Source organism: Chrysoperla carnea, chromosome 4 (assembly GCF_905475395.1).
Source record: "Chrysoperla carnea chromosome 4, inChrCarn1.1, whole genome shotgun sequence".
Lineage (NCBI taxonomy): Eukaryota > Metazoa > Arthropoda > Insecta > Neuroptera > Chrysopidae > Chrysoperla > Chrysoperla carnea.
The window spans coordinates 70724843-71878275 of NC_058340.1; the positions used below are offsets into that span (position 1 = coordinate 70724843).

Consider the following 1153433-nt stretch of genomic DNA (forward strand, 5'->3'; position numbering starts at 1 on the left):
ATACATCATCTTTCTTTCTCAAAGTTTTTGATAAGAGTTTTTCGGCGTATTTCTAAATATAGTTTGAATCTTATTCGAACTTTTTCTTAAAATCCCCATATTTGATTGTTATGGAGTGTAGAGGTAAAGGAGCGCAATCTCTTATGGCTGTTGGACTCAAAAAGTGACCCCAAACCCAAATTAACATTAAATAAAGGAGCTAGAGTGACGCTCATGTGGGAACTGTGTGTATATGTGTGCTCATTTACCTGTACACTCCACAGTCCTAATAAATACATTATCTATTCGCTATTTTTATGGATTTCGAAACATCGATACATTTTATCAAAAATTTTCACTTTTTGTCAGCAATCTAAACGTACCTATAAAGATTTATGAATACATATTTTTAATTAATTAAATAAATATATATTTATAAAATCTGGATAGGTAGATTTTATATAATGAACTAAATCTTATCTTATATAATGAATAAATAATATTATTTTATGTATAATTAATTATATAATATATTATAACATTATGTACGTCATTTTTCATATTCATCATATGTTAAAGGTAAACTTATTATTTTATTCAAAATTGTACCTATATACCTACTACATATTATATCGTTGCAATTCAATGTAATTTTATACTTTATAGCAGCAAATACAAATATAATAACAAAAAATATGTATGTAAATATGTTAAGAGTCGTACAAGACAGCCTCATAAATGATCTGAAAATGCGCGAAAAGTAGCTCTAAAAATCCTAACGCCAATGTTGTTTTAATCGAACTAGTATTTTCCATATAATACAAAAGCTAATAAAAAGCTTTTTCTACTAGTTCAGGGAAACAAATTGAAAAGCAATTCTCTGAGTAAGTAACAGCCTTGCTAATCGAGCCTTTCTAGTAGCGAATCTAAAATTTTTTTAAATCAATGACATTTAACAATCTGTCATTGATAAATTTCAATTTTTCTTATAAATAAATAGTATTTATTAAGATATATTTCAAACTGTAGTCTCGTCATCTGTGAATTAAACCAGTTATCAGAAGTCTTAGTCGGTAATGAAGGTAAAAAGAAATGTTTATGAATGGATAGAAACATATGGATGTGTGGATAAAAATAAATTTATATATGTGTAAATACTTTATTGAGTGTTTTTTAAAAAAGCGAAACAGTTTTGACTGTCAAATTTATACCCTTAGGCTATGTAAGAGTAACAAGGACACAACTACAATTTCCACATTCATTAGCGGGAAACCAATGATGAATGAAAAACAACGCGGTTTATTAGATTCATTGGTCAAAGTAGTTCAATTAGATTAGTAAGATTAGTTTATAGACATGCCATTTTAAAGGTTCTTACTTTTTGTATTCAAATCCATAAAAATATTTTATAAAATAATATAAATATACAGTTGGTTGGAATCAGGAATTGATGTGCATCCATGTGAAGCTTTAAAACATCATTTCATAAGTGTTTTTATGTTGTTTTTTTTATAAGCTGGCTTGTTGAGCTTGTTGTTTAAAGGTAATATATATAATATTATAAACCTATTCATGATGTCAAGTGAATATGATATGATATAATACGGTAGGTAGGTATGTATATTGAAATATTTATATATTTTTCATTCATATGTAAAAATCTTCAAGTGCTAAAAACACTTGTCATATACTTTTATCATATGTGAGTGCAATACCACATCAGTTGAATACATCATCGTATTGTATGAAAAAAAAAAAAGGACAAAACACTTTGGATACCTAATTCAAAAAATTATTCATGATTTTAAGACTTCTCTAGACAGCTTTGAGACAATAATCATAATTATATTGTAGATAATTGTAGACAAAAAATTTTAAAATTAATTAACTAATTGGGGGCCCCAGGCAACTGCCTATTCTGCCTACTTGTTAATCCGGCCCTGCTTGTAACTTATATTCTCCTAATAGAAATGTTAAAAAATTTCATAATTTTTGGTTAAATTAGTTTTTTTATTTGCACATAAGAATAATTATTTACATAATTCGCTATGTAAACGGAACGAAACGAAGAAATAGTTAAAAAATAGGAAAAACAAATAAAATGAATATATTTATTATGTTAATAATAAATTAAATTTCAAATATTATAAAGGAATAAATCAATATATATTGTTTATAATGTTCATTGATTGCATTTGCTTATTAATTTTATACCCAAAATTATTACAATAAATGCTATTTTTTTTTTTTTTTTTTTTTTTTTTATTTAAAAACTGGCTTCAGCAATTGCCATACAGCCATTAACAAAGTACAATTAAAATACAATTCAAAACTTAAAAGAAAAATTGAAACAATATGTAATATTCTACTAAGTCATAAAAGAAAATGAAACAATATATAATATTCTACTAAGTCCTAAAAAAAAAAAAAAATTTTAATTCGAAAAAAAAATTCAAGAATAAAAAAAAAAATCAAACAAATAATAATATATATTCTTAATTAGGACTTTGGAATTTGAAAACAAAAAGGGAAATTCTTATTAATTGAGGAAATAATTATAGAGTAATAACAAGAAATTATAAGTAATTATAGAGACGGGGACACAAAGGAGATTAGAAGGATGTTCGTCGTCGGGGCCCATCGAGACTTTTAACAAAGGTGGTTGACAATAATAACATAGGTTGGGGGCCACGGAAAGGTTTACAATAGAGAAAGTATGTAGGGTTTTTACATAAGATACACAAAGAACACTTTATTTATGTTTAAATTGGGAGTTGGGTCTTATTAAGGAAGCTGCAAATTGTAGAGAGGATATCATAATTATTTAAGGATAGGAGATGGGGTATAAAGTAAGGACCAAAAACACCCATACGGGCTAAGGAGCTTAGGAGCATTGGTCTATGTTGATTAAAGAGTGGGCAGGCGAAGATGACGTGATTTATGTCGCAGTATGGGTAGCCACATCTACAATTTGTGTCGGGGACAACGTTTATTTTATGTAGATGAGCGGGTAAACTGTTGTGCCCCGTTCTGAGGCGGCCAATCATTGTAATATTTTTCCTGCCCACATCCCATTCATGGAACCATGTTTGAAGTGCTGGAGCAGGCTGTAGTGCATATAGTTTACGACCTTTTGTTGAATTCCTCCATATTTGGTTCCAATCATTCAACATAGACTTTCTGCAGACGGCCCAAAGATCTTGTGCTGGTGGTGGTGAGTTATCTTCTGCACCATTTTGAACTGCGTCCCTAGCCAACATATCAACAAACTCGTTTCCACGTATACCAATGTGTGATGGACACCACACAAAGGCAACGGAGAAACGATTTTGAATTAGTTTTAGTACGGTGTTTTTTATCAATACTATAAGAAATGGAGTTTTGGAAGAGATGGAATTTTGTTTGAGAAGGGAAAGGGAGCTTAGTGAGTCAGATACAATAGCTGCTTTTCTGAGACCCTCAGACTCCACGTATGAGAGTGCTTCCAAAATAGCTACACATTCTGCTGAAAAGATGGAAAAAAGTTTTGATATGCTTAAAGAGGCAGAATGTGCGCTAGAGGAACAATGATACGCAACTCCCACACGCGAGTCTGCGTCCAACTTGGAGGCGTCTGTAAAGATGAAGGTATAATTAGGAAGAATGGAGTCCAGGTAATTATTAAATGTGGAATTGACAAAAAAAGAACCATAAACGGCATCGTTCTTGTCAAGGCCACAATCAACAAACACCGGGATTTTTGAATAACGGGATACAAACTCAAAGGAAAAAAAGGGTGGTAATAAGGATTGGTAAATGGGAATTATACCAAAGACACGATAAGCCACCACAAGGAGAGGAAGTTCTTTATTTCTCCAATAGGGGGAGTTTGTACAGTGGTTGTTTAATCGGATAAGTTTCGGAATTAAGGGGTGGGATAAGGAAGAATATTGGTTGAGGAAGAACTTTTTAGCTAAATACAGACGACGGACAGTTAATGGAGCATCCGCTGCCTCAATCAGTAAGGAGTTAGTGGGACAGGAGCGCATTTGTCCAAGAGCAATGCGTAAAGTTTGGAATTGGACTCTATCTAACCTTAAAGATCGTTGGTTAGAAAGTGGAGACAAAAGGAAGGAACCATAATCGATAAAACTTCGAATAATTTGTCTATATATCATAAGCAAAGTACTCTGATCGGCCCCCCACCAAACTTTGGTGAGAGCACGTATGATGTTGATTCGTGGGGTACATTTACTTATAATATAGTCGACATGCGAATTCCAATTCAATTTTTTATCAAAAATGACTCCTAGGAATTTTACGTTCGTTTGACAGGAAATGGATGTATTGAGAAAGGGAATGGATTCGACATTGCATCTGTGCCTAGTGAAAACCATGGCTGAACTTTTTGTAACGGATATTTCCAAATTGATAGAAATTAAATGGTTTTGTAATGTGGACAAAGCGTTTGAAACATTATCGACAGCTGTTTGTAAGGATTTGGAGGACGAATATAGGACAAAATCATCTGCGTATTGCAGGAGCTGGATAGGAGGCTGATTTACGATTTGTAGACCAGTGGTGTAGATATTGAAAAGGAGGGGACTTAAAACTGCACCCTGCGGCAAGCCTAAGAATGCAGTTCTAGGGCCAGATAAATGATTTTGGTATTTTACAGTGAGATAACGAGCTTTCAGAAAGTTATAAATGAACGATATTAGTCTAGGAGGAGCAGACAAAGACGTGAGGATGTTGATTAAGGTGTTAATATCAACATTGTCAAATGCTCCTTTCACGTCTATAAAGCAACAAACCAGGTATCCATTTTCGGAGAGAGCAATCTGAACATCGGTCATGAGTATAGACAGGTTATCAAGGGTAGAGGATTTCTTGCGAAAGCCTCGCGAGTACGGTGGGATAATATTGTTGTGTTCACACCACCATTCCAACCTGTTTTTTATCAGGTGTTCCATAACTTTAGATACGCACGAGGCTAACGCAATTGGACGATAGGATTGATGTGAATTAGGATCCTTATTAGGTTTAAGTATTGGAACGATCGTCGTATGTTTCCATTCGTTCGGAACAAATGAATGTATAAAGAGTTGATTTAATGCTGACAAAAAAGATCTTTTAGCGTTGTCAGATAAGTTTTTCAACATGCTATAGGAAATATTATCTGGACCAGGGGACGAATCCGCCAGACCAGACAAAACTCCCTCCAATTCATAAGTTTCGAACGGACACTCCAGTGGATGATCGTTCTGGACAAACGGGATTTGTATAGGTATTGAAGCAAAATCCGGAGTCAGGTTTTCTAAGAAAGATAACGGCCAGTTTTGGTTTACAGGAGTCTGAGGATAGGGGTTAATAGACCTGCTATACAACTTGACTTTATTCCAAATCTCTTTGATAGGCGTATTCCTGGATAGACTTTCACAGAAAATCTTCCAGGAATTTCGCTTTTTCTCCTTAAATAGGCGCCTGGTTAGTGCTTGAAGCCTTCTAAAGGTACAGAATCTTTCAGGGGTAAAATTATTCCTGAGAGATTTCAAGGCCTCTTTTCTTGTTTTTATTTGTATACTGCACTCGTTATCCCACCAGGGTGTAGGAGAAATTGACTTTTTTGGAGGTTTGGAATATGGAATGGCCCGATCACCAGCAGAGGTGATAGTTTGTTGAAAGACGGAATACCATTCCAAGGGATTGTCTACGGATATGAAGGTTGGAAGGGAATCGTCTACACTACGAGAGTACAAATCCCAATTTGCTCTCTCGCACTGTCTACGAGGTGAATGTTTGGGTTGGGATAGGCTGTGACGATGATTTAGGGTTATTAAAATAGGAAAATGATCGCTACCATAACTATCATTGAGAATATTCCAATGGGAAATTAAACTGAGTTGGGGGGAACAAAAGGTGATGTCAACAGCAGATGATCTATGTTGAGGTGAAGGAATAATTGTTGGTGATCCGTCATTCATGCAAACCAAATTTTTGGAATCCATGAATTCCGTCAGTATATCACCTCCTCTATCGGATGCATGGCAACCCCATAAAGGATGATGGTAATTTAAATCACCAGCAATTAGTATGGGTTCAGGTACATTACGAAACATAAGGCTAAGTTGATCTAAGGGTACAATGTTTTGAGAGGAGTTATTGTAGATGGAAACTATCGATATGCCAGCAACTTTAACCGCGATTACCTGGAAAAAGCGGTCATTCGACTCAACAGGAATGATTTGAGCAGAAAGACCCCTTCTTACAAGAATCGCAGTTCCACCATAACCGTCATATCTATCATTTCGGAAAATTTGATAACCACGAATTTTTGTTGTTGAATTTTCTTTTAACCAAGTTTCACTTAGAAGTACAATGTCAATAGGATAAGAGAATAAAATAAGGGAAAGGTTAACTTTATTTTGATTTAGACTGCGGATGTTCCACTGAAGCAGGTTCAGCTGTGAAGCCAACTGATCCATGATTTAATAAATTAATTGAAGTTTGTAAGATATTTTTTTTGATAGCTGGGTCGAGATTAACAGAATTTAAAACGGAAATGAGAATAGTATAGAATGGGTCAGTTGGAGAGGGTCCAGTAGATGAAGAAGGAAAATTATAATTAATAGGGGTATTGGATCTACCATTTGGGTTTAACAAAATATTATCAATTTGAGCCGCAATAGAATTTGAAGGAGAAGAGGAATCTTTACGTTTTTTGGGATTCGAGGGAGCAGAGGTTGGGGATGTTATTTTAGCGTATGTTCTTCTGATAATAGGTTTTGTTGTGGGTAGTGGAGAAGTAGAATAGGATAGTGCGGGAAATTGTTGGGGAGTTGAGCTAACGTTTATTGTTGGATTCGGAAGGGTATCATTACTCAGGATTTTGGGGACTTCACCACAAGCTTCAAAATAAGAAACCCCATTAGAGGCCATAATTTTCTTTATTGCGATTTGCCGTTTGTATTCAGGGCAGTTTTTATATGTGGCTGAATGAGCCCCATTACAATTTATGCATGATTTTAGTAGGGAATCATCTTTATCACATTCGGAGGATTTGTGGGAATCGGAACAGATGGCACAGCGGGGAGAGCTTTTGCAGTTTTTGGTAATGTGACCAAATCTACAACAATTGTAGCATTGGGTCACTGGGAAGATGTATGTTTCAACGGGGCGGGAACAGTAAAACATTGTTACGTAATCGGGAATAAAGGTACCTTCGAATGTAATAAGTACAGTGGTGGTAGGTTTATAGGACGGGGCGCCCTCGGGAGATGTTGTTTTTCGAGATATACGATGTACTTTCAAGATTTTTACTTGCTTGTTATTTTGCATATTTTCTAAAATAGTTTGTTCATCAATGTTTATATCAATATCTCTAACAACACCTACCCGAGTTACGCAATGGGTGGGAACATACGCATGGAGTTTTTCGGTTTTTAGGATAGGATTATCGAGAAATTCATTTGCTGATGTACATGTTTTAAACGCAAATCCTATTGCGACCCAAATTCTCTATCTTGGCTATATTCGGTATTTTATTTGTGTATAAAATACGACCAACGGCTAAAGGATGTAAGCGTCCTATATTTTGATCCTTGGATTCAACAAATACCTTAAAAGGCCCGAGTGCATTTTTTTGGTATTTAAAAATGGGTTTTTCTTTGGTAGGTATTGTGGAATTATCAGGTAGGACTAATGGCATATCATTCTTTGGTATATTAGGAGTAGGGTTTTCCAGACCCATCCGAGAAGGGTCTGGTGGAGATTCATTTCCAGCCACCTCCTAATAGTTTATAATAGTAAAAAAAATATTGAAAAATTATATTTTTAAAAGTATTTATATACAAAAAAATTTAAAAAAAAAAAAAACAAAACAAAACAAAACAAAAATTAACTAACTACTAAGTAAACAGCTATTGTATGTACTCACCAGGTAAAAAAAAGGTAACAATTTAAACACAAACAAAACTGTCGTAAACAATTAATAAGTGAAATATTGTTGTTTTTGATTTGAAAAAAATAAAATTCTTGATATTGTTGTAGAGGTAGACGAAAAACAAATGCGTCTATACTCTATCAGAGTCTTAACAAGAATCTAAATGCTACTTAATAATACAAAAAGCAATTATTTAAATATAAATACATTTGCTTTTAAAATTTTTAACAATAAATCGAGGTAAAATGTTAGTTTAATTAATTAGCAGCAGAGGGCACACCTTTGAAATTATTGTTAGTTCAACATGTTTTTCATAGGTGGCACCACCGGCGAAATTAATGTTAGTGTATCAAGTTTACCATAGATGGTACCACCATCGAAATTATCGTTAGATCAACATGTTTTTCATAGATGGCACTACCGACGAAATTAATAGTTAGTTCAACAAGTTTACCATAGATGGCAACACGATCGAAATTATTGTTAGTTTAACAGGATTTTCATAGATGGCATTTAGATTTATTTTGTTTTTATAATTCTTTAAATTTTTTTACTGAAATAATTTTTAAAATTCATACTTTACTTTATTATGTTTTTCTTACTTCAAATTAGCGAATTGATTTTTCCTATTATCATTTTTAAATAAATACTTGATTTATCAACTAATATCGGTAAAACTGTTTCAATTTATTAATTAGTCAAACTGACAGTTGTAGAGTTTGACATATTATACAAAAACATAACTAATTGATTAAATAATTAATCATTTAAATAAAAATAAATCAATATATTATGTTTATAATGTTTATTGATTGCATTTGTTTATTAATTTTATACCCAAAACTATTTAAATAAATGCTAATCAAGTACACAGAAGTTGCCTGGGTCCCCCTTAAAACGGAGGCCCTAGGCAACTGCCTATTCTGTCTACTTGTTAATCCGACCCTGGTGAAATATGTACAAATATATATAATAAAATATCGTTTTTATCAATTTTTCTGATTTAATTATTATAATTCATTATTATACCTACCTTTACATCGATTTCAGGAATATCAAACAGAATCTACATTTTTAACAAATTATTACTACAATTATTCATTTATAGGTAAGTTTATTAAAAAGGACAATAAAATAAAAATAAATACTAAGTTTAAGAAAACAAGTTTATTAAAAAAAGGTGAATAAAAGGTATATATATATTACATTATCGATGTGAATGATATGTCAGAGGTGGAGTAGTGGCTAGTCCAGTCACCTCTGATTACAAAGTACCTCGGTTCGCATCTAATATGGTCCCGTTATAATTTTAATTAAATAAGTTACATCGAGATAACGTTTTTTTTTAAATAATTGTTATGAAAATCAAAAGCGACAAATAAGTAAGAGAGCAAGGTATATTTTATGTTAATATAATTCCCTCCCCCTGACAGAAGAGTGATTTATGACATAAGTAGGAAGAATGATTTATGGCATAAGTAGGAAGAGTGATTTATGACATAATTAATTTTTATTTTTGTGTAATAACATGTTCTCCTGTTACAAAATCTTATAAAATTTCATTTAACAAGAATGTTAGCATGCACAACAAAAGCGCAAGCAAAATAAGTATTTTTTTGATATTTTGTAATAGGAGAATATGTTATAAAAAAAATTGGGATAAAATATATATAACATGTTCTTCTGTTACAAAATTTCAAATTTTAGTCTCATCTAGCGATTTTTTAATTTAAAAATACAAATTTTAATATTTTGTAATAGGAGAATATGATTGAAATAAACTATATGACATGTTCTCCTATTAAAAAGTTTCAAATTTTAGCATAACCAAGCCATTTGTACAAATTTTTTAATATTTTGTAACAGGAGAATATGATTTTAAAGAGTGTGATATATATATGATAATTTAAATTCCCACCTCCTTACAGAATAGTGATTTATGACATATTATGCATAAATGACATTTTTATAATAAGAGGCCGGGATTATATACATATTATAATTTAAAATATAAAAAGATTAAAAATTTTTAACATCAGGAAAAAATCATTTAATTTATAAGTTAAAATGATAACCACACCTGGACACGAACTCGCGTACCTTGGTTTCATAGGCAAGTGCTATACCCACACAGCTAACCAACTTATATCTGATGATATAATTAATTTACTACTTACCTTTACTAAAGTAAACTAGTTAATAGTTTAATCGTTTACTAAAGTAAACTAATTAATTAGTTAATAATTTTGTTCTGAAAGGAAAAATGGGATAGAAAAATATCAAACTAAATTTAAAATATGTAACGATTTTTATTTATTTATATTAATTTTTATAGATAATTTAAACTTTTAAAAGGAGTGGAAAATTTTTAACATAAAAAAATTATTTTATTTTCAAAGTAAAAATGTTAACCACACCAGGGTACGAACCAGCGAATGTTGGTTTCATAGGCAAGTGCTGTACCCACACAGCCACCCTGCTTGTTGTTAACATTATAATTAATTTAATACTTACCTTTACTAAATAATTAATTAATTGATAATTTTGTTCTGAAAAAAAGGATAGAAAAAATAAAACAAAATTTAATATATAACGATTTTTATTTATTTAAAAAAAAAAAAAAATGTTTTAAATTTTCTTGAAAAACCAAATTGTACATTTTCATAAAACAAATTAACAGATATTCTTCTTTTCTTATTAAAGTTTTCATACAAAATAAGTAAAATTCGATCACTTTTATATAATAATAATAGTAAAGGGTGTCCCAAGAGTAACGCTTGATTCGAACTTCGTCCGTTAATTTTGGAACACTCCTTTGTAAAACACAATATATACTTTCTTATAAATATTACTAACTAAACCATAGAGATATGAAGATAGCGAAGGCTAGGTTGTAAGTGGATGCGATATGCGAAGTGAGAGAGAAGACTGTCAGTAAGTTTCCCTGTGTTCTTGTCTATAAATATATACGTACATATGATTATGACAAGGACACACGGAAACTCACTGACAGTCTTCTCTCTCGTTCATCATATCGCATCCACTTACTGGCTAACAAATCCCTCTAAATTCAGCTAATTAAAATTATAAATTAAACAAAAAATAGTTAATTTGATGATTTTTACAAACGTAATTAATGGAAGAATCATCAATGGATACTTGTAGACTTAAAATAACAAAAATATATTAAAAATTGTATTTGGGGGGCCAACTTAAAACTATATTTTTAATTAATTATTTTTAATTAAACAAATCATCATTAAACAGTTTCGGTAGTGGTTAATTAAAGAATAGTCATTACCGAATACCGACTGACATTTTTAAAAAGGTTTGTTTCCAATTTTCCATAATGTTCCACAAGTCACAAGTGCACTTGTTGAAAATGAACTAGTTGGCTTTATATTTGTGGGTAGACACTTTTTAAAAAAAGCTATTGAGACATTCAGGCTTCCGTATATTTTCGTATTTTGAGGTTAAATTCTTAAATATTTTGACATGTATTACAAAAACATGCCATATTTTCCCTAGCACGTGTAATTTTTTTGAATTCAGTAATCCCTGAAATAAAATTTTCAAAATGAATAAAAAGAAGACCCTCTTCGATAATGAACCAGATGAAGATAAGCCAAATATACAATTAAATTCAGATTATGCAAAAAATTATGAAACTTGGAGACGAAAAGAAGAACTAAATAAAAGTAAGATTAGAATTCTCTAAAATTATTGAAAATATTTTTTTTTATACTGTGAATTTCATTTTTTTTAAACAGCTAAAGCTCGTTATGGAGATGTAATTAACGATGAAGAATCTTCAGACTCCTCATCAGACGACGAAGTGAATGATTTGGAAGTTGGCGTTTTAGATACAAACTTTTTACAAACATTATCATGCTTAAAAAGTAACGATCCACGTATTTATGATCAAAATGTTAAGTTTTTTAACGATGATGATATCGCCAAGCCGAGTACGTCGAAAATATCAAAAAAAGAAAAGCCAATGACTTTACGTGATTATGAACGAAAATTAATATTAGAAAAAGGTGGACAGGTTGAAGATACTGATGATGAAAATTTTGAAGAAGATCCTAGAGCAAATTCACCAACTTACGTTGAACAACAGAAACAACTGAAAGAAAGTTTTAAAAAAGCATTACAGGTAAGGACATATAAAAAGTTTCTCATAAACATTGTGAAATTCAATGCCAAGATACTAGGCCTGGGATGCATTCCAATTTAACCCTCTGAACCTTCGAAATCTTGGCAAATACATAAGACAAATGTCACTTGATATGTTGTAAGTCATTTTCCTACAAAATTGATACAACTTTGACCATTCGAAACTGAAAAACCCCTTAAAATTACGTTTTTTAGTTCTATCATGCTAGAAAGCTAGGAATTTTCAAGAATTGATTCGAAATAAGGTCAAATTAACAGAGTAGTTATTATACAATGTTTTTCTAACTATCAAATAACCCTCGAAAGCTCCAAGATTAATACTTCTTGGATTTACAGGAGGCGGACAGTGATCAAGAAGAAAATTGGGGAGGAATATTTAAGAAAAAAGAAAAATCCAAAGAGCAAATACAAAAAGAAGATAATGATTACGTTCAATGGTTAAAAGGGCAAAAAGAATCCTTACCAGATGATAAAATTGAAACAGAGCTAAAACCACTCAAAGATTATTGGCATAATCCAAAATTGGATTCGGGTGAAAAATTCTTACGTGATTATATATTGAATAAGAAATTTTTGGAGAATGATGATGAAAATTATATACCATCGTATGAAGAAATCGTTCATGATTCCGACGATGGTCTATCCGAAGATGGTGAAGCGATTCGTGAACAAGAAGAGTTCGAAACGAAATATAATTATCGATTCGAAGAACCTGATCAAGAATTTATTAAACGTTACCCTAGAACAATGGAAAATTCCATGCGAAAAAAAGATGATCGTCGTAAACAAAAACGTGCTGAAGTTCGTGAACGAAAAGAACGTGAAAAATTACAGAAGAAAGAAGAATTGCAGCGTATGAAAGCGATGAAACGTAAAGAAATCGAAGAGAAAATAGAAAAGTTGAAAGAAATCACTGGAAATACTGAAGTAGGATTTAACGATCAAGACGTAGACGGAGATTTTGATCCAGAGGAGCATGATCGTCGAATGCAACAATTATTTAACGATGAATTTTATGGTGGCGAAGAAGGAGAACAAAAACCTGAATTCCCCGATTTAGATGAAGAGCTAGAAATTGAAAATTGGGATAAATGGAAAGGTGATGATAATATCCCCGATTCTGGACCACATTGTGAAGACGAGGACTTCAATATGGACTGTGATTATGATCCAACGACGGCACATCAAAATGAAATGTTAGAAAATAGTAAAAAACGTAAACGAAAACGTCGATCCAAATTTGCTGAAATCGTTTCCGAAAAAAAACCAATTTTTGATCCAAATAATAAAACTTATGAGGAATACTTGGATGAATATTATAAATTAGATTACGAGGATATAATTGGTGATATTCCATGTCGATTTAAATATCGTAAAGTTGTCCCAAACGATTTTGGATTAACAGTTGAAGAAATTCTGGCAGCGAAAGATAAAGAATTAAATCGATGGTGTTCGTTAAAAAAAGCTGTACAAATTCGACCAGAACATGTTGAAAAATATGACGTTTTGGCATATCAACAAAAGGGGAAAAATGAAATGTTAAAAAAGAAAATTTTCCATAGTTTATACAACCCTGTCGAAGAGGAAAATTTTGAAAATCCCAAAATTAAAAATAAAACAGTACGACGTAATTTTGATAAACAAAATGGAGAATCGGAAGAAGGCAATAATAATGTTTTAGAAAATTCGAAAAAAGAAACAATTAATGAGAGTAATGATACTGCTGAAAAAAATAAAGAAAATACAACGGAAAGTCCTGTAAATAAAAAGAAAAAAATCAAGAAAAAACAGAAATATTCAGAAAATAATATTCTAGAAATAAATAATGATCAATCGATCGAAAATTCTGTAAATATTTCGGAAAAAACGAACGTGTCTGAAGTTTCCCCAAAGAAAAAAGCAAAGAAACGTAAAAATTCAGAAAATGTAAATAATAGTGTTTCAGAAAACAATGAAATTGTAACAAATTCTGTAAATAATTTGAAAAAAGGTAAAAAACGTAAAAATACAGAAACATCGATAAATGGTGATATAAATAAAAAGTCAAAGAAGAAACGGAAATTACAACAACAAGCGGAAGAAAGTGATCCAAATTCAAAGAAAAAGAGGAAAAATAAATTGAATAAGAAAAATAAACAATTAAACATAGGAATATCCGATGAACGGCTTAAGGCGTTTGGAATCAATCCCAAGAAATTTAAAAATAAGTTAAAATACGGTGGCGATAAAAAAACAAATCAAAATGTATGAAAAAATTTTTATTGTTAAAATATTTAATAAAATTATTTTATTTTCATTCAACCATCTATCGACTTATTATTTAGTTTCCCTACTCTAAAAATAATAATACAGAAGAGGGTTACCGCAAATGGATCCCTAGCATCTAGACCAGAGGTTCTCAAACTTCGTCTACCACCCACTTTAGGAATCAATTATTTTTCAACGAATTTTTCTATAAATAATTTTTACCAGATATTTATTATATTACAAATTAGCCTTACCACCCCCCTGTAAATCTCGATATCGCCTACTTTGAGAAACACTAACTTAGACCAAGGGTTGTTCTGTACCCTCCTTGAGAACAAACTGTCACCCGAAGGCGAGACTTCTTTGGGGAAGACATGCTATTTTAAGCAGAAGAAGCTATAGGATTCTGTACAGGCCAGACGCCATGCAGAAAGACCACAGATTCTCCGTCGAGGCATCTCCCAAGGTTAATGGATCCTGCAAATGTAGGGTAAACAAAAACGGAAAATCAACAAAACTGACAGGGACTAAAAATTGATAAGAGCATTCTAAGTTATCTTTGTAAAAATACAAATTCCATTTCGGCTTTTTCGTCTTTAAAATTGTAATTCATAGACCGGTATTTAGCTCAAAAAATAGGACAGAACTTCGATCTTGATTCTAAGCAATTATGTGACGTCAAGATACAGATCTCTACAGGTTCATACTTCTTTTTTTTTTTCACTACTAATCTTTCAGGGAATAGTCGAACTGAAATATCAAGAGAATATGGGTTCTTAAAAACGGTGTTTTAAATAAATTAACATATTTATTCTTGAAAAGTATTTACAACTGTTTATACAATAATTTTATAAAAATCATTACGAAAATTGACGAATACGAAAGTGTGCAAAAAATTAATAAAGCTTCCCTTTGCTTGGAGGTCCCCACAAATGGGATCTTCTAATACCATTGACTTTTAAAAGCATTTCTGACATCTTTTAAAACTATCAAATTATATTAATCACATGCTTTAACATTTCAAAGGTAGTTGGTATGCCAGGAGAGACGTACCCGACCCTAAGATTGCTTTTAAAAAAAGTGCAAAGGACCTTCAAGATTTCACCTTTAAGGACGTTCCAAAAAAACCACGTTTTCTTAAAATGTAATAATTTTATAAACACAGAAGCTAAATTAGGGACCTCGCACAATTAAAAATTTTCTAAACCCTGTAAAAGAGATGTCCTATACTACGAAAAACGTTGTATGAGAAAAGTTAGCATTTCCAACTAATTCGAAATATTAATTTTTTTATTACAAGTCAATAGGAAATTTTTGTTTAGGAAGCAGGCCGTGCGCGGAGAGAGTTGATTTGGGGGATCAAAATCCCTTTCCATTGATAACCTCTCCACATGATTTTGAATTAACAATATTTTCCCGTAAATGCAGTAATTTATGCTCAACTTTTTGAACCATACTTTTCAAGATAATTTCCGTGAAATTTGGATCAACGAAATTAAGCGAAAACTCATACCTGGACAGAATATCAAAAAATCCCTCGAACCACTGGATATTTGCAATGAAGATGCGTTTCCAAATTGCTACAAAATGCTTCACGTTCTCGTAGTTTTATCTGTGACAACAGACGAGCGACGAATGAACGCTTCTCTTCAACTTTGCTTCGTCTCAAAACATACCTTAGATCGACAAAATCTGAAGAATGGCTAAACGGTTTAGCTTCGCTCAATAAACATTGCGCGCACTTTTTTGAAAAGTTATTTTCAGTACCTCGTAGAATTAACTTATGATTTTATGACCTACCATAATGGAAAAAAGTTTAACCCCCTCCCCTTTAATAATTCTTGAGCACGAGCCTGTTAGGAAGTGAAACTTGAAAATTTCATTATTCATGATGTCAAGTTTATTGAAATGAGAGTGAAAAATATTACAATGATTAAGCTAGGGAACAAATTTTTTAAATAATAAAATAAGTAAATTATATAAATTTATAGAAGTCTTCCACGACACTCTTCACTGCCACAATGACAATACATCACTTTACCTGGTACACTACCAACATCATAATTGTAATTCCATGTTAATTCCACGCCAGCTCTCACGTGTGACATTGCAAAGAAGGCGACCCATGGAAAACGTAAATCATGTGTATCCACAAATACATTTTGTACGAATACGTTTGGACTGCATGAATGCTATAAATTTTCATCAAAATTATATTTAATTCACTCATTTCAACTTTCAAATTAAAATTTTTCAGATTAGTTATTTCTCGCAATTTTCTTATAAAGTATGGTACTAGAATGGCATGCATTTAGTACAGGTTGAGAATTTTCATATTAAAACAAGTGAAAACAAACAATTGACTGTGTTAATTGTTGAAATACCATGTATAGACAGTGTTGATTACGCATACGTTTATTTTTTTACGTCATGTAAGTAAAGAAAGATATCCACTCCTAATTTGCGCCATCAAGGGTAAACAGTTACGTTAACGGAAAAATGTTTCAAACAAAATTGTTTATTTTTTTATAAGGAACAAAACACCAAAGTGGGAGCCCATTCATTCAAAAATAACATCGAAAATGACACAAATACTTACATTTAAAAATCTACCAATATTTCCAGCACATTTTGCATCCATAATATAGCATGATTCATCTGGACCAAACATTTTTCGCACAGATTTATATTTGGGAACATATTCATCTGCATCGTTATCAATAGATGCCGTTGGAATAAAACTTGATTTTTCTCGCGTAGCTATAAAGAAAAGAAGATGAAATTTAAGTTTATCCGAAAATTTGTTTAACTGATATTTAAGCGCTCCCTTTTGTATAGCAAGAAAGAAGTCTTGACACATGGCTAAGGCTTGGCAAATTTCTAAAAAGATTATTCGCAAAAATTCTAAAATACTTACTATCTTCATCATCGCTAATCGTAATACTTTCATCTTCACCAGAATTATTTGCACTATCTTTTTTCTTATTATCATCTTCATTTTGTCCGGATTTTGTGCTACCACTTTCTGACATTTTATCATCCGCTTTCTTATTCGATTTATCCGAATCAGTACTTTGATTGGTATTTTCTGAATCCATTAATCCATCCATCAATAGTGTACTTCGACGTTTCGAACGACGTGTTCTATGGCAAAAAAAAAATTCAGTCATCATACATTTCTTTTTCATCGGTCGGTTTTTTAATATAATTTTAGAAATTTTACCCAATGACTCCTTCTGATGCTAATTTTCCACCTTTTATGTGTGGTAAATAGTCACGATCATCAGGATTTGCTAATGGATTATACTCTTCGTCGTCGTCCTGCAAATTAAGTTAATAATCATTGATTTATCCTAAAACATAAACATCTAATCTTTTACAATGATTTTCGTGAACATTTATTATTTAGTGTCCCGTCAAGAGTCCCATCACCCTTCTCAACTGTGCACTAAGTTCTAGGAACAGACGAATATCCTAGATGTGGTTATACAGAGTTTGGTCTGTCGCATGCCCTACACAAAGTCCCAGTAATCAAGATGGTCTTGTCGTAGCCATTTCATGGTTCGGTAAATTACGTAGCATCTTGCTATGAGAATGACAGACTCTGTCCACTTCAGTGAACTCGTTACCCAAATCAGTCTGAGTGTGTTATTCAGAGCCAGGCGATTCAATTTTTCGAAGCATTCATAAACTATCCTCGATTGAAATCTTCACGCCCCAATTGCCCTAAGCGCGGCTTGAATATTTGAGTGTGTCTACCCGACAATGTGTTACAGATCTGTGCACCGCGCAGCATTGCGAAGATTTCTGCTTTAAAAACCGTTACATATTGACCAAGATAAATCGATTCCTTTATTCTAGGTCCATCAGGTCAGGTCTGAAGATATGGTTCGGGAGGGGGTGAAAAGTTAGGTACATCTCAATTTGGTTCAAATAAATTTAATTTTTGTATTTTTCCTAAAGAAGTAAGATAATAAAAATTAACATACATCTTTTCTATCTTCGTCATGCATATCAATATCATCTTCAACGACATCCGATTCATAGCCTTCTTTTAATCGTTCAACCACTTCAATATAATCAAGTTCAGCTAAATATTCATCACCAAAATTGATTCCACCCTAAAAGACCAACAAAATAAAATACAAGAGATCCAAAATAAAAGATATCTAACTAGAACATACCTCATTAGCAGTTTGTTCGGTAAGTAGCTGCCCAGCATAAATACATATAAATGATCCACGTGGTACATCGTGTAAGCATCGAATACCCCAACCACGATTCGGCGTTTTAAATATTTGCAGTTTTAATTGTAGGGGATGTTGAACAACACGATTTAAGCATGTATTTACATTACATTTACACCTAAAAAAGAAGAGAAAAAACATTTTTTTATTATTATTTTTACTAAAACCTCGTCATTTGAGTCCGAGAACTAGATCAAATTTGTCCCAAAATGGTGCTTGTTGATTAGATTATTTGATTCTAGAACCCATAAAACCTTGAACATACCTTGAATTACATTCATAAATTCCTGTAACAACTGGATCCAATAATCGTTTATATACATAACCAGTTGACATATCCGGTGAGGCATTTTTACCAACTTTGGTACCTTGTATAGTCAATTGCCAACATGCACATTTGGTTTTATCTTGACAATCATCGGTACAATCACAACCACATAAAAATTCTTCATTCAAATTTAAATTGACTCCTTTGGTGGGTTCGCGTACATTTGAGTAACGCATATATTCAGGGAATGTATCGTCAATATCATTTACAACTGATATTGGTGTGTATTCAATACCGTTTGAGAGATCCTGTACGAAAAAAAAATGAAATTAGTTAGCAGTTAGCATATCTAGTTACAAATACAGAATGTTTTAAGAAAAATCTTTTACAAGGGAATAGATATAGACCTCGAATTTCGAGCCATATTTTGTTACAGAATATTTCAAAATAAAATAATAGTCACAGCGCAAACGATTCGAAAAAGGGTGTCAATTTTTAAAAATTATGGATAAATTTCGATAACTTACCTTTTTCTCAACGATAGACTTTTCAATTTGATATAAGGTGAGTACATGTATGCCACAATTAAAATCAAACATATCCACAGACATTTCACTTTGTGTAATTCGTAAATAACGATGTAATTCTTGCATGTTACGCACAATACGTGAGCATGGCGTTATATAACGTACTTCACGTTTGTTTTTACCAAATCGAACAGTTTCCCTAAACAAAAAATACAAATTATAGCTTTCTTGTTTCTACAAGGAGCACCATCTAGTTATATCTGATAACCGCAGTTAATGGCATTAAATACCGGTTTTTGGACTTTGATACATACCTAAACCAACCAGCTAAAATCGGTTTAGCTAATATACTATAATCTCTTAGCTCAGCTAGTGTACGTTGTGATTTTGCTCGACAACTTGGTCCACATTGATGATGTTTATACAAACCAGGTAATTTACCAGTTCTTGTTGTATAATACTAAAAAAAAGTATTAAAAATAAAAAAGTTCATTAGTAACGCTTCGTAGCTGTTTTAAAAAAACACCTTTAAACAATGTCACTTACAATTACACGACTATTACCCGGTACTTTAGCAGTGGGTAAGAATGGTACAATAGGTAGAGAATTAGTACCACCAGTATGTGTGGTACTTTTTGTGGCAACATTTGCAGGTAAACTTGTACTTTTACGTGCAACTGCTCGAGCTATATTATTACTATTACTGATAGTATTCATTGATACGTCTGTTGTGTCTTCATCTTCGATTGTCCTAGTATATTCCACATACGGTTCGTTAGGCTAAAAAAAACAAACAAATAAATTAATCCGCGGTTCATAGATCTTGGGCCAGGATAAATTTTAGCAACTCTGTTTAATAAAGATAGAAATTGGAGGTACAATTGAATGTTATCTTTAGTCCTTTTGAACACAACCAGGGCTCACTTTAATGGCAAAGATGTGAACTTTAATATTCGCTTCAATTTAATCTAAGACTCGAAGTTTGTCCTGAAGCAGCACATGTGTCACGTTCCTTTTACGTAAAATGTTATGATCATTTAGTTTTGATAATCCAAAATCTGTCTAGGTGGTAGAAATGATTTAAAAATTGGTAGATTAAAGCAAATCCTGAATAAAAGTTCCACCCCGGTGCTCTTTTGTCGGTTTCCGTCGGTCTGTCCCAAAACTAGAACTTCCCTAGGGTTGATCTTAGACCGATCCAGTAAAAAATTGCATCTTACCCTTTTGAACATGGACGAAGGAATTTTCCGTTGTGGAGTTGTAAAGCCTTTATTCTGTCGCGCTAAAATCGCTTGATTATTATTGTAGAATAATGGAGCTGAAATATAATAAGTTTTAATTAACAACTTTACTTCTTAGATAACTTCTAAGACAATTAACTTACCTAATCGACGTGATCCCCTATAAATCCATTCTTTGCGATTATCACCTTCGAAACTCATTTTAACCAAAGAGCCATCTACTTCAATTACTCTAGCTGACCACCATTTTCCTTAAGAAAAACATCTGAAGTTAGTAATTTGTTCTTTATTATCCCTTGATCTATAGCAGTGGTTCCCGAAACTTTTTTGTATCGTAGACCATTTGCCAGTTTTTCATTATTTAAGATGGGTACCGCAAATGGGCCCCCAGCACCTATACCAAGGGATCCTTTGTGCTCTCCTTGAGAACAACCTGTCTGAGATGCTTTTTTCAGCAGATGATAGAAGAAGCTACGGTGGTAAGTTTCGGGCCAGAACATTCTAAACCTGTCGCTCTGCAGGTTTCTGCAGATACAAAAACAAGTATGGAGGTTTTATCGTCCTCCATGCTGGCTTCACAAGTGGGATCATCAGAGATCCCCATGTTATAAAGATGATTCTTCCGGATAAAGATTTTTTTTTTAGAAATTATGAATCTACCCTCCACTGTTTTTCCGTTTATCTTACGTTTGTTCTAAACCATTTACGTCATCACTATTTTTTACCTTTTATCTTCATTCACACAACACCTGCCCCTTTTAAGGGCGCTTTTACCCAAAAAATTTTAGGCTGGGTTCACGCGACCGTCAATTACGCCGTTCCTGTATGCTTGTAGAATGATTTATTATCATTTTCCCTACTATGCCTCGCCCATTCTTATTTTCCCTACCTTAGACCCCTTCTTATTCTATTCTCATAGACCCCTATTTTTATTTTAGATGTCATAGCCCTTTTCGTCATCGAATCGACCCACCACTTTGGGAATGAATGGTATATAGGAAAGTATAAAATAAAAATTAATTAATTTGAACTTACCATTTCGTTCCGTTTTAAGTACTTGTCCTTGAACTAATCGAACCATTGGACGATCTGGATACTCCTTTAAATATTGTTGAATATAATTACGTGTTTCCAATGAAATATCTTCCCAAACATTTGGACTAACATCCACAATTGGAAAACAATTCTCATGACGTACATATTGAGCGTAACCATCATCGAAAAATATTAAATAACGAAAACGATTTGTATTTGATAATGGTTCGGCCACAATACCTGCATAATAATTGCTTTGTGCTTTTGGATTTTCATTTTCACTAAACAGTGCAATGACTCGACTACCAATTGGTAAACGAACATCTGCGTATGTGGAATATGCCAATTGTTTGCCTGTTATTAATTTTATCATATTTTTTGTTGTACGTCGATGTATGTTCTCGAAACTGACACGGTAGGTTACTTTATTACTTGGTTTGTCATTAATCTAAAAAAATAAAATAAAATAAAATTGTTTTTTTTACAAGACACAAAATAGTCTAAAATCCTATGGTCTAAGTGTGTCCCACCCCAGGACAGCCACTCTAACTTAACCTAACGTAAGACATAAAAACAAAATAGATGTCGGCCTCCAGGCACGACTTTGAAAAAAAATCTCCACACAAAGTTTCAGCCGTTCTGAAATGATTATCAAAAACTATGACCGGAAATAGATCAGGATTTCTTTGATAGATGAATTTAAGGCTTCGAATCCAAACAGACCCGAACATGTGTAGATGGAAAAATCAAGATTTTGTCTGGTTAAGGGGGTGGACAAAGCAGGGATACAAAAGAATTTTTTACTTACAATCATTAATCCACTGTTACTTACAATCATTCCAGCTGGGAATATTTCTAAAAGACGACATAATTGCCATGCTCCAAATGCTGCTGATTTCATTGCATAATATTGACCATTAATTTCTGGCGCTTCTTTAGTAAGTGTGCCAAATTTGGGAATAAATGTTGTTTTTGGTGGTGGAGCTTTTGGTGGTACCATAACATCCGATGGTGGAGTCGCTGTACTAAATTCGGTTTCATCGTAGGTAGACGGTTTTTGAATCTTTCTGCTACTCCGTCGTTCAGCAACTTGAAAAGTAAATAAACATATAATGTTGACACGCAAAAGAATATGTACAGAATGGTGCAAAAGCTCATCACACATTTAAAATTGCGATAACTTCCTACAATCAATTTAAATATTTTTATTTGAGATTTAAATCGTCAGGCACAAATTTGCCAGACAAGTTATTACTAATTTAAATGTACTCCAATCAAACTAACGATTTAGAAAAAAAAATTGTGTCCGAAAGATTTTTTGAGATATGTTAGGGATACCTTCGAGACAATACCATAGAGCTGCAAATTCGCAGGCAAACGGATGATCGACGTAGAGAGAGAACAGATAAGTATGCATTTATAGCTGTAGAGAGAAAGATAAATTAAGCGCGTATATCTGTCTTCGTCTCTCTAATACGCCTACAATTTCTATCTCTTTCTACTTCCCTCCCAAAATACCTTCCGAACAAGATTTTGTTTTCTATCATTTATTAAGAAATAATAATTTGATTTGAGTAATGTGTATGTGACTTTTAGAACACGTTGTACATAGTCGAGTATAGTCGTTTGCTAGATTGTCCCGTGAAAGACTTAATAAAGGAAGAAAAAAACTAACATTTACCTTTGCTCCTAAGTTGTACAACTCCATCAACATCAATATCAATGCCTTGAATTTCCTGGCAAGCTGGTTTATTTTCATAAATATAATTTCGTGCATTATCAATTTTAGCTTGCAAATCGTTGAAAATTTTATTTAAATCGTCCGTACCATCTGGAATTTACAACAATATATATAAATTAAATCTATTTAACTATTTTAACATTTCGTTAATTAAATACTCCGAGAGATTCAATATTTCCTAAGAGATAGAATATCACTTTAAATGATAGGAAGCTGACGATTTTCGAAAAAATATGTTAAGTTTTTTTTATGACGAGTTTCTAATTTAAAGTGTTATTCTATCTCTTACCAATTAGAAACTAAATAGGGTATTCCACTATTTTTGAAAAAGTACTTCAAAATGTTGATTTCGCTAATAAAAAGCCACCAAAAATTTATTTCGGAAAAATACACACGCTTTCTTGACAAAACATTAATTAAATTTTAAGGACGTTCATGCGTGTACCTGTTTTGCTATGTGCGTTCATAGGGAAACAGTATGTAAATTTTAAAGAATTTTAAATTAATAGAAAATAGAAAATTTTTTTGAAATTCTATTAAAAGTTTAAATAATTATTAACTGGTAAAAGTTTCAAGTATGGTTATCGATATAATTTTTGAAAAATATCGATTTATATTTTTCATTTAGTCCCATGTTAAAACTTACTTTTAGTCATTTTTTAAACTTTAAAAAAATTTTAATTAATTCGATAACAGGTTATTTTTCCTGTCTTAAATCATAGAAAATCATTTAAATTATCGCATTATCATATTGTTTTTTATTTCTCTACTAATATTGTTGACGCATGAACGATCTTAAACCTTTTTTAAACTGTCAAAAACGCGGGCATCCAATTTGATGACGTAATATGGGTATCACTATACGAAATAACACAAATAATTTTGACAGATATATTCATAGACATCTGATTATAATATAAATATAAATACTTATCTATGTATATATTATACCCAACTGTCTACACTGAACTAACTGATGGTCTATGACTCATACCGCTATGACATCACAGCAGGGCTTACCCGCGTTTTAGGTCACGTGATATACAGTTTAAAAATTACGATTTTGAATTTTAATATTTTAAAAGAAAACTGTGCTTTTATAACTCGAAATCAGAATATTTAAGTATATTTTTACATAAATTTTAACTTTTTTAAAATTTTATGATTTATTTTTGACTAATGATAATACCCTATTGACTCTTAAAGAAACCCGAAGAACTAAATGAACAATGAAATTTTTTTCTTTATACAATTAACTCTCCAGGTCTTAGCAAACATTGGAATAGTACAAAGTTTGCCCTTTAAATGAGCCCTGGTAGAGCTCAAAAGGGATCCAATCCCAGTCAAAAAAAGTGTCGCGTTTATATTTTTTCAGAGTGCATTACAAATATTTTGATAAAAATAAATAGTGAGTATATTATTTACCTGAAATTGTCTCAAATTCTTGTGTTAAAATTCCAACATTATTTTGTATTTGATCCTTAATTTTAAATTTCTCAAAGATTTCTTCAACTGTTTGGCTTATTTCTAATTTTAATACTTTCAGATCTTTACTAGACAAATCTAATAAACTTTCCGGATCGTATTCATCCTCTGAACTCGAATCGTTAATTTCTACACAATCACTTTGTATCGGTAATTTATGGTTAAAAATTGGTTCATTATTTACAGCTAAATCAGTCATTGCCTAGAAAAAATTTGTTAGTTCATTCATTTTATTCGCATTCTGTAATCTCAGGAGAGTGGGGGAGTCTTTAATGAAAACAAGATATTTACGAATCGAAAGGAATATAGAAATACCAAATTGAATAAAACGAACCGAATGAAAGTTGTTATGATTGATTTTCATAACTTTGGAATTCTTCAGGGAACCTTGAAGGTCAAGATTAAATTTCGAAGTTACTATAAGTTTTGAAATTTAAAAAATTTGTATTAGTCTCAATGTCTGTTTCCAAACTGCGAGTTTACTCTTTTACAAATTCCATCAAGGTCGATTAAGCAGTTTTTTTTACAGTCGAGGAAATAAAGAAATGAACTGTCGTTTTTTGCATGGGATGCGATTTTTTGCAGTCGATTTGTGGCGGCGTCTACAGTAATTGTGAACAAAATATCGATGGAAATGAGTCTAACATGGTCCTCATGGATATGAAATCAAGTTATTGAATATCACTACGATAATATCCCCCGAAGTAGTTGGTACACAGGGCGGGCCGTACACAATTCGTCTCTTGGAATTTTACGAGTACATATAACATATTTGGTCCCCCTTTCGTCAGCCTAAAGTACCAGATATCTCGGGAACCATTTTCGTAGTAATATTCGTATTCAACGGTCCCAAAACTCTCGAATAACGAGTTTCGACGAAATATGTTACATATTCTCGTAAAACTCCAAAAGACGAAGTGTATACTTGGAGGTTTTTCGGGGCCGCTGAACAAGAGGATTATCAGGGCGGACGAAAAGGGGACGCCTAGGAACGAAATATTATGTTATTTTCTCGTAAAAAGAAAGAAAGCGTATACAGCCCGCTCTGAGCACTAGGTACCTCGGGAGTCATTTTCGTAGTAACATTCAAGTTCAGCGTCCCCCGTTTTTTGTGCTTTATTTCTTCGTCTATTACACAACACAAACAGGACCAACGCATTTTATAATCCATACCATAGACGTCGCCAGGGGAGAGGCACTTGCTCCTTCCCCATTAACGTCAATTTTTCTAGAAAATAGTAGAAAAATTGACCCCGATGTCTTGGTGTGTCTCAATAAATTCATTCTAGCATCGATCTATACTGGTTAATAAAAAATCCGCCATACCAAAGACATATTCCGTATGTTTAATCAGTAACAAGTTAGCAATCTAATTTTACTAATAAACATTGATGCAACTTACTTGGAAATTATTTAAAGCTTGATCACGACAATCTTTACAAATCACCTGTGTTCGTTTAGTATTTAATTTAACTTTGTAAAAACTGAGACAATATCCAGACGCTTTCAATAAATTCTCATTATGGCCTAAACAATCTGGATTAATACAAGACGTTTTTTTCCTTGGTATTGTGGGTATTATTGTGAGTGCACTATCACTATCACTGTCATCCAAATCAATTACATTCGTATTTTTCTTATTTTCAACTTTTTTTTCTCCATTTTCTTCCTTTTTCTCCGAATTTTCTTCTTTACTATCAGTAGATTTTTCGTTTTTATCTGTAGACTCTGTAAGTTTTTCTTCATTTAATGATTTTAAATCAATATCGTTCGTACTTTTCTTATTTGCCGATTCTGCTGCAGTTTCTTCATCGTCCAATGTTAAATCGATATCCATCGGCTCAGCACTTTTGTTCTCTATAGATGTATCCATTTTATCACTGGTATTTTCATTACTATTCGGTTTTTCTATTTTAACGTTACCGGCTTCGGTTTCTTGTACTGTGGATGATTGATTTGTTTCGCTATTAATTTGCATATCTACATTATTTCCATCTAAATCATTAGATTCTACCGGTGCTTTTTCACTTTCACCAGATGGATTTGGAGTTTCCATACTTTTATTTTAATTAAAAATTTTTTAAGGACATTTCAAATTGGGTTATTTACTTCGAAATTTCCCTTCGATCATGAACTTTTCGAATCACTTATCAATTATAAACTACATTTAGTTAACAGATAGTTAAAAATAATTCGAATAATCATTTAAAATTCGAAATTATTTTATGTAATTTTATTTTAATATTAATATTTGATCCATAACCAAACATTTGTTTTATATTCTAAACAAAAGCCAACAACATTTGGTTTAGGTCACGTGACATACATCCGCCATTGTTTTTTTTTAAAACTGTTTTTACGATTTTTGCGATCTTTATTCAAATATTTCTTAAAAAATGTTCCTTTTTTCTAATTGAAATATTAAAAATTTTCTATTTCTAAAGATTCTCAATAGAAATTTTGTCACATTTCAAATAAAATAAAATTACGTTTTAAAGTTTAAGTCTGGAGTAACTTTTTGAGAGGGGATAAATTTTTCACAATAGAACCTTGGATTACTTTTATATTCTTTTGGATTACTTAAAAACACTTTAGAGTTTCAGATCAAAATTTTTCAGATAACTTAATCAAGGTTTAGAATTTTAAACCTTTAAATAATTATCCCCTAAAAAAAATTTCTAGAAAAGACGCCCTTGTGACGTCACAATCATAATTACTATATAATACCCCACTCACATATTATTGAAAAGCGACCCAGTTTCTGAACTGGTAAGTCTCGATTTGCGTGAAAAACGTACTGAAGTCGATTTTCTTCGAAATTTTGATAATAGTTTGAATCGTTTTAGAAAAAAACGAGCACCTTTAAAATATTTAAATTAAAATAATTTAAAATTTTCGCGCGTTTAAATAGGATTGAAAGGTTAAGCGACAAGCCATGACATTTTCTTTCGGGGACAATTAGGTGAAGGAAATTGGTCTGGTTTTATATTTGAAAATTGGGTCTTAATTTTGAATTTTTTTAAACTATTAACAAAATTATATATTTCAATAATCAAAAATGACGTCATTTTACTGGCATTAATAAAAAAAAAAACTGGATTACGAAACATTTTCAATTACTTTTTTGATTATGATCCCAAGATTAAGTTTTGCATTCCACTTATTTTAATTTTGTATTTAAAATAAAGTAAATTTTAATTTATAAGAGATTAATTTTTTTATCCTAAAAACCGGAAAAGCCTCGAAAACCGGAAACTCCAGTCCAAAACCAAAGAATTGAGAGTCCTAACCTAGAAACTAAAAATCATTTACCTGTTTAGGTTGTAAAATCTTGAATATTCGTTTGCTTCAGAATGTCCCAAATATACTTTAATACTCAGCGAGTTGATTCCCAGCAATAATTTCTTAGCTTTGAAATTTTGAGTATAACAATTCTCTTCAAAAATAACATAAAGTCTTGATTTCATTTATTCAATCCAAAGGCTGATGGATAACTAGAAAATTTTCGAATGTCTAGGGAACAAGTTAAATAAAATAATAAGAGAAACAAAATTAATAGAAACATTTTATTGATATAATTTTCAATTTTTTCTCTTTTTATTTTCAAATTGTAAATAACAACACTTATTTATGTCTTATGACTAGTTAGCGACGAGAATTAGTCAAAATACAAAAAAAAAAAAAAAATAGCTTTCCACGATTGTAAATAAAAGCTAATTAATGTTTATGTTTCCAAAATGGTTAGGTTATGTAACATTTCATCGGTTGGAAATAAAAGCTAAATAAAATTACTATTTTTCCAAAACGGTTATAGGTTATGTAACATTTCATCAACTGGAAATAAAAGCTAAATTAAATTATTATATTTCCAAAACGGTTATAGGTTATGTAACATTTCATCAACTGGAAATAAAAGCTAAATTAAATTATTATATTTCCAAAACGGTTAGGTTATGTAACATTCATCGGTTGGAAATAAAAGCTAAATAAAATTACTATATTTCCAAAACGGTTAGGTTATATAACATTTCATCGGTTGGAAAAAAAGCTAAATAAAATTATTATATTTCCAAAACGGTTATAGGTTATGTAACATTTCATCCAAAATGGTTATTTTGGCGAGTCACTTTTAAAAAGTGACATAAAAATCGAACCATATTTATGTCAAGTTTACTTTTATTACCGATCGTGGAAGAAATAAGTTAAAACACACCGGAAAGAAATGAATTATTTCCCTTTGATGTATTTGTGTAGACCTATATATTTCAATAAAATAAAAATTATGGCATTTTGTGTAATTTATTTGTTCGGTAATTTAAAAAAATGATGTCCGAAATTCGTGTGACCAAGAGTTATTTAGCAATTTCCCGGCCATGCATCTTTTGGGACATCACAAACATTTGTATTTTTTCTATATAATAAAATTAATCATTTTTACCCCCTATATACAGAGTATAACATCGTTTATAAAGCCTGGTTTAAAACTTTATTGTTTGTTCTAAACCGGATCTATTACAGAGGTATTATTTTGTTAAAAATTACAAGTTTCTCATTATTTACATGTTTAAAAAAAATCAATCAAACCTAAAATATATTAGATATGTGGTTCTTTCACTATTATCAATTAAAAAAAAAAAGCCTAAAAATTTGATTTCAAAATTCACGTCACGTACCATTAAATATAAAAGCGTAGGTATTTAGAAATAGAAATGTCCAGAAAAATTTTATTATCAATTTTCGCTAGATTGGTCAGAAGCGGATTATCCATCAAGCAAAGTAGGCACGCATGCATGGAAGTTTTCAAACAAATATATAATTCATTGTGTAAAAGTATGTAAAATATTACAGGTCGTTGATATTTACATTTGTAAAGTTATTCAAATGTATGACATTCTAAGTCATATGATTTCTACAAAAAAGGAAAATTTTAATTAAAATAAACAGCAAGCCTTAGAACTCTCAATAGTCAAAGAACACGAAAAGGGTACAAAAAGATACGAAAGAGCAGATACGGGGGCGCTAATTTTTTAAATTCCCAACACGCGCAAAGTTTCTTAATCCGCCTCTGATTGACTATATAAGATAAATGTTAGGATGCGAATTGAATTCGCCGAATTCTTTAAATGAAAAAAACAATGATATATATTTATTTTGCTAAATCATAGTGCAAGAACCTGCATATATTCAAATAGTAACTGCGTTTTACCGAAAAAAAAGTGTTCAGCCATTGTTAATGCTAATACTTTAACCAAATAGACTTCTCGTGATCTCATTCTAAGTAAATTCCATTGGATAAATTATTTCATTCAACAATCGAATTCTTCTATTAAAATTATTTTTAATTCAAACATAGTTTGAAATGAAATACTTCAGGAATATTCATAGACAATTTTTACTAGATCACCTTGTAATTAATTCTATATATATCAAAAATTCTAATTTTTTACTCTTTTTTTATTCTGTGTAAAAAATTTTAAATAATTATTTTGTATTTTCAAGCATAATAATAAAGCTATAATGATTAAGTTTAGTTAATTTTATTTATTTTTGTTTCAAGTTCGGTCATCAATCACAAATGTTTATAATAAATCTTGTTCGCTTTGCTAGCAACGACTTTACAAACTATAATTTTCTTTTATCCATTGAAAAATTGTGATTTTATTATTATTCTGATAAACAATTCACTTCCGAATTATCTAGTCATTCTTAACTTAGAAGGATCATCGAACCATAGATAAAATAGTATATATATATAACATCGAACTATATTCAACTTAAGTATTTGTGGACCGAAAAGATTTTTTCTAACTTCATTGCCAACTATTTCTATGGTATCCGATATCAAACCATTGTTTTTATGTCAAACACAGTGTTAGCATTTATAGTATGTTTTCAGGGTCGTAAAATTATCGTTTATCACTCAAGATTATCGAGCACTAAATAAAACCAAATTTATTAATCTTTTTTTCTCCATTAATAACTGTGAATACAGTTAAAAACCAATGCATACAAGAGAGGGCAGTATAATATAAATGAAAATTTGAGCGATAATATTTGAAAAAAAGGATTGCTGAGAAAATTATGTTGAGTTTATTGAATTATCGTGGAATGATGACCTATCGTGAGGGTCGTATGACACTCAAACGTACGACACTTATTATGTGTTTTGTACGATACAAATGTGGTGAATGCTAACACTGGTTTCGTCAACTTTTTTAGACACCTTCCTCAGTAACTTACAATATTGATCCTCTAAAAAACCTTTTCAGTTTCTCTAATGCAATGAAGTTCTAGATTTCTTACTAATTATTCAATACCTAAAATTTTGAAATAAACAACAAATTATTTTTAAAAAATAGGCGAACATAGATTAATTTTTGTAAAAATAGTTTTTATATTATCACTTCATTTTTTTAAGTAGAAAATCTTATTTGCGCTATGATTCTTTTTACTGCTAGTGCAAATTAGCCATTTTAAAGCCTTTCATTTGTTATATACAAAATGTTATTTTAAACTATCAGTTAAAAACGATGCATAAGTAGTTTAATTTAGAAGCCACTATTGACTCTAGCTTAACTAATTTGAATATTTTTTGACGTTTATAAAAAAAAACATATTTTTTATGCATCATCATTTTCGACCTTCGACCTGGCATTTACTGGTTGTCCTATCGTTTGTGAGTGCTTCAAGCTATGAGATTTTAACAGTAAGATATCCGAGTCACAAGTTAAAAAAAATGTAAACCATATTTGTTAAACTCGGTTGATTTTCTCATTGAATGAAAAGACATATGTAAGTACAAATAATTTATGTTACAATATCTTTGGAAAAATCACTACGAAAGCTTAAAACGGTACTTATAGTTTTTGAAGATTTCCAAATTGATTCACTACAACGAAATTTAAACGACATTGCCACCCAATTTATAATAAAAACAAATATTTTAATGTTATTATGCGAGCTAACATATATAGTTTTTTTTTCTATCGCCTAGATAGAGTTTTCCTTAGCATTAAAGTCCCATAACAAGTGCGTAATATATGATTGGATAACATGCGTCATTCAGCTGACATTTCCGTCACTCACAGGTTTCTTTATACCAAACGATTAGCAAATATTCGAGTTAAAATGATAATCTATTTTTATTGTAAAATTTAAATTTAAAATAGAGAAATCGAAAATAGCAGAAACACAAATTCGATAAGTAGTTCTTGATGCAAGTTTAGATGTTTATCGTTTTATTATTTCCAATCTACCGTAGTTTGGATGGCTTTTATTTTGGTATAAAGCAACTTCCAATAATTTTGTGCGCAAACGTAATCACCCTCCTGAGGTTCTTGATTTTTTCTCAACAATGTGCAAAAATCGTTTCAACGTTTGAAAGAAACAATCGGTCGGTTTCATCAATATAAATGAAACAACAAATTGGGATAATTTCTATGTGTAATGTCAGCAAATAAGTAATATCGTGGAATCCGTTGTGTATTCTAATAAAATTATCGCACATTTAAAATCTCCATTCTGCATAACGTTAACGTTCGTAATTTTCAACGCAAACAAAATGGGATGATTACTTTTGCGCCATCTTACATCAAAATAACTCGTGCTTCAAGTCAAAATATAAACAAATTTAACAAAAACAAGAAAAATTTTATGTTTAAAAAAAAAATTGTACATAAGTTTTGGGTTTTCTTCTAAGTCTAATAAAATATAAAACACTTTAAAAAATATATGTATATATATATATGTATAGATAATAGATATGTACAAGATGTTTTAGGATCCATTAGATCATTCAGAAATAAATTGCACGTTTTTAATTAAAAATCAGGATCAACAATCCTAAAACATCCTGTAATATGTACACATTTAAAAAATATATTAAAAAATAAATAAAAAAAAGATGGGGGAGAGATGTGTTGGTTTTAAGTAAATTATAATTCTAAAACAATATCAGTGTTACCATTCATTGCTTTGGTTTTTTGAAATGCTTCATAAGCGGCGATTTCCTTTTTCTCTTTTTTCTGGTTACGTGATTCGAATTCTAGTCTATGTAAGATGATTCGTTCGACAATTTTCTCTGTGGTCATTGTATTCCCAGAATGGATTATTTTAAATTTATCTAAATCTTGTGGTACTGAATAGGGGGATGAACCATCTTCGGCAGGAGGTATTGGTGTTGCACCATGACATACAATGTGTACGTTGAAATGGTCTAGTAGATTTTTTGTGATTTTGTATGGGGCACCAATTACTACTTCTGATACATACTGTAAATAAAAATGGAATGTCGAAATAACTTGAACAGTCGCTTTTGGGTCCGTATTAAAATATTGAGCATAAGACTTACCTTACACGCTAAGACACTAAGAACTCGTTCATGGAGATTCATAATTGGATAATTACTTTCCTTGTAACGATTCACAACTGGATCCGTATGTAAACCAACAATTAAATAATCACCTTCCGCTCGTGCCTTTTCAAGAAAATCTAAATGTCCTACATGAAACAAATCAAATGCACCATCTACATAAACAATACGATCATTTGGACGTGGGGATTTTCCATCAGAGAATTGTACAATTTTCCTGGATGTTGGTAAAAATTGTGAACTTCCTGTCCACGGTGATTTTTCGTCCACTTTCGATGCAACAGATGATCCATGCTTTTCTACATCGTATTCTTTATCGCCATGTCGAAAATGTGATCGTGTTAATAGTAACATTCGACCAACTAAGTCTGTCGTTGATACACCTTGGGTTCGTTTCACTTCTCTGTAAAATATTAGTGTCTGTTTAGTAAGTCTGTCTGTACGAGTATATTACGGGAATTAGTTAATATTCATTTTTTATGCGGTTGCCACTAATATATTTGGGTTCCTAGAATAATCATTGAATCACAACATGGTGGTTATTGAATTATACTTAAGTAAAAAGCACCCAGTGCCAGATTAACCATGTAAAGAAAGAGTCCCTAGACAATGTAAAAATCAAACAGCGCTGTGTTTTAAGTCTTCGTAAATCACCTTGGCGCCCTCTATTGCAAAACCGTTCACATACAAATTTGTCTTTTCCCCTTTTTTAACTCTTCAAAAATCAATTTATGGCGTCCTTCCCGTACAAATTTCCACCTAATAGTTTAGGCAAGATACGCAAATCAATACATGTAAAAAATCGATAAATTTCCGTATAATTCAATGTATTATTTTTTTACAAACTGACAATGAGGGATCACTTACAAAATGACGGTCAAAAACTGTTTAATAAGTATTTTTTTTAAAAAGCGTACTCAGGACGTAAAGTGAGGTTGAGTTCGTAAATGATATAAAAATTTTAACGCAAACATCACTGTTTACCCGTGAGGGTAATGTCAGTTCTGTACCTTTCTTTACTTACATGACGTAAAAAAAACCAATTGCGTAATCAACACTGTCTATACATGTTATTTCTACAATTAACTCAGTCAATTGTTTGTTTTCACTTGTATAATTTATTTTTTAACACCATAAAATATTTGCTGCCATGTTATTACGTCATATGGTTGTGTAAACTAAAGTTTACAATTTACGCTCGATATAATTAATAAAAAGTTTAAATTATAGACAATTACCATATAAAATATGAGCGCATTTGTTTACATAACCAACTGACGTCATGGCCAGAGAGTAATATGACGTCCAGCGTTTTCGTCCAATTACGCGCGAAATTTAAAAATGTAAAATTTAAATGTATTTTTATGGCCCTTATCGATTGAATAAAAATTTAGCGTTATTTTTTTAGTGGCACTATAGAATTTAATTAAGACACTTTTCAAAAATGGGTAATATCCCATTAACCTCACCTTTAAAATTAAAAACATTGGATTTCCTTTACGGAATGCGTAAGGAACTCAATTTAAATCTTAAAGTAACGTCTGTTGGGCCGTAACTACTATTAAAATTTCTCAGGGTTTTCGATTTTTTTTTTCCGAAAATTTCGGTGGTTGAATTAATTCTAGAATATTTTGTCGGATGGACAAACAAAATAGAAAATTAAAAAGAAACAAAATACAATTCTCTACAAAATAGCAGTATGAAATAACTTTTTAAAACAGGCGTAGCCATTCTAATAAACGTTTGAACCACTAGAATTTATTTTTAACCGACTTCAAACAAAAAAGGAGGAGGTTATCAATTCGACTGTATTTTTTTTTATGTTTGTTACCTCGGAACTTTCGACTGTGTGAACCGATTTTGATGATTCTTTATTTATTTGAAAGCTAGTGCATCCCGTGTGGTCCCATTTCATTTTGATTGAGTTCTGATTACGACATCCATGAGAAAATCATAAAAGTCTTAAATTTGCATTAAGTATGCACGACAAGAGGACGAATAACTCAATATCACGCCAACCGATTTCGATGATTCTTTTTTTAGTGATAAATTAGTTAGTGCACTTTAAGTTCACTAAAAATCACAACATAAAAAAAACTTTTAACAAAAAGAAAACCGATTTCAAAAGAAAAACTTTCCCAAAACAAATTAAAATGCACTAAAAAGTAAAAAAATAACGATAATATAATGTAGTTAAAATTATTGTTATTTTTGGAGTCGGTGTCTGCCAAGCTAATGTTGCAAACTGTTCTGTCAGAGTTGTTTCCTTGGCTGACACCGACTCCAAAAATAACAATAATTTTAACTACATTATATTATCGTTATTTTTTTACTTTTTAGTGCATTTTAATTTTGTTTTGGAAAAGTTTTTCTTTTGAAATCGGTTTTCTTATTGTTAAAAGTTTTGGTTTTTATTTTGTAAAAATTTTATTAAAATGTTTTTAAATCACTTTCATTCAAAAATATTAACCGAACTATCATAATCTGGGTAACCTTTCATTGATATTTGATAACTGTTCACTTACTTATATCGACCAGCGGCTTTTACAAGATGATAAGTATCAACACCATCTGCGGTAACGGTAATATCATCTCCATGCACACAAAATTGACAGTTATATTTATCTAATGTTTCTAACGTTGTAACGTACGGTGCACCTTCTACAACCTCATCCACCCATTTAATACCTCGTACCATTTTATAGCGTTCCTCTTCCGTAAAAACCGGCGGTCCTTTATGTTTTGCAATTTCCTCATCTGTATGCACACCAACAATTAATCGATCACCGAGTGCTTTTGCTTGACGTAATGAATTTGCATGACCGAAATGCACCATGTCATAACTAAAACATATATTTTGCACAATAAAATAAAAAATTCACACAATTCGATGGAAATTTTTATATTTTTACCATCCATCACACCAAACATTCACTATTTCATTTTTGCCGTTTTGCATTGTTTGAAGTTTTGGCGATTTTACTTTTTGGGGGTAAGAAAAAAGTAGAAAATTGAAAATTGGGTGTAGAAAAAATGTAAATAACGTATACAATTTTTATTTCAGTAAAATAATTTTTTTTTTAATTGTAAATAATTTATTTAGAAATATAATATTAATTACTATCCACTGTAATAAATATTTTCATTTGACAGTAGACAAAATTATCACACCACTTGTACGTTTCCTTGGTAAATCGATTCCCCCCTACTTCATAATATTATAACATGACTAGCTTGACAGTCAAATGATGAAATAACTGTTGTAGTCTAGACGCTAGTCTACAAAATATATGCTTTAAATTATTATTAGTATTATTTAAAAAGAATACAAAACAAAGACTTAAGATTTTTTGTTTACTTTACAAAGACTTTAATTAATTAATGGATGTCATAATTTAATAATGTTATAGCAATATAGAAGTAATGGACAAAAAGAGTGAGAAAGACAAAAAACGTATGTGATCACTTTTTGCTTTCCAATCTATCTTTCAATCGAAAAAGTGTGTGAGAGAGAGAGAAAAAGAAAATCCGATGACAAAATTAGTCTTTCTTTTTTAAGTCTTTGGAGAAGTAATATTGTACTTTTTTAAATGGGAAGTTACTCAATATTTCCTCGTGTGACCAAATAGATTTAATCTATAGCAACTAGGAAGTCGTAAACTTTCCGCTAAGCACAAGATATGTATCGTGGTAAACTTTATTAAACGTTGTTGTGTAGAGTCGAATTTAGGACCGGGCCAGCGGGACCCTGGCTAGTAGTAATGCAGAAGTGGCAGTTCGTTTTTATTTATCGATGATAGTAACTAAATCCAGTGGGGAAAGATCATTTTCAAAACTAAAGATTATAAAGAACAAACAGATTGCGAACGTCGATAACTCAAGAACGCACTATATACAAAAAAACTTTAGGGGCCTTCAACAAATTTTGGCCCCAGGGCCTCTGAATTCTAAATACGACCCTAAGTTTGTTTATTTTGAAATGAATTTTAGAATTCGTCTGTTTTACAAGCTTTTATTTAACTTGGAATGTATGTATTGACACACAGTATGCATGTAACCATGTTTGTTCGAGTGAATTCTTGCAACTCAATTTTGAAGCAGAACCGATTGAGCTGAAATTTTATATACACGTTTAGTTTGGATGACAATGCTTAGTTAGCTGTGTAACGTCATTCTAAGCCCAACATGCCGGTGCACCTAAAATGGCGGACAAGTTATTTTTAATGCACTCGTACAATATGGGTATCAAATGAAAGGGCTTACTAAGAATAACTTGAAAAATAAAGTGACGTTAATTTCCCATTTATTAATTTTCCATCGCTTCCACCATATTTGATATACGTATATTTTTTAGTTTTTAATGAAAAATACTTTTTAAGAGACAAGCTTTTATTGTACTAAAAAGTAAAAAATAACTTTTACTATTAGTCAATCATCCTTGATATTTTAAATTGCGCGCCTCCAGTTTTTATAAATAGTCAAAGCTATGAGTGACTTATAGGAAAAATTATTTTTTACTTTTACTTTTTAGTACAATGAAAGCTTCCTTAAAAAGTATTTGTTATTAAAATTTTTTTTTAATATTATCAAAATTGACCCAATGTACGATCAAACGTTGGAAGTTACTTCTTAATCAGATTATTATTTTAATCTAATTGATTTTATTTTTAAGGTTAAACTTAATAAGTATTATTAATCGACATTGAACTAATTTAGAAATTACTTCTTTCTATAACAAATAAACCACTTTTTAGTTCCCCGAAAATATAGATTTATGCATTGTATCGTAGGTCAACGGAGAAAGTTGGTGTGTGTTATATAAATCCTTGTTTATGGCTCCCAGAACACAATTTATGTGGTTTTAAAGATGATATTATTGACATAACTATTTATCTTCTTTCGCCCGGACTAACTGTACAATTTTGAAAAACCTGCAGGAGATCTCCTGGGATTTTCGAGGTTTTTATAATTATCCTTGGAATATATTATTTAAATAAAATGAACAAAATAACATTTGTAGATTTTCTTGTGATATTTTCAAAGCACTATCGTAAATCACCAAAAATCATCAAGATTTTAATATTGTGATTCAGAATGATGGAAAAATTGAGTCATGGGTTTTTCCCAGTTGTTAGAAACACATATCTGTGAAAAGAGTTTTTTTTTTTTTTTTTAAATAATTAATTTCATTTTAAAAGATAACTTTTGTTGAAAACAATTTACTAGATTAAAATTTATGATCAAAATACAGTGCAACCTTAATATAACGAACCTCAATATAACGAATTCCTCGATTTAACGAATTTTTCGCAATCCCCTTGAATTGTCCATAAGAGTCAATATAAAATATACCTCTACATTACGAATATTTTTTGCGAACAGCCTCTATATAACGAATTTTCAACTACATAAAAAATTTAAATACCTCTATATAACGAAATTCGTCAATTCAAAACCTTTATATAACGTATAAAGTCCCACCAATATATGACAGTTAGTATACTCCATAGTATGTAATTCATGTCGCGAGAGGTTCCGACACTTTTTTCCTCTTTATAACGAATTTTAGACCAACTTAACCTCAATATAACAAACCTCAGTTTAACGAATTACTTGATATAACGAATATTTACTGGTTCCCTTCAGATTCGTTATATCGAGGTTGCACTGTAGTATTTTCCAGTGAAAGTTTTTTTTTTTGTTTGTATTTTAGGAATTGGCTAATTTATTAATAATCTCTTATCAATTTATTACAAATTAGATGACTAAAGAATGTGCTTTGGGTTATCTCTAATCAAAAACTACATGGTTTCAAAATTTTATCTTCGTTGCACGATTTTATTAGTAATTTTAATAAAAGGGTTTTCAATTTTACCGGATGCCATGCAAACAATCTATATTTTATCGAAGATCACTCTTAAATTTAAATAAAATAAATTAAAATTAGTGGAATTTTTAGTTTCAAATATTTATTTACGTTAGCTGTTTCAACTAAAACAATTTTAGGATCTGATTGGAATCAAAGATGTTTATAACAATCACTGTTTACATTTTAGTTGTTTATTTATAAGTAGGTGTCTATCATTGATGTTTATACTAAAATATAGATCGCTAAAGCAAGAATAGTGGGTAAAATAATATCATGTCATTTTTTTCACCAAACAGTTCAAAAATATTTTTTTTTTAGGAAATGACAATATTTTTAATAGGCTTTTGTCCACTAACAACCAATCGGTTGGATAAAAGTTTCTTATGATTAATCATTATATGTAAATAACAAAACACAAAATTATTTTTCATAAAAAATAAGGATTATTATTATTTTTATAAAATAATTTTAGTACAATTATGCATTCAGTCACGTGACAGCAAACACCAATCAGAAAGAATTACATCACGCCATGACAAACGCAATGTAAATAACATTACATTTTAATAGAAAGAAGCAGATTATTTGATAACAACTGCTTAAAACTTGCTATTGTGTGCCAAATCATGATGTCATACAAGACGCCATGATACTCTACACTGTTTTCGAAGTAAATTTGAATTGGTTTTTGAAATCGCAAAAATACATAATGTAAATAGTATATTTTTTTTAAATAATACTTTTTCGGTGTAAATCGAATACTAATGCAATGTACAAATCAATTTTTAAAATTTGGAACAAAAGTCTATTCTCTGTTTTATTTTTTTTATTTATTTACAGCCAATTTTCTATTCAATCTTATATAAATTTTTTTTATTTATACGTACGTTTATTGACCATAACTAGAAATATTATCTCGAAATGTTTATCTTGAAAACTGATAAGGTAGTTTGCAATGTGTATTGCAATTTAATTTTCTTATCATTGATGCATTTACTAATGCAATTTGATTTAATTGCCATTGGTTTTCTTTTATATCAGTAGATATAAAGTATAATCTTGAAAAAATTCAGTTTTGTTCAGTTTCAACGGAAATAACTATTTTAAGCATTCTCGAATCTATTTTGCTTAGAATTGCGTTCACTCTATTCTCAGTGTTAGACCGCAATTTTCTCAGCCTTAGGATATGAACGAACGTGACTTAGTTTCGGTACAATATCTAGTAATGTACTTCTATGTAACGATATCGAAAATAATCGTTTTCATACGGAGAATAATAATACGAGCTAAATTATTTCATTTACCTGCTGTTTTATTATTAAGTTAAATAATGACATAAATGGTAATAAATAATTTAAGAATTAATTACCTTCTTAAACAATTGATTATTTTAATAATTGTTTCTTCTTAATTTGCGTACATATTATGTACATATCAAGCAGAAAAAAATGATTCGACTATGCGATCAATATAGATCAAAGCTTTTTTACTCTGTGTACTTACTATAACTGACAAGAAACATAGTTTTTTTTTTTGAAAATTTACCATATGTATTTTTTAAAGACTTTTAGTCTTATGAAACCGAAATTATTTCATTTCTGCACTCTGATATATTTTGTATGATGGTACGGAATCCTACGTGTGTGAGTCCCAAATCGCGTTTGGCCGGTTTTATTTACTTTTATTTTTTGTTAATCAACTATAGAAGGTTGAATAGTGTAATAAATTATGAAGAGAGGTAATGAAACGTGGCTTAAAACTATAATTTTACAAGTTTTCCATGGATAATGTATATTCCATACGGAGAATAATAATACGAACCAAATTATGTTTTATTATTAAAGTTAAATAATGACATAAATGGTAATAAATAATTTAAGAATTAATTACCTTCTTAAACAATTGATTATTTTAATAATTATTTCTTCTTAATTTGCGTACATTATGTACATTCCAATCAGAAAAAAATGATTCGACTATGATATAATAGATCAATGTTTTTTTACTCGGTGTACTATAACAACAAACATAGTGCAAATTTTTGAAAATTTAGCATATATCTTTTCACTTTGTTGGTTAGTTAAAGACTATTGGTCTTATGAAACCGAAAATATTTTATTTCTGCGCTCTGATATATTTCTATATTGTCATTAAATAAGACCTAAAATGATCTCTGAACTTTAAAAAAGTCATAGAAGCATGCAAGTTGATACAAGAATCTGACATGAATGTAATACATATTGCCTATACTGTATGTGTACATGAATATGGTTTGATATAGTCACTGAATCATTAAATTTACAAAGAAATTAAAAACACATCTCGATATCTTTAGTAGTAGTAAAATGATGTACGCATAAACATGAAACTTCTCTCGTTTATTGTAAGTTATCGTGTTATAGATAAACAAAAGAAACATGGGTGTACTTAAAAATTTCGGGGTCCATAGGCACTAGAAAAATTGTCCTTTCTAACAATTTGCCGCTATAGACAGGGGTTTACTCGTCCTACCAATATTTCTAAACGTTACATATTTTAGACTTAACTATTAATAATTTTTTTTATATAAATATTAGATAAATACAGGATATTTAAATAGGAAAAGCCGCAGGCTATTTTTTTAGCATAAACTAATCTCATTCAGTTTCAATCTTTTTGAGGGTTAAAGAAATTAAAATTAATGAATATTTACAAAAATATTTTTAAATAAAATGAAGGTTAAATTTAAATATTTATCAAACAAAATTTTCTATTGTTTGATCACGTATGAATAAAATTTAAGATAAATTTAATTTTCACATTCATATGAATTAAATAAATATTAATAGAGGCATGCTAAACTAGTAAGCAACCCTAGTAGCTCAGTTGGTTAAGGCGTAACCGATTACGTACGCGATATGCCTTGGGGCAATAGTGAATTGTGGGGGACCTTTAATTGGTGGGGGGCTTGAAGCCATGGCCTCGCCGACACGTTCTTAAATTCGGCTCTGGTATAAGGAATCTGTACACTGCCAGTTTTGAACTTTTTACATATAGCAATGATAAAATAAGGTTTCAGAATTTCGATTTATTTAAAGAAACATTTCTAACATACTTCTTGTGAGCAGAATAATTAGAATTATCTTTCTAAATATTATAAACCACATGAAGTTCAGAAAACCGTGGTAACATTGACATTATAGCATACATTGATCTATATTTGTCTATAAAATTATTTATATATCTCCTTTTTCACCACCTTAGGGTGGGTGTAGGAGGGTGTCAAATACTTTAGAATATATTCTCATACCTACGGAGGAGTTCAAACACAAACATCGTGACACGAGATTTTTATATATTAAATTATCATTAACATACGTCAATTCATTGAAACAAAAAAATTAATAAAAAATAGGAATTTTCCGTGATAGAATTTAAGCGCCAATAAAAAATTGCACACAAATGTCTGAGCTGTGAATAAATGAAGATCACCTTGTACTAATACGATTTGAATACTCATTACAATTTTATTGATGAATAAAAAAATTTAATAACATAGCGTTTAATATTTTCATCAATTCATATTTTTATACCATGTATATATATGAAATATATCAAAGTATATTTAGTTTAGTTCCAAGTTTGTAACGCTTAGAAATATTGATGGTACAAACCAAAAACCAAAACCTTATTATAGTCCATTTCCGTTTGACCGTCTATTCGCTAGCACCATAACTCAAAAACGAAATGAGATATTGGTCTGAAATTTGTATAGCGTATCCAGGATGTAAAAATGAGTTTGTGTTCTTAAATGAGCAATATTGATCGAGAATACTTTTCGATAGATAAGCAATCATAAGCATTTTTATAAATCAATAAAATTTCATAAAAAATATGTCTCATCTATTTATTAGATTGGTGAAGATTGACCTTATGCCATCTCTTAGACTATACCATCTCTTAGACTATACTTACCATCTCTTAGACTATACTTAAAAATGTTTGAAATAACATAAATTATCAAAATTAATTGTTAAAATACAGGATTATTTAAAAAAAAAAAATTAAAAAAAGAATACTGTTTTAAAAAATATTCCTTTACAAAAAATAGGTTAATGTTTCTATTAATAATAATTATTATATCATATTTATAATAATTATATTTAAATGAAAAAAAATTCTGAACAATATATTATCAATCATAATGTTATAAATGAGAGGAGTGTTTTCTGTTTCTTTGATAAAACATTTGACCTTTGATTATATTTTGTCTAAAACGACATACATAATAACATTTTATTTACCATTTATATATGAACCATTTCGACATTTTAATTTGAACGCGTCATGTAAATTACTCCAAACGCTCTCCATAGAATCGTATGTAACTCAAGTTTAATTCTGATCACTCCAAGTTTGCTAAACGGATCAAAATATATGGTCATGGCTTAAAGAAGGCAGAAAACTAAAATTCGTAATGTACGCCCCAAAAAAACATAAAAAACAATTACCACCAGTGCCGGATTAATAAAGACAGTTTTATTATTGTTTTAGTCACCGAGTATTTTTTTAACCATTATCCCTATTATCGGCGCCTATACACTTACAAAACACATGATATAAGAATCATTTGATGATTTTGGAATTATGATGATTTAGTAATTTAGCTCTTTCTTCTGACTTCCTAAGTAAGGTTTTTTTTTGTTTTTTTTAATTTGCAAGACTTGCTAAAGATATTTTTTTCCGGTTTGTTTAAGAACTCTTATTTCTGACTTCACAAATACAATCCTTCTTTATTAAGCCCTCTTATTTTTATACCATGTATAGGGATATGAAAAATATCATAGTATATTAAGTTTAGTGCCTGTCTGTTTGTCCGTGATAACTCAAAAACGAAAAGAGATATCAAGCTGGAATAGCGTGCTTAGGACATAAACTGTCCTAAACTGTGAGGTCGAGTTCGTTAATGAGCAACATAGGTCAATTTAGTCTTGCCTTAGTATTTTTATATTACATATTAGAATAAATTGACTAGTTTACGATATTTATAGCATTTGCTTACATTTATGCCATACAAATTGCCCTATTCGCTCCGTGCGTGAGTTTCGTTTCCATGGTAACGATACACTAATTATAGAATTGTATGGATGCATATATAATTGTACGGATTGCATTTAAGACTTACATTGAAAATTTAATATTATTGTCTCACAAATTTAAATAAATAATAATTATGATAATTTACATTTGAAAAATAATATTTGTGCAATTTGATTTCTTATTTTCACAATTTTTAATGCATTAAGTTAAATTAATTCGTGTTTTACAATAATTTTAATTTGACATTTCTATAGCATTAACATGTATCGCTGGCATCGATATTATTGTCCCTACCATGAACACGCACACAACGAATTGGTTACATGACAGCCGAACCACTTTTATTATAAGTGCGATTAGTGAGAGATAATATCTTCGCTCATAGGCAGACACAGTACAGATTTCCTTACTCTTCATTAATTAAAGCTCATATACAAAGTACATAGTTATAGAAATGTATAATGATTTTTTATTTTGGTTTCGCGAGCCTTTTCAGTGACCACAATGGTGACCGAAAGAAAGAGCTCTAGACAAAAATTTATGTGAATTTAAATCACATACTTTTATTATTTATCAATATATAATTTAGCACTTTTTGAAGCTATATGTAAATACATTCAACATACCTCTTGCGAGAGCTACACAAAGTTTAGGATAATTTAAAAGAGAATGAAACATCATTATATTACGTATATCTGCCCGTAGATGATCTAAGGCCTGTAGTAACTAGTATATACCACAGTGCAGGTTAATACTTCTCGTGATACAATACAATACTTCTCACGACAGTATGAACTTGCCTGCTGAGAGCACAGCTTATCATACTATGTATTTTAGCTATATTATGCATCAGTATATATATTATGGTCATTATTTTTTACATTCATTATTTTTACGCTCTCTGTTCATGACGTATAAGTACGTGATCTGTCAATTGGTGACAGTTCAATGTATAATTTACACTTTAAAAAAAGAATTTACACTCGTTATTATTAAGTTTTCTAATAAAAAGCCGTAGAATAGTATAATTTAATGAAATACCATATAAAATGTAAGTAATTAATATCATACAGTATGTCAACAAATTTGACAAGCCCGTACCTTGATGTCACGTCCGTATAAAAATTTGAATTTCCGTTTTACAATTTTTTAAATTAAAAAGATATTAATTACTAAAATAATGGTTTAGTTGAAATGTCCAGTCATTAAAGTTACGGAAGAAAAATATTTGAACCAAAATTTAAATTTCATAAATATTCCATATTGGTCAAAATTGGGAACTTAGACAATATTATCTGGTGTTTTAAACTGCCAAAATTTCTGAAACTCAAGATTTAATAGTAAGCCCTGTTCTTAGCCTGTGAAAAAAAAATTCTGACGAAAAGTGTGTTTTACCATAGCTTTAGCATAGAACTGCAAATATCATGCTGGAAATATCTCAATAAAACATCAGATATATTGTTATAAAAAATTATTATATATAAAATCGAAATAATTTTTTTTTAAATACTGTTTATTTGTTTTTATAAACTTTATATTATATTTTAAAGTCGCAGAAACGATGAATTGAAGTTCGAAAATTTTGAACAGTAAGTCGGATTTGAATGCGGTTTTCGGCATTCAATTCGTTAGAGCGTCATGATATTTTGTGACCTAAACTGATTTATAAGAAATTAAAAGTATTTAATTTGCATAAATAATATGCATTTTATAATTACTGGACACGAACATTGCGTCAGAATTGGTCTCCGATATACCTGATGTCTAGGGTGAACGGTATTATCGTCGTCTCCTGGAGTTTTCGGCAAACTCGTTATATCATCGATTCAAACTCGTTACCCGCGGGTTTTTGAGATCGCTAAGCACGAATATCGTGACCGAATTGATCTCTGAGGTACTTGGTACCCAGGGTATCAGGTACTCGTACCCGTACCAATACCTTGGTGCCCGATTGTATAACGAAATACCCAAAACGACGGGGATGCCGTTTATCCTGGGCACCAGATACTTCGGAGACCAATCTGATGCGATATTGGTGTTCAGTAACTCCAAAAACCCCGAGTAACAAGTTTTAGATCATTTTCAATACTGGCACTCTAACGAATCAAAAACCGTATTCAAATCTGACTTAGTTTTCAAATTTTTCGAATTTTGATCGTTTTTAGTGTTTCGTTTATGCGACTATTACAATTATTATAATAAATAATTTAATTTTCTACAATAAATACTACAATTTGCGGTACATAAAGTTTGTTATCATTTAATAATATTCTAAATTGTTAAACATTTCAAACACCATAACCACACTCTTTGTTTGGAATCTTGTTGAGTTAATTAAAGAATATTTTTTGTTATCAGCGATTGCTTCATCCGATTTTTGGTTGAGTTGATTTATATTGAGTAATTTTAATTTATGAGGCAGAAATTCGGTTGCTTTACTAGCAACATTTTTAAGGCAACGCTCCCAAGTACTACACGTACTTCATTCCTACCGAAGATCAATAAGGAAAGAAATATCTTCGTCGATACATATTAGGGAGAACATGTGTTATTGAGATTTATTTAAAATTTGAATATTGCTCAGATTAGACAACATGGCCGTCATTTGGCTAGCGTGTCATTGGCTATTCAAGTAATGTTCGTATCGAACCACCTAAATCCTTGTTTTATTATAAAATAAAATTTACTGTTTTTCGGTGAAATATCAAAAAGATTTATCCATAAATAGCGTATCTTTTATTCTGCTGTAATATTTCTTCTTCTAACAAAAAAAAAAAAAAAAAATATTCCAGGAGTTACCCAAACACCCCTATATTAAATTACCCTTTTTACTTTGTCGAAAAACTTATTTCCCGCTTAAAAAAAAGACGCTTATTTAATGGACAAACATTTTGGTAAAAAAGAGTTTAAAATCGAAACTAAATCTTTGTTGAATTTTACTTGCAATTTTAAACACTTGATTCTTTTACGATTGACCTAAAATTATTCACTGTTTTTTTATTATGTCACTGAGTCATTGCTCGGCCCGTGTATCCAATACTATCGTGTCTCGTATGTTCTCGTACAAGTTGATCGATTGATTTTGTTGGTGTATTTGAAAGTAAGGCAACATGTAATCTCGATGCTAGCCAACACATAATAGCAGCTGATAAAAATAGTAAGCAACCTAAAACACCGGATATTGCTAGAAATGTACTACATGAGTTTTCTGTGACTGGTGTTCGATGATATAAATCTGAAAAAGAAAAAAAACTGTAGAATAGATCTATAACCAATCTTTCTTTGCCTACTCTTGTCACGGGTAAAGGAGTAGTATGATAGTCGAATAAAATAATAACCATGTCTGTTTGTCTGTCTGCGTGTTACGCAATCACGCCTAAACTACTGAACCGATTTAAATGAAATTTAGGAAAAATGATTCCTGCGACCAGGTCTGCATCCATCTCCTTCAATTGAAACTTTCATAACATAAATATTATTTTATGGGAAAGTTGTGAAAATGAAAACTTACCACCCGGCATAAGAACAGTATACTCTAAATTTTCTTTAATTTTTGTAAATTGAGTATCATTTATGTTATGCGAATCTTGCTGTAACAATGTTTTTACGGATTTATCTTGAACTTTTGGCAACTCTCTTCTTTTACGTCCATGACCAGACGGTTCAAATAAATCTAAACAAAAATCAGGTTGACAATCGGTAGCATCCATACATGCTTTAATTTGTGAATGAATCCAAAGTGTGGAACGTTCTTTCATTGTACTTAACAAGAATGCTTCAAAATCAAGAAATACTTCATTATGTCTGTCACGATAGCGAGCTGGTTGATGTGGGATTATCGATGCAAAATCTCGATTCCGACATCTGTAAAAGGGAAACAAAAATTTTTTTGTAAACATATTTTTCTATTACTCATGAAATTCAATGAAATTTCATGTGATTTACTGAAGTTTGGGATTCAGCAATCTATTAATGGAAGAGCCAGGCCAAATTAAACAGGGATCAGATTACTACTAAAATGAATTTACTAAAGCTGAACATTGTTATACAGATTGTATATTGCATATAAATAACAGTTATAATTTTCAGTCAGTTAGGTGTTAGAACAGGGCTGGTCAGTCAGCCCTTATTTATGAACAATAAATACATCAGATTCATTTATGATTTCCGTGATATTTAAATGAATTTATTAAAGCTGAAAATTGTTATACAGCTTGTTTTTGAATAAATTCTAAAAAACTGCGGAAAATTTTGTTTAAATATCATAGATGGCATGGCTACAAACAAAACTTTAATAAATGTCAATGAATTTGATGAAAGTATATGTTTGATTAAAATTTTACCCTTCTTTCACCAGGGCAACACTTCCTGGCATATGTGGATCGTCTGGATCAGGACTCACAGTAACTTCCATTAACTTCACATATTTCCAAGCTGATTCTGGATTTATACGAGCCCTTAATTGTAGTTTTGTACCAATTGGAACTGCTTGATCCACTGGTAGCTCGCCAGCCATTGCGTTCGTTGAATTTGAAAGTCTTGCGGCGGGTGCTTCTTTGTATAAGGCCACTTCATATTCTAATCGACCTGGTGTTTCTTCTACAACCCCCGATACTCTGGCACCATGTGGGCTAGGCATGTTTTACAAAAATTATTTGATAATTGAATTGTTATTTGCTCATTAAACCATAAAGAGGGTCTTGCCAAGATAAATTTGAGTGTGGAGGAATCACATTTACAATTGGGAAATAATGATAAGTGAAGATTCTTTAACGAGGAATGTAAAAAGCTCCAAAACAAATCCTTATTTATAAGAGAATTCAATTCTTAAGGGTAGTTTGGCCATTATAATCAAGTTCATAAAAACATGCTCTTACGTGTACTATTTATGACATGTTATGTACAAAATACTTGGACGTAGTGTGTATACATATACTCAATACAAATATACAACTGCATATTTAAGTTATATTTTTGTGTATCTCTTCAACAAATCGGTTTAAAAAAATGATTTTCATTTCAAATTTTCAAAATTCTTTGTTTTATTATAGTGGTTTGGCTGTCACGTGGCTAGTCAGCTAGTTAACTAGGCAATTTGTATGACGTAAATGTAAGAAAAAGCTCTAAAATATCGCAAACTAGGCAATTTATATGACGTAAATGTATTAAAATGATCTAAAAATATCATTAAAACGTCAAAAACCAAAATTTTGTTATGTTTTCCTTTTTCATGATAATTTCATCAAATTCTTAAGAAAAGTGAATTTACGGCTAAACTACCTTAAGAATTCAAAAAATTATATTAATTAAACCTAGATGTATTTGTATCTGAAAATTTAAAATCGAAATCTTTAAAAAAAATACATACAAACTACCAGCGAATCCTGCAGCTTTATTTTCAATTACCGTTGGTTCAGGCGGCTTACACATAATAATCAGTTCTTGATCAGATTGCATTACAACGCCAGGAAATTGTGGAAACCATACTCGAACATGAACGAAACCCTATTTAAAAGTTTGGGTTTAATTTATTTTGACCAAAAATTTTAGTAAAATTAAAAATCTTAAGAAAATTTAGTAAAATATTCATTTGTAAAATAGTCTTTTCATAGTACAAGCCGTAAATTAGAAAATTAGTGGGGTAATTATCAATTTTCCGACAATAAAAAGTGTATTTCACTTTCATTTAATAATTTTCACACTTTGTATTTACTTTAAAGCAAAACAAGTTGCCTATAAAATAAAAGTTTATCTGAGTAAAAATTTACATTAATGTTCCCATGTGTGACGATCCATTATTTTATACTAATAACTCAAAAAGTGTTGACTTTTTCGAAATATACTTAAATGACACTTTTTGCTTATATTTTATGACTGTATCGATTCCCGTTGACATTTTCAACATATTTTTCCACCTCCTAGAAGGGATGGTTACCACCCCTTAATCAAATTCACCACTCGGCACCACATAATTATTATTATTTGGAGTTTTATCTACTTACTGTCAAATTTTCAGATCAGTCGGAACTATAGGCAAGAATGACTGAAGTTTTAAGCATGTTTCGGGAATTGTTTTTGACGAACAATGTAAAGTCTCGGTCCCTAAACAAGTCGCCGCTCGGATCCCTAATTGCGGACGGTGATGTGTCCTCCCTAATATTACTAACGGATGTCTTCTCGCTCTTTTAAACAATTAAGCCATGCTTAAAAGGTCCCCACAGAAATCTTGATATGGGAACCCCTACGCCACTACTTACTAAAATTGTGTTTTTTATGAAAATAAAAATGTGTCTTACGTTTCGTTTTAAAACACCACATCGTGAAAAATCTGTTATCCGTAAGTTATACGTCAATCCAGTACTATCTTGTGGATCTGGTCGTATTTGACATTGTAAATCCGTTTCAGGATCAACACTTCGATCGTCTGCAAACAATGGATTACCACGAAATCCTTCAGGTTTCTTTAAACGTGCTATTATTGAATCTCGACCGGTTGGTGCTGTTATTGTATTTGTATTGATCGGATTTGTTGCGAATGTACACTGTATATCTGTAACATCGTAGTCTTGTCCATGTGTTACCTAGAAACAAAAAAAATTTAACAGAATATTAGCCTAATAATGAAAACGTTATTTAAACATAGCTAAAATAGAGACCCCGAAACAGGTCCGTTACTAGGGCGTGGCAAAGGAGGCATCCGCTACCGGCGCATAAGAAATAGAATCGCAAAACAAAATGTATGTTTTTTACGTAAAACAAAAACTTAGTAAAGAATCATGTCTAAGACGCTCATTAATTTACATAAAATCATAAAGTTTAAAAAAAATCCATTTTTTTTTAAAGAAGGCAAATTTGATCCGATCTTAGTGCAATTTTTTTTGAAACGCACTTATTTTGGATCTTTCTTTTCAGCTGTGATGTCAATTTTTCGCTAGCTATCACTTATGTATTTAATTCCGGGACCGGGACTCCACATTCTTGAAACATAATAGAGATATGTTAATTTTGAAAAGTATGACCCAAATTTAGTAGGATTACATACTTGATTGATCAAAATTGGATAAAATTTGGATGTGATAGAGGAAAATTAAATTTTTTGGATTCTGATGACGTCATTAAGTTAAAAATTCGATTTTTTTTATAACACAGGCAAATTTGATCCGATCTTATTGGAATATTTTTTGTAACCCACTTATTTTGGGACATTCTTTTCAGCTGTGATGTCAATTTTTCGCTAGCTGTCACTTATGTGCTTAATTCCGGGACCAGGATTCCACATTCTTGAAACATATTAGAGCTAAGTTAATTTTGATCACAAATTTGAAAAGTATGGCCCAAACTTAGTAGGATTACATACTTGGTTTATCAAAATTGCCAATATGGTACTTTTTGATACCTATTAATGAAAGGTGTACATATTAATTAAATTTTTAGAAAATTAATTACAATTTTTTTTAAATTTAATAAAATTATTAAATCTGTATGTTTATACTTCATCAATATTGTTAATTAAATAATTTTAAAAAATCAACCTCTTATATTGAATGGAATAATTTTCAATTATTTTTATTGTAGGGTAAAATGTAGTACCCAGAGTGCAATGTATAGTGTCGTTTTATGTGTTAAGATATAATAACGCTAACTTAATCAATTTTATTGTTGAACATAAATAAAAACCAGTGAAAATTAACAATTGACTGAGTTAATAGTAGAAATACCATGTATAGACATTACGCAAACGTTTGTTTTTTTATGTAAGTAAACAAAAACTAAAAACAGAGGCAGGCAATATATATTGTCATATTTTTTATTTAAAGAAACAGCGAGAGGTTCCGTGGGCCACCCAGTAGAAACTATGTTCCTTTCGTTATAACACAATGAAGGAATGGTAATAAAATTGTATTTAATAATTTTTTTCAAGTTTTCATTTATCAAATAATGAAAATAGACATATTCTTTTATTATAAACATAAAAAGAAATTAATTTAGTTTTATTTATATAAAACGCCATCTATGAATAATAATCGGAAGTTACCAAAGATCAGAATCAATTCATTGTAAATTGATTCTTTAATTATTATTACATAGGTCTCGTTTTTTTTGTTACACAATATTTTGATTTTATTTTTAGTCTAGACTCTCAGGCCCGTAAACAAATCAGAAACGTACGAAAAGAAACATAGTTCCAAAAATGATTAAAAAAATACATTTTAATTCCAGGTACTACACCTTCTCCTATTATTATTTGATGTTTTACTAAAAACATATTGCAATTCGTTTATGATAAATATTATTATTATTTTATAAATATATATATAAATATAAATACAATAAATAAAAGATTAAAATCGGTTAATGCATACCCTCAAGATTTTAATTTGTTTTAAACTCGGTCAATATAATAGCAATTTATTTCTTTTTAATACGTTTTTACAATAAAAATTCCTAAAGTTTTTATGTTTCATAAATGTGATAAGTTTTTTGTGCTAAAAAAGCCTAATAAAATATCTGATGATTAATGAAAGTGGAACATGACCACATTCAGGGGCGGAGGAGTATAGCCTGACTCTGAAATGAGCTTTTTTTTATACGCTTCAATGAAATTTGAATTGAGAATTCAATATTTGTACTTAAACAAGTAAAAACAAACAATTGACTGAATTAATTGTTGAAATACCATGCATAGACAGTGTTGATTACTCTATCACATTACACATACATACATACATGTCACACATACATAACTGATATTCCCATATTATAAATACTATAAAATTTACGCAAAATTTGCGTTCTCACGGGTAAACAGTGATGTTAAGGAAAAATGTTAAAACAAAAGTTGTTTATTTTTTGATAAGGAACATTTTTTATATTTAAACTTTTGTTCTATCTCTAACGGTTTACAATACCCAATTGACCTATGTTGCTCATTTACGAATTCGACCTCACTTTTTACGTCCTGAGTACGCTGTGAAAATTTCAGCTTGATATCTTTTTTCGTTTTTGAGTTTGATAAGTGCCCAGATAGTTTTCGTTGATAAGTGCCCACAGACGGACGGACAGACAACCGACGAAAATGGACTAATTAGGTGATTTTATGAACACATATACCAAAATTTTGTTCGTAGCATATTTTTTTAAATTTGTTTCCTCACTACCATGCTCATACATCCTTAATTAATCGGGAACAACGGATTTTTTTTCCAATAATTTATTAAGGTTTTAACTTTAATTTAAATAGTTTTTTTATGGTCCCCACTACCATGCTCATACATCTTTAATTAGTCGGGCACATTTTTTTTGTTTCCAATAATTTATTAAGGTTTTAACTTTAATTTAAATAGTTTTTTTTTTTATGGAAAAATGTATGAAAACATATCATCCATCTACCGGTTTTCCGATAAGACCAATGTTAAATATGCCTAAAATTTTGAACTTTTTTCGATTTTGCCGTGGGTGAAAAAGTATTTGCGGCCTTGATAATTGTCTACTCCAACAATCTTCACGTACTCCTAGTCTATAACACTAACTAATCACCGCTTAATATACAAAAGTGGTAATGATAGGCTAACCTACATGTTAAATTGTTGTATTAAACTAACTGTTTATTTTAATTTACAAAAATAATGTTTTTGTATAAATAAAACAATTGTAATAATAATAAGTTTTTATTAACAAAAATAAAAAAGAAATGTATAAATACCACACCAAAATATATAATATAACTTTTTATTTGCGTTTAAATGATTAAAAAAAAAGTGTGAACGGTTATCCATTAATATTTTTATTACTTTATTCATAAATGATTGCCGCTGCCAAACACTGTGTTATATAAACAAGAGTTTCAATTATCTTCTTCAAATAATTATAGTTTATGCCTTTTAGATAGTTAAACTTTTTTTATTAAAATATGGTTTGTTTTAATGAGAAAATTTAATTTTTATTTTATGGTTTTATATTTTGCTAGGGAGTTTTATGCAAATTATAATACTTATATGTCATGTACATTGCCTATCTAAACAAAGCATGAAAAAGGTCGCTTCATGTAAAATCGAATTTTTGTCATTCTAAAACGATTGAATTTAACTAATATTCAACGACAATTGTCCAAATTGGCGCTATCAATTGTCAATCTACTGGATTCGATCCCACCACACATTTCATTTACGATTCGTGTTAGTCCTCGAACTAGAACATTAGTGATAAGGTAAGATAGCTCGTTTTGTAGTTAACCAATGAAAAAATTACTTGATTGGTTAATAAAAGTTGCACATCATGTTCTGACATGAAATTGGACCTAGTTCTTCGGGTTGCTTTAATAGTCAATTTAAATTTTAAAAGGAAGAGATAGCATAACACTTTAAATTAGAAAGCTGATTCTCATAAAAGAAGTAATATTTTTTATTTAAAACAATACTTCGAAAATCGTTAGCTTTCGGAGAAAATGCGACTTACAAATATGCATTTAAAGGGAAGAACGAATGCTAGCTTCAGACAAAAGTTATCAAATGACAATAAAAATTCATTCACTTGTGTTAATAACTAAGACCAGGTAAGTTCTCAATTGACCTTGGAACTAGAATATAAGGCCAAAGTCATGGATACAATCGACATGTCCGCTATTGCCCTTTACAACTTTTGGCTAAAGCATTTTTCTGTAGCTACAATATGTTTTCTTTCGACTTCAAAACGAGCTATTTGCCATAATAAATTAAAATAGTCCAACCTGAATTTTCTAAAAAATATTTTTATAATTTTTTTGGTTAAAATTCAAAATCAAATCATTGAGGATCCGATTTTTCCAATTAAATTTTCTCTCTATGAAATATATTCAATTTCTTTTGGGCGTATGTAGGTCCCTAAGACAATGAGGGGCAATAAATGGTTAATCCGACATTTGTATAGCCAATCGTTTATTTATTAATTATTATTTAAATAAACAGATACACAGCGTGAGATTAATAAAATTGAAATTTAAAAAAAAAGTTCTTTTTGAAAAATCCGTAAAAAATTTACAATAATTATTTTATTTTTTTATTGTTTTAACAGTAATAAAAACCTTTTTTGAATTTTTTTTTATAATTAACAAACTAATAATTAAAAATGACAATGAACTTGCACGGAAATGACATACATTTTTTGTATTTTTTGTTATTTTTCTATTATTTAAAAATAAAATAAAAAATTATGTAATTTGTAATAATAAGATTGTAATTTGTAATTTATTTTTTCGTACATAATCTTATGAGTAATTAATTCTTAAAATGTTAATGACTTTTAATGTAGAAAATTGATTTAAAAAAATTTAACAGTATATTATGCATATTTTTAGATAGGCAAGTTCATCACTTGCAAGTTATATATTTTGCCTATAAGTTTTTAACACAGTATTTTCATTGTTAATAAATTTGACAATTTTTCTAAAAATACGTACATGCTACGCCTTAGGTTCTACGGATATAAATAAGGCACATAAGATAAAAACTGTTGGTCGCAGGTATAAGATTACCCATTTCAGATTATACAATCTTTCATTGAGAGTCTACGATACTCTCAAACATTGGCAAAAATATTACTTTAAGAGAACTACTATATCGAACAATATCTACTTTATGGGTTAAATTCGATTTCCGCGATTTCCGCGTCGCAACAAAATTAATTTAATTAATAGTTGTGATGGTCTGGTGTAGTGCATGGTATATGCATGAAGGAAGTGCACTCAGCCTCTGAAATTGAAGAGCTGAAAGATGAAATTATTAGCGGAAAGGTGGTAAAACACATATATGGTATCACAATGGGCTCTATAGGCTAAGTGTGTCCTTCGTGGACAGCCAATATAACCTAACCTAACCTAACCATGCTCTAAAGCTATGTCTATCAGGTCATGGGACACTCTGTATTTTATTCTTTAAAATAATTTCTAAAACGTAATAGCTACTTTAGTGACAACCTATTTAACATAAAATAAATTTTGATTACCTCAATTATGGTGACTAACAGCATCCAACTAATAATTATATAAATTTTTTGCATTTTAAAAACTTTTAAAAAAAAATTAATAAATAGTTCACTGTCAGTCTTTTAAACAAAAAGATTTTATTTAATATGCACTAATTCCACATACACTATTTATTAGTTTACAAAAAACAAATTCACACTTTCATTAACAGATAAATAATAACTTGAAAATTCTCAAATTGACACTCATTTATAAAACGTTTTAGTGATTTCTTTTTAAAAAATTTATCGCTTTTTAATTTCACTGTCAATTAGAATTTATAATTCCACTGAGTGTTACAATCTAATGAAATTAAAAATAATTTTACACTTTTAAACTATATAATCAATCTTTTAAAACTATTTTGTTCTGGATTGTAAAAAGTTAATATACAATTATTACTACGAAAGAAAACTTGTCTTATTAAATCAGATGAAATTTCATATGATTTACTGAAGTTTTGGGTGCAGTAATGCCCACTTTCAGCTTTTTGCCTGCAGAATAATAAATAATATCAATTTTTTCGAATATTGGGAACAATGAAAATATATCGATCCTTTGGAAATTTAATGCTTAACAACTTTTATTGAAAGTATTTATTCCCTAAAATAGTTAAACTTTTATTCAAAGTATTTTTTCCCTAAAACAGTTTTTAAAAAACCACGCAAAACACGAAAAATTGATTAGATTTTTCAGAAAATATGAAAAAAGAAAACAAAGTTGATATGTATATACAAATCGATCGGAAATTTTACGCTCGATAACTTTTGAATGAAAACTGCGGAAAAACGTTGCTTTTTCAGAAATCACCTTTTTTTTCGGTGCATATAAATATTTTTATTCTACAAGAAATAAGCTAAAATTGACAGAGCATTACTGCATCGAACTTCCGCAACTTTCATCTAATTTGACGGAACTAAACAATCAATATTGTTTTAACAGATTTTTTAATCAAATTATTGTGTATTTGCAGATCAAATTAAGTTTGCTACCTATCCAAATTTAATCGGGAGACCCGAAAATCGTGCAGTTTCCCCCGACTTCCGATACCGAAGTAAATTCTCCAGGGTTTAGCAAATAAAGAGATCTTTTATTTGTTTCATATTAGGTAAATTCTACAGTTCTGAACAGGTTTTATTTTAAAATTCGAAGGATATTAACAAAAATTTTTTAATTGATATCTCGACTTGACTTTGATCTTGACTTTCTAGTTTATCTTCCAGAGATAATGATGCATTTCGTAACCAATATAAAAAAAAAAATTGGAGATAGTTGCAGGAAACAGAATAGCCTGGTCTTCAGGAACACCGAGAAATATTTTATACGTATTCGTGATCAGCGATCTCGAAAACATGCATTTTATAACAATTTATTTAATATCTTGGAGATGATATGCATAACCAGGTTGTTCTGGATACCAGGTTCTTAATCAGTGATTCCAAAACCCCCGAATAACAAAAGTTGGCCGATTTCGTTATAATTATTTACTAAGTAATAAATGTTTGCATTTAAGAAAATGCATTCTGGCGATGCCAACAAAATTTTCATAGATTGTATAGAATCAAAATAGGTCACAAATTTTATAAATGACTTCCTGAATCGAATGCAAGAAATCTTAATCTGTCTTGCTCGAAAAAAATCGATCTCAAAGCGTTTATAGTGTTCATCCCGCCTAGACAGAAAAACCGAGATTCATTAGTTTAAAGCCGGTGACGTTATTAAAAATTGATCGATCTCTTACTTCTAAGTAAAACTTTTTCAATAGTGCCGTTGTTCAATGTTGGGTTACGCTAAGGACTACATTTACGAAAATTTGTAAATAATTCGCAAAAGTAAAAGATTATATCTAATCCAATGTCTTAAATTTGGAAGTCTTGGAGTTTGAAAAATACATACTTCCAAAAGAAATCACAATAAAACAAAATCTACAAACTTTTTTCTTTAAATTCAAAAATACACCCACAAACTTTTGATAAACAAAAAAAAACGTATGCAAATTTATTTAGCAACAATTTAACCTTGATCTTGCTGCAAATTTACAAAATAAAAACTACCGGTATTTTGAATAATAATAACTGAAGTAGTAATTTTACGATAAACTTTGTTGATAGCAGCAGCACACACTGGTTTGTTTATTAAAACTTGATGGTAGGGTTTTGAATGAACCCAACTCCCAACAATATATATTTACGATGGCTAAGTATATGATGAGAGGAGAAATGGTGTTTTTGTTGATACCATGCGATGAATGCATCCAAACATAAGTTTGATATGCACCGTCGCACTAGAATACTTCGCTTGTTACACAAAAAAAAAGTACCATTAATTTTCTAAAAATTCTAGAAAATTTACTGTTACTTATTATAACTATAAAGAAATGTTATAGACTGGTATAATACCGGTTTGATCTGTTGGAAAAATATTTGCATTTGCGAAAACTAATTAGAAGGGGGGTTTGAATTTACGAGGTGATATATAAAGATGGCACACGACAGATGAATAAAACTTCTATTTTTTAAAAAAGGTGTATTTTCATGACGCTGAGTTTGTCAGTTTAGAATATGTTGTCATCTGGATTAAGCCCCGAAAAACCGCTCTATCATAATCCCTCGACCAAGAGAAAAGTTTTTACGAAAGGTGTCTTTTTTCGAAAAAATGCGATATTTCGTACAATTTTCAAAATTTTTTTCTAAAAAAAACTGAAGATTTGTGAACCGCTTACTCATAACTTCATTAAATATCAAATTTAAAATCGAAAAAGAAAAAAATTTATAAGCAAATGTAAAAAACGACTATTTTCGCTCAATTTATCAAGTTTTCTCGGCACCTACGCATCCAATTCGGACTTACCAGACGTCAATCGATAGATTTTTTTTCAGATCTAGAATTTTCCATTTAATTTGTTTTGCTTTTTACGATGTGGCGCTGCTAAGTTTTTTTCCAGATAGCAGCACAGCCTAAATTGACCACATGACCTAATTTGACGCTCAAACTCAGCGTCAATAATTAGCAAGAAAAATGCACCATTACGATTCGAATGTAAAGTAACACTGTTTCATACTCAACTATAAATATTTATCGATGTAGTTTTCAATAATTACCATTAATGCCATATGTGGTTTTTGCAGATTTATTGAACATAATAAGTAATAATTCTTTAACGATTGTTATTGAACGTATATATTGATTATCTATAATGTGTTTTCAATTATATTGGTATAAAATCGTTTATCAATCAAAAGTGAAGAGGAAATATTTACTTCTTAAATTATCTGCACATATGGTTTCTCTTTGCTTCCGTAAATCAGGCAAAGTTTTTGTCGAAGTTTCATGAAACGAATCAAGCTATCTCAATCAGTGGCGGATTTACCAGCAGGCTGAGTAGGCTGGAGCCTAGGGCGGCAAATTTTAAGGGGCGGCAAATTTAGTTCATAAAATTTTTATTTCGATTGACAAAATTTAGAAAAAATTATAATACACACACAAAATACGAATTTCAAAAATTATAGAGGAATTAAAATATTCAACAAAAACCGAAATATAGTCCTATATACAGTGCTAAATAATAAATATCTCAAAATCTCTGCATAAACAATTGCTAAACGCTTTTGATTATAATGTAATGATCATGAATTTTTAGAATATCGCAATAGCGATTCCATATTATAGTCGAAATTTAGTTATTTTTACATATTTTCTTCACTGATAATTACTATAATTTTTTCTCCGTGTACCTAATAATTATGAGATCTCCTTACACAATTCAATCTTGATACAATATCGATGGTCTAATCATGATTGCTGCAGCAAGTTTGCAAATTGTCAAATTCTATTCCAGAAAGTTATTTCTTTATGCGTAAAAAATATACTGACTAATTTTTATTAAATAAAAAACTAGTTCGATATCTTATAGAGATTCAGAATAAGTATAGTCTTTTTGTTTAAATCAATCGAATAACTGATATTTGAACGATTGCAACATGACAATAAAAAAATTCCCTCTACTAAATATGAAGTTAGACAATTTGCGGATTAGAAAAGATTTGTGTAAGCTTTATTCCTATTACATGAGTATTGTATAGTTTTAACACATACCTTAACTTACTTTAAAATTGGTACATGTTTGAGATATTTTTTGCATAAAATATTGTTTTTTGATAATGGAGCACAAATCATAAAGTTGCAATTTTATTGATAGATAATTGATATGATTGTGAACTAAGATATCAAAATTTAGAGGCGGCAAAAATTGAATAGCCTACGGGCGGCAAATCTCTAAATCCGCCACTGATCTCAATCAACATAGTATCTCACGTTAGTTCATTTTTAGCTAACAGGTTGTTTAAATTTTAGAAAAATTGGAAATTTGTCAGTACATGCCTCAAGCAAGTAACATTACGTAACATTATTTTATTTACAAGTCAGTGAAGTCGGCCTGTTTTTCGCAGTTTACCACAACAGCTTATTCTGCTATTATAACTTGCTCCACTCTATATATCGAATACAAACGAATATCTTGGTCCAAAAAGCTCCTACAGGAATTTTTTATAGCTCATTTTCAAGAAAAATAAACAAGCTTTTGAGTGGGCTCAACAAATTTGACATAAAATAATTTTTAAAATTTTGGCATGCTTCTAAACTCTATATAAAATTTAGAGATAACATTTCTCACCATTTCAACCCTCCATGCAAAGCGGAAAAGGATGATACAAATTTTTGATAAATTCCAAAACTAGAAAATACAAGTTTTCAAACGAGCTATTGCGGTATCAAATTCGATGATTTTTTGCAGACATACAGCTGTTTGAAATTTTGGTAAAATTTCGGATGAGGCATTGATGTCGTGTCTCCGTTAAGGATGTATGAGCATGACAACAATGTTTGATTTAAAGGCTCAAAATTTGTTTGTAGGTAGTCTTTTACTCAAAGAATATGTGGTTAAAATTTCAGCTTAGGTATCCGTGCAAATTTTTAAGAAAAAAGTCATTAAAAATCGATATAAAATACATTGGCTCTTATGGAGGAATCTCAAAAAACGACATATTTTGAAAGTTTTTGATAATTTTCATTTGGAATGAATGAAAACAAATTTAAAAAAAAACTTTTTAATAGAAAGTAAACATATTAGTAATGACATAGAAAAGAAAAAAACTAAGTGTCACCGTCCATATAAGGGATGTAAGAGCAGGGTAGATTGAGGGTTGAAATTATTTTTATCTTATTTTCAACTTTGATGATGAATTTTGTTATAACTTCATGAATGTAGACGAAAAATAAGAATAAAATTTTTCGATATGTGTCTTGGTTTTCGAAATATCGAAAGCTAAATAATTATACAAAATTTTCAATTTTCAATATTTTGAAAATTAAGCCAGATATCGAAAAATTTTATTCTTACTTTTCGTCTTATATCGTCAAGTAATAATATAAATTTATCATCAAAATTGAAAATATCTATTTTTAAATTTGTGCCCCCACTACCATGCTTATACATCCTTAATTATACAACTTTAGGATCCATGGATTAGTTGGGAGATTAGTTTTACAAAACTATACATAATAAAATATAATACTAGTTTTTATCACTTTTTGCACTATTGACCCAAAATCATGTGATTAACCCATAAATGTACATGCATTACATTTTAAAAATATAAAACCATCAATTAAATTTTTTTTATTATGATTACACGAAATTATTTTTATTTTTTCTTTATTATTTAATATTTATTATTAATATTATTATTTATTTATACATATATGAAAAATATATATAAATTATTTTTAGTTAGTGAAACGTATCAGTTATTTAATTTCTGCGTAACATTTTGTTCAGTTAACTTTATTAATTTAATTTAGCCAGAGAGTCATTCAAATTTTATACGATAATTATAATAATTTGAGTACAATATCCAAAAATATTTAATAACAATTATTACACTTCCTGGGTGGTCTTTGAATAATATAATAGACCAAATAGGTCATTTTATTCCGATTAAAAGACCTTTTTATTTCTTCAAATAAAAAATTGAATTTAAGTTACTTTTTTTTTGAAACTGACTTAAAAATAAAGTGAAAAAACCCCTGACAAATTTTGCGGGTTCGGAACCCTAAGAACTCTCTCCATTAAATATCTTATTTCCTTAAAACCTTTTCCAAAATGAACCGATTTTGAAAATGATCGTCTATTTTTTAGTTTTTTCGGGTAGGGAACCCTAATTTTGCCCTTGAAACCTAGCTAAGAACACTCTTCATTAAATTACCTAAATGGATTCATCTGTTTAGGCGCTACGATGCCATAGACAGACAGACACACACACGCACATATTGGTCAAGCTTATTAACACCTCTTTTTTAGTTCGGGGGTTAAAAAATAGAAACGTTCGATGGTTTTTGTATTGGCAGGGAGCATATTTTGGTGAACCAATTTTTATTTTTGAAGCAAGTTTATTTTTTGTTAAAAAGTTCTAAATAAATAAATAATTATAATTATTTTATTTTTAATGTATAATTCATATTGTTTATTTTTTTTTATAAATAATAGGCCGTTATTTTTATTTGTTATTAAAAAAAAAAATTAATAATTTTAATAATACGTGTTTAATTTTTAATAATATTATTAATAAATAATCTTTAATTATTGTAAAAAATTGGTTTAAAAAATCTATGTCAAATTTTTAATAATTTTATTAAAAAACTGACCAAAAATTTATTTTTATTTTACATTTACATTTAATGTAGCGGACGTGATTTTAGAAGTTTTTATTTTACATGTTGCAAAGGAATGTATACTTAAAGACAAAATAAACCCAAAACTGAAAAAAACGCAAAGCTAAAAACTTGGATTTAATATTGCAAACAACATATTAAAAAAACAAAAAATACCCAACTTGATGCAAGGCTCACCCCATTTTCATGTATAATTTGAACGAATCATAAACCATTCTAAGTGTTACTACTATAACATTACATGTGATTCACATATAAGGTTATAATATTATTAATAAATAATAATAATGTGGGTGGGATTCGGCTTCACCTGGATTTAAAATTTGTTTTAAAGTCATGTGTATGCCTGGCCGGCATTTGTAAGAGCGCCGACCTGGCCTGAATATGCCGAGTAGCTAGTGATGGCATAACAAGGCATCTTCCAAGGACAACGCCGAACCCAGGCGGTTAATTGGGTACCAGGGGTCACTTGCGTCCAAGCCCCGTACACAGGGCGTTTCCCTTGCCTGTGTATGTGCACGTGAATTGAGGACGGACTCGTGGGGGCAAAGTGTTAGAGCTTCAAGTAAATCGCAAGCAAGAGAGGGTAGCGCAGGCCTGCTGAGACCTTCAGTTGAGAAAGCACTCCTGTCTACCTTGTATCGGCAGGTGAGCAGCGTCTGGCTTCGGTCTCTGCTCGGACGAGGACCTGCAGAGTCTCAAGTGTCTTTAGGTAGGATACGCCCCTCACCAAGAGGTTCCTGAGGCTTACACAGAAAGGAAAAACTGGTAGTCTTGGGCAAGTAATGTCCTCGGTGCGCTGATTGAACGTATCTCAATCCCGTCCCCATGGGAGGGTTGAGTCCAACGGCAGGTACCTAACGTAAAGAATCTCCTCTTCAGACATATAAGGTTATAGTTATAGCACTCAGAATGGTATAACACGTACATTTTTTGTGAGATAAAGTGTAGGTATTAAGCTGCCACTCACATTATTCTTAGTCAAAATTTAAAAGATTCAATACTTACACTCTTGGCTTACTTTCGATCAGTTTTCATATTATGGTCATTGAACATTTAAAAATTCTTATTATGCAATATGAAATCAAATGATTCAAGTGTAAGCGATCACGATATCCATATTCATTGAAATGGCAAAATGTTTAGCATTTTTTAAAAATAAATTACCAAAGCATTTTTATATTTTAAATGAAATTTTAAAAAAATAAAAGTCTTTTTATATTTTCATTTCAGTAGAAAAAGACACAATACTTAGAGTTTAAAAAAAACTTTAAAAAACATGTTTTTCAATTACTCTACATTTAAAAGCAACGGACACCAAACACCCACGGTTTTTTTATATTTTACATAACATTATTTTTCACTGTTATATATTGCAAGAGTTTATTTTTTTAATTTAAGAGTATAATTTGAAATTAATTTTATTTTCCAGTACTTCCACCGCGTCTCTTAAACAATAAACCATTCTAGTCATAAGTTTGAAATGTCATTTAGCGGTATTAATTAATCAAAAAATTAATTAATACAGTTCAAACAATTCACATGATGAATAGAAATATATTTAATAATTAAATTGATAAAAAAAGAATCTGAATTATTGTTTTATTGTTATTCTTTATTTATTAATAAATAATTAATTAAATGAACTATTTTATTAATATTAATAATTTCAAAATAATATAAATCAATTATTATTGTTGTATTCTTCAGTTGTTAAAAGAATGCAGACGTTGATCCGCATAACACACAACAGAAAACCGTAAGGTATAAATATCTTAAAATTTCGGAATCCAGAGAAATGAATCTTTATAAAAACTGCACGACTGCATTGTTTAAAGCTTACTTAAAGAAGTTAAAAACAAAAATTTATGGGATCTGGTCCAGCGGGTGGGAGACACCATTTCTCGAGGGTGGAAAAATTTATGCTGAAAAAGACAATGGGGAGCGATATAAGAATGAATTTTAAGCAAAAAGTGTCATAAAAACATCGAAAAGTCAGTACTTTCCGAGTTATTGGCAGATGAAATTCGGACTATTTAACGTCAAATTATAGATAAATTTGACGTTTTTTGAAAAAAGTATATCGAACACTTTTTAAAGTACTATTAGTTAGAGAGATGTACATATGATTTACTGATGGTCATGGTAACCGTCTGCTGAGCCTTAAAAATGATAGTAGGTAATGTTCCAAGTCGCCCTGTAAGGTTTCTCGAATTTCTATGTGTCATATTCCCCCCCCATCGAATAATTCGTGTTTTTCAAAGTGCTACCAAAAAAATCCCTGACCACTTGCTTTTCTGCCAGACATATTTTCCTGATCCTTTTGACATCCTCAACATAACCAAACAAGTTTTACACCATCAGAACCATCAGTTCAAATTTTTTTACCGTGTAACGACATTTTCGGTTTTTTAGGCATAATTCGGGAATGGGACGATTTGTTGAGCTCAAACTTTGCAGGATGACTGTTCAGAATCACATCTAATGAATTATCAAACAAGCAGACAGCTTCCAGAACCATCGCTTAGTGACAGTTTTTCAAATCTTTCCCTGGGGGGAATATGACACATAGAAATTCGAGGAACCTTACAGGACGACTTGGAACATTACCTACTATCATATTTAAGGCTCAGCAGACGGTTACCATGACCATCAGTAAATCATATGTACATCTCTCTAACTATATAAAAAACCATGAAAATGAAAAAAAATTCAAGTCATTTGCATAAAAATTGACGGAGTTAAGATGAAAACAAAGTTTATCGAAAGTTTCTTTTTATGTTTTATTCAGCGCAAAAACTGATGAATTTACAACACGATCTAAAATTCATGCTTGCCGCTATCCAATTAACTTTATTTAGGTACTGGCAACAGGCTCAAGAAGTCCTAGCAGTTTTGGATAAATATTTTTTTAAATATTGTAATTTAAAAGGTCCGATAAACGTTATTTTCATCATAATCCGAACAAAACTAATAATACCGCACCTCCTAGTTTTTAATGAATACGGATTTGTGAGACTTTACTGCACAATAATACTTATCTCAATGTTTTTTTTTGTAGAAAATTAAAACAGTTAAAATAAAACAATTTACGGAAAACGTTAACAATGTTACTATAATAGAATAGAATAGAATAGTATTTTAAAGTTTTCTCATATAGTCAAAGAATAAAAGTTTCGTAGGTAGGTAGATATATGGTATTTATCTGGTGAAGAGCGCGTGTCGATATAACGGCTCTCAACTCAACTCGATGACGACTACTCAACCTTGAATATAATACACTTCCTGATACCTCTTTTCTAATTCGCTTGTGCGCTATTTACCATAACAAACAATATAAAATAATATACCTACTTAGTAGGTAAGTTAAGTTCAATTTTAAATCTTTTTAAATAAATAAATAATTTTTTAATAAATTTTAATGAAATAATACTGCATAAATATTACATACATTTCGAGATAATATCTTTATACTATTAACTTTTTGTAATTTGGAATTGGAGCAATATTTAAATTTTAAAATACGTTAGTAGTCCGTACCGTAAACAAGATTAAAGCCTTATCTTTTAACTATATATTTTGAGACATTTACCAAATTAATTTTGCCTAGAAATAAAGTATTTACTATGGAACTGGCACACAGATTGAGAACAACCTCTCATGATTAAGAAGGATAATAAATGAGAGAGCATGGTTATTAATGCGCATGTCTTAATATACAATATAATATCCTGGCGATATATGTCGATTGAAAATGACGCACTGAGAAAGGCCAACTTTCAAAAGGTTATATAATACGACTTTGTATCAAAACAAGTTAATATTTAAACTTAACAAATTTGAAAAGTATGGCTCGAATTTAGTAGGATTATATACATGGTTTATCAAAATTGGATAAAATTTGGATGTGATAGAGCAAAATTAAATTTTTTGGATTCTGATGACGTCATAAAGTTAAAAAAATCGATTTTTTTGATAACAAAGGCAAATTTGATCCGATCTTATTGGAATTGTTTTGAAACCCACTAATTTTGGGTCATTCTTTTCCGCTGTGATGTCAATTTTTCACTAGCTATCATTCATGTGCTTAATTCCGGAACCATGACTCCTCATTCTTGAAACCGATTAGTGCTAGGTTAATTTTGATCACAAATTTGAAAAGAATGGCTCAAATTTAGTAGGATTACATACTTGATTTATGAAAATTGGATAAAATTTGGATGTGATAGCGCAAAATAAAATTTTTTGGATTCTGATGACGTCATAAAGTTAAAAAAATCGATTTTTTTGATAACAAAGGCAAATTTGATCCGATCTTAATGGAATTTTTTTTGAAACCCACTAATTTCGGGTCATTCTTTTCATCTGTGATGTCAATTTTTCGCTAGCTATCACTCATGTGCTTAATTCCGAGACCATGACTCTACATTCTTGAAACCTGTTAGAGCTAGCTGTTAATTTTGTTCACAAATTTGAAAAGAATGGCCCAAATTTAGTAGGATATAATATAGGAACGCTATATATGTCAGATTGAACGAAAAATTCCTGAGATATCTCAAAAATTACCTATTCAATCGTATACAGAATTTTTCAAAAAAATTTCATAGGAATTATAAAGTTGTCACTTTGTCAGTAATGACCTATGGTAATATAATAAAATTCCCAAAAATAACCCTCTAAGTGCCATAATAATTCTTTCTTAAAAAAAATTACATTCTAATAAGCAATTACAACTTGTTGGTGTATTTAATTTCCATTCAATCAAGTTACGTTTTATTATAAATTAGTTTTTTTTTAAAACGTACTGCATCGTTTTTTACGATCAAATCTTGCATATTATTAATCGACTAAAACATGTAATTTTGTATACAATTTTACGAAATTAAGTATAATTGAAACTCGTATTAAATTAATAACACATGTATTTACCTGAAATTAAATACAAATTAACCGTATCGCGTGTCTTATGCGACACGGTTCATACTAAATTGCATATGTTATCAGGCCCGTGCGTACGGGGGGGGGGTGAATTGGGGTCTAATCCACTGACCAGTTAGCTATTCAAACATGAGACTGTTGGCCATGGATAAATACGTCAAAACACACTCAACGCTCAAATGTACAAACTGATTTAGTTGAAAATTATTTCCGAATCACAATCTAGGTACATATACCGTACATCGATTTCTTTCTGAAACATTATCAGGGGTCGATTTTAGAATCATCCCAATATTTTATCAAATTTTGCTTATCATTTTCCCAACAAAATGAAAAATTTTGATGAAGATTTTTACGTTCAACTTTTTGAAGCATACTCTTCAATTTTGTACGATGATTTTTGTGACATCTGGGTCGACGAAGTTAAACTTTGACGAAAGCATTGCCGAAAGAGACGTTAAAAATTCACTTGAAGCACTTGATATTTGATGAACATGATGAACCCCCTCTCTCCTTGGATGATTCCAGGGCACGGTCTTGTATGTTATCACTTTACATTATCTCATTATTCTTTAATATCTTTAAAAATAAACAAGTGAATTTTAAAATTATTAAATTACATAAGTTTGGTGTTGTAAATATCGAATTAACATAATAAGCCATCTGTTTACCAATTGTTGAACTACAGAATTTTATTGCAGTTAAATCGAAAATGAATCTTTCATTCGAAACGATAGAATTTCTTTCCCTATTACATATTCTCATTATTTTTTAATATTTTTAAAAATAAATAAGTGAATTTTAAAATTAGAAAATCACCAAAGTTTGGTGTTGTAATTATTGAATTAACACAATATAAGCCACCTATTTACGAATTGTTGAACTAGAGAATTTTATTGTAGTCTGAAATCGAAAAAGAATCTTTCCTTCGAAACGATAAAATTTTCTTTTCCTATGAAAATATCATGAACTGAAAGCTAGAAGTGAATTTGATGGAAAAATTATTTTCGTAATTTTAAAGGTGTCAGAAGACGAACGGAAAACCCTGCTTTACCGAATATCGGACAAAATTATTTTATTAAGTTTTAAGAAAACAATTGACTAAACTGTAAGTCTCGATACGCAGTAAACCTACCTAAAAGTTTAAATCGAAAATATAAAATTGTGTCTAATCCATATTTATACAGGGTGGACACCATTTTAATCTATTATGGCTAAAAAATAACTTAATCAAAAGTTCTAGAGTTTGATGGGAGACATCATGTTCTGGCATAAAAATGGACCTAGTTCTCCGGGCTGCTTTAATAGTCAATTTAGATCCTAAACAGTAAGAGCTTTTCATAAACAAAACTAAAATTTTTTATTTAAAACGCTTTTTCGAATATCGCTAATTTTCGAAGGAAATGCGGCTTAAAAAATATGTCATTATTGCTTTTAAGCGAAAGAAAACTAGTTATTGAAATATACTTTAGTCAAATTTTTCAGGGGTAATAGAGGGTATTCGCCTATATACATAACTTTGACTTGAAATTATATTTTCAAGGCCATTTGACCTCGATCTTTAACCCCATAAAACTCTGCAACTTTTGTTATTAAAGTTATTTTTTGATTGGTTAACTAAACGGCTAAAACGAGCTATTTGCCATAATAGATTAAAATGATCCACTCTGTATGTTAAATTGGTGAGTAATTTTGTGCGATAGAAGGATCTAGAATCAAAGGATGTAGATTTTAGTAAGAAAAAAGCATTTTAATAATAAATAAACAGACCAGAAAGATATATTTTTTTTTTTACAAATGAAAATTAATAATGTATTTAACTTATATATATTTATACATAAATACATAAATTAATTTATATACTCATTACGTTCTATTATCTCTTTTAATTGTAATAAAACCAACACCACTTGCTCCTTGACATTGGCCACTAAATAACACTATAAAAAATCCTCTAGGTTCCATATGTGTCCATATGTTCGCTATCCATTCATCCAATAAACTGTAAAGGTAATCAAAACAAATTATTAAGGTTATTATAAAGAAAATACTACGTAATGACATTTCAATGACAGTCAATAGGGAATATTCATGAAATTTAAATTTGATTCAAATAATTTTCTTCCGTAACTTCAATGACTGGACATTTCAGCTAAATCATTATTTTAGTAATTAATATCTTTTTAATTACTTAAAATTAATTAATAAAAGTACAAATTCAGCGAGGGTATTTAAAAATTTCTAAAACGGAAATTCAAATTTTTATACGGACGTGACATCAAAATACGGGCTTGTCAAATTTGTTGACATACTGTATGATATTAATTACTTACATTTTATATGGTATTTCATTAAATTATTCTATTCTACGGCTTTTTATTACAAAACTTAATAATAACGAGTGTAAATTCTGTGTTGTAAATTTTTTAAAGTGTAAATTATACATTGAACTGTCACCAATTGACAGATCACGTACTTATACGTAATCAACAGAGAGCGCCAAAAAATTGCGTTTAAATATCTCAAAATTATAATTATAATGTATCATCAAAGACATCCTTTCCGATAATACCGAAAACATCAAGAAAGTGCTCAACTTCATTCAAGACTCAGGGCTCACAAATCAAATATAACCAATATGTATTAATGCAATTACTCTATTTTATTAAGTTTACTGTATAAATAACATTATCTGTTGAAAATACAGTATAATAAATATATTTAAAAAAAAAAAAAAAATGTATTTTAAATATTTTTTTACACTTAATTAACGCATTTTTAAGCAGTATTTATATTTTTTACTTTGTTATAACGGTGTAAACTATGAATTAAAAATATAAAAAAAATACATGAATATTCCCTATTTTATAGTCCTGTAAATCTACAGACAATTAATTTCTGAGAATTGACCTTGACAGATGGACAAAAAATAGACAGGCGAATAACGGAGTAATCCTAAAAGAGTACATTTTTAAAGTACTTACCTAAATGTATTTGAAGCATTCTCATGATTAAGTTGTTCATCATTTAAATTAATATGACCCAAAGCAAAACTATAATCTTTTGCACTTTCACACAATCTTTGTACACATAATTGATTTGTTTGAACCGTTTCACATTTAATCTTCTTATCTTTGGACTCATAATCATATGTTACATTTGACTTATCCACAAACGATGTATACTCATCAATCACTTGATCACATCCAACAATAAATGCATTCTTTTCATTTGATACCTAATCAAATAAAATTCTATCAAAAACTAAATTATTTCCAACAAAAAAAAATGGCACAAACGAGAATTTTGATATTAATTCAATCAAATTAAACATTAAACAAACGCTGCATAAAATCAGGTATTTTTATTTTTTTGAAACGTTATTTGTAACGTAAAGGCACTGTTAAATCCAAGTTTTCCACCTCGGGAGACGACCGGGTCATTCTCAAACAAATAAAATAAAAATATTTTGACCTATTTCAGACCCAGAAGGGCTGATTTTTCATCAAAGATTGTGGATTATGGAAAGTAGGTTAAAATTGCAACGATTTGTACAGAACCGATAGTTTCGGAAATACAGCTTATTAAAATTTGGCCAGTTTTTCAAATTATACGATTACTCATTTACAGATGACATGCCAGACGAAGATGAAGTAAACGAAGATTATAATTGTCGATGCCCATCTGGATATTCTTAGGAATCCTCCTGGCATCTTAAAAAAAAATCAGAAGCGCGCTAATCAGGAGGGGTCAAGACAGAGGGGGTATTAAGTCTTAGAATCTTATTTTCTATCTGATGCAACAAAGGCGTAAGTTACCCCTGGGACATCCTGTATTTCTTTTTTAATATAATTTAGTCTTATTTCATCATTTTCAGACCATTCAAGTATCTGAAGATCTAGTATTTCTTTAGAAACGCTCTCTTGGGTCACTTGAGACTTCAAGAGTGACATCTGGGAGGAAGGGAAAGGATTCCAAGGAAGTACTAAGGTCTTCAAAGATTTTAAAGGTTGTGCCCATTTTCGAGATTATTTTTAAATAATAAATGTGCCGCCATTTAGATGTTTTATACTAAAATGTATTGTGTGCACGAGTGACAAGTAAAAACATCCCCGTTAACAAAAATGACGAAATAATTCATAAAAAGAAATATTGCCCGGCTAATAAATTTTCAGTTATTCTGAAATGACTGCCACATACTCCGGTTGCTCCTTGGCTTGCTACTTATTCTTGTACTTACCGTTAAATGTTTAAATAAATTCGTAGCATATGCATGTTGTGTTTTCATTTCATTATTTAATTCATATTTTTCAGTATTATGTCGTCCGCCTAAGACCGCATCACCGTATTCAACAGTTTTCGTTAATTTTAACTGTGCTAGTTTTAATGACGCTTTACTATCTTCAACAGAACAATGTCCATTACGACTGGCTTGAATACGTTCCGATAGATATTCACGTGCTAGTGTTGCTAATTTTGTTTTACGTGTACGATCACCGGACATATTAAATATAACACTTGTATCAATTATGTATGGATGCATCATTTTTAATGTATGTAAATCAAAGTTTAATGATTGACCAACAAGTATGGCATCGGCTGGTAATAGTTCACGTAAATCTTGTTGAACGTCTGATAGTTTTGTTGTGATACCATCTAACATTTCTTTTGTTATTCCTGTAATTAAAATTATTATTTTTTATTAAGTGAGTCATGGAAGTTAACTATGGTTATAGCAGTCTTTCCGCAATCGGAGAAATAGGGAATATTCATGTATTTTTTTATATTTTTAATTCATTGTTTACACCGTTATAACAAAGTAAAATATATAAATACTACTTAAAAATGCTGTATTTAAATGTAAAAAAATATTTAAAATACATTATAATTTTGAGATATTTAAACGCATTTTTTTGGCGCTCTTTGTTGATGACGTATAAGTACGTGATCTGTCAATTGGTGGCAGTTCAATGTATAATTTACACTTTAAAAAAATTAATTTACAACACAGAATTTACACTCGTTATTATTAAGTTTTCTAATAAAAGCCGTAGAATAATATAATTTAATGAAATACCATATAAAATGTAAGTAATTAATATCATACAGTATATCAACAAATTTGACAAGCCCGTACTATGATGTCACGTCCGTATAAAAATTTGAATTTCCGTTTTAGAAATTTTTAAATGCACTCACTGAATTTGTACTTTTATTAATTAATTTTTTAGTAATTAAAAAGATATTAATTACTAAAATAATGATTTAGTTGAAATGTCCAGTCATTAAAGTAACGGAAGAAAAATATTTGAACCAAATTTAAATTTCATGAATATTCCCTATTGCTAGGGCAAGCTCAGCCTCCTCTGAAAAATCGAGAACCTGCTTTAACCGATAACCAGAGCCTAAGAGTTTCGAAATAATATTTTTAGAAAACGATTTTCAATTTTTATTGTCGAAGAAAATTATTTATAAACTTTAGTGGATACAGCCCTACTACCTTAACTTTTCCTAAGCCTGCCCTGATTACAAAGCCTAGTTACGGCCATGTTGCCCCCTGTAAAAAGTAACAAAGTTGTTTCAATTAGCAATAACATGAACAACACCTGGAGGGTGGATTTTAAAATGAAAAACAAACGAACTATGTGTCTTTCTCCCTGGACCTGCAATTTTACTTGGGCTAGTTTTCTCCTCAACGTAAACTTGACATCAGAGACAAAATTGTTGCAAATTATGTTAAGTCAACTAATCAAACTTCGTTGCAACTTACGCTTGGGCTTACTCAGGACTTAGGACCCTATTTTTTAGAGTTTTAATCCATGAAGCCGAAGATAAAGTTTAAGGGAGGGGGGGGGTCCCCTGTGTGATTTTTCAAATGTAATAAAATTGAATACCTGAAAATCGTGTTAAATAATCAACAATTTTATTATCAGGTTTAACCAGCTTTTCATAAATCGTATGCAATTTTTCATTAACAATTGAAATACGTGTTAACTCTAAATTTCCACTTGTTGTACGACACATTTCACAATCCAAGCCAAACATTGGTGAAAATGGTGTAACAGGTTTATAAGCATCTTTCGTTAGAACATAATCCGAATATTTTTCTGATAATTCACCCTTTAACGGAATTGGATAATTCTCTTCAACTAGCTGTGCCGCTGATAATAATAATGTAGTACGGGGAAATTTATCCGATTCTGGTAAATTACCAATATATTCGATTTTTGGACCCCTATGATCAATTGGAAATACGGCACGTAACATTTTAAATACTTCTCCGGTCATTTGTATTGCAGCTTGTACACTACCTGTTTCAAAATTAAATAACGGTTAATAATGTTGTTGAAAAGAGAAATTAAGGTAGTGTGAAGAAGGGTAAAGAAAGTGGCCTCCTGAAAAACGTTAACGTTGGTTTGATATAATTGTTGGTATTACTAACCGTATTTCTTGATAAGTTTACTCCGTTGTGTATTAGTTAGAGGAACGGATACAAGTTCTTGTATCATGTTACCACCATAACAAGTTGGTGTTAATACTTCAACTTGATTATCTTTAAATTTCGTATTTAATATGTTGAAATTTGATTGATACGATGTATAGTGATATATCGATAGATTCTCAACAACTAAAACTATAGTATGACTAATACGATTATATTTATCCAATTGACACCATCGTGATGGAGTGTATGATGCGAAATGTCCGGATTGTGAATATAATAATAAATGTTGAATATCACTTAAAAATAATGGTATACGTTCATTTCCATTCAATGATAGGTGTGCTTTATCGCCAACGGCTTTTAACATGAATTTTGGTTGTTTTATTTTAATTTTACGTTCTTGTACCTAAAAAGGAATAATCAAAAACAAATTGTTAAATGACTAAGGATATCGAAATTATTCAGAGTAGGCCACAAGGTCATTTCCTATTTTTCAGTTTCATTTCCCCGTCAGCACTCGCATTATGAGCACTTTGCTCACTCTCGATTTACAAGTTACAAAATTAAAAAGAAACTCCGATAAATATTTCGTATACGGAACCCTAAACTCACACTTGAAACGTATCTAACAACACTGTCCATTCAATTACCTTTTTCCTTGGAGGCTTCTCCAAACTGAACAGATTTTGAAGATCATCGCCTATTTTTTTAGTTTTTCCGGGTACGAAACCCTAAACTCGCACTTAAAACATAGCTAAGAACACTCCTCCTTAAAATACCTTTCACGAAACAAAAAAAAAAAACAAATCGGTTCATCCGTTTAGGCGCTACGACTCCACATACGAAAAGTACTCGTTAAAAAGTTTTGTGGCCCTGAGAGCTTTTGATCAGAACAATTCGAATAACATTTTGGAGTAGGTTAGAAAAAGTTTCAGTTTCACATAAAGTCATTTTACTATCTTACTATCTAATCTTGCTGGGTCTTTTGGCACAGTTGTTTATTTGATTGCAACAACCTCCGAGTACTTAAATCTCTCTTGCGGACTCTCTCTAGATACATACAGTGAATATACAGGGTGTTCTGTTATTGATAGCAGAAAATTGTACCACTAAATTAAGCTTGTCAAGACAAATGGAAAAGCTATATACCAAATTTCCATTTGAGGCCTGATGCGGAAGATATGACTATGGGAAAATAGAAAGATTTATGAATTCACAGACCTATCAAATCCATTGAATTAGTAGCCGTCAATTTAGAATAGAGGGGACTATCATGAAACAATATTTGATTGTAAATTAATTGCTTTGGGTAGTGAATACTAAAAAAAAATTATTTTGTTGTTATTATTTATAAAGAAAAAAAAAATGATTCACCAATACAATTAGATGTGGGAGGTATCAAATTATATATTATAATAGGTCCGGGATAGGGGGAATAAATTGTGTAATACAGAACACAAAATCTTAAACATTGTCTAACTTTACAACGTCAACACACAACATACATACTTTGGTTTGTCTCGAAGTATATGTATCTAAGCATAAATTTAGCAAAACGGAATGGTCCGTTTTACTAAATTAATGCTTACGGTATGTGATATCGCACGATAGGTTGCGTAAAGCACTTAATTTACAAAGAAAAACAGTGTAGGTTTTAATGGGTTAGTTTTTATAATAACAAAAGTAGCCAAATAGAGTGTTTTTGTAATAATTTTGCATTTAGAGACGCTTTCCACTATGATAAAACACATCCTCTATTTAAGTAGTGTTTTGTTGGTTTCATTCAAAATTTTATTGAACTTGTGATTCGATAAAGATATATTAATTTATTTTGTTAATTATCTCACAAAGTAGGCTTCAAATCCAAAAGTCGAAAATAACTTTTTCCTTCGTCGTTATGAGCTTATTCTGCAGGATGACGATCTGCAGTCAATAACAGAACGCCTTGTATACTACTTAAAAGATACAAAAATTAAAAATATTTACCTCTTTTTTTAACATTTGATATTCTTTTTTTATAGAAATAGAATTTTTCTTACTATTCTCTAAATTTTCTGAATTTAATTGTTTTTCTTCATGTATTTTTAAACGTTTTGTAACTGGTTCTGTACAGTTATTATCATTTTCTTCAGCTACTTCTACCTCTTGTTGTAATTTTCTATCTTGTTCATTTAATTTTGCTATTTCTAAAAATGCTGTCACCTTTTTCTTTTTCTTTTCAAGTCTAGCCATTTGTTTCATATTTAATGGTTTAATGGTTGATGATTTTAATTCACTTGAATATGACATTGTCCCCAACATCCATACACTAAGTAAATATACAAATTAAAAAAATTATCCCAAAACCTCTTACAAAATAGCTCCTAGCTTAAATTCGAAAAATCGTAAAGCTATGAAACTCATATCAAATACCTAAGAGCAGGGAAAATAGTACTCTCTAATGATCATAACAGTTTCCATAAGACAAGGGGGACACCAAGTTATTAATGAAGACGGAAGACTAAAAAACATGGCCCTGTCTGATTTTCACATTGCATGGGAGCCCCGTAAAATTACAGTAAAGCAATTAATATATAAAATTGTATACCTAAATTTAAAATTGAGAATACATGAAGCGATATAATTAACTACCCGTAGGACATAATTCAGTGATATTTTTCTTAACATAATTTTACGAAAAAAATAAATTAAAATTAATGGCAAAAAATGATGTTTTGGGGTTACTAAAGAAAACAAAATGTAACAGATTTAACAAAATTTAGTTGCTATAATTACCTCACTTTTTTAACGAACAATCATTACATTTTTTTATAAATTAAAACGTAAATATTATTTATATTTTTTAATGGAAAATATTCAAAATGTTTATTTCGATGACAATTAGCACATGTATTTTACTTTAAAAAAAATTCATAGACATCAAATATATATAGACTGTCAAACAACACTTTGTAAACGCTCACAGACCTATATAATAAATTACACGTTCGATACAATTATTATTCTTTTTTTCGAAAAATGTGATAAAATGTACCTATATATTGTTTTTTAAATAGAAATAATAAATTTTTCGAAGCGGTTTCCATAGTATTAATGTAATTAAGCAAGAAAAACATTGCTATTTTTTATTTTATTACATTGATGAAAATCGTAAATATCCCTGCGTCACAAAATTTACACAGGTTTTACCATTCTAAGTGATATAGCTACATGTACTATTATAGTAATATCAATTAGAATGGTAAAAACCGTGCAAATTTTGTGACGATGAGTATACATACAAAAACTTGAACAATAAAAACTTAGATATTCTCAATTATATAGTCATTTTGTTTCCTGCCAAGTGTCCAAATATACTATGAAAACATAGCAGCAAATGCGATAATCAAAACGAAGAAAAGCTATTATCTTCTACCTTCTAATATAAATATACATATTTAGCTGTTCGTTAGTACGGCTAAAGCTCAAAAACGGCTTGGCCGATTTGAATAATTTGAGTACAACGAGCTTCAGAGCCGAAATGCCAAGCCACACCGAAGCCCGTTCATTTGCCCAAGTTTGGCCAAAAAAACAACTTTGGCTTGTTTTTTTGGAGGTTTGAATAGTGCTTAGAGAATCATACGTCTATTTAAATTTAGATGTTGGTACCAGAATTGCATTCATGTAGGTGTTTGTGCGGTGGTCGTAATAAAATCAATATCAATATTAGGCCTCATTACTTCTAGCATTTATAGTTATAGGTTATTATCTGCTTTACCAGACTCGATAGAATATTACAAGACAGAATCTGCCCCGCCGGGCCGATCCGATTTCTGTTTGAATAAGATATTAACAACAAATTGATAACCATTTTTATAAATCTTTTATTATTTAAATAAAATAAAATATGTATAATACAAATAAAATTAAAATAATATTAAATTCTTATACGGCACATTAAAAATTAGTTCACCATCTGCTACTCTCACTAGAGGGACTGTTTCGTTTCGTATTGATGCATTAATAGACAGAAGAAGATGAGAAGAATCCCGGCGAAGAAGATGTGGGCATTCTACGCGGCATCTCTTATCCTGAAGTGTGTCGCCTTCGGGTGACAGATTGTTCTCAAAGAAGGCACAGAGGCCCCCTTGGTGTGAGTGCTAGCGACCCATTTGCGGTACACTTCTTATGTTTTATCATTGTTATAAAGTCTTTCCCTTATTTGTACTCTTTTTAAATTGAATTCGTATGTACTTTCATGTGAACATTTAAAGCAACTTTTTGTATAAAACTTTTATCACACATGTGACATTTAAATGGTTTTTCACCAGTATGACGTCTTACATGATGTAACAAAATTTTCTTATCAAAAAAGGCTTGAGAACAGAACGTACAAACAAAATTACGTTCATTCAAATGAATACGTGATGTATGAACTTTTAATTGAAATACCGTACGATATGTTTTCTCGCATTTATCACAAGCGTAAGGACGTTCCTTCGTATGCGTTAATAAATGCTTATTTAAATGATAAGTCGATCGTAGCTTAAGTCCACATTGATTACACAAATGTTTATAAACCGGACCCGAACCTGTATGATAAGCTTGCACATGACCCGTGAGTGTTTCTCGTGATACAAATATTTTATCACAATATTGGCAATTCAGTTTATCACGTTCGCCATGTGTTGTCATATGGTAACGTAGATTACGTCGACGTAATGATTTACCACAAACTTCACAATTCACAAGTTGATCTCGGAACGGGGTTTTGATTTTTGGATGCATTTTTCGCATATGTTTTTCTAAAATTCGTTTCGTTTTGAATGTTTCTTCACATTTATCACATTTTGGATTCTTTCTTATTTTCTCAATTTTGTGTATAAATCGCATGTGTCTGTATAAAGAGTCTTTACTTGGTAATTTTGCCGAACACATTTTACACGTTATCTCGGGGATGTCATCGTTTTCATGAGTTAATTTATGTTGTGTTAATTTCTTTCGTGTTGAAAATGTTAAATTACAAATACGACACTTGTTATGGGATTTTTCATGAGCACGTAAATGTAATGGATGATAACAGATAAGAGAACATTTTTCACATTTAACACCTTCTGCATTGTGCATTTTTTTCATATGTACACCAAGTGCATCGACTTTTTTAAACGACTTTGAACAAGTTTCACATTTATAATCATTTGTCTGCGGTGCTTCTTCTAATTCAGATTTTTCACTTTCACTATCATAATTAGAATCATTTTCATCATTTTCACAGCCATCACTTTCCTCTTCGAATTTATATTGAATGGTTTTCTTCCTTGTTTTTATTCTATTCAATTCTGGTTTATCTTCATTTTTAATTTCCACCAATTCTTCGTCATGAAAATTGTTCTGTTTTGATTTTTTTGAATCATCCTTATTTTGATTTGATACATTTTCACTATCACTTTCTTCTTTTACAAAAGTTGGATAATTTAGATCATCTAATCCTTCATTTTTCACGAAATTGTTTGTATTTTGTTCAATAATTTGTCGGAATGTATTGTCAGAATTTTCACATAACTGTTTAAAATTGATAGTATTTTGTAATTGAAGAAAACATTCGTTGCATATTTGATTTGGTAGATCATCATTTTCCCAAATCTAGTACCAAAAGAATTATAAAATATTTTTCAGAAATATTATAAAAATATTGAATTACCTGTACAGAAGCACATGCTGTTATCATATCAATTATTTTAAACGAGTTGATTGACAAAAATGTTTTATTAAATTTCATACAAATACGACAAACTTTCTCAAAATCCGACAATAAAACACATTTTATATCCATTTTTCAAAACATTTCACTTTTCAAGTGTAAAACAGACTTTAGTTTCTGGTCTGTTGACCTTAAGATAATGTATTTTCGTAATATTTGAAAATTTTTTATAATTCCTTTCGAAATAAAAACCAGTAGATGTTCTCCTTAAGACTACAGGTAATTTTATTTTTCAGGGGCGTTTACAGATTTTCTAATTTGAAAATATTAGGGTTAATATTTTTACGTTTCGATACCTATTTACATCATCAGGGTCGTAACGAGGGTACATAGCTTTTCAAATTTGTGATCAAAATTAACCTAGGTCTAATAGGTTTCAAGAATGTGGAATGTTGACTTCACAGATGAAAAGAATGACCCAAAATTAGTGGGTTTCAAAAAAAATTCCAATAAGATCCGATCAAATTTGCCTGAGTTATCAAAAAAATCGATTTTTTAACTTTATGACGTCATCAGAATCCAAAAATTTTAATTTTGCTCTATCATATCCAAATTTTATCCAATTTTGATAAACCAAGTATGTAATCCTACTAAATTTGGGTCATACTTTTCAAATTTGTGATCAAAATTAACCTAGCTATAATAGGTTTCAAGACTTTAGAGTTTTATTAATCAAAGTATAGCAACAACAATATTTATAATAAAAAATATATTTCAGCTTTACAAACTACAAAATCGTTAGTTTTTTTAAATGTAATGGGTTGATTATTTATGATGCTATCAGCGCCTATTAAAAAAAATTAAATGTTTAATTAATTAATAACAAATATAATTATTTATAAATAATGTAATCAAATAATACATAGTCCAGTTAACCTATCTATAGACCTTTTCATTTCAATTACGATTCATTAATGTTTGTCTATGCTTGAGTGACATTTGTCTATCCTTGAGTAGCATTTCGTTTATCGACTAACTTCATGGTGTTAAAAATTTTAACTAACTTCACCATGTACTTTTCGTGTCACCCTATGCGCTAGCATCATAAAAAGTCACTCTCATCATTTTTTCATAACGTGCCTAAAAAATTACTTAAAAAATTTGAGAACAAATTCAAACCAAATATACAAAAAAGGGTATTAACATTTCTATTTTCTTTGGAAGTATTCTGTAGTTCTCAAAAGTCGCTCCTTTGAAAAACGTTAGGTATATTAAAATATTAAACGAAAAAATATTCTGTGGTCTCAATATTCTCCTTTCCTAAACAAGTATTTTGTAGTTTATCATGTCACTATTGGCTCCAACGGCAGGTAGTAATTTTTGGATTAGAGGGAGGGTGGTAAGAAATTTACGATCCAAAAATGTCATTAATTCAATAGTACTTTGGCATATACACATTCTTAGTTAATTTAATCTATGGTAGCTCCATGTCTAAGGGAAGGCAGCTACTCTGATTTGTCCCATCCTCGGTATGCCCAAGATATGAATATCTTATAAGAACTTTCAACTTTCAACGAGTGCAAGAGAGAGCTGTGAGAGTGTCCGCAGGTAAGAGAGAAATCGCCGCCGAGCTACCGTATCATAGAATAGCTCAACAGCGTTCTTTCTCTTACCTGCGGACACTCTCACTTATGGCTAGCATAGACACTCGTGCACTCTATCTAATGATATCTCTATGACTTCATCAGAGGCGCCAACGATTAAATTCGACCAAGACTGGTGAATTTTTTTTTAAATTTTATAACAAATTCGTATGAGTTTTCATATGCACATCTAAAGCAGCTTTTTGTATAAAACATTTTTCACACATTTGACATTTAAATGGCTTTTCACCAGTATGTCGTCTTACATGTTTTAATAGGATAACCTTATCAAAGAATGCTTGGGAACAGAATGTACAAACAAAATTACGTTCATTCAAATGAACACGTGATATGTGCGTTTTTAATTCATAACCGTGGCGATAAGTTTTATCGCATCGATCACAAGCATGTGGCCGTTCCTTGGTGTGGGTTAATAAATGTTTTTTTAGTTGATTAGAACGCAACCTAAGTCCACAATGATCACATAAACATTTCTTGTGAGAAACTTGCTCATGATCCTGAAGTGCTTCTGGTGTTGTAAATTCTTTTGCACAATATCGACAAGTTAGGTTATTAAGTTCTCTGTGTGTTAACATATGCGAGCGTAGATGATGTCGTCGTATAGATTTACCACAAACCTCACAATTTACGTTCAGTTTAACTTTTAGATTCTCGGCGTGTTCACTGTGTGTACCCAAATGCAGTCTTAGATTACGTCGACGTACTGATTTACCACAAATCTCACAATTAGCGTCCTGTTTATCGTACTTAATTCTTGCCTTGTCTTTTGAGAGCATCCTTTTTGGATGGATTTTACGCATATGTTTTTGTAAATCACGCTTTGTTTGAAATGTTTCTTTACAAGTATCACATTTAATAGATTTTTCATTTATTTTATGTTGTGTTAATTTATGTTCTACTAATTTTTTTCGGGTTGAAAATGAAGAATAGCAAATGGCACATCTATTATGTGACTTTACATGGGCACGTAAATGTAACGAATGATAACAAACTACTGAGCATCGTCCACATTTAACACCTTTTGCTTTATGCGTTCTTTTCATATGCCAACCAAGAGCATCGACTTTTTTAAATGTCTTAGAACATGTTTCACATTCGTATTCACTTATCTTCGGTAGTTGTAGTTTTAAATCGGATAACTTTTCATTCTCACTGTCATAACTAGAATAATTTTCATCATTTGTATTTTCAAATCCATCACTTTCTTCTTCGAACTTATGTAGGATGGTTTTCTTCTTTGTACTTTTTCTATTCGATTCTGATTTATCTTCTTTTTTAATTTCCACCGTTTCTTCAAGGTTGTTTTGTGTTTTGTTGGAATCATCCTTGTCTTGATTTGCAATAGTTTCAACATCTGTCTCTTCTTTAATGTAAATTGGATAATTTAGAGTAGAAAATTCTTCATTTTTCACATTTTCCAAGTCATTTTGGTTGTTCCAAAAATTACTTTTATCCTGTTCAATAATTTGACGAAAAGTATTATCTGAATTTTCACATAATTGTTTAAAACTAATGGTGTTTTGTAGTTGAAGAAAACATTCGTTGCATATTTGATTTGGTAGTCCATCATTTTCCCAAATCTAGGTATCCAAAAAAATTATATTTGAATGATTTGAAAAAATTATAAAATATTTGATTTACCTGTACAGAAGCGAATGCTGTTATCATATCAATTATTTTAAACGAGTTAATTTGTAAAAATGTTTTGACGAATTTCATACAAATACGACAAACTTTCTCAAAATCAGACACTAAAACACATTTTATGTCCATTTTGGTACATTTTTGTCGAATAGCTAAGAACTTTTAAAACATTACGCTCTCTTGACTTTAAGATATTTATTTTCAAAATTTCAGCTTTATAATCTCGAGAAGTTTTACTCTTTCGAAAGTGTTTCAGAAATGTTGGCATCGAATAGGTAGTCTAATTTTTATTATATTAAGGAATTTCATAAATTGGGAAAGGTTAATTTTAATTGAAACAAGGAAAAATTGACCGCAATATGCAGTAAAATTTCGATTGTCACATGAGAATGAATTATCTGATTCTTTTAATCAAAATACAGGAACAATAATATTCTTAATAAAAATATATTTTAGTCTTTAAAACTACAAAATCCTTATTTTTTGTAAATATGATCAGTAAATTAAGACTAGGTGTACATTGCTTTTTTCCCTTGATTATTGCCTGCTCATAATATAATTTGTTTGGTATCGAAATAACTTAAGAAAATATTTCCCTATTATTTGCATCTAGAAACTTTTCGTCTACAATCTGATGAAGTATTCCGCAGTTTCTCAATACTCAAGAGGTTTGGATGACTCGGTCGAAACAAGCAGTAACTTCTTTTAATCTCTTTTTTTGAATTTTCACGGAGTACACGGCGTTTTGTCGGCGTCTTCGTGGAATATTGCCGACCTTTTCTCGGAGTATTCACATTATGATCAGTTCATATTCCGTCAGAACACTGGCAATACTGCTCAGAAACATCGAGAAAAAGATCGTAGAAATCTCGTGTCACAACTGCATATAAAACTTCGTGTTTCCTATCGCAAGAACACCACTTAAGCCGGAATCATTGTTCCCGAATAACTATTATCCGACGGCTTTTATACCCAAATAACTTTAAAACAAAATACGCACATTATTTGCCGCTCACAGTAGCTGCAGTGTTTGACCTCTTTGAGTTGAGCTAATTAGCTCAACATAATACATAGCTCAACACAATACAACATAATTGTATTTAGTGTCGATGAGGCTTCGATTGAGCCTCAATAAATAATGTATATAACTATCTATTTCCCTAATATAAAAAACTAATATTGATATAAGATTAATTCAATGCACAATAATTTTCATGGGTTAAATAAGCCCGAACCACAACGGATATGTACTGTTTTGTCGCCATAATGACGCCGGGTTAAACATCAACGATACCCTCAGTGTCAGACGAGTTTTGTCAGAGTTTCGGTTGTGGATCTTAAACCGCTAGGGTTATTAAATGGTCAAATATTTTATTTTCTCCAGATTTTTCATCCCTTTAGGAATAAATTTCTAAAGTATCTTCATAGAACTATTTATTATCTCAGTTTTGAAATGTTCAACTTCCATTATCAGCGCCTGTAGTGTCTCGTAAGATCTCTCTAGCAATGAACACCTACACTTGCCGTACTTCGAAAGAAGCTGCAATAAAAGCTAAAGATTAAAATCATCCGAGACCCCCCGAGTTAACCCTTTCTTTAAGAGTTTTTTTTTTCAAGCTTCGGCATTGGTGCTTAAACCGTTAGGATTATTAAACGGTGAAGTATTTTTGTGTCTCTCGATTTTCCTTCTATAAAGGCAAGTAATTTCTCACGCCTCTTCATCGAATTATTTAATATCTTTCTTTTGAAAAGTTCCAGCACCGGCACTGTCTTGTAAGATCTCTCTAGCAATAGATACCTACTTTTGCCGTACTTCCAAAGAAGCTACAATAAGAACTACCAATTAAAATCAGCCACGAATAGTTAACCCTTTCTTAAAGTTTTTTCTCCCCTGAAGGTAAGTAATTTCTCATGACTCTTCATTGAACTATTTAAGATCTTTGTTTTGAAAAGTTCAACTTCCATTATCAGCGCCGGCACTGTCTTGTAAGGTCTCTCCAGCAGTAAACACCCAATCTTGGCGTACTTCAAAAGAGCCAACAATTAAATTCATTCATGGCTAGTTAATCCTTTCTTAAAGTAAAACAATTTGACTTCCGATCCCAATTTTTTAATTTTTCTTGCTTTGTATACATTTTATAACAAATTCGTATGAGTTTTCATGTGAACATCTAAAGCAACTTTTTGTATAAATCTTTTTTCACACATTTGGCATTTAAATGGTTTCTCTCCAGTGTGTCGCATCACATGTTTTAGCAAGATTTTCTTATCAAAGAATGCTTGTGAACAGAACGTACAAACAAAATTACGTTCATTCAAATGAACACGTGATACGTGCTCTTTCAATTGAAAGTTCGTACGATAAGTTTTATCGCATTTATCACAAGCATAAGGACGTTCCTTGGTATGCGTTAATAAATGTTTCTTTAGTTGATTGGAACGCAACCTAAGTCCACAATGATCACACAAACATTTCTTGTGAGAAACTTGCACGTGTTCCGTAAGTAGTTCCGGTGACATGAATGATTTTTCACAATATCGACAAGTAACATTATCATATTCTCGATGTGATAACATATGCAGACGTAAATTACGTCGACGTACTGTTTTACCACAAACCTCACAATTTGCGAGCTCTTCTTTGTACTTGCTCTTTTCTTTTGGTGTCTTCTTTTTTGGATGCATTTTACGAACATGTTTTTCTAAAATCCGCTTATTTTGAAATATTTCTTGGCACGTTTCACATTGTGGTGTTTTCTTAAAGAGTTTTTCTTGATTATGAACAAATCGCATGTGTTTGTACAAACTATTCCGATTTGCTAGTTTTGATGAACACAGCTCACAAGTTACTTCGGGTATGTCATCGTCTGCATGTGTTAATCTGTGTTGAATTAATTTTTTTCGTGTTGAAAATCTTAAATGACAAATACGACACTTGTTATGAGACTTTTCATGAGCACGTAAATGTAACAGATGATAGCAAACCATTGAACATCGTCCACATTTCAGACCCGCTGCTTTATGTGTTTTTCTATTATGCCAACCAAGAGCATCGACTTTTTTAAATGTTTTAGAACATGTTTCACATTTGTATTCATTTATTTCTGGTAATTGCTGTCTTAGATCGGATAACTTTTCATTTTCACTATCATAACTAGAATCATTATCACCATTAACATTTTCATAACTATCACTTTCCTCTTCGGATTTATAATGTATAACTTTCTTCTTTCTAGTTTTTATTCTATTCGATTCTGATTTATCTTCTTTTTTAATTTCCACGGTTTCTTCAATACTGTTCTCTGTTGATTTTTTGGTATCTTCATTTGTAATATTTTCATCATCATCCTCTTGTTTAATGTAAATTGGATAATTTAGACCATCATTTTCTTCATTTTTTACTTGATTCAAATTATTTTCTTTAATCCATAAATTACTACCATTCTGGGCAATAATTTGACGAAATGCGTTGTCTGAATTTTCACATAACTGCTTAAAATTAATGGTATTTTGTAGTTGAAGAAAACATCCGTTACATATTTGATTTGGTAGATCATCATTTTCCCAAATCTATAGATAAAAAGGAACAATAAAAATTATTCGAGATAATTTGAATTATTTTTAAGGAAATTCTAGAATTACCTGTACAGAAGCACATGCTATTATCATATCAATTATTTTAAACGAATTAATTGACAAAAATGTTTTATCAAATTTCATGCAAATACGACAAACTTTCTCAAAATCAGAAACTAAAACACATTTTATATCCATTTTCAAAACATATAAATTTGTAAAAAAAGCTGAGAATGTTATAATATTTATTATTAATACTTTTACTTTTGCTCTCTTGACTACAAGTAAAGGTATTTTCGAACTTAAAGTAAACAAGCGTTTGTTTCTTCGTAATTTTCTGATTTGAACGTGTTTAAACTTAGGTCGATTTTTCATTGATAGCTATAAAGTTGAGGGTGCTATTTTTGATTGTGAACAATCAAGCGCAAAATGGGAAATTTTTAAAAGCTTATCTTAACAAAGTTGAAAGTCCTAAGGTTAATAATGACAAATTTAAGGTGTAGATAAGAGACGAATTTTTGAAAAATAAATTAATGAGACATTATCGATATCGTTTCTTTTTAAGTAGGTAGCCCTACTAACGAAAATTACACAAGGCTGTTGCTATGGCTATATGGCTTTTTATTAGCAAAATCAACATTTTGAAGTACTTTTTCAAAAATAGTGGAATACCCTATTAGCCGTTAAATGTCGTTTATATTTTAGATTTTTGTATACTTAAATAACATAATATTAAAATTACAAACATATTAAAGTACTTTTAAAATTTAGGATTATTACCTGTACATTTAGGCTGCGCAGTACTAAACGCAACCATTTCCGCCAGTCAGATGGCCCAAGCTCTAACTGAAAGAGCAAGAAGAACAACATATCATAAAATCAGCCATAATAAAATTCTCTCTCGAAAACGTTGCGAGCGTCATAAAATCATAAAATCTTTGACACGTCTATGGTGTCATAGGCTCAATTATTATAACAAGAATATTCGTAAAAATGTATATATATATTTTTTTATAAATTACATAATTCTCAATTTTTTGTAAATATAATGAATGAGTTTGGGGAATTTTTTACGCCTTTTTCTAGAACAGTGACTGCTAAAATAATCACAGCCTAGAATAACCTATTCAAGGCGTTAAAATAAGTCTAGAAATAGATTAAAATCAAATATAAAAAAAGGCTATTCTTAATATTTGATTTGAATCTAAAAATTTTTCTTGTGCAATCTGGTCCCAACCGCCAGTATTAATTTATAATGCATCCCTGAGCTAATATTCTGTAATTTATAATGTCTCTTCATGAAATCTCTTCGTTCTACAATTCAGTCTTGTAAGACACCTCACAAATAATATAGAACAACAAAGATTCAGAAAGTTTCCTTTAAGGTACATTCTTTATTCTTCAATAAGACTCAATGATTTTGTGTCGTCAGAAAAATTTGGTGACTTCTCATTGAATTCCGCCACAGTGGGGAGGAGGAAGAAGCGATGTCTCATTTTCTCTGTAATTGTCCAGCTTATGCCATGAGAACCAGCCTTATGTTCGCTTTCAAAACCAACCCGTTGATCTAAGTGTGTCCCATTCCCAGGAAACCACTCTATCCTAATCTATTGGGTTTCGCAAGAATCCAGGATCCCAGTTCTTCCATCCCTAAACATTTTATATAAAATTCGCATGCGTTTTCATGTGAACTTTTAAAGTACTTTGTTGTATAAACGCTTTTTCACACATCGAACACTTAAATGGTTTTTCACCAGTGTGACGTCTTACATGAGCTGCTAAGATTTTCTTATCGAAAAAAGCTTGCGAACAGAATGTACAAACAAAATTACGCTCGTTCAAATGAACACGCGATACATGTTCTTTTAATTGCCAATTTGTTCGATAGGTTTTATCGCATTTATCACAAGCAAAAGGACGTTCCTCGGTGTGCGTTATTAAATGCTTTTTCAGTTGATTAGAACGAAACCTTTTTCCACAATGATCACACAAATATTTCTTGTGAGAAACTTGCTCATGTTCCGTAAGTGCTTCTGGTGTTGTAAATACTTTTGCACAATATCGACAAGTTAGATTATTAAGTTCTCTGTGTGTTAACATATGCGTTCGTAGATGGTGTCGTCGTATGGATTTACCACAAACCTCGCAATTAACGTTTAGTTTAACTTTTAAATTCTCTGCGTGTTCAGTGTGTGTTAGCAAATGCAAGCTTAGATTACGTCGACGTACTGATTTACCACAAATCTCACAATTAGCGTCCTGTTTGTTGTACTTCGTTCTTGCTTTTTCCTTTGAGAGCATCCTTTTTGGATGGATTTTACGCATATGTTTTTGTAAATCTTGCTGTGTCTGAAATTTTTCATCACAAGTATCACATTGCATAGATTTTTCATGGATTGTTTTATGTTGTGTTAATTTTTTTCGCGTGGAAAACGATGAATAGCAAATGCGACATCTATTATGCGTCTTTTCATGAGCACGTAAATGTAAAGAATGGTAACAAACTACCGAACAACGTCCACATTTAATACCTTCTACATTATGTGTCCTTTTCATATGAAAACCAAGAGCACCTACTTTTTTAAATGATCTGGGACATTTTTCACACTTAATGTAGTCATTTACCAGTGACTGCTGTTCTCTTAAAGTCGATAGCTTTTCATTCTCACTGTCATAATTAGAATCATTTTCGTCATTTATATTTTCATATTCATCACTTTCCTCTTCGAGTTTCTGTGAAATTGCTTTCTTTCTTGTACTTTTTCTGTTCAATTCTGATTTATCTTCTTTTTTAATTTCCACCATTTCTTCATTGTTGTTTTGTGATTTCTTGGAATCATCCTTATCTTGATTGGCAACATTTTCAACATCACTCTCTTCTTTGACGTACACTGGATAACTAATACTGCATAATTCTTCATTTTTCAAGTTTTCCAAATCATTTTGGTTATTCCATAAATTATTTTTGTTTTGTTCGATGATTTGGCGAAATGCGTGATCTGAATTTTCACATAGCTGTTTAAAATTAATGGTATTTTGTAACTGAAGAAAACATTCGTTACATATTTGATTTGGTAATCCATCATTTTCCCAAATCTAAATACCAAAAGAATTATTATTGGATTTTTTTTAAAAGTAAATACAAAATATTTGATTTACCTGTACAGAAGCACATGTCGTTATCATATCAATTATTTTAAACGAATTAATTTGTAAAAATGTTTTGACGAATTTCATACAAATACGACAAACTTTTTCAAAATCAGACATTAAAACACATTTTATGTCCATTTTGAAACATTTCTATCGAATAACTGAGAATTTCTTAAACAACCCTCTTGACCTTAAGATATTTATTTTCATAATTGGTGAACAAATTTCAGAAATGTTAGCAGTCTAATTTTTAGACTCGATATTTATTATTATCAGGAATCTCATAAAAATTGCAGAGATTGAATTTAATCGAATCAAGAATTTTTTAGGCTATAACTTAGCCATTGATTAGCCATTAACAGAAAACGCTCTGTTTTTCTTGGCTTGCTTTTTTCTACAACAACGTATTTTTTGTTCTCTGATAGCAATTTTGTCAAATTTAACATTGAGCCTCCGTAGATTAATTGGATTAGCTTTATTAGGCGTGTCTGAGGCTTTTACTAGCGAAGTGTCTATTGAAACCAGTGTTGTCAACTTAGTAGTTTTACCACTAAAACTAGTGGTTTTTTTCTACCATTTTTCTACCTTTAGTGGGAAAATAATTTAAATAATTTAATATTTTAATATCATTTCTAGCAATATAATTGCTCTCTAGTTGCTTTTTAGTGGTTTTCTATCGCCTGTTTAGTGGGCCTTAGAGTTGAAAGTTGGCAACACTGATTGAAACCATCCGCGTACCAAACCCACCCTTCTAGTAATTGGTTATATGGGCCTGTTAGCCAAGGATATCCGGATTTAAATCTACGAACGTTCATTCGCTGATCCACAGGTTGGCCATACCTTTAATTGGGCCAAGTAGGCACAGGTCTGCGGGTAGGCACAGAGCTGTACGCGTCTCTAATTACATTGATCCGTAGATTGTGTCAGAAGCAGCACCGTTTTGTTTGCGATATTAATCGAAAATTTAGCCTGAGCTTAATAATCAAAAGTGTGACATTGCTATTCATAATAAAATGTATATATTTTCAATTTATAAGCTACATAGTCCAGGATTTTTGCAAGTATGTACAATAAGTGAGTTAAAGACAATCTGGAAGGACTGGAAGTATTTGAAAATGAGTCTAGGCATAGATTCAAGTCAAATATTAAAGTTTTCTTAATATTATAATTAAATCTAAAGACGCTCTTCTGGAAATTGTTGTGCTCCAAACCCTCGCAATTTATTTATTACAAATGTATGGAGTGTAGAGATAAGGAGAACTATCTTAAATGGGAGTTAAAGTAAAAAAAGTGTCCATCTAAAAACAGCAAATAACAGTTACAAAATTGACCAGAATGGCGCTTGTGTAGCAGGAGGTGTTTGAAATTCTCTATCCTTCTCGAACAACTTGTTTAGATCTTTATCTTACTATTATTACTTTGAGCACTTCTTTTAAAACTTACCACTTTTGCTACAGCAGCGACACCCTTATTTACTGCTTTTCGATGGACACTTTTTATATACAGAGATGGTTCTCCTTATCTCTACCCTCCATATACAAATGTAATGCTGAATGAATAATTATTGCCTAATTTCTTGGATCTCTGTGTTGAATTTACGATGATCTTCGTTCTCAGTTTCTCAATCCTTCCATCTCGAATAAATTTTATATATAATTTGCATGCATCTTCATGTGAACATTTAAAGCACTACTTTGTATAAACGCCTTTTCGCATATTTGACATTTGTATGGTTTTTCACCAGTATGTCGTCTTACATGATTCAATAAGATTTTCTTATCAAAGAATGCTTGCGAACAGAACGTACAAACAAAATTACGTTCATTCAAATGAACACGTGATATGTGCGATTTTAATTCATAACCATTACGATAAGTTTTATCGCATTTATCACAAGCATGAGGACGTTCTTTGGTGTGCGTTAATAAATGTTTTTTAAGTTGATTGGAACGCAACCTAAGTCCACAATGATCGCATACACATTTCTTGTGTGAAACTTCCATATGATCCTTCAGTTCTTCTGGTTTTGTAAATACTTTTGCACAATACCGACAATTTAGATTATCACGTTCTCTGTGCGTTAACATATGCGAGCGTAGATTTCGTCGACGAACAGTTCTTCCACAAACCTCACAACTTACATCCTGTAGTCTAGCCTTATCCACTCTTTTCGCTTTTGGAGGCTTCACTTTTGGATGCATTTTACGAACGTGTTTTTGTAAAATTTTCTTCGTTTGAAATGTTTCCTCACACTTTTCACATTTCAAACGTTTTTCTTGAGTCATTTTATGTTGTATTAATTTATGTTCTACTAATTTTTTTCGTGTTGAAAACGATGTATTACAAATACGACACTTGTTATGTTTTTTTTCATGGGCACGTAAATGTAACGAATGGTAACAAACTACTGAACATCGTCCACATTTAACACCTTTTGCATTATGCGTTCTTTTCATATGCCAACCAAGTGCATCGACTTTTTTAAATGTCTTAGAACATGTTTCACATTCGTATTCACTTATCTGAGGTAGTTGTTCTTTTAAATCCGATAACTTTTCATTTTCACTGTCATAATTAGAATCATTATCGTCGTCATTTAAATTTTCATAACCATCACTTTCTTCTTCGTATTTATATTGAATGTTTTTTTTCCTAGTTCTTTTTCGACTAAGTTCTGATTTGTCCTCCTTTTTAATCTCCACCATTTCTCCAATGTTGTTCTGCGTTAAGTTTATGTTATCATCATCTTTATTTTGAACAGTTTCATCATCATTCTCTTCTTTAATATAAACTGGGTAATTAACACTATCTAATTCTTCATTTTTCACGTTGCCCAAATTATTTTGATTGTTCCATAAACTGCTTTTACTCTGTTCAATAATTTGACGAAATGCGTTGTCTGAGTTTTCACACAATTGTTTAAAATTAATGGTATTTTGTAATTGAAGAAAACATTCGTTGCATACTTGATTTGGTAAACCATCATTTTCCCAAATCTATGTATGGAAATATTTAATATTTTCGTATTATTTTGCTAAGATAATTTAAAAAAATATGGATTTACCTGTATAGAAGCACATGCTATTATCATATCAATTATTTTAAATGAATTGATTGGCAAAAATGTGTGACCAAATTTCATACAAATGCGACAAACTCTCTCAAAATCAGACACTAAAACACACTGCATTTCCATTTTCGAACATATCGTGTTTCAAACAACTAATAAATTAAGAATAATCTTCTCTTTTGGCCTATATTTTCGTAATATTATGGGCAAAAATTTATAATTATCTTATCAAGCCTTGTTCACACTAAACGATTTCTCAGGCAAATACTTGTTTTGTTTAGATGCTCAGTCAAGCACTCACTCGAATAAATATGAGTACATAAGTAAAACTTACCCAAGTGAGGGCACAAAATATTAACCGACCCGTCTAACAAACCAAAAATGGAGGTTTTTTATGGCGATTGTCGATTTACACCTTCTTTTATGCGTATGATATATACACTAAAGTGGACTACCTGTTAATGATCCCTATTTCGTTAATGATCCCTTAAAAATCCCTTTTATTTATTGTATTTTCAAAGAATTTAAAGCATTGTTTACATCAAGGAAGTATTCGGCTGACTTGTCTGGTCTAATATTATGACTTCTAACATTGTTAGAATTGTTGGATTAAGTTTGGAAGATGAACTCTGTATAAAGAAATATAGAAATAAAGAGAAAATGAGAGTGCTCATTCGTTTCTTCGGAGAAACGCTTCTTCTTATCGTAACTATTCCAAACTATTCGATTGAGTGAGTTGCTACACCTATTCACTTTTATTTGTGTAAATATTCGGTTTAGAAATCGTCAAATTGCATAATAACTCTATTTAGTGTTTCGTAACACCACTAAGTTAGCATAAGCTGTGTAATGGCTACTTTTACCAATCAAAGCTTAAAGATGTGACCTCATGATTACGCTACAGCTGTTATGTCCTGCGTCAAATTGTAAAAATGAGAAACAAACAATTTTATTAACATTGCAAGTTGATATCTCGAAATAAACATATATAGGTACTAAAATAATTCCCTAACCTCATTCTTAATAAAATACATGATAATGAAAAATCAACTATATCCTCAATGGCTGGTAAATATGATTATCAATTGGGTAAACCAAAACGTAAGCGTAAACCAGTACTGCCAAAATCAATCGTAAGAATGTGATACTGCTAAGCTTTTTTCCAGATGGCACTGCAGCCTAAACTGATCACGTGATCTAATTTGACGGTCAAACTCAGTGTCAAGCGTCAGCATGAAAATACACGTCTAAGAAGACATCTTATATATTTAAACGAGCAATTATTGTATATATATCAGCAATCTCGGAAACAGCTCCAACGATTTTCATCAAAATTAGTATGCAGGGGGTTTATGGGACAATAAAATCTATCAAGCTAGGTTTCATTTAAAAAAAAATATCGTTTTATCCGTGTTTTCAGGAAAAACTGAAACGTTGACTGCAATATATAACTCTTCCTGACATCTATTGGCGACGAAATAAAGTACACTCACTGTCAGAAAAAGTGCCACAGTTAAAACATTCTAAGCGTACGCATCATATGTTATGTTATAATAGTAACACTTAGAATGTTTTAAAACGAGCATTTTTTGTGACATTGAGTATACATTACCGGGATATTCAAATTGGTATTTGTTTGGAGACATTTTAAATGGTTCTTCTTTTTAACTCAAAAAATACCGAGTAAAGCTAGGTCATCCAGGTACTTATGATAAAGCCAAGTCTATAAAATCAGGAAACATTTTCGTAATAAAATATATTTTTTAATTTTATAAACTACATTGGTAATATTTAGTTACTAAAAGTACACGCTTGCAATCTGTTCTAAAATCAGTTTTCATTTTTATATAAATGCAGCACATCCCTGAGTAACTATTCCATAGATGTAGATGAATCTTGCAATTATATTCGTTCTCCAAGTCCAATTTACTTCTTGCAAGACAACTTGCAAGTAGCAGCAAGCAATTATACCAATTAGCGTTTTGTTAGTTCTTGTATATGTTTTAAGTACTTTAATGTTGGATTCCAGACTCAATTTACTTATTCCCCCCTCTTGGTACATTTTAAATGGAATTCGTATGCGTTTTCATGTGAACATCTAAAGCAACTTTTTGTATAAATCTTTTTTCACACATTTGACATTTAAATGGTTTTTCACCAGTATGTCGTCTTACATGATTCAATAAACATTTCTTATCAAAAAATGCCTGTGAACAGAACGTACAAACAAATTTCCGTTCATTCAAATGAATACGTGATATATGCTGTTTCAATTGGCATTTTTGACTGTAAGTCTTATCGCATCGATCACAAGCATGAGGACGCTCTTTTGTGTGCGTTAATAAATGTGTTTTTAATTGATTAGGACGTAGCCTAAGACCACAATGATCGCATACACATTTCTTGTGGGCAACTTCCATGTGCTCCTTAAGTGCTTCAGGTGATAAAAATGCTTTTTCACAATACCGACAATTAAGATTATTACGTTCTCTGTGTGATAACATATGTTTGGATAAGTTACGTCGACGTACGATTTTACCACAAAGCTCACAACTTACATCTTGTTTCTCGTACTGGGATCTCTTTCTTGGTTGTTTCATTTTCGGATGCATTTTACGCATGTGCTTTTTCAAATCACGCTGTTTACGAAATTTTTCCTCACATGAATCACATTTTAACGTATTTTTATGCGTTAATATGTGTGTGTTTAATTTTCTTCGTGTTAAAAACGATAAATTACAAATACTACACTGGTTATGTGATTTTTCATGGGCATTTAAATGTAACGAATGGTAAAAAATTAGAGAACAACTTCCACATTGCAAACCTTCTGCGTTATGAATATTTTTCATGTGCCAACCAAGTGCATCGACTTTTTTAAATGATTTAGTACATGTTTCACAATTGTATTTGTAATTATTCACATGTGATTGTTCTCCTGAATTGGGCTTTTCACTTTCACTTTCACTATCATAATCGGCATCATTTTCGTCTTTTACATCATCAAATCCATTACTTTCTTCATCAAATTGATATTGAATAATTTTCTTCCTAGTCCTTGTTTTATTCAATTCTGACTTACTTTCGTTTTTAATCTCCGACTTTTCTTCAATATTGTCTGGTTTGGACTTTTTTGTATCATCCTTGCTCAGATTTATAACGTTTTCATCATCATTTTCTTCTTTGACGTAAACAGGAAAATTAAGACTTTCCGCATCTTCTTTTTTTACGTTGTCCAATTCATTTTGATTATTCCATATTTTGTTCTTACTCTGTTCAATAATTTGACGAAATGCAACATCTGAATTTTCACATAGCTGTTTAAAATTAATGGTATTTTGTAATTGAAGAAAGCATCCATCACATATTTGATTTGGTAGATCATCATTTTCCCAAATCTATAAAACAGGAATGAATAAATGGGAAATATAAGGATGAATTCTTGTTGACTTCGAGTTGAGACAAAGTTATTGAAATAAATACCACGATACTCGAAATAAAATTGTATATTAAGAAATTCTATTTAAAAAATACAATTAAAAAACATACAACGGACTTACATGTCGCTAAATATCGATATTTCGATTGCAACGCAATCATCGATAGTACCAAAATTTTGTGTTATATGAATAAATATCGACATTTAGCGACATGTAAGTCCGTTGTATGTTTTTTAATTTTATTTTTTAAATAGAATTTCTTAATATATACAATTTTATTTCGAGTATCATGGTATTTATTTCAATAAAAATGGGAAATAATTTTCATCATAAATTTAACACGCTGAATTACCTGTACAGAAGCACATGCTATTATCATATCAATTATTTGAAACGAGTTTATTGACAAGAAAGTTTTGTCAAATTTCATACAAATACGACAAACTTTCTCAAAATCAGAAACTAAAACATATTTCACATCCATTTTTAATCATTCCAAGTTTCTAAGAAAACTTTTATAATAACTGCTCTTTCAGTTGTATTTTTACTGGGCTAGATTTTCATAACACAGGCAAAATTGAGAATCAATAAAACTTGAAATAAGAAATTTTCACACTTAAGATTTGCTCTATAATCTTTGACGAAAAGCTTTATATAAGAAGCTTGAAAACTATTAGGCTGACGCCAGACCAAAGAATCCCCTCCCTTTCCCTGATATTTAATATAAAATTTAAAAAACCATTTTTATACCATGTATATGAAATATACATAGTACATTAAGTTTAGCCCCAAGTTTGTAACCATGAAGGTTACAAAGATTTGTAACACTTAAAAATATTGATGCTACGAAAAAAATTTTGGTTTAGGTGTTCATAGAATCACCTAATTAGTCCATTTCCATATGTCTGTCTGTCGTCTGTCATCACAATTACTCAAAAACAAAAAGAGATATCAAGCTGAAAATTTTATAGTATGCTTAAGACGTAAAAAGTGAGGTAAATGAGCAACATAGGACAATTAGGTCTTGGGTCCGTAAGATCCATCTTGTAAATTGTTAGAGATAGAACAAATGTTTAAATGTTCCTTATAAAAAAATAAACAACTTTTGTTAGAAACATTTTCTTGTAAACATCACTGTTTACCCACGAGGACGCTAATTAAGTGAAAATTTTGTAGGATGTATTAATATTGGAATATCAGTTATGTGTGTGTGGCTATTTAAGAGTGAAAATCTTTCTTTATTTACGTGACGTCAGAAAACAAACGATTGCGTCATCAAAACTGTCTTTACATGGTATTTCAACAATTAACTCAGTCAATTGTTTGTTTTCACTTGTTTTAAGTAGATTACGAATTCGTTGTCGGAGCTGGTAAAAAATTAATAGTTTTCCCCTATGATTGCGTTCATTCACTGATCCCCGGGTTGATCATGCCTTTAATAGGGTCGAGTTTGACACGAGTCTGAATATTTTATGATTAATCCAGCGTTCATTCACTAATTCTCAGAAAATCTGAGAAAGGCTCAAAAAACTTTTAGTATTTTTTTTTTTTTTTTCTGTATCTCTATGTTTATTTTATTGTAGAACTTGATGGAGTAAATAAATTTACGAAAATTTATTCAAAAAATTATAAATAAATATAATAAATATTATCTACTAAAATCGTTAACATTTTTTTATTATAAAAATAAAGATATGAATAAAAATTAAACTTAATATTAAAATTGAATTTTATAAATAAATGCAATCAATCTCTCGGTACAAGTATTCCGAACGTGTTCATAAAACATACAAATGTCTTCTGAGTCGACCATGTCTTACTGTCTTACATTATCTCGCATATGATAAAGAACCATATTGGATTTTAAAGTTTCTTGGAAGGAAAGAGGGGGGGGAGAGGGGGAGGGGTAGGTGGGAGGAGGGGAGGGGGGAGATACCCACATTCCTTCCAGGGATAGGCCTTACTACTGCAACATTCACATCTTCAATGTTGTTGCTCATACACTCAGTAGTTTTTACAGATGTTAATTTTCTTCCTTGTTCATTGGCACTTCCAGACCTCTCAGGCTCAACTTTTCTCATGTTTCAAATTCTCGTTTCCTTAGCATGTCCCTTAATTGTCGAGATGTGAACATTGAGTGCGTGGTATCTGAATTTAAATATCGTAGGAACGGAGGAGATGAATTAAGGGTATGTTTGAGTTTTTAAGCTTACGCAGAATATTGATGTCCTGTAGATGAGTTCCTAATTTCGCTCTCGTGAATATCCATTGGTAACCAAGAACTTCTTTGACAGAACTACTAACCGATTTATCCACTATCTTTCAAGAAAATAGCAGGGATCTTGTTAGAGAACTAAATAGGGATCATAATCTTGTTCAAGCAATAGTGAGGTGTTTCTCGAATAATGGTACGAATAGGAACGGAGAAGAGGAAGTAAAGATGTGTTTAAGTTTTCAAGCTTCCGCAGAATATTGATGCCCTGAAGAGTAATTTCCCATTTCTCTCTTTTGATGCCTACTACTAATCCTCACGAGGACCATATACCATTTCAAGATGGAAGTATCCATTGGTAAATCAAGAACTTCTTTGACAGCACTTCTAAACGATTTGCCCACATCTTTCAGGAAACTTGAAGGGATCTTGTTAAGTGGTGCACATTACGGCGGGTAGATCAGTGTTAGCCTGAGATACTAATTCACCACATTTAACTTTTGATCTGACTCTGATCTGATAGCGGACTTTTCTTTTATATCCGTGTTTATTTTACATGGTATTTATATGCGTTTTCATATGAACAGTTAGAGCAACCTTTTGTATAAACCTTTTTTCACACATTTGACATTTAAACGGTTTTTCGCCAGTATGCCGTCTCACATGATTCAATAAGATTTTCTTATCAAAAAATCCTTGTGAACAGAACGTACAAATAAAATTACGTTCCTTCAAATGAGTACGTGATATATGCTGTTTTAATTGATATTTTTCAGCATAACTTTTATCGCATCGATCACAGGCAAAAGGACGTTCTTTTGTATGCGTTAATAAATGTCTTTTTAATTTATTAGAACGTAATCTAAGTCCACAATGATCGCATACACATTTCTTGTGGTCAACTTCCATATGATCCTTAAGTGCTTCAGGTGATAAAAACACTTTTTCACAATACCGACAGTTAAGATTATCACGTTCTCTGTGTGATAGCATATGCGTGGATAAATTACGTCGACGTACTACCTTGCCACAAACATCGCAACTTACATTTTCTTCTTCGCGCTTCACTTTCGGGGGGCTCACATTTGGATGCATTTGACGAACGTGTTTTCTTAAATTTACTTTTGTTCGGAATGTTTCCTCGCACGTTTCACATTTTAATGATTTTTTATGCGTTAATTTATGTTGTGTTAATTTTTTTCGCGTCGAAAACGATGAATTACAAACACTACATAAATTGTTATGTGACTTTTCATGGGCACGTAAATGTAACGAATGATAACAAACAACTGAACATTTTTCACATTTAACACCTTCTGCTTTATGCACTTCTTTCATATGTCTACCAAGTTCACCCACTTTTTTAAATGTCTTAGAACATGTTTCACATTCATATTCACTTATCTGCGGTAGTTGTCCTTTTAAATCGGATAACTTTTCGTTTTCACTGTCATAATTAGAATCGTTTTCATCATTTATATTTTCACAACCATCACTTTCTTCTTCAAATTTATATGGAATGCTTTTTTTCCTTTTATTTTTTCGACTCAATTCTGATTTATCTTTATTTTGAATTTCCACCGTTTCTTCAAGGTTGTTTTGTTTTGATTTTTTGGCATCATCCTTGTTTTGAGTTGCAACAGTTTCAACATCATTTTCTTCTTTGACGTAAACTGGATAATTAAAAGCATCTACATCTTCTTTTTTTACGTTGTCCAATTCATTTTGATTATTCCATATTTTGTTCTTACTCTGTTCAATAATTTGACGAAATGCAACGTCTGAATTTTCACATAGCTGTTTAAAATTGATGGTATTTTGTAATTGAAGGAAACATCCGTCACATATTTGATTTGGTAGATCATCATTTTCCCAAATCTATAAAAGGGAATGAATAAATGGGAAATAATTTTCAAGATAATATTTAACACGCTGAATTACCTGTACAGAAGCACATGCTATTATCATATCAATTATTTGAAACGAATTTATTGATAAGAAAGTTTTGTCAAATTTCATACAAATACGACAAACTTTCTCAAAATCAGACAACAAAACATATTTTATATCCATTTTTAATTTATTTCAATAACAAAAATTGAGAACTCTAAGTTTGGCCTCTTTACCTATTTGCTCAGTGCATGAGTCTTATTTCAGGCAGTTACCACAGAAACGATACACTACTTTATGTAAGATATAGTACCTGGTTGACCGAGCTTTACTCGATATTTTTATATTATTTACGCTTAAAAATATTGATGCTATGAACAAAATTTTGGTAAAATCACCTAATTAGTCCATTTTCGGTTGTCCGTCCGTCCGCCTGTGAACACGATAACTCGAGAATGAAAGGAGATATCAAGCTGAAATTTTCATAGCGTGCTCAGAATGTAAGAAGTGAGGACGAGTTCGTAAATGAGCAGCATAAGTAAGTGTCTAAAAACTGATGTGTATTGATTTCTTTGATTGATTTGGATGTTATTCTGAACAAGTTGTTTATCAGAGATGTTAGTTCTTAATAAAACCGCTACATAGAGTATCTCTTAGCTGGAAAACCCAATAGTTTTATAATCAAAAACAGAAACAATAATATTCGTAATAAAATATATATTTCAATTTTATAAACTACATAATTTTTAATTTTTTTAAAATATAAGTTAATTTAACGATGGTTTTTTGCACTTTTCCCTCGTACAGATTTAACAGAATCTAGATAGTCCTCTACAAATTGATTTCCTCCACAATCGAATTAAGTTTTGTTTAAATGCAATACATCCCTGAGTATAAGTATTCCGTAGCTGATGATGAGATTGGAAATTAATTTCTTCTTCTAGTTCAGCTTATGTCAGGCGCGGATCTAAGGGGGGGTCACATGGGTCATGGGGGGTCATGACCGCCCCCCCCCCCCAAAACAGCCCGCATTTCAAAAAAATCTTTGTTTATTTGGTTTTTTGTTATTTTATTGAAAAACAAAAATGACAAAAATCCTACGAACCACCCCCCCTCCCCCCCCCCCCCGAAAAAATTTCTAGATCCGCGCCTGGCTTATGTCTTCCAAGTCTACTATATCGATCGTGAGCGAGTTCAACCTCCCAACTCGCACTTGGTCAGTTTTCGGGTGACTGTGACCACACTCTTTTTTGATAGCTGGATCCACGCCTGTGCCTTTAACCCTTCCAATAAGAGGTGGCACATCATTTTGGATTATGTTGTTAATTTTCTTTTGCCCACTTTTATATATTTTAAAAAGCGTTCGTATGTGTCTTCATATGAACATTTAAAGCAACTTTTTGTATAAACGCTTTTTCGCACATTTGACATTTGTATGGTTTTTCACCAGTATGCCGCCTTACATGATTCAATAAGATTTTCTTATCAAAAAAAGCTTGCGAACAGAACGTACAAACAAAATTACGTTCATTCAAATGAATACGTGATACATGCTCTTTTAATTGAAAGATTGTACGATAAGTTTTATCGCATTTATCACAAGCGTAAGGTCGTGCTTTGGTATGCGTTAATAAATGCTTATCTAAATGGTAATTTGAACGAAACTTATGTCCACACTGATTACATAAGCATTTATAAACTGGTCCCGAATTCTTATGATATGTTTTCACATGATTGGTGAGAGTTTCTTGTGATATGAATATTTTTGCACAATATTCACAAGCAATTTTATCACGTTCCCCGTGTGTTAACATATGTTTGCGTAAGTTACGCCGTCGTAATGATTTTCCACACACCTCACAATTTGTAACCTGTTGTTTATACTTGATTCGAACTTTTGGATGCATTTTACGAACATGTTTTTCTAAATCACGTTTTGTTTGTAGTATTTCTTGGCATGTAGCACACTCGAAAGTTTTTTTAGTTTTTTCGATTTTATGTAAAAATCGCATATGTTTGTATAAACTGTTTTTACTCGTTAATTTTGCTGGGCACAATTCACAAATTATTTCAGGTGAGTTATCTTTTTCATGAGTTAATTTATGTAACGATAATCGTTTTCGTGTTGAAAACGTTAAATTACAAATGCTACACTTGTTATGCAACCTTTCATGAGCACGTAAATGTAACGAATGGTAACAAATTATTGAACACTTTCCACATTTAACACCTTCCGCATCATGTTTTTTTTTCATATGTAAACCAAGTGCATCTACTTTTTTAAACGACTTCGAACAAGTTTCACAGTTGTATTCCTCCAAATCTGGTTTTGTATCCTCATCTTCATAACTAGAATCATTACTGTCTTCATATAAACTATAATTTTCACGACTTTCATCATCACTTTCTTCGCTGAAATTAAATTGAATGGATTTCTTTCTTGTATGAACTTTATTTAATTCGGATTCAATTTCGTTTTTAACTTCTATAATTTCTCCGATATTTTTCGTTGCATTTGTAGAATTTTCACCATCACTCTCTTCTTTGATATATGTTGGGTAATTTGGACTATCTAATTGTTCACGTTTTACGTTATCCAAATCATTTTGGCTATTCCATAAATTATTTTTATTCTGTTCAATAATTTGACGAAAAGCATTGTCTGAATTTTCACATAAATGTTTAAAATTAATGGTATTTTGTAATTGAAGAAAGCATTCATTACATATTTGATTTGGTAGATCATCATTTTCCCAAATCTATATTATGCATGGAAAGTATTACTAGATTATTTGTTTAATAATAATAAAATATTGAATTACCTGTACAGAAGCACATGCTATTATCATATCAATTATTTTAAACGAATTAATTGATAAAAATGTTTTATCAAATTTCATACAAACACGACAAACTTTTTCAAAATCAGATATTAAAACACATTTTAAATCCATTTTCGAACATTTCTCGTTTCAAATTTCTAGTAAACGTCAAGCACCACTAAAATAACCTACTTTCTGAGCTTTGGGTCTTTGGTTCAAACCTTTAAACTTTGATTTTATGGCTAAACTCTTACTAGGAGACTGGCTGATGAATCATATTATCAGCAGAAAAATATAGCAACCGAAAAGTTATATTTTACTTACTTTACATAAAAACTTCTTAACTTTTAATTAAAAGATGGATATTTAGAAGCCCAAATGTATAATTAATCCGAGCTGTTTAGCATAGTTTAGTGGTGCAACCCTCTTATTTTTAAGAGGCGTAGATAAAGTTTTGTGCGATATACGTGTGATAGCGGATTATTAACGTACTTCTGCGATTGTCCAGCTTGTGCTACGATATTGTGCTATATATCGTAAATAACTATTATTCACTCCTATTTATTATACAATATTAACTTCCATGCAAAAGGAACACTACTGATATCTTATTTGAGACAGCCATTTGTTTACATGGAGTTCGATCTCCTTCTCCACTCACCATGAGTGAACCAATTTTCTTGCCCATGGAGGTTTCTATAATACTTCCGTGGTATTGTCTTGCTGTTTTTCCACCCACACAAAAAAAAAACGCGCATTTGTTATTTTAGAGAAGCCTTTAACAAAAAAAAAACATTTTCACATTCAACATCATTTTTTGGATTTTGACAAATCCAATTAAATTTTATTATTTTTAAAATTATTTTTATTCTTGAAATGACTGACCGCCAATGTTCACTTAAGTTGGAGTTAGGATAAATTTTTAACAATATAGTAAAAAAGCAAAAACCATTTTTTAAAATTGATGTTAATTTTATTTTGATTTGTTGAGTTTACAATTTGTTTACATGAATCTTATAAATATGTTTACCTAGTAGTAGTAGATTTGTGTGTATTTGAGGCACATTACGCTTCTTCATCCATCTTCAGTCCTCAGTCAAATGAATTTATCATTCCTCAATTTTCTGTTTTGATAAAATATATAAAATTCATTTATTTCTGTGCACAATATTTAAATAAAAACGACATTACATTTTTTTCTTGTAAACATAAAGTGGCTTTTTCACATTTTTAGTTAAGATACAAAATTCGCTAACCAGAAAACTAAAAGAAACAGAAACTGCATGCTTGACGTTTAGTTAGAAATGTGATCATATTTATGTATTTCACAATAGGGATTTTTATCGATTTCGAGAGGATTGAAAAGCCTGAACTGGAAAACAAAATAGTTAATCACAAAAATTTCATTTCCTATACGGATTTTACATCCAACCATGAGGTTTGTGAAAGAGTCTAAATTAAAAAAACCTGTTTTATTCATGTAAAAAAACTTTTATACTAAATTGAGAGCATAAATTGTTAAAAAACAAACGGTCATGCAATAAATAAGAAAAAAATAAATTAAAAAATACAACTAGTTTAAAACACATTTGGTTACGTTTTTTTTTAGTTTAATAATTTTATAATTAGGTTTTACTTTAATTAAAATATATACGAGGTAAGTTTTTTTTTTGTTTTTTGCTATTTAAACAGACACTGACCTCAAGTTCATTTTGTTTGAGACCTAACTGTTTTTTTTTTGTTCTTTAGTTTCTATATTCACCTTAAGGAGACCTTGAATTGAAATTACTAAGAATCATCGAATGAGCTTCTAGATTCCTAATAGATAAAATAAACTAATCGCTTAAAACGATTATTTAATATGACATCCATAATTTTACGATCCCTTTAATGTCTTTTCGAAGAATCAACTAAAGTGGAAAGCTATAAATAGTAAATCGTAATTTTAAATTTAACAATCCAATTGATTTAAACAAACCAAGTGTTTGTGAAGTATTCCAAGAACTTGAAAATTTAGAGAGTAACGGTAGAGAGAGGGGGTGGAGTCTTGCTCGACTTAGAGCAGGTGTAGGTGGAGCGTACTCGACGTAGCTGTCTCTTCACTATCCAGTCCGGTTTTCTGAATCAGATTGCATTAAGTAGTTTATCTTTTCCTTAGGAGATTATTTATGACAGAATCTTCTATTCTCATGTTAACATCGTTTGTTAAAAAATGATTCACTGGATCTTAATATTGGAACAAATGAGTGTTTAGAATATGGATTGAATCCTTAAGAATTTGTAGGCTTATTTCGGTGAGAGTTTTGCTATATAAACCAAATTCATCAAGGGCATTTCATGTGAATGTAGGAGTCACTCCACGAACACCAAAGAGCAGATTAACAAGTTTTAATTTTTGAAGGTCAATCTGATATCTTCTAACCAAGTCTACGACACAGAATTAATAGATTTCTCTCTTCCTGAATTCCCACTAATTGAAAATTGTTCCCTGATCATTATCTTAAAGGTCTTCTTAAAGTTACAACATAAAATTTCATATGAAACAAATAAATCTTAAATAATTTAAATATTTTTTAATATAAAATCATACATAATCCAATTAATAAGAGTCTAGAATCAGTATTTGCACAAAAAATTGAATCTAAGTTTAATGTTTACTGGTCAGCTTCTCCAATAAATTAAATAATCCAAATTGGCCTGTGTGATCAAGCGTAGTTTTAGTGAGTTAATTCAATTTTGACCCCCCCAATAGAATGTCAAAGATGTAACGGTCTGTCTCAAGTTTGAAATGATTACAGAAAGGGTAGATCCGGCTTTAATCGACAGATGTTCCGCAACGCTAAAAGTGTCGGTTCTATCTCATCTGGAAACTAATTTCAGAATGGCTGAAAAGCTGCCCCCATGAAGAATTAAATAAATAAATAAAATCACCAAAAACATATCGTCCGTAACGTAGAGAGGGAGGATTTAGTCAGTCCTCAATCAGAAAACTTATGGTTTATGGTTGTTTCTGATTACGAACTGACTTAAACTACGCTTGGAGCCGTAGACCTAAAATTCTTAATTTTAATAAAGATTTTTTTATCTTGGATAAAAATTTTTTGGGCGTATAACTCTTACTAATTGGTGTAACAGATTTTCTCTACAGAGTATATAAAAATTTTAATAATTAATATAATTGGCAGTACACATTTTTTTATATTAAAATTGTAAATTAAGCAAAAAAAAAAAAGAGTTTCATCTTACTTAATAATTAATGACTTAAATTTTAACTAACAAAAAAATCAAATTTGTTTTTTATTTAAGCGTTTCAATATGTGGAAGATTAATATAAAAAATTTTACTAATCCATTTAAAATTAAAATTGTTAAATTATAATATTAAATTTAATAATTATTATTAAAAATTTATTTATTTATTTACAAACATAATGGCCATTTAAAAATTATCTAAATATGATTAAACTAGGCGTGTGCTTAGAAATCTTAGTTGAATGTTTTTAAATTGCACGACAAAAAGGTTTGAAGAGGAAATTCAATTTCCTCCAAACTTCATAGTTTTCCAACAACTAGCCGGCTGCATAAGAAATTTCTGTATCGAAAGTCAACGAGAAGTGGTGAGGTAATTAAGTTTGCTATACCATCAGATAAGATTTCTGAACGCACCCCAATTGAAAATATCAATAATAGTAATTTATACGGGATAAACCTCTTACGTAATTTTTTTTCCACTGGATTATACAATAGGGTGAACATTTCAAATAACATGAAACAATTTTTTTATACAGAGTGGTTTTTTCCCACCCTGTATACATAATTAACATAAAATAAAAGTATTTATATACAAATAAAATTGCTTAATAAATTTATGTAAAAATTAAACCATCCGTTAATTAACAGAGCGTTTAATTGGCCACGACATAATTATACACATTGTTTGTAACAACAAATGCAACGTTTGCTAAAAGAGGGCAAATTTAAAAAAAGAGAACCTATAAACAATTTTTGAAAGAAACCTTTAACAATATTAAACTATATAGTTTTCGAATCAGTTTCCATTACACTATCCCAAACAATGGATACAACATTAATTCTTCAAATATAATATTGGATTCTAAATACGAAAGTGCTCACTTTAAAGTTTTTTTCGGTACTGAAAAATATATTTGAGTCGTTGAACTTATGGCGATTTAAAAGATCATAATCCATTCATCTTAGTCACAAAAAGAGGACAATCTCGGAATCTAACTGAGTAAACTCAATTTTTGTTCAAAACAGCATGACTTGATTAATGCTGAAGCAAAATATCACACCGTTTGCCATAGCAATTTTTTAAAGCCATTTCCATTTCCAATAAGAAAGGTTTTCCAAGCCGAAAACGTCATACAAACAATGAAAGAAAATTAAAGGTATACAGAAGATCACAGAGTAAACTAGGATTCACGATTGACCCTGCACTAAGGTACGTATAGCTGAGCGTATCATCTTCCGCGGCCTTGAAATGTACGAAATGAAATTTGCGACCTTTGACTTTGAATGTCCAAGGACGCTGACACTTGATCATATGTGACTTTTGAGACTACATTTGTACTATCAAAATAAAGGATTGAACATTCAACTGATTCCGAGGTGAAACCCTAAGATGATTGAACTATTACGATCTTCTTGCTTTTGGAAAAAGGGGATTTATAGAGAGCATTCTTTTGCCACAAATTGTAAACGCTTTTCTTTTGAAAAATGACTGATCGCTTAACAATTTGTGGTTTTTTTTGTCGTCGAATAATGAGCATTTTCGTACTTTGACCTTATCTAAATAATAAAATACGCACAGTAATAAAATTTTTCGTACGGAAATATTATTGCAATTATTTTTCAAAGAAATAATTTTGGTGCCTCAAAACATTTTCATATACATACAATTTCATACACGCACACACATACACACACAAATTTTCTCACGAAAAATACCTTGAATTTCCTACAATTTACAATTTTTTAAGGTTGTTGAATTTTTCTAGAGAAAAAATTTGATAACAAAATTATTTTTTACTACGTTGGTATTATTTACTTACTGTGATTGAGCTGATTTCAAAAAAAAAGAAAGAAAGATGAAAGCGCAAACTAAAATAGAAATACGCAAAAATTTTCAATATTCGAACAAATTTATCCAGACCCGTGCGCACGGCGAATGGGGTTTGAAAGTCAACCGTCCACCGACTAGTCTTAGCTGTTCAAGCTGTTTCAACATTTGTTGACATTTATTGATTTTTGATCTTGAGACTGTTTACCATGAAATCTGTGATGAATACGACATGGAATTGCGGAAGCCAAAGCTCGCGTCAAAACAGACTCAACTCTCGAATGTACAGACTGACTCAGTTGGATATCTTCTGCCACAATTGTAGGATTGATTTTCGAATCATCGCAATATTTTAGTCGAAGCATTCCATACTTACAATGAAGATGCTTTTCCAAATGTCTACTAGATGCTTTGAACGCTCCTTCCTTTTCAACTTTGCGTTGTCTCAAAACATACCTTAAATTGACAATATCTGAAGATCGACTAAGCCTCGCAGAAGAAAAAATAGTGACTGAATATCACATTTTGATCGAATAAAATGTTCTCTTACTCGAAGAAAGAGCATCTTGTTTTTATTGACTTTATTACCTAACATGATGAAGAAAAGTTTGAACCCCCCTTGAATGATTCCTGCGTACGAGCCTGTAGTGTTCGGTTACCAGTTTAGATTGAATTGGTAGCATTCTGCTATCATTTTAAATTGCGATTTCCAAATTAGAATTGATCAGGAATTCGAACTAGTTTTTCAATTCGTTTACTAGAATACTAGAATATTTTTATCATAAAAACATGTTTCTTGCCTTTGTTAGAGTTAATTTTAAATTCATCAAGTTTCTATATGTCACCCTGTATATCGAAGATGTTCCAACATTTCTTTATACAAAGTGTCACATAATAAATATATAATACCTTGAGTTGATAATAATGGAGTAATAACACAAAATTATAACTACTCTAACTCAATCAATTATGAAACACTTTGTATACAAAGCGTGGAACATCCTGTATGAACAATTTATTTCTAAATTTAGTCAAAAGATTGACTGATAAATAATAATAACGATAAAGAAAAATTGCACATTTGAACTAAATCAACTTTCAAAGAAAAAAAAAAGCATGAACACAAAAGCAACAAAGTCAAAAACTTTCAACAAAACTCGCCGGAAATAATCCTGTACGTCCTGTACGCTGTTGTGTACCTTTATACCAGCCATCGTCACGTTTTTTATGTACATAAATGATATCGTTTAAACGTAATTCTAATTCGTATTCACTGTTTGGTGGATATGGGACAATACATCGAAAACGTTCACGTATCTGTTGTGTAGAAGATGACGTCGATAATTTTGTTGAGCCTCCATTACCTGGACCGCCTGGAGATGATGTTGACTTTGAGCCAGCATCTAAAGAATTTGATTTACGATGATGATGGTTTTGATGATTTGATGTGGATGTTGACATTATAAGACTATCACCTCCATGTCTAAATGAAAATATATGAAAATTTTGAGAATTTGCTCATCGAATCACATCACATCTTCATTTCAAGGTTTATAATAGTTATTATCTTATAGTTCTGGAGCCATCATATCAAAAATCACTTTATGGATCGGAGTCATTGAAATAAAAAATTTTTTAGTAGTTTTGACGGTTGCAAACTTCCTACCATTCTTTTCATATTGTTAATGACTTTGTTTTAGCTAATACGGCAGACAATTGCAGCTATAATTTTTTTACATTCATTTTTTTTAATGAAAACAACTTTTTCTCTAAATTTTCTACGGCTTTTGAACTTATCCACCCAAAAATATAAAATGGCTAAATAAATAAAAAATTTTATATGCCGGCTCCAGAATTAATAGTACCCAAAATATTCCAAAGACCTTCTCGAATATTATTGAAAATACATGTCATTTCGCGGAAATATTTACCCAAAACAAACAAGCCCGTCTTTTATTCCTTTCGAGAAGTTTTCTTCTTTAAAAGTAAATTAAAGTGTCATTTATATAAAAAAAAAAAAAAAAAAACCAAAAAAACATGTGCTTAGTGCCTTTTTACACAAACAAAATATGATAAAACAAATCGAAATGAAATCGTTTGGTGAATATTATTGATATTATTTACACATGCAAATTTATTATGTTGGTAAATTAAAGCTGCAAAAAATGTGCACTTTAAAAAGCTCAAAATTGCAAAACATGCAGATCAAAATATAAACTGATTATGTACGAATATGAGGGCATAGGTAAAAAGATCTTGAATGTTCGATGATACTTTCAGATTCACCAGAACACATAGGTCTAGAAATATTTATTTTTCAGTTGTTATCATGAAGTTGCCATCATCGTGAACGTTAGAACCACGCACGTTTACTTATGAATGTCTTGTTCGTAGTTTTGAGTCAGTGACTGCAATAGACCGTAAATTCTACCGGAGATTCAAAATAAAACGAAATGATCCTGTTTTCATCCGATACACGCGTTGGGCTAATAATAGGGTGGAATTTTTAATTTCAAAATCTCGATACATGCGTGATAATCCGGAGTCTCGATTTTATTATAAACCGGGATGGTCATGGCAAACAGTCAACCTTAATCCTTCTCTCTGGTGCCCCTGTTTAAAGCTGTTCGAGGCAGAAAATCTTCCTTTATCACATCGCAACTTCGACGGTTTTTCAATTATAAATATTCGGTAGGCTGAGAGGTGCCCAGATTTGTAACACGAAAAGTTACAGTGAGGCAAATATCAGCATTTTCTCAGATAGTCAGCCCGGACTTCGGCCCCTTGAGGCATCAAAATTCTGAGGATAGTCTTTGAATGTTTCGAGGAACTGAACTACCAGACAAAGAATAACTAAAATGATCTGCATACCGGGCCACTCTGGCGTTCGTTAAAGGGAAAGAAGTAGTTGAGATGAGACGGGAGAGGTCTCTCACTCCTTTCACCTGATCTTGTCATTCCCATAGCAAGATGCTCTGTAATTTACCGAACCAAGGAATAGATACGACATCTTGATTACTAGGACTTCCAACAGGGCTGATCTCACTTGTAGAGTCTGTATGGAGGACTTCCATACATTTTATTTGCACCTGCAGAAACCTGTAGGGTGTCATGTTTGGTTCCAAAACCTTGAATTCATAAATCCTGAGAGCAATTCCGGGGAAGAAGCAGTGGGCTTTCGGGTGACAAGTTGTTTTCAAAGGGGGCATCGAGGACCCCTTGATCTAGGTGCTAGAGACTCATTTGCGGTATCCCTCTTTTTTATTATTAATATTATTATTAGGAGTTAATAATCTTTAGCTAAATAATGAAAAAAATTCGGCTTATTTAAAATTGTGTTTCGGATGTGAACTGAGTCATTTCGATTAATATTTAATCTCTGACAGAATACACGTTTGTACGAAAATGTTACAAATTAAGAGATAAAACATATAACACAAAAAAAAATGTTTTACTAAAAATGAATCAATTTTTTCAAAATATGATGAGCACCAAACACACACCTGGTGGAAGACGATGATGATATTAATTGCTGCTGTTGATTAATAATAATATGACCACGATCTTTATGTTTGATACGTTGTGAGCCACCAGTGGTGCCACCTGTAATTAAAAAACGATGATGCCCACTGTGATTCGATTGTTGTACACTCGTTGAAACATTTGTTGAATTCATTTCAGATGAAGATGATGATGCTGTAGCACCTCCAGTGGATGATGGAGGTAATGCTTGTAGTAATTGACTTGGACATGATCCAGACCTAAATTATTTCAGAAGATCCAAACAAAAACAAAATACATACAACATACTGTGATTATATTCATAAGTTAAGCTTCACAATTGTGATCAATGTTTAAGAAAAAAGCGAAGGTGTTTTTTATACAAGAAGTTAATTTCAAGATGATCTTTACAAAAAAATAAACGATTTCGTTGGTTCTTGGTCATCTAAAAGTCATCGAGAGCTCATTACTGATAAGTTATAAAAAAACAAATATCACTTCTTTGCGCGACGCAAAGAAGTGCAATTCATTTGCGGCTCTCTAGAAGCGAAACGTGTGGGTCGATTTTGATTATTCTTACGCCAACCGATTTGCCTTAATCTTGCGAGTGTCAATAAAGTAAAAAAACCCGAAGTGTAAAATAAAAACTGACGAGACCAAGGCTAGTAGTTTACATAGCAACTTTAACAGTCTGGACCCATTATTGGGAAGATTTAAACCGATCTAGATTTTAATGGATTCCGAATGTTAAAGTTAATGTTTTTATTTAAGGGTGTTCTATACATATTTTTTATCAATGTATTAAATTTTAGATTGTTTTTCCTACCAATCTGTTGAACCAAATATTATTTCAATTTGAAATTTGGATATGTTGTACTACTTTCAAATCTACCTGTTATGTCTAGCTTGATTTTTCAAAATTTTCATTAATTTCCCCAATTTTCATTTTCAAAACGAATATATAATTAAATTCGAAAAAATTCGAGATAGCCTTAACATAGCAAATAGCATTTGCAAAGTATACATTTGCAAAAATTTCAAAATTTTCCTTTACTTTTCATTATTGGTAGGAAAAATACTTTCAATTTTATATATTTTTACAATTCTCCTTCCTATCTACAATATAAGCAATAAAACGTTGTGTATGTATGTGTATTCAATTTCTCCTCGTTTAGTTAGGTCTGTTTAAACTTGTATGCCTGTCTATATAGAATATGGTTTGTTTTATCTTTTCCTAGTGCCACTGAGTTTTAAGTGATATTTTCATTTTTTAGTGACAAAAATTTTCAGTATGTTAAAGAGTTAAAGAAGAAGCTTTGTGTAAATTTATTTTAAAGTGTTTTATTTTGACGTGGATTTTTATATAGAAGGTGTGTACATTATACTGCTATTCTAATAACCTAATTATTTTAACCATAATTTAATAATATTTTTTTTTATAAATAGACGTTTAGTTTCGATCACAGAAAACTTTTAGGTATGTTTTTAAATCAATTTTTTAAAACAAATTTTATATAATATAATTTATTAGCTCGACTGAAAATCTAACTTTCCCTGATATTGAAGCGTCTACTAGCCGTTTAGTTCAGTCCAATTCAAGGTAATTATCTTAAATTTTTTCAGTTTCTAAAATTATAGAGTAAGACGGACAACTTGGGCATCTCATAAACCTCTTGCTTGTAATGTTTTTCCAAATAACATCAATGCAAAATTTTGGGAAAACTCGAGAATTTGGAAAATGTTATACCCATAATGATTTTTTTTTAAAATCTTATTGTGTTTATTGGTCGAATACGTATTTTTTAACTTACATGTGAAAGTGGGAAAATGGCTATATTTCGAGAACGGTTAGTTTTAGGGCAAAAAGGACGAAAATTTTCAGCATCTCCTGAACCTTTTGTTTAGAAATTGATAAGCTAATTTGTTTTATCGGTTAGTTTTTTATTAAATTATGAATCCACATTTATATTTCAAAAATTATGAGGGTCGCTTCACGACACACAGCATGAGCTCATTTACAAATTTTACATTGGTAAGAAAAATTAAACTTATATGAAATAAATGCTGATATGAACTTTTAAATTATAATTGGGATCTAAAATAAGGTAAGCTTATAAAATCAAGAATTGTATATAAATTATTTTACTAAAGTCCATTTAAAACCATTTCAGGTTGATGCGGATCTCTTTTAATATTAAATACAAGGGCAATTAAATATTACCTAACAAGCAGTCTGCGACTTTGTTATTTATAATGGAAAGAAATTGTATTCGAAAAAATCGTTTGATGGTTTTTCCTACCAATCTCTTGAACCAAATATTATTTCAATTTGAAATTTGGATATGTTGTACTACTTTCAAATCTACCCCTTTTGTCTATCTTGATTTTTCAAAATTTTCATTAATTTCCCCAATTTTCATTTTCAAAAGGAATATATAATTAAATTCGAAAAAATTCATATTTAATTAAATGGAATAAAATAGCATTCCTATCCAATTGGTGAATGAAAATTTCAAAATTTTTCTTTACTTTTCATTATAAGAGGGAAAAACGCTTTCAATAAAAGAATAATAAGAGAATACACACAAGGTTTTTCCTACCAATCTCTTGAACCAAATATTATTTCAATTTGAAATTTGGATATGTAGTAGTACTTTCAAATCTACCCCTTTTGTCTATCTTGATTTTTCAAAATTTTCATTAATTTCCCCAATTTTCATTTTCAAAACGAATATATAATTAAAAACGAAAAAATTCATATTTAATTAAATGGAATAAAATAGCATTCCTATCCAATTGGTGAATGAAAATTTCAAAATTTTTCTTTACTTTTCATTATAAGAGGGAAAAACGCTTTCAATAAAAGAATAATAAGAGAATACACACAAGGTTTTTCCCACCAATCTCTTGAACCAAATATTATTTCAATTTGAAATTTGGATATGTTGTACTACTTTCAAATCTACCCCTTTTGTCTATCTTGATTTTTCAAAATTTTCATTAATTTCCCCAATTTTCATTTTCAAAACGAATATATAATTAAAAACGAAAAAATTCATATTTAATTAAATGGAATAAAATAGCATTCCTATCCAATTGGTGAATGAAAATTTCAAAATTTTTCTTTACTTTTCATTATAAGAGGGAAAAACGCTTTCAATAAAAGAATAATAAGAGAATACACACAAGGTTTTTCCCACCAATCTCTTGAACCAAATATTATTTCAATTTGAAATTTGGATATGTTGTACTACTTTCAAATCTACCCCTTTTGTCTATCTTGATTTTTCAAAATTTTCATTAATTTCCCCAATTTTCATTTTCAAAACGAATATATAATTAAAAACGAAAAAATTCATATTTAATTAAATGGAATAAAATAGCATTCCTATCCAATTGTTGAATGAAAATTTCAAAATTTTTCTTTACTTTTCATTATAAGAGGGAAAAACGCTTTCAATAAAAGAATAATAAGAGAATACACACAAGGTTTTTCCCACCAATCTCTTGAACCAAATATTATTTCAATTTGAAATTTGGATATGTTGTACTACTTTCAAATCTACCCCTTTTGTCTATCTTGATTTTTCAAAATTTTCATTAATTTCCCCAATTTTCATTTTCAAAACGAATATATAATTAAAAACGAAAAAATTCATATTTAATTAAATGGAATAAAATAGCATTCCTATCCAATTGGTGAATGAAAATTTCAAAATTTTTCTTTACTTTTCATTATAAGAGGGAAAAACGCTTTCAATAAAAGAATAATAAGAGAATACACACAATGTTGTATGCATATACAAAATGCAATGAATATTTGTTGTGTGTTATAAAATAATGTAGTATGATATTTGTACCTCCATCTACACAACACAGGTATGATAAGAAGGAGTGTTTACAGAAAAATAATAACTATTTGACGTCGCTCCTTTTCATCGCATAATAAAGATATATTACTGTATCTTATCTATTGGGAATTGAATAAAGTTGGGCCTGTTAATATTTGACCCCATTATTAGGAAAGCAGATCGTGTAGCTTTCGACGAATCAACCAATGAAGCAGAGAGGTATGGTATTAAACTGGAAACTAAATAATTATAAGAAAGCATTTGAGTGGAAGGATTTTAATTGTTTTTTATAGATACCTGTCGTTAGTGTCCAAATTTAATGAGGGGAAGAGGACAAGCTTAACGAAACGAGGTGGATATGAAATGCGTAGCGTTGACGCTGCTCTATCACATACAAGTGGACCTAGTTGCCATTTAGGCCCATCTTCACCTAAATGCACGATCATTGGTAAAACATTTAGTAAAGTATTTATCAAAACGGCCAATAAAGCTATGAAAAGAACCTGATAAAAACTACGGGCCTTATAACTCCCAACCAAATATTTGTGAAGAGGCCATGTTAGAGGAAGCAAAAACATTTCTTTTACGATTAAAAAACAACGTACCATCAAAAAAAAAGTCGAGGAAGAAACAAGGGGTCAACATGACAATGCAAAATGGCGAAAACTTCACAAAAATATGTTGATTAATCGTAAAGAAACAACTTCCTCACATAATTTAGTTGAAAATTTACTAAATGGGGGAGTAAGTATTTTCAAAATCAATGGAATATGGTCGTATCAATGAAACGGTGGCATTAAATCTGTATGAAATACAGAATAATGTAGAAGTTGAAAAATGCGGCCTGTTTATTGATTTTGAAAATCCTTGTCTTGGGTTAGTCCCGCTGGTTTGGTTGGGACCGAAGTCATTGTAGACATTAAATGCTTCGTTTCGTTAATAAGATATTTTGGCCACAAATAAACAAAAATGTTACACTGTAGAGGGAAATAAAAACCGGTAAGCTTTTTACCCCTACTATTATCAAATACAAGGGCAATTGATATTACAAAAAGTGAAATATGCGATTTGGTAATTTATAATGGAAAAGAAATTGCAGTCAAAAAAATCGTTAGGGATAATGATCTTTGGAAGATTGTAATGCTTCCAAAATTGCAAGCATTTTATTTAAATTGCATTATTCCAGAAATTATTGATGCCCGCATTCCCAGAGACATGAAAATTCGAACCTGTAATTTGTTTTCCAAAATAATCTAGATAATAAGATAAGATAGTAAAATGAAATGTACAAGTACCATACATATCATATTTCTTTCAATAGTTAAAAAATACAAAACATAATGTTTCAAAAATAAATAAAAATTTATTTCTATATATATGTGTGTGTGTATTATTTTTTTTGTGTGATTTTGTTATGAGTGAGATATGTAATATATGTTTATAAGTAAATGAGAGAGACAGTATATATATGTAGTGTTCGTGTATTCAAAAGTGAAATGACAAAGGGAATATGTATTTGATTAACAGAAGATAGAAGATTGTATCGGTAATGAATATATACATATTATTGGCTACTTGATGTTATTATAAAGTATTTCTCCTCAAAAATAAAAAAATACTTTTCAGAAGAAAGGGTAATAAATTTAACTAAAATATTTAAAATACCGTGGCGGGCTCTGGGCGGACAAAGTTTACTTTGTTTTGTATAGATTCGGCTTAACGCAGTCGGGTTTTTTGATTTGTTAAATTTTCTACCATTGAATTTTTTAATAATAAACAAATGAAAAAAAAAAAAAAAAAAAAACTATTGACTGAATTAATTGTTGAAATACCGTTAAAAGAAAATGGTGAATATGATTGCTTGTATTACTTTCAGGGTATAAAAATGATAAAAAACTATTAGTCCCTCCTAATCGCAAGGCCTAATATTCTTAAAATTTAGTGACCTGAATCGAACTCTTTTTGAAAAAACCATCTTTAATACATTTTTTTCTCAATTCTAAGCACATGCAAAAGTTAAAAGCTGAACACAAAAGCAATTTGTTTCGATGGCCAAGAAATTTAATATATATTTCCCATTTTTCACTTACCGAACATGGACTGGATGTGCAGTACTAGATGTTTGACTTGTAATTTGACTATGTACCAATATCGATGGGTTTTGACTATCCTCGAATACCGGGTTATCCATACTGTAAGTAGTTGGAGGTGGTGATTTTGAACGTTTCATACTTGTTAAACGACGCATTAAACTCACTGTTCCCTTTTCTTTACGTTCTTTTGACTGCAAAAGAAGAATTCAATATTAATTCTCCAGTATCACTTATGTGTTCTTCGAAATCTGTTAGTTATACCCCGGAGTTGTTTGGAATATTTATCTCGCAGAGAAAATTATCACCGGGTGATTATTAAGTTGTGCCTGTTTTATTAAAAATCATCCTATCCCGAAAAAATGAAAGCCCGATTACCAAAATAATCTGAAGTACCAACAGGTGGAATACGGAAACCCCAACTCGGCCATTTGGCGTACTTTACAGCTTATCTTTTGACGACCGGACTTTCAATCATTTTTGAGTAATTCTAATGATGCTTACTCGCCACAACTGATATATCTTTTGATCCGATGTTTTTGTTAAGGAAGTCGATGACAGTATTTCGATTAGTAAAGAGTCATCGTCAGCTAAGAATTCGTTAAGAATGATTAGAAAAAAAAAAACTTACTTTTTCTATGGATTTTGGAGATGGACTACAACTAGTAGTAGTGTTTGGCGAGCTCATAACCGCACTTTGGCTACGTCCAAGTGGTGAATTCATTGAACTATTATCTGCAGATACACTATGATGCCATGAACACGATACCGTTGAAGTTGGTGCTGTTGCAGGACTAACTGAACGTGGTGGGAGCTCAGGAGGTCGATTATTTGGAGTAGACGGACTTGAACGTATCGCTAACGAATTATTTATCGATTTATTCCGTGTATAAGATATAGAAGATGCTGCAGTCACTCGAGGTTCTAAAGGAGGTGGAACTGTTCCACCACCTCGCACTGCAGACGCTGAAGTTGTTACTCTTGCAGGTATACCACGAGCAGGTGCAACATAATTCCCAGGAAATACGCCACACTTCTGGGTACGATTTGATGTACCTTTAAACCAACCATCCTGACACCGTTCGGTCACCATATAAATCCCACCTTTTCGAAGTTCCAATTCATCTGGTTTTTGTGGTGTATACGAATACAGAGCAATATATGCAGCTGGGAGTAAATTCGTTGAAGGTGGTGTCATTCCATTCTGTTGTGTAGTAACGATGCCATCTTCAGTCGATTCTGAATGATCTGTACTAAGAATTTCCGCAGAATGTCGATGATTTGAGTGATGATGTGAACCAGAATTTATGGCACTAAAACTATGACGTTTTTCACGATGTGATTGGGTTGGTCGGGCCGATGAAGGTGGAGATTGAACACTTGGTGTTGTTGAAGTGGTTGTGGTAGATCTAGGAGGGGGAGATGTAGGTGATGAAGGTGCGGTACTTGAACTCGATGATGTATTACTGGAACTAGTGTTTGGCGTTGTTGAAGGACTTGTTGATGAAATTGTTGAACTTGAATCTGAACCTTGCCGAATTGCTGTAGCGGCTCCTGTGCCACCTCCACTAGGAGCTTGTTGGTGGTGATTATTTAAATCTGTAGATATTAACGGTGTACTATCTTCACTTGTGGGAGTCGGGGGTGCTACTCGTGATGGTCCTGGTTGTGAGCTGTTTAAAAATATAACATGGAATAAGAATATGCTCCCGGATAAGAAGAAGTCAAAGAATCGAGGAAATAAAACCGAAAAAATAATTAGACCCAGAAATCGACTCCTCGTCAGAGATTTTCGTGAGAACCGGTAGAAAATGTTTGTCTGAATTTACTCAACAAAATCTGTGTCAAAATTGTGCTTTTTCGATTTACGCCAGTAAAGTGGGGCAGAAGTACCCCACTTCATGTTAAATAAAGAGAATATGGTGTCCGGAAGTAGGGTACTTCTGTCACACTTATCAGGCGTAAATCGAAAAAGTTCAAGTTAGCATGAATATAATTTTGTTGAGTACCCTAAGAACATATTTCCCACCGGGTATCATAAAAATCGACTGGAGAGGAGTCGATTCCTGGGTCAAATGCCTCATTTCCTGGACTATTCATGAAAATTTAAATTTCATAGAGAAATTTTTATGAAAAATACTTACTTAGTTGACAATTTCATTAAAGATCGTGCCAAACCATTTAATTCAACAAATGCCAATGGAAATATGCCAACACGATCGTTTAAACGACCTTCTGCCCAATTTTCATCAACACGTCTGATCACATTGATAACAGCTCCTTTACTAAAGGCTAAACATCCTTCCTCATCTTCACCGCTCATACGAAAATCATACAATGCTTTACATTGAGGTATATGGCACGGTAATGGTATTATGACTTGGACAAATGCGGATGGAAATAAACCATGTTTACCATTACATTCACCCAAATACCAATGCATGTCCATACGTTTGCGAAGCAAAATTATATCACCTTTTTTAAAACTCAAATCACTGTAACAAAAAATATATGAAGTAAATATGGGTACTTAAGGTGTTTGAATCCGTACAATATTGTAAAAATGTTTAGGACTATATGCACGGTAAGAGATTTCACGACATGCTTGTTGCTCATACAATATAGTGTACGAAGTGTTGTTTAAAATTATGTTAATATTGTCACCTCTCTTCAGCCATCGATACTCTTACTATAGTCGTTTTTGTTCAGCAATAAAATAGGGAATATTCATGTATTTTTTTTTATATTTTTAATTCATTGTTTACACCGTTATAACAAAGTAAATAGTATAAATACTGCTTAAAAATGTTGTGTATTTAAGTGTAAAAAAATAATTAAAATACATTATAATTTTGAGATATTTAAACGCAGTTTTTTGGCGCTCTCTATTGATGACGTATAAGTACGTGATCTGTCAATTTTTGGCAGTTCAATGTATAATTTACACTTTAAAAAAATGAATTTACAACACAGAATTAACACTCGTTATTATTAAGTTTTCTAATAAAAAGCCGCAGAATAGTATAATTTAATGAAATACCATATAAAATGTAAGTAATTAATATCATACAGTATGTCAACAAATTTGACAAGCCCGTACTTTGATGTCACGTCTGTATAAAAATTTGAATTTCCGTTTTAGAAATTTTTAAATGCCCTCACTGAATTTGTACTTTTATTAATTAATTTTAAGTAATTAAAAAAATATTAATTACTAAAATAATGATTTAGTTGAAATTTCCAGTCATTAAAGTTACGGAAAAAAAATATTTGAACCAAATTTAAATTTCATGAATATTCCCTATTGATTAATTTTGCGTTATTATATCTCAATAAGGGAACGGTCAATAAGTTTTATTTAACTCAGAACAAATACATCAATGTTCAGTTAGTTTTTTGAAAATATCTGACTTGTTGCTCTCCATGTTAATTTTCCGAAATTGAATTATGTTTCTCTCGAGTTAGAAATGGATTGACTTTTTAAAAAAAAGTCAATTCTAAGTTTTAAAAAAATTTAGAATTTACAACAACTTTTTAATGTAGCTGTGGCTGTAATGTCTATTCATCAAAAATTTCGAATTTCAGAAACTCGCCAAGCATATTTTTCGAAAACTACACAAAAGGTGCGTATTTATAAAAATTGCAAAAAATTGAGAAATTTTTTTTACCTCCAATTTTGATAAAACTCAGTATATAAAGTAATTTTGACCCAAAAAGTACAAAAATCGGGTGCATTTGATGACTGGTCGACTAGTTTTTGAGATACGGACTAAAATCGAACCAAACATTGCGATATCTCAGAAACTCTGATACTTTATACCCTCAGTAATAGAAGCGAAGAAAAGAAGCACTTTAATCTGACGTAATCTTACGGTCAATAATCAAAAGTTCATTAAACTTAATACAATGTGGTGCACTAAAATAGAGACTTATTAATTGTGTCTCTTTAAATATTCCTAAAATTTTACATGGGAAAAGAAAACCTTTCAATTGTGTTAAACACATCTTATGTTTCCTAGGTTCTAATACTTATCAGATAGTTTTGAAACGATTAAAACAAGTGGTAAAGGTTAAAAAGGAGTTAAAAAACAGAAGAACATACTCAGATTCCGTAGAAACATAATCATACAAAGCTCGTCCATACGGTTGATGAGGCAACACTTGTTGTTGAGGCACTATTGTTCCCTTATTCTGTTGAATAAAATTTCTATTATCAGCTTGCGATTGAATATGTTGTGAAATATTTTGTTGCGTTTGTTGTATCCGAACATTTGAACTGGATACAATTGTACGCTGATGATGCTGTTGTTGTTGTTGTGTACTCTGTGTATCTTTTTTTGGTGCTGCATTTCGCATACCTTCTAAGATACGCATTAACAAAACATTCGGTGGTAAATCGTCGATTTTGATGTCGACCAAAACACGACATTCTGGACAACGTAATTCTTTGTGTGTGGTGACGATTTCTTCTAAACATCGTTTACAGAATGTATGCTGGCACGGTAACACTTTACTCGATGTATCAAGTCGTTCTAAACATACCGAACATTCTAATAAATCGTTTAACATGCACTCATCCATTTCCCCTTGTCCGTCCAATAAAAACTTTAAAATTCACTTCAAGTCAATACACTGTTTTTATTTAATCACAAAGAGGTTTTAATTATCATTTCCGGAAAAGTTTTTTTTTTCTAATTACTTTATCACTTCCATACTTCTTTCATAATTTTTTACTTTTGAGAGGGGTGCGGCAAAATGAATATTCTTAAACATATATTTTCCATAAATTATTCATTATACTTCATTTAAAATATACTGTCTTATGTGTACTTAATTATTCTACTTAAAAACTGTACTTTATCTAAATATTATATTTAATTATTAAAAACATTATTAATAAAAATATACACCATTCTTTTTTAATGAAAGTAATAATATTACAGCTACGAAATGCTACGTACTTTTATTAAATAAGGATATGTATACATACTTGTATCGCACTTTAAGAAGCCATATTATATTTCGCTGATTACATCATAATTTTGGTTTTGTTTGCATAATTTTGGTGTGGTTTTGTTCCATTCGCCATTAAAAGCAAAAGTTTGAATGCACTTTCTACATTAAGCAGTAGATATTTAACATAAAGCAGCATTAGTGTGCTGTTTTTAATTATCCCACCTCTGAAAAATGTCAAAATCAGCTTTAAACAGTTAAAAAGTTCCAATGACTTCGTCTAGATATTTAGAGTATCTGAACTAAGCGCTCGGTAGTAGTCAGTACTGAATATAGAATGGTATCAAGCTGCAAGCTCTCAGTTCAGCTGGACGCAACCAACATCTTTCAGTTTCTCTGAGAAATCGAATAATACTTATATTAATAAAATAACTAACTTTTACCTCATCCACTCATAAGTTTAAGTCTTATAATCTACTTTATACATTGATATTATTTAAGAAACAACTCCCTCCCCTTTTGATCCACAAGGGTGGCTTGAATACAACAATAAAATTTTGCAACCAGTGCTTATATTAGTTACATGCGATTGTCCACGGTTACTTAAGTTAGAATTTTTATGCTAGTTCCTACCTGGTTGTAAAGAAAAACTTGTTCACAACTAGTTTCTAATTTGAGCCTTACTAGCAAATACTAAAAAAACACATTAATTTCAATCGAATCTGAGTTTTTGAATCGGAAATATGCAAAAAGTCTGATAAGCCAGTTCATCTTTGCTCAGGTTTTTGCTATTTGAAATATTTTTCAGCGCTTGCTGGGCATCGGTTTTTAAAACAATTGAAATAAAAAATTAAAAAACAATAATTCGATGGTATAACTAGACATGGTAGAACTTGTCTTATTCTACCAAGATTAATTCAATAATCAATTTTATCTTGGATTGAAAGATTACGCAATTCTTATATTCGTAGACTGATCATCATTTGACACAAAGAATACAGAACAAACTTCGTGCATGGAACGCATGGAACAAACCTGACATTAATGACACAAATTTCAATTTCAAAATATCAAAATACATAATTGTAGAATAGTTTTTTTTTTTCTAGAAATTATAGAAATTAATATTTTAAAAGTACATAATCATGGTAAAAATTGCATTGCAAATTAAAGCAACTTTAGAAAATATTGTATCGGTGCGAACTCATACAGATTATAATTACTTTTTAAAAATTAAATGTACAAATTGTAGTGAAGAATCCGATAAATGGCATGATGTTAACGAAAAAGAAACATTTCCATCGAAAACAGCCAAGTCAGATGTGAATTTTTTAGTGAAATGTAAACTTTGTTCGCGTGAAAATAGTTTAGATATAATTCCAAAATCAACCGGTAGGTATACAAATTTTCAGCGGAAATATATTCCTAATTTTTACAACAAACAGAGTAATTTTTATACATCAGTATATCATAACTTCTCTTATTTTTATTAGAAAACTTTTCTTAGGAAGAATTAATGGCTGTTAATATGCCTAAAAATCTGTCGTTCAATCATATATTTCATTCGAAAATCGGCATGTCGCACTTCGCCCGTCGCACTAATCTGAATTGAGAGTTAATTATTTTAAAATTTCGTTGATAAAAGCTTATTTTCTGTTGAATATAATATTAATATTCAGCTTTACGGCATTTTTAAATGAAATCTAAGTAAATTTCCCAAGCTTCTAAGGTATTTTTAAACTTAAAATATATTTTGTATCTACAGGTGAATATACCAGTGACGACCAAGGAAAATTTAAAACAATTGTTGTATTTGATTGTCGTGGTATTGAACCAACAGCATTTTCACCGCGTGACGGATGGATTGCAGTTGCCGAAGAAAGTGGAAAAGTATTTGAAGATGTTGATTTAACAGAAAAAGAATGGGTTGATTATGATGACAAAACAAATCAATCAGTTGGGATTTATGAATTAGAATCACAATTTGTTAAACAAAAATAAAAATCTTAAATATAAAACACGATTTTTTACTATTTTTTTTTCTTTTACAACCCTTATTTAAGTAATGAAAAATAATAAAAAATTAATTTGATATTTAGATTAAATTTTTGAGATATTAATTAATAAGTCACAATTTCTTTGGCTGACTAAATAATTAAACTTAAGGTTTATCAGGCGAGCGAAGCGAGCCTCTACTAGGTTAAAATGTAACTTTTTGGTGGTAAACTTTACAAAAAAAAAATACAAAAGATTTAAACATGAAATGAAGTGTTGTAGTTCCATATTTATGTCTAGATGTGTTATCAATCATTATTTTTAGAAAAAATTATATAAATAATAAAAAACAACAGTATTTTTTATTAAATGTATGTATATACCTATATATACGCAGAGACAGTGGCACCATCTGTGAGCTACATCTAATACTAATATATAATTGGCTACATTTAATATTAATTTTAATTGAGTGGCCATCTGTAAATTCTTTCAAGTATTAAAAAACTTCATAAAAATACAAAAAACGTGATACTAAAACATAAACAATTAATTCTTGCAGTTATACAGTAGAATAACTTAAAAATTTAAGTGATATTAATACAAATAATGAAAAAATTTTAATTATAGTTGTTATAATTTTAGTTATTTATTAATTGTAATTTTAGTAATAAAATGCCACGAAGTCGTACGTTGATGGGTCGTAAAGAGCGTGATTGTAATCGATCATTAATGCGTGATTATCGGAAACGACGAAAACAAGATCAAGAAGAATTATATCTTTATCAAGATGATATTAATTTTAAAATGTATGCGGAAAATTTTGAGATTGCTCAAAAGAATTTGAATTTTGAAGTATGTAATGTATGTCATCGTCGTTGGTTTGATTTACAAATTAATCAAGATGGGTTTTGTTGTATTTGTCATAAATTTAAAACCAAAAATGAATTGAATATTTTTTCACAGCGGATAATAACATGGACCATGGTTTACAACCTGATGTTTTAAAGAAATTAACGTTTAATGAGGAACAATTAAACAAAAAATATTTTATATGATATCATTCGCGAGCCATTACAAAGTTATACTTTTAGCTAGTTTTAAATAATCCCTCCAAAAAAAACTGCTACGATATGCATAAATGAAATCAAGCTACGACATACGTATGATGAACTACAGTCTACGAAAAATTAAATTTGAATAAAACAATAATGAAAGAAATTTGAAGATATTTTTCTTTAATTTAAATTTCCAAAGATTGGACAAAAATAATTGAAATATTTGAATAAATAAAAAAGAATTATAAAAATAATAATTTGATGAATAATATTTTTGTATCTGTGTATCACTGTATATGTAATGCGCATGTCAAATAAAAAGCGACGCGCTAGTTATGTGTATTAAATTGATATTTGTATACTTATCTCAGTCTTGAATTGGCAAAAATGGGAGAAACACCTGAGTTAAAGTCGTACGATTATAAAATTGGTGATTTGGTCTGGTGTGTAAATTTTTAATCAAAATATTTGTGCAGTTTTTAATGTATATTAAGTGTTTGTGTTATTTTAATTAATATTTTTAATTTTTTTAGGGCAAAATTAAAAACTTTTTGTCCGTGGCCAGCCAAGGTAAGTGTATATTAAGACCGCCATACATTTATAAACCAAACCGTTGCTTCCCTCCTATAGTTTGTGATGATGCGCTTTAATATCAAGCGCGAAATATAATTTTTTTTAATACAAAAATTTTGAAATTTGTTAATTTTTTTGTAGGTTGTTGTAGCTCCGACGAATATACCAAAGCCGAAGAAAGGAGCCCATCAATGTGTACTATTTTTCGGGGCAAATAATTAGTAAGCATTTTTTTTTTACAAAATATTTTTAATTTTGTCTAAATTTGTTTAAAATATTATTCTGGAATGATTTTTTGGTTATAAGTTTGGACCCCGGTTAAAATTGAATATTGTTTTAAATGTAATTTGTAATAAAAATTTGAAAATAATTTAGGTTATGAAATTTGGATATGAATTGCATTTGTATGGTCGATGTTTAATAAATTTTGGTTCCACGTAATATGTGCCAAATTTTAAAATGCATTTACTTAAAATATTCAATTTTACAACGATGATTTCCAAAATTATTCATTTATAGCGTCACTATGGTACTGAAACTAATCAGTAATTGAACAGAAACCTACAGAGTGTCACAGAATAACGGTGCATAGTTATAAGTAATGATAGATTATTATTTTAGTTGTAAATAATGTTTTCAAAGTTTGGTTTTATCATTTGGACCTACTTTGAAATAGTTCCTAGTCAGATCCAACAATTTTCTTGATACGAGCTATAATAAATCGAATATTTGGTATATTCTAAATGTGAAAGTTCTGAATCTTTACCTCAATAAGTTCAAGAGTTATTTTTATCACAGTTATCAAGGAATGTTTTTTATCATACTGAGATTTCGAAAGGTGTTCAGATCCAACAGGAGAAAGCATGAACGAATCTTTGCTGTTGGGTTAAATTTAAGCACTAGTAGTTTTATTTTAAAATTTTCTAAACCTAAAACCTTAAAAGTTCGTTTTCTCCGCTTAGGCTTTGATACAGAATACAGAATTTTGACCAAACATAAATAATTTGCCTATTTGGTATAATATTTATAACTTAAAAATGTTGAAATAATTGCTCCTAGCACGTCCAAAATATGGGTTTGTCCTGTTTTTTTTTTTTTTTTTTTTTTTTTTTTTTTTTTTTTTTTTTTTTTTTTTTTTTTTTTTTTTTTTTAAATAAATAAAACAGCCTTTTTGGAGATATCGAGCTTCGATTGCCGGTTCGATAACACGTTAATCAAGTATACAATAAGACTAGTACAAATTTCTCATTTAAACTTTTTAAGTAACCCAGGGCCCCATTTTTCGATCACGGCTAGACAGTCAGTCAAGTGTAGATCAACCAAAACCAATTACGAGGCGATAGGCATTTTATATTTTTGGAGTTTTCCATAAAAAGGGCTCTCTGAGCACATCCAAAATTTTTGTTTGTCATATTTTTCAATAAAAAAAAAACACACCCGTTTTTGGGATATTGCGCTTTGATTGCTAGAAAGAGGATAAAATTGAAATGTTTTTCTGTTGATTTGATAACAGGTTTGGCAGGTATGCAATAAGACTAGCAAAAATTTCCCACTTTAACTCTTTTCAACAGCCCATGCCCCCGGCTCTTGATTACGGCTAGAAAGCCAGTCAGGCATAGAAGAAACAAAACCAATTACGAGGCTGTTATGAATTTTACATAAAAAACGTGCTCCTAGACTTAAAGTAGTAAAAGATTTCAACTAGCAAATATTTTATTTTCAGTCTTTATGGTTTTTAAGAAAACCGGTTTTCACATATATTCTCTGATGCACTTTAAGATGAGAGTAGTCGTTGGCATAAGATTATCAACGTCTATTCTGGGACTCTCTGTACAAGCGAATAAGCAATCAAACAAAAATAATAAACTAATAAAAGTTTTAAAAAAATTATCTGCTTTTTTCAGTGCTTACATTGAGCTTCATAATTTAAAACCGTATAAGGAGTATAAAGATACGCTTGTTGGTGCTAGTAAGACAGCGTCATTCAAGGATGCTGTAGCGCAAATTGAAAAATATATCGAAAATAGAGAGGTAAGTTATTTTTATGAGGTTCCGGAACTTTAGGATCTGCCTGGAAGTATTGTACTTAATAAAATTTAATATTGTTTGTTATTTCTGCAGAAATATGGTGAAGATTTCGATGCTATAGAAAATGATCAAGATGCAGAATTTAATAAGTTACGTGATGCACAGGAGCCAATTACTCCGAAAGAGAAAACAAAAAAAGCGAAAAAGGTTTGTTAATTTGTTCTTAATATAATAAGTATTGTTTCCTCGACGAATCCGAAATTCTAATTTATCATTCGCGCTGTAAGAATACAAAAATTTGAGATGGTTGATTTACAGCAAATGCTAAGAAAATACTTACCAGGACGTATATACTTTAAATTTTATTTCAGGCAAAGATTCTATCGAAGAGACAACAGCGATAAACTATCGTAATTCAACCAGGAATTATCAGTACTTTTAACTTTTCTATCATGAATAATTGCAGACATTTTTCGCTTCTTATCGTTAAATTCGTTACGCCCCTAATTTTGGGGGGCCGTGTTCGCAGACTTTAAACCAATATCTTTGGTGGGGACTCACGATACTCATTTTTAATACCTTCGATTTAGGAAAAATTCTCGCTATTTCTTACAAAACCAGGCCCGTATTTCAATGCGGTGGTTAGCCATACAGAAATCTCGCAAAATAAAGATAACAGGGATAACAATTCAGATAGCAAAAATTCTTAATGAATCACTCATAGAATAATTATAGATTACTCTTTGAGATTCGAGTTCCTGTGAAGAGCAAGACTTGAAAATGTTTTACTTTTGCTAATTGGTAGCGATAATTTGGTAAAATAATATTTAGAATAATCTATAGAATATAATATTTATGTTTATTTTATAGGAAAGTCCAACGAAAAAACGTGCATCTGAATCAGGAGTAGGACTTGGACGGCCACCAAAAAAGAGTAAATTATCGGCGAGTTTTTCAACGAATGACGATGGGCTAGCAGGCTCACCAGTCGGGCAAAATCACGTGAGTCGGAAAGGATATCAAGTAGTATTAGATCGGCCCAGTATTTTAATGCGCCCGGTAAGTACAATTATTATTATGATTACGTATTTTTTTTAAGCAAAATGCCTTCCCAAAGCTTTTTTTTTATGATGTATACCAGCGGGCCCCAAATTTATTTTGTCTCGTAGATCAGTTGCCAATTTTACGTTAAATAAGGCACCCTACCACGTAATATCACACGTAAGACAGCGTGGATAAAAAATTGTTTAGCCGGCTTTTTTTTATATTTTTTTCCCCAGTAATCGTGAATGTTTAAAAGTCGCCCTTATTCTTATTTTCGCTTCCGTAGATACCTTTTTATTCTCATGGATCCTCTGTTGTTTGCTACCATAGATGTCTTTCGTCTTGGAATGGACTCCCAGGGGTTCATATTGTCCACTTTAGGAATAAGATTTCGTAGCAGTTTAATTGCAAAGGACAAAACGTAATATTTAAAAAAAAACTTTCCTCTGTTACGCTTCATTGCATGTTTTTAAATCTCTGATTTGATATCCTTTTTCAAAGGCATATGCTTGATCCAGCTATGGAGGATCGTTTATTTTAAGACCTTAGGCTAAGGCAGCACCGAAGTTTGTTTCCATAGAGCACATAGCGAGTTCATTTCCCTCTAATGTAGGCTCTTAGATATGATTTTTTTTGGCGATTAACTAAATGGGGCTTTTTACCCTCAGTGACTCTGCTAGCAAGGCTTCTTCTCTGGAGCCACGGGCATACATTTTCATTACAAATTGAAGCTCGAGAAAGATATGAATAAATTCATTTGCGAGGCTGCAGAAAAAAATTTTCTTTCACTCTAACAACAAGTCAAAAGCTTCAAAGCTTTTTCTTTCAATATCTATTTTATATTATTTGCCAATATTTTTAAAATGCAAGCCATAATTTATGCAGGCTAAGCTTCGTTACCCTGTCATTTAGGCTCTTAGATACTCGAAAGCGTCTTGTTTTTTGGTGACAGGTTGTTCTCAAGGAGGCAGAGAGCCCCCTTTGGTCTAGGTGCTAGGGAGCCACTTGCGGAACCAATCCTATATTTTATTTTAAGTGGAGCATTTTACAACTAGAGATCCTGCTAGCAAGCCTTCTTCTATGGAGTCACCAAGTTAAATAATTCAAATTCTTGAAGCATTTAAATAATTTTTTTTAGACTCGAGAAAAATTTTGTTTTTGACCTAGCAACAAAGTAAAAGTTTCAAAGCTTTTTCTTTCAATATTTATTTTACCTTATTTTGCCTTTGTTAAAAAAAAAGGTTAGCCATAATTTAAGCCTAAAATACAAGAATCAAGATCACATAAAGGAATTTGGTATGTTCTGTATGTTATACTTTTCATTATAGCCCCAACCTTTTAATGATTTCCTAAATGATAACGGTAATTTTATAAAAAAAGAATTGTTTTATAAACATATTACTTTCAAACTTGACAATTAATAGTTCAAAAAAATCACTTCATAGCAAAAGTTTGAAATTATTTCTCGTTTTAGTAGGGTAACATATTTGGAAAAATTTGTTCAGTATTTTCAAGTGCAGTACTTTAAAAATTGTTTCGTAAAAATAATTTTATCTTCAATTAACCAGGTTTGACTGTATCTGAATGTTTAGGTATTCGAGAAATTCTAGGTACAAATCGAATCAAATTAAAGTCAGGCATTATTATTTTTTTTAAAGAAACTTAATTTTATATTACAGGAAACGCCGCCAATTGATGCGCAAGTTTCGAAAAATATTTCTGATAAGAACGTGGAGCCATCGAAATTAACGTTTGGTTTTCTTGGCACGGGTAATATTGGTGCACAACTTGTTAAAAATCTTCTGGCATCTGGACATAAAATGGTCGCATGGAATCGTACACCCGATAAGGTAATTACTTTACGTATTTCTAAAAAATATTATTTTTTAATGATATTTAAATTTTAGTGCCCAGTTCATATTGCTTTAACTTTTATTAATTTACAAGGTACTCACTTTTTAAAAATTTTTTTCGATTGTTCCTGCTTAATACTTTTTTTGTATTCTTGATTGGATTCTTTAAGTGTGGTCTTATATAAAAAACTAATCGATATTCCTGATTTAAAATGATTTTATGAATCAAATTAAATCTACGACATAAAATTCAGCGGATAGAAAGAAGGCTTGAATAAATTTATTCTTGTTTGATTTTTGAAGCAGCGTGTTCGTTGGTACGAGAGGAATCGCCTCAAACGCCCCTTTCACCTGAATCTGCTATTACCATAGCAAGATGCTTCGTAATTTAGCATATTAAGGAATGGCTACACAAGCCCAGCTTAATTATGGGGTCTTTGTGTTGGGCATGCGACAGATCAAACTGTATATAATCACAGGGAGGCCATTCGACTGTGCGTGCCTGAAACTCACTAGGGCACAGTTGAGAAGGGTGATGAGACTCTTAACAGGACATCTGATGATTCCACTTGTATGGTGGACGATGAAACCTCCATACATTTTATTTGTATCTGCATAAACTTACGGGAGTTAAGTTTAGAATGTTTGAACCCAAAACCTTGGATCCAACAATCCTGGGAAAATCCCGGTGGAGAAAAACTGTGGGCTTTCTGCGTGGCGTCTGGCCTCGGCAGAATCCTATAATTTCGGAGACGTCCGTTTTTCGGGTGACAAATTGTTCTCAAGGAGGGCGCAGAGGACCCCTTGGCCCAGGTCCTCGGGTCCCATTTGCGGGATCTCTCTTATGCATTATTATTGTTATTATTTGTTGGAAAATTTCCGTTCTTGAAAGATGTGTTACTAGAAATAATACTCAAATATTTATCCATGATCATCCACATAAGATCGGTCCAACTTAATTCTTTAATAGTTGTTTGTTAAAGTTATAAACAGAAGTTGTACAATTTAAAAAGACGAAATGTTTATCATGTCAATTTAGATCATGTCATTTATATGAAAATTGCCACTACATTTGAATTTCTATTCACTACATTTGAAGCGACTTCATCGCGTATAGTTTTTATTTTGTTCCGGATCATAGAGGTTATACCATAGAGCTGCAAAGTCGCTACCTAAACGATTGATCACAATAGAAAGGGGCAGATAAAGTAAGCAAATATACCTCTAGAGAGATAGCTAAAGTAATAACGAATAACTGTCTTCGTTTTCCTTATATCTTACAATTTCTGTCTCTTTCTACCTCTCACTGTGATCAAGAATTCATTGCTTTTCCTATGTCTATACTGCTCTTTGGTATTATTTTGTGCCCCGGATATTTGAACTTTCTAAAAGTTGTTCATGAAAATTCTAAACTTCTATTAGAGTCATATCGAAATCTGATAAGCTGATAAACGCATGCTTCCCCGAATATAATCGATGTTTTGAAGTTTCACTATGCGGATAATATTGGATTCCTGCCTCACAAATTGCACAAATACACGGAAGAAAGAGACGCTATGAAAATTTCAGAATAATTTTACTATAGCAAGGAAAAAATTATTCCAATTCGATGTACACCCTATATTTATATTGGGTCTTAAAGAGTGTCCCCTCAAAAATGGGTTTAATTAGGAATTTATCAGGAAAATTATATAATTTATCGAGTTAAAAAACTACAAGGCTTTGCTAGAATATAGGAAAATTTTTTTTGAACTTTCCTTGACCTTTTTTAATATGATAGAATTATCGTTGATACAGCACTTCATTTCTTCTTTTAAAGTGTGTATCGTCGCGGGCTTTAACAATTCGAGCTGGAAAATAAAACGCATTTTTCATTTACATAACAACTGACTTTATTGTTTTCTTTTTGTACAATAATGTAATTTTCATACAATAATATTAGTACAATTTAAAGGAAATAGGGTGGAGAAGAGGGTATGATGTGAATGTGATTCCTTCAAATATTATTTTCCTTATTATACCTCATCCTTGGCTACTAAATTTTAATTCCAAAAATGATACTCCCAACAAAAAAAGTGGTGGAATATATCTCGAAACATTTTTTTCATCCGTTAATATTTTATGCGCAGGATTGAAATACCGAAAAAATTCATTTATGAATTTTAAAAGCGTGCACGGTGTGCATAAGTATTTATAAAAGAAATCGAGTACGTGTTACCGAAAGCTTGTTTTTTTTCTCTTTAAAATGCACTTCTAGCACATACTTAATTTCTAGTATAAATATCCCGGGCTTTTAAAATTACATTAAATGAATAAATAAATTTTTCTCCCCTCGGGGTGGAAAGCGTCAAACTTCGTCTTGCTGCGCTAAACGAAATTGCCACTTTTCGTCTCCGCCGAGTAGCAAAAATAGTATACATACCACAGAAGCAAGTAAAGAATGTCTCAGATCTCTAGTTTGTCTCCCTGGGCTTCGCCTATGGCGACAATGAACTTGGGATCTGACATTCTTTACTTTTGCTCCCTAGATATGTGATATACTATTCTCAGCGTTTCAGGTCTGCGCATGAAATATTAATGAAAAAGTTTAGACATTGACTCAAAAATAATTTTTGTGGCACAAAATTTTAATCTTCCAATCGTATTAATAAACATTTAATGAAAAATGGCCTTCATTCCCTTTTGATTAGAAGAATATAGAGGATGATATAATTTAATGGAATTAGTGGGATTTGTTTTAAAAATATTTCCAACCTCAGATAAAACTTCAAGCCGTACAGTTAAACCTCAAGTTTGACTGTTCTTAAGATAATTCTTAACATATAAAGAGTAAGCGTACGCATCTTCCTTTTCCTCGCAAATATTCTGTATTGATATAGAGATTGAGGCTTTTTCTAGTTAAAAATAAAGCTGGTATCAGACAGACTATATATAAACTGTTAAGTTCAACTGCGGGCAGGGTCTTTCTGAATCATTTCCAAGACCAATTTTTCAGGTCGCATATCATAGAAACTTCATTTTTTAATAGAAAACAAAGATTTTTAATTAAAAGTTGTTTTATAGATTCATCTATGTCTGTATATATTATAAAATGTGAAAGTAAGGATGTTTGTTTATTACGCTTTCACGCCAAAACTAACAAATAGACTTGAATGAAACTTTACAATAATATAGCTCATACACCAGGCTGACACGTGAGCTATAATTTATAAAGATATATAAAAAAAATTCACTGCGCTAATTGACATTTCACTACGTCATCTATGAGCTTCATTTTGAACCATTAATTAAAGATTTAATAAAGATTTTGATCCATTAAAGGTATAACATTTAGAAGAAAAAAAAAATTCTGTACGTACATTTTACCTGTGTAAAACAATCCCTACCCCTATTTTGAGTATGTGAAGCGAGAGCAAGAGAGGTGAGGCTATATAACCCGATGGCCTTTACTTTAAAGCCCAGCGAAGCGGGTGGGCATCATGCTAGTAAATTATAAGGCTGTGTATGAAATAGAATTTCGAGTAAAACTCCAAGTCCAAGAATATGTGACTAAATTTTCATAATACAGCTGTCAATTTCCTTGCTCGAAAAGTGTCCTTATTTTCCGCTCAATTACGGTAGTCTCGTAATTTTTTTTAAATTATTGTTTCACATTTTAAATGAAGTTAAAATCACTATCGAGCTTGCAATTTAAACGAAAATTATGTTTTTTTATTTGGTCGAGTAACTCTCCACGACACAAATGGCGTAAAATTCAAATCTTGCGTTAATTTTGGGACACTGTTTTTATAAAAATGAAGTATTTTGTTTTAGTGCAATTTTTGTGACCGTACGGATTAAATAACAATAAATTTCTTTTAATTATTTTTAATTTTAATTTTAAAAAAAATAAACAATTGACGTCATCTTTGATCACATTAAATAAGAATGAAAAACAAAAAACAATTTAATATAATATTTATTTGCACATGCGCACTTAACACAGTCACACACACATTAAACATATTTTCTAAGAAAAAATAATTTACATCGATTAACAATTTTTTTGTTTGTTTAATAAGATTTGCCTAAAAATTTATATTCTAAAGCCTGCTTTATATTTACACTTCTAAAGTGAATAAAAATAAAGCATAGTTTACAATAGTTTCGATGATGATCGAGATCTAATTCTAGGATATCTATTTCTAGAATATTTATAATGTGTTCGGGAAAAATAATGTTAAAAATGTCGTAGCTTATTGGAAGCTATTAAAATAATTAATAATTGACGCCGTAAAAAATCCTCGAACAATGATTTTGAATGTCTTGGATCAATAAAAGGGGTAGAGCTAAGAGGGCTTCTCTCAAATAAGATAGGACAAAAATTTCAAATTTAAGCGTGTGATTAGGGTTAATATAAAAAAATGGACTTTTTAGTTTTGTATTTACTAACAATTAGCGATATTTCGCCCGTGGTTTTGGATAGAATAGCCTAAACAACACTTTATATTAGATTTTCTATTTTTTTATAGTTCGATATCACTTGTTAAATTTTTTTGCACTATTTTTCTCGAACACACAATGTGTTTTAGATTTATGAAACAGAAAATTCAAACACAAATAATTTTGGAAAAATATATGCACTTAAAAAAAATGAAAATTTGTTTAGATAATGCCTTGTTTTTCTATACCTTGTAACTATGTTGCTTATATTTAAATAATTCGATTGTCCCATTTTTTTTTTTCACAAAAATATATTTTCCAATTTTTTTCACACCATTCATTTAAGGGGAGAATTAGGAAAATTGTACAATTTTCTCTCATTTTGTTAAGGCACCACCAAACTCTCAAAATATAGCAGGAAAAATAGTTCTTTTATTTTTATCAAGAATAATTTTTTATTACAAAAAATAGAATCATTTTTTTCCACAGAGAAAAATGATTTGAATGTGAATCTACAGTTTGACTACTTCCTAGAAAATTTTTACATAGACTAGATAGATCAAATTTATTTGAAAATGTAGTCAGGAATATATATAGGCGTGTAGTAGTAATGCAGGCTTTTTTTTTTAATTGAAAATTTTCAACCCACACATCTCCATTTTCTTTTACTAATATTACGACCTTTTTTGAGAATACTTTCAAAATGGAATGTTCATGATTAAAAAAAACACGAGATAAATAAGGGCGAATTAATTTAATGGGCGGAAAATTGATTTAAAAAAAAATTGCTTTTTCAATTACAGTTTAGGGTGGATACAAACGTTTTTTTCCTCAGTTAATTCGATCCAAATGTAAGCTATTATTCGAGATTCTGGAAGAGCAAAATGTAAGTGCTTTTATTATCCCCGAATCGTTTTATTAAACGCCATTTTTAATTGTCATAAAAGCCAAATAAAAATATAAGTCAATAAAAAACTCAGATATTTGAAAAATTTCAAATGTTATCAACAAAAAATGTGACGCCAGATTCCATTCTTATAAATTGTAGTATTTCCTGTTAGAAAAGGCAGTCTTAAAAAATTGAAGTATTTTGGAAGAACAGAATATCGCATTTTCAAATTTGAAATAAGGTATTTTACAAAACAGTTTTGGAAATCCCGTATAATCGTACTCCATCTCCGCGTCACCTCCGCTTATCCGCTATGAACATTTCAACAACTTCCATGGTGGAATATTAAACAAACTGAGAATATTTAAGTTCGCAAAAATTACCGAGTCTAAGCAATTTTTCCGCTAGAAAAGAAACGTCTGTAACTACTTTAAAAATATGTAAAAGGCGCGAAATCATGATCATTCCTTAAAAAAAAAATTTTATGAGTGTCAAGCATTCAAATTTTTCTAAAGGTCAAAAAAAAATTCAACCGCCAGACACTTTGAAAAAATATCTAAGGCTGTTATGTGTCCTTTTTTTTAGATAAAAAAAAAGTTATATTGAGCGGTATTTATTGTAACACAAAAATTACATTTTTCTTTTTTTTTAATTTGATCTCATTATTTAATACAGTTCGATACGATTGGTTTACGAAACACTTAAGGAAAATGAAAAATGAAAAAAATAAATTATTAATTCTTTTTCTGACCAATCGATATATATATTTTTTTTTAAATAAGAGACTATCACAGCTTGCTGCAAAATTTATAACAAATTAGGCAATGATGCAATTGTTTTTAGAGAGAGACATGATAGATTTAAAAGAGAATGGAAACAAAATCTCTATCTCTCTTTTTGAATTGATTACGTGCAGAACATTTCTCAAGAAACCCGACTTAAAACTTCCGATTTTAAGCTACTTAATTGAATATTTAGCTCAATCACGAATATTCCAAAATGTTACACGCATTTAAAGTATCTTTCTTTAAACATCACGATTTCAAATGGTTCTGAACGCAAACAATTTTCGAATTTGATTTAAGAGGGAGACAACATTGGCACTACAAGGCAGTTTCACTATAAATATTATTGTTATTACTTGTCGATGAATCACCAACACTGTTTCGATGAGTATCCCCACCACTGGTAATATCCTCACAAACACTCACACATTTCTTTTCACTTTGTTTGACGGCAGTCGGTAAATTATCACTTAAATTATTTACAAGTTCCTCATCAATTGTTTGAGGTCGAACAACAACCACAGCACTTTCCTCATCACTGTCATCACTGTCCACATTAATTGAATTGCGTATACTTGCTGTACTGGGCTTGCTACTATTATTTGAAGTACTACAGCTTGGCTCGGATAAACTATAAATCGGTTCTGATAGCGAGAATCGTCTTCGATCTTCATTTTCAATTGCGTACGAAGTTGTTGGAACATTTTCGATCATATTTATGTAAATACCTTCAAAACCATCAATTATGTGACTCTCTGTACCGGGTGAACCAATAATTGAACGCTCTGTCGGTGTATAATACAACGATAATCGACTTTGCATTTCATCTGGAATAATTGGTTCAGGAATTTCAGCTAATTGTTCAATTTTCGATTTGATGTAGGTATCAATTCCAATTACGTCCTCTGGATCGAAAACAATGGAATCAGTTCGACCACATTGTCCAGTACGACAATTTTCGAAGTATAGTGTTGGTAAATTTTCTAAGACTTTGTTCAACGTTTGTTGTTGGTATTTGTAGGATTTTTGGATACGTAACACTTGATGGGCACTAAATTTTCGTATTTTATTGCGTTGGAAGACGTAATTTTCACGTACCCAATTTAATTGACAGGTTGAATATTCCCGAACACGTTTGACCTAAAACAAAAAGAAAAAATTATTACAATTTTGAAAACGGACTTTCATGTGTTTTGCACACGTTTTGAAGTCGACGTGTACCAACTTGACGCTGTTGTGGATTCCACGTAAGATGCGACAAACAAAACATCAGTTTTTCTTACCTGATCACAATATTGACCGCGTATTGTAGTCAAATGCTGTGTTCCAATATCTCGAATATCTTTCAAATTCTTGGTTTGACCCTGGTAACTTGTTTGAATCCATTCCACTTGCTGAGTACAATTTTCTTTGATTCGATTAACCTTGAAAGAAAAAAACAAATTAGCAAAGCTTCTTGAAATCATAAATTTAAGTCGAAACCTACTTGTTGAGCATAATTCTCTCGCAACCGTTCCAATTGTTGCGATTTATATGATTCGATGTTATCCAACATTGCATAAATCTGTTTGGCTCGAGGTGAGATTTTATCTCGTTTACAAAAACTGCAACAATTATTTAGGATACCAGACCTAAAGGAAAGAACACAAATAAATTCAAGTTCAATTATTTTAAATAATAAAAAAAACTTACTTGCGTAAAACAAAACGTAAAAATTGTACAAGTAACGTTAACGTTAGAAAACCGGCAGCACAAAATAATCCAAAAATAATACTATTAATTTGGACGTTATACATTTCAGTCGGATTAATTTGGATAATAACCACTGCGGAAGAATTACCAGTTGGTGTATTCGCAAAACATGTATACGCTCCTACATCCGTTTTCGTTAAATTATTTATGATTAACGAACCATTTTCAAACACTTGAATTCGTCCATTTTTATATGCATTCATATAAAAATCATGTCCTATGGGATGTTTATAAAATATATCCGGGATACTTGGTTCTGGATTCGAATGGAATATTAATTTTGTTGGTGTTATCCATGTAATTGACGGTAATGGATTTGACGTATATTTACAATCCAAAATCACTTTTGTATTTACAATATATTTTTGGAGCGGAGTTTTTGATAATAAAATCGGGTCAGTACAATTAAGATGTTCTAACGTTGGAATCATTTCATTTGGATAAGCGTGTGGTCCACAACTTAAATCTGACGTAACAATATCATTTTGATGCGCTATCATCCACGTTTTAAACCAAACCATACGACAATCACAGGCCCAATAATTTTTACTTATATCCAAATATTTTAATTTCGTAAGGGTACTCATTGACTTTGGGAGAACACTTAGTTGATTTTCGCTGATGTCCAATGTTTGGAGATTTGGTAAATCATCAAATACGTAATGTTCGATGTCGTGTAGATAATGATTTTTACGCAAATATAATTCTTCTAGAGAGGACATGCCATTAAAATCCCAATTATTTACGCGTTCAATATGACTATTTTCAATAGTTAATTTGCGTAAATTTAAATTTTTATTGAGTAAATTTGGTATCATTTTTGTGAAATTATTCCCACTTAAATTTAATTCATTTAAATTAATTAAATTATGAAATGTTTGCTTATATAAGTGAACGAAATGGTTGTATGCTAAATTTAATTTTTTTAAATGTTTTAACGCATCAAAAACCCCTTTTGTTAAAACATGTAAACGATTTTGCGCTAAATTTAATTCAGATAATTCTTTTAAGTCTGTAAGTGCATTTGTTGATAATTTTTCAATACGATTATCATTTAAAAATAATTTCTTTAAAATTTTATTCTGCTTAAAAAAATGATCTAAGAATGTTACAATTAAATTATTTGATAAATCTAATATTTCTAAACTACGCATTGGCGCAAATATTTGAAATGGTATAACATGTAGCTGATTATGTGATAAATATAATTCTTCAAGAAGTTTTGTACCATTGAAAATCGGTCGAGGAAGATCTTTGATCATATTTAAACTTAAATTTAATGATTTTAACGAATTTATGTACAAAAAATGTTCGACATTTTGTAATTTATTGTCAGCTAAATTTAATTTTTCTAACTGGTTGAAATTTTCGAATGCATTCGAATCAATTTCCATAATATTACTTGAAATCCATTGGACTTCTAATATAGTTGTTGTATCGATATCGAACAATTGGAAAAGTGTTAAATTTGTAACTCGATTAAGTAACGGTGTTACATTTTCTAGTTTAACGTGAGTTACATGTGGTAATTGTCTTCGTTCCACTGTATCTTTTGCCAAATTTATGTTTTTACATATGATTTGGTGACGTGTTGGACATTCACACGGTTTTGGACAATTTGTAACGTAATCTGCATGACGGGTCCGATGATGTGCTCCAGAACCCGTTGTTACCCATACTTCACTATTTACACTATTTATTATTATTAAAATTAAGAGCCAGGACCACAGCAATGACATAATGTTATTACAGTTGATGACGTGACCATTATAAAATTTTATTTCAGTGGTCATTTTCTCTCATGTCATTGTATTTTCATGCTAATGGGAAAAAACAAAAAATTTGGAATTGTTATTTTCTTTGTAAAAGAAAACGATTAATTGTTTAAATAATGGGGAGGTCATTCACTTTGTTTTTTGTTTAACCCTTAACTGGCATCGTGTAGTCTTGTTTTAAGCGTTCCGCTCGTGTGATCGCTTTTTGCCACGAATTTTACGCTTTAATAGAAATGAAAGTTTGAGTCAAAATCTTCCAATTTATTTATGCATAGTTTAATACAAATTATTAAATAGGAATTCCTGATATATCGACTCAATAACTATTGTTTTTAATCTAGTAGAAATTTTCATTAATTTAATTTTAAGCTCCCAATATCCAAATCCTTATTTGTAGCCATAAGTAGAAAGGAATGTCTTTAAAAGGGGATTTTCCCTTTTTCCCCTTACTTCGGCTTATACAGCCCCAATTCCTGTATTTTGAATAGAAATTTCGAATGTATTTAAAACCCCTTAATTTTCTTTTTCGATTCAATTAACTAATACAAAAAAAAAAATAAATATATATAGTGTCCCCGGATAGAGGTAACTATACTTGTAAATTTCCTTATTTTGCATTTTAAGAAAAAAAGTCATTCTTTATAAGAAGTTTTGCTTATTCTGAAAAGTATGTAGGAATATTTAAAACTTCTTAATAATGTACAGGGTAGCCATAAATTTGAAATCACTATTTTTATTTTTGGTAAAATACCCTTCTTTTTTATAAGTTGGCGAAATGTTACTAAGAAAAGTTACTCGCAATTAAAAATTATGACTCTATACAAAATATCAAGAAGATCTGTTGTGTACATTAATTATAACATCATTTTTTATTTGAACAAAATCTTTAATTATTAAAAAAAAACGTAAGAAAGAAAATAATAATAAAACAATTAACATGTACTATCCGAGAGTGTATTTTTTTTGTAGACTAGTTTAGAAAATTAAAAAGAAAATTTATTTTCTCGGATAAACATTCAATAAAAATACAATTGTCAAAGTTGGAAAGATCTTGATATTTTGTATAGAGTCATAATTGTTAATTGCGAGTAACTTTTCTTAGTAATATTTCGCCAATTTATAAAAATGAAGGGTAGTTTACCAAAAATAAAAATAGTGATTCCAAATTTTTGGCTACTCTGTTAAGAACTACTATTAAGAAGTTTTAAATATTCCTACATACTTTTCATAATAAGCAAAACTTCTTATAAAGAATGACTTTTTTTCTTAAAATGCAAAATAAGGAAATTTACAAGTATAGTTATCTCTATCCGGGGACACACTGTATATATAATTCCCAATTATTGTCTGAAATAGAAATTTTCTTGAAAAATTCAACTTTCTCCATTTTACTTATCCTGCACACCTGTCTTTGCTGCACTAAATATTTTCCCACTCCTCTAAATTGTAAACATATTCACCTATCGCAAGTAATTAAGATCTTTCAAGAAATCTTATCACAAAATTAGTGTTGTGATGAGCAAATGATTTTTTCCTCAATAACGGTCCTGATATTTGACCTCACGATGCCAGTTTTATGTTACGATTAATTAAACAATGGCAAAGGGTTAAAAAAAATTGAAAAACAGCGGATATTTTAAATTATTGATTATATACAAATTTTTAAAATAAACTTGAAATGGTACAAAAAAGGCTTTACATCACAAAGAGAAGTAAAAGTTGAATTTTTAATACATACCATATATATTTCACGTTTTTAGATTTTTTTTTGTATAAATCGATAACTTTTTTAATATTTTGGATAAATTTTTTTTGGTTTTCAATCCGCCATTTTATTAAAAGTGTATACGAATCTGCTTTTTGAAAAGCTTTTTATAACAAATATGACGGACCCACTTTCAATAACACAACATAAGTGTGATTGATATAATATTATAAAAATTTATTCCTTTGCAAAACGTAGCGTTTATAATTTTATGTATGAAAATCTTACTTTAATTTTTTAATTGCACAATATTTTTTAAAATTATAAATTATATCATTTTCTGTTACACAAAAATCACTCATTTTTTGTTGTTTGTTTGTTGATGAGAAAGTGGTGAGGAATAATTTGTTTTTTGTGTTCAAAAACTATGTTTAGTGGTCGTTTTCTTTCACTCTACTACCTTATTGATATGATCAAGTTCTATTCGCTGGCTGCTAGTCTAAAACGGTTGAATTGGTGTTTGTGTATTTGTGTGTTTGTGTATGACTGTTTTAACTTGTGTAAAATGCGCATGGCTGCGCGTATACTTGAAACATCCACATACACAGCACTACATTCAACTCTACATTTTTTGTGTTAATTTTTAACGTATTCTATACTTGGGTGTCTGTAAAGCTAGCCCGCTCCTTTGGATAAAGTTAATTTCAAAAAGAATTTGAAAAAAAAAAAAACAACTTTCAACGTATAGTTTGATGAGTTTTCCCTACTTGGCGGCAATTTTTTATTTGTGATTATTTCAAAGACAAGTGTTTTTCAAACTTTATTTTGATATTTTTGATAATTTTTATGTATTTCCTTTTCTCTTGCAATTGCTCTTTCAGTAGAACAACGGCGAAAGACGATTCGCTCGAGTGTTTTCTTAGTATTCTGGCAAACTAATTTTTGATTAAAATATTGAAATATACTTCAATTAGGAACTAGACGCATTTCGAATTTTTTAAATACCTCTATTAGTTCTAAAGTTATTGCAAAATAAAGGCCATCATGTGCCCATATCCCCACTTTATCGCTCATATCGGAGGAGACTTTAACAAGTAAGATGTTATCATTATTTAACGTCTTTGAAGGTGAATTGATTATTGATAACTGGGAGTTGCAACATCGCCTGTTGGTGATAAGAATTCGTACTAATTAAAACAGGAAGTGGGCCCGTTTTCAGTAGTTCAAATTTAGACTACCAGATGACAATGCCTGTACTTACTACTTTTGTAGGAAAATAAAAATATCATAGATAACTAAATAAAACCATTCAACGCAAGTTTTATTCTAGTTCAAATTCAGATCAATTTCAATACATGGGATTCTCTATCTATATGCTATTAAATGAGAAAGCCCCGCCAAATGGCGAGAATATTTCGTATTAATTGAAACAAGAACTGGACTCGTTTTTAGTAGTTCCAATTTAGACTACCAGGTTACTTACCAAATGTAAGATATTGTCATAGCTTTTGAGCTATAATCTAAAATAATTTCGATTAATTTATAATTAAAATCAGGGAATCTCTACAAATTTAAAAAGAGTCAACTTTACACAGTCTTTTAATAAGTTTTTAATACAAAATGGCCGCTTTACATTAAAATAGATTAATTTATTATATACTTTCAAATTTAAATAAATTTTTATTGCAATAAAAAAAAAAAATTAGTAATAATTATTTTATTAAACGGTCTCTTTATTTCATCTTCAATAAAGAACGATTTTTTTATTTTTTTTAAATCAAGAAGATTGAATACAAGTTACCCAAAACGACATGTCATATACATACATTTTGTAGTTATGCGATCTGTATGTTATGTATTATAAAACTTGCAACATTGGATCATTCCAACATGATTTAGTAGGGGTGTATGGTATATAATATGGTTTAGTTTGTTTGTTCGGATATTATTTCTTGTTCATTGATGTATTATGTTTCCATATTCATGTATACGTGTGCGATAATACTTTTTGTATACCTGTAGATAGAACAGGGTACCAAGGTAGTACCACTGTGTTTATAACTTTATACAGCTGACTGCAAGATTTTTATTTACCTGTTTTTATAATAAAACATAACAAATGCAGTTTTTACCTTTCTGAGTAATTCTGTTATTTCTTATTTCTTATTAATTTTGATTTTTTTTGTATCCGTTGCTTTTGTATTGGGAATTTTTGAAAGTAAGTAGGCAAAAAAAGGTTGCTTTAGTGTCAAGGGAAAATTTATAGAGTAGGATGTCTTCCGTAGGTGGATGAAAGGTTGGTTAATTTTTAAACTGATTCAAAACAATAAGAATGGTTTTTCGAGTCGTTGTTTCTAAGTTTTTATACTCTGTGATATGAAGTTTGTAACGCATAGAAATATTGATGCTGTTAACAACTTTAGTGTAGGTGCTCATAAAATTACCTAATTAGCACCTTCCTGTTTGTCCGTCTGTCTGTCTGACTGTCTATGAACACAATAACTCTAAAACGAAAAAAAAAAAATATCAAGCTGAAATTTCTATAGATGAGTAATATGTCGATGGGTCCGTCGGACCCATTTACGTATCCATCTTATAAACCGTTAAGGATAGAACAAAATCATCTAATTAATTCATTTCCGGTTGTCCGTCCGTCTGCCTGTAAACACGCTAACTCAAAAATGAAAAGAAATTTTCAGCTGAAATTTTTATAAGGGGCTCAAGACGTAAAAAGTTAAATAACCAACACAGGTCAAGGTTTTGGGTCCGTATGACCCATCTTATGAACCGTTAGAGATAGAACAAAAGTTTAGATGTAAAAATGTTTCTACTCTTTTGATCTCAAAGCTAGAAGGTTTTTTAGACCTGCCAGGCTCTTTTCATGTGTGCTAAAATATTTTTATTTAAGCATACCAACTTTAGAAAACTTATCTGAAAAGTTGTAAAATCCTAATATATTAGACGCGTCGAAACACTTATTGCATTCCTGGCCTCAGCCGTAGACAGATTAGATGTTTTTAATTTTAAAACCATAACCAGAGACAAGACATATTATAATTAGCAAAGCAGTGAGTGCATCGAATCTAAACTAATTCAATTCAAATAGTTATTTTTGTATTCAACCTTGATCTATTGATTTGAATTTTTTATTTTATGTTGCATTACGAGAATCAATTTTAAGTTGATAATAAATTACATCAGGTCATATTTTATAATAGATTTCATTTCAATCTTGTCTTTCATAATGGTTTCATTATACATACCATAATATATACCCCAGTTTATTTTATACTAGCAGTTACTCGCCCGTTTCGTTGCAAAATCGAAATCGTTGCTAATATCTTTATAAATTATAGTCTATCTGTTATTCTGATGTATGAGCTATATTATTGTAAAGTTTCATTAAAATCCACCCAGTAGTTTTTGCGTGAAAGAGTAAGAAACATCCAGACATCCATACTCATAAACTTTCACGATTATATAGAGAAGATAATGATTCTGGATAAAGTGTTGAACATTTGATTTATGCAGAATTAGCTTTGGGAAGGTTTGAATCATGGCAAAATACATTTTAGGAAGATCAACGTTTGGGGTTAAATCTTGCAAATAAATTTTAAAGCAATTATCCTCAACCGATTGAGCTTAAATTTTGCATACACGTTTAGTTTCGGTGACAATGAAAGATGGCGAACTAGTTATTTTTATGTACTTCTACGATGTGAGTATTAAATGAAACATTTTCTTGTGAGGAATGCGAATTACATGGTTTTTCCATCGCTTTCACCATATTTGATATAAATACGCTATTTTTAAATTAAATCAAAATAAAAAACTTTTTCAAGGACAAGCTTTTATTGTACTAAAAGTAGAAAATAATTATTTCTATGAAACACTCATGCATGATTATTTGTAAAAAGCTTGATGCGTTACGAATTATCCTTAATATTTTAAATTGAGCGTCCCTAGCTTTTATAAATAGTCATGTACGACTATTGATGACTCATGAAATTATTTTCTACTTTTTAGTTCAATAAAAACTTGTTCTTTAAAAAGTATTCTCCATTAATTTTTTTTCAGCTATAATTATTTCTATGAAACACTCATGCATGATTATTTGTAAAAAGCTTGATGCGTTACGAATTATCCTTAATATTTTAAATTGAGCGTCCCTAGCTTTTATAAATAGTCATGTACGACTATTGATGACTCATGAAATTATTTTCTACTTTTTAGTTCAATATAAACTTGTTCTTTAAAAAGTATTCTCCATTAATTTTTTTTCAGCTATACCATTATGGATATCTTAGAAATTTTACTAAACATTTCTAGCTAAGGAACCATACTAACCCGGAATCATTTATAAAAATATATTTATATAATATAAAAAAAAAAACGTGTGCGTATGTTTTACAAAATATTTATCAACAAAATTTTTGTCTGGTTACTCAACACGTGACTAAAGAAATTAACTAACTTTATATCTTTGTTTATGAGTGGTTAAAGCTATTTATCCTTGTGTATAAAATTACTTGTAAACAAATATAACTGCTTTCCTTTTGCACTTAACATACCATTTGAAGTGATATCATTTTGATATGAATTGAGATTTAGCTGTAGTTTGACATGTTATCGTCATTGGTACTCACTTATTCTTCAATCAAAGATAAATAGAGAAAATGTTTTGATTTATTTTTGGTATTATTGATGTATTTGCTTTGAAGAAGTATCGAAAAGAATTTCTTCGCTCGTCCTTTGATCTTGGACGCCAAGTTCAGACTGTAGGTACTTGATAATGTTTTCATGTAACTCATAAATCGTATCTATTAACTGAGTCATCTCATGATGTCTTATTTTTGAAGCACAGTCGTATATATCTTAACGAGCAATTCTTGTGTATGTATGTATAAATTTCATCTCGGAAACGGTTCTAACGGTTTTGATGAAAATTTATATACAGGTAGTATTTAAGTAAGTCCATATGCAAAGCAAAGTACCATGTAGAAAACACCATAAATCAAATAATATATCTAATTTACTGTCATTGTAAACATGATCATATATAAATAGAATTAGTGGCTTCTCGAAAAGGAAAACCTGTTCAAATTAAGGTAATTATGTTTTTCGGCAAAGCAATGATAAGTCGATCTCCCAAATACACTCAGTGTCACAAAAATCGCACGGTTTTGCATAGAGATGTATACTAAAATTTGCGTTTTTTTGTGACACAGAGATATTCTTTAAAATAAAAGGAAAGTACATGTTAATATTCGCGATATTAATTTTGAAACATACATTTTTTATAATTGTATTTATTAATATATCTACAAAAAAAACTTATCTACTATTATCTGTATCTATGTTTATTGATTTATTATATTTTATATGAACATAATTGAACTATAGACTGAACTTTAGAGAAGCCATTTTAAAATTTTAAACAATATAATCAAAGTATAGATACATTCAGTCGGTTACTATACAAATTTTATCATTATTATTCAAATTAGATAGTAATTATTTAAGTTTTGTAATTCTAAGAATTATTTTTGGGAATTTTTTTGTTGTATACATTTGAAAAGTATTTAAACAATTTGCAATTGTTAAAGTTTTTAATTTTCTGATGAAGTTATTGCTGTTAGTTCAAAAATTAAAATTAAACAACATTAAAAATCGTAAAACTATTTCCTCCCTCCTTAGTACGCGATTTATAGGTACCTCCATCACTTTTCATAAATCTATTTATGCAGTCGGGTTTTTAGAGTTGAACGATCTAGTCTTTGAATATGGAAGTCATTGGAAATATACATTTTATAGACAAATATAGATCAACGTATGTTACAATGTTATCGCAATATTTGGATCGATTTTAGTCCGTATCTCAAAAACTATTCGACCAGTCATCAAATGCAGCCGATTTTTGTACTTTTTGGGTCAAAATACCTTATATACTGAATTTTATCGAAATTGGAATTAAAACAAATTTCTCGATTTTTCGATCGAAAAAACCGTAAAAAAATTTTTGTTTTGGAATTTGATGAAACTTGTGTCTCATTTAATTAACAATTTTATTTTATTTTTATGAACAAGGGTGATTGATTTTTGATAAAGGATACAATAAATTAAAATAATAGACTATGGTTAGCGTTCAGTTTTCAGCTCAATATAAAAATAATAATTCAATAAATTTTTGAATAAATTATTATCAAGTTATATGTAAACACATGACAAATACATTGAAGGCCATTACCAATGTTCGTCCAATCCTCAATACAATAACAAACCAATTACAAATAACGGACTCCATTGGTCACTGGAAAGTCTTTCAATTGACAGATGTCAGATAGTCCAAACCTAGGTATGTTTATAAACAAAATACGTCATCTTATTTTTATGACATTTTTTTTTTATACAAAAAAACTAAATTTTTTATAATATTTGGAAATTTATTGAGAAATTTATTGGACAGGGAATTTTTTGTGCTAACATTTTATTGTTCTTGCTTTATTAAGGATGTATGAGCATGGTAGTGGGGGCACAAATTTAAAAATAGATATTTTCAATTTTGATGATAAATTTATATTATTACTTGACGATATAAGACGAAAAGTAAGAATAAAATTTTTCGATATTTGGCTTAATTTTCAAAATATCGAAAATTGAAAATTTTGTTTAATTATTTAGCTTTCGATATTTCGAAAACCAAGACACATATCGAAAAATTTTATTCTTATTTTTCGTCTACATTCATGAAGTTATAACAAAATTCATCATCAAAGTTGAAAATAAGATAAAAATAATTTCAACCCTTAATCTACCTTGCTCTTACATTCCTTATATGGACGGAGACACTTAGTTTTTTTCTTTTCTAATTCATTGCTAATATGTTTACTTTCTATTAAAAAGTTTTTTTTAAAATTTGTTTTCATTCATTCCAAATGAAAATTATCAAAAACTTCCAAAATATGTCGTTTTTTGAGATTCCTCCATAAGAGCCAATGTATTTTATATCGATTTTTAATGACTTTTTTCTTAAAAATTTGCACGGTTATCTAAGCTGAAATTTTAACCACATATTCTTTGAGTAAAAAACTACCTACAAACAAATTTTGAGCCCTTAAATCAAACATTGTTGTCCAGTGGCGGATTTACCAGCAGGCTGAGTAGGCTGGAGCCTAGGGCGGCAAATTTTAAGAGGCGGCAAATTTAGTTCATAAATTTTTTATTTCGATTGATAAAATTTAGAAAAAATTATAATACACACACAAAATACGAATTTCAAAAATTATAGAGGAATTAAAATATTCAACAAAAACCGAAATATAGTCCTATATACAGTGCTAAATAATAAATATCTCAAAATCTCTGCATAAACAATTGCTAAACGCTTTTGATTATAATGTAATGATCATGAATTTTTAGAATATCGCAATAGCGATTCCATATTATAGTCGAAATTTAGTTATTTTTACATATTTTCTTCACTGATAATTACTATAATTTTTTCTCCGTGTACCTAATAATTATGAGATCTCCTTACACAATTCAATCCAGAGCTCTCTTGTGCATAGAGTCAGAGCTAATAAACAAGATTTCGTACGACGATATAATAAATGATTTTGCGAATTCAAAGTGTCGCAAAATAGTATTGTAATGCTTTTATAATTTGACTTGAATTATAATACTAACAAATAATTAAGAAAGGATATATTTATTGTGTTGTTTTGTAACTGTAAGTGTAATAATAAATATTTATCAACGTTCGCCAAATATAGATTTTTTGTGTAAGCTTTATTCCTATTACATAAGTATTGTATAGTTTTAACACATACCTTAACTTACTTTAAAATTGGTACATGTTTGAGATATTTTTTGCATAAAATATTGTTTTTTGATAATTCTTTGCTGTAAAAATAATCAAGGATCTAACACGGTACCATAGTTCTCGATGAAACTAACCATACGGGAAAAGTTGATGTAATGAGGATAATGGAGCACAAATCATAAAGTTGCAATTTTATTGATAGATAATTGATATGATTGTGAACTAAGATATCAAAATTTAGAGGCGGCAAAAATTGAATAGCCTACGGGCGGCAAATCTCTAAATCCGCCACTGTTGTTGTCATGCTCATACATCCTTAAGTACTTGGAAAGTGGGAAATAAGCTTTCAAGATAGCTCTAAAACAAAGAGTAAAAAACGTGTCGATACAATCTGACTATTCGAGTTTCAATATTGACCACTCTATTCGCCTTTCTATTATGAATTAGAAAGTATACAAAATTTAAAAAAGGTGTTTTTCCACAAATTTTAAGTTTTTCGACAAATGTAACTTACCTTAAAATTGCATGGAAAAAACCCAGCGCTATTCTAACGATTAGTGGTTTGGAAAAAACGATATTTTGTGGTTTCATATAAATCACAAGTGAGTTACCGTAGATCGTGGTTTGCCGTAGAAACCAAATTTGTTAATTGCACAAGGTTCCACGTAGGAGAATTATATCAATTTTACTGTTCTAATTTTTTTTTAACACAAATTTAAATATATAAGTTAGTATAAAAAAAAATTTAGTTTGCTCTTTCAACTTTGAATAAAACAGGATGTTGATAATTAACATGTACACGTCAATTAATAGAAACGTTTTTAGGATACAGTATCAAAATTTATATGTACCTTATTTTTAATCGAAGAATTTTATCACCAGTGTGACAAATAAACGATAAATACATTATGCTGCATTTAAGATGAAGACACCATCATATTTTAATTATTTATAGAAATATCGATTTGAAATTTTGCAGTCATGCAGAGTATTGGCTGGGCGGCAAGCATGCTGAACGCTTAGGCCTGGCAGTGTATCACGACTACTGCAGGAGCTGTCACAGTGATGACGAGAAGGAGACAATGCCTCATCTTCTCTGTCACTGCCCAGCTTTGGTCATCTCTTTGACGACCTCTTCGACCTAAAGTCAGTCGACGTCAAAGCCTTCCTGCTGTTCTTAAACAGCTCCAAATGGTTCATGGAGTAGTGGCCAGGGATGGGCCAACCCTTTTACGATATCACAACGGACCCTATGGTCTAAGTGTGTCCCACCCCAGGACAGCCACTCCGACCTAACCTTGCTAGACTTGTTTCCATTGTTTAATCCACTTCAATACTTAGCCTTAAAGCCTTAAATTACTTCAAGGTTTTAAGGCCGAATACGTCCATGTAGAATCGAGAATAAAAAAGAGAATTGTTTTAAGGAAGCGGGCAGGTAACGGCTAGTTGTTTAAAAAGTATCTGTTTTTTTTAATTATTGAGAATATTTGTACAACCAATTCTTTGTCTCTGTTTTCTTTGTGTGCTTGATGGAGTACAAAGAGATGAGAATATGCCTAAAAATAAATACGTGTTTCTCATTAAAAAAATATTAATTCAAAAAAAAAAAAAAAAAAAAAAAAAACACTACAAAGAAGTACTTTCACTTGTGGTGGTCTTAAAAAAATATTTAAAATTAGAACAAGGATATTTTTACTATCTGTGTAAAATCTATATTTTAAAAAATTATTTCCCCTTAACCTTTAAATAATTAGAACACTTTTTATTTCAAATATTTTAATTAGTTCTTCGTCTTCACTTATGTTTTAACACAAATATATCCATTTTACTATTTTTTACTTCAATATCTAGAATATAAATATAACAAGTGAAAACAAACAATTGACTAAGTTAATTGTTAAAATACCATGTACTGTGTTGATTACTCTGTCACATTACACATACATACATGTCACACATATATAACTGATATTCCCATATAATACATACTATACAATTTACACATAATTTGCGCTCTCACGGGTAAACAGTGATGTTTACGAAAAAATGTTTCAAACAAAAGTTGTTTATTTTTTTATTAGGAACATTTTATCTCTAACGGTTTACAAGATAGGTCCGTCGGACCCAAGACCCAATTGACCTATGTTGCTCATTTACGAACTTGACCTCACTTTTTACGTCCTAAGCACGCTATAAAAATATCAACTTGATATCTCTTTTCGTTTTTGCGTAACCGTGATGACAGACGGATACTCAGACGACAGACAGACAGACAACCGGAAATGGAGTAATTAGGTGATTTTATAAACACCTATACCAAAATTTAGTTCATAGCATCAATATTTTTAAGCGTTACAAATTTGGGATTAAACTTAGTATACCTTAGTATATTTCATAAACATGGTATAATAAATCCGATGTCATTATAGACCAACAGAACGTCATGGTAGACCAATACCTAGCTCGAAAAATGAGCCGGAACTCTAATCTGAAACGCCACTCAAAATGAATTACAAATTCACAAAGAGCCGACAATTTGATTTACGTAAACATCTCTTTATACCAAATTTGATCTGTATATGGATGTAACGTGATCATCGTAACATTTTTTTTTTTAATTGAACGTGACATGACGAAAGGTTTTAATTATTTTATTTTTAAAACTAATATCTTCCGCAATGATATTTAATTTGTTTTTATTTGCTAGACGTTAAGAAATAATTGGAGCTTAAAAATTTATTTATAAAATTTGACGAACTACAAATATATTATTTACGGAAAATAAGATTAGCATTGAATTTATCTTCATTGGAAAATTTTTTTTATAATCGAAATATTGAATTAAATTTGTATAAAAAAAAGCATTTATGTAAATAGAAATAATTTTTGCAACTACGTGACTTGTCTACAAATTTCAAGTAGGTATCTAAATTTATCATTATGAACTGTATAATTATCTTTTATTTAACTTTTAATAAAATTATGAAAAAAAAAATTAATCCAGTCAAAATGACCTAAAATACATGCCTAAAATATTAGCATGCCTGCTGAAACACTTAGTACAATGAACACGGTGATCAGTTTCATCTACGTTTTCACTTAATTCTTCCAAAAATAGTCAAGCTGTTTTCTAAAATAAACGTTTTTAGAAAACAAAACTTTTTCTTTTTTAACCCCCGAACTAAAAAAGGGGTGTTATAAGTTTGATCGCTATGTGTGCCTGTCTGTCTTTGAAATCGTAGCGCCTAAATGGTTGAACCGATTTTGATTTTTTTGGTTTCGTTGAAAGATAATTTAATGAAGAGCGGTCTTAGCTATTCAAGTTCAAATTTAGGATTCCGTACCCGAAAGGACTAAAAATTGGCGATGATTTCCCTAATCGGCTCAGTTTGGAAAAGGCAATTTAATGCAAAGTATTCTTAGATATGTTTCAAAATTTGTCGGGGATTTTTAAATTTTGTAAATATCATATACTTATTGAATATTTTTAAATCCTCTCACTTGCAGTATGTTTCCTTTATTACAATAAAAGCCAAGAAGTTTTTAACGAGATTTTATGTGCAAATAGATATTCGTAAAGTTTTCCTAACTTATATTTATAGATAATAGGATTCTTTATTTGTACATTCCACTACGAAATCAGTTTGTAGGGGTGTGGAGGGAGCTTGCTTGTTGTTATGAAACAACAAGAATTAAATATTCAGAATTACAAAAACAATAAACAGAGAATGTTGTCATACATAAATAATTATGTCATCACTTATCATATACATATTATTATTTATTTTGAATTAAAAAGTAAATATTTTTGTACCTGAGTTAAGCTATAGGAAATGATTATTACATTATTTTATTCCTTACTACTCCATTATTAATGAGAGAGATCTGCTTGTTTACTTATTTATAAGATAACTAAAGATTTTAATTAATTTTATGAGAGTTGTTATTTGTGGTCTACTTAGATACTAACTTTTTGTTGTTTGTCAACATATTAAAAGTTTTATTAATAATTTTCATTTAAACTTTTTCTATCTCATCGAAGAAAATAAATTAGATAAGATAGTTTTTCTTTATACTTTTCATTATTACATTTATTAGGAAAGTATAAATATAATTATAAAATGTTTTACAAATAATATTTCTCTCTTGGATCATAGAATGGACGTGTTTATTCAATTTAAAGTAGTAGTTCACAAGCTTTTTTTACTCATAAACTCCTTGTCCGTTTATTCTGTTAAACTCAATATTGTAGCAACCGCTGTGACCCGATGTTCTTCTTGAATCATCTTTTAAGACAGTTTAATCATGAAATGGTTTTCCTGAGGATTTCAATAAAATGAAATGTAATAAAAATTATTCTTCGCAAAAAACAACTTATAAATTTGCAGTTATGTGCTTATATTGAGTATATGTATTCGCTCCGAGCGTGAATTTCGTTTCCATGACAACGATACACTACTTTAATTATAGAATTAATGGATGCATATATAATTGTGTGGATTGCATTGAAAACTTACATTTAAAATTTAATATTCTTGTTTCACAAATTTAAATAAATAATTACGATAATTAACATTTGAAAAATAATATTTGTACAATTTGATTTCTTATTTTCACAATTTTTAATGCATTAAGTTTAATTAATTAGTGTTTTTCAATCATTTTAATTTGACAGTTTCTATATCATTAACATGTAAATAATTGCAAATTAGTCATAACAGCCCACTTTATCTCCAAAATTTTTCACTTAAAGCGCTGGCATCGATTTTATTATCCCTACCATGACTACGCACACAACGAATAGATACAATGTCATAGTATTGTACACTGTTATCATAAATAGTGTACGAATATAACAGCATGTTTTTATAAACTTGACTGTAACGATTTTACTATCATTAGTACGCAATCGTATGTTTTTTTATGTCATGTAGGTAAAGAAAGATAGTCACTCTTAGACAACCACAGTCTTGTATATATGACACGATTGTAGTGTCACACTCACATAAATGATAATTCCATATAATACATACTATAAAATGTTCTAACCTAATTTGCACCTTCACGGATAAACAGTGATGTTTACGAAAAAATGTTTCAAACAAAAATTATTTATTTTTTTATAAGGAACATTTTTTACATGTTGTATTGTTCTATCTCTAACGATTTAAAAGATGGGTCTGACTGAACCAAGACCCGGTTAACCTGTGTTGCTCATTTACGAACTCAACCTCACTTTTTACGTCCTGAGCACGCTATAAAAATTTTAGCTTGATATCTCTATTCGTTTTAGAGTTATCGTGTTGACCGAAAGACACCTTATAACACCTTTTTTTTCGGAGGTTAAAAATTGATTCGAAAAATCACTGACATGTCACTGTTTTAAGGATGTATGAGCATGGTAGTGGGGGCACAAATTTTGATGATAAATTTATATTATTACTTGACGATATAAGACGAAAAGTAAGAATAAAATTTTTCGATATCTGGCTTAATTTTCAAAATATCGAAAATTGAAAATTTTGTTTAATTATTTAGCTTTCGATATTTCGAAAACCAAGACACATATCGAAAAATGTTATTCTTATTCACAAAATTCATCATCAAAGTTGAAAATAAGATAAAAATAATTTCAACCCTTAATCTACCCTGCTCTTACATCCCTTATATGGACGGTGACACTTAGTTTTTTTCTTTTCTAATTCATTGCTAATATGTTTACTTTCTATTAAAAAGTTTTTTTTAAATTTGTTTTCATTCATTCCAAATGAAAATTATCAAAAACTTCTAAAATATGTCGTTTTTTGAGATTCCTCCATAAGAGCCAATGTATTTTATATCGATTTTTAATGACTTTTTTCTTAAAAATTTGCACGGATACCTAAGCTGAAATTTTAACCACATATTCTTTGAGTAAAAGACTACCTACAAACAAATTTTGAGCCTTTAAATCAAACATTGTTGCCATGCTCATACATCCTTAAGTTTTCATTTCCGTTGGTTTTTTTCAATAACTGGCTGTTTTATACCATAAAATTGGTCGCAAATTTTAAGTGTGTTGGTATAACTTTGTCTTGTCGATCTTCATTCACTTCTGGCTGATTTCCTATTTTAATTTTCCCTGGCATAGATATACATGGTGGGCCATTTCTATAATAATAGAGGACATTCGCCTGTGTCCTTGATCGTTAAATGGTCTTGAAAATGTACCTGGACTTAAACGTTATTAACAAAGACGAACGACCTTTGTTGATAACTTCTGTTTTAAACATTTTTCTAAAGCTAGCGTATTTTCTTTCAATTAAATGCGACAATGACGTATTCTTAAGTCACATGGTCTCCGAAAGCTAACGATTTTCGAAAAAATGTTTTAAATAAAAAATGTTTTTTTTTATGAGGATCAACTTTCTAATTTAAAAAGTAATTCTATCTCCTTAACTTTTGGGATCTAAATTGACTATTAAAGCAACCCGGAGAACTAGGTCCAATCTGATGCCAGAACATGATGCCCCCATCAAACTCTGCAACTTTTGATATTAAGTTTTTGATTGGTCAACTACAAAATGAGATATTAGCCATAATAGATTAAAATGTTCCACCCTTTATATCCTACAAAATTCCGTAAAAAGTTTTCCAAATTGAGAAAATAATGAATACTTAATGTAATTTATTTTAATCCGGGTTCATTTTCCAACTGATTAAACTCGACCCTGAAATATTGTGTGTTGATTGATCGTGAAAAAAAGAATGAATAACGTACAAGCCTGCCTGGCTCCAATTATTTTGACTAGATGAAAAACTACTGCTAATAATAAATTTATTTCGGAAAGTTTTCTTTTATAAACATCAATTACATAAAGAGGCCACGTGAATATTGAATAAAATCGCAATATTTATAATATTAAAATATCAACAGTCTGTCTGTCCAGTCTTTAATTATCATTAATTATAAATTAATATAAAAATTTCAATTGATTAAGTATTATTATTTTATTTATTTTATTGGAACAATTCCCAAATATCTTGGTAATGAATAATTTTAAGAATTATTATGTTATGTAAAATATTTTAAAATTTGAAGAAAGTACAGTTAAACCTGATTAAGTGGGGTTTGAAAAGTTACAAAAATCGTATTCATTTAATGATTGAAGGCATAATTTCTGAGATATCGTCAAAAATCTCATACAAAACGCGATTTTTCGGATCGATTTCAGGAAATTTTTAGAAATTTTCTATGCACCGTATATATAGTATATGAGCTTGTTTTGTTTGTACTATAGTTGTTTCTATTACAATCACAATATTGTATAATTGTCTTGTTCGCCCAATTCTTTCCGTATTCCCTCTACTAAAAAGTTTCGTCCAAAAAAAGTATTCGTTCATTAAAAGTATTTGATGAAAAATTTTTAATTTGTCTGAGTTATTTTATATCAGTTTTCCATAAAGATGGTGATATTTCTACTAAGTGAACAAAAAATTCTTCTATCATGCGTTTAAAATATGTCAATTTTAATCGCAATTATCTCATAAACGTTGTAATCATCGCCTTCAAATTTTTGATTTTTTAATCGCGTAGCAACTACCTTAAAAAAATAAATTTTGTGTATGTTATTGTTCTAATGACTTGAAGTAAGTTTAAAACTTGCTTTAACCTGTATGATTTTCTAAAAAATTAGAAAAAAGTATAATAAATTATACTGGGGAAAAAATCGGGAAATAAACTGCATTATTAAGATAAGTTTGACATTCGAAAGGCTGTAAGCTTTGATGCATAAGCTATAGACCGCCTTTGGCGTCAACAATGCCAAGACGAATGGACAGAAAGTAAAAAATTTTTGGTCCTAAGACTTCCGTATGGAGTCCCAAGCAAATTTACGAGGTAAAAAGAAAGATAAAGTGTATAAATAGAAGGAAATAGACAAATTTTTTATCGAAGGGCTTTCGTTAGGTAAGGTTTCATCCCAGATAGTGTCAACCGTGGTGTAGGGACGGAAAAAATTACCCCATTTTGATATTAATAGATAAAATGTAGTGTTCGGAAGAGGGATGCCATTTCATTGTTTATTAGATTGCTAATTTAACTTCCCAAGTTTTCGTGAAAACACGTTATTGGTTTATCTACCTCTGCAGTATAAAATAGAACAATAAAGTTACCTCTCTGCCTCCGTTCCTCTCTCTTCTATATTACATATTTAGCGATGGCAATGACATTTGATCTTTTCAATTTATAAACGCACAAAATATTGATTATGTAAGACACAATTTTTGTAGTGTTGTGTTATCAATTTCCTGTGTTTTTATTATCAATTGACAAAAAAAAAAATGCTGACAATAAAAACTGCCAGTAAAATAAAGTTTATAAGTAATTTAATATGGAAAATTTTTAATTATATTTATCGGAAAATCTTTTAAGTTTGTTTGTACATAATAAAAATTGTTTATCATGTTTATGTAATCTTTTTATTCTTTGTTAAGGGTTGTATAAAACTTATTCCAATTAAAATTATAGTTAATCATTCAAACTTTTTCTAGAAATGTATAGGGTTTTCTGAAATTTTATTAGAAAATCTTTCTAAAAGTTAAAGAAAACAATCCTTTGAACAAATTACTGCAGGGGTTAGGTCAGATAATTTGGAAATTCTGGAAAAGTTAGTTAATAGTTAAGGAATTGTGGTCCTGGCCCGGGAAAATGATGAAAGATTCTCCAGAGTTTGATTCTGAAGACCTGATTATTCATCGATATCTTGGAATTTTCTATATATTCTGCTTCACGTTTAACTACAAATTTTCCGGTTTTAGGCAGGGTTGTGGGATAATTTCGTTTATAAAGTGATGAATCCAATAAAAAGGCAATAGCAGGGCCGGATTAACAAGTAGGCAGAATAGGCAGTTGCCTGGGGCCCCCTATTTTAGGGGGCCCCCAAAAAATGAAAAAGCCTTCTAAAATTTTCTTACAAACATAAAATTCTAGAGAGTGAAAGGAAATATAATCAGAACTGAAAATAAATTTTACTCAAATAAATAAAACTCAATTGGCCGCATTCAAAAGGCGACGACCGACGAACTAGACAAAGTTCCTAAAAAGGACATTTCCGACTACTTTGACAAAACTTATAGTCATTTGTATAAGATTCTAATGGAAGATCAATTAGCCGATGTATTTCCTAACACAGAAATAGCTCTTCGGATTTTTTTAACATTAATGATCACAAATTGTTCTGCCGAACGATCCTTCTCGCAATTAAAAAAAAAATCAAAGCTGCTGAAAGAGCTACAACGCGACAAGAGCGATTCGAGATGTTAGGTATACTTTGCATTGAGTCAGATTAAGTTTGTATTTTTTAATCGAAAAAAGAAGGGAACGGACGTGAAAAAAGGGCCCCCAAGTTGATGGTTGCCTAGGGCCCCGTTGAGGATTAATCCGGCCCTGGGCAATAGGTTTGAATTTTTATTTAAAACTTTCATAATTCGAAAAAATATTGATTCAAAATATTAAATTATTTATTATTCAGTTAAAAATATTCTACACAGTACAAAAAATGGTGATTTTGCAAATGGATATATTTTCATGGTTTAATCTCTATCGAATGTTTCTAGACTTGACTGTGGTTATACAGTAAAACATCATCTATTCGAAGTATTGTGGGGCGGAGGTACTTCAAATAAGGAAAAATCGGGTAACTTTTGTGTTTTATGCAAAATTCGAAATAACAATTTCAAAATAATACCCGCGTACAGCATATGCATAGCGACTTCGCCCGTTTTATCCAAGTTTTTCTGTATTGTGCGAGCGAACAGCTCAATTAATGGGGACTCGAGACTCGATTGATCGAAGATCGGATAATGGATAATAGAAGTTTTACTGTAGATATTAATTTATGGTACAATCTATTGAGTGAATATTTATGGCTTTTTTGCAAACTTCAAAATAAAATATACGCGAAATTTAAAATTTTTAATGATACAAAAATGAAAATTTGAAAAAAAGAAATTGACTCAAAACTTTTTGAAGTAGTAGATTAAATAAAAGAAGATTGCGCGTTCGGAAGATTCAAACAAACAAATATGGCAAATGCTGATCTGGTGATTTTTATAAATACAACCCAAAAATTGGGTTATGTTAAATGATTCAGTTGACACCCGGTGTATTGAAAATGTGTAATGTAGATGAGAGAGTGTGCAAATAAAAATAATATACTTCGCTTTCAGTGATCAGAAACAAAAAAAAGTTGTGTGATAGGAAGAATAAAAAAAATCAATCTGGCAAACCCTGATTCGATAGCCCAAAGTGATCTCTATAGCCTAAACCCAAAAATTGGGATATGTTAAGTGATTTTGTTGACACCTGGTATATTGAAAAAAAATGAGTTTACCAACTGTGTGCAGATAAAAATAAAATGTAACAAACTTATACAATGCTGCCAGTTTCATAATTTATTTTTTTTTTCAATTATTTCTAACAAGTAACCAGTATTATTATGGCACCGATTCATGTGATAGATATATAAATAAAACCATACACGATTTAATTTTTTTATTTATAATCAAAAGTTGAGTTTTTTTTTAAGACTATTTATACTTTTTTTTTTTTGTATAAATAATCGACTTACAACCGTCATAGAATATTTTATTTTTATATTAGGGAAGTTAAAATGTTAATTATTCGAAATTGTAAAATTAAATTATTGCTTTGTAATTAGCATGTAATCTTGACCCCCCGACTTTTGTATACATAATTATTCGACGAATTGTAAAAAAAAGTTAACAAAATTATAATTCTGAATTTACACAGAGTATAATATGTGCCTGAGTCATTCCTTATGTGACTGACACTGCATGCAAAAGGAAGTCGCGTATTTATTTCAATTTTAACTTCAAGTAAAAACATATAATCCGTCTATCGTTTTACCATAAAACCAATGTTTATATGCCTACTTTTGAAGTCATTTATCTATTTAAATAATCGGACAACCACCCCTAAAATTTTCAGAATTAATTTACACTTAGTCCAACTTCATATAAAAAAAATCAAGCTTTTTATTTAAAATTGCCTTGCTCGTACATCCTTAATAAGAATAAAAAAACCACTAATAAAGTTGGAATTTTAACGTTTTTACAGACTTAATAAATTTTAATGAAAACTTAACATTTACGATGTAAAAATATTATTTAGGTACTTAAGATAATGAAAGCTCAAAGTACTAAAGTGTTAGCACCATACTAAAATATTTTTACCATCGAAACGAGTAATCTTTTTTGCCATTTATGGTACATTTTTTCATGGAACCACCTTAAAGACAAAAAATTTTACATTTTTAAAAACATACAGCTTCCGTATGAAATTCACTATGAATAATATCTTGTTTCTATTTAAAATACACAATGAATGAAGATTATAAAATATTTATCTTGTGAGGGAATCAAGGAAATCACATCCTAGTGGTACATACTAGTGAACGGAGTAAATACGGACGGCATGTCATATCTAAAGAAAATAAACACTATCAGGCTAGTATTTGTAGCAACGTGCTTATATTGTGTACTATAAATGCTAAAATGCTATCTATGGTGTGCATAGAATGAACCCACACAGTATAATACCAAGTTCATTCCAACGAACAACCAGATTCCACTGTGCAACGTTCTCTATCGAACATAATGTATGTAGCTATAAACTTCTTGTTATCCAGCTTTTATGGTATAACAGAATGGAATCTGGTAGCAGGATGGATAGAACTGTACAACCATATGTTTGTTCAATCAATAATATGGTCGGTTCACTCCCATTTTCCATACTACGGATTCCTTTGCTCATGTCACTCAACGTACCACATACGAGGAGAACCGTTTTGTTACTGTTAAATTCATCTTAACCCCCCGTAATGTTTAGTCCATGCAGTGGCTACAAAAAAACCGAGTACCAGCAACCAATTTTCAATAAAACTTTATAAATACTTTTTTTGATTTACAAAGTTTTCAAAAATCACAAAAAATTCCTAGGTTATCGGGCTTTTTATTATTATTTTATCGTTCAAAGTTGGCTGAAAAAATCTGCCGTAGACGCTTTGCTCAAAAATGATGAATCATATAAGTTATCCTTTTCAATTGGATATTTCTATATCAAAAAATCTAGAGAGTGTGATAAAAAACTATCTAAAATATTTAGACAATCTCACTATAGTTTGAGTATTGATGATTGAAGAGAGATATCTATATTATCAAATTTATAAGCAGCACTTGCACACAGTATATTATATATGTTTGTAGTTGCGTGGTATTGTAATGCTAAATATAGCACATTATTTGACTACATGAGATTTTTTTGGTATCGAAATACCTGTAAAAAAAATTTTTTTTTTTGTCAATTTACGAGAACTCGGCGAAAAATCGCTCATATCACGATCATTGGAGCTACAAGAATTATTTTCTTATCGTTTTAATATGATTGGTGGCAGAAGTCAAGTCAGTAAATCCTTTTTTTGATATCATGTCATGGACTATTATGTATCGTCAATCGAGGGAATAATAATATGCGACAAAAACATTGCTGCCACCAACGTGGAACTTTAACTGTATAATATAACAAAAACAGGTTGTTGTTGATTCTATTTTCTATTTGTCTCCTACTCTCCTTTCCCCCACTCTCCAAACATCGAATAGAATTTTCTAGATCAATATTCTATGCTTTGAAAATATTGTTATTATATAACTTTTTTTTTGTTCCATTGTTGGAAATTTGTTTTGCATTGATATTCGTTTAATCGATGGTGGGAGTAACTGTGGGAAAAGTTGTTGTTGCCAATAATGTGTTTTTATCTTTCAACCCCCATCCCCTCGCCGTGATTTTTATATTTATTGTACGTTTGAACTTGAACAATGTTGGATTGTAGTCTGTTTTTCAAGTCAAGTGTTCCATCCATGTGAGCTTAGTGAGGTCAGTAAAAATAGGGTAACCTAGAAAATTTAGGTAGGAAGGTTATATACTATACAATTATTCTTTGAGATAAGTTTTTATTCTTGGTGAAAGTACATTTATCTTGTTCGAAACATCTCGAATTTTAATTGATACACTTGCAGCTACTTTGTAATTCAGTCAAATTAAACAATGGACCTCGCAACAAATCAGGCATTTTTGGTTTTTTGTAATGTTGTTTGCAATGTAAGGGCAATGTTAAATTCAAGTTTTCGGCCTCACCAAACGACCGAATCATGCCGAAAAATTAGAAAAACCTCGAAATTTTGTACCTTATGTCAGTAATTGCCGATTTTGATTCGGAAGGACTGGTTTTTCATCAAAAACTGTAGTTATTTTTAAAGAAGGTTAAATTTGCAACAATAATCAATCCGGTTTTTATAAGACCGATAGTTTCGGAGATACAGATTTACAAATTTTGTCTATTTTGTTAAGTTGCAAAAATGGACACTAAAATTTTGTCCTAATTTGCGCCATCACGGGTAAACAGTGATGTTTACGAAAAAATATTTCAAACAAAAGTTGTTTATTTTTTATAAAGAACAGTTTTTGCATTTAAACTTTTGTTCTATCTCTAACGGTTTACAAGATGAAATTTTGCCAAAAATCGTGTAGCTTTGAAAAGTAAACAAACTTTCAAAAGCTGTATCTCCGAAACTATCGGTCTTATTAAAACCGGTTTAATCTCAAATTCTTGCAAAAACTTTCTCTTACGAAATACAGTGTCTCAATAAACATTATCAAATTAAATTTTTCTTATTTAATGAAGTTTTTTACCAAATATTTTACCCAAATCTTGCATACAAACTTGTTGCGTAGTCACTGGCGCAACTTTCAATATTTAGCATCATATTTCCGTATTCCCCGGTATTAAAATCAATCAATAATTGAATAAATGAAGTATTATAATCAATTAATTAATAATAGAATCTGAATACATATATAATAATAATATATAACATTGAATCTAAATGAAGTTAAACGTAATAATACTCACTATATTATGACCTTATACACATCAAAAGGGTAATGCTATTTTCTCCTCTGGGTGAAGGAAGTTTTTCTTTACACATCCTTGACATTACATGCAAGAACATAAACATTCACTTCACTCTATTACATGGCATAATAGAGTCTTATAGCACAACCCATGGGAGTGCAAGTGGGTGGTACTGTAAGTGAGGGGATGAGATAAGGTGTCGTAAATACAAGGCGAGTACATGCTTTGGCAATATCTGCCAACGGTGGTGTAGGTCGATTTTGTATAAAGTTTTGTACATTTAAGTTCGGAAGTGTTTGTTTCTTTGTTTTTCTTTTCCATTAAAATGCACCGGCGGAACTATTGTTTTTTTTACCCGACTACGGTGAAGGCTATGGTTTTGACAAGTATGTATATGTATGTGTAAGGAAATAGTCATAACTTCTAAAGGACTTATCATAATTCGAAAAATGAGGTTTAATTGAGAGCCCCTTTATTTTCCGCTGTGGACAGGCTATGGGACACCATATTAAAATGAATATGACATCCTCTAGAGGACATTAAGTCATGAACTAAAAGATAATAATTGAAGTTCAAAAACTAAAACGCGACTTCTATAAAATCACGTTCCAAAAAATAAACAATACAGTTTGGCAACCATCTCGTTAGTCATTTAAAATATATGAAGTAATTAGAGTTTTTATGGACGTTCTTATGTATATGACAAAGAGGGAATGTACTGTTTGTGATGCCAGAGTAATCATATAATTTGATCTGTAGTTCTATATGTGTATTGTGTATACATGAACACAGCCGGTCAGTCTTATCACTTGTACATCACTTGAAGTTGTACACATACGATACAGCGCGCATCTCTCTTTGTTTTATACATAAGAACGTCTATAAAAACTGTTCTTACTTCCTATATTTTAATTGGCTACTTCATATATTTTAATAAGATTAATATATATGTCATGAGAGTCGGGGGATCTCTAAGGTTAATAATTGTTCCGCAGAACAATTTCAGATGAGAACATTTTCGTGTGTCCTACTTTTCAAAACGTGATTTATTAGTAGTCGGGTTTTAGTTTTTGAACTTTATTTTTATTGTTTTTTTTTGTACGTAGATAGCAAGAGAAAAGAAAAGAATATAGGATAGTTTTAATTCAGGAAATGATCTTATTCCTTAAGGAAATTTTTATTGGAAAACATCTTTTGTTCTTACTCAATATATAATTAAAGCTTTTGTGGACTTGACCATTAAAATTTTTGTTCACATTTCCGTCTCAGAAATAGTAACCAAATTTAGGAGTCACTAGAACACAGATTAACTGCAGTGGAATTAAGACCAGGAGAATAATACGCCGTTCAACTACTTTTTGCTAGAATGTGCGAACAAAACTCAAATATTTATGTTTTTTAATCAAAATAAATGATCATACTAAAAAGGATTAGTTTAAAAACTGTGTTGATTTTGAGGAGTGGGCGGTGTGCAGTAAGGATTATAACGTGGTGCATTCAGTCAAGGTCACATCTAAAAATATCATATATACATACTGTTTTGTATCTGTTCCGTATTGTGAATGGTCGCCATAACGACAACATACAACTGGAACGAGAATGAGCGTTCAGCGTCGAGCTGTAATAACGTTTTACTACTGCTACTGCACAACAGTCTCGCTCTAATATTATGTTGCTAGAGCGAGCACCAGCAATGCTAATTTTAAAGTGAACACTTGAAATCCTTACCTGTATTTTAAAGATATTCCCATACAATTTTCCGTCAATGGAAAAATATCGTTACGTAATGGCTGCACAAAATAGAAATTAAAGGGAAAAAGGACACATTCATTTTCAATTGTTATCAGCCATCTTCAAAAAAAAATTATGAAAATAATTTTTTGCTTAAACGAGATTTGATTTTTGTATTTTTTGGTATTTAAGTTACCCTAGAAAATGATTTTCAAATTAAACGAGCCAAAAGAGGGTTTTCTTAAGGTGGTATTATTTGAGAAAATCACAAAAAAATTTTGTTTTTCCGAAAACGATAAAATTTCTTGTTTAAGGTAATTTTCATGCAAAATTATTAAAATTAGGTTCATTCAACGATTGAGATAGTCATTTTCGACATATCGCTTGTACGGAAAGCTTTTATTCAGTAACATATCTAGAGAAAGTTTTCTAAAAGTTTTCGGATCCGATTTAACAAAACAATCCATACACACGTAAATTTGGTAGATTTTGCGATTGATAAGTTTTTGAAGTATCGATAGATTAAGCTCAGAAACCTTTCGTCGTCGTTTTTGTGGTCAAAATTACACGAGAAAATAATTTTTGATCAAAATCGGAGACAAACTTTCAAGATACTACTAAAAGCTGCAAATCCTTTACTAATTTTTTCATGAAACTAATAATTTTAAGGGTTTTATCTCCCAAAAAATGAAATTATTACCAAAAACGGCTCAGAAAATTCCATTTTCCTTAACATGAATGAGAAATTTTACCGGGTTACAAATTTTTACAGACGTAACGAACTTTCTAAATAATTAATAAATCTTCCTTTTTTAATTTACAAGAAATAATTATTCTTTTTTATGTTTGATTATGTAATTATTTTAATAGATTATTTCAATAATACTAAAAATACAGAGTGTTTCAGAATTTTTGTTCCTACTAAAATGAAACTTGCTTAAACATCTCTGCGTACTTATCATTTCATAATATCAACTTCTATATCTTTCTAATATTCGAGAAATCCCTATTTCATTTGAAGTTTAATGGATTGATTCTTGAATATTCTACATTGTTGAGAAAAAGCTCAAAATCTTCTAATTAAAATTAAAAGCAAAAAGAAAAATATGTTGAAATTGCGTCGTAGTTGATTTTTTAGGGTTTTATTTTCCACTTTGATAAATAATTAATTATAGGATCTTAGTATTTTCAAGAAATAAACTGGAACACCCTGTTTTAAGGTATATAAAATCTATGATTATTAAAATTAATTAAAAATATTCATTAACTAGAATAATGTGATTATAGTGTTCTTTGAAAAAAATATTTAAAATAATTATTTGGTTTTACAATATTTATTATTATTAATATTAAATTGGTTAATTATGTTTAACAATAAAAATGAATACACATTGAGTGGGATTGGCTTGCCAAATGTTTATTTTTTGTCCGTGTGGAAGCCGATACTGTTGTTAGCTTATTCTTTTTTATTTGTAACAAAAAGAATTTTTTATTAACCTTGTTTTAATTTCTGCTAATGAAGTTTGAACACAAATAATTTAATTAAATTTTATAAATAAAAATAATTAGTCTTTGTAAGGTCTAGAGCCAGGCATAGTATTTAACCTCTTGAAAACTTTTGTCCCATGTAGATCTTTTTTTAAATTATTAATTTTATTTAAGTTTCAAAGTTTGATTAAGGAATTAATTGTACAAACGAAAAAGAAATATACACAAGGTATATTTAGTTTACTAACAAAGTATACTAAGTTTAGTCCCAAGTTTGTAATGCTGGAAAATATTGATGCTACTCACAAAATTTTGGTACAGATGTTCATAAAATCACCTATTTGGTTGTCTGTCCGTCTGTCTATCAACACGATATCTCAAAAACGAAAAGAGATATCAAGTTGAAATCAAGTTTATAACGTGTTAAGAACGTAAAAGGAAAGGTTGAGTTCGTAAATGAGCAACATAGGTCAATTGGGTCTTGCATCCGTAGGACCCATCTTGTAAACCGTTAGAGATAGAACAAAAGTTTAAAAATGAACAACTTTTGTTTAAAACATTTTTTCGTAAACATCATCACTGTTTACGCACGAGGATGCAAATTTTTTAGTATGGATTATACGGGAATATCAGTTACATGTGTGTGGCTATCTAAGAGTGGATATCTTTCTTTATTTACATGACGTAAAAAAATCAAACGATTGGGTCATCAACACTGTCTATACATGGTATTTTAACAATTAACTCAGTCAATTGTTTGTTTTCACTTGTCTAGATATTATAATTGACTTTCTTCTAGGACCAGACAGAGGCTGTATACAAATTATTTCAGCAATATAATTATCTGTGTTAGTTAATTATACCTTTTATATTTTAGTCATCAATTTTTGTTGTAAATGTTAAAATATAAAAGTTTCGTGGATGGATAACATCTTCATAGATATCATGACTGCATTATCATTCAAGCCACACAAGTCGTGTACATGGAGCTTTAAAGCTCACGTAGAATGTTCTAACTGTGTACTATTCAGTGTACAATCACGACCTACAGCTACAATCGAATGGAGGAGTATAGTGGAATGATACAGTTGTAACAATGTTACAAGGTCATTTGTTGTTGTATTGTATGATGTGCTTTACACGAAAATATTATCGATTTTCTTCGAAATTTGTAATAAAATGTTTGTAATGTTGGCGTATAACACAGACAATCTGACTGCACTGCATTATTTTAATAATATTACGTAATATTGTTTTTAATATCATAAAATATGTAAATGTATTCTTCGTCTTTAGTCCCCGAAGGGGATTTTCTAATGTTAGCACAGCTGTTTTTCCTTTGTTTTTCTTACAAGATATTTGGTTACACAAATACCGAATTTTATTGTTACTAACATTTCGTCACTAACGAAATCGTTAAGTAAATAAAAACTGTTAAATAAAATTAAATTAAAAATACAAACTCACACAAACATGTTTTTGTGAATTTTGAAACACTACTCGTGGTGGAAAGACCAGCTAGAACACCGAAAGGTTAGAATGAGACAGTTTAACTCGATCCTGGAAGATACTTTCAAGTTTAAGGATCATAGTTGTTCCCTTCAATGTAGTTATAACCGATTTTAATTTTTTGCCAGTTTCTATTAGTGTGAATCAAACTTTATAAAGTATAAACTTTATACAGAGTGTTCTATTATTGATTACAGAACGCCACACTCTCGTAATAAGCTAAACAAGACGAACGAAAAAGCTCTTTACCAAATTTCGATCTGAGGCCTAATTTGCGAAATATGGCTATGGTACAAATCAAAAACAAAATGGGAGATATCAAAAAGTTGAACCATTCATAATGTCAATTCACAATGTCAATGGGAGAGACAATAAAAAACTATAAAATTTAATTGGACTATAAAAATCCAATACATTAGCAATTTGGAATTTCTTATTACGAGAGTGAGGCGTTCTGCAGTCAATAACAGAACACCCTGTATCAAAATCTTTTTTTTTTTGTGTGATTAATTATAATTTAATTAATTACTTATTTTCAAAAATTCATCAAAACAACAGAAAACATTGAAATGATGTAAAATTAAAAAAGTAAATATTGTTTATTTTACTTTATAATTAAGTTATTTATTTAAATTAGTTTGAAATAGGCGTTTTTTCACTGTTTATGAGTGTAGGGGACTCAAGGGACGTGTATAAGTTGTGGTAAGAAATTATACATAAATCTCACCCACGTATGTGTCTAGAATATTTCGACAACATTGCTGTGTTTTTACTAATGGATAAGGTATGTCAAGGGAAATCGAAAACACTGACGAGAAGAAAATTTATTTTAATATTCTTAGAATTATGAATGAATTTAATCTCACTTTAACCTACGCTATTAATTTTGATTCGAATAGTTCAAGCCTTAAATTTAATAAAAAAACAAGTGCAAACAAATAATTGAGTTAGTTGTTGAAATACCCTGTATAGAAAGTTTTGAATGTCTGTGATAATTTCTCCTTTTTCCCGGTTTAGTTTCACCTGCCCCGTTATCTGTCTGTAATCAAATCTTGAAAGTCAAATTTGATCTACTTCCCGGTTTCCGATTGAGCATGCACATTTAGTTTGGATGACATTGCATGGCAAGGTTGTGGCGTCCTGATTTTCCCGTCGCTTCCACCAAATTTGATATACATATATATATATATATATATATACATTTTTTTAGTCTTAAATTTTTATAAAAAATACTTTTTAAGGAATAAGCTTTTATTGTACTAAAGAGTAGAAAATAATTTTATATATGATTCACTCATACCCGACTATTCGTAAAAGCTTGAGGCGCTTAATATCAAGAATGAATCGAAAAATAATTAGGTATGTGGAATAGATGAGGCGTTCCGATTCGTTTTTGATATTTTAAATTGAGCGCCTCAAGCTTTTACAAATTAAAAAGTATTTTTTTATAAAATTTTTTTTGGATACTTTGATAATGATTGAACGGTTTCCCCTACGAATGTCCTCCAAAGGAATCATGTTATTTATATACATCATAATTAAATTTTTGTTTTAAAAGACATTACACACGTGTGTGATTTTGTGTGTACTTGTGTGCTGTTGTTACTACTAAATAAGTGCTATTTTGTGTAATTATAGAACATAACAACTGAACACTGAGTGAGCACTTAGTTAGAGAACTAACTATAACAGCCACTTACAACTTTGTAAAGCATTACTTGAATATCAAGGTGATGTGTTTTTTTTATCAAAGGTTATAATTCCACCTCAGTGCTGTTTTAAAAATAGCTCTATGTCTCTTACTTGACTCACATTCTGTACTCTGTATCAAAACAGACTGCAAATGTTTTTTTTCTGATTCGCTATCGCAATATTAAATACGGAAACGAGCCAAATTGTTTATTTTTTTTTAGATGTGAATCGCCTTTTTCAATGCCTGTCTGCGTGCTGAAATGTGTTCAATAAAAGTTTAGTGTTTATTAAGGTAGTTCTTTCTCAGCACTGCAGTCAAAAATTTAATGATTGAATGCAGAGCTTCTAAGTTATCGCAATATTTGGATCGTTTTTAGTCCGTTTTCTCAAAAACTATTAGGCCAGTCATCAAATGCACCCGATTTTTGTACTTTTTGGGTTAAAATTACCTTATATACTGAGTTTTATCGAAATCTTTTTTAACGAGTACCCCTTTGTAAAAATCGAGAAAAACGCAAAAAAAATTTTTGTTTTGGAATTTGATGAAACTCGGTGGCTAGGGTAATTTTGATCCAAAAAGTTTAAAAATCCGGTTAATTTAATGATTGGATGCATAGTTTCTGAAAAATCGCAATATTTGGATCGATTTTAGCCCGTATCTCAAAAACTATTCTACCAGTCATCAAATGCACCCGATTTTTGAACTTTTTGGGTCAAAATTATCTTATATACTGAGTTTTATCGAAATTGGAGATTAAAAAAATTTCTCGATTTTTGGCAATTTTTAAGTCAGTATAAAGAGACTTGTTGAGTGAATCACCTTAAATTACAATGAAAATAATTTTAAAAAATAACGGAATAATAATCCTACACCAACTTCCGATTACAGTGAAACTCTATAGTGTGGGTGTTCCTCTTTTTTTGATGTTATTTTATTATATTCACAATTTTTATTATTGAGTAACCAATGGACATGCGCAAAGCTACATTTATTGAATATAAAAAATTAATATATTCTAGCAAATAAAAAATATTGATCACGTTTTTATTGTTGAATTTTATTTTCAAAATAGTTTTTAATTATCTTTTTGATAACGCTGTTGCATAAAAAAATCAATTAACTGATTAAAAAATGTGCTGTAAAACTCTCATATGACATCCGTGTTCAATATAAACGAAAACTTTTCACGAAATCATTGAAAATTTTAAACACCCTGTATTTATAGTAGTAAATTTTCCCTATTTTTCTATGAGTTAGTATTCGCTCCGAGCGTGAATTTCGTTTCCATGACAACGATACACTACTTTAATTATAGAATTAATGGATGCATATATAATTGTGTGGATTGCATTGAAAACTTACATTTAAAATTTAATATTCTTGTTTCACAAATTTAAATAAATAATTACGATAATTAACATTTGAAAAATAATATTTGTACAATTTGATTTCTTATTTTCACAATTTTTAATGCATTAAGTTTAATTAATTAGTGTTTTTCAATCATTTTAATTTGACAGTTTCTATATCATTAACATGTAAATAATTGCAAATTAGTCATAACAGCCCACTTTATCTCCAAAATTTTTCACTTAAAGCGCTGGCATCGATTTTATTATCCCTACCATGACTACGCACACAACGAATAGCAGTATCGAGACGGGAAACATTTCAGTAAAATTAGCATGATATAAAAAAAATTGATAATAAATTAAATTAACAATAATTAAAAATCATTTTTTAAAACTCAGTTGACTAAAATTTAATTGTCAAATTCAATGACCATCTGTTCATAAACATAACCTCTTAATTTCTCATTTTTTTTACAATTTAAATAAAATAGTAGTTAACTTGTGACCCTTGATACTGTTATACTATTTTAATAAATCAACTCAAAGTTCCCGATATTAAGTTAAATAGCTTGAAATGCAAATAAATAATAACTGTATTATTATATTATCGCATACTTTTAAACAAGAATCCAAGATATTACAGTATTTTATTGATTTGAACTCTAAAATACTAAACTTCAATTATTTAAGTTTATAGAGAACTGTAGAAGGGTTGTATTGTATCTGACTGAACATTGAAATATTAATTTAAGAGAATGTAAAAGGATTTGACTGACTCTCTTTGAGGGGGTCTTGTTGTCTAACATTCAAGTTGTAGAAACATTATTAATAGTATACCAAAATATTATATTACATTAATTTAACCATGTAAGACATTGAACCATGTATGTATGTGTTAACATGGTTTTACTCATTAATAATGCTCTCAACAAACATGCAATTTATTATATATCGGCTAAGGAGTCAACACATAGCTTCTTAGCAATTAATTTCTAGAGATATTTGTTTTGCGAATCTCCGGACATAGACAAACTCAGAAGACATCTATCTCACATGGGGTTGGAAGAAATCAACCCTTCATGAGTTTGGTGTTCTCTTAGGACCGTGACGGAAAGAAATGCCAGATTGAAGTGAACGGGAGTACTGAATCCGTCAGTACTACCGTTACATTATCACTTAAATTATTACACAAATGAATGAATGACGTTATTTTTGACAAATTTCAACGAGTTATAACGTAAAGAGTCGGATATTCGTGAACTACCAAAATTACACGAATAGGACCATAAATTTTCGAAGGAAATATTCTTTTTCTTACGCCTTTACTCAGGTGATAAGAGAAATTCTCTCCATTACTGAAGGGCTAGAAAAACAAATTAAAATAAATTTTAAAGTGAAAAATTCACAATATATGATGATAGAATAAGTTTCAACCACATATGTCATTTAAAGTTATTTTCGTTTTAAATCTGGCGTGAGCAAAATGCTCATAACGGAAGTGCTGATGAGTTAATACTTCTATGTTTACTAAGCTCTTACAAAACCCTTAGCTTGGGGGTTTAATTTTCTTCAAAATTTCCTGTCCTAGCTTGAACTATTTCTTCACCTTTTGACTCTTTGAAGTAAGAATATAACAAATTTTCCAGAAACAATCACAAAGCTTTTTTGTACCTAACATCAATCTTAGCAACAAAAAAAATAAGCGATATTGTGAAAGCTCGTAAATTTTTTTTTCTGATTAAATATTTCAAGATAAAGTATATACATGAAATATAATGAAAGCATTATAAAGGCATTAAATAATAAAAAATATCTATCTATTTAAATATAATCAAATAAACAATTTTATGATTAATAGCATTCTCAATATGGCTGACTTTATTACAAGTATCTCAATTATTTATTTATTTTATTTATGTAAATCCATATGTGTTGCTTTAAAAAAAAATTCATATTGTTTCTATAACAGATAATAATAATTAATAAATATTATCTGGTATAAAATACTTGTTTATATTTTAATAATGAAAATATTTTAGGAAAAAAAATTGATTTAATTCAGCCATTTTTTCTTATAAATGTTTATTGTTCACAATGCTTGTTAACAACATTGAATTTATAATAAAATGCCATCTGTTAGCACAAAATGTGAACTAAAATAGTAACGAAAGTTTTAAATAGGGGGACATATTCGATCAATGAACTTCTGTTTTACTTTCATAGTACGGTTTCCTGTTTTACTTTCATAGTACGGTTTCTTAATTACAAAAGACGAAAATTTTCTATTTATGTAATAATAATAATAATGGGGTTTAACCTCCGTTTCTCTGACATATTTGCCTATAACAGAGGTCACCCACATCATTATGTTAACCTTTATTTATTTTAATTACAAACATATTTACAATTACATATTGATGTGGGTGGAGTCGGTTACTTCGTTCTTATCCAAGCGACGACAATGTGATCAATTCTACCGCCCTCATTAATCATAACCTAAGCCTAAATGGACAAACAGTCAAAGACACACGCCTTAGACCGCTCGGCCATTTAGGCGCCATGGACGCTGAAGTGTTCCCGATTGCGGTTTTGAATCACCAGCTGCAGTTTTCTATTTATGTAAAAACAGTCCAAATGATTCTGTAATTTATTTTTTACGATTTAGAATAAAAGCCCTGGAAGTCTTAAAACAATACGCCCATTTAAATAATTATTTCGGTTTAAGGAATATTAAAATATGATCAATTTGGCCAATCTAGTAACTAAATCAGAAATTTGAGAGACTTTTGTCCTCTCTGAAGATTTTTATAATCTAGGATATTTCTTTCGAGAAAATTCATGAATATCCGTTTCGGACGATGTTTAAAAAACAAGATAATTGAATAATATTAGCAAAAATGGTTTCTTTTTCGATCCTCGAAGAACCGAATGTCCGATGCCACAGACATAGGTTTATATATCTGGATCTACCACATAAAAAATTTAAAGCAATATGAACCTATTTCAATTTTGTTCTACAAACAAATGCATAAGATTCTAAATTATTTTTTAAATTTCAGCTTAAACCGTTGGAAGAACTAGGAGTTAAAACGCTTCAAACACCTCAGGATGTAGTACAACATGCTGACGTCACATTTAGTTGTGTTTCAGATCCTACTGCAGCTAAAAATGTAAGTTTTCTCTTAAAAATAAAAACAATGCATTCAAAATTAAGAAGAAAAATGTTATCAGATGCTATTTCAAATTTCAGATTGTATTTGGTAATTGTGGTGTTTTAAAAGCAAGTTTAGCAAATAAGGGTTACGTGGAGATGACTGGAATTGATAATGAAACTAGTCAAGATATTGCTGATGCGATAACAGCTGGTGGAGGTCGTTATTTAGAAGCTCAACTTTTAGGTAATCGAGATCAAGCAAAAAATGGCACATTGATTATATTGACTGCTGGTGATACATCCCTCTTTCAAGATTGTCAGAGCTGTTTTCGAATTATTGGCAGACATTCCTATCATTTAAGTAAGTATTCAATGTACGATTTTGGTTTCTGAACGCATTCTAAGAATAAGAAAGGTAAAAAAAGATTTGCTATGACGTAGGTGAATATGTGGAACATTTCCTGAGAGCTCGTCACTCCACAAGTTGTGGCGAGAAAAGTATTCAATATTTCTCACCGAAATTACGTTTCATGTCAAAAGATTTTGCGTACGTTAGTTGCCAAATTCGCGATATTTAATTATATATAAAAGCGTACGCTCTTTTTTATCGGTCGCTGATAAGAAAAAACATCCACGTTTGGTTATCTAATCACTACTACTAAAATTGTCACTAGTAGGAAATTTTTACTCCCAGTAATAATTAATCATAATATATGGCCTGTAAACTCCAACCCCGCGTCCACGTTCGTGCAGACTGGCATTACAATTTATTTTCTATGACGCGGAGTCAAAGCCAGCAACTGTCTCGGAGATCAAGTAGGAGGGGCTTGCGAACACAGCAAATATCTTATTAACATGAACTTTTTTTTATTTGTTACAGGAGAAGTTGGTAATGCTTGTAAAATGAGCTTAATATTTAATTTAATGAGTGGTGTTGCAATTGCTGGTTTAGCCGAAGGCTTAGCATTAGCGGATCGTTGCGGATTGGAATTAGGTGATGTGGGAACAATTTTAAAAGCGACCCGACTGGCATCACCGGAAATTGTCGAGAATTGTAATCACATCATCAACGATCCATACACAAAGAATTTCCCATTAAAACATATGCAAAAATATTTGAAATTAGCGCTAAATATGGCCGATCCAATGGAACAATCACTGCCTTTAACTGCATCCAGCAATGAAGTTTATAAACATACAAGACGTTTAGGATATGCGGAGTTTGATGTCTCGTCAGTATATTTCAGAGAACGTTATTAGTTTTTAAATATTTTATATATTATATATAAAGGATGTTTTTTTTGTTTAAAAATGTTACGAAATTTTATTATTCTAAGGCAGAATTTTGTTTTATTTGTAATTTTGACGACAAGAATTAAAAAAAAATTATTTGTAACATTTTTAATTGGACATCTTATAGAGTTTCACGTACGAATGTCGTAGTAATCAAATTATGAAGAAAAAAAAAACAATTTGATTAATGTCTTCTCTTAATTTTAGTACAGTGTGTTTAAAAAGTTGTGATCAAGAATTTTTTTTGCTAAAAAATATCGGAAATTGTTAGATAAAATACACAAAACTACCTTTTCACTCAATAACGGTTGGGCCATCGTTTTGTTGGGATGTAAATATTGAATAACTTTGACTGCGTTTTGGCCCAAATAGTCACTTTTTGGACATGCAATGGCGATTCATGGATCTCATGTGGATTCTCCGGTCCACAAATGCAACAATTTTGCTTATTAACGCCGCCAGAGAGAAATGGGCCACGCGGGTCATCAAAATTTGCTTTCAAAAATCAACCTCACACACCTTTGAATTCTGGGTAATGCTTTCTCTGACCGCTTCACTTTTTTGGCTTGTTTCGGTGTTAGCGATTGATGGTTTAAATTGTACTGAATTGGCAATTCAAAAACATGTCTAGTCAACTCCATCGCTTGACCAATGATAAAGTAAAGTATTATATGTTTATATATCGACGTAAAAGATGACGCACCCTGTATATTTATACCATCGTTTTTTTCCAGTCTACGAAACATTTTTTGTAGACGGTTTGTAGTGAATTCTTCAGATCTTTCATTGAATTTTCAGCGGTCTATGCTTTATCGTTGAGCAAAATTTTTTAATTACAAATTTCCGATACAAAAAATTTGAGTATTTTGGAACTTCTTGTATATAAAAAAGTGGGCATTAAATTTTCGATCACTTTGTTTTTTTTTCCACTCCAATTAATAGTACAAATTACTACGGCATTAAATTTTTCATTGGTTTACAAATAGAAAAAACCTTAGAAATATATTTTTAAGTCCTCCGATAATTCGAATTATTTTCTACTTATTGTGGGCTGCAATTTTTTATGTATGTAAATTATGTATTGGTATTTTTAACAACAAAAAAAAGAGAACAGTATTTAAATTCAACTGCCCTAGGTGAAAAGGGAAGAGAAAAGAGAGGGTGAACAGCTTAAAAAAATAAAGCGCTTGCCAGAACTGACTCTTTATGTTTTGGCATCAGCCCTTATATTTGATTAAAAAAGTTAAATGAAGTCATTTTCAGTTCGAAAACGATCAAAAGAATCTATTAATTCGAATCTTGAATTTTTTTAATTCTCTTAACCTCCTCGACTCTGGAATTCAAGAATTTTTTATTTTATAGTTTGTTTTTTCGTGATTCAAATCGAGATAAAAAAGTCGGAATTTTTACAATTCTTGAGTAATTTATTACCCAATCAGCCTAGTTCGGTAATTTAAAAATTATTTAACTGAAATTGTTAAGAAATTCGGATGGAAAACATAAATCATGTACTATTTCTTTTACAAAAATTTATCTTAAACTGGTGATGAAAATTTGAACGTTATGATTTGAATCTTTTTTAATTTAAGCGATAATTCGAGATTTTATTTTAGTTAAGTTGAAAAATTTGCTCGAGTTTGGCCACATTTTGTCATAATATTTCCCATAATATTCGCATTCAAGTTTAGTTTTAATAACCTCGATTTCACTAAGAATCGTTTCTTTAGTTGGAAGATGAATCTTCTTCACTTAGAATTTCAGAACCTTTCACATAATAGCCCAAATCTTCTTTACAAAATATTAAGATAAAAAAACTTCTAGAAAGAATTCAAATCGTAACGTCAATTTTGCGACGACGCGCACTGATCTAATTAAATTTCAATTAGCGATACCGGATCTTAAATTTTTATTTTTTTTTACACCGGATCTTAAATTTTTATTTTTTTTTATTTTGTGGACGAAATCTTTGAATTCGAATTATTGATGGATCTCGTAAGTTTGAAATTTGAATCGACGATTAATTTTTGTACTAATTTTAATTGAATTAATTATGTTTGCAATTTAATTATGGTCGAAGAGACGGTATAAGGTCGATCTTCACCTATCTGATAACCAGATGAAACATATTTTTTATGAAATTTTTATTTAATTACAAAAATAATGGTATAGGCTTGCCTGAAAAAACCGATCATTGAAAAAATTGATTAAAATTTATTTAATTAAAAATATCCATGAACACTTTTTGATAGAAAAACTATGATAGGAGTGTTTAAAAATCAATAAAATTTCATAAAAAATATATTTCATCTGATTATCGAATGGGTGAAGATCGACCTTAAACCGTCTCTTAGACTAAATTTAGTTAGTGAATAAACGTTCAAAAAGTGATTTCTTTTTGTTTATAATATAAATAAATTTTTTTTAGTTTTACCCCCTTTTTTTAATTTTTATTAACACTTGTGGAAAATCATTTATCCAAATTATTTTATCAACAAAATATTTTTGAACGTTGTAATTATATTATAGACTAGACCGTGGAACAGAAAGGGTGCTTTGTTAAATGATTAATACATTCTTGAAACTTCGTGAGTGGCATACTTTTGGCAAATCTACCAAACTTCTCTCTACAATTTTTTTTCGAAAGTGCTATGTTTTCTAATGAGCATGATAACGGCTTATTTAAGCTATTGGTCTGAAAAAGCACGGCATGGAATTTATCGGGCACTATGATCACTTAGCATTAATAGCTCATTTGAAAACGCTACACTTTCGAAAAAAGTCGTAGAGAGAAGTTTGGTAGACTCGCCGAAAGGAAAACACTCACGAAGTTTTAAGTATGTATTAACCATTTAACAAAGCACCCTCTCTGTCTCATTGTCTATTAATTTTATTAAATTTATGACACCTGTTTAATTTAATTTTTAAGTAGAACGATTGGTGGCTTAACAATAATATATCATGATGATCAAGATTTAAAAGCAATTTACGACACATACTTTATTGTTAGGCCATTGTTGATACTGTAGTTTTTATTATTAATTTTTAAAATGGCTTGCAGACGGTGTATTGAAGTATATAACATCGATTTAAATAACAATGGCACAGAAAATGAATTGACTTCAAATAAATAATAAAAAGTTCTTGTTTGTTGCGTGATTTTATTTTTTTTAAAGGCACAATACGCAAAGTTAAGTCAAGGTGACAGCAATTTTTTTCCCATACTAGATGAGATCAAGGTTTCAATAATAATACATAAGAGGAATACCGCAAATAAGTTTCTACCACCTAGATTAAGTGGCTTTCTCTCAACCTATTATCCGAAGTATTGATGGATCTTAGGTTTTGAATTCATATGTTCTCAGAATGACGCCCTGCAGGTTTCTGCAGGTGCAAATAACATGTATGAAGTTTTCATCTTTCTCCATACAGGTCTTAAAAGCGGGGGTCATCAGGGATCCCTAGTTATGAAGGTGGACTTTTTACAGGGATCCTGTAAAAGGTCTCTCCATTTTTTTCAACTGTGTACTATAATGAACTGCTAATTTTAATTAAATTGAAGATAGAAATTCGTAAAGTTTTTCTTTACAACAATAAAATATGAATTAGTGTCAAAAACATTTTCACCCCAAAGGATTGAAGCCCTGCCGTTATATATCCCACTTTACACTGTAATTTAGGTCTCTCTATTGATAAGATTGAAAATAAAGTAAAAAAGTTTCAAATTGAGTTAATAATAAATAGTATATGTTGGTCGTTATAGATGACTAATTCTAATTATGGTTGGTCGTTATAACCGATATGTCATTTTATTCGATGTTGTTATATATGTTCGAGGACCTTGTATATTCGTCGCTGTAACCGTTTTGGACTTTGAATCATTTTTGGTTGTATTTTCTCTTCAGATTAGTCGTTTTTCGTACCACAATCATTATACTCTTGTGTTTAGAGATAACTTTGTCTCGTGTGAAAATACATTGATTCATATGAAAGAATAGTATATTAAATTTACTTACTTCTTAAAAGTTCTGGATAGATAATGTCACTTATAAAATATAGTAACTGGAAGACCGAGCTTTGCTCGGTATTTTTTTAGTTAAAAAAATACAAATTTTATCACTAATATAAGAACCGTTTAAAATGTCTCCACACAAATATCAATTTGAATGTACCGGTCGTTATTTACGATATACGTATATGTTACACCAGAAGAATTGCTCGTTTAAATATATAAGATTATAAAAATAATTACTTATCACATTTTATTTATCTATCATCTGTTATTAAAAACACAGTGTATTTACGGAGATAGCCGAAGTATAACGAAGCCACCCGAATTGCGGATTTTTTGTTCATCGACTTTACTGAAGTGATAAAAACCCTTTTAAAATAAGTCATAAAATAAGCTCTATGTGCTACTGTTCTGAAAGGAGTTAATCAAACCAGTTTGTTTTATTTTTGTGACAAAAAAAATTATTAAATTGCGGAAATTTTTATTTGATTCTGTCTGTAAGCCTTTTTGAATCACTAATTTACAAAATAATAACACACGTATTAAAATCAATTTTGTTTACACGAGTGTATTTTAGAACCAAAAAAAAAAGAAGTATATCAAATATATTTATATTGAAAATCAGTGGCAAACAAACTATTTTATTTTCATTTAAAAAAAATAAAACTCCACCACCAATTAATTCAATTCCTTGATTTTAATTCGGCTTAACTACACTCCTGTAACACAAAATTCATTAAATTGTGTGATTTAAAGTAAATTTAGATAAAAAATCGATAAAAAATCAAAGTAATTTTGAATAAAACTTTTATTTTTTTGTAAAATCACACATTAAAATTTTGGTTACAGGAGTTGTTACACTACTTACGGTCCAACAAAAGCGGTACGTTCGAGCGCGAAACATTCCAATAATCGTGGTAGTAATATTTTAATGTTTGATCATCACAATCAATCAAATCTAGAAGAGGAATCTGAAGTACCCGTTGAAAATTATTCGATTGAAATGAAAGAAGAGCCACTACAAAATTCTGATGCTGTAACGGAGAAATTACAAGACACACAAAATAATGTTGAAGATACGTCTACTACTCTTAACGATACAAATAACGCCATCGTTAATGATTTAAAAGACGTGGCGGTACCACAACAAGAGGGGGAAGAAATTAGTGGGGATTTTAGTAATAAGAAAAGTGAAGTAAATAATAGTGTTGAGGAGAATAGTCAAGAAATAATTGATGCGAAAAATTAAGCTAAGTCATTACACGATATTTCCAATATGCAAAGTTGTTGCATACTTTTCCTCTTTTGAATTGTATAAGGTGTTCCAATAAGAACGCCAGTTTTGAATTTTAAATAAAATATATTTGTGGCATGAGTTCGAAACATTTATTAAATAATGAAGTGCAATTTTCAAGGATTGTTGCAGTGAAGGACAGTGATACAGCATTGAATTTTGTTTTTTAAGGCTTCGTTGTGGGTTTGTTCACATAAAATTGAACATACACATAAAGTGTCTCTGACTTTATGGCAAGTTGCATCGTCCTATTGGAACAACATGCTCTTGAAATTTTGGCACAAAAAAGTTAGATAACGAAGCCATCAAGATGAAAATGGGCCTCGTCACTAAAGTTGATTTTCGTTGAAAAATCAACTTTCCATTGTTGTTCCAAAATCCAATAAACAAACGCTCTTCGTTGCCCACGACCTTCCGGCTTCATCTCATTTGTTGCTTCTAGCGCTCAATTTTACTTGTCTAGCTGTCTATTAAAGAACGGCCATTTTATTTTAAATGTCAAATTATGACACTACAAATGATACGCAATTCAAAACGTTCTTATTGGAACATCTTTTATAAAACAAAACTAACAAAAAAATACAAAGTTTTCCCGATTTCTTAATTTTTTCTGAATGATATTTGAAAATGATTTGGGGGAATTTTTATCGTCGTTAGCTCAATTAACAAGAAATGGAGACTCAAGACGGATGTTGTTTTCTGATTGATTTACGAGAGCAAAGACTGAGAAAAGTGATAGTTCTCTCCATATGTTTGTCTAAAAAGTAAACCTCTGTCTTGATTCATCTTTCCTTTTTTTTCATAAGTGAAACCAAATGACGTTTTATTAAAACATTACACAAAATTAATCTGAGTGCAAAGTCGTTAGCTCAAAATATTATTATTGACTGATACTGGTCTTAAAGTTGTTGCCAGAATCAAGCATATGATAAAAGCAAAAGTTGGTTTTCAGACTGTTTGCGAGAAGTTAAAAAGAATCGATATTTTTTTCGACAGTGAATAAACACTGCCAAAAATACTGCTGCCAGAAAAGTATTGAAAATTTTTATACAATCATTTAAAATAAACCTCACAGAATTACGCAAGCGTATTTTTTAAGCGATCCATGGTCACAATTTTACTGAAGTAATGTTTCCAAAACATGTCTAATAAACTCAATCGCTTGACAAATTTCAAAGTGATTCCAACATAAAAGATGACGCACCCTGTATTGAAAACTTTCTAATATAGTCCAAAAAAACTTTCTAAGACAGACCAAAATTTGGTGAACACGGTAGCTAAACGAATTATACTGCTTGTTGCAATTTTAATCTTAAATTTGACCACAATTGCATGACCACTTTTGTACACATAGTATTTTTTCTTGACCGCTTGTTCGTCGGAAACGAAAACATAATGAAGAAAGCTTTGATTATTTTTCAAATTACAAACTTTCACTACTTTTTTGACAGAAGATGAGAGTTTAAGCTGTTTATTTACCATCGAAATGAATTCTAAAAATATCTAAATGGTTATTTTCGATTGTGAATTTTATATACATATAATTTTCCCTTCAAAATTATTTTTGAATCTTTCCCCCTCGATTTTAAAACAATTTTACTGCCAGAAATCTGCATTTTTATGGTGCGTAAATTGGTGTATATAAATATATTAATTATGATTGTATCTTGGTGATATCTTATTTTTTTCGTAAGAACAAAATGATTTAAAAAAATCTTTTCTAGATAATTTCCAATATATTTTGTATCCATAGAAAACTTCCGTTTCAAGAATTGTAAAGATTTTGTAATGAATAAAACATAAAAATCATAACACTGCCTTTTTTGGATGAGGGCAAACAAATTTTGAGGATAAAAATGAACTGCCGTTACTTGGTCACATACTCTGTGATAGGGTATTACCGTGCCAAATTTTGTTTCCCTTTCACATTTTGTTTAACAATAATGGGGTCACAGCTACAATAATCCCCAATAAGTTTTTTTTTTATTTTTTACAAAGTTAAATCCATTTTTGGAATATTATTTAGCCTATTAACAATCAAAATGATGTCGATTACTTTTAATTAAATCTTTCAAGAATAGTATCTTTTGCACCCTAAAGACAATCTCATTTTGAATCAATTTTCTTGCTTCCATTTTCCTCAGGTAAGAAACGATACACCTACGTCATACACTTACCAGTGTCTGCCCAAGCCTTGAACTATGGCAATTATGTTTAATTTCAAATTAGCCTTATTTTGCAAGCATCAAAAGTCGAAGTCTTTTCATTTTTCGAAAGTCTATGAATTTTAACAAGTCGACATATCGCATTATAAATTTTTTTTTAATAATTCGTCTGTAAAAACCAAAGACTTGAGAAAATGGCTTTTAAAAATTACCATTGTTAATTCATAATTCAAAAATTCATACAAAATCTGAACAATGAAAATTATAAAAAATTCCATACAATCACAGGCGCGGCGAGGGACTTCTCTCCAATATCCATAAAGAGACGGTGCCCATGAATTATATATATTTGAATGAGTAAAGAAAAATTATTAAGTGCAATTTTTTTGTAAGTTGTACTAAATTTGTTATGAATATTTTTTGTAGATTTAATTTCGATTACATACAGTGTGTATTCGTTTATGGGGTTGAAAAGAACGTAACGCCTTTTTTCGAATCAGACCTTGAATTTGAGGAACTTGTTCCTGCATATGAAATGGTGAAAGAAGGATAGCTAAAAAGTTGGAGAAATCAAATAGAACTTTTGAAATATTTTTGAACCTTTCAAAAGAGGCGCTTGATATTTGTATCTCCCGACGTCATATACGAATACATCCTGTATAATAAAATATATTTATATTAATTATATCTTAATGATCAATTAAAAACTTTTATGTGCAAATTTATATTAATTTTACAATATTTCTTTACATATTAGTTTTGCAATAAACAAAAAATGACATCATATTACAAAACAAAAACGGCATTTTAAGGTTTAAGTGAACTGATTTTATCATCTTTGTCTTTTCCTTTCTTTTTTTTTTTTTGGATAATATGGATATTTTTTTAAAAGTGTAACGTTATAATTTTCTTTTTGTTCAAAGGGTTTAATTTTCTTATTCAATTTTTGACTTCCTTTACTATCCAAAATATCATTGTCTTGTAGGAAAGTTAACATCAATCATAAAAATTATCGAAAGTTGATGAAATCAGACTTAATGTAAGTAGATAAACGTTTTTCTCCTTTTTTTTTAAAGTTTGTTTTTCAAAGTGATTAGTGCCTAAATAATTACATATATCATTTTTCTTTTGTCAAAGTTCGTGTAATTAATTTTATAAATTAAAAATATTTAGTGAATAAAGGTACCAAATATTCATAAATTTCAAATTTTGTTTCAAATTCCTTTCTAAAAAAATTGTAGTAAGAAAGTTCCTTTACAATTTTTAAATCCAATTCTTTTGTTAATTATCTGCCTAGAATAAAAGATGTAAGGGAAATGAAAGCTTTCCGATAGGTCAGAAATTCAAACTTTAATCTATTTTACGATTTTTCCTATGGAAGAGTACTTATCATACCAAATTTTCGTGTAGAGGAAGGCGGGACATAATAGAACACGGGACACAATGAAACAACCGTGATATTTGTACCTTATTACAAGAAAATTTCAAAACAATTTTCACAAAATTTTTAAGTCTGGTTAACTTAAAAAGTTTCCAAACTATCTCAGCTCATCATGTAACTTGACATATACGTGAAACTCGAGAAATAAGTTTAATCGAAGAAAATGCTTCATCCGAAAAATGTTAGTTTCAAAGGCACACGTCTTATATGGGTATTAAATTCGAACGAAGTTTTCGGGCTCCATTGTGCTCCGTGTTCCACTGTGTCCCACCTCCCTATAAGAAGATGAATAATATTTTAGACAAAGTTTACTGGGCATAGTAAACTAAATCGAAAATTTTCTAGAGAATTTATTGATTTTTTTGTCTTTTTATATTAGAGTCATAAAAAAAATCATTTTATTATTTGACATACTTTTGCACGTAATAAGAACGTAGGTCTGTTTTACCTTTTCACGCTAAACTGGGTGTTTAAAATTAACCATTATGTAAATATTCAATCAAATCACTTAGAATTATGATTCTTTTTGAGTTATTTGGTATTAATTTCACCTCGGAAATCGTTTTTCGAAGAATTTTTTTAGTCAATGATCACAAATTCAGGGCCAAAAAGCAACTGAGAATGGTTGCCACCCTATTAAAACCACCAGTAGAAGCGAGAGAGATAAAAACATCTTTTTATTTCGAAATTTAACCTCCGTTATCGTCTTTCGTCATCTTGGAAATGGTTTCCGGGTTGCTGATCTTGAATCCGACATTAAGAATTAACTGAGGATGGTTGCAACCCCATTAAAACCACCACTAGAAATGACTGAAATAAAAATTTTGAAAATTTTAAATTTCACCTTGGAAATCGTTTTTCGGGGTAAAAAACTATGTTCTAAGATGACAAATGACATCAAATGTCAATTATTCAAGAAGTTTTGTAAAAGAGAGGCTAGCACCCCTCTACCCCTAACAGCGTTGTTACTATTCATTTAAAAAAACGAAATAGGGAATGTGTTATGTATCGAATTCTTATGTATCGACAGTCACAGTCGAATATAAAACAGACTTGATTAATAATAACCCCTTATAGTTTCGAGTTAATAGCTAAAACATCTTTCAACATAATATCGTGCTAAATGGATACGCTTATACCAAGGATTAAGTGTTTTGTCATGTTCTACGTTGTAATTCTAGTTAATTCGAACTATATTATATCGACATACGAAGGACATCTCCCGCCGTGTACATCATATTTTACAATAATTCTTTTTTTTTTATAAAATCTATTTTTAACTATTAATATCCGCTGTTTAAGGAAAGAGAAATGCTCATATATTGGAGGAGATTTTGCAAAGTATTATGTCAATGTCGGAAATTTCCTATGGAAAACGTCCTTTATTCGGTTTAAGTTCTCTATGATAAAATTAGGACTCTATGTGTTTTTAAAAGCTAGGAACTAAAGTCAGAAAAGTGCAAAACTAATACAAAAAATTAATAAAAAGATAAAATAGCTTTTTTGCTGGAAAAAAATAGATAATATCATAGATGCGTATACTAGAATTAGATTTCTAGTGTCTACTGTCATGTGGTTTCTAACTATCAAATTTCATTTAAATCAGAGCATGTAGTGAATTCTAATATTTTACAACATCGAATTATTTGCTTCGAACATTGAAAACCACAAAAGAGAATATCACAAAAAACTATTTATTTCGGAATTTGGTAAAGCTTGGTATTATGGGTAATTTTGTCCCAAAAATATAAAAATTGTGTTGGCTTAAAGGTTGGGTGAGTAGTTTTGTAAAAGAAAAAGTGGAGAAATAGAAGGAAAGTAGAACGAAGTAGACAATTTTTTGGCCAAAGAGTTCCCGATGGGCAGAAAAACTAACAAAAAAAGCAGTATCAGCTGCTGCAGGTGCAAAAAAGAGCTAAGCCCGCCTCTACTTAAGGGAGCCTCCACAGTTGTAAATGTGACACTGGAATTTTCCTTGTTTTAGTTACTACCCGGGCCAATTGACGCTGATATGTAATATAGCTAGGGCTTACAAGCTAATTACTTAAAATAGTTTTTTTAACATTTCGTAGAGGAAAATTTTCCCGATTCCCTCCTCTCTGGATCCACACTTGTTAAATACGATGAAGGATCGATAATCTGGAATCAGTATAGACATCTATGAAGAACTCACAAACCACTGTTTGGTTGGTAACTATTATTTATGTCGTCCATAAACAGTGGTTTGTTGATAATTAAATAATGATAGTATTCATAGCAAAATGTAATCAGATAAAAAGTACTTTTGTATCCTATGTCTGTTTGTCTCTGTACCTGTGATTTGTCTGTCTTTGTCTGATCGCATGGTGATGCTGAACATACAACAATGACGGATAAAATAGATTGTGTCTCATACATATAGTTACGTATGGATGTAGTGAGACTTTAACTCTGTTCCAGTCACTATAATAAATTCCATAACTGTATAAAAGGTACATTTACATAGGCGTCAATTCAATGTTCATTTTTGGGTTCTTTTAACATAACGTGCTACGTATTCTTCGTGTTTTTTTTTTTTTAATTTTTTTCTGTATCATCTCTTCTTGTTCCAAAAGCTATTAGCTAAGTTTTTGTGATAGCTCCGAAACTAACAGTTTATTGCCAATTTGTTTGCTGGTAGATTATAATTTAGATTTTAAAGCTTATGTTAAGGATGAGGCGATAGATAAAAGCGAAAACCCGATCCTATATTTTATGACTTTGGGTAAGAAATGATTCCGATAGCGAATGTTTTTTGATACCTTATACTTCATAAAGAAGTTCCCGAACCTATTATTATAAGCAGCTTGTTCATCGATAGCTGATATTTTTTGAAGCTCTTATATTGTCAATATCTCGATTTCTATAGGATGCTTTTGTAGAGGTTTGCTACTTTAAATTAAAATAAAACAAGGCAAGATATTAATAACACCAATAAAACTGGTTTTATTGGAAATATAATTTTATGTCATTAATGTTTGAATAAGATTTCGGTCATGTGGGCGCCCCGACTGGGGCATAGATAGTGCAATCTTGATGTCAAATTTTCCAAGTGTTCAACCATCTCTGATTTATCGCCGTATACAAGTGACTTTACTTATTCAATTTTCAATTCTATTCCAGAGATGGTTAATTAATGGCACGCGTGCTATTGATGACACGCCACCAATCACAAAGTTCACTATTAGGTATTATTATAAGAATGAATGCGTTCTCGTTTGTTATTGTAGTTATATCGTGGACTAAAATTGGTATTTTAAAACAAATCACACTTCCGTCAGTCAAAAAGGGAACCTTTTTTTGAGGACTGTATCTGCGCCCGTAAAAGTTAAAATGTTAATTTTTGATTTGGCGCACATGTTGTATTATATACATCAACATTAAGGGAATACAGAACATAATCTATAAACATGCTAGGCAGGTTTACTCTAAATAAATCATTAATAATAAATAAAGAGTTTGGGATGGTGTATTATTCGGCTAGACAATAACAAAATTTTTTCATATTTCTTATTAAATAAAATTTTTTTTCATCTTTTTTTTGAAAATTAATCTAAACGAAACTGATACTTTTTGCGAAACCTAAACTTACATCTTGATAAGTTGTAGTTAACATTTTCCAACTGTCCTTAATTAATAATTTGTCGTTCATTTAAAATTAAATTTTTATTAATAATTTTCATCGATTTTGAATTAAATTATTTATTGATTTGAATAAATTCAAGTGAAAGCTATGATTAATAATAAATATACTTATTTTTATTATTATTAATTTTTTATTTATTTCATAATTGTATGCAAAAAGAAAATTGACTTCTATTCTACAAAGTCTACAAAGAGATTTTAATTTATTGGTATTACATAATCATGTTAAATATTATATAATGCATGTGACGATGCATCTTCATGGAAAACATGGCCTGATTTTCCTATCTCTACAAAAATGCATTGGTGCTTTTTTCCTTAAAATCAATAGTGTAACAGTTTTTGCAAAAAAACAAACTCACCCATTCCAACCAGATTGTGGCCTTCTCCCAAGGGGTAGTAAGCCGTCTTTTCAAATTTTAAACTTATCTTTGACCATCCTAACCGTAACAAAAAGTCGGGCTTCGCCCCAAAAATACGATTTTCTATAAAGCATTTCGGCTAGGATTACTGTAATATTACTCCTTTTGACTGTTTCCTTTGGGAACATAAGAGTATAGTCTAAGATCCGTATTAAGATCGTCCTTCACCGAACTCCTTACCAGACAAAAATGATGTTTTAGAGAACAAGATAATTTTTTAAATATGTTTAAATTAGGCAACCCCTTTGGAAATTGTCATTATTATTTTTAATTAAATTTATAAAAAATTAATTTTTTTTTTAATTTCACTGGCGTGTCTACTAAATAAAATTAACTCCGATGGAAAGTATATAATGTATACAATATGCTACACCTCAGTTGCAGACCTTTTTTTTGTCCCTATTACCTGGTTGTCGTGTTTAAACAGGTAAATTGATATTAGTAATTGCGCTTTATTGTTTACCAATTGAGACCAGTCTTAAAATGTAAGCAATTTAATTAGAAATAACGTAGTATAAAGTTGCTTGAGAAAATTCAGTCATAAATGCGGGTTGCAAGGGTTTAAAGTTAAAAAATTCGAGGCGAGCAAAATTGTTAGACAGAGAGGCATTGAGTGTATAATTCTCTGTTATAGAAAAGGATACACTACTACAGCTGCGCGCACAGGCGTCGTAAACTGTGAGAGAGTGCGCATGTTCCATACTCCATGGTAAAGACAAGAATAAATTAAAGTACTATAGTGTAGTGTTTTGAATGCGTATTTTGTTAGTAAAAACGTATTGTGTGCTGTAAAAAAGTACAAAAATGACAAAGAAAAAGTGTTTTTTATGCAAAAAATTTCAGATCCTCAACAAACTAGACCTACAGATTTTTTGAAAAGTCTGAAAAATTATCGTTTCAAAGAGGCTTTGATAGAGTTTTTGAGTAACTATTGGGAGAATGACTACTTAAAAAATTTAATTAATGACAAAAAAATATTTTTGATAGTTTTGATAGATAAAACTCAACAAAATCGCGTGATAAAAAATAAAGAAAATGATTACGAATGTTTTCACGAAGAAGCGGATACAAGAATGGTTTTTCATGCTTACAAAGCAACAGCAGGATCAAGAATTTTAATTAAATCGGCAGACACAGATGTTTTGATAATTTTACTCGGTAACATGCATAAAATTAAAGATTCTCAAATTTGGCTTGCAAGCTCATTGATGAAAAAAAAAAGTGGCAATGATCTTAATTGCATAAATTGCACAGAATTGGCATCAAAATTGGGATCCGATCTGTGTCTAGGTTTACCTGCTTTCCATGCATACACTGGTTCTGATTACACCGCTGCTTTCTATAATAAAGGAAAGATAAGACCTTTCAAGTTATTTTCAAAAAACCAAAAGTATCAACAGTATTTCGCTTCATTGACTGATGATACTGACATTTTTATTGATGAAAAAATGAATGTAGTCCAAGAATTCACCGTAGCAATGTATGGTATTAAAAACTGTAACAAAGTAAACGACGCTCGATATGAAATATTCGTAAAAAATTTTTCTGCGAAAGAAGATAATGAAAATTTTCTAAAAAAAGTTAGAAGTTTTGACTCAAACACGATACCACCATGCTGGGAATCACTAAAACAAAAAATTTTACGCACTATTTATGTAAATTCAATGTGGCTACATGCAACTGAATCTAATTGCGTAAAATTAAACCCTGAAAATTGTGGTTGCTACCTTGATGGTTATTTAAAACCAAAAGGATTTGATGGAGACCAAACACCTTTAAAAATAGAGGATATTTTACAAATGACAGAAAAAGACAATGAAGAAGTTTCCTCTGACTTAGAAAACGGTACAACTTCCGGCGATTCTGATCCGGAATAATAATCATTTAATTTTATATTTTGTGTGATTACTTCTTGTAATGTATTGATTACTCAATAAAAAATTTTCTATTTTCCTACTAAACATGTGTTAATATTTTTTTTTTTAAATATTGTTTTTTGATTTGTTTTGAGAATACTCAATAAAAAAATTTCCTATTTTCCTATTAAACATGTATTAATAATTTTTTTAAGAATATTGTTCTTTGATTTGTTTCAAAAACGTGCTTCTCTACTAGTTTCATATATGCCAAGCTTTTCAAAAATCATTTTATCCACTCCAAAACACTACACTATAGTACTTTAATTTATCCTTGTCTTTACCATGGAGTATGGAACATGCGCACTCTCTCACAGTTTACGACGCCTGTGCGCGCAGCTATAGTAGTGTATCCTTTTCTATAACAGAGAATTATACACTCAATGCCTCTCTGTCTAACAATTTTGCTCGCCCCGAATTTTTTAACTTTAAACCCTTGCAACCCCCATTTATGACTGAATTTTCTCAAGCAACTTCATATTACGTTATTTCTAATTAAATTGCTTACATTTTAAGACTGGTCTCAATTGGTAAACAATAAAGCGCAATTACTAATATCAATTTACCTGTTTAAACACGACAACCAGGTAATAGGGACAAAAAAAAGGTCTGCAACTGAGGTGTAGCATATTGTATACATTATATACTTTCCATCGGAGTTAATTTTATTTAGTAGACACGCCAGTGAAATTAAAAAAAAAATTAATTTTTTATAAATTTAATTAAAAATAATAATGACAATTTCCAAAGGGGTTGCCTAATTTAAACATATTTAAAAAATTATCTTGTTCTCTAAAACATCATTTTTGTCTGGTAAGGAGTTCGGTGAAGGACGATCTTAATACGGATCCTCTACTAGTACACATAGCTCCTAAACTATTAAGTTTTGGTCAAAAGTATATAAGGCTTTCGACTTAAAATTGTCCAGAGAATAGGCTATTAAGCTATGACCATCGAGTCACGGGCATCCTGTATAGATTATTTTGAAATAACAAGTTTTTTGTTATCAAAACGTCATAGATTATAACTTAGTTTAAGTAACAAAATATATCTTTTGAATTGAACTGATAAATAAAAATAATAATTCCATGTAAGTAAAGTTCTGATTTTAACACCAAAGTACTTCCTTGTACGCTTATAAACTATCGTAAAAAAGTATATTTCTATTGAAATCTGAAAATCGAAAATTTCCGAAATTACTAGCGATTAAAGCCATTCTATTAATTTAAGTCAGTACTTAAATCAATTTATCCATAATTATTTTTAGTATTTTGAATTTCGATACACCATGTACAACGCTTGCGCAATAAATTAATAGATACATTGTATCACATAATTTAGTTGCTATGTGGAATTTTAACATACATATCTAACAGACATGCGCAGATCATATTTTAGCAAACAACATAACTAACGCGTCGGTTTGGCTTTGGTGAATTTTATACGAAATAAAATGTAAAATTGTGTTTAAAATGTGCTTTAACTGTTGAAAAACAATCTTAACTTGTTTTTTTAAGTTTTGTTCGTAAGTTATTAAATGAAATACTTTAAAAATAAATTCAACTTTTAAAAAATTGAACACATCTAACAGACATGCGCAGATCATATTTAGGCAAACAACGTAACGAACGCGTCGGTTTGGCTTTGGTGAAGTTAATCTTTTAAAATTACAATTATTTTATTCGAAATAAAATGTAAAATTGTGTTTAAAATGTGCTTTAACTGTTAAAAAACATTATTAACTTATTTTTTTTAAGTTTTGTTCGTAAGTTATGCTTTTTAAGTATGATTTAATATTCAAGTAGAATCGTTAGAAATTCAAAAAAAATGATTATCTACAACGCATGCGTAACGCTTGTTTGTCAAAACATGATTTAAAATAGACTAAACTTTCTTTTATTTTATCGAATGTGAACGGTATTTTTCGTAAAAAAATTATTTAGAATAATTTGATTTAAATTTTTACATGAGTGTGTTTTATGAATATTTTAATTTGATAATAAATATCAATCTAGTATAAGTTTTATTAATTAAAAACGCGGGTTAATTTTGGAATACAAAATGTTAGGGCTTTTTATGTGTGGTTTTATTATGATAATTAAGTGTTCGGTAAACCTCCCCTTCGGAACTACAAGTGTCATAAACTTTATACATCAAATCGTTAAAATTTTAAAAAATAAAAGTTGTTTGCATTTCATATACTTTAATAAACTTTGAAAATCAAAATAATGTATTTTGCAAAATGTGAAAAATAAACTATGATGTGATTTAATTTGTGGATTCTTTACGATGAGGTAGGTAAACATTTTATATTTTATTTAATATTTCGTATTTCGTTTTCGATGTTCAACAAAACTGATACAGTATTTTGGGTTATAGCGAAAGATTCTTGATATTTTTGATTTACACTAAATAATAAAAAATACTAAGAAATGAAAAATTTTTGTTGTGTCTGCTATCTTATACAATATTTCTTAGCCTGTTTTTTGCTGGGTACCTTAAATCTTCTTCCTTATCCCTTTATTAAGTAACGAAATGACGTAATGTCGAAAAATAGACTCACGGTCTAAAAATGTACCGCTTAGGAAAGAATGGGCTAGAGAAATAATATCAATACTTAATTTTGTGCATTATGTAATTTGTATATCATAACTGTAATAAAATTGTCTATAAATAACAAGAATCACTTATTTATAATTTCATTTGCTCGGGATTTCGAACGGGGCAAGCTGGTTGGAAAACATATGGTAAAAAGGAAGCAAAAAATACAAATTCAGTACATTTAACGCCTTGTGCATTAAAAGTGCCGTATACACATCGAATTTAATCAAATTCCGAAACAAAAAGTTATTTCTGAATTTTTGAAAGGGGCACTAATAGGGAAAGATCGCATGTAAGTTAATAACAAAATTGTTTTCACTTTTTATACCATGTATATATAAAATATACATAGTATATTAAGTTTAGTTCCAAGTTCGTAGTGCTTAAATGTATTGATGCTACGAAAAAAATTTTGGTATAGGTGTTCAAAAAATCACCTAATTAGTCCATTTCCGGTTGTCTATCTGTCGTCTGTCTGTCCGTCTGTCATCATGATTACTCAAAAACGAAAAGCGATATCAAGTTGAAATTTTTATAGCGTACTGAGGACGTAAAAAGTGAGGTCAAGTTCGTAAATGATCAACATAGGGCAATTGGGTCTTGGATCTTGTAAACCGTTAGAGATAGAACAAAAGTTTAAATGTAAAATATATTCCTTATAAAAAAATTAACAACTTTTGTTTGAAACATTTTTTCGTAAACATTACTGTTTGCCCGTGAGAGCGCAAATTATGCGCAAATTGTATAGTATGTATGTTATGGCCATATCAGTTATACCTATATGTGTGACATGTATGTATGTGTAATGTGCCAGAGTAATCAACACTGTCTATACATGGTATTTCAACAAGTAACTCAGTCAATTGTTTGTTTTCACTTGTTTTTTTATAGCTTTTAGCCTAAAAAATACAAAAATTGATTATTAATTTTTATTCAAAAACCCAGTTCTATACGAAGAGCGATTTCCCGAATCGATTTCGACCAATTTTTCAGATAATATTATTCTAATAATGACTAGAAAACTGCAGTTATTCCTGCTATTATTTCTTAATTTGTTTAATTAAAAAAAAAAAAAAAAAACGATATATTAACGTGACCGTACCTAATATAATGCGATTAAATCAATCAACATTCGTGTCTCTAACGAATACGTTTCTAAACTATCTTTGATAACAATGTATCGACGTGAATCCGTTTAAATTATTGCAATTTTAAGCCATTTGAGTCATCTAAGGGTTAATTTAGAAAAATAAAAGATTACATAAAACTTAATAATATAAAAAAAAAAATATTAAAAATCAGTAATAAAAAAAATAAAAAAATTATTATTATTATTATTGAATATTAAATATCTACCATTCTTTTGAAGCAAGTTAAGTCAACAAGTGAAATTAGGTGATTTCTTCAAGTAGGTTAAATTACTTATAATACAATATATCAAATAAAACATGTACCTACTAATATTATACGTATCATGATACCATTATTAATTTAACAATCTTTACAAATCTTACTAACATACAAGAAAAAATTACTTGTATAACAGAGCTCCATCACTTAAGTCTTATTTGTCCCTCATTATATCTTATATATTCTTTTTCTAGCCTGTTTTTTTCTGTCTATGCGATATATTCCTTACCACTTTGTCAAATTTCATGATTTACTTACTATTTTCAAGTTTATCGTGCTGGCTACTGACATAAAAAACAGTAAATTATGTAATTTGTATATCATATACGTAATAAAATTGCCTATAAATAAAAATAAATTACTATTGATATTATATGATTTCACTAGCCTGTTTTTAGCCACAAGTACCGCACTTCGGAACTGCGTAAGGCTTGGGCTAGCATTTCTTAGTAAAATATTATTATTTTTTTGAATTGGGGTTTATGCATTTTCTAGTTTTTGAAAATATGCTATGTCTACATAAAATAATGGAGAGGGGGTTAGAATGCCGAGATCTTCAACACATATACCGACTTTCAAACTCTTTGACTCGATTTGGAAAGACTGTATAGAAGTTCGAAGCCATAAACTTCGCGAAAAAACGTCATATTTCGGTATAAAAAGGGAAGAAGGAGACTAGAAAGTTGACACCCCCAAGTGACACATTCTTGAAACTAACTTAATCTATATATCGATTTTTAACCTCCTAGCTCAAATTGGGGAGCCCCCCCCCCTAAAATGTTGAAATCAGCTCCTGCTTCTATATCATTGCCTATAAATAATTGATCTGGTTAGTAAACAACTTTACATACCAAATTTTAGCTTCCTGTATATGCAAAGGTTGTTTTTTTTTAGAGGTTCATATTTTCGAAATTCTTTTATTTGATAACCAATCTGACAGCAAAGAATCAGTGTTGCCAGATTGGGGAATTTCTCTTAAATTTAGTGAATTTTATTTAGTTATCTTCAGGTTGTTTTTGCTTCAAGGTAGCCACGCTTGCGTTCCATACATGTAATTGTTATACCATGTATATATGAAATATACATAGTATATTAAGTTTAGTCCCAAGTTTGTAACGCTTAAAAATAATGATGCTAGGAAAAAAATTTTGTTATAGGTGTTCACTAAATCACCTAATTAGTCCATTTCCGGCTGTCCGTCCGTCTGTGGACACGATAACTCAAAAACGAAAAAAGATATCGAGCTGAAATTTTTACAGCGTACTCAGGACGTAAAAAGTGAGGTCAAGTTCGTAAATGAGCATCATAGGTCAATTGGGTCTTGGGTCCGTAGGACCCATCTTGTAAACCGTTAGAGATAGAACAAAAGTTTAAATGTAAAAAATGTTCCTTATCAAAAATTAAACAACTTTTGTTTGAAACATTTTTTCGTAAACGTCACTGTTTACCCGTGAGGGCGCCAATTAGGCGGAAATTTTATAATATGTACTATACTTGATTATCAGTTATGTATGTGTCACATGTTTGCATGTGTAATGTGATAAAGAAATCAACACTGACTATGCATGGTATTTCAACAATTAACTCAGTCAATTGTTTGTTTTCACTTGTTCTTTTACAAAATTGCTTAAATACACTTACTTCTCGGGAGTGATTTCTTGAACCGTTTCCGTTGTTATCTGTTTAAAGTGGTCTTTATTTCTAAACGACCATTGACATTCCTATCGAATTGACTTTTTCAATTTGTGGCATCCTGTGTGACACCATTCGATTTCAAAAAAGAATAGCTGAATGTTAATATTTTCGAAAGCAAAGATTTTTATAAAAAAAATTTTTTTCGTAAACCGTAATAATAAAAAAGTTTTCCATACGAAGCCTACTTAAGTGGACACTCTGTATATGCAATCAGACATCTCCAAAACCTTTTAAATTATGTTCTAGGTTTCGCGAAATGGATTTATAACACAGCTTTACCTCTCCAAATTCACCTTCGATTTAGTGGCATAAGTCTATTTTTTCGGGAAAATATGACAAACCAAATATTAAAATTATGATTTTAGTAAAAATATAAACAGAAACAAATATATATCATTAAAATAGAATATAATCATTATCTCTTTGTCATCAAAATACGCAAATTATTTATATAATATTGATAATAAACTTAATAAAAAAAGAGCATCTTATATGTATATTATATAAAATATGTATTGTTATCATTGTTTATTATCATATATTTATACATAATGATATCTTTGTTTGATAAGTGAGAAGTGAATGTATGTATGTCTTTATCTATATTGTTGTTTCATCCAAGGACAGGTAAGAAACAACAACAGTGGTAATATTTCTGTTCTAAAATACGGTATTCAACACATGCTGTTTTAAGTGAATATGTCAAAATATAATAAAATTAATTTTTTTTTTTATAATAAAACCATATTTCTTGTAAAAAAAGTTTCAATAAAATACATTTCGAATTTGTTTATATGTTACAATCAACCAGAAAAAAGTATGCATTCGGGAAAGTTGTGCGAAAATTAATTTGTGGATTGTTGTTTTGAAAAAAAGTTTAATAAGTGATTTATAAAGGTCGTTATACAATTTTTTTTTTTAATAGGAAAGTTGTGTTTGTTTCAAGTAACTTTCATATTACACTCTTATTATGTTTTAAACAACTGAACATAAGTTGAAAAAATTTATTTTTCATAAAATATGGTGAATTAACACCAACATTTGCGTTAATTTTTAAAACTCGCGCGTCTTTGAAACGTTTGACATTTCATAGACGTCATAATGTTATGGTAAAAAAGGCGGGTGTAACTACTAAATGGATAAAGTTTATATTACGCGCGCTAAACAAAATTACGGCGGGTGTTTTTGAAAAAAGCGACTGTGCAATTTGTTAACAAAAGTGCAATATCAACAAATTTAATTTAGTGCAAATATTTTATTTTTTTTTGGAATTTAATTTAATTTTTTGTTTGTTTAATTTCAAAGTGTTTTTTGTACGGTGATGGCCCAGTGTTATATAAATATACGGTTCAATTATTGCTGTGTACAGGGTGTTTATTGTGATATTGGTCCTGGATAACATACAGTGTCTACAATTTAAGTTTTCTTTTTTTTTTGGATGCAGTGATTTGTTTAATTTTCTTCTGAGTGATTTTTTTTGTTAAAGGTTATGTGAAGTTTGAATGTTATTGTTGACGGATGCACTTGTTTTAAAAGTGTTTTGTTGTAAATTGTTAACGCATTGAATACACACATACACTTTGTAACGCATGTGTGTTATAAATTGTTGCGTCAGTAGGTCACAATGATCGGCGGATATTATGAGAGGAATCCGTTATTAAAAGGAACGTCATCTATTTTATCAAGGTAAGACAAAGAAGCGTATATTATAACACCTATAATAATATAACGTGTTATATATTCAATTCTTTTTTCATACACTTTAAAAAAAAAGTATTTTGATTTGACGATAAAAAAAATCGATATGTTTTTTGAAAATAACTCAATGAAACTTATCATCCGTTACTTTTTCATTCTTATCTGTAAAATTTTAAGTTAAACTAAGTGTTTTAATGACCCAAGCACGTAATTTACAACCTACACGAGCTGTTCACACGATTTTTTTCATTTTGAAATGATTAAGTAAAGAAGTTAGTTCTTTTTGGAATAATTAATAAGGGATTTTTCAATTTAAACATTCGAGTATCGAAAATGTGGAATATTTGATTTTTAATCAGTTTGGCAATCTAATAATCTGTCGAAAAAACAGACGTTAGTTTTCATTTAGTGATTTAACGCCTGTTGACGACTAGCAATAGTCTTTTAACATCGTAAAAAATATGCCACTGAAGCTACCAGCGCGCTGGTAGATCTTCTGGTTTTCTTGGTATGTACTTGCTTCTCGAAGTGTACAGAAGAGGCCTAGGTGATTGGACAGACACACTTGACCTTTAAAATAGGTCTGGAGTCTCTTGATCTTTAATAAACCGGTGAAATTCGACTTTTCTGCCTTTCAAGTAAATGGGAATTTTTTTCTTCTGACTTTCTTGGTATGTACTTGTTCCTCGAAGTGTACAGAAGAGATTCAGGTGATTGGACGGACGGACTCGACCTATAAAAAAGAATCTTTTATCTATTTTTTCAAGCATCGTTTTGACGTGCTTGGCAGTGATCGACGCAGTTTTCCGAGCTCAAAAATGTAATAGAAATTTAATAATCCACGTTTTAAAAAATTTTTAAACTTCGATATATAATGAAATCACGATTTTCAAAAATCGGATTAAAAACAAAAATTTCCCAATTTTCTTTACACTTTATAGAAAGATTTCTAACTTATGAAACCTCGAGAGAAAAATTCCTATCAACTTGACAGGCAGGAAAGTTGACTTGTCCCGATTTATTCAATGATAAATCGCTCCAGACCTTTTTTAAGATCGAGTCTTCCGCCTGTACATTCAATTAGGCCTCTTTTGTACATTTCGAAGAAAGAGTTCTGCATTGATCTACGAAATCGCAAACTTTGCAGCTGATTATCTCGCGATCTAAACGACCGAAAATTCTGCAACTTCTAGGATGAACGGGATCTTACAGCTTACATTATTCTGAGTCTGTGAAAAAGGTCAAATCTGAGCCTGTGAAAAAAGTGCTTTCATGCTGGCCGGAGATTTATAAAGCATCTCAATGCAATAAATAGCGTTTTATAGTTGGAAGCACTTTATGAAGGGAAAATATGGCCTTAGGGATAGAGCTCTGCTGCTCATGAGATTTTATTTTTAGTGGTTCTACTTAGAATAAAACCGTACTTGGTTGGTGATATGAAAGTAGACAATTTTTTAAATTTTATCAAAATAATTGTTTTATATTTACAATTTATTTTTGTACCATGTATATATGAAATATACATAGTATATTAAGTTTAGTCCCAAGTTTGTAACGCTTAAAAATAATGATGCTAGGAAAAAAATTTTGTCACGGGTGTTCATAAAATCACCTAATTAGTCCAATTCCGGTTGTCCGTCCGTCTGTGGACACGATAACTCAAAAACGAAAAAAGATATCGAGCTGAAATTTTTACAGCGTACTCAAGACGTAAAAAGTGAGGTCAAGTTCGTAAATGAGCATCATAGGTCAATTGGGTCTTGGGTCCGTAGGACCCATCTTGTAAACCGTTAGAGATAGAACAAAAGTTTAAATGTATCCTTATCAAAAATTAAACAACTTTTGTTTGAAACATTTTTTTGTAAACATCACTGTTTACCCGTGAGGGCGGCAATTAGGCGGAAATTTTATAATATGTACTATTGTACTATACTTGATTATCAGTTATGTATGTGTCACATGTTTGTATATGTTATGTAATAAAGAAATCAACACTGACTATGCATGGTATTTCAACAATTAACTCAGTCAATTGTTTGTTTTCACTTGTTTTTACAAGTTTTACTTATATTTATTAAAGTTACTTAAAATAACTTACTTATGGCATGGCGGTGTTACTTATACTTACAGTTAAAAGTTATACTTTCACTTTATTTTCTAAGGTTATAACATTGTATTCTACTATAACTTGTACAACAGAGCTAGATAGCTAGCAAGCTGTTTGTTTGTGTGTTGTAGTTTTTTAGTTATTTTTATTTTGGTTACCATGAATATTTTAGAATTTAGCACATCAATAATACATAAATTAATTCAAATATTATTAAATTTTCTATGGGTAATGAATGGGTATATCCTATTCACTAAAATTATTGTATTGTTTCAAAAAAATTAATTCTGAATATGAGTGTAAGAAACATTCTCACGAATATTTAAACCAATTATTATTTTTGTTGCGAGATCTTGTGTAAGATGATTTCAGTTTTAAAGACATGCAGCCGCTATCGTCTCATAATATATGTCTTTCACGATGGATCTCAGATTAGTCAAAATTTTTTAAAACGGCGATAAAAATGAAATGATCCTCGATAGAAGTCCTATCCCGTCAGCAATCGCCTCAATCGTTCGATAATCTTTAAATGAAGGATTTGCCGCACATTCTCCGCATGCGTCAAATATTTCACCATAAATCATAACCTAATGATTTTATATAAAATTCATACATTAGTTTATATAAATGTACTAGATTGATACACGCCCGCTTCACTGGGCGGGTTAAAAGTAAAAACCACCGCTTTAAAGCCTCCATCCTTTCTTGATATACACAGTTTTTGTTAAATGTAAAATAATCATAATTCATTGAGTATATCAGAATAGTTGGCCATGATTTGTTTGATATTAACTATTTTAAATTTTTACAGAATTCTTTAATTTATAGTTCAAAATGATGATCATAGATCTGCTTCATCTATAATCATTATTTTGAACCATAAATTACAGATTTCTGTAAAAGTTTAAAAAATGGTAAATGTCAAATTAAATTTAATTTTTTTAATTTATTTTTTAATATATTTTTATAAATTATAGATCATGTGTTATTCTGATATATCAGTTATATTGCTGTACAGTTTCATTAAAAACCATTCGCTAGTTTTAGCGTGAAAGCGTAACAAACAAACAAACAAACATGCTTACTTTTATATTTATAATATATAGGGATAGGAATTTGTATTTTATTAATCTATTCGCACCGTGCGTGAGTTTTTTTGGAGGCGTTTCCATGGTAACGATACACTACTTTAATTATAGAATTGTATGGATGCATATATAATTGTATGGATTGCTATTTATGACATACATTGAAAATTTAATATAATTGTCTCACAAATTTAAATAAATAATTATGATAATTTACATTTGAAAAAAAAATATTTGTGCAATTTGATTTCTTATTTTCACAATTTTTAATGCATTAAGTTTCATTAATTCGTGTTTTTAAATAATTTTAATTTGACATTTTCTATAACATCAACATGTAAAGAACTGCAAATTAGTCATAACAGCCTCCTATCGCCAAAATTTTTCACTGAAAGCGACGGCATCGATTTTATTGTCCCTACCATGACTACGCACACAACGAATATATTGCTTATGTATGCAATCTATTTAACACATTCAGTCTAGACAAAAATGGTGGTCAGATTAAATTTTTAAATTGTTATATTTCGAAGTAAATTCGTATGAAAGTTATAGTACGAGTAAAGTATAAATGTTTTTATGGGAGATTCTATTAATTGATGTGAGTTTTGTCCCAATCCCGACACTTTTTTTTGGAGCTAGGGGCTTACTGATTAACTATGTTAGTTTTATCTATTCTTTTCTATTATCAAATATTAATATCAAACATAAAATTAAATACTTTTAACATAAAAATACTCATATTAATATTATTATTATTATTATTATTATTGATATTATTATACAACATAAAAATATGTATATAAAAAAAAAAACGTAATAGTATCAACATAAATACCCCCTGCAATCAGAGAGCAGCATTGAGCAAGTATATAATAGGTTCATTATTGTAGGTCGAAGGTAAATTCATTGAATATAAAAAAATTGTTGGAAGGATAAAAATAAAAGTACATTTTCCTTCTTAAAATATCTTTAACAAGTGACAACAAACAATTGACTGAGTTAATTGTTGAAATACCATGTATAGACAGTGTTGATTACACTGTCACATTACACGTACATACATGTACTGTGTTACACACATACATAACTGATATTCCCATATAATACATCACTACATAGTATAAAACAAAGTCGCTTTCTCTGTCCCTATGTCCCTATGTCCCTTTGTATGCTTAAATCCTTGAAACTACGCAACGGATTTTGATGCGATTTTTTTAATAGATAGAGTGATTCAAGAGGAAGGTTTATATGTATAATAACATCCATTAAATAGTGAAGAAGTACTGCTATTTTTGAGGTTAATAGTTAAAAATGTAAAAAGTAAATAAGTAAAAATGTAGTGTATGAATTTAGATATTCCAAAGATAGCAGGAAATCTTCATGGTATAGGGAAAGGGGGATTGTTTTACTCCAAATTTAACGCGTGCGGGCCACGGGCAGTAATGAATAAATCAAAACTACTGGATCGATTTTAATCACATAGTCTATATATTTTATACCCGTGCGAAGCCAGAGCGGGCCGCTATGTTTTTATATACAACGTTCACAGTTTTTCTGTAGTGTATTTAGTATCAGCATTGCACCCGTGCGAAGCGGGAGCGGGTCGCTAGTACTATATAATTTGCGCCTAATTTTCGCCCTCACGGATAAACAGTGATGTTTACAAAAAAAATGTTTCAAACAAAAGTTGTTTATTATTTTTTAAGGAACTTTTTTTTCATTTAAAGTTTTGTTCTATCTCTAACGGTTTACAAGATGGGTCATGCAGACCCAAGCCCCAATTGACCTATGTTGCTCATTTATGTCCTGAGCACGCTGTAAAAATTTCAGCTTGATATCATTTTCCGTTTTAGAGTTATCGTGTTGACAGACAGACGGACAGACAACCGGAAATAGACTTATTAGGTAATTCTATAAACACCTAGACCATAATTTTTTTAATAGAATTAATATTTTTAAGCGTTACAAACTTGGGACTAAACTTAGTATACCTTGCATATTACATATATGCATGGTATAAAAACGGCTAAATCGGATTGATTTCAGTAGATTACCAATTACCACGTGGAAACTTTCAATATATTCCAGTTAATGATAAAAATAGGTAATTTTACTTACGACCATCTGCATCCGCGTGTACAAGTTTATATGTCTGTACTGTATATGAGCCTTCGTTATCAGTTTTTTAATGTTCTGTTTATTTATGATTTTTAAACAACCTATTTTTATTATAAACTTTTATCAGTTCGGTTTTTTTATATTTTTTATTATTATTTGATTTCTTATTTTTTCTTTTTTTTAATTCTCTTTTTTGTAAATTATTTTTATGATCTTAAAAATTACTTTTCATTTAGTAAAAATGTAAATAATTATGCGATTGCACACTTTAATTAAGCATTGCCAAAATTTAAAAGTTGTAGAAACCCGCTGAAAAATCGATGGTAGCCTTTACTATGCAAATTTTTATACCATGTATGTATGAAATATGCATAGTATATTAAGTTTAGTCCCAAGTTTGTAACGCTTAAAAATATTGATGAAACGAAAAAAATTTTGATTAAGGTGTTCATAGAATCACCTAATTATCCATCCGTATGTCTGTCTGTCTGTCGTCTGTCCGTCTGTCATCACGATTACTCAAAAACGAAAAGAGATATCCAGCTGAAATTTTTATAGTGTGCTTAAGACGTAAAAAGTGAGGCCGAGTTCGTAAATGAGCATCATAGGTCAATTGGGTCTTGGGCCCGTCATCTTGTAAACCGTTAGAGATAGAACAAATGTTTAAATGTAAAAAATGTTCCTTATAAAAAATAAACAACTTTTGTTTGAAACATTTTCTTGTAAACATCACTGTTTACCCACGAGGGCGCTAATTACGTGTAAATTTTGTGGTATGTATTAATATGGGAATATTAGTTATGTGTGTGTGGCTATTTAAGAGTGGAAATCTTTCTTTATTTACGTGACGTCAAAAAACAAACGATTGCGTCATCAAAACTGTCTACACATGGTATTTCAACAATTAACTCGGTCAATTGTTTGTTTTCACTTGTTTTTTAATAAATCTTATCACGATTGGGCGAGTAGTTTTTGAAGTAGCATCAAAAATTCTGCACGAAAAGCTTTTAATTCGTAACGATTCTAAAGAATACTATTGAAAATACTCATTTTATCATCGAATGGGAACTCGACCCTTAATTACAGCTGTTAAAATGACATAAATTTGACTTGTTTTTGGTCTCAATTAAAATTTAAATAATTGCAAAAACTTGTTTATAAATATAAAAAAAAACATTTTTTTAAGCAAATTATTGGAAATAAATTATTTATTTTATTATTACCTAAAAATGTTCGGAATTTGTAAAAAAAAAAAAAAATTAAATAATTAAAATATTTTTGTATAAACATAAAAAAAATTCATGCGAAACTAATTTTGATGTAACTATAACTACTTTCTTTTAAAAAAAAAAAATAACGAAGAATTCTTTTATAAATTGATGAAACCTGTTGAAAACTCGTTTGTATACTTGAACCACTTTGGTTAAGCATAAAAAAGTTTGATTATGTGTCTCAACTACTTTATGTTTATTAAATATTTGGTATCTAAATAATTTTTTTTTACGATTAATTTCAGACTTTTAGACCTAAAGTATTTAACAGATAATTGCCAAAGCCGTTTTTTTAATCTCTTCTCATGAAAAACTTCTACTTCTAAAGTAATTTTTTTGTTCAAAGTATTTTCGGTTAGATGTTTTTGGAGGATAAACTTGTAAGACATCGTACTTTCAATGAAGTATAATTTGAAGTTAGTCTCAATGTATTAATAAATTTTTTGTATAACTTTCCCCATTTAATATAAATAAATATCTATATTCTGACTCATCTAACAACCGGAATCTAGACTACAGCGTTCTCTATCGCATAAATGTATAGCAGGTATATGGTATCTCTATCAGATTTCAGATATAATTGTGTATGTTCAAAGGATTCTGGTTTTTGTTTAAATTAGACCTACTTATTTGTTTTTAATGAAATATTAATTGATTTTACTACAATAAATCTAATAATGATTGTTTTTACATTAAAAATCATTATTTAATTATTTTTAAGTTTATAAATTTAGGTTTAAGGTAGTTAGACCTGAAATTATAACAGCATACGCTAGTATACCCACAACCCAACACTTTCAATTCGATACTTTTTTACTTATTTTTTTGAATATTATTCATCATTATTTAATTCCACTTGTCAAATGCTGTTTTAACCCGAGAGCTGTTAGACATTTTTGGGTAGATGTTTAAGGCATTTTGAAAATTCGTCAGATACCTCTCCCATAATATCCTAATACAAAAATGCAGACCTGGCTGAAGGGTAGCGGTATCTTTAAAGCCCCTAAACATGAGCAACAGTTAGGGTGCATGAGCCGATATACGAATAGGTGTCAGGCCCATACTGACTGATGATATTCACAATGCTTCTGGCGAATAGTACTTTTTAACACTGTAATTTCACTGATTCTACTAATGGCATACCAGCAATATCAAAATGACAAAATGGGTTAAGAAATAATAGAGTGACGAGCTGTGTGAAAACAAACATAGCGTTTACACGTGTACTGAATAGGATCGTAGTTCAATAATGCGTATTGATAAACGCACCAAAAATCATTGCGGGAAAACCAAGTAGCATTGCGACATCTGCAATGTAGTATGTGACTCAAGACGACCATAATGTCGAGTTTTACTTATTATTTACTAATGTAAGGGGCGTTAAAGATTTTATACCATACAGTATTGTAAATAACGCCATAGTTATGAATCTTACGGCTATATTATACAGACTATTATCCAAAGAGTTTATACAACTAGACAGTTTATACGCCAGGGCTCAAAACTGGCGATATAATGAATAAGAGAGAAGACTGCCAGTGACTTCCCCTGTATCCTTGTCGAATCTATGTCTTATTGGCTACATATTGTTTACATTATTGGAAAGACACAAAATCTTTATGCATCATATGATTATGACATATGACTATGACAAGGACACAAGGGAACTCACCGCCAGGCTTCTTCTCTCTCGTTTATCATATCGCATCCAGGATAGCAGATCCTTCGCGTCCTCTCTTTTTGAATATCTGTCTCTATACCATACCATATTGTAATAAACGCCACACATTTCTTACAGTGCACATAGCGGTCAAACTTGTAACATCCATCTTTTTGATTCGGGAGCTAAAAACAATTTTTTAGTAAAAATAACTCTATGGAGACTAGAAACAGTCTAAACAACCTGGCGAGGCACAATAAAGTCAATATTACCTGGATCCCCGGACACTCTGGTTGGAACGGTAGTGAGAGAGCAGACAAGCTGGACAAACTGGGAACCACCATGGCTCCCACTCAAGAAAAGCTTGCGAGGATGCCATACCATGAAGGTCTTAACAGATTAGGAGATAATCTGAAAAACCAACAATTAAAGGCATGGACCAGCTACGAGGGAGGGCGAATCGCCAAAAGCCTGTTGGGTGAAGGAAACTCGCTCGGTAACAGAGCCGAGGAGATCTTGAAACTAAACAGATCTGATATTAGAGTCATCGTAGAGTTACTCACAGGGCATGATAACCTGAACATGTTTCAACATCAGATTGGAAAAAGACAATCTCCCGCGTGTGACAGATGCGGAGAAAATTCAGAAGAAACATCGATCCACTTTCTCTGTTACTGCCCGGCGCTCATACAGCAGCGAAGGAAATGGTTTGGTCCGACCATAGTCGAACCAGAAGAAATTAGGAAACTCAGCGCTAGGCAAATCCTCGGTTTCAGTACATCAGTTGGTTATAAAAGCCAATGAAAAGTGTAGCGGGGATACAGTACAAGGGTCGATTTGGCAGGGTACTCTGAACCATTGCTTCGAGGCGCGATCCTCGAGCATGGCCCGCTAACCTCCATACCCATACCCATACCCAACTCTATGTTTACTTTTCGGCATACCATTTAATTGGAAGGGGAGGGAGGAAAGAGTTAAAAAAATCAAAAAGCTATTCTCGTTTTATTATCCTGTATTTTTATTTAAAAAAATTGTGTTATTTCTCTTAAAAGTTGACATTAAAAAATGTCAACAGCATTCTTTTAATTTATTATATAATTAAAAAAATTTGTTTATTTATATTTAATTAATGAGAAAGTATGTATGCTATGTGTTACCTATGTCGCGTTGTTGGTAGGCTTAGTGTGTAGATGTGTAAATGTAGTAGGTAGGTATCTATCTATCTACACAATTAAATTATTGTGGTGTTTTATTTATTATCATAAATTCATTTAAAAAAAAATTACAATTATAATTCTTTTTTTTTTTTTTTTATTTAAAAATAATAAATTTTAATTAGTTTTAATTTCCTTATAGAAAGTTTTATTTTTTTTTGTTCAATTTTATTTTACGTGTTTATTTTTTAAGAAAATTTTTTTAAATTATAACACAATTGAGATCAGATTATGTACAGATTATGTACAGGACAAGACATTTAAATGTTTTCAATTAGTAATGTTTTTATACCATGTAAAAAAAAGTCCGAAGTAACGCTTAAAATATTGATGCTACGAACAAAATTTTGGTATAGGTCTTTATAAAATCACCTAATTAGTCCATTTTCGGTTGCCTGCCCGTCTGTCCGTCTGTCTGTCAACACGAGAACTCTAAAACGGAAAATGATATCAAGCTTAAATTTTTACAGTGAGCTCAGGATATAAAAAGTGAGGTCGAGGTCGTAAATGGGCAACGTTGGTTAATTGGGTCTCAGGTTGGTAGGACCAATCTTGTAAACCGTTAGAGATAGAACAAAAGTTTAATTGTAATAAAATATTCCTTATAAAAAAATTAAGAACTTTCGTAAACATCACTGTTTACCCGTGAGAGCGCAAATTAGGCGCAAATTATATAGTATGGTATTATATGGGAAAATCAGCTATATATGTGTGACATGTATGTATGTATGTGTAATGTGACAGTGTAATCAACACAGTCTGTATATGGTATTTCAACAATTAACTCAATCAATTGTTTGTGTTCATTTGTTTTATTATTATCCTAGTATTCTCTTAAATTATTTAAAATGAAAATATGTTTTTACATGAAAACAATTTGCAAGATTTTTTTTTAAAAGTTTTATTTTATACGTTTCTTTAATGTCCGATCAACCTTAAGGCCATTTTTTTTTTTTGCAGTAAGTACTTTTTGTTACAGTATTCGTAGCAAGAAGACAGATGCTTTAGGGTAAAAATGGCCATAACTATTTTGATTACATTCGTATAAAATTGACCCATAATTTGATACAATGGTCGTCGTTGCATCTTAATAAAATTAAATTTGTAATTTTAATAAATATAAAAGAAGTTTTATTATTTATTAATTATTGTTATTATTTATGTTTGTTCAAACTCAAAGAGAACTAAATATATTTTTTCATAAACTAGGTCATTAATAATCATAACATACAGTGGTGGATTTACACTAGGGGTAGTCGGGGCTAGTGCCCAGGGCGGCAAATTTTCTAGGGCGGCAAAATTTGGAATGTGAGAAAATATTTTCTATACAATATATAATTAACTAAATCTTTTAAATAAACATTTTATTTTTCAAGAAATATAATTTATGCATTATGTATCAAATCAAAATTTTGTATATTATAATATGGGAAATTTAAGTGAAAACTATTAAAATAGTTTAATTAATTTATTTCCATAAAGGTTTGCAAAAATAAAATTTCATATTTTTATTTTCTGGAATTGATAAATTAATATACTTTTTTTGAAGAATTAAAAATATTTTCAAATTATGCATGTCTTTTTGATAACAGAAACTTTAATTGATCAATGAATTTTCCTAAAATTGGAGAATTATCAAATAATACTGATTAATTTTAATTTAAAAGAACAGTAACAAATAATATGTAATACATAATAAACTTTCTGCAATTAATTAGTTATTCTATTTTTAAAAAAAATAAGATATCAAAACTATTAAAATAAAATTTCAGTCATAGGGCGGCATTTTCTAAAGTGCCCCAGGGCGGCAGAAATTTAAATCCGGCCCTGATAACATAATAATAATAATAATTCATACATTTATAATATAAAAAATAATTGCACAAAATTATTAATAATTTTGCAATCAAATTACCAAACCAAACAGTAAATAAATATGAAATACAATATATCCGCCATTCATGCTTATTAATTTATGTGTGCGTCTATAAGCTTGATTCTTAAGGCGTATGAGAAGTTTGGGATAAAAATATTGCGATATCTCAAAAACTCTGCATCCAATCATTAAATTAACCTGATTTTTATACTTTTTGGATCGAAATTACCCCGTCTACCGAGTTTTATCAAATTCCAAAACAAAATTTTGGATAAAACTCACTTTATAAGGTAGTTTTAACCCACAAAGTACAAAAATCGAGTTTATTTTATGATTGGATGCGTGGCTTTTGAGATATAATCCAAAATTGGGCACAAAGTGTGATTTTCTCAAAAACTATGCATCCAGTCGATACTTTAACCCGATTTTTGTACTTTTTGGGTCAAAATTATCTTATATATAGAGTTTTGTCAAAATCGGAAACAAAAATTTTTTCCCGATTTTTTCGATTTCGGTACCCCTTAAAAAAATTGTAGAAAAGCCAGACATTTTTTTAATCTCCAATTTCGATAAAACTCAGTATATAAAATCTGAATTTGGAATAGGCCCCTTATCCAATTTCATTGTTTCAATACCCAGTTTTTGAATGTAGATGCTTTCATGAGCATCTAATTTGCTAGGGCTACCATCGAATACACGTAGTTATAAACAATATTAATAAACCAAAATTAGGGTATTTATTTGAACAACCCCTTGCAAGAATTCTTTATTTTTTTTTATTTTTCTATGATCATTTCAATGATTTCATTTAAAAAATAAAAATATAATAATTACACGCATTTATGTTACGTAACGCATTACAGCTCTACACAGACGTAACGCACGTAACGGTAAGCGTAGCGTAGAGGTATAATAAATAGTACTCTAAAGTATAGTCTTAATTAGTTAACATAAACAAATTGTTAAAGATTTTTAATTGGCCATACTTTATTATAAAATGTATAGCTCTGTAGCTCTGTAGCTGTCTGTATTCTGAAACTAACTTCATTCACTTTACTGTTAAGTTAGTTCTCTATTTAATTACATATATTAAGTGTCCTTTGCTAGCTTACTGTTATAGGTCTAGGGTCAGTTGTAGCTTTCGAAAGTTATTTCAGAACGAATGAGAATTTGAGAAGTTGTCAAAGTCGTGTATAGAAAAATTAATTTTGTCATTCGATATCCGGTGCCTCAGAATAGAACTAAGATAAAAAAAAACTTAATCTGAGTTTCAACAGGTTTTAAATGAATAGATGGGTATTGAGAAACCATAGAAATTTACAACAAAATGTATGAATGAAATTGAATGTTCTTACAAACATAAATAATGAATTTTTAATGAAAACTTAACATTTACGATACATTTAATTTAAACTTTATAGATACATTTTTTGATGAACAAAGTTTCCAAAAATCACTTAAAATTCCTAGATCATAGGGCTTTTTACTATCATTTTATCGTTCAAAGTTGGCTGAAAAAATGATGAATCATATGGATTATTCTTTTCAATTAGATATTTCTATATCAAAAAATTTAGAGAGTGTGATAAAAAACTATCTAAAATATTTATACAATCTTGTAGTTTATAATAATACCATAAAAATATAAGGTTGTCGATGATGAAACAAAATTTTAATTTAATTATGAGTTCATCGAAGATCCATCATTTCATAAACAGAGACGACTATAATTAGAGTATTGATGATTGAAGAGCGATATTTATATTATCAAAATTTATAAGCATCCCTTGCACACAATATATTATATATTTTTGTAGTTGTGTGGTATTGTAAAGCTAAAAATAAGACATTATTTGACTACAAAGTATGTATTTGGTTTATATGTATGTACCGTGCAATAAACCAAAACTTTTTTACAATACTGTAGGGAAACAAACACCTTAAGATACTAAAAGCAAAAAGTACTTCAGTAGTAAAGTATTTTTACCATAAAAAACAGTAATATTTTTTTGGTATTTGGTTATGGTACACTTTTTCATGGGATTACTCAGATTGTGTACTCTTTGGGTAAGAAAGTAAAATTTAAAAAAAATCAAACAATCTCTCAAATTTCAATCCGATCTGAAATGACTGTCAAATTCAACGTCTGGCACTTGATCTATGAAACATATAAACTCACCAAAAAAAAAAAAAAAAAATACACATCGCATCCAACCCCCCTCCCCTTAAAGCCCCACTTTTCTTTATACATATATACACAAACAAATATAAACGTATAAGAGTCATTTTCTTTTGAAAATATTTTTTTCCAGATTACTCTTTAATATAATTAAGAAAAAAGAAAATAACATACCTACGCACACTTGAAATAATAATACACTCTTCTATACATTTAAGCATACCGTACCAAATTTGGAACAAGAAAATCCAGTTGATTTGACTATTAGACAAATATTATTTAACTCGTCAGTACTCACACTGAGAGAATTTTACACTCGCTCGATTTAAAACATAAATAACTTTTATTTTTTAAATGGTTGAAACAAGTCTTTCAGAAATGTTGAGAATTCCTCTCATCAAGGGAGTAAAGGTGTAAGCAAAAAAATATTAATTTCGGAAATTTTCGAGCCTGTTTGTACACTTTCGTTAGTTTAATATAAGTCGTACTCATCATCATTCAATAATCACGTAATCAAACTAGTTTAAATTAACTATTGCATTAAAAATTTAATTTATATGAAATTATGTAGAGGTTATGATTTAAAAAGTTAAAGAATATTTAAAACGCTAAATATTTTACGCATGTGCAAAACTCGAGAGAAAATCTCTCATTTCGCGAATAAAAATTACAGAACGGTTTACGCAAGTGCTGACGGGCTAAAAATTGCTTCAAATCGGTTCAAGAAATTTATGTTAGAAAATATATCAGAAACTAAACATCCAATCCTTAACGTAGCTCGATTTTTGTTATTTTGCTAGTAAAAAAATCGGTAAAATCGATAAAATCATTCAATTCAATCGAAAAAGATGTAAAAAATTCATTTTGTTGTTGTAAAATAGTTTCTTTGAGTTTTCTCTGGTTACTAAAATAATTCCCGCCGTTCCCAATAATGCATATCCCTTTTTCTCGGTAAATAAATTTTACTAGTTAACCAACAAATAATTTATTTATTCGAGGAGTTATTAATCCTGTGTATGAACAACGAGTAACAACTATAGAACCTTTCAAATAAGCTAATAAATATGGTTTTTACCGCACTCATATATACACACTTAACAAATGTTTTTGATATTTCCGCATCTATTGTGTAACCAGTTTGTAACCATAGTAACCTTCAGGACTATAATATTGTAGATCTGTATACATATATATATGTATATGAATGAGTGAATAGGGAATCTCATTTAAAGCGAAAAAAAAACTTTGTTATTTAGTTAAGGTAGTCAGTCGAATAAAGAAAACTTTATCGTATGATTTTTTTTGCTTCTTGCATTTTGATCTTTTATTCTAAAAGTTTTTTTTTTTTACTTCCCTATATTTTATTCTAAATTGTTATATATTGTTACTAGCTGACCCGACCACGCGTTGCTGTGGCTCAATTATAATCAGAGAGATATGAAGATAGAGACCGCTAGGCTGTAAGTGGATGCAATATGGGAAGCGAGAGACAAGACTGCTAGTAGGTTCCCCTGTGTCCTTGTCTAATACATATACTTAAACTTACTAATACATATAATAAACATATATGTACATACTAGATTGATACCCGCCCGCTTCACTGGGCTTATAAGTAAAAACCACCACTTTATAGCGTCCACCCTCTCTTGATATACACAGTTTTCAATTTTGTTAAATGTAAAATAGTCATAATTCATTGAGTATATCAGAATAGTTTGTCATGATTTGTTTGACATTTACTATTTTAAATTTTTTACAGAATTCTTTTATTTATGGTTCACAATGGTGATCATAGATATCTGCTCCATCTATAATCATCATTTTGAACCATAAATTAAATTTTTCTGTAAAAATTTAAAAAAATGGTAAATGTCAAATTAAACTAAATTTTTTTTTTTGTTTAAATATTTATATAATTTATAGTTCATGTGTTATCCTGATATATGCGCTATATTGCTGTACAGGTTCATTAAAAACCATTCGCTAGTTTTAGCGTGAAAGCGTAAGTAACAAATAAACAAACAAACAAACAAATATGCTTACTTTCACATTTATAATATATAGGGATGATTATGACAAGGACACAGTGGAACTCACTGGCAGTCGTCTCTTTCATTCAACATACCGCATCCACTTACAGGCTAGCAGGTCCCTCGCGTTCTCTATGTAACCCGTGACTAAAAACAACAAATATAAAAGTGGAAGTTCTTAAACATCTTAAATGGCTAATCTTAATTAATGGTAATTGTCAGTATCGTCATTTTTTATTTATTTTGTATGCATTTGTATTGCTTAAAAATAATATATTTGTGTTATCAAAATAAATAAATTAATAACTATATAAATTAATTGATTATAATATGTTGATTGTAATCAAAACTGGGAAAAAATTTAAGCTCTGATAATAAATTTTTAAAACACTTTTAACTAGTTAGTAGTTAGCGGTGGTAACTAGTAGGTAAATAAACGTCATAATCAAATCTAAATACAATCAAATCAAATCTAATAAAATTTAACTTTCTCTAACATTGTCATGAGAGTCAAGACTGAAGAGTAGCTTAGTTAGCAAAGACTAAAGAGAAAGTAATGGAAAATAATAATATTATAAATAAATTAACAAATTATTATCATATCTAATTGTACAACTATACCAAAAATATTATTTCACCATGAAACATGTAATATAATATGTGTAATATAAAATTTACGTATCTTCAGACACATTTCTAACATTGTTTAGCCACATTGCCCACAATTTTTTTAACCCCCGAGCTAAAAAAAGGTGTGTTATAAGTTTGGACAGTTTAAGGTGATTGTTTCCCTACAGTATTGTACAGTATTTTATGGCACGCCATTTTACTATTTAATAGGCTAATTTTTACCGAGAAAAAAATTAATTAATTATTTTTTTTCAATCAGAAATTTTATATTTTATATTTTATATTTTGTAAAATAAATCTTAGTAAAAGAGAGATTGATATAAGATAAGATGAGAAAAGAGAGATGAGAATTAAAATTATGATGATAACATAATAAAAATGTATTATTATTATGTATCATCATAATAATAATGTATTATTATTATGATGATACATAATAATAATACATTTTTATTATGTTATCATCATAATAAAAATGTATTATTATTATTATGATACATAATAATAAATCAGTTAATTTTATTTGAATTAGATTAAAAAAAATGATTGAATTAAAATTATGTACATAATGGAAATATATGGCACGCCGTTTTACTATTTAATATGAATTAAAATTATGTACATAATAAAAATGATTGAATTAAAATTATGTACATAATAAAAATTATTGAATTAAAATTATGTACATAATGGAAATAGAGAATTAAAATTATGCACATAATAAAAATGATTGAATTAAAATTATGTACATAATGGAAATAGAGAATTAAAATTATGTACATAATAAAAATGATTGAATTAAAATTATGTACATAATGGAAATATATCGCACGCCGTTTTACTATTTTATATGAATTAAAATTATGTACATAATAAAAATGATTGAATTAAAATTATGTACATAATAAAAATGATTGAATTAAAATTATGTACATAATGAAAATGATTATTATTATGATGATAACATAATAATAATGTATTATTATTACGATCATTTTTTTCGGACATTAAATAGTAAAATGGCGTGCCATAGTACATATTTGGTTTATTGCAATCGTACATACATATAAACCAAGTACATGCTTTGTAGTCAAGTAATGAGTTATTTTTGGCTTTACAATACCACACAACTAAAAAAATATATAATATATTGTGTGCAAGTGATGCTTATAAATTTGATAATATAGATATCGCTCTTCAATCATCAATACTCTAACTATAGTCGTCTTTGTTCATAAAATGATGGATCTTCGATAAAATTAAACTTCTGATTAAATTAAATTTTGTTTTTATATCTTCGACAACCTTATACTTGTATGGTATTATTATAAACTTCAAGATTGTTTAAATATTTTAGATAGTTTTTTATCAAATTTTTTGTATATAGAAATATCCAATTGAAAAAGATAACCTGTGCGATTCTTCATTTTTTCAGCCAATTTTGAAGGATAAAATAATAATAATACTTTTCTGATTTTTTGAAACTTTGTCAATAAAAAAAAAATTTATTTATAAAAAATTTGGGCTGTATTTTATTTATAAATGGGCTGTATTTTATTTATAAAAAATTTATGGTTCCACATCTGAAAATTTTAAACCCACAAACTGCCTAGTTCTTTATATAAAACATTTATATTCTTGTGAGCATCATATAATAATATTTTTCGTATACCAGTAGCTATAAATATTGACTGATAAGTGCCTGACATAATAATAATACCAATAATAAGTTGCTTATCACATATAATAATAATTCATATGCAATTTTAATAATTAATATACAACAATGTATATATTAAAGTGAAGTGTTGATGTTGATATGTATTCAATATTCATATTTAATATTGATAACAGATAAGCATATAAATATTAATTAATAAATACTTATCTATTGATTTACTTAATTTAAAAAAAATGTATTTATTATTAATATATATCATAATACGTTATTTTATTCTAACAAAATATTTATTTTAATTAAATAAATATGTATCTTATTTGATTATCATACAAAGTACAATATTTAGCGTATAATTTATTGCTACAAAAAAAATGGTATATAATACTTCAAACTCGTCTCTGTTTTTGAAGTTTTATTACAAAGAAGCCCCAAAACCACTAAAATTCAGTTGATTCGTCGTATCACAAAATAAATTAATTTTATTTTTACAATTGACCTTGATTACTAATTACTTTTGTAATTTTATCGGTAAATTAAAAGATTTCAAATTTAAACAAAAATTGTTTGTCTCGGTTTAATAACTTTCTATCGTATCGTCCAAAATTCAATAAAAAGGGGACATTTAATGAATGAATTTCAGGCTAATATATTTATTATTATTATTTTTGATTAAATAATGGCCTCAACGAAAATTGTAGAGTTTACTGAGGGTCATTTTGTTCTGACATCAGATTTAAGCTAGTTGTTCGGGTTTCTTTAATACCCACAAAGATCCTAAACGGTAAGAGATATAATACCACGTTTTAAATTAGAAAGATGATCCTCATATAAAGATTAATATTTTTCATCAAACATTTTTTTCTGAAAATTATCAGCTTTCGGAGAAAATATGATTTAAAAAATTTTTTTTATTGCATTTAATTGGAAGAAAACACTACCACCTACGGAAAAATGCTTTAGTCAAAAATTGTCAAGGGCAAGAGGACATTCGCCTGTTTCCATGACTCTGGCCTACAATTATCGATAAACTTTATGTGTATTTTCTGTGGATTAAATGCAATAATGACATATTTGTAAGTCGCATTTTCTTTGAAAGCTAACATTTTTCGAAAAAATGTTATAAACTAAATTGTTAGTTTCTTTATGAGGATCAATTTTCTAATTTAAAGCGCTATTCTATATCTAATACCGTTTAGAATCTGAATTGGCTATTAAAGCAACCCGAAGAACTAGGTCCAGGTAGGCGAGATATTCAGATGCATAGATTAAAATCACCCACCTTCTATGTCTAATATAATTTCCGTGATTAAAACAAACAAATTCACGAACAAATAATCTCTATGAAAATATTATTTGGGTTGAGTTACTACAAGTTGACTCTTTTTGATATCTCTCATAAAGAATTAAATTGATATAAAGAAATGATTGAATTTTTGTGATATTTAAAACATTAGAAATAATTGCTCTGTATTGAACACACTGTACTCTAAAGTCAATTTAAATTGATATCCTCATTTATTTGAATCAGTTTATACCTTCTTTCTAAAGTTATACCTGCACAGTGTACACACTTTTATATTAAAAATATTAAATATATATATATATGTATATGTATAAGTGAAATAAACAAAACAAACGGCCTTGCAAAACATGCAATGAATTGCTGACCAAGTGAAGTCAGTCGTCATTCACTACACACAATAGGTACAACAGTATAGTGAAGTCAGAGTCAAGTCACTCAATCAGGTAACATACTTCAATCAGTTTTAGACTTAGAGATACTGACGCACAATTTTAAGTCAGTTGTTACAAATATGATGAGTCTAAATAGGGTATTCCACTTTTTTTTTGAAAAAGTACCTCAAAATGTTGATTTTGCTAATCAAATGCCACCAAAAATTTATTTCGGAAAAAACACTCGCTTTCTTGGCAAAAACTTAAATTAAATTTTAAACCTTTTTTAAACTGTCAAAAACGCGGGCATCCAATTTTATGACGTAATATGGGTATCACTATATGAAATAACACAAATAAGTTTGACAGATATATTCATAGACATCTGATTATAATAATTATAAGTACTTATTATCTATGGATATATTATATCCAACTGTCTACACTGAACTAACTAAGGTCTATGGCTCATACCGATATGACATCATAGCAGGGCTTGCCCGCGTTTTAGGTCACGTGATATGCATTTTAAAAATAACGATTTTTAATTTTAATATTTTCAAAGAAAAATGTGCTTTTATGGCTCGAAATCAGAATATTTAAGTATATTTTTACATAAATTTTAACTTTTTTCAAATTTCATGATTTATTTTTGACTAACGATAATACCTTATTGATCGATTTATGTGGTTATTTAAAGGTGAGTTGCTATTTGGAGCCGTAAGAAAATATGATGTGATGGTTTTTGAAAAAATTAGCCTGTAACAGGGTCTTTTAACCGCCCTACGTTAACGCCACGATATAATAAATTGTCGTTATTCACGGTAAGAAATGCATGGCGTATATTACAATGCTGGTATGGTATATAGAGACAGATATTCAAAAATTATCTGATACTACTCTGTATAATATTTCCGTAAGATCCATAACTATAAGACGTTATTCACAATACTGATAAAAACTTTAGCGCCACTTACATTACTAAATAGTAAGTTCAACTCGACAGTATGGTCTTGAGTTTCATACTACATTGCAGATGTCAAAATGCTACTTGTTTTTCCCGCTATGATTTTGTATCCGCGTTTCCAAGTTTATATTATATTGTAAATTTAAAAAAGGTATTTGTTTTTGTGTGATTTGACTTGACTCTGTGCAGTGATCTGATGCTTGAATAAACAGTTAAAATAATAATATTTAATGAATGTCTATCTGTCTGCTTGCTTGTCTGTCTGTCTATTTTTAATATCATCATCATTAATAATATTATTAAAATAAGAGAAAGGTTTATATTTTAATATAAATATTAAATAAAGATAGATAAAATATACAATATTTGAAATAGTATTGATAAAATTAATGGTTTGAAACGACTGATTTATCAATGCTAAGAGAAGAAGTTATGGGACGTGGAAACTAAAATTGTGTATAAAAGGTTTTCCTTTGAAGTGCAAGTACCAGGAACTAAAATTGAACACTTGAAAGAGTACTCGGAAAATGAGTTAAATTCTTTTTACAACCACAATTTAATCCGTCAATCATTCGGTAAACTTTCGTGGCGTGATGAAAGATTTGCTCACGCGTTCCGCTCAATGAGTCAAATATTTCGTGCGTTAAATATTTTTTAACTTTGAAAATCATAACCTCTACATAATTTTATATTAAATGTATTTTTAAATGCACAAAAAAAAAAACTTTTAACAAAAATAAAACCGACTTCAAAAGAAAATCTTTTCCAAACAAATTAATATGCACTAAAAAGTAAAAAAATAACGATAATTTAATGCAGTTAAAATTATTGTTTTTTTTGGTGTCAGCCAAGGAAACAGCTCTGACTGAACAGTTTGCTACATTAGCTTGGCTGACACCGACTCCAAAAAAAAAACAATAATTTTAACTGCATTAAATTATCATTATTTTTTTACTTTTTAGTGCATATTAATTTGTTTGGAAAAGATTTTCTTTTGAAGTCGGTTTTATTTTTGTTAAAAGTTTTTTTTTATTTCGTGATTTTTAGTGAATCTGAAGTACACTAACTTTCGTTAACGTTTTTCACTAAAAAAGAATCATCGAAGTCGGTTGACGTGATATTGAGTTATTCGTCCTCTTGTCGTACATAATGAATGCAAATTAAAGACTTTTATGGTTTTCTCATGAATGGCGTTGTCAGAACTAGACCAAAATGAAATGGGACCACACGGGAAGCACCAGCTTTCAAATAGATAAAGAATCATCGAAATCGGATGACGTGATATTGAGTTATTCGTCCTCTTGTCGTGCATAATGAATGCAAATTTAAGACTTTTATGGTTTTCTCTTGGATGGCGTTGTCAGAACTAGACCAAAATGAAATGGGACCACACGGGAAGCACCAGCTTTCAAATAGATAAAGAATCATCGAAATCGATTGACGTGATTTTGAGTAATTCGTCCTCTTGTCATGCATAATGAATGCAAATTTAAGTTTATGGTTTTCTCATGGATGCCGTTGTCAGATCTTGACCAAAATGAAATGGGACCACACGAGAAGCACCAGCTTTCAAATAGATAAAGAATCATCAAAATCGGTTCACCCAGTCAAAAGTTCTGAGGTAACAAACATAAAAAAAAAAAATACAGTCGAATTGAGAACCTCCTTTTTTTTGGTTTGAAGTCGGTTAAAAATAATTAACTATTTAATTACTTTTATTATCATGCCGTTAGAAATACCTTAATCCCCTTTTTAAGTCAAGTTTTTTCTGAGCCTAATTGTAAATTGTTAGACAGTAAGTTAGATGAATCAATGAATGTAATTAGAAATTCAATAAATACAAATCATTGCTCAAGTCAATGTGCGAGCAAATGATATTTTTTTATACTACGAATGTGTGTACGTTCGTTCCTACAATTCAGGTGAAAGTTGCATTAATTAATGTGATTTTTAAAATGATTTGCTTTTATTATTATTGGTTTTAAAACATTACTTACTTTTTTAATGACGGCCATATTTGTTTAGTTGGTCACCTGACCACAGCAATGATATTTAATTTTAATTGTTTCAATTAAATTTTAATAATCATCTTTAAAATTAGGTTGATTTGTTTATCTGTAATTTAGTTGGTATTTCAATCTAGGAAATCGATTTTTATCTGCTTCTTAGTTAAACTTTGAAAATATCTGCAATAGACATGTTGACTAAATTTTTTAGCATTTCAGGTGAAGAATTCTCACTACACGGACAGAAAAGTGAAGATGATTTTTTAAAATCTTTAGAATTATTCAAAATATGAAAGTTTAAAATTTCCTAATTAAACAAAGATCTAGGATAGTGACGTTATTGCCCGATATAACCATAGAGATATGAAACTTTGTTTTTCTAAAAGGAGATTGGCAACAAACTTTGAATGCTTATAACTTTTTCGTTTTTTAATCAATTTCATTTTCACTTTCAAATTTTGTTATGGTATCAAGTCTAGTTTTACTTACATTTTTATGCGTAATATGGCTAATTCGACATCGGACTACTACCGTATTCTGTCTCTCTCATCTGTGGTAGCTTCTACTTGCTCTATCACTACATAGTATAAAATAAAGTCGCTTTTTCTGTCCCTATGTCCCTATGTCCCTATGTACGCTTAAATCTTTGAAACTACGCAACGGATTTTGATGCGGTTTTTTTTTAATAGATAGAGTGATTCAAGAGGATGGTTTTTATGTATAATACATCCATATTATATGTTGCCCAGCAAAGCGGGTAGTTCACAGCTAGTCATTTATAAAATTTGAAAAAATATTGGAAAATAGCAATTTTGATGAAAACCGTGAAATTGGAATATAATTAAGCTTTGATTTACTATCAAACATAATCGTAAATTTTGCTGGTTTAGAGAATTTAAAAATTAAAATAATATAATTTTTGGTTGGCATTTATTTGATTAAAATTGCATAAATAGTTGCATCTTATTATTTTGTAGAATTTTTTGAAAGTTGTTCTTTTATGTAAAAAAAATATTCACTTCTTCTTGATATCAAAAATATGTTATTTTATTTAAATATGGTGTCTGTCTTTATTTTATGTGGTCTTTATTAACTTTTATGTGAGAAATCTGAGGAGTGATAAAAGTTAAAACATTTCTTTAATGGTTCTGCTTAATCTTGAAAGAACTAACCCACAGAACTAAGTTTTTATTGTACCCTCTTTTTTTATGTATTCCTTAGCCGAAAGCACGTACTTTCATTTGGCTTCAGAAAGAACGACTTTTGTGGCCAGTTTTCCACATCATTTGAGCACTTACCTAGCGCCGTTTAATACAGTAGTCACAAGCGCGAAGTTGAATTTTGAGCTCCAAAATGAGATATAAGACTTAAGTTTTCTTAAATTCATTACTAATGCATGAAACATTTTTTTGAAGAAACATTGAGATTAAAATATATTTTATCTTAAAAATGAGATACCGTGTAAATGCATAGATAATTTGTATTATTGTGAGTGAAATAAATAAAGATCGGAGCCGAAACTCTCTGACACATACATGCATGTAAATGTCATTTCAGCAATATTCAACAGAAAACCAGTTGAGTTTAAGTACTCCATTGGGAATCGATGTATAACAGCTATAAGAGAACGTATACTTAGAATAGGTATCTATATATACAACTAGAATCTACTTTTAAAATCGTCATATATATTAATATATATAGGGTGTAAAATTAAAAACGTTAGAAATTTTGTTTTGATATAGCTCCAGGACTCGATAGCGATAACCATTATTTCTGTAGAAATGAATAGGGATTAAGGTAGTTGCTAGGCGATTGCAATATATTAAGAAATTTACAAAATTTGGAAAATAACTCAAATTTACATACAATCAATCTATATAACAATTTTCAGCTTAAATAAATTCATTTAAATACCACGGCAATCATAACTGAATCGTATTTATTTATTGTACATGCATTAGGGTTGACTGACCAGCCCGTTTCTAATATTTAACTGGCTGGCTGTCATAACTGTTATTTATATCCAATATACAATCTGTATAACAGTTTTCAGCTTAAATAAATTCATTTAAATACCACGACAATTATAACTGAATCTTATTTATTCATTGCAAATACATAAGGGCTGACTGACCAGTCCTGTTCTAACATTTAACTGACTGACAGTCATAACTTTATATGCAATAAATTGACTGGGTTTCCTATTAAAAATTCTTCTATAAATTTGTAGGCAGCTTTTATAAAGGCTCACCCGGTATACATAAGTATTAAGCACTCATATAGAAATATACGTAAGAAAACTCTTGGTTCTTTTATTTGTGTATCGTGTAGGAGTCTGTGACGTACATATTTATGAGTGTAGGAATTACAATTACAAATTTTTTCATTCACAGTATGGTGTATGATGAAATTTAAAACCAACCCCTAAGCATCATCCCTTAAACTTATTATTAAATGTAAAACCCATTCATTATGCTTGCTACAACTATCTATAGCTAGATTATTGTAGCGTGGGCAACAGTTTGTATCTCTTCGTTCTAAGTAACAAACTACACACAGATACAAAAACATAAGAAAGTTCCATAGAAAATATTTTATCATAATAGTTTGGTATTTAGCCCGAAAAATGTTAGAATTCCTTAAAAACAACACAGTTTTAAATCTCAGAGCGCCATTGATGTCAATACATATTGAAAGTGCTTAATAAATCGCACAAAACCGATGCGATAACGGCCGCGAATTCGATATATATAGACTTTTGTTAAATAGTCTGGTTAGGTTAGGTTAGGTAAGAGTGGGTGTCCTGGGATGGGACACACTTAGACCTGGGTGTCCTGGAATGGGACACACTTAGACCATAGGTTTCGTTGTGATTTTGAAAAGGATTGGGCTATTCCCGGCTCTTACTCCATGAACCAATTGCAATAGCAAGAGTGCTTTAATGTCAACGGACTTCAGGTCGGATAGATCGTCAAGGAAACGTTGGCATGAGCAGGAAACGAAACAACCTATAAAATAAAAAAATTATGAGTTAAAAATTATTATTTATTCAAAAAATGCTTTTGAAAAGTTCATATTGTTTCCTCCCAAAATATTTTCTAAATTTTTACTAAAATATTACTACTCTATTAGTTCTTCAGTCCCACCCAGGACTTAAAGACTAATAGTGGAACAACTTTAAATCATCTCTTTAAATTGTAACACCAATTACTAACAACAATTTTCCTGATACACCCTGTAAAATACTTTTACTTATCTTTTAAGTATTAAAAAGTTGTTGATGGAATGTTGTTTATATTTATTTTTATTTTTATTTTTTATCAATCTGCAGGAAGATGTCCTTTAATATCCTGTACGTTCTACGTAACGTACTCCGTAGATAGTATAAGAAACTGATTATATTATATTTATATTAAATAGATAGATACGTATAGCACAGATAGAAAAAGATATTTTTTTCATGATAATATGATAATTATATATATCATGGCCAGGCCGGATATTTATAATTCTAATATATATCCGGTTTAATCATTGCTTTGCCTGTCATTGTATGTGCATTGCATATTATAAGATATTGGTTTTTCCTATCGATTTATTAGGGTCCTGTACCAAAAAGGAGAATGTAGCGAATTACTTATTTCATTTGGTGGGATTTTAAAATTTGAACGCGTTATAAAGATACAGCAATTAAAAGAAACAGATGTTGAAAAGTTCTGATAAGTACTTAATACTTAAAACGCATTTTTCTCAAAACGATTTTTCTCAAAACTTTCATCCATCATAACTCGAGAACGGTCCAACCGATTCACTTAAAATGTATAAGATAAATTCCTTACATGTAAACGCGCAAAATGAGCCATCCAAAAGTCTCGTAGTATTTCTATTTTTTTCAGCAGTCTGCCAAAAATCTAATTTTCAATATTTTTAGCTCAGATTTATATAACTTAGATATACAATTCCCAGTAATTGGTGGCCGATTCTGGTTTTGTCGTCAGAATCTAGACTGAAGTAAACGCGATTACTTGGCTGTTGATGTTCTTATAACAAGTAAAAATATTTATCGAGTCAAAGATTTCAATGCTTAATTCAAGAAAATAAGTATTTGACTTCTTAAAAATTTCCTTGAACTAAGAGAATATTTACTTTCTAACATGTTAAGAGCATATTTTTAATCGACTTTTAAAAAAAGAGAAAGTTCTCAATTCGACAATATTTTTTTAAAAATATTTGTTATCTCAGAACTTTCGACTGGGTCAACCGATTTTGATGATTCTTTTTTATTTGAAAGCTGGGGTTTCCCGCGTGGTTCCATTTCAGTTTTGACAATGGCATCCATGAGAAAACCATATAAGTTTTAAATTTGCATTAAGTATGTGCGCGACAAATGAACGAATAACTCAATATTACGCCATGATTCTTTTTTTAGTGACAAATTAGTGCACTTCAGATTCACTAAAATGGACCATTAACAGAGCCAGCCAAGTTTAAAAAAACGAAATAAAAAAATTAATGAAAAGTTTCTCAAGAACTGTAATATTTTCCAGTATGGTATAAATCAGTAGCTACTTGAGTTCAATATAATAAGACTGTCGCAATGCGTGTATAACTGTGTACATATTAAACATTCAAAGGGTACAGTCCTATCCAATAGATAATGAATGCATGAAATAACATGTAATGCATGCGTTGTGTCATATTACGTTCTTACGTTCATGTTTGCATGTCAATATGACATTTTAAAAATAAAGAACATTACAAAAAGAAACATTTATTTAGAGTCAATTACTTTTAAAAACATTTAGGTATTAACATTAACCAAAACATTAATGCTTTTCTCTTTTCAAAGCTCTACAATAATGTTCATGTAGTTTTGTTTTTTGTTTCTTTGTATTTATTTGATTTTATTCAATTATGTGTGGTAGAATGTTGTCAAAAGCATGCTTCATGTAATTGAGTAAATGTAAATAAGCCTTTTTCCTCTGAAAACAAAAAAAAATTGGCTAGAGGCAGCATTAGTAGGGGGTACATATGTTTTGATTTTCCTATTCAGATTAACGTTAAACGTACATTGTAAAAATGGAAGTAACGGAAGATAATGTAGCTGGTACAAAATTCAAATTTGCAAAAATTTAAGATAACGAAATTCTTTCTTCGGGACATAAAACGATGGTTTGCATGTCGGGGCTTACCTATTTCAAATAATAACAAGTGAAAACAAACAGTTGACTGACTAAATAGTTGAAATACCATGTATAGTGATGATTACGCAATCGTTTCTTTTTTAACGTCATGTAAGTAAAGAAAGCCAGCCACTCTTCCACACAAAGTAATAAAAGTATCTATCTTCTCACTTCCTTAGTGTACATAGTAATCAACCATCACTTACATATATACAAAACATGTATACTTGATACAAGACAATATATCTATAGATTTTTTCTAACTTAATTTGTGCCCACACGGATAAACAGTGATATTTAAGAAAAAATGTTTCAAACAAAAGTTGTTTTTTTATAAGGAACATTTTTACATTTAAACTTTTCTTCTATCTTTAACGGTTTACAAGATGTTGCTCATTTAGGAACTCGGACTCACTTTTTATGTCCTTAGCACGTTATAATAATTTCATTTTGATTCTTTTTTTCGTTTTTGAGTTACCGTGTTGACAGTTGGTCAGAAAGACAGACAGACAATCGAAAATGGACTTTTTGGATGATTTTATGAACACCTATACCAAAATTTTGTTCGTAGCATCAATATTTTTAAGTGTTACAAACTTAAGGCTAAACTTAGTATACCTTACAAAATTGATTAAAACATTGACACTAAAACTTGCAAAATTTTCATGAAAAATTGCCAAAATATAAATATTAAAAAGAGAAAAATAATTAAATAATTTCCTACACTGTATAAAAAATAGATTTTTCAAAAATCCGATAAGTGGTGTTATCTTTTATTATCGATAAAAAACATGTGATTATTTTTATCTTGTTATTATTATTTTTTTATTATTGTTATTCTTTTTTGATGATGAAATAGAAATTTTTTAAATATTTTTATATTTATTTATTAAATAAAAAGAAAAAATAAATTTTGCTAACAAACCGTATTGTGTTTTCAAACATTACTATACTTACTATTAACAAAACAAAAAAAATTATTGATATAACGGTTAATTATAATTCATTTTATAATTCCAGTAAATCAAGTTTTTATTTATTTATATTTTTATAGAGACGTGAAGTAGGCGTCAGGTGAGGTAGTGGGGTATATCAAACAGAGGAGGTGGTGTCTCTTTTACAATTAGACTTGATAATCATTTTATATAAAGGTGTGTCGTCTATCATTAGTTCATCACATTAGAAAAACAAACCCGCTAATAATTTTTATGATGAAATATTATAATATCATAATAATCTTTGCCAAATGCTGTTGATGAGAAAGAAGGCAAGTAGTACTTCGCAAAGTACCTGCTTTATATCTTCTTAGGTCAGTCTCTATCCCAAAAATTGGACATGGACTCTGCTCTAGATGCCACTCTATCATCTTTACTTCGAAAAATAACTACAGTAGAATCTCGATAACTTAAACCTCGGTAACATAAAAACCTCTGTTACTTCAAAAAATACTATGTTCCCTTCCCATCAGAGCCCAAAACCTCTATAACTTAAAATACGCAACCTCTATAACTTAAATAAATAATCTCTGTATAGGCCCTCAGTAACTACATAGAAACATGTACATACCTCTATATTAACTAGGGTACATAGAAACATGTACATACCTCTATATTAACTAGGGTACATAGAAACATGTACATACCTCTATATTAACCTTTACCTAACATAGACACTTGATAACTTAAAACCTCTATAACTTAAAATATTTTGTGTTTCCCTTGGACTTTAACTTATCGAGATTCTACTGTATTTACGAATATTTTTGTTATTACCCAAAGAGGATCTTCAAGCTCTTTATACTATCGACAAAACATACAAAACTGATAAATGGCGTTAGAATTTTACGACAAGACAGACTATTTAGCAAAAGTCCATCAATTTATATAAAATCCTTGACCTTTTTTTATCTGAGTGAGAGAGGACACGATATCTTAAAAAGAGAGGAAATTAAATAGTAGTTGTATTAGTGCAATAAATTTGGCAACGATGCAATGTTTACTCACATATATTGCTCATCTGTGAACACGACACATAGCACATGGTCACTGCATAGTATAAGACAAAAATTATACCTCATTTCACTACAAGCTCATATGCTCTTACCATGCATATAATCCAAAAACTTTTTGACAAGTAGTGGAGCAACACTCTTAAAGATGATAATTATTAAATAAATAAGTAAACAAAGATGAAGTAAGTTTAAATTGTCAAAAGTGATAGAAGATGGATGTATGAAGTTGTAAGTTGTAAGTTGTAAAAGATGATGAACGTTACAAACTGTTTATTATAATATATGTAGATGATTTTAATTAAGACAATAAATCAATTATTTATGTAATAAATATAATTTTAATAACATCTGATTTAATAATCATACATGAATTCATCTACTTTATATAATATGCGAACTAAATACTATAATATTTTACACTTTATAGTACAGAGTGTATATAAATTCTGTTAACTAGTCTAATACAAGGCGCTACAAAAGTAATTGTACTATTGAAATATTTTTCAGTTTTAATGATGTTATTATTATGTTTTGTGGAGTTAGAATTTAAGAAACCTTCTTAAGGTTTTAAAAAAAAGATTACATTATACAGTGCAACCTCGATATAACGAATCTGAAGGGAACCAGTAAATATTCGTTATATCAAGTAATTCGTTGAACTGAGGTTCGTTATGTTGAGGTTAGATTGGTCTAAAATTCGTTATAAAGAGGTAAAAGAATAGTTTTATTCACCTCAATATGTATTACGTACTTATACTAATAAATGATAACACATTTTTATCAAATTACTACATATGTATATGTATTTGCTATGTATTTATACTATTTCTTGATAGTTGAAAATTCGTTATATAGAGGTTGTACGCAAAGAATATTCGTAATGTAGAGGTATATTTTATATTGACTCTTATGGACAATTCAAGGGGATTACGAAAAATTCGTTAAATCGAGGAAATCGTTATATTGAGGTTCGTTATATTAAGGTTGCACTGTATTATGCAAGTTTTAAAGAGTGTAAGAAAAATTTTTTTTCGACTAAAAACACATGTTCACAACATGTTTACGGCCATAGCTTTAAAATGGGTTGCAAATCGTTGTCCACTCTACCATCGCTTTTAGTGGCCAGTAACAAATAAAAAGCTAACAAAATTTCTATGTAATATCTTCTTCTAGTCCTTAAATGTAAAAAACAGCCATAATTTAAAAAACCGAAAAAAATTACGCTTGTTTTTGTAAAAAAATTTTTGGTTAAGGAGATATGCAAGGATTGAATGATACTAGGGCATCGGGCTTTTTATTATTAAAAATTATTATCAAAAAATCTGGAGAGTGTGATAAAAAACTATTTAAAATATTTAGACAATCTTGTAGTTTATAATAATACCATAAAAATATTAGGTTGTCGATGATATAAAAACAAAATTTTAATTCAATAATGAGTTCATCGAAGATCCACCATTTGATGAACAGAGACGACTATAGTTAGAGTATTGATGATTGAAGAGAGATATCTATATTATCAAATTTATAAGGATCACGTGCACACAATATATTATATATTTTTATACCATGCATATATGAAATATACATAGTATATTAAGTTTAGTCCCAAGTTTGTAACGCTTAAAAATAATGATGCTAGGAAAAAAATTTTGTCATAGGTGTTCATAAAATCACCTAATTAGTCCATTTCCGGCTGTCCGTCCGTCCGTCCGTCCGTTCGTCCGTCTGTGGACACGATAACTCAAAAACAAAAAAAGATATCTAGCTGAAATTTTTACAGCGTACTCAGGACGTAAAAAGTGAGGTCAAGTTCGTAAATGAGCATCATAGGTCAATTGGGTCTTGGGTCCGTAGGACCCATCTTGTAAACCGTTAGAGATAGAACAAAAGTTTAAATGTAAAAAATGTTCCTTATCAAAAATTAAACAACTTTTGATTGAAACATTTTTTCGTAAACATCACTGTTTACCCGTGAGGGCGCCAATTAGGTGGAAATTTTATAATATGTACTATACTTGATTATCAGTTATGTATGTGTCACATGTTTGTATGTGTTATGTGATAAAGAAATCAACACTGACTATGCACGGTATTTCAACAATTAACTCAGTCAATTGTTTGTTTTCACTTGTTGTAATTGTGTGGTATTGTAAAGCTAAAAATAACACATTAAACCTTAAAGAATAATCGTACTGTATACGATTGTATAAAAATAGACATTGATAGTATGAGAAATAAGATATAGATATAATTAAAGTAACGGATTTACCAGGATATACCGGATGCAATATGCGGTTTTCATATTAATGTAATAAACAAACATAGGTACCACTTTATTATACAATAAATATACCTACTACATCATAGATACAATTCATGTCTTATTATTTTATTACAAGATTTATTAAATACAATGTGTTTAAAAAGTATGTTTAAGATTCTACTCCACGTAAGCTTGATAATATAAAACATTACTCATTGTATAAATGTTTTTATTACGACTACGTTTCATGACTTCTTCGAGAATTTCCAGTTGAATTATTTCTTCTTTTGCTTAAAATCTGAAAAAGAAAAAGAATTAATTGAAATTTGAATGAAAATTCCGCATAAAATGTAAATTCACATCTTAAGGATGTATGAACATGACAACAATGTTTGATTTAAAGGCTCAAAATTTGTTTGTAGGTAGTCTTTTACTCAAAGAATATGTGGTTAAAATTTCAGCTTAGGTATCCGTGCAAATTTTTAAGAAAAAAGTCATTAAAAATCGATATAAAATACATTGGCTCTTATGGAGGAATCTCAAAAAACGACATATTTTGGAAGTGTTTGATAATTTTCATTTGGAATGAATGAAAACAAATTAAAAAAAAACTTTTTAATAGAAAGTAAACATATTAGCAATGAATTAGAAAAGAAAAAAACTAAGTGTCACCGTCCATATAAGGGATGTAAGAGCAGGGTAGATTAAGGGTTGCAATTATTTTTATCTTATTTTCAACTTTGATGATGAATTTTGTTATAACTTTATGAATGTAGACGAAAAATAAGAATAAAATTTTTCGATATGTGTCTTGGTTTTCGAAATATCGAAAGCTAAATAATTAAACAAAATTTTCAATTTTCGATATTTTGAAAATTAAGCCAGATATCGCAAAATTTTATTCTTACTTTTCGTCTTATATCGTCAAGTAATAATATAAATTTATCATCAAAATTGAAAATATCTATTTTTAAATTTGTGCCCCCACTACCATGCTCATACATCCTTAAAAAAATCGATACTTTTTAATAAAGTCATAAACGGAGTTAAACTCGAATGTTAGCCCCTTTTTAAAATAACTACAAAAGGTCTATTACTTTTACATATACAAATATTTTATTAAAATATTCAATTTCATATTAAATTGACCTTGACGAAAGATTTTCTTGAAAGGTAAGGATAATTTTTTTCTTTTAAAAGATTGATGAATATCTTTCTTGTTACCTACACTGTGAACAAAAAGCGTTAACATTCAAGTAAACATAATATTTAGCGGTACACACACAAAAAAAAAAACTATATTAAAATGGGAAAAAACTGTAGTATGATGCAGAAACGGGAACAAACGGGAAAAAGTTTTTTTTGTGTGGAAAAAAGATAGCAAAAGGGATAATGATGACAGACAGATATAAATATAATATGTTGGCGACATTACACGAATTTGGGTACTCTTTAAGATTAGTAGATTCATGTCAAGTATTATATTCGGAAAATAAATAATATAGTGTTTGAATTCCTCCTAAAAATATTTCTGGTCTACTCCAATAATTTTCATTCTGGTTTAACTCGAAATTTAACGATTTAAAGCGATTAACGATTTCATAAAAAGTGCTTGATAAATCGTATATGGGTTATTTGTTTTTAATTTAAAAAACTTTCGAAAAGATGTGTAAAAATTATGTAAAAATCCGAAAATACTAGTTCAATCAGAAAATTAACCCAATTGAGTTAGAAATTTATGAGAAATCAATCGAAACAAATCCAGTAATCGAAACGTCCTTGGTTTTCATTGAGTCCGGAGTGAAGACTTTACTAGTTTTGAGCATTCGAGCTGAAAACATTCCGAATTCGGTTATGAAGGCTCATACAAGTTTTAAACATGTTGTGACATGGTACTGTTCTCGAATGAATCGGATGATGGTTGCAGGGTGTTTGGTGGTAGCGTTGAACATATTTAATTCGTGATGATATGTTCAAGATAAACAAAGATAATAAATATCTATATATCTAACACAAGTAAGTTAGTATAAAAGAGATGATGGTTTTTAAAAAGGTTGTCAACTAAAAAACTACCAAACCAACCAACAAAAATACTGTTATGATTGATGACTTAACATGACGCTGATCACCTTCAAAGGTCACAAGTATCTGTCACACAGGATTTACTGCTTACTACTTGCGCGCTTCTTTATCTTTTTTTTTTTTTTTTGTTATATGTATTTGTTTACATTTCAAATCACAACGAAAACATTATCATTTTTTATTGTGTTATATATTCACGTGGAGTTGCGGGTTTTAAAAGTGTTCTTTAAAAATACCTTTAAATATTAGTGTAAGATGAATTTGAGATTTTGAGCTTGATAGTCAAGTGAGCTGTATGAAGTGCATCCTGATTATTACGATAAAGCAGTATTCTGAAGAGATAAGAGTGTGAATTTTAACGGGCAGCGATATTACTGAGTTTCTTAATGATCAAATTCCTTTAAAATTCTAACCTGTGATATGCTCATCTTTTGAGATAGGATAGAATACCTTTCCTGTCAGGATTGTCTTTAACATTTTGAAAGACCTGGGCACATAAAAACCACCAATTCTTTTTGGTAAAAATTCATTTGACAGTTAGATCGAGAACTTTATTTTTTTCGAATTATTTAACGACTAGCTGTGAACTACCCGCTTTGCTGGGCAACATCCCCACTTGCACCCCTCCCTCCACATTTCCTTGCGTGGGATAACAGTTTTGTAATGTACACGTCATGCTCTTTTATTTGATACCCCACTTAGGTATATTTGTAAATATTCGATAATTCCTTCCCACTTTCTCGCTACACCTTTCTATCCTCCGAAGGTTCAAAGTAGATAAAAACAATAGATCTTTGAAGCTGGTTGTATATCGTGTCAATATTTGAGCTTAATCGATGCACAACTTTTTTAGTTTTTGAAGCATATCCCTTTCAACCCCTATTTCAACCCCTTATTCTACCATAATATGGATGTATTATACATAAAAACCTTCCTCTTGAATCACTCTATCTATTAAAAAAAACCGCATCAAAATCCGTTGCGTAGTTTCAAAGATTTAAGCGTACAAAGGGACATAGGGACAGAAAAAGCGACTTTGTTTTATAATATGTAGTGATAGTGATAAAAACATTTAAAAAGTTCGATAAACTTTGTTTTCATCGTACTTTCAAGTATTTTCTATTATTTGACGTTAAATATTCGAAATTTCAATCGCCAATAACTCGGAAAGTATTGACTCGAAATATGTTTCTATGACACTTTTTGCTTAGACTTCATTCTTATATGGATTCCCGTTGTCTTTTATAGCATAAATTTTTTCATCTCCGAGAAGGGATGACTTTCAACCCCTGGAAAAGATCGTACTAAGTTTTGTTTTTAACTTCTTCAAGTAAGCTTTAAACAATGCAGTTGCACAGTTTTTATAAAGTTTCATTTCACTTTCCCTGGATTCCGAAATTTTAAGATATTTATACCTTACGGCTCTCTGTTAAAATGTGTGTCTAGATTTTACAACTTCAGCTTTTCTTATCATGAATGCACCAGAGATTGCTGATAGGTTGATCATTCTACAACCATATTCGGTTAGTAAATGTAGAAACGATACAAAACTTTTAAATACTTCAAGCCAGTTAATATAGATAGAATTATAGAAAAACTTAGGTATGATTATTATTTTTTAATTACTGTAATAAATAATTAACACAAATATTGAAGTAAGTAATTAAAATTTAGAGGAAAACTTGAAAATGACTACAACTACAACCCATGGCTGTAACTCTGTAAGTATCTACAAACAACATGAACATACTTAAGTTTGGTCTTATGTAGGTAGTTTGTTAAATACTGAAGTTGATGGTTAACTTAAACTAGAACTCGTAGCTTTTCTACATAGGTAGATACAAAAAGTTTAACTTACATTTTCTATCTTTAAATCAATACTTAAAGGGGAAAAACACCCTTAAGGGGTTTTCCAACAACATAATATGTATATACACACTATACTGTATACTGTATATATACCAGAAAATCTACTAAACTTCATCCATGTTATAATATGTGAAAAATTAGGGCTGACAATTTTATTCAGAAACCTTCTTATTTTTTTTAATTACAAGGTTTGAGGAATATTTTTGGATCGAAATCCTGATTCAAATTTGGATTTGCACGGATATACATTTTGATGAAGTCAAATTGTATACTATTTGAATGGAATTTTTTTGAAATCAACTACTTTTTGGGTCATACTTTTCATCTATGGTGTTATTTTTTCGCTACTATTCACCTTTGTGCAAAATAACCGGACCCGGATTCCACTATCTTGAAAACTAATATTGGTAGGTTGAATTTAACAACAAATTTGAAAAGTATGACCTAAATTTAGTAGAATTACATACTTCGTTTGCCAAAATTGGATATAATTTGGGTGTGATAGAGCAAAATTAAACTTTTTGGATTTTGATGACGTCATTAAGTTTAAGAAATCGATTTTTGTCATATTACACCCAAATTTAATTCTATTTGAATGGAATTTTTTTTGAAATCCACTATTTTTGGGTCATGTTTTTCATCTATGGTGTTATTTTTTTCGCTTCTATTCACCTTTGTGGGAAATAACCGGATCGGGATTGCACTATCTTGAAAACTAATATAAATAGGTTAAATTTGACAAAAAATTTGAAAAGTTTGACCTAAATTTAGTAGAATTACATATTTCGTTTGCCAAAATTGGATATAATTTGGATGTGATAGAGCAAAATTCATTTTTTTTGATTTTGATGACGTCATTAAGTTAAAAAAAAATCGATTTTTTCTGAAACTCAATAATTTTGGATCATACTTTTAGTATAAAAGATTGAAGCGCTGGGAAGTTAGATTAAATGTACACAAGTTAACTATTTTATTGTTCTACTATTTTATATTTTTTAACAATTTTTTTAGCAAATTTTGTTAACCCTGTGTTTTATTCAAAAAGATGAGTTTATATATTATACTTTAGGTAGAGTGGATGAAATGCTTCTATTTGTATTTATGTATATAATACGTTTCTTAACCATTCATGCACCATAGAACCAACCTAACTCTGCGCTACCCCTCCCCTCCCCATTCTGCCTTTGCTTTTCATACGTTCCTTTAATTTTCTTTGTAAGTAATATAAGTATGTATATCCTGAATTATATGCAATAGTTGTAACAAACGAAAATTTTAGTCTCATCATACTTCGGTAATCTGTGTAACATGCATTAAACAAAGATAATAAATGTATCACATTTGTGTATTTTATATATGTTTATCTTCCTTTACACTGTTGAAACTCGTTGAAAAAAGGAGGACGTGGTAAAATTTTGAGTATTTTATATAAGAGTTTGTAAATCGAAATTGAGCGCGCAGGAATTGATAGTAACAATTTGAAACTTGATATCTGTTAGTTAAATAGCAATATTTATCCCAAGCAAAGTTGAAGAAGTTAAATTATACAAATAAATACTTGTTTGACCATGGAAACTAAGCCTGTTCAAAAAAAATTGTGTGGAAAGTTTGGTAAACTCGTCAAAAGAAAACCACTCACGAAGTTTCAAATATCTATTCATTATTTTAAAAAAACCGTGGTGTCATACGGTCTATTATTGAACTGATTTCCAGAGTAGATACATCACGGCTTTTCTTATCAATCAAATCATTTTCTTATATGAAACTTTTTCATATTTATCGCTTTTCCACGCTAGTTATGACAAGGCAGAGCTGAATAATCGTAGATGTACCGAAAAATAAATACAGAATTTTCGATATGTTAGCGTCTAGCCCATACTGGTTGGCGATACCCACAATACTTCAGGTGGATAGCCCTTTTCAATACTGTAATATTACTTACGCTAACATAGATACTATATGTATCTGATTTTATACTATACCAGCATTATAATAAACGCCATTTATTTCTTACCGTACAGGAAGGTAGGTGCTAGAAAATGGATCATATTGAACTTTTATTGTCTAATGGTCTTTGAACTGAGGACATACAAGATAAAATTGTATATATATAGTCTGTTAAAAGTCTGTAAAACAATAAAATTACAATTTGTTTGAAGTGTAATTAATTTAGTTGATAAATTAGATTGTTATTCATTTTATTTTCTTCCAAATTTATGCACATTTCAAGTCCATATTTAGCTTGTTTTGGACATAAACTCATCACACTGTTATACTAATTATGTTTTTAAAACTTAACATTTAACACGCCACCAAATGGGGTCCATAAACAATTTTATTTATTTATAAATTACTCAAAGAATATCATTAACTCTTTAAATTTATAGTTTTTTTAGTATTTTAGAAGAAAAATGAAAAATCAGTTCACGTTTTATAATTAAAAGTTTCTTTTACATTTAATAGGGTATTCCACTATTTTTGAAAAAGTACTTCAAAATGTTGATTTTGCTAATAAAAAGCCACAAAAAATTTATTTCGGATAAATACACACGCTTTTTTGCCAAAAACTTAAATTAAATTTTAAACCTTTTTTAAACTATCCAAAACGCGGGCATACAATTTGATGACGTAATATGTGTCACAAATAAGTTTGACAGATATATTCATAGACATATGATTATAATAAATATAAATACTTATTATCTATTATACATTATACCCAGCTGTCTACACTGAACTAATTGATGGTCTATGACTCATACCGCTATGACATCACAGCAGGGCTTACCCGCGTTTTAGGTCACGTGATATACAGTTTAAAATTACGATTTTTAATTTTAATATTTTAAAAGAAAAATGTGCTTTTATGACTCGAAATCAGAATATTTAAGTATATACATAAATTTTAACTTTTTTCAAATTTCATTATTTATTTTTGACTAACGATAATACCCTATTGATGATTTGACAAGATTGAATTTTCTATACTTTGAATACGTTCTAAATTTGAGTAGCTTGAATCCTTTCCAAAATGTTCAATTAATAATCATATCAACTCATATATAAAAAGAAATATGATCCTTTCGAAGGATAATAAAATTCTAAATGTCAAAAAGTTTTTTTTTTCCAGAAACCTATTATTATAAAAAGAGAAAATGTAAAATTTATTGCGGTTGAAAACTTTTTTTTCACTCGTGAAATATCATATGTAAAAAATTATCATGTCAGATCATGTCAAATTATGCGAGCTATAATATAAAATTAATAAATTTTTTATGATATATTTTCAAAAAGTACTGTAATCATTTTATTAAGGATTCCGTAACTCAAGATGGTGTAATAGGGTATTCGTTAGTCAAAAAAAAATTATGAAATTTGAAAAAAGTTAAAATTTATGTAAAAATATACTTAAATATTCTGATTTCGAGTCATTAAAGCACATTTTTCTTTTAAAATATTAAAATTAAAAATCGTAATTTTTAAACTGTATATCACGTGACCTAAAACGCGGGCAAGCCTTGCAGTGATGTCATATCGGTATGATCCATAAACCATCAATTAGTTCAGTGTAAACAGTTGGGTATAATGTATACATAAATAAGTATTTATATTTATTAAAATCAGATGTCTATGAATATATCTGTCAAACTTATTTGTGTTATTTCGTATAGTGATACCCATATTACGTCATCGAATTGGATGCCCGTGTTTTTGACAGTTTAAAAAAGGGTAAAATTTAATTTAAGTTTTTGGCAAGAAAGCGTGTGTATTTTTCCGAAATAAATTGTTGGTGGCTTTTTATTAGCAAAATCAACATTCTGAAGTACTTTTTCAAAAATAGTAGAATACCCTTTTGTATCTGTATATGGTAGAATGAATCATTCTGAAAAACTGACACAGGTCTTTCTGACCAGATATATCGGACTTAACTTTATTCGGTTCTTTATACATGAATAAAACAGCAGAATTTGTGAACCTTTCATTTGAAATGAGATTGAAAGTAATTTAGTTAAAAAAAATTATTCATGAAAGAAAATTTCTTTTTTTAACTAATTTTTATTTTTAGGTATCTATACAATTTTAGTTTATACAGTTTTTACCAATAATTCATTAGGGTAGTTGATATACCCATCTCAATTTTTCGCCTATTATTTTTGGTCATGCTAACACTACGGAACCCTATACCCACCAATCCGTTTGGACTCGACCATTTTTTTTTTTAAATTTTTCAAACAGTAGAAAACTTTCTATATGTATACAATAAATTTTTTTTCTAATACAAAGAATATTAAATGAAACGAAGTTCATACTTAGTGTTCACTGTTGTCAGTCAAACAATTTGACTCATACGTTGTGAACGAAACAAGAATCTAACATTATACCTCGAACTTTTAAATAATAAATAGAATAGCCAAGTAACGAACCAACACACACACACACACGAATCAACTAGAAGGTAGAAGGTAGAAGGTTTTAGGGGTTGAATGATGTGGGTGAGTATAGTAGGGTAAGATGTAGTGCCTAGAGTAATGTACACCTTGAATCTTCTATAGTATATTGTCATTTACTGGACATAGTGTTCTTCTGTAGATATTGTCATTTACTGTACATAATTTGTTTTGAAATTAGGGTAGTACATCAGAATGAATTTGATTATAGTTACATTATGCTGTGAGTCGTGGTGCATATGATGTTGTACCATGGTTCGGGTAAGATGTAGTGCCTAAAGTCATGTGAATCTTCTGTAGTTTCTCGATAGATATTGTTATTTACTGGACATTATTTGTTTTGAAATTAGGGTAGTACATGGGATGCAGGTAGGCTGAAGATTGATCAGCTCTGATTCTGTATTTACAAGCTGATAATTGCATCTTGTTTTATAAATTATGCTTAACATAAATCATTGGTTATTGTCTCCTTCATTAAAAATACCAGTTGAAGCTATTCCCGGACGCTAAGAGTAGTGAATGCCTGTAAGAGAAACGTATAGGTTATTTTTCAATGTTCAACCACATACATTTTATGATGTGATTCTATAACGATTGCATGTTGAAGAAAGCTTTTTCAGATACAATCGCTGGGAGTGATTATAGTTGTGAGCCATAGTACATATGATGCTGTACCATGGTTCACACTTTTTTATCGATAGTTGTTTGATATTTAAATTGTTAAAAATATTATACATAGTATTGAGGAATAAAAGTTCTATAAAATTTTTTTCAAGGCTCTACACCTTTTTTTTTCTAGGCTCTACACCTGTCCCTTGTATATATGATGATGTGAACATTTATATACAATGAATAGGTTGTGGTAAACCTTATATAGAATTTCAACATAGTAGTATGAATATTATAACCTAAAACTAACCTCATTTACTTACCAGTAGGTTTCAGTCTCATCATATCAGCCTTAGATATGTTTTACCTGTTATACTTATGGTGTACGCTACCCTATCGTTGTGTGGGTGCTACACTCTTAGAAGAGAAAGAGGTTTTCTTTAATATTGTACTATATTTTATATTTTCGGATCCACATGTCACGTCTACGTCTTAAATTTCTATTAGTTGATTTCAATTTCTTAAAATTTTTAGCGTGTGTTCTATTATAACGCCCAAACTAATCTTGTTGTTTATACAAAAAAGTTTTTATTTTCAATGTGTTTTTCTGACGTGAAAACTTCATTTGGCACGTTGAGCACTTCTTGTGTGAGCAAAAATCATGAAACTCACTTCATCGTAAGGACGCACTCCATACATACCTCTTTGAAAACAACGGTTCTCTCTCGATCACTGAGGTTAAGCAACATTGAGCACACTCAGTTCTAGGAATGGTGAAAACACTATGTGTTGTTCCTTTTTTTATTAATTATTTATAAAAGATCCGAAGGTCATTCATTTGATGAATAGAGACGACATTCATCGAAGATCCATCATTTGATGAATAGAGACGACTATAGTTAGAGTATTGATGATTGAAGAGAGATATCGATATTATCAAATTTAGAAGCAGCACTTGCACACAATATATGATATATTTTTGTAGTTGAATGCTACTGTAAAGCTAAAAATAACACATTATTTGACTACAAAGCATATATTCGGTTTATATGTACATACCGTGCAATAAATCAAAACTTTTTTACTAAAACTGTAGGTTTACAATCACCTTAAATTTACAGATATGAGCTGTTAAACTTTGCGTTTTTAACACACTAATTCTAGATTGAAGGTAGATGTGGATCAGACACTAATAGATTGTTTAAACTACTTAAATATTAGCTTTCTATACTTACATAGAACTTTCTAGTATGAAAACTCATTCTAAAGTATATTAATTCTAATCATTTACAAAGTATATACATACATACATACATACATATTGTAGATTTTCTGGATTTCATACCTTTGTTCCCTCATTCCATAACTAAATTTCCATCCAATGTTTTCTTTGAATTCTAAAGTAACTTACTTTATTATTATCCAGTCAGTGTAGGAGGTTTTCTATATAGTTTGGTTAATTTTATAAACTCGTTATCGATACACCAGGAATACCCGAAATGGGTAAGACCTTTAGAAGTCAAATCCATAAGTTTCTGATTACGTAAATTATTATATTCATGGATCTTTTACTTTCCTCAGGCATTATAAAGTACCCTCTTCTCATACAGTTTTCCGTGCGACAAATAGCTAAATTTCACGGAAAATCGTAGAGAAAGTCTGAATAGTTCTACATTCGTTTAAAATATAGTGTGTACAACTCGTCTATTACGCACTGGAGTGATAAAAGCAATCACTTCGTTCGTGCTAATAACTCTACTATCGTTTACAAATATCAATTTTAGGCCGCTTATCGTATAATATACTAATCTACAACTTTGCGAAATTTTCCGGTCCTCTCCCGCTTTACACGTCCCGACTACTAATCTAATGGGATTTATTCCTTCTAGAATTCCTTAGCTGAGTTCTAATTCAGCTAACAGAAGTATAGTGCGCATTTTTTCCTACTTACTGAGGATTACGACTTGATAGAGTGCGAGAGGTTCCACTGTATATTGAATAATATAAAATAAATGAAGTAAGAAGAGTTTTTATGGACGTTCTTATGTATAAAACAAAGAGGGAATGTGTACTGTGTGTATGGTGTGTTATGGCTATATGTTATTGTGTGTGATTGCCATTGTATGTGTACAATTTCAAGTGAAGAGTCTGGCCGGCTGTGTTCATGGACACACTTTTACAATCCCCCTTTGTTTTATACATAAGAACGTCCATAAAAACTCTTCCTACTTAATCTTATATATTTAAACGAGCAATTCTTGTATATATATATATCAATGATCTTGGAAATGGCTCCAACGATTTTCATGAAAATGAGTATGTAGGGGTTTTTTGGGGCGATAAGTCGATCTAACAAGGTTTCATTTATCAGAAATGTCGTTTTATCCGTCTTTTCATGAAAAACAGAAACATACAATGTAAAATAGGACTGTTGCTGACATCTATTGGTGTACCAAGGGATTCAAATTGGTAGTTATGTGGAGTTTTAAACGGTTCTTATGAAATTTGTCTTTTTAAGTAAAAAAACACCGAGCAAAGCTCGGTCATCCAGATATTTTTATATTTAAACGAGCAATTCTTGTATATATATATATATATATATATATCAACGATCTTGGAAATGGCTCCAACGATTTTTATGAAAATGAGTATGCAGGGGTTTTTTGGGGCGAAAAGTCGATCTAGAAAGGTTTCATTTTTAAAAAACGTCGTTTTATTCGTCTTTTCATGAAAAACTGAAACCGGCAATGCAAATTATAACTCTTCCTGACATCTATTGGTGTATATCGTAGTTAATGAAATACAATGCAAATTATAACTCTTCCTGACATCTATTGGTGTATATCGTAGTTAATGAAATAAAATACATTACCGGGACATTCAAATTGGTATTTGTGTGGAGACATTTAAAACGGTATTCTATTAGTGATAAAATTTGTGTCTTATTAAGAATACCGAGCAAAGCTCGGTCATCCAGATATTATAATATAAATGGCTAACAGTCATATTAATAAATATTAATGTCGTATATTGAACGAATTTTCCATTTCGGTTTTTTTTCGGTCGGGTTGAAAACAATAAGTTTCGATATAAAATAAGCGTATAAAATGTGGGATGGCCGGATAGAAAAGACTATTGAAAACTTATTAAAAATTAATATTGAAATTAGATATTGAACTATTAATTTATAGATAGATTATAGTCTTTTTATAGTAACCGTATAATATTACCAACTAAAGTGTATATTTAAACCTTATGTTCTTTATTATCTTCCTGTTTCCCGTTTTATTCCCTTTACTATTAACATTAGGTATCAGTTTTTTCATACATTTAATTAGTATTCATTTTGAAATAATTATTTGTAGTAGATTATAGGGGATGTAGCTTGTTTCAAATATTTTTTAAATGTATAAAACTGGTTTGTGTTATGGGAATTATTCAAAAAAAGCGGGTGGGTATCAACTAGTTTTAAACATTTTATTTAAGGTAGTTGCTCCGAGATTGCTATAATATATAAAAAAATGTATAAAACTTGGAAAATAAATAATTAAACGCTCAATATACATGTTTAAATTTGAAGGCGATTTACCACACTGTTTATGAGATAAGTGCGATTAAAATATTATACACATACAGCATGAAAGAAGCGTGGGAAAATATAGGTTATAAATTTTGTTGTTGGGAAAACGATGCACTAAAGTTCGAAAATGGGAACAATTAGACGAATTTGAATGCAGTTTTCTGCATTCGATTCGTTAGAGCGTCGGAAAATTGTGTGACCTAAATTGATTTTTTTTTTGCGAATTTCTCGATTTTTTTAAAAGGCAAAAAATCGAGAAATTTTTTTTATTTCCAATTTCGATAAAACTCAGTATATAAGGTAATTTTGACCCAAAAAATATAAAAATCGGGTGCATTTGATAACTGGTCGAATAGTTTTTGAGATACGGACTAAAATCGATCCAAATATTGCGATATCTCTGAAACTCTGCATCCAATCATTAAATTTACCGGATTTTTTGGATCCAAATTACCTTATTAACCGAGTTTCATCAAATTCCCAAACATAATTTTTTTTTGGGTTTTTCTCGATTTTTTCAAAGGGGTACGTACCCCTTAAAAAAATTGCAAAAAATCAAGAAATTTTTCTTATCTCCAATTTCGATAAAACTCAGTCATAAGGTAATTTTGACCCAAAAAGTATAAAAATCGGGTGCATTTGATGACTGATCGAATAGTTTTTGAGATACGGACTAAAATCGATCCAAATATTCATGCTTCTAGATTCAGCGGTTTCAGATGTGCGTTGATCCATCAGTCAGCTTCCATTCTTTACATTTATTCAGACTAAACATTTTATACTAGTTAATATAAAATGTTTAGTCTGAATAAATGTTCTTGGATATCTTAATAGACCTAAATATTAAATAATGAATTAAATAATAGAACAAATTGCATAATTTTTATAAAAATATTTGTATAACGACCTTCAAACGTGATCAAAAATCAAAATATGAACTAATTATGCTGATGCAATTTATTTTGCACGTTTAGCAAAAAAAAAAAAGTTTAAATAAATATTAATGCAGTTTAATAAAATATATATATATATATAAATGCATTTCCTATGATAAGTAGTCCTCAACCCACGACCACGGTGCATGGTGGCATGGTGTGACGGGCGTCGAATAAACAGAAACGATTTATTATACTTGAAATCCATTTAATCATATTTACAAAAATGTTAACTAGGTTACTTACCACTAAAAATTTGTGTACAAACGTGAGAATTTATAAAATTATAATGTAAATTATTTATTTATTTTGAATATAGTATTCGAAGCCCGAAATTTGAAGTTCATTTCATTTTTGTCTAAACAAGATATTAGTTTTTTGTAAGTTTACTTTTACTCGGTATTTGTTTTCATCTTTTAAACGCAATCAGATTTTTTATTTTTAATTATTTACTATCTTTAGGGATAATAAAGATGTGAAAGAGATTATCGCTCTGTTCTTCTCGTAATTTGACGCTAACTGTTATACTTTTCAGCTATTCATTGTGTGTGTAGTCATGGTAAGGACAATAAAATCGATGCCAGCGTTCCAATGAAAAATTTTGGAGATAAAGCAGATTGTTATGACTAATTTGCAGTTCTTTACATGTTAATGTTATAGAAAATATCAAATTAAAATTATTTAAAAAACACGAATTAATTAAACTTAATGCATTAAAAATTGTGAAAATAAGAAATCAAATTGCACAAACATTATTTTTCAAATGTAAATTATCATAATTATTTAATTAGATTTGTAAGACAATAATATTAACTTTTTAATGTAAGTCATAAATGCAATCCATACAATTCTGCAATAAAACTCACGCACGGTGCGAATACTACTTAAATATTAGTTTACTGTATTTAATTTGCTTTACTTTAGCTATGATGCACGTATTTCGGGGTTTGTATTGGAAAATAATCAAATAGATTTATTGACTTCATTTAAATAAAAACAAAAAATTGTACAGAATGTCCCTCTAGAATGGTTCGAAATATTTTAAAAACAAACAAATATTCATTTATGAATTTTTAGATTCAGTTATAGATTTATGAGGTCAATTTAATATAGAACGTACTTCTATACAGCAATATGACCCTTTTAACACTTTCTTGGAATCAACTAACTTGACAATCTTAAGCCTGTTAAATTCTTTTTTTTTTTTTTTTTTTTTTTTTTTTTTTCAAAAGAAGGGAAAAGAAGGGAGACTCCCTGTATATAATGGGATTATTTAGGTTATATGAATAATATTATTATTTTATTTTATATAAAATAAATGTGTATAATTTATGAATATTATTTTGTTAAATTAACCAAAAAAAGTATTAAAAATAAATAAATAATTGTAAATAGTTATTACACCATGGTTTTTATCATTGTAAGTAATTATATATAGAGTGTTAATTAAACAAAGTAGTATGTCAATCTTAATGAAATCAACATTTAAAGATTTTACTTGGTCATTCTGAAGTTTCCGAGTTTACTACTCGATCTTAGTAACAATAATGCAATTCGGTAGTGGTCGGTAACGTATTTTCTTTCGAATAAATCCAATAATGGCATATTTTTAGGTCTCATTTCCTTCAAAAGTTAACGAATTTCGAAAAAATGATGAGGCTCGGCTATTTAATTAAAAATGTTTTTTTAATTTAAAGACAAAGGATTCTTTGGAATATAATCAAATAAATCCTATAGATATATTCAATTTTAAAGTTTTCACCAGTTAGTGATAGTACAAAAATTGAAGTTGACACTCGGTATAGAAACAGAATTATTTAGCATAAAGATAATAACACTTTTTTGTGTGTATTTTTATGGAAAGTGTAATATTACTAAAAATAAAATAAAAAATATTTTTTACCAAAATAAATTCATGAACAAAAAATTTATGATTTATTAAGAAATTTTTGCTTAATAATAAAATTTATTAGGCACGTGATATAATGTCCATCAAAAAAATTATTGAAGGGAGACAAATTTATTAAAAAAATTTAATAAAACCAAATCCTTACATTTAATTTTGTTTGGTATAAGTCTGCCATACAACATCCATATTTATAACTTTTCACCATACTTGGTTAAAAGAGAGTATAAACGCGCGTCATCACGCTTAAACCAATCAAAATGGTATCAAAGATGCTCTAGATATTTCCGATGAAAATTCAACATCGAATATTTTCACGATTACCTACAATATTTCCTTAACGTTATACAAAGACGTGAAAAGCAAGAAACTTTTATATCGAAAACTTAAATCGATATCGTATAAAAATTAAAGTGATATAGTCACTCAATTTTAAAGTTTTTGGCTCATTGAAGAGAGAAAAGTTTGTGTGTCGGAAATAGAAAGAGTGTTTGTTATCTATATCTATTGCATTCTCACTTCTTTTCGAGTAGAGATTCGATAACGTATATGTATGATACTTTGGTATAGATATTTCACTTTTATAAGTTGTGTTGGTACGTATGGTATGAGTCGATATTGATATCAAATATCTATGTAACGAATATTGAATTTTATGTTGCACATAACACAGAAGGTGTAACAAGTAAACATCCACCAGACTAATATTACTTTTTACAACAATTTCATCTCAAAAAAGTGATGTTTCATAGGCTATGGTTTGTTTTATCTTCGAGTTTATAGTTAAATAAACTTCTTCATTTAAGTGTTCTATGGACAATTCACAAACATATTTTCTGACAATCGATCTTATAAACATATTATAAGTCTAAAATTGCTATCGATAACTTTAATTGTATATGTAATCTGTGACCTAGATTCGCTCTCATTAAAATGTACAATCATTTGTAAGGATTTAAATTAAGGACAAATCCATCCCTCAAATTATCTCTGTATTGGTGAAATAATTTGATAAATATGTTTTTTTTTCTTTATAAATAAAGACAATTTTTTTTTAGTATTCGCTACCCAATTAAATCAATTTACAATCAATTATTGTTTTATGATAGTTTCCTCTATATTTTAAAGTGACACCTACTAATTATATGAATTTGATAGGTCTGTGAATTCATAAATCTTTCTATTTTTGCCATAGCCACATTTCCCGAATTAGGCCTCAGATCGAAATTTGGTAAAGAGTTTTTCCATTTGTCTTGATAAGCTTAATTTATTGGTATAATTTTCTGCTATCAATAACAGAACACCCTGTATACTCTTACCGCGCATATAATCCAAAACATTTTGTCAATACTGTAGCAATCCGATAGTCAGATATCTGCTGTCAGTTTTAAAAATAATCCGCAACATTCAGAATATATCAATTACGACTTCTATCCTGAAACACTCTGTTATAAGGTAAAACAAACCTCTTGTAATATGGTATTAAAGAACTTCTTTTTTTTCCTTTGTGCACAATGACAACAACAACAACAACAAAAAACTTTTTATAGTGTGTCACATATTCGACAACTGTGTTATCTGTTATCGAATGATTGAACTTTATCTATTGACAAGAGCTGGTTGGTGGATTCAACTACCTACTGTATCTATTTGACTCAACTACCTACTGTATGTATGCTGTACTCTAGCTAGAGAGATAACTTTACTTTACTTGGCTTCATTTCAGTGCAAAAACAAAAACAATAAATAAACATGAACAAATATCAATTGTATTATACGCCATTAATTTTTATTAAAAACATATTATTATTTATGGATAAAGACGATGTTGTTGAATTTTAGAATTTAGTCAAGCATATAATTTATCAATAATAATTGAAATTTATTTATTTTTATAAGTTTTATTTTAAGGTAGTTTGATCGTAAAGCCACTTTTCTTAAGAATATTACGAAATGAAATCCTTGAATCACTTGTGATGCGGGTTATTTAAAATTAGAGTGAACATATTATATCTTACCATGTACTGATAAAGTATAAAAAAAGAAATTGTTTCTAGTTCAACTAGAAATCGTTTTTAGGAATTCTCTAAAAAACTAATATTTAATAAAAAAAAGAATTAGGAAAATCATTTTTTTAAATGGATGTCTGAAAAAGATAACACACAAGTGAAATTTACAAAATTTAAAAAACCACCGAGTATATTTTGGGTACGGAACCCTAAACTCACACTTGAAACGTATCTTAAAACTCTCTCCATTAAATTACCTTTTTTCTTAGAGCCTTCTTCAAACGATTTTAAGGTTCATCGGCTATTTTTTAGTTGTTCTGAGTGCGGAATCCTAAACTCGCACTTTAAACATAGCTAAGAACATTCCCCCGTTAAATTACTTTTCAAAAGAAGCAAAAATATCCAAATCGATTCATCCGTTTAGGCGTTACGATGCCACAGACAGACACACAGATAGACAGATACGCATAGCGGTCAAACTAACACCTCTTTTTTGGTTCGGGGGTTAAAAATATAACTCAAAAATATGCGCATGTATTCATGGTGGATCATTTTAATCTATTATGGTATTCGTGGCTAATAGTTCGTTTAGTAGTTTACCAATCAAAAAATTGCTTAAACAAAAGTTGAAGAGTTTGATGGGGGTCATCATGTTCTGATATGAGATTGGACCTAATTCTCCGGGTTGCTTTAATAGCCTATTTAGATCCTGAAAGCTTAGAGATATAATAACACTTTAAATTAGAAAATTGATCCTCATAAGAAAATTAACATTTTTCATTTAAAACATTTTTTCGAAAAGCTTAAAAAAAAGTTAAAAGTTTTGAAGGACAATAAAGGTCGTTTTTCTGTGTTAGTAACTTTTAAGCCCAGGTAAAATTTCAAGATCATTTGAAGATGATCGTCAAATGACCTTGAAACTAGAATGTAGGGTCAAGGTCATAGGAACAGGTGAATGTCCTCTGTTGCCCTTGACTACTTTTGGCTAAAGCATTTTTCTGTAGTTTTTCTTTCGATTAAATGCAATAATGATATTTTTCCTCCAAAAGCTAATAAGTTAACTACAAAATGAACTATTAGCCATAATAGATTAAAATGGTAAAAACTACGTCTAAGTATTGTATACAGTAACGTGACCCTTGTCACAAATAGTGTAGCATATTTTTATGAACTTGTATTTGTAATAGCCCAAATACTTTAAGTAACAAAACCTATGAATTCGAAGAAAAACCTTTGATTTCGAAGGAAATGTTCCAATTTTGAAAATCTGGAAAACACAAACCTAAATGTTTGACGTAGGTATTTATAAAAGTTTATTACACATATAATAAAGATTAATTACGATTTAATTTAGTGGCTTGTTTTGGGTTTTTTATTTTTCCATATAAAAAAAGTTATAAACTCGTTAATAATTTATTAAAAAAAACAGTAATATAATAATAATAATATTATTATAATAAAATATATAAAATTATACAATTATTTATTATTTAAAATTAAATGTTAAAAAAAGATATAAGTAAGATAAAGATGGAATGAATAAAGTATGTATATGTTCATAACAGTAAGGAATAAATTTGTTTTAAAACTAAAATGTGAACTAAATGGTTTCAAGTAGAAATGTCTAGAAAACTATTTTATATATAGATATATTCTTCATTCAGTCTATATTATATTATTTTATATTTTAAAACTACATTAACAGACCTGTATTAGTATTTTTATCTTTCACTGACAAAGAAAATTTTATTCACGTACAATTACCTTAAGATGTTTACGAAATTATGAAACACTCCGAGAAATGAATCTCTTTTAACTTACAAAAAGTAAATTGAATCAATGAAAGCAGACCTTTTCAGGTTTCGAATCAATCTTTCCGAGCATTATTCCGGAAGATACAGTAGTATAAAATTAAATGTACTATCTGATGATTTTTGGTTAAGAAATAGCTGTTTGAAATGTTATTTTCTATTAATGTAATTACCATAGAGGTTATAAAGAAGAAGAACGATCGCTATAGAAAATATTGTCCCCATGGACATAATAAGTGAGGCGCTGGGATCGCTAAGTTGTCACATTAAAAGCGGGCTGTTCTGCGCTAATTTCAAATGATCTATCAACGTTTAATATACGTGTATATAATATCATAAAAGGAAAAAATGCAAATAATGAAATTAATTATTATTATTATTTACTAATGAATAAATTATAAATTATCTATTCTACTTTATAAATTTATCTATACTACTTTATAAATTTGAATGGTACTAACTTCATCTACTTGTACTCATAAACAGCTAACTTCGCAGATACTACTTAATGATGACAGCGTGGCTGGTGGCTGACAAATGAACTATAAATTCTACAAATTTTCAAGGACAGACGCGCTAATGCTTTAGCGCGTAGCGATCGTTCTCCTTCTCTCTAACCTCCATGGTAATTACAGTGGAAGTTGGATAGGTGGGATTTCGATAAGTGAGAAACCTCCATAACTGGAACTCATGCTGAGGTCCCAACACTTTGGCAGTAAACTACCTCTGTTAGTACAACGAAGTAAACCGCTCTCTTTTAAATTTTTACAGTGTGCTCAGGACATAACAGGAAAGTGAGGTCGAGTTCGTAAAAGGACCCATCTTGTAAACCGTTATAGATAGAACAAAAGCTTAAATGTAAAAAAATGTTCCTTATCAAAAAATTAACATTTTTTCGTAAACATCACTGTTTACCCGTCCGAGCGCAAATTACATAGTATGTATTATATGGGAATATCAGTTATATATGTGTGACATGCATATGTGTAATGTGACAGTGTAATCAACATAGTCTATACATGGTATTTAAACAATTAACTCAGTCAATTGTTTGTTTTCACTTGATTTTATTTTAATTTTACTTTTTCAAGTTGTACCTTTCATCTTTACCAAAAGATGAAAGATACAATGAAAGAAAGAAATCACTTTGATTACACCTGGTTGTGGGAAACTAGATTCCCTGAATTGAATCCTGTAATCGTGTACATACAAAATTATATAAATTTATCCATACACTTGAAATGGTTAGTTAGAAATGTTTTGTTGTTATATATTACATACATACACACATACATATATAACATATACTATACAGTAGTGTACACTGTACAGTGTATGCACATATTGTATGGTTGTATGGTAAAAAGCTAAAGCTTTAGAAGCTTAGTATTTTATGTGTTAAAACATGATTCGAATATTATTACTGTAAAATTATATATTATTTTCATTTTCCGACATTTTATTATTATTGTTGTGTGTTAGTCTAGTATTCCTCTATTATTTAATTTTGTTAATAAATACATAGCTATAAAAAAAAAAACTATTAGACCGAGCAACCATAATAAAGTGACATTCTAATCCTTTTTTTTACCATTAAGAGATGTATTAACTGATTTCCATTAAGAAATTTTATTTATCAAATATTGAAATTACAAATTTTTAGGTTTATCCTTTAGCAGAATTATATTTTTGAAAAAATTCAATTTTTGGATTTACCTTTACTCCATTATCTTGAAAACTACTACATGTAGGTTAAATTTGGCTAAAAATTTGAAAAGCATGACACAAATTTAGTTGAATTACATATATTGTTTGTCAAAATTGGATACATTTTGGGTGTAATAGACCATAATTCAATTTTTTGGATTTTGATGACGTCATTAAGTTCAAAAAATCGATTTTTGTCATAATACACCCAAATTTTATCCAATTTGAATAGAATTTTTTCTGAAACTCACTAATTTTGGGTCATACTTTTCAACTATGATGTTATTTTTTCGCTACCATTCACCTTTGTGCGAATTAACCGGACCAGGATTTCACGATCTTGAAAACTAATATAAGTAGGTTAAATTTGACAGCAAATTTGAAAAGTATGGCCTAAATTTAGTAGAATTACATATTTCGTTTGCCAAAATTGAATATAATTTGGGTTTAATAGAGCAAAATTAAATTTTTTGGATTTTGATGACGTCATTAAGTTAAAAAAATCGATTTTTGTCATAATACATCCAAATTTTATCCTATTTGAATTGAATTTTTTTTGAAACCCACTAATTTTGGGTCATACTTTTCAACTATGTTGTTATTTTTTCGCTACTGTTCACCTTTGTGCGAAATAACCATACCAGGATTCCATTATCTTGAAAACTACTATAGGTAGGTTAAATTTGCCAAAATTGGATATAATTTGGATGTGATAGAGCAAAATTTAATTTTTTGGATTTTGAAGAAGTCATTAAGTGTAAGAAGTTAAAGACGTGAAATGTAGATGGGTATCAGGCGTGAAAAAAAGAAATATAAAATAAATCCCGGTTGTAATACGAAAATCAAAACACAATAATCGAATAACTCGATGCATTTTTTTATAAATTCAATATCAAACATACGTTTATCAATCCTGTAAATGACAAAAATAATTATAAATATTTTATTTGATTATGGGCTCACGGTCTAATAAATACTAGGTAGTATGTAGTTACTAACTAATATTTTTTATATTTTGTCATTAATTATCCCAACAACGTTTAGGTAGCTACAAAGCTTTAAACAAATGTGACACAAAAATATACATAAAACATGTTTTGTGTCCTTATATTCCTGGAATTTTATTTTATATTCAAATATACAAAATCTGTTACATGGTCATTATATTTCACCTGCAGATAATTGGTACGATTGTAAATAAAGAGTTGCTAACACTTTTTCTCAAAATGAAATAATTCAAAAGAAGGAAGATTTAAGGAGATATTTTACACGTCTAATAACTTTGCACCAAGAGTTTTTACCTGTTGAGAAATTTTTCAAATAAGAAGACAATTCATTAAATAATACAAAATTCGTTTTTCCGGCACTCTGAATGACATTTCTGAATGTTTGTCAAACATATTCTTTTTATACCATGTATGATTATGAAATATATCAAGGTATATTAAATTTAGTCCCAAGTTTGTAACGCAAAATATTGGTGCTACGAACAAAATTTTGGTATAGGTGTTCATAAAATCACCTAATTAGTCTATTTTCGGTTTCCGCCCCCCGTCAGCCCGTTGTCTTTCGACATGATTACTCAAAAACAAAAAGAGATATCAAGCTGAAATTTTTAAAGCGTGTTCAGGACGTAAAAAGTGAGGTCAAGTTTATCAATGAGCAACATAGGTCAATAAGGCTTTTCATTTTAAAATCACGATTCACATTTGTTTCGTACTAAATGATTTATAACCAATGTGATAAAATGAATAACAAATATCTTCTATCTTAGTCCTACTTATTGCTGTCAGTACGAAAAAATAAACTCACTGCGCTTATGACATGATGAAAAGGCCTATTGGGTCTTGGGTCCATAGGACTCATCTTGTAAACCGTTAGAGAAAAATGTTCCTTTTAAAAAGATAAACAACTTTTGTTTGAAACATTTTTTCATAAACATCACTGTTTACTCGTGAAAGCCCATGTAGGTTAGAAACATTATATAGTATGAATACAGCTGTATTGTATATATTTTAAATTTATACGTTTCATATATTATGTATGTGTTTGTTTATTACTATATCCACTAAGGAAGTGAGGGCAAAGATACTCTTGTTACTTTGTGTGTAAGAGTGACTATCTTTCTTTACTTACATGACGTAAAAAACAAACGATTGCGTAATCAACACTGTCTATTCATGGTATTTCAACAATTAAGTCAGTCAATTGTTTGTTTTATTTGTTGAAATTGTTTTTTTTTTCGAATTTTTTTTTTTAAAGACTACGTGCATTTTATCCTTTAATGATGTTTAAAAATTATAAGAAAATGTTTTTTTTAAATGTAAAAAATATTTTTTTGAAGAAGAATAATTTTATTCATACTAATTGGATTTACGATTTAATACAATTATTTTTATATTTCGATATTTAAGTTTATATTTCTAATGTAACAAATCTGTGTTGCCTCACATTACTTCCGTATTTTTATATTGTGTCACTGGTAACCTTTGATAAAGATTAATGTACAGAAAAAGATTTAAAAGTGGTCTGATCTGTGACGTGAATACCTATTTTCTTTGTATGTTTGATATTTCCAAAAAAAAAGAAAAAAAAAGCTTGATATTTCCAAATATCTGTTGGAAAACGAGAAGTTAGAAATTTATTGTGGGTTGCGTCTTTATCGGTGTGAACTCCATACTGTATTTACTATATTTAGAGAAAATTAACATTAATAATAGTTATAGCGGACGAGTCAATGCAGCATGTGTGTCAAACACGTACTTTTTGGCGATACCCACAATACTTCTGGTGTATAGCCCTATCCAATACTGTAATATTACTTATACTAACATAGATCTTATATGCATCTGTCTGTATACCATACCGGCATTGTTGTAAACGCCATTAATTTCTTACCGTATATTCGTGGTGTATTAGCCCCCATAAAGTCAGTTTTCATCCACCTCAGAATATCTGAAATTTTGCAGATGTATTAATTTGATATCATATCGGAATTCAAGAATGCAATGCGATATAGAAATTTGAATGATGGAAGTCAAGGGAAAAGAAACCTAAAATAATGTGAACTAAAAAGTACAAAATAATTTAAATTATAATGTAAAATTTTAATATTATAAAATGATGATCGATGATGGTGATTACAAGAATGAGTGTACATCACCGAATTTAAAATAGTAATTAAAATTATTTTATAATTTTTAGGTCATACCTTAGTTAAGAATATTTTTTTACAAGTAGATTAAATCTCATAACGATTATTTGTTACCGTTTCGGAGACTATTAAAAATAATATACAAGTAAAAGTAAATATGTAAATTTCCTTTAAGTTAAAAAGAGATAACAGAAAATATGTAAATTATTCTTTTATTGTTTATTTCCTTAAAATATTTTTCACATGGAAGTGAAAATTTACACTTTTAAATATACACAAACAAAAAGTCACATTTCTTTTTCATTTGTATGTGTGTGTTTTCGTGTTGACTTTTCTTCAAAAAGAGATGAAAAAAAATTATGATTTTTTTTTTTTTTTAATATTTTGCTCTCTTATGTATGAAAAACATTTTAATATCTAATCGCCTGTAGCTATTGTTTTAAATTAAATATTTTCCCTTGTTGTGTTTATATGTATGTACACGGGGAAGTTTTTACCAAATATTTACCATTTAAATAAAATTATTTGAGTTACGTTAAGCTATCTTTTGGAAAAATCATGAAAGACAGAATCGTGGGATGCAAAAATATTTTTCAATTCTGCCGACTCTTGAATACTTAAGGGAGTTAAGGCAGAGAAGAAAACTTGTCGAGAAACACGAAAATGAAAATCTGAATATCTTTTTACGTGACTTTCGGGCAATAATTAAAATCTCAACTTTGTTTACAAAGTTACCTTTATCAATCCTCCAAAAAGGAGACAAATAAATTATAGAATTTGTATCTGCTGGAGACTGTTCTTCCTGGAGTTTGAGTACCCCGTTTTTTAACTTCCCGACATACTCCGCGAAAAACCTCAATAGAATCCGCGGTCTTATTGTGTACAGCCTGGCGCACTTTTCGAGAAAAATAAATTCTGGGAGAAACTTGCTTTTCTGAGAAAAGTGCTTTATTTGAACCATCTACCTTTCTTGTTCCTGACGGAATTGCCACTTCGTTCGAGTTTTTGAATGTCTTGCGATTCAGATGAAAAGGAATGTGTTATCTGTATCTTCATGGGCCTGGCGTCATTCCAGCCGATTTGTAATCGAATGTTATAAACAAAGAAATTTTAACGGTTTGGAAACTTTCCAGAAAATATTCACCGTATATTTATGTTTGTATAGAATTTTCTTGTGTGTCAGGAATATAATAATAATAATAATAGTAAAAAGGTTTTCATTTTTCACTATCGCATCACTATAACTTGTCAACATTGCTGGTTGGTGTAGGTTTTGTTCTTGGATGATTTTTTATTTTCAACAAAAATATTAAATATTTATGACGTGTTTTTCATTATTTTATTTTATTTTTTGAAAGAAAATTATTTTATTTTTTTGATCTGTTCACAACTGAATGTGAAAATGTCAGTCATAAATAGAAACATTATTTACCACAAATTTTATTGGAATATGTTTTCTTATCGCACGTTTCTTTTGGTGGTTGAAAAAATCGAAATTTTTGTTTACCAAAAAATGAGTTACGAAAAAGCGACACCTATGTAATAATAATTAAATCTGTGTAATTAACTTATTGATTTTGATTCTGATCTTTGGTAACTTCTGATTAATGTTCATAGATGCAATATTTTTAATTAATTTAAATTATATGCAAGGTAAGAGCATATGAGTTTGTAGTGAAATAAACAATTGATGCTAGTGACATCTATGTCGGAGCCCTGACCAAATAGGAGTTGCGACCACCTTAATAAATGATGTTTTTTTAGACGTTCACATCTTTGAGTTGGCAACACTCTTTTGTTTGATAACTGGTTCGACAACAGAGAGTTGCTTCGTGTTTAGTTTAGTTTTTCATAGCATATTGAACAGCCTCTCGCCAGAGAAACGCTTCCAAATTTATGTAATTGTTTTTTTATTTCACGACATCTTAATTGGCCTCAAAGATCGTACGACTTGCCTACGCCGATAAACAATTTTGTAACGTATTCTTAAAAAATTATATTCTGTCTCCAATTTCTAATTTCTATCGATTCTATCGACCTTCTTACACCATTACACTTGTAATTATAAAATAATGTAATAAAAAGCCGTTTCATAACTTAATGAACAAGAAATAATAATGTATGTAATGTACGTTCTAATTGTATGTAAGTATTCGAGGTAAATAGTGAGAGAGATATTACTTCGAAATAGGTCATGTTTATGACCTACATAAATTAATAAGTGTCTTTGGTTTTAGAATATCCTTCGATATAGACTTACTATTATCAATGACTAGTTCGAAACTATGAATATTATATTTATATAATCCATGATGTATAACAATTTTCTATTGTATGATTAAGTGTATCTATCCTACCTCGAAACTTCGGTAATATTCATATCGAAAATATGATAATAAAACCACCTTTCATTATAGACAGTCTGGTGAAACGAATATTGATATCACTTTCAAATTAAACCAAAATATTTAACGTTTTGGTTTTGTGAAGATTTGCATATCAAGATTTTGTGGTATAAATCAAAGATTTACTAAAACAGATTTATAATAATCGTCAATTGTTTACATGCTTTGGATACTCTGAAAGTCGTTTTGTTTTGTTCAAATATAGATTTAAGACAGATCACTTTGTTAATTAATTCTGAAACATACAAATTCTAGCACGCAATTTGTTCCTTACTTGCAACGAGTTCGTTTTTTACAACTTCACAATAGGGGATCGTATTAAATTTTTTTATAACTTCAGGTGAAGAATTCTCACTGGACGTGCCGAGAAGTGAAGTTTATTTTGCAATTTCTTTACTAGTATGCAAGATATGGACGTTTAAAATTTCTAATTAAACAAAGATACCCACTAGTGACGTCATACGTTTGTATCGCCCTAGAATTTGCTTTAGGCTTTTATACCATGTATATATCAAATATACATAGTATATTAAGTTTAGTCCCAAGTTGTGTTCATAAAATCACCTAATTAGTCCATTTCCGGTTGTCCGTCCGTCCGTCCGTCTGTGGACACAATAACTCAAAAACGAAAAAAGATATCGAGATGAAATTTTTACAGCGTACTCAGGACGTAAAAAGTGAGGTCAAGTTCGTAAATGAGCATCATAGGTCAATTGGGTCTTGGGTCCGTAGGACCCATCTTGTAAACCGTTAGAGATAGAACAAAAGTTTAAATGTAAAAAATGTTCCTAATAAAAAAATAAAATACTTTTGTTTGAAACATTTTTTTGTAAGCATCACTGTTTACTCACGAGGGCGTTAATTAGGTGCAAATTTTATAGTATGTATTAATATAGGAATATCAGTTGTGTGTGTGTCTATTTAAAAGTGAATATCTTTTGTTATTTACGTGACGTCAAAAAAAAAACAAACAATTGCGCATCAACACTGTCTATATATGGTATTATCCTACCTCGAAACTTCGGTAGTATTCATATCGAAAATATGATAATAAAACCACCTTTCATTATAGACAGTCAAAAATTAAACAACTTTTGTTTGAAACATTTTTTTGTAAACATCACTGTTTACCCGTGAGGGCGCCAACTAGGCGGAAATTTTTTAATATGTACTATACTTGATTATCAGTTATGCATGTGTCACATGTTTGTATGTGTAATGTGATAAAGAAATCAACACTGACTATGCATGGTATTTCAACAATTAACTCAGTCAATTTTTTGTTTTCCCTTGTTTGAGCTAGGATTGTTATATAGTTACGTATCTCATCTTTTTTTATTTCCATGTGCATGACTTTATCGTAAATTTTCGATTTTTTTTGTTTCCATTTTAACTAGTTTATATTCGTACAAGGAAGTCATTTGATTTCTTTGTCAAATTTTTTAAATTGAAATGATTGTTGTTTGTAAATATCATTTTATCTTCAAAACAACATCACAATAAGGGAAACCTGCAAAACAAACATGATGAGGCCTATTTAATATGTTTCATTATCAAAGCTACCACTTCAGGTATCAAACTAGATGCCTCCTACGTGCTTTTAGTATGACATCAAATTTGGAGCAGTTATGTTTGACTAGGTACGACTGCGATTGTCAAGAATAATTTTATAACAGTATACTTACATATTTATTGATAACGGGCCACTTTGGTCACTATATCTGGTGGCTTAAAATCAACTTAGTTTTAATGTGCAGTTTAAATGAATAAATATGAGGAATAAATGGAATATAGTGACGATGTGTGACGAGTATAGTGATGTAATCCTACTAAATTTGGGTCATAATTTTCAAATTTGTAATCAAGATTAACCTAGTTCTAATACCTTTCAAGAATGTGGTGTCCTGGTCACGGAATTAAGCACATGAGTGAAAGCTAGCTAAAAACTGACATCACAGCTGAAAAGAGTGACCAAAAATTAGTGGAATTAAAAAAAAAATTCCAATAAGATAGGATCAAAATTGCCTTTGCCATAAAAAAAATTGAATTTTTAACTTAATGACGTCATCAGAATCCAAAAAAATTAATTTTGCTCTATCAAATCCAAACTTGATCCAATTTTAATAAAATAAGTATGTAATCCTACTAAATTTGGGTCATACTTTTTAAATTTGTGATCAAAATTAATTTGATATTAAAAGTTATTTCAAAGTTTTCTAGTATTTTCTTCTACAAATTATGATATTTATAAAATTGTAAATTAATGAGCGCCTTTTACAATATTCTTTACTAATTTTTTTTATTTTACGTATAAAACATAATTTTTCTTTCAGATTTACGAAGATTAAAAAAAACCTTCCACCAAAACTCCGCTTTGAGGCGCACAGTTGTAAATGCGATACTGTACTTGGGACGCAACCTAGTCCAATCTATTCACAATTTTCCCAATTTTTCACTAAGCCTACATGATAAAATAATGTTTATGTTTATACAAGGATTCCTTTGATGTCATTATATAATTATATCATATCATTAATATTATATAAACATATGCATATACATATACATATTATATAATAATACTAGTGAATAGTCCTTGATCCTAGAGTCCTGTAGGAGTATATAATATAACCTATATCTACTATCAAAGTAGGTGTAGGTAGTTGGTTAGATATGTTTACTGAAATTTGAATGCACTCTATATAATAATATAATATAATATTAATAATAACATTATTGGTATTTGTGAGTATACTGATTTAATAATCTATAAGGTGGGCTCATTAATAGGTCATTTTAAATAAATACTAGCTGTTAAACCCGCTTCGCTGGGTTGTTTTTGCACATTTAAATATCAAAATTGTTAAATGAAAGACTTTTTTTTTAATTCTCTCTGTGTGTACGGAACAGTAAGATTTTTTTGGCCGATCCCAATATTATGTCTACACTCTCTGTGTGTACGGAAAAGTAAGGGAAAGATGGATAGAAACCCATGGAACATTACAGAATATTCGAGAAAGTTCTAGAAAATTCGATAGAAATCCATAGAACATTCCAGAATGTTCGAGAAAATTCTAGAAAATTCGATAGACATCCATAGAACATTCCAGAATGTTCGAGAAAATTCTAGAAAATTCGACAGAAACCTATGGAACATTCCAGATTGTTCGAGAAAGTTTGATAAAATTCAATAAAAATCCATACAACATTCGAGAAAGTTCTAGAAAATTCGATAGACATCCATAGAACATTCCAGAATGTTCGAGAAAATTCTAGAAAATTCGACAGAAACCTATGGAACATTCCAGATTGTTCGAGAAAGTTTGATAAAATTCAATAAAAATCCATACAACATTCGAGAAAGTTCTAGAAAATTCGATAGAAATCCATAGAACATTCCAGAATGTTCGAGAAAATTCTAGAAAATTCGATAGAAATCCATGGAACATTCCAGAATTTTCGAAAAAAATCGAATGACATTTGCGCCAGTAGCGCCATCTAGTGAAAATTGTACTATTGACAGTGGGGCCTATTGTACTATTAGAACTATTTTTTAAATCTATTTTCTATGAATTTCTAGATCATTTTTAATTCCACCCCCACCAAACTCCCTTATTCACAATGGGAGCCTAAGGGCTACCCAATGACATAATCCCCTACCGAAGGTCAATGGTTAGTTTTAGGGAAAATCGGGGACATACAAACAAACACTCTCTTTTTATATATATAGATTGTATGTGATCTTGACCTACTATTAATTGTTCGCCACACTACGCAAAACGTTTGATTACACGAGCCTCGCTCGACACATTTATACACATTTTCAAGTCGTGGATTAACACATCAGTTCAACTATTCACACGGACGCCAGTTAGCTCTACGTCTAACGTAGTACATCAATCCATTTAAGGTGATTGTAAACCTACAGTATTGTAAAAAAAGTTTTAGTTTATTGCACGGTACATACATATAAACCAAATAGATGCTTTGTAGTCAAATAATGAATTATTTTTGGCTTTACAATACCACGCAACTACAAAAATATATAATATATTGTGTGCAAGTGATTATAAATTTGATAACATAGATATCGCTCTTCAATCATTAATACTCTAAATATTGTTGTCTCTGTTCATCAAATAATGGATCTTTGATGAACTCATAATTAAATGAAAAGTTTGTTTTTATATCATTCGTAACCTTATATTTTTATGGTATTATTATAAACTACAAGATTGTCTAAATATTGTAGATAGTTTTTTATCACACTTTCTAGGTTTTTTGATATAGAAATATTCAAATTGAAAAGGATAACCTATATGATTCATCATTTTTTCAGCCAACTTTAAACGATAAAATAATAATAAAAACCCCGATGACCTAGGAATTTTTTGTGATTTTCGGAAACTTTGTTAATCAAAAAATGTATTTATAAAGTTTTATTGATATCCCTATTCAATCCTTGCATATCTCCTTAAATGATAAAAAATGTTCAACTTTAAACTAAAAAAAAAGCTTTTTCTTTCAAAATTTCTCCTTGCGTTAATTTTGAGAGACTCTTTATAACGTTTTTGATTATCGCACTCGATATTAAAATAAACAAATATTATTATAATTGTAATTTGAATATGTAATGAAATTCATTGTATTAAGTGTTACAAAGTAGCTATCACTACACTACTAGTGTATATATACATATACCTACATGGTAGGTAGGTAGGTAGGTAGGTAGGTTGGTAGGTAGATACTTAAGACTTCATTTTATATTAGATATAATTATTATTTAAGTATTTACTATAGTTTGTATTACTACTAGTACCACTGAAAAGTACTTTTATTTGTAAATTACACTACATTTTGTTATTAGTATTTGTAATTGTAATTATTTATTTATAATACAATTACAATTAATGTAATTATATCTATTTATGGTGTTCAAATACACTACTATTAGTAGCTGTTAGCCATTTTGTTACTATTGTACCTTATTTATGGAAATATTGTTAATTATAATTGAGAATTAATTACTTTTAAACATATCCTTAATGTTTGACATACAACCAAGTAAAAAATTTTTTAAAAGATAATTTTTAAAGCCTAAAATAAAACTTCAACTATTTTAATTTTTTTCTTTGTCAAAGTCAAATGCTTTTGTTATTATTGTACCGACGATTTCCAATCAGAAACTCAACCAAATTTTTGTCTTCATGAATTATTTAATAAAAACTTGAAAGAAATTTGACAGAGTCGTAAAGCTTTTCATACATGATTTTAAGTTAAATCTCAAAAATTATTTGCCTGATCGGTAAATGAATTCGATTTTTGTGGTTTTAGGCCTAAATTACCTTTTATATCAAGTGATTTTCTCGATTTTTTCTCTTTAAAAAATTGAGGAAAAACTTTTCTTTCTGATTTAAAATCAGAAATTCTAGTGTGATCAAATTAACTTTTTGAATAATTTAATTCTGAGTTCGGAGAAAAAAATTGAATTTAGTAGATCATTATGATACAAATTGAAGAAACTAAAATCTAACATTTTTTGATGGTCGGAAGGGGTCCAAAAAAAATGGTAAAGTGGCCTAATCCGGTCTTTCGCATCAGACACCGTCGAATTGAGTTAAAAATAAAAAAGCGTTTAATAAGCTTAGGCGCCGTAAAAAGGCGAAAAAAATGAGCTGCGAATGAACCCGATTGGTCCATCGATGTCCCCACAAATTGCAAAAAACCATCGATTTTGCTCGAAATTTCAAAACTTCATAGCTCTTGTTGTTTTAAAGATTCAAAGCTGAGATTTAAATGGATTGTAGCTTTTGTACCCATGAAGTATCACACACAATTTCAGCAAGATCGAATTTATACTTTTTGCAAACCGCAGCTGAATGCAAAAAACAGGACTTTTGTAAAATGGCCCTAAAAAAGTTGTGGTGCGGTAACGCGCTATTTTTTTTACGCGATCATATGCTTCAATAGTTAAAGTAATACCTACTAAAGTGCCAACCTCTCATCTTTAGTAAAAGTTACTAAAATATTAATTTTAAATTACTATTATTTTAAATTATAACATTAAAAATAGGATGGGGGTAATGGGAGCAATTATTAAGACACAGAAGTTATGTGACATTATAATATGATACATATGCATTTAATATTGTGATTCTATTCCGCGCTTCTTATAGCAACGGAACCAATAGAAGCGTCCTTTAGAAATAAATCTCCAAACAAAAACACAATATTATAATAGAAGAAATATTTTGCAATATAATGTTCGAAAATTAATTACGTAACTTGCAATTTAATTGACAGTAATCAACTCAATTAATAATATAGTAAGTTACATAGGTAACTTAATTAATAAAAAAATTGAATTATATTTAACAGTCACTTATGGAAGTACTAGGAATTATTCAAACTGTTAACGGCAAATGCAACAGTTAAATTCACATCCAAAAAATATGTGTTAAATACAGTTACAATAAGGTATTATACGATAAAATTTTTATTCTTGCCTTACGAAAGAGCAAAACATAATCCATCAAGGCAGCTAAATAGCAGCAAAAGTTCAATATAGTAAGTGCATCACAATATTAAATGCATATGTATCATATTATAATGTCACATAACTTCTGTGTCTTAATAATTGCTCCCATTACCCCCATCCTATTTTTAATGTTATAATTTAAAATAATAGTAATTTAAAATTAATATTTTAGTAACTTTTACTAAAGATGAGAGGTTGGCACTTTAGTAGGTATTACTTTAACTATTGAAGCATATGATCGCGTAAAAAAAATAGCGCGTTACCGCACCACAACTTTTTTAGGGCCATTTTACAAAAGTCCTGTTTTTTGCATTCAGCTGCGGTTTGCAAAAAGTATAAATTCGATCTTGCTGAAATTGTGTGTGATACTTCATGGGTACAAAAGCTACAATCCATTTAAATCTCAGCTTTGAATCTTTAAAACAACAAGAGCTATGAAGTTTTGAAATTTCGAGCAAAATCGATGGTTTTTTGCAATTTGTGGGGACATCGATGGACCAATCGGGTTCATTCGCAGCTCATTTTTTTCGCCTTTTTACGGCGCCTAAGCTTATTAAACGCTTTTTTATTTTTAACTCAATTCGACGGTGTCTGATGCGAAAGACCGGATTAGGCCACTTTACCATTTTTTTTGGACCCCTTCCGACCATCAAAAAATGTTAGATTTTAGTTTCTTCAATTTGTATCATAATGATCTACTAAATTCAATTTTTTTCTCCGAACTCAGAATTATCTAAAAATTGACGCCATTTTTTTTTATTTGATCACACTATTCTTCATTACGTGTATATGAACAATTTAGAGCAATAATAACCCTAAGTATATCAAAATAACTTCAGAACTGCTCCGAAATAAACGGTTTTTAGACGATACTTTAAAAATTACTTGCTCAATCGGTAAATAAACCCAATAATAAAATTTTTTATACCAAAATTACCCACATATTCGAAGTTTAACAAAATCATTAAAAGTTTTTCATGATTTTCTAGATTTTAAAGAAATATGCAAGTTTAAAGGTTACTAATCTCATCTCTTTTCATTTTTCAGGTATGTACAAAATATATTCAACACTCTTCAATTTTCAAGTAATTTGTAAGTATCTACAATTTGGACTAACTAAATGACAGAAATTTTCTGGTAGTTTTTGGCGTACCAGTTTTATAACCTCTGGTCTAGTATGGTTAAACATATTTTGGTATGGTAATAAATTTACCACTGATAACATTTAGTCAACAATATAATTTAACCAATATCCATAGCCCGAAGATATTTTATGAAAACAATTATTTATTATAATATACTGAAACCAGGGACGTATTACATGACAATATAGAGTGCCTCTCGGGAATCTATGTACACATAGGTTATAGACTTTCTTGAGATAGACTTTCTTATTCTGTTATCAAGTAACGAGAAGAAAGTTCGAAAGATATTAATTATTAAGGTAATGAAACAGCCGTTGATCCATTCTACGCATTATGTGCACGATGCATTAACAAAATAATTGATTTGTAATGCCATTTTCGAAGTTTCTAGTCTCAAACTTCAGAGAGATTTAATTAGATTCAATTGAATATTGAAAGAAATTCGTGCCAACTATCAAAACCCTCTTGAATCAAACTTGAGCATCTCCATTGCTCAAATAAAGAAATCTTAATAAAAAATACTTTTTAAGGATGTTCCCTCGCTAGTAATAGAAAAAAATAAATTAATAGATAAGGATCCGAATTTTTAGTATGTTGTAGTTAACGATACATATTATTAAATCAAAAAAAAATTTGGGTATCTTATCGATCAATTAAGAGAGTTTTTATTAATTAAAAATACGCTAAATAACATACCATCCTCATATCATGCTATGTTATTTAGTGTATTTTTAATTAATTAATTACTCTCTTAATTGATCGATAAGATACCCAAATTTTTTTTTGATTTAATAATATGTATCGGTAACTACAACATACTAAAAATTTGGATCATTTTCTACTAATTTATTTTTTTCTATTACTGGTGAGGGAACTTCCTTAAGGGGCAAGCTTTTATTGTACTAAAAAGTAGAAAATAATTTTATCCATGAGTCATTCATAACCGACTATTTATAAAAATTTGAGGCTCTCAATTTAAAATATCAAAGTCAATCGGAACACCACATGCCTAATTATTTTTCGATTCATTCTTGATATTAAGCGCCTCAAGCTTTTACATGTAGTCGGGTATGAGTGACTCATAGATAAAATTATTTTCAATTTTTTAGTACAATAAAAGCTTGTCCCTTAAAAGGTATTTTTTATTAAAATTTTTAATTCAATACTAAAAAAAATGTATACATATCAAATATGGTGGTAGCGATGGGAAAATCAGAACGCCACAACCGTACCATGCATTGTCATCCAAACTAAATGTTCATGCAAAATTTTAGCTCCATCAGAAAATGGGAAGTGGATCAAATTTGACTTGCAAGATTTGATTACAGACAGACAACGGGACAGGTGAAACTAAATAAAAGCTTGTAAAAAGGTGATTTCTTGGAAAACTCCTATTGATAAGAAGGAACTGTCTTCATCATCTATCAAGTAGCGTGATCGTACCGTCTTAATTTCTATAAGAAACTATAACCAATAAAAGCCACAAATAAAACATGCACAGTATTATTAGTAAAACTTCTATATACAATATATTCGTGTAAAGCAGTAAACTTAGATTTTCGGACTGATTCTAGAAGGGAATTAATTCGAACAAAGTAGTTTTATATGTTTGGTTGATGTATTGTGTATTTATTATGTTTAAAATTTGTTCAAGCATAAATTTAACTTCGAATTTAAACTGTTTCTGACTGCTCATCAAAATAATAAGAGAAATTATTACAATAGTTTCAAGTGTATTTAGTAGCAACTAGCAAGCGAGCATGCAAATGGTGTGTGTGGATTGGTGGTTGTGTTTTATAGATTATATTCATTGCTTTCTATTATGATGTGAACTTATTCAAAATAGCCCCACTATGAATAATAATTCATAAATTATATAATTTAAGGTTTATCGGCCATCAATTTTAAATAAAAAGCTTGATTCTTTTTCAATATGAAGTTGGACTAAGTCTAAATCAATTCTAAAAAATTTAGAAGGGGTTGCTCGATTATTTAAATAAATAAATGACTTCAAAAGTACACTGAAAAAAAAAATTAAAGTGGGTCGTTTCATGTTAAAATTAAGTAAAAATACTTTCAAACAATTACTTAACGTATAAGTGCATCTGAATATTTGTATTTACAATAGAATGGAATTGAATTTAAAAAATTCATTGATACAAAATCACTGAAGTTAAATAAACAAAATCATTGCTTCTATGAAAGAAATTGATTATAGTTTGTCATGCATTTTATTCATGGAAAATAAAATTGTACTTAGGTGGAATATATAATCGTGTTAATAAAGCGAACCGATGAATTAAAAGAAAATTTCTTTGCGTATTTGGTTATTATGCTCGAATGTCTATCGTGGCTAGTCCATATGTAATTGTGTCAACTACATGAAGATTGTTGTTTCTAACTTACAGTGAGTTTGAAATAAACATATTGATCATTTTTGATTTATGATTATAATAAATACCATATTTGTTTACTTATAAAATAAACATCAGTAGCGCAGTCGCTACAGTAATGGACTTAAGACACTAAAATCAGTAGTAATCAATCAAATGACTAAGCTGTTATGTGTTATCTTTGATAATTTTATATTGAATATAACTTTAATTCCTTCTATAACGATAACGACAATAACAAAGCAGCGAGTAAACTCTAGTTTTTCATAAAGCTACCGCTATTTATTGACCTGCATCTTTATTGTGCATGGCTGTTAGTTTCACCGATTATTAATAAATCTTAAGCTGTCGAACCTAAAATGAATGAAATATTATGTCGATTTACCTGAATCATCCAATAATAAAAATGAATCAACATAATTAAAAAAACAAGTGTTGATTACTTTCACTAAATAGAATTTGAATGGCAGCGCATCCATCATATTCATATTCAATTCTAAAAACATTTTGAATTAGTATGAATTTTAATTTTATAAGACTTACTATAATTTTTTTGTTTTTTTTTTATTTTTATAATTTTCTATTCAAAAATAAATCAAACAAATTAAAAGAATTCTTTTAAATGTCATTCTCTTATTTTGTAATAATAATAATATTAATATTTTGTAATTTTTTGTTCTGTTTATATTTCAATTTCATACCTCTATTGTCATTTTCATGACAATGGCCTGCTATAGCTTAGTGCTTCAGTGCTCGTGTGTTAGATACTTGTGTTATTTGTATTCGTTGTGTGCGTAGTCATGGTAAGGACAATAAAATCGATGCCAGCGCTTCCAGTGAAAAATTTTGGCGTTAAAGGGGGCTGTTATTACCAATTTGTAGTTCTTTACATGTTAATGTTATAGAAATGTCAAATTAAAATTATTGTAATTAAACTTAATGCATTAAAAATTGTGAAAATAAGAAATCAAATTGCACAAATATTATTTTTCAAATGTAAATTATCATAATTATTTATTTAAATTTGTGAGACAATAATATTAAATTTTCAATGTAAGTCATAAATGCAATTCATACAATTCTATAATTAAAGTAGTGTATCGTTACCATGGAAACGAAACTCACGCACGGAGCGAATACTTTTAAGAATACATCAAATTTAAAATTAACTGTTTTGAGATGTCTAGAACCATCGGAATTCCGTTTATTATAATCCGTTTAATATAAATAACCCGGCAGCATAAATGAATTATAGGTCAATATCCGTTTTGTCGAAGAACCGGTTATAAAGACGAAGGTAAAAGGTATAACGACATATTGGCTACTGCAAACAATATTCATTTCTATTATAAGCAAATATATCGTTTATAACGACCAACGTGTGTAAAAGCACACTTTTTACATATACATACTTTTTCAGTACGGCGACGGTATGGATGCAAGGAGGTGCATTTGCACCTTCTGTTGAGAAAGAAATTACACAGAAAAATAAATTATCGTGAAATAAATACCACCCAATACTCCTTTATTTTGTTTTGACCCATCCTAGTGCCAACCCCTGAGTCTTAAAAACTTTATTCTCGATCTTATTAACTCATACACCGGTTATAGCGTTTAGAATTAGTCAGCAATAACGAGCTTCATGTGAAGGTACATCATATACACATACTTTCACTTTAATATGAAAATGTACATGGCTTATAACGATAATCGATTATAACGACGAAATTTCAGCTCGAAAAATCAAACGATAAAGCTAACATTGCACTGTTACTTCCAAAGGAATCGATAATTAACCAATGAACTTGGCAATGGAACGTTTTTATGAACCGTTTTGTATATTTTGTTATAATAATGACACTACAAAAACAATTTTAGTAAACTGTAATGTGTGTTGTATAATAAGATGATAGAGCTATAATGTATTAAGATATGATTACTCTTTGGTTCTAAAGTCATGTATCCAATGAGAAGAGATGATGAAATGATATGTAATGCAAGCCTTGAATTAATTATAGATATAGGATAACAGGCCTAGCAAACTTCTTAATGAAATATTCCATCCGAATCTTTCTTAGATTTACGTAAAGCAGATCTGAGATAATCTGTCTGCTTATTCTTTGTAGTCAGATTATTGATTTGAAGTTTTCTTGTAAAAAACGCATCATTGATGGTATATACTTGTTATTTTGAAACAGGCAGTCGAAATTCTTCTAGAACGAGGCACTTTAAATTTTTTATTTATTTCACAGCATTTCTCAGCAAAAACCACGAAATGAATTTGAAGTAAATACAGGGGAGAGTTAATTTATTTTTCTTCGAGGAAATCAACGTTTTCAAGGTTGCTTTTTTATCCGAACAGATTATATCCCTCTGTTAATATTTCGATATCTTCTCTCAAAATTAAACTTCACATGCCTATCACTTATAATGCTTACATTTCATGTATGACAGTCTTACGACATATTAGATTGTAAACGTAGCTTTATATTATGACAACAAGATTACAAAACCCAAGGATAATAATTAATCATATAAAATGTTTCCTTCAATCAAAATAAAATCATAATAAAATCATTATCCATTCCCCGTTATCCATCGTTATCCTTTATTATTTATCTTATTTTAACATCTTTTTAACACTTTAAAATAGACACATGACCCTAATAAATTTATTCCTATTTCTACAATTTGGTACTTACTTTATTTATTTTTTATTATTCCCTTTAAAATACTGTTCCGATATCCTCCAAATAATTGGTATGTAAATTCAATCAAATCGATAGTAAAATTAAGTAAATTTTTGCTTTTCGGATAAAATTCAAATTATTCATGACGGCATTCCATTTATCCGCATTGTACTGGAAAAAGCTATATACTAGACATAATCTTGCCAACAGCTTTCGACCTAAAATACCATGACAGCAAAAAATAAGAGAAACATGATGGAGGCGTTGTTTTTTTGTTTCCAATTATTTATTAAGGTTTTAACTTTAATTTAAATAGTTTTTTTTTTTAATTTCTACCGACTAGTTTTGAAGAAATCTATGAAAACATATCATCCATCTACCGTTTTCCCAAAAGACTAATGTTAAATATGTCTACTTTTGAATTCATTTATTTAATTAAATAATGTCCAACTTCATTTTTTTTAAAAACAAGCCTTTTATCCTTAATTGCCCTGGCGCTCGTACATCCTTAATTTAAAATTGTAAAGTTTTGCTTATTTTACCGATTATTTAAAATTTGATGAATTTACTTATCCCTGATGAGTTTTCAAGATCAAGCAATATATATTTCTACTATATTATTCTTGAAAGAAATCTAGTTGTAGAATATAAACAATCCTTTGGTAACGTAGCTCGAGGAAGCATGACGATATTTTCTTAGAAATGACACAAATAAACCACATATACAAACATCCCTGCACTCAATAATTGACCTAAATTTATATAAGAATGACCTAATAAATTTAATAACCATCTTGTATAATGTAATAAAAATAAATTAAAATAGGAAAAAATTATCCTTTGTTTACAAGGATGAGGAAAATTAGGAGGCGGGGGAGAAGGATGGTGGTGAACAGGGTGGTAGTAGTGGTTTTTTCTAGGAATTCTTATTATACACACTTAATAAAAGAAAAAGTTTTTCATAAGAAATAGTAAATTATAGTGTTGTGTACGAACATTCTCATTTAATTAAAAGCGATATTCATTTCATAAAAATAATAAATTGTGGTCAATTTTTCTCTTCAATACAATGTGTTCCAAGAAAATAAAACACTGCCTGTGATCGTTTTAATAAAAAAAAAAAGAGCAAGAAAACAATTTTAAATTTTAAACTAGTGAAAACAAACAATTGACTGAGTTAATTGTTGAAATACCATGCATAAATAGCGTTGATTACTCAATCACATTGCACATACATATACAATTTATATAATACATACTATACAATTTACGCCTAACTTACGCCCTCACGGGTAAACAGTGATGTTTACGAAAAAATGTTTCAAACAAAAGCTTATTTTGTGATAAGGAACATTTTTTACATTTAAACTTTTGTTCTATCTAACGGTTTACAAGATGGGTCATACGGACCCATAGGTCAAGACCCAATTGACCTATGTTGCTCATTTACGAACTCGACCTCACTTTTTACGTCCTGAGTACGCTGTAAAAATTTCAGCTTGATATCTTTTTTCGTTTTTGAGTTATCGTGCCCACAGACGGACAACCGGAAATGGACTAATTAGGTGATTTTATAAACACCTATACCAAAATTTTGTTCGTAGCATCAATATTTTTAAGCGTTACAAACTTGGGACTAAACTTAGTATACCTTGCATATCACATATATGAATGGTATAACAAAATCTATTGACGTGGTTGGCTTTCAGTCTGACGGCGGTCCGCAAATTAAGAGCGGGCACCGTTATCATAAGACCAAGACCTCATTGAAAATCCTATGAATATTTCAAGATTTCCAACTATAAGTATCGGTCGGTGTCGGACACTTATTTTTGTATAATCCCTATTCGCAATTCAAGAATCGTATAAACATTTCTAGAGATATTTTTAATACACATTTTGGTTTATGAAATTCTCTTTAATATTTCAAAATTGAGATGCGACTTTGTACATGTAAGGGCCACAAAAGGTTTTCACTTGCCTCGATCCAAACTTTTCAAAAAATTTGCTATAATAAAAACGTAATTTAACATTGGCAAGTAAAATTCGCTTGTAAATAAGAGAGGATTTAAGTGTTTCGTTTTCTACTATTTAAAATTTCGATGATATCTTTTCTATGTAGCTTCTCCTGCTTCGGAGCAGATTGAAAAGTAATTCAAAGTTGACTAAAATGAGAGAGAACAGGTCCTTAATCGTATTTGGCCTCTTGCTTTTCAAACTACATTTTTCTTATCCCTATATGTAAGATAGAATTTAGAAAAAATTCCAGGAGTAGAAGTTACAGTGTACTTTTTTTTTGTGAGACTCTGTTTAATAAAATAATGATGACGTGCAGACATTTTTATTTTTCTAACGTCAATCGAAAGAATTTTAATCAAAATTTATTATATGAAAGAAGAAAATATCTATTTTCACCATTTTCCATGTGTATATATGTAGACATTTCTCATTTTCCTTTTTAACACACAATTTGTGTTTACAAAAAACTGTCGAAAACACAGTTCTTATAAAAAAAAGCTAGTTTAGTAGTATGATCACGATACTCCGAATAGATATGTAATATCAGAGTTCTTTAGTTATATCTCTTAAAATGAATGGTATAGTCTTTCCAGGTTGACTTATAAACGTCGTCAATGTTCTGTCATCTCTAAGTACGATCCAGAAACATTGGTAGAATTAAAACAATTTCTATTCATGTAAAAATGACCCAGTCCATTAATAATCTTTGATAAAAACCTGATTAATCGGTCTACCTTGACATGGTTTTAATATAATATTTTTTTTATGTAATATATCAAACTTATAACAAATCAATAATTTTTTTAGAAACCAATTTGACACATTACAAATTAATAATTCGACCTTGATCATAGCCTTTAATTAAATAGACAAAATATTTTGAATTTTTTTAATTTTAATCTGTGCTGATTAGAATATTTAAAAAAAAAAGTTAATTAAATTGAATATAAATCAATTAATAATCCATCCGTTATGCAAATTATTTTCCCAAAATTATCGGTACTTAAATATCCTTCTTCACATATTCAACTGTACCGCAAAAATTCCTTCGTTTTAGCTTTACTACGAAAGAAGAGGTTTCGCTTCTCTTTTTTATATCTAGCTTATACTTAAGGTAGTACGAAGATCAAGTTTCGATGGTGCCAATTCCAGAAACTTGTGGCCGAAGATTGTTAGTAGTTTGGCAAAGAGACTCTGAATCATTAGAAAACTTTAGTTTCTATAAACACTAAGGTTATTACAGATATCGGTGCTATCAGGAGTAACCTTAAGAATGTGATGTGAGATCACTAATGACACCAATGACAATTCGGCAAAGAATATGAGCCGATGCCTGGCATTGAAAACCGACGTTTTTAAATTTTTGGGAATGGTTTATGACTTAGTCTTGAAGAGGCGGCAGAAATTAACAGTTTGAAAATTATAACATGCTTCAAAGCGAAGCTGACCGTGCAGGCTTTTCTTTGCTATTGGACACTCTGGATAACTTTCCAGGGCCCCGCGATTGACGGATAAGTAATGAAGTACCTATAGAGTGGATAAAATAGAGTGCGATCTCGATCCAGCTGTCAAATGAAGATTTATAAAAAAAATCGTCCTGATCCATGTTTCCAAATCTTCCAAAAGGTTAAGGACGGCTTTGATCACAAGTCAACTTTCCCGTTCTGCAGGATCTAATTTGAGAAAGTCACACTACTAAAACCACGAATGTATTCTTTTGAGATGTTTTAACTTTAAAAACTCCATATTATTTATAAATAATAAAGAAAATAATTTCTAAAAAGGATAAAATAATTAAAAAGTTTGATTATCTTCAAAACTATAAATAACATTGCATATAATGAAAAATAATTGGTTGAAGTTGATTTATTAAAGTAGTAGAATCCTTTTTCACTTTTAAACTCTCAATAAAATGAGTAAAAGTACTTTTCTATAAAAAGGATAAAATTAAATAATGTTTATTTGTAATAATTAAAAAGTTTTCTATAATCCTTAAAAACTAGTCGTAAGTGAATAAATACAGTACAGTACAGTACAGTCAGTCAGTATATTCATACATTTTATTTCATTTGACGTTAATAAATAAAACTCAATTCTTTATATATATATACATTTAATATTTTCTTCCATGAATTATCCCTGTTTATCCTGTTCTATTAACTAACTACTTGTAGAATGAAGGATGAAGCATTTAAGTAGTGAATTACAACGTATACAGTGAAAATATTTTTAGTCTGTCTGTAGTCTATGAGAAAACACTATGTTAAGAAACACTTCCTTGTTTATCCTTGGTGTTTTGTGTTGTATGTTTGTTTATGTCTCATATTATTTTTCTTAAATAGTTCCGTTTCCAACAGGATAAATTGTTTTAAATTATATTATTTTATACTTCTGTGAATGAAATAAATAAATAAAACTATATATCTAGAATCTAATCTAGATATATATAATTTAGTTTTCTATCTAAAACTTTTAAACCTTCAAATTCGATTTAAAAGTTTTCGATTATCTAAAAATTTGAATTATTTTTTTATATTTTCTCTAATCGAATTGATCTACAAGGTGAGTTCATATCTACTTTTTTTCCGTTAAGGTCCTTTACAAAATACTTTAAAACTGTCACGTTTAGTCTGAAATTTTCGTCACACCTTTATCTCTCTGTATGGACCTAGGTCAAGTTAAGTCAAAGGCGCCGGCTAGTAGTGCAAAACTTCACCCCTGGTTCCTGGAGAATTAAAAATATCATGAAACCCTTTCTTCGCTTTGAAACATTTTCAGATTAGTGGAAAGCTAATTTTTTCCCCGAATTTTAAACCTTTACACTTTTTGCCATTTTAGAAACTTTATTCCAAAAGTTTTATTTCCTTTGATTTTTCTTGTGCCATTGCGAAGACTAGATATTTATAATTCCATTCAGTGACAAAATAATTGATTTTTAATGCAATTGACGGAATTTCTAGCTCCAAACTTATGAAGTATTAGGATTATGTTTCTTTTATTACTTATCTACCCTTGTCTACACAGGGCTTCTGTCATCTATTTTTTCCCAAGGCCTCTAAAAGGTTTAAGACGACCTCAAACTTACCTACCCTTATATAAACAGGAATCTCGTCATCTTTATGTGCCCTAGGCCTCCAAAAGGTTAAAGACGGGTTTGATTGTAGAATGGCACTATGATTTATAGGTCTAAAAACTCAGCGAAAACAAGTCTCCTAATTATTGGCCGTTTTACAAAACTTTATTAGTAACATATAATTTTATAATTGGATCAGAAATACTTCTTTTCTGGTTTAATACATTTCGCTCATTTTCACGTATTAGATGAAATTTCTGCAACCCTATCTTTCATTTAAATAAGAAATCGACAAGATGAAAATCACAAGTTAATCACTCTGCATCATAAGATGATTAATATTAGCATGACAAAATTTTTAAGAAGATTGAATTTCACAAATCAATAAATACATAAATATAATACGTAATTAACAAAAGTAATTAATACAAACTGATTGTTTAAAATGTTTTTAACTCATTAGATCTAATAGGTTTATTTTTTTTAATTAACAATGTATTTAGTGTTTTATACTGTGTATAATTTATAGTGTGGCCTTTAAAGACGTGACCTTTTACTTTTCAAATATAATGAAAAAAAAAAAAGTTCCGCATTGTTCTCTCAATTATATATAAATCTCATTATGAAGGTAATTTGTTAAACAGATTTTATTCATTTTTGGTGAAAAATTTGTAATTAAGGTCACATTCATTTTTTTTTTTTATGAAAGTTTAAAAGAAAATTCAACAATTTCTTCAACAAAAAACAAATGAAAACAAACAATTGACTGAGGTAATTGTTGGAGTATCATGCATTGACAGTGTTGATTACTCTATCACATTACACATACATACATGTCACACATACATAACTGATATTCTCATATAAAATTTACGCCTAACTTGCACCCTCATGGGTAAACAGTGATATTTACGAAAAAATGTTTCAAACAAAATTTGTTCAGTTTTTGATAAGGAACATTTTTTACATTTTAATTTTTGTTCTATCTCTAACGGTTTACAAGCCCCAATTGACCTGTGTTGCTCATTTACGAACTCGACCTCACTTTTTACGTCCTGAGTACGCTGTAAAAATTTCAGCTTGATATCTTTTTTCGTTTTTAAGTGATCTTGTCCACAGACGGGCGGACGGACGGATGGAGGGACAACCGGAAATAGACTAATTAGCTGATTTTATGAACACCCATACCAAAATTTTGTTCGTAGCATCAATATTTTTAAGCGTTACAAACTTGGGACTAAACTTAGTATACCTTGCATATTACATATATGCTTGGTATAACAAGTTAAAACAAGTAGTTAACTGAGTTAATTGTTAAAATACCATGTATATACAGTGTTGATTACACAATCTTTTGTTTATTTACATCATGTAAGTTAAGAAAGGTGGTCACTCTTTCACACAAATTAATAAGAGTATCTTTCTTCTCACTTCCTCAAATTTCAAATTCAAAAACAATTGAAAGGATTTAGAAAAAATTCATTTCAAAAAAAAAAAATCTCCGTGTAGATTTAAAAAAATATGAATAATGTGTTTTTAATCGATTAATTAAAAATTAATATTCTAATATAAATAAATTATTATCATATATGATATACGATTATTATTTTATATAAAATATTATTTAATTTTTTTTAAATAATATTAATTAAAATATAAATAGCATTAATTAGTTTTATATTTAAAAAAATTATAGTAAAAAATGTATAAAAAGAGTTAAAAAATGTTAGTTTTTTGTATATATTTAAGTATAGAACATTATTCTAATCCAATATTTTTCAAATAATAATTATTGTAGGAAACAAGGTTCTTTGGAGTTTATGTCCCTATTTAATAAATATATTTTTTGAGTCATTGGATCTCATTGGGATTTTTGTTTTGCTTTGAAAAACATTATCATCTTGATTATGTGGAGCTTTTGTATTTGATATTCGCTAATCCGTTTTCCGATTGATTATATTTAGTCAATCGGTTCTGAAATTCAATTCAAGTTTCTTATCGTAGTTCTATCACAAGCTTTTATTTAGTTTCACCTGCTCCATTGTGTGTCTGTAATCAAATCTTGCAAGTTAAATTTGATCATCTTCCCAGTTTCTGATTGAGCTGAAATTTTGCATGCACATTTAGTTTGGATGATAAGGTTGTATGTAAGATTGTTGCGTCATGATTTTCCTATCGCTTTGACCATATTTGATATATATACATTTTTATTGGTCTTAAATTAAAAATTTTAATAAAAAATACTTTTTAAGGGACTAGCTTATTATACTAAAAAGTAGAAAATAATTTTATCTATGAGTCACCCATACCCGACAATTTGTAAAAGCTTGGGGCACTTAATATCAAGAATGAATTGAAAAATAATTAGCCATGTGGAGTAGATGAGGCGTTCCGATTCATTTTTGATATTTTAAATTAAGCGCCTCAAGCTTTTACTTTTCATTTGAAGCAGTTTCCTCGATTAAACTTATTTTTCGAGCTTCACGTATATGCAAAGCAAAAAAAAAATCAGCCCATAGGTATTTGATAAAGATAAAATCGAACATTTTTGTTTAACTTAGTATTATGACATAGCTCCATTGAATCTGAATTCATATAATAATCTAATTAACATAACAACTTTGAATGTACTTTGGCCAGGTGTGTACATGTACAGTAAGTAAATTGTAAGAACTAAGTTAGTTCTATCTATACCAGTTATTACAAACAAACATTATAATTTTCATCTAATGTCGATGAGTTTTTTTGTTTATATTTACTTATCTTGTGAGTGTAATGCAAGAAGCAACTAAACTAACCAATTACAACAATTTTTATTTAATTATTTAAAACTTTCTAAAATTAAAAATAATAATATTAATAATAAATGTTTTAATTGATCGAACTAATTAATACAAAAGAGAATTATTATTATAATTACAGGATAAAAATCTTTTTAATTTTTTTAAAGAGATATAGTTGTAGTCAATTGAAACTGACGTTTTAAATTTTGAGGATGGATTCTGTTAGAACTTAGTGCTAAAATTTGACGAAAATTAAGAAATAAAAAGTTCGTATTATACTGATGCCTAAAGATCTAGGAAAAATCGCTTATAGAAGAAATAACAAACAAATGCCATTCATTTCATTACTTTAAATATATTTCATGGAAAAACGATTCCTAGGTCATCGAGATTTATATTATTATTTTATCGTGCAAAGTTGGCTTAAAAAATGATGAATCGTATAGGTTATTCTTTTCAATTGGGTATTTCTATATCAAAAAATCTAGAGAGTGTGATTAAAAACTATCTAAAATATTTAAACAATCTTGTAGTTAATAAAAATATAAGGTTGCCGATCATATAACAACAAATTTTTTATTTAATTACTAGTTCACCGAAGATCCATCATTTGATAAACAGAGACGACTATGGTTAGATTATTGATGATTGAAGAGCGATATCAATATAATCAAATTTATAAGCATCCCTTGCACACAATATATTGTATATTTTTGTAGTTGCTTGGTATTGTTAAGCCAAAAATAACTCATTTCTTGAATACAAAGCATGCATTTGATTTATATGTATGTACCGTGCAATAAATCAAAACTTTTTACTTTATTTACAATACTGTAGGTTTAAAATCACCTTAAATATAGAAAAAAACTAAAACATAAATTAAATATTCTTCTGTTTTGAATTTAAGATGTTTCTAGAGATATTAAAGTTTCAAAAACAATGCGATAAAATTTTTGTAATTGGAGATGATTAAAAGTAATTTTAGATATTTTCAAATAAATATTTTATTAGTTATTTTAGAAATTAAGTAATAAATCATGATCGCTCAGCTCAGTATTTTGTTACAGTTCTTTCTTACTTATATTTATATTTATTTTATTGATGACAGGTTAACTTTTAAAACAATTATTCATTAAGAAACAATTACGCTAGCTATAGCTATGGAATTGCATGCAATTGTAATTTCATGTAAAATAACTCTACATTCTATTGAAATACTTAAATAATCTTTTAATATATGTATTTTTATGATTCATTTATACTAAGGTCAAAATGAAATTAAACAAAATTTGCCACGAAAAAGGTGCGGTCCCACGATCGCACTCTTTTTTTTATGAATTCCGCTTATCAAAACTCTGTTTTAATTACCGTAAGAATGATAATAAAAATATTATGAATTGTACCAATTAGGTTTTGAAAATTGAAATGGCAATCTTTTTTAGTGACAAAAGTTCAAGAATGAGTTTTTAATGCTCGAGACATATAATTAATTTTTTTACCATCATATAATTTATTGTACTCGTATGTTTATATAAGTACACGGTAAGCAATGCATGGTGTTTACTACAATGGTGGTATGGTATAGAGACAGATACATATAGTATCTATGTTATCAAAAGTAATATTACGGCATTGAATCGGGCTATTCGTCAGAAGTATGGTGGGTATCGTCAACCAGTTTGGGCCTGACGCACATATTACATTGACTTGTAGAACAGATGTATTTCTGTGTCACAAAAAATGCTCGGAATATATATAATACTATATGTAATCCGTGCATTTTTTGTGGCTCGAGAGTGTACAATATTTTTTTGCAAAATTATGTTTAGGCTTTCTTTTACATACTTTCTTCTATGGACATGTTTCTTCAGAATTTGCTGTTAAATAAAAAATAATGATATTTCTCCCCGGAAATAATTTGTCGTTGTTCCTAGGAAAATAGGACTTATTCAACTTAAACTAAAGTCATTTATTTTTCATCAATTTCACAAGTTTTTTAAAGTCATGTATTTTTCATCAAAAGTTTCTCGTATTCCCTTTTCGAATCTCCATACTTATATAAAACAGTTTTTGTAGATGCGATAAATTTTCTTAACACAGAATATACCGTGAATGGAATAAAAGAATGACGTTACTAATGGACATAATATAAACGCATCATCAATATTTAATGAACAGTAAATAATTCAAATAATGCGCAGAATCTGTTTACGATCGGATCGTTCTTGTATGTTGGTGTCACGCTCTGTTGAGGACTTTCACCATCTTTTATAACATGTAAGCAAGTACCTTTTTAACCAACAATCTACAGCAATTAACCAACGATGCGAACAATCAATCCATACCTACCTTATACTTATATTATATCTATTTTATAACATCAACTTATCTAGAAAAAATATATAAAGATACACCATCAGCAACAACGGGGTGAGAGGAGAGTTACGGAGGAATGTCTTAGATAATTATTTTATAGTTTTATAATGAAAACTTTTTGCAAATCAAACTAAAATTAATTCTTATAAAAAATGAATTATTTAATCGAGATGGGCTTTAACTATATTGGATGAAAAACTGATCACATAATCAATTTGGAGATCCTCAATGAACGAGCCTCGAAGCCCCTAGGTAATGCAATTCTCCTCAAAGGTGTTTAGCGTGCACGTAACTTAGCGCCCCCTGATTTCTACATGATTCGGTTATAATTGAATTTTGTAAGAATCGGATGAAGGATAAAATTATGGAAGCAAAATTATGATAAATGAGGTGGGTTCTCTTGTTTTGTATGGAGCGATTGAACCTTGACCCTTGGTTGAGTGTAAGTTTATACTGAGTTTTTGTTTTGAAAGGGTGTATATCATGGAATAGTCTGTAAAAACCAAACTGGAAGCTTTCCTGACATAATTGGCAAGAATTTATTTTTTAAACAAACATACAAGGTCTCATTGATTACAATCCTGATCGAATTACATGAATCAATTTGAAAACAATTACAAATCAATGAAACATTTAACTGTTTTTTTTCCACGTGTCACAACTATTAAAATTTTATTTAAAAAAAATGAAATACAAATGATTACACACAAATGAAATTTAATACTTTTAAAAATAAAATTTCATAATTAATAACTAATATAAACTGTCTTATATATTTTGTATTTTTGATGATAGACAGTGTTTAGTACAAGCTGATACCAAATCAAAAAATTAGAAACCTTATTTAGGTGGAAGGTTCTTTATCCATATTTTAAAAAGTTAAATCATCATTAAATTTGTGGTATATTACCTTACCTTTTATTATTATTGTTTGGGTACAACAAATTTTTACCAAGGTCATCTGCATAATATAGTACTAGATTATAATAGATATTTTTAACTGTAATTTACTAAACATGATTTAATTATTTATACCAAGTGTTTACTGTAAAATTAGTTTTACTAGCTGAGAACATATATCTTCTTATCCTTGCAATTTTAATCCCTCATATGGGTGACATTACTGATTACATTTGACCAAAAAGTATTGGTTTATATGCACGGTACATAAATATATACCTAAATGCATGCTTTTTAGTCAAGTAATATGTTATTTTTAATTTTACCACGCAACTACAAAAATATATATTGCAAGTGCTGCTTATAAATTTGATAATATAGATATTTCTCTTCAATCATTAATACTTTAACTATAGTCGTCTCTGCTCATTAAATGATGGATCTTCGGTGAACTCATAATTAAATTAAAATTTTGTTTTTATATTATCGGCAACCTTATATTTTTATGGTATTATTAAAAACTACAAGATTGTCTAAATATTTTAGATAGTTTTTAATCACACTCTCTAGATTTTTTTATTATAGAAATATCCAATTGAAAAGGATAACCTTATGATTCATCAATTTTTTCAGCCAAGTTTGAACGATAAAATAATAATAAAAAGCCCGATGATCTAGGTTTTTTTTGTGATTTTATGAAACTTTGTTAATCAAAAAATGTATTTATAAAGTTTTATTAAAATCCTTAATATTATTCAATCCTTACATATCTCCTTAAGGTACTGAAAGCATAAAACACCCACTTTGTGGGTGGGCTTCATACTAAAGTACTTTTACGGTTCTATGAAGATTAGTGTGAGTATTCTTCTATGAAGATTAGAAACAGTGGACTGTCCTCGATTTCCAAAATGGTGAAATGTTTCTTGACACTGTCATCTTAAACAAGCCACTTTGTGACTAATTTCAAATAAAACATACTGTATACAAATGAAAACATTATTTTAACTAATAAACAAAAATGTAATATGAAGTTTTACTAAAGTTTAGCACTAACTTATTAACTAAAACTACTAAAACGAGAACTATTGTTATTATTATTATTATTATCTTTCTTCAATAATTTACTGTTCTTTGTCTAACAACTTGAACAACTGAACCAATTACAACGAATGACCTGAATTTTATATTTTAATTTTATTAGTGGAACTTAATTATTATTTTCTTCTATCAAGTTAATATTCTACCATTGATACCGATTAAATATTATAACGTTGGCATAAAAATATACGAATTTTTAACCCCCGAACCAAAAAAAAAAGATTGTTATAAGTTTGAACGCTATGTCTGTCTGCCTGTGGTATCGTAGTATTTTTTGGTTTCATTGGAAAGGTAATTTAATGGGGAGTGTTCTTGGCTATGTTTGAAGTTTCCACGAGATAGGCTATGATTTGTATACCATGTATATATGAAATGTATCAAGGTATACTAAGTTTAGTCCAAAATTTGTAACGCTTAAAAATAGCATCCATACGAATAAAATTTTGGTATAGGTGTTCATAAAATCACCTAATTAGTCCATTTTCGGTTGTCTATCCGTCCATCCATCCGTCTGTCAACAAGATGACTTATAAAAAGAGATACCAAGCTGAAAGATTAATAGTGTGCTCAAGACGTAAAAAGTGAAGTCGAGTTCTTTAATGAGAACGTGAGCTCAAGGCCTTGCGTCCGCAGGATCCATCTTGTAATCCGATAGAGACAGAACAAAAATTTAAATGTATAAAATGTTCCTTATAACAAAATTAACAGCTTTTGTTTGAAACATTTTTTCGTAAACATCACTGTTTACCCGTGAGGCCGCAAATTAGCTTAGAAACATTATAAAGTATGTATATACAGGTACCTATTGTTTATATTTTAATTTTATACGTTCCACATATTATGTATGTGTTTGTTTGTTTATGCTTTTTACTTATATGACGTAAATAAACAAACGAATATGTGATCAACACTTTCTATACAGGGTATTTCAACAATTAACTCAGTCAATTGTTTGTTTTCACTTGTATTTATAAAGATAAACCAAAACAACCAATTTTTATTGAAAACATTTTTCAATTTAATTGATATTAAATGGTTTCAAATATCATGTTGTCGATATGTGGACCCATTAAATAATTTGAATTACATCTCTGTATATGAATGTAATGTATCTATAAATACTATAATAGTGTTAAATAATACTTTCAATACTACTAGAATAATTGGTAGTATCAAAATACTGATGATATTCTATGGCTAAGTGACTGACTAGTAACTACTAACTAGTGAATTGTGAGTCAAATTGTTATTTTACTAAAACATAGGACAACATTGGTGTACTGTATAGTTTTTAGTGTGCATGTTAATTACATATTTAAAAATACAATATGGAGTATAAAAACGATGTAATAACTGAGCCTTTAACAGCCTTCTTCAGTCTCGTTTAACCACGCTTGAAAGCTATTTCAAGAAGTGAAAAATAAAAATTATTCCTACGAAGACTCTACCTGTCTTGTTAAATTTTCTTCTTACTCATTTGAAAATGTTCAAGACTGTGATCCAACAGAATCAGCGTTGAGAACCTGGAAGTAACTCTTCAAAGGGAGTTGAATCAGACGCATAACGTCAAAAAATGTCTTGCTCTTGGAAACGCAATCTTTACTGGGTTGTACCCAGCAAAGGATTATTCAACGTTAGAAGTTGGTCGAACGTCTACTCACGTACGCTGCCTAAACTTGGTCGAACGTATTTTGGTTGTATAACTTGAATTTGATAACTTTATCAATTTTCTATTTTATTGAAAATTGTTTGAAATTCAAAATTAAGTATGATTTTGGCGTACAAAAAGCAACGTTTCCACTGTCCTAGTATGAACTGCAACAGTAGATTTTTTTTTATTTTCTGATGGTCAGAAATTTTTTAAATCAAATCTTTTTGTAAATAAACTATTTTTCTAAGCCATTTTGTGTATTATAAAATACTATTACAAACTATTTGAAACGTATTTATAACACTCTTTCCATTACATACCCAACACCTTTTGTCTCTTTTCCACACATTACAGTATACTACAGTACACTTAAGTCTGGAGCCAGGCTTAGCATTTGATATTCATTACATAAAGGCTGGAAATAGTGAGGTTTTTGTCAAGATGCTGCTTGAAAACTTTTTAAAATAAGAAAATTTTCATAGCCAATGTGAAAATAGATGAATATTTAGTGGAAATGACTGGAAAATAAGCCGCCTCTTTTTTTGAATACCATCCTAAATGGATGTTGTCGTTATAACTGATAATAGATTAAAAAAATTGTTAATTTTTTTATAAGGAACAGTTTTTACATTTAAACTTTTGTTCTAACGGCTTATAAGAAGGTTCCTACGGACCCAAGAGCCTGATCTATGCTACTCATTTAAGAACACGACCTCTCTTTTTACGTCTCAAAAATTTTAGCCTGATATGTCTTTTCGTTTTTGAGTTATCGTGGCAACCGGAAATGGACTGTTTCAGTGATTTTATGACACCTTTACCGAATTGCGAAAATTTTGTTCGTAGAATCAATATTTTCAAGCGATACAAACTCTGGTCGCCCTATTAGCTCAGTTGGTTAAGGCGTAACCAATTCCGTCCGCGGTATGCTTAAGATAGCGGGTACGATTCCCGCTGTCACAACAAAATTAATGTAATTAATAGTTGTGATAGGCTGGTGTAGTGCATGTTATATGCATGGAGGAGGTGCACTGAGCTTCTGAAATTGAGGAGCTGATAAATGAAATTATCAGCGGAAAGGTAGTAAAACACATATATGGTATCACAATGGGCTCTATAGCCTAAGTGTGTCTTTCGTGGACAGGCAATATAACCTAACCTGATCTAACCTACAAACTTGGGACTAAACTTAGTATACCTATTCAGACAATTTATTTGGGATCGATTTCCCATAAGTTTTATGAGTTGTCCGTTGCGGCCTTTTCCACAATGACAAATATAACGACTGACCCTCGACCAAACTATCTCGTTAACACTTTTATGATGTACATGAATGTGTAATACGTATCTATTTGTTTGTTTTATGATCGATGCATTTTATTTAATTATTTATTTAAAATTGTGAATTAAAACCGTTACTCATTTTATTTTATTATGTTTATGTGTGTACACTGTAAGGTATTAAAAAATATATCTGTGACATTTTTATTTCAAAATTACATACACACAAAAAAATTAAATATGTAATAACAAAGTTATTGGAAAAATAAAATAATATACAATGGAACAATCGATGTTTGTTTTTGTTTTTATTGATTTGTTGTTGTTTTGTTTGTTTTTTTGTTGATTATTGTTTATGAGCAAGTTTAATTAAATACTTGTGACTGACCTGTAATTGTTTAATAATCAAATACTTAAATAAAAAAGTAATATTAAAAAATTTTAATAAAAAAAATGTTTTTGGTTGATTAATTAATGGGGATAGATGAAATTGGATTATTCTTGGATTATATAAAGTTAATTTTCGAAGAAAGTTTACGCACGTGTATTATATTTTTTGATGCATGGTACGAAATGCATGGCGTTTTCAACAATGCTGGTATGGTATAGAGACTGATACAATAGTATCTATGTTATCATAAGTAATATTATACAGTATGGGATAGGGCTATCCACCAGAAGTATTGTGGGTATCGTCAACCAGAATGGGCACACATCCATTCTGCATTGACTCGTCCGCCATAACTATTGCTAATGTTAGTATTCCAAACTGATCCGATTTTGAAGATCATCGAAAAATTTTTAGATTTTTCGGATGCGGAACCCTAAACTCACACTTGAAACATAGCTAAGAACACTCGCCATTAAAATACCTTTAAAACGAAACCAAAAAAGGCAGACAGACAGCCACAAACACATAGCGGTCAAACTTATAACAATCCTGTTTTTTTTTGGTCGGGGAGGGGGGGGGGGTTAAACAGCCACGGTTTTCGGATTATGTGACAGAATCCGTTAATCTAACATCAGATTTTTACTAATCAACGAACAAAAACACCTCCTAGATGACAGTTTGGACGGTAAATTCTTTGTTTTCTGGTTGTGTGCCAAAAAGTGGAATGACCGGCCAAAAATGGCACGAATTTTGGAATACGGGACAAAATTCGTGTTATCTGACATCGGATTCTTCGTATTTAGCTGCTAAAAATACCTACTTTTAAGCCAAAATAAGCATTTTAAAAAATTTGGTCTAAATATGCCCCCGTTGGAATCCTATGCCTCCTTATGACTAGGTTAAGTTCATTCAAACAGCAGATCAAACAGCATCGATTTTAATTTCATTAAAATCGATGCTGTTTCCCCACTTTTCCACTTTCAACATTTTTTGCCGTGTTATATGAAATAAATACAAATCTAATCAGGTATAGAACGACTTTAATCTTTCCAATCTATTGGGAAAAGGAGTTACGGACTCAATGGTTAATAGTAAACATAAAAGCTTTATATTTCAAGCTTTTCTTTAAATGTAAAGCTTAAAATCAAAGAATTACCTTACTACCTAAAATTATTGATAGAATTCAAATTGAAATCAATATAATATAATTAGCGTTATATGTTTTGTTTATATATGTAAAATATTTAATCGTTTGATCGTTTGTAACTCACTTTACATGTATGTCCTTTTATAAATGATTACATTACATTTATGTATTACATTCCAGTTGAATTATTATTATAAAAGGTCCTTTTCAACTATTATATTATAATATTGATAATTTCCTACAACTATTGGTAAGTGTCACTTGGCGCTACTCGCTCTGGTGGTTAAAAAGTATAACTACTGCCAGGATGACAGCTGTGATTTAATTACCTAGAGTTACTAGTAGTTTTTATTTATATAATCGCAAATAATTGAAATGTTTTTATCATTAAACCAAGTTCTTGACTTTATTGAGGCTACTCCTAAGTCTCGTAATGTTGTAGAAGGAGAGAAAATAATTAATGCAGGTCATTTAATCTACAATGGGTTGGAAAATCAAAACAATGATCAATACGATATTTTGTCGTATTGTATACAATCATCAGCTTTTCGAGATAAACCCAATAAAATAAAAACAGTAATACAAAAAAATAGTCAAATTGTTTCATCAAAGTGTAGTTGTACAGCTGGACTTAGTGAAAGATGTAAACACATCACAGCGGTGTTATTATATTGTACTCAGTAAGTGTAAATTTTAATGACACTGAATATAGTTTACCTTTTTCATTGTTTTTCTTTTAAAAAAATGAAATATTAAAAAATACATATATAAATCGTAAAAAATATATTCGTAAAATTGCAGATTATTTTTGTATTTTGAAAAAATTAAAAAATCTTTGTCTGCTGATTTAAAGAGTGTATTCTTTGCATAAATTTTTTAGCTAGTAAAAGAAATTGTAATTTAAAATTTACTTCCATGAACTTATCAAATTATATTTTTCATTTATAGTCATGATATATCACAGATGAAAACGAACATCTGTATTTTGGGCTGCATTACTTGAACATCCATAAACACGACAGTATTTTCTACTTTTTGTTTTTTTTTTTGGAGAAAATCTAGCTCCACAATTATTTAATAAATAAGAGGCCATAGTTAAGGGTTAATTTTCACTGATGTACACTCTTTTTATTATTAATAGACTAATTATAAATAAACAAAATTTGATAACATAAGAATTTGCCTTATTCTTATGTATGACTAACTACCAGCTGTCATCCTGGCGCTAGTTTATAATGTGACCACCAGTCAGCGCACCATGTCCGGTGACACATACCAATACAAATGCTCACAACCTTTAGATATGAATTGTGTAAACTGTAAAATGTTAAAGATATCGCCGGTCGCGGTGGTTGGAATGAAAAATATTAATGCACTGTAGGTACCTATCTACCACTCATGTATAAAGGATGCTTTCTTTAAAGGTTCACATCTACCCGACTCTAAATTTTCGTGTGCTTCCAGTTGAGAACCAAATGGGTTTATTGTCAAGTCATTTATTTTGACATTGAGTATTCCCAACCGGTTCCGATCCAAGACCACTGTCAACTCATTTATTTTGGCATTGGGTATTCCCAATAGGTTCCCATCCAGCTCCCACCTTGACAAGCCCAATTAGTCCAGTCATTATAGTAAGTTCACCTCGGAATTCGATATACCCAGCTGTAAGTCTGTAAATAGTTGTATATTGACACCCTAAAAGTTGTCTCAAAACCTACATATGGTAGGGTGTAAGCAACTATTAAATTTCAAGGTCAAAGGTCACAAAAATCGGTTTTTTGCGCTTTTTTTGGAAATATCTCATTTCCTATGGGTTTTTTGCTATTTGTATTTATTATCAATATTGTAGAATACAAAATTCTCTACAAATTTTGTTAAAAAAAATTTTTTATACGGTGAACCGTTTTCGAGATAGAGGGCGGAGAGCGCGCGGTCATCGCATCACTTCAGGTCAACCGGTGCCTCCGGTCGAAAACGCGCCATATATAGTTGATGAACTATCAATAAATCAATGATTATAAATATTTGTCAATTTTTATTAACTATTATATTATATTATTAACTATATCGATATTATTAACTATTAACTATATCGAGTCATTTCTTTTTCAACCGGTTTCCATCCAGGCCTCAGCTGGGCAAAGCTGACCATTGGTTAGTCATTGAGTTGAATTTGAAATTGAATTTTTTTATTATAATTGTTGAAATTTGACGTAACGGACCTGTTAATTGACCTTCAACATAGTCTTATTAGATTATTTTCTTTGAAAGCAAGTAATTTGTCAACGCCGATAAACCAAAGACGGTTAAACACTTAGAATGCAAGATTCGGCGAATACTTGATGAAATACGATCGTGAAAATTGGACATTCAGATTACAGAAAATTGGACAATTGATCATTTATGTGCTGGCTGTGGTAACCACATGACCGAAGTCATATTCAAATATTAATAACATAAAATTATGTTTTTAATAAAGCCAGTTTCATTGGTAGTTATATAATACTTTATCTACGTCCGTGAGAATAAAAGTACTTTTCTCACTCAATATGCGTGGGAGTTCATTACCGCCCCTAGTGTGAAAATGAATTCATTCCCGCACTAAGGCAGTAAATAATTCAGTTACTATAATAACTTTTAAATTCCTATTTTTCTCAATAAGCTATGACAAATTTTAAACAATGATTATCGTTTATTCTCATATTTTAGAGGCGTAGATAAAGTTTTGTACGACATACGTGTGATAATGCATTATTAACGTAATTCTGCGATTGTCCAACTCGTGCTATGCACTCGTTGTGCAAATTTCGCAGGCGTTAATAATGCTGTAACCCACTTGCATCGGAAATTACTATTTTCTTATTTTATTTGAATTTAAAGTTGTGAACTTTCAAAAAAAACACCCGTTAGTATTGGTAGGTACCATATATTAAACTTTATACTTAGGTATATGAGAGATGAAATGCATTTCATTGGTTATGCAATTGAACAGAATGTTTAATAATCTATATTTCATTTTTATGTGAGATCATGCACACAAGAATGATTCGATTCTCATTTACAATCTACTTAAAATGCAAATAGACGCATTATGCGAAATAAATGAATTCAGAACTGTCGACAATTCTGAATCTATGGAGCCATAGGACTATTTCTGAGAATTATAGAGTCCGCAAGTCATAAATCATGACCGAAAAAATTATGCAACGTTTATATTTGCGAACTAGATTCAGTTTTGACTTCTAGCGTACTAACATTGCATTTAAAGACTCCGCCCACTATGATAAAACACACCGTCTGTTTAAGATGATGAAACACACCCTCTGTTTTTATAATAAGAGTAGGGTAATTATCTCGTAAATTAGGCCTCAGATCCAAATTTGGTAAAGAACATTTTCTTCTTTTTTTTCTCAGCTTTTTCAGGATGTAATCGTTCTGCAGTCAATAATAGAACACCCTGTATATACAAAATACAATGTCCTGACTGATATATCAACGCCCAGACTAAACCACCTATGATAAAAGTTTGAAATTTTGAGAGGATATTGATTTTATAATGTAGGTGTCATTTAGGATTTTTTCGAAATTCTTCTCCTAAAGGAGTGAAAAAAGGGATGGAAGCAAGTTACATGGGCTGTATTTTATTTTCACTAAAAATTAGTGTTCCGTACCAAAAAATTAAAACCCATTAAATTATGAACAAAAGATTAGTTTTATTTAAGGTAGTACCTACACGAAAGTGATATTTCAAGAATTTCTCAAAACTCAGAATATAAAATATTTAATTCATAATACACATGCTGTTAAAATTAGAAGATGATTTACCATGTCATACATGAGATATTAGCAATTAAAAGTGACGCAATTTGTACGTGTACATGGGAGAAGTGTGGAAAAATGACAAATTTATATTTATTTATCAATGAATGACGTTCACCATCTCTATGAAAAACTAATATAATGTAGAATACTATATTTAGAAAATATATAAAAAAAAATAAAAAATATTTACCATATAGTTTCGATAAAAAACTTAAATAAATAACTGGTTTTAGCGATAATTTTTTGTGGAAAGGATATAAAGACTAATGGTAAACGTATATATCATAGTGTGTGTGTGTATACGTATAGAAGATATAATTGTGAGTAACTACAGTCTTGTGAAAATAATATATGGTATATGTATAATGGTCATAGCACAGTTAATGTACTGAATGATAGTATTAGTCCAAAACTTTTTGACTGGACTGTCGCGGAGGAACTACCTTAAAGACTAATATTAAATATATTGATTTTTGAAGTATCTGTTTTCTGTTTGTCATTTATATATTAAAAACGAATTAAAATCGTTCATCAATTACCCATTACATATATGAAAAACATTTTATATATATTAAACATATATCACAGAGATATTTCCCTTTTCTATCCTGCTCTAACAATACTATTTATGCTTATCCCTTGACGCACACACAGACATACATACATATATATATATATATATATATGGAGTGACTCTAAAACGATTGTAGGTGGAACGAAACATACCTACGTAATAGCAGTAATTCAATACTTATACTAAAATATCTTCTGATATTGCTACGACAGGACTTTAACAATGTGCTACACTCATGTATATTCAAAATTACATCATCTATTTCATTTATGACCCAGTAAAAGATCGTCTAATAAACTAAAAAAAAATAATAATAATGGAGTTTAACTTCCGTTTCTCTGATATACGCTCTACAACAGAGGCTACCCACATCATTATTTGTTAATATTTATTTATTTAATTACATACATATTTACAATTACATTTGGATGTGGGTGTCGTTCTTATATCCAAGCGACGGTAATGTGATCAATTCTGCACCCCCATTAATTATAATAGTTCACATTGCCGCTGCCTGGACTCGGATCCGCAACCTCCCAGTCAGTAGCCAAACGGTCAAAGACCAACGCCTTAGACCCCTCGACTACTGAACCGGGTAATCTACTACCGGTCTAATAAAAAAATACTGTCAAAACCGGTTATACCGGTGCTTTCCATTGGAACACTTTTGAATGAATATGACAGTATATGTGAAAACATAATGAACAAAATACGTTGAACCATAATATGGTGTACTACTATATAGTGATTGTTATTTTTGATATGAGAGTGGTCGTATTCGTATGGTACGCAGAACACTACACAGTGCACAGTTAGGGGATGTTATTCTGTTACTATACACTACTATACAGTGTATACAATACAGTACTAAATAGTATGAATGGTGTGGGTGGAGGTATGTTTATTATCGTACCAGATGAATAGTTTATTACTATATATATAAACGAGACTGTATAGACAACCTGTTGAAAAACATTGTGAAAAGAGTTTTAATTTTTGTTACGAAACGGAAAATTTTGATAATTTTTTTTCTCATTATACCATGTATATATGAAATATATCATAGTATATTAAATTTAGTCCCAAATTTGTAACGCTTAAAAATATTGATGCTACCAACAAAATTTTGGTATAAATTTTTATAAAATTACCTAATTAGTCCATTTTCGATTGTCTGTCCATAATTACGATAACTCAAAAACGAAAAGATATATCAAGCTGAAATTTCCAACTTCAAAAACGTTTCCCATCGAACTATCAACAAAATTAGATATTCGTTGATTGTAACATATAGTCAATGTATTTGATATATACATTATCATGATTCATTTTCATACACTCCCCCTCCCTATCACAATGTACCCCCCCCCACTACACACCACCTAAATAATCTCTATTCTATATGTGTACACATTTATATATTAAACCCCACTATTTACCCCACTATCCAAAATTATGATTATGATTATCATTCATGATACTACTAGACTAGGTAAGTAGTACTATTTACATTGCATAATGTACACTCTAATTATGGAAAATATTTTCAATATTATGTGGGTGTTAATACTGTTAATACACAAAGATTGTTTTTTTATATTCAACAACATTCTTAATAAGCGTGTGTAAGAGTCTATGAGTTTGTATTGAATTTTTATCTAGTACTGTAACAGCGGCTAATACTATAAAACTTTTTATACCATGCATATATGAAATATACATAGTATTATAAGTTTAGTCCCAAGTTTGTAACGCCTAAAAATATTGATGCTACAAAAAAAAAATTGGTATAGGTGTTCATAAAATCACCTAATTAATCCATTTCCGGTTGTCCGTCCGTCCGTCCGTCTGTGGTCACGATTACTCAAAAACGAAAAGAGATATCAAGCTGAAATTTTTACAGCGTGCTTACGACGTAAAAAGTGAGGTCAAGTTCGTAAATGAGCAACATGGGTCAATTGGGTCATGGGTCCGTAGTACCCATCTTGTAAACCGTTAGAGATAGAATAAAAGTTTAAATGTAAAAAATGTTCCTTACAAAAAAATAAACAACTTTTGTTTGAAACATTGAAACATCACTGTTTACCCACGAGGGCGTTAATTAGGTACAAATTTTATAGTATGTATTAATATAGGAATATCAAAGTGAATATCTTTTGTTATTTACGTGACGTCAAAAAAACAAACGATTGCGCATCAACACTTGCGCATTATATGAGAATATCAGTTAAATATGTCAGATATGTATGTATGTGAAATGTGACAGAGTTATCAACACTGCCTATACATGGTATTTCAACAATTAACTCAGTCAATTGTTTGTTTTCACTTGTATTTCCAACAGATAATGTCATTTATACAGTAAGCTTAATAAATAAAGTAATTGCAATCATACATTTTGGTGATATTTGGTTTGTGAGCCCTGTAAAACTTTATAAATACATTTTTTGATTAAAAAAGTTTCCAAAAATCACAAAAAATTCCTAGGTCATCGGGCTTTTTATTATTATTTTATCGTTCAAAATTGGCTGAACAAATGGGGAATCATACAGGTTATCCTTTTCAATTTAATATTTCTATATCAATAAATTTAGAGAGTGTGATTAAAAACTATCTAAAATATTTAGACAATCTTGTAGTTTTTAATAATACCATCAAAATATAAGATTGTCGATGATATAAAAACAAAATTTTAATTTAATTTTGAGTTCATCGAAGATCCATTATTTGATGAACAGAGACAACTATAATTAGAGCATTGATGATTGAAGAGCGATATCTATATTATTCAATTTATAAGCAGTACTTGCATACAATATTTTATGTATTTTTGTAGTTGCATGGTATTGTAAAGCTAAAAATAACACATTTGACTACAAAGCATGTGTTTGGTTTATATGTATGTACCGTACTGTAGGGCAACAAACACCTTAACAACTTATTTTCTAATATATTGGAATCGCAGACGAACGCCCTTTATCGTAAATAAAAAGAATGCTATATTTAATTTATTAATGATATTAATATTCATAATATTATGTATATCAAATAATAATTATTAGTAAATTATTAGATATTAGATAGACATATACATTTAACAATATATGTATATATGATTATGATTAATAATTATTTAACTAATATAATGTTAGTAACAGTGACTGGATCGATACATTCACTATACAACAGATAGATACACAGATCGATTTGACAATCTGTACGTACCTACTGTGTGTTAGGTTTACGTTTATAATATTAACAACAATAGTGCATTGCATACATTGTGTAGGTATGGTTGGTTGTATGTGTTTAATATTAATATTCAAATTACAAATGTGCACAATTAAGGTAGTACCTACACGAAAGTGATATTTCAAGAATTTCTCAAAACTCAGAATATAAAATATTTAATTCATAATACATATGCTGTTAAAATTAGAAGATGATTTACCATGTCATACATGAGATATTAGCAATTAAAAGTGACGCAATTTGTACGTGTACATGGAAGAAGCGTATAAAAATACACAAATTTACAAATATTATATTTATTTATCAATGAATGACGTTCACCATCTCTATGAAAAACTAATATAATGTAGAATACTATATTTAGAAAATATATAAAAAAAATAAAAATTATTTACCATATAGTTTCGATAAAAAACTTAAATAAATAACTCGTTTTAGCAATTTTTTTTTGTGGAGAGAATATAAAGACTAATGGTAAAGGTATATATCATAGTGTGTGTGTTTATACGTATAGGAGATACAGTTGTGAGGAACTACAGTCTTGTGAAAATAATATATGGTATATGTATAATAGTCATAGCACAGTTAATGCACTGAATGATAGTATTAGTCCAAAACTTTTTGACTGGACTGTCGCAGAGGAACTACCTTAACATTCAACACCGAAATTATATCATAAAGCAATCAATTTTGGACAATTTCACCGATAGAAAACGTGATAATTTTAAGTACTTCAAAATTTAAGAAAAATGCGTCAAAGAATAAAGGAGTTGAGTATTATACAGAATGGGTCATTATACCATTTATATATGTAATAATCAATCCATGTATATATGTAATAATCAAGGTATGCTAAGTTTAGTCCCAAGTTTGTAACGCTTAAAAATGTTGATGCTACGATCAAAATTTTGGTAAAGGTTTTCATTAAATCATCTAATTAGTCCATTTTCGCGTCTATCAAAGATACAAAGCTGAAATTTTCCTAGTTTGCTCAGGAAGTAAAAAGTGAGGTCGAGTTCGCAAATGTGGAACATAGGTCAACTGGGTCAACCCCCTAACCCGATTTTTGTACTTTTTAGGTCAAAATTACCTTATATACTGAGTTTTATCGAAATTGGAGACAAAAAAAATTTCTCGATTTTTTGCAATGGGGTATCCCTTAAAAAAAAATCGGAAAAAAATTTTTGTTTCCGATTTCGCTAAAACTCAGTATATAAGGTAATTTTGACCCAAAAAATGCAAAATTACGTATCGATTGGATGCATAGTTTTTGAGAAAATCACTCTTTGTGTCCAATTTTGGATTATATCTCAAAAGCCAGGTATCCAATCATTAAATAAACCCGATTTTTGAATTTTTTGGGTCAAAATTACCTTATATACTGAGTTTTATCGAAATTGGAGACAACAAAAATTTCTCGATTTTTTGCAATTTTCTTAAGGGGTACGAAAAAATCGGAAAAAAATTTTTGTTTCCGATTTCGATAAAACTCTATATTTAAAGTAATTTTGACCCAAAAAATACAAAAATCGGGTTTACGTATCGATTGGATGCATAATTTTTGAGAAAACCACGTATCCAATCATTAAAAAGACCCGATTTTTGTACTTTTTGGGTCAAAATTATCTTAAACCATATGTTCAATTGACTTACCATAATCACTATATCACTATTAATCACTATCGGGCTTTTATACGTATACACTGGCTAGACTATGTATATTTCTAGTTTTGACTATTGATATTAACAGTATTCTAGATTCAGATCGACATAGACAGACTAAACCCAATATATATGCAAATAATACTACACACAGTATAGTTATAGTTATAATTATAGTTATAGTTATATGTTATAGAATATTGTGTGAATAATTGTAGATGAAGATGTCATTACATAATTAATTATTACCAATTACAGTTATGACAATTTAACCTCAAATGTAATTTCACACATTTTATTAATCAACCAAATATCTACCTCTACTACCTATATTATAATAATATTAATATATATATATATATATATATATATATATATATATATATATATATATATATATATATATATATATATATATATATATATATATATATATATATATATATATATACAATCTACATCCAAATATCTTTACACATACATATTTGTATCTGTGGTCAACTGAATTATTAGTGAATTCAATTTATTGATTAATTATGTTCACACAATCAAATTTAACTAAAATTTAACGTTACTAAGGTATATTGGATTATAATGCTTAGAAAGACTCTATCTAGCGATGGAAAAAATAATTATAGGTGTTAGCTCTCATAGTTATTGAATATTTAACTATTTAACGGAAATGCTGTTTACATTCTTGTAAACTAAACACAAACACTCGACAAATTTTTCGGATACGGATCCCTAAACTCGCACTTGAAATATAGCTAAGAACACGTCTCTCTGTTAAATTACCTTTCAAACGAAATAAAAAAATTAAAAATAAAATCGTTTCATCTTTTTAGGCGCTACAATGCCACAGACAGACACACAGACACACACACATAGCGGTCAAACTTATAACACCCCATTTTTTAGTTCAGGGCTTAAAAAGTGATTCGTAACGCTTAAAAATATTAATGCTACCAACAAAATTTTGGTATAGGTGTTCATAAAACCATCTAAAGAGTCCATTTACGGTTGTATGTCTGTCTGTCCGTGAACACGATAACTCAAAAACGAAAAAAGATATCAACCTGAATAGTCAATTGGGTCTTGGGTCGGTAGGACTCATTTTCTAAACTGTTAGAGATAGAACAAAAGGTTAAATGTAAAAAATGTTCCTTATAAAAAATTTTTCTTTACTTTTGTTTGAAACAATTTTTTGTAAACGTTACTGTGTACCCGTGGGAGCGCAAATTAGAACGAAATTTTGCTGTATATTTTCACCAAAACTATAAATGATAGGGAGTTAATAATTTGCAGGTAGCTTTAACTAGTATTCTTGTGAAATAAATGGCGACCGAACTCAGTAAATTGTTTGTTTTCATTTGTTTTTACTTTAATTTGGGTCACTTAGCCTAGTCAAGAAGTTCAAATTGGTGAAATATAGAAATGCTGGCTGTAAAAAGATGAAGATGTTCAACTAGCTGTCTTGTGAAAGATTCTCGAAAAACGACATAAAATTCTAGAAAATACTTTCAAAGATTTTTGAAAACTAAAACATTTAGAGATATATTGTGTTGATTTTTTATACTTTCCTAATTTATTAAAAATAATTCAAGAACTGGCATTAACTCGATGCTTACATTTCATTTTTTAGAAACTTAATTTGGACAAAAAAACTTCTAAATTGAATTAGTGAGCCGAGTAAACACTTCCACTGGCTAAAAAAGGATTCTGTCTACTTTTAAAAAACATAATTATATTTCACTATCTAATTCTTTCATCTGAAACCATGTCATTAATAATCCAAATTGTTCTAATTTGACTACCCTAAAGTAATTTTTATGGTTTTTGATTCACACAAAATTGTGGGATATTGCATCTGCATCCATTTATTAAAGTGTTTAATAAAACGATTTTAAATATTAAAATAATAATAAAATTGAAATGCATTATTATTATATTTATACATATAAAATAATATTTTAATCAATTAAATAATATATAAATTAATTAATTAAATTCATTTATTCAGTAAATAATTATAATTATTATAAATAATAATAATAACTAGAGGAATAGGTTAGGTTACCTTTATATAGATTTGTAGGATGTGTGTGATAGGAGTGGTAGAGCTGGGGGACGCAGCGCAGATAGATTTATTCGTGATATTAGTTAACTACTACCTATATATTTATATGAGTTCTATATAGGTAATACGTCGTTATCGTATGTAAGTTAGTTGAATATCCCATGGTCGAATTATAATTTCGAGACAATAGTATACCAAAAACAACACGGACGCTATATAAAATTTAAAAAAATTAATGTTTACTAGCGTTTCCTCGTTGACAAATTGACGTTTTGAACTGTCCAATTGTCAACAGATAGTGTATAACACATCAAGGGAGCAAAAGAATGAAACACTCTACTTCGCCTCGGCATGAGATCTGAAACATTCTTTTCTTGCTCTCTTGGTGCGTAAACTACTTTTCTGCTCGAAAGGGGCGGAATTAACGGGGCGGAGGGTTGATACTTTCCACTCGTAGGGGAGAAAAGATAATTATTGGACAAAAATTAAATAATAATTTTCAATTTTTTTATTTTGTTTCTATGGGGTTTCTATGAGGTTTTGTCGGAGATGATGGATGATATTTGTTACGATATGGTGCTAAAATCTGAATTGAAAAACTCAATACTGTAGTTTTAAAATGAATTATTTCGAAGGACTGATATGGCTTAAGTCTTGTATCTAAATTTAATTTCAAATAATACCAATATTGGAAACGAGTAGAAAATATGCTTAAAAATTTTAACTTTATTATAAACTTATGATTCATTCTATTATTGATTTTTCAACAGGTTTTCAACTAATTTATTATAAAATTCATTGAACCATTTATTACAGAATATTGTTTTGTTGAGAATTGTACAATTGAAAATCATTCTGTATTGTTTTCTATTTAACTTTACTATTAAAAGTTTATTGGTTAAATATTAAACGTACTATGTGGCTCACAAAAATTGACACATCTCCAAATTACAGATCTTTTGGAACGAAAATTGATACTACTCTTGATTTCAACTTAACTTTTATTATAATTAATATTAATATTGTTCTACTTTAAAGACGTTCCTCGGGAAGGACAAAAAACTCACGTTTTTTTAGGATCACCTTTAAATCGTGTGTATGCTTTTTCATTAATTGTCGTTATAAGTAGGTAAATTTTTAATATCCCTTACGGAGCCAAATTTATAGATTTGAGCTGTTAAAGTTTGCGTTTTTAGCATGTAATGCTAAAATGCATCCGATATTCGGGTTCTTTCCCATAGTTACAAATATGACAAATATTTTAAAGAAAATTATAACAAGCGGGACTCGTTTTTCCATTAAATACATTTGAAGTCAGTAACGGAATGAAATTTGAGTGTTATTTCTTCTATAAGTGATTTTCTCTAAAGTTGTAACAGAATCCTCAAATTTTGAAACGTAAGTCTCAAATATTTCCATTCTCTCATTTTTTTTAGAACATTCTTAATAGCGAAGTAACAAAACAAAATTAAGGATGAACCGCTTTTATGTACCTTACGACCGAACGTATGATGGTATGCATAATATTAACAATGCATCAATACAATCTCATATTTGCTTACTAACATACAAACCTAAAGCTATGCTGTTTGAATTTATAGCAAGCTAGAGCTAGGCTTTACAATCTATAGCTGAAGCTCAAACTAAAGCGATGACTGTACTTTGGTTGGATGTGGTGATTGTACACTGCATTCTAAATAACCTAAAACTTAAGGTTTGTTATGTAGAAGAGAGCTTTCATATTATATATATTTGTGCTTTATTAAAGCGTACAAAATTTCACTTTATCGAATATACGTGTCTCTCTCTGAAAATACAGTCGTTGAGTAGTTCTATAAATGTTCAATACGTATCTAATCTTATTAAAGATCGGATTTTAAGGTATACGTTTTTGGTTTTTTTTTGAGTAGGACCGGATTAAGTCTTCAAATTATGTTATGGTTGACCACTAGCACGAGATTTATATGGGAAAAGGATAGTTACAGACTATTTAGTACTACTAGATATCGCTCAAAATCCTGTTCGAAAAGCTTTTATTTCGGGTAACTCTTAAAAAATATCTCGAAAAATTATCTTCAAATTGTCAAATAAGCTAATAAATTGCTCTAAACTTGATCTAAAAATGTATGCAAAACGTACAATTTAAAGAAAAATTTGAAATAGATTTCCACAAATCATGATTATTTTCGTTTCGTCAAAAGCCAGAATCCGTTCTTAATGAATGTTTATGCATGATTCGCTATTGCTCTTGCTCTGACTACATAAAATAATTTTCAATCGATTAAATATATTCATAATGCACATACCTACATATTTGTCTGTCTATCTGTATGTCCGTCTGTTTGTATGTATATTATCAGTCAATATTTGTGTATTAAATAACGCCTATAGTAATATTTTAATTATTAAAATTAATATTATGTGATATACACTATAATTACACCAATAATAAAAATATTATTAGACACTCTTAATCTTGATTGATTTATGTACTTTTATTTGTACTGCAAATTTATATAAATCAGGCCAATCTATTCGTTGTGTGCGTAGTCATGGTAGGGACAATAAAATCGATGCCAGCGCTTTAAGTGAAAAATTTTGGAGTTAAAGGGGGCTGTTATGACTAATTTGTAATTCTTTACATGTTAATGTTATAGAAATGTCAAATTAAAATTATTGAAAAACACGAATTAATTAAACTTAATGCATTAAAAATTGAGAAAATAAGAAATCAAATTAAACAAATATTATTTTTCAAATGTAAATTATCATAATTATTTATTTAAATTTGTGAGACAAGAATATTAAATTTTAAATGTAAGTCTTAAATGCAATCCATACAATTATATATGCATCCATAAAATTCTATAATTAAAGTAGTGTATCGTTACCATGGAAACGAAACTCACGCACGGAGCGAATACAACGTTCCTCGTAAAAACCTTATAACTACTTTTAGCTTTATTCGATGTATTTTGAAATTGAAAAGCATTCTCAATATATAAAATTTCAGACTCATTTTGAAGTTTTTAAACCAATTTTTTGTATTTTTGAAAATTGTTTCAGTAACCTAAATATCGTGGCAGTTAAAAGAAATAAAAACCCATCCAAGACATTACCTCTTCAATTTTGTGTTTTGAGAGGAGATTATAAGAAATCGAACTATAGAACTATTAGAAAGCACCCTCAAAAATTCTACGTCATCTTAAAAAAATTTCAAAATTTCATACTTGTGACGAACTTAAATAAGAAGTTATTAAATTTTAAATTTAAAATAGTTCAGCCGTCACATGACTAGTCGAGTTAGTGTTATGAATAAAATTATGAATAAAAATAATATTTGTATCACGTAAATGTTTTTAAATGCTTTAAAAATATCGTAAAAGATAAAATTTATATATCAATTTGACTAGTTTTTTTGTTTTTTTTTTGAAAAGTGCCGTAAGGTAATGTTTTTTCTGCATCTGTGATATAAATTTCCTTCATGATGAACACTTTTTTGAAGCTCACTGAAGCTCACTTTTTGGAAGCTTACTGAAATAAACCATTTCAAATTGATACTTCGTAATCGGATTGTACTTAGAATCCATAAATCTAAAAATAGTGATCCAGAAAAAAAAAATTGCAAATTAAAAACGAAAATTATTTATTAGGCTAAAATATTTTGATGAATTCTGTACAATAAAAAACATAATGTTTTGATTGTAATCGTTATCAATAAATATTTTTACAAATTATTTACAAGTTTTAATAAATAAATGCTTGAAGCCTCATTTATTATTTATTATTTGTATATGTTTAATTAATGTGGTTTTAAAAATCATTTGGTTTGTAGTTTTACACAAGTGTGCGCGAGGAGCTTATTGCATTTTACAAATATGATTTTTTCATATTATCACACAAGCATTTTATGGAATCCACACATTTCATGGAAAAAATTAAACCACAATTTTTTAATTAAAGTTGTTAATTATTATTTATTCGTAAATTTTGCAGTATGAAATAGCATATCATAAAATTTAAAGCGTATCAGATAAAATTCCAATATCTTGAGACAAACTCTTTGGACAAAAGAGCGAAGAACAAAACCAAATAGAGAGAATTGGTGGAAAAATCTGGGGATAGAATATCTCATGATAATATGGGAAAACAAGCCAATGGAAATCGGGATCAAAATAAGATGATCAAACCAATACTTCTTTGCACAGAGGGAGGTCCCTACTCTAAAAAGAGTTCCACAGGCCTTTATTAATATTATTATTATATTATATTAAAATAAACGCTTTAATCTATCTAATTAGTAGTTTAAAATGCTTATTTAATTTTTATCATATCTTTTTCGATATTTTCATATTTCGTTAAGAAATGTTAAAAAAGATTGCATGCATGTTACCACCCTCTGAGCACTTTTTTTTTTGCTCTGTATTATTTGCACAACTATAGTTCCATGAACACTCACTCTGATGCAAATTCACATCTAAAATCATTATCATTATTATACTAACTAAAAATATCTAGTATTTTATTTTCTATTTAATTTTTCCTCGTTGTTAATTATGAAATGAAAATTGTATATTTGTTAATAAAAGAATAAAAAGTTAAATATAGAAAAAGTAAGAAAAACAACAGTACAAGACTCCTCTTAATTAATTTAATTTTAAATGTGTTTAATTTATAACATTTTTTTTTAATTAAAATTTACTTAATAATCATTTTAATGATTGTTATTATTTCATTTCTACATACGTTTTGATCAAGTAACGACTATATTTACTTTATTTATTTATTTATTTTTTATTTACAATAAAAAATAGTTCAAGGACAATACTTCTTTATTTCACTTACATTATCAATTACCAACGACATCTTTGCTTATATTTATTTCCAGGAATTGTTATTCGCCTTTTATTAATGAAAATGAGAAAATATGTGGAAATGTATGGGTTGTGATAAGAGAATTTGGAAAGGATTACGCAAATTATGTTTCATTCAATTTTATTTTAAGCTCAGACAGAGTCTTGAACACAACAAAAAAATCTCTGTATAATCTATCAAGGGTTAATTATGATTTGCAATGAAATAAATGTGATCTAAACTTGATATCCCTTCTAAAATATTATTATATAAAATAACATTTGATACCTCGCTTCCTGAAATACCTCGCATTTTGATTGGATGAAAAATATCACGGAGTAATATCTTTCATCCAAGTAAGAGTAATAGTAAGAGTAATCTTGATCCAATTTCGAGACACTTTGTAGTTATAAGTATAACTAATATAACAGAAACACATAACGGCACTAAAATTAAATATTTAATTCAATTAAAATTATATTTAGGTTTGTCTTTTTATTTGAATAGACAAAATTGTATTTATTTGCCTAAAAGTATGTTTTGTCTTATTACAACTATAGTTATTAATACAGTATGTCTGCTTTAAAGAGCTAGAAAATTTAAATTTGAATGAATTTTTTTTCTTAAACCCACTAATTTTAGACCATATTTTTCAATTTTTGTGGTAGTTTTTCGTTTATACTAATCCTTATACGAAATGTAGAAACCACGATACTGCATTTTCGAAATTTATTGAAGATAAGTTAAATTTGACCAAATATTTGAAAAGTACAACCCAAAATTAGTAGGATTACATACTTGATTGATCCAAATTGGATAAAATTTGCGTGTTGTAGGGCTAAATCAAATTTTTTGGATTTTCATGACGTCATAAAGTACAAAAAAATCAAATTTTTACATATTTTGGCCAAATTTTATCGTAATAGAATAATTTTTTTGTTGAAACCCTTTAATTTTGCGCTATATTTGTCATTTTTTGTAGTAGCTTTTCGTTTATGCGAGCCCTTATACCAAATGTAGAAACCACGATATTGCATTTCCGAAAATAATGTAAAATACATTAGCTGAACATTTGCAGCACAATCACTTGACGCTTTAATTCATAAATTATACAATAGATGTCACTGATGAATTTATTGTGATATATTATCTAACGATATTAGGCAACCATCCGGTATTTGGGTGCTGTTCCCTAATAATTTAACTTGTATGTCTAAAAAACAAAGGATTAGTTTAGATCAAGTACTATGCAATTTTTGAGACTTTCTGTCCGTTTTGAAACATATAAAGTTTTTAAGAAAATTATAAAATGAAATACAAATTAAACTTCAGACTGTTACTTAAAGATTTATTACTATTGGTTTTTTATGTTTTTGTATGTACTTAGATTATTATTTTATTTTCTTCGTTCGTGCTTAATTATTATTATTTAAACATGAGAGAAAAACAAAATATATTCACATAAAAATTTATCCGATTTTTTTTCTCTGTTAAAGTGTAATCCATCGTGTATTATATCAGAATTCAACTTATATAAACACTTAGACATGCTTTTACTAGCTAGTAGTAGCTATACCTTACAACCTTACCTTGCAAGCTAACTCTGCATTCTTTGGAAAAAATAAAAATACCTAAAAAATAAAAAGTATTTTCGCATAATAATGAAAAATAAAAATAAAAGAATCTTAAGAAAATTATTCCTTTTACAATTTAATTGTTCAACAAATGGAGAATGTATATTAATTTAACATTTGTTGACCAAAGTTGATTCAATGAAATTTAAAACAAAAAAAATAGCTTAGTTAATTATTTCTCTATTCTATAACTCTTTTCTTACGCCTTTAAAACTATATTATTAGCAAATGAATCTGAATTTACTTCAAAATTTACATTTTTATAAGAACAATAAATAACTGTAGACACACAATCATTTTAAGATAATGTGCGAGATATTTAAATTGGCTATTCTCAGTTATTGGCCATATTCCCCCAAATTGCCAAATTTATTAAAGTTTAATTTTTTTATCTTTTTCAGGTATGTATAAAACAGATCAGTATTAAATCTTCTAAAATGTCAACATCACATAAATACGTTTCTCGGGGAAAGGTAAGAAAATAAGCAAATCATTTTTATCGTTATTAATTCTGGGTGAAAATTATGTAGAAAAATTTGCAGGTTCCTTCATATGCTACGACGTCTTTGATTGTAAAGTAGCTTCTCTTTCCAAATGTGGTGTTTCCCCTACAAAACCACGTGTGTTGTACTGGCACAGGGGAGAGAGTTTGCGTGTCAACCCCCCCTACATAGAAAATCTCTCCACATAAATTCAAACTGACAGGCGTTGTTTTGACATTTGTTGACATTTATTGAGTTTTGATCATAGGCCAATGACTATTGACCGTGAATATTTGTCGCTTTTTGTATTGTATCTGGTTCGACGAAGTTTAACTTTGGCAAAAACGCACTACCGGACAGGACGTTTAAAACTAACTTGAAGCGCATGATATTTGCAATGAAGATGCGTTATCAAATACTTCGCATTCTGGCAGTTTTGCCTGTTACAACAACGACGAATGAGCACTCTTTTTCAACTTTGCGTCGTCGAAAAACATGACATGATGAACAAAAGTTTGAACTGTCAGGTTCCTGGCCTGCTATTGTATGGTAAAAGCAATCAGAAGTCTATTAATTATTCGTATATTTTGGTTGTTGATTACAGCACTATTTTTGCAAATACGTTTTAAATTTCACTTTTTGCACACTAATAGTATTTCGTTCTATATTATCTAGGTGTCACTATAGTGCGAGTACTGACTTTACAAAAACAAATTATTCATTGAATCAACTTACGGAGAGTTATTTAACTTTAAAATGAGACTTAAAGATTGAATATAATTTCATTCTCCAATTGTCATACAATATAATTTCATAAACAAAACAAAAATGTCTAAAAAAATAAAAGGAAAAAATAAAAGCCATATAACCGTTTACAATACAAAACTAAAGTATACCTTTGGTTGTAATGTTGGAGCTTTCAGCTTTTACTTCTTATATACCTACGTATATATAGGTATATTATGATTTGAAAGCTTAGTCACACAAAACTATACAAGTATAGATGATAATATCACAAAAACTAAAGCCTATATGATACAGGTATGCTTACCTTATAGTAGAGTGAAATTACGCCTTGTGTATGGATTAAAAGTTCGAGCAGTGAAACTTGGGGGTTTTTCTTTTCACATCAAAATAAGTATTTTTTGAAATTTTTTACTTTCCCGGAGTGGTGCAACATGTTTAAAAAACAAAATGGCGCCAAAAATGAAATTTTTTTCAGAAATTTTATCATTTTTATTTTATATTCGCAAAAGGAGACATCGGTGCATATCCAAATTTGGTAGGTTTGTAGTCCATGTTAAGAACTACTCCTCATAATTTTTTGGTGGGGTTTCGTCCCTTCCCCTCCCAGTTATATATATATGTATACATACATATAGTAAAACAGTTCATTTGACTATAACTTGAAAAATATTCGATTGATTTAAATGAAACTAATATCAGTAGTAGGTTTTATTACTTACAACTTTCGGTTAAAATTTTAGCGAAATCCGTTAAATAGTTCGGCCAAAATTTCCAATTTAGGGAATTGTTTAAAATGGCTGCCATTTTATGCCATTTTGTCCTACGAGGTTGAATTTTTTTTTAAATTGTAGCATTTTTAATTATCTTTCGATTTTATAATAAGTGGCTTACCCGTAAAATGACTCCTTGATCCATATTTTTGCGAAAAGCGGAAAATTTAACACTTTCTGGAAATAATTGTTTGGGGGGTGTATGGACTGGCTTTGGGGGGTGTTTTTTGCTTTGGCATGAGAAAACTATTTTTAAAACAGGTCTATATGGTTTAAAGCAAAATTGTTAAGTTTTAACCCCCGCGCTGTAAGGGGGAAGGGGTGTATGAAATAAATGTATCATAAAAGATTTTAAAAAGAGGTCAAAATAGTTTAAAATGCTAAAGTAACCCAAAATTTTAGATGCTTTTATTAATATAGCACTTTTTACAACATCCACCCCTTCCCCTCCCGCTTTCATATTTTTTGCAAATTCAAAATTTTTATGACGTATAAAGGGGTTTTGGGGGTCGCTGATCTCGAACTTTTGGCCCAAATAAGTACACCCCCTAAAAATATTACAATTGTTTTTGATAATCTATTGCAAAATTCGAGATCAGCGACCCCCAAAAACCCCTTTGTACGTCATAAAAATTTTGAATTTGCAAAAAATATGAAAGCGGGAGGGGAAGGGGTGGATGTTGTAAAAAGTGCTATATTAATAAAAGCATCTAAAATTTTGGGTTACTTTAGCATTTTAAACTATTTTGACCTCTTTTTAAAATCTTTTAAAATACTTTTATTTCATACACCCCTTCCCCCTTACAGCGCGGGGGTTAAAACTTAAAAATTTTGCTTTAAACCATATAGACCTCTTTTAAAAATAGTTTTCTCATGCCAAAGCAAAAAACACCCCCCAAAGCCAGTCCATACACCCCCCAAACAATTATTTCCAGAAAGTGTTAAATTTTCCGCTTTTCGCAAAAATATGGATCAAGGAGTCATTTTACGGGTAAGCCACTTATTATAAAATCGAAAGATAATTAAAAATGCTACAATTTAAAAAAAAATTCAACCTCGTAGGACAAAATGGCATAAAATGGCAGCCATTTTAAACAATTCCCTAAATTGGAAATTTTGGCCGAACTATTTAACGGATTTCGCTAAAATTTTAACCGAAAGTTGTAAGTAATAAAACCTACTACTGATATTAGTTTCATTTAAATCAATCGAATATTTTTCAAGTTATAGTCAAATGAACTGTTTTACTATATGTATGTATACATATATATATAACTGGGAGGGGAAGGGACGAAACCCCACCAAAAAATTATGAGGAGTAGTTCTTAACATGGACTACAAACCTACCAAATTTGGATATGCACCGATGTCTCCTTTTGCGAATATAAAATAAAAATGATAAAATTTCTGAAAAAAATTTCATTTTTGGCGCCATTTTGTTTTTTAAACATGTTGCACCACTCCGGGAAAGTAAAAAATTTCAAAAAATACTTATTTTGATGTGAAAAGAAAAACCCTCAAGTTTCACTGCTCGAACTTTTAATCCATATAACAGCCTTTTTTTGCTTAGATTTACTCCAGTATTAGATATGCTTACATTCATTCATTCGTTTTTAAGCTTTGTTTATTTTTATTTTTGTAACTTATCTAATTGTCGGCTCTGTTTTAAGGATTTGCGAGACCGATACTTGAGAAAAATTGAAATTATCATAAAATCATATTAGTTGGGTACGTAGTCATGATAGAGACTTTTAAATCGACGCCAGTGCTTCCAATGCTTAATTTTGACATTAAAGGGAGCTGTAAGTAAACTTGTTGCATTAGAACTTATGAAATAAGACACTAAATCGCATAAATATTTTTAAAATTGGTGTTAACATAATTACGTATTTAAATTTGTTAGAAAATAGTAAGTAGTCCAAAAGGCCGCCATAATTGTGTTGATTTTTTAAACTCTTCTAATTTATAAAATAAATACTGCAAGTACTCATATTCAACACTTTCTGTACAAGGTATTTCAACAATTAACTCAGTCAATTGATTGTTTTCACTTATTTTTAATATTTCTCGTTAGAGAAAAGTTGATTGAAAATTTGAGATTAAGTGGGGTCCCTGATTTTCAAACTACGAAGTGGTCTTAGATTTCAAATTTGGTGGAATTTCAATACTTATCCAATTATCGATAAACTAAATTCTGCCGGTGTCTAATTCATAGTATGGAACCTTTTCCATGCAAGTCCAACAAACACACGCCCGAAGGTTTTTTATTTTATTTATCTTTTTTATTTTTTTATTTTACCATAATTTACTTGAGAGCTCTATGTGCTTCGGTTGCTGTTGGAACGAACGTTTCGCTATATTCATCTTCTCTTATTTTATCTGTCTCATTCTATATTTCTTCGTCTTCGTTTTATTCGTCTGTAGTACAATCAAAAATAATAAAAAGTTGTAAATGTAAAGCATGTGAGACTAAGAATATTGTAGTTCATTTGTTCATCATCATGCTAAACGTATCAGGCACACTATTGTGCAACTAAAATTGAACTAAGTGAAAATAGCTTTTCTAAAAGAAAATAATCGATTATATTTGGTCATAAAGATGCTTTTAGTTTTTGGAGAGAAAACTTGTAATTTCCTTAATTAACCAATCAATCAATAACTGTATATTAATGAAGATCATTTCAATAGACCAAATCCAATTAAATACTTTTGTACTTTTTTTAAAATCCCTTCCATTATTAAGTGAAATTTACTAATATCTACCGATTATCATTGGCTACTGGTTATCGAATGATAGTCAGTGAATGAACAAATTTATCAATTTTTACCATACCCGTATCTCCCAAATTAGGCCTCAGATCCAAATTTGGAAAAGAGCTTTTTTGTTGCTCTTGATGAGCTTATTTTGGTAAGCTGGATTTCTGCAGTCAATAACAGAACACGGTGTATATACATCGAAACATTTTACTCTAAATTTTTGTTTAATTGTTCCAAGTTCCAAATATTTTCATACACTCATTTTTTTGGGAACGTCCTTAAATTAATACATACAAAAATTGTGGTTTTCCATTTGTTCATAAATATAATATGGTTCAGTTTGATTGTGAAGAAGTGTACAAAATACATTGAAACTATCGTCGTATCGTCGTATGTAGAGAAAGAGAAAGATCGACAATGAAGATATTCCATTCTATACTCGAAAACATAGAACTTTCTACTACTAATTCAAATATTCACTCAAACTCTTGTGTTTTTCACGCCGTCGTTAACTCGAAAGATGTTTATTTAAAGTAGATTCGAGCAAATATGAAATTTATTTGGCGTAGGTAATTTAAATTCAAAGTAAATTTCTTATAAAATGGCCGGTTTTAGTGCAAGTTGCAGCCTTGTTTCGAGATAGATTTATCTTTAATTAATAATGCCTAAAAATCACAAAAAAGTCAGTCCGCAATCAGAATAAACTGAAAACTATAATTCATGTAGTCGGTTCTGATTACGGACTGAATAACCTCTCTCTCCTACATCTATATTGCGACGAAATGATTTTCGGGATTATAAGATTTGAGCAAATTTTCAGTTATTCTGAAATCAGTTTCCTCCTCCGGACAGAATTGACATATTTATCGTTGCGCACTAGCTGAACCCCTTTCCTTCCACACCTCGACTATATTTTTTGAAATATCTGGAGAAATGTCTTCTTAAAGCCCCCTGCTTTGAGTACGTGGAATAGGCTTACGATTGAGGACTGTCTAACAACTATGAACTTTTCAGCCTTTCTGAAGTGCCTCATTAAAAGGCACCTCAGTAAACTGACCCTTGCCCCAGAATAATGATCATCACTGTTGACTGAAAACTCCAACCAGTAATCTTTGACATCCCAATTTGTAAAGGGCTGATAATGGCGAATACGAATCGACAACACCAACAATTGTTTGCTCAAATCAATCCAAAGTTTTGTATCACAATTAAAATAATTTACAATCTATCCTTACTTAATTTATAACATTAAATAAAGATAGAAGTAATTTTTGATGTTTGATAGTGTTGTGTTGTGTATTAAACAACTGTCTAAACACAGAATTATTAATTGGGACGACACGACACACCGACACACCAATACACCGTGCGACACACGGTGGTGTAGTATTTTTACTTGGTTACACAAGCAAACTAAGTTTAAATTATTATTATAGGGACTGAGAAAGGGTTATTGTCAGTCTGGTTTACTACCCTGTGAAGATGTTACACCTCATTTCTCTAAGTTTATGATAATAAGATTTTTCGAAGGCAAGATGTAATTACTTGTAAGAGTTGAAGAAGTTATGTCTGAGTTAATACGCACTTAAATAAACTACATGGATTACTTCATAATCCTTAAAAAATATAATGTAAACATTACATGATTTATATATACGCCTATAATGGGACTAGTTCCTTACCAGAGAAAAATGGGTCGGAGCTCTGATCCGGACGCTAGTCTCATTAATAGCTAGAATCCCTCCTATAAACATTTCTAGTCTACGCCGATAATTTCCATTCCTGTTTAATTTGAAATATTACGATTTGTAAAAGTCTAACCACCATGGAGTACGATTTGCACGGTACAGATGAGAATATGAATGTCACACCCCTTGGTCAGTCTGCACCAGCCAATACGTACGGCGAAGCTGGATAACAACTCTGCATAACTATTCGAAGCGAATTACATAAATGCCGTACATAAATAAGGATCAAATGGGACAAGGTGAGGGAATTACAGGCGAGACACCACACATTATCGTTCCTCCCCCGACTTTGCGCTACTTCAGGAGAGTGTGGATTAGGTTTTTTCATTAAAGTTAAAGACAAACAGCACCCATGACATTACATTAATCACAAGAGAATTCACTTTAAAAATATTTTGACGATATCGGATAATTAAAAGAATGAGACTGGTATGATGAAATATGCGTAAACTCACCTAAAAACATTTGACCTAACAAAATACATTCATAAACAAAGTAGGGTACCGTTCCTATATATCGTTGTATCGGGCAGGTATGTGGGTCGAACACATTGTTTTGGTGGAATCATTATAGGGATTAGGAAGGTATTTTTTAGGAGGGCGGGTTTGGTTTGTATATATCAATTAGCAAGTTTTTTTTTGTTTTGTTGTTATAGAATACTATATATGTGTCTCTGTGTATTAATACAAAGGGGCTATTTGTATGTGTTACATGGGGGTCAATGTATGAAAGGGATGCTTAAATAATGTACAACAATAATGTACAGAGTCACTCAGAAGAGTCACCACGACAATTTTTACAAAAACAATAAACTTTTAAACTTTTAATTTATGCTGTTATCCAAAATAAATATTAATAATTTGATGGATATTCCGAGATATTTTCAAAATCGCTCCGAAATGAAAACTTTTCATGTAGTCTTTTAGGCGATATCTAAAAACTTACTTAACAAATGGTTTAATAAAATTAATTTTGGTATTTTTGGGTCAAAATTTATCCACCTGTTCCTAGGTAGTTCTTTCTCAGCACTGCAGTCAAAAATTATTGGTTTATTACCCATGCTATACATGTATAAACATAACTATAGGACACAGCCAAGTTTATTTACTGGTACTGTAGTATTACTACTATTAATGAATACAATACAAGTAAGAAACGCACATATATATTAAGATGAATACACATATTCACTCCTCTATTAAAAATAATACTATTTAATTTATAATAATTGATTTAATATTTTATGGAAGATAAATAATGAAATAAATAGTTTAATCGCTAAATGAACGTATTGTCATCCAAACGAAACAAGTATACAAAATTTCAGCTCAATTGTCTGAGAATATCTGCTTCAAAATTGAGTTGCAAGATTCCACCCGACAAACATAGTTACATACATACATTGCAAGTTAAATAAAAGCTTGTAAAAGTTTCATCAAAATCCACAAAATTTTGTTGTGCTTTTCTCTGAAATAGTCTTTTTGTTATATGAAAATATTTCCGTCGCACCTTGTATTTATACCATGTACGTCCTTGGTGAATACCTCTGATTCGGTGAAAAATGAATAAATATTTACAAAATTAATTACAAGTACAAATACAGTCCTTACTTACGTTTATATACGTTTCAACTTCATAGAGACGGTTGTATATTTATTCGGGTTCGAATAAAACATTATCATGGGAAAACAAAATAAATTTTTTTAGCATAGATTTTTGAAATCTCGAAATAAAATTTTAAAAAGTTTAACATAACTTGTTAAAGGAATTTGATTTTTAAGTTCTTACATTGTGTAATAATTTAATATGTTCAAGGTTCCGTAGAAAAATTTCAATTTTCAAAGTGTCGAACAACGCATTTCTTCGAATATCGATCAGAATAATATTCTTCAACTGATTATCGCCTTCAATGCATAGTAATCATTTTCAAACTTACAGATAAGAAAAATGGTTAGACCCTGATGATCGTGACAACCTCTCAAATTTCGAACCATTCTGAAGTAACGGTTAAAAATCGTACCTGTTCCTAGACCTAAAAGTCAAATATATAATTTATTGGATACAGTCTCTATATACCTTCTCGAATCCTCGATTTCAAATACGAAAATTTAAAACGTGAAATATTTTGAAAAATCTAATTCCCATTAAATTTAAAATAAAATTAAAAAATTCTACTCTTATTTTTCGTCTACATTCATGAAGTTTTATAACAAAAACCATCATCAAAGTTGAAAAGGTACAAATAATTTCAACTCTAAATCTATATAATTGCCTTGGTGGCCATACTACCTTAAGAGTATTGTTAATACACCTAAAGCTTAAAAAGAATCTTATTGTAGATTGAAAAGTTTAATACATTGTATGACGGTACAAATAAATTTATCTATGTATCAAAGTTGATTTAATTCTATTATTATCGATTGAACGATAAACTAACTGTACATTGATAATAATTCTGATTAACTCAATGCCGCCACCGTACGTAGGTACAGCTAGCTAGGCTATTGAAAGCTCTGAGCTATGAGATACAGATACAGCACATACATCTACTGTTCTGTTTGTGTACAGTGCATGTATCAAACGTAAATTGATTACCTCTTTGTCTCTTTACATTGTCAACAAATAACACATTAGATATTATATATGGACATTTAATATTATACATGTGTTACATACAACTTACATTTTTATAGATTGTTTTATGAATAATGCGCCTTAAATCAAACAATCCGTTTTCAGATTTGTAACTGTATAAATAATGATAACTAGCAGTTATTTGCCTGCTTTGTTCGATAATTATACCTTTAAAAACAAACACTGCTGCGTTATAGACGTCACTTTCTTTACCCTCACTTTATTCCATCTTTTCTTCACAATTCCATGAGTTAAATAGTTTGAAGTAAAAATTCTTTAAGCACGCTTGACTTGGGAGTAAATTGAATGTTTGATCAGAATTTTACGTGTGGTCCAGCTTGTTAAGAAAAGTGTGATCAAGTTGAGAGGGAGATATAAGTTAGTGAAGATAGAAAGAGAGTTAAGTTAGAGTCAAAAACATAACAACATCAATATCATACTATAAGTGTATAAAATATTATTCATTTGCACAGAGATCCAGTAGGTTAGTGGCAGAACACTGGAATCCGTTCCCGGAGACCGTCGTTCGAAACCAGCTCATGTATATTAATATTTTTTGTTTGTTTTTAATACTCAATAATCTTATAAATAACATTTATTCTATTTTTAACTGATAATGTAGCTTTCTATATTATCTATCGTTAGACAGTTTTTGAATTTTTCGTTATAATAGCTCTTATAGGCATATCTTTGATACCTTGGGTTACATTATTTCAATTTTCGTACGAATTTTGTCAGCTGTCAAGGTAGAGTAGATACTAAAAACGTTTTGAGAGCATTAAAAACTTTTTGAGACAGATGAAGATGTTTTTTTTTTGCATTCGATTCAGGAAGTAAATTATAAAATTTGTCACCTATTTGGAGTCTATACTACGAAACCAATTTTGGATGTATACTCACTGTCAAAAAAAATGCCACAGTTAAAACATTCTAAGCGTACTCATCATATGTTATGTTATAATAGTAAACCTTAGAATGTTTTAAAACGAGCATTTTTTGTGACATTGAGTGTATATCGTGACAAAATTTAAGAAAAGTTCTGGAGATCAGCTCTGTGGCCAGGATATCCTGGTTCCCAGGTACACAGAGAAGTATTTTAGACATCATATTTGTAATCAAGGACCTCGAAAACTCCCCATTTCAGACGATCCTGAGGTTGAGGTCTACAACCAGATCGTTTTGGACACCACCATATTCATTATCAGCAACCGCAAAAAACTCTGGTTCATCAAAAGCTCAGGTTGCCGTTGAATCCAAAAAAAGTCCATTTTTAAAATTAAATCGATGGATTTCATTTGTTCGGAAATGACTAATTATTATTCATTCAAACATCGTCGACAAAAAACAGTAAAATTACTGGAAATAATAATGTTAAAGCTTTTATATCGGCTTTAAAATGGTGAAAAATGCCATATATAAATGTTAATTTCCGTCTTTTAAACCTTTTTATCCTAAACTATCGAAGTATATTTGCAATGATAACTGTTCTAAATTTTAGAAAAACTTTATGCGATCGTAAATTTTTGATTGGTTCCCGATACGTTTTCTCGAAAAACAATTTAAAAACAATCATAAAATATTTTTTTTTTTATTTACAGATAGTACAAAAAAAATATGCGAACCATATTTGTTTGTTTTTCGCGGAGTTGACTCGTCGAGGTTAAAAACATTTCAATCACAGTCTGGTATTACTATTATGATTATGATTATGATTATTATTATTATGGGTATTCATTCGTATAGTTTATCAGGTCGCGACGGGGTCATAAAACTGTACCATATTCTGAATGTCGACTGTTGTATACTGTTCGTTCAATTCGACTCTATTATATTTCTATCTCTCTCATGCATTCGAATGTAAAACTAAACAAAATACACTCGTATATTCTAGAAATGATAGAGATATCCTTTAATATTCTATATGATAGAATGTGATAGATATATCGAATGTATGTACGTTTTGTCGACGACATAGAATCATGTACTACTGTACATCGAATTGATATAGAAGGTATTACGTTTTGTAGGTATTACAATGCTGTGTCAGCCTCAAATACAATCATCCTCCATTCTCTTCCATACTCCCACCCCAGTTATAAGAGTATTTTATCTCGAACGTATCTCGTTTGAACATTGAATTTAGGTAGGTATGTTATCTTTGTTATAATTTCGAGAAAAAATTTTAATATTCAAAAAATCAACTTAGAAAAATTCTAAATTTGATGGTTTATTATTATCTATATTTTTTTGTGCGTACATCGAAAGAGGTGGTGTTCTCAAACCTTCTATTAAACGTTCTTACTTTTGTAATACATTTTAAGATAGAATATTGTTCTTATAGAATATACTAGAAACACGCAGTTGAAGGTAGTTAAGCTCTGGAGGTGGGTCACCCTTTTCTGACGTAATAAGAAGAACGCGTAGATTTAAATAGGTTATGTCTAATAATATTTACGATTATATTCTTCTATCATCGATAAAAATAATTTATCTTCACCGATTTAACTAAGGTTCGTTCTAACTTGTAATTTAAAATGATGATTTTAGTAGGCAAGAATTTTTTTATATTTTTATGATATATTTTGTCTATTCTTTGTCTAGAAGTTGTTATTCAAAAATTTCGAGACTCATCTAACGCACGTATATGCAAACGTAACTTACAGAAATCCCTCGAACTACTAACTTAACATACGAGTCAGACAGTGACAACCTAACCAGTGAGAACCTAAAATACGAGTAAGACAGAGAGACAACTTTTTTTCTTTCTACCTATCCATTACTATGAGAGAAACTGAGATAGGAAGAAGAGACATATACCCGTCTCGCTTCCTCCTCTATGAGCAATCCGGATTTGGATAAAGAGACACACAATAAAGTTTACGACACACAATAAAATTATAACAATGGTGACTTCGACTTAAAATAACTCGCCTATGCCTGAACGTCTGTTAATTTCTTAATTTCTATTATCCATGTGCCAAGACTTGCTGAAGTGGAGAGAAATTATGACAATAGATGATTCTGGAAAATCGAGAGAATTCGCGTCTTCTACGGGACTAAAACATACCAGAATATCAGTCAAGTAAAGGATTTTGTCTGTCTAAACAAGAATTAACTCAAATTACTGAAAAATTTCCTTGTTCAGAGACAGCAATAATAAGAAACCGAGAAATTACTATACCAATTCATTGGAAAGCAGCACTCTGATATAAAAATCGGATCCTTGGACAACTGCCAGATATTTTTAGGGAAAGTATTGTCTCTACTTGCTAGAAAAAACTGTACTCTCTAAAGTAGACTGAGAAAACATGGCTGATTCCTGAAAGCCTAACGAATTTCTTAGTCTTTTGATGAAAACAACCGTAGTATTAAATAGGTGTACAATGACATAAACTATCGAACCACATTGTATAAACACAAAAATTTATGAATAATAACATTGGTAAACGGAAAGCCTATAAAACCTTTGAATACACTTAACATGTAACACACTTGTTGGAACGGGCTGTTTAGGGAGGTTTTTTGTGTTTTATAAATTTGTCTGGGCGATATTTTTCATTAAAATGAAACATTAAAAAAAAACACATACACACCATATTTTAGCGTTATAATAAAAATTTATATTATGAGCTCTCAGACAGAGTCTATTGAAATTTACCTTCCCAACGAATACTAAATATGTTTTTAGAAAAATCTAAAAAAAACCTGTTTTTCCGTTTATCAAAACATTAAGGAGACTATAGCGGATTAATGTAATCTTTTTTATAACAAAATAAATCATTTCGAAGATATAGAACCCACTGTTGCTTTTATTATCCTGTCATTGATTTTATAACCCAACGTGAACAAATATGTTACCGTTGCTATGAAAGTCCTATGAAAACTACCAATGCTATGAAAGACTTTAAAATTGCTGGACTATTCACCGATATTCTCTCTCAGGATCATAAGGATAAAGACACCGACACACAAAAAGAGGGATGTAAGAAGTTTGAACGCTATGTGTGTTTGTCTGTCTGTGGCATCGTCAAAAAAACTCATTTGTCGGAAATTTTATTTTGTATTTACAAGCAAAATATGCTTCACTTCCCTCAAACCTCATTATTCTAAGAATACCAATCTATTCTATATTTTGTTCGAGCTACTTAATAACGGTTACGGAGTTGCCAATTTAGGAAAGACATCCGTATTCATTCTTAAAAGAATGTACTTGTGTGCTTAGAACAGTAGGTTTCATGCATCAACTTTCCTATAAAGACACTTTCGTGATGGAATGACATTCAGTTGCTTTTTGACCTCAAATTCATGATCAGCGACTCCGAAAACCGCAGAGAGACAATTTCAGAGATGAAATTCGGAATTTTCAAATTTTTTTTATCATTGACACTACACTACACACTTTCTAGGGTCAGTTTCAATGAGTTGCAACCATCCTCAGTTGCTTTTTGACCTTAGATTCGTGAACAGCGTACCTAAAAGCTCCTTAAAAGACAATTTCTGAGGTAAAATTTTGAATTTAATAAATTTTTTATCTCTGTCACTTCCGGGGATACTTTTGATGGGGTTGCAACCGTATTCAGTTGCTTTTTAACCTTGAATTTGTGATTAGTTACCTCGAAAACCCTCGGGAGACTATTTTCGGGGTGATATTTTGATTTGTTTTCACTGTTCCTATTTGGAGTGCTTTGGGATGGGAAAACTAACCTAATTTTCCCGGTTTTTAATTGTAATGCCCATGTTGAATGTTCCTGAAGGTCTAAAGAATACGTACACAAAAAATTTTTGAAATCGGAACTAATCCACCACTTTCCAACAGTTGATGGTATTTTCGGGCTTATTAAATGTATTATAGAGTCTCCTTAAAAACATAAAATTTATTTCAATGTTCCATTTAAAATTGATTTAATTTTCATCAGACAATTTTCCATCATTCAATCCATAACATTCCTTTCAATAAATCCTTGTATATATGCGTACGAACACTTTTTTATTAGCCTAATACGTTTGATTACTTTTATTTTTATGTAACAACGAACGAATTACAAGGGGAATTTTAATCAATTTTAGTGATGCAATTTTCAGGGTTGTTTTATATTATGGTAATTTTGTTATAAATAAATTTTATGAAGTAATTTATTGATTTAAGTTCCAAAATTACGAGCTTTATTTAATATATATCGTTTTAAAATACATTCTAATAATCATTGAATTGAAAAGGATTATTCAATTATATTTAAACATGTATATCTATTTGAAACGATTCATTTATCTTTAATTAAAATATTGAAAAATGAGTTATTTTTTGTTTTACAAATACCACAAAACTACAAAAATATATAATATATTGTGTGCAAGTGATTCTTATTAATTTGATAATTTAGACATCGCTCTTCAATCATCAATACTCTAACTATAGTCGTCTCTGTTCATCAAATGTTAGATCTTCAATGAACTCATAATTAAATTAAAATTTTGTTTTTATATCATCGACAATCGTATATTTTTATGGTATTATTATAAACAACAAGATTGTCTAAATATTTTAGATAGTTTTTTATCACACTCTCTAGATTTTTTGATGTAGAAATATCCAAATTAAAAGGTATAACCTAAATGATTCATTATTTTTCAGCCAACTTTGAACGATAAAATAATAATAAAAAGCCCGATGACCTAGGAATTTTTTGTGATTTTTGGATACTTTGTTAATCAAAAAATGTATTTTTCAATTCTCTCTTTAATTAAAAATTACTAGACAAGTATTTGTCAATAATTAGTTTACGAATGTATGTAACATATTATATATCAAATTAGTCGAACAGACCATGATGTAAATATAGTGTGCATGATTAAATGTGAACAACAAAAGTAATAATAATAAATAAGTGGATAAACAAAGTAAAAATTCATTGAGTTGAAAAAATTGCATTCGTGTCTAGAACTCGAATAGCCTAATTGGTAGGGCGCTTGACATGAAGCCAAGAAGTCCGGGTTCGAGTCCTGGTTCGAGTGTATTTTTTTCAATTCTTTCTTTAATTAAAAATTACTAGACAAGTATTTGTCAATAATTAGTTTACGAATGTATGTAACATATTATATATCAAATTAGTCGAACAGACCATGATGTAAATATTGTGTGCATGATTAAATGTGAACAACAAAAGTAATAATAATAAATAAGTGGATAAACAAAGTAAAAATTCATTGAGTTGAAAAAATTGCATTCGTGTCTAGAACTCGAATAGCCTAATTGGTAGGGCGCTTGACATGAATCCAAGAAGTCCGGGTTCGAGTCCTGGTTCGAGTGTATTTTTTTCAATTCTCTCTTTAAGTATTAATAAGGTTTTTTTAAAATCCCTAGTATTATTTAATCATTGCATATCTCTTTAAATATTTTTGAATTACTGCAGTGTTAGTGCACGGAAAATACAAAAAGTGAGAAATCTTATTTATCAATCTTATATTTCAAGTCGATTTGAAAAATTATTTAAACAGCAATTTCTTAAAATTTTTAGTCTATATCCAATCGTAGGTCGCGATAATTTGGAAGCAATCAATTGATAAAACTAAAAACTTCAGATTTCCGATGCTGATTGAAGAAAAACTTAGACCATCTTAGTTATTTGATTTTAATGGCCTTAATCTCTCTTTAACAACCAAATATTGTTACGTCTTCGAGAATTTTCACAAGACGCGTGTAGTTCATTTTACATATACTTTGATTTAATATAAATATATTTTACTACTACATTTATTGAATAAATAATAAGTCGTTTGAATTATTATTAGTATGCTTTTAAATATTTGCATATGAATAAAAAAAAATTTATTTATATACATGTACAGAATGGTCCAAGTTCTAGCGCCCGAATTTCATCAAATGGTGGATAACATTCAAATAGTGATCATTTAAAATTACACTTCATATAATCGAAAAAGTGTCCTTTTTTGAGAATTTTCAATATTTGTGAAAATTGGGAAAACGAAAAATTAGAAAATTTTACAGTATGAGCTAAGGATCTTTCATAATTTAAGGCTTATGTAGATAAATTACGAAATCTAGCGGTAGAGGTATGGGTGTTCTGTTTGGAGAGAAAAAATCTCTAACAACTGATACATAAAAAATTTTTGTAGTATCTGATTTGGTATTTCATTCACAAAAACATCATTTTTTCTAAAATTTCAACAGACTATAAGTTTATTGAGAATTTGTTATTATAGTAACGTTATCTGTCATTTGATGAAATCCTGTTGTTATAACTTGAATCACGCTGTATATTATAATATACGTTGAAATTGAAGAAATCTACATTATCTACATTAGTACAAGAGCTAATGCACAACAGTAAACAATCTTATAGAAATCTGTTAACCGCCCATTTCGTTATATACCTTCTAATAATTTGATCCAAAACTTTCCGCATTCAACACCTTAAATATATGCATAGTTTGATGCATCTCAGTACGAATGGGACTGTCTAACCCCCCCCCCCCCGTTCTCTTAACCAGCGCTATCCATACGTTTAGCTGATTGATGATAAGCTTAAGATAGTATTGTCGTGCTATGGGCATAGTGTCAGAAAATTATTTTTTTATTTAATTAATGCGATGGGCTCTTGATCTATTTTACAGTATATTCAATAGGTATGTGGTATAACTTTTACAATATGTTTATTTAAGCATGTTTTTGTATAATGTTTATGTTTGTAGCAGGTAATTATATAAAGTTTAAACATACAATACGCATTCACTTGATATTAAAACACAATTTTCTTTATTAATTGAAAAATTTTCAATAAAATTGTTTGTACTTATTTTAATTTTAGTTGAATTAATCTACCGGATTTTTATAAAGAATTCAATAAATGTTTACAAATGGCTAATTTTTTTCATTAGGTTTATTTTGTTGTATAATAAAACTGAAAAGGAATATTCCGGTTCCAGAACGATCCGCGCGAACTTCTGTGCGCAGTTTTATCTCATCATTGTTTTCTTGGTGAAGTTTTCTTGAATATCTCTGCTTCTATTCATTGGATTGAGAAGAATAAAAAAAGAACTGTTTGTTATGAATTTCTACATCTTACCTACCATCTTCTGCACCTAACCTCAAACCCGGAACATAGTAAAGTAACCTTAAAATCTCAAGAAAATCGCTGTAACTTCATACATCCTTAATACGCCGAAAAAGGATGTTTATTTAGTTGAAACCCGTTGAATAATTTACTAGATTCGTCTGCAAATGTCTTCAGTTAACTCTCAGCTAACCAGCCGGGATCGAACTTCAACCGGCTAGATATTACATTGGGCTGGCTCAGCAAATATAGGTAATTTTACGTTTTCTTCCGAAATGTAGACAGATTATCTTATTAGCCTAAAGTTAATAAGCAAAAACTAGTAATTGATTGTTAAGGGTAATTGAAGTGATGAAGCAGCATAGAGGCCCAGGTTCGATCCCAGCTAATTCTTTCATTTTTGGTATATATGGTATTTGTTACTTTAGCACCTTTTCCATCTTTTCTTAAAATAAATCTCGTTTAATTATACAACTTGGAAAATAAAAAAAACATAATAAATATAAATATTAATATAAAACAAACAGTAAAGACATTAAAAATAACTTTTAAAAAACTACAACCATACAAATATAAGTTTATAATATTAAATTTGTAAACACACATAACCTCAAAATATAATAATAATACTTTTGACAAATAAACAAAACAACAACAACAACAAAAAAAAACAAAACACAAAAATTGTATGTAGTAGTTTAGTTTGGTTCGGTTCGGTCATGGTATTTATAATAATGTTATGGACTGGCTATGGGAGCTACATATGTGTGTGAGAAAAGTATTCACAAAAACATTATAAAAATATTATATAGATGGCACCAAGTTCAATTTTATTTTGCAACAGCAGCAATCATCAAGACAACTAGGAAGAACGAAACAAACAAACACCACACACATATTTAGTAGCTGGAGGTAGATATGGCCTTTGGGAGCTAGGTTTGTAATTGAAGTAAATTATAGTAAAACTTATTTTCTATAATCTCTCAAAATATTGGTCTTACAGGAAAATTAAAAAAGTTTTCTACACCTTCTTCTCTATCTGGGTAATCACTGTAGCTACATTAATTGAAAATTGCTACGATTTTTAACTTTTCTGTAACATCAATATTTTCAGAGATGGCACAAAATTATAGAAAATAAGTTTTACTATAATTTGCCTAAGTTAGGAAACTAACTCCCAAATCTACTTCGAGCTAAATATGTGTCTACTGTTTGTTTGTTCCTAGCTGTTTGACTAACTGACATACCGATACAAATTATAAGGCACGACTTACTAGAAAGATCGACGCGAAATTGCTTGAAACATGTCCCCTCCCCTTTAAAGGGGGAAAAACTTCCGGAAACTACGTTTTTTGTTCCATACATGGTAGAAAGATGATATTTTCATCAATCGACCCGACATAAAGTCAAATTAACAGAAAATTTTGAAAAATTTCACTCTGTACATCTCAAACTCTAGAAAAATGGGAAAAACACACCTAAATCCACCCTGTTTCTTCTTTTACAAGCTAGAAAGATGCAGTTTTTTGTTGTTTTTTTTTTCATGTAATGATTTTTTTTATTACGCGAGACCAAGACCGAAAGTCGCCATGGAGTTCAATGGGGGGGGGGGGAATCCCCTTTTAAGCAAAGCGAGTATATATATATTATTAGTGCTACTCGAAATACCAAATTTGCAAATTTTGTGTAGGTGTCTCATTGAAACTTTTGCAATGAATATAAGATAGGAAAAATGGTCTCATGATAAATTATAGAAACTTTGATTTTCTTTCTACCACCCAACACGAATTTGGCGAAACAAACATTTGCATACTTTTTTAAAGTAAGTGTTAAAAGATAGAACCCAGTTGTTCAATTTTCATTTTATTTTGTTTTTCGAGATGAACACCATAACTTTATATCAGAAACACAACCGACAGACAGACATACCAACGAACCGACAATAATGCATTAAAATGCTGTTTTGTTGAACCGATAAACACAGTACACAATATTTAACATATTATTATTATACGTTCACTATATAATTCTAATCTAACCTATAATTTTATCTTTGTCTATAATATGTGCTATTTTATCTTGTGTCGCATAGCAACACACACACACACTCTTACTCACTCAAGATACCCAACCGTTTAGCGGTGGTGAGTGTGTAACGATCATACATGAACGGTGAGCGGTGCGGTGGAGTGGAGGTTGGAAACTGAGTGGAGAGTTGTTGGTTGGTAGCTCCACTAACGTTGGTTGTATCGTTCATACGTTTCATTTTACATTTGTTGGTGTCCTTCACATGACGTCACATAAATACTATATATCTACGTCATAGTATTAGTATTGTATTGTGACGTCATTGATGTGTATGTTATTATTATTATTATTATTATTGTAGAGAGTAGAAGAGAAGTGAAGAGATATTCTTCTCTATATATATGTGAATATCGTCCAATCAACGAACCGGTAACCAATATCATAGAGTTGTTCTTGTTGTCGTCAGAGCCCTATATTCACATTTTCGTACTATAATTTTGTACTTGTGTGTATTAATATAATGTGTTGCCATCTTTATTTAATTGTATCTCATTCTCTGTCTCATTTCACGTTATTTCACTATTGAGCTTATAATATCTATTCTAGTGGTTATTATAAATGGATTGTGTAATGTATATAGTGTGACGTTGACTTTATAATCTTGATATAATTTGGTATATACATTTATAAGAATATTTTTTTGCAAATTTCTAAATTAAGGTATTTAGCTGACCTGCTATGTGCGTAGTGTCAGAAAAGTATTCATTTTTGTATACTTATCAAGGATATTATAATACAATTTCCACCAAAAATTGAAGTCGATTAACCATCTCTAGGTTAGGTTAGAGTGGCTGTACTGGGGTGGGACACACTTAGACCATAGGGTTCGTTGTGATACCGAAAAAGGATTCACCCATCCCCGGCCACTGCTTCATCAACCATTTGGAGCTGTTTAAGAACAGAAGGAATGCTCTTACGTCGACGGACTTTAGGTCGGAGAGGTCGTCAAAGAGAGGCTGCCTCAAGTAATCCATCTCCTTATGGCAAGACCTAACCTAACCAAAAAACCAAATCTTATTGACCGTTTCTGTGTTGAGGTATAATAATGCAGAGTTAAGCCATTCTATTGCTGAAAAGAAACAAGTATAGTATTGTGATTGTAACAGAAACAACTATTTTTTTATCGTACACTTTTCCCAAACTCTTAGAAAAGTCCGAGAATCACATTTTCCAAAACGATTCTGTTTATACTTTTAATATTTCCCATCTTAAAATAAATTATCGTCTCATTATCATCTTAGCACGTAAATGAAATTGATTTCACCAGAACAAATTAAAAAATTTGTTTGTGTGCAAAAAAAAAGCAAATAAGAAATATGATGTTAATTTGACAAGTGTGTAACAAAACGTAAGCATTGAGTACACATCGCTGTAATAAATAATTATTAATTGTATCCATCCCTACTTTTACGCCGCTTAGCTTGTATCGTATCGTAATATTGGAATGGATACCACACCAGTTACCAGTGTACTTCATTTCATTTCACTGTGAAACCAAACCGTTATCAACAGTTTTATATATTTATTGTTCATGTAATAGAGATAAATATATACAAATATTTATATTTTAATATATAGTGTACTCTTTCTAACAGGTGTTATACAAATGTTTCACACATTAAATTTTAGCATATTCAAGCAACCATCCATACCTATTACTACAATTTTATTTAACATATCTCTTTAAAATATTTACAGAATGTTTGGGAATATCATGCAAAAATTGTATATCGAATAATACAAATAGGGCTTTTCATTTTAAAATCACAATTCACATTTATTTCGTACTAAATGATTTATAACCAATGTGATAAAATGAATACTAAATATCTTCTATCTTAGTCCTACTTATTGCTGTCAGTACGAAAAAATAAATTCTGCACTTGCGCATATGACATGATGAAAAGGTCTATAGATAGAAATCTTCTAAATTTAGAATTTCAGGAAATAAAGTAAATAAATAAAGTAAAAAACTATTTGTTTATAATTGATTAGAACCATAGAGATAATACCATAGAGAGATCGTAGTAGATAAAGTAGACGCGTAGAGCTGACTTCTCATTTTTATAGTCTCTCATGTACGCTCATAATTTCTGTCTCCTTTAACCTCTCTCATTGCGATCAAGAATTAACTTATTGCGGTTTCAATGTCTACACAGCTCTATGGTATTTTCTCCATGATGTCTACACAGCTCTATGGTATTTTCTCCATGATGTCTACAAAGCTCTATGATATTTTCTCCATTTTTTAAGGAATAGCTATTAGAACCGAAGAAAAACGAAAAACCGGATTAAACTATTGTCAAACTTATAGTTTTTAAGATGAAGTCTATATATGCTTTCCCGAATCCGCCATTTCGCATTCAAAACTTTATAAAATGAAATATTTTGAAAACCATTATTCGCAATAAGTTTTGAAGTGGATTTTAGTAATTTTTGGGGTCAAAACATCATTAAAGCATGACTTTCACCAATATTGGATAGAGTAAAATTTCCTCGAAATTTTCGAAGAGCCCTTTGAAAATATCAAATTTGGGAACAATTTTTACAATATATATCATTCCTCTAGCTTAGTTGAACCCAAAGACAATGAAAAACCAAATTTAATTATTGCCAAATTTATAGTTTTTTTTAGATAAATGTATATGTCTTTTAGAATTCGAAAACTGAGCACGTGAAATATTTTGAAAAGCAGCAAATAGCTTTTGCAAAGCAGTTAAGAGCAAAAAATCAAAAATCGAGGAAAATTGTTAAATACTCCATAAAAATCGTTTCCCAAGCAAATTTAAACCCTCGGAAAACGAAAATTCAGGCTAAATTATTGCTAAAACTATAGTTTGTTGTATAGCTACTTTCGACTCAGTAAATTTCTAGGTTTTTATAAGAATTTTAAAATGGAAATTATTTAAAATCGATTGTCGATTTTATTTTGAAATAAAATTAAACATTTAAGGATCAATTCGTGAATTTTGATTGCTCGAACATAGTACACAATCTCACCTTTAAATAATATATGAATAAACTTAACAATCCGAGCACCAATATGGCTTCCGTTATTTCGTATTATTATTAAAGTGTACCAAACCAAGTTAAAGTGTATGTACTTGCAAAGTGACAGTGATGTGTATTTACTGTACAGTGTTTGAAGTATAAAAATTGTGTAAAATGCATTTAAAATTCTAAAATTTTCTTCAAAAATTGTTTTCAAAAAACAATTCAATTAAAATAAAAATTTTTGAAAATCTACATAACAAAAATAATCAAAAAAGATATCGTATTGACATTGAATGACAAAGTAGAAACTTGTTGAAAATCGGTATTACACATTTTAAACATCACATAAAAATATTATCTTTGTTTATTTAAATGTGTTAAAGTGAGAAAGTAAACCATGATATGTCGATTCTTAGTTGTTTATAAAATACGATAAATTACAATATATATTGTGTTCTTTGTTTAACATATACAATATATACAGTAGATCGGTAATACAGTATTCTATTATGATTATGGTTTGGTTCAATGTTTATAGAGTAATGGCGGCACGTGGACAAATCCATTTTGTGTAAAGGGGAGTGAGGTATTTAGTATCTATCTCTTTGGAATATGTGAAATCTTCACAGAAAATAAGCACAGTTTTACGTATTTTAGATACAAAACATTTATGTATTATACGGTCCGGTGTACGTTGTACGACAGACGGACGGGGCCATGACTGTTGTGTTACTTTTTTTTTTGAAGTGAGTGTTTAAACTCTTTGATAATACCATCATGGTGAATTTTCTCTTGTGAAAAGTAAATAATAATAAAAAAAAAAGCAAAATTATAACCAATCAATTTTAAAACTGTGAATTATTTAAAAATTATGTAGCCATTTATTTAAAAATGTAAATTTATTTAGTGACAATTGTGTGAAACTGTGAAACAAAATTTTTCGATATTATTCTTATTGTGACATTCAAAACCGAAAAAAAATAAACAATTGAAGAAAATTTGTGTTGATTGTTTTTTTTTTGTGTTGGAATAAAACTTGAAGTGAACCTCCTCGATATAAAATTGTGAAACTTAAAAAATGTGACGGTGAAGTGAATTATTTATCTATTAAATGGGACTAAACATTTTTATTTGGAATTCAATCGAAAAAATTTAAATAAAAATGAAAAGACCACGGTAAGTTTTTTTTTTTTATTGGGGCAAACTTTCCATTAAAAATATGATACAGGATGTTTCACGTATATGTAGCATATTTCCACTCTCCATATTCAGTTAAACCGGTTTAAGTATTGTCTAGAAATGGCGATATAGATCTATTTTTTTTCTTGAAATCTAATTGCATATTTTAGATTTTAGTGTAAAACAACTCAATTAAAGATGTTTAGATTTTAATACGCGCATGTACACTTGTTACGTAATGTCAAAACAAATGAAGATTTGACATTTTGTTTTTTCCTTAATTATTTGTTTTTTTATCTGAGATAGTTATTTAAATGAGATCAAATTAAACAGATTTTTTTCAATTTTTTTTTCAACTGATTATTTCACATGAATTTAATTCTGATTGTGTGCTGATTATATGAATTATGAATTGAGGTTAACTATGTTTTTTGACGTAATGTTTCTCTGTTGTGTAGAAAGTTTGTAGATGTTTGCCGGTGCATTTATTCAAATTGAAGAGATTCCAAAGTGAAGGGGAAGATTTCTTACAAATGAAATCGAAGGGAATTGTATTTACCAAGTTTTTTTGGTTGTAATGTCAACTTTTGTTTAAGTAACTTCAATGATACCAACCACGAAAAAATGAATTATAGGTTTTAATTAAAAACTATTAAATTCACATTAGTACCTATTATAATCGGTTTTGAAGGTTGTGTAGAGAATTTGGCGACTAATTTACATGTAATTCGATTCATATGTGTATGGAATATCTTAATGATTACTTAATACGCATGACACTTTTAATTTGGTTAGTGCATAACCATTTTTGGTTGATATTTTTGAATGGACAACGTTTCTGAATCGAAATCATTTAAAATCCAACTTTTCCGGTTTAAACATGGAATATTTTTTACTTGGGGGAAAAGGGTACTAAAACAGAGAAGCTTAAGATACCTTTCACGGCGATAGATGTTAAAACATTGTCAACATTTCTTCAAAAGGTCGTTGAAACAGCTCTGCCCTATTTTTTGATTTATCGGTTTGAAATAAATCCTACTGAATTTTTCACGGGTATCAAGTAACTGAAAAAAGAGGCTTTATGTTAGTAGAGGTTATGTCAAACTTATACGACAGTATATGAGATTTAACTTTCTGGGGTTTTAGAATTCTCATATTTTCAGAAGATATGAAAAAGACCTACTACCTTAATTATAAACAAAGCACATCAAAGCATTTGCTTTAAATATTCGTTATTTTTAGTTAAATGACGTTTGAATATTCTTAAAAAAGGCGGTAAATTCAAAATTAAACCGTTAATATTTTGTTCTTTTGAATGCTAGACCAAGTGTGTCATTTTTTTTGGTAGTGGCGTTTATTGATATTATAAGGATGTATAAACACGGTACTGGGAACTAAGTTATGGATGCTGGGTTGCGAAGAAATAGTACTTATCTCTTAAGGATGTTCTAAAAAAATCATGTTTTCTTGGGATCATCTTTAAATCGTGTAACATGCATTCTCATTAACGCTTTTATAAAAAGGCAAATTTATCGATTTGAGCTGTTAAAGTTTGAGCGTTTTTAACATATAAATCCTATATTGAAGTGTTTATAGAGGTATGCTTGCTTTATTTAGTAACAAGGCTCATTTTCTTAAGATTAATTTTGAAAACTAATATTAATTAGTTAAAAGCATCACAAATGTTTTCCTACAAAGAAAATTATAACAAGCAGCATTCATTGTTCCATAAAATACACTTAAAGTGATGAAATAAATGGCATTTGTGTGTTATTTCTTCTATAAGTGATTTTTTTAAATCTTTAGGCATCAATATTTCAAAAACTACGATATATATTGAAAAATTTTACTCTTAATTTTCGTCTAATTTTCTCAAGCTCTAACAGAATCCACTCTCAAAATTTGAAATGTAAAGTCTAAGATATTTTCATACTCTCTTTTTAAAAATTGAAATTTTTAAAAATTATCTTGAATTTAAAAAGGTTCTACTGTATCTACATAGTTTAAATCGAATAGGATTAAAAAGAAACCAAACTTGGTTGAATAGTACCTAACTAAGCGTCTACCTCCTTAAGAATACTAACAACTTAACTTGATACTTACACATTAAAAGTAAAGATGGCTGACACTAGTCAGCTGACTTTGACAGATAACCTTTTAATACACATACGTTTAAGTGAGTGTTTATTATTTATTTATCTTGATTATTTATTTTTGTAAATATTTATTTTATAATCATTAAATAATACTTTTCGTGTATATACTTTTTCTTTTTTTACTTAAAATGATGAAAAATTTATTTTCCATGATTTTATTTTATTTATTTTTTAAAAACAAAATGGAGATGGTTTGTTGATTTTTATTTATATTTTTTATTGAATAAATTAAATATTTAATCGATTTTCTTTATCAATTTTAATAGAAATTTATGTTTTCAATAAACATATATGAAAAATATTTTATAATATAGAATTTTATTATCTGTTAATAATTTCAATATTTAATAAAACATGAAAATATCATTGACTTAACAATATTATATACTAGATTTGAATTATTGTGTTATCATTTGATTGATCAATTGAGTATTTCTATCTTAAAAATTACTTTTCTTGACTTGGCAATTAAATGATATACGAAATTTAAGTGAGCATTAAAAACGACAGCTATTTATTCCAAAGAAGGGTGTTTTAGCGACTGACAAGCATTATTATTTGAATATTTTTATCTCGGTGTAAGCCCGAACTTTCTCGTGAAAATCAATTCAATTGATTATTCAAATACGTAAGAATGAATTTTCTAAGGCTTGTTAAATTTCGTTCACTTCTTTCGAGCTTTCGATCATTTTTATTTCCCATCCTATTCTTTATCACAATTTACGAAATGTCCTCTAGGGAGCACCCATAAACCACGTGGCCCGGTAAAGATCTGTAGGGGGGTTAGTACTAAAGCTACACTCAGGTACGTGAGGGGAGGGTGGTAATTAAGTCAAGCCACGCAATTTTCTTCATATATTTCTTTTGGCACAATTAAAATAATTTGTAGTTTAAGTTGCGGTATATCGATACTTTATTTCAAACATTGGGTACTTTTTATGGCCGCCATATTTCTTAAAATGCCGTAATACACGGTAAGAAGTTTTTGTGAGCGTCATTATGTCAGTATCGCTATGAACGCCATACTTATTTGACTATTCAGTGAATAGTAACATTGGCAATAGTTTTGGCGTACGAGTCAATGCAATATGGGCGTCAGATCCATACTGGTTGGCGATATTCACAATACTTCTAGTGGATAGTCCTATTCAATACTGTATTATTACTTATGGTAACATACATACTATAATATCTGCCTCTATACCATACCAGCATTGTAGTAAACGCCATACATTTCTTACCGTGTACTGGCGTGTACTAGTGTTTCAGAAAACACTATACCAGTGTTACGAAATATCTCCTTAACTCCAATATAAAAAAACGTCGTTTCATGCGAGGAGAGATCATAGTAAAGATTGCACTAGATTATATTGAGGGATGGCGGGTGTGTTTCCAAAATGACTGGAATTTTGCCACGAATTTAGTGGGCGATCTTCTACGATTTTTTAGCTCACACTGATGATGCAGGAGAGACGCAAAGAAGTTTAAAAAAATCTTAGGATATTGCTGTCATTTTCGTATTCGATATTTTCGAACTATCACACTGCTAAGGAGATTTTCCTACTATTGAGGATTTACTGTATTTTATGCTATAAGTTTAAATCTTCTAACTTATCTCTAATGTTTTGTAAATTTTTCAGTCTATGATACAAATTGTGTTATAATAACAGATTAAAATAAAACTTTAAGGTCTTAACTAAGCATGCATTATTGTTTTTTTTAAACAATAATTTTCATTAGTTACTAATTATATCTAATTATGAAAAATAAATTATGAATAATATTAGCACAGAAATAACGTAATCATTAATGCCATACGCGTACAATATTTTAAGTTTTTGTATGTAATAGTTAGGTATGGTAAAGTTATGGATAAGGCATTATTTTCAAATAAATTTGTTAATATTAATTATCATTAAATTTACTTTGCTAATTAAGCGTAAAATATACGAATTGATTGTACATGTGTTCAAAATAAAAATTAAAAAATTTGTTGTTCTTTTAATGCTGTTGTCTTAAATTAGTTTTAATAACAGTAACAGAGTGATTCTATGAAAAAGTGTGTATGAATGGAAAAATAATTGTTTTTGATGGTAAAATACTTTAGTATGGTGCCAACACTGTACCTAGTACTTTTAGCTTTCAATACTTTAAGTACCAAAACGAGAGCCTAATTGGTCGAGCGGTCTAAGGCGTTTGTCTTTGTCTGTTTGTCCATTTAGACTTAGGCTGCGGGTTCGAATCCAGGCAGCGGCAGTGTGAACAATTTAGAATTAATGGTAGTGCAAAATTGATCACATTGTCGTCGCTTGGATAAGAACGAAGTAACCGAGTCCACCCACATCAAAATGTAATAGTAAATATGTTTGTAATTAAATAAATAAAGATTAACAAATAATGATGTGGGTGGCCTCTGTTATAGGCGTATATGTCAGAGAAACGGAGGTTAAACCCCATTTTTATTATTATTATTAAGTACCTAAACATTATTTTTTCTTTCTAAATATTTAATTTTCATTAAATTTTCATTGTTTATGTTTATAAGACCGGTAATATTACAATTATTAGTGATTTTTTCATTCTTATTAATTATACTCAAAAATAGAGCATTTTAGTACATTTAAAAATATCTTTTAAATGGTTTTGAAATTCCTATCTTGTGTCCTGTAATTTTGCAATCCAAAGTGACGGTAGTGTCAGTCACATTTTGTTCTGTAGTATCAGTCACGATTTATTTTTATAATAAATTTGATTTTAAAATACTAAGCTTCTTTATTTTATCATTTTCCAATAATTTGTTTTATGTAATTTAGCACCAGTATTCATAAAATATCGCAAAATATCTCGCATTCTGGGTCAAATGTAGTGTCAGTCAATATGAAATCACTCAACAGATATATTGAATATTTGATTTCCTGTCTATAAAATAGTCTTCTTTTCGGAATAATTATTCTCAAGTCGGTTCAAATCCATTACCTTTCATCCACACTCTTGTGGAGTATCGTCTCCGAGTATACTCGTGAAAGTTGCCATGGCTGACATTGAAATGAAAAATGTCTTGCAAATCCAGATTGTGATTTATTAAAATATATGAAAGTAGTTTGATATTTGCACGAAATTCGGTGCTTATGACAGTTGTTTTAATTTAATGATTCAGTTACGACTTAATTTACGGAAAATTTTAAGTTCAATCATTGTCACGATTCCCTAGAAAACCTAATCCTGTTTGCACCGTTAAATTTATAAAGCTGTCATTCGATTATCAGCTTTATGTATACTTTTAATGGAAATTTTAAAATTTCGCTTTTACTAGGACGTTAAGTTTTATAGGTACCTAATCCACGTTTTGACTTTTATTAATTCAAGTGTATTTTTTTTTTGGAATCTTTGGACAGGTACCTAGTTTACCTAGACATAAATTCTATGTTATTGTCATTTATCAATCACTACTGATGATAATTTTTATTTCCTGTTAAATTTTCATAAATAATTAAAACAAAACGTCATACTTAATCATAGAAATTATAAAAAGTGAACGGCCCTGCAGGAACACATACTTTTATAAAAAAATAAATTTTTGTTAAGTATAGAGTTTAGTACAAATTTATATCTAGTTAAGTACAAATAAGACACGCAACGCACTTCTTAAGTGTACACACATATGGTACAGGAGCTCGCAACGTCGGCAAAACAAGAATTTTATTATGGCTGAATTTATGATATGTTGTTGTTCTTGCTCTTTCAGTTAGAGCTAGGGGGTTCATCTGGCTGGCGATAGTGGTTGCGTTTAGTACTGCGCAGCCTAAATGAACAGGTAATAATCCTAAATTTTAAAAGTATTTTAGTATGTCTGTCATTTTAATATTATGTTATTTAAGTTTACAAAAACCTAAAATTAAAAAAAAATTCAATAGAGTTACATAAGATAATTTAAAAAAAAATGCTGACTGCTGCTGGATTCGAACTCGGAATGAACAAATATGATGAAGAAATACTGGCGCCTTATCAACTGTGGCCATCTATAACATAAAATATATATATTACTAATTTCATTAGAATTGCAATATTTTTCATAACTTTATCGCTTTTTTTACAGGTTTAGCAACCGAATTAACTCCTGGCAAATTAATTTTTGGTTTTTGTATTCTTAAATATCATAATATTAAAATTATAGACATACTAAATTACTTTTAAAATTTAGGATTATCACCTGTACATTTAGCTAGATGGCCCAAGTTCTAACTGAAAGAGCAAGAAGAACAATATATTATAAAATCAGCCATACTAAAATTTTCTCTCGAAAACGTTGCGAGCTCCTATACTAAATACACACATTTGAAACGCAATAACCAATAACTTATTATTTTCTTGTTGAATTGTAATTATAGGTACGTTCTTTTTATGCAATACTGAATACATTTAAGTGAGTTATGAGTAGAAAAAGCTAGTCTTATAGCACTATAATGGAACTACCTATCCTTTTCTTTTGACTCTCAGTGTATTTACAACAAGCCAAAAATAACAAATTATATATACTTCTAATGTTTCTAATATGTTTCGTTGTGTATAGAACAGGTTTAATTTTTATTCATTTACAATTATTTAAATGTTTATAATATAGAAATGATAGTTTTATAAGTGACACAATCATTAATATATATCTATAATCTGTTGTAATCGTATTTGTATATTATCTGTGATTTGGAATTATGCAGATAAATCTAGAGTTCTTTTAAAGATAAGATACATGATTTCTGCGGGGTATCTTGTAATTCTTCATTTGGATAATATATTGATGTAGATTGGGTTAGGTTAGAAGGGCAGTCTTGGAATGTGGCAAACTTAAACCATGGAGTCCGTTATTGAAAAGAGGGTTAGTCCATTCCCCGGTCACTAGTCCACGAACTATTTTAAGCTGTTTAAAAACGTCAAGAGTGCTTTGACATCAATGGACTTCAAATCGTCTAAGAGAGGTCATCAAAGGATGGTTGACTCAAATGAGCCCATCTTCCCGTGCATGACAAGATCTGAAAGGTGGTGGGGATGATGAGAAATCGTTTTCGTTTCCTTCCCATTGTAATAATTTTGATGAACTGGTAGGCCCAGTCTTTCAGTGTGCCTGCCGCTAAGTCAGTAGAAGCTGCAATTATTTTGGCTATAGAAACCGTTTGAAAAATTTTCATTATCTTGAAAGGCAGAACAAACTTCACCGGTTTATTCAAGATCAAGAGAATCTAGACCTTTCTTAAAGGTCGAGCCTGCCTGCCCAATCACCTGGATCTCTTCTGTACACTTCAAAGAACAAGTATATAGCAAGAAAACCAGAAGAAAAAAAATTCCCATTACGTTGACAGGTTAGAAAGTTCTTGGCACCTTCCGTCAGTTGACTGTAAAATTACCCAGGCTTTTTCTGTACACTTCGGAGAACAAGTAGACACCAAAAAAACTGGGAAAAAAAATATTTTTTGACCTTAAAAAACTTTAATTGACCTTGATTATCAATTAGTATCATTTTTGATAGTGATTTGAATCGAAATCTTGTTTTTTTTGTACCTTAACTTCAGTTTTGGTGATTTTCTTTCTCAAATAGTGCTTTAAGCTTCAGAATTTCCTAAAATATAAAATTATCGTACAAATCAAGGCCAATTTTGATTGTCATTATCGCATACGTAGAAGTTTGATAACGATAAAAATTGAAATTATAGGGAAACGAATGCGAAAAAACGCAACACATTTGAATAATTTTTTAAATAATTACTAGGTATAAATGTTTGCTACACTTATTTTAATTGTTGTTCTGATATTATTTAGTATGTGTGAAGGGTAAATACAATTGATAGATATGTACTATCAGTGTTTTTTTGTGAACATGAGTATTGGAGGGGATATGTTTACAAGTTGTACAAGTTCCTCACATTTTTACCGATTATAGTAGAAATATTTTTTTTTATGTTTATGATAGAGATAATTATTTTATTTTGTATGTTTCATCAATTTTATTATTTTTGATTTCTTCAACAAATAATTAAAGCAAACATTGATAATATAAAATAATTAAAACAATAAAACCTCGATAAATTAAAATTCTAGGGAAACATTAAAGACTTATTGGGTATTCAATTTAATACTCAAGAAGTGTTAAACTAATCTATTTAAGTTAATACTAATCTGAATAAGCGAGAGTTCAAGGGATTTCTTACTAGATCAGAGACCTCACTTATTCTTTGGGTCCGTAGTTCTAGTAGGGACAATCAAACCGACGCCAGCGCTCGCAATGGATAACTTTGGCGTTAAAGTTGACTGTAATGACTAATTTTCAATTGTTCACATGTAAATGGTATAGTAAAATAAAAATTATTGAAAAATAACAATTAATTAAACTTGTTTCATTAGAAATTATAAAAATGAGAATTGAAATTGCATAAATAGTATTTTTAAATGGAAATTAACATAATTGGTTATTGCACTACTTTGTTCGAAAAAAAAAATTCTAGATAATACTTTCGAAAACCTACAAATTGTTTTAGTCTTTTAAACTATTCTCATTTATAAAAAAATAATGCATGCACTGATATTCAACACTTTCTATACAGTGTATTTCAACAATTAACTCAGTCAATTGTTTGTTTTCATTTGTTTTTACTTATTTGCCAAGTTTTGTAAATCTTTACAAAACTTGATAGCCCATATCTCTGGTATATTATGCGAAACGGAATCCAATGAAAATGAGTAATTATGAGTGATTAAAAAGCATTCCCCCTAAACATAGTTAAAGTAAAGTAAATGTTAATTGATTTCTTTAAAACAATTATAACATGGTTTTTTTATATATTTTTTCTGCTTTTTGCTTTGCTTTAATGTTTAAACACTTGAACGCACCCTTTTTCAATACTTATAGACGAGAGTAGTAGAGTAGAAATTGATTGAACATAAAAAAAATTATAATTGTTATGATTCTTTTATGTAATATCTCATTTTCAATGTACCCTTTTCTTACTGATACATTATGTACTTCATAAAACATTGTACTATTTTGTACAGTATGAGCCAGTAAAATACAGGATGCTCAGAAATATATCGTTCAGACACCCCCTTCCTCCTAAAATTTTCGTAATTGATTTAGACTAAGTAAAACTTCATATAAAAAATATTTAATACTATTATCCAAAATTGTTCTGGCGCTTGTACATCCTTAAGCTTAACTTGAATCAATAAAAAGATTGAGATTTTATTTAATTCCGAAGAACTGACGTCTCACGCGAAGCCACTTATTAATCAAGTGTCGAAAAAAGGAGATAGTTATATATTTATCTTTGTTTTGCATACATGTAGATTATCACACTTGAAAATTTAATCTATTAACAATAATTTTTGCTATAATTATCTTTATGACGCCATCTCTTTGTATTCCATTTAATCTACTTTTAAAGATACAATTGAAAAGATTTGGAGAAATTGTTTGAACACCTTTGACGCGTATCCGAAGTTGCAAAATATACGAAATAATGGTACCATTAAAATTCCAAAATAAATAAGTAAATAATTAGTGTAAATTCAGTGGAAAAACTGCCCGTATAATTTTCCTTTGTGCATAACAGATAATTATAATCAATTAGTACAATGATAATGAATATAGGTTTATCCTTGAAATATTAATTTTATACTTAATACTGAATGATTTTAAGTGATTGATAGTATAAAACATAGATATTGTAATTAATCAAATCTGGAAGGTGTTTGTTTCCCTTTAGTATTGTAAAAAAGTTTTGGTTGATTGCACGGTACATACATATAAACCAAATACATGCTTTGTAGTCAAGTAATGTGTTATTTTAGATTTACAATACCACGCAACTACAAAAATATATAATATATTGTGTGCAAGTGCTATTTATAAATTTTATAATATAAATATCTCTCTGCAATCATCAATGCTCTAACTATAGGCGTCTCTGTTTATCAAATGATGGATCTTCATCAACAACCTTATACTTTTATGGTATTATTATAACTACAAGATTGTCTAAATATTTTAGATAGTTTTTTATCAAACTCTAGATTTTTTGATATAGAAATATCCAATTGAAAAGGATAACCTACATGATTCATCATTTTTTCAGCCAATTTTAAACGATAAAATAATAATAAAAAGCTCGATGACCTAGGAATTTTTAATGATTTTTGGAAACTTTGTTAATCAAAAAATGTATTTATAAAAGTTTTATTGAAATCCCTAGTATTATTCAATCTTTGTATATCTCCTTAATGAGTATAATTGTAGTGTTCGTATAACCTTAAAAAGCGTTATAACAGACCTAAATAATATCAATAGTAAATAATAATAATATTCTATAAAAGAAGGCAAAAAAATAAGAAAAAAGTTTAGTTGGAGTGGAGTCGAGTCGGTTATTGAACTCACACACATATGATGACGATTCAGGATGATTATATTTTGTAATGTAACGTACTCTACGTAGTATTATAACTATGGTACAATGTGTTCACAATACATCTTGTCTCACTCACTATTCCATGGCTATGGCTGTGGCTAACTTATAGCTGGCACTAGCACTAATATGCTGAATACTTTTAGCTTGGTGATAGGTCTAGACTCAATCATAGTATTTCACAACCATTTCAAAACGGCTGGAAATAAAATAATTTTCTTATACGTAAATTTTCTTTACCGACTTCTCTTTCAGGTGATAAGGATATATTTTTAGGAGATCTTTTTCAGTTTTTATACCATGTATATATGTAATATATATCAAGTTATATTAAGTTTAGTCTCAAGTTTGTAACACTTAAAAATATTGATGCTACGAAAAAAATTTTGGTATAGGGGTTCATAAAATCACCTAATTAGTCCATTTTCGGTTGCCCGTTCGTCCATCCGTCCGTTTGTGACACGATAACTCAAAAACAAAAAGAGATATCAAGCTGAATATCGTTATCGATGAAAACTCATCAATTTCGTGCAAGAGGAGTTCTCGGCTATGCAAATTTTTGTAATACAAAAGTTGCTAAACCTGCTCCTGGTTTCCCGCAGTGTTGCTATCAAATTCTAAGACTGACCCTAGACCAATGAATAAAAATCTTGCACACATAGGACATTAATATATGTCCAATATATTATGAACGTACGAATAAGCATATTCAACTAATAACCAAGACAAATAACATATCAAATACATAACATCTCAAGATTTGTTTGTGTACAGGACACAGGCGAACAAACTGTTTGTCTGTCTGTCTATCTGTCTGAGTGTCTGCTCGACTGTTGAAAAATTTTATTACAAAAAAATAATATATAAATAAATTATGATAATCAAAATGATTAGTTTTTACATCAAAATCAATTTTAACTTTGATAGTAGGTTGTGTGCACACACTGTTACCATCAAGATTAGCCATTGATCTAATTATAGCCTTTTCGATTAAAGCATGAGCTCAAAAATTATTGAGCTAAAAATGCATTGATAAAATATGTTTATTTCAAGTCAATTAATGCATTTTTGTTTTGTTTTAGGTAAGTGTTTGTAAAATTTCCTGTCAAATGTTATTGAAGCAGCGAGAAGATAGTATTGTAAGTACAAATTACGTGTAATTTTTAAAGCAATATTTAAAAATTACACACGTTAAAGTTAAAAGCTGTTTTGTCGGAGCATTTTTTGGTGAATTCCCAAAACTTCGCATCTTGAAAGTCTGATTAAAGCAGTTTATTACGGTGATTCAAATCGCCATATTTTTATATGAATTGTCAATTGAAAAGTTTCTTGAAACAACTCGAAGAGATATATAATCAGAAAGTTAAATAGTTTTATCAAAAAAATGTGTTCGAGACGACAAAATCTTAACAAATTCAAAAAATTGCTGGATTGAAGTAAACTCTTTTTACTTGATTCTTGATGTTCTGATAACAAGTAAATATTTCTTGAGTCAACGTTTTCAATACTTAATTCAAGGAAATAACATGTTAAAAACATATTTTCTATAATAGTAAAATGTAAATGAACTGAAATTACATAGTGTTTCCCAATCTTTGCCCAAGGATGACTGTTTATCGAATCCATTTTTAACTCCTGACACAAAAAGAGGTGTGTTATAAGTATAACGTGTGCATCTGTGTGCGTCTGATGCCGATTGATTTTGAGTTTGGTTATTTTGTTTGATTAGTGATTTGATTGACTTCTTAGCTATTTTAATTTGTAGAGATTCCCAAAGAAAAAACCGCATTTGTCGCTTTTTAAAACTTTGTAAATCTTCTTTGTGTTTTCAGTAAATGTTTCTTACAAAAATCATACCATGCATATATGTAATATGCAAGGTATACTAAGTTTAGTCCCAAGTTTGTAAGGCTTAAAAATATTGATGCCACGCACAAAATTTTGCTATAGGTGTTCATAGAATCACCTAATTAGTCCATTTCCGGTTGTCCGTCCGTCCGCCCGTCTGTGGACACGATAACTCAAAAACGAAAAAAGATATCGAGCTGAAATTTATACAGCGTACTCAGGACGTAAAAAGTGAGGTCAAGTTCGTAAATGAGCATCATAGGTCAATTGGGTCTTGGGTCCGTAGGATCCATCTTGTAAACCGTTAGAGATAGAACAAAAAGTTAAATGTAAAAAATATTCCTTATCAAAAAATAAACAACTTTTGCTTGAAACATTTTTTCGTAAACATCATTGTTTACCCGGGAGGGCCCCAATTAGGCGGAAATTTTATAGTATGTACTATACTTGAATATCAATTATTTATGTGTCACATTTATGTATGTGTTATGTGATAAAAAAATCAAAACTGTCTATGCATGGTATTTCAACAATTAACTCAGTCAATTGTTTGTTTTCACTTGTTTTGAATAAAATATTTCCTATTTACGTGATAACATCTTATTGAACAATTCTATATTATTCTAAGAGAACGAATTCTCAGAAATTATCAATCTGGTGTAAATGAAACTAATTTTGGCAAAATTATATAAATTTAAATTCAAATTTACCAACTTTATAAAACAAACAAAAAAAATCCTCTGATTTTGTAATGATATTAAATTAGATTTGATTTACCACATTAATAACTAACAGTAGTTAATTAAATAAAATATTATAAATGTTATACAAACTATCAAATAGATGATGAAACAGATATAGATAGAAAGAGATACTAGATTTAGTAAATAGTATAGTAAGTAAGGTATAGTACTTACTAGTAATAGTATTGCTAACTGTTACTTCAAATATATTAGTAGTTAGTTTGTTACTAAAATTATTATTTTACTAGTTAGACTTACTAGACTAACTAGTAGTGGTATAGTAGTTAAGACAAGGGGGTGAAGTGGAGAATATTATACATATTTTAGATTATATTATATTAGTACATAGGATTGTGGATACGAAAACAGTAATCAAAATATTGTACAGGGTGGAAAGTCTATCATCAAAAATAGGATCGAGTCTGTTCAAATTTCGCCAAATTTATTTCATAATGGAGGACTGTATGAAATGAAGGATTTTATAGAAATTTACCATAGGAATTTAATATGTTTCAAGTTGATTCACTGTAAGAAATGTATGAAGTTTATTACAATGCTGGTATTGTATATGGCTTTATTTACAATACAATATGACATGATATTGTAAATAACGCCATTTACCATATCAGCATTGTAATAAACGCCAGACATTTCTAACAATGTATCAACTTGAAACATATTAAACTCCTATGGTAAATTTCTATAAAATACAATCGTCCCTAATTTGAAGTGTTCTTGCGGGATTAAACATCGCACGTTGGTTATATACATCCCCAATTTTACATAACTCTTTGATTGTTACAATGCATGGGGTTTATTACAATGCTGGTATGGTATATGGCGATAATACCATGCCCTAGTAGGTATTGTAAATAACGCCATATACCATACCAGCATTGCAATAACCCCGAGCATTTCTTACCGTGTATGATTATTAATAAATTGGATTCTTCTAAGTTTAAAAGCATTGATTTTAAGAATGGATTTTATTTTATCCATTTTATTTTTTGGGTTGAACTTGAGTCCACTCTGTTTAAAGAGTATACAGGATTGTGGAAACGAACACTAATCGAAATATGTAGAACGAATCTTTCTACTGTATGTTTGTTTGTAAAGCACATTTTGCTCGATGATTGCTCAAATTGTATGTATATACATGTTGGTCGGTTTATATTCGAGGTACGTTCAGAGTTTGAGTTAGAATTGGTAGTAATGGTAGCAATATGGTGGCACTAGCTCCAGAGAATGAATTTATATTTTAGGGGATGGTAGTGTTGTGTTGTTATTACTTTAATCTCGTTGTATTCAAAAGTGTTTTAGTGAGTTGAGTTTCATATGATGGTAGTTTAGTTATTATTTATAATACAATTTATTCCAAAATTATCTCACCTCGTACATGGTATTTTACAGTCATTTTAGAATGGTTAGAAATTTGAGAGAGCTATCAAAGTGATATTTTCCTCTATGAAAAATTTTATATCTGAGAACATCTCTTTCGACAGGATTTAAAAAATTGTGTACTTTAGACCCGTCGCACTACTGGAGTTTACTCCTTAAGTCTTCGTCAGGTTATTGTCAGTTTCCAACAATACATGCTTTGTCGACAGTACACAAATATGCAAGTAGTATTAGCGCCAAGGCCAGTTTAGACTTGTGGTTGAAAATATTGTACCTTATTTTGAAGTTTGACGATAAACATTGTTATAACGTCATGAATGTTGTGTGAAAAAAAGAATAACATTTTTCAATATCTGTCTTGGATTTCGAATTTCTAGAATTTCTTGATTTCTAGAATTGGTAATGGTTTGTGAAAATAAAAGATTATTTACTTTCATGATTTATTTATAATTTTTAATTTAAGTTTGATTTTGTAATTTATTATTTTAAACGTCAAAAAATACTCGAATATCATTGCGCATAAGGATCATGCGCATTGTCCAAGCACTAGTCAACTGAAGGAAGCTGATTGGGTGATGTCACTGACATTACAATTTGACAGATACTTGCAAAGGGACAAATTGTAGGTACACGAAAATATCAATTCGCAGTCCGTTACCAAATTAGCAAATTTGAAACACAGTGTATAATACACATTCTTGTACATAATGTATATACATGTGATATGTTATAATAGTAGTTGATAGTTAAAACCAATAAATTTGCCTAAAGGGCATATAATATACACAATATTCAAATTAATAATCTATAAATTTATGAATAACAAACATTCACTCAAACTCTATATACATTACATAACATACAACTCAGTATGTATACGAACTATATGTACACGAACACACGAATCACACACATACACATACTTGGTTTTTGGTACAGCTGTATAACTGCACTGCACTGGTGTATATGATGTATTTATTACTGATTTGGGAACAATATTTATTTAAGGTCTATACACCTATTTACGTGTTGTTTATTTATTTTTGTGTTTACTAAACTCAAATTGAATCAATTTAAAGTGTAAAAATTTATTAAAAGCATTTTTATTAAAACAAAAATATAAAAGTCAGTTTTTCTGGATGAATTATTTTAATGGGATATTCCATTCGTGAATGACTTGAATATACAGTGTGTCCGAAGTTTTATCACAATACGAACAAGTGAAAACAAACAGTTGACTGAGTTAATTATTGAAATACCATGTATAGACAGTGTTGATTACTCTGTCACATTACACATACATACATGCTATACAATTTGCTCTCTCATGGATAAATAGTGATGTTTACGAAAAAAAATTTCAAAAAAAAGTTGTTTATTTTTTTATAAGAAACTTTTCTTACATTTAAACTTTTGTTCTATCTCTAACGGTTTACAAGATGGGTCCTACGGACCCAAGATCCAATTGACCTATGTTACTCATTTACGAACTTGAACTCACTTTTTCCATCCTAAGCACGCTATAAAAATTTCAGCTTGATATCTCTTTTCGTTTTTGAGTATTCATGATGACAGACGGACAGACAGACGACAGAGAAACGACAGACAGATAGACAATCGGAAATGGACTAATTAGGTGATTTTATGAACACCTATACCAAAATTTTGTTCATAGCATCAACATTATTTCATATACATTGTATAAAAATCTGAGAACCACAGAGAATTTTGACATTTTGAGGTTTTGAAAAAGATAGTCAATTAAGTAACGATCAGTGAAGATGAAAAATACTCGAGAATGGAATTCTAAAGATGGATCGTTCCTCGATATCTCGGAATATTTTTATTGGATTGAAATTCTTTTTAAGGTAGATGGCCCTGGCTATGTAACGAACATCTATGCTTAATATTTAGCATTTAGATCCACCACGTACTGGTTTACGTTCTCTTTTAGGTGGGTAATCGATAAAATCGTGGAATATTTATTTGGTACACTAACAAGACCGTATTATATTTACAATGTGTTCTTAATAAAATAGGATAGAATGATTTAGAGTAATGATTTTGGAGGATATAATAATGTTGTAAAAAGAAAACCCACCCTTAACACTAGCTCATCGTCGTAAGTAAGTTAGTAATATTCACTTGGATAATAATAATATGTAATAGACATAGTTTCTGACAAGACAGATTTAAGGGGATGATATCACCCTATTATATCTTTCTCATAACCATATACTTACAATATTTGACACTTTATAACATTCACTTCCATGTAATATACACGTTCTTTTTGACGATAAACCTTGTGACCTTGTTACAGAGTGTTTCAGTGTCATGCAAAAAATAAATTCAAGTAAAAACGATCTAAAGGATCCACGGAGAGTAAGGTAGGGTGGGCGTATTCATGTAAAGATAAAACTTCTTTTGCAATCTTAGAAAAATTACGATACTTTTATTGTGTTTTTATAACAATTTATTTAGTAACCATTCGAAATAATGGTGGGGATTGTTTTACACAGGTAAAATATATTATTTTTTTAAATGTATAATAGTAATTATCCATTGAGTATATCAGTGAAGATGGCCTTCATATGTTCTTCTGATATATCAGCTATATTGCTGTAAAGTTTCATCGAAAACCATTCGCTAGTTTAAACGTGAAAGCGTAACAAACAAACATGCTTACTTTCGCATTTATATTATATAGAGATCTACAAGCAAGGATTATTTTTATACCATGTATATATGAAATATACATAGTATATTAAGTTTAGTCCAAAGTTTGTAACGCTTAAAAATAATGATGCTAGGAAAAAAATTTTATCATAGGTGTTCATAAAATCACCTAATTAGTCCATTTCCGGTTGTCCGTCCGTCCGTCCGTCCGGCTGTCTGTGGACACGATAACTAAAAACGAAAAAAGATATCGAGCTGAAATTTTTACAGCGTACTCAGGACGTAAAAAGTGAGGTCAAGTTCGTAAATGAGCATCATTGGGTCTTGGGTCCGTAGGACCCATCTTGTAAACCGTTAGAGATAGAACAAAAGTTTAAATGTAAAAAATGTTCCTTATCAAAAATTAAACAACTTTTGTTTGAAATATTTTTTCGTAAACATCACTGTTTACCCATGAGGGCGCCAATTAGGCGGAAATTTTATAATATGTACTATACTTGATTATCAGTTATGTATGTGTCACATGTTTGTATGTGTTATGTGATAAAGAAATCAACAATGACTATGCATGGTATTTCAACAATTAACTCAGTCAATTGTTTGTACTAATATGTTGTGCATCAAAGAGATTCCAGCTTCCAAACACTTCTCTGTAAAATTACCATAAATAAGCATAAAGGTGACTATTTCGTTGAAATTTGCTCTTTACGTATGATTCTGGTTCGTTGAAAAAAATATTACAAAAGTAGGAAAATAAATCAGTTAAAAAAATATAAAAAACTTCTTAATATAAATTTTTTTTATGAAAGTATGCACAAATTTTCTTGTGTGTGTGTTTTCTTTAACATAAATTTATGGAATCTTATTATCCCATTATTTTCGTGAAAAAAGTTCTTTTTACCATCGCGCATCGTTTGTTTGCCTTGTTTGCTTGTAAAAAGTAGTTTACTGTTTGAAATAATGCCAACAAATATTATGATAGGATTTGTACTTTAAATCAAATTAAAAACATAAGTTTTCTTACAATATTCCTTGTAACAGACCATGGTAAAATTATGTGTTCCAGAACTTTAAAAAGTTATAGATTTGTTATCGAATTTTTAATTTTCTCCATCTAAAGACACAAATTGTGATATTCGTCATTGTTTTCGAAGATGATGTCTAGTAAAATTTTAGTGATTTTCTAAAAAAAAATCATTTCCATCGAATTATTTGCAAGTTTTTAGATTTTTTAAACGTACAACTTTCATTTGATACTCTTTAGAATTACCTTTTCTTTAAGATGTTTACAAGTACGTAATAAATAAAAATGTCCATGCAAGAAGTGTTAATTTATTTGATGTGTGATACAATCTTTTGAGTTAATAAAAAGTTTAATGAGTATTATTGTTGATTTAAGTTTTAGTATGCCGTACCAAAACCCTATAGTCTACTCATCAAATCTCAGGATCTTAAAAATATCCCTTTTAACAGGTGATTTTTTTAGAGGTTCACAACTTTAAATTTAAATCAAACGAAGAACAAGTGAAAACAAACAATTGATTGAGCTAATTATTGAAGTACCATATATAGACATTGTTGATTACTCTATCATATTACACATACTCTGTCACATTATACATGTCACACATACATAACTGATATTCCCATATAATACAATGATACAATTTGTACCTAATTTGAGCCTTCGTGGGTAAGCAGTGATGTTAACAAAAAAATTTTTTAAACAAAAGTTGTTTATTTTTTTATAAGGAACATTTTTTACCTTTAAACTTTTGTTTTATCTCGGTTTACATGGCGGGTCCTACAGACCCAAGTCCCAATTGACCTATGTTGCTCATTTATGAACCCGACCTTACATATTACGTCCTAAGCACGCTATAAATTTATATCTCTTGATATCTCTTTTCGTTTTTGAGTTATCGTGAAGATAGACGGACAGACGACAGACAGACAGACAACCGGAAATGGACTAATAAGGTGATTTTATCACATCTATACCAAAATTTTGTTCATAGCATCAATATTTTTAAGCGTTACAAACTTGGGATTATTGGAAGGATAACTTTATGCCATTAATGTTTGAATATGATTTTAGTTAAGTGTCCAATTTCCACACACTTTGTGCAGGAATTATTGGTGTATTTCACCAATAATTCGTCGAACGTTGTATTCCAAGTATCAGACCGTCTCTTATTTCTGAAGCTGTCATTGGAGCTGCCATATTGGGGATAATGAGTAAAACATCTCTCATCTCGTCTGCCATTGTCCGTTCCTGTAATGAAGAGCTGAACCCATTTGAGCCAACCTATCTTTGAGCATTCTTGTTTTTCCTACATAGCTTCAAATAGTTGGAATAGTAGCCGAGAATAGCAACCTTTTTCAATTTTTAACTCATACAATTTTTTTCTCGAACCCTTAGAATACTCGTCTTAATTCACACATAACCGTTTAGTAAAAACATAATTAGTTTTGAATACATAATTTTTATAGCGTTTGTTGCATGTAATAAAAAACTCGACTATAACTGTGTTTACGAAAAACAAGTCAACGTGTTAGGGACACAATTAAAACACATCGTAAAAATATAACCTTAAAATATTAAAAAAAACACATACAAGCTATCAAGTGAAAATTTATGGATCTAGATATGATTTCATTTAGATACACTTTAAAAAAAAAAGCAAAGATGGTTGTTTTATTGGGTTTTGTAAGACCAATCTTTTGTGGTACTTTAGTGTTGAGTTTTTTTAAGCAATTAAAGTTAAAATTAACCAAGTTGTGTCTATTTGCACGTTAAATATTTTGTAACAATTAGTAATAAATATAGTCTGCAATTTTTGAGCGATTTTAAGTAATCTGTTTTCTATCTATTTATAAAATGTTTGGTTCGATTTTAGTCTGTATCTCAAAAACTATTCAACCAGTCATCAAATGCACCCGATTTTTGTACTTTTTGGGTCAAAATTACCTTATATACTGAGTTTTATCGAAATTGGAAATAAAAAAATTTTTTCGATTTTTTGCAATTTTCTTAAGGGGTACCCCATGGAAAAAATCGAGAAAAACGCAAAAAAAAATATGGTTTTGAAATTTGATGAAACTCGGTGGATGGGGTAATTTTGATCCAAAAAGTATAAAAATCCGGTTAGTTTAATGATTGGGTGCAGAGTTTCTGAGATATCGCAATATTTTGATCTATTTTAGTCCGTATCTCAAAAACTATTCAACCAGTCATCAAATGCACCCGATTTTTGTACTTTTTGGGCCAAAATTACCTTATATACTGAGTTTTATCGAAATTGGAGATACAAAAAATTTCTCGATTTTTTACAATTTTTTTAAATCAAGAACTCATAGTTTTGTCTCCCATCATATTGTTAGCGTGCAAACTGGATACTTTAAAATTAAACTGAACTATTGTTTTTATTACAAGTAAAACACTACCGGTGTTTTTTTTAAACATTTATGCGTATTGTATGTATGTTGTTGTATTGAAATAAAAAGTAAAAACTGACTCCATCGTTGTAAACCCACATTTTAAAGTAGTTACCACTGCACTCGTATACGCAGAATCAACAACGGAAATGGATTAACATTTTTAGTATTTTTTTTTTTTGTAATCCATGTCGAATCGACTTCACACACAACATTATAGCATAAGTGAGTTATAATAATGAAGTCAATTCAAGTCATACCTTCTACAGGTGTTTTAATTTCATTTTAATGTTTTTTGATTAATTACCTGATTAAATTATTTATTTTAATTATCGCTACTTAAATTAAAATTCTAAGGTATAAATTATGGAATTTAAAGTTGAATTATTGTTTTATTTTAGAAGGAGAATTTATTAAATCAAGAATTCTAGTTTGATTACCATAAAAGTTTAGGACACTTATCCAGAAACTGTCGAATAGTTAAATTATCGAAGATTATTAATGAGACAAATATTTATAATCTAATTTCAAATACGCCCCATCATTCATTTCAAGAAGTTGTCTATAAAATATGATCACGAATAGGGAAAAACCGGTATAAAACAGAAAATTAGACACAAATTTCTAGCCGGTATAGAATAGAAAATCGTTATTTTTGGGTGCTTTTTCGCGCGCTCTGTAAACAATTAACAATCAAGCTCTTTGATACACTTTTTGAGGGATGAAAATCGTAAAAATCGGCTTTTTTAAATTTAACGAATTTCTTAATCGAAATCTTTAGAGATTAGAAAAAAAGTTAGTGTAAACAATATCCTACCGGATTATCTTTCACTTTTAACCTGCACTTTTACATTCAGGAACATTTTTTAAAAGGAATCCTGCAAAAATTTGCCATGCGAAAATTATTCATGCTCAATGATGGATTGAGGGTATAGAATATAAATAAAATGACTAGAGTGATACCCACCCGCTTCGCTGGGTTTAAAAGTAAAGATTGATAAAGATTGTTCCCCATTATCCTTTCACTCGAAATAATGGTGGCGATTGTTTTACACAGGTAAAAAATATTATTTTTTTAAATGTTTAATAGTAATTATTCATTGAGTATATCATAGAAGATGGCCTTGAATTTAATATTGATTATTTTTACAGAAATCTGTAATTTATGGTAATTTCAAATGTCAAATTAAATTTTTTTATTTTTTTAAAAATATATCTTTATAAATTATAGTTCATGTGTTATTCTTTTATATTAACTATATTGCTGTACAGTTTCATTAAAAACCATTCGCTACTTTGAGCGTGAAAGCGTAACAAACAAACAAACATGCTTACTTTCGCATTTATAATATATAGAGATTATCTTTAAAATAAAAACGATAATAAAAATCTCAAAAATGTAAACATGATGTTTTAAACTATTTTGACACCGTACGGTACCACAAGAGGACCAGTTAGAGTGTTTGTAAGATTAAAGCGGTACAGTGACTGGTGCCAAGTTTAAAAACAATAAACATAATAATAAACAAACATTAAATATACTTATACTATACTATACTATATCAGAATGTACTTACACTTACAATGTGTCTGTACGTCTGTCTGTCTACTAACTAGCTACCTCTACATTCATTAATGATGGCAGGCAAACAGCCTCTGATACAAATAAATCCGCCTCAAACTATAATAAAAATAATAATATCTTGAGAGTTGAGTTGAGTTGAGTTGAGTTGAGTCGAGTCAACCCACCCGCATCTTTATTAAAACAAAACACTTCTTGATAATAAATACAGTGTTTTGTTTATGTACGCGTACGTTAAAAGAATTACCTACTGAATTACACACATACCGTGCCGCGTTGCACCGTTTAAACTTAATATTTTATACAGATGTTTATGTTTTGTTCGGGGGCAGAGTTAAATAAAAAAAGCCCAATTAAACATCACATGTGTTTTTTCTTGTTTTTTAATGTGTGTTACAATTTTTGATGTCTGATCGAATTAGTTGATAAAACTTTATCTGTGCATCAATCTATGGTATAACGATATGATTCTAAATAAAACGTTAATTTAAAAATTAAAAGTTTATATCGATTAAAAACAGAAGCGACAGAAACTATAGATTTCGAGGATTAAAGCATGAAAAATTTAGAAAAGCCGTATCAGAATATTCGGTCACGTAACATAATCTAATCTATTTTGTCATTTAAAATATGTGAAAACAAACAATTGACTGATTACTCTGTCACATTACATACATACATGTAACACATATATAACTGATATTCCCATATAATACATACTATACAATTTGCGCTCTAACAGGTAAACAGTGATGTTTACGAAAAAATGTTTCAAACAAAAGTTGTTTACTTTTTTATATCGAACATTTTTCATATTTAAACTTCTGTTCTATCTCTAACGGTTTACAAGATGTATCCTACAGACCCAAGACCCTGTTGATCTATGTTGCTCATTTACGAACTGGACCTCACTTTGTTCGCCCTAAGCATGCTATAAAAATTTCAGTTTGATATCTTTTTTCATTTTTTAGTTATCGTGATGACAGACGACAGACGACAGACAGACAGACAGACAGACAATCGAAAATGGACGTATTAAGTGATTTTATGAACACTTTACCAAAATTTTGTTCATAGCATCAATATTTTTAAGCATTACAAACTTGGGACTAAACTTAGTATACCTTGGTATATTTCATATATACATGGTATAATCATGTATGTTTAAAATTTTATAGCAAATCAAAATCATCGAAACCATACAGTATTGCGTTTACACTCATACTTACATCCTTAATAAGTATAAAAAAGAGTTTTCTGACACTACGCTCATAGCGAGACAACAATCTTAACACGAGTTGAGCTGGCTTGTAAAATAGTGATGCATTTCACAAAAAAATTATTATATTTTACTTTTTGGTAGTTAATTCATGAAATTAAATATGCCACATTTTTAACACACAAATATTTATATTATATTTGTATACAAAGAAAAGAATTAAAAAATATTTTGTATCCTTTTTTATTTAATTAGTGTCTAATTGCAATAAATAATATTTAAATAAAATATTAAAATTATTATTTGTGTATTTATGTCATAATAAAATTATTTTTAATTTTATTATTAGTTAATTAAGTCTGTTTGTATATTTCAAATATTTTAACCTTGTAAAACATTCGCATCGTTTCTTGCGAATGCGAATTTTGAAGTCCTTCATTACGATTATTCAAGTTATAAGCAAATAAATATTAACTTCGGAAATTTTGTGACCTTTCGTTATTTTGATGTAAGTAGTATTCAGTAAATTAAAAAAAAAACTTGTGATAAAAATATAGCGAAAATAGTTAAAATGAATTTAATAACTTAAATTATTTCTTTGCTAAATATTTTAACTCTCAAACATAATTCAATAATCACGCAATCAAAGTATTTTTAATTAGCTAGTGCATTTATATACAATGATGAAGAGGTTATGATTTACAAAGTTAAAGAATATTTAACGCGTGAAATGTTTGCCGCATATCCAGAACGCGTGAAGTAATCTGTCATCACTCGCCTTAAGATTACCGAACGGTTGACGGAAGTCCTGGCGGCTTAAGTTATAGAGGTTCGTCTGTATTTTAAGCAAGAAGTTTTAGGCTCTAAAGGTAAAGTAACAAAAAAATTTATGAATTTATCAAGGTTCTAATGAATTATTTAATAAATGTTATATTGAAAAGTGAAAACAAACCTAATATTAAATAATTTCATTTCAGTATTTTTAAGTATTAAATGTATTTCTTAATCAAAATTTTTTGATTAATATAATTAATATAAATAATTATTGTAAACAAAAACATATTGTCTGTCTGTCTTTTACTTTAACTCTGTTATTAAATAATGGATGTGGTTATATTTTTATAAAAACATTTTTATTTAGGTAGAGACCTAAATGGTATTTTGAAATCTTTTTACCATCATCTTGAAAGGAAAGATCAAATGGGTCTTTTACTATTCAAATTTATAATTAAAACAAATTATAAAATCAGGGTTGTACTTAAATTTACAAAAATTTGTGTGTATCTCAAAAATTGATAACCTAGAAATTTCATATTTTGTATTTCTACTGTAAATCAAAACAAGAACGAACGGTATCGTGGGACACTTAGTAGGAACTATGTTTATACCTTTCGTTATAGGGCATTTAGCGATTACACGAAAATTTCTTGAAATATCGCTGAAAATTAGTATCACTTTTGAGAAATTATGACCCAAAAGTAACAAATATACAGATTATTTGAGTTTTAGATACTTTTTCAAACATAGTAGAATACCTTATTGTCATGTTACCCTTCAAAGTTTTAATAAAGAAAGAATTTGATCTGTATTATAAGAATCTGTTTCTAAGCAATACAATCCTGTCCAAAAATAAATATTAAAAAATAATCAGACGACAGATGCTAAACATTTATTGACTGACTGTAACTATAACTACCGCATCCATCCACTAAAACCTAAAACCAACCACCTAAAACAATTTATTTATGAGAGGTGAATAACCCTTCTCCCCAAAAAAATATTGTATACAGACGAATAACAAGGTCTTTTTGACTTAAAACTTAAATAATATAATGTAAACAACACCCTAAATTTATTTAAAAAAAAAAAAAAAAAGACCCATGTGATGATATTTTAAGAAAGGCGACACTTTCAGACTTATGTAATTTATAATTTTGTCATTTACTGTGTCAAACTAAACAATCTTAAAGTTAGGGTAGGTTTCAACATTTCAACGGGTCGTGCTAGTTTTCCATATATTATATTTAAAGCTGTTCTTATAGTCCTCTTCTGAAGGAAAAATTTCAGCAGAGTAAAACGTAAAAAAGGTATATACTTAAATTTTTGTGATTTGCTACGTTTCTGACATTTGTTTTTAAAATTGTAGACAAAAAACGTAACATATTGGCATATTGTAGTTTTCTTATACCACGTATATATGAAATATATCAAGGTATACTAAGTTTAGTCCCAAGTTTGTAACGCTTAAAAATATTGATGCTACGAACATAATTTTGGTATAGGTCTTTATAAAGTCATCTAAATAATGCATTTCCGGTTGTCTGCCCGTCTATTAATCCGTTAACACGATAACTAAAGAACGAAAAGAGATATCAAGCTGATATTTTTATACCACGTATATGAAATATACCAAGGTATACTAAGTTTAGTCCCAAGTTTGTAACGCTTAAAAATATTGATGCTACCTACCAACAAAATTTTGGTATAGGTGTTCATAAATTCACCTAATTAGTCCATTTCCGGTTGCCTGTCTGTCGTCTGAAAGTCTGTCATCACGATAACTCAAAAATTTGACGAAATTTTTACAGCGTGCTTAGGACGTAAAAAGTGAGGTCGAGCTCGTAAATGAGCAACATAGGTCAATTGGGGCTTGGGTCCGTAGGGCCAATCTTGTAAACCATAAGAAATAGAACAAAAGTTCAAATATAAAAAAATTCCTTATAAAAAAATTAACAACTTTAGTTTGAAACATTTTTCGTAAACATCACTGTTTACCCGTGAAAGCGCAAATTGTATAGTATGTATTATATGGTAATATCTATATAAGTATGACATGTATGTATGTGTAATGTGACAGAGTAATCAACACTGTCTATACATGGTATTTCAACAATTAACTCTGTCAATTGTTTGTTTTAACTTGTTATAACGTGTTTTTTTTTTTTAAATTATATGGTATATCGTGTGAATTAACCATATTACTTAGTCAGAAATTAATACCTGCACCAATGTAGATACAAAGCCATCTAACTTTGAATTACTTAAATTTATGAAAGTAATTTTTATTTTATGAATAAAAAATAAATAAATAATAATAATAAAAAAATTATTATAAAGTTACAATTTTTATTTAATATACAAAATAAAGCAGTGAAATGAAGTATTTAAATAAAATGTCTGTTACTTTTTTAAATAAGTTTATTTTAACTATTTTATTAGAAATTATTTTACAAACATTAATGTTAGTTTTTTTTAATAAAAAGTAGGAAAAAATAGTTAGAGTTTGTATGTTTTTGTTTGAATACTTTTATGAGGTACATTTTATTAAACGTTTGTAAGTTAAGTTGTGTGTTTTTATTCAAATATAAAAACAAATTAACTTCTTTCTTTTTTTTTTTATTAAATGGGTAGAAAATGACTCATTTAGGTTTGTTTTAGTACTTAAATTATGTACTTATTAGGATTCAGTTGCAATCAAAATCATACCTTTGAAAGTAAGCGCTTTTGGGAGCCTATATCGCGTTGAAAATATTTATTTAAAGAAAGTATCACAGAAAATATTTTATAATTAACTAACAATGTAGAATAGTAGGCCCTTGTCTTAAAAATCATTTTTGGATAACATCAAAAACTACGAAAATATGAAGGATTTAATTGTAAAATAGAAAGAGAGGATAATAGCACGTGGTGACGTCAGAACTTGCGGCTGCAATAGAGATTACGTTTCAAAAGTTCATTTAATGTTAATCAATTCAATTTTTATCTTTAATTCAGATCTTGTCATCAAAGTTTAATGAAATATTTAAATCGACATCAAGACAGACAGAGGACTATTGTTTTTAAAAATACTATGGAACCATTTATGTGTAAAGTATTAGTTAATACTTGATTAACAATTCATTAGAAATTTAATATTTATTTTAATAATATAAAATATATTTTAATATCTAATTGACTCATCATATAATTAATACATAATTATAATTACATGTATATGGTTATGTAACATTTAAAGAAATCCGTTATTATACACTTTTATTATATTATATAATATTACATAGTCGTTACCCATCGGCTTCGTTGGAATATTCCAATTTTATTAACAAATACGTAATACCACTTAATATTTTCCCCTTACATTTTTGAATTTTATATGACTCTCTCGACCACTCCTTCCCCGAAATAAAAAAAAGTTTTGTTTATTAAGTCTTCAACAACTGACTCAGTCTCAGAACTCACAACATTGGTAGGCTTTCACCAAAAAAGAGAAATCAAGGAGAGAAGAGTTCAAGGAGTAAAGATTCCCGTCGAAAATAACCATCTTTTTGGCAAATCAAATATGTAATTTTTAAAAAATTCTACGTGGTTGGTGCTCAAGATAATCTCCTGAGTTGTTTGAAGGCTATGACCTCTTTTCTAGTTGTTATTTAGTACGGAACCCTAAACTCGAAACATAGCTAAAACACAATCGATCAAACTAACTTAAAAAAAATCAAAATAGGTTAATCCGCTTAGGAGTTACGATGCCATTTACAGGCACGTTAAACCATCTCTCTTTTTTTAGTGAGTTAAAAATTGACTATTTTTGCTATTTTGTGACCAATAATTAAAATCTGTAAGTTGTATTTCATCATGAAAATTATGATGAAATGAAAGTATTTTATAATAATAAAATAGAATTTGAGATAAAAGTGAATAATTAGAATTTTTTCTTTTTAAAATAAATGATTATTGTTTATAATAAAAAAAATTAATTTTATTAGGTTGTTGAATGATTACAAGCAGAAGGACAAAAAAGACTTAAAAATAATATAAATATGAATTGAATTATCTAAAATTTTAAATCAAATTAATTTCTGAAGGCGAGACCACTTTCTAAACTCTAACGCCTCTCTTATGCGCTTTTTTGCCTTTCTATAACTGCTAATATTAGCCTAACTTAATTCTGCAAACATTTTGGACTTCCGATTTGTTCGGGATTTATTCATCATTATTGATGGTTCCTAACTCTCTTCCAAAAATTACCATGGATAGACAGACGATTTGTGAAATACCTTATTCGCACTGTTCATGAATTTTATTTCAGATGATTCCATGGTAACGATATACAACTTTATTAATATAATTGTATGGATGGGTATATAAGAAATTATTTTGTTTATTTGCCGATTAAAATAGTATTTATGCAATTGCGTCTCTTATTTTCATTAAATCTAATACAACAAGTTTCATTAATATTTAATAATTTTAATTTGACATTTACTATATACATGTAAACAATTGAAATTTAGTCTTCAATAAATTGCATGAGTTTTTTGTAAAGTAAAAATGACAGTGCAGTGATTAATTCACTTGTATCCTTCTACCTACTACGCACTCAACGAATACTAATTACATGTAAACAATTGAAAAAAGGTAATATTTGAAATAAGTCTTCTCCACATGCAAAAAACGAATATGGTGATTCCAAACTTGTAATAAACCTTTTTTTATAAAGATTTTTTACACCGGTCCATTGAGAAAAGAATACCTATTTTGTGCAATAATTTGGTTGAACATAACATAAAAGGCTGGACCACCATAGTAGTTAAAATAATAAAATGTTTAATAGTGGTGTGAATATAGTTATATATATATTTTTTTTGATAATATTCTCTTAAAACTTAAATATTATATTATTTTTTTTATTGTGTTATAATGTAATAAAGAATCCATTGATGTAAGTTAATAACATATAATATTTTGTAGTATGTAGTTAGTTCTCTGTAGTCGTTCGTTCCACATTCATAGCCATTCATTAGGTAGGTACACTGGTACAATACATGCAAACATATTAACAACAATGTATGAACATTAGTGTAAAAAAATAATGATAAACATCTAATATTACAAAATAATATGTATACATTTATGTATTTGTACACTGGGTTTTAACAAAATTTTTAACATTTAGGGTAAGGTGATACATGCATTTACTTTTTACGCACGCTTTTCTCAATGCTCGTTGATTGCTCCGCTACAATATAGATGAGCTTGTAGTGAAATGAGGTATGATTTTTGTCTAATACTGTACCAGGGGATTCTTCACAGTTGCATACAATACTTCTCGTTGTTTCTGTTCTATAATTGTTTCTGTTACAAACACAATACTCCACTATAATTGCTTTATCCACACAATTCTTTCCTTATCCGCTACACTAAAAATTATCATCTAAATGTTTGATTATTTTTAATTTTTCATTGAAACTGTGTTAATGTTTCAATTTTTTTTAACTTCTTTCAAACTAGCTGTGCCACGCGGTGTTACCCGCGATTAAAAGAGATTTTGAGACTTTCTATTTTACTCTGTACCTAAAGTACTTTGCCTTCTTGAGAAAATTAACTGCCTTCTTGAAAAAAATGCGTGCAAATCTATTTCAAAACCCTTTAAAAATCGATTCTTGTATTCTATCCCATAAGAACCGTGACCCTATGACACTTTCTGACCCTAAACTACCAATACTTACGCAAAAAATCATGTCGATGCTTTGCTCTAAGAAAAATATGAAAAATTAAAACAAATCAATTCCATGGGAACGATATATTTTACCGGGAAAAAATGTGGTCTGAACTATTCCAGACTATGATCTATCTGTGTGCCAAATATCATCCAGATCCGTTCAGCCTTTCTGGCGTGATTGAGTAAACCTTTATCCATCCATCCCTCTAAGCTTTCACGATTATAATAAGCTCAGATATATAATTCTAATAGATATCAGTTTGTCATTAAAGATGATATGTCTACTAAGCAAAAAAAATATAATTTATATTATGTCACGCTTCTCTAAAATATGTCAGTTTTAATCGCATAATGTCATAGACGGTGATGTTAATTTCTTTTTTATTTTTTTATTTTCCAAGTTTTGTAAATTTCCAAATATATTTCAATCGCGGAGCAAATACCTTAAATGTATATTTAGCGCGCGTACATTCAATTTTATGAAATACATTGCCAATTCACACGTTGACAGTGCAATAACGTGACTTTATTTTAATGAAAAGTGTGACCTTAGTTTTTTAAACTCATAATTTTACACTAAACACTTAACGTTAATCATAAATAAATTTGGACATGGCGCCGGTACCTACTAACTTTTGTACTTTTTTTTATTTCGAAAACTTTTTAAATTTATTTTAATATAATTTAGTTTTTTGACTACTTTCGAATCCGTTTTGACTTGTTAATAAGCAACCAATAAATTAAGGTGGTATTTACTGTCCACGTGAGAATTTTCCAGCAATTTATTTCTTATGAAACCTACATTTAATGTTCCTAAAAACTAGATGACCTAGAGAAAATTGAATTTTTCTGCAAGAACTAAAAGGAAGTCTTATTTTGTTAACAGAATTGCTATATATGCCTAACATTTTTAGAGGGACATTCTGTTGATTAAATTCAATAAAAAAATATATTATTAATATAATAAATATCAATTTTTTAAAATCAAATGACAGCTAATTTATTTATAAAATTAAATTGTACACATATTTTAACACTTTAATCAGCTACAACCAACAAACACCAACTATTTATTTGTGGTATTCATATATTGTTTTTATATTGTGAGAGGGGGCTGTCAAGCGGGGGGTGGGGGTGGAGGAGCAGGACATTTATCGTGTTTTATTTATAGAAAATTAAATTTGGGTAATGTTATGTGTGCATTATATTTTATATTGTTCAATTGCATAGATGAGTGAATATATCATCAAATACGGTTGAGTCTCGCGCGTTGGTGTTAGATAGATTGTGGCGTGGCTCAAGCGTGTATACTACACTCATTTTGGTTGCGCACCACTAAAATAATAATATCGAGCTGAAAATCTGAAACTTTCAGGAACTCAATATACAGAATGTCCCAGGAGTAACGAACGTTTTTGTTGCAACAGGTAGAAAATAAAATTCGATAACAAAAGGCCTCTTCCATGACAAGACGAGACAATAAAAAACTGCGATAATGAGACGAGTGAGCTTCTACGTTACGCTGGCTTACGTATGCATACGTGAGCTTTTACGTATACATACGTGTGCAAGAAGGAAGGGGACTATTTGTCTTGGATTTTTTTTTCTATCTGATGCAACAAGGTTGTCCGTTACTCCTGGGACACTCTGCGTAGTATTTGGTGAGCAGAATACAGTGCAAAAAGTTAAACAATTTTTGCTATGAAAAGTATGAAAGCTTTGACAAGAACCGTTTTTGTTCAAGATTTTTATGTTCTTCAAATAAGCTGTAGTTAGTTTTATTTTTATATTTACCAGATTTCCAGAGATATTTGTGATAACAAGTTTTGTGTATTTTTGGGAGCTGTGTTGAACAAACTGTTTAAAATAACTGTAGTATATTTTTTTGTATATCATCGTATAAATTCCACTGTACAGGAGAAAATAATATTTTGATTTGTTGCGTGCCAAAAATTTTAATTTTTTTTTTTTTTCATGTTCTATTTGCCAAATTGCATGTTAATTACTTTTCAATGTTTTGTTATTAATAAACTTGTGACTGCATTTTTTTGCATCCCATGCCGTCTACACGCGTCTTATTTTTGATGCTCGAAGAGCCTCCTACGACCTAAGGACTGTGAATTCCCATGTTGTCTATATATTGCTTTAATGTCCAATCAACCTTAATATACATACCAACCACTAGATGCAATTGGCACCCGACACGTGCACGAAAATTTCCAACTTAATGCCAAATTTGAAACGAGTACCTACTTATTTCATAGTTTCTAGGCCAAGAACTTTTCATAATCATAAAAGAATGATTGATTTATTTATTAACTTAAAATTAATTATTTTTGTAGTAATTTTATTTCCTTTTATTCGCTCCGAGCGTGAATTTCGTTTCCATGACAACGATACACTACTTTAATTATAGAATTAATGGATGCATATATAATTGTGTGGATTGCATTGAAAACTTACATTTAAAATTTAATATTCTTGTTTCACAAATTTAAATAAATAATTACGATAATTAACATTTGAAAAATAATATTTGTACAATTTGATTTCTTATTTTCACAATTTTTAATGCATTAAGTTTAATTAATTAGTGTTTTTCAATCATTTTAATTTGACAGTTTCTATATCATTAACATGTAAATAATTGCAAATTAGTCATAACAGCCCACTTTATCTCCAAAATTTTTCACTTAAAGCGCTGGCATCGATTTTATTATCCCTACCATGACTACGCACACAACGAATAGAGAAAAACGGTTTATTGTATAATTTATTTTTAGAATAATAAAAATTAATTTTTCTGTTATTTTAAAAAATAACAATAATAAACATAAATATGTAACTGTTTTTAATTAATTCCGGAAAATGATGAATTTCATTAGAAATTTTTGAGTCATCCATCGCATATAAAATTCAATTTTTTCTAACCATCTGGGTAGTAACTATTTTAAATATTTAAATAATTATCCATTTATTTAAAAAAATATACCGGATGATTATTGTGAGAGCAAACATGTAGTAATAAAAGCATTTTTTATTGAAATGTGTCTCCCAATAAAATTCCCATCATTCCAGATAAAGATAACATTTGAATTTTTAAACCTCAGACAAACTGTGAACATTTGGCTACCCACTGATTTCCATTGTAGGCTTCCGTTGATTTTTAGAATTCCTAAAACCTCCAAATCATAGATTTAACTCGGTGGATCGTCATAGTTAACAAATCTACTGTCGGGTTAAGTTCGAGTTTAATGAATAATGCACATTGCTAGATAAACCCGTGTCTAGATTGGAGTTGGATCACTGTGTGACATATAATACTTAAGGTAGTTGCCTCGCGTGGGAAAGTATAAGTATTAATATTTTTTGCTTAGTAGAAATATCAGCATCTTTATGAAAAAAAGAAATTGTGAAACATCGAAATACTGTGTCTGACTGACTGACTGATCAGCTACTAGTTTTATAACCATTGTTTCGAATTTTTATAGAACAATTAAAAAAACAAATAACGATTAAATATAGAACATTCTTAACATTCTGCTTGTGAGAAGAATAATTCGAATTCTTTTTTGTAAATATAAAATAACGATAGTTACGTGACAATAACGTCGATCTGACCCGCCGCTATAGAAGTCTCGCATCAAAACTAAGTCTTTTTATACCATGTATATATGAAATATCCATAGTATATTAAGTTTAGTCCCAAGTTTGCAACGCTTAAAAATAATGATGCTAGGAAAAAAATTTTGTCATAGGTGTTCATAAAATCACCTAATTAGTCCATTTCCGGTTGTCCGTCCGTCTGTGGACACGATAACTCAAAAACGAAAAAGATATCTAGCTGAAATTTTTACAGCGTACTCAGGACGTAAAAAGTGAGGTCAAGTTCGTAAATGAGCATCATAGGTCAATTGGGTCTTGGGTCCGTAGGACCCATCTTGTAAACCGTTAGAGATAGAACAAAAGTTTAAATGTAAAAAATGTTCCTTATCAAAAATTTAACAACTTTTGTTTGAAACATATTTTCGTAAACATCACTGTTTACTCGCGAGGGCGCCAATTAGGCGGAAATTTTATAATATGTACCATACTTGATTATCAGTTATGTATGTGTCACATGTTTGTATGTGTAATGTGATAAAGAAATCAACACTGACTATACATGGTATTTCAACAATTAATTCAGTCAATTGTTTGTTTTCACTTGTTATATATTTAAAATAAGTGTACAAAAATTATTCACTACATGATAATTAAAAATAAGCACTCTTTATTTATAGTAGAGTATTGTGGTTGTAACAGAAAAAACTATGGTAAAAGTATTGTAAATATCTGATCACATACAGACTATTGTGTGTGTGTGAAGCATCCGCTGATGCAGCAATTATTTCAAAAGCATAATAATTTCATATAATACGCGATATTTTTGCGAACATTTATCTTACATAACTATATTCCATTACAATATAAACACCCGGTATTATTAATAAATAATTTAAAAAATAATATTTCATTGCATGAACAAAATAATATGAATCATTCAAGTGCTCGTAAATTTATAATAAACATAAACTTGTAATTCATTAATAAGATATTAAGTATCTAAAATATATATCTTATATTACAGATATATTTTATCATGATATCATAATGGATAGATGGATATATCTACTATATAGATAGATTCATTGTAATATAACATTAGATAGAGATGATTTAGGTCAATATCATTATAATTATAATAATACATGTCATATAGGTACATATATATTTATACATTATATATTATATTATATTATATATATATTATTATAATTAACATATGTCATAATCTGTCAAACATATGTACGATACACATGCATTATTATTAATAATAATAATCATATTTTACTTGTCTGTCTGTCTGATGCATTGCATTATATTGGAATTGTTAGTATTAATCCTTTATTTTAATAACCTAAATTAATGTAAGTTTAAAATCTGCAATGACTATGAAATAATATTAAGTTAAAAAATCATGGTTTAATCGATTCGTCTTAGGCAACTTAGCTAGTTATTTTGATTTTTATACCATGTAATATATATCAAGGAATACTAAGTTTAGTCCCGAGTTTGTAACGCTTAAAAATATTGATGGTACTTACAAAATTCCGGTTGTCTGTCCGTTCGTCTGTCTGGCAAAGTGACAACACGATAATTCAAAAACGAAAAAAGATATCAAGCTGAAATTTTTACTCAGCACTTGAAGTTGTACACATACAATACCAATCACACACAGTAATACATTACCATAACACACGGTACACATTCTCTCTTTGTTTTGTACATGGGAACGTCCATAAAAACTCTTCTTACTTCATATATTTGATATTGCTAACGAGATAGCTTACAGTCGGTTAGCTTACAGTAATGCAACGTGTGTGCAACCATATGACATAACACAAGCCGTTAATACAAACCTTTTTAGATATTTTGTATACCAAATAAACTTGACAACATTTCTAATTTCTTGATTACTACAGTGTGTCGCATTTAAGATGAAGACATCCTCATACTTTCGTCATTTATAGGAATATCGATTTGAAAATTTGCATAGTAATATTGGGGGTTTGTTACTTTTTAAGATAATATCTGGATGACCGAGCTTTGCTCGGTATTCTTAAAAAGACACAAATTTTATCACTGATAGAAGACCGTTTTAAATGTCTCCACACAAATACCAATTTGAATCATTAACTACGATATACACCAATAGATGTCAGGAAGAGTTATAATTTGCATTGTATTTCATTAACTACGATATACACCAAAAGATGTCATGAAGAGTCATATTTTGCGATGTATGTTTCAGTTTTTCATGAAAAAACGAATACAACGACGTTTTTTTAAAATGAAACCTTGTTAGATCGACTTATCGCCCCAAAAAACCCCTACATACTCATTTTCAAGAAAATCGTTGGAGCCATTTCCAAGATCGTTGATATATATATATATATATATATATACAAGAATTGCTCATTTAAAGATATAAGATAAAATAATGAAAACAGATAATCAAAGTCTGTCACCCAAACTGTATTGCTTTTTCTTTACTTTACATGCGAAAGAAAAATTGGCTCAGGTATAATAAAAGGTCATTCTCAAGAGGCTTCAGTAATTATTTTCGACAATCAGTTTGGTAAAAGTCTTCTTCTGAGTCTTGTGATCTTGCTTGAAAAATTTGCAAGACCAAGACCAAGATTGCAAGACCGAGATTTTTGCTCGTCACTGCGTTATATGTAAGAAAATCCGAGTAATCAAATACTATTCAAATTTTCCAAGAAGTTTCAAATATGGTAACTGATGAAATCTTTTATTAATACTGTTGAGTATTTCTTTGACTACGGATGTGTATCCGACCTAATTTTCGAACATGCGAATTTTTTCTAGGTCATATTTCTATTAAATTAAATTGAATAACCCAATTTATTTTCTATACATATTTTTTGTGATATTCAAAACGTTATAAAATTATGATAAATGTTTTAGGTTAGTAAGTTAGTGAGTATCGTTCGTGGTAGTAAAAATAAGGAATAAAATATTATACTTTTAATGAATATATTTCCGTTATTGGTAATTTGATATATCTGCACCACATAACACACAAAGTCGTTAGTCGTTAGCTGTTCTATACGAATCAAGTCAATCATATTATCGACCATCGCAAAGCAACGCTTGTTCGTCATAGAATATCATGTATTTTTTTATATGAATACACAGACAAGTTGATAGACAGACACATTGATAAATTAATGATACTAATAGAACCACTAACGGACTTAACGAACGGACTTATTTATACGTATTTAAAAATTATCGCATATTTTCGATTTTCCCCTCAATAAATTCATAATAAATATTTAAAAAAATTTTCTTCAAAATGTATTTTTTCTTTTTTATTTACAAACCGCCAAAATATTGACGTTCACTGAGTGACGACAACCCAGAAAATTCACCGGAAGTTATCAAAGAGGCTAGAGAAATCTCTTAGATTTCTAAGAAGTATCAAACAATCTTGGGCACTAAATAATAATTTGTGGTGATGAAAGGTTATTTGATGACTACATAATGAGAAGTTCTCGAAATACCACTGAAACGTCTTAAAAATACACAATTTCATATACAGGATTTCGGGCGAAACTATTCGACCGACGACAAATCGTTAATGTAACTCGTTTCTTTTTTTGTGTCTAAGGGGTCAAAATCTTCTCATATATAAAATTCTCGGGTCAAGGTTTTTGTGGTTAAACTCCTCCGAAACGGCTTGACCGATTCTCATGAAATTTTGTGTGCATATTGGGTAGGTCTGAGAATCGGACAACATCTATTTTTCATCCCTCTAAATGTTAAGGGTAGTCCACCCCATTTTTTTTTTATTTCTAGACAATTTTTTTTTTATGATACAGCATTAGAAAATACATACAACCCTGAATTTTCTACCCTCTACGGTCAACCCCTATTTTTCCATCGTGATTTTTATTCTTAATAATTTCCTTCAATTATGATTTTTTTCTCAATTCAATTTGATCTTCCGCCTTCGCCGATCGATAACCGATCAACTATCAATCTATCAGTTATCCCCACTAGATGTCTACCGTCGTCACCTCGCATCCAGCAAACATCACGGAGTAGAGATGAGAATGAAGAATTGATGTTTAGATAGCTGTCAAGAATTGTAATTTAAAATATATTCGTTACTTTACTAAACATTAATTTATTACCCTAAATAAAGCATACTTTTATTTTTTATAACGCTTTCGATAATAAGTATATCCCCGAACACTTTTAGTAGATAATTATTTTTATTGAACTAAAAAAATGTTTCCTAGAAATAAAATACATGGCAAAACAACGTTTGCCAGGTCAGCTAGTTACTTTATACACTAACTTTGATCGAAATTGGACACAAAACATTTTATCGAATTTTTGCTATTTTCTTGAGGGGTACGTATCCTCCTGAAAAATCGGGAGAAATTTTTGGCTTCCTATTTCATTAAAACTTTGTTACATAATACATAGTTTTTAAGAAATCGTCTAAAATCGCATAAGAAAAACAATTTCTTGGATCGATTACCGGCAGATTGATAGAAAATTCTCTTATAGTCAAAATAACTGAATCTTCGTGACTTTATGGGCATTAGCTAAGTATTTTAACATGTTAAGAGAAACCACGCAATTTAAATCAATAAAAAACGGGTGATAATTTGTTTATTCAAGGGATTAACGCACAGTTCCCGCCCTACATCTATTTCATCGCAACGATACTATTAAAGCTAATAATTACAAAAAGTTATTATTTATATTTAATGATTCACAGCTGAAACGGAGTCAAAAACAAATATAAGAAGTATTGTATACACTCCATTAAATTTGTAACCAAAAAGAATGATTTTTTTTTCGCATATGGTTTCATTTTTTGTGGTATAAAGCACGTGGTTATTTAGTTATTTTTATTTTTTGCTGCCCTTAAATAAAACTTTAGTAGTTTCTTAAATATCAAAAAAAAAAATTCGATGTAAACCTCCACACAACTTGTATATACAAATTCAAACTGAATTTTTTCTTTTTCAATTGGATATTTCTATATCAAAAAATCTAGAGAGTGTGATAAAAAACTATCTAAAATATTTAGACAATCTTGTAGTTTACAATAATACCATAAAAATATAAGGCTGTCGATGATATAAAAACAAAATTTTAATTTAAATATGAATTCATTGAAGATCCATTATTTGATGAACAGAGACGACTATAGTTAGAGTATTGATGATTGAAGAGCGACATCTATATTATCAAATTTATAAGCATCACTTGCACACAATATAGTATATATTTTTGTAGTTGCGTGGTATTGTTAAGCCAAAAATAACTCATTACTTGACTACAATGCATGTATTTGGTTTATCAATTTATATGTTACCTTAAAATTAGAAAATATTACAATTTAAAAATCTGAATTCGTATTCTAATGTTTCCATATACGGAGGTTAAACATCTGATAAGTTGATGTTGAAAAGTACGTTTAATTTGACTTTATATTTTGTGGTTTAAAAGTACATAACGAAACAAGATGAGATCGAATAAAAGGAAAAATATGAAACACCATATTAGAGAGATGAAGGAATTGAAGTAAAACATATTAAATAATATAAAATTTATATGCTACGCACGTAAAACTCTGAAACTATATGTATACCGTCCGCCTCTGTTCGTTCGCTCTTCATCCACACTTCAGCTTTGGTAGCACAACATAGTTTTTCCTTAATAATATTTCATCTCTTATAAAATGGTTTTCTGTTGCTTAGTAATGCAACGTGTGTGCAACCATATGACATAACACAAGCCGTTAATACAAACCTTTTTAGATATTTTGTATACCAAATAAACTTGACACCATTTCTAATTTCTTGGTTACTACAGTGTGTCGCATTTAAGATGAAGACATCCTCATACTTTCGTCATTTATAGGAATATCGATTTGAAAATTTACATATAGTCCATTGAAATGTTACATTGACTGAACATTTTTGAGAGGGCGCGATTTTATTTGTGGGACATGTAGGGGAGGTCAATACAACCTTAACCCCAAGTTTGTGGGGTTGGCGCCCTTGTCCCCCGCCCGCCATCTTGAAGAAAGGGGTGGAATCATATTTTGCTGTATCTCGTAAAATATTGATTTCTCAAAAAATTTGTAAAGACATAATTTGTAGCAAATTGTCGTGGCTACATTTTTGTCTATGTGACTTTTTCCGATAAACTTAAAATTTAAAAAGTTATGAGCAAAAAAGTAACAAAATCAAAAATTTCTTTTTTTGCTTAATAACTTTTTTTCTTGTCATTTTATCATAAATTTAGGTGAGAGCATTATTATAGAGAATACGTTTATGAACATTTTCCAGTAAATTTTATTAATTTTTGTTAATTTTTAACGTAGTTACAGCGCTCCAAAGTTGACCAAGTTTATCAATGCGCATGATAACTCGGCCAAAACAACATGTTAATTACCTTACTCTCGTTTTTTAATAACATATTTAATAAGCTGTTTCTTCTTCCTCATGCTATTCTTTTAGTTGTGCTACATATAGTTGTGATACAAACGATTCTCCAAAACAGTAGCAAAAATTTCATTCAGTTTGTCATCGCTTCCGCCAACACAGGATGTAGCCCGTTTCAACAGTCTCACCAGTGTATCACCAGGTCCAATAATGGCTTGGAAAATACAATAATCCTGAATATCGGGGCTGGAAAAAGCATGGAAACATTTGGATGCCAATCCAAAATTCGAAGTGCTCCACAGTGTGCCTCTATTGCTCTGGAGAAACCTGTACCAACATTATGGAAGTAACAAAATTAATGGAAGAAAATGAATTTGAAGAAGAATTACCAACGATGACTCCAACTTTTACTCCTGTCATTCCTCAAACCTTCACATTCGATGTTGAATTACAATCCGAGCCACAGCCTGGAGAATCTAAGCCACAACTTGGAGAATCTGAACGACAACCTGGACCATCGAAGAAGAGTAGAATGGGATAGCTAGCTATTCTATTTTAATTACTGATTATATTATTAATTACTGATCGGAGATATTGGAGCGCTGTAACTACGTTAAAAATTAACAAAAATTAATAAAATTTGCGGGAAAATGTTCATAAACGTATTCTCTATAATATTGCTCTCACCTAAATTTATGATAAAATGACGAGAAAAAAAGTTATTAAGCAAAAAAAGAAATTTTTGATTTTGTTACTTTTTTGCACATAACTTTTTACATTTTAAGTTTATCGCAAAAAGTCACATAGACAAAATTGTAGCCACGACAATTTGCTACAAATTATGTCTTTACAAATTTTTTGAGAAATCAATATTTTACGAGATACAGCAAAATATGTTTCCACCCCTTTTTTCAAGATGGCGGGCGGGGGACAAGGGCGCCAACCCCACAAATTTGGGGTTAAGGTTGTATTGACCTCCCCTACATGTCCCACAAAAAAAATCGCGTCCTCCCCAAAAATGTTCAGTTCGGCCCTAAAATTGTAACATTTCAATGGACTAATAGTAATATTGGGGGTTTGTTACTTTTTAAGATATTTAACAGCCTGCTACAAATACAAATCGAGAAAATTCTTAAAATTTTGTCTAGTGCCAGAGATTGTTAGAAATATCGAAAAAAATTATTAGAAAAAGTTGCTTAGAATATTTTTTTATGCCCATATACCGATTTTCGCATTTTTAATTTTTAATTATTTTGGTCTTTACTCAAAATTATTACAAGTAGGAAATGACTTGTAATAGAGCATTAAATTTTATTAGGAACACTTTGTAATATCAATATTTTTATTACATAATTTGGAATTCCTTTAAAATTGTAGTATTTTATAATGTTACATAAATTAATGGTTTTTTATACGTTTATATACAAAAGTTCTCTTATTTCTATCTGAATGGTAATGTGTGCTTATTGCTAATATTTTATTATTATGTAAATTAATTTTAATATTCAAATTTTAAAATATTTATTTATGTATTTTACTTATTTATTATTACTTTTTATTCTTATTTTAATTTTCTTTTGATTTCTTTCAATTTTCTTAGAAAAAAGGGTTCTAGAATGTTAAAAAATATTAAGAAATTTTATTTTTTATTATTTTTAGAAATAACATTTATCAAAATTCTTAAAAATGAGAAAAAACTTTAATAAAGTTATTTTATATAAGTATTTTATATCGATTTTCAATGATTTTTTTTCTTAAAAATTTGCATGGATATCCAAGCTGAAATTTTAAACCACATATTCTTTGAGTAAAAGTCTAGGTACCTACACAAAAAGTTTGAGCCTTTAAAAAATATAGCATTGTTGTCATGCGCATACATCCTTAAATATCATACTTTGTAGAAAAATTATGAAAACAAAGTATTCTGACGTGTTGTTTTAAAGATATTCTGGTATGTTTTAGTTTGTTCAAAAACTATCTAAAAATTTATAGGTATTAATATTCCTATTAGTATGGAAAACGTGGAAAATGGAATACAAACAAAATTCCCAATGACGAAGCTACATGATTTCTCTTTTTTGGTATAAAAATTGACAAACATGAATCAAATAACCCATTAAAACTAACACGTCTAAATGATGCATTTTCACGATTTCATCAAAGCAAAGATTAAAGTGAAAAATCCATACAGATTCTATTTTCCAAACCTTCATAACTCACTCAAACACTTACCAATAAGTCAAGAAATCATAGAAAAGCATGGAACGTTCGATGAATTATCTTGGTTTAATTTTTCTGGTAGCATTCAAGGAAATTATCAAAACTATTTTAAAATTTGGAAAATATCAAGGCTGAAAATGTTTTTAGGATCACTCATAGCACTGACACACACACACGTTGAGTGTTTTACTTCAACATGATGACACTGTGAACATAGCAATAACACAAAAACAAACCCACTGTATTTATTGATAGAATTAACTGAAAAACTAATTGATATTGTGTTTAAGTAGCAGCTATCAATAAAAGAAACAAATGTAAAGATGTTATGAACACATAATTAGTGTAGTTAAATCGTTTAGTGGTGTTGTGTATTGAACAGTAATTTATTCCTTTTTGATAAAATCACGTGGCCAACCAATTATTTTTATACTAAAATGTAGATGGAGACCTTAAACGTATATTTATGATAACAAATTTTTAATAACAAATATTTGATATCTTAAAAATACTATTTCAAACGATCCAAAATTTATCAAACATAAATAAATAGTTGAATCACAAACATATTTCATTTCACTTGCTTGAAATCAATAGTTCCAGCGGGAGTATTTTCATTCGTAGAAAGAAAATAACCTATCAATTAAAATGTTCTAAATCATAGCCTATCGCAGACCGGATAGTCAATAATTTTTGGATGCATTTTAGAACGCGCATTTTTAAAAATTTACAAATGATTTTAATAAGCTTCATTGCTTTTTAGTTTGGACTAAAAAAAATTTAGGGGGCGTCATTTAACTACATGGCTCCATTCCAGCCTATTTTAAACCCCTCCCTCCATCCATGAAGCCTACGTCGTAGCGTATCGGATGTATTTTAGTTTTTATTATCGAAACAGGAAGACATTTAGTATTTTTGTGAAACACTAGCATTACGGCATTGTAAGAATATGGGATTCATAAATTATAAAAGTACTCAATGTTTGAAATTAAATATCCATATATCGCAACTTAAGCACCAAATTATTTTCATTGTGTGAAAAAAAGATATTCGAGTCACTTGGTTTATGGATGCTTTGCTTAGGACTGTAACTGTGAATTTGGGAAATAATCAAAAAAAAATTTTATCTATATTTCGACTGATTGGTGAAATATGCAAAAACTAAGTTAAGTATGCAGAATGGAATATAGTCAGTTTTCAAGAAACCTCTAACTTTGACATTAATTTTTAGTTCTTTTTACCATTACGCTTTCTGTTAACATTTCTTCTAGGCTTAGACAATTTTTATTGGATTTTAAGGAAAAATTTCTATTCAAGTGTGTTTTACTCTTATTATTAAAATATTGATTTTCCCGGGGAATTACAAGGAATTGTCAATTATTGTGAAATATATATTATTAAAGGAATCATGATTTAAGACTTACGTTTCAAATTTTGAAAGTTAATTTTGTTAGGATTTGGAAAAATTAGAAAATTTAGAGAAAATCGCTTATAAAAGAAAAAAATTCATCACTTTAAATGTACTTTATGGAAATACGAGTGCTGCTTGTTATAATTTTCATTAAAGGAAAATATATGCTTTAAGCTGATGATTTATAGTTTTCCAAATTAATATTTAGAAAATTATCCTTGTTACATAATAAAGCATCTTAAAATCACTTTAATATAGGATATCTATAAATTTAACACCAAAAGGGATATAAAAAAGTATACTTTTTAAAAGTATACCTGCTTAAAAAGGGCATTAATAAGAATGAATATAAACGATTTTAAGACCGTGAAACCGTGAATTTTTGGGAAATTTCAGAAATCTTCTTGCAATGTATCTCACAATTTTTCAGATATTTTTGGGCATAGTATTTTCTAAAAACTTGTACACAAGTGAACACACGTCAAATTTTTATATGATAAAATTAAATCGTTTGAAACAAGTTTAATTTTGTCCATAACTTAGAGTATAGTTAAATTTTAAAATACGTACAAAATATTTGTTACTTATACAAACACAGTTAGCCATGTCTCAAGTAATACACACCGATTTACAACTACATTTATACAGAAATATTTTTAAAAAAAATCTAAGACAGCCATTTTTATTCGATTCATCACCCAAAATATCGTGCATTTTGTGTGTGTTTAAATATTATGACAGATTCTTAATTATTTTTGATTTATTTTTTTTTTAAGTTTTTTATCATAAATTTCGTGACATATTTTCCAAAAGTAGAAGAGAAATGAAAAGTTTAATTTTTTAAGATTTTGACTTTTTTTTTTTGTGGTTAAGTTTAACAAAGATCACCCATATCAAAGTAATTGGTTAGTGTTTAGTGCGAGAGTGTTGTGATATGTCTTTTTGCGCTGTTTAGTGAGAATAGTTTTTTTAAATGATGATTTTTTTAATAAAATAATTATTTATTATATCGATGTCTTCGATATCTGCATCGCCACAATCAAGTTGTAGTTACGATATTGAAGCAAGTGAGAGTCTTCATGAAATCTATTTTGAAAGTAATAAAGATGGCGAAAGTAATGGATCGTATGTTTGGTACGATCATATTAATTCTGTTATGTAAGTCAAAAATAATTTCTTGTTTACTTAAAAAATTGGTATGATTTTTGTAAATGTTGTTTTTCAAATACTTATGACTTAATTGGATGAAACTTGTTGAAAATTCAAAAGTGAACAAAAACATCGTTTTCTTTAAACTGATTAATCGAATATACGGTGGTCAAAGGACATTAAACGTCTAATAAACCAGTAAGTTGTGCTAAAACATAGGAAAAAAAGTTTTAAAGTTAAGTAAATATAGGTAATTTAAACAATTAATTCAGGCAGTTGTTATTTGTACACGGTTTGAAATTTTTGGTACATTTCACTAGGTCAGTATCGGTGTGAACACCATACTGATTTGATCATTGAGGGAATAGTAACATTAGCAATAGTTATGGCGGACGAGTCAATGCAGTATGGGCGTCAGATTCAAACTGGTTAGCGATACCCACAATACTTCTGGTGCATGGCCCTATTCAATACTGTATTATTACTTATGATAACATAGATACTATAGTGTCTGTTTCTTTACCAAACCAACATTGTAGTAAACGCCATGCATTTCTTACCGTGTATATTGTAAATAATAATTTTTCCTGGGTTATTTAACAAACTGAATTACTAAATCTTGTGTAATATATTAAAAATTGCATCATGGCTGATAATAACATAGGATAATTTCTTTCCATGCAAAATTTCAAGTATCTCTATAACAAACTTCCACATATTTTTGGACATCTGATTTCGGATTATCAACAAATTACAAAAAAATTTACTTTAAAGTTATAAATGGCCTTGATTTGAATTTTGTATTGATAATTAATCAATAATTGTCTAATTAATTTTGCCCTCGTTTTTACTGTGATTTATTTGGGAAAGACAAATTAAATCACCTATTTTTTTTATATCGAGTATGATGTGAACGTACCTTTAGTGAGCATACCTCATGTATCTATACCTTTATAATAAGGTATATTCTTAGATAAGTTTGACAGATATATTCATAGATATCTGATTATAAGAAATATAAATACTTATTATCTTTGTATACATTATACCCAGCTGTCTACACTGAACTAACTGATGGTCTATGACTCATACCGCTATGACATCACAGCAGGGCTTACCCGCGTTTTAGGTCACGTGATATACAGTTTAAAAATTACGATTTTTAATTTTAATATTTTAAAAGAAAAATGTGCTTTTATGACTCGAAATCAGAATATTTAAGTATATTTTTACATATATTTTAACTTTTTTTCAAATTTCAAGACATCTTGGTATAATAATGGTTCTAAAACAAATTTCGGCGAATTGTATTATTGTTAGAAAATCAATTTTTTAGTGAGCTTGAGTTTGATTGATAATAGAATTCGAATTCCACTGTATTTTAATTAGATTCTACTGTACATGGGTAAATAAATGGTTAGAAAAAAAATTATGAAAATAAAATCAATTTTCACATAAAACAAAAGGAAAGTAGAGAAAACATTTTAAAAGTTATATATTTTCACATTCATTCATTGAGTTTGAGTGTATACCGTGTAGTAGATAGAAATACTTACCATCGATGGACGGGTAAAAGGAGGAAATGAAAACACTGTTTTCCATTAGTAATATTAAACTTTTTCTTCTTCTCTGTGGGTAGTTATGTGCTATGTTCTCCAATTCGCCTAGCTATAATAGGTATAGTTGCCTTTACAATCTACCTAACGAATAATATAATAAAAATAATATAATAGGTAGGAGAATTGTTAATAAATATATATTTCCTTTTTTTTTTTAACAGAAGTCCTTTTCTAAAATACTACCTTTTTAGTAAAGCAAGGAAGCTTAGTTATTATTCCATCATATCAATGTTCAATCTATATATATATAAATGGAAGCTGAGATATCGGAAAATTTGGATCGATTTTAGTCCGTATCTCAAAAACTATTCGATCAGTCATCAAACGCACCCGATTTTTGTATTTTTTGGGTCAAAATTACCTTATATAATGAGTTTTATCGAAATTGGAGATACAAAAAATTTTTCGATTTCTTAAAATTTTTTTAATGGGTCCCTTTGAAAAAATCGAGAAAAACGCAACAAAATTTTGGAATTTGATGAAACTCGGTGGATGGGGTAATTTAAACCCAAAAAGTACAAAAATCGTGTGCGATTTGCGTGTCGATTGGATGCATAGGCTTGGAGAAAATCGCTCTTTGTGTCCAATTTTGGATTATATCTCAAAAGCCAATTTTTGAACTTTTTGGGTCAAAATTACGTTATTTACTAAGTTTTATCGAAATTGGAGATTTAAAAAAATTCTACATTTTTTGCAATTTTGGAGTACACACCATGCTTTGTATTCTTCGAAAATTTCCATTTCTGTATATAAATAAAACGAAATAACTGAGGTTTTGTATGGTTATTCATTCCATCGTATTAAAAATCAAACAAAGATTTATGTGAACTTGTATGTTTCTTCTGTTGTGGTATAGAGAAGAAATATATCCTTGAAGGATAAACATCTCGAATATTCGAGAATAGAATATAGAATATTATATAACAAAACATAACCTATATTTATTATCGTATGGTATTTATTTATTTCTATAAATAATTAACTATCGTATGTATCGTTATAATAGTCTTAATATAGTTTTTTATATGAGCAAACAAGAAGCAATTTCTGAATCAATTCGAGTTTCTAGGAAATTGTTTCGTAATTATATATGTATTTTATAAACTTGACTGCGAAAGTTCTTTGAAGGTGAAAATGATGAAGTAAAGTCCTTTTATTAAAATTACGGCTTCTACTCATAACTTGATATCTTGGTTTCTAAAATACCGAATTAATATAATTACATTCAGTTCAACTAATTCTACGGTATGTTTAACACAAGTTTTTTTTTTTTTAATTTACTGAGTACGACTTGTACTAAACTAACGAAAGTACACGAACATTCCCGGAAATTTCCGAAATTAATTTTTTTTTCTTACACCTTACTTCTATTGTGATGAGAAAAATTATCATAATTTGTAAAGGACTTTTTTAACTTTTATTAAGTTGAAAAAATTTGACTAAATTCATATTTCGAAAATTATATTAAGATAAAAAAAATTTCTACCACTTATACCATTCGATAAATAAAAGTTATTTATGTCTTCTAGCGTGAGCTATTGCTCATAACGCGAGTGCTGACGGTTTAATAACTATGTAAATAAAACGGTACTTGTTTTAGTATCTATGGACCTATATGAGATTATGATGCTTACACTATCAGCAGGTGCATACAAATTAAAACGCCATTTCAATGAGCACATTCATTCGAACAAAATAACGAAGAAAATTATAAGTTTTTGTTGAGATAATTCTAGGAAAGAAAAGCTAAAAAAAAACTAGCAATCGACTTGCTTACATATCGATGATAACCTTTTAACTTCTTCAATTCATTTTAAAATTTTTATATTTCAATTTTTTTTTTTTTCAAAAATACTTTTATTCTACCCGCATTTCCTTATTTGAAGAAAATTTAAAATAATCATACTTTTTTCTGTTTATTCTAGGTAAGTCTTCAGTTTTATCTAAGAAAATTCCCGTTTTTTAAGAGATGTAAGTACAAATTTTTTTTAAGTTTCCAAGAGGGATATAAATTTTAGCATAACAGAATTGAAACTTAGCTTTTAACAGGGAGGAAAAATCCATTGATGAATTTCCTTTTAGAAAGACGATATTCAAATAAGAGTTGCAAGAAAAATTATTAGTCGCAACATTAAAAACATAAATCTGTCCTTATTAAAGATGTTGCTTCGCTAGAATATTGTCAAAAAGTTTTTGATTATGCGCATGGTAAGAGTATATGAGCTTGCAGTGAAATGAGGTATAAGTTTTATCTATTACTGTACCATCGGAGGCTACACACACACAACACTCTGTGTTTGAGCTACACTAAAAAATATCGTCTAAATGAAATCGGTTTGTTGTTTTATTGTTAAAACAAAAAGAAATGATGTCGATAAATAATTGTGGGATTTCCGTTCAATGTTACAAAGAACACGATGCTTACATATGTCTAGCTGGCAATGTGACGTTACTTTTTCTATTTGGTAAGCACAATAATTGTGCTTGTAAACATCGAATTATATTCGAATACTTACTTCAAATTTATTTCTAACAAAATTACATTGTTCTTTTAAAACACAAGAGAACTGCTTTGTTAGTCTACAAAGATCTTAAAAAGTTTGTCGTTGTGGACATATTTGAATTGTATGTGGCTGGCACACACTAGAAAACCGGCTAAATACTAATCAAATATGAAAGGAAATTCCCATTTGTTTAATCTTAGCAATTATAGTGAAATAATATATCTCAACCTTGGGTGTTTCAATTCTAACCTTGCACTTGTTAGCCTTATTCGTAAAAAACTATCATAAAATCTAAAAACCTTCGACATATAACACAAAAGACAATCATAAATCGACACAACAAAAAAGCATAAACCTTGAAAATGTAATATCGACAAAACAGTTGCAACAAAATTTAAAGTTTTCCTTGAAAAATAAAATGATAATTTTTATAATCATGAAAATGAATTCCCCATATACAAATTATGGTGTTAACCTTGAAAATTGATATTATGAAGGAAAAATCTTCTCTCTTTTGTGTGCACACTTTGTGCCATACTAGTCTTCGATTTGTAAAATAAATTTCACTCGAATAGAATGAAACGACAAAGTAAAAAATCCATTTTAAAAATAACAAACTCAACTTGATTTTCTATGTGCATGTGATGCAGTAAATAGTTGAAGCAAGTGAGCTATATATATAGGGTGAGTTGAAAATGATACCCATCATAGTAATTATATGGAGTGTTTTTAAATTAAAAGTCAATAATCAAGGGGGTAGTTGTTCACGCCGAAACTCTCATTTTTGTTTGAGAATCAAACTCATTTCGGTGAAGAGGCGTGTCAAAACTTCACTAGCCCGATTTTTATACCAAATTTGTTTAACTTTTAGCCAATTCTTCCATAATCCCGATTTCGGTCGTCAAAAACCACCATTATAGCCTAAATTTACTTTAAAGAGGGTTTGCTTGAAGTACATTCTATTTTCTATCTGAATCGACTTTCTATCCTACTCAGATTGCCAAAATAGTTTTTACAACTATGTAGATTTATTCTTACACACGTTCCGGTTGACCTGAATAGATTACATATACACGTGAAAGGCGTGGGTCCTAAGAGGTAATTGAATAAGTAGAATTGGGCCTAGAATAGATCCTTGTGGAACACAATTTATGAATCAACCTATGAATATACACTGCACAGACACACAATATTATCAGTGCAATAAAATAAATAACCTTATCTATGATGTAACAGAGCTTACACACAAAGCTGGAAGCTACATCGTACAATACACGAACGAGAAAATAGTATGAAAATGATTTGATTCAGTTGAGAAAATTTTATTATTAAAAAAAAAGAACAAGATGCACAAAAAAAAAACTGTAGAATAGAATTCTGTTACTGATGACAAATAAAAATTGTAATGTCATATATTTTTCTATAACAAAATGTATTTAATAAAAAAAAAGTGTCTTGTTTAAAGGATGTCAATTTAAGGCGATACTAAAAGGAAACTAAAATTTGGTGTGTCAATTAATGAATTTAATTGACACACAATTATTAGTAGGTACCTTTAAAACTTTTATCAATATTTCTCAAGTTTTAAACTTTAAAATCATACCAAAATTAAGGACTGTGCATAAAAATGAAAAACCTTTTTTTGATTTTATAGTTGAATTTCTCATAAACCTTACAGAGAATCGATTTGAATTTTTCAAGTAAGACGTGTAAATGGATAGTTAATTGATAAATAAAATTTTGAATTTTTTTGTATAATTTTTCTTTTTACGGTATCGAAATACCTTAACTTTGTGCTCGCCTGAAGTGTTGAGTAGAGTGACTCATAACACTGAATGAATCACATATTATTATTGAAAATTCATATTTTAAAAAAATTTGTAGGTGCTGCGTTATCTAATTCCTTCAGAGATTGAAAAAAATTTTCAATCTCTCTCTCAAAATATATTTTTCTTAAAATCGAATATTGCATTGATTTTTTTTTATTAATCAATCCAATTATATTTTACGAATTAAAATATGTTAATTTTTTCCATTTGACAGTTAAACTTGGTTATTTTAGAAAAAGATAGTTGAATATGGATTACAATATTTGAATCAATCCGTCTCTCTCGTGAATGGAAAAACTTTTATTGAGTATGATTAGATCAACCTTTATATAAAAGATAATATATGAAAATACTTGTTAAAAGAAAAATGTAACTTGGGAAAAATATAGAAAAATATACTAGAAAAAAAGAGATATAAGGAAACATTGGAAAGAACAGAAAAACAATTGAACATACGATAAAAAGAGAACGGATAATAATGTTCTCTACTATCCTTATCTAACTCTCATGAACTAGTGTGGTTTTAAGATTAAAGTTTTCTGATAAAACCTGAAATGTAAACAAAATACTGAAAATATTATAACTACTTCGATATACCTAACATAGTAGAATTGTTTGTTGGTGAGAGTAGATGAAAACGAAGCAACAAGCTGGCAGTAGTATTGGAGCTATGTAACTAACACTCACACATACATACTCCTAGTTAGGAGCTATATATGACTGACGACAAGTGTTCATAGTAAAATGCATTGAGAATATAGTGAGTGTCCGTCAGTCAGTCAGCCAGTCAGTTTGTCTGTTCGTCTGTCTGTTTTGACGACAATTTTCTGTTCTGTAATAATCATTAGAATGATGATGACGCCGTATTTTCTCTATTCATTCGGCGTCATGTTCATACAAGGTTTATAAAAATATAATTAAACAAGAATCTTATAATTTTAGATGGAAATATTTTTCCTAAAATCGAATGTAAGATAATTCTGATGCCGAATTGGTTATATAAACCATAAAAATGTAAAACTAGACTTGATACCATGACTAAATTTGAATGTGAAATTAAAATTGAATAAAAAACGAAGAAGTTATAAGCATTCAAAGGCTGTCCGCCCTTCTCTTTTCAGCAAAACAAAGTTTTATATGTAATCTCTATGGCGATATCTACGTATGACATCACTATTGGATATTTTTTTCCTCTTTGTTTAATTAAGAATTTTAAACGTTCTAATCTTGCATACTAGTAATGTCTTTTAAAAACCAACTTCACTTTTCTATTCTTGAAGTGGGAATTCTTCATCTGAAGTGATAAAAAAATTTAGTCCGGTCCCTTATTATCATGGAGAGCTTATTTTTTTAATTGTATAGAAAAAAAAAAAAAACTAGATTTAAGATATTTTCAAAAATTTATTCCTGAGATAGATAGATATATTAACTCAAAATTATTTAATATTATTGTTGAACAGAAACAATTATATTTAGAGTGTAAGTAGTTGAAATGAGATGTCTATTATAATACAGACTTTAATACAAGAATACCTCGCGTTTGTACATTAGACTTCGAAAGAATACTTTATTTGACTATGTATGTATACTAAGCATGTGTACAGTTGCTGTTGATATCATTCACAACATTTATACAATCTTGTACGGACACAAACCCCTTAATCACCTGTTTTGGGTATTATAATATTTTTGGTATACCGGTATGTATGCACAATGCTTATGCATATATTTTAACAAGTATTATAACTAACTGAGATGATTGTCGTCTATGGCGCGCTGAGCGATAAATGACGACGCGGCGTCGACCACCAACGTAACGTCATATTTATAAATAATATACAAGTGATATTATAAAGGCGACTCTGAATCATATCAAAATATTTTGGTTTATTATTTTTATTGTGTTACGAGACGAGCAAAACCCGTTGAAGAAATATAGATGAAAACACCCACAATTTATTGAATCTTCTTCCGTATTGAGAAAAGATCGAATCTGTAAGTCAGATTTATGTTATACAAATTCCCGCTTCGATAACCATTCTTTTTTTAAGGTCGATTTTGCTTGGTAGTAAACTTGGCTTCTCTAAGTCAAAAAGTACCTACAGCAGAGAAAAAATCTCTGATTCTACTTAAAGTAAAATTAAACATTTTTGGAAAAGTCGCTAATAACGGAAATTTCGAATGGAAAGAGGCATGATCGTTTAATACAAATTTCTACCTTAAAAAGTCATTTCTGCGGGAAAAATCACTTTACCTATCTACTTTCCCCTGGGATTCACTATCTAAAATCAAAGTTATTCTCTATTATGTATTATTTTTCGCGATGGATTTATGTAGAGTAGGTATGGGATATAGGGGATGAATTTACCTATTTACGTTTTATATAAATTTAGGATTTTAGGGTAATATTGTTGTGTATATGTTACTATTATTGATGTTTTATAATATGTATAGGGTTGAGGAGTAAAATTGATAGGTGCATTCATATTTAGGGTACGTTCTCACCAGATTTGTGTAGTGGGGGAGAGTGTAGAATATTTTGGTATTTACTACACTAAACTTGTAAAATAACACAGAAAGGCAATATAATCATAAATGTATTCTTTTTTTTATACTGTTGTTTGTTATTTACGGTTTTTCGAATCGCTTATACAGGGTGTTTCATGTATATTGGAATAAATCTATTTAAAAGCTCTTTATTCTTTATTTAAAAAAGATTTATTAAGGTCTTGAAAATCAAAAATTTTAATTTTTCATGCAATGGCTTTTAATTTCATAAAAGTTTTCTTTCGTGAGTTCTTAATACTGACGTCATTTATCATTATTATTCATCGTAGGTGGCTTAAAGACGTTCCCAAAAAATGAGTTAAATAAAATATTTGAGACTTAATTTTCAAATTTCGAGGGTGGATTTTGTCAGAAATTTTGAAAATTAGACGAAAATTAACAGTAAAATTTTTCGATATAAACCATAATTTTTGAAATATTGATGCCTAAAGATTTAGAGAAAATCACTCTTAAAAGAAAAAAGATCAAGAGGTTTCGTTGGACACTCGGTAGGAACTATATTCCTTTCGTACATTGGTAAATTATAAATGCAGCACTTACTTTTTTTATTTGCAAGATACTTTTTTTTATATTTTTGTTTAGTTGTTTTTTTACTGTATAAAATAATTGTAGTACTAGTTTAAAAAGGACATACTTCTGATTAGGTAGTTAATCCAATTTGTGAGTACATTTCGTTTGGCTTGACAAAGTGTGACATGGGAGAGGGCTCAAGAAAACTAGCCGTTCCAAGTTTGTAAGTTTTTTTTATTTTGGTTTTTGCTAACTATTGATTATTTATATAATGGAAGTCTAGAAATAGTTACATACGCAGGCGTCGCAAAAAGTCTGACACAGACACATGATGAACGAAAAGAAGAGAGTCCAAAAAAGTCGAAATGGTGCTTGACTGATTTTATAGATAGCTCCTGGATGTACGAAATTACAAAAATACTGAAATTAGAATTAAAATTTCTTGTTTTTTTACAAAACATGAGGTATAAATATTCAATTCTTGATAAAAAAACGAAATGGAATAATATACAGTACCTTTTTACAGCTAGCAAGTGAAATGGAGCGGGTTCGATAGAAGGATATATTAGGGGGAAATTATTTTAGTATAGAGAAAATGTTGTATAGACTTAAAGCATACAGACACAGATAGACAGACAGACCGCCTCTAGTAATATATCTATCATAGTACGTCTACGTACTACAAGCAAATCGACACATATCCATCTGCCGCCTCTCACCGACTTCCCACCCCTTCTATCCGCTGCAGCTGATACCTACACATGATTCCTTCATTGCATTGTATATCTTTACAGCAATAGAAAAAAGATTATTAAACGGATATTCGATTTCATAATATGAAAAATTAATCTTAGTTGTTCTTTGAAAAAGTTATCAAATCCTTTTTTCTCGAAAAGTATTTTGAGTCATTGAAATTGGGTCAACTAACTTAAACTGCAACTCTGCAAGAACAAGACATGTTTTTAAAAGATCAAAACCAAGACTGAAACTAGTAATGCAAGACCAATGCCAAGATTAAAACGTCAAGGTCAAGATAACTATAGTCTTGGCCTTGATCTTGGTTTGGTCTCACTTATCACTACTGTTGCATTCTTAGTTGCGGTTTCTTATCTTTATTAGACTCAATCGAAACTTAATAGATTCAAAACATGGCTGATGAGGTTCAAAAACAAAACTCGATTGATCAAAACCAAGCCTCAACTCTGCAAGACCAAGACTCGACTTTGCAATGTAAGCTCAAGACATATTTTTCCTTGACTAAGACCAAAATTAAATCTAATAATGCAAGACCAAGACTCGACTTTGCAATGTAAGCTCAAGACATATTTTTCCTTGGCTAAGACCAAGATTAAATCTAATAATGCAAGACCAATACCAAGGTTAAATCGTCAAGATCAAGATAACTATGGTCTATTACTGCTGATTTTATTCGACCCTAAATAATCTTGAAAATTTTCAATTTTTTAATATTGTCATATTTTCATTTCATTTCCAACTCACCAAAGACTGATGTTGAGTGCCGACCACTCATAGGCGCAAGGCATGTGATAATAATATATTCATGTGTATTGTATTTGTATTTTTTTAACTTCATTTCAATACTTTACTAACAAACTATACACAAAACAATATTTCGTATATTCATCGCGTATCCTAACGCCACCGACCGTCGCATCATTCTCCTTCTTGCTCTCCTACAGGATAAATAAAAATGGAGGTAAAATATCACATCTTATCATGTTTTGTTTATATGTGAATATTTTTATTTTTTGTTTTTTATATATATTTTTTTATTTTATATATTTTAACATTGTTTCAAAACAGATTTTTCAAAATTTCCTTGTTGTTGTTATTGTTTTTCCTTTTACATTTTTCTGGAATAATATTTAAATATAAAATTGTTTTTTCTCTGAATGTAAGAGTACGTAGAATGTATGTGTGTATATATTTTACAAGAGGTATGCATATACGTATGTTAATTTTTTATTTGTAATATAAGGGACTGTCAATTATTTATTGTGTCCTGTATTTTTTTAGACATATATCCCATTTGTTTAGACATGTAACTTGTGGGATATCATTTATATCAAAATTTTGGTCTTAAACGAGGGCCGACTGTGTTACATAATACCATTGAATCTCAATTGCTCCGGAATATCGGCTTTCAAATACGATTTCGAGCAACACCAAAAAACTATACCTCCAATCCTCCAAAAGATGCGATTTTTGTATTTGCGGGATTGATTTAATTCTAGGAAATGATTTTTATTCAAATCGGAGACAAATAAATTTTCCCGATTTTTCGAAATTTTACCCCTTTAAAAAATCGAATTTCGGTATCGAAAATTGATAAAACTCGGTTTATGGGGTAATTTTGATCTAGAAATTAAAAAATTGAGAAATTTTACAAATATCGTCAAAAACTTTATACGAAATATACAGGATGTTCCAGGAGTAACGGACGCCCTTGCTGCATCAGGTAGAAAATAAAATTCTAAGACGAAAAGTCCTCTTCCATTTTTTGATTTGACACACGGGTAATTATATATTAATTAAAAAAGGCAGCTAATCGCGTTACATCTGCAAAACAGTGGGGAAGGAGAAATAGTAAGGAACTTCGAGAGTGAGACACGAGAGCTTCAACGCTATGCTAGGTGTGTACGTATGCACAAGGGTAAATGTGTAGGAAGGGCGGATATCCCTACGTCGGATCAAAAAAATGTAAGAGGACTTTTCGATGCAACAAGATTGTTCGTTACTCCTGGTACCCCCTGTAAATGCGAAAAAATTCATTTCATAGTGATTCTCATCAATTAATGACCTTTGTGGATTATGTTATTTCTTTCTTCATAATGAATCCTTTAAACGCTGTCAAGCAATTCATAAAGTGAATGGAATAACTCTTAAATTTTTGAGGATCATGAATGCAGTTATCACCCTGTATATACATAAATATTATATAAAAGACAATACATTATTTAAAAGTAATAATACGACTAAACAAAGAATAATAATTTTTATTATTTCTTATCAGAAATGAAACAGTTGTGTTACAACAGAACTTAGAACCGATCCGATCCAATTCAATTGAATTGAACACCGAACGGGATTATTTGTTGATTGAACAAATGTTTTGATAACTTAAACATACAATAATTCATATCATATCGATAGTTTTTATTTGAGTTCTTATTTTATTTAAAAAAAATGTTTATAATAATTGATAATATATTACTTTATGACGTCTGTTCATAATATATGAGAGATATTACTTACCCAGATAGACTTATTGACAACATATTTAAAAGAGAGAAATATGTTACTTTACCAAATATTATTTATTACATATCGTCTAACGCGCCCACGGTTTTCACTTCAAAACCATTTTTCCAAATTTTTGAATCGCGAAAACGACTTATTGCGTTAAAAAATTATGAACTGTCTACAGTAAACCTTCTAACAAATTTTCAATCTTGAATATTAAAGACTTCTTTCGAATATCTAAAGGATATTTTTCCTAGTTATATACCGTTTACTCGCTGGGTTAATAAGAATAGCCTTCGAATCGTCAATTCTTTAAAATAATCGTTTTAATATGACATTTAAAAAATAATAATAAATTCAATAAAATATTGAATATTGATATGATTGTCTTGTTAAGTTGTTTAGATAACAGTAAAGTGATCTACATGTGTCATCTGAACTGATGCAATTTAATAGAAGAGTAACAAGCATGGTTATCAATGTGACACGATTGTCAGTCATTCAGTCTCTCAATATCTGCATCTGATTGGTTGCTTGATATATTATGCATATTTATCAGAAATTATGTAAAAATATTATTTTATTTATTATTTATGTTTTTAAACAGAACTTCTTTATTTCAAATTCAGGTTGTATTTTCTAGAATTGGTTATATACTTTATACAGGGTGGTTCAAGTCACAACAATAGGACTGCATCAAATGATTGGTAACGTTAAAAAATTGAAAATTTCAATTCACATAGTCGGGAAAGTGTCTTTTTTCCCATAAACTCCAAAAGCTGAAATTTCTAAAAATTAGAACTTTCTAAATTGAGTGAATTCTATTCATAGATCATCAATATATTTCGAAATTTTCCATGTAATTAGCCAATAAAATAATCAACTATATAAGTGTAAATGATACACTTAGAAAATTCTATAGATTGGATCATTACCTAATTCGACCATTAATTAATATAAATTAATGGCTGGAAGAGCCTGAAGCAGTTCGGAGATAGTTTCGTATTGTTTTGTTTACGAATCAATATCGAAAAAGGAATTAACGTTAATATGAAGATGATACAGAACACAGTATGTTCGAACTATCCGACCTTTCTACTTATTACTAAAATGAAAACCGTGTTAATTTTTATAAAGGTTCAATCACACCAAGCAGAAATTTAAGAAAATAATATTTACAAGCTATCTATGACCGGGAAAATAATGAATCGTATGGAGTCTTTGTTGAGCCTAACCTCGATAAAAGTTATGCCAAAATAACGAAACTTGTGAGTGAAAGAAAACTGTAAAAACATGTACCTTTCTTTTCTTGCTTAAATCAGGGAAACCAAATAACGATTCAATGTTTTGATAAAGTTGTAAAGCTACCTTTATAATAATCCCTTTTTCTAATAAATAATACCAAATCTTGTATATTATAACCTATAAATTGTATTTAATACGTTCATATAACTAACCAGCCAGTATAAATAATAAAGTAGATCAACTAGACTGTTCTCTATTTAAGTTTAACAGAGATAAAAGATAATCTATTTATTAAATAAATCTATTAAATATGATATAATACTTATCACAATCTTTTAAACAATCTTTTACATTCTAAAGCTACATTTATAATCAATAAATATTTTTATTAAAAAAGTTAATATTCGTCGTCCATAATTAAAATTGTATAGTTCTGGGTTTTCAAACAATTTTCTCAATTGTCTATTAATCTCTCTGCTTCTATCAGATGTCAATCTTGTTAAATTTTCATATACAATGCAATGTATAAAAAGAAAGTTTAGAAGGAGAGGGGAAACACAAATTGTGAATTTTCTTTGTGAAGAATATAAAAGTATTTATAAAGGATATTTTTTTAAAATTATAACATCTTTGAGTTGGCAATACGCTTTTGTAAGATAATCCATTTGATAGTAGACAATAATTTTGTGTTTAGTTTGGTTTAGATTTTCGCTTTTTATGATTTATGCATTTTTTGGTTAATTTCACGTAATAGGCCTGGTAAATTTGCCTCCATGATCGTGCGATCTAACTCCATTAGATCTTTTTCTTTGGGTATTCAAAGTGTGTGAAAATATCCAGATGGCGCCATCTATGCTCCAGTGGCGGCGGACGCATGACCGAAAGATAGTTGAATATGATAAAGCCAGTTTCATTCATATTAAAAATATTTTTCTTAGTTTACCCGTTACGTACGCGACGAATTCGTCACAGTTATCCACTGTTTTGACTCTTGATTCAAAGTTACAGTGGGCTATTTTACAGTTACAATGGGAAAGTCCTAAACCAACCTTTATCAAACTGTTTTCATAGTTCATCTTCAAAATGTTTGAACTTAAATGAATAACACTAATGTGTTTATGTGGTGTAAATTGTACCTTATAATCCACATAAAACCAATGTTTTGATTAGTGTAAATGATACTTTATTTATAGTCAATTGAATGTTATGTATGTTGCAATTGAAGTAAGCTAAGAACTAAGAAGAAAACCCTCAAATCATCAAACTATAAACAGATTGATGTGTTTTATTATTGAGTATACTGAATTACTGCTATGTCCTATGGGGCTACGGTCAGTTCAGCTCCAGTCCATAGTCAATGTTCCCCCACATCATTTGATCATTTGTTGTATCTGTTGTTCATCTTATTTATTTACCTTTTAAAAATCTCTGATAATAATGTTTTTGTTTCTTCTTCTGTGAGTGTAATGAAATAAAAAGTCATTGCACATTGATTGTGTATTGTTGAATAGACTATCGTGTATGGTGGCTCCACACAGTGGAATTTTTTTTTTTTTTTTGTATCTTTTATACTTTATTTTCATTGTTGATATTGTTTTGTTTTTCTTTTCATTTGTTTCATCTTTTTTAATAGCATACGTTTGTCATTTTTTTAAACTTATTATATAAATAATGTGGTAAAAGTTTAGAAATTATGCCAATGTTGTCTTTTTAAGCGGGATAGCTCAATCCGTTCTTGACGATATTCAAATAAGAGGATATTTGAATAAGAAATACACAAATTATTTTTTTACTTTCTATCAGGGCTCTAACGAGGGTATTTCGCTTTCATTAAAAAGGTATCAAAAAGTACCATATTGGCAATTTTGATAAACCAAGTATGTAATCCTACTAAATATGGGTCATACTCTTCAAATTTGTGATCAAAATTAACCTAGCTCTAATAGGTTTCAAGATTTCAAGAGTCCTGGTCCCGAAATTAAGCACATAAGTGATAGCTAGTGAAAAATTAACATCACAGTTGAAAAGAATGACCCAAAATTAGTGGGTTACAAAAAAAATTCCAATAAGATCAGATCAAATTTACCTGTGTTATCAAAAAAATCGAATTTTTTAACTTAATGACGTCATCAGAATCAAAAAAATTTAATTTGCTTTATCACATTCTAATTTTGATAAACCAAGTATGTAATCCTACTAAATTTGGGTTATTCTTTTCAAATTTGTGATCAAAATTAACCTAGCTCTATTTGGTTTCAATAATGTCGAGTTCTGGTTTCGGAATTAGCACATAAATGATAACTAGCGAAAAACAGGCATCGCAGCTGAAAAAAATGACCCAAAATTTGTGGGTTTCAAAAAAAATTTCAGTAAAAACGGATCAAATTTTCCTGTGTTAAAAAAAAAATTGAATTTTTTAACTTTATGACTTTATGACTTAGACATGATTCTTTACTAACTTTTTTTTTTACGTATAAAACATAAGTTTTGGTGAGGTTAAGTTCGTAAATGAGTAGCATGAGTCAAAGTCTTGGGATTGTAGGACTCGAAGTCATGATATGTAGTCAAAATCTACAAGAGAGGAATTTATCCTTTTGCGTTTATACAATCTTCGGTTGCAAATTTTATAAAGTAATTGCAATATAATTTTTTGTGAATTAAATGTGTGATGTGGTTGGTTGTTGGTAGTTTTAAAATAACTATAACTAAAAGATAGAATTCAATTTGAGTCAATAAATCAAGTTGTAAGTATTTTTAATGTTTAATCAATTCTTTTAACTCACCAAACAAACAACATACATTACTGCAACGATTTTATTGTTTTATTCTGCAACGATTTTTTGTTTTTTTACTTTGTTTTTTTTTCTGTTGTTGCACTGCCTGCCTGCACTTACTGCGCGTTGTTCATATTACATTTTGTTTTATTTTTGTATGCATCTTTTAATATGATTCAGTTTTGTTTAAAACATTTCTTAAGTTACATCTTTTTGGATGCAGAGTTTGTCAGATATTGCAATATTTGGTTCGATTTTAGTCCGTATCTCAAAAACTATTCGACCAGTCATCAAATGCACCCGATTTTTGTACTTTTTGGGTCAAAATTACCTTATATACTGAGTTTTATCGAAATTGAAGATAAAGTAAATTTTTCGATTTTTTGCAATTTTTTAAGGGGTACCCCTTCGAAAAATCGAGAAAAACGGGAAAAAATTTTTGTTTCCTATTACGATAAAACTATGTATATGTATAAGGTAATTTTGACCCAAAAAGTACAAAAATCGGGTTTACGTGTCGATTGGATTCATAGGTTTTGAGAAAATCGCTCTTTGTGTCCAATTTTGGATTATATCTAAAAAGCCAGGCATCCAATCATTAAATAAATTTTTGTACTTTTTGGGTTAAAATTACCTTATATACTGAGTTTTATCGAAATTGGAGATAAAATAAATTTTTCGTTTTTTTGCAATTTTTTTAAGGGAATATGATGAAACTCGGTGGATGGGGTAATTTTGATCCAAAAAGTATAAAAATCAGGTTAATTTAATGATTGGAGCTAAAGAAAGAATGTTAGCGAGTATCATGAGCAACTTCATCTTCAAAAAAGTTCGAATTCTTCACCAAAAAATTAAAATCCATAAAATTGTGAAACAAAGGGACGATTATAGTGAGAGCTTTAACGTGATAGTCTTTGTTTTTAAAGGAGAAATTGTCCAGCAAAGCGAGCAAGTATCTGCTGATATTAGATCTTTGATCTCACATAGAGTCTTACATCTTCAATCCGGTTTCAATTTTAAACCACTTGAGTATTATTTACAACATACCATATATTTTAGTTAATAAGCTGTTGAAAAACAATATAAAATATAGTTGATCAATTCATTTTAAACATCACATCAGACATCACAAACAACACAAAACTAAAAAACTTTTTTTTAATCATATCAATTTTATTTTTTATTTAAACATTTTTAAACTGCATTTAAATTGTTTTACCAGATTGTTAAAATTATTTAATGCTTTAAGTTTCAACTTTTTTTTATTTATTTGTTTGTACAGATTAATACACTCACGTCATCGATAATTTTGTATTTATCTACGTAGAGTGTTCACTTTCAGACCGAAGAACATTATATGTGGTCATGGGTTTTTCAAAGACGGAACTTGTTGCGACTTATGTACACGGATACTTTTTTGTAGGTGCTAAATACCTTTTAGTATTTCGTAAATTGATTTATGTATCGAAATATAATATTAAAAAAGTTTACATGGACATCAAGTGTTAAAATCTTCTTCGAATAATAATTATTTTACGGTTGTTTTCTTTGCTACACAAATTGAATCTTGTCGAATTTTATACTTTCCCTAAAAATGCAAAATTAAAACTGATGAAACCGCTCCAAGATTATTACCTCAATAGCCAGATCCAAAAAAAGTTGTGTGTGTCAGGTCTAACACACGACTGGAGTTTACTCCTTAAGTGTTGACTAGTGTGCTGTGCTCGTCAGGCTACTGTCACTTTCAAATAATAGATGCTTTGTTTGTGTTATACGTACTATGTAGTATAATTTGTATATGATAATACGAAAAAACTCGAAGACATACGATGTTGTTCGTTTCTTGGCTAAGTAGCTATGTAATCATAAGGTATCGGTGGGTAATAACTACACTGTGTTCTCTGTCAGTCATGTTATTGTCAATTTCAACCTATAGATGCTTTGTATGTGTTGAACGTTAAATATTTCACATCAAGTATACACACACATTACTAAAAAATGAAAGGTGCGCACAATAAAATTCTTCAATTTCCTTCTCCCAAAATATTCAAGGATATTATTCGAATTTAAACTCAAGTTGGCGGGACAGAACTGCGAGCAGGCGACAGGATCTCGTGAACTGTAAATCGTACGACATATATTTAAAGCTCTTTCTGTATGAATAGATTTTTGTTTATAGCGCTCCGTATATAAAACTTTTAAAAAACGATGATAATCGATTGAATTCTTCTGGGTTTTATTTAAATCGTGTATTGATTTTTAAATATTTATTTTGTTTTAAAAAGATTCTAATAATTATATCACATACGTACTTAGTCTCACATGTTTATAACAGTTTTTAAACAGAAAACCTTGTTTTTTCTCCATGATCGTCAAGGGAAAACAAAAGTAGAGTAATGCGATTCCCAATGCACATACATACATACATACACAGATCAAACAAGAAGAAATTTTATAACTCTTTAACCTTAACATTTACTGGAATGTATTGGTATAGATCGTTGTAAAATAATACAGTATGATCTAAAAGTCTAAAATCTCTTAGATTTTTTAGGCAGTACAATCGTGTGATGGCTTTTCTTAGGAATTAAATAAACTTGAAATATAAGATTAATATTAAGTAAGTAACTAAAGTGCCAATACCTCGGAAGTATTGTTTCTGAAAACGGCGGCACTGATGAAGATGTAGAACAAAGAATCAGAAAAGCCAAGGCAGCGTTTGCGCAACTTCGACCCATCTGGAGATCACACCAACTCAGAAGACACACTAAATTGAAAATATTCGAGACTAATGTCAAAAGCGTTCTTCTGTATGGATGTCAAACCTGGAAAGTCTCGCAATGCATCACAGACAACTGCAAGTCTTTATCAACAGTTGTCTCAGACACATCCTCAACATTTATTGGCCCAACACGATTTCCAATGAAAACCTGCTGGACACCTGTCACCAAACTCCAGTAGGACACACCATCAAGCAACAGAAATATGGTTGGATTGGTCACACACTCAGGCGAAACAACAGCATTGCCAAAGAAGCACTTGAGTGGAACCCCCACAGAAAAAGAAGGGTGGGCCGACCTCGTCATACCTGGCGAAGAACCCTGGAGCAAGAAATTACTGAAGAAGGCAAATCCTGGGTAAAAGTCAAGTCCATGGCACAGAATCGAGTTCGTTGGCGAGCATTTGTTGAGGCCCTACGTCCCCCTCGGGATCATAGGACATAAATATAAATATAAGTAACTACGGAAGCGGAATTGAACAATCAATAAGAAAAAAAAGTTTCTTTATTTTTTAAATACTCGGTACTTGGATCACCTTAAGTACATTCAAAAAAGGGTTTACAGTTTCAGCTAATAGAAAAAATTCCACGTTATAGAAAATTGGTTTTTTTCTACGGTCCTACATCACACATCAAGAAGAATAAAGTATATTAGAAAATTTTATAAAAAAAATAAAAATGTTTGTCAACAATTTTCTACATGCTGAGAAAAAACAAAGTAGCTAAGAAGAAAATTGTTGTGTTAGTGTTTATTTTCACCTTGATTAAATGTCATATGGAAAACATAGTAACAAAATGAAAATACACGAAGAAAAACACGAAGAGTATTATTACATCTTCTTAATAAATTCATGAAAACGAATTCACTCTAGAAAATTTTACATTGTTTTAAATAAATACATGTTTAGTGTGCCCTGGTTCAAATTATTTGGTGACCCACTTTTTTTTTTAAAGAACAAGTGAAATTTACAAAATTTAAAAAACCCGCGACAAATGCGATTTATTCCTTGTAAACCGATTTTTGGAAACATAGCTATAAAATGTTCTCAATCAAGGCGATTCCACCGTTTACTGGCTACGATGCCACTGAAAAATACACACGCACTGATAAACACTTTAAACCTATAACACTCCTTCTTAAATCATTATCATAAAGATGGTCGGGGACGTCAGACGAGATGAAAAAGGATACCTAGAGAGCTGTCATTTTTTGGGACAAATTTTCGGAAATATTTTAATTGAAATTGAAATATTTGAGTTGAGTTTGTTCTATTGAATTATTTTTTTAAATTACCTAATTATTTTACCATTTCACCGAAATGAATTGAGCTCCAGGTTTATTTGAATATTCATTTTCATAGTAATTATTTATATGTTAAAATTGTATGTCATGCCTTTTCCAAACTGAATCGATTTTGAAAATCATGACCAAGGTTTTTTCGAAAGCGGATTTCTAAATTCGCACTTGAAACATAGCTAAGAACACTCTTCGTTAAATTACCTTTCAAATGAAACCAAAAAAATTAAAATCGGTTGCGGCGCTACGATGCCACAGACAGCTTATAACACCCTTTTTTAATTCGGGGGTTAAAAATTAGATCTTTCTAGATAAAGTTGAAATTCGTTGATTTTTCATAAATATCGAACCTTTCGTCAATTGGACCGTAAAATAGTGACAGATTTTTTTACTTTTTTTCCTCGTGGATATCATATTAAAATATTAGTTTTTCATTTTTCAAGTCGTTAATCTTGCTTGATCGATTATTGCCAATATATTTTGTCTAGATTAAGGCCCCTTTCCTTTTAGTCAATTATTATATCCTTAAGAAATTAGAACCTTAAGTCCTTATTCCAAGTCTTTTGACAATAAATAGGGTATTATCGTTAGTCAAAAATAAATCATGAAATTTGAAAAAAGTTAAAATTTATTTAAATATTCTGATTTCGAGTCATAAAAGCACATTTTTCTTTATATTGAAATTAAAAATCGTAATTTTTAAATTGTATATCACGTGGGTAAGCCTTGCTGTGATGTCATAGACCAGCGGTATGAGTCATAGACCATCAATTAGTTCAGTGTAGACAGCTGGGTATAATCTACACATAGATAATAAGTATTTATATTTATTATTATCAGATGTCTATGAATATAACTTATTTGTGTTATTTCGTATAGTGATACCCATATTACGTCATCAAATTGGATGCCCGCGTTTTTGACAGTTTAAAAAAGGTTTAAAATTTAATTTAAGTTTTTGGCAAGAAAGCGTGTGTATTTTTCCGAAATAAATTTTTGGTGACTTTTTATTAGCAAAATCAATATTTTGAAGTACTTTTTCAAAAATAGTGTAATACCCTATTATGGTAATCGTTTTCCAATGCATATGCTCTACAATAAACTTATCCAAAATTCGTGGCTGTTTCGAAAAATGAATTTTACTAAAAACGATGTACTTTTCAATTCTATCGAGGCACCAACGAGTAAATACAGAAATAAACAAGACTACATATATTGAGGTTCCCCCTTGTTCATCCATTTAAAATATTGCTGTCATATATTTTCCAAATAAATTTTCACTCAATTTCAAATTAGTCTCGAAACACAATCTTTTGTGTGTCGTGTTAAATAAAGATGACATGACACCTTCGTGAAGGGGAAGAGAGGAGCGTTGTTTGTGTCCTAGTAACTCTTTCTTACATACACTATTTATGTGAAAACAACAAAACAAGTGAACGTTGGTATTATTATTCCTGTAGTAATGTTCCCAAGGGAAATTAACCTAATATTTATTTTTACCTTTTTTTTTCTTACCTACTTTTCTTTAAAAAAAATGTCGGAAGCAGTATATATACATAACACCAAAACCAACCGTAAAGTGTTTAATTTATTTTGAATATGAAAATAAATCGTATTTAATTAACATCCCTGTTTTTTTAATTTGTTCTTAGATTTTAAGGGATGTACAAAATTTGTTGTAATTAATATTATCAATTATCGATAATAAATATTTAATTAGCAGTTGTAATGGTTGCTAATATATGTTAATTGAGAATTTCTATTGCATCCATTAAGGATATTAATTGATTAATGTAATTAATTGTCCTTGTACAAAGTGTGCCATAAAATGGTCACTTGTATCCGTTTCCTTCATACTACTTTGATTGCTATGTCGATAAAGGAACAAGCAGTAAAAGTGTTAATTTCTGCGGATGAAAAAATTTTAATAAAAAATGGAATGATTTTTTAGAGTGAACAAATCACGGATTGCAAGTAAAAATTCGTACGGACATATTTTTGTTTAAGGGTAGATGTCACTCTCCCTAAATATTCAGAATGTCAAAAGTCTATTCTTTTGAAAAAAGGACTGCTTTGTAGTGAAGTAATGAATTATTTTTGGCTTTACAATATCACATAACTACAAAAATATATAATATATTGTGTGCAAGTCAGGCTTATATATTTGATAATATAGATATCGTTCTTCAAACATCAATACTCTAACTATACTCGGCTCAGGTCACCAAAGTTTGTTTTCATATCATCGGCAACCTGATATTTTTATGGTATTATTATAAACTACAAGATTGTCTAAATATTTTAGATAGTTTTTTTATCACACTCTCTATATTTTTTGATATAGAAATATCCAATTGAAAAGGATAACCTATATGATTCATCATTTTTTCAGTCAATTTTAAACGATAAAATAATAATAAAAAGCTCGATGACCTAGGAATTTTTAGCGATTTTTAGAAACTTTGTTAATCAAAAAATGTATTTATAAAGTTTTATTGAAATCCCTGGAATTATTCAACCTTTGCATATCTCCTTAAATGATTTATAAATACATTTTAGAAAATATTTATTGTTAACCGATTTCATGTTCACAGAAAAAAAGGATCTTAATATTCATGAGCTAAAAAAACAATTTCAATTGTGTTTTCTGTTATTTCTTCAATGTTCGGAAATGACTCATTACACGAACCCAAGCTGCGAAATTTCGGTCAGTCCCTACGTGCAGAGGGAGTTGCATAACAGAATAGTTATCACTGATATATTCAACGGACTCGATTGTATTTGAGAACGGTATCCTAAAATCCAATATTGAATATAATTACAACAACTAACCAATATAAATAACACTTATAAATAATTTATGAGCATTAAAGCTAACCTAACTCTAACTACAAGTGACTAGTTCGATGGACTTTAATCTTTTTATTTGAGTTCATTTGGATCGTATAGTCGTAGAATTCTGTTTCAATTTTCAAGGTAATCAATTATATTATTATTGTTATTGTTATGAGTTTTTATGTTAATGACCTGCACTCCTAGTCAAATGTTTTTGTTTTCATTTTATTTATTTTAATCTACTTGTTGCTAACTTTGTGCGCAAATAATAAATTCTTTTTAAAAACCATTAATTTTTATTTCATAGTAATTTTTACGGTTATAATAAATATACCTTGAAAATTGAAACAGTAGAAAAGTTAAGGAGGGTGACTCGCCAGTAATAGAAAAAAATAAATTAGTAGATAAGGATCCGAATTTTTAGTATGTTATAGTTCACGAAATATATTATTGTATAAAACAAAAATTTGGGTATCTTACCGTTCAATTAAGAGAGTTTTTATTAATTAAAAATACACTAAATAACATAACCTGTTATGAGGATGGTATGTTATTTAGTGTATTTTAATTAATAAAAACTCTCTTAATTGAACGGTAAGATACCCAAATTTTTGTTTTATAAAATAATATATTTCGTGAACCATAACATACTAAAAATTCGGATCAATTCTACTAATTTATTTTTTCTATTATTGCCGAGGGGCCTTCCTTAAGTGTTTGTACGTGCATTATAACTTTTCTGCAAAAATATTCATTATCCGAATGACGGTTTTAGTGGGCAACAGCCCTTGGTCTATTGCCTCCTCTAGAAATCTTACTACATTGATTTATATCAGAAGCCCCAAAATGTTACGGATTATTTTAGAATCAAGTTTTCTTAATGTATTGTCACTTTCGAGAAACTTTAAGTTTAAAAATCTATAACGAATATAAATTTAACTTCCATGGAAAATCAAATTTTCAATTATTTTTTCTGTAGCAATTTTTATACCCTGTATGTATGAAATATATATCAAAGTATACTAAGTTTAGTACCAAGTTTGTAACGCTTAAAAATATTGATGCTACAAACAAAATTTTGGTATAGGTGTTATAAGTTTGACCGCTGTGTGTGTGTCTGTCTGTCTGTGGCATCGTAGCGCCTACACAAATGAACCTATTTTAATTTTTTTGGTTTCGTTTGAAAGGTAATTTAACACAGAGTATTCTTAGCTATGTTTCAAGTTCGAGTTTAGAACAAACTATAGTTAAAATTGAAATTAAAAGGGAAAAGTCTTACGCTCAATAAAATTGCTCTATTTTCTTTCTTTGCCACTAACTAGCATATAATTAGTATTAGCGTAACTAACAACAGAAAATTAAAAATGTACTTTATGTGGATATCTTACAAAGGTGAACCGTAATTTGTTAGTTTGTTTGAGTTTAATTAAAATGAGACAAATTTATCTGCATTGTTCTTATGATGACATGAGAGAAAAAAAATCCTTAAACAGACAATTTATTCTGTATGTTAACAACAAAAGAAATTATGTCATACAAGTAAAATCGTCATATACCCTAAGGAAATTGAAAATATATTGTCAATTTTCTGTGAATATGATAACAAATTTATTTATTTTTTTTATTTTATTATTTAAATGTCAAATGTTACTCCCGTTTTTTGGATAAAAAATAAATATAAAGAAATGTCATAAGAGGTTGTTTAGATTTCAATTATATTATCTCAAAATTTGTTACATTTGAGAGGAAAAAAAAAGTATTTGATATGTTGCAGAAAAAAATAATGTGTAACAATTTTTTTTTTGTAAAGAGGCAGCAGTTTAAAAAACGATTTAAAAATGTTTTATTTCCGTTGTGAAATCAAAAAAATAAAATAAAAGTATTTTGTTACCAAGTGGTCCACACAAAATTTACAATAACACTGGTCAACAAAAAATTTGATAATTTTTCTTGTCAGCAATAAAATCGATGCCAGCACTTCCGGTGAAAAATTTTGGCGATAAAGGAGGCTGTTATGACTAATTTGCAATTCTTTACATGTTAATGTTATAAAAAATGTCAAATTAAAATTATTGAAAAACACTAATTAATTAAACCTAAATGCATTAAAAATTGTGAAAATAAGAAATCAAATTGCACAAATATTATTTTTCAAATGTAAATTATCATAATTAGTCATTTAAATTTGTGAGCCAATACTATTAAATTTTCAATAAATGCAATAATTCATGAATGCAATCCATACAATTATATATGCATCCATACAATTCTATAATTATAGTGTATCGTTACTATGGAAACGCCTCCAATAAAACTCACACATGGTGCGAATACATTTTTGCAATTCATTTTATGGAGATCAGAAATTCGACCATTTTTCTTGTTGAAACTAAACTTTGAGTCATCGTAATATATGTAGGTAGCTTTAGAATCTAAAAGAGAGTAGATGTCGCCAACAATATAAATATTGTTGACATTTTGAAATTAATAAAATAAAACCACACCTCAGTGGATTTAATAAAAGTGATAAAATTAATACAAAAAAAAAAAAAAAAAAAAAAAAAAACAACAAATCAATCAATCACTTACTATACAGGATAACTCAATCCTATTTATAGGATAAAATATAAGTTCATTGACTTATTAACATATTTATCTCTCGCATTATTGAAGCACATTTAATTGAAGCATGAATTAAAATAAACAAACATTTACTGATTGATGGCTAACAAATATTTCTCATTTTACATTTTTTGATATGAAAAATGAATCGTAGAATAAAATAATTAACGAGAAAAAATTACCATACTAAAACTATCTGTTAGTTGTATCTCTTTTTAAAATCGATATAACTTAACATGTTGGTCTCTCGTAAGTATGATATTCTGATTACCATATTAAAAATGACAAAAATGTTTTCAGCCAGCGAAGCATAATAGGTCGATATTTTTAGCATTATAAAATCTATTTGTGTTTATTTCTGGCATTGGAAATTGTGCGTATTATTTAAAAATGGTTTTTTGCTCATAAATGAGCATCATAATCAATTACTGTTATTCAACAGCTTTTCTAGACAGTTGTAAGGATGTACCTGTTAACCTGACCAGACAGAAAATATTTCTTTTTTTGCGCTTATCAAAATCAGAAATAAACAAAAAATTACATCTCCAATAATATCTCATTCTAGTTTTTTTGGCGTTGTAAACTTTATTCTTATTTTTTTTTTTTTTTTGTTTATTTCTAGCATTGATTAACGCAAAAAAAAAAATTTTTCAACCTCATTAGGTTAAAAGATACATCCTTAGAATAGTCTCTCAAAAAACCTCTTTAAAACAAGTGAAATTCACAAAATTTTAAAACCTCAAATTTTTTGAGTACGGATTCCTAAACTCGCATTTGAAACATATCTATGAACACTTTCCATTAAATTGCCTTTTCCAAACTGAGCCGATTTTTAAGATCATCGCCAATTTTTAGTTTTTTTGGGTACGTAACCCTAAATTTGCACTTGAAACATAACTAAAAACACTCTCCATTAAATTACCTTTCAAACCAAACCAAAAAATTAAAATCGGTTCCATCCGTTTAGGCGCTACGATGCCACTAACAGACAGACACACACACATATGGCGGTCAAACTTATAACACCCCTCTTTTTTAGCAAACTTTCAAATCTAAATCGTATATAAAATTTTGCGTTTTTTAATATTCTGTAAATGTAATTTTTATGATGAACACTTTGCACAATAAATAAAAAATAAAAAAAAAAACCAACGTAATTCGTATATTTTTTCTAATCAGTTGATTCTATTTCACTTCATCCAAGTTAGTTATTTTACAATTATTATTATGTTGGTAGTAACTAACTGCTAAACAAGTAACCAAGCTAGTAGCTACCTCTACATGTTAGTAGCTCATATTTTTTTATCCGTTATTTCCTCATACTATCTCACTTGCACTCATTCAATTATACATCCACACATTCCATTAGTACATTTTTATCACGTCATTAGTGTTTTTATTTTTGTATGCACATTTTTATTTTTGAAATTGAAAAAAAAAAATGTGAATGGCGGTGGTTATCACTCAATTTTAGTTCAATAATTATTTTAATTATTTGAAAAATTTATTTTATTTAAACAAATATTTTTAATCATATTATTTAATTAAGTAAATAGATGAAACCTGTTGAAAAATCAATAATATAATAATAATAATATTAATAATATTATTAATATTAATGAAATGAAAATTAATTAATTTTTCTTTTGTTTTAGGTAAGTTTTACCTCCCTTAAGTACCAACACATTTCAAGCATTTGTACGTAAGTTAAAATACTTCTACGATTTAAATTCTTAAAATGATTTGTCTCTTTTGATACATTAGTCCAAGTTCGATTCGCTTCGTGATCCAAATTTGTTTCCTTGTCTTTGTATATTTCGTAAAAATTGTGATTAACTTGTTTTTTGTAATATTTGGGGCAAAATTACTTTAGAAATTGATTTTCAAAAGGAGGTTAGAATCAAAATTATAATTAAATCTAAGACTAAATATCTCGAAATTCGTAATTCAGAAATGAACCTGATTTCCATAATATTTAGACCAAAATTATCTTAAAAAGTGACTTTCTCATAACATTCGGGAACATGTTTAATCACTTTTTTTTTCCTTAATAGCGAAAACTTTTGGGACATATTCATGAAATTTAAATTTGGTTCAAATATTTTTCTTAATATTCTTAATATCTTTTTAATTACTTAAAATTAATTAATAAAAGTACAAATTTAGTGAACACATTTAAAAATTTCTAAAACGGAAATTCAAATTTTTATACGGACGTGACATCATAGTACTGGCTTGTCAAATTTGTTGACATACTGTATGATATTAATTATTTACATTTTAAATGGTATTTCATTAAATTATACTATTCTACGACTTTTTATTAGAAAACTTAATAATAACGAGTATAAATTCTGTGTTGTAAATTCATTTTTTTTAAAGTGTAAATTATACATTGAACTGTCACCAATTGACAGATCACGTACTTATACGTCATCAACAGAGAGCTCCAAAAAAACTGCGTTTAAATATCTCAAAATTATAATGTATTTTAAATATTTTTTTACACTTAAATACAGCATTTTTAAGCAGTATTTATATTTTGTTATAACGGTGTAAACAATGAATTAAAAATGTAAAAAAAAATACATGAATATTCCCTATTTAGATTCTACATTGGTTAAAACGAACGATTGCATTGGTTAAAACAAGGTCTGTTTTTTTTTTTTTTTCAAGAAACCTAAAATGGAAACTAATAATTCGGACGTTGAAATTAACCTGATTTTCATAATTGCAATTCTCGTCTTTTCTTTAAAAAAGAAAAGGCAATAAAAATCACTTAGGTTTGGGTATTCAAAACTCAAAAAATGTAAACATTCACTTTACTGTTGAATACTTTCCAGGTTTTTTGTTATTATTTTTCATTTTCTTGGTCCATGGGTTAGACATTAACCACGACTTGATAAGTAGGTTTTTTTTTTTTAAATTTCAACTTAAAATGCTACATACTCATTAAATAGCCATCTATCTACTTCACACTTGACGTAAAAATAAAGTGTTGAAAATATAATTTGAAAATAAAAGTATAAAGTTAAAAACTTGACATCACATGAATATAATTGTGTAATGTGTAATGTATGTAATAGTAATAGGTTATGTTTTTGCGATTGTAATCATCACATAACATAACAGACCAGACCAGACCAGACCAGCAACAAAGAAAATAAATGAACGGTTACCCACTTCTAAATGGGCGTTAACAGGGTTGATACTTGATGTCTACACATATCTCTATCTATCTATGTATGTTAACATTATTATATTATAAGTCTGTTAAAACTTTAACATGTCTATTATTTAAAAACTAACAAATCAAATTATTATTTATCAAATTAGTATTTGAGTTGTTTGTTTTTATTTTTAGGTTGGTAGTATCTACATTTGATGTTTGATGTATAATAGAGCAGTCAAGGTCCTTAAGGAAGGTCAGAAACAAAATTGGTCCTAGAATTCTCTCTTGTGGGACTCTATTCTGCTAAATATAATGTCAATTATTGCTTCTACGAATATTTTTTATTGAACCTTTTTTATGTAAAATTAACTCACGAGCATTTAGAATGAAACTGTCATTACCGTAATAGTTGCGATATTTGAAAAATAATTATTTTCGCGACCTTTGACCTTGAATAATTTGATAAGCTCACATGATTTTGCAATGATTTGCAAAAATTATCCCGGTAAGGAATCCTCACTTGGATTTTCAAAAAATCAAATAACAGATTTTCCTCCATTTTATCGAAAAATTTTGAGGTTATGATGAAAATGGTAAATACAACAATTATAGATCTTTTCATTTCCTACAGCTTTTAAATTTAACTTTTTTTGGTACGATGCTCAGTTTACCCATAAATACTGTTTTCAACCTCTAAATATGCCCCCCGAATAGCGGCGGTCGGTTTAATTTATATTTTACATTTCTCCAAATTCTTGTTTGGCAATTTTCCGCTGTCAGAGTATTGTAACGAATTTTATTATCTTATTTTTTACGGTTTCTTATTTTTACTGAACCCTAAAAATAAGAAACCAATTATGTCTTCATGAATTGTAGGTGTAAAATTAGTCTTATTTCTCATATATTTTTAATGTTATTATTAAAAACTAAACACCTCTGTATATTTAAAAAAAACACTATAAAAACTATTATTAAGTTACTTAACCAAGTTATGTTATGTGAGTGCTACCACACTTTTGAAAAGAGTTGGGGGAGGATTGAGGAGGTAAAAGTGGGTTTTTTAGTGGATAAAACTAACACTTAAAAAACATATAACATAACATATGACACTTAACCATATAAAACAGTACTTACCATATATGTATAGTGTAGCGTACACGATATATGTAATAAAATAACACATAATTTACCCTAAAGATTACCCTAAACTATGCCACTTAACTATTAAGTACACGTTTTACCATACAAAAATGTTATACTACAAGGAGTACTTAATACATTTCAATAGTTTTCCTTCTGTAATATCGAGATATTTTTGTAGTACGCTGTAATTCAGGGGAATATGGTCACCTGCTTAAGATAGCCAATTAGAATATTTCAATAATCTATCATGAACGCGATCCCTCCTGTGTTCACATTTTTAACTTACGAAATAAATCGACGAAAATGGGAGAGAAGGGGGTTAGTTTATACCAAATGTTTTTTGTTTCGATTCTTGGGGAGTTAATGTGATTGTAAACCCACAGTATTGTAAAAAAAGTTTTGGTTTATTGCACGGTACTTACATATAAACCGAATACACGCCTAGTAAACAAGTAATGAGTTATTTTTGTCTTTACAATACAAAACACAACTACAAAAATATATAATTTATTGTGTGCAAGTGATGCTTATAAATTTAATAACATAGATATCTCTCTTCAATCATCAATACTCTAACTATAGGCGTCTCTGTTCATCAAATGATGGATCTTCGATGAACTCATAATTAAATTAAAATTTTGTTTTTATATCATCGACAACGTTATATTTTTATGGTATTATTATAAACTACAAGATTGTCTAAATATTTTAAATAATTTTTTTATCATAATCTCTTGATTTTTGATATAGAAATATCCAATTGAAAAGGATAACCTTTATGATTCATCAATTTTTCAGTCAACTTTGAACGATAAAATAATAATAAAAAGCCCGATGACTGAATTTTTTATGATTTTTGGAAACTTTGTTAATCACAAAAGGTATTTATCAAGTTTAATTGAAATCCCTAGTATTATTCAATCCTTGCATATCTCCTTAAAAAAAGATTCTTTTACATTAATATGTTCGTAATTAGGCAGCGCAGTGAGAATTAGGCACCACCTTGGGCACTCAGGGCTGTTACGATTGATCGATGATAAAAGAAAATTTTATCAGACGTATATTCTTAGTTTGTTTTGTATCAAATTATTTTAATTTTGCTTTCTGCTTTTAAGAATAATTTCTTTAAAATTTAAAATAGCAAAACTAAGTTATCTAAAATCACTATAGTAAAACTTGAAAAGAATTCGCCACTGTCTAAATAAGTATTTAAGTCTAAACACAAACAATATTTCTAGGTATTTTCGAGTAGATGTTTTCGGTTGTATAAAATATATTATTTATGTATATCTATAATTTTTTTCAATAAAAGGTTTTTTTATCTAGGTCAAATGTTATATATTTTAGCCTAGTTTATGATTACGTAAAATGTGCTTTAATATTTTTAGTGACTTTTATGTTTATTGTATGTTTTTTTTTATAAAAATATGTCAAAGTTTCTGATATATCGGAATATTTGGATCGATTTTAGGTCGTATCTCAAAAACTAATCGACCAGTCATCAAATGCACTCAATTTTTGTACTTTTTGGGTCAAAATTACCTTATATACTGAGTTTTATCAAAATTGGAGATATAGAAAATTTTTTGATTTTTTGCAATTTTTTTACCCCTTTGAAAAAATCGAGAAAAACACAAAAAAAATTTTTGGATTTGTAATTTGATGAAACTTGGTGGATGGGGTGATTTTGACCGAAAAAGTATAAAAATCCGGTTAATTTAATGATTGGGCTTATAGAAAGTTACAATGTCAGCGAGTATCATGGGAAAAAAGTCAAAAACGATTTAAAAAAAAAAGATAAAAATTAAAATCCCTAAAATTGTGAACAAAAGGGGAGTTAGTGCCGTCTATAACGTGATAGTCTTTTTAAAGGAGAAAATTATGTAGAAATTATTTATTACATACCCTTTATTACTTTGTCCTTGTTTAAATCTATTCTTTTCTTTTTTTACTTTTTCTTGCAGTCTTTTCAACGAATCAACAATCAAATTATAAAAAAGTTTTTGAAGATCTTTTAAACTAATAAAAATAATCTTAAAACTATTGAGAACAATAATAAGTATTCTTACAGTGAACTCAATTACATTGATTCCACATTTATAAGCCCCCCTTTCGTCTCAGTCCACATACTACCCCATTGTATTTAACCCCCGTCCACACATAATGATAATAAATAGTTCTATAAAGTCACTTTGTTTTTGCCTATATTTTTATAATTCGAAAATACAATGTTATTCAAAAATTAAATACATTAAACATTATAATCTATTAAGTTAAAAACCAAGGGAAATGTTGTGAACTTACTTAGGGTTTAAGTTAACGAATTATTAATTATTTATATGCACAGTATGTTTGATAAATCCATGAGTATGAGGAGTACATAAACATTAAGCAATGTGTATAAGAAAGATACTCTTATATGTTTGATTGTAATTATTATTTAACCTGCTCATATTACATGTAAAATCATACTGAATTAGTATCCATATGCAAAGCTGCTAACACATACATGTAAACATACAAGCAAACATATAATGGTATCTTTCTTATACACATTGCTTAATGTATGTGTACTCTTTCATATTCACGGATGTATCATGCGAAATGATTTATCAAACGAATCGTATGTACAGTGGAACCCCGGTAATCCGACAAATGTTTTGCTGGGCAGTGTCGAACAATCGAATTTATCAGATTATGGAGTATTGCGTAAGACCCCTGTAATAAGAGTACCTTGTAATCCGACAAATCACAAATACTATGATATAATTCTAAAATCTATATATTCTACTCTCAGGACAAATCATACTTCATTATGTGTGTAGAATAGTCATGTCCGATAATAGGGGGCGCCGGACTAGTCAGGGGCCGGATTACCGGGATTCCACTGTATTGTTATTTATTATACACTCCCAATTCTGGCGCTTCAATTTTAAAATCCTCGTTTTTTTTTAATCGGAATTAAAAATCAACTTTTGATTTTATATCCTTGATTGAACTAACTAAGAAGTTGATGGGGGTAATGACTTTTTAAATACACAGTAGTCAGCAGTAGAGTAATACAATATAATAATTTTTATACTTTTTTTTTTGTTATTTATCAGAGACAGATCAACATAAATAAATAGACGTAGCTACGTAGCTTCTACTACTACAAGCTGGCTGGCTGGCTGTAGTTGAAGACAAAGCATCATAAAAAAATATAAGTCAAAAACAAATAAGGTTTTTCCTTTTATTTCATTTTATATGTTCAAACATTAAATCACTCAAATATATAGGATGTTCATTGAAAGCATTCAATTCGAACATTGGATACTTTTATATTTGATGGAAGCCATACTCTTGTCTTGAAATTAAAAAATTACCTTCCTTCCGAGAGGGGATCATAGCAAAGAATGCGGTAAGCCACATGGAGGGAGGAAGGAATTAACCCACACAGACGCTCCATTTTGTGTTGGCATTTACCTCAACAGACAAAAGAATATTAAAAACAAGTGAAAACAAACAATTGACTGAGTTAATTGTTGAAATACCATGCATAGTCAGTGCTGATTTCTTTATCACATTACACATACAAACATGTGACACATACATAACTGATAATCAAGTATAGTAAATATTATAAAATTTCCGCCTAATTGGCGCCCTCACGGGTAAACAGTGATGTATGCGAAAAAATGTTTCAAACAAAGGTTGTTTAATTTTTGATAAGAAACATTTTTTACATTTAAACTTTTGTTCTATCTGTAACGGTTTACAAGATGGGTCCTACGGACCCAAGACCCAATTGACATATGATGCTCATTTACGAACTTGACCTCACTTTTTACGTCCTGAGTACGCTGTAAAAATTTCAACTCGATATCTTTTTTCGTTTTTGAGTTATCGTGTCCACAGACGGACGGATGGACAACCGGAAATGGACTAATTAGGTGATTTTATGAACACCTATGACAAAATTTTTTTCCTAGCATCCATATTTTTAAGCGTTACAAACTTGGGACTAAACTTAATATACTATGTATATTTCATATATACATGGTATAATAACGGCGTTAATTTTATATTACGTTAGTTTAAAAACTGTGTTCTAACAATGATGTGTGTTTGAAGTGTATTTTATTTTATGAATCACTCTGTATATTGGAATAACCTCAATATAAAGTTTTGTATAAAAATAAGAAAACTACCTTTGGAGTAGTCAACTTATATATAAAACTTAATGCCATTTTTTTTTCTGTAGAAAAAAAAGAACTCTTTTTAACTAGTTCTTTTCTCTTTTATTTAACATATAATTTATAATTATTATTTATTGTTAAGATTGTTTTATTTTTGTTAACATACTGGAAAAAAGTTGGTTTTATTATCATTTATTAACTTCACAGTTCATATTTTTGGAAAAAGTATAACAGAAATGCTCTTTTATTTTAAGTTTCATAGAAATTAGTGATGTCACGAATATTCGCATATTTTTAAACATTCGCACAAAGCCAACATTCGTCCCATCATTAATAGAAACACATACTTTTGTGTGAGAGTGTCCTATGAACTACTCAAATTCTGCTTCTCTGGAACACCTCCCTCCCTCCGTGTAGCCCCACCCCCAACACCACCCACCGGAATGGAACGTAACGATTTTAAAAATACCAAATGTTTGAAATTAAATATCGACATACCGAAGGAAATTACGACTTCAGTGTGAGTCCTTTTTGATTTCGGTTCTAAGTGGAAATCTTTCTATATTAGTCTAACCCACATATTTAAAAATTGATAGAAAAATTAAATAATTTTTGCTAAATAATTCTTTTTCAATTAATTGATAAATGCATAAATTAAAGTATTTAATTTATTAACATTTAATAATTAATGTATTAATATTTGTTAAGTGTAATAACATTTAATCTCTATTCATAACCATACGTTTACATCTAATTTATTTATTTATTTATTTATTTTAATAATTATTTATTATATGTTGTATCACAATTTATTTCATGTTTTATTTTAGCCATTTAATGAAACCCGTTCAAAAATTAATGCTACAATTAAAATAGTTAATTTTGAATAATCCTATTTAAAAAATTTGTATAACTTTTGATCTACATCGTTTTTATCTTATCACTAGATTGATTGCAGGGCTACGTTTTATACGGGATCTTTTAACCGGAAGGTAAAATGGTTTAAAGCTACGGCTGAAAAATTATTGTGTAAATGGGGACTTGTACTTAAAAATTTGTTTCCCAATTTTTGTGCTCTATAAATTTGATCTTCTTAAATTTAATTTATATACAAGAAAATTTTTTTGCGGAATTTTTTCGGCCTAAACATGATACTTTGTACGACTATTTTTGATCTGAGAACATCGGATGTAGATCGTTCAAGAAAATTTCATATAAATAAATAGGGATTGTTAATATTAAACATACAATACGCATATGCGTTAATTATATTATTTTCAATAATAATAATGATTGTTTATTATTTTGTATTTTATTTTAATATAATATTTTATTAATTTATTAGTAATTTAATTAATAATTTATTACATAGAAGTAGTTAATTTATATCAGTTTATTAGTTTTATTTTTAAATAGTTAACTTCATCATCAAATGGCGCTACAGCCCGGGGTGGGCCTTGGCCTCCTCTACAATACGCCTCCAAGCAGAGCGATCCTTGACTGCAGATCCCCATCCAGTGACTCTCATCACCTTCAAGTCACCCAGCACCTGGTCCAACCATCTGAGTCGAGGTCTTCTTCTTCTTCTAGTGGCATATATCTTTGCTTCAAGTATTTTCTTTGGCATTTGTGTGTTTTCCATTCTCTGAACGTGTCCGAACCACCTGAGTCTTTGTGATTTGATGAACTTCACAATGTCTTCTCCCTGTAGGATTTCAAGGATTTCTCTGTTGGTTCGGATACGCCAGTCATCTTCGTTCTCTCGGATAGCCCCATATATTCTTCTTATTATTTTCCTTTCAAATCTCCTGATTCTTTCTTGGTCCTCCAATGTTAATGTCCAACTTTCACTGCCGTAGGTAATAATGGGCCGTATTAGAGTTTTGTATATTGTCATTTTGGTCTTCCGGGAGATGAGTTTGTTTTTCAGGAGTGTGATGTTAGCAAAGTAGGCTCGATTTCCACTTCGGATCCTTTCTTTTATGGCGGCACTAGTTCTTCCTTCGTTGTTTACAAGCTCCCCTAGGTATTTAAATTCTGCTACCGCCTTATATGTTATGTCGTCTATTGTCAAGTCATCCATCGTCCTCCGATCTTGTGAGGCCGAGATCTTCATGTAGACTGTCTTGCTTTCGTTAATTACCAATCCCAATTTTTTACCATTTTCCTGTATTTCTCTAAATACTTCTATCAATCTGCCTTTGGTTCTAGCAAATATACCTACGTCATCAGCGTATGCACATATTTGTGACGACTTGTAGAATATTGTTCCCCTTTGATCAGTGTCTTTTATGGCTTTGTGTAAGGCTATTATAAACAGTGTTGTTGAAAGTCCATCTCCCTGCTTGACACCAGTTGTAATGTCAAAGGGTTCGCTCAGCTTGTTGTTAATTTTTACTTTTGCTTTTGTGTTTTCCATGGTCATCATTGCTAGGTTGATTAATTTAGGCGGTATTTCCAAGTCTTCCATGGCTTCTGTTATCATGGAGCGTCTCACACTATCAAAAGCTTGTTTGAAGTCGATGAACATGATGTGTAGGTCTATGTCGTATTCGAAGCACTTTTCCATTATTTGTCTGACTACAAACAGTTGATCGGTTGTGCCTCTTGCTTCTCTGAATCCACATTGGTATTCGCCAATTTTTGTGTTAGATTTTTCTTTTATTCTATTGTTTAAGATAGTTGTGAGGATTTTATAGCCTGTGTCCAAAAGTGTTATTCCTCTATAGTTTTCACACTTTCCTATGTCTCCTTTCTTGTGAATCGGGCATATGATCCCAGTGCTCCAAGATGTGGGCATTTTTTCAGTTGTCCATACTTTTTCTATGATCTCAGTCAGAGCTGTTACGACTGGTTCCCCTCCGTACTTCAGGAGTTCAGCGACTATTCCATCTTCACCAGGAGCACGGTTGTTCTTCATTCTCTGTATGGCTTTTCTTACTTCCTCAATATTGGGCGTGTCATCTCCTTCTTCCTCAGATGTAATCAGGACACGGGGATTTTCGGAACTGTCCATGAGGGCTATATTGTCTTCAGGATGATGTTTGTTGAGCAGCTCAGAAAAGTAATCAGCCCATATTTTCATTGTCTCTGTTTCGTCTAGGATAATAGCACCGGTTGAATTTCTGCACCCTGATACTGTGGGTTTGAACTCCCTTTTCGCCTTGTTGACAGCTGCGTAAAATTTCCTTACTTCACCTTCTTTACTCATTTCTTCTATTTTCTTGATTTCCTTCTTAAGGCTTTCCTTTTTCTTATTCTTTAGTATTTTCTTGGACATTTTTCTGAATTCGTTATATGCTTCTCTGTTGCTTCTAGTATTTACTGATAACATTTTCCCTCTTGCCAGATTTTTCTTATCTATGATGTTCTTGCACTCTTCGTCAAACCAACCAGCGTTGCGTGCATTGTTCTTCTCTTTTATAGTCTCTTGTGCTGCTTCCAAGATAGCTTTTTTAACACCTTCCCATTTTTCTTCAACTGTATTAAATTGTTTTCCTTCCAGCTTTTCTCCAATTGTGTTTTGGTATTTGTTGCGGGTGACAGCATCATCTTTCAAATTATCTGTTTCTAATTTGGTTAGTTTATTTCGTTTCAGAGTGTGAAGCGTTGACAGCTTCTCCCGGATTTTGGTTTTCAGCAGGTAGTGATCCGAGTCACAATTAGGTCCCCTGCAGGTTCTTACATCTGTGACTGAAGAGTAATGTCTCTTAGATATCAACACGTGATCTATCTGGTTGCATTCGTTTCTGCCTGGTATTTTCCATGTCCCAAGGTGGATTTTCTTATGCTGGAAGGTTGTGCTTCTGATATAGAGCTTTTTTCGGGATGCAAATTCAGCCAGTAAATCACCATTGTCGCTGTTATACTCATGCAGTGTGAAAGGGCCTGCTACATCACTCTGGCTTTCTTTACTCCCGATCTGAGCGTTGAAGTCCCCCATCACAAGGACCATGTCACATTTAGGCACTTGAGATAGAGCAGTGTCCAATTCCTCATAAAACTTATCTTTGTCTTCCTCTGCCTTTTCTTCCGTGGGGGCATGTGCTGATATGATGGTGATATTTCGGAATTTTCCTTTCAGTCTAATTATACATAGTCGGTCATTAACCGTATTATACTCAAGTAGGCTGGATTTAATTCTTTTATTGATGAGGAAACCAGTGCCTAGTTGTCCGGTTCTAACTTTAGGTCCACTGTAGATGATAGTGTAGTCTTTCTTGTCAATTTTCCCCTGACCATGCCATCTGATTTCTTGTATAGCCATAATATCGATTTTGTACTTGAGCATTTCACCAGCCACCTCTTGCATTTTGCCGGCTTGCAGTAAGGTTCTAACATTCCAGGTGGCTAGGTTTAGTTCGGTAGCGTCAAATCCTTTCCGTCGTCCAGTATTCATGTCCAATTCGTTCCGATGTCTTTGCCAGTTTGACCGTCCGTTGTTCCGAGGCTCGTGTAGAGGCTTCACAGCAATTTGGACCGAAGCCCGTTTTCTGTGGTTGGGGAGCTGGCCCAACGCACAACCCTCCTCCTTTATCCAGGCTTGGGACTGGCATAAGCACTTACTCATTAGAGCAGCCACCTAAGGCGGAGTTAACTTAATGTTTAATATTATGCATTGCCTTTTGTAAAACTTTCTCCAATGAAATAATTTGATTACAGAATAAAATTCAAATTTTGGAAAACTACTTTTTGACTATCCCCTATATTATAAATGTCACAGTAAGGATGTTTGTTTGTATGAGACGCTTCCTCGCAAAAACTAATTAATGGATTTGAATGAAACTTAACAATAATACAGCTTATACATCAGAATAACACATGAGCTATAAATTATAAAGATATTTAAGTCTGTGATATTTCTCTACGCCATCTTTGAGCATTATTTTGAACCATTAATTAATAAAGATTTTTGTAATACAATTCATAGAGTTTTTCAATTCATGGCCACCTTTTGTGATACACTCAATGAATCAATGAGTCAAGACTATATAAATTACATATATTTTACCTGTGTAAAGCAATCTCGACCCCTATTTTGAGTTTTATGGATGAAGGATAATTAAGAGTAAGAGAGGAGTGGGATATAAAGCGATGATCTTTACTTTAAGACCAGCGAAGCGGACGGGTATCAAGCTAGTTGTAATATAATTTTCAGTAAATTTAAGAAACAATTCAATACATTAATTTTTTCAATTTAATTCTTCTAAGTTGTTATTTTATTAGAAATAATTTTCGAATTTATGGGATTTTTCTAACTATAAAAATTATTTATTTTTAAACGATATTGATAAATTTCCCCCAAAAAAATGTTTCGTTGAATACATATCATTATCAATGAACATTTTTCTAATTAAAAGTATAATATGAATTTTTTAATTATGTAAAATTATATTTATTTTCTTTTTATTAATTAACAATTTAATGAACAAAATGCAAATTGTGTACACGTTTAGGTATTTTAATAAGCAAATAATATTTAGGGAGATTATCTTTTTAAAATAATAATTTGTAAAAGAAAAATTTGAATAAAACTGTTTTTTGATACTAATCAGACAAATTTGTAAAAAAAATTTAATGTATAATAGCATTTAATTTTTTTAAACAAAAATAATATATTTGGCGTTATGACAAATGTATGAAAATTTATTTAAAAAAATTATAAATATATATTATTATAGACTTACAAACTGTACTAGATTTTACTAGAATGTTATATTTATCTTACACAGTTTAAGAAATTTTTCAATTAAATTAGACGATTAAAATTACATTTTCTATGTAGGCCATCTGTCGTTGAGAAGTTAATATTTTAGTTTGAGGTCATGGAGTGCCATTTGCCATTGCTCTGAAATATCAACCACCATTTCCGCCTCAAACTTTATATTTTCTGTAGGTTTCAACAAATGCGAAAATTACACCATTCTGTATTTAAATCTCAATATCTTCTTTCTTTAGTCTACGCCGTCTAAGGAATAATTTCTAAATCTATAAAGAAATTCATCTAAAATAAAAATAAAATATGTGATTCGTAGAAATTTTGTATTTTTAAATTAACATATTTAATTGTGGTCTGTCTGTCCTCAGCACACTTCAAATTTATTTATTACTAGCTGACCCGGCAAACGTTGTTTTGCCATATAAATAATTTCCTAGTAATTTCTAGTGTAGACAAAAAATAGCTTACTTATTGTAAGTAAGCTATTTATTATTACTACTACACTTGATGCATAAACAATAATGATGGCCGACAACTGTGTAGGGAGTAAGAAAGAAAGGGGACCGGCTTCGTTTTCATCCCTACTCCTTGCTGTTTACTGGGTCAGAAGTGACACCTGTAGACATCTGGCGGGGATAACTAATTAAATGACGATTGATCAGTTTTCGACCGGAGAGGAAAAATGATTAAATTACTAAAATGGCTATTAAAAAATAAGGGTTGATCGTAGAAGGGTGAAAATTGAGGATTGTATGTATTTTTGTTTGTTGTATCATAAAAAAAGAGAAATTAAAAATTTTGTCTAAAAAATAAAAAAAAAAATTTAGGGGTGGACTACCCCTAACATTTAGGGGGATGAAAAATAGATGTTGGCCGATTCTCAGGCCTACCCAATATGCACACAAAATTTCATCAAAATCGGTCAAGCCGTTTCGGAGGAGTATGGCAACGAAAACTGTGACACGTGAATTTTATATATTAGATAAATAAATTTGTTTTTAAATCGTTATTAAATCTTTTGATATTACTTGAAGATTAAAAAATAATAAAAAACATCAGTTTTTATGATTTCCGTATGAAATTTATTTAAGAATTTGTGTGTGGTTTATATATAATTTTTTTTTCAAATTTTTTTTTGTTTTTCCGGTGCCAAAATTATTTTATCAATTAAAACATTATTTTCTATTGTTTATCATTCTAAAAAATAAAAGAAAAACATGCAAAAAATTATGCGTAGATAATTCTAAGAAAAATATTTTTTCCTCATCAAATATAACCTTGAATTTTTTGTTCGTTTCAAATGTATACAAATAATCGAAAACTAGATTCAACTGTTTTATGCTACGTTTATTTTTATTTTCGAGTTAACAAAATTGAATATTTAAATCCTTTATAGTAAAATTTGTAACTGGGTATTTAGCCGTATTCGCTCCGTGTGTTTCGTTTCCATGGTAACGATACACTACTTTAATTATAGAATTGTATGGATGCATATATAATTGTATGGATTGCATTTAAGACTTACATTGAAAATTAAATATTATTGTCTCACAAATTTAAATAAATAATTATGATAATTTACATTTGAAAAATAATATTTGTGCAATTTGATTTCTTATTTTCACAATTTTTAATGCATTAAGTTTAATTAATTCGTGTTTTTCAATAATTTTAATTTGACATTTCTATAACATTAACATGTAAAGAACTGCAAATTAGTCATAACAGCCTCCTTTAACACCAAAATTTTTCACTGGAAGCGCTGGCATCGATTTTATTGTCCCTACCATGACTACCCACACAACGAATAAATAAATCAATAAGTAAAATATCAATAATTCGATCCAAAGAATCAAGAATTAAGCAACTCAAACTCGCATATGTACTATGTCCCTACTTGCATATTAAAAATGTACAAAATGTTACGAAAGCATGCAAACTTTGTCATTGATTTAAACTTAAACAAGAAATTTATTTCAAATAATTTTTCCCAAATGAAGTGTATTTTATACAATAGTTCTATTTTCGGTTTAAACCATTTAAACTGTTTTTTTCGAGTTTCTCGGTATCTATCATAATAGGGGGTAATCCCGGTGTCAAATTGACCATATTATCCATTAAAATGTAGAGCTGAACTTGATACCATGACAAAATCAGTGAAGTTAAAATTGTTTAAAATACGAGGAAGTTATAAGCAATAAAAGATTTCATTCAAAGGTTATCCATCTCTTTTTAGCAAAAGAGATGGATAACCACGTATCTTCTTAGTTCAGTTAGGAATTTTAAACGTTCAAATCTTGCATGCTAGTAAAGATTTTTAAAAACCAACTGCACTTTTCTGTTCTTGAAGTGAGAATTCTTCATCCGGAAGTGATACAAAAAATTTAGTCCGATCCCTTATTAAAAATTATTTGTTGCTAAAATTAATAGAATCTATGTGGCCTTCATTCGTCTCCGATTATCTAAAGAAAGGCGGATTCTATTGTCATGTACTTCCTGATAATTCTAGACAACAATAATTAACATTAAAAAGCTCAACAAAGAACAGTTAACAATAAAAATAAAAAGTAAAATAATAATAAAAAAAAGATTATTGACGCGAACGTCAGCTTCTTGTCTTCGTTGTCTATTTAAACCCTTTATGTCTCTGTTGATGTTGTCCATATCTTGCACCTCCTTCTTACGACTCCCATAACTACTAACATAACTACTAGCATACACAATAGTGTCTACATCCTGGTGGAATCATATAATATTCTTCTGGTAGCTAACACATTACTTTTAACTTACTATTTACTAGACGCCAACGTCAACCAACAACGTTTACTATGAAACTTGTTGCAAGTAAATTCAAATAATAAAAATAAAATTACGATATTTATTTTTGAACAAGGAACAAGCAAGATATTATATAGTTAAGTTGACGCGAACGAATATGAGCTTGTACCCAAGTAACAATGATGAGCGAGCTAAAATATAGTTTTATAACAATAGATAATGCTTACAGGAAAAATATTGAAAATACAGTCGAACCTGAATAAGTGAAATTTCAAGGAATCACATTTCATTTCCTGGTTAGACATGAACTCTTAACTTAATTAACCTGGTTAGACATATGAACCCTTCAGTATTGTAAAGTTGTTTGTTACGCTGGTTGGGCCTATTTAACTTTTGGTTAAATAGGCCTCATTTTTAACCCCCGAACTAAAAATAAGGGTGTTATAAGTTTGACCGCTATGTGTGTCTGTCTGTCTGTCTGTGGCATCATAGCGCCTAAACGGATGTACCGATTTTAATTTTTTTGGTTTCGTTTGAAAGGTAATTTAATGGAAAGTGTTCTCAGCTATGTTTCAAGTGCGAGTTTAAAGTTCCGTACCCGAAAAATTTGTCAGGGCTTTTTAAATTTTGTAAATTTCAGTTGTTGATAACTTAAGTTAATGCAATATAGGAATTAATTGTTGAAATATTATGTATAGACAGTGTTGATTACGTAACGTTTTTTTTTTTTTATGTAATATAAGTAAAGAAAGATAGCAATTCTTACACACAAAGTATCTTTCCTCTCAGTGGATATAGTATATGCTACAAACAAACAAACACATACATAATATATGTAACGTATACATTTAAAATATGTACAATTCCTGTATATACATTATATAATGTTCTAACGTAATTAGCGCCCTCATGGATAAACGGTGATGTTTACGAAAAAATTATTCTAACAAAAATTGTTTATTTTTTTAAGAAAAGGTTCACAAGATAGGTTTTACGAACCCAAGCTCCAATTCACCTTTGTTGCTCATTTTCGAACTCGACTTCACTTTTTACGTTTAATTTCAACTTGATATCTCTTTTCGTTTTTAAGTTATCGTGTTGACAGACCGACGGGCGGACAGACATTCAATATTTTTAAGCCTTAAAAAATTGGGACTAAACTTAATATATCTTGATATATTCCATCCTTGAACATTTTTTGTTTGAAAAATGCTCATAACGCGAGTGCTGACGGATTAACTAACGTGCTCAAATTTTATAACCAAAATTACGAAATGAGTTACTAGGTTAGGTTAGGTTAGGTTATATTGGCTGTCTGTCAAGGACACACTTAGGCTATAGAGGCCATTGTGATACCATATATGTGTTTTACCACCTTTCCGCTGATAATTTCATTTATCAGCCCCTCAATTTCAGAGGCTGAGTGCACCTCCTTCATGCATATACCATGCACTACACCAGCCTATCACAATTATTAATTAAATACACCTTGTTGCGACAGCGGGAATCGAACACGCTACCTTAATCTTACCGCGGACGGAGTTAGTTACGCCTTGACCAACTGAGCTAATACGGCGGCTTAAGTTACTAGAAACAAAAATATTTTATTAGAGGTATTGTGTACTTTATTTTGAACCACACTTTTCGAAAATTTTGTTTGAATGTTCTCTATGTCTGACTGTTTATAATATTCTCTGAAAAGAAAAGCCATAAACAAGCATAGAGTTCTGAGCGAGCATATACTAGATACTCATACGGCCACGACCGTCTAACAGTAATACTACGTATGAACGTACAAGCAAACAAAAAGGACTAAAAAAAGAAAACATATATTGAGACAACTAACGTAAAAAAGAGACAACAACAATACATAAATATATATCTTTTTTAGTAGTAGTATAGTAATATGTAGAGAATGTAAAACGCGCGTGAGAAAATCAATAAATAAATATTTTGTTATGAAAAGTAATGAACCAAAAAATATATTATCATGATCATAAAAACATTTAATACTGGTAACTGAAGTACTGGAGTACCTACACACGTAACGAACCCATCACAACGTGTCAAACGATATGGCACAATAATATGTGTGTGGAGGGGGTGGGAATATATGGGGGAGTACATTACATAGTTCAATTACAATTGAGTGTAAATTTTATTATTTATATTTATTGACTATGTAGTTATAATATTTATTCGAAAATTATTATTTTTATATCGAATATTTTCGATATCAAATTGATACATATTAATTTTTAGGAATACAATGTATAGACAGTGTTGATAAAGAAAGTAAATAAAGAAAGATATCCACCATTAAATAGCCACACACACATAACTGATATTCCCATATTAATCACACCATAAAATTTGCACTTAATTTGTGCTCTCACGGGTAAACAGAGATATTTACAAAAAAAATGTTTCAAATAAAAGTTGTTTATTTTTATAAGGAACATTTTTTATATTTAAACTTTTGTTCTATCTCCAATGGTTTACAAGATCGGTCCTACTGACCAGGCCCAATTGACCTATGACAGACAACCGGAAATGGACTAATTAGGTTATTCTATGAACACCTATATCATTATTTTTTTCGTAGCATCAATATTTTTAAGCGTTACAAACTTGGGACTAAACTTAATATATGTATATTTCATATATACATGGTATAAATATAAAAACGTTAACAAATTAGTTTTAAAATCGATAATAATTGTTGAAGATCATGTAATAATAATAAATACATATTTTTAAGTATTGTAAAATAAAAACATAAATAATAATAATAATAATAATTGTAATATTTAATCAACCCAATAATAATAATAATCAAGTTTAAATAAGCATGTTTATAAAGTCACGTATCACATACATACATAAGTATTAAGTATAAGTATTATGTTGGTAAAAAGTACATGTATACAAACATATAAATATTGTTATCTCACTTACACACATTGTACTTGTATATGTATCTTATTGATGGTTTTAGTTTAGTATAGTTTGTGAGTTGTGATATATATTCATTGTAATATGCAATTGGTTTGTATGTCCGATGTATAAAAGTGTCTTTAAATACAAGTAAAAATCAAAAATATTATTTCAAATTTCTTGGGCGGCATATTTCAGGCAAGTCAAAGTCGCCATTGTTATAACTTTATTGAGTGCCATAAACTTTATTGTGTGTCTCTTTATGCAAGCCCGCATTGCTCATAGAGGACACGAGACGGGTGTACGACTTTTCTACCTATCTCAGTTTCTCTAAAAGTAATGAGATAGGTACAAAAAAAATATTGTCTCTTTGTCTTACTTGTATTACTGGTTGGCACTGGTTAGGTTGTCGCTGTCTTGCTCGGTATTTAGTTACAGAAGTGTTACGAACTTCTCTAAGTTACATTTGCCCATGCCTGTTGTAAATCTACAGTATTGTAAAAAAGTTTTGATTCACAGTACATACACATAAGCCAAATACATGTTTTATAGTCAAGGAATGAGTTATTTTTAGCTTTACAATACCACGCAACTACAAAAATATATAATACTAGCTGTTACCCGCCCGCTTTGCTGGGCAACATCCCCACTTGCACCCCTCCCTCCACATTTCCTTGCGTTGGATAACAGTTTTGTAATGTACACGTCATGCTCTTTTATTTGATACCCCACTTAGGTATATTTGTAAATATTCGATATTTCCTTCCCACTTTCTCGCTACACCTTTCTACCCTCCGAAGGTTAAAAAAATTTCTAAATGTAATTTAAAACATTCTGACCAAGTTTTGAACTATTAAAAGCCATAATTGAAAAATATGAATTTATTATTCATGAACACCCCCGCAACCCCCCTTGTGGGTGGAATTTCGTAAAATCCGTTCTTAGCTGACCTCTACTTGGCAAAAGGAATATTCCTCCCAAATTTCAAGTCTCTAGGTCTTATAGTTCCAGAGATATCGTGATGAGTGACTATCTATCTATCTATCTATCTATCTATATCTATAGAAAGTCTCCTATATATTTATAGATATTGTGTGCAAGTGATGCTTATAAATTTGATAATATAGATATCGCTCTTCAATCATCAATACTTTAACTATAATCGTCTCTGTTCATCAAATGATGGATCTTCGGTGAACTCATAATTAAATTAAGATTTTGTTTTTATATCATGGGTAATCTTATATTTTTATGGTATTATTATAAAATACAAGATTGTCTAAATATTTAAGATAGTTTTTTATCACACTTTCTAGATTTTTTGATATAGAAATATCTAATTGAAAACATATATGATTCATCATTTTTTTAGCCAACTTTGAACGATAAAATAATAATAAAAAGCTCGATGACTTAAGAATTTTTTGTGATTTTTGGAAACTTTGTTAATCAAAAAATGTATTTATAAAGTTTTATTGAAATCCCTAGCATTATTCAATCCTTGTACTTCTTGCTATTGCGCTGGCTCTTATCTTTCGTCAATAATGCTAGTTTGTACATATCTTTCAGTATTCTTCGAAACATAAGCGAGAATTTTCGAGTGAACTATGTCAACATTTCCTAGTCTAGATTTTTTTAAACTCCTGTGAAGATATATTATTGTGGTTGACTAAAATTTCAGCTCAGTTTGTCCTAGCTTTAAGCTAATGGACAAACAGACAGCTAGGAATTTTTCAACGTGGTTTTTCATCTCGTTATTATTATAATACTTTAAATAATATACAAAATACATAATACAGAAACATACAAACGGACATATACGACTAATATATAATCGGCCATCATCGGTGTTACATAGTATAAATGTATGCACTACTATAATGTGTAATATATTATAAATGCAACTATATTCAATAAAGATACATAATACAACTAACATATGTATAAGACTGAAATAGATATATTTTAATCAAAATAATGCATTTGTAATATGGAAATACCAATGGTGTTGTCTAGTCGCTCGATCTCCGTTGCTTGTTGCAATATCATACCGATACCTACTAGGACGGACATACTAACTTAACTACAATGATGATTGACTATATTTTATTAATTTGACATAGATTTTCATTTAAGAGAAATTACTAGAAAATTATGTACATTTTGATTGTTTTTCTTTTTAAAGCTTTTAGGAGGAAAATAAATAATAAAAACTCGACTGAAACAAATAAAAAACATAATAAAAATGAAATAAATGAATCATTTCAATAGAATTTTATGTGACCCAATTTTACTACGTGTGTCGTACAATGTTTTTAATACACAGAAAATATTTTTGTGTTTTTGTGTATTCTGAATGTGTGGTAAATTAAAATAGCTTTTTTGTTTTTTAAAAAAGATTACCGAGAATTATTTAATGGTTTATTTCGAGTTAAATAAAGATAAACTTATTTATTATAAACGAGACAGAAATCCTGTTGAAAAATCAGTGATACTTGTATTCTGATAAAACAACGCATTAGTTTTTACACGTAAATTATTATTTTTAACCGACTTCAAACAAAAAAGGAGGAGGCTATCAACTCGACTGTATTTTTTTTTGTGTGTGTTAGCTCAGAACTTTCGACTGGGTGAACCGATTTTGATGATTCTTTATCTATTTGAAAGTTGGTGCTTCCCGTGTGGTCCCTTTCATTTTGGTCCAGTTCTTACAACGGCATCCACGAGAGAAATCTATAAAAGTCTTAAATTTGCTTTAAGTATGCACGACAAAACGACGAATAACTCTATATCACGCCAACCGATTTCGATGATTCTTTTTTTAAATACAAATTAGTTAGTGTACTTTAGATTCACTAAAAATCACAAAATAAAAACAACTTTTAACAAAAAGAAAACCGATAATAATAAGAAAAACTTTTCCAAAACAAATTAATATGCACTTAAAAGTAAAAAAATAACGATAATATAATGTAGGTCGGTGTCAGCCAAGCTAATGTAGCAAACTGTTCTGTCAGATATGTTTCCTTGGCTGACACCGACTCCAAAAATAACAATAATTTTAACTACATTATATTTTGGAAAAGTTTTTCTTTTGAAGTCGGTTTTCTTTTTCTTAAAAGTTTTTTTAATCTTCTTATCTGCTCATGTTAATAAAACAGACTGGCTCAAAAAAGTATTTGATAATTTTAATTTCGTTTTTGACAATACAATGACATATCTTCAGCACATGTGCTACGTCAAGACACCCTGTATATACAATATATTGTTTAAACTTCTATTGTTACCTATCATATTTGTTAACATCAAAACTCCTCTTCAATATTCCATTCGGAATCCAATCTGTAATTTTTATATAACCATTTTATTTTAAAATTTATGTAACAATATTAATAATAATAATTTTTTACACAAAAAAAGATTTTGTGAATAATTAAACATAAATAATTATAAACATAAATACATTGTCAAAAATATGACGTAATATTACAACAAAAACTGATTGATGTCACATGATGACGTAAAATATCTAAATAAAAAGAGATAAATATATTCAATCCTATATATACTATCAGAAAGTTGTTACTACGAGTCTATGTACATACCTCCAACAATAGTACACGTTGAACAATTGTGCGTCACACAGCCTCACAGGAATGTGTGGGAAATTGTATGAAAACTTTTATATATAATGTGTGGGAATTGGTATATGGTAGTAGAATGTGGGAGAGAGACGAGCTTTTATCATCCATCCATCGTTATAAATGTAGGTAAAATATTTTACAAACGGAATTGTGGGGGTGTTTGTGTATACTTCTAGCACAAAATAAACTAAATTGAAATTCAAGTATTCAATTATTTAGAAAAAAAAAACAAAAAGTTTCAAACTAAAGTTGTATTTTATTATTGATTGTTACGTAGATAGTCTGTAGCTTCTAACTTATCAATTCTGTTATTCAGAGGTTAAGGACGTTACTCCGCTACAATATTATGTACATGGTAAGAGTATATGAGTTTGTAGTTAAATGAAGTATAATATTTGTCTAATACTGTATCAACGGAAGCTTTACTTACACAATACTCTGCTATAGTTGTTTTTGTTACAACCACAATACTCATTAATACAATACATGCAATAAAAATTAAAATCGATTGATAAACATGGATGATATAAGCAATTTGATAATTTTTTCTATCTTTTTCTTGCAAAAACTTTTGATTTGTTTCTATGGCAATCGCAAGTTATGACGTCACCACGTACTATATTCTTCTCTTTCCATTTGTACATTTATATATTTGCACTTATTTTAAACTTATAATTCTAGTTGATATCATGATGGTGATATTATATACAGTCAAACCTGGATAAGCGAGAGTTCAAGGGAGCACAATCTCATTCTCGTTTATACAGGTTTCTCACTAACACGAGTTTCACGCTAATTCAAGTACATGGGTAGCGTTTCTCTCTTATAGAGATACTCAGCAATAACAAGTCACAGCAAGTACGAATGTATAATATGATCGTATCTATAGTTCCTTCTAAATAATAATGTGTCAATTTTAATCGGTAAAAGGTGTGGTAAATCGCTTTCAAATTTTAACATTATGTGAATTGTGCATTTAATTACTTACTTTCCAAGGTTTGTAAATTTCTTCGTATATTTCAATTACGCAGCAACTACCTTTAGTTCATAATAAGCCAGTTACCTTTTTTCGATAAGTTTTTTGAAGCGTTCCAAGATTGTTTTTGTTTATGTCTTGAAGTCTCATTGCTTTTTCTAAGTATAACTTTGTATATATTGTGTTATCTTGTATCTCATTGCAATATGTTTTGCGTTAAGTGTATATAATAATATTATGTAGGCACCTACACATCTAAATATTTCATACTTTTACCCATTGACTTAGTACCTACTAAGTATAATAATTTGCATATTAAGAAGTATTATGTAAATGATTATAAATGTATGCGTTATGTTTGTGTGTAAAAGCGAAGGGGGATTTCCTTCCGTCATTTTGTTGTTTTGTTTAACTTGTTTTTTTGTTGTTTAAAAAAGGTTGTTTTACATAGCTACTACAATTGAACTTAAGAAACCTCAATTGTTTTGTTTTTAGAGTCATATATGTTTTTCTGTTTTTAATCCGATATAAGATTGTTAGGTCTTTTCTACATGTGAAAAAGTTTGATGTATGATAAAAAACGTTCGAAAAGTAAAATATATTCAACGCTTCGATAACAATAAAATAGTAAACAGTATTGTAAAAGCGTTTTGGTTTATTGCACGGTACATATACTTAATTCCAAAAAAACTGCCACAGTTAAAACATTCTAAGCGTACTAATCATATGTTATGTTATAATAGTAACACTAAGAATATTTTAAAACGAGCATTTTTTTTTACATAGAGTATACATATCAAATACATGCTTTATAGTTAAATAATGTGTTATTTTTAGCTTTACAATACCACGCAACTACAAAAATATATAATATATTGTGTGCAAGTGCTGCTTATAAATTTGATAAAATAGATATCGTTCTTCAATCATTAATACTCTAACTATAGTTGTCTCTGTTCATCAAATGATGGATCTTCGATGAACTCATAATTAAATTAAAATTTTGTTTTAATATCAGCGACAATCTAATATTTTTATGGTATTATTATAAACTACAAGATTGTCTAAATATTTTTGATAGTTTTTTATCACAATCTCTAGATTTTTTGATATAGAAATATCCAATTGAAAGGATACTATATGATTCATCATTTTTTTTAGCCAACTTTAAACGATAAAATAATAATAAAAAGCCCTATGACCTAGGAATTTTTTGTGATTTATGGAAACTTTGTTAGTCAACAACTATATTTATTGAAATCCCTAATATTATTCAATTCTTGCAAATCTCCTTAAGATGTATTTTGAACTCTGTTTTAAGTGTGAAATTACCTTTACTAATAAATAAAATAAACCATATATTATTTTATTTCTAAATATTCTAGACAAAATTTTATAATAAAAACGTATACACACAGCTGTTCACTCTTGTTCACACGTCTTGCACCCCCTGTTTCACTGTGCTCCGTTCTGCTTCTTACATATACTTGTTTGTTATATTTTATGTTATTGCTTGTTGCCTTGTCGCCTTGTCTTTTAACTTTTTATTCCTCTCGGGTAAGGTATTGAAAAATTAAATTGGTCCTTTGTAATTCTGTTATTCTTTAAAAAAGGATTTTTTTTATAGTTTTTAATTTTAGAGGGGTTACAAGTTTTTTGGCAGATTCTGTCCAATATTTAAAATTGTATAAATCACAACCTAATTGTTATACACCCCTAAGAAATGGATTCTGTAAAAAAAATTTCGAGGTCGTAAATTTAACATATTAACAATTCGAACAACCGGAATTTGTTCATGTTTCTAGGGGCTATTAACCTAATTTGATTCGATTTTTTTTGTATTGCTGTTACTAAGGTGGCAATTCAAAAAATTATTTTAGTTTCTATTGGATTTCAAAAATACAATAAGATTTTTACTTTACTTCGAAATAAAGCATGTCAAAACCTATATTTTTGCAATTTAATGAATTTATTATATTAAAATTAACGGAAAATCTATGTTTAAATGTAGTGTCAGTCACATATGGAATCACCGAAAAAACATGTTATTTCCGGAAACGTTAAAAGTTAAAATATTGTTTGATTCTCTTAAGGTATTTCCAGCATGGTATTTGCAGTTTCTATGTTAAAGCAATGGTACAATTTTTTTTTCGACAGAATTTAACGAAAAATTAAATTTAAGAATTTAATAATGCTTACTATTAATTCCCAAAGTTTCAGAAATTTTGACCGTTTAAAATGGGAAATAATTATGCCAACGTCCCAATTTCGATCAATTTACGTCAAAATTAATATTTCGAAAGTGAAAATTAATTTCTAATATGGAAATCTTCTCTTTTTTTAGAATTTTATTGTATAAACATTTTTTTCTACTTTTTCTTCAATATATAATAATATCATAAAAAATAGTTGGAGAGACCGGACATTTTACATGCTTTAAATGGGACATGACCCTCAAAATCGCGAACCTTGTCTTTAAATATCTCGCGATCTAAACGGTCAAAAATTATGAAATTTTAGGAATTCATAAAGCTATTATAAACCCGAGAAAAAAAATTCGGCCAAATCTGTCGAAAAGTGATTTCATGCTGGTACTACCTTAACAAAAAAAATTGACAATACATTAACGTCTATGGGACGCTTTACCAGGTATTGAACACGGGTTATGACATGCATAAATTTTTCTCTAGTTAAAATCATCTCTATATATTATAAATGCGAAAGTAAGCATGTTTGTTTGTTTCTTTGTTTGTTACGCTTTCACGCTTAAACTAGCGAATGGTTTTTAATGATACTGTACAGTAATATAGCTGATATATCAGAATAACACATGAACTATAATTTATAAAGATATATTAAAAAAAAATTTAAAAATTTAATTTAATTTGACATTTGACATTACCATAAATTACAGATTTCTGTAAAAATAGTCAATATAAAATATTTCACAGCCATCTTTTCTGATATACTCAATGAAAAATTACGACTATTAGACAGTTAAAAAAATAGAAAACCATACATATATTTTACCTGTGTAAAACAATCCATTATTTCGAGTGTTATAGAAAAGCGATAAGCAAGAGCAATCTTTATCAATCTTTACTTTTAAACCAAGCGAAGCGGGTGGGTATCACTCTAGTATCATTATAAATATAAAAAAAAGTTACATAATCAAATATGAAAGCGCATCAAATCATCTTTTTTTTAACCAGTTGAAGTTGAATAATAAATTAAAATTATTTTACTTTTAATATAATATTAATATGTAAATCAAAATAAAGAATTATTTCAAATTTGTTGTTGTAATAAAAATTTGAAGAATACCTACGGGGGAAGTCATATCCTTTTCATCTTAACATTTTTGGCATATGCAAGAATAAGGAATGAAGTTATTAAAAGGTAAAGACATCCAAATACTATAAAAAAAATACATGTTATTATTTCTCATATGAGATTTATTTTTTTTATCAATTGTTCTATCCTTATCGTTTGTTGGAAGTATAAGAGAGAAGGATAAAGAAGGATATATCTGAATTTATTTTATTGTATTTTCGGAGTTTAGAAAGATTTGGGGGAAGCTTGTTTATTTCTTCTGTATTCACTCTGGTTCTCTATAAATAAAGATTTAAGGACTAAAAGTGCTTCTATTTTTACCCAACTGCCCGAGAAATAGGTAAAGTTACTTGGACATTGGTAATCATACCTCTTTGGTTAATCCTGTTTATAAGCGGATTAACAAATTTTGATAAATGAAGTAGTATTCGTATATTCTATGATTCTTTTACGAAATTGCAAGTGGCAAGGAATGGTTTCACGAAACTACATCATATTTGACGATTTTTAAGTAATTTGATTATTTCATAAATAATTTTTTCGTGTCTTATCGCTTGGCAAATTATTCTAAGCAGCATTTAAGATGTCCATAAATTTACTTTCGAAATGTTTTTAGTCTTGATTTCAATCAATTTTAAAGGATCATTTTTGTCCCATAATAGTTGTAATTATTCCATATCCCTGACAATTTCGTGGATATCGTAAACACTGTTTAAAAAAAATTTAAAACACGAAATGTCTGACGCATGTGCAGAACGCGTGAGCAAAATAAATATCTTATCTTGCGAGTAAAAATAACCGGACGGTTGACTCGAATACTGACGGGTTAAAGATACATGAAGACCAATCAGTTAGTCACACACATCCTTAAAATTGGCTAGTTAGATAAGTTTCCTTGAGAGGTGTAAATTTTCCAGAATACCTATCCTCCTTTTTACGTCAATATGTCATGTTTTTTATTGCATTTGTTCGAAGATTTGCACGCTTCTATAACCCTTATAAATTAAGCAATAGAGTTAAAAATTTGTATGAAGATAGAGTTCGTTTCAAGCAACTACTTTTTGGCAGTGTCAACTTTCCAAAATCCCAATCCGCCATTTATGTTGAAATATCATGCTTGTCGCAATTTTTAAATCCTTTCGCACTTCTAAAGATCCTCCAGCTTGAGCTACAAGTTTTAAATTTTTACATGAATTGAGTTAAAAAATACCGTTTGTTAACGTCAACTTCTCAGTGCTCCAACTCTCACTTTTTTAACCCCCCGAACCAAAAAAAAAGGGTGTTATAAGTTTGAACGCTCTATGTGTGTGTGTCTGTCTGTCTGTCTGTGGGATCGTAGTGCTTAAACGGGTGAACCGATTTTGATTTCTTTTGATTCTTTTGAAAGGTAATTTAATGGATAGTGTTCTAAGTTAAGCTTACAAGTGCGAATTTAGGGTTTTGTACTGGAAAAACCTGAAAAAGAAAAAGATAATTTAAAGGAGAGTGTTATTAGATACTATTCAAGTGCGAGCTTAGGGTTCCGAAATCGAAAAATTTTTCGGGAGTTTCTTAAATTTTGTTTAAAATATTCGAGTTCAACAGCATGCAAAGACGAAAATTCCTTTTCAATAAAAGCATCTAAAAAGGGGCAGCTAATAATGTCATTCTTGAATACATAAACATTAATTAAACGTTAAGAACTTTTATTAATTATCTAATTAATGAAACATTTTTTTCTATTTAATATAAAATTAATATTGAAAATATTAATTTTTATATTAAAATAAAAATGACTTAAGTATGTTAAGATATTATAACTTAAATAAGTGTTAGTTGTTATATAGATTGTTTTTATAAATAATATTATCTACACTTAATAATTTAATTACTTATTACATTATTTTGGTGGTGTAGTACTCGTATATTGAAATAAGTACAAAAACAACATCATAATTCTGTACTGTACTTAACTTAAACTTAAAATATAAACACATACGTATTGTAAATATTTTATAAGAATTTTAAGTACCAATTAATACCAACAAGACTCAAAAAGATAATTATACTAATCAGTATCAGTATAGTCAAATTCATATAAACTAGACCATATAATACTTTCATTTGTTTCATATTCAATTTGTATAATTATACAGATTATAATCATAAGTCGAGTTTATGAAAGAAAATTTTCGCTGATATAAGTATTTAGCAATATCTAAAAATTCATAAATCTGATATTGAAGTTAATCTCATTTTTGAAATACTTGAGCTACAATTATTACCTTTGAAATCGTTTTTCATACTTAAAAAGATGTTAAAACAAGTGAAAAGAACAATTGACTGTGTTAATTGTTGAAATACCCTGTATAGAAAGTGTTGCATGTCAGTACTTATTTCTTATAAATTGGAAGAGTTAACATTATTAAACCAACACAATTATGAAAGCCTTTCGATAACCATTTGTTTTGTTCTTCGTTTTTCGAAAATCTTTCGCAATACCACTAATTGAAGCTACCTACAAATGCCCTATCTTTTATAGTTTTGGAGAAAATGGACACCAAAATTTTGTCCTAGTTTGCGCCTTCACGAGTAAACAGTAATGCTTATAAAAAAATGTTTTCAACAAAAGTTGTTTATTTTTTATAAGGAACATTTTTACAGGTCCAAAACTCAATTGATCTATGTTGCTTATTTACGAACACTAACTCACTTTTTACGTTCTGACCACGTTATAAACATTTAACCTTAATATTTCTTTGTTTTGAGTTATCATGCCGAGTAGACGAGTAGACAAACGGAAGTGAACTAATTTTATACTTAAATGAAATTCCTATACCAAAATATTGTTAATAGAATCAATATTGCTTAGCGGCACCAACTTGGGACTAAAATTAGTATACCTTGATATGTATCACATATATAACAGGGTATAAACTGGATTGGGGAGAGTCTTTTATCATGGTGCCTACAGTACCTGCCATAAAAAAAATTAGCCGACTCTGTTAAAGATCTTTTCATTTCATAAATAATTACTGTTTAATGATTTTCTCAATATTTTATCAAAGATAAATCTTTTAAAATCTCTCGATTTCCACAAAGTATAATTAATGAATAATAAGATACAAATCTTCATCTTTGAAGAAAAAAAAGTGAATATAAAGTTAAAAAATAGGATTAATTAAAATTTTTAGCACCGAATAAAATAAAGTATTACATATTACATAAAACAAATTAATATGTTAATGTACTACTTTATATCAAAAATATACATATAAAAGCCAATGATGTCGTCAGTTAGTAGGTATACATGTATTAGTTTATATAGACTACCCATACACTATACGGTGGTAATATAGCATAGCAGTGTAGTCTCACTCTTACAGATATTTCACATTCGATTCGTCGTACAACATCGGTATTTATAACAAAGATAACAATATATATATAATATCTATGTATAAAACAAAGATAACAATAATGTAAGTATGTATATGAGGATACTATACTGTAATAAGTATACACATGCATGCATACTGTGTGGAAGTATACAAGTATGTATGAGTACGAGTAATAGAGTAGTACATGTTTCACTCACTCACTCTAATAGACGAGTCAGTTGTTGTTTGCGAGTGACACACATTAAAGCATTTGGCAAGTGTAACCATTGCCATGTTATACCTATTGCTTGCTATCTGTTTGTAATACTAACTTGTTAGTCATTTGGCGGTGCTATCGCTATGTTCAATGTGTCTACACAGGACATTTGTGAATACTTAGAGGATACTTAAATTCATTCTTTACTCCTCTCAATTTAAATCAAAATACACTCTTTTAAAACAATCAAAAATTATTTAATTTGTTATTATTGTTATTATTATTTTGTGTTAAAGTTTTATGTGATTGTGAATTTTATATTTTAAGTGATAAAAATTAAAGTGTTGTGACGTCACTTATTACTAAGTGAATTATTTATTATTACTAAGAGAAAGCAAAGTGATGTTGTTGGTTGTTTCATGAATAAAATTGTGAAGTGAATTGCGTGTGGAAAGTTTTTTTTTTTTAAGTGTTTGGAAAATTGTGTTGATTAAGTGGGTTATAACAAGTAAAAAAAAATTCAATTAAGTGATGTGATTTCTGTGTGTGTTTTCTTTCAAAATGATTTTTGGATTAAAATTACCTGAATAAAAAAAAAGAAGAAGTCAATCGTGATATTTTAAGGATTACTAAGAATTTTCAAGGAATGTTTAAAACAACGTAAAATGTAGGTTTTTATTTTTAAATTTTCAAGGTTATAAATTTTTTTTAAATAATAATGATGGAAGACGCGCATATCGTTTGCGGCGACGTCTTGATTATTATGATTGCAATAAGTATAATTTTAATAAGTGTTTTTCTCTCGAGTTCTTTTTTAATTCAATTTGGCAACACTGTTAATGTAGTATATTATTTTTTTTGGTGTACCCTATTTGTGTTGTTTGAAAGTCTATTTTTAAACACAAATTTTTGTACAAGAAATATTTGAAATCGTGTGGTTAGTTCAAAGTTTTTATTTTTTTATTCTTTGAATAATGTCACAAATATTCTTTTTTTTTCAAATTGTATTTAAATTTTGAAACGTTTGACTAATAAATAAATATTTTTCTTCATGTATAGAAGTTTATGAGTCATTTAATGTTTAGGGATTTTCTGTTTGGTTTTTATAAATAATAAAGTGGGGATACATTCTTTGACTTGAGGTTGAAAGAAGACACTTATTTGAATATATTGACTTATGACTCATATTTGTTTAACGTCCTTTGATTCTTTCTTCCGTATTTGTCATTTTTAAACAAATATAATCGGTTAATCATTTTTGTCCTGGGAATATTTCTAATATAGTACTATTAAACAGTGCTTCGGGGAGAAAACTTTCGGGAAAAAGTAACTCATTTGAACATAGCAATGTACTAGTGAATTTTGGAAAGAAAGTAGTTTTTTCATAATTTGATACATTTTATAATCGTGAAAGTTTGGATGGAAGGATGTTTGTTACTCTTCCACGCAAAAACTACCGAACGGATTTGGATGAAATTTTGCATAGAGATAGATTATAATCTGGAAGAGCACATAGACTACGTAGACTACGGCTTTTTATCGCAAGAACCGTGTTTTCGAAAGAGTTTTGTAAAAGTTCGTTAAATAGAGAAGGCTTTGATTAATTTACACAGTAACGATAAATACTCTCAAAACCTCTTTTTGTCGCGAGTAACATCGCGGGTAGCAGCTTGTAATTCATATTTTAAACAGACATTGTCTGGTTTAAAATGCCTATCCAACTGGCGTAGAACATGTCTGAAAAGATTTTATCATTTCAACTGCTTCAGACAATTTGAATGAAAAAAGTATGTTATTAATTGGTCGTGACTATAAATTTTTTTACAATGATCATTATTAATTGACACCTATTATTTATGTTTGGTATTGGTAGTACAGCCAATAAAACTAAATAATTTAAAACTTTACTTGGAAATTGAAGGTTGACAATTTGTATTATTTATCTTTTTTTCAATTTATGAATAATCAGTAGGGATCGGATTCTTTATGAATTGTATTTAGCCTGAAACACTTTCAATTCATTTTATATCCCAAATTTTGTAGTTAAACAAACTTTTAATGGTTTTAAGTTGAAAATTTGAAACGATTAGAAGAACATTCAAATATTCCCATTCATAAAATGATTCAATTTGACTCTCATTTATCTCGCGTTCTTTTTTAAACAATAGCGAATTTAGAATTCGTAAACAAGCAAAAACTCAGTATGCACAAAGTATTTAAATAATTATGTAGGTATTGAGTTTTTCTGCTTATTTTCGTTTCTTGTATTATTATTTTAAGCAATTTAATAAACTACATTAGTCAGATATCGATACTTTTCGGTGAATTTTGTTTTCAAAATATCATCTCATGAGAAAACGATTTTAACTAACACCTAATTAGAAAAAGGTGATATCACAACTTTAGGTATTGTCTAACATCTTCCTCATTCTTTACAATATTCTATTTTATTCTTGTACAGATACAACAAATTTTGTCTAGTCACGATTAATTCTTAAACTTAAAATAAATTCTTTTTTTTTTTTAAATAAAATATGAATTGAATATACCTAGTTCTATGATCTTATTGAATATCCGGTGCTCTCCACCCACAGTTCATAAATATCTTAAAAAAAGATATTCAATTACTTATAAAAATCGATTAAAAGAGTAGATGATTAAAAAACCTAAACATCTCATCTTATGTGTGACAGTTTGTGCGTCACTTTCTCTAGCATTGCAAGAATAACATGGCAAAAGTACTTGCGAGTGAGAGTAAACTTGAATTTATCTACATTATTTAAACGTCGTGCTTCACTTCGGGCAGTCTAAACTAGTTTGTTTCGAACAAAGATTCGATTTACAAACGGACACATTATTTGACACATAATAAACAGTGTATTCCGTCAGAATCATGTCAATTAGTCAGTAATATTTAGTCGCATGATGAGACTTTTGTTCATGTGTTATGCACATGCGTGAAATATTTCGTACGTGATTATTATTGAATGATGTTTTAGACTAAAATATTAGAGCAGAGAAATAATCTAAAAACTGAATTTTTAAAAGTTTTTTAAATTTAATGAGTACAACTTTTATTAAACTAATGAAAGTACACGAACAGGCATGAAAATATCCGAAATTAATATTTTTTTGCTAACACTTTTATTCTCATGATGAAAGAAATTCTCATAATTTCTGTCTTCAAAACTGTAGATATAGGTTGAAAAATCATAATTTGAAAATAGATAAAATTATATGAAGATAGAAAAAGTTTCAATCACGCATGACATTTGAAAAATAACAAAGCGCGAGGTGCTGACGAATTGAGGACACTCGAATTTGAACAATCTTTTCCGAGGAAATTATTCCATCACAGATTTTCCCATTCTCGAAAGAAATTCAATTGTTCAACCTTTTTTATCACCAGGAATGTCAATATCCAGTAAATGCTAAAACCATACTATACGATTGTTTAAATGCATAAAAATCTTGACCCTGTTTCATTTCCAACAAAGTTCCCAGTGTTTTTTTTCCTAATAAATAAATACAAAATCTTGATTATCTGAATAACTAATCGACATATGTTAATTATCACTGACTTTTCATATGTCTTATATTCGTTTCATCTCTTTCTAATAACATATTATACTTTTAATATAAAATTGTTTTTTAATTATTAGTTTTTATAAAAAAAAGTTTTTGATTTTTAAAACTTTGAGTGAGAATTTACCGACTTAGACCGTTTATTTTTATTGTACCTGAACTCTGAAGAATATATTTTTAAAAGACCCCATTGTTAAAACACCCCTTTTATTGTAGTTTTAAAGAAATAAATGAGGGTTGTATTTTGAAAGTTATTAATAAAACTTTTGTTATACCTTTTTTTTTTTTGAAGAAAGTAGCTAGGTCAAACTTAAGAGCGGCATGATTAATTTTTTTTTGGATAGATATCTCGTAAGTTTTGCATACAATTGTTCAGTTTAAAGTAGAATGATAACGGTATCTGATGGGGAGTTACATCGTCGCACACGCGTTGTAAGTAAAAGACGTACCTATTTATCCAATCAAGATGCTACAAAACTCTTCGTCAGATTAATTTTTTACCCTGTATATATGTAATATATATCAAAGTATACTTAGTTTAGCCGCAAGTCTGTAACGTTTCAAAATATTAATGCTTCGAACAAAATTTTGGTCTATTTGTTCATACAAGTAAAGTTTACAAAATTTAAAAGACCCCGAAAAAATTTATCGGGTACGGATCCTTAATCTTGCACTTGATACGTATCCTTCTCCAAACTGAATCGATTTTGAGGTTCATCGGCTCTTTTTTAGTTGTTCCGGATGCAGAACTCTATATTCGCACTTGAAACATAGCTAAAAATTCTCTCCATTAAATTACTATTCAAACGAAATGAAAAAAATCAAAATCGATAGATCCGTTTAGGTGCTAGGATGCCACAGACGAACAGACAGACACACATAGCGGCCAAACCTATTATAGCACCCCTTTTTGGGTTCGGGGGTTAAAAAGAACCTAAAAAGCCCATTTTCGGTTATCCGTCTGTCTATCAATATGATTACTCAAAAACAGAAAGAGATATCAAGCTGAAATATAAAATTTTTTGTTGGAAACATTTTTTCTTAAACATCACCCTTTGAAGGCACCAATTTGGATATAACTTTTGTATCCATTGTCTCCAAAATTATAACAGGTAGGGAGTTTTTATACAAGATATTTCAACAATTAACTCAGTCAATGGTCTCAGGAGCTAGCAATAAATAACATAAAAAATTACTTACTGTCCGATCAACCTTAACGAGCTATTTTTTTCGAAACCACTATGTTAAAACTAATTCGTGAAAAAAAAAAAATTTCTAACTCGATACCTGAATGAATAATTTCCACTTTATATGAAAAGTGAAATCTCAGCTTCTTTAACAGCCACCCTGCTTGATAGATGAGCCTCTTTATATTTTTCGACAGAAAAACAACTCTAGAGACACAAACAAACGCATTCGCATTCCATTCTTGATATTTTTTGCGACACACGCAATATTTATTCTGTCGTATTCTATTTATTTATTATTAAACGCAATTTTTATCCGACTAAAAGGATATGTATGTGATAGAAAGAGATGAATAATAATATAATTTTGAGGAAGAGAAATAAATAATATCTAATATCAGAGTCGTTATTCGTTCGTTATAACAATTTAAATAAAAAAGAGAAGTGAATTTAGAGTATATAGCAGCTAGCAGTGGTGAATGCTATCCGTCCATGTTCCTCCGTGCTCCGTGTGCTAACTGTATAGCATAGTATTTACTTTTATTTATTTGTTTATTTAATATTAACGATCCGACATATTACGCTTTTTTTTTTTTTTTTTAAATGGCTGCCTTTTTGTCATAAATATTTTGTAAAAATGTTATTTTTTTACATTCTTTGAAAATTGTATAAAAAATGTCGTTGAAATTTTTAAAACAAAGCGATGATAAGATCATATTTTGAAAACCGTTAGTCTGATAAATATAATAATTTTAAATCAGATTTTCGTTACTTTTGGAACCTAATTGCTCTAGAACTAGAGCTCTAGTTCTCGTTACCTTTACAGCACTAGATTTAAAATAAACCATTTAGATTTAAAGTTCGAGAAAAATCAGTTAGCTTATTGTAACAAAATCAGAAATTTGAGAGTCTGTTAAGGATATGTCTATCTTTTGCCTCTAAGAAAATGTTCAAAACCGTAGACTTCGTAATGAGTCTTCTGACATATAAAGATTTGCAATTTTTCAGAATTTTTTTTATAATGTCAGAGAATTTCTGCGATATTCAAATATATCCGGGTGTTAAAAAATAAGAAAATTAAGAACATTTAAAAATACGTATATCTACATCATTTAACTTGGCATGTGGATCAGTCATAATAAAAATAGTAAATAATAAGTGTAAATAAACATAATACGTATGATTGTAGCGTACTCTAAACAAATATTGTAATATTACATAGTGTACTGTCATTGTGATGTGTGTAATTTAATGTAACAGTAATATTGTAATACTAGTAATATGATACAGGAAAATTAATTTATTTAATCATAATCATATCAAAAATTGTCATCTTAACACACATATACTGGGTGCTCACTGTAAACTGTACCATTGTCTACATTTATAAATATTACTAGTAGGTATTACATATACAGGGTGTCCTGTGACTCGATGGGCATAGATTTGGAGTGTATTCTTTGGGCAATTTTAAGTCGAAAATGTCTTATATACTTTTGTCCAAAATTTAATGGTTAAAGAGTTATGGACACTTGAATTTAATCAATAAAGTAAAGACATTGTTGAGAAGTTGCTGCTTAATTTTAAATTAATAAAAAATGTTTTCTTCGGACCATGCTAAATGCTTTTTCTTCTTGTACCGGACGTTCTGCATTAGATTTAGGAAAATTACCTTTTTCTGTCATATGACGATATGCACATTTAAGATCACTTGTTTATTAGAAATTCTTTTTCGATCAGGAAATCGCCGTTAATATTCCCACACTGACGCTCTTACATTTTCGTCACAATATCTGTAAATAAAATGAATATCGGTATATACTGATTTATAAACGTGACCTTTAAATTATTCTTGGAAACTTAAAAAATAAAAAACACAAACATAAATAATCAATTGTGACCTAAACAACAATATGACAAAACAATCACATGGCCTACTAGATTAATTCTCCTCTTGCCTTTTATCTTCGAGGACATAATAGTGCCCTTAACTATTGAGCTTTTGATAAATGTATGCCTGGCATTTTCGACTTGTCTTTGTTGTTGTTACAAAAGAATTTTTTCTAAATGATTATTATCTAATAATGAAAAATCTTTGTTTAAATATACAAGAAAATTTTGTATTAAAATCTAAAATCTGTTAACTTTATTCAACTCATTTCAATCCATATAATTGTTGCTCTATATAAATAAATTGATTACAATAATATTGGAGCACTTTGTCAGTATTTGTAGACGTACTTTACGTCTTTTTAAAAAGTTTTTAATAATAATCACACTTTTTTACTTAGCGTCATATTACAATACACTTAATAACTCACAAGGTTATTTGATTTTATAAAATGCGCGTGCATAATATACGTATGTAGCTTTAATTATTTTATACCATATTTTCAAAGCATTAGTAGCTAGGCTGGAGCTTACTTCAGTAATATTTAAACACCTAGCTTTTAAAATTTTATAATAAAAATTTTATTAGATTGTTAAGTTCATATCTACCAGGAGGTATAATTATGTTGGGTAGATAATAGAGGTGTGTTTGGGGGCGGGGAATTGAATATTTTTTATAGGCGGAAGTGCATTATTATTCTAGAACATAAAATTGTTGATAAAATCAATTTTATGATTTAATTATATAAGTTTCATTTATTTGAAAATTATGAAATTTTATGTAAATGCAAATTTTTGATCCGAATGAATCAAATCTAGTACAACAATTCGCCGACGGCCTTGAAATTTCATCCCCAAAAAATTTTTATGGTTGAAAAACAAGATGCTCTATAAACGAAAAATCTTTTTACTGTTTGAGCCTAAAATTATGTAATAATCCGTAATTTTCGTAGAAATTGTTTTATCTGGTGTTATAAGTGACAGAAGTTAGAGAGAACAAAAGCTTAAAGTTCGGGGAATTGGTTCATTGAATTTTTTAAGCCAATTGTGAGTGTGCTTTAGAGGTGAATTGAGCTCGTGATTGCATAAAATTTGATTTCCCATAAAACCCTGAAAATAAAATTCACAATTGAAACATTTTGTTCATAAAGTATCACAATTTATGATATTTAAACAATTGGATCTGTTTGTTTTTATATTTCTTGTTAAATTTACAAATAAACTTTTCTAATAAAAGTAATTGCATCTAAATTAAAATCAATAAAACTTTTAATTTGCATAATGAAGCTTGTAAAAACCAATTGAATGTGGGAATTCCCAAATACAATATATATGTTCTTTTATATTTTCTCAAACCTTAACATTATTAACTAGATTTTACTGTAATATAAATTGTATATAAAAGTCATGCAAATTTTTATCAATATAGTAACACATTTAATTGTTTCAAGTAAATAATGTAATAAATATTGCGAGTCCCCCCGCTGTTAATTCATTGATATTAGAAACTGATGATGATTTTTATAGTTTTTTTTAAACACTTTTACATGTTTTTATACAAGTAGATAAAAAATGGAGTCATACGCTTCAATAATTAGCTACTAACTAACTCTTCTTTATAATAAATTATGTATTTTATTAGCGTACAAGAGATTTTAATCAATGTGTTATAATTTTTATACCGGGTGTTTACATTTCAATGGAACCGCAATAGGATCTAAAAGTGTATTTATATGAAATCACAATGTATGGTAACGTTCTACCCTTGGTATGTTCGATGCAATAAAATAGCAGTAGGTGATTTCTTTGAAAACTTTGCCATACTTTAATGTTTAACTCAAAAATACATTAATTGCTCCACACTGCCCGTAAGAAACTCTTCATATTACAGATTATTAACTCTCCATATCTGTTCATGCTGGTGATCTTTCTATATGTTTTTCTTTGTTATTTTAGAATACCTTTAAGTACACTTTTACAAATAACCCGTTTCCATGGAAACCATAATATTATTTTTATTCGCAGATAAATTCCTTAGATGTCAAACTTTAGTCTTCTTCTATAAACGACCTTCATAGCCACCCACTCTACCAGACTCGTTACAATATGTACATATTTAATGAATTAGAAGCTAGTGCGGGTCTAACGGTAACGAGATCTGAACTCAAGCAGGGAAGCGTGGGAGAAATCACTTGAAAGCCACTTAGTAGTATGATTTATGAGATTTTTCATACTGTATATTAAAACTCTTGTAAATATTACTGAATGAATTGCATCATTTTAATGAAGATCAAACAATTAAGAATATTCATAACACAAATTTTTACATCTCTTTCTCAATGCACAAAAAAATATAATATTATTATTATTTATTATTATTAAATTGAAATATGAATTTTATTCGCTTTCACTTAATTATACAGATCATTAAGTTTCATGAATGTACGTCAATCATTATTTTGTTACGTTAGTTTTAACTTAACTGTGGAATTAAATTATGTACCTAATCTTAAATCTAAGATCAAAATGTTAAAAGATATAAACATTAAATGCATAATTTTGCATTTTAAAACACATAATTTTAAAGAGTGTCCTTCAATTAACGCAACAAGAAACACAGTTGTTTAATTAAAAATTGTAAACATTCTCAGAAAATTACGTTTTCTTAAGATCATGTTTAAATTGTGTATATGCGTTCTCATTAATGCCATTTCTAAGCAGGTATAAATCCTATATTGAAGTGCTTTATTACGTCATTTTCTAATAAATTTCTAATCTTTATAAAGCTAATTTTCTTAGATTAATTTCGAAAAATAATATTATTTAATTAGAAGCATGAAAAGTATTTTTCTATAAAGAAAATTATGTCAAGCGGTACTCGTTTTCTTATATAATACATTTATAGTGATGAAAAGAGTGGTATTTGTGTGTTATTTCTTCTATAAGTGATTTTCTCTAAATCTTAAGGCATCAATATTTCCAAAACAATGGGATAAATTCAAAAATTTTACTCTTAATTTTCGTCTATTTTTCACAAGTTCTAACAGAATCCACCCTCAAAGTTTCAAAAAATTTCATACAGTCTTTTTTGTGGAAATGTCTTAAGGTCAAAAAATTACGTCAAGCAAGGTGACGATGAATGACCCAAGAAAAATATTCTCTGAGAGTATTTCTCTGAAATAAGCACTCAATGGGAAGTAAATCTGGAGATTGAAACTGTCAAGAATTTCTCTCAAGTACACATGCGTTTTATAAGAACGCTGATCGATTAATGATTGCATAATCAAGAAATTTTTAATTAAATTTAATTTGTTTTAAAAATCATTAATTAATTTTTTATAATTAATGATATCAAATTATCAGAAAAACTTCACTCGTGACGACATATATTTTTCTAAACTATATTCGTGTTTAGTGTGAAAAAATAACTATGAAAAACCTTCATTTTTAATTATCATTAATTGTTATCTACGGAAAAACGTGTTTTTTTAGTCGTTTTCCGGATATAATAATACAAATTACACAAATACTTTTACTTGAAATCTCGGCAATAATCAAAAATAATTTTCTCAAAAAAAAAAAAAAAAAAAAAAAATTATAGTACTAGAGTGACACCCACCCGCTTCGCTGGGTTTAAAAGTAAAGATTGCTCTCACTGATCCTCTTTCTATAACACTCAAAATAATGGTGTAAAGGATTGTTTTACATATGTAAAATATATGTATGGTATTCTATTTTTTTAAATGTCTAGTAGTCGTAATTGTTCATTGAGTATATCAGAAAAGATGGCCGTGAAATATTTCATATTGACTATTTTTACAGAAATCTGTAAATTATGGGAATGTCAAATGACTACTTTTACAGAAATCTGTAATTTATAGTAAGGTCAAATTCAAAGGTCAAATATATCCTTATAAATTATATCTCATGTGTTATTCTGAAGTATGAGCTATATTGCTGTACAGTTTCATTATAAACCATTCACTTGTTTTAGCGTGAAAGCGTAACAAACAAACAAATAAACATGCTTACTTTCGCATTTATAATATATAGAGATTTTTCATCCATCAACATATTTTTATCAATCCCAATCATCCGTCACTTCTTTGAAGACTACACACCCCTGTATTATACACATACATGTTTACACACGTGACCTGAATAGACGAGTCGTATCAAAAATGACATGGGAAAAAAATTACATCCAATAAGTTTTCGAAAGACGTAATCTTATTTGAACACAACAAAAAGAAATGTTTTTTGTGTCACATCGAAGAAAAAAAAATTTACATAAAATTGATTTTACTTTACCATTTTTATTTTGCTTTGGATGGCATAAAAAAAAACAGCATTACCTTAAATTGTCGGGTACAATGTGAGCTCTTTTGAAAATATGTTTATTGTTATCTATCTCATTTTAATAAATTATTATTTGTATTTATCTCTTTATTATACGAAAAATACAAAATGGTTTCATTTAGTGAATAAAAAAAGTAATTATCCGATCAATTTAAACATTCGGCGATTCAAATAATTTGCCCAAGTTCTAACAGAGGATCCACCTTGAAAATTCAAAACAGAGGTCTCAAATAATTTCATCACTTTTTCAATTTTGCTATAATACATAATTTTTTTTATTTAAAGTTATTGTCGTAAAAAAATATTAGACAATATTATGCAAGAGATTCGTCCAACTAGACATATTTATGTTATACTACCTAATTTAAATAATTAGTCTAGACATAATAGAACATACATACACATGCAGACATACTTAAAAAACATTTTCATATTATTTATATAATTTTAAGTATCTAAGTACATATTTTATGCTTTTCTTTTACAAACATGCGTGGAATCCTTTTAACAATCATTATAAATTTTGATAATATGTACTTGCTGAATTTTTACAAGACAACGTTGAAAGATGCATAAAAATAATTTTTAAATAATTTTTGATTATATAGAAAGTTTTGATAAAAATATTTCCAAATTATCATATTAATTTAAGTATTTTATAAAATCATAAATTTTAATAAAAATTTACATGAATAGGGCTAGAGCTTGGGTTTATTTCTACATTTTATTCAGCAAATTTTCCTTTCAAGGAATTCGGAGAAAATGTAGAAGCTCGGTCATTTTTGCATCGATTGATATTTTTGAATTCTTGTAGTGTTATTTATCATAAAAATTTCATCATGATACGAGTAAAATTGAAGGCATACTAAAATCTGAACGCGCGCATACGCCTTTGGCTTTCTTCCGTAGATTTTCTGTAATTACTAGCACACCATTTTAATTTTAACATTAATTCTACGCCACGAATATAATACATTATGTCTACATAACGTTTGTAATCTGTGAATTCTTTTTTATATTGTATTCATATAATTTAACTTATATTTAATTAAATATAACTTTTAAAAAAGTTTTTTTTTGGCGAATAAAATACAAAATTGATCTTTTTTTTTTATTCAAGAACTCAAGTCTTGTCCATAATAAAATTTGTTGCCAGAATGTATCCTGGCCCCAGACCTATAATAGGGATCTCCACTGCAATAAATATTTATTATAATTATATACAATTTGTCAACGTTGTCGATAATAATAATTTTTTTTTTTTCAAATTTATATTTGCTTAAATAACTACAAAAAAAAGACACAAATTACTTTCACTTCAAAAAGAAGAAAGTCTATGCTTGTTAGCAGTATTTAATACTTATAGATGATACAAGCATTAAATAAAAACTGTCAATATTTAATAAAATTGCAATAAATGAATTTTTTTTATTAATGAAAAAATGCAACGAAAATAATTTTATTGCGTAATACTATTTGCGTAATTAAAAGTGCTGATTTGTGTCTCCACGTTTATTAAATGAAATAATGAGAGGTGGAAAGAAATCGGTTATTACAAGATAACAGCGAGTCGATAATAGGGAAACATTTATATAGACTTTGACAAATGGGTCCAAGAACTTAATACTGTGGAACTCCCAAGATTCACAAAAGTGACAATAGAGTTTAATTTTTGAACTGCAACTAATAAAAAAAGATTCTCAGTAGTTTTTACTTAGAATCTGCCTGGTGAGGAATTTTGAAAAATTTGGGGAAAGTAAGGCTACTTGTGCTCGGATCAAAGCATAATTGAAACACTAACTCAATAGCGATTTCATGTAGAATTGGTCGATTTCAAAACTAGATTATTAAAAATTTTATTAGAATAGTTGATTTATTGGTATGAATTTTATTGAACAATTAAATAATAAATTAATTTTTCAATAATATATTGAATACGTTTATTAAAATACCTACTGATAACAGAATATTAATACTTATTTTTGAGATAACAAGTTAATTTTTCTTGATAAAATCCTTGTTTTTTTAAAATTGAAAAAAAGAAGGGCCTCTACTAGTTTCTTTTTTTTGAATTTGCATTTTATTTGATATGTAAATACATTTTTTCGTGTATTTTTGGCACCGAATATAAAAATACTTTTTCAAAATTGATTGCATATAATTTTATATTTAAAAACTAACAAGTCAGTGCCTTCAGTAAATCATGAGACTGACATACTGTGAGCCATAAATATTTTTTAAGCATTGTCAATGAACTTGCACGATATTGCAATAAATTATCAAAAATAAAAATGTACATAAATTTACCAAAAAAAATTTTTCTTGACTGAGAAACGTTTTTACATTAATTAAGGCTCAATGAACGCAGACGCGCCTGTTTTGAAATAAAGGTTGCAACTCAGATGGCAAAAAAACATTGATTTGAAATGGGAAGTGTTATTTCGATCACCTCAATCAATTTACAACCCTTATCTCAATTTTGAATGCTGTGTCTGTGTGATCCGTCAATCCGTGTGATCCGTGTTTTGGAATGTAAAAACCGTAGAGGTCATATTAAGGGTGTTTGACCTATGTCAACACAGAAGTTGGATGTACTTAAAATTTTGAATGTTTTTCTATTATCTGATTTCGCCTGTATTAAATATATTTACATTATGCGATTAAATTTAATATTTTTAAAAAAGGATCATAAATTATTTATTTTTGTGCGATTACAAAATTCTTTAATACTTAGCAAATAAAAAAAATTGCATTGAATAAAAATTTATAAAGAGATATTCTTTGAACTTAAGAAAAGATAAATTGTATTTTGTAATATTTGTTGTTGAAATTAATTTTCTATAAATAAGTTTGAAATAATTTTATATTATGTTTTTATCAAAGTAAGCAAATCATATTTTATTGACTTAACGCCTCCTTTGCGTCGTCTCTAACCGCATATCTGTTGTCTTTTATCATTTTGTTTTTCATGCAAAATATATTTTAATATCTTCTCAAGGACACAAGCAGTTTACTTTTTATTGGAAATAATTTTCAAAAGACATGTCTTTATTGCTTCCATTACCCTGGATGTTACTCGAATAACTTTTTGTTTTTAGAGAGAGTTTAACCATGATTCAAGTTGTCTTTTACTTCACCCATTGTGTCTATTGGCTCTGTAAGATTAACTAGTAACGTAAACTATCTGAATATAATCTCGATTTTTCTAGTTATCTAATGAAAAATGAAAATCAAATTTCGAAAACGTGGAAAAAGCATTAAAAAACTTTATTTTAAAATATTTTCAATTTGTACCAGAAAGTAGTAAATTTTCTTTCTAAAAAAATTTGTAAAATAGTTTAAAAAAATCACAATTCTTATCTAAAAGATTTTAAATGTTTTTATTGTTAGGAAAAGTTAGCTACTTAGAAAAATAAATACTATAATATAGAAACAGTTAGAAAATTCTATGTAGAAAGTAATATCTATAAACGGTTTTTATTCTACATCATAACATAACGAGTTTTTAACACGTAAAAAACCTTTAATAGGTTCGCTGCACATCATACACATAAAAACTTACCAGAGGGGGATGGATGGTTTTTATTATACTTTTATTATGAATTGGACATTCGAATGGTTACGAGGTACAAAGTAAAATGGTTAGATATGATATAAACTCTTCTTGTTATTCTATAAAATACTGATTTTCGAGGTTTCTAAAGATCTCTTTTATTTTTAACCTCAAAATGTTTTTATTTTCATATTTAGAAAAAGTATTTCTTTCCTTTTTTTACTCGACTTTTTTTTATAAATATGTTTATTTCGATTAGCTAGTTTATGAATTAAAAATATGTACCCTAAACTACCAGCCGAAGTAGTAAAAAAAAAATGATGGTCAGACATAGAAAAATAAAATAAAGTGAAAATTAATTGAAAATAATATTTAAACATAGTTAATTTTTTCGTGAAATTCAAAACTTCGATATATAATGAAATTTCGGTTTTTAAAAATTAGGTTTAAATTAATAGCGCCCCAATTTTTGAAAATTTCCTGTACATTTTATAGAAAGAGTTCTTACTAATGAAACCTCGAGAGAAAAATTCCCATCAATTTGACAGGAAAGAAAGTCGACTTGTCCCGGTTTATTCAATAATAAAAGACGTTAGATCTCTTTTAAAGGTCGAGTCCATCTGTCCAATCACCTGAGGTTCTTCTGTACACTTTGGGGACACATACCAAACAAACCAGAAGAAAAAAATTCCCATTAATTTTAAAAGCAGAAAAGTCGAATTTCACCGGTTTATTCAAGGTCAAGAGACTCCAGACCTTTCTTAAGGATCGAGTCCGTGTATCCAATCACCTGAGTCTCTTGACATTTCAACAAAAAAAGTACACGTAACCTTCAAAGTTTTTCTGCTGCCTAATTTTTATAAATGTAGCGATAAATAAAAGAAAAAAATTATATTTAAATTTGATTTGAAAACTTAGAATAAATTGATTTTAATACCTTTTTTTTAATTTACAGCGTGGAGCGTGATCGTATGCGTGAGCGGGAGCGGCAGGCTCGTGCGCAAATGTCCTCACAAGCACAAGAGCGTGAGGCTGAGCCACCTGGCGCCCCACTTTTCACCTGTCCTGTGAGGGTAAGTGTTCTAATTTTTTTCTCTATAAATATTTTCAATTCGATTTTAAAATTAAAAACATGATTGGATTCGAATAACGTGTCTTGTCTGTTCATCTGTGTTATGATAATAGAATTTTTCTAGAACGTGAGATAGAAACCAAACAACAATTGTAATCGAATTTATTACTATTTCTATGTCGAATCGATTTGTTTTACAATGTGTGATGATAAAAACATTACAAACTAATTGGTTTTTTAAATTTCTCGTGTGTTGTTACATCAATGAAATAAAACAAATCTTTTTGTTTTCTCATTGTATCTGGTTTCATCAGTCGCGTCATCAGTCAGTATTTATGCTCTATGCATATTTTTTAACGTTATAAATAAAATTTTTTCCAACGAGCTAGCCCTTTTACTAGGCTGTAATCTTGTAATTATCGAATTTATTCCTATTTTCACCAGTTTTTCAAAATCAATTTTCGAGAGCTTTTAAATTTCTCTGATATTTAGGATAATCTTTTAATTGAGGAGATTTTGAGAAGCGAGTTTTTTCAACACTAACAGAGACGATAAATGCTTCTACAGTGTTTGTTATAACTTTATGTCGTTGAAAACTACATCTTTGCACTACTTTGTGCTGAACTACTTTTAGTATTATATCTTTAGAAATACCTTAAGGTTAGAGGAAAAAAACATTTTTAACTTTCTATACGGAATAACCTTAAATAATTTTAAAACAACGCAAAAGAATTAAACAAAGATGGAAAGAAAAAGAACAATAGCGTAAAGAAAACGGAAATAACTTTTAAAAGAATAAAAATCAATGTTCAATAAAGCATTACAAGAATTGCATAATATTTATTATAATAATAATTGAAAACAAATACCTACTTAAAGTTGAGTAAAAATAATGTTTACTTAGGTATTATTGATTATGACTTAAGTTAGTTGAAACATGACTCAATCATTTTAATCATCTAATTCATGTTATTATGTTTATGTATATCCTATAAAAAATAATACAATAAGGCACTAATTTAATATCTACAGGTGTGCTCCAAATATGATTTGTTTTAAGTAGAACTCGATTACAAATACGAGTACTTTTATAAATAAAAAACCGAAAAAGAAGGTCAAATCATTTTATTTTCTGTAAAAAAAACTTTCGCAAGTGCTTTTTAAGAGTTAACAAATTTTATCTAACCCGATCATCTTACTTAAAAAATAAAGCTAACCCCGGAATCTAACGGAATAAGCAGAATATTTGGACAAACCTTTATTTTGATAGTACAAATGTCGTCTCAAAAGAGTCACATATGGTTATGTGTCTGCATTCTTGGATGGAAGGTCAGCGGTCGCAAAATCAGTTTTTAACCTTCGCCTTCGAACTAAAAAAAAGGGGGTGTTATAAGTTTGATCGCTATGTCTGTCTGCCTGTCTGTGGCATCGTAGTGCCTAATCGAATAAACCGATATTAATTTTTTTGGTTTCGTTTGAAATATAATTTAACGGAGGGTGTTCTTACCGTTGTTTCAAGTGCGAGTTTAGGGTTCCATACTTTAGTACAGGGTTAATCTTGAATCCTAGGCTATTATTTAGTTTTTTACTTTATTATTCATTAAACACTGCTTAAATAATTATATAATACCTTAAATTTATAATTATTGACCCTGCACTAAGGTACGTATAGCTGAGCGTTCCATTTTCTGCGCGCTCTATTTAAAAAACGGTTCATAGTATTAAAAAATGTTTCAGACAAAATTTGTAGATAATTTTATCCTCGTCCACTGTTGTAGTAAATGTAAATACGATTAAAGGTAAAGGAAACGAGATATTCTCAATAAATTGATTTTTGCGACCTTTAACCTTAAATATTTAAGGACGTAAATAGCTAAGGGAACAGATGTGACTTGTGAAACAAAATTTGTGCTATCAAAATTAAGGTTTGTACAAATATTAACCTTATACCGGTAGATTCCCTGATTCCGAGGTGAAACACTAAGATGATTGGACTAATTATCTTTTTTTGAGATTTTTGCAACCTTTAACCTTAAATAGCTAAGGACGTTAATAGCTAAGGGAACAGATGTGACTTGTAAAACAAAATTTGTACTGCCAAAATTAAGGTTTGTACAAATATTAACCTTATACCGGTAGATTCCCTGATTCCGAGGTGAAACCCTAAGATGATTGGACTAATTTTCTTTTTTTGAATGAAACTCATTTGGCCCAGTTTGTCTTCCTTATTTAAATTGTTCAGTCTTATTTTTGGCCTGTTAAAAACAATTGTAAGAAAATAAATGCTTAATCATAAAACTGTTGATATAATAATATTTTTTGTAAACCAATACAATTTTTGTTTTAGTATAATAAATAATGCGAATCAATCAATATTAATAATATTAGTGATCAATTTTTGATTACGTCATTTCAAAAATTTATTACATAAGATTATTAGTTTAAAAACAATAGATGGATATATCTATTAATTAAAGAATAAATTTCATTATTTTGTTTCTGTCTAAAATATAAAGATCTATTCATAATTATTTTTATTACTTATACAAGTATGTATTTTCATCCGCCATGTTTAAATGCATTATAGTCATTTAAATTTGAGGAAAGAAAATTAAAATTTTTTACCATTTTATTACATGAAAAATTCACAAAAATATTTTTTATTTCGGAATCTGATAAAACTCAGTTTATAAGGTAATTTTGACTCAAAAAATTCAAAAATTGGGTTCATTTGCCGATTGAAGTAGTAGTTTCTAAGAAAAACGATATCTTGGATCGATTTTTGACGTTTTCTCGAAAACTAATCGTTTAAATGTTAAATGTACCCCATTTTTTGAATTTTTGGGTCGAAATTACCTTATAATGTGAGTTTTATCCAAATCGGAAACGTACAATTTTTTTCGAATTTTTAAATTTTTTTAAGGGGGACTCCTTCAAAAAAATCGAAAAATTTGCAAAAAAATTTTTTGTTTCGGAATCCGATAAAACTTAGTTTAGAAGGTAATCTTGACCCCAAAAAAGACTAAAACCAGGTTCATTTGACGGTAAAATGAGAAGTTATATCACTACAGAAGGTTATAATTTGATCATAGACCCTATTCGAAGCGATTTCATACAATACCTCAAATATTACTATCAAATCCTTAAATGAACTAGATTTTTGGATTTTTAGTGTTCTTACTAAACTAACCCCCCCTTAATTTTTCAGGATTGATTTAGACTTAGCTCAACTACATTTAAAAAAGTATCAAGCCTTTTATCCAATGTCGTTCTCTAGCCTTTTCTCGTCTGAAGGACCTGCAACTGTTTATTAGTTAATAAAAATGTTATAAATCAACACCGTATGCATACGTACACACATAAGTACATACTGACCCAACCTTGACCCAAGTACATTACACAATAAACAATATTGTTGTAATATTGAGTCTATCAGTCTATGTGTCTGTCTGTTTGTTCGTCTGTCGTGCTACTTTATCTATGAAGAAGATACAAATAAATAAACAGAATCATATATTGTACGTAGACGAAGAATAAATGCTTGAAATGTAATGAAACATGATATTTATCAGTGAATAATGTTTGTGAGGCTCATCTAACTAAGAAGGGAATTTTTAATGCCAATTATAATGCATCGTTTTTGTTTTATTTTGTACAAAGGTGTATTTTAATTAGTATCAAATATTTAAGGATGAGTTATTTAGACTGAACGGAAGCTAGCAGACAAATTTATTCTCCTCTCAATAATATACAAAACTCCCTGTACATCATTAAAAATTTGAAAAACTCAAATATAATTGAAAATAATAATTTATATAAAGTTTATACTAAAATAATAATAAATTTTAAAAAGGTTCAAGTCTCTAAAGTGGTGAAAATCTCATTCATAGGGACTCTAACTAAGGAAAACTGAAGCTAGCAGACAATTCTAGCCGATAAATTTATTCTCCTCTCAAGAGTATACGAACTCCCTGTACATCATTAAAAATTTGAAAAACTCAAATATAATTGAAAATAATAATTTATATAAAGTTTATACTAAAATAATAATAAATTTTAAAAAGGTTCAAGTCTCTAAAGTGATGAAAATCTCATTCATAGGGACTCTAACTAAGGAAAACTGAAGCTAGCAGACAATTTTAAAAATTCGTGTAAAGTCATTTATAAGCCTTGTACCCTAAGCATTGCTTCTTAAGAAATTGCAAAATATCGAGAAAAATGGGAAAATATCGAAAGTGGGAGTTTCTTAGTTGATTACATGAACTGCAACACAGATAAGCCACGATACAAGTCACTTTTGCAATTTCATATAACACCTATAATACCTCTTTGATGCATTGCTTAACGCATGTACTCTGTCATATTCGTGATATTTATATGCCTAGATATAAATCGAACATTCTGTATATTGTATTGTATTTTGAACGAATTTATCCATTGACCGCATAAAATCCACGCTGATATCATTAATTTTATGTTTATTTTATTTACATGTCAATGTGACATCTATACAACTGGATTGCTATGCACTCATGAAATGTAGACAGTAGACACATATGTGTTCTGTAAGGTCTGAGACCAGTCGTGGAATTTGTTGAAACTCCTCCAGTTTTAAAACGATGGCAAAAGTTAATAGGAAATAAAGTTCTTAAAGGTATAAGGAACACGCAGAAAAAATAAGTTTTTAAATCGATTTTCAATATTTTATAATATTTTTTGGGGCTTATTTATTCGATTTAGAGTTCTGAAATGAGTCTCGCATGTCCCCGGACTGAATATGTGTGTAGATATGTAGATTTCACTCAACTCAGCTCTCTCATGTTGACATTTATTTATGTAATAATATGTGCTGCTATTCACATTGTATTCATAAATGTTCACACCCAGTATTTCTATTATTATTATTTATTAATTATTGGGTTTTGAAAATGAAATCAATTTCATTTCATTTCAATTCATATAATATTTGAAAATTATTATTATTTTAAATTACAATACCACACGTTCATCATCATCTCATCCAACACGTTTTGTCTCATTTTAACTCGTTAATAAATTGAAGAATCCATATTTGATTATACTTCTCTGTTTATTTTATGTATTATATCAATATTTTTGTATAAATTGATCGATTTATTTTAACAAAAATAAAAGCTTTTGTAGACGTAGCAAAGTTTGGTTTATTAGATCCGAAATTGAAGTTGTTTTCGAAATTCTGATCATTTAAGTATTAAATATTGAATTTCCATCAAAATACAGGTACAAATAACTTTCCAAGGTCTCATTTTTTACGAAAAAAAAATCTCGATGAACTCTAGAGGTAAAACTTGGAGATAATTCTAGCTTACAAGAAATTAAAGTAAAGTGATTGATAAGAATAACCTCACTTTTGATTCTCAAAAGTAGGGAGAATTTCTCCAAACAGAACATTACTCACGACTCTTTACGACGTAAATCGTATCATATTTGATCGGTTTGATTTATTTTATTTTGAATACCTCGAATGATCTCGTTTTTTGTGCGCAACCATTCACTTTTTAGTAATGCGCGTGTATAACTTGTATTCTTGTGTGATGTCGACAAAGCATCCATGTTTGAAACTGACAATACCTGACGGACACAGCACACAGTGTAGTTTTTAGCCACCGATACAGAAAAATATTTCTTCTCGCAAGGGTGTAGATAAATTTTACTACATAGTCCGTATAACAAACAAAGCATCTAATGTTTAAAACTGACAATGACATGAATCTTCTGATTTTATACCTAATGAGATGTGTTAAATCACCCAGTAATTTGTGCATTCTGAGTTATGTATGAGCTTTTAAACTACGTTCGTTACACGTATTGTAAAGGTAGGTAGTAGGTACGTAGAGATATGATAATATATTCACATTGTTGAAATGTATATCACATTCTCCATTAGATTCTGACATACACTGTCATGTGTGCGCACACACATCACAGTTACCTACTCTTCCCATCTACCTACACATCACATCACATCACATCACAGTATATCACATCACCCATTCCCACATTTATATAAATATGTTGGTTAGTCTGGTTCGGTGGTGTGGTGTGGTGAGATGGTATTATTGAAATGTTTTATGTTTATGGGTTATACAACCATTTATACATTATATGTATTATGTATGTAATGTTTAGTGACCAGAGTCACTATTATCGTTTTCATTCACGTTGTTACGTTGCGTTAGTAACGTTAGTTGGCTGTATACACGGTGCCCATAACTAGCGGATTCATAAAGCAAATCGATAAAAAATTTTAATAAAAAAAAAACTTATTAAAGGACAAGCTTTTATTGTAGTTAATAGTAGAAAATAATTTTATCTTTGAGTCACGCATACCCGACTATTTGTAAAAGCTTGAGGCGCTTAATATCAAGAATGAATCGAAACGCCTCATCTACTCCACATGCCTAATTATTTTTCGATTCATTCTTGATATTAAGCGTCTCAAGCTTTTGCAAATAGTCGAGTATTTTCTACTTTTTAGTACAATAAAAGCTTGTCCCTTAAAAAGTATTTTTTATTAAAATTTTTAATTTAAGTAAGACAAAAAAAAAATGTATATATCAAATATGGTGGAAGCGATGGGAAAATCAGGACGCCACAACTTTACCATGAATTGTCATCCAAACTAAATAAGTATGCAAATTTTCAGCTCAATCGGAAACCGGGAAGTGGATCAAATTTGACTTGCAGAGTATAAATTGCAATCAATCTTATTTTCTGAACCTTAGTTGAAGTATAAATAAGGATACAAAATCTATACAATAAATTTTATACTCGTTCGGAGTTTTTGATGCAACATTTTTGGGACACCCGATAGAATGTAGTGAATATAATGAAACAAACACACAATCATGTTAGGTTCGTTGGTTAGTTACATATTATTGTGATATGATTATTGTGAAAAAAGTTCACACTTTTTTTAAATATTATTTTAATTATCAACATTTTAAAATAAATACGATACTATGTTTTTTATAAAATAATGTGTGTTCCAAATAAAGTTTCCCCTTTTTGAAAAGACCAAACTTGTAAACCATGGCTGCCTAGAATTAATTTGGAATGATAAAGTCATCCCAAACCTGAAATGGAGGCATAAACTTGGATGGTAGCAGTCAATATAGTAGTTGTGTTAGTGCAGTTAATCTAGTAAAAATCTTAAGTTATCGCTTGTAGATACTTTTGGATTAGATTGAATTATCGTGGAAAAGTAAACTTTGTTTATTGTTTTTTCGTAAACGGCACTGTAAATTACATCCTATTTAGACTCAAAGCATCCCTAATTTGTACATTTAATTGACACTACTATTTGATATCGACACTTTTTATTTGACAGTAAAATCAATAGCCAACCATGTATCGCTGGTTCAAATCCGACTCGAAGGAATCCTTGTTTTTTAAATAAACCTATTAGCAGGTATAAACCTTTTTATTTTTTTACCTGATCATGTAGTTGTGACAATCACACCAGTATTTTGTTATAATATTTATAAGTGATAGAACCAATAAAAAAAAGATTGTTTAAAACTATGTAATATTTCAAAACATTATTTGAAATTTATATTAAACAGTATATTAATTTCATATAAACAACACATGCGTTTGTGTCAACTTCACCACTCAATCCTGTACGGTATTTGAATCACATTCAGGACCTCATTATTTTTTTCAGTGTACCTTTTTGCAATATTTCGTACTTTTTAGTCATGTCATTAGAAATACCTTAATAATCTGATAGTTTTTATGTATATCATGCCGTAATATATTTTATGCTTGCTAATAATTAGCTTCCTAATTAGTAAATGGTTTATTTTAATAAACGGTGCATAATACAATCCGGGTTAGATCCTTTACTATCAAATAATTATTACATAATTCTTATCATATGTTTACTTTCTGTATGCCGGTCGTCTTTTCTGAGGGTAAATTGGATCAGAGCTTTTGATAAGCTTCATTTTGATAGAAATGAACGCTTTCTTAGCTTTTTGTCAACGGCAATTAAATACTATGCATAAAAGTAAAGTAATATCCGTCCGCCTCGGTATCTGATGTATTCATTGTAAATTTGCATACGTAATAACATATAAAACGTAGGTACGTAGTTGTTATTTATGCATTTAGAGTTTTAGTTGTAATGTAATGTTAAATAAATGTAATTGTAAATGTAATTGTAATATGAATAATGTAAAATAATAAGTAATTAAAATTAAAATAACAACAAAACAAAACTAAAAACAATGTCATTGCATTGCATTTATACTTTTATACTACCTTTGAGTTAGTTGTGTTGTGTTCTGTTGAGTTTGAGTTAACGTCTACGTTTTAAATAATATTTATTATTATTATCATTACAAAATACAGTGAAACTTCGTTAAGTGGGATCTGGATAAGTGAGAAACCTCCATAACTGAAACTCATGCTGAAGTCCTTTTGCACTCAATTACCTCTGTTAGTGGGACGAAGCAAACCTCTATGTCTGGGATTCGTTCTTTCGATTTTATCGTCATAGTTACCTCGATAACTGCGACAGTGTGTGGATTTTTTTATGTGCATTAACTTCTGTTACTGAGAAATGAGATAACATCGTTTTGTTTGTTAACTTACTTATTCTACCCGCAAATTTCTCAGTTAACTAATTTTGACCCTCAATTACCTTCAGTTTTATTTTTGCTTTACTATCATACAGAAATTTATTTGAAAAATGCCGAAACGAAGGCTCAAATCGTTATGAGTACGTGAAAAATTGTAGTTAATATCCGTTTATGAAAGTGGGAAGACACGTGATGAAGTCTGTGTCGAATTTAATGTGCCAAAATCTATTCTTTGTAGAATAATTCAGAAAAATGATAAAATTCAATCACAATATTCTGAAGGACAAGCAAAACTAAAACGTATACGTTTATCAGAATATCCTGAACTTGAACAGTGTTTGTTAACATGGGTCATGCAACTTCGTAACAAAAACATTCCGGTAAGTGGACCGATGATTAAAGAAAAGGCACAATATTTCGCTCGAGGGTTCGGTATTTATAATTTTTGTAGTTGCAATGATATTGATAATACGTTATTTTATTTAATAATCGCACATCTATAACTGAAATAACCTCTATTCTGACCTCGATTAATGGAACCCTCCGTAAATAAGACAAATATTTTTTAAACCAGAATATCTGAGACACTGGGTAAGTAGAAGGAATATCTCTAGAAGTGAGGCAAATTTTCGGGTCTCTTAATGTCTCACTTAACCAGGTTCTACTGTACATATTTTTATGCATACATATGTTTTATTTAAAATGACATTTTATAAAGTATATATACAGTCAAACCTCAGGACCCGTCATTTTAAGCTCCCAAAACCTCTATTAGCGAGAAACAAAATCCTCTGTAGGAGAGAGTCGTATTTCCCTCATGGACCTCCGTAAGTGAGACTGCTATTTATATATACCTCTATAAGCGATAGTCGAGCTTTATTTATTTATATTATTTAGGAGGTACTATTGCTACAATAAAAATACATGCATAAATATTTACTTCATTCGTACTTGCTGTGACTTGTTATTGCTGCGTACCTCTATAAGAGAAAAACTCTACCCATGTACCTGCATTAGTGAGAAACCTCTATAAGCGAGAATAAGATTGTGCTCGCTTAAACTCTCACTTATCCAGGTTTGACTGTACATATTATACATACCTAATGTTTAATGGATAATTATTATATTAACATAAAATTATACTAACAAAGTCTACCAAAAAAATTGCAATTCTATAGTTTGTGTCGATGTTTTATTAAGGAAGCATTTAAGCTATTAAATGTACCACATCACTCGATTAATGCCCTTGATTAAGCCGGTAGATATTTTAGTTTTATTGAAAATATTTGGATAGATAATCTATGGCTTAGTTGATTAATCACATTTTGTAAATTTTTTTTCAAATTCGAATAGGTAGTTTTCAAGTAGGTAGTTTGTAAGTTATAAGATACTATCTGCTATATCTTTTATATATTTTTAACAAATATAAAATTTATAAAAACGGTTTTAACCTTGACAATAACATATTAATATCATCAATAAAAATATATTTATTCAAATGATTCTAAGAAATTCGATTTTATTTAAATCCATTTTATTTTAAGGTAGTTCCTCCGCGACAGTCCAGTCAAAAAGTTTTGGACTAATACTATCATTCAGTGCATTAACTGTGCTATATGACTATTATACATATACCATATATTATTTTCACAAGACTGTAGTTACTCACTATTATATTAGATATACGTATACACACACACACTATGATATATACCTTTACCATTAGTTTTTATATCCTCTCCACAAAAATAATCGCTAAAACGAGTTATTTATTTAAGTTTTTTATCGAAACTATATGGTAAATAATTTTTATTTTTTTTATATATTTTCTAAATATATTATTCTACATTATATTAGTTTTTCATAGAGATGGTGAACGTCATCCATTGATAAATAAATATAATATTTGTAAATTTGTGTATTTTTATACGCTTCTCCCATGTACACGTACAAATTGCGTCACTTTTAATTGCTAATATCTCATGTATGACATGGTAAATCATCTTCTAATTTTAACAGCATGTGTATTATGAATTAAATATTTTATATTCTGAGTTTTGAGAAATTCTTGAAATATCACTTTCGTGTAGGTACTACCTTAAAGAGAGTTCATCAATAAATAATTTTAATTTGTTGAAATTCTTTTTAAAACATTTACATAAATTTATTTGTCGGAATTGACAATCTATTAAATAAACTTCAAATACCTACTAAGTAGTGAAAAGAACTTTTTAGGCTCTTATTGTTAAATGTTGTTAATTTTATATGATCATTAGAGAGGACTTAATGCAATGTTACTTAACCTATTTTGACCCGCGGACATGTTAAATGTAAAAAAAAAGAGTTAATTATTAAAATACCATGTAGTGTTGATTACTCAATCACATTACACATATATAACTGATATTCTCATATAATACATAGTATACAATTTACGTATAGTTTGCGCTCTCACGAGTAAACAGTGATTTTTACGAAAAAATGTTTCATACAAAAGTTGTATATTTTTTTATAAAGAACATTTTTTACATTTAAACTTTTGTTCTATCTCTAACGGTTTACAAGACCCACGTATACAACATCCTACGGACTCAAGACCCAATTGACCTATGTTGCTCATTTACGAACTCGACTTTTTATGTTCTGACTACGCTATAAAAATTTCAGTTTGATATCTTTTTTCGTTTTTGAGTTATCGTGTCTACACAGACGGACAACCGGAAATGGACTAATTAGGTCATTTTATGAACATCTATACAAAAATTTTGTGCATTGCATCAATATTTTTAAGTTACAAACTTGGGACTAAATTTAGTATACCTTGCATATTACATATATGCATGTTATAAAAATGAGTTGACAAATGCTCTACTTTTAATAAAATATTTCTTTGTTTTAATTATCTTCGAATTTCGAAATTTCAATTGAAAAAAATGATTCAGAATATTTCTTGAACTCAATAAATTTTTTTCAGGTCATGTGTAATTAATGACTTTTTATTCATAGATAAGATAAAAATTGTTCAATCAATTAAATTTATTATGCAAAAAAAAAAATAATATTCATATTTGTTTTTCTTCAATGATTCATAAAAGAAATAATTTTATGATGGTTTAACAGATTTTTTTTACGAAATTTTCACAAAACATAAATCTTTTTCACATATATATTTATTTGTCTGTCTGTCTTTGTTTAATGACACACGAAGGAGAGAAATTCAAGAATAGTTTTCACTAAAAATGTATCTATTGTGAAATATTGTTTCCTGCTTATAAAAAACTTTTTTTTTCTCTCATATGTATAGTTTTTAAGTTCCGATTCTCTTCCGGTGCAGAGATTTATAACCCTTCTTTTTTTTTTAAATATGCACTTATTTATTTTTGTTGACAGATCAATATTTTATTTATAACTTATAAACTTTTGAGATACTTATTGATTGAAAAAGAATAATATTTTTGCAGTTTACTGCTTAAAAATCTTTTTTAATGCTTAAGAATGACTCGTTTCGTTTTTCTACAAAGCATATATTATTTGAAACCGACAATAACTTGACGGAAACAGCACACAGTACAGTTGTTACCCACCGATACAGAATGACACAACCTACATCATATCGGGCTTTTTTCGAGCTATCATATATAAATTATACTAGATAGTACGTATCACAAATAAAGCATCTATTGTTTGAAACTAATAATAACCTGACGGATACAGCATACTATATAACAATTAAAGAGTAAACTTCAGTCGTCCCTTGGAACTGACACACAAATTTTGTTTCCATACATTACCGAGAGGCAAGCGGTTTTCCATATTTATTTGTCATTTCTAATCTTAAATTTGGTTGTGGTTTTCATTGAATTTGATCGAATCCCCCACATTAATGAAAATGATAAGCACCTTATCACGTAAAAAAAAGATGATAACATAAAATTTATTTATTTAGAATAATAAGCAATGACCTTTGTTTATCAGCGGCAAAAATAATATACTTATCAAAAATTTATTTTATTAAAACTCAGCAAACTTCAAAAACTTAAAAGTAAGACAAAGATGGATGTAAAATTAATTAAGATAAGATTTAACTTATTTTTAAGTTCCAAAGACAAAAACCAAATGTTTAGTGGTTTTTTTGGTGATAACTAATTAACGTGTGCTGACTTGATTTGTGATTAATTTTTATTTTAACATTAAATTTAATGGATTATATCCGATTCAATTCTAACGAGTGTGTTATCGACCAAATATGGTTAAACATTGATAGTTTTGTAGTCATTTTGTAAACAAAACGCGAATTCCAAAATAAACAAAAAAAAAACTATGAATAAATTATTGTACGTCACGTTTCAAAAATAATTTTGTTTAAAATGTATATTTTTTAGTTTTGTAATTAACAATAAAAAAAAAAACATTTATTTCATGGCCGTTACTGATTTGTTAAAAATATGTATAAATTTGCATCAAAAATTTTATAAATAAAAAAAATCACAATAAAGGTTGATTATTTTTTTTTATAAATTTTCGCTCATTTTAGTCAAAACAAAGTAATAAAATGTCAATATAGGATACCTTTTGATCGAGCATCGTACTCCAGATCTTTAGCATTCTTTGGTAATGGGTTACTATTATAATACGAATGAAAGTCGACAACAGTCATGTTATTGTACATAATACTTTGACTTAGTGTGTGTACACACATATAATCAATACTCGCAACTGCGTGTTTTAGTAAATCGATAAAAAGATGATTTTGATTTGAAATTTTTATAATTTTTTGTTTTATTAAATACTAGCAGTTTCTCACCCGCTTCGCTGGGAAATTTCAATTTGGAGATTGAAAAGAAGACTACCGCGTTTTACTCTTCACTTCTCGTAGTCTCATTAATTCCCACTTTTGTTCACAACTTCAAAGGTCTTAATTTTTGATGCGGAATCCTATTTTTTTTTTTTTCATAAAATACGAACCATGTTACTTTCTATGAGTGAAACAATTTTTAAAATCGTTCCAGTAGTTTTTGAGTTTATCCATTTCAAACAAAAGATCAAATATTTTCTCTTTATACAGAGTGTCTCAGAAGAAACGGATGCTTTTGTTGCATCAGAAAAAAAATTAATTAAAAAGACGATACGACAAAACTACTCTGCCATTTTTTGATCCGATACACGTACACTCGTCCCTTCCTACACGAACACACACTTGCACACGTATGCATACGTACACGCCAGCGCAACGCTGAAGCTCTCATGTCTCACTATTTCCCCTCTTTTAAATTAATTTCATTTTTACCTGATGCAACAAGAACGTCGTTACTCTTGGGACATAAATTTAGATTAGTTTTTTTTATAGCGCATTTCTAAAAACGGTTTTTAATTATCGTTAATTATAGGAACTTTAATTATAAATATTTCACTTCACAATCGACAAAAAATTTTCATTTTTTTAACTAATTAAATACAATTATTAAATTTCAATAAATTCTTTCCAGTCACCATAAATTTCCTAAAAATATCTTGAATTTTAAAACAATCCATTTTGTATTTATTAAAATTTATGACATTAAAATCACATTATAAAAAGGTACAAGTAGCCAAATAAAAAAATGATAATAAAATCCCGTCGCGCGTGTTTTTTGTCGTCTCAGTGAGTTCTCGTATGACAAGATCATAAAAAACCAAAACAGATTATAAATTAGATGTTTGTCTTTGTATGTTGTGTGTGATACCTTGGGATATGATTAATTTATTTATAAATATAAATTAAAAATATTTCTTTATAAATAAAAATTAATTTAAATAATACAAACTTGACATAATTAAAGTAAAGTAAGATTCAAAAACACCTACTTACTTATACTTAAGTAAGTCACAGTTTTAAAATTGCACATTGCATGGTACTGTACCTACAAATATTTTACAGTGAAATTCATACAGAATGAGTCATCATTGTCATAACTAGATTTTTTTATTTACATTTTAAATTAAATAACCTTTAGGGTAAAATAAAAATGTTTAATTTTCAATTAATAGTAATTTAATTGTAGTGTACAGTATTGGAGATTGTTAACACTCGAATTTTTTTTGTAAGGATACAGAATACATAATGAATTGAACTTTGAGAGGTTCTAGACATGGCTGTGATGTATATTACTATCTCGACCCGTGAGGAATTACGCTTCCGTAGTAACCGTCATCCATGGATACCCTGTAGCCGTCGTTAAAAACAACAAACAGCAAATTTCGTAGAAAAGTGGTGAAAAAATAAAAAATTCTTAAATTAATATTAAGAGAACAAGAGTAGGTTAGAAAAGAACTTGCTAGAGTAATAAATAATATGCAAGATAATCGTGAAAGTTTGTGAGGATGGATATTTCTTGATCTTTCACGCAAAAACTACCGAACGAATTTGAATGAAATTTGGAACACAGGTAGTTTATAACCTGTATTAACATTTTAATTTCGCTAGTATATTCCCGTGGGACAATTATTGCTGACTTTTTTTTTTGTACTTTATAATATTAACAGATACTTACAATAAGTCCACGCCAGCTTAAAATTATTTCACCAATAGAGAGTAGATTATCAGCGAGTATCATGGGCTAAATTTTATTTTCAAAAGAATGAGCGCTCCGCACAAAAATTTAAATTCCTAAAATGTTGAACAAAATCCGAGTCGAAATTGCCCCGCAAAGAGGGCGGATATCTGCTCGTTATCAATATACTTACTTATCTTTAGTCAGATATTCCTGGACTAAATAATTATACAGATTATTCCTGATAAGTTTCTACCTGTTCCACAAGTTGCTGTTTTTAAGGTTTTAAGTAAAAAGCTAAAATTTGGAATTTTTTGTTTTGTACTTATAAACTTATAACTTTAAAATAATATAAATTTTGTTTCGTAACATTTGGAGTGTATTCGAAAAAAAATTAAATACAAAAAAAGAAAATAATAAAAATTGTCTTAACTGGAAAGACAATAGTTTTCATTTTAAGACAGTTGAATAATATACGCAGACAATATAAAAAGTTTTGAAAGTATGATAACCTTTTAAAACAAGGCAAAAAATTGAATTACGTCACGATGAACTCAAACTGATGTAAAAAAAATTCATATATAATTCAAAACTAGTAGAATCTGTCCAGTAGACAATTTTTCCATTAAATAAAAATGTAAAATAAAAGAAAAACAAGTGAAAACAAACAATTGACTGAGTTAATTGTTGAAATACCATGTATAGACAGTTTTGATGACGCAATCGTTTGTTTTTTGACGTCACGTAAATAAAGAAAGATTTTCACTCTTAAATAGCCACACACACATAACTGATATTCCCACATTAATACATACTACAAAATTTTCACCTAATTAGCGCCTTCGTGGGTAAACAGTGATGTTTACAAGAAAATGTTTCAAACAAAAGTTGTTTATTTGTAAGGAACATTTTTTACATTTAAACATTTGTTCTATCTCTAACGGTTTACAAGATACAATTGACCTATGATGCTCATTTACGAACTCGACCTCACTTTTTACGTCTTAAGCACACTATAAAAATTTCAGCTTGATATCTATTTTCGTTTTTGAGTAATCGTGATGACAGACGGACAGACGATAGAGAGACAGATAGACAGACGGAAATGGGCAAATTAGGTGATTCTATGAACACCTAAACCAAAATTTTTTTCGTAGCATCAATATTTTTAAGCGTTACAAACTTGGGACTAAACTTAATATACTATGTATATTTCATATTCATGGTATAAAAACTGTTTTATAAAAATGATTGAACGATTGTTATGATAGGGTTGGTAGGTTGACTGGTTTATGTTGTTAAGTTGGTATTTTGTATACCTATAATAATAATTTTGATGTTTAAATCTGATTGAATATAATTTGTAAATGGGTGACAACCATATATTTATTAAATCTAATAAATATTATGAATATATAAATATTTTATAAATATATCTATAATATAGTATCAATCAAAATATGATTTATTGATTTCTAAATAATGCTATATAAATTTAGGGTTCAGTATCAGTAAATTAATTTTACAATATCTTCGATTTATACATACTGTTTGTTTTTATTAAATATTCAGAGTAAATTACCTATTAAACGCAAAAATTTAGTTCATTTGCAGAGTTTCAAATGAATTTGGGTGATACCATTGAAAATACTTATCTTATCGTCAAATGAACCCAATTTTTGAATTATTTGAGTCAAACTCACTCTAGATCAGGCGTGGGCGAGGTATTTTTAGTCGAAGTCACCATTGTTTTAACTTTATTGTGTGTCTCATTATCCAGGTTATTGCTAATTGAGGAGGGAGTGAGACGGGTATACGACTCTTCTACTTATCTCAGTTTCTCTAATAGTATTGAGATAAGTAGAAAAAAAAATGTCGTCTCTCTGGTTAGGTTGTCACTGTCTTACTCGTATGCTAAATTAGGAGTCCGAGGGACTTCTGTAAGTCCCATTTGCCCATGCCTGCTCTTGATGACGAGCTTTACCAGATTCTGAAAAAAAATTTAATGTCCGAAAAATGAATTTGTTGATTTCAGTCAGTTTCTTAGAAAATACTTATAGATCAATGAACTGGATTTTCTTTAGTTTTGGATACTAATTACTCAAGGAAACTTAAAAACCAAAACAAAATAACAACCCCCCCCCCTTTAAGAAAAGCGGGTGTGTATTAAATTGTTAAAATCACAACACTTTTATTAAAAGTTCAAAAAAAAAAATTTAATGTAAATTTCGAAGGTACTATGTTGCTACTGAATCCGTTGTTTTTTTCCCAAGTTTGTATTAAAATTATAAATTGAATGAAATAAGTAAATAATACTTAGTTAAAGTGAAAATAAATAAACACCACTAAACTCTAATAATATTTGTAAACTAATTATATATTTAATAATAAATAATTTTTTTTCTAAATTTAATAGTTTTTATTTATTTTATAATCAATTTTGTTCAAATATTATTTATTTCATTGATGTTCAACATTTTAGTAACATGATTAAATATTTATGTTTTTATTCCGAAAAAGAAAATGTAATTGATAAAATTTTTGTATTTCAAAATAATTTTTGACAAAGTTCATGGACACTTCAATCTTGCGTGTGCACTTTTCTTCAAAGTTTTACCGTGTCTTAGTTTTGGATAACGTTAGTTTGATTAACGAAGTCATCGGGCTTTTTATTATTATTTTATTGTTCAAAATTGGCTGATAAAATGATGAATAAATCATGGTTATCCTTTTCAATTGGATATTTCTATATCAAAAAATCTAGAAAGTATGATAAAAAACTATCTAAAATATTTAGACAATCTTAAAAAAAATATATAAGATTATTGATAGTATAAAAACAAATTTTAATTTAATTATGAGTTCAATGAAGATCCATCATTTGATGAACAGAGACGACTATAGCTAGAGTATTGATGATTGAAAAGCGATATCTATATTATCAAATTTATAAGCATCACTTGCACCCAATGTATTATATATTTTTTAGTGGGGTAATATTGTAAAGCTAACAATTACTCATTACTTGACTACAAAGCATGTATTTTGTTTAATATGTATGTACCGTGCAATAAACCAAAACTTTTTTTTACCATACTGTAGGTTTACAATCACCTTAAGACTATTTTCTTTCATGATAACAGAGGTTTCAGAGGGAATGTTACATTGATTCCTAACATATTGCCGCAGCAGCTTTTACTGAGATGAATTATAATTTCAATCTTGTTTTCACCTTTCGTCAAGAATTATTTCGGTAGTATGACAAGAAACAAATTTGACATCAGTTTTCGACATTGAGTTCTTCATAAAATGAGCACGTATAGCGATAAAAACTAATTAACAAATTAATATACATGTGTTTGTATGTATGTATGGACAGCTTTATAATGAAGTACTTATAATTATGATTAAAATATTAATGTTATGTAATAAACCTTGTACTTGTAATTTAAAACTATATTGAAGGTTATTTTTACAAGTTTTATTCATATTTACTTAAATTTTTTTTTCTTTTAAATTATTATTAAAAACTTGTTTATATACAAAAAAAAAATTGTAAACAAGTTAAAAAAAAAAAATGAAATTTCTTGTTTAATTCCTCTTGTTTTTTTTTTTTTTTAATCAAGGAAATGATGAAAAACTTTTATTTGTTGCAAAATTATTAGTAATTCAGAATGAGAGAAAAATAGTTCAATACAATAAATTATTGAAGACTGAAACTATTAGAACGGAATTTTTAATTTCTCAAGAAAAGAGCTTGATGAAGAATTTCATAATTTCGAAACGTCGCGAATTATTAAATTACTTGAATCACACTATCGTTGCTTGGATAAGAATTAAGTAACCGACTCCAGCCATATCATATAATAAATTATTATATTCGGATTCGGAAGATTAAAGATAATGATGTGGGTGGCCTCTGTTATAGGACGTAGTCTGAGAAACGGAGGTTATACCCCATTATTATTATTATTATATTAATCTTAATACAACTTAAAAAAATTAAAAACTTAAACATAAACAATCAAATGTCACTATGACAACAATATGGCAAAACAATTACATTGCCTATTATTATTTTTGGGGACATAATAGTCCACATAACTGCATAACTATTGGACTTTGGACAAAAGTGTATACGTCACTTTTGATTTAAAATTGTTCAAGAAATATGCTCTTAAGATTTGTGCATTGTGTGACGGGACACCCTGTATATCTATATCCATTAGATAATCACAATCTCATTGAACTGGCGTATAGAAGCCATATCTACTATGAATTATTGGTTTTTTTAGTAATAGAGGTGCTAAAACTGATGTAATATTATTATTATATATTTGATGTAACTGTTTTTCTATGAATATTAATTCGATGTATTACAACATTTTTATGTATTGAATATAAATAAAAATACATTTATTATAATTTAAAAAAGATGAAAGAGAAGGACTAATAAAACTGAATACAAAATTTATTATTTATGACATGCTTTGAATGCAACGAATGTATCTAACTCCGAACAGATGAACCGATGGTGGTGTAGTACCGTGGCGGTGTAGTGCGACGTACGATATTTTCTACGAGCTCTAGGTAGATATTTTATGTATATGAATAAATAAAAATATTATTGAAACGTAGCTGTAGTAGGTAGTACCTACCTTCATGTAACGTAGCCTCATGTATTACTATATATCGTAGTTAGGTAGGTACTTCTACGTTCTACGAGGCTACATTTTATTGTAGTATCCAAAGGAGAAACTTATAATTGGTTTTTCCACATATACAAACAAAACAAGTCAAGTTAGTTATTATATTATTATTATTAAACAAACTAGAAAGAGGTTTCTCAGTATTGGGGTTTGGGTGTTCATATGAAAATTAAACTTTCCAGTCAAAACAAGAGGCCAGGTTCGGATCAAAGAGCAAAGTATTTCGAGGAAAATTGTCCTTGTGGTTACCTTGTGGAAATTTGTTGACTACATTTCTAACCCCCAGGTTGCAGCTGTTAACAATTTCCCCCCTTGAACTTCAAACGAATGTGAATAGACTCTATAAATTCTTAGCTTCCAGGCTTTAACGTTTATCTGATTAAAGCTAAACGGTTACAGATTCGAACCACTAGGCTGTAACTGTCTATTGCCTCTATCAACCGATTGTACTCGATAAGATATATTTTGTGGATACCATTATGTCAGTATCGACGTGAACGCCATTCTGATTTGAATGAAATATGGGCGTCAAACCCATTCTGGTTGGCGATACTCACAATACTTCTGGTGGATATTCAATGCTGTAATATTACTTATGTTTCTAAACAATACCAGCATTGTAGTAAACGTCGTACATTTCTTACCGTGTAGACGATTGCAATCGCACTATCTACAAATTTTTCACCAAATATAATTTTTCTTGCACCCACATCATAAATTTGATAGTTTGCAGCCAAACTTTATCATACTCTTAAAAATTTGGGCATGTTTTTGAAAAACGACTTTGACTTTATCTAACAATTTAAACAATGTTAGCGCCACTGATATCATGTCTATAATAATTTAACACCACAATATCATTAATATGACTACTTTTCATGGTCACACGCTTTTACAATTAAAAAAATTGTCACATTGATAGCAAGAGTTATTTTGTGTCAGTAAATTACTTAAAATAAAATGTATGAATCGGCTTATGACCTTACCTTTTGACTTGCTCCTGTATCAAACAAAACATATTTATATTAATATTTTTCTTATAAATTTTCTATTTGTAACTAGAATTGAAATGAATAGTGAATTAATCTATTTTTGGATGTTTTTTCCCATATGTGAAAGCTTTTTATACCATGTATGTATGAAATATATCATGGTATATTAAGTTTAGTCCCAAGTTTGTAGCGCTTAAAAATATTGATGCTACCTACCAACACAATTTTGGTATAGGTGTTCATAAAATCATCTAATTAGTCCATTTCCGGTTGTCTGTCTGTCTGTCGCCTGTCTGTCCGTTTGTCATCACGATTACTCAAGAACGAAAAGAGATATATATCAAGTTGAAATTATAGCGTGCTTGTTTGTTAACATAAAAAGTGAGATCAAGTTCGTAAGTGAGCAACAGGTCAATTGGGTCTTGTAAACCGTTAGAGATAGAACAAAAATTTAAATGTAAAAAATATTCTTTATAAAAAAATTATCAACTTCTGTTTGAAATTTTTTCTTAAACATCACTGTTTACCGGTTAGAGCGCAAATTGTATAGCATGTATTTTATGGAAATATCAGTTGTTTTACATGGTATTTCAACAATTAACTCAGTCAATTGTTTGTTTTCACTTGTATTTTATTACAAATTCATTGAAAATGCTAAATCTGTTTGTTTGTTGCAATAAAGGAAAAATTGAGTTTATTTTTTAAAAGACATTAAAAATTAATTGAAATTTTCTTTTTATTTGCATCAAAAACTTCAAAATTTGATATTTTATCTATCGAACAAATATATTTATATAAGAAAAACGAAGGAAACACGTAGAAAAATTAACGAAATTTATATCAACAAAAAATTTTATACTTGCCTTGTGTGCGTAGAATCATAAAATACCTTAAAATAACAACACTCTGGTATCTTTGTAAAGGTTCATCTTTGTTAAGGCTCAATACATTCTTTTAATTTTGGTGAAAGGAAAAACAGTGGACATCGGATATTGCATAAAATAATATATATATCAAAATACTTGTTTGACGTCATATAATTTTATAAAACAAATGAAAATCTAAACGTACAACCAAGACCAACTGGCTATAGTATAAAATTTAACCTTCATTTTCTTTTTACAAGATTGAATTCTGTTGTAAAAGTATAGAGTGATTTTAAACGATTGTTACTATAAAAATGCATTTACTCCATTTAAAATTGATTAGTTTTATACCATGTATATATGAAATATACATAGTATATTATGTTTAGTCCCAAGTTTGTAACGCTTAAAAATAATGATGCTAGGAAAAATTTTGTCATAGGTGTTCATAAAATCACCTAATTAGTCCATTTCCGGTTGTCCGTCCACCTGTGGGCACGATAACTCAAAAACGAAAAAAGATATCAAGCTGAAATTTTACAGCGTACTCAGGACGTAAAAAGTGAGGTCAAGTTCGTAAATGAGCATCATAGGTCAATTGGATCTTGAGTCCGTAGGACCCATCTTGTAAACCGTTAGAGATAGAACAAAAGTTTAAATGTAAAAAATGTTCCTTATCAAAAATTAAACAACTTTTGTTTGAAACATTTTTTCGTAAACATCACTGTTTACCGGTGTGGGCGCCAATTAGGCGGAAATTTTATAATATGTACTATACTTGATTATCAGTTATGTATGTGTCACATGTTTGTATGTGTAATGTGATAAAGAAATCAACACTGACTATGCATGGTATTTAAACAATTAACTCAGTCAATTGTTTGTTTTCACTTGTTTTAATTAAAGTATCGTTCTTTTCTAATCTTTCAGTATTTTTTATTAATATTTGCACTTGAGTATTTGAAAAATTTTAAATTTTATCAGTTGTATTTCTATCTTTTATTAGTTTATTTATATTTTATATATTCTCCACTTTGTTTAAGATAAAATTCATATTTATTGAAAATTATTTTTTATCATTGTCTAATTTAATTATTTGCACACCTGTATTGAATAGAGATGGAGATATATTGTATACATGAATTTTAATTAATTTTTCATTGATAGATTGTTTAAACGTGTTTGGTTTCTAAATGATTTTTTTTTTTCAATTATTATCTAATATGGTAGGAAAAACCGCGTACCTATATTATCAACGGAATCTTCCACATTCTTGTTTTAATTCACGCTTCATTAAATTTTAACAATCAGTTCTTTGTTTTATTTTTTAAATAACTTGTGAAAATGTATTTTTAATTTTTTGTTTAGTGTACGGTTTCATATAAAAAGTTTCTAACAAAAAAGAAAAAAAAACTTTTTATCGGTTATTTTTTTTTAAATTGTAATTATTAGAAAAAGTCTGTATAATTCACGCAATATTTTTACTGCCTTGTTGCGACTTGTTTTTCTTTTAAAATAATTTTGTTTGGCCTTGAAACTGTTCCATTTATTCTGTTAAATGACAGATATTTATAATATGGGGACAGTACTCGTATATTTTGTTTCAATTTTGATTGTGAATTATGTTATAACTTGACGAAAAGTAAGAGTAAAATTTTTCCAATATGTGACGTAATTTTCAAAAAAAATATTCTTTAATTATTTAGCTTTTGATGTTTCGAAAATCAAAGCGTCTACATTCGTGAAGTTCTAATGAAATTACTCGTCAAAGTTGAAAATAAAGTAAAAATAATTTCAATCCTAAATTTACCCTGCTCGTACATCCCTTACTCTCTAAAATAAAATTAGTGAAATTTCACTAATTCACAGTGAAATTTCACTAATTTTTTTAGTTGAAATCCAGCAACTTAGAATTAGTGAAAATTTACTGAATGATTCAGTGAAAAAAGAAATCACTAATTCATCAGTGAAAATAAGATTCACTAATTGATAAATGGAAATATATTTCACTAATTTATAAGTGAAAATTTAAATCACTAATTTGTGAGTGAAAATAACTTATTTAATGGTGACAGTACTTTTCACTAATCCATTAGTTACATCAAACGGTCTATTAGTGAAAACCGCCAATTAAATAAACAGAATTTACTAATTCTTTTATTGTTGTGAATTAGCAAAATTCACTTATTTATCAGTTAAAAATACTCTTCTATTCAATTGAGTACTTGTAAGTAAAATAATTTTTTATTAGGAAAAGGAAAAAATATGTTCATTTAATAAAAATTTTATTGTCTTTGTTCATCATATATTATAAATTTTCTAGTTGAAGCACTAGAAAGAAAGTTATCGGTTACTGCAAAAGTACATTTTTCATTGTAGAACTTATGTTAAAACTATTATGAATTTCATTATTGATTTTAATGAATTACATAGTTATATGAATAGCTGATGCAATATTTTTGGGTTTTACTCCCATTTTAAAAATAAAATAATCGATTAAATTATAAAAATTCAATAATTCCTTTGGATACTCCAAATTTAATTCATAATAACATCTGTATAGTCAATCAAATGCAAATATTGGTTCCAGTTTTTTGCCTACTTCCATCGCCTTGAATAAATGATTGTCCCGATTCTATTATTATGTAGGGTTGAATGCTTTCTTTGGAGTTCGCAGTTACTTCTCCGGAAAATTTTTTCAAATTCCTCTCTTCCTAGAAACATATAAAATAACTATTGGATTAAAAAATTTTGTGTGCCGGCGCTATGATTAAAACATTGCAATGTAACTGATTACAAGAGAAAAAACTTCACTTACTCTGGATCAAAATTTATAAATCAAAATTTGACAGTCTTCTTTGCACGAAAGATCATTTGAAACTGTTGAAGTAATGAAAGAATCATAGGTCATAAAACTAAAATATTCTTTTATTATACTGTTATGTCTTGGTTCACACTAGTATGTTATATGTCTTCGTTCGTACAAGTAAATAAACAGCATACTTTAAATAAAAAGGGGAAAAAATCACTGATAAATTAGTGAAAATCAAAGCCATCAATGCAATTAGTCATAAAATCACTGATAACCAAGTAAAAATAACTGTATAATTAGTGAATTCTAAACTGACTAATACAATTAGTGACAAACCAACTGCTAATTGATGAAAACTACTATTGAATTAGTGAAAATTGAAATCACTAATTGAGATAGTTAATGTTTCACTGATTAATATAGTAAAATCACTAATTTTACAGTGAAAAAAATTTCACTAGCTGAATTAGTGAAAATTTCACTAATTTAATTTTAAAGGGTATATGGATGGATGGAGACATCTGGTTTTTCTATGTCAGAAAAAATAAATTCTTTTCGTGCCTTCATGTTAAAATCTTTATTTTAAGAAATATGTTACTTGGAAAAAAGGGGTGTTATAAGTTTGACCGCTATGTACGTGTGTCTGTCTGTCTATCTGTGGCATCGTTTCCAGTTTAGGTTTCTGTATCCGAAAAATCAAGCGGGGGTTTTTTAACTTTTGTAAGTTTCACTTGTTTTCACCTAATCTTTATTTATTACTCCTTAACCTTAATGTTACCCCTAAAATAATTCATTAACATTTAACCTTGAATTTTCATGCATATAAATCTAATCGTAGTACGATATTAGAATTTATAAAGATATCGGTCCAATTGATTGCATACACACACATTAAATGGGAGAAGACTGTAAAAACAATTTAAAATTCTTAATTAGTTTATTTTATATCAAATAAATTAAATACAATAACAAAGATGAGAAGAGACATAGGACAAAGACAGAGATAGTTAGATAGATAGAAGCTATAAAATACATTTTACAACAATGTCTGTCATATTATGATAATGGAATGTCACATTGCAATACACAACACCATATTGTTGTGTGTCATGTATGTCATGTGTGTACGAGAACCGTACGTATTAGGACTGTATGCATGTATGTGAATCGATGTCATTGAAGTAAAACCGACTGACGACGGACAAACCGAACATATAGGCCATATATTACAAATATAGTCTGGGCAACAATGACAGATAATTGAAAATGCATTTCGATTTGTTAATAACTGGCTAAAAACATTATTTCGAGTATGTTGTCAAACTTTTATTGTACAGTAGAACCTCGATAAGTTAAAGTCCAAGGGAAACACAAAATATTTTAAGTTATAGAGGTTTTAAGTTATCAAGGGTCTATGTTAGGTAAAGGTTAATATAGAGGTATGTACATGTTTCTATGTACCCTAGTTAATATAGAGGTATGTACATGTTTCTATGTAGTTACTGAGGGCCTATGCAGAGATTATTTATTTAAGTTATAGAGGTTGCGTATTTTAAGTTATAGAGGTTTTGGGCTCTGATGGGAAGGGAACATAGTATTTTTTGAAGTAACAGAGGTTTTTATGTTACCGAGGTTTAAGTTATCGAGGTTCTACTGTACTAAAAAGTAGAAAATAATTTTATCTATGAGTCACTCATTCTCGACCATTTTTAACAGCTTGAGGCGCTCAATTTTTCGATTCATTCTTGATATTTAGCGCTTCAAGCTTTAACAAATAGTCGTATGAATGATTCATAGATAAAATTATTTTCTACTGTTTAGTACTTACAATAAAAGTTTGTTACTTAAAAAGAATTTGGATCAAATTTGACTTGCAAGATTTGATTACAGACAGGCAACGGGACAGGTGAAACTAAATAAAAGCTTGTAAAAAAAAGAATGAGATGTCGTGGGCACTCGGTAGAAACTATAATCCTTGGTACATTATTAATGTAGCGCTGACTTTTTTATTTTCCAGACATTTTTCTGATAATTTAAGGTATTAATTTTAGAAGTCAAATACTTGTGTTTGATTGTTTAAAGAATTTAATTGTATAGTTACTTTTAGTTTTTACGGTATGAATTAATATTGTATTGTTAGCTTAAAAAAGACATACTTCTGATTTAGTAGTCAACCCAATTTATGTGTCTTATTATTACTTTTGGTTTGATCAGGATATTTATTATGACATAACATAAAAATTTCATTATACTTCTACTTTTTTATTATCTATATTATCTTTAACTTCTGATTACTTTCACAACTCAATTTTTTTAATTGATAATACAATTTTGGCTAATTTGCATTTTCTCAAAATTCATGTCAAGCTGGATCGATTGAAAAAGTTTTAGTTTACTGGTTACCTTTATGTCGGTTTTGGTTACACTTTTTTGGTTTTACCTCCTAAACAAATCAGAACGATAACGTGCAATAAGAAATATAGTTCCAAAAACTATATTATCGTACGAAAACAGCAACGCTTTTTAGAATTTAAAATGTATGGCTGTATTTGGAACTTTTTGACGAATATTGTAAAGGAACAACTACCTCAATTTATATTTTGATAACAGAAAAACTTAAAATTTAACTATTAGTAAATTTTACCATTTTCTCCTATACTATCAGTTAAAACTCTTCTCATCATTATTATATCTACATGCATACAGAAGTTTAAATATCCCCATTACCCCCTCTACTCATCCCATTCCTAATAATATCCAAGAGCTGGTGTATGCTTGGATAACTGAACAAAGATATAGGGTAATTCAAATGTGTGGTATATACAATATATGAGAATTGAAATGTTTATATACACACACACATACTATATTATATATACTATATATACTACATACGTCCAGAGAACTTAGTTCCTACACACAGGAAGAGAAATGTCCTTTTATTCAGAATACAGGATGTGATGGTGTTGGTATTTGTTTGTATATGAAGGATAATTCAATTATTCTAGGTAGTTTAATTTTCAAGTAGTCTAATGCAACAGAATCAGCCACTTTGAACATGAATGTAATGCATTGTTTGCGAAAATATATGGTGGTCAATTTTGCTTCTTTTTTTTTTTTGAATGGTATCATATAAAATATATATTTCTAAAATAAAATTATACTTCATATATTGACAAATATTTTTAATTTAATTGTTCCTCAACAAACGTTAATTTTTTTAAAACATCAGGTTGCCAACCAGAATCCATGTTATTATCCGCTGTGAAAATATTCAATTCATTTTTTATTTTAAATTTATGACAAATATAACAAAACCCATCTTTATTAATTTGTAAATCAAACCAACGATGATGATATACATAACATACTTCAAATTTCAAATTCTTTTGAGCAATCTCAAAATTTTCTGCATACATTTTAAAATTAATATCATCTTGATAAAGATATAATTCTTCTTGATCTTGTTTTCGTCGTTTCCGATGATTACGCATTAATGATCGATGACGATCACGCTCTCTAAAATTACAATTAATTAATAAATAACTTTAAAATTATAATAACTATAGTTAAAAATTTTTCATTACTTGTATTAATATCACTTATTTTTTTTAGTTATTCTACTGAAGAACTGCAAAAATTAATTGTTTATGTTTTGTTATCACGTTTTTTGTATTTTTCATTATGAAGTTTTTTAATACTTGAAAGAATCTACAGACGGCCACACAATTAAAATTAATATTAAATGTACGCAATTATATATTAGTATTAGATGTAGCTCACAGATGGTGCCACTGTCTCTATATATATATATAGATTATATATACATACATGTAATAAATAAAAAATACTGTTGTTTTTTATTATTTATATAATTTTTTTCCAAGAATAATGTATGATAACACATCTAGACATAAATAAGGAACTACAACATTTCATTTCATGTCTAAATCTTTTGTTCTTTTTTTGTAAAGTTTACCACCAAAAAGTTACATTTTAACCTAGTAGAGGATCGCTTTGCTCGCCTGATGACTTAATTTCCAAAATTAAAATTTCTTCTTTTACCATGGTAAGAAATCAGTCTGTTGCAAGGTAAACACATTATAATCATTTGGCTAAGTGAGTTTGACCTTTAATGATGCATAATCCAAATGAAATCAAAACATGCGGTATAAATATTTAAATAGAGTCATATTTATGCCCTACATTAAATAATATGTCCTAGATAAAATTGTATTGTAATAAAATAGAAGGAAGGAATGTACAGTACTTGCTGGTTGCCTGTGCCTCTAGTCAAGTAAGTAGTGAAGTAGTGTAGGTATTCCTAATACGTTCCTCTTTATTCAATTCATGCATATAAACATTTTGTTTCATCTCTATCTAATTTATTATGTTAACTGTATTCATCGTTCCTTGTTGTTTTATAACAAAAATAAACATGAAAAAAAAGTAAAATAAAATAAACAATGCTCTAAGCAAAGCATAAGCATAAGCACAGAGAAGCAAGCCAAGCATCGAGTCTCAAAGTATTCAAAACAACTTATGACAACAAGGAGTGTATGGTGTATCCTGTTTTTATTATTTTATACTAACATATGTTATCCTGTATTTTGTTACAGGAATAATATTGTAACAATTTTAATCCTTAAGTGTTTTTTTTTTTATTTTATTTTAATTACTAAAAAAGTTATTACTTCAAGGAATGTTTGTGAAGGAGAGACTATAAAAGGAATTACTGCATCGTAAGATATTGCTATTTTAGGTTCCACGATAAAATTAAACTACCATTTCATACAATGGTTTGGCAAATCATTAAGGATGTTCCAGCATGGTATTTGCAGTTTCTATGTTAAAGCAATGGTACAATTTTTTTTTCGACAGAATTTAACGAAAAATTAAATTTAAGAATTTAATAATGCTTACTATTAATTCTCAAAGTTTCAGAAATTTTGACCGTTTAAAATGGGAAATAATTATGCCAACGTACAAATTTCGATCAATTTACGTCAAAATTAATATCTCGAAAGTGAAAATTAATTTCTAAATTTTTTTTTTAGAATTGTATTGTATAAACATTTTTTTCTACTTTTTCTTCAATATATAATAATATCATAAAAAATAGTTGGAGAGACCGGACATTTTACATGCTTTAAATGGGACATGACCCTCAAAATCGCGAACTTTGTCTTTAAATATCTCGCGATCTAAACGGTCAAAAATTATGAAATTTTAGGAATTCATAAATAAAGCTATTATAAACCCGAGAAAAAAAATTCGGCCAAATCTGTCGAAAAGTGATTTCATGCTGGTACTACCTTAAACGAATAGAATTTTATTTTCTTAATTTTCGATTTCGATTCAATTTTTTCTAGTAGAAATTACGTTCAATTTTTTGGTAATTTTCAATTAAGGATAATGATTCGCTGCATTGTTGTAAAAAAGTTTTAGATTACATGCACGGTAAGAGTATAAGAGCTTGTAGTGAAAGTAGGTATAATTTTTGTTTAATACTGTACCAACCAGATAGAACAAAAGTTTAAAAGTAAAAAATGTTTAAAAGTTTAAAAGTAAAAAATAAACTTTTTTTGTTTGAAACAATTTTTCGTAAACATCATTGTTTTCTCGAGAAGGAGCAAATTAAAGGCAAAATTTTGGTGTCCAGCTTCAACTAGTGAGCCTTCGAGTTTCAACTAGTGTTTTTTTTTGCTCGCAAAACGCAGTTTTACACTCCCCTAATGGTCCAAATAACATACCAAAAAAGCAGCTTTACATCGCAGCGTTTTGCGATTTTAATGTAAAATATGAATGGCGTACTAGGTGGTGAAAAATTTTATATTATTATATTATTTTCCCACTCTCCTCTCATGCTGTACGTGTAAAATATGTTAATTGTTGGAAAATAGTGTGGAAATTTGAATTTAAAAAAATATTAATTTATTTTAAAATAATTTTTATTGTTTTAATTCAACACGAGGGACTGTTAAATGTTTTTCCCAAAGGAATAAATTAGTTCATAGGATTAAATTGTTATTGAATTTACACAAACGAAATATGCTTCGTTAAGACACATTCTAACATGTCATGGTCAAAATATAGCTTCAAAGTTATTTAAAAGGGTTAAGATAAATTTACTTCTTTCAAAAAGCGAAAGGTTTTTATTTTTCCGACATATTATGGCTCTTGGCTTTTAGAATTCGCGAAATCTATACATTTATGTGACTCTATAATTAGATTCAAGACACTTTTTTGTTCTCAACCTGTATATTTTTTTAAAAATTCATTTATATTAAACGTATGTACATTTTTTTCCAATGTTCAAACAAAGATTTGTTCATTTTCACCGAATTGAATTAAATTTCATTTCCTCATAACGTCCTACATAACACACATATATATATTCACTGCTTCCATGCACTCACACCCTCATACATATGCATCCCCAACTCCTTCAAACTCAGTGACATTCACCGTACTACTCCAGAGTTTATATTATCAGTTGTTGTCTATGGGTGGTTGTGTGCCAGAATTGAAAAAAAAAACATGGATGAAAAGAGAAAAAAATAAGCCATCAGTTTCATTCCATTTATTTATTGATAAAACGTTACTTTTTTTTGCAATATAACAACACCACAGAATCTTTTTGTGTGGCGTTTGGTCTGTCCATTCAATTTTGTATTGTGCCTAACTGACTCGGACTCGCCATATTGAAAAGTTTTTTTGTGTAAGCTTTAAATATACATACTTAACACACTTGATTTGATTGATACTTATCGGAGTTACAACGTGTTTCGGAAAGTTAATGGATTGAAACTATGATGTGACCTGGCAATTAACTTCTCTTGTATGTCTTAGAAGCAAAATTATTGATTACATTCTCTTTGCTGTACACACTGTATTGAAAATTTAAAGTGGAGGGTAGAAAAGGACCAACAAATTGTGAAGTTGTGTGACAAAAATCTAAAATGTTGAAATTCATAAGATTTATGGAGGTTTAAGTCGTCGGCGAATGCATGCTCGCTAGTCTACCGCTCCGTGCGTCAGTTGTCTGTGAAACCCTCGACAAGTGTCACCGCATACCCCTTTTGACAGATTTTTATTTTGAATGGAAATCAAAAAATTTTGAAAATATGTGATAACACATCTGGGGAAAAGAATTTCACAAATGTGAGCACCTATGTCGAAGACGGAGGGGGGGGGGCTCAAGTCGTTCGTGCTTGGCTTTGTGACACAATATGTACTCTCATCATCTCCTAACAGAAGAAACCATGACGCCTGGATCACCTTATACTTTTTCTATATGTTTTAATCAGTCACCACAAATTCCTTTTTGTAAAAAAAAAAAGTAAAAAATGTTATCTTTACAAAAATATTTTGTATCCTTTTTATATAAAGATTCTCCGAAAAATTTCTTTATTTATTGAAATGGTCTTTTGTGTGATACTACTTTGTATCCAAAATATCTTGTATGCCTTTTTGTAAAGCTAATCTGATTTTTTTTTGCATTCATTTCTAATCAAAGACTTATTTTATTCAATTAAATTTCAGGTGTTTGAGACATTTATGACTGAATCGAGTCGTGCTAAATTCAAAATTGATCTTCAATAATTTTTCAAAATAAGTAAAAACACCCTAGGATCCTAGTTTATCAAAGGCCTAATCTCTATATTTGTGGAACCGCAAGAGAAATTGAATTTTTTTATCGATTGAAGTCGTAATTTTCCAACGGTTCTAAAAGTGGAATAATTTTACCGGTAAAAGGATTGCGGTTTTCATTTAATTTTTTTTTTAAATATTGCAATCTTCACGTGTTAAAGATTATGTTTCAGAATTTACTCATTATTCTTAGAAGTACGTCATATAAATAGTTATTAAATATTATTAAACGAATTATCCTTGCTGTGCAAGGATTTATATCTCAACTAAAGATCAATTAATAATCCTGATATAATATAGATAATAATAATGTTACCTCACTTAACGTTCATTCAAATATAACGGGTGTTTGATAAATTTTAAGTGAACGACAAAAAAATTTATCTCTTTTAAAATAATTTTTGATCCGTATTTCAAAAACTATTCGATCAGTCATCAAATGCACTCGATTTTTATACTTTTTGAGTCAAAATTACCTTATATAATAAGTTTTATCGAAATTGGAGATACAAAAAATTTTTCGATTTCTTAAAATTTTTTAAGGGGTACACCCCTTTGGAAAAATCGAGAAAAACGCAAAAAAAATTTTTTTTCGGAATTTGATGAAACTCGGTGGATGGGGTAATTTTAACCCAAAAATCGGGTTTACGTGTTGATTGGATGCATAGGTTTTGAGAAAATCACTCTTTGTGTCCAATTTTAGATTATATCTCAAAAATCAGGCCTCCAATCATTAAATAAGCCCGATTTTTGCACTTTTTGGGTCAAAATTACCTTATATACTAAGTTTTATCGAAATTAGAGTTTAAAAAAATTTCTCGATTTTTTGCAATTTTTTTACCTTTAAAAAAATAGAGAGAATCGCAAAAAAAATTTTTTTTTGTTTTGGAATTTGATGAAAGTTGGTGGATGGGGTAATTTTGGTCCAAAAAGTATAATTTAATTTAATGATTGGATGCAGAGTTTCTGAGATATCGCAATATTGTATCTTTTTTACTGTATCATCCACTCGAACACACCCAATATATTTTGCTTTTTGATGATATGATAGTTTGGTATATTGGTCTACACAACACTTATTACACTCTACACGATTCGCTTCGAACGTTAGAAACGTCTCACTTTAAAATGTTTAATAATGAATAATAAATTTTATACTCCAGGATTAGATATTCATAATAATATTATCGTAGTCCTTGTATCTTCATGTTGTACCTGTGTCTTGTGTTCAGTTCACTTCAGTTCAGTTCAGTATATATGTGGATGGATATTAAATTCACTACCTAACTAACTATAACCTAAAGTAAGTCTTTCTTCGTCTTATTATACGTCTTCGTCGCTATACGACTACGACATCTCCTATATGGGTTTATATAACACCAAGGTTAAACATGCAAGTTTATTATTAATATAAGTTAAATTGTTATTTTATATATTTACTGGGTTATTCATTGCTATTGATACATCTAACGGTTAGCAGTTAAAACACTACTTGGATCTATCTTAATAAAGGTGTTTTATAAGAATCGCAATAAAGCCATTTCATTGATGTTAAGGTATTACGAATATCACTTGTCGACAGATTTATTGTATTTTTTCACAGATTCCCGAAGTTGCAGAATCTTTGGTCGTTTAGATAGCGAGATAATCATAATTCGCGATTTCCCCATTCAAAGAATGTAAAACTCACTGTCCTCCCTGCTATTTTTTATGATATCAAAAAATTCTGTCGACAGAATTGAAAAAAAAAAGTAGGAGAGTTAAAAGGAATGTTTTTAGAAAAACATTAAAAAAACTACTTAGTTTTGTTATCGAGATATTAATTTTGACGTCAAAATTGGGAACTCAGGCATAATTAGCTCGCTTTAAACGTCAAAACTTTGGGATTTAAAAGTAAGCTTTCTTAAATCTTTCGATTTAATTTCTCGTTAAATACTTCCATTAATAGATTTTTATCATAGTTTTAGAATACGCAGTTTTCTTTTGAATCTAAATTTTAAACTTCCGTGTCGATTAAAAGCCTCGAAAACAAGATAGGCTACTGATATAATAAATCCAACAGGTTATGGGCCCCGATATCTTATAAAACAAAAATCCTTTAATTTTCCAAATTATTAACTAAATATAACTGACGTTAAAAAGCAACTCCAGTAAAGTGACATATTCAGGCGTATAAAATCTTTCAAACGATTAAGTTATGCGTCGCACTCCGCAAGATTTGATTCATTTCCTGTTTTTAAGTAGACTTGTCCTAAACTTCGTCAACGCAATTAACAGATTTTTTTTTTTTGATTGTTCATTAAATAAAACTGATTTTAACTCTGTTAGTGTTAATTGATAGGAGATAAAATATTCTTAGACAAAGTAGAAATATGATGTTCTTTTGCAGGTAAATGTTGTAAAATAGTTAAATAAATCATCCTGCAAAAACAAATATTTGAATGAACCAAAAACATTATTATTATATTCAGAAATTTAATTGACAATTTGACAAAACCTAAACTATTAATTTTGAAGTTTTGAAACTATTAATATATAAACGATACGATACGATACGTAACTCTAACAAGAGATATAAGATATGTATGTACGAACTAATACGATATTTTATATAGATATCTAAACTCGATATAATACGATATAAATACAAATAATATAAATGTGGGTTTTGTACACTTATATAATTCAAAATACAAGTCGTCTTTTATATAATATCACATTTGTGTGTTGTGTTCTGTTCGTTTACGATTACGAAACGATATTTTATATATTTTGGTTTTCAAGAGATATATAGATATTTATTATTGAAAACGGACAAGGATAATTTATTTTATATTCGATATTCGATATGTAATACTGTTCGGCTTTTAAATATAATCGAATAATATACGATGTATGTTTATTTATTCTTTCACATCAAAATTAGCAAAGGCATCACTTATTTATACTTGACATGTGCAACAACATAGTGATATGTATCCATATTTTAGTGGAATAGAATGAAATAAGTGATTTATTAACGTCTACAGTTATACTAAATTATAACCTTTCCAAAGTCTAGAGTCCTTCCTAGATGTAAGAGAGAGATTTTCAACGTTCATATTTATGTGTCGCTGTATCGCTAGTTGCATTATTTTTAAAGACTCTCCGTATAGTCTAGTATTTTTATTTTGTTTTAGTGTCAGTAAGTTATTTAATAATCTTTAAGTTGGTATTACAATTTGCTTATATTCATTATAAAAAAGACATTAGTTCAAAAACATTTAATGTTAATATGTTTGTGAAATTTTTATTATTTTTAATAATAATTTTTACGATGCTTTTTGCTATTTCTTTGTTTTACATTTTTTTTATGAGTTTAAAATTATTTTAGGGCTCAGTTCCATAAAAATATACTTTGGTAACTGTATTTTACTCATTTTCTTGACAAATACCTTTCCCACTGTGAAAGGGTAATAACCCAAGGTAAGTAGGCTGGAGTAGAAGAAGATGAATTTGAAGGATATTTTCGAAATAACTGATTCAATTAAAATCGTAGTAGTATTCTTAGTAATACAGTAATACCGTGATTTACGCGAATTCAAAGCTACACGCTGTAAAGAACAACATATACCCCAACATACACGAATTGAATTTACGAGGCTATCACTCTATACTGTACTCCTTGGAGGGAGCTCAAAGAAACATATTAAACAGAGCGAACCTTTAATAGTTGGGTTAAACTCAACACTTAATTGTTTTTTCATTTATTTTTATAATGATTATTCAATTTATATTTTTCTTTTGACCTTTTACTGACCACAATTTATGATTGTAAAATTGCTTGTCGTCAATTCACACATAATGTCTATAAATGATGGAAACTGAATACTCGATTGAAAAAAATATTACTTCTAACATTCGAATTATCTCAAATATGTAGATTCGAAAAATTATACCATAAAACACAAACTTTTCTGAGAAGGTTTTTTGCGTTTTTCATTAAACTATATCGGTGTCTATTCATATTTATTCTAGCTGAAAATGAAAACATTAATCATTATTTAAAAATAACAGTAACCTCTTCCCCTTTCCTCGAACGTTTGCATTCTCATACAGACAAAAAAGAAAATAAGTGTAGAGTTCATCGATACTTTTAGCTGGTAACACAAAAAAGTAACATGATTCGCCACTTAAATGTTATTATTTAACCTAATTTATGGCAAATAAATTTTTATGATAAAAACACTTTTTTTATTTTGATGTTTAACTTTATATGGTGTGTGTGTGTGTGTGTGTGCATGTGAAAGCTATTTAAGGGAGCATCAACGTCATTTTTGATGTGTTTAAGAAAATATTCAATGTGAAAGAAAGTCTATAAAATGTAAATGTTCTTTTTTGGATTTGTAAATTCAATTTTGACTACAACAACATATTTATTTAACAAGAAAATTTTATAAGCTATTAATTTTTATTTAAATTGAATTTTAACGTTTATCTGCGACACATAAAACGAATATGTAATTTTTTGATTATTTTGATATTAAAGAGAATTATATACCGGGCTTATTTAACGAAATGACAATTTCATAAAAAAAAAAAACTTAAAATTATCGTGTTGTTATAAAACAAAGAAATCAGGTTAACTAAAAAAATATAATTAATTCCTTAGTGTCCATATTTAGCATTTTAAATGTGGGTGGAGACTGTTACTGCTTTCAATGTCCTAAAAAAATAGTTTTGAGGTTAAATTTCATAATATCATTTCGATCGCATTTACGTGAAAAAAAGATTTCCATATAAATTGTTTAAGAATGTTGTTGCTCAGATTCAATATTGTCAAAAAGTTTTGGATTATATGCACGTAACGGTAGATGAACTTGTAGTTAAATGAGGTATTTGATTTTAACGCTAAGATGTCAGCGACACGAGTTTCAAAATGTAAACCATTCTCGTTACAATCAGCTGATTATTTCAATGATTAAAGAAAGAGGAGATATATGCTTTACTATACATTTTAATGTGCTGTGCTATAATTGGCGTTCTGACAATAGTTCTTTTTTCTATCACTAGATAGAGCCTTTCTTAGCATTAAAATAACAATCAGCGGAGGTTTTACACACACACTACTCAGACTGAGTAACTCAGAGTGTAATCCATTGTAAACAATGTTTCTATTACAGTTGTTTCTGTTACAACCATTCTATTTTCACAAGTTTTGTAAATTTCTAAAAATATTGCAATTGCGTAGTAACTACCTTAAACACTTGACTCGAGTAAAGTAAATGCAGCAAACCAGCTAGCCAATCAGTTACAAATATTAAATAGTACTATTTAAAAGTATGTATTGATAATTATTTATTATTATCACGATTTAAAATTCAATTTCCGTTAAATACTTTTCCTATATAGTCATATACAACTATTATCAATGGCAGCGTTTTATACATTATACATTTGTACTACATTATATAAAGTTTGTTCTTTTTACATTCATTTAGGTACACTTAAGTTTTAGTAGAAATACGATGGTGAAATTATAGTGTAATAAGATTATCCTTTTCTACTTACAATAAGTGTAAATTGTGTATTAACTATCGTATAAAAAGAACAAGTATATATCCCTATATATTATAAATGTGAAAGTAAGGTTGTTTGTTTGTTACACTTTCACGCAAAAACTACTGAATGGATTTCAATGGAAGTGCACAATAATAAAGCTCATACATCAGACACATATGAGCTATAATTTATAAAGATATATTTTTATAAAAAAGTTTAATTTTGTTAACGAAATTCTACTACATCATCTATGAGCATCATTTAACCATAAATTAAAGATTTCTGTAAAAATGGTGAACGAGATACAATTCATGGACACCTTTTCCAAAAATGGAAATTAAAATCCGTATCCCTATCCCTATTTCGAGTGTTATGGAGGAGAGATAGTGAGAGCAACAAAGATACAGTGGTCTTTACTTTTAAGCCTAGCGATGCGGGCGTGTAACAAGCTAGTATATAATATTTACCTCGTTCATACTAACCTAACATATTTAATTTAATATATAGAGGTACATTTTCATATTTCATTGTTTTTCCGACTTGTTTCTCTCACTCTATTATTATTTTCATCCTTTTTTATCTTTGAAATTATGTATAATATTTGATTTTTTTTATTTCAACGAATAGTTTTTAATTATATTGAATTTCAATTAAAAATAGATCATTTTTCATATAAAATGGACATTTTCGTGTGTGTTCCGTTTCGCATTGCAATATTTTGCTAAACTTATGCACTCATTTTCACAACAACAACAAATTATTAACCCTTAGAAAATTGCAACTCTTTGAAAAAAATATGCCTGTGTTAAAAATAGGCTTCTTTGGTATCAATTGCAACCTTTTGTCGAGCGAATGAACGTCTTCGTAACACTCTCTAGAATCGTATTCGTATTACTAATCGAATGATCGTATTACCTTTGAACTATTGTAAAAATTATTGTTATAAACTTTGATCATATTCCAAATCATTGAACTTTTATAAATATTTTTACAAAACTATAAATCAAATAGTCTAGCCACACTTTTTTGATATAATACCGCGTTAAAAGTATTTCCGGTTGCATTAAATAAAGACAACAATATTACAAATATATTTTGTTCTTCGCATTTTGTAAAAACGATTTCAAACCCGTTACAGAATTGATTTTATACTAAAAGTGGAATATTCATAGTTAATACTCCAGCTTATTATTCAAATTAATTACTATTAAAAATTAATTCACAAAAAATACATTTTATAACGAATGTTGTGGAGAGGAAGAAACTGGAAGATTAATTTTATACGATCTATCCAGTTCTTTTAAAAATTGTCTCAAACTTTAAAAATATACGAAAAATAATCCAACTTATTTATTCCTAATGGGAAAGATTCATATACACGACATACAGTGTTATTGAAAGATTTTAATCATGATGTAAAAACGAGTATCAAAATCTTTTTTGAAATTTTGTCATGCTTTTTTTTATCTCTTAAAAGAATATTGGGGGGTTAATTGGAAAATTTTTTAAAAAGATTCTTGAAATTTAAGCGAACGTGATTGGGGATTATAACAATAATAATAATAATAATAATAATGGGATTTAACCTCTGTTTCTCTGACATATACGCCTATAACAGAGGCCACCCACATCATTATTTGTTATTCTTTATTTATTTTAATTACAAACATATTTACAATTACAATTTGATGTGGGTGGAGTCGGTTACTTCGTTTTTTATCTAAGCGACGACAATGTGATCAATTCTGCACTCCCATTAATTATAAATTGTTCACACTGCCGCTGCCTGGATACGAACCCACAATCTAAGTCTAAATGGACAAACAGTCATAGGCAAACGCCTTAGACCCCTCGGCCATTTAGGCTCTTGTGATTGGCTCGGTGATTGGGGATTATCGGAGTATGCTAAAATGTTTTTTTGTTGCATAATGTATAAAATATTTCGATTTCCTGGTATATTTTTTTATGTGTGTATATTTATTTCTTTTTCGTAAGTAAGGGAAGGCAAAAGAAAAAGGACCGGTATCCCTTATTGGTGGTTCCTTTTATATTCTTTTTTATAGGTTATTCCTCGTCTTATTAAATAATAAATTATTTAGTCTTTTAAACAGAGTATAAAGTAATACATAAAAGATTTTTCATTTTATTTCTCTCTTCTTTAAAAAATCTCATCCCATTGAAAATAAGGTGTAGATCACCTACTTGCCTGTTGTTTATCTCTTTTCTTTGTACTTTTCCAACATTTGTATGCTTCTTTGTTTGTTCGAACTTTTGTGATGAAAATTATTGTAGACATTTTACAATTAATTTTCATTTTTTGATAAATCAAATGTTTTCTTTTCTTCTCTTACAAATTAATGTCGTCATGTTTTTCTCGATTCAAATTAAATTTCATTTGTTTTTTAATTAAGTTGTAATGCTTTTATAATAGTTTTATAAATATTTTAGGCCACAGTGCATTAACCCTCCCCTCTCCCCCCATTTTACATTGTGATTTGCCTCTTATCAGAATAATAAGTGAATTAACATTAATATCAACAAAAAAAATAAATTTCTTTTACTGTTGTGAAAGAAATCGCTGCGTTTTTGAAAACTCTCAAATAAAACCAGTTTCCGAATCAAAATATGCTTCAGAAAAACCACAAAAAGTTTCTAGGGCATCGGACTTTTTATTATTATTTTATCGTTCAAAGTTGAATAAAAAAATGATGAATCATATAGGTTATCCTTTTCAATAGGATATTTCTATATCAAAAAATCTAGAGAGTGTGATACAAAACTATCTAAAATATTTAGACAAGCTTGTAGTTTATAATAATACCATAAAAGTATAAGGTTGTCGATGATATAAAAACAAAATTTTAATTTAATTATGAGTTCATCGAAGATGCATCATTTCATGAACAGAGACGACTATAGTATTGATAATTGAAGAGCGATATCTATATTATCAAATTTATAATCATCACTTGTACACAATATATTATATATTTTTGTAGTTGCGTGGTATTAATAATAACACATTATTTGACTACAAATCATGTATTTGGTTTATATGTATGTACCGTGCAATAAACCAAAACCTTTTTTACAATACTGTAGGTAAACAAACACCTAAAACTCGATAACTTAAATTATATAACATTACTCTTGGTTCTTATCTAGATTTTACTGTATTTGAACATTTTAAAATTAAATTCATAATGTGTCCAACACGAGCGAAATAAGTATCATTAATTATTATTATTATTCTTGGAATGTTGTATATAGTTTTGATTTTCCTCTTATTTTCCGGTTTGTATATACATATATATATATATATATATATATATATATATATATATATATATATATATATATATATATATATATATATATATATATATATATATATATATATATATTTGTGTCTTTTATGTGATACAATTGTTGAGTGTGCTTAAACATGTGTTGTGTTGTGACGAACTGTGTCATACTGGTCGGGGGAAGGATAAATAGTGTTTGGTGAATTCAAAGAATTTTACTACATTGGTCACAATCCTAACTGAACGTGATACATGTTATTTGTTATGGCTGTTCCACAACATTTAAAGACGAGTTTCATGGATGTTTTATATCACAAGATCGCTTTTTACAATTATTTCGACAATTACATCGAAAATAAATCGTTTATAAAAACGTTTCCAGGAAATAAGAGCACAGTTTCTCTACTTGTAGAGACCTGAAACAATCATTTGAGTTAAATTTACTTTATAAACCGAATTTGTATCAATTTTTGAGACATATCGCTTTGAAAAAAGTTAATTTCTCAGTTAGCTTGTATTCACAACATTTACACTGGCCCATGTGTAGTAGCCATAATTTCTATACAATATCATATTTGGTCTACAGTACAATAGTATTTTGTATGTTGTGTCCGACCGTGCCACGTCACTTTACTTTCCCCTAAAATCCCTCTCTATGCCAATAATAAGAGAAATCTTTGGCATAAAGCCAAAAAGTTGTTACTAATAAAATCGTATCATAACCTAAATAATATTTTATTTTTGAGTATAAAAAAAAAAAAAAACAGAAACTTCAGCTCCTTTCTCAAAAATAAATTGTTAGTTTGTGTATCTATTTTTATGATTGCTAAGGACTATCCAAATAATCCTTTCAATATTTTCTTTTTTTTTGCTATTTTATTATTCAAAGGAATAAAAAGTATTTCAATCTTTAAAAAAAATTTACAATGTGAATAAAATTTTCTTTAAACAATTGAAAACAAATTATTGATTGAGTTAATTGTTGAAATACGATGTATAGACAGTGTTAATTACACAACCGTTTTTTTATGTCATGTAAAAACTCACTGCCTCGGTGGATCCCAAACAGGAACTTACAAATGGCCCAGTGCAGGCCCAAGCCTGGGCCAAGTATGTACAACATTGGCCAAGGTTGCAAGCCAGTATTGGACCAGCGTTGGTTAAACTCTGGAATGATAACTTCATCCCATGCTTGGTTAACATGACTGGCCCAAGCTTGATTGTATAAATAGGACCAATACTGATTTACAAGCCTGGCTCATTACTGGTCTGCAAGCCTGGGACAAGATTGGTTGAAAACGTTGGCCCTAGCTTGCAAGCCAGTATTGGCGCAGCATTGGTTAAACTCTGTAATGATAACTTCGTATCAAGCTTGCTTACCATGACTGTCTCAAGCTTGCTTGCCTAGATGGGCCTAATGCTGGTCTACAAGCCTGGCCCAATAGTGGTATATATGGTTCAGATGTTAAACGCTTGTGTTATCGATAAAATTCTGGGCAAGACACTTGGGTTCGATTCTCGTAAGCTTTGTAATTTCACTTCAATTAATACAACACGCAAATATTTTGTTTCGATGTCGCCTGAAATTATTTTGAATTATGTATTAAAATTCTCTACTCCTAATAATTACTTTTATAAGAGCTTGTTTGTACTAATTGTCCTCTACAAATTTTCAAATCAATTAAATTTTCCCAATAATAATTTTTTTCAATTTGTTTTTTTGTTTTAAATTAATATTGTGAAGCCTCAAAAAATAATTAAAAAAATGGATACATATTGAATTGATTGACCACAGGAAAGAACAGTAGACAATTGTTTTTTAACAGATTATTATTCCTCTCATCCTGCTCTAGACTTCTTCCCATTCTCCTGATTCTTTTCATTCAATCAAACACACTTGGTTGGTAATAATTGAATTGTGTATGTCATTCTCTATAGTCTGTGTAAATGATGCTCCGTCTATTATGCCCTATTGATTGAATATTGGAAAAAATAATATTTGAAAAAAAAAAATTAATGGTCTATCTATGTTTTATGTTAAAAACAAGTGAAAACAAACAATTGACTGAGTTAATTGTTGAAATACCATATATAGACACTGTTGATGACGCAATCGTTTGTTTTTTGACGTCGCGTAAATATAAAAAGATATCCGCTTTTAAATAGCCACACATACATAACTGATATTCCCATATTAATACATATTATAAAATTTGCACCTAATAAGCGCCCTCGTGGGTAAACAGTGATGTTTACAAAAAAATGTTTTGAACAAAAGTAGTTTATTTCTTTATAAGGAACATTTTTTGTATATAAACTTTTGTTCTATTTCTAACGGTTTACAAGATGAGTCCTACGGACCCAAGACCCAATTGACTTATATTGCTCATTTACGAACTCGACCTCACTTTTGACTTTTGATATCTCTTTTCGTTTTTGAGTTATCGTGTTGACAGACAGACGGGCAAACGGAAAGACAGCCGGAAATGGATTAATTAGGTAACATCTATACCAAAATTTTTTTCGTAGCATCAATATTTTTAAGTGTTACAAACTTGGGACTAAACTTAAAATACTATGTATATTTCATATATAAATGGTATAAAAATCAAAAGCTTTCATTACACATCATAATTTTCCATGAAAATATATTTTAGATGATTTATATATTAACAAAAATTTACTCTTTTAGGTAAAAATTTTACTTCCGCTCATTAAGTAGGACACACTTACGAAGAAAAATAAATTATGTTAGTCTAATTTCTTTGACTTTCTTATTTTTATACCATGTATATATTAAATATATCAAGGTATACTAAGTTTAGTCCCAAGTTTGTAACGATTAAAAATATTGATGCTACCAACAAAATTTTTTGGTATAGGTGTTCATAAAATCTAATTAGTCCGATTGCCCATCCATCGGTCCGTCGATATCAAGCTGAAATTTTTATAGTGTGCTTAGGACGTAAAACGTGAGTCGAGTTCGTAAATGAGCAACATAGGTCAATTGGATCATGACAAAAAATTTTCGTAAATATCACTGTTTTACCTGTGAGTTCGCAAATAAGGTTAGAAACATTATATAGTATGTATACAGGTATTATATATATTCTAAATTTATAGAATTATTCTTCAAGGTCGAATCTTGAAATAGTTAGAATTTTAGAAAAAAACCATAATGTTTTTTGTTTTTTTTTTGTTTTATAATTTTACATTGAATATCACAAATAATTGATATTGACAAAGAATTAATTGAAACGTTTAATTAATCTTGTCACATTCTTAAAAGTAAATTGATTCCATTCCAATTGTATGTGACAACATTTTATTTAAAACAAAAACAACAAGCCAAACCAAACCAAACATATTACTTTATAGAAATATCTATAATAAATTCCAAACGATTAATTATGTATTCGAACATACGTAGAAATTTATACCAACATAATATAAGATAAATGCAAATATTTAATTTAATTTTAACATGCTGTGAAGATTATTATATACATATATAGACATACAACATATCCATCTGATTGGTCTAGGGCCAAATGCCGAATTGATGTCGAATTGGCCATATTAACCATAAAAATGTAAAACTAGACTTAATAAAATTTGAAAGTGAAATTAAAATTGAATAAAAAACGAAGAAGTTATAAGCAATCAAAGATTGCAATAAAAGGTTGTCCATCTCTTTTTAATTTCTATGGCGATAGCTGCGTATAATTCTACAAGTGGATATCTTCCACTTGTAAAGTAATTTTATCTATGAGTCACTCATCTCCGATTTTTTGTAAAAGCTTGAGGCGCATGTGGAGTAGATGAGGCGTTCCGATTCATTTTTTATAGTTTAAATTGAGCACCTCAAGCTCAAGCGCCGACATCAATTATCCGTTTGGCAGATCCCGAACCTTAGGAAGATTCTGTTTGTCCAACAGGCTAGGTTCAAATTGCATATTTTAAGATACCCGACAACGGACACTCTGCTTTGTTGTTGCGTAGGTTAAATCTTCCAGACTCCCTTAAAGAAAAGTTCTCGGCTAAAACGTTTTCCCAGATAATAGTCTCAATTTTCAGACATTCCGAAATGACATCAAATACTACGCCTGACTTTAGACTTAATGCTTTACAACATATCTATCTAACGAACACAAGCACACAAATTGTACCCTCTCCATTAAACGTCATCATCCTATAAGAAGTGATGCGTATGCGCATTGATAGTATAACACATTCAAGAGTTGTGTGATTTGAATGGTGGGAGATTAAGTGGGGGTTTGTTGAATGTAGAGAAATAAGTATTATAGTTATACTCACTCACATTGCACAATATATGAGGAAATAGCTTGAAGGCGTTCAAAATATTATGGTAATCATAATGTACTGTGATTTATTGCAAATATATCATTGCGTTGCGTTAAATTATCATCGTTTCTTGTTCTCACTCAGGTGTAAAATACACGTGCAATATTTTATTGTATTCAATACAAATATATCTATCACTATGTGGGGTTTGGATTATATTTAAATAGACTATTTGTATAATTTTTTTATTTGTTTTACATATTCAAATTCCTCTCTCTAATACGTAGCACATTCAGTCTCAATCGCAATCTCTGAATTACGTTGTTACCATGCAATGCTCAAAATAATTCAGACTTTACTGAATAATACTAGGGATTTTAATAAAACTTTATAAATAAATATTTGATTAACAAAGTTTCCAAAAATCACAAAAAATTTCAAGGCTATCTGGCTTTTTATTATTACTTTATCGTTCAAAGTTGGCTGAAAAAATTGATGAATCATATAGGTTATACTTTTCAATTGAATATTTCTATATCAAAAAATCAAGAGAGTGTGATAAAAAACTAAATATTAAGGCAATCTTGTAATTTATAATAATACCATAAAAATATAAGGTTGTCGATGGTATAAAAACAAAATCTTAATTTAATTATGAAATCATAGATTAAGATTCATTATTTGATGAACAGAGACGATTACAGTTAAGAGTATTGATCATTGAAGAGCGATATCTATATTATCAAATTTATAAGCCTCACTTGCACTCAATATATTATATATTTTTGTAGTTGCGTGGTATTGTAAATCTAATAAAAACAAGTGAAAACAAACAATTGACTGAGTTAATTGTTGAAATACCATGTATAGGCAGTGTTGATAACTCTGTCACATTTCACATACATACATATCTGACATATTTAACTGATATTCTCATATAATGCGCAAGTGTTGATGCGCAATCGTTTGTTTTTTTGACGTCACGTAAATAACAAAAGATATTCACTTTGATATTCCTATATTAATACATACTATAAAATTTGCACCTAATTAACGCCCTCGTGGGTAAACAGTGATGTTTACAAAAAAATGCTTCAAACAAAAGTTTTTTATTTTTTTATAAGCAACATTTTTTACATTTAAACTTTTGTTCTATTTCTAACGGTTTACAAGATGGGTCCTACGGACCCAAGACCCAATTGACCTATGATGCTCATTTACGAACTTGGCCTGACTTTTTACGTCCTGAGTACGCTGTAAAAATTTCAGATCGATATCTTTTTTCGTTTTTGAGTTATCGTGTCCACAGACGGACGGACGGACGGACAGCCGGAAATGGATTAATTAGGTGATTTTATGAACACCTATACCAAAATTTTGTTCGTAGCATCAATATTTTTAAGCGTTACAAACTTGGGACGAAACTTAATATACTATGTATATTTCATATATACATGGTATAATAACTCATTATTTGACAAACATGTATTTGGTTTATAGGTATGTACCGTGCAATAAACCAAAAGTTTTTTACAATATTGAAGGTTTACAATCACCTTAAATGAGCTTGATGAAAACTTACTGGTAATGTAAGAACTCGTCGTTTTTCAAGATTGTTCTACTATTCGAGAAAGTGATACACACGAAAATTGTGAACTAAATGTAAAACTTGTAATTAAAGAAAAATGATTTTTGAAACATCCTGTATAAATAATTGTTCACTTTGAAGGCATTGACCACATTACACACAATGTTAAAGGTATTTCAAATTATCAACAGTAATAATCTTTTCACTACTGCTCTGTGTTCACTTTACTAAACTAAACTCTATATATTATAAATATTAATCGCATTGTTTTTTTAATTCTTTTATTTTAAATATATCATAAATTATTTTATTTTTACCACTTTTACGTCATCACTTCAAATCACATTACACACAAGTGTGATCGAATCTTATTGTAATCTCAAACGTATAACTGCATTTCTATATTCACAAAGCCTTTGTTTCCTGCGATTTCATAAGTGGCTTAAGGTATTTCTATCGAAGTGAGAGAGAACACGATATCTTAGGAAGACGAAAGGCATAATTTTTTATACCATGTATATGAAATATACAAGGCATATCAAGTTTAGTCTCCAGTTTGTAACGCTTAAAAATATTGATGTTATGAACAAAATTTTGCTATAGGTGTTCATAAAATTACTTAATTAGTCCATTTCCGGTTGTCTGTCTGTCGTCTGTCATCACGATAACTCAAAAATGAAAGGAGATATCAAGCTAAAATGAATTTTAAAGCGTGCTAAGGAGGTAAAAAGTGAGGTGGAGTTCGTAAATGAGCAACATAGGTCAATTGGGTCTTAGGTCCGTAGGATTTATCTTGTAAACCGTTAGAGATAGAACAAAAGTTTAAATGTAAAAAATGTTCCTTTTTAAAAAAAAAAAAACTTTTGTTTTAAACATTTTTTCGTAATCATCACCGTATACTCATGAGAGCGTCAATTATTCGCAAATTGTATAGTATGTTTTATATGGGAATATTATTTATATATGTGTGACATGCATGTATGTGTAATTTGACAGAGACAGAGACAATTTCAACTGTTTTTTCTAATATAACGAAAGAAAAAAGTAAAGCAGAAATATGAGTAAAATTGATTAACTTTGACTATAAATATTAATCCAAATACATTTGTTTTATAAAATATTGTCAATAACCAATCAATGACCTCATTTTAGTTTTTAATTATAATATTAAAGTGTGTCTAATTGATTTCATTATATTTATTTATTGTTTTTTCGTTTTGTTTCAGGTGAGTAATTCATTTAATAATGATGTAATTACTGAGAACAAAATTTGTTGAATCTATGTATGTGACAAAACTATTCAACTAAATCTAGTAAGTAAGAAAAGTATTTTTGGTTTTAGAGTTAAATATGTGAGATTTTAGTTTTAAATGATTACGAAAATTTTCAATTAAAACTTTACAAAATCAACTGACGGAAAACTTTACTTGGCGAAATAATAACAAAATTCTTATTATTTAAAACATTGTGTAATTTTGGGTTGAAAATTTTGTGTCTGTGTATGTTGTACTAAATTAGAATTACTTACAATTATCAAAAGTTTTGTCGTTAAAATATATATTATTATTGCGTACCAAATGGTTCAAAAAAATTATTCCAGTAAGAAATACTACGATAAATTTTACATGCATTCCAGTTGATTAGTTTGAAGTATACTTTATTTTTCTCGTACACAAAATTTCCTATAAAACGGTTCTTTCTTTGAAAAATCCACTGTTAAATATGTTAAATTATATTTCATGTTTCTAGAAGAGGTTCATACATATTTCAAAAACTAAAAATCTGGCATTAATTTAAACAGGTCAAAATTTCGATTTGACCTGTTTTTCCATTTGAATTTAATGATGCTAGAAAAGTTTTTCCAAGTTCTAATTCAAAAACTACAAATTTTCCATCAGTCTTAAGTAGATTTTGGTTTTTTTCGGGTCAAAATTATCCTATAAAATGATTTTTAACAAATTAAGATATAATAAATTTTTATTCGTTTATTTTCATTTTTTTTTAAAAAGTAGTAAATCGGAAGAATTACTTATTCTTCGATTTTGAAAAAAATTATATTTCTACATTTTTTTGATCCAAAAATTACGAAAATCCACTTAAGAATTTGACTGAAGTTACAACTTTCAAAAAATCTACCATTGCATGATTTCTAGTTGAAATTTATAACTCCTCTTTGGAGGTATTCTTTTTGTTGGAGCCATTTGGTATGTAATTTTCTAAGTACAATCATATATAAAATGTTAAAACACAAATATTTAACATTTTAACATGTTAAAATAAATGCATAATAATTATATTTTATTATGATCGAATTTATCAAATTTGCTTACTACGTGAAAATGTGTTGATATATAAATAAACTTTATACAGTTTTTAGTACATTGTAGTTTAAAATTGTTCTTTAACTTTAACAATACAAAATCCAAAATATCACAAAAAATAATTCGTTTTAACCCTTAACTGCCAAAGATTTGCACTTTCCATGAAATGCGGCTAATTTATAATTTTTATCAAAAACCAATTCGAAAATACGAACTGGAATAATTGAATGTTATTAGAGGTTGACCCTATTTTACTTGTGTTAATTTTACCCCCAAAATATCTTTTTAATGACACCTTTAGGAACTAATACAATGTTTATTTAAGGCCTCGGGAAACCATGGAATTTCTATCTAAAAACAATTATTTAATAAACAATTAATTTTATCTTGAAAACGATTAATAAATTAATAAATAAACGATTAATATCTTGAAAATGATTCTAACAATCGATGAAAATTCGTGTACAGATAGTATTTAAAATAAGGAATTTAACTAGATAGGTGTTATCCCTGCAGACATGAAAACGTGAAAAACAAAATTATTTCGTATACAAATCAAAGTATCATGTAGAAAACACTTATTAATTAAATAGTAATTTTTATGAATAATTTTTATGCTCTTATATGAATAAAATTAGTGTTTTTCCGAATAGGAAAACTTATTGAAGTTAACAAAAACCGTGCAAATCTCGATCGTCCAGGTACTCTATAGAAAAGTTAAACAGTTAGTTCAATGTAGTTTACACTTGTGCCTCAAAAATTCCAAATTCTTTATCATAAATTCAATGTCTTATTATGTAAGCAAAATATTTCTTACTTTTCAACCTACAGTTTTTAATGATTCTAGGCATTGGGTTAACGACTATACCGGACCTACATTTTAAAATATTACATCATATTTTTGCAAGGTTTATTACACCTGAAAAAATGGTAGGCACATCATCTTATATGCACGAATAACTTTTGCAAAAAAAAAAATTCTTCGTTTTTAAATCACGATTTTTTGGTTCAAGGCAAAAACCATTAAGTCCATTCAAAAATGATATGACCCTCAACTATACCATGACCTAACCATATTTTTTTTTGTATAATAAAAATAGTATATTACAGCAATGCACATTTTTAACGGTTCATTTTGAACAAGAGATTAGCATTCCATGGTTGCACTGCCACTGAGTGTAAAAAAAAGAAACGTGAATTAGTTCAAGTTAGTTAAACAAACACTCCTTCATGATGTCACATATCAGTCTTTTGTAAATGAAATGACAAATTTATTTCTTAAAATATCTGGTGAAAAAAATCATGTAACTCCCATGTAAATACTTTAACAGGAATATACCGATTACTTTTTCCCAATTTTGATGATAAATTATGTTTGTAAAGGGAAAAGGTTAATAGTTAAGGTAGTACGGGCGCCAAGGAAAGTTTCGACTAGTGGTTGAAATTATTTTGATATAACTTCATGAATAATAAATTTTGTTATAACTTCATGAATGAAGACGAAAAGTACGAATAAAGTTTTTCGATATCTGCCTTGATTTTCGAAATATCGAAAGCTAAATAATTTAACAACATTTTCAATTTTCGATATTTTGAACATTACTCCAGATTTCGAAAAATTTTATTCTTACTTTTCGTCTTATATTGTCAAGTTATAACAAAATCAAGCTATAATAACTTCTCGAGCCACGAAAAGGATTTTCTATGGCCATTTAATAGTCAAAAACAAACACATCATGCTACTTCTTTATATAGAAGTTAAAATAAAGACATGAATATAACGGCATGGCTGCATGGCACCAAGGTCATCTTATCAATTTTATTTAAAATATAAAACACATCACAATGTGATCTTGTTGCAATATAACATATGATGGTAATCATAATATATTTATTATATTCATTTAAGACATGCGTACTACAATATTTAAGAAAAAAAATTATAATTGCTCAAGGTCAACATTCTTACCTTGTGTGGATAAATTAACTTGTTTATTTTTAAATGTTTAATGTTTAATTATATGTGTAATGTGAATTAATCTTTAAAATAGGAATTTTGTGAGGTAGCTTAATCTTAAGCCAAGCTCTTAAGTTTTGTCTTCTTAAAAAAAAATTTCACAGAAAGTAATTTTCCTAGTCATTCGAAATTCTGATCGTAGCTCGAAAACTACTCGTTAAAAATTTTTCTGGAGGTGAGAGCTTCGGATCAGAATATTTTAGAGCGGTTTAGAACAACTTTCACAGAAAGCCATTTCTTATCCAATATTTTGAGGTCATTTTATGTTTATTACTTTTCGTCTCATTTCATTGAATTAACGGAATCCTTCATTAAAATTGAAAGTTTTAATCATTTAAGTCTCAAATATATCAATAAACGGTTCCTTAATTTTCGTCAAGCTATTACCATCACATTCTGAACTAAATTAAATGAACTAAATAAATTTAATAAAAAAAAAGTGAGACAAAAAAGATGCAAGCACTCACTCGATACCATCCATTTAGATGTAATTATTTGAAAGTGTTAAGTAGACTTCTCTTCGTTTTAAATAAAATTACAGTGCACACGTACACACTAATACAGTGTTTAATAAGTGAAATTGACTTGGTGCCAACTGTAATTAAAGGTAGTACACTGTAACATACTTATAATTATAACAGATTCACCAAACCTAACAGTACCGTTTTGGAGTCGATACATTTTTTTTTAATTCTATAAATTTTAACTCTTAACTGACAACGTTAAATGTCATAAACGAATAGAAAGATTGTAGATAGGGAAAATATGATTTATCTAGGTCCATCATATAAGAACTACTTTCCCACTTATTTTACGTGAGATAAAAAACTTGATTACCGCACGCATTTACCTAACAACATGCATTTTCAACCAATCAAATTACCAAAATTACTGTCAAAATCTAAACTAAAAACAAAACTCATGGCAAATTCCTAGATATTATAAATGTGAAAGTCAGAATGTTTGTTTGTTTGTTAAGCTTTCATGCAAAAACTACCGAATGGATTTGAATAAAACTCTAAAGTAATATGGCTCATACATCAGACTAACACATGAGCTAAAATTTATAAAGGTATATTTTAAAATAAATTTAATTGAATCTAACTTTTTACTGCGTCATCTATGGGCATCATTTTCACCAGCAAATTATAGATTTCTGTAAAAAAGTTAAACGAAATACAATTCACGAACTTTTCTAACATACTCAATGAATAATGACTGTTTTACATTAAAAGTTTGAAAACGATACATATATTTTACCTGTGTAAATCAATCCATACCCCTATTTCGAGATTTCGAGTGTTATGGAAAAGGGATAAGTGAGAGCAGGGAAGGTGAAGGTAAACCCATATCTTAGAGGCGTAGACAAAGTTTTGTACGATATACATTTGATAATGCTTGATTAATGTACTTCTGCGATTGTCCAGTTCATGCTACGCACTCGTTGTGTAAATTTTTCATGCGTATTAGATTTTGATATGTGACGTCACAAAGCTTTTGATGCATCGTATTCCTTGCCACACAATGTCACTCCCCCCTCTCCTTTTAACGTGTGACATAAATTATGGATGACCCCTTGTTATAGAAATATGATACAACTTTTTCAACGGGTTTTTCATTTTGTTACGATAAACAAATAAATAAAACTTATCTTAGATTTTATTGATGAGATATGAAGAAAGCAATGTCCTCACTTGGATAATGTACCAACTTCATGCATGCATGTGTGCTAACTGCTCATTGCTCTATACCTAGCAAAATTGTAACTCCTAAAGAGTCGAGTGTAGATTTTACTTTTTGATGAAGTAGACTCACAGATATGGGGAAGTTAGCGGCATGGTATGATAGAAACAGGTAGATTGTGAATATATAGGCAAAGGCATGGATGTTATGATGATACAGTAAAAAAAAACAAAAACCACCTTCTTCACAAAGTGGAGGAACGAACTTCACTTATTTTATCGTCATATCGTCATCATCTCAGTGGTAAAGAGAGACAGAAGATAGTTTTGTGAAAGATTGAAATAGACATAACGAAAAAATGGAAAGGAATATAGCTATTAGCATTGTAAGTAAATTGGACATTTTTATTCGGGTAGTAAAATTGAATCAAAGTTTAACATAAAACAACGATTATTATTTGTGTTACTTTTTTAAACACTGTGTCATTGACATTGAAAAAAAGGAGCCTAGACTCTGGTCTGAACACCACTCATATTATTTGTTAATTTCGAATAAAACGTTTTAACGATTCTTTTTTGTTGGAACACTAAAATAAAATTGATAAATGGCGTCAAGATTTTTAAATACAGTACAATATCACTAATTCGGTACTATTCAAAACCAGAGGTGTCAGATTATTGAAATATTCGGATTACTATATAGAAAAATTCATAATAAATATCATCACTGGCACGAAATTCTTCTGTTTTGGTAATTTTTTTTATTAAAATTTAATTGCCATAGAGTATCGGATTATTTAACATATCGGTGATCTATTGAAGTACCGGATTAGTGAGATTTTACTGTATTTTAGAACGATTGTAAAGCAGTAATGTGTATATCAAATTCTATTATGATTAATTTTCAATTGTTTACATGTAAGTGGTATTGTAAATGTCAAATTAAAATTATTAAAAAATAACAATTAATTAAAAATGTTGCATTAGAAATTGTTAAAATTGTTAAAGTGTAAGTAAAAAGTGTCCAATTTACTTTCGATCATATCTACATAACCTAACAAGTATTTTATCTTTACGTTATGTTTCATTCTCGTTTCGTAATGCTCGCTGAGGCTGCTGCTGATATAGGAGGAGTTTTGTTTTTTCTTTATTATTTTGTATTCTTTTAGTGAATTTTGCGCGTTTTATAAATACAAAAAAAAAAAATAATGTTAAAAGATTGCTTGTTCGCTTGTCACGAACTCAAATGTATACAGATTGTTTAATGTAAAAGTTTATCTATGAAAGTATTTGTGGTAAAAAGACTGTCAAAATCAATTATGATGATAACTTCGATATTCTTAATTTATCACTTCTGATGAGATTTAACATTTCTTTTTCAAATTTAAAATTTTCCCTTCATTATAATTTAAGTTTGATAACGTTAAATAACATATTACTATATTGTTTTCGCCCCAGAAAGCCATTATTATAGATATTATAGAAAATTTTATTTTTAGTTTTGAAAATAACCAATGTTTCTGGGTCAGTTTGACTTTAAAATCATGATAAATTACTAGAAGATCTCAGTAGAGAAATAATTTGTGAAAAATTAGCTATAAATGTGGTTTCGAATTGAATTTTACGATTCTAGAAACAGTTCTACCAGTTCTATCTCAAAAACTACTAAGTCTGGCGTTTTTCTTTTTCCTAATATCAAAATTACTCTATAAAATGATTTTACCGCATTCGAAGACAAAAATTTTTTCCTATTTGTTGCAATTTTTCTAAGGAATACCCTTCAAAGAAAAAGAGAAAATCGAACAAATTATTTTATCTTCGATTTCGACCAAAATCATTTTTCTAGACCATTTTGACCTAAAAATTAAAAAATTCATTTAAAACTTTGATAGAAATTACGTATTTCAAAAATTTCCTAAAAAGTCTGTCGAAACACAGAATTTTTTAAATAAAATAAACGAGTACTTCTGGTCGAAACAGTGTGACGCGTTATGTGAACTAATTTTGGAATTCTGAAATAAATATATTATCGATGTTACTTAAAAATGATAATTTGATTAAATTGTAAACATTATGGTTAGTGCCAATTACAGTAAACACACGGTATGTGTATTTAAAGTGCAATGAACGACATTGAGAATGTTTTGAGGCTGTTTGCCTCCTGTGTGAGTATTGAGTTGAGTTGAGTTGAGTGTATCTGTAGTAGTGTGATGGTTTGGTTTATTCATCTGTCGGTATCGAACTCAACTATTTAGTTAAAAACGAGACTATATTTATATAACATACAGATCTATAAGCATCTTACAAATAGATCATCATTTATTTCATTTTACAAATCTCTTATTTAGCGTTTTTAAAGCGTTCATATTTCGTGCTACAATTTCGGGTTATATGCGGGGTTGGGCTTTAGTTACGTTTATCTCGAGTTAGGACCGGGGTCAATTGACTTCAAATTTTTATGGTAATTGTATTTTTAATCCCCCCGAACTAAAAAAGGGGTGTTATTAGTTTGACCGCTATATGTGTGTGTCTGTTTGTCTGTGGCATCGTAGCGCCTAAACGGATGAACCGATTTTGATTTTTTTGGTTTTGTTTGAAAGTTAATTTAATGGAGAGTACGAATTTATTGTTCTGTACCCGAAAAAAGGCGACTATCTTCCAAATCAGCTCAGTTTGGAAAAGGTTTTAAGGAAAAAGGCAATTTAATGGAGAATGTTCTTAGATTTGTTTCAAATACGAGTGCTGACGTGCTAAGTTAATATCGCAATAGGGTATTCCACTATTTTTGAAAAAGTACTTCAAAAGTTGATTTTGCTAATAAAAAGCCACCAAAAATTTATTTCGGAAAAATACACACGCTTTCTTGCCAAAAACTAACATTACATTTTAAACCTTTTTTAAACTGTCAAAAACGCGGGCATCCAATTTGATGACGTAATATGGGTATCACTATACGAAATAACACAAATAAGTTTGACAGATATTATTCATAGACATTTGATTATAAAAAATATAAATACGCGTTTTAGGTCACGTTGATATACAGTTTAAAAATTACGATTTTTAATTTTAATATTTTAAAAGAAAAACGTGCTTTTAGGACTCGAAATCAGAATATTTAAGTATGTTTTTAAATAAACTTTCACTTTTTTCAAATTTCATGATTTGTGACTAACGATAATACCCTATTAAAAAATTTCTAGTCATTTCAAAGAGGAAATATTTTCCGGCTATGATTTTTACAAAATATTGTGTTTATCTATTGCTAATAAATCTAGAATACAGTTTTTTAAAACCATATATCTCATATAGCACTTAATAATATCCACTCTCACTAGTAAATGTTCATCATATATTCATGTATAAATAAATATATCTGGTATTGTTTGTAAATAAGGCGGAGGGTAACGACTTTTGTATAATATTTTACTCCTCGAAACTAATAGTAACATGGTCGCCAATTTATTATTTTTGCTCCAATAAATATTTCAATTTTTTGTAAATACATAGTTTCTCATTTATTTCTTGCATTTGAAAAAAGAAATGTTTCAAAATGTTCGACACGCCACCTACTGACTGTGTATAAAATCATGTTGGACATTAAAAAAAAGTTCAAAAAGAAATGTCAAATCTATTAAATACTCGTTTAAGTTTTGTGTTTACCATGAAGTGGGTTATTAATTACACGTGTGGAATAAGATTTTATTCACGTGAGAATATTTTTATAAGTAATTTGTCTTTTTTTTTGTATGTACAGTTCTACACATTAAAATTGAATCAACTGCTTCACATAAGTTTAATAAATCTTTGGTTTCCTTTTTTTAACTCAGAACTAATACATCAATTAGCAGTTAGTTTTTATACCCTATACATATGAAATGTATATCAAAGTATACCAATTTTAGTTTCGGAGATATCGCAATATTTGGATCGATTTTGGTCAGTATCTCAAAAAATATTCGACTAGTCATCAAATGCACCCGATTTTTGTAATTTTTGGGTCAAAATTACCTTATCAACTGAGTTTTATCGAAATTGGATATAAAAAAAATTTTCAATTTTTTGCAATTTTTTAATCCCTAAAAATCGAGAAAATCGCTAAAAAAAATTTGATTTTGGAATTTGATGAAACTCGGTGGATGGGGTAGTAATTTTGATCCAAAAAGTATAAAAATCCGGTTAATTTAATGATTGAACCTGTAGAAAGTTACCATGTCAGCGAGTATCATGGGTAAAACTTCATTTTCCAAAAATTTTTGATAGGAGTTCTCCACCAAAAAATTAAAATTCATAAAATTGTGAATAAAAGGGAGGATAAGTGAGGGCTATAACGCGATTTGTTTTTAAAGGAAAAGAAATTGCCAAGGAAAGCGGGCAGGTATCTGCTTTAGTCTTTAATAAGTATACAAAAATTTAGAATACTAAGATTGTTTATTGTGATTTACAATGGTGCATTTCTTCTGTGTATTACTATACATGAACATTACTTGAGTTTTGTTATTATTTTTATTTTCTTCAAAGATAGAGTAAGTAATGTTTGTTTATTTGTGTTGTTCCAATTCGAACATTAAAATTCCTAACTGTTTATTATACATATTATGTTATGTATTTATGTTTTATGTTTCATGTCATGTCTAAGTTTTAACTACGTAATATCTTTACAAAAAAAAAAGAAGCCATTATTGCATTCGGCATTCGCAGCCATCACAAATTAATCCGTCTATTGGCTTTGATGATATTATTAGGTTGTTTCTAATCGATAAAAGTAGGGACTGTAGACCCATAGTGATCCAAGTGAAAATCTTACAAATAGCCGTGTACGAGTGACTCATACAAAAAAATGTATTCTACTTATTAGTACAATAAAAGCTTGTCCCGTATTTTTTATTAAAATTTTTAATTAAAGACTAAAAACAGTTTATATATATATATATCAAATATGGTGGAAGCGATGGGATAATCAGGACGCCACAACCTTACCATGTATTGTCATCCAAACTAAACGTACATGCAAAATTTCGGCTCAATCGGAAACCGGGAAGTCGATAAAATTTGACTTGCGCAAGATTTGATTACAGACAGACAACGGGATAGGTGAAACTAAATAAAAGCTTGTAAAAATTAATTCTTGAGGAAGTAAATGGTCGAGATTTCTCGGGAAGAAATTTTTTTTCATGTCCACATGCCAATATCTTTATTTTAAGAAAAATGATACTTGGAATATTATTCTACCATCGTCAAATCGTTCATTGTGATTTATTAGATTGAGATTAAATTAGTTTTGATTTGTGAAGTTGAAACGGAAGATATTTTCTTAATCTTATCCGCTCGCTTATTGAATTAAGTGTAGATTATTTTTTATGACAGACTTAACTACAGATAATTGCATCGAATAAAGTTTACTTGAAACGTGATAGTAAACCTACGATTAATGTAATAAAGGATCGGTTTTTAATCAATCGTTCCATGTTTTCAAGATCGAATGTTAAATTTTAATTGGATTACAATCAACTGATTTAAAAAGTACTAGAACTTAAAGAGTACTTAAATGTTGGTTAGTCTAGTACATTCTATTTATTTTATTAACCGACTTCAAACAAAAAAGGAGGAGGTTATCAAGCCGACTGTTTTTTTTTTGTGTTACCTCAGAACTTTCGGCTTGAGAAACCGATTTTGATGATTCTTTATCTATTTAAAAGCTGGTGCTCCCCGTTTGGTCCCATTTCATTTTGGTCTTGTTCTGACAACGGCATCCATGAGAAAACCATAAAAGTCTTAAATTTGCATTAAATATGCACGACAAGAGGACGAATAACTGAATATCACGCCAGCTGATTTCGATGATTCTTTTTTTAGTGACAAATTAGTGTACTTCAGATTCCTTAAAAATCACGAAAGAAAAAAAACTTTTACCAAAAAGAAAACCTACTCCAAAACAAATTAATAGGCACTAAAAAGTAAAAAAATAACGATAACATAATGGTGTTAAAATTATTGTTATTTTTGAAGCCGGTGTCAGCCAAGGAAACAACTGTGACAGAACAGTTTGCCACATTAGCTTGGCTGACACCGACTCCAAAAATAACAATAATTTTAACTACATTATATTATCGTTATTTTTTTACTTTTTAGTGCACATTAATTTGTTTTGGAAAAGTTTTTCTTTTGAAATCGGTTTTCTTTTTGTTAAAAGTTTTTTAATCATAGTATAAGTAAGTACATGGTATTTCAATGGTACAGACATTCACATATTTATAAAGTTTAGTTTAGTACATACAAATAAAAACAAAAAAACAATATAAATTGATCTTTGACCTCATTATTCACTTGAATACATTTACATGTAAACAACAATTGAAATAGAGACGTGTATTATTATTGGCCTTTTCAAGTTAAGTTCTATTTTATATAAATAAAAACAAACTTAACTCACTTAACTTACTTACTTCAAACTAAGTAATATTACTTAGTAAAAATATTTTGTTGTTAAGTAAAAGTGAAACAAACATTTATCATACAGCAAATTTGTTATTGAAATTTTATTATTTATATACTTTTAGTTATAAAATTCTTGTAAATTTAATCGCACGATTTTATTATTATGACCCTGTATGCAGAAAATGATAAATAGGTGTTCGTTTGATACTTTTGACAGTTTGAATTTTAAACATTTTTAATATGGAAGCCAGAACATTTTAGTGGTGAGAGTTCGAAGTTTTAAAATCATAAATTTTTTTAATAGAATGTATTTTATCCGATAGATAGCTCAGGCCATCCAAAATCAATAAAAAAAGATAGGTACTGTCGAATCTCCACTTATACGACTCGAAAAGGTTGATATGTTGAACAAAAATATATCATACGATGTCTCCAAAAATTTTTATTTCGAGCGAAATAGTGCAAAAATTTCTACATATCTAAAAATAATCAATTGAAATATCGCGTGTTCATGTTATAGAAGAGATTTTATTATATTTTACAGTAAAAATAGTTAAATAGATGGGGGTGTTATGGGGGTATGTTTAGTTGCACGTCCCCTCGTCATGATTTAATAATGTGAATTGTTTTAAAGTACTGTTTACAATGTAGATGAAGACATTATGTTACAAGCTACACAAAAATCCATATGTAGAAAACAAAAATGTTTACTCCATAATTTTTTTGAACAGTTCTATGATAAAATTTATCTGTTACGGTATTGGAATGTTCACAATTTTTCCTGGAAAAATTGTTTTAAATTTCTTGTCCTTGTTGACACGTTATGACACATTACATCACGCAACTTGTAAGGCGCGATCCTTGAGAAAAAACTGAAAATGTGAGCAAAGGGCGCGTAATTTGTTTGAAAAAAACTATAAAGTTCATAGGTCTGATCCTATATTTAACAAAATCTTATTTTTGCACTGTAACAATTGTGTGTATCAGCTCCGACACACGACTGGAGTTAATTCGTTAAGTGTTCTATAGTGCAATGTGTCCGCCAGATTATTGTCAGTTTCAAACAATAGATGCTTTGTCTATTATACCTTACTGTGTTGTATAATTTTTTAAAAAGCCGAAGTCGTACGATGTACGTTGGTTGCTGTGTCCGTCAGGTTATTGTCACTTTCGAACAATAGATGCTTTCTCTGTTATTCATATACACACGCATTACTCAAAAAAGAAGGGTGTGCACAATAGGTTGCGCATTAAAAACGTAACAAGATCATTCTATCACTAGATTTTTAACCATTACATTTTTTTTAATGACTTTTATGAAAATCGATTCCTAAGGAGTAAACTTAAAAAGTTAAAAATTGAATCATCTATTATATGTATTAGTAATGTATAAAAATTGATAATTGTACAGATGACTTTATATGGTATAAAAATTATGAAAAACATAATTGTAATAAATTAGTTTTAAATGTAATTTGTGTTGATTGCCAATGTCATTTAGTTTAGTTCGTTTATAGTATTTAGTATCACAACTCTCAACAAGCTACACTAGCTACTCTAGCTAACTAATATTAGTTTCACCAAGCTATAGTTAGCTTATAAAAGTACGTATACATAGCACGTACGTAGCACCATAGTTAGTTATGGTTCTCTGATTTATTTTTGCAGTAGTTGTAAGGTCATTTTGACGCATTCAATATTATTATTATGTTTTTTTATATATTTTTGTTACATACGTACAGAATTATGTTTTGAATATTTAATTTGCTATTTTGTTTTATTTTTATTGTGAATTTATTTCACTCAGACATGTCACTTATGACGTCAAACTGTTTTTCATTTTCAAGTGTAATTAAATTTTATTCTATGTGTGTGAGTCTGTGTCAATAAATATTATGTGCAAATTAGTTGTAAGATTATAGCGCCATTGTGGTATGTAAACGAAATTTTGAAATCAGCCAATCGAATACTTACTGTAATTACGATCATTGTCAACCATAAAATTAAAATAGATGGAATTTTGCATTGTTTTGAAGCTATCAAAAATCATTTCCCAACCTTTTTCATAGCGGTAGGGAAGTCACCTTTTTATGACTTTTTATATGTAACAATCGATTTAACCTCAATGAGCATTCAATAAATCGATAATATTCAACCATTGAGGTCCATTTGGACCAAGAAATGGCATGAAATACTTATGAGTATTGGTTGAACTCTAAAAAAGAAAGTAATACGTATTCATATAACTATTATTGCTATGCTCTTTCGCCTTTTTAATTTTCAGACTCGTTTTGCTTGCAAGGAGGTTCCCCCCTCCATAGCAAAAATTATTACATGAAAAAAACTCATCTTTCTAGCTTGTAAAAAAGAAAAGGGGTGGTTTTAGGGATGTTTTTATACCATTTTCGAGAGATTGTGATGTAGATAATGAAAATTTTCGAACTTATCACTTGATTTTGAGTCGAATGTTAAAACCCCCATCTTTCGCCATGTATACAGCAGAAAAATGAAATTTTTGGTGATGTTTTTTCGATTTTCCGTAAGTCTTGCCATAAATAGATGCAGTACAGTCGAATATTGACAACCGCATCTTTCTAACATATCTAAAGTCCCGTAGAATTTGTATAGATGAGTCAGTCAGTGTATTTTAGATATATCAGATGCAATTGAAATAAACCTGTTAAGCGAGTTCGGCAAAGATCCGCAAATTCTGTCAATCAATCCCACGAGTGATTAAATGATACCGGTGTTTCATAAGATTAATGATGTCAAAAAGTTTTTCACAAACTTAATGCCGATTTTCCACTAAACGGACAAACAAAAACAAAACTGAAACTCGAGTCGAAAAAAACAAAACTGCAACTTTTTACAGTTTAGATATTTATTAGCCAATGGCTATTACAGTTTCAGTTTTGTTGCGGTTTCAGTTTTGTTTTTATTTGCCCGTTTAGTGGAACACCGGCATTATAAGCCATAAAAAAAGTTAAAATTTGCATCCTTTAACACTAAATTTTCTAGGAGAAGTTGAAGAAAATTGAGAATTTAATGACATTATTATAAATTTTCTTAAAACTAATTACCAATTTATGTATTCACGCTTATTACACCTGTTTGTTAATTTTCCAACTCCTTTTCTAATTTTCCATTTCATTCTATTTATCGATTTTACATCGAAGACGTCACCTTTATTTATTTTCATTTGAATGTTTAGCGAACGAACTCAAGTGTATACGATGTGTATCTGGGAGTGTGTCACGCGTTTAACAACGCACGTGATTTTATTTATCCATACCACAAATATTTATAAAAAAAATATAGCATGTAGGCTTTATTTATTATTTTCATTGTAAGTAATTAATAATTTTAATATCATTTTAAATAATTAATTTAATTTAATAAGAAAAATTGTAAACAAATGTCACGTAACATCATTAACAGAGATAGATAATTAAAAATAGTTCATTAGGAATCTGTTGTTTACTTGTCAAGCTAATGTGTAATTAATTTTTCTTAGAATTCCTGGGAGAAAAAACGATATTGTAGGTTATACGAAAATTTTATTAAGTCATTTTTCCACGCGAAAATCGGCTTTTAAACTTTTATTGTATCTCTAACGGTTTACAAGATGAGTCCTACGAACCCAAGACCAAATTGACCTATGTTGCTCATTTACGAACTCGGCCACACTTTTTACGTCCTTAGCACGCTTTATTTCAGCTTGATATCTCTTTTAGTTTTTGAGTAATCGTGATGACAGACGAACAGACAGACGACAGACAGATAGACATATTAGGTGATTTTGTGAACGCCTACACCAAAATTTTGTTCATAGCATCAATATTATTAAGGGTTACAAACTTGGGACTAAACTTAGTATACCTTGGTATATTTCATGCCACTATTTTAGTGGTCTACACATTCCATAGACTACTGCTAAGATTTAAGCTTGCTTACGAGTGTTCCGTTGACTTAATGACGTCATTAGTGTTTTTTTCAATAGCAAGGATTCCTTTTCACTTAAAAAATTGCAAGTTTTATAAAACAAACAACTTTCATTTGATACTTTTATTCAATGTTGTTTGATAATATAAATCACATGCGAGAAAAAATCTGATGACAAAATTAACGAAACATACTTAAGAAAGTTTTAAGATCAAACAACGATACATGAAAATGTAAATTTTCTTGTATCGAACTAACAAATAATTAAAAGTAAAAAATGAAGTGAAAACTTTTATCACACACTTACAAAAAATTATTTTTAATCAAGATGGCATGGCAGAGAGAAGCAAAATGTTGTAAGAAGAATAATAATAATAAAAAAAAAAACCTTTCAACATTTCCATAAATATTGAATGTAATTAAGATTTTCCACCGAAGAAAAGTTCTCTCTATATATGAAAATGAATTTATATACACTTGAGTTAAACTTAAAAAAATAAAAATAAAATAAAGAGATGAACGTACATGTAATTTATTTTTGAAGAACAAAGATAGATAAAAACGTGTAATGTAGATCACTTTTTAATACAGTATGTATTTCTTGAAACTGGATATACACTTTAGTTAGGTATATGCTTAAATTCATTTATTAAAACTTTGATTTTTCTGAAGTCTTTTTCCGTATTATCATTTTCAAATATCAATACGCTTTGACCTTTTACCTCCCCTCTTCCTAGGGTCGATACAATTAAACACTACAAAGTTAATTCTTTGAAAACTTTGCTATACTTTAATGTTTAATACAAAGGTACATTTACTGTTCCAAATAAAGTCAATTAGCAATCTTGATTTATTTTTATCAACTATTTATTTTTAGCACTGCGCTGTAATGTGCACCTTCCACAATGCCTTTCTGTGGAGAAGTCTTCATTTAGGCCGTTCATATTGAACTCTCCATATCGACTGATTTTACAGTACCCAGAACTTCAATTTTATACATAAGCTGTTTTCATGAAAACCATGTTCTATTTTTGTTATTTGCAAACCCACTTTAAATTACAGAGATGAGTACTGGATTCTACTCTACTGGAGTAAGTATTGTACTCTTCTAGAAACAATCTTCTCTCACAATCAACCATCCCAACACCCACCCACCCAAGATATCCGACTCGTTACAATACTTTGAATCTCGCCAAGACTATTTTAAGACGAAGATTTATCTTGAGAAGATTCTCGCTAATTATTATGAGGACTTCTCAAGGAGGACTTTTTCAAGTCAAAAGAAATCCAATTTGATTCTGTTTTTTTTTTTTTTTTTTTTTTTTTTTTTTTTTTAAATACAATCTGTATAATGTGGTGAAGTTTTCACATCATTTTCTCCATTTTCTTTCATCATCATTTAAAATCATACTTCATTAGTTATAAAATAATATGACAAGCTTTCTAAAATACTTTTACAAGATTACACCTTCAATCTTTCTTACATTTACATTATAGACGGGCGAATGCGTGCGATGTGCGATGTGATGACATCTTAATAAATATTCTTCTATGTTCATTTTTTTCATTTTAAAAGATTCTTTGGTTCCTTTTTAAATTTAATTGTGGTTACAACATTAACGAATTACGAACAAGGTGTAATACAATTTGATGATATATACAGGATGTTCGAAGTAAAATTTTGGAATGGACATTTTAAAACATTTTTAGTTCGAGTTTCTGCTATAAAAGTAACTGCTTAAAAAAAGTCCATATTAGGGGCCTAAAAAAGTCCATATTTAGGAATGAATTTATCGAAAACGTGACGTGCTTAAGCAATTTTGCGCTCAGATTCGTATTCAGCACGTCATAAACCTTTCTAAAAGTAAACTCATGCGTCTGTGAGAAAATTTGTGTTGACCAGTGTCACTTATCGAAAGTGAATTGTACAAGCTGCATCGTTGTTGAATTTGCTTCTATGCTGTGACCCTTGTGCTGCTTGCTATACAGTGTACACAGATGAGCAATACATGATTGTATTCATTGTAACCTTGACAGATTTACAGCGTTAATACAACTACTATTTAAGAAACAACCTTCTTCTCTTTGTCATTCACTTATTTTTCGTGCCCCCACCCCTAAAAGAGAATTTATTTTAAGGAAAAAATTTTTAGACGCGATCTTGTCGACAGCTAATCCATTATCTATCCCTGATAAAATGAAATGCCTAAATAGTGCCTGGTCTTAGATTTACTGATTGTTGAAAAGATAAAACCTTTGTTTAATCATTCCAAAGGTTTATTATTCATATCCTACAAGCCAAAAAAATTTGATATTCAAAATTTAATATTGTAATTTATTCAACAATAAAAAAAAAAGGTTTTTTTCTCTCGTTTCGTTTATAAACAAAATATAACAACAGATAAAGTCAATTGGGCGTACGTCATCAAACACATCACATGGGATGATCTCTCCGTACGTCGATCGAGAATCGAGGCCAGGTAGTCTTTCTCTCTCAATGTCGTTACTTTTTTTTGTGTTCCGTTTAGAGCTAAACATTTAGTGAATATTTGCACTACATATGAAAGGTTGATGAAGGGACGAGAGGCGAAAGAGGAATGTTGAATGTATGAGAAGTGAATAACAAAAACGGAAGGAAGCATAATGAAAAGTGAATATTATATCGAAAAGAAAGGAGATAGAAAAAAAAGTACACACATTCACATTTAAAATTGATCCTTTTTTTATGGTTGCATATAAATATGTTTATGATACTCCTCGTCTTCTTGAATGTATTGATTTGAACACATTATTGTGGTACCGCCTCACGTTAAATCTTATTGCACCCTCCACGGAAACAAAAAATTTCTTCAGAGGAAATGTAGATATAAAAAATCATGATTCCAAAAATTTTTTTGTCGTTTTCTTGAGTTTTTAAAAGAGGTTAACTTTTAGGTTTTTAGGGCGCTAAAATTTTGAGAAATTACCACGGAAGTCATAAATGAATCTTACTTATTTATTGTTCATAAATAAAGGCTAACTGACCAACCCTGTTCTAGCGTTTAACTGACTGTCTGTCATAACTGTGATCTATATGTAATATGCAAGCTGTATAACAATTTTCAGCTTTAATAAATTCAATTAAATACCATGGAATTCATAAATAAATTTTATCTACTTATTGTTCATAAATAAGGGCTGACTGACCAGCCCTGTTCTAACATCTAACTGACTGACAATCATAACTGTTATTTATATGCAATATAATATCTGTATAATAATTTTCAGCTTTTTAAATTCATTTTAATACCACCTAAAACTGCACCGTTTCGATAGCATATATCTGACCCCTGTTCTATTTTTTCGCTTGACTGACCGCAGTATGTGTGTGTACACAACTAATATAATCATTCTTCAAGCTATCAGAGTTCGTAAATTCAACGAATTTTTTCTGGCGCAGCTCTTAATTCATAATTTCGCATTATTCTAACCTAATATCGAACTAAATAATAGAGGCAAATGGAAGGTATATAATAATATTTTTGATATGCGTGTATATATATCTCGAATTATAGATATTTTTTTTGGATATATTTAATATAGAGATATTCATATCACAAAACACAAATATAATAGCTGTGTATAACATAACAGAGTTTTTTTATTTCTTAACTTATATTTTATTATAGTTGGTAACAAGATTGAATGATTAAACGTCATAAAAAACATAAAACAATAAGAATTATTAATCATAAGCACGTAATTTTTATGTAATCGTTTTTGGGTAATCGATTTTATCCATCGTAATGAAAGTTAAATTATATGATGCGTGGAACATAACTTTTTTAATATGGTTTCCCTTCTTTCGTGTGAAAAAATAAAGCGTGTGATATTCTAACTTAAAATTTTCATTAATCTTATTATCACTTAATTTTAAATTCAACCGTATAATCAATTCCATTTTTTTTTTTCTTAAAATTAACTTAAATTAGTAAACCTACAGTATTGTAAAAAAGTTTTGGTTGATTGCACGGTAGTAGGGTTTGGTTGTAGTGAAATAATGAGTTATTTTTGGCTTTACAAAATAATACCACGCAACTACAAAAATACATAATATGTTGTGTGCCAGTGTTGCTTATAAATTTGATAATATAGATATCTCTCTTCGATCACCAATACTAGTCGTCTCTGTTCATCAAATGATGGATCTTCGATGAACTCATAATTAAATTAAAATTTTGTTTTTATACCATCTACAACCTTATATTTTTATGGTATTATTATAAACTACAAGCTTGTCTAAATATTTTAGATAGTTTTTTGTCACACTCTAGATTGTTTGATATAGAAATATCCAATCGAAAAGGATAACCTATATGATTCTTCATCATAATTAAATTCCTAGTATTATTCAATCCTTGCATATCTAGAAGTGTTTTCCCTAGTTGGTACCTTTGGAAGGAAGCCGTTATTTTTTTTTTTAACTTGAAAACGCCTTGATAAATTCGTCTGTTCATTGAAAACTATTTGACGTGTTGATTTCGTCATTATATGCCAAAAAAAGATACGCCGAAAGTCTTCAAGTTTTTTTTCGACGAATATACAAACAATGACAAAAAAATCAAGATACTTTCTTGGTTTTAGATTTGAACAAGATTACGTTGACAGAATGCTGTGTCATAGTGTGTGAATAATCTATTACGTAACGGACCCTGTAACATCACAACATAAAATATTGATTTACGTATCTTAATAGTTCAATAAAAATAATAAATTTAAAACAAAACACGTTTCGATCATCTCATTCGAAATAATAAATATAAAGACAGAACTAATAATAATAATATATATAAAAAAAATGACAAAGTTCGAATTATACATCCATAAATATTAATAAAAAAAGATAAAAGATTTATATGATATACACTTTTAAATAAAAAAGAAATGTTATTTTGTCACAAGATCGTTTTCTACATTGTTCTTGGTTCATAATAATAAATCGGGCGATTTTAATAGAAAAATAATTGAATGCAAGAAAACAATCACAAGATTCAAACTCACAAGATGGTTTCTAATACCAAACTCTTTCGATATCTTCGAATTTAAAATGTTTCGAACAAAAATTGTTTCAAAAAGAATAACTGTGATAATTATATTTGTCTCCACTGCGTAGTGTAACACCTACGATCACATAAAATTTCCTATGAAAACTAAAGGTCAAACTGTTTTCTTCCATTCAATTTTTTCTGTTAAATTCGTCTGATCTATATTGCACGCTCTAAGTAAGTGGGTGTAGGTGGGTTAGTAAGAAATAAACTGACTGGTATTTAGAGTAGTATATAAAAATCAAAACAAAATGACCGATAACAAAGTAATTTTTCTTTTATATTCTTTTATTCTCTGTCAAAAAGATTTATCAGCCTTTTAATATTTCTTCATATCACGTGATATCCACATACATTGCTTCGAAGGATATGTAACAATTTTTATTCAACTCGAAACAATTTATTGCTTCATGTTCTCTCAATGTTTTTAAAATAATTCAAAATACAAATTCATGTATTCACATATATCGTTTAACTTCCATTATTTACGTGCCAACGGAGATAACATCATTTTAGTACAGTAAAATGGACCTTTCAGGCGATTCACTTAAATTTCCGTTCTCGGATTCTCAAAAGAGGCTGATTTTATAACGTTTGAACTTAAATGTCATTGAAAAAGAAGAATTAAATGTATTGAATCCATTACAGTGTAAGAAAAAAACACAGAAAAAAAAAGATAGTCAGTCATGGACACTGGTTGGCGGAAGTGAAAACTTAAATCTAAAAAACTTAGGAATAGCTGTGTTTTTTAACCCCCGAACTAAAGAAAACGGGTATGAAGTTTAACCACTATCTGTGCGTCTGTCTGTCTGTAGCATCGTTGCGCTTAAACGGATGAACCGATTTAAATTTTTTTGATTTCGTTTGAAAGGTAATTGAACGGAGGGTGTTCTTAGCTATGTTTCAAGTGCGAGTTTAGGATTCCGTATGAGTGTGAGAATATTGGGTCAACTTCAAAAATATCTTTGGAACAAGAAACGTTCCAGTATAGGAAAAAAAACTATCCATTGTACAATTTTGCTGTTAAATTTTATTAAACATATATATTCTTTATTGATATACAAAAAGCAAATCAATTATTACAAAATTACAGCTTGTGTTACAGAATAGTACAAAATTATAAAATATGTATTTACGTAAAAATTTAAAAAACAAATTAAGTAAAATAACATAAATTCTTTACAATTTACTAGTTAAAAGTCAGAATGGCTCATATATACATTTTCATGTTTTAATGTGTGTAAAACAACAAACTTGGTCATCATAACAACAAACTTATCCTCTTCGATAGTATGAAATCTGTTAAATTTAATATTAGGTACTCGAGATTTTTTCAAAGTTAACAAACGATAATTAAAGAAGCCTAGAATCCATTATGAAGCATAGAATCCAAAAAATTGGAAAAAGAAGATAATATCTCACTTTTCATGCGGTAGTTAGAGACCAATCTGTATAGCGTAGTTAATATTTGTGCATCGTGTCTTCAACATCTCTTTAATGGAAGTTAAAAAAAAGATTTTTTATCAATTTCATGCTCTATTTTACACGAAATGATTTAATTTTATTTTGTTTAAACTTATAAGTATTTTTTTTATCACATAACTGTGTGTTGTGTTTGTTGTCTCTTTAAGATAAAAACAAGTTCTCACCTCCAATAACCAACCATTTCATACAAAATTCCTTGAAACTAAAACTTTTAAACAAAATATAATAATAATTTTTAAATTCCGGTAATAATTAGATAAGAATTGAAATTCTTTAAATTATTTAGATAATTTATATTTTCTTGTAAAATAATAATAAATGGTATAAATAGATCTAGGGTCAGAGTACATTTTTGGCAACTTATATTTTATTGAGGACACAAATTGGATATTAAGATTCACATCCTAAAACAAATCAAGAACGGTGTTCGAGTTTCATCTGATCTTTGTATCGGATGCCAGCCAGCTATCCTATTTATAATTTCCTAAAAATCCAACTGTTGGAGCACACCTTGCCCTTCCCTTCATTTGATCTATTATATTATTATAACAGGTTCTGCATAATATACACGGTCTTCTATACACGATATGAGGCCTTATTTCCGAGATAATTCACTAAATAAATTAATAAAAAATACATACATTGATCAAATAACAAAACACATAAAAAAAGATGTGTATTATCATAGTTTGGAGGAGTGACCTAAACGTAAAGTTACTACCAAAAAAAAAACTATATTTGCTGTCTTTATCCTCACATTTAATTATCTAACTTTATTTCATTATTTTTATTAAATAAACCGGTCTTTTTAGTAGACCATGAAGAAGAAGAGTCCATAAAAAATGACTAGTCAAAATGTAAGCTGGCCCTTGTTCTAAAACCACCGTAGTAATTACTTGTGTTTCATTTTCATAGCAGGTACAATCAAGTAAAGCACACGCCATGGATGATATCTTGTATCTGTTTTCTAGATGTCAATAAACTCGTCATGTCAGTGTTTATGTATACCAAGTCTATCAGTCTCAGTACTAAGTCAGTACACCTTCTTCATAGCTCCTCTATCTTATATACTCTGTATGAGTGAGTGAGTGTATGATGAAGAAATAACACAAAAAGAAAATAAGTAAATAAAAAACGTTGTACTTGAATGAATGAATGAAGAATGAATATACCTTCTATAAAACGAAATTAGGTAAAATCAAATCAAATTTGATTGATAATCATTAAATATAACACAATAAAAATCTTATTATAAAATCTATTTTACACGATTCACTTTTTTTTACGTCCATATACGTGTGTATAGTGGGTAATTTTTCCCACTACATAAAAAAAGTTTTTACATATATAACAAAATCAAAAAGATTATATTGGCTGTCCATGAAGGACACACTTAGGCTATAGAGCCCATTGTGATACCAATGTATTTTACCAACTTTTTGCTGATAATTTCATTTATCAGCTACTCAATTTCAGAGGCTAAGTGCACCGCCTTCATGCATATATCATGTACTACACTAGCCCATCACAACAATTAATTAAATTAATTTTGTTGCGACGGTGGGAATCGAACCCGCTACCTTAAACATACCGCGGACGGAATTGGTTACGCTTTATCCAACTGAACTAATAGGGCGACGTCCATGGTCAAATACTCAGTGAAAAATAATAAACCTTTCTTAAATGAGTTTTAGCACACAGTTGTTTAAAGCAGCTTGTTTAAAATAAGCTTTATATATCCTACGTTTTTTTTTTTTTTTTTTTGGGTGTATAAAATGCGCGCCAACATCATTAAAATACCAAAAAAACACTTAAAATATATACAAATAAAAGTAATACATAGAACTCTGTAGAAGTTGTTGATAAGATGATACGAATCAATTTTAATTAATAATAAAAGCATAATGAAAATATCTTTGTACTTCTAAGATAATTATTATATCTCTATCACTATTTAATTTTATATATTATGACAATTTTATATCATCTTTTATCTTTATTCATTCATACTTTGTACTTTTACATTTTATGTGATGTCATCATGTCATCCTTTTTTTGTGGAATGTAGTAAAACTTATGAATACAATCACAGTAAAAATCTATTCAATCAGTTGGGTTGGGTATGGTACACTTAATAAGCCGGAAAATGTGAAAAAGTGGTGGAACAGCTCCGATGTCAAAATTCTTGTTTGAGAAGAAAAATGAAAAAATGAGGGTAGATTTCACCCCGGAAATCGTCTTCCGGCGGTTTTCGAGGTCGTTGATCGGGAATTCAATTCATTTAAAAAGCAACTTAACATGGTTGCAACACCATTAAAACTACTCCTAGAAGTGGCAGAGATAAGAATTTATTAAATTTTAAATTGTCTCTTGAGTGGTTTTGATGATTTCTGTTCACGAATCTGAAGTCAAAACCAACGAAGGAATGTTGCAACCCTATTAAAACTCCCACTAGAAGTGTCAATGACAACAAAATTTAGAAAATTCTGAATTTCACTCAAAAATTGTCTCTCGAAGGTTTTCGGAGTTGCTAATAATTTCAATATTTCGAAAATTACGCCAGATATCGAAAAATTTTGTTATTACTTTTCGTCTTATACCGTCAAGTTATAACATAATTCACCATCAAAACTGAAAATATATATTTTTTAATTGTTTACCCGAAATTACTTGATACACGCTCATACATCTTTAAATGGGTTTAACTGTAACTGGTAAAAAATGTTTTATTAATTTTGTGAATTAGGTTTGACAAGTAACGTTAATCAAATGAGAAAGATAAGAATATCAATTTTAAATACATTGTGCTCCATCCTTGCTTTTATCATCTTTATTATGCAGTTAAAAAGCATTTTTTAAAAAGACAAAAAAAAATATTCTCATCGAAGACGCCAAAATTGATTTTAAAATGACATCATATTTGAATCAGCTTCGAAGATGAAATAAAAAAAAGTGTACGTCAATATGTAATAATAAAATTTCAAATTAATCTTTTCGAAGAAAATAAAAGGTTATTTCTTTCTTTCTTTTTTTGATGCATCATTTCGAGGAAATGAAATAATTTGTGTGTCTTTTTTGTGCTCTTCCTCGAATACGAAAAAAAATTATACTGTCGACAAAAAGTTTAGAAGGAAAGGAAAAATGTGTGACGATAAGGTCATATACATAAAAGCTATTAACTTTTCTAGGAAGTGATTTAGGGTATTTTATATATGTGTCGAAAATATACCGGGTATTCACTTCAAAGTAGTAAAGATAAAACAACTTATTAAAGTACAATCAATCCATCTGATGGTCAAAAAGACAATCACAATTAAAAAAAAAACCCAAAAAATACAGAAATTCAGTATAACATCTCTCCAAAATATAGGATTTTGGACGATAACATAAAAAATATTCGACCAAACATCAAAATGGTATTTTCTATAAACTTCTAAAAAATCTAAAAAGTAATTAAAGACAAAAATTTATTTTATGATTAAAATTCGAGCAGCCCAATAGACTGAGATGTTCTAAAATAAGACAAAATGCCTGGACAAGTAACAATATTAACTGTTACATGTTTTCGATTATTTTTGACAGATTCTATTATTGTCTTTTTTTTCTAACAAACCCTCGGTATAATAAACATGTTTATTTACTCTGTGAGGGGTCGTCTCAAGGTGGATTAAATCATTTTTATTAGAAAGAAGTCGAAAAAAAAAGTTTTTTTTTTTATATCATTGTCATACTCATTACAAATTTTTATAGAGTATTGATTCAAATATAAAAGTGTCTAAAGAGACTATTGGATAAAGATGAGAGGTGTAACGTAAGGGATACGACAGAGAGGGGATAGAAGTGGGGGATTTTCTACAAATAACACAGAAATATAACAATCAAATTTCCTTGTTCTTTTGTTATTATTTTTTTCTTGTCCATTTTCTCTTATTATTTATATCATGAAAATGTGTGTATAAGTTTTACCCGTGTAACGATCTTACAATATTTATTCCGGTCACATTAGTGGTATTATGGCTTGTGTGACGACAATATTTATTATTTTGTTTCTTTTCCGTTTAAAATCATCTAATTTGAGGTTAAAATATCGTTTGACATCCGCTATAATTCGTGACGTATTTACAGATTTCATGAAGTGACGAAGGTCATTTTCTAAAAAGTAAAAGGCGTGTTCTCCCACTCTCCGAAAATGATACTAGTAGAAGTACCACCCACAATAATTAGTAACTTGATCAATAAGCCTATTTCCCGTTTCTTGGAGTTTTTCTACCCTTAATTTATGGCTCGAGTACTGTACTTCAACTTAATCCTACCTTATGATAGGATTCTCAATCAATTTAAATCTCGGAGTTCAGATCTCGGAGTCAATTAATTAAATTTAATTGGATTTTAGAGTATAATTTGAAAAGTGTCGCGTGTCAGAATAAAATATGATGAGAACTTTCACGCCAAGCCAAATTACTCCCCCGGTGGCCATTATGGGCATTACAAAGCACTTGACAGCTTTTAGCAAATATAATACAATATTAACATAAAAAATAAAAAATTTTAATATAAGAATTACTGATAAAAAGTAAAAAAGAAAAAAAATTTGTAAATCTTAGAAAATATTATAATCTTCTCGAAGAAAGTCAGTCGAAAATACTTTCTTTAGAAAGTAATACTTTTTGTAAACTAACAAAGTAATAATACATACATAGTTTCAGACATACATTGAAATTCATGTTGTTATTATTATAGTGATGTTACAAATCACAGTATAATCTATAATTGTTTTCCCGAAGCTACGATTTTTTAAACTGCGTGTTTGAACTGATTTGAACGAATTATTTTTATGTAAGAGCCATGTTTTAATAAGATTGTCTTTAATTTTTTAAGGTTTGATTTTGTCGGAGCTATGTTACATCACTAATCATTATTATAGAAATTCATCCATATAAAATGTTTTACGATAATATTTCGAAAACTAAAAATAAAATGGATCATATCATGTATGGAGTAAAAGTATGGAAGAGAAATTGTGTGTGAGAGAGAGAGACGATAGTATTTTCACATATACACACATAAATAAAACACGGGATAGATATTTTTCATATTCATTGCACGATGAATATAATTCACTTGTTAAAAAGGAGCTTATTTCTCTCTAACATACATACAGATATATAAGAGCTTTAAAGCTACTAAAAACTGTCAAAAGAAATATTATATAACATGTTTTTGTGTTTGTTAGAAAATAAACTAGAACTATTTTAACATTCATGGATATTTTACAAATTACACGTACGTAGACAGAAAATTCGGAACATGAAATACTCGAATAACCCGTACAATGCCTAGAATAATTTTGGACAGTCTAAAACGGCCAGAAATTATTTTCATTCTTTACATTTAATTCCTTTTTGTACATTTATTTTAATTATTATGTGTTTCCATTCTTTACATTTATTTCAATTATTAAATTTATTTCAATTTTAATTTCATTCTTTACATTTATTTCGATTATCTTTTTACATGCCAATTAAATTGAATTGAATTTTTAGTTGTCAAGAATTTTTCTGAAAAATTTCAACTTGAAATTGGAAAGCTTTTTAATATGTAAGATGTACATATTTTTTCACGTCGACTGTGCGATATATATACATTATTAATAACATGTTTTTTTTTATGTATGTACAAATATTGTAAGAGAGACAAAGATAACCGGACGAACGTATGACTATGTGTTTATGGAGAGCTTTATGTATATTTTTTATGAAGCTTTTGTGTTATTATAGAGTTATATCTACCTTTATTACATCCATATACAAATTACGTTGTAATCAAGAGATTATTATTCACTTTTACAAAGTTGAGGTTATGCTTTCATGGAATCTTTAAGCCGTCAGCACTCCCATTGCAACTGTTTCTATTTTCTTTTAATCTTATCTACTTTCGAATTATGATTTTTTCAGATTTATTCAGCCTATCTAAAGTTTTTTTTTTTAAATATACTTCGTGAACTTTCATAAGTTTACGGATTTTCGGCTCTGTACGGTATAAATCGTTGATATTTTGTAATAATCAATAATTTTTTATCTCTTTTCCTTTAAAAATAATAAGTTCAATAAATGAAGATGACGTTGTTACAGATAACTTTTATTGTAATTTATTTATATTATAATTTTTATTGAAAGCATTCTTACTGGTACTGAAACATAAAAGTATTTATTATACTTAATTTGTCCCATGTTTGAAACGCTTAAAAATATTGATGCTACCAAAAAAAATTTTGGTATAGGTGTTCATAAAGTCACCTAATTAGTCCATTTCCAGATGTCCGTCGTCTGTCTGTCATCACGATAACTGAATTAACTCAGTCACTTGTTTTCTATATAAAATCGTCATTTTTAATAAGCAAAGAATTAATTCAATAAATATTTTCAGTATAATTATTGAATTTGAATTATTATGATTTTTGTTCTAAACTTATTCAAATTCGTTCTCATTAAATTAAAGAAGGCGCGAAATATTTGACACTTGGGCAGACCGCGATCTCTCATCAGCGGATTAGAGGTTACCGAACGATTGGCTAAAAACGGGTTTTCTAAACGGTTAAATTTTGGGATCCTTCTGAAAGGGAAACCATTTTTCAACAATAATTCATGTAAATGATATCTGAAGGGGATATCCGTTTTCTTATTGATTTTGATCAATATCAAGTATCTATTCTTGGAAAATTACGCTTTTGTTTTTTGAGAATTTTGGTCAAATGTTTCATAAGTTTTAAACTTGAACATTTATTTGAAAGTAAAGTTACATACTTGTAAGCAAGATTTGTATATGGAGGTAGATTGGAGCTCATATCAGTTTTTTTAATACCAAACACGTAATAATTCCATAACTGATTATACAATTTTTTTTAGTGTATGTACAATCGCCTGTTATCTTCATCAAAAATATTTATATACTGTTTTTTTTTTTTTTTTTTTAATATGGTATGTGAAATATGGCGGAAAAATACCGAAATGGTTTACGCGGCTGTAAAATAATCATTTTTATATGAGTTGTGTTTTGTGAAAGAAAATGAGGGTAATAGTATCACTCTGTTTTTAAAAACTATGGTATAGTCGACAGCAAATTTTTGAATGAAAATTTTATATTTCCACCATTTTCAAACTGAGTCATAAAGACCGCAAACTAAAACTTCAAAAGGAATTGTACTTAATTCCACTAAATGTTTGTTTATCTGGTAAAAAATTTATACGTAATCTCGAAGAACTTAATGAATTTTCAACTTGTACTAAGCTACTGTTTTCGTATACAAATGCTATATTTAATATTTTATGCATTTTTTTTTCAAACGTGGGTTTTGTCCTATTTTTTTTGTAGTCTGCTTTTCATTGTTTCTAGTATTCAGTTCTGTGTTTTTTTTGTGATAGTCAGACAGATTATAAAAATATGAGACATAATATATCTGCAAACGTTTTGTGTACACTTCAAGTACAAACAATACCTTTTAATATAAATTTTAATTATTTTCAATGATTCTAGGTTATCAAAAAAATCGAATTTTTTAACTTTATGACGTCACCAGAATCCAAAAAGTTTAATTTTTCTCTATCACATCAAAATTTTATTCAATTTTGTTGAACCAAGTATGAAATCCTACTTAGTTTGGCTCCTACTTTTCAAATTTGTGATCAAAATTAACCTAACTTTAATAGATTTCAAGAATGTAGAGTCTTGGTCCCAAAATGAAACACATTAGTGATAGCTAGCGAAGAACTGATATCTCAGCTGAAAAGAATGACCCAATATTAGTGGGTTTCTAAGAAAATTCCAATCAAATCGGATCAAATTTGCCTGAGTTATCAAAAAAATCGAATTTTGAAACTTTATGACGTCATCAAAATCAAAAAAATTTAATTTTGCTCTATCACATCCACAGTTTATCCAATTTTGATAAACCAAGTATGAAATCCTGCTTAATTTGGGTCATACTTTTCAAATTTGTGATCAAAATTAACTTAGCTTTATTAGGTTTCAAGAATGTGGAGTCTTAGTCCCGAAATGAAGCACATAAGTGATAGCTAGCGAAAAACTGATATCACAGCTGAAAAGAATGATCCAAAATTAGTGGGTTTCAAAAAAAATTCCAATAAAATCGGATCAAATTTGCCTGTGATATGTCGGTAGGACCTATATAAATGCATAAGAAACCCACTCAGTGCCTACACAAATAAATTTTCTTGATCCATTTATCGAACTTGAGACTTGTCTATTTCACAATGAAATCTCTTTATACTGGAAACTATTTCCGTTTAGCGTACGCCCATAATAAGTAGTTGTACAACATATTTTTGTATTTATAAAAAAAAGAGTATTATAAAAAAAATTCACATAACAATATTACGTCATAATAGCCTTCATTCGTTACAAGAAACTAATGAAAAAAAAGGGAAAAACTGTATTTTTTTTTTTCGCTGCTGTATAAATTTTTTTAATAGGAAAAATGTTGTTTTTATTCATTTTTATATTAAAATATTATGTTGGTATCTCTATATGTTTATGGTTGTGTTGTGTTTGTTGGTTTGTTTACAATGACGAATATGACGTATATATTTTATTATTTGACAAACAAGTTGTTGTTATGTTCTGTTTTCGAGATATATTTCGCGTATTGTTTCGAAGAACCATAGTGCAATGTTTGTGTATGCAAGATATATTTTAAATTAAAACAAACTTATATAGTCCAATCGATTTGTAAATGTTAAAAATTTAAAAAAACTCCGATAAATTTTTCTGCTGCGGAACCCTAAACTCGCATTTGAAACATATCTAAGAACACTCTACATTAAATTGAATTTTTTTTTTTTAATTATTCAGCTTTCGGTAATTTGAAAACCAACGCAGATAACGAAAAATTTTAGCCTTTTTTTTCGTCTACATTCATGAAATTATAATAAAATACATCATCAAAGTTGAAAATAAGATACAAATAATTCCACCACAAGTCTAAACTTGCTTGGCGCTTGCACTATCTTAAGTGTTTGCTAATCCTCTGTAAATTGATTCAACTATAGCAATTAATAAAAACCACTTACCAATATTTATTTAAAATTGACATTATTTGTTATAAACATGTTTATTTTTACAATTAACTTATTATTTATTAAACTATAAATCATAAAATTACCTGCCTGCATACAATATGAATCCATTTGCCAATATATTTACTAGCAAAAAAATAAAAGCAGATAAAAAGTGAAAAAAAAAACAACAACAATTGTTTATACATCGTTTATACTGGGACGACAAAATAATAATGTGTGTATGACCTTGTAGGTAAAAAACCCACATGTCATACATAACCTGTGGGTTTTTGTTTATCCAATTGCATCGTTTTACTGTTGTCAGAAGAAGAATCATTTCGCCTAGTTTATGATGAAATATTTATTTGATTTTTTTTTTTTGTAATAATTATTGTGGGTATTTCTTTTTTAGGATTCTGTAGCAAAGGTTACGTTAGGTTAGGTTAGAGTGGCTGTCCTGGGTGGGACACACTTAGACCATAGGGTCCGTTTTGATACCGTAAAAGGGTTGGCCCATCCCCGGCCACTACTCCATGAACCATTTGGAGCTGTTTAAAAACAGCAGGAGGGCTTTGACGTACACTGACTTTAGGTCGGAGAGGTCATCAAAGAGAGGCTGTTGTTGGCAATGTCATCGAGGAGAGACATTGTCTCCTCCTCGTCACCACTGTGACAGCTCCTGCAGTAGTCGTGATACACTGCCAGGCTTAAGCGTTCAGCATGCTTGCCGCCCAACCAGTGTCCTGTGATAGCCGCAACAACTTTGCGAACAGAGGCCCTTGGAAGTGATATAAGAACTTCGGAACGCCTGCGATTGTACTCAAACCATATCTGTCTTTTCTGTATAAAAGAAATAATACATTTTAAAAAGCAAAACGCGACTATATTGAGAAAAGATTATATAAATAAAGATTTGTGATCTCGAAGAGAGTTAGTCCTTAAATTAAAATATACAGTTTTAGGATAATCAGGGCATTAATGTCAGTCATTAGCAAGCTCATACTGACTAGTGATATCCACAATACTTCTGGCGACTAGTATTAAGTAATGCCACTGATGGTACTACTGGCACAAAGCAATATTTATATAATATAGTGACGAGCATTGTGACAACAAACATAGTGTTTATTCCTTTATCGAGAAGCAATTACATGTAAGGTTTTCAACAGGTTTCATATTATAATTAAATAAATCAAATATATTTTTATACAAAATGATTAATGAAAGTGATCATTAATTAAATATTTCTCACAAATATACATAATTAGTTTATAAAATACCGTATACTTAAAAATATTATTATACACTAGCTGGCAATTCTATTGGTTTTCCAAAACAATGTTCAAAATTAGCTAGTTAAGGTTGTTGTCTTTGACACTATACCCATATCGAGAGAACCGTCTTAATTTAGAAAAAAAAACACGTTTAGTTAAACCTATGTGACTGACAATTTTCAACTATAAGACTTTGTCTTCTCTTTGTCATACACATTAGAATAATATTTTTATTACAAATGTTTTAATGATACTTTATTTATAAATTAAAAATAATACTGTTTTAGAAATTATTTTAATAAAATTATCTGTCATTTTAAAAATATTAATTGACACATCACATTATTTTTTTATTAAATTAAAATTTTATCTCATATTTTAAAAATATTTAGAGGTAAAAATATTACTTTTTTATTAATTAATATTAAATTATCTTCTCTCATTTCTCATCAATGAAAGTTGGTTGATATTGTTGTAAATTTTAAATTAAATAAAGTCTAAAATAATTATGTCTAGACTATTTTAATTTTATTATTAATGTTATACATACATGCAATTTTTATAAAATAGTAATTAATTAAACATTTTCTGATTAATTAGTTTAAAACTATTTGTCTTTATCTGCACCAACTTTTATTTAAAAATACGATTATTTTGATTTTACTAAAAATAAAAGTGAAACACGTGTAAAAATTTAATCATTTAAATAGTTTTTATACTATTAAATAAATATTATTTTACTATTGCAAAATTTTTTAATGGTTTACAAATTTTTATTTATGCTGTATACGTAATTCAACTCGTGTCACAAAGACACATACGAAATTTTTCATTGGAAAAAATATTTTGAATGAAAAATATGTATTCAAATATTTTTATAAACAAATTAAATTGATTTACGTAAATCTTATCGCTTTTTATAAAAGGAAAATCGATAAATCATTTATCCTGAAATATATGTGTTGTTTTGAAAACTAACACATAATAAAATTTCTTTTAGTGCCATGTGTCTTAAGAGTAACTTTTCATTTCAAAAGATAAATTTAACTTTTTTCTCTTGTGATTGACAAAAAATGATTTGAAGTTTAAATCTTTTATAGATAGAAAGAATAGTCCTGTGTCCTGTTTTCGATTTCAATGCATCTTTAGTTAAAATTTGAGAATGTTCGAGAATAGATGACAAGATCTGATATCACAATTAAAATCGATTGATATACAAAAGATATAAGCAATTAAATAATTTTTTTTTATCCTTTTCTTGAAAAGAACTTTTGATATGTAGTCTCTATGGCAATTGTAGATTATGACGTTATCACGGGCTACTCTTTCTATCTATTTGTACATTTAAATCATTCTTATTTTCGTAATTGTTGTTATCCAAAAATTGATTTACTACGATCTTGTCTCGATAACGAACGTCTTTTGAAGCAATAAACAATTTTATGACAAATTTCCATTGTACTGATTTAAGATACTTTTTAAATACATTGTACATTGTTATAGTACAACATTTGTTATGTCATTTTAAAAAAAGATTTGTTTTTTTTTCGAGATTTTATATATATGGTATTTTGTATATAAACGAGATGTGTTTTTCGAGTTACTTAAATATTGATTGTTGGCAAAGGGTGTTACATATTTTATCGGTATGGATACGATGATTTGTTATGTATTTTTAAACAATCATTTATCAAAGTTCAAAATTTTATACTCGATTTAATAATTTTTTTTTTTTTTTTTGTTAAATCAAAGTCATTAACTCTGACATTACTCTTCAAGAATCTTGATTTAACCTATTTTATAAATATTTAAATTAGAACATTTTTACGGGACTGTAGCCAAAATATTCATCTTTGGATCGACGATCAGTACATTGGAAAAATCATTGCGAAAATCTTTATTTTAAAATAGAACTACGCTAGCAGAGTTAAACTGGGTTTCATTGGGCGTTGAATAATTTGATGAATATTAATAACCATGGTAATTTATAACAAGCTTCTCAAATACTTGAACTTTGATCGAACTATCTAATAAAAAATAACCCACTCTTTTAACGGTGTTGTCATGAACCACTGCTGTTTTTCAAAGATTAAAGCTGCTTATGATAGCCATATTGTCTCTACGCCATTAGTAATTTTTCCAATAGTACTAGTGTCCCAAAAACTAGTTAGAGCCAACATGTTTCATGACTTCTCATAAGTTTTATGTTCTACCTGTAATATTAAAAATTAGAAACATTTCCATGTAAGCTTATAATTTTAGTTTAACTAACGAATCACAAAGTTGTGTTAAGACTCGAAATTAATTTAACCTTTCATTGTATGTTTAGTTATGGCGGTTAAGGGTTAAACCCAAAAAATTAGAATACATTTGAAAACTATATATTTTGACAGAAAACATAACCACACTTATTCAGTCAATCGTAATAAAATATATAAACCATAAAGGATTGTTTAAAAAGCTCTCTATACAAGCAAATAGTTTATATATCCCACTCCTCCTTTTAACCTCTTTTCTTCCCCTTTTCTAAATAAAATGTGTTGTATAATATCGTTATATTTATGCATCATTGCTTGAACTAACGTCTCTACGTGTATTTCCATCTTTGTTCTTTTCTTTTGGTTTCTTATACAACTGTCTTGTTTGTTGGTAGGTGATGCACTTTATGAATTCCATTTAAACTGGATGACATTTGTGTAGAACATAGTCAAAAATGACATAGAAATAAAGTTAAAATTGTAGTAAGGATATACAAGTTTGTGTAACAACACCCTTAAAATAAAGATGCATGAATATATCATTTATTATTTATTTATTTTCTATTCCAATACACTCTACGTGAATCACAATATAATAATCTGAGTACCAAATAAAAATTACTCTTCAAGTTATACTGATAAAATCAGCTTGTGTGTATAAAAGTTAAGGAAATATGTAAGGATTGAATAATACTAGGGATTTCAAGAAAACTTCATAAATACATTTTGTGATTAACAAAGTTTCCAAAAATTACAAAAAATTCCTAGGTCATCGAGCTTTCTATTATTATTTTATCGTTCAAAGTTGGCTGAAAAAATGATGAATCATATAGGTTATCCTTTTCAATTGGATATTTCTATATCAAAAAATCTAGAGAGTGTGATAAAAAACTATCTAAAATATTTAGACAATCTTGTAGTTTATAATAATACCATAAAAATATAAGGTTGTTGATGATATAAAAACAAAATTTTAATTTAATTATGAGTTCATCGAAGATGCATCATTTGATGAACAGAGACGGATGTAGTTAGAGTATTGATTATTGAAGAGCGATATATATATTATCAAATTTATAAGCAGCACTTGCAGACAATTATAAATATTATATATTTTTGTAGTGGTATTGTAAAGCTTAAAATAACTCATTATTTGACTACAAAGCATGTATTTGGTTTATATGTTATGCAATAAACCAAATTTTTTTTACAATACTGTAGGTTTACAATCACCTTAAATAAAAGTTTGTAAAAAAAAAAAAGAAGCTAAAATCCACAAAGTATGTAAGTTTTATATGGTACACTTAATAAATACCTGAATTACATTCATAATGTATACATTTTTACTATTTTGCGAAAAATTTTTGTAACAATATTTTACTATAGCATGTAGTTTTCCCACTCACTTCTTGTAAATATGTATGTAACGAAACGATTGTCTATGTAATGTTACATTTACGTTAACGCTAACGCTAGCTACTCTTCGTTCATTTTGCTTTAACTGGATGCTATATGTTTTACATTATACACATGTGAATCATTATATAAAAGAGAAGAAATTCAACTGAACATGATCAGCAGAGTAATACTACGAAATGTTTCTCGTGCAATATATCTACGTCTGCGAGAACAGAGAACGTTTACATATTCGTAGTAGGTACCTTAGCATGGCTACGATACGATGGTAGTCACACAAGTTTGAGTGTTTATATATGTATAGAGAACTCTTGTGTTATTTTGAATCAATAATATATGTCTGCTTTTCTACTTAAAGCTCATTTTACAATCAGAAGTGGTGGACCACGCGGTAAAAAAGCAGAGACTCTAAAAAGGGGCTAAGATGCCACTGAGAAACACATAGACGCCCAGATAAACATTTGAAACTTACAGCACTCCTTCTTAAATCAATATCAAAGTGATGGTCAAGGACATCAGATGAGATGAAAAGGATACTATCATTTTTGGGGACCAATTTTTGGAAATATTTTAATTAAAATTGAAATATTTGAGTTGAAATAGTTCTTTTGAATTATTGCTTTGAAATACCCAATTATTTTACCGTTTCACTTTTCGACATGAATTAAGCCATGTTTATTTGACCATTTATTTCCATAGTAATTATTTATATATGAACATTATGACATGCTTTTTCCAAACTGAATTGATATTGAAGATCATCGCCACTTTTTTAGTTTTTTCGGATACGTAACCCTAAGCTCGCACTTGAAACATAGCTAGAACGTTCTCCGTTAAATTACCTTAAAAAAAATTAAAATCGGTTTATCCGTTTAGAGGAGGTCAAACTTATAACACCCCTTTTTTAGTCCGGATTTTAATAAATCTTTGAAAACATTGGTAACTTGTCTAGCTTGTTTGAATTTGGCTTGAATGTAAATGAGGCTTTAGTAATACATGTTTAGTACGTCATATGCCTTATTATTTTCGATTGTTCTATGTTAGTATATACATACACTTTATATATTTTATTATTGTTATCTTTATCTTATAATCATTTTAATCTTTCTAACTCTCTTACTCTAACTTTGCTAAAATTGTCTCTTCGTTGTTCGTGTGTGTGTTCTTTAGTAGACAAACAAACACATATTAATAAATAAATGGAAATGTAACAATTTCCATTTGAGGTGTATTTTATGTGCAACATTTAATATTTACAAATTTAGAGCAAATTTCCTTTAAAATGAATCTATTTTACGATTTTGCTCCGATTTACACTTCAACGAAATCTAGGGTACTAATTCGATATAATACACAAAAATAGTAGTCATTTAAAGATTTTATTGAATAATTAATTTCTGAAGATAAAATTTTTATCGAATTTTAACGATTATTTAAAGGATATCTTCCGAAAAGTATCGTCTATTCGATTACATAAAATTGGCTGAACTCTCCGAATATCACAGCATTTTCCATTTATTGTAGACGGAATTTACCTTCATCGTCGCTTGGAGTTTTTTAAACGATTAAGTAGTAAAAGTTTTCTCTTCTTAATATTTTCAATGAACCCTTCTTAATTATTGTTCAGTCGTAGATAACTTGATTAGTAGCAACAAAATTGAAATCAATTGATAGATGATTGAATTTTACAGATAAAATAATAAATTTAATATACTCAATTATCAATTCTTTGTAGGTATCTACACACATCCACTGAGAGATCGATATCACATCCTTGGGTTATTGGTGCAGACAGCACACATATATTGAACAGACTTCTTCATTCGTTCCCTACATACCAGATGTACCAGAATATATGGTCAATAATCTAGAAGCAGATCGAGTACACTAAAACAATCATATTGGTCAAAAACATGCGTCCGAATTCTCCGATTTTTTTTTAAAACCATATTCTTTCTGTCGAATTGAAGTTTTTGGTATCTTTACGAGAAAAATTATTGCTCTTTCTTTACCAGTTCTTCAAACAGTTCCGCTATCCCTGTAATCGGTATATAATACTGAATGTTTGTTCTTCAAGTAAAATACTTGCTTCGTTGTAACAAATAATCTCTTTTATTACACTGGTTGATACATATTTTACACTCGAAACAAGAGATACCTTTTGAAAGCTTTTTGACGTGCTAAAAATTCACCCCTTAATAGGAAAAAACTTGTTTCTCCCTAAATTCGAAGTGATAATTTATCGGGAATTATTTGTAATTTACGCCATCAGAAGATACAGTTCATTTCCCTTCAAAGGCCAGTGTGACCATTTATTCTGATAGACCCTGTATATTGGTATATCTGTGTTATCACAGACAGACTACAAAAAAAAACTCTAATTCAGTAAAGAAACCAAACCATAGAAGATGTGTAGAATAAACATATCTTATTTACTATATCTAATATTAGATAGGTTTTATTTATCCTTGAAGGAAAATCAATTTTCTTTTTTAAACGTTTTTATATAACAATACAAAACTATTTATTAACAATTTTCTTTATCAGAATTTTTTTTTGTACAATATTCTCAAAAGTTATTCGTTTAAAAATTAAAAGAAAAACTTGTTTTTCTTCTATTACAATATTCTTTGGTATATTAATTTTCGTAGCTATGTTTAAAAACAAAACGGTGTTCCGTTAACGCGATAACGTGTGTTGAAATTTGTAGAGAGTTTGAAATATCGAAAATGCACAACAAATGAACCAACCATTGTCGAAGCTTTTACATCTAAATAACTTTAGAACATATTTTGGTTCAAATTGAAATTTTTTCTCCATCTTTCTGATCAGTCTTACAAAATCGTTAAATTTACAATTTTCATGAAAACGTGATATAGGCTAATTAAGGTTGATATGATATTAGGGCAATGTATAGTTTAAATTAAACATTATTGTCATAATCATAAATACTTAATTGGAGGGAGTCTTATAAATAATTTCAATTTAAAACATTTTTGATGAAATTTTGAAAACAAGTGTAAACAAAAATCAAAGAAAAATTCAAAGAATCTGGATATTATTGATTTTATTTTGTTTTGTTTTATTTTTTAAATGTTAAAAGGTGAAGTTTTTGTATTGAAAGAAACAAAGTATGAAGTATAGGCTTGGAGAGGGCCACCAACGATGTTTTTTATTTTGTTTGTGATACCTAAAACATAATTATGACGTATCAACAAAAAAAAATAAATAAATTGAACATTATATTTTAAATAATTCGTCATCTAAAATTATATCCCTTCACTTCACCTTCTCCATTTTGATCGGAAACCTATAATACTACAGCATATTACTCTTTTGGAAAATTCCAGAAATATTATCCAATTATACCAAAATTTTTTGAAATAATTATATTTCCCATATTAATAATAAATGTGTAGGTGTTTTTTAATAATTGAAATACTCATATTTGGAATTTATTATCGAGAAGGCGTTTTCATATTATATTGATTGACAATAAAACAGGATCGTAGCCAGAATGGTAGAATAAAGGACAATACATTAATATAAAATTATAATTGAAAAGCAATGAAAAACCAAGTAATATTTCTATTGCATACACCGCTACGGATCTTGAACTCTTATTGACCATTAAAATCGTTTAAATTTTGATTTTTATCATCTAGAACTTAAGCTTGACCGAACGCATGTTTGGACAACCTTAAACACTAATTAGAAAAAAATTTGGTTGATCAAAATATCAATTTTGCTTATTTTGGCTACGGCCCTGTTATAGTATTTTGAACTCATAAATAAATTTATATGTTCAAAAATATGTGTGTGACCCTGAATTGACGAATTAAAGTTAAAATTAGCAATAAAATATATTTTCTACTAAAAATATTAAAATCAATAAATTTGAAAAAACAACACAGGATGTCATAACGCCCACAATATTAAATAATATTGAAGCTGATTGATATATTGACAAGATAGGAAATATTGTACAGAATGTTTCAGAATAAATGATACCAATCTGACAAAGTGAGAATATTGAACATTTTAAGGATGTATGAGCACGGTAGTGGGGGTACAAATTTAAAAAATATATATTTTCAATTTTGATGATAAATTATATAATAACTTGACGATATAAGACGAAAAGTAAGAATACAGTTTTTCAATATCTGGCGTAATTTTCAAAATATCGAAAATTGAAAATTTTGTTTAATTATTCAGCTTTCGATATTTCGAAAACCAAGGCACATATCGAAAAATTTTATTCTTATTTTTCGTCTACATTCATGAAGTTATAACAAAATTCATCATCAAAGTTGAAAATAAGATAAAAATAATTTCAACCCTAAATCTACCCTGCTCTTACATCCCTTATATGGACGGAGACACTTAGTTTTTTTCTTTTCTATGTCATTGCTAATATGTTTACTTTCTATTAAAAAGTTTTTTTTTAATTTGTTTTCATTCATTCCAAATGAAAATTATCAAAAACTTCCAAAATATGTCGTTTTTTGAGATTCCTCCATAAGAGCCAATGTATTTAATATTGATTTTCAATGACTTTTTTCTTAAAAATTTGCACGGATACCTAAGCTGAAATTTTAACCACATATTCTTTGAGTAAAAGTCTACCTATAAACAAATTTTGAGCCTTTAAATCAAACATTGTTGTCATGCATTGAATTATAATTTCACACGGAAAAATTCCCAAGCCCACATCCTGTTGTAACTCAGATACAACCTTCGCATACGTTACCATTAACACCGAAGCACTCTGTACATGATGGCGACAAGAAACAAAAGAGAAATATAGAGGCACTGACTGACATTAAAATTTGAAAGAATTTCTATTAAAGAAAAAAAAACCTTTACTTAAGTTTAATTCCCGAAATCAAAATATTTAATTTGCTTAATTTACGGTTCAAATATTTTAATTTTCTCCTAAATTTCCATTTTTATCTAAGAATTTTCTTTTTTTCTATGATGTAATTTTTTCCCGAAAATGTACTAGAATAGATTTTCTACGAAATAAATAATGCATACAAACTTTCTATAAAGAACACTTTATCCATAATTGGGTTATGAAATATTATTGAATTTTCCAAGTAGAAATCCGATAGAGAACATTTTTCTACGAATGCAACAGTTTCTGTTCGTTAGTGTGCCAAATAATATTCTGAGAATTTTATAGAGTTTGTACAAGAACAATTTGATAATGAAATATATATTATATAACTATTCTGATAAATTATACTACATAGAATTTCTAGGTAGTAAAAGTGGTACATACTCAGAAGACAATATAAGTGTTTTCATAATATACTATTACTAGCTGTTACCCGCCCGCTTTGCTGGGCAACATCCCCACTTGCACCCCTCCCTCCACATTTCCTTGCGTTGGATAACAGTTTTGTAATGTACACGTCATGCTCTTTTATATGATACCCCACTTAGGTATATTTGTAAATATTCGATATTTCCTTCCCACTTTCTCGCTACACCTTTCTACCCTCCGAAGGTTAAAAAAATTTCTAAATGTAATTTAAAACATTCTGACCAAGTTTTGAACTATTAAAAGCCATAATTGAAAAATATGAATTTTTTATTCATGAACACCCCCGCAACCCCCCTTGTGGGTGGAATTTCGTAAAATCCGTTCTTAGCTGACCTCTACTTGGCAAAAGGAATATTCCTCCCAAATTTCAAGTCTCTAGGTCTTATAGTTCCAGAGATATCGTGATGAGTGACTATCTATCTATCTATCTATCTATATCTATAGAAAGTCTCCTATATATTTATAGATGAGAACGAAATCATGGAATTTAGAATACTTCGAATTGTGTTTTATTTTTTAAAGAAGAGTATACTCGAAGTATTTAGAATTCTGTTTTTGTTTTTTCTATGTAATGTATTTTCACTTTCGAAAACAATACAAAAAAAAACTATAGTAGAACTTCGTTAAATTAAAATTTTTGTTATGGAATGGTTTTAGTTGAAGAGATTTTAATCTAAAAAGATTTATAATGGGATAGTTAAAGGCTCATATTTTTATTTGAATTAGGTTGATGTACCTGTTGAGTTAATAAAAAACAAGACTCAAATTGTTTGTTTCTTATTATTCATAATTTTATTAATGAGTCATCACTAGGATTAGTTAGCAAGGTTTCACTGTATTTTAATCATTAAATAATTCGTTTATTAATACAATTTGTTTTCTAAAAAGTATTCAATACCAAAAATTCTCCGAAAAAAATTTAAAAAAATTTTTGCTTTTGAATTATAAATTGAAAATTTTCAAATAAAAGATATAGATAATTTATTTATATATTTAAGAAGAAAATTCTTAAAGAAAATTAGGACATAACAAAAATCTTTTACGAATGAAATGGTTTTAAATTTATTATTAATTTCATTTTCTTATGTCTTAATAAAATAAACCATTTTATAACTCTCAATGGAATTATATAAACAGGCAGCATGCTATCTAGATAGAGTTAGCTAGCTCTAACAGCCATACACTACATATTTTGAATTATATAGCTCCATCTTTCATTTGGTTTCTTCTATCCTTTTTCTAAATAAAATTAAAATATTACTTAAATTTACAAAATGTTTAAAAAGAAAATATCAGCGCATACAAATCCAAGGAAATTACATTTCTACCCCGACTATACAATCACGAGGGCTTTGTGCTTGACCGATATGCATGTATGTTCATCGGTTCGCACCTAGCTTCTAAACTACTTATCATAATTTGACAAATGAGGTATCGTTAAAAGCGTTTTGATCGTCCGCTAGTTATAGGCTATGTGGCGCCCTCTAGAGGACATAAAGTGATGAAGTTAAAATAAATTATAATTAAATGATATAGCGTGTTAGGTATCAAATGAAAGAGCCTAATTATCACTTCTCAATGGTTTTGCCCTCGCTTAGGATATTCTTAATGGGGCGTCATGTCCCCAAAAAATTGAAAATACTTTTTTTACATAAATAAGTTTAAATCATTTGGAATCCACTAATGTAGAATTCATAGATATACAAAATATTCACATATAATAGAGATGATGTGTGATTCGTAAGTCTATGATGAATTTTAACCTTGAAAGGTACACACAACTTCATAATACATAACAACACCTTTTGTTCAAAAAAAAAAAAACATGATGTACCTCTGTCTACCCATGGGTACATTATAATATTAAGGACTATAGGGATTTACATTAATGATTCAAAAAGGATAATTGTGAATAATGAATTGATATTGTGAAGGGATTTTAACTATGGAAATATTGTGAGTATGTGTTGTTGTTGTGTCGGAAAGGATTCGTTTTGTGTGTGTTTGTTCGTGAAGGCTTACAATACGAAATATCTTTTTTGGTAAAGTACCCAATGCTTAAAAAATTACAAATGACCCTAAAATTAATTGATAATTGATTTAACATCATTTTGCGATAAATTTATAATAAATTTTATATTTATGTTGAATTTTCGAAACCAAAATTCGATTATCTTCCTTTTTCAATAATGCCCTTAATGGTTACGAAAAGTGAAAAAAATAGCGCTTGGATGAGTGTGGCATGAAATAATTTTAATGAATTACGTCGTTTATTTTCGAGTCCACATGCCAAAATCTCTATTTTAAGAAAAGAATGAGAGGTGTCGTGGCACCCTGTAGGAACTATGTTCCTTTCGTACAATATAATGTAGCACTTACTTTTTTTTAATTACAGGATATTTAAAGTATTAAGTTTAGAAGTCAAATAACTAGTTTTATTTTAGAAAAATTTAGCTACTTTTACTTTTTTCTATATGAAATTGAATTAATTGTAATATTAGTTTAAAAAAGACATAGGTACTTCTGATTTGGTAGTCAACCCAATATGTGCGTATATTATCTACATTTGGCTTGATCAGGATATTTATAATGACATAACATAAAATCCTTGTATTTACTTTAAATTATCTCTATTATCTTTAACTTCTGATAACTTGACTTTCACAACTCATTTTTTTAATGAAAAAACATAAAATTTTGACAAAAAAGACAAATTGACTAATTATACAAATATTTTGGCATATTCTGAAAGTTCATGGCAATCTGAAGCGTTTGAAATAATTTCCTAGGTGTACACTGTTTTTGGTAAGACCTCCCAACCAAAAATCAAATCAGAACGATAACTTACGATATGTAACATATTTCCAAAAATTGATACTTGGGTTACAATGGTTCAATCAGTTAATGAATAATGTTCCTAAATTTTGGAATACCTTGTATTGTGTGTGTATATTTTGTACAATAAAATTTATGAATAAAATATGTTAACAGAAACATTTCAAAATGTAAAATTCCCATGAACCATCCGTTGATATTCCTCTCTCAGTCTCATCTCGATACTCATACTCACTCTGTACTGTGTTGACGGTGTGTGTGTCTGTTTGTCTGTTTTATAGTTTTAACAACATAGAACGTGAACGTGTGTACTTACTTTGGTACAAAACACACATAACCAACAAACAGTTCAACAAAACCACTCCTTTTAAAATTATTACAGTCATTTAGGAATAGTTAAAATTAAATGTCTGTTTGTTTGTGTTTGTTACTGTTGCTATTAATTAATAAACAAAAATAATATTTTAATTATTATTTAATTAGTATGAATTAACAAAGTTTTGACCCAAACCAAACCAACCCAAAAATACTTAAATGCTTGATTTATATGTTTTATGAAGTCACTTTCTTCTTCTGTCTCCCTGAGATTCGAAATAACTTACTTGGTTTATTAAAATTGGATAAAATTTGGATGTGATGGAGCAAAATCAAATTTTTTGGATTCTGATGACGTCAAAAAGTTAAAGAATTCTATTATTTTGATAACACAGGCAAATTTAATCCGATCTTATTGGAATTTTTTTTGAAACTCACTATTTTTGGGTCATTTTTTCGCTAGCTATCACTTATGTGCTTAATTCCGTAACCAGGCCTCTAAATTCTTGAAACCTAATAACGCTAGGTTAATTTTGACCATAAATTTGAAAAGTATGACCCAAATTTAGTAGTATTACATACTTGGTTTATCATAATTGGATAAAATTTGGATGTGATAGAGCAAAATTAAATTTTTTTGAATTTGATGATGTCATAAAGTTTTAAAATTTGATTTTTTGATAACACAGGCAAATTTGATCCGATCGAATTGGAATTTTTTTTGAAACTCACTATTTTTGGGTCATTCTTTTCAGCTGTAATGTCAGTTTTTCGCTAGCTATCACTTATGTGCTTAATTCCGTGACCATGTCTCTACATTCTTGAAACCTAATAGAACTAGGTTAATTTTGATAATAAATTAGAAAAGTATGACCCAAATTTAGTAGAATTACATACTTGGTTTATCAAAATTGGATAAAATTTGCATTATAACTCGCTTCGTGTCTATCAAGATGCGTCCTTTTTTTATTATATTTGTAATAATTTAAAGATTTTTTAAAACTGTAATTTAATAACGTATTAGAGATAATAAATAAATTTGTAATAAAAACTAATTTAGTGATCAATAAAAAAATATATTTGATGTGAATTAAAGGAATATCAATAAATTCAATCAATAAATTCCAGAAGCTAAATAAAATAAATTTGTTTAACATTATTTTCTATAATTAATTTTGATTAAAAGACCACATAATAACGATTAGTGTAGTTGTAGAGATACAAATACAATGGTTGGTTATGTGTTTGTTGTAGATGTATGTAAAGAGTAAAGTTACCTGCAGTTTATAATACAATAACTTGATTATGATAATCTGTATCTATATCTTCACTAGAACGATAGATACGTTACGATACGATTATTATAACCAATAATAATCTTATAATGAACTTCATATCATAACCATAATATTATTGAGTTGTAGCATGTTTTTGCTATGTGCGCACAATTCTAGTTCGATGCTTTGTTATTATTCATTGATCAATAATCTTTAATTTTATCAAAATGTACCCACGAGAAGGTAATTCATTTTAAAATACATGTAGTTAGTTGTACGTACATCAAAGAAGCAACTTTGATATTATGTATTAAATACAGAAAATTGGTCGTTGTTTTTGGAAAATTGGTAAAAACCGCTTTCGAGATATATAGAATGGACTATTTTAATCTATTATGGCTAATATAGCTTGTTTTGTAGTTAACCAATCACAAAAAGGCTTAAAGAAAAGTTGTAGAGTTTGATGAGGGACATTATGTTCTGAAATCAGATTGATTGGACACAGTTCTACGGGTTGCTTTAATAGTCAATTTAGATCCTAAAAAATAAGAGATAGACCCACACTTTAAGAAAATTGATCTTTATAAAACAATTAACACATTTTTGTTAAGTTTCGGACGAAATGTAGCTTAGAAACATGTCATTATTGCATTTAATCGAAAGAAAACACGCTATATAAAAATGTTTTATCCAAAAGTTGTTTTGGGGTAATAGAGGATTTTAGCCTGTGTCCACGACTTTGACCTGGAATTCTAGTTTCAAAGTCATTAACCTTGATCTTCAAATGATCTTGGAAATTTACCTGGACTTAAAAGTTATTAACACAGACGACGAATCTTTATTGTCCTTTCTAATTTAAGTAAAACTTTTTTCTAAAGCTAGCGTATTTTCTTTCGATTAAATGCATTAGCGACATATTTTTCGCATTTCCTTCTAAATATAACGATTGTACCTACTTCCTTAAAATTGTAAGACAAAGAAGTGGTGTCGTGAGGCATTCGGTTGGAACTATCTTCCTATCGTACCTTCGTATAAAATTTCCTTGTACTTACTTTAAATTATCTCTATTATCTTTAACTTCATCTGATAACTCACAACTCATTTTTTTTGAATGAAAAACAAAATTTGGACAAAAAATATAAATTGACATATTGTAAATTATTTTTAAAATATTAACAAAATACCTGGTAAGCTGAGAATCGATTAAAAAAGTTTTAATTTCCTATTTAACACATTTTCGGATTTTGGGGTCGTTTTAAATTGTTGAACATTTTTTGGTTTTACCTCCCAACCAACAAACAAATTATAACTCGCGATAAGGAACATAGTTCCAAAAACAGTTTTTACCTCATAAGACCTAAAAGATTTAGAATGCACATACGAAGGCTCTCGGGTATCAAGTAGTCTTATTGGATATACACACTGATGCGGTGAAGATAATGTGGTTCTATTTCAGTAATTCATATGAGAACGAACGGGGTTTTAATACTAGCATATTGTTGAAAAACCACCAATAGATTCAAATACATGCTGTATTCATCGCTAAAACATATAGTCAAGTGGATTTGTTGTGTATCTTTACGAACCAACCAAAGTTTACAACAGTCACTCTTCAAATATCATCATCAAATAGTCAAGCTCTACTTATAAAATAATCATCGGAGTCAATCTTTCAACCACATTTTAATCTTTTGTGAATCGTTTTTTTTTTAATAAATTCAATCTTGGTCAGCTATGAGAATAATTTTAGTGTGCAAAAAAAAAGTAAAAACGCGGTTCATTCATTACACAAATTTTTGCAAGTGAAGATGACAACTAACTGAGCTAACTGCTTAAATATCTTTGAATTTGTATCATTTTATAATTGAGTAAATATACTTTCAGCTATCTATTTTTTGCAATGCTGGTTAATCTATGAAACTTTTATTTTAGTTTAAACAAGTGAAAACAGTTGACTGAGTTAATTGTTGAAATACCATGTATAGACAGTGTTGATTACACTGTCACATTACTCATACATACATGTCACACATACATAACTGATATTGCCACATAATATATACTATACAATTTTCGCATAATTTGCGCCCTCACGAGTAAACAGTGATGTTCAGGAAAAAATGTTTCAAACAAAAGTTGTTTATTTTTTTATAAGAAACATTTTTTACATTTAAACTTTTGTTCTATCTCTTACGTTTTACAAGATGGATCCTACGAACTCAAGACTCAATTGATCAATGTTGCTCACTTACGAACTCGACCGCGTCCTGAACACGCTATAAAAATTTAACCTTGGTATTGACCAATCGAAAATGGTGATTTTATGAAGACCTATACAAAAATTTTGATCGTAGCACCAATATTTTTAAGCGTCACAAATTTGGGACTAAATTTAATATACCTTAATATATTTCATATATACATAGTATCAAAAGTGAGAAGCATGATTTTACATGGTACTAAATGGAAAATATAAATCGATATTTCTTTTAAAATAATATCGCTGACTTTAACTTTAACTTTTTATTTGTTATTAATTATTTAAACTTTTAACAACATTTTAAGAAATATTTAATTTTCTATTAATTTAAAATTATTTTAATTTGACACCCTTGTGAACGCACCTAGCAAAACAGGTTGGTGAATTAACGTCCTTAATCAAATGATGTTTTAAAGAATTTAAGCCAACTTGATAATGAAGAGACTTTTACTAATGTTTCTTTTTAAATCTCTCATAAAATCTTTTAACAGTAAATACTTTACCTAAAACAAATAAACAATCAAAATTAATTGTTAAATATAAATAAATAACAAAATTAACAAAAAATATTTCAAAACTAAATATTAAAGGTAATTATTTTGTAAAACATAAATATATAAATTTTAAATTTATATGATTACAATAATTACATACTTGTGTTGATAGATGGTATTACTGTACACATCACATCAAACTATACAAAAACAATTGCATAATAAGATTGTTCTGACAAGTCCTAAATAGCGTCTTTTTTTTATTTCATTCACATGGAAGATTAGTTTTGTTAATTAATAATTTATTTTGTGTTTTTCATTAATTTTCGCAGATTTTTGTGTGAAGTAAGTTATTATTTCATATTTTTGGTGTTTTTGTATCATTTCATACGTTTTTATTTGAGGTATGACAGAAAATTAATCAGTGTCCTCAAATTGAACAAGACAACCATGCCATAACATGTTTTATAATAAAATTATTAATACTGTTATAATATTTAATAATTTTTAATATTTTATAAAAACATATCACATCACTTTTTTATAATTTATGATATTTGAACAATAATAATAGTAATAAGAATTTTGTTGTTGTAATAATTGTACAATAGGTTACACACACATATATACGTGCATATTTACGTCCAATGTTTCAAACGTAGTAAATACATATACTCAATGTCAGAAAAAATGCTCGTTTTAAAACATTCTAAGTGTTACTATTATAATATAACATATGATGAGTACGCTTAGAATGTTTTAACTGTGACATTTTTTCTGACAGTGAGTATACATATGCATTATACAAATTCGACAAATAAATTATTACTTATTTTATAAAAAAGTAACATTGTAAAAGTTGAATGTGCGTTTTTAATTTCATAAATACACTGACTTCAAAAATGTATACCCATGAAAAATTAAAAAATTGTCGCAATATCAGGCAAATCTTAGAAAGTTTTAGAAAAACCTTGCAAAGAAGGAATTTTTATGTTTTTTAGGCTTTAATAATTGTGTGATTTTTTCAACTATATTATATTGGTCCAAGATGCGGTATAAAACCGATCTTCGGCCATCTGATAATCAGATGAGACATTTTTTTATGAAATTTTATTGATTTTTTAACACTCCGCTCATAATTTATCTATCGAAGTGTTCTATTTTTATTTAAATTAATTTAAATCAATTTTTCCATGAACGTTGTTTTTTTTCAGACACGTTTAAACCATTATTTTCATAACAAAATTATCTTGCTTCTGATAACAATTTCGATTGGTTAGCAGGTCGTTGTAGCTACGTATATTGATTTACCTGTTCATACGGTATGAACAGAACTACACCGATCTGTTAACCAATCGAAACTGGTATCAGATGAAAGATGGTTTAATTACGAACATAATAGTATAGGCTTGCTTCTAAAAAGCCGTTTATGGAAAAAATTGATTAAAATTAGTTTAATTAAAAACAGCAAGGAAGGCTTTTCAATTATGGTAGGAGTGTTTAAAAATCAATTTTCATAAAAATATGTCTCATCTGCTTATCAGATGGGTGAAGTTCGGCAATGGACCCCAATTTCTTTAGAAACTTTGGAAATTGAGATTGAATTGAGAAACTGTTGAATATTTTTATATGTTAATGCATACGCAAAAAAATTACCGTTTCCGAAAATCACTCCCATTTTCAGCTACATTCACTTCTAAAATCAGATCAAAAATTACATGTTTTAACTGAAGCAAACTCATTTTTGAAACACATGGTATAAAAATATACATACAATGAATTTATAATCTAAAAAGTCAAAGGCTTTTATCATTTTATTACTTTGTTTAAACAATACATAAATATATATCGTACTCTTTTTACTAGTACCCTACTATTTATTATTTAACAATAGCCAGTGAGTGAACTTCCTGAATTCATTGATAGAGGGGTGTACTTATTTAATCCTATATAGATTAGAAGATTAATTCAATTAACTGTTAGTTAATTTTTAATTAGATAAATTAAAAAATAAAACAGTTTAATTATTATTTTAATTTATTGAGTATGGTCTCAAAAAGTTCTCTATTAAAATTTTGGCATTGAGTTCAAAAAGGTTTTTTTTAAATGAAATATATTTTCTAAAGATGTTATAGATCTAGGACCATTGTAGTATTTCACAATCTTTTCTAACAATTGCATTCCGACGCATATTACGAACTAAGAAATGGTTTATATAAACAATCTAAATTTGGTATGTTCATTCCGGTATCCGGCCTGTTCATTCTGAAATAACTACCAAATGTCTTGCCTGGCTCTATACTTAATTTAAAATTGAATAGCATGAAAAGTGTTTTTGAAGAGCTTTTTAAAGTGTTTCACTGCTTCGTGGTGTTACTTTAATTAAATTACCATCGCATCTCATTAAAAGTACACAAAAGATATGATGATTGACTTGGGCTAGACGTACAATTGTGACTGTATAAAAGCAGTAATAATAGCGTTTGGTCGTCGTAATTTGTTCAATGGAGTGTATGTCGTATCATAATAAGTAAAATTTACAAGACTAAGGGGAATGAAATAAGAATAAGAAAATAAGGGTGAATTGTTTTACACTTGGTGGCTAAAAATATAACACCCTCTATTTAGCGAGATTATTGACCTTCAATTTACTTCTCTTAGAGAAATGTCTGGTTTTTCTTAAGTATGTCTTTAAATAGGTTTGTTATCATCTTTTTTGGATAAGAGGTTTGACAGCAGACAGTTCACGCAATGAGCCTGTTAATACAACCTCCAGAATCGTGCGATCTGTCACTATTCGATTATTTTTTTTGGGGATATGTGAAGTCCGTTTAAGTGTCAGTTTAAATGCACCCGATTTTCGTACTTTTTGGGTCGAAATTACCTTATATACATAGTTTTATCAAAATTAGAGATAAAAAATTTTTTCGAATTTTTGCATTTTTTTTAACCCCTTTGAAAAAATCGAGAAAAACGCAAAAAAAAATTTTGTTTGGGAATTTGATGAAACTCGGTGGATCGGGTAATTTTGATCCAAAAAGTACTAAAATCGGGTTTATTTAATGATTAAATGTAGAGTTTCTGAGATATCGCAATATTTGGATCGATTTTAGCCCGTATTTCAAAAACTATGAGACCAGTCATCAAATACACTTGATTTTTGAACTTTTTGGTCAAAATTACCTTATATACTGAGTTTTATCGAAACTTGAGGTAAAAAAAATTTTTCGATTTTCTGCAATTTTTTTAAGGAGTACCCCTTTGATAAAATCTAGAAAATCGCAAAAAAAAAAATTGCAGGAATCTGCTAGATGTAAATAAAATTGTAATAAACACAAAAATTATATTTTCTGTTACATAAAATTCTATAGTAATGGTCAAACTTAGAATTTTCAAGATAGCGATTCAAATTCAATGACCCAAAATTACAAAACTTTAGTTTTTTCAATCCAAATTTCGTTCTATTATCTATATGACTTTTTTTTAATCTAAATAAATTTTCTTAAAACTAATAAGTTTTCTTTTTCGCTTGCAGGTAAATCCATCCTCCAATGATCATGTCTCTCAACACATACAAAACAACCTTGGGAGTTATGCAATTGTACAAAAAATACTCGAACAGGATAACAGTACACACACACGTTTAATTGGCATCGATGGTGTGCCGCCGCCGAGTCCTGCCCCAGGTGGGGCACCGGCATCAGCGGTTGCATCACGATTACAACCACAACCAGAATTTAAGAAACCACACCAAAATAGTAGTAATAGTAGTTCTAATTCCTCGTCATCAAATCGTACAAATAGTCATCACCATCAGTCCGCGTCACGTGGCGGTTTCATAAAACCAGCTGATGGTAAACCCCCATATGAAGGTAGGGGCGGGTACCCTGGCCAACCTGTAAAACATGGTACTGGTACAAATAATCATCGATCGAATGGTATTGCACCACCGAAAGGCCCACCAACACAAATATCTTCGTCATCATCTTCGTCACGCTTACATAATGCTGGTCGTACATTACCACGGATACATTTAGATCATTCGTCAACGTCGTCACGAAGTAGTGGTGGCAATAGTAATAATAATAGTAATAGTAATAATAGTTCGTCGTTATTGAATGGTGGGGGTAATAGTTCTACATCTTCGATCAACAATAGTTTAAATAATGGTATTATTGGATCTGGTGGGGGTTCCGATACTCCACATAGTGCTGGTGGACATGAAGTTGAACATATAATCAAGGTAAGCAGCAATTATTTTTTTAAAAGTTGGGGACGGTAGAATCATAGCGATCCAAGTATCTTTTTCTCTTAAAACACGGATTTTAACATGTTAAAACGTAAAAGACGCAGTAATTTTTCATAATTCTTCCATGTTACAATACATTAATACATTTTCTTCAATTTTCTCACATATATAAAATGTTACTTGAACCACTATAGTTCTACCGTCCCCAAATATGGTTTATAATGTAATAGTAACTGTAATCACAACCAAACTTAAAATGAATAACCCGTCAACCGTTTGGTAATATTCAGTTGCATAATGAGAGATTTGCTCACCTGTTCTGCACATGAAAATATTTCGCGCATTAAATAAAGACGTCGCCACTGGTGACATTTTCTTGAAGGTTCTTAGTATTACTCATGATGGATATCACTAGTGGTATTATCTTCATATTTAAAATTTTCTACAATGAATGATCAAAGTATATTACCCTAATTTAAATTATTTTTTCTTTGTCATGTTTTAACTTTTAAAGTTACCGACTACCGATTCAACTCAATAATTTTATAAGAAAATAATCTTTTTAATCACTTCCTCAATCATAATTATATATTGATTATTGTCATTTTTATAGGTTATATTTTGTTGATTACATTGTTAAAGATCAATGATCTGTATCGAAAAAAAATAACAATTTAATTTCATCAGCATCTTCTTTTTAGAAGAAAATATTTCATCTCTTTAATAATAAGTTGTTAGATTTCTTTTTAAAGTAAATTCAACACGGATTTGTTTAGCTTCTGTAAATACCGTGCAATTCAAAAATAACTTCACCCTTTACAAATCGTTATTTAACTACGTAAATTAGTTATTTTTTTAGCATTCCGTACATAATAAACCAAATACATGCTTTGTAATCAAATAATGTGTTATTTTTAGGTCTACAATACCTCGGCAACTAAAAAAATATATAATATATTATGTGCAAGTGCTGCTTATAAATTTGATAATATAGATATCTCTCTTTAATCATCAGTACTCTAACTATAGTCGTCTCTGTTCATCAAATGATGGATCTTCGATGATCTCATAATTAAGTTAAAATTTTGTTTTTATATCATCGTCAACCTTAAATTTTTATGGTATTATTATAAACTACAAGATTGTCTAAATATTTTAGATCGTTTTTTATCACACTCTCTAGATTTTTTGATATAGAAAAATCCAGTTGAAAAGGATAACCTATATGATTCATCATTTTGTCAGCTAATTTTGAACGATAAAATAAAAATAAAAAGCCCGATGACCTAAGAATTTTTCATGCGTCAGACCAACTAAATTGACTAATTGTTAATAATTTTTAATTGTGTTTGTAATAAAATGTCATTATTAACAATTCTTTTGATAACGTTTCCATGAGAAAATCGCTGTAACTATTTTACCAACAATGGTTTTTCTTTCTCTCTCATCGATAATAATTGATCAGTATATTAATAATGATCCGTGTTTAATTATTAATTATAATTATTGATAATCATGTTAATTCAAATTGAATTAATTATATTTATCTAGGTCATATTTTAATTAATAAAATTATTAAATAAACATTACATATTTGCATTTAAACTCAAACACATGCAGAACAGACAGCATTTTCAAGGATTTAAAAGGATTAGTGTTTGCTTTTATTTCGTTTCTATGAAATATTTAGTAATAACTAGCTTAAAGCGAGACAGTTTATAGTTCATACTTTAAACACTACAGTTTAAGCTATTCTCTGTTTTTATTTAATTAGATATTCTAAATTATTTCGATTGATAATTTTTAATTTTTCTAAAAAATATTAAAATTATCGCCGCTACAAGTAATGTCAAATTGTATTATGTTAACCTTGCTGATAAAGAGGTTTGTGTTTGTATTGTAGCTATGTTTACATAAACCAATAAGTGAAAGCTATCGTTTAAAATTCGATCAAGGCAGTTGTTATACCATGTAGATATGAAATATACATAGTATATTAAGTTTAGTCCCAAGTTTGTAACGCTTAAAAATAATGATGCTAGGAAAAAAATTTTGTCATAGGTGTTCATAAAATCATCTAATTAGTCCATTTCCGGTTGTCCGTCCGTCCGTCCGTCCGCCTGTGGACACGATAACTCAAAAACGAAAAAAGATATCGAGCTGAAATTTTTACAGCGTACTCAGGACGTAAAAAGTGAGGTCAAGTTCGTAAATGAGCATCATAGGTCAATTGGGTCTTGAGTCCGTAGGACCCATCTTGTAAACCGTTAGAGATAGAACAAAAGTTTAAATGTAAAAAATGTTCCTTATCAAAAATTAAACAACTTTTGCTTAAAACATTTTTTCGTAAACATCACTGTTTATCCGTGAGGGCGCCAATTAGGCGGAAATTTTATAATATGTACTATACTTGATTATCAGTTATGTATGTGTCACATGCTTGAATGTGTAATGTGATAAAGAAATCAACACTGATTATGCATGGAATTTCAACAATTAACTCAGTCAATTGTTTGTTATCACTTGTTTTTTATTTATTTTTGAACAGAGTTCCAGTTGATAGATTAAACTAAAATTCAGATTGTACTTGAAAGCATGGGAGAACGAACGAATGTAGTTTACTTTTTATAAAAATGATTTCAATGAACAGAACAGTTACTTTTATTTTATTAATTCAAATATCGTGATTCTTGTCAATAAGTAAATAAAATATTGTTAATATAATTAGGAAATATAACAACAATCAAGTCAGTTATCAACCAAATCGTAAAAGGTTCCGTTATTTGCAACTTTTTTGAGTTTTAATTACCTTATATAATTTTCAAAATTTTGATTGTTTCATAAATTGAGCTCTTTTTACGACTAAATGAGCTAATAGTTCTTGAGATACCATCCAACATTTCTCTAAAATATATTCATACAGAATTGGGGACGATATCGTAGAAAATATTCGCCCAATTCTTAAATGAATTCGATTTTGGAATATTTTTGATCAATATCTTATATACTGAGTTGTATTGAAATAGGAAACAAAAGAATTTTCATGATTTTTCCTAAGTCATCAGGCTTTTTATTATTATTTTATCGTTCAAAGTTGGCTGAAAAAATAATGAATCATATAGATTATCCTTTTCAATTGGATATTTCTATCTCAAAAAATCTAGAGAGTGTGATAAAAAAACTATCTAAAATATTTAGACAATCTTGTAGTGTATTTATTTTTATAATAAATACCATAAAAATATAAGGTTGTCTATGATATTGAAACAAAATTTTAATTTAATTATGTGTTCATCGAAGATCTATCCTTTGATGAACAGAGACGACTATAGTTAGAGTATTGAAGATTGAAGAGCGATTATCTATATTATCAAATTTATAAGCATCACTTGCACACAATATATTATATATTTTTATAGTGTCGTGGTATTGTAAAAAGCTAAAAATAACACATTACATGATTACAAAGCTTGTATTTGGTTAGGTGTATGTACCATGCAATAAACCAAAACTTTTTTACAATACTGTAGATTTACAATCACCAGAATTACAAATATTTCTATTGATGAATCTTGTTTTAATCCAACGGATTATAATTGTACCAATAAATAAAACCAAAACATTGTACATAAAATATTTTTCCCATGAATTTTTTTAAAAACTTACTCGCATATTCATTTTAATAATATCATCGATATATACGTTTTCATTATTACAAAATAGTCATATATTTTTAGTGTTTTTTTTGTGTGTAGTTTTTTTTTTGAAAACATTAAAAAAAAACCTTTGATAATTTAAAATTATTGTCATTAAATAAATATTAAAATAACTAACAAAATGGTATAAAACATAAAAAAAACAATACCTAATTATGTCATCATCAAATCATATCATATCTAATAACTAATAATTATTATTAAAAACTTATCCATCAAAATAGATAGGTAAACATTTATACAACGAACGATATTGTACAGTACACACGGTTATCATAAAAACGATATAATTATTATTGAAAATTATTACTTCTTTTACTGTGAGTTCATTATAAATATTCCACTATAATTTACCTTGTTATTATTAGTATGAGATCATGACACTAAATACTATTTCTTAAGAATGTTACTCTGCTACAATATTAAACCAATCAAAAAATAACTTGTAGGAACAAAAATTGCAAGATTTGATGAGGGATATCATGCTATGACGTCAGATTCGACCCATTTCTCCGGGTTGCCATTACAACCCGGAAATTGTCAGTTATGATCCTAAATGGTAAGAGATAGAATAACATTTTATGCAAAGTAAGGTTTTGCCAGGCAAATAATTTTTGTTATTCCCAGTTATCTTCTTACTTGAATATCGCTTTTAACGGATATTCATCAATTTTAATATCAATTCTCGGCTATGGAAATTTTCGTAAGCGTCGTTGCACGTGAATTGAAACTTTGTTATCAGATCGTCTTGTTTATTAAAACTTAACCCGAGAACCTATAAAAAACGGTAATTGTTAAGGTAAGTTCTTCATAATGAAAATTGCATCGGTACTGATTGACTCGAGCACTTATAAATACACGTATCCTTGTGTTTATAAAAAACAACGAGTGTTGTTTGAAGCAGGATTTAGTATGATGGCCTCTTGTTCTATAATATTTAATAAATGGATGGCCATGTCACGGTATCGTGCTATAAATCTATTGTATAATATATTACTTTTAATTTTTATAACTAATTGGAAGGGGTTAAAATCTTGTGTAATGGTCATTATTGAAAATTGAAAGTTCTTTTGAATATGCTTATTATTAATACAACTAGCTTTTCGAAATCTTAAAAATATAAACCATTTAATTAAACAGTGTGGTATTTTTCAACTGACTACCATGTTAAAACATTATTAAAAATATTAATCAAACATATAATTAACTACATGTGTAAATAAAAGTAATTAAAATAGTTTATTTATAGTAAGTCCGTTCTTCAATCAGTAAGTCTGTCTATTCGTTCATCAGTATATTATTTGTTTGTCCATTTTAAAATGAGAAATTTACAATAGTTGAAGGTAAAAGGTCATTATTTAATAAACAATGTTTATTAACAATGTTATACGTAATTAATTACTTCCATTATTGTATGTAATTCATTAGGAAGTATTTAAATTCAACGAAGTTTGACTTGTTCTTACTTCTATATGAATCCCTTGATTTAAATATAAGAAATTTTAAACAACTAGCTTCGAATAATTTAGCACAATGAAATAGTACTGAAGTAACTTTATGGAACTAAAGTTGACAACACAAAAATTTACCTAAGACATAAAAATTTTTGTGACTAGAAGTAGAGACATTTTGTAAGGGAGCATTCATAAACCTCGTGGCTCGGTTAAAAGGGAGAAGGAATTTATTCAAAAAGCTACGCCGGGGGAGGGTAGCATGAAGTTGAGGTAAGCGTCAATTCAGAAAATACAAAATGTCTTCTTGGCTTGAGAATAAAAACTTTGTTCCACCCAGGGGAGGGTGGGGCTCATAGAAAAGGCTACGGAACGCTACTTGTAGAGGGGTTCCAAGGAGGCTGGAATGGAGTATCGGTTATTGAGGTATCGCCCCATCATGCGTAGTATACAAGCTTCCTTGCCTGCTAGTTTCTAAAACGATTTCAAAGTTTTATCAATCTCTTACTTTAGTTTCTAAGATCGGACGGTTTGTATATTGTATAGCAGCACCAATTTAATTAAACTATCAACACTTACAGAAGTCACATGATGTGTATACGATATTTAGTTGTGTATGATGTTGTAAATAATAATCCATACAATCATTTATTTATGTTCAATGTTAATTTAATGTAATTACATTTTTTTTCCATTTTAATAAATTTCAATTATTAACTCTATTCCTCTTTTTATATGCTCGTCGTTTTTTTTTTTAGTTAAATTTATCACGTATAGATGTCACATTTCGACTCATCCTCTTATTTCTGCCATATAACAAATTATTCAATTTTTTCTTGTACTTCTTGTTCGTTTTTTTATTTTATTTTATTCTGATGCGTACGTACGTATGTGAGCCCAGCTATTATTCTATTCGTGTGGTCTATTTATTATTACATAAGGTTTCATTCATTATTTGTTGGAGAATGAGGAGTATATGTATGTGAAAGGTATATTATTATTGTGCGTTTGTACTCGGTGACGAGTTCGTTTTTTTTTTTATTGAATAACATATCATGGTACAATATGGTTCGCAAAAATTGTTCACGGTAATAATTTTGCCATGTAATGACAGGTATCTTATAATAGAATTACGGCTAGTTGTTGTACACCCACGTTGCCGGGCGATTGCAACTTTAAAAACAAAGACAACCGTGTGCTCTCAACTTTCATTTGGTGCAGAACCCATCTTACTTGCTGATAATGTAGGATTCTATAGATGAAATAACACTGGTACACACAAATTTTATCACAAAAGCATGAATTTACTTTTTGAAAGGTTTTTGACGTGCTAAATAGGAACCTGAGCGCAAAATTACTTCAGCACGTCACGTTTTCAAAAAATTTGTCCCATATTATGGAAAAAACTTGTTTTTTCCCTAAATTCGAAGGCATGTTTCATCGGTGAATATTTTTTTCTCACGAAAATATTTATGCCATCAGAAAATATCGTTCATTTCCCTTCAATATACTGTTTGAACTGTCTAACGAAAAATAATCTACTTTTTTAATGTTTATAACATCCATATTGACTCCTTGACGCTTTTCTATCAAGATTTTTCATTAAAATGGAAGTGTTAAACAGAATTTTTTTATTAGAAACATTTTATACTGATATTTTTGAATTCGGAGAAATTAGGATGCTATTGATAATGTCTTTGATAAATTAGCCAACAAAAATTGTGAAGACGTATAGGTAGAGCTTAGGCTAGGTAAACAATCCTAGAATCGATACCAATTACTAGAAATGTATATTTTATTAATAATTCCATTTTTTGAACCATTTTGTAAGTACTTCTCTGTGCAAGAGAACGTCATCACATTACATAGTTTTTCAGGAGAGAGATGTGATATTATCCTTTTTATATTTTAGGATAGAATGAAGAAACAGGAACTCAATGTTCCATGTAATATAAAAACAATTTAATGTTTTTCACCTCTTTTTTTTCGTTCACCGTCGTTCTGTTCCTGGTAAATTGTTCCTATATATATGCTGAGTACTTTCCCCGCGTTCCTCTTTTCCATAGCTCACACCTCTTTACGCAACCATATATAAATATATATTTCCCATTTTCTATTTTCACTGGTAATAAAAATTTTTTGTTTTTTTAAAAACAAATTAACAAACCATAATAAATGTTTGAGAATGTTATGTTTTTTAACTAAAAACTAACTTTTTTTGCTTTTTTGTTGAGGTGGGGGGAGGGGAGTATAGAGGTTGTTGTTAGGTTTAATTGGTATTTACATTTAAATAAACATATTTTACATGGATTGTTTAAGGTTAGGATTTTGTTTGTGTTTATGGTTTTAGGTCTGAGTTAATTGTTTTTAGTATTCTGTAACTGAAAACCATAGTAACATCACATAAAGAAGCCCAGATTCTCTAGATACGGTAACCATTAGTACACGAAAGATGCAACGCATGGTCGACATTTAGAGCGCGGTTTTGTAAATATACATCACTGTCTTCAGTACCTGCGAACTTACTGAAACATATACGGGGTGTTCCTGTGACTCGATGGTCTTAGCTTAAGAGTGTATTCTCTGAATAATTTTAACGCGAAAGTGCCTTTTGGACTTTTGTCCAAAAACAAAATTTCTTAAGCTATGGGAACTATTAAATTTAACCAATAAAGTTGAAGCATTGTTGAGTAAAGTACTAAAAAGTAGACTCTTAAGCTATGACCATCGAGTCACGGGATACCCGGTATACTTTATATTCTATTAGATTGTGCGACGAATGCTTAATATTTCATCTCTTGCAACACACGGTTGTTGCAAGGCTTCCACACACCAAAGTTTTAGGACTTTTTTCGATTCCTATGATTTAGTGTGTGTGCAGGCTTTATAAAAATAGAAAGAAATCTACGAAGAATTTTTCTAATTTAGCTAAAAATTATTTGCTTGGAAAGTGAAAGGTCGAAAACCTAGTGTTATTCCTACATTTTTTTAAATAGAATTCGGGTCTATATCTCAAAAATGGTAACCGATTATTACTTTTTATCGTTTTAAATTGTATGCATAAACGTTTTCATTATCCCCACTTGATCGATTTTGTTATTCATAAAAACGAAAAAAAACTATTTTCATGAAAAATGTTTTAATTTCATAATTGTATTTATTCATAAGTTCCTATGGGATTACCCACAGCTATTAAACTATTTAAGTAAATATTGAAGTTAAATAGTATCCGGGTTTTAAATTACCTTGAAATATAAATATGGATTTTTTTTAAAAATTTTTTTATACTAAATCCTGTTTTGTTCTCTCGTTACAGGAAATGACTGAAGTTGCAATTCCATTAACAGCAATTGCGGCAACACCTCGAAAAGAATTGGATTCAACATTTCAATTTACGCCATCATTAGTTGGAAAGGTAAGCCACGATTTTTTAAATCTTTATTTTGTAAATATATTCAAATTCCTCAGCACGGTATGAAAATTCATTCAGCTTGATATCTCTTTTCGTTTTTGAGTTATCGTGTTGACAGACAGACAGACGAACTGACAACCGAAAATGGATTAATTAGGTGATTTTATGAACACCTATACCAGATAAAATTTTGTTCGTAGGGTCAATATTTTTAGGCTTTACAAACTTGGGACTAAACTTAGTATACCTTGATATATTTCATATATATATATGGTATAAAAATCTATTTAATTAATTTCTTTTTTGAAATGTTTTGGAAAGATATGTTCCTCGCGCCGAAAAATCGTCAACATTTTTTAAAAAAAACCAATCAAAAACTTAACAAATATATACTAATATTGTCACCCCGACGTCTTGAAGACCCCCTCAATAATTCCATTATAGAGACGCGTATGCCTCTTGTAATAAATTAAAGCCTATTATGTTAATAACACACAATTTAATTAAAACAGATCCTTTATACCATATGAAGATATTAAAATAATTGGCTCTTAGAACTAGTAAATAATTATATAATACACTTTTATCTGAAAGTCAATTAACTAAAATCTTTTTTATTTTTATTTTTGAATGTAAACATGTTTACACTTATGTATGTTTATATAATAAACACACACTTATGAATTAAATTAATTTAAATCCTATATGAATTAAAATAAATCTTATTAAATCTTATAACAAAATCACAATATTATAGTAGACTATAACACACTGGTGATGTTTGTAAGAGGAAGAACAGTCAATAGTTATGATACAAGTGCTGGCAACGTTTTCGATAGTTTATATTTCCGTGTGAAACCTCGTAGGGATGAAGTATGCCTTCAATTTTCTTTTGATATAATGTCTAAGCCACTATCGAGGAGTCGTTAGCCTGTTATATGGGTCGGAACTCTGATTTGGACGATATCTACATCAATTGTTAGAATCGTTCTAAAAAACATTTATAGCCAACTTCGAGGGCCCTTCCGAAAATTTGTTTGGAATTCGATGAAATTCGGTGGATGGGATAATTTTGATTCAGAAAGTATAAAAATCCGGTTAATTTAATGATTGGATGCAGAGTTTTTGAGATATCGCAATATTTGGATCAATTTTAGTCCGTATCTCAAAAACTATTCGACCAGTAATCAAATGCACCCGGTTTTTGCACTTTTTGGGTCAAAATTACCTTATATACACTGAGTTTTATCGAAATTGGAGGTAAAAAAAATTTCTCGATTTTTTGCAATTTTTTTAAGGGGTACTTACCCCTTTGAAAAAAACGAGAAAAACGAAAAAGAAAATTTTGTTTTGGAATTTGATGAAATTCGGTGGATGGGATAATTTTGATCCAGAAAGTATAAAAATCACAGGTTAATTTTCATTTTTGTTTTGTTCATTCATTTTTGGTCATTCTTAAAATGAATTTAAACTTAGCAATTTGAAGCTTTTTCGGAAAAATTCACTAGTAAACCGATCTCAAATTCTATTCCATTTAGTAAAGAATTATCTAAAATTAACTTTTTTATAAGTTTGCCAGCTCTTATATCATTTATAGAGTGATATATACAACATGTATAAGACTTATTAGAAGTGGTGGGATCAAGAGTAGGGATAAAAGAGGTGGTAATAAGTCACTAAGTGTTAAGATTATTATACGTATAATATACCACATATAGTAAGTATATACATGTATACATATACATAGTAATGTATAGTGTAGTGTTTATGATATATTAAGGCTTTAATAAGGACTTTATAGAAGGTTTATTTTATCCAATGTATCATTTCAATCTTTTTTATAAAGATAAAAATTAACTTTTAAACACTGTTGACTGTACTGTATACTGTATGTGTTGTATATAAGAAGGAGCTTTTTATAAATCTGTTTAATTTATTTTATTTAATGATTCATTACTCATTAACACCTGTTTTTGCAATTATTAACGAGAATGGAATATTTATTACTCACTCTTTTAAAATGCAACGTAAGGTATTTCTAGTGGAGAGAGATAGAACGGGATGTCTTAAAAAGAGAGAAAATATAGTTGCTGTTTTGTTATAAATACGTTGCAGCTTGTACAATTTACTTCTTTACTAAACTAAAAATTCGTCAAAAAGTAATCTTTTTTGTTCATTTAGGTTCGAAGCTTCATTATATCTAGTTTTGTTTGCAGTTTCTTTCTATATAAAATGGCTTCTATAATTTTTTTGACTACTTTATGCCTTTGAAAAAACTATCTACCTCTTTGTAATATTTCGTGTAAGACCATCTCACAACGAACAAGATTGCTAGAACTTTGACTGTCTGTGGCATCGTAGCGCCTCAACGGATGAACGGGTTTTTATTTTTTTGTTTCGTTTGAAAGGTAATTTAATGGAGATAGTTCCTAACCATGTTTCAAGTGCGACTTTAGGGTACCGTACCTTGAACAACTAAAAAATAGGCGATGATCTTCATAAACCGGTTCAGTTTGTAGAAGGCTCTAGGAGAAAAGGTAATTTAATGGAGAGTGTTCTTAGATATGTTTCAAATGCGAGTTTAGGGTTCCGTAGAGAAAATTTCCGAAGTTAATATTATTTCGCTTACACCTTTACTGCCGTGATGAGAGAAATTTTCAATATTTCACGCAGGACTTACATAAGAAGGTAGAAAAAGTTTCAACCACATATATCAAATTATTTATGTTTTAATTCGAGCGTGTACAAAATACTCGTAACGCGAGGGCTGACGGGCTAAAATATTACTGATCAAATTATTTGAAACGGAAGTCAAGATATGTAGTTATATCGACCGAATTTAGGCGAAAAAATTCCAAGAACCCATGGACAGCTTTTTGATGAAATCAGAAATGTATCGTATCTCGATATCTTTAGCAGATACAAAACAATTAGATATGTTTTTAAAATCAACAAACAGTTAATGATGCAGAAACCCCACATTTATTTTATAATTCTTCGAAATTCAACAACAAAATACATTTTTATTGACTTACAATTAAAAGTATAAATGTCCACATTACCAACTAAACAATAAAACACAAAAAAGTAAATAGCGTTAAATAACGCATGTTAGTTTTAATAACATTTAATTACATTATTCACGTACGATGAAAAAAATAATACAGGGGTGTGAAATTAGTGAGTTCTGTAGTGGGTAGCTTTTATAAATGTTTTTTTTTTTTTTAAAACTAATATTTCCTTGTACAAAGTGAGGAGGGAGCATGCTGGGAGGGGGGGGGTCAGAGGTAATACATAAATGAATGAATAATATGACATGTATTACAAATTATAATTTAAAAAAAATTATGGTGCGTGTTTGAAAATGATATTGTGTGTGTATTCCGTTTTTATTTACATAAAATTATTTTTTTTTTAAACATAATTTTTCCAACATTTTCCCTTTTTTTTTCTCTCTATTCATGAAATAAATTTGTATAAATATTTTAAAAGTGATAAATTCACGCTGTATATATTAAAAGGGGAATTGTTTCTATTCTAGTTTTTGTAATTAAAATTTTAATGATTTAAAAAAATAAATTTTAACTATTTTCTTTTGATGTGTCTTAGCCACCATCGAGGGAAAAATTTTTGTTTTGTAAATTTGATGAAACTCTTTGGATGGGTTAATTTTGCTCCAAAAAGTTTAAAAATCAGGTTGATTTAATGATTGGATGCAGAGTTTTAGATATCGCAAAATTTTGATCGATTTTAGTCCGTATCTCAAAAACTATTCGATCAGTCATCAAATGCATCCGAATTTTGTTCTTTTTGGGTCAAAATTACCTTATAGTACAAGATCCGAATTAAGGTCGGCCTTCACCCATCTCTTTACCGAATGAAAGTTATTTTTTATGAAATGTAAAATATTTACAAATATCCCTGTTGTGGGTTGCCCTAAAAAATATGGTCCAGACAACTTTTAATAAAAATATCAAAACTTGGAAAGCTTGTAAACTTAATTTTTTGACTGATATTTTGTGGACAATCATATATCACCGTATTTGCAATAAAATTATCTTTATTTATATATGTGAGGCAATGAATTAACAGATGAACGTAATTACTATTCACAAGTTGTTTAAATGCGAAAATAGTGAACGAAAAGAGGCAGACAGCATAGCTGCTGCATATTCTTTATGGCTTTTACTTTCGAGTAGATCAATATTCGTTAGATATGTAAGTCAGTGAAAAATTTCAAAAAATTTTACTCTTGATATTTTCACTAAAAGTAGTCTTGACCACATTTTTTTAGGCAACCCATTGCAGGGATATTTGTTAACATTTTATATTTCATAAAAAATAACTTTCATTCGGTAAACAGATGGGTGAAGGTCGATCCTAATTGGGATCTTAGACTATTATATACTAAGTTTTATCCAAATTGGAGAGAAAAAAATTTTTCGATTTTTTGCAATTTTTTTAAGAGGTACCCTTTGAAAAAATCGAAAAAAATTTTGAAAATTCTTTTAATACAAAAGTTTTCCATATGTAGCCAACTTAGCTTGACACCCTGTATATTTGTATCTTGAATAATGTCAAAATGATTTTGAATAATGATCGTGGGACTTCTAAACAAACCACAATAATCAGAAAATAAATAATATTGATATATACAAATTCACTCATTTATAAAATTAATTGTAATTATTATCATTTTATATTAAAAAAAAAAGGAAATAAATAATAAACTGATATCAAGTAACTGTAAAATTACAACACTGGTAGCTAATGAAAGAAAACTTAATATCTTTTTTACCTTCTGTTGCTATTTACCTCACTTCACTAGCACCAGCGCTCTGTAGCTGTGTGTAATAAACACCATTCCCCTTACTCTTCACTACTTCTTTTATGGTGATGATTGTATATCCAGTAAATTATTATATCAAAGTAAATCTATTTATAAATAATAAATTCTGTATAAAATTGATTAAAATCAACAAATATGTTTATTAAATATTATACAGATTAAGGTTGTTGTCTTGCTACAATATTTATCCCCTTTATGATGATCTGTCCGTCTCTGTCAATACGATAGCTCAAAAATGAAAAAAATATCAAGCCGAAATTTTTATAGTGTGCTCAAAACATAAAAAGTGAGGTCAAGTTCGTAAATGAGCTTCATAGGTCAATTGCGTCTTGGGTCCATAGAACGTTTTTTTTTAAACCGTTAGAGATAGAACAAAAGTTTAAATGTAAAAAATGTTCCTTATAAAAAAATAAACAACTTTTGTTTGAAACATGTTTTCGTTAACATCATTATTTACCCGTGAAAGCGCAAATTATATAGCATGTATTATATGGGAATATCAATATATGTATTATATGGGAATATCATTGTTTTAAGATGGTATTTCAACAATTAACACAATCAATTTTTATACCATGTATATTTGAAATATACTTATTATACCATGTATATATGAAATATACATAGTATATTAAGTTTAGTCCCAAGTTTGTAACGCTTAAAAATAATGATGCTAGGAAAAAAATTTTATCATAGGTATTCATAAAATCACCTAATTAGTCCGTCCGTCTGTGGACACGATAACTCAAAATCGAACAAATAATAACTCGAGCTGAAATTTTTACAGCGTGCTCAGGACATAAAAAGTGAGGTCAAGTTCGTAAATGAGCATCATAGGTCAATTGGATCTTGGGTTCGTAGGACCCATCTTGTAAACCGTTAGAGATAGAACAAAAGTTTAAATGTAAAAAATATTCCTTATCAAAAATTAAACAACTTTTGTTTGAAACATTTTTTCGTAAACATCACTGTTTATCCGTGAGGGCGCTAATTAGGCGGAAATTTTATAATATGTACTATACTTGATTATCAGTTATGTATGTGTCACATGTTTGTATGTGTTATGTGATAAAGAAATCAACACTGACTATGCATAGTATTTCAACAATTAACTCAGTCAATTGTTTTTTTTCACTTGTTTCGTATTATATTCTCTTAAACTGTTAGTTAATTTGTGTTCACATTTTCGCCCCAATCAATTTTCTTTTATCAAAATTTACACATCACTTAATTTAATATTTTATAAATTACAACAAAAAAAAAAATCATTTAGTAATAATTAAAAAAGAAATAAAAATAATATAACATTCAATGTACAAATTTTGTGCTTTTCAAGCAAAAAGAAAAAACCGAAATTGTATACATGTTAAAAAAAATTGTATATATTTTATATAATCTCTCATAATAGGTACCTTATTTATTTATTTATTTACATTTTTATTCGGTTTGTTTGTCTATCTGTCTGTCTGTCTGTCGGTCGTTCGTCTATGTATGTTCTCATTTTTGTTACGTGCAAAATAGCTGAACACAAAATTTTTCGTTTGTGTACACCGTGTTATGTTATGTATAGAAATGAGATAATGAGATATACATATCGTATATGTATAAGTGAATATGTGTTAAAAAAACATTTTTAAAATAGGGAACTGTTGACCCATTTTAATTTTATAAATAAAATATTATATATTTTCATTCTCCGCTAAACAAACTCATAACATTTTATTATTCAAAATATATAAATACAATTTTTATTCATAAATATATGAATTTTTATTTTGAGTTGTTTTTCTAAATAAAAAAAACCGAAAAATATTTAAAGTGATCGTTTTGAAATAACGTACAAAAATTTCTTACAATTCATTGTTTAAAACCTCATTAGAGAAATATTTTAATATTTAAACGTTGGCTTTTTAAAAGTCAAGGATTTTGAAATTACAAGAATATCGCTATAATTGATAAAGATATTGATTGTCAGAGGCGATAAAATGTTTCGAGCAATCTTTGTAATTTTTAAATAGACCATATGTCTTAGTTAAAGCTTTCTTAATTGGTGTTGGAAAGCTTTCTTAATTGGTGTTGGTCTTGCAGAGTTGAGTCTTGGTCTAGGTCTTGCAAAAGTAATCTCAAGCTTGGTAACCGGTTTTTGTAAACCGAATATTTTACAGAGACAGTAATTGATATAAAAAATACCTAAAAAATATAAGATAAGAGAACCAGTTACGGAGTAGAGTCAGCTTTTCACTGAGTCTGAAAATCTAGGTCAAAAAAGGCTTGGCCTTGCGCAAATAAGTCTTTGTCTTTTAGAGTTGCGTCTTTCTTCAATTTTTCATCGGCTGCACAAACGCTCCAGTTTACCTGTACAGACAAACCTCACCGGTATACCGGAACCTCACCGGTATATCGGATGTGTGACGAGTCTTAAAGATACCCCCCTTAAAGTACGTTAGTTTTTGTTTGACCAACTAGCCTGGATTTTAACTACCCAACTAAAATTTTCCACCTATCGATTAATTTTCTAGAAAAAAATGAGAGTTGATATTTACCCGATAATAGTATAAATGAGGCTTTAGCATATTTACACAACTGTAAATGAAATGTATTTGTAAATAAAATAATAACGATATGATGATGCTACTAAGTAACAATAATATTCGTTAAACAATTCATTGAAATAATAATAACAACAATTATAAAGTTTATTACATGCCTAATCAATTTTATATTATTTATATTTATATTAAACAATCTAATTTGTATTTTGTTTGTTACAGTTCACGGATAATGTTCCTTCTTCATTGCTTGATACACCAAAAAGTAAGTACAATTTAAATGACTACTATTCAATATTTATTTATTTACAGTGAAATTTGTTTATAATGACGCAGCTTTTGTATATGACATAATTGTATATAGTTTGACTTGTTTAACTTTTTGTTTATTTAATGTGACACTAATTAGTATGACCAATGCTTTTAATAATATTTGATAAATAATATGTTGCTTTTTGAATTCAGTGTCGAATTACTGTCTAAATTTACGTTGTATCTACGAGTTCCTGCGCCAGCTATTGTGATTTACTTATAAACGAACGTCACCGAAATTTACAAAAGAAATTTTTGTATTTATGAATCACTAAATCTTTAATTTACACCACTTGGTGATGGCTAATTCGAAATCATAGAATGGCTAATTCGAAACTAGAGAACGCCATGACTCAAAACTTGATTGTCATTGGCTGCATATTGTTTGTTTACATTATTGGAGAGACACAAAATCTCTATGCATCATATGATTATGACATATGACTATGACAAGGACACAGAGGAATTCAGTGACTGTCTTCTCTGTCATTCATCACATCGCACCCACTTACAGGCTAGCAGATCTCTTGCGTTCTCTCAGCCCCCATAAAATTTTCAGAATTGATTAAGACTTAATCCAATTTCATATTTAAACAAATCAAGCTTTTTAACCAGAATTGCCCTGGCGCTCGTACATCCTTAAAGCAAATGAAATTAACTCTAAAATTTATAGGAAACAATGTAAAGCAATCCACTGTATTTTAAGCATTTTTTGGCTACAGGTAGGGTAATTTCTATGCAGAAAACTTTCGAATTATTATAATCATTAAAATTTCAGTAAAATAAACACAACTTCGTTATTATAATACTGAAACGAAAAGTTTTAGACAATAAATGCCATCTACATTTACAATTCACAAGTTTTTAAATAAATAAAAGTTTTTCGAGGTTATGTAAATAATAATTTGTAGTAACCTTGATGAAATGGATATTATTACAATATTCTTTTTATTTGATATTATTATGAGCAGCAAACAAATAGCAAGCGATTTACATAAAACCTACATCAAACAAAATATGTGAAAAACGTCTTATTTTTAATAGTTAAGTTTGTTTCTACAACATCCATGTATATTGAATTGAATGTGAAATGGAATGAAGTAGGATTTAAAGAAGGGATGATAGTGGGAGTACTTTTAGAGAGTAGATATAGAGCCAGCCATCTTAATAATATATTCATAAAGCAACAGTTATCAAATATTTAGAATTCAAATTCAAACAAATAGATTATATAAATAATATATTTCTCAAACATTTTAGTAAATTCAACAGAATATTTTAAACAGAAAGATCTTTACACACAGTTTTATATAAAAATATTTGGAATAGTCATCCGTTTAAGTGAAAACAGAAAAAGGTTGCAGGGAACTATTAAAAATTAGCGCTTAAAGAACAAGTCACTGTTCTAGACCGCTTTGAATCATTTTTAAGGAGATATGCAGCGATTGAATAATACTAGGAATTTCAATAAAACTTTATAAATACATTTTTTGATTAACAAAATTTCCAAAAATCACAAAAAATTTCAATGTCACCGGACCTTTTATTATTATTTTTTCGTTCAAAGTTGGCTGCAAAAATTATGAATTATATTGGTTATGCTTTTCAATTGGATATTTCTATATCAAAAAATCTAGAGAGTGTGATAAAAAAACTATCTAAAATATTTAGACAATCTTGCAGTTTCTAATTATGCCATAAAAATATAAGGTTGTCGATGATATAAATATCAAAATTTTAATTTAATTATGAGTTCATCAAAGGTCCATTATTATGATTGAAGAGCGATATCTATATTATCAAATTTATAAGCATCAATTGCACACAATATATTATATATTTTTATAGTTGCGTGGTATTGTAAAGCTAAAAAGAAGTCATTACTTGACTACAGAGCATGCATTTTGTTTTTTTGAATGTACCGTGCAATAAACCAACACTTTTTTACAATACTGTAGGTTTACAATCACGTATGTTTAAAATGAAGCATACTGTATAAAAGATCATATAAATTCCACTACCTAATTAATGATTATTGATTTTTATTATTAATAAGTTGATTTGTAATTTAATATTTCCGATAATCTTTATATTACTTTTTTCTCTTCATTTTTCCTTTTTATTTCGGAGGAATAAACTTTTTTTTTGTAAAGAATATTTATACGCGTAACAACAAAATATTAACTTTGTTATCATACTATCTCACTTCATCACATACACAAAACAATATATATATATATTTTCTATCTTTATTCAAAGAACAATAATAATAATTATGATGAAATATCATATTTCAATAAATAATAAAACATTATTGTTATATACTAAAATATACAATCATCAAACAAAAGTTGTAGTAAGTTTATCATTTTGTTTACATAACTAGTTAGTTCGTTTTGATGATAATACTCATACATACCAACCAACTACCATGCTACCAACATTATAACAATCATTAAATTAAATAACTAAAAACTTGTATAGATGTGTGTTTTTGTGTATTATATATTGTTTTGTTGTCAGTACTGTATACAGTATCGGAAATTTTTACTTTGATTACTGGTGGTGCCATTTTAATTAGTGGTGGGGCTTGTTATGTTATTCCTTACTAAGAATTGAATCGATTTCTGTGGTTCTAAAAACTACCATCGAAGCCTTTTTTAATTGACAACAAACTGAATGAAATAAAATTCAGGCATCAATTGATAACTGGTTGTTGCAATCCACCAACTGGCGATAATAATTCGTACTAACTAAAAGCGGATGTGAATCCCTTTTTATAATTTTAATTTAGAATACCGGTCAAAATGAAATCTTATCAATGATGCAATGATTTAAAAGCGAGAATACTATTATAATATAAGATTGTCATAGTTTCTTGTTGCGTGTTGGGTTTAAGCATGAATTTCTTTTTTTATTTTACAAAAGAATGAGTTTTTTTTTCGGATTTTGACCCACTTCCAAATCATTGTGTCTTCTTTAAAGGCATAGTGTGCTATCAAGAAAAAGGCTACGATCAGATCTTGGAATTTTCGTGGAGACATTTTTAACGATTCTTTTATTAGTGATAAAATTTGTGTCTGACCAATTATAATCATTAATATCCTTAAAACTCAAAAACACATTTTCTTTATTTTCTCACAAATATTAAAAGTTAAGTAGTATCAAGATTCATATCCCCAGATTATACCTTTATGACGTCACAAAATCAGGAATCATAATAAATTTCCAATACTGTACAAATAAAATAGCATTATAATAACTGCTATACATATTATAAATAATAGAAATATTGTCTTATAAAACATATCATAACATTAACAATAATAATAATATTACAGTAAATAATATAGCGGTGTGGTATATCACGTGACTTCCGCTTTTATATTAGTTGTATTTAATAATAATAATAAAATATTTTAGCGAGGTTTTTACTTACACCACTCACATACATACACATTATAACAAAGTATAACATGACTACTAGTATTAGTTCAACTGCTTGACGGCTAAAAATCAAAATAGTAGGATTTTAACATGAAATACAAAAGCTATAACTTGTTATGGTTTTTCTTTCTATTTAATGTTCTAATGATGGAAAAAAGTATCATAAATTATTTTTCTAATTGGTATTAAAAACTTAACGGAACATTAATTATTGTTATGAATTATATATTTCTTTTATTTACTTGGATCGATAATTTTATTGAAGAAAACGAAGGAGAAATGCTTTCATACATAATTTTATTTTAAATGAAGTGTACAATTATTTAATATTAATTTTGTATTATCCTAACTTACAATTTTTAATTGTTGATGGTTGAAACCTTAAAATGATGCATGTTCTTTCAGAACATTTTGAACACAGATGATAAATTTCAGGCCGGGGAGGGGATAGCAAACAGCTTGTAACTATTAAGTAATGAATCGGAAATAACCCTATAGATTGGATTAGCTGATCCAAGTGTTTTCTTCACACTAAATGTTCTCCCTTATGGAGATATGCAAGGATTGAATAATACTAGAAATTCCAAGGTCATCGGGCTTTTCATTATTATTTTATCGTTCAAAGTTGACTGAAAAAATGATGAATCATATAGGTTATCCTTTTCAATTGGATATTTCTATATCAAAAAATCTAGAGAGTGTGATAAAAAACTGTCTAAAATATTTAAAACAATCTTGTAGTTTCTAATAATACCATAAAATGTAAGGTTGTCGATGATATAACAACAAAATTTTATTTTACTTATGAGTTCCTCGAAGATCCATCATTTGATGAACAGAGACGACTATAGTTAGAGTATTGATGATTGAAGAGCGATATCTATATTATCAAATTTATAATCATCACTTGCACACAATATATTATATATTTTTATAGTTTCGTATTATTGTAAAGCTAAAAATAACTCATTACTTAACTACAAAGCATTTATTTTATTTGAATGTATGTGCCGTGCAATAAACCAAAACTTCTTTACAATACTGTAGGTTGACAATCACCTTAATAAATTTTAGATAAATGTAACATACATGTATGTACATTTTGCGAATGTTTTTATCATATATTGTATGTTTTAATATTTTAAATAACATAATATTCACTCACTAATATTAATTATATATGTATTAATAAATGTATATACATATTACACACACACACACATGTGTACATATACATACGTACACATTATGTACGTAAAAGTAATAATATGGTTTTTATCACTTAACATTTATCATTTATAATATATAACATTAATGTGTTAAACAGAGATAGCAATTAACATTGTACAAACTGTCCCATTAATATTTCTAAACTAACAAATTTCTTAAGGACGTTCCTAAAAAAAAAATGTATGAAAATATTTGTGACTTAAGGGAGTGGATTCTGTTAGATTTTGGGAAAAAATAAATAGTTTTTTAAATATTGATGCCTAAAAATTTAGAGAAAATCACTTACGGAAGAAAAAGCACAAAAATGCCATTCATTACATCACTTTAAGTTGATTATTTCCCTACAGTATTGTAAAAAAGTGTTGGTTTATTGCACAGTACATACATATAAACCAAATACATGCATTTCAGTCAAATAATGTGTTATTTTTAGCTTTACAATACCACGCAACTACAAATATATATAATATATTATGTGCAAGTGCTGATTATAAATTTAATATTCTAGATATCTCTTTTCAATCATCAATACTCTAACTATAGTCGTCTTTGTTCTTCAAATGATGGATTTTTTGATGGTCAGTTGTATTATTTTTTTGTGAAGTATCATGCACCAAAACATTTCTTATTGAACACACTGTACTTACAGGCAATAAAAGTGTGCGCGCGTACTAAAAACATTATTTTATACATAATATAATATTTAATATTAAAATATATGTATGTGTGTATGTGAGGTGGGTGATAGAGATAAAATTTGTGGTGGAGAGGAAAGGAGTTAATCGGACGGACAGTGTTAGGGTTTTGTGAGGTCTATAATATTATAGTGTTTAGTTTTTATCTCTGTATGTGATTAGTAAATGTTCATAATTACTATTATAATGCTTCAAATACACCAGATATTTTTATAAGTTACACATACTGGGACAGATAAAAAAAGTAACTAGGGTTTGCAAATTTTTAGTGCTCTTGAACGTTACTTATGGCTCAAACTACCAAAATTAAAGGATCATACGCTTAAAGGTCGTAATTGTTGATTTTGTTAACAGAGTTTAAAAATGACAGAAAAATATCTAACCATATTTCACAGTTTTTTTTACTAGGCTAATTGTTCTTTTCTAGCTGATTTTGAACATTCATATTCCAATTTTAAAATTTTGCTCACTCAACCAAATGAAAAAGGAACCATTCTGTAAATCGTTAGAGATAGAACAAAAGTTTAAATATAAAAGTTATTCCTTATAAAAAAAATAAACAACTTTTGTTTGAAACATTTTTTCGTAAACATCACTGTTTACCCGTGCAGATTAGGACAAAACTTTGTTGTCCATTTTCTCCAAACCTCTTCATCATTTTATTTGGCCAATATTACTGATTCGCGTGAGTAAACCCGAACTTTACCATTTATTGAGCCAAAAATATTGCTTCAATTATATTGAGCGTTTGAAGTTAGGCTAGTTTAGTGTATATTAAGCTTTATAATTGTCTAGTCATATCACATTATTTAATTTTATCATCAACACATAAAACTAACTCTTGACTCAAACATATTTTAAATAATATGTTGGTTATGTGTTGTGTGTTGTGTGCTGTGTGTCCAATACATTACATACACTCAAATAAACACCACTAATAATATTATTATCGTTCAATATTATATTATTACATACATGTGTTTGTGCTTTTTAGGATTCCGTAACACTCAACTTGTAAATATTGAATTCTGATTTTGTAAGATTATTCCACCAAAGAGAGTGAATTTAGATTTTTTTTTAAATACCATGCTGTTTTACTAATCATTATTTATTTTAATTTATTGGTTAGATTGCTTTTTATAATATTTATATTATAGAAATATTATACTGAGATATTAAAAATATTATTATATCTTATATAGATTCATTAATTTGAACTCTTAAGGTGATTATAAACCTACAGTGTGCACGGTACACAAATATAAAACAAATACATGCTTTATAGTCAAATAATGTGTTATTTTTAGCTTTACAATACCACGCAACTACAAAAATTATATATTGTGTGCAAGTGCTGCTTATAAATTTGATAATATCGATATCGCTCTTAAATCATCAATGCTCTAACTATAGTCGTCTCTGTTCATCAAATGATGCATCTTCCATGAATTCATAATTAAAATTTTGTTTTTATAGCATCGGCCACCTTATATTTTTATGATATTATTTATAAACTACAAGATTGTCTTAATATTTAAGATAGTTTTTTATCACTTTCTTTAGATTTTTTCATATAGAAATATCCAATTGAAAAGGATTAACCTATATGATTCATCATTCTCTCAGCCTACTTTGAACGATAAAATAATCATAAAAAGACTGATGAAATAGGAATTTTTTGTGATTTTTGGAAACTTTGTTAATCAAATAATGTATTAATAAAGTTTTATTTAAATTCCTAGTATTATCCAATCTTTGCGTATCTCCTGAATAATATTTTTAGTATACGAGTAAATAGGTATAATATAATCGTAAATATATTGGTTTTTATTTTTATTGGTTAACTTTTATTAGGTGTTATTTCAAATATATAAGAAATATAATATTATATATTTTTTCAATTATTTATGATTATTTTTACTTCTAAATATTATTTCTTTTAACATTCATCTAATAATCAATCAATATATGAAGATTTTCAATTTTTCATTAAGAAAAACGTTCTTAAATTTGTATGCCGGTTTTTAACCCCAAAACCCAATAAAAAGCTGCTGATATAAATATTTTTTTTTATAATTTGATAATAATTCTTACATTACTTTGTTGTAAAAAAATAAATATGACTATTAAGTAAATCATCTTAGAATGACATATTTTCGTATTTCAATTTTCGTAATACTCTGACGTCACAATTTATAAACATTTCACTATTACATTACATGAAAGTTAAATGTGAGTCGTTCAAACAAAAATTTTATGTATTTTTTTTTTATATTGATATTTAAATTAAAATATATTTCTTATCAGATAATTGATTTTTCTCTGTGGATAATTTCATTTCAAACGATTTCAAAGAGCTTAGAAATGTGTATATTTTTAATGAAATTCTTTTTGTTTGAATAATATATTATAAATATAGAATTTCTTAACACAATATTCTATTTTGGAAAATTGCATTATTAATAAATTTTATTTTAAGAAAATACATCTACAAATTTATTTTAAAATATAATAAATAATAATAATATTCAAAAAAATAAATATTTTATGAAAATTCACATATTATGCTTTTTGTAAACACTGCTTGCTTTTTTGATAATTTGCCAAATTATTGCCACTGTACACTGAACTCGAAAATTATTATTTTTTATTCTTATTTTAAATTGATTTATTTATTATTTATTTTGTAAATGTCTTTCAAATAGATAACAAAAACCAAATACAAAACTTTCCTTTACACATTTTTAAATAATTTTCCGATAAATAGAAAATTTATTGGGTAATTTTATAGATTGTTAATTATATTTCCATGTCTCAATGCTTCTCATATACCATGTTTATATCAAACTAGTCTATCCGCCCACTTCGCTAGATAATACTCCCCCCCCCCCAAAAAAAAAGCTATTCAAAAATATAAGCCCAAAATTATTAAATCTTCCCTAAAATCCTATCTTGGAGAATTAAAAGTGGGGCGTTTTTCGAAGGGATAAAAAAGTGTAATAGTTTATAGTCAGCTTGTATTTGACAGTGGAATCATAATATTTATAAAAATTAATAAAATAATTTTTATCACCCAATTCAAAACTCTTCGTTATATTTTGTCACTCTGTTTAAACAAAAAAAAAAATATTAAAATTGATTAATAATTTTTTTCTTGCTTATGCATTTGTTATCTCTCAACATAAAATTTCCGAATAATAAACCGAATTATTACGAAGTCTATAACAATATTTTTTTAATATAATGAGTGTTCAGAAAAATTATGCAAAAATTACCTGTAATATCTGACATTATCGCTGTCAATAATTAATTACTTTTTTGGAAATTCCGAAACCATTAAAAACCTTCCACGATAAATATTCGTGACATTCTGAAGCATTTTGTGGTTTTTCCCAAAAAAAACCAATGTCTTAGGAAGATATTTTCACCATACATACCTCCGCATCCATAGACATTCCATTTGGAAGAACATAAACGCGAATCATTACTACATGCTCACATAGTGTGATGTGTCCGTCAGGTTGTCACTTTCAAACTTTTCAAGTTACAAAATTTATGTATGGTAACCCTAAAAAACCTGTAGACGTACAATGTACGTTGACTAAGATTCTATGTGGTCTTTCTTTATCAGTTGGTAACAAGTACACCATGTCGTGTTCGTCAAGGTATTTTCAGTTTTAAACAATAGATGCTTTGTCACCAGCACACAAGTATACAAGTTATAAACACTCATTACTAAAAAGTGAAAGGTGCGTGGGTACGTGGTTATTCGATCACTAGATTTTTACTCCTCATATTTTTTTCATACTGGACGATTTTTAAGGAGTAAATCCCAAAAAAAAAAACTTAAATCCTTGCCAACACCGTAACGGGACGTAAGTGGATAAATTTACAGGAAAACATTCAATGTTCTAAGAATTAGATTAAATATTTTTAATATTTACCCAAACATCCTGTATATTCATAAATATTAAAATAGAGAAAGAAAGAACAACTAAACTTATTGTATTATAAAATTTATGTGAATATATTAAATAAATTTTTTTTTATATTTTGTAGAAAAAAATAAATAAATTGTCGTTGATCGTCGTTTTCATTTGTAATATTATTATGCCGTCAGCCATATTTAAATTTTAAAATTGTTTTCAAAATATAAGTAAGGTATATACAAAGTTGGTTACAAATATTTTCAGTGTTTATATAAAATTTTGTAATTATCTTTGTTTTTGGATAAATAATTAAATTTTCAAAACATATTTTAATTTATGTATGTTTGTTCACATTCAAAAAATATAATATTGTCATAATTAATTATTTAATATACTTACAAGAGTATCGTATGTACATATAGTCCAAGCAAGTTAGCAATCTTAGATATTATTCTAGCAAGTTTTTTTCTGTTCTACTCAGGGCCGGATTTAATCTTTTCCGGCCTTGGGCACTGAAAAAAATGCCGCCCCATCATTGAAATATCACTCAAAGTTATGTAGTTTTGATATCTTATTTAAAAAAAAAAAAAAACTATTGAGTTTCTTTGCACTCATTATAGAACGTAAGTAGTTTTTTTACCTTTTTCTAAAAGCGATCGTTCTGCACTACAGTTTGTTACAGCTAACGTAATAAATATTCTATTATTGCGATTTCTACGTTTGGAAACTCAGTGTAAAGGTCGTTTGCTCGCAAAAGTTTCAGAAGATCGGAAGGTCAATTTTTTTCTATCGCTTTTTCATTGCAATAAGCATAGCGAAATTCCCCAAATTTAAATTTTATGATTCCAGAAAATTAAAAAATCAAATATTACCATTTCAAATCTTCAAAGAAATGAATTAATTAAATTTTTTCGAAGACAAATTTTCACTTAAGGTGCCAAAATTATGATTTACAATATTTCGATTTGACAAATATTGTATAAGTCGAATTTCTTGAATTATCTATTAAATAATGTATGATTAATTAAAAAATAAAAAATTTCCATTGAAAAATTTTGATGACAATAAAAAAATTTTTTCCCACTTGCCAAATTTTTCCGCCCTAGAAAATTTGCCGCCCTGGGCACTAGCCCCGATTGCCCCTAGTGTAAATCCACCGCTGGTTCTACTCCTTATATTCCTTATTCTTTTATTAAATTCTATGATTCACTCCTCATTTTCAAGCTTATTATGTCTAGGTTTGACGAAAAAAATACTCACGGTCTAAAAATGTTCCGCTTAGGAAAAAACACGCTGGACAAATAATTTAAAAGAAAAATATGTATAAATACATAACATTTTCCAGGTCTTGTGAGAGTACGAGTCCCGAAAACCATTTTTAATAATTAAAAATTATCAACTTTATAATGAAAATTTCACAATTTAAATAAAATAACTGAATGTCTAACTTGCATGGACTAATACCTAGACGATATAATTGACGAGTTTATACGAATGTAAACGATTATATACGACAATATTTGTTCATGTTTCAATAATTAATATAAAAAAAAAAAGTTTTTATGAGAAAGTTTTATTTATTCAATTTTATTTGAATTTATTTAATATGCCATCATATTAGGTATATTTGTTCTTAAAAATTTGTCAAACATTCATTTCAAATTAAAAGTTATTATTAATATATTTGTTGATGAAAAAATACTTCTGTCAATAAATTCTTTTTTTGACAGGCTATTTCAAAATTACGTGTCACTGTATGTCAGGTGTGTGTTCTCTCGTAAAGTATGCAAAAAAAAGTTCGTATAAACCTACGCCCGAAAATAATTTATTACTGAGATATTGAAGCAAAGAAATATTTATTTAACCCATCAACACTCGCGTTATGAGCAGAGGAAATTATGTAGAGGTTATGATTTACATAGTTAAAAACTATTTGCGTGTGCAGAACACTATCAGCTCTGATGTTTTTGCAATTATCGATATCAGTTAGCCTGTTTTTACGATACTTGGATAGCAGTATTTATAATGTATAGCAGTATTCATAAAATTCACTCCGTGATGTGCAATTAATAGAGTGCGTAAAAATTGGAGGCGTGATTATAAAAACACCTTCTAAAAACACGTAATAATATTCAATTATAGTTTTGAAACTTCCAATAATCCTAGCAACTTGATTTCGCGATTGATTAACGTCTGACATAAGAAAACTAAATGTTTAACCTTCTCTGTAAGTATCTCTAATGAAGAACTTCCGGACATATTTTCTTATTTGAGCTAGAGAACACGTATTTAAAATAGTGTCGTGCAATTTTAAAACACCTTGTATATTAAAAGATAAAAGAAAAATCATAAAAATATTACAATTTTTTGAAAATAAATAGTATACACAGGATACATTAATAATTAATGATGTTAGTTGGTATAAAACTCTTGTTTTTTTAAAACTCAATTTACAACATTATAAATTTAGCAAAAAATGTTTGTTTTTTTCTTTCAAAACGGAAATCAATTATCATAGAAATAAATATACAAAATGATACGGAAGTGTTTTATTAAAATGGATGTGAGATAAGTTAACACAGATTCATCATATTTTTAAATACATATCATATTCATATTATAACAAACACTTTATTATAAATGATTATTATTAAACAAACTCAAATCAAACAAACAAACAATCAAACAAACTGAACAGACAAACTAAGTCAGCTCAACTCAGTGTGTGATATTTAAGTTTGATTGTCATGTTGGGAGTCAAGTCGTTATAAATTATCATTGAAAATTGGAGCAACAAATAAAATTATAAATAAAGTAGCTATTTATTGTGTATAGGCATAGAGTACCAAGTATTGCAAAATTATGTTTTATAGCTTGAGGCAAAGAAAGGCGGCATCCGTGCAACAAATGTCACCAATAGTATTTGTTCGTATTCGTTCTCAAGTTTTCTTACAAATAGATCATAGAAATTATTTTCTAATTTTTAGTACAATAAAAACTTTTTAATTAAATTTTTAATTTAAAACTAAAAAAAATCAGAAAATCAGACCTTGTTTACCATAAAAATTCATTGTCGTTCAATTAGCCTTTTTCCTCTGAAGATTAAAAAAAGATTCTCTAGATGGCAGGATATATTTTTACCCCCCCCCCCATAAAGTTGCCATCTAGCGGATCTTTTTTTAATCTTCAGAGAAAAAAGGCCTGAAATTATTAATTATTGTATGTCCGGATTTAATGATAATATGATAATGTTTATAATTTGTCTTATGTAGTTAGTTAAAATTTTTTATTAGTATTAGCCTTTTTACTCAGAAGATTAAAAAAAGATCCGCTAGATGGCAACACTAGGGGGTTCAGATATATCCTGCCATCTAGTGGATCTTTTTTTAAACTTCAGAGGAAAAAGGCTAATTAACTTATATTATTTGTATTCTTCTCAGTTAAATAGCCATTCCGCAATCTTTGATGGTTCGCCATTAATGTATTTAGAATGACGTCAATTAGCTAACCATGCAATGCTATAATATAATATTAAACGTGAATGTAAAATTTCAGCTCAATCGGCAAGATCTAACCCGAGCAAACATTTATGCATCTATAAAAAAAATACTTCTTGCTCCTAATTCAGATAATCCTGAATGATTTGTTAAACAAAAATTTGCGTGTTTGAACAAGATAAAAGTAATTGGTTAAAAATGAGATCATGGCATTCTATGTCTTATGAATAATTAATTAGATGAATTCATGGAACTGATAAGGATGTAACCTTTAACCTCAAAGGGTAGTAGTTTTTATTTTTTTTAAATCCTTTGTCTTATGAAAATTTCATTGCATAATTTCTTGGTAATTTTAAGTCGATCACCTTTAAGCTATTAAGAGAAATTAAATTAAATTAAAATAGGCAAAAATCAAATTCAAACTTCAAAAATGACTTAAACGGCAATCCAGCTACTTAAAATTGTTTTTTTTTAAATAAATGTTTAAAGTATTACTAAATCTTCACGCACTTTACTTACACTGGCTTTATAAAACTATGAAGTACCATGCGTTGGTTGGTTTTCCGTGTGTCAGCACCTTTATATAAGTATGCATTTCTCATATATGTGTGTAATGTTAAAGCTAAGTAGAGTTATAACTTACTTAGTCACTTCATAAATTGATAGGAATTAAGTCATCTTAAATTTAATCAACATGTGCAATCATCGATTTATTATTATTATTTTAAAAGCAGTTTTATTCAAAGTAAATCCACATCAGATAATAATCAGTGTAATTCGAGTGTAAAATGTGTTTCGTGTTATTTACCGATTTTTACCGACCACATATTTTGTTATAAATGATAGAAGTTCATTGTTTATTTTTATTCGAAAATTTATTTTTAGAATTTATTTGATAAATTCTTTTTGAATTTACATAAACTTAAATGATGGTAAGTGCAGATTCTACGGATATTTTAAATTTTTTGCGTTACCTGTAGGTAACAGAAGATTAATCGTTCATTTCAGTTCGATTGTTGTTAGTATTCATGTTATTAGGCTTATTATATGTTTTCAACACCATTCTTAAAATTTTTGGGTAATTCCGTGTGTGACTGACATTACATTTGACCCAAAATGCGTTCTAATTTGCGTTCTTAAAAATAATGTTATCATAAAACTTGGATATCATTTACTTAACAAACTTCAAATATGACTGACACTAAATACGAAAGGAAGTTGCGTTCCTCTATGAATATCTTCCTCTACGCACGTTTTATGATTTTAAATTGTATCTGAGGCCAAATCGCATAAAACAAATTATTTAACTAATGAAATGTACAAAATTTAAAAAAACCCCTGCAAAATTTCGGGTACGGAACCCTAAACTCGAAGTTGAAACATATCTAAGAACACTCTCCATTAATTTACCTTTTTCCTTCGAGCTTTCTCCAAATAATTTTGAAGATTAACGTCTATGTTTTAGGTGTTCTGGATAGGGAACCCTAAACTCGCAATTGAAACATAGCTTATAACACTTTCCATTAAATTATCTTTCAAACGAAACAAAAAAATCAAAATCAGTTCATCCATTTAGGAGCTATGAAACATCAGACAGACAGACACACACACACAGACACACACATAGTGGTCAAACTTATCTGTATAACACCCCTTTTTTTTGTTCAGGGGTTAAAAATGATAAAATAAAGAACGTAAGTACTTGAGATACAAATTTATCAGAAATAAATCGTAGCGTGACACTAAAGAACAAATGTGACTGACACTATCGTCACTTTGATTTCAAAATAGTTGTATTTTCAATTCAAAGATCCGTGAAGTGTAACTCCCATTCAAAGAGTTTTTAATCTACAATTGAATAAGTTACTTGTGTGAATCCCCGACTTCACAAATAAAATCATTGATAACGCATTTTAATAAAATAACTTTAATAAAATATGCTATTAAAATGATTTAATTTAGTATTTAAAACCATTAATTAGTACAATATTATCATCATTCAGTCCCTAAACATTCCCTCCACCTCCCACCATTTTAATTCTAATTAAATGTAAATTTGTTGTCGTATCTGCCTGCGTATGCTCTTTATATATTTATATGTTAAATGTTATTGATAATACTAACAAACAATACGACCATCGTACACTGTTTGTGTTTATAAATGGTGGCGAATCACAATAACAAAAGAGAGAAATAATAGAATAGTGGTGGGAGAACAAGTGGGGGCTAGAATGACATTGAAAAACATACAAAAAACAAAATAAAGTAAAGAGATTATATGCAAATTGGAATTTATATATTTATATATATTTTTTCTATGTTATTTAGAATTTTCAAATTAACCTAAAAAAACAGATTAATAAAATCAAACCCCTTCTCTCTCTTCGTTTCTTCTATCTTCTGGATGTGTGACAGGTAGTACTGTGGAGGTAGAAATGTCGATAAAGACAAGTCAAATCGTCAATCAAATATGTCTAAGAATTTCAATTAGTAACATGTGATGTTTACTTTTTTTTTTTTGAAAGATTACGTTTAAGGAATATTTAAAATAAATCATTAAAGTGGTGAGGATTGTAGTGGGGAATGGATTTATATATTAGGACTACACATTACGTGGACGGTAGAACCATAGTGGTACAAGTAATATTTTTAAATTTGTGAGAATAAAATAAAAATAAAATCGCCTAGTTAGTCTATTTTCGTTTGTTCGTCCGTCCGTCTGTGATCACGATAACTTAAAAACGAAAAAAGATTTCGAGGTGAAATTTTATAGTGTTTTTAGGGCGCAAAAAGTGAGTTTGAGTTCGTACATTAGCAACATCTTGTAAACCTCAAGAGACAGAGCAAAAATTTTAATGTAAAAATTGCTTAGTACTTTTTTGTTTTTGTTTACTTTTAATCATGTATACGATATTTATTTACATCATGGTCTCTCGATTATAATTGATGATTTTTAATATGATACATACAGCGTAAACTAAATATTGACAAATATCTTGTCAAATAATCTTAATTAAAGAGAATTGAAAAAAATACACTCGAACCCGGAGTTCTTGGATTATTGACATGAGAATTGAATTCAAGAAGTCCGGGTTCGTGTCCTGATTCGAGTGTATTTTTTTTCAATTCTCTTGAATTAAAAATTGTTTGTTTTGAAAAAGTAAACAACTTTTGTTTAAAACATTGTTTGGTAAATATCTTTGTTTTCCCGTGTGGGTCCAAATTAGGGCATAACTTAAGTTTTGATCCATACTAAATCTAAAAAAATTTTTTGTACCCACATTTTAAAATGTTTATTGTAAAGAAAATGATACTTGAATCACTATAATTCTACCATCGTCACAAATATATAAAGATTTTAATACCACTTGCCCCAATTTATAATTCTCTCTTTTAACCTATCGAGACGAGTACATGAGCGTAAGTTGGATTTTTGACTTGGTTAAATCACTCTTTTAAATTTTATCAAAATCAAATTTTAATCTTCACTTGAAGTAGTTAACTTTTTACGTTGGTATTCCATTTAGATACGCTCCTGAATCAAAGACTAACATAATATAGTAAAAGACCACCACGTACATCGGTCCATATTGTATGTGTAACATTACAAACGACAATGTTACATATTACACGAATCTCTTTACTCCCTCAGTCATCCCGTTCTCTCCTTTATCAATGCCTGTTCATGCCACCGCTTATTACCCATCAGTACCTTTCATATAACTCCAAAGTACCAACCCTTGTTGTTGTGTGTGTGTATCCTTTTTTGTTGTGCCAAAGAAACAATCTTTACGGATGATACCAGAGACCGACGACGCGATGATTATTCTGATGAGAATAAGCAAGCAAACGAGCGAGCGAGCGAAGAATGAACGAACCAACAAACGAGAGGCGACCTACACTACACACAAACTCTATATAACGTATACCGTCAAAATGTATCGTATGTACGTAACGGATTCCTTTTAATCCCCTGCCCTCCCCCACTTACATATTATTATTTAAGGGTGCCCTTGTTACTATGGTTACAATCCCAATTGATGATGACGAGTATAGTGTTTTACTTGTATTATTTGTTCGAGCAACAACGATTTTCGAAAGGTTGGAAAAACTACTTTGTGACGTCATTGTTCATGGTTTTAAATAAGTTTGTACCAAATTATTTGTGACGTTATGTGGGTTGATGCTGGAAAAATGGGATCTGGCCATTCAATCCCTCCCAGAAAAACATCAAACAACTTCAATAATTTTTATCCACGTTTATTTCGAAATATAAAAATTTAAAAACCGATCGGGACTGAGAAGGACTGAGAATTTGGTACACATAAACTTTTGCTTAATAGTCCTCACGACATTTATCAGATTTGCATCTTTTATAACAACAACAAAAATCCTTTCTTTTCCGAAGTAAGCGGGATTAAGAATTATCAGTGTAGACTAAGGCACCTGAGTTAAATAAGGCTCAGATTTGAAATTTCACGGTAAAATAATGTCATCACACTTCAGTCTTTACGCACACACACGCTTAATCGGTGCAAACGTTACGGTCCGCAGTCGTTCGTTACGCCGTTTTGTCAGTGAAAAACGAGGCTTTGTTGTACGGAGTCTTCTACTCTTATTTGGGGCAGGTTATGGCAGTTACATCACAATGAAAATAAAAGTAATTTATAATTAGCGCCATACACCTGCATTCATGGGCAACAAGTCTACACTAACCAGTGCACCATCTGGCTACAAACGTGTAATATATCAAAGCAACTGGATATTATAAATCGCGCCAAATTAAAAACAGAAACCACAAAAAAACAAATCATTATCACCTGCCTCCACAGCGGTTACAAAAATTAACTTGTATTCAACACCTGTTATTAAAAAATTCTTCATCTGTTGCTCGAACAAACCACCTTTTTGGAGAAGTGTGACGAACATATAATGGACGTCTTTCTATATCGACGGCGATGACTCGCTCTGAGAGAAAATCGTCCATTCGTTGTCGTCATTATTATGAGATCCACACACCAACACAAACACATATATTTGAATTAACCAACCACCCCATCTTTTATTTGAGATAGGTTTAGATTGTTGCTTCTCTTGTCATCATTTTATCTTTCTCTGTTATTTTCATATTTCATTTATATCTGTCTTTTTCTATAAACAACCCTCTCTAATGTTTATTGTCCTTTAAAATCTACGGGTATTTTACCTCTTTTTTTATTTAATGATATTCGGTTTTTATTATTTACAATCAATTTTATTTATTTTTTTGAATCATTACATTTTCCAATAATTATAATAAAAAAAAAAAAAAAAATTATATCTACATAAAACGATAAAAATCTCTTAATTAAGGTAGTTTAGCCGTAAACCCTTAAGAATTTCATAAAAATATGTTTAAAAAAAATAAAATTAAAATTTTTCTATCGATTGTGAAGCGAGTTATTTGTAATTAAAGTGCATATAATTAACATGCAACATGATAAAGCATAAAAAAAAAGTATATAGTTGAGTATATGTACACACACTATGTCTAAGTATAATGTACAATATCATGACTGTTATCATAAGTAGTGCACGTATATTCTTATATATTATTTCTCCTTTCTCAAATTCGAAAATTTACCCTTCATTTTCAAGCTTATCATGCGGGCTTATAGCGAATAGTAGACTCACTGTCTAAAAATGTACCGCTTAGAAAAAACAGGCTAGAAAAATAATTTTAACGAAAAAATGTATTTAAATAAGTGTATTAGGCAAACATGAGAAGAACTCCTCCTGATGTAAGAACTTTTGATTTTTTTTCACCACTTTTCTACGAAATTTGTTGTTGTTTTAAGCCGCGGGTACTAGGTACCTACAAGTTACGGTTACCACGGATGTGGTATTTCTGACGGGTCGAGTTAGTGTTAGCCAAGTACCTATAAGGTCAAGTTACTGTAAGAATAAAATCAACCATAATTTATAAATCTAATCGAAGTAGCCGAATGAAAGGATTAGGTACTATGCAACACCTTGTATATACTCGTAAATTTAAATATATACAAGAAGAAACTGACTGATCGATCAACCCACAGCTGAAACTGCTGGGTCTCGAAGCATAAAAATATTGCACAAACTTACCTTAAATGTGTACTAAGAAAATATTTTTGAAAATGCACTCTCCTAAGGGACTAACATGGGGGTTGAAACTTGGTCAATTTTTGAAACTTGGTCAATTTTGACATAGAAAAATAAAAATAAATATGGAGCTCATGGTCCAAAACAAACGTTTAATGTAAGACTGTTTTCAAAAAATTTATTCATCGTGCAGGTAAAATAGGGGGTGAGAGTTTATATGAAACTCCGTCATTTTTTATGAACTTGTATGTATTTAGAATTGAAGTACCCAACGAAGCGGATTGGTAACTGCTAGTTTCCTATAATTATTATCTAAAGAAATAATAAACGTAAATTATTTGATAATTAAAACCAACTATGACGTTACAAATCTTTTTTTTTTTTACTTTAATTTTTAACAATAGAAAGTTTTATAAAACTGACATTGAAACATTTTTTCTATAAAAAAAAATCTAAATTCATTTCTTTGTTCTCTTGAGTATAAAATTGACTAACAAAACTATTTTAAGAATTTATTTTATTTTCTAAATAATATTATTTTGTTGATAAAATATTTATCTACAAACGAAAATGACATAATAATTATTAATCGTATTAAAATTTTATATAATATTATTAATAATTGAATCATTTTAATATTTAACAAGAATATTTAAAAAAAAAATAATATTTATATTACTCTAGAAATCAATAAAATAATTTTTATTTAAAACAAAACATCACAAAAAAAAATCTTATTGCGAAGGCCACATGACCTCTATGTAGAGATTAGAATACCACACTTAATAGTAAAAAATAATGCTTAAGGAGATATGCAAGAAGTGATATTAGATATTTCAATAAATACATTTTTGATTAACAAAGTTTTTAAAAATCATAAAAAATTCCTAGGTCATTGGGGTTTTTATTATTATTTTATCGTTTTAAGTTTGCTGACAAAATGATGAATCATATAGGTTATCCTTTTCAACTGGATATTTCTATATCAAAAAATCTAGAGAGTGTGATAAAAAACTATCTAAAATATTTAGACAAGCTTGTAGTTTATAATAATACCATAAAAATATAAGGTTGTCGATGATATAAAAACAAAATTTTAATTTAATTATGAGTTCATCGAAGATCCATCATTTGATGAACATAAACGACTATAGTTAAAGTATTGACGATTGAAGAGAGATATCTATATTATCAAATTTATAAGCACCACTTGCATAATATATATTATATATTTTTGTAGTTGGGTGCTATTGTAAAGGTCAAAATACCACATATTTGACTTCAAAGCATGTATTTGGTTTAAATATATATACCGTGCAATAAACCAAAACTTTTTTACAATACTGTAGGTTTACAATCACCTTAAGTTATATCAAATTTTAAAAAAAATATATACAGACTCCTCTCACGGGGTTTGAACTCTAGTTTCAAAGTCAAATATCTTATGAACTCATCAATAAGTGTAAATAATTCAAAAAAATTATCAAACGAAAAGATTCGATGAAAGCTCATTATCGAATATATAACCGCTCCCGTTATTTTTGTACATAGAGGTAACTTTTAAAGTAACTTTTTTCTAGTATTTTATTTTTTTATAAAGTAATTTCATAAACTATTCATAGTGTAGTGTATTTCTTCACAAATGTATAACATAATTATAATTTTATTGTGAAAATCATATATAAACTTGAATAAAATATATATTGTTATCTTTATTTAACATATATTTATTCTAATATATATATCTATATTATTTTAATTTTAGTATACGCTTAAATATTATACTTGATATAATACCGGGTGCTCATGTTTTAAAGTATTAATCAGGATAAATACAATAGTTTTTATACCATGTACATATGAAATATATCAAGGTTTATTAAGTTTAGTCCCAAGTTTGTAAGACTTAAAAATATTGATGCTACGAACAAAATTTTGGTATAGATGTTCTTAAATTTACCTAAAGAATCCATTTCCGGTTGTCTGTCAGTCCGTTTTTCTGTCTGTCAACGCGATAACTCAAAAACCAAAAACGATCTCAAGCTGAAATTTTTTAGCTTGGATCCGTAGGACCCATCTTCTAAACCTTTAGAGATAGAACAAAAGTTTAAATGTAAAAAATGATCCATTTAAAAAAAAAAAACAACTTTTGGTTGAAACATTTTTTCCGTAAACGTCACAGTATACCCATGAGAGCGCAAATTAAGGCAAAATTTTGGTGTCCATTTCTCCAAAACTATAAAAGATAGGAAAGTAAAAATTTGCAGATAGCTTCTACTAGTGGTTTTGGAAATATTTTTGAAAAACTAAAATAAATTCTAGAAATGCTTTTGAAAACTTATTCGTAAATTAACGAAATTAGTCTCGTGACAAGAGGTGATTCTCACAATTTCTGAAGAGCTTGAAAAAATACATTTTTTTAAACTGTAGATGGGTTTAAAAAATTTGAAAAATTCATAATTCGAAAATAGATAAAATTATATGAAGATAGAAAAAGGTTTCAACCAAATATAATACCATTTGTAAAATAAAAGTTTATGTTTTAATTCGAACGCCAGCGAAATACCGATAATGCGAGTGCTCTTCTCACTTTTTACACATCGAGTGGTTCCACATTGCAAAAACATTAAGCATAATGAAAACACGATAATTAGAGAATTTGAAATCATGAAATTTTAATCATTTTTAACTCGGAAGATAAAATTCTAGTTTTAAATAAAATTAACCTTCAAATAACTTTAAAATTATATTTGTCCATCATACCAATGGGATTTGTAAATAGATACCTTTCGCTTACAAGTTCGTAAATATTGCATTCCCATGATACAAAAACATAACACTCGGTATTATTAATAAATATACATATACAAAATAAAATATATTATCAGCCCGCTCATTCCGAATATAAACGAACATGACCGATGTGATGTGACGATGATATGATTGTATGGTTGTGTATTGTGATGTCACAAAGTCGCGCCAATAGAATCGCACGCCATGTGCACTCACTAACAACATACACACACACACATACATCGATACAGAAGCGGTAACTTAAGATTATACCAATTACATTTTAGTATTCGAACGTACACCAAAGACTAGTAAGTCATGAGTGTTTGTAACGGTTGTTTGCGATACCTTCTCCGTAGTCTTCATCGTATGTTCTTCTGTTGATGTTCTTCTCTTCTGTTATTATTGTGTATTTTAAAACTCAAACTCACCACTGGTGGATCTAACAGCGCTGTTGTTGTTGTGTATTATTATTGTGTGAGTGTGTGATTACTCCGTTGTTGTTCAATTGTTTTTACAATTTTTGTAATTGTGACAAATAAAATTATTTTTTTTTGTGTGATTATGAATATTTTCAAATCGAAAAATTTTGTGATGTTTTATTTTATTTATATTCTGTGATGATGTAACATCATAATTGTGAAATTGCTGATTTTGTGTGATTTATTAAAAAATATTTTAGTTTGTAAGCAAAAAAAATTAATAAAAATAAAAATGATCTGTTTAAAAAAATAATTTTTGTTTGTGAAATATTCGTATATTTTTTATTGTGTTGATTTAACAATATTATGGCATGTCAATTTGTGCCGGTGGCAAATGCATTTATACAATCGGATTATGCGCGTACTTTTGTTTCAAGCGGATCGAAAAAATTAGTTACATCATCTAATTATGGTTAGTAGTGTATTTAGTATATGAGATATGTTAATTATAATTATATATACAGTTGGTAACACTTTATTAAGCCATTTTGTTTTGCTTAATTGAATTATTTATATTTTCGTTCAGAAATGTAACTGTACACTTTTTTTTCAAAAAAAAAGAATAACTTTCGTTTTTATAACTGTTTTTAAAAACATTTATTGCTTAGAAATTTTTTGGTACTTGTTTATGTTTTATGCGATCGTGAGAATTTTATATATATTTTTTTGAAACCCTCTTTTTTAATGGTACCTAAAGTAATTCTATAGAAAAAAATATCATAATATATTAAGGGTTTATTGCCCTTAATAAATAATATGTATATTATAGATTTGTCTTCACTTACTGTGTTTACATTAGTCTACTTAAATATAGTTTGTTTATATTATAATTTTAAAGCGATTTAAAAAAAAAAGAATAGAAATATTAGAGATTCAAGGTCTCTTGTCATTGTGATTTATGAGATATGTTACTTTAAACTTCTTGGTTCCGTAGTTAAGTGACTGGTGATTGATCGGTGATAAAATAATCTTCCATTTGATTTTATTTTAGAAGGTTCGATTTGGGGTTAAATATTGTGCTTTCTTTTTTAATTCTGAGGCAGTAATTGCAATATTTCTAACTATTTGGCTTTAATTTTTCAAACTTTCTAACGTGTTCTTTGAGAAAAACTCGCCTAAGCGCATAATAAATATTCTTCTGTTTTATGATTTATCACCAGAGACAAAAAAAAGTTGTGTTTTATTTCCAACGCACGACTGGAGTTTATTTTTTAAGTGTTGTATAGTGTACTGTCAGTTTCAAACAATGGATGATTTGTTTATTATACGTACTATGTAGTATAATTTATATATGGTTACCCATAAAAACCCGAAGTGTGCTGTGTCTGTCAGGTCATTGTTAGTTTCAAACAATAGGTGCTTTGTATGTTAGCTCCAAAAAAAGAAATTGAGGTGAAATGGGAAGGGAAGAGAAAAGTTTTCTGTAGGAATTTGAACGTCCTGGGTTCGTTACCCAAGTGTGCTTATGGCTAACGTAGAAACAATGTTTCAAATTTAAGGTGTTGAAGAATCATTTTCGAAAATTATCATTGATATTTGACGAGATTTTCGTCTAAGTATTTAATAATTAATTTATTTATCCGTAAACTTTTTTTCCTGCACATGTCATGTAATTTTTATGGTTTAGTTCAAAAGTTCATCCCTAATTTAAAATTCATTGTTAGGGTGTGAGGTGCGTTTTAAATTTAACCCTTTTTTTGTGTATTTCATACAAAAGTATTTCAAACCCTTTCAAAATGATTTTAAAAAACATTTAAAATTTAAGATTCATAGATAAATAAACACCCATATAATGACTTTACTAGTTAATAATTTCATAAAATATATAAAAGAATGTTTAATCTGAAAAAAAAAAAAATGTTTTAACACAAAAATATTTTCCTTTATCATTTTCAGATAACAATATCAATATTAAAAAGAATAAACACCTACACGTAATTTTCTTTAACCCACACGTGTTCATGTTTTAAATGTACTGCAGTTTCTATAAAAGTAAAATTTTTGTGTTCAAGGTTAACCATCTCTTTGTTAATTCAGGTAGTTAAATAGATAAATTCCGCAAGTGGAGTACCCGTAGTGGTACCCGTGGCTAAAAACAGGCTAAAGAGAAATAATAATATATAAATGATACAAAATATCAATAGTAATTTACTTCTTTTTGATTGTGTATAGGCAATTTTATTACAGTAATGATACTCGGAAACGGCTCCAACGATTTTCATAAAAATTAGTATGCAGGGGGTTTTTGGGGCGAATAATTTATTTAGGTAGGTTTAATTTTTAGAAAATGTTGTTTTATCCTTGTTTACAGGAAAAACTGAAACATTTACTGCAAAATATGATTCTTCCTGACATCCTTTGGTGAAGAAATAAATTACATTACCGGGACATTCAAATTGGTATTTGTGTGGGGACATTTTAAATGTTTCTTATATTTATGATAAAATTTGTGTTTAAACTAAAAAAATATCGAGTCAAACTCGATTATTTGGGTATTACAAATTATATACCGAACAAAATTATATTTTTAAAACCAATTCGGTACATTTTTAGACCGTAGGTCTTGTTTACGTGTTTAGGCAGGGAAATAAGCTCTAAAATGAGGGGTTAATTTACATGGAAAGGAATACGGAAGATCCCCCCGGAGTGACAGAAAAACAGGCTTCAGAAATACTCTCTATAAGTTTTTTTTTCGTTCAAATTTTAGATTCCACTACGTAACGAATTAGTTTTAAAACAATCGATTCCTTCGAATGCATAATAAACTGCTGACAATGGCTTCCACACACAAATTTAATTCATTCCACCTGCTTTTATGAATTGTAAGACAAAGATAAATATATATTTATGTATATATATATAAATACAATATGTCTTTAGTCAAACAGTGAGAACGGAAGGATGGACAGACAGACAGACTGACTGACTAGTGAACTAAACAGTGTTGTTAGTCTATAGAATTGCAACCAGAACAAACCTCTAACAATCCTCTTCAAGAAGTATTTGTTTGCTAAATAATATAAATTGTATGCAGTCAAAATCGATTATAGCGACATAAATTAACAAATTTGCAAGGTTCTAACTAAATCCAAATATTAACATTCGTAGCGCAGGGGCTGAGTTAGCTAAGCGAATTCCCTCAGAGATTGAAAAATAACACATTTTTCTTAAAATCGAGAATATTGCATTTTGATTGTTTTCCAACAATTTTTTTCCTATACATAGAAATATTTTTGAGTTTTTAACAAAGTTAACTGACCCTACGTAGGTTCTAAACAATAAAAACACCACTAGATGAATCCTTTGAAATTTTGCGATATTTTAATGTTGTAACACTAAAGTACATTAATTGTTTCACACAGGAAATCAAAGTACAATCTTGATTTCCATTGCAATAGCATCCGTTCACAACGACTGTCCACAAAGGACTTACTTGTAATTTTACATATCCATAACTACACTTTTTCGTGTAAATCGTTTCATGGAAATCTTTTACAGTTTTTGTTATTTACACAACCACCTTAGATGTCAGACTTCGTATTCTTCTAGAAACGAATGCCACCCAAGATCTTTTTTTTTCTGTTAATAATAAAGATAAAATATACATATCGCTTATAACGCCTATCGGATATAACAACCATAATTATAAAGTGTCTTCCCATGTCGCTATAACCGGCATTCACTGTACATATATTTAAAATGAAATGTTTCTTGCTGTTTTTATTTTGTTTTTTTATAATTTTGTTTTGTAAACTTATAAAAACTGCAACAAAGTTATTATTATTATTATGATTATTTAAGTTTTGCCTTAAGTGGTTAAGTTAAACACAGATGCACTTGAAACTTGTGCCCACTGTCCAATTAAATGTTGATTATTATACATTTTATTAGCTCAGTACTTCTTTACCTGTTTCTTATTTGATCTTATTTAGAATATTTACTTTTAAATGCTTACTTTGCTTGCATTTAACACTACAGGGTGAATATTTTATTTTATTTTTTTTAAAATATTTTTATGTTTTTTGTTAGACAAGCCAGGTGTTAATTATTTTTGTGTTTAAAAGTAAACAGACTTTAAGACTTGTTAATAGATGTAGATTACAAATACTGATAAATTTTCAAAAACAATCTTAAATGCTGTGTCTCTTTGTGATAGAAATCACTCACGTTAGTTTCGTGATGCATTAAATTACGTCTAAAGTACCGTAAATGTTTCATTTCAAGTCTTTTTCTCTCTAAACGATCTTAGACACCAATTTTTGTTTATTTTTTCCTCGTTAGTATATCGCACTTTGTCAGGCTGCGAGACAAAGAAGAAAGACGGTCTCTTTTTAGCGGTCAATAATTCACTTATTGCGTTTCCTATGCTTTAAAGCCTCTATGTTAAATAACCTCTTTGGTCTGCTTGCAGTTTTTTATTGCCACTCACTATTGTACTGCTACTTTTCAAAATCATGCATGCAGACATATAATAATATCTTTCTTATACACATTGCTTATTGTATATGTACTCTCTCATACTCGTTGATGTAGTGTAGGAAATGAGTTTAACAACAAATTGTATATGTATTCTATCATTGATTATTTTTTCTGCCAAGAGCTTTGTTTTGTTAAATTTTCCCAACCTCCAATTATTTATAAGAATCAATAAATTTTTCCTTCGTAATTGATATCTCTCTTGATTGAAGTTTATTTGATAGTCAAAGCTGCTCTGTTTAATGTTCCTTCGAAAATGTGCACTTAGTGTGAACGAATCAAAATCAGTATAAATCATGTGAAACAAATAAATTTCTTTAATGATAATTGAATGAAAATATTTAAAACTTCTTTGTTTCAATGAAACAGACCAAAAAAACATTTTCTGAATCATTTTAATTCATTAAAAAAATGTATTTTTGATTCATCTCAATTTTTTTTCAAATATCAAAAAAATACAAAAAAAGTTGCCTGACTCGTGCCATAATATAAAACTCAAAATTGTTTATGAATAAAAAAAAAGATAAAATAGTTACACAGACTTATAGAAAAAAAGGTTTTATTATTTTTTTTTTTTTATAATATACATATATTCCACATATGATTATAATAAACATATGTGCATTGGTCTGTCCACCGTAGACAGGCAGACAGACTTAACCAGCAGAAAAAGAACGCAACATATCGCATAGATATATTGAATATACAAACACATTATACCCCGTGTGTACATACATACATACATACATACACTAACTCACATGTGATCCGTGAGTTCAGTACATTTATTTTACTAAAACACATGTGCAGTAATAATATACTTCTTCTTTCTACATACAGAGAATACCAACATAATTTCCTCACCTCTTCCTTCAATCGTCCCTCACCACACTGTACTTTGTGTAGTCGTTGTCGCTACACAATACCCATTTGAAAAATAATAATATTTAAAACATTCACAATCGTTGCTATTGTCATTCTAAGAGTGGAATTGTATTGAATAGAAAACCGACCTACCGCCATCTATATGTGATCAAACTCTTGACGACTGGCAGACATTATTTCATTACGTCTGTTTGTTTGTAAAAGAATGGTTCTTGGGGAATTAATTCCAGGAATTTAGTGGATATTATTAATCAATTTTTACTGGGAAGTTCTTTATTTATATTGTCGAGGAAATAAGAGTATTTGCAGAAGCGGGAGATTGCGTTGTTGAATCTCGTATGGTAATTAACCCGTCAAGTTGCGATTATAATATAATTTTTCATAAAATGAAAAATTTTTCAATGAAAATACATTCTATGAACTTGAAATAAATTGTTTACATTAAAAGAAATTATAATATTGTAAATTTTGATGAGCGTCCGATGCGCTTTTTATTTTCATAAAATTGTACTTAAACTAAAAAAAGAGAAATTTCGCAAACCCATAGAACTTTTGTTAAAAGAACTACGTGATAATACATTTTCCTCATATTCGATAACCTAAACTTCAAAAATTATCACGAAATAATCTCAAATACTCGCAAAATTAGTTTTTAAGTTGTTAACCTACAGTATTGTATAAAAGTTTTTTTCTATAGACGTCTCTGTTCATCAAATGATGGAACTTCGATGAACTCATAATTAAATTAAAAATTTTTGTATATCATTGGCAACCTTATATTTTTATTATTTTATTATAAACAACAAGATTGTCTAAATATTTTAGATAGTTTTTTATCATACTGTCTAAATTTTTTGATATAGAAATATCCAATTGAAAAGAATAACCTATTCAACATTTTTTTCAGCCAACTTTGAACGATAAAATAATAATAAAAAGCCCGATGACCTAGGAATTTTTTGTGCTTTTTGGAAACTTATTATTCAATCCTTGCATATATCCTTAATTTAAATTATAGAAGATAATATGACTATGTGAGGTACATTTTATAAAAAAAAAGCATGTGGTAATGTAAACATTTCAACTTGTTTCATTTAGTAATATTTAAACATATATAGTCCACTGACTGAACAGTTGAAGGGAGGTAGCACACGGTATCGTGCTATGACCCAAACCCCTATCTATTACATCAATATATAAGTATATAACTATATATACAGTAGAATCTCGATAAGTTAAAGTCCAAGGGAAACACAAAATATTTTAAGTTATAGAGGTTTTAAGTTATCAAGTGTCTATGTTAGGTAAAGGTTAATATAGAGGTATGTACATGTTTCTATGTACCCTAGTTAATATAGAGGTATGTACATGTTTCTATGTAGTTACTGAGGGCCTATACAGAGATTATTTATTTAAGTTATAGAGGTTGCGTCTTTTAAGTTATAGAGGTTTTGGGCTCTGATGGGAAGGGAACATAGTATTTTTTGAAGTAACAGAGGTTTTTATGTTACCGAGGTTTAAGTTATCGAGATTCTACTGTACCTATATTGTGTGTATAATATAAGATAATAAAACACCACTAATACTATACACTACACTAGTCTATCCCTTCACCTCTCTCTGTTTTTCCTTATAATATTTAACTATACCTATCACACACACACAACATACATATCACTTTATTTATATTGTTAACTATTGCGCACGCATTTGTAAACATACAATACACATTTAACCATAATATAACAGTGTTTTGTGTTTTGTATTTTTTTTTTTTTACTTTAATAAGTGAAAGAATTATATGCTAATGTTTAAGGATAAAATGAGATAGTAAATAATATCGTCATTGTTTCTTTATCATATATGTATGTATGTGCATTTATACACGTAATAGACTTATTTATAAAATTTCTATTATAGTTAAAATTTGTTTTTGTTTCGTAATTTTCATACGCTACGTATTTTTTTTGAAATACGTAAATTTATTGCGTTTCGTTTTATTTTTATTTATTTATTTATCTATTCCGACAAACAACGTCATTCCTTGTTTGTTTTTGGGAAGGAAAAAAAATAGTTACGAAGGAATTGATTTTTAATGCCCACCATAATATAAGTTCAATTGTGCACGTCGACTGTTTCTATTGTCAACCCCTCTGTCAAAGAGGAGATTGAACTTTGTCAATATTGTTCATTGAACCATTTCTAAAACTATTTATAGTAAAATACGAAAACTTATTATTTTTATTCCTTAGTGTTATTCAAAAGTTATTCTCCAGTTACTCGCTTTCTTGTAAGCAACTTGACAAATCGATCGAAAATCGTGACGTTAAGCTAAGGAACTGAGAATTTCAAAAGCTTCTCTAATTTTTAAGCGCATCCTGAAAAGCAGTTCGTCGACATTCGTCAATGCCTTTGAAACTAGCAGAGGCTGGTATTCTATCAGCCAAAGTAGGAAAAGAAAATGATGGTCAGACTAGAAAAATTATTATTCGTGTAACCTAGAAATTGTATAATCTACAATTTTCAAAATTTTTAAACTTCGATATAAAATGAAATCTCGTAGTAAGAGTCCTAACTAATGAAACCTCGAGAGAAAAATTCCCATTAACTTGAGAGGCAGGAAAGTGGACTAGTCCTGATTTATTTAATAATAAAAGACTCTGAAACTTTTTCAAAGCTCGATTCCGCCTGTCCAATCAGCTGGATCTCTTCTGTACACTTCGAGAAATAAGTACATACCAATAAAACCAGAAGAAAAAAATTCCCATCAACTAAGCTACTTAAGCGGCTGGTTTATTATCAATAACATGACATGTTTCGATCATTGCGGCCATTATCAAACTGTCTCTCGATAAGACTGTTGAGTGTAGATGTGAAACAGAACGCCCAAAGCTTCTTTGCAAACTATTCCAGTAATGTGTTGTATATCTCCTGGAAAGCAACCTGCAGATATACACAGGAAATGTTTCTCTATCGGGCTACTTCCAAGATGTGCTTAAGAGAACTCTTCTGCTTCGCGGTTGGTGTAATATTTGTTGTGCTTCAGAAGTTTAATTGACTTCACACGCGAAAGGTGTTGTAAGGTTTAGCTCAAAGAATATTTATAATTGTAAAAGATATTATAACTGAAGATTTGATCGTAAACCATCTTGATTACCATATGACGACAATAACTCCTCCATCGTGTGTTCTGTTTCAATATAATTTTTTTAATACGCCTTGTTTCTTAGTCTGTCCTTTTTACCACATATGGTTATTATAATATTTATTTTATTTAAATAATAAATAAAAAGTTCTTTTCTTTTTCATTTATGTTAGACAAAGACAGTAAGTAACATATCCAGTAGACAATTGATTAAAAAAAGGTAGTAAATAGATTTCATATGCGTGTATATATAATATTTTTGATGCCATCAGATGTTTTTAAAAGAAAAAATTATGATTAATAAAATATTATCTAATATGTAGAAAGCGGTCTATGTCCTTGTTTTCAAATGCAGGTGAAACGTTATATATTGTGGGTTTATCTTAGGACATCTGTTGAAAAAGGATGGTTAATGCCGTCTGTCTGGGAGGCTATTTACCTCTTACAGCTCTGTATCCAAAGACGGAAGTGGATATTAATTATTATACTTTATAACATCCCTTGTGGATAAACTAAGTATGTGTTTATGATAACACACCTTTTATCCCCTTCTTTTTTATGAAATAATCTCGTTTTAAACTTAAGAAGAATATTGATGGTACCCACATGTTGAGTTCGATTAACTTTTTATTAGTGACGAAGTAGAATAATGTAATACAAATTCGTTTCCTCAATCATATCCAGAAAGTAAAGTAAAGAAATCTAAGAATTACTTCGAAAAAAAAACCATTTAGAGATTATTTTTCGCAAACTAGCCACTTCCCGCGACTTCGTCAAACGTTAGAAATGTAATAATTGATATACGAGCACTTGGTTAAAGAAATATGTTTTTTTTTAATGAAAATTCAAGCCAATCAGAAGCGTGCTTACAGCGGCAAAACTGCGGGGGAGGGGATAGTAAGAAACTGCAAGATTGAGATTTTACTTTCAACCTGATACAAAAAGGCGTCCGTTACTTCTGGGACATTCTGTATATATAAATGGCGATCCAATTCAAGGAAAAAATTAAAAATCGTTATATTTCGAAGTAAACATGAATGAAATATATCGGAATAGGCTAGAAATATCTAACAATTGATGAAAGTGGCGTTCGGATTGGAGCCTCGACACATTATTTGGGGGCTAAATACCAGTCTATAATAATTGTAAGTATTTTCAATTGCAATTCAGATTTAAAAGCAGAAAGTATATATATGAATGATTTTCGTGATGTTCGATCATTAATTTAAATATACTAACCTTGATTTATGTTTGACATGCGTTGTTATTTTATTTATTTTTCCATTTCCTTATAAATTATGCGGTAAGGTAGTCCTCTTGCTTATATAATACACGACAGATTTAATGGAACACACCAAAATCCCCTATAATTTTTATTAAACCCTCTTTACTCTCTCCTCTACTGTGTTCACTTCACTCCGTCATGCTATAATATATACATTTTAGTTAAATTGATTCTAATTTTTCCTGCTTGGAAAATTGAAAACAACAATATAATATTAGCGTGAGAAAATGTTTATATTTTAGATTTTCTTAATATATTTTTCGTTCATATATATAGGGATGCTTTAAAAGATACCATGTTTTTGTGACATCAGAATATTTTCTTTTTCAGAGTATTTTTCTTTTTATCTAGATGAATACTTATTTTTCTTGATTTAAGTTGGCTCAAAACAAGCTTATATTAACTTTTAACTAACAAACAATGTAATAAAACCTTGGAAGTCAATTTTAACCTAATTCTAAATGCCCTATTAACATGAAAATGTGTAGTCCGATGACAATACAATAATTAAAAAAGTTTTATTCGAGTATCCCGAGCAGGATCATCAGGATATTCGATCGATAATATTATCTTAATTAATTTAATAATATCATATTGAAATATTATTACTTATCTCAACGATGGCATGGTCTAGTGGCTAGGATGCCTGTTCCCCATGCGGAAGATCGTCAGATCGAGATCCATCCTCATGAGTTTTTAAATATTAATAATCTCAACGATGCCATGGTCTAGTGGCTAGGATGCCTGCTCCTCACGAGGAAGGTCGCCTTTAACAAATAAGAAAATAAATTGGTAAAATTCAAAGCGTGGGGTAGTCAATATCTGTCAAATTATCTAGCTCAAAGAATTAATGTAAACAAAATTTATCCACTTTTTAGTGCTATAGTGTTTTTTTAATCTATAATTGATTGATAATTTGCTTACTGGCTTTCGATTTCGGACGATGTTTCTACAAATAAATGTCAAACAAATCATCAAATAAATGTTTCTTGACAGCTAATAAGGGTTGATAATATTGTTGGAAGTTTTTGAAACACGGAAATATGTTACAAATACGGAAATACGGCACACGAGGTAACTTCTAAATAGGAAATCATCCTTAAAGAATTACATCACATTTAAAAAGAAACCACCCCTTACATAATAATATAAATGGTTAGTTAACTGATATTAATGACTTCAGATAAATCCTCTGGAGGGGTGGTGTACTTACTTGTGTTTGTAACAAAATATTGTAGTATATTTAAAAATGTTCCAGATAAATTATTGCATGTGTATTATGTATTTAGCAAAGAAGGTACTAGATTCCAGGTGAGAAAGGGTGAAGGGAGTGTGCAATCTTTTTTTGTTTTGTTTTCCCTCACTTTATTTGTTCTCCCTTACTTTTTAAAGATTACACACAATGCATGTTAGAAAAGAGTACATAAAAGTAAAATGGTTTTTATAAGGGTTTGATTTTCTATTTATATATTGGTACGAGAACTGGCAACGTTTTCGATAGTTTATTTTATGGCGACTTAATTTTGGATATTTCTTGCTTTATACAAAAAAAAAAAAATTATAAACAATACTTTTTAAGGGACAAGCTTTTATTGTACTTAAAAGTAGAAAATAATTTTATCTATGAGTCACTCATACCCGACTGTTTGTAAAAGCTAAATGCGTTCAATTTAAAATATCAAAAATGAATCGGAACGCCTCATCTACTCCACATGCCTAATTATTTTTCGATTCATTCTTGATATTAAGCACCTCAAGTTTTTACAAATAGTCAGGTATGAATGACTCATAGATAAAATTATTTTCTATTTTTAAGTACAATAAAAGCTTGTCCCTTAAAGTATTTTTTATTAAAATTTTTAATTTAAGACTTAAAAAAATGTATATATATCAAATATGGTAGAATTGATGGGAAAATCAGGACGCCATCCATGCATTCTCATCCAAAATAAATGTGCATGCAAAATTTCAGCTCAATTGAAAATTGGGAAGTGTATCAAATTTGACTTGCCAGATTTGATCACAGACAGACAACGGGACAGGTGAATCTAAATAAAAGCTTGTAAAAAACAAATTTTTAAAATTCAGCCTTCTTAAAACTTTATCGTTATGTTATCAGCTCTTATACCATATTTTATTATAGACAATACAAAAACATGTTTATTGGATGACATAATATCGTGTATCGTGAATCTATTTACGACCATTTTACTCTTGTTTCTTGTATTTGAGTTTCTCCCTCTTTTTGTAAATTGTTCAATATTTACAAGGGTTCAATATTTTTTATGATCGGTATCAGTAGTCAGCCACTAGTTATATGTATACACTTGTATATATATTTTTATGAACCCTACTCATTTCTCACCCCTTCCATTAAAATATACGGTCGGGAAAGTAAAATTTAAAGATAACAATATTGATTCAATACGACGTAATGTTTAATTTGTGGCAAATCCTTTTTGATTATTGATTTAAAAATGTTTTTGCAAATACTAGATATGTAAAAATACTTTTATTGAATGTCGAATCGTTATAGCCAAGTCCATAAAAACATTCTCTTATATTCGTGTCCTATTTGTGATAACAGTGTACAATATTAAGACATTGTTGTATTTATACATATAGTCAGTACACACACAACTGCAAATTTATAAGTTGTTTTTTGTGTTTATCTTTTCAACAAATCGAACAAAATATTTCTTTTTTTAATCGATTTCAATCAAAGAAAAAAGAGGTTCTCAATTCGACTGTATTTTTTTTTAATGTTTGTTACCTCAAAACTTTCGGTGATTCTTTATCTATTTGACAGCTGATGCTTCCCCTGTGATCCCATTTCATTTTGGTCCAGTTCTGACAACGGAATCCTTGAGAAACCCATAAAAGTCTTAAATTTGCATTAAGTATGCACGACAAAGACACGAATAACTCAATATCACTTTTTTTATTATTTATAACAATACTTTTATTAATCTTATACTTCAATTTTATTGAATTTCCTAAAAACAGCCATGTTACAATTGAACTACCTTAGGTATAAAGTTTAAACAATGAAGTGTTTTACTATTAAACACCTGTATACATTTTTAAGAATTATATGCATTTATTAAAAAAAAAAGCTTTGCACATGATCAAATAATAAAATCTAAATAGAATTATAATAATATTTTATATAATGTGGTCGAGTCGTTTTCATTTTGATTTAAAATATTTTATAGAAAAACCACTAAGTTATAAGATTTTAGAATATAACATAAATACTTATCTTATACATAATATATTAATAACATTCATATCAAAAAAATTTGCTTTGTAAATTGTTTATGACTGCAAATATTTTCCAAAACCAGTAATCTCCTTTTAAAATATTAGATCATATTTTATAATTAGGTCACTAAAATATTTCTATAGACCATTCGAATTTTATAATAGATGTTACTTAATCATAGATGTATAAAATTGATGATTGATATCATTTTTAATTATACATGTTATTTTGTTGTAAGTCCAATGCCCAAAAATAAATGTTTTGCAGTAAATTATTTAAGGTGTTTGTAAATCTATAATATTGTAAAAAAGTTTTGGTTTATTGGACGGTACATACAAGTGCATACAAATACCACGCAACTACAAAAATATATAATAGATTGTGTACAAGTGATGCTTATAAATTTGATAATATAGATATCGATCTTCAATCATCAATACAACTATAGTCGTCTCTGTTCATACGACAACCTAATATTTTTATGGTATTTTATAAACTACAAGATTATCTAAATATTTTAGATAGTTTTTTATCACACTCTCTAGATTTTTTTATATAGAAATATTACATTGAAAAGGATAACCTATATGATTCATCCTTTTTTTCAGCCAACTTTGAACGATAAAATAATAATAAAAACCCGTTAACCTAGGAATTTTTTGTGATTTTTTGAATTTTAGTTTATCAAAAAATGTATTTATAAAAGTTTAATTGAAATCCTTAGTATTATTTAATCCCTGCATATCTCCTTAACAGGTAGTAAAAATCATTTTCTGGAGTAATTATGACCCAAAAAATACAAAAATTAAATCCATTTTATGATTTACAAGTAATTTCTGAGATGTCAACTAAAATCGAGGGACGATTTATCGGAGCAATTACTTTAGAAAAAAGTTGAATACAGAAATTTAAGATTGCGAAAATTGAAACTAGTGCATTTTTCAACAGGTTTTTCATGTCAATTTATTAAAATATTTATACATGGTTTCTGCGAAACAATTAATAAAATTTTATATATAAATATATATACATATAAATGTTTATGAAAGTGTAAAATTATTACTTTAAAATTTTATATATTATAAAGAAAATATGTGTGTTTGTTCTTTAAAATATTGTTCGTACGTTAGATGTGAAATATTATTATTTATTTACAATCTGACATTTAAATAATTATTTTGTGAACTAAAAACTTTACCAAAAACAAATTTAAAGAAGCTTTCTTATACGTACGTTCTAATGTTAATGTTAAACAAGTGAAAACAAACAATTGACTGAGTTAATTGTTGAAATACCATGCATAGTCAAGTGTTGATTTCTTTATCACATTACACATACAAACATGTGACACATACATAACTGATAATCAAGTATAGTTCATATTATAAAATTTCCGCCTAATTGGCGCCCTCACGGGTAAACAGTGATGTTTACGAAAAAATGTTTCAAACAAAAGTTGTTTAATTTTTGATAAGGAACATTTTTTTCATTTAAACTTTTGTTCTATCTCTAACGGTTTACAAGACCCAATTGACCTATGATGCTCATTTACGAACTTGACCTCACTTTTTACGTCCTGAGTACGCTGTAAAAATTTCAGCTCGATATCTTTTTTCGTTTTTGAGTTATCGTGTCCACAGACGGACGGACGGACAACCGGAAATGGACTAATTAGGTGATTTTATGAACACCTATGACAAAATACTTTTATTAATCTTATACTTCAATTTTATTGAATTTCCTAAAAACAGCCATGTTACAATTGAACTACCTTAGGTATAAAGTTTAAACAATGAAGTGTTTTACTATTAAACACCTGTATACATTTTTTTCCTAGCATCATTATGTTTAAGCGTTACAAACTTGGGACTAAACTTAATATACTATGTATATTTCATACATACATGGTATAATATGAACAACATGTTCTTAATTATATATTTTATATTATATAACAACCTACCTACTGACTATTAAAGGATTGCTATTACTATAATGCTTGTTGCCAGCCATACTTCTGTTAAGTTCTGTTGCTGTTATGTAATAGATAGCAAAATATATATATATACACTACACTATGTTTTATATAAATCTCAATTTCTCTTTTGTACCTCTTCTTTCATATATTTCTTTCGGTAATTCGCCTTTGAATAAGATTCAATTTGTATGTTTGAGAAAAAAATATTCTTTCAATTTGACTCTGTAAGTTGAATAATCGTTAAACGAAAAATATCTTAAACTATCCGCGAATCATCATTCGATTACGATTAAGTAAAAGGAACAAACATGATCACGGTAAGGGGGTTTTAACTTCATTGTTCAGGTACACGGTAAGAAATGCATGGCTTTTATTACAATGATGGTATGGTATAGTGACAGATAACTCAAAAAATATCTGATAATACTTTATATAAGATTGTCATAAGCGGCCATTCATGAATTACGTAAGCATAATTTTGACGATTTTGACGTCCTCCTTCTTCCACGTAACCATACATAAGATTTCTCGAAGCCCTCCGCCCCCCATCTTACGTACATTATAGTTCGCGATGTACATCCATTATTTCTAATACTAAATTTCAACTCATCAAATTTGACGTAAAAATAACCCCAATGAAGCACTTGAATAGATTTCTTAACCCCCTCCCCTCCCAAATGTTTTTGTAATAAAATGAATGGCCCCTAAGATGCATAACTAAGGCGTTATTTACAAAACTGTGTGGTAAACAACTTTGGCGCCATTTACATTAGTAAATAGTAAGTTTAACGCAACTGTATGGCTTTGAGTCTCATTCCCGCTCTGATTTGTAGCTCGTTTTTCAAGGTTACGCATTATTGAACTACGATCCTATTCAAAAGAGGTGTAAACGCTTTGTTTGTTGTCACATAGCTCACCTCTCTATTATTCTTAATCTGTTTGTCATTTTAATAAATATTACTGGACATTACAGTATTCAATAGTACTATTCGCCAGAAGTATTGTGGATATCACCAGTCAGTATGGGCCTGACACCTATACTTACATCGGTTCATACGCCCTAACTGTTACTCATGCTCCTTACTAACATAGTAATATCAGCAAAAAATTCCTTAACGTATACCAAATTTCTAATCCGAACGTCTTCAGCTTATAGAACATCAAAATACTCGAACGACTATATTCTAGTTTTAATTAAATTAAAATGAATTATATTTTCTGTGTATGTCGATGAATTTATTCATCACTATCTACTTCCAAGAGCATTTTTACACTTCCAGGGGAATTACTACTGAATGTTAATTATACGTTTATCACCTAAACAATTTCAGCTATCAAAAACATATATAAAAACTAACCTAAATTTTTAATTAGTGTTATAAGAATTCGTTCTTGTTCTTCGCTCGGGTGTTAGTTCGTCTAATTATATATATTTCGTGTGCTATATGATTTACAATTTATAAGCATAACAAATGTGTATAATATATAATACATATAATTGTCACAGTAATTATATAATTTCGTGGTTCTTACAATAATATGAGTAATATGTTTTGATAGACGGTTTGGTTGCTTGGTATTGTGTACATTGTACAAGAAAGAAATATGAATCAAACACCTCGTTTTTTAGTTCTACTACACACCTACACCCACAACAACTCAACTCATATTTTATAATAAATATTAGTGATGTGACGAATATTCGCATTCACAATTATTGCACGGTACATACATATAAACCAAATACATGCTTTGTAGTCAAGTAATGAGTTATTTTTGGCTTTACAATACCACTCAACTGCAAAAATATATAATATATTGTGTGCAAGTGATGCTTATAAATTTGATAATATAGATATCGCTCTTCAATCATCAATACTCTAACTATAGTCGTCTCTGTTCATCAAATGATGGATCATCGATGAACTCATAATAAATTAAAATTTTGTCTTTATATCATCGACAATCATATATTTTTATGGTATTATTATAAACTACAAGATTGTATAAATATTTTAGATAGTTTTTTATCACACTCTTTAGATTTTTTGTTATAGAAATATCCAATTGAAAAAGATAACCTATATGATTCATAATTGTTTTAGCCAACTTTGAACGATAGAATAATAATAAAAAGCTCGATGACTGAATGAATTTTTGGAAAATTTGTTAATCAAAAATTGTATTTATAGTTATTGAAATCCCTAGTATTATTCAATCCTTGCATATTTCCTTAAATAAATAATTATTAGAAGTTAACAATGCGTCGTCCCATCACTAAATTAAAAACTATATATGAGTGAATAGGAATGAGTTTTGCGAGTATTTCATTTTTTTAAATTTATATTTAACATGACCTGAAAACATTTTATATCTACATTTACAACAAACAGAAATAAACACTTAAATTAATTATATCAAGGTCATTGGTCCTTTTTCGTCGCAGTTCATTGTAATCAATTTATTTTTATTCCTAAAAATTATAATTTCATGCCTTGTAGAGTTTTATTTGTGATTTAAAATTTAAAAATTAAAATTATTTTTTCATGGTAGTTTGAAAATCGTCAAAGGTTCAATCAGTTTGTGATTTGAGATTTAAAAATTAAAATTATTTTTTAATTTTAAAATCGCCTATGGTTCAATCAGCATCTTTGTAAGTTGGTGTTTCTATCAGAGTAAGAGAGAACGCTTTATGTTAGAAAGAAAGAAAAACTTTAATCTTAATGTCTTGTAAGAAATAGTGCCCACTTTGAAACTAGGACGCTTGTGAGTACTTAAATTTTAGTCAGATGTAATTAAAATTTGTCAATAAATACACTCATACTAGCACGCACCTCTAATACAACTCCACTAAATACATCAAAATTACGTTTAATTACCTTCCAACCATTTTTAGTTTTTTTGTTTGTTTTATTTGTAAACTTTCTTTTCAAAAAAGGAGGTTTGTGGTAAATATTAAAAAAGAATTATAATTATTGAGTATTATTATTTAAAAAAAAACATAATTTATGAATAATAATTACTTAGTTATGAAAATCGATAAATAGGTATAAAATAATAATTTTAATGTTCCTTCAAGGTAATTAATATACCATGAAATACATATATAATACGTTACATTGTTATTGAATGTTATTAAACCTTCTTTATTTACACTTACCTCCTTCCCCTCTTGTTCCCTCCGTCTTCCTTTCTTCATTAGTTATATCCTCGCCCTCATAATAATGTTAATTATTACATTTTAGATTCTAATAAATTAATTCTTTAATTACGTTTAATTTATACATACTTTTTTATACTTTGATGTCTATAAATTTTTACGTGTTTAAAAACACGAGTTATAATAATAAATTAACTCGTAATTTACGGTCAGAGGTCTCACATTCATAGACATTGAATTTTCTGAATAAATATAAACCGGAATAAAATATACCAAAGTTTATAATACGAAAATATACAAAATAATTTCAACTGGAACGTATTACTGAAAATCACAGTTCAAATTACAATTTCAAGTGGTCTTAGTGTTCGAGAAATTCCCTCTTGTGTTTTTCAGACCGATAGTTTAATTATAACGAAATCATGCTCATTTGAAAACGCTGCTTTTTCGAAAAAAGTCGAAGAGAGAAGCTTTGTAGACTCGCCCACGGTCTAGCTTATAATTAAACAATTTTGCTATAAATATACTATTTTTAGAAGCCACCAATTTGGCATAATCTAATTATGATTCAATCAAACAGCTTTGAACACTAATTTACCCAAAAATTTAATGCAATGACGGAAATAACCTTCTCGTAAAATTTAATGACCACTACCATAAGTATACTTTTTGAAAGATTTATTTGACCAACAACTTAAACCCTTCATAATTTTATTGATTAATTGTTTAAACATTAACTAATGACAGATCGACAAGTAAAAAATTCTTAAAGGTAATATATCACGTTTTAAAAGATAAAGAGAAAAGATAATTTTACAATAATTTCTATCCTTTGTTCTTAATTTATTAAAAATGATTGTTTAGACTACTGATTTGAATATGTAATCATAATACATAAATTTTAAATATTAAATGAAATCAAAATATTTAAACAGAATTTATTTCCTGGTTTCCATCATTCATTCAACGTTATTCTTCCATCTCTATTCAAATATACTTATTTCATTTCATTCAAAATTTTGGCCATAGTGAAAATTGCAACCTTTTTTAATCATTAAATAGATATACATCCGTTCCTAACTTCACACTCTAAATAATTATACACTGGCTTTATACCTAAGTAAGAAATTAACTCTTAATTTATGTGCTGAGATAACCATTTTTATATTAGTAGCAAAATTGAAATTCATTCCAAAAATTTGTCTATATAGTCTAATTTTAATACAAAACAAATAAAAACTGAGTTGACTGAGTTCATTGCTGTAATACAGTCTTGTTTACGCAATCGTTTGTTTTATTACGTCATGTAAGTAAAGAAAAAAAGTTATTGTTAGATAGCCGCAGTCGTATATATAAAACACGACTGTTTTGTCACACTTACATAACTGATATTTACATATACTATATACCGTTCTAATCTAATTTGCGCCTTCACCTATAAATAGTGATATTTACGAAAAATGTTTCATTCAAAAGTTGTTTATTTTTTTTTTACATTTAAACTGTTGTTTTATCTCTAACGGTTTATAATTGACCTATTTTGCTCTTTTTCGAACTCAACCCCACTTTTTACGCCATGACCACAAAATTTCAGCTTGATATCTCCTCGTTTTTGAGTTATCGTGTCCACAGGCGGGCGAACAGTCGAAATAGATAAATGAGTGATTTTATGAACATCTGTACCAAAATTTTTTTCGTAGCATCAATATTTTATAGTCACAAACTGCGGACTAAATTTAGTATACCTTGACATATTTCAAATATACATATATGGTATAAAAAGACTTAATTTATCATATAAAAACGCAAAAAAAAACTTTTTTTCCTTAAAATATAAAAAATATAAGGGTTTAAATCAAACGAACTTCCTTGAACCGCGCAAAAATTCATTTGATGTGATTAACAAATATTTGTTAATTGAAAAGGAAAATTAAAAACAATTTTATACATGAAAACATTTGCAAATTGCGCGTATATCAACCGATCATCACAATTAAGTTTGTTTAGTATGTGTGTTTTGTCGTACACAAGTTGAAAATGTGAAAATAAAACCTTGGACTTGGCTATGTTGAGTTGTGTGACGTAAAATAAAAAAATCATAAATAATGAAGAACAAGTTTTTCTCATGTAATAATAATTTTTATAAACATTACATACGACGACATACACCCATAAAGTACATTGTGTTTAATAAATAATAAATATTATAATATTTATTTATATTTTAAAACAAAACAAATTATTATGTACCCGCCTGTTTGCTTTCAAATGTAGTTTAGCAACGTATTTTACAACTACTTTTGAAATCTGACAGTTTCTTTATAACATATCTAAACTTTCTTTAAAGGAAAATATTTTTCATGTTTTTAAATAATGAAATAATAGTTTTCCAAAATAAATCCTAAGAAAATTACCCTTGTTACATAATAAAACATTGTTTTGAAAACAGTTCAATATAGAATTCTTATTGTAACGTTTTTCACTCTAAGTTCAGTTCAAGAAAACAATACTAAGTGAATTTTTTGAAAAATTTGTTATACTCGATTGTTCAACTCAAAGGTACATTAATTGTTAAGCACATAATCAATTTACAGTCTCTATTTGCAAATATATTTAACAATAATTCAATAACTACTTTTAGCACTTCACTGTAATACAGTTCGTTCACAATGACTGTTCATAGAGGACTCTTTATATTCATTATTCATATTGAACTCTCCATATCGACTGACTTGTTACAGTACCTAAAACACTATACTTTTACATATAAGCCGTTTCTATGGAAAGCATGAACTACTCTTGTTATTCGTAGAACCATCTTAGATGCCAGACTTCTCTGTATTCTTCTAGAAAGGAACTTCACAGCCACCTAGACTCGTTACAGTATGCTATAAATTTGACCTGTTTGTAAAGAAAATTAATAAGAATATATAAAAAAAATTTAGATGATTCCAAGAAAATCTAATTTTAGAAAAACGTTCTTAAGGTTTCGCTGTCGTTTAAGAGAGAACGCGATATTTTAAAAAAGAAACTATACTTCTCTATATAATACTTGTAATACGGTTATCTGTCTAATAGTTACATTGCATAGTTATTATAAATACATAAATTCTTCGTGGCTGAAATCAGAAAATAATTGAAATCTTATCTGTTTTGGTATGTAATTTGTCGGATTACAAGGTATTCTTTTTCAAATAGTTCCGAACTGTAAAGGGCTTAAAGCAGTACTCTATAGTCTGATTCAATTCGATAATTCGACATCACCTTGCAAAATGTATGTCAGATTACTGCGGTTCCACTGTACTTCAGTAAATCTGTCAACACTACATATCATGGTCACAGCACAGAAAGTAAATTGAACAACGTTGTAGGTTGTGCAATCCACTTCTGAATATTCAATAAAAAGTATATCTTTTTTTATCTTTTTCTCGTAAAATAAAGGCTCAAAGCATCCCTTATTTGTTTATTTACATATATCTAGTATTTATAATATAATATTTAAGTATATAATATTAAATTAAATTTATTTTCAATTAAATTTAATACTAATAAAAAATGATTAAATTAAAATTGAATATTGCATGATGATTTCTTCATGTAAATTTTTATAAATTCAATGTCAATTTATAAATTTCTTATTAAAACGTGTATTATTGTTACTTAGGAGGTCATTTATATAACTTCATCTTCTATTGATTTGACAATTTATTGAGTATTTGTACAACTACTTCTTTTTTCTTTTCTTTTTTAAAGTGAAACTTGTAAACAAAACAAATAAACAAGTGTTTTATATGAAGGATAATCAAATATTTTTGTTTTAAAATATGTTAGTTGTTTACAAGTTGTAAACAAAATTTTTTAAATATTGTATAACTTTGTAAAGTAAATTGTTAAGAAATTCCAAATACATATCAATTTTATTAAATATACAAATATTTTTCCATTAAAAAAAAGTTTATTTTGTTAAAATTTATTCTATGCGGTTTTACAGTATGTCAATCATTCCGAAAAAAAAAACAATCGAAGAGTCGAAAAATTCTAGACAATTCCAAACTTCTTTCTCCAGATCAATGTAAGAATATTGGGGAAACTGAACTTTCCACCATTCATTTACTCAAATATCATTTACTTCCTTGGTTATTAAATATTTTAAATTCAAAATCATTAAACCAACGTAAGATTAACTCCCGCCTTTTTTTATGCGTGACGTATTTTATAAATAGCCGCTGATTTGAATAATAAAAAACTAAATAAACATAACCCGAAGAAACGATTTTATATCAAAATTGCGCCGAATCGAATTAAATTGATGAATTTCTTCAATTGTAACAAATTCAAGAATTGGTCAATGAAGCCGGCAAATAACCGCTAGTCTTATACTTACTGTACCCAAAAAAATAAGGTGACATTGTATTTATTTTGAAAATTCTATATTTATTCTTCTAAATCAATTTCATTCCCTTTAAAGGAATCCCCTTCCGATGCAATGCACTTATGCCAACGGATTTTCCAATCTTATCCTCTATCGTATCAAAACGGTGTCCCCGGAGCGGTCTTTTGAACCGAACAGCCAGAAGTCGCACGGCGCCAGATCAAGTGAATACGGTGGTTGCGGAACGATATGAGTTGATTTTTTGACGAAATGATCACGAATTATGAGTGCAATATGGGATGGCGCATTATCATGGTGTAAACCATGAATTGTCTTTCCACATTTCCGGCCTTTTTAAGCGGATAGCGTTACGCAAGTGACGGATAACGTTCAAATAATATTCCTTGTTGACTGTTTGACCGGGCGGAAGGAATTCTTAATTCACAAAAAACGCGCGCAGTTTAAATTCAAATATCACCTTATTTTTTTGATACAGTATTATATATACCATACAAGGTATGTTAATTTCTGAGTGAGTTTTTGGTATTGATTTGTGAAATTAAACTTACATGCTCTAATCTGAATGACCTTAAGTTTGGAGCATGTGAATTTACACATTTGATAAGAATATATATGCAAATATTTTAAAAAATACTTCATAATTAACAATTGTAATTAAGTTGAAAAAAAAAGTAAATATTGCGATCCAACCTTCAATTTTTTAGTATATTTTTTTCTATAATAATTATTGATGCGTAGAAATATCATTAATCAATAAAATACACAAATAAAATAATTGAAGCTGATTGAAAATTATGACATCATTATTATTTAAAATTTTATTGTTTTAATATTTTTTTATTTTTATTAATTTATGAATTTCTTTTGTTTCAGGTGAGTATTTTTCAAATTAACAACACAACCATCATAAAAACACGTAAGATATTACTAAAAAAACAAACGTTTTTATTATAATTGTATTTTAATTATTTTGGCGCGCGGGGCCGTTTTTAGACGAACTTGCGTGATAGATGAGACATAAGATTTTTTTTTGTTAATCATAATTAATTTTGACCTTTTAAAATATTACCTCGAGTTAGCTTATTTTCAAATTATTTTTTGCTGTCAATACATGTTTGTGGCTAAATAGGAAGAAATTTAATATTTCATGTATTTTAATAATTGTTTATATAAATATTAGAGTGATACCCACCCGCTTCGCTAGGTTTAAAAGTAAAGATTGATAAAGATTACTCTCGCTTATCCCTTTTCCATAACACTCGAAATAATGTTAAGAATTGTTTTATACAGGTAAAATATATGTATGGTTTTCTATTTTTTAAATGTATAAAAGTCGTAATTATTCATTGAATATATCAGAAAAGATGGCCGTGAAATATTTTATATTGACTATTTCTACAGAAATCTGTAATTTATTGTAATGTCAAATGTCTACTTTTATAGAAATCTGTAAATAATGGTAATGTCAATTAAATTAATTTTAAAATCTTTATAAATTATATCTCATGTGTTATTCTGAAGTATGAGCTATATTGTTGTACAGTTTCATTAAAAACCATTCGCTTGTTTTAGCGTGAGAGCGTAACAAACAAACAAACATGCTTACTTTCGCAATTATAATATATATAGATTTAAATTTCACTACAAGCTTATGTACTCTTATCGTTTATATAATCCAAAACTTATCGACAATATTATAGAGGAATAACATTCTTAATTTACAATATACCATCCTTAATATACAGTACAATCGAAAACTATTGAACTTGGAAGAAAATTAGTCGAGACATAATTTAATTAAATATTCACGTCTACATATATCAAACACGCGCCATAAAAACAAGGTTATCGTACTAATTACAACCTTTTTTTGTACATATACCTCTTCAAATGAACACGTTTTCGAAATCAATTTTCTTGTTAATTGTGTTAAGTTATCGAAGTAATATAGCTAGCTCCCCTTTACGTCTTTTAATAAAAACACAATTAGATAAAAAGAGATAGAAAGTGAAGGAGAAAGAAGAAGTAAAAAAAAAAAACATTTTAAAATTGTATTTTAGAATGCTAAACAATCGTTAAGTTTCTACATGTTGTGCATTTTAAAAACTCTCAATTGTATTAAATTCAATTCACTTTATAGTCCAGTAAATAAAGGTATTTTACTTAGAAGAAATACTTAATGGCTGCAATTTTAAAGGGGGTGTTTGGGGCATGCCCTAAATCTAAAATTGTGTTTTCGTATTCGTGACAGTGGGAAAATACAACCCCTTGTCAATACAGGAATGAGTTGGTTTATATTAGTTATCTTTGTTGCTATTACGCGTACAGTCAAGGTTTTGGAATTTTGATTATCTATCGAGTGGTAACAAAATCAAGGTCAGTAAAATCGTAGGTCAATAAAGTCAATGGCTATGGCCAGTCAAAGGTCAAATGTGAGAGGTTGTTTATTCGTTCATTTAGACTTCTAACCTATTAATAGGTTTGAAACCATTCGATGGATAATCAAAGTTCTAAAAAATTGATATATAGAATGAACTTGACTGCACGTGCGACAGCAACAAAGATAACTAATAAGGAGACCGAGGTTTGTATCTTCTCCCATCATCCCGAATACGAAAACTCGGTTTAAAATCAGGAAATGCCTCCAATAAAAATTTGACATAAAATTGAAATTTATGTTGAAATATACGTAAATATTCTGATTTTGAATCATAAAAGCACATAATTGTTTTATTATAATAAAATTAAAAATAGTTAGTTTTAAACTGTATGAATATAGAAGTTTACTATGGTACGAGTTACGCTATGGGATAATCACTGCTTCGAAATGTTTTGAAGTAATGATTATCGATTTTACCAATATTACGTCACCAAAATGGGTGACAGCGTTTTTGACAGAATAAAAAAGGTTTATTTAATTTAATTTTATGGCAAGAAAGCGTCTTAATTTTTCCCGAAATATAATTTTTTATGTGTGTTTTATTAGGAAAATCAACATTTTGAAGTACTTTTTCAAACATAGTAGAATACCCTCTTATTTTCGGGTCTTTATTTACTGTAGTATTAGTATTAGTCGTATATCGTATTATACGTTTTGTCTGTTCGCTTCGTATATCGTATACATTGTTGGTATTCGGTCATATATTATATAGGCCTGTGTGTGTGCCTATATGAGAGGGTAGTGAGTATCAATTGTGACTATGTGAGTGTTGATCAGCATAGCACGTCATAGGTTCAGGTCAATATCCACCATCACTGTGTTTCGCCTCCTCTTTGTAATAACTACTAATAAATTATATCATATTATATTTACCTGACGACTAAACACACTCACATAACATAGTCACAGCGTAAACTGTAAAGAGAGCCTAACTGACTGCTGGACTGCTCTCTGGGTTTGACCTGCCTGTTAGCCTACCTCTTAATGCGCCTATAAACATTTATTTAACAACAGTAATAAAATTAAAACGTAGATTTGTTCTCTTTGATAAATAAAAATGTTTTGTTTGTTTTATCAATAATTTTGTTTTTTTTCAATCAAGTCGTTTCATATTTAATTATGTTTGATTGGAGGATTTAGAGACTGTTTTTTGACACGTAGTAATTAGTTATCGATAATAATCAATAGTTTTCATCACGTGCCTTTATCTTAATATTCCAATCGTGATTAATTATCGTTTTTAAAGTACACTTCTAATAAAATAATAAAAAACACTTTCGAAGTCAAGTTTTACTTTCTACGTCTGTCTTTTAGCGGGTATTTTTTTTTTAGTATCAGTAAAACTAACTGGATTTATTGGAAAGATAATTTTATGTTATTAGTGTTGTGAATATGATTTCAGTCATGCGCGTAGATTGGACAATCTGGATGTCCAATTATCACAGTCGTATTTTGCCAATAACTCACCGAATGATTTATTACAAGTGTTCAACTGTCTCTGATTTATCGGTGAAGGCAAATGACTTTACATATACTCAAAGAAAATAATTTAATGGGGTTAATCTTGGAGACCAAGCAACAAATTACGTGAAATTAATGAGAAATTTCATAAATTTTTGTAAAAATAAAAAAATTCAAAAATTTGCAAGCGTTGCTCTGGCGTGAGTCTATTTAATATGAAAAAGCAAACCAAACTAAACCAACTACATTTTGTTAAAAAATTAATAGCTCACTCGCACAAATTTTATTTTATTTTTACCAATTGACTCTTTTTGGTCCAAGGTTTACGAAAAATACAAACATGTAGTCGCATTCACATTTTCAGTGATTGGTCAGTCATTTTCAGAGATTTGCCGATTTTCTAGATATGGGCTCCTAAATTAGTAAACTGCCACAATGAGAAGAAATTAGAAACCATGGCTCATTGGTCATGAAACCAAACTCAGCCACCTGAGCCTAAATCTTCAATCTTTTATTTAACCCACAACCAATTAAGATTATACAACGATTGCATTTTATTCAAATTTATAAAAATATAATTTTATCGCTAGTACACAATTTTTTAATCGAAATGATTTTTTTTTTTAACAAAAAAATTAGTATATATTTGAAAGATTTATTACTATTAATAAGTTCTAGCTATTCGTTGCATCTCACTCTATTAGTATTAGTAAATAATAGTCGAACATAACATTCATACATGTATATGTGAGTCGTTTGTTTGCCCTCACAATATAAAATGTTCACACACAAATTTATCAAAGTTTCAACGATAATAAATTATCGTATTTTAGTTCATAATGAATGGTTTTAGCTCTATATATACAGCTAGCTATACAGCTCCATACCAATACAAGAGTAGTGTTCTACTCTGAGCTGAGCTGAGACTGTCTGATATAGTTTTAGCTACCAGTGTTGTTATGCTTAAATACTCAACTGTGTGTATGTTATTTTTATTGGTTCGTCGTTTGTTTTTTTTGTAGTAGTTACAAGACAATGCAATAAATTTCTCGATGCTTTTTTTGTGTTTAAAACGGTTTTTTATTTTAAAAAATATTACAATAAAATTTGTATTTAATCACAATATATACCTCTTCGATTGACAAAAACAAAATTCCCAGAGATTTACTCATTTCTTGTAATACATGATTTCTTACCAGAGATGCAGACAAGATTTTTGATATGGGTGGTAAAATTTCAAATTTTGAAGGCTATTCGAGTGCTAACTCAGTTTTATACAAGATGGGAAAATAGGTTAGTTAAGGTAATTGTTGTGCTAAAATATTGTTAAAAAGATTATATAACAGTAGATAAGGTTGTAGTGAGATGAGTCATAATTTTGTCTAATAATTTATACACGACTTCTGTTCAACTTTTCTACTTACATTTTTTCGTAAATTGTTATACCATGTATATGAAATATATCAAGGTATATTAAATTTAGTCAGAGAGTTTGTGACGCTTGAAAATATTGCTGCTACCAACAAAATTTTGATACAAATAAAATCACCTAATTTGTCCGTTTTCGATCGATTGCCCGTCTGTCTGTCAACACGATAACTCAAGAACGAAAAGAGATATCAAGTTAAAATTTTTATAGCGTGCTTAGGGTGTAAATGAGCAACATAGATCAATTGGGTTTTGGGTCCGTAGGGCCCATCTTGTAAACCGTTAGAGATAGAACAAAAGTTTAAATGTAAAAAATGTTCCTTATAAAAAAACAATCAAATTGTTTTTGAAACATTTTTTCGTAAACATTAGGTACTATTTACCCGCGAGGGTGCAATTTTTTTAGTATGTATTATATGGGAATATCAGTTACATTTATCTTGATTTAAAGGAAGTCAATCAACTTCAAATTTTGACAATCTTATACGTATACACAAATTTATAATTTTCTAAAACTATGCCTATTCGTTGTGTACGTAGTCATGGTAGGGACAATAAAATCGATGCCAGCGCTTCCAGTGAAAAATTTTGGCGTTAAAGGGGGCTGTTATGACTAATTTGCAGTTCTTTACATGTTAATGTTATAGAAATGTCAAATTAAAATTATTGTAAAACACGAATTAATTAAACTTAATGCATTAAAAATTGTGAAAATAAGAAATCAAATTGCACAAATATTATTTTTCAAATGTAAATTATCATAATTATTTATTTAAATTTGTGAGACAATAATAAATACAATCCATACAATTATATATGCATCCATACAATTCTATAATTAAAGTAGTGTATCGTTACCATGGAAATGAAACTCACGCACGGAGCGAATAGCACGAGCCACTACCTTAAAAGCATTTTAGGCAGCGAAAAGAAACGTATATAACAACTTTCCAACGTAAAATTATTAACCCGTTACGCAATTTTATAACAATTAAATTAAAAGCAAATTACATCAAAATAGTTTCATCTTAACGGTTTTATAACATACCTTTATAGATCTAAATTGATATATAATATAAAGTAAGTTATGTCATAACAATAATAATTGTAATAATATTGACCCCCTCCTCCCTCCAGCTTTGATACCACTACCCAACTAATACGATATGGATATATACATAGCCATGCATACCATATTCTATCTTTGTCTTGATTATTTAAATAAATAGAAGAAGGAAAAGAGAAACCAATAAACAGACAAAACAATATTGTTAATAATATTATTGAAATGTTATTGATGTTTCACAAGTTATAGATATAGAAGAATATAACATTCCATTCCATTTGTGTGTTATTGGGAGCTAAAGTCCGATTTACAATTGTAGTACAATGTCGTCGTATAGTACGGAAAAAGGAAACTGCTTTTACGAACATATTTATTTGAAAAAATATTTCCCCTGAGATCCCCTCATAGCAAATACTGTGTGATGTTCCATATCAAGGAGTATTCGCGGCAGGCTCTTTTTGATCATTTGAATTTCGCGTTACGTATGTCAGACCACGATAGCAGGGCTCTTTCAAAAAGTTTAATCGAATGATTTTTAACGATCCTGCCTGTAGGAAAATACCTTGGCCTAGACACCTCACTTCAAAACATCTATTTTTGTAATCTATGCATGCTACAATTTTGTAAATGTGTTGTGAACAAAAAAAAAAATGGTTTAGTTCGTAAAGAAGTAAAGTCGGTGCAAATGCTCTACCACTAAAAAGTCAATTGTGTTTTTTAAAAGAAAATTAAGAAGTTTTAAGACAAACAATTTTCTTTTTTTAACCCCCCGAACTAAAAAAAAGGATATTACAAGTTTGATCGCTATATGTGTGCGTCTGTCTGTCTGTGGCATCGTAATGCCTAAACGGATGAACCGATTTTAATTTTTTTGTTTCATATGAAAAGTAATTTCATGATGAGTGTTCTTAGCTATGTTTCAAGTTCGGGTTTAGAGTTCCGAACCCGAAAAAACTAAAAAATTGGCGATGATCTTCAAAATCGGCTTAGTTTAGGCTTTAAGAAAAAGTTAACTTAATGGAGAGTGTTCTTAGACATGTTTCAAGTGCGGGTACTCCGTATATTTCGGTATAGACATAGTATTTAAACAATTAATTTTATTAGATTTTATGTCTATTTTCACTTGACCATTTCCTAACAGAGACATACGAGTGTAGAATAGAATGAAAGGCTTAAATTTAGTAAATGTTGAATACATATTACAACATACAGACAGATAAATAGATGAACAAACAATATCAAATAGTGGTTGTGTATAAATTTATGGAGGGGATGAGAGTGGGGATAAATGATTACATGATAGTATAGGTCATCATTATTGTTCATAGACGTCAATCAAATATCTGTTATAAAAGTACATTGTACGGGCTACTTACCATAGAATGGGCAATTTTTTTTATGTTTTCTGCCCAATATATTTTTTTTATAGTCGAACAATAATCATTGCGTTATTTGCTCGGAATATTTTATCAAAATAAATTTTGAAAATTTATTATTTTTATTTTATAGAAAATAATTGAAAATTTATATTAATTTAAAAAAAAATAGTAATGCGTTTATCAAGTTTAAAAATAATTTTTTTATTCTTGACCTATTGAACTTCACCATACAAACACTAGAAAAATAAAAATAAAAAACATTTGACCGATTTTTTTTTCATGATAAAAATGTTTCAATGTAAAATCAATAGTTAAAATTTTTTTAAGAATATTAATTCGAAAACTCTTGCGACATAAATCATGATTGTGATTCAAGGAATGCTGAAGAATTCTTAAAAATGGTAACATTCAAACCTTTTTGTACCCAATCTTGGTTTTAGCAATCGCTAAACTGAAACAATCATCTGGGAATTCAAATTCAAGTATCCTATTTAATAGATTTTTTTCTATCAATGTCAAAAGTTAAAAATTTGTTAAATATTGTGTACACACTTGGAATCAATTAATTTCGTTGTTACTTGATGTGATTATACTTGCAATTTATTCAAATTGATAATCTGAGAGTATAACATTTACGTCATCTTACATAATCGCCTTTCTGATAAAAATTTGCCATCTTTATTTTATGCATTAATTACTTATTAAAATTGAATTTGACGTCATAAGATATCTTAAATATTTATTATAAGCAATTAAAAAAAATTTTATACTTTTAAAATAAAAAAATGAATTTAGTATGGAAAACTTTTCTTTTCAAATAACGTCATGCAAATATTTAAGGAGGTTTAAACTTATTTTCAACGTTCGATTTTTATTATTAGATAGTGAAGATAACTTTATACAACCTTTTAAGCCAACGTTTTCGAAAATTGTAGACAAAATCATAACACTTACAAAGCTAAATCATATTAAAATTTCAGCCACGTAAATATTATTTTATTTCGTTTTTTATTAATAATAAATTAATATCTGGTACCGTGTTAGCGACGGCAAAACTGTCTGGCAATAAGATTTTGTCCACTAAGAATAAATCATTTGGATAAAAGTTTCTAATGATTAATCATGATATGCAGATTAACAAAGCACAAAATTAATTTTTATAAAATATAAAGATTATTATTATTTTTTTTAAATAAATTCCTTAAAATTATCATCCGGTCACGTGACAGGTACTTTGAAGCTACTACGTCACGCCTTGTAAAAAGGCTTTGTAAGTTTACAAATACAAAAACATGTAAACTTATAAATGCTTGTAACTAACATAATATACAAAAATGATTGTATGTCAAGTAATGATGTCATACAAGACGCCATGATACTATACACTGTTTTAGAAGTAAATTTGAATTGATTTTTTAAATTGCAAAATATATAAGGTACATAGTATTTTTTTTTTAATAATCTGTAAATCAGACGTGTAAATCAATTTTTGAAATTTAGGACAAAAGCCTATTCTAAAAAGATCTTAAATTCGCATTTTAGCAGTTTTTTGATACTACGCAGTAGTTTGGATAATACGCACTAGTAAAGACATCCGATCTCAGATGCTAGATATACTTTATCCCTTCCTAATTTCTATAAGAATCCAGCCATCTTAGAAGCAACTTTTTCGTCAGTCAGCTCTTTTAGCACTCAGTGTATCTTAGAAGTGAATGATAATAATTATAATTAATACAACTATGTATAAGTATATTAATACTACACTTTGTAACAATGCCAATAATGGTGGCTCGCTCAATTCGCTAATAGTTAATTTGAGTATTTAGTTTGTTTTCAAATGTTTGTTTGTTCATGTTTTGTTGTTCATTGTTTGTTTGTTCAGTACACTCCGACTCCAGTACTAAGTACAACTCCGTTCGATGGTTGTTGTACAACACAAACTCAACAAACACAATACTATTTCCGGCTGGTTAGTTCTCATGATGCGCTCTGATGCACGTATTACATACTATCAAACATATCATATGCTGCATTTTAATACTTAAAGCATTAGCTTCACTATTTTATTTCTTTACTACGTCATCAATTCTACATATTTATTTCAAAGTCCATCATTTTATTTTATAGTCCGTGATGTTGGTGTTGTTTATATACGAATCTTTCAACAGTGGATTATCATTTTCAATTTTATATATTAAGTTTGTTTATTAAGGTAGTATCCATAGTAGAATTAGACAAAGTATGTTCGATGGAGGACGAGTTTTGGTTCAGTTCGCGCACGTACCCAGTCGACGACTGATTCAAAAAGTTGTAAAAAACGTGAATACGTTTGTTTGAACAATCCTTGATTTTAGTAATGAAAAAATTGTTCCTTACAATGAATTAATAATTTATTTATTTATGAGACAATTCGACATTGCTAATATGTAAATAAAACATTGACCAACTTGACAGCTCGGACGTAAACAAATAATATGGTGGTGACTGGGTACCGTGCTAGAGAGATTACCGAGAGTAAGAGAATGTCCCATCCATGGAGCATACCTTGTCTAATTCTACTATGAGTAGTACGAGCACCAAGACGATTTTAGATTTAGGGCAGATTTAGGGAAAGGTAACTTAAATTTTAGGGTTCCGTACCCGAAAACTAAAAATTGGCGATGATCTTGCAAATCATCTCAGTTTGGAAAAGGCTTCAAAGAAAAAGACAATTTAATAAAGAGTGTTCTTTGATATGTTTCAAATGCGAGTTTAGGGTTCAGTATAGCCGAAAAATTTGTCGGGTGTTTTAAATTTTGTAAATTTCACTTGTTATTTTCAATAACCTATTAAGGTTTTAACATAACTCGAACTAGTATGAATTAATAAGGTTCAAAATATTATGATGATGTTATTTTGTAAAAGACTAAAAAAGAACAGACTTAATTCACAAGATAAAGACATAAACATGATATTTTTTTTTTAGTCATTTTAAATGGATTGTTGCATACATCATAATTTTATGGAAGACAGGCCACCAGATTATTAATATTATAAAAAATGATTGCAAAAATTGATATTAAAAAACATTTTTAAATATTTAAATATAAAATTTTAAGAAACATTTTACAAAAAAATAAATAAATAATATTTTATTTACATTTTATAAATATTATTTGATTCTAATCTTTCTTCATCATAATAATATTAATAATTAATATTTGTTTGGTTGTTTCGCAGTGTTTGTTAGTTTTTCTGTTTGTCTTGAATGATGTCTTAAAAAATAAACATTGTTGTCTATTACACATATATTTAAATAATATACAAAGTAATAATTGTCCTTGAATCTGAATAATATTTCCTGTGTTGTCTACTAGAATATTTATGTAATTTTTATATCGACGGAATTATTCGTAGAATAATAAAAAATATACATTTACCCAAAATACGCAGGTCTTAACAGTTTATGTTCAATCATCTTCAATTAAAACTTGCCTCATGCCGATAAAACAATAATATTGATCAATTAGCCTTTTTACTCAGAAGATTAAAAATCTAGATGGCAACACTGGGGGGTACAAATATATCCTGCCATCCAGAGGATCTTTTTTTAATCTTCAGAGGAAAAAGGCTAATTAAAATCGTGATTTGAACAGCGAATAGCTTCCGCCGAATGAGCGGTGTTATGGGAAATCATGCGTCCGCCAAATAAAACTTTATAAATACATTTTTTGATTAACAAAGATTCCAAAAATCACAAAAAATTCCTAGGTCATCGGACTTTTTGTTATTATTTTATCGTTCAAAGGTGACAAAATGATGAATCATATAGGTTATCTTTTTAAATGGATATTTCTAAATCAAAAAATCTAGAGAGTGGGATAAAAAACTATCTAAAATATTTAGACAATCTTGTAGTTTATAATAAAACCATACAAATATAAGGTTGTCGATGATATAAAAACAAAGTGAGTTCATCGAAGATCCATCATTTGATGAACAGAGACGATTATGGTTAGAGTATTGATGATTGAAGAGAGATATCTATATTATCAAATTTATAAGCAGCTCTTCCACACAAAATATTATTTATTTTTGTAAATGCGTAGTATTGTAAAGCTAAAAATAACACATTGTTTGACTACAAAGCATATATTTATTTAATATGTATGTACCGTGCAATAAACCAAAACATTTTTATAATTCTGTAGGGAGACAATCACCTTAAAGGGATGAATTACCAAAAAAATTTGCCAAAAAATCTTAAAACGAAAGTATAGCGTAATCCGTTAAACCGCCCTTCGCATTTAGATATCAAGTGCAGGATAAAAAATTTGATAAAATTCTGCCTCTTTGGCGATTACTTCCTGCCACCAAACTCCGATAATTTATTTATATTTTTCCTTTCGGGTTCCTATAAAACTATAGGCAATGATACATACTTATATGTAATAAAGACTGTATTAAACGTATAGCCAACGATTAATCCATTATTTTTGTTAAATGAAAGAATTATGATGCCTTCAAGTGTTAAAAAACTTTTAATAAAAAGATTTTAAAAACTGATTAATAAGAAATAAAACAAACATAATTTAAATATTAAAGAAAGAAAAATGATTATTATTAAAAAAGTGAATTTATTTAAATAATTTAATTATTATTTATAAATAAAGTGATTTTAAAATGTGTTAAAATTACCATTTTAATAGATAACAATATTTTTAGTACTAATTATATAAAAATTATATATGTGTAATTATTTATAATTAATTTTAATATTATATTTTCCCTTCGAGGGAACTTTTAGATTTAATTTATTGATTTAAAAAAAAATATGGGCATATAGTGTTATGAAATTTTAATTAATTGTTTTTTCACTTTAATAGTTTTAAAGTAACCACACCCACGATTTATAAATTTTACAATAAAATATCAATTGTTTAAACAAAAATCGACTCGAACAGTGGCGCATTTACATGGCTTAGTTAGCCTTAGGCTATAAGAATTATGCCGCCAGTATGTGCAATATTCTCATTGGGGCTAGTTCACAAATATTAAATATGAAAAAATGTTTATAAAAAAAATTTTTTTTTTTTTTTCGAATATATAAAATTATAAATTTATTCAATTTTTATGAGATTAAAAAAATATTTTAAACTATGGAAAATCGGTTTAAAAATATTTGTGGCATGTTTTAATTGATATTAATGAGTGAGAAAAACGGTAGTGGAATGGATTTATATTAAATGCTAGATTATTTTAATCCAATTTTAATAAACAAAATATATTTTTTTACATAATTTTATAAAAATATTTCGACTATTAAAAATAGTAAAAAATTATAATAAATGTATCTGACATATATTTATTAAATTAATGTTTCTATTTATCCAATAAATTGCGTTTTAAAGTATTTTAAAAATAAAATTTATAATTTGTGTTAATAAAATATAGGTTAAGAATTTTATTAAAATGCAAAATATTATTAATTTTGAAATAATTATTATAATTTATATAAATTACTCTTTGTAATTTTAACATTAATGTTGACTCTAATATGTAGAAACAGATTTAGACAATAAGTTGTTTTAATAATTATCAAAATCAGAAATTGAGGGAAATATATTTTTCTTTTTTACCTTTATTTTTCCTTGATAAGAAATCATAAAGAAACTGACCTGATTTTTTTCGATTTAATCGATATTTGATTTTGGAATTTTATCGGAACGCTTTTCAAAGAAATATCAGAAAATCTATAGATTTTGATGCCTCTAATTTGGGAACATACAGAAATACCAAAATTCAGACTATGCGACAGTCATAACTGAATAGTTTTCGAGATAGGGCTTCATATAAGATTTTAGGCAATACCACAGGAGCGACCGTTAAATGAATTCGATTTTAATTTTTTGGATAAAGATTACTCGATAAATCCGAGTTTTATCAAATTCCAAAACATAACATTGTGATTTTTTCTCAGGGAAAATGTTTTTAAACCTCTGATTTCTATATACAGAGTGATCTAGGAGTAACGGATGCCCTTGCTTCAAGTAGAAAACAAAATTCTGAGACGAAAAGACCTTTTTTGGGTCCTAATTACTTTAGAAATTTCAAAAATTGATACCAAAATGGATCCTTTATAATTTTTTTAAGTTTTAGATAAATCACAAAACTTTTGTACCAGGAAAAAATTATGCGCAATTAATTCATTTCAATAAAATGATGATTTTATGCAATTTTTAACAGTTGAGTAAAAGAAAAATAGAAACATGGCGTTAAAAACAAAAGATTAAAACAAAAACACATCAAACGTATTTTCAATGACAATAAATAAAAATAAAAAAAATCTCTTTTATTTTTGTTGTCTGTCCAATCTCTTCTTACCACCCTAAAAACAACAAAAAACACACAACACAACAGATAACAGTGAAAAGAACTTTTCTCTTTACAATATAATAAAAAAAAATACCCTAAATCCAGAAATAATAAATAATGATTTATGATAAAAGACGTATAAAGAATTTAGAAGGTATATGTTATGCTTTTTTTTTTACCAACCATTTTTACTTCCTAAAACATCTTTATGTCGATGTCATAAAATTAAAGAAATGTTGGTACTACGGACTACTTAAAATGCTATCATTGTTTCATAATAAAGTGATACATATAGTTTTTTTTTTGTGTTTGGGATTATTTTTATTGATCAAAATTGTACTTAGCTAAGGTGGTGTGAGCATGACAACAATTTTTGAATTAAGGACTCAACTTTTAATAGAAAGTAAACATATTGGTAACGATATAGAAAAAAAAACGAAGTAAGGTATGTCCGAGCAAGGTAGACTTAGGGTTGAAATTATTTTTATCTTATTTTCAACTTTGATGATGAATTTTATTATAACTTTATGAATTACATCAGATTTTATTCTAACTTATCAATTATTATTATTACAATAATTTGTTTACTTACAATGATTACGAGAAATCCATCTTGATTACTGGGATTATAATACAATTGAGTAGAATAGACTCCACTTGTAGGGCTTATATGGAGGAAGTTGAAACCTCCATGTATATAATTTGCATCTACAGAAATCTGATTGACTAAGACATAAAATATTTGTGTCCGCGACTTTAAGCTCACCATTCTTTTTTGCGAGCAATCCTTAAAGCAAAGCTGTGAGCTTTCCACGCTTTCCCCCTCAGATGTTGCATTGTTCTCGAGGAACGTACAGGCAACTCAAAAGGATTTTTGACATATGTTATTTAAATTGTTCAAATGCTTTGGAATAATATCGATTTTCAATGATTTGTATACATATAAATGCAACGACCTTTTTGCCACCGTAACCTATATAAACGCTAGACATTAAAATTAGTAGCCCCATACCGTCTCATCATAAAAGACATCATATTCATGTCAAAAGTTAGGACACCCTACAATTAATATAAATAAAAATCAATTCAAAAAAATATTCTTTTAGAAATGCAAATCATAATGCAGAGAGCAAAAAAAAAAAACAACTGAATCGAACCTAATAATCAGTTGAAGCAAATTATATTGTCAAAACTTTTTTGCTGTTTATTTTTTTTGTTTTCTGTTCAACAAAAGAAAATTGCGTGTTGCAGTTTTGTTCAAGTTGAAATTAAAATATGCAGTTTATTATTTTGTTAAACAATATAAATATAATAAAATGTTTTTTTTTTCTTAATATATAATTTTTGATAATTCTTAGAATTTATACTTGTTTTGCGAAACGAGAAACATACAATTTTTAACCCTTTGTTGGTGACTTTAGTATTATTACATATCGGAATACATCTGACACACCATGGAATTCAAAAGAGATTATGTAATTTTAAAGTCACTAAAACAACTCATTTTTGCTCACGTAAGCGGATTATTTTTTAACATTTTAAAGTTTGCATGGCTTGGTTATATGCCCATATGTATGGTTTTATTTAATTCCCAGCCACTCATCCTGTGGCGCTGCTTACGCCATATAGATCCTCTACCTGTATAATATACCATGTGTGTTTGTACCATCTAGGCATATACATATCTGTAATATGACAGAATACATCCGTTTAGTAATGCATCTAAGCGAGAGGTATTATATACACGTATTAAACATTAGTTGAAAGACGCTTGAAGAGTGGGAGTTTGTAATATTTGTATGCAACAAAACTCCCACTCTCTGCATGCATACAACAGAAGATCTGTCGTATCGAATCTGTAGTCTTACAACAAATGTATATAATACGTCTCGCTTAGATGCATTACTAAACGGATGTATTCTGTCATACTACAGATATGTTTATGCCTAGATGGTACAAACACACATGGTATAGCTATGATCCAAATAAACTACTGACAATATGGGTTTCTACTCTCGCCACATTTTCGCTACGATACTAACATTAAAAACTATTGGTTTTGACTTTCACCACCGGCGCTACGATTCTAACATCAAATACCCAATATTTTTTAATTCTTATAACAAAAATCATGATAATTATTAAAGACTATTGGTTTCTACTTTCGCCACAGTGGCGCTACGATCCTATCATCAAATACCCAATATTTCTTATCTTTTTATAACAAAAATCATGATGATCATTAAAAACTGAAGTAGTTTATTATGTACATAGAAATAAAACAACCAGGTGAGAATTTGAAATATTAAATTTGTATATATCGACAAGCTGTTGTTATGTTTCAATAAATAATGATTTGTGTTTGGATGTGATTATGACACTGGTGCTGTATTCAACTACCAGCCAGCTACAACAACCAAGTGGAGGTTTTGTATTTCAATTATAAAAATTTCCGGTTGTATTGTATCAATAAAAAAATGCGGATACATGTATAAAACAATCAATCAATAAATATATAAAAAATCGTTTATATAATATAACAAATAATTATATTAAAATGGAAAGAGAAAAAATTATTTAAAAGAAAGAAAAAAAAAATTGAATTAACGTTTTGAAATATGAATCATTTTAATATCAAAAAATATTTGAAATTCTTTCTGAAAAAGTTTTGTTTTTATTCAAATATTAATTTTATTATTAGAATTTGAAATTAATTCATTCAAAATTCACTTGAATTTCAATTAAAAAATTATTTCAATCAAGGTTACGTTATGAGTTCGCAAAATATTATTCAAAATGCATTAAATTGAAATTCTAATAAATAGAAGAAATATAACAACAGAGTTAATTGTTTGATTACCCTGTATATACTCATCCTGAAAAATGAGTCGTGTGAAATCAATTTTTGTATAACATCAAAAACTATGTAAATGATTTAAATGTACAAATAGATATAGAGAAGAAAAAATAGCATGTGGTGACGTCATAACTTGCGAATGTCATTTGGCAAACTTGTGAAGCATACCCCCCCCCTCCCCCAACCCTCTTGGACGTGGGCTTATCGTCGATTTTTCTGGTTTGCCCTCCTCTAAGTAATAACTTCTTATTTTAAACTCCACCCGTTGGGTACAGTTACTAACTTTGTACAGTTATTTGTCTAAATCAATTCTCAAAATTTTACATGGAGGGGAGAGGGTTGTCCGATTATTTAAATAAATAAATGACTTCAAAAGTAGGCATATTTAATAACATTGGTTTTATGGGAAAACTGTAGATGGATGATATGTTTTGAAAGATTAAAAAAAACTAATTAAAGTTAATAATTTATTGAAAGCAAAAAAAATCCGTTGTGCTCGACTAATTAAGGATGTATGAGCACGGTAGTGGGGACACAAATGTTGATCGTGAATTATGTTATAACTAGAATAGAATTTTTCGATATTTGAAATAATTTTCAAAATATCGAAAATTGCAAATTTTGTTTAATTTTTTAGCTTTCGATATTTCATATGGTACAAATAGTTTCAACCAGTCTAAACTTGATTTAGCGCTCATACTACCTTAATATAAAACGAATATTTTAATTGATATTAAAAAAATAATGCAAAGTATTCAATATCAATCGGTGAAGAAGTAGAAGGGAGAATTAGTAAGTTTTAGTTAGTGATACTAAACAAAACAATAATTATTTGTATTTAATACTTACCTCCCCCCCCCTACTCCTCTCTTTCCCCTGGTTTAATAATATTAGCAAGTATTAAATTAACTTCCACATAGTAAAGTAAAAAAAAAAGTCAGTCAGGGTCACATATAAACAATATAGCACACACAATAATACAAACTTCTAACACACCAATATATTCAACATAATAAAAATATAAATAACATTTTATAATTCGATTGAATTTTGCATGTTGCCAACATTTAAATAACACACACGAATATTATTAAAAATTTTTTTTATTTATTTAAGAAACAAACCAATTTTAATTTTTATACCTTTAGGTTATTTATTCAATTTTCATTTTTATTGAAAAAAATTTTTATTGATTGTGTAAATGGATGGATGTGTAATAGATGACGATGCATTAAGGACTCTTACGTCATCATATAACAATTAAAATTATTTAACGTATGTCTTCATTCAAAAGTTAAATTGGAAGGTATTACAAATAAATTTTATAAGTTTTCCACAACATTTTAAAGTATGGTAGATTTTGATTTAAGGTGATTGTAAACCTACAGTATTGTAAAAAAAGTTTTGATTTATTGCACGGTACATACATATAATCCAAATGCATATGTGTTATTTTTAGCTTTACAATACCATGCAACTACAAAAATATATAATATATTGTGTGCGAGTGATGCTTATAATTTGATAATATAGATATCGCTCTTCAATCATCAATACTCTAACTATAGTCGTCTCTGTTCATCAAATTATAGGTCTTCTATGAACTCATAATTAAATTAAAATTTTGTTTTAATATCATCGACAACCTTATATTTTTATGGTATTATTATAAACTACAAGATTGTCTAAATATTTTAGGTAGTTTTTTAACACACTCTCTAGATTTTTTGACATAGAAATATCCAATTGAAAAGGATAACCTATATGATTCATCATTTTTAGAGTATTTCAATTTCACGGATCTCCTTGAAATTTTGTATAGAGTCATAATTGTTAATTGCGAGCAACTTTTCTTAGTGACTTAAGATATTCTTTTATATGTGCGTGTTTTTAACAACAGTTTATTTTTAATCAGTCAATTCTAAAAATAATAAAATAATCAACTGTTACATCCTGTAAATATCATTTAATATATTAAAAATAAAAACAGTGAACTAATTTTTTTTTCTTTATACAATAATAATTGTTTAGTGATCAAAGACTAAAGAGAAACACAATTAAATAATTTACAAAGAGAAATATTTATTTGAATTTCTTAAGATTGAAAGTTGTATTTATTTTATTTTATCTATTCGTGTACGTCATGATCAGTGTCTGTGTGTCTGTCTTGATGACGATGACGAACATGATGATATAAATTGATATGAATGCACACCTGTACAGTGGTACGTGTGTACACAGATGCTTTTTTATATTTTTAAAATTGTCAGCAGATAAATGAAATTCATAAAAAATTATATGATCTAATGATTTTTATAAAGAATGGATTGCCAATTATTCAAATTTTCTAGCTATATCTTACAGGTTCTAAACCGGACGCGGATATATGTATAAGAAATTTTCAGCTGGGTTATATAAAATGAGATTAGATTTAATTTTAAACTAAAATACTAACAGACCCAAGCGCGCGAATTTTTATTAAGTAAGTTCTTTAAAAAAAACAAAAGTTTCCTTTTGACCTTTTAACATGTGTTTATTTCTAATAACTTAAATCCGATTTCCGTAACTCTTAACTGAAGACAAATGTTAAAAAATTTAAATTATTATATGATGACGTAAAGAGTCCTTAATGCAACGTCATCTATTACACATCTATCGCGTTGAATATGAATCACCAATGAATCTCAACCTAACTCACAAACCAAATTCGATTCTAAATTGATTCGTTACTGCTTGCCATTCACTATCAGATTTGCTTGCCGGCAACCGATCCTGCGGACAAATTATAATATGAATGGAAGCCCTTAAAAAGCACAAGATTTAGAAATAGAATAGGGTAATGACTTTTGTAAAACTTAGAATTTAATATCGAACAAAATATATAATTTATTCATAAAATTTATTGATAATAAATATCATTTTGTGATGGCTGGCTTTACGTAAACCATTAATCAAAATTAGATAAAACCATTAAACTAATAACTATTTACAACTATAAACTATATTCATATTATTTATTTTGGGGTAAAAGGAAATTGTAATATAAACACTTTACCAAAAAAATAAATAAAAATCACTAAAACCACTAAAAATGACAAATATATTAAATTACATTTCCGTTTTTATAATAAATACACAGAAATATCAATTAATAGTAGGACGGCCAGACTTCGCTTTATTATTTTATTTGAAAGAAAAAACATCTGCTATAATCATAATACCTAAACTTCATACACAAGTAGTGACATCTGTGAATATTTATATCGAGTTATATATTTTTTATTTATATTTATAATAAAATAATTAAGTCATTATTTCTTTATTAACAGTCTTTCATTTTGTTATAAAAAGCATGGTACAAAAAAAACACATAATTGCAATATATATTTACAATAATATGAAGAATAAATGGCAACTGGCATGGGAGGGGGTAGGTAGAGGGGATATAAGTATATCATTATGTTGGTTTCGAAGAAATAACATTTGAATTATTGATTTTTTATTAAAAAGTAACATAATAAAATGACAATACTTATCCATTTATTTTTTAAGTATATTCAGAAATTAAGGATGTATGAGCACGTTAGTGGAGGCACAAATTTAAAAAATATGTATTTTTCAATTTTGATGGTGAATTATGTTGAACTTGACAATATAAGACGAAAACTAAGAATAAAATTTTTCGATATCTCGCGTAATTTTCAAAATATTGAAAATAGGAAATTTTTGTTTAAACATTCCCCCTCCAATCTTTCGAAAACCAAGGCAGATATCCAAAAATTTTATTCTTATTTTTCATCTATATTCATGAAGTTATAAGAAAATTCATCATCAAAATTGAAAATAGGATAAAAATAATTTCAACCCTAAATCTACCCCCCTCGTACATCCCTTATATGGATGGAGACACTTGGTTTTTTTACTTGTCTAGTATGTTTTCTTTCTATTAAAAAGTTTTTTTTTTAAATTTGTTTTCATTTATTCCAAGTGAAAATTATCAAAAACTTTCAAGCGTGAGCTAAGTGTTCATAATGCGAGTGCTGACGGGTTAAATACTTTATTATTAACCTAGAAAGTTCGAAATTTAGACAGCTAAGATTTTTCTTCTTTATTCATTTATGTATATGAGTAAACATGTAATATTAAATATTTTAATTTATCTATAACCTAAAAACTAACCTGTTATAAGATGAATACTGCAACCATAAATTCCCATCTCTTAAAAAGTAACCTTAAAATAGTACCTTTTTCTGCCACCAGACAAAATTTGATGAACATGCTATACATTATACATAAGTAATAAAACAAGATTGATTGTATTTAGTTAGTTTAGTAATAGCGATTCGATTCGATTCGACTAACTAAACTATTATAGTTTCTATTCATGCATACAATATGCACATTGATTGGCTCTTAGCCTGACAGTGGCTGTTTACAAAGGTAATATATTGAAATCAATTCAAATCAATATTAGGTTTAATATTAAAGTGATATGTTTATATAATAATAATATTATCTTAATGATACAATTTAGATAATTAATTTTATACAATAATTATCATATTAATATCGATTTTATAACAATATTAATATTTATTAAAAAAAAATTATAATTGATACATTTTAAATAAACATTTGTAATTTAATATTTTTGTTTAGATTAAAAAATACCGGGTGTATAAAAAATAATACTCATTATTAAGAAAAATTCAGTCATTTATATAAAAGATTTTTATCTGTCGTACATAATTCTAGTGCTTAAAAAATCATGCTTTCTGAGAATCATCTTGCGTTCTCAAGTTAATTTTATTAATACCCTATTACGGTGTGAAATTTATAGATTCGAGCTGTTAAAGTTTGCGTTTTTAACATGTAAATCTTATATTGAAGTGATTTTAAAGCAGGGTTCGAAAATATCCGATATTTATTATAAATATCAAAATATCGGATATTTTTGATTTACTTATATCCGATATATATCAAAATTTTGATACTTAAAAATAACTAAAATGTTTTAAAGGTTTTATTTACTTAGGCACTTCAAATCAGACAAGTGAAACCAAAACATAAAATATTCTTCTAGATCAGGCAAAATCAATTAAAAATAATAAAAATTTTTATAAAAAAAAAATCAACTTTAAAACAAAAAACAGTTTTATAAATTGTTATCAGTCAATGGTCATACCTACACTTAGGTAACAAAACAATAAGCATTACAAATAATTACTCTAGAGTATAATCAGTCTTTTAATTATCAAATCAGTCATCAGTCATTCGTAATAAACTGTTAATTATCAAATAAAAAATAAAAAAATGTCGTTTCATAATTGTGCTTGGTTTGCCTGCAAGGAAGATAAAGTTAGATCATCTTCCTATTCTGAATCTTACTTAAACTTACTCTTTAGTAACGAACTTTTTCTGACACGACACAATTTGAGCTTAAAATTTGGGAAGTAGAAATACCTAAACAAACGCCAAAAATTACTAAATAATATTAAATTTTTTAAAATCATTTTTGTATTGATATATATCATAAAAATCCACGTGATATATATCATGATATATATCCATTGATATATATCCTCGAACCCTGTTTTAAAGGTATGCTTTATTATGCACCAAAACTAACATTCATTAGTTAAAAGCATGACAAATATTTCCCTTTCTGTAAAGAAAATTATACCAAGTGGTACTCGTTTTTCCATAATATACATTTAATGTGATGAAATAAATCACATTTCTCTAAATCTTCGGGCATCAATATTTTAAAATCTAATATCGAAAAATTTTTCTCTTAATTCCTGTCTAATTTTCTCAAATTCTAACAGAATCCACCCTCAAAATTTGAAACGTAATTCTTAAATATGTTCAAGCACGCATTTTTCTGATAACGTCCTTAAAATAGATCTTTTCAATAGGGGATAATGGTGATGTCGAATTAGCCATATTATCCATAAAAATGTAAAACAAGACTTGATACCATGACAAAATTTGAAAGTGAAATTAAAATTGATTAAAAAACGAAGAAGTTATAAGCAATCAAAGATTGCATTCAAAGGTTTCCCATCTCTTTTTAGCAAATCAAAGTTTTATATGTAATCTCTATGGTGATACCCACGTATGACGTCATTAGTGGGTAACTTCCTCCTTGTTTAATTAGGAATTTTAAACGTTCATATCTTGCATACTAGTAAAAAGTTTTAAAACCAACTTCACTTTTTTATTCGTGAAGTGAGAATTCTTCATCTGAAGTGATAAAAAAATTTACTTCTATGCCCTATTGCGATTGATTATTTTTTCGGACTAACAGTAATAAGTTTGACAAAGATAGAAAATATTTATTATTCATTTTATCACATTAGATTTTTGATGTTCTAAAACAAAAAAAAATCATTTTTTAAAATAAAAAGTTCTATGATAAAATTTGTTTGTACTTCATATGTTTACTACTAGATAGCGTTCTAGCTTAACCATATTCTGTCAAACAAAAAACAAATGAATTTTTTTTAAAATAATTTTATAATAGCAGATGATATTTGCTTTAAATTTATTAAATATAAAAGGTATATAAAATATTTCAACCGACATTTACATCGCAGACAGTCATAACACAAACACGGTTTTAACTTAAAAAATATGATAACATTTAAAAATACATGAAAACAAAAACATGAGAGTTTATAAGTTTGAGTTTTGTGTGTTATATTTCTTGAAGACATTATTACACAGTTCACCGACTAACGACTACACAATCATATATAAAACAGGTGTTTAGTTTATCATTCATCCATTCAAACATTGGAAAAAAATACACAAAAAAAAAACATCGAACAAGTATGAGTTTGACTTATGAAACGAGGTTTCTGCATTATTTTCAAAGAAATCTACAAATTTATCTTTAATTAGTCCTGCTTTGTAAGGAATATTTAATTGTTTCAAATCGTTTAGGAAATAAAAACTGTTAAATAATTTTTTTGGAAACAATTATTTTGATATATTTATCGATTCATAACCTATAATAGTCGGATCCGATATTAGAGAAATATTAATCCAGTAAATATGTATGAAAATATGGGGTTGCTGTGCAAAAGGTCGGGTAGTTTTGATTTTTGGATATGTTGTTAGTGTTGAGCCCATGACTTAAAATCCAAGTTTTCCACCTCGGGGTGCCAAGGCGCGCCGCGGGGCGCGCCACTTTTTAATGAAATATCGAAAATTTGACCATTCCTAAGTGAAATCTCGCGAACGGTTTATTTTACAGAAAATATTATTTTAATAAATTAAAGGGTAATAAATTTGTGACAGTTTAAGCCCAACACCAGGTTTGTAGCGTAAATAATGGCTGAATTATAGATCTTCAAAATAAATTAACTAAGATAATTGGGATCAATGATATAGGTTGGTAAACCTGCATTATTAATTGATCAGCTGAGTGTTAGTAGTTTAGTAAAAACAAATTAATTCTATTGTCATGTTATTGTCAGATTTGTTGTTTAAAATGATCTGAATGTTCGTGCATGGTTATTGCTTAAAAGTATCATTTTTAAGATACAGAAGTGGCTAGGTCAAGAGAAAAACCCTCTTGAATGGGGCTGGGTATCTACCAGCTTTGGGCTCTCTCCCCTCAAAATGGACAGAGATGCAGCTCCTGAATCCCTTCTTAAAATGATATCTTGCAATTGTAAGAAAGCGTGCAAGAACTCATGTGGTTGCCGTAAAGCTGGTCTTATATGTTCTTCTCTATGCACCTGTTCTCTAGGAGAATCTTGCGAAAACGTTTCGGAAATAAATCCGTTTGAGGGGAGCTTTGAAGACGAAGACGACATGCTGGCGTCAATAAATAACTCTAAACATGAAGATATAGGAGAGTTAAATTTTCCACTGGATGAAGAGAACAAGGAGCATCAGGCAGAGCTTGAGCATTTCCATCCTGGCCCATCAAAAATGCGAAAACTTTAAATAGATACTGTTATCGTTATTTGTAACAAATACTTCCAAAGTGTACTGTATTGTTTTAACTAAATAGGACATTCATTGATTAAAAAATGTTAATATATAACTCCTACAAACACACTTTTCATTCTTTCTTTCATAATTTTATTAATACTTTCTTTTATTCTTTTATAGCAAATAAACTAACATACACAATTAAATTATACGGCGTTTGATTTAAACAATTATATTGTGGAAATATTTTTAAAAAATCACGATTTTCACAAATCTTTGAAAAATTGGTTTATTTTGAAGGTTTGTATTTCAGCCATTATTTACGCTACAAACCTGGTGTTGGGCTTAAACTGTCACAAATTTATTACCCTTTAATTTATTAAAATAATATTTTCTGTAAAATAAACCGTTCGCGAGATTTCACTTAGGAATAGTCAAATTTTCGATATTTCATTAAAAAGTGGCGCGCCCCGCGGCGCGCCTTGGCACCCCGAGGTGGAAAACTTGGATTTTAAGTCATGGGCCTAACACTAACAACATAGGAAAAAATCAAAACTACCCGACCTTTTGCATACCACAATGTATTATTTTACTGAACTATATACCCTCATTTGCTAATTGACGAGAATAGCATTGTATAGGTTTAATTAAAATATAAACAATTTAGGAATGTAAATCTCTGCCTATATATTAATTGATTATTAATTAATTAATTAATAATAATAGCAGCATAAATTGTTTATATCTATTCAATACTGTTTTCATCAATTTACAGATGAAGGTATATTTATCTAATGCTGGATCATAAGGAGATATGCAAGGATTGGTTAATACTAGGGATTTCAATAAAACTTTATATAAATGCATTTTTTGATAAACAAAGTTTCCAAAAATCACAAAAAATTCGTAGGTCATCGGGCTTTTTATTATTATTTTATCGTTCAAAGTTGTCTGAAAAAATGATGAATCATATAGATTATCCTTTTCAATTGGATATTTCTATATTAAAAAATCTAGAGAGTGTGATAAAAAACCATCTAAAATATTTAGACAATCTTGTAGTTTATAATAATACCATAAAAATATAAGGTTGTCGATGATTTAATTATGAGTTCATCGAAGATCCATCATTTGATGATTGAAGAGCGATATCTATATTATCAAGCCATAATAATTAAGTAATCTTTCAATACGGAATCCTAAAAATAAAAAACCTAACAAAGAACAAAATGTACTTGAAAGAGCCTTTTATAAAGTATATAATAATATTTTTAATTTATTAATATTTATAATAAAGGTAGTCAATTGTTACGATTTAAGCCACAAAGTTTTCCGGTTTCAAAAAGTGAGATAAAAAATATTATTTTTGATATAATTATTAATTCTTTTTTTTTTTATTGTTTCAGAACGTAACATATCGTCATCTCGATTACCTGGGTAAGTTTTTCATTAATTAAAATTTATTTTTAATTCCAATCACTCTATAAGTATAGCCTCACTTTCACCCCCACCCCCCCACTTCCATAATGATTAAAAGCAAGAAAATAATATACGAGTGATTTCATTCTAACTGTGATCCTCTCAGGCTTTCATTTTAAAAGCTTTTATTTAGTTTCACCTGTCCCGTTGTCTGTCTGTAATCAAATCTTGCTAGTCAAATTTGATCCACTTCTCGGTTTCCGATTGAGCTGAAATTTTGCATGCACATTTAGTTTGGATGACAATGCAAAGTAAAGTTGTGGCGCCCTGATTTTCCCATCCCTTCCACCATATTTGATATACATATAAATATCATGAGTATGACAGAGTACATGCGTTAAGCAATAAATCTAAGTAAGAGGTATTATAGGTGTTGCAGAGCGTGGCTTATCTGTTGTAGTTAATCTATTCAACTAAGAAACTCCCACTCTACAAGCGTCTTACAACTATCTTAACGCATATCGAAACTTCAACACATGTATATAATATCTTTCACTTAGATGCATTGCTTTACGCATGTATTCTGTCATACTCGTGATATTTATATGCCTAGATGTAAATCGAACATTCTGTATAAAAATCCAACAATAAAACACTTTAGAAAATTCATAATAAATGGTCATAAATTTTTCTCGAAATGAAATATAATGATGTCAGAAACAATTTAATTTTGATAAAGTATAAATAATAGTATTATGTATATAAAACATACCAGACGATACATACTCACCGTCGAATGTTCCAGACGAAAACTAATCGTTCAGACAGCAGCCGGCAAAGCTTTTATACATATATATGTATAGTTATGTATACATGTGGGTTAATACTCGTCCCAGTCTGTTCTGTCCTACGTGAGTTAGTGTCCTATGTTTTTTCATCAACTTGTTTCGAGTTTTTTTTAATAATAATATTTGAGCAACAATTTTTTTTTTGCTTTTGTTAACTTGGGAAAAAAAAAGTTATATATGAAAAATAGATGTGATATTTTTTTCATTCGTATGATGATCGCCGTAAATTTAATTATTTATTCATTTTTCAAACGAGGACTTGATAGAATTCTATAAGGACTAAAATAATATTTATACTAAAAAAATCCTTTCTGTGATGATGCTTTTTAAGTAAATAAAATTATTTTAAAAACTCTAGAATTGAATAAAAAAAACCGTCTCAAGTTATATTAAATGCACATGGAATAATATTAATTCTAGCCAATAAAATAGTATTTCGTCCTTCAAAGGTTTCCTCATCAAAGATGTATATCGTTAATGCTTTTAAAAAACCCCCGACAATTTTTTTTGTTACGGAACCCTAAACACGCACTTGAAACATCTAAGAACACTCTTCATTAAATTATCTTTTTCTTGAACTGATTTTAGGAATCATGGCGTATTTTTTAGTTGTTTCGAGTACGGAATCCGAAAATCATACTTGAAACATAGCTAAGAACACTATCCATTAAATTACCTTTCAAACGAAAAAAAATCAAAATCGGTTCATTCGTTTAGACGCTACGATGCCACAGACAGGCAGACAGGCACACATACACACATATAGCGGTCAAACTTATATAACCCCTTTTTTTGGTTCGGGGGTTAAAAACACTAACTACATAAAAATTATTTAGCCAAGGGCAATAAGGGACTAGGTCCACGACTTTGGCTTGGAATTCTACTTTTAAGGTCGTTTGATCTTGATCTTCAAATGATCTTAAAAATTTACTTGGCTTAAAAATTATTAATTAGGCGAAGGACCTTGATTGTTCTTGATAACTATTCTAAAAAATTGACTATTATCTTTTAATCGGAACCCCCACCAAACTCTGAAACTTTTGTTGAAGTTATTTTTTGATTGGTTAACTCCAAAACGAGGTATTTACCATAATAGATGAAAATGATCCATCCTGTAAGACAGAACCCTTTCATGCGTATACTACACACACTTGTTCCATTTTTATCAATCCGATTCCCCAGCAGAATCAAATTTCTATTGTCCCAAACTTTTTAGAAAAAATTAAGGCTGTCACTAAGCAGTAATATTTAATTTTTTGTTATGCTTAGAGAGAGAGAGACACACAATTTCAAAAATAGAAAAATCATTTTTCAAACAAAATTAGAATGTTTAGAAAATAATTTTGAGTTAAAATAATATTTAATAAATGTAGGACATTTTTGTACTAAATTTAAAATGAAGTTTATTAGTTTGAAATATTCAAATATAAATATTATTATGTTTAATAAATCTAAACATTCATCGTAGGAAGCAAACTTATTAAAACATCTTTTTGCCTTATTTATTTTTGCAATCAAAACATGATATATTAGTTTTTAGAGTCAGGATTTTTATGCATACAAATACAGTTAACATTTCTTTACATATTTGAGAATATACAGTTAGTTGTTGATTCGGAATCTTCGAACACACAACTCCTCAGAAAAAAGAAAAGATATAGAAAATTTACGCATATTGTAATGTCAATTTTCATCATAATATTAATTTTCGTATAATTTCATTTTCAGTGATCTGGAACATGATTTACGTTTATCAGAAGATAGTGATGATGATATTAAACATATTAAACCATCCCATGTAATTCCATCGACAACTGTTGTTGCACCTCTTGAACCGTAAGTTGCACTTTCATTCAATTCTTTTTTTTAACCTGGCATTTTTTCATTTAGCTCGTAAACTCAATGTAATTAGTATTAACGAACCTTGTCATAATACCAAATTGGAAACGCTTCAATTTGGAGACGCTTGAATATATCAAAGTAAAAAAAACTTAAATAAATGCTGATCTATTTTCGATGTTATTTTTAAATGTCCCGCCATTTTACTGTTTTGTACTAGAATATTTATGAATTGTGGGCAAGTGACAAGTGAAAAATTCTGGTGGTTAACAAAAATGACGAAACATTTCATCGGTGAACGTGCCTGGATAAAATTTGGACACTTTTTCACACTTATCTCTTAAATGTTTGAATGCATTCGCTTCTCGATTAAAATGGTCCACCCTGTATATTAGAACTCCGTAAAAAAATAAAAATCCTTATTTTCGTTTTATCGTTTTTACAGTAGAGTCTTAAATTCTACACCAAACTTGATATTGATATGGAAATTATTTATTAAAACATTATTTATATATATTCCAGATTACCAGCAACTCCACCACAAAATCATCCAACTGCTGCTATGACACCATTATTAGAACGTCCACCCGAACCAATCGCACCAATGTCACCATTGGGAAGTTCATCAAGTGAATCCGGCTCAGACACTGGTTCTGATAGTGAATCAAGTAGTGATGACTCTGTGGAAGGTGGGGAAGGTGATATAACAGCACCAGAACGTGGTCCACATACACCACCTCCACTTGACGAAAGTCACACACCATCAAGTCCACGTTGGAATTTAAGTGCATTTGCACCCGCTGAACCTGAACCATTAGAAGAACCAAAGAAACAACAGGCAAATGAATCTGAAATTGATTGTAGTGTTGTGGAAGTGTTAGCTAAACCTGCGCCTCCATTGTTATCGAGTTTATCTGATTCAGATGACGATTCAAATGTCCCGACAACTGCAACGCGACGTAGACGAAAGCCACCACCAGTGGTTTCAAATGCAAAGGTTGTGTCTGATAGTGATGACGATAGTGATAATGAAAGGACTAGTAACATACCAATCAAAGGCCCGACACGTGTTGGCCCTTCACCAAGAGTACGACGTCGCACCAAATCTGTTTCATCATTATCAAGTGACTCAGACGATGAACATCGTGTGACAAGTGTAAGTGAAGATAAAATTTCAACATCATCTACACGAATACCTTCCGATGATAAGAAAAACAGTAAACCAAAAGGTAAACCAGGTCGACCTAGAAAAAATAAATTATCAATGAGTGGATCAGATACCGAAACAAAAGTACGAAAACGTGGCAGACCACCAAAACAAGTTGGTTCAGGTCCATCGCCACGTAGCGGTTCTGATACAGAATCTAAAATACGTAAACGACCTGGAAGGCCACCGACGAAACAGAATAAACGAACACCACGTCAAGAAGTACCATCGTCAAGTAGTTCCGACGAAGATACTAAACCAACACCAACTTTCCAACCGTCACGTGTGTTGGCCCCTGTTCCAGCACTAACCAGTCCAATTCAATCTGACGACGATGACGATGATTGGACATCGACGAAACGTAGTAAACCAAAAATATCACGTAAACAGAGTAGTGATACCAAACAAAGTGGTACGGTGGCATCATCTTCAGCAGGACCTACTGGAAATAAACGTAAGGCAGCAAGTTCATCAAAGAGTGTTGCTGAATTACCGACTGCTTCTGAATCAGATAGCGAAATTGATGTAGTCAGTGCCACGGCGGCAGCATCACGGCAATCAAGGCCTGCAACACGTGTACCTCCACCACCACAAAGTTCAGGGTCGGATCGTAGTGTGTCCCCACCACGTCCACCAAAGGCTGAAAGTCCTGTCAAAGTTGAGAGCGAAATAAAACCCGTCCAAGATAAAAAGAAAAATGATACGCTACGTAAATTGTTCTCAATGGGCGGACCTGGTAAAGGTGGAAAAGGAGGTAAAGGCGGTGGCAAATGTGGAGGTAAAGGTAAAGGAGGTGTTATCATTGTGGAATCAGTGTGTGGTGAATCAGAACGGACGCCAACAATTGACGAGACTGAAAGTGTTAGTGTTACAATTCCTCCTCCCCCTTTAACTTATTTACCAGATGGTCGACCTAGTCTATTATGTCGTATACCTTTAACTAGGATATCACATATACCAAGTAAACGACCATCTAGTACAATTTTACCTTGTTCAACACCATCGTCATCTTTCACCCCTTCCACAACTCCTCAAATCAAAAGCGAAATTAAACATGAACTAGACGATGATTGTGTGGAAATATCACCAAGTGTTATCAAAAGTGAGGAACGAACTCCTAAAATTAGTAAAAATTGTGCGTCTACACCGAATTACATACCTAGTGGCGAAGGACCTTCGACGGGATCATCACAAAAACGTAAACGTGAACCAAGTATTAGTTCAGTGTCTTCGTTGTCGACCACAAGTAGTCGAGTCTCAAAGAGTCATAGTAGTAGTAGTAAGCGTAGAGAAGGACGTAGTGAATCGAAACGACATAAACGACGAAAAGGTGAAATTACAGAAGATCAACCACCAACAAATCATGAACGGGAAGGAGTTACGCCGAAAATTGAAGCATCATCACCAGCTACTGTTCCTCTTCTAGATATACCTGGTTCCTCATCGACTACGACGATTTCATCATCGTGGCAACAACAGCAGCAATCAACGACACAATCGACTCCGAATAGTGGAGCGGCGACAAGTCAACAAGTTCCCTTACAAAAAGTCTATTATTCCTATTTTGAAAATGTTAGTGAAGATTTGTCTGAATCTGAAGAACGGTGAGTTGATTTTTATTTTTTAATCCTTTTTTAGTAATTTGACAAAAAGGGAATCCAAATGGACTTAAGATTACATTCGATAAAAGAGGCTTTGTATTTTTTGTAATTTTCTAAGCTGTTAACAGCTTTACTTCTACCAGATTTAACTCTTACTTTTGTAGAATCGTGAAATTCATTAAATGATCTTAAGCTCAATTTTGATCATCCTTTTTTCTTTGAGTAGTTTGTAGAAACAATTGCTTAGACTGAAAAATTGTTCCTTTTTTCGGAAATATTATGAAGGTCGTATTTCTTGTTTTATTTTTAACAATTTTCTTTACGAATCACTTCAATTTTGAATATTTATTGGGAAGAGTTTCCATTAAATGTTTTTGAAACCATTATTTCCAAGAAATCGAAAATTTGTATTACAAGTAAAGTGTTTCGAGGTTAATAAGATTCTGCTCTTAGATATTTCTTTAAGTCTATGCATTTTTTTAAATCGCAAACGAATAATTTTGAGATAGATTCGCTAGAAGCTTACTATGAAATCGCTAGCCTTGGGTTCGATTCCTAAAAAAGAGTAAATTTTCAGACGATTAAAAACTTTATAAATGATCAAAGAGTGTTCCAGTAGTTTGCGCGCATCGAAAAAGAGCGTCTATGAGTCGTTTCTGTAAAGAATATTTTAAGACTTCTGACTTCGCATATATTTACAAACAGTACATGCTGTGCTTTCTAGAAATATTAGCAAAACGATTTGCCAAATCATAATTTGAATCTGTTTTCTTTCCCTAAAAAGGAACAATCAATAAGTCCCATTTTCTAACATGTAATTATCATTTTTTTAAATGATACTTCTGTCCCCCCTCCTTAGACGTATCCAAACAAGGTTAGTACAAAAAAAATTTTAAGCATCCTGTGTTGTGTTACACAGCATCCTTTTACTTTTCTGTCGACGGAAATTGAAAAGTTTTAGAAGACTTTTTCAATTCAAATATCAATAAATAAATTTTAGAAAACAAAAAAATCGGTAGTTTGCCAAAAATTAATATTTGTTTATTTTTGTTTGATTTAGGGATCAAAACCGGTATTTATCAGAGGCGAAACGTTTAAAGCATGGCGCTGATCGTGAAACAGATGTGACTGCCCAAGGTATGCAATACCTGGAAGCTGTATTACTTTTCCTATTAACTGGACATTCAATGGAACATGACAGTGTTTCGGAGAAAGCAGCGTTTACAATGTATAAAGATACATTACATTTAATTAAGTAAGTTGAATTTTTAATTAATTTGTTTTGTAAGTTAACTAAATTTATTTTTTACCTAATTTTTAATCTTTTGTATTTTTTTTTTTTTTTCCTAGATATATTTCATCCAAATTCAGAAGTCAACAAGATAATTCACCACAAGGGAATATTCATAATAAATTAGCTATTTTAAGGTTAGTATTTAAATTTCCTCTCATTCCTATTCGTTCCCGAATCATCGTTCTCAGAGTCAGGTCGAACTTCGGGAAGTCGAGGCGTCCTGATGTCAAGTTTATAAATGCTTCGTGAAACAGAATCTCTTGGCAATGAATATATTGATATGCGTATCGGACCACTCTGACGTTAAAGGGAACGAAGCAGCGGACTCGTTGGCATGAGATAAATTATCTCAAACTCTTCATTCATCTGAGTCTGTCATTCTCATAGCAAATTGCTCCATAATTTACCGAATAAAAGAATGACTACGATTAGCCCATCTTGATTACTGGGATTTTGTGGAGGGCATGCGATAGACCAAATTGTGTATAACCACAGCTAGCTCATTCGACTGTGCTCGCTTGAAACTCACTAGTGCCCAGTTGAGAACTGTGGTGGGACTCCACATATACCACTTATACCACTATACGGAGGACGATAAAATCTCCATAAATGTTATTTGCTCCTGCTGAAACCTGCAGAGCGTGTCAGGCTTAGAATATTTGGATCCGAAACCATGGATCATCCATCAATCCTGGGAGAAATTGCCCCCTACAAAATCCTACAGCTTCATCTGTTTGAAGTAGAATCTTCTACCCGGGGACGTCTTGCCTTAGTTTGACAGATTGGTCTCAAGAAGTCTCTATTCACATATTTTTTATCATATTATTAATTTTTGTCTTTCTTTTTTAGTTTAAGGACACAGTCATTACTATATTTGAAATTATTTAAAATGAGAAAAAATGAGGCCAAAGAATATCAAAAAATGTTAACGGAATATCACCAAAAGGTAAACATTTTTGTAACCAAAACTTTTCTTTAAAACTTCCAATTTATAAAATTTTTCTGTTTGTTTTCATAGGCAACACTTACAGCACCTTTACAACCGGATCAATTAGGTCCAGTTGTTGGTGGTCAAGGTACACCGTCTCCATTATCACCAACTCCATCACCAGCCGGATCCGTTGGATCTGTGGGTAGCCAATCATCGGGATATCGTAGTGATGAACTAGCATCACGTAGTGGTGTTACGAATACGAGTGGGGGTAATAATATTGTTGCCGTTGGTGGTCCAAATTCACAACAGCAATTAGTGGCACAAATTGGACCAATCATGCCCGTTTCATTGAATATACATCAAGCAATGCAGAAACAAACACAACATTTCAGTTACCTACTCTCATGTCATGATTTATGGGAGCAAGCTGACCTTTTGGTACTTAAAGGAAAGCATAAAGGTAAGCTAAGTTTTAAAACATCATTACTTATTTAATTTAATGTAACCTACTTTTATGAGAGGGGTCGTCTCAAACACCCCTTTCACCTGAGCCTGTGAAGGAATCATTACAACAAACCCATCTGGATTACTATGACATTGAACAGGACATGCGACTAGCCAAACTGTGCTTGTCTGAAATTCACTATAGTACAGTTGAGAAGGGTGGTGGGACTCTTGACAGTACATTGTCAATTGAACTGCCACGTTCAAAATTGATTGATGATCCTTTTATTATTCCAGTTTCAATAATTGATAGGTAAGGTTAGAGTGGCTGTCCTGGGGGTGGGACACACTTAGACCATAGGATCCGTTGTGATACCGTAAATGGGTTGGCCCATCCCCGGCCAACGATTTCATGGCCCATTCCGGCCTTTTTATTTCGAAGCTTTTTATTATTCCAGTTTCAATAATTGTTATTTTTATTTATTTTTCCAGAATTTTTCATCGAACTAGATCAATATTGTCGACCGTTAACTATGCATAGTTCATTTAAACATTTAGTAAGATATGTGCGAGCTGGCATACAACGATTAAAAGAAATGTGACAAGATGATCTTCAATGGTCCCCAAATGAAGAACCATTTTACCAAAATGAACATTAACCATCATTATCTCATCAGAAAAAAATGGAACATTTGAAAAAAACGGGTTTGTGTCTTCACATTTATGCATTTTGGTTTGTTCTTAAAGAAATAATTTGTGCATTTAAATTTAAAAAAAGGACAAAATCGATAAATTTTTATCGATTGTGTTTGTTTACGTCATCATCGAGTAAAGGACCTATTATCGATTGTTTGCTCTTTTATTTTAAGTAATTAAAATTTAAAAAAAATGAATAGTGTGCCACTTTTTTCTCTTTCAATCAAAAAAAAATTTAAAAAAATTATTAAACAAAAAAAAAAACGCGCGTGCGCAGAGAAATTTTTTAAAAAATTTTCAATTTTGTATACTATTAATTATATTTAAATTAATTAAAAATATTGTAGATTAATTATTATTAATTATTATATTATTATTAAAAATTACAAAAAAAAAATTACAAAAATATTATTAAAAAAAATTAAAATAAAATAAATTTATTATTATATGACCTACGTGGACAAAGAGGACCGACCGATTAAGGAAGAAGAGAAAAAATGAAATTTGTATATTTTTGTAAATAATTATTAAAATTAATTATAAAAAAAAATAAAACACAATTTAAAAAAAATGATAATATATAAAAAAATATATATTTAAATAAATAAAAAAAAATATTGTACAATTTTTTGCTATAGTAGTGGCCTAGTAAATTTTTTTAAGTCTTTTTAGAGAATAAGTAAAAAAATTTATATTTGCAAAAAATAAAAATAAAAAAAAACAAAATTATAATGTATACCGGGTGTTCAGTGACTAAAGTAAAACTGAACGCACTGTATATTTCGCCACTGAAAAATAACTAAAAGGCTCTCCATAATTTTATTTTTTTTTCTGTTGAGTTTTTGTTAAAAAAAAGTTTTGTTTCAGTCACAATGCTTGAAATTTTTTGATATTTTTGAGAGCTGTTTCAATTAAGTTACACTCCAGATCATGCATCCACGAAATCCCGAAAAATATACAGGCTATTAACCTAATTAGATGTTTCTTTTTAAGCAGAAATCAGGGACACAATTAGATTTATTCAAAAAGTTTTAATTTTTACCCCCCACAAACTACTAACATTTTTTTATGATGTTTGTTATCCTTGAACCTCCTGGGATCTAACACAGCTCTTTTTTAGGGTACATAAGTGAACTTGAAGATGCGCTACTCCAATTTCTCGAAGTATTATCATGGAAATCCTTTTACAAAAAAACTGATCTAGGAAATTAGGGCAAAAATCGAAATTTATACTTCGAGTAATAGAGGAAATCGGAGTAACTCATCTTCGAGTTTATTTCTAAGTGAACCCTGGTAACAAAGAGTGTCGGGTTATTTATTTTTGCGAAATTTATTTTATTAAATGACCTATTCGTAATTCAATTAAATCCGAAAAGATAAGGATTTAAAATGGGAGCATGAAATGTGGTGTAAATTAGAATACAAAAATAAGTGTAAAACTAATTTGGTGTTTAGTAATCAGTGTGAAGAATGATGATCTCAAAACAAAACAAAAGTGGTGATTAAACAGTTTCAGACCCATTTCTACAACCTTTGATTTAACTAGATCCACCGATTCCACAAAATATAAAAAGGTAGGAAAATTCTGATTAAATCGAAGTTCATGGAACATTGGGTCCTAAAACCTAAGCATAAATGACCAAAACAAAAATTTAAGTGCTTGTTATTTGTAAAAAATTTATTTATTTGTTCCTTTTCTTTTTGAGTTTGTTAAAATTAAAAAATGTACAAAATTATGTGTATAAAAAAAAATGACTCTTCGAGTAAAAAAAAATTCTAAATCTATGTAAAAGAAATGCTTAGTAATTAAAACAATTCAGTATTTTGTATCTAGATATTTGAGATCTCGTATGAAAATTGTATCTAGATCGATTTACTGACACAAAAAAACTGTTAAATTACTCGCGTAAAAAATAATTCTCAAATTTGTATAAAAAAAATGCACTTATTTTCTCATCGCAGAAATATTTTTTATAAACAAAAAATAAAATATAAAAAAACGTTTAATATTGTAAAATTGTCCCCTGTTAACTGACTTACCGGCAAAATTCAAATTTATTTTATATCTCCAGCATTTTACAAATGTTTTCAAAAAAAATCATGACAGAATTTTCACAACTAAAAATTCTATTTTAAAACATTTGTAAAAGACAACAATTTTTTTTAAATAAGCAATTGTGAAAATTCGAGTTTATTTTTTTAAGATAATTTACTTTTTAAATAAATATATTATAGTCTATTTCAAATAATTTGAACACAATATATACAGGGGTCTTTCAACAAGAGGTATTATTTTTCACATTTTCGCATAATTGCGGCTGAATTTCGCGAATAACAGCACGAATATTACCTTTGAGGCCTTGAATATTTGTTGGGGTATTGGCGTAGACTTTATCTTCAACGTAGCACCAAAGAAAAAAGGTCGATTTCGAGAAATTACACGCCCGGGAAATTTTTACTCAATAGAGCCCTTGTTTCAACAGATGAATGGCAGCCCTACTGAAAATAAACGTCATCCACGTTCATTGTCTCAATTTTAGACCAAAAATGTCAATCAACATCATTCGAAAACGCAATCCATTCACTGAAACCGTCGCCCCAGCAACATTTTTGAAAAAATACTGCTCAATGGCCCCGTTACCCCAGTAACCGCACCAAACTGACACTCCTTTTAAATAGGTAAGTTGTTCAATTATTTCTTTAAGGTTTTCGGAGTCCCAGATTAAAATGAGCACTTCCAGCTCCTAGTCAGCGAATGTACGGCGTTTTTCCATGGTCTAAAGCCTTCAATTATTGTGTCAACTGCATGCACCTTTTAAACATGTGGGCCAAGATCTTTATTCAAAATACGGTGCAAAGTGATTGTGAAAAGAGAGAATTCCTGTGATCATCTCAAAATGGACAAACTGATACAGCTGTGATATTTTCAGTTGACCTAGCCGAACGATCACGAGTTGAAGTCGATGACCAAACAGTTTTTTGGTCAACATCAAACTTTACGAATCGTTTTTGCAACATTTTCACCGTTTTTTGTAGCAAATTTTTAGTATTTCATTGCGTTGTGCGAGTGTGTATCGATTCATATCTGAAAATTTCCTAGTTTTTTCTTTGTTAAACGTCATCGATTGACAGTTAAATGTTGACAGGTGAAAAATTTAAAATGACACCTCTTGTGGCCCATTACATATAATTAAAATTATATATCTAAACATACCTTTAGAATATTTTAAAAAACAAGTAATTTGGAATGTTTATTTGGTACACTCTGCTGTAAATTAAATTACTTATGCGCATGTGTGCATCTTCTAAGGGTTATAATTGTATTTATACTGTGTTTTAAAACTATTTCGAAATATTATAATATTTTTAGAATAATAGAGAACAAAAAAAAATAGACATAATCGAGAAAATGATGCTTAAGGTAGATGAAAAATTATCTTTATGTCTTCTAGGTTTCAAAAAAGGCCTAAGTGTAAGACACAACCCTGGGTATCATAACTTCACCACAATTGTTAATGCTCCGGATCGTATAATTATACCACTTCGAAATCCTTTAATCATGCATGATCCCTTTTCCTTCCATTTTACTTGAAAATCGTTAACAATTAGTGGTGTCAGGGTTTCATTCTCTAACCTATGTGCAAAAATCTGTCTATCTAACTTATTTTAAAATAAAATTATTAGGAAAATGAACTCATACAAAAAAATTTTCACTATTTCTACTTATTTGAGAAAAACGATTATTTTAATTTGAATCAAAGTCGTTCAAAGGTCAATCATCAAATAATTTGTAAATTTTCCAAAAATATGGGAATAATGGCAGATAAATCTTATTTATTTATTTTTTTTGTTAGCTACTTAAAAACAATATTTTCTGTTATTTTCTTTTCATGTTATCTCTTTTTTTTTATAGTGTACTTAGTGAGAAATTTTTTTTCTTTGAATTCTATATATATATGTATTTAGACGATAGAGGGATTTTTGGGTTTGGTTACTCCGAAATAAAAATTTATTTTCGGGCCATTTTCTTTTTTTTGTTATTCGATTTGTTTTATATATACAGTGTGTCCCCGGATAGAGGTAGCTATACTTGTAAATTTTTTTATTTTGCATTTTAAGAAAAAAAGTCATTCTTTATAAAAAGAATCAAAACTTCTTATAAAGACGGACTTTTTTTCTTAAAATACAAAATAAGAAAATTTACAAGTATAGTTAGCTCTATCCGGGGACACACTGTATATTTAAATTGCCAAAAATATTTGTAAATATTTATTTAAGTTTTCTTTGTTAATAGTTTTTTTTTTCTTTTTATTTTGTAAATAATATTTTTTTCATGAAGTTTTTTACGTTACAAAAATTGTTTTTGTAAAAAAAAATTACTGGGACCAAAAAACTCGCAAGGGACAACTAAAATGGTCGCACACAAATAATTGATAGAATATTTATTTTTTTATTTAATTGAATAAATTTTTATTATTTAGGGTAAAGATGAACCTTATGAAGACTTTTTATTATGGCAGTTTAGCAGATTTTATTTTAACCCTTCAGACCTGGTCGTCTTTCGCACCTCTCAAATACTCTCACGCTATTGCGCCAAGGGCGAAATTTCAAATTTTATTTACAATATATTTTTAGGTTACATGCGAAAATACATTAATTTATATGAAGTAATAGTATATTTAATTTATTTATTAAATTCTGGATAAATAATGTTATTTATAAAATATGTTATAACTAGCTTGAAACCCGCCCGCTTCACTGGGAAAAGTAAAAACCACCGCTTTATAGCCTGTACCTCTCTAGATCTCACTTAACCTCCTTCCATAATATTCGAAGGGATTGTTTTACACAGCTTTTCTCATTAATTATATCAGAAAAGATATAATTACTATTTAAAATTTTTACAGAAACCTTTATGGTTCAAAATGGTGATATAGATATCATTAAATATATAATAATTAGTTATCACTTTTTATCTATCTGTCATCTGTCATTGAAAACACAGTTTATCTACGGAGATAGCCGAAGTATAACGAACCCATTCAAATTGAGGTTTTTTATCGACTTTGCTGAAGCAATGAGAAAAACTCTCACAGCTTTTTATACAATATTGAGCTTGAAGTTTTATCTGTAACATTCTTGTGAGGATTTTACGACCCTTGAGAGACATTTTATTTGTTTTAATATCCCACTCGAAGGAGACCAGGAATCATTATTTATTTATTTTAAAAGGTTCATCTTACCTGATAACTCTTGAATGACGTTAAAAATACAAAAAAATTTTCTTACATTTTTATATTTAAACAAAAAAATTTTATCTTATCCATTTTTTATTGTATATAAATAATTAGGGACCTCGCAAAAATAAATTTTTTCATTTTTCCTCTTTTTTTTATTATTAATGTTTTTCTTTTTGTATGTTAATTGGAAAAAATATTTTCTTTCTTTTTTTTCTGTTATTTATTTTTGTATTTTTTATATAATTTATTTTTTATTTATATTTATAATCTTGCCAGAATTATTATGAAATATTTTTTGTTAAAACGTTTCTGGCATATATTTTGTGGTAACCAAATCTAATTAATATAGCCCAAAAAAAATAAAAACAGTTTATAATTGGTGGGGCTTTCAATTATATTAATTATTATTCATTATTTTAAAAAAAAATACAAAAATCAAAATTGATGAGAGATCAGATTTGATGTTCACACAGATGTTTATATTTAAACTTAGAATGCCAACTAATTTAGAAATTAATTACAATAATAATTAAATTCAAATCCCCGATGATAAAGTACGCGTAATCGGCATCGTATATCAAGAAAAATCGTGCTTTTCCCATTAAAGCTGGTTGTAAATTCAAATAATTATCCCAAAAAGAAATTAATGTGTTATATTTCCGAAATTTTTAGGTTTTTAGGATTTAAATATTTCTCTTCATTTTAAAAATGCCTGATTTGTAATACAAACAGTTTTCTTTTCAATATCTCCGGTTGGAAGGAAGGGAAATGTACAAAATATTTTTGTTAGGCTTTTGAATTTAAAGTATAAACATCTATGATGCAACAAAAATTAAACAACAAAATTTTGAAGAACAATAGTTGTAAGCTACAAAATATTAATTAAAAAAAAAACAAAATGAATTAGTTCGAACAAAATTTGAGACATCAAAAAAAATTATTAAAAAATAAATCAAATCAAAATATTTAAATAAAAATATGAACAATTTTTAACAACCCAAAAGTGACCTTTTGTAACGTGAACAGCAGTACCTTGTATATATTATACATTTATTATATATTAATTAAAAATTTGCAAAAAGTAAAAAAAAAAATTCAGTTAACATAATATATATATAGTAAGTTGCATTATATATTTCATCTACCAAGGACCTAGAATTGTTTTACAAAAAATTTATTATTATACATATTATTACATAAATCATTACTTGTAAATATATATAATTCAATATTTAAACATCTGACTTTTATTTTACCCATCCTTATTTCTCCAAATAATCCCACATTACATCTAATTTTCTGAATAAAATTTAGGTTGAATTGGTAAGTATGTCTCCAGTAAAAATTATAAGTTGATTGTAAGGTAAGTAAGAATAGTTCATTAAAAAAATGAATCAATTATTAATAACACGGAATGGACCTTTGGTTAATGCATCGGTCTTTGAAACCACGGTGCTGGAGTTCGAATCCAGCTGGGGATAAAACTTTTATTTTAAATAAAATTTTACGTTTTTCTACATTCATATATTTGTCTCTTTTGATTCAATACACTTATGTATACATCTCACTCTCTTATTCTAAATAACATCAAGTATGCATATGTCATAAATCAATCACTCTTCTATCATAAGGTAGGAGGTGGTTATTAAAATATGTCATAAATCAATCATTCTTCTGTCATAAGGTAGGTGGTTATTAAAATATGTCATAAATCAATCACTCTTCGGTCATTATGATGGTGGCTATAATTTTATAAATCTTTCTCATTCTTTTATAATTATCATGTTCTCCTATTACAAAATATTAAAAAATATTAAAATTTGTACTTCAAAAACGAAAAATTAATTTTCACATGCTAAAATTTTAACTGTTTAATGAAATTTTATAACATTTTGTAATAGGAGAATATGTAATTATAATTTTATCTACGTTAACATGTTCTCCTATTTCCAAATATGATAATATAGCATAAAATCAAAAATTTCCTTGAAATTTAAACTGTCAAATGAAATTTTATAAAATTTGAGTATGTATATGTCATAAATCAATCATTCTTCTGTCATAAGGTAGGTGGTTATTAAAACATGTCATAAATCATCAATCACTCTTCGGTCATTATGATGGTGGCTATAATTTTATAAATCTATTTCATTCTTCTATAATTATCATGTTCTCCTATTAAAAATGCATAAAAATTAACGATTTAATTTAGAAAAAAAGTAAATTTTAGTAAAAAAAAATAAAAATCAACCAATTTTTGAATTCTTGTATTAGGAGAACATAATGACAAAAAAAAAATGAATAAATAAAATAATTAATCATCTTTTTTAAATCGTCAGTTTTCATATATTTGTATTAAGCAAATAGAATGACCAATTTTTACAGTTAGTTATTGAGACGTAGTTTTTCTTCGCACATTATTATAACATTTCACGGATGATTATTCTAGGAAAAGTGTAAAATTTTTCTGTCACGAAAACTTTTATAAAAATAGTACACCCGGTTAGATACGAACCGGAGTACTCTGTTTTCGGAGCCTGTTGTACTAACCACAGCGCTACTCAAGTTACAACACCCATTTATACTAAAATGGAACATAATGGTAAATGTTTTCAATTCTTAGAAAAAAGTTTCCTGTCGCTCGTTACACATTTTTAACTCTCATCGCAGAGACAAAAGTTTTTTTTTTATATATTTGTATTAAGAAAATGGAATGACCAATTTTTAGTTAGCTATTGAGATGTAATTTTTCTTCGCACATTATTATAACATTTGGCGGATGATTAGGCTAGAAAAAGTGTAAAATTTTTCCGTCACAAAAACTTTTATAAAAATAGTAACCTTGGTTGGATACGAACCGGGGTACTCTGCATTCGGAGCCTGTTGTGTTAACCACATCGATACCCAAGTTATAATACTCAACTTTACAAAAAAGAGTACATAATTGTAAATGTTTGCAATTCTTAGAAAAAAGTTTCTTATCGCTCGTTACACATTTTTAACTCTCACCGGAGAGACAAAAGTTTTTTTTATATATTTGTAATAAGAAAATAGAATGACCAATTTTAACAGTTTGTTATTGAGAGGCAATTTTTCTTCGCACATTATTATAACCATTTGACGGATGATTAGGCTAGAAAAAGTGTAAAAATTTTCCATCACGAAAACTTTTGTAAAAATATTAACCAAGGTTAGATTTGAACCTTGGGTACTCTATTTTCTGAGCCTGTTGTGCTAACCACAGTGCTATCCAAGTTATAATAGTTACCTGTACTAAAAGGATACATAATGGTATTCTAAATGTTTGAAGTTCTTAGAAAGAAGTTACTTATCGCTGGTTAACTTGCAAGTAAAATCTGTAATAAAAGGTAGATGAAAAAGAAAAATAAAAAAAGTTTGTAGTATCATTATCAGTCAGTATATTTTGACTAAAATTAATAATAATTGTCTATACATAGTTTTTTTTTAATAACATACAATTCTATATAAATGTACAATAATAATAATAATAATAATATTAAAAAGAAAAATGTAAAAATTATGAATTAATTATAATACCACATACAAGAAATATTTTGTGTCAGATCTATGGAATTTCATATACACATTGCATGATACACGTCATTTTTTTTACCATTTTTTTAGTGTCAATTTATCAATAAATAAAATAAAGTGAATTTTTTTTTAAATCATATCATCCAACCATATATAAAAAACATTATCCAAGATCTGAACCATTTTTAAAAATACATTATTAATATGTTTTTTTTTTTTTTTGTTTTGTTTTGTATATTTTAAAAAATTTAAACAGTACCCTATTAGTGTCTGAGTTGTGTGTAATTCTTAAAAAGAAAAACGAACAAAAAAAAATTAAAATAAAAGTAGAAAATTAATGTTAAGAGCAATTATTATTTATTGTATTTTGTTTTTTTAACTTTGTTTGTTTAATTTTTTTTCCACAAATTTTAACAATTTGAAGTCAGCAAAATGTTAAAATTTTTATATAAAATTTTTTAAATATAGTAGAAATTATTTAATTTTCTAATATTTTCTATTATATTTTCTTTTTTTAGTTAAAATTTTACTTTATTACCGAGATTATGAAAAATCATAACTATTTGGATTCGTCTGAATAAAAGTAAAAATTATCTAGTAAAGGTGGGTTTTCATTCATTGACACCACTAAACTTGGGCGTCAAGTAATTTCAAACGAACTGAAATTGACTCTGGCGACAAATATTTCACACTAAGTGACCCCAATTTTTGATACTTGTGCCACTGACGTCGATTACTGTTCTATTGACGTTACATGACGCAATTTGAAGTTGATCGTCAAAGAAACTGTACTATAAGAATCTAAGTTTTAGTTGGAATAACCTTGTAAACTAGATTTATTTCCTTTCTGACAGCGAAAAACAAAGCAGCCCGAGCGGTACTGCTTTGAAATAAGCTTAACTATCATTAAAACTCACAGGAAGCTTGTTCCACAAACTAAAATTGAATGAGCAAATCAATTCTGGCAGATGATCCTAATCTATTTACAGAAAAGGGAAGAAAGTGCTCTAGTATCCCAAAAACTTAAATTTATGTCATTTGAAACTAAATAGTCTTGAGACTAGACTTTAAGACTCCATCCACAAGTGGGGATAGCATAAACAACACTATCTTACACTGAAAATTAGTCTTTAGATATTTCTGCCAATGCTGTAAAACTAAACCTAGTTTAAAACTGTTTGGTCTCCCATTATTTTCCAAAAAAATGGCTAATTTATTAAGTTCGAAAGATTAAAACAAAGAAATAGTCGAATAAAATCAATTATAGATAACATTTTCGAAAATAATCACAAAAAAACGATAATCGGCATGAAGCAAGACAAACTTTACATGTCTCACCACAATGATTTTGGGCTAACAAAGTACTGAAAAAAGGGAGACCTAAGACACATAATAGAGAGCAAATTAAAATAACAGTAAAAGGCAAATTCGATAAACGGAACTAAAAAGGCGTATTCTTAAAACAAAAAACAATCGAGATCTTTTGATTTACGGAAAACCGATTTCCACATTGAATAAAATCAACGATAAATGAAAATATCAAATAAATAGTACAGGTGTACCAGGAGTCGAATCTGGCTCTCTTGGATTCATGTCAGGAGCATAACCAATTAAGCTACACATCAACAATTTTCTTTTGGGGCAGTAATAAAGTAAAATTTTCTATTCCATAAAATACAAACAATTTTCAACAAGATGATAAATCATTTTTTAAAATTGTTATGAAAAATGTGTTATAAAATTTTTAAAATCTTATTGAAAAGTTTTTGTTTTTTTAGTGTCTAGTATAAATTTTTCATTTCAAGGGGAAACCTTCTACGGGACTAAAACCCCCAAAACTTTTTATTTATATACTTTTTATTTGTTTTTAAAATAAAATTCTTCCATCGATTTTTTTCTGAGTGTTCTGAACACCGTTTGTTAAAATATTTTCTTGAAATTGGATTCCATAAAACTCTTCTTAATTTGTTAGAAAACTTTCAAAAATTTATTAATTGAATCATTTATTTTTCTTCATTATTGTTTTTCCGTTTTAAACATTCTTCTTTTCAACAGAGAAGAAGTTCATAAATAACCACATACTTGATCGAAATTTCAACTTCCATTGTGAAATGCTTCTCCATAATTTTTGGAATGTGTTTGACAATATTGATTTGTGCAAATATTCGATCTAAATGAATCAATTAATGATTGGTTGTTTAACATGAAAACAAATTTACATAATTATAAATATTAATTTGCTGAATTTCTTCCAAAATATTCGAATAACAATGCAAAAGAAAATATAATCGAATTTTCTTTGTTTAATAATAATAAAAAGATTATTTTAATAAAAATTGATTAAAAAATATTCACTAAGTTAAAAAATTGGACTCCTGCAAGAAAACTTGAATTCTGAACAGAAAACCAAAAGGTTGATAATGCCCAGGAAATTCTGCATTGTGATTCGAAAATTATTTTAGCCGCCATAATAAACTTTTTTTTTTTTTTTTTTTTTTTTTACTTATATAGTGTGTCCCCGGATAGAGGTAACTATACTTGTAAATTTCCTTATTTTGCATTTTAAGAAAAAAAGTCATTCTTTATAAGAAGTTTTGCTTATTCTGAAAAGTATGTAGGAATATTTAAAACTTCTTAATAATGTACAGGGTACCCAAAAATTTGTAATCACTATTTTTATTTTTGGTAAACTACCCTTCTTTTTTATTAGTTGGCGAAATTTTACTAAGAAAAGTTACTCGCAATTAACAATTATGACTCTATTCAAAATATCAAGAAGATCCGTGTACTTTAATTATAGCATCATTTTTAATTTGAACAAAAGCTGTAATTATAAAAAAACGTAAGAAAGAAAATAATAATGAATCAATTAACATGTACTATCCATTACATGTATGTAATTTTTTGTGGACTAGTTTAGAAAATTAAAAAGAAAATTTATTTTCTCGGAGAAACATTCACTAAGAATGGAATTGTCGAAGTTGGAAATATCTTCTTGATATTTTGTACAGAGTCATAATTGTTAATTTCGAACTGTTTTAAGTAACATATTGTCAACTTTTAAAAACGAAGGGTAGTTTACCCAAACAAAAAAATAGTGATACCAAATTTTTGGCTACCTTGTACATTATTTAGAAGTTTTAAATATACCTACATACTTTTCATAATAAGCAAAACTTCTTATAAAGAATGACTTTTTTTCTTAAAATGCAAAATAAGAAAATTTACAAGTATAGTTACCTCTATCCGGGGACACACTATGTTTTATATACTTTTATCCACAAAAATTTCCGAGATAAAAATTTATAAAATTGTCAAAATCAGTAAAAACATCAATAAATTTTGATTTAATTGTTAAAACCTAATTGTTAAAATGAAAATTGACTTTACCTAAAGAAAAAAAAATTAAAATATTATACAATTTACAAATTCTAAGGTACAGTACATTTTTTTTTTTTATAAATTTTTTAATTTGCAATTTTTTTTTTAAATATGAAATTATTTGCATATCTTTTTTTTTTGTTTTTAAAAATTTTTTTGTTTTTTCAAAACAGGCCATCCATTAATTCAGAGATTCTTTGGAGTTTTTTTACGTTTTTTTTTATAATTTTTTTTTTACATTTTTATAAATTTTTTTATATATTTTTTTTTATATTTTTATTATTTAAATAAGGACAGGAGAGGGGATAAGTAAAATTAATGTATACAACCATTCAAAAATATTTTTTTGTTGAATTTTTTTCCCCAATTATTTTTTTGTTCATTTTTTAATTTTTTTTTGTATGTGTAATTTTTTGTAAAAATATTTTTTTTTATATATTTTTCAATGATTGTATTCTGGCTGTGATAATTTGGCCATAAAAACCAAAGACATCTGGCGCGAATAATTATGATGTTTTGCAAATGAATTTTGTGCGCTAGATTATATGAAAATACACTTCTATCTAATATTTACTATAAAAATGAAATGCCACACCATTTTTTTTTTTTGCTTCACAATTACGCCCAAATAATCTAAAAATTATATAGTGTGTCCCCGGATAATTGTTAATTTCGAGCAACATTTTGTTAACTTATAAAAAGAAAGGGTAGTTTACCAAAAAAATAAATAGTGATACTAAATTTTTGGCTACCCTGTACATTATTTAGAAGTTTTAAATATTCCTACATACTTTTCAGAATAAGCACAATTTTTTTTTATAAAGAATGACTTTTTCTTGACCTTACAAGTATAGTTACCTCTATCCGGGGACACACTGTATGCTTCCTCACATGATAATATAATATTAGAATACTAAAATGAATCTATGTTTTTAAAATATGCATTTAATAGTTTTTCCTAATAAAAATCAAGTGATCGAAAAAGCTAGATTTGATTAAGCCATTTTTTTAAGTGCAAACTCATTTAAAATTTGGGCAATAAAATAGCTAAAAAAATTTTTGTACTAATCTCAATTTAAACTTTTTTTAATATTTCAGAAAATTAACGAGAAATAAATTTCTTTAGCCGTAATCTTAAATCGTAGAAAATCGTCTTTTTTGAAACAATTCGAATGACAAGATTTAAATTTTTAGTTTAGGTTTTGTATTTTGTTTGAGAACAAATAAACTATTTTATCATATTTAAAATTACCCGACTATAAATCAAAAACTTAAAACGAAAATGTATTTTGGCTGTAATTTATTTAAAGATTCAAAACGTTTAGGAAAACGACAAAGATTGAAGACGTTATCTGTTAATATTTAGAACTGATATCACATTTTTACGTTTTGAACCTTTTAATCCAAAATATTTAATTCAATCACCATCAAAGACGCCACAGACAATTGGTTTGAAAAAAAAATGTTCTTACCTTTTTCGCATTACCATTAAAAATTTTAAAAAAAAAAGCCTCCATACATTCAAGTTTAAATAGAGAATAGTTGAATTAAAAAAAGGACCAGTTATTGGAGAAGAAATCTATTGAATAATGTTATTTTAGTGTGTTTCACAATCACGTTTTTGTCACCCGTCTGGCTATTATTACGTCACGCTTCCATAATACCAAACCTCTATGTATAAAAAATTACATCGATTTCGAAATGATTATCAAGATTATTTAATTTAGTCATAGAAGTAATAACGTAGAACCTTTAAAGTGGCCATCCAAACGGTTGATCGCTATAGAGAGAAATCTAAAATCGATTCTTTATTGTTTCGATTTTACATGAATCAATTCTTCATGCTAAGAATCGACTAGTGGCGTCTATAGGCGAATTTATGAAACTGCGTCTGCTCGCTGTGGTTACTATTGTAAAGAATCTTCGAAAATTGTTTTATTTTTGTAAAAGTGTAGGACAAAATATAATTGTAAAAAAATTTCATTTCAGACATTTCTTTTTTTTTCAATTTTTAAGATCGATTCGATCGAGTTTATTTTTTATTGAATCGATTCTCGGTAAGCCGATTCAAGAATCGCCCATCATGTGTCAATTTATTTTGGCTTTGTGATATTGAAAATTTTCTTGGAAGAAGAAAAACATTCAAAAAAACGTTATTCAATGAAAATCATATGAATTAAATTGAGTAAGGCTAATTTTTGTATGTATGTACGTGTTTATACAATAAATCAAAATATTCGCGCGTTGCCAGGGTGCGAAGTAAAGAAGGATGAAGGTCTCTTTATTCGCAGTCAATAATTCACTTATTGCGTTTCCTATGCTTTTACGCCTCTATGTTATATTACCTCTATGAATTACTTCAACATTATTACTGTCAAGCAGTGTTGCCAATTCTACCAACTTTGAATATCTTGATCAAATCTACTACCTCGCAAAAAAAATTTAATTCTATGTCTCATGATATTATATTTTTTTGTTTTTATCGACATATCGAAAAACAATTCTAAATGGTCTAAATAAAGTATGAGGTGAAAGATCTAGTTTTGGAAAAGACCGACTTAAATCGATAAAAGGACATCACGGTAGATTACGCAGAAAAAAAGAAAGAAAAAGAAAACGACCACTTAGACAAATTTTGGGCTGGCATCACTGCTATCAATTACTGTCCGTTTAATTTGTTGCTAATTATTTTGGCGTCAAGCTTTGTCAAACTGACAATAATTGACACCATTAGACGCTAATGTCAATTACTGTAAGTTTGAAATTACTTGACGTCCAAATTATGTTTCAATGAAAACGCTTCTTTACAATAAATGACGTTTCCATATCGTAATTGAATCGGGTTTAATATTTCGAAACGCAATCTAATATCTTAACATCTTGGGTTAAAAAAATATTCTCTAATAACTGGGTTAAAATAAATAAATAATGAATATATAACCTATAAAAATTTTAATCAATCACACATGCCGATGATCATGATAATAGATCTAAGGCTAGGTGTAGTATCTGACAGTAATTTTAGAACGGCTGGAAATTTGAGATGTTATTGTCAAAATCGTGTCTTAAAACTTATACCTGTACAAAAATTTGCATAGCCAGAGACTTATCTTAAAATTTATGAACATTCGTTGAACGGTAATCAAATGAGGTAAATAATTGTCGATGAATGTCGTATTACTGGATGTGTTAAATTACTGAACGTCCGCATTACTGAGACCCTATTGATCTTCTTATTTGAATATCACTCCCAATGAAAATTCATCAAATTTAAGCTTTCCTATCAATTAAAAATTGAAAAAAATAGCGAGAGTTTGAATGTGGGATTAGACACGACCTTGACAAGTGCCTCTTAAATCCTCAGCCGTTCTTAAATGACTATTAAATACAACGCTTAGTCTTAGACCTATAATTAATTATACTGCATAAATTTATGTAAAAATTATAAGGACAAATATTTTTTTTTTAATATAATAGTGAATAATATTTCCTTATTTACGATAATTAATATTTTTTAATTTTTTTTTATCACATTCAATATTTTTTTGTTTTGTTTTTATATTTTAATATAAGAAATATTCAATAAAAAGTAAAAGAAACCAATATTTTTTTAATAATTAATATTCATAATTAAATATATTATCAGAGGTATAGAGCATTAACGGTAGCCATTTTTTATTTATTTATTTATTTTGTTTGTTCAAAAAATTTGTGGCAAATTTCTTTTTATTAAAAGAACTTAATTTTTGAACAAATCGATTTAAAAATAAAACTTGTTGTACAGCAATTAGGGGTGAGATTAATGAAAAAATGGCAGCAAGTTGGCGATGCACGAATTTGACGAAAATGAGCCCATCGGAAGAAAAACAAGAGTAATAATTATGATACGAAAGACGATAATGACTTATCGATGTTCTTTTCTTATTTCATAGATCAGTTCAATGAATAAAAATTTTTAATTTCTCGTCACCCCATTTCTAGTCATCATCAGTAAGAATTAGCTAGTGATTACTCTTATTATGAATGTTACTCTTTGCTAATTTGATGGCGGACTGCACAATGATACTTTCGTGTGCCGTGTGTACAATTTATACTGTTCACAGTATCTGTCAAATTGTAGAGGCGCTAGCCAATCAACTTCCATCAGTTGACTAGTGCTTGACTCGAATAGGCTTGCGCACAAGTATCACATTCATTGGCCAAGCACTAGTCAACTGATGGAAGTTGATTGGCTAGCACCACTGATACTACAATTTGACAGATACTGTGAACAGTATAAATTGTAGACACACGAAAGTATCATTGTGGAGTCCGCCACAAAATTAGCAAAGAGTAACATTCATACTAAGAGTAATCACTAGCTAAATCTTACTGATGATGACTACTTGGTAGTCGAAAATACGTATTTTAAAAATACAAAAAACTGATCTAGGAAATTGGGGCAAAAATCGAAATTTATAACTAGATCTGTGCGTCACCCCCTTCTAATTGCGTATTGAAAAAACAGCTTCCACAATTTTCTCTCTCTATATCACTGATAAATATATATGCTTTGCACATACACACACCACACACAATTGTTTATTAAATTTTGTTTTGTTTTGTTTTATATAATTATTATTTATGAAAAATACTGATACAAACCTCCATTTGTTGCTGTCGTTGCTTTATGTCCTAATTCACGTAACACAGCAAATGGATCACCATTTTTCTCTTGTTCATTATTTGTTTGTTTAACTGTTTGCGATTGTTGCTGTTGTTGTTGTTGTTGCTGTTGATTATTGTTTTGTCGCAGCACACTTGCATACGTTGTTTCTTGCTGCTGACGATGATGATGATATAACATTTCTTCCATTGATGCTGATGTGTTTGGATTTGAGGTACCATCACGTGATAAACTCATGTTACCAAAATCAGCATTTACTTGTCGTTGTAGCTGATGTTGATATGATGGATTTAATTGTTGTTGTTGTTGAGAATTTATTTGTTGCTGTTGCATAGCTCCATTTGTATTGTAATATTGTTGTAATTGTTGTTGTTGCTGTTGCGGTCGTAATTGTTGATTCTGTTGTTCAAGTGTTACTTGTTGCTGTTGCTGTTGTTGTTGTTGTAATGACGCACGCGCATATCCAGCAAATGCATTTGATATTAACGTATGCTATAAAAATAATAATATTAAATCGACTTTACTCCAAAAAAAAAAAAATGTTTTTAAATAAATTATAGTTTAAAAAACTAATTAAATTTACAAAATATGTAAATCGAGTAAACACGCCTCATGTAATAAACGGTCAAAATACGCCAACTTTAAAGCTTTGAGCATAATTTTTACATAATTTTTATTAAAGCCCACATTCAATATAAATAAATTTTCATCAACAAACGACGAATAGAAAACGAAAAATGTATGTTTAACGTTTTTTTAAACTATCACATGGGCTAATATTTGAAAGTGTAAGTTACTTTCCGACATTTTTTTTAAGCCACGCCTCCATATCAGTTCCCAATAAACAATTAATTTGTTTATAACAAATTTCCCCCCACTGTGAGCGATAAACAAGTTGCAAATTCGGATTTAGCGGGCCATTATACGTCGAAATACACTCCTTGTTCGGTGGAACCTGTAAATGCATACGAAATCCACTCAGCACCTACAATATGATATTATTTTTTTATTTGATAAATAAAGTTCGTTATTGCGTACAATTCACGCGAATAATCGATGGATTTAGAAATGGAAGCATAAAATTAGTAATTTCTTGATTAATATTTACCTGTTGTTGTTGTTGCTGTTGATTCAATTGTTGCTGTTGTTTCTCTTGTTCCTGTTGCTGTTGTTGACTCATAAATTGACTTTGTCGTCGATATAATGGTACACTCTGCTGTACAGGATATTGTTCCCATGGCAATTTGATTGTATCCGGTATCCGTTGCTGTTGCGGTTGTTGCGACTGTTGTTGCTGTTGCACTTGTTGCTGTGGCTCTCGAAATTCATCAACAAAATGTTGATTATTTTGTATTAACGTTGATTCGATGTCACGTAATAAAACCGGTTTTTGATGATAATTTTGTAATTGTTGTTGATTTTGTATTTGTTGCTGTTGTTGTTGTTGTAATTCAAGTGACCATGACGTTGAAGCGGTTGATGAGGGGGGTATTAATTGTAAATGTTGGAACGATTGTTGTTGTGGATTACAGAATTCATCAACAATGGGTTTTGTTGAATTTGAATTTAATACCACAGCTTGTTGTTGCTGTTGCAATAAAATTTCATGTTGTTTTTTCGCTTGAATTAATAACTCCAGAAATCGATTTGCGGTATCAATACCAGAAATATCGATTAAATGTCGATACCATTCAACATGCTGTGAAGGTGGTTGAAATAGCATATCCGCTAGTGTCATATTAATCGGTAGTAAATTCGTAATATCCGTGGAATTTGGTAATCGAGTCGTTTGATGTCGTTCCGGAAAATGTACATTGTTTAAAAATTGTATTTCTTTATCAGTAGCCGTTGGTGGTTTTTTATTAAAATCATTAGGTCCTGGTGGGAATTTTATTTGTTGTAACTGTTGCTGCTGCATTAATTGTGTGAGTTGATTCGGACCTGGTCCAACACTTCCCGGAGGAGGTATACGATTTTGTATATTAGGATATATAGGATCGCTGTTATGGAGAAGATTTCCACCATCTTGAATTAAGTTTTGTTGATTTAAATCAAGTTCGTTTCCACGAGAGACGGTGGGTAATGGTATAAAACCATTGTTACTTTTTAAGACGTTATTTGGGAATGGTACACCACCAGGACTACGTAACGATGCCGTAGGCGGCATATTTGGTGTCCGAATATTTAAATTGCCTAATATTGGTTTATTTTTGGGTAAAATTTTTGCTGGCCAATTTGTTGGAGTATTTCGGCCACCGGCATTGCTTGCGGCTGCCGGTGGAGATACTAATGAATAATTAACTCCTGCAGCGGCAGCTGTCCATGGATTTAACTGCGTACTATTCGGTGGATATTGTACATTTGGTGCAGGTGGAGCTGCAGTTAACGCTGGTGGGGCCAACGATCTTACCAACTGTTGTGGTGGAGGTGCTTGTGGGAAACAATACCATGGTAAAGATATCATAGGCGCACCTCCAGGGGGTAATACAAACGGTAATGTAGCAACTGTATTTGTTGTTCCACCATTATTTCCTGAAGATGATGGTGGCGGAGGTTGTAGTTGTTGTCGTAAATTATTCTGTTGTTGGCCAATCGGTGGAGGGGGTATAGACGTATTAAAATTCATAATTGGCATTTTAATATATGCTTCGGCTTGCATCTGACGTGGAATAAACTCAGGTGCAAGGGGATTCAAAACATACGTTTTCTTTAACTCAACCCCATCCAATTGACTTCGTAAAAGCGACCAAGTTATTCCGAATAAACTTTTATTTTGATTACAAATATCAATAAAACGTTCCCAAACTTTTCGACATCGACCGATCGAGCACAGTGCAACGGGATCACCAACAACAGCCACTAAACTTTGTGCTCGTGTTATAGCTGTATTTAATAATTTCGAGTTCGATAAAAATCCATAATCCATATCATCACCAGACGGTTTCAACCCCGTACACGTTCGACGTGTACGCACAGTCGATAAAAATATTGCACGAAATTGTTTTCCTTGAACATTGAGCACACGCTCCACTGAAATCCCACCCATACGTCGTTTACGAAGCTCCGATCGAATACGAAACACTTGATCGGCGTATGGTGTCATGATACCAATACTCTGTTCATCCATTTTGCCCCAAGAGGCTGGCCAGCGTTTTCTTAACTCGCAAACACGTTCGACAACTTCGTACACTTCACTGTTATTATAGAACGCAGTAGAATTTTGATCTTGGACATCTTCTCCGCGTGTTGTAAAGAATGTTAACGGGTAAAATTTTTCATGTCTAGGTTGTTTACCGCTTGAAATTAGCTTTTGATCGTAAAATAACTCGGACGTAAAATGGATAATGGCCTCGTGAGCTCGATAATTTTCACATAGTAGAATTTTACAGGGAAATGTTGTCGGATAATGATCATACAAACGTTCTAACAACGATACATGTAAATTACGTTCCTTAGCAAATTCACTAAATAGTTCGGGACTTAATTGCATATGATCACCAGCTAAAACGATTCGTGTATTTTCATTAGCTAATGCTAATGGCATTATGGCCTCACATTCCATTGCCTGGGCAGCTTCGTCCAGTAGTATGTGAGTGAAATGACCTTTTGGTAAACCCATTGTTGATAGATACATTGAAATTGAAAGGGTCACAACGATAATACGATGTTTCATGATATCTTCTAAGGTAGGTACTCGAAAACTACGCATTCCGTTACTCATTTCAATTAAACAATACTGAAAGAGAAAAATGAGAATTAGAAATCGATTCAGAGCGGATAAACCTTAAAAATTAAATTAAAATCAAAATTTTATCTCAATTTAAAAATTTTTGTAAGTCATTAGATTTGGTTCTTCGCAGTATTCATAGACTATCCACGATTGGAATCTCAACGCCTCAAGGGCCCGAAGTACGCCTGACTATATGAGAAAAGAGATATCTCGTTGCTGATTGTTCAAACACGGACGCTTAGCACAAGATATCTCGTATCTGGCAGAGAATTAACCTAAACCTAATTTGAAACTAATATGAGGCTAATTTGTCGCTAAATCTTTTATCCAGTCTCGCCGAAATGTATATTGTGGAAAAATAACTTTATAAAATATTTAAGGCTCATTCTAAAACATAAAAATTGAAAAAAAAATGGTTAGCACATACCTTTTGTACAACTTGATTAACAGTCGCTACCCAACGTTTATGATAATAAATTCGTAGCGGTCGAGCTTCTTCATGTCCCGCTTCCACATACGGATGTAAATAATCTTTAATATATAAATCCGCTGCACTATTTGAATGTGTACAAATTAAAATTTTCGTTTCCGGTTGTAACAATAACTGTTTAATTGCTTGTGCCAGCGTATACGTTTTTCCCGTACCAAATGGACCAATAATTAAAATCGGTGGTAACGGATATGCTACAGGCGTTGTAATTGCAACAACAGCTTCTTTTTGTTTTAAATTTAATCGTGAATCTAAAATATCAGACCATTGACGTTGTGGCGTCCATGGAATGTTTGGCTCCAAATAAATATCCGGGAAAATTACACGAAAATCAGCGATTTTATCAATTGCATAATGCCATTCACAGTATGAGATCCGATTTAATTGAAATTGTACTTCGGACAAAAAATCTGTATCACTTTTTAGATTAAATTCTTTGACTGTAATCGCAGATAATCGTAAATAAACAACATTTTTTCCTTTATCCTCAATTAAAGCTTCGTAAATTTTCCTCTCCTCATCTTTTCTATCATTTTTATCGGCGGCAGTTAGTAAAACTGATGTACAATTATTAAGTATCAACCGACCAGCGGATGTATCTTCTGAAACGTCTTTGCCAAGTGTTAACAAAGCAAACAATTCACCCGAGTGTGAATATTTCGCTGTACTTGTTGCTATCCCATTTGGAGCTAACAAATAACTGTGGGTAATTCGTAGTTTAGTCGTTAAATTATACCGCGCTACTTGTTCGTACCGCGCCATTTCTTCTACGCATAATAATTCATGCATTCGTGAACGATAATTATTTTTTGTTAATTTTTTCTCAACAATTGTTGAGTGCGTGAGCGTAAAAGTATCGGATCTGGGTGCTGGATATAAATTTAATAAATCACGTTCATCCGCTATAGCGGATGTCGATGTAACTGGATTTATTGGTGATGTAAATGGTACAATATTACTATTTTCTGTATCCCATCGTTCTGCTGCGGATAAAATAATTTCTTTACGAATTTCTTTCACTTTATCCGCATCCGTTACGGGTATAACATCAACACATAAATGTTTCACTAACACTGGATCACTACCAAAGTCGAATACTACAGATTGACGAAATGTACCGAAAATATCTGTAGAAAATGTCACTTTCACGCGATGCTCGATTGTATTCGGGTTTTCACATGCGTCGAAACTTTGTACACACCATTCTTGATCCGACGTTAATTCAACATCGATTTTATTGTTTTTACTCTTTTTCTGTGAGTTAGTTGTTCCTAAAATAATTTGTTTCAAAAAGAAATGATTCCGATGCGCGTCTTGTAAAAGCGCCACGGCTTTTAAATTTTTCCGAGTTTTTATTGTAAATATCCATTCACGTTTACTTGATTTCGATGATACAGTTGTCGCTAAATCCGTAGAACATGTATCATCAACTCCATCAATTTTCTCTCGTAATACTTTATCGGGATTCGGTGATTGAATCCATTTTTCTAAAATTTGTTCGGTATAAGATTTGCCGTATAATTCTTTTTCACAGGCACGTTGCAAACGCATCCTTCTGTATTCGAATCTTTCACGCCATTCAGTAAGTTCCTCGGAACCGTGTGCTTCCACACATTGTGCGCCATAACGACAGACACCACCGTCCATAAAACTTTCGCACAACGTGTAGGTATCGGCTTTAAAACCTCGCGGTGGAGGTCGCCATTTCCAATCGCGACCTTCATCTGACATGATAACAGTTTGATGACTCTCCGATTGACAGTGAGATCGTAATTCGGCACGATCCGTAAATGTTAGACGACAATACGAGCAAGCAATATCCGTTGGATATTTTTGATCGGAATAGTTGTTGTTCTTCATTTGTAATTTTTTCTTGTCGTCAGCATAATCCGAGTTTTTGTTACGATTTTTGTTACGTTGATTTTCTTTGTTGCCTCCAAATCCGGTTAGTGCTTCAAATCGTGATTCTAAGGCAACAAGTTCTTCGTCTAATTTTTGTTGTAACATTCGAACGTTACCGCCTTTCTGCCCATTTGCCATTTGTAAGATTGATCGTAAACGTTCCAATGTTTTTACAGCTTCTGGATGTACTTGAGAACCATTTCCAGATAATAGCCATTCTCGTGTTGCTAATTCGGCTTCTATAATTTTAAAAACAAAATACTTTCGTCAGACATTTTAAATATGACTATTATACTACAATTATGTAGATCCGCTAAATCGATCGGTACGGAAACGTTGGGAAACAAGCCGTGCACTTTCAACTTATGGATTTTTAGGAGCAATGTCTCAATTTTTCGTACTAGCAACGAACCTTTTTAGGTCTCAATTATTAACGTTAATATTTATTAAAAATTTTTTTTATCTCCAGAACAAAAAGAGTTGTGTTATAAGTTTGGCCGCTATTTATGTATGTCTCTCTGTGTATCTGTCTGTGGCATCGTAGTTTCTAAACGGATGAATCGATTTTGATTTTTTGTTTGTTTAAAGGTAATTTAATCTAGAATGTTCTAAGCTATGTTTCAAGAAAATCGGTTCAGTTTGGAGAGAGGTATTAATAAATGGTATGTAACCTGGTTGTCCAAATTCGAACTACTCAAAACGGATCAACATCCTGTTTAATTAGTACGAATTATTATCGCCAGTTCTCGGTGTTGCAACTCCCAGTTATCTGATAAATGACAAGTACAAGTATTGCCATCTGGTAGGCTAAATTGTAACTATTCATAATGGGTCAACTTTCCATTTTAATAAGTAATTATTATTATCGATAGAATTTGTAAATTTCACTTGTTAAAATTTTTGCTTTTGGAAACATGTTTCCTCAGTAAGTACAGTACCACCATCGCGTACCAAGTATTTACATTTTCGCTTCACAGAGAAAATTAACAAAGACAATAATACAATATTCAAACAGCTGATAGAGAAACACAATAACAGTTCATGTTATTCAATGCGCATGGTCGTAATGACGGAAGCCAGCTGATTCAATAGTTACTTTTTGTTTAATTAATTCTGTATAAATGTTCCCAAAAAATCGTTACATATTGTGTTATTTGCAAGGCATATTTTAAAGTAAACACACTAACTAAAGTAAACACACTAACACTAACGCTAAAGTAGACAAAGAAACCTTTTAGTTCAGATTTCAATTTAGACTCAAATCGAATTATAAAAAATTATAGACTTCGGTTTGTTGTTTTAGTTATCTCACGAAGTAAAGGAATCTAATGAAAGCACACTAATGCACAAGTATACAAAGAAACGTTTTAGTTCAGATTTCAATTTAGAGTCGAATCGAATCCAAAAAAATATCGAAGCAACCGCATTATTTAACAATAATTCGAAAACCAATAAACGAATCTCGTTAAGTATTTTTCGATGTAACCTTTTTTTCGAGAAATATAAAACTGGAAATATTGGAGGGAGTACACAAAGCTTATACATTTCTACTAGCTGAAAAGAGTTTAGTTACAAAAGGAATAAAAAAAAACAAAAACAAAACCGACTTCAAAGAAAAACTTTTCCAAAACAAATTAAAATGCACTAAAAAGTAAAAAAATAACGATAATATAATGTAGTTAAAATTATTGTTATTCTTGGAGTCGGTGTCAGCTAAGGAAACAACTCTGATAGAACAGTTTGCTACTTTAGCTTGGCTGATACCGACTCCAAAAATAACAATAATTTTAACTACATTATATTATCGTTATTTTGTGACTTTTTAGTGCATTTTAATTTGAATTCGGTTTTCTTTTTGTTAAAAGTTTTTTTTATTTTGTGACTTTTAGTGAACTTTAAGTGCACTAACTAATTGATCACTAAAAAAGAATCATCGAAATCGGTTGGCGTGACATTGAGTTATTCGTCCTCTTGTCGTGCAAACTTAATGCAAATTTAAGACTTTTATGATTTTCTTATGGATACCGTTATCAGAACTCGACCAAACTGAAATGGGACCACACGGGAAGCACTAGCTTTCAAATAGATAAAGAATTATCATTATCGGTTTACTCAGTCGAAAGTTCTGAGGTAACAAACATTTAAAAAAAAAAATATACATTCGAATTGATAACCTCCTCCTTTTTTGTTTAAAGTCGGTTAAAAACTCTCCAAAATCTGTTTCACTTTAAAAAAATAAAACCAGAAATATTATTAATGAAAGCTGGGGGTTTTGAAAGGATCGACTTTAGTCGATATCTTCATTGAAAAAAAGTGTACGAAATTTTTGAAATTACTAGATTTTACCAAAGACAAGAGGAAAGAATAAATTAACAGGTACTTGTATAAACAAGCAATTTTGTTTGGAAGCTCTAGAAAAATCGTATCAATTTTCATTTAATATTTCAACATCGAATAATTCCACGATTACAATACTTTCTTACTTCGATTGTCATTCGATTTATTTACAAAAAAAAATCGAATATTGTATCCAAGGCAATGTACAACAACAACAAAATTTAGGTTATTTTAGATTTCTACAAGTTTGAGTATGTTTGAAAAACAAAAGAAAACAACCCACCTGAAAATCTGCGAAGCGAAAACAAAGCATACACAAGTCGTTTCCTAGCGCGTGCACCATTATTATTTTCATTACCATCAGCAAGTAGTTTAATTATTTTTCTACAATCAGCAACAACAGCTTCATGACGTCCCAATTCCAAACAACATTCAGATCGACCCAAAAGACATGCCACAATACGTTCTTTTGAATTGTTCTTGGTGATTGTTTGTGATAGAACTTTATCATATAATTCAATAGCTCGTTGCCATTCTTTCCTTCGTACAAGCTCATGTGCTTGTGTTTCTGTATTATCAGTCATACTTTTTTATATAATTTTTCTTCTTAAACTTTAAATTACTTGTTTTGACACATCGTTCAAAGCACATTACATTTAAAAAAAAAAAACAAATTACATGGCTCTAATATTTACAAAATTTTTAATGACATATCATTCATTATACACTTTCTAAGTTTTTTTAAGTTTGTTTTTTAATGTTTGCTTACATTATGACGTATTTAGTTTCGAGTTTCGAGATAAATATTCTTATAATAAAAACATAATTATAGAAACATTTAACATTACGGCTGAAAATTTTTTTTTTTAATGAAAAACGTTTACATCAAAACACAATCTATTCCATCTTTTCTTTCTCTCATTCTTTACAGTCAGAGCCGTCAGCGCTCTCGAGCGGCGGGATAAAGGGTACACTATTTTTTTAGTTCAGTTTCAAGTCAATGAACTAGGGATAATTTATTTTTAGAGGTCATCATTATTTATTAAGATATTTTATTTAAATTATTACTTTTTTCACTTCATTTTAAGCTAAAATTCGTTCAAAATTTATGTAATAATTTTTTATAACCCAAAAATCATATTGAATATTTTTATATTTAAGTTGTACTTTATTATACACCTTATATGTACCTTATTTTTTTAATTAAAATTAATTTTAAGTGAATGTATTAAATTGTGTTTTTTTGTTTTTAATTAATGCTTATTTAGAAAATATTTAAAATTATTTATTTAATTATAAAAAGTTAACTTAAAAGTAAGCTTAAATTGCGTAGAAAATTTTGTTTTTCTTAAGTTTGCAAAAATACGCATAGTCCAGGCTATTCAGGTGACAAAGAAAAAAAATAGCAACAATAGTTTTGATATAACTTTTTATATTTTTAATTCCGTACGATGTACATTTCATCAAAAAATAAAAGGACTGTCAATAATAGGGTATTCCACTATTTTTGAAAAAGTACTTTAAAATGTTGATTTTATTTCGGAAAAAAATTTATTTCGGAAAAATACACACGCTTTCTTGCCAAAAACTGTCAAAAACGCGGGCATCCAATTTTATGACGTAATATGGGTATCATTATACGAAATAGCACAAATAATGTTGACAGATATATTCATAGACATCTGATTATAATATAAATATAAATACTTATCTATGTATATATATTATACCCAGCTGTCTACACTGAACTAACTGATGGTCTATGACTCATACCGCTATGACATCACAGCAGGGCTTACCCGCGTTTTAGATCACGTGATATACAGTTTAAAATTTACGATATTTAATTTTAATATAAAAAAAAAGTGCTTTTATGACTCGAAATCAGAATATTTAAGTATATTTTTACATAAATTTTAACTTTTTTCAAATTTCATGATTTATTTTTGACTAACGATAATACCCTATTACAACATTGACGATTTAGATCTAAGGACGCAAAAATATTTTCTACTCTTTTTTTTTTTTGAAACAGTAACTTTAAATATTCAAATTTTAAAATTACGATATTCTTTTGTTAAAAATATGATTCTCGACAGTTTTCCAAATAAAAAACGATAATCACCGACATAATATATTTCACTTTAAAAATTCAAAATGGCGACCATCATTTTTGAACTCGGGAACTTGACTGATATAATCTAGGGGGCTTAATAATTAATTTCACTGTAAAAATTCAAGATGGCGGCCATTTCTTTGGACTCTGAGGGAAAAAATTCGAGTAAAATTTTCTGGGGGTATTCGTATGGGGTTTATTTCCATACCTAATATGGAACTAAACTCACTAGACTATTCTGATAATAAACAAAGTACAACGCCATTCAATATATTTCTACCAAGTATATTTACGACATTCGCAACTCTTATGATATGGTATTATAATTTATAAATAATATATCAATGTCAGTGTACAATTAAAATTTTTAATTTAATTTTATTTAAAAAAAAATTATAATAAAAGAAAAATTTTAAAAAATTTCAGTCCACCATCATGTTACGAACAAATCAACTAACTGGTATTATTCGAAAATTACCAATAAATAATACAATAAGATGCATGTCATCGAATTCATTTACTGTACAAGATCCAAGTGATTTCGAGAAACGTGTTAACAAAAGTAATGTACCAGTAATTGTAGATTTCTTTGCAAAGTAAGTATTCATAGAAAATATTTATCAAAAAGTTTTATGAATAAGTAATAAAATTTGGATGATGCAATTTTTCTAGATGGTGTGCACCATGTCGGGCACTTGCACCTAGATTGGAATCGGTTATGGCTGAAAAGGGGGATTTGATTAAATTAGCTAAAGTTGATATTGATGATAATGCCGATTTAGCTTTAAATTATAAGGTTAGTAACAATAAAATGTACAATTACGATCATTAAAATAAAATTCCAATGCTAATTAAGGGTTGATAATTACTTCCAAGGTCTTTAGTAAAAAGTACCAAACAATCTTTAAATAATGGGAAATTAGATCAGCTGAATGTAAAATCACATATTTACTAATTCGTGACGTTTCATTACTATTGAAGACTTCTTCAGGCTCTTTATAATTCCAGCTAAAATGTTAAGGGGGTGTTATTTGTTTTATTTATTGTAATATCATAGAAAAGATCCCTAGAAGTCTTAAACATTAAGTCGAAACGTCTTTATTAAATGTGAATAACTCCTTTAATTTTCAACGATCTCTTTAGTCTTTAAACCACTGAAAGAGTTGGAAAAAGTCTTTCAAAATCATTCAACATTTTTGTACACCATTTTTTTTAGGTTGGTTCAATTCCCGTTTTAGTGGCTATCCGTAATGGAAAAGTTGAAGAACGATTGGAAGGTTTACAAGATGCTGATAAGATTAGAAAATTTGTTGACAAAATCTTAGAAAATAATAAAGAAAAGGAATCTAAAAAATAATTTGTACAAAAGATGAAGAATGTGGTAGACGATTAATGATTAACGTTATGCGTTTGTCGTTTGTTTTTTTTAATTGGTTTTGGATTGTATAGTAATTTATAAAAATTATGTTATAAAAAAAAAATTATTATTGTGAATAAAAAATCATTTAAAAAATAAATCAAATTTCTTTGACTTTTCCTTTTATTCCAAATCCATCCAAATTAATTAGCTGTACGAATTTTATCAATAGAGATAATAGCATTACCATAGGGCTTCAAAGTCGCCACCAAACGGTTGATCACAGTAGAAAGAGATAAGATAAAGTAGGCGCGTATATAGCTGTCTTTGCCTCCCTTATATACCTACAATATCTGTCTCCGTCTACCTCTCTTACTGAGGTCAAGAATTCACTTATTGCGTTTCCCATGTCTATACAGCTCTATAGTACCTACTATCTCTATGGTAGTGAATTTTCAAAGTCTTATGATTTTATCATAAAGTTAGAGTTTTATCATAGAGGTTAGAGAGAAGGAGAACGATCGCCGTAGGAAATAGTGTCCTAGAAATACGGACAAAATAAGTGAGGCGCTGCGATCGCTAAGTTGTCTCAATAAAAGCGGGCTGCTGTTAAATTTGTACTTTATGCAATTAACTTCATCTACTTATACTCATAAACAGCTAGCTTCGCAGATACTATTTACCGACGAATTCTCAGGGACAGCCGCGCTAATGCTTTAGTGTGTAGCGATCGTTCTCCTTCTCTCTAACCTCCATGATAAAGTTTATAAGATTAGGACAGTATAAGCCAGAGAATATATCGGTAAAATATAGTCTCTGGTATAAGTATTTCGAGACTGGAATTAAGGTGGCTACACACGTTCATATAAACTTTGACAAAACACCGTATTCTTATCATCTTATCATACGGTTATACCAGTGTTTCAGAAAATACAAAAGGTTTTTTTAACTTGATAATAAAAAAACTACGTTTCATCCGAGGGAGGGAGGGGGGATCTGTTCCAGAGGCTGAAACTGGGCCACGTTTTTTATATGGTAATAGGTTTTTCTTTCCATTAACTGTTTTTTACACTACACATCATGTTTCTTCGAGCAAGCCAAAAAGCTGCTAAAATAACATTCGTATACGAGTCAAACTTAGATGAAACCATGTTTAAGGGCGTAAATTTGTAATCTACGCTCCAAAATAAAAATTAATGCCACTATTAACAATCTTATTTGACTGTGCCTATGTTTAAATGTCCGTTGGACACGCTCTGTACAGAAATTAATAATCAAAGGGGGAAAATTATTTGTAATTTTCGAAATTTATTGCTTTATTTACAAGTTTTTTTGTTAAAAACAAATTTTGGTAACGAAATTTAATTGATGTACTGTATAAACGTCCTAGCACGCTCATATTTTTTGTCACTCACTTTTTCACTTGTATTTTCATCGTCTTCTTTTTCCATATCTTCAATAATTTTTGTAGCTTCTTGAATAGTTTTCTCTTTAATTTTTCCCATCGAATTATTTACATACTCTAAAACAGTGTTCCATATTTCATCCGGTATTTTATCCTCATCTAATATGTTGTGAAATATGTAAAAGTTTTTCTTTTTTTCAAATTTCCATGTTTCACGATTATGTTTCCATTTTGATAAATAGTTTAATACTTCTGTTAACAGCACTTTATCTTTTTCAGTTTTTAAAGCAACTAAACGTGCTTCGTTTTTCTCCCGTTTCAATTGTCGTTTAGATTTATTATTACTTTTTAGATCTTTACTTATTTCATCGACCTGTTTTGAACGTTTTTCACGAAGTTTTTCTTTTTTCTTTTCTTCAATGCTTACATTTTGATCAAATTTAACTTGTTTTTTAGGTTCAATATCTTTTGTCGGCTTGTCTTTTTTTTGATTTGAAGCTTCTTCTATTTCTTTTTCTTGAACGTCAGGATTAGAAATAAATTTTCTTTTACGTTTTTTATTTAGTTTTCCTTTAAATAAAACTTCTTCTGAATTCCAACTCATGGTAAATTTTCAATGTGTTTTTGTATTTACAAAATCATAACCTCATATTATCGAAATAAATCTTTGACATTGACTTAAAAATAGGGACTACGCATATACCATGGAGGTTAGAGAGAAGGAGAACGATCGCTACGCGCTAATGCATTAGCACGCCTGTCCCTGAAAATTCGTCGGTAAGTAGTATCTGCGAAGTTAGCTCAGTTAGCTGTTTATGAGTATCAGTAGATGAACAATAGCCCGCTTTTATTGAGACAACTTAGCGATCACTTATTTTGTCCGTATTTCTGGGACACTATTTCCTACAGCGATCGTTCTCCTTCTCTCTAACCTCCATGGCATATACTATCGTAGTCCATTCATTCAGAAGAAAATGTCTTACCTCTATATAAAGACTATAACGTGACTTTAGAGAGGTTTTACACTACCGTATATAGAGATAGCCCTTCTTATCTCTACTTTCCATAGGCGAAACACACTTAGACCCAAGGGTCCGTTTTGATACTGAAAAAGTGTTGTCCCATCCTCGGCTACTATTTCATGAACGATTTAGAGCTAATTAAGAACAGCAGGAGTGATTTGACGTCAACGGACTGAACCCATCTCCTCATGGCAAGAACTGGACAGTGGGACAGAACTTGCAATAATCTTGGTGTACTGGTAGACCCAATCTTTCAACGTACATACCACATGGCCAGTGTCCTGTAATAGCCGCAACGATTTTACTTTCATAGAGGCGTTTGAAGCGATATATGGTCTTCGGAAATACGATGGTACCCCAGGATGCCTATTGATGCTTGTGTCCCAATCTTTGTGCTATTTCTAGCTAACTCGTTTGATTTAAAAATCTCTGGACTGTTCCTGTGTTCATTTTATACCACTCAAATTGTCTTTGAGTCATTTTCGAGAGGGACCCACACTTTGACATTCATTTTAGAACTACTGGAATTTTAGAGGCTCTACTTTGTAGTGCAATTTAAATTATCTTGGTCTCCTAAAAGAGAAATCTTTAGATATGGAAATTTTCGCAGAGGAAAGTTTTTAGACATGATCTTGATAACAGTCTTTCAAATTTCCATTACTGTTCTGAAATGACTGTCAAATATTATGCCTGACCTTAAACATTTCATTCATACAAAAACAATACAAAAAATTCACGCATTTTCTTTATTTTCGGGAAAATAAAAAGACATATAATAAACTTTGTACTTAATTTAATCATTTATTACTTTAATTAATATTTTCATCTTATAAATAAATTATCAACTTACAAATTAATTCTAATAATTTGGTTTTCGTGTTTTTGAATTGCTTTTGTGAATTATAATTAATACTTTCATTTTGTATCGATAAATTTTTTTAAATCTGAACGATGATTTAATAAAACTATTCTAATTCATTTTAATATTATTAATTAACTGTTTATTTCAGGTCCGGATTTAAACAGGGCTAATGCATATATTAACTGGAAGATAAATAAAAATTGTGGGCTAAAATTACCCCCGGTGAAAATTAAATCGCTATAAACAACTATGCGTATTTTATTAAACATTAATTAGCTCAAGCGTGAAAAATTCTAGATCCGGCCCGGTATTTTTTTTCTCTATTAGAAATATGAAACGCTTTATCAATAAATCAAACTGAAAAAACAATCTAGCGCATTCTTGCCGATTTTATTTTATTGAGACGATTACTAAAACGGAGATAATTCATAAAATATGTGATGAAAATAGGAGGGGGAAGAGTTTTATTGCTTAGTGTAACGGAATGTAACAGAGATGGAGGGAATACTTGGTTTATCATATTTTATGAATGATCTCACATTAATAAACAAGAAGGTCCAAGCCATAGGGTATGGTTTTAATGGTGTTAAAATTACGAGCAATTAAATGGAAGTACGATTGAACCACGAAATTCATACCCTAGGGCTACGTTTAAACTTTTAAAACGAGTTTTTCGTGTTAAATGTGCTTTTATATGCAACGCAGTCGTAAATTAGAAACATTTTATTCTTATTGTCATAACTTTTTGGTTTTAAACATTGCAGTGGATCCTCTGGATCCTTCCAGCCTTCAGATATTCAGTGGGTGAACTGATATGGCACCATAATAGTATTAAATTTGAAAATAGACTGTTATACAACATTTCTGTTTTCGATCTGTGAATAAGGCTGAATAGACTTTATTCTATCTATAATAGAGGTGTTATTCTATTGCAAAGAATTCTATTATTCGATGGTGGCTTCTCTGGAAAACTTTTTCATTGCCATTTTCCAAAAATAGATGTCATTTTGCCGTAAATAAGTCTAATTCTTCTAAGAAGACCCTTAATTCATGGCTATTTTATCATCTTTGATTTTATTCGTCTTCAATTGGCCGAAATAAACCTTATTCTATTCGACTTTATTCGTTACGATTTAATTAAAAGAGTAGTTTGTTTTCAAAGTACTGGCTATCAGATTCTCTGTTATGATATTAATATAATATTGCTCTGAAATCTAGCATATACAATAATCGGCGAATTAATGAAATCTATTGTGTATATTTTCCTCCAAAGAAAATTGTTAAAGTTGTGTTAGGAATTTTTGTCTTGATAAAATTGAGTGGAGTAATAACATCACTAAATTTTCTAGGATAAGAAAAATTAGGGTGCAATTGCATAATAATATTTTCAAAAATTAGAAATGTCTTATAAATAATTTAAGGAATACCAAATTCTACGTAATATTAATTATATTTCGAAAAGATCTTGTTCGATTGGTTTCTTTAACCATTTTCCCAAGTTTGCACGTTCGAATGCTGCATATAATTGATTTTTCGCTGTCTGTAAAAAAGAAAAACAAGATTATAATAAAATTGTTATTTTTAAAGGCTATTGTCTTGCCATTGATAAGGCGCAAAAAGAGGAGTGTTAAGTTTAATCGAGAGAGTTCTTAGCTACGAGTCAAGAAAATCGGTACAGCTTGGAGAGAAAACCACATTTGTCGAAGGTTTCTTTAATTTTGTATATCTAATTTGTACAATTACTAAGACATAAAAATAAGCATAAATAAAAATTGATTTTGGTCCTTCTTTCTTCGATTTTACATTTCATTAAATATGAGAAAAGTTTAATCAATACCAATTGAACTATTGAACAACTTTACTAACAATGGTAAAAAATTACACAATAGGAAAAATTATGAAGGGAAAAGAATTAATGTGAAATGAATTTATGAATTTAACTTTCTACACTTTTTTTTTTGAATGAATAAGAGATCTATAAAAGTCATTTAAATATTTTGTATAATTTTTGCGAAACTAATTAAATCATTGATATTATAATTTTTAATCGCACAATTTTCAAGTTAAGATCGCTCGAATATTACGGAAAAATGAATTTTACTATGCTTAATTGAATAACTTGTCTTCTACGAAATTAAATGAGACTAGCAGAAAAAAGGTTCTTCTGTTTATACAAATTCGATACGGTCCTAAATGAATATCTCGCCTACAAAATAAAATAAAAACAATTTACGGTGAAGCTATAGATGTTATTTAATTAGATGAAGCTAGAATTCTGTCGAGACTAGATGCCTCGAAGAAAGCCTACAGCTTCTCTGTCGGTATTTCTCCCAGGGTCCAAGGTTTCGGATCCAAACATTCTAAACCTGACGCCTTATAGATTGCTGCAGGTACAAATAAAATGTTTGGAGATTTCATCGTCCTGCATGCAGGCTCTACAAATGGAACCATCAGAGATCCCCATGTTATGCAAGTGGTAGTTGAATCGGGGTTAAGTTCAACTAGGTTTTGTGACAAAAATAAGATTTAGACGCGAATCTTGAAATCGAAAAATCTTGATTCACTGGATTAAGAGTTTATGTGAGAAAAAATCTGTACTTACCATATAATCTTGTGCTATACTTTTTGCTTGTACATATACCGTTGGTCCATTTGGTGGTTTTACTTTTGGATTTAATGGTTTTAAGAATTTAATTAAACCTAAATATCGTCTGAATAACAATTGTTTGCAGACTCGTGATATTGCACCATGTTCAGTTTTACCGGTAACTGAATTGATTATTTCAGCTTCTGTTAAACCATCCGTCCAATTTACACTAAAATTAGGTGCTTTGGCAGCACGTCGTACTTCTGACGATGTTAATAAACTCGTGTGTGGTTTATTTAAACGGAATGGTGGTGGTAATCCTTGTATTGTTGGTTCAATCCGACCATGAATGGCTCTGAAAAATGTTAAAGAAAACAAATTAACACCATATTTTAATTACATAAATTTTCTTTCGTTGCTTAGCCTTAACGTTCGAATTTTGTTATGGTATGAAAGCCTACTTTTACATTTTTATGGGTAATGTCGCAAATTCGATATTAGTCATCTACCCAATTTTGGCAGTCATCCTAACATATCTAGTTTCTAGGACACAGCATATTAGGCAGCCAAGCCCTAGGATTCCCTGACTTCTTTAAAACAAAGGCAATTGCAATCAAATTGGCTGTTTGATCCGGATGAAACAATGACTTCTGCCAATATTAGTCGTTAACTGATTATCTATTTTTTGTAAGGGAATCTTAATCAGATAAAATATATTAGGTATTTTGAAATACAGATATTTCACCCCAGAGAATGTGAGAACGGCGCTCGCGAAGGCCTGGGAACTCTAATTATAAACAATATTCCAAAAAAAAACCATCGCAAGTAAATAAACAAATAAGTTCATTAATTAACATATTATAAATGAATTGCAACATCGATAAAACTTTGCAAAATATTAAATGGAGGGAAATAAAATATTATTTAATATGACTACACAAAGTAGATTTTTTTCATTTTATTTATATCACATATAAGTGACTTGACGCGGCCACCGCGTGCGCTTAGATACTATCAAATTATATTCATAGGTATTATTTAATAATCATAAACAGAACAGTGGTTTTAAAACTAAAGTGAACGTAAGTGGTTAAAGTGTATTGACTGGACTGTGGCCCGTGTCTATGAGTGTGTCCAAATGTCGTCATACCTTAAATATATGTTGATATGTTACTTAAGTTCAATACCAGGTAAACATACTTTTTTTTTGTCCACACATGTATTGCAAATATTTATTAAAAACATTTTGGAGATGTTATAAAAGTAATAAAACTGGGCAAATTTAAACGATGTTATAGGAATTTTAACCGGTTTTTAAGGTTGATCGGACATTAATGCAATGTATAGATAAAAATCGGATTTTTGATATGTTAATAATTGGTGACTGATATGCAAAAAATAGTTTTCTTGGAAAAAATTAGACAAGCGGTTTTTGTGAAAATAATCCAACTTCTAGAAATTAAAAAATAAAAAACTTCTACTTTGATAAATTAAATTTTGACTTAGTTAATTGTTGAAATACCCTGTATAGAAAGTATTGAATGTCAGTGCTTGTATTATTTTTTTATAAATTAGAAGAGTTTAAAAAAACAACAAAATTATGGCGGGGAATTTCGATAATGTTTCACAAGACCACTAATTGAAGCTACCTGCAAATTTAAACTCCCTATCTTTTATAGTTTTGGAGAAATTGGACACCAGTTTTGTTTTAATTTGTGTCTTCCTGGGTAAACAGTGATGTTTACGAAAAAATGTTTCAAACAAAAGTTGCTTATTTTTTTATAAGGAACATTTTTTACATTTAAACTTTTATTATATTTCTAATGATTTGTTACAAGATGGGTTCCACGGATCCAAGAATTTAATCTATGTTGCTCATTTACGAACTCAATATCTTTTTTTAAGTCCTGAGCACGACAGGCGGACAGACAGACAACCGGAAATGGGCTAATTAGGTGATTTTAAGAACACCTATATCAAAATTTTGTTCGAATTAACATCAATATTTTTAAGCATCGCAAACCTGGATAGTTAACTATTTTTCGTATGGGAAAAAGTGCGGAAAGAGAGTACTTTTCCCGCTTTGATAGAAAATGGAGACAATTTGATTATTTAATAGAAGCCAGGATTCTAGGTGTGTGCAAGACCTTAAAAATAGCAAAAAAAGAAGATATTTCCACGTAGAAAAAGGTGAAGGAGTTCTAGAAAGTTAACACCTTCAAAATACAGTTCTTTGACACTAATTTAATTCACAATTTTAATTTAGAGGAGCTGACATTTGTTTAATTTCTAAAAAAACGATTTTTATGAAATTCTACATTGTTTCTTTAATAAAGGTCACGTCACGTTGAAAAAAGTAAGGTATTTAATATGAATATTTTGTTTTTAAAATAATTTTGCCCAGCTGTAATATTGATTGTAATAAAACAATTATTACAAAAACTTAAATAAAAATACTGCAATAGTTAGTTTTGAAAAAGTTATTAATGACGTAAATTAAATAAAAATTGGACATTGAATAGAATTGGCCATGAAATTAATAAATATTCACTTGACAAAATTACCAAATTACCTCTAATTTATTCAAAAAATTTTGAGGACATACCAAGCCTAATATAAAACAAAAGAAAGGACACCTAAACGTATTGGTACGTTTACGACTTACGCTAACTTATAAATATTGACTTCGGATCTCAAAAAATAAAGTTTTTTAACGAAAAATGTTTCCAGATGAACATTTTCGTAATAAATTGTAAAACAAAAACGTGATGTTTTCAATTTAGTTATTAGCAAGAAAACTAACCTGTTACAAAATTAAGAACGCAATTTCCCTTTTTATAAAAGCAATAAACTGTTTTAGATGAATAAACAAGTGTATCTTCAAAGCACGGAAATATATTGCAGACACATGTTTATACGAAAATAAAGGTAGATGTTTATACTAAAACTAGATCGCTTACTGTTATACCGGTATTTAAATTGAGAATTATTATTGTGAATTCTGCCTTATTATTTTTGGCTTAAAAATGGCATCTCGAAATCTTCGAATTTCATATTTATTACTGTCTGGCGTAGGGATATTTTCACAGACACACTCGTTAGTAAAATAAGAAAGATTTTCAATTGTTTGATTAGAGGCTTTCAGGCTTTAGAGATTAGTACAAAAGCTTGTGTCCATAATCTAGTGGTTTTGAGGCAGATTGTTAAAAGCCCTCGTGCACAAGACGATAATAAGTCATGGTCGAGTAAATTGAACGTGGAAGATAAGTCTAGCTGAATTATTCAGTCGGCGGAGATTAAAATCATGTACATATATACAGATTGTGTCGAACTATGAGCTCATGGAAATTTTAATGTCTATCTCGGCCAGAAATTCTTAGCTATTTATAGTCCAACTTCATCTAAAATTAAAAATCATCCCTTCACAGGTGTTACGTTTAATGAGACAGAAACAGCAAAGTTTTGGAATTTGCCTAATGATTTTAGGAATTTTTATACCATGTATATATGTAATATTTAATAAGGTATACTAAGTTTAGTCCCAAGTTTGTAACGCTTAAAAATATTGATGTTACCAACAAAATTTTGGTATAGGTGTTCTTAAAATCACCTAATAAGTTCATTTTCGGTTGTTCGTCCGTCCGTCTGTCAATACGATAACTCAAACAGGAAAAAAGATATCAAGCTGAGATTTTTACATCGTACTCAGGACGTTAAAAGTGATGTCGAGTTCGTAAATGAGCAAACATAAGTCGTTGGGACCCATTTTGTAAACCGTTGGAGATAGTATAAAAATTTAAATGTAAAAATTTTCCTTATAAAAAACTAAACAACTTTTGTTTGTAAACATCACTGTTAGGCGCAAATTGTATAGTATGTATTATATGGGAATATCAATTATGTATGTGTGACATGAATGTATATGTAATGTGATAAGAGTCATCAACATAGTCTATACATGGTATTTCAACAATTAACTCAGTCAATTGTTTATTTTCACTTGTTAATCTGAATCTTTTCTTCAATATGTGAAGAAAATGGACGTGTTAGATATTTAAGAGTATGATATAAATATCTATGACAGTGAATCAGGATAAAGATTATTTAAATTGAAAAGAAATAATCATGAACAAAAACATTATTGACTAGTGTTTTTAATTTATTATACAATAATTATAAAAAAAAAGTAATTATTATGTATAATATTGTTACTTTTTCTCATGAATATAGATATGAGAATATAGTGTTTTATTAGTTTACTTATTTTTACAAAATTTTATTGAAATCTGAAATGCGTTTCATAATTAATAATTTTATTCAAATTCATAAGAAAATCACAAGAATTATTGATAAATTATAATATATGTGATAATTCCACTTCAATTATTTAATTTTATTAATTAAAAATTTTTATTGTTTCATTTTTAATTGGAAGACAATAATTTATTGCAAGATTTTTATAACTAAAATTCAAGCATGCGAATGTCGTTTGAGAAACATAAGATACCTCATGTATCTCGGGTGGCAAAGGTCTTGGATTCAAATCCCGATTAAGTCTACTGCTTTTATTACTGTAAATTAATTAATTTTGATAAACCAAGTATGTAATCCTACTAAATTCATTCATACTTTTCAAATTTGTAATCAAAATTTACCTAGCGCTTATAGGTTTCTAGAATGTGGAATCCTGGTTTCGGAATTCAGCACATCAGTGATAACTAGCGAAAAACTAGCATTGCAGCTGAAAAGAATGACCCAAAATTTGTGGGTTTCAAAAAGAAAATCCAATTAGATTGGATCAAATTTGCCTGTATTATCAAAAAAATCGAATTAATGAACTGTATGACGTCATCAGAATCCAAAAAATTTAATTTTGCTCTATCACATCCAAATTTTATCCAATTTTGATAAACCAAGTATGTAATCCCACTAAATTTGGGTCATACTTTTCAAATTTGTGATAAAAAATAACCAAGCTTTAATGGGTTTCAAGAATGTGTAGTCGTGGTCCCGGAATTAAGCGCATAAGTGCTACCTAGCGAAAAATTGACATTACAGCTGAAAAGAATGACCCAAAATTAGTGGGTTTCAAAATAATTCCAATAAAATCGGATCTTACCTGTGTTATCCGATCAACCTTAAGATTTTATTTAGTTTGATTACAAAGAAAGTTTTACTTTTCAAATAAATGTTTTGTGTTCCAGGACTTCCACCGGGAATAAAATTTGAAGACGCTTATATAAGTCTATTACCAATTGATAAAACAAAATGTCCTCGAATTGATAATCGAGTAGATATTCGTTTTGATGTTTATACGAGGTAAGTTTTACATTTACTTATTATATTGAAGAAAGCATTTGATTGATTTATTCGACTATACAAAATTTATAGCATTCATGTAATACATATTGTATGAAGTGAACAAAAAATAAGGTAAAACGAGTGAAAATTTCTTTTAAAATAAATTATATAAAATAATTAACATGTTTAAAATGTTTTAAACAAATATTAACTATTGTTAATTGCATGCAACATTTAATTTTTATGGTTCTTTAAACACCTGTTGATGCACTTTTGACGCGAATGTCACGCTAATTATCGGTTTAGTGGTGTTATTTTTAGGGGATTTATTTAGGGAATTCTCAAATTGTTTCTTGTTAAAATTTCGTGATTTAATTTTTCTCTTTGGGGAAGAAAATACTATCCCATTTACGTTAAGATTAATGAAATTTTCAAAACAAATGGAAAATTTGATTTCAAATAATTTGCAAACAGGTTTACGTAATTCCAGAAACGCCACTTTGTTTACAATCTACAATAAGCAGTTTTTTCTAATATAAAAAATATTCAAACGAGTTTTAAAGTTATACACTGTAGTATGGATAATATTTTAAACATTTTTGAAAGTAAAACCTGTTCTAGTTTACCTAGTAACCAAATTAAGGGTTCAGTTTCGAAATTTATATTCGATATTGAGATCCCATTTATTTCCCTAATTAAGCTTGTGTAGCTTTTCACAACTGCACGGCAAATGCTGCCCAAATTCGAATAAGTAAACCTTTCTAAAAGATAGAAAAGAGGGGTTCCACAAGTGGGTCCCTAGCACCTAAACCAAGAATCCTCTGTGTCCTTCTTGAGAACGACCTGTCACCCGAAGACGAGACGTCTTCGGGTAGGAAGCGCTATTAAAATATCGGATGAAGCTAAAGGATTCTGTGGAGGCCAGACGCCACACAGAAAGCCTACAGCTTCTCCGGAGGATCTATCCCAGGATAGATGGATCTAAGGTTTTGGACCCGAACATTCTGAATCTAACGCCCTGCAGATTTCTGTAGGTGCAAATTACATGCATGGAGGTTTCGTCATCCTCCAAGTGGGATCATTTGAGATCCCAATGTTGTGAAGATGCCAAAAAAGAGAGATATCAAGAGTCCCTTCTCAGCTATGCTCTAGTAAATGCACAGGTTACAGCAGCAATATAAATATCGAACCATTTACGAAGTATTTATTAAAAATTATTAAGAAATGTATTTTTAAGTAATAAAACATATAAATTTTATAATTTTTCGTTATAATTTATTGATTTATATATAAATAAATATATAGTTGGTCAAAAAAATGTAAGTTTTTTTTTATGTAATTGATTTTATAATGTTGAAATAAATTTAAAAAAAAAATTGTAAATAATTTAATTATATTTTACTTAACTGATGTTTTTAAAAATGTAACGCTATGTTCACACCATTTAATTTGCATCTTAATGAGTATTAAGTTTAGCGTTACCTTATTATCAGATGAATTTATGACATTTATAAATTATTGTAAGAATGTAAATAAAAATTCAAAGTTATTTAATAATTTATACAAATTAAGGTTATACAACCACTATTATCAAAATCATTGTACTTAAAGCTGTTATCTTGTCATTGTCTGCGCGCCATCTATGTATGTCATTGTAAAGCATAAATTAAAGATTTATAAAAAGAGTGAACGATATATGTACAATTTGTGGCCATCCGTCCAACCAGGGCTTTCTGATATACTCAATATATTATGTCTATTTTACAATTAAAAGTAATTGAAACTGTATACTTTTAACTGTGTAAAACAATCCCGATCAATATTTCGTGTGTTATGGAAGAGGGGTAAGTGAGAGCAAGAAAGGTGAAGACTATAACCCGGTAGTCTTTAATGCGAAGCTGGCATCAAGTGTTTGTTGAAGTGTGAACATACCTTTACATTGAATATACGTTACAATAATTGCCCTAAGATTTGAGCAATACTTCTTTCTGTATAAATTATTGACCCGGTGCGTTGTTTATATCACGTTCTTTTAATGATTTATTGAAATACCACTAAATACCAATGATTACAGATCACATGAGAGAGTCTACAGGTCTCTACACCTTTCTCTAAATATCTAGATAAATTGACTCATTAAAAAACAGGAAACAAAATTCAACGACCTTGAACTAATAACATACTAATTTTTGTTTATCTATTTACAGTGAGAATCCAACAGTGGGATTTCGTGTACGAATTGGAGATGATGAGTCACTGTTAAAGTCACGCATGAATTTTAAATTACCAACGATTATGATGTTTCATGCGTTCTTTGAAGATGCTACTTCTGTGCCAAATGTAGTTTCCGTTCGACAAGGTTTGAAATCAAATTTATTTTTCCAACAGTCAAGAGCTGGCTATAATTTTTATAGCTTTTGAAACACGTAGAAAAATTGAAAACTCGTTGAAAATAGCACGAAATAGCACCAAATTTTGAGACAATCTCTAAGTAATTTTTCTAGACTTCATGTACCCTACTGTATTTTATTTTGACTAAAAATTTTCAGAATTAGGATGAAGGGACTGAATGTTGATATCAAGCTATTTTGATAGAGAATAAGTCGGAAATTGTGTATCATTGTCAAATTTAAAACCGCAGTTTGTTACATTTTTATCATAGAGATTAATTAGCTGTTACGTTAATTACAAATGTAAAAAAACAAAATCGTTGTGAATTAGAGTGCGTTGGTTAAAGTAGTTTGTATAATTACAAAGTGTTCCAAAAGTTATTTTACCATTTAATACCTTTTTTTTTTTTTTTTTTTTTTTTTTTAATTAGAAATACGATAAGTTTTTGTCGAATTTACTATTATTTGAAGTTGAACGAAATTTTGATTAAGAATTTTTGTTAGTCAATTTTGGCGACTATAAAATCCAATAGTTTTTTAAATGTTAAATAAAGAGAATAGGGTGTCCGGGATTAGGGAACTTCTGCCCCACCCCATGAGCGTAAATCGAAAATGCATAAGTTCTCATGAATATGATTTTGTTGAGAACACTTAGACAATCATTTTCCACCGGCTCCCATAAAAATCAGCTAGCCCGGAGTTTTTCTTGAGTCAGATGCTTCGTTTCCTACATATGTGTGGTATAGTATGTGTTTAGGTACAGACGCATTAAAAAAATTCTTTTTATGAAGAATTTTTGGTGCCAAGAAAACGATTCTTGTCTTTCTAGTTAAAAACATAAACACACACACAAAAAAAATTATAAATGTGCAGCTGTGTATGTATAATTGTATATGTATACATACGATTTATAAGTATTGTGTAAAATAAAACGTCTGTTGTCACAAATAGTGTACGTATACTATAATAATAATAATGGGGTTTAACCTCCGTTTTTGTGACGCATGCCTAATCACAGAGGCCACCCACATCATTATTTGTTAATCTTTATTTAATCAATTACAAACATATACAATTACATTTTTGATGTGGGTGGAGTCGGTTACTTCGTTCTTATCCAAGCGACGACAATGTGATCAAATCTGCACTCCCATTAATTATAAATTGTTCACACTGCCGCTGCCTGGTTTCGAACCCGCAACCTAAGTCTAAATAATCCTACGTTCTAAAACTAGCGCTTTAAACCGCTAAACTAGCCTCTGTGGCCGAGTGGTTAAGTACTTAGTACGTATACATGAGTATGTTTTTAGGAAATTGACTAAAACGGACGTTATGCCTTAAGTTACTCAAAATGGTAACGTGACTTTTAGGTCGCACTGTATTTAAGTCAAATGTATGATATACCAAGAGATTGTTTACAATATTTATGTAAATCCATATGTTACTACAGGGTGTTTACATAACATTTAAATAAAAATACAAATAGTATTTTTTTGATACTATTACTCAACAATAAATAATTAGGTACACATGTAATTATTCATAATTATTATAAATAATAACACGGTTATTTGTTTTTTATAGTTTTTTGGGAGTCATTGTGGTAATCTTTAAAATTAAACTAATGATATCCTTTAAAATAAGTTACACAGTCGTAAAATTTATGTGCATTATTTATTAAAAAATTTCATTAATATTGGATGTTTGTCCATCCGTCATAATAGTCATAACCTCATAACAGTTATGAAATTTTGAATGTAGATGTTAATAATAAAATTAAAATAACATGTACAAATTTATTTAATTTAGGGTAAATTCCACAAAAGATGGACCTTCTACGTTTCCTTTTATACTTTCGGTCAAAAAAAGTATCGGAAGTTAAAAATTTTTGACTGTTTGTCCATCCGTCATTCATAAAAGTTATGAAATCTTACAAATTTATTTAATTCAGGGTAAATTCCACAAAAGATGGACCTTCTACATTTCCTTTTATACTTTCTGTCAAAAATGGTATCGGAAGTTAAAAGTTTTGTAAAACCCGTGCCAATGATTTTACAATTATTTTATGGATGTTGGAGCAGGGTGGACAACAGAAAGTAAACATATTAGCAATGACATAGGAAAGAAAAAACCCAAGGGTCTCCATTCATATAAGGGATGTACGAGCAGAGTAGATTTAGGGTTGAAATTATTTTTATCTTATTTTCAACTTTGATGATGAATTTTATTTTAACTTCATGAATTTAGATGAAAATTAAGAATACAATCTTTGGATATCTGCTTTGGTTTTCGAAATATGGAAAGAATATTTATTAAACAAAAATTTCAAATCGATTATTTGAAAATTACGTTAGATTCGTTTTATTCTTACTTTAATTCTTACTCCCTGCCAGGATTATTCGCTAATGCTTGTAGATTTATTCACATGGATCCCCTATTCTTATTTTCAGTCTCGTAGACTCCGTTCGCCTTGGTATGCCAAGGGGTCTATATAGACCCTTTTGGAAATAGCCGATTTAAAGCAATAGAACTCCCGAAAATATAATAATTAAATAATATATCTATAATTTCTCCGAAATAAAAGCTTTTCGTATACGATTTTTATATTTTTGGGTCAATATTACCCTTAATTTGGGATAAAAATAACTTTCTAGAGAAAAATGTAAAAACGGATCTTTTTGACGATTGGGCAAGCATTTTCAGTCGCCAGGTATCCCGAAGCAATTCCAATCGATAACTCATTAATTTATCGTTTAGTAGCAAAGTAAACCAGATTTTAATGTTTCTTTTGTTTTCAAATAAACAAAAATATTCGATGTGTCAGTAGCAACGAAACAAATAATAAATGTTTTTTTCAGGATTTCTTCAATTAGGCGGATATAATTTAATATTTGTCCATGCACCAAGATTATTAGCTGGACCATGGTATTTAACAGCAGTGAAAAATACACGCGTTTTGGGACAATATGCAGCCGGATTTATTGACTATTTAGTATCCCGAGGTTTAAAATTAAAACGATTACATTTAATTGGATTAAGTTTGGGCGCACAGACAGCTGGAGTTTGTGGACATTATATAAAAGCAGGTCGACCAGCTCGGATAACAGGTAACGATTTAGAAATTCTAAAGAAATGTTGGTTCGTCATCCCTAATTTAGCGTATCATTTTGAAAAGCATTCTAAAATTGAATATTTATAGGGTTAGATCCAGCAGGTCCATTTTTTGGTAAATTGCCAGCGAATTTACGTTTAGATGAAACAGATGCAGATTTTGTGGATGTAATACATTCGGATGCGGGTACATTTGGATATCCAGCACCACAAGGTCATGTTGATTTTTGGCCAAATGGTGGAGTAAATCCACAACCAGGCTGTACATATCGTGATGTTGCTGAACGAAATCCAGGAATGATTTTCGAAAAAGGTTTTTTCTCTAAACTTAACTAACCAATAAAAATTTTGCGATGTCACATCCAACCCTTTAGTCTAAGTGTGTCTTACCCCAGGACAGTCACCCTAACCTAACCTTAGACCTAATTTTGCCTAGTAAATATTTTTATGTTTCAGTTTTCTGTAGTCACTGGAGATCTTTACAATTTTTTGCGGAATCCATAACAAAACCTTACGCTTTTCCAGCCATACAATGTAAATCATGGGCACATTATGAAAACCGTCATTGTAACGAGAGTAACATTGTTAATATGGGTCTAGGAACGCCACCTTGGTAATTACAACAAACCATGGACTTTATAAATTGAAACTAGAATGTTTTATTTACAGTCCAGTTGTTATTTACAAAGTCCATGGTTTTATTTTATGATTTGTGTTAATCGAAAAAATTTTTTTAGGACGAGAGGAAATTACTTTTTAACAACAAATCCTGATCCACCATTTTCTCAACATTAATTCAAAATAGGAAAATTTCTTGAAGCGCCATTATTTAAAATAGTCACTACTTGAACCAACGTTAAAAGTTTGTTATTCTTGTTTTTATCTTAATTTTTATTTAAATTGACCAAAGACTTTCTTATCAAATTATTAGCTAAGTTATTCAATTATCGAACTATTAGCGAATTACCCTTCAAACTCCTACATGACTTTGTCACTTCAGTATTAAGTTGAAGTTTATTAATTAAGCAATTTTTTACACATAAAAATTTAATATATTGAAACCTTGTAGTTATTTTATAAAATTTACCAGATTCCTCACCCAGTTTCCTTTTCAGAATTCTATCTTAGAAATAATCTCTTGTTGGATTAAACTATAATCGTAAAAAATCTATAAAAATAAATTCACTAACCTGCCCATATGTAATGGATGCATTAAACTGCCTAAAATAATGCTGTCTAAATAAATCGGTTCAATAAAATTCGAAAGTAACGCCCCTTGAACTCCAAGTACATTCCATCGGCAAATTTTATCTGAACAAGACATCGTCAACAATCGTTCACCCTAGAAAATAGAAACCAAGAAGTTTAATAATGGTAAGTACTTATGGTAATATTTTAGGTCTAGCCAGACGTAATATTTGATAGTTATTTCAGAATGACTGAAATTTTAACAAGCTGTTGTCAGGATCATGTCCAGTAACAATAATAATACATAAGAGAGGTACTGCAAATGGATCCCCAGCACCTAGACCAAGGGGTCCTCTGTGCCCTCCTTGAGAACAACCTGCTCACAGCTTCTCAGCCGGGACTTCTATCAAAATTGATAGATCCAAACATTCTAAACCTGACACTCGTTTCTGCAGGTCCAAATAGCATGTATGGTGGTTTCATCGTCCTCAATACAAGCTCTACAAATATGCTCATCAGAGATCCCTATGTTATGAAGATGGTAGTTCAATCGACACTGTCCTGTCAATAGTCTCACCACCCTTTTCAATTACGCTCTAGTGAATTTCAGGCGAGCACAGTTGATTGGCTTAGCTGTGGTTATATCCAGTTTTCCCTACCAGATACCCTCCGCAAAGGCCCAGTAGTCAAGATAGTCTTGCCGTAGCCATTCTTTGATTCGGTAACTTACAGAGCATCTTGCTATTAAAATGAAAGGTTCAGGTGAAAGAGGCACTTTAGACGATCCCTCTCGTGTCAGATCAGCCTGACTGTGTTTTTCAGTGTCAGGCGATTCAGTTTCTCGAAACTTCCCGAAAATATCATTTCAAAGAGCCTACAAAATTCATCAATTTTAAGCTTGCTCGTTCAACTAAAACTTTTCCTAAGCCCCCTAAAAGAGAATTCCCCGGCTAAGAAAATTTTCGTAGGAGAAAAAGTTGTTAGGCACGAATTTAACAATCGCCTATCAAATTTTAAATCTTTGTAAAATGGTTATCAAATACTACACCTAGCTCTAGACCTATTACTTTTCAAATGCTGGGAAAATTACCTGTAAAACACCATCCCACGTTTGAATGCCATAACAATTTGTAACAGGTATTGTGCCTTCGCCAGATTCAATTTTTGTACGTAATAAACCTCTTGCTTTACGATTTGGATGTTTATCGACACATTCTGACGATGTTAGTTCATGTGGGCTAAATATTCTGGCATCACCACACGGTGCGGTATTTATGTACAAATGAAATTTGATATCATTTTTTAATACATAACCGCCTCCAGACGCACGTGGCTCAAATATCGATGATGGTTTTTTACCCCCTAATTAGTAAACAGACTTTCATGAAATATTAATTTAAAGTAAATCGTAAAATATTTATAAGGATTATGTTATCCTATAAGAGAACAAGGATAATATGAACAAACATATATTCACGAAAAAAATAGGAAATACGAAAACCACTTTGTTTTTATTTTGGGAATACGAAAAACACAAAAGCTTTTCACGATTAAAATACAAGGCAAAAATAATTGGCTATAGCAATCAGCACTGTTTTTTTTTTTTTTTTTTGGATTGATTTGAAGGAATTTCACACATGGATTACAATTTTGGAAACCAGAGATAAAGACGCTCATTTTTCAGCCAAATGAATATACTAATGAAGAAGCTAGCAATTTTGTGACGTAAGCTTGGTAATCTTAGCAATATGGCGAAAATATTTCAAATAAATGATAGATTCAGAGAAAATTGTTAAATTATTTTGTATTTTTGAATTCCTTATCCCTGGTTTGAAAAGAAAAGCCGTCCTCAAATATTAGTTCAATCAATTTGAAAAATATTCACAATTTCAAAGAAATATTGTTATCTTCCTGAATTTTTACTGACTTTAAACTGAGTTCTCCCAAATCATGCAAATTATTTTTAAAGAAAGTTGTTGGTTTTTGAAAAAGGTACATTTTCGGCTGTTAAAGATTACCTACTTTTTGAAGCGTACAAGATAGATCAAAATTTTAAGCCTAACAAATGGTCCTTTTTCAAAAACAAACAATTTTGGATTTCAACAATAGGGAATATTCATGTATTTTTTTTATATTTTTAATTCATTGTTTACACCGTTATAACAAAGTAAAAAATATAAATACTGCTTAAAAATGCTGTATTTAAGTGTAAAAAAATATTTAAAATACATTCTAATTTTGAGATATTTAAACGCAGTTTTTTGGCGCTCTCTGTTGATGGCATATAAGTACGTGATCTGTCAATTTTTGACAGTTCAATGCATGAAGCTTATAAGAAGGAGAACGATCGCTATAGAAAATATTGTCCCCGAAATATGGATAAAATAAGTGAGGCGCTGCGACCGCTAAGTAGTATCAATAAAAGCGCTAATTTGAAATGATATATCAATTTGTACATTATGCTAACAACAACAGCTAACTTCACAGATACTACTTCTTGATGACAGCGCGGCTGGTGGCTTAAAAATGAACTATAAATTCTACAAATTTTCAGGGACAGGTGCGCTAATGCTTTAGTACATAGCGATCTTTCTCCTTCTTTATAACCTTCATGGTTCAATGTATAATTTACACTTTAAAAAAATGAATTTACACTCGTTATTATTAAGTTTTCTAATAATAAGCCGTAGAATAGTATAATTTAATGAAATACCATATAAAATGTAAGTAATTAATATCATACAGTATGTCAACAAATTTGACAAGCCCGTACTATGATGTCACGTCCGTATAAAAATTTGAATTTCCGTTTTAGAAATTTTTAAATGCCCTCACTGAATTTCTACTTTTATTAATTAATTTTAAGTAATTAAAAAGATATTAATTATTAAAATAATGGTTTAGTTGAAATGTCCAGTCATTTAAGTTACGGAAGAAAAATATTTGAACCAAATTTAAATTTCATGAATATTCCCTATTTCAAAAAAAAATCTCTTCGTAAACAAAAATAACAAATCGGTCAATTTTTGGTACGATTTAGTGGAACCAAAATTTAACTTAATTGAAACCTAAGGATTTAGTGGTCCAAGTGAAGAGTTGATAAATTAGCTTGAAATCGTGAATATCTTGTAGCAAAAATTTTGGCCATTATAAAAATTCATATACATAATTTTACAAGAATGAAGTAAGCAACAAGAGATATATCCAAAGCATTTTGAAAATAAATAAAAAAGAAAAACATTCACCCAAAGACTTATTTAAAACAATAAAAATTACTCACCATTGATAATAAATTTTTTTTTAAACCTCTACAATTTTTTTTTCATTTTTATAAAAATAAATAATTTATTTTTAATGAAACCAAATATCAATGATCAGACTTTAAAAAAATTTAATTGTGTTTATTATAATTATCTCTGATTGTTGTTGTTGTTTTTTTTTTTTTTTTGGTGTTTGATGCTTGTAAACCAAACACAATCAAATAATTTTAAAAGTTTGGTTACAGATGTTTGGGTTTTTTTTGATTTGGATATTATAAAACGAAAAAAAAAAATAATTTTAACTTTATTTCTTATGCCAATGTATGTTCGGGAGTTCGGGACAATATGGGTTAACAATTTAAAACATTTGAAAAGACCAGAGTAAAATTTACGCTCAAATTTTTTTCATTTGGTGAACCAATTACCGTGGTTTAGTTTAAAATCGAGTAAAATTATCTTCTATGGTTTTTACTCCGGACTGTTCTGTTATTTAATACGCCAATAATGTAGATAAAGGTCACTGGTTAAGTAAGGGAGCGTCCATAAATTATGTGGTTCAATTTCAGGTTCATTGGAATCCATCCCACCTTAATGTAGCCTTTACAATGACCCCCCCCCCTCCTAAGAATGGAGAGTAGTTTTTTTATAATCATGTCAAGAATACATTTTGTAATTTCTGAAACACTGACATTACATCATTATTCGAATATGGCGTTCATAAAATATAAAAATATCTTAAGAAATATGAAAAGTTACCCTCTCTTGGCGTAGCTTAGCTTTTGAACTAATCCCTTTACAATCTTAATCGGGTCACGAGATTTATGGATGCTCCCTAAGACAGAGAAGGGAAACTTTTAAATCGATACCATAGGCCTGCTCCAAAACACATGCCGTTATGCTGTCCATCACGGTTTGTCTTTGACATTCCTGTGTATTTTACCTTTCAGACTGGTCATCTTTCGTACTAAAATTATTACTCTTGTGATGAGAGAAAATCTCACGTTATTTCAAACTTTATAAAGTAATGTGAGGTTATGGTTCTAGTAAATTTTATTTTTGATAACAAAGAATGATAATTCTTAATGTTACTAACGAAAAAACATAATTAGCCAATAACTATCCCCTATTTAACCGTAAATTAACCGAGGAAAAAAATGTTTCCGCTCTTTCCATAACGGAGATACTTGATGCTTTGCTAACTTGACAGTCAACTAAGCAAAACTACTTTTTATTTTAAGACCAAAACAATTTTTGATAGGCTCATAATTTGCCGATATTTAACCGTGGGGAAAAAAAATTTCCGCTCTTTCCATAACGGAGAAAAGTGATGCTTTGCTAACTTGATAGTCAACTTATCAAAGCAACTTTTCCCAATCAAATTTTGAAATAGGCTCATAATAAGCTGCTATTTAACCGTAAATTAATCGGGTAAAAAGCTCTCAAGCGTTCTAAAAGATAACATAAGAATGAGAAAGACAAAACCGTGATGGACAGCATGACTACATGTATTTTGTAACAGACGCCACCCCTAATTTTGAAACATTACAAACAACTCTTTGTTTGATATTTGATAAAACTCAGTATATACAGTAATTTTAGTAAATATTTTGTTGTTTTTTTTGCACCCAAAATTCTAATCACTGATATTCCGAAAATGTTTAAAAAAATTGAACATGCTTTTGTGGACTAAAAATATAAAATACCTCTCTAAAATTACCCAGACTAATGTTGTGAAAAATATTAATAAATCTCATTTAAAAAAATCTAAGGACATTACACACTGTAGCATAAAAAACAAAGAAAAAAGCTAACATAAATGGTCAAAGGTCATTTTCATTTCCCTAAAAATGTTGTCAAAAAAAGTAAAGGAGGTAATTTTTTTTTTAAAGGAAAATAAGATTGTTTTAATTCCAGTTTTAAACACACTCTACCGGATAGAAGTAAAAACACAAGCGGAACGATTTATATCAATAATATTAATAAATTTAACAATGATAGCCCGAGCCAGAAAACTGCCATAAACAACCATTGCGATCTTACAGGTTCTAAGAAATAAAAAACTTGAAACTTAAGAGCTATAAAAAATATCTTCATAACTTTGTGAACGAAAATTGAGATTAATTTGATAATCTTTTTTGACAGATTGATGTAATTTTTGTTTAATTTGTAGGACAAAGTTGACAGTTCAGATTTTTCCTCTTACATTCTTACTTCCATAAAAGGTTAAAACAAAATGAGGTAATAAAAATAAGAATATTTGTTGGAATTATATCAAACAATTTAATTTTCCTGATTATATAATTTGTATGCTGTTTTTTTTTTTTTTTTTCTTAAAAGAGCACATTCTTTTTATTTTTGAAAACACGCAACAGAAATGGTAAAAAATTTGTCCAAAGTGTACTCACCTAGTTCACATAAATTTTCTAATTGAGTGTACAGGTAATCTAAGAGACATCGCCTTGCAACAATTTCCGCATGTGTATCATTAACAACAGACCCATGCACACTCATATATTCACCTGAGATACATTTTGTGCCTGTTGCTACTGATATTAATTTTGCTTTATCAATTGCGTAACCTTGTGTTTGTACGATACCAGCTATCACTTTACGCTTCGAATGCATTGAATCTTGTCCAACTAATTCGTTAAATTTTGATAAAACTAAACTGCAAAAGCAAGAAAAAAATCATCATTTTTATTGGACCGAAACTACTCGGTGAAATAAATAACACATAAATTAAAAATTTAAAGAAACCTCCGTGGCATCGTAACTCCAAAACCGATGAACCGATTTTAAGTTTTTTGTTTTGTTTGAGAGGTAATTTGATCGAGATTGTTCTTAGTTGTTATCGGGTATGGAACCCTAAGCTCGCACTTGAAACATAGCCAAAAACACTCTCGATCAAATTCTCTTTCAAACAAAAACAAAATTGGTTCATCTGTTTAGGAGCTATGATAAACAGACATACAAACAGGCACCTTAAACTTATAACATCCCTCTTAAAAGAAAACAATTGAATAAAAATGTTTTGCCAATTACTATTTATTAGCCATACATTTAATCAATTATCAACTAAAATGAAAATAAATATTCTATAAAATCTAATGCGTCTTCCTTTATCTCTCTCTCTCTTGAATTGTTATTACTTACTTTCCAATAAAATCGGCTAAAAATTGTGGAATAGCCGATGTAGCACATGAAGAATTTACTGTATATGAATTCATTGAAGGTGATAAAAATGATGTGGCAGATATGTTATATAATTTACTTAAAGCAGATCGAGCAGCAGCTGCTTTTGCATTCTTTTTATTTTCTCCTGAAAGCATAAAAAGTTCATTAATAAAAAGCGTATACATTGTTTTTCAAATTCGAAAAAGCTTTAAAAAAAATCGCAAAATTTTGGAAATTTGCAATCTAGTCTATTTTGATTCATAGACACAGGGCAGGTTTAGCTATTTGTACTAAGAAATTGAAAATATTTCGTAGAGAAAATTTAATTGGAAAATTTGGTTCCTCAATAATTGGTATATGGTATTACTGTTTTTTTTTTTTCGACGTATGCTTCATACTTACAAAACAGAACCATCTAGTATCGAGTAGTACAACTAATAAAATAGATGCGTTACGTTAATAAAAAAATTTGTGATCAGAGGAAAAGATAAGTTAAAGATTGGAACTTATCTGCCTGTACTAGACATCCTGCATGCAGAAGTGTCGCAGCGACTAAAAGCTTATCGAAAAATTACTTCTCTGTGTGGATTTCTAACAGAATTTATACAAAAGACTGATCAAGAAATTCAAGAGGCTTGTATAAAATTTAGTTAAACATTATTTCGCGGACAATGAGCCCGAGTTATACTTACATCAACTTGAAAAGAGTTGGTAATCTTCGAATGGATGAAAAGAGTCCACAAGAATTGCATTGCCTAGGGGCCCCGATATGGTTAATCCAGCCCTGCATAGACTGACACAAAATTGTAAATCATTTGTATGACAAGGGACTAAAAGTTTCAATTCCGTAATTATTGGAAGGGAAATGATGTTTACAGTGCTGATCGCCGAGGCTTTGCTAATTGAAAGACATTTAAAAAAATTGTTTATAGGCGATATTTTATTTCCTACATTACAAACTTTTCCGACAATAGCAAATAGCGTAGTATTCAAAATTGTAATTAATTAAGCTCACCTTTTCCAGTAAACGTTTCCCCTTGAACTTCAACACTAACTTGAAACTTATAAATACCATCATCCATTGCATCAAATTTATATTTTAAGTTTGGATGTAGCTCATTTAAAATCATCACCGGTCCTTTGCCCACATTAAATGCGGCTGGTGTATTCGTAACCGTTGTCGAACCATTTGTCGCAGAAGCTGAATTCGATTTAGCTGGTGTTTTTACGATTATACTATCATCAGTAAAGTCCATATGGTCTGACTGTCTTGGAGCTAGTGTTGTTGATGGATTACTTGTTGGAAATTGTATAAAAGATGCTAAAGCTTTCGATGCTGCCGATGCTTTTGCCAATTTTTTATTACGACCACGACCAATATACGTTTCACCGTCAAGTGTTACCGAATAAGTGAATGTGGGTGCGTGAATTGGTCCATCTTGTTTTACAAGTTTATATTCTAATCCTTGTTTGATTTCGTTTAGTACAGCTACTGGATTTTTATTCGATACATTTACTGCTGCTGACGTTTTTTGTTTTTTTGTCACACGAACTAAAAAAAATCGATAAGAACTGAAATAATTTAATGTTATATTCATGATTCGTTGTGTTAAATTTTGATTTAATGAAAAAATTCTCGGATTAATGTAGATCGATAAGATAAAGAATGTATAAAATGATCTGTTAGGTTCATCACAAGTGAATAACTTGCAGAATAAGTTTTGTAGAAATTTTTTAAGCAGTCGACAATTCTAACCCAGATCATATTTGTCATGTAGTACCACAAGTGCGTTTGTCCCTGCATCTACGGCAACCTGGGGCCATTTATAGCTAGCTCGTCGATTTCACTTGCCTTATCGATTGACATTAATGCAAGAAATTCTTTATTCGAACAAAATTTGAGTATCTTTGGCTATTGTAAATTATGATCCATATGTAATATATGGGGTGTAACTTAAGGTTATGCGATTACTAAAGCGGTTTAAGGTGATAATACTAACTAAAATTATTTGATAAATAAAGCGATTTAAGAAAATGTTAATAACTTAAGGTTATTCGATTAATAAAGCTATTTAAAGTGAAATTAAGGTGGAAGAGTAAGAAACTACATAAAATTATAAAAAATAAAAAGAAATTAATGAGGAAAAATTAAAAACCTTTTGTTTTGCTCCGTTAATTCCTGAAAATTTTACAAACCCTATACTTTCCGAAGTAATTATTCTAATAACTTTCAAATACCGTATGATCCGATCCTTGCATTCATTTGTGTCAAGGATAACCCGCTCCAAGTACGATAAAACAAACTGCCAGACGGTTGGAAGAACAATGTCAATATTCTTTTCAAGTCTCTTGAACCATAACTCAAATTTATTTAAACTTACCGCTTTTCATTTGAAATTTATTTGGATCTAATATAGGCGATGTATCTCTTGGTGAATCGTTTTTTAACGAGCATAATTTTGCAAATTGTAATGGATCTAACGTAGTTGTTGAAAGTTCTTCGTCACTTGTTGGATATACTGGGAAAAATGGTATCGATGTATCTTGCATATTCTTCCACGAAGTTTCATCCGATTTAGTTGGCGATTCATCAATATAATTATTGGCAGCGCAGTATAAATTCTTCTTTGAAGTTTCTGATGAAATAAGAGCTTCATCATTCCTAACTGTATCAAGTGCTTTTTGAATCTTTGATGAACTAGTTACATTTTTTTTATCTCCCGTTTTTCTACTTATGATTTTACGAAATAAACGTACCTTCTCCATTGGTGTCAAAGGTTTTGATGAAGTACTTTTTGGAATTTCATCATTCGTTTGAAATGTAGAAGCAGGGACTTTTAAACAATTTGGTAAAGACGATGCATTTGTTTCATTTGCAGTTTTTGCAGGAATGTTATTAGCAATACTGTTTTCGGAGTGATTTGATAACGGGGCATTGTTCGCTGAAACTGCTTGTTTTGAGGAGATACTAATGGTTTTACGATGCAATCGTGCTTTTAACTCCATTGGTGTTAAAATTTTTTCATTATTGTTTGGAATTACATCCTTAAATTTACATTCTGGATGAAATGACATCGGAATGTTAGAAACCTGCGGTGAAACACTTGTCGATATGGTCACAGTTTTTGTTGGTATATTGCTTGCAATTTTATCATTAGCTTCGAATTCTCGTTCTGGCTCTAACGAGATTGGCATCTTGGAAATCGTTGACGAGGTTACATCATTTGTTTTTGAAAAATGTAATCTTTCCGCTGGAGTTAAAATCTTTAATGGTATATTGTCATTAGCTTGGAATTCCCGTTCTAATTGTGACAAATCATTTGTTGATGAGGTCAAATCAACCATTTTTGCAGTAGTATTACCCGCAGGATCATACAAACGGGCTATTTCCCATGGATATAACATTTTTGGTGAAATTTCAGTAGTCGAATGTAATGTTGGCGAAGTATCCGAATCCGTTGAAAAAGCTGCAGAAGTTTCGTCTTGCGTTTTATTATACACCAAACGAGCCCCTTGAGTTGGAGTCAAAGCTGTTGATTGAATACTGTTTGAATTTTCATCTATAATTTGTGTTTTACAAATTGAATGTGACATGGATGATATACTTGATGACGAACCATCCTTTAAAGAAGTTTCATCGGGCGTAGTTTCCGTTTCCGAAGCATTTTTTCTTGTAGCCGTTTTTGAAATTCTATTAGCAGCACAATAACAATTTTCCTTCTGTCCTGGATTCAAATTTGATGTACTATAATGCGAAGATTTACTCAAAAATGCCAAAGCTTTGGAAGCTACTGAATATTTTGCTAATTTTTTACTCGCACCACGTCCAATATATTTTATACCGTCTACTTTAACCGATATTGTATGTATAGGTGAATGTGGCGGGCCCTGACAATTCACTTGTCTGTATTGTAAATTTTTTCTGATTTCATTTAATGCGACTACAGGATTTTTATTGGAAACACTCATCATATTTTTATATTTTAACTTTTGTACCAGAAATCGAGGATAAATCTGATTTTTCCGAACTAAAAAAACCGAAAGAAAACAGTTTTAAAGGTTAATTCGAACAAAACATATATTTTCCGGTCTTGATTTTTTGTAGAAATATGTCAATATCGAAACTGCTAAAATTTGAAAACTAAGTACTATCTAAGAACTAATTAACTAATTTGAATCGCCTGATTTAAACTTTTATAAAATCTTTTTTAACCGACTTCAAACAAAAAAGGAGGAGGTTATCAATTCGATTGTATTTTTTTTTTAATGTTTGTTACCTCAGAACTTTTGACTGGGTGAACCGATTTTGATGATTCTTTATCTATTTGAAAGCTGGTGCTTCCCGTGTGGTCCCATTTCATTTAGGCCCAGTTCTGACAATGGTATCCGGGAGAAAACCATAAAAGTCTTAAATTTGCATTAAGTTTGCAAGACAAGAGGACGAATAGCTCAATATCACGCCAACCGACTTGGCTGATTCTTTTTAAGTGACAAATTAGTTAGTGTACTTCAGATTCACTAAAAATCACTAAATAAAAAAACTTTTAACAAAAAGAAAACCGACTTCAAAAAGAAAACTTTTCCAAAACAGAATTAATATGCACTAAAAAGTAAAAAAATAATTTATAATATAATGTAGTTTAAGTTATTGTTATTTTTGGAGTCAGTGTCAGCCAAGGAAACAACTCTGACAGACTCGTTTGCTATCTAAACATATATACATGGTGACTGCAAATTAGTAAAACAAAAAACTAATGAAAATAATAGTGAAAATAAGTAAGCAAATTAGTAAATACTAAAACTAGAAAGCTAAAAAAAGCAAATTTTTCAATAGACCTCTTAGTCACACCCTCAAATATTTTCAAAATTTTATCTTACCTGCATCTTCCATTACCCTTTTTAATTGTTTTTTCGTGGTAATGCTCTAAAAATATATTTAAAAAAAAAACATTAATACAATATTATATTTTAATAGTTTACGATATCGAATTTGGTTAAACTTACCGGCATATTTTTATTTGTATTATCGTTAGGACTGTTCGTAATTGACGCATTATCAGTTTTATCTTAAACAAAGTTTAATTATTAAATTTATAATTGGAAAATAATATACATTTTACATACCTATTTTGGGAATTTTAAAAGCTATTTTAGTCTCCATTATTTTTCGTTGAACAGAGGAAAATTGATTTATTTATTAGCGGTATAACTTACACGAATATTTTAATTCCAGTACATTGATTTTTATACGAAATACGATAAAATCACACTCTAGATATGTTGAATGTCCATGATATTAAATTTAACGTATGAAATTATTTAAATCGATATTAAAATTGAATTTTTCGATTGACAAAACACTTTTTGAAATAACACAATTCCACGATTATGATTAATATACGAAGTCAAAAAGTGAATAACATAGATAAACAAGATTATAGATTATGTCAGGGTTGCCAGAAGCCAGAAGCATTCAACAGAAAGTAGCACAATCTCACAGAAAATGCGAACACTAACAAAAAAACCGCCCAATGTTCACTTTTTCAAATGAAAAATATATTTTTCCATATAATTTTAAAAATAAGTTAATCGTGAGATCATATAAAAATATATAAAAAATTGCACATATTATGTTCTTGAGACACGAAGACATAAATGTTATTGTTATTTTTGAAATAGATATAGATATAGATTGGGAATACCAATCTCGATAGATAAGTCACATAAGTGCAACGACTTACTGATACATATGTGATGCAAAAGGCAGGTGACGGGTGTAAAAAGTATAGTAAATTACAGACACATATATATGTCTATGGGAATAGATCGAAAAGTAAAGTTTAAAAAATTTATAGACTAGCTTCAAAATAGCCCAAATTGTGGAAAATCGCCTAATAGAAATTTTGGGCGCAAGAGACATTCTAAAATCGCCCAATTTGTGGAAAAACACTCAATCTGGCAACCCTGATATAGATTAAGTATAAACAGGATGCGGTACAGGATGCATAAAATTCACTCATACCCATAGAGTTTTATTTACTCAATACCAGAGTTTTTTAGTTTCAAATTGTACCGCTAGTGTAGATTATTGTTAGTACAGCTAGTATTACGCATTGAGGTTTGTGTATAAAATAAGTTAAAACTTCACAATACCATCTAATAGCGTCGACTTGAAATATAGGCCATTTAGTTCGTTTTACATCCTCGACACAAGGATAGCAGAGACATCTATATATACACTATACGTATTACATACGATGAAATAAGCTGTATTCCTGGCGCTGTCTAAGAACTGTGAAATGAGTAAATAACTAAATGGTCATTTGGTTGGATTTTTTGTTGTCATGTAATATAAAATTTTGATTTCATTTCATGGGTAATATATTATTCTTAAGACATAAAACTTACCATTAGAAATTCTGATTGGTACCGGAAAACCATATCGTTTATACATTTTTCTTGCTTTCTCGTATAGTGATTGAGTTTGTTCAAAGAAAGAAATAACATTTATAAAATGAATCAGTTCTCAGTTTATATTCCGCCAAGCTATAAGCGTCCGTAGCTGAATTTACGGCACCTATCTGGGCGGCATGTAGTCTTCGGTCGTTGCGTATTCTGTACTGCGCATCTAGGCTTTGTACTTTGTACTAGGCTTCAATCACTTTCAATTGATTGAAAACAAAAGACATATATATGTTCTTGGTTGAACAAACCGCCATAAACACATTTTTTTGCAGTGTTACCAATAACAACATGTTTAAGTTGAATTTCTATTTAACTGGAATTTACTCATTTTTAATACAAACAAGTGAAAACAAACAGTTGACCGAGTTAATTGTTAAAATACCATGAATAGACACTGTTGATAACGCAATTTACATTTCGTTTGTTTACGTCATGTAAGTAAAGAAAGCACTCTCAGAGAGCCGCGTATACATCATACATAGCTGATATTCCCATGTAGACAGTAAACGCCGGTAAACAATAATGTTTGCGAAAAAATGTTTGAAACAAAAGTTGTTAATTTTTTTAATAAGAACTTTTTTTATATTTAAACTTTTTATTTATCTCTAACGGTTTACAAGATGGGTCCTACGGACCCAAGAGTCAATTGACTTAGGTTGTTTATTTACATGCTCGACCTCACTTTTTACGTCCTGAGCACGTAATAAAAATTTTAACTTGATATCTCTTTTCGTTTTCGAGTTATCGATCGTGTCTACAGACAGACGGACAGATGGACAATCGAAAATGGATTAATTAGATGATTTTATGAATACCTATATCAAAAATTTGTTCGTAGCATCAATATTTTTAAGAGTACAACCTTGGGACTTAACTTATTATACCTTGAAATATTTCACATATACATGGTATGTAACGAGGAAAAATCAGAACATAGAAATGATTACAAAAACATAAATTGTAACATAATTTATTATTGTGTAACAACAAAATTTATTATAAACATTAAAATAAATATAACTGGAATGTTTTTCTTAAAATAAAAAACATTATAATTTTATATAATAATGGAAAATCTTAAATAAATATTTATATTTAATTTTCAAAATTATAAATGGTAACTTGGTATAATAATATTATTTATTTTTTTTTTACATTTGAATTTTACCATTTTTTTTTCTGTATACATCACATAATAAATTTTTTTTTTTTCGTAACTTTTTCCATTCCATTTTTTTTAGTGTGTCTGTCAGTGTGTTCACAGAATAGTTCAAAGATAAGGTACGGTTTTTTTTGCTGTTTCGGTTTGTATATAATAATATATTCACAATATGGATCGTTTAAATAAATTATTACACTCCATTTTTTTTGATTTTAGTTTTTTTTTTTATTAATTTATTTATAAATTGTTTTGAATAAGTATATATATTTATTATTTTATGTATATAATTATGTATTTATAGGTTAGGTACTGTTTGTTCATTATATTTTATTAATTTAACATAATTATTGTAGTTTAAAATATATATTTTATTTGTATTTACAATGTATGTATTAATGATTTGTTTTTAATTTAATTTTATTTATTTTGATTTCATTAGTATTTTATTTTTCTCGCTAAATTGTGATTTCGTTTATGCATTATCTACTGTTAAAATTCATATAATTAATTTTAATTGTATAAAAACAAATCGGTTTAATGAATAATATTATCAATCTAAATATTGGAAGCTCGGTCATGAATTTTATATGCCTAAAGCCATACCAGAAGGGACCAGCCAGATTACTGGTGACTATTGATAAATGGTAACTAATCAAGTTGTTTAAATTGGAACTACTGAAAAAGCGAATCACATCCAGTTTAATAGTACAAATTTGTATCGCCAGTTGGCGGGATTTATCTGATTTGAATTTGAATATTTTTATTGGCCTTGAAAAATGATAGGTACAAGTATTGCCATCTGGTAGTCGAAATTGAGACTACTGAATTCGGGGCTTCTTTTGATTTGAATTAGTACGAGTTATTATCACCAGTTGGCGAATTGCAACTTCCAGTTATCTATAGGCAAGTCCTTTAGTGAGTCACTCAAGAAAACGACTAACTCTGTCATCTGGTTATCTGGTAATTAACCAGGCTAGTCATCTAGGAAACAAATCCTTCAAAGTGCCTCTAACTATATAGTTTCCTATCTACGACGTGGTTTTAGCCTGAGTATATTTTTAACTGCGAGGGCTACGAAATCTGGTATAGAATTGTGCCATCTCTATCTCTAATCGTGGCATCTCCATCCATGTCACTCAACCCAACGTAGCTTAAAGGAGGGAAGTTAGTTAGTTCCATAATACATGCTACCAAGAAAACGTCTGAGAACGGAAAGATATGTAAATTATAGGAAGTTCAACGGCTTTATATTTGCAGCATAGTTCTAGTTTTCCTCCATTTTTCATTGTTTCCCCCACTTCATATCCTTCTAACATTATTATCTTTCCCTTTTTATATGAGTTTTGAAAGTATTAATGCATAAACGAATTAAAACTTTGATACTTCTTAGTGTCACAAAAACTTTGAGCCAATGAGGCATAAAATAATTTTGAAATTTTCGAGTGTAATTTTTTCTTTTGAAACAATCATTTTAACTCTTATCAAAATTACGTCTATACATTATTTATCTAGGACATTTTTTATACAAATTCTATCCGAGTACTGTGTGTTTATGAGATCAACCTTCGAACAAAGCCGACGTGAGACCTATAATAAATCAATTTTAAGTTAACTAATAGCCTCCTTTAAATTAGTGAGGTATCTTCAAGTGCTTCATTTAAATTCGAGTATTCCTGTTCAATTATTCCCAAGAAAATCATCTCCATCAACGATTTTTTCTGCCCAAAACACTTTGCTAAAATATTTTGCGTAACAATATCCTGCTCTTGGATGAAATTTTATCTAGGTTGACCTGTTTTTGATGGTTGATTAAACAAACGCATTTGATATTTGTTAATATTTTTTGTATTACAATTAATATTAATATATTTGATTAGTTCATTCATATTGAATGTGGGATTCATGGGCGTACGCAGTTTTTAATCCAAGAGGGGGCAAAACAAGTACTTATGGATTAAATGGGGGCAAATTAGAAATTTTTATCTTAAAAATTTCATAAATCCAACAGTATTTTGGCATAATTTATACTTAGCCAACTAAATCCCTGGCAAATGCAGATCTAGTGGAAGGTAGCTGTCCGGATCTGTTTTTCAGTACGTTCATGGCAGAAAATCGAAATACAATTCAGATCAAGATTTTTTATGATATGAAATTTAATCGTATACCATCTCACCTCATGGAAATTGTCGAAAACGTCAATTGTAAGTTTAGGTTTAAGTTTAATAAAACCAAAACTATAGATCCAGCATTTTTTTTATATATAACTATTTCAGGACGATCGAATTATTACTCACTTAAGTGGTGTTTGAAAAATTGTTTTCCTGAAATGAAACAACTTTGTACTTGAGACATTTTTTTAATTTTAAACAAACTTAATTTGTGACAAATTTAAATACTATAGGAGACTAGAGAATTATAGTTACTTTTTGTATCACTAGCTTCACTAGTTTTCATTTTGCACCGAAGTCCGAAGTGAATATAGTATAATAAATAGGAGAGAATAAGAACTATTTATTATACTATATTCACTAGTCACCAGTGTTCCTTTTGTACCGAAGTGAATATGGTACAATAAATAGGAGAAAATAAGAACTATTTATTATACTATATTCACTTCGGTACAAAAGGAACACTAGTGACATCTTATTTTAACTATCCATTTCTTTACATGGAGTTCGGTCCTCTTCTCTAGTCTCTATGTTAAATGCGTTGAAAATAACCATAGAATATTGTACATAGATAGCGCGAGGGATATGCTAGCCTTTGAGTGGATGCGATATGATGAATGCGAGAGAAAACTGCCAGTTCGTTCCTATGTGTCCTTGTCATTGTCATATGTCATAATCATATGATGCATAGAGATTTTGTGTAATGTAAACAGATTAGACAAGGACACATAGGAACTAACTAGAAGTCTTCTCTCTCATTCATTATATCGCAAATTTTGGACCATGGCGTTCTCTTATGTTTCTATGAAAATAACATACTTGTTCAACAGTTGCCATCTCATTTTTTCTAACTATCATTGCCCACGTCGATCTTTCGTTGAATGATTAACGTTTATACAAGAGGTTAATTTTCAAATACGAGACTCTTGTATCAATTAAATTCTTCTGGTTAAATTTTTAAGTTATTTTTTTGATTTTTTTATATTATTTTTATTTGCATTCACAATAAAAAATTTTTCTTTGTTTTATTTTCAATCACATATATTTTATTTATTAATTAAAATAATTTTACTAATAAAATGTTTTTTAAAATTTTTTTGTAAAAATTAAATTTGGTTTTTTTTTATTTTTTTTTAAATTCTTGTAAATCTATTTAATATGTACACAATAATAGTTTGTTATGTAAATATGGACGATTAATAATGTTTTATTTATTAAATGTTTGGTTTTAATTTTTGTGTTTTTTAATTTTCAATATAAATTTTGTTGTTGTTGTTTTTCAACAATACTATATATATATATATTTGTTTATTGTGTGTGTTTGTTTATTTAATTGTTTTAAATTTTTTATTAAGTTCCAAGAACAACAATTAATACACTTAATAAACATGCTGATATTGGATATTCTAAACGTAATTGGCCCCCATGTTGCATTGCTGCTGGGTGTTCGCCTGAAATATTAAACAAAAAACAATTGTTGAAATATAATTGATTTTAATTTTATATTTTTGGAATTGAAAATAATAGAGGGGAGATTTTTTAATTAAATAGATTTCAGGCCCATGCGCATGAAATATCCAAGGGAAGAGTTCAAAATTTGTTCGTCATGTTAGGTCATAAATATTCAGTCACTGTTTTTCAATAACTTCATTCTGCGAGGTACAGAAAAAAATTTTTGCAAAACTCTGTGTGTATCGACCTCTACACCGCGATGTATAATGAGCGAGGACTAAACCGTTTAGCCGATTCTCAGACATTATTCATTTGTTGCTGTTGTCACAGGCAAAACTGTCAGATCGCAGAGCATTTAGTAGACATTCGGAAACGTATCTTCATTGCAAATATCGAGTGCTTCGAGTGAATTCTTGTTACGCCCAAAGTTTTCAAAGTTTATGAGTTTTTGCCAAAGTTGAACATTGTCGACTCGAATATGGGGAAACTCTCCCAAAACTACTTTTTTCTTCTACATATGCTAGAAAGATGGGATTTTTTGCTTTCAGCTTGAAATTCGATGTAACTTATGGTCAAAATCGAAAGCTATAAAATTTTCACTGCAAACCATTTCTCCATTACCACTCTCCAGAAGATAGATTAATTTGGTTTTTTTTTGTTGCTTTTTTTACATCAAAGACTATTTTTTCCTCTGAAATAGAGCCATGGCCACCTGGGGAGACAAACTTGCCAGCAATTGCGAGCTCCAAGCCAGAAAGTCGCCAGCCTTTTTGTCCAAGGGATGGAAGTAAAAGTAGCGTGTGGTGAATTTGTCTTTAATTTGTGAGGACAATAACGTGGGGAAATAAATGAATCAAAGATTCTTTAAATGAATCATTTGGCAAATTAATTGAAATGAAACATTACCGCGACAAAGCCGCGGGAAAAAGCTAGTATTTCATAATGATAGGAGACACCACAAATAGAACAAAGGACAAATAGATATATTTTCTAGATTAGGGGATAGAACAAGAAAATGGTGCGGTTCTTCGAAGATACTGTGAAAAATTTTAGAAATCGAAGCATAGAACCCGGATATATTGCCTAAGAAAATGAATTCATTCAACAAAACTTTCTTCTCTTCCAAAACACTATGTATCTAAATGGACGAAAAACATTCATTTTATGGTTTTCTTTCAGATGGACACATTCAATTTATAATTTATAATATAGTCAAAGCATGCCCAGTTTGTAATATGTCGATATGTACCGTTTTCATGTTGTTAAAAATTCATGTGATTGAAACATTTCCCAGTGATTTTATTTAAAGTGTCGGCGTCGTTTATTTTTTCGATTTATTTATAAATAGGTAATTCAATTTTTATTGAATCTGTTTCATGGTTAACTGTATTAAAACCAGATGTTGTACATCAATCAAGTATCAAGCATGGATTTGGAAAATTTTTTAAAGGGAGTAATATAAAATTTTCATGAGTATTTTTAAAGTAATTAATTGAAAAATAAACGGACACTTCGTACATTTTGTGATTTCACGTCAAGTTTCTGAGATATCGACTGAAATGATTCTGGAATATTGTTAGTGCTGCCTCCTCAAAGTTCTGGGAAGTCGAGAGATAGTGAAATTAATATAATTATACCACCAAATCATAATGGCTAGAAGTGTGCAGTTATCTAGATTTGAGAATGTAAGGCGAATCCAAGCTTCAAAAAATATACAGGCTGTTATTTTCGGGTTCAACTTTCTTCACTTGATGTAAGGATAAAAGGATAGTGATATCTAGTGTTCTATAACAAAGCTTTTTCTACTTACATCGAGTGCAAAAAGTTCAACTCAAAAAGAAAATCCACATCTACGTATAGCGAGTTGAAAAAAAAAAATGAAATAACAATTTTTTTTTTCAAATATATATTTTTAGAACTAAAAATAATGTAAAAGATATTTAACGAAATTATTTTCCATGTTTTCTATATTAGGCGTAGGTTTGAAATGCTGTATGATTTTATTTTCATAATTTTTAGGGATCCGTTCCTTGAAAGTGGAATAATGAAGTTCGTATAAAAGCGAATAGAGTAGGTGCCAAAACCTCGCAAAGTAAGCTTTTCTAGTAATTATTTACCGATCTCTAAGGAAACCTAGCCCTTTTATCTATTCTATCTTTCTGCTTATCCGGTTAAAACGTTTCTCCTCAATTATTTCGGTTAAGCTGATAGATGAAGTCGTAAGTTGCGATGCTTTTCTCCAAATCCATGATAAGTCACTGCCTTTTGATTATCCAGTGACCGGAAGGTAAGTATGTTAACGAAATCGTTTTTGTCTTTCCCTAATGAAATTTACAACCTCTCTACTTGCATGATGGCGGGAGAGTAGAAAATGGAGAGATTATTTCTTCTTGCAGTTTGACTAAATTTCGCGTTATTCTAAATAGCTGCCCCTATCTACCCCTCCCCCTTTGACGACATTGTCTCTTGTCCATACATTTTAATAAGTTCAATTTTGACTGCTCATTTTGTATCGATTATTCCGAGAATCTAGAATTGAGGCATGTAATGATCCATTATAGGAAAATTAGAGCTTTAAAAACATAATATTTGAGGAAATAAGTTAAATAACTTTTCTTCGTAAAACACAATATTCCAATTCGATATCGAAGAGAATAAAATACATAAATTTAATGATACGAAATCCTTTTTAAAGCAAATCTGCACTTAATCTATTTTTATCTCGTATATATATATTTTTAGAACAAAATTTTTCGAATATTGAATATTTTATTAGTATGAAATTAAGTTTCGTAATATACATAGTTCCACACGTTTATTACTTACGCATAAAAGATTGGAAATATAATTTTATATTATATGATTTCTTTCCTACGAGAAAATGAGCGTCGGAAGTAAAAAGGAGTGAATGTAGGAATATTAAAAGTTTTTATACATAATGTTTCAAAACTATAGCGTTAGTAGAACAGAATGATAAGTGTATAAAATTCTGAGAAAAAAGTTCATTTGTAGTTTTCGGATTCGATGTAAGTTCCAGTAACGAGATGCGTTATTTATCGTTTTTTTGTTGTTGAGAATTCCACGATTTATATCAGTCAAATTGAAATTAAATTAGCAAGAAAAGCTGTAGAATATATTTACTACAATTAATATTTTTTCCAACTTAAATTATTAAGGTATCTTAAATTATTAAGGCCCGGATTGGGAATTTCGCGGTAAAACAAAGTCATCACACTTCATTTTTTACGCACACATGCGCTTAGTTGGTGTAAAAGCTACAGTATTGGTTCCCAGTCGCTCGTGCTGCCATCTTGTCAGTGACTAATGAGACTTTGTTGAAGGAACATGTTACTGTGTAGTTTTATAATTTTTCGTCCCAAAAAACGGTCTTTTTGTTTTGGTTTAAGTCATGTAATAACGTGCATCCCCGTTTTGTTTAATAAGCTTTTAGAACTATAGATAAATTCTTGGAAAATTCAAATACTCCTTGAATCATTATCATTTTCTAGGTAGGAATATTCTTTGATTTAGATCGGTTCCGTTCTCGTTTAGTAGTCACTAAAGAAAACTGCTGTATATTACTCTGCTCTTTTAATCCGGTTATTCTGGGTCACCCGTTATATAATTTTTAATAAACTTACCGTTTAAAACATGCACTACAATTGTTTTGCTATTTGCATTCGATGGACTGCATGTATATTTCCCTGAATCAGAACCTTTTGCACGTTGAATTAAAAGGTAACTGACAGTGATATCACCTTTTTCTGTAATCACGCTGACACCACCACGGGGTGAATCATAATTTATACTCTGTAACAAAAAAACAGAAAATATGTATTATTGTATAAAATAATTATTTTTCTCGGAAGAAATTTTCAAGAAACAAAAAATATGTTTTAATATTATTATTAGTATTAACACAAAACTAGAAAGCAATTTCTAAGAAACATATCCCTGAGGTAGAATGTGTTTTAATTAAAAAAAATTGTCTTTCTTAACAATTATAAAATATTGTCATTCTTCAAAAAATGAAAAAAAAAATTATAAAATATAATTTTTAATTATATTATCACAAACTCATATTTAACACAAAAAATGGGTCGAGGCTTAAAATTTGTCGAGAATTTCATATCTTCAAAATCAAAAATCGTTGAATATTTACCTGTATTTGTCGCCCTATTAGCTCAGTTGGTTAAGGCGTAATCAATTTCGTCCGCGGTATGCTTAGGGTAGCGGGTTCGATTCCCGCCGTCGCAACAAAATTAATTTAATTAATAGTTGTGATGGGCTGGTGTAGTGCATGTTATATGCATGAAGGAGGTGCACTCAGCCTCTAAAATTGAGGAGCTGATAAATGAAATTATCAGCGGAAAGGTGGTAAAACACATATATGGTATTACAAAGGACTATAGCCAAGTGTGTCCTTCGTGGACAGCCAATATAACCTAACTTAACCTACCTGTATTTATTAGAGAAAAAAGGAAAATATTAACCTGCTTCTTGCTTAAATTCTATTTGTGACATCGTAGCCCATAAACTGATTAAAAACAATAACCTACTTTCTTAAGGACATTCCTAAAAAAATGATTGTATGAAAATATTTGAAACTGCTATAAAATTTTTTTTCTCAATTGATTCTGGTTAATTAGATACGGCCCTGATTCCATTCCTATATTATCCTGTAATAATTTCTATCAGCTTATTCATGCAAACTAAAATATTATATTTCATTTTTCAAATTCATAATATTTTATAACAAAAAAAAAAAAATATTCCCTAACATTTGTCAGCGAATACTATAACATATTAATATTCATATAAAAAAAAGTGCATTTTTCATATTTTACCCAAGGGAAATTTTTTTATAAAGCACAGTAGACACTACCACCCACCATCTTGATTGCTGATGTGTACAAAACCTAACCATGGGAATTTTAAAAAGAAGTTATTTATGGATATAATATCCTATGTTTTAGTTTATTATCAACTGAGAAATAATTCTACATTAATTTTTCATAAAAAATAATTATTTAAATAAAACATTTAATTTTTTTTTTCAATTTTATCGTTTTTATAATCAATGAAAAAATATATATGTAATATATTAGGAGTATATTAAGTTTAGTTCTAAGTTCGTAACGCTTAGAAATATTGATGGGTATGGGTATGGGTATGGAGGTTAGCGGGTCATGCTCGAGCATCGGGCCTCGAAGCAATGGTTCAGAGCACCTAGCCAAATAGACCCTTGTACTCTATCTCCGCTACGCTTTTCAGTGGCTATTATAACCAACTGATGTACTGAAACCCAGGATTTGTCTAGCGCTGAGTTTCCTAATTTCTTCTGGTTCGACTATGGCCGGACCAAACCATTTCCTTCGCTGCTGTGTGAGCGCCGGGCAGTAACAGAGAAAGTGGATCGATGTTTCTTCTGAATTTTCTCCCCATCTGTCACACGCGGGAGATTGTCTTTTTCCAATCTGATGTTGGAACTTGTTCAGGTTATCATACCCTGTGAGTAACTCTACGATGACTCTAATATCAGCTCTGTTTAGTTTCAAGATCTCCTCAGCTCTGTTATCGAGCGAGTTTCCTTCACCCAACAGGCTTTTGGCGATTCGCCCTCCCTCGTAGCTGGTCCATGCCTTTAATTGTTGGTTTTTCAGATTATCTCCTAATCTGTTAAGACCTTCTTGGTATGGCATCCTCGCAAGCTTTTCTTGAGTGGGAGCCATTAGAAATATTGATAATACCAACAAAATTCTGGTATAGGTGTTTATAAAATCACCTAATTTAGTCCATTTTCCTTTGGCTGTCCGTCATCACGACAATTCAAAAAAGAAAAGAGATATATTGCTGAAATTTTTCTACTCAGTATCCAAAAAGTGAGTTTGAGTTCGCAAATGAGCAATAAATCCATTTGAATCCATCCTACGGATCCATCTTGAAAATCGTAAAAAATATAGAACTAAAATTTTAAATGTAAAAACTTTTTATCATGACCGAATTAACAACAAAGTAGAGAGTTGAAAATTTGTAGGTAGCTTCAAATAGTGATTTTATTGATTCTAGTTTTATAAAACCCAACGGACAATGTTAAGAGGATCAAAAGGGTCAATTTTCAGGATAATAGTTGTTGTTTATTCAACTCTAAGGTGTTTCAACAGTTAACTCAGTCAATTGTTTATTTTCAATAAAAAAATTTATTTTGTGATATTTAATATTAGAAATAATACCAATTTACAAAAACTTCCTGTATCTCATTTTTACCCCAAAGGAATGCTTTGATGTTTTTATTGAAAACGTTTTTATTGAAAAAAAAAAAAAAACATTCAGAAGCCTACGGCTGTTTTAATTGAGCCGTAATTATTAGGCCTACGGCTAGGTATGGTATTTGACATTCATTTTAGAACGTTTGGAAATTTGAGAGGCTGGTATCAAGAGCCTGACTAGCAATTTTTCTTTCTATAAAATTTCCCTTCGAAAATAGGACCTGAAAAATTCTTAATTGAAATAAATAAATGCTAAGAATTATTTTTTTCGACATGAAATGAATGTCTATTAGTTTTTAAGTTACCACACAATTATAAATTTTCTAGACCCCTAATCAAAGGTCCCAGTTATGAACGTTTTCGTGGAGAAAAAATATGTTAAACGTAATCGAAATTTTCAAATTGTCGAGCAACGGACATTCTCTTTAATTTAGTTGTCGGGCAAAACGATTTTTGCATTTGTTACTCAATTATCTTCCTAATGGGTAACAAAAGCGGATATCGGTAGATTTGAAGCCTGTGGAGCCTATTGTAACCGCTTTAAAGAGAACTTGTTAGGCTAAGCATAATTAAGCCACAAGCCAATATCTACTATGTGTGCTGATGGTCACCAAGACTATAATTGTTTATATATCTTGTATATACAGTAGAACCTCGATAAGTTAAAGTCCAAGGGAAACACAAAATATTTTAAGTTATAGAGGTTTTAAGTTATCAAGAGTCTATATTAGGTAAAGGTTAATATAGAGGTATGTACATGTTTTTATGTACCCTAGTTAATATAGAGGTATGTACATGTTTCTATGTAGTTACTGAGGGCCTATACAGAGATTATTTATTTAAGTTATAGAGGTTGCGTATTTTAAGTTATAGAGGTTTTGGGCTCTGATGGGAAGGGAACATAGTATTTTTTGAAGTAACAGAGGTTTTTATGTTACCGAGGTTTAAGTTATCGAGATTCTACTGTACTTTGCTGCATTATTTTAGTGCTATTTCACAATAATAAAAAAAGGAATCATTACACCTTGACATAAAAAGATGTTTTATTATTACTAGTTGTTTTAATTTAATTTAGTAAATTTGATTTGATTTCAAATAAAAACTTCTTAGAGCAAAAAATGTCCTAAAAATAATTGTAAATTCTAAATTGTAAGTGCTATGTATCGTAAAATCAAATCATGACTCCACGTAAGTAGTGCTAGAAACTGATTTAACAAAAACATGACATAGTTATTACGGCGACACCGATCGTAAAAATTTCAAAAATTTACGACATCGTAACCGTAACGTTGCTTTGAAATAACAAATTCAAATTGAATATGTACTTGCTATTGCACAGAAACTTTCATGATGATTATTACTATAAAGAATCATCTTCTTTCCGCGGATGTTTTTTAGATGTTAACAAGTTTAAATTAAAACAAGTGAAAAAAAACAATTGACTGAGTTAATTGTTGAAATACCATGCATAGTCAGTGTTGATTTCTTTATCACATTACACATACAAACATGTGACACATACATAACTAATAATCAAGTATAGTACATATTATAAAATTTCCGCCTAATTGGCGCCCTCACAGGTAAACAGTGATGTTTACGAAAAAATGTTTCAAACAAAAGTTGTTTAATTTTTGATAAGGAACATTTTTTACATTTAAACTTTTGTTCTATCTCTAACGGTTTACAAGATGGGTCCTACGGACCCAAGACCCAATTGACCTATGATGCTCATTTACGAACTTGACCTCACTTTTTACGTCCTGAGTACGCTGTAAAAATTTCAGCTCGATATCATTTTTCGTTTTTGAGTTATCGTGTCCACAGACGGACGGACGGACGGACAACCGGAAATGGACTAATTAGGTGATTTTATGAACACCTATGACAAAATTTTTTTCCTAGCATCATTATTTTCATGCGTTACAAACTTGGGACTAAACTTAATATACTATGTATATTTCATATATACATGGTATAATAAACCAAGGAAAAATATTTTCAATAACAAGGAAACTAGTTTTATTGGAAATGTAATTTTATACAATAGGGTATTCTACTTATTTTCACGCTTTCTTGTCAAAAACTTAAATTAAATTTTAAACCTTTTTTTAACTGTCATAAACGCGGGCATCCAATTTGATAATATCGTTATCATTACACAAAATAACACAAATAAGTATATATTCATAGACATCTGATTATAATAAATATAAATACTTATTATCTATGTATATATTATACCCAGCTGTCTACACTGAACTAATTGATGGTCTATGACATCACAGCAAAGCTGCCCGCGTTAGATCACGTGATATAAATTTAAAAAATTACTATTTTTAATTTTAATATTTTAAAAGAAAAATGTGCTTTTATGACTCGAAATCAGAATATTTAAGTATATTTTTATATAAATTTTAACTTTTTTCAAATTTCATAATTTATTTTTGACTAACGATAATACCCTATTAATGCTAATTTTCACACACTTTTCGCAACAATTGCGGTTGTCTTTCGCTAGTAACACGACAAATGTATTTCAAGTGTTCAACCATCCCTGGTTTATTGGTGTAGACAAGTGACTTTACATCCTCAAAAGAAATAACCATAAATTTTCATAAAAAACAAAAAATTTCAACAAAAATAAATACAAAGCAACTAGCTGCTGTCAAATCAAATCTTGCCAACTCAAAGATGTGAAGGTATACAAAGTGAATCATTTTGGGTCAAATATAGTGTCAGTCACATATGGAATAAGCCAGTTGGGAACATAGCATTAATACTACCGCGAAAATGTGTTCATTTACCGGTTAAAATATTTGGCTAAGACTATCAAAGGTAGCGGAAGATTTGGATACCGCAGTAAGTGCTTCCTACAGCTTATTTTTCGGTATGATTGATTTTCTCATAATCTAAAGTAAACTTCAAGAGTGTTCGGAAAATTTTTCGTGATTTAAGGAGTAATTTTTTGTAATTTATTTTCTCTATAGCACTCAAGAAAGACATTTGGCATCAACAGACTCTACCAAAACGTATTTTAAATTCTATGTAAATGAAAAAGTAGAGTTTTATGTAAGTTTTATTCTTCTATAACGTAAAAATAAAATGTCTGACAGACAGGGTACGTAAGAATACTAGAAGAATATATAACAAGAAGTCTTCTTGCACATAAAATAAGTATATGTATGTATCTGTTTTAAAATTACATATATAAATTTCACATATCTCACCATTTTTATCGTCATATTATTATTATTTATTTTGAAATCTCAAGTTAAAAGATTATAAAGTTCAATTGAAAATTTTGTACGTAATAAAAACCTCACAAAAGCTTTAACTTAGTTCTGTGTTTGCTTTTTATAATACATCAAGAATGATTTCTTTCTGTTCATACTCTTTTGCTTCTCACAACACAAACTTTTATTGATCGCTGCTATATTTTATTTTTTATTTTTAGAGAATTTTTTCAAGTATAATGAGCTATTGCTTTTGTACTGATGAAGAAATTTTTCATTAATTTCTTCAAATATTTATTGATTTTATTTATATATAAGCATACTATTTGACGACAGTTATGCTACTGTACACAATACTGAGATGTAGTGTGTATATACATATACTCAATACACACACACACACCTGCAAACTAATAAGTTGCTTTTTTGTTATCTTTTCTAAAAATCAAGCAAAAAACGTTTACTTGGTATCAAAAATTCGTACCAACTTCACATCCACAAGCTAAGGATGAAAAGTTACCTGAACCCGTCAGCACTCGCGTTATGAGCCTTTTGCGAATTAAAACATAAATAACTTTTTTCAAATGGTAGATGTGGTTGAAAGATTATTTCCTTACTCTAAAACATTATTCAATAATCACGTAAGCAAACTATTTGTAATTAACTAGCGCATTAAATTATGTAGAGGTTATGATTTACAAAGTTAAAGAATACTCTCATCACGCGATGAAAGATTACCGAACGGTTGAGTGAATGTACAATTATTCATTTATTTCAATACACTAAAACCGTTCAAAATTTTCCAAGTTACGTAGAAGAGAACGCTCAACTTCTACCCAAGAAATTCTGAATGGCAATTTTATTTTTAATTATTCTTAATAGAACATTCACAACGAACAACGATGTCTCATCTTCTCTATCACTGACCAACTCTTACCACAAGAAGGTGGACTCACTTGAGCCAGCCTTTCTTTGACGATCTCTCCGACCTGAAGTTTGTTGTCGTCGAAGCACTCCTACTGTTCTTGAACAACTCCAATGATTCATGGAGTAGTGGCCGGGGATGGGTCAACCCTTTTTCGGTATCACAACGCATCCTATGGTCTAAGTGTGTCCCACCCCAGGACAGCCACTCTAACCTAACCTAATCTAAGAGAACATTCATTTAGTTTACGCAGATCTTATGTGATGAAGTTTTTGTAATATTATTTTTATTATTTTTTCTTCATACAACAAAAACTTTATTATCCTTTTACATTCATGGTAAAAATTCAATTTTATAAAGTGAAAAATTTTTTGTTAGTAGTCACTTTTCTGTGTGAAGATTATTATATATAAATTTTTTTACATTTTATTGAACAATATTTGTTTTTTAAGTTTTCAAGAAAGAATAAACAACTGGAAATGATTATACAAAAGTTTATTATTATTAGTTTAAAAGAACGTTTATTGTTAAAATAATAATTTTACATATATACAGGATACGGCAGAGAAGTGTGAGATTTTGAAAATATTGTAAAAAGAAATCTTTACCACCTCAAACTACATAAACAAGCATTTCAAGAAAATTTAGTACTGAAGAAATTTTATTCTGTTTTAAGCAAATTGTGTTCAAAGTAAATTCAGTTTGCAGGTGAGTTATCAAGTTATTGACCACATATCGCGTAGCATTCGAGGTAGAATTTGAACCATTTTTTTGTCGTATCCGCTCTTCCAGTTTTTCAAAAATGCCGAGGTATTTACTTTTTCTTAAATTATTTTTTATGCAGTTTAAGGTGATGAAAAAAACATGGCTCCCACTCAAGAAAAGCTTGCGAGAATGCCATACCAAGAAGGTCTTAACAGATTAGGAGATAATCTGAAAAACCAACAATTAAAGGCATGGATCAGCTACGAGGGAGGGCGAATCGCCAAAAGCCTGTTGGGTGTAGGAAACTCGCTCGGTAACAAAGCCGAGGAGATCTTGAAACTAAACAGAGTTAATATTAGAGTCATCGTAGAGTTACTCACAGGGAATGATAACCTGAACAAGTTTCAACATCAGATTGGAAAAAAACAATCTCTCACGTGTGACAGATGCGGAGAAAATTCAGAAGAAACATCGATCCACTTTCTCTGTTACTGCTCGGCGCTCACACAGCGGCGAAGAAAATGGTTTAGTCCGGCCATAGTCGAACCAGAAGAAATTAGGAAACTCAGCGCTAGGCAAATCCTGGGTTTCAGTACATCAGTTGGTTATAATAGCCACTGAAAAGCGTAGCGGGGATAGGGTACAAGGGTCTACTTGGCTAGGTGCTCTGAACCATTGTTTTGAGGCGCGATCCTCGAGCATGGCCCGCTAACCTCCATACCCATACCCATACCCAAGGTGATGAAAAGATAATTAATAACAATTGATAGAATTTCATTTTACAGCGTTTTCAAAATCGCACATTTTTTTGCCCCATTCTATATAAGTAATACATTTTAAAAACTTCTTCATAATATAACTTCTTTGATAGGAAGTTATCTTCAAAGAAATCAGTTTTTATAAAAATGGTGGAGGCGTAAATAAATACATGATATATTATAGGAACGGATATACTGCATAACTTACTTGCACTCTCACCATATTGTAATGTAAAAATGGTCAATGGTAAGGAACAACTGTTAATGTGTTAAACAAAGATAATAAAATACATACAAAAGTGGTAACATCTTATTGGAAAACCCTGTATATATTTAATATTGAATAAATTGTAATGATGGTCATTTTTTATGACGTTTTAATGAATTATTGCTTGGCACGTAATTCGACTAAATTCGATTCATACAATTTTTTGCTTGTAAATATATTTAAAAGCTATTTGTATTAAATTTGCATATAATATTAATTTTTTAGTTAAAAAAAAAATTCATTTATCAAAAATTAATTTATTTTTTGCTGAAATTAATAAAACAAAAAATTTAAAAAAAAAAAAAATAAAATTATAAATACATAGTAACAAAAAATAGATAGTAAAATTTGATAACTACACCTTATGACTACCTTGTATGCTTATAAACTTGCTCAAAAAATTAAGTCCTTCTTGAAGTATGAAAATAGAAAATTTTCAATGGCGTTTCGTACGAGTAGTTCAAAAAGGGTTAGAAATCATAAATATCAACTCATTGTACCGTTAATAATTTTTGGATTATGCGAGGTATATATGGTATATATACCTCGGCGGGTTATCCATAAGTTTTTACGTGCCTTCAAACGTGAGGATACAAAGAGATATAAAATTAATTGTGGAAGTAAGTATGCAAATAATTATAGTCCGTTGATATTGGCATTTGTACAATTATTCAAATGAATTACAGTCTAATTCATAAAATTTCTGCAAAAAGAGAAAATTTTAATCGAAATCGAAATGGGTTGGGTTGGGACCAAAAAAAAAATTAATACTGATCACTCCCTCACAGAGCAAAAAGGGCGGCATATCAAACCGTGCAGTGGGCGGCATCAAGCCTAAATCTGCAACTGATATGTAGCCATCTACGTTCTTAATTTCTTATTAAACAACTAAGTTCAAAAAACGCCGATATTTTTTTGTCTAAAAAACAATATTAAACCCCCGTTCTGCCTGACATATGCCTATAACAGGGACCATCCACATCATTATTTGTTAATCTTTATTTATTTAACTACATCCGTATATATACAAATACATTTTATGATGAGGGTGGTTCCGGTTACTTTGTTTTTGACCAAGCGACGACAATGTGATCAATTCTACCGTCCCTATTACGTAAGGATAATGTTAAATCTGATACCCTGTAGTTACATGTCTAGGTACATATTTAAAACAAAAACAAGTGAAAACAAACAATTGACTGAGTTAATTGTTGAAATACCATGCATAAATAGTACTGTGATAGTACTCTATCACATTGCACATACATATACAATTTATATAATACATACTATACAATTTACGCCTAATTTGCGCCCTCACGGGTAAACAGTGATGTTTACGAAAAAATGTTTCAAACAAAAGTTGTTTATTTTTTGATAAGGAACATTTAAACTTTTGTTCTATCTCTAACAGCTTACAAGATGTGTTCAATGGACCCATAGGTCAAGACCCAATTGACCTATGTTGCTCATTTACGAACTCGACCTCACTTTTTACGTCCTGAGTACGCTGTAAAAATTTCACTTTGATATCTTTTTTCGTTTTTGAGTTATCGTGCCCACAGACGGACGGACGGACGGACAACCGGAAATGGACTAATTAGGTGATTTTATAAACATCTATACCAAAATTTTGTTGGTATCATCAATATTTTTAAGCGTTACAAACTTGGCACTAAACTTAGTATACCTTGCATATTACATATATGCATGGTATAAAAATTTTGTGTAAATTGCACAACAAATTTTTGTGTAAATATAAACACAAATATTTGAAGCATTTTGGAAAAATATAATTTATTATTTACAGAATAAATATACAAAACTAACTACAGTTGGTAATTATTTTTTTCATAAAATTTTTTAATAAAAATGCAGTCAGTGTAGTGCAGCTCCATTATAAAGTTATTATTTAAAACTCTATGAACTTTTTTATGAACATAAATATTTTAACAAAATTATTAATGTTTTTAAATTAGTTATTATATAAAAAAAGTTATGAATTACTTCTCATATAAAAAATGAAGACACAATGGAAATCATACAAGCTATTAGTGTGGTTGGGGGGTTTAATAATAGAGACACCGGTGAAATCGAAAAAGTCGGAGTAAATAGAATACAATGACTTATAACTAGTCTTACAGTGTTGTTATAAGAGAATGTCCCCATGATTTATTAGTCTAGTTAACATGCACGATTTTTTCTAACTTTTTTGTATATTCTCCGAAAATTACGAAACAGGTGTCATTCGATTCATAATTTTATGTAGAAAGTTTACTGAAAAATTCGAAATGGCGCTGAAAAAAATTGCAAAAGTAATAAACAATTAAGTGAAAAATAAAATAGGGGGCTCAGTTTTTTTTGAATAACTCAAAAAATATTGAAAATTTTCAAAATCTGAAAAAAGATCCAAAAAGATGAAGAAATTTCCTAAAATAAAGTTCCGATTGCCGAAATTGTATCCCTATATTTATAATTTTTACAGAACCTTGAAAATAGCGCAAAATACGGTAAGTTTGGCTCTCGCGCGCGTTCTGTCTCTGAGACCTACTAACAAAAAAAATTATTTAAACATATAAAATATGAATATTAATAAATAAAAAAATCTTCTTCTTATCCCCCTTATATCTTCTTAGCCCCCCCCCCCCTACAGTGTCAAAGACACTCACATGCAAATTTTCATGGTCCCAGCCTCAAGATTTTGGGCTGTTCGTTGATTATGCCACTCGATCTGTTTTCTTTCATATACCGTTGATCTGTATTTCTCTATAAAATTATTTTAATGGGGTTTCCATATACTTTCATCTCCATTTTCATCACCTTAGGAGTTAAATTTCCAAAAATTTATTCCTAGCGAGCGTCTACATCGCAAAAAGAGTAACTATGCTTAATTTCAAGTAAATCGGGTGAATAGTTTTAGAGATATCGTGATGAGTCAGTGAGTCAGTGGTAGTCAGTGGCTCTGGCTTTTATGTTGATCAAATTTCAACACTTTTTGGATTTAATCAACTTTTACTGAAGAAGACCAGTAACAGTCGACTTTGCCTAGGAAGAGTTAACTCTTATTGGAGGATCAACTTTTTCTATAACAACTGAATAATTAGGCAGGCCCTTCAATAGTACTAGCTTAGCCCCCCCCCCCCCCCCCCAAAATTCACGATCCGCCCCTGCAGTTTCACTGTTCTCTCGCGCACTCTATATATAATATCTTTATGTGTAATAATAATAAACTAATATTTAACAATAATAATAATAATAATAGGAAAAACCTAACCTAACTTGGCACACGTTTTAATTACACATACACATATGACACAGACTCGCAAAACCTCACCAAACCGTACCGTTTTTTAGTGCAAAATAATTTTATAACACCATTCATACAAAAACGTAAAAAGAATATTGAAAATGGTATAGGTAACACAAGCAAGCAAGCAAGCAAGCAAGCAGTGTGCCAGAGAGGAGTAGTTGAATGGTTGTGTGTGATGTTAAAATATAAATTTTATACAAAATATAACATGAAAATTTAATTAAGAATAAAAATTACAAAGTTTAATTAATTTCATCGTTGCTTTACGTGATATGGTTTGTTGTGTGTTTTTTTTTTTATGTTAGGTTGGCAGTATAGTTGTTATGTGTAGATGGATGTGTTTATATATGACGTCATTGATGTATATGGAAATGTTAGAAATCTTGAAAAATGTTAGGTTAGGTGTTTTATTCAAAGTAAAGGTTATGTAGCCCAGTTGGTTAAGGCGTAACCAATCCCGTTCGCGGTATAACTAGGGAAGCGGGTTCGATTCCTACCATCACAACCAAAATTAGTTTAATTAATAGTTGTGATGGGTTGGTGTAGTGCATGGTACCTATATGCATGAAGGAGGTGCACTCAACCTATGAAAATAATTGAAGAGCTGATAAATGAAATTATCAGCGGAAATGGTGAAAAAACACATATGGTAACCTAACCTAACCTAAACTAACCAAAAGTTATGTACTTTAATGCTGTATCCTGTGTTATCTATAATACGCTGTTATTGGGAATTAACAAAGATTTTTAGTTAGCTATCTTTGGATGGAAAAACGGAAAGAAAGATTGCTAGTGTTATGAAACATCAAACTTTTTCGAAAGTATTTTAACTTTATCGAAAGATTCTTCAGAGAAGTATTTACAGAGATTATTAACAGTATCAGAAGACAGAAAATTTAGTGTACATCTTATAAATAATTTGGGAGCATCCAGAAATCGCGCGGCCCGATCAAGAGGGGGAGGGGATTAGTTTAATTGGTACACTGAGACACATTACCCTTCTAAACTAGAGAACATCCTTAAAGTACATGGTTCGGTCAAGAGGGGTAAGGAATTAGTTCAAAAATTACGCTTTTAGCAACACGAACAGTTTAAATATCGATATTTAATTTCAAGCATTGGGTACTTTTATATTTTATAAACGCCATATTCATACAATGCCGCAATGTCAGTACTTCAGAAAATGCAAAATGTCTTTTTGATTTGTTAATAAAAAAAGCTATGTTCCATTCGAGGGGGGTCATAGTTAAGGCTACGGTAGGATTGATCTACGTAGTTTATTGACGCTCTCTTTGTGGTATATGTCTTTGAATATATTTTATGAAGTAGCACTCCATCATGTACGCTATTCATTTTCGGTTTTTCTCTTGTAAGCAATCTAGGTTTTATATTACTATATCTTTGACAATTGTATTGATGTAATGAGTTAGGTTATATTTTATGGGTATGAGTATGTATTTTAGGTTAATAGGTAGTAGTTAGGCTATAACCTATACATAAATTACTTCTGCCAAACTTCAAAACACATAACTTTTCAATTTTTGATATATTTCATATTTTTAATGCGCTTTTCCTCTTCATACATACAATACTAACCCAAAGCACAGCAAAAAAAAAAAAACGTAGTAATATTTTATAGTTATTATACGAGAGTCATCATGGCGGCGGAGAGGTAATCATGAACTGAGGTACACATGATATATCAGAACTTAAACGATCATTATTTACTATCTGATAGAAAGTAATTGTTATAGCCCCCAAAACTAATTGTAACACAGGACTACCGATGATTTATAAATCAGCTTTAGGTTATTGATTGCAACTCCGCCACCTGGGGACAAAAATTCGAACTTATTAAAACAGGAAGTGGGCCAGTTTTTAGTAGTTCCAATTTAGACTATCAAGTAACTTACCATTTATCAATAGGTAAGTTTAGAGGTAATCAAAGTAATTATGAATCAGACGGACTCACCAGGAATGGCACAAAGGAACTAAGCATCCGGGAGTACCTTCTCCTACTGTACTTCATGTCTTCTTAAAAAAGGTCACAAACAGTAAATGGAAGGAGGAACGAATTCTTAATTCTGCAAGATAAAAATGATCGGAGTCCTAGTTAAGGGCGAAGTTAATATCTCTCTTACAAGAGAGTGTGGCTCCTTCCCGAGAGCAGCACGTCGTACGATTCGTTGCTTTTGATCTGAGATGTTCTGGTATCCATGGCAGGAAAACTTATTTCATCTTTCTTAGGCTCTGTAGACATTTCTCTCACTCGTAAACCCGGCAAAATGTTATTTTGATGTAAAAGACTACTTCGTTTATGTTTGTGATTTAAAGTATGATATAAACTTCTATTTGAAAAATAATATGTACTGCTCTAGTGTGAATCTGTCTTTAACATTTTTGTATTTCATTTATATTTCAGTCCCCAATTGTCTCCCACCTAGAAGACTTGAAAATCACGAGGGAAGCTCCTTGTTCCACATTGTCCAGCATTGAAAACGTTATTCCACTACAATATTGTCAAAAACATATGCATGGTAAGCTTATACGAGCTTGTTGTGAAATGACGTATAATTTTTGTCTAATACTGTACAAACAGAGGCTTCAAACTCACACACACACATTGCTTACTCATTATGTAATCATATGTTTTCAATACTTCTACTATAGTTGTTTCTGTTACAATCACAGTACCCTATTTTAGTTTTGTGTAGTCTTCGTATATTGCAATCGCAGAGTTACTATCTCAAAGATGAATTTTTCTGGTAACCCTTTCTATTCGTTTCACCAGGAGTTGTTGGTCTGCCTTTTAAAGATCCTACCTAGCAATGCTTCCTCGTTTAGCACACACAGCCATCCATGGAAGGTTAATAAAACATGAAGAGTTTTAAGTACATGTTGTAAACATATAAATTTTAACTATCATTTTTGTGTAACATAATATTATTTTTAAACACTTTACTCAAAATTATTACATTAGAGAAGATAAAGAGGTGTTCTTTTATAATATTATATCGAATAGTAAAAATATCATGTAAAGTAGCCCATTAGCTATCAGTACTTTTATACCCGTGTGCAAATTTTACATATATATACCGGGCATACCATCAGAATCATTATTGTACATTCTCCAATTTTTTGAAAATATTAAAACTATAATTTTTATATGTATGTAATTTCTAATCAATATATTTAAAAATGGAAGTTGACTGATCGATCAACGCACTTCTAAAACCGCTGGGTCTAGAAGCCTGAAATTTTGTACACACGTTCCTTAAGTAACGTGTCCCTTCTAAGTGCGCACTTAGAAGAGATTTTTGGAAATTCATCCCCTGCATGTTAATAATTTTATAGACAAATATAGATCAACGTATGTTATAATGTTACCAAGGTTTTTTTTAATATACAATAATTTACAATATTCAAAAAATAATCATTCTTCTCTCAAGCGGTATGATATGAATGCTTCTTTATAAATCAAAAATCAAAAAACTATTATTGAAATTGAAAATTTTTGAAGTTTATGGGCGACTTTACATAGATAAAGCAAAAATTTTATATCAAATAGTAAAAATGAATAAGTTTTTAATAAATGTGTTACGTGACATCATATAGCATATATGTCATCATTATTGGTATTAAAAGAAAATCGTATTTAAGTGTAATATTAATCATAGATTCAAACCAGTTTTATTGTTTTTATCGTGTGTCATTTTAATATTCTATTAATCATACATTTAAACCAAGAATAATATTTCACTTAAATTTATTTTATCGGCTTCTTTTGTCCAAAGTAAAGTAAATAAATATTGGCGAAAAAGTTCGGTTTGAGTATATCTGTTATATAATATATAATTTTACTAGTTTCAAAAACATTCCTCCTCTTTCAACTGTCCAAGTCCTCCTCTTTTCAATTTATTTTAAATTTCTTGAACCAAGTTACATTGCATAGTTCAAAAATCAATTATCCGTGGAATATTGAAATTATGACCTTGTGTACATTCCTCGAGAAACGAAAACGTACGAAGAAAAAAAATTCCGTAAAACATTGTGTTACGTAATAATTTTAATTATATATGTACCTATATTAGACTACAAGCCGAAGCTAAATTTTTCGGGTAAAATGATCCACCAGGAATCTTGTTGAAAAAGATGCTCTTTTATGTAAAAGTAAGTTAAAGCACTATGGCGTCAATTTTGCGCGGCAGAGGTGAGTACAGGTAAGAATATTAATGCCTCACCTCTGCACCAGCAAATATGTATGGCGTTGCTGGATACTAACTCTGCATAAGTATTCGAAGCAAATTATATAAATGCCGTACAGAAATAAATCACGTGAGGCTTCGGAAATTGACGGGAGATCAAAAATTATTTTTAATTTCCGGTACCGAAGTTACCGGATTTTCTGTACAGTTTTTATGTAATTCGCTTCGAATACTTATATTATAGGTTTAGTACCTAGCAACGCCGTACATATTTGCTGAAGAAGGGATGAGACATCAAGCGATGTGGCATTAATATTCTCACCTATACCGCCAAAACTGACGTCATGATGCTCAAAATTACTTTTACATCTCTTTCAACATGATTCCTGGTGGGTCATTTAACTCGTTAAATTTTATCATGGGCTTGTAGTCTACATATTTATACATAGGCTTTTGTATTTTAACATTTCTACGTCACGAACATAGCACGCTTAATACTTAAATAACGTTTGTAATCTGTGAATTCTTTTGTATATTTTATTCATTTTAATTAACTTATAAATAATTATACATAGCTTTTAAAAAAAGTTTTATTTGTAAAGTTCAATATTATTTATGAAAATTCAAAGATTTTGATTTTCTTAAAATATATAATTCTAGACCCAAAAAATTATTATTCCGATTATAAAGGTAAGTAAACCAGAAGGTTACAGTATATTTTCGAATATTCTTGTTAAAGTATATAGGTTAATTCCCGGAAAAAATATTATATATGGTATTCTAACACCTTATGTCTCACAATGGAAAACGGTAGTTACATTCAATCTACACTTTTTCATCCTCTTTACACTTCTATAAATTTTAGGAAAAACTTTTTAATGCATAATAACAGTTACAATATTGGTGCCATTACTAATATTAGGAAATAAAATGTCATTCGATGAGTGATAAATGGATAACGAAAAAGGTTTTTATAGACGTAAACTCGTAAACTATTGAAGAGAAAAAAAAAAAGAAAAAGTATATATCCATATCCAAAGAAAATAATTTCAGCTTAGCTCACTGGTTCTCTTCTTCTTGTGCTGAGGCGTTTTGTGTGTTGTCGTCGTAGCAAGCGCATAGAGAAAGAGGTGAACTACTGCAATTTAAATGAACCAATGGACGACAAGGGATTGTGAAGTGATGATTGCAAAGAAATAAATAATGAGATGTAGTTGTAATAGTGTGTAGATATTGGACTTTCAACAGGGTGTAAAAAGATAATGGTATTTCTTTGAGGGTATCGTCGGAACAATACAAATTCTAGGAATAATATTGCTCAAAAAGATCTATGAACATATAGTGTATTGGCAAAACATTTTAAATTCAACTCGACTTGGAATGCGTTAACTTAGTTAACTTGATTAGGTTTGACGATCTTTTTAATCTCAAATATCGAAATTTTAAATTAAACACGAGTATTTCTAGGTCTTGGTTCTAGAAGATGCTTTTGTGAGGAGTATTTTCCATGCCTTTCTTTCGAATATATTTTTTGCAATTTAAACTAACTTTGTAAGCTTATTAGCTCTTTTGATTAAATTTAACATGGAGCCTCAAATATGTCGACAATATAAAAAAAAGAATTTTTTGTACTTAGTCACGTTTTTAGAATTCAAAAAATCGATTTTCCATTACCACAAGCATACTTTAGTAAAGTTTCGCCTTATCACAGGTAAATTTAATCCAATTGTGATGACCCAAGTTAGCAAAACCTTTACTTTGATAGCACAGATGTTGTTTCAAAAGTCACATATAACCAAGTATCAGCAGCGTTATTAGATATTTAAGGTTAAAAGACGAAAAAGTCAGTTTTTTTGGGAATATCTCGTTTCTTTTGTCTTTAATCGTATTTATATTTATACCATGTATATATGAAATATACATAGTATTATAAGTTTAGTCCCAAGTTTGTAACGCCTAAAAATATTGATGCTACAAAAAAAAAATTGGTATAGGTGTTAATAAAATCACCTAATTAATCCATTTCCGGTTGTCCGTCCGTCCGTCCGTCCGTCCGTCCGTCTGTGGACACGATTACTCAAAAACGAAAAAAGATATCAAGCTGAAATTTATACAGCGTGCTTAGGACGTGAAAAGTGAGGTCAAGTTCGTAAATGAGCAACATGGGTCAATTGGGTCATGGGTCCGTAGTACCCATCTTGTAAACCGTTAGAGATAGAATAAAAGTTTAAATGTAAAAAATGTTCCGTACAAAAAAATAAACAACTTTTGTTTGAAACATTTTTTTGTAAAGATTATTGTTTACCCGTGACAGCGCAAATTAGTTCAGAACATAATTGATATGTTATATATAACACATAGTATCAATTATTTGCATAGCAACAACATTGTATATTTCAACCATATACGTCACTTATAAGATTGTATTATTTGTTTGTGTATCCGTCTGTGGACACGATAACTCAAAAATGAAAAAAGATATCGAGCTGAAATTTTTACAGCGTACTCAGGACGTAAAAAGTGAGGTCAAGTTCGTAAATGAGCATCATAGGTCAATTGGATCCTGGGTCCGTAGGACCCATCTTGTAAACCGTTAGAGATAGAACAAAAGTTTAAATGTAAAAAATGTTTCTTATCAAAAATTAAACAACTTTAGTTTGAAACATTTTTTCGTAAACATCACTGTTTACCCGTGAGGGTGACAATTAGGGCGGGAATTTTATAATATGTACTATACTTGATTATCAGTTGTGATAAAGAAACCAACACTGCCTATACATGGTATTTCAACAATTAACTCAGTCAATTGTTTGTTTTCACTTGTTATTATTAAAATTGTAGAAAAATTTATAATCAAAATTGTACTGTATTACTAATTTACTTTAATCCATAATTTATGATGTTAGAAAAGCGAATCGAATTGTGGTTTGTTTTTGATCAAATTTTTCGTACAAAAATTGTTATTTTTACAAGAAAGAACTGTGTAGGTATTGTAATTTTTAGCTATTCGCACCGTGCGTGAGTTTTTTCGGAGGCGTTTCCATGGAAACGATACACTACTTTCATTATAGAATTGTATGGATGAATATATAATTGTATGGATTGCATTTATGACTTTCATTGAAAATTTAATATTATTGTCTCACAAATTTAAATAAATAATTATGATAATTTACATTTGAAAAATAATACTTGTGCAAATTGATTTCTTATTTTCACAATTTTTAATGCATTAAGTTTAATTAATTAGTGTTTTTCAATAATTTTAATTTGACATTTTATATAATATAAACATGTTAAGAATTGCAAATTAGTCATAACAGCTTCCTTTAACGCCAAAATTGTTTCACTGGAAGCGCTGGTATCGATTTTATTGTCCCTACCATGACTACGCACACAACGAATACCTCAGTCATTATTCATTTTATATGCTTGTAATACACAATTCTCTTTAGTTCCTGTTTCTGAAAGACATTATCTGTGTGGCTTCGATGATACACTTTGTACATGGAATTCGACCATAAAACTTGAAATACCGATCAAATAATGTTATATATATGTATTGTAGCAACAAATAAAATTGAAAAATGAATGGTGTTTGTGTATTCAGACAGACTCATAGATTTACAGACTTAGACACACACAACATGGCAAACATTTATTTATTTATTTTAGAATATTTACAATTTACTATAAGTTCTGTTGTGAGTTGGAGAGTAAGTATATTGATAAAGATGAAATAGCTTTTACTTTAACAGAGATTATCTAGACGAACAGTTTTCTAGTTTTCTATCAGAACAATCAATTCACTTATTCAAATATATTTTGTAATTTTAAAGAACATCTTTAAAATAACTATACGTTTGGATTGAAAGTGTTTAATTTTGTTTATACTTTTTGGTAAAACTTATTCGTAGATATAAAGCTAGCGTACATTTTTCAGAAAGTCCAAACTGAGAAGCATGAGATTCGAAAAGCGTTCTTGAGTCAATAGTCATCGACGTTCGCAATCTGCAATTTATAATCATAAGTTTTGAAAATGATTTTTCCCCACTGCAAATAGTTACCATTATCGATAAATAAATACAAAGTGCCACTTCCGCATTATAAAAAGTAGATTGAACCTTATTTTAAGTAGTAAAAGCTTGAGTCGCTCCAAATCATTCTTGATATTTTAAATTGAGCGTCTCCAATCTTTTCGCATAATCAACTTTGAATGACTCATAGAAATAATTATTTTCTGTTTTTTTAGTACAAGAAAAACTTGCCATTTAGAAATGTTTTTTTTAATTTAATTTCTTATATTATCGAGAAGATAAATAAAAAAAAAATGCAAAAAAACTTTTGCTCGACACTGAACAAAGTAGTGGCGTTTTGTCGGGTGTCTGAGAAAATAGTTTTTGTGTTTGTTTTTGATTTATCTTCGTTTTTAGAATAAGAAAATAACCAGATATTCATCAATTTTGAGCTGGCGGTGCATTATATTTGATAAAGATGAAATAGCTTTCACTTTAATAGAGATTATCTTTCTAGTCGAATAGTTCTAGTTTCTGTGTATCAGAATAAACGATTTCCATTTATTCAAATATATTTTGTAATTTTACAGAAACCTCTTTACTTTAAAATAGTTTTGACTCGAAAGTTATTAGTGTTTGTTTTATACTTTTTTGGGTAAAATTTATTCTAGAAATGTAGTTGTCCATGACCTTTCATACAATTTTAAATATTCTTGGATAATAAGTTTTTATAAAATCTATTTAAAAACAAGTGAAGATAAAGTACTAGCACTTTTTGAAAAAATCGAGAAAAACGCATTTTGGTTTTGGAATTTGATGAAACTCGGTGGATGGGGTAATTTTGAACCAAAAGTATAAAAATCCGATTAATTTAATGATTGGATGCAGAGTTTCTAAGATATCGCAATATTTGGATCGATTTTAGCCCGTATCTCAAAAACTATTCGACCAGTCATCAAATGTTCTCGAAATTCCACAGTATTTAAGTTGGTTCAGTTAACTTAATGGACTAAAAAAAAGATATAACCAACTCGATTTAATAATTTCGCATAGTTAAATTAAAAGTGATTAAAAATTTTGTAAAATACTAACCTCATCGTTATGCGTCCAAAATATAAATGGCGGTGGTTCTGGACTATGTTTGACAATACACGTTAAATTCATTGTACTTCCACGATTTATATAAATATCTGGTCCACCTAAAACAGTTGTTATTGGCTCTGAAACAAAAACAAAATAAAACTGTTACTAAATTAAAATATATATTAAAATTTGCATGCTTTACATTTTACAGAATTTTATTATCCTACAGTTCTATTTGGTTCTGTTCTCATATATCGTTGACAACGTCGTCTTGAGAGAAGAATATATCCATTTTAATATAAAATTGAAGACAACACACAGACAAATACTGGTATTTCTCATATCCGTTCACCGTTTACCGTTCGTTCTATGATGTTCTGTGTTACGACTTACTCTCTTTATACCATGAGACATTACAAAATATCTGCATGTCCTAAATTCCACGTGTTTGAAAACGAGGTCACAGACAATTCGTCAATGTTTGAGAGTTCTTTAGGGAAAATTCTTTATACAATCATGTTTAATAAAATAGATACAAAACTACAAAAAATTACATGAACCAGAGAAGTCGTGGATCATCCGGTAGGAACTATGTTCTTTTCAATATCAGTTAAGTATATTTAATTAAAAAAAAATATATATATCGACATCGGTGAGTTTCAACTTGAATACCTTCCATACGCGGATCGAGCACCATAACCACAAGACCATGTGCACATTGAGAATACTACTGATATTTCATGTGAATAAACTAAAGAAAAAATGTTGATCGGTCGGTGTCTGACACAAAAGAACATATTTCTAAAAAAAGTAAGGAAGTCATATTTCCTTCTCAAGTTTTTGAAAACATTAAGAAGCAACATTAAGGATGTATGAGCATGGTAGTGGGGGCACAAATTTAAAAATAGATATTTTCAATTTGGATGATAAATTTATATTATTACTTGACGATATAAGACGAAAAGTAAGAATAAAATTTTTCGATATCTGGCTTAATTTTGAAAATATCGAAAATTTTGTTTAATTATTTAGCTTTCGATATTTCGAAAACCAAGACACATATCGAAAAAATTTTATTCTTATTTTTCGTCTACATGCATGAAGTTACAACAAAATTCATCATCAAAGTTGAAAATAAGATAAAAATAATTTCAACCCTTAATCTACCCTGCTCTTACATCCCTTATATGGACGGTGACACTTAGTTTTTTTCTTTTCTAATTCATTGCTAATATGTTTACTTTCTATTAAAAAGTTTTTTTTTAATTTGTTTTCATTCATTCCAAATGAAAATTATCAAAAACTTCCAAAATATGTCGTTTTTTGAGATTCCTCCATAAGAGCCAATGTATTTTATATCGATTTTTAATGACTTTTTTCTTAAAAATTTGCACGGATACCTAAGCTGAAATTTTAACCACATATTCTTTGAGTAAAAGACTACGTACAAACAAATTTTGAGCCTTTAAATCAAACATTGTTGTCATGCTCATACATCCTTAAAGGGTGAGAAAGTATTGAGGAGATTGAAACTACGAAAAGCCACTTTCTTAGCATTTAAAGATGTTCCTCGTGAAAGACCAAAAAAATTTCGTTTTCTTAGGTATTGAAATCGTATGTATATGCAATCTCATTAAAGTCAGATAAACAGGTAAATTTTTTAACACTCTTTACGGATTTATTTATTTGGATAGATAAAGTTTGCGTTGAACTGATAAAAGGCCAGTTTTCTTAAGAAAGATATTAATACAAGTAATGAAAAAATAGTTATTATAATTTTAAAGTTATTAATTAATTGTTATTAAAGCAAGAAAATGACACGATGTCGTACGTTGGGTCGGTAGAAATATATATTTTATATTATACCATTCGCGAGCCATTACAAAGTTATACTTTTAGCTAGGATATTATACACTTCAAGGGAGTTCATTTTTTTATGAATCTCAGAGTACTTCATTTTGGTGAACAAACAACATGTAATGTTTAGTTTTTTAAAAATTTGTTTGCAATATTTTATTATATTTTCTTTTTCCAAATTTTTCCTTGTTTTTTTCCATTCTTTTTGAAAATTTTTGTAAACAATTTGTGTGTGTACACAGACTGTGAAGTTTTCACTATTGTTTTTCATCAACAAAAATGAAAGTAAAACTTGGCGTTTTTTCTTTTTTTGTGTGTGTTTTTTTTTTCGTAAGAAGAAAATTGTTTTATAACTTCAATATAATAAAAATATTATTTATACAAAAAGCATTGCGAGACGGAGACATGGCTGGCGAGGGAAAGCTGGTGCAAAAAGGAAACAAATATAATACAAAAAAATTTGTTTTTTTTTTCGACACAAATAGAATTGTCATTAATAATACAAGAAAGAGTGGAGGTGGGGGGAAAAAATAAAAGTATAAAAACCGGTCAAATGTGTGATGGCATTAACATGTGAAGTAAAAGTTCTTCGTTCATTTTACTGCAAGTAAAAATGTTGGAAAAATTGGATTAGCCTTAAAAGTATACAGGATGTTTCGTAACTCGGTGGACATAGATACTTTCTACTTAAAATTGTCCAAAGAATACGCTCTTAAGCTATGTCCATCGCGTCACGGAACATCCTGTATATAAAGGGTATCTTTATTAACGTTCCCGTATAAAGTTATTGTTTCCACACCGCGAACCGTAAAGTAAAATAGTTTTAATTTTTAATTTTTGTTTGTTTACTAAATTTTGTATAAATTGCATACCTAGACTATACCTAGAGCATACATGGCGCAGTTGGTTAAGGCGGTTGGCATCAATCCAAGAGTGTTTACTTCATATAACATAAAATAGTTTACTAATTGATATAACGTTGAATTAAATAATGTACGAAACTTATTTCTGCCAGGAATCATGCTAAAACGATAAAGCAGGGATGCGAAAACAGTTACCATAGCATGGTCGTTGTAGGGAAAAAGGGAATTTTCCCGTAGATGAAGTAAATCGCTATGCTGTAGTTTTCCGGTCATGTCTATTCTATGCCGGCATATTTCTCCAGGCATATCTCTTATCTAAAGTCAGTTGTCGGTGTTTTGTCTTCTCGAGATCCCCGCTTGAGTGTGGATAAGGAGTTATGTGCAAAAGAACACCTCGGAGAGTAATCGAAAAACTAACAGTAAAACGGAGGTGTCTATCATAAGGCAAGTTCTAAAACTTTAATTTATCAATGAATGTAATCTACTTCAATCTATAGAAAGTTATTGGCCTGTGTTTCAAAAGTCATGTTTACCACGATTAGAACCTTAACTTAAATCTGAACTTTATACTAAGCCTACTACAAATTGACAAATAGGGTCGATTCTTAATATTTTACCTAGCGTCGCTGGTTAACGATATCGAAAGAAATTATTAGAAACTGTCGCTTAGAAGACTTTTTTATACCCGCTTACCGATTTTCATGACAAAATTCGCATTTTCAATTTGTACATTATTTTGGTCTTTATCAAATTTCCAGAATTTCATTAAAATTTCAATTCGATATTCCTATAAATAACGAAAATATGAGCGTGTCTTCATCTTAAACGTGACACACTGTATATTTTATTTGGAAATATTTTCACTTTTATGCCGAAACGAAAGAAAAATATGTGCGATATCATGAAAGTTTATTGAGTTTAGGTTTTTTGATTTATCGACCGCTACAAAATTATAATAGGAATTTTTTTTTTTTTTTTTGGAACATCATATCACCAAAATGAGGATTTTATTTTGTTTTTTTTTTCTCGAATATAGAATATTTTTTATGAAAATAGATCATATTCACAGTTGGAAAAATAAGTTTATATTATTGGAATTTGTAGAAATAGATACAACAAAAGGTCATAACACTTGAAACCTTATTTCATAGAATCTTGCTCCAAAGTTTATATATATATATATATATATATATATATTTCGTAGAACATAGGTTTTTCAAACTGTATTCTCTATAATAAATAATCTAGATAAAATAAATATGGGATTTATTTCAAGTGTAGGATTTTTCAAGAGAAAATAACTCTAAAAATAAGTTTTACTGAGAAAATCCATTAAAGAAAAGTTATTAGAAACCAAGACTTGGGTGATGATTGTTTTCTTTAATTAGAACCCGAACCTAAGCGACTTTCGAAAAAAATGTTTCGAATAAAATTTGATAGCTTTAATAGGAGAATTTTTCCACTGCTCACTACAGTTGCTCACTACAAGGAACGCCCAAGTGCATTTACGAATACTAAAAAAAAGGCTTATGAGAAATGTTTAAGACTAAAAAAAAAACGTCTCTAAACTATAGTTTCAGGGTCCTTATGGAGATTTTGTCCACTGGACCTATTTCTTTAAATCCGCCACTGGCTATGCTAGTGAATTTTCGCTATATCTCCCAATTTTAAGAAACATGATACAAAAACAGTTCAGTAGAATCAGTTTTGGCTGTAATTGAAAATAGTGGGTTTTGGTATGGAAAAAAGAAAATCATAGGGTAACCTTCGAAAAATGCGCACTTACATCTTACTCGAATGATAAGCACAGACCAAGATCACGTGATTTATGGATGCTCCCTAAGCCTGTATATAACTCATTTTAATATTTGCAACGGAATTCTAAAAAAATTTATTTAATCAAATGTTGGTTTCTTTTATTTTTTTGTCTTCTCTATAGCGTTACCAAATCAAAAACATTTTTATAATTACAGGCATTTGCAAGGATTTGAAATTAACAGGAAGACGTAACAATTCCTTTTGTAATTTTTTTTCTCTATTTTATTTCATTTCATACATTTTTTTTTGTTTTTAGTCAGAAAATTGTTGTTGGTTTACTCTTTTTTTTTTTTTTTTTAATAAAAAGGGTTATTTTTGTTCCCCATTCGTAATATAAGATCGTTACAGTTTGTTAAGAATGTGTGAAAAGTTTTAATTACGGTTTTATCTAAAAATTATTTGTATAATGAGACAATTATAAAAATACTGGAAATTATGTCGTACACAAATTTTAGTTTATGTTAATTATAAGTTTATTAGAGTCATCGTAGAGTTACTCACAGGGCATGATAACCTGAACAAGTTCCAACATCAGATTGGAAAAAGACAATCTCCCGCGTGTGACAGATGCGGTGAAAATTCAGAAACAACATCGATCCACTTTCTCTGTTACTGCCCGGCGATCATACAGCAGCGAAGGAAATGGTTTGGTCCGGCCATAGTCGAACCAGAAGAAATTAGGAAACTCAGCGCTAGGCAAATCCTGGGTTTCAGTACATCAGTTGGTTATAATAGCCACTGAAAAGCGTAGCGGGGATAGAGTACAAGGGTCTATTTGGATAGGTGCTCTGAACCATTGCTTCGAGGCGCAATGCTCGAGAATGGCCCGCTAACCTCCATACCATACCATACCATACCAAGGTTAATTGAAATACACTCATCGTCGCGAAAAGTAATCCGATATTTACGGTACACAAACAGCTTATTCGAAATCATAAGCTTTTTGAAAATATAGCTTCAAAATGATTATCATCCCATACTGCTTTGAGTCGATACTCTAAAGAGTCGGGAAAATTTGTTATTTATTTTCAATTCACCTTGCCTCGCCTCGCCTCGGTTTTTGGAACAATATACCTCGTGCCTCGTTGCCTCGTAGAGAATAAGAGGCGAGGCGAGACTACTTCGTAACCTCCGGTAAAACACTAGTAGAGAAGTATAAAAATAGAAACTTTTCAATCTTTCTCAAAAAAAGTTTGTACCATTTTTTTCAAAAACAACGCAATGACTTAATCTGTGATTAATTTTTTGGTACCAACATTAGCCCTATTAGCTCAGGTCGCCCTAATAGCTCAGTTGGTTAAGGCATAACCAATTCCGTCCGCGGTACGCTTTGGGTAGCGGTTTTGATTCCCGTCGTCGCAACAAAATCAATTTAATTAATAATTGCATGGTATATAAAAATGAAATATCCGCTGATAAATGAAATTATAAGCGGAAAGGTGGTAAAACACGTATATGGTATCACAATGGGGTCTATAGCCTAAGTGTGTCCTTCGTGGACAGCCAATATAACCTAACCTAACCTAACCTGGATCCAACAAAATAGTTCTTGTCTTGTTTTTTGAACTCAAAAAACAATTCTTATATATTTGCAGTTGTATGTGTGTATTGAGTATATGTATCTAGATACAATGTCGTAGTATTGCACACTGTTGTCAAAAATAGTGCATGAATATAAGAGGATGTTTTTATGGACTTGACTATATAACGAGTGAACTACCTTAAAATGATTTTTCTCCAAAAATATCAATTTACATAATTTAAAAATTTTTAACAAACTATAGTAGTCAATGACCAATATTTGTATAGTTTTCAAAACAATTCCGATACAAATTTAATAAAAAATAAATAAATATACCAAACATTTTGTTTTTGTAAATATTTTTCTGAAAATATAGTTTTAAAAAATATTTTTGGTAAAAATAAAATACATCCTGTTTTTTTTGTAGTAACAATCATATAAAAATGATTGTTATATCAATTTTTTGAATGGTTTTTACAAACTTGATGCGAAAGTAAATATGATATTAGCCATGTCTAGTCCTTATGGCGTCTGGTATATTTGAGTCATTAAGTTACAATAAACCCACCACTGAAAAATACTAATTTATATTGGATTTGAACTCTGTGAGTGGATAATAATCATTTTTAATAGCGAAAATTTTTTTTATAAAACTTTCAAGAATTTTACGGAAAAAATATTTAAACATTTATATATTTTATATTTGATTCTGAATGACGATGTTTTTATAATTTTATTTTTCAAACTGTAATAAAATTAAATTAAGTTTTCGAACTTTTTTTTTGATGGGAATTTTAAAATGTTACAAGAGAATGAAATTGTTATTGGTCAAGTAAATGATTTTAAGCTTAACTAATCCAATCGTTATTCTATATTAAATTTTGAATAATCGATTTATGATATAGATATTGCAAAAGATGCCATAATATTGAAATTGTTATTTTTGTGGTACGGGAGCTGATAACGTTTTCGAGAGTTTAAATTTAACCCGTCAGCATTGGCGTTATGAGTATTTTATTCACGCTCGATTAAAAACATAAATAGCTTTTATTTTTCAAATGGTACATATATGTAATTGAAACTTTTTCTACCTTCATATAATTTTATCTATTTTCGAATTATTTCGAGCTTTAAAAATTCGATGATTAATTATTTTTAACCGACTTCAAACAAAAAGGAGAAGGTAATCAATTCGACTGTATTTTTTGTATGTGTGTTACCTCAGAACTTTTGACTGGGTGAACCAATTTTGATAATTCTGTATCTATTTGAAAGCTGATGCTTTCAATGTGGTGCCACTTCATTTTGGTCCAGTTCTGACACCGGCATCCATGAGAAACCTATTTTTGAAGTCGGTGTCAGCCAAGTTAATATAGCAAACTGTTCTGTCAGAGTTGTTTCCTTGACTGACACCGACTCCAAAAATAACAATAATTTTAACTACATTATATTATCGTTATTTTTTTACTTTTTAGTGCATATTAATTTGTTTTGGAAAAGTTTATCTTTTGAAGTCGGCTTTCTTTTTGTTAAAAGTTTTTTTTATTATGATAAAAATATATTTTAATTACTAATATGGCTCCAAAATCAGGATATGTACATGTTTTTATTGATTGATATCCGGTATATGATAGATTCTCGTTTGGAATGCCGCGGGGTATTCAGAGTAAAATTCCATTTATTAAAGAAGGAAGGTAATATGGTAATAAAAACAATATGACATTTCTGCATACAGAATAATTTTTCATCGGAAAATTTATCATTTTGTATTTTCCGTTCGTCTGTTGTCATCAATTTTCTCCATTTTTACTATACATACATATACTACGATATTTTTTGAAATGTAATTTTGTAGTTTTCCAACTAGTGTAGTTTTTTTTTTAATCAGCACAAAAGTCAACCTGGGAAATGTTTTATATTAGGTATATATCCCATTCATGTATGTATATGTATGTTCGAATTATCGTCGACCCATGAAATACGATCCTGTCCGATTGATGACATTTGTGGTATCTTTTTGTTACCTTAGGAATGTGACTCACTAATGCGGTTTATAGACGTTCTATATTTTTGTATCATCAAGATAGATCTAGTTTATTTCCGAATCTTTAGTTTGTAAAACATTCGAAATGGAGATTACGAAAAATCTGTCCATTATCAAAGATCCCGTCGATTTGATTTTTGTTAACATTGATTTATCTTCAAGCGCAGATCCAAATATTTTTTTGAAAATGAAAGGAAAAATTTTGAAAAATTTTATATATATGGTAATTCTGGTCCAAAAAATACAAAAATTATGTTCATTTAACGATTGGATGAACATCGGGACATCGACTGAAAAAATTTGCTGAATATCATTTCTTGTGTAGATTTAAATAATTTAACTCCGAAATTATTCACTCTATCCTCAAAGTGACTCCATTTTTGTATTTTCTGGATCAAATTTACTTTAGACAAGTTAAAACAAACAATTGATTGAGTTAGTTATTGAAATACCATGTATAGACAGTGATGATTACGCAATCGTTTGTTTTTTTACATCATGTTAGTAAAGAAAGATAGCCACTCTTAGATAGCCACAGTCGTGTATATATAACACGACTGTGCAGTCACAATTTTCGCCCTCACGTGTATACAGTGATGTCTACGGGAAAATGTTTCAAACAAAAGTTGCTTATTTTTTTGATAAGGAACATTTTTTATATTTAAATTTATGTTCTATCTCTAACGGCTTACAACTGGCTGGGCGGCAAGCATCCTGAACACTTAGGCCTGGCAGTGTATCGCGACTACAGTAGGAGCTGTCACAGTGGTGACGAGGAGGAGACAATGTCTCATCTTCTTTGTCACTGCCCAGCTCTTGTCATGAGGAGATGGACTTACTTGAGCCAGCCTCTCTTTGACGACCTCTCCGACCTAAAGTCAGTCGACGTCAAAGTCCTCCTGCTGTTCTTAAACATCTTCAAATGGTTCATGGAGTAATGGCCGGGGATGGGCCAATCCTTTTACGGTATCACAACGGACCCTATGGTCTAAGTGTGTCCCATCCCAGGAAAGCCACTCTAACCTTACCTAACCTAACGGCTTACAAGATGGTTGCGACGGTAAATTAAGTAATTTTGATCCCTAAAATACAAAAATATGGTTCATTTAACGACTCGGAGAATAATTTATATGACATCGCATATAATAATTTTCTTGATTCAAAATTTTAAACACGTATAAAAACATAGAACGTGTATGAACCCCTTTAAAAGTTCGTGATTTTCTAATAAAATATTATATTATCCATGTGAATGAAGTGAAGTTTTTCCTTACCAACAACAGATAGATGCATTGAATGTCCTATGGGAGGCGTTGTACTAACTTGACATTCATAAATTCCAGAATCACGACGTTGTGGATATCGAACTTGTAGTATCCATTCTTCTGTCTGTGGATTATGTATACATGAGAAACGTTGATCTGATGTGTATGTGGAACGGCCAACAGTTAATAAATGAATATCACGATGTCGTACCCATGATATCTGAAACCAAGAGATAGATAGATATACGAGTTAGTATGAGAACAATTTTAAAACTTATTTAATGTAATTTTCGTAAGAGGATCATATGTAAATTTTTAAATTTTTCATTGGTAACGTGAAGTCATTTATATTATTAAGTGCTTCATAATAAACGAATCTATAAAAATGTTTGAAATTGGCTTTATTAAGGAGTTGTTTCCAAAAAATCATGCCTTCTTAGGATCTTTAAATCATGTTCATTCTCATTAATGTCTTTTATCAGCAAGTAAATTTTTAATGCCACATGCCATTAAAGTTTGCGTTTTTAACATATAAATTCAAAAAATTACCCTTCCAATCGCCAAATAATCGCGATTTTTGAATTGTTTGGGTCAAATTTATCTTATAAACTGAGTTTTATTCCGAGGCAACAAATTGTTTTCGATTTTTTCGAATTTTTCTAAGAGGTACCCCTTGAAAAAATTGCAAAAAATCGATACAAATTTATCTTCTACATTTTAGATAAAACTCTGTATATAAGGTAATTTTGACCCAAAAATACAAAAATCGGTTTCATTTAACGATTGGTCGAATATTTTTCGAGATAATGCCGGAAATTGATCCGAAATTTCGTTTTTTTCGAAAATAACTCGGCCAATCGCCAAACAAACTCGATTTTTGAATTTTTTAGGTCAAAATTACCTTATAAACTGAGTTTCATCAAATTCCGAAACAAATAATTTTTTACGATTTTTTCGATTTTTTCTAATACCGCTTAAGAAAAGGTACCAGAAAGAAATAATCAAAAAAAAACGTCGTATTTGCATTTAAAAAACTGAAAAAAGCCTCAACACACACCTCACCAATATTCAATCGTCCTGTAACGACTAGACACCTATTTAATTTAATCATAAAACGAAGATTTCGAGATTATTGTTTTACCGTATGTCGGAAAATGTAATCATCCTATATATTACTTTATTAAACTTCACTCATCGTATTTCCTGTTACAACTTAAGTAATGAGGAAGTGGTTACAACTTTTCATTCTTAAACATGAACCAACAATTTTTTAATGGGAAAATTCCATTCTATTTCAAACGAAATAGGAAATAATAGTTTAGTTTAGTTTAACTTTTTTTGTACAGACTGTTTCAGAATGTGAGAAATTCAAATTAGCTTTAATATATCTGTATTTTAAATCTAAAAGTGTAGAAATTTTCCAACAAATCCTGCTGTTTTAAATAATGATAGCTTAAATCAAACTTTTTCGAGTTGATAATGAAATACAGTTAATAATAAAAAATTAAGAGCCTAAATGGCCGAGCGGTCTAAGGCGTTTGCCTTTGACTGTTTGTCCATTTAGACTTGGGTTGCGGGTTCGAATCCAGGCAGCGGCAGTATGAACAATTTAAATTAATGGGAGTGCAGAATTGATCATTTTATCGTTGCTTGGATAAGAACGAAGTAACCGACTCCACCCACATCAAATTGTCATTGTAAATATGTTTGTAATTAAAATAAATAAAGATTAACAAATAATGATGTGGGTGGCCTCTGATATAGGCGTATATGTCGGAGAAACGGAGGTTAAACCCCATTATTATTATAATAATAAAAAATTTGATCGGAACTCTAACTTTTCTCTTTTTTAAACCGAATTATCGATGTATTCGCGAGGTCGAAGATTGAGACAAATGAAATTTACAAAATTTAAAAATCCCGACAAATTTTTCAGGTAGAGAACCTTCAATTCGAATTTGAAACATATGTAAGAACTGATTTTCGGGGAAACAACTCAAAGTTCGCACTTGAAATATAGTTAAGAACACTCTCCATTAAATCAGTTCATCCGTTTAGGCGCTATGATGCCACAGACAGACACATACTCATAGCGGTCAAACACCCTTGTTTTTATATCGGGGATTAAAAATTGGAAGCTATTGGGGGTGGCCTTTGCTAAACCAGTGGCCTCATAATGGCTCTTATTATTAACACATAATTTATTATTCATAAATTTGGATAAAAACCCTCCCAAACTGCATTGTATTCTGATCGGGTCAATAGCCGGGTCTTAGAAATTATTATCTTATTTTTTTGTCATAAAGAATTTTTAATTTTTTACACTCGAGCATGATTTAAAGTAATTGTCAGATACCGTTTGCGTCGCCAATAATTAAGTAAGAATTAAGCACCGATATACACATAAAGCTTTTCTTCTCTAAACTTTTATTTTACACTAGAAATAAAAAAAGTCAGTTGTCCATTATTCTTGTAACATATTGTAACGTGTCCTTTTTTGTAAGAATTACAAACACATTGTATTAGTGAACAGCTCAGAACTGAAAGTAAATACAAATAATGGTTTTTACTTGAAGTTAAAATCCCTCTATATAGACGCTCGGTATATGTACGCTTCTTTAACTAAAATAGCATGCAAGTCAATTCTAAAAAATACAATTGGAAATGTGATTAAATGTATGTGATTTTCACTTCCATGATATGCTTGCTATAAAAAAAACTTACAACGCTTTGCTTCTTCCTTGCTTCTAGTTTTTATAGAAAAAGCTGTTAGACACAAAGCATTACATAATAGCTTGTACTAGCAAAAGCCATAAGAAATAAATGAAAAAAGTGCAAAATTCATTCGCACTAAAAACAAATTTATTTATCCGTCTTCTATGGGATATCTGTGTATCTTTTTCTATTCATTGTAGATATTCCAGACATACCTACTTCGGTCTTGTTAACATCGTGGTTGAAAGTTATCTTTTTCTTCCCGATAAGTTATTCTGTCTAAATCCTAAATTGTATCACTGCCAACCGTTGTGTAAAAGAAATTCAGCAGATTGTGAAAGCGAAAGAGATTGAAATTGATTACTCCGGAATATTGTATCAGATTTTAGGTTAGAAAATATCTTTACAATCGTCAAATGGGAACCCGATTTTTACATTTTTTGAGCTATTAGGATTAAAATTTTTTTCCAAATTTTTTTAATTTTCTTAAGGACCAAAAAAATCTTGTTTTTTCAGGAAAATTTTTAATTCGCGTATATGCATTCTCATTAATTTCCTTTATTAGCAGGAAAAATTTTTAATACCCTTTACGGTGTTAAATTGATAGATTTGGGCTATTAAAGTTTGCGTTTATCTGTTAAAAGGTAAATTTTTGTAAAAAACTAATATTCATGAGTTAAAAGCACAAGCATTTTCTTATAAAGAGAATTATACCAAGCGGAACTGTTCTAATCAATTGGATTGCTTTTGCCTTATTGGCTAGTCGAAACATAGAATTTTATTTTCAATTAAGTTATTTCATTAATTCTAATATGATGTTTCTTTTGATAACAGCGTTAGTTTAACTTAAAGAACTATCTGAAATTTAATTATATGAGTATTTCTTTTACTTGATTTAAATTTTATAAATTTTTGCTTTGTCTTTTTTGAATCGCTCATTGGAGCATATCAATATACATCCACATACAACAAGTGAAACTGGTTTTTCCATAAAATACATTCAAAGTGATAAAAGTGCATACATTTGTGTGTTATTTCTAATTTTCTCTAAATCTTTAGGCATTAATATACACCGAAAAATTTTATTATTATTTTCTAACTTCTGACAGAAGTCTCAACTATGATCATACATTCACTTTTTGAGAAACTACCTTGGGGTTTGAAAATCGAGAAAATAATTTTTTTTCGGAATTTGATGAACTTTAAACTCAGAAAGTACAAAAATCGGTATCTTTTAACGATTAGGTGAATAGTTTTTAAGATATTACCCAAAATTTGGTACGAAAACCTTTAACATTGGGGTTAAATGACCTCGATTTTGTTGTTTTATTGTCTCGAAGACACCAATATTTGGTTGATTTTGTAATTGAACGACAGGCTTTGAGGTATCAACTGAGGAAATTGCTCAGAAATCACACACCTCGTGTGATTTTCTCTATATCTCAGAAACTTTTAATCCAATCATGAAAAGGGAAAATTTTTGTTTCGATGTGAAAGAAAAATTTCAATAAAATCAGCAAGTTCTTGTTCTGACGTTTAAAAATCATTCCCTACCACGGTTAGTTCAATTTCGTACAGAATAGTAAGATGAGAAATCATTTAAACGATGTTAATTTAAACGCATTCGTTACCTTATTTTGTGTTCAGGTAATAATAACAAGGTTTTATTTTTGTGTGTTATTCAATAGGTGTAGGTTGGAATTTGTTATCAGTTAAGCCTAGAGTCAAGCGTAGAATTTGGCAATCATTTAAGAACGATTGGAAATTCAAGAGGCTGCTATCGAAATCGTGTCTAAAAAGTTTGATCAATACGAAAATTTGCATAACCACGAGATTCTCCTAAGAGTTTGTAAATGTAAACAAATTTCAAGTGCTTATTCCATTTGAAATTTTGAAAAAAAAGAGATTTAAAATAAGCGTTAGAGAATCTCTCTAAGCAATCGTTCTGAAAGGTTTTTAAAGTAAGATTTCGTCCAAGACATCTTGGAAGTTGTAATTTTTAATTTGTCGGGTAACGAATATTTCGTTATTTCCTATTCAATTATTTTTTCTATTCAAGTATTTTCTTATTTGAATATCGTTTTAAGAAGAACCCGTTTAAGAAAATTTTAATACTTTTAAGAGATAAGATTTTAATAGGTATACAAATTTGTAGCCATTCTTTTAATAATTACACTTGATCCTAGACATAAATAACACTTGGTCCTAGATTAAAACTAAGTAGGTTGAAATCTGTATCTATTACCTACTTGATTTGACCCATTTACCTACTATATATACCTTGTATACCTTGAAAAGGTGGAGTTTGTTCGCTTTTCATTCGCTTCATTTGATTATTACCCTCCCCTTGTTCGGATTAACTTTGTTCTACATAAATTGTCCAGATTAGTCATGATCGAATAAATGTCTAATTTTATGTTTGAATAGTTTCTTAATTTTTATAATGGTCTTAATAAAAAATTATTAGATGTGATAATGTAAAGTGATTACAAAAGGATTTCATTCACAGGATGTACGGGATGAAAAAACTATTACGGTATTTGTATTCAAACTTTTATCGAACACATTAAAAAAAGTAGATACTGTATAGTTAGTTGTAAGAAGAAAATCTTTAGGTACTTGCTATACTTTAATTTTTAAGTAGTCAAATAATTATTATCTTGATAAAGGAATTGATTGCTTATTAGAGCAGGCGCTAGATAGAGTTGAGTGTGCAAAAATCGAGCACCGCATTTTATCAATTGATTCTTTTTCAGAAAAACTTAAAGATTAATATTCCGGATTTTACCAGAAACCTTATTGGTATAATTATTGTACATCCTCCCACCCTTTCACAGAAACAATCAAATGTCAATTTCTTTGAACCAGGGTTTTTGGGTAATTTTACGTTAAAAAGGCTCTTAGTGATTTTTTCTATATAGGTTCACCGCTTTTGAGTTATTAACAGTTTAATGTTTGGAAAAACTCCAGAAAGGTTATTTTCAAAGCTAAGAAATTAATGCAAATAAATTTAATTTTTGAGGCTTTCAAGTGAACTTTTCCTTGTCCAAAAACGTGGACAATGTCGCTAAAAGTAATAGCTTTTTTCGCTACAAGTAATGTCGCTAGAAGCAATCTATAATTCCTCTTCAAAACTTTATAAAAGATATAAAATTTCGATTTAAGCCTCAATTTTCTAGATTAATTTTTTTAATTATACAAATACGTATGTCGACTACCGTGAAGTCATCATCAGTATGAATTAGTTAATCGTAATTTCTCTTATTGTGTGTGTTACTCATTGCTAATTTGGTGGCGGACTGCACATTGATAGTTTCATGAGCCTACAATTTATACTGTTCTTAGTATCTGTGAAATTGTGATGACAGTAACTTTAGTCAACCAGCTTCGATCAGGTGACTAGTGCTTGGCCAATGGGCATGATCCTTTTGGGACAGTTAATTGATTTTTAGTTTTAATTTAGATTTTTAAAAATTTTTATTTTAAATATCAAAATCAGGTGATGAAATTGGGCAAGTGTTAGTCATCTGATCGAAGTTGATTGGCTGACGTCGCTGGCTTACTTGCAAATATATTTTTTTTTACGAATCAAGCAATTAATTTTCGAGGAATTCATATACCAAATATCAAACTTGCAAAATTTCGACGTTCAGCTGCACTTCCTACATTAGTACTCTTATACGAGTGACGCTATCATTTGATATAAAAAAAAGGATTTAACGACTTATACGACGTGTACAAAACGTGCCATGATGTCGAAATCCTCCAGAGATCAAGATAGAATAAAAATATTAATAAGTAAATATTTAAAGTTTTTTCAAATAATTAGTTCGTTTCAATACGGAAGTAGCGCACACAGTTTAACTTCGAATCAAATTTTTTTTTCATTTTATTTAAAAAAAAAAAGGAATATTCTCTAATCTAAGATAATCCTTAAAGAATCATTTCTAAGAATAAAACAATACCGACATTTTTACTTTTGTACTAAAAAATAAAAAAAAAACTATACCGTAGGTATTATACTATTATAATATTATATAATATATACTTTATATTCTTAATAGAATAATATAAGAATCCTCTCCGAAAAAAAAAATCGAAACTTTTCTGTTGATAGGTGGATGGTCAAATTTATGGATCGAATTTTACTCAAATCAAGGCATAGAAAATGTAAAATTTCAGCGTCCATCGTATTAATTAATATTCAGATAAATTTTTCTGTAAAGATTCGGTTTTCTTAAAGGAATAAGAAATGGTGTTAGACAGCGGGCGTAATGTAATATCGCAATCATAAGCAGGCATGGATCTTCAGTCTATGGAATGACTAGATTATTAAAAGAACGGGATATTTTTCATTAAACTGTTTATTTATAACTTTTAACAGTATTGTTGCAAGTTACTATGGTTTCTTAATGTCTATGTAAGATCTATGGATTGGCTAGATCATTAAAAGGTCGGTCTATTTTTAATTAGACTGATTACGTAGTTTACGGTTGTCACATGGTAAAATATTTTTCTCATTCTCAAGGAGTCATTCATAAAATACGTCACACGTTAAGAGGCGGAAAGGGCGTCAGCAACATGTAGAAAGGGGCGGTCGGGTAATTTGTCAGCAAGTGCTATCGATGTCCATCCAGGTAAGGTTCAACGATTCCATAGACAGACAGGCAGACACACATACCGATCAAACTTATAACACCTCTTTTTTGATTATCACTAATCAAGGAATACAATTTTCTTAATCAGAAAGTTAAATCCTGTAGCTGTTAAAGGTTGTACCCGACACAACTTGTATTTTTTTCTGCACATATTATAGACAAAATTGAATCAGACTTGATCCCAGCTATTAAAATTATTTTTATGGTATTATTTCTAGAAGTAAGTCGAAATAAGCGTATTTAGTATTATTTTTTATTTTTTTTATTTCACTGTACAAAAGCGTATTAAGTTACATTCACTCTAAACTTCTATCATCTATTTTCTTTGCTTTCAATTTTTTTTTCTTTTTATTTTCGGTTGTAGTATAAATTAATATTTTAAATAGCTATTTTGTATTAAAATATTCTAAAAGTGTATATTTTCTGCTACATTTTTCAGGTTTTATTTTTTTTACTATATTTTTTTATGAATATTTTCTTTAGTTTTGCAGCGAAACAAGACAAAAATGCTTTCACGATAAGAAGAGTGCCTTGTAATTTTTGTGGAATTAGACAAAGATCTTCTTTTGATTTTGTTCCCCTCGGCGGACGAAAATATTCGATATTTTTTATCTTTTTATATGAAATATTTATCAAAGTATACTAATCAGTAATCATAGTCTCAAATTTGTTTTTTTTTTTTTGAGTGTTCTTAGCTATGTGCGAGATTAGTGTTCCGTACCCGAAATAACTAAAAAATTGGCGATGATCTTCACAATTGATTCAGTTTGGAAAAGGCATGGCATATAATTTTAACATTTAAATAATTACTATGGAAATAAATGGTCAAATAAACCTGGCTCAATTCCTTTTAAAAAGTGAAATGGTAAAATAATTAGGTAATTCAAAACAATAATTCAAAAGAACAAAGTCAACTCAAATATTTCAATTTCAATTAAAATATTTGCAAAAATTTGTCCCAAAAATGATAGCTCTCTAAGTATTCTTTTTATCTCATCTGATGTCCTTGACCATCACTTTGATATTGATTTCAGAAGGAGGGTTATTAGTTTAAAGTGTTCATCTGTGCGTCTGTGTGTTTCTCAGTGGCATCGTAGCCCCTAAACGGTCGAATCGACTCGATTGAGAACATTTTATAACTAAGTTTCCAAAAATCGGTTTACTAGGAATTAATCGCATTTGTCGGGGGGATTTTTTACGTTGGAAGTGGCCTTTATCAGAACCATCATTCGATTCCCAGAATCTGTTTTTTTTTTGAATGGTTTCGTTATCAAATATAAAATATGCAAGTGAAAGAATGTTATCATATTTCTTTAAAATGGTTGTATCTCGCTGCAAGACTAATAATATTTTTGTTATAAATGTTGTACATCATGTAATTTTTTCTACAAAATAATGTTTATTATAATTTTTCTGACATAATATCAGTCATTGTATAATAATGAATGGAAAAGTTTTTTTTTAATATATTATTTATTTTTTTGATTTTTTAATATTTTTTATAGAATTTTTCATTCTTCTTACTCAAGGTTGTGTAGATTTCATTCATTTAAAGGTTATTGTGTCACAGCTACTCAGAAATTTCGATCTTATTTTCTTAACTTTTTTTTAAATAAGATTTTACATTTCATAGAATATGTCATGTTTCCCCTACATAGAATAGGCCATATTTCCCTTACTACTGTGCTGCATTTATGTAATTCGCTTCGAATCTTTATGCAGAGTTAGCATCCAGCAACGCCGTACATATTTGCTGGTATAGGTGGGAGATACCAAGGAGCGTGACATCCATATTTTCACCTGTATTCACCAGTACCGCCCAAAACTTACCCCAAGGGGCTTAAACTTACTTTTACGTATAGGAAAATCTTTTACAACATGTTTCCAGGAAAGTCATTTGACCCGAAAAATTTCAGCATCGACTTTTGGTCTAAAATACCCTTTTTATCTATTCTTAAATGGATTTTTTTCTAGTTTTTAAGAGTAAAGCTGCACAAGCAAATTATATGGTGTCCGAATAAGAATTTTGGTAAGTTCACGTGCTTGTTTGTTAATTTTGGGTACTCGAAGGATTTTGTCCAGTTAAATTTTTTTATTTTTTGAATTTTTTTTATTATTTAATGTAATTAGAATAGATTAAAAAAACAGTGTAAAACAGTGTACATGTATAGACAGTGTTGATTACGGAATCGTTTGTTTTTTTACGTCTTGTAAGTAAAGAGAGATAGCCAGCCACACATACATGTCACACACACATGACTAATATTCCCATATAATACATACGATACAATATTCGAACCTAAATTGCGCCCTCACGAGTAAACAGTGATGTTTTCGAAAAAATGTTTTAAACAAAGGTTGTTTATTTTTTTTACATTTAAACTTTTGTTCTATCTCTAACGGTTTACAAGATGGGTTCTACGAACCCGAGATCCAATTGATCTTTGTTGCTCATTTACGAACTCTACCTGACTGTTTACGCCCTGAGCACGGTTTAAAAATTTCAGCTTGATATCTTTTTTCGTTTTTGAGTTATCGTGTTCACAGACGGACTGACGGACGGACAACTGGAAATGGACTAATTAGGTGATTTTATGAACACCTGTACCCAAATTTTGTTCGGAGCATCAATATTTTTAAGCGTTACAAACTTGGGGATAACTCAGTATAACTTGATATATATTACATATATACATGGTATAATAAAAGTAGTTTTTATTTTATTTAAAAAACCGAAAAGACTCCTTTAAACGTGTAAATTTACCACACGACTTTTATCATGAAACGGTAGCTGAATATTTCGAAGAAATAATATGGTATTTTGTTGCCTGACGTAACAAAATATTGAACGTATAGTAGGTATTTTATAAATTTAACTTCTAGGAAATTTTAATTGTGTACGCTACCAACAAGAAACCATTTAAAAGCACACAAAGAGACAATAATGATGATGGTGATGGCGTAATAAAATGAAATACCATTGAAAAATAATTATATTAAATTGTCTTTTGTTCTTGATGTACATTTAAATGTTGAGTTTAAATCTCCACCATTAAAAAGCTACTCTAGCTAGTTTTAGCTAGTAGCTTTAACTAAGACTTACTCTAAAAAGGCAATATAAATGTTTTTAATCAAATACAAATAATATCTAAGAATATTATTACTTAAACTAAACTACTAACTATTTACAGAACTAAAAAACTATTACCTTATACTAAGTACTTATATTTGATTAGCTTTATTATGATTACAGTAGTCATGAATGTCCAATGTCCATTATCAAAGTTTACCGTTATTAAAATTCAATTTCAATTTTTATACCCAACCTGTACATATAAAATATTACAAAATAGTAAGTAGCAATTAGAAATATTGATGATACGAACAAAATTTTGGTATAGATGTCTGTCTAGCCAACACGATAACTCTAAAACGAAACAATAGAGATAAAGTTTGAGTTTGTAAATGAGCAATAAAGGTCAAATGGATTTTGGGGGACCCAATTCTATTTTCTAAAACATTACTTGATGACTTTATAGGTTTCTGCATTACCGACCGACATTTAGTGTATAGTTTGTACACATATTATAAAATTTCCGCCTAATTGTCGCCCTCACGGGTAAAAAATGTTTCAAACAAAAGTTGTTTATTTTTTGATAAGGAACATTTTTTGCATTTAAACTTTTGTTCTCTCTCTAACGGTTTACAAGATGGATCCTACGGACCCAAGACCCAATTGACCTATGATGCTCATTTACGAACTCGACCTCACTTTTTACGTCCTGAGTACGCTGTAAAAATTTCAGCTCGATATCTTTTTTCGTTTTTGAGTTATCGTGTCCACAGACGGACGGACGGACGGACAACCGGAAATGGACTAATTAGGTGATTTTATGAACACCTATAGCAAAATTTTGTGCGTGGCATCAATATTTTTAAGCGTTACAAACTTGGAACTAAACTTAGTATACCTTGAATATTACATATATGCATGGTATACAAGTGGTCCGTATTAAAAAAGTAATACGTTTTTCGTAAAAATCGTTGTTAACCCGTTAGGGCACAAATTAGGGCACAAAAACAAACTTTTGGTGTCCATTTTCTCCAAAACTATAAAAGATAGAGAGTTGAAAATTTGCAGGTAGTTTCAATTAGTGTTCTTGTGAAGTAATCCCGAAATATGAAAAAAAATTCTAGAAAATATTTACGAAAAGTTTCGAAAACCAATGTGTTGGTTTTTTTAACTCTTCTAATCTATTAAAAATAATGCAAGAACTCATTTCTATACAGGATATTTCAACAATTAACTCAGTCAATTGTTTGTTTTCTCTTGTTATTCATTCTTTTTTGACGATACATACATTGAATAGAACATTTAACATAAGAACATAAAATAGGATAAGACAAAAAAGAAAGATTGAGATGTAGTTATTTTCTAAGAACTTTCCCAGGCTTTACATTTGTGAAAACCTAAGGAAAAATCATAGAAAATCATAGGTGGATTGTTGTCACCTGATTGTATGATAAAATGAGTACCGAATATCACTCATAAAGTGATTCAATTTAGATTTTGGAATAAAAGACGGTTGGGTAGTGGAAGATATTAATAAGGGTCAAATTTTATTGAATTTTACTACTTTTTACACGATTTTTTGTTTTCCTAACGATCTAAAATTCACCAGAAGTCCAGTTTACTCATGTATCAGACAAAAATTTTCCAAAAAATTATAAAAATTCATAAAAAAAAAAAAAATATTGTATTCCTTTTGGATGAAATGAGTCGATACATCCTCGAATAATACTCAAACCATTCAAAATAATTGAAAATTTGGTTATTAGAATGGACTACGTTTAACAACGAGGTAATATTATTTGAACGACATACCTGAGTATAGTATCATTTAAAAATGACTTCATACGGTAACTCGATAGGCCACGTTTTTTCCAGATAACTCTTGGACTATAAATGATACTTCTCTCTATAATATATGATTGTACCATTGATTTTTCAACAAGCTTTCAAACAAGTATCGATATCTATATATGTATAGATAAGAATAAAGATGAATTGAAATGAATATCCATTACAGATTTATTATAAGAATTTTGTGATTGAAAACTTTTTATTTATTTTACGCATCAAAAGACATTATTATTATAATGTTACTTTAATCTGTTCAAACTTTTTCGATTATAATTTTATCATTCTCTCTCAAGTAATGTAATGTAAGTTGTAACTGAGGACGGCTATCATTGCTTCTGTTTGCCGCCTACAGCCACCACAATATAATTAAATAATAAAAAAAAAAAAGATATAATACTGACGCCATTCGTTCCCTTCATGTGTATTGATTTATAGTTATTCAAATAAATACCACGATACTTGAAATAAAATTGTATATTAAGAAATTCTATTTAAAAAATACAATTAAAAAGACAAGTGAAAACAAACAATTGACTGAATACCATGCATAGTCAGTGTTGATTTCTTTATCACATTACACATACAAACATGTGACACATACATAACTGATAATCAAGTATAGTACATATTATAAAATTTCCGCCTAATTGGCGCCCTCACGGGTAAACAGTGATGTTTACGAAAAAATGTTTCAAACAAAAGTTGTTTAATTTTTGATAAGGAATATTTTTTACATTTAAACTTTTGTTCTATCTCTAACGGTTTACAAGATGGGTCTTACGGACCCAAGACCCAATTGACCTATGATGCTCATTTACGAACTCGAACTCACTTTTTACATCCTGAGTACGCTGTAAAAATTTCAGCTCGATGTCTTTTTTCGTTTTTGAGTTATCGTGTACACGGACGGACAACCGGAAATGGACTAATTAGGTGATTCTATGAACACCTATAGCAAAATTTTGTTCATAGCATCAATATTTTTAAGCGTTACAAACTTGGGACCAAACTTAGTATACCTTGCATATTACATACATGCAAGGTATAAAAATACAAAAATTACCACAAATTTGAAGAAAAAATTTCTCAATGCCACCAAACTTTTTGTAAACATTTCACAACAAATCACAACAAGCCCACTAAATAATTTGTTATGAAATGTTTACAAAAGCAGAACAAAATGATAGTTTAGATTTTCCCACGCTTTTCTCATGCCGTGCGTGTAAAATACGCCTTCAAAACTTAACATGGTATGTCTTGTACATTTAATTACTTATTAACTTCCCAGTATAGGAAGTTCTTGTAATGGGTTCAATTTTCGAAATCAAAATTCTCAACATATCTTTATGTTTCATGATTGGACCAAGTTCATGATTTCATGTTTGTGTGAGTTTCATTATTGTGTGTGTACGTACGTTCGTGGTCATTTTTCTTCGTCATTGATATCGCGCGAAGCGAACAAAATGTAAAAAAAACATTAAAAAAAGCATATTAACGGAACTTTGATTCGAAAAGAATTTGGTAACATTCGGTCGAGTAGTTTCGAGTCGTCGAGTTTTTTTTACAACTATTTATTATGCTGGGTTAAGTTACTCGTGTGGACCTAGTGAGTCGCATCAGACCCTACGGCTCAGAGCTTGTTTTCCAAACTTTGTATATTTTTTAATATATTAAAATCGCGTAGCAACTACCTTAAAATTAGAAGATAATTGAATAATAGAAAAAAAAATATTGTCAATATTTTAAATAAAAAGAAAATTTATTGCGTGTGACATGCTTTGCTTGCTTGTATAAACATCAACCTTAAGTATAATGAATGCGGCCTTTTATTTAACCAATATATTATTATTTATTATTGATTATAAATTTATACCAATATTAGGTATAGGTATACCTTAAAATAGAGGTACCTACCTACTAAACAGATTGAGTTTAGTTTTAGACTAGAGTTTGAATTATTAACAACGGTTATGTTTTATTAAGGTTAAATGTTATATGTTCCAATTACATGATGTTTGTACAAGAAAACGGAGCTTTAATGTACACGATATTTTATATTTACAATATATATATATATATATATATATATATATATATATATATATATATATATATATATATATAGGGTAATGTCTTGTACCTTGGGACACTAACTTCACTTTGTTCAATGATTTGATTGCTATATATGAGATAGTAACTTTAATATTCATATTATAAGCGAAGAAATAAAACTGAAAAAACAGTCTAATCCAGGAATCGACTCCTCATCAATAGATTTTTATAGGAGCTGGTGGAAAGTTTTTACAAAGTTATATTCATGCGTACTTGTGCTTTTTCGATTTACGCCCATACAGTGGAACAAAAGGACCCTTCCTGCGGACACAACATTCTCTGTATTTAACTTAAAAAATATTGGATTTTATATTTTGGTCAATTATCTCAGCATTTTTTCATCCTTCGAATTTTTACCTTACCACACCGTTTTAAAGGCCGTGAGTTTAGGGATTCGTACCTGGAACCACTAAAAAATAGGCGATGATACTGAAAATCGGTTCAATTGAAAAAATGCTAATGTATATAAAAAAAACTACTATAAAAGCCATCAACAAATTAGTAATTAATGCATATTATATTTGCTTATATGATGTCACATGATGTCACATCGGGTTGAAGGTTACGTGATACACAGATTAAAAATTACGACTTTTATTTTAATATAATAAAACAATAATGTGCTTTTATGACTCAAAATCAGAGTATTTAAGTATGTTTCAACATAAATTTTAATTTTACCAAATTTCATAATTTATTTTTCACTACCGAAAGTACCCTATTTCCGAAACAACCATTTGGTTATGATTTTTTCGATTTTCTTTGCTTGAAATGCACAATTTTGTACATTTTTGGCTAAAAATTTAAGGGTTTCTCAACCAGAGGTGAATGATAATACAGTACTCCCGCAACAGTGCAAATTTGTTAATAAATTACTTTCACAATTTCAATTACTTGGTTGCAGGTAAAAAAAGAAAAAATTCGCGGTTCAGTTTAGAGAAGCTTTAAGGAGAAAGGTAATTAAATAAATATTTTTGAAGTGCGAGTTTAGTATTCCGAGTGAGTAAATTATAATCCAAGGTATAAGACTCACTCCTGTACCTACATTTACACTATAATCTAAATACATTGTAGATAGTATGTTGTGAGAGTCAATCTATCTACAATTCTCTGAGTAAATTTACAATAAATTAATTTAATTTATAAAAGAAAAACAGGTACCTAAGTGAAAATTGTATCACGTAGCAAAGCGAACAGCTATTACGGAGACGTGAATGTAGGTGTAAAGTATTAAGATTTAAAATATGAAGTTAATTTATACAAATCAACACCATTCAAATGCAAAAATTATTTTATAGTGTTTTATTCATGAAAATTAAATTAAATTGAAAGTAATTTATTAACAAATTTGCTCTGTTGCACGAATACAGTATTATCATTCTCATCTTGTTAAGAAAACCTTAAATTTTTAGCCAAAAAACGAAAATGTACAAAATTATACATCTCGAGCAAAGAAAATCGTAAAAATCACAATCAAGTGGTTGTTTCGGAAATAGTGTACTTTCGGTAGTGAAAAATAAATTATGAAATTTGATAAAAAATATATTTATCTAGAAACATACTTAAATATTATGATTTTGAGTCATAAAGGCACATTTTTGTTTTATTATATTAAAATAAAAAGTCGAGCCGCCATGATGTGACATCATATAAGCACAAATAATATGCATTAATTACTAATTTTTTGATGGCTTTTTTAGAAGCTTTTATTGTAGGTATATTTTTTTGTGGCTTTTTATTATGAAAATAATCATTTTTAAGTACTTTTTCAAACATAGTAGAATGCTCTATTGTTGAATCGCCAACAGTCCCACCGAGTAGCCCGCCACCAAATTAGCAATGAGTTACATACACAAAAAGAGTAATTACGATTAGATAATTCACACTGATGATGACTACTTGGTAAGCGAAATACGTATTTATATAATACAAAAAATTGATCTAGGAAATTGATTCAAAAATCTGTGGCACGCCATTTTACTATTTAATGTCCGAAAAAAAATGATCGTAATAATAATACATTATTATTATGTTATCATCATAATAATAATCATTTTCATTATGCACATAATTTTAATTCAATCATTTTTATTATGTACATAATTTTGATTCAATCATTTATGGCACGCCATTTTACTATTTAATAGGCTAATTTTTATCGAGAAAAAAATTAATTAATTATTTTTTTTCAATCAGAAATTTTATATTTTATATTTTATATTTTATAAAATAAATCTTAGTAAAAGAGAGATTGATATAAGATAAGATGAGGAAAGAGAGATGAGAATTAAAATTATGATGATAACATAATAAAAATGTATTATTATTATGTATCATCATAATAATAATGTATTATTATTATGATGATACATAATAATAAATCAGTAAATTTTATTTGAATTAGATTAAAAAAATGATTGAATTAAAATTATGTACATAATGGAAATAGAGAATTAAAATTATGTACATAATAAAAATGATTGAATTAAAATTATGTACATAATGGAAATAGAGAATTAAAATTATGTACATAATGGAAATAGAGAATTAAAATTATGTATATAATAAAAATGATTGAATTAAAATTATGTACATAATGGAAATAGAGAATTAAAATTATGTACATAATAAAAATGATTGAATTAAAATTATGTACATAATGGAAATATATGGCACGCCGTTTTACTATTTAATATGAATTAAAATTACGTACATAATAAAAATGATTGAATTAAAATTATGTACATAATAAAAATGATTGAATTAAAATTATGTACATAATGAAAGTGATTATTATTATGATGATAACATAATAATAATGTATTATTATTACGATCATTTTTTTCGCACATTAAATAGTAAAATGGCGTGCCATAATCATTTTTATTATGTACATAATTTTAATTCAATCATTTTTATTATGTACAAAATTTTAATTCAATCATTTTTATTATGTACATAATTTTAATTATATCATTTTTATTATGTACATAATTTTAATTCAATCATTAATAGTAAAACGGCTTGCCAAGTCATTAAATAGTAAAACGGCGTGCCACAGATACTGTATATACGTATCTGTGGCACGCCGTTTTACTATTTAATGACTTGGCAAGCCGTTTTACTATTTAATCATATGTACATAATTTAAATTAAATCATTTTTTTTAATCTAATTCAAATAAAATTAACTGATTTATTATTATGTATCATCATAATAATAATACATTTTTATTATGATGATAACATAATAAAAATGTATTATTATTATGTATCATCATAATAATAATACATTATTATGATGATGATACATAATAATAATACATTTTTATTATATTATCATCATAATTTTAATTCTCATCTCTCTTTTCTCATCTTATCTTATATCAATCTCTCTTTTACTAAGATTTATTTTACAAAATAAAAAATATAAAATTTCTTAATGAAAAAAAATAATTAATTAATTTTTTTCTCGATAAAAATTAGCCTATTAAATAGTAAAATGGCGTGCCATAAAAATCTAAAATTTAGAGCTATCTATGTATTCAAATTTCAATAAACTTGAAATAATTTGGAGTAAAATAAAAAAATGCGAATTTTGTCATGAAAATCGATATATGTATGGGTGTAAAAAAATATTCTAAGAAACTTTTTCTAATAGTTTTATTAGAAGGCAACGCAAGAAAAATATTAAGAATCGGTCCGGAGTTTATAGTTCTGATTTCGGTTAAGTATCTTAAAAAATATGACTCATCACCGTGAGTCATATTCCTATAAATCGATATTCCTATAAGTAAAGAAAATATGAGATTGCTTTCATCTTAAGGACGTTCAATCGTCAACGATATTAGTAGAGAAATTAAAAACAATATGATAAAACGATAGTTTAAATGATTTTCTATGATTTAAAACAGGAAAAATATCCTGTTATCGAATTAATTTCATTAAATTTTAAGTTTAAAAAGTGACTAAAAGTAAGGTTTAACATGAGACTAAATGGAAAATATAAATCGATATTTTTCAAAAATTATATCGATAACCATACTTGAAACTTTTACCAGTTAACTATTATTTAAACTTTTAATAGAATTTCAAAAAAAATTTCTATTTTCTACTAATTTAAAATTCTTTAAAATTTACATACTGTTTCCCTATGAACGCACATAGCAAAACAGGTACACGCATGAACGTCCTTAAATGCGACACACTGTATACAAACTGAGTTATTTATAACGTTTAGATAAAACGTTAAAAACAACTAAAGGTCGAAGTCATAGACAACTTTGATAAAGATTAACTCGAAAAAATACGGTATCATAAAGTATAATATAAGAATAATAATAATGTATCTAATCTTCGTTTCAAGTTTCTTTTACTTTCATCATTTTATCTTGATGTGTTTAATTCATTTATTTAGAAGAAAAAAACGTTACTAGTGAGCAAACAACATCACTTTGAATGAGATCTGTCAGTAGATATATGTATCAAATATTTATAAAAGTAAATTATATATTTGAAAGAAATATTTATCTGTTTTAATTGTTTTTGATTCTTTAGAAAGAAAAGTAATAAAAAATTAAATGATATTCGATATCATTGGAAATCAAGTGGATAATGTTAATAATTTCTTAAATTTGTATTATTTTTGTAATAAGAATACCTAATTTCAATCCTTTAAATTTCATTAGATATTCGTAATTAAAACTTTTCTTTTTAAGTTTAGCTCAAAAAGAAAGCAGGGAGTATCTGTAGGACGGGTTGTAATGACGGCATCAAATCATTTTTTCAATAAAGCAAGTTAATGAAAGACTTCGAAAATAGATAAAATTAAATGACGAAAGAAAAAGTTTCAGCCACATATACTATTTGAAAAACAAAAGTAATTCATGTTTTAAATCTAGCGTGAGAAAAATGGTCATAACGCGAGTGCAGACGGATTAAATTTGTGAATCTCACAAAAATAGCCATTACTTAGAAAAATTTGGTGGCAAAAAATTAGTGATTCTTTTGACCTAATAATTACCTAATAATATCAATTAATTTTCGCCTCTCTTAATTCGAAAATAACTTAATAAAAGAGTAAAGAAATTTTGGCACAATCATTTTAGAAAACACATTTTATTATTTATTTTTAAAAAAAAATTTGTTGTTTATGTTTTTCTGGTTGAATTATTCAATTTGAGAATTAATTCAAATATTCAAATGTGATCTGTAGCTGTTGTTCATACAGATTGGCTTCCATGTAAAAAAATTGCCATATTATTTAACTTATAAGACTGCAGCATCGATTTTTAATTCAATGGGACGTCAGCCTCATACTGGTTGGCGATATTACAATTCTTCTGGTGATAGCCCTATTTAATACTTTAATATTACTTATGCCAACATAGATACTATAGTATCAGTCTCTATACCATACCAGCATTGTAGTAAACGGCATACATTTCTTACCGTTTATACGTATAATTAAAGGAATTTATATGGATACCAAGACACAGGAATATTTCAAATAATTGTGAAGTCGGCAAGGTAGCTAGAAATGGCACAGTCTGGTGGACACAAACATCACTAGGCATCCAGTAGTTTTCTTTGCGAAGTGCAAATTGCTCCTCAATGAGGAAATCTAAAGATAGGCCAATCTTAAATGGAGAGAGGAACGTACTTGTGGTACTGCAAGACAGATATGGTCGAAAAACAATCGTAGGGGCTCCAAAGATCTTATATCGCTTCAAATTGTTTCGGCTATTAGAAGATACTGGCTAGGTGGAAGGTCCGTTGAAGGGCTTGGGCTACCAATGCACCACGATTATAGGAGCTGTCACAGTTGGGAGGGGGGCGATGTCTCATTTTTTCTGTGACTGTCCATGTCGCAGAGAAGATGACGAAAAGGGCTGAAGGGCAGACTCAGCTGAGTCACCTCTACGATCTTTGATGACCTCTACGATCTGAAGTCCGTTGACATCAAAGCACTCTTGTTGTTCTTAAACAGCTGACCAAAACATTTTTTCGGTATCATAATTCGGTATCATAACTCGATATCACTCTCCAACCAAACCTATCTTAAATATACAGAGAATTTTTAAAACTTTTTCTCGGAAAGTAGACATAATTAAGGACTCTAGCTTCAGACTTGTCAGAATCTGAAAAAGCGAGAAACAAATATTGAACTTTTTTTTCTAGTGCCAGCACGGAGAATTGATTGCGGGATTGAATCAAAAGCCCTGGCATAATTTTATACATTTCGAACCACTCTATAAACTCCTAACAAATACTGTATCTGTGTGAATATTACGCTACAATAAACTGTAAAGTCCATCAAAAAACAGAACATAATGGACATATCATGTTTGTAATATGATTAAAAAACACAAACAAATCTACTCTCGTGTATGTTTTTATTTCTCTCACAGCGAAATTCGAGGAAAAAAAAAACCACTAAATATTTTATGTCATCAGAATATTTAAAAAAGTGTTAATTTATTACAAATATTTTCTATATCGGATTATTCCATGTTTAGATTCCGTATGATGTTTTTATTTGTGTTATTTTACGGAATATGTTGTTTATCACATTACACATTTTATTTGTGAATTGTGTCAAAAATTATTTTAATTTGAAAAAACTTACACCTGAATTATTAAAATTCGAAGCATATAAAATCTCACTACAAAATAACGGGTTAGTATTAATTTAAATGTACGATTCTTATATCGTGCAATAGAAATCGTACCATAGGCTAGGTTAGATTATATTGACGGTTTACGAAGGACACACTTAGGCTATAAAAGCCCATTAAAAAAATTGTACCATAAAAGTTAAAAGACCCCGCAATATTAGATGGCTTTCATTGAAAATTTTTCTAACCCACCCTAAAATGTTCTTTGGATCATTCTGATCAAAAGCTCTGAAGGCCACAAAATTTTTTAACGAGTAATTTCCAAAAACGGGCCATCAAAGCTATATCACTAGGTAAATGGTTTTCTGTGAAACTTTTTCAACCTTCTGCGGATCGTTCTTATCAAAAGCTCTGACGGCCACAAAATTAGTTTCACAGAAAGCCATTTTCCAAATCATATACTTAAAGTATAATATATTCGTAGCTTTGATCGGCCGAAGCTCGAAAACTACTCGTTAAAAATTTTTGTGGCCGTAAGAGCTTTTGATCAGAACGAACTAAAGAACATTTAAGGGTGGGTTAGAAAAAGTTTGACAGAAAACAAATTTTCTCTCTGATATTGCTGGGCCCTTGCAAAATTGCAAAATTTTCGTGTGATATAGAAAGCTTTTAGCTTCGTTTGTACATTTCACTCACACCGAGATTTTTTAAACCGATTCCCAGAAAATTAAAAAATTTTTTTGTATACCTAATCGTTTGAAAACCATATTTTCTCGGAAATTTCGATCAAATATATATTATTTATTTAAGGATGTTTGAGCATGACAGCAATGTCTAATTTAAAGGCTCAAATTTTTTTTATAGATAGAATTTTGCTCAAAGAATATGTGGTTAAAATTTTAGCTTAGGTATCCAAGAAAATCATTGAAAATCTTTATAAAATACATTGCTCTTATGGAAATCTCAAAAAACGGCATATTTTGAAAGTTTTTGATAAATTTGGAAGGAATGAAAACAAATTAAAAAAAATTTTTTTTAATGAAGTAAACATATTAGCAATGATATAGAAAAGAAAAAAACCAAGTGTCTCCGTCCATATAAAGGATTGACTAGCAGGGTAGATTTAGGGTTGAGATTATTTTTATCTTATTTTCAACTTTGATGATGAATTTTATAATAATTTCATGAATGTAAACGAAAAATATGAGTAAAATTTTTCGGTATCTGTTTTGGTTTTCGTAATATCGAAAGCCCAATAATTTAAAAAAAATTTCCAATTTTCAATGTTTTGAAAATTACAGCAGATATCGAAAAATTTTATTCTTACTTTTCATCTCTTATCGTCCAGTTTAGTATAATTCACTATCAAAATTGAAAAAATATATTCACTAGAAAAATTACTTGATCATACACCATCATCCATATATCCTTAATAATTTTAATTTTATTTCACCATAATGCATTTTCACTTCCAAACAAAATATTGTCAGTGAGTGAGTGACACACGGTACCTAAATACAAAATAATTTTTTTGCAACAACAAAAATTTTATGCTAAATTTTCATCAATGTACTTTATTCTGTTACATTTAGAGTAAAAAAGAGTATTATGTACATATTTTAATTTAATTCGATGAATTTATATGTTACTGTGTCCCATTTGTGTGAAACTAGTCATGTAACAAGGATTATTTATTTGAACGCTAACTAACGATAACGATGATCGATAATATTATCATATATAGATGTATGTATGTATTTAGTTGATCATATACTCAAACATTTTGACATTATCGTTACTGATTGGTCCTTAACAACAATAATAATGCAGATTTTATATATGCAGTATTATGATGCATTAAGTTCCTAGATGTACGATATTATTTATATTGAGTGTTTCCCTTCTCATACATACAAACTATTTTCAAGTACAGGGTTGTTCAGTAAGGTTATCACTTGATGGTAATAAGTTATTTTAATTTATATATTACTCGTATATTATGTTCTCAAAATACATGTTTCCCCTATTTAAGTAACAGAATATTTTTTTAATTCCCCGACTAAAAACAGGGATGTAATTGGATACTATGCCCCTTCCTTTAAAATGGTAACATTTTCTTGGACACTATATCTTCCATTTATATGGTAACACTTTATTGATTTACTCAGTATTAGATCTTGAGGAGGTGCTAATTTTCTCGCTTATCTTTGGATCCTTAATCTAACTCAGCCAACAAAAAAAGTATCCCAACATTTTAAGTAGTTTTTGGATGATTTTTGGAAACCTACAAAATTATTTTAGCATTGAAATTATTACAATACGAGGAAAATTATCAATTCAAAATCACACAAATCTGAGGAGCTAGGTTGGGTTATATTGGCTGTCCACGAAGGACACACTTAGGCTATAAAGCCCATTGTGATACCAAATATATGGTTGACCACCTTTTCTGTTCATAATTTCATTTATCAGCTCTTCAATTATTTTGAGAGACTGAATGCACCTCCTTCATGTACTACGGCAGCCCATCACTACTATTAATTAAATTAATTTTTGTTGTGACGGCGTGAATCGAACCCGCTATCCTAGGCATACCTCGAAAGGAATTGTTTTTGACTTAATCAACTGAGTTACTAGGATTGACAATCTTGAAGTTCAGATAAAATGAGTTACCAAGCGCTGGACGTAATCGATCTGTAAATATGCCCCGATAAAAGTATATTTGAGCGGGGATCGGCGTCATTCATATTTCATAAATTAAAAACATTCCTCGCAGGTTTATTTAAATCGAAATTTAGTTCACATAATTTTTTCTAAGTATTTAGTGAATTTTGTTAACGGCAAGGTTTTTCTTTTTTATTGCACATAAAAAATTTAACACTGTCATTTTTGATTGACGCATAATTTTTATTCTCTAAATTTATTCCGTTAACAAACAGTAAAGCTCTTTCTGGTTATACTAAAGCACAAATAGATTCATTGTTTTTATTGCTAGGTTAAATTATTTGATCCTTAAAGTGAGAAGAAATCTTGAAAAAATGCCACTTCCAGTGATATGTTTCCCGTAATAAATTAATTCAAAAATGATTTTCAATATTCTGAAATTATTTAAAAAACCATATCATATGAGTTGCAAACTGAAGGAGAATACTTTAAGAAGGAAGTCATAATCGTTTTGAAAGTTATTTTAAAGTTACATTAAAAGTTACTAAAAGTCAGCAAGAAATATTTGTGTTATTTTTTTTCAATTCTCTTGCAACTATTTTGAAAACTATGATATTAACATTTAATTATTACTTTAAAGAAATAAAAAATTTTTTGAACGAAAAATATTCAAAATAATTAATAACTTTCGTTATTCCACCACTAATTTTCAATAATTTGTCATTATTTCGGAATTTGTTTTAAAATGTTCATTGAAACATTTTCGGAAAACCACATGAGGTCATCTGTTCCATTTTAAATTAAAACCCATAATATGTAAAGCACTCCTGTGGCTTTATCAAATATTTTCTAGGAAATTTATTCTAGTTAATGTTGTTAAATTACCAATTCTAAATAAAATCTATTAACAAAATATTATATTCAAAATTTGAAATAGTATTTAGAGCTAGCTTCTCTTAAGGTAGTACGAGTGCCAAGGTAAGTTTAAACTTGTGGTTGAAATTATTTGTACTTTATTTTCAACTTTTTTGATGAACTTTATACATTAATATAGATGAAAAATAAAAATAAAATTTTTCGATATCTGCCTTGGTTTTCGAAATATCAAAAGCTAAATAATTAAATAAAATTTTCAATTTTCAATGTCTTGAAAATTACTCCACATATCGAAAAATTTTATTCTTATTTTTCGCTTTTAATTTGTGTACCCACTATCGTGCGATTTGTCGCCCTATTAGCTCAGTTGGTTAAGGCGTAACCAATTCCGTCCGCGGTATGCTTAGGGTAGCGGATGATAGGCTGGTGTAGTGCATGGTATATGCATGAAGGAGGTGCATTCAACCTCTGAAATTGAGGAGCTGATAAATGAAATTATCAGCTGAAAGGTGGTAAAACACATATATGGTATCACAATGGGCTCTATAGCCTAAGAGTGTCCTTCGTGGATAGCCAATATAACCTAACCTAACCTAACCAAGCCATCGTACTATTTAAATTTTTTTTTAATTTCCACCAACTAGTTTTGGAGAAATCTATGAAAACATATCATCCATCTACTGTTGAACAATTTTTCATAAGACAAATGTTTAATATGCATACTTTTGAAGTTATTTATTTATTTAAACAATTGGAAACGATTTAGACTTAGTCCAACTTCATAAAGAAAATGGGGCTCGTACATGCTTAAGGTAGTTCATTCGTTATACTAGAGTCCATAAAAACATGCTCTTATATTCGTGCATTATTGGTGACAACAGTGTAAAATACTAAGACATTGTATATATATATATATATATATATATATATTCAATACACACAATTTGTAAAAAAAAACTGGATTTACGGATAAGTGGATTTAGATTTATTAGAATAAAATCATATTTATGTAAACATGATAATTAACAGACGTCAATTAATACCTATGACAGGACTATACGTTTATTTTTATATTTATTCTGTAGAATTACGTTTGTATGTTTTGTTTTGAAACAAAATCTGACAGATAGATGATATTCATTCATCACAAAAACTCAGCGAAATAAAAATAAAATTTTTTTTTTTATAAATATTATTTTCAAATTGGACACAAAATATTAAAGAATATATCATTAATTAATGTCATATTGTAACTATAAAAATTTTTTTGAAAAAAAAAAAAAACAGAACTTTCCTATATATCTTTTTTATTTGAATATAAAAAAAAAATATGTATATATATATCTGAAGAAGGGGAAAAAAATATGTTAGCCCATTTAATAATATGACATAAAAATGTTGACACAATCTTTATTCAAAAATATTATAAATGCTTTCCAAAAAATAAATATAAATGTTAAAACTAGCTCGCTAAAAACGAGGAAGTATATACCGTTTTATTTTGTTTTTTATACCTTGCCTTGTTTACTAAAAAAGCTGGCTCTTTTTTCAATTTTTTTTATCAGTTCTTTATGTCAATATTTTCTGATATTAGCACAAAAACATTCAGTAAACATGACACACAGTAAACAAGTGAAATTTACAAAATTTTAAAAACCCCCGACAGATGCGATTTATTCATTGCAAACCGATGTTTCGAAACTTAGCTATAAAATGTTCTCAATCAAGTCGGTTCGACCGTCTAGAGGCTACGATGCCACTGAGAAACACACAGACGCACAGATGAACACTTTAAACTAATAACCCTCCTTCTGAAATCAATATCAAAGTGATGGTCAAGGACATCAGATAAGATAAAAAGAATACTTAGACAGCTATTATTTTTAGGGACAAATTTTTGGAAATATTTTAATTGAAATTGAAATATTTGAGATGACTTTGTTCTTTTTAATTATTGTTTTCAATTACCTAATTATTTTACCATTTCACTTTTCGAAATGAATGGAGCCAGGTTTATTTGACCATTCATGGTAATTATTTATATATTAAACTTATATGTCATGGCTTTCCAAACTGGATCGATTTTGAAGATCATCACCAATTTTTTAGTTTTTTCGGGTACGGGAACCTAAGCTTGCACTTGAAACATAGTTAAGAACACTCTCTGTTAAAATTACCTTTCAAATGAAACCAACACAATCGTAACGGTTTTAAAAAATGGAATACAAATCTTTCAGTATTACATCGAAAATCCTTAAATCGCCCACTTCCGTTAAAATATGACAAAAATATTGGATTAAAAATGAGTTGATACAGAAACTTACTCGCGCTTGTATCTCAAGTTGTCTTCACTCAAGTTTTTTATTAATTTTATGAAATAAGGTTTAAATGTGTTCTTATCTTTTATTTCAACCAGCGCTCAACAAAAAGAACAAATATAACACATTATACAGTTTTCACTTGGGTACAGTTAGCTATCTAAATTGATTATAAACATCTATGATAAAAAAAATGTCTAAACAGATTTTTCATTACGTTATTTATGATACGAAGAACTTACTTACGAAATAAAAGTAAACGGCGTTAATTTTATTTTTTAAAAAGGCAATGATGTGTATATATTTCCTTTTAGTCACAGTAATTTGAATAATTAAGTATCCTTCATAATTCAATAATCGTTTTTAAGGATTATTATAATCTTATTTAAAAGCAGGAAAAAAAAATAGAAGAACATAGGATTATTGAAAATTATTAATTCTTTTATTCACACAATTATTCGTAAAATATTTAAATTTAGGGAATCGTTTTACCCAATATGGAGTTAATCTGAAATAAGATTTTTTTTAGTATTATGACAAAATTCGTTAAATTTTATAAACATCAATAGAGAACAGGCAATTGAAAATGTTTTTTCTAAACTATAAATTCAAACACCAGTGACGTCAATACATCGTCGTTAGCAATGCCACCGCACGGAGAAAAGATAAAATAACATTCAGAATGACAAATGATTTGTTTCTAAACTTTCTTTCTATATATTATAACGTAATTTCTATAGAAACAAGCTGAAAAATGTGAATTAAGTGTGATTCCGATTGGTTTACTGCCTCAACGGATGTAGATACGTCACTACCGTTTTTTTTTATTCAAAAATATAACTATTTTTTATTAATAATTGATAAAAAACTGGAACTGTTAATTTAAAAAAAAAGTTCTTAAATATACTTTCGATAACTTATCCTTTCATTATACCATGTATATATGTAATATGCAAGGTATACTAAGTTTAGTCCCAAATATGTAACGCTTAAAAATATTGATACTAAGCAAACAATTTTGGTATAGGTGTTCATAAAATCATCTAATTAGTCCATTTCCGGTTGTCTGTCTGTCTGGTACGTCTGTCATCACGATTACTCAAAAGTGAAAAAAGATATAAAGCTGAAATTTTTATAGCGTACTCAGGACGTAAAAAGTGAGGTCGACTTCGTAAATGAGCAACAGTGATCAACTGGGTCTTTGGTCCGTAGGACCCATCTTGTAAACCGTTAGCGATAGAACAAAAGTTTAAATGTAAAAAATATTTCTTATAATAAAATAACTTTTGTTTGACACATTTTTTCGTAAATATCACTGTTTACCCGTGAGGGCGCAATTTAGGCGCAAATGTATGTGTGACATGTATGTATGTGTAATGTGATAGTAATCAAAACTGTCTATGCATGGTATTTCAACAATTAACTTAGTCAATTGTTTGTTTTCACTTGTTTATATATGAATTTGGGACAAAACAAAATTAATGCAAGTTCTCTATTATAAAAAAAAAAAACATCACATTGGAAACAAACTTTCCCATAAATGACAAAAACAAGTTTTCAAGTTTAAATAAGTACTAGTAAATAAATTCGATGTTGAGAAGAAACTGTAAATATTGCGGCGCAATGATGTGTACAAGAACAATTTTGAAAAAGTGCATAATCTCGTAATATAAGTAAACAAGTAAATTTATACAACAAGGAAATGAAGAAGAATGAGCTTTAGGTTAGTGTGTGAGTAACAGAGAGAGAGAGATAGAAGAAGGAGCAAGCATACATACATACATATAGGAAATAAAACACGTAACATACATGTTTCGTTTTATTATCTCATACATAACATAAGAAGATTTTTCTAAAATTTACATGAATATATATTGAATAATGCCAAAACGGTATGCGGTGTGTAAATAAGGGTAAAAAGTAAAAAAACTATATATGAAGAAGGAAAATCGGTTAAGTGTAAAAGTTTGCATTGTTTATGGTTCCATGTGAAAGGTTTTCGAAAAATATCGTGCTTCCCTCTGATGTAGGAAACTGAAGTAGGAAGAAAAACAGAAAGCTTTGTAGGGTTGCCACCCCTTCAGATTTGACTTGCAGACTCCAGAAATCGTGTTATTTCTACCAACTCCCGTTATCTTGTATATAACTAGCAGATACCAATTTTACCAACTAGCGGATATATAAATATTTTTTATTTTTTTTTTTCGATTTTTTGAAAGGGATACCCCAATTTTTTTATCTCCAATTTTGACCTAAAAAGTACAAAAATCGGGTGCATTTGATGACGTAGGTCGAATAGTTTTTGAGATATGGACTAAAATCGATCCAAATATTGCGCTATCTCAGAAAATCTGTATCAAATCATTAAATTTACCTGATTTTTATACTTTTTTGGATCAAAATTACCCCAACCATCGAGTTTCATCAAATTCCAAAACAAATTTTTTTTTTGCGTTTGTTTCCCGTAAAAAAATTGCAAAAGAAGAGTTTTCATTCTTAAATTCCATGAAATTTACGATTTCAATTATAATAAATTCTTAGCATTCCATTATTAAAACATTTATAATTTTCTATGAAGATTTTCCATTAAATTAAGTTTCTACCACTGGTACACAGTTAGTAATTTTCTTTGTATGTTCTTTTAAGGTTATGTATTTTCTTTTTAAAATTTCTATGTCATAAATTTTCATTAAAAATGCGTTAATCGTTTAATGAACTTTTCTCAACAATTTTCTTATTGAGACAAACATGCTGCAGACATTAATGTACACAATTTTTATTTAAATTTGTTGATTTTTGAAGATAATTTAATTTAGAAAGTGCGACATGCTCGCTTTGGCTCATTAAAAAAGCCTCTCATTGAACTTTGAATTTTTTTTTTTTTTAAATCATAATTCATTGTTTCTTCGATCAAGCCTGTTCAAAAAATAGAGCGAGGGGTGTTGTGGGCACCCCGTTGAAACTACATTATTTTCGCTACTAGAGAATAATTTTAAGGTCTCAGCGCCGCGGTATTTAAAACATGAACTTTTTATCAGGTTTCCAGTTGATCATTTTCATTGAATAAAAATACTTTTTAAGGGACAAGCTTTTATTGTACTAAAAAGTAGAAAATAATTTTATCTATGAGTCATTACTACACGAGTATTTGTAAAAGCTTCAGGGGCTTAATATCAAGAATGAATTGAAAAATAATTAGGCATTTGGAGTAGATGAGGCGTTCCGATTCATTTTTGATATTTTAAATTGAGCTACTTAAGCTTTTAAAAATAATCGGGTATGAGTGATTCATAGATAAAATTATTTTCTACTTTTTAGTACAATAAAAGCTTATTTCTTTAAAAGTATCGTTTATGAAAATTTTTTTCAAGATCAAAGTGTATTTGATTTTCTGTGAAAAGTCCTAGAAAGACAGTCATCTACCTTCTTTTCTTGAAGGATGGAGAATTTAATAACAACTAAGAGAATTGAAAAGTTGTACGATTGAGTTTGATCAATAGTTTAGTCAATTGACCGCTTTCGAAGGTCTTTTTATTTCCCGTTTCAGTCTAAAAAATACTGTATGCTCACAATCAAGCAACAAACACTAACAGTAACAACAGCAACAATAAAGTGTGAGAGGATAAAAACTATATGGAAATCATTGTAATGTGATTCTATTCGAATTCATAAACATTCTACTGAATGAATACATAACAGAACAGAAGAGTCTACGAAGTCTACATCGAACAATCTACATAGCACATGAAATCTTGTGTACATTATTATTTTATTTTAGGTTAGGTTAGGTAGTAATGGTAAGTAAGTATTATATACAAGAAATGGTAAAGCAAGACGGATATGTTGGGCAAACTAGATAATTATTATATATAATTAATTAAAGTTATGGATAAAACTGACCCATACCATAACAAAAAGTAACAATATTATTTTTCAAATTTGTGATCAAATTTTGCCTTACTCTAGTAGCTTTTCATAATAGTGGAGTCCTAGCCCCTCTATTTCGCACAATGGTGATTGGTAGCAAAAAAATAACATCAAAGATGAAAAGTATGACCCAAAATTAGTTGGATCCAAAAAAAATTCCATTCAAATATGACAAAATTTGGACATACTATGACAAAAATCGATTTTTTGAACTAAATGACGACATCAAAATCCAAAAAATTGAATTTTACTTTATCACATCCAAATTATATCCCATTTTGGTAAACCAAATATGTAATTCTACTATATTTGGGTCAAACTTTTCAAATTTGTGGTAAAACTTAACTTAACTATAGTAGTTTTCAAGATAGTGGAATCCTAGTCCGGCTATTTCGTACAAAGATGAATGGTAGCGAAAAGATAACATCATAGATCAAAAGTATGAACCAAAATTAGTTGGTTTCAAAAAAAATTTCATTCAAATAGGACAAAACTTGGGAGAACTATGACAAAAATCGATTTTATGAACTTAATGACGTCATCAAAATCCAAAAAATTGAATTTTACACAAATATTAAATAATCACATCCAAATTATATCCAATTTTGGAAAACAAAATATATAATTCCACTAAGTTTTCGTCAAATTTTTCAAATTTATGGTCAAATTTAACCTACCTATAGTAGTTTTCAAGATAGCGAAGTCCAGGGAGTCTAGATGTAAATTGATTTTCAGTATCAATTTTCTAGTGGTCTGTTGTCTCGTATCGATGTCTTGCTTGACCACAACCCCATTCATTCATGCTAACATACATCCACCATTATAAACCCGTATAGTATATGTATCATCTAATCGATATGGCGTCGTATATATGATGATATGGCTGAAGCTTTACTAGTTCTTCTACACCAGCCAGTATATCGTTCGTTATGCTCGTTCTTTTAAAAACATAATATGAAGACACACTATAAGTTTGTTCTTTTTAGTTCGGTGTAGTACACTTAGTGTAAGTAAAAAAAAAAAACGATAGTCTTAGGTTAGGTTAGGTTATAATGGCTATCCACGAAGGACACACTTAGGCTATAGAGCCCATTACGATACCATATATGTGTTTTACCACCTTTCTGGTGATAATTTCATTTATCAGCTCCTCAATTTCAGTGGCTGAGTGCACCTCTTTCATGCAAATACCATGCACTACACCAGCCCCTCACAACTATTAATTATATTAACTTTGTTGCGATGGCGGTAATCGAACCCGCTACCCTAAGCATACCCCGGACGGAATTGGTTACGCCTTAACCAACTGTGCTAATAGTAAACTACTAGTAAAATTTGTTCTTTAGAAATTCACATCTTTGAGTTGGTAACAATCTTTTAGCTGTCCTCTCCATCTGCTATGCTCCCTGCCAATAGCTCCCTTAGTTTCTTTGTTCATATGTTTTACTTGTCTAGTCCAATTGGACATTTGGACAGTTGGACATTTGGAATAAAAAATTTGGTGAACTCACTCATTGGCGAAATACGACCGTAATAGGGTATTTCACTAGTTTTGAAAATATTGATTTTGCTAATAAAAAGCCACCAAAATTTTATTTCGGAAAAATACACACGCTTTCTTGCTAAAAACTTAAGGACGTACATGCGTCAACGATATTAGTAGAGATATTAAAAATAATATGATAAAGCGATAGTTTAAATGATTTTCTATGATTTAAAACAGGAAAAATATCCTGTTATCGAATTAATTTCATTGAATTTTAAGTTTAAAAAGTGCATAAAAGTAAGGTTTAACATGAGACTAAATGGAAAATATAAATCGATATTTTTCAAAAATTATATCGATAACCATACTTGAAACTTTTACCAGTTAATTATTATTTAAACTTTTAATAGATTTTCAAAAAAAATTTCTATTTTCTACTAATTTAAAATTCTTTAAAATTTACATACTGTTTCCCTATGAACGCACATAGCAAAACAGGTTCACGCATGAACGTCCTTAAATTAAATTTTAAACCTTTTTTAAACTGTCAAAAACGCGGGCATCCAATTTGATGACGTAATATCGGTATCATTATACAAAATAACACAAATAAGTTTGACAGATATATTCATAGACATGTGATTATAATAAATATAAATACTTATTATCTATGTATATATTATACCCAGCTGTCTACATTGAAATAACTGATGGTCTATGAGTCACACCGCTATGGCATCACAGCAGGGCTTATCCGCGTTTTAGGTCACGTGATATACAGTTTAAAAATTACAATTTTTAATTTTAATATTTTAAAAGAAAAATGTCCTTTTATGACTCGAAGAATATTTAAGTATATTTTTACATAAATTTTAACTTTTTTCAAATTTCATGATTTATTTTTGAGTAACGATAATACCCTATTGCTACGAAAAGTATGTAAAAATCGAAAATCCATATTTCACCTTCTACGTGGCATTTACGTCGACCACATTACCAAAATCATATTCAAACATTAATGGTCTAAAGTTATCTTTCATTAAAGCCAGTTTCATTGATATTAATACTCTGTAATAACACTATCTTTCCTTATCTACTTTCGGGTACTACACCCATATAAAAAGAACAAAACCCCACTATATTGTGATATATCGTTTTATATTGTTCAATTAAGTATAACAATTTCGCATCATTCTTTCTGTTCATTTTTATTCACCCCACCTATGTGTCCTATATGGGTGTCCTATCTATATATCTCTATGTCGTCATCATTGTTTGTAAAAAAAACGGAGTATAAAAACGTGAGTCAATAAAAAGTAACAAGAAAAAAATCATTTTAAATTCTTCTTCTTCGCTACTTTATATTTCTCTGGTATTCCGTTTTTTTTTTATCCTCCTCCTAACTTTAAATTGATTCAATTGAATACAAATAAAGAAAAAAAAGTCGCTATGTTTATCTACGCGATAACGTGGAAATAATGTCGAATAAGTGAGTATTTTGTCCACTAAGTTTTATGATTCGATAACAATACGATAATTATAAATGTTATGGAACATATTTTTATCGAGATTTCAGTGAAAAATATTGATAAAAATTCGATAAAATTTGAGATAATTCAATAAATTTAATATATTTGGTGGAAGCGCAAATAAAACTATAGTACATTGTAAGAATGGATATACTATATAACTTCATTGCGTTTCCACCATTATTTTAATATAAGCGATCAAATCAAGTTGTTTTAAAAGTTTTAACCATTTTAATGTCATGTATTTTTGTCAGGGTTCGAAAATATTTGATATTTATTATAAATATCAAAATATCGGATATTTATGATATATATCCGATATATATCAAAAGTTTGATATTTACATTTATGGAATAAAGAGTTATATTTTATAATTACAAAAGTTATTTAATACTTCTTAAATACTCCTAAATGAAGTAAAATCGTTTCTGCACTTTGTCAATTACTTTCTTTGTAAAAAATAATAGAATAAACATAAAAAAAACTTACTCTTTCGTAACGAAATTTTTCTAACACGACCGACACCATTAATGCCGGCAGAAGTGTTGCCATTTATGGATTAGAACATATTAGGGAATATGTTTTAACTCTACCCGAACGCCATTTACATTTGGGGAGTAGAAATACAGTAAAAAACGTCAAAAATTACTTAATTCTAATATAAAATTTTTAAATCTTTTTTGTATTGATATATATCATAAATAATCATTTGATATATATCGGATATATATCATGATATATATCCTCGAACCCTGACTTTTGTAGCTCCATATATTGATGCTGTTTATTTTCTTCCTAAATTTTAATTTTTTGCCTTTTTCGTGGTTTAAAACGTATTGTAAAGGTAACGAAGCTCGAAAAGCCTTAACAAAAATTTACATGAAATCATTTTTAAGTAATGATCCAATGTCAAAAACTGAAAAAAAAACATCATATCGTTTTGTTTTTATTCCAATTTAAAAATGACTAACACTTATCTGATCATCCTTTGTGAGTATAGTGTTAAGTTTTTTAAATATGAAATAAAACACTATTTTTTTAACAGCAAAGCTGAGCTTTTTATTAAATATGAAAAATGATCCTATATGCCATTTGAGTATTTTTTAAAAATGAATATGATGTGAATAATCCACAAGTAATTAAAGATCTAGGACATTAAGATTTAACTTTAAATATTATAGAGATGTTATAATTAAAAAATTTCATTCAAATGAGTGCCTGTAAAAGGAGCTGTCATATCTGAAAAATATTAGTTTCGACACACATACATGGCATAGAAGAACGAACCACTGCTTAACTATTTCAAGTAAAATTAAATATTTAATATTAAAAAATGTTTAGATATTTATTAAAATTTTCTTATATTTTCCTATCTACATTAGTAGTGTGACCGTATTCAACAGTCTTCGTATTGCACTTTTTTAATCAATGAGTTTAGTAAATTTTTGTTTATGTTCGCGAAATTTCAATCTTTTTTAAGATATTTGCAAAAAACAGACCCAATTTTGAAAGTAACAAAATGTCCGGTTAACATTTTTCAATAAAAAATGAATAGCTGAATAGAATAAGTATTTTATTTTGAGGAAAACTCCAATAAAGATAAAAAATGATATTTTGAGTCAATTTATGTTTTTCAAGGATATCTGATGGTTAAAATTTCTTATAATTTAAGACTTTAGCTATCTATTTTCGACCTAAAATTCTTTTTAAATTTCGCCTGGCTCATCAATTGTATTTTAAAAATGTAACGGAAGTTTTAAATAGTTTCAAGACGATGTACTAATTAGGAATGTTATATTTTTAACCGACTTCAAACAAAAACGGAGGAGGTTATCAATTCGACTGTATTTTTTTTAATGTTGTTACCTCAGAACTTTTGACTGGGTGAACCGATTTTGATGATTCTTTATCTGTTTGAAAGCTGGTGCTTCCCGTGTGGTCCCATTTCATTTTGGTCTAGTTCTTTTAAAATCATAAAAGTCTTAAATTTGCATTAAGTATGCATGACAAGAGGACGAATAACTCAATATCAAGCCAACCGATTTCGATGATTCTTTTTTTAGTGACAAATTATTTAGTGTACTTCAGATTCAATAAAAATTACAAAATAAAAAAAACTTTTAACAAAAAGAAAACCGACTTCAAAAGAAAAACTTTTCCAAAGTAAATTAATATCCACTAAAAAGTAAAAAAATAACGATAATATAATGCAGTTAAAATTATTGCTATTTTTGGAGTCGGTGTCAGCCAAGCTAAAGTAGCAAACTGTTCTATCAGAGTTGTTTCCTTAGCTGACACCGACTCCAAAAATAACAATGATTTTAACTACATTATATTATCGTTATTTTTTTACTTTTTAGTGCATATTAATTTACTTTGTAAAAGTTTTTCTTTTGAAGTCGGTTTTCTTTTTGTTAAAAGTGTTTTTTATTAAATTAGGCACTTGATTATTTTTAGGTACTCAGGTACCTACTTTTCTATCTTTTTAAGGATACTAAAATCTATCAATTAAAATAGCAATTAAACTATAACGTCATCAAGGAGAGTTAACTTAGGGAAACTTATTACTTCTAGATCTTAATGGAAGCTGGAAGTCAAAGAAATCAAAAGACACAACTAAAACGTTATAAAATTTAATGACGAATGAATAATTTATTACATAACATGTAACCATGTAAATATAATAGAAATAGCAACAACCACTATGATAGATGTTGGTACATTATTAATTATTTTGATAATTAATAGGTAATTTATTATCTCTTCAACTATTCTTGCGTGAAAATAGTGTTTGAATCACATATAAGCCCATTACCGTATAAACAGTCAAAACTTCACATAAAAAATATTATTCAAGTTTTAAAAAAAAGTTACATAACAAGGAAAAATATTGTTTACATAATACATGTACACACACCTTTATAGAATTGATAAGAACGTGGAGATAAAGAATTAAGGATACATAATACATAGGTAGGTACTACTACACGATGATGTTATATGAATAATAAACTATCAAAAAAACTCAATTTTAAAATAAAAAAGTAGAAAATATATATTTTATTTTACGGTTATAAGTTTTTAAGCAATATTTTTGTTAACTTTTATATTGGAATTCAATTTTATTTATGGTGATTGGAAAAACACTGTATATATATATTATTATTTAATCGAAATAATATGATTTTAAATTTCAGGAGACTTATAAAAGATACAGATTTTATATTATGTAATATATAAGTATCAAATATAATATGTTCGGAAATAAGTGCAGTATTTGGGCAATATGGTCGTGTAGAAAAATAACTGGTGAATTTATTTTTAGAGGTTCACAATTTTAAATTAAAGTAAAACAAAGAAAAATATTTTTAATATCAATGGAACTGGTTTTGCTTAAAATAGAATTTTATACCATTATTGTTTGATTATAATTTCGTTTATGTGATCAAACTTTCGTGTAATTTTTCGTATTTTTTTTAAAGATATATATATATCAACAATCTTGAAAATATACAGGAGGTTTTGGGGGCGAAAAATTGACCTAGTTAGGTTTAATTTTTAGAAAGTTTCGTTTTATCAAGTTTCATATGCGATTTATCAAGTTCCTCTAGTTTTGAATTTACAAAATTGTCAATAAAAATTTATTCGTTATACAGGGTAGAACATTTTAATCTATTATAGCTAATATAAGCTGCAATAAAATAAATAACTTAAATATAAGCTGCAGAGCTTGATGCAGGACATGATGCTCTGATATCAGATTGAATCTCGCTCTCCGGTTTGCTTTAATAGTCAATTTATAATCTAAAAAATTACAAGGGAGGACAGAACGAAAACATGGACAGAACTTTGTTAAAAAGTGTTTTTTTTGTACACGAGGCGTTTTCACGAGTACAGACAAGTATCCTCTCCACATTTTCGTGATTGCTCATGTAGTTCACTTCAATAATTGTGATACAACCCACAATGAGCGGGGTAGCACTATTGCTACTTTTAAGTCATCCATAGCAATGAGATACTTGCAAAGTAAGCCGGTAGCGAGTGTTTCACTTCGGCTAACTTTGTCGAGGTGAGTATAAAATTAAAACTACTTTTAAATGCAAGAAAAGTAAAACAATTTCTAAACCATTTTTTCGGTTTCTAAAATAACTTTATAAATTCCAAAATTTGTCTAGTGTGGCTTGTATATAATATAAACATGTAGGTATTTATTATTCTTCTTATCTCGATTATTTAGAAATTTCTTGAGGGTATTATTAAATATTTAAACATTTACTACGTACGATGGTGTAGTTGTTTTGTTTAAAATAACTTGAGTATGGTTTAGTTTAGTGTTACCGTTTTAGGTATATGTTGTGTGGATATACACTTATTCACTCATTTTGTTGCTTTATATTAAATACCTACCATGAACCATAGAGAAACATGGACGAACGACGGATGGAAACAAAACCTGGTTGATTGCATTACAACACATGTAATTTTAAAGTGTTGAACAGAATTTAGAATTGTTCAAGAATCCAGTACCAGAAAGTATTGAGAGGTCAAGAGAAAGATGTAGTCATTGGTCATTATTTCAGAACCGATGGAAATTAAAAATATTATTGTAAATTTGTTTAATAATTCTTTCCTCTATGAAAATTTGCGTTACTAATGACATATTTTTCAGAGTTCCTGGAAAATTATTGACTGCACAGAAATTGCTTAGGTAAGATTATAATGGCTGTACTGAGATGAGACACACTTAAATCGTAAAAGATGACAAATCCTGTAATAATCACCAATTGCTGGTCTTTGAGTTGTCTTTACGTGCTAGCAATGTTATATTAACCAGTCAGCACTCGCGTCAACCGTTCTGTAATCTTTCGTCGCGTGATCAGAGAAAAAGTTATTAATATTTTAAATCGAGTGCTGACGGGTTAAACAATACAAAGTAATTACAGAAAATTAATTACTTTTACGATATTTATGGACTAAATTAAAACCGAGAACTTCATAAGTTCGCGAAAAAAGTCGTAGCGTACTTTTTCCCATCTTTGAAAATTCATTGTCATCGTCTAGAAAATACTCATTTCGATCCTCCTTTCAACCCAAAAAGTGTAGTCACGTCCCTCCACCCTGCCCCTAGGAGCGTGATGTCCTTGTAAAATTAAGTCTTTTCATCGTTGAATAAGCAATTTAGAATAGAGAGGAAATGATTGCAAAGAACTATTGGCGATAACGAAATATTAGCGAGACTATATATTGGATTTCACAATCCGTTGCTCATTTTGGAATATTTCTTTTAATGAAAATTATAATTTTTCTAAACAATATTGAAAAAATAAAAAGAAGTGCCGTGGAATACCCGGTAGGAAGTGTGTTCTATTCTTAATTATCATTTATATTTAATTTTAATATAAATTAATTTGATATTAATAAAATTTAATAAATTTATAAGAAAATCTATAAACGTGGACGGATTCTCAAAGTGTCGGCATCGAAAATCCAGCTTCCATTCGCCGATCATAAGAAACCTAGTTTCAAAATGAAAACAAAATTAGAACGATTGAATACGTAGAGGAGTGAAACAAAGATCCATTTTGTATTCTATGAGATAACATTACAAACATATCTAAAATTATGTCCTAATCAACTTTATTGAAATGCATTTAATTTACAGAAACTGTATTATTGATTCCTGGACTACCTACTCTATTTTCAATAGAATTTTAATAGGATCATAATATAGAAAATCTGACCAGAGGAAAACACTCGTAGTACACAATACACATAGATAACAAACCAGCTAATCATTGATAGAATAACAACAACTTCCGGCCAGTTCATATACAAGCAACTTGGCAACTTCATATAGAGAGAGTTACATTATATGATCAGTTAATACTGACGTCATTTCCACAATATATATAAATATATATATATACAGGGTAAATCAGCATATATAGTACATCATGGTACATTGGATGTACATGTATCCAATAGTAGGAGATTTCTGTAAATAATAAAAAATAATAACAATTAGTCCTGGAGCCATGGCTTATAAATATTCGAGATCACCTAATCTTTGAGACTGCATGTATGCTCTTTATGTCTAGTCGAATACTTCTGATATGAGAAAATTTTTGGTTCTTGCCTGGAAAAGTTATTACGTTTGAAAGTTTACCTAATCACAGTAGATTTTTGCAAAAATATCAAAATAATAATATTTGTTTCAAAAGTTTTTGAATCAAAACATTAAAAGTGGAAGAAAAAAACTAGACTCGTACTTTTTTGTAAATAAAGGTATTTCATCTTGTATAATTTTTATTTTAAGTATAATTTTAAGAGTAACAAAAATAATAATACTTTCAGGTCTTTTGATTTCAATCAGACATATTACACGCTTGCATTTATATCGGAAATGATGAAGAAAATATAGGGATAAACAAGCTCTTAGATATCCGACGTCTAACAGTCACAAGAAATTTTTTCAACTTACTATTTTAATTTATATATTTTTATTAAACGATACAAAAAAATTCAACCGTGAAGGACTAAATTGTCTGTAATAATAACTTTTTTGTATTTGAAGAATCCCAACAAGTATAATGACTGAAAATATTTTTCCCGGTAAAGTGTTTTTTTTCCTCAAAAATTAATATTTAATGAAAAGCGATTAAAAGAAAATAACATTTTCCTATGTCCAACAAAAAAACACATTTATTTAATTTATCATATGCCTGGTCCCGGGAACATAAAACTATATTTTTCAAATTTATTAGTTGTCTCATTTACTTGTAAATCAATAAAGCAATAAAGCAATAAATATTTCATGTTAAAACGAATCAATAAAGGTTAAAATTTATCTAAACGGTCAATTACAATTTTGAATGATTCAAAAATCTCCTACTATTTAAAAAATATTTGTATAAGGGTAAGCCCTTATGTATGTAAACTCCGCCTCCTTAAAACACATGATGTACCAGTTTTACAGATATACCCTGTATATATTATATAGCAAGGGGTCAGTATATATAGAGAAATCAAAGATTTCATTTTGTACAAATAATATATTAAATATAAAAATCACATAAATATACAGTCGCAAGCAAAGTAATGGGGTCAGAAATGATTTTTATTACATCTATGGAGACAATTTATTTTTGAATACTTGGTGTTAAATAAAATCATTGTACGTACAATAACCATATATTTGTTTTGAATTAGATATTAAGATTGAATCTCATTTTTAGGTTGAATTATGGATTATTTAAGATTCAAATTTACAAAATTGAGAATTTCGATAATTCAAATCTATAATGAAAACATAAAAAGTCAAACTATTGAGTTTTTCAAATCTGAAAGTATTCAACTTCGATTTATGGTAGTTCCAAGTAATTGATCTGTCAAAGACTGTTCTTAAATCATTTTGATCACCTAAGCACATCTTGGCCGAGCAGATTGGGCGCTCTAGCTAAGAAATAGGTACTCTGTATAGTGTTTTTAATAAGAACCCAGACCTTCGTTTTTTTTTAGTAAAAAATGATTTACTTGAACAAACGTGGAAAAGTGATAAGAAATAAACACGTGAAAATTACAAAATTTAACAAACTAACCCCAAATTTTTCCGGAACTCGCACTTGAAGCATATTTAAGAAAACTCTCCATTAAGTTACTTTTTTTCTTAAAGCCTTTTCCAAACTGAGTCGATTCTGAAGGTCATCGCATATTTTTTAGTTTTTTCGGGTGCGGAATCCTGAACTCGCACTTGAAACATAGCTAAGAACATTCTCCATTAAATTTCTCTTCGGAAGTTAAAAACAGCCATTTTATCGAAGATAATGATTGATATTTGTAAAATTATGGCGCTGAAATTTTAATTGAAAAACACAATAGAATCAAAACTTCAGCTTATCTAGGTTTTACAGCGGTTTTAAGAACAAAAAATTAATTTTAATAATATTTTTACTTTAAAATTCTCGTAATCGACGCTCTATTAACAAGGTTTTTATTATTATTAGCCATACTGATATTTTGATCAAATTTTAAGTGGAAACACCTAATTATGTTTGTTGCAATATTCCTAAAGTTCATTAAAATTTTTATGGAACGATATTATCGTTTTCCAGGAAAAAAAAGCAAGACACAAACACTTTAAATAAGCTTTTTTTTGCTTGAGTGTGTAAAAATAAATATGTACTAAAAAAAAGTTAAATTAAATTTTAACGAATTATATTCGAACCACTAGATTTTTTAAGCTGTTGAAATAAAAAAGAAAATTAAATTAAATTAAAAAAATAAATACATTACAAATACATTTTAATTAAATAAATATACAAAATTAATTAAATCTTTTTAATTTTATAAATTAAGTTTTTGTTTTTTTTGGTTTTAAAAAAAGGAACAAAAGACGACATGTAAAAGTTAAGTAATGTATTAATTTTTTTACTATTTCACTTTCAAATAAAAATAAAATCTATTTTAAGTTTTTTAGTGAAAATAACGATATTATTTTCTGCTTGAAATATATTTACATTTAGCGTATTTTATTGACGCAAATTGATGAAAGATTCAATGGGCGAACAATTTTCGTGGTTTTTGAAGCGCTAAAAAATTCTATTACAGACACGAGCATATTTTGATCGAGTGAAAGTTATTTTTCACCATTCATTTTTATTTTAAACTGCTTTCATTTGCAAATTTCGAGTAAATTACAAGGATAAGTGATTTTACCAAAATTACCTTTTTGTTAGTACATAACTGACATAAATTCATCGGCGTAGAAATGCGGGAAATTTCCATTTTAAATTCCCATGTTCTCCGATAATGGTTATTTTGTGAACTAAATTTTTGTAGGCTTTTTTGGCTTATCAAATAACGCCAACGTACTCAAATTTAGAATTTTGCGTTTCGAGTTAGATTAGAATATCCAATTCAATTTTAGGACCGCCTAAAACCCAAACGAAACAACATATTTTGTGTTGAAATATTTCTGGTAAAGCGTTGGTCTATGAAAGATAGAGTGAAGGTCATTTTTGATTTTAGGTATTGGAGCATCCATAAACCGCATGGGTCGGCCCACGTGGAGTTTCGCCAGGGGATAGTGATTTTGAAGTCAAGCTACGGAATTTTCTTCATGTATTTTTTTTTCACACAGAAAATAATTTGCAGTTCAAGGGCGTTCCCAAAAAAAAATGAGTGTACGAAAATATTTGAGACTTAAGTGTCCAATTTTGAAGGTAAATTCTGTTAGAAAAAATTATGAGATTTAAAGATGATTCTAAGAAAGCGTAAGTGTTTGGGAACGTCCTTAAGTTGAGGTATTAAAATGTATTATTGAGTTGATAATAAAAAACTACGCTTCATCCAAGGGGAGAAGGGAATAAAAAATGTTATGGTAGGCTACATAGAAAGAGGAAAAGGTTCCAAAGAGGTTGGGCTTGAGCCACTTATTTTATGGACGGTCTCTATGTCGTAAGCGATCCAAACTTAGTACGAATAACTATGTTAAAATCATAATCCTTTTACATTTTCGATAGTAAATACAATCAAACAGATTTATGCAAATACGACCGGAACAAGAAACACATACACGAGTATTCCTGATTTATCACAAACAAATAATAACATATAATACTTGTTTTCTTTTGTTTTCCTTTTCTTTGATATGGTATTATTTTTGGGGGACTATCACACAAAACTAACTATAAGAGGGAATAATAACAATATTATTCGATTAAAATTGATAACAAACAAAACAACATACATAGGAATCTAGAATTCGATTTAAAATACTCATTTGAATTTTGATTATCTGATATGTGATATGCGGAAATTTAGTTTCGGGAATAAACAAAAAAGAAAACATTGTGAAGGGAATAGGGATATATATATAATAATATAGGGATTGATAAAAATAAGATAAAAGATTAAATTTTATTTTGTTGGTACTTAGAGGTATTATATTTAAAACTGGAAAAAGGTAAAATAGAATTTGAAAATAAATAGAACTGAAAATAGAAATTATTAAGGTTGTTTTGAAGAAAAATAGTTTTTAATGACAAACTTTCCCAAAATTGAAAAGTCTAGCCAAAATATGAAGTCATTACTGTTCTTGGTTTTCGTGAAAAACGATGATAAAGCTACAAGTTACGGGTTATTACATTTTATTATAGGGAAACGGCGGTAAACACTATAGTTTAAGGTTTATAACTCGAGACCCAGAAATCACACCTTAATAAATAACTACCTCAGTAATTAATAAAGGCTTACAAAAAAACTGTACCCATGTATTAAGTATTGTTATTTTTATTACAGTGGACCCGCGATAATCCGACAAACGTTTTGCAAGGTAATGTCGAATTATCGAATTTGTCGGACTATAGAGTACTGCCACAAATCTCCTTGTAATCCGGAACTTTTTGAAAAAGAATGCCTTGTAATCCGACAAATTACATATCAAAGTGATTAAGATTTTCTAATTTCAGCCACGAAGAATTCATGTATTTATAAGAAATCTGCATTGTAATTACCGTTATAGTTATGTCGGACTACAAGGTGTGCCGGATTAGACAGGGGCCGGATTACTGCGGGTGTACTGTACTTATTGTTGTTGCTTACATTTACATTACATTCTTATTTTTAGTTTTTGAGGAAAATAACAAAAATTATCACAAAATTTATGATATTTAATAAAATTATATTGCGCTTGGCAACGGTGCACATGTGTTAAAGATATGTTATTGTATTGCTAAAAATCATTTTATTAGCGAATGATAAAAATTTTTACTTAGTCCAACTTCATATAAAAAAAATCAACAAAAAATTAGCAAAAATATACTTTTTTATTAATTTAAAATTGAGAATGTGTTTATTTAAAATTGGCAGCAGATGCTATGGTATGAATTTTGCGTGGGACAGAATGAGAGGGACAATAAGACCCCCTTCCACTTTCATTATAACCTTGAGGCAAAAAGTAAAATATTTTGGTGTTATTGCTTAATTATTTACATGATAACTATTTCGTTTTGTGTTTTAAATCGCATACTATATAAATCACTGCTTATTAATGCGTAATTGAAAGTTAAGAAAGACACACTGTCATGTACCTTCGATTAAAACAGCCTCTTATACCAATGATCAATAATCTTAATATGTTACGATCAACAAGTAATGAAATAGGGGATAATCCTGATGTCAAATTGGCCATATTAGCCATAAAAATGTAAAACTAGACTTGATACCATGTCAAAATTTGAAAGTGAAATTAAAATTGATTAAAAAACGAAGAAGCTATAAGCAATCAAAGATTGCATTCAAAGGTTGTTCATCTCTTTTTAGAAAAACAAAGTTTTATATTTAATCTTTATAGCGATAACCACGTATGACGTCAATCTTCCTTTTTGTTTCATTAGGAATTTTAAACGTTCATATCTTGCATGTTAGTAAAGATTTTTTGAAAACTAATTTTACTTTTCTATTCGTGAAGTAAGTAAATGGAAAATTCACCTCCATTGATGTAGCATTATACACTAAAGCACCTTTAATTATAACCATAAATTTTACAATTAAATGCCTACGTAATCTTTTAGACATGAGTATTGTCACAAACTTGATAAGTTATGTTTAATGAAAATTTTTCCATTCATTTGAATACAGCATGGCATACATATACCATACGTACCCTATACAATAAAATAGGTCTGGTGTAATATTTTAAATACACCAACCAACTTGGTTAAGCTTGGTGTATTTTCATTGAAATACTCACATATTCATAGAACACTCAAAAGTTTATGTTGGTCTAGGAATGGGGGTATAGAAATTTGAAAGGTTTTGCTTGTATTACCGGAGTTCCGAGGACTTGGAAACCCTCAAATGTTTATTTGCGAGGCAAGCTTTAAATTGTTGAATGTACAAGAACTAGCAACGTTTTGGGAGTTTGGCTTAAGACGGCTGAATTTCAGATATATCAATTCTTATTGAATTCTAACTTGGATGGGAAATCACCCGATAACATTGTGTGTTGTTGCCTTTCTATTATTTATAATAGTTTTTTATATTGTATACATTCGCATCGCATTGTATGACTTTGTATTTATAGCCAAGACTGTTTATACATACTTTGCAATTAAAATACATTAAATTGTGAACAAAAGGGGAACTAAGTGAGTCTAAACGAAGAGAAGGCTACGCCGCGATAGTCTTTGTTTTTAAAAATGAAATTGCCCAGTGGCGTGGCCGGAAAACTGCTAGCAATTAATATCAGACAAGCTTAAGTTATTACAAAGTTTTAAGTTTTTACTTTTCTCGGCAGTCTTTATGACTGCGTATCGTGTTTATTTTTTTACCTAGTTATCTCCTTCTCTGTATCTCCCAATCCCCCGTATCCCCCAAAAAAGAAATATCTGGCTATAAAAGTTTCCGTAAAGAGAAATTTACATAAGTTTTTACCCGTCCTGAAACGACAGTCAAATTCAACGTCTGTTCCTCGACCAAATGGAGTAGCACACATATCAGTTGAATTTGTATTCATTTTACTACATTGACTTCATATATCAGTTGTACTTTGTTTTATGTGTCGTCAAATTGTCTGGAGTTGTCTTGTGTTTTATATTATATTATTTTCTGTGCAAAAATATCATCTTCACTACAATTCTAGTTTGTTGAACTGTATAACTGGATACTATCCGTTTCAACCAACAACTAGATTCCAGTATGCAACGTTCTTTATCCAGTTTGTGTGGTTATATATATAAATTTGTAGTTGTTCACCTTCCAGATGCATGGAGTCTGGAAGTGATGTGAATTAATGTACAGTGTAGCAGTTATACTTATAGTGGAGTGAAGTAAGTACGAATTATATGCAAAATATATGTATTAGAATGAGAGTAAACATTAATATTCAACTATCTCTGGTTGGGAATTATTTAAGAATATTTGTATACATATAAACTACGAGAATATACATCACAGTTACTGGTAGCTACGTTGTGTAACGAGAAACGACGAAAAAAACAAATAGGTATTACCATAATTTTTTAGTGGGTATAAAATTTTAGGGATCCGTTCCATCTAAATCTCTTATCAGACAGATTGCTTAAGTGTCATCGTAACTTCAATGGTATTCAATCGATATCTTTATAAGGTGGACCCTTTGGGAGTTGGACTTAGTTTTCCTGGTTACTCTAATAGCCAATGTAGATCCTACAGGCAAAAGATAGAATAACACTTTAAATTAGAAAGTTGATTCTAAACTACCTTTTTTTTTGAAAATCGTTAGCTTTCAGAGAAAATGCGATAAAAAAATTAATGCATTTAATCGACAGAAAAAAAGCTTGCCTTGGAAAATCTTTTTTGGCAGAAGTTATTAAGGGAAGTGGGGATCATTCGTCTTTCTTTGTCTTTTAAATATACAGGCATATTTTCAAGATCATTTGAAGGACATTGCAACTAGAATCAATCAACTTTCTTATTTCAAGTTTCAAGTTTTATTTCTTACCATTTATGATCTAAATTAACTATTAAGGCAACCCGAAGAACTAGATCCAACTTGTTGACAAAACATGATGTCTCCCATCAAACTCTGCTACTTTTGCTTAAGCAAATTTTTTAAACTTAACTACAAAACAAGCTATTAGCCAAAATATATGAAAAGGGCCCATCTTGTAAACCTATCCGATTGCGTACTCGATTGTCCCCGGTCGTAGCTCAAATTGGACGCAATCCCTACGATGAGGGATTTGAATGATATGATTGAGTGATAATGAAAGTCAACATATAAGCTAAAGAAAAAACTTAATACATTTTCTTACGAAGAAAAAAGTAATTCATACTGAACCCTTTTGTGAAAACTAGCACAACTCCAAATCCTTTTATGTAGATTGACACACCTCATATTTTTTCAAAAAACTTGTGAATTGTGTTAGTCTTCGTCAGAAGTTACGCTAGTATTCCTTAGAAACTTATAATTTCTATTAGGTACCTTTTGTTGTATCCTTAGAACTGTTTAGCTTAGAAGTCTTATAAATGAAGCGTCGCGTCGATATTGAACCTATAGGACAAAAAAAATCAAATTTTTGCCTGTTTATTAATTCTAAGACGTACAAAGTTTTAAATGATAAGGCATTTAGTAAGTTTTAAATGCATGATTTTTTTTCTTTCCAGTTTTCGAGAAAAGTTGAAAACACCTTGTTTGTTTTTGCAAACTTGATACCTCATTACTATGCTACGGAATCCTAAAATGAGTAGATTATTCCCGTTAATCCAGATACTAACTCTCGATTCACACTTAACAGATTTAATTTTTTTTCTCCATAATAGTGGCTGGATATAGTAATAAGTACAGAAAAACATTGAAGAATATGTTTGTGGTATCTTCGTAATGCCTTAAAGGTAGAAAAAAATATATAATATCGTTGTAATATCCTTGTTATTTTTTTTTTATTTTTTACTAAAATAAAATAATAATTCCTGTACACAGGATGGTTCAAGTTATAACAGCAGGACTTCATTACAAATGGTAGATAACGTTAAAATAATGACAATTTATTGGATATCCTGTTTTAAAATTTAGAAATAAAAGACACGATAATCACGCTCTAAAAAGTATGAAAATAAGAAAATAGTTTCATCTGAAATTGTATGATAAATAAAATTGTCATCACATTCGGGAGACCTCTAAGATTAAAAAGTTTTCCATACGATGGAAAAGAGGTCCCCCGACTGTAATGTCGTTTTTACTGATCATAAAAATTTCAGATGAAAATATATATTCATTTGATATAACTAACACGGTATCATTAAATTGAAATTTGTTTTTAGTTTATGACTTTATGTCCTCTAGAGGGCGCCATTTTCAATTTAATGTGACGTTAGTTTAGCATATTCAATTTAAATAATCTATAACCAGCGGACGATCAAAAGGTTTTCAACGATACCATTGGTCAAATTATAAACAGTAGTTTAGAAGTTATGAGGAAATAGATGAACATACATACATACATACATACATACCGGTCAAACACATAGCCTTCGTCGTTGTCGGGGTTAAAAAGAATATTATTCTAAATATTTTCAAAACGGCTGCTTAGAAAATTGGACAATTTCGCACATAATTTCTTTAGCATGCGGCATTGTATAACATTATTGTCTTTGCAATAAAGTAAGTGGCGCTAAGTATTTTTTCTCCCAACGGGAGTGATGGCACACTCAGTACTCTTTCAGAGGTTTTCGTAATTTAATTTCGTCATTTCTAAGCAAGTTAAGTAAATTAGTTTATAATGAATTTTTTCATGCAATCCCAGTAACTGAAACACCCCTGGTTTTTAATGAGCCCCGATTATCGAGACTTCATTTACAAAATTCTCAAATTTCAAAAAAGGTTGCTTTCCCGGTTATAAGTGTATATTGAGTATAATCATTATTTTCTATAAAATAGAAGTAAACAAATTTATTTATAAAAATACAAATAAGTGAAAAAAAAAGTGATAATATTTATTTTTTATTTCCAATTTCTCGGAAAATGTGTTGCCGGAAATTGATCAGAATTATTAGTTTATATATTTTATACTTCCAGTTTTTTCTTTTGGTATTATTTAAAAAAAAAATGTTTGTTTGAAACAATATTTATTAATAATTAAATTTTTAATATATTCCAATTTACGCGATTCCCAAAGGGATGACATTATTCTTTGTATTTTTTTTTATTTTTCATTAATGTAAACACAAAGTTTGATACAAAAAGCTATGGTTGATTTTTCATGGAAATTATGTGATTATTTTATTGTACAAAGGAGAGAAAGTAGGTTAATCGAAAAAAATTCAAATTTTTTCTATGAATCTGGCTTTGAGTGTAGAGTGTACATATTATATTTTTTGTTTTCGTAAAACTGTTTGGAAAAAATAATATTGTTTCTTCTATAAGAGATAACTTTTGAACTCAGTGAGCTGCTGGATTGACCATTGAAAGATCTTGATTTGAATACAAACATTTATTTTTCTTGATTTTTCGGGTTATGTACCTATGCATTCAAATTTCATCGATTTCCACTACTTGAAGTTTTAAAATGGGACATCTGGTATGTAAAAAGTATTGTTAATAATATTCGAATTGGATGTGGTGTACCCAAACAACAGTTTTCCACAAGAACTATATCTCAAACTTCCAACATAACCAATAATACGTAACGGAAGTTCTAAGTTATATATACATACACCAATATCGGATAGATATAGAAATTCAAACTTGAGTAATTTCTCAAAACATATTTATTTGTATGGTTTCACCACACATAGATACCATGAGTCCATAATAAAAATTTCTAAGATTATTTTTGTCTCTTCGTAAGAAAGAATTCATTGAGATAAGGGCAAAACTAAAATACGTGTAAATTGAGTTTCGCATTTTAACGTCTTTTAAACCTAACTATATGCTAAAGAAGATATTTTGATTAACAAAATTTCCAAAAATCACAAATTCCTATAGGTCTTCGGTCTTTTTATTATTAGTTTATCGTTCAAAGTTGGCTTAAAAAAATGATGAATCATATACGTTATCCTTTTCAATTGGATATTTCTATATCATAAAATCTAGATAGTTTGATAAAAAACTATCTAAAATATTTAGACAATCTTGTAGTTTATAATAATACCATAAAAATATAAGGTTGTCGATGATATTAAAACAAAATTTTAATTTAAGTATGAGTTCATCGAAGATCCATCATTTGATGAATAGAAACGATTATAGTTAGAGTACTGATGATTGAAGAGCGATGTCTATATTATCAAATTTATAAGCAGCACTTGCACACAATATATTATATATTTTTGTAGTTGTTTGGTATTGTAAAGCTAAAAATAACATATTATTTGACTATAAAACATGTAATTTGGTTTATATGTGTGTACTGTGCAATAAACCAAAACTTTTTACAATAATGTAGGGTATTCAATCATCTTAACATATGTGCCAGGTATAAAAATATTAACGATTGGCTCCTCTAATAGAAATTTTGCTTCATTTTAGGTTCACGGTCTAACACATATATACACACACGTCTAACTTAATTCTGAGATATAGAATGAATGGGAATGAAGGAATTAGATTCACTGTGTCAGTGTGTCTGTTTGTTTGTCTGTCTGTCTGTCTTTCGATATGGTAGAAAATAACTAACCACTTCAGTGTTATAACCTTCGTATTACTTACAACCACGTTATATTTATCGATAAGTGTAAGTAACTAACAATTTACAATTGAATTTCAAAAATAAAATATGCTATTTGAATTTACTAGGTTAAGATTGGATATATACGGGTTGTACCATACTAATAGCTCGTTTTCTAGTTAACTAATAAAAAAAAACATCATGTTCTGACATCAGATTGGACCTAGTTATCCGGGTTTGCTGTCAGTTTATAATCGAAAAGGTAAGAAGAAATAGAATAACACTTAAAATTAGAAATTTAATTCTCTTAAAAAAATAACATTTTTTGCTAAAAACAGTTTTTCTAAAATTGTTTGCTTTAAAGGCAATAGAGGATAATCGTCTATGCCCATGGCTTTGACCTGAAATTCTTGTTTCAAGTTCATGATCTTCAAATGATCTATCAAATTTACCTTAGCGTTTTACCAAAGTTATTAACACAGACGAATGACCTTTATTGTACTTGATAATGTTAGTCTAAAAAAAATTTTCTAAACCTGGCGTATTCTATTTCGATTAATTGCAAAAATGACTTATATCTAAGTCGAATTTATTCGAAAGTTTATGATTTTCGAAAAAAAGCTTTAAATAAAAAATGCTAGTTTTTTTACAAGGATCAACTTTCTAATTTAAAGTCTATTTCTTCAGGATCTATATTGGGTTTTTGAAGCAACTCAAAGAATTACGTCCAATCTGATATCAGAACACTCTGCACCTCATCAAACTCAGCTACTTTTATTAAAGTTATTTTTTTGATTGATTGTAAATAATGAATTATTAGCCATGATAGATTAAATGAGTCCATCCTGTATATATGCAGTAAAGGCACGTTCACACTTTCTATTAAAAAATATATATCTAGGTGATTTGAGATAAATCAATGACTATTTTGACGATCTGATGTCATATGTTCTCTATCCTCTATTTTTGGAGTTCTATTTTAAAGCATTGGAAGATGTAAATAGTACAGTACCCTTATTTGGAGGCCAACTTTTTTGAGGTTCACACTTTCTGGGTTTTTTTGGGAAAGATAAAGAAGAAAAAAGCCCTAATGTTAATTCTGCAATTACTGCCGGGTAAGTTGATTTTTGATATTTTGTAGATACTTCATACTTCGACCTGGGAATGTTCGTTTTGATCGCTAACTCCCTCAACTGTCAGTGACGGTCATCAATTATAAAAAAAAAAAAACAGGTGTGGACTCGTTTCTATTATAAGTACAAATTCGAAAAAAATATCATAGATAGTACATAAAAAGTGCTACCTATTCACAAATTATTATCTCCCACCCCCGCCGTTTCCGAGAAAAAATTTTATCAAATTTTAATGCGTCAAAAGCTTATAACTAGAAAACGGGTTCAGGATCGAATTCTTAGTATAGATCGTTCATACAGAGAGCTCTATATATCTACTGACTATTTTTCCATGAAACCGTTTCCATGAAAGCCATGTAAAATTTTTATTAATCGAACAGCCACCCAAGTTGCATCACAAAATACCTTTTAATTTAATTTTTTTGTAAACAAGTTATGTTTATGTGTAGTTGATTTTTCAACGAGTTTTCGTGTCGAATATATTGATAATCTATAGATGTTATGTTATCAAAAATCTAATTAAAATTCTGTGTCATTGAAAATTCAGGTGTATAGAAGATTACGTGAGCTGTTAATTCAATGACAATTGAATCCAGTTATCCATACGTTATAACCTTCTGGTCTCCTTCACTCAAATAACATTATCGTCTGCTTTGAAGTTCGATTTTTTTTTTTAAATGTTGAGATAACAAAAAATGAAATATCCTAATCTCTTGATCAAATCTAATACCGTTTTTAATCACTATATATATTGTTTGTTTTACAAAATTATTTAAAGGTCTATGGCCAGGCAGAATATTTGAAGGCAATTCAGAACCACGGGCAGTCATTTTAATGTCAAATTTGTAGTTCTTAAAATACTACCTGTATATCACTTTCGGATATGTAATTTCGAATTTGAAAACCTAAAACCAAGAAATATTTTGGTTTCATCAAACAATATTGCTCAAAACAAATTTTTAAGTACGTTTTCATAATTTGTACGTAAAATTGGGCTAAAAGCATGGGTTTTCATTATAACTTGCGTCAAACAAATTTTCCTAAATTTTTCAATTTTTTTAAGTCGTAAAAAACTCAAAATCAACAAACTTTTTTCAGCGAAATCAAGGGCTTTAGCCATTCTAAAATAACTATCAAATATACCGTATGATCCCAAACCTTTTGAAGGCTAATTAAAAAACAATAGATTGAAATCAAATTAAAAGTTTATAAATGAAATAATGAAACAAAAAATTACTTGAAATAAATAACAGCAAACAAAAACCCATATTTTAAAACATTAAATACAGAAGCAAAAAAAGGATTCTTTGTTGAAACACAAAAATTGAGAAAATTTCTACCATATCTACTAAATCAATTGTGTAATTAAAATTTGTAATAAAAGTGAAAACTTTTTAAAATCATTAGACATTATATAATTACTAGAAGAATGCGACCTTTTAAACTTGTGGTATTTTTTTTTTTTAAAAAAACTCTACCCTCATAAACAATAGGTAGTGTAAGTAACAATAATTTGTTATTACTTTAAATTATATCTTTTGTAGAATTCGAAATAAAAAAAAAAAAAAAATACACGCCAAAATATTAAAAATGTTTTTTTCTTAAATCTGTGCGCCTCGGGGTTTCTGATAAATTAAAAAAAAAATCATAAACACCAACTAATTTATTTTCATAATTTTAAATAAACCAACCCAATTGTATTGCAGTTTTAGCGCTAATCTATAAGTCAGCTATAGACCCATTGAGCAAAAGTTAGTTGTCATTTCCAACGGTGGTTGTGGTAGACTTGGTAGAGTGTTGGACTTCTAATCCATAGGTTTAGGGTTCAAAGCTCATGCAAGTCGGACACTTTCAAATGTTCATTCAATACACCACGTGATCTGGAAGTGGTTATCTGAGGAACGCATTACTATGGGCACTGATGGCACAGTTCCGATTCGTCTCGACGGTAGTACTAAGAATAACCCGCATCAGATCATTCTGTGGCCAGATTGAGCAGCTGAATTGAAAAACTATTGACGAGTCGTTTAGTGACTGTCTGATCACTTAAAAAAAAATCATAAACACCAACTATAAATTATTTTTTTTAAGTACCCCGATTTAGAATTTGTGTAAATAAAAAAGTTGTATTTGACTTCGTTTCGATGAGACGAAATATTAGCTTAAAACTTTTGATCTCCCGAACCATTTAAGGAAAATTTTCTCCGTGTACCAATCATATAAGGTAATTTGAACTTGACATTGTACGTATATAAATGAAATTAGTCGTTATATATAAAATAATATTAATAATATATAATAGAATATAATAATAATAATAAATAAAATAAATAAAGTTTTGGTTAAATATTTAACCAACTAACTTCATTCATTCCATTCAATATGTTCTTTTATAATTAAATACGTTCACACTTATTTAATTTCTATAACGATGTTTCTATAACGTAAAGCTATTCTATGTTGTTACTAGGGAGCGTATAGCTTTGCACAACGAATTGTTTCTATATGTAAGTAAGTACTTCTCTTTTGTAAGGGTTTTTCTTTTCTATATCATACAAAGAGGTTTGTTAATGTTTAAAGTAGATTTGGTAATAAGTTGTATTTCTTTTTATACCCTGTTCTATATGAAATATATATGAAGGTATACTAATTTTAGCCCCAAGTGTATAACGCTTAGAAATATTGATGATACGAAAAAAATTTTGGTACAGGTGTTCATAAAATTGCCCAATTTGTCTATTTCCTTTTATACGTTCGTACGTTCTGAAATTCGTCCGTTCGTTCAAGCTGAAATTTTTATAGCGCACTCAGGACGTAAAAAGTGAGTTTGAGTTCGTAAATGAGCTGCAAAGGACTTGGCTTCGTAAAACCCGTTTTGCAAACCGTTAGAGATAGGACAAAAGTTTCAATGTAAAAAATGTTCCTTATGAAAAAATAAACAACCATTGTCTGAAAATTTTTTTCGTAAATATCCATCGTTTTTCTGTGAGGGCGAAAATTGAAGAAACATTTTTGTGTACAAATTTTGGGACGTAGGTAGCTTCAGCTAGCGAGTTATGTGGAAAAGAAAAACTTCAAAAAATTTTTCAAGAAATTCTGGAACAAGTGAAGGTCGGTTGGCCTCTATCAGAAATAATGCAAACTGATATTCAACATTGTCTATACAGAGTAATTCAACAATTAACTCAGTCAATTATTTATTTACACTTTTGTTTATATTGAAAATAGTCAAGGTTGTTGCCAATCATTATGGACAACTTTTAACCACAAATTATATAAAAATCTACTTAAAATTTAAGTTTCAGAATTTTGGTTTCGAATTCGAAATTACGAAAAAGAAAGTTTTATATAGGTTATATTTTGAAAACTACTAGTTTGGCTTTGATTTGAACGAGATTTTCGGTTTTTTTTGAGTACAAATTAGCTCGGAAAATTATTTTCACAAAATTCGTTCTCAAAAATTGTCGATTTTTTGAAAAGAAAAAGAAAAATTTTTTCTGAAAAATTAGATTCGGGAAATGTTTAAGTCATGTTTTTAGATAATTTTTACACATAAATTCTAAAAATCCACTTAAAAAATTGGTTGAAGTAATAATTTTAAAAATATTTCTGATTTTGTGCGTATTTAAATCGAAATTACAGGTCAGAAAGTGGATAAAATAATTGGTGATAAACTAATTTTTAATGCATTTCATCTTCAAGTTATTTTTCTGACAATATTTCTACCTGCTCATTCTTTCAATAATTAACAAACTCTTTTTATGCGTATTAATAAGATGTAACTTTTCTGTGTGTACTCGCATCTCAAGTTACGGCTTTTGCCTAAAACTTCCAGAACAGAATAAAGGCGGTCTTAACTAAAAACGTTCATATTCGTAGGTGTTGGAATATACCTTACTCTTCTCTTGTTAAAACAAAAACGATTATAATAATATTTCTTGAGAGTTCGCTCCGTACAAACATACACACACACATACACATAACATAAAGTTTGTTTTAAAACTTTAACGCTTTACATTATTTATTTTCAACATACCTTTTCCATCATAATTATTTATTCAAATAATCTGCTATGTTTTTTTTATTACGTCCATATACAGATTATTAAAACACAATGTTTATTGCTGCAGTAAAAAAGTTGCTAGACAAATGTTTTTGCTTTTAGTTGCTTCAAACTGTCTAACTTTATATGTACTTCAAAAACTCTTTTTATACAACGTATTCTGTTATTGACTGCAGAAACATAGCTTCCGAAAATAAGCTCGCCAAGAGCAACAAAAAAGTCCTTTTCCAAATTTGGATCTGGGGCCTAGTTGTTGACGCGAGTGCTGGCGGGTAAACATTTCTGCAGAATTTCATGTATTTTACTCTCACATAGGTTAGGTTATATTGGCTGTCCACAAAGGACACACTTAGGCTATAGAGCCCATTGTGATACCATACATGTGTTTTACCACCTTTCCGCTGATAATTTCATTTATCAGCTCCTCAATGTCAGAGGCTGAGTGCACCTCCTTCATGCATATACCATGCACTTCACCAGTCAATCACAACTATTAATTAAATTAATTTTGTTGCGACGGCGGGAATCGAGCCCGCTACCCTAAGCATACCTTGGACGGAATTGGTTACGCCTTAACCAACTGAGCTACTACTAATATGTAAAAGATACTAAAATTACTCGAAAAATTTGTCTAATAAATTAGCAGGTCTGAGAACTTGGACTTGAACGAGTTCTTTTAAATACTTGCAATACTAAGATCAAAAATGCAATGCTGTGCATTCGAAAATAAATACACCATAGCGATGGCGTGGAGGCCACATTCCCATTATACACTCATTAATACTTTGTAAATTCAATATTAATTTTGGCAGTGGTTAATGATTAAATAATAATATAATTTATTTATATATAAAATATTTATTTTTAATAAATAAATAAATTATTATAATTAATAATTCAATATATATGAAAAAAGAGCTAACCTAGCCTGGTGCTGTTTAAATATGTATACAAATTAAATTTCAAAAATAATTAATTTTTTATTTGGAAAATGTTTTTTTTTTTTTTTTTTATATTTAATTGAAATTTGAATATTTATTTTTTATGTGGTTATTTTATTAAATATATTTGGTAAATATTAAAATTTAATTTATTTAATTTTAAATAATATAATCATAAAAAAAAACTAACCTAAAAAATGTTTTGTATTTGTATTGAACTAATATAATAATAAATATAATAAATAAATAAATAAATAAAGCATAAAACTTTAATTCATTATTCTTTATTAAATTTTAAGGATTCCGTTTATTTTTGGAATTACTTTGTTAACTGTGATGTCTTGAATTTATTAATGGTTATTACACTTGAAAAAACGTTTTTAGAAAAGCAAATTGAACCAATCAGAGGTAAGTATTTCGTAAAAATGTAAGATCTTAAGTTTTCTTAATGTATGATGTATATCATTTATTTACAGTATATTTTTTGGAATTTTTACGGGTACCTACCTTAAGAAAAATCGAAAATTTCGGGGGAAATAATTTTGAAAATTATACTTTAAACTCATTTTGATAGCAAAATTATGAAAATCTACTTAAAAATTTGATTGGAACAATAATTTAAAAAATTAAGGGGGTAAAAAATTCCCTTAAAAAAATAAAAAAACCAATTTTTTTTTTTGGTGCTATCTATGATAAAAACAATGTTTCGTATACTAGGATGATCCAAAAATTGTGAAATTCCAATTAAAAATCTGATTGGAGCAATGCTTTTACAAATATTTCTGGTTTTAGAGATTTCTGGTTAAAACCATAAATTACGGATGAAGTTGGACTAAAGTAGAGTTAAAGTTGGACTAGTAAAAGTTTGGGAAAAGATTCAAGTATGGAAATTTTGTACTTTAGATTAACACGTACATTTGGCGTGTAATATATAAAATATCGAACCTTGTAAGAATATCGAACTTAACCGAAACCAGTATTAAAAAAAAATAACATTAACCAAACCCTCAATCAATACACAATAGAAAAAACATAAAAAACGAAATTATTCTCTTTATATTCTACATAAATTCTTTATTCATTTTAAATATCGGGTGTCCTTCCCTTCCTTTTTGCTTACTATCGTAACTTCTCTTATAATTTGTTTTAAAATATCTAAACGTTTTTTTTAAACTATAAAGAAATAAGAAAGTTTTTAAGTTGAAATATAAGATTAATAAAAGTATTCTGTATTTAATAAAAACACGTGAAAACAAATAATTGATTGAGTTAACTGTTCAAATACCATGTATAGGGTAAGTAATGTAAGTAAAAAAAGGTAAACAAACAAACACATACATAATATGTACCTGTATATACACATATTATATAATGTTTCTAAGCTAATTTGCGCCCTCTCGCATAAACAGTGACGTTTACGAAAAAATGCTTCAAACAAAAGTTGTGTATTTTTTTATAAGGAACACTTTTTAACATTTAAACTTTTGTTCTATCTCTAATGGCTTACAAGACCTTGACCTATGTTGCTCATTTACGAACTCGACTCCACTTTTTACGTCTTGAGCACGCTTTGAAAATTTCAGCTTGATATATCTTTTCGTTTTTTAATTATCGTGTTTGCAGACGGACGGACAGACGGACAACTGGAAATGGAATAATTAGGTAGTTTTATGTAGACTTATACCAAAATTTTGTTCGTAGCATCAATATTTTTAAATGTTGCAAAGTTGGTATTAAACTTACTATACCTTGATATATATTACATATATATCTCGAAAACGGTTTTTACCTTTTTTTTTTTTCAAAAACAACGTATTGAAATGTTAATTTATGATGAATTTTTTATTACCAAAACCGCGGATCAATTATGTTTTCTTAAAAAGATTAAAACGCAGAAAACAATTTACAAATTTGCAGATGTATGTGTTTCTTGAGTATGTTTGTTTATACAATACCGTCTTGCGATGCGGGTTTAAAGTGCCTTTATAGATTATTACAGCAACTGATGACTATCTGTACCTCATTATTATAAAAGAAATCTAATGTGCTTCATGTTTTAATAATTTAGCTCAAGAAGTAAAGAAAAATGCGACAGAAAATGTATGCTTCATATACTGATATCAACTACACAACCATTGCTTGCTGTCTTGTTAATTTTCTGATAGAAACTTCATTGTTTTCAATCTGAAAATCGAAATTAAAATATTCTTTACGTTTTGAGATTTCTATGATACATAGAAATCGGTAAAAATATGTGTTTTTGAGGAATCGATTTCAACCCAATTGATTTGCAGTCAATTTTATTTAGCTTTGTGCATTCATTAAAAGATACAAGTTTTTGTAAGCTTTAAAAGTGAAACTGAAATTGAATCCTGAAAAATAAACTTCTGTGATGTTTTTAAGATTCTGCGTATAATAAATTTTAATCAGAGGTGGGTGGCCTCTGTGTATAATAGAGGCCACCCACATCATTACGTTTAATATTTATTTATTTGTTAAACTACATTCGAATATACAATTAATTATATGATGTGGGTGGAGTTGGTTACTTCGTTCTTATCCAAGCGACCACAGTGTGACCTCCCAGCCAGTAGCCAAAGCAAGTAAAGACACCTTTGCTCGCTTGGCTACTGAGCCGGTTGTAAGTTGTCTCATATAAGTCTTACTCGGTAAATTAAAAAAACTTATGATAGAAATATTTAACACGCGAACGCGTCAACAAATCTCTCATTGTTCATTCCAAAGATTAACGAACGGATAGCGCGAGTGCTGACGGGCTAATATGAGACAGAGATGAATATTTATCATAGTTAATGTTGAATACAATAGAATAAATAAATTAGAAAGTTGTTGGTCTTCATTGTATAACTCATACTCACGACTAATTTGTATGCTTCCATTCGTAATGATATGCATTTTGTAAAGAACATTATTAATAAAATTTATTGAGAATATTGAATTTACTTTTATTATTTTATTTTTTGTTATATTTATGTATATTTTATTTTATTTTATTTTATTTTTTATATTTTTATTTTTAAAGAACATACACTGATATCTATAGAAATAATTCGTTCTATATACGTTCATCGTTCGTTCAGCTTAAATCAATTTAATATTATTATAGTTTGTTTGTTTTCAATTCTTGGATGTTTTTATAATTCCATTACGATTATTTTTATGCAGCATAATGGTAAAGTATTGTACCTTGGATCATAATACATTTATCTGCTTGTTTTTTTAACAACGTTTATTAATACTACACACTATTAGGCTAATCAAATCGATATAAAGCATTTTGAGGAATTAATTTTCAGCAAGCTGGAAATCGTTTTAAAACCATCATTTGGTCCTAAATGCACGTGATCCGAGTTTGCCCAATCCCAGGAGGTGTGCATAACATTTGGGAGAAAAATAAATGAAAGCAGAAAAAAGGTACTGAAGATATTAAAATGATTTCATGCTTGCTGGAAATTAATTCTTCGAAAAACTTTAATAAGATTAAATATTAAATAACATGAAAATCTTGTTGATTAGATATAAGGGAAATATTAATTTCCATGAATTTCAGATGTATAGCTGATATCATGTATGTAAATAAATTATTCGAAAGATTAATTAAATTCTAGTTGAACTCGAAAATTTCTAAGAACTATTACAATACTGCTTTGATGATAAGAAGCATTGAATTAGTTTATACGCGATATAGACAAGTCCTTAGTAATACAATTATAATAAAAAGTCCTCTAATAATTATAATTTATTTCGAACGATTTGTTTGTTCGAAAATTTGTTGCTCTAAATTTGAGACATATTTATGTCAGTAAAAAACTGAAGCTCATCGATAAATCTAATATGAGTCAGTTAAATTTAAAACCGAATAGAAGAAGGACTGAAAATTTTAAATGCATAGACTTTTGTTTAATAGTCCGCCTCACTCTGTAATATGTAAAAATCTTGAGCGCATTCATCAGTTTTGCATCTTTTATCGATAGTTTAAATGACACCAAGAACCAATTTACGTAACATAAAATAAAAACGTAATTTTTCGAAGTAAATGTATTTGAAAATTATCGTTGGGTTAGGTTAGAGGCTAGGATGGTCTAGAAAGTATGTTAGAATGACTGTCTTAAGATGAAACACACTGACCGTGAGGTCCGTTGATAAAAGTAATATTGATAAAAGCGTTGGCCTATTTCTGGCTACTATTTCATGAACATTTGGAGCCATTAAGAACAGTAAGAGTGCTTTGACGTCAACGAACTTCAAATCGGAGAGATCGCTAAAGGCGGTCACAAATGAGTTCCCTTCCTTATGACAAGAGCTGGGCAGTGACAGAGAAAATGAGACATCGATTTCTTCTCCTCTGGACTATGACAGCCCCAGAACTATCGACAAATCTGGTAGGCCCAATCGCGCGCTTACGATTGTACTCCGCCCATATTTGTCTTGTAGTATCACAAGTACATCATTCGATGTAGAACAGAAACCCAATCCATTTTTAGCCTAGCGACTGGTCTAATACCAGTTTATTGAGAGTTAATCCAATTGCCACCTAAGGCGGCAATATCAAAATTACATAATATGCACTTTGAAACGCATTATTACATGTTATACATAATAATAGAGATTTTAATACAGGTTGTTGTCCTTAAGAATAGCCATTGATGTTATCAGAGGCGTGTTACGTAATTGGAATAACGTTTGCGTACATTTTTTGAAATACATTTTAACAAGGTAAAAATTTGTGTAAACGTATTCTTTTGGTAACCTAACAGCACTGAACACTGAATGAGAACCACCGAAAGAGATAAAATCATATTGCCCTTACGAAATACATTCTAAAAGTAAACAAGAGCAATTTTTTGAAAAACCATCTAAAAGTTTTTAAAGTATACTGAACCTTTAAAAGTTCATCATTTTTGAGAAATTCGTTATTTTTTGTAATTTCGTTCTGAATGAATTTTGACCCTGAGCAATACTAGCATTCTTGGTCGAAGGTAAATGGAACTACCTCCCGTTAGAGTGATATTTTAAATATTGCAAAAAATTGCCAAGTGAGAAATTTTGAACAGCTTTATCTGGGAAATAATTACATCTACAGAGACGATTCTAGTCTCATATTGTAGCTAACTTTGTCTACTTGAAAATCGTTTTGAAATGGTAGGTACTATCAAAAACTAGCCATTTATGATTATAATCGCCCAAAACTGAAAAAAAAACACGAAATTTTTTCGGTTTTTTCGATTTTTGACAAAGTTGCATTGACACTCGAGGTCACAAGCTAGTATTCATTAGATCAACGTCATAAACAAATCTACAAAAAATTAGTTCTACCGGATTTGACACAAACTATTCCGTACTTGCAGACAACAAAGTTACTGTATTATAATATTGATTCTATAAAGAAAGTTCTTCTTGTAGTAATGCCAGAGTTCAAACAAATAAAATTGTTTTCAATCGATTTTCTCTAAAATATAAATAAAATACATAATTTTTACGATCAATTAGAACCATAAAAATATAAATAATAAATAAAATAACCTATACTTCATAAAAAAAATTTAATTTTTCCCTCGATAATCACTGAAAGAATTAAAAATTCGATCATAAAAAAAAAAAAACATTTTTAATTGATATAGAAAGATTAAAATCGAATGATAATATAAAAATTTATTAAATGGCAACTACTTATTCTATTTTATATTGCTTTGTATGGTATCAATCGTTTAAAATCCCTCTTTTTTTTTAAATTTATTATTTATTGAATAATAAATTTCGCAATAAAACCATTTTTATATTGATATAAAATATTTTTTTTTGTGTGTCACATTTTCTATGACGGCTAGAGTACATAATATTAAAATAATCATAATTAAAATAAAATATTAATGCCCATATCCATTATAGTTCAATAAATATTTTATTTTGAATTGAAATAATATTTATAAAAAAACCCGTGTCAAGCTCGAACAAGGTGTTCGAGCTTTAGTGTCCACACAATTAATTTACCCCATAATTAAACGCTGCAATATTAATTATTTTATTATAACAAAGATGTGTAGCTCAGGGAGTTAAACAGACGCTTTGTATTCAAGAATTCCTAAGAACAATACCCGGTAGTAAATTCAGTGTAAACCAATTTAAAAAAAATCCTTTATTAACATGCTTAGTTTAGATAAGTTTAAGTTGTAACTAACTAACAATGTTATAAAATCTAAGAAGTCAATTTTAACTTACTCCTAATTTTCGAATTTACTTGAAAATGGGCACACTTTTTATGGTCCAATAACAATACAATAAGTAAATGGTTCTACAGTCTGCGTCAAATCCAAATTTGTGACCTCGAGGGCCGAATGCAACTTTGAGAATTGTTTCTGTAAACCCAACTGTTTCCGAGATAAAGCCTTTCCAAGTTGATCAACGTCACTTTATACACCAGAGATTGCATCAAATCTGGTAGTTCTGATTTTTTGCAAACTTTTTTATGATATTTTCCCAAAAAATAATTCAAGTTTTTGACCTCTAGCTCCGAAGTCAACTTTGTCAAAAATCGAAAAAACAGTGGAAATTATGGATTTTTTCAGCCCTTCGAAAGGTTTTCCCTCCTATTGGGTCTACAGAGACAATTTGAGTCTCATATTGTATCATATATGATCAAAAACTAGCCCTTTAAGGTTATGAGGTTTATCAATTAAGTAACTAACGTATGTAGTTTCGTATCTGAAAGGTGTGCACTTTCCAGAGAAACTATTGATTTAAAATTTTTAGTAAAAAGTCTTGTTTTTTTTTAGTAAAGAGTAGATTTGTTTTTGGGATAAGTTTTACAAGCTTGTTTTTTGGTACACCCTATAAACATTATATTACATATTATGTGAATAATTCATATAAAACAATTTATTTTATGATTTTATATTTATTTATAGAAGAAAAAAAATATTGTATTTGATAGACTCAATTTGAAATTACGATCATTAGTATAGGATTAAATTGATTGTACCAGAATCTATAGTAGATAGTAGATAAAACAGATAGCATACATTATATAGCATTTCATTTTATATTCGTATGTACCGGGTGTATCAGAATAAGTGATCAATAATATAAGATACGTTAAGGTACACTGAACCATTGGGATTTCGTAAAATTATTTCAATCAAAAGTATTTTTATGATAAAACTTTTAGCTTTTTAGAGTTTCCTTCTATTTCTAACGGCTTGTTATATTAAGAGCTAGTTTTGCTCTGCCTTCAACAATTCTTTAAAGTATTTCTGTATATATCACTATCTGTTAAAGATAGAGCAAAATAAAGAGGATATTTTATTTAAAATAGAAGGAAAGGTTCATAACTTTAAAATAAAATAGAGGAAAATATTTTTAATATCAATGAAACTGGCTTTATTGGAAAGTTAATTTTATGCCATTAATATTTGAATATGATATAGGTCATGTGGATGGCCAATTTTCACACACTTTTCACAACAATTACGGTCGAATTTTGTATTCAAAGTGTTCAGCGGTCTCTGATTTATTTATTACAAAAGGCAAACCATACTAAAAACAAAGTAACTATCTGCTGTGGAGTCGGTTATCAAACAAAACAGAGAAGATGTGAACCTTTAAAAAGAAACCCTTTATTAATTGGAAAAAGTAACTTTTGAATAACTTGCACAGCTTGTTTCCGAAATAATTTCTCGAAAACTCAATTGATTTTGTAGAAATTCGATGAATGAGAAACGTAGAACTTGTTTTGATGTACCCTGCCATTTCATATAATAATCTGACCATTTATTTATTCTGAAACCCCTGGTATTTTATACATATATTGTTTAGTACAATAGAAAAAAGAATATAATACGTTTTTGTTATTTCAAATATTGGTTTTAGAATATTTTTTTGTACTTCTTAATAGGAAACTTTTGCTTTCACACCGAAAAATTGTTAAATCAATCGAATGTTTTCATGTTTGAATAATTTAGCAAAAGGAATAATAGTGGAAGAGAGGCCGAAGTCTTCTAAGAAGAACTGCGTAGGTCCTTTTTACTTATAACAAATCGAGATATCCGATTGGTTTAATCTACCTTTTGGTCTCTATTAAGGTACCAAGCCCCTGATTCCCTCGATTATTATAGATTCAAAGAGTACTTTCAACGTTGACCCTAATTATTATCTGTTCAAAAAGTAAGGTTATAATATCGAATATAATATCGATAACTTCGATAACTAGACTTGAAACTTTTACCAGTTAATAATTATTTTAACTTTTACCAGAATTTTACAAAATTTTTCAATTTTCAATTCTTTTAAGATTATTTAAAATTTACATATAGTTTTCCCGTGCTCGTATATAGCAGTACGTCCTTAAGATTTACCAGAAAGTACTTGGTCTAGCTACTAAAAGCCATATGAGCACGGCTTGTGTTATGGATATATGTATGGAATGTGAGCTTTTATTTTAATTTCAATGATGTGCTTTCAGCTTTGCTGTATGAAGCTTTTATTTTTTTTTATAATATACAAAAAGGTTTTTAATTTGCTCTTTTACATATTTAAATTAATTAAAATTCATAAAGTACTTGACCAATTTTTATTAGATTTCGTTGTATGAATACCAAGAAATTATTTAAAACAAAAAAACAAAGCTGTTTAGTTTGTGTAATCAGGCAGTGCTTAATTTGTCTCCTATTTAAATTGGGCGAATTTTTTTTACGTAACACATTTAACGTACAGTATCATACTCAATGTTGCCTATTGGAAAAATCACTAATGACGTCCAGAGAGCAATATGGCACTCATAAGCAGGCTTTAAAAAAATACTGTAACGTACTCTTTGCCAAATGCATGATTCTCGATACATAAAAGTACAGATATCAAGAACGACTTACTTTTAGTAATGCAAGGAAAATATTTATAGAAAAAAATTTGGGAAATATTGGCTAAATCTATGAAAATTTCATATTTTCGAAAATATTGACTCATACATTTAAAGAACTTTAAATTATTTTGTACTGTTTGTGTGTTCAAAATTAGGATTACTATAGTAATCAGAAGAGAGATAGAATTTGGTTCTAGGATATTCATCAAGTCCGGTAAGATAAATCAACTTTTGACTTTTCGACATAAAAAACGCGTTGTAGGTTCTATATATAAAAAAAACAATTTTTTTATGTTCACTCGGATTTTCTAACCATTAACAGGTTAGTTTCGAATATTTAAATTAAAAAGTGTAAAAAAAAATCATTTTTCAGTCAATTACTTTTAATCCGATTTCTTTAATCCTTATTACAATAAAAATCAACCAAAAAAAATCACCAATGTAATCTTTAATCTCACAATTTTTATAAATCTAGGGTCAGGCGTAGAAATTTAAGAGGCTAAGACTGTGCATAACAAACTTTCGAGAAAACGAGATGACTGGTTCGATACCAAGAATTCCAATTAACCAGCTGTTTTTATTAAACATCGGATCAAATGATTTGTGCTTTTTTAAGCGTATCAAGCAATTAAAAATTTTCTAGGAGTCCTGAAACAGAAGTGAAAGAAAAGTGAAAATGAGTGTAGAGAAAATTGTTAGATACTACTTGACTGGCAAATACTACGCCTGACTCTAGTTCTATTATAACATAGAATTAATATAGGAATCGAACAAAAAAAATAATCGTTCTTGCCATATATACAAAATAAAATTAAATTAGCAATCGAATAATTTAAATAAATACGAACGTGGGACCTTGTGTCATGATCCAATAAATTTCGCACTAGCGTGAAAATACAATTTTCATATATTATTAACATTTCCTCCTATCGTTCGACTATTGAAGTGGATTGTGGGTGTCGATGTGTATGTTTTTTTACCATATACTCTGTTGTATGAGGGTTAAAGTGTTTAGTTTAATTACAATAAATAATATAACCCTTCAATAACCACCTGAGGGATTATATATATACAATTTATAGTTAACAAGATATTGGCTTTACTTTAATAAATAAGTGCTTGTGTACTTTTAATTAATAAAACTCATTATGTAGCTAGAATCAAGTAGAGGTACCGATTGTCATCCACAAATTCCAATAAATACTTCTGATATTTGGTCGAGCTATCGTTTTATGGAATTATCGATTAAAAACAGTAGCATCTCGATAGCTTAAGGACGTTCACAAAAAAAAAATGAGTGCAAGCAAATATTTGAGACTTACGTTTCTTACTTATGGGGTACGGTGAGAGTTTAAATTGTGTAATACATAACAAAAAATGTCAAAGCAAAACACAACTTTGATAAAGCGGCCTTGATTGTGTTATGCTAAGACATAATGTGTTAGATAATTTAGACCTCCACCGTACCTATATTAAAATATAATATGATACCTCCCACACCTAAGTGCTTCTGTATTGGTGAAATAATTTGATAAACATGTATTATTTTTTTGTTTTCTTTATAAATAACGAATACAAAATATATTTTTTAGTATTCGCTACCCAATTAAGGCAATTTACAATCAATTATTGTTTTATGATAGTCCTCTTTATATTCTTAAGTGACACCTACTAATTTAATGAATTTAATAGGTCTGTGAATTCATAAATCTGTTTTTTTTCCCATAGACACATTTCCCGAATCAGGTCTTAGATCGACATTGGGTAAAGAGCTTTTCCATTTGTCTTGATAAGCCTAATTTACAGGTATAATTTTCTGCTATCAATAACAGAACACCCTGTATACATATCCTTAAAATTTAAAAGGAGTAAAATTCAACTTTATTAAAAACTCACAAACAATAGATGATCATGGTTTCTCGAAAATATTATGACAAAAGAGGTGACATTCAGTAAAATTATATTTACCTAACATAAAGAAGAAAATTTTATACTATTTTGAAAGGTCCATTATAATATATGTGACAATATTTTTTGATGATGGAAACTCATTTGTGGTTTTTCCTTGTGATATGAAAATAGATTTATGTGGTTTTGTATATGTGTGTTTGTATGTTTGTTTGTTGTTTAGGTTAGGTTATCACTGTTATATCTATAATAAATGCTTCTCCTTCTTTGTTTTACCCGCTTTGTGTTTTGTTAGCTCGAATTTCAATCTTATTAATTGAAAGTAGAATGAATAAACACATAGATTTTCTTCAATAACTGTGATAGCTTATAAGGAAATAGTTTTTCTGATACAATTTAGTATTTTTCATTATGCTATTGGGTATATTAGTTTCTAATTTTAGAAATTTCGAAAATACTATTCTGTCAAAATTGGTGTAAGTATAAGCGATTTATTGTTTGTATGATAAGCAATTTGTCAATGTTAAAAAAATAAGCTCAAACTTCTATAGAATCCATAGAATCTCACTTTACATCCCAGTATAGGGAAGTTATTGTAAGAGTTAGTTTCCGACATATCTTTACGATATCGCGATGTGTTCTCCAGTTCTAAACAGATTCTTTTTTTACGCCTTCCTTTTTTAAGCGCCCCGTAGGATCTTCAACTGTTTCTTTAGGCTGAAGCTACACTGGCGGCGTGCTTATTTATAATAAAGTTTGACCAAAAAATCGTAACATTAGTTATCTATGTTCATTGATCACTTATACAGGATGTTAGTATGATCCAATGAACATGGTGGTGTGTCTTTCCTCTTAAAATAATTTACACCCTCAACATTTTACACTATGTCTAAAACTGACATATCAAAAACCTATCAAATGCAGTGAATTTAGTAGGTATGATATTTAATTTAAAATACAAAGCCTTATGGACAGTCATTTCCTTACTTTCTTGACATCTGGTGAGAAAACATTTCGTTATACAGTTTATGTCTCCTAGATTGCAATTCCTTGTAAGAAACTAGAGAATGACCTAAGTTACAGGTATTATTTTTTATAGTCCGATAGCATAAATAAGCCGAGTCTGTATTGTTCACGAAGTCTGTTTTGATCATTTAGCAAAAAGAATGCTTTTCCGCGGACATAACTACGTATATCACAGTAACAAGTGAAATTTATAAAATATAAAAACTCCTGACATAGCCAAGTCACCTTCCAAACAAAATAAACTTAAGTCACAATTGGTTCATCCGTTCAGGAGCAACGATGCCATAGACGGACACACAGTTATACACAGATATAATCGTTAAACATATAACATCCTTCTTTTTGCGTCGAGGGTTAAAAATTGCGATCTAATATATAAATATATAAATCTGTGGACCATATCACACGTAGCTAAGGTCATTATTTTGTATCAGTACAAAATGATGATGTCTAACGTATCTAAAACTATCAAAATTAATGAAATTCAATATGTTACAAATAATTAAGTACCAATAGATAGATATTTTAGTAAAATGGATCAGAGCTGAATCAGACTAAGCTGGGCGGAATATCTGCTATCATCATCCATAAATATTAGTACATGTTTGGTATTAAATAACGTTATTTGTCATTAAATCACTAAACATTTAGATATACACGCATATAAACATAGATTTTTGTTTTTTGTTAGTTCTCTGATCATGAATTATTGATTATGACGAAACATTCAATATAATTAGAGACATTGTTCGCAAACAGAAAAAGATTCGAATAAAGCTTTTTAAGGTTTCTCGAACACTAAGGAAATGTATGGATTAATATCTAAATAGAGAACATGTTTTTTAATTTAAGTTTTATAAAAATTACTAAGAAAAATTAAAAAAAAAATTTTTTTCATGTTATTTTACAATTGAAAATAGTTTTTTTAAACTATAAATTTAAACGCCCGTGACGTCAAAACATCTATATTAGCAACGCCACTGCACGGAGAAATGATAAAATAACATACATAATAACAAATGGTTTGTTTCTAAACTTACTTCCAATATATTATAACGTAATTTTCCATAGAAATATAGGTGAAAAATGTGAATTTAGCGTGATTCTGATTGGCTCACTGCCTCAACGGGTGTAAAAGTAACTTAAATATACTTTAGATGAATTATTCTTTTATTTATATATGAACAACTTTGGATTGTAGTAAAATAGAAGTGAAAACAAACAATTGACTGAGTTACTTGTTAAAATACCATGTATAGACAGTGTGGATCACGGAATCGTTGTGTTTTCACGGCGTATAAGTTAAGCGAGATAGCCAGTCTTAGATAGCCAGACATAGATACATGTCACACAGACATAGCTGATATTAACATATAATACATACTATAAAATTTACGTCCTCACGGTAAACCGTGATGTTTACGAAAAAATATCTGGAACAAAAGTTGTTTATTTTGTTATAAGGAACATTTTTTACATTAACTTTTTTCCAACGGACCCAAGATCCACTTAACCTATGTTGGTCATTGACGAACTCGACCTCACTTTTTATATACAGAACAAGTTGTAAAAATTTTAGCATGACATATTTTTTCGTTTTTGAGTTTTTGTGTCGACAGACAGACAGACAGCCGGACAGACAACCGAGAATGGACTAATTAGGTAATATTATGAATCAAAATTTTTTTCGCAGCATCAATACTTTTAAGCGTAACAAACTTGAGACTTAGTATAGATATACTAAGTCTCAAGTTTGTTACGCTTGGTATATTTCATACAAATGGTATAAAAAGCTAGAGACATAAAATATTTTACTTAAATGATTTTCTTTTAATATAATTTAATGAAAATGAGAAACTTTGAGTCTAGACATAAATTTCTCACCTGAACAATAGTAATATTAAGAAAACTAGATATTAAAGTTATTAACAATATCGAAATTTTTGAATATCTGCGAATATAAGTGATTCACTATCACTATACAGAGATAATTCTTTTTTCGTATTATTTAAATCTATGAAAGATCAAAAGCTTATATAATAAATAAAGACCTTTTTTGTTATATTGTAATTATTTATGTAAAGCTTATTTAGTTTATTATTTCATGTATATTTCATTAAATATTCTCTCTTCGTTGTCCAATGACCTTTCTTGACCTATCTGAACATCTTTTAGAGACTAGGAGAACTAAGTATTTGAATATTTTACATGTTCAGACATATGTTTCATCATATCCGAAAATGAAACATGATTCATTTCTTTTTTTGAGGTAAATGATAGTTGTGAAAGTCCTTTGATCACAATAAACACAGTTTTGGAGGCCTCTTGCGGGACAAAATTGTGAAATATATCATTTTAAAATTGGGATTTTTAACAAATAGGGGAAGAAATCACAATAATTTCATCATGAAGAAAATTTGTCACAGATTCTGTGTATGCAAAAAAAAAAAAAAACGTTAGCTTACGGTGCTTTCCAAAAAGAAAACATAAAAAAACTTTGGTTTTTGACGCTTTCACGATATTTTTAGAGCATTTTTTTACATTTACATCATACAAATTGCCTAGTCTACGATATTTTTAGATCATTTTTTTACATTTACGTCTTAGTTGATTAGTCACGTGACAGCCGAACCACTTTAAGGATATTAAAGAGTTCATTTTTATTCCATTTCAAGAATATTTATACCAAAATTGTAAGGAAATAATCATAAAATAATAGTCCTTGGTTTTTGAATATTTATTTTCTGCAAGTGATGTACTTTTTGTTTCGATAATATATTCCTTTTGATATCTGAAAAGGATGTGCATGATACATTTTTAAACGACATATGTGTACTCCTCAAAAGAACTGTTTAACATTATATTTTATGAAAACTTAAATCTAAATTTTAAGGAAATAATCGTAAAATGATTCTTTTTAGTTTTTGAATATTTTTCTAAAACTATTTTATGCTCCGTTTCGCATTTATATTCGTTTTAATACCCTGTTATAGATGAAATATATATCATGGTATAATAATTTTAGTCCCAAGTTCGTAACGCTAGAAAATATTGATAATACGAACAAAATTTTGGGATAGAAGTTAATAAAATCACCAAATACAACACGATAACTCAAAAATAGATCGAGCTAAAATTTTTAAAGTGTAACCATTGATATTCAACTTTGTCTATATAGAGTATTTCAACAATTTACTCAGTCAATTGTTTATTTTCATTTATTCAATAATAGCTGCTTTCTTTTATAAAATGATGTTTAAGTTTATGAAGTTATCAAGCAATGTTAGTGCAAAACTTTGAAATCGAGTTCGGATTTTAAAATGACGGTTTAGACGAAGAAACGAAGGAATAAAGTAAGAAAAACTTGAGCAGTAAGTCGGCTTAGAATGCGGATTTTGGTATTCGATTCGTTAGAAATTTTGCGAAATAATTTGATTAATAAGAAATTTAAAAATACAATACAGCAGTACATTCTGGAGACGCAATACCTCTGAGACTAATTCTGGCACGATATTCATGTTCACCGATCCCAAAAACCCCCGAGTAACGTGCTCCGGGACTGATTATATGATGAATTTCTCCAAAACTTCAGGAGGCAATACCGTTTATCTTGGGTACCAGGTACCTCTGAGACCAATTCGGCCACGATATTTCTGTTCAGCAACCCCAAAAACACAAGTTTGAAATCATTTTCACCACTATTAATCGAATTGTGAAATTAATATTTACGGTAAATTTAAAATGCAATTATAAAATGCATATTAATTATGCTAATTGCATATTTCAATTATTTATAAATTAAATTAGGTATTAGGTCATAGAATTTCCTGACGCTCTAACGTATCGAATGCCGAAAACCGTAATCAAATCCTTCTTACTCAAATTTTTCTATGATCCTTTTCTTCGTTTTTTCTTCTATAAAAACAATATGAAGTGTATTATTTGTTTTTCAACGTGTCTAAGCTTGATATTTAATAAATACATTTATGATATACATAATACATATATACGTTATAAGATGATTATTAATATAATAATTAATTATTGAAATACCTTCACTACACAGTAGACTTAATTAAAGTGATCCCTGCTGAGTGTATTAGTTATTATGTGATATTATGAGCAATATATTTGTATGTGAATGAGAGCGGGAGCAATAAAAAACATATTTATGATCTTAAATTCATTTTCAATGTAGTTATTTTAATATAATACAGTTACTATTTGAAGTTAATTAACGCGGTAAGTGGTTTAGACGCAATGCTGTGCAAAAAATGGTTTAAGAATAATATTAAATTAAAAAATTAAAGAAACCGTCGCGTCGGTACAAAATCTGTTAATATTTAATAGTTGTATTTTCATAATATATATATCTACAACTAGAAGGAGGTTCTCTACCAATGGCTGAGTTTGGGAGATCTACACGATAAGAAATGTTTACCGTTTACTACAACGCTGGTATAGAGACAGATACTATCGTATCTATGTTATCATAAGTATTATTTCAGTATTGAATAGGGCTGCACTAGAAGTATTGTGATATATCCAACCAGTATGGGCCTGACGCCAATACTACATTGACTCGTCCGCCACAACTATTGCTAGTGTTTCTATTTCCTCGATGGTCCAATGAATGATGCCACAAACAGACACATAGAAACATAGACAGGCACGTTAAACTTCTTTGTTAACCGAGGATTAAAACATGTAAATACAAAGTTTAGCGCACTTAACTTAGCGAATATTTCTGGAATTTGTGTATATATGGTGTCCAGCTATGACTGACGAAGGCTTGACAAAAAACATGATAACTGTAAAAATCAGATTTTTCTAGATTCATGCTCCAAAACGAAGGAGATAGATCTATGATAGAAATGTGAGATCTTCAAAGATGAGATAGAAATGTCGAAAATAGAAACGAAAGCTGTGATTTTGAATGTCGAATGAAGTAAAAACGAGACAAAAAAGCGAATATTAGCTATCTCGTTTTGCTTGTGGCGACACTATAATTTTATTTCATTCGTTTATAGAAAAATATCAGACTTTTAAGGTTTTATGGTAAGTTAAAGAAGACAGATGCATCAAACGAAAATTTCAAGGGAGGCAAGACAAAATTATCGAAAGTTCAAGCGAAAGATATTGAAGCTTAATGAAAGTGGAGACAAAATGAGTAAGAATATCGTCGTGGTATACTAAAACTCAGTCGTGGTGAGAACCAACGCAAATCTTAACCAGTTTTTTTTAAATCAATAAACTTCTTTAAATTAAATTATTTTCTAACGAACCATATTGTTATAAATATTTTACTAAATATTGTTATAGTTGACCTTTTTTTCAGCTTATTTTTCTATGCAATAATATCAATCCATTAAATTCCAGTGAGTATTTCTCTTATTTTTCTTTTTATATCACGAATTCCTCATAAATATACATAAAAAAAACTGTATTATATATAACAATAACAGTTTGATGACAATTATTGTTATGTAATTTTTCTGGTTTATGTTTTTAGAACTATGTTAGAAATAGTTATACGACCTCCGTATACACGATAAAAAATATAAAGATTCAATCAAATAGCTTGAAGGAAGAAGGTGAAAATTGATGAAGTATGGCTAAAATATCGAAAAAATCATTTTTGTCATTTTCCCGATTTGTTATGTTTACTGAATGAATTGTATGACAGAATCAGGCATCGGAACACGATTGGTAAAAAAGTCGAAATAAGAACCAGATTCTTTCTCGTTCTCAAATGTGGTTCTACCTTACGGTACGATAAAATGTTTTATTTTGAATGCAGAAAGATGCAAGAAATAGCTTTTATCTTCAAAGATTAGACAAAAATGTCTAACAGCTTTGATTTATATTGCTGTTTGATTTTACAAACTTTGTCATGCAAAAAAGTTAGAAAATAATTCATTAAAAATATGCATCGTTGTTTAAAATGAAAACACAAACATTTGGGAACTCTTTCTGGACCTTTTTTTGAATAAACTCGTCATCTTCTTGGCACTTTGGAACAAACTCGTTAGTTTAAATGCTTTGCATGATTTCGATTGATGTTGCAGTTCGATTATACAGACTTTTTCATGCAAACCAAGTTAGATTGAATTTAATAAGAAATATTCGTCGTTGTTTAAGATGGACATCCACAGATTTCTGAGCACTTTTTGGATATCATCAGTATTTGATGCTTTGCATAGTCAAAAATGATGTGGTTTTCAAATGCAAATAAAATGCGAAGTCATCGGTGAGGTAATAAATGTAAAAATTCGTAGCTTCTAGATATGTTGTATATAGAGGTTCAAATAGTGTAGAAATAGTTATAGTCGGATAGAGAAATAGTTTTGTTTCATGTGAACAATAATAGAAATTTATTTCTATTACTATTGGGGAAACTCCGAACAATTCAAATCACATACCATACAATATTTGTAATGCGTTATTTTTTTATTGTCGTATAGTTTTTATAAAAAAAAAGTCATATAAATTCATAACGTTCAAGGTCACGATCTTTGGTAAAGTTTTTGTCGACAATAGATTTTGCTTTGTAGATAAGTTTTTTGGAGTCAATTTCTTGTAATAATAAATTGCATTTACGAAAGCCCATATTTCTTTATACATCTGGCTGAAAAATACCATTCCTTTGAAATTAAATCTTGAAAATATCAAAATTCTTGATAATCCATTCTGTGATATTTTCTTTTCTCCAAAGTCGAAAATAGGGTATAAATAATTTCAACCACAAGTCTAAACTTGCCTTGGCGCTTGTACTATGTTAAATGACGATTCAGTTTGTGCATTATAATATGCTGACAGTGATTCGTGATTTAGGATAATTTAGGTACAAATTTCCAGAGTCAATTTCAAGGTTTAACAACACCATAAATTTAACTTGTCACCTCGATAGGTAATTAAAATAATTGTCTGCATCAACACGGTACAACTGTTATTTAGAATATGCTAAAATAATATTAGATAATACTATAATTGAAGCGAGTTGAAAATTTAAAGATACACTTGCTTATATTTTCAAAAATTTTTGAAAATTTCGAAATTTCGAGTATTTATGAATATTTTGTTTGCTTTTCTAGAATGTTTCACAAAACCATTAGTTGAAGTTAACCTGAAAAAAATCAACACATTTTTTTTTATAGTTTTGGAGAAAATAGGCATCAAAGTTTTTTTTCTCCCCCTCACGAGTAAACAGTGATGCTTACAAAAGAATGCTTCAAATAAAAGCTGTTAATTTTTCTATAAGGAATAACTTTTACATTTAAACTTTTGTTCTATCTCTTACGGTTTACAAAATAGATACTTTTTCATTTGATTAAATGACCCAAAAAATTCCATTTAAAAAAATTTTTAAATTTTTACATTAGTTTATTGCGAAAAGAACATAGTTCAGACCGGGTATCCCAAGATACCTTTTTTTTTATTATAGTTGATCTAAGGCCAGGCGTAGTATTTGACAAAAACTTCAGAAGGGTTACAATTTTGAGAAATACTTATCTTAGCTTTTTCCTCTACGAAAGATTTTCCTTGTCATAGCCAGACAATTCTCCAGCCGTTTTGAAATGAGTGTCAAATACTACACATGGCTCTGGAGTTTAACATTCTAAATCAACTTTTAATAACAGGAATATCATTTTCGATAGATTTAAAAAAAAAAAGTAAATCTTGAATCTTCCGTTGTATAAAAATTTCAATTTCCTGTCTATTTCAGTGTTTTCGGTTGAGCTTTGATAGAGAGGATATGAAGACATCGAATATTGAAGAAACATAATGTTTATAATATTGTAAATAATAAAGATTTAAATAATAGTTTTGATATTTAGATCAAATGTTTGCTTTCATAATTAATGCTTGTTCTAATATTTAAACATACACTGAAAGGATAAAGAAACTGAGACAACATTATAAGTAAACAAGTACGACAAATTATTGTTTACATTTAAGTCAAATGTTAGTTAGTATTTACTGTAAGAAATAGCGCCGGAAAAAGGTCATAAGGTTGCAATTCCATATGAAACAGTAATACTTTTTTATGGGATCCGGCTCAAAATGTTCGTATGAGTGGGTAAAACAAAGTCGTATTGATTAGAGAGTTCTCCCAAGCTAATTCTGTTGAAAAATCATTTTTATTTTATAATAATAATGGGGTGTAACCTCCGTTTCTCTGACATATACGCCTATAACAGAGGGAACCCACATCATTATTTGTTAATCTTTATTTATTTCATTACAAACATATTTACAATTACATTTTTGATGTGGGTGGAGTTGATTGCTTCGTTCTTATCCAAGCGACGACAATGTGAACAATTCTGCACTCCCATTAATTATAAATTGTTCACACTGCCGCTGCCTGGATTCGAACCCGCAACCTAAGTCTAAATGGACAAACAGACAAAGACAAACGCCTTAGACCGCTCGCCCATTTAGGGTCTAATCATTTTTATATTTTGGGGTATTTTAAGCATTTTTGTCCCATGAATTTTTTTCCTACAACTACCATTTTTGAGATAGATGTGATTGAAAAAGAAAAAATTGATGAATGAGATATTGTAACAGAATTCTTTTTTCTGTGTATTTTATCCAATTCTCTTGTATATACAATCCGGTACAATTACACAGTGAACTTGCCATAATAATTGATTAGTCATTTGCTGTTTATTGAAAACATATCAATAATAAAAAAATAACAATAATATTAAACAATTTTTCATGAAAAATTCCAACTGACAGCTGTACTACAGGAAATCTTTTAATATATTTAATGTTTGTATACGAATAAAAAAGTAAATAAGCAAGTATTGAATATCTTTTATGTGAAGTTGATTATATTAATAAGTCATTTCCCTAAGCACTTTTTTTATTTACTAAATGAAACACGTTGAAAAACCAATGGTACAATAGTACAGTGTGCTTCGATTATTTTTAACCGACTTCAAACAAAACAGGAGGAGGTTATCAATTCGACTGTATTTTTTTTTGTCTGTTTTAATGTTTGTTACCTCAGAACTTTTGACTGGGTGAACCGATTTTGATAATTTTATCTATTTGAAAGCTAGTGCTTCCCGTGTGGTCCCATTTCCACAGTCCCCAGTTTTGGTCGAGTTCTGATAACGGTATCCATGAGAAAATCATAAAAGTCATAAATTTGCATTAAGTATGAACGACAAGAGGACGAATAACTCAATATCACTTCGATGTTTCTTTTTTTAGTGACATGTTAGTGAGTGTACTTCAGATTCACTAAAAATCACAACAAAAAAAAAACTTTTAACAAAAAGAAAACCGACTTCTAAAGGAAAACTTAAAATATATTAAAATGCACTAAAACGTAAAAAAATAACGATAATATAATGTAGTTAAAATTATTGTTATTTTTGGAGTCGGTGTCAGCCAAGCTAATATAGCAAACTGTTCTGTCAGAGTTGTTTCTTTAGCTGACACCGACTCCAAAAATAACAATAATTTTAACTACATTATATTATCATTATTTTTTTACTTTTTAGTGCATTTTAATTTGTTTTGGAAAAGTTTTTCTTTTGAAGTCGGTTTTCTTTTTGTTAAAAGTTTTTTTTTTGTAAGTCAAAACCAGTTGGAAAATTCACATGTACTTTCAATTTAATTACTAATTTAGTTACTATCGAATCAGTTTATGATATGAAACTGAAATTACTCCAAGATATCGTTCTTCATGTACAATTTTGGAAGATACGCCAGAAACCATTGGCTCAAAGGGACTCAATTTTCGTTCAAAGAATTCACGAATGTTTTAAATGAAACAGATTTTGATATATCGACTGAAGAAATAGCTGAGGGAATACGATTTTAGTCGATATCTTGGAAATGAATCGTTCAATGGTGAAAGTGTCTCGTAAATTGTATTTTTTTGGGGTTCAAATTAAAGAAGAAAATGATTTTTATCATAATCAGAGATAAAAATATCAACTCCTTATATTCAACAATTTTATTTCCTAATTCGATGAAACTTAGTAAATAGAGTGATTTTTATCCAAAAAATAATTGTCTAATTCAACTACTGGGTGAGTAGTTATTTTATTTCGAAGCGTTTCTCGAAAGACCTCGATATCTCTTTACCTTAAATAATTCAAAGGCACATAAATCTGGTTGAATTTACGACTGAACCACAAGATTTCCACTGAAGAACTGCTTTGGGATATCATCCTCGTAAATTATTTTATATGACATCTCATGAACTAACCGTCTTATTCTGAAAGACACGTAATTTGTACATCAAGGAATTATCATGACTTTAGCGTCTTACATTTCTGGTTTCAGTGTTTGAATTCTATGATATTGAGAGGAGAAAGATTTGTGCAGTTACATTTGGACATTCAATATAAATACACATATGTTTGTATTTTAATATGAAATAAACAAAGTGAGAGGAAAAACATTATGGAAAATAAAATTTTCACTCACACATCTCACAGTCAGTTAAGTAAATAATAATTACAAGTGAAAATAAGTGTTATATTAAATTTTTCAATAAGAATGTCAAATTTACATAAAATAATGGCTGTTCTTTTACAGTTCTTTTTTCCCCATTTCAGTTTTTATTTTCATTTTTTTTTCTTGCGCTCACTCTTAGGAAAAGTGTAGTATTACAAGTATTACATAAAGTTTTGCATTTTCTCAAAGTGTGAGTGTTAAGTTGGGGAAGGTGTGCACATGTACCGGCTGTCCGTTCACCAAAAATTTTCGAATCACGTTAATTATGATATTTGTAAAATTTTTGAGGTCCTCAATTTTTTTATTCAGACGATGAAATAAAGCAATAAAAACGGATTAACCGTCGATTTTTTTTAGCCGTAAATCGAATCGAAATGCTGCTTTTTTGCATTCGAAGCATTCGAACAAGCATTGTGAATAAAAGTGATAAGTGAAAAATTAAAAACTGGAAAAACTGGAAACTAAATATCTATGAAAATGAGTCCAATTTTGTAACTGGAGGGTTTTGAGAGGTGCTTAGCTCGAATGTAACAACGGAAATGGCGCCCGAGGTATAAACTGACCAGAGTGGGTAGTATACTACTTACTTTGGGGGTCATTTTTGTTTGATATTCAAGTTTAGCGGCGCCGTTTAAGCCCCGAGTAACAAAATTATGCTAATTTCCATCCATCCACTTCCCAATTTTTCATTTCTCTCTCATCACTTTTGTTCACAAAGTTTGTAGACGTCCTCACGAATCGAACGCAAAATACCGTATTCCAATCCTATTTACTGTTCAAAAAATCGACATTTCAACCCTTTAGTTTCTCGACTCATTATAACGGATGATCTAGAATAGCCATAATTCAATGAGATGGCTGGATAACACAGAGTAAACGATTTGGTAAAAAAAAGTTAATGAAACGAATGAAGCTTGATTTACGAAGAAGAATTTCTTGTAATTTTTGTTCAGAAATTTTCTCTGTTTGGTAGAAATAGAGGCAAAGTAATTGAAACCTGTTCGAGTTAATAAAAAGGTTTAATCAAGATAACGTTATTTTTTTACAGTGTCGGAATCAAGGACCACTGAATAACGGCCAGCTAACCGAACCTTTCAATCTAGCCTAACCTCACGTAACTTGAGACACGAAACCTTTTTTTTTTGGTGGGGGAAGGGACATCTTGTAAATAATATATATATTATTATTAATGTTTTATTTACTCAAAAAAATAAAAATATTAACTTTTTTTTTTTGTATGTACTTTTCTTGTTTTAATGTTCAGGGATAAATTTTCTTTTTAGGTATTTCCATCACATAATACTCCACTACTGTTTTTTTTCTTCTCCACTGTCATATTAACGGTGATATATATAGAAACTTTGTGTATATTTTTTGAAATAATATCATAATTTATATATGTGTTATTTTTTTTCTTAGTTGTACAACCCTTAACTTATCCCTTCCTTGTGACTCCATCCACCGCTTATGCTGAACATATATATCTCATCATAATGTAATTCTGGTGTGTGCCATGTTATAGTGTAGTTATGTTTTGAAAAGTATTTTTAATACGGGAGTTATGAGTGTGTGAACAGTCGTTTTTTTTTTTTTTGTAATCATGTAACATACGCATGATGTGACAGCGTGTTTCAGGAAAATTAAGGTCGTAAATTCAAGCTCAAGTATTGATACTGTGGAATATACCAACTTTTAACATTGGAAGGAGACAATGTCTCACCTTTTCTGCTACTGCCCAGCTCTTGTCATGAGGAGATGGACTTACTTGGACTAGCCTCTCTTTGACGACCTCTCCGACCTGGAATCCGTCGTTGACGTCAAACTTCTCCTGCTGTTCTTAAACAGTTCCAAATGGTTCATGGAGTAGTGTCCGGGGCTGAGCCAACACTTTTTCGGTATCACAACGGACCCTATGGTATAGTGTGTCCCACCCCAGGGCAACCACTCTAATCTAACCTAACCTAACATTCAGATAGGTTTAAAGGATCTACTCAATTAAATTAAATCGGAATTTTTTTTCCAATTTTAAATTTAATAGAGAACCGTAAGGCATAAATATCTTAGAATTTCGGAATCTTTATAAAATCTGCTCGACGACATTGTTTAAAGCCGACATAAAGAAGCTAAAAAAATTTGTGCTATCTTGACCAGGAGGTGGGAGCCAGCGTTTCTCGAGGGTGAAACAATTTATGCTGAGAATGACAACGGAAATCGATATAGGAATAAATTCCAAGAAAAAGGGTCCCCGAGAAGGGATGACTCTATTGTGAAACTTGTTAAAGATAGCTGAAACTATCTCATATAACCAAAATCTTCAAAAAGATGAATATTTTTATACCCTGTATATATGTAATATACATCCAAGGTATATTAAGTTTCGTCAAGATTGTAACGCTTAAAAATATTGATGGTTAGGTTAGGTTATATTGGCTGCCCACGAAGGACACACTTAGGCTATAGAGCCCATTGTGATACCATAAATGTGTTTTACCACTTTTCCGCTGATAATTTCATTTATCAGCTCCTCAATTTCAGAGTCTAAGTGCACCTCCTTCATCAGCCCATCACAATTATTAATTAAATTAATTTTGTTGCGACGGCGGGAATCGAGCCCGCTACCACATTAAGCATACCGCGGGCGGAATTGGTAACGCCTTAACCAACAAAATAGGCGACAATAGAGTTAATAAGGCGACAAAATAAAAATATTGATAATACCAACAAAATTTTGATAAAAATGTTCATAAAACTACCTAATTAGTCCATTTTCGATTGTCCGACTGTCCATTTGCTTGTCTGCCTGTCTGTAAACACGATAACTCAAAAATGAAAAGAGATAACAAACTGAAATTTTTATAGTGTGTTGAGGGCATATAAAGTGAGGAACTGTACCCTGTACCATTCTGTATTATACACTGATAGGAAAGAAACATCGAGGAAAGAAAATTCCCACATACGTTGTTATATTCTTAATTAACCACGAAAATATTTTACGAGTATATATAAATTTTTCGCAAAGTCATGTATCATCATTCTTAAATTTAAACTTCATTTGTCACTTAATGTGTTATGTTTTTGGGTTTTTCTTTTATTTATGGCTTATTTTGTATTACAACTGGTACTTTTTTAATATATTTTCTCAATTTTTTAAGATAACTCCTTTTTGAAAAAAAATAAAACTTTTTTTCTTACATAAAAATTAAATTAAAAGAAATTTCTTACATTATTTAACAAAGATATATTTCGAAAGAAAATTGTGCATAGAATCCTATGTGATGTCATAAATTTGTCATAAGCTGATGCAAAAAGTAGAAAATAAATTTATCGTTAAAAAGCGTGGGGTGCGAAATTTCAATTATAATAAGTATGTTATTGACAGATATAAGTAACAGTAAAGTCATTATAAAATATCTTAAAAAGCACTTCACGCTTTTTATACCATCAAGGTATGTATATTAAGGTTAGTCCCAGGTTTGTAACGCTTGTCTGCCTGTCAACCCGATAGTCCAAAACGGAAAAAAATATAAAGCGGAAATTTTCATAGTTGTTCAGGACGTAAAAAATAAGGTCGACTTCGTAAATGACCCACATAGGTGAACTCGGTCTGGATTTTTTGCAAATTTCTTAAAGGGGGTAGCCTTTAGAAAAAATCGGGAAAAATTTTTGTTTCCGATTTCGATAAAAGTCTGTATATAAGGTAATTTTGACCCAAGTATACAAAAATCGGTTGTATGTATCGATTGGATGCATAGTTTCTGAGAAAATCGCTATTTGTGTCCAATTTTTGATTATATCTCAAAAACCACGCATTCAATCATTAAATAAACCCTATTTTTGGATTTTTTGGGTCAAAATTACCTTATATAATGAATTTTATCGATATCGAAGGCAAAAAAAAATTTTCGATTTTTTGCAATTTTCTGAAGGGAAACAAACCCCTTAGAAAAAGTCGAAAAAATACGGGAAAAAATTTTTGTTTCCGATTTCGATAAAACTCTGTATATAAGGTAATTTTGACCCAAAAAATACAAAATTCAGGTTTATGTATCGATTGGATGCCTAGTTTCTGAGAAAATCGGTCTTTGTGTCCAATTTTTGATTATACCTCAAAAGCCACGCATCCAAATATTAAATAAACCTAAAATAATAGTTTTTATCTTGCATAAAATGAAACGAATGTAATAAAAAAAACTTTCTCTGATCCGAAATTCTACTTTGAAAATTAATTATTAAAGGCAAATATTATAAAATTGGGTAATTAAACCTTTTTAGATAATAATTAGTATACTAATAATGTTTCTAAAGTTTATTTATTAAATAAAAATTACAAACCGAAAAATTCAATTAAAAAATATAATATTTCAAATGATTACATTTAAATAAGTTTATTATATATTTTATATAAAATAAAATAAAATAAATACTTCTTATGTATCCTTTGCGTTGCTGAACCGGGGGAAATTAAACTAGCAGAGTTGATTATATTCTATTTTGATATATTATGTATATAAATATAGTTAGTATAGATATAAAACCCAAAGTTTATATTTTAATTTGTATTCGACCGGATATAATCTATTTACAAGGAAATACATATAAATATTTATATAAAATATAATATGGGTAAGGTGTTGTACCATGGATCGCTATTCAGTTTCTTGAGAGATCTAAGTTTAGCCGCCGCTTCTTGTCTATTGGCGTAGGCAAGTGACTTTACATTTCGTGAAATAAAATAATTTAATGGGGTTAGATTGTACGATCTTGGACGCCATTTATGGTCCATTACGTAAAATTAATAAAACATGTCATAAATTTTCATTAAAAAAAAACTTTCAAGAATTTTCAAGCTCTGGCTTGTTTAGTTTATTAGTTTATTCATTATGAAATAACAAATCAAACTAAGCACAAAGAGAATTATAGATTTAATTTTATGTGTTTTTGATTGCTTAGTTTTTTTTACCCATAACATTTAGCTAAAATTGTCCGATTACCCCTAACTATGCTCATATCTTGAGAAAGATAAATAACTTAGCTATGCAACTCACATCAAATTGAGGACTCTCAGCATAACAGTTTTCATAAAGAAGGCACAACGCACAACTAGGTATAACTACGAATTTTCGATTGCCATGACAATACTTCAAGTCTAAGGGTCTATTTGAGTAACGCCACTTTAAGTTTACTCTTTTACCCTTTAAATGAGCTCATTTAGGTCCAAATAGGACCAAGCATAACAAAGTTACATATCTAAACATATTGTTTATTTTTAAAGAAACAAAAAGTGGTGTTTAAAGGTAAATTTCTTGAAGAATCATATAAATATGATAATTGTGGTACAAGGTATGACACTTTACTATTCTACTACTATTCTACTACGAGTATAGAATGCTACGAGCAGCAACGCAAGCATTAGTTATATATTATATTAAAAATTTGTATAAACACAAATTTGAAAGATTATTTTAAAAGATAGTTTATTTGTTATAATATTTTGTTTTGAAAAGTAAATAATTGGAATACGAAGGACTATACGTTAGTTTATTTTATATATGTACATGTTATAGCGTTCCTTCGGTTTTGTGTGATAAGTAATACGTAGAACCTGGATTGTTATGTTGTTAAAAGGTTAAACTTTTACGATATTTTTTAAAAAGTATATCCTTTTTTTTAAATAATTATGAACAATGATATTTATCCAAAAATTTAAAGTCATTTGAGTTGGTTATGTATTAGGAAATAAATTTGGAGCGTCAGCTAGAATAAGCACTGAGTTGGACTAAATATGCAATCTGGATATTGATTATTCAATTTTATGCTTCTGATGAGATATAAATTTGACGAACCCAATGTTTAAAAAGTGTAAAAGCTGGGTTTCTTTCTTTAAATTGCTTTGCTCATTAAAGTTGGAGTATCTAGGGAAATATCTTATACAAAGGTTGCCAAAAAAAATTTACTTTGCTTTTATTCATGGGATAGAGACCACAGTTAAGAGGTCTTTCAAGTTTAAAAAAATCAATTTTTTCCCCAATTTTTGTATTATTAGTTGTAAGAATACATTTCAAATCTTACAAAAACAAAGTTCGTATCATTTTTAAAGTTACAAATAATATAAGTTTATAAGAAAAAACAAAAAATAACAATTTTTAGCGTATTATTTAACGCACGTTAAAAAAAACACTTCTGGGAAAACAAAAAGCTAAAAAAAAATTATTTGGGGAACAGAAAAGCCACTTAGAAGGAATTATTTGGCTTATTAAATGGTCCAGGAATTGCTGACTAATGATGAAAAACTTTAAAGGCATTTTCCTCAAAATATGGTTTTACAAAACGATTTCAACGTTTTTGTAAAAAACTATTCTATCAAATGGCTTAAATCTTTGTGCAACTTGTTGAAAATAGCTTAAACCAGACCCCAAATATCCAAAGTCAGTAATTCTATCCTTACCTTATGCATCATTTTCCACAAACAGTATTAAATACATAGAATATTATGATAGCTATCTTTTGAAAGGTCACGTATTTTTATATCAACATATAAATCAAATATACATTCGAATCCTGACTCTAATTGTAATCATGTTACAATATCAGCGCTTAAAGCTTATACTAGCTATGCCCTCTGTATGGTTATTCTAACTAGAGCTTTATACATAAAGCACATCACAACAATATATAAAGTATACGATTGTATCAACTCTCTAATTGTAGAGACCATTGAATAAAGTTTGTTTTCCCCCTAAAGTCAAAAGATATTTATCTATTAGAATAATGACTTCATCGCAACTTGTATTCATATACGTATACATTTATATACCGTATGTTCTATAAGTCTTTAACCAAACAAAACCGTGTGCGATGTTGTCAAGGAGGTGGACAAATTTTTGCTGAAAATGACAACGGGAATAGATATAGGAATGAATTCCTCTTAGCAAAAAGTGTCATTGAAATACTACTGTGCCCAAAAAATAAGGTGACATTGTATTTATTTTGAAAATTCTTTATTTATTCTTCCAAATCAATTTCATCCCCTTCAAAGTAATCCCCTTCCGATGCAATGCACTTATGCCAATGGATTTTCCAATCTTCAAAACACTGGTTGTAGTCACTTTCCGGGATTGCCTTCAGTCCCGTCTTCGCTGCGGCTTGAATCTCCTCTATCGTATCAAAACGGTGTCCCCGGAGCGGTCTTTTGAGCTAGCTGAACAGCCAGAAGTTGCACGGCGCCAGATCAGGTGAATACGGTGGTTGCGGAACGATATGGTTTGAGTTTTTGACGAAATCATCACGAATTATGAGTGAAATCATCACAATTCCGGCCTTTTTAGGCGGATAGCGTTACGCAAATGATGCATAACGTTCAAATAATATTTCTTGTTGACTGTTTGGCCGAGCGGAAGGAATTCATAATGCACAACAAACGCGCGCAGTTTAAATTCAAATGTCACCTTATTTTTTTGACACAGTATTATATTTCTTAAATTAATCGAAACGACACGATCAAATGTTATTAAATCTATATGATCTTTTCGAATCATATTGCCGTTAATACGCTTCGATCGGCACCTCAACGAAGTCCTTCGAAAATCATTTTTGTTCGCGCGATATCGACGACGAAAAAAATGTATACGGGTGTACGTGCATTCGTGTACGTACACACACACACACCTTGTCATAACCATAAAACGTAAAAATATGTTGAAAATTTCGATTTCGAAAATGGAACTTATTACAATAACTTCCTATAGTGGGATGTTAACAAACGAGTGTTGTTAATTCAAAGATGTGAGCCACTAAAAAATCATCCCTTTATTATTAATTACATTATGCTGAATGAAAATTCGACCTCAGTATTAAAACTTAAGAAGTTTTGCATGTGTTAGCTACAGACATAGTTTATCAGTTGTTCAATAAAATTTTAATTAAAAAAAATAACCTTATTATTTTCAACCAATAATCAGGTAAAAATGAATAATAAAGGTAAGAAAGGATTGAGAAACTTGAAGCTACAGAAATATCTATCTATAACGAAATTCTTGATTAGTCATTTGATTAAAATATTTATTATGCGATAAAAAGTTTCTGAATAACTTTTTTGGCTATTTGTACATATTCATTTAAGACAAAAAGCATAGCAACTAACTTAATTAATTGTTTAAACGTCATTTGTATTCAGACATTGTGTTAATCGATAAAAGTTCTAAATAATACTTAAAAAAGTTATGTATTTTTAAAACATTGATGAAACTTAATTACAATTCAAAATTTCATTCTTTTCCGAACTTAAAAGTATCTCTCTATCCATTTCCGGTGATCCAATTTTTCTATAGTTGGTAAAAATTGTATGAATTCATGTTTATACATTAGATTTTGCATTTTAACATTTACTACGTCACGAACATATCACACTGTGCCTAAATAAAGTTTATAATCTGAGAATTTTTTTGTATATATTATTCAATTAACTTATAATCTCTATATATTATATATGCGAAAGTAAGCATGTTTGTTCGTTTGTTTGTTTGAATAATTACGACTATTATACATTTAAAAAAATAGAAAACCATACATATATTTTACCTGTGTAAAACAATCCTTACCATTATTTCGAGTGTTATAGAAAGAGGATACGTAAGAGCAATCTTTATCAATCTTTACTTCTAAACCCAGCGAAGCGGGTGGGTATCACTCTAATTAATTATACCTACATAGCTTTTAAAGAAGTTTTTTCTGGTGAAGTTCAATTTTATTTATGATATAGAATGGAAATAAAATACAGAATTTTTTTATTACTTTTTATTCAGCAAACCAATGCAGTTTCCTAATTTTGATTCTTGATACTTTATTGTTTTACGCCGGGGGGTGTAAATTTTACTTGCTATCAAAATTCGGCAATATATGAAGAATTCTATTTTATGTAAAGATTAGTTTTAGAAGAGTATAAAAGTGATTATTTCTGAAAGGTAAGAACGGGTTACAGTCCACCCGTAATGAAAGAAATAAGAAAATTTGCACAATTTTTTCAGGTTATAAAAACACGATAGAATATTTTGGTAATTAAACTTTACAACCAAAAAATTTAAAAATTAACACTGTCCATAAAAAAAACACAATATGAAACCTTCTCATACTAATTTCCGATTTGTTAAAAACCGCGGGATACACAAACTATGCCTTGAATAAATTTAAAAAAATATAATTTATCAATTTTAACATAAATATTTATAGCTTCAACATATAGTAACAGTTAGTTGATTATAGTATAAATACATAAAAAATAGCAAACAATTAACTTTTTACGCATAAATGCCTTTATGACTACCGATACGATAAGTATTGATTAACAATTATTTATAAAACGAAACCATACTACTAGATAGTATAACATACATGTATACAATATTTATATAAATAAAAATTAAAGAGCATGTGTAAGTTTACACGTTATCAACCAAGATCTTTAGCTTCAAATACCAAAAGTAAAAAGAAAATAAAAAAATTTACCAAACTCTTATGGAAGAATATTCATTTTATAGTTACAAGAAATATCAAAAAACATAATCCTAGAGAAAACAAACAAATTAAAATTAAATCTCTAATTTTACTGAATTTAAATCAAGTGAAAACAGATAATTGACTGAGTTAATTGTTGAAATACCATGTATAGACAGTGTTGATTACATAATCGTTTGTTTTTCATGCCATGTAAGTAAAACATGTCACACACACATATAACTGATATTCCCATATAACACATACTAATTTGCGCCTAATTTTCGCCCTCACGAGTAAACTGTGATGCTAACGAAAAAATGTTTCAAACGAAATAAAGTTGCTTAATTTTTTATAAGGAACATTTTTTACATTTAAACTTTTGTTCGTTCTCTAAATGTTTACAAGATGGGTCCTACGGACTCAAGACCCAGTGGACCTATGTTGCTCATTTATGAACTAGACTTCACTTTTTACATCCTAAGTACGCTATAAAATATTAATAAATATAATAATGTATCAGCTTGGTATCTTCTTCCATTTTTTAGTTAGTTTTACAGACGAACAGACGGGCAACCGAAAATGGAATAATTAGGTGATTTTATGAATACCGATATCAAAATTTTGTTCGTAGCATCAATATTTTTAAGCGTTACAAACTTGGGACTAAACTTACTATACCTTGATATATATATCATTAATACATGGTATAAAAAGTGAAAATAAACAATTTACTGAGTTAATTGTTGAAATACCCTATTGAATTGTTGCGCAGTCATGGTAGAGAAACAGATCGTGCCCCCAGCTCCCAGTGGATAATTTTGGCTTTAAAGGTGGCTGTTATAACTAGCTCTTTTGGTAGTTATAACAGCGAATACTATCGGATCGACTTAATATGAAATGAAAAAGACAAGACTCACTATTTGAACCTACAACTTTTCAACAGTCTTTCTTTTATAGCTTTTGCAAGAGTGAAAATTTAAATTTTACCTTAATTTGAACTCTCTCGCGGAAAAACAAAGATTTTTACCTTAACGTGTAAGTAAATAATATTATGTTTTTAATTACCTTACTTATAACGTTAGCATGTAAACATATACTTAATCGTTAATATATATTTTATATAAATAAAATGTTTATAAAATACAAATATATAACTTGATATATATAATATAAAAGATAATATTTTATTTGTATTATTTTTGTTTAATGAATTAGAAACATTAAGATATGCATTTAATATTATATGGGTTGGATTTCTATTTGTATTTATTATTATTGATTAAATATTAATATTAAAATATATATAATTCTCACTTCATCATCAAATCTGTATCTATATGTATCTGTTATAGATATCTTTTTGTGTATATATCTGTGTTGTATGGAAGACTCTTGTACCTTTGATATCATTATTATTTTACATTTATTCGATATTTTTACTTAATTCTGTCTATAACTAACGAAAAAAATAAGCATAGAAGAGTAACAAATAATTAACTGAAAAGATTAGATGCAGAAGAGACCGACTAGATGCATTAAAAGGTAATAATGTATCGCGGATTACATCATAATGTAATAAGGATTATTACTTTTTGTTTTTGTTTACTTTTAATCATTTATACGATATTTATTTACATCAATTTTAATATGATACATACAACGTAAACTAAATATTGACAAATATCTTGTCTAGTAATCTAAATTAAAGAGAATTGAAAAAAATACACTCGAACCAGAACTCCTCCATAAGGATTACCTCCATGGGAGTATTTTCAGTTAAGGAGGTTATTTAATACGATTATTACAACCACTTCTAAAAAATTAAAAACTTAATAACAGTATTTTGAATCAGGAATAAGCTTATGAGGAATTATTTGTTTATGATATGATCCAGAAATACTTGACTGATATACATAAAAAAATATGAAACGTTTTTTTCTCTTAAACAAGCTACACTCGTTTTTCCAATAATTACATATAATTGAAAGTGATACAAGTGAAATTTACAAAATTTAAAAAAATAAAACTTTTTTTTTCAGGTACGGAACCCATTACTAGCACTTGAAATTTATTTAAGAACACTCTCCATTAAATTGCCTTTTTCTTTAAAAACTTTTTAAAGCTTTGAGAGGATTTCGAAGTTCATCGATAAGTTTTTAGTTTGTTCGGGTACGAAACCCTAAGCTCTTACTTGAAACATAGCTAAAAACACTATCAGTTAAATTACCTGTCAAACGAAACAAGGAGATCAAAATCAGTTCACCCGTTTAGGTACTACGATGCCACAGAGACATGCAGACACACACACATAGCGGTCAAACTTATAACATACCTTTTTTTTAGTTCGGGGTCTAAAAATGAATAGCATTTGTGTATTATTTCATCTATTAGTGATTTTATCTAAATCTTTATGCATCAATATTTCAAAAACTATGGCAAATATCGAAAATTTTACTCTTAATTTTCATCTAATTTTCCCAAGTTTTAGTAGAACATACTCTCAAAATTTGAAAATTAAGTCTTAAATATTTTGATACATTAATTTTTTATTTCATACATTTTTATTTTTTATTTCTGTTTTATTTATGTTTTTTAAAGCCCAGTGAAAATCTGATTCTCGATTGCTTGCTTTGTCTCATAGGTGAAAGTGAAACTTCATACATTTGCTCAAGACTGTAAGAAGGTAAACTTTGATCAAGGTACAACAGTTTATCGTATCAAAATTTAAAAATATTATTTTATTCTTTTTTATTATACGAACATAAAACTTTTTATATTATATTATTATTATTATTACTGTATTCATTATTTAATATATTTATTACTTATAATATGAAAAAATAAAAAACTTTTTATTTTATGTATTTTTTTTTTAATAAAAAAATTAATTATAAATAATAAATTTGTTTCAAATTATTATTAGTTTGATTTCCTTTTTATGTTTGATTATTGTTTTTGTGAATTATTATTTTTAAGTAAATGGATAAAAATAGATTTTAATGCATTTTTAATATTAAATTTTTCTTTGAAGATAAGTTATTTCCTTAAAACTCAACTTTTAATTTTTTGTTAAATTTAATTATTTATTAAAATTTTAATTTTAATTTAAAGATTATCGAAATGAGTTTTCAGTTTTCTTTAATTAAGAGATCAAGAAATTTTGTTTTAGTATTTAAACTCCAAATTTAAATTTGTGTACTATGCAATTGATGTCTCGAAAACTATAAACTTGAACGAATTTTAGCTAACGGCCATTATTTTGGAACGTTATAATTATAAAACATATCTGAAGCAATAGTAAAAGAATGAGATGAACGATGTCTTCTTTCTGTCTTCTTTCTGAAGAGCCTAAATGGCCGAGCGGTCTAAGGCGTTAGTCAAAGAACGTTGGACTATTTAAACTTAGGTTGCGGGTTCGAAGCAGGATAGATTACATTGTCGTTGCTTGGGTAAGAACGAAGTAACCGACTCCACCCACATCAAAAAATGTAATTGTAAAATATGTTTGTAATTGAATAAATAAAGATTAACAAATAATGGTGTGGGTGGCCTCTGTATTTAAAATAATTATAAATAAGGACGATTTTGTGAAAATTGGTGAAAATTTAGAAAAAGGGTATTTATTTGAATGTATTGTCTGCCTATTATAAATGGACTGTATATATGAAATATATTGTTAGGCCCTGGACAGCGTTATCCTTAAAAACGTGGCTCTAGCACACTAAATCATTCATATTATTATTAAGTAATAATATTTTAAATAACCTAATTTGAAATATTTATTCATTAAGCTAGTCAGCTAATTTATATTATTAAGTTACTTATGTTAACAATCATAATAATTGAATTGATGTCTAATTTGTAATCCAACGGCATGGTTTTGATTATATTTACTTGTCAGCAAAAACTAATCCCACCAAAAACATAAATGTGTAAAAAGGCGTAGATGTCACAGAATTCCAATAAACTCAATTACGTCAGCCCAAAAAAGTTGTGAAATCCCGTAGAGAAAAAAATTCTTCGAAAAAAAATTATAAAAATGGCATAAATTTATTGCGTAACTTTTCCGTAAAGAAACATTAAAGTATTACATTAGCAACTTTTCGGTGACTTCATACCTACACGCACCTGTATAGGAGAACAAAAGATAATCGTTAACCCCCTACTATCTCCCTCCTCCCCTCTAATGTTATGACGTAATAATTGTTTCACAACTTTTATGAAACATCAAAATTTAAATTTAAACAATCAAAGTATTCTTTAGATTAAAGTCAAGCACCTACTTAACAAAGGCCTAATTTTTTTTACTAAAGTAAGAAAATTATTGGTTTAAATTTCTTGTCAAGTTTCTCCTTAGTACGTATTTATTTAATATTTTACTTCGCAAGTTTTTTATTTTTAGATTCGATTTTATATTCCGAAAACTTGCGAAGTAAAATATTAAATAAATACGTACTAAGGAGAAACTTGACAAGAAATTTAAACCAATAATTTTCTTACTTTAGTAAAAAAAATTAGGCCTTTGTTAAGTAGGTGCTTGACTTTAATCTAAAGAATACTTTGATTGTTTAAATTTAAATTTTGATGTTTCATAAAAGTTGTGAAACAATTATTACGTCATAACATTAGAGGGGAGGAGGGAGATAGTAGGGGGTTAACGATTATCTTTTGTTCTCCTATACAGGTGCGTGTAGGTATGAAGTCACCGAAAAGTTGCTAATGTAATACTTTAATGTTTCTTTACGGAAAAGTTACGCAATAAATTTATGCCATTTTTATAATTTTTTTTCGAAGAATTTTTTTCTCTACGGGATTTCACAACTTTTTTGGGCTGACGTAATTGAGTTTATTGGAATTCTGTGACATCTACGCCTTTTTACACATTTATGTTTTTGGTGGGATATCACTTCTTTTTGCCAGGCAATAGTATTTAAGTAGAAAGTGTTTGTAACAATTTTAACTCACCATTATGCATACATTGAATTACTGTTGAATACTGAGCCTCGTACGTCAAGAAATATGCCGAACAAGATGTCATCAAAATTGTGTTATTTATAAATATTATAATGAAAATTTCATTTTCATATAATTGATATTGATTATTATATAATACATTCTATATAATTTACGCCTAATTTGCGTCCTCATGGGTAAACAGTCATGTTTTCGAAAAAATGTTTTGTGCAAAAGTTGGTTATTTCTTTATAAGGAATATTTTTTACATTAAAATTTTTGTTATATCTCTAACGGTTTACAAGATGGGTTCCACAGACCCAGGAATCAATTGACGTATAATGATAATCTACGAACTTGACCTCACTTTTTACGTCCTGAGTACGCTATAAAAATTTCATCTTAATATCTCTTTTCGTTTTTGAGTTATCGTGTTGGCAGACAGATGTGCAAACGGACAGACAGATATTATGTAACTGCAAATATTTAGGCCTTATTTATGGGTAATACGCACAGCTTGATTTCATATGATAGTTCTGCACATGAATTGACCCTGAATATTACAACGGCTCATACAGGGGCCTTATATTTTGTAATTGCGCATATTTGGGTCTTATATATTGGTATTGCGCACACTTTGATCCCATATAATTGTTCTGCTCATGGGATAATCTGGAATATAACAACTGCGCACACATTGACCTTAAATTTTGTAAGTGTGCATATTTGGGTCTTATATATTGGAAGTACATACAGATTAATCACAAATTATAGTTCGGCCCATGCATTTATCCTAAATCTTACAACTACGCATACGCTGAATTTATATTTTGTTACTGCGCGTATGTAGGCCTAATATATTGCTAGTGCACGCATGTGGATTACATGAAATATTACTGCGCATGGGTTGATTCTAAATATTACAACTGCGCAAACAGGGACCTTATATTTTGTAAATGGGCATATTTGGTCCTTAAATATTGAAAATGCGCATAAATTAATCACAAATGATAGTTCTGCGCATGCATTTTACTTGAATCTTAGAACTGCGCATTAGCTTAGTTCATATTTTGCTACTGCGCATATGTAGGCCTTATATATTGCTAGTGCGCACATGTGAATTAGATGTAATAGTACTGCGCATGGGTTGACCCTGAATATTACAACTGCGCATACAGGGACTTTATATTTTGTTAGTGCGCATATTTGGGTATTATATCCGGGAAGTACGCACAGATTAATCAATAATTATAGTTGTGCGCATGCATTTATCCTGAATCTTGCAACTGCGCATACGCTGAATTTATATTTTGTTACTGCGCACATGTAGGCCTTAAATATGGCTAGTACACGAATGTGGATTACATGAAATAGTACTGCGCATGGGTTGATTCTAACTATTACAACTGCGCAAACGGGAACCCTATATTTTGTAAATGGGCATATTTGGTCCTTAAATATTGAAAATGCGCATAAATTAATCACAAATGATAGTTCTGCGCATGCATTTTACCTGAATCTTAGAACTGCGCATTAGCTTAGTTAATATTTTGCTACTGCGCATATGTAGGCCTTATATATTGCTAGTGCGCACATGTGGATTAGATGTAATAGTACTGCGCATGGGTTGATCCTGAATATTACAACTGCGCATACAGGGACTTTATATTTTGTTAGTGCGCATATTTGGGTATTATATCCGGGAAGTGCCCACAGATTAATCAATAATTATAGTTGTGCGCATGCATTTATCCTGAATCTTGCAACTGCGCATACGCTAAATTTATATTTTGTTACTGCGCACATGTAGGCCTTAAAAATTTCTAGTGCGCACACGAGGATTACATGTAATAGTACTGCGCATGGGTTGACCCTCAATTCAAGCAAGTCTCTGTCGAATGTCCAAAATCGCATCTTTCTATAATTTAGAAGTCCCTTAGAATCGGTATAGCTGAATCATTTATAGATAAATCAATTATAGTGGAAGTGATGGAAAAATAATAACGCCACTAACCTTACCATGTTTTGTTATCAAATCTAAACGTGTATACAAAATTTCAACTCAATCGGTTGAAGATATCTGCTTTAAAATTGAGCTATAAGATTCCCCCCCACCCCATTTAACAAAATATGGCGGAAGCGACGGGAAAATTCGGTCAATTCAACCATAAAAATTCAATGTCTTTCAAAGTCAGCGTACTTACAAAATTTCAACGCAATCGGTTGAGGGTGTCGGCTTCAAAATTGGGTTGCAAGATTATTTATTGTTGAACATAACAATACCATTGTTTTTAAGAAAATAAAATTCGTTGTCATAGCAACGGTTAGTTGTGAACGCTAGAACAGATATTAACAAAATGGTTTAAAACTTCTTGTGAAATTATATTTATACTTTTTTAAAATTTAAGGACAAAAATAGTATGCTTTTGCATTAACGAAATAAACAGGACTGGTTATTTACTTTCTCGAGGGTAAATGATTGTTTTTTCGAAAAAATGTTTCAAACAAAAGTTGTTTATTTTTATGTAAGGAACATTTTTTACATTTAAACTTTTGTTCTATCTCTTACCATTTTTTCGAAAATTGCAATTTAATTTTTTACTTTATTAGCTCTTCACGGGAAAACAATTACCTTTACAAAAAAATTTTTCATACAGAATTGTTTAATTTTATGCAAGGAACATTTTTTGCATTTAAACTTTTGTTCTATCTCTTACAGTTTTTGCTATAAAAGCAAATTAAAATTTTCCTAATTAATGTAACATAATAATTTTAATATGTTTTCTACATGGTACTTTGAATTTCATAGGGTCTTATTATTTTTTTTAATTTTTATAATATTTTAAGTTGGAAATATTGAAATACACAATTAATTTTTGAATATTTATATAATATTTATTCAAATTTAATCAATATTTAATTAAAATTATATAAATAACAAATTTCTAAGCGTATTTAAGTTTTACCATACAACTTGTATAGGAAAAAAAACTAGCCTTCTGATTGGTTCATATTTTCCCATGTATTTTTAAATAGGGAAAAAATGCACCTTTAATTAGCGAAATTTCCCATTTCCCGTTAAAAATTTTGATATTTGGTATTTTTTCTGGGGTATGATTTTTCTCTAATTTATTTTAATGAAAACCGCATCTTTATACCATTTCTCAGTTTTGCTGTGAATTTATATCAGTCAGTGACAAAATTTCGGGGCGTGGCCGTTTTTTGACGCGTTATTGCTCGGAAACGATGAGAGCCGTGAACGTGAGCTTTGATTTACGGCGTCCCAGGGTAAATATCTACTTAAGTTGAAAGTTTCAACATTATAGCTCCAGTAGTTTCTGAGATATAAGGGTGTGAAAAAGGGCTATTTGACGTCCTGTATATATAGTCACAACAAAAACATTCACATTTCACATATACATCATCATACATCATCATACATTACCCTTTCAATTTTCCATTTTACTTATCTACGCTAACGCACTGTTGTGCTATATGATATTCAATATTTAATTTTTACGTCATAATATTTTATATTTTGACCTAAATGTTTTATATTTAAAGGCAAGCTAAATATTCAAAATTCATACAGTGATTATTACAACTTGGACTTACATCTTTACAATACTGTGATTATTACAATCTAAGTTTAAAATCTAATAACGTAAATCATCAAGTCAAACAATAAAGTGATATTATTCTAAATATTAAAAAAAGTCGTTTTCATTCTACAAAGGATTCATAAGGTCTCTCCTTTCTAAATACAAAGACCTTTGGTGGCAGCATCTTCCCCCGGACCAAACCAGGTACTTGACAATATATCAAGGTATATTACTTTTAGTCCCAAGTTTGTTACGCTTAGAAATATTGTTGTTACGAAGAAAATTTTGCAATAATTGGAACTTGCTAGATCTGACGTCGCGTCGGGACGAACATAGAAATGGCTACTGCTATCAGTAACAGTATATACATTACTTTTATAATTTTGTGGCTTTATCATCAAATATTTAACTAGAAACAAACAAATAATTCATTTATTTTTATAAAAATTTCCAACATGCCTTTTTCAAAACTCTAATATCGTGATAATTAAATATAAAACATCAAAGTAACAAAAAATAAAAAAAGAGAAGAATGTGAAATGGTAATTTTCCAATAATCATACGGTATTATATATACATATATAGACAGAAACTCTTTGTGTTTATAAATTTAAAATAACAACATAAAAAGAAGGAAAAAATGTAGATTTTTCACATTGATTAAATAAAAATATACAACATATTAGTCCAAGAGCCAGTTCCATTTAATGTTCTATGGATATGAACGACTTATCGACTTTCCGAAACATTAATAAGGCTAACTGTATTGTAGATTCCATGATGAAGCGAAAATTCTATGATACAGTATACAATGTTAAGATATTGTATCTATACTAAATAAACACACACACAACTGCTTTATAAGAAGCTTTTGGCTTTCTCTTATTATCAAATTCCAACTTATCAAAAGTTTAAGGATTTGACAAAAATTGTTGAGAATTATGGTATATATAAAAAAGATCATGATTTATTTCAGAAAAATTGGAAAAAACAATAATAATTTTAGTTGCAAAGAAAAAAAAATTATATATGACATTCCCTTTACGAAAAAAGATATTCCCAAAAGGGTTTTATAACCTTTGACATGTCCTATCACCCTTATTTAGTTAATATTCTATACGTTTTTCTTCAAGTGTTTGTCTTCCTACATTTTTGTACAAAAGTTTAATATTATATGCATGGTAATAGTACATAGGCTTGTAGTTGAATTCATATCAAATTTTTACTTATACGGTACTTGTTCATATACTTATTTCTCTTCAACTACAATACTCCTACTATAGTTATTTCTGTTCAAAAATAAAACTGTAAAACTTTGCGTTAAAATATCTCACTTATTCAAATTCGTACTAAGTTAAGTAAAGAATATTTATGTGTAGAACGAGTTAGCAAATCTCTCATCACGACACTAAAGATTACCGAACGGTTGACGGGAGTGATGACGGATTAATAAGTAAAAAAAAAGCCCTTCAAATATTTCCCATATTCGATGTCATAAGCACCCGTTCTATATCATACATGTATTAAATATATAAAGCTTCTTCTTTTTTAAAAAATTCTTTTTTTTTTTTTTTTTTTTTAAATCAAACCACAATATTCAATGAATATTTTTATTTTTGTATTTTTTTTTTTTTTCGAAGTAGAGATACATTTTTAAACACAAAAAGTTACATAAACATTCTCCGGATGAAGCTGGTGCTAGCAGATATTTAACGAACGTATTGGTGTGTATAGATACATATAATACCCATTAATAATTGAAAATAACAAATTTTAATACCTACAACTTCTCCACATTCTCAACTGTAACATATTTTTTATATCTTATTTAACAAAATATAACTACATTTACAGCTCTATGGTACTAAGGAAATAAGAAAAAATCGATTCAACAGTTTTCGATTCAACGATTTTGACTTAACATGTTAGACACTAATTTATCAAATTTTTGTTTGTGCATTATATAAATGATAGTCCCTCATAAGAATGGAAGCTGAATGATCAATCAACACACAGCGGAAACCGATAGGTCTAGAAGCATGAAATTTTGTACATACGTTCCTGGGTATCTGCTAGTATGTCATGCAACAACTGATTTACAGTTTGAGTAGGTATTGGACCTAGGTATTATAAACAAATGAAGTTAGTTTCAATTTTATTGATCAAACATATACAGCTTACCTACGTGGTAATTTCAATTGAACGTTGAATGCTCTATGCTTGTGTTGAAACGTTTGATACTTTAATAAATTCTTTTCCATTTCAGGTGTAAGATACAATAATATCAAAACACATTGATAATAAATTATTTACTTTTTGTTTACACTTTCTTTTAACACTGAGACAGGAAACTTTCACTTTTCTTTTTCAATGTTTTTTATGTGTTGTACCTACTTACTTGTAACCCTGTAACAACACAAAACTGTTTTATATTTTTTTTTATTTCATGAAATTTAATTTAACGTGAAGAAGGAATCAATGTTTTTAAAAGATTTACTTCTACAATGTTTATGTTTAAAACGATATATTTATTGAGTATTTTTCAAACCACTCGTAAAGGTGTTAAGTGATAAAAGAAAAAAGTCTCTTCTTCGAAGATGCGATGACGAAATCTAGTTTACAATTTATTTTGTATTTACTTTTTTCACTTTTCACTTGGGAAAATACGTAGATTATTCTGATTGGTGGAATTTTAAAGAAAAACTATATTAGAATATTTTTTTTTATATGTTGGGCAAATATTTTTCAATTGATCACTTCCCTCCAATAAGTTCAAGAAAAAATTGAAAGAAGTTGAAGGCTTTTGAAGGGACAAGCTTTTGTTATATTCAAAAATAGATAGTAATTTTTCAATGAGTCAATCATAGATGACTATTTATAAAAACGAAAGACGGATTTAAATATCAAGAATGATTCGAAGTGCCTCAAGCTTTTACGAAAAGTCATGTATGAGTCACACATAGAAAAAACTATTTTAAGTATTAAAATTTTAGACTACAAGTTGGGGATTTACGTTTCAGAGTAAATAGATTTCAACTCTTATTTTTAATTATTTTGAAAAAATGGAAATAACTTAATACCAAAAAATTTTAAGTATAATCTTGTTTAGTAATTAATGCAAAGGTTGATTAAATAAAAAGTACCCAAAAAATACGATGGTCGTTTAAAGAAGAAAATCTTAAATTATAATAAAAAAATACGAAAATCAAATTGACTCGACCAAAAATTTTACATTCTAATAACATTTATTTCGAATTAAGAAATTTCGAATTAAGAATCTTTTTTCGCTCTACCTTGTTCTAAAAGATTCGAAAGGCGAAATAATCGTTCTTTTTGAAAATTCCACGGTGTTGAAAATCAGAAAAATTCTCTGTTGATGTTATTTAATATGGCGCGTGATTAAAAATCTTCCACGATCAGTTTCTTAGATGTTGTTAAACAGGAAAAAATAAATTTTTTATTTAATTTCACATTGATTCACTCACTTGCTCCATTTCCACACATTCCAATATCAATTTATCGATTTGACAAACACATTTCTGTATGCGCATCATATAACATAACATATACTAGAAAAGCTCTTCGCTATTTATTACTGATACGGTATCATGTGTAGGCTCAGTCGTAGTATTTGACAGTCGGTTGGAAATTTGAGAATCTTTCAACGCAAGTTTCTGTAGCCGAAAATTTAAACCGATCTCATTGGAATTTTTTTTGAAACCCACTATTTTTTGGTCATTTTTTTCAGCTGTGCTAGGCGCATCATTCCGGGACCCGAACTCAATATCCTGAAACCTATTAGAGCTAACTTAATTTTGATTACAAATTCGAAAAGTATGACCCAAATTTAATAGGATTACATACTTTGTTGATCAAATTTGGATGTGATAGAGCAAAATTAAATTTTTTGGATTTTGATGACGTCATAAAGTTAAAAAATTCGATATTTTTGATAACACAGACAAATTTGATCCGATTTTATTGGAATTTTTTTTGAAACCCACTATTTTTTGGTCATTTTTTTCAGCTGTGCTAGGCGCATCATTCCGGGACCCGAACTCAATATCCTGAAACCTATTAGAGCTAACTTAATTTTGATTACAAATTCGAAAAGTATGACCCAAATTTAATAGGATTACATACTTTGTTGATCAAATTTGGATAAAATTTGGATGTGATAGAGCAAAATTAAATTTTTTGGATTTTGATGACGTCATAAAGTTCAAAAATTCGATTTTTTTGATAACACAGGCAAATTTGATCCGATTTTATTGAAATTTTTTTGAAACCCACTAAGTTTTGGTCATTCTTTTCAGCTTCGATGTCCATTTTTCGCTAGCTATCACTAATGTGCTCAATTTCGGGATCAGGACTCCACATTCTTGAAACCTAAGTACTATTTTGATCAAAAATTTAAAAAGTATGACCCAAATTTAGTAGAATTACATACTTTGTTTATCAAATTTGGATAAAATTTGGATATGATAGAGCAAAATTCATTGATGATCAAATGCAACGCATAACCCTAGACTAATTTTAATGTATGTGCGGTCGAACGTTGTTGTACGTATAGAACGTATTATGTATGTATGAATTATTCGATTGTCTCTCATTTTCTTAATTTCATCTCGAGTGGAAATTGTGTGATTTTAATATTATAAAGAAAATTAAATTAAATGTGAAAATTATATCACTGTGTCCATGTTACCGTTTGTAAGTAGTGTAATGTAAACTGCTTGTGTAATGTAAACTATTGTGTTGGAAACTTACAGGTCAGATTACATAAGGATTAGAAAAAAAAGGATTTTTTTTACAAACACTGCATTTATTCATTGTAAAAATAAAAGAAACGAGACAAATATCGTTTTACTTTTCAGCGATTATATTTTATACTCTCTGTATATGAAATATATAGCAAGGTATACTAATTATAGTTTCAAGTTTTTAAGGCTTAGAAATATTGATGATATTTCGTTCGTCTATAAGAATAATAAAATCATCGAAATTTGATTCTTGCTTTATTCGGGATAAATTTATCTAAAAGTCATTCTGTGACTTTTAGCTGGACCGTTTGAGCACTAGTTTTTGAAACAGAAATTTAAGCGAATTAACTTTTTCCAAGCCTCTACAAAAAATCGTGCCGAAGATCCCCAATTCAAAAAAAAACATCCCTGCCCTTTCTTAGTAGGTTAGGTTAGGTTAAATTGGTTGTCCACGAAGGACTCACTTCGGTTATAAGGCCCATTGTGATACCATATATGTTTTATACCACCTTACCGTTCAATTTCAGAGGCTGAGTGCACCTCCTTCATGCATATATCATGCACTACCCCGCGGACGGAATTGGTAGCGCCTTAACCAACTGAGCTAATAGGGCGACTGTCCTTCCTTAAAAATATAATAACTTTTGACAAACTATAATTTTATCTAAGTTGTTTTTAAATTTTGCAAAATTTCACTTTATTTAATTACTTCTCCAGATTGAGAGAAAATAGTAAAATGTATAAAAGTAACTGCCTAAAATAAAAACAGATTTTTGTAAAGGGCTAAATACCTTTCTGGTTTTAAGTAGATTGTATATAAAAAGCAGTCACTTTTCAAAAGTAGACCAAATACCATAAACCCAACAAAAATATTTTAATTCCGTAAACTACAAGAAGATTGTATCAAATAATTGAAAATACACGGAATATTTGTGTTATTTTGTGTTCTATATATCTACAAACACACAAACATAGAAACCAGATCTGCAGGAAACACTCAAACCAGAAGGCCTAGGTCGACGTTTCATGTCTGTATGGCTATAAATATGTCAAAAATTAGATCCGTATTACATTTTATAATAACATAAAATATGATTACAATATTTTTGAATGTTTTTTTCACCCTAATTTAAACCCTCAACAAAATGTTTTTTATGTTTTCCTATAATACTTACACACAGATATAGAATTACATCGAATACGTTCCATGTTTTGTAGGTAGAATGTTTTATATACGAATTCCTTGAATATTGCGGTATAAAATATAAATAAACACGCATTTGCAAATACGTAGTTTTATTTTTTACCTCTATATACGAAGAAAGAAGACCCATTGGTTTTTGGGAAAAAGTATTTTTCTGCTTCGAAAGATTTATCAAGAAAACATTTTTTTATAATGCTGACTGTAGTTCTGTGTAATCTCTAACCTGTAGGTCGCTCAAATCCACTTAGAATCTCTTCAAAAACAATTATAACTCATTCCGATAATTCTCACTGAAGTTTTATTCCCTGAAAAACGATCTAACGACCGTTTTTTTAACGCTGTATATATCAAAATCTCGTTTCTATTACGAACCTTTTTTAACCCCCAAACTTAAAAAAAGGGGTGTTATAAGTTTGACCGCTATGTGTGTGTGTGTCTATCTTTTTGGTTTCGTTTGAAAGATAATTTAACGGAGAGCATTCTTAGCTATGTTTCAAGTGCGAGTTTAGGGTTCCGTATAAGAAAAAAACTAAAAAATTGGCGATGATTATGTTTCAGTTTTTTATAGACATAAATGGCATTTTTCCAAAGAGTAGATATCCGTCAATGGTAAAGGCATTGTGTTATGAGCAGAAAACGTTTGAAACTTAATAATTTTCTTGAAATACCTTAAATTTTAAACCTTATGGCGTCACGATAATTCAATTTCTGTCCAACCTTTTAGTAACCCTTCATAGGAGCAACTGCAAAGTTTACAAAAAGAATACTTGAATGTATGGTAGTGTTTCTTCAGATGGATAGTTGGGTTGGGTTGGGTTGCTTCATATTTTTTTTGATAAAAGCCGAGAAAGTAGCTTTTAAACTCAAAGAAAAAAGAAATGCAAAAGATTCTTAAAATTGCTACCATTTTCAAAGCATGCTTGGCGTTTTACAAAATTTTTGTTTTTATATTTCAATTAATATTTATTGTACATGGATGTCGATGTATATCGTGTAGGATTTCTGTCAGTTTTTATTATAAGATTGATACATAAAAAATAAATTTATATATTTACAGTCATTAGTTTCGATTACAAAAATACAAACTCTACATTTATATTATTAATCGGCGTGAAATTAATCTTATTGTTTATGTATATAGAATAAATAGAAATTTCTAACTACAGTGAAAAATATTTATTTACTACATGATAACCACCGTTGAAAAAACAGTCACGTATATATCCGTTTTCAATAGGTTTGTGATCGAATTTATGAAATTTCTGATATCCTATACTCTTGATTATTTGTAGAAGTTAAAACATTCTTGAAAACTAGAAATAGATGGTTTAACCAAAATTTCTGCTTGTTCAAAATATGTTAAAATTATATATTTGTTGTAATGTATCGGAAACGATTTTATTAAATTTTCAATAAGAAGTGTTTAGTGGGAAAATGAGGTTTGTGAAGATGGCACCCCCATGACCGAATTTTACGTTCTTTGTGAGCTTAATCGTTTGACCATCGTAGGACCACTTTTGACCACCCTCAATTTTCGTTTGACCACCCTCCGTTCGGAAAATATTCACGATTCAAAATTTTATTTCTCGTAGCCTCCACCATAACCAGCATAGGGAAAATAACATGGTAGCACCCCCATGAACGAAATTTAATTTAATTGTGAGCTCAATCGATTCTAAATCGTAGGACCACTTTTGACCACTCACAATTTTCGTTTGACCACCCTTCGTTTGAAAAATATTTAGAAAAAACAATTTTTTTTTTAACGAAAAACAAAAAAGGCTGGATTCTAATGAATTACTACAAATTCTGGGGTGTTTTTGTGCTCAATCGTTGGAGAATCGTAGGACCACCTGGGAATATTAACAAAAAACGTTAGACCACCCTCCGTTCGAAAAATATTTAGAAAAAACAAATTTTTTTTTTAACGAAAAAACGTTCCCTCCACCATCCAAAGATTGTAATAACGACAAAAACAAAAAAATCGATTTTCTACTAAAGGAGTGAGAAATTTATAGATTTTTTCATCCAAATCCATTCAAAATCGTAGGACCACTTTTGACCACCCACAATTTTCGTTTGACCACCCTCAGTTCGAAAAATATTTACAAAAAACGAATTTTTTTTTAACGAAAAAAAATGAAAAATGAATTTTTATATAAGCAGCAGGAATTCTGGGGTGTTTTTGATGTCAATTGTTAGCGAATCGTAGGACCACCCCAAAATATTCACAATTTTCGTTTGACCACCCTTCGTTCGAAAAATATTTAGAAAAAACAATTTTTTTTTTAACGAAAAACAAAAAAGGCTGGATTCTAATGAATTACTACAAATTCTGGGGTGTTTTTGTGCTCAATTGTTGGAGAATCGTAGGACCACCTAGGAATATTAACAAAAAACGTTAGACCACCCTCCGTTCGAAAAATATTTAGAAAAAAAAAATTTTTTTCTAACGAAAAAACGTTCCCTCCACCATCCAAAGATTGTAATAACGACAAAAACAAAAAAATCGATTTTCTACTAAAAGAGTGAAAAATTTATAGATTTTTTCATCCAAATCCATTCAAAATCGTAGGACCACTTTTGACCACCCACAATTTTCGTTTGACCACCCTCAGTTCGAAAAATATTTACAAAAAACGAATTTTTTTTTAACGAAAAAAAATGAAAAATGAATTTTTATATAAGCAGCAGGAATTCTGGGGTGTTTTTGATGTCAATTGTTAGTGAATCGTAGGACCACCCCAAAATATTCACAATTTTCGTTTGACCACCCTTCGTTCGAAAAATATTTAGAAAAAACAATTTGTTTTTTAACGAAAAACAAAAAAGGCTGGATTCTAATGAATTACTACAAATTCTGGGGTGTTTTTGTGCTCAATCGTTGGAGAATCGTAGGACCACCTGGGAATATTAACAAAAAACGTTAGACCACCCTCCGTTCGAAAAATATTTAGAAAAAACAAATTTTTTTTTTAACGAAAAAACGTTCCCTCCACCATCCAAAGATTGTAATAACGACAAAAACAAAAAAATCGATTTTCTACTAAAGGAGTGAAAAATTTATAGATTTTTTCATCCAAATCCATTCAAAATCGTAGGACCACTTTTGACCACCCACAATTTTCGTTTGACCACCCTCAGTTCGAAAAATATTTACAAAAAACGAATTTTTTTTTAACGAAAAAAAATGAAAAATGAATTTTTATATAAGCAGCAGGAATTCTGGGGTGTTTTTGATGTCAATTGTTAGCGAATCGTAGGACCACCCCAAAATATTCACAATTTTCGTTTGACCACCCTTCGTTCGAAAAATATTTAGAAAAAACAATTTTTTTTTTAACGAAAAACAAAAAAGGCTGGATTCTAATGAATTACTACAAATTCTGGGGTGTTTTTGTGCTCAATCGTTGGAGAATCGTAGGACCACCTAGGAATATTAACAAAAAACGTTAGACCACCCTCCGTTCAAAAAATATTTAGAAAAAACAAATTTTTTTTTAACGAAAAAACGTTCCCTCCACCATCCAAAGATTGTAATAACGACAAAAACAAAAAAATCGATTTTCTACTAAAGGAGTGAAAAATTTATATATTTTTTCTTCCAAATCCATTCAAAATCGTAGGACCACTTTTGACCACCCACAATTTTCGTTTGACCACCCTCAGTTCGAAAAATATTTACAAAAAACGAATTTTTTTTTAACGAAAAAAAATGAAAAATGAATTTTTATATAAGCAGCAGGAATTCTGGGGTGTTTTTGATGTCAATTGTTAGCGAATCGTAGGACCACCCCAAAATATTCACAATTTTCGTTTGACCACCCTTCGTTCGAAAAATATTTAGAAAAAACAATTTTTTTTTTAACGAAAAACAAAAAAGGCTGGATTCTAATGAATTACTACAAATTCTGGGGTGTTTTTGTGCTCAATCGTTGGAGAATCGTAGGACCACCTAGGAATATTAACAAAAAACGTTAGACCACCCTCCGTTCGAAAAATATTTAGAAAAAAAAAATTTTTTTCTAACGAAAAAACGGTCCCTTCACCATCCAAAGATTGTAATAACGACAAAAACAAAAAAATCGATTTTCTACTAAAAGAGTGAAAAATTTATAGATTTTTTCATCCAAATCCATTCAAAATCGTAGGACCACTTTTGACCACCCACAATTTTCGTTTGACCACCCTCAGTTCGAAAAATATTTACAAAAAACGAATTTTTTTTTAACGAAAAAAAATGAATTTTTATATAAGCAGCAGGAATTCTGGGGTGTTTTTGATGTCAATTGTTAGTGAATCGTAGGACCACCCCAAAATATTCACAAAAATCGTTTGACCACCCTTCGTTCGAAAAATATTTAGAAAAAACATTTTTTTTTTTTAACGAAAAACGAATATCAGTGTTGCACTATTTCTAATAAATTAGAGAAGTTTAAAAAATCGAACACATTTATCAAGTTCCAGTATTAAAAAATTTAAAAACTTTTAAAGTATATGCTAGAAAACCGTACACCCCTATGTTAAGTGTACGCACAATAAATTAAAATTTTATTAAGTTTTTTAATATGTGTGCAATAATAGGCCAAAAAATGAAAATTTGTTCAACAAAGAAATTTTTATTTAAACATAGACATCAAAACAAAATTTGAAATCAGAAAATGACAAATCTAAAACACATTCTCAAAATCCGCTTTTAAAATAAGATTTAGACATTTATTTAAAATTTTAAATAAGAACGCTAACTAACAGAATAACATTTCAGAAAAAAAAAACGTTGTTATGGGCAAAAAAGGATCTAATTTGATTCTATTAGTCTTAAAAACTCATAATCTTAGATTCATTTGGAATAGGCCTATTGGGGATACCACATTAAAAAAAAGTCTACCTCGAAGGTGGTGTGGAAATGACTAACAAACTGGAACCTTTTTTTTAAAATTTTTTTAAAGAAATCATTCATAAATTCTTGCGTTTATAAAGCATTTTTGATAATTTAATTGCAAAAGCTTATCTTTTTCCTGTTAATTTAATGGATTTTATAAAAAGTAATTCTTATAGTCTTTCGTTTATGAAATACATTGGTTGATTTAATTGTAAAAAGTAATAAAAAAAACCACCATAAAACCAAATTTTTAATACTAATTATCGCTGTTGCTTAACTTTTATCGTAATATAGATAATAAGTGTAAAAAAGTATAACTAGTTTTTCCGAACATTATTTTTTCACTAATTAATGAATCTAAACTGTATTCATTAACATCCTTGCGTATGATATAAATAAAATATAAGAATATAAAGTATCAATTTTCACCACCAGAATTCTTCAAACTAAGAGTGGTCCAATAAAGTTTGTGGTTTGTGGTAACGAATTTTCAGGTTTTTCAACACTGGTCCAACGATGGTCAAACGATTAGACGATTATGAATTTAATATTTATATATCTTTCGAACTGAGGGTGGTCAAACGAAAATTGTGAGTGGTCAAAAGTGGTCCTACGATTTTGAATGGATTTAGATGAAAAAATCTATAAATTTTTCACTCCTTTAGTAGAAAATCGATTTTTTTGTTTTTGTCGTTATTATAATCTTTGGATGGTGGAGGGAACGTTTTTTCGTTAAAAAAAAATTTGTTTTTTCTAAATATTTTTCGAACGGAGGGTGGTCTAACGTTTTTTGTTAATATTCCTAGGTGGTCCTACGATTCTCCAACGATTGAGCACAAAAACACCCCAGAATTTGTAGTAATTCATTAGAATCCCGCCTTTTTTGTTTTTCGTTAAAAAAAAAATTGTTTTTTCTAAATATTTTTCGAACGAAGGGTGGTCAAACGAAAATTGTGAATATTTTGGGGTGGTCCTACGATTCGCTAACAATTGACATCAAAAACACCCCAGAATTCCTGCTGCTTATATAAAAATTCATTTTTCATTTTTTTTCGTTAAAAAAAAATTCGTTTTTTGTAAATATTTTTCGAACTGAGGGTGGTCAAACGAAAATTGTGGGTGGTCAAAAGTGGTCCTACGATTTTGAATGGATTTGGATGAAAAAATCTATAAATTTTTCACTCCTTTAGTAGAAAATCGATTTTTTTGTTTTTGTCGTTATTACAATCTTTGGATGGTGGAGGGAACGTTTTTTCGTTAAAAAAAAATTTGTTTTTTCTAAATATTTTTCGAACGGAGGGTGGTCTAACGTGTTTTGTTAATATTCCCAGGTGGTCCTACGATTCTCCAACCATTGAGCACAAAAACACCCCAGAATTTGTAGTAATTCATTAGAATCCAGCCTTTTTTGTTTTTCGTTAAAAAAAAAATTGTTTTTTCTAAATATTTTTCAAACGAAGGGTGGTCAAACGAAAATTGTGAGTGGTCAAAAGTGGTCCTACGATTTAGAATCGATTGAGCTCACAATTAAATTAAATTTCGTTCATGGGGGTGCTACCATGTTATTTTCCCTATGCTGGTTATGGTGGAGGCTACGAGAAATAAAATTTTGAATCGTGAATATTTTCCGAACGGAGGGTGGTCAAACGAAAATTGAGGGTGGTCAAAAGTGGTCCTACGATGGTCAAACGATTAAGCTCACAAAGAACGTAAAATTCGGTCATGGGGGTGCCATCTTCACAAACCTGGGAAAATGTATTTATCAGTTTGATTTATTGATCATCCGATGGCTCGAAATATTAGGGTGGAAAATCTAATAATATTTACTTTAATTCTGTTCATGATTGAAATTTTAATAATCGAGCCCAAAAATTTATAATAGACATATTTAGTTTACCAAATGGGAAATAAAAAATTTCAAACATCCCTCGGTATTGTGTTAGATTTTAGTTTCTAGTTCAGGGGCTATGATTCCCTGAGAAATATAAATAAATCAGATCATTTTTAAGGTTTTATATAGAATAGGTTTTTTCATTTATAGTTTTCAAAATATTTAAAACAGAAGACAGTGGATATTCGAGAAAATAATGTTTATGATTATTTATTGACTCCTGACTTTTATAAATGTGTTATTAGCACAGAAAAGTGATACTTTTATCTCTAAATCTCGGATAGTTTTGATTAATTAATTTTACAGTTTTCCCATAATTTGTGCTTTACAAAAGGAATATTTAGTTATGTCGAAACTTTACTTTTGAAAGTAAATATAAAAAATAATTCCTTAGAAAAATGTATTTAAAAATTTGCATATTAAAGAATAATTAAGCCTTGAGGCAATCACAGGAATAAATCCAGTAATTGAGTCCCGGTTATCGCGGCTGTACACTATTACTACTTATATATTTACGTTTGAATTCGATACTAAAAACAGTTTCCTGCAAAAGTGACTAATTTTTCTTCTATTAAAACGGAAAATCGAATATATGTCTCCATTGAAAAATAAATAAATGTTTGCATTCGTCTGCAATTTTTCTCAAAAGCGATGATCATTGCACCAATATTAAGATGTTGAAAATAGGGCAGTGTTTTTCGTTTGTCGCGAGCATAATATCTAAAGACAATTTTCGTGAAAATAACGATGAAATTTTTATTATATACTCAGAAAAACATAAAAAAAATTCATATTATGATAAAACAGGATATAAAAATATAATGCAAAGAAGACAAAGATAAGATAAACAACAACGAAATATACAAATTTGCACTTATTTCTTTTTCAAATTTAATGATTTTGAAAATAAAAATAACATTCACATTAAATGTAAATTTTGTAAGAATTTATTACCGTCCTCAAAATACTATTATAAAATAAATAAAAGGACCGAAAATGAGGAGACAGTTTTTATATTTTTTAATCTGAGAAACCAATTTAGAGAAAAGTTTTTACATGTTAATAAACCTTCAATATTTATAAAATTTGCATCGATAATTCTATTTTTGTAAATATATTCTTGTCATTTGATTAAAATTGACTGCGGCAATATCTGAAAAGTTAGCAGCAACCAAATATACTGGAACTTTACAAATGTGTGCTTCACTGAAATTCATAACTTCGTACCTTCTAGTTCTAACATTCTTTGATCGAAATCTATCGTCAAGAGGCATAACGACGATGAAGAATAAGTACAGTTTAACAGTTTATCTTTTCAAATATCTCTCCGGAAATTTTCAAGGTTCCGTGCTCATACATTCTCTTCCTGGCTTCCTTAAGGGACACGAATTCTTTAAAAAGTACAGATAACCTAGCTGAGGCTTCGAGATCCTCTGTTCATACATATATCATATCATATATTTTCATTTGCTTCCACTCTTTGATCACAATCTTTGATGGAAAAATGTCCCTTGGTGGTTTTTTTTATATACATAAGTAGAAAGAGGTAGATGCAGGACTTTCAGGAGTTCAACGGTGATGAAAAATGAGTACAGATTATCTACTGGAATATCTCTCCAGGTAGGCTCATGCCTGTGTATTCAAATAGTTCCTACTGGCTCTCTATAAGAGAACACAGGCTTGTTGATAAATGTGAAAACCCAGAGGAGAGTTTGATTCAGCATTCGGAAAGTTCACAATTGTTCCGACGATCCGTGTGTACACGGTAAGAAATTCGGGTATGATATAGGAACAGATACTCGAAAAGTGTCTGATAATACTTCTATATAATATTGCCGTTATATCTATAAATATGGCGTTATTTACAATGCTGTATGGTATAAAAACTTTGGCGCCACTTACATTAGTAAATGGTTAGGTCGACTTGAAAGTATGACCTTGAGTCACATACTACATTGCAGATGTCGGAATGCAACTTGATTTTCCTAAGGCGCGTTAGTCAATACGCCTTATTGAACTACGACCCTATTCCGTATAAGTGCAAACGCTATGTTAGTTGTCACACTGCTCCTCACTCTATTATTCTTAACCTAATTTTATAAATATCGCTGGTTTGCCATTAGTAGCATCAGTGACATTACAGTGATAGGTATTTCAAACTTAAAGAGCGAATTTATTTTCATACATCAAATTAAATCCAGCATCCAGAAATTATTTCTTTAAAAAAAGAACTCTGTTATCTTTGGTGGAACCTTAAAAGATCCCATTTTAACCAAAACATATTCACAGACACAATATTTTTGTACTGCAAAATGTAAAAATTTGATTATATATAATATTTCGTGGGTAATAATAGTAGATATTTACCACTTACCCTTTTTTTTTGTCGTAAAATACATTTTATTTATTAATGGTGACAGTTTTAAGAGATTTCTTTCTTTTTTCCAGAAAAAATAAATGGGGGCTTTTACCGTTTTATATGCAACAAAATTGTTATGCGGTTTTCAACCAAATATGGTTAATTTGTTTTTTAGAAATATATGTTTATAAAAGTGTTTTTATTTTGGATGAAAAAAGGTATAAACAATAGAAAATGTGTTTTTTTACCCCGGAAAAATGTAATTTTGTTTCATTTTCAAGTGTATATAACTTAATTGAAAATATAAATTTTCAACAAGTAAATGAATAATGTGAAAACTTTTCGTAAACTGTTGTCAGAAATTATTTTGAACTAACATATATTTTAAACAAAATGAATGTTTACATGGTAATTTTTGTTGAAATTATTTACACGTTCGAATTATTAAATTTTTCCAACAAATATTGGCGATTAGTAAGTATTTTTCAAAAGTTGCAAGGCTCGGTCATCCAGATATTTGTTAAATAAAGTCGATTTTCGTATTTTTTGAAACCCTATCTACTGAGTTCCATCAAATTACGAAACCCTATAATTTTTGCGGTTTTCTCGATTTTTTTAAAGGGACCGTACCCCTTAAAACATTTCGCAATATTCGGGTTGTACACAATTCATAGTTATTTGTATACAATTTGGAAAAAAATCATTTTCTAAAGTAATTTTGACCAAAAAAATACAAAGATTGGATTACTGTAACAATTGCACGTGTAGTTTTTGAAATATTGACAAAATCATATTTCGGATCATTTAAGCGAACGCTCCAGAAACTTAACGTTCAATTACAAAGTCAATCAGATATGATTTTGTTAATGATTTGATAATTAAGACCGAAAAAAGTTCAAAAATTCAATTTTTTTTTTATGATACCATGAGTATTTTTCGAGATATCTCCAGAATCATTCCGAAATAACAGTTTAAATATTTAAAAAAATGAGATTTTAGGCGATATTTCAAAAAATCCTTTCCCTTTGTTAAATATAGAAGATTTTCGTATTTTTTGGATTAAAATTAATCTATAAACCCAGTTTCATCAAACTCCGAAACACAAATATTTTTGTAATTTTCACGATTTTCAAAAAGACGAACCTTTAAAAAAATTCGAAGAAATCGGGAAAAGTTTTTTCTACCCAATTTGGATAAAAATTGTTTTCTCGAGAAATTTTGACCCAATAAATATAAAAATTGGGTCTCTTTCACGAATGGAAATGTATTTTCTCAGATATTGTTAAAAATTGCATTGAATTGTCGATAACTCCGAGCAATATTAATAGACAGCCCTGAAATTTTTCGCAAAATGAACCAGATTTGTTTATGAAAAATGTTGGTTCCAAACTAAAAAGTAATAACATGAAAATTATAAAATTATTAACTACTCAAAAGTGTTCATGAGAAGTTCACATTTAATTAAACTAATTTTTACTTACAAAAATACGATCGTTTAACGTGTAAATAATTGTTTTGGAAATCAAAATTTTCGTACGATAGCGTCTAAATAACCATAATGTATTTTCAAATTTTAGAAACTTAAACTAAATGAAGATGTTTCTATGAAAGATGAACCTTTAGAATTTAATCAAGTTCAAATACGGATAAGTATATTCGTTATTCATGAAATGTAGGAGGATGGGTTGAAACATATGTATATAAATCATGTCAGTTATATACAGTTTAAGATTTCTAAGAAATACACTGCACTTTTAGATTATCTTGCAATAAATCTACTAAACTATAATATTTTTATTATAGTACAGTGAAATTCTGTCGTCATAAATAAAGCAGCCCTGCCTTCAAAAATAAATGTCTTGGTCCAAAATGCTCGTATGGGAGTTTTTCATAGCTCATTTTCAAGAAAAATAAACAAAGCTTTTTGGCACGCTTGTAAACTTCACGATAAAAATAGAGATAACTTTTTTCAACCTTTCAACTTTTCATGAAAAGTGGCAGGGGAAATAAAAATTTTTGAGCATTTGATTCCAAAACAAGAAAGTACAAGTTTTCAATCGAGCTATTGCGTTTCCAAATTCAATGATTTTTCGCAAAGACACAGCTGTTAGGATCTTTTGATCATTATCGTTGTTTACTGAGACTGCACGAATTTGTTCCGGTATATCACCCTTCATATACGATTGAAGTCGCTATCCCAGACACTTCTTGTCCAATCGTAAAAGGAATCCGATTTTTTTAGATCAGATCCAATAAATTTCAGAATATACTAAAACTGTTCATACAACAATTTATACCCAAAATATAAAAAAAGGTTTATGGAACGATTGAGCCGTTAACGGCGAATAGTTTTTGAAATATCGTTTAATAAGCAAGCTTTGTGTGTGTCATTTGGTCTTCGAAGAAATTGAAAGAAAATTGTGATTGCCATCTCTGAATCCTTCATTGTTGCATAGTGGCTATCAGTTTCAAACAATAGGTGCTTTGTTTGTAACAAGTACTATGTAGTACAATTTATGTATGGCAACCCGGAAAAATCAAAAGACATAGGATGTACGCTGATTGAGTAGCAATGTAGCCATTCTATATCGGTAGCAATTTAACTGTGTACTGTGCCCGTCAGGTCATTGTCAATTTCAAACAAAAGATGCTTAAACAATAGAACTTAAAAAAAAGTAAAGTAGTTCGAAATCTTGAGTTTTTCTTGTGGACCACCCAGTAAATCGTATTAAGATCATTATCAAGTCTTTTCAAAGTGTCTTACTTTATTCCGTTAGTTTGTATAAATAAATTTTAGATACATCCATCAATAAACACTCTTTTAAATCTTTATACGTTTTAGTTCCACATAATTTTTCTGAGCTCATTTAGTGAATTTAAAACTAAATTCGAAATAAAAACTAAAAATATATCCTTAAATCTTTACATAAATAGGTATTTATTTTAAAATCACAAAATGAAAGACTTATTATCTAGTAATATTTTAAAATGTTAAGATTAGAGATTAAATGAAAATATAGTTAGTTATCGTAACTTAATTAAGTTTTCTTTATAATATAAATGACTTCAATTATCGTTAAGTAAAAACTAAATAATGACGTCATTAATCTTTGAATCAACCTGAACCATACACGAACGTGTTTCAATCGTTTAATCTTACCAACAGACACCATACAGAATGGTTAAGAAATGGTATTTCAAATAAATAATGTTATTTGATCTTTCTTTTCCACCGTGAAGTGTGGGCAAGTGAAGTTTTTAAAATTTCAAACAAATAAATTTCAATAAAACTTGACTTACCGTACGATTTCCTAAATTTTTAACTCTGCATACTAAACTAGCTGTTTTACCAACTAATGCTGTTACATTACGTGATACCGACGTATCAAAATATGGTCCACGTAATGAAGCGGCAGCAGCTGCGGCTGCTTGTGCCGCAGCAACACTCTCTACATCACTGATATCACTATTTGATAGCACATTATTGTCTGGTGAATGTTCACTATGTTGATTGTCTAAATCATTAATCGGTCGTAACTCATCATTGTCATCCATTTGTATATGATGTACATTATCATGTTGATCGGTTATAATCCGATCCGAATTATAACCTTCATTTTGTCGTGTAGAGCCTGCAACAAAAATAAAAAAACATATAAGAACAATAACATCTTCAAATTCAATTTTTGTGATACAGTCACATTTTTTACTATTATGATAATTAACATGATACTAGTGGAATAACAGCATTATTAACATACGCCTGCAAAATTTGCACAACGAAGTATGTTAATGTATCGTAAGTATCGTAGGTTAGGTTTGAATATATTGGCTGTCCACGAAGGACACACTTAGGCTAGAGCCCATTGTGATACAATATGTAGTTTACCACCTTTCCGCTGATAATTTCATTTATCAGCTCCTCAATTTCAGAGGCTGAGTGCACCTCCTCCATGCATATACCATGCACTACACCAGCCCATTACAACTATTAATTAAATTAATTTTGTTGCGACGGCGGGAATCGAATCCGCTACACTAAGCATACTGCGGACGGAATTTTTTACGCCTTAACCAACTGAGGTAATAGGGCGTAAGTATCGTAAGTATCGTAAAAAAACTTTATCTACGCCTCTAAAATAAACGATAATTATTATTTAAAATTAGTCATGGCTTATTGTGATAATGAATTCATGACCACCTAGGGCTGTTATGAACTATTTTTCCCATGCGTATTGAGTGAGAAAAGTACTTCTTATCTCACGGAATTCGAAAAACTATTTTTAAAGTGTACTTTGTATGTTACACTTTGTCTAGATATAATTTTATAGATATAACATTGTGTTAAAAAGTTAATAAATCATGTTAATATTTGATTGGCTGAATAATAAGTAAACATTCTATATACATTTGATAAGATGTAGACATTATATAATATAATGTATATCTATTATAGTCACATTGTAATTTCTGCCACATTGTAATCCAACTACAAACGAGACACCAAAATCCACTCCAACCCGTGTTATCTCGACTAGTATTAGTTCAACTGGCCTCAAATAAGTTGCGTTGAGATAAAATGGGCTTGGTTTTTTAGAAATTTGGAATTTTGTTGCTTTTCGGACAGTTGGCAAATTATTTTACAGTTTATAAAATCGTTAAAATTTCGTTTTTTTAAATTTTGTTATAGACTTTTATTAGTAGACTTAGAATCTTATTAGTTTTACTCAAAAATAGCATGTAGTGTCAGTCGCATTTGCATTTTGTTAAATGCTAAATAATATGACGCAAAATAAAACTCATTCTGGGTCATATGGTGTGTCAGTCACATACGGAATCACCCATAAGATAAACTCTCGTAGCCGATGTCTGATTTCGTATAAATAATTCGAACATGTTGGGATAGTTTCGTTATTATATGTATATATATTCGATATGTGTGTATATTCTGTTCGGACCTAGCTTCTAAACTACTCATCTTAATTCGACAAATGAGGTATCGTCAGAAGCGTCTTGATTGCCCGCTAGTTAGAGGTTTCACTTTAAATTGAATATTGCGTCACAATAAATTGAATATGGTGCCTTCTAGAGGCCATAAAGTTACAATCGAAAAATAAATTTCTATTTAAGGGTGTAATTAGCACTTTTGAAAAATATATATATTCTTATACTTAATCATGAAATTATAACCTCAAAATAGTTTAAAATGTTTGTATTTTCGTCTGTTCCCTCCGAGCTTCTAAGCTACTTATCATAATTTGACAAATGAGTTGTCACTAGAAACATCTTGATCGTCTGCTGGTTATAGGCTATGTACCCGTCACATTAAATTGAATACAGCGCCCTATAGAGGACATAAAGCTATGACAGCAGTTTTCATATACTTGTTTCTTATACTTTCTCACAAAATTATAATCCCAAAATGGTTTAAATAAAATAAAGTGTGAAAAATAAATTCATTTGAAATTTTTATGATAAGTAAAGTCGTCATTACAGTCGGGGGACCTCTAAGATTCCACAGTTTTCCACAGAACCGAAAAGAAGTCCCCCGACGATTTTACTTATCATAACAATTTCAGATGAAAATATTTTCTTGTTTTCATACTTTTAAGAGCACGTTTCTGTAATTGTCGGGGTTTTATTTTTCGAAGTTTATTATAATAATAATGGGGTTTAACCTCCGTTTCTCTGACATATGCCTATAACAGAGGCCGCCCACATTATATATGTTATTCTTTATTTTACAACATCCGTATATATACAATTTCACTACATCCGTATATATCCAATTACACTTTATGATGTGGGTGGAATCGACGCAACTCTACCGCCCCCATTAAAATTGTTCTACACTGCCGCTGCCTGGATTTGAACCCGCAATCTCCCAGTCAGTAGCCAAATGGTCAAACACTAACGCTTTAGACCGCTCGACAACAGAGCCGGTTTCGAATTTCTTTTTATTGTTTGTAGATGGATTACAATATGACCGTAATTACAATGTGGATAGCAACGACATACTTCGTATGTATGCATTTGTATAAGACATTAAAATCAGGTCATTCTCATAGATACATACATACTTACTAACTTCACTCTAAATCAAACAAGTGTTTGATTGCAATGTAAACGTTAAGTGTGAGTTTAAATGCATGCATATAATAATGTATGATTTTACACAAGGAAGGAGGTGTTACATTCTATGTACCAGATCAGATATATATCTTACATCCATCCAGTTCTATACGAAAAGATATAAGCTTATGGCGCTATCTATCATGTGTTGGCCACAAATCTGTCAAGAACACTCTTAACATTCATTGTATAAATACATATACATACTGTACTGTACTGTACTGTACTGTACTGTACTGTAATGTACCAAGCACTGATGTATCATGAATTTGTTTTTGTAAGTAAATTGTTGGTATTAAGATATAAGATCAATTGTTGGATAAATATTATAACCAACGTAAAAGTAACAAATGTGTTGATATGGGTTTTGGATCATTAACCAGCTTGTCACAATATTCTATAAAACATTTTCCACTGGAATAAAAAAACAAACAATTTTGTATTTAATGCATCCCTTTATTATTTTAGATTGTTCTAAAATACAAAGCTTTCATTTTAGTCTAAGATCCCAATTAGGATCGACCTTCACCAATCTGTTTACCGAATGAAAGTTATTTTTTATGAAATATAAAATGTTAACAAATATCCCTGCAATGGGTTGCCTAAAAAAATGTGGTCCAGACTACTTTTAGTGAAAATATCAAGAGTAAAATTTTTAGAAATTTTTCACTGACTTGCATATCTTCGAATTTTGATCTACTCGAAAGTAAAAGCCATAAAGAATATGTAGCAGCTATGTTGTCTGCCTTTTTTCGTTCACTATTATCGCATTTATACAAGTTGAAAATAGTAATTACGTGCATCTGTTAATTCATTGACTCGCATATCTAAATAAAGATAATTTTGTTACAATTACGGTGGCATATGATTGGCCACAAAATATTGGTCAAAAATAATGTTTACAAGCTTTCCAAGTTTTGATATTTATATTAAAAATGGTCTGGACCATATTTTTTAAGGCAACCCGTTACAGGAATATTTGTTAATATTTTACATTTCATAAAAAATAACTTTCATTCGGTAAACAGATGGGTAAAGGTCGACCCTAATTCGGATCTTGTACTATTTGATACTAATATTGCTGTAATTTTAATGAAAAAATAAGTCATAGTTTAAAAAAATTAAATAAACACGCTATTGGAACTAGATGAATAAAAAAGTTGAAAATAATTATTAAAAAAATCATTTAATCTTAAAAAAGCGTGAGGTGCTTTTCAAGATATTTTATAATGACTTGATTTTTACCAATAAAATACTTTTATTGGATCTTTATGGTTCAACTAGTTACAAAAGCGTGTTTTTTTAGTTTTGTAAACTATTATTTATTATGGAATGTTATCTGCGCTTCCGCCATCAAATATTTTTTTAGTTAATCTTTAATTCTGAACTTAACAAGTTTAGGATACACAATTAACCGAAAAATTTGTGTTTACCTTCTAGTCTATTCTCAAAACCTTTTCGAGTTGAGATTCAAATAGCACTTCATTTACCATAGCCTATGCGTTTAAGAGTACAACCCGGGCGATTTTATACCTTAACAAAACTTCCTTCTAAACTAAAATAAATAAACAATTGGATAGAGAAAATCCATTGAGAAAGTAAATCGGACAATTAGTGTTTCATGAGTTGAAAAGGCAATCGGAAAAATATTCTGTTTTGCAATATTTAAGGAAATTAAAATTGTTTGTTTTATGAAAAATATTAAACCACACAAAAATTGACAGTCGAAAATTTTTCACCGTTGTTAAAGTTGAATTGTAAGAAAATTGCTATGTGAATTTTTTATTTTGACCTTTTGTAAAAACAATTTGGAATACGAAGCCCGTTTTTTCCTAAGCTGTATGGTTCGCGGAAAGATGTTTCGAACAAAAAATGTTACTTTTTTAATCAATATCAACTGGTTTAACTAATTTAATCTGTTCATCTATCTATTACCAGCTATGAAGTAGACTGAGCTTTTCATTGAACCTGAAAATCTAGGGCAAGTTGTCTGCGTAAAATAAGTTTGATCGATAAAACTTACTTTTTCAGTTTTGAGAACACCCTATATGTCCAAACACATTTTTCTCCAACCAAAAAAGAAAATGAATATTTCTAAACTACACACCTCTGCATTACTACATTATTCTAAAGTCCGTTTAAATAACGTAGCTTTAAGGTGACGAGTTGTCGAAAAGTAAAATGAACTGTACCACATTTTTCAATCGAAACTTTTCATTAAAATACGTATTTCAAATGAAATAATATTAACTTAATACCGGACATTAATATTTATACCATTTTCGAGAATTCAATATATATTAATTTCGATGTTATTCGATACTGTTGTTGTGTTTTGTGTGTTTGTAAACAATGGTTACACACACTCAATGTACTACGATGTACTTGCAGGTACCGCTTTGTATATGTTTATTTGTAAATAATCCAATCTATATATATATATATATATAATTGAATCGTTTTATATATGAGTTAAATTGTACAATATTATTAATTACATATTGAATGAACCCAACGCCCTATCATCATCAAAGGTATCATACATATCTATGTATATTATTATAATTAATTATATATATATATTGAATAATTTTAGTAATATTAATTACTATGGGAGATTGTTGTACCTTGAGTTCTCCATTTGTTCAAAATTTGAAACAACATAAACAAGTGAAAACAAACAATTGGCTGAGTTAATTTTTAAAATACCATGTATAGGATGTGTTGATTACACAGTCACACTACATGTACATACATGTCACACATACATATATTGATGAGAGAATTGCTCACGTGAAGAGATATAATCCAAATAATTTAATTCATTTGAACCAGTTTTACCACATTTCTTTCATAATTTACTGAGTACGACTTATATTAAACTAACGAAAAAATCTCAGGACTATAATCTACACGCATTTTTGTTGTCAAATGTTGCTCGCTGGAGCTCAAAAAATCAAATTTCTTCATAATTAAGCTGAACTATTTCATCTAGAACTATATGACTAGTATATTTAATATGTAAGCTTGGATTTATTAAAGAAATCAACTATATTAAAGGAAAATTACTAGAATTATTACAATAAATATGTTATGTATGTATAATTGAAATTTTGAAATAATGTAATAATATATTTGTCACTTTGTTGCGTTTGTAAATTCAATAAATATTTTCTGTTTCGCTGTTTAATAATGGAGTGGAACACCGATGTCTATACTTAATTTAGATTGAAAACTTACATGTGTAGGAACATTCAAAAAAAAGTTCAATCTTTAGAATTTCAAGAAGATTTTCTTTTTTAAATTACACATTATTAATTCTACACAGGCAAGTTTTTCAATTTAGATTAAATATAAACATAAATAAATAAATTTCCGATCGGATTTTGAGTCTGCCTGTATGTCATTTCCAGTGATTGTGTCAGGTTTGCGGTGTGAGTGTGGCTTTAGAATCTGTCAATACAGATTGTTGCTGTCTTTGACTTACCCAAGTAGATAATCAATTTATTACAAATATTATTGTCAATATTAATTTAGTTTAAACGGTAGATGTAAACATGTATTGATAAATTATCTAGTTAAGGATGTATGAGCATGGTAGTGGGGGCACAAATTTAAAAATAGATATTTTCAATTTTGATGATAAATTTATATTATTACTTGACGATATAAGACGAAAAGTAAGAATAAAATTTTTCGATATCTTTTTGTTTTGTTTAATTATTTAGCTTTCGATATTTCGAAAACCAAGACACATATCGAAAAATTTTATTCTTATTTTTCGTCTACATTCATGAAGTTATAACAAAATTCATCATCAAAGTTGAAAATAAGATAAAAATAATTTCAACCCTTAATCTACCCTGCTCTTACAGCCCTTATATGGACGGTGACACTTAGTTTTTTTCTTTTCTAATTCATTGCTAATATGTTTACTTTCTATTAAAAAGTTTTTTTTTAAATTTGTTTTCATTCATTCCAAATGAAAATTATCAAAAACTTCCAAAATATGTCGTTTTTTGAGATTCCTCCATAAGAGCCAATGTATTTTATATCGATTTTTAATAACTTTTTTCTTAAAAATTTGCACGGATACCTAAGCTGAAATTTTAACCACATATTCTTTGAGTAAAAGACTACCTACAAACAAATTTTGAGCCTTTAAATCAAACATTGTTTTCATGCTCATACATCCTTAATCATTGCTAATTCTTATTTTATTAAATAGTCTACAGTACAGAGTAGGGTATGATTTCGTGATTAACACACCCACGAAATTTCGTGAGTGGCTTCATTTAAGTGTAACCTACAATATTTTTATTTAGGAAAGCTTTGGAAATTGAGGCGTTAGCATAATAAAATATATAGTCGTAAAGCTGACATGTTTAAAGCGTACGTCTGAGAAAACGACTATATAAAAAATCTTCGTCAGATTTTTTTCAAAAAATAATTTTATATGAGTTAGCAAATAATAAACTGTATATAGGCTACAGGCTGTAAGTTATTTTACATCCTAACTTTTTAAAGAGGGCAATTGTCTCGATGATTGTCTCGATTTGAAATCGCTTAAGCTATCTAAATGTTATAAAAACAATCTATGGTATTGATATTTGATATAAATATTTATCCATATTATTATTATTAAATTCAAACAAAAATATTTCTCATAATATTAATAAAATTTTGTAAATCATTCATTGGTATATAATTAAATATAAAATATCATATAAATGATAAATATTAAAATTTATTTCTATCTTATAATACTAAAATACAGGGTGCTTCAAGTTATTACGGGAGAACGTCCTTGAACGGGATATGACATTGAAATTTGACGGTTGCTTTAAAAAATTGGAAATCTAGCACAATTAGGTAAAGATTTTTCATGATTTTTTCAGTCTTGTAGGGATACATTACGAGAACCATTGGCTTACTCATATAATATATAATAATAATGGGGTTTAACCTCCGTTTCTCTGACATAAACGCCTATAACAGAGGCCACCCACATTATTATTTGTTAACCTTTATTTATTTTAACTTCATACATATTTACAATTACATTTTGATGTGAGTGGATTCGGTTACTACGTTCTTATCCAAGCGACGACAATGTGATCAATTCTGCACTCCCATTAATTATAAATGTTCACACTGCCGCTGCCTGGATTCGAACCCGCAACCTAAGTCTAGATAGACGAACGGTCAGAGTCTAACGCCTTAGCCATTTAGGCCATGACTTACTCATATAACATTGTGTAATAACTCGATGCTTGGGGCATTTTTTTGGTAAAATTTCAACATTCTGTATCCAGAAAAGTACACTTTCCCGGCTAATAGTATATTTTTTAACTATCATTTTTTTATATTATCTACTATTTGGCCGAGTCCTGCTGTTCTAACTTGGATTACCCTGTATAATATATGAGAATATTAATTCATTCATTTTTGTCTCTTCATCATATCTTTGTATGTTATTATTATTATTATTATTATTTTATTAATAAAATAATATTTGGAATCGTGGTTTGAATTATTAATATATTCACTTTCTTAAAGAAAGACTATATGGATTACAAGAAAGTAGTCAAGCAAAAAGTAAGTATTTCAATCGGAGTGAGAGGAGACCCAATATCTTAAAAAGAGACAACATATAGTACTTTAAATAGTAGCTGTACAACGTTACATAATTCACTTCTGGAATAGGCAAAATATTCGCCAAAATAATCTTTGTTTATTGTTTTTTTCAAGGCTCAAAGCATTCTCAATTTATTCATTTACATATGTTCAGATTTATTAGCAAAGTTACTTTCTATAGCAAAAAGACGAAATCAAAATGCCCAAAAAAAGCTTTTCATTTGAAAGCTTATAATTTTGGCTAATGACACAAAATAGACTCAAGGTCTATAAATTTAATTATCTAGCCCGTCTAAATAATTCAAGAATTTACTAAATCAGAAAGTGCTTGAGCTGGTCTTTACGAGATATATTCATCAGTGATTATATATTATACTCTACTATATACATTATCTGTGTTCAGTTTGTTTGTTTTGTTTGTTTGTTTGTGTCACACTTTCAATGTTTTCTAGAATGATGAAGAGGAAATCTTTTAAAATAATTAATTTTTGAAAAGTTTAAAATATTAATTCATTCGAAAAATATTCATAAAAGATTTATTATTAAAGTACTTTAGTGTTTAAATATCTGGATATTTCTATACTTAAAAAAAAAAGTTTTCGCACCCATTGAAAGATTCAAGTTAATTTTCTTGAATAATTAAAGAATAAGGACTATTGAAAAAAAATTTTATTTACAGTTACAATATACACCGAGAATTTGTGTTTTTTAAGGTTTTCGCGTACAGCAAGAATTTTATTAAAATGAAACAGAACTATCGAGAAGCGCTGTTAATTTTTATTTATGTTAAACTGTATAAGAAAAACTTATAGAAAATGGTTAACAAAAATCCATTGGTAATTCAATTAATCACAGGGTAAAAAATGACCGTTCTGATAACGACGATGTGTGTCATATTTCTTAAAATATGTATACATAAGTTCTTAAAAACTCTTAAGGAACTCTTAACTTGTAGAACTACTGGTGAAGGGAGCCTAACGCTTGGAATAAAATCCTTTTGAACAGTAGGAAAATCTTGAGCCGATATACAAGGATGGATAGCACTCTTGGTTCATTGAAATCGGATTCTCTTATTTGTCAGGGAACTGCAATACAGTTTTTCGAAAAAAGGTAGATATTGTGAAGTTTGTAACCCTATTTTCCGGAAAAATTATTTTTATTTTGGCAATCTAAATTGACGTTGGAATGCTTCCGATTGAAGTACTCGAAAAAACCTTTTGTCTGGCCATTATTTTTACTATGAACAATGTCAATTTTGAGATAACCAATCATCTTACAAGTATTTAAGGGTTTCGAGAAAGTGAAATTTCGCATTTTTTCTAGTTTTTAAGAAAAACGCTGTCATAGCTAATTCAGATCTTCAACCTTTTTTAAATGAAGTTACCAAAAATATTTTAAGGTGCCTTTAACGCGAAAAATATAAAATTAGCTCATATTTTCATTAATTTAAACATTAAGATAGTTTTGTATCGAAAATAGAGAAGGTTGGAACAACCAAATATGGTTGTTTTCCGCAACATGAAATTAAATTGGTTCGCTATTTGCGTACACTTATCAAAATTTCCTGTCAATAATTAAAAAGATTATCTGACAAGTGTTGATAACATTCCCTAAAAAAATTTATAACCCAATCAGACAACTGAAATAAAAAAAGATATTGACCATGAAAATTCAATAATACGCATAAATTTTAATGAAAATTTTCAGTTGTGTAATAATTTAAAATAAAGAATTCTAAATAAAAAAAAATGGCTGTTAGATTTTGCCCATAAACATTTCCAAATTCAATATTATTATATATTATAAATATTCGAAATGCCGAAGAATATTGCGGACAAAAGCAATTTTAATAAATAAAATTGAATATATATAAATGTAATGTTTATATATTATATATTCGAGAAATATTCGCAAAAATAGAAAATATATTTGATAGGTTCACGTCCCGTCGTAAAATATATTACATCTAAGTCATTTGATAATTTATTAGTCTACAAATATCATCTTCAACTATAAGTAGAATATCCATACGATGTAAGATATATATATTCTCACAAGTTTTCTGGGATCTTAGATCTGGGTGTAGAAAGCAAACTGATGCTGTTTTCTTCGATAATAAAACACAATATTATACATTTTGGCACATGAAAGTATTTATAAAATAAACAAAGTGTTTCAGGTAAAATTGTGACAATAATTTTCAGAAGAATGTGAGACGGCTGTACTAGTAAGTTCTCTCAAGCGCTGAACTACCAAATTTAAAAAGTTTGAGAAAAAACACTAGCTATCCGATATAGCTGTATTCTACTCTAATACAGACAAATTTTGAACATTTTTAACAAACCTAGTGTAAAACTCTGCCAAATTTTACATATACGATCAAATTTTACTGCTTTATCATAGAAATTTCTTTGTACATAATGACGTCTTTAAAACAAATGATGATTTTGTTGTATTAAACGCAAATTTTAAGCAATTTTAATAATCTAAGTATAAAATTTTAATAAATATGGGTCATAAGTTTGAAGTTTTTGGTTAAATTTTGTTTTTTTTTCATAGTTAAATTTTGTAGTCATAAAAAAAGTGTGTGGCAGTGCTGATGCTCTGTTCCTCAGGTTGTTATCAGTTTCAAACAATAGATGCTTTATCTGTTATACGTACTATGTAGTATATTTTATCTATAGTATATATGGAACCCAGAAAAAATCCTAAGATGTACTTTGTGGTTCGTTGCTTGGCTGAGAAGCTATGTAGTTATTCTGTATCAGTGGGTAAATACTACACTATGTGCTTCCTTAATTAGACCACTAGATTTTACTCTATTTTTGTCATATCGGGCGCCTTAGATATATGAAAGCCAATTTTTAAATAGTAATAATAAATCCGTACCGGATCAAATTTGGCTGCTACACTGGAAAAATACTGTTTTGCTCATAATGACATAATAAAGGGAATTTTTTTTAGAGATTTACATCTTTGAGTTGGCAAAGTTACTTTGTGTTTAGTTTAGTTTTCCATTTCATAATGCCTAGACTCATGCCAAAGCAACGCTTGCAAATTATTGAATTTTATTTAATGGCATAAAATTATTTTTGCAATAAAACGAGTATCACTGATATTAAACATATTTTTCTTTCTTTTATTTTAATTCAAAGTTATTAACCTCTTAAAAAAAACAGCACTTAAACGATAAAATAAAAAATAAACTAGCTTTTTATGGGCTATTATTTTATATATTAAAAAAATCAAATAACTCCTTGACTGTATATAATAATTCGAAGAAGCTTTTCAACAAGTTCTCTACTTTTGAAACACTTTGTACATGAATACAATAATACATAAACATAAATGATAATAGTATGAGCAAAAAAGATATCTTGTTATATAGTTCAAGACTATATATATGTTGATAGGATTTTCAATTCTAATTTTAGAACATACAAACACATATAAATGTATGTATTTGTAATAAAATCAAGTAAAATGTATGCCTATTTGTGGTATTTCTATTTACAGAAAAGAAAACATTTTGATAGTACACACAAAACATATATAAACATAATAAACATCAACAAAACATAACCTTAAAATCACACAAGAACAAGGAACAACTATAGACGAGTAGAGGCATTCATTCATTTTATTTGACAAAGACTATATGATCTATTATCACAAATAAAAATAAACTTTATGTATATTTGTAGCTTTCTGATCGAAAACGATTGTTTTCATATCGAAAATCGAGAATTCCATTCTATATTTATGCTTTATAAAGGGTCGGGATGAATATCAATTTTTTTTATTCTTTTCAAAACGATTTAACGATTTCTAGCCTAAGGATGGGGACTGATTGTTGGAATACCTTTAAAAACATGTCTAACCTATTTCGATCATTTTAATTCACGATTACTTCTAACTATAATGACAGTTACGCCATTTGTATCATAATAAAAACGTCAATTATAATCGAGAGACTTTGACGATAAATAAATTTGAACACAACAAACACAAATAATACACAAGCGAAAACCAACAATTGACTGAGTTTTTTGTTGAAATATCTTGTATTGAAAGGCAACAAAATTATGGCGGCCAATCGGCTTTTCGAAACAGTGACGCATACGAAAAAGTGTTTCAAACAAAAGTTGTTTATTTTTTCATCAAAAACATTTTTTACATTTAAACTTTTGTTATATCTCGTATGGCTTACAAAATACCATTGACGTATGTTGCTCATTTACGAACTTAGCCTCACTTTTTACGACCTGAGCATGCTATAAAAATTTCATCTAGATTTTCTTTTCATTTTTGAGTTATCGTACTTCTAGACATACAGACATACAACCGGTAATGAACTAATTAGGTGATTTTATCAACATCTATACCAAAATTTTGTCTTTCATATCATATTTTTAAGCGTTACCAACTTGAGACTAAACTAAGTATACCTTGATATATATTACATATACATAGGGTATAATAAATAAGTTAATGTTGACTAATAAACAAAAATAGTTCAATTAGTAGAAAAAATTACAATCTGTGCCTGGAGCTCGTAGATCCGAACTGGCTAAGGAGCTTAACATGAATCCGAGAGGGCCGGGTTCGACTTCTGATGCAAGCAATTCTCTTAATTAACGCACCAGTTTCAAATTTTGTTTATTTCCATTCAAAATAATTTTGAATAAAATTAAGATTAAATTAAAATTAAGTAAAATGGTTCGTGCAGTGGTATTGAACGAAGGGCTCACAGACAACTGACGCGCAGAACGCTTGAACAGCGAGCATGCACTCTCCGACGATAACTTTATTAGAAAGTCAAAAGCGTCGCCACCAAAGGTCAAGTTTATGACAGTTTGTTGTGTTATTTCATGAGCTTTTTAGCAATACTATCAAATGTAATACATTCTAAGAATAAAAATTTATATTTATACATACATACATACGTACATACATAGAGCTTCAGTGCTTTTTATTTGACGTAAATAATATAACGTTCCCGCCATTATATAAATATAGTGTGTACGTGAAAAGTATAGAAATTGTTATTGTTATTTTATATTAACAAATAACAAGGTTCGTTTATCTTGTGTCAATATATGTATATATGCATGTATAGGGGATGTTTGGGTTCATTGTCTTATATTATTTTGTGTATAATTGTTAACACTGACATTAATTTAAAATAACACAAGAAATGGTTACGATATAATATTGTTAATTTACTCTTTGTAAGTATAGAATATTTGAATTATTTTAAACTAAAAATGTTTTGAAGAATATTAAATTTAAACTTCAATGAAAATCCCCAATAAAAAATCCTTAAAAAACTTTATAAAATTTCCTCGAACGAAGTAGCACGAAGTCGGGCAAGGCACAAGAATTTGGAAGATGATACTTGTGTTGTTTCACCAACCCTTTCCTCGTCTTATTCGACTTTGTTAAAAAACAACACGACACACCCAGTCGAGTACAAGCGAGCTTCATCTCCACATTCTCGTCATTATTAGTGTGTCTTGTATAATGCATTGTTTTTCGAAAGTTTTTGTTTTTAATAACGGTTAATTGGAACTATCTTCCTTATCGCACGTTTCAACCGAATCGTTTTGATTCGTTTGGTGGTTTGATGAGTTTTGAAAGTGGGTTTTTAGAAGTTAAAGATAATAGAGATAATTTAAAGTTATTACAAGGAAATTTTATGTTAAGTCATAATAAAAATCCTGATTAAAAGTAGTTATGTACGAACATGTTGGGTACTGATTTTCTTGACAAATAGCCATTATTATCGACCAAATTGTCTTTTAAACAAGTGAAAACAAACAATTGACTGAGTTAATTGTTGAAATACCATGTATAGACAGTGTTGATGAAGCAATCGTGACGGCACGTTAATAAAAAAAGATATCCACTTTTAAATAGCTACACACACACTGACATTCCCATATTAATGCAAACTATAAAATTTGCACCTAATAAGCGCCCTCGTGGGTAAACAGTGAAGTTTACAAAAAAAATTTTCAAACAAAAGTTGTTTATTTTTTTATAAAAAACATTTTTTACATTTAAACTTTTGTTCTATCTCTAACGGTTTACAAGATGGGTCCTACGGACACAAGACCCAATGGACCCATATTGCTCATTTACGAACTTGACCTCAGTTTTTAGGTCCTGAGTACGCTATTTTTCAATTTCATCTTGATATCTCTTTTCGTTTTTGAGTTATCGTGTCCACAGACGGACGGACGGACGGACGGTCGGACCTTCGGACGGACGGACGGACGGACAACCGGAAATGGACTAATTAGGTGATTCTATGAACACCTATACCAAAATTTTTTTCGTAGCATGAATATTTTTAGGCGTTACAAACTTTGGACTAAACTTAATATACAATGTATATTTCATATATACATGGTACAAAAAAAGAAACTAAATCGAAATCGATTCATTTGTTTCGAGGCTACGTTGATACAGACAGAAACAAAGGTACACACGTTAATGAACACATAATTCCTTTCTTTGGTTCACCCGGGAGTTAAAAATGGAAAAATTTGTTGTTTCTCAATTAGATCAAAAGAGCTTTTTTGTAAAATGTAAGCTGAAATCACTCTTAATTTACACTTATTAAATAACCCCGTTTTAAATTTGAAATCCTAATAATTTTTTGTTTAAAAATTCGCTTAAACTACGAAAACCTTAATACCTAAAATTCTGTATGAAAACCGATTTCATGGAACAATTTTGGGGATATTTTAAAAATACCCATTCCATCGTCAGATGAGCCAAAAGTATTTTAAGCCTTGAAAACTCTAAATTATATAAAGACACGAAAATTTGGTTCATTTTGCGATTATTTTCGAAATATCTAAAAAAATTTGGTTTAAATCAATTCTTCTAGATTGTCATTATAAAAACCGGTAAAATAATTTGTGATAATTTGGAAAAAAACACAATTTCACCGAGAAAATGGAAAGCGACAGAAATTTTGATGACACAATCTGTAGTTCATTTCCTAAAATATAATAAAAGCATAATAAAATCAGACATTTACGAATTACCTAACACTTTCTACATATTTCATATTCCTCGAATTTTCTGTAAATATTTGTACTTAAACGTACTTTTTCTATATTTCCGGTACACAACTAAAACAAATTGACAGTGTACAAAGAAAAAATGTCGAAAAAATTAGAGCTATTTGTGCGCGCAAAACACAATTTCTAAAGATAAATACAAACGGATGTTTTTCTAAGTCCGGTGATGATTTTTATATAAATATCTGTCTATATGAGTGTGGGAGAAATGTTTTGTTCCTATCAAAACTTGTGTCATATGAGACAGACGAAAAAAACATATAATACAAGAAATAGAGAAAAGTGAAAAAAGTATTAGGCTGCATTGATTGTAGGAAGGAATATTTTTTTCTTCTTATGAATGGGTAAGGAAATCGAATTAGACGAAAAGAAAAAAAAAGGTTGAACGAGGTTTCTTTTTTATTTACTTCGATTTTGTTAGTTATTGTTGTCGTTCAAGAAAACAAAAATGAAATTTTGTTTCATTCAGGCGAGACAACGTTTTTAAAAACCAATTGAGTGGTTGGTTTTATATTCGACGAACGCAGAATTCATGAGTTTTACACGTTTGTGGGTGGCCTAGTTTAGTCCGCGTTACAGTACCCCTTTTCTAAGATGATTAATACATACTTGAAACTTCGTGAACGGTTTCATTTTAGCAAGCCTACCAAACTTTCTCTCATCGGAAAAAAAACTTTCTCTCTTTTTTGAAAAATGCTGCGTTTTCAAAAAAAGGGTGATACCCGTTGAGCAGTTGTTCTATGGTATAAAAACACCTGAACTGATTTTAACAACTGTGGCATCGTTAAAATGGTGGAAGTTGGGGGGGGGGGTTAAAGTATAGTTGGCGTTTGAAAAAATCACTATAGTGTTCATCAACCCCAAAATTTTGGGACAAAATTACCGTACATCAAAATAAAGAAACTTTCGCAGTCCGGTGAGATTCCGAAAATACGTAATTGTTTCAACATTGTTTACTGGCTCGAACTACCAAATGAGAAAAAGGTCAATATTTTCATTTTTTCGGTATTACTGTGACGCCCAAAAACCTCTTATTTCAACAAATGAACTACCATTACTTGGCAATGGTTCTCTTAACATAGAAAAAGTTTCTTTAAAATAAAAACTAATATCACGTTGTAACGCTTTTGAACCCAAACAGGTGAACGGACTTGGCAGCAAATGAGGTTTCCTTTTTAATTTTGGTAATTTTGGACCTAATTAGTTCATTTCCGTTTGTCAGTTTGTCTGTCTGTCCATCCGTCATTACGATAATTCATCATGATAAATAAATGAGCAACTTAGGTCTAGGGTCCGTAGAACCCATCTTGTAAACACTTAGAAATACAACAAGAACAATCAAGTTGGTTTCTTAAACTTATCTAATTTATAAAAAAAATAAAACTTCCACTGATATTCAGCACTTTCTATACATGGTATTCCAACAATTAAGTCAATTGTTTGTTTTAACTTCTCTATTTTATAGTAACTCAAAAAATACACACTGACCTTATATCTATTTAGAAAAAAAAACTTTTTTTGAATAGACACAAAAAACTTCAATAAATTTGATGCGTGACAGCTTGGAAATATCTAAAAGCTCTTCATTGATGTAAAAGATGTCTTTATCGTATCATTTAAGTCCTAGGCATTACCATAAAGTTCTTATCACACGTTTCAAATAAAGAACTAAATTAAAACATTTTGAATGTGTATAGTTGGCAAATACTATACAAGAATACTTCCGGAAGTAAATTTGATAGTGTACTTAAGTAAACACAAATCTTCTGTAGTAGAATTATATCATAGATGTTTATAATCACTATTCACAACAAGATCACTAACCTAACATACGTTCAAAATGTTGCTCTTCTTACACTATTGTCAAAAAGGTTTGAAATCTATTCAAATATTTCAAAAAACAATTATGTAAAAATTATGAGTGTGGACCAAAATAATGGAAAAATAAAAAATGCGAACTTTATCATGAAAATAAGTATATATTATAAATTAGTGGGAGTATCCGATCAACCCGTATTTGGGGGTCAGTCTAACTATAACGCTTTTTGTGATTACTTTAGCGGTTTTAAATTAAAGCGATTGATTGGTTCTTAAAATAAACAACCAGAAGATTGAATTCATACCCACCTTCTTCTGCGTAGTTTATTTTAAGAACCAATCAATCGATTTCATTTTTATACCATGTATATATGAAATATACATAGTATATTAAGTTTAGTCCCAAGTCGGTGACAAAAAAATAAATAAAATATTGACGCTAAGAAAAAAATTTTGGTATAGGTGTTCATAGAATCACATAATTAGTCCATTTCCGGTTGCCTATCTAAGAGATATCAAGCTGAAATTTGTATAGTCCTTATAAAAAAATAAACAACTTTTGTTTGAAACATTTTTTTGTAAACATCACAGTTTACCCGTGAGAGCGCAAATTATGCGCAAATTGTATAGTTTGTATGTTATGGCTATATTAGTTATATATGTGTGACATGTATGTATGTGTAATGTGACAGAGTAATCAACACTGTCTTTACATGGTATTTCAACAATTAACTCAGTTTATTGTTTGTTGTCCCTTGTTTTTATCATGGTAAGTAGAGAATTGCATTCCCTTTCAAATGATATATAATAAGGAAAAGAGTGTCATTTGAAATTTCAAAGTTGGGGTGGTTAGGGGCAAAGGGTGAAACTTAAAATTCTCTAGGTACCATTTTTGAACATGTTTTCACTCAAAGCAATAATCACATCAAGAGAGATATATAATTGTGAATGTATAGTGTTGTAAACTATCTAAACTCGGGACTTACATCTATGAAATCTTCTAACATATACATTTATTTTCACTGACCCTTTAATAATACTATTTAGGCCGTGTAAGTACAAACATACTCGAGCTTTCATTTATTCAGACATACTACTAACAAATCTTCAGGTACGTATCAAGTAATCCACTACATTAAGTTGTATACTATTAAGCTCATATATATGTCTGTATAAAGTAGCTTAAAGCTCACTCTTACATACTTGGAGCCTATTATGTTAAGAGACCATATATATTTATATATATATATATATATATATATATATATATATATATATATATATATATATATATATATATAAATATAAGAAAAAAAATGATAGTTGTAAAGTGGGAAATAGAATGGAGTAGGAAAAGATTAGATAATAAAACTTTAGTTAATTATCCTTTGTATTTATAGTTCTAGATGAAATATTATTACCGTCATAAATAAAATTTAATTTATTAATATAATTTATCGCCTCATACGTATATGAAGAGAAAAAAAATATAGAGACAGTTTTCAGTCACTTTGTACATAAATTATTGTTATATTTGAATACACGGAGCACTTTTTCTCGTACGATTATAAACGCAATAAATTAAGTAATTTTACACGTTTTTATTTAACTTGCAATATTGGTGTATGTTCGGGTCAAATATTGCTTATCATTTTTAAAAGTCATTGAGCTTTAATTTTGCATACACATTTAGTTTGGATGACAATGCATGGTTATCTAAGTGGCGTCAATCTAAAACTAAATCCATAATAGCTGACTGCACAAGATGGCCGACTGGTTATTTTTTGTACGCTCCCATGATGTGGGTATCTAATGAAAGGGTTTACTGAGAATGATTCGAGTAACATATGTAAATATACCTTTAATGAATCCATTGTTATATAACTCAACCGCCCTAGTATCTATAAATATGCTCCGTGTACCATAAAACAAAAAAGAAATAGAAACAACACAATACTTTTCAGTCACTTTGTACATAAATATTATACCATTTTAATACATTAAGCTGTTTTATTTGACAAACATAAATAAAACACGTTTTTAGCTTGTCCTAAACAAATCTGCAATATAAATATTAAATATGACACTCAAAAACGGTTAAATTCTCTCTATTCTATATACGTATTGTATATTGGGTGTCACATAAGTAACGGTTCAATAACTATCTAGAAATACAAATTTTAATAGATACAAAATTAAAAATCGGATTTCTTTGATTATTAGACGTTCTTTCGTAAATGTTCCCAAAAAATCTTTCATCAAATTATAAAATTTCACCAAATTGCAAGCGTTGCTTCGACGTGATTCCATTCATTTTGAAATGACAAACCAAACTTAACACAAATCAAATGCCTGCTGTCAAATCGGCTTTCAATCAAAATAGTGTCGCCTACTCAAAGAGATGAATGACTAAAAAAACACCCTTTAATTAAAAAAGATAATGAAAAATACATTTCATCCCCTCGACATGTTTTTAAATTAAATTTTTAAAACCCCCAATTAATTCTATCTACTATTTTATATATGTACTTAATTCAAAGAATGCTTTAAGAAGGACCTGAGTTATTCCGTGACTTTTGTAACACCTGGTATGTATGCGGGGGTAGTATATAAAATATCGTAACGTAATAGTACAAATATAAAATATCCTCCGGGTAGTTTATTGCATTTAGCATTGCTTCAGCTCTTCTCTCTCCTTTTTGTACGATACGCAAAAAAAAAACCGTTTATTGAATGAATATTATTTTACTTTTTTTAAAGACACAAATGTTGCTATAAATCCGATACAGGTTTTTATGACTTAAAAAAACAGCAAAAAAAAAAAACACATGGGATGGTGAGTTTATTTGATATGAACAATAATTGTGGTTTATACTCTATTACTATAAAATTTGTTGGAAGAAGGATTGTTCTAGCCCACAAATCACTGTAAACGATAAATCTATATAAATATTACTGTAAATCATAGTAAATTTTACATAAATTCTCACTGGGAATTCGAATTTTTTCACTAAATTTTATTCAAATTTTTTGAAATTGATTGGCAACACAATTTGTAACAGTTTAAATGTGCCAAAAGATTTAACGGGACTCTCCGGTATTACGGCCCATTTTTCAAGCGTTTTTTATGAATTGTTTTTGACGAACAATGAAAAGATGGAGCTTTGAGGTTTATATCATTTATTATTTTAGGATAATGTAAAAAAATTTCGAATAAAAATTTTCAATAGATTCGTAAAAGACCGCTAATTTCCTCCACGATTTCGACCAATTGGCTTATCTACGATAAAAAACAAAACAAAATTTTTTTGGCAGAAGGCAGAAATAAAAATTTCAAATGTCATGATTTTTTTTTATGTTTTAGTAACGAAACAAATAACAAGTAAAATTTACAAAATTTAAAAAACCTCCGACAAATTATTCGGGTTCTGAACCCTAAGCTCTCACTCGAAACAATAGCTAAAAACACTACCCACTAAATTACCTTTCAAACGAAACCAAAAAAATTAGCTACGATGCCACAGACAGACACATAGCGGTGAAACTTATAGCATCCCTTTTCAAAACCTTTTTGTTTCAAAATCTTATTTCTATTATCTTATTCTAGGTAGAATGTAGATAGGGTAAAATGTCGACATAAAACAAAATTTCCTACCATATAAAGGTAATATATGATTCTCATTACACGTTTATACGAACAAATTGCTTGTAAAAAAACCATAAAAAAATAAAAATGTATATATATTTAGATAGCTACCGTGCAGAGATGCGTGCTATCAAACTGTTTGATTGCGTGTAGGAATTCTGTTTTTCAAAATTAAACGTTCACATTATATTTGATTGAAATGAACAGGAATCTGGAATAGTGAAGTTATTTATTTTTTTATAAAGTAGAAACGAGTATTTTTCTCAATTGCTGTATTTAAAAACGAAATTGCTGTAAAATAAATTGGCAGTGCATAGTCGGTTTGGTACTGAAGTCGTGTGAGTGCGACCCCAGTAGTCCACGCGACTAACTTCCAAGAGGGCGAAAAAACATTAAAAAAAGGTACTGCAGCTTATACTCGAACGATCATTATCTCCATAGATAAATGATGTGTTTTATTCACTTTTCAGATTTTGTTTATTCAGTTTTTTCCAGTTTTTTTAATACCATTTAAAAACGGCTCAACTAATTCTGCTGAAAACTCTTTCAATTCTTAAATACGCGATTACGCGTCGAATATCACAGTCTCGTGTGAATGTTAAAACTGGTTCGACAGATAATCGAGTCGAAAGAATCTGAATGAACATACGAACATACGCACATACGTACACACACGCACACAGACATCACATTGAAAAGGTTTGATTCGGATATTGCGGCCTTGAAACCATGGAAATATGTAAAACAGGAGATTTTCAAAATCGGCTCCATTACATTAACTTCCTCTGGGATGTGTGATCTCCATAAATTGGGAAATTCAAAAAGGTACAAATAATTTCAACCCTAAATTTAAAATTGCCCAGGCGCTCGTACATCCTTAAGTGCAAAGATCCCCACAATATACCTAATTAAAAATTAGTTTGTAGTCGCACACAGACAAAAAAAAAAGTAGCCGTATTTTTATTAAATTGTTTGTTAAAATAATTATAATATTTTATTTTTAATCTTCAATTTTATCCATGGAATGGGTTTATGAGTGATAATGAAAAGAAAGCAGGGGAGAGTAATGAATTAAATGCGTCACATTTATAAATATTGTGTCCATCACAACAACAGTTCACTTCTACTGTAAACTGTAAATTCTGTATATATATTATATATTCTTTTGAAATGTTTGATAATATTTCCTGGATTAAGACGAATTGTTTAATGTTTGTTTCATGCAAATTAATGGACGCATTTAGTCTCTTCATGCTTGTGATAGCTTGGGAAATAAATAATATTATGTAATACAATGTAGGTGTAAATGAAAATTAGGTCAAATAAGTTGTGGCTGCTAGATTTGTTACAGGAAAATCATTAAATGACTGTAAAAATGATGTTAAATTTGATACGTTGATTATCGACTACTGAAATTTTATCTATGAGTACCAGGACAACAATTAAAGGCCATATCATAGATACTGATGAAAATTATGGTAGGCAGTCATATTGTTTCTGGTCAAGGTCAAATAAGTATTTGTCTAAATTTGTTTTAGTCTAAAACTTAATGGTACTTTGTTCGATAGGTACAGTGTGTTTACCGTCAAAGCTTTAATGACGCTGTCTTGATGCAATGTTGGAAAAAGGTTTTTTTATTATATACGCGGTAAGAATATATAAGCTTATAGTGAAATAAGGTATAATTTTTGTCTAATATTGTTCTTGGAATTGTTACATCTCTAATTGGCCCTACAGCCCGAAGTGGGCTTTGGCCTCAGCAACTATGCGTCTCTAGACAATCCTAGATTGCAGATCACCATCTAGTGACTTGCATCACCTTCAGGTCATCCAAAACTTGGTCAAGCCGCCGGGGCGAAGTCTTGCCCTTCGTCTGGCGGCATATACTTTGGCATCCTTTTTTTCGTCCATTCTCTGGACATGTTCGAACCACCTGAGTCATTGTGATTTGATTAACGTTATAGTATCTTCATCCTGATGAATTTCTAGAATTTTAATGCTCCTCGTTTTATAATTAAATACTATTACATAATGACTGAATGACTTTAATTTATAAATTTTTAAAAAAATTCACGTTTGTTATCGCACATCGTTTAAGAATGGAGACCTTGTAATTTTTTCCATATTGCAGCACCTGTATTTTCAATAAAAAATTGGATTAAAATTTTAAATAAATGACATATTTACAAGGTATGAAAACAATAATTGGAAGCACAGAAACTTTCCTTATATAAAATAATTTGAAATATAAGTTTTTTGTGTAAATCTCATTGGATTGTAGCCAATTTTTACACATGTGCAAAAAAAAAATAGATACGAATGTAAGCGATCTACAAAACCATAATGATAATTTGTAAAGATAGAGATATTCACCCCATTAGCAGCTTTTTAAATTATGTTTTGAAAACTAGGTGAATGTAATATAAACTCACTGTATTCTTGCTGATAATATAATACAATGAAAATATACATTAGCACTTACATTCATGATGTCAGAGAGTTGAGTTAGCAAGCGTAATATATAAATAAAAATATTTGAATACAGGACTGCTTACAAAAAGAATAATACGTTTTGTAAGACAAATATAATTTTATCGATCGGAGAATATAATATGTATTTCACTTCTGTCTGTGGTTGGCATTTTAGTTGTTCCCACTGTAGATCAAAATCAGTTGAACTGATTTTAACATCTGTGGTATCGTTAGATTTGTAGTGACAGTCCAGGGAACATAGGATGCATTTTAGTCGTTCCACTGTAGATCAAAAACAGTTGAAATGATTTTAACATCTGTGGTATCGTTAGATTCGTAGTGACAGTCCAGGGAACATAGGATGCCTACTGAATGTTACAGAAAAACCAATTCTCCCTCCTTTTTTGTAAGGATTTTGCGCATTTACATTTAGTACATGATACTGAACCTATTTAAATGCAGTAATGTATCGTAAAATTTGACTCAAAATTTGTAAAGTCTCAAAAATATCTTCATACACTCATTATTTACAGTAAAATAAATTTTAATGAAAGATAGAAATCAAACTACTTTGACTGCAGATAACTTGTCGACATCGGAATTTCATTATAAGATCCTTTGACTACAGGTAACTTGTATAGATATCTGAATTGCATTATTGTTTACTTAAGAGTTGATTAGAGTTACCGCTGTGATAGCTATTCGCATACCAGTTGAAAATAGCCTTTGAAGTTATTACTATTGAACGCATTTATGAAGTGGAAAGCTGCACGCTTAGCAAAGTAATAATGGACCATATAGAAATATTTCAGATATTCAAAATAATAAAATGCTTCCGTAAGAACAGGTAGATTGCGGCTTACAAAACAGGCAGAGGACGAAGTTGAGGTAACTCAAGGGATCTGTTGTTTTCTCACTTTTGACCTGAAATTTGATATACTCGACTCTGTGTAGATTATGGACGCCCCCTAAGGAAGATATTCTAAAATATTAAGATGAGCCACTCTATCTATGTTTTATAGAAATTTCTACAGTTTTGTAGGAATATTATTACACATTCAGCAGAGAAGAATGAGAATGTGATATCAGAAAAGTGAGTATCATAGTATTGTGTATTGTGTTGTAATGTGTGTTTAGAGTACATATACTTTATATACTTACACAGACTACTTATAGTCTACAGTACAGATGGGGGTATGATTTCGTGAATAACACTCTTACGAAACTTCATCAGTGGCTTCATTTCAGAAAACTTTGGAAATTGGAGCGTTTTCAATGTGGAAAACGGAAAACATGTCAATAAAACGACCTATTGAAAAAATATGAACAACCATTTCCTTTTCCTTATTTGATATAATAAGAGAGAATAATAGTGACCTACAAAAATATTGGATCGTTTGACGTGACCTCCACCCCCCAACATGTCGAACAAACGAGGGTATGAAAATTTATCAATAACCGGCTAATTTTTACTGAAATGTTTAATAAATATTAGTAAAATTGAATCCTCTTAAGTGATAAGTAAATAACTACTTAACCGATTTTAAAAATAATTTCACCTGTAATAAGTTATAATGTAGAGTGTCTGATATATCGCAATATTTGGAACGATTTTAGGCCATATCTCAAAAACTATTCGACCAGTCATCAAATGCACCCGATTTTTATACTTTTTGGGTCAAAATTACCGTATATCCTAAGTTTTATCGAAAATGTAGATAAAAAAAATTTCTCGATTTCTTGCAATTTTTTTAAGGGGTACCCCTTTGAAAAAATCGAGAAAAACGCAAAAAAATATTTTGTTTTGGAATTTGATGAAACTCGGTGGATGGGGTAATTTTGACCCAAAAATTATAAAAATCAGGTTAATTTAATGATTGGATGCAGAGTTTCTGAGATATCGCAATATTTTGATCTATTTTAGTCCGTATCTCAAAAACTATTCGATCAGTCATCAAATGCACCCGATTTTTGTACTTTTTGAGTCAAAATTACTTGATATACTGAGTTTTATCGAAATTGGATTTTCGACTTATTTTCAGTATTCTACATTGAAAACACCCCAATTTCAAAAGTTTTTTGTAAATGAAAATGTGTTAGATTACACTGAAATGAAGACCCATCCGAAGTTTCGTAAGAGTGTTAATTACGAAACGAGGGGATATGTACTGTAGACTACTACTGACTATATAAAATTATTAAAAAATCGATAATACTTTACTTGTACCAGTATATACTCTTGTACTCTTGTACTTGTATTAAACTCTTGTATACTTGTATTTGTACCGACTTACAATACATACAATAATGGTTGTGGAAATTGTATGCGCGTACATAATATATTACGTAATAACTATTTTTATGATGTCACAATAATATAATACAAAAATATAAAAATTTATATAAAAATAAAAATTGTGAAAGAATCACAAAACTTTAAAAAATGTAAAGAAAATTATTACATTATTTTTATTTGTGATCTTTTAGAGAGAGTAATTTTGTCATTTGTTTTTAAAATATATGTAAAATTTACCGAGTGTCACTTTGTTTGTATTTAGTCCGTTAAAAATAAAACTTTAGTTAAAAATAAAAAACTTTTAACAAAAAGAAAACCGACTTCAAAAGAAATTACTTTTCCAAAATAAATTAATATGCACTATAAAAAGTAAGAAAATAACAATAATATAATGTAGATAAAATTATTGTTTATTTTTGGAGTCGGTGTCAGCCAAGGAAACAACTCTGACAGAACAGTTTGCTACATTAGCTTGCCTGACACCGACTACAAAAATAAACAATAATTTTAACTACATTATAGTATCGTTCTATTCTTACTTTTTATAGTGCATATTAATTTATTTTGGAAAAGTAATTTCTTTTGAAGTCGGTTTTCTTTTTGTTAAAAGTTTTTATTTTTATTTTGTATTTTTTAGTGAATCTGAAGTGCACTAACTAATTTGTCACTAAAAAATAATCATCGAAATCGGTTGGATTTATATTGAGTTATTCATTCCACTGTCAGAACTGGATCAAAATAAAATGGGACCACACGGGAAGCACCAGCTTTTAAACAGATAAAGAATCATCAAAATCGGTCAACCCAGTCAAAAGTTCTGAGGTAACAAAAAATTAAAAAAAAAAATACAGTCGAATTGATAACCTCATCCGTTTGTGTTTGAAGTCGGTTAAAAATAGATCAGAAAGTTGATACTGATAGAATTCGAGTGATTCCATATGTGACTAACACTACATTTGACCCAAAATGCGTTTTATTTTGCGTCATGCAATAAATAATATTCAATTAACGATTTTAGTTTTATGGTTGATTTTTTATTTATCACTTTATAGTAAAAAAAATGTGTTCATTCAACCATAAACTATGTTTAAAAAAAATTACATGAGGTATTGCTCCAGAAATTCTCCTTCAGAATATATAATTGCTCCAGTTAAATAAAAGGTAAATGATAAATAAAGAATCTTAGTATTTTAGAATCAAAATAAATGAGAAAAATAAATCGTGACTGACGCTACCGTCACTTTGAATTACAAAATAGTTGTGTTTCAATGCTTAAAAATTTAAAAATTAATATTACGGGACACAAAATGGAAACTTCAAAACCATTTTAAAGATAAACAAGTGAAATTAACAAAATTTAAAAACCCCCGACAAATTTTTCGAGTACGGAACCATACACTCGCATTTGAAACATATCTAAGAACACTCTACATTAAATTACCTTTCAAACAAAACCAAAAAAATCAAAATCAGTTCATCGGTTTAGTCGCTATACGATACCACAGACCGACACACACACATAGCGGTCAATCTTATAACACCCCTTTTTTTAGCCCGGGGTTAAAAAATGTACCCAAATGCTATTTTTGAGTATAATTATTTCAACGAATCTCTACAAGTGATTGATGTGAAAAAAATTACAAAAAGTGATATCTATCAACTTGCTTTCTTAAACTTGGAATTAGAAACTACTTGTAAGATTAAAGAGAATTGAAAAAAAAATACACTCGAACCAGGACTCGAACCCGGACTTCTTGGATCCATGTCAAGCGCCCTATGTGTAATAATGTGTAACATATTATATATCAAAATTAGTCGAACAGACCATGATGTAAATATCGTGTGCATGATTAAATGTAAACAACAACAATAAGTAATACTTGTAAGACTTTCAAATTATCAAAATATCTCCTATTAACAAGTCGATGGAAGTAGTAGAACGTTATAATCCGCATTTATTAACTTCAATTTCGAAAATCATGGTTGCGAAAATCGGTTATCGTTAGACTAATTTGGTTATAGTTCATGGAAACCAGTTACGAAGTGTCTAAGTTACGAAATCATATTTTGATGTAGGTATCAGAGTTTCCGCGCTAAAATAAACCATTGTGCTTCTACGTCTTGGTGACAAGAACCTTATAAAGCGGTAATATTCTGTACTTTTTTTTAGTTAACCTGAGAAATTTTTTCAAGAATATTGAAATTACACCCTGTAAACGATTTTAAACATTTATTTTATGCAGTTATTCTTAAGATTTTAATCCTATAGATACTTAAAGTTTTCGTTGTTTTTGTTTTGTTAAAAAAAACAAACTTTTATAGCCATTTATTGCAAAGTTTTTTCAAATCTTTTCGAATAAGTTCAGTGTTTTATTTCACATATTTTCTCCACAATATGTTTCCTTTAGGGTATGTGTGTTTAAAGTATCTAAAGTAAATAAAAATTTATTATAAATTATGGCTGTGGAATATTTATGATGAAAAATAGACAAACTTGAATTTCATAGCGTAATTTAATAACCACGTTCAAGTTAACTACTTTAAATTTTGCATAACAGTTATTTTTCATCGTATGAAATTATACCGAATAGATCGTAAATTCAAAATGAAACGAAAATTCTATGATTCTTTTTGCCTGCTTTGTAGAAAATAAGACAGGTACTTATTCCGAAAGTGAATCGGAACTATGAACTGAATGCATAACTGACAGGTTCATAACCCGAAAACGGGCCAGAAAATATAAAAACCCCCGACAAATGTACCCTAAACTCGCATTTGAAACGTAGCTAAGAACGCTAGCTAATAATTACATTTTTCCTTAGAGCCTTCCATAAATTGAACCGATTTAGAATATCAGCAACTACTTTTTAGTTGTTCCGGCTACGGAATCCTAAATTCGCACTTGAAACCCTAACACTCTCCATCAAATTACGTTTCTTACGGAACACAAAAATCAAAATCAGTTAATCTGTTTAGTCGCTAAGATGCAACAGACAGACAGATAGACATACACACATAGAGGTCAAATTTATAACACCCCCTTTTTTTGGTTCGGGGGTTAATACTAAAGAAATAATTCTTCTGGACATTCAAAACTGTTTGATTTATTTGTTCGAGGGGAATTCTTTTGCTATTCAGGTGTTTATTCCGGAGTAAAAGAGAACGCGATATGTTAGAAAGAAAGGCATGACAGTTATCTAAATAGTATTGCTCGTCTGTGCACACATCATTGCAGACAGCACAGAAGTTCTTGCTTATATTTACTTCTGGATTATACTTAGAATTATCAAAAAGTCATCTTTGTTTACTGTTTTCTAGTAAACTAAAAGGTCAACTACATAAAGTGTATAACAGACAAACCATAAATTGTTTGAAACTGACAATAACCTGACGCACACAGCACACTATACAACACTTATAAAACTTTTTTCCCAAGCTATTTTCTATAGCAAAAACACGAACTAAAAATGATCCAAAATGTCTTCTTAATCGTATGCATTCCTATCCTTTACCTGTTAAATATCGACAGCTTTGAAAATTTAAAGCAGCTAACATAAATGATCAATATGGTCGTTGAGACAGAAAGTGAAGAGTAAGGTATCAACCAATCAAAATATTTGAATCACCTTGTATAGTGAAATAAATCTAGAAGAACATTTTTAAAAGAAAATTGAACGATGCAAGCCATTATTTAATAATTCAATTAATTTCCCAAGAAACACAAAACACATGTTCGAACTTTAAAAGACCATACATGCATACTATATTACCATTATTCGATCATCTCTATACATCTGTATAGATAGAATCGCGTGTTTAAGAATTGATATTCTCAAGTTTCCCTACAGTTCCGTCTTGTGCTCGAATAACATACAACCAAACAAGAACATATCAATAACCATCAATATTTAGTTTCATCGATACTCGTTAACACGTATTTCAAATACCCACAACTTTACTTGATAATAAATAGATTCGAACTTAGAAATAGATTCGAATACTATGATTAAATAATATATTTATTAGATACATTAAAACGAATACGTTTTCTAGATGCAAGATAGGATTGGTTATATTATTTTATTCACCAAATAGTGTTAAAAACTTTAACATTTATTTTTAAACAGTTTAATTATTCTCTTATCTAAAATAGAAAGTTCTGGAATTGGGCCAAATTCCAAAAATGAGTTTCTTGATACGGAAATAGTCAAGCTTTCTAAATAAAAACTTTATTGCAATATATAATCTTAAATCAGGGCAGAAGTTGCAGGGCAGGTGTTAAAATAAATCGGCGTTTTGGATTGTTATTTTAAAGAAACTTTATATTTATGACAAAAAAAAACAAACAAAAAATGCATAAAAACAAGTTTTAAAGAGTATAACAAAACTTTTTCGACCATAAGCACATGTTTACAACACGTTGATGGTGATAGTTTTGAAAAGGGAAGCCGGTTCCTACTCTAGCATCATTTTCAATGGTTGGAAACAAAAAATTAAAAAAAAAATTTTGCGAATAAAAATTGTCGTGTGGTGCCTAAATGTCAAAAGTCGACAAAATTAAAAAAAACAAAACAAATTGCACATTTTTTTGTGAAACAACATAAAATTTGGCTTTTTGGCCAAAATTGATATAAAATGGTAATAAAAAATAAAAAAATAAATTTTTCGACAGAGTCTAGAAATTTGGGAAGATTACAGCTGTACAACAATTTGCACAAACACGGTAAGAAATGCATGGCTTTTATTACACTGCTGGTATGGTATAGGGACAGATACACAAAAAGTATTTGATAATACTCTATTAATTTAATATTGTCGTCAGATCCATAACGCCCATATTACATGGATACATACGCCAAAACTATTTTGCTAATGTTACAATTCCCTCAAAAGTAAAAATCAGCATAGCGTTTACACCGATAATAACATAGTGAAATCTACAAAAAATTTCTTACCGTGTACTGAGAAGATTAAACGAAAAAGTTTGTTAAAGCAAATTAAAAATGGATGAAGAAAGAAACGTAGTCCACAAGTGCTGCCAGGCGGATATGGCCAGGGTACAATCGAATGCGTTCCGCAGACATTAATTCCTTTTCAAGGGCTTCAACAATATTGTTTGTTGAATTTAATGTCTACCAATATGGAAATGCTCCACATCGACTTAGAAGCTTATTTACTACTCGGACTAAAGTTATGGTTCATAGATTTTTCTACGTGCCATATCCTAGATTGTATGACCTAGAATAATATCCGCATAGTTCAATTTACCCAAATGTAAAATGTTTATCCCGATTCTTGTTCCTAAATTTCGTTCGAACTTCATCTTATGTGTTTGGATGAGTAAACTAAAATGAATTACTCTGTACACAGTACTAACTAGAAAACGAATTTGTTTTAATGTTTAAAAAGCACATATATTTTTATATATCCGATTTCCGTTATTATAAGAACATCGAAAATTACTTGGTTTCTCGTTTTTTTTTTCTTCTACTGTTATCAGTCGGGAGTAATAACAATCTTGTTCATATTTAATAGAGGAAACGATTTATTTACCTTGAGGAACTGCAACAAAAAGAGGATACACAAAGTTAGATTGATAACTTCAAATGCTTCTGTTGTGTTCTGAATGATATTGGAGTCAAATGGAGTCATATATGGAGTCATATAATGTAAATATGTGATATTTATTTACAACAAATAAATACTTTTTCTATCCTGTATTGTTGTGTTGTTCACAAAGGATCAAAATTCTAGGAATATATTACCAGTAAACACATAACATTTGGTATGGGTATATCACATATCAAATATCTAAGGATAGGATTACTATGATTTTTTTTTTGTAAGGAATCTTTTTTCTGTGAAGACATTCTTATATCACAATAGAATTATTGGAATAACTGGTGCCTTAACTGGGTTAAATTATATAACTGGGTTTCAGCCGGCCTTGAATAAATAACTGGATATTATGGAAACTATAATAATTTAAAACAATACTGTTTTTAACACCCGAAATAAAAAAAAGTGGTGTTAAAAGTTTGACCGCTATGTGTGTGTGTGTGTCTGTCTGTCTGTGGCATCGTAGCGCATAAACGGATGAACCGATTTTAGTATTTTTGGTTTCATTTGAATGTTAATTTAAGGGAGAGTGTCCTTAGCTATCTTTCATTTGCGAGCTTAGGGTTCCGTATTCAAAAAAAACTAAAAAATTGGCAATTATGACATATAATTTTAACATATAAATAATAATAACTATGGAAGTGAATGGTCAAATAAACCTGGTTCAATTCATTTCGAAAAGTGAAAGGGTAAAATAGTTAGGTAATTCAAAACAATGATTCAAAAGAACAAGGACAACTCAAATATTTCAATTTCAATTAAAATATTTCCAAAAATTTTTCCCAAAAAATGATAGCTCTCTAAGTGTCCTTTTCATTTCATCTGATGTCCTTGACCGTCACTTTGATATTGATTTAAGAAGGAGTGTTATCCGTTGGGTGCGTGACCCCAGCGCCATCTAACGATACAACTTACGGTGGCTCTTTTGAGAAAATCAACATGTATTGGATGTCAAATAGCTATTGAAAAAATAAAAAAAAACTTGAAAAAAATGTTTTTTCAATGTTAAATGTGATATATTACAAAGAGTGAATATTAAATTAAAAATTTTTCCGTGGGTCAGCTAAAAACAGTAAGTAAAATAAATACAACAACTAAAACAAGTCTCAGTAAGTGAATTAGGTTAAGCAGCGTTAAAATCTGTCAAGATGTTTATTGTAAAATTAATATTGAATAAAAAATCATTATTAATATTAAAAAACAATCTAAAATAATATATAAAATCCTTGAAACGTGTTGGTTATTTGAGTTTCTTGGTCAGCAAACGATCTATGAGGTATACCACACTCCTTGTTAACAAATTTTTTATTATTTGTAATGATTTTTGACGTCGAAGATTCTAGAATATCTGTTTGTGTCTCAGCATCACATTTGTTACTGGTTACATTACGATTACAAATAAATGTTTACGATTACAAAAAAAAAAAAAATTAATTAAATTATTACTCCGTTTTTTTACATAATATGCACATGTATATGACATTATTCTATAGAATACGGTTGTAGGTTATAGTAATACTTACTTTTGCCTTTTAACAGCAGTTATCCATTTTTTCGCTGATTTAATTTCCACTTGGCAACCGGAAACTTATAAAATTTACAATTACTATTTCTACTAGTATTTTTGCAATCGACTACACAACAACTTTGATAACCCATTTTATTTTATTTATTTAATTAAACTGACAGTACTGACACATGTGTTATTTTTATGGCCATAGATAATAAAGAGCCACCCGTAGTTCTGTATTGTCCGCAGCGGGCGCTGACATCACTTTTGTGTCCCCCACTATGCCTTACGCACCCAGCGGATAAGTTTAAAGTGTTTATCTGTACGTCTGTGTGCTTCGTAGCTCCTAAACGGTCAAACCGACTTGATTGAGAACGTTTCATAGCTAAGTTTCCAAAAATCAGTTTATAAGGAATTTGTCGGGGGTTTTTTAAATTTTGTAAATTTCACTTGTACTTACTGAATGCATGAATACATTTAATAAAAAAAGCCAGCATTCCTTTAATAATGGTCTAGTCTATGGAATAACTGGAGTATTAAAAAAGTAGGATATTTTTAATGAGACAGTTCATTCATACATTTGAACAGTCTTGGTATAAATTACTATAGCTCTATCTATTTATTCGACTCCTGCCAAAACCCAGTTTAGGTCTGTTATCGTAGTCCCACTTGAATGAAATTGTTGTCGGAGGGCGCAAATTGCATATTTTTAAGCACATTATATTATAAACCCCCTTTTCTCCACTTCGTTTTCATAGCTTATGACCTCCTTCCTCCCACTTTAGCAACTGTGACAAAACAGATGATGACCATTAATAAATAAAAGTTTATGACCATTTTCGAAGATAGACCTTAAAAATGTGTATATATGAATAATTGATTTACATGTTTTTAGCCACTCATTTTCGTGTGTTTATTACTACTGTGTGCGTGTGTTTTTTTTATATCTATTTTAAGGGTTTTTATAGTAGGTATATACATAAAAATCCAGTATCTAGTAGTATCAATAAATATTGCATGCATAGGAATGAATGAATACACATTTTTATGTATTGTTAGGTATAGTAATTCAAAGTAATATCGTAAATAACATAAATATATCTATGAATATAGATCACTAAATCACTATCAAAATTATATTATGGGTTCGTTTGTATAGTATTTTTATATAAAAATACGATATAATGTATATGTTACAGTTAAAACATTTAACCTGCCAAAAGTACCTTTAACTGCTGGCTTGCGACAATAGTACTTTTGACTGAAATAACAGTTAAAACAATTCAGCACAAAAACAACTCGGTACAAAAACGATTCATTACAAGAGCGACGCCCATGTGGATCAATGAATAAACGCAATGACAAGGTTAATCAGAAAAACAAAAAACCCGTAGACACGTGCTAGCTCGACCCCATTATAGGCATGACCAACCCGAGGATTAGCGACTGAACGCAATCATAGGGATACCGCAAGGGCTAAAGCACTTTCAGACCCCTATAACTCGACCCATTTACGACATGGTCAATCCGTTCGATCAGTGAGTAAACGCAGTCGCATGGTTATTGTGCTGAGTTGTTTTTACCGGAATTGTATTGATCAGAGTTATTAAATACCGAACTTTTCATGACTCGAAGCGTCAATTAAAACCACTTTTGACCACAAAATTACAGTCATAAGGCACTATTACTCAATGATTTTGAGGCAAAACTTACTTTTTCCAGTTAAACATTTACAAAGACTGTAACATTTACACTATACAGGTTTGGTAATGACAAAAAAAAAAAAGATACAGAAAACACATCGTTTTCAGAAGTCAAGCGAAGGACCACGCGCTAGAATTTTGTATTTTTATATAACTTAGGCTATAACTTAGTTCCGTTTCCAAGTCTATAACTTCTATATGAAATAATTGTACAGTTAAAAACGACTATAATGACATTGAAGGTACCACTAATTATGATCGTTATAACATACAGTCGTTATAAGCGATATATAAGTTTATAGGGTCCAAAATAAAGTTAATAAGACTTAAAAAGTTTATCCGGTTCAAAATAGTATTATGATGATGTTTTGTTTAACTGAAAAAGTATATGCATACGTTTTTCGTTATAGCCGACATTTTGGCACATAATTCCATCGAATATCGGTTCCGATAGCCAATATATCGTAAAATCCAATGTTGTTAGTCGATACATTCTTATATATGGTTATATAAGGATTCAGGGAAAGCTTTCAATTGCCTCGTTATAACCAATTCGTCGCTATAATCGATTTTGACTGTATTTACAATGTATAATGTGTATAAATACATTTTTACAACAGATAAAGGTGTGTCTGATAGTTTTGTCGCGTGAAATAAATTTATCGTGTGCAAGTTTATGAACAAATTAATCTTAATGTGTCAGATTGTAAATCATGAAATAATTAACATTGGTTTATTTTTGTTTGATAAAAAAAAGGCACTCCTGAGTTAATTTCACAAAGCGTGCTTCTTCTCTCTTATACCAAAATACTGTTTGAAAAATGCTCTAAAAAAAGATAATGCTCTAAAAAAAATCGTAAAGTAGCTATATCGTAAACTATTTTATGACGAAATGTAAAAAAATGCTCTAAAATTATCAAAAAAGCGTCAAAAACGAAAGTTTTTTGTTTTCTTTTTGGAAAGCGCCATAAGGTAATATTTTTTTCAAAAAGAGAATCTGTGATAAGTTTTCTTCATAATGAAAACTTTTTTGAAGCTCATTCACCGAATTATTTTTGTACAATTAACATTATTGTGAGTTCTTCCATAAGGTACAGTGTTCAAAATCACAATTTTAAAATAATTCAAAATTTTGTCCCCTAAGAGGCCCCAAAACTGTGTTTATTGTGATCAAGAGACTTTGAACTTTTTCCGCAAAAAAAAAAAACAAATAAATAAATAAACATTCACCGCACTTGCTAAAACAGCCGAACCATTTTAATTTTAATATCAGGCAGAAATTCGAATGCTTTATTGCTTAGAATTCTTTACATCTCACGATAATTATCGAAAACGCTCTTACTTGCAAAATACATACTTCATACCGTTTCAAAATAAAATTTCGAAAACAATGCCTACTCTCGTAGAAATAATTATACCATGTATATAATATGTAATATGCAAGGTATACTAAGTTTAGTCCCAAGTTTGTAACGCTTAAAAATATTGATGCCACGCACAAAATTTTTCTATAGGTGTTCATAGAATCACCTAATTAGTCCATGGTTGTCCGTACGTCCGTCCGTCCATCTGTGGACACGATAACTAAAAAACGAAAAAAGATATCGAGCTGAAATTTTTACAGCGCACTCAGGACGTAAAAAGTGAGGTCGAGTTCGTAAATGAGCATCATAGGTCAATTGGGTCTTGGGTCCGTAGTACCCATCTTGTAAACCGTTAGATAGTTACGGTTAGATAGAACAAAAGTTTAAATGTAAAAATGTTCCTTATCAAAAAATAAACAACTTTTGTTGGAAACATTTTTTCGTTTCGTTTAAACATCACTGTTTACTCGTGAGGGCGCTAATTAGGCGGAATTCTATAGTTTGTACTATACTTGAATATCAGTTATGTATGTGTCACATGTATGCATGTGTTATGTGATAAAGAAATCAACACTGACTCTGCATGGTATTTCAAGAATTAACTCAGTCAATTGTTTGTTTTCACTTGTTTAAATATAAATTTGATCATTATTTTATACTTATCAATTCAAAAATTCTCTAGATCAGAGAGTTTAGAATGCACTATGCAAGTACTTTTCGTAATACCATCAATACTATTTTTCTAAATACGAAAATTTCGAGAGCTTTTCGATAAATGCAATTAGTAGTAAGTGCACTGATTTTCACAAAATAATATTCTATACACCGTTCTCGTTTATCCGTTATTAAGCTTTCGATTCTATATGCTAAGAGATATCAATAATAATAAAAATATTTCTCCCGTAGTCGATTGTATACTAATACCTATCTAAATAGGTTCATCGTTAACGTATGAGCGTATAAAGCGTAGAATCGTAGTACATTACCTACTACACAATGTAGAGGTATTACAATTTTTTAAGATTGATATCGTTATAATTGGAAATGGAATGTCGGTTTTATATAAAATCGTTCACATGGGAACCGTATTAAATCATTGAAGAGGAGAGAACCATTTAGTTTAGTTCCATTATTTGGATAAATACAGAGAGGCTTGCCAAAACATGTTACGTTAATTAAAGAGAATTGAAAAAATATACATATATCAGGAATTGAACCCGCGTCTCTTCGATTTTAGCTAAGTAAGCGTCGTTAACAACTAGACCATATATGGTGTAGTTAAAGATAACGTTCAATTTTTTATTTTTTGTTTACTAAACGAATTTTTTATTTTGTTTCTTTGTCAAAATTAACTGATTTATTTACTATTTTTGTATGTGCCCTAAATTTTTTTGGCAATTCATCATCAAAGTCTTTTGATTATTATTAATGTTTATTAATTATACCATGAAATATACTTAGTATATTAAATTTAGTCCCAAGTTTGCAACGCTTAAAAATATTGACGCTACGCACAAAATTTTGGTATAGGTGTTCAAAAAAATCAACTAAGTAGTTCATTTCCGGTTGTCCATCCGTCCGTCTGTGAACACGATAACTCAAAAACGAAAAAAAGATATCAAGCTGAAATTTTTACAGCGTACTCAGGGCGTAAAAAGTGAGGCCGAGTTTGTAAATAAGCAACATAGGTCAATCTTGTAAACCGTTAGAGATAGAACAAAAGTTAAATGTAAAAAATATTCCTTATAAAAAAATAACCAACTTTTGCTTGACATATTTTTTCGTAAACATCACTGTTTACCCGTGAGAGCGCAAATTGTATAGTATGTATTATATGGGTATATCAGTTATATATATATGTGTGTGACATGTATGAATGTGTAATGTGATAGAGTAATCAACACTGCCTTAACATGGTATTTCAACAATTAATTCAGTCAATTGTTTGTTTTCACTTGTTAAATTTTGTATTTCTACCTACGATCTAATCTTGCTAAACTTTTTAATTAAATTTTCTTTTTAATTAAAATTATCTGAGTTTAACTGTGGAAAAAACGATTTATAGAAAGCTTTTGGTAAAATGCATGAAGCTTTTGGTTAACGTTACTACTAGTTAAATAGTTGTTAAAAGGTAACGGTTGTTGTAGGACACCCAAAACTTTTAGGTGTGTAAATATTGTTTTTTTAGGATATTATAGTATTTTATGTGGATGGTAGTCTTGGTAATAAAACATTTTTATTATGCGACATTGGTGTATAATTTCAGGTCAAATAAATTATTCGACGTACAAGCTTTTCTTTTTGTTTTTTGTTTGATGTGATAGACATAATATCAATGCTATATATCTTCTATATCTTGTACCTCTAAGCTTCTCTTTCGGGTAAGGTTAATCTAATTTTTATACTTATTCTGGATAAAATTGTTTTATGTGTTGTTACCCTATGTCTAGACATCCGTCGTCGATTCTTAACCATTCTTTGTCTTAAAGTACAGTATTTCCTAATTTAATTTTCAACAACCATTAAACCTTTCGAACTTTCAAAAATATTACTGTACACTTTAATAAATGACCATGCCGTCACAAAGTATGTATGTGCATGACGATTTTCGTGGATGATAGAAGGAAATTGATTGGTTAGAAAAATATTAGCAAGTAGCAAATAATATATCTTTATGAATTTTTTAAAATACAAAAAAGTATCGATAATTGAAATTGTTCAGTAATCGGAACACATCGTACAGTCAAACATGTTTTAAATACCTTCCACTAACTACCTCCCACTATTTTACTACCCCTTCCCCCCAATTTTCGAAAATTTTTCGAAAATTACACGCATATTACAGATTGAAATCAAATTTTGTTATGCAAGGTACAATTTCGATCCAAAAATTTGGTTTATTTAAGGAGATATGCAAGGATTGAATAATACTAGGGATTTCAATTAAACTTAATAAATACATTTTTTGATTAACAGTTTTCAAAAATCACAATAAATTCGTACAGTCAAAAATGTTTTAAATACCTTCCACTAACTACCTCCCACTATTTTACTACCCCTTCCCCCCAATTTTCGAAAATTTTTCGAAAATTACACGCATATTACAGATTGAAATCAAATTTTGTTATGCAAGGTACAATTTCGATCCAAAAATTTGGTTTATTTAAGGAGATATGCAAGGATTGAATAATACTAGGGATTTCAATTAAACTTAATAAATACATTTTTTGATTAACAGTTTTCAAAAATCACAATAAATTCCTAGGTCACCGGGCCGTTTATTATTATTTTATCGTTTAAAGTTGGCTGAAAAAATGATAAATCATATAGGTTATCCTTTTCAATTGTATATTTCTATATCAAAAACTCTAGAGAGTGTGATAAAAAACTATCTAAAATATTTAGACAATCTTGTAGTTTATAATAATACCATAAAAATATAAGGTTGCCGATGGTATAAAAACAAAAATTTAATTTAATTATGAGATCATCGAAGATCCATCATTTGATGAACAGAGACGACTATAGTTAGAGTACTGATGATTGAAGAGCGATATCTATATTATCAAATTTATAAGCATCACTTGCACACAATTTATTATATATTTTTGTAGTTGCGTGGTATTGTAAAGCAAAAAATATCTCATTTGGTACTTGACTACAAAGCAGGTACTTGGTTTATATGTATGTACCGTGCAATAAACCAATACTTTTTTACAATAACGTAGGTTTACAGTTTATTTCAAATAAGTATATTGTCAGTTATTTTAATTTCAAACTAGCATATTGTCAACTGTCCTGAACCGTGTATTAAAGAGTTTTTGTTCAGACTTGCTAATAATTTTTTGGCATCGATTATTATTATTATGATTATTTCCAGATATATGAATGATATTGTTTAAAATTTATGAATATATATGATCATAAAACTATTCAAGTTTGTATGCAATTTTATTATAGTAGGTAAATGGGAAAATTTTATGTTTTATTCACCAAAAAAATATTACAATAAAAGTTCAAGCTCTCAAAGCTATATTATTATTTATTTTTTCAAAAAAATTTATATCTGAATACGTATCGTATACGTACGGGAATATTGGGAATATAACGTAAATGGATATTATTATATATGCAAAAATTTGATGGCACCACCACATGACTTCCTTGTACGATTATAAATTAGTTTAAATGGGTCCATGGATAATAAAACAGTTTTTTAATTAAAAGTCTTAATTTTTTATTAATTTATGAATGAAGTTTGCAGAGTTTTGCATCTATATAAAAGCATATTCGCTTAAATGTACAGCATATCAGTTTCAACTTTTGTTGAAATTTTCCTTGAACATTTTGCATAAATGTGGCTGAACAGTGATGATACAGATCTAAAGTTTCTTCCACAAGTCGTGAGTGGTCACAGACTTCTGACATCAACGAAACTACATGGATAAAAACTCAATAATCCCTTGATTTGGGCGATCTATCAAGGGCAACTCTTCGCAGAAAATAGGATAAATTTCGGCAATAACACGTCGTATGTTGGCTTCCAAGTCCACTACTGCTTCTGGTTTAACGGCACAGGTACAAGATCTGACATATCCTTGCCGTGCTTAACCAAAAATAGTAGAATACTTGGAAGTCAAGATTCGACGTGTTATTGTCGAATTTTAACTGAATTTCAAAACTTCCACAAGGTCGCATACCGACGCTGTTAAACCAGAAACAGTAGGGCACTTAAAAGTCAACATTCAACAAGTTACTGTCGAAATTCAGCCAAATTTGCTGTGAAGACCGTTTGAAAATTGAATCTTCAGATTACGTCCCATCACTGAATGTTTTCCAAAACTTCCATTACTTTGTACAATGAAGTAAAAAACGTACAATAAAATACAACTCATCAATTTCACCTGTCTGTCTGCCAATAAATAGAGATTTTTAGTAAAGGTAATATTTAAATGAATTTGACTCTCTAACAAACATGCATTCATTAAAATAGGAGGAAGCTTGGGGCCAACGGTGGTTTGTTACAGCAAAATGGTTGATATACATAACCTAATATAATCACATTTCAATATAACTTACGTTCCTACTTTTATAAAATGTTGAGAGTTTGAATAAATATTGATCAAATTTCCTGTTACATATTATTTCAAAATTTTATTATAATAGTTTTTTAGTAGGGGATAATAATTCAAGTTTGATGGTCACCCTTGGTTAGAACGTCACCTCAGAAGCGACATGTTGAAGGCACTGGTTCAAGGAAGTTCAAAAATGTTACCTAGAAAATTTTAGGATTCATTTCTATATCCCACTCACCCCAACTATGAAATTTCAAATGGCAGTTCCTACTCTGTGATATCTCATTTGAAAAGGCATTAAATTCTGTCTTTAACCATGGTAAAAAAATTAAATCGATCGATTGCTTCTTAAGAAGAGCTACACAGAAGATGGATTGTATGAATTCAATCTTCTGGGTAGTCTATTTTAAGAACCAATGGATCAATTTTTTTTTACCATGGTTAAAGACAGAACATGCCCTTTCAAATGAGGTATCTCCAAATAGGAAGTTCTATTTGAAATTTCAAAGTTGGGGTGAAGGAATGAATACAAAAATTTTCTAGGTACTATTTAGGAACTTTAAATAGACGTGTTTCACTCAAAAAAATAATCACATCAGGTCAAGAGTTTTTAAGAGTGGATACCTCCCATCTTCTGTGCAGCCTATCTTGAGAATCAATCGATCGATTTCATTTTTTTTGCCATGGTGTATAGAGAATTTTATGCCCTTTCAAATTGTTTATTACAAAGTATGGGGTGCCATTTTAAATTTCAAAGTTGTGATGGCAAGGGCGAAGGGGTGAAACTTCTCTAGGCACCATTTTTGAACTTCCCCCTCCATGTCTAAACCGACATGTTTTCACTCAAAACATTAGCCACATCAGGTAAACAGTTATCAAGGATGGATTCTTTTGAAATAATCACAATGTATAACAGCCCACTGTACAGCGCGCGTAAGCAAATCCCTCATCACGGCGACTAAAGATTACCAAAGGGTCAACGCGAGTTAAAAAACGTACCTATAACGTCATAAAAAATTGATTTCTAACGTAACCGTGTAATTAGAAATGAAACTCACTTTTAATTACTTTGAAAAACAAATACACTTTAATATAAATTCCTTAAATATTTTTTCATTACCTCCCTAAAAATCTTCAATCTGGAATGAGTTGATCCTCGTTTGGACTACAAAAACATATTTTATAATTTAATTATAACAAACATTAACCACACAAAATTATAAAAAAATTTTTTATTTCAAAGTAAAAAAAAATTTAAACAATTATTTATAATATCGGAAATATTCAAATCATTAAGTATAATTTACTCACTTTTAACAACAAAGCCTTCGTAAAAATTCCAAACGTAAGTTAAGGGTAATCATACAAAAATTATTATAACGCGTACGTTATAGTAATAATGGCCAATGTATATTTAATGTTTTATAAATTACTGTTCATTAAACCCACTAATTAGCATAATATTACAAACATTATTTTTATTATTGTTATTATTATGTATATATACGTGCGGAGCAGAACGGCAACGGAGCTAAGTGATGCACGCATTGAAATGGATTTTATCATATTTTCAATTTTACAAAAAGAAATTATTGGGTTTCAACACGAAATATCAAATAAAATTTTTTGATGATTTAAAGATGACTAGTCAAGTTAGTAACTAATTTCTATTCATTGAATTTCAATCTAGGTTATGATTAAAATTATGAATAAAAATAATATTTGTATCACGTAAACGTAATAAATTCCTTTAAAAATATCGTAAAAGATAAGCTTTATACGTCAATTTGACTAGTTTTTGACGTTTAAAAGTAAAAAACAAAACCTTTTTTTATGTTTTCCTTTTCAAATTCAACTTGAGGTAAACAGTCGAACTACTTTAACGTTGTTTATTTCAAGTTTATAAAAACATGCTCAAATATGCTTGCCTTAATTATGGCAACAGTCATGTCAAACAGGCCATATTACCCATAAAAATGTAAAACTAGACTTGATACCATGACAAAATCTGAAAGTGAAATTAAAATTGATGAAAAAACTAAAAAGTTATAAGTAATCAAAGATTGCATTCAAAGGTTTCCCATCTCCTTTTAGCAAAACAAAGTTTTATATGTAATCTCTATAACGATACCCACGTATGACGTCACTAGTGGGTATCTTCCTCTTTCTTTAATAAGGAATCTTAAACTTTTATATCTTGTATACTAGTAAAGATTTTTAAAAACCAACTTCATGCAAGAATAATACCCAGATTCAAACGTCAATGTGATCTTGGTCTCGTTCACTACAACATTTATCGCAAGCAAAAATGAAATTATATGGGTATGATAATTTATTGAAACAGAAAGTTATTGGTTTGACGACAACAAGCTGTATTAACGGCTGTTTTTAAAATAACTTTATGCATTGAAAAAATTTAAAATATAAAAAAAAAAACGTATTTTTCTTTATATTACAAATTCTTGTTGAATGAAATGTATTTGAAATATACATTTCTACATGTATATTGAATTTCTGTATAAAACATATATATAGAGTGGACCTTTATTTTTGACCTTTCACAATTTCGATAGACCTCAGCAACTTATCAAACACACATTTCATAAAAGGTATACCGTACGCTAATATATTCCATCTGGGATCTGATTGACTAGTTGCAATAACGAGTTAAATGATACTTCCAATGAGTAAATGAGTTTCAATATTCAAAAAAAGCTTACCTAGTTTTGAAAATTTTATATTTTTTAAACTGAGGATTATAGATAGCTACGATTTTGCCCGGATCGCTTAAGTGGCCAGGAGACTTATTGGTTGTGCAATTTGTTGTCTTGAAAGATTTCGTAGCAGAAAGATGGACCGTGGAATATGATATATCGAATATGCAATACTTTATATCGTGGTGTTTCTCATGTGATTTCCCATTTGATGGATTCGCTGAGACACCCATATCGAATGACCTATCGCATAGGCTTTGAAGCTTTTTATTAGAATGCCATAGGCAAACGAAACAAATAATTTTTTCGAAAAAGGAAATGGAGAAGACAATTTAAGAGATGAGAAGATGAGTTGAAGCTCACAGTGGGCCCTTATTTTGGCGAAGAGTTGCCAGAGATAAAACACAATGGAAAGTGTTAGAGGAGGCCTTTGCCAAAAGGCACACTGAACTTAGAGATATCCTTTGAAAGAGGAACACAAACACTTCAAAACCAACAGAAATTCAGGATCGAGGGCTTATTGATTGATTGAAGGCTTGATTAAAAATTTACTTATTGGAAATTTTTAACTTTTATTTTCTTATTGGAAGAAAACAGTTTTTCAAACAAAAAGTGGTTTTGTGCGTTGGTGGTTATTTAAAAAATCAACCTGTACAATACCAAACACAAGCTTAGTCAAGTAATGTGGCTTCTCTACTATATATTATAACCTAGAATATTGTATGTAATGTCGAATACATATATAAAATTAACGAGCCATTCACTTAACAGATGTATTCATCATCTAAAAAGGTTTTCATTGCAAACATTATGATAAAAAAATTTGAGTTTTTTTTTTTGCTAAATATATGTGGCCGAGTATAAAATCTTGAGAGGCAAATATATATATATATATATATATATATATATATATATATACTCATTATTTTTCCATTTATATAACAATCTCTTGCATACGAGTGTATGATGTATACTTTATGACGAATAAATTGATGATGTAAAAAAATAAATTGGGAAATTGACAAAAAAAGCATTGGACGATAATAAAAGTTTATGCATAAATGTGTACTTTTGGCTTTCATTAAAAAAATTTATGGTCAATATATCAAAAATTTTTTATCTACTTTTTCTTAAAGGGCGAAATAAAAACTTTATTTTTAATAATTATGAAAATTACTTTGTCAAGTGGACACGATTTTTGTAATATTTTGATAATTATAGGTAACACAAAAATTGTGTCGTACTTATAGATTGATATCATCAAATTTACTCTATATGCCAAGTTTCATAAAATTCTGACACAAGTTTGATTTTCTCCATTTTTTAGAGGGGAGAAAGTATCCTCTAAAGAAAATTTCAAAAATCGGGGAAATGTGTTTACCTCTGATTTGGTTTAAAATCATTTTCTAGAGTAATGTGGACCCAAAAGACACAAAGATATAATCACCTTTACGTATGGATGAATAGTTAATGAGGTGTTGAGTAAATTTGAATACCATTTGTGATATCCTGGTGTAATTTCTTTATTCAATATGTTAGAAAGTTCCCGTTCGATCACAAAATCATTTCAAAGTTGGGTGTCTGTTTAGATTGTGTAGGGTAAGTCCCAAGAAATATTAAAACCAGCTTGAACATTAAATGAATATGTTTGAGATATCTACCGAATCGTAACAAAATAATTGCTTTTCGCACATGATATTCGATAATATCTATAAAGGATTTACTCAATCGTAAAAAGTCGGGAAAATTTGTTTGTCTCCGATGTGAATAAAAACCATTTGCTAAAGTAATTTTAATCCAAAAGATACAAAAATTGGATCGCTTTTAAGGCGTAACCAATGCCGTCAGCGGTATGCCCAGGATAGCGAGTTCGATTCCCGGCGCCGCAATAAAAATTAATTTAATTAATAGTTGTGATGGCCTGGTGTGGTCCATGGTATATTCATGAAGGAGGTGCACTCAGCCTCTGAAATTGAAGAGCTGATCAATGAAATTATCAGCGAAAAAGGTGATAAAACACATATATGGTATGACAATGGGCTCTATAGCCTAAGTGTGTCTTTCGTGGACAGCCAATATAATCTAACCTAAGGTTGGATGAATAAATATTGAAATGAAAAAAAGTAAACAAAATTTGGGAAAATCAGAATATCAGAGGTTCGTCAGATTACCTTGTAAATAACCATTTTAACGTGAATAAGTTTTTAATCTTTTTTTGTTTAATGTTAGCTTGCAAATAGGCATGTCAAATAATAAATAACCACCAACAAATCAGTTTGAAAAAAGCAATCGTTGAACATTTTAATATAATACATAAAATATATAATAAAAGATAAATAATAATTGTGAAATTAATCATTCGAAAAGGAGTTATTTTTCAAGCATAGCTGCGCCTACAATAACTGTGTAACGCGTTAAAAAAAAAACCAAACCAGTGATTTTCTCCATGGAAAGTATAGATATTTATTTTATTTAAATTGATATAATTTATCATACATTAAAATCTTTTATATACCACATCAGGAAATAATGTTAAAAAAACCTTTTTATTTTCTAGTGGACAAAAAAATAAAAAATCGAAACATATCAATTTGTTTCAATATTTCTTCTTTTTAATATTCCGTACCAATATTGCTTTTTTTTTTGAATTTTCCGTTAAGCGATTTTGATTTTAAGGAAGCAAAATTAAATATTGATTTGATTGCGTTATCTGAAACGTTTCAAATAAGTATCTCTCAAAGCAACGCCAAGATTGTGTGTTAGACAAGCAAATCTTAGAATAATAGCAGTAAACTAAAAAGATATGTATTTTCGATTCAATATTTGTTAATATTTCTAAAAAAACCATGTCGGGTAGACTTGGACGAAATCTTGCTTTGACATAGGACCAAATTTCAACCCTAGTAGCTCAGTTGGTTAAGGCGTAACCAATTCCGTTCGCGATATGCCTAGGGCAACAGGTTCGATTTCCGCCGTCACAACAAAAATAAATGTAATTATTAGTTGTGATGGGCTGGAGTAGTGTATGGTATATGCATGAAAGCGAAATTTTTAATGAAATTTTTTTCGATTTTTTGCAATTTTTTTTAAGGGGAAATCCTTTCAAAAAATCGAAAAAATTTCATTAAAAATTTCGCTTTCATGCATATATATAAAATAATATATAAAATATAAAAATTGCAAAAAATCGAGAAATTTTTTTCATCTCCAAATTCGATAAAACTCAGTATATAAGGTAATTTTGATCCAAAAAGTAGAAAAATCGGGTTCATTTGTTGACTGGTCGAATAGTTTTTGAGATACTGGCTAAAATCGAGCCAGACATTGCGATATCTCAGAAACTCCTCTGCATTGAAACTTATTATAGGTGAAATAATGTTTAAAATCGGTTAAGTAGTTAATTCAAAAATAACGAATTTTCATACAAACTATCATCCCCTTTTCACCACCAAAATTACAGAGTTTCATATAGACATTCAGCCCCTTTGAAAAATGATTTAAATAGAAGTGAATGACTATGATAGAAGTGTTTAAAAATCATTAAAATTGAAAAATTTGTCTCAACTGGTTATCAGATGAATGAAGATCGACCTTATATCGTCTCTTGTACTAATATGAACTCAGAACTGTCAAGGTCGGCTCTTTTTTCGTGGAGATACAAATGAAATTACGTTAATTTTTTTTTATAATTCTATCTTGGCGAAATTACGTGCTGTTAAGTGTAGATCATAGTTTGCAAAAACAAAAGAAACCATGAAGCTCACATAAGTAAAACTACGTGACCCAGCTGGATACATATAAATATTATTAGTTATTTATTTAACAAATCAGGTGTATTATTTTAATAGGAACTCTAACTGTGTGTGTTCTCTAGTTTTGCGGTATAAAATTATTATTTTCTAGATATCAATTTTTTGTTGCTATGATTTAGATAGACGATCGGTGAGACTAGGAGAGTTAACCGAGTGGATGGTATCTATACACCAAGCAAACTAGCAATTGGTTATTTGTGTTTTTTCTTTATATTCTAAAACGAACATAAATTTCGATTTATGTTCGTTTTAGTTTATACAGGGTGGGTCAATTTAATCTATTATAGCTTATAACTCGTTTTATAGATAATGGTATAAGAGCCCATGCTAGAAAAAGTCACCCATCTTGTCAACAACTCAAAATTATAATCTAAAAGGTGAAGTTATGTAAGGTTAGGTTAGAGTGGCTGTCTTGGAGTGGGACACACTTAGACTATAGGGTCCGTTGTGATACCGAAAAAGGGTTGGACCATCCCTGGCCACTACTCCATGAACCATTTGGAGCTGTTTAAGAACAGCAGGAGAGCTTTGATGTTCGACGGACTTTAGGTCGGATAGGTCGTCAAAGAGAGGCTGGCTCAAGTAATAAACTAAAAAATGACTAAAAAACATGTTTATATGTTCACTTTATAATTTTGAGGTGTTACATAGGTGCCTTTTTCTGTTATGGGCTCTTATACCATAACCAATCAAAAACTAATTTTAAGTTGCAGAATTTGAATGGGGAACATCATGTTCTGAAATCAGATTGGGCCTAATTCTTCGGGTTGCTTTAACAGTAAATTTAGATCCTAAAAAGTTAGAGAGACAATAACATTTTAAATAAGAATGTGGATACTCATGAAAACAAGTGAAAACAATCAATTGACTGAGTTAATTGTTGAAATACCATGTATAGACAGTGTTGATGAAGCAATCGTTTGTTTTTTGACGTCACGTTAATAAAGAAAGATATCCACTTTTAAATAGCTACACACACACTGATATTCCCATATTAATGCATACTATAAAATTTGTACCTAATAAGCGCCCTCGTGGGTAAACAGTGATGTTTAAAAAAAAATTTCAAACAAAAGTTGTTTATTTTTTTATAAGGAACATTTTTTACATTTAAACTTTTGTTCTATCTCTAACGGTTTACAAGATGGGTCCTACGGACCCAAGACCCAATTGACCTATGATGCTCATTTACGAACTTGACCTCACTTTTTACGTCCTGAGTACGCTGTAAAAATTTCAACTCGATATCTTTTTTCGTTTATGAGTTATCGTGTCCACAGACGGATGGACGGACAGACGGACGGACGGACTTAATATACTATGTATATTTCATATATACATGGTATAAAAACTAGCACTTTACGTTAAGAAACTGCTTGTTCAGAATTTAGTTTAAGTAATCAAATGTCTAGTTTGCTTGGACTATGTAGCTATATAGGTGTAGATACACAATGTTCACTATGATTAATATCTAGATTCATCATTCTTTCCCCTGGTGTTGTTTGTTACCACTTATAGATATACAACACATAACCAAAGCAAACCAAAACTAAACAACGAACGAACGAATGAAGCGATCGTAACACATCTAGCTCGTTGCTTGTTATTATTATGACACAATGAAGGGTTTTAGGATAGAGCAACAAAAAAAAAAACTAATGGCAATGGAATCATAATATAGGGTGTATTTTAATTGGAAATCTAGAGATGATTTTGCAATAATTATTAATTACATTTTTGATCATGGAGAAGCAATTTGGTTGCCAAGACAAATTTTAAATAAAATTTATTTAAAATTCACTTTTTTGTATCGCAAAACAATAATTTTTCGTATTTACAATCCTTATTATTCCACAGAAACACCGCCGTCTAGATGCTGCATTTTTGGCTTTCCTAAAGCCTTTCTGCTTTATTTTTGTCATTCGCAAACACACCCAATCTCTATGGAGAGAAGTTTTTCCCTGCCTGGCATGCGATGTGACTGATTAGGAGATTCGATGTAAGTTGTACATTTTTATAGTACCGCGTCTCAGAGAACCTTGACTAGTTTCTTTTTCGAACTAAATTATAATTTAAATGTGTATCTTAAAATTCATACTTGATAAGTATCATTACCTTTCTCAAAATACTCGAAATTCGAAAACGTACCTGAAACAAAAGATAAAGTACATGTTAATAAAAGTCTGAAAGGTTCAGTAAATTTGTAGGAAATATAGTACGGATAGCTTTTATAAAACTTTGGGCCTTAAACTCACTTCATTCTTTCCGCATTGAATTCTAAAATAGTCAATAATTTGTCTATTTTTGCAACTATGACTGAACATACTTCTTCACTTTAGTTCACCTACTGTTAAAATCGTCAAAGATATTTTTTAGAACTATTTATAACTCTAAACGCAAAACGCAATCATCGTTATAAGCTTCCAAACTTATTCCGAATTTATTAGTCATTAATTCCGAATGAAATTAGCTACTGACGATGATTGTGTTGCAATCGAAATATCGATATTTAGCGACATGTAAGACTATTGTATGATTTTTAATTGTATTTTTTAAATAAAATTTCTTAATATACAATTTTATTTCGAGTATCGTGGTATTTATTTCAATAACTATATCTAGTTTTGTTTGCAAAATTACATTCTACAGCAAAAACGCGAACTTAAAATGTTTAAAAATGTCTTTTAACCAATATGGATTCTTATCCTTTACATGTAAAACATCAACTTTGACAAAGCAACTAATAGAGACGGTAAATACCCTATAATTTGTTTTACAACTTTATGTAATCGAAAACTATCACTTTGCAATATTTCGTGCAACACTACTTTTGATCTCATATTGTTAGAAATACCTTATCTATATTGTAAGAATATTATATGTTTGACATAAAGTACACAAAATTCATCCTGTATTTTGTTTCCACCACCTCCACCATGTATACATACATCATCAATGAATTATTCTTGGTGTAGCTTCCTTCACTTCTGCACTATGTGTGTGTTATGTTATGTTAGAGGTATAATTTTTTTTTGTTATTAAATGTATTTATACAATTTGAACAATATTCATATAAATAACCAATTTTAACAGACAAGCAATTTTATGTGTCAATTTTATATAAAATATATAATATCGACAATCTATTATATTATGTACTTTATACAGCGTCTACAAAATATAACACATAAAGTGGTTAAAAATTTTTGTTTTAGAATTTCACGAAAATTGGGTACACTTACCGTTTTAGTATGTAGTTTTTGAGATATTGTCCAAAATCATGAAAAATACTAGCCTAATCGTCAAATCATATGAACTTTTAATTTTTCGAACCTTTCCTTATTATAAAAAAAGATTCATCGACTTGAAATTTTGTTGATTTTGTGATTGAGAGACCGGTTTTTGAGTTATGTATTTTACTCGACGAGATAGGCTTACTGAAGGGGTATGGACAGAAATTATTCCGGTGTATTACCTCTTATATACGCTTTAACAAATATCTCAGAAACTGCTCATCCAATTGTGACAAATTTTTTGTATCAGGTTTCTATAAATAATGGTTTAAGATCTACTAAGACGGCTGGATTTTGAATTTTTCTTGTCTTATAGAAAATAGGCGAGGATGGAGTATGTGTCACATCTTGGAGATCAGTTTCATTAACTGATTTTACTAGTTCATTTTATAATTGGCAATTTTTAAAAAACATCATTTTTCCCATGTGCCTTTAGCAAAATAAATTATAATTGCCAAACAGTTTTACCGTTGCTAACATTTCACCAGTAATTAATCTAATTATTATTTAAAAAAAACCATTTTCAAATCATTTTAGTGTGTCTATAATTTTATTATGATATTGTTTTATAATAGAGAACTTGCATTAATTCTTTTTTATCAAAAATCCATGTATGAAATGAAAGAATAATTTATATAAAGTATATTTAGGTAATTTAAAAAAAAATTAATAATTCCAATTAATAAGTAATAAAAAATAGATGTATTTTTTAATACAAAATTCGGTAGTGACGTATTTACATCCCTTGACGCAGTGAGCCAATTGAAATCATGCTAAATTCACATTTTTCAGCTTGTTTCTATGGAAAATTACGTAATAATATATTAAAAACAAGTTTAGCGACAAACCATTTATCATTTTGCATGTTATTTTATTATTTATCCGTGCGATGTCGTTGGTAAAAACGATGTGTTGACGTCACTTCGTTTAAATTTATTGTTTAGAAAAACTATTGAAAAGCAATAAAAAAAATTTGTTTTTAAAATTTTTCTCAGTAATTTGTTGTAAGCTTTCGAAAAAAAAGTGCATGGTCTCTAATATTTTAATTTGTCAGACAGACATTTTATTGCTTTACTAACACGCATCGAGGGTTAAGTAACGTCACTGCTCTTAAGTACAAGACGGAAGTCATCTTCTTCTTGTACTTAAGTTCAATAAGGAAAGAAATATCTCAAATTCAACCGTCATCCAGTAATTTTCAAATTTGTTAAATTTTAATAAATCAATTCAGATTATTTACTGTTAGTTTGAATTGTTCTAAATATAAATTATTATTCATTGTCTCAAGAGTAAAAAAAGTTAAATCTGATTTCGAGCTGATATGGTAATACTACTTAAAATTATAAAACTAATCAAAATTACAAACAAAAACACTCAAAGTAATTTATATATAATCACAATATTTTCCTGAAAATTTTCTAAGAAACAATTCATCTTCTACTTAAGAAATTTTCTTATACATTACATATACAAGACAAGAGTGATATAGACCAAGATATTCCCGTACTTATTAAATAATTTATTAAAGTAAAGTTTTCATAAGATTTCCCGTCAGTAAATAATAAAGAAAATAATGCCATTGGGAATTTATTTGTGAGAAAGTGTATTTATGAGTTCTATGTATCTCCTTTTTATACCTCAACATTTTATAATAATAATATAAAAGTTTATGTATTGTAATAATTAAATTTTATTTATAAAAAAAAGAATATTGGGCTACGAGTAAAATTTTGGGGAGAGAGCAATTACACAGGGGAGACGGTTTAGAATTATGGATGAAGTGGATATTTTTTATAATTCGAATGTAAAAGGATGTGTGTTTGGACATTGTAGCTAAATTTGGTCAATGGACACAGTCAATTTTAATAAAAAATACTTTTTCGAGGAATACAGAGCATGGGGAGGTTTTATAGGGGAGATCTCATACATGACTATTGGTAAAAGTTGAAAGAGCTCAAAAAACAAATATCAAGGATGACATGGAGCGTCTCAAGCTTTTACTTCGTTTCTAATTTATGGTATAATAAAAGGTTCCTAATCTAATTTATGGTATAATAAAAGGTATTTTTTCTATAAATGTTTAATTAACAAGTGAAATTTACAAAATTTAAAAAACCCTCGACATACTTTTCGGTTACGGAACCCTAAACTCGCACTTAAAACATATCTATGAAGACTCTCTATGAAATTACCGTTTTCCTTCAAGCATTTTCCAAATTGAATCGATTTTGAACATCATCGTCAATTTTTTACTTTTTTCGAGCCAGAACCCTAAACACGCACTTGAAGAACATGCACCTAGCTAAGAAGACTTTCCATTAAATTACCTTTCAAACGAGACCAAATAAATCAAAATCGGTTAATAGGTTTAGGCGCCACGATGCCACACAGACATACACACACATAGCAGTCAAACTTAAAAACATCCCTTTTTTAGTTCGGGGGTTAAAAATTAAAAAAGTTATGGACATCAAATATGGTGGAAGCGATTGGAAAATCAAAAGTTATGTATATCAAATCATGTTATTCGTGTTATTCTCATTAAACTCTTTCATTTGAACCCATATCATAGGATTGCATTAAAAACAAGTCGTCCCCCATTTTATCCGCCATATTAGATTGAGAATGACGTTACTTACCTAACGATCATGTATTCGTCGCACAGAAAACAGTGCAGAAAGAGAGTACTTATTTTACATGAATAAAGTAAAGTAAAATATTTTTACATATTATTTTCTTCTTGTTAACGTAAACAAAAAGACTTAAGAATAAAGTGTTTCGATCGATGCTTTGGGTTTTATCGAAATGTATATTTGTGGGAATTATAGTAAAAGAAAATTGGACACAAGTATATACAAATCCTTTTTTATGCCTTAAGTAAGTTAAAATAATTCACTTGGAAGTGAAATTTAAACAGTGTTTTTTATTCTATTTTATTTGAACAATTGAAAATAACTCTTCACAGAGTTAATTGTTTAAGTATTCTAAAAATACTGAGATGGATATTAATCTTTCAATTCGTCAGAATTAATGTAATTATGGATCTAAAACGAATATGTGCCATTGGTCCTCTTCGGTATTTGTTATAATGTTTCTCCCTGTTTTAATGTTGAAAATTGGAATTCATGGTTATTTTTTTCAACATTTTGTTGAGCACATTCCGTTTTCCACTTTCTGCGATTTTCAGATTTCAATAGATCTTTTTATTGGCCACAAATTCATATTTGCATGCTGTTTTAACAGTCCCCTAATCTTGATAAGATTATAAGCAAGCAAGTAATGGAGTGACCACGTTTTTCTAACCTTTTAGGTACGAAATGACATAACAGTATATATTTGTAACTTAAATTGCCCTTGAGTGAATTACCTGAAGGTTATAATGTAGTTGTCAAGCGGGAATATAATAAAGTAGGTACTTCTAAATGCTCCCATGATACGATAAAGATGACATCCATTTGTCTATTCACACACATGAAGAATTTATATGTTAGATATTTAAGGAATTCCTGTTCTGATTTAGAAATGTGTATTATTAAATTGCAATGGGAATTTCAAAATGCATGTGCTATTCATTCAGTAATATTGATTTTATTCGATTTTGTACCTTGTCCGAATTATACATAAAATTCAAAAATCTCTAATGCATATGGTGTTATAAATTTGTTGTGGATATATTTAACTTAAGCTCAAAGTTTATTGGCTAGAGAATAATTTATTTTGAAATATCATTTGCTTTAGGGATTTGTCTACCACATATAAAGTATTTAAACATTGTACCGGAAATATGAATAAGGCCATCACCCCTGAAATTTCATATCAAACTTTATAGCTAGACTAAATACAAAAACGAAATTGAAGCTTTCGTAGCAAAACTTGGGAATTAAATAAAACAAAAAACGAAAGAATAAAAAATTTATAAGGATTTTTGTTAGTTTCTTTTTTAAGAAACGGAGTTTTATATGAAGTCTTCTATGGTGACTATTCATAGACTTTTAAGCCTTTATATGTTATATATTTCTAAAGATATCTAAAAATCAAATTCACTTTTCTGTAGATGTTTATTTTAGTTATATCCGCTTTTCGCTCGAAAACTAATCTTATTAATTTCATTAGTGATGGATTCTACAAGAGATACAAGCTTTTCCTATTTGAAAGATTCGTCTGTCCGTTGAAAATCTTCAAATGAAGATATATGATGACAGATAATTAATAGAGGTAACTTTTCTCGCGTCCAGTTTTGCTTCGGGGCATCATTATTTAGGACCAGGATGCGAGAACATTAAAAACGACGAACGTAGGGGAAGGTGTCTTATAACGATATGTGAATGATAAATGAACTTCTAAATTTGGATAGTAGTTTCGAAAAAATAGCTGGAGCATTAAATCAACAGGTCAAACAATGGACGACTACCTTTTTAACGCTCATTTGTTCCAAAGTGCAATTTGTGACATTCTGTAAAATATATCAAATAACAATTTATTAATATTCAATAATAATATATTTTGTAGTTACAAAGGATTATAACAAAGTTCTGTTTTCAATGGTGTATGTACCTACGTAGATACGTAGATATAGATACTACGTACACACGTAGCTACAAACGTACGCGTGGGGTTTTATAATAATGTATAATATACTTTGACACAACTTTGTGGTATAACCACGAAATGACATAGATATACTTAACAACAAAATTGATATGATTACCAACACAATTCCAAAATAATGATCCAATTTAATATATATTACATTAGAAGTAAATTATATAAGTTTTTAACCATATTTAGCCCCGGGAAAAATATCGACCGATAAAATAGAAGGGAAAAAATAAAAAAAAAAAAAGGACACAAAAAAAAGAATGTGGAAAAAACACGTGTAAAAAGTAACTGGGAAGAATGCATTCGATAGTATACTGGAGTAAATCTAAGCAAAAAAAGGCTGTTATATGGATTAAAAGTTCGAGCAGCGAAACTTTGGGGTTTTTCTTTTCACATCAAAATAAGTATTTTTTGAAATTTTTTACTTTCCCGGAGTGGTGCAACATGTTTAAAAAACAAAATGGCGTCAAAAATGAAATTTTTTTTCAGAAATTTTATCATTTTTATTTTATATTCGCAAAAGGAGATCGGTGCATATCCAAATTTGGTAGGTTTGTAGTCCATGTTAAGAACTACTCCTCATAATTTTTTGGTGGGATTTCGTCCCTTCCCCTCCCAGTTATATATATATGTATACATACATATGGTAAAACAGTTCATTTGACTATAACTTAAAAAATATTCGATTGATTTTAATGAAACTAATATCAATAGTAGGTTTTATTACTTACAACTTTCGGTTAAAATTTTAGAGAAATCCGTTAAATAGTTCGGCCAAAATTTCCAATTTAGGGAATTTTTTTAAATGGCTGCCATTTTATGCCATTTTGTCCTACGAGGTTAAATTTTTTTTTAAATTGTAGCATTTTTTATTATCTTTCGATTTTATAATAAGTGGCTTACCCGTAAAATGACTCCTTGATCCATATTTTTGCGAAAAACGGAAAATTTAACACTTTCTGGAAATAATTGTTTGGGGGGTGTATGGACTGGCTTTGGGGGGTGTTTTTTGCTTTGGCATGAGAAAACTATTTTTAAAAGAGGTCTATATGGTTTAAAGCAAAATTTTTAAGTTTTAACCCCCGCGCTGTAAGGGGGAAGGGGTGTATGAAATAAATGTATCTTAAAAGATTTTAAAAAGAGGTCAAAATAGTTTAAAATGCTAAAGTAACCCAAAATTTTCGATGCTTTTATTAATATAGCACTTTTTACAACATCCACCCCTTCCCCTCCCGCTTTCATATTTTTTGCAAATTCAAAATTTTTATGACGTATAAAGAGGTTTTGGGGGTCGCTGATCTCGAACTTTTGGCCCAAATAAGTACACCCCCTAAAAATATTACAATTGTTTTTGATAATCTATTGCAAAATTCGAGATCAGCGACTCCAAAAATCCCTTTATACGTCATAAAAATTTTGAATTTGCAAAAAATATGAAAGCGGGGGGGGGGGAAGGGGTGGATGTTGTAAAAAGTGCTATATTAATAAAAGCATCTAAAATTTTGGGTTACTTTAGCATTTTAAACTATTTTGATCTCTTTTTAAAATCTTTTAAGATACATTTATTTCATACACCCCTTCCCCCTTACAGCGCGGGGGTTAAAACTTAAAAATTTTGCTTTAAACCATATAGACCTCTTTTAAAAATAGTTTTCTCATGCCAAAGCAAAAAACACCCCCCAAAGCCAGTCCATACACCCCCCAAACAATTATTTCCAGAAAGTGTTAAATTTTCCGTTTTTCGCAAAAATATGGATCAAGGAGTCATTTTACGGGTAAGCCACTTATTATAAAATCGAAAGATAATAAAAAATGCTACAATTTAAAAAAAAATTTAACCTCGTAGGACAAAATGGCATAAAATGGCAGCCATTTAAAAAAATTCCCTAAATTGGAAATTTTGGCCGAACTATTTAACGGATTTCTCTAAAATTTTAACCGAAAGTTGTAAGTAATAAAACCTACTATTGATATTAGTTTCATTAAAATCAATCGAATATTTTTCAAGTTATAGTCAAATGAACTGTTTTACCATATGTATGTATACATATATATATAACTGGGAGGGGAAGGGACGAAATCCCACCAAAAAATTATGAGGAGTAGTTCTTAACATGGACTACAAACCTACCAAATTTGGATATGCACCGATCTCCTTTTGCGAATATAAAATAAAAATGATAAAATTTCTGAAAAAAATTTCATTTTTGACGCCATTTTGTTTTTTAAACATGTTGCACCACTCCGGGAAAGTAAAAAATTTCAAAAAATACTTATTTTGATGTGAAAAGAAAAACCCCAAAGTTTCACTGCTCGAACTTTTAATCCATACACAAGGCGTAATTTCACTCTACTAGTAATGAATGTTAAATATCAATAAAATCGTTAATTTTTTATATTTATCCGAGTATGATTCATTAACATATAAGTAATTAACATTTTCGTTCAATGAAACTATTTTTCATTTTTAATCTCTGAAATAAAAAAAGAGGTGTAATAAGTTTGACCGATATATGTGTGTGTCTGTCTGTCTGTGGCATCGTAGCGCCTAAATGGATGAACCGAATTCAATTTTATTGGTTTTGTTTGAAAGGTAGTTTAATGGAAAGTGTTCTAAGCTATGTTTCAATTGCAAATGTTCGTTCTTGGACTATTCTAACAAAAATAATAAAATTCTAGTCAGAACAATTCCTAGAAGTTTTTCGAGTCGATATAAGAAATTAGATTAAAATATATTGGATTATACATTTATGAATACAACTGTACATTTAGATTTTGGATGTATTATTATTATTATTTTCGATATAATAATATGATATGTATTATTTTTCGGACATTTTAAGAGAGTTCATTTTATAGAACTAAATACCTTGCTGACTCAATCCTCAAGTATATATAGCTTATATATAATCTATAGATATAAATAAATATAAATATAATATAATATATATAATATGTCACAATATATTTAGCTTTATATAAATATGAATATAATTGTGTTTTATGTTGTGGTAATTTGTTCATATCATACCGTATAGAGTATATTTTTATTGTGTTAAATGTGCAATGTTTTGTAGCTTCTGTCTGTGAATGGATAATTTTGCAAGCCTGGTACGAAAATGGTTACTTATAAAAATGTCTCAAGAAATGAGAGAAACGAAATGATACAGAGAATATATTAACGAAAGACGAGACAATAATAATCCCAATTTTTTTTATAATTGGATTAAAAGACAAGTTTCTGAGATATCGGATAAAGAAATTAAGATTTTAAAAATTTATAAAAATATTTTTGTTTTAGAAAGACACATCAAATTCTCAATTTTGTTGAGTACCAAATTTACTTTTATCAATCTTAAAAAACAAACTCTAAGTTCTTAAATTCATTATTGGTTTTTGAAAGAAGATATTTTACAAATGGTTCATATTTCTTAAAAAAACTTCAACTGGATTTCATTGTATATCGTATTATATAATATTTATATGTTATAATAAAATACAATATTTTGGTTTTAATATAATATAATACATATAATTGAAGATTATCCATTTTGTATTTGGATGGCGAATTGAAGAAGGTGGTAAGGGGGGGACAATCTCAACATTTTATGCATGTATGTGGTTTGGCTTACAAATAAACAAACAAAACACCTTTATTCTAGTAAAATATCATGTTTATCTTGAAACTTAGAAAATAATCATAGAAAATTATATATTTATTATAGTCAGAGAGTTTCAGGTATAGTTAAATACAAAAACAAGTAGACCGTGAGCTCATACCAAAGTGGAATTTGGAGGCTTGCTTAGTTAAGTTTGGTCATCCAGAAACATGAAGATTTTAACTGTGCTAAGAGTGTTGAATTTATGGCAATCTTTCTGGCCGTATTTTCATAATTTTGTATCCCTTCCGTTTATATTTAGGTAGAATTCTGTTATCATCAAGTGCATAAAATAGACGTGTTATTGTACTTTTCTACTTAGACATCATATGCTTACATTTACAAATTATATAAACACAATTGCAGGTTAATAAATTGATTTTTGTGTATTTTGAAACAATTCGGGCAAGAATCTTTTCCTTTATACTAAAGGATTCGTCAAAAATTATGAGATTATTCAGTTTTTTTGGTCAAAATCTGTAGAAAAGTTTTTAAAATATGATTTAAAATGTGCCAGTTTCAGTCAACTGGTACATTTAACCCATGCAAAAATTTCCAACTGTGATAGAAATTCTCAAGACGACGGTAATTCTTTAAAAAAGTGGGTTTACCTAAAATGAAAGTTATTGTTTAACACAATTCGCAAAAATAGCAATGGATACGAATCAACTTTCGACGGAGACCAACTCTTTTGACAACTGCCAACTTCCAGCGATCGATTAAACGTTGTCGATGACTTTTTTATTTAACATGAATAAGAGACACGTCGAAATACGAATAACATAAAGCTCGATTAAAACATATTCGACATTCAAGCCACAGTTAAAATATCATTTTCCTTTATTAACAAAATAACTATTATCAAGCTTTGAAATGGCAGACTATAAGAATCATTTTATTTTGCGCTCTATTGTGGGCACAGGATCTAAAAGCTTATATTATACTAAGAAAACACTAAACTTGATAATATTATAATTGGTTTAAAAGTAGATTATTAATTAATACCTTTGTAGAAAATTTAATCTGATTATTATAAAAGTAAATAGTTAGAAACTTCTTATTCGAAATCATCTTATTATAAAATTGGGAAAATCTAAATCTTTTACGAATTTGCCAAAAGCTATTTTTGCTTATAACTTGTAATTACTAATATTACCAATCATTTAAGGATGTATGATCAAGTAATTTCGGGTAAAAAAATATAAAATATGTATTTTTTCAATTTTGATAGTGAATTGTGTTAAAGCTTGACGATATAAGACAAAAAGTAAGAATAATTTTCGACGCAATTTTCAAAATATTTAAAATTGAAATTTTTTTAAAACTATACAGCTTTCGATAATTTGATAACCAAGGCAGGTAACGAAAATTTTTAATCTTATTTTTCGTCTACATTCATGAAGCTATAATAAAACTCTTCATCAAAGTTCACCAGCTTTTTAAACTTGTTCCAAGTTCGTTCGTTTCCAATTGAGACTTATCTCAAACTTTCGAAATATGTCGGTTTTTGAGATTTCTTCATAAGAGCAAAATATTTTATAAAATGGTTAAAATATCGATAGATTTTGAGCTTTTACATCAAATATTGTCGTCATGCTCATACATCCTTAAACACTCCGAGATGAAAATTTGTGAATAATTTTAATAAATTCACTTTTTTCTCTCTTTTTGAAATTCATTAGAGTGATAAAAAAATATTAATGCCATTAATTACGTTTCTTAAAGTATGCATAAATTACAACATAGAATAAAACGGAAAACTGAAAAATATCACAATAAAATTAAATTATTCAAAGTATTTTCATGATTTCTCAAATGTAGAAAAAAGGAAAAATTGTATGAATTTTTATACTTAACAAAAAAAAATGATATACTACACTACGACATTTCTCTAGAGTGACATCAATCAACACAAATTTTTTATATTTAAACTTTTCATAACTAAATTACAAATTGACGCCTACTTTCAATGCTAGAGGTTTGTGAAAATATTTATTTTTTGACCTTTTTTTTCCTAAAATTCTCTCAAGATATTTCTTTCTATTCTACGAACATTTTTTGATAGATATGCCATACAATACATACACATGCATAACATAGTTACCCATTGATCAAGTCAGTTCGAATAGTGTATTAAATCAAGTGGAAATTTTTCAACATATTGAAAACTTCAATTTTCGTATACTTTTCTAAAAAAAACATATTTGAATCAACAAAAATACTATTGATTGATTTTAACAACTTTAGGATTTGATAAGGTTTTACCACGGTACAAAACAACATATCCATGTTAAAATGGCTTTGGGGGAAATGAGCTGGACTAGTGCCAAAAACATGCCTTCTCCATTTCATGTAGAAATTAAAGAAAAATGTATGTCCATATTATCCGTGAAACTGTATACTTTCTGAGATTTTTGGAGGAAGAGGAGCTTTTTCATTTTAATTATTTCAATTCATTATGTTTTCGACTATTTTAAATATAATAATAAGAAGAGAAAACAAACAACTGACAGAGTTAATTGTTGAAATACCATGTATAAACAGTTTTGAACTTTTGTTCTTTCTCTAAAGGTTTACAATGAGCAAAAAGTTCCATTTTAAAATTGGCACATCTCGGTTTTCAAAAACTGATTAAAGCCCGCAAATATCCCCCAAAAAGGGGGCTAAGCACCCTCCTGAATGGCAGATGTTTTGGTATGAAGTTTTTACAACCTTATAAAAAAGACCCAATTGACCTATTTTGTTTAGTTACAAACTCGACCTCGATTTTTACGTCCTTAGCACGCTATAACAATTTCAGCTTGGTATCTCTTTTCGTTTTTAAGTTATCGTGATCACAGGTGGACGGACGGACAATCGGGAATTTTTTTTTCTTTCAAGCGGTTACCCATCCTAGCACTAAGTATGCTCAATGTTGCTTAATTTCAGTGACCGAGTGAGAACCGTTGTTTTCAATGTGGTATGTATGGAGTGTGTCACCTAACGCGGGACTATTACGAGATCCATGCTTTTTGTTCACCCAAAAAAGTGCTGAATGTGCCCAAAGAAGTTTTCACGTCAAAAACTAATTTGGTCAAGCAGTTTATTTTTTAAATTGTGTATATTGTGTGTGTATCTATTACATGTAATAGTCTAAGATCCCAATTAGGATCGACCTTCACCCATCTGTTTACCGGATGAAAGTTATTTTTTATGAAATATAAAATGTTAACAAATATCCCTGCAATGGGTTGCCTAAAAAAATGTGGTCCAGACTACTTTTAATGAAAATATCAAGAGTAAAATTTTTAGAAATTTTTCACTGGCTTGCATATCTTACGAATTTTGATCTACTCGAAAGTAAAAGCCATAAAGAATATGCAGCAGCTATGTTGTTTGCCTTTTTTCGTTCACTATTATCGCATTTATACAAGTTGAAAATAGAAATTACGTGCATCTGTTAATTCATTGACTCGCATATCTAAATAAAGATAATTTTGTTACAATTACGGTGGCATATGATTGGCCACAAAATATTGGTCAAAAATAATGTTTACAAGCTTTCCAAGTTTTGATATTTATATTAAAAATGGTCTGGACCATATTTTTAAAGGCAACCCGTTACAGGAATATTTGTTAATATTTTACATTTCATAAAAAATAACTTTCATTCGGTAAACAGATGGGTGAAGGTCGACCCTAATTCGGATCTTGTACTATAAATTCTGATTGTCATAAAATATTTAGCATTTTGCAGAAGACAATTGTTGTTTTCTTCGGCTAAGCTCGTTTTAAAATAAGTACCCCAAGAGAGATAATATTCAATTCTTTAGAACATATTGGAAACAATTGTCATTGTTGTCTAGAAACATTAAAACTTTTTGCGATCCATATAAAAGTGTTACAAAAAACTTTAGCCACCAATATAGTCGTAATATTGAACAGAACAAGAAAGTTTGTGTGACATGTCTCTATCTGCTATTTATTATTAGTTAGCAATAATAAAAAGTTTTATGTCAATTGGCTGCCTAAAACCATGTTGTGTAGGGGAAAATGTAGTACCTGTAGAAATGAATACAGTTGATCAATGTATTACAAGATATTATTGTTGATAATTGATCACATATTGTACCGAGGATCACGTTCATCAATTGCACTAGAAAGTATTCTCTTCAACATGTTACCTTCACAGCTTATTCCAGAGAACAAAATCATAAAACGCATGTGATTAAAACATTACGAACCCTACAAGTTTCTCTCAGAGCGTCCAGTTAAATCTTTAGGGGATTTTCTTTATTGACTGGAGGTAAAAAAAAAAGTTTTTCTTCCCACTTTTACTACACCAACCTGTACATAGTAATAATTGTAAAATTTAATGCGTACATATACTAAAAATATCAACGGTATAGCACGTTGTTTGGTGCAAGGTACAAGAACATGGCTCTTTTGAATTTTTACTCCCTGAACATTTTATTTCATGCTAAAAAATAAAATATACGAAGGAGCAGTGTAGTTCTCTTTTGGTGATCATTGCCCAAATGGTAAATGCCGGACTAGTGATTTAAGTAAAATGTGATAATAAAATGAAAATAAAACATGATAGACAATTTTTACTTTAAAAAAAAAAAACAAAAAATGTATTTATATCCTACTGAAAATAAATGTGCATGGATAATCATTCTTTCAGTTGCTTGCTTTCTGGTAAGCTAACCTTATACAGTTGCTTCCTCAATAGTAAAAAAGATTGAGGGTACAAATGACCCAAGGTACAACACACATTATGCTATACTTTCATGAATGTTGAACAGATATGTCTGTTATATCCATGATAAAAATTTGATCAACAACAAAATTGTGTAAGGAAAAATTGAGTATTCAACAAAGCGATGTATATGCATTATTTAGTAATGTACCAAGTGGTGTAGCATTACTATATTACACTATCATGGAGTAGGTACTTTGAGGGTTCATATTGGATGGAGATATATATTGTATGCTAAAAAATTGGCTACGAACGTCATACTATCAAACGTCTATATACATAATATTTTGTATATTGGAGTCATCGGAGATTTCACACTTATATCGATCAATCAAGGAGACCAGAATAGGATCAAGAATAGATCGGATCAAATTTGACTGTGTTATCAAAAAAATCGAATTTTTTAACTTTATGACGTCATCAGTATCAAAAAAATTTAATTTTGTTCTATCCCTTCCAATTTTTATCCAATTTTGATAAACCAGGAATGAAATCCTACTAAATTTGGGTCACACTTTTCAAATTTGTGATCCAAATTGACCTATCTCTAATAGGTTTCGAGAATGTGGAGCCTTGGTCCCGGAATTAAGCACATCAGTGATAGCTAGCGAAAAATTAACATCACAGCTGAAAAGAATGACCCAAAATTAGTGGGTTTCAAAATAAATTTCAATAAGATCGGATCAAATTTGCCTGTGTTATCAAAAAAAATCGAATTTTTTAACTTAATGACGTCATCAGAATCCAAAAAATTTAATTTTGCTCTATCACTTCCAATTTTTATCCAATTTTGATAAACCAAGTACGAAATCCTACTAAATTTGGGTCATACTTTTCAAATTTGTGGTCAAAATTGACCTATCTCTAATAGGTTTCGAGAATGTGGAGCCTCGGACTCGGAATTGTGCACATCTGTGATAGCGAGCGAAAAATTAACATCACAACTAAAAAGAATGACCCAAAATTAGTGGGTTTCAAAATAAATTTCAATAAGATCGGATCAAATTTGCCTGTGTTATCAAAAAAAATCGAATTTTTTAACTTAATGACGTCATCAGAATCCAAAAAATTTAATTTTGCTCTATCACTTCCAATTTTTATCCAATTTTGATAAACCAAGTACGAAATCCTACTAAATTTGGGTCACACTTTTCAAATTTGTGGTCAAAATTGACCTATCTCTAATAGGTTTCGAGAATGTGGATCCTCGGACCCGGAACTGTGCACATCAGTGATAGCGAGCGAAAAATTAACATCACAACTAAAAAGAATGACCCAAAATTAGTGGGTTCAAAAAAAAATTCAATAAGATTGGATCAAATTTGCCTGTGTTATCAAAAAAATCGAATTTTTTAACTTAATGACGTCATCAGAATCCAAAAATTTTAATTTTGCTCTATCACTCCCAATTTTTATCCAATTTTGATAGACCAGGTATGAAATGTGTTATCAAAAAATCGAATTTTTTAACTTAATGGCGTCATCAGAATCCAAAAAATTTAATTTTGCTCTATCACATCCAAATTTTATTCAATTTTGATAAACAAAGTATGTAATCCTACAAATTTGGGTCACACTTTTCAAATTTTTGGTCAAAATTGACCTAGCTCTAATAGTTTTCAAGAATGTAGAGCCTTGGTCTCGGAATTAAGCACATAAATCTTGTCAAAAGATTCTTGTATATGGAAGTAAGAAAGTCAGTATACAAATGTTGAATATGATCCTTTTAACAAATATCAAATGCATATCTGCTAGAATAGTAAAGTATTGTATAGCTCATGGACGAACGAATCATTTATTTTTCATAAAAGAGCTACCAGCCAACTCTAGCTTGAGCTGAGCTAACGTAGCGCATGGTTTGATATTTCACAAACCTTATGTGTATGGTGTTGAATTTAAATATTATTGTAAAATAAGGTTTTTTTTCTATACTATGCTGCTACAAATTTCATATATATATATATATATATATTTCTTTTTTTCTGGGTGAATTGTATATTGGGGTTATTTAACATAGCTTTTTTATTTCTAAAAAGTATTTCGATAACTCTATTCGCAGTAAATAAATTTTTTAAATTATCATGATTTATGAGCTATGTACGATGATGGAAATTTAAATTAGATTATCAACGAAAAATTTAGCTCAGATTTTTAAATGAAAAGTTTTGAATAAATGAGTGATTATTCTGTTATAAATTCTACATAATCCATCATCGTATTTCCAAGCTCTTACTAATGCTTTTTGAAGTCAATTTCAAACAATTTTTAAGCCTGGAAAACTGCAATTTAGTGATATTCAGCCGTTAGTAATGCCATTCATATTGACATTTTTATATTACTATGATCATTTTGATCATTTTTAACCGACTTCGAACAAAAAGGCGGAGGTTCTCAATTCGAGAAATCTGGTGCTTCCCGTGTGGTCCCATTTCAATTTGATCCATTTTCGACAATGCCATTGATGAGAAAAGCATAAAAGTCTTAAATTTGCATTAAGTATGTACCGATTTCGATGATTCTATTTTTAGTGACAATATAATTAGTGTACTTCAGATTCACTAAAAATAAAAAAATTAAAAAAAATTTTAACAAAAAGGAAACCGACTTCAAAAAAAAAAAACTATTCCAAAACTAATTAATATGCACTAAAAATTAAAAAATAATGATAATATAATGTAGTTACCATTATTGCAATTTATGGAGTTGGCGTCAGCCAAGTTAATGGCTCCAAAATTATCAATAATGGTAACAACATAATTTTTATTTTTTAGTGCATATTAATTTGTTTCGGAATAGTTTTTGTTTTAAGTCGGTTTTCCCTTTGTTAAAATTTTTTTATTATTTGATAATATCAATTTCATACAATATTTTTAATTAATTACAGAGATTCTCTTGATTTAGAAAAACAAAATTATATCAAGTTTCCTAATAAATTGATAACTGTGTATTATTTTATATAATACTAGCTGTACCCTGTCACACTTGGCTGTGGTACATAACGGTTGCATATCATTTTTCCCCAGAAATAAATAAATTTTATATTTATAATCCTTCGAAAAGCTTTATTCTTTCATAATACCCTTTTTTATTTGCATTCTAGGCTCTTCAGCCCTATAAATGTTCCTTAAATCCATATGGTGGCACTACTTACATGAAAATGAAAATTGTTTTTATCCAATTAAATGAAAAAAAAAATTGAAATGGAAAAGGAAAATCAATGATTCGAAGTAACAGACAACACATTATGACGTTTATGTGTACCATCAGGTAACAGAAAACTCTTACAATAGGTAACATATTGTTATATATGCCCACTCAAATACTTACTACCTTACAAATACACATACACACATACACAGACACATATATTGTATGCATTATATCGCCCCGCGGGAATCTCCAAACTTTTTGAAATAGTCCAGAGTCTTATTATTATACTTGATATATTTATTATAGGTTAGGGATATAACTACTACCTTCATTTCTAGCTTAGTAGGAAAGAAAAAAAAATTATTGTACGTAATCGATAACAACCTTTTTACTAACCGGTTTTTGAACTTTATGAGTAGAAAATTATGGTTTTCATCCCGAAAATTCTACCAAATTTTTAATTGAATTTTTATGAAAGAACCCTGTTAAAAAATAACATGGTCCTTATTTTTTAACACACTTTTATTAGCTTGACCTGCTTGCATGCATATAAGAATAAAACCGAATCTTTCGACGTAATTTTCCCCAATTTGTAGACGTCCAATTGATTCGAAAATTTGCCCACTTATCAAGGACCAATGACAAAACAATAATTTAATAACTTTCTCTTGATTTTCCAATCAGGATTACCCAAAGGGTAAATAATGGTTACACAATCTACAGTAAGCTAAAAAGTAAGATAATCCAGCCTTTGAAGATCTTAATCACCACAGCTTGTCTTAAAAAAAAAAAAAAACTTGACGAAATAGTCACTAGTCACCTTTCTGAATTGCAAATCAATATTAATGGATTGTATTTTCGATGTTACTTTTTACCGAAGGTAGAAAAAAACATATCATGTCGTTGATGTACTTTCATCGTGTTTTTTGTGTTAGATGACCTCGAAAGGTTTTTTTCTACAAGTTATGTGTACTTCAATAGAGAAAAACATATCTCCTGTCTAAAATATATACCTATATACCTCCTTTGGTGAAAATTTATGGTACACTAACAAAACTAACTGAAAGCAAGTGAAGATAACAACTAACAGAATGAATTGTGTATAAACTTGAGTAGACGGTGAAGAGATAAATACAATTTGTTTTTAATCAGATCAGAGTTCTGGCTAATTTTTCGTAATGAGGACTTCTTGAATAAATAACTGGACTATCTGTTACCCAACGGTTCCACTGCACAATGTAAACTTAACCTTTTAACTTATAAAAATAACCTCCAAAATGCCTTCCGCTTTATTTATCCTCTGCTTTTTGGGTTTTAGTTTTCACATGAGCTATGACTAATACTTCATAAGACAGTTCAATCGTGAAATCGCTTTTCTTAGGAATTCAATAAAATTGAAATATGAAACTGATAAAATGTGTGCACTATTAAATAATTTAATTTTATACCTACTTTTACTTTTTACTGTATAAAACATTACCTAAATTTGGTTTGATCAGGATATTTATTATGCCATAGCATAAAATATCTTTATACTTTTAAATTATCCCTATTATCTTTAACTTCTGATAACTCACTTTCACAACTCAAGCTGAATCGCTTGAAAAAGTTTAACTTTCCTAGGTAAAAATGGACGGCTTTTGTTGTCGTTTTTTAAAACAATTTTTTTGGTTATACTTTCTAACCAAAAAAACAAATCAGAACGTTAAAGTGCGATAAGTTCCAAAAATAGGATTTATGGAAAATCTGTATTTTGCAATTGATTCAACATAAAAAACACTGAGCCATTATTCCTGTATAAGATACTATATCTTCAGGGTAAAATTGTATTCAATATTTATAATAATAAAAAAAACCGATTGGGAATAAAACCATATGGGAATCATCTGGATGAGATAATTACATCTTTATTACATTGCATAAATTATCTTTTATTGATTATATTTGAAATGAAATAGACATAATTTTTATTACTAGCCTATAAAAAAGGATATAACCAATATGGCTATATATTTTATATTTATGGAAAACTCATTAATATTTCGAGAGTCGTGCTATAGAATCAATTTCGAATGACAGTTTTTATTACGTTTGACAAATTTTTAAGAAATAATTAAATATCATTAAGATATCATTAAAAACATATATCACGAAAATTATGATTACATGTTACATAAATATACTTATATATCGCATTCTAATATCTCTGTCACGCATTACCAATTTACCTTAATGGGAAACGGGAAATAATAGGAGGAAAATATATAAATGATGTTTTATTATTTGAGGGGTGAATTTATTTTTTTTTAATAAAGGTGCTAAATTTTTTGACATGAAATCAGAATGTTAGTACATGCAATGGCATGTTAAATATTGTTTGTAAAGTTTTTGAGGATAAATAATTGACGTAATTAATTGAGTTTTTTATTTCAATCACAGTGAAAATCGCTTATAGTGATTGGGAAATTATTTTAAGCGTAAAATTTAAGTACTTTGGCTCCAATCTTTGGAGGTTTCGGCGTTTCAGAGACATAACGAATAATTAGAGCCATTCATACGAGGTGTACGAGGTTTTATAATACAAAGAGAACCATTTTAATGAATTATGGCTCATAGTTCGTTTTGTAGCACCCGCCACCGATGCAACAGAAATAAAGGCACAAAACAAAAAGTATAACACATACAAATTTGATCGGCTCAGGATTCTACATTCTGAAAACCTATTAGAGCTAGGTTAATTTTGATCACAAATTTGAAAAGTATGACCCAAATTTAGTAGGATTACATACTTGGTTTATCAAAATTGGATAAAATTTGAATGCGATAGTGAGAAATTTTTTGGATTCTGATGACGTCATGAAGTTAGTAAATAAAGTTTTGACGCTCGAGGCAAATTGATCCGATCTTATTCAAAATTTTTCGTGCATTTACCTAAAATATAGAAAAGAAGAAATTAAAGTGTCCTACACATGTGAAAATTTTCGCGATTATATGAGAATATCAACCAAATCATCAACAGTACTGCATATGGGGGTCTTGTGGATTTCACATTTTTTATTTCACAAGTATTTTTATCTGATTACACAAACAACAGCAGGAAAAAATTCAAGTTAAAAAAGTTGTTTTTCATCAAAGATACCACAATACTTTCGCCAACTGCAACCAACAGTAGATAATATTTTGGTATAAACATAAAAGGAATATTATGGTCGTGAGTAAATCCATCGAATTTCAAGGTGTACGTATTTTTATTAGGATTTTGGTACTTGCAAGGCCAAATTCGTTAATGAGAGAAATCGACAGATAAATAAACGCTACGAATTTTTTTATCTATTGGAGCCTTCGTCGCTCTGTTATACCTCAATTTGTGCCTGTTAAACCTATTACCTTGTCCTAGCTTCGTTTCTTCGCCTGCTTCAGTGTTCACCTTTACAATAATGATGCTGGGAATTCAAGAAACAAAATCTTTTTCATCGATCGAGATTTGACAACTTTTTCGAAAGTTCAGAGAATGAAAGCCTTATTACTTCTCTGATTGAGAGTGATTGCGTGTATTAACACGGACTGTGTAACAGTTAAGCATTTGAATATCTAAATTGATAATTGGGTATTTTTACAAAATAAATTTTAAACAGATGTTTATTTTCAAAAGTTGCATCGTTCTTCAGACAATCTGCAAGGTATATAACAACAAGAATTCAATATAAAAGTAATACATAAAAAATCATAACAAAATTTACATTTGAGGTAGATTGTCTGAAGAAGTTGAAAATAATCAACGAAACGTTGTAACTTTTGAAAATAAATCTGTTAAAATTTATTTTGTCCAAGTATCCAAGTAACAATATTTAGTAATATGTTTTATCATGGGCGAAAACATTAATTATTAATGAAAAATAATTTAAATACTTTTAAAATCAGTATTTTTCGCAGGTTTTCTGCACTGCCAAACGTACTTCGTTTCTGTCTAATTTCAATAAAAAAGGAAATATCCAAAATTCAGTTATATTACAAGTAATATTCTCTCCTTCTGCTACTTATGCCAGCACATCTTGGATTAATTTACTTACTGCCAAATATACACACCTCCTATCGCGACTTAGAAAACACAAAATATTAAACACATTTACCTGTTGTTGAAGTTTTTTATCATCAGAAACCGTATTCCTTCTTCAACTTCACGTAAAGTCGATTATTTGCTAGTTGTATTCACAGGAGATTAACTTTTGTGAAATGCAAGCCAGTTTTCATAAACAAACGATGATGTTTTTTCTTTTATCATCGTCAGAATATCATGTTCTTGTCTTCTCTGACGACGTCGTTCATCTCATGATGTGTACGTATACTATAGTATACATATAATACCCTTTTTGTTACTCACTTCACTGAAAGCACATCATCTCTTGTGAAAGCTCTACCTACCTACACATCAAGGCAAGCAGGTAACGTATGTTTGGTCAACTGGTGCTCTTCTGTGTGTGTATGTCAGCAAACATCGATCGTGACACGGGGCTCTAGATAATATATGTGAAAAAGAATTGAAACGTGTTGTTTTTATGTTGGGTACTTAGGCTTTCTTTTCCTTTATGTAATGTGCATTTTATTTTAGTTTATGGTACTACGTGTTTAGTCAATTTTCTTGTTTTTCTGCTTTTGTGTGTGTTTGTAATGGAATGGATTGTGTCTCGGAAATATAATTTGAATAAAATGTAAATGATGCCCAAATAGATATTTTTTTCATGTATATGAGGTAAATCTCTTATTACGCAAGATTTAGTTTTAATGGACGTATGTGTCCAAATAAAAAAAAAGCATTTGAAAGGTTGAGGCAAATAATTAGGGAAAATTTAATATATGAGTCACTTTTTTTTAGTAAATCCGAGGTTGAAGTTATCAAGATAAAACGACGTTTCCTAAAAATGAAACCCAGCTAGATACTAAATTTCATGAAAATCGTTGGAGTTGTTTCCGAGATTAAAGTTTACGAGATAAAACGAAGTTTTCAGAAAAATGAGACCTAGCTAGATCAATTTTTCGCCACGAACACAGTGAACACTGTTATTCCAAAGTTTTTAGTTTTCACTTCCGTCAACAAAACTCTTTTATCGGGGATTTATCAAATTTTATAAAATTTATTAGATACTTCTCTTCTAGCAGTAAGTAATTATTCTTCTTTTACACAGTAGTGGTTTAAATACACTCCGACATATCTCGGAAGGGATTTTTTAAACCGTTTCCTTTATTATCTGTTCAAAAGCGTCTACATTTTTAAACGAACATTTACATTCCAATCAAACTTTCTCTATTCATGGGACACCCTGTGCATTCGTTATCAAAAGTGAATTACTGAATGTTAATATTTTCGAAAGCAAAGATTTTTATAAACAATAATGTTTTTTCGTAAACCTTATCTATCTTGGAAGTGATTAAAATACTGAATAAAACGGCTCGATAAGAGAATATGAGATAATCATTTTTGCATTATCTTGTAAATTTCTCTCTAATTTCGAAAATGATATAGAATATTTGATCCAAGGGTGAAAAATATAATCAAAATATCGTAAATTTCGTTAGTAATTCAAATATTCAATACTTGGAATTTTGATAATGTTTCCATGAAGAATTCATTAATATTTAATAGAATAAGTTTAAGGTCAATGATTAAGAGAGTAATGAAACATAAGTTAAAATAAAAAAAAAAAAACTAAAAACAAAGTAAATTGAAGTTAATTGCAAAATAAATAATAGAAAAATATCCAATAAACAAACCAATTAAATAAGTTTTCATCTATCAAGAAAAAAAATAATAATAGAAAGAAAATAAAAAATATATATAAGAAAGTAAGCAAATAAACAAACAAATAATTTTAGATTTCAGACAATCGAAAATAAAACAAAAATGAAGAATTAATTATTATTATTATTATTATTATTATTAAGAGGATTATAAATTATTGTTTTTTAGGTAGACTTTTCAAATAAAATTCAGGGAAAACAACCAGCAAACAATTATATTAATTAATTATCTTGAAAGTCCGAAGAAATACAAAATTTTAAGTAGGAATATCAGGCTGTTACGATGAGAAGGCTCACTTAGACTAGCCAATGTTAAAAGACATATCTGATTTTACGTTTGTTGACGCTTTTGGGTTTTAGATGTCAAATACGTCTTTCGAGTGTGTTCCACGGTAGAGAAGCCAGTTCAACTAAGCCTGACCTAGTCTCTGTTAGTCTGTTTACATAAAACATTATGGTGAGGCATTGTGGTTATTAGTCATGCGACTAATGTATATTAAACTAGCTCGACTCGTGCGGAATTCCAATAGTTACTTAAATTTGTAGGCAATTTTATTATAGATAGGATATACAAATTGCATATTCAACAAAATTAAATCATAATAGCATTTCTTTAGCCTGTTTTTTCCTAAGCGGCATAGTTTTTAGATCATGAATCATTAGCCAGCTTGATGAGCTTTAAAATGCGGAAATTTGATAAAGGAATAAGGAAAATCTCGCGTGGATAGGAAAGAACCGGCTAGAGAAATATTATATATAAAATTCTCATGTCACAGTGTTAGTTGCCACAATCCTCCGAAACAGCTTGACCGATTTTTATGAAATTTTAAATGTATATTCGGTAGGTCTAAGTGATAAGGGTGTTCCAACCCAAAAAATTTTGTTATTATTTGGACAGAGTGGAAACAGGGAATACTTTACAAATCTATGGCTCCTGAGGAACAAACTTATTTCACGTAAGACCAAACTAACCATTTACGATACCCAGATTCGACCTGTCATAACATATGGCATTGAAAGTTGGACCCTGACACAAGAAGGCGAGGAGAAAATAAGAAGGTTTGAACGAAAGAACATAAGAAGGATATATGGTGCAATCCGAGTGAGCGAAGAAGAATAGCGCATTTGAACCAACAGAGAAATCAAAGAGATCCTGAATGGAGAAGATATTGTGAAGTTTCTGAAATCACAGAGGCTCAGATGGTTTGGACATGTACACGAAGAAGAGGCTTAGATGGTTAGAGCAAGTTATCGACGATCTGAAGGCGTTGCGTGTCACTGGATGGCGATCCGCTGTCAAGAACCGAGCAAGCTGGAGGAGAGTGGTCGAAGAGGCCAAAGGCTCACTTCGGGATGTAGCACCTATTGGATTGGAGTTAAACAGTTTAATTGATTTTTCAACATGTTTTTCGTATAATATAATAATAATAAAATATAATATTTTGGATCTGTACATAAATTTTTTTTCAATAACATTTCCCTAATTTATTACATTTTATGTTTGTTCAAAAAAAAACTTTGACAGTTGTTGTATTTATGGTTATTGTTTGACCATAGTGGATAACTTTTAAACACAACATAATATAAATATCCATATACAATGGTCTGTGATGGTCTCTGGATGAATCTACAACAAGCATGATGATGCTAGTTTTATATTTGGTACATGTTGTACATTTTTATATTGGGTGTCATCCCATAACCACCATTACATGTTTTTTTATACACAGGCTTGTTTAGTAAACAAGGAAGGGAATGTATGTTATCCAATAAAAAAAAAAACCAATATAATTTTGTTGACTTAATCGAGTAAACTTGATATTTGAATATATCAGTGGCATTTTCAATTTCCGATTTAACCGGAAATTAGTGATAAAACCACAAATTTTTTAATGGAACATGACATTGGTTTTTTTTTTTCTGAAAACTTTTTTCGTGAAAATGGGAAATTAGAAAAATATATACAAACATTTATTGTAATAAAAATCAGAGTTTTAGGACAAAAAACATTACTTTTGAATGACCTGTTTTGACCTCTAACTTTTATCCTCTGCAATTTAGAAAGCTGCATTTCATTATTATGGAGCATTTTGGTTTTTTTCTGAGATGAAAGTGTTCCATTGTTCTATTGTTCCAATGAGCTGCTGCACATTTCTGCAATGGTTGTACTCTTCTGTTTTGAATTATATAAAGATCAGTTCGAGTATTCAACTTTCTTTATCACTCCTCAATAAAACACTACTAACACTACTTTGAAAACTTTGCTATACTTTAATCTTTAATACAAAGATACATTAAGTGTTTCACAGAAAATTAACTTACAATCTTGATTTTCAAATATATCTACAACCAATATATTCTCAGCAGGGTACAGTCGTATCCACCGCACGCCGTTCATATGGACTGTCCGTATAGAACTGTTCATACTAAACTATTCATATCGACTAACTGGTTAGTTTTCATTATCCATAAATACACTTTTACAAATCGAATTGTTCTCTGAATGATGTGTATTATTCGTTTCCAATTTTGTGGAATTTGTCCTTATGTCTCTTTTTATACAATATTTCCAATTTCCAGGACGTTTTCTTTACCTGTTTTGAGTTTGATTGGTGAACAGTTCATGACATTTCACCAAGCAACGTTGGCCACTTCATTTTATCTATGCAAATCGAGTGTAAATCGGAAGGCTGTCGGGGAAACAGAGTCACAGGCTAAAAGTTATATAAGTTTTTTTAAAATTCTATTATGGTGTTTATTAAAATCCATAATATCGTCTTGCTTATCCTAAAGGAGTGATTCTTAACTACCAGGCCACCCTGTATTTCTATAGATATATGTACCCATATTGTTTGTTGTTTGTACTACTATGGTACGTTTGAAATAAATGAGTTATGGTTGGTTTATTATAGGTTGTAGTACTACTCTTTCTATGTAGTACTTTTATCATCCCAATTTAATTGAAATCCTGTATATTTGTTTTTAATAACAAGGGGACAATAAAATTGGTTTTAGCAATTAAAAATTAATTACCATATTTATATTTATCACCATTTTTCGATTGCAATTAAAATATATATTCATTCATATTACACAACTCTCCAAACCATTTTTTCCCTGACGGTATATAATTTTTATTTTTCACTTTCACTTTGGCTTAAAGATATACGAGCACTGAACCGTAAATGGAATGGATAGATGCTATACGATTAGGTTCTATTACTAGTAATATACACTAAACAAACAAAAAGTTCGATACTTTAAATCAGAGTATTTGCAAGCTTATAACTTTGTTAACTTTGGTCTTTTTATGGCTCAAACAGAGTTCGATTTAAGAGTAAAAAACTTAAAGATATGCTACTCCAATATATTCTTTGACTCAAAATGTTACCATAGCAATTAGATAATGAAAATTTTTTTGCAAAACGAAAACAAATGGGTGCTTTCTTTGATTCCCCGCAAATTTCATGCCTATCTAATGAAAACTAATGAAAACTGAGATAGCAAGAAAAACCATATTTTTATGATATATTCGACTACATTTTCATAAAAAAATATTGAAAATTCAGCCAGAGGTAGTAGTGAGAACCGAGTCATGACAAAAAAAAAATTTCCCATTCAGTAATCAGGATAATGATTGCTTCATCTGAAATTAAAAAACCCAAAGAATTTCTTTAGTACATAAATTTGAACGAAGGAATTAACAAAATATTCATTTTTAAACTTTTAATGAAGGTGCAATAATTAGTTAAAATCCTTCGTTTAGAAACTAGTATTTAGTATGTAAATGAAGTCCGCAAAGTTAAGGCGAAATGGTTCCGAAAGGTTTTCGAGAAATTTTGACTATTGGCTTTTAAAAAAGTAAAAAACGATAAAGCTATACATGTAAAATATATGAATAAGAACTCCCGGAGACTCAATTGTCGATAACTCGGAAAGTTTTGCTCCTAATGACTTCAAACTTACCGAGAATTTTTCTTATAAGTCGTACCAAAATATACTTTTTTTTTAAATCGATTTTCAGAACCTTGTTTTTCAAAAGTAACGTGCTAGTACTTCCTTAAAAATTATTTATTTTACATATACCTAACATTATTCAACATAAAAAACAACACCATTTTTAATATTTATTTTTATTAATGGCCATTTTATTGAAAATTTATTGAATACTGATGAGTTTATTTATATTGATTCTAACTAGTAAAACATAGATAGATATAGTAATTTGATGTTAGTAACGACAGTAATTTGTCAGTATGATCATTGAACTATACATGAATGCATATAGTTATTAAATAGTAGTTATGTTAACATCAAGGATTTCAAGTTTCAAGAGCTCTTCATAATGTTGCTACATACGACAATGACTTTTGAATCAAATAGAAAAAAATTTGTTTTAATGATAAGTGTAAGTTTATGATTACTATATTTTGTTCATGAGTATCATGTTCCTATTCAGAGTCTGCTTCAAAAAATCTTTTTTGATTGATTATGTCTGTGAACAAGCTAAAAAATATTTCATTTTTTACTACAAGAAAAGTTTTCGTCTCTGTTGTATGGACAACAGAGCCCAAGCTCATTGTCTTCTATTGGACTACTTCTAAAATATAGAAATTTACTCTGTTTTTCTTTAGACCCTTATTTCTGCAACCCTTTTGTCACTTTCAAACTTTTGCAATATCGAACATTTAATTACTTCTGAATATCGTCTGTAGGTCGTACATTTGGCAATTTATAACTATTTCAAGTATTTACTCGAAAAAAAGGGTGCAATTATCATATTATAGTTACAGAAGTAAATAAATGGAATTAGCGATAAAACATTCTGAGAATTTGAAACTATATTAGCAAACATAGCAATAAAACAATATTTTTGATTTATTACACGTTTATAGAGCGATCGTTATAGACAAATAACATGAGGTATCATCGTTTTTGTAATTGAATGTTCCGAAGGGCCAAGTTAATGAATATTTACATTGGCGACGTTTTGATGGGTACTTTTTTAATTGGCATAGCTCACCTTGTAGTAAGAAATCTAACCTTATCACATCATTTACGGCATAAAATCTGTCCAATATTTATCCGGCTAAATTAAACCACAAAATAAGAGTGAAGATACAAAACTTCACACCCGGGTCTGGTAGGATTGTTTAAAACACAATCATGAATTAAATCTAAAAAATTCTCAATGATCCGATACCCGGAAAAAATTTGGTTGAGACACAAAGTCAAAAATGGGTTTTTCGTGATTTTCAGCAAAACGGTAAGTTTTATCATAAAATTATTTCAGACGAAAATTCTAGATCAGATAAATTGTAGATCAAACTTTTTGGATTTCATTTATGATGGTGCTTTGAACAATCCTATCAAACTTTGAGTTGGGTACGAATTTTTGTACCTTCGGATGTTTCATTTGGCCAGTTTTATTGATATTAAAAAATTTTTGTTTGTTTGATTTTTGTTTTTCGTTTTTTTTAGTTTTTGTTTTTTTAAATTCGTGAACTTCCAAAAAACAAACATACTCTATAAAAACACAGGTTAAACAGGTTACACATGTTATTTATTTAGAATATTCGCACTATTATGCGAAAATTTAAACTAAAAGGGTAAATATTTATTAAAATTAATAATTTTAGTGTATGGAATACATGAAACAGTTTATAATATTTAGAATAATTATAATATAAAGAGTACAAATTAAATAAAATAATTATATTATATATAAAATATTTGAACATATAATATTATATAATATTTTTACTACATATTAATATGTATACCAAGCGTTCAATTAGAAATATTATATGCTATGAATTTTTATATCCTCTTTTATGAAAAACATTTTAAATATTTTTTATATATTAATTAACAAAAAATAATAATAATAATAAATTTATTATTTGAAGAATTTTATATCTTTAAATATTTTATTATTTTATTAAAAAGGGAAAAGGTAATTGGAATATTTTTTATTAACTTTTCTTTTGGGCATTTTCAATGTTATTTGAAAGTTAAATTTTCTTTTTAACCGACTTCAAACAAAACGGAGGAGGTTATCAATTCGACTGTATTTTTGTTGTTTGTTACCTCAGAACTTTTGACTGGGTTAACCGATTTTGATGATTCTTTATCTGTTTGAAAGCTGGTGCTTCCTTTTTGGTCCCATTTCATTTTGGTCCAGTTCTGACAACGCAATTAATGAGAAAACCATAAAAGTCTTAAATTTGCATTAAGTATGCACGACAAGAGGACGAATAATTCAATATCACTTCGATGATTCTTTTTTTAGTGACAAATTAGTTAGTGTACTTCAGATTCACTAAAAATCACAAAATAAAAAAACTTTTAACAAAAAGAAAACCGACTTCAAAAGAAAAACTTTTCCAAAATAATTTAAAATGCACTAAAAAGTAAAAAAATTAACGATAATATAATGTAGTTAAAATTATTGTTATTTTTGGAGTCGGTGTCAGCCAAGGAAACAACTGTGGCAGAACAGTTTTCTACTTTAACCAAAACAAACACATTATTCTATATCGAGTTAGGCTGCGAAAAATTGCCCATTCTCGTATTTTCAGCAGCAAACGTATTTTACACATATTATGTGTCCTACTTCAGAGATTTTTTTCCTGCATATAGAGGTGATATGAAGTTAATACAAAATTGAAATGACAAGAATACAAAAATACTGATTGGCAAAAATAAATGAAGAAAGCTCACAAAAAATCTTATGTAATATTTTCTTTAAAAACTCAAACCCTTCTCGATATTTTAAATGAAAGTATAAACTTTAAAAAAGGATTTGATTTATTGATTTAATATTATTATTATTTCTCTTCAAGATCTTGTATGATAGATATAAAGGATTTCCCTTATTTTCTTTAACATTTTTATTATTTGTTCCGCAAATAATAAATTCGATTGTATTGAAGAACATAAAAGTAAATATAGAAAAATACGCCCATAGCATGAAAGTGAAAGGACAATCAATTCTAATGTTTATTTTCGACATTGAAATGTATTTATTTAATGAGAAATATAGCAACGAACAATGTTAACTGTTTGAATACCTTGAGACTATTGATCTTATTTTTTAAAAATTAAACAGAAAAGTTCATTGACTGTAAAAAATGGATTTCTTTGTCTTTAAGCTATGTTTTGATTCATTACTTTTGAGGTATATTTTTTGGGAAAATAAAATAGTTCCTTTTCAAATATTCTAGAATATGGGTGATTATCGAAGTTAATAAAAGACAAAACTCATATAATGCTACCGAAAACTTTAAAGGTTGTAGAATCTAAATCTGCGGTAAGAAATGGTAAAAAATCAACATGTTGGCAAAAGACACACTTTATCCCTATAGAGCCCATTGTGGTACAATATATGTGTTTTTGCCACCTATTCCGCTGAGTTCAATTATTTTCAGAGGCTGCACCAGCCTATCATAAGTATTAATTAAATTAATTTTTGTTGTGATAGCGGGAATCGAACCTGCTACCCTAGGCATACCGTGAACGGAATTGATTATGCCTTAACCAATTTCGGCTACTAACTACTACTTCCTATTCGCTCCGTGCGTGAGTTTCGTTTCCATGGTAACGATACACTACTTTAATAATAGAATTGTATGGATGCATATATAATTGTATGGATTGCATTTAAGACTTACATTTAAAATTTAATATTGTTGTCTCACAAATTTAAATAAATAATTATGATAATTTACATTTGAAAAATAATATTTGTGTAATTTGATTTCTTATTTTCACAATTTTTAATGCATTAAGTTTAATTAATTCGCGTTTTTCAATAATTTTAATTTGACATTTCTATTACATTAACATGTAAAGAATTGCAAATAAGTCATAACAGCCCCCTTTAACTCCAAAATTTTTTACTTAAAGCGCTGGCATCGATTTTATTGCCCCTACCATGACGCACACAACGAATACTGAAATTATTAGCGGAGAGAGTGCATTATAATTCTAAAACTGTTCATTAAATTCTTTGTGTCTATTGAGACATTTATTCAGAATTTTTAGAGCTACAGAAAATTCCGATAAGGGTTTTTTTTTGCGTGGTCTAAAGTAAGTATTAAAGTTTTCCATCGAACACACGGTAGAAGCAATAGGTATATGGTAAAATTAAATTAAATATAGGTACTGTAGCCATTACACACGTTTAATAAAATTAATACAGAAATTTAGTTAAACAGTTATTTATCAATAAATTAATTAACAACTATACAGACCACATAATTACACATACGTACCTACGAACTACACGTAGTAAATATATGTAGCTCTACGATGTAAGAATTATAATAAGTGGACGGGAGTAGGTACTCTTACAGTAGTACATACTTAATTTACCTTTAGTAATTTTACATCTGTGTACCTATTAGTCGAATAAATAAGACGGAAAACCTCCGAAATTTGCTCGAGGAACTTTTTTAGACCACTGATCACGAATTCGAGGTCTAAATTCAATAATAACTCTCCAGTACGAAATATCAAGAAATGTTTAGATCCTCGATTCATAATCTGTGGCGAAAAAAAGAAAACCCCTGGGAGAAATTCTGACAGTAAAGTATTTATATTTCAATTTTTATATAAAAAAGTAAGTTTTTTGGCTAAAAAATGGCATTAATCATACCTGAGTGTAGTAAAAGTAACCCTTAAAACCAAGATCAGAGGCAAAATATTCCCTTCATTGATTGTTGCTTATTGGCGTGATATGAAGAGGATGGATTAAAACTTCCTCAATTTTCAAACCAAAGTTAAGGTTAGTTATGATAAATATGACTTAAGACCTAAGGACACGTCGAAAAACACGTAAAAGACGTTTCCGTTAGGTTTCCACAATTCACAGAATTTTCCGTGTTATTGATTCGACTACTATCTGTAAATAAGTTTAATTTTAGTTTCTAATTTCACAAAATAGGTTTTTGGTTTTAGTAAAACGACGTAGTGTTAAAATGTTTTATATGTATATGTCTCTATAGTTTGAGATTCCAGATTGTACTTAATGGCTTTATTAGATGAGACAGAAGGTTTGTTTGGTATATCAAATATTTATAAAACAATGTAATTATGAAAGGTGTGTAAAACTTTTTCGTGTTATTGAAATTTAGAAAATTGTTTATTATCAAAATTTAGATTTTAATAATTAATAGAGATAAATATTTTAGCTACTCTAAGCAGAATTATTTTTTATATCCGTTTTTTTTATAAATATGGTGGGAGCGCAAATAAATGCATATTTTTTCAGATATGGAAATCGTTGATCCTGAAAATCGTGATCAGGATAATCAAATAAACTAATAAAATTATTATATAGTCATCGGATCCTTGTTAAGTATGCCGAGTTAACCCGACGTTTTGAAGCGAGTCAAAATCTAAAGCTAATAAAAGCGTGTTAAAATGGTGGAAGCATTGAAAAAATCTGGATGTCAGCTAGCTAGCCATGCAAATTGTCATCTAAACAAAACGTGAATGCAAAATTTCAGCTCAATCGGTTGAGAATAACAACTAAATAAAATTCTCTTGCAAGATTTGACCCCTTGCAATGTTTGTTTTACTATAACATAAATAATTAACAAGTGAAAACAAACAATTGGCTGAGTTGATTATTGAAATACTATGCAAAGATAGTGTTGATTACATTGTCACATTACACATACATAACTGATATTCTCATATAATACATGCTATACAATTTGCGCCCTCACGAGTAAACAGTGATGTTTACGAAGAAATATTTCAAACAAAAGTTGTTTATTTTTTTGTAAAGAATATTTTTTACATTTAATTTTTTGTTCTTCAACGGTTAACAAAATGGTTAACAAGACCCAATTGGCCTATGTTGCTTATTTACGAACTCTACCTCACTTTTTACGTCCTAAACACGCTTGAAAAAATTTAGCTTGATATCTCTTTTCGGTTTTTGAGTAATCGTGATGATAGACGGACGGACGACAGACAGACAGACGACAGACAGAAATGGACTAATGAAGTGATTTTATAAATACCTCTACCAAAATTTTGTTATTAGCATCAATATTTTTAAGCGTCACAAACTTGGGACTAAACTTAGCATACGATTTTTTAACGCTCATCCAAATTCTAATACTATGAAATTATTTGCTTTTGGAATTGCGATAATAAATTGTTAATAACAAATAAAATACCAGTGTTATTAGTATTATATAAACACTTTCTCTTAAAGTTACAACCGTTATGAAATGTTAATAAAATAATTTTATAATTGGATCAAATTCTTCAAGAAAAGTGAATTAAATACTCAAGTTCCTTGAAATAATTGTGTACTTCGTATGCTAAACAAAACATTTATAGTACTTCACAGAACACAAGAAGTTATCAATAATCTATTTTGTAATTAACTTTTACTTATATTACAAGCCAATAACAGAAGCAAGCCAAAACAAAACAACACTAATAAATATTATGTATCTAATGATTTATTGGCAGTGTTGTGTTCTGAATATTAGATGAATCCTAATTATACCATCTATATATGAATATATATATCAAGGTATACTGAGTTTAGTCCCAAGTTTGTAACGCTTAAAAATATTGATGCTACTAACAAAATTTTTGTAAAGGTATCATAAAATCCTCTTTCGCTTGTCCATTCGTCTGTCTGTCCGTCCGTCTGTAGTCTGACAACACGATAACTCAAAAACGAAAAAAGATATCAAGCTAAAATTTTAATAACGTGCTTCGGGCATAAAAAGTGAATTCAAGTTCGTAAATGAGCAATATAGGTCAATTGGGTCTTTTGTTCGTAGGATCCATCTTGTAAACCGTCAGAGATAAAACAAAAGTTTAAGCGTAAGTTGAGCGCAAGTGAGAGCGCAAATTAGGCACAAATTATATAGTATGAATTATATGGGAATAGCAGTTATGTGTTTATGATATGTATGTATATCTGGCTATCTAAGAGTGGCTATCTTTTTTTACTTACATGACGTAAAAAAAAAAAAAATTGCGTAATCAACACTGGTATTTCAACAATTAACTCAGTCAAATGTTTGTTTTCACTTGTTTTCACATGTTTATGAAATACACCAAGGTATACCAAGTTTAGTCTCAAGTTTGTAACACTTAAAAATATTTATGCTATGAACAAAATTTTGGTATAGGTGTTCATAAATTAATAAATTAGTCCAATTCGGTTGTCTGTCTGTCGTCTGTCCGTCTGTCCGTCTGTCATCACGATTACTCAAAAACGAAAAGAGATATCAAGCTGAGTATTTATAGCGTGCTGAGGACGTAAAAAGTGAGGTCGAGTTCGTAAATAAGCAATTGGGTATAGTCAATTGGGTCTTGGGTCCGTAGGACTCACATTGTAAACCGTCAGAGATAGCACAAAAGTTTAAAGGTAAAAAATGTTCCTTACAAAAAAATAAACAACTTTTGTTTGAAAATTTTTTTAGCAACATCCCTGTTTGCCCGTGAGAGCGCATATTATGTGCAAATTGTATAGTATGTATTATATGGATATATCAGTTATATGTGTGTGACATGTATGTATGTGTAATGTGAGAGAGTAATCAACACTGTCCATACATAGTATTTCAACAATTAACCCAGTCAATTGTTTGTTTTCACTTGTTACATATTAAATTTAAATATCTTTTGAACCAAAATTAATTCCACACAATACGGTGTACAAAACTTGAGTGTACTACAGCGGAGCAAGGTGGGAGCTACCGATCAGAGAGAGCTAGCTGATGTCTATGTGGAGAAGTCAAATATAATTATAAAGAGCTAATATAAATAAGTAAACAATACATATCTATCTATCCATTTAGATATAAAGAGACACACAAGGACTAATTTTCAATTATCTGAAACTGTTATTGGCCATTCAAAACATGTTTTATCAATTCTCTACGAAGTTTATTCGTATCTATACACACATTTCCTTCCCTACAACCAAATTGTTACACTAACATAAATGTATTCTGTTGTTTTTCACTAAACTAATTTAACCCTCAAGTAGTATTTTATACAAGCAAATAGGGAACTTGCAGTAGCCTAAATATATTGAGAAAAAAATGTTTGAATAAAAAAATAAAAATACAAGAGATAAGTAAAAGGTTAGTATATTTTTGTGGTAGTATTTTTGTCTCTTTTAAAGTCCTAAGGGCAAACTTTTGTGGCAAAAATACATAGGTCATTTGTGACCGTTCACTAACCTATGTCTGACACCGGCGCATAAGAATTAAAGTCGCAAAACTAACCGTATGTTTTATACGAAAAACAAAAAGTTAGTATGTGTGATGTCAATTTTTCGCTATCTATCACTGATCTGCTTAATTTCGGGATTTCTGCCAGGACTCCTCATTTTTGAAACCTATTAGCGCTAGTTTATTTTTAATCATAAAATTGAAAAGTTTGACCCAAATTAAGTAGGATTACATACTAAGTTTATCAAAATTGGATAAAATTTGGATGTGATAGAGCATAATTAAATTTTTTGGATTCTGATGACGTCATAAAGTAAAAAAATTCGATTTTTTTGATAATACAGGCAAATTTGATCCGATCATATTTGAATTTTTTTTGAAACCCACTAACTTTTGGTCAATCTTTTTAGCTGTAATGCCAGTTTTTCGCTAGCTATTAATTGTGTACTTGTTTCCGGGAACAGAACTCCACATTCTTGAAACCTATTAGAGCTAGGTTAATTTTGACCACAAATTTGAAAATTATGACCCAAATTTAGTAGGATTACATACTTGATTCATCAAAATTGTATAAAATTTGGATGTGATTAAGCAAAATGAAATTTTTTGTTTTTGATGATGTCAGAGAAAGTTAAAAAATTCGATTATTTTGATAACATAGGCAAATTTGATCCGATATTATTGGAATTTTTTTTTAAACCCACTTTTGGGTTACTCTTTTCAGCTATGATGTCAATTATTTCCTAGCTATCATTTATGTGCTTAATTCCGGGACTAGAACTTCACATTCTTGAAACCTATTAGAGCTAGGTTAATTTTGATCACAAATTTGAAAATTATGACCCAAATTTAGTAGGATTACATACTTGGTTTATCAAAATTAGATACAATGTGAATGTAATGAAGCAAAATTTATTGGATTCTGTTGACGTCATCAAAAATTGACGTCAAATTTGATCCAATCTGATATGAACCCTTTTTTATCCGAACTTTAATTGAATTTGTTTTGAGTTAGAGACGGTCAATCAAATTGTATGGTAAATGTATTAATATATTCTAAATAAGTATACACTTAATTTTCAGTCGATATGCCAATTTTTCCAAAATAATATGCATTGCCACCAATAGAGGGTTAACTAAGACAATTGAAGACAATTTATATATACACATATTCTTCAATATCTCTCTACATCATGTGATAGTAAGTTTATTGTGTGTACACACATTTAAAAGTAATATATTAATGGTTTAATTATATCATCTTTACAGAATATAAAATAAGTTTTACTATTATATATGTGTGTATGTGTGTGGTAACTAGACCAAGTAAAGCCATCATATGGAGAGGACTATCAAAACAAAACATAAAAAGGTTATTAAGTAACATGGGAGCAAAGACAGGAAATAGAAACTATACACAGGGTGTTCTGTTATTGACTGCAGATCGTCGGCCTACAGAATAAGCTCATAAAGACGAAGGAAAAAGTCATTTACCAATTTTGGATTTGAGCCCTAGTTTGGGCGCTACAGGTATGGCAAAAATTGATAAATTTGTTCATTTACTGTGATTCGATAACCAGCAGCCAATGATAATCAGTAGATATTAGTATATTTCATTCAAGAATATTAAACTAAAGAAGGGATATGAACTGATTTCAATTGGATTATATCATTTTGAAAAAACATTTTAAAAAAGTATTTGATTGGTTTGGTCAAATCCTACTTTTTTAATTTTTATTATATATTTCCAAGAAAACATTAGATTCTTAGTAAAAAAACAAATTAAGTCATAAAAGGCGTTGTTTTAATTTAAATATACTAATATCTACTGATTATCATTGGCTGCTAGTTATCGAATCATAGTCAGTAAATGAACAAATTTATCAATTTTTGCCATACCTGTAGCGCCCAAACTAGGGCTCCAATCCAAAATTGGTAAATGACTTTTTCGTTCGTCTTTATGAGCTTATTCTGTAGGCCGACGATCTGCAGTCAATAACAGAACACCCTGTATACATAGACAATATGAATCCAAAATAATGATCATATCATTCAACCATCTAATTACTATCAATTTGTTATTCAAATATAATTTGAGGTCAAACAGTTTTAGTTCTGTCTGTTATATTATGACCTAAACATTTTATTATACCTGATTTTATGATTTATGTCAAAATATTGTAAGATTTTCATGAATACGGGGATAAAAGTATACATTTATAAGTAATTCTTTTTTTTTTGGAGTCTTAGAACATTTTTTCTGTAAAAAGACGAAAAATACGATTTTTTCTTTGCATTCTTCTATTATATATGAGTATGAGTATGAGTATAGAGGTTATCGGGCCATGCTCGAGCATCGGGCCTCGAAGCAATGGTTCAGAGCACTTAGCCAAATAGACCCTTGTGTTCTATCCCCGCTACGCTTTTCCGTGGCTATTATAACCAACTAACTGATGTACTGAAACCCAGGATCTGCCTAGCGCTGAGTTTCCTAATTTCTTCTGGTTCGACTATGGCCGGACCAAACCATTTCCTTCGCTGCTGTGTGAGCGCCGGGTAGTAACAGAAAAAATGGATCGATGTTTCTTCTGAAATTCCGCATCTATCACACGCGGGAGATTGTCTTTTTCCGATCTGATGTTGGAACTTGTTCAGGTTATCATTCCCTGTGAGTAATTCTACGATGACTCTAATATCAGCTCTGTTTAGTTTCAAGATCTCCTCGGCTCTGTTACCGAGCGAGTTTCCTTCACCCAACAGTCTTTTGGAGATTCGCCCTCCCTCGTAGCTGGTCCATGCCTTTAATCGTTGGTTTTTCAGATTTTCTTCTAATCTGTTAAGACCTTCTTGGTATGGCATCCTCGCAAGCTTTTCTAGAGTGGGAGCCATGGTGGTTCCCAGTTCTATTATATAAGGACGTTTCCAAAAAATTGAGTGAATATATTTGAGACTAATGTTTTAAATTTTGAGGGTGAAGAGTAGATTCTGTTAGAACTTAAGAGTTTTAATTTTTCGATATATACGATAGTTTTTGAAATATTGATGCTAGAAGATTTAAAAGAAATCCCTATTTATTTATAGAAATAAATAATATATTTATAATAAATAAATATAAACTAAAAAGAAAGTACTAAAATATACTTTCTTAACACAAATTTCGTCACTTTAAATGGATTTGAAGGAAAAACGAATGCTGCTTTTAATTTTCTTTATAGAAAAATATTTGTGATGCTTTTAACTAATGAATATAATACACTGATTTTTATCGAAATTAAAAAAATGAAAAAATCGAGAGAGATGCAAAAAAATATTTTGTTTTGGAATTTGATGAAACTCGGTGTATGGGGTAATTTTGATCCAAAAAGTTCAAAAATCAGGTTAATTTAATGATTGGATGCAGAGTTTCTGAGATATCGCAATATTTGGATCGATTTTAGTCCGTACCTCAAAAATTATTCGACCAGTCATTAAATGCACCCGATTTTTGTACGTTTTGGGTCAAAATTACCTTATATACTAAGTTTTATCGAAATTGGAGATCAAAAAAAATTTCTCGATTTTTGCAATTTTTTTACCCCTTTGAAAAAATCGAGAAAAATGCAAAAAAAAATTTTGTTTTCGAATTTGATGAAAGTCGGTAGATGGGGTAATTATAACCCAAAAATTTCAAAAATCAGATTAATTTAATGATTGGATGCACAGTTTCTGAGATATCGCAAAATTTGGATCGATTTTAGTCCGTATCTCAAAAATTATTCGATCAGTCTTCAAATGCACCCGATTTTTGAACTTTTTGGGTCAAAATTACCTTATATACTGAGTTTTATCGAAATTGGAGATCAAAAAATTTTCTCGATTTTGGCAATTTGTTAAGGTTCCCCTTTAAAAAAATCGAGAAAATCGAAAAAAAATTTTGTTTGGGTTTTTGATGAAACTCGGTGGATGGGGTAATTTTAATCCAAAAAGTATAAAAATTAGGTTAATTTAATGATAGGACCTATAGAAAGTTACAATGTCAGCAAGTAATGTGGGCCAAATTACAAAACAAAAGTATACTGAAAAGACTCAAACCTGAAATGTTTTTTTGTTTTCTATTTTGATAAAAATCATATTTAAAGATAATTTTGATCCAAAAATTACGAAAAACAGATTTACTTGAACCTATTGTCTACCCATTTTTGGATATGTCCAGACTAGTTTTATATCAGAGCCCTGTGAAGCTGATATCTCGAGAATAATAATTCAGAACGGGAGAATAATAATTCACAAATTCTATTTCATATGGTTCGCAGGGTATTTCTCTGCCTGGTACCATAAGACTTAAACAATTATCATCTTTACTCGGTTTCTTGTACTCAGACTTAAAAGTGCGTGAAAATTAAGTATGAGATTTCATTATAAACTTATAAATGTATAAATTTGTAATAAAAATAAGACTATTAAATACACAGAATACACGTTCGCATACGAAAATTTTTCGGGATAAATAAAAAATAAATAAACGTAATAAAGTTTATCTAATTGTACCACACAAATCTTAAAGAACGCATACATACACAAAAGTTAATTAGAACTGATTTAAATTCCAGACACTTACTTGAACTGAATTTAAAATGAATAATAAAAAGTTTAATGCCATCATGAAGTATTTATATGAATCACATGAAATCATTTCATATCCTGTGTATTCCTACGCACTCCCTATATTATAAAAGTATACAAAAAAACAAACAAAAAGATTAATGGTAATTACCTTTTTAAATAAATAATATTTATTAAAAAAATATGAAACTCAATTTTATCATCATTATATGTTGTGAGTCGACACGATGCGTCCATAAGGACTTTATGAAAATTTGATTTTCGAAGCTTAACTGAAATATTGTATACTTGGTAAGGGGAGTAAATTTATTATGAATTTCTTATTTTAGAGAAAATATTATCACGGATTTTTTACACGGAGAATTCCTGTATTCAAGAAAATTATTATGGGAAGCTAAAGAAGAGTACGCTATGCCCTTTAAATCGTTCGTTTTGTAGTTAACCAATCAAAAAATAACATTCTCTTTTTTGAAAATCATAAGCTTTCGCAGGAAATGTTGCTTAAAATATATTATTATTGCATTTAGTCGAAAGAAAATGTGCTAGCTTTAGCAAATTTTTTTAGACGAATGTTTTAAATACGTCATTTGTCTGTGTTAATAACTTTTAAGCCCAAGTAAATTTTCATTATTGTTATTAATTATTATTTGATTAGAAGATAATTGTAGTTTCTGGGAAGAATTTTTGAAGAAGTCAGTCCCTCCATATACTCTCGATTTTGATTGGACTTGCAAGAGTCTAACCGCGTTCTAGTACTTTTAGGAGAAAGACATTATCACTTTCATCGATTGGGAGGAATTTTTGAAGAAGTCAGTCCTTCCATATACTCTTGATTTTGATTGGATTTGCAAGAGTCTAACCGCATTCAAGTGCTTTTTTGAGAAAGACATTATCACTTTCTTCGATTCCAATATATTGTCTGTATTATTTGAATCCATCGAGTGGAAGCTTTCGATAATCTAACCAAAGGGAAATCATTACAGAGTTGGTTTTCAGATAAAAGAAGGTAATTCTATGAAGATTAAAATAAACATGGCATTAAAACCATTAAACCAAAATCCTTTAAATAAAAATCATCACCGTGTATTTAGTAGAGTCGAGTATATCGTTGGTTAGTTTAAAAAATATAATGTGTAGACACTAGACATGTTATGCATCACAAAATACTTAGTTTGGTAATAATGTGGTCACAGCTGTATCTAGCTTCATATACCTACCTATCTGCCTACCTACCTCGCCTCGTAGAGTCGTAGCACTCTCACTACTACTGAACGTAGGAAAATGATTATAAACATACCTCGAGTATCAGATTATGTGTGTTTGTTTGTGTGGTTGCGACATAGATACTGCTACGTAGACACCGTATTCCTAGACAAGGCGAAATCATCCAATTTGTATAACAAAAATCGCATCTAACAACTTTTTCCTATGCAGAGCACAGAGACATTCATTTTTACATTCGGCAAGCTGGGAGCGGCAAAACCTTGGGGCGGAATTCTTAAAATATGATAAACAGTCATTTCGATAATCGGGACTCAAAAAATCAGGGCTCTTCCAAAAACTAGGATTGTAGGGAAAAATTCATTATAAATAAACTAAAACACAGGGTCCTTTTCCACACATCTCAGGCAGACATTAAACTTGACCTAGATTTTCAAGCTCACTTCACTCCATAACTGGTAATGGATAGATAAACATTTTAAATTGGAAAGTAGTTAATGATTAAAAAAGTAACATTTTAACGGCGGACATCTTGTTTTGCTGAATATCGACCAAATTTACTTTTTAATTTATTATTCAATTATCTTTTCAGTTGAATATCAATCAGCCTAAACGGAAACTCACCAATTTTAAGCTAACGAAGTATTTTAAAATATCCAAACCCTTTTAAAACGAAGTTAATAGTGAGAGAAGTCAAGCAAGACGCTAAGTTTTGATTCTTATTCAGGAACAAAACTTGAAGAAAATTATAGGATAAAATGTGAAAATTTTGTCTTTTGAATTCGACGTTTTCGTCTTGCCTAATTCGAAAGAGTCGATTAAACAATCTAGAAAGAATTTTTGGGGAATTGGCGGTATGTGTGTGTGTATGTGTGTTTGTATGTGTGTTATTATGCATACTTATTATAACGACGAACAAATAAAACAAGCTAAATTCAAGATGAGAGCTTTTCTCTTGTATAAAAGCTTTATATTAAATATTATGTGTATGATACTTTATTTAATTTCTATTATGTGAAGATATTTTTTTCTTCTTTTATTTACATATCAACTTTATACGTTCTAAGAAAAATAGAAGCTTTTTTTTGGGGGACATGTTTTTTTAAGTACTCCCCAAAGCCTTTTCTAAAGTATAAGATTTCACTAAACTGTGCTGTAGCGCTTTGAGACATCAAATTTAAAAACTATTCAGATTTAAACTTTAAGAACTCTGCATTTACAAAGAATAAGCTTTTGACTTAGAATAACGCTTAAGAAAGAGTAACAAAGTATAAAACTACTCAAATTGGATGTTTAATTTAAAATTAATCACTATGTTAAATCACCATTTAGAAAAAGCGTTACAGAATGATTCAATCGTACCAATGTTGTTGTTTTCTTGTTGTTGAGATTTTTAAATCGTGTCCACAAGAAACTTTATACGATCATGGCTGTTTTTTTATTGTTCTTTTTCGGTAAAATCAAAAGAGTAAAAGGATCAACGAATTTAAAGAAAAAAAGAAACATTAGAAAATTGTTCAATTTCTCAACAACTTTGTAATAGTTTGATGGGATTAAAAAAAGCTTAAAACAATTCAGAATTCGAGACAATGTTCTATGTAATATGTAAAAGTTAATCCAGAAAAATATAATATAAAAAGTTACTTTTAAAACAAATTCTCCGTTAGTATTGTTTTTTTTTTTGTTCTAAACTCTTTCTTTGTCTCTTAATAATATACAGGTTGGACTATTTCAATCTGTTTATAGCTCGTTTTTTAGTTAACCAATATAAAGTTGAACAAAAGTTTCAGAGTTTGATTGGGGTTCATCATTCACCTTGTACTTAGTTCTCCGGGCTGATCCACGAGGGACACACCTAGGCCGTAGGACCTTTGTGATACCAAATTTGTGTTTTACCACCTTTTCTGCTGATAATTTCACTTATCAGTTCCTCAATTATTTCTAGAGCAATTTAATTATAGTTTTATAAATCTAGCTAAATATTTTTATTGTGGCTCTTGAAGAGGATTTACAAAAATTTTTTACAAAATACACATAATACATCCCACAAAAATGCTCATCAACTTTCTAATTTAAAGTGTTATTATAATACCTCTTACTTTTTAACCGACTTCAAACATAAACGGAGGAGGTTATCAATTTGACTGTATTTTTTTTTTTTATGTTTGTTACCTCAGAACTTTTGACTGGGTGAACCGATTTTGATGATTCTTTATCTGTTTGAAAGCTGGTGCTTCCCGTTTGGTCCCATTTCATTTTGATATAGTTCTGACAACGGCATTCATGAGAAAACCATAAAAGTCTTAAATTTGCATTAAGTATGCACGATAAGAGGACGAATAACTCAATATCATTTCGATGATTCTTTTTTTAGTGATAAGTTAGTAAGTGTACTTCAGATTGACTAAAAATCATAAAATAAAAAAAAACTTTTAACAAAAAGAAAACCGACTTCAAAAGGAAAACTTTTCCAAAATATATTAAAATGCACTAAAAAGTAAAAATAACGATAATATAATGTAGTTAAAATTATTGTTATTTTTGGAGTCGGTGTCAGCCAAGGAAACAACTCTGACAGAACAGTTTTCTACATTAGCTTGGCTGACACCGATTCCAAAAATAACAATAATTTTAACTACATTATATTATCGTTATTTTTACTTTTTAGTGCATTTTATTATATTTTAGAAAAGTTTCCCTTTTGAAGTCGGTTCCTTTTTGTTAAAAGATTTTTTTATTAGGATCTAACTTGACTATTAATGCAACCCGAAGAAGTAGGACCAATCTGATGCCAAAACAGAATGTCTCCCCTCAAACTCTGGAACATTTATTTAAATTATTTTTTGATTGAGTAACTTCAAAACGGTTTATTAGCCATATAATAGATTAAAATGATTCAACCTGTATAAATATAAAATGATGAAAAAGTTCATTTCATTTACAAAATGATATTATAAAGTCAAAGTTAGTTATATTAATTGAAAAGTAATTATTAGTATGAAGGCTTCAATTGTAGTACTACATATTACATACTTTGTGTTGACTACATTTTAATTCCTTTTCATTATATAACTAACAAATTAAATCCCATTAAAATTAACAACACAAACGTAAAACGTATACGGAATACCTGCTATACCTTCTACCTTGCACATCCAGAATATGTACCTAGCACAGAGACGATGCTGTGTAATAGTCTTTTATAATTTTGTATAAATGAAAAGAGGTAATGTTACTTACGAATTATACAACACGTTTGTATCATAGATGTGTACATGTTACATCTAGATGATTAAAATTAAACAGCTAGATTAAAAAAAAGAGTGCAGTAGTGGGACCCTTGTTAGGAACGAAGTTCCTTAAGAAACATGTACAAAGAAATGTAAACTTTAAATAAATACTTTATATATAATACACATTTGTATTAACTTACTTTTCTAAATCTGTATTATACATATAATCTATTTTGAAGCCTAAATAAAGTTATAAATTAATTAATTGTAATAGCTTATTAATTAACGTTTATAAATTGTTGTTCGTTTGACAGAGTAACAATAGAATAGATGGATTTTTGTAGAGTCAAGTAGGTGAACAAATAGTGGTTCACACACATCATTCCTCACACTTTTACGTGACGATGTCTACCAGTTAGAAAATTGAATTGGGTTTGGCTACCTTTTCATCTCCCATATGAACCCAATCATGGATTAAAACCTGTTAATATTCCTGTTAATTTATTCTAAGGGACACTTTGCTTGGTATTTGAAAGATTTCATCATTAGTTATGCAATTTTCTCGATTTTTTCAAATTTCCAACTTCGATAAAACTCAGTATACAGGGTAATTTTGACCCAAAAAGTACAAAAATCGCATTTGATGACTGGTCGAGTAGTTTTCGAGATACGGACTAAAATCGATGCAAATATTGCGATATCTCAGAAACTCTGCATCCAATCATTAAATTGCCGGATTTTTATATTTTTTCGATCCAAATTACCCCATATACCGAGATTCATCAAATTCAAACGAAATTTTTTTTTTTTTTTTTCATTTTTCTCATTTTTTTCAAAGGGATACCTCTTGAATTAAATATTTTCAAGTCTAAGCAATAGCAATTTACATTTAGAATAAATATCTATGTTAAATATACAATGATTCGTTTGTGTAAATTGGCTTACGTTACAACATTATTTGACTAATTTAAAATTTTATTTAATTTATTTGAATAAATGTTATAATATACAAACGAGAGTGTATATTCTCTAACAAAATTTTGAAAATTTTACACTTTAAATAAATGACATATGGCAAGTTTTACAAACTACAATTTTCTTAATGAATTCATTCAACTAAATAACATATTATAACGAATTATTTTCCTGTAAATGTGTAACTGTATTACACAACGACGGCGTTTGTTCCTTTTATTATTTTATATGAAAATATTATTAATGTATATAAATAAACCTAACCTAAAAATTAGTATGTGTTATGTGTCAAAAAAATTATCTTGGTTTTGTTGATTTGTATTTAAAATGTAAATAAACTATAATATTGACATCGTGATATATATGTCGCAGTCAACTAGCATAATTAGCCGTTCAATTAACAGTTTAGTCTTCTTACTAAACGGTGCCGTTCAACTAGGGTCCTAACGATATTCAGCCATTCAATCAAACAGCTAGATAAGTGACTTGGATCGATAACGTTTATATACTTAAAGTATCCAAGTCATTTTAAGTTAGTTCTACTTTCTGCTACCTGGCGCTAATACCCACACACTGTCAATATGGCGTCGGCAAGCAACAATATTGTTGGTGTTTCTTATAGTTTGATTTTAATTGCGTTGACGAAAAAAATAGGTACAAGAAAGAACGTAGTCACCAAAATTTGGAACATGGTTCTATTAAAAACCAATTTTCTCGGCAAGAGTTTACAAATTATCCATATGTTATATTTGAAATTACAAAATTTGCTAATGTATCTTACATGTTAAATCTTTGTTTTTAAATGATCACCCTATTCTACGAATTTTCTAAGCATCAGCTAGACAGTTCATTAAATATTGTATTGAAAGGGTTTGGCAAAGAGACTAGGCTGTTAACTAAACCGCTAATTAAGATAATTGGCAGCGACATTTATATTGTGATATTTACTTGTAAAGCTTATTCTATCGAGGTTGTAACCAGCTTTGAAAATAAATAGTGTGGTCTACCATTCAAACATACTCTTGTATTGTTGATTTTGTTCTGGTTTTATGATTTATATTATTACCTTATTTTACAAGGTTGTTCATTATTTTTGATTTTTATTTCTAACCAGAAAGTGTCTGAAGACATTGATTTTAAAAATATTATTTCCATTGATTTTCATTAAAACAAATAAATATTTTTACCAAAGGTGGGAGCTTGGAATTATAGATAATTGACAGGACTGTCAAATCAAAATTTCAGAAAATTCAGAGGTCCTTCCAATAAGTACGGAGATTATCGGTTTTTTTCTTTTAGTCTTCGTAAATATACTTTAACCCCGATTGTTTTATTATACCATGTATATATGAAATATACATAGTATATTAAGTTTAGTCCCAAGTTTGTAACGCTTAAAAATAATGATGCTAGGAAAAAAATTTTGTCATAGGTGTTCATAATATCACCTAATTGGTCCATTTCCGGCTGTCCGTCCGTCCGTCCGTCCGTCCGTCTGTGGACACGATAACTCAAAAACGAAAAAAGATATCGAACTGGAATTTTTACAGCGTATTCAGGACGTAAAAAGTGAGGTCAAGTTCGTAAATGAGCATCATAGGTCAATTGGGTTTTGGGTTCGTAGGACCCATCTTGTAAACCGTTAGAGATAGAACAAAAGTTTAAATGTAATGTAAATATTCCTTATCAAAAATTAAACAACTTTTGTTTGAAACATTTTTTCGTAAACATCACTGTTTACCCGTGAGGGCGCCAATTAGGCGGAAATTTTAAAATATGGACTATACTTGATTATCAGTTATGTATGTGTCACATGTTTGTATGTGTAATGTAATAAAGAAATCAACACTGACTATTCATGGTATTTCAACAATTAACTCAGTCAATTGTTTGTTTTTACTTGTTAAATTAGTAAGTTTGATCATGTTTTTAAATTATAAATATACTTACACTTAGATAATAAATTTAATAATAATAGAGTATTCTACTATTTTTGAAAAAGTACTTCAAAATTTTGATTTTGCTAATAAAAAGCCACCAAAAATTTATTTTAGAAAAATGCACACGCTTTCTTGCCAAAAACTTAAATTAAATTTTAAACCTTTTTATAACTGTCAAAAATTCGGCATCCAATTTGACGACGTAATATCGGTATCATTATATACGAAATAACACAAATAAGTTTCACATAAATATAAATACTTCTACTAAATCTATGGATATATTATACCCAGCTGTCCACACTAAACTAACTGAAGGTCTATGGTTCACACCGATATGACATCACACCAGGGCTTGCGCGCGTTTTAGGTCACGTGATCTACAGTTACTGGTTAATGTTTACTAGTTAGAATAGAATGTGATATAACTTGAATCATCCTGTACATAAAAGTTAAACATAAAAAATAAAAATTGTTATAAATGTCAAAATTATTCGACTGTATTGTTTTTGTATTTTGTGTGAATAAATTTGAGATAAAAAATCTATAAACAAAAGACCATAAAATAACTTTTATTGGACAAGTAAAATACATTTCAATTTTATTCAAGTTATTATAATGGCCATTTTTTTCTGAAAAACATTCTTTATGTGACAATACCTAAATTGAAACGTTTACATTTGACCGAAGGTTCATTACGAAGTGAAAATTCTGCATTTGTTTTTACTTTCCTGTTGAAGGATTGATAAGCTTGTTAATTAAGGACGTTCCCAAAAAAATTAGTGTATGTAAATATTTGAACCTTTCCAAATTTGTGGGTGGATTCTGTTAGAACTTGGGAAAATTAGACGAATTTATGAGTAAAATTTTTCGATATATACCATAGTTTTTAAAATATTGATGCCTAGAGATTTACAGAAAATCACTTTATAGAAAAAATGTCATTCATTTCATCACTTGAAATGTATTTTATAGAAAAACGAGTGCCGCTTGTTATAATTTTTACAGTTCAAATCTATAAATTTAACACCGTAAGGAGTATTAAAAACTTTATAAAGGGCATTAATGAGATTGCATATACACGATGGAAAGACAATCCTAAGGAAACGTGATAAATTGGAATCGTCCTTAAGTTAAGTAATTGGGTTTTTTTTTTTAATTTTAGTTTCTTTATGAAGGGAATATCCAACGTGCCGAAGTGGGCGTTGAATATATCATGATATTGAAATATCGTTATCAAAAGCCAGATAAAAAGAATCATAGAATTTCCAATTGTTTATTATGGGCTCACGGTATTTCCACATAAAATTTTCTCTATTCAATATTCAAATTGTCAAGGACCAAAAAGGACTACATTACATATACACATTATTATCCTTATATATCCCTACATACTGCTTTGTATATGAACTACTAATATGTGGCAATCCTCTAAGCCCATGCATACATGTATGAAGACATGTTAAAGTGTTTTATTTTCGTTAATGTACTACCCCATTTTATGATAATTACCATTTATATATTATAATACGATACCAGAACACAGTCTTGCCATGCCAAAACTACCTAGTGGTAGTAATAGAAAACACAAGAGGTGTAGGTGTAGCAAAGCTAAAGCTAAAGCAACCTGCTGAGTCTTCAACCCACATTAAAATCCAGTAATTTATTATCTGAATGATATGAATGTAGTCATACTTGTTCATTGTTTTTTGGGGTTTGAAGTGAAGTGAAGTGAAGTCAGACGCGTTCGTTGTGTTGTTGATGATCGTTTATACGATCTCTCTAATGTCACGATTATTATTATTATTATACCTAACGTAGGTACTTTCATAATATATTATCGTTTGTAGTATTTGTTTTATAAAATGTTTAGTTTGGATGCAGGCTTTTGGACATTTATAATGCAACTTCTCCTAGTGATAAGAAATGCCAATAACATAATTATCTTGGTTTTGATCTTGACGATTGAATCTTGGTACAGGTCTTGCATTATTAGTTTTGGTTTTTGCTTTTACCTTGGTCGTGAAAAATAAATCGGTAAAATAAAATAAATTGGCAAGACCAAGACTCAGAGTTGAGTCTTGGTCTTGCAAAAATAGTCTCAGACTTGGTCTTGGTCAATCTTGGTCAATTGGTCAATCGTGGAGTCTTATTTTTGACCTTACACCAACCATATTTTGAACTTTTAAGCTTCGATTGAGTGTTGAACTTATAAGCTTCGATTGTATTACTTGAGAAAGTGGTACTATATTGTTCTTGATGTTGATCTTTTGCAAGACCAAGATCGAGATTGCTAGACCGAGACTAATTGTACCCATCACTATCATTGATTAAAGAAATATTTGTATCTTAAAATTCGATTCTCTTCGACTTTTGAAATTCTAAATAATCAGAAAATCTGGGGAAACCGTCAAATAATATTTGTCTTGTCAACTGCCTCATCTGGTTATCTATAGATATTGGTCATTTAAAGCATGATCCATTTTAACGATCTTGCCATGCCAAGTCAAAAATCAACTTCGGTCGTTCAATAACCTAACAGCAAACGTACCACGATATTGGAATTTGGAAATCCAATGGTAGAAATTTAGGAATGTACGTGAAAATATTTCATTTTAACCTAGAATAAAAATAAAATTTTGGAGTATTAGAATTAAAAGTTTTGTTTTTCGACAAGAAGCACAAATTTTTCCAGTAATTTTTAGTTTCATTTTATTCCTGATATAACACTCGACATTTTCTTTTTTTCCAAATTTCTAGGACAATAATTTCAGTATCTGAGTATCTGACTTGTATCTGGTTTTGCTAGAAGAAAAAAAAAGCAAATACAGGCATATATTTTTATTTTTTGAATTTTTTTTATATCTACTACGAGATTTTTGAAAATGTAAACATAATTCATTTTCTGATATATGAAATGCACTGGGAAAATGTATCTAGAGCAAGAAATACTTAATTCCTCAACTTTTCTACATTAAATACATCATAAAAATGATTATGATTTTTCGGAAAGTTGTACTGTGAATAAATGATTTATTTCTGTCTGTCAGTCTTTCCGTGCATGAAGAAATTATGAAAAATTTAATTATATCGTTAATTATGTTAATAATTCTCCACATTTTCACCTTTCCCGTGTTATTATAACATATATGAAAAGCCATAGTATGTACAACCAAATATTCAAATTATAAAAAGTAATTAGTGTATATCTATGTAACTTAAACCGTTACATTTTCCTTAATGAGAATCCGTCTATTTCAATGAAATAATAACCAATTATACAAAATTTATTAGTTTAATCTATGTACTATTCTTCATAATTTTGATGATTCATAAGTTTGATGGTTATTACTAATTTTAGAAAGCTAATGAATTTAATAACCAATTAAGTGGAGAAATAATCTATTTTGCTTTTCGATACAACCTATATAGCATGTAAATGTTGTTTCTGGAACTATACATTTGACGTCAAACAAACCTTTCATAGGCTTTTTTTGGTGCACGGTAAGAAATTTTTTGTGAATATCAGTATGTCAGTATCGGTGTGAACGCCATACTGATTTGACCATTGAGAGAATACCAACAGTAGCAATAGTTATGGCGGATTAGTCATTGCTTTATCCTCACTGGTTCGAATTATCCTCGCCGGATATCTTCGCCGTGTATACTCGCCAAAGTTAGCGAAAATGAAACATTCATTACCACATCTTTGTCCTACTTGACACCGTCTAACAAGACTCTCCGTCGATAAGTACGGCCACAAGAATACGCCCAGCTAGCGCGTCAAAACTTTGAGAATGTCTTCCATCTTGATCCCTAGTAGATCACGGCCGTTACTTTGGTAACATTCGTGCCCTATCTAACATAACTTACACGAGTTATTTACCGGGTTAAAGCCACAATGAGCCAGAACAGACATATTGGACATACCACTGCCACCACAGCAGATGAAGCTTGCCTGTAATCGTTTGAGTGTCTCGTGTTGCTTTTAACTTGGGCACAAAAAATCGCCCTTTTAGCGAAGTCGGGCAAGACGATGCGACGATAGACAAGACTAGACACCACTATTATTACCTCCATATTACCGTTCTTCCCTCCACTTTGTGCTATCCCACGAGACTGTAGAGGAGTATTTTAATCAGGGAAGTCAAAACTTGGTGTAGCAAACGTTGAACGTGACAAAGGAGGTCATATTGTTGCCTTAAGTCAATTTCTATTTGCTTCCGTCATCAGTAAAACGAATTAGTTATAACGAAAAACAAAGCCATTATTTTCATCACAATATACTGAACATGGAGTGATTAATTTGCGACAAGTACATATTTATTATATCAAGAAAAAAGAAAATTGCATACTTGTCTAATAAAAATCACTTCCTGAGTTGTTTTTCTCCTTCTCTCTACCCACAAAATGTAAATAAATTATTTACATAATTTGAATAATATTGTTTAAGAGTATCGCGTGACCTTACATTACTTCCACACATACATATAGAATAACACCACGTATATAATACACATTGTGATCGTGTTGTGGCTGCTTTTTATTGATAAAATGTTACTGATAACAGTCTAGTACTCTTTTCCGTTTTATTTTATTTTTTTTGCTCTGTGCAATTAAAATAAAATTATAATATTTATATTGTACACGGATTTAACGAATATATTTAATGTACAAAGAAAATAGGAAAGGGGTAAATTATTAGACTGAAGAAAATAGTTTTTTTATTCGCGGATGAGTCAGTTGGTGAACCAATCAGATCCTTTTTCTTTAAGTTGACACAATAGGAAGTATATAATTATTTAGCTGAGTTTTCTACACAAGCAAAATATAGTAATAAGAAAAGAGTTGCTGAAGAGAAAGAAGTGCTGATAAAAAAAATAACAATTAGCTAGGAATAAACGATCTTTGGAGTAACAACGCCGTTCGTCACAAAAACTATCTCTATAAATAAAAAACGGAAACCTCTGAACAAACCTTTGAATTTGAATTTATTAGAAATATTTTTTTCTTTTGTTAAAATTTCATTCTCCGATTCTCTGATTCTCTGAGATTTGTTTGGATGGTTTTATCTTTAAACAGAAGAATGATCGCAACTCTTCACCATTTTCGTTTTGATGTTTTATTTTTGGGATGCTTCAGTTTGATGATTCCTCAATAAAAATCGCACTTAATAAAAATGTATGGCGTTTACTACAATGCTAGTGCGATATAGGAATAGTTACTATAGTATCTATGTTAGTATAACGAATATTACAGTATTGAATAGGACTATCCACCAGAAGTATTGCTGGTATCACCAAACAGTATGCATTACCTCGTCCACCATACCTGATGCCTATTTTGCATTTACTCGTTCACAAAAACTATTGCCAATGTTACTATTCGTTCAATGGTCAAATTACAAATTTTAAGAAATTTTCTTCTAAATATAACCAAAATAAAATTGGTATGAAGTGACATAAAATTAGTTAAAATGCATATTTTCTTGGTCCTTTACTGAATAATGATTTTCACTCTAAAATAAAAAATGTACAGCAATTTATTTCAGGTGGAAAATTTAAAAATTTATGCAAGTTCAATGAACTAATCAGGTAATGAATGTCGACATAACAATATACATACCATAAAATAAATCAAAATTTCCTTGTTCATTTTTTTTTATTATATTATATTATTTTTTATATTATATTTTCGTTAACGCCATATTAAAATAAACGACCTCTATTCATTTTTTGTGACAAATATTATTATATAATATTATAAATTTAATATTATGCTAAAATAAAGTGTTGACTATATAATATATATATAATATATTGTATTAAGGGTAGGGTGTTGTACCTTGAAATCCTTGTGGGACAATGTACGTTGGTAATTATTCAGTTTCTTGAAATATGATGTTATCTTTTATTATTCGGTTGCGTTAGCTAACTCGGGAATCAAAAAATTTACTTAAAATTACATTCTTTAATTATAAAACCAAATCATACTAGCTCGCCTCGCGCGGAAATACGAGTGTGGTACCCGTGGCAAAACAGACAAGAAAAATAACAAGTGAGTAATATACTGTCTTTTTATTTATAGGCAATCACGTGCAGATGCTAGTCATACGTCAGCCCTATCTAATTTCAATAAGAACAGAAATAACCAAAATCCAATTCTTTCAGGACGAGCCCAGTTGTTATTATAGTTGTTATAAAGTGTAAAAAATCTTAATCCCTGAGTTACTCAGAATAGTAGTTAAATCTGTAACTAGATGTTCCAACAACAAGGGAATGTCTTGATTAGAAACTTGTAAGGATTTTCAATGCTTCAATCACATATGTTATATGATGAACTGTAAAGATTAATTATTGATCAGTGTGATCAAATGTAAATTATAATATTGTACCATAAATCACAAAAATATAAATTTAACAAAATATAAATATAGTTTTAATTTAATTTATTAATAAATAATTATATAATGCATAAGAATAATGGTGATGCAAGATTGGGCAAATTTCATTGCTAAATTTAAACAAAAGGGCTTTAAAAATGTATATTCAAGGTACAACATGATTCGGTCACCATACATGTATGTATGGATGATGGTATATGTTTAACATTGGTTTTGGTAAAGTATATAAATTGTACAATATCTGCGTAATCAGGAGATTTTATTATTATCGATGCGGTCTGTTGCGTAACTATTACCATTTCACCTTATCGTATTGTTTTTATGGTAATATTTAAGTGATTTTCACATCACGTTTTTCACTAAAAACTCACTAGGTACTCATTCTCATGCCTGCTCATGTTCATACCTTCAAGCTATATAACATAGCTTTATATTATACAGTATTTATAATATATTCAAACAGAATTGCAGGGAATAGAAATCTTAGAGGTCACATTCATAACTTTCTGATTAACTAAACTATCGATTTTGTTCATTATTTTTTAGAACTTTGCCTGTCACGTTGCCACGGAACAACCTTTGTCTTAAAATAGAAATTCGACAGAATTCGACAACAGTTCAACTTAGGTTTCGGCACGAGTAGATTAAATAGATGGATATTAAAAACCTTATTGATTTACAATAATACTGTTGAAATATAAGAATAATTTGCCTTATAAAAATAATTTTACCTGACTGCGCAACCCAAAGGAGTGGTGATAATGTGTTTATCAGTCAAAATTTGTTGCTCTTACGTCAATCGATTAGTCTCAATCTTGCGAGGGTCGCCATATGGTGAAAAAGAAAAAAGATATCGCCTAAAATTGTATTCGAAACAGTATATCCTTGTGAACTCAGTTTTAACGATTTTCGGAACAAAAATTTTTTTGTATTTTTTTCGATTTTTTCTAAGGGTACCCCTTAAAAAAATTGCAAAATATTGAAAAAAAATGTATGTTTCCGATTTTGATAAAATTTAGTTTATAAGGTTAGTTTGATCCGAAACATACAAAAATCGCATCGGTTCCACGATTGGATGTATCATTTTCAAGATATCGCCTAAAATCGTATTCGAAAACAATGTATCTCGAAAGCTATCCATTCAATCGAAGAATGAATTTTCTGAGGACCTTACCTTAAGAAAATTGCAAAAAATCGAAAAGAAATTTATGTTTCCAATTTTGATAAAACTCAGTTTATAAGGTAAGTTTGACCCGAAAAATACAAAAATCGCATCGGTTACACGATTGGATGTATCATTTTCATGATATCGCCTAAAATCGTCTTCGAAAACAGTATATCTCAAAAACTATCCATTCAATTGAAGAATGAATGCGATTGTCGACTATTTTTTGTATTCGTTACGGGATTTGTAGATATAATTATACTTTTGACGTTGATTTTCGAGGTGAAAACAATAATTTTTCGATGAGAAAGTTAATAATGTTGGAACGACTAGTATAGGTATAGATAGTACCTACACTATTTTATTTACTTCAATGTTGGTATTTCGTATTTTATGTTTTTGGTGTGTATATCAACAGTCAAAAAATTCCAACAATTTTAAACTACTGTTTAATGGCGTTCAACAATCATTTGCATACAGAATGTGCCAAATAGTCCAAGTAAATTGGCAATTGATATTACGAGTGTATTTTCTTTAAACTCTAAGAATACAAAAATGAAATTAAGGAAAAAAAATGATACAAATATATAAGATCAAGTATTATTATAGCCACAAAATGGCTGTAAAATCATTAACAACATTTTTGAAGACCTTATTGCCATTTATATTTTCTTGCCAAACATGTGTGCAACTTTGAACATTTTTTTATAAATTTTTATAATATATTTAACATATATGTGTAAAAAAAATTGCCTATATGCAAAAACTTTTTGGATGAAAAAACAAAACTTATAGGCCTATTTTAGTGTTTCAGTGTCATCTTGTGGTTAAAATAATACTTCAACTACTTATTTAAATCATTTTCTTCTCATAATTTCATTTTATACCGTGTATATATGAAATATACATAGTATATTAAGTTTAGTCCCAAGTTTGTAACGCTTAAAAATAATGATGCTAGGAAAAAAATTTTGTCATAGGTGTTCATAAAATCGCCTAATTAGTCCATTTCCGGTTGTCCGTCCGTCCGTCCGTCTGTGGACACGATAACTCAAAAACGAAAAAAGATATCGAGCTGAAATTTTTACAGCGTACTCAGGACGTAAAAAGTGAGGTCAAGTTCGTAAATGAGCATCATAGGTCAATTGGGTCTTGGGTCCGTAGGACCCATCTTGTTAACCGTTAGAGATAGAACAAAAGTTTAAATGTAAAAAATGTTCCTTATCAAAAATTAAACAACTTTTGTTTGAAACATTTTTTCGTAAACATCACTGTTTACCCGTGAGGGCGCTAATTAGGCAGAAATTTTATAATATGTACTATACTTGATTATCAGTTATGTATGTGTCACATGTTTGTATGTGTTATGTGATAAAGAAATCAACACTGACTATGCATGGTATTTCAACAATTAACTCAGTCCATTGTTTGTTTTCACTTGTTATATTCGATATTAAAGATATGAACATCAAAATCGTCAAATATGAGCTAAAATCGATACATATACGTATGTACAGAGTGTCACTTGTGCTCATAGCTTAAGCGCGTATTTTTGGGACAATGTTAAGTGGATTGTGTCTTATGTACTTTTGCCCAAAACCCAATAGTTATGGAGTTATGGGCACTATTGAACCAATGAAGTAAAGACAATTTTGAATTAAGTAGTTTATTTACAATTAAGTTTACTATTCTTGAGTATTATATTTGGGAATATAAAAGTGCATATACTCCTTACCAATTGGGTTTTGGACAAAAGTATAGAAAGTACTTTCAACTCAAAAGAATACGCTCTTCAGCTACGTCCATCGATTTAAGGCCACTCTGTATATGTATTATTATAGATAATTTACCAGAAGCTGTGAGAGACGGGTCCCGAAAATCTTTTTTTTTTAAATTAAAAACCGTAGAAAAACTACTGCGTTTCAGAATTTACGTATTGAAATGTCTTATTTGCTTGGAGTAAAATAGTTTTTAAAGATCGTCTGCTTGTGATAGAGTTAAATAATGTATGTCACGTTTATTTTAGATAGTTATTAGTTTAAAATAGTGCACTTATTTTAATAATTAACAAGCACGGGCACAGAAAATTTTGTTGAAGGATGTAATATAAACTTTTTTATGAGCCATTTTTGAATAATTAATAATTTTCATTTTTCATGTTCTTACGTTTTAATTTGTTTCTTCGTCTACTGAAACAGGATTTTTTGTTGAATTGAAGAAAAAAATATACGAATATCTGTTACATGTTGCGATAGAACAAGTTTTTAAAAAACTGACTGAAATTGCTTCCAGATATCTCGACCAATTGTCACAAAGACCCGTATAGTAGTGATCAAGATAGTGGATTTCTGGTCGGTCTATTTTGCACAAATGGGAATGGAGGCGAAAAAATAACATTATAGATGAAAAGTATGGCCTAAAATTAGTGGATTTTAAAAAATTGCATTCACATAGCATGAAATTCGGATGTGCAATGACAAAAACCGATTTTTGGAGAAAACCGAAAAAATTGAATTTTGCTCTATTACTCCCAAATTGTATCCAATTTTGCCAAGCCAAATATGTAATACTACTAAATTTATGTCATACTTTTCAAATTTGTTAACCTACCTATAGTAATTTTCAAGATAGTGGAATCCTGGTTCGGTTACTTCGACAAAAAATAACATATACTGCACGAATAGCTTATTTCGAAATGATTATGGAGAAATTTTTTTCAAAAACACTAATCAAAACAGAAAAAAGTGGTTTATTTTCGGTTAAATGCGGCAAATTTCCGAGGTATTGGTTAAAAAAATCATTTCCGGTTATCATCCTTTGTATGCGATTGTAGTTGATATCATAGAAGCTGCCTGTTCAATCGATTAAAGGACACACTCACAAGAAAATGTGGCCAGCTTTCAAGATCAATCTTGTATTTACAAAGAGACTTGAGAAACAAAGTATTTTTAATAGATTGTATTTATATATACTATGTTTGTACCTTTCACTTGGATAGTTCTGTTTACTTTATATACTCTACCCATATAACTTTGTTCTTATTAAGAAAAAATTAATTAAAAATTAACATGAAAGCACTATAAATTATATATCATGTAACAGTCATTAGAAATAGGTATGGAAGACTGTTGTTACTTGAATCACAAAGCCATTTTTAAAATAAATCATTGTATTTTTTGATAATAGTCATGTTAAAAAGTGGTAGTTATATTAAACCACGTTCATATTTTATTGATATATAATCGATGATAAAAGACTTTATTGTACCATGAATCAGTCCTGCACGTATCTTGGTTCAACCAACCAAGAGTCTTGTAGCTTTATATTCTCAATATTTTACGTGATGCGTAAAATTTTAATATGGCAAAACAAAGATAAACTGTAATTTCAAGCTAAAAAAACAAATAGTCAAATTATAAAAACAAAAAACAGTTCTATCAAAATTCTTCAATTTTTTTTGCTTTAAATTTTTTATTGTATTTTAATAAATATATTTTGCCTTAATCATGTTACCGTCTTGTATAAAACAACATTATTTACGAGTACACTATCATCAAGGCACAAGCGTCTACCGTACAATCATAAAAAAACGTGGACATTAATTAAGTTTTCAAGCAAACGAAGCTTTTGCTTTTAGCATCTTTTTATTTGTAACAAGTATAAAGTTATTTAATGGAAAATTTAACATTATGTTAGTAAAAGGTTTTTATGTCATAACTAGATGTACAAATTATTTAATAAATTAAAACGATTCAACGAATTAGAATTATGTCAAATGATATTGAAAATTGTATGAAATTATTTCATGAAAGCTTGGTTCCTAGATTCTCATAACTTAATCGAAAATTGTTTGTTTAATATTTAATATCAATTATAATTATGAAAAATGTCACATTTATATTTCTATGAAATTTGAATATAATATATCTTCAAAGCAGTATAAAATAATAAATAAAGAACTGTGTTACTACCGCTTCAAGGTTGTTCACTCGTAAAACTGCTTTTCAAATTCAATAAAATTGAAATATAAGATTGATGAAAGTATTTTGTATTTATAGTGAATTATGTTATCCGCATTCGGTTGAATGCGGCAAATTTCTGAGGTATTTTACGTTTATTTTCGAAAATTTATATATTTAAAATATGAACCTAGACTGAAAATTTAACCACATATTCTTAAAACATATTCTTAGAGTAAAAATTAATTTAGAGCAATTGTTATAGCTTTGTTGGTAACAATTGAAACCGTCTGTCTTTTAAGATATCATCTCTGGGCTATAGTTTTAAGTTCCTAACAAAATGGCAGACTGTATCCTGTCATGAAATTTACATCAAATTTTTTGACGGAATAAAAACGCCTGCCTATTAGAAAGAGCACATTTGAAAAATCATGTGTTTTTTACCGTCTACACTAAATGTCACGAGAAAAATATTATTTACGATCTGACACCAGGTACCTTTTTAATCTAATTTCATTTACACTTTCATGTATAACAATAAATTTAAACCTTTGATCGTAAAATTTATTATAATATTTCATTTGTATCTCACTGCGTTAAGTATTAATAATTAATGATATTTGATAACGTTTTAACATTTTGTATGAATTAACATAATTTTTTTAATATGTTTTTAACATGAAAAACGATTTATATGCTAAATCTATAGCTCATAGTAAGCTCTCTCAGTTTTAGAAAAAGAGCACACCCACTTTAAAATTTAAAGTACCTTAAAAACCACAAAAGTTTTTTAATCTTAAGAATAAAAAAACAATTTGACCTCAATCTCAAAGTTAAAAAACTTCACAGATTCATAAAATAGTGTTACAGACTTTAAAATTTAAGCTAAATCTAAAATGGTATCAAATGAAAGGTCTTGAAGAGCGTAATGTTCTACACAGTATACACTTTATGTACTTTCAAAAGCAAATGATACACAAGATTTGTATTATAAATCGTTCAGGTTTGCACGAGGTTGTCTCTTTTGACGGGACGCTGCTTTGAAATGACCTAACGCATATCCTCATTTTGTATGGTAACAATTACAATCAGCTTTATCTGCATTGAAGCTTCTTATAACGTGAAATTTTCAGTGTTAACAGTTAACTATTTTGTTACTTTGAATTACCCAAATGCCACTGTTACCTGATCAGCTACAGCTACAGGTAGCTGTATAAAGAGAATCTGGTTTGTATTAAGAGAATCACTAATGACGTCAAGCAGTCAGTACAGTAGTCTTAAGCAGGCTGAAATTAAAAAAAAAACAGTTGTCTATGGAAAGAGTTTACCATTAAAAGAAGGAGCTAATTTTATAACACAGTTCTTTTATACATTTTAACAGTATTGTTGTCAGCTACTATGGTTTTTTAATATAGATCGATCTATTCAGCGCCTACACACATGACATCCAGTTTAAGCCTGTTATCGTAATTTTATTTCGATTTTCAACTATTTCGATGAAAATGACGCATTATAGGTAAAGTTTAGGCTAGGAACTATAAGATTTTTTTACCACTAAAGAAACTAATTTTGGAATTGAAATTCAGAACAAAATGATTTTTCCAATTCAATTCTGTGTTTCTTTAAATACTATAAAAAAAAACTTTTTCCAGGCAGGGTATACTAAGATCAACTTTTCAACAAAACATAAAAAATTATTACATTTTTAGATAGTTATGATTTATAATATTTCATTGTTTACAATTGCATGTTTTAATTCATTATTATTTTGCGAATATTTATCACAACATACACATACATACATTGTTGATGCATGATTTTGTGCTATTTTAAGCGTTGTGTTAATGAGCTACTAGAGCTACTATGCTAGCTAGTTGAAAATGTAAATTAATTGTCATGAACGCATGCCCCGTTAATTATAATTAAAATAACGTTTGGTTACGCACGTAGTTAGGTGGTGAACCAACATTTCGGTTGTATTAGCTAAAATTAGTATACACAAAGAATATAACATGTACAAGAATATATTAAGGATGTTAGGGTAGAATTTTGGGGATCATAAGAAAATTTCTAAATCATTAGATGAATTCATTTACTTAAGAAAGATCCCAAAAAATCACTGTTTCTTAGGATCATCTTTAAATCGTATATATCGCATTCTCATTAGGGATATACCAATCCCAAGGAAATTTTGGATAAAAGGCTTGATTTTTTTTATATTTTGTTGGAATAAGTCTAAATCAATACTGAAAATTTAATGAGGGAAAGGGGGAGGGGTAGTGAAATATTCTCGTTCCACTTTTGTTAATGAAATAATTCTCCCCGCACCTCATTCCCAGAATTACTTACCCCAACAACCTTACATAACGTTTACGCATAAGGACATTTGTAGATAATATATTTTTGAAAAGGTTAAGGACAATTGAGAGTATATAACTAAATCTTTGTATAAATTTGCCTAGTATATAAACTTATTTCCTGTTTAGTTTATGTCCCTTTGTCTAAAGAGTAATTTTCTTTAATGGACAAAATTTCTATAGAACAATGATTTGAATATTTTAGTCCTTATTACATGGTATGAGAAATAAACATAGAATAAATCGAGAGGTCACGACCAAATATCGAACCCACGGCTTTGTCATTTCAAGTGAGTGTTGGATTGATTGGTTGTTTATGTTTTCGATTTGGATAAAACTCCGTTTATAAGGTAAGTTTGACCCGAAAAATATAAAAATTCGCATCGATTCCACGATTGGATGTATCATTTTAAAGATATCGCATAAAATTGTACTCGAAAACAGTATATCTCAGCTTGAGCTTTCGATATTTCGAAAACTAAGGCAGATATCGAAAAATTCTAAATAAAAATCATAAAAAACCAGCCTTTATAATAGACGAAAATCCCAGCACTTTTCCATGGTTTGCGTCATCATAAAAACTTGGATTACTATATGTTTCCTCCTTTTATTCCACGCTAAGACAAACATATTATATTTTCTGATAAAGTCGCAGAGAACACAACTTGCTTACTTAAAAAATAGAGTATTCCACTATTTTTGAAAAAGTACTTCAAAATGTTGATTTTGCTAATAAAAAGCCACCAATAATTTATTTCGGAAAAATACACACGCTTTCTTGAAAAAAAATTAAATTAAATTTTAAACCTTTTTTAAACGCGGGCATCCAATTTGATGACGTAATATATATCACTATATGAAATAACACAAATAAGTTTGACAGATATATTCACAAACATCTGATTATAATAAATATAAATACTTACTATTATCTATATATAAATATTATCTATGTATTACCCAGCTGTCTACACTGAACTAATTGATGGTCTATGCTCCATACCGCTATGACATCACAGCAAGGCTTACCCGCGTTTTAGGTCACGTGATATACAGTTTAAAAATTACGATTTTTAATTTTAATATTTTAAAAGAAAAATTGTGCTTTTATGACTCGAAATCAGAATATTTAAGTATATTTTTACATAAATTTTAACTTTTTAAATTTCATGATTAATTTTTGACTAACGATAATACCCTATTATGATTAAAATGTCCATAAATTTTTGTATCATTACTTATTGTTGTTGTTTACATTTAATCATGCACACGATATTTACATCATGGTCTATTCGACTAATTTTGATATATAATATGTTACACATTCGTAAACTAAATATCGACAAATATCTTGTCTAGTAATCTTAATTAAAGAGAATTGAAAAAAATACACTCGAACCAGGACTCGAACCCGGACTTCTTGGATTCATGTCAAGCGCCCTACCAATTAGGCTATTCGAGTTCTAGACACGAATACGTTTTGTATATACATTTTGTATACGTTTAGATTCTTTTTTATTTTATATATATGTATATATGTCATGTTTTTAATTCACAAGTACGTATATGATGAAGAAATGAAAACCAGACCAGACAAAACAATTTCTGACGTTAGTGATCTACTTTCTATATTATTTCTCTTACTGAAATTCTAACTTTCGAGACTATTATAACATACATAAACACATAGATACACATATATACACTACCTCTTCTGTATCCGTATAATAATGTAATACCTACAGTGAAACTTTAGAAAACTCGAACAGATCGTAAATAATTTATATTACGAAGGAATGGATTGTTTTGTAGACTATGTAAAATAAAACAACAATTTTATGTCGGTAAGTTTTCTGTAATCGTAGTTTGATCAGGTATTTATTGGTGTGTTTATTTCATACGAAAAAGACTTTGTTATTTGTTTTAAAGTAATTTTCTTTAAAACAAATAAAATACATCAGAATTTTTGCCTTTGGAAATTATTTTACTTGCGATTGTTTTCCATGTAAACATTGGGTATGTATCCCAATATCTCTCCCGAGCTAATGGTAACCCCTGTTCCATTTTTGAGTAAACAAACTTTAAATGTCAAACCAACATGGTAAGAGTATGATAAAGTGCAATTTTGTATCCTGGAAGTGGCAAGCTGTCACTATAATTAGCGGAATGATTAATATAATGTACGGTAAGAAATTTATAGCGTTTATTACAATGCTGGTATGGTATAGAGATAGATACTGTAGTATCTATGTAAGCATAAGTAATATTACAGTACTGAATTGGGCTACCCACCAAAAGTATTGTAATATCACCCACCAGTATGAGTCTGGCGACCATACTGCATTGATTCGTCCGCCATATTGGTGTTACCATTACCTCAATGGCCAAATCAGTATGGTTAAAAATTCAATTTCGTACGACGAATTTCAGATATTTGTTGGCATAATACCTACTTAAATAATCGACTGCAGTCGTGAAAGTCGTCGTATCCCTATCGTTCATAAAGGGGATGAAATGGCATCGTGACTATATTTTTCTCTGGAGTGCATACCATTGCATAATGGAGCTAGCATCTAATCACTACATTAAAAACTTTAAAATAGATAGGCATCTTCCAAAAAATCCGATAAAATGAACCAGTTCAAAGTTTTGCAAAATGATTTGGAAATAGATCTATTCTAAATGGCGTGCACAACAATTTCTATTCCCTAGACGACCCAAAGTGTCCTCGGGACCATTTCTGTATAACCTTACGAAAACCTTTGGAAAATAATTTAAAATGTATAAAACTAACGAAAAAACTATAGGAAATTTGAAAGTAAATTCTGGAGTTTTCTGTACTTATAAATAATTTGAACTGAATCTTGATCAAAATTCAAAATTTTCTGAAATTCTTCGTACAAGAATGTATAAAAGGCACTACATTAAAAGAATGTTTTTGTCACTTTTGCATACAAAACAAAAAAATGATTCCAGATAGTCGAAATGAATATTTTCTATGAAATAGTTCCCTTACTTCGTACAAGAAAACAGCCTAGTTTATTTAATGAGAGAGTAGCTAGGATTTTCGTTATGGAACTAAATGAAGAGACAATTGCTTTCTCTTGGATCTCTCACAAAAATCATCCAACTATAACTCGCTCTTCAATTAACACAAACAAACAAAAATAAAAACTTGGTTCAGTTCTAACAACCTTCTTATATTGAAGTTGTGCTGTAAATATTAAGTTTCCACGAAGTTTCTATTATATAAACACATATAATTATTATCATGCATATGCTTTCGACTTATTCTGTTTATTATACTAAAATCGTCACAGCTTTCACCTTCACAGAATGGCAGTAGAAATAGAATAATGTAATATTTGTAAATTCAAAATGAAAAGTGATTATAACAACCGCTGCGCTATACTTATCACATGTAGTGTAATGTAACTAAATATTATTTAGCTCAAATAAAAAACTAGTTATATAATTTACATATTAATAATATATGTATAATATAATTTAAATTATATTTTATTGTATTAAAGTAGTTGTAACTTGTTGAAACATTAGTGGCTTTTTAATTAGACTGTATACCATGCGTTTAATTTACATCTTGACATAGGCATGGCTCACGAGTATGACAAAATACATGAGTTAAGTAATGCGTGTCAGAAAGGGTTTTATATGCTTCTTGCAAGTGTTGTAGGTTCGGTTCCCTTTAAAGTGTACGATGATTCTACTGCTGCTGTATGTACTGTATACAACTAAACGCGTATCGAAGCTACATTCAACTCGTGGGAGATGAACTATGCCAACATGTAAATTAAGCAACTAGTATATCATCTTATAAATATTTAAAACCCCCGATAATGTCACGATATTCGTAAAAGCTAATCTAGTCGCAGAAACGGAACACTAAAAACGGTCAAAGTTCGAAAAATTTGAACAGCAAGTCGGATTTGAATGCGGTTTTCGACATTCGATTCGTTAGACCATCAGGAAAGATTGTGGCGCCAAAAATTATGCGAATGTTTTTGACAAAAAATCATCATCATTTTGTATCATAATAACCCCAAACTTCACAAATGCTTTGGACAAATTCAATTACAGTATACTAATCTCAAGTAAAAATAATTGAATTTTGGTTTTAATGCACCAACTCGACCCATGCGGAATTCCGCTTCCGTGGCTACAGTAACCCATAGCTACCCTGTACTCGTGACTAAAAAACAACAACAAATTTCGTAGAAAAGTGGTGAAGAAATTAATAAAATATATACTAATATTAATATATTATTTAAAATATAGATATTTTTTTTTTAAATTATGTATTATTTGCCAGCCTGTTTTTTCCAAAGCGGTAAAATTTTAGTCCGTGAGTATATTTTTCGTCAGAAGCCAACATGATAACCTTAAAATTAATTCCACCAATTAATCGTGGAATTTGATAAAGAAATAAGGAATATAAGGTATGAACAGAAAAAAACAAGCTGGAGAATATATAAGAATTAATTAATACATTAAAATTTGTGAGCGAAGTAAACATTCGCTTTCACATTCGCCCCATCACTAATATGTACTATCTTCATATAAAGCCAAGAGAACCAAACGAACATGGTTTCGTAGCTCTTTCAGACTAGCTGCTAAGTCATCGGACATTTTAGATAATTCTATAAAATGATAATGTACAGTTGAGATGACATATGAACAAAATGTCGAGCTCAACATACCCAACAAAATATCATATATTTATTTAGATATTCAAAACTATCATGAGTGTGTGTGTGTGTGTGTGTGTGTGTGTGTGTGTGTTTGTATGTTTGTGCATGTGGGTGTTCTATGTTGCTCCACGCTCAAACAAATAATAACACAAACAGAAATGTCGTACGTAAAGTATGGGGTATCAAAAGCCTATGTTACACACATTTACATATATACTTATACGATAAGCCTTGTTGGTTTTAACATTTGGCAGACCACAGCATTAACTTTCTGATTAACAAGAATTGCTCATTCTAGTGTTAAATGAATTCCATTTTTGTATTTTTTTGGGTCAAAATTACTCAATGTACTAAGTTTCATAAAATTCCGAAATAAAAATTGTTTATGTGATTTTGTTAATTTTATCTATTTTACCCTTATTTCACCCTTTTAGGGTATAAATTTCGAAAAACACTTTCTTAAATGACACCTACAATATAAAATCAATATCGTCTCGAAAATTCAAACTTCTATCGTTAGCGATTTAGACTGGGCGCCGATATATCACTCTGGATATTCCCATTTCCCGCTCCCGATTGTTTTCCCCCTCTGAAAGGTTTCTAGTTTTAAATTATATACAAAAAGAAACATATTTTAAAAAATCATCAAAATCGGAGCTGCTATTGAGAATGGCTATTTCATGTATTATGCGACTATAAGAAAATTTCTAAAAATCAGAAAAGTTTTTTGCATCCGATGAAAAAAATCAGTTTTTTGCAGTTATTTAGACCCAAAAATCTGGTTCTTTGGGCGATTGGAAGAGTAGTTTGTGAGATATTTACTAAAATTATACCATGTTGCATGTGTGTTTCAAGCATCTTGGGATATACATATGTCTGTAGTATGACTGAATACATCCGTTTAGTAATGCATCTAAGCGTTAGGTATTATATACATGCATTGAACATTAGTTGGAAGACACTTGGAGGTGGGAGTTTTTTAGTTACAGATAACTAGTAAGTTCGTCAATCATCAGTATCTGTATCACTGCTACTGACTTTAGTATGTCTTCACATGTAGTAAGAGTCTGTTGAATAATTTTCATTGTTGTCTTGTTGGGCTAGCCTTCTTTCTAACTATTAAAAATTCTTATTTAAATGTCGTTTATTATTTGTATGTGGAATGTTTGAAAATCAATGATAGTATTCTATTAACGGTATAACATAAAACAACAATCCACACAAATTAAAAGAAAAATAAAACCCCAAAAAGAAAAAAATAATAATTCCGACAAAAGAAAATGTTATATCATATTTTCGAATATTCCTTCATTTTTTTTGTGGTTATATTTACACTCACACAGACAATTATATTTTTCAAAACAATGAATAAAATTCATAACTGTTTGAGCGGTTGGTGATCGCCTATCTTCAAATAGTACAATAAATAATTTGACACAGTCAAGTGCCGAATTTCCCTGATAATACCATTTGAGAATTTGAGCTTTTTCTTGACTTGTGTAATAATAACCCATTGTTATAATAATACCAATAAACAGAATACAAACACGTATTTCCAAAAGCATTCACATACTAGTAATGATTGAACGTTATCAAATCAATTAATAATATTTGTATGCAACAAATCTCCCACTCTCTGCATGCATACAACAGAAGACCTGTCGTATCGTATCTGTAGTCTTACAATACATGTATAATACCTCTCGCTTAGATGCATTAGTAAACGGATGTATTCAGTCATACTACACACATATGTATATCCCAAGATGCTTGAAACACACTCTGTATACAAAAGGTGTCTTCACGGAGACATTTGCTCAGTCTATACAACAAAAATTTGTATTTTAATCATAAAATCGACCAAATTTTCCTGTCTATTGATTCAGTAGGGAATCATAACCCCAAGAACATAAAAATCTACCTTATTTGACGAATAGATGAATATTTTTTTAGACACCTATAAAATCGCTCGGTAATAACAGTACTTAGCCAATCGTCAAATTAACCAGGCCTTTTGTTGTTTTTCCAAATTACCCTGTTTACCAAGTTTCATCAAATTTCGTTACAAAAAATATTTTGTAATTTTATCAATTTCTTCCCAAAAAAATCGCTAGAAATCGATCTTGATTTTCATGTTAATGGATTAGTTTATTTTATATTCAATACAAAATGAAATGAAATATTTTTAATTTCGATTTTCTACCTGAAAACATTGCGTCTTGGTATCACAGAATGCTGTTAATAAATATATTTTATAAGCATTAAACATGAGTAAATAAATCATGCCTTATAAATTATGTAATATATGTGTAAAATACATGCGAATAAATGTAAAATTGTTATTATTTTATATAAAACCAAAATACGATTCTAGTTAGTATTATAACTAGATAGATATAGAATATTCTAACTAGAACTACGAGAATATAATTCGATATAAGTACTGAGTGTTTTAATTGAATTAAGAGATAATAAGCAAATGATATTTTATAAAGTAACTTATTACACTTTATAGCTTTTTTAACCGACTTCAAACAAAAAAGGAGGAGGTTATCAATTCGACTGTATTTTTTTTTATGTTTATTACCTCGGAACTTTCGACTGGGTGAACCGATTTCGATGATTCTTTATCTATTTGAAAGCTCGTGCTCCCCGTGTGGTCCCATTTGGTCCATTTCTGACAACGGCATCCATGAGAAAACCGTAAAAATCTTAAATTTGCATTAAGAATGCACGACAAGAAGACGAATAACTCAATATCACGCCAACCGATTTCGATGATTCTTTTTTTAGTGACAAATTAGTTAGTGTACTTTAGATTCACTAAAAATCACAAAATAAAAAAAAACTTTTGACAAAAACAAAACCGACTTCAAAAGAAAAACTTTTCCAAAACAAATTAATATGCACTAAAAAGTAAAAAAAATAATTTATAATATAATGTAGTTAAAATTATTGTTATTTTTGGAGTCGGTGTCAGCCAAGGAAACAACTCTGATAGAACATTTTGCTACATTAGCTTGGCTTTATAACCTTAGCAAATAATCCTGTTTAACAAAAAAATTTTGTAGTGAATGCCAGAAGAGCAATGAGTGTTATAATTATTGGAAAATTCCGTTTATCGACTGTTCTTATAATCAAGACTCTATAGTGTACAATCTCGGAGACGGCTGCAACGATTTTCATGAAAATTCATTTATAGAAAATGCTGCAAAATAAAACTCTTTTTGACATCTATTGGCGAACAAGCATAGTTACATACATACATTGAGGTGCTCCGAATCATTGTTGATATTTTATATTGAGCGCCTAAATAGATAGAGTGACCTATAGATAAATTATTTTCTACTGTTTAGTTCAATAAAAGCTTGTGCTTTAAAAAGTATTTTTTATTAAAATTTTTATTTTATATAAATATTTAATTAAAAATTAAAAAAGCTATATATAATAAATATGGTGGAAGCGATGAGAAAATCAAATCAAATGTATTTCGTATTCCTCTCAGCAAAAAAATATTTTTCTTAAGAAAATTACTGAAATACCACCTGGAATGAAGTTGAGATATCCTTTGCCAAGGACTACAGGTGATTTGTCATTTTTGAGATCAAAATTACTTTTGAATGAGTTTTATCATATTCTTGATCAAAACTTTTAATTCTCAAAGGGTAATTTAAAAAAAAAAATTGTGTTGTCAAATAAAGTAAAGCTTTAACCCGGAGTCTTTTTTATTGAAATGGATTACAAAATATATTATTCATGTTTCTATTTCCAGAAAAAAATTTAATTTAAATTATCTGAGCTCTGACAGTGTCATATTTTTAAGTCCTCAGGGAATTTTAATACTAGTAATACGTAATTTACCAAAGTAAAATGAGATTAAAGAAAAATTTAATATTCATGATTATAGTTTAGAAATTATTATAATTAGAGAGCTTTTTGGTTTCAAATCTGATGAAAATTATTTATGACAAAACCAAAAATAAACTGAAAAGTAATGACGTAATTCTTTACAGTATATATATTTAGGTATGTATGAGAGACATTTTCATTTTGTGGTCCCCAACAGGTAACGTATAACCTTATCCTATCTACTACCTTATAACAACTTAACAAATTATCACAGGAAGTTATTTCATCATACTAGTTTTCCCATTTTGTATTTTACATATTTTGTATTTTCTTCATGTATTTATTTATTATACATAAATCATAGACATTCATATTAAACTTCGATCGTTGATAAAAATCTTTGGTACACATCTTATCTATGGTACACGAATTAGAAACGTTTCCGAGAGTTTATTTAAAGGCTATTGAATTTCGGATATTTTTTCCTTATCCAGTTTAGGTAGAGATAAAGCACCTATTGACAGCTGTGTTCTTTAAACTTTCCTCCATCATCCCTCGAGAACGGTTGATCCAATTCACTTTAAATTTATAAGGTAGACTCAGTACATGTAAGCGTATCGAATGAGCTAGTTTCATTCAAAAGTTTCCAGTATTTCTATTTGTTTCGTAACAACAACATTAAAAAGATCAGGACATTTGAAATTATTGTTATTTCAGCAGTCTGTTGTTTTCACCTGATTCTAGTTCATTCTTCGTATTTGGACTTCTGGATTAAAATGTCGTTTTGATTTTTTCTTTCAGATAAGCCAATCGGTCGAAGAGGTTGCTCTTACATTTGAATGCTGAAATGCGGAGAAGAAATAACAAGAACTTGATTGCAGTCTTGAAGTCTACTTTCTGAGGATAATTGGTTGTTAGAGTAGGTTAGGTTAGGTTAGGTTACATTGGCTGTCGACGAAGGCTACACTTAGGCTATAGAGCCCATTGTGATACCATATATGTGTTTTACCACCTTTCCGCTGATAATTCCATTTATCAGTGCCTCAATTTTAGATACTGAGTGCACCTCCTTCATGCATATACCATGCACTACACCAGTCCATCACAACTATTAATTAAATTAATTTAGTTGCGACGGCAGGAATCGAACCCCCTACCCTAAGCATACCGCGGACAGAATTGGTTACGCCTTAACCAACTGAGCTAATAGGGCGACATTGTTAGAGGAACCAAAGTAATATATGCCCCCCCCCCCCCCCGCAATAGAAAAATAATGGAATAAAAGGAGGTCTAACAATCTTAAGACTTGCGTTGTCAAATGGAAAAAAGTGAAAACCACCATTTTAACAGAGGGATGAAAGTGACTTGGTTAGTGATGGTCGTTTCATTATTTTTAAGAAACGAATGGTATGAAATTGAAATTTAATGAAAATTGAATGAAACTGTTGAGAGATTTTTACCATTATTGCAAGAAGTTGGCGATTTAGCTTATTTAATTAAATTTTTGACTTGTATGGATGTGAACACATATTCAATCTAAATCATAATACTGAAAACCTTAAAGTATATAACAATTTTCCTTCAATATTACAAAGATGTATAAATTTTCTTATTAAAATATATTCAACACAACAAAACTTATTTACAGTTCTTTACCTTTTGCTTCATATAAGTTGTTGCTGCTATGCATACACATCCACACATACTAACTATGGGAAAAGAGATTTTTCCTAAACCAAAAACTTTTTAGTGTTAATTTTCCAACTTAATAATACATAACTTAGGTAAAGTTTTCTATTCGCCCACGTGGATTATTTGAAGTGGTTTAATAATAATTTTCATTTATATAACTATGAAGAAAGAAGTATTGTTATATGAATTGTTCGATACACTTATACAGGGTGTTACATTGATCACGAAAAAGCTCGGTCACTTTCAGGGAACTCTTTTTAAAGAAACCATCTTAAAGAAACTGTCAACACTAAATCAGGTATGATCCATTTATTTGTAGCATCGTAGCTTCTAAATTGTAGAAGTGATTTTTTTTTACAAGCTTTTATTTAGTTTTACCTGTCCCGTTGTCTGTCTGTAATCAAATCTTACAAGTCAAATATGATCCACTTCCCGGTTTTCGATTGACTTGAAATTATGCATGCACAAATTAAAAATTTTAATAAAAATAATTTTTAAGGGACAAGCTTTTATTGTACTACAAAGTAGAAGATAATTTTATCTATGAGTCACTCATACCCGATTATTTGTAGGTAATTTGCTGGAGTGTTCTTAACTATGTTTCAATAAAATCTTCTCAGTTGTTTGAAGAGCTTCACCGCTTTTCTAATTGTTATCAGGTACGAAACCCTAAGCTCGAACTGGAAACATAGCTAGCAACACTCTCGATAAAATCATCTATCGAACAAAAATCATTCTTCAAGAAGCCACGATACCATAGATAGAAACACAGATACAAAGATAAACAGACACGTTTATTATAGCACCCCTCTAAAGTTTTTCAATATTTTTCGTTGAAAAAAATTTTTGGTTTTACTGTAAATCTCAATTAGATATTTTACCAGATAAGATTTTCAAAAAACTTATTTTCATGGAGAAATCTAAAGGTGGCCTTTATTTCGACTTAAAGTTAAACCAAGATTATTTTTAAACTTATTTTAAATAAAAACTCTTTGTCACTTTATCAAAGGAAGGAAGTCAGACGTCAAACGGCTTAACCGAAAATTTTAACGATAATTTCAAAAACTAAAAAACTCTTCTTCAAAAGGCTGGGTTGGGTTGGGTTGGGTTGGGTTGGGTTGGTTTGAATGCCAGGCAAAATAGTTTAATTTCTTCTGAACGAATACCTATGCAATTCAAATAATAACAATCATTTAAAATTTCATTTCTTGATCTTTTCAAAGCCTTCAGAAATCCCATTCCCACTAAAAACTGCATCTCTACAAAGTTATTGAACTATTTCGCTACTTATTTCACATCCTATGCAATGCATTTTCCTTATTTTCCATCGTTAAGTTTTCCTTATTATAAAGGTGTTGTGTATACAAAATAAAAGTTTTACATAGAAAAAGTTTTCTTTTAATCTTAAATCGTTTTAAAATAAGATTGTGTTTTTTATAGCATGAATTTTATCTTTAATTGGATAATTTGAATAACATAAACATTTTACTTTGAAATAGTTTTCAAAATGAGTTACTTTGATAATACGATACGAATTAATTGTATTCTATTACCCGAAGGTTTGTTTATATTTTGACAAATTGTTAGTTTGGGATGGAGAGGCGTTAGAATGTAAACTTTCAAACAATATCGGGAAATATATATATATTATGAATAGGAAATATATTTACAGTAGAATCTCAATTATTTAAAAATCAATAAATTTTATAATTTGAGTTATAAAGTTTTTAGCCTTACTAAGTAGTACAGTAAAAGATGTTACAAAAATCGACTAATAATCGCTCGCATTTGGTTAAAACCTCATGGAATGTGTGTTTTAGGTGTCAAATATCATGAGTAACGCATAATTTAGTTGCGCAAATGTTTCCATTTGTTAATAAACACTAAATTGTCAATTCATTGGAACGATCAATGTTAAAGTTCACGTAAACAAATCAAAACAAAGAATTGACTGAGTTAATTGTTGAGATACCAATACTCCTTATCACATTACACATATCCCTATACATGTCACACATACATAATCCCATATTAATACATACTATAAAATTCGCATCTAATGTGTGTCCTCGAGAGTAAACAGTAATGTTTACAGAAAAATGTTTCAAACAAAAGTTGTTTATTTTTTTATTTTGTATATTTAAACTTTTGTTCTATCTCTAACGGTTTACAAGACCCAATTGATGTTGCTCAATCACGAATTCGTATTCACAGGCGGAAAACCGAAGATGGACTAATTAGATGATTCTTATCGTAGCATCAATATTTTTAAGCGTTACAAACTTGCGACTAAACTTAATATACTATGTATATTTCATATATACATGGTATGGTATGTATAAGCAACTTGTGTTACGTAAATGGCAAATTTTCGCCAAATAATCGAAAACTATTATACATTTATAATTACGTATACGTAATTCAAGTTGCCTATTAATTAATTTTGTCAACTTTAACCTTAACTGAAAATGTATAAACCCAATTTGATCATCCTATATAATCATTACAAACAATAAACAATTATTGACAATTTCGATTTTAATAAAGTAATTATTTATAGATCTTTCTTAATATGTCCGTTTTAACAAGAATAAATAAACCATGAACACAGACAAACAAAAAGAAAGAAAATAAATAAACTTACTTTTAAGTTTATAATATTCGTATATAATTAAAGAAATAAAATATAATATAATTACAAATAAATTAAAATACTTTGTAGAGTTGTTAGCTACTTATAATAATTGTTGGTTGAACATATTAATGCGAATAAAATTTACGCATATATAATAATTTATGTTTTGAATGTGATATAATACAACACAACAAGCAATTTATTAAAATTCTAACAGTTTATACATGTTGATGAATTTGAATTTCATTAAAAGCACTACATATTTTTACTTTTATCGTAATATTATACAAGAAAAAAACTTGTTGAAAACTTAAGAGGTCTTTTCAGTTAGAAAAATTTATTTTTCTTCTTTGGTATTTTATGTGTTCAAAACACTCTGCAAAAATTTTAAACCGAAATTAGTATTATTATAACAAACAAGTGAAAACAAACAATTGACTGAGTTAATTGTTGAAATACCATGCACAGACAGTGTTGATTACTTTATCACATGACACATAGGTACATACATGTGACACATACGTAACTGATATCCCTATATAATACATACTATACAATTTACGCCTAATTTGCACCCTCACGAGTAAACAGTGATGTTGACGAAAAAATGTTTCAAACAAAAGTTGTTAATTTTTTAATAAGGAAGATTTTTTACATTTAAACTTTTGTTCTATCTCTAACGGTTTACAAGATGGTCAAGGCCAAGGTCAAGACCCAATTGACATATGTTGCTCATTTACGAACTTAACCTCACTTTTTACGTCCTGAGTACGCTGTAAAAATTTCAGCTTCATATCTTTTTTCGTTTTTGAGTTATCGTGTTAGCAGACAGACGGACAGACGGGCAGACGGACACACAGACAGACGGACAGACAGCCGAAAATGGACTAATTAGGTGATTTTATAAATACCTATACCAAAATTTTGCTCGTAGCATCAATAATTTTAAGCGTTACAAACTTGGGACTAAACTTAGTATACCTTGCATATTACATATATGCAAGGTATAAAAACACCAATTTTTACTGCGTTGTTACGTTGTACGCTCGTAATAACTACCACTTCTAAAAAAACTAAAAGCTAAAAAACAGCAAAGCGGGTAACAGAAATATTGATAGGTAAGTGACTGTATTGATAATAAACATCAAAAAAAAACTTTAACTCGTTCCCTCGATTCGGATAAAACTATTTATCCTGTCAACTTACATATTTGTGAATCTTGTTGAAAATAAAAAATAATTATATTTTATTGCCATTTTTATACCAATTTTCGATCAAGGAGTGATTTCATATGTGACTGACACTACATCATATATCATAAAACATCATGATATATGATTTTATAACAAAATATAAATGTGACTGACACTACGGAACACAACGTGACTAAAATTTTTTTCATTCCCTACACTTTTTCATGGAATCACCCAAATAATAAAATCTTTCTAAAAAATTAATCCAAAAAACTTAACGTAAGATTTACAAAACTTTAAAAAACGTTACATCGATAATATATTTGAGAAAAAAGGGCATTATACAGTGTATATTTAAGAATATATTATAAATAATGTGACAACATTAAATAACAATTATTTATAAATAAAATAACATTTATAATTTATTTATTTATGTGTATAAATATTAAATATAATAAGAAATAAATTGTGTTTCTCTGACAACTCTTACAAGAAAGACACCAGCAAATCACTCTCATTTCTCAAATGACTTTAAATTATAAATAATAATATTACAAATTTAAATATAATTTGTTTCTATTAAATATATGCCCTTTATTTGTCCGACACCAATTTTATTTATTCATTATAGATTAAGTATTTAAATCACAACACGACACGAAAGACGTCATGATGCTATGAAAAAAATATTGATGGATCAAAATTGCTCACTTCGTAATTTGGTGGATATTTTTACTTTTGGGATTTTATTTCAGTTAAAGGAGTATTTTTTAAAAATAAAATTATCAAGTCGTCAGATTTTGAAGTTATAAAGGCATTTGCTTAAGGATTAAACACTCGTTCGCAATCTGCATCGCTGTCCATATATAATTCATAAAAAGTATGTTTACTTCACGTGAAAAAATAGCTTTTATATGGATAATCCGCTCAGAAAAGAAATATAAAGGTACAAACCAATTCGATTGATGTTAGGTTTCAATGAAAATATGTATTAGTTCAAATAGATAATCAAAGTAACCGTCCGCAACGCTTTGTAATAATACTGAATAGTTCGGAAGATACAATCAACAAATGAACCGACATGATAATACTTAAGATAGAAATATGCCCGTCTTTTCCACAATAAAATCTCAGTAAGTACCCAACGACCAACGATCGACGAGAACGTTCACCTACCTCCAAAAAAGAAAACATTCTTTGCAGTCGACATTCCATTCTACATTTTAAGTACACGATTCAATTAAATATAAATGATTGGAAATGCGATTTTTGACGTTTCTTGTCCTGAACTTCTAAAGTATTATAATAGGTTATAATAGGAAAGCTCAAGAGAAGATTTGTGTAGTAAATCGAGCCCATCATATTAACACAGGAGAGGTTCCTTGACCTTTCTTAGTACCACCACCTTCACCAAATATTAGCAGGAATATAACCAATATTGCTAATGGTCGTTTCCGGATTGTTTTCCCGATAACCGTTCTACTAATGCATTTTTTTCTACTCCTTTAACGTTTTAACATGGTGACAGAAGTAAATCAAGGCGATACATTTTTTAAAAGCATGCGATGCACTATAATAAAATAGTCATTGCTTCAGTTATTCTATATTTAAAGCTAAGTGAACAAATATAATGTAATTCACTTTGATTTTATTGATTTAACACGTAAAACCTATGAAATAAATGACAATTATTCATGCAAGAAATAACTCGATAAACTGTGAGTTTAACCACACTAAAGAGGGTTTTGCATAAGGAGCAATAAAAAAGTTGTTTTTTCATTTGAAACTCTAGGATTTTTCGAAATAAATTTCTATTTTTGCCCAATTTCTAGATCAATTTTTTTGTTTTATATAAATACGTATTTCAACTGCATCGCCACCAAATAAGCAACGAGTAACATACACAATAAGAGTAGTTACGTTTAGCTAATTCATACTGATGATGATTACTTGGTAGTCGAATTACGTATTTATATAATATAAAAAAATTTATCAAGGAAATTGGGGCAAACATCGAAATATTATCAATACTAAAACTAAATCCGCCAAGATAATAGTTTTCAAAATATAACGCAAAATAAAACGCATTTTGGGGGGTCATATATTGTCTCAGTCACATATGGAATCACCCATATACTTTCTTTTACATCTAAGCAAATTTGCTTAAACTGCGCAGCTACTTCTTGATGAATTTTCTTATTGTTTATATACCTTTAAAAATTTTAACTAGATTGATACCTGCCCGCTTCACTGGGTTTAAAAGTAAAAACCACCACTTTACAGCCTCCACTTTCTCTTGATATACACAGTTTTCAATTTTGTTAAATGTAAAATAGTCAAAGTTCATTGAGTATATCAGAAAAGTTGGCATTGAATTGTTTGACATTTAATATTTTAAATTTTTACATAATTCTTTAGTTTATGGTTTAAAATGATGATCATAAATCTGTTCCATCTACAATAAATTGAACCATAAATTAAATATTTCTGTAAAAATTTATAAACGGTAAATGTCAAATTAAATTTAATTTTTATATTTTTTTAAATATATCTTTATAAATTATAGTTCATGTGTTATTCTGATATATTAGCAATATTGCTGTATATATAGGAATATTTGGAATGCTTTTCATATTTGAATTATTGCAATCATTTTTTGTAATCTTGATGAAAATTCAAAGACTAAATAATACACTCGAAAACATAATAGATTAAACATATATAGATATAATATGCTATTCATCCCAAGACTTGATTCGAGAAAACCTCACGTACATCAAACGACCAAAAAACGCCCGTTTCTAGTAGGAAATTCGTTGTTCGAATTTACTGATGATAATCTATAATATCAAAGTAAAATTTCTCTATGAATTATAACAAAACACAGGGAGTATATATGATAAAATGACCTTTCTGTATATGACCTTTCTCCGAAACCCTTTTATTATATATACGGAATCTTCGAGAACGATGCATCAAACAGTTATAATTAGAATAAAACACAAACACACAGAATATAGTGAATATAATAAAGTGGTGAATAGGGAAGTGAGACTTGTCGTCAGTCGATAAGTTGGTTATAGGTTTGCTTTTGCCTCTTTGTATACCACCTTTATAGATAAAATAGGTGGTAATAAAGCAAGCAAAGAAAATTATTTAAAAAAAACAAACTCAATGAAAATATGAACGTAAGTAAATACATCTGATTGGAAAATGTTCTATATCGTTTATACCAACCATAAATAGTCCAGCAAAAGAAGTTACAAAAATTAAAAAAACCGCTCGCATTTTCTTAAAACCTTATGGAATATGTTTCTTAGGTGTCAAATTTATTATTTCTATTTGTTAATAAACAATAAATTTTTAATTCAACGATCAGTGTTAAAGTTCCTTTCAGAAATTAGTAATTTGGCAACTTGTATGACGTAAATGTGTTTGTCAAATATCCAAAAACTATCATACACATATAACGTATACGTAATTCAAGTTGTCCATTTATTAATTTTGTAAGTCAACTTGAACATTAACCGCTCCTTTGAATTAACAATTTATTGTTTATTAACAAATAGAAACATGTGTGCCACTAACTCATGCGCAACTTTTGAAGAAATTCAGAGATAAATGAATAACCAAACAAAATTATCTCCAAAAACATTTTCCCCACCCCAAACCTTATCATTGGCATGTATATAGTCAATTAAAATTTCTCTTGTTATCCTTTTAACAATAGGAAGCTATTTTCTGATTAGATTATAACATGTAGACACTCTGTATTTAAACTATTTTTAACACTTCGGAACTCACTTCTTAAAGTGATTGTAAACCTACATTATTGTAAAACAGTTTTGGTTTATTGCACGGTACATACATTCAAACCAAATACATGTTTTGTTGTCAAGTAATGAGTTATTTTTAGCTTTACAATACCACGCAATCACAAAAATATATGATATATTGTGTGCAAGTGATGTTTATAAATTTGATAATATAGATATCGCTCTTCAATCATCAATACTCTAACTATACTCGTCTCTCAATTAAAAAGGATAACCTATATGATTCATCATTTTTTCAGCCAACTTTGAACGATATAATAATAATAAAAAGCCAGATGACCTTGATATTTTTCCCTAGTATTATTCAATCCTTGCATATCTCCATAAAGAGTAATCCAAAGTCAAAGCCTGCACAGGTATGCTTTAAATGTAAACCTACCTTTAATATTTGATAAAATTAAGCAAATTTACTTACTACCAGAAAAATATGATTAAACATAACGGTTTATTAATTCTATCTACTGATAAATCATCTACAACGTTTTTACGGTTAATAATAAATTTTTATGAAGACAAGAATTATGATGGTCTTATTTATATAATAATAATATTTTTAATATTATTATATAATCTTATATTATATATAATATTATAAAAGTAGACTGCTGACTCATTTTAACAAGACTTATAACATGTACCCATAAATCTATAATAGACTTAGATTGCTGGTATAATATTATAGAAATACTGTTTTGTACATGGTTTGAAAAATAGTTAATGGTTTGCAAACTCTTCCAGAAACCACCTCTGTCTTCAAAATTCACTATAAAACGCATTCAACCGACGCAATTTTAGAAAAATTTTGAAAAATGCTCATCAAATCATCAAATGAGATGAATTTGTACTTCACGTAATCATAATTACGCCTACTAATACAAAATAATGAAAATCAATTTTAATTGGCTAATTTTGCAATCGATCGACAAGGTCGAAATCTCAGCACCAAGTCACTCAAAAACACTTACTTCAATCGCCAAAGAAACTTGATTTTTGTATATATGTATATTTTGTATGATTTTTGACCAAATCAGAGACAAAAAAATATCCCCAATTTTTGCAATTTTCTTAAAGGCTACATTCTATTAAACAATCAAGAAAATCGAGTTATTTTAACCCAAAAAATACAAAAATCGGGTTTATTTAACGATAGGTTAAGAGGTTTTACAGTAATCAACTTAAAATCCAATTGAAAAAGCGAAATTCCTGCTGATACTGCGTATATGACCATAGTAGTTAAACACGCAGTATAATATTAAAAAAAAAAAAAAAAAAAAAAAAAAAAAGCGAAAAATGTTCACCTAGTTTTCAAATGAGCTGAATTTATAGTTTTTGGGTCCTAATAACTCTAGCAATTGCTAATCAGGTTGGTTTTTACGACTAAGCAACAAGTTCCTTCCCTATTCAGTGAATAAGTTGCTCAATTTTCGTAAACGATTTTAGTTTGAACCTATTTATTAAAGGATTAGCGATTTAGGTTAGCATTCACATTAATGAGTACAACCCTCCAGTGGTTGGGTTTTTTTTTTGTTTTATTATACATATAATAAAGTATTTCTATATTCACCATCTCTCATTGCAGGAGTCGCCGACTCGATTACTATTATTATACTGACTCCTCAACACTTTTTCATTAATAATTAATCAACTGTTAATTTTAACATTGTCAAAAGTCAAGAAAAAAGACCAACACATTAAAATTACATTTTATATACGAGAATAAATTACATACACTCGTGGACAATGAAAGTGGATAGTTTTCGTCACGATCAACGCATATTGAGTTAACATACATAAATTCGCTGATATATTGATAGAAATTTGGCTTCATTAAACCGTCAGAGTGCATTGTAAAATTGCAGTGTACTGTTAGTTCAACCTTAAGAATTAATAAAATGGTGCTGTCAGGATGGATTCCAATAAAAAAAAATTTCTAACCATGTATAGAGAGTCCATGAAGAATAGACGGTAGATCATCTGCTGTATGAGTGCCTATCCTAAAGAATCGCTGTTCTGATAGTTTTTAGACATGATTTTCTTGACACAGTCGAAAAGGGAAGCACAATGAACCTCAGCATTCTATCGCAGATCGGCAGTATTGCCTGAAACGTTCCCTTCCAAATTATATTCTCAGTAAAAGTGAATTTTTTTTTAGCTGAATATCTAACAAAATTCCTAAAAGAAGATTCCTTTTTAATCCCCGAACTAAAAAATTGGGGTGTCATAAGTTTGACAGCTATGTGTGTGTGTGTATTTGTGCCTACCTGGCTGTCTGTCTGTCTGTGGCATCGTAGCGCCTAAACGAATGAATCGATTTTGATTTTTTTTTGTCTCATTTGAAAGGTAATTATTTGAAGAGTGTCTTTAGATATGTTACACAGGTGAGTTTAATGATTCCGTACCCGAAACAATTAAAATATAGGCGATGATTTTCAAAATAGGTTAAATTGGGAGAAAGAAATTTAATGGAGAGTTCCGTACGCGAAAAATTTGTCGTGGGATTTTTAAATTTTATAAATTTCACTTGTAATGATGATAGGACACTTTTGTACGTGAGATGTTGAAGATCCGACACGTACAATTCATAGAATCAACTTTTTTTCTCGTGCGTGCGTGTGTATACCTAATATTATCAGTGAGACATGAAATAAAATTTTATTTCGTCACCTTCACACAAGACTATTTCCTATCCAAAGAGCTTCTGAACGACTTTTTGTTGTTATTATTAAATTTGTCGATGTTTTTTTTTTCTTTATATACACCTTAATATAGGCAATTTACATATAAACATCAATTGTGAAGAAATAAAATTTAACGATATAACATAACCTTTTTCTTTCCACTTTGGTATTGTCATTTGACAGGTAGATAGAGTAGCAATAAAATATGGCATATTGTTTTGGAAGGGTGTGAAAATATTGAAAGTAAATGAAATTGGATGATATTAAATTTCTTTATTTCCGGGAAACCGGTTGCAAATAAGCAACACGTTCATAAAAGAGTAACATTTGCAAATTATTACGAAATTTCTTCACTTTTTCGATAAAAATAAATGAATTTTTCCACCAAGGCTTGTTTGAGTAGAAAGGTTCAAATATCGCTGCAAGCATTGTTCTCTCATCTTCACCGGTATTCCTGAGAAGAACATGTATGGATCTTCTCAGACTGCCAGAAGCGGTAATTTATGACACTTCCAGCAGTGACATAAAGGGCGATCTATTCTTTGGGTGGGGGAGAAATTCTCCCAGAAAACAGAATGCTGTAAATTATTCATGCAGATCAATTTTTTCTTTCTTCTTTTCTAATCCCATCATTTTGATCCTCCTTACTCCGAATTTCGTTTCCATTTTACTAAATATTCACCTTCAAGTCAAATTATTCCACGTCGAATGCTAACAAAAACAAGGTAGCCTCTAGGATATTTGGGGGGGGGGGGGGGTAAGATTTACTACCAATACAAAAAATGACTCCACTGATAAGCTTTAATAGAGAGGCAATGAAACTGTACACTAAATGATTAACTAGCAAGTACTACGAAGAGATAAAAAGTGCTACGGATCACATATCGATAGAAATTTGAACACTTGATCGAAGCATAAAACGAAAATATAATCAAAACAAAATGACAAAAACCTTAAAAATCAACTAAATAGATGATAGTTTACATAATTCCTTGAATAAATTAACAATATAAAATATGGTTTCTATTTAAAATAATTTGAAAAAGGTTTAATTAAAAAAGAAAGTTGGAGAAAATTATTGTATTCAAGGTTCAAGGCTATTAAACGCTTGCGCACTCTTCATGTTTCTTTTGTTCAACTTTTTAACAATGTAATTACTGTAAAGAAAAGCCCAATCATTTTTTATAGAAAAAAACAAGAAAAACGTACTAAGAGAGCTGGGTAGTCATTTCAATCAATATTATAGGGAATTTACGATTAATTATCAACATATGTTTTATTTATTTATAAGTTTGTATGATTATTATACAAATCTAGAAGATCGATTTTCACCAACTTTTAAGATTAGACAAATACGTTGCTTGCTTTGTTTTCTTTTCACGTAATTGGGATTTTGGATATAAGTTTTACAACAACAAAAAATTTTATTTTTTCATGATAATTTTAAAGTTACAGGCAGTTTTAAAAGAACTTTTCAAAAGAGAAACGAAAACGCTGGACCAAAAAATGTTCGTAAAAGATTGTGTTCGTTCGCAAAAAAAAAAACTGGCTTTAAGTTAAAAATATAATAACACCGGAAAATCCTTCGAAGTGTAATCAATCAAAGATAGTTATTACACGCTCTGATTATTCTTGATTGACGACAAACTGCCGAAACTCTTAGCCTCTTAATTTCAAGTAACCGTTCCTTACGCTATAAAAGAAAAAGTTATCATGCCAACTTACAAGGAGGTCATTTCAAGTTAAACTAGTGAAAACAAACAATTCAGTGAGTAAATTGTTGAAATACCATGTATAGACAGTGTTGATTACTCTATCACATTACACAAACATTCATGTCACACACACTGATAACTGATATTCCCATATAATACATACTACACAATTTGCGCATAGCTTGCGCCCTCACGGGTAAAAAGTGATGTTTACGAAAAAATGTTTTAATCAAAAGTTGTTTATTTTTTTATAAGGAACATTTTTTATATTTAAACTTTTGTTCTATCTCTAATGATTTACCTACGGACCCAAAATCAAATTAACTTATGTTGCTCATTTACGAACTCTACCTCACTTTTTATGTTCTAAGCACGCTATAAAAATTTCAACTTGATATCTCTTTTCCTTTTTGAGTTATCGCGGTGAAAGACGGACAGACAGACGGACAACCGGAAATGGAATAATTAGCTGATTTTATGAACACCTATACCCAATTTTTGTTGGTAGCATCAATATTTTCAAGCGTAATAAACTTTGACTAAACTTATTATATCTTGATATATACATGGGTTTAATAAGAGAATACTCGAATGATGTCCGCTCAGCATTAGAATCTATGTCAAATAAATACACACAATAATTTATATGTAAAGTATTGTAACAAATCACTGTCAGTTTGGATGCTTCGAAACAGGCAAAATGATTGACAACACAATAATAATGTATTTTCATACAAACAAAATTACCAAACATAATTTACTATCATTTAAATAAAACTTTGTAGGTTTGTAAAGAAGAAAAACATTTTCATCCATTTTGTTGTGTATGTTCGTTGTTCCTTTACTGTGTTTGTTTGTTTGCTGCTGTACTCAAATGACGATCACATTCATAATGATTATATAAAAGTCATTTCATCATTTGGTTGTGACTGACTTAGCGAGTCACATGACATAGAAAATGTAATGACATGATTTTCTTCAGTCACCATATCAAAATAATGCAGAAAAAGAAGGCAGTTTTACCAATACTAGCTCTTGATTGATGACAGTCGTAAATTCAGTAGATTTTGAACATATTGCCTTTTCGTCATTTTCATCTTTATGGCTCAAACATTACGCCACCTGTCCAAAGCTCAAGGATAATTGCAAAGATATTGCTTATTGAGGCTTTTGAAAGAGAAATAATATCGTAAAAATGGCTTCGATTGTACTACCACTAGTATATTTATCTTGTAGTTTTACGTTTCGTCCTGAATTTAATAGCAGAACCCTTAAAATAATACCAAGATAATCGAATTTCATGACCGAGAAACGCAAGTCCATGAAAATTCCCGATTTTCAGCAAGGAATTTTCTTCAAGACTTTTTTCTGTTTTGTTTACTTTATGAAACATCCATTTTGGACCAATGTATCAAAAAGTCTAATCAACCAAAAAATGATCTCAATTTCAGGCACTTTGAAACACCTCCCTCCCGTCATGTAGTTTATCGTTTCCTTTACTATGATCTCCCTCCCTCGGATGAAACGTAGTTTTAAGAAAACATTTTACATTTTATGAAACTGGCATGACGGCATTGTAAGAACAAGGCGTTCATAAAATATCAAAAAACAAGCCGTGGGTAGGGTCTGGTGCGTGCCTTGAGGTACAGACGAATAACCTCCCAGCATAATATATAATTATAAAAAATTTTAAAAAAAACTGAAAGCTCCATCGACTAGTAACGATTTAACCAAGTTCTTTTCGGATCATATTGCCATTAATACACGGTCCTGACCTGCTAGGGACTTTAGTAGCCAAGATCGAAGACACACTAGAAGTTTTGGCACGCTAAGTGGGCGTATCCCAGTGACCTGCCCCATCGGAGGGGGTGTCGTTGGACGGTTTTTGGCGGTGTCTGACTGTGGCGGTGTGTCCAATGGATTCAAGGGACTTCACAGAAGACAAATACCAAATACTTGCCGTCGAAGTCGATATCGACCATATCTTCGTCATATTTCTACTCCAAATTGGTGTTAATCCTCCATGTCCTTACTATGAAATGTAAAGATAGGTTGAAAATTTCGATTTCGAAAATCGGGCCTATTACAGCAACATAGATAGCTTGACTTCACTATCACCCTACTCTGACTTAGGTCAGCGTAGTTTTTAAGCTAATCTCCTCTCCTTCTTGATTTGACCACATGGTTTATGGATGTTGCCATTGAAATTGCAACCAAAAAATGTAGCTTTAAAAAAGAAAATGGAAGCCAAAAAATCCTTATTCACTGGATTATTGTGTTTATCCGTTGTATTCAAATGACGATCACATGATAATGATAATATAAAAGTCATTTCATCATTCGACTGTGACTGACTACTCACTCTGTGAATACATAGAAAAACACTTTTAACCATGATGACTAACTCAGTTGGTTGATGTGAGTAGCAGTAAAAGATGGAAAACATGATTGTAAAAATCACGAATATCAAATTTAGAAAGACATGTTTGGTGAAAGATTTATTGAATTGTCTTTATAAATGTATGGATGTATTTTTTTTTATACATCAATACGTACAATTGTGTTCAGAAAAATTGTATCATTACCTCAGAGTTTTATCGAAAGAGTTCGTGTATTTCACTTTCCGTTTAACCACACACTTTCTATTTTTTAATTTTATCGTCAAGTACGAGATTTAATTAATAAAACTAGAAGTTTTTTACTTTTCAATTTACTGAAGATGTGGCAATATTATGGAAAATGTATGCGATCATTCATTATTTGCTATCCATAACAAGTTAAAATTTCAATTTTTAACGACCCCTCGTCAGATTTTTTCAACAAATAATTATATCCGTATACATTGCCTTGGGCTAAGAAAATTTTCGTATAGGTAAAAGTTTTTAAACGACTTTAAGCCAGCGAAATTAATATCGAGTATTGCGTCTGGACTTTAAGTGGATCAATTTTTAACACGCTTTCACACTTCAAAATGACAGATCAAGTTTGTCCGATAATCTAATCAGGATACTTCAGGATTAACGATTAACTTAAAAAAAATCGTTGCTGGTGGAAGCGCAGATATAAACATTCCATACTATTAATAAAAAACCAAAAGATATGCTTTTGTAGCTAGCTGAACTAACAAATAGCACCCTTTTGTAAGTAGCTAAACAAAAAAGTTGAAAATAATTTCTATAATTTAAAAAATTTAATTGTAGAAATACCCTGTATAGAGACAGTGTAATATCAGTGAATATAGATTAGAAGAGTTTAAAAAAGCAACACAATTATGGCAGTCTTTCGAAAGAATTTTCTAGAATTTTCGTTTTTCAAGAAAAATTCACAAGATCACTAGCTGAAGCTGCAAATTTTTAACTCTCTATTATAGCTTTGGAGAAAATATTCACCAAAATTTAGAACTAATTTGCGCCCTCACGGCTAAACAGTAATGTTTACGAAAAAATATTTTCATCAAAAGTTGTTTATGTTTTTAAAAGGAACATTTTTTACACTGAAACTTTTGTTCTATCTCTAACGGTTTACAAAATGGGTCCAAGACCCAATTGACCTATGTTTTTATTTATGAATTCGACCTAACATTGACATCTTAAGCATGTTACAAAAATTACAGCTTGATATCTCTTTTCGTTTTTGAGTTATCGTGTTTTCATACAGACAGGCGGACAACCGGAAATGGACTGATTAGGAAACTTGGGACTAGACTTAATATACCTTTATATATATAATATGTACAGGGTATAATAATAGAATGAATAAGAAAAAAATATGTTGATTACTTTTACCAATATCTGTGAATAAATATTTACAATAATTGAAATCTATAGCATCCCACGCTATTTTACGATAAAATGATCTTTTTTTTTGAACTTATAGAAATTTTTTTCAATTTTTTAGTTCAGCTAGTTACAAAAGCGTGTCTTTTTAGTCTTTTTGTAAACTATTTGTTCTATTTTTATTGAATTGGACTGTATAAACCCATAGCATGTGTGTATATATGTTGTATTGGATGAATGAATGTATATCCTGCATGTTTATAGTAAAGTAAAGTGAAGCTTTAACCAAACTCGGCACGTATGTAAAATCATTTATCCTTGGCTTAAATTTTTTTATACCGTTACCGTTCGTTCCGTATTCTTCCCTTACGATAGATATTACTTCAAATAGGCGTTTCACCATCAAATATAAATGGCTCTCATATTATTATTTATACAATTGAATTTCAATTGTGAATATTTTTCATAATGCTCTACGACTATACTACGAGAATAACGACTTTTTGTGTATTTTTTAAATTTAATTCATTTTTTTTATCATCTTTGTTGTTTGTTTAAGAGAGCTTTCACAAGCTTTCAAGAGAGTGACTAGTATAGTACAATTGTGCTTTTCTTTAGTGTTGACGTTACTTTTTGGCATGATGATTAACTTTCTGAACTAAGTGAACTGAATAAACAAATGATGTTACATTAAAGACACTATCGTGACAGTGGGCGTTGAAAACTTTCTAGAAATGAAGTAGTTGCGTAGAAAGATGAGATAGAAAGGAAGATAAAAGAAAACAAATATTTATTTATATTCTACATATATGCTCTTTCCATGTCCGGCTACGAATTGTGGAAAGTGATTTTGAAGCCAAACGTAGTACAAAGGGCATTTAAAGATAAAATTAAGTCTTTGAGGAATGTCAGACCGGTATATGGGAAAATTTTAGTTTCTGAGATTATTACTGTTTTTCATGTTATGGCTTGACAAATCAAATTTTTAAACCAGTTTTTTTTTAGGGATTGCTTTGAATGAAATCAAAAAAAAGTATTTTCTATGTCGCATCTCACGAGATATATAAGAGGACGCTAAGCGATGTGCATAAGGATAAAGCTACAACACATGCAAGAAAGCATACTTATAATAATATCTCTTTCTTATATTGCTTAATGTTTAAATATGTATGTACTCTTTCCTACTCGTGTGATGCACAATGTGAAAGTGTGAATCCAACGCCGGGGGTACAGTATTTCTCTAGCCTGTGTTTCGATCAAATGGCGATACCCTTCTTATTCCTTCATAATATTTCATGATTTGCCCCTCATTTTAAAGCTTATCATGCCGGATAATTACGAAAAAATAGACTCACGGTCTAAATATTTACCGATTCTCTTAAATTTTAAATTCAAAATCTCAAATTCGCCACAATAAATCAATCCAAGATTAACAAAATGAAGTGTAATTTTGAATAGGCGAACATGTTTCAAATGAAAGAATTTTCGTAGATGTTCTCCTAATACTGAATGCAACGTTACAAAATAAAGAGTAATGTTTATGAGGCGAATATTGAACAATTTACAAAATTTGTTCTTCTAATACTAATTTAAGCAACGGCCACGGGTTAGCCACGGGTTTCGCTCTGTGGAATTCTTCACAGGTCGAGCTAGTTTATCAAAATAATTCTGACAGGCATGGATTTATACCAGCAATTTTTTACTAGGAATATTGTGATTAGCCCTGTCGTCCCTTCCCTCTATGCTACATCAGATAAGAAAATATTATTTCGTCAATAAAAATGTCATCATTTTTTATTCTTTGGAAAGTTTTCCACATAAATATAGTGGTTTTATATTTTATAAATTGCACATTTTTTCTGTTAAGTAGATAAAGAACCAATTTTATGACGAAGTTTATTAGAAAATAAAATACAATCTAAAAATAGCCACACAACCTTTACATAAATTTTCTACCTCCATATAATAGTTATTTGCAATACAAGTGAGACGCCCGCAAAATTTGCACAACGAGAGCGTAACACGAGTTGGACAATCGCAGAAGTACGTTAATAATGCGTTATCACACGAATATCGTACAAAACCTTATCTACGCCTTTAAAATGTGAAAATAAACAATAATTATTACTTAAAATTTGTCATAGCGTATTGAGAAAAAAAGAAAATTAAAAAGTTACTACAGTAACTGAATTCATTATCGCCCTTGTACACACTTAAACTATAGGCTCCGTTGTAATACGGTAAAAAAAGTTGGCCCATCCCCGGCTACTACTTCATGAACCTCCTCACCACTGTGACAGCTCCTGCAGTAGTCGTGATACACTACCAAGCCCAGGCGTTCAGCATGCCTGCCGCCCAACCAATGTCCTGTAATAGCCGCAACAACTTTGCTAACAGAGGCCGTTGGAAGTAATATAAGATCTTCGGATTGTCTAGGATTGTACTAGACCATATTGAACAAAACCTTGAATAGTTAGTAGATTATCTATTCTACATAAAAAATAATAATAATTTTTGATTCATTTCAATCATCTATTTATTTTTTCTATGCTATTTATTCGATTTTCTTTTCCCTTCTGTTAATAAAAAGTAGATAAGAAAACAATTTTGTAGCGTAGTTTATTAGGAAAAAAAAAAGTCACACACAAATCGTGCAATACTAATATCGACAAACAAATTCATAAACAATACTTTTACTTCCTCCTCATGAGAGAAGCATCCAATCAAATCAAATAAAACTATGAGAATATGTTGTTTGCCAAAACTTATATATCAACCTAAAGCAAAATCGTTTGTGAAAATATGGATTGTATTTTTGAATACTGTTTATACACCTTAACATTAGGTGAGCCAAAAATTCATTTTTGTAATTCAGTAACGAAATCCCATAATTTAAGGACTTCAATTTACTACAAAAGTTAAACGTACAGTTTTAAAACGTGTTGTCACGGAATACTGCTTCATTTTGTTCATTACTCGTAACAAACGGGGAACCCATGACAGTAAAACTGCACTTACCCAGATTTCGAAATTTTTCTGGCAGAAATATTCTTTATATTTTTTATAATAACAAGTATTTTGCACTTTCATTGAAATTAATTTGTGAGAGCCCATTTTATTGCAAATTTTATCTATTTTCAGGAAAATTTGGTGTGACAGCTCTTATTGTGGCAGAATTATCTGTCACACCGATTTTTAGTATATAAAGCCAATAAAATTTTATCGCTGAATTATTATTATTTTTTTTTTAAGTTGTTCGTTTTGAGTTCTGCTTTTAAAATATCTCGGTGTGACAGCTCAAAACTTGACCAAAATATCTGTCACATCAGTATAAAATAAAAAAATTCTGGCAAAAAATATTTCTGCCAGGATAAAGCCTGGCACAACTAGTCCATATTGTACCTATCGTTAAATAGTTTTGATTCATATGCGAAATTTTATGAGAATCAACTTCCTAATTTAAAGTTTCATTCTATCTCTTACCTTTTAGAAACTAAATTGACTATTAAGGCAAACCCGGAGAACTAGTTCCAATCTGATGTCGGAACATAATGTCTCCCAATCAAACTTCCCAACTTTTATGAAAGTTATCTTTCCCTGGTTAGTTAAAAAACGAGCTATAAGCCATAATAGATTCAAATAGTCCACCCTGTATAGTTGTATATTTACAATTCTGAAGAATACCACCCGAATATCAAATGATGTTGTTTACCAAACTTATATCAAACCAGTGTTTGTTAAAATAACGTATCTTCTTCTGAATTCGAAAGAATATATACACATTCTGATTTTATTATTGATTCTAGTTTACGCATGTACGAATTGTAAAAGTCTCTTTTAGTTCGAAAAATATCTGAGATGATGTTTAAGATAAAAATATACTCATTTAATGGGATTCTGGACATTAGACACACAAGTTCAATAAACTTAATAAGCTTTTTCTTAAAATAATATTACACGAATCGTTTATCAGCAACTTCTCATACCTTTTTCGTTGATATCTCTTATTAAGTAGTACGGTTCCTTAGTTGCAGAAAAAAGACGGCTATGATTGCTTGTTCTTAATTTGTATGGTATGTTTTCATTTATATTTTAATTATAAAGGACTCCGCACGATTAGATAATAAAATGACTTTCTGTGAAAATTTTTCAAACCCAAAATGTTCTTCTGATCATTCTGATCAAAAATTCTTACGGCTACAAAATACTTCTACGAGTAGTTTTCGACCTACGGGCGATCAAAACAGCACATATATTATAGTTAAGTAGGTATTGAACCTGGAATGAAGTCAAGAGTCTGGCCAGCAATCGTGTTCGATGGAGATCTTTTGTTGCGGTCCTGTGTCCCCCTAGGGATTAAAGTAATTAAGTCAAGTAAGTCAAGGTATTTATCTACCTAGTATGGTATGTGTGTGTAACACTCTCTGTTCACCCTTAACCCCCGACTATAAGGTTGACCGCAATGTATGTATGTCTGTCTGTCTGTCTTCTGCCAGTCTAAGTCACTAAAGCTCTCAAACGGGGGAATGTAGTGTTTTTTATCAAGTTTTTTTTCATCAGCTCTTTTGTTGGCTGCGTTTGGCATCTTATCGATTTTATTTGATTTGACCGAGAGTGTTCTTAACAATGTTACGAAAACCTGTCGGGAGTTTTTAAAGTCTTATAAACTTGCAGACACAGTATTTAAGGATAGAGCTACCATTATGGAAAAAATTATGTTTTTTAAATCAATTCTACGGGGTTTGAAAATACAAATACCCGTTCTACCAACGTAGATTATGTACGATATTCTTTATATCATTATTAATAAGAAATTTTTCAAAAGTCATTATTTTCTCAATAGAGAACTGGAAGGGCCTACCAATTTATGAAGAAAAAAAAAGGGTTTTAAATATAACCGCGAGCATTTTCCATATTACAAACTATGAGTCCTTTTTTAAGTAAAACAAATATCTACCTACATTGATTATCTCCCATAATCTTTTTACCTTCATCACCGGAAAATTTTTCAAAAATCCTTACTTTAATCATTGAAATATAGAAAAAATGTCAGAAATGTAGTATCCTAAGTAAATTCTCCCAGAAGTAAATATTTCATCAAAGCACGCCTATCTACTTACAAAATTCTACCGGAAACAAAATTATCTAAATAAAGAATATATTTTCAAAGCACAAAATTAAATTTCCTCTTTCTACGTATTTAGTTTAGGTATAAAATAAATATCATATATTTTAAAGAAGAGCACATAAGTCCACATTCGTCAGGAAAAATTCCAGAATACGATCATAGATCAGAATTTATCACGGTTTTGATCATGTTCTCAAAAACGGTAATAGGTTGCGGGTTCAAATCCAGGCAGCAGCAGTGTGAACAATTATAATTAATGGAGGTGCAGAATTGATCACATTGTCGTTGCTTGGATAAGAACAAAGTAACCGGTTCCACCCACATCATAAATGTAATTGTAAAAAAAAAAAAACTTTCAACAAAAGAAAACCTACTTCAAAAGAAAAACTTTTCCAAAACAAATTCAAATGCACTAAAAAGTAAAAAATAACGATACTATAATGTAGTTAAAATTATTGTTATTTTGGAGTCGGTGTCAGCAAAGGAAACAACTCTGACAGAAGATTTTGCTACATTAGCTTGGCTGACACCGACTCCAAAATAACAATAATTTTAACTACATTATAGTATCGTTATTTTTTACTTTTTAAGTCGGTTTTCTTTTTGTTAAAAGTTTTTTTTATTTTGTGATTTTTAGTCAACCTGAAGTGCTCTAACTAATTTATCACTTAAAAAAGAATCATCGAAATCGGTTGGCGTGATTATGAGTTATTCGTCCTCTTGTCGTGCATACTTAATGCAAATTTAAGACTTTTATGGTTTTCTCATAGATACCGTTATCAGAACTCGACCAAAATGAAATGGGACCACACGGAAAGCACTAGCTTTCAAATAGATAAAGAATTATCAAAATCGGTTCACCCAGTCGAAAGTTCTGAGGTAATAAACATTTAAAAAAAAAAATACAATCGAATTGATAACCTCCTCCTTTTTTGTTTGAAGTCGGTTAATTAATGTAATTTAATAAATAAAGATTAACAAATAATGATGTGGGAGGCCTCTGTGATAAGGCGTATGTCCTAAAAACGGAGGTCAAACCCCATTATTATTATTATTATTATTAAAACGGAAATAAGAATCGAAACAAACCAAAAGCTAAATAAAATACAAAATTATTAATCACCCAAAAGAAGCTCGTATTGCTCCCTCTAAGAATATTTTTACACGTTCGTTCGAAAATAATTAAATCTAAAAATTTTCCCGACGAATACAAACTTATGTCCTCTACTACAATAAAATGTATCTACTAAGGTATAAAATAAATTAAATTTACCTGTTACATAACTGATGAGTAAAATTAAAATTAAAGATGTCATTTTAATAAAAGTTTTTGTTATGTGAAAATATAACAATAACATTTAAAATAAAGTGCGTAGAATATTGTACGCGTAGAGAATCACATCAACACAAAATAACATCTCGGGGAAAATTCCTGTATTTTTTTTTTCTCTACTCTTTTTGTAATACTCTACTACAAAAGAACACAAACTTTTTCATTATGATTATTATTTTCTGTTAAAAATTTATTTATTATTCACAACACGACAGCAAGGATATGTTTTTTTTTTATTTATTTTTTCATTAAAACACATTCTCTAGTTTAAAATGAAAACACCTCTCAGACAAAATTGTCAAAATAAAACGACAAAATTTCTCTTTATCATTAAAATTAAGTTTATTTTACACATAAAATAAATAACTTAATTTCATCACTACTCCACTTTTAAACACTTTTTTAGCAAATAATTTTTTTTTAATATAAAATAATTGCTTTATTATTCTTCGGGGAATCCCACACATATGGATGTCCACTCAGTAATATAATTACCCATCATACATTGCAATTAGTGAAGACAACCACCATTTAAAGTATCACCCATAATTAAAAAAAGGATGAATTTTTTTAATTATATTAATTACATAAATTTAAAACACTAGAGGTCATAATTATTTTTCTAATGAATAAATAATAATTTTTTTTCTTTTTAATTTTAATTTCGTTCAATTACGTTTTTATTTATAATAATTCGTGCACGTATATTTTAATTTGTTCTTCTTCTTGAGTTGCTGTCGTTTCTTTCGTGTCGTCTTGTTTTCTTGTTGTGTTGTGTAGTTTTTCTTTAAGTTCTCTCTGAAAATGGAAAAACAAACAACTCGTTAATTTTCATTCCTTCTTAGTTTATATGTTGTGTTTAAGATAATTTTATTATTGTGTGTTTATAAGATGAAGAAAATTATTGTACAAAATATTGTAAATTAGAATATTTATTCAATTAGAGTAAAATTTTTGTTGCTATAAATATTAATGTTTAAGATGTAGTAAGTTTGGTAATTATTGCTGTACTAATTTTTTTATTATTATTATTTTAATTTATTTATTAATTTGTTGTACAAGTTTTTGTTAATTATTTTGTTTGTATTTTTGTCAAGTACATATTAATTTAATTTTAATAAGGATGAAATTTATATTCATTAATAGAGTTTTTTTCTATATTTTTTAGATTTTTTGCAATTTTCTTAAGGGATACTAACCCTTCGAAAAAATCAAAAAATATACAAAAAATATTTCGATAAAACTCAGTTTGTAAGGTAATTTTGACCCGAAAAGCACAAAAATCGCATTAATTCTTCGATTAAATGGATAGCTTTCGAGATATACTGTTTTCGAATACGATTTTAGGGGATATCTTGAAAATAATACTTCCAATCGTGGTATCGATGCGATTTTTGTATTTTTCGGGCCAAACTTACCTTACAAACTAATTTTTATTAAATTTTATTTTCGATTTTTTGAAATTTTCTTAAGGTGTAAGCGCCTTCTTCTGGCGCTCGTACATCCTTAAAGAGAGTTTTTTTTTAATTTCCAGAAAATATAAATTAATAAAGCGTGAAAAGCTTTATTTGTATTTAAATTTACGGGCAGATTAAAATCAATTATTTTTATTACTCATTTTATTTTGAATATCAATTATTAATAATTATTTTGATTGGTATCAATATTTTAATAATAAAAAATTTCTATTATTAACTTTAATTGGAATGAAAATTTAAATAATTAATTATTTTTATTATTAACTTTAATTGGAATCAAAATTTTAATTGGATTATAGTAATTTTAGTTAGTACGATTTTCGTTATCAAAATGAGCAAATTTTACGTTGTATAGTTAACATAAATGTTAATGATGCTGATATCAATGTATTAAGGTTGTCTTAAATTTTAACTCTTTATAGATAATACAAAACCGCAGGTTGTTATTCTAGAATTTAATAGAAAACCAAACAAAGCACTTTTACTTTTACTCATAAAAGATTGGCAACAATAGATTGATTAAAGTAGATTAAATATATCTTTTCGTAAAAAGTTTTACCTTTCCTAGTAAAAATAAATTTTTTTATTAAGGTAGTGGAACCTATGATGCCCCGATTACAATGTTAATAGAAATTTGACTAATTAATTTCATATTTCGTGGGGATATGTAGGTTAGGTGAGGTTAGAGTGGCTGTCCTTGGGTGGGACACACTTAGACCATAGGGTCCGTTGTGATACCGTAAAAGGGTTGGCCCATCTCGAGCCACTACTCCATGAACCATTTGGAGATGCTTAAGAACAGCAGGAGGGCTTTGACGTCGACTGGCTTTAGGTCGGAGAGATTGTATAAGAGAGGCTGGTTCAAGTAAGTCCATCTCCTCATGACAAGAGCTGGGCAGCGACAAAGAAGATGAGACATTGTCTCCTGGTCGTCACCACTGTGACAGCTCCTGCAGTAGTCGTGATATACTGCCAGGCCTAACCGTTCAGCATGCTTGCCGTCCAGTCAGTGCCCTGTGATAGCCGCAACAACTTTGCGAACAGAGGACCTTGGAAGTGATATAAGAACTTGGGGATATGTAACAACCATTACAGACAAAAAGGCAACCCCATCTATACACATATACATTGTGACCGTTCAAGATGCATCAAATTTGATTTGATTCATCATCATTCGATTGTGAAGCGGATTTCCCAACTTACAAGTAAAAACCCAAGTACCCTCGTCAAATGGACATCGTATACTCTACAACATTGCATACTTAATAATAATACGGAATTATTAAAATAAAATAAATTCATAACAATAAAATTTAATGAAAAATATTTTATAAATAAAGAACAATTTTCTCAATTAATATAAATAAAATATAAATTTAATTATTTTAAATTTACACAGACCAGGCCGATAAAGAAGAATTCATCTTAAGTGGTATGAATATTATACATCCCATAACCATAAGAATAATAAATAAACAGTCATGTGAAAACACTTACAACATGTGACCTGCACACACATGAACTTGATCCCGTTTTCCCAAAGTACGGCACCTACACACCCAACACACAGAGTGGAATAGGTGCTAACGGGAGTTGAGTATGTGATAGGAGGATGCGAGTAATAAATAGGAGGAAAAAGATCTGTTGACTGATAGATACCGATTGAAAGCGATCTCGTTAGGTATATAAAATATATGAAGAAGAGATTTTATGGACGTTCCTATGTATAAAACAATGAAGGAATGTGTAATGTGTATTTTGGTTATGTGTTACTGTGTGAGATTGGAATTGTATGTGTACAACTTCAAGTGGTCTGACCGGCTGGTCTTATGTATACACTCATACAATCCCTTTCTGTTTTATACATAAGAACGTCCGTAAGAACTCTTCTTACTTGATATAATATAAATGGCTAACGATATGGTTTACAAATTGTATACCTAAGACGTACATGAACTCAAAACCGATTCATTCAATTGTTATAAACTAAAGATATTGAGAAAGTTTCTTCATTTAATCATCAAAAGACCCGATGGTTTCTATCCATACTGGAGACAAAAAATTCCCACGTTTTTGTCATTTCTTTAATTTCTTCATTTCCTTTGAAAATATTCGAAAAATTTGCTGTTTCCAAATTGGATTAAACTCAATGAATAAAGAAATGTATAGACTTAAAAAAGCATACTTTTGACTAAACTCTGTAAGAATAGCTTTTTATTTTGAAGATTGTGCAGACACCTCGAACTTAACTCATCTAATCGTCAGTCAGGCTGAATTTTCAGAACAGGTCAACGCGCAAACCGGGATGATTTTATAGTTGAACAATAACTTTATCACAACTCGAACATAATACGCGATTAAGTCAATGAATCAAGCTCCTCAGATTTTGTCTACTCAACACCATTCAGAGCTCAATTCATAAAAGAAAATATAATATACACACGCACCAAACACCCTTTTTGTTAATAATAATCATAATAATATAAATACAACTTTAAGGTTAATCCTTCGAGGTTTTTGATAATGAATTAATTATCAAACTAAGGTAAGTAAATTATTTTAATTGTGAAATACAATTTCAATGTAAATTTTATTTATCGAGGGAGTGGATTGTTATTATAAACCTTGTACACGGCTTAATACCTACCTACAAATCACAAAAAATATTGCCAATTGTACTCTGAGCTGTTTTGATATAACAGATGGCAAGTTTAACGATGAAGCTTGAAAATCGTTGTACGATAAAGCTTCAAAGTTGCTTGAAAATTTCAGTACACCTTGTATACATTAAATATATATCAAGTGATACTAAATTTAGTCCCAAGTTTAAAATGCTTAAAAATATTGATGCTACGAACAAAATTTTGGTAAAGGTGTTCATAAAATTACCTAATTAGCTCATTTGTGATATTTGCTTGCCCATCCGTCGACGCGATAACGAAAAGAGATATGTAGTTGAAATTTTTATAGCGTACTCAAGACATAAAAAGTTGGTTTGAATTCGTAAATTAGCAACAAAGGTCAATTGGATCTTGGAGAAACATTTTTTCGTAAACGTGACGGCGCAAGAACAAAACATTGATTATAATGAATAGGAAGTTGAAAATATGCAGCTAGCTTCAAATAGTGGTCTTGTTCTCGAAAGATTCTCGAAAAACGCAAAAATTTCTACAAAATACGTTCAAAATTTTTGAGAACCAATGACCAAAATTGTGTTTCAAAAAATAATGCAAGCACTATTTAAAAATACAGCGTATTTGCACATTTAAATCGGTTGATTGTTTTCACTTGTTTTAAAATCATGTTAAGACAATTTTTTTTTAAATTTCAAGTATTTGTCACGTTGAAGTGTTTTGTTTACAGGATCGATTCAGTTACCTAATTTTGTTAATTATCTTCGACATGATTATAATAAAAGCTCATCGTAAGTTAAGCTTTTAATGGAGTTTGCTTAGTACCACTTAATTGTAATTTCTCTTAGATGTAATATATATAATGTAATCGAATTTCAATGTATATTCATGAAAGAAAGTTTTTGTTTTTGTCCCGTAAAATGAGTTCGAAAATTTTTCGATATGTAAATGTTTTGACATATCCTACATTGTTTAAACAACATTTTGCTTCGCATTCCCGAAAAAGCTGCGAAAATTGCAGATTTAAAAATCATTTTTCATGTTTTTTTGAAAAAAAATTTTTTTTATTTGAGAGGGGGCTATAATTTTAATATCCTTTAGTTTTATATTTAAAGAATATTATTTTAATGTACCAGACAGAAAATCGATTGCCTTACTATCGCGCAATCCGCGCTGTTTAACTTAACCATTCGCAGGTGCAAGACGTATTTTATCCCTACCTAAAGAAAATTGCAAATATTACTAAAACCAACTGATTTATTTTACCCGAATATACTGTAACGTTCTACCCCACTTACGCTCGATAAAATGAAACAACACTGGGTGAATCCTTTGATAACTTTGCTATACTGTACTGTTTAATATAAATTACAACTATTCCACGCAAAAATCAATTTACAATCTTCATTTTCTAATATTTTTTTACAATTAATAAATTTTACTTCTTAATTAATTCAAAAACTAATTTTGGCACCGCTTTGCAATATCATCTGTTCACAATGACTGCCCATAGAGCTCTCCATATTGACTGACTTGTAATTTTACAAAACTCAAACCTATACTTTTTACATGTAAGCCGTTTCTATGAATAACTCGTTCAATTTTTGCTATGTCCACAGCCACCTTAGATGACAGACTTAATTCCGTTATCCTAGAAAAAACCACCATAATCGTTTACAATATCGCCCACTTTATAATACTTTATTTACAATTTACTAAATAATAATGTTATTGGCATGGCTGCCAAAAGTAATATCCATATGGTTGTTACTTATTGATAGTTAGAGAGTATACATTATGGTGATAAAATCGACCTAGTTACAACATACGCTTACTGTTGAATTGAATCTGTCTTGGTTTTCCCCGACGGTAGTTTGAGTCTATCTTATCCTACCGATCAATGCATACCAACCTTCAATAAATAATAAATAATAATGATGTCATTGACTTCAATTTCAAGATTATTTTTATTTGAAAATTAATAAAAGTTTTTGAAGAAAAGATCAAATACGTTTTGTACTACTCCCTCGAAAAGAAAAACTTTCCTTTTTTTCGTGATAAAGTGAAAGGTACTATATTCGTAGAAAAAAAGACATAACCTATACAAAAAGAAAATCAGTAAGTATAGGACATTTACGTAAAGACGTTGAGAAAAATTCGAAGTGTTCTCACTGGAGAGTTGAAAGATTCCATATTTTTTTGGATCGAGACTTACAACTTTTCACATCGTACACATGATCTCTTTCTACTATAACTAAAAATCTCGAAGGAGAACTTTGACGCAAGTTTTCGAAATAACGCATCCCAAGACTGAGAGAGTATATTATTATGAAAGTATACTCAACCGATGTATTAAAGTCACATTTACACAAAATTTTATCAAAATTTCAAACGGCTGTATCTTTGGGGAAAAAATCATCGGATTTGGAGCTGGAATAGCTCATTTGACCTTAAATTTGTACCGTTTAGTTTTGGAATCTATTGCTTTGCACGAAGGATTGAAAGGGTGAGAAATGTTATGCTTAATTTTAATTTGAAATTAAGAAGCGTTTCAAAATTATTTTGCAACAAATATGTTAAAACCATTCGAAAGCTTGATTATTTTTCTTAAAAATGAGCTGTGACAAATTTGAGTACGAATTTTATGGATATTCGTTTTTCAAGCAAAGTGACGCTTCTGGATTAAAAATCCTGTATCGTCTGAATTAATAGTCGAACTGAAATTTTACTTATGTCATTCGAAAAGTTAAACTGCCTTCTTTTATGCATTATCTAAATCTTTGAAACTTGGAATTTCTAATTTTGAAATCTATTACTCCAGAATTTTTATCACCGCTTGCTACTTTGGACTGAGAGTTGGTGAGAAATGTAAAAGCGTACAAAAATTTTAAAAGTGTCGCAGTTAACATGAAAAACATAGAATTTTTCGAACTAGTACGCCCATATATATGCTATACTAAATTTGAAGGATGAAACGAACATTGAGATATAGATATTTATTATTTATTTTACTCCAAAAGTCTGATTATTGTAATCCAATCAACAAATAAACAAACTTGAAGTACAATCTTTAAACTTTTTTCTTTTTTTCTCAAACAACTATTGTGAGTAGATTTTTTTAGACTTGAATTTATATGAATCTTAATAAAACATGTATATTTCAACAACAAAACTTTTTTTTTATACATATATAGAGACAAGTAGCAGGGATGTTTTTTTATTTTTTTATTTTTGAAATTAAATAGCTTTTAATTTAAGTTTATTAAAGTTTCTTTCTTTTGTGTTGTCAGAGAAAAATTGTAAAAATTTTGTCATACTTATATACTTCAATTCTTTTTACCTCTTCAAAAAACTCGAGAAAAATTCAATTATACTTATTTTTTGATTGCATGAAGAGAAATTTTTACGAAAAGAAATTCTTTAAAAGAAATAGAATGAATATATGAATGAGAAACTCTTCTTTTTTTAAGTTTCCGTCTTAAGGCAGTTCCTAAAAATTAAAATCAATTTTCATACTTAAGATTCCTATTTCGTATTTTATTTATAAATTTTCTTTGAACTTAGGAAAATTAGACGAAAATTAATAGTTTATTTGTTCGATATATATCATAGTATTATGCTTAAAGATACCGAAATCACTTATAGAAGAAAATAACACAAATGCCATTCATTTCATCATTTTAAATGTATTTTAAAGAAATAAATTTGTCATGGTTTTAACTAATGAATGTTCATAAGAAAATTAGCCTTTTCTTAACAGCTCAATGCAAATTTTAACAGCCCAAATCTACAAATTTTATACCGTAATATTAAAAAATTTACCTGATTATAAAAGCCATTAATGAGAATGGATAGACACGATTTAAAGATGATCCTAAAAAAGCGTGATTTTTTTAGGCTTATCCCGAGGAACGTCCTTAATAACGTAACTGTTTTCTTTTAGAAGGAATAAACTAACTTCCTTAGTTTTTAGCAGTATAATAACGTACATTTTTTTGTGTATATTGAATTTCTGCTGCATTTTCAAAATATAAAGGTGGAAAACTATAATTAAAATTATCTTGCATATGTAGAAAGATCGAACCTTCGATATGATGAAAACTTATCAAGAAAATTAAAAAAATTACAGACATACTCAATAAAGATTAATGAACTATAGCCAATAATTATTTCTATGACTCACTCAAACAGGACTATTTGTAAGAACTGGTGCGCTCAATTTAAAATCTCAAGATTGATTTAGAGCGTCTTAAGCTTTTACAAAAAGCCATGGATAAGTGACTCATAAAAATAATTATATTCTATTTTTAGTACAATAAAAACTTGCCACTAAAGAAATTTTTAATTCACCAATAAAAAAGTTATGATAATCAAATATGATGGAAGCGATGGGAAAATCAGGTCATACTTACCACAAAAATGTATTGTCGTTCAATTAAGTTTATTCTATCAATCTAAAACAAGTAAATTTGTATTCAAAAACTAAAATAAATAACATTTTGCTTAATTTCTTATTTCTCATTCTTTAAAAACTTTCGACTTTAACTTTAAATTTCATTACAAACAGTTCTAATAAGAATTTATATCTTCGTAGATTGAGTAGTTTGTTTTAAAACTAACAATACTGGAAGAATCTTTTAAATAAATTCATAGTCTTGTTTAAATATTATTCTAAAAACCTTAATTGAATATTTTAAATTTATTTAAAACAATCATGATAATACTTTAAATTATTTAATATCTACAAAAACTACTTGATCGTGAGCGCATTATAAGTAAGTGCAATATTCCATGATTTCATCAGCTTAAGGATTGGCAAAAGTTTGGCAGTAAGAACAAGAAATGCAGTTCTAATTGTGGCTCTTGGTTCGAATTTATGGAAATTTGATTTTAACAGCTTTGTTTTAGTCTTTTATCGATAGTGGAAACGGCGTCAAAGTTCAAATTATGTAGCAAGATGTAATTCGCGTTGAAAAAAATCATTAAATCGTTTTTTTTTTTCGGAGTAATCGTGATTGAGAAATATCAGTGTAGACAAATATTTTTTGGAGGGATTCCTACAATTCATGCGAGAAGCGAGATCCAGATCAGAGTCCTGATATATTTTTAAGTCCTCGTGCCAATTTATTTGAAGAGGAGTTTCAGAAAGACGAAACAGTATCGAGCTCAAAAATTTTTCGTAGTTACAAAACTTATATACAGTGTGTCCAGTGTAGTCGGTACCATATGGCAAACTATATTCTTGATAAAAAGTCCTGCATGGTCTAGAAGGAAACATGAAATAATCAGATATCAATTTTTAGACTACAAGCCCATGCTAAAAGTTTTCGGGTGAAATGTCACACCTGAACCATGGCACCATTTTTGTGCGGTACAGATATGAGTACAGGTGAGAATAAGAATGTCACACCATTTGGTGTCTCACCCCGGCACCAGCAAATATGTACGGCGTTGCTCGATGCTATCTCTGCATAAGAATTCGAAGCGAATTACGTTAATGTCATATAGAAATCAGATTTTGCCGCTACGAAAAATTAGGTTTTGTTATTTTTGCTAACTATTCTCTGTATTAGCATTGATTACTCATGTCTACAGATCGACATATAGACTAAAGAATTAACACTACGCAGAAAGTACTTTACTCTTGGACAAAATTTTCATTTTTCGACAATCCTCGTAAACGAAAGCAACAAAATTGATATGTGAGTATTGCATATTCCGTTATAAGCTATGCTTTTTATCAAGAAAAACTTTTTTTCATAAAAATAATAATGAAGTTTTTCATAGAGTGTCGACTTAATTCGACACACTGTATTTCAATGTATATCAGTTCTCTATATGGCAAGCAAAACGAACGTTTCATTATCGGCTCACGGTCTTAGAAACCAAAACCCACAAAGTACAATAATAATTATTGTAATAAATTTAAGATATAATAAAATGTCACTTAAATTCATGCAAACTCAGTAAAATAATATTTGAAAAAAGAATTCAATTTTTTTTTTATCCATTCACTTACAAAGGACTAACTACTCACTAACTCTTCTATAACAACAGAACGAAAACTCTGTTATGGTGAAAATCTATGCAATGTATACATGAGAGAAACAATTGAATGGAATTATACAGAGAGGTTATCCTTATCCTTAAATCATCTCGAAATCATTCATAAAAGTCCTTTGTTGTACTTAGAAAAGCAGGAAAATGAAGACTATCAAGAATCAGTAAAATTTTAATAACTAAATTCGGTGTGTATATATCTATGATATAATAGAAGAAACCTTTCTATCATTTTAAACCAATCTTTCTGGTAACACACATGTTCATGTGTGGTGTAACAGATTTAGTCGATTCGTGAGCCTGAATGAATTTTACCATGCAGAAACCGGTGTCTTAACCCGTCAGGACTCGTATTATGAGTATTTTGCTCACGCTCGATTTAAAACATAAATAACTTTTTTATTTTAGATGATATATGTGCATGAAAAATTTTTTATCTTCATAGATTTTTACCTATCTTTTTGCGAGTTATGCATTTTCAGATTTTTTTCAATCAATCTACAATTTCTACAAATATTTTCCGAAATTTTCGAGCCTGTTCGTTTACTTTTGTTAGTTATATTATTATAATTTAGCAAGCGTTGAATAAATATATGGATATTATGGAAACCATCGTAATTTACAACGACAGTGTTCAAATATTTGCATCAACTTTGTGATAAAAATATCCAATTTTCTTAAAGGGCTTTGTCATTGAATAGACTACCTTAGTTTGCCATATTGCCTGATTGACGATACTTGTGATTTTCCCATATACAAATAAAAATGAAATGAATTTTTAAATATTCGTTATAGCTGAAGAAGCGTCTAAAAGAATCGAAAATTGGGAAAAATGACAGGGATAAGATTTTCCTCTTATTTCAAATTTATCTAGTTTGAGTTTATATCCAACTTTAGGATTTGTGGGACACTCAATATACAAACTAAAAACTGTGAATATATGCATGAGAAACAATTGAATAGGAATATAATACTGTTGGATATGATAATTGGTCGAATTGTAAGAGAGAATTGGTGATATACATATATACTTTAAACATATGGTAATTTTTTAGATTGAATATACGCTTTTATTGCGGTTATAGTAATAACCTATACATATTTCATTATTTTCCAGCTTTATAGACTTTATTGAATAGTAAAAACATGTGAGTACCGAATGACATTTATGCCAATAAAAAAGTGAATCGCATGTACGGGCTACGAATTTAACTTTAAAATCAATTCGAAAATAATGCCAGGAATTTGTGTCCATAGTGTAAAATAACTTCACCTCTCCCTAAAATATATAAAAATCCCGACGACCATATTTATATGTTTTATTTCCGTGTCAACATTAAATCGTTTTGATTCGAAGTAAATGTGATTGAGAATTATCAGCGTAGGCTGGTAAAGTTTTTTGGATGCAGATCATAATGCCGGATTATTTTTCAATCTGAAAATTCATCAATTAGAACAGTAAAAAAAACTGTGTACGTTAAATTAAAAAGGCTGTTTTTTTAGCGAATAACATCTTCGAATTGGTTAAACTCTTTTGCTTAATAACCGATTTGACAGCAGACAGTTTCTTTATGTTTGGTTAAGTTTGCATTTGATAATGAATCACACCAGAGCAACGCTTGAAAATTGTTAAAATTTTATACTTTTATGAAATATTTTAAAGCAAATTTTCTATTAATTTTACGTAATTGACCTTTTCATTGGAGTTATTATTTATTTTCCGGCCATCTGTGTGACGGCTGCGGCAGCCACATGACCGAAATCATATTCAAGCATTAAAGGCATAAAATTATCATTCCAATCTTTATTTTAATTTAAGATTGTGAACCTATATAATTTACAGTTCGAATATACATTTCTTCAAATCTATACACAGTTCTGGAAAATACAACTTGTTAAAAACAGCAACCTACTCAAGCCACTGTTGTTAGACGACGATGATACTTCTCGCTGAGTTTGGATTATTTTCTGACTCCACACACACACTCACACACATACACACATACATAGATACAACCATACATACCGTACACACTTATACAGTCACATAATACCCTACTACCCTAACGCGGTTCTTCGGTATACACGGAATACGATAAAGGTAAAATAAGAGTATTATATTACAATTTAATATAGTTTATGACGTAATATAAAATGGTTTTTTTTTTTGTTTAACAAAAAAATAAAATTTACCACGAATTTTACATGTTCAAGTGTGCGAGACAACACTGACTGGTCTAGGACCAAAGATAGTATCTGACGGTCATTTCAAAAAGCCTGGAAATATAGGAGGGTCTTGAAAAGACAGTGTTTTTCAACTTTTTCCTATTCGAACATTTTCGATTGGAGAAATCTTTTTCTAGGTTTTTGAAAAATTTGAAATTACGTTTTAAACTTAAAATTGAACAAGTGGAAACAAACAATTGATTGAGTTAAATGTTTAAATACCATGTATTGACAGTGTTGAGTACACTATCCATATAACACACAAATACATGTCACACATACATAAATGATATTCCCATATAATACATACTACATAATTTGCACCCTCAAGAAAGAATAGTAATGTTTACGAAAAAATGTTTCAAACAAAAGTTGTTTATTTTTTTATAAGAAGCATTTTTTACATTTAAATTATTGTTCTATCTCTAACGGTTTACAAGATTGGTCCTAAAGACCCAAGATCCAATTGACCTATGTTGCCCATTTACGAACTCGACGTCACTTTTTACGTACTAAATCAATTTGTTGTTTTCTTATAGCATCAAATTTCCATCTTTTCTGAAATGATTGTCAAATACTACGTTTGACTCTAGATCAATAAAATTTACCATGAATTTTTACATGTGCAAAAAAAACACACTGAGAAAGAATTAGGTAAAAAATGATGAGGAAAAAATATACTTTATAACGATAATTTTTCGATTTCTCTTTTTTTAAATATACTCCTTTTCTTTTTACGTAGAAGAAGAAATAAGAAAATTAATGTGATTTATTTTTCAGTTGAATACGTGAATATTATTTGTATATAGGCAATTGTGTTTACTTGCAATTATAAATTGGATAGAATTCGATTCGTTTTTCGTTGAATGCGCTCATTAAAAATTAATCAAAATTTTCAATAGAATAATGATTTTGATATTTTGCTGATATTGACATTTGAAAAATGAAAATTTAGGTTGCTAATAATTGGCTATTGTTTTCATCATGTCAATCAATTTGTACATATAGGATGTTGTCCATATGTTAATACAGACCGGTCTATACTCGAAAAAAGCGAAGTAAAAGAAAAGCTTTGAGAAAAAGCCCGGTTTTCAAGCTATTATCGACAAGAGATTGGTTTTCATAACGAATACAAACAGTTTTGTTTAAAACTTTTTTTGATAGAAGTGAAATTTACAAAATTTATACAAGCAAAAACAATACAAAGCAACTGTCTGCTGAAAAATCGGTTCTCAAAAAAAAGAGCGTCAATGTTGCCAATGCAAAAATGTGAACCTTTAAAAAATAAATCCTTCACTTATGAAGAACAAATCAATGTTTGTGTTAAAATTGTGGTAAAATTTTCTTTTTCATTTTTTGAATATCTGATCGACCTACATGAGTGGACGAATAGAAATATCTTAGTAAGCGAATCGAATACTTATTTTAATTATAAAAACATTTAATATTGAATATTCAAAGAAATATTCTTCGAATTTCTAGCTCATTTAATTTGAAAATATCAACAACATATATAAAGCATTCCCTTTACTTTGTCAAACTTTTTTCCATTTAACCAATTTTTATTTATTTTTTAATCTTGCTATTTTCTTGTTCCAAAGGCCCACACCTAAAAATTTTACTGATTACATCACCATGGAAACTTTATATCTGGGGTGTTATTTTTCACGGATCTTAAATTTAAGGTTGCGCTCCCAACCATTAAGTTGAAAGATATCCGTTTCCAATGTTAATCTACCAGAAAGATAATCGAATAGCAAAAGAAAAGTATCCTCAGTTTTCCCTCAACCCTTGGTGTCTCACACCTGCACCAATAAATATGTACGGCGTTGCTGGATACTAACTCTGTATAAGTAGCTAAGTTCATAAATGCCGTACAAAAATGAATCACTTAGGCTTCAGAAATTGATAGGAGTTCAACAATTTTTTTAACTTCGAATACGTATGCAGAGCTAGAATCTAGCCGTAAATATTTGCTGGTAAAACACCAAGGGGTGTGACTATCATATTCTCACCTATATTCACCTGTAAAGCGCAAAACTGACTCCATGGTCCTTAAACTTACTTTTACATGTAGGAGCATCTTTTTCAACATGATTCCTGCATAGTCATTTCATTCGACAAACTTTAATATGAGCTTGTAGTTTATAAGAATAATAAAATATGAACGTATTTCATTTTAAAGCAGTGGGGTTTAAATCAAAAAATTTTTGAATCCAATTCTCAACGATAATCAGTAATCAGTAAGTGTTTCTTGAGCATGGGCCTGCGGACTAAAATTATAGAGCTACTTGTATGACAGTAAATTCATATACACATATTCCAGCAGCAAAATAATGATTGCATAACTAAAAGTTTGAGTACATTTTATCGTATGCTGTAGATATTGTAAAACTTTTTCAGAAAACATTTCAATTCAAAACTTGTTTGTTTTTAAGTATTTTGTTATTCATATAATAATTCTCTTACTACATTTTATGTCTGCGACTCTTATCGTTTGCAGCGAAAATTTATTTCAATCTATCTACTATCTATATCTATCTATGTTACACGGAGATCATTTTACTCTAACATAATCTTCCATATACTTACTGATATAATAAATGCGAAAATAAGTCTGTCTGATTTAAATGAAACTTGATACAGAAATAGTCTAGAGCCTGAGAAAGGATATAGGTACACACACACACACACTTCTTCTCCAAATTAGTGTTAATGCCTTGTCCTAAGCCTTTGAAAAGTCCTTGAAAATTTCGATTTCGAAAATCAGAATCATTACAATAACTTCCTTTAGTAGGAAGTTAAAAAAGCAACAGCCCACGATGTTCTCAAGCGATCTCGCATCCAAGTACTGACTATGACCAATTTTGTTTAGCTTCGGTGGTCAGCTGTGAATCACTTTTTTCAACATGTTATGCATGTCACGTGGTATGCATGTCGCATACGTGATGACGGTCCAAGCCATGGTAACCACCAAACTAGACTTTTTACACCCTAGTAAAAAACTTCAAAAAAACAAGGTCTGCAAACGACTGGCAGCCATAGTGACTGCTTCGTTTCAGTGATATTTTCCCAGTACACTATTTTTATTTGAACTAGAAAAAGTTCTCCGTGGCTGATATATATTTTACATGAAGGAAATATTGAGTTTTTATATTATTTTTCTTTATTTTTTGTTGTGTGTCAAATTCACAATATTTGACATAAAAATTGTGTATGATGTGTAATCGATTTAGGAGCGTAAAAGAAAGTTTTTCTCGATTCGATTCTATGTATGTATGGGTGAGAGAATTTAATATTATTTCTATGTATGCTATATCAAAGATGGGGTAACAACAAGATCTGTTTTCTAACTTGTATGTATGTAAAGACATTGAAAGAAAATTTTCACATTGATACCTATAACCAAACCACATACGTATAGACACAAAAGATCCCTTTTTCTGATGAAAAGTTTATTTGAATAGAAAAAAAATATTCTAGATTTTCTTCTTTTATAAATATGAAAACTGAATATGTAAAATAATTTATCAGTAACGTAAAAAACATGAATAAATTTTCATAAACAAAAGATAAAGCTTACTAGCTCGACCCGCACGGAATTTCGCAATGCGATACTTTTTTATTTATATATAGGCAATTTTATTACAAATATGATCTAAAAATTATATAATGAACAAAACTAAATCTTAAAATTATTGCCTGGTTTTTTCCTAGACATTTTTCCTAGACAGACCATGAGGCATTACATTTTGAGACGACATCTTTCACCATTAGCCAAGACGATTAGCTTGAAAATGAAGGGTAAATCATGGAATTCGATAAAGGAGCTTCACTGCAAAAGGCTCCAGCCAGGCCGAACGCCAGTCCAAAAGAAAGTTTTCCAAAGTTTTCAATTCAAGTTTTCAATTCCGTCGAGAGTCTCCATGACTGACTATCTTTTTTCCTCTACGAAAGACAAATTTTTAGAAACACTGCATCCAATTTATGAAAGTTTGTCGAGTTATTCAACTAAGAAGGTAATTTAATGAAATATGAAAAATCTTTGTGTCACATCCAAAAGAAACAAAATGAAACTTAATTTGCATTAATTTTAAGCTTGTCGCGCAATTATAACTTTGTCATGCCTCAAATAACGATAGTCATAGTTTGCTAAGCATGGAATGGTCACTTTATCAATAGCTCCCCGAATAAATTAAATCGAAACCCTTTGTTTTGATAGCAAAGTAATTAAAAAATATTTTATTTATAAACAGATAATAAATAGGTCCAGAGCCAATTAACATTAAGACAAGCTAGTGTCAAATTTTTAACTAAAATTATAGTTTGCATAGTTGAGAACTTCTCTTTCAAGGAGCTGGGAAAAAATGAATTCGAAGTGTCAGACGGTGGACATCCAACTTTGTTGAGTGTCTTGATCTTGACATTTTACTTGATCAAGCTTTTTATTGTATTACTCAAGCTTTTACAAATAATGATTTGTGATATAACAGATAAAAATTATTATTATCAACTTTTAAGTATGATAAAAGGTAATATTAAAACAAGTGAAAACAAACAATTGACTGAGTTAATTGTTGAAATACCATGCATAGACAGTATTGATTACTCTATCACATTACACAAACATACATGTCACACATACATACAACTAATATAACTGATATTCCCATATAATACTTACTATATTCACGGGTAAACAGTGATGTTTACGAAAAAATGTATTAAACAAAAGTTGTTTTACTTTTTATAAGGAACATTTTTTACATTTAAACTTTTGTTTTATCTCTAACGGTTTACAAGATGGGTGTTACGACCCAAGTGACCTATGTTGCTCATTTACGAACTCACTTTTTACGTCCTGAGCACGCTATAAGAATTTCATCTTGATATCTCTTTTCGTTCTTGAGTTATCGTGTTGACAGACAGAGGGACAAACGGACAGACGGACAGACAACTGGAAATGGACTAATTAGGTGATTCTATGAACACTTATATCAAAATTTTTTTCGTAGCATCAATATTTTTAAGCGTAACAAACTTGGAACTAAACTTAGTATACCTTGCATATTACATATATGCATGGTATGAAAAATTAATTTTCATCTAAATTTACATTTCTTGCAGTGAAATTTCATTAATTTTAAGTCCACGCCTATAATTTTTTAAGAAGAAAAAGTTTTTTGGACACGACCTCAACACCAATCTTCTATCATGACTGTCAAATACTATTTATGATCCTGGACTAATAACAAAACGTACCTACCTAGCGTAAAAACTCAATAATAATTAATTTCCACCAAATTGTTCTGCTTATGCCTTCATGAATATAATATTATTATATAACAACAATTAAACGTTTTAAACTATAAAATCCATAACCCCTTCGGTACGTTTACATTTAACAACTCTATACCAGAATCCAAATAAATGCAATAATAGTATAGGTAGATGATAGGTGGTGGTATACCTTCATGATAACATCCTGAGGGGGTGTTTTCAATTCCTCCTATACTAATAATGAATTGATTACTAAAATATTTACTAAAGCTCTATACACCAGTAAAATCTTACAAAAAAACAACTCAAATTACAAAACGCGATGTAGAGTTACGTTTTTGGAATGTTAGTGGATCCCTTGGGGGAGTGTAAAACTACGTATTACAAGCAAAAATGTTGTGCTACCTGCGTAATACGACTTTTTTTCAGTTGCTTCAGTTCAATTCAAAACTATGAGCTTTTGACATTAATAGCTACTATCATTTTGAAAGTATATTAAATTTGAAACAATTGAAGCTAACCCACAGCTCCGATTTTTAAAATTGTTAAAATTTTGAATTTTGTTTATGTTAAATCGAGAAAATTAAATGTAAATATGTTCCTTATAAAAAAAAAACACTTTTGTTTGAAACAATTTTTCGCAAACGTCATTTTTTTCTCGTATGGGGCAAAAAGGTAAAAGTTAAGTAAAGGTAAAAGTAAAGAAGATTTGTAGGAATCTGCAACTTGTAAGCCTTATGAAAATTTAAAAAAAAAAGTCAGTTTTTAAAATTTTGGTAAACTGCTCTTTTGGTATGCTACTTGAACCCTTTTGGGGAGTGTGAAACTACATTTTGTAATCAATCTGCTTAATATGTAAAAAAACTGAAAAATGTCCGAAAATTTGGTGCAAAACTATTTTTTTTTTGCTTACAAAACGTAGTTTAACACTCCGCTAAAGCAATGCAAAAAAGCAGCTTTACATCGCGTTTTGCGATTTGAATGTAGAATTTGACTGGCGTATTATAGTTAGCTATTATAATCATAGAAACTAAAGTAACATGCTTTATAGATAGGTATCTAGCTTGCAAAATGTGTTATATTTCCGACCTACTACTTTCCGTGCTACTTTGTGGTATTAAGAATGGTACACCTACACGATATTGTAAGGTAAAGAAAGGTAAGTTAATGGAGAGTGTTTTTAGTTATGTTTCAAGTGCGAGTTTAATGTTGCGTAACCGAAAAAAATAAATAATTGGCGATGATCTTCAAAATCGGCTCAGTTTGGAAATGACTTAAGGAAAAGATAATTTAATGGAGAGGGAATTCTGTAAATTTGGTAAATTTCATTTGTTTACAATGTACTTTCCCATACAATCCTAGTAATCAGAACAAATCCACTCCAGAGTTTGAATTATTGAGACTCTACTGTAATTGATTCTAATCTCTTGATTCTAATTGAATGACTGACAAGATAGTATTCTTAACCCATTTTTTGTTCGTTCCTGGACTATTATACTCTTATTATACAGTGATTTAAAACTAACGTAGCGTAATGCACGCGTTATACTGAAATAAATTTAATGAATATTATTAACTATTAAAATATTTTAGGCATTAGCAGATCTAGCTACTAACGCTAGCTAGCTCACTGATAAATTTAATTTTTGTTACTATTTTCGATGTGAGTAAATAATTTGTAAAATGTAATGAAATAATATTGAATAAAATTAATATATTATGTTTTGTAAACTGACATATAATAATTGTTAATCATATTGTAATATTAAAAATTATTAAATATGCATATTTAAAGCTTTTATTTAAATTACGGATCTATTTACACGCTCAATTCATAAATTATTATTCAGTTGAAACAAACAATTTCAATCAAAATGACATCCAAAATTCATTAGAATTATTATGATTGCACACTTTTGTAACATGAAAAGACTTTTTCAGTTCAACAAAACATGATTTGATAAAATACAAAAAATAAAAGACCCAAGTGTGTTAAACAAAACAAGTTCAATAGCTTACACTTTAACAGTCGGGGCCCATTATTGGGAAAATTTCAGCCAATCTTGACTCAGTCTCGACTGTTAAACTCGTTGTATTAACCAATGGGCTAGTTTCTTGCTTTTCAGATTTTATTCAAATCAAACGTCTCATTTACAGTCTCGGAACTTAAAAAACCTTCTTAGTATACTATATTAAAACTTTTTAAATCAATTTATTATTCCTAGGTGAATTTAAACATATCATTTTTATATACTTTTATATTTTTCTATTAATTTCTTTGATTATGATATCCTATTCGGGTAATGGTGGTGAACCAATCACGAAATGAACACGTTGTGGTTAGACTTTCATTTATAAGGACTATAATCTATCTAAGGACAATTGGGTTTTTAAGACAAACAAAGCGATTCCTTAACTATCGAAATCCATGCAGTCGTTGGGAGCATACGAGGTAATCAAGAAATTTACGAACAAATATAGTTACACACGTATATACAATCTACATACATACAAGATACGCGCGAGAAACATACAAATTCCCTGCCAGTAGGGTAAAAAGAATAAATATGTGCTTAGGAGGAAGAAACATGAACTTATAGTCGAAAAACGCATATTTTTTGCCTAAAAAACTGAAACAATTGCTTGAACGAATCAGCATAAAAAATATGGTGGAAACGCAGATAAATGTAAAGTACATAAGAAAGTACAATATGCTGCTTCATTTAACTGCGCTTCCACCATTTATCTACTATCTCTTTAATCCATTACTTATTTATTCATTCAATTATAATTTTGTATTTTATTTAGAAACTAAAACTAAAACGAACTAACATAAAATAAGTAAAAAATTTGAAGAAAAAAAAGTTTGTAGACTTAGACAATAATGGACAATTTATATTTTTAAACGACTTCAAACAAAAAAAGAGGAGGTTATCAATTCGACTGTTTTTTTTTTTTTTAATGGTTGTTACCTCAGAATTTTTGACTGGGTGAACCGATTTTGATAATTCTTTATCTATTTGAAAACTAGGGCTTCCCGTGTGGTCCCATTTTATTTTGGTCGAGTTCTGATAACAGTATCCATGAGAAAATCATAAAAGTCTTTAATTTGCATTAAGTATGCACGACAAGAGGACGAATAACTCAATATCACGCCAACCGATTTCAATGATTCCTTTTTTAGTGATAAATTAGTTACAGCACTTCAGGTTCACTAAAAATCACAAAATAAAAAAAACTTTTAACAAAATGAAAACTGACTTCAAAAGAAAAACTTTTCCAAAACAAATTAATATGCACTAAAAGTAAAAATAAAAAACGATAATATAATGTAGTTTAAATTATTGTTATTTTTGGAGTCAGTGTCAGTCAAGCTAATGTAGCAAACTAATGTTCCGTCAAAGATGTTTCCTTGTCTGACACCGACTCCAAAAATAACAATAATTTAAACTACATTATATTATCGATTTTTTTTTTTACTTTTTAGTGCATTTTCATTTGCTTTGGAAAAGTTTTTCTTTTGAAGTCAGTTTTCTTTTTGTTAAAAGTTTTTTTTATAAATTATACATAGTTTTGAAACTTTCTCAAATTTTCTGTGATAGTCTTTTCGGATAAAACAGCTAAGGTACATTTTTTTTTTTAAATAACTTTTTGGGACTTTGTTGCCTTAACTCTTGCGAATTAGCGTGTGAATAGATACTGTATACATTAAAAATATTAATATTTTATAATAAATAATTAATAACTCAACCCCCTAATTTAAGTTTTTCGATTAATTTATCGATAATTAGTATAACAATTTAATAATTAATATAACAAGCGCCAAACTACTATAATTAATTAACACTTTTAATTAATTAACAGAGTGGAAAAAAAACAAATATTAATACTTCCGTAGATCTGACCTGTGATTCGTTGCTATATCATAACGTTATTTTCTATTATAGAACAAATAGTTCGGGGAAATATTAACAGAGTGGAAAAAAAAAATTAATTCTTCCGTAGATCTGAACTGTGATTCGTTGCTATATAATAACGTTCTTTCTTATAATAGAACAAATAGTTCGGGGAAATATTATTGGTACATCATTGTACTTAATTTGTAAAATTATCCATTTGTTACGAAAAATAAAGCAGAAATTAGGTTCAGTCCATTTCTGGTTGTCTGTCTGTTTGTGTGTCGTCTGTCTGTCCGTCTGTTATTACGATAACACAAAAACATAAAGAGATATAACGTTGAAATTTTTATAGCATATTTAGGTCGTAAAAAGTGAGGTCGAGTTCGTAAATGAGCAATATAGGTCAATTGCGTCTTGGGTCCGTAGGATCCATCTTGTAAACCGTTAGAGATAGAACAAAAGTTTAAATGTAAAAAATTTTCCTTATAAAAAAATAAACAACTTTTGTTTGAAACATTTTTTCTTAAAACATCACTGTTTACCCGTGAGAGCGCAAATTATATAGTATGTATTAAATGGGAATATCAATTATGTATATGTGACATGCATGGATGTTTAATGTGACAGTATAATCTCAACACTGTCTGTACATGTACATAGTATTTCGACAATGAACTCAGTCAATTGTTTGTTTTCAAATATGTTTTTAATTGATCTTTCGCTAAATCAGCAATTTCGCTCTCTGGCATCAAGCGTACTTCATCCCTGTAGAAATATCCAAAATACAACCGTCTTGAAATGAACATTTTCGTGACTTCAACTATAGCTCTTAGACCATATCAATAAATTCTTAATAATTCTCTATATAAGTAATAAGGAACAAAGCACATGTTTTTTATTAAAAGGTTTACCATTAAAAGTAAATGTTCAAAAAGTCAAAACATCAACATTATACACAAATGGAATAAATATGGAACACAATAAAAATATAATTTGGGATTCAGTGATTCCATAAAACTTTATGACGATTGTTTCAAAGTTAATGGTTATGTTTTGTTAATGGTTATATTGAGAATCTCTTAGCATTAAAACAAAAAAATATGATAATAACAATTTTTCCTCTTTTTATAGAATTATTTTTTTGTTTGTAAAAAACGTTTTAATGACCCCATCAAGGATTTCCAACTGGTATGAGCTTTTGAGTGTTTAAAAATAATCGAGATTCTTTTAACGCATTTTAAACTCTCTGAGTATTATTTTAATTTAGTTGTTCGAATAATTTTATTTCAATATCTTTTTTTTTTTTGTTGTAACAGCTTTGGTGTCATAAAATACCATAAAACGTCTATATATTATGCTATCAATGTTGAACACCACAGTTTAAACATCGAAATCAATTATGGTAATTTTAAATTTGATGTTAATGCAAACTGTTTAAAGTTGACCATATTTTAACTTCATTTAGAAGTTTGAAACTGGCTAAAATATTGGTTTTACTGTCGTTCTTACAACGACAGTAACGTACGTAACAATTATTTTAATTTCTTTTTGTCTCATAATTGCGAAAATTTCTACCAAAATTTGATGAAGCTTTAAACGTTGAATTTGTGTCTTTCACAAACAAGTTACTCTATAAATACTAAAAGCATAAAGAAATGATTAGTACTCGGTAAAAATTGATATACTGCGAAATTCAATTGACACAATTTATTTCGAGATACGATTAAAAGTTAATTTTTCTTTAATAGTTCGCGAGATAGCACCCTTTTTGTTAAATGATTAATACATACTTTGAAACTTCGTGTGTGGCTTCTTTTTAGCAACCCTACCAAACTTTTTTTTTTCGAAAGTGCTGCGTTTACAAATGAGCATGATAACCTCATATTTAATATATCGTCTGAAAAAACGCAGCAGGGAATTTGTCGGATATTACGTTTTTTTAGATCGATACCTTAAGTATGACGTTATCATGTTCATATGAACTAAAGTTTGGTAACTCACCAAAAGGAAGCCAATCACGAAGTTTTAAGTATGATTATTGATTATTTAACAAGAAGAGTGCTCTCCTACGGACTATTTTTTTTACTTCCAGGCTCATCTTTATAAATTAACATGAAAGCGGACGAAAATAATCATGGAAACATCGCTTTATAATCGAACTCTCAACATTAAGTGCTACCAAAACGCTATTATTGGAGCGCCAAATTCTCAAGCATGTGGTATTTCGAATAGAACATAACAAAATGATTGTGCATGGAGGTAAAAAGCTATACCAACAATGCTCATTTACATGGTTAATCACAATTAAATGATAATTATGCATGCAAAACCCTTTTTTTTTTTTATCGAACGTACCTAACGTAGCAAGGTATGTTGTTTTTTTTTAGTCCAAGTATTCTATTCATATATGGTTAATAAAGTTACAGGATGTTTTAAGTTTTACTCTTATTATGTAAAATATTGTAATAAAAGAGCGGTTTTGGAAAGTGGTAATCCGGGCAATCACCCTTTCCAAAAAAATTTGGGATTAAAAAGAAAGAGACATTGCAGATTTGACGAAATGATGTGTATTTTTCGATGTCTATTTTAGAAATCTTTCCGAAATAAAGCTTTTTACAAGATTTGATGTAAATTATATATTTAATAAACCAGATTTTTGAAATTTTTGAGCCATAATTATTCCATATTACTATTACTATCATATTCAGAAACAATTTTTTTTTAAATAAATTTCTCTATATTCTCAAACCCAAATTGTACGAATCGGAACAATTTTTGAACAGTATAAAAATCATTTTTTATACCATGTATATATGAAATATACATAGTATATTAAGTTTAGTTCCAAGTTTGTAACGCTTAAAAATAATGATGCTAGGAAAAAAATTTGTGTTCATAAAATCACCTAGTTAGTCCATTTCCGGTAGTCCGTCCGTCCGTCTGTAACGATAACTTAAAAACGAAAAAAGTTATCGAGCTGAAATTGTTACAGCGTACTCAGGACGTAAAAAGTGAGTTCAAGTTCGTAAATGAGCATCATAGGTCAATTGGGTCTTGGGTCCGTAGGACCCATCCTGTAAACCGTTAGAGATGGAACAAAAGTTTAAATGTAAAAAATGTTCCTTATCAAAAATTAAACAACTTTTGTTTGAAACATTATTTCGTAAACATCACTGTTTACCCGTGAGAGCGCCAATTAGGCGGAAATTTTATAATATGTACTATACTTGATTATCAGTTATGTATGTGTCATATGTTTGTATGTGTAATGTGATAAAGAAATCGACAATGACTATGCATGGTATTTCAACAATTAACTCAGTCAATTGTTTGTTTTCACTTGTTCTAGAATAATTTATATAACGATCAAACGAGTTGCTTCAGCGATTTTAACAAAAACCGTGGTACAAAAGATCGATATTATGAATCAATTTCAGTCAATATTTCTTGTCATTCAATGGCAAAATTAACTAGCCCTTCGTGCTTTTGGATTATTTAGCACAATAAAATAAAATTCAAGGTTATTTGAAGCATGGTGATTAATTATCATTTTTCGAATTTTAGTGTAAATAAATAAACCAAAAGGTTATCGGATGAAAATTATATGAATATAGGAAGTTAATAAAATATGATGACCTATAATTCTGTAACACGTTATTTGATACGTGAATAGAATTGTTTGTTATCACCTCCAGCAAAAACTATTGAACCGATTCCTAACAAAAACTAACTTAATATAATACACACACTTTGGTGGTAGGTTGAAAACCACAGGATCGTGTTAATCTTAATATTATAATACATCGTTCAAAGTTTACGGGACCATAAATAGTTAAATAAAATTTTTCTTTTATGGAAAATTTTGTAGTTGGAAAATTATTATTTTGAAAGCATATTCATAACATAAATAAAAATACAAATAATACGTATATAGTATAATGATCTCAGTTCATTGTAAAGTGGAAAGATTTTCTTCGAGGTCTTCAGGTCAAATGATGCGTTAAACGTACATCTTAAACTAGTTTTTTAACATCAGTTTTTAGACAAAAAATTGACATGTTTTTGGTAAAAAACTAAACGAACAAAAAAGCGGTTTTTTGGATTTGGAACTTTGATTTAAAATCACAAAACTTCCATCTTTGGAGCTTCTACACTTTGTTCCATAATGAATACGTGATTTTTTTTTCAAAAATGAATGTGATTTGAGCAATCTAAATTGTGTATTTCTCGAGTTGTGTTTCCCGAAATGGATTTTATTTCTTGTTTTTTAAAATATGACAACTACGTAAGTTTTTGAAACAGTTGTTTCGTCGAGTTTCTTACAAGTTATCATTATATTAATATTACAAAGCTATATTCGTGGAAGCGTTGGAAAGAATCAATGAATTTGTATATTGATGATGTGATAACATGTTTCAATTCCTTGCATTTCCACCAAAAAGTTGAAAAAATTATTTTTGTTTTATGTCAAGTGTTTTTTAGAGCAACAATTTTCAAAACTATTTTTTGCATCTTTAAGTCCAAATCTCAAATTTTTCAATAAACCTAAGGCTGATAAAGAAAAAAAATCAGTTTTCATTTCCTTGCGTTTCCAACAAAGAATAGAAAAAAACGAACTAGAAATGTCGTGGAACATCCGGTAGGAACTATGTTACGTATGTGAAAATGGTAGTTTCTTATGCCGTTTCTTTGCTAGAATTCTTTGGTTTTACGGTTTTTTTAATCAGAACGATAACGTACGATATGGAACATAGATTCTATTAATATTGTTTCACGTCAAGAACAGAGCAACATTTTCAAAATAAATAACACCTTAAAGTTCAAATCTCTAATGTTTCAATAAACACAAGGTATATTAAGAAAAAAAAAATCATATATTTAAAATGAATTTGCTATGCAAATATTAGCCAACAAAAAAATACACAGTTTTCAAACAACTAACTAGTATAAAAAGCTATACTTATTATTTCATTCATAATAATAATCATAATTTTCCATCAACATAATTTTCTGTTCACAATTTTCACAACCGATAATATATAATTTAATAAAAACATGCTCTAAAAAGTTTTCCATCTCATAATTATAATAACAGAAAAAGCATTGATTATCTATATCTATCTTTAATGTATTACTCCACTCCACTCACAAAAAATATAATTTACTTTTTAAATTAGCATTATTTTTTTATTTTGTAAATAGCTCACAGTATTGAAGCCCAGTCAATTGGAAAATGGATACATGTAAGAAGTTTTTTTAATTAAAATTAGCATAATCATCTGTTTAGGTTTTTTTTAGTCAGTATTTTTTTTCATCGGTTGAACTCACGTCAAAGAATTTTAAAACAAAGTTTGGGTTTTCAAAAAGAGTAACTTGTTGGTGTCTGAGATTAACATATTTAAATGTTTAAATTTTTTTATATGTTGCATTTTTCTTATATGTTGAGGTTCTTATAGTCCAGAACAAATTAATTTCTTCTATAAAAAAAAAAAATAGCGAAAATTTCTCTTTTAGGGGTTCTAGAAAATTTTCTAATAGCATTGCAATAAATGCAAAAATCTTTGTATAGGAATCTCATGAAAGCAGAATGTCCGTCATCTGATTCTTCACAAATTGGAATTTTAAAAATAGATACCAATAACCTATCAAATTTTCAGGGGTTTTAAGATCTTTTAAAAACACACCTGGCCTTAGATGTTTTACAAACAGTTTCCAAAAAAAAAAAAATTATTTGTGCTTCACACAGAAATCATTTCTTCTATCTCTAACATTAAAATAAAACTAATTTTGTAGCATCAATCCATTAATGAAAAGCCAAACTTATAAGCTCAAAAATACGCTCTTAAAATTTCGATTCACGGTAGCTTTTTGATTTAAGATTATTGTCTAAACAATCCTTTATAAAACTTGTAATCTAGCTAATAATATTATGAATGTATTAAAGTCCAATAAGAAATCTAACAACTGGCTCAATAAAAATTGTCAATTGTCTATATACTCTGTGTAATTGAATAATTGGTAAATCAGTGGTTCTTTGGATGAGAAAAGTTTGTTTTTAAAATATTAATTTTTTTTTGTATTTAATATTTATATTCTATTTAAAAGATAATATTAATTATGAAAATACGTTCGCTGATTTCTAAATCTCAAAGTTTTTCTTTATCTCAAAACATTCAGAAAGTTTTCGTATACTATTTCGTTTATTTTTTCATTTTTATTTAACAAGTTTTCGGAGAAATGTACTTAAAATACTGGAAATTATATTAAGTAAAATACTTAGAATTTCTAGTAAAATACTCAAAATTTGTTTGGAATTACCAATTGACTGTTGAAAAAGGTAGAGTAAATCATTTTTATTTTTCTTTTCAATTGGGTAATTTTAAAAGAGGCGCCAATTATTATTGAGGAATTTAAAGACTGGAATATAAATTTTTATGGACTGTATAAAAATGGTCCAAATGGGTTATCTTAATATGTTTGAGAAAATCTGAGCTGATTTCCCTTAAAACACAGAAACGATATATTTTCCTTGTATCCTAAGTCTGAACTTTCGAAAGAGTTCTTGTATGATGAGAAATCGAATTGGCCTATTTTTATAATAAAACAAAATATATTTACTATAATTTTAACAATCTGTATTTTCATGTTTTTCGCCATAAAAAATAATAGTATTTGTTTTCATAAAAAATTTAGGCATTGTTCAATAAAACGAACAATATAGAAAACTTATTTTAAACAACACCTGGCCAGGTTTCCGGGCGCCCACATATCATATCCCATTATCAGAACAATGCTGTCGTTATCAATAAATTTTTATTGGAGTAGTTATATCCTGTAACTTTTTTTGGCATACATCCGGCACTATTTAATAACTTTTTTTGAGAATTAACAAACACAAAATTTTTTTTTTAATATTGACAAAAAATTTTATATATCCTTTGAAAATCCAATAAAAATTTAATTAAAAATACATACAAAATGAAATTTAATCTTAAAATCATTTTGGACTACATTGTAAAATTTCAGGTTTCAAATTACGGAAACCCTTCAAATAAAAAAACTTAAAATATAATATCGGTGTTAATAATAATTCGACCACAAAAATTATCCTCATATTCGAATAAAATTTTTAATTTTCTTTAAAACACAATCAGGTCAAAATAATGCTACGAGTGTTTTCACAATCATCACCCAAGATAAACACCCTAAGGTCATTTATGAATATTAAAAATTGTAATTTTCTTTTTATAATAACAATACCTTTTTATCTTCTATGAAAAATTCAAAAGGCTTTTTAAAATTTTCCTTTTGTGTTAATTATATAATAACAATGCCCGTAAGGCATGTTCTCATTTTGATGCATGATCCAAAAACAAATTATCCTTATATCACACTTTTACCAAAAAAATAACTATTCACTTTTCAAAAAAAAAAGAAAATTATTTAAAATCACTTATTTTTTTGTAAATGGTACGTATAGATAGATTTTCACGAAAAAAAAACACCGTTATGTTTTCCGAAAAAACACTATACACAAACTGTGAAACTTATATCACATAGTATAACACACGTTTTTTTCTCGAAACATGAAAATCACATAGAAACTTGAATATATACTATTTGAATATATCAAGCACCAATGCAAGGCGTCAACTGAACGCACCTTATCCCGGGAACACCACGAGAGGCGCTGTTAACAACGTACGTCGTCAGTGTAAGGTCGTCACAATGTTTTCGTAGCGCATGCGTATGTAACATAGCCCATCAGTATATATAATAATGAAAGCAAAGTATAATAAAAGAAATTTATATATATATATATATATATATATAGAGCTTTTTTAATACATTTTTAGTATACTAAAAAAAAGCTCACCGATTGTGTTTTCGATGTGTTTCGACTAAAGCGAGGAGAGAGAGTCATCTCTCTTTCCCCACATAATCAAATTATGTCATTTCACCAATGTTGTTATTATTATTTTGTGTGAGCTTTTCGGGGGAGCTTTTGTTTATGGTTTTATACTTGTGTTTTGTACTTTGTAATTGATTTTATAAAAATTGTCGTATAGGCTAAGAGGTAACCGTAAAGTTTTGAACTTTATGAAGCAATACTGTATATTTTTTTTAAATTATTCAATGATCAATCATTTTGATCCTAATTTCTCGTCTAAGAAATGGATCGGGACTCAGATCTGGGCGCCACTCACGTCAATTATCCTCCCGAAAAAACTTTCAAAACCTACTCCAATAATTCTCGATCATGTTCACTTCGAAAAAAAACAACAACGATTGTTAATTTTTTTTGTCGCTACGAAAATTGGATCTTGCCGTCGTTCATACTGTCGATAAAAGATCCAAAAGTGAGAAATGACGTCCGGACTTTTACATATTCTTGGCCCTTTTTCTAATCCGTTTTAAATTTAAGTTAAATAACAAACCCATATGCTACTAATGAAGCATTATCAGCTTTGTATTTATATAAAAAGCGCTTTAAATATTTAAGGATAAAAACTTTAAATTGTAATATTTCAAAGTCAATGTGAATAAAAATCATGGCAGTAGGGTTCTGTTGTCTATAACCCTAAATTCATTAAGAATTTTTCCAAAGAAAAAACTTTGTGTTTTGAACATTTTCAAAAATTAAAGATTCTATCGTTGATAGTATCATGAATTAATTTGTAATTTACCTTTGACAAAAATTTCTTTATGACATTTTTTTCAAAAATTTCATAATTTTGGAAATATTTAGGGAGTCGGCTAAGATATCATAGTATGAGAAATGATTCACAAGTAACTGAAAAACAAATCAGGTGCAGTGCAAAAGCCAAATAAAGAAAATTCTCATTTATTTTACTTACCAGGTTGATCGAAAATTAAGACATGGTATAGAATAAGAACCAAATTTTACAATATCAAAAATCACAAGTAGATGCCTTACGGGAACTGTTATTATATAATTTCTGAAAAAATTTATTTATTCACAGGTACAAAAGAATTTTTTGCAGAAAGTTTCTCTGTGGTTGTTGCATCAAGGCTCTATTTGTATTTTACGTTACCTTAAAAGGTAACGATACTTTACGAAAACGACTCATATACACAATATGCAAGGTGACAAATTCCTAAATCTGACGCTAGCCCAAACATGAATAAAAGTTGTGGAACCTTGAGTCCATAATGAACGGAAATCATTATAATTTTATTTTGTCTGTTTTTATACCATGCATATATGTAATATGCAAGGTATACTAAGTTTAATCCCAAGTTTGTAACGCTTAAAAATATTGATGCTATGAACAAAATTTTGGTAAAGGTGTTTATAAAATCACCTAATTAGTCGATTTTCGGTTGTCCGTCCGTCTGTCAACTCTGTAACTCAAAAACGAAAAAAGATATCAAGCTGAAAGTTTTACAGCGTACTCAGGGAGTAAACAGTGAGGTCGAGTTGGTAATTGAGCAGCTTACGTCAATTGAATCTTGGGTCAGACCCATCTTGTAAACTGTTAGAGATAGAACAAAAGTTTAAATGTAAAAAATGTTCCTTATAAAAAATAAACAACTTTTGTTTAAAATATTTTTTCTTAAACATCACTGTTTACCCGTGAGGGCGCAAATTAGGCGTAAATTGTATAATATGTACCTATTATATGGGAATAACATTTATGTATGTGTGACATGTATGTATGTGTAATGTGATAGAGTAATAAACATTGTCTATGCATGGTATTTTAACAATTAACCCAGTCAATTGTTTGTTTTCACTTGTTTTATTTAGGATTAGTAAAGGTAATTTTTTTAGAAAGTATACCTTCTTAATACCGCTAGAAGCTAAAAGATTTTATGAAAAATTTTTGTGTTACCATGGGTGATTTCATTACAGATAACTCTTGGACCATTAGTGGGTATAAAAAAAAGTGGGATATTATTAATAGTATATAAAAAGAAAGATATAAGAATGAGAGAGAACAAATAAAAAAAGCTTTAGTTTTTCGGTATAAGAGGGAACTTGGTTTTTTTATTCTTCGACATAGAGAATAGTAAAATAAAAAAAGTAAAGTATTATTAGTGAGTATACTTTGTGTGTATTTATCCCTACAATACCACTTTCATATGTCTAGAGCCAGACGTAGTATTTGATGGTCCTTTTCAAATGGCTGGAAATTTAAGAGACTTTTTCTCTAGGCAAAAACTTTCATAGATGAGGACTCCACATTGAAGGGGCTTTGAAAATAATAATTCGCGGAACAAAGTAAAACGTTGACGTATATTCATTGAGAATGATGATATTCTAACGAGATAATAATGTTAGGCTGATAAATTTGAAAAGTATGACCCAAATTTAGTTGGATTACATACTTGGTTTATCAAAATTGGATAACATTTGGATGTGATAAAGAAAATTTAGATTTTTATGGATTCTGATGACATCATAAAGTTAAAAAATTCGATTTTTTTATAACACAGGCAAATTTGATCCGATTTTATTTTAATTTGTTTTGAATCCCACTAATTTTAGGTCATTATTTTCAGATGTGATGTTAGTTTTTCGGTAGCTATCACTTTTGTGCTTAATTCCGAGACCAGGACTCCACATTCTTGAACCTATTAGAGCTATGTTAATTTTGATAAAATTTTGATCACAAATTTGAAAAGTATGACCCAAATTTAGTAGGATTAAATACATGGTTTATCAAAATTGGATAAAATTTGGATGTGATAGAGCAAAATTAAATTTTTTGGATAACCAAATTACTTTATTTATTATCAACAAAATTTTGATTTTGGAGATTAGTTCCTTATGCAAAGAACCCCAGTATCATATAGGAGAGTAACTAGTTCCTTAAAAATATCTCTTGCTTGATAACGTAGAGAGAAATCAATGCTCTAATATAGAACTCTATCATTTGAATAAATACAGACACTTTAAGGTAAGAGACACGATTATGGTTATCTTCTGCAATTTGCCTTTACTCTTATGTTTAATAGTATCAGTATAGGAATTTTCATCAAAGTCGTTAGAGTCGATCCCGATATATATAAGGCGCAATTTAAATACTTGCCACCGGTGCTATGTACCCTCGCTACATCTGTAAAAAAATAAAAATTTTCTATCGTTCTGAAATGTCAAATACGCCTTATGGATCTAGACCCATGTAAACTTTGTGTGTGTTTATCCCTTACAATACTCACTATTCGTATATAATATTATAAGAGAGATGGTACTTAATTTGTAGATTGCTTTGTTAGAAAAAAATAAAGTCACATTTTAACAAAACAATACAATAAATTCGTAATACAATACAAATTCTACAATACTACAATAATACTAGAGAATATATATATATATATCAAATCCTATCATACAAGCAACAAAAAAATTATACAAAGTAAAAGAGGACGCAAATGTGTCGAAAGTGTACGATTTGTCGAATATTAATGAGTCGGTTGAATCGGTCGGTTCGAATATGAATTCGCAGTTCTGGTCCTGGAATTAAGCATATTAGTGATAAATAGCGTTAAACAGCTGAAAAGAATGACCTAAAATTAGTGGGTTACAAAAAAAATTCCAATAAGATCGGATCAAATTTGCCTGCGTTATCAAAAAAATCTAATTTTTTAACTTCATGACGTCATCAATTTCTAAAAAATTTATTTTTCCTCTATCACATTCAAATTTTATCCAATTTTTGATAAACCAAGTATGTAATCCTACTAAATTTGTCATACTTTTCAAATTTGTGATCAAAATTAACCTAGCTCTAATGGGTATCAAGATGTGGAGTCCCGGTCCCGGAATTAAGCATATAAGTGATAGCTAGCGAAAAATTATTATCACAACTGAAAAGAATGACCTAAAATTAGTGGGTTTCAAAAGAAATTCCAATAGGATCAGATCAAACTTGCCTGTGTTATTAAAAAAATCGAATTTTTTAACTTAACGACGTCATCAATTTCCAAAAAATTTATTTTTGCTCTATCACATTCAAATTTTATCCAATTTTGATCAACCAAGTATGTAATCCTACTAAATTTGTCAAACTTTTCAAATTTGTGATCAAAATCAACCTAGCTCTAAAAGGTTTCAATAATAAAACCTACAAATTGGTGCCTTGCATTGTGGTACTGAACCTTCGAATAGGTTATAGAAATTTGTTGTTAGCTTTTCTACCTTAAAACAACACACCGTATACAACACGGATACGGTACGCATGACTAGTTAAGTATCAAACATGGTTATTTACAAACATTTTAAAGTTTATTGAAGTAAATAATTATAGAGACATAAATATTTGGCGCACCAATCAAATCACTTTATTTTTTTTATATTTTTTCCTAGTTTTTCGTAGAATATGACACTTTATGTCATGTTATTAGAAGCGAAAAACTAAATTAATAACCGTTTTAAAAATCATTTAATAGTATTTTCTTTTCCAAGAAAGTAATATTGAATCAGATTTTTTCTATTCGATAAAATTCGATTTATGTTCAAAACAGTTTTGTAAAAATGAATTTTAAAAACATCAATTTTTTTTGTTACACTAAATTAATTTCGTAGAATCATATTTGTTTTAATTAATTTTAGATTACTAACACAATATTGAAATTGTGCAATGAATTAATTAATCAAGCTACTCATCCAAATGTTAAATGAACCCAATTTTTTTGTATTTTTTAGTTCATAATATAACAATATTATCATGAAATTTTTATTCGAAAACTTTTTGTAATTTTGAATTTTTCAAAATAAAAAAAGGAAAATTTCGAGACCTCCTAGGTTAGGTTAGGTTAGGTTAGAGGCTTTCGTGAGGTGGGACATACTTAAACCATACGATCCGTTGTGATACCGAAAAAAAGGGTTTGCCTATCCCTGGCCACTACTCCATGAATCATTTGGATCTCTTTAAGAATGGCAGGAGAGTTTAGACGTCGACGGACTTTAGGTCGGAGAGGCTGGCTTCTTCAGAAAAATATTTTGTAAATTAAAAAGTAAGCGCTACATTTATAATGTACAAACCTACGAAAGGAACATAGTTCTTACCGAGGGTCCTTTTATTTTAATCTACTAGAGTTTCAGTACTCATATAAGTACCGTTTGCTCCCACTAAGAAATTTTAGAGAAATTAATTCTAGATCTGCGCTTGATATGCGGTCAATACAAAACCAATCTGCATCGCCATCTAGTCATGTTTATCCTATTCCGATAAAAAATCTTCCTGATTTTTGAAAACTGAAGTGACTCTGATCTAAATCAGCGTCACTTCAGTTTTCTCTTTGGATTTAATGTTTATTCGCGTGATGAGAGATTTACTCAAGCATTATGCACATGCATCAAATATTTCGCGTTTTAAATATTCTTTAATTTCATAATTTGAAAAATTATATGCAAAATTAAATTATATGCAGATAGAAAAAGAATCAACCCGATTTACCATTTGAAAAATCAAAGTTAATTATGTTTTAAATCGAGCGCGAGCAAAATGCTCATAATGCGATTACAGACATGGTTATGCAAAATACGGATAACAAATTTTTCCGACTTCCAAGTGTCTAAATTGGGTACATCATACAAATATGACGGCATTAATTCAACATATACAAAAGTTTCGATTTATTAATTACTGTTTTAATGAATAACGAGGTATAAGAGGTTTCTATATAAATTCTTGATAAAAATATCCCATTTAAAAAAGTTTTATTTAAAAAGTAAAAGTTTCATTTATTTATTTTTTAGTCATTCGTTTATTCGTTGTCACTCATAGAAAATATTTTCTTCTGTTTTCTTTTTTATATATTTCTTTGCGTTTCAAATAAAGAAATTAATTGAATTGCAGTTGATCATTACCTAAACGATTTTATTACATCGAAACAAAAAAAAAACAAGAAAGTATTCTTGTTAAGGATGAACTAAAGGTAAAATTTGTTATAAAAGTTTAATCATATATAAAATTCTATCATTTTTACTTTTTGTACATATAACATAAAGGGTAATCGCGCATATTTTGATGTACAATTTGCAACGAATTGATTTCGAATCTCCATTGAATACAACTCGTTTGATTAAGGACGTTCCAAAAAAATGAGTGAAAAAAACTATCCTTATTGGATTTTTTTTGTAGCCCACTAATTTTGGGTCATTCTTTTCATCTCTGATGCCAATTTTTCGCTAGCTATCCCTTATGTGCTTAATTCCGAGACCAGGACTCCAAATTGTTGAAACCTATTAGAGCTAGGTTAATTATGATAAAAAATTTGAAAAATATTACCCAAATTTAGTAGGATTACATACTTGGTTTATCAAAATTGGATAAAATTTGGATTTGATAGAGTAAAATTAAATATTTTGGATTCTGATGACGTCATTAAGTTAAAAAATTCGAATTTTTTGATAACACAGGCAAATTTGATCCGGTCTTATTGGAATTTTTTTTGAAACTCACTAATTTTTTGGTCAGTCTTTTCAGCTGTGATGTCAATTTTTCGCTAGCTATCACTGATGTGCTTAATTCCGACACCAGGACTCATTCTTGAAACTTATTAGAGCTAGGTTAATTTTGATCACAAATTTGAAAAGTATGACCCTAATTTAGTAGGATTACATACTTGGTTTATCAAAATTGGATAAAATTTGAATGTGATAGAGCAAAATTAAATTTTTTGGATTCTGATGACGTCATAAAGTTAAAAAATTCGACTTTTTTTATAATACAGTCAAATTTGATCCCATTTTATTGGAGTTTTTTTTGAAACCCACTAATTTTGGATCCTTTTTTTCAGCAAGGCCTAGTAAAGACAATATTCTTCTTCTGACCATAAATGACTCCGGAACAAATTTCACGTTACAATAAACACCACAAAAATATTGCGGTAATGAATGTTTAACAATATCATATTTATCTGTTTCATTTGACACCATGTGCCGTTTTTGTTATTCGCAGAGCAATCTTAAATCTCAACAAACTCCGTCGTCTTCTAGAAAAAACCGCTCCAAAGCCACCAATGTTATCAAAAACGTTACCTAATTATTAACTTCAACACAACCTTAATGTACAACCTTTCGTTTTTTTGTTTTTCGTTGTTCTTTTATTTTGTATGTATTTTTAAATAGAAATAAAATAAAATTTTTATTTTGTTTAAAAACAATTTGTCTTCGTAACATTCCTTCACAGTTTTCCATGTACACACCATTTTATATAGCCAGTATAACCAGCCAGTTACCAGTAACCAATGATGTACACACACATAACAGTAACAGTAACAGTGAAAACTTTAAATGTAACAACCATTTTCTTCTTCTTATTAGAATGATTCTTCAATTTATTTTATAAACAAACTACTTTATTTTAAAAAGATGTCATGTGTTTTTGTTACTTATACTGTTTTATATAAAACAGAAGAAACAGTAACAGTAGTGGCAAAGTAACATCCTGCACACAAAATATCACTTTATAAATTTTGTATGAGCATAGAGCGAACGAACAGTACAGAAAAATATCACAACACGACTGGAAAAATTGTTTTATATAAATACTGATTTTAAAAATCACTTAACAATTGAATAAATATGAAAACATGAGAATGATACTCGATTTGAGAAGTTTATTTTTTAGTTGACAATATAAACATGTCATGAGCAAAAAATATGCATCATGTTTTGAGTACTCAATAATTGCTCGATGAACTCTATGCTCTCATTTGTAAGCTGGTTGGTAGTCTACTGAGATTGGTTCTTCCGATTACAAGTTTATTGCTACGGGATATACGATTTTAATCAGAAAATTCTCTGAAGTATCGACTACGTCTATCTCAAACTCGAAATCTTAATAAACTTTCCGTACCATTGTTAAATGAACTTTTTGTTCGAAATTATGCTAGAAAATAATTTTGATCTAAATCAGTGACGAAAAAAAAATTTCACCCGATTTTGATAATTTTTTAACTAAAACAAGTGAAAACAAACAATTGACTGAGTTAATTGTTTAAATACCATGTATAGACAGTGTTGATGCGCAATCGTTTGTTTTTTTGACGTCACGTAAATAACAAAAGATATTCACTTTTAAATACACAACACACACACAACTGATATTCCTATATTAATACATACTATAAAATTTGCACCTATTTAACGCCCTCGTGGGTCAACAGTGATGTTTACAAAAAAATGTTTCAAACAAAAGTTTTTTTTTTTCTATAAGGAACATTTTTTACATTTAAACTTTTGTTCTATCTCTAACGGTTTACAAGATGGGTCCTACGGACCCAAGACCCACTTGACCTATGATGCTCATTTACGAACTTGACCTCACTTTTTACGTCCTGAGTACGCTGTAAAAATTTCAGCTCGATATCTTTTTTCGTTTTTGAGTTATCGTGTCCACAGACGGACGGACGGACGGACGGACAACCGGAAATGGATTAATTAGGTGATTCTATGAACACCTATACCAAATTTTTTTTCGTAGCATCAATATTTCTAAGCGTTACAAACTTGGGACGAAACTTAATATACTATGTATATTTCATATATACATGGTATAAAAATCAAAAAAACAAAAACATGATTGTTTTGGATTTTTATTAAGCTTGTAGAGTAATTTTAACCCCAAAAAAACAAAAATCGTGTACATTTGAATATTGGGTGGATAGTGTTCACGATATTGCAATAGCTAGGGCGATTTAGGATGATATTTCGAAAATTTTTCTTCCAATCGTCAAATAAACCCCATTTCCAGACTTTTTAGGCCTAGATAACTTTATATACTTGTTTTTAAGGGGGAAATGGAAAAAATCGTAAAAAAAATTATGTCTCGGAATTGGATGTTTGGCACAAAAATACAAAAATCGAGTTTATGTAACTGTGGAATTAATAGTTTTTGAGATATTGCCTATAATTTTCCAAAACAGCATTATTGCAAAACATACATTTTATTGAAAAAAAATTAGGCTCCTATGTATTTTTGAATTCTAAATGTGCTAAATAATGCAAAGATATGAAACTCTGGTAAAAAAATTCCTATAAATAACGAAAAATGTCAGAGTGTCTTTATCTTAAATGCGGCACACTGTATTAAGATGCAAAGTAATATATTAGAAAGGGCTGTACAATTTAAATCATATTTTCATATCATTTTTAATCTTAAATATTTGTCAAATCATTATAACTGATCTTTAACGTTCGACTTCCAGGAAAGGCTTGCCTCTGGTTTTAGTCAAAAGACTGGTCCCACCATCGTAGCGGCCCATTCATGGGGAAAAAAACTACAAATCAAAAAAAAATTACAACCTGTAAAGGTAGAAAATCAATATAAAATTTAAAATACTGTTTGATTTGAAAAAAAGTCATTTATCTTCTATCCTGAACTGATACGCAACAAAACACTAACACACACATACACAAAATCCCTTTTTCTCTGTTGTTGATAGAACAGACCTGGAGTAAAAAGTGTAATATTAATGCACGATGTGTAGCTATTAGTAGGTAGCATTCATGGATATCTTTTTAAAAAATATGAATACCTACAATACAAAAAAAAAATACTTAGGTGTACGCCACATGACTACCTTGTTGCCAGGTGTTAAAACAAGTAGCCTGTTTCATCAAATACCAAAAATCATAACGTACGAGAACTAAGGCCATTTTAGATTTAGGGTCGATATTCTTTGTACCTTACTTTGATGATGACTCAGGACGTAAAAAGTGAGGTCAAGTTCAAAAATGAGCAACATAGGTCAATTGCGTCTTGACCTATGAGTCTGTAGGACACATCTTATAAACCGTTAGAGATAGAACAAAATTTAAATATAAAAAATATTCCTTATCAAAAAATAAACAACTTTTGTTTGAAACATTTTTCACTGTTTACCCGTGAGATCGCAAATTAGGCGTAAATTGTATAGTATGTATTATATGGGGATATCAGTTACGAATATGTCACATGTATATATGTGTTGTAATGTGATAGAGTAATCAACACTGTCTATGCATGGTATTTCAACAATTAACTCCGTCAATTGATTGTTTTCACTTGTTTTGTGTTAATTTGTGTCCCCACTACCATACATACATACTAAATTATGGGGACATAAAGAATTTCTTTTTGTTTTCAATTTATTAAGGTTTTAACTTCAATTTAAATTTTCTTTTTTTCCACCGGATGTTTTTGGAGAAATCTATGGGAACATATCATCCATCTGCCGTTTTACCATAAAACTAATGTTAAATATGCCTACTTTTGAAGTAATTTATTCATGAAGTCGTTTAAACGAGAAATATTCCGACGAAGCACTAAAAATTTGTTCAAAGATTTTCAAGATTTGAAAAAATAGAAAGTTGCTTGATCACGACAATAATGCTTCCATTACTTATAGCTACAAGGTCGGAAAATAACTAACACATTACATTAAAAAGCATAAGTGTATTTACATATATATATATATATATATATATATATATATATATATATATATATATATATATATATATATATATATATATATATATATATATATATATATATATATATATATATATTATTATTATTTCTATATTATATAGAAATATATAGAAAATTCTAAAACCCTTGTAACGAGGGATTATTAAATCCGAATGACATGCAGTAAATCTGAATTTATTTTCATAAAACAAATGGTGTTCTTTGTATGAATATTAAATAGACGAAAAGAGTGTTGTGCTAGGGCTTTATGCGTGATTTGTTTTTAGTTAATCAGTTTTTTTTGTTTTTTCACTTTCTTTTTTGGAGGGTTCAGTTTGAAAAAAAAGACAAAAACAAATTTTAAAATAGAAAAATGATTGATTAATTTTGGTTCTTGAGAATTATCACAAAAATTTTTTCTCGAAATATAAAAATTTTTCTCTTAATTTTGTTTCTCCTACATTTCTAGTTTTTAGTGTTTTGAGTTCGATTTCATAACTTCTCTATTACAAAAAGCTTTCGAAATATTTATACCTACAAGAATCCGTTTTTCGGTTATATTCGAAATTTCGTAGGATCACCTTGTAATGATTTTCTCAAATGAAAATTGGAAGCCTTCCTTCTTTCTTTAAAATACTTGTTGAATCCTTCCGATATGATTTTTGTTCTTTGAGAGAGCATCCTCAAAAGGTTAAAGACAGCCTCAAAAAGATTGAAGGCGACTCTCCGTTTAAGCATCGTCAAAAAGTTTAAAGAAATACGCCATATAGACAAATTATTTTTTAATACCATTTTAACTTTTCACTCATATAGACAATTTTATGAGCAGATAGTGGCAATTTCAAATGGCTTGTTTTACATAAGTTATATAGGTGATTGATTTTTACGATAAAAGCTTTTCGCCACTTTGTCTCTACAATAAATGTGAATGTATTATAGTTTTAAACTTTTCTTGAAAAATGGTCTGAATATCAATGATAATAAAGTTTAATTAAATAGTTCGAAAATTGATAAATAAAATGGATCAGTAAATTCGAAATTCTTAAATTTACCGTTTATATAAATCCAATTTCGATTTCAAAACGTAAAGTAAACATAAAAGTGTTTGTTGATTTTAGATGTCTGTTGAAGATCTAATAAAAAGATTGAAACGTTACTTAAATAATAACTGTAGTATAGTTATTAAAAACCACCTTGTCCGCTTTACTACGAGTAAATTTATATTAAAAACTAGAGTGATACCCACCCGCTTCACTGGAGTTTAAAAGTAAAGAAATAATGGTAAGGATTGTTTTACACAGGTAAAATATATGTATGGCTTTCTATTTTTTTAAATGTATAATAGTCGTAATTATTCATTGAGTATATCAGAAAAGATGGCCGTGAAATATTTTATATTGACTATTTTTACAGAAATCTGTAATTTATGGTAATGTCAAATGACTACTTTTACAGAAATCTGAAATTTATGGTAATGTTAAATTAAATTAATTTCTAAATATTATTTTTTTTTAATATATCTTTATAAATTATATCTCATGTGTTACACTGAAGTATGAGCTATATTGCTGTACAGTTTGTTTAAAACCTTTCGCTAGTTTTAGCGTGAAACCGTAACAAACAAACAAACAAACATACTTACTTACTTTCGCATTTATAATAGATAGAGATACAATTGAAAAAACACCCTAAGAATAATTTACTTGGTTCGAATCGACCTATATAAACACTTACATATTATTTTCAACTTTAAATTTAAAATAAATAAAATGAATATTTTTTTTAAATTATAAATTTTCATTTATGAAAATGAATGAAAAAATTTTTCTTCTGTGTTTTTATATAGCCAGGCTATGTGTTATTTTTTAAAATAACAAAATCATCTGTTTCAGAGACAATAAATTTTATATGTGTATACATTGTGTACCCCCTTAGAAACGACGGACCGAAGACCGAACGATTGTTACTGTTAGAGAATTGTGTTAAAAACAGAATAAAATAAAGTAAGCCGTGATAAATAGAACCTTAAGAGGATATATCAATAACTTTCTGATCTAAAAATGCAAATAACAAATTCTGTTTAAAAAAGAAGATCTTTTATTGTACTTAAAAGATGAAAATAAATTATGATTGAGTAACTCATACATGACTTTTTTTACATTTAAGTCAATTGGCTGGGCGGCAGGCATGCTGAACGCCTGGGCCTGGCAGTGTATCACGACTACTGCAGGATCTGTCACAGTGGTGAGAATGATGAGAGAATGTCTCATCTTCTGTGTCACTGCCCAGCTCTTGTCATGAAGAGATGGACTTACTTGAGCGAGCCTCTCTTTGACGACCTCTCCGGCCTGGAGTCCGTCGACGTCAAAGCTCTCCTGCTGTTCTTAAACAGCTCTAAATGGTTCATGGAGTAGTGGCCGGGGATGGGCCAATCCTTTTTCGGTATCACAATGGACCCTATGGTCTAAGTGTGTCCCACCCCAGGACAGCCACTTTAACCTAACCTAATCTAAGTCAATTAAAGATGATTTGGATAAGCAACGATATTAAAGATCATTAGGAGCGCCTCAAGCTTTTACAAATAATTATGGATTAGTGATTCGTAGAAATAATTATATTCTTCTTTGTAGTACAATAAAAGCCTATTCTTAATATAAACAAGTGAAAACCAACAATTGACTGAGTTAATTGTTGAAATACCATGTATAGACAGTGTTGATTACTCTGTCACATTACACATACAAACATATGACACATACATAACTGATCAAGTATAGTACATATTATAAAATAAGGAACATTTTTTACATTTAAACTTTTGTTCTATCTCTAACGGTTTAGAAGATTGACAAGACCCAATTGACCCATGATGCTCATTTACGAACTTGACCTCACTTTTTACGTCCTGAGTACGCTGTAAAAATTTCAGCTCGATATCTTTTTTCGTTTTTGAGTTATCGTGTCCATAGACGGACGGACGGACAACCGGAAATGGACTAATTAGTGATTTTATATTTTATATAGTGATTTTATGAACACCTATGACAAAATTTTTTTCCTTGCATCATTATTTTTAAGCGTTACAAACTTGGGACTAAACTTAATATACTATGTATATTTCATATATACATGGTATAAAAGTAGTTCTTATTTAAATTTTTAATAAAAACTAAAAAGGTATATGTATTAAATATGCTGAAAGCGATGGAAAAATCAGGTCATGTTTATCATAAAAATGCATTGTTCAATTTATATATGTTATATTTGTTTTCTTCTCACCAATCCCTTTCATTAGATACCCGTATTATGGGAGTGCATAAAAATGTCCATACTTTGATTTTTTGTAACATAAGCTAGCCTTGAATAAACAAGTAACGTTTTTAAAGGAAACAGTTTAATTTAACAGGTTCGATCTTTTATTATGATTGAAAATACCTTATATTTACCAAAATTATACATTCGAAATAATTCAATTGTATTGCTTAGCTCGAAAACACACATTGAAGTTCCCAAGGTTGGCCTGTGTAATGTAACCAGGGTGAAGTCCGCCATCTTGTCCACCATATTTGATTCAGAATGACGTCACCTTGCTTATTATGGATTGTTAACCAAAATATACGTGTATGCAAAATTTCAGATCAATCGGTTGAGGAAAACTGGTTTAAAATTAAACTGCAAGAGTTTTGTCTAGCCTAGCTAAAAAAAAAATTTTCCCAGCTTAAAAAATTTCTTCCAGGAAAAAAGGCTACGTTGGGATTTCTACAAATTAAATATAGATTCATGAGAGAATCCATAAGAAAACTTACAAAAATACCTCAAGATTTTTAGAAGACTTGTATGAAATTACAAATAAAATACGGAATCAATTGGAAAAATTTATCAAATCATTCACATGTTTTTTTTTTCGATTCTCGGTGCAAATACAAGAGTTTCCTTTTAGGAAATTAATAAAATAAAAAGTAGAAAACAAACTTACCATTCTGTACATTATATTCAGGAAAAAAAAATTCATTCGGTTTCTAATAGGAAAAGCGTAAAAATGAAAAAATATAAAAAGTATATGTGTATAGTTAGTTATACTACAAAATGGCATGTGTAAATGTAAAAAAGGCGAACAGAAGAACATTATTATCAGGATGACTACGCTACTATAGTAGCCTTTAGAAAAAAAAAAAGAAACATGCACACAAATTTAAAACATGCATGGCCAAAATAATTGAGCTTATTCGAAAAACAAAGATTTGTTAATTCAGCGTAAAAATGCAAATCTTTTTTGCTTTGAATGTTGCTTATTTTTATGGTGGAAGCGCATATAAAATACCAATGCAGAAATTCAAATTTTATGAGCGATTCCATAGCAGTTCAACTAAAAAACCTTCAGGTCCATTTGGGAGTCTGGGTGCTCGTCAAAGAATTTCTTCCTTAGTAATATTTAGCCAAACAAGTGGGTAACATTTGCAACTGACCAAAGAGAGCAACATGTACAAAAAATCGATTGGAAAAATCCAGATCAAAGTTTATCGGATGTAGTTACGGTTAAATCAGCTGAGCAACTAGGGTTTATTTTCTAAATAAAAAGAAACATGCATAAAGAATTTGTTCTATTCACTTATTCGAATTCGTACTCGTAAACTAGTAAATTAAAGAATATTTATCGAAATATTTATCGAATTATACAGAACGCGTGAGCAAATCTTTCATCACGCGACTAAAGTATACTCCCAAAAAAATGACTGGGTAAGAACGGTTAACCTGACTGGATAAGTCTGTATTTCATACCTACTGAAGGTCTAAATTTCATAAATTGATAAAATGATTATGAGATTCGAATTCCCAGTAGTAATAAAAATGTATAGATAGTGTTCATGACGCAATCGTTTGTTTTTGACGGCCCGTTAGTAAAGAAAGATATCCACTTTTAGATAACCACACATTCATAACTGATTTGCCGATTACCATAATACATACAATAAAATTTGCGTCTAAATTGCGCCCTCGTAGGTAAACAGTAATATTTACAAAAAAAATACTTCAAAATACTTGTTTATTTTTTTATAAGGAACATTTTCTACATCTAAACTTTTGTTCTATCTCTAACGGTTTACAAGATGGGTCCTACGGACCTAAGACACAATTGACCTATGTTGCTTATTTACGACCTCACTTATTACGCCCTGAGCACACTGTGAAAATATCAACTTGATATCTTTTTTCGTTTTTGAGTTATCGTGATGACATATGGACAAGCAGACAGACGACAGACAGACAGACAGGCAGACAACCGGAAATAGATTAGGCGATTTCATGAAAATCTATACCAAAATTTTGTTGGTAGCACCAATATTTTTAAGCGTTACAAACTTGGGACAAAACTTAATATTATATGATATGTTTCATATATACATGGTATAAAAATACAAGCTATTAGAAAAATTTCATATACTTGACGTTCAAAGACGATTTTTTTTTCAGGATAAAATTCTGGTAACGAATTTTTTTCAGAATGTTCAATTGGAAACTGTTCAATTTTCCAGTAATTGAAGTGTACCTTATGTATAGTGAAAATGTCATCACTATAAATCACCGTTGTGTCTAATTTCTAAAATATATATATATATATATATGTATTAAAATCTGGTTCTTTATATTTTCACATTTTCTTTTTACACGCAATTGTCAGAAAAATAAATTGTTTGATGAATAAATCCTTTTGTGTTGAAAAGAAGAGCAAATACACTTTTCATTTCAGAATTTTTTTTTTAAATTCATAAAATATAAAAGTATAATCTACCTTTTTTTCACTTTTTCTTCGTTTCATGTTGATAATAAAAATTTTTATTTTTTAAGAAATTTTATCATATTCTTACACCGATAAAGAAAAAGGCGTTGTACTCTGTGTCTCTTGTTTTTTTTTTTTTGGGTGGTACTTGTTGTGGTTGGTACTTGTTGAAACAATATTATTTATATTTATAGGCAATTTACATAACTTATGTTGACTGTATTATGTTATGGATGGTAAAAGATTGTGTCGGATTCAAGAGCATTTTACATTTTATGCACCTTTTCTCGAATTCAAGTAGAATTTGCAAAATTCTTTAAAACCCTCAACAATCCTAAGAAACATTTTAACTTATAATTTCTTTTTTATTATTTGAAGTATATCAAGGTATACTAAGTTTAGTCTCAAGTTTGTAACGCTTTAAGATATTGATGCTACGAACAAAATTTTTGTATAGGTGCTCATAAAATCACCTAAATATTCCAATCCCGATTGTCTAAAAAGATAACATAAAAACGACATGAGATATCAAGTTGAAATTTTTGTAGCATGCTTAGGACGTAAAAAGTTACTTTGAGTTCGTAAATCAGTAACATAGGAAGGTCGTACTACCTTAAAAATGGAGAAAATCAATTTTCAAGATGTTATTTAAAAGATTTAAACGTGTAGTTGCGACACTCATTGCTTACAGATTAGTTTCTTGATTCGTAAAAATGTGCATATTTCAGTAGATCAATTATTATTAACGAATTATAAAGCGTTTTAAGTTGGTAAATAAGGAAATGCTGACATCGAAATTACCAAAATTACATAACATTATTTTGGCATGTTTATGTTGCTTTGTTATTAATAATTCCAGTTGTTGACGTCATTATTATTTGCTTGATTACCATGGACAGATTACAATGTTAGTTTGAATAACTATTTCATATAGTTAACATAAATACACTATTATGTACTTACTAAACATAGCAGCGAATATTCACAGAGAGATTCCTATAGTTTCGACAAAACCAGATTATATGTGCATATAAGCAAAATGGAATCCAATTGAAAAATCAATTGTGCAATCACGTGTTTTAAACTTTACATAAACTTGACAAGAAAGAGCTATTTTCAAAACTTTCAAATTTATCGATAAAAACAGTCTAACCTGGGAAATGACTTCTCGCCGCAGTTGATTTTTTTGGAATTTGGTGGAAAATGTTTGCCTAAGTATACTCAACAACGTCATATATATGATACTTGTGCTTTTTGGATTTACCCCTATAGGCGGAAACAGAATTATCCTACTTCCGGACATCAGTTTCTCCTTATGTAACATTTTTTTAAAAAGTATTGGATTTCATATTTCGTACAATTTTCGACATTTTTTACCTAACGTCACCGTTTTCTAGGTATAGAAAAAATATCTTAATCTTTTTTGAAAAAGTTCGATCTCATTTCAAATGAGTGTAAAATATGATTAAAACCAACTAGACAATTTTTGAATTATCTTCATTCTTGGGGTATTTTTTTAACATCCCTACTAGATATAATGAAATGTATAATCGAACAGGAAACAAACTCAAAAAATTCTGGCTTGGCAGGTATACCATCTGAAATACCGAGATGTGTGATAGATATTATTCTGATATATTTGGTATACTTGTAGTCGGGGCAGAGTAAATCACACATTATACATAACATAGTCAAGAAAATTATATATGCTTTGACTTAAATACATATATGAATTTGAATGAACGCTGTTCAAATTTTCTTCAAATATACTGGTTTGAATTCTATAGATTTTGAGGTTTCCAATTTCACTGCAGATAACTGCAGCAATTTTCTAAAAATAGCATATCCATATACGCAGCAATACAAATGTATTCCAAAAAAACGATCACGCAAATCAAATCAAATTAGTATCTCTGGAATATTCCAAAATATGTATTGTTTAGGCTCGGATGACTATTTGTATATCTTAATAATCACTATCTTTGGTGGTTCAACAACCAAATTTCGGTCATAGTGACTTTCCTTTTCACCGTTGATAAGAATCTCAAATATTGTCGGTTGAATTTTATATCTGTAGGGACAGACAAGAAACTTTGCGCAGAATGGTTGAAAGAAAAAATCAAAAGCAGCTATTTCAACAACAAAAAACTGGCAAAGGAGCTATGTGCATTTTTCTATCTTATCTGGGAATTGTGAATCCCAAATCTCCATTTTCTTCTAATAGAATTCAGTTGTAGTTGTACTAATATAAAGCATCAAACTGAAAAAAAAATTTAAACCTGCAAAACATCCTAAAAATTTTTATGACTCCCTGTTAGAATCCTCTGACGCAGAAAATTATTGACAGTAATAATAATAATAATCCAGGTTACACATATTATTATAGCCTTGGAGTCACAAATAGAAAATTTCATTTCATCTATTATAAGCATGGCGATCTTCAATTGGTTATCGAAAGGAAAATGATTGTCACAACGCTGGGTTAAATTGCAGGTTAATTTTTTTTTAATTACGAACTTTTTCGAACAGTTGTTAACAAAATTAATTTATGGTGCTATGATATGCAAACTTTGTTTTTTTTTAGAAATTCGTATCTTTGAGTCGGCAAAACACTTTTGTATGATAGCCAATTTGACAGCAGATAAACCACCAAGCATAGTGCTTGGTTTGCCACTTCGTAATGAATATAATTTCACTAATTTCAGTTTATTTTTATTTTGCTCCATACCAAATGCAAATTTTGTCCAATTTTGATCAATCAAGTAAGTAATTCAACTAATTTTGGGGCAATCTTTTCAATAAAATTCAAAAACGCAGTATCGTAATTTCCTCATTTAGCTTAAGAACTGATATAAACGAATAACTACTTAAAAAAATGAAAAATATTACCCAAAATTATTGGGTTTCAAAAAAAACAATTCAATGCGATAAAATTCGTCTAAAATATCAAAAAAATTGATTTTTTAAACTGTATGACGTCATAAAATAGTCCAAAAAATTTAATTTTGCTCTACCAAAGGCAAGTTTTATCTAATTTAGGCCAATCAAGTATGTAATTCCGCTAACTTTGGGTCATTTTTTTCAAATATTTGGTATCTGTCAAAAATTTAACGTATCTTCAATAAATTTTAAAAATGCCGTATCGTGGTATAAGGTACATTTGGTTTAATATTTCAACCATAAGTTTAAACTTGCCTATAAGTTCAATTTATCGTTCAAGGATTCTGCCTCGATAACCACCAATGATGACCATCATTTTCCTCTTCCAATGAAGGATCATCAAACTTTTAACAAATGAAATTTTCTGATAGTTTCTCCAAGTCTATTAAAATTTGTTCGTTTTGGGGAATAGTAAATTTGAATAGGAACAAGTGAAAACAAACAATTGACTGAGTTAAATGTTGAAATACCATGTATAGACAGTGTTGATGCGCAATCGTTTGTTTTTTTGACGTCACGTAAATAACAAAAGATATTCACTTATAAGTAGACACACACACAACCGATATTCCTTTATTAATACATACTATAAAATTTGCACCTATTTAACGCCCTCGTGGGTAAACAGTGATGTTTACAAAAAAAATGTTTCAAACAAAAGTTTTTTTAGTTTTTTATAAGGAACATTTTTTACATTTAAACTTTTGTTCTATCTCTAACGGTTTACAAGAAGGGTACTACGGACCCAAGACCCAATTGACCTATGATGCTCATTTACGAACTTGACCTCACTTTTTACGTCCTGAGTACGCTGTAAAAATTTCAGCTCGATATCTTTTTTCGTTTTTGAGTTATCGTGTCCACAGACGGACGGACGAACAACCGGAAATGGATTAATTAGGTGATTCTATGAACACCTATACCAAAATTTTGTTCGTAGCATCAATATTTTTAAGCGTTACAAAATTGGGACGAAACTTAATATACTATGTATATTTCATATATACATGGTATAATTATACAAATATATATTTGTGTGGCTATAAATCATTGAACGAGAAAATTATTATTGATAAACAGAAATCATAAGCCTTTTTAATGGTAATGATATGCATACATACACAACATTGATTCGGTATACAATTATACATGCACCGGTAATATTATTTATAAAGAACTACATAGGTTTTAATTACATACATATTGATTTTTAATAATAAATTATTTCACTATTGTAAATAATATAAAGTTTGTTTACAAAAACATAAAAGCACAAATATGACGTAATGTTATATCTATGTTTGTGGAAAATTCATCGAATGGGTACCATTCAAATAACTGGAAATGTAGTCGAAGCGCAGCACAGTGGAGTATTTATACCAAATTTCCGAACAAAAGTCAGAAAACTCAACTTTATTGTTTTGTATTAGAGCTGTTTTACATAACCAGTCCATCACAATCAGCTATCTGCTCTTGCGGATGCATATTATTGTTGTTGTTGTTCTCGATTTACCGTGTCATTCAATTTACATTTACTTCGTTTGTTAGTAAAATTAAGTAAGGATTTTTTTTTTTTGGGAGACGTAGGTTTATGCTTTATTTATTATTAAACATCCACAAAAAAATATTATCTATCCCCTCTCAATTTTATTAAAATTATTAATTGTTTTATGTTATCTTATTATTTATTATTATTATTATTATTAAAAAGATTGTTTATTACTCGATCCAATGAAAATACTAAATTAAATTTGTTTTTTAAACTGAATCCTCCTTAAGAAACGCTTTAGACTAGCAATGCTGAAATACTCTATATACATGATTTTTTGTAATTCAGCTATGAAATGTTATAACTTTTTGTTGCTAAAATGAGTGTCAAAATTATTACATTTCGTAACTGAATTACAAAAACATATGAATTATTCTGGAAATGGAATGGTTAATCTTAAAGTTAATAAATAGAGAACTTGAATTACGTATACGTTAAACATATTTAGTAGTTTTCGATTATTTGACAGATACTTAACATTTACGTCATAGAAGTTGCATATGTATTATTTTTTTAAGTGAACTTTAACATTTATCCTTTCATTGAATTAAAAATTTATTGTTTATTAACAAATAGAAACATTTGCATCAATAACTCATGCCTTGCTAATGATATTTGACACCTTGGAAACACATTTCATGCGGTTTTAATAAAAGGCGAGCGGTTTCTTTCATTTTTCTTTATTAGCCAATTTTTGTAGAATCATTTACTGAACTAATTTTCTCATAATTATAAAAATATTGTTTGAATCGCTATGTATTGATTGAGGAATTCTTACAATCATTTTGAAAACTATCCGATCTAGTTTAAGGTCAGGATAGCTCTTCGATTACAAATACCATTGCTATGGTAGCAAGCAATATCGTATGTAGTACATAATTTATGAAATTTATTAATTATTATTTACGTTGTAGTGTAAAATTTGCTGTTGTATGTTGGTTACAAAGATGAAACTATGCTCATTATTATAACAAGTGAAAACAAACAATCGACTGAGTTAATTGTTGAAATACCATGTATAGACAGTGTTGATTAATCTGTCACATTACACATATACATACATGCCACACATACATGACTGATATTACCATATAATACATACCATAATTTGCGCTCTCACGGGTAAATAGTGATGTTAACGAAAAAATGTTTGGAACAAAAGTTGGTTATTTTTTTTATAAGGAATATTTTTTACACTAAACTTTTGTTCTATTTCTAACGGTTTACAATTTCAGCTTGATATTTGTTTTCGTTTTTGAGTTATCGTGTTGAAAGACAGGCAGGTGGACAGACGAAATGGAATATAGGTGAAATGGAATAATTAAGTGATTTTATGAACACCTATATCCAAATTTTGTTGGTAGCATCAATATTTTTAAGCGTTACAAATTTGGGACTAAACTTAATATACTATGATATATTTTATATATACATGGTATAAAAAATATCATATCATCATGATCGTTATATGTTACGTCGAATAAACTTTTTGAATTAAAATATTTGTTTTGTCCTCTTTAATACTACAAGTAAATATTACAAAATTATATTTTATAATTAAAATTCTTCACTTTATAGCTGTAAATATAGGTAAATAAATGATGCCTATATTCACAGCTTTAAGCTTTTACATACATACGGTTTATATAAATGCTTCAAATATAATTCTACCTTTATATCAGTTTATTTATTCATTTTTTATCCGAAAGTATAAAATTACTGTTCTGTATCGAAGGTTTACGAAGTGGTGGGGGTATTATAGACTCAGGCCATAACTTATGTGATTTTGAAGCAGTATGAAATATAAAGAATGCAGTTTTTTAGAAGCCTTTGCTCGTAGCATCAATATTTTTAAGTGTTACAAACTTGGGATTGAACTTAATATTCCTTAATTCCTTAATATGCCAAAATTAGGTACTTTTTAGGTGCTAATTAGATACCAAAGTCAGAAAGTAGGTGCTATGTAACTTACAGTACACAGTATTTTTCTAAAACTTCATGGAATGTGTTTCTTAGGTGTCAAATATCATTAGTTATTTGTTAATTTGTTATCATTTGTTAATAAACAATAAATTGTTAATTCAATGAAACGATCAACGTTAAAGTTGACTTACAAAATTAATAAATAGGCAACTCGTATGACGTATACGTTATACATGTATAATAGTTTTCGATTATTTGACAAACACTTAACATTAACGTCATACAAGTTGCCTAATTACTAATTTCTTAAGTGAACTTTAACATTGATCGTTTTATTAATTAAAAATTTTTTGTTCATTAACAAATAGAAACATTTGTACCACTTCTCGAAAACCATTTTTTAAGTAAAATTCTTGGAAGAAAAAGAGAATATCTTATCTTCTTGAAAACGATTTAGTTTTAGAAGCTCCAAGATTCATATTTTGGTTAAACATCAATGGATGAAGCTGGCGATATTCTGAGTATATTAACTTGTATTTTAAGTGAGAAAACAGAAGATTCTGAAAGAAAAGTAGTTTACGATTACATTATTATTTAAAGATGTATTACATCAACTTTTTAGTTATCCTAATAATATTCAAGAAGCTTTTAAGTCAAGCGTTACTTGTATACTTGGTAGTTCTTTAGCAAAGAGAATTTCTGAGTAAATTATCTTAATAAAGTCTTGGAGATATTGTTAGGTAATATAAAATCAACTTTAAACATTGTGTAGAGTAGATATAGATATATACAGGGTGAACCATTTTAATATATTATAGCTCTAATCTTATGACATCCGATTGGACCTAGTTCTCCAGGTTGCATTTAATAGTCAATTTAGATCCTAAAAGGTAAGAGATAGAATATCATTTTAAAGTGGGAACTTGATCCTCATAAAAAACTAAGAAATTTTTGTGAAATTTGTTAGCTTTCGGAGGAAATATGACTTAAAATTATTTCATAATTGCATTTAATCGAAATAAAATACGCTTAAAATTTATCGATAATTGTATGTCCGAATCATGGGCACTGGATCCTCTGTTGCTTTTGGCAACTTTTGGCTAAAGTCTTTTTCTGTTGCTAGCGTGTTTTTTTTCTATTAATTGCAATAATGACATTATTTTAAGTCGTATTTCCTCCGAAAGCTAACGGTTTTCGAAAAAATATTTTAAATAACAAATTTTTATTATTTAGGATCTATTGGCCATTGACTATTAAAGCAATGTGATGTCAGAACATAATGTGACGACAGCTATTTTTTGATAGGTTAATTTCAAAACGAACTACAATACGAGTTTTTAGCCATAATAGATTAAAATGGTCCACCCTGTACATAAAGAATAACATTGAACCAACATCATCATGGATACAATTTTAAAATAAAATTTTCAGTTTACAGTTGTTTGCTACAAAATGTGGAAAATGGTAAAATATTTAAAATAAATAATATTATATTTTCTGGATGAAAATGTAAACATACACATACACAGAAGAGATTTGCCTAGGAAGATCTTTTATATTTAGATTGCCTTAACACAATCTGTTAGTTTTCGAAGTCATATTTTATAAATTTGTCATAAAAAGAGGCTTAATTTTTCGCAAACTTTTTGAGGACTTGTGTGGTTTACGACAGTAGATAAGCCCATATTTGATTATTATTATTATTACCCAACTGTCGCAAGACACGCCTTAGGGTTTATTGGAAAATCGGAATTAGAGGTTCACATCTTTGAGTTGTCATCACTCTTTTGTTTGATAACCAATTTGACAGCAGCAATTGATTTGTGCTTAGTTTGATTTGCTATTTCATAATAAATATACTCCCGCTAGAGCAAATCTTGCGAACTATTGTAAATGTTTTATTATTATAAATACCAAAAACCGACTAACGCGCCTTTAGTAGTTTTCACTTCAAAAAATCGTTAAATCGGTATTTTTCGAAGAATACGTGAATGAGAATTATCGGAGTAGATTAGCATAGTATATTACACTACAAGGGCAGAAAGTATGAGAATCCTGCACTACGCGATATAATCATAGCGGGCAGTTTAGGTCTCCCAAACTTTCTACTCGTGTGAAGTACCATTTTACTTTATTTTCGTCCGAAATTACGTTTTTATTTGGTCACCGAAAGTTCCACATTTAAATATACTTTCGGCTATGGATAAAGAATATGTTTTTTGGGAGAATTCTAACAAGTGATGCTAGTGACGTTCAGATAACAGTCTTTAAGGTAGTTCCTCCGCGACAGTCCAGTCAAAAAGTTTTGGACTAATACTATCATTCAGCGCATTAACTGTGCTATGACTACTATGACTATACCATATATTATTTTCACAAGACTGTAGTTCCTCACAACTGTATCTCCTATACGTATAAACACACACACTATGATATATACCTTTACCATTAGTCTTTATATCCTCTCCACAAAAAAAAATCGCTAAAACGAGTTATTTATTTAAGTTTTTTATCGAAACTATATGGTAAATAATTTTTATTTTTTTTAATATATTTTCTAAATATAGTATTCTACATTATATTAGTTTTTCATAGAGATGGTGAACGTCATTCATTGATAAATAAATATAATATTTGTAAATTTGTGTATTTTTATACGCTTCTCCCATGTACACGTACAAATTGCGTCACTTTTAATTGCTAATATCTCATGTATGACATGGTAAATCATCTTCTAATTTTAACAGCATGTGTATTATGAATTAAATATTTTATATTCTGAGTTTTGAGAAATTCTTGAAATATCACTTTCGTGTAGGTACTACCATAACAGATTTCAAACTAGGGGCTGATCTTTTTCTGGCCAACCGTGACAACCTTCCTAAATATTTATTTGGATAGGTACATATGTACAAGTAATGTATGAACACATATATTATACGTAGAGGTATGTACATGTTTAGTATTTATTTTTATAGGTATGGATAAACAAAAAAATATAACAAGCAAAACAAACTTTTCACAGCAAGCTTTTAAGAGAATTTTATATTAATTAGTAAATAGGATTGTTTTTAAACATTGGAGAATACACACACTACTAGCAGTTACATATCCGCATCCATCATTTATTCTCTCCCACTTTGATCACAATTTCATGGGCTTCTATTTTTTTGGTATGGAACTCTATGGATTTTTTTGGCAATAAATTACAGCACATGTTTCTCGCTGATAAAGTAGCTTTCTATTATTTCTCTGCTCTCATATTTTCACTCTCAAACATCATTCAGTAATCACGTAATCAAACTATTTTAAATTAATTTTTTAATAAACAAATAATTTTAAAAAATTGATGGATTTTTGTGTTATAGTGTTTTCAAAATCGCACTTTTATCTGCCTCATCGTGTACCTAATTTTATTATTTGCTAACAACTATTAAAAAATTTTCTGAGTTATATAAATAATTAGATGGTAGGAAAATATTTTTAATACATTTTTTAACATAATAATTTTTCATTTTTCATTTATATTTCTATGAATTTTAAAGTCAAATTAAAATTTTTAAAATATTTTTATTTTTTTTATTTTAATGTATATTTCGTTGAAGTATACTATTTAATTATTTATACATTAAGAAATTCTCCGAAATTTTTTTAATTAAATGCTTCTCTTTTTTTTTAAATACTTTTTATCAGTAATTTGTTAATATTACGACAGCTTGAAGATATTTTAGATTTTTATTTCTTTACTGAACATATGTAGGGTTGAGGCAGGACTAGCACCTGAGAGCGATAGCGTAAACTAAAGCGGAATGCATATTAGTAAATCATCTTTCATTTCTTTCTTAATGATCGCACCTTGGCCATCATCAAGTATGAATCAAGAATACTTAAATATAATACGAGAAGAAATAAAATTGTTTAAAAAAAATACATCGACCTGGGCGGGGCTCGAACCGGGTGCCTTTAGAATACTAAACATATGATTATATCAGTTATCTAATCTACAAACACTTTAAACAACCGTTGTTTTTCACAATTAAATAAGATTTTTATATGTATTATAAGAATTTCAAATAAACAAGTGAAAACAAACAATTGACTGGGTTAATTGTTGAAATACCATGTATAGTCAGTGTTGATTTCTTTATCACATTACATATACCAACATGTGACACATACATAACTGATAATCAAGTATAGTACATATTATAAAATTTCCGCCCTAATTGTCGCCCTCATGGGTAAACAGTGATGTTTACGAAAAAATGTTTCAAACTAAAGTTGTTTAATTTTTGATAAGGAACATTTTTTACATTTAAACTTTTGTTCTATCTCTAACGGTTTACAAGATGGGTACTACGGACCCATGACCCAATTGACCCATGTTGCTCATTTACGAACTTGACCTCACTTTTTACGTCCTAAGCACGCTGTAAAAATTTCAACTTGATATCTCTTTTAGTTTTTGAGTAATCGTGACCACAGACGGCCGGACGGACGGACGGACGGACAACCGGATATGGATTAATTAGGTGATTTTATGAACACCTATACCAATTTTTTTTTTTGTAGCATCAATATTTTTAGGCGTTACAAACTTGGGACTAAACTTATAATACTATGTATATTTCATATATACATGGTATAAAAATTATTTTTCTCTATGTTTGAAATCGATCTTAACCATTTCTTTAAGTTGAATCGTAAAATGAATTGACCTACAACCAAATTTTATATTGAATTTTTTTTTTTCATAAATGCATCTTTTGGTTCATGGATCAATAATAAAATAGTCAGTATTACACGATCATATCATAGAATTAGTCGGACGATTAGTAATGAAACTATACTATGAAAGTATGAATGTATGGACTTGTCAGTGTTCGCTGAAGATCGGATTCTCTTTCCGCAGTATGGCTTCAAAATTTTTCATGAAATTGTTGTAGTAAATAACCCGAAAGTTTAAGGATATTTTTCTAATTTTATTTAAACCAAATATTATAAAATCGAGTGCATTTTAATGCCCAAGTTACAAGTTTTAGGATATTGATGTCAGAATTCACATAACTTAGTTGTTAAACCGTCTTCAAAAGAGGAAAGACTGTCAAAAAAACTACACCTGAAGTGTTCTTTAACCGAAGAGAACATCGCCTTAACTAATTACGGGAATTTATTTAAATTAAAACTTAAACAACATTAAAAAACAAAAACTACCACGTGATAGTCTTCAACTCTCTCACTATCGCTTATCCTCTATCCATAACACTTGCAATATGGACAATTCAGTCGTTAATGACAAAGCGCTACATGCTATCTTTAAACACACTTACTCCCGCTGATCTGCATCCTATCTTTCAACTTTATTTCAACACCTTGGAAAATGGCTTCGGTTTTCGGCAACGGAGATCGTTGCTCTCGCAATATGGTCTAGACATGAGTTTACAACGTATTAGTAGTACCGTTATATCTCCAGCCACAGTTATCGTAGCATGATATACTATAACTATGTACTATTCTGATGTATAAGATAAGGTACTATGAAATTTCATTGAAATCCGTCTAGTAGTTTTTGTGAGATAGCGTAACAAACTTCTTCGTTTATAATATTCGTAAAAATTGCTTTTTGATAGGAATATAAAATCCTGTCTCTAGTTATAACTAATAATATTGATCGTGTGAGGCGGACTTTAAGGTAAATAATATATCTCTATCTCAACTATTTGAGTTGTATAAAACAAAGATAGGAATATATACAACACATACATATGAATGTGATGTAGTAACTCAAGTCCATGGTGCAGTCACTACAGTACGTGTATGGCAGATATAAGGTAGGGGGTATTATTGAGTGTATGACAACGTGCCTCTTTGCCCAGACATCACACACAGAAAATATTTTTACATATTTCTCAGTTGATTATTGACATCGGTGTAGTGTAGATCTATTCTATATATCTCGGTCAGTTTTTTACACAACTGAGAGTTTTTTTTTGTCACAGTTTTGTTCTTTTTTTCTATATTGTTGTTTGGAAATAGATAAAACAGTTCAGTGCAGTTTAATGTGCGCAGGTTTTATTGCTGTTCCATTTTACAACAAAAACAAAATATTATTTGAGTCACCTTTTTACATACACACAAAATCAAAGTTGTTTGTAAACAAAGAAACCATTTTAGAATGATACAAAAAATGTGATAGAAAATAATGTCTGGTTCTACATTGCTCCCTAGTTTGAGATATTTATAGAGTTACCGCCTCCTAGTGATTATTTTTTTTATGTGTTTGTAACATTTCAAAAGATTTGAAAAAAATGAATATAAAAAGTGAGAATTTATGTAAAAAACTTTTGTTAAATAATAAACAATATTTAATAATTTTAATATGCTCGTGTATGATTTCGACAGCGAATTCGAGTTCGTCAGCGTTAGCATCAGATCGAATTTTTCATAGACGACAACATAATAATAATGATGTAGAGAATTCTGGTGCAAGTTCGTTTTCAACAATACCAGAAGATACATCACGTATTAAACATGTTGATGGTTTCCATTCAGCGTTTATCAGTTATTTCGATGAGAGTTTAAATACATATCGTAATAAAAGTGAGGTTGGAACATATGGTGAAGGCCATGTTGGTCCTGTATGGGGTTATGTTTATCATATTGTATCCAAGTATGATAAAAATGATCATACCGGTTGTGAATTACCGTTGTCAACAACACAAAGTGAAATCAGTGAATTACCACCGAATAAACCATGGATTGCGTTAATTAAACGTGGTAAATGTAATTTTGAGGATAAAGTGAATAATGCACATAAGAGTAATGCTGCGGGTGTACTTGTTTACGATGATCGGGATAAGGATCATTTAGATCGAATGAAATTGTTAAATACTGAACGTAAGTATTACAAAATAAGTTTTCATGTTTTGATTTCTCCTGCTTTTTTTTTGAACGAAGTTCCTTAACGCGGCTTGCCATGGTGAGCGAGTCAACTGGCAAAAACCTTCACGAAACAAAATGAGATATGCAATGTGAGTATGTGTGTGTACCATATCCATGGAAACCACGATATGTTATCTTCTGTGTATTATTTTAATTTATTATAGTACAGGAATTTTGCATTTTTGTACTTTTTATATCTAAAACTAGTTATGGATGCATATGCATTACTAGTTTTGAATGTAAATAGTATTAAAATGCGCAAATTGGTGTACTATAATTATGTGCGTCTTGGAACGCACCTACTTGACACTACAGATTGGACAGATTACATATATGTAATTATTTAACGTTTACATTTGTTTCTGTACAGCTTCGTAAGGAACTTCGTTCCTAACGGGGGGTCCCTCGACCGCAATCTTTTATTCGTTAATTATTAATATTATGCTTTTTGATGAAAAATTTCTTCGAAGCTGCTTTGAAATGACAACATGAACTGAGCAATATACTGAAGACTTGAAGAAAGATACTATCGAAGGATTATACTTGGCTTTTCTCCTCATCGAGTTTTTTAAGAACCCCTACGTTGCCTTCAATTTCAGCTTGTTTAAGAAATCAACTTTATTGTGCTTTTGGAATAAGCAAACTTACTCCTAAACTAGCACCATTTCTGAACCTTTGCGGGATTCAAGGCACTACGAAGTTAAAAAAGTAGACAACCGCAAACAAAAGAAGGAGGGGCCAATTGTAGACCAAATTATGGAGTCCCTTCAAGCTTGCACTAAAATATTGGGTGAATATTTAAATGACCCTCATCGCTAACGCAAGTTTGACACAGAACATGCAATAAACATAAAAAGTCAATGCAGTTGGAATTAAATACATGCTATATGACCTTCCGGTTAATGTTCCTCTAGGAATTTCAAAATTGGCAAGGTTCGTTGTTCAATCAACCAATCGAAATCATGCAGACTTTTCGAATGACAAATTTGCTTGGAGCAAATAAACATTTGAATATAAAATACTGCTTTTTTGTCTTACCCGGCACAATTATATTTCTGAATCAGAACGGAAGATTACAAAACCAGAGAAGCATGAATTGATTCTATTTTTTTAGAAGTCTTCACAGTTCGATGAGTTTTAGAAGGCTCACTAATAATTGCTCACTGGGTAATTCTTACTCATCATAATTCATACAGCAAATGACACCCACTTAGCCTTCAAATTATCCAATTAACAAATTATGAATTTATGTCTAACAACATTCTATAAATAAACAAAATTTTTTATTGCAACAATTTTCCGCTAAATGATGAGTTCAAATCAACTCATTCATTAGATACCGTGCGGGAGATATGACGTGAGACAAAAATATAGTTGGAACTAGGTCATTGACACTTTTATTCAAATAAATCATGCAGCGTTTTGTAAAAATACTCCAGCATGAGTTATTTATAAACAGTATAATTTAATTCTCAGACCTGCAACAATTTTTAATTTGAATTTAATAACAGTGATCGAGATGTCTGAGAGATCTACTATCAAGGATAAGATACCTTGCTGTGATAAAGAAATAAACAAAGCTAAAAGATAAAGTTTCAATTTTGAGAATAAATACCTATAAATATTGTAACAAGTATAAAGCTTTTCTAAGATACGACCCAGAAAGGCTTAGTTATTCTGGATTATTAGAAAACCCTAAAATCTACAACAACAAAAATTTGATTATAATGAAACTAAAAATCTAGAAGTTTCAAAACAGTCCGAAATAAATTAGTCATACAATTTGTATTACATGCTAATTAAAACTAAATACCAGAGTGTTTAAATAATTGGCCAAATCACCGTTATCAAGACATTTGACATGTTATTTAATGATGCTTTTTTTCTCATGCTAATTTCTAGTCAACATTTTTACAAGGTCCAATCTATTATAAAAATTTATTTTATCTATTATCACAAATTTCCATTCAATTAAAAATAAATATGTACTTTTTACCCGACTGTTATTTTGATTCATTATTGATGGTTTATAAAAGTGAATCAGAAACAATTTTCTAACTAACACGACTATTTTAATATTTTCCATAAGTTGCCTTGAAAATGTGGATATGTCGGGAAATAAATATTCGCTTCGAGATTGGACTGTGAATATCGATCCGGTGGATCCTTATCACTATTTCGAAATCTATATAGAAAATCTGATGAGAAAAGATAATATACATATTTTTTCCTACATTCATGGGCTTGTCACCACCAACCTGTCTCTAATCCTCTGCGAAAATTTACTCTAGGTACTTTGTACACCTTCCTTTAATGTCTTTTGCAGGTAAGGATGTCTCCTATTAGAAGACTATTTGAAATAAATGAAGGTACATAATTTTGAATCACCTTCGAGTTTTCTATCGGGACCTTAGATCATATATTTTAAATAGATAAGCCCAGTGTATACAAAGTATGTATATTTTGGCGTCACAGAGTAGATTAACAAAGATGAAAATACAATATTCAAACAGCTGACAGAGAAAACACCATTTTGGAGGCCTGGTATTCAATGCGCATGTTCGTATGACCGGAATCAGCTGCTTCAATGATGTGTTTATATTTCACATTCACATGTGCTTAAAATAAATAAATAAAATTTATTTTGTTTTAACGTTCAAACGAGTAATATTGTTAAATAATTTTGTTTAAATTCTATGAAAAAAATGTTTTTTAATGGTAAAATTTTAATTTTTTCAAAATATACTGTTTGAACTTTATTTAAAAGTGGTATAATCTTATTTTTAATACGCGCCAGGATATTATTTTGTATATTAAGACATGCGTATTATGACCAGGCCTCGGCATTTATTATCCTTGTCAATCTACTTTGAGACGTGGTTCTCACTCTGTTGACAATTCCAGTAGTGAATTTTCAAAGATCGGGACTACTTTCAATAAAGATCAGATACAGAGTACTTTATGTAAACACAGTACTATCTGAAAGGCTTTTACACTTATACAGTTACAGATAGCGCTGGTGTCGAAATTTCACCATCCTCCATTAGTACTATAAACGAATCTAGCTTTTTTTTAATTGTTACGAAAAAATTGTTTGATCAGCGACCCCAAAAACCTTATACGTTTTTAAAACTCTTAAATTGCAAAAAAATGGTCTATTTCATTTTGTTAGGAGTTTATTAAGGAGTTTATTAATAAAAATATTTTAAATTTCGGGTGACTTTAGCATTTTGAGCTTTTTAAAATCTTTTACGATATAAACCTCCGTCACTTCAATGGCGCCGGAGCTTTAACTTAAAAGTTACGCGTCAAACCATATAGACTTTTTTTAAGATAATATTTTGAAGCCAATGCAAAAAATCGCAAGTCAATACACCCAGCAATCGAAGGAAAAAGGTTCGTTTACTATAAACATGCTTCCTTTATCTTACAAAGAGGTTCTAATAATGAACAGGTGTAGTCAATGCTAACAGGTCCCCATCTTTCTCAACTGCATCTTTTAATAAATAAACAATATAAATTGAATGTTACGAGCAGTCATTAGTTTATTTCCATAGACTAAAATTTCCTACAAAACAAAAATGCAAAAACAGTACTTACACACGCTTTGAAATATAATTTAATTTGTTGACATTAAAATTGTTTTTGTAAAATTATTAAATTAATTCCTCTTATCGTATTTTTATGAAATTCTCCAGATTTTTTCTATAAATATAAATTTCCATGAATTCAGAATTTAAATATCTTATCATGATTGTATTCTAGAAAAAAACTTCAATCTTGAGGTCAATTAGTGAAAGGTAATCATCTTTTATTGTGCGTAAAGGTTAATAATGACCTGCAGTATGAGATGGCAATGAACGATAGATTTAATTACAGAATTCTTTTTAGATGCAGACAAAAAAGGAAAGGCAAATGACCTCCCAGTTATTCTGAATACAAAGCCTTGTTATTTGCAATGGCACACACAAGATCTAGTTAGTCTTTATTATAATTTAGCTTGCGGATGAAATGAAATAACCCTTGAAATTAAACATTTTTAGAAAACACAAGTCATTTTACTAAGGATCGAAATTTGAGAGTGTTTACAAGGTCATGCCTAAAAAGTTTTCCTTCTAGAAAAGTTATTATAGTTATGGACTTCAATTAAATATTAAATTTAGAGTATTATTTTTGATAGAAGGGCGTATGTGTGTATTCATCCTACTATATATGTGCTTTACTTCCTTGTATTGTGTTCAATAGTAGCAGTCACACTACAGTACCAGTAAAAAAACTTAGGTGTAACCTATAGTTGTGTCTATACGTATAACATGGGTAATAACCCAATATTTTTGGCTACAGTGCTGGGAAAGAACTACCTTAAAATTAAATATTGAGGGCAATATTGGAATAAGAAGATAATTGAATATCGAAGGACTTTGTTTGAAGACTTATATTACTTCGATGACTGTTTAAATACTTATTTTATGTACTCCGAGATATGAAAGCTCACAAAATTTTTTTGGAATATTTCTACTGATTTGACACAGGAATATTATTCATATAATTGTAATATTCCCGCCAAAGACACGTGCTCTTTGTTAAAATTAGCACGTAGATGCAAGCTGGATGTACACAAAGATATCTCTCTCATTTCCTGCGTGTTGAGAACACCACTGTGTTAACTACAGGTGTTCTCTAACATAAATAATTATTGTTTGTAGCAAGAAGTCTTTCAAGATATGTCGGTCGTGGTTTCTTAGCTGTTTTAAGCAAATTGTATATAAATAAATAAATATCCTTTGTGTATTTATTACAACAGTTCTCTTCTCTACCGTTGTTTAAACATTATAGATATAATCGTTAATGTTTCTATTCTATTTTAAGTATTATTATTTCCATCTCTCTCCGCCAATATTGGCTGTTATTTACATTGTTTATTGTCAATTTTGTTGTATTGTGGTTAACGGACTGATAATATATGCAAACTGCGTAAAAGTTTTAAATGTTAATAAATTTGTTTATTTATTTGTTTTTCAAAAATTTATTTAATATTTCATATCAACAAAACACAACAGTTTCGTGTCAATTTGAATGTAAAGCCAATTTTTATGTTTATGTGGTCCGTAGTCAAAACAATGGAAACAACAAGATCCCAATGAAAATCAATTAAAAAAGGACAAAGATTGATTTGCCAATCATATTAATTTGTATTCAGATGGGCCGTTATTTCTCCTTTCTTGCGTATGTTTAAAATCGGGCCAATTCTGTTTATTCTTTGAGTATTCCCATTGCCAAATTCAAAGTTGTATGTTACAATGAGAATTTTGGTACTAAGACGATTGTTTTATAAATAATCAAATCGATAAGATTAAGTTTGATAACACTGATGTGAAGGGAAATGGAGTTGCAGACTTGCTAACATTCAAAGGATTGCTCGATAATTGGATTACGAGGAAGGTACCCAAATGATAAATTTGTGACACCAGCTACGCCATTTGAGTGTACCTAAAATTAATTAGGTGCACTTAAATGGCCTAGACTATTTTGAATTCGATCATTTTCGGGTAATCTACGCATAATTTGAAGAGATCTTTTGTTTGGCAAAAGTTTTTTCTATTAGAATGCTACATCTGTAAGAAACGGCAATTAATCTGCAGAATCCTTAACGTTATCTTTTATCGTTGTAGCAACCAACAGAAGGGCACGAACAACTTTAATAATAAAGTGACTAGTTTAGTCTCCATCAAAGCAACGAATATATTATGGCTTTAGTATATGACTAGGAAAATGGCTTTCTGTGAAACTCTATCAAACCGCCCTCAAAATGTTCTTCAGATCGTTTTGATAAAAAAATGTATATATCGCCCGCAGCTCGAAAACTATCCGCTAGATTTGGATAAGGACGATCCGAAGCCATTTTCCTATCTAATATTTCGGGGTCCTTTCCTATATTTTGCAGAAAGACATACTAACATCGAATTATCAATTTCGAATTGAACACTTTTACAGGTGTAGAAGTATCAGGTTAACGTGTATTACGTACTTATTGACATGAACTGCAATACCGGTTTTTGCTATTTTTCTTGTTGGTTACGTAATAATAGTTGAATAAAACTCTCTACCGAGCCTAAACTAGTTAAAAATATCATAAAAATTTTCTACAAAACAAGTGAATACGTAATAATATACAGAGAAAATCGTGTTACATTTTTTTTCATTTCAATGTAATTGTTTTTTCATACACACGATTGTTTATTTTGAATCTGATAACACCTATTTTCTCTATTGGTTTATTTGTTTGACTTTTTATTTACCATGAACATTGCTAATCATAGTTATTTTTTTAATCACACGATTATTTTCATACAAGAAGGAAAACTTTTTACTTGATTTTAAAAAAAATGTACACTAGCTATAGGACTATTTTTATCAACCATTTTTTTGAATGATCAATGTTTTGCGTATTTTTTAATTGATTTTTCAAAAGTATGAAATGTTTTGCATTATTTATTTTTTCATTTTACAATTAATATTGATTGCTATTATTATTCAAGATACGCACAATTTAAACATTTACATAAGGAAATGGTAATGGCATGGCCACAATACCTTGAAATTATTGTTATTAGATAGATCTTTGTGGTGTGTGTGTTATGTTAGAAATAATAATAACACTTTACCAAGTCGTGTTCTGATGCGGTGCTAGTGTTCTTTCTGTGGAGAGTGCCTAGCTAAGCAAATATAAAAGTGTGCTTGAGTTTTTTGTTTTTATAATCATTTATTAGATCTAAGATATAGTTTTACTTCAATATACAAAGATTATTTGTTAATTCGTTATAATGTAATTCAAGAGAAAGTTATCGGATGTCTAAGCACTTAGCTAAGGCTAGTATATACAAAACGAGATTGTCTAAAGTATGACCCAGAGAGGCTTCTTTGACTTTTTCTGAGATATCAACAAAGAAGGAAATATCCCAGAAAAATTTCTTAAATTGATACTTGAGAAGCATAGATTGGTGTGAATAAGACCTAAAAGATCTTTTGAACAATTTGAAAAAGCTCTTTTGAACAATTGCTGAGTATATTTCGTGATATTTCCACAATCGCTCCGAAATAAAATCTTTTCGGACAGGTATTCGGCGGTAGTTTTCGTGACATCGACTAAAATCATACGTGAGAAGATATCCCGGGCCAACTTTTTCAGTCGATACCTCAGAAAATACGCCCCTGAAACTAAAGCCGTTGGTATTTTACCAACCAAAGTAGTCCAACCACCTGGGTCTCTTTTGTACACTTCGAAGACCAAGTACATACCAAAAAAACCAGAAAAAAAATTTCTATCAACTTGAAAGGGAGAATTTCACAGGTTTATTCAAGGTAAAGAGACTCCAAACCTTTCTTAAAGATCGAGCCCGCCTGTCAAATCACCTGGGTGTCTTCTGTACTCTTCAAGGAACAAGTACATACCAAGAAAATCAGAAGAAAGAAATTCCCATCAACTTGACAGGCTAATAAGTTCTTAACTTGGTACCATCAATCAGTTGATGACACTCAAGACCTTTTCTAAATCTCGAGTCCGTGTATCCCATTACCCAGGCTTCTTCTGTACACTTCGGAGAGCAAATAATTAACAAGAAATGTAAAGGAAAAAAATTTAAATGGACCTTAGCTACTTCGGTTGGTAGCTTCAGGGGCATATACGAAGTACTTTGTATACGTCTCTGCTTCGTATACAACCATCACCATGTACATGGATGTCGTACAACGTTGCTATCCAATTTTTTCTTCTTCTAATTATATTGATAGTTTCAAGTACACACTACAAATATAGACAGATAGCATACCTCCTCTATAATATGTGTTTACATTTTTAATTAATGAGCGACTGATTTTTCATACTTGAGCTGTAAGCATATACACAATTTATTGAATAAGAATATTATTATATAGTTTCGATTTGGTTATAATCTCACTTCCGTATTACCTTGATATATCACAAACAAATTATAAATTGAACAATAAAAATTATAATAATATTATTATTGTTAGATGATCGATGAATCAAAATAAAATTATACTTGAAAGTTAAAAATAGATAGATAAACCTTTGGAATATAAGAAATAGCAAATTGTAATTATACTCCACCTTTTATTTAACTGAAATTAAAAGGAACTTCCTATCGAAATCGATACAATAAGTAAGGAAGTAAGAACAGCTGTTAGTCTAAAGTTTAATGTAGGTGTTTTATTGATAATATTCATTTCCAGATAGACCAATCTTTACTTTTAAAATGGCTGCCATAGACAGTATCTATTAGTTTATTAGATACTCACCCTTAATGTTTTTTAACCAAAACTGAATATAAAAAAAAGGGTTTCTGGAAAGAATACGAAAATTTTCTTATATGATCGTAAATAGTTCTGGCAAAGTTGAACAATTCTCAAGACGAAAAACGACGTCTTGATAAATGTCTAGTTTTTCCAGATTAACTTATCCTCATAATGTAGCTTTTATGCAAGTTCAAAGCGGAGTAAATATTTGAACAACCAAAAATTGAAAACTTTCTTTTGAAAACAGAAAATGCGACTGGTATGTCATGTGACCAACACATGGCGTATGTCTCCAAACAAATAATGAAACTTTATTTTATCACCTGATAAAGATGTGTTCGTACCTATTTTTAATCAATCATTGGGTAATTTTCATAGGTAAAGCATTTTATTAATGCAACATATTTTTGTTATCAACTTGGGGATTTATTACTTTTCCTGCCATGTGATAACTCAACTGATATGTTGTAAGCTGGGATTTACTGTTAATCAATTTTTAAAAACAATCTTTTGTTGGTTTTATAGGTAGGAAGAGTAGACCGCCTTGTATCGTTCGCATTTTTTAACCACCTGAAACCTAATTCAACCATTAGGGTTCGTGGTTTGTCACTTTTGTGGTTTTTAGATTGTATAGCGAACACCTGCTTCAAGGTTCTTTAAAAACAAAGTAATAGACAGAAAGGTAGCAAAACTAAAGTTATTCCTGTCAATCCAGGACGCATCAATAAGTTCGACTTCTTATACAGAATGCAAAAGGTCGTCTCTATAACTCGTAATACAAAAAAATGAACAGTAAAAGATTGAAAATCATTTACAAAATATTATTGATCTCAGACATTTAATTTGTACATCCACATTTAAAATTCTAAACCAAAATTTGTTCTTGATCTTGGTATTGTTTCAAGTGTATCATAATAAATTGTAGGACCATGGCCTTGTTCACTTACAATTATTGTATTAAAATTTTAAATTTATGATTTAATAATAATAATTACCTACATAACTTTTTTTTTTACCCACACCTTAATTAAACAAATTTTGGTTTAAAATAGCTTTTAAAAATTGTTTTTATGCACATAAAATTTTCCAGTTTTTTTCTATATTTTTTCTTATAATAATATTTTAATGAAATAACTTTTTTTTTTTAAACTTGTAAAATGCATGGTGGAATGTTAAAAAATATACAGAATGCCTCAAAGTTTCCGATTTTCACGTAGCATTAGTGGATGCCACTTTTCTCAAACTCTGGCAAGGAAACGACCTTTGCAGATTTTGGCATCCTGGAGGAAAATAGAAAACACATTCTGTGTGAAAGCGAAAGCTTCTCTCTCAAATGACTCCATCATTCGGCATAGACTGTTTTCTACTTAAATGAAATAAATTATTTATAAGCTTATTAAAGCTGTTAAATTTCTGGACCACTTTTGAAGCAAAAGCTGTACCATAGATCAAACTTAGAGTGACTATCTCGAGAAAAGATACACTTAGATCATAGGATCCGTTAGAGTGGGCTAGCCCATTCCCGGCACTACTCCATGAATCATTTAGAGCTGTTTAAGAACAGAAAGAGTGTTTTGCAGACAACGGTCTTCAGATCGTAGAGTTTTTACAAGAAAAACTGACTCAAATGAGTCCATCTCCTTATGGCAAGAGCTGGACAGTGATAGAGAAGATGAGACATCGTTTCTTCCTCCTCCCTACTGTGACAGGTCCTGCAATACTCGTGATAAACTAATAAACGCAACGATTTTTCTTATATAGGCCCTTTTAACCGAGATAAGATCGTTGGAACGCCTTCGATTGTACTCGGAACATATCTGTCTTGCAGTGCCATAAATGTATCTCTCTATCTAAGATTGGCATGACCGATCTTGAGATACGATCATTTAGAATCAACTTGCAGCCCGCAAGAGCACTCCTGGGTGACTATTGATGCTTGTTTCTAACAACCTTGGGTCATTTCTAGCAAGCTTGCCGACTTCACAATTCTCTGAAATTTTCCTTCTAAATGTTGTTAATACTTTCATCAAAATTACTTTTCATTTTCACATTTAGAAGCACTCTCACTCTGTACCTAGAAATTAAAACTGTTTGCGTAGTCGTTATAAATATTATGATTACAAATCACATCACATACCGAACGCACCTATTTTATGTATGATAAAAGTTGTTTAGCAACTTTAACTTTAATCATAAACCTTAATAATTATATAAATAATTAAATTTTCTTTTGATACATATTTTATGATGTTGATGTTCTCAACTCAACTGTTCTACACTGTTCACTCACCAACCACGACATTACCTCACCTTTGATGATGATAATACAAGCTACGCAAGAATTTTAGAAAGGATTTAAATTGTATACCTACTTTAAAAAAAAAATTATGTTTTTTTTTATGTCATAAATTATTTATTAAAAGCTTCTAACTACTGTTTTTTTTAATGGAAAATTTTTACATGGAAACAAATTGTCAATTAGGTCATTTTCCTTTATCATCATTCCTTTCCTCATGTTTTACTTTATCTGAACAAGCCGTGGATAGAGTCTAGTGCGACCCTTGAGTCCACACGATTAATTTCCAGCATAATAAAAACTTAAATAAAAACAAAATAAAAACTCGACCGACTCTAAACGCTTTGACCAAATGTTTTCGTCATATTATCATGAATACGCTTCGATCAACACCTCAACGAAGTCGATATTATTTTTTGTTCACGTGATATCGATCTAGAAACAGTTTAAGTAAAAACTCGCCTAGCTCGAAATGAGTCGATCGAATGTTATGAAATTCTTTTCAGATCATATTATCGTTAATACGCTTCGATCGGCCCCTCAACGAAATCGATATCAGATAGAAAATCAGAATATTCTCCCACCCTCAAAATCAGAAACTGTTCGTAGTTTGGGCTGCTGTTGTGCCTTTTCTACTCTGGTAGATAAAGAAAATGAGCATTATAAGTAATCAATGTCTTTTGCAGATTTTGTAAAGCTATTTCAACCGTTCTATTGCATTAGATTCTTGAAACAGATCCTAGGAAACAATGTTCCTGTGAATAGTTCTTTCGGAGATTACAAAATGCAACTCTTGAATGTATCTACCACATTTTTCGATAAAAGCGCTATGCAGGGCATTTACTCTAAGACATTCTAACATAAGGTCAAACTAGAAAATATATATTTTCAAAGAATTAAAATTTTTGTATAGAGTTGGCCATTTTAATATCGATTATGGCCAATAGCTCGTTTTGTATAACCAATCAAAAAATAACTTTAAAAAAAGTTCCAATACTACGACCGTCCCCCGACCCCATTATTACTTTTCAGTTTCGATAGACTGTATAGCAAGCAAATTGATCATTTTTAGACCTACGTTTCACGTTTGCATTGTCTATTTCTCTTAATGTTTGACGTTGATTTTATGAAAATTTACAGCATTAGAGATAACCGAACCTCTAACTACTCAATATTATTCACACATGATTAAAATAATTTTACATGTATTTTATCAAATTAATATATTTACGATGAATTAAAATGATAATTATTGTAATTTTTGATGCGATATACAAATATGTAAACATCATACAAGGCTTTATCAATATTATAAGGTCATATGCAAATAAATAGGGAAATAATCATATATTTATTGTTGGTGCATGATGGCACAATATGTCGCTGTGTCCTTTTTTAAAACAGCAGGACAATTATTGTTAAAAATTAAATATATTATATGAGACAAACCTTGTTATTGATAAGGTCAAAGACAGAAAGATTAAAAACAAAAAATTTTTATTTTTATTTGCGAAAAAATATTATGTTTTAATTATATGCAAAGGTTTATTACTTCTGGTTTATCAATAAATTATTTTTTTGATAAATTTTTTCATGGTCATGGGGGTCATTTGTCTACAAAAATATCCGTAGTATAATCAGAAACTGGAGAAGGTAATGCGATCAGATTCTGGCTTAAGATACTTCTGACATTAGTCGAGGCTTCACACTACCGATATTAAATTATCAAGAAATCTTTGCCATTCCTAGTCCGGGCACTGACATCGATGGCTAAAATACTCCTCCCCCCCTCCGTTCGCAAAAACAGAACATTTATAGGATACTCCGATAATTATCAATCGTGCTTATCTCGAAAAATAACGATTTAAGAATATTTTTTTGTTACGGAAATTGGATTTTGACACCGAAGAAAATTGATAAATAGCGTTAATATTTTAGAGCGAAACAGTCTATTATGAAATTACTTTTTTCGAAACGGCTTTAAAGTAAAGGTAAATAACTAACCCATACGCGTTTCATCAAGCACTTTGTATTGACGTAAATGAAAATTATCGTACACGAAAAAAAAAATTTACGTTGACTACAACGCTGGTATGGTATAGAGACAGATACTACAGTATCTATGTTAACATAAATAATATTATAGTATTGAATAGGCTTGTCTACCAGAAGTATTGTGGGTTTCGCCTGCCAGTATGGACCTGACGCCCATACTGTATTGACTCGTCCGCCATAACTATTGTCCGGATAAAAATCGGCTTATTTATCGCCCTAGAATCCAGTCTATTGTAGAAAATGAAAATAAATTTTTTTTTTTAAATAATCAATGCAATAGAAAATTTATATTTTTTTGAAATTTTTGACCTCAACGATAAATTATTGTTACTAACAAGTTTTATGCGCCAGTAAGTGTAACCTTATAAAAAAACATAAAATTTTTATAATAAAATTTATGGCAAATAAATTTATCAGTTTTATGAATAGCAAATTGTTTACATTAAAGTTTAACCTCCAGAATACAAATTCAAATCTTATATAAATGTAATAATAAAAAAAAGAGTCCAAAAATTATTTATTTCCTTGTTTGTTTCAAATAAATTTTCCGTTTAAGTATTTCCGATTCGAATATAATCCTGCTGGAATAAATTTTCATCAACTTATAATATCAATTTAGGTTATTTATATTGAATTAAATTATTTAAGGTAGATTTCGTGCTATAGTCTACGTAATATAAAATTTATCATCAAAACAAATTTAATGAAAACTAAAATATTTAAAAGAATTGTTTTAATTATATTTTGTATTTATGTAAAGAAAGTATACTTTCTTCATTTGAACCTGCCGCGCTCCGGACACAACGCGCCGCATTTAACTAATATCCGCTAGATGGAACAATAGAATGACAAATGAATTTGTCATGGTGAATTAATAAACAGATTGTAACAACATAAAAGTGATAATTAATATATAGATGTTTAAGAGTGTTAAAGGAGTGAACAGAGAAGTGATAATAATAAACTTTAATTGTCGTTTCTTTGTTTTACAGGTAATCGAAATCATTGTAAATAGTGTAAATAAAATACTAATTAAAACCTTTGTTTTACAGAGAAACCAATAGTTTATTTTATTGAACTTTTAACACCCTTATAAAACGACAATTAAAGTTTATTATTATCACTTCTCTGTTCACTCCTTTAACACTCTTAAAAATCAAATAATCAAAATCATTTATCATTTATCAATTATAAAAGAAGGATTTAGATTAAAATTAAGAAAATGTACCTTTGCATCAGAATCAATAAAATATCTTGGACACATCATAGAAGATAATACAGTACGGCCAATCAAAGATAACTTAATATCAATACAGAATTTTCCGACACCAAAAACACAAAAAAACATCAGACAATTTTTAGGCAAAATAAATTTCTATCACGAGTACATACCGAAAATTGCACTCAAATTGGACCCATTACATAGATTATTAAAGAAAGATGTAAAATTTAATTGGACGGAAGATTGTGAAAAATCATTTATAGAAATAAAGAAATCATTGTGTGCCCAACCAGTGCTCGAGATATTTGATAGAAACTTACCAATTAAAATATATACAGATGCTTCACTAGAAGGTATGGGTGCAATACTTAAACAAATACAGAAAAATGGAAAAGAAAAACCAGTTGCCTACTTCTCAAAAAAATTAAATGAGACACAAAAAAGAAAGAAAGCTATTTATCTAGAATGTCTAGCAATTAAAGAAGCAATAAGATATTGGGAACACTGGCTAATTGGAAGAAAATTTGAAATATACTCAGACCATAAACCTTTAGAAAACCTTAACATAAAAGTGAGAACAGACGAGGAACTGGGCGATTTAACATACTATTTATCTCAATTTGATTTTAACATAAAGTATATACCAGGAAAATTGAATACTGAAGCAGACTGCCTTAGCCGAAACCCGGTATTAGAACCATTAGATACCACTCAAGAAGTGTTACAGATAGTCAACATGGTAAAGATAGAAGAAATAAAGAAAGATCAGAATGAAAATAATGCTTTAAAAGACTTGAAAAGAAAAACCATAGACAAACACGGTATAATCTATGTGCAAAGAAGAAATAAAAAGAAAATAATACTATCAGAAAAACTAAGTATCAAATTAATAAAAGATATACATAATATAGATTGGTGTCACATCGGGATTAGACAAATGATAAACAGAATATACCCATATTACACATCACAAAAGCTGTTAGATAACATACAAAGAATTTGTAAAACATGTAACATTTGTAAAAGAAATAAGTCTAGAGGTCAAACAAAATATGGATTGATGTCACACTTAGGCCCAGCTACAAAACCATTTGAGATAGTATCGGTTGATACAATTGGCGGATTTGGTGGCCAAAGATCAACAAAACGATATCTCCATCTTCTGGTCGACCACTTTACAAGATATGCATGGATTTTAACATCAAAAACTCAATCTGCAAATGATTTTATAAAACTTGTGCAAAGCACTATGGAAGTAGGAAAGATAGAAATTATAATGACAGATCAATACCCAGGAATTAATTCAAAAGAGTTTAAAAACTATCTCAAGAACCAAGACATTAAGCTTATATTCACAGCCCTAAATGCACCGTTCTCAAACGGACTAAATGAAAGACTAAATCAAACAATAATTAACAAAATAAGATGCAGAATTAATGAAAATACAGAAAAGAAAGCTTGGACAACGATAGCAAAAGAGTGTATAGATAGATATAACGAAACAGAACATTCAACTACGAGCTTTACACCAAAATATTTATTAGATGGAACAGACACAAGTCCACTACCAGACGAACTCAAAGAAGATAAGACTGCAGAAGATTGGAAAACTGATAGAAAATTAGCCTTACAGAAAACTATAAAGTCACATGAATATAATAAAAGATTGTTTGATAAAAATAGAAAAGAACATGAATTTAATGAAGGAGACTTAGTATATGTTGAAAACGGAAATAAACTAAACAGGAAAAAATTGGATGAACTCAGAATTGGTCCATTTGAAATAATAGAAAAGGTATCAAACTCAATCTACAGAATAAAAACCGGGAGAAGAAACGAAGAAACATCATTGTTCCACATAACAAAATTACTACCAATAGAGCAATGAGCATTGAAAATCCTTCACGGAATTTTCACGGCGGGAGGGGGAGATGTAAAGAAAGTATACTTTCTTCATTTGAACCTGCCGCGCTCCGGACACAACGCGCCGCATTTAACTAATATCCGCTAGATGGAACAATAGAATGACAAATGAATTTGTCATGGTGAATTAATAAACAGATTGTAACAACATAAAAGTGATAATTAATATATAGATGTTTAAGAGTGTTAAAGGAGTGAACAGAGAAGTGATAATAATAAACTTTAATTGTCGTTTCTTTGTTTTACAGGTAATCGAAATCATTGTAAATAGTGTAAATAAAATACTAATTAAAACCTTTGTTTTACAGAGAAACCAATAGTTTATTTTATTGAACTTTTAACACCCTTATATTTATAATCTAATTAAATAATCATTAGTAGGCCATAGTTACTTGTAAATAAAGTGACTGACTGACAGATAAAATTAGTTGGTTCATAACATTATACATTGATGACTGAACACTAAAGAACATATATAGTCTAGAAGCTGAGCGTCATTTTGATAAGACTATTGTTTCATTACTACACTGAAAAATTACTACAAATGAAAATAATGACAACCTCATTCCGAAGTTGGTCGTTTCATATTGAAATAAAGTAAAAATTCTTTCAAACAATTGCCTAACGATTTCAACAAGTACACCTAAATATTTGTATTATCAATAAAGTTTGCTTTAAATATAGATTTAGGTTAGTACGAAAACATATCTATCATGTCTAGTCCATTTGTGATTGAGGCAATTTCACGAAGATTGTTGTTACCCGTAACTGAGAGTTTGAAATAAACAAGTATCGGTAGCGTTGTTGGCTAAGCTGTATGATTAAATCAAAAGTAATCCATATGCCGCTGGTTCAAATCCGACTTGAAGATATCTATTATTTTTTTAAATAAACCTATTGGCAGATATGAATTTTGTTATAATATTAATGTTATTCAAAACAACAAACAATATTTGAAATTGGTTAGACAGTATATTACTTTCATACACACAACCCGTGCGGTTGTGTCAACTTCATCGATCAACCTCATATGGTAGTATCACATTCAGTATATTGTATACATATACGCTATTCGGAAGTGGTTACGATTATTACATAAAAAAGTTACTTCAGCTCTTAGACTAACAAGTCATGTGCTTGCTTAAAGGCAATTGGAATATCTATTCTATATATCTTTACATCTATCTAATAAACTAAACACTACAATTAAATTAAATATTAAAATGATTGACTGCTTTTATTAAATTTAAGTGAAAATCAACTTAAATAGTTCATTTACTATTTAATTAAATCAAAACCAATCTTGATCAATAAAAGATTTGTTTTATTATTTGTTCAAGAAATATATTATAATTATTATAATTATCATAAATTAATTTCCTTTGTGGAACTGAAAAATTTATATACAGTAAGATTTGCTAACCACTTTTTCAAAGAAACCTTTGGGTATATAAACTTATTTGTAAAAGTTCATTTCAGAAAAATAAAATGCAGGTATGTGCAGGTCTGGATTTTCATTTAGGGCCCATGGCCCTAGGAGGGCAGCAAATTGATCGAAAGGTCAAAATATTTTACTACGTACATGTAAAGTTGATCTTACAGATGAAGAAAAATGTTGAAGATATAAAAAAAATTTTATACTTTTGAATTTCACTTTCTCATTTTCTCAACCAAACATTCTTAAGCATATATTGCATCGATAATAAACATTTGCGTGGAATTTTTCTCTCAGTTCAAATTGTTTATGTATTTTATTGTACTAGAAATTACAGAGGAGACTTAGTGCAGCATTTTTTACCATTACTCAAGAGCCTCATTTTTTACCATTACTCAAGATCGATCCTTTCTGTAAACCCGGTCCTGAGTATGTATCAAGTTAATGTTGGGTTACAGAGTTACAGAAAATTGTTGTTATTATCAGTCGTTAAGTTTATGTAGCTACACCGATTTGTTAACCAATCGTAATTGGTAACTAAAGAAAGATAATTTAACTACGAAAATAATGGTATAGGCTTTAATGCAAAAAAAGAAAAAATTGATTAAAATTAATTTAATTAAAAATAGACATTCAGAAACACTTTTCGATACAAAAACTATGATAGGAGTATCTAAAAATCAATAAAATTTCATAAAAAATTTCATCTCATCAAATATCTCATCTGGTTATCAGGTGCGTGAAGATCGACCTTATGTCGTCTATTAGATCAGAAAGATTGAAAAAAATTTTTAAAAGTATACCCAAAAAGATTACCTTGATTTCAAAGAAACAAAAGTAAATATGTAATAAAACTTGATAGAGATGGTCAAAGAATATTGATTTCCTGAATTTTATGATACAGATAAATCTTTATAAACACAATGTAAAAGCTTACTCAAGCACATGACAAGTAATAAAAAGCAGTTTTAAACAAAAGTGTAATACAATGTACAACCAAAAAAAAAAGCACAAGTTATTGAATTCCGTTTTCCACAAAAATAATAATGAATAAAAGAAGAATTTGTGGTATAAAATATGTCTCCAAAAAATAATATTAACAGAAAATCACAATAAAAGCTTTATAGTGATAATATTTCTTGAACCAATCAATATACATTATTCATGAGATGCTGGCTGGGATTATATAAAAAGAAGATAGTCGTTTAGAAAATTATAGTTTATTAACGAAACGAAAAAGAAAATATAACGAAAATAATATACAACACTAAAAAATCGTTTCGTACACACAAAAATTCACAATACATTTACCACATTTTTCATGTTCATAAAACAATGTTAGTAAGATTGGGTGGCCTTTTATTAACTTCCCAGAGGAAGTCAATGTAATGGGGCCGATTTGGAAAATCTCTAGTTTTACATATTTCCGCGGTTTCAAGGCCGCAATATCTGAATCAAATCTTTTCAATGGATTCTTTCGCCTCGATTATCTCGCGAACCAGTTATGACATTAACACGTGATTGGGCTTATTCGACGCGTAATCGCGTATTTAAGAACTGAAAGAGTTGAGTCAGCAGAATTAGTTGAGCCGTTTTTTAATGGTAATAAAAAAACTGGAAAAAACTGAATAGACAGAATCTGAAAAGTAGATAAAACACATTATTTATATCCATGGAGATAATGATCATTCCAGCATAAGCTGCAGTACATGTTCGAAAAATTATCTATGAAGGCTAAGAAGACCTTGTTTTTAATGTTTTTCCCCTCTGGGAAGTTAGTCGTGTGAACAACAGGAGTCGCACTAACACGATTTCAGTACCACACCGACTATGTACTGCCAATTTATATGCAAGATTTTGTTCTATGAAGTTTCGATAGCTGAAGAAGGTTTTCGAGAATTTATTTTTAGGCGGATGAATTTCGGATTTAGGCGGATGAGTACAAATAATTGTATATGAGTGACTCATGTAAAATTTATTTTCTACTTTTTAGTACAACAACATTTTTCTATTTGTCGATTCGATTTTTCGCATCCTATGAACAAGGGACACTCTGTCATACTGGAATAATATTATTAATCTAACGGAAATAAAAAAGAAACCCGGCCAAAGATAAGTGAGTTGTCTATTAGTTTGTCTATCTGTCTGTTTGTGAGACCATAGAGTCGTTTATATCATCACTAAATGCGCTATCTATAACATTATATTTTTTATACAAGAGGTTACTTTATTTATTTATATAAATTTTTTTTTTTCGAAAATGATTATCACAATCATTCATCCACTCCTAACCTCTTTTCACTTCGCCTCGTCCTATTCCATCATAATGTCGTCATCACTTGTTATCACTTCAAAAAATTTTTTTTCAATTAGAATCAATTATAAAAACATGCATGTTACATAAAAATTAATAACTATTTTTTAATAAGAAATTAGAATGATTAATATTTCTAGGATACTGTTACATAACAATACTGTAGTGCATATACATCGGAAACCGTTTTTGGCTACGGACTAAAAGAAGCCAAAGGTTGCTTTTTTAAGATAGTTGTATAATTCTTCAATCAACCAGAATAATTCCTTTCTTTTCACACTGTTTTCGATGTATTTCAAAAGGCTAATTACTCATTACATGTGGCAATCTTTTGCTTCAAAGTTGCCATCTGTTTCTTCGTTAAATCCTAAAAATTGTCTTCTTTTTGTTTCAGGAAATATAAGTGCAGTATTTACCTATAAATGGAAAGGTGAAGAAATTGCACGCTTAATTGATTCTGGATCACGTGTTCGTCTAAATATCACTGTTGGTCCACCACAAACCTTGAAGCCATTTCCTACAATAAACAGGTAAGAATACGAGAAAATCAATTTTTTTTTTTGTTATCATAGCAAAATAATCTAAATTCGTAAAGATCTACATAATTAGTATTTTTATTAAATTTGACTAAAGCATTTTATTATTGCAAGTAAGATCTCGCCTTTTAACCAAACCTAGTTAGGTTGAGTCATATTGTACTCTGTTATAGGGCCCATATTATTTTGGGAACTATTTCATGCCATGTACTATGCCAGCCTATTACAACTATTAAATTAAATTAATTTTTGTTATGACGTCTGGAATCGAACCCGCTATCCAAGGTATATCGCGTACCAAATTGGTTACTTCTTTGGTAGCTCAGTTGGTTAAGCCGTAATACATTCCGTTCGCTGTATACCCAGGGTAGTGGGTTCGATTCCCGCCGTTGCAACAAAAATTAATTTAATTAATAGTTGTGATGGGTTGGTGTAGTGCATAATATATGCATGAAGGAGGTGCACTCAGCCTATGGAATTGAGGAGATAATAAATGAAATTATCAGCGGAAAAGGTGGTAAAACACATGTATAGTATCACAATGGGCTCTATTGCCTAAGTGTGTCCTTTGTGGGCAGCCAATATAACCCATAATCTAAACTAACCTAATCCACTGAGTCATTAAGGTTGGTTTGAAACTGAGATTAGTATAAAATTTTTATCTTGAATAATTTAAGAGTTGATTATGTTACAAAAAAAACATTTGTCCCTAAAGAATTTTATTATAAAAACTGATTTGCCATTTATTTCCACTATCTTTTTAAAAGCTAAACTTTTGTTGTTTTTTTTAAATATTTTTTTTCTGTTAAATAAGTTTTTCTAAATGGCATGTACACATACATATACAATGCAAGAAAAAGACGACGAACATCGCTTATCTAAATTAATTTTTTTCCCGTCGTTATCATTCTTTTAAGCGTACATAAATGTTTATGTGTATGTTGTTTTTGTTGTTGTTGCTGCTTCTTACTGCTCTGGTCTGGTCTGGGACTTTTTCTTCGACATTTTTATGTACTTGAGAAGTTGTTTAACAAACTAATTATAAGAAGAATACAATATAATAATTCTTATAGAAATGAAATTGAAAAAATTTTTTTAATTAATGTTTTTTTTTCTTACTTTTGAAGAGAAAAAGATATCACAAAAAATTACTTTTATCGTTAGGTTATTTTTTTGTGAAATGTCGAGATAAAATTCCAGTTCAATGCCCTCATTTACGATTAAACCATTTTCGCAAAATTAAGTTCGTTTTTTCAAATATTTTAATGGATTAGTTCGTGTTTAGCAGTTACAATGCGTTTGGGTAAAGTTTGCATAGCATCAGATTTAAGCAAACCAGATGGTACAAAAATCTTTTACTAATTTATGCTAAATTCACTTTCATTCATAGAGATAATTCCATAAAGTTGCACAGTCACCGCCCAAATGGTTGGTCACAGTCGAGAGTTCTTGTGCTCTCTCCTATAAATCTCTCTTTAATTTCTTGAGAGAAAAATAACAAAAATAAATAAATATAGTTTAAACACCGCATTTCGAGCGAAATGGTTTCTCACTCTGTCGTAACAATCCACCATTTTTTTTCCAATCCGATGTGCAGAGTATGGTTTTGCGAATATATGATTAAAGCCATTTTATCTTGAAATGCGGTGAAGTCCAAAATTGTATTAGTAACAGATTCGTGAAAACTGCTATGAGTTTTTGTTCCATTACAATGAGACATGATAGAGGAATTTTTCCAGTGCTCCACGACATCGCCACTATAATTTTCCACGAGCTTTTAACCGCATGGCCGAAATGTTATACTATATATTGCATAAAATACACTGGCTCTAAACCCAAAAGTTTGGCAACGTTGTATCGAGCCATTACACTATGCATTTTCATATCCATGACTCATTCAGAATATCCATGGCTACTGACTGAATTATTGTGAAATCATGAGAAAATAACATATTTAAGAATTATAAATATACACAAATTTTGCTCTTACCAGCGTTTCCAGATATTGTTAGTTAATCTATAGAGAAAATCGGTCAGCTTGGTAGGAAATAACTTTGTTTCTGGCAGGAACATAACCAGGTAGACGCTTCGAAACTATACAAAATTAATTCAGCTATTGATCCACAAATTATTAATCAAACTAAACCAATTTTATTCGAACTATTGTGCATATGGTCTATATTAGTCTTCGAATTTACTCTTACAAGGATCTATAAAAAGTCATAAGCTATTAATTACTTGAAAGTGTTAAAATGCATGCTAAATTCAATCTTCAAAGATTTAAATTTTCTATAAATTATCCTTTAGAAATTATTTTGAAACACCGTATAGACAGAAAACATGGGGTATAAAAACTTTTTGATGTATAAAATTTAAAATAAAAAAAATTAATCTGTTGTATTCATTTTACAAGGAAGCAAAAATAAAAATTTAAAAAGGAAAAGCAAAGAAAAACTATAATATTGGCGCTTCCGTAAAAAAAAAAAAAAAACGATACTATAATAGTTTCTCTATAAATGTATGTGTTCTACTATCCTATATATAAATATATAAATTTTCTTTACATTTTTCACTTTTCATCATTTTTCGGTTCAGCAATTTTATTAATAATAATCAAACGGGCGTGTATATTTTTAGATGTTTCTATACAAACTTACTACTCTCGTTGTTCGTTGTTCTTTTTTTTTTTTTGAAAATTCATTCGTTTTATTTTTACTGACTTGCACATTTTCCAATTTGTTTCTTTCTCAAAAAACGTGCATAACATAGAATTTTCTTTGATTATATCTTACTGGCATTTTTTTTTATATTATCGTAATTGAAGATAACTTTATCTATGGTCCGTTGGTATATATAAAAACGAAATATTTTCTTGAATTTTAGCCAGATTTTATTGCATTATTACTTAATTTTCCTCAATATTATTTTTTTGCTTGGGAGATGCTTTAAAGTATTGAAGCCGAAAGTTTTTGTTTCTTTCTTAATTATTAATATCTTTTCTTGTCTCTTATCTTGTTATCTTATCTTATATATTTAAACGAGCAATTCTTCGAAAAGTCGGTCTAGCTAGGTTTCATTTTTAAAAAACGTCGTTTTATCCATGTTTTCAGGAAAAACTTAAGCATACACTGCAAAATATGACTCTTCCTGACATCTATTGGTGTATATCGTAGTTAACGAAATAAAGTACATTACCGGGATATTCAAATTGACATTTGGATGGAGACATTTTAAACGGTTCTTATATTAGTTATAAAATTTGTGTATTTTTAACTCAAAAAATACCGAGTCATCCATCCATCTCGGCCATCCATGTACTTTACATAAAAAATGATAAACATGTCGACTGAAGAGTCGGCAAAGGAAATACCGAAATGTAGTTTTGGAAGTACAAAAAAATCGACAGAATGAATTGCAATTCCCTGAAAACAAAAAGTGATTCATTAAAAAAAATATTTTTTGATACCTATTTTGAGGCTTTGCCAATATCGAACCTATAATAAAAAATTTGCATAAAAAACAATCAAAATTAAAATTTCAAAATCATGCTCTACTAAATAATATTGAGTAACATAATTTTTTTGTATTAAGACAAGTGTGTGTATACTATTTTTAGATACAAATAGGGTCAAGGACCCCAACCACAAAATAAAAAAAAGAAACATTCAGTTTGTGTTTTGTGTATTTCATGTTAGTGTGAATGATATATTTTATATCAATGACTTCACTTCACTCACACAGCGAACACAGCGCAGTTAGGCAGCAAAAAAACTTTTTTTTCTTTACTAATGTGGCCTAAGTACTTTCTTACCGCACTTTTATTACTTTTCGCACTAAAATTACCCTTGGATTACTAAAGTGATTGTATGAACACCTAAACCAAAATATTTTATTCGTAGCATAAATATTTTTAAACGTTACAAACTTGAGACTAAACTTAGTATATCTTGATATATTTCATATATGCATATCCATTAGGGCGTAAATTAGGCCCAAACTTTGATGTCCATTTTCTCCAAAACTATGAAAGATAGGTACTTGAAAATTTGTAGGTAGCTTCAACTAATAGTCTTGGGAAAGATTCTCAAAAAAGGAAAAAAAATTCTAGAGAAAACTTTCGAAAAGCAAAACAAATGTAGGCCGCCATAATTCAGTGTTGGTTTTTAAACTCTTCTAATTTGTTAAAAATCATGCAAGCACTGACATTCATGGTATTTCAATAATTAACTTAGTCAATTGTTTTCTTTTTCACTTGTTTTAGTGTGTTGTGTGTACAACTCGTGCGGATTGTGACTCAGACTCGTGTACAAAACATAATATTGACACTTGTTGTACAATATACTATTTTTTCGGTTATAAATAACACAAAAATAATTTTTTTTGTCTTAATATTAAATGAAAACTAACTTTTTTGTTTGTTTGTTTGTTTCAGAACATCGGTACTATTTGTATCTATATCGTTTATTGTACTAATGATAATATCATTGACCTGGCTTGTGTTTTATTACGTTCAACGATTCCGTTATATTCATGCTAAGGATAAATTATCGGTAAGTATTTATTTCAAATTAATTTTGGAAATATTTATAATTTGTTACACAGTTTCTATTTGATATCGAAAATTAAAAAATTTACTTTCTTGATTTCTTAAAATTAACAGGCATATCTCGAAAATCATGCAACAGTGTACAAAAAGTACTAGTTAAAAGAAAATACTCTTAAAATGGTAGAAAGTTATATTGTCTTGTTTCAAGGAAATGTTTGCTTTAAGGTAGTACCTACACGAAAGTGATATTTCAAGAATTTCTCAAAACTCAGAATATAAAATATTTAATTCATAATACACATGCTGTTAAAATTAGAAGATGATTTACCATGTCATACATGAGATATTAGCAATTAAAAGTGACGCAATTTGTACGTGTACATGGGAGAAGCGTATAAAAATACACAAATTTACAAATATTATATTTATTTATCAATGAATGACGTTCACCATCTCTATGAAAAACTAATATAATGTAGAATACTATATTTAGAAAATATATAAAAAAAAATAAAAATTATTTACCATATAGTTTCGATAAAAAACTTAAATAAATAACTCGATTTAGCGATGATTTTTTGTGGAAAGGATATAAAGACTAATGGTAAAGGTATATATCATAGTGTGTGTGTTTATACGTATAGGAGATACAGTAGTAAGGAACTACAGTCTTGTGAAAATAATATATGGTATAGTCATAGCACAGTTAATGTGCTGAATGATAGTATTAGTCCAAAACTTTTTGACTGGACTGTCGCGGAGGAACTACCTTAATTAAGCCTTGACTCAAGAAATAATTACTTAGTATTAGAACATCCAAAACCAAGTAAATACGTCTACTTTAATCTAGTATTTTTTTCTTAGTCTGTTATAGTCATCTTCTTGGATATTTTTCTTACGAGTCGCGTAGTTTTAATAATTTTAGCTCAATGAATATGTTTACTAATTTTGCGAACGTGTCTTTTTACAGATATTATATTATTTTCTCAATATTATGAAACCGATAAACAAATTGTTTTAAAATCATGTTAAATAATATACATTCTTTTAACATAATAGTTGAGGTATGGTTAGTGCTCACATTATTATCACTACAAGCATTACTTACTTGATCCCTCCCAGTTTGACTTTTTAGAAATATAAAACCGATAACCCAATCACTTGAAGGTCATTCAAATCACTAAATACAATTTTTAAACATAAATGAATTTTATTTTTAATAAAATCATTTTAAAAATAACTATTACCTACTTGTTTTACAAGCTTTTTTACGCAGCTCCTACCCGACGAAATTTTTTAACCTGCAATGTATGTATATTCAACAATCCATTCTTATATGGTAAGCCTAATTTTCTCATCGCTTCCACCATATTTGTTAAACGGTCATGCATAATGAGTGACTCCTCCAAAATTATTTTCTACTTATTAGAACATTAAAAGCTTGACCTTTTTTTCTTACTTAGTTAATTAAATAGAAAAATTTCAAGAATTTGTGATACGAGTTTTTCGTCTCTCATATGAATTAAACAAAAATTTCCATTACAATTGAAAATTTGATTTTGAATAGAGAAGTAATTTAAATACTTAGGTTTTTCTTTTTGTATTACTTTAATTATCATTTGTTCAACAGTGGCGAATTTCATTAATATAAAATGTTTTGTCTCCCATTTGGATAAAATCAATTTTCTAAAGTAATTTTTGGCCGAAAAATTTAAATATCGGGTAGATTTGGCAAATGGACTTGTAGTTTCTGAAATATAGCCTTAAATCGTGTATACAAGGGATGTTATCATAAAAATGGGGTAATAAATACCCAAAAAAATATGAAAATGTAAACGATTGAATTAATATTTTTCGAAATATCTCGAAATTTGTTTCGAATTAAATGCTTTTCGTTCAGAATTTTGGGTGATAATTCAAAAACTATATATTGAATTATTAAATAAATCAGATTTTTGTTCCTATCTCAAAATTACCTATAAAAGTCATTTATTAGTAGTTAAGTAATTCGCTTCTATGATTGCGTATTTGATTTTATAAAAGTTTTAATAAAATAACATTAGAAAATTCGCCACTGTTTTTCAAAACATTATTATCCAACATAAAACAAATCCTCAATCATGAATAGCTTAAGTCATACAGAACAGATACAATGAAAAGTTTTATGAAAACAATGGGATATTTTTTATTTTCATAATAAAAAAAAAAAGAATATAACAAACCTTTATGAAAATTCCTTATCATATAATTTTTAATATTTTTATTATTGTATTATTGGCATTAAACATAACACAATACAAGTCTAGATACTTGAAAAAATTATATTTTATTTTCTTAGGCATTCATTTTATCCGAATAGTGATCCAACCGACAGCATCAGAACAGTTATTTTTATGAGGAGATTTATTTCAATGAAAAATTTACAAGATATGTTATTTGTATTGTATTTATTAATCTCATGTTTTGAAATCTTTGAAGTGTAATAATAGAAACGTTGTTAAAATAAGGTCGAAAGGACACACTAAAAACACTTTATCCAATTATCTTTCAAACAAAAAAAAAACCGAACACGTAGGCATAGTGGTCAAACTTATAACATCCCACTTTTTGTGTCGGGGGTTAAAAATAATTTTTGGGGGTTAAAAATAAAAATAAATAATGTTCTTATAAAAAGTAAATAGTCAACCATCTCAATACTTAATTCAAGGAAAATAAATATATATTACTGGGTTAAAATTTTCTTGAACCAAGAAAATATTCACTTTCTACCATGCTATAGAAGCATGTTTTCTTGTGAATACAGTAGAAACTCGATAAAGAAAAAATTGCGATTCTCTTCCGCTGAACGTCATACATGGTATTTTGAAATAATTATTTAGCGTCTGTAACTCGAAGAAAATACTGTTTCTCTACGAAGTATTTATAGTGCATATTTGCACTTGGTACCTGGAATTTCAATTAACCTCGACTCCGTAAGTTGAAGTTAGTAAAATATTTTTGTATACAATAAAGTATTCTCGTCGAAAACTCGTTAACTCGAAATTTTCACTATTTCTCTTGAAATTCTAACTATCGAGATTATACTGTAGTATTTTTTAGAGTTCTGTTATTTTTGACAACAAAACAACTGTTTATTAAGATCGATGTAAAATGTCTCCAATTTTCAGTTTTTGTATTATGATTAAACTAGCTCGACCCGTTGCTGAAAACAGACTAGGGAAATAATATATAATTGATAAATATCTAGAGTAATTTATTTTCTTTTTATTTATAGGCAATTTTATTGCAAATATGATATACAAATTACATACTGAACAAAATTAAATTTCATATTTGTTCTAAGCGGTATATTTTTAGACCGCGTATCTTAAGCGCGATAAGCTTTAAAATGAGCGGTAAATCATGGAAATTGATAAAGTAATAAGGAAGATCTCGCGACAGAGTTGTGGCAGAAAAACATGCTAGAGTGCATTGAAGGACCACACCCCCATTCGTTTTGTTAACGTATACTTCGTACTTTCTAATAGCGGCCTATAAAATTGGCTAGTAAAAAGAATTACTGTTGAATTAATCGCATAAAATTGATAAACAAACTAAAAAAATTTGCATAGGTAATAAATTATTTTGTAGAACTTGTTGGCACAAGATCATATTGTGAATTGACCCTTAAATTTGTTTCATTGTTTAAAAAAAACACAAACAAGTTCGTCTCCCACCCACTTCAGTGAATAAAAATAAATTTTATAAAAAGCACCATTATAGTGGGACTAGGACCAGGCGTAGTATTTGACAGTCATTTCAAAATAACTTCGAAAAGTTTTATATCCGGGACTTTAGATTAATTGGAAATTGTTTAATTTCGACAAGCTTAAAATTGATGAAAATTCGCTGAGAACGATTTTTAAATAAGAAAATGGTGAATTTTCCCGACGATCAACAAAGCTAGGTGTCCGCCGGTTGACATCTTGAAAATTGCATTTTGTAAACAAAGAACATCAAATATCAAGTTTTTTTCGAATGTCGAACATCATGTTTTTTCTTCGTAATTCACTGAATCAAGGAGTGGCTACGGGTGAATTAAGGCGTGGCTATGACTACTGAGACTTGGCGCAGAGCATGGGACAAGCTAAGCTATGCATAGTCGCACTTTAGATATTTGTTGTACCTACTCGATTAAAACTCACTAGAACACAGTTGAGACGGGTGACGGGATGTGAAGACTCTCTAGATTAAACTGCCACCTTCATAATGGGAGGATATCCAATGATCCCACTTGTAGGGCCTGTATGGAGGACAATGAATTCTCCATCCGTATTATTTGCATCTGCAGTGTGTCAGGTGTAGAGTGTTAGGGTCCGAAATCTAGGATCCATCAATCTTAAGAGCAATCTTGGCAGAGAAGCTCTGAGCTTTCTGTGCAACGTCTAGCTCGACTGAATCATATATCTTCATTCGCTTAATTTAGCGCCTCTTACCCGTGACGGATTGTTCTGAGGAAGTTCTGAAATTCCGTTCAAATTCTGCGATTGACCCTAGATCTGTGAGAAGTATTGTAATTAATTAAGCAAGTGTTCACAGTTTATATATTATTTTAATCTTATTAGCAGTTTAATAATAGTTATCGATACACGATAACAAGATAATGGTATTAAAAGATATATCTTCTTTTTTTTAATTTGTTTTATTTTATTACAAACAGTGTTGCATGATCATTTCGAACAAAAAACTGTTGATGTAGTACCTTTAAAGAAAGGTAGATTCGGTAAAATTACGGTGTACCTGTAATTTCTACATAATTTCGAATTTTTCGAATACGCATAATTAATGCCATAAAATTTAAAACAATATTTAAGATTAAATTCACAATATCCGCCAAGGTGTTAAAGGCTTAGCATCATTACAGTAAAACCAATATGATGAGAGAAATAATAAAAAAACAGCTTTTAAAAAACACGAGAGATCTGGCTCATTTTAACGGAAGATCTGGCAATACTGGCTACAAAATAAAATTTATAAATATATCTATTTATTTTTATTTTGTGAAACATGTGAAAACTATATTAAAATTTATTATCTTGACAATTTAATAAAAAAATTGTATATCTGTATGAACTAGCAGTATGTACTCGGAAGCTTTTAAAGGCTTCTTTTGTGCTTTAACAGACTACAAGATGTACCAAAATGTTATTGTAAAAAAACATTTGATATAAGTTTTTAAAGTTGTTTTACACTAAGCAAGAACTGTAACACATTAAAATTAAGCACAAATACAAAGAGAGGCAATCGGAAAAATTAAGAAAGAAAACTATACGAGTCATGTCTCGCAGAAATTTCTTCAATCGATACCTAAAAAATTTGTCTTTTAATCAAAATATCAACGAAAGTTGCGTATAACTAAATTACTCGGAATAACAAGGACTCAAAAAACATAAAAATCCAACCCATTTTATCGATGAAATAAATACTTTTCGATACATACCCAGAATTGAGCCGAATTAAAAATTTCTTGAACAGGACAAATGAATTCAAGTTTTGTATTTTTTAGGTCAAAATTAGTCTTTATACCAAGTTTTATCGAATTCCAAAACAATTCTTTTGTCATTTTTCAATTTTCACCCTTCAAGAAAATTGCAAAAAATCAGGAAAATTGTTTAGAATAAATCCAGAATATGCATTGGATTTTTTTGATCGATTGGACGTGTAGTTTCTGGAATATTGACTAAAATCGTATACTCAGAAACTTGTCGTTGAAGAAAATTGTTGCCAGGTTTTTTAAAACATTCTGTAAATATATTATTATAATGTAAGTAGTCAAATCGTTATGCAAAATAATTGGTTTATACATTTCAAAGGTTTCTTCGATGCATAAACAATTCATTTTCCTTGTCCTTCCCTCAATATTGCAACTACAATAGACAGTCTATTACGTCACACAAATAATTGTCTGAAGTTGAATGTTATTATAATACAATTATATGCGGAAAACAATTATCTCAAATCAACAAGAATCTAATATTAAAAAAGTTGGATTCAAAGGTAGTCGCAAATATTCGTACAAAGAGTTAAGTAATATGTTTAGAAGTATTTGAAGCCAAGTGTTAGTTTTTACAATGTAAGCATGTGAAATACTTTCTCAAAAAAAAAGAAACAATGTCGTCTTTTTTTAAATCTATAAATTCATGGTGGAATTTGGCCGGTGCAAGACGCCGAACATCGGATATAGCTCAAGCGCTTACTAAACAACAGGTAATGTCTAAGTTTTAACCTACGAGATTACCGTTCTCTTTTAGAAAATAATCTGACTTGTAGATTTGAAAAATCCTTTATAGTTCGCATAGCTGTGTGACTAAGTCGGTCAGTATTTTAGCTAGCAACAGCTTTTATTTTTAGAATTAAATAAATATTTTTAAACCGGTTCTCATTATTATGCATTTTTTACACTGGTTTTTATTAATAATAATAGATAAGTTATAAAAACGTATAAAACTTCGGTATAACAGTTCGAAAGTAAGCTAATATTATTACAATTAAAAAATACTTAAAATGTGCAATTGCGTAAAGATTTATTTGAAATACAATATATGCCCTTATTTAAACACTATTTTCTGCAGGAAAGAACGAAAGAATCCGCGCACGCATCTAGATTTAAAAGTTGTTAATTTGACATCTTAATACCCACAGGCTATTGATGTTGCCTCAAAACATCGTCAAGCCAAGTGATATCCTGAAACGTACATGTTTTCCTGGAGGATCACACGTTTTGTTCCTAATTATTGTAAGCAAGCCGTGGTCTGTGTTCCATTCAGGCTTGACGCGAGTTTTTTGTGCGTGAAGTAGAAAGTGTGTCGATCAGTCTCTCCAAGCCTGAAAACCCATAAAGCTGAAAGTCTGAAAACCTTCCTGAGCACGTTATTTCGTTTCGTTTTGGAGTTATCGTGTTTCCTGTAGACAAACGGACGAAGAGACGGGCGGACATTTAGAAATGAACTAATTAGGTGATTTTATGAACATCTTTTTATTTATTTAAAAGTAAAAGCTGCGCTGTCGTTTATGAATATGTCTTTTTTGAATTTCGTAAGTTTTCTTCTTTTTGGTAGTGTATTGCAAGCGTTCATTAGAGTCTATGCTGCATTTGGAATTAAATCTTTTCAAAAAGTTTGTTGTTACTCCGACGAGATATTCCTCAGGCTATTAAGAAAAACGTCTTCAGCAGATTATTGTTATACAACTTTTACTTGTAAAAAAATCAGGTTTAAATAAACTATGCAATATTTTTCAACAAGTGATAGAATTTATATACTAATTACGATGTTTTTTTTTTTCAACTGTAATTTGAACGGTAAAATTATTACCTAGAGAGATCATAATGATAAATAAACTTAACCGTGAACAGAGTAGTTCATTAGTTATTCATGAAATACCTAGATGTGTTTGCTTAAGCCAAACTAACAATGGTACGAGAACTGGCAACGTTTACGAGAGCTTATTGGCTTTAACTTCGGATATTTCTTTCGTTATTGAGATAACAGGTACAGCTGAAGTACTTCGTGCATCTGCGACCTACTTTTATCTGACTAGAATAACAGTGCAGTGTTAACGTATTTATATCGAAGTAATAACGCGATATTTTGGAAAGAGAGAAAATATTGTTTTCTAAATATTAATTGTGACCACAAACCCAATCTGATATTTTTGGGTGAAATGACCCACCAGGAATCATGTTGAAAAAGATACTCCTATATGTAAAAGTTAGTTTAAGCACCATGGCGTCATTTTTGGGCGGTACAGGAGAGTGAAGGTGAGAATATGAACGTCACACCCCTTGCTGTAGGTATTCGAAGCGAATTACATAAATGCCGTACAGAAATAAATCTTTTAAGTTGATCTCCCGTCAATTTCCCAAGCCCTACGTGTTTATTTTTGTACAGCATTTCTGTAATTTGCTTCGAATACTAATGCTGTGTTAGAACGCAGCAACGCCGTACATATTTGCTGATGCAGGAGGGAGATGCCAAGAATTGTGATGTTAATATTCTCACCTGTACCGCGCAAAAATGACGCCATAGTGCTTAAACTTATTTTTATGTACAGGAACATCTTTTTCAATATGATTCCTGGTGGAATCATATATGTATCATTTTTATAAATTGTTTTAAAATCAGCAATTTTCAAAGGTTTTTTTTTGGGTTTCTCATATGCTAGACGTATTTCATCTCTACCTCATTTCAATAAGAAAATAAAAAGTCCAGCTATTCTTAAATCAACTTTTTAATGACGATGCCAGCTCAATATCACAAAATCAGGCTGGCACACTGCGTCTTTAACTACATATGAATAATCATAATTTAATTAAAATTTATAATCCAAGTTACTAATTGTATGCATTATATTTTAAAATAATTCGTGTAGGTATAGATAAACTTCTAGAATATGTATGTGTCTACACTGACACCACCAATATGATTGAATGGAAAAACACATTTAACAAGGTACGAAAAAAACTAATTGTCATGTCTTTGTGATAAAGAAAATTTTGATAAAACTTGTAATTGAAAAAAATTAAGAATTTAATAAAATGCTTGATTTTTTTATATGAAGTTGGACTAAGCCTTAATCAATTTTTGAGATGGGGTGGAGTTTCTCGATTATTTAAATAAACTTCAAATGTAGGATTTTTAACATTGATATTATGGGAAAACGGTAGATGGATGATGATATGCTTCCTTAGATTTTAGCTTTACAATACTAGTCTAGTTCACATGTACGATTTTTTCTAACTTTTTTGTATATTCTCCGAAAATTACGAAATAGGTGTCATTCGATTCGTAATTTTATGTAGAAAGTTTACTGAAAAATCCGAAATGGCGCTGAAAAAAATTGCAAAAGTTATAAACAATTAAGTGAAAAATAAAATAGGGTGCTCAGTTTTTTTTGAATAACTCAAAAAATATTGAAAATTTTCAAAATCTGAAAAAAGATCCAAAAAGATGAAGAAATTTCCTAAAATAAAGTTCCGACTGCCGAAATTGTATCTCTAATATTTATAATTTTTACAGAGCCTTGAAAATAGCGCAAAATACGGCAAGTCTGGCTCTCGCGCGCGTTCTGTCTCTGAGACCTACTAACAAAAAAAATTATTTAAACATATAAAATATGAATATTAATAAATAAAAAAATTAATGTAGTTTTGAGATACATGAATAAACAATAATCCGTGGTTTAAAAATTTTTTTCCCAATTTTTCCATTAGTTATGTAATTGTTAACTAACAATTTTTTCTATACAGAATGTTAACATAAAATCTCCGATAATTATTAAATTAAAATCCCAGAATTTTTTTCCCTCCGTGAAGTTATTCTTATTAGGCTTACAAATAAATTACCGTTTTTAAAATTTTAAAATTTTGATTTTTCAATTTGTTATTAACAGATGAAAATTAACAAATGAAAAATAAATTTTTTTTAAAATTTTTTAATTGTTTTAATTTTTTATAGTTAAAAGCTACATAAAAATAATTTTTTCAAATTTTTTACAATTGTTGTTTAAAAAATTGTTATAAACAAATACTTTGTTTATTAGTAAATCGAAAATTTTTTTTTTTGAATATGTTCTCATTAACACAAATTATGATTTAAAATAAAAAAAATTTTTCTTAAAAAAATTTATTTGCTGCTTAAAAATGCGTTTGTTAATTAACAATCTTTTTTAGCTACTAATTATTAATATTAAGAAATATTATTATTTTTTTTAAATTTTTTAATTGTTCTTTTTTCAGTGTCTTTTTTCAGATTTTGAAAATTTTCAATATTTTTTGAGTTATTCAAAAAAAACTGAGCCCCCTATTTTATTTTTCACTTAATTGTTTATAACTTTTGCAATTTTTTTCAGCGCCATTTCGGATTTTTCAGTAAACTTTCTACATAAAATTACGAATCGAATGACACCTATTTCGTAATTTTCGGAGAATATACAAAAAAGTTAGAAAAAATCGTACATGTGAACTAGACTATACCACGCAACTACAAAAATATATAATATATTGTGTACAAGTGCAGCTTATAAATTTGATAATATAGATGTCTTTTTTCAATCATCAATACACTAATTATAGTCGTTTCTGTTCATCAAATGATGGATCTTCAATGAACTCATAATTAAATTAATATTTTGTTTTTATATCATCGACAACCTTATATTTTTATGGTATTATTTTAAACTACAAGATTGTCTAAATATTTTAGATAGTTTTTATCACAATCTCTAGATTTTTTGATATAGAAATATCCCATTGAAAAGTATAACCTATAATACCTATATGATTCATCATTTTTTCAGCCAACTTTGACCGAGGAATTTTTTTGTGATTTTTGGAAACCATGTTCATCAAGAAATGTATTTATAAATTTTTATTGAAAAACCTAGTATTTTTCAATCCTAAAATAATCTGTCAGTCCCTCTTAAATTTTCAGAATTGATTTAAACTTAGTCCAACTTCATATTTAAAAAAAATCAACTTTTTTATTCAAAATTGTCTTCATGCTCGTACATACATCCTTAATAATGTGGGTGTCTTTTTTGTAGAATATTGCAAAAGTTTTTCTGTAACGGATTAATTTTATGTACAAGCAAATAATAATTTATAATTATTATACAGTTTTATAATAATTATAATAATAATAATAATAAGTATACGTATATGAACGAATATGAAAGCTTTTTGATATAAGTTTACACAGTTTTCTAAATTGCATCTCAAGCTCAACAACAACAACACAAAATGTTATATATTCATAATATAAACATTTTAATTCCCAAAGTTCCAAAATGTTCATAAAACACTAATTATCTAAATGAGTTTTGATAAGAGTTCCAGCTCTCTCATTCGTTCGTCTATTCTGATACCTATAGTAGTTTGTAGAGTTTTAGTTTTCCTATTTGTGAATTCCATCTTACAGGGGAATGAGTTATTGGTTTTGCACTTAGTACGAAAAAAAAGTATTAGTTCCAAATAAATATGTTCTTAAAATGATAGAAAAACAATGTTTCCTTGGTTCAAGAAAATACACTTAAATTTGTTCAACAGTCAAATACTTATTTCCTCTTTGACTCTTTAAATATTTAAATATAATTGATCAAAATTTCAGACGATAAATTTGTTTCAATTTTTTGCATTTTTTTCAAGAGGTACCCCTTAGAAAAAATCGGAAAAAAATATTTGTTTCGAAATTTGATGAAACTCAGTTTATAAGGTAATTTTGATCCAAAAAATTCAAAAATCGAGTTTATTTGGCGATTGGCAGAGTTATTTTCGAAAAAAACGATATTTCGGATCGATTTCTGGCATTATCTCGAAAAATATTCGCCCAATCGTTATATGAAACCGATTTTTGTATTTTTTGGGTCAAAATTACCTTATATACAGAGTTCTATCGAAATTGGAGACGATAAATTTGTTTCGATTTTTTGCATTTTTTTCAAGGGTACTCCTTAGAAAAATTCGAAAAAATCGTAAAAAGTTATTTGTTTCGGAATTTGTTGAAACTCAGTTTATAAGGTAATTTTGATCCAATAAATTCAAAAATCGACTTTATACGGCGATTGGCAAAGAATTGCTCGTTTTAACATATAAGATTATGAGAAATTTCATTTTTGAGAGAGAATTCGCTTGGTTTACGTGGCTCCTACGTTACAAATTTAACTATTATAGCACATAGATATAGATATATTTATGATAGTTAATGAAATTAGTGTATATTCGCCATATATTTATTATATAATAGTTGATTTGAGAATAATTATTTATAGGATGAGTCTTTGTGTATCCAAGGGGTACACAAAGATAGCGTAGAGTAGGTAGGATGATGATATTCATATGTGAATACCATCATTATATACTTCAACAATTTTGTTCAATTATAATATCACAGTTTTAACTATGATTTGTACTGAATGATTCATCTAAAACCATCCCAGTTAAAAATATATTCTGATATGATATGTTATTAATTGCTTACTCATACAAATTAGTAATTCAGTATCCCAATTGGGACAAAAACCTTTTTTTGAGTGCACACTTCGTGACCATGGCGTATGAGTTCAAAATATTATCAAAATAAAAAATCTAAAAAATCAAATTATTTTATTAACTTGCCCGGCAGTAATTGCGGAATTGACATTTGAAATATATAGGAGCCGTCATTTAGGAATAATATAACGGACCTTTGTAGGAAGTTATGGATAGGTAATTGTGATTTTAATTAATTAAATAAAACACATTGATTTCAATTTAAATATAACGCATATATTTATTTAAAAAGATTGCATTCGAGAGTAACGTCTTTACGTAGAGTATACACACTTAACTAATATCTTTCAACTTACAATATCGACTAACCAATATAGACTCACAAATATCAACTAACTTATTTTACCTAAAAGGCTTGAGTTTTTCTTAAGGACATATGCTATGCAAGTATAGACGTATTTCCCAAAATATATACATTCCAACAACACAACTAGTAGCCACTTGCTTGACAAACATTCAATTTCCCAAACAACAACGCATAAAGTGACCACATGTTTGTTATTTCCAAAATATAATTTATCCAATAAGACAAGATTCAATTTTTGCTTGTTTTTGTTTGTAAATTCAACAACCTTATAGTTTAACTATGTCCCATGTTGAGTATTTCTCACAAACTTATCTCGTGAAAATTGTTTATTGATATGATCTATACAAACACTGTAATTTTATTTATGAATCATTCTGTATATGTTTGCGATGTCTGCTATAAAAACCCATTAGATTACCAATTTATTACTGTTGGGAATTGTAAATAGTTCTGTTATACGCATAAAACATTTAAGTGATAGACAGAATTGAGGAAAATTGGTGTTTATTGACAGTTTGTAACAAAAAACAAAGTAGATAAAATTAATCTTATTTATAAGGAAATTTAAAACTTTTTATTTTTAGAATAATTTATTCCATTTACAAATAAAAATAAAAATTAGGAATTAGGATACTTTGATATGAAAAGAATCATATTCGAAAATACTTAAATTTTCAAAGAAAGATGTATTATCAAATTTCATCTTAAAATGCTCTATAAACCTGAGATATTCACCTAATTATTTCACACTTTATTCCTTGTAAAATGAACGAAGAGGTAATGTAAATTTTTACCTTACCAACATCGTCCCGTCAGGGTAAATCATCAGAAATATGGTGGTAGCTTTTCACTTCCCAATACCCAATAAAAATAACTACATTCCGTCTAAAGCCCAAAATTGTCTGTGTCGATGCATATTTGTGCCTCTTTCTCTTTGCAGCTAGTCAACTTGCTCTCATGTATTATTAGCCCAAAAAATAAAACATTTGAAACCAAGGAATATTTTTCCTGGAACAGCCGGTATAAAGATCATACATACATTTATTAATAATTAAAACATCCTTAGAGACCATGAAATGTCAGCCAGATATGTGACAAACTATATGAAAGTGTTAAATTTTCATGCACATTAAATGGCTAGCTACAGTTACGAAAATCAAATTTATATTAAAGGTATTTCCAGCATGAAACCACCTGTCGATAGATTTGGCCTGTTTCCATTAATGTTAGCTGTTTAGATCGCGAGATAATCAGCTGCAGAGCTCACGATTTCGAGGGTTAAAACATTACCTCGACAGAATTGAAAAAAAAGTAGGAGAGTCGAAAAGAATGTTTTTAAAAAAGAAAATTTAAGAAATATAACCACGTCGTTTTGTTTTCGAGATATTAATTTTGACGTAAATTGTCAATATTGGGAACTTAAGAATTTCATAGGCTAAGAATAGTAGCCTTTTTCTTAGCCTGTGAAAAAAAATTCTTTAAAGTCTGCCGGAAAGTGGGTTTTACCATAGTTTTAGCATAGGAACTGCAAACAGCTCGAAAACCTCGAAATACCTTAAATTTTCCATTCAAATAACTGTATTGCAAGTAGCGCATATCTTCTTTCATTTTTATATTTTTGTTTTTCGACTCTGTATATACCAACTTTTTATTTTGAAGTAAAAGATCAAACAAAAATAATCTTAAAATATGTAAATATATTCGGATTAGTCATCTAGTGATAGTTTGATAAAAAAAAAAAAGTTAGTTACAAACAAAACTTTCTCTCTTCAATGAATAAGATCTCATGTAGTAATAATATTAAATTAGTTTAAAAATTCTTTTTTTATTTTTATATAAAATTAGATTTTATATGTGAACAGAATTGACTCTTTTATAAGATTTATATAACTTTACTAATTGTGTAAAGCTTGGTTCACACTAAATAGTTTTAAAAAGAAAACAAAGATATATGTAGTTGTTTCATTAGAAAACGTAGAAAATGTTTTATAAATATTTGTTGTGTTAAACTGTCGAATCACTGAATATGCAGTTATTTCATTAGGAAAAGTAGAAAAAGTTTTATAAACATTTTTAGTGTTTAAATGTTTACCTGAAAAGTTTTGAAATTCAAACTCTCCAACCACTAATTAATCTTTGTTGAATTGGATGTTTTAGCATAAAGTCAGCATCATTCGTTTTTTTCTTTCATTGCCCAATAGACTACATACAAGCCTATGCTGAAATTTTTCGCGTGAAATGACCCACGGTCTTTTCGGAATCATGTAGAAAATGATGATTCACTCTGATCAGATAGAATTTACTCAAGATATTCAAAAAATTGATTTTGAAATATGACGTCGTTAAAATCCAAAAAAGTTGAACAGTTTCGATGCCAAAACGAATGTATTATCAAAAAACTGAAATTTTGTGTGTCAGTTAATGAATATTTATACGCCTTTTGTATAAATTTCAAGTCGATTCTCTGTACGATTTACGATAGTTAAATATTAAAAACGGCCCTTTTTGCATGGTAATTATATGAAGAAGTCGGAATAATTTTGGTTTTTTAGTCACTAAATGCTTTTAAAAATGTCACTATTCGCATAAAAAAATTTTATCAATAATATTCCTCAAGTTTTAAGCTTTAAGATCATACCAAAATTAAGAACTGTGCATAAAAATAAAAAAACTTTTTAACTTCCCGCTAAGAATATAGGGAAGTTATTGTTTTCACCCCGTTTTGCCAAAATCGAGTTTTCATCAGATCTCGACGTTTTAAGGTGTCAGGAAGCTTCCCTGACTACTTTCGCAAGGGTGTCTGTATGGCTGTATGTATGTATGAGTGTGTGTGTGTGTGTGTGTGTGTGTGTGTGTGTGTGTGTGTATGTAAACCTCTCATAACTTTAGAACGGCTTGTCCGATTTGATCGCAGTTGGTGCCATTCGAAAGGGCTTGACCAAACTTAGATTTTGAGGAAACTATTTGGACCGATTCGAACCGATAGATTTCGAGAAATCTCAAAAAAACTGCAAAAAAAAATTTTCAAAGTGGTTTTTTTTGAATAACTTTTAAACGGCTGTATCGATCAATTCCAAAAACTAATCAGCTCTCAACATCAAAAAACCACGTCGATCACCACCGGTCAAAATCGGTTGATTCGTTCGTGAGTTATCGTTGACAAAAGAAAACCCAAAAAAGCGTTTTTTCGGAATAACCTCAAAATTTTTTGTTCTATCAATTGAAACTTAAAGATTCTTCATGAAGCTTCAAAAACTGCGTCGAATGTCATGTCCGCGTGAAAATCGGTTTATTCATTCTAAAGTTATCGCGATTTGAAAATTTAAAAAATTTTAGATTTTAGTCTAAGATCACATCTAATTACAATAAAATGCGAGTGGATATAACATCAGAATAGATACAATTTTTTACACGTTATGATTCAATACTTAGCGGGAAGTTACAGGGATGACCTGCAGGGTCAACCGTTTTCCAAATTTTTTTTTTAAAAACACTATGATAGTTAATTTCTCATAAACCGTACAGAAAATCGATATGAGTTTTTCACAAAAGACGTATAAAAGGATCGTGGTTTTCAAATATTTAATCAAATGATGTATCAATCTGTCTATAAATTTTCATAACTAAAATTCAATAAAAATAACCATTATTGAAAATTTGAATTTATCATTTAATAAAATTTTATTTTAATAAAATTTATGATTCTGCCTTTATTAACTTAATAGCCATTTATAAAATTCGTTTAATTAACTTATCACTGTCATTTTATGTTTTAAAATGAATTTTATATAAAATTTCCTTACACCGAATATTTCGAAGCAAAATAGGAGTACAAAAATATTTAGAAGTAAATTTTATTATATTATTTTTTTTTTTATAGAGAGTAATAATTTAATCAAAGTAAATTTATTAAGCTATGTTATTAACTTTGAATTAAAGTTAATTAAACTAAGTTATATTTATATAAAAGTTTATTTTCTTTTGAACACAATGACTATTACAAGAGAATTTTCCCCCTATTATCTTATATATGTATGTGAGTGGAAAAACTTTTCCTCACAATGTGTAATAATGTAATGCATTCTGTACCCAGCAACACAAAGCTTGCCATATATTCTTTATCATTTTCTTTTATTTAAAAGACACATAAAGTCATTGTATTCAGTCTAGAGTCAGGTTACAATTTTAATGAGGGCACAAATTTGTCAAGATCAAGACCAAGTTTTCCACTCCCAAAATTTTCATAGCTGATACTTGCCTTACTGGGAAAACAAATTAAAATTGTTAAATTTTCAATAAAAAAATTAATATAATTAAATAAAAAATACTTTTTAAAGAAAAAAACTTTTATTGTACTAAAAAGTAGAAAATAATTATTTCTATGAGTCACTAAAAATATCAATGGTTCAGAGCGCCTCAAGCTTTTATTTTTTTTTATTAATAGAGGATAATCCTGATGTGGAATTGGCCATATTACCCATACAAATATAAAACTACACTTGATATCATGACAAAATTTGAAAGTGAAATTAAAATTGATTAAAAACCGAAGAAGTCGTAAGCAATCAAAGATTGTATTCAAAAGTTTCCCATCTCCTTTTAGCAAAACAGAGTTTTATATATTAATCTCTATATGACGATACCCTCGTATAACGTCACTAGTGGATATCTTCCTCTTTATTTAATTAGGAATTTTAAACGTTCACTCTTCTATTCGTAAAGTGAAAATTCTTCACCTAATTTTTTCAAAAAAATTTTGTCCGATCCCATATTGGGTCTTATAAAACAATTAAAGTTTGAAACATTTTATTAGGACATAAATTTTGAGTTCATTTTCTCCATAACTATAAAAGATAGGGAATTGAAAATTTACTGGTAGCTTCAACTACTTGCCTTTTGAAATATTCTCGAAAAAAGAACAAAAATTCTAGAAAATACATTCGAAAATTTTGAAAAAACCAAATTATTGGAGGCTGAAAAGCCGCCATAATTGTGTCGGTTTTTTAAAATCTTTTAATTTATAAAAAAAATAATGCAACACTGACATTCAACACTTAGTATACAGGATATTTGAACAATAAACGCAGTCAATTGTTTGTTTTCACAATTTTGTATTATATAAATACGTATTTTGACTATTATGTTGTCATCGTCAGTATGAATTAGCTAATCGAATAATTACTTTTATAAATAGTATATGTTACTCGTTGCTAAGTTGGTGACGGTCTGCTCGAACCCTTGAAGTATAGAATTTAATTAATCAACCGCCTCTCTGTTTTTTCTCAAATTAGTTACCAAAGTGTACCCCGAACCTAGACTGGTACATGTCTGTGTATAAACAACAGAAGTAACTAAATACCCATAGTGATGATTTTCCATTGTTTACCCTGAAAAGCTGCTTTTCCCTCTTTTTATCTGTACTTAAATAACAACTGGTAGGTAACAACTAACAATATGTGATGATGATAAACTTTTTGAAAACAATGTTTAAAACTTGTACTTCATTTTCACAGTTTTTACACCACACACACACATTTCACCAGGTGGATGAGTTTTTCATACTCAATTTTCACACAAGAGTATACATACGTTCGTTCGTTCGTTGTATTTACTTTTTGAGTGACAATAATACAAAGAAAAACATGGAGATAAGAGTTTTAATTGAATGTGTATATGCTCAAATTCGATATTATGTCAAATAAAATCGAAAAACTTTCACGTAAATCGGATCATAAAAGTTTTTTGAATACTACTTTTTTAAAATTTATTTTGTAGTGTTGTAGAATTCTCGTATCTCGATTTGACAATTTTAATTAATACCGTTTCTTAAGGAATCTATCTCTATTTTAACCAATAAAATTTATTTAAAATTTAATTAGTAGTGGTCTGCTTTATTAGTGAAGATATTGAACGGTCATTAATCAATTAATGCTGTAAATTCGCTACGTTACGATCCTGTTAAGTATAGGTGTAAACGCTATGTTTCTTGTCACATTGCTCGCCACTCTATCATTATTAACTCATTTTGTCATATTATTAAATATTGCTGGTATGCTTCTTAAGGCGCAATTTCACTTAGGGAACATGTAGCATGCGCATTGACGAGTCCTACACACAGCCTTCCAATAGAAGGAACTCATAGCCAAAAAAAAAAAAATACGCCTCCTTGCCGCATGCTACTAGTTGACTGTGGTTACCTACCGATTGCGTCATCTTGCGTCACTCCACGTGTCGAACAGTGACATAAGCGATACATAAGCAATGTATCACAGATACATAAGCGATGTATAGCCCAATATCTCAATGTCACTAACAATATCATGCGAGGTGTTATTGCTCCCCGAAACTTTTTATCATATTGAGATTTTTTCAAGTAATAAGTACTGTAAAGCTTCTTTACAAAGCATCATCGTGAGAAACCAACTTGTACAAATTATACTAAATCTCTTGATCATCGACATATAGCTCTCTTCTCCAATATCGTCGCGTTTTCCTTTTCCTTATCTTCAAGGCGATTTCCAAATAAGCAGCTGCCGCGATTTTTTGTAGTGCCATGATGTACCAATGTAATGCCAGTTGTCTGAATGAATCGCTTTAGCCGCATGCCGCACTCATGTACGACAAAGTGCATGCGACATTTAATTGAATTTTGTGCCACAATAGCCGTCTATTGTTTCAGACTAGCCAAATCAACCCACATACGATGTTTCAGAGTCTTGTGTTATGATTTAAGTGTTGTAACAGACCACATAGTGGGCCCCGCTTCTTTTTCTTCTACGTATCCTTTACAACTGAATGCTCCCTTCACTTTTGCATAATATAAAACAAACAACGATCGCAACGACGCATACAATAAATAATGAAAATTAATTGACATGTTGATAATAATATTATTATCAACTTACAATAAATAATAAATAGGTACATAGAAAATAATCTGACATTGTCCTAGATTCAAACTAAAAACTAAACAACAGAGACAGAGACAGCAGCTCAGCTCAGCTAACAACAAGCTAAATAACAAATAAACATTCATTACATGCTTGCTAATTTTCTTTAAGTTGTCATATATTGTTATTTGTTTTTGTTCTTCATCATCATCATCATTGAATCAACAACCCATTTATATTTGTATTTACTCGTTCGTGTATGTTGGGTTGCATCATTACTTTAATGCATAATTGTATTGTTTTATTTTCTAATGATTTTATGTCATTTCATGTCATTTGTACTTATTTGTACTTATTTACCTTACCTTAGTTTGTCTTCTTCATTTTGTAATATGCAGATTACTATCTGTATAAATTATATATACATACTAATAAATTAAAGTCTTCAGTATTTATGTACAAGTTAATATTGATTTAATTTAAAATATATTTGATGAATTTTGATAAGATTGAATAAATAAGTATCATTTATCATTCTTGAAAGGTCACTACTATTTGGGAATATGTCCGTTATTGGTAAATGGGTAATAATTCGTACTATAATTAAATCAGAATGTCCTGGCGGAGCAGATGAATGTAAACCTGGTATGGGTACCTGTACACAGGAACATACCGGAAAATTGTAAAGCCAACAAGCTTGCTAGAAATGGCATAATGATGCCAGGCACAAGCATCAATAGACGTCCGGGAGTTCCATTTGCAAACTGCAAGTTGCTCCTCAAAGAGGATACCTTAAAATAGGACAATCTTAGGTGGGAGAGGGAACGTACTTGTGGTACTACAAGACAGAAATGGTATGAGTACAAACGTTGGCCACAGTACCACAAGCACGTTCTTCCCTCATCTAAAATTTGCCTTTTTTAAGGTATCCTCTTTGAAGAGCAACTTGCGGTTCGTAAATGGAACTGTCGGACGTCCATTGACTCCTGTGTCCGGCAAAATTCCGGAGATCTTATATCACTTCTAAGCGCTGAACGCCTGAGCCTGACAGTATATCATGACTTCTACAGAAGCTGTCACAGTGAGGAGGAAGAAGTAACGATGTCTAATCTTCTCTGTCACTGCCCAGCTCTTGTCACGAAGAGATAGACTGACTCACTTGAGCCAGCCTTTCTTTTATATTTCTCCGACAAGAAGTCCGTTGACGTAAAAGCACTCCTGCTGTTTCTAAACAACTCCAAATGGTTCTTGGAGTAGTCATCGCGGATGGGCCAAACCTTTTTCGGTATCACAACGGATCCTATGGTCTAAGTGTGTTCCCACCCTAGAACAGCCACTCTAATCTAACCTAATCATAGCTAAAACAGAAAGTAGACTCGTTTTCAGTAGTTCTATTTTAAATTACCAGATGGCAATACTTGTATTTACCATTTTTAAATGCTAATAAAAATATTCAAATTCAAATCAGATAAAACCCTGCCAACTGGCGATAATAATTCGTACTATGTAAGGGCTTGTTCTTAAATGTAATTATCTTATCCAAAAAATGAGGGTTGTTGTTTTCCTTCAAGGAGTCTTGGTAATTTTATTTTGCATAACAACTTTACGTCATTCAATACCCCCAATGCTTCAAATTTCAGAGACTTTCAATAATTTTTATCCAATTATCTTCTTATTTGCATTTCATAATCAATTTCCCATGAAAAAGAAGTAATCGATTACGAAAATTTAGTAGGGAGGTATGTAGTACACAACCTCTATAACAAAATGATCCTGCTATCTAGTGATTAATCAACGATAACTTTCAAAAGAAAATGGTGGATTATTAAATAGATTCAGAAGTTTTGTTTTGAAATATTAAATAGAACTTTAAATATAGACATTTATTACAAAATCACAGACATAAGATACTAAATTATATATATATTTCTAAATATAATTCATTAACATCTAACTTAATTACTGCAATTAGTTACAGGGACTTTAACAAACGTTGTTTGTTTACCTGATCGCAAAAAAACTGTATAAACTTGTTTAAATGCATTCAGTCAGCACACCTATGTACACAGTACACGGTGTGTTATTTTCATGGAATTGTAATATAAATTAATAGACATTCTCCACACAGAAAGTTAATCAAAATATACTTACAATTACGATAACATTATGTCTAACAAAGTTCGAGGATATATATCAATGGATATATATCATGATATATATCCGATATATATCACGTGAATTTTTATGATATATATCAATACAAAAATGATTTTAAAAAATTTAATATTATTTAGTAATTTTTGGCGTTTTTTACCGTATTTCTACTTCCCAAATTTTGATGGCATTGGAGTAGAGTTAAAACCTACTAATACTAAGCTCAAATTGTGTCGTGTTAGAAAAAGTTCGTTACTAAAGAGTAAGTTCAAGTAAGATTCAGAATCGGAAGATGATCTAGCTTTATCTTCCTTGCAGTCAAACCAAGCACAATTATGAAACGACATTTTTTTTTTTTATTTGATAATTAACAGTTTATTACGAATGACTGATGACTGATTTGATAATTAAAAGACTGATTATACTCTAGAGTTGTTATTTGTAATGTTTATTGTTCTGTTGCCTAAGTGTAGGTATGGCCATTAACTGATAACAATTTATAAAATTGTTTTTTCTTTTAAAATTGATTTTTATTTATAAAAATTTTATTATTTTTAATTGATTTTGCCTGATCTAGAAGAATATTTTATGTTTTGGTTTCACTTGTCTGATTTGAAGTGCCTAAGTAAATAAAACCTTTAAAACATTTTAGTTTTTTTTTAAATATCAAAATTTTGATATATATCGGATATTTTCGAACCCTGATTTAACTCCCTATCGTCTCTATTCCTATCGAATTAATTTTCATGATTTTGCTAGTCAAGAAATTTGGATTTCTACAGATTATGAGAAATTTTTTTCATTCTGAGTAAAATCGAATCAAAGAACTACTAAAATCGAATCAATCAGAACGAGTGTTCTCAATGTTCATTTTCGGCTAAATTAATTGATAATAAGCATTATTTGTGAAATAATTAATCTGAATCATTGAATGTGGCAAAAAAAATAAACAATTTATGGGTAAATTTTTGAAATGGGTGGGCATGACACGGTACTGACATTAAAGTGATATATTGTCTCTGAATAGCAAATGAAATATGTTCGTGAATATCTAATTAACACAAAAATGTCATTAATAGATTGTTAATTAATGACCAGTAAGAATAAACAATACAGGACATAAAAAATCACTGTTAGAATGGAATCACTTATACAGCCTGAGAAGAAATCTACTATTAAATACTTTGTTAAAATTGCACCCTTCTGTTTAATCAATAAAAATTTTTTTTAACTAAAATAAATTACGATTCTCGCTGTGTTACTGATTTGTTTTGGCATATAAATCAATTTAGGATAAATTTTTTTGTACAAATAAAAATTTTGATTGCAAAAAAATAAACAAATCTAGAAAAAAAAATCATTAATATAGAGTGTAATTATCTATGAGATCTACGTACACAGCTCAGCGACTTCAAGGTAATCAACTGAAATTTACAAAAACAGAAATCAATAATAAAGTAATAAAATTAAATAAAAACAATTATAAATAGTTATTTCCTCACAATCGTATAGACCAGAATCTAGCTAAAAAAATGGGATCAAATCATCAATAAAATTGAATTTTGTATCATTTGGACTATAATTATCTTAGATATATATGATTTCTGATATGATATTTCTGATATATGATTTTACACGGCTTATTTGGGATCTTAACGGTACACTTAAAAAATATCAATTAATCCAAATATTTTATTATTTTTAAGATAGGGACAAATCCCTCTTCATACCGGATATTGGACGATAAATTATGCACCCAATTTCTTGCAAAACAAAAAAAAAAAAAAACAAGCATTTAATCCATTTAACTTCAAATTAAAATAAAAAAATGGAAATTTTCAAAAGAGGTTAGAATAGGGTATCCGCTATTTTTGAAAAAGTACTTCAAAATGTTGATTTTGCTAATAAAAAGCCACCAAAAATTTATTTCGGAAAAATACACACGCTTTCTTGCCAAAAACTTAAATTAAATTTTAAACCTTTTTTAAACTGTCAAAAACGCGGGAATCCAATTTGATGACGTAATATGGGTATCACTATACGAAATAACACAAATAAGTATGACAGATATATTCATTGACATCTGATTATAATAAACTAGCTGTGAACTACCCGCTTTGCTGGGCAACATCCCCACTTGCACCCCTCCCTCCACATTTCCTTGCGTGGGATAACAGTTTTGTAATGTACACGTCATGCTCTTTTATTTGATACCCCACTTAGGTATATTTGTAAATATTCGATAATTCCTTCCCACTTTCTTGCTACACCTTTCTACCCTCCGAAGGTTAAAAGTAGATAAAAACAATAGATCTTTGAAGCTGGTTGTATATCGTGTCAATATTTGAGCTTAATCGATGCACAACTTTTTTAGTTTTTGAAGCATATCCCTTTCAACCCCTATTTCAACCCCTTACTCTACTATAATATGGATGTATTATACATAAAAACCTTCCTCTTGAATCACTCTATCTATTAAAAAAACCGCATCAAAATCCGTTGCGAAGTTTCAAAGATTTAAGCGTACAAAGGGACATAGGGACATAGGGACAGAAAGAGCGACTTTGTTTTATAATATGTAGTGATATAAATACTGATCATCTATGTATATATTATACCCAGCTGTCTACACTGAACTAATTGATGGTCTATGACTCATACCGCTATGGCATCACAGCAGGGTTTAACCGCGTTTTAGGTCACGTGATATACAGTTTAAAAATTACGATTTTTAATTTTAATATTTTAAAAGAAAAATGTGCTTTTATAACTCAAAATCAGAATATTTAAACATTTTTACATAAATTTTAATTTTTTTCAAATTTCATGATTTATTTTTGACTAACGATAATACCCTTTTCCGACTATATCGGAGTCACGATCCATTTTTTAGACCAGACACCGGATTTGTGTAAACAGAATTTAACAAAATTTATAAATAGGATTTGTATTTTTTTGTTTTGTTTAATCGTTCATTACGTTCTGGTTAAATTAATGATCTGGATAACTGTGAGCTATTTATCACAATAGTGACTACATAGCATGTAGTGATGATATTATGTTTTTATAAGTACATAATAATAGTAGCGACCCAACCCTGGTACATACGCTGTTGCCTTTACAATGCGCGACGGCCTTGCAATGACATACTTTAGAAATTATAGAAAAGAAGGACATTGTGTTCATTTTTTATTTATTTTACAAATCCTGTTTTTATATTTACAATCTAATCAATCGATATATATATACAGAAATTAATTCAAATTGAAGAAAGTTGTTTTCGGAATATTTTTCAATTTTTGAAATACTACCTCTGGTAATTCTTTCGAATAGTTTCCAGAATCATTATTGAGATTTTTAAAATAAACTATAAGATAATTATTTGTAAATTTTTGCAAAATTCTTCCTCTTGTAAAAAATTCCCTCCAATTGGAAATCAAACTCAAATGATAATTTGAGTGCGATTAGTACAATTTGCACACTCGATGTATACTGAACACTTTGTTGCTTGCAATTTCATGAAAAATAAGGAAAAATGACCTTTCAGGAATATCCAAAAGGAATATTTCTGTTAAAATCTAAAATTTTCTATTTCAACATGCTACGACAAACGGTTTCGTGAGATATGCGAGATACGTTCGTAGGTACGCACGTAAAAACCGTAACTAGTAAATATAGATTCAGGAATGCTCAAAATGAAAACTCAAATGCTCAAAAAAAAGAGAAATATTTTTAACATCAATTAAACTGACGCCAATAGAAAGATAATTTTATGCCATTAATGTTTGAATATGGTTTTGATCAAGTGACTGGCGCATAGATAGCACAATCTTGATGTCCAATTTTCATACATTTATCGCAACAGATGCGAAAGTACCTCTAAGCTATAATACTTTGCATGGCCAAAGAAAATATCCTAATGGTAACTGTCTGCTGTCGAATCGATTATCAATCGAAAACATGTTGCCTCAAAACTCAAAGATGGGAACCTTTCAAAGTCTCTCCTTTACAAGGAAGTCAAAGCCAGTAAAAACCAAACTAGTATAGAAACTCTAACTACCTTTAGTGTAGAAATTTTAGAATTTGTTAAACTTGGAGGTATCTCAAGATATCTTCACGAATAAACACTTATTCCGCTTATTTTTCGAAGTAGTATAGCCTTTCCAATTCCACACACACATTTCGATTGCATGAAATCAAATTTTTATTTATTTTCTTAATTATCTAAATTATTAAGGTTTTCATGGTTTTTCTTTCAATATAAAATTATATATTATTACTACGATTTTCAATGAAATTGGTACGTGACAATTTGTATATGTATAAAATTGAAAAAAAAAATTGTTCTACAGATTTCTTTCGGTGGAAATTTCCACTTTTTTCCCTATTATTATGCGCATTCATTGTTAATTAGTTTTGTTTTTTTTTTCTTCAAATTGTAAATTTTTTATTAGAAACGTCATTCGACTACACACGTAATTTTATGCGTACATAAGAAAAAATATTATTTTTCAAGTATTTTTATTTTAATTTTCATCTTTTGAAAGACAAAAAATTACTCTCGTTAAAATTGCATGGTAGCAAAGTGCGTAAGTTCTTTTTGTGCGTAAGTATCTAAATCGTTGATTCAAAAGATATTTACGTGTTATAAGAACATCAACAATACTGTGTGTATCAGGGCACATAAACAAAAAGCTTTGAGTTTCGTAAATTTAATGAAAAAAGTCACCTTTTTTAGTAGCCAATATGAATCACAAATATTTAATGATATTTGCATTGAATAACTTTCAATGCAAAACAAAATAGTGGAGTTTTTTGACTTTGGTCCGGAAATTTGGTATAAATACTCCACTATGCGACCCGAATAAAGATGCGGTGCACCCCCCTGAATGTAATGCTGGCGGCGCACATTGCTCAATCTTAAATATTTAGTTATGCTTTGATATAAAAAATAACATAGACATCCTATTATTTTCTATATCATTCGCAATTAACATCACAAATGTTGACGCCCTCAACACGAGTATGAGCTTCTCAAGGCTGGCTTGACAATTCTTCTGCCTTCAGCTTTCATTACCTGTTATTTAATTGCGTATGTTTATTCAAGTAACATTACATAATAAAATTGCGGAAAAATGTAGTTAAGTTATTTAAACACAAATATTTTTTAATTGTTTCAGAGACAACTTTGCAATGCAGCCAAGAAAGCGCTTTCAAAAATTCCTACCAAAAATATCAAACCAAATGATAAGGTGAGTTATTTTAATTTGTATTTAAATTCCTTTTGCGAACTCGTTGAGTGTGTTTTTATAAAAACGTTCTTATATCTATATACAAGGTGAGTCATTTTAATCTACGCATCTCGAATATCTCGTTTTGTAGTTAACAAATCAAAAAATAACTTAAACAAAATTTGCAAAACTTGATGGGAGACATTATGTTCTGACATCTGATTGGAGCTAGTTCTTCAGGTTACTTTATAGCCAATTTAGATCTTAAACGGTAGAGGTACGGTAAAACATCAGCAAATTGTATAGTATGTATTATATGGGAATATCAGTTATATATGTGTTACATGTATGTATGTGTAATGTGACAGATTAATCAACACTGTTTATACATGGTATTTCAATAATTAATCAGTCAATTGTTTGTTTTCACTTTTTTTTATTGGTAAACTGCATAAACATTTCTAGGCCTAAGCGTTTAGAATGCTTGCTTTCCAGTGCTCTAAAACCTACATAATATCTAACTAATACGTACAGACTCTTCACTTCAAAATGTTTTAATAGAAAGAATTACTTCATCTCAATCTTAAGCAAAAACTAAATTGCCCAATTTTAATTAAGAGACAATTAAAAAATAAAATTTATGAATATATCTTTTTGTGATCGTAATAATTAATAAATAATGAAATTATAATAATAAATGTTAATTAACTGATATTTAAATGTCATTTGTTTCATATAAATATCTTCATTAATTCTTTTTTATTTTTTTATTTCATAGAATTAGAATACACTTCTACTGCCTTCTTTCTTCTATAAATGCAAATACATAATAATAATGATAATAATAATAATATAAACATTAATTACACTTTGTAAATTGCATAATTAATTATTTTAATGTATACAACAATAAAAATACTATTATTGTATACAAATAAAATTGTATTACTGTTATACGAAAAATATTATTGTACATTTAATGTCCATAGACTTACCAATTCTTATAAATAGAAGATGGCGCTGGTGAATAGCCTAGATCCCAGGTTCATACCACCCTTTCTATTGCTTTTAAAGATTTGCTACATGCACTTATACAGAGTGGAACATTTTAACCTATAATGGTTAATAGTTAGTTTTGTAGTTAACCAATCATAAAATAACTTTAAGAAAAGTTGCAGAGCTTGATAATAGTCAATTTAGGCCATAAAAGGTAAGAGATAGAATAAAACTTTAAATAAGGAAGTTGATACTCATAAAAAAACTAACATTTTTTATCCAAGAATTTTTTCGAAAATTGGTAGCTTTCGGAGGAAATGCGACTTACAATTGTGTTATTATTGCATTTAATCGCAAGATTTTTTCAACCTATCTACAGTTTTAAAAATATTTTTTGTTCAAGTCCTTCAGAAATTGAGAGAATATCTCTCAATACGCAGCAAAAAAATATTAACTTCGGAAATTTTCAATCCTATTCGTATATTTCGTTAGTTTAATATAAGTCGTACTCCTACTAAGTAAATTACAAAAAATTTGTGATAGAAATATGGTGAAATTAGTTAAAATGAATTTAATTATTTAGGTTATTACCCTGCTCTAATATTTTCCGTCTCAAACATCATTCAATAATCATGTAATCATACTATTGTTAACTGGATATTGCATTAAAAATTAAATTTATATAAAATTTTGTAGACGTTATGATTTACAAAGTTGAAGAATATTTAACGCTCGAAATGTTTGTCGCAGGTGCAAAACGCGTGAGGAAATCTCTCAGCAAGCAACTAAAGGTTACTGAACGATTGACGCGAGTACTTACTGACGGGTTAATATTTTAATAATGAATACCCAAGATTTAATAATATTTATTGTCCACCTGTATGCATGTATATTGTTAAGTTAATTGCAAATATTTTGTATTTTTATGATAGTAATAAATTTTATTTATTTTATCAAAACAAAATGTTTATAGGTTCGTGTTAGTTAGTACACGGTATATAAATATAGGGTAAAACGGGAATAATTACATACTTAATAGAGTAATTATAAAATAACTTAAATATCGCATCCCTGTGTGTGCTATCTCAATGCTTGTTTTATTTTACATAAAATGGACTATTTAAAAATATTTTGATTTTTATTTACAACAAATTTAATTATTACCACCAATTTTTTTTTTTTAATTTTATTTTTTGATAGAGAAATAATTGAGTTCACCTCGTAAATCGAAAAGAGTTTTATGATGTTGCATTTAAACAGAAATTATTGTCGCGCGATGACTCTTTAAGAAATTGTACGAAGAGTATCAAATTTTAACGGATGTGGGTATTTTCCAGCTACTTTATAATCGATTCGAAACCTCGTATACGAATTCAAAAAATTGATATCTGATTATTTCCTTTTTCGTTCTAAGCTATGCAAAATTTTTTATGAATAATAATTTTTTTTTCATAAATAAACAAGAAACAAGTTTTCCGTTTAGTATCGAATTAATTGGACGAACTGTGCGTTTAATAAGAAAGCTATTGATTCAGCGTTTAGAGATCATAATTCCCTATGGCTTGTTAGGAAAATCGTTTAAAATAATTTTACGGTAAATGTATATTTTAATTTTATTAAACCAAAGCAAACGATTAAGTTTTGTTATTAAAATTTTATTTTATGGATGTAATCGTTATGAACTTCCTTTATTGTATTTTTTAGACATAAAAAGTGGATTATCGTTTTATATTCAAATTTTCAATAAATTAAGAAAACTTGAATCTTTTTTAAAGTTCTAAAAATACATTTTACTGCTTTTTTTTTTGTAGTGATTACGTGCGGTATCAAAAAGCTTGTTTTTTATTAGACTGCAAATTTTTGACATAAAAAACTTACCTTCAAAATATTGCAAATTCTTTCATTACCGTTTTATAAACTTTATAATTTAATGAACCGATTTTGTTTTTTTCTTTTTTTGTTTCGCCTGAAAGGTAATTTAATGGAGAGTTTTCTTAGCTATGTTTCAAGTGTGAGTTTAGGGTTCCGCACCAAAAAATTGGCCATGATCTTTAAAATGTGTACTGTACCCGAAAAATTTGTCAAAGAATTTTAAATTTTGTAAATTTCACTTGTTTAAGGATGTGTATCAACCTTTAAAATTGGTAAAAATGTACTTTTCAAAAAATATTTTACACGTTCTGAACGAACAGTGAAGTATTAAAAAACCATTTTACAAGAGGATTTTAATAAATGTATATAAATATGACAATATATTATCATCAGATAAATGTAGGTATTTAAATCTTCTATTTCCGATATGATAGATACGATACTACCTATATTCATCGTTCACCAGTAATGTGTATTCCGATAAGTCATGATTAAGATTATACATAATATATCAATCATGTTTCAAACAACCTACGGTGGCTATGATGCTTAGAGTCAACATCATGAAACTTCTATTCCAAAAAAGATAATTGCAACACTTTATTTTCTACATTTTTGCCTAAAATAAAGATTATATTTTTTATAACATGCATATATGAAATATATCAAGGTATACTAGGTTTATTCCCAAATTTGTAACGCCTTAAAATATTGATGCTACGAACATAATTCTGGTATAAGTGTTCATAACCTACCTAGTTCATTTCCGGTTGTGCTGGACGTAAAAAGTGAGGTCGAGTTCGGAAATGAGCGACATAATTCAATTCTGTCTTGGATCCGTAGAACCCATCTTGTAAACCGTTAGAGATAGAATAAGAATTTAAATATAAAAAATTTTCCTTATAAAAAAATAAACAACTTTTTTTTCAAACATTTGTTCGTAAACATTACTGTTTGCCCATGAGGGCGGAAACTAGGCGCAAATTATATACTACTTGTTATATAGAAATATCAGTTATACGTGTGTGACATGTATGTACGTGTGGCTATCTGAGGGTGGCTATCTTTTTTACTCATAAGACGTAAAAAAAAAGATTGCGGAATCAACACTGTTTTCTCTGATAAGAAAATGAAAAAGTTGGACCTAAATGAGGGGTCATCCAAGATAGGATAGGGACATCCAAAATACTGAGGGCTGATCATTAAGGTACAACTAACTGTCTGTATATTGCAATAGAAACATAATAACGGCAGTTCAAAGATAGTTTAGTCTCTGGTTAATCGGCGCAGGCAAGTGACTCTACATATCCCCAAAGAAAAAAATCTAATGGGATTAGATCGCAGGATCTTGGATGCCAGTTAACAGGTTCATTACATGAAATTAATAAAATAATTTCATAAATTTGAAGTGTAGCTCTCGCGTGAATATTCAGTATGAAATGGCAAACCAAATTAAGCACAAAGCAACTATCTGCTATCAAATCAGTCCTACCACCTCTAAGATATGAACTTCTAAAATAAAACACCCTGTATTTATATTTTCAGGTTGACCACAATAATTTCCTTTAAGGAAATTAAAAATATATTTATTATTAAAAATTTAAAAAAAAATAATAATAATTTATTATAAAAATAATAAAAACGATCGGTAGGTAAAACTTGTGTGAGCTGATACAGACAATAGATGTAACATGATTGACACATTTGTTGTAGGATTTACACAACACAATATAATTAATAATCCTAAATATCCTCTGTTCATCCTATTGAAAAATATAAATGTGTTTTTTTTTTAAACAATATTGTTTTTAATAAAAAAATAATAATAATAACACTGGCGGATTAAAAGCTTAAAACACTTTTTTTTTGTTAGAAAGGAAATATCTCATTTAGTATGGTGGTGTGTACCTGTGTGTTTTGTGGTGACGTATTTACTACCTACCTAAATTGTTTTTATAGGAGTTTGTATCAAAAGGTTTTCGCTAAAAGTTGCTTAATTGCTGTAACAGGTATCGAGTAGCGAACGTTCTAAAATACATTCAAATGACAAAGAATTCGAATTTGCCCTCAACACTATCGTGAAGTAGCATAAGAGGTGTCTTGCCTATCCTCGCCTCGCCTTGCTCCACTTCGTTAAAAGTCGGTTGTGACGCCGATTTCACGGCGGTTTTCAAAAGCCGTACGAGGAACCCAGAGGATTACAGACGAGCGGCATCTCCACATCTCCACAGTAGCTATTGTAGCGGTAATCGGAAAAACTTGACCAAAAATTGTATGGGCACGGAGTATTGTTGTAATTACGAGTTGATTGAGTTGGATATGTCGACTATAGAGGAGTTGATTGGTTCTAAAGTTTTTAGCTCTTGCATTCAAAAATGGAACACTTTCTTAACGCTGGGGGTTATTTTCCATGCTTCGATATCAAGTGAAAACTATATAAAAACTTTATTTAATCGCCCTAAATCCACTAAGATTTCTTCGGAGAACCATCCTCTCAACAAACCTGAAAAATATTCAGCGAATTTTAAAGATATAAAAAAATTTTTACAATCTCTACTACTACTTTTGGCCGCAATGCAGAGAATTATATCGTATAACCCGAAGATTAATTCATTGTAATTTGAGTTGAAGTTAGTCATATCTCTAAGTCTGTACTCCCATGGGATATGTATAAAGAGACTTTACTGTAAATTTATTTATATACCCAAGTATTGTCGACACTTAATAGTGTTTTCTAATCTGATACAGATAAATAATTCTGAATAGAACAATTTAAGCTTCTAGTTTGTATAACTTGTGATTGGAGATAGCATGAACCAAGATATATATTCAAAGGTTACGTAAATTTGTGGTCAAAATTAACCTAGCTATATTAGATTTCAAGAAAGTGGAATCCTGGTTCCGTTATTTAGTACATAAGTGAATGGTAGCGAAAAACTAGCATCACGAATGAAAAATTTGATTCATAATTAGTGAGTTACCAAAAAAAATCCATTAATATCGGATCAAATTTTCCTGTGCTATCAAATTTTATCCAATTTTAATAAGCAATTGAAACAAATAAATAATTGAAGAAAATCTGTTCAGTTTGAAAAGATTCCCAGTCCAAAAAGACGTTTTAAACATTTTGATCATCTCCCAGTTTTCTACAGAACGGTGCCCCGACCGAAAAAACAACTTTATTTACTATAACAATTTCATATAATCAAATTTTCTTGTTTCATACTTTTTAGAGCGTGATTTTATATAAGTCATAATTTTCAACACTCTGTTCCCATTTGGTTCGAATCCATTTCTCGCCTTGGTCAGACGCTGTTTGGCATACGAGCTCCATCGATCTTACTTATAATATTGACAAAATTAAATGAGTTTACTCAATGCAAATACAAATAATTAAAATAATTTTTCTGGTAGAGTAATTTTTAATTATTGCATCATGATAAAAGTGTCAACTTGTGTAAGAAAACCTTTTGTCTGATGAGAATAAAAAGTTGTTTACATTTTAAGATTTTTCATTAGTGTACCAGTGTGTATTATAGACCGTGAACTTATAATGGAAAGTTTATGTAATTCTTTGCTGTCTACAATTTAATTCGAATTTTTTGTGTTTCGTATTTATACGATTAACAACATGTTAGCAAGTAAATATTCATTTGCTATATTATTATTAACTAAATAACTAACAATGTAGCAAAATCTAAGAAGTCTATTTTAAATTACTTCTAATTATCTGATCAACTTCGACAATTTGCACACGTATCAAGATCTGATGGGAATACTATAATTTTATAACAAAAATTAGATGGTGCAGTGGCTAGAGTGTCCTCTCCTCATGCGGAAGGATGTCAGTTCGAAACTCATCCATGGTATTATAATTTAATTTTATTCTACTTTGTTACCAAAAGTATACAACATCTTTAACTTAGCGCAATCAAAAAATAAACAAAATAATTTATAGTTTAAATCTCATGAATTCGACAAACGAGCCATTATCATTTTTACCGTAAACGGCTTAAACCCGAATCCGAATAGCAGGCAAAAACAATGATAGAAATTTTGCTTTAATATGTGCTCACGGTCTCTTTTATGTACTTAGTGAATGCAGTAGGTACTTTTATTTTCCATGCTATTTTAGTTTAAAAAATAAATAACACAATTTTTTTCTTTTTAATTACATTTAAATATTTTGACGTAAACATGTGAATAAACAATGAATAATGTTCTAACGGCAACAACGGCATGTATGAAAGTTCAACAGACGTTTTATTAAATCTAATTTATATGATTTTATTTAAAAAATAATTTTTTTTACGGAGGTATATTGTTATTAGAGGTCATTATAGATGTTTGTACTAAATCTAGATTTCTGTTCTAATTCATGGGTTTTTGTAAAAAAAAAGACATCATTTTAATCAAATTAATACAATAAATGGAAATAATGTTTTGTTAAGCAAATCAATCCATATCTTTCTAATTTCCCGAAACTTTCTCCCATAACGAATAGATCAGCGATCTCGATCGAAAATACACTCAAATTAAAAATAATTTCAATAAAATTGATCGAACTTGATATAAAAGAGGGTAAATTTTTTCGGATTTGTTTGCTGTTGAGTCCTTCAAGCATGTAAAACGCTTTCTAGAGAAAAAAATTACCCCTCGACAACTTTCACACATTTTTACTGTCTTAAATCTATTGAAGGTTCTCATTTTGGCTAGTTTAACAGATCACAACACTTAAATAAAGAGAATTGAAATAAATACACAGTCGAATTTCTCGAGTCGAACCCTCATCTCTTGGGTTCATGCCAAGCGCCTTAACCAACTAGTCCATATGTGCCCTAGACATAATTGTGTAATTTTTTCAACACGAATTTTTTATTTTATTTGTCAACCTTAACTTATTTTTTCTATGTTATGCTATGTTTGCTTACTAAATCTTGTATACAAATTTTAAACGTCAAAGTCTTTCGATTAATATTAAACTATAAAAGAAATTACAATAGAGATATTATAAGAATAGATTGCGCGAGAATATACTGAGAGTGTGCGCAGGTAAGAGGTAAGAGAACTTTGCTGAGCTAACAAATCATTTCCTCTACGTTGACGTCATCATAGTGATGGCAGCGTTCTCTCTCTTACCTGCGGATATTTTATAATATCTCTATGAAAATAACTTGGCGAGTTAATATTTTATAGTACGGCTGAATACAAAATCCACATCAGAAATTTATGAAAATATAAAATTAAACATAATTCGTCATCAATTTAATTGCATAAAACAATTGTAGATATTGTTGCAATAAAACAAAAATGTTTAATTCATTTTGTATAACTGGTTTTTATAAATTATTTTGATATTTTATTTAGTACCTACTTAATTGTAAAACATTAAATAACTAAAATGTTTTTAGTTAACAGATTAAAACTATAAATTATTAAAATAATAATTACACTCGAATTAATTTAATTATTATAAATTGAATGCGTAATTTCAACTCGAATTATTATTACCTATAATTATTATGAATTGATTCGACCGTAATGATTATTATTTTAATTTACTAATTTTAATGTATACTATATTTAAACGATTTGTCATTTAATTTTTTATAACAGGAGTTGAGAACCAAAGTTTCTACAAAGTTTAAGAGAAGCCTTGTAAAAAAATTTACAAAAATAACTAAAAATATGTGATATAATAACTGTAAAACTCCAGATGTAGTGTACCATGAATCACTCTATAGAGGCTTTTTATAAAATGAATCGTTCGCTTCCACTTAGTAACTCGCTGCGTCACACTTTCTGCAACTCAGTGCAAAACAATTTTCATTCTAATATTAATTGATTTACAAGTGATAAAAGTTTATATACATAACGTAATATGTTAAGTTTGTAAAGTTTAAAAAGACGCAGGGTCGTGTATCTTGAATCAAACGACGTCCTGTACCTTTGATACATGATAGCAATCTAGATTGAATATAAATATCTACAAATTTTTAATATAAAATATTAACGTTTGATGTTTGAGAGAGAGAACAGAATTAAACAAAAATAAATATAAAAAAACATAAAAAAAGATTTGTAAAATATTTAATTATACATCCAATTATAAGGATTAATTAAAAAAAAATTAAAATAATTTTAAAGAAATATTTTTATACACAAATATGAACAGAAACAAAGCATAACAACAAAAGTTTTAGATATAGTTTGTTAATTTATTTACACGTGAAATTTTTAAACTAAAGTTCACACACATGTGAAATCCAAATAACGTGAATAATTATGTTATTAGGTTAAATACGGTTTAATTTAAAATAAACTAATAATGCTTATATTATTTATTTACATGTGAAATTTTTATATTTATCGATACGGAACTAATTAGATACCCACGTCAAAGCATATCCGAATAGGCTTTTGTCCTAAATTTGAAAAATTCTTTTATACGATACAATTTGCATTAGATATTTTCCATTTTCAAAAACCAAATCAAATTTACTTCGATATCAATCGATATCATCGATATCATGGCATCTTGAATGACATCACAACTTGGCATACAATAATTTTTGTGTATGCAAAAAGCAGTTGTAATCATGCAACCTGATTTTGAACAATGATACGAAACCTTTCTTATGTAAGCCCAATTCGCACTTGACCGATTTTTTTTTATTTTATATCATTTTAAGATCGACAAGTCATTTTTTTAAAAAGGATAAAGAATTAATTTCGCTTAGGTTACTCTTATTTTAAAAACAAGTCACATAACATCCTTTTTGACGGATATTAAAATAATATTTAACACTTTTTTTTTAATGCTAAATGCACTCGAGTATAAAAATGTATAAATTAATTTTAATTATTTTAATTACGAATTTATCTTTTATATTATAAATGAGTTTTGAATGACTGAGTAGTATCCATCCTATGTCTATATCTATCTGGTATTCTATCCTAAAAATAAAACCAGCCCATCATAATAAAAGTTTCATATAATAATAATCTTAGGTTTAGGGCCTACGTTTCTACATTTTGTCAACTCATTTTGGAAAAGTCGGAAATTTATGCATGTTGAATATTAGCAAGGTCGAGTATAACAGTATAAAACTGTAGTGACATATTTACACCCGTTGAGGCTGTGAGTCAATCGGAATCATGCTAAATTCACATTTTTCAGCTTGTTTCTATGGAAAATTACGTTATAATATAATGAAAGCTAGTTTAGAGACAAACCATTTATCATTTTGCGTGTTATTTGATCATTTCTCCGTGCGATGGCGTTACTAAAACGATGTGTTAACGTCACTGGCGTTTGAATTTATAGCTTAGAAAAACCTTTTTTAATTGTAAAATCTTTTGATTTTTAAAATGAGTTGTCATAATGCTAGTCTGGCCCTAGATTTAATCAAGCAACACCTAAGCCAACCCATTTTAAAATAGAGTGTTTGTTTGTATGATGTTGGTGTAATAAGAAATGTTTTTTAATTATTATATAATGATAATAATATGGTTGTATATCATTTTACAGGAAATTGAAGGAGATGGTGAATGCTGTGCTGTTTGCATTGAACCATATAAAATATCTGATATTATACGTATTCTACCATGCAGGTAATTACTTTTAATTAATTTTAATAATTATAACATAGTCATATATATATTCTAAATCATTTCTACAATGTGCTCCAAAAAAATTGTAACACTTGATGCTATAAGAACTAGCTTTCAACGTCAACGAAAAAGTTGGTTTTAAGACACTTGAATTTTAAATATTTCTTTTATTGAAATTAGGTAAGGATGAAGTTCGCCTAGCACTTGAGAGCGATCGCATTCAGTGCGTCTACTAGTGTGCATTCCCGAAAAGTCTTTTTAGCAATATATAGAGTTGGATCATTTTAAACTATTATGGGTAATAGTTCCTTTTGTAGCTAACGAATAAAAAAATAACTTTAACACAAACTACAGAATTTGATAGGGGACATTGGACCTAGTTCAATTTAGATCCTAAAAGGTAAATCTTTTTATATTGTGATTGTAAAATCTGAAAATGTAAAGTCACGCCATTCATGTGAGACACACTGTATTTATCGTTATTATATTAATTTGTCGAATAATATTATGGTTGGAATTAATATTAAATACATCAGATCGCAAGGCCTGCGCTTTCATCACTTTTGTCTAAAAGTTTGATGAATGATAATTAATTTGAAAAATATTAAATTATTTGGAAAACTATTCATAAATAATTAAAAAGGTTGTTTTTGGTTGAAAATTAAAATCATAACCCTTCGAAATTAACACCCAATAAACTAATCTTCTTCAAAAATTCGTCTTTTCAAAATGTATGGAATACGGTAAAAATAATTTTCTTAAATCGGTAAATGAGATGATAAATAATTGATTAATATTTCTTAGAAATTTGAAAATCATAAAGATTAATCATAATCCATCAATTTTAATAATACTTCAACTATTTCCCATTAAAAAATTTGATTAAAAATTATTTTCGTCCGATAATCCTATTTTATGTTTAAATTTTATCTAGATGGGTATTAATTAGAGACACAATCATGGCAGATGACATCCTTTTTTTTTATTAAAATGTATATTAAGACGTATTTCCTGTACACCCTTTTATCATCGATAAATAATTATTCAATTAAATTGAAATTGAATTATAAAATCACCTGTTATCGCCTACTACGCTCACAGGTCATTAAATATTTGGATAAAAAATGACGCCCCCTATTTTCCAGGGTTCAATACTTTCCTTTTGTTGGTTTTTCTTACCCGTTGATCTTGTTGACTTTGTGCTACTTCGCAAGAGTGTGGAGGAACCTTTAGCGAAATGAGGCAAGACGAGGCGAGGACAAGCAAGACAACACAAGTTTCTTAACCTCATTCTGCTGCATCGTCCGACTCTGTGATATTTCGCGAGAGTGTGCACAACGCTTAATAATTCGTGGTTTTCCAACCAGAGGTTTCATTTTAATATTTAAAAAAGCGAGTATTTTTTACGAACAATGGATGTTTATTTCATTTTAAAGAAGAAGGTATGCCATTAAAAATGGAAAACGATATCAGCCAAATGATCGCCACGACTATGTTTAGCGCACCGTATTCTTTTCATGAAAGTTTTCATGACTAATTCGCACATTTGGGGCTGTATTTCCTCGAAAACTTATTCCATCTTTATTCTTTAATTAAATTAATTCTTTCTTTTGAATCGATTGTGGAGCATTGGCATATGACCTTATCTTTCACGTGGCCCTAAAAAAAAGTCTAAAGGTGTTAAATCACAAGACTTAGTGGCCAATTTGGGAACACCTCTTTGGAGAAATAACACGATCAAGAAACTTTTCTTGCAAAATTGCAATGATTTTGTTGCTCGTGTGGCACGAAGCGCCGTTTGTTGAAAATAAATGCGTTGTGTGTATCGATTCATTAGTAGTTTTTACTTGTCAAATATCAAAAGATGACAGCTTCAAAAGTGATAACTGTCCAAATAATGGGCTATTCAAAATGAAACCTCTTATTGGAAAACCTCGTATTGGTGTATTTCAACGGTTTTCCAGTAAACGAATTTGATAAAGAAATAATCTGCGATAATCCGTTTTTTATATTGAAACTTAATCTAGGTTTTTAAGAGATATAGACAATTATGACAGATGCCATACTTTTTTCTAACTCATAGAATCTGCATGGATACTGAAGAAGACATATCCTGTACACGTTTTTATCATCGATAAAAATAATTATTCAATAAAATTGAAATTGAGTTATAAAATCACGTGTAATCACCTACAACACACAGGTACAGCTTATACAGCTTATGATGGTGTAGCTGTAGACTGTAGGTACCTGGTGTTTGAATAATGCACGATTCACAAATAATAAAATGTTTTAAATACGATTATACGAATCCATAAAAGTATAATTTATGTATAAATCAACTAAACTCCTGGCAACGACAATTATTTTCATATTTTCACACGTGAATTGAATTCATGTTTTATACCAACAGTTTGAAATTTTTTAATGCATACCTATACTAAACGGATGTTGTTAAAATCAAGCTAATGTGCGGGTGAAGTTCGTGGAGAATGACATTGAAGTCATATTAATCAGATAATGAAATAGCTAATTTATTCAGAACTAATTGAGGAGCTAAATGAAATAAGGGCGTAAATAAAATAAATATTTTTTTGCATTCTTTTCCACATTGCTATTAAGAGTTTAAGGTGCTAGTTTTTTAAATTTTACATCCCTAATTATAATTCTCCCCTGAAAATGCATAAACACGAATTTAAAAATACAATGTTACAATTAATTTATTTGAACGTTTTTCATGGTAATAAAGTCCAAAAATAAATTTTAAGTGCCACATGTATGAATTAAATAATTATCTAATTACACATGTAGATAAAGTATAATTTGATTTACAATTAAACACATATGTGTGTAAGCCAGGAGCGTTTTTAATGGGAGCGGTTTTAATGATTATCAAAAAAATCGAATTTTTAACTTAATGACGTCTTCAGAATTCAAAAAAATTAATTTTACTCTATCATATCCAAATTTTATTCAATTTTGATAAACCAAGTGTGTAATCCTACTAAATTTGGGTCATACTTTTCAAATTTGTGATCAAAATTAACCTACCTGTAATTGTTTTCGAGAATGTGGAGTCCTGGTTCCGGAATTAAGCATATAACTGATAGCTAGCGTAAAACTGACATCGCAGCTGAAAAGAATGACCCAAAATTAGTGGGTTTCAAAAAAAATTCCAACAAGAACGGATCAAATTTGCTTGTGTTATCAAAAAAATCAAATTTTCCAACTTTGTGACGTCATCAGAATCCAAAAAATTTAATTTTGCTCTATCACATCTAAATTTTATCCAATTTTGATAAACAAAATAAGTAATCCTACTAAATTTGGGTCATACTTTTCAAATTTGTGATCAAAATTAACCTAGCTCTAATAGGTTGCCAGAATTTGGATTCCTGGTTCCGGAATCAAGCATATAAGTGATAGCTAGCGTGAAACTGACATCGCAGCTGAAAAGAATGACCCATAATTAGTGGGTTACAAAAAAAATTCCAATAAGATCGGATCAAATTTGCCTGTGTTATCAAAAAAATCGAATTTTTTAACTTAATGACGTCATCAGAATCCAAAAAATTTAATTTTGCTCTATCACATCTAAATTTTATCCAATTTTGATAAACCAAGTATGTAATCTGATTGAGTACCAAATAGTAATCTTTCCTTATTCTTTGAAGTATCCCGTATTTTGGCCCCCTCATTAAAATTATTTCAAATCTGTCCCTGGTATGTGCGTATATCAATTTAAAAAATCTATTTTTATAAAACTATTAAATGTTTAATAGGTATTAAATAAAAATAATTGTTTTTTTTTATTTACAGGCATGAATTCCATAAATATTGTATAGATCCATGGTTATTGGAACATCGAACATGTCCCATGTGCAAAATGGATATTCTTAAACATTATGGATTTGTGGTTAGTTATTATGTAATTTTGACTTTTCTTCGTTTTTTTTTCGTTTACTAATAGAGATGTTTGCATTACAGACGAGTTTCTGAAATTAACGTGGTGTAAATAACCAAAAAATTTACATTCAAAGACCTTTAATAGAAATTTAACGTTTTTTGAATTCTAAGTATTTTGTTTTCGATTTTACCGATATCAATATTGTGACTTTATCGATGCAAAAGAAAATCGAATTTTGAACTGATTTCAGATGGTATTTCGGAAAAAAGATGAAGCGATCGTAAAGTGATCCAAATTCCTTGAATCACTTTACTTTTATTCGCTGGATGATGTGAAAACCGAAATCAAATTTAAAAAATCATTCTTTAACGATATTAAATACCAACTTTTTGAATGACTTTCGAAAAAGACTCAACTTTTTTGGAAACATCTCTAGGATTCCTATTTTTATCATTTCAATATTAAATTATTTTTGTAAACAGTTTACAGGAAGTCAAGAAAGTATTTTACATGTTGACATTGAAGAAGCAGTACCAGTTGATAATCAACAAAGTTTTGAAGGTCCAAGCAATGATAATATCATGTCTCGAATGCAAAGTGAACGACATGTAAGAAATTTATTATTCATACATACATCAATTAACTAAGTCTGTGAAGTTTGTACCAAATATGTTTAATTAAAATTTTTGTTTACCAAATTAGAATTTATAATCAAATCTAAAAGTTTATTCAACTTCACAGACCATTTGTTCCATATATAGGTGTAAATACAATAAAGGGCTCAAATATTTCGAGTTTGTTTACTCCCTGATAAAAAAGTCCGATTGAATTCCGATTCAAATTTTCAATTCATTCCGATTGAATTCCAATTCAATCCAATATGAAATTTCCAAATCGATCCCATTCATGAATTGCAACCAATTGTAAATTTCCGATTAGTTATAGTGGATTGAATCGGAATTCAATCGGAATGAATTGGAATTTTTTTTCAATTAAACCCGATTCATTTCAATTTAATTTCGACTCAAAATTTTAAATTGGTTTCAATTGGAATGAATCGAAACTTTTTTACAATTGAATCCTATACATGCCAATTAGTTGAATGGGAAATTTCGGGTTCCTGAATCGGATTTTTTATCAGGGCTCTCACTTTCTATCATAACTAAACCTTAAATGTATCATACTTAATGCGTATGGAGGGGAGGGGGCATTTCTCGCGGTACACGCATGTGATTTATTATGCCACTGAAACCATGCGCAAGTGGTCTTTGGAATTCGTGCGCAAGTATAACTCAGTTGAAATGGCGGATGTCAAAAATCGTTTCTTAAGTATAATGGGCTTTGACGAATCGATAATCAAGCCGTGAACTATGAGAATAAAGCATGCTACCTTTGACAACTTTATTATTTCTATTACACCTATGTTTTTGCATTACAAAAAATATTTTTTTATATTAAACGTAGACTTTATTACAGCATTCATCACGAGCCAATTCACGAAACAGTGAACGCAGCAGTCGTGCTTCAACGCCAGACGAACTTACACCGAGCCTAGAAGAAGAATCACATGAACAGGACGTGATCGCATACACAGATAATAATCGTCGCGATAAACGAATGTGTATAAATTGTATGGTGGCAACAATTGCTACCGAAAACGAAATACAAAATTTAAAAGATGAATATCCATCACAGTCTTCCAATAAGATTACATCATCCACAACATCACCGTCTACGGTAGTATCAACAACACAGTCTGATAATACTGCTGAAAATGACGATCAGGATGAAGATGATGATGTCCCTTCATCGAGTACGACTAGTCCAAGTAATTCTAATCAAAACACATCTCAAAAATCAGTTGATATTAAAAATTTAGAACTGGAATAACAAATTATTTTAGATAAGGTTTCCATTTTATTCTTAAATAACTTAAAATATTAGCGTAAGAGGTCTAAATGGATTCAGCCCTTTCCAGAATCATATCTGGAAAATGACCCTTGTTACGCTAATGCGCTGACAAACAGTTGTTAATGGCAAAACAATGGCGTTTTCTGTTTTGCGCGTCGGCGAGGAGTATTTAACGCAAAATTTATTTACGTATTACAATGTGTTCGAATATTACAAGAATTATATGACTTGTAATATCTTTTTTAAGTTACATAATAAGTACAGAAAACCATGTTTTATTGGTTTCAACGTTTACGATTTCTGTTTTTCCGACATTTTGTCTGAAACGCAATGATAGAAAACGCAATTATTTCCAAAGAATGGTCTAAGCTGGGCTTTAAAATTTGTAATTGAATAAAATGTCATTTTAAATGAGAGATGCAAAAACAAGGATTGATTGACGCAGTTGTAAAGATAAATTCCAGGGCTGTGTTTCACACACACACACATTAGGGCGCGTTAAATCGGCTAAATAAGTCAGCATTTGCTTATAAGACGGTAGCCAACACGGCTTTTGGTTAACTAACCTAACTTGACTTTGACTTTTGACGCCTTAACTAAAAAAGGAAATTACGACCCTAAAGTTTCAACCTGACACTTGACGCTGAATTTGAGCGTTAAATTAGATTACGTGGTCTATTTAGGCCAAGAAAAAACTTAGCAACGTCCCATCGTAAAAAGTTAAACATAGTTTAGCTTTTTATTCTCAGAAATAAACTTTTGACAGTACTGGCTAAATAAATTTATTTATATTTATTAATGAATATAAATTTACCATTATTATACCATGTGTTTTATTAAAAATGAGGTTAAGGAATTACACTCAGTATGTATATCTCGAAATATCGACTTTCGATATCAATAAACTTTTTTGTCACTCATTTTAACAATTTGACGCTGACTCTGGACGTACCTCTATTTTTTCAGCTAAGTGGAACCCTAATTTGACGCTCAAAACCAGCGTAAACCGTTATCATGAGAACGAAAAAGTTCAGTTTAGAACCATTTCTAATTTTATAAATGAAAAGAATTAAAACTGTGATTTTTCAATTTTAACACACATTCAAAAACTCAATTACGACGATTATTTATATATTCGACTTAAACATAGAGGTTATAAAGAAAAAGAACGATCGTTATAGAAAATATTGTCCCCAAACTCTGGGCAAAATAAAGTGAGGCGCTGGGATCGCTAAGTTGTCTCATTAAAAGCGGGCTGTTGTGCGCTAATTTCAAATAATCTATCAACGTTTAATATACGTGTATATAATATCATTCAAAGGAAAAAAAAAGCAAATAATGAAATTATTATTAATTATTATTATTATTTACTAATGAATAAATTATAAATTATCTATTCTACTTTATAAATTTATCTATACTACTTTATAAATTTGAATGGCACTAACTTCATCTACTTGTACTCCTAAACAGCTAACATCGCAGATACTACTTACCGGCGACAGCGCGTCTGGTGGCTGTAAAATGAACTATAAATTCGTAATTCGTGCGTAGCGATTGTTCTCCTTCTCTCTAACCTCCATGGACTTAAATATGACTAAAAAAAATCATGTTATGACACTTACAAACAGTACTTATTTTTAAGAATACCAACATGGCGCTTATGAAAATTAAACTTTAAAAGTAACATTTATGTGATTTATAAAACAGCACCTAGGGAATAATGCTTTAATTTTGTGAACTTCTTATCATAGTCGAGATTCGAGTACAGTTAAATTTTCATTCAAAACTAAAAGAGGTTGTTTGAAAATTTTTCTCTTATCCTCTTTTATAGCGTAATGAAAATGAAGCTGTTTATTTTATCGTCTCCATTTTATTGAAGTTTTTTTTCACGAAAAATTTACATTCCATTGGGTGCAGTAAGTTGCTTAAATAGTAACCAAAATTGTGATATAGTTTTTGGTGCATAAAGTACTGTAATTTGTATATATTAAGCTGTGAAAAATGTACTAAAAGAAAACTTATTTTTCATGCTAGAATAGATTCGGATAAAAATGTTTTGAAACAAAAAAATTTTCCATGTTATTTCTCACTGTTAATATTGAAAATATTTGACATAATTAATAATTGTACTTAATTTTTCAGTTAGATTTTTCATTGTTTTTGTAAAATGAAACTTCTGAAAGGAAAAATGTTGGAAATTATATTTAAGTAAATCCTTAAATTAGAAAAATTCATTTTTAATTATAGGTAACGAATTTTAAACAATTGTTCTTGTCTTTTCATAGAAATAACAAATCTTAAAATTTTTCGAGCACTTTGTTTTCCTGTGACTTAAATTGCCTTGGATTTCTAAATATCGAAAAGATAAAAGATCAGCTTTTAATTCTAATAATAAGTAATTTAGATCTAAATAAAAATTCAGTTCTTTCATTCTTTCAAGGCATGCCAGGATGCACTTTGTGGTCGAAATTCGAAATTTCGTTACTCATCCAACAGAATTCGTAGAAGTTTCATTTTGTACTGTGTGATATTCTTAGACACCACACACGAAAATCGCTTTGATTTTATTTTTAATAAAATAAAATAGAATATAATTTTACTGAAATAAAAAAATGACTCTATAAACTAAATATTTAAACAAAAATCAACAAAAAAAAAAAAGTTATGAAATAATCGAAATTATTGTAAATATATGTGAATTTATTGTAAATGTATTGGAAATTAGAAATTAAGCCTAATTTTATGTTATGTTATATAGGATTAGAGTCAAGCCTAGTAACTATGGCCTACGAAATATGAGATGGTGTTTGGCAAGGTTGAGCCTAACACATATTTCTTCTGTGAGATTTGGTAACCTAAAAATGCTTAATTGCGCGTCAAGCTTAAAACTAATAGACACTGAAAAAACAGACATCGGGCAACGAACATCGTTATTACGAATATCGGACAAAATGATTTTTGCACTTTTTGCTCTGTCATTTTCTTATTTGAATATCGTCCGTAACGAATCTTCATCAATTTTAAGCTTGTCATGCAGTTAAAAATTGTAGGCCTCTTGAAAGAGAACAGCAGCTTTTAAATTTCAATTCATTCTGAAATGACTCTAAAATACTACGCTTGGCCCTAGACCGATAATTATATATACCTATAAAAGTATATGTAATCTGTGTTCGTCAATGGTTGATTTTACGTGAAACTATATTCCAAATTAAAGGTCTTATATATTCTGCCTCCATATATTTAAAGCTTCGTTCCTTACTGGTACTTAAAACGATTGAATAAAAAAAATAAAGAGAGCGGTTTTTGTGGAAACATGACAGTAAGCGGTTGCCATTCTCATGGGTGGGATTTCTCGTTTAATGTAACCATAGACTTCAATTCTTGATGGAATATTGCTTAAAAACAAAAAAAAAAAGGAATTTATCTAAGCAATAATTATAGATTGCTCCTGACCAAAGTGAAAAGTAAAATAATCGAGCACTCAGAAAAAGCTAGACGCAGCCATTATAAACATAATGACGATTTAGAAAGGTTACAAAACTTTTAAATCGAATTTTTCATTAATCTGGAATCAATTTACGACGACTTCACTTTCTAGCATTTTTTGTTTAAATTTTTTTGGACAACTCAATAAAATTTGCATCATAAATTTAAAAGCTAAGAGTTGACGCATCGTAAAATCAATCATTTGATGAACACTATGTATATATTGTATACCTATTGACTGAAAAACTAATTTAATATTTTATAAATTAAAGTTTTATCTAAAAAAAAAACCATTAAATGATACGATTTTTTACAATAAACAAATTATAATTATTCATTTTTGTTATTTAATAGTGATATTAGAACCATTTGAGAATCTTACCTGTTCACCATTTTTTGGATTAGCTCCATTGATTAAAAAAGAGGATAAGGAATTACTTTCAGTATGTATATCTCGAGATATCGACTTTTGATATTAATAAACTTGTTTGTCGCTCATTTTTTAAATTTAACGCTGACGCAAGACATAATTCATTTGATAACTGGGAGTTGCAACTAGCCTACTGGCGATAATAATTCGTACTAATTAAAATCAGAAGAAGACCCGAATTCAGTAGTTACAATTTCGATTACCAGATGGCAATACTGGTACTTACCATTTTTTAACGCCAATAAAAAAATTCAAATTCAAATCAGATAAATCCCGCTAACTGGCGATAAAAACATGTACTATTTAACACCAAAGAGGACCGCTTTTTAAGTAGTTCCAATTTAGACCACCTGATTACTTACCATTTATCAATAGTTTCTTGAATCCGCGAATAGAATAAAAAGTTTTTATTCTTCTCCAATTAAAAATAAAAATATATAATCCATTCTTTCTCCTAAATAAAAAACATTCGATTTTTTTACCTTTTTTTATTCAAAATTATTATAATAATACTTTTAAAAGTTTTAAAAAGAAATCAACAGTAAAAAAAATTGGGAATGAGCTTTAATATCACGCGTCTTCTTCTTCTTCTTCCTCCTCGGACTTCAACATGTTAGGACTAAGGTCTTTATCTTGAATTTGTAATTCGTAAACACAATTGGTTGTCGTTAGAAGTACATGTAAATATTCATATTTCTCTTTCACTTCAATATGAACCAAACATGGTTCAGTCTTTATTTTATGATTGTAGTTTTCGAAATTAATATCCATTATATTCTTACAATGGTATATTAAAACCTACAAAAGATAGAAAGTTCGTTATAGAAGACATATATATTCTATATTACGTTATAGAAGATATATATATTCTTTAAATTGTAGGGAACGGGCTAACGAGTATATCAATTGCTTATAATAATAAATAAAAAGCGTAGGCATTCGCATTTAGATCTGAAGATCTTCTGTGTTCTCCTTGAGTGCAAATCTTTTTTTTTTTTTGAGTAAGTAATGACTCTTAATCAAGGTCGATGGTGTGATAGGAAGCTTATAAGCAGTTGTGTGTCTTTGAATCAATCGGTTGGCGTGACATTGAGTTTTTCGTCCTCTTGTCGTGTATACTTAATGCAAATTTAAGACTTTTGTGGTTTTCTCATGGATGCCGTTGTCAGAACTGGACTAAAATGAAATGGGACCACACGGGAAACTTTCCAGCTTTCAAATAAATAAAGAATCATCAAAATCGGTTCACCCAGTCGAAAGTTCTGGGGTAAAAAACATTTAAAAAAAAAAAAATTCAGTCGAATTGATAACCTTCTCCGTTTTTGTTTGAAGTCGGTTAAAAAATCTAATAATCAAAGAGTACTTGTCATACCCTTCGTATGATTTGAAACATCACATAAAATCAAGTCATGACTCCTAAAAGAAGGTAGTTTGAAATAACCATTAACAGCCATTCCATGAGGATATGAATAATGCAAAGAGAAATGGGATTACGAAAGTATTATTTTGATAACCGGGTAACGAAAATAGGTTTCGCAAAATATCGATGAACTCCATCCTTGCTTAAAATTGCATACTTACATTACCATTACATAATCCGAGAAATAATAAATTTCCATGTAAGTAAATTAGATTCGGATGTGATGAAAGAATTTGTCCAACATTTGGATATTCTCGATGATTTGTGGAATGATATATGACAATACTTCCTTCGGCTATAAAAAATAAAATTTTGGTTAATTAAAAAATAATATTTATAAGTTAAAGGTTCCACCACCTTTGATTAAAAAAAAGATTTAAAATAAGTAAATTAATTCGCCCAAAATACGCCTGCAACCAAGAGTTTTAGTGAGTCATTTCAGATAAAATATTGAAAATGTCATGGGTGTTAGCTAGCATCGCATTCTCAATTGTAAGCCTATTCTGCGTTCTCTAAGCGGGAGGACTTTGGTCCCGATACAGTGTCATAGATGTTGTGTCTGTCTCATGTTTGAACTGATAAGCGTAGAATCGAGTTTAATTGACAGATATTCCAAAAAAATATTGTCTATGTGCTCGATTTGAGATCGCCCGCAATTGGAATGTGGTGGACGGAGGGGACACCTAGTCCGAAATTTGCTAAAAAAAAAATTAAGTCTAAAAATCACAAAAATCATGTCGTCCGCAATGTAGGCAAGGGGATTTAGTCAGCACGCAATCAGAAAAATTATAGTTTATCTAGTTTTTGGTTGTTTCAAACTTGAGATAGACGCTACATTTTTAGCATTCTATTTGAGCCAAAGTCCCTCGCTTTGAGAACGCGGAATAAACTTACGATTGAGCACGTTAAGCTGGGCTAACACCTATGAAATTTATAGTCTTTCTAAAATGACCCACTAAAACTACGCTTGGCCCCAGACCTATATTAAGAAAAACATGCAATTTGGAATAAATATTTATTAACTGATTTGAATACCATCTTGAGATGAGATGTCATTGCACATTTTTTTAATCGAAGTTGGTGAAATTGAGAGCGACTGAGCTGATTACCTGTAATTACAAAAACAATATCACAATATAAGAAAACGTGCTCCACATTATACTTAGAAAAATCGTAAGTATCCTTTTTTATAAGAATATTCTCATTGACGGTTAATAGAACACCATAATTATTTAATAACAATATTCGTGAATTCCAATACGATATGGCTAAAATTAATCCAGACGTGTAATTTTTCGCTATACATTGTAGTAATTTTGATCGGAGTAATCGTGGTGTTTCTTTTTTCATTTCTTCTTGAATATATTTTAAATTTAAACAGAAAACACAGCTCGACGCATAAAATATTATTTTTTCTTCCCGATAATCTATTCTAAAAACAATTCGAAACGTTTCTGTTTGAATGTATAACTAAATTTGGAGAAAACGAAAACCTTTGAAAGTCAGACAATTTTAATGAATTATCCTTTATCTTCTAAAAGGTAGTTTTCCCTTTTGCCTTCTTCCATATTGAAAGAAAACTAAATTATACAAGAAGTGCAAGTAAATAAGGATCATAAAATGGAAGGAAGACAGACCCGTATGTCAACAAGATTATTTTCAGTTGATTATTGTTTGAACAATATGCTGGGCAAAAGAAATTCGTCATTTTCTAGAAACTATTCTTTCAATCAATATAGTAGACATAAATGCTTCGCCATTGGTACTATTAGGGAAAATCTAAGGAAAGTTTGAGGAGAAAATAAGTAATATTTTAACTAACGCAGCGCAATTCCGATGTATTTCATACGGTGGGTACATAAGTTGACAACGCCCATATGTAGTATCAATGATCCTCCCACTTAAATCGATAATTAGATCTGAAATAAAATAAATTCTTATAAGCATTGGTAAATTAATGCATTGGTTTTACTTCTGGACTGTGTCAACAAAGTTCACTTCAAATAAATTGAAGAGAAGAATTGAAAATCGACTCGAATTAACCTCGATTTAACCGGGGCTTCAATATACGGTTAAAAAATGAGTCTTTCGACAAATCCCTACCCTGACTAATTCTAAAATAAAAAGTAAACTTTGCGAACACAGCCAAAAATTGTTAGAAATGAAAAACGATTTACCGTTTATTGCATAAACTATAGAATTTGTACATAATTCATAATGAGATAATTCCGTTTCCGTAAAATATACATACGAAAACCTAACGACAAAAACATTTTTGTCGACTAAAAACATATAAAATGGAAGATAAAAGATTTTTGCAACGGAATTCTAGAATAATATGTTCCAATAGGAAGAGTTAGGCGCCATTTTTAGTCAATATATGTAAAAAAGTGAAAGTATAAGCGTCCCTAACTCACACTAAAGGAACAAAATCATAAGAATACACACGTAATATCCTTGATGATACAAATTCATTATTTGAAACAACTGGAAAATGTTTTGACGTACGAATTTTCCATTGATTAATATTATCCCAACGGATAATACAATTTCGAATAAAATTCCAATCAAATTCCGTAGTTAAGTTGTTGATAACTGTTAAAATTTCATATAGATTGAATTCTATTTTACAAGATTTTTCCCACCAATTATTATCCTGAAATTAATTCGATAAAACAGATATAAAAATTATATTATAAATATTATCGAAGATAATAAATGAGAACTCTAGGATATAAGTATCGAAATAAATTTCGATTTTTTGCCCCAATTTCCTAGATCAGTTTTTTGTATTTTTAAAAAACGTATTTTCGACTACCAAGTAGTCATCATCAGTAAGAATTAGCTAGTGATTACTCTTATTATGAATGTTACTCTTTGCTAATTTGGTGGCGGACTGCAAGTGCAAGTGCAGTCCGCCACCAAATTAGCAAAGAGTAACAATGATAAATTGTCTCCCTTTTTTTATCAATTTCATTTTTACCATTTGAATTAATCGCGGCGACTTTGGGAGACTTTAGCGCCCCAGGTCGGCGACGAGTCGAAAAAAAAACCTGGCAACCCTGCTTCTAAGCAAAACCGCACCTAAAGTTTTCTAATTAATGAAACTTATCTATACATACACTCAAAAATCTTTTCGATATTTGATTCCATGTTTTACAAGTTTTCGAAGCATTTAATAAAGTTGCTGAATCCATATAAAACATTATTTTTTCCACGATTTCTATTGGTAATTGCATTTGTGGATAATCCATGGCTTGTGGACTCAAAAATTTTTTGATACTTAATAACTTAAAACTGTTTAATTTAACCTTAAAAGTATTAAAATTTATAAATAAAAATAAAAAAATCGTTTAATGGGGAATCACAAAAAAAAACTTTGAAAACTTAAATAACGCGGTTAAACTGTTTTAGGGGGTAAACATAGGTGCAAAGTTTGAAAGTTAATCACGTATTTAACAAAATATTTGAACCGAGATTTATTATTAGAATATCGAATTTACTTTTTAAAAGTGTGTTATTTTTTATAAATAAAGAATTAAAAGATTAAATTTTTTTAAAAAAAGCACTAATTTTTAAACGCATAGTCATTCATCTACAATAAACAAATTTTGATACTAGTTAGTAGTTTCACTGTAATCATTTTGACGTTTGTTTAAAAGTCAGCAAATAATTTATCAAATTAATTTTTTTAAATTAAAAAATAATAAAATTATTTCATTTTAATTTAATTTCTATGTAATAAATTTACTTTATGAAAATATTCATTTATGAAGGTTAAACTTTGACACCAAACAATAAAAATTTTGTGACAATGTCTGCGTTACTGCTTTCTCTGCCAGAACTTTTTGAAAATTATAAAGCTTGGGTCAGTAAAAATCCTTTAGTTGCCAGTGATTTTGAAACTAGTGCCAAATGGATTTCATATTTTATTGCGGGTATGTATGACCTAAAAATTTTTTGATGCGTATAATTATAAAAAAATTTGGGTCTGGTTTTTAGGTCGTATTAATAATTCGAGTATACTTTCGGAATTAGTATATTGTTTATCGAATTTGTTAGTGTTATTCAATGATCGAATTATTAGTAATACTCGAAAATTGAATATTCCACAATCTGGTGATCAATTGAAAGTATATTTAACAGTTATCGAATATTCTGAAGTATTTTTTGAGTTGTCAATTAAAAAGTTATGGGGTGAACAAGGTCGATGGATTTTAGTTACTTGTATTCAAGTTTTTAAGTAAGTATGAATTAAGTTATTGATAAAATAACCTAGGGGAGAGTACGATAAGTGGTGCGCCACGATTTGACGATGGAATATGGTTAAACAATGTAAAACAAATCGATAATTTTCGGGTTTCGGTTTATTTTTCGAGTAATTGACTCCTAAAGTCTACATTTGAAATTACACATATGGCCATTTTTTTTAATGTTGAATCGTTTAAATTTGACAAGTTCATATGGATCACAAGTTCCCTTGCGTTTACCCTGTGATTGCGTTCATTTACTAACCTACAGGTTGGCTATGCCTTTAATGGGGTCGTGTTAGCACAGGTCTGCGGGTTTTTAGTCCTTGCGTTACAAAAATGGCGAATTTAATGACATAAAAATTTCATTTTTTAGACTTTATTATCTTGAAAATCAAGCGTAAACTCGAAAATTGATATTTTTCATTTTCGCTTTATTTAAGTATGTTTTACAACATTCTGTTGTCAGATCGTGGCGCCACAGTTATCGTACGCGAGCCAAAATATTAATATTTTCGTTCAAATCTTGATAAATCGAAATAATTTTGTTTTTAGATGTTTGGGTCGTTTACTTTTATTATACAAACATCAAGAACCCATTATTCAAAACCCACCAGTTCCAACACTTCAAAGACAACGGGTCGCTGCTGTTGATTTATCCCAAAATTCCGATGATGTTATTTTAATGAACGATCCCCATCATAACGCTGTATCATTTACCTTACAACGTTCTGGGCGTGTAATACGAAAAATTAGTGTATCGCCACCGAATATGTTACGAGATTGGAAACCATTAACAGCACCCACAACGAATTCAATTGATAATGGCATGAAAATTGCGAATGGCAATTGCGTCGATGATATAAATATTATTACGAAAAGTGTTTTAATCGCTGAGACTTTGTATATTATTAAACCGATTGTACATTTAGGATGTATGCGATTATTTGGTACGAAAACGTGGAAACCATGGATGATTTCGTTAATTATGGATTTGGCAAGGTTGGTGTTTTAAACATTCGTTCCTTTTTCTCTATCAAATTCGATCTATTGACGGTTCATATTGGGTACCGAACCACTCGGATGTTAAAGGGATTGAAGTAGCGGACTCCCTGACCTGACTGCGGTAATTTCAAACGCCCCTTTCACCTCGTTCCTTTTTCTCTATCAAGAGCATTATCTTATATATATAGGAGACTTTCTATAGATATAGATAGTCACTCATCACGATATCTCTGGAACTATAAGACCTAGAGACTTGAATTTTGGCAGGAATATTCCTTTTGCCAAGTAGAGGTCAGCTAAGAACGGATTTTACGAAATTCCACCCACAAGGGGGGTTGCGGGGGTGTTCATGAATAAAAAATTCATATTTTTCAATTATGGCTTTTAATAGTTCAAAACTTGGTCAGAATGTTTTAAATTACATTTAGAAATTTTTTTAACCTTCGGAGGGTAGAAAGGTGTAGCGAGAAAGTGGGAAGGAAATATCGAATATTTACAAATATAAGTGGGGTATCAAATAAAAGAGCATGACGTGTACATTACAAAACTGTTATCCAACGCAAGGAAATGTGGAGGGAGGGGTGCAAGTGGGGATGTTGCCCAGCAAAGCGGGTATATTTTACGCCACGCAAAGCGGGCGGGTAACAGCTAGTTTTTAATAACCGCAAAAATATCGCTTCTTTTTTTTCAATAATAGGGAATATTCATGAAATTTAAATTTGGTTCAAATATTTTTCTTCCGTAACTTTAATGACTGGACATTTCAAATTAGCAGGCCTCTTGACAGGATACTTTCAATTGAACTAACATTTTTATAACATGGGGATCTCTGATGATCCCACTTGAAAAGCCTGTATGGAGAACGTTTAAACTTCCACCTGCAGAGCATCAGGTTTAGAACTTTTGGGTACGAAACCTAATATCCATAAACCCTAGGAGAAATCCTGTGGGCTTCCTAAAGCTTCATCTGCTTAAAATAGCAACTTTTACCAGGAGACGTCTCGCCTTCGAGTGAAAGTTATGTGTTATTATTATTATTCCCATAATTTATTGTTTTGTTATTTTTTTTAAATATTTTTGTTTGTATCTTTAACAGTTCACAAATTTATCACAATCATCGACGAAAACATCTTTTACTACCAAGTCAACGAATGGAATTATCACGACGTACAGCTGTTCTCCTATTATATTTAATCCGTTCACCATTTTACGAGGCTCACACAAAAGAACGTATTAATCGATTCCTTAAAGGCTGTGGTAATAAAATTCCATTTGCTGGTATGATTTGCAATCCAATTGCACAATATTTACCAGTTTGGCAGAATACATATTTTTATATGTGGTCAACATGATATTATTTTTATGTTTATTACATTTTGTGGTTTTTATTTTTATAAGAAAAAGGAAAAAATTTTAAAAGGGTTCAAAAAATTTGGTGGGAAAACTTTTTCAGAAAGTATTAAAAAAAGGGGTGGAATTTTTAGCTTGTATTTCTTTTTTATTTAAATAAATAATATTTTTAGTTTGTAATTTCCCTTCATGAAATTTTCTTATTTTTCGTGACCATTGGGAAATTTGTGTATGACGTCTTACAATCAATATGGTCGACACAATCAGGCGCCGCAGATGAAATCGTTTATTTAGGTCGGTAAGTTGGTGTTGCAAAGTTGTGGATACTGTTAATTTTAACAGTGTTAGCTACTGGGAATGAGACAAGATTTTGTGAATTTTTTTATTTCTTAAGGTACTATAACAGCATTGAGACGGGAAATAGTTGTGTCAAATCAGCAGTTCTTTTTGAAAATGTCAAATTAAATAATCAGTTCAGCTCAAAATTTCTCATTTTTTTTACAAAAGCAACGTAATTTTAATTATGAATAAAATAAAACTTATACAGGGCGTTCTGTTATTAACTGCAGATCGTGGGCCTACAGAATAAGCCCAATAAAAGGCCCACGATTTGCAGTTAATAACAGAACGCCCTGTATATTATTATATTTGAATGCTTTTAATTATGATACAATTCATAAACGTTTAATATTCCTGATTAACAACAGAGACAGAACTAAAAGTGACTGCTCTCGAAAAATTAAGTCGTACTGAAAAAAGAATTTGCAGAAAACTTTTGTTGTCACACAACCTTTACTCCCTCTTCTGCGATTTAGCTTGTCACTGTGGATGGGTATTTTTAAACACTCTGTAATGTACGCGTTGTTTTTTAACTTTTAAAAGAGGAACTTTTATGTACCAACAAGATGGACGAATGTGTTTTATGAAAAATTTATATTCTGTAATTATTTTTCAAGTTTTTTTTTTTACATTGAATTGTTAGAAATTTAATAAAAAGATATGTAAAATATTTTATTACTGAAATTTAATATAAAATATAAATATATTGTTTATGAAAATGTTTGAAATTTTTATTCACCGTGTTTTAAGAATTATCGAAAAATAGCATTCTCTGATATTTTATTTCGCATAAAAATGAATTTTATCACTAGGAAAGCATTCGGTGTGAGTTGTTTTTAAAGTGATGTATGATTCTAAATCAGTTTTTAAAACTTCGATAGATCACCTTGATTTGAAATATTAGGCTATCTAGTGGATTAGCAATTTTAATTTTGACCTAAATTCATTCTGCATTTCAAATGATAAAATACGATAAAAAAATAAAAAAAGATAGTATTTATATTTAATAACGATAGAAGAGAGGCGGGTTTTTGCTTTAAAAATTTAGGTCAAACTTTTTTCTGTAGCAAAATAATAGAGAAAAGCAAGTCCAGTAGTTAAAATAGCGATTTTAATTTTCGGGACCCATGATTATTGGGACGATTTGATTCGGTCTAGATTTTTAATGAGTCCCGACTGTTAGTCGCTATGTAAACTATTGGACTTGTGTTTTACCTTTCAGATTTTATTTAACGCAGTCGAGGTCTTTCAGGTACTCCGAAAATTCACCACCTCTTTCAATCCTTACGACTAACAGTATTTTGTGGAGTATGAGACCTTTGAAACGAGGCAGGTGTACGAGCATCACCACGTTGACAATTAATGGAAGACAGATGTTACTCAGGCAATGCTACTAAATAAAAATAGGGACGGAGTTCTTGACGTTGATTTATATTCTAAAAATTTTTAAATTTGTATGTATAAGATATAGGGACTCATATTTTTACTCGTATAACGGTTCAAAAATGTATATAAACGTGCATATTACCTATTACGAATAAAATAATTTTTTCAATTCTTTGAACCGCTCACGAAAATGGCAGCACTTATGAAAAAAAGTGCCGAGGATTTTGTAGCAAATTGAATGATCTACAATTTTTGTCTAAACTATTTTTGCTGTTAAACTCATCGTTTTGCTGAAAAACGCGAAAAACCTATTTTTGCAAACTTCCCCTCTCAATAAAATTTTTTCCTCAAGTGGGATTGATTGGGACTTTTCACAATAGGGCTTTTCATTTTAAAATCACGATTCACATTTGTTTCGTACTAAATGATTTATAACCAATGTGATAAAATGAATAACAAATATCTTCTATCTTAGTCCTACTTATTGCTGTCAGTACGAAAAAATAAACTCTGCACTTGCGCTTATGACATGATGAAAAGGCCTATTCATTTATAATAGTATTCTGAACATTCATACTAATTTTTAGCTCTATGGGAATTTTTGTAACCTTCAAAGTGTAATTTGACTGGATAATATGTCTATGAATGATACACAATTTTTTAAGTCTATGGATTGCATAATCACATGTGTATTTCACGATGTACACGCGTCGCCGTCTGTAGAACACTCTCTCGTACTAGTGACGTTTGACATTTTAAAAAAATGAAATTTTTAATGTTGTGTGAATACGGCAAATAAATTAGTTTCCAATCAATCAACCACATTGTGTTTATTATTGAAATTTTCCAAATAAAATATGTCGTTTTTTTGTAAGAAAAATGTTTAGCCATAGTTTGCAACATATTAATTTTGTGTTATTTTACTAATAAACTTAATTAGCGTAGAAGTAAAAGTAAAGTTTAACAATAAAAATTTAGTTTAAGTGGAATTTAGAATGTCTTTTAAAATGGATTCATCAATATTTAGAATAAGTTTACAATATATTTTAATATCATGTATCATGCTACATGGAGCAGCCGAAATATTTCCTATGGAAATTGAAACGAAAAAACCTGTGGTATTCAAATTTTATATAAAGTTAAATGTACAGGATCCCCGGGTTTTATATTAAAATATATATTAATGTGTTTTTAGAGCCCAGCAGATGATACTAAAGGTTTTACACAGGATTTAGGATTCATCCATGCATTTTTTGCTTCGTTATCGGTCATTATTGTGTCAGAATTGGGTGATAAAACATTTTTCATTGCTGCTATCATGGCAATGCGACATCCAAGATTAACAGTTTTTATTGGCGCCATAAGTGCTCTTGCCTTGATGACTGTTTTATCAGGTAATTATTTAAGTACTAATTGTTTTGATTAAAAAAAAATTATCCGGCTATTGGATAAGAAAATACTTTTTTTTACTTGCCTGTCTATTGACCTTACGCTGCTTTGTAAAGTTTGTCCATTCACTGTTAGTAAATAGCTCCTACAATAATATATCTTTACTAACGGAGGTGACTAGCGTTTACTTACAATAGGGTATTATCGTTAGTCAAAAATAAATCATGGAATTTGAAAAAAGTTAAAATTTATGTAAAAATATATTTAAATATTCCGATTTCGAGTCATAAAAGCACAGTTTTCTTTTAAAATATTAAAATTAAAAATCGTAATTTTTAAACTGTATATCACGTGACCTAAAACGCGGGTAAACCCTGCTGTGATGTCATAGCGGTATGGGTCATAGACCATTAATTAGTTCAGTGTAGACAGCTGGGTATAATACATACATAGGTAGTAAGTATTTATATATATTATAATCAGATGTCTATGAATATATCTGTCAAACTTATTTCGTATAGTGATACCCATATTGCGTCATCAAATTGGATGCCCGCGTTTTTGACAGTTTAAAAAAGGTTTAAAATTTAATTTAAGTTTTTGGCAAGAAAGCGTGTGTATTTTTCCGAAATAAATTTTCGGTGGCTTTTTATTAGCAAAATCAACATTTTGAAGTACTTTTTCAAAAATAGTGGAATACCCTATTGCCATTACTTAAGTATGGATGTCAGATTTAAAGCAAAAGTTCCCTTAAACAGAGTTTGACTCCACAAAATTTCGGTGGATTTGAAACGAAGTTTTATTTTTAATGAATTTTGGAAATGTAATTAATATTTGAATCCCTGTTATAGCATTATTTGGATGGATAGCTACCGTAGTACCACGTGCGTATACTTATTACATTTCTACAGCATTATTTGCCATATTTGGTTTGAAAATGTTAAAAGAAGGATATTCTATGTCACCAACTGATGCTCAAGAGGAGCTTGAAGAAGTTCAATCTGATTTACGAAAAAAAGAGGAAGAAGTAAGTATTTAATAATTTTAGCGAAAAGCAAAGAAAGCAATGCCAAAATAAATTATTTCAGCCATAATTATTTTTCGTTTAATATCATCATCAATGGTGTATGTTTAATTCTACGGAATCCTTATTATGTGAGTGTTTACATTTGGCACATTTCTTATCTCACGTTTTGTTTATACAAGTGTATTATTAAATCTAAGAAACCCGCAATTATTTATGACTTTTCTAATTAAAATGATGCGTTCATCTGTTTTTATTTCTCAGTTTTTTATCGTAGTGGTTTTTCTACCTAAAATTGACATCTTAAACAGCATTTGTAGCCTCATAGGTTGATAAATTTCATCTGTAATTAGGGATTAGAAATTCTAACAAAACGTGGCAGCCGTTTGAGGGGACAACTTGCGCTCAAATTTTGGAATTATTGTCTCCTAACTTTTAAAGAACATGCAATGTTTCAGAACTTTTGGAATATATTAAAAACTTGAAAAACTAGTAGTTTTGGTGACTAATTAGGGCTACATTTTTTTATTTCTAGTATGAAAAGGAAGCATCTACATCATTATTACAAGATCCAGAATCTGGTGTGATACGTAAAGTTCCTAAAGCGAACAATGTATGCTGGTTTTTATCACGTATTTTTTTGCAATCATTTACAATGACATTTTTAGCTGAATGGGGGGATCGATCTCAATTAACAACTATTATTTTAGCTGCAAGAGAGGTTTGTATCCAATAAAAATTGATAGTCATTGAAATAAAGTCTAGCCAAAATGTAAGAAAGTCGTGGCTAAATTAAAGGTTCAATGACTGAAATGGAAAATTTTATAAATAAAATTTGAAAATCAATTTACAGGATGTCACAGGTGTTATTATAGGTGGTATTTTAGGACATTCGTTATGTACGGGTTTAGCTGTATTAGGTGGTCGAATGATCGCCCAAAAAATATCTGTACGAACAGGTGTGTATAATAAATTATACTTTCATTTTTTTAAGGGAAAACTTCTTTAGCCGTTTTTAGTAGGGGGTAAAACCACGTTGAAAACATCGGCAAACCCATTTAAGGACGTTCGATAGTCCTGTGCTACCTTTGTTGTGGTTTTAAATACCCATTGTATATCTTCTCTATATATATATAGGAGACTTTCTATAGATCTATATAGATAGTCACTCATCACGATATCTCTGGAACTATAAGACCTAGAGACTTGACATTTGGCAGGAATATTCCTTTTGCCAAGTAGAGGTCAGCTAAGAACGGATTTTACGAAATTCCACCCACAAGGGGGGTTGCGGGGGTGTTCATGAATAAAAAATTCATATTTTTCAATTATGGCTTTTAATAGTTCAAAACTTGGTCAGAATGTTTTAAATTACATTTAGAAATTTTTTTAACCTTCGGAGGGTAGAAAGGTGTAGCGAGAAAGTGGGAAGGAAATATCGAATATTTACAAATATACCTAAGTGGGGTATCAAATAAAAGAGCATGACGTGTACATTACAAAAATGTTATCCAACGCGAGGAAATGTGGAGGGAGGGGTGCAAGTGGGAATGTTGCCCAGCGAAGCGGGTATATTTTACGCCACGCAAAGCGGGCGGGTAACAGCTAGTCTTATATATAACAATTGAGCTTCTCTAGGCTTATGGCCGCCAAACTAGTAAAGCAGCCGATGGATTGACTTGAAATTTTAATGGGTTCTTGCATTTATATCCAAGAGTGTTTATACATACTTTGTTGCATCCCGAAGTTCTCACGGGATATTTAAAAATAACTGAAACAAAGGATGGATCATATAAATGTTAAGTTTGTTTCTATTTTACGTTGATTTACTCTTCTAATAGTTAATATCAGACAAAGTCACAGCGAAACGTTACCGGGTTTACTTAGTATGTTCATAATAAACACAGTTATTCCAAAGTTTTCGATTCTTTTGACATTCTCCATGAATGCTTATAACTTTTTTAATTCAATTTATGTATGTTATTCTTCTTTTTTTTTCAGTAACATTAATCGGCGGCGTTGTTTTTCTAATATTTGCATTTAGTGCATTTTTTATCACTCCTGAAACATAATTCAGGGTTTTTTAAGTGATTTAATTGTGTTTTTAATAATTGTAAAAGTTTTAAGACGAGATGTCGGGCCAAAAGACATTTGAAAGTGGTTTTTTATGCACGCTATTATTTTAAACGTGCGATTGATTAATTAGTTTAATTTTCGTACAAGAAAAAAACTTGTCTCAATTATTGTTTAGCGAATTACTGATTATTTTATAAATTGTAATATATTAGTTGTTCCTGAAAAGTTTCGTCTAATTTTTTTTTATATCGAATCCAAAATCAGAATAGTTCCTACAACCTCGATTATGACATCTTGAATGTTTTTTCAGGAACTTTTTTCAGCTTTAAAATCATTTGCGTTTATATATAAATTTTAAAATATCTTTCCGGTTGTATTGAACAGAGACACTGATGCGAGTCCATATAATTTCTCATAATTTTAACTAATAACGGTAACTTTTAAACGTTACGGTAAAAAGAATCTAATTTTGTTTCTGTTAAATGTGGAAACCATCATCTTTTGAATAAATTTTGTACAAAAATAGTTAACTGTGACCCTCGATACTGCACTACTTCTTTAGGGAAGAATATTTTTGTAAATCGATGCTTTTGCATTGAATCTTTTTCTCCCTGAAACATCATTTCGCAATTGTATGTCCGTGGCAGGAAAGGTAAAACTTAACATTTGTAAGATGGAATAAAAACAAAATATTTCATGAATTTTTGGACGAATATCTGTAGATATACCATTGGAGTAAATTCTTGCAAATTTGCACATCGGTTAACAAAGATGTTTCCCCAGTACTTTTCGAGGTTAAACTTTGAATGTAATCATTATTGGTAGGACCGGATCTGATTTAAGTCAAAAATAACGTAAAATCAGAAGTACTAAATTATAAACAAAACATTCGATATTTTGATTCGATTTTAAAGTGAAAAATATGTAAATATTTGAAGAAAATTGGAAAAGTATTAAAACCCTGAAGCAATTGTTAATATATTCACTCTATTTTTTTAGGAGATATTAAAAAAAGATTTTTATTACCTCAAAAAAATAAAAAATTTTCATTTTATTAAATCTAGTGTCCTTTTGTACGCTAACGTGTAAATATTTAAAAAAATATTTGTTTCCACGTTGAAATTTGATGTAAAATTCAATTTTTTTAAATTAAAAAATAAATAAATATATTTTTATAAATTATAGCTCATATGTTATTCTGATGTTAAGTTTCATTCAAATCCATTCATTAGTTTTTTTCATGAAAGCATAACAAACACACAAACAACCTTACTTCCACTTAAAATAAGTGTTTACCATTTAAACAAATCCTGTCAGGTTAACTAGTTTTTGTCTATGGGATCTTTTATGGCCATCATTACTTCAAATTTTCATTTCTATGACCATAAAAACAATTTTAACGTATGATTATTGTTTTTGAAATTACTTACAAGTTAGCGTATGAACAGACACAGAGTTGTATGTTATATTTGGTGTACAAAATAAAAATTTTGACTTATTTATTTTTATGAAAAGTCCTACAGTAATTCTGTGAAAAAAGATGTATTAATAAATATCATTTAATTTTTAGAAGAGTTGTGTTCTAAATTTATTATTTATTTCCAGAAAAAGTCGTTAAATTTGCTTAAGATATATATGAAGACTTGAGACTAAAAGCAGTTTTGCACGAAATTGTGTAAAGAGATAGTTTTCAATGACATAAAATTGTAGAAGCATTGACCATCTCCGTTAGCTGCTATAAAATTTCAAAGTTGTCGGTATACATAAAGAATAAGAATCCATACTATTTAGAGGGCATTTTTGAACATTTTTAGTTCACGTTTTTGCTACAAAAAGTAACTTTGCAAAAAAAAAACTGTAAATAAACAAATTAGGGATGCTTTGAGTTTAAATAAGATGTAATTAACTTACAAAAAAACATTAAACAAAGATTACCTTTTGACAAAAATTTAGGACTAATCCAGAAGTGAGTTGTTTATGCGGCAACGTTGTTCATGTACTACTTATTTGTTACGGTTGGCAGATTTACTGCACTAAAACAACTTCTATTTAGAAAGTTATATTTTTTCTGTTTCTATGATATCGAGTTGTCTCTCACTCCAATAGAAATACCTTACACCATCTATCGAGAATTTGTCTATTGTTACTAGTACTCCGACATATCGGTAATCTAATCCTGACAAAAGTAGCTAAACACTGCTTTCCGGAATAACAATCTAGAAACTGTAGTGTACGAAACTTGTCTAGGATACATCGATGGAACTAAAGAAAATGAATACGATCAAGATTTACACATGTAATATTTATTTATGGCTTCCAATTAATAACATTCAATAATTTTCTATAATATTCAGCTATATTGTCATAGGATGTTTTATCTTTGCATCCAATATTCAATCGTTCGATTGATTTCATATGATTTGCTTGTAAATATTCTCGATTTGGCGGATATTCTGTTAAATTTGTTAACGCCTGAAAAGGAAAAAATTTCAGTTTTTCTTCTTTACCAGCTAGAAAAATGTGGTTTTTCTAGCTCGTTAAGGGAGGAACCCCCTGGTGAGCAAGCGAGTTATAGCAATAGAACTTCTTCAAATGGTGGATAACGTTAAAATAATGACGATTTCTCAGTTGCACTTATAGTCGGAAAAAAAAATCCTTTGTTAATTACAAATTGCCGAATTTTAGCAAAAAAAGGAAATTATTGCAAATATTGCCAATTGACAGTGTGAGCTAAGAATTTTTGTGGGATATTACCCCAGCGTTTTGAGGAATAAAATTGAGAAATCTTACACGAATAGACCACATTTGTGCCCTTGGATTAAATTGATCATGCATTAAAACAACTAATCGATCTAATAAGCCCATATTTACAATTTCAACTGATTGTTTTTTGGCTTTTGTACGATGTGAAGCATTCATAACAGCCCCACAAGCAGCTGTATAAACTTCAGTCCTCTGGATAAAAAATATAATTTGTTATTTTTTCTTTTACTTTACCAAAAACGTATAGGCAAACTTCCCTACAGTATCGCATAACAATTTGTATAATGTATCCAGTAAGAAAATTTTCACAGCTTCTTTCTTTGCAATTTTCAATGTTAATAAAATCATTAAACATAATAATGTTTCTTCCAAGATTTCGACTTGTGTTCGTTTTAATAAAAGTACCTTAAAAATTCGAATTTTTTTATAAATGGGGGTTAAAAATGGTTTTTGTTTAATAGAATGAAGGAATATGTTTTACCATTGTATGGAATACACCAATTGAATAAGCAATATTTTTCCCTTCGGCTTGTATTAAATTTTTCATTGTTTTTAATAATCGCACAAGTACTACATCATTTTCGACTAATATTCGTTGATGGATAACAGTAATATAATCGAAATCGATTAAAGCAAAGACCGCTAAAAATATAATTAGATAACTGGATGCATAGTTTTTGAGATGTCATGCAAAATCCTACACGAAAAAGGATTTCTGGGATCGAGTTCTGGCACATACTAGCAAAATTTTCATTAGTTGATTCTTGTAGCTACCCTGGAGATGCGATAATTTAAGTACTTGATTAACTTACATATAAAATTGTCTGAAAGTGATTGAGCTAACACAGCTGCTCTAAATCGTACAACTTGAACTTCATCTTTTAATAAATCCAATATGCTTTTTAATACTAATTTAGATGTACAAATTGCCTCTCTTCCAATTTGCTGATGGCCAAGTGTATTTAAAATAATACAAATCCGTTCTCGGATCGATGCATCTGGATTTTGCATTAAATCCATAACTCTAAAAATTTCATTAAAACTTTTTTTCGAATTTGTATAATTATTTAATTCTCATAGTTTTGAATGTGAACTTTCAAATAAAACGCATTCCATGTTTCCTTTGAATTTTGGACGAATGAAAATTTAAACTATAATACCTTTGTACAATTCTCAATTCAATTGCTTCAATAGCTTTTTCTGGGTAATGTACCATGTCCATAATGGTATCAATTGCATTTGAAACAGTTTGCGGACATTCTGAATGTAGTTCACGAATCTATTAAAAGTCATAAAATAGAATAAAATATTTTCGTTTTATTTAAATTTGAAATTTACCAATTTTGGCAAAGCCCATTTTCCAAACGCCTGAGGTCGACATATCGCATCATTGAACGTGGTCGGTAATGTTGCTTGATTCGATATTAAACGATTCAGAGGTGGTTCTTTATCATGGCTGTCAGTCTCCCAGCCCATTGCTAAATGTTATTAAATTGAATTTTTTAACTATAAGGATAAAAATTAGTTCAAGTTGTGGGTGGAAACCGTCTGCCCAAATCGTATCTATAAAATTTACAAGATATGAAATCGGCAAAGTTAGGTTAAGATAATAGGGGGGTGATACTCGACAGATATGGGTGAGTGGAAATTGGATACGAAGCAGCTCAAGAAATATCGAGTTCTTTGATTCTACTGCGCGCAGATTCGTTTAGCTAGATACTTTTTCTTGTTTTTATCCAGAAACGAAAAGTTATGAATAAACATCATGCCAATATTTTTACCTGCATTGACAGCCCTGTTAATCAATCGTGGATTAACTCCATGACATTGACTATTTAATTGGAGATACGAATTTTTATACGGGTTAAAGAAAGTCATTTCGGAAGGTTTTAATAAAATTTAAATATTTATTTAAAGAAAATAAAATGTATTTTTATATAAAATTGATTATGCGCGAAATACAATTTGTAAATAAATAAACAAAGTTGTCTTGGAAATTAAGTTTAGTTTTCATTTATCACTTTTCGGCAGTTGTCCGTTTTGACTCCTGGATTAAGAACCAGGCCAAAAAAATTCTTTGAATTTAAGTTCGTCATTTGAGGATTGGTTATGGTAGTTGTGTACACATACATACTGCGATCAGTCAAGCGAACGATAGAACAGGGGTCAGATATATGCTATCGAAACGGTTATGATTGCCGTTGTATTTAAATGAATTTACCAAAGCTGAAAATTGTTATACAGGTTGTATATTGAATATAAATAACAGTTATGATAGTCAGTTAAATGTTAGATCAGCGCTGGTCAGTCAGCCCTAATGTATGTACCATAAATAAATAAGAATTCAGTTATGATTGCCGTGGTATAGCATCAAACTCTACTAAATCTGGATCATATTTTCCAAAATTTAGGGTAAATTGAACATATTGGATCAAATTTCGTCGTCAAATAAAAAATTGTTTTTTGTACATAATGACGTCATCAATATTTAAAAATACTTGATTTTTCTCTGCCAGCCGTAAATAGTTTTATCAATGAATTAGAAATATGTTTTTGGATAGAAAATCTGTCCTTTTTCGCGGTAGTTTACCGTATTACTCTTCAACATCTCATCGTGTTAAGAATAGAAAATATTTTTAGAAGAAAAAGTTTTTACTATTAATGAATATATCCATTTTCTTAAATTTCCTGAAATTATAATTGCTTATATCAATTATTCTGATCATAGTTGTTCTACATGAATAATTTTAATAACTCGCATTCGATATGTTTTTGAACAACGCGAAGTGGGTATGATCAGTCAGTGAGTCGAAATGGAATAACATTACTTACAAAAAAAACATATTCTTTTTATGTTGTATAAATTATGTAAATTGTGTTAGTGACAGGAATTTAATTTTTTCTAAAACAAAATTATTATATTTTTTGTGCTATTATAATTTAAAGAATAACATTTGATGAATTTCGCTAAATGAGTTTTTATTAATACAGTAGAACGTAATCAAAACGAGTTGATGGTAAACTCAATTCTTTCTGGCTAGCTCCAAATGGGGAATATTTAAAAGCCCCGACGTAAATAAGTATAAACTCATTTTTAATTTAGTCAGAACAAATTTTGGAAGTTCTCTTTATTCTTTTCTCTTTTTCTCTTTAAAATCATTATGGCTGGGAACTTTTCCGGAAAATTATTGAATTCAATTCAAGCTTTAAATTGATGAATAAGCCAATAGTATAGTCATCTGGTAGTTTTAACCGGAAAGTTTTCCGGGAATTTTGAAAATGGGTGATTTTATAGATTTGTCTATAAAGCCTTTTACGAGGAAAATATCTATATACAAAATTAAAATAGAACAAATGTTTGTAAAAGCTTGTGGTAATAAAAGATTGTCCCTAAAAAAGAATGTTTATTAAAATTTTTAAAAAGAGATTGTACTGTATGAGTACTGTTCAGGATATTGAAAAAATTTATCGCATTAATTCACGGAAAAAGAATTATATGAAAAAATAGTAAAAATAAAATTGAAAACTTATATTGTATTCAACAGGCTTGAAAGTTCATAGCTTTAAAACACGGAAATAACTCAAATAAGTTCCTTATGAATTTCGTGCATGATATTATTATGATTGCATAAACGTTTATAATTTTTGTTTGCTGAAATGCTTTTCTAACGATTTCTTTATTAAAAGCAGTATAATTTATACAACTCGTGAATTCTTAAATCCCTCGAGTCGGAGCTTTGAATTTAAGATTATAAGAACAAATCTACATCTAGATATGTGATAAGAGATTGAAGACAAATGTACAACATAAAAAACGTTCCTTTTCACTGTCATAAATTTTTGTATACCTAATCCAATAAATTCTGAGGAAAAATATCTTATTCCGCATTTTTGTGCCAAATTATATGACGATTGTATTGTTTTTGGTATGAAGTATAATTATCTAGTCCTAATGATTTGATGACAATGAATATAAACTAAGGTAGTTCTCGCATAATAAACTGCGATAAAAAGTAATACAATTAAAACTAAGTAGTAAAATTTATTTCCAAAAAATTTATTTCGTTCGAGATAATTTTTTATCACTTTTCCCAAGTTTCGTGAGGTTAGTTCTGCTATAACTTGGTGGATGTTAACTCTTAGGTGCTCCAATGTTGCAGATTTGTAGACACAGGCTGATGTTAAGGAAATCTCACAAAAATAAATCCAATGGCGTACGATGATAGACATGCCTTACCCTAATTTCGATGCTTACAGTTTCCTCAAGCTTTTGCACAATGATGAAAATTGTTTGCTTATGGTGGGAGCGCCAATAAATAGTTCATATTATTTATACAGGTTGTGTTAGTTTTGGACGCTTACACGCTTTTGGCGCAGCCAATCAAAACTTTATCAATGAGTTTAAAACAAAATTAAGTTCGAAAGACATATTTTCTCAACTTTTTAAGTTTCCAAAACGAACAAAGACGAAGTGGCATGCATGTTTCTGAACTGTGAATGTGCAACTGGATATTAATGAATAAATTAAAGTAGATTTGCGCTTGAATTACCTTAACAAATGTATGTGTTCCTTTTAAAAAATGCACTATTGTACGTATCAATATTTTGTAAGTGTAGTTATGATGACTAAAATGATATTAATATGATCACTTATAATCAAATTGAATACTGTTTTATTATATGTATCTTGATAGCTTTGCTTAGCTATAGGCAGCTAATAGGTATATAGCTAATAATAAATTTTTTGTTTTAAAACATTATGAATTCTTCTTTTGCTTAAAATAACATTTGAAACGATTATTGTAATAACTAATAAGTATTAAG

The 1153433-nt window shown here is 29.4% G+C and overlaps 29 protein-coding genes and 1 long non-coding RNA gene across 40 annotated transcripts; 11 read left to right on the forward strand and 19 right to left on the reverse strand.

The window, feature by feature from the left end:
• The first annotated feature begins 11378 nt into the window (after positions 1-11378).
• LOC123298912 (protein KRI1 homolog) lies at positions 11379-14341 on the forward strand. Its single transcript, XM_044881012.1, has 3 exons — positions 11379-11598; positions 11671-12056; positions 12413-14341. Exons 1-3 carry the CDS (start codon positions 11478-11480, stop codon positions 14324-14326), a joined length of 2421 nt encoding a protein of 806 aa, XP_044736947.1. The 5' UTR covers positions 11379-11477; the 3' UTR covers positions 14327-14341.
• Positions 14342-16049: 1708 nt separating this feature from the next.
• Positions 16050-27079, reverse strand: LOC123299289 (histone-lysine N-methyltransferase eggless). Of its 2 annotated transcripts, none has more exons than XM_044881644.1 (18): positions 26644-27079; positions 26270-26523; positions 24808-25069; positions 23323-23472; positions 22474-22730; positions 21642-22089; positions 20750-20857; positions 20586-20683; positions 19912-20145; positions 19680-19825; positions 19366-19564; positions 18836-19146; positions 18508-18688; positions 18313-18444; positions 17547-17644; positions 17241-17467; positions 16923-17083; positions 16050-16515 (listed from the first exon to the last, which is right to left on the reverse strand). In XM_044881644.1, exons 1-18 carry the CDS (start codon positions 26921-26923, stop codon positions 16309-16311), a joined length of 3753 nt encoding a protein of 1250 aa, XP_044737579.1. In that variant the 5' UTR covers positions 26924-27079; the 3' UTR covers positions 16050-16308. The 2 variants fall into 2 exon arrangements, with proteins under 2 accessions (XP_044737579.1, XP_044737578.1); XM_044881643.1 differs by having other exon boundaries at positions 22450-22730.
• A 3877-nt stretch (positions 27080-30956) lies between these two features.
• Positions 30957-36305, reverse strand: LOC123299322 (ethanolamine-phosphate cytidylyltransferase). The gene is made up of 4 exons (XM_044881686.1): positions 36151-36305; positions 35764-36081; positions 33218-33641; positions 30957-33137 (listed from the first exon to the last, which is right to left on the reverse strand). Exons 1-4 carry the CDS (start codon positions 36195-36197, stop codon positions 32802-32804), a joined length of 1125 nt encoding a protein of 374 aa, XP_044737621.1. The 5' UTR covers positions 36198-36305; the 3' UTR covers positions 30957-32801.
• A 10863-nt stretch (positions 36306-47168) lies between these two features.
• Positions 47169-59297, reverse strand: LOC123298913. The gene is made up of 6 exons (XM_044881013.1): positions 59286-59297; positions 50483-50767; positions 49555-49691; positions 48530-48817; positions 47698-48050; positions 47169-47421 (listed from the first exon to the last, which is right to left on the reverse strand). Exons 1-6 carry the CDS (start codon positions 59295-59297, stop codon positions 47192-47194), a joined length of 1305 nt encoding a protein of 434 aa, XP_044736948.1. The 3' UTR covers positions 47169-47191.
• A 10420-nt stretch (positions 59298-69717) lies between these two features.
• Positions 69718-76998, reverse strand: LOC123299299 (RNA exonuclease 5). The gene is made up of 7 exons (XM_044881656.1): positions 76884-76998; positions 76283-76604; positions 74294-74702; positions 73746-74162; positions 72092-72528; positions 70836-71089; positions 69718-69853 (listed from the first exon to the last, which is right to left on the reverse strand). Exons 1-7 carry the CDS (start codon positions 76961-76963, stop codon positions 69718-69720), a joined length of 2055 nt encoding a protein of 684 aa, XP_044737591.1. The 5' UTR covers positions 76964-76998.
• Positions 76999-78231: 1233 nt separating this feature from the next.
• On the reverse strand, positions 78232-80003 carry LOC123298914 (zinc finger protein OZF-like). Its single transcript, XM_044881014.1, has 2 exons — positions 79977-80003; positions 78232-79918 (listed from the first exon to the last, which is right to left on the reverse strand). The coding sequence occupies exons 1-2, from the start codon at positions 80001-80003 to the stop codon at positions 78509-78511; spliced, it is 1437 nt and encodes a 478-aa protein (XP_044736949.1). The 3' UTR covers positions 78232-78508.
• A 799-nt stretch (positions 80004-80802) lies between these two features.
• On the reverse strand, positions 80803-83438 carry LOC123299312 (zinc finger protein 699-like). The gene is made up of 2 exons (XM_044881674.1): positions 83282-83438; positions 80803-83220 (listed from the first exon to the last, which is right to left on the reverse strand). Exons 1-2 carry the CDS (start codon positions 83411-83413, stop codon positions 81775-81777), a joined length of 1578 nt encoding a protein of 525 aa, XP_044737609.1. The 5' UTR covers positions 83414-83438; the 3' UTR covers positions 80803-81774.
• A 945-nt stretch (positions 83439-84383) lies between these two features.
• LOC123299313 (zinc finger protein 260-like) lies at positions 84384-90158 on the reverse strand. 3 transcript variants are annotated; one of them, XM_044881677.1, is made up of 2 exons: positions 90020-90087; positions 84384-86854 (listed from the first exon to the last, which is right to left on the reverse strand). In XM_044881677.1, the coding sequence occupies exons 1-2, from the start codon at positions 90044-90046 to the stop codon at positions 85421-85423; spliced, it is 1461 nt and encodes a 486-aa protein (XP_044737612.1). In that variant the 5' UTR covers positions 90047-90087; the 3' UTR covers positions 84384-85420. The 3 variants fall into 3 exon arrangements, with proteins under 3 accessions (XP_044737612.1, XP_044737611.1, XP_044737610.1); XM_044881676.1 differs by lacking the exon at positions 90020-90087 and adding an exon at positions 86927-87055; XM_044881675.1 differs by lacking the exon at positions 84384-86854 and adding an exon at positions 88394-89956 and having other exon boundaries at positions 90020-90158.
• An 851-nt stretch (positions 90159-91009) lies between these two features.
• Positions 91010-93290, reverse strand: LOC123299315 (zinc finger protein 84-like). Its single transcript, XM_044881678.1, has 2 exons — positions 93078-93290; positions 91010-93009 (listed from the first exon to the last, which is right to left on the reverse strand). Exons 1-2 carry the CDS (start codon positions 93207-93209, stop codon positions 91660-91662), a joined length of 1482 nt encoding a protein of 493 aa, XP_044737613.1. The 5' UTR covers positions 93210-93290; the 3' UTR covers positions 91010-91659.
• Positions 93291-94881: 1591 nt separating this feature from the next.
• Positions 94882-97015, reverse strand: LOC123299316 (zinc finger protein 91-like). The gene is made up of 2 exons (XM_044881679.1): positions 96876-97015; positions 94882-96481 (listed from the first exon to the last, which is right to left on the reverse strand). Exons 1-2 carry the CDS (start codon positions 97005-97007, stop codon positions 95147-95149), a joined length of 1467 nt encoding a protein of 488 aa, XP_044737614.1. The 5' UTR covers positions 97008-97015; the 3' UTR covers positions 94882-95146.
• Positions 97016-99287: 2272 nt separating this feature from the next.
• Positions 99288-100808, reverse strand: LOC123298916 (zinc finger protein 93-like). Its single transcript, XM_044881015.1, has 2 exons — positions 100677-100808; positions 99288-100613 (listed from the first exon to the last, which is right to left on the reverse strand). Exons 1-2 carry the CDS (start codon positions 100806-100808, stop codon positions 99288-99290), a joined length of 1458 nt encoding a protein of 485 aa, XP_044736950.1.
• Positions 100809-101792: 984 nt separating this feature from the next.
• LOC123298917 (zinc finger protein OZF-like) lies at positions 101793-103474 on the reverse strand. The gene is made up of 2 exons (XM_044881016.1): positions 103448-103474; positions 101793-103384 (listed from the first exon to the last, which is right to left on the reverse strand). The coding sequence occupies exons 1-2, from the start codon at positions 103472-103474 to the stop codon at positions 101978-101980; spliced, it is 1434 nt and encodes a 477-aa protein (XP_044736951.1). The 3' UTR covers positions 101793-101977.
• A 6005-nt stretch (positions 103475-109479) lies between these two features.
• Positions 109480-122720, reverse strand: LOC123299295 (E3 ubiquitin-protein ligase SH3RF1). 2 transcript variants are annotated; one of them, XM_044881651.1, is made up of 6 exons: positions 122071-122720; positions 120113-120463; positions 118600-119641; positions 117969-118162; positions 112030-112287; positions 109480-110009 (listed from the first exon to the last, which is right to left on the reverse strand). In XM_044881651.1, exons 1-6 carry the CDS (start codon positions 122547-122549, stop codon positions 109664-109666), a joined length of 2670 nt encoding a protein of 889 aa, XP_044737586.1. In that variant the 5' UTR covers positions 122550-122720; the 3' UTR covers positions 109480-109663. The 2 variants fall into 2 exon arrangements, with proteins under 2 accessions (XP_044737586.1, XP_044737587.1); XM_044881652.1 differs by lacking the exon at positions 112030-112287.
• A 1255-nt stretch (positions 122721-123975) lies between these two features.
• Positions 123976-124944, forward strand: LOC123299348 (UPF0587 protein GA18326). Its single transcript, XM_044881725.1, has 2 exons — positions 123976-124313; positions 124687-124944. The coding sequence occupies exons 1-2, from the start codon at positions 124067-124069 to the stop codon at positions 124920-124922; spliced, it is 483 nt and encodes a 160-aa protein (XP_044737660.1). The 5' UTR covers positions 123976-124066; the 3' UTR covers positions 124923-124944.
• Positions 124945-126355: 1411 nt separating this feature from the next.
• Positions 126356-182314, forward strand: LOC123299305 (putative oxidoreductase GLYR1 homolog). Of its 2 annotated transcripts, XM_044881663.1 has the most exons (11): positions 126356-126417; positions 126508-126544; positions 126689-126768; positions 128452-128578; positions 128669-128782; positions 129446-129634; positions 131299-131469; positions 175428-175538; positions 175619-175883; positions 176403-176754; positions 181674-182314. In XM_044881663.1, exons 1-11 carry the CDS (start codon positions 126362-126364, stop codon positions 182071-182073), a joined length of 1902 nt encoding a protein of 633 aa, XP_044737598.1. In that variant the 5' UTR covers positions 126356-126361; the 3' UTR covers positions 182074-182314. The 2 variants fall into 2 exon arrangements, with proteins under 2 accessions (XP_044737598.1, XP_044737599.1); XM_044881664.1 differs by lacking the exon at positions 181674-182314 and having other exon boundaries at positions 176403-176782.
• Positions 135459-143010, reverse strand: LOC123299292 (immunoglobulin domain and leucine-rich repeat-containing protein 2-like). Its single transcript, XM_044881647.1, has 5 exons — positions 142834-143010; positions 139261-141140; positions 139055-139199; positions 138852-138992; positions 135459-138708 (listed from the first exon to the last, which is right to left on the reverse strand). Exons 2-5 carry the CDS (start codon positions 141111-141113, stop codon positions 137887-137889), a joined length of 2961 nt encoding a protein of 986 aa, XP_044737582.1. The 5' UTR covers positions 141114-141140; positions 142834-143010; the 3' UTR covers positions 135459-137886.
• A 16709-nt stretch (positions 182315-199023) lies between the features above and the next one.
• Positions 199024-643346, forward strand: LOC123299287 (AF4/FMR2 family member lilli). 3 transcript variants are annotated; one of them, XM_044881638.1, is made up of 13 exons: positions 199024-199117; positions 446097-446214; positions 546178-546885; positions 555375-555473; positions 563091-563133; positions 634296-634326; positions 636885-636992; positions 637518-639806; positions 640864-641058; positions 641154-641231; positions 641947-642043; positions 642116-642491; positions 642968-643346. In XM_044881638.1, exons 1-13 carry the CDS (start codon positions 199056-199058, stop codon positions 643075-643077), a joined length of 4314 nt encoding a protein of 1437 aa, XP_044737573.1. In that variant the 5' UTR covers positions 199024-199055; the 3' UTR covers positions 643078-643346. The 3 variants fall into 3 exon arrangements, with proteins under 3 accessions (XP_044737573.1, XP_044737572.1, XP_044737574.1); XM_044881637.1 differs by lacking the exon at positions 199024-199117 and adding an exon at positions 373095-373274; XM_044881639.1 differs by lacking the exon at positions 199024-199117 and adding an exon at positions 431123-431234.
• A 9135-nt stretch (positions 643347-652481) lies between these two features.
• On the reverse strand, positions 652482-669404 carry LOC123299285 (probable helicase with zinc finger domain). The gene is made up of 5 exons (XM_044881635.1): positions 668756-669404; positions 664171-666374; positions 661122-663749; positions 659992-660505; positions 652482-654136 (listed from the first exon to the last, which is right to left on the reverse strand). Exons 1-5 carry the CDS (start codon positions 669054-669056, stop codon positions 654015-654017), a joined length of 5769 nt encoding a protein of 1922 aa, XP_044737570.1. The 5' UTR covers positions 669057-669404; the 3' UTR covers positions 652482-654014.
• A 1394-nt stretch (positions 669405-670798) lies between these two features.
• Positions 670799-672032, forward strand: LOC123299349 (thioredoxin, mitochondrial-like). 2 transcript variants are annotated; one of them, XM_044881726.1, is made up of 4 exons: positions 670799-670905; positions 671015-671184; positions 671261-671384; positions 671805-672032. In XM_044881726.1, exons 1-4 carry the CDS (start codon positions 670903-670905, stop codon positions 671943-671945), a joined length of 438 nt encoding a protein of 145 aa, XP_044737661.1. In that variant the 5' UTR covers positions 670799-670902; the 3' UTR covers positions 671946-672032. The 2 variants fall into 2 exon arrangements, with proteins under 2 accessions (XP_044737661.1, XP_044737662.1); XM_044881727.1 differs by having other exon boundaries at positions 670821-670934.
• A 282-nt stretch (positions 672033-672314) lies between these two features.
• LOC123299344 (uncharacterized protein C7orf50 homolog) lies at positions 672315-674025 on the reverse strand. The gene has a single exon (XM_044881721.1). It carries the CDS (start codon positions 673952-673954, stop codon positions 673307-673309), a length of 648 nt encoding a protein of 215 aa, XP_044737656.1. The 5' UTR covers positions 673955-674025; the 3' UTR covers positions 672315-673306.
• Positions 674026-675262: 1237 nt separating this feature from the next.
• LOC123299290 (double-stranded RNA-specific editase Adar) lies at positions 675263-701539 on the reverse strand. Its single transcript, XM_044881645.1, has 11 exons — positions 701370-701539; positions 701250-701311; positions 701124-701169; positions 698627-700273; positions 697261-697797; positions 696225-696390; positions 695477-695739; positions 690902-691173; positions 689814-689965; positions 677837-678176; positions 675263-676774 (listed from the first exon to the last, which is right to left on the reverse strand). Exons 1-11 carry the CDS (start codon positions 701404-701406, stop codon positions 676682-676684), a joined length of 3615 nt encoding a protein of 1204 aa, XP_044737580.1. The 5' UTR covers positions 701407-701539; the 3' UTR covers positions 675263-676681.
• On the forward strand, positions 678890-689581 carry LOC123299327 (lipase member H-like). The gene is made up of 7 exons (XM_044881690.1): positions 678890-679011; positions 683026-683140; positions 685330-685481; positions 688371-688619; positions 688712-688936; positions 689080-689236; positions 689361-689581. The coding sequence occupies exons 1-7, from the start codon at positions 678960-678962 to the stop codon at positions 689416-689418; spliced, it is 1008 nt and encodes a 335-aa protein (XP_044737625.1). The 5' UTR covers positions 678890-678959; the 3' UTR covers positions 689419-689581.
• Positions 701540-707354: 5815 nt separating the features above from the next.
• Positions 707355-857815, reverse strand: LOC123299333 (zwei Ig domain protein zig-8-like). Its single transcript, XM_044881701.1, has 5 exons — positions 857489-857815; positions 741646-741856; positions 732277-732404; positions 711134-711302; positions 707355-707491 (listed from the first exon to the last, which is right to left on the reverse strand). The coding sequence occupies exons 1-5, from the start codon at positions 857741-857743 to the stop codon at positions 707391-707393; spliced, it is 864 nt and encodes a 287-aa protein (XP_044737636.1). The 5' UTR covers positions 857744-857815; the 3' UTR covers positions 707355-707390.
• On the forward strand, positions 823643-844469 carry LOC123299355. The gene is made up of 3 exons (XR_006535313.1): positions 823643-823689; positions 824503-824506; positions 844440-844469. It is a non-coding gene; the product is annotated as an uncharacterized LOC123299355 (long non-coding RNA).
• A 201265-nt stretch (positions 857816-1059080) lies between the features above and the next one.
• On the forward strand, positions 1059081-1128935 carry LOC123299310 (protein goliath-like). 3 transcript variants are annotated; one of them, XR_006535311.1, is made up of 9 exons: positions 1059081-1060033; positions 1080034-1080169; positions 1084608-1084725; positions 1111338-1111409; positions 1121788-1121870; positions 1125690-1125786; positions 1126260-1126385; positions 1127242-1128417; positions 1128536-1128935. XR_006535311.1 is itself a non-coding variant. In XM_044881671.1 (8 exons), exons 1-8 carry the CDS (start codon positions 1059445-1059447, stop codon positions 1127665-1127667), a joined length of 1647 nt encoding a protein of 548 aa, XP_044737606.1. In that variant the 5' UTR covers positions 1059081-1059444; the 3' UTR covers positions 1127668-1128935. The 3 variants fall into 3 exon arrangements, 2 of the variants coding, with proteins under 2 accessions (XP_044737606.1, XP_044737607.1); XM_044881671.1 differs by having other exon boundaries at positions 1127242-1128935; XM_044881672.1 differs by having other exon boundaries at positions 1059085-1060033; positions 1127254-1128935.
• LOC123299331 lies at positions 1074900-1076240 on the forward strand. Its single transcript, XM_044881698.1, has 2 exons — positions 1074900-1076138; positions 1076199-1076240. Exon 1 carries the CDS (start codon positions 1074905-1074907, stop codon positions 1075853-1075855), a length of 951 nt encoding a protein of 316 aa, XP_044737633.1. The 5' UTR covers positions 1074900-1074904; the 3' UTR covers positions 1075856-1076138; positions 1076199-1076240.
• A 3214-nt stretch (positions 1128936-1132149) lies between the features above and the next one.
• LOC123299320 lies at positions 1132150-1136281 on the reverse strand. The gene is made up of 7 exons (XM_044881684.1): positions 1136150-1136281; positions 1135476-1135683; positions 1135205-1135309; positions 1134850-1134946; positions 1134137-1134459; positions 1133189-1133322; positions 1132150-1132405 (listed from the first exon to the last, which is right to left on the reverse strand). Exons 1-7 carry the CDS (start codon positions 1136279-1136281, stop codon positions 1132178-1132180), a joined length of 1227 nt encoding a protein of 408 aa, XP_044737619.1. The 3' UTR covers positions 1132150-1132177.
• A 482-nt stretch (positions 1136282-1136763) lies between these two features.
• Positions 1136764-1139699, forward strand: LOC123299326 (peroxisomal membrane protein PEX16). Its single transcript, XM_044881689.1, has 4 exons — positions 1136764-1136965; positions 1137030-1137270; positions 1137833-1138279; positions 1139379-1139699. The coding sequence occupies exons 1-4, from the start codon at positions 1136842-1136844 to the stop codon at positions 1139632-1139634; spliced, it is 1068 nt and encodes a 355-aa protein (XP_044737624.1). The 5' UTR covers positions 1136764-1136841; the 3' UTR covers positions 1139635-1139699.
• A 2547-nt stretch (positions 1139700-1142246) lies between these two features.
• LOC123299335 (transmembrane protein 165) lies at positions 1142247-1146950 on the forward strand. The gene is made up of 6 exons (XM_044881702.1): positions 1142247-1142475; positions 1142553-1142751; positions 1143598-1143773; positions 1144306-1144491; positions 1144624-1144729; positions 1145772-1146950. Exons 1-6 carry the CDS (start codon positions 1142353-1142355, stop codon positions 1145840-1145842), a joined length of 861 nt encoding a protein of 286 aa, XP_044737637.1. The 5' UTR covers positions 1142247-1142352; the 3' UTR covers positions 1145843-1146950.
• A 1203-nt stretch (positions 1146951-1148153) lies between these two features.
• Positions 1148154-1150505, reverse strand: LOC123298918. The gene is made up of 8 exons (XM_044881017.1): positions 1150391-1150505; positions 1149948-1150087; positions 1149770-1149888; positions 1149422-1149633; positions 1149091-1149251; positions 1148871-1149014; positions 1148637-1148801; positions 1148154-1148318 (listed from the first exon to the last, which is right to left on the reverse strand). Exons 1-8 carry the CDS (start codon positions 1150485-1150487, stop codon positions 1148154-1148156), a joined length of 1203 nt encoding a protein of 400 aa, XP_044736952.1. The 5' UTR covers positions 1150488-1150505.
• Between the last annotated feature and the right edge of the window lie 2928 nt (positions 1150506-1153433).

Coding starts and splice junctions, on each gene's coding strand:
- LOC123298912 (XM_044881012.1), top strand. CDS start 11,478: ATGAATAAAAAGAAGACCCTCTTCGATAATGAACCAGATGAAGATAAG. Junction 11,599..11,670: donor AAAAGAAGAACTAAATAAAA/GTAAGATTAGAA, acceptor TTTTTTAAACAG/CTAAAGCTCGTTATGGAGAT. Junction 12,057..12,412: donor GTTTTAAAAAAGCATTACAG/GTAAGGACATAT, acceptor TTGGATTTACAG/GAGGCGGACAGTGATCAAGA.
- LOC123299289 (XM_044881643.1), bottom strand. CDS start 26,923: ATGGAAACTCCAAATCCATCTGGTGAAAGTGAAAAAGCACCGGTAGAA. Junction 18,445..18,507: donor CCGAACAAACTGCTAATGAG/GTATGTTCTAGT, acceptor TTGGTCTTTTAG/GGTGGAATCAATTTTGGTGA. Junction 17,645..18,312: donor ATGACGAAGATAGAAAAGAT/GTATGTTAATTT, acceptor CTTAATTTGCAG/GACGACGACGAAGAGTATAA.
- LOC123299322 (XM_044881686.1), bottom strand. CDS start 36,197: ATGCAAAACGGCAAAAATGAAATAGTGAATGTTTGGTGTGATGGATG. Junction 36,082..36,150: donor AATGTTTGGTGTGATGGATG/GTAAAAATATAA, acceptor TATATGTTTTAG/TTATGACATGGTGCATTTCG. Junction 33,642..35,763: donor AAAGCCGCTGGTCGATATAA/GTAAGTGAACAG, acceptor AATATTTTACAG/AGAAGTGAAACGAACCCAAG.
- LOC123298913 (XM_044881013.1), bottom strand. Junction 49,692..50,482: donor GTGGTGTTTTAAAACGAAAC/GTAAGACACATT, acceptor ACTTTTAAATAG/GGTTTCGTTCATGTTCGAGT. Junction 48,051..48,529: donor GTTGCCCTGGTGAAAGAAGG/GTAAAATTTTAA, acceptor TCCCTTTTACAG/ATGTCGGAATCGAGATTTTG.
- LOC123299299 (XM_044881656.1), bottom strand. CDS start 76,963: ATGTTAAGAAAAATATCACTGAATTATGTCCTACGGGTAGTTAATTAT. Junction 74,703..76,282: donor ATCAAATGTTAAAAAAAGAG/GTAAATATTTTT, acceptor ATTCCTTTTTAG/GTACAAGAACGTAAAATTAA. Junction 74,163..74,293: donor TAAACTTATCAAGAAATACG/GTTAGTAATACC, acceptor ATTTTGAAACAG/GTAGTGTACAAGCTGCAATA.
- LOC123298914 (XM_044881014.1), bottom strand. CDS start 80,003: ATGATAACAGCATGTGCTTCTGTACAG. Junction 79,919..79,976: donor CAGCATGTGCTTCTGTACAG/GTAATTCAATAT, acceptor TTTTGGTACTAG/ATTTGGGAAAATGATGATCT.
- LOC123299312 (XM_044881674.1), bottom strand. CDS start 83,413: ATGGACATAAAATGTGTTTTAGTGTCTGATTTTGAGAAAGTTTGTCGT. Junction 83,221..83,281: donor CAGCATTCGCTTCTGTACAG/GTAAATCAAATA, acceptor TTGGATACCTAG/ATTTGGGAAAATGATGGACT.
- LOC123299313 (XM_044881675.1), bottom strand. CDS start 90,151: ATGGACATAAAATGTGTTTTAATGTCTGATTTTGAAAAAGTTTGTCGT. Junction 89,957..90,019: donor CGACATGTGCTTCTGTACAG/GTAAATCAAATA, acceptor TTTGGTATTTAG/ATTTGGGAAAATGATGGATT.
- LOC123299315 (XM_044881678.1), bottom strand. CDS start 93,209: ATGGAAATGCAGTGTGTTTTAGTGTCTGATTTTGAGAGAGTTTGTCGC. Junction 93,010..93,077: donor TAGCATGTGCTTCTATACAG/GTAAATCCATAT, acceptor TTCCATACATAG/ATTTGGGAAAATGATGGTTT.
- LOC123299316 (XM_044881679.1), bottom strand. CDS start 97,007: ATGGATGTGAAATATGTTTTAGTTTCTGATTTTGAGAAAGTTTGTCGT. Junction 96,482..96,875: donor TAGCATGTGCTTCTGTACAG/GTAATTCAGCGT, acceptor CCTGTTTTATAG/ATTTGGGAAAATGATGATCT.
- LOC123298916 (XM_044881015.1), bottom strand. CDS start 100,808: ATGGATATAAAATATGTTTTGTTGTCTGATTTTGAGAAAGTTTGTCGT. Junction 100,614..100,676: donor TAGCATGTGCTTCTGTACAG/GTAATTCAGCGT, acceptor TCCCTTTTATAG/ATTTGGGAAAATGATGATCT.
- LOC123298917 (XM_044881016.1), bottom strand. CDS start 103,474: ATGATAATAGCATGTGCTTCTGTACAG. Junction 103,385..103,447: donor TAGCATGTGCTTCTGTACAG/GTAATTCAATAT, acceptor TGCATAATATAG/ATTTGGGAAAATGATGATCT.
- LOC123299295 (XM_044881651.1), bottom strand. CDS start 122,549: ATGGATGAGTGCATGTTAAACGATTTATTAGAATGTTCGGTATGTTTA. Junction 118,163..118,599: donor CTCCAAAATCCATAGAAAAA/GTAAGTTTTTTT, acceptor CTTCTTTTGCAG/TCAAAAGAACGTAAAGAAAA. Junction 110,010..112,029: donor TCATCATCGTCTTCCACCAG/GTGTGTGTTTGG, acceptor ATTTTCATTTAG/ACATGGAGGTGATAGTCTTA.
- LOC123299348 (XM_044881725.1), top strand. CDS start 124,067: ATGGTAAAAATTGCATTGCAAATTAAAGCAACTTTAGAAAATATTGTA. Junction 124,314..124,686: donor TATAATTCCAAAATCAACCG/GTAGGTATACAA, acceptor TTGTATCTACAG/GTGAATATACCAGTGACGAC.
- LOC123299305 (XM_044881663.1), top strand. CDS start 126,362: ATGGGAGAAACACCTGAGTTAAAGTCGTACGATTATAAAATTGGTGAT. Junction 128,783..129,445: donor AAACAAAAAAAGCGAAAAAG/GTTTGTTAATTT, acceptor TTTATTTTATAG/GAAAGTCCAACGAAAAAACG. Junction 175,884..176,402: donor CAGACATTCCTATCATTTAA/GTAAGTATTCAA, acceptor TATTTGTTACAG/GAGAAGTTGGTAATGCTTGT.
- LOC123299292 (XM_044881647.1), bottom strand. CDS start 141,113: ATGACCACTGAAATAAAATTTTATAATGGTCACGTCATCAACTGTAAT. Junction 139,200..139,260: donor TTACGTTTTGTTTTACGCAA/GTAAGTTTTTTT, acceptor TCTTTCCTTTAG/GTCTGGTATCCTAAATAATT. Junction 138,993..139,054: donor GAGAGAATTATGCTCAACAA/GTAGGTTTCGAC, acceptor TTTTCTTTCAAG/GTTAATCGAATCAAAGAAAA.
- LOC123299287 (XM_044881637.1), top strand. CDS start 373,129: ATGTCTTCGATATCTGCATCGCCACAATCAAGTTGTAGTTACGATATT. Junction 641,059..641,153: donor GATACATTACATTTAATTAA/GTAAGTTGAATT, acceptor TTTTTTTCCTAG/ATATATTTCATCCAAATTCA. Junction 642,044..642,115: donor TAACGGAATATCACCAAAAG/GTAAACATTTTT, acceptor TTGTTTTCATAG/GCAACACTTACAGCACCTTT.
- LOC123299285 (XM_044881635.1), bottom strand. CDS start 669,056: ATGACTGATAATACAGAAACACAAGCACATGAGCTTGTACGAAGGAAA. Junction 666,375..668,755: donor TTCGCTTCGCAGATTTTCAG/GTGGGTTGTTTT, acceptor TTAAAATTATAG/AAGCCGAATTAGCAACACGA. Junction 663,750..664,170: donor TTAATCAAGTTGTACAAAAG/GTATGTGCTAAC, acceptor TTTCTCTTTCAG/TATTGTTTAATTGAAATGAG.
- LOC123299349 (XM_044881726.1), top strand. Junction 671,185..671,260: donor ATTGTAGATTTCTTTGCAAA/GTAAGTATTCAT, acceptor CAATTTTTCTAG/ATGGTGTGCACCATGTCGGG. Junction 671,385..671,804: donor ATTTAGCTTTAAATTATAAG/GTTAGTAACAAT, acceptor CATTTTTTTTAG/GTTGGTTCAATTCCCGTTTT.
- LOC123299344 (XM_044881721.1), bottom strand. CDS start 673,954: ATGAGTTGGAATTCAGAAGAAGTTTTATTTAAAGGAAAACTAAATAAA.
- LOC123299327 (XM_044881690.1), top strand. CDS start 678,960: ATGTCGTCATACCTTAAATATATGTTGATATGTTACTTAAGTTCAATA. Junction 683,141..685,329: donor CGTTTTGATGTTTATACGAG/GTAAGTTTTACA, acceptor ATCTATTTACAG/TGAGAATCCAACAGTGGGAT. Junction 685,482..688,370: donor TGTAGTTTCCGTTCGACAAG/GTTTGAAATCAA, acceptor TGTTTTTTTCAG/GATTTCTTCAATTAGGCGGA.
- LOC123299290 (XM_044881645.1), bottom strand. CDS start 701,406: ATGGAGACTAAAATAGCTTTTAAAATTCCCAAAATAG. Junction 700,274..701,123: donor AAGGGTAATGGAAGATGCAG/GTAAGATAAAAT, acceptor CGGTTTTTTTAG/TTCGGAAAAATCAGATTTAT. Junction 696,391..697,260: donor GGAAACGTTTACTGGAAAAG/GTGAGCTTAATT, acceptor TTATGCTTTCAG/GAGAAAATAAAAAGAATGCA.
- LOC123299333 (XM_044881701.1), bottom strand. CDS start 857,743: ATGGATGACAATGATGAGTTACGACCGATTAATGATTTAGACAATCAA. Junction 732,405..741,645: donor AATGCATCTATCTGTTGTTG/GTAAGGAAAAAC, acceptor TTTTTGTTTCAG/AGCCAATAACAACTGTTTTA. Junction 711,303..732,276: donor TTTGGACGCATAACGATGAG/GTTAGTATTTTA, acceptor TTTTTGTTACAG/AGTATAAATTATGATTCACC.
- LOC123299310 (XM_044881671.1), top strand. CDS start 1,059,445: ATGAATATAAAAAGTGAGAATTTATGTAAAAAACTTTTGTTAAATAAT. Junction 1,060,034..1,080,033: donor GAAATTGTTAAATACTGAAC/GTAAGTATTACA, acceptor TTTTTGTTTCAG/GAAATATAAGTGCAGTATTT. Junction 1,125,787..1,126,259: donor TTAAACATTATGGATTTGTG/GTTAGTTATTAT, acceptor TTTTGTAAACAG/TTTACAGGAAGTCAAGAAAG.
- LOC123299331 (XM_044881698.1), top strand. CDS start 1,074,905: ATGATAAACAGAATATACCCATATTACACATCACAAAAGCTGTTAGAT.
- LOC123299320 (XM_044881684.1), bottom strand. CDS start 1,136,281: ATGGATTATCCACAAATGCAATTACCAATAGAAATCGTGGAAAAAATA. Junction 1,134,947..1,135,204: donor TATAGTTTATGCAATAAACG/GTAAATCGTTTT, acceptor ATTTTATTTCAG/ATCTAATTATCGATTTAAGT. Junction 1,132,406..1,133,188: donor TCGGATTATGTAATGGTAAT/GTAAGTATGCAA, acceptor TATCTTTTGTAG/GTTTTAATATACCATTGTAA.
- LOC123299326 (XM_044881689.1), top strand. CDS start 1,136,842: ATGTCTGCGTTACTGCTTTCTCTGCCAGAACTTTTTGAAAATTATAAA. Junction 1,136,966..1,137,029: donor GATTTCATATTTTATTGCGG/GTATGTATGACC, acceptor TCTGGTTTTTAG/GTCGTATTAATAATTCGAGT. Junction 1,138,280..1,139,378: donor TTAATTATGGATTTGGCAAG/GTTGGTGTTTTA, acceptor TATCTTTAACAG/TTCACAAATTTATCACAATC.
- LOC123299335 (XM_044881702.1), top strand. CDS start 1,142,353: ATGTCTTTTAAAATGGATTCATCAATATTTAGAATAAGTTTACAATAT. Junction 1,142,476..1,142,552: donor TTGAAACGAAAAAACCTGTG/GTATTCAAATTT, acceptor ATGTGTTTTTAG/AGCCCAGCAGATGATACTAA. Junction 1,144,492..1,144,623: donor TTATTTTAGCTGCAAGAGAG/GTTTGTATCCAA, acceptor ATCAATTTACAG/GATGTCACAGGTGTTATTAT.
- LOC123298918 (XM_044881017.1), bottom strand. CDS start 1,150,487: ATGACTTTCTTTAACCCGTATAAAAATTCGTATCTCCAATTAAATAGT. Junction 1,149,252..1,149,421: donor ACTTTCAGACAATTTTATAT/GTAAGTTAATCA, acceptor TTATATTTTTAG/CGGTCTTTGCTTTAATCGAT. Junction 1,148,319..1,148,636: donor CACAAATGTGGTCTATTCGT/GTAAGATTTCTC, acceptor TTTCCTTTTCAG/GCGTTAACAAATTTAACAGA.